This window comes from Polypterus senegalus, chromosome 5 (genome assembly GCF_016835505.1).
Source record: "Polypterus senegalus isolate Bchr_013 chromosome 5, ASM1683550v1, whole genome shotgun sequence".
NCBI classification, from domain to species: domain Eukaryota; kingdom Metazoa; phylum Chordata; class Cladistia; order Polypteriformes; family Polypteridae; genus Polypterus; species Polypterus senegalus.
This window is the reverse complement of record NC_053158.1, coordinates 87,915,215-89,068,647: the sequence shown is the minus strand read 5'-3', so window position 1 is coordinate 89,068,647 and position 1,153,433 is coordinate 87,915,215. Positions and strand designations below refer to the sequence as shown.

Sequence of the window (1,153,433 nt, the reverse complement as noted above, 5' to 3'; positions counted from 1 at the left end):
CTCGGTGCTGAGGAGAAAAAGCTGTGGCAGACGGTAAATTCTGACCTGACCTTGACCCTCGAGCAACTTTGAGGCACAGTGGATAAGAAGTTGAAGAGAATGGGAGACATTATTTATCAGTATGGGGCAGAATGCTTCGGAATACAAGAACCAAAAGATGCTAAGCAGGACCCAACCGCATCAGTTTCCAGGAGGCAACAGGAAATTAAGCATCTCATTCAAGAAAGGAGACGACTTAAGAAACTTTGGAAGAAGGCCTCTGGAGTGAAAAAGGAGGGCATAAGCACTTTCCAAGCTGACATTAAAATCCGTCTGGCATCCCTCCATACAGCAGAGAAGCTATGGAAACGAAGAAGGAAGAAAGAACAAACAAGAAGTCAGTTCTACAAAGATCCCTTCAAATTCCTAAAGACTCTCTTCACCAAGAAAAAAAGTGGAGTTCTAAAAACAACAAAGAACAACCTGGAGGAGCACTTGAGAACAACACACTCTGATCCAAGGCCCCATGAACACCTGGCACATGTATAAACGTTGCGTACGCACAGAAATGTTGCGTAAGAACTTTTCCACGTTCAAATCACGATGTATAAAACCTACACTTGGTGTAAAGCCACACACTTTTCCAGGGTACCTCATACCTTGTCGTACGCAAGTTCTCAAGTCAGTTTTGCAGACTGGCAGCACCCAGCGTCAAAGCAGTGCTACTGTTCCTGTGTGGTTACTCTTTATTTTCCTGACACGGCTTTATAAATACACTGAAACTAACCGCATTTTGTTTATTAGTGTAATGCATCTGATTGTAATTAACTTGTAACAATATAATGAATGGTCCAGGGAATAGCCATAGTATTCCAAATACCATAACTGCTTTAGCATTGTTACTCTAACTGCACCTTCGTCTTCTTTCAGCTACTCCCGTTAGGAGTTGCCACAGCGGATCATCTTTTACCATTCCATATTACTCTCACTGCAGCACTCAGAGTATTTATATCACTGTATCTGAGTGGGGAATCACAGCTCAGCAGCTGATCGGAAAGAGAATTATCAGTATACAGCTTCAAGAACACGCTGTCTCAGCCACGGCAAAACGTTTCAAAGCCTTTCCTGTACGGACCTCGCGGTTCAGAAACAGTTTCATCCCAAGAACTTTATACACACTCAATCAAGTGCTCCTTGTAGAACTGTTAGTACTTATAAGTACAATTGCCTCACTGTAAACTTGCACTACAGTTATAATATTACACAACCTGCGGCACTTTATAAAGCGCATATTTACATATGATGACAATATCATTTTTAAGATGAAATGCAGCAAAATATGTTTATTATATTATACAGATAAAACTTTAACTTCATTTAAATAATCTAGTCTATATTCTTCACTGGGACTGGCGTGAAGGACAGAATAATTAAACATGTACTACAAAGATATTTCAATCTTCCTTAAATGTTTTGAAGAATCGGCGCTCTAAGCTTACAGATGGCTTAATGTCTATTACAGAGCTGATTGTGTGGTGATCGGTCACTTGGAGAAAGAAAGCAAGGACTGCAGGGGCGGCCATGCCAATATATATTGAATATAAAACAGAAAGAGAAAATAACAACACAGTTGTACACATTCACTGCGCCGTGAAACCCATGTTTAATAACATGCTTTAACTATCATCATGAAAATAATATCACGTATACATCTCAGTATTTTAGTAATTTAGAGAGCTGTAATGTCATGAATGTAATGGATTCTGTGTCCTGTCAGAGGAAGAGAGCCGGTTTAAGAAGCATGTAGTGATTCACACACATAGAGCACATAGAAGATCACATACAAAACAAAGCATTTAATGTGCTATACTTTAATTACGATGTGATTTGAGAAACTGGTTAATTAAACGATTTTAAGATGAAGTTTATGATGTTCTATTTTAATGACAAAATAAACTACGTGATTAAAGTGGAAATTTCGAGATTGAAGTTAACGTTTCATGCTTTTTCCTCACTGTTTGCCTTTTTTTTCTGTACCCTAATAAGCTTTCATATGACATTCAGCAAGTGGGCTACAACTCGCCTTTTCACGGCAACTTTGATATGTGACTTCTTTTTTTATTTCCGTCACTGTGTGATTTTGTGAACGTGAGCTTTCAAGTTTCTCCAACACGCTATGTTACTCGATCAACTTCCTTTTGTTGATTATACCACGGTTTAATTAAACAAATAGTATGGTTTTCCTTTGCCTCCACTTGGTATTCGCTGAAATTCTTATTTTCCCCCATGCTTTTCCCATTGTCTTTTCACAAATGGCTGCGCTTCAAGGGCGATTTATATTGATTTGCATATTCAAAGAGGTGTAATTCTGGGAGGAGTTGGGGCATTACATAAAGCACGTGCACGAGCATTACTTTTCACGCTGATCGGGATTTATGTAGAGGAAGAACGTGGAAGTTGGAGTATGCACAGATTCCTGCATCTGGATTTTTCTGTGTGTTAGCACATTTCGGCTTTTGTGCTTACGCCATGTTATAGTGCGAATTCTACGCACGGCGTTATACATGAGGCCCCTGGCCAATACCTTCAGACATTCCACCAATCGACCCCCCTGTACATTAATATAAGATTGGACCTCCAGCATGGAAAGAGGTGCAGAAGACAGTCCATCAGGCGAGAACAGCATCAGCCCCTGGGCCAAATGGAGTACCATACAGTGTACAATAATGCACCAGATGTTTGTAGGTTTCTTTGGAGGCTCATGAGAACAGTATGGCAGAAGAGAATCATACCCAAAGTGTGGCGTAGGGCAGGTGAGGTCTTGATCCCAAAGGAAAAGGACACAATGAATATCAGCCAGTTCCGTCCAATCTCCCTGCCTAATGTGGAGAGTAAAGTCTTCTTCAGTGTCATTGCACGTAGGATGGCCGAGTATCTGCGCAGAAATTAATATATTGACACATCTGTACAGAAGGCAGGGATACCAGGCTTCTCTGGGTGTCTAGAACATGCTAGCCTGATCTGGCACCAGATCCAAATGGCAAAGCTGGAGAAAAGGGACCTACATGTAATCTTTTTGGACCTCGCTAATGCCTTTGGATCTGTGCCCCACAAACTCCTTTGGTCTGTGTTCAGCTTCTTCAACATCCCAGATACCATCACAACTTTGGTTAAAGCCTACTTTCAGGACTTGCAGTTCTGCTTTTCAGCTCTGGAATTTACAACTTCATGGCAGTGCTTGGAGGTAGGCATCATGGCTGGATGCACAGTCTCTCCCTTGGGGTTTACCATGGCAATGGAGATCATCATTCAAGCCTCAAAATGGGCCGTGGGGGGCAACAAGTTGCTTCTTGTCTGCGCCTCCCTCCCCTCAGAGCCTACATGGATGACATTACCACCTTAACTACCACCGTCCTATGCGCCAGGAGATTGTTCAGAACACTGGAGGAGAATATCAGTTGGGCCCGGATGAAGGTAAAGCCATCTAAGTCACGCAGCATCTCAGTGGTAAAGGGAGTGCTTGCTGACCAGAGGTTCTTCATCAGAGTTGAGCCAATCCCCACAGTATCGGAACAGCCTGTAAAGAGCCTCGGAAGGTGCTATGATGCAAACCTGAAAGACAGAGACCAGGTGAATCAACTGCACAAGGACATTAATGCTGGCCTACGGTCCATCAACAGCACCCAGCTACCTGGGAAATTAAAGACTTGGTGCTTCCAGTTTGGTCTCCTACCCCTGGTATTGTGGCTCCTTTCAGTTTATGAGGTACCCATCTCAATAGTAGAGAAGATGGAAAGAGGAGTCACAACTTACATTAAAAAGTGGCTCGGGAGTTCCGTGGAGCCTTACCACCATAGGCCTCTATGGAGACGGTGTTCTCAAGCTGCCCCTCACCAGCCTCACAGTGGAGTACAAGTGCACTAAAACACGACTGCAGATGAATTGAATGATTCTCTGGAAAAAATGTTGAGGAGCAATGCACCAACCTTGGCTACTGGGTGAAAATGGAGACCAGCAGCAGCAGTGAAGGAGGCAATATCAGCTCTCAGATATGCTGACATCGCGGGGAATGTTCAGCATGGAAAAGGTGGCCTTGGCCTTACAACTAGCTGCCCAGACTGGAATAAAGCCACTGCTCAAGCACGGAGGAGGATGGTGGTGGAGAAAGTATGTCAGGAGGAGGCTGCAAGGTGAGCGAAGGCAGTCTCCCTTGGCAAACAGGGGCAGTGGACATGGTGGGACATTGTCGAAAGGAGGAACCTTAGCTGGAACGATGTGTGGGCCATGGAGACGAGGAGTCTGAGCTTTACCATCAGAGCCACTTATGACGTCCTGCCAACACCAACCAATCTCCATCAGTGGATTGGTGAAGATCCAGGGTATGCCCTTTGCTCCAGGCCAGCCTCCCTCCGACATATACTCACAGGGTGTAAGACCAGGGTGATACACTTGGTGCTACAACCAGGTCCTAAAGAGCCTTGCATCCACAATGGAGAAAAAACAATCTTTCATCAATGCCCTTTCACCACCAATATCTAATCACTAATGGACGATTGCCTTTGTCCAAGAAGATGCTACAGTTACCAGGAGCAACTCCACACCATCGGAAAGAGGCCAGCTGTGCTTAGCATGTGATTGGAAACTGCTGGTAGATATTGGCCAACAATTGGTGTTTCCTATGGAGATTGCCACTACTACCTTGAGACCTGACATGGTGCTCTGGTCCCCTTCTTTAATTATCGAGCTCACCGTACCCTGGGAGGATTCCGTAGATGAGGCATACGAGCAGAAATATCTACGCTATGCCGAGTTAGCTGCTGAAGCGCAACATCGCAGCTGGGCCATGGAAGTTCACCCAGTGGAAGTTGGATACAGAGGGTTTGTGGCAACATCTACCATCAAACTGCTTAGAGACCTTGGAATTAGGGGCCAGAGCCAGCGCACAGCCATTAAAGCTGCATCAGACGCAGCGGAGAGAAGTAGCCAGTGGCTTTGGAATGAAGAGGAATGTGCCCTGTTGGGCCCCCAATTAACAAACTTAGGCTGCCATACATAGGTTCATGAGATGTCAGTCATTTGTCACCAAAGTGACTCTCATGACTAATTGGGAATGGGACTGAAGCTTAAGGCTGATCACCCTATAGCTGGCCGCCTCTGGTGATGGTGTATAGTGTGAAAGGCCGAAACACCCCATGAGCCAGAGGAACACTACTGATGATGCGTCCGAATATTCTACAAACTTCTCCAAGTCTACCATTCACCATTCACCAACAAGCGTAACTGAACCTATTGTACGTGCTTGCACAAGGATAGTAACATCTCATTCTGTGTTTTGTAATCTGCTTAAGTAAATGGAGTGCAAGTTGTGACATGATTGAAGTTTTTAAAATTATGAAAGAAAGTAGTACAGTGGATCTAGGCTTGAGTTGATCCAGCCTAGAGTAAACCTGCTGACATGTGTGTTCATTTTGATCATATTGGTAGATATGTATGCTGTTAAATACACATTGTGTGTGCTTTTACAGCTTTAAAAATTAACTACTGTGGGCTCTCACTCACTATAGTGAAAGTAGTGATTTGGGGTCCTTTTTGTCAAGATCCTGTTCCATTTGACCTTAAAGTTAGGTTCATTTGATTTGTGCGAAAGCTGGTTTCCACACTTGGGTCTGACTGAAAACAACGATTTGGGCGACAATTTGCTACTGGTTATGGATATTTTGATCAACAGTATTGTGTGTGTTATCAAATCTCTGCTTATACACATCTGAATAATTCTAGTCATACTAGGCTCATTACTTAACCTTACTCTGCAATGCTTGTAGAGCAGAAAACAGTTTTTTGAAGAGTGCAGCTTTACAAAACCATTAAGGAAAATTACACATGACATTTTGACCAGCAGCTTGTCTTGTAAGCACACCTTGAAGCTGAACAGTAATGACATACTGAACTTAAAATTTCCGATACACATTTTGCCTATCTATTCAAAAATCTTCTTGTGTGAACTGCTAGTATGCATGACAAACAGATTCAAGTGCTGTTTGGTATCTGCTATAACATTTTGCAAGTGACACCAAGTAAACAAAAACACAACTATAAAAGTGTGACAAAGTTTTTTTCCAATTTTTACTACATCTGTTTGTGCTCTGGTTTGGGTTTTAAACAGAAAAAAGGGAATACTCTCTGCCAAAATTGAATGAAGTGACAAAATTAAACAGCTGCTAGTAGGATGCAAGTCAAAAATACTATGTAAACATACTGATTTTTGGATTAACAAAATACAGTATAAAAGCAGACCAGTGGGTTACTGGGTGAGCACGAAAGTTGAGCAAATCAAGGAAGTGTGAAAGTGGTTCCAGTCTGCATGTATATGCACTTTGCACATTAGTTTCAATAGTTTGCTAGTTGGCCAGTGTAAGCTGTCTTAAAAGCATGTATCCTGCTAGCTTTATTTGGATTAGCAATTTTATTTAAGTCAACTTGTATCCTCGTCCTCCAACTTGTATGTACCCTGTGCATATGAGTTTTTTTGTTTGCAAGTTTGCTAATATGAGCTCTCATGTCATAGTAGAGTCGGTAAAAATGAGTGACTCATTACTTTATCTGGAATAGTAATATTAATGAAGTTTCCATGTGTTACTGTATGCAACAATTGGTTTTGATGTGATTTTATTGTCAGTAACATTTTGCATTATTATTTGGCAGTCTCACTGTACTACTGTACTTGTGCATATGTGGCTGAATATTGTCTACAGCCACAGTCTGTTTTCCAGAATAGCACAAAAACCTGAAATTCTTTGGGTTTTCGGCACAAAAGTGTGATGTTGTCCACTGTGTTGAAAACCCAAAAGCTGTTGAGATTTATGTGTGTAGGCAAATACACACTCGTAAGGCTTTGTCATGGGAGGTGGGCTCAAGTGTGAATAGTGCATAAATATGCATTACAGAGAAACTATTGATGAAAAATGTAGTGGCATGAATACATTTTCTAGCCATTTGTTTTTGCAACTAATTAGATTTTCTAAAACAGTTGATCTTCTTTACATACTTTACGCTTACTGAATACCTTTCAGCAATTAAAAATAATCATTCCAGTTAGTGTGTATTCACATAGTATTCACACACATGTTCAAAACTACTGCTTTTACTTTGTGTGTGTTGCAATTAAAGGCTCAGTATTACCTTGACTTACTTGTGATTTCCATATTAGTGTAGCTGAGTTTGGGTTGAAAATAAAATTTCAGAATCACTGCATATGAAGTCAATAACATCTAATGAAATCTCAGAGTATGATAGACAAACAAAGTTTCTCAGATTAGCCTGAGGCCACTAGGTATTTATTGTCTAATTAATTTTAAAAACACAACCAAAATCCAAATACATTTTTACCAAATTGAACATGCTGGTATAATGACAAGTTCCATTTAGTGAATATGTGCTGAATCAATTTTCTTATCTAGGCTAATATTTTACTTATGTATAGAGTTAACTACTTATGTTCACATTCACATTAAGCAGACCTAATGTGATACGAAAATCGAAAATGTAATTGCCTTCCATAAAATCTCAACAGTGTGTCTGCATGAATTTCTCTGGTCATCTAGGCTGGAGCCTACTGCATAGCAACTGAAGAATGGACGAGTACCCACATAGCGTTGTGCTCACCTTTTTTTGTCTGGTTGTGTTGTACCTTCACCTTGGCAGAGGACAATCTGAGCTACTTTACTGCTATGGTATGCTTTGGTGATTTAGCAGTTTCTCGTTGTCACTCTTTCCACACCAAGGGACAAAACATATCTCTGTACATATCACTGGGTGCATAAGTCATCCTCCCAGTTTGACAGCCAGTTTGTGAATGTGGGTCAATTACTGCATCTGATTTTAAGAAATATGTGGAATTCATCTTTATAATTCTGCCATCTCAAACAAGACATTTTAACATGAAAGACATTTTCAAAAAAGGTTAGAGGTTGTGCATAATGTGGATAATTTTATAGCATATTTTGATAGCTTCTCAACAATTTACAGATGCATGCAGCTCATCACGATGTTGCTTGTCTTACACCAGATGCTGGTTTTGATGAGTCAAGAAATGAAGCACAGCAGCCATCCTGACCCCAAAAGCAGATTATTCTACATATGGTAACTGTGCTTGCATTTTTTCATTAATCTGAACATTTACAGATTGATCTTCCTACAAACTATTTTTAAATTCAAGAGAAACCCACATTTCTGAAACATTAATTAAAATTAATGTATTTCTGTTTATTTTGACACATTCTCCACATTATCCATAAATCTACAGAAAATAATTGCTGAACATTATAGTGAGTTAGAGGTGCAAATGATTACGCTTGCAGATTTTAGGATGATATTTAGCACTTAGCACTCTAGTATTTAACAAATAATGTTTCAGCTAAAATGCTGATTTAGAAATGGATTGCTATTTTTATTATAAGTATTTTACAGACATGCTACAGATTTCAACAAATCTTTTACCTCACTCAAAACTACATTATGAAATCTTACCAGAGTCTTTTTACAGTATAAAGAATCACTTGAACAATTTTTATATTTTAATTGATAAAGAAGATTGATGTGCTTTCTATATCCTTGAACTTGCTTAAGCAATTTTGTAATGTAAGATCAATGTGGAAGAAGAAAGCAAATTCTCTTTTTTTAAATAATTACAGAATACAAAATGGAGCAATAAAGTGGCTTAGTGGTTTGGACTTCTACCTCATAGTTTTATTGACTGTAGTTTGAATTCAACTCCGAATCTGCAGGTTGTTCTCTTGTCTGTTGATAGTATAGTTCTACCACTCACTTCCAAAATGTGTTTAGGTTAACTGGCAATTCTGTTTATGATTTTATTGATGTGAATGTAAGTGTAAGCATTCCCTGAGATTAATTGGCATCTTACTCATGATTAGTTTATTCCTTTTACCATGGCAAACTCTTCCAAAACCTGCCCTCAACCTTCTAGTATCTTCTGGAGACCAAGTTGGCTTTCTTAGAGCTTGCTTTTTACTTGGTTGTTCCAGGATATTGCTCTACTATTTAATGTTCACAGGTTGCAATTCACTGCAAAATCTGGCAACCCCTTGGTGCCAATTCTTGGCTTCATTAAGATAATGGTATATACTTAATGTTCTCCATAGCAGAAGACATGGTTGAACTCCTTGCTTCAAATGTGTTCTACAACAACAACAACATTTATTTATATAGCACATTTTCATACATACAGTAGCTCAAAGTGCTTTACATAATAAAGAATAGAAAAATAAATGACACAATAAGAAAACAAAATAAATCAACATTAATTAACATCGAATAAGAGTAAGGTTCAATGGCCAGGGGGGACAGAAAAAACAAAAAACTCCAGACGGCTGGAGAAAAAATAAAATCTGTAGGGATTCCAGACCATGAGACCGCCCAGTCCCCTCTGGGCATTCTACCTAACATAAATGAAACAGTCCTCTTTGGATTTAGGGTTCTCACGGAAGGGCTTGATGAAGATGGTCAGGTAGAGTTCTGCCTTTTAATCCATCCATCATTGTTGGAGCATCATGAAGCTTTGAGTAGGTGGAGGTGGCGCAGGCCACCACCACAAAGAAACCGGAAAAAGAAACAGAAAAGAGAGTAGGGGTCATTACGGATTTTAGAGCCACCATGAATAGTTATTATGATGAATTGAACATATAGAGTATCAGGATTAAGTTAAATTAAGTTAAATTGAAGTTATAGAAAGGCCATGTTAAAGTAATATGTTTTCAGCAGTGTTTTAAAGTGCTCTACTGTATCAGCCTGGCGAATTCCTATTGGCAGGCTATTCCAGATTTTAGGTGCATAGCAGCAGAAGGCCACCTCACCACTTCTTTTAAGTTTTGTTCTTGGAATTCTAAGGAGACACTCATTTGAGGATCTGAGGTTACGATTTGGAATATAAGGTGTCAGACATTCCGATATATACGATGGGGCGAGATTATTTAAGGCTTTATAAACCATAAGCAGAATTTTAAAGTCAATCCTGAATGACACAGGTAACCAGTGTAGTGACATTAAAACTGGAGAAATGTGTTCGGATTTTCTTTTCCTAGTTAGGATTCTAGCAGCTGCATTCTGCACTAGTTGCAAATGATTTATGTCTTTTTTGGGTAGTCCTGAGAGGAGTGCATTACAGTAATCTAGTCGACTGAAAACAAACGCGTGAACTAATTTCTCAGCATCTTTCAGTGATATAAGAGGTCTAACTTTAGCTATGTTTCTTAAGCGAAAAAATGCTGTCCTAATGATCTGATTAATATGTGATTTAAAATTCAGATTACAGTCAACGATTACCCCTAAGCTTTTTACCTCCGTCTTGACTTTTAATCCTAATGTATCCAGTTTATTTATAATAGCCTCATTGTATCCATTATTGCTATTCACTAAGATTTCAGTTTTCTCTTTATTTAACTTGAGAAAGTTACTATTCATCCATTCTGATATACAAGTCAGACATTGTGTTAGTGAATTAATAGAATCGGGGTCATCAGGTGCTATTGATAAGTACAGCTGTGTGTCATCAGCATAGCTGTGGTAGCTTACGTTGTGCCCTGAGATAATCTGATGTAACGGAAGCATGTAGATTGAGAATAACAGCGGACCCAGGATAGAGCCTTGTGGAACACCATATTGGATATCATGTGTCTTCGAGTTGTAATTCCCACAACTAACAAAAAATGTTCTCCCTGTCAGGTAGGATTCAAACCAATTTAAGACACTGCCAGAGAGGCCCACCCACTGACTAAGGCGATTTCTAAGAATATTATGATCAATGGTGTCAAATGTGGCACTCAGATCTAAGAGGATTAGAACAGATAAATGGCTTCTGTCTGCATTCACTCGCAAATCATTTACTACTTTAACGAGTGCCTTTTCTGTGCTGTGATTTGTTCTAAAACCCAACTGAAATTTATCAAGTAGTGTTCTTTAAATCCCAGGTTCTGTCATGCACCCAGAGAAATTTCTTTCAGGGTTGCTCAGCAGATATAGAGCTTACTGGCCACCTCCATTCAAGTCTGTCCATTTTTGCAAGTAAAAGTGTTCTTCAGTGTAATTTTTCTTCCTTTCTTGCATTTCACCTTCTTTCCATAACAAGTCTTTGCTGGACAACAAGGTACAAAGTATTTTTTATATATAATCTCTAAGTAGAAATGGACATTTTACACCCTGTTAGATATAAAACATCACAGCAAAATAGGCAAAGGCCCTGTCTTGAGGGGATGGGGACATAGGCAATTCTAGAAAAAATTTGCAATGGTTAAAATGAACTGAAAAAAACTTGTTGCTACAGACTACTAAAGCTACATTCACACTGCAGTTAAAAGTGGCTCAGTTGTGACCTTTCGCTCGTATCCTATTTTTGTTTGATACTTCAGATTAATTCTGAAAGCAACTAAAATCCAATATGCACTGATTTCTATCTTGAATAGGCAAAGTTAATAAAAATTATTTAATCAGATGTATCCTAACAGACAACCATGCATAACAGCTATATATAGACCGCAAAATTATTTACAGTGTAGGATGTCTGCAAACTTGTCAGCTCATGATGGTAAGTGCTCAAAGATTCTTTGAGTGGAATCATCACTGCCAGGTCTGCAAATACTTGTGAACACAAGTGAAGAGCCACTAGGTATGACCGTCTTGGAAAGAAGCATGTTTCAAAAAACACGTAGTAATTTGGCTGCATTCCTGTTTTATAAATCTTAGTTACTACAAATCTCTGTCTGTGAAAAAGAAACAGCATAAGCAAGTCTTTGAAAGGGTAGCTTGCTATTTAATGTGCTAGGTTAACTGGTGACGGCGATGGTGACAGCAGTATAATAAATTTACCATGCAGCCCGATAAACATTCAGGTCACAGAAATAAAATGTTTAGTCTAGTATAACTGCAAAATTCAATCCAATTGAAATATGATTGTCTTTAGATATTTATCCATAATTCCTGTTTACTGTATCTTAGCCTACATATGTGAAAATGCAATATCACCATCCAGTCAAAGCATTACATCAGAGGTTTTTTTTATTTTATTGATTTTATTAAAATCAAATAACAATCCGTACAAGTAAATCAAGATTTACAAAAATAGGTTAGAACAAATCAAACCCCACCCTTTAGAAAGAGAGCTAGGCCAGCAGAGTAAAACATAAAAAATAAGTAAATAGATAAATTAATAAATGAATAAAGATAAATGGAGTAAAAGAAGGGAGAGAACCTGCTTCCTCAATTTAAATGCTTATTCTAAAATGTTATTGATTAGATCCTGCCAGGTTTTGAAAAAGTTTTCAAATAGTATATAACATCAGTTACCCACTGACTGGTGGGTGACTAGGTGAGTTAGGATTCTTCCAGTTGAGCAAGATAAGTCTACGTGCCAATAGTGTAGTAAAGGCAATTACAGTTTGTTTGTCCTTCTCCAGTTTAGCCCATCTGGAAGTACACCAAACACAGCTGTTAATGGGTTAGGGAGTGTGACACCAAGACTGCCTGATAGGCATTAAAAGATTTTGGTTCAGAATCATGTTAACTTGGTGCAGGCCCAAAAAATGTGGCCCACTGAGGCTGGAACTTGATTACAGCATTCGCAGGTTGGATCTTGCCCTGGAAACATTTTGGACAATTATAAGCGAGACAGGTGTGTTCAGTATATTATTTTGAGTTGAATAATTCTATGCTTTAAGTATATGGAGCACGAGTGAATTCTGTGCATTGCTACCTTCCACTCCTTTTCTAAAATGTTCCTTTTCCCACTGTACTCTTAGATCTTTGAAAGGCGTGGACTGTAAAATGGTTTTATATATTATGGAAATGCTGTCTGAGTCCTCAAGACTGATCAATATTTTTTCCGGCATAGAGGTAGGTGGGTGGTGAGGAAAATTGGGTAGGTTTTGTTTAACAAAGTTTCCAATTTGAAAATATTGAAAGAAATGTGTTGCTGGAAAGTAAAATTTGGAGTGTAATTGTTCGTAGGATGCAAAGACAATGTCTATGTACAGATCTCTAAGTGTTTTAATACCAAATGTTTTCCAGACATTAAAAAATGTGTATGTTTGAGAGGGTGGAAAAAAATGTCTCTCGTGCAGAGGAGCCTCAGATAAAAGCTTCTCTATCTTAAGATACTTCCTACATTGGTTCCCTGTTCTAAATGAATGAAGCAAAATTGGGTTGTTAGTATATTGGCGATAACTTGTAGTTATTGGAGTACAAAGCAAGGAATATATAGAAGTACTGCAGGATTTTATTTCTATTGTAGACCAAGCTTGTGTATGTTCATCTATCTGTGTCCATGTCCAGTTTTTTATAGCTTGTATATTTGTTGCCCAGTAATAAAACTGAAAGTTAGGTAGAGCCATGCCACCTACCGCCTTAGTTCTTTGTAAGGTTGCCCTTCGGATATGTGGATGTTTTGAATTCCAAATAAATTAGGTTATGGTTGAATGTAATTTCTTAAAAAATTATTTACTGATGTATATTGGAAAGTTTTGAAATAAAAACAGAAGCTTAGGAAGGATATTCATCTTACAAATGTTAATTCTTCAGGCTAAAGTGAGATAAAGGGTTGACCATCTATGCAAGTCTTGCTCAATTATTTCCATAGAGTAGGCAAACTTTTGTTGATAAATAGCTTTATGTTTAATTGTGATGTTTACCCCTAGGTGTTTAAACTGATCTGCGATGATAAAAGGGAGGTGTCCAATCTAATATTGTATGCTTGAGAATTCACTGGAAAGAGCGCACTTTTAGTCAAATTAATTCTGAGACCAGAAATCTTTTGAGTTAGTGCTGTTAGAACTGCAGGCACAATATTTTCTGGATCTGATATATGCAGTACCATATCATCTGCTAAAAGAGAAATTTTCTGTTGCAATCCTCTGATAATCCCCTTTATCTCATAAGCATTTCAACAGTGAACTGCCAGTGGCTCAATGGCAATTGCAAAAAGCAGTGGTGACAAGGGGCATCCTTGTCTGGTGCCACGTTCTAGTTTAAAGTAGTCTGAATTAATTTTGTTAATACAAACTGAAGCTTGTGGATGGCTATACAGTAGTTTGATCCATGCACAAATGTGCAGGCCAAACCCAAATTTCTTCAATGCAGTGAAAAGGTATTTCCATTCAACCATATCAAATGTTTTTTCTGCATCCAACGATAATATCTTCTTGGTTTTCGACTTTGTGGGTGAATATATTACATTAAACAGGCGTTGAAGATTGGAAACTAAGTGTCTGCCTTTAATCAATCCAGTTTGGTCTTGTGATATTACCAAAGGGAGTACTTCCTCCATTCTTCTAGCTAGGACTTTGGAGAATGTCTTAACATCATTATTCAGAAGTGAAATTGGTCTGTATGATACACATTGTAATAAGTCCTTATTTTTTTTAGAATAGATGGTAATTAATGCTTGGCGAAACGTTTCAGGTAGAATTTTATTGTTTCTAGCAGCTGAGTTGAGAATTTCTTATACAGTATTTTTTGGCAGGATACCCATCAGGGTCTGCTGCTTTCCCACTCTGAAGTGAGTTTATAGCATCTAGTAATTCTGATAGTGTCAGAGCTTTATCCAATTCCTCCGTACTAAGAGTATCTGTGGTATCTGTAATGCATCCAGGAATGCATTAGATTCTGTCTGGTCTTCTTTAAACTCTGTAGAATATAAGGATTTATAGTAGTCTCTAACTGTGTGCATTATATTTTTATGGTCAATGATTTTGTCTCCGTTTGTGTTGGTGGTTGCTGGGATTGCATTGTGGATTTTTGAGCTAAGATCTGATTAGCTTTTTTTCAGTTAAGAGGTTGAGTTCTAAATGCAGAGCCTCCCTTTTCCTATGAAGTGCCACACTTGGTCACCTGGCATGTTCTTGATCTATTATAGTATTTTGGCAGATTAGCTTTGATACCTTCTTGGTTCCTAATTTATTTCTGTGTTCTGAGATTTTCAAGCAATAAACTGCCTGTGTAGAACTTTTTTAGTGTGCTGAAAAATGTGAGGCATGCAATCAGTTAAGTCATAGGTGGTGGTGAACAATGGAGGCAATTTGTGGTACGGTAGCAGAGTGGTAGTGTTGCTGCCTCGCAGTAGGGAATCACTTCCCTGGTGTTCCCTGCCTGATTTTTGCACATTTCCTGGTGGGTTTCCACAGTGTGCTCCGGTTTCCTTCCAAAGACATGAAGGTTTGGTGATTTGGTGATGCTAAAATGACGCTAGTGTATGTGAGTGCTTGTATTGAACTTAACTTGACAACTAGGTGATGTCCCGTCCAGGGATTGCTTCTGCTTCATGCCCAATGCTAGCTGAAATGGGCACATCCCTAAATTGATGGATGTAATCATTAAACATTCATCTTTTTCAGATACTGTACATTGTGGTAAGGTGTGCTCGGAATTTAATGGATGTTTCAGGCAATTCACAACACAGCGAAGCCGAACATTATCTCACTCTGATGATATCTTGCACTGCCACCTGGTGGAATCTTCCAGATTTACGTAAAGTACGTGTGCAAGTATAAACAGTATAATGGTTACGTAGCAGTAGTGTTCACAGGCACATGCGTCATGTTGTGTGAAGTATAAACCCAGCCTTACAGTCTTGTCACTTAAATGTTCTCTCTGTTTACATTTCAGACAATATTGGCCAATTTCATTTTTCTTTTTTCCAAACTCTTAATAGTCATTGTCTTCAAATTTTTGTTTGCATTTATAATTTTTAGCTATTTTTTATCAGTGAATGAATCTCAGTTCACTGTTCTTGCTTTGTTCCTTCTCTTACCTGTAAGCAAAGAACACGTTAAAAATGCTTCAGCTGCTTAGCTTTCTCACAGTCTAATGTGCTACTGTATTTAGTTCATAATCCTCTTCATTTTTGCTACCATTCCTGCAAGCTCTAATCATATTTTTCTTCTTCACATTGACCTTCATGCCATATCTCTTGTCTACAGTGCTTACTGCATTCATCATTCTAGAGGGCCTGTATGATGTAAGCAGTTTGATAAATACCTGAACATTACTGATTATGAATGTCACTAAGCATGATGATTTTAATTTTCATTTTTAATAATTAACACCTTTATCATTTTTATGGCAACACTTCTCATTATTCAGTTAAATTGTTTGTATTTTACTCATATATTCTGATCTTGTAAGTTGCCTTGGAAAAAAGCAACATTCAAATGTAAATCAATTCTCTAAGGCATTTGCAAAATGTCAGCTATATTAACAATTTCCTCTTCTATTCTGAGTTCAATAAGTATCTCCAACACTAGGGAAGAGAGTAAGAAATCAGGAAGAAGAGCTATATTAAAAATACAAAATTTGCAAACCACTTTGGCATAAACTATGGGACTTCAGTGAAATACAAAAAAAGTATATGAAATACATTTCTGAATGAAAATAATTTATATGAAGAAACATAAGACTAATGTTTTTAAACATATGTTTAAACCACTATCACACTAAAAATGAAATTTCAAATAAATTGGTTTGCTTTCACATTATTTAATTTAACACCTAATAAATTATGGTAAACCAAGTCTTTTGTATTATAATTTTAAATTTTATCTTTCTTTAAATATAAAATCATCACAAAATTTAGAAGGTAAACACAGTCAGATAGGATTTATTTGGGATGTTTAAGCTGCAAAAGCTTAAGTTTATTTAGAAACTGCTACTTATCTGTAATTGCATTTATAGGCACAATATAATAAAGGAAATTTAAAGGAAACTCATTACTATCCTTAACTATACTGCTGAAAAAAATTAAAGGAATACTTTTTAATCAGAGAATAGCATCAAGTCAATGAAACTTCTGGGATATTGATCTGGGCAGTTAAGTTAAGGAATCGATACCATTGACTGGCACACACACTCGCCTGACCTAAATCCAATAGAACAGCTCTGGGACATTATATTTCAATCAATTCGATGCCACCAGGTTGCTCCTCAGACTGTCCAGGAGCTCAGTGATGCCCTGGTCCAGATCTGGGAGGAGATCCCCCAAGCCACCATCCGTTGTCTCATTAGGAGCATGACCTGATGTTGTCAGGCATGTGTACAAGCACGTGGTGGTCATACAACTACTGAGTATGATTTTGAGTTGCTGCAATAACATTTTGGCAAAATGGACTAGCCTGCCGCATCATTTTTTCATTTTGATTTTTGGGGTGTCTTTGAATTCAGCCCTCTGTAGGTTGATCATTTTCATTTTCACCAAACTATGTGGCATCCTCTCGTTCCTAACACATTACCCAGTCCATATCAGAATAGATATCCAGCATAATTTTTTTCCCATTGAGATCTGATGTGTTTTCAAAGTGTTCCTTTAATTTTTTTGAGCAGTTTATGTTTTAAAATGCATACTAATTATGGAGAATTTATTTATTGCATTTCATGAATTTATTTTCAAGGAGGTTAAAAAAGTTGCAGCGCCACAGAGTAATCACGGACCCCTACTGTAGCCGCCTTTGCATAAGGTGAAGTCAGGCACGGGTAAGACGTGTGTCAAAGAAATCTCTCAGTCCAAAAGTTCGTTTTTAAAAATATTTAGTGAAAGTTAAAGGCAAATAATCCATACAAAAATAAAAAGAAAAATAGTTACACACAAAGAATAAAGGCAAAAAAGGGGAAAAATGTATCTTCTATAAACTTAGTTTTTCTTATGAAGCTTTGGTTACTTCTGTACTTAAAGGTTATTTATTTCTTCTTCTGTATGCTTTAAACATACGGTTCAAAACTTAGATCTTTTAATTGACGAGTTACTTCACACTCAAAAGACCCTTAGGCCGTTGGAACTTAGATATGCGCCAGGCTCAGTGACGTGCATAAGCACGAACGCGAGCACAAAAAATAATTCTTTCAAGGACAGGGTTAAAAAAACCGTATGCCTCTGTACCTTACACAAGGCAAGGCTAAACACTTACTAAACAACATTGTTTACTCAAAAACTGTTAAGAAATGACAGGAAAATACCAACTCAATTCTATACACGGGGGTTTAGGAACCTCCCATATTTTATGCATTATCATCTAGTAAATATTCATACAGTTTATAGAAATAGGAAAATGGCTCTTACACCTACAGTATATAGAGGTGGCTGTTTTGCAGCAGATGCGGCCTTTGAGGTTGCTTTCTGAAGCCACTGAACTTGAATACAGTATTAAAAAGGTGCTTGGTACCTTGTTATACTTGAACATGCTTAAATAAAGTATGCTGTGTAGTCTTCTACATCTGCAGCATTGTATTTGTTAAAACAAAAAAAGTGTGCATTTATATCAATTGTTTAACGAAAGTAAAATTTAGAGGTAATGATAGCTTTGACTTCATGTGTGCACCCTAATGAAAATATAATAAAATGACAAACCATTTTGTTAAATGGAAATAGGTCTGTATTTTCAAGCAGCAACAGGTAAAAGATGTTAAAGGTACAAAAGTATATCCTTTCAAATCAGCTCCTAGCTACAGTATAAGGATAAGTCTGTGCCCTTTCAGTTCTTCTGTGAGTAATAAACAGCTTACAGCAGACAGAAAATTAAATGATAAATAGTTGTTTTATGGTTAATTATTCAAAAGCAGATATTATGATGAACTAATTTACAGTCATTAGACCTACACAGTATAGTATTGAAATCTACCAACAAGAAGAGTCCAATGAATTACATACAGCACTGTTGTGTCTACTTAAGGTAGATAACTTTCCTGGCACTGTACTTATGTGGACAGTGCAGACACATTTATATTAATATTAAAATACATGCCTTGTGGCTGATGGTCTATCATTTCGATGAGGCAGGTTTGTGCCACCAAGCAATCACTCAGTCAGTCAGAAAAGTTTTACTTGTGCTTCCCAATTTAAAATTAAATTTCAGTCATTTGCAACTATTTACACTTACAAGACGGGCTCTTAAGTAATGATTAAAGCATTAAAGTTTAGTTGTACACATGCATAGGCATAAAAACAAGAAAATGTATTTCAAAAGATGAAGGTTGTGGACGAAGGTTCAAACAAATAGCAGGCAGACACCAATTCTAATAAGCAGAATCTTTTATTTCTGACTTCTTGGTGAGCAGAGTGGCTTTTCCTTACAGAGAGAAAATGCAAGGAAGGCCCCCGACAAGGGGGGTTCAGCTGCATTTATAACAAAATCTTCAAAGAGAATGGTTAGAAAAAAAAATAGAGAAGTTCCATCCAAGGCCACAGAACATTCTTTACAAAATTTTGCTGATTAGTCTTATATTTGAAAATGAAGCTTATCAGAAAGCTTGTCATATGTTTGGCATCTTACTTGGACAATAACCAGACACTGCTTGAGACAAGCCGGGGAGTGGCTGAGAGCTGCATTCCACAGCTGGAAGCACACTTCTGTTAATAATAATACCTAGCCACACAGAGAACATGCAGATTTTCATACAGAAGCTAGCAATAGATTTTAAATTCCATTCCACATTCCCCCCTTTTTAAAGTTAAAAGTTTAAATAATAAGAGAGTTTAAGCTAAACAGTCCAGGTCGAAAGAAGACTGGGAAAAGAATTGGGCCTGGGAAAGAAGATGCATGCGTTCTGTGTGGAGAAAATAAGCTTTAGTTATTGAGGCAGTGAAGAACTTCTGGATAAAATAACGGATTAACGGAATAAGACAACAGCAAATCAAAAGAATAACAGTTAAAGCAATTAAAAGGGAAACAAAAATGGATTAGAACCATTGGCCCAAAGAGCCAAAAGTGGATATAAACCATTCATAGAAAACCTTTATTTTTAAATTATGTTCCTGGGCTTCCCACGGATTATACCCCCAGTCCTGGTCGCCAGTGTTTGCAAGCACATCACTCCAGCTTGAACATTCAGATAGACTGGAGGAGGGATTTAAATCAGTCCATTTTTCTTGTCCACTGGACCCACAGGGAGCAATGGAACAAAAGTCAATCTGGAACGAGGCAGTTTTCCCTATTTGGAAAGTTAACGTGGGAAAATCCCATGTATTTGCTTCAATTGGTGAGCCCGATGGTCACCACCTGTTTGTCCTTGTCCTAAAGTCAGATGGATAAAAAAGATTAGGACTAGTAAAGCTTTGAATGCCATTTTTTGCAATGCGACGCGTGAATCCAGGCGGGAAGTCCTTCGACTTTAACGGCGTGAGGTGTGGATAGCAACACTTGGAATGGTCCCCTCCAGCGAGGTTGATGCCAGTGCTTCCTTCGGGTGTCTCTGACCAGTATCCAGGTTCCCAAGGGAATCTGTGACTCCGTTGGTGGAGGACTAGTTCGCCGAGCCTGGTTAACCTGCTCGTGGACCTCCTTCAGGGATGCTCGGAGACCTGTAAGACTGGAAAGAAGATCATTGTCCACAGTATGCAGATTGACATTGCCAATGACCATGCCAACAGGCATGGGTCGTCCGGTCAGAATTTCAAATGGCGACAGTCCCAACTGCCGGTGTGTCCTCCCTCTCAATCCCATTAAGACCAGAAGTAAAGTGTCAGGCCAGGTTAAATTCGTCTGCTCACAGATCTTAGCCAATTTAGATTTCAGGGTGCCATTGCACCTTTCTACTATACCTCCGATTTGAGGGTGGTACTTGCAATAGTGATGCACATTTATCTGGAGCCAAGTGGTCAATTCATTTATTACAGAGTTCACAAAATGGGTACCATTATCAGTCTGCAATTTTTGTGGTACTCCCCATCTTGGAATGATTTCTTTTATCAAGGCTTTTGCCACAGTTTTTGCATCTGCATGTTTGGAAGGGAAAGCTTCCACCCATCGGGAGAACACATCGACAATTACCAAGCAGTATCGGTACCCTTTAGATGGTGTTAGTTCAATGAAGTCCATTTGAAGATGTTCGAATGGACCCATTGGGTTAGGTGTGACAGCGGGACTTACCTGAGTACCTTTACCTACGTTAAATTTTTGACATAGTGCACAGCGTCTGCAGAATTGCTCTGCATACGTAGAGAAGCCTACGGCTTCCCAATGACTCTCAACATCTTGAATCATGGCATCCTTTCCGGCGTGGTCCAGGCCATGTGCGATTTTTGCCATACCTGGAAAAGAAGCTTTTGGAAGGAAAGGTTTGTTATTTTGCTTGTGAGTCCAGACCCCATCAGAGAGGGATCCTTCTTCGGACCATTTTTCTTTTCTCTGTCCGTGGCTGCACTCTGTAAAGAGATTATTTGATTATCAGCATCTATGTAGCGCTGCCACATAAGGATAATGTGTTCTGCTGTCGATCGGTTGTTGGGGGGGAATTGCTTCTGACAGAGATTGACAGCGGTACCCCAGAGGTGGAACTTCCGGTTGGTTCGGGGATTCATTAGCATAAAGCGCGCCGTCTTTGAGAAAGGAGAGGAAGAAGGAGAAGGAGAAAGAGAAAGAAGGAAGAACATTGGTTAAAAGAAAAGGCAGATCAGCTTTTGCGCTGGCCATGGGAAAAGCCTAGGAGCTCCTATTCAGTCCTGTCTGAAGGTGGATGGTCTTCTGTTTAATACCTGAAAACGATCGTTCCGCTATTACCGACGGACTCGGGTGAGCTACAAAACGGACTTACTATTACATTAATCATGGCGCAAGTATGACTGTATGTCTTTTATGACGAAGAGGAGATAGGTTGGGTAGTCCGCTATTTTCAGGACTCCTCATCAGCTCGCCGTAGCGGGAGTATGACAGGGGACTACCTGCGGATCTATTTATTACCTCTGGAACAGGAATTGAAGGGGTGAAAACGGTTTATGGGTAGATACATGTATATGTGTGTGGCGCTGCAAATCAAGGGTTACTTATATTCGAGTGGGGTGATCTATGTGTAGGGGATTGTTTTTCTATTTTGTTGTTTATTTTGATGGACTGCAAGTATAAATATGGTTTATTGGTGGCAGTGACCTATAAATGTATTGATATTTGGGGGGTTGTTGTATATGAATAAAGGTGATACGGGAAAAGTATTAAGGTGTGATATTGGCCTAACCTTTTATCATCTGCCTTTAGCTAGGACAGATATAGTGGTAGCATTACTCTCGGGCGAGTGCTCAAGACAAATTGTTACAATCTTTGTCATCTTTCTGTTGAAATAAAAAAATTGGTGTGTTATTGTAGGCAGCCTGTTTAGCAAAGTAATCAGCCAGGTCGTTTCCTTTGCTGACAGGATCTTGTTTCCCAGTGTGGGCCTGGCATTTAACTATTGCCAGTCTTGATGGTTTTATTATAGCTTTGAGGAGGGATTCGACTAATTTCTGATGTTGGATGGGCTTACCAGTACTGGTTTTAAATCCCCTTAATTTCCACAATGCTCCATGATCATGGCAGACTCCAAAAGCATACCTGGAATCTGTATAAATGGTTACTGCTTTCCCTTCTGACAGCTGACAGGCTCGGGTGAGAGCAATTAATTCAGCTGCCTGCGCGCTTAAACTTGACGAAATTCGGTTTGCCTCCAGCAGGTGGTCACCTTTGACCACTGCATAGCTGGTTGAGGGTGTTCCATTATCCAATCGCAAGGAATATCTTTCAATTGTGACATTAGACAGAGTACAGAGTACGTTTTGATAGTGTATTGCCCTAGCAGTAGTGAGATGTGAAGTTTTGGCCTGTACTAAAATGGAGTGTACGGCGTGAGGCACCTTTACTGTTAGGGGGCTCATGAGCACTATATCTGTACTGGCTAGCACGGCTTCTGTTGTGGCTGCTACTGCTCTGAGACAGGTTGGAAGTCCCTTAGCCACTGGATCCAATTTTTTCGAAAAATAGGCTATTGGCCTTTGTTTTTCTCCATGGAGCTGTGTTAGTACTACACTCATATATCCCCCCTTTTCATCCACGAACAAAGTGAATGGACGAGAATAGTCAGGGAGCCCTAACGCTGGCGCAGAGAGTAATGCACTTTTTAAATCACATAGAGCCTTCTCAGCCTGCTCATTCCACTGTATGCGACCAGAAAGAGGAAGGTCAGCAGTGTTAGCTAGATTTTGCAAAGGCTGTGCTCTTTCAGAAAAATTTAAAATCCATTGTCGACAATAACCTAAAATGCCCAATACAGACATAACCTGTTGTTTTGTGACCAGTCTAGGCAGGTTTTGAATAGTGGTTATGCCGTCTTTTGACAGAGCTCTGGTACCACAAGTGATGTCATGCCCCAAATATTTGACAGTGGTTTGAACTAGCTGCAGCTTGACCTTAGAAACCTTGTGCTCATTTTCTGCAAGATACTTGAGCAATAATTCCGTATCTTGTGTGCATGCTTTCTCTGTTTCACTACAGAGTAATAAATCGTCGACGTACTGTATCAATGCACTTCCCCTGTCAGGCCAGAAGCCTTCCAGGTTTTGAGCAAGCGTTTGGCCGTATACACAAGGAGCCTCTGTATAACCTTGTGGCATAACGGTCCATGTCCAACGGCGGTTTTGAAAAGTAAAAGCAAACCAAAACTGAGAATCAGAATGTACAGGAATAGAAAAGAAAGCATTTGCTAACTCAATAACTGAGAAATAACGTGCAGATGGAGGGATTGTAGACAGAATAGTGGAAGGATTAGGCACAATCGGTGCTCTAGGAAAGATAGCAGAATTGACTTGTCTGAGGTCTTGGACAAAGCGCCAAGAGCCATCAGCTTTCTTTACTGGCAAGATAGGAGAGTTTACAGGAGAATATTTAATAGGAATTATAGCCCCCATTTCAACGAGATCTTTATGTACAGCAGCAATTCCGAGTTCAGCCTCGGGAGAGAGAGGATATTGCGCACGGCGAGGACGGAAGGAGGATTTTTGAAAGATTACTAGAGGTTCACATTTTGCTATTCTGCCAAAATCACTTTTCCCTTGAGACCACAGTGTATCAGGAATCAAAGAGAGCCATTGAATACTATCAGTTTGCAGTGAACATAAAGAGAGAGACGGGTGACACAGGGAACGAACAACTGGCAGATCAATCTGAATTAGTACTTTAGTAACTAGATGGTCTAAGGTGTCAAAAATACCTGGTGCAACGTACAGCCAATCAGTTCAATTTAAACATTTTTTAACCCAGTCCCCAATTTCAACCCAGTGAACGGTGTCAGATTTAGATAGAGAGACATGGGGCACTGAACCACCTAGATAGAACATACTTTGTGAATATGTGAGTTGAACTGACGCAGCAGCTTTAGTAGATGAAACAAAAATACATGGAATGTGCAAAGTTTCAGGGCATGTGCTGGAGGAAAGAAAAGATTATAACCAAGGAGTGTCTACTTCAGCAGGGACAAATTGGGCAGTACAATGCAGGGTGTCCGGGACTTGTAAGTGGGGAAATAGGCATGAGGGGAAAGAATGAAGGGCTTTCAAGAGGAGGGTGTGTGGTGAGATGTCAAGGATCCATGCAGCAAAAGAGGGCTTGGGTTGTGTAGTTTGGCATAGGAGCTTAGGAATGGAGCAGTAAAATCCTTGTTTAGTTAAAGAAATTGAGACTGACAATTTAGTCATAAGATCCCTTCCCAGCAAGTTCACAGGGCACAAATGATTTAACAGGAAACGATGAGTTAATGGAGAGCTGTCGGTGCTGAGTTGCACTTGCAGAGGCTTTGAAATTAGTAGCGTGTGTGGTTGTCCTGAAGCAGTGAGAACGGGACCTCCAACAGCGATGAGGTGGAGCGCGTGGCTCCTGTGTCCACAAGAAAGACAGTTTCTTTGGAATGTCTTTGGGCTCAGGGAGAGGGGGCGGCGGAGGGCGCTTGTGTGGGCAGTTGCGTCTGAAATGTCCAAGTTCACCGCAGCCGTAACAGGCATATGACGCTGGCGTCTGCTCCGAAGGGTCAGGCATCTGAGCGAAAGGATTATTAGGGCTTGATAATTGGAACCCTCGTCCTCTCCCGCGCCCTCGCCTTCCAAAGAAATTTCTGCGCCCTCTACCCCTAGCCGGATCAGTTCCACCAGTATAGTAATTTATTTGTGCAGCCAACAGTTTGGTCTGTGTGTCTGACTCTTTTAATTTAGTCTGTCTCTCAGCATGCTCTGCATGATGCTTGACTTCCTCGAACGTAGCACTTTCCCAGCCTATGCAAGACATGCGAACTTTGCTCTGAATATCACTTCTCAGTCCCGAGACAAAAGGAGGCACTGCAGCACGAGTTCTATCGTTTTCATTGTCTAGCCCAGAGTGATTAGCCATTAGATCTTGCATCCGGTGAGCCCATTCATCCACTGTCTTGTCTTTTTTCTGCTTAGCGGCTGAAATTTGTGACCAGTCTGTGCCCTTTTTATATTTTTCTGCTAGGGCTCCTTTCAAAGGCTCCCACTGGCCGAGGAAAGGACCTTCATTCCCGGGGCCTCGGGAAAGAGCTTAATTCCAACGCCAAGGGGCACCGTCAATATCACCATGATTTACAGTTGCCCACGTGGTGCCCAGCTTTCGGCGGAGCACCTGTGTCCACTCTGCAACATTTGGTTTATACATGTCATCAAGCTGCTGTAACTGTTGCACAGATTTCAGTCCACCGACCGTTTTGGGGTCGGGCAGTTCAGACACCACATCCTTCAATTCTTGAATATCCCAATTGCGGTGAATCATTACGGTAGTGGGATTATTATTGCCTGGGGGTTGTGCGGGATCATGTCAGGGGTTGGGGACTTCAATGAAGAGGCAAGAGAATGTTGGACCAGAAGGTTTAGGGGAGCCGAAAGGGGAAGTAAAACCGCCCATAGGTTTAGAGCGGAGGGTCTGACTTCTTGTGCGCTGGGAGACAGATGACTCTTCTGGTTTCTGCCATTGCAACCCAGTAGCGCCTTGAGAATGATCTGAATCATCTTCCTCAGGGTCAATATGTGAGGAAAAGTCATAATGATATTGTTCATCGTAAAAACTTGCTCCAGACGGTTCGTCTGTTAACAGGGGTGCAGTTGGAGGAGGGGGTGCAGGAGGTGGAATTGGGGAGTTTGGTAAGGAGGGGGTGGACAGATTACGGGGTATAGGGGGTCTTTCTTTTCGTTCTTCTTTCTTTTACTTTTAGGCTTGGGCTCTGTCTCTACCTTCGTTTTCTGCAACGCTAGCAATAACTTTCCTTTTCTTTCTGTGTTTTGACCTCAGCAGCCAGCAGCTCGTTACGCTTCTGCGCTGATTGCAAGGTCCTATCCTTTATCACCAATTCCCATCTATCAAACATTTCCATTCGATATGGACCTTTGTTACAACATCCTCGTACATTTCTACATACAACATCCTCGTGCATTTCTACATAATATTTTCCTTATTTCTTGTATTTCTGATATGTCCCCAGTCCCGTCTATCGGCCATCTGCCACCACTCTGTTTATTCCATTTTTTACATGCTTTCTTAAAGTATAATTCGGTTTTCTTTTCTATTAGTTTCCTAGGTGAACCCCCTTTCGGACCCGAGTGAAAGCTCGTGTCCGAGACACTTTCCAAAAATAATCCTTCTAACAGAGACTTTTGATTTCCCAAGGGAGTCACTTTGACCGGTTTACTATTTTGCTTTCCCATAATGAATGGCACTGGACCACAGTAGAACAATTCAGCCCTCGGGCGTTCTGCTCCCAGTCCTGTCCCACTCCCGGATTAGTACTCAAGTGGTTTCGTGCCCGTTGTTTAGCAGAATCGTACAACAATATTCAGCGTGGAGTCCGGAATACAAGATGTGCTTAACACCAATTCCTTCCTTAGACGCCTCCTATGTGCCAAACTGCTAGTACATGTCTCCACCACAGAGCAACCCGTAGAAGCAGGATTATGACCAGACGTTAGGAACAGAAAACTAGTCCACCCACTCAGTGTTATTCCCAGACACTCAATTCATATACTATGCTTTTCTTACTCCCATTCCTCTATTTAATAGGAGTGTGCCACTCACCCCTTTCTATCCCGCTCCCAGGGAGTAACTTACTAACGTACTTGTAGTATCTTACACTGTCCCCCGAGGGACCCAAGAATTATTCCCTATTTTCCAGTTACCATCCACTACGTTAGTGATACAGTATTTATTTTCCTTAACTTCCTGTAAACCGGTCAAATCCCTGAGCTACTTCATTCACTCAATCGGACTCCCTCGGTCTACTCACCAAGAAATTCGTGACCTGCTACGGAAATCCCAGTTGATTCGACTTTCGTATTCGGTCAGAGGAGGCCAGGGACTTCTCACGCAGGATACGCCCGAGGCAGGCCAGTCCTAACTTTTGCCGGAGCTGGTCCTTCCGACCCGGCCGGAGTCGGTCCTTTTACCGGTCCTCTGGACGATCCCACTCGAGGAGTCACCTGTCCATCTCCGCCCCACGTTGGGCACCAGAAAACTGTGGACGAAGGTTCAAACAAATAGCAGGCAGACACCAATTCTAATAAGCAGAATCTTTTATTTCTGACTTCTTGGTGAGCAGAGTGGCTTTTCCTTACAGAGAGAAAATGCAAGGAAGGCCCCCGACAAGGGGGTTCAGCTGCATTTATAACAAAATCTTCAAAGAGAATGGTTAGAAAAAAAAATAGAGCAGTTCCATCCAAGGCCTCAGAACATTCTTTACAAAATTTTGCTGATTAGTCTTATATTTGAAAATGAAGCTTATCAGAAAGCTTGTCATATGTTTGGCATCTTACTTGGGCAATAACCAGACACTGCTTGAGACAAGCCGGGGAGTAGGCTGAGAGCTGCATTCCACAGCTGGAAGCACACTTCTGTTAATAATAATACCTAGCCACACAGAGAACATGCAGATTTTCATACAGAAGCTAGCAATAGGTTTTAAATTCCATTCCACAAGGTACAGTGCAAAGTACACTATTAAACTATTAAATTGTTGACAAACCCTATAAAACCTTATAACACTGCCAACTTTAAAATGTTCATTGGTAGGACCTTCTGAGCGGCAGTCATATGGTAGAAGGGTCTGAGAAAATAAAACACAAACATTCCCTGTCACCTTTGCATTATGCTATTAAGACTTTTAAAACCATTACATTCTCACCTTCTTCTAGTTGTCAACATGTGTGAGATTTTCAAGTTTTGTTTGGAATTTAATATTTACTTTGACTTTGTAGTTTATAATTTTCTCTTGGACTGCGAAGCATTTGTGACAACACTGACCTTCTAGCAGAACCAGTGGTGCATGCACTGGCATGTAACATCAGTGCTGCAACGTTATATTTTGTTATGATTCATATGACCAAAATGCAAAAAGGAGAGGGAAACCCTGTAGGAAACACTCTGTTCACTATACTTAACTAAATAAAAATCAGAAACAAAATTATAATAAACAAATTTTAAGTAAAAGACAAAAAAGAGTAAACAAAAAATGGGCAATTGGAGGAAAAACAAAAAGCTTATACTAAATGAAACAAAAATGCCAATAGAAAAGAGAAGGAACACAACTTAACTGAAATTAACAACATACAAAATTATTAGAAATGAGCAAAATACTAAAGGGCAAAAAAATAAACATCCAAAGTCAAAAGATTTAAAAATACATAATACAAGGAATAACTGAGCTAATCCAAAATCCCAAAGTAAAGAAACAGGATAAAAAAAGACACAAGAACACTAGATAGTTCAATACCTCTGAAAACATAAACCAAAACAAAATCTTCTTCTTTCTGCTGCTCCCTTTAGGGGTTGCCACAGCTGATCATCTTCTTCCATATCTTTCTGTCCTCTGCATCTTGTTCTGTTACACCCGTCACCTGCATGTCCTCTCTTACCACATCCATAAACCTTCACTTAGGCCTTCCTCTTTTCCTCTTCCCTGGCAGCTCTATCCTTAGCATCCTTCTCCCAATATACCCAGCATCTCTCCTCTGCACATGTCCAAACCAATGCAATCTCGCCTCTCTGACTTTGTCTCCCAACCGTCCAACTTGAGCTGACCCTCTAATGTACTCATTTCTAATCCTGTTCATCCTCGTCACACTCAATGCAAACCTTAGCATCTTTAACTCTGCCACCTCCAGCTCTGTCTCCTGCTTTCTGGTCAGTCCCACCGTCTCCAACCCATATAACATAGCTGGTCTCACTACCATCCTGTAGACCTTCCCTTTCACTCGTGCTGATACCCTTCTGTCACAAGTTACACCCAACACTCTTCTCCACCTATTCCACCCTGCCTGCACTCTTTTTTCACCTCTCTTCCACAATCCCCATTACTATGTACAGTACTGTTGACCCCAAGTAATTATACTCATCCACCTTCGCCTACTCTACTGCCTGCATCCTCACCATTCCACTGATTCCCTCTCATTTACACACATGTATTCTGTCTTGTTCCTACTGACCTTCATTCCTCTCCTCTCTAGAGCTTATCTCCACCTCTCCAGGGTCTCCTCAACCTGCTCCCTACTATCGCTACAGATCACAATGTCATCAGCAAACATCATAGTCCATGGGGAATCCTGTCTAATCTCGACTGTCAACCTGTCCATCACCATTGCAAATAAGAAAAGGCTCAGAGCCGATCCCTCATGTAATCCCACCTCCAACTCGAATGTATCTGTCACTCCTACCGCAGACCTCACCACCGTCACACTTCCCTCGTACATATCCTGTACAACTCTTACATACTTCTCTGCCACTCCTGACTTCCTCATACAATACCACAGCTCCTCTCGAGGCACCCTGTCATATGCTTTCTCCAGGTCCACAAAGATGCAATGCAACTCCTTCTGGCTTTCTCTAAACTTCTCCATCAACATCCTCAGGGCAAACATTGCATCTGTGGTGCTCTTTCTTGGCATGAAACCATACTGCTGCTCACTAATCATCACCTCACTTCTTAACCTAGCTTCCACTACTCTTTCCCTCCTTAGTGTCCAACCTGTCATACAACTCATCATACGCCTTTTCTTTAGCCTTCACCACCTCTCTCTTCACCTTGCGCCTTATCTCCTTGAACTCTTGTCTACTTTCTGCATCTCTCTGACTATCCCACTTCTTCTTTTTCATTCTCTTCCTCTGTATACTCTTCTGTATTTCCTTATTCCTCCACTTTTTCTGCCTTCCTCTTTCCAGATGTCACGCCAAGCACCCTTCTTGCTGTCACCCTTACTACATCTGCTGTAGTTTCCCAGCTGTCTGGTAACTCTTCACTGCCACCCAGTGCCTGTCTCACCTCCTCCCTAAACTCAACCTTGCAGTCTTCCTTTTTCAACTTCCACCATTTAATCCTTGGCTCTGCCCTGACTCTTTTCCTCTTCTTGATCTCCAACGTCATCCTACAGACCACCATCCTATGCTGCTTAACTACACTTTCCCCTGTCACCACTTTGCAGTCTTCAATCTCCTTTAGATCAACTCTTCTGCATAGGATGTAATCTACCTGTGTGCGTCTTCCTCCACTCTTGTACATAACCCTATGTTCCTCCCTCTTCTTAAAATATGTATTCACCACAGACATGTCCTCCCTCTTCTTAAAATATGTATTCACCACAAACATGTCCATCCTTTTGGCAAAATCCACTATCCTCTGACCTTCTTCATTCCTCTCCTTGACACCATACCTCATCTCCACTGTTCCCTTCACCAACATGTCCATTGAAACGCTCCAATCACCACTTTCTGTCCCTTGGGTACACTGCTCATCACTTCATCCAACTCACTTCAAAAATCTTCTTTCTCACCCATTGCACACCCAATTTGCGGTGCATGTGCACTAACAACATTCATCATCACACCTCCAATTTCCATCTTCATAGTCATTGCTCTGTCTGACACTCTTTTCACCTCCAAAACACTCTTGACATACTGTTCCTTCAGAATAACCCCTACTCCATTTCTCCTCCCATCCTAACCACGATAGAACAATTTGAATCCACCTCCGATCCACCTGGCCTTACTCCCCTTCCATTTAGTCTCTTGCACGTATAATATATCAACCTTCCTTCTCTCCATCATATCTGCTAACTCTCTCCCCTTACCAGTCGTACTGCCAACATTCAAAGTTCCTACCCTCAGTTCCACTCTCTTTACTTTCCTCCTCTCCGCCTTCCTCCAGACACCTCTCCCCCCTCTTCTTCTTCGGCCAACAGCAGCCCAAGTTCTGCCAGCACCCTGTTGGCCAACAGTACTGGTGGCGGTCGTTGTTAATCCGGGGCTCGACCGATCCGGTATGGAAATTTGTATTGTCCGCATATTGATTTGGCAAAATTTTATACCAAAGCCCTTCTTGACATAACCCTCCATGGTTTGTTCATTCTCTGTGGCTGGGTTATAAACCAAAACCAAATAAAAGAAAAAAATTATAAAGGCAGCAAAGACAAAATAAATACAATCCAACTAATGCACTATAATTAAAGTAGTAATTTACCAAAGTATGTATAGCCATCAGATGCTTTAGGCTACCTTAATTACCTAAAAAACTGAGGCTTTATTACATTGTTTAACTAGTAGGCAATTAACAAATTAACCTGAATTAAATGTAAGTGTGAAACAACAGAGCATATGAAGGAAACACAACACAAAAAAGTTCTAATAAAGAACATAACAAATATTCAGTACTTGCACTAAATTTGTTTAAAAGGAAAAATTAACTAGTAGATCTTACTTCAGAGAAATTAATAATTTCAGATTTTCAACTTCCAGTTCACCATTTACCATCACCATAAATGTATACTGTTGTTAAGAGAATCGATTTCCATTTTATGTGTTCAGACTCTGCCAATTAACAAACTTTGTTTCTGCATAGCATTTTTACTCTCCTCCAAACTCAATAAGCAAATACTGTAACAATACATTCTTTATTGACAGATCACACAGTCACCCATTTTTCTTTGAATTGCATTGTTTTTTTTTTTTTGTTATTGCTTTGATTTTTTTATTTGTTTCTACCACTAATTTATGACTGCCTGTTATTTCCTAACTTTGCTTTAAGCTTGTAAACACAACTATAAAATAATTTATTTTTATCAGTGTTATGGATTTGTATTTTACTTACTTTGTGCCTTGCCATTCTACAGTCTCCCAAATTACTCACCTGAATCGAGCTGTAACATACTAACAAGCAGCTTACTCAGGCAGACCTACTGTACTTCATATGATGTCAATGGAAATAGATTTTTGCGCAGTAGAAGGCAACTTTGGTGTACATGAAATGGTGGTCAGCATACACTGACTGTTCTTCAGGAAAAATACATGTGAGTAATTACTCATGTACCTCAATCAAATTTTTGCTCTGATCTTCATCCTTTGACTTCTCTTATGACTGTGGCACAGCTTATGTACCACGCTTTAGCGCAAATGTGGTTTCCGTCCCTCCATCCTGAAAATGTTGAAATACACATATCAATTTTACCTTGGAATATTCAGTAGTAAAGATTTTACATCACGGACAGAAAGCCTTCTGAAGACTTAGAAGGAGTATAGTAAATATGTCTTAAAATGATTGAAAATTCTGTATGGTTACAAATTGGCCAAAATGAAAGCAAATACAGGTCATCAACATCCAAAGTACATTTATATACATTCAGTTGTGTGTTTTGAGAATTGTCTAAGTAATGAACATGGTCTGGAATATTTTAGCTTATATTTCCGCATTTAGATCATGAAGCACCCTAAATTGTCATTTAATGGTGTGCCATTACTGACTACACTTATAGTAAAGAATGCTTCTTCACACAAAAATATTAAATGTACAAGGTATTCAACCTTTTTATGTATATATATATATATATATATATATATATATATATATATATATATATATATATATATATATATATATATATATATATATTTGTATGTATACAGTATTTCATTATTGAACAAAAGGCACACATTTAACATTTTTATGTGGTGGTCCTATCTAGTTTCCATATCTGCACAAAAGAGCCACAGTAAAGCTTCATATTCACTGTGTGAACTATATTTGCTTTGCTGTCTGATCCTAGAAATTTGTCAATCCTAAATATACTAATGTTTTTGCACTCATGGATCATTTAGCTACAAAATTAAGAGCAAATATGTTGATGATGCTAAAGAATAAGTATTCTAAAACAGAAATTTATAGAAAGAAAAGTGTGCATTTTGTGCCAGGCATAATAATAAATGGTATTTCTGGAGATTAAACTGACACTTTTCTTCTGGGGTTTGGTTTGAAAATGTTCTAAATATCAGATGTGTATTGGGTTTGCACGAGGCCTACAGGCACCAGCTCTTCAATAATAAGGAACATTTCAACAGAATGCTAGATAGATAGACAAATAAAACTTTATTTGTACCCAGGGTCAAATTTGGCTTTTTATAGAAGCTCACTAAAATAAATTAATTGTGATATGCAAGTCGCTCTTTTACACCCCAAAAATGAGGCTGAGTCTCAATACTTTAGCAAAACCAGCTTTATTCATCTTGAAACAGGAACAGCAGGGTTATTTATTGCAGCAGGAGCTACCACTCTCCTATACACAGACACAGGAAATGAGCATAGTCCGGGCCAGGTCAGTGGCCAAGTTATACTGTTCCTTGCATTTATGTTGCAATCCTGGAGAGAATATTACATTGTCAGTAATATAGACGTAGCACATTTTACCTATTAATCCTTTTAAGAGTTAGTCTATCAGCATGTGAAAACTCTTTTTTGAGGCTGATTACCATGAACTTGATCAAGCTTTCTGGGGTTGTAACTCTCCCACCTCCTGTTTTCTATTCTTAGTCATATTCAACTAGTATATCAGCTCTTGTGAAAGTTCAAGAAGTGGTGGCTGTAAATGGTAACCCCAAGCTGTGACTCCAGAAAGTTATGAACATGGCGCATGTGATAGACATTGTTGTGGTCCTTGGCATTTAACACACACACACATACATTTTGCTTCACAACTGAGGGGATACAACTTATTCATTTGTTATGATCATTGAAGTGGTTTATACTGATACTTAAGGATCTACAATATATTGGGACAGCTGCCTTTACACATACATGAACTTTAATGACATCCCATTCTTAGTACATAGGCTTTAATATGGAGTTGGCCAACCCTTTTCAGCTATAACAGCTTCATTTCTTCTCGGAATCCTTTCCACAAGGTGTAGGAGTGTGTTTATGTGAATTTTAGACCATTCTTCCATGAGAGCATTTGTGAGGTCAGGCACTGATGTTGGACAAGAAGGCCTGGCTTGCAGTGTCCGGTCTAATTCATTCCAAAGGTGTTCTATCAGGTTGAGGTCAGGGCTTTATGCAGGCCAGTCATGTTCCTCCACACCAGACTCACTCATCCATTTCTATGTAGACCTTGCTTTGTACACTGGTGTGCAATCATGTTGGAACAGCAAGGGGCCACCCCCAAACTGTTTCAACAAAGTTGGGAGCATGAAATTGTCCAAAATGGCTTAATATGCTGTAGCATTGAGTTACATTCACTGGAACTAAGGGGCCAGGCTCAACCCCTGAAAAACAACTGCACACAAACTTTTCAGTTTGCTCAAAGCAGTCAGGCAAGTACCATTCTCCTGGAAACTGCCAAACTCTGACTCATCCATCAGATTGCCAGTCAGAAAAGCATGATTCGTTATTCCAGAGAACACGTCTCCACTGCTCTTGAGTTCATTTGCGATGTGCTTTACAATTTTGCCTCTGACTCTTTGCATTGCACTTGGTGATGTAAGGCTTGGATGCAACTGCTTGTCCATGGAAACCCATTCCATGAAGCTCTCTATTCACTGTTCTTGAGATAATTTGCAGGCTACATGAAGTTTAGAGGTCCGTAGGTATTGACTCTGCAGAAAATTGCTGACTTCTGCACACTGTGCACCTCAACATGCGCTGTCCCCGCTCTGTGATATTATGTGGCCTACCACTTCATAGCTGAGTTGCTGTTCTTCCCAATTGTTTCCACATTGTCATAATACCACTAATAGTTGACCATGGAATATTTAGTAGCAAGGAAATTTCATTAATGGAATTTTTGCACAAGTGGCATCCTTTAACGGTACCACACTTGAATTCACTGAGATCCTGAGAGCGACCCATTCTTTCACAATTGTTTGTAGAAGCAGTCTGCATGCCTAGGTCCTTGATTGTATACACTTGTGGCCATGGAAGTGATAGGAACTCCTGAATTCATTGATTTGGAGGGGTGTCCCAATACTTTTGGTAATGGATCTATAATATTGATTTCATAGTTTGTTCACAATGTATTCTTTAATGATGGTGTTTTTCCGTGGAGACACCCTATATTCCCACTTTTTAAGACAGGTGAAGTATCCAAGGATAATTATGAGAAGCAAAAAAGACCAGAAGATTAAAACCTAGCAACCAGGATTTGACTTTAACACTAGAATTCCCGAGCCTACGAAAAAACTCGTAGATCCAATCCCACCTTAAAACACTTCACACCTCTCCGTCACGTCTTTTGTCTTCTAAATTTGTGGCTAAGCAGCAAACAGCAAGCAGTCTACTATTACATCCCTCACCGGCGCACAATTTTCTCAGCTCAAATCTGTTTACCTTGCACTTCATGTGTGTTCCGTGTCTACATAGATCTATGTACACACATTGTTAAAAAAGAAATGTTTTTTATGTTTCAGTCATAAATGACAAAATGTAGACATGAAGTTTATAATGTGTGAAGCCTGAAGTCTAAATATCAAAGAAACAGTTTTACAAAAAGTACAAATATAATAGAAAAAGCACTTTTATTCAAAAATATAACTACAGAAAAACAACCCCCGTTAGAATGCGATATTGACACGCATTTGCTAAAAGCGCTGTGGTGGCGCAATGGTATCAGCTCTTGATGGGTAGTCTGATCTTTACATGTTTGATTCCAGATGAGTCCGTTTTGTAAAGTGAGCTGCACCTATTCTTGCTATATTAAAATAAAAACATACATTTGATTCTAGTCTGTAACAGCCGGTGTAATTTATGATACTTGTAAAGGTTAGCTTTTCTTTTTTATTCTGTTATTCTCTCAGCCGCGTTCACAATCCCAACTCAAAACCAACCCCCTCCCCACTGCATTTGACACTGCTGTTTTCTAAGAAATGCTATAACTGGTCTACATCGGATCAACAATGCACTTTTGCCATCGCTGTACTTTGTATATGTACATGAGAAGCACTGCACTTGTGACTTTACACTGTAGGAGGTAAGTAAATTAATAATATCTATATAGAAATAACAGTAATTTTATTATTATATAACAGCTTCCCTGTCTGCCTATCATATAGTGCCTTTCCTTCCTATCTATCTATACACCTATCTTAGCTGTTTTTTATATATCTATTATACAGTGCCCTATGGGGTGCCAAACAGGCAATTACAATGATTTTCGGAATATATAAAGTCATTCCTGAATATATAAAGTCAAAACTTGAATATATAAAGTCATTCCTGAATATATAAAGTAGTCATCAGAATATATAAAGTCATTCCTGAATATATAAAGTCAGAGTTAGAATATATAAAGATATATATAATCAATCAAGGCATGAGCTGGGAAAAGTTCGCGCACGTTCTAAGTGGGGGGATGGAATAGCCGGCTGCCTGCAGCTTGTGTTTATCACCACGTTTGGATGAACAAAAGACGCTGGCGGAGAGGTGAGAACGGTTTTAAGAAGCGATTTAAGGTGGGACGGATCTACCATTTTTTTTGTAGGCTCTGGTAATTCTAGTGTTAAACAGAAGTCAATAGCAAAATGAGAATCAATAACCAGAAAACAATCATAAAACTAGGGTTACTTAGTAAATGAGCTATCTGAATCAAGACATTGTGCATTAACCAAAGGATAATGCGTATTAAAGTATATTTATAAGGTCACTTCCATGCCAACTCAAACAAAGTCATGAGACATGCCACATAAACAAAGAAAATGAAGACAATAATCAAATTAAACATTTTCAAATAAAGTGTAAATGAAATACAATTCAGATTTTGAATGTATATATCATAAAACCATACAATTCACAAAAACACACATTCAGTAGGGTTTAATATTGCTCTAGTGGAACACAGGGACTTTACTAGATATTCTTATTATATGAGTAATGATAAACTTACCCAGACATTCATCCTCTACCGATTGCTCCTAGATATTTATTTGTGAGACAGATATTGAGAGATGCTACTCCTTCCTTCCACCAGAATTTTCATATATGTGTGCAGACGTCTTTATCATAAGTATAAACTTACCTATCTACAAGTATCTGTCCCTCTTTTGATAATGACTAACGAAACGTATGTTAATGCACTGTCATGTCATAAGCAATCAAACAATAGGTTGGCGGTGCCTAGGCTGTCCTATTTGGCATCAGATCACCCTCTGACATCATCAGTTCATAAAATGCAGATATATAGATTTAAGTGAGACTCTCTCAACCACTTGCTGCTCAGGAAAATATATTAGTTATGAACTTTCTAAACTGAAAAAGGAGCACTTCAAGTTTGGAATTGAATGGCTTTGAGGTGAAAAAGGGCAAGCCACTAAGTACAATGCAGCATGTGATTGCTGGTCAGCGTGAGGTATACATATATACCTGTTCTTTCTGCAACAGGACTCTGCACTTCTTTGAAACAGGAGTATCATACTGCTGGCTTCTTTTCCTTTATACGAAAAAGCACATGTAGGCTTCTCTGGTGGCTTTTTCAAATTTAGTATGGTCCTCCACATTGGTGGGTAAAAATCATGATGAGGCTTTATGTCTTATGAATGATATTGGTATCTTTTATTTTTTGTCTTATTACTGTGTCTACCTTTAAGGGAGTGCTGCAGGGCCAAGTGGTCCAGCCCCACAGCTTGAAAGAGGCTTGCAGCATACGACATGAAGGCAATTTCACATACTGCGGGAACAGTATTTTTAGATAGCTACTGTATAATTCAAAATTGGAAAAAAACACATGATGATAAAGCTTAGGGCTCTTATAAACATTTTACTAATACGTGAAATTAAAGAGGTATGCTTATTACTTCTTTGTACAATATCTGACAGGACTGTGGCCCTTAATGAAGAAACTGGTCTGGTGATTTCTCAGCAGCAAAAGGATTAAGGGAAAGAAGAGAAAAAGAGAGTAGTGCTTGTACTTATTTACCCAGGAAAACTGTATTAGGTAGATTCTGAAAAAAAGAAGATATAAAATGTATGATGTTGGCATTGTATTATGCCATTTTATTTAGTCTATAAAATATTTCCCAAATCAATGTAAAATATATCAATATCTAAATATAATATTTTAAAAATACATACAAATTTAAATTTTGGTTAAATGATTCATAAAGCAACATATGCTGACTTCATGTAAAAATTTTGTGCTAACAAATACAATCCAAAAGATTCATCAACGTCTTTTTAGCATGTTCTTGATGAAATTCAGCTAAAATGATGCAGTGTAAGTCTTTGCTGCATGATGCTTGTGTGGGTGGATTTTGATTTGTGTGTCATCACATTCAAGGACAAAAAGATGAGAGGGGAATGCCCGATTTATGTGATGCTTTTTAAAGGAGACGTGTTATCATTACAGATAAGCAGTCCTATTGACTGTTTTTTAAAAGCAGCAAAAAGGTTGGTAAGCCTTTATTTACACATGCTTACGATGGCTAACATTTGTCTTACTGGGCTGTCACTTTCCTACTTATTAGGCAGCAGACATATGCAATTATAAATAAAGAAGTATACATGCATTGGAGCCAGATTTTTTAAATGGATGTCAATAAATCATTCTGAGCAGGCATCATATGCGCAGGCAGCAGGCAACACAATAATAGTTAGATGATATGAAATACTAATGAAATTCAGGTATAAAAGAGGTACTTCATTCTTTTGAATGAATTTGTGCCTGTGTGTGTGTTTTCACTGGGATAACCTTGTTTTCCTCTGATATCCCAAACTAACTGATTGGCACATTAAGTGTGGTTTTGTGTGTGAATGGACTCAGTGCTGCACAGGTGACCCCTCAGAGTTTCTTTCTGCCATGGGCCCAGTGCAGAGAGATCCTAACCCCGTGTAACCCTGAACTGGATGAGGTGGATAGAGGTAATTATTTTGCTTGAGAAATGTACTAATATTTTTGTAATTTATTTTAATTATGCAACACTGCCATTTACAGTCTCACCATTGTGTTGGTTTCTTAGCACCATTGCCAAGGAGTGCCTAATAAGAAGGCACTATGTGTGAAGTAACAAAGGCTCCACTATAAAACTCTTCAGCTTTCTGCCCAAAATTACAGATTTAAACTTTGAACAGTGTTAGTATTGAACTCATGTATTAGATATTCTGGTTAACAACTCATAGATACCCACTTCTTGATTTCATTCATGGTCTTAGTGTTTTAGTTCTGGTGATATTTTCGTAGTTTTGGTAACGTCAATTCGTGTTTTCATTTTGCTTAAGGTTTAAATCGCTGGATTTAGTACTTTGGCCTTTTAAAAATCTGCTTTTACTCCAGTTTCTTAAAGAATATGCACATCTCCTAGTAGTACAGGGAAGGTATTGTAATTGTCCAAAAAGTCGACTTCGAGATTTTGATGAATCTTGACCTTTTAATACCTCCCTCACTCCAATTTACTTACTCGTAGGGAAAATTGCAATCGTCTGAAAATTAGATTTTGAGATTTTGATAAATATTTGATGTTTTATACTTCCCTGAGTTCGAAAATACCATTTTTGGAATTATGTCTGCGTGTCTGCTTTCACTCAAATCAACCAAATTTTGCATACAAGTATTAGGTACAAAACTTAGATTTCTATCAACTTTGAGCTTTTGCAGCTACAGAGTCCAATTTTTTCAACTTTGCTTTTATAATAATTGTTCAATATATTATTAATTTGATTTGATTTGTTGTTGATGGTTCTTTAATGTAAATAATATAAAAATATAATCTTTGTCTTGTGGTTTACTCCTCAAATATCCATCCCCATATCTGTGTATATGAAAAAGTCTAGGGGAGACCACTCATGATTTTATTTTTCATTTTGTAGTTTTACACAATCCTCTTTTCCAGCAGACAAGCCAAAGAGTATGACTAGAATCTTAAAAAGCAGGAGGATCAAGTCTGTGCTGCCAGTTGAGAAATCTAGTTGCTCCAGTGTGTCCTGGGTCTGCTGCAAGGTGTGCTCCCAGTGGGACATCCCTTACAGCAGCTAATGTGAGAACTGCCCAGGGGGAATCCATATGAAATGCCCAAAAAACACCACAACTGGCTCCTCTTGATCCAGATGAGTAGTGACTCTACCCTGCGGTTTTCCTGAATTGCTGGGATTCTCAGTGTCAGCCCAAACACTCTGCAAATAACCCCCATTTCTGCCACTTGCAATCACGTTCTCATTTTTTTGGTCATTAACCATAGCTCGTGTCTATAGATAAGGACAAGGATGTAAATCAAACCAAAAATTTTGTCTTTAGACTAAGCTCCCACTCCACCGTCATGGATTGGTTCAGTGCCTGCAGAACAGCTACCACTGCTCCAATTTGCTTTTCAATATCTCACTCCGTGTTTCTATCACTTGTGAACAAGATTCAAAGAATACTGAACTCCTCCACTAACAGGAGCGGTTGTTTCCTCCTTATGTAAAGAGACCAATTCACTCTATTCCAAGAAAGAACCATAACCTCAGGCTTGTTGGTTCTGAATGTCATCCCAGTGGCTTCACACTGCAGTTGCGAATCACTCAAGTGCATGCTGAAGGTCACAGTCAGATTAGACAAAGAGGACAACATTATTTTCAGTAAGAAACAATGCTCTTCGAGCTCCCCAAGTGGACACCCTCACATCCTCGGATGTGCCTTGAAATCCTGTTCATGAAAACCACAAAATGGGGTGGTGACAAGACATAACCTTAATGTCTGGGAGGTGCGGATAACCTGGGATCCCCTTAGGCCTGCCACTAGACAATGAACATACACGTTTACAGGTAATAGAATTTTCTTCAGTGATATAATCAAATCCATTTATTACATTAAGCACATTTCACAGAGATAAATTGTTGTTAAATGTGTAAAGCATCATGTCAGTGTTTATTTTATATAATGTGTCACATTATATAAAATCTTCCTGGCTCTGCTAAAGTAAGTGCTACCACTCCAGGATGACAGGGGAAGCTGACACCAACTGTATTTCCTCTGTTTCTTGCAGTTTCAAGAATCTGTTCCGAGAGGACTGCTTGCCCCACTCACAGTGCCCAGAACAGGCCCTGACCCTTCCAGTTGGATGCCATAAAACCAGACAAGCCACAAAAGGAGGTGACCCAGCAATCAGAGAGGACAGAGCTCCAGTGTGATAGCATCCTTTACTCTGGATCAGAAAATGTTTTGTTTTAGAACTGCTATAGCCGATATTCAAATTGCACCCTTTGTTTTTCAAGTTTGATATTTAACGGGGTTGTCTGGTTGGTGCCCCAGTTCTTCTTTCAGCCAATTTGTGTTCTGTCTATCTGGTCACAAATGCTACTAACAAAATTTACCACCACAAAGCAGTTACAAGATAAAAAAGTCTGAATTAGTATAGTCCACCTCATTTCAGTGTGTTCATAACAAATGTAACGATTTACTTCATGATATAGCAGTGCACAATAAACAAAAATAGTTGCTTCAGATTTAATTGACTTTTGATTTGATATACAGTGGTACCTTGGTATATGTCTGCTTTGAAATAAGTCCAACTTGGTATACGTCCTGTTTGAACACGAACAATTTTGCTTGGTATACGACCTTTGTTTGGAATACAACTCGCGTGCTAACCTTGTTTACCTCTCTCGAGACAAAGCCACGACTGCCCACGAGCGTTAGTGCGCCAGTAGCTAGCATTCAGTGAACAACCCGCGCTATAACTCTCTTTTTTAACTTTCACGTGTGTGATATAGCGGGTCCACAGCTCCTGTCAAAGTCCAGCTTTAAAGTAAATAATCACCGCGCTCGCAGCTTGGTGAGGGGGCGTGGTGGTTATGTGGCTGAAGGTTGTCAGGGCGATTCGCAATGTGGGCGTTTCTTACTAAACTTGTGAGGGACCGTCCGCATTCATGATTATTCCTAGGGCTGCTTATCTTGATAAACAGAAGAGCGAGTCAGCTAGAAGGGCAGTAAAAAGAAAGAACGGACGAGAGGGTGAGTGAGTGAGAGGGCTGCTTATCTTGATAAAAAGAAGCGCGAGTTGGCTTGAAGGGGAGTAAAAAGAAAGACGCGGGGTTTTGGATGGTCCACCAGGTAAAAAGGCACCGGGCTTCTTCTTGTTTTTTATTTTTTTATTTTTAAAGAATGCTTCCTGCTGTATTTTAACTTCGTTTTTAAGAAGACTTTTTTCTATTGTTTTTAACCTCCACGTTTCACTTCTGATTTTATGGATTATTTATTGGAACTTTGGAGACTGCACTTTAATTTGAACACCTTGTTTTGTTAATTGTTTTAATAAAAGCACATTGCACTTTTTCACCATCCCCTTGCTTTACCGATGAGGTTAGCAGTGAGGCTAATTCAGTGAGTGAATTTTCAGGTTAAGGGCCCTGCTCAAGGGTCCAACAGAGTAAGATCCCTTCTGACAGTAAGATATTTGAAATATTAAAATATGTGCTTCAATGTAAATGTTTAAAATCTAAATATATTCTCAATTTTACAATACATTTGTGGAGGGTTAGATTCCTAATAAAAATCCAAAAATAAAAATAACATCATATTCATAATCACTGACCTTTGAATAGTCTAAAATGATAACCCACATGCTTATGTTTTAAATTGGTCATTATTTACCTTCTGGGAGTGTCTCTTAGAGAGCTAGGACCACTGATAAAGAACAAAATATCAAAAATATTATGATATTCATGATCAGCATTTTAAAAAGAGTTTAAAAAGACACTCCATATGGCTTTATGGCTGATTCCCATTTTTTCTGTTTTTTTCAACCCCTTGTATTCTTGTAGGGTCTGGCCACCTGGGGTCCATCTGGAGGGGTATGTACAACTTCAAGTCTTTCTGGCTTATTGGTTACTCTTTATTACGTATAAGAGTATAATTTCCTGCACAAAATACTGTCCAAAAACAGCCTAAAAATTAGAATATATTTTGTGGACTAAAGGGCCAAAAAAGGGAGGAACCCCAAAAAGCTTGATTCTTTGGATAACTAGACACAAGTCGAGTCAAACGTTATGTCATAGCTGAGGATTTTCTCATACCAGTGAGTGTTCATTAGTAATTCTTATGAAAACAACAAGATTATAATATAGCATCAAATAAAGAACATTAAAAGATTTTAAAGAAATATCAGTATCAAATGTACTTTTATTTTTATTTACTTAAATTCACAAATGATATACAAAGGGTCTATCAAGCAAGCATCACGATTAGAAACTGTTACATATTTATTTGATTTTCATGCAAAAATCAGCTCTTTTAATCAAAGAGGAGGACATTAGTTATTTCTTCTTAAAAAGCAAAATTGAGAAAAAAGTAGCTTTAACATAGCTGTAAAAAAGCAGAATCAGTTTGCTTTAACACCATATATTATGTTGTGACAGGTTTGTTTTCTACATTTGCTTTATTACAAAATTTGAACTTCTTCATATTTTTTATAGTTTATCTGTTCTTCTGAAACAATACAACATATTTCTCTAATGATAACAGTTGATATATAATTAATCACTAGACCCACACTAGGGTATTTGTGTTTTGTAGACTTTAAAGTAAGGTTTCTTTTTAAATGCATTTTTAGATTGAAAAGGTGGGCCACTTTGCTTATGTGAATATGTGTTATGTTCACTGTTTTAACTTGAATGAGATTCACGGCCAACAGCAAACAGTAAAATAAGGACAAAGTGACACTTAGTAACTAATTTTTTATAACAATTTCATTGAATTTAAAGAAAAACAAGCAATCCGTTTAAAAAATTGGCCTATAAAGCAATTTCCTATTGTATGTTAATAAACATTAATATTTTATTGATTTCCTTTTATTTGCAAAAGAAAAATAGTTGCCAAATTCAATTGTGGAATCTGCATGTTCTTTCATTGTATTCATTAGCTACATTTTGTTAACTGTTTTGAACAACTGGAGGCACTTTTTCACTTTATATATAAAGTCAGAGGCTTAAAAATAGCATCTGAGTTATGTATATACATTGTATTTATCTGCATCAGTGAGTATAAAATTCTGATTGGTAAAGAGCACACAATAATAATGTTTGTTGAGCGGTTCTATAACTGTTGCTTTCTGCCAGACTTTTTGTGACTGTGTTGGCTGTACTCTTACTTGATCACCTGGTGTCAGTGCGGTCATGTCTTTCGCGTGTCTGTTGTAGTACATTTCTTGTCGCCTTTGATTAAGTCTCAGTCCGTGTGTTGTGTCTATTACTTTTGGCTTCAACAGATTATTGTGTGTTGGGAGTAGTGTTTGTGTCCTCCTGCTTAGCAGTCTCTGAGCGGGGCTTGCATTTAGACCCTGTATTTTAGACCCTGTATTTAGACCCTAATATCGCAAGGTATGGATCTTGTCCTGCCATCTTGGCTCTCTGCATCAGACGTTTTGCTGTTTTGACAGCGGACTCCGCCTTCCCATTACTTTGCGGGTGAGTGGGTGATGATGTTTTATGCTGGAACTCCCAACGTCTATTGAACTGTTGGAATTCGGTTGACGTATATTGTGGCCCATTGTCTGAAAACACAATGTCAGGTATACCTTGCCTGGCAAAATGGGCTTTCAACTTGTTAATCACAGTGGAAGACTTTGTGTCTTGCAGGTAATCCACCTCCCAGAAATTTGAAAAATAGTTCACAGTGATCAGATAGTCACGGTTATTGAAAACAAACAGATCTGTGCCCACTTTAGACCATGGTCTTTCAGGCAATTCATGTGGGCAGAGTGATTCTTTCTGTTGTTTTACTCCCAGTGTTCTACACAGATCACACTTCTCAATGTATCCCTTTATCTGCGCATTCATTCCGGGCCAATAGATGCATTCCCTTGCTCTCCTCAAACATCCTTCAATACCAAGGTGTGGTGAGTGAACTTGTTGTATAATGTCACTCCTGAGAGCGTCTGGTATCACAACTCTTTCCCCTTTAAACACAATACCATCCTGTATTGACAGTTCATCCTGGATTGAGTAGTAGTGATCTATTTTACTTGGTATATCTCTTTTGTTTGTTGGCCATCCTTCTTTTAATGTCTTTATTAGTGTCTGAAATGTGTCGTCTTTTGCTGTTTCACTTCTGATTACATTTATTCTCTCTTCAGATATTGGGAGGTACTGAATCATGTTCACACTTTCGATCTCTTTTTCCACCGATCCTTCCTGTGCGGTGTCCTCCAGATACGCTCGGCTTAGTGCATCTGCCAACAGCATCTCCTTTCCAGGTACATATGTAATGATGAAATCATATTTCTGTAATCTCATTAACATCCTTTGCAGTCTCTTGGGTGCATGCAGCAGTGGCTTCTTGACAATACTCTCAAGAGGTTTATGATCAGACTGTATGATCACTTTTCGTCCATATGTGTACTGATGAAATTTCTCCATGCCGTACACTATGGCTAGGCACTCTTTTTCTATTTGGGCGTAACCCCGTTCAGTCAGTGACAGTGCACGGCTTCCAAAAGCAACAGGTTCTCCACTCTGCAATAATGCTGCACCAAGGCCTGTTTCCGAGGCATCACATTGTAGAACTAGCTGTTTCTTGAGGCTGTAGTAGCACAGTACCGGTGCCTTGGTTATGAGGTCTTTTATGTTCTTGAAGGCTTGTTCATGAACCTCAGACTAGTCCCACAAACTGTCCTTGTGTGTCAGCTGTCTGAGCACTTCACAGTGATCAGAAAGGTGTCTGCAAAACTTGGACAGATAATTTACCATGCCCAGAATTCTCTGTGCACCTTTCACATCAGTTGGTCTTGGTATTTCTTATATGGCCCGTACTTTCTCTGGATCTACTTTTAGGCCTTCTGATGTGAGCAAATGTCCAATGTATGTCACTTCACTTTGTCTGAGTCTGAATTTGTTGACATTCAGCTTAATGTTTCTCTCTCGGCATCTGTCTAAGAACAATCTCAGTTTTTCATTATGGTCCTTGCTCGCCATCTCCAGTGTTTCACCTTCCCCTGTCATCTGCGATTATGTGTACACCTTGAAGTCCTTCTAATGCCTGGTTCAGCATTTTCTGGAAGACCTCAGGTGCTGGGCTTATACCCATAGGCATTCTCAACCACCTGTATCTCCCATAGGGTGTTGCAAACGTGGTGAGATAACTCGATGGATCGTCCAATTGTACATGCCAGAAACCGTTCTTTACATCACAGACCGTAAATACTTTTGCTTTTCAAAGCTCAGGTAAAATGTCCTCAATTGTGGGCAGAGAGAAATGGCTCCTTTTTAAAGCCTTGTTCAATGGTCTAGGATCTATGCAGATTCTTAACTTGCCGCTGGGTTTCTTCACAACAATCAGACTGCTTATCCAGTCAGTGCTCTGTTCTACTGGTGTGATTATACCTCGTTCATGGAGATTGTTCAGCTCCTCCTTTAGTGGTCCCATCATTGCAACTGGTACTCTCCGCGTTGGTAGTTTCACTGGCTCCACCCCCTGATCTAACTCTATCTTATAGTGACCTGGCAGACAGCCATCTCCTGTGAAAACGTCTATGAACTCTCCTGTTATTTGTTTCATTGTCCATTGTCCGACTGTGTCCTCTCTGTCTGTCCTTTTCATAACATTATCCACCACCAGGATATTCTCAGATTGTACTTCAACCAGCTTCATGCCCTGGACTGCTCTGCTTCCTAGTAACGGTACTGTAGAGTGTGCATCATTGACCATAAATTCCAGTCTGTACAGCTTTTTGTTACATGGATTTCTCAATTTCAGATGGCATTTGCCTACTGGTTTTAGTGTACTTTTATTGTACATCACAAGTACTTGGTCTGTCTTCTGTATTTGAACATCTGGATTTACTGAGTTTATGGGGGTAATGTTACACGTTGCACCACAATCCAACTGGAATTTGACTAAGCTGTTTTCGAGCAGCATAGCGGTGAACAGTTGACACGGCTGCCCATCTTGGCTCTTTGTGACTTTGTTCACAGTTTCAGTTGTGATGCTCCATATATCCTCATATTGCTCATTCTCGGTTTCCGTTAAATTATGTACAACTTTCCTTTGTTCTCGTTTTGATTTGCACAATGTTGCGAAATGATTGTCTTTTCCACATTTCCTACATGTTTTCCCATAAGCTGGACATTTCCGTTTGTCTCTTTCGTGCGTCTTTCCACAAAATTTACAATTAATGACAGCTTTCCGTTGGTCATCCTTTCCTGGTCTGTGTGCCTGTACCTGCTTTAAAGCATGAATTTCCTCCACCACTTTTCCCTCAATGGTTTTGCTGTTCTCCCTGGACAACTCAGTAGCCCTGCAAACCTGTACACATTTTTGCAGAGTTAAATTTTCCTCTCTCAACAATCTCTCTCTCAGATTTGGACTATTCGTGCCACACACAATCCTGTCACGTATTAGAGAATCTTTTATGTCACTAAAATTACATGTGCTAGCAAGCATTTTCAGTTCAGTCACATACTTCATCAGTTCCTTGATTTCTCATAAAGAAACGATATCTCTCAACGGTTTCATTTAATTTTGGGTTGCAGTGTTGATCAAAAGCTTCTATTAATAACTTCACTGTTCTGCCCTCCGTTGATAAGCCCATTAAGGTTTCACATAACTCACTACCAGTATCTCCTACCAGGTAGTAGAAAAGTTTTACTTTCGTACCTTCCGACGCCTCTGCCAAGGTCAGATCCAGATACAGCTGAAATTCCTCTTTCCACGCCTTCCATGTCTTTGCCAGATTGCTTGAATCCAGCGTCAATGTGGGCGGTGGTTTTAGTCCAAGTGTGCCATTCATATTGTCAGAGGAGGCTCGCATTACCGCGTCAGGATTCGTATCTTCACTAGCACGTTATTTTCTTTTCCCCCGGCGAATTTTGCGCTGCACGGCTAAGCACTAAAACAAGACACGTACGCAGTCACGGAGAAAAGAAAAAAAATCTTGCCGCTGCCACCATGTTTCACTCTTGTTCATTCTCTAGAGTGAATATATAAATAACTCAGACCACTACCATTATGTTTGTAACTCTCTGTTTACTGAACAGCCTATGTTTTCTTCCTTAACAGTGCCACCTACTAAAAAGTCCGTGCTACAACATGAGTCAAATAATAACATTTTTACAGATACTATTTTTTATATTGTGTTCTTCTTGGTATCATTCTGAGTGAAGAAACCCAATGATAGGAATCAATTAAATGAATCAAAGAACAATACAATTTATTTTGTAAGAATAGCTTTCCCCAAGTTTGACTGAAAATGTCACATCTTTTGAAATACTCTTCTGTTTATTGTATAGTATGGAATACAGACTGTGAACCTGCTGTGATTAAGTTCATCAATCAGTCTATCACTAGGTAGTTCACTTTTTTCCCTCATACAATATCTCAGCTATCAACATACTGTGCAGCCTTTATGTTAATGGGTAACTACTGTATGCTATTTTAAGAAATACAAGAATCTGTGCACATTCCTGTGAAACCCTAAGACATCTCTGTACATCAGCAGTTACTCAGAAGACTGTAGGCATTGATTATTATCTAGCTATCCATTTCAATTTCTTTTCAGACTAGCTTACAGTATAATGATCTAGATAAAACCAAAAGATGGCTGCAGATTATTTTAACTATTATTGCTGCAAAGTTTAGATTGTGTGCTCTTTACTAATCACAGTTTTATACTCACTGATACAGATAGAGTACAATGTACAGTATATACATAACTCTGATGCTATTTTTAAGTCTCTCACTTTATATAAATAAGTGTTATTTTTCAGGTTCAGTAAACATTTAATTTATGCAACTGATGAAATGAAACATTAAACTGATTTGTAGGCATACTGCACTTATTTACCTGCACAGAAAAAATACAACATTTATCTATAAAAATCTAAATTATTTTTTTTGCTAACAAACTCTAAATTGCAGTGATGTGCCTGGGAAGTAGCATTAGTATCATCCTTTAAACAATGCTATGTGTCTTAAGAAAAAAGTGACAGTCTTTGAAATGGTTTTATTCTGCAAAGTCTAGTTGCTGTCTAGATAATAATTAACATAAGTTTTTAAAGTAATTAGTCAAGGTTTTGCTTATAATGCTGACATAAATGCTAAAATGTTAGGCATTAAAGTAGTATGGTTTTTAACTTTTGTTGACACTTATAAAGTAGGAGTCTTATTAAGAAAGATTTTTTTCTTGTACCCAGTGACATAATGTGCCTAAATAATGCTAAGCTGTGTGGGAACACTGTCAAATTTCCAATAAACAGACATTGTTAAAAAATGGGCTTCAGCTGTATAGTGTTTTCTTTTATTGTGTTTTAATCCTATAAAACATTCAAAATGGCTGTGATTCCTGGTTATGTTGTGTCACAGGCGGCTGGGGGTGGAGCCTAGCCGGGACATTCAAAGGGACCGGAGGAGGGCTGGTGCCTCCTCCTGACCACGAGGGGGCAACTGCCCTGGTTTGGTTGGTGACCTCGGGTAGGGGGCTTGGAAGCCTAACCCTGTAGGGGCCCTTGGCCACCGCCAGGCGGCGCCCCGGTGCCTGAAGAATCCTGGTGTGGCGGAAGTGCTGGGGGAAGAAGACAGGGGACCCCTGGAGGGCTTCCGGGTGTGCAGCCAGCACTTCCGCCACACTGGGGCGTGTCCGCGGAGGAATGCCGGGAAGCAGCTGGAGGTCATCCAGGGTGTGATAAAAGGGGCCGCCTCCCAACAGTCGAGAGCGGAAGTCGGGTAGAAGAAGGACGGAGCTGGAGAGAGGACTGGAGGCGGCCAGAAGAAAGGCATTTGTGACTGTGAGGCCTGGACTTTGGGGGAACGGTGCTGGAGGCACTGGGTGTGCACTGACTTTATTGTAAATATTGTATATATTAAATGAGTGTGATGGGTGCTAAACTGTTGTCCGTCTGTCTGTGTCCGGGTCTAGTTCCACAGTGGCGTAGCCGGCAGGATACTCCAGCGTCTATTGCGGAGGACCTGTATCTAAAATTTCTGTGGACAGCGAACCCTGTAAAGACAACGGCATCAGGAATTACCACAGCATCGCCAGAACCTGAAAAATCCAAGCCCAAAATGGGGAAGAGGAAGGGCAAGCAGAGCGACAACGCCAGTCGGAGAACTTTGTGTGCAATGGCCGACACTCGGGAGGAGTCATGGAGCGGCCTTACAAGTCAGGAGAAACCTCCAGGAACCAACGATCGCTCTGAGGTACATGCCAGGAACGTTATTGACAATCCGTTTGTAGTAACTCACTTTGTCCCATGCATGTACCTTGGAGATGATTACCAGGAGGCTCCGCAGGAAAAAAGAAACTGCCCTGACGACGATGGAACGCTCCTGTCGAAGCCAGAGCACCTAGAAGACAACTTCCACATGACGGCAGCCGACGAGGGACACGGCAGCAAACCCGGTGCTTGCTGGGAAGGAAGAAGTCCGCGTCCCACTGTTTGTGCCTACAGTTCCAAAACAATGGACTTGGACGTACAGAAGGGAAAGGGGGAGGCGAGCGATGTACCGTTCACCCCATAAAAAGGTAAGGAGGATTGGGAAATGGCTAGTTGGGATGTTGCTAAATTAAATAAGACAGACCGCAGTCCGCTGAAGTCCCCAACTCTCGACCTCAACCTCAGAGAACTCCAAATCCCAGATGCCTCCGCAAGACACTCCTGAGCACGTGCCAGAAGAGGACGTGCTCATTGGCTCCTGGTTGGCAGGTAAGACAAACAGGGAAGTGAGTCTTCTGCCGGCCGAAATAAATAATAGTATTGACTTACGGGACCTTGAGCGCTTAATCGAGCCTGTAAGTAGTTTTTTACAGGTCCTGATGAGCATTGAGAAGATCATTGAGGAGTTGGGAGCAGCAGCCAGAGAGTCGTTGGAGAAGGTGAGGGCCTACATGCATCGATTTGGTGGGGAGCCTCCCGCGATGACGAATGCGGCGATACAGATTAGCCAAGCCGCAAGTAATAGGGACGCAGTGTAATCCGGGCCCGCTTTTACTGAATAGCGGGTGCCAATACACGGTGTAACCAACAAGTGAGGTCGGAACAATGACAGACCGGTCGGGGGAAGGATCAATCGAGCCGGGGCAGCTGGATAGTGCAGGCTCCCAGAGCGAGGTGGTCCTAAAGATACCGCCACTGGTCATTTATAAAAATAAAGGGGGTGCAGACAGTAAAAGGGCTTTCTTTGTTTAATAGAGAGACACAGACTGTGAACAAGAGAGTGAGAGCCACATGGACTGGGGATTGGAATGCTTCCAGGTCAGGGTATTTAAAAGGACTATGGGAGCTCCCAGACGGCGAGATGAGCTGGGTGGAAGGGTGGCAACGCGTCTGAGAGTGGAGGATTGTGTATTATTGTTATTGGTGAATATTTATGAGAATAGTGGAGGAGAGAGTGCTTTGTGCACTGTGGCAATTTAATAAAGTCAAGCATTGGACTTTTACCTGGTGTTTGGAGTTGTGGACAAGGGTTCAAGGGAGCGATAGCACCCCTATCTGTCACAGTTGTCATAATTTGCCAAAATTATTGAATTATTTTTTATTTTATTGATTTTAATAACAAATAATATTCCATACAAATAAGTAAAGTTTTATAAGACTTGGTTCAAAATAAATCACCAATGAGAAAGAGTACTAGGCCAGCAGAGTAAAACTTTAAGCTGGTAAAAAATAAGTAAATAAATAAATTAATAAATAATTAAAAATAAATAGAGTAAAAAAGAAAAAAAAAGGAAAAAAGAGGGGAGAGAATTTGCTTCCTCAATTAAATTGTTTATTCTAAAATGTTATTGATTAGTTCCTGCCAGGTTCTGAAAAAGTTTTATACAGATCCCCTAAGTGCAAATTAGATTTTTTTCTAGTTTCAAATAGTATATAACATCAGTTATCCACTGACTTAAAGTAGGAGAATTAGGATTCCTCCAGTTAAGCAAGATAAGTCTACGTGCCAATAGTGTAGTAAAATCAATTACAGCAATTACACCTTAAACCCATCTGGAAGTACCCAAACACAGTTATTAGTGGATTAGGAGGGATTGAGACACCAAGGCTGTCTAAAAGGCATTTAAAGATTTTGGTCCAAAATGATGTTAATTTGGTGCAGGTCCAGAACATGTGGCCCAATGAGGCTGGAACTTGATTGCAGCATTCATAGGTTGGATCGTGACCTGGAAACATTTTGGACAATTTTAAATGAGACAGATGTGCTCGATAAATAATTTAAAGTTGAATAATTGTATGCTTTGTTCATATGGAGCTCAAGTGAATTCTGTGCATTGCTACCTTCCACTTCTTTTCTGAAATGTTGAGTGAGAGATCATTTTCCCACTGTACTCTTGGATCTTTGAAAGGAAGGGACTGTAAAATGGTTTTATATATTACAGAAATGCAGTCTGAGTCCTCACGACTGAGCAATATTTTTTCTGGCATAGAGGTAGGTAGTAGGTGAGGAACATTAGGCAGGTTCTGTTTAACAAAGTTTCTAACGTGAAGGTAGTGAAAGAAATGTGTTGCTGGAAAGTTAAATTTAGAATGTAATTGTTCGTAGCATGCAGAGACGTTGTCTATGTACAGAGCTCTAAGTGATTTAATCACAAATGTTTTCCAGACATTAAAAACTGCATACAGTATGTTTGCGAGGGTTGAAAGAGGTGGTTCTCTTGCAGAGGTGCCACCGATAAAAGATTCTCTATCTTAAAATGCTTCCTATATTAGTTCCATATTCTGAGTGAGTGAAGCACAATTGGGTTGTTAGTATATTCATGATGACTTATACTTATTGGAGTACAAAGCAAGGAATATATAGAAGTACTGCAGGATTTTATTTCTATTGCGGACCAAGCCTGTGTATGTTCATCTATTTGTGTCCAGGTTTTTATAGCTTGTACAGTATATTTGCTGCCCATTAATAAAAATGAAAGTTAGGTAGAGCCATGCCACCTTCTGCCTTAGGTCTTTGTAGGGTCGCCCTTTGGATACATGGAGAATTATTGAAAAAAATAATGTGTATGATGCTAATTTTAATGCTTATTTATCTAAAATGTGAAAACAACATAGATTTACAGATTTCCTGCTATTTTTGTGACTTCTTGTGTTATTCTAATCAGCCTGAGAAAATTATGACTTGTAAATGTATTTGATGAGTCTTTATTAAGGGAGTTTTTCTTTTTTTTCAGAATTTTTTAATATTTCAATAAAAAAAGTTCTTAACCAGAGGACTGGGGAATAAATCTTTACATTGAAAATTCCCGTAATTGGTCAATGGCACAGAAATAGGGCGAAGTTATCAATTATGCTAATAGTTATCATATGCCTACAGTCTTGCTAATCAGTCTGCCAAGTGGCGTTGTGCTGAGTTGATCCAGATGCGTATTTCTGATATTTATTCTACAATCATACATTGACTTTGGCAATTTTTTTTCTCCAAGGTGAAAAAAGCACACCAGACGTTATCAAACATCAAGACAATGATGATTTCTTTTGTCTGCATTACTGGACTTGTTAATGAAAAGTTTCCCCATGAACAGACTATTAATCAGGGACATTACACTTAACTGCTAAAGCCTCTGTGGGAAAGCATCAGGGAAAATGTGCCCCAAGCAGTATTGCAAGCACAGTTGTGTACCTGCACAAATCGCGTTGTCATTCAAAGTGTTTTTGAACATAAACAATGTGAATGTTGCTTTGAACCCCCTGAATTCTCCAGATCTCTCTCACTGTGTCTCTTTTTATTCACAAAATTAAAATGGAGACTGAAAATACTAAATGGAGTACAGAAAATGTTTCTAGGAATGGAAGAAGCACTGGAACAAAAGTATTGCATCGCAAGGGGAGTATTTTAACTTTAAGGTGTATTTTTTTTTTTTATTAACAATCTCTGGAATTTTGAGGTCCCTTCTCTTGCAGTGCCTATAACACGTATTCACAACTTTTTAGTTTTCACATATTGTTATCCATCTATTCATCCAACCCGCTATATCCTAAATACAGGGTCACGGGGATCTGCTTGAGCCAATCCTAGCCAACACATGGCGCAAGGCAGGAAGCAAATCCAGGGTAGGGTGCCAGCCCACCGCAGGGCACACACACACACACACCCCAAGCACACAATAGGGACAATTTTGGATCGCCAGTACACCTAACCTGCATGTCTTTGGACTGCAGGAGGAAACCGGAGTACCCGGAGGAAACCCAAGCAGACATGGGGAGAACATGCAAACTCCACACAGGGAGGACCTGGGAAGCAAACCTGGGTCTCCTAACTGCGAGGCAGCAGCGCTACCACTGTGCCACCGTGCCTCCCACATATTGATATACAACATTGAATCACAGTTAATGTAATTTGCCTTCTTTGACACAGATCAACAGAAAAAGACTGTTTAATGTCAAAGTAAAAACAGATTTCTGCAAAATGTTTTAAATTAATTAGAAATACAACACACAAAATAATTGATTGCATAAATATTTAGCCCCTTAATTAAACACACTTAAATCTTCACTGGTGCAGGCAATTATTTTTTAAAAATTACAGAATTAGTTCGATGGAGTTCACCTTTCTTTAGTCAAAGGCTTTTAATTGACTGAAGTATAAATGCACCTTTTCTGGAAGGTCCATCTTATGGTGAGTCAGTATGGTGGCCTAATCTACACAAAGAAGACAAAAAGAACACTTAAAGCTACTCTGTGAAAATCACAAGTCTTGGAGGTAAGATAAATACAGTATCAAGTCACTGAATATCCATTGGAGTCAAGATAAAAAAAAAATCAGTAAAAAATGTAAAGAGCATGGCACAGACATTTACAGCCTACAGAAGGCAGTCCAGAAAAAAAAACTGAGTGTGATTGTACAAAAAGACGACAAGTGAGGTAGGCTACTAATAGACCTATGGCAGCTCTGAAGGAGTTAAAGCTGCAGTTCATTAGGTTGGAGAGACTGTTGCCTTGGTGTTTCACCAGCTGCACCTCTGTTTGAGATTGGCTAAGAAAAAAGTTGTTAAAAAGTACATTTCTCAGATAGAGTTTTTGAGAAGGCACATGGGAGACTCTGGAGTCAGCTAGAAGAAGGTTCTATTGTCTAATGAGACCGAACAGCATGGTTGGTGTAGGCCGAGCCCTGTACATTACCAAAAATACACTGGCTCCACTGTGAAGCATGGTGGTGGCAGCTGTGGAGATGCTTCTCTCCAGCATGCCCTGAAATGTATGTGAGAGTATGGGGTAAAATTAATGCAACATAATATGGAGGAATTTGGGAGAAAACCCTGCTGCAGTCTGCAAGGAACTTGTAGCTTGGGGGAAGATTTGTATTCCAGCAAGACAAAAAAAACAAAACAAGCATAAAGCCAATGCTACACAAGAATAAAAAAGCCCAATTAAATTCACTCTGATTCAATGTTGTATAACAAAAAATTTGAAAATGTCCAAGGGGTGAATATTTTTATAGGTATTGTACTTGTAGAGAAATCATCATGAAAAATTAACATTACAATATACAATGTAGAGTGGACATAAAAAGTCTACACACCCCTACAAAAATCACAGATTTTGTGTAATAAAAAAGTTAAACCAAGATAAATCTTTCAGAAATTATTCCACCTTTATTGAAAAACTGCAAAATATACAAAGAAGGTGAAAAAAATCAGAAACTGTTTTGTGAAAAAAGGAAAAAAACATACAAAAACCCTGTTTCCACTTTTATTTATTATAATGTTTTCCTGTCTTAGTTTTATATACTGTATAAATCCTATAATTTCTAAGTAACAGTAAGATAAAGTATCTCTCTTTCTCTCTCTCTCCTTCCTTCCTTAATTGCTGAAAAATTGTGTATTCCTATTGCCTCTCAGAACAAGAAGAGTGCTAAAAAACAAATACAAAGTTTATAATTTGTTTAGTGAAAGACAGTCTTTTAACTGTATCAGTATACTGGTAGTCCATAATATCACCTTGGGTCTTTTGAGCATCAACCATTTTTTGTTCCACTTAGTAGCCTATTTTGTCATCTGTATTCTGTTTATGCAATAATAGAATATGTTGCTAATACTGTCTAAACATTTACAAGTGTGGCTTTATACAAGATACTACAGGTACACAGATGCTGTTGTCTATACCCTTTACTGATCATTTGACCAAGAAAGTTATAGTAGATTTACTTATACGATTGCCTAACTAAAGATAAACGTACAAGCAAAAGGCAACATAAAGTTATTTTAACAGCAGCTTTATGACAAGCCTGTATTGGTCTCAGCTTATTCAATGATTTGTTTATCATTTAAAATCTTCATAATCATAGGGTTAACTAAACGAAAACTCAAATTTTTCAAGCACATCTTGAAATGTACTAAAACTTTCATGTATTTTGTACACTAGGCATCATTGTGAAAATATAAAGCCTGTCAAAACTTAATATTTTTTCATTAAATGAAATTAAGTTCATAGACATGCTGCCACTAAATATTCGCAAGCAAATCCACAACTCAATACCGGGAATGCTTGTTAAACATCTTAGATTCACGAGTACCGATTTGAGTAGTGAGCACTTCGATGAATGAAACCTGTAATCTTTACAACGGTTGACAAATATGGAATATAACTTGATCAAAACACATCTTTCAAATACGACCCTGATTGAAAGAAATAATGATAATCAAATCCTTGATGACAGCAACACTCATAACAGTCACAAAACAATTACATTGACAATCATGTTACGTTATTTTTAAACATGTTTCCTTTTCTTTTTCATAACTTCTATATATCTATATACACATATATATACATACACACACACACATATATACATATATATATACATATACAAATATACTGTATATCCACATATATATATACAAATCCACATATATATATATCTACATATATATATATATTAGGGGTGGGACTTGATTAAAAAAATTAATCTAATTAATTAGAGGCTGTGTAATAATTAATCTTGATTAATCGTATGTAATCACACATGAAAATTTGCCCCAAATCACAAATTTTTTTTTTAATTTAAAAGGTTTTTAGTGGGCGACAGAATCAAATAATAGACATGGACATGAATATTGTAAACTCAAGCTCTTTTAATTTCTGAAAAAAAATGCTTTAAAACTGCATTTCAATTCAAAACAGAAACAAAAATATCATCCCTGGCTAAAATTGGGCAGACTTAAAAATAAAGTGGTATTTTAAGTACTGTACTTTAAGTACATTTTCAGAATGGTATTGTCTTTAAATAATAATAACAAAAACTTCAACATAAAGTGCAGTTTTTCTTCTTAAAAAAATAAGGCAGAAACATAAAAGGTAATTTGACCAGCTTCACCTTTAAACTCTGAGTAACCTTAGCCAAAATTATTTTGTACATTAGGCTAAAACAGTGTGATTATTGAACATTTTGTAATTAGATGTAATTAGAGTTACTAACGGTCACGGAAGTCCAATGATCCCCAGTAAGAGCCACAAAGTCCGCTTTCTGTAATGCATCTAATTTTGCTTGCTTTTCAGTTTGCACCAAACCACGCTTTTATCCAGGCTTCCGTCGGGTAGTCTTTTGAAATGAAATTTTCCTCCGATCAGTGCTAGCAACGCGCTTTATTCCGACTCTAACATTTTTGTAGCTCTGATGTGTGCATCAATGTAATCGATGTACCAGGAAATCATGCATTGACGAAAGTTCCCCTTTGCTTGGAATTGAAAGTGTGATTAAATGCGTTATTTTTTTAACGCGTTATGGAGTATATGCATTGAAGCACCTAAGAAAAGGAAACATTTTAAAAATAACGTAACATGATTGTGAATGTAATAGTTTTGTGACCGTTATGAGTGTTGCTGTCATCAAGGATTTGATTATACTTTCTTTCAATCAGGTTCGTATTTGGACAGTTTGCACAAAACCACGCTTTTATCAAGGATTCCGTCGGGTAGTCTTTTGAAATGAAATTTGCCTCCGATCAGTCTTAGGAACGCGCTTTGTATCCATTATTCATAAAGCTTCAATTGGTGATCCGTCTTTCTGCGTTAACTGCATGTTTTTTCATACGTCTCAAACCAAAGGGATGCGAGGGTAAAATGAATCGGGAAGCATGTGTACATACTCAGTGCACCCCCTCTCAGGAATTGAACCTCGGAGCTAGAGGCGAAGCCTCTACCATTGCACCATGGCGTGTGGTTTGTCTGTTTGAGAGTGTGTAGATCGGGGTATATATATACATATATATATATATATATACCTGTGCTTCACATCGGAGAAGTAGTGTGTTAAAGAAGTTATGAAAAAGAAAAGGGAACATTTTAAAAATAACGTAACATGATTGTCAATATACAGTAATTGTTTTGTGAGTGTTGCTGTCATCAAGGATTTGATTATCATTATTTCTTTCAATCAGGTTCGTATTTGTAGGATGTGTTGTGTTCAAGTTACATTCCGTGTTTGTCAATCGTTGTAAAGATAACAGGTTTCATTCATCAATTCATTTCTTACTGCATCAATAAACAGCTTGTCTTCCTCTTTATCTGAGACGTGACACACTGCATGCACAGGTTTTTTTTTACACTGTCTTCCTTTAGCGGGACATTGACTTTTTCCACCGTGTGCTTTGTTTCCACAGTAGCTGCACTTATGAATATGCTTGTATGTATCACACGCTTCATATTTTTTTGCTGCCTTCTCAATTGTGTAATTCGGTTTTTGTTCAGCTCTCTTTGGAACTGTTGCTTTTTGTCTGTGCACTGTGTCATTTCATGTGAGCCGCTCGGTGTACATGCATCGAAGGTTCCCAGCTGTGCTGGTGCCATCTCGTGCGATGTCCATGGCTGTATTTAATGTTAGCTAAGAACCGGCACTTAAAAGTTTCTCTCGCAGTTTCGCTGAGTTTGTGCCAAACACCACCCTGACCATCTCATCTTCCTCTGAATAAGCACAGTCCTTCACCCGTGAATATTTAGCGGCAGTGTTTCTATTGGATTGCCGCTGACGGATGACCTTATATGGGCAGGCATTAAATTATGTGAGAGGCGTAACTCCGCCTCCCACGGGCATCGAGCAGAAGTCTATTATAGTATATGGACGAAAAAATAGGTTCCAGTTATGACCATTACGCGTAGAATTTCGAAATGAAACCTGCCCAACTTTTGTAAGTAAGCAATAAGGATCGAGCCTGCCAAATTTCAGCCTTCTACCTACACGGGAAGTTGGAGAATTAGTGATGAGTCAGTGAGTCAGTCAGTCAGTCAGTCAGTCAGTAAATGAATGAGTGAGTAAGAGAGTCAGTGAGGGCTTTGCCTTTTATTAGTATAGATAAAGAGAGAGCGAGAGAGTCACACATGTTCATATATATATACTGTATGTATATGATCAGTATATTCAGAAATTGTTCATTCAAACTCCTTCAATTTCTAAATACTTTATTATATTGTAGATTTAATTTTAAATTGATAAATTTGCCATTTTTGCCCATCAATCTATAATTCATAACCCATAATGACAAAGTGAAAACACATTTTTAATATTTTCTAAACTTGTCTGAAAACATAACACTGTAAACTTTCATTTATGTAAGTATTCAGACCCTTTTTGCCTGAAATTACAGATTCAGGTCTACTTGGGAAAAGTGCCTACATACAGTACCGGGGTTTTGGCAGTTTTTTGATTCTTCCCGGCAGATCCTCTCAAGCTCCATTATAATGGATAGGAAGCATTTGTAAACTGCCGTCTTCAGATCAGTACATGTGGTAAATAATAATACACAGTTCATGTGATGCACAGCCAAAATAAATGAGTGCCTACTATTATAGAAGATTTGAAGTTGCTTGCACACGGGCTGAATGGTTAGACCGTTTACCGAGTGCTTGTTGTAGAAGGTTGTTATAACTATTTAAGGGATATAGAGCTGAGTAAAGAGAGACATAAGCATGACATGGGAAGCATGTAATTACTTGTAATTCACAACTACTTAAGTCAAGAGCAAGATGTTTCTATTGAACATATTCAGCATTTCTATCACATCAGATTTTTCTAAAGCAAAAGATTATGTTAAGTAAGACAGTAGAAAAACAATAGCTACAGTATGAGGCTAGGTAAAAAAAAAAAAGAATGAGAAATCAACTGTTAGAAATTACAAAGAAAAACACACTTACACATTTGGGAAGAATGGTAACATGCAAGTTGTGAATTTTACCTTAGGTTGCAAGATCATTGTTTTCTTTATTAAATTTATGGTTGGGCTTGCTATAAAAGGCACTACATAAAGTAAAGATTGATTGAATGGTCATAGCCATTTCAACTGTTAACTAAACTGGAGGGTCTTGCAATAAATCTCTTCTATATAAAAATCAGTTATTTTTAGTTAGTATTTACCAGCATTGCAACTTTCCAACCTATGCTAGGCTAGAAATAAATGAATTTGGCATTAGTATCTATAAAATAAGTTAACGTTTAAATCACATAGTAAGTGCCAAACAAACTATTCAAATCATTCTCCTTCATGAAACCACTGTTACAAAAGAGAAAGCTGTAAGACAATGATTAGACTTTTCACTAGTTACATGTTTGTAATGGCACATTCTGTCTGGCTTTCTCAGTATTATGATCTCTGGTCACCTGTTGATTTTGCTAGTCTTAACCCTCAATTTCTCTAATTTCCCACCTATTCCTTTTCCCCTTCTCTTTTTGAATGCCTCAAAGCATTCAAAACAACTGACATTTATCTTTCAACACAATATTTGTTATCAACGTTTAATTTATAGATGATATTCTATTAATTGCTTCTCTGTTTATGTTTCAGAATCTGTCTGCTCGATTTTCAATGGCATATTTCTGAACACAGGACTACTGTTGACAGGATATCATTGCAGAATCTTGATACACACATGGCACCATCTTGCATGAAAGTCCCAACAGGAATATTGTATCTGATACATTCATAACACTTTATTGGGTGACCACAACCAGGGAAGTTTCAGAGACAATTAGTCAATTTACTTTTACCCATGATGACAAACACACACACACACAGAATCTCTTGGTACCAGTTTATCTGCTTTAATTGCACATCTACTCATATGATGCTGTCATCATGTTTGAAATGTTTAACAGTAAGACAAAAGCACATACATGGAAACATCTATTTTCAGGAAGATCAAATGTAACATGTGAACTTTGCCCGGACACAGACAGGCGGACATCTTGTTTCAAACCACCACACGTTTATTTACACTATTTACAATATTAATTTGGTCACAAAGACCCAGTTCAATGGTCACTCAGACCTAATCACGTGCACAAACAAACCCCAAACAGTCAAAGTCCTGGCCACAATGCCTTGTCTTCGGGCTGCCTCCACAGTTCCTCTTGCCTCGTCCTTCTTCCATCCGACTCTAGTCTCGAATGAATGGAGACGGCCCCTTTTATAGAGGACCCGGATGAGCCCCAGGTGTTCCTGGCAATCTTCTTCTGGCCACGCCCCAGCGTGGCGGAAGTGCCGGCTGTCCTCCTGGCTGCTCTCCGGGCGCCGTCATAAATCCTCCCCCCAGCACTTCCTGGTGTGGCGGAAGTGCTGGGGTAACAGGTCCCCAAGGCACTGGGGTGCCTCCTGGCGGTGACCACGGGCCCCTACAGGGAAAGGCTTCCATGCCCTTGACCCGTGGCCCCCAAAGCAATCCGGAAGGCAAACCCCACGTGATCCAGGCAGGGCTCTGACCCTCTTCTGGTCCCTCCTGGTGTCCCGGCCGGGTCATGGCCCCTGGCATCCCTGACAAACAATAACTGTTTTTATAGCCTTTGATAATTAAAGACAATTGAACATATGTGACAAAATATTATGTGGTAAATTAATTTAAATGCACTGATAATTTCCATAAAAAAACTGATGTGTCAACCATGTACACTTGCAAAATGTTTTCTTCTAAATTGTGCTGAAAGTGGCATAAGTGTACTTTATCATTAAAAATGTGCTGTCAAAATGAAAAACATTGGATTTTGATTAATTGAGAAGAAGCTTCACTCCAGGAGCAGCTCTGTAGATTACCAGGTCTTATGAAATTCTGGGCCAGTGGAGGGTTTTGTGCCTGGATAATATACACTTGATTCCCAAAGTTACATTAGGAATGGCACAAAGTAAATTCCACAATGTCCTATCAGTGTCCACTTTCCAAAAGGACTTACTGAAGTCAGATGCACCTGTACTGGCTATACTTAATCTTAACTCTCTCCCTCTCGCTATATCTTATATATAAACGTCTACACATGGAACAGTGTGTGTCTGTCCGGCCCAGAAGTGAGAGGTGGAGTTGGGGTAAGGGGTCCACCTCCGAGAATACGCAAGTGAGCCCAGCATACTGGCAAAGCAAAACCTCCAAAGAAAGAGTCACTTGTTTAGCGGCTAATACAGAAGTGAGGAGAGCACATCGGTAAACTGTATACCTTTTACTTTTCCTCCAACCGCTAATACACAAGTGAGGTGAGCACGTCGGGCAAAATGAAACCTCCAAAGACACTTTCAATTACCTGACATCTCAACATTTTAATTTTTTTTCTGACGATTTCAATAGTTTCTAGGACCCCGTGCTTTTTACAGTATGGGTTTACACAGCTAGTATATATACATACAGCGGAACCTCGGTTTGCAAGAATAATGCATTCCTGAAACGTACTCGCAATCCAAAGCATTCATATATCAAAGCGAATTTCCCCATAAGAAATAATGGAAACTCAAATGATTCATTCCATATCCCAAAACTATTCATATAAAATGATTAATACAAAATATAATCATGAATCATGGCTGGTGTGAATGAGTTTCTAAACTCTTTTGGGATTCCACCTAATGGGACGACACGCGGAAGAGCGTCCCGAAGCAACTGCAGACTCCCAGCGCTGTAGCAGTTTGCCGTAAAAGCGAATCTGAAAAGATGGCGGACATGCTATAAGCGCCTGCCATTGATGGGTAATACAAGGAACATTATAAATGCACAGGACACAGTATTACTTGGCCACTAACCTGGCCCCGACCTTGCCTGACTGCTGTGTCTGTGTATAGGAGAGTGGCAGATCCCACTACAATAAATAACCGTGCTGTTCCTGTTTCCAACTGAATAAAGCTGATGTCGCTAAAGAACTGAAACTCAGCTTCGGGTGCAAGACAGTAACTCACACGTTACAACACACGAGGTCACAATGCTATAGTAAACAGTATACACTCGTATGGATGCTGACTATATGAGTGAGGCACACCGACTGAACCCGAGAATGTGAGACAATTATCCACAATCCTGCAGAGAGAGAGAGAGAACCACCATCAGCTCAGTTGTGATCATGTGACGCTCGGCAGACAAAGTGTATATGTACTACTCGTATTGCAAGACCTTGCTCGTTTATCAAGTCTCACAATCCAAAGTTCCACTGTATATATATATATATATAATATATATATATATATATATATATATATATATATATATATATATATATACATACATAAACACATAATATGCAATATTGTGTAAAAGTTTAAGGTTACCTAAATACATTCTGTAATTTTTCCTGAGGTGTTTATTTTTATCTTCTGCATTTGTGTGTCAGCAGAATAGTTACCAATTTTTTGTTTTGTATTTCATTAAACAAAGTAGCATTAAGTAATAGACCACTTTTCAGATCAAAACTTAATTATTTTTTAGGTGTAATCCAGTGTATGATTAAATAAACATAACTAGCAGTTACTAATGATTATAATGAGCTGATTGAGTCAAACTGATAAACAGAAATAGAAATGCTTGTAGAAGGAATCAAACTGGGTGAAGGATGACAAACTAAAAGGTTAGGGTGTGGCAGAAGTGACAGTTTATTCTTCACATCCTCACTTCTTACACCATGGTAAGAGTGATCATAGCAACAGGATTGTGCATGTCATTTTGATCCAGAAAATACAGTGGACAGCCAAGGAAATGTAGTGCAGCAAACAACAGATACATCCAAAAGACATTCCTCTGAATTTACAGAAACCACTGTAACCCAAGTACAACCCTCTGCAGTCCAGAGACATGTTGTCAGAATTGTGCCTCATGGAAGAGTTGCAGCCTTTAAGCCATTCCTTCAGAGTTGAAAGAGACACAAGAAACTAACCAATGCACTGGGTATAACAGGCTGTTGTTTTAATGAGTAATGAAGCAATTTGAAGATTTACTTCTTTTGTTGTAAATAGTGTAAGAACTTACAGTACCTGGTCACTCTGAGGCATTACAGTACAGGGCACCTATAAGGGATGGCAGGGAGGCTGCACGGGGTTGCACTCCAAAAGGCACTGTGCTTATGCAGAGAGGCAGTGGTCTAGGTGACCACGAGCTTCACACATACACAAGGGTAGAGTTGCACTCGCTGGCAAAGAGAGGAGCGCCAAATCAGCTAAGGGCACAGAGATAGCGTGCAGGGAAAGGTTCAGAAGAGTTGTCTGGACAGAGGATTCATGAGTGTGTATGCATACTACATACATATGAGTTCAAATCCACTAAAACACAGGTGTCTTCCTGCCTGCGGTATGCAGCATTGTGAGTATTTCAGCATACGCATCTATTGGTCAAGACTGGAGAGGTGCCTGCTGAGTCTGGTGGGGAGAAATCCCATGGGTATATATAATAACGCAACATGCTTTTTTGTTTTCTGTCTGATCAGTATCCATCTGATTAACCATTGTCATGTTTTGCCATTGTGGGCTTCATAGTCATACATAGCAGCCTTCTGATTTATTTGAATAAGAGAGGGTTGTACAGAGCCTGATGAGAGGAGACCTCCAATTAACTTTAAAGTGGACATATAGCTTGAGACAATTGTTGTGAGATTTAATTCTGGGGGAATATTTTTGAGTGGTTTATTGTATATTTTTGAGGATCTTTTTCTTATTTACCTTAAGTAGATAGATGTAGACTAGGCTGATTCCAGGTCTACAGGGGTTGAATTATGAGGAAAGATTAAAAGAGCTGAGCCTTTACAGTTTAAGCAAAAGAAGATTAAGAGGTGACATGATTGAAGTGTTTAAAATTATGAAGGAAATTAGTACAGTGGATCGAGACTTGTATTTTAAAATGAGCTCATCAAGAACACGGGGACACAGTTGGAAACTTGTTAAGGGTAAAGTTCGGAAGTTTTTCTTTACACAAAGAACGATAGACACTTGGAATAAGCTACCAAGTAGTGTGGTAGACAGTAAGACGTTAGGGACTTTCAAAACTCGACTTGATGTTTTCTTGGAGGAAACAAGTGGATAGGACTGGCGAGCTTTGTTGGGCTGAATGGCCTGTTCTCGTCTAGATTGTTCTAATTCTAATTCTAATCCAACAGTAAGGAAGAAATGGGAGGAACGGTCTGATCTCATTTTTCTAGAGATACTTTCTGGAAGAGAGAGGGTATAGAATCTGAAGGTTTTGAGTTTTTTTCTTTATACTTTATTTATTCTTTTTGTGATTTTTGAAGAGCCATTACACTTGAACTGTGTGCTCATGAATTGACAGCTTTGACACAAAACAGATTTTTTGCACTGGTTGTAATAAACAGGTTTTGCATTTTTTCCAACATGTGTCTGTGTTTCTCTCTACCACGCTAGTGTATCCTTGGTTCATGGACTACAAGATGGCCTAAACATCTGTGCTATAGTCCTTGTAGCACAGTGCGTCACACTGGGGTGCTGAACAGTAGCAGTATGCACTCAGGACTGAAGGGTCAAAATTTGACATTTGTCCATAGATGACCTAGAGAACACAATGTAGGAGAAAGTCTGCAGCCAACAGTGAAGCACGGTTAATTTGGTGCTGTATTTCTGTAAATGAACTTTGTGATCTGGTCAGAATTAATGGAATTCTCAGGGCTGAGGAATACAAGCAGATTCTCATTTATCAGACAGTACCATCATGGAGGCATCTGATTCATCCCAGCATCATACTGCAGCAGGACAATGACCTGAACCACATAGTCAAGGTCATGAAGAAATGTCGTAAGCAGAATGACACACAAAGAATTCTGCAGGAGAGAGTATCAGTGGTGTCTTTGGCATGACATTTCTGGTACAGCCATGCCAAAATTTTGTTATATGTGTGCAAACGTTTTTAACATAAACATTAACTTCCATTACTAATAACATCTGTCCCACTTTTGCTAATTACTAGTAAAACACTCAACTTCACGTACCATTCACAGCACACAAAATCAACCAAAGGGTGATGTCTTGATTGTCATCAGATTATTGTAATATGCACTTTGTGACGGATCGATGGAACCTTTCCCCAGGTGGAAGTCCTCCTTGCTGGAAGGACTGGAGTATATCCAGAACATTACCTCCCCCGGAGTACTAGGTGGCAGCCCCCCTGGGTTGCAACAGTGCCTCAGACTCCCGCAGGGCTCCATGGGGGCTGGAGTTTGTTGCAGCCCTGTTGGGTTTCATGGGCGCCGCCAGGAGGTGCTGTAGTTGCTGCTGAGCCCTTAAGAGCAACTCTGCTGCCACACCTGGAGGTGCTGCCAGAAATGTGTCATCAAGCACCTGGAGCACTTCCGGGTGCCTTACAAAAGGAGCCAGCAGCCACTACTCCAGGAGCCAGACTTGGGTGGGAGAAGGCAAAGCTTGCCAGGAGGAGTGAAGGAAAAAGAGAAAGAAATAAGAGTGTTGTGTCTGTTTGCTGTGCTGTGAACTGTGTTGTACTTGTGGGAAACGGGGGAAGGCATTTCCCACAAGGGAAAAAGGAAGAAATAAAAGTGTTTGCTTGCACTTGTGCCTCTTGAATCTGTCTGTGTTGGGTAGGGTGGCTGGTACACCCCATTGTGGTCCACAACTTATATCATCATTATCATCTGACAATGTAGATTTAAAGACAAAGGAAAGTGTGAGCCTCACAACCACCCGCTGCTTAGGAAAATATATTGGCTATGAATGGCAACACCTCAAGTTTAGATGGCTTTGATGTTAAAAAAATGGCAAGCCACAGCAACATTCAAAGAATTACAGATTGCACACACTGCCTGACTCCAACTGCACATTGCAGGTCCAGCAGTAGCACTAACTAACATTCAGCCAAGTGTTTGCTGTTCAATGTGTGGCCAGCAAACAATTGAAAAAAAATTTTTTATATACATACTTTTTCTTTCTGACCTAGTGACTCCAACACTTTGCTTCTTTGAAACAGGAGCATCATACTGCTGGCTTCTTTGGTGGCTTTTTCAAATCTGAAAATCTGCAAATCAAGAGTCTGCGTAAAGTTTTGGGGAAAGAAAAAAAAAAACAGTCTGTCCTCATTTTAATATGGGTAATTAAATTGACAAGTCCTAATGCTAAACTGAAAAGTTCAAGGTATGAGTATTCGCACACAACACAAGGGTGTATCTACATTGCAGGGCTAACAGTTTTAGCCCCTCAGAAGGCTTGTAGTGCCCGGCGTGAAGACAATATCCCATACTACAAGATGCAAAATATTTTTACAAGTAATTACAGTTAGCATTTGATATAGAAATTGCATAAACAAATGATTAAGAAGATAAACCTGTGGGTTATTATAAATGTTTTAATAATATGTTAAATTACTGATTACTTATTTTGCACCACATCTTGTAGGGTTTGGGGTAGGGTCGTTCCCAACTGGCCCTTGGGCACTTAATGCACAAACACCACTGGGTGGTATGACCTCCATAGAGCACTAATCTCACATCATTGGTGCTGTGGGGGTACTTGGACAAACAACCAATATTGTCAAAGTATGAGAAAGAGCTGCACAAGTTCTCCAAGAGTCTTCTGGGAGCTGAAACTGAATGAATATGTATCTAAGAGAACTGATGCAGTTTAACTGGTTTAAACAGTAAACTGGTACTTAGCATTTTAGAATACATTATGTATAATTAAATAAGGGAAATATTAAAGAAACAGTTTACTACAGAAACAGGCAGCCTATGTCAACTGTATACCACTCAAGTACTACAATTTGTAGTTGGAGAGAATAATTAGAATTTAATTTAAACTAAAAAGAAATTTCTCAAGAAGTCATAAGGACATGTGACTTTTTCATGACTTTGCCAGAAGGACCTGGAAATATTTTTTATTAAACAAGCACATTTTTTGTGATGGCTGAGCCTGCTTTAATGGTTGGCAATACCATACATACAGTAATATTATTAATATTTTCTGATTTTAAATACATTTCCATTATATTTTGTAATGTAATGTAAGTCTTTTAACAAGGTTATGCTGATAGTGAATCACTCCCTGAATAGAAAAGCAAGGAACCTGATTGTCTGCAGTATGATTAATTTTCAGCTCCACTATGCCTTTTTGTTTAATTGTTCACTTTTGATTCTTTGTTGTTTTCTAAATGTGGAATTAATTTATAATTCCCATTTGTTACATCTTTTGTCAGCACTGCAAGATTTTTTAAAATATATTTCCTTTCTCTGTATTCAAGACCCTTCCATCCCGTATGCCTCAATACTTATGACACTCACTTATTCATATAATCATAGTCTTAGTGCATTTAGGCTTTTTTTAACAAAACTCTACCACGTCTATGCTACATATAATATCATATTCTATATATATATATTCGTAACAAAGGGGATTATCCAAACCACTTTCTGGTATCCTTAAGACATAGATAGCACAGAGATGAATTTTCATCCATTTGTACAGGATTTAAGCAAGCAGCAGAATGAACTGAGTCTGTCAAATCTGATTTTATGTCAAGAGCAGTATTGTGATCGTTCTGTAAACTAGCTTCATTGTACTCTTTTCTCACACTTCATTGTATGCCACATTATTCTCCCAACTGTATCTTTTTTCACAACATTCATTCAAGCCATCAGAAATAGCTTGAACACCAAACTGGATAATAGTAAAGAGTATATGTTTGAGAAACAGCCCATAATGCATTCAGATCTTGTCCTTATTCTTGAGGCAAATCATTTGTCATGTAAATGGATTTCTAAATTTGTAATGCTACCTTAACCTTGTAACTCATGTATCAAAGTGCCACAGTTATGGTGAACTAATGAAATCTGGATAAAAAAATAAAGAAATAAAGTCTAAGAAAGATTATTCTAGTTGATGTACCTTATATGTAAATTTTGTGCATTTACAATGTTATTTTTAAATAATTCAGCACAACTTCATCATGGTTTTGTATAATATATTTTTTATTTCATAAACAGAAGTAAAAGCCTGGTAATATGAGTATGAATTTAAAATTAACTGCAAATGTGAAAAGAAACCAAGGTAACATGATAATGTTGCAAGCAGACTTTCTGCATCACAGCACCTTTCAAATTATGGTGCCTTTTAGGTCCAGTTTGTATGCATCTTTCCCAGTGGCATTTTGGCATGAAAATTTTGTTGGGACCATACAAACATCTTAATAAATGCGTACAGATATCTCTAACGCATTCATTAACTAACTTAAGTAATAATATCGGTCCCCACTTTTGCTAATGACTAGTGAAGTATGCAAGTTCACACACCTTTCCTATCACTAATAATCAATAAAACAATGGTCTGCTGGTGGCTCGTCTGTCTTGATTGTGATACAATCTGACAATGTCATAATCTAATAAAATACAGCAATATAGTTTTTAAATTAAGGTGAGAGGTTTGCAACCACATAATTTTGCAAGAAACTCTGTTGGTTATGAACTGCCTACTTTGAAAAGGCAATGCCTCAAGTTTAGATATGAATAGCTTTGAGGTGAAAAAAGACAAGCCACCATAACAAAGAAAGAACACATTGACCACACACACACTGCACAACTTGAACTGCTCACTAAACATCCAGTACCAATGTTAACTGTGCAATCAGATGTTTACTGGTCACAAAACAATTAAAAAAATGATTTTCTACATACATACCTGGGGCCTCATGTATAAATGGTGCGTACTCACAAAAATGATGCATAAGCCTGTTTCCACGTTCAAATCGCGATGTATAAAACCTAAACTTGGCGTAAAGGCACGCACATTTCCACGATAGCTCATACCCTGGCGTACACAAGTTCTGCGCTCGGTTTTCCTTGCTTTTTTAGATCCACATCCCTGATGCGGCTTTATAAATACACTGAAATTAACCGCATATTGTTTATTAGTTTAATGCATCTGATTGCAATTAACCTGTAACAATATATTGGTCCGCGGAATGGCAAAACTATTCCAAATACCATAGCTGTTTTAGCATTGTTACTCTCACTGCACCTTCTTTATCTTCTTTCAGCTGCTCCCGTTAGGAGTTGCAAAAGCGGATCATCTTTTTTCATATTACTCTCACTACACCACTTGGAGCAGCTGATCGGAAAGAGAATTATCGGTATACAGCATCAAGCACACGCTCCCTCAGCCATGCTGCCTACTTGAACTGCCCTCACACGGCAAACACTTCAAAACCTTTTTTGTATGGACCTCACGGTTCAGAAACAGTTTCATCCCAAGAACTATAAATGCACTCAATCAGTCCATCAAGTGTTCCTTGTAGAACTGTTTGCACTTTTTAGTACAATTATCTCACTGTAAGCTTGCACTAGTTATAATATTGCACAACCTGAGACACTTTATAAAGTGCATATTTACATATGATGACTATATCATTTTTAAGATGAAATGCAGCAAAATATGTTTATTATATTATACAGATAAAACTTTAACTTCATTTAAATAATCTATATTGTTAATAATTAAACATGTGAAGTGTGTTGCTGCACTAGCAAGGATCTGGCATTCCGTTCACGGATTGTTCCTGCCTCACGCTGTATGCTTGCTGGGACTGGCATGACACTGGAAGGATAGAATAATTAAACATGTACTACGAAGATATTTCAATGTTCCTTTAAAGTTCTGAAGACTCGCCGTTCTAAGCTTACAGATGGCTTAACATCTGTTACAGAGCTGATTGTATGGTGATTTGGTATTTGGAGAAAGAAAAGTAAGGACAGGAATTGGGGGTTAGTACGTTTGAAAGAAACAGTACTGCTGCAATAAATTATTTCATCAAAGGTTGCGCACAATCCTTGCGCCACCGTGTTCCCATGTTTAATAACGTGCTTTAACTCCTATTATCATGAAAATGATATCAAGTATACATCTCAGTATTTTAATTATTCAGAGAGCTATAATATCACGAATGTAATGGATTCTGTGTCCTGTCGGAGGAAGAGAAACCCCGGAATCACGTAGTGTTTTACACACATAGAACACATAGAAGATCAAATACAAAACAAAGCATTTAACGTGCTACTTTAGTTACAATGGGATTTGAGAAACTAGTAAATTAAATGATTTTAAGATGAAGTTTATGATGTTCTACTTAAATGACGAAATAAACTACGTGATTAAAGTGGAAATTTCGAGATTAAAGTTGACATTTCATGCTTTTTTCCCACTGTGTGCCTATTTTTTTCTCTCTGTACCCTAATAAGCTTTCATATGACACTCAGACGGTGGGCTACGACTCGCCTTTTCACAGGGACTTTGATATCTGACAACTTTTTTATTTCGGGCACTGTGCGACTTTGTGAACTTGAGCTTTCGACTTTCTCCGACACTCTATGTCACTCGATCAGCTTCCTTTTGTTGTTTATTCCACTGTTAAGACCAATTTCAACCCATGCTTTTGCCATTGCCTTTTCACAGAATGCTAAGCTTAAGGGCTATTTATATTGATTTGCATATTCAAAGAGGCGTAATTCTGGGAGGAGTGTGGGGAGTGGTAACAGGTGCGTGCACGCGTGCATTTATGAAGCGGAAGAACGTGGAAGTTGGCATTCGCACAGATTTATGCATCTGGATTTTTTTGTGCATAAGCACATTTCCGCTTTTGTGCTTCCGTCATGTTGTAGTGTGAATTCTACGTATGCCATTATATATGAGGCCCCTGCTCTTTCTTCACCAGGATGCTGTGTTTCCTTAAAATTGAAGCATCACACTAGTGTATTCATTTCCACAAAGTGGAAGGAGCACATATAGGCATTTTTTATTTTCAAATTTAACACGGTCAGGGGGTAAAAATCAAGATGCACTATAATGTCTTACGAATGATGCATTCACAATGATGATATACTTTTTTGTGATTACTGTGGTTACCTTTAAAGGATAAGGAAAAAGATGATCCACTGTGGCGGACCATAACATGAGCAGCCAAAAGAAGAAGAAGAAGAAGACTGTGGCTACTTTTAAGGAATCAGATGGTATTGCATTGACTAGAGATGAAAAACCTTGAGCTAGAAGTGCAAACATGAACAATAAGCATTTCTCTTTTTAATATGGATGATGACCTTAAGCACCAGCTCTAAATTGGAAAGTTCAGGTTGCAAATGTGCATACAAATCCTCAAATTCCTGGACGGATCTTGAAGCCAATCCTCCTTTTGGGTGTACAGTACTATGCATAGAAACTTTAATTTTTTTTTCCATTAACTTTACAGTGTTGCAGTTTATGGATACTACTTCCTATTTTAGATGTCTACTATAAATTTTATATTTGAACTTTTATTAAACCTGATTCACAAAGGGACAGATCAAAGTCAAAATTAATAGTTCCATGTTAAATATTACACCTGAGAGGAATGCCAAATTCTGCCAAGAGCATCTTGGTACTTTAATTATTTAAATATGTTGATGTAGTGCCCTAGTGTTACGTCCATAGTTTGTTTTTGCTGCAGACTCAGCACTGATGGGATGGGCTATAGCTTTCAGTGTTCAAGTAGCAATTTAAAAAAAAATTAGATAAAAAGGAACAATTATCACTTTATAAAAACAAATAGCTCATAACAAGTAACAGCATATTTTAAAATATCTAATAGTATTTATTTTAAAATATTCTTGTTTATCATGGTGTCAAATGTTTCATTGTGTTGTGTGTTGCTTGGAATTTCACTGTACTTTATTCATGTGACACTACTACTGATAATACTAATACTACTACTTTTAATAATAATTTATTAAAAGGGACACAAAGGACACAAGTGCCCCCTTGTGCCATTAAGGGATTGCAGTTAGAAAAGGAATGAAGAATTTAAAGCTTAGGGCAATGATATGTGCAGTCAGACAGAGGCAATGTCTTTTAAACTTTCACTTAAAAATGCATCAAAATCAATAGCAGCACATATAAAGCAAAACAAAGAATTATACCACCAGGGTGGTTTCATGCAGTCCCATTTTCAACAGCAAGATACAGATGACACTTTCCCAGTGTTTTAATTACAGGTTATGTAATCTCAATAGAAAAAAATTAAACTTTGCAAAAATGTTAATTCTTACAAACAGGAACTGAGAGAAAGCGCCATGAAAATATCCATATCAGTAAATGAGAGAAAGCTCTTATTGAAAAATAGACAATAAAAGGCAGCCGCTCGCTAAAAATCAGCACACACACACAACACCTATCTCACTTGTTTTCATCTCTGTTGGCACACAATGTTGACATTTTGCAGTTTCTCCATAACACACACAATGTTTCAGACATTATCACAAACTCAAGGTTATTTCCCCATTGGAATCCAAAGATGCAAAATCTAACTATGCAAAATAGTCTGAATCTTGCTTTACCTTTCAACTTTCCCTGAATACTGCTCAGCTTGACAAGACTTTCAGGCCTATTCTGAAATCCATCAGTTGAAATGTTTGACGTATGTCCTACACAGGGCAATAGAGACTAAAATAGAAATAGAAGTGGTGAGGCAACAAGAAACAACAGCTTTCAAAGTTTTAATAACCAATAAGGATGAAAAGCAAACCAGAAAAATCATACAGTGTAGGACACAAAATAAAGAAACCAAAGGAACCAATACCAGTAGAAATCAATTTTGGGAGAAGCTGGCTTTATATTTAAAAGGTGGAAGGTTTCAGGGTGAATATGACCAGCAAGGCCTGGGAATTATTAGTATAATTGTGGTATGTGTGGCCTACCACAACGAAAGTTCCTATCTAGGCAGGTAGAAGCATGTCAAAGCCACAAGCTCTGTTTTAAATGCATCAATAGCCTTTACTGTCATGTTAGAAACAACCTTCTGGGTAGCAGACAATTTCCTTCATTCTGCATCAAGGTATCTAGCTGCATTCATGGCGAACACAATAGCAATAAATTATAGTAGGGGTCTGTATGGGGCAGAGAAGAAAGGAGGGGGAGTGGTAAAGGGCAATGTAAAGAGACAAGATAGCATAAATCAGACCATAAGGAGTCAAGGATAGATAGACAAAATACTTACCAGTCATAGCTTCTGGGCACCAACCAATGTATGACAGTTGGAGAGGTTAGAAAAGTGAAGGAAATGTTTCAAAACATATGGATTCTTAAAAATAGAGTTTACAATGCAATTAAGTACTGTTACCCAAAAAAGTAAGAATATGTCTAACAGACTACATCAAATATAATCCATCAAGCTCATATAAAAGGCTAATAGCTAGAATGTTCCAACTCATTCAGATTCTTTTTTAAAAACTGCCAAGGTTTCTGAGTCAACTACATGGACATGACTTAGTAGACTTCCACAACTGTTTGAGTCAAGAAGTCCTGTCTGGTTCAGCCTTAAATTCCCTTCTTTCTATTGATGTCCATGAGTATGTGATCCACTCTTTAATTTAAATAATTTATTACTATTTAATTTAATATTGTTTCTTTGTATCAGTATACTGCTGCTGGATTATGTGAATTTCCCCTTGGGATTAATAAAGTATCTATCTATCTATCTATCTAGATCAACTTTATTGATAACTTTAAAGACCTTGATTAGATACCGAAACAAATATCTGTTCTCAAGACTAAACACGTTTAATTTCCTGAGCTTGTCAAAAATTTTACTCCTGAGGTGCACTTGGTTTGTATACTCTGTACAGCTACTCGGGCTGCTATGTCTTTTTGGTAGATTGGTTTAGAGTGGTGCACATAGTACTCGAAATGCAGCCCCACTGCCGTCTGAACATAATTTCCTTTGATTTATAAGGAATGCTTTCATAATGTAATATTTTACTCGCATTTCAATTGCTTCTGCTCATTACTTTGACCATGAGAATATTGTGTCAACATAAACCCTATGGAAATGAACAGCCTTAACACATGAAAAAAGGTTTGGGGAAGCCACCAGTATATTTAATGCCTGTCTTCAAAAAGTCAAATATAAAACAGAGTTGTGTACAGAATTGAGTCCAAGACAGAACTGATTAACAGAGGGAAAATGGAGCGATTTTAAAGTCAGTCAGAGGAAGTGACATCATCGGGACTCAGAACTAGAAGTGATGTCCTTGGGGCCGGGGACGGAAGTGACTTCTTTTGGGCTGGGAATGTAAATGACATCTTCTGACTGGAACTGGAAATGATATCGTTGAAATCAGGAAGGTTTAGTGCATCCCACCACCCCCTGGCTTGGCAGGAAATAACTTTCTTTTGATCTTTCTAGCTGCCCACCATGCGCATTTGTGTGACAACCCACAAATTCATTTGAGAGGGTTCTTCTTGTTCTATTTAGTAACTTAAAATTTATATTACTTGAGCAATGTCCTACATAAAACATGGCGGCATGCTATTCTCATTGTCCCTGCTTCTTTTGTTATTTAGGGAAATTCATTCTAGTAACGGTTAGATGCTCTTGCTTTTGGTTTTTATGCTTAGTTTTGCATTTTTGTTTTGAATATGTTGGTACTTAGTGATTTCTTTGTATTTCAGTTTATAGTATATTTTGGTCTTGAGTTTTGTTAAGTTTCTTCCTAATTTCATTTCCTTTTGTCCATTTAGGCTAATTAGAATTTCATTAGTTTCTTATTTAGTTATTATTAATTAATTCTTGATAAAATATTTATTCTTTAAATTTACTATGGGTAATCGTTAACTTGCGACCATGTTCAGTTATGACAGAACGATAGTAAGACAACCTGGATGTAAGATGGACAAGTATGCATAGTACTGTACAGTAAGTCCCTTAAGTTGTAGTATTGCTACTTAAAATTCCTAAAGCTCCCAGTGGCCCTGGTGTTATAATGCTATTGGACTGATTGGAAGGGTACAGGGGCTACTAGGAAGAAGACTGAACAGGCAGGACCTTAAAAACAGAAACTTAAAGATGCTGTGGGGATTACAGTCATCAATTGGATTACAACTTGACCACCTTAGATTACAGTTTTCTTCCTGGATGTATGCCTGCCTTTCCATGTCAGTTCAAACTGATTGGATACATCTTCTTCAGAGGGAGCACTCCCAATCATCTCAAACCTCACACTGCATCAGGATCCTGGTAGGACAGAACTTTACATCGCTTTAAGAAGGCTGAGCACAAGGTTTTTCATTCAAACATTCATCATCAACTGCTTCTGCTAAACTGGACTGTTTTGGACATTGGTGCTAGTGTTTATTGATTGAGTTTATTGTTTAGTATGGAATGTTAGAGTTATAATTTATTATTACAGTCAATAATAACCATTAGTCAAAACCACTAAATGTAGTCAAAACCACAAACAAAGCTGGCATGGAAAAAACTGTCATATGCCAGTTTAGCAACGCTCACACTGCCAGATGCAAGATGTGGTAGATAAATTGGTCAGAGCATAGGTCATAAGTTGAGGACTGGCTGTATTTACCTTTCTTTAAGGATTTGCAAATGTCACTGTTGATATTAACCTTTGCCGTGCACCTAAATTGATCCACAACTGACCTCAGTAATTAAACTAAAACAACAATATTAATAAAAGAAAACAGGCACATGATATATGGAGCCCAACATTATGACAGTACCAATATAAAACATGACGGCATGCTATTCTCAGTGACTCCATGTCTTTTGTTATTTAGGGAAATTCTTTCTAGTAATGATTAGATAATCTGTCTTTTGGTTTTTATGCTTAAATTTAGTCTTGCATTTTGGTTTTGAATATTTTGGTACTTTGATCCTTGTTATGAAGCCCAACTAGTCCTGCGGCTCTTTTTTTGACTTAGCCCTTTTCATCCCTCAGTCTCAGAGTTTATTTTTCAGATGTGTCTACTTTTTAGGACAAGTCTTTTTTATGTGGGTCTCACAGAGTGATTGATTCATTTTTTCATTTTCCTTACTTAGCGATTTCTTTGCATTTTTGCAGTGTGTTTAGAGGTTTTGTTAAGTTTTTTTTTCTAATTTTATTTCTTTTTGCCAATTGGAATTTCTTTAGTTTTTTCTTTAGTTATTTTTAATTAATACAGGATAATATCTTTATTGTTTAAATTAGCTATTTACTTTTCTTTTTATCACTGTTAATATTAACCTTAAGGATTTTTTTTTGGACTCTCAGAACTATAATGGCTCTATCATTTAAGCATATTGGTACAAAAATATTTATTTACTGCCGTTTCCACAACATATGCAAATATTTACACTTCTTTCATAAACTAAATTTTCCCTAGTAAAAAAAATGGATTATCTCATTTATGGGCGAAAATGCATGTGTCATAGCCGTACAGGTACATGAAAAGTCAGCCTGAACTTTAAGCTCCGTTTTGGGCACTCTGAGTACACCTGCAGAAGAGGACTGCATGGGACAACCTGGAATAACCTGGAATATGCAAATGTGAACACAATAAATGATAAATTACACATTTCTTTTGAATTATCACAAAGGGTTTTTCATCATATTTCAGGAAATATACCAATTATTGATATGGAGATGTGAAGTAAAATTATTCAAGCTGATTTTTCAATATTTAATAAAAACAGAACTGATAAACATTAGCTGCACACACTGACATACAGTGAATTTTGAAGACTGTTATTGGTTTAATCATAGTGAACGAATTCTCTGCAAATTAATTAGTTTGATAATTGGGGAATTATTAGTGGTCATAGTCTTTTAGTGCTTTTATAGTTCAGGTGGATTGTCCCAGAAGAGATAATCATGAAGAAACATACTGACTATGAACAGTCACAATACAGTCTATAGAACTATGACCCAAACTGTGGGGTCTCCTTTGTTTCTAGTAGTGCCAATAAGACATCTTTAGTGTTGAACACATTTCAGATAGAGAAGAATTTCAGTTAATGCAGAAGCAGGATACAGATGCATTAAAGGGTGTAATATAGCAGGAGTGAGCTGAATGAACTCATGACTCTTTTACCCCTGATACTTCAGTGCAGTGTACACAGTCAGCAAAATGTACAGTGGGCCTTTCCAACTGGGCTTGAGGGCAGACTTTCTGCTGTGAACTTAAATGTAGACATGGACACCTGGAGGAAAGGCATGGCAGGAATTGGGAGGTAGGTCAGCAAGGGCAGCTTTAACCAGAGTATAAAAAAGCTGATTGATCTTGTAAGAGCCATACAATATACCTGAAGTTTTTCATTTTTTTCACAACTAAAAGAGGTTACTGAAGCAAAAGTCCACTCTTCCTAGCATGTGGGCTTCATAGACATCAAATTAATAAATATATCATAACACAGCAGGGACTTATGTTCTTTCTGTCAAGTCATTGTGCAGTGTTTGGCCAGTTTATTTTATTTTTTTCTGTTAATTTGTTCCACAAAGTTGACTAATTGAGAATTGTATGCATGGTGCTATAATTGCATAACTTACAGGCATTTATGTAAGTCCTGAATTATCTCTTCAACAAAGGGTGATATTCTATTATTAACTAAATGCAGAGGAATGTCAAAGCATGGAATTATGCCTCTACTAAATGATTTTGCAAAAGCTTCTAAATAAGCCTTCCTGTAGTTAGGATGGCAGCAGTGCTTTGCCCCTGTTTTCATTTCTTTTTTCAGCCTTGTTGCTGTGGCATTAGCAAGCTTTAGCTGTTGTGTTCTTCACCTGTCTTTGAGCTGGTCTGGTAAGTAATTAGGCTCAGTTCTTGTTTCTTTGAAAGTTTTTATCTGCTGTTTGCTTTTGAAATTTTTAAATATTTAATCTGTTTTTGTCACACAAGGTTTGTTTTATATGATCTAACACACATAACATTCCTTCTTGCTGCATTTTATGAATTGTACTTTCGGATGAGCATTGATTTGGTTGTCACCCATCATGCACACAGAACCTGTCCAAATGACTAATCATAAAATCAAGTTTTTCTGGTCAACTAGTTGGAGTGAGTCGCTAGGTATGTCACCTTAGGTAACTGGCTTCATGGGAGTGTGTTGCCAACTGCTTCGGACTCGGCAAGATTATGTATACGAAGGCTTCAACTGAAAATGACTGGAAAAGTCATATAATGTAACATGGCCTTAAGTCTTCAGGACCTTAGTCTATTTTCAGCCTGAGCCTTCAGTCTTTATTGCTCAGCCAAAGCCCTCAGCTGACCAATTGTCCCAGCCAGAGGGTGTACCTCCTGTCCAGTGGTCTTCATATTCATATACAGTACAAACACATGACATTTGAATGAAGTACATCTTTTCGAACACAAAAAAGACCTTGGCTATAGGAGAAACTATGCCATTTTGTTGTTAACAAATAATGCATTGCTTTTTATTCGGTTATATTCTTGAATAAAAGTACACTTGTTCTTTTATATTTGTACCTTTTGTGTAACTGCTTATTTGATATTTGGACTTCACATATTATACACTTCAGGTCAAAATTTTGTTGTTAGTACTAAAACATGAAAAAAGTTTGTCTTTTAGTTATGTGTTCAGCATTTCTTGTATTTTCTGTCATCCTACACTTACATAGATCTTGGAACACACATGAAATGCATGTGTTCCAAATAACAATATATTATTTACCCAATACAACTCCACGTACCTCACTCCCAGATAAACAGACTTGAGCTGGGGGAGTTTTTTGTCCTATCTGCGGTGGTGGGGGGATGGGATAGCAGGCTACTTGCTGCTTGTGTTGATCAACACATTTACAAGATAAAAGATGCTGATGGAAAGGTGCGAAGGGATTTAAGGTGGGCTGGGATTACCATTTTTTTCATAGGCTTCAGGAATTCTGGTCTTAGTCGCTTCATAAAAAGTCTGATGCATACCAAACGGGTCTGTTCATTAGTTTTGCCATTACCCTAAAGATGGGTGAAAATACTGGATGAAAGAAATGCCTACCACAAAAGGATGAACTGTGGAGCTACCACACAGTTATCCTGGGAGTACCTTGATCCAGTGGACCATTTAAAGAAAGAAAGAAATGGTTAAAAACACACCTCAAAGTAGATCATTGGGCCCTCTCTTTGGGTAAGCAGAAGATGGAAGAAAATGGATTGTCCCTGTGACCACAAATAGGTGAAAAGAATGCCAGCAACTGCCAAAACAGCAGGGTCTTGAGAAACTAGACAGCCTGTTTCACATGGTAATTAGCTAAAGTATTATGTTTGGAAAGCAGATCAGAAGAGGTCCAACAAGAACTTTATAGTAGTGAAAGAAGAGAACAATTATTTACCATCTAAATGATTAACAAGAAAGTTAACAATGACAAAGATGAGCAGCAGAATAGGTAAACAAACACAACATTCAAAAAGCAAAGCAATCATGTGCAATATGAAAATATGTACTGTAGTTGTATATTGGCATAATAGTATATTAGGGGCAGAAAGCAAGAATATGTCAGGAAAAACATCAGTTTCCACAAATGTAAGTTCAGGATAGAGAGCAGCTTTATCAGTTTAACCTTGAAGGCGAGCAAAAAAGCTAGCAGGGAAGTACATTGAGCAAGAGGGCTGTGGGAGAATGGGGGCAGGGGCAGCAGAAGCCAACTTAGAAAATAAAAATCCTTTACAAACACAAACAGTATTCTTGACTTTTTTTTTGTATTCTGTCTCTGCCACCTTTGCCATACATAAGCCTTTTCTTTCTCCTTTCCTATATACACAAACTTCAAAACCAATAAGTTACTACTCTCATGCAGTGCTTAAAATATCTTTCTATGAACATTACTAACAACAATTTATTTGAAATTATTGTCATGGCATTCAATGTGCCATTATTCTAAACCTGGTTCTCCAGGGGACCCAGTATGGTTGCAGGTTTTTGTTCCAACCAACTTCTGTTTTTAATTGGACTCCTGGGCTAATTAAGTGAACTGTTATTTCCCAAGTTCTGTGTTTTGTGAACAATATAGAAAAAACTAGAAAGCTAAGTTTGGTAAATATATATCTTTGTTACTATCTCTCTCTCGTATAAAACTAAATAAACTATTTATATTCTTCAGCTGGAGGGCACGTCTTCCCTGTGTCCCCCAACCACAACACAGTCCCAAGCACAAACTTACAAATAAAACCACACTCTCTTCTCCTGCACCACTACTCCTACTCCTAGGCAGCCTTGTCCTCATCCACCCGACTCTGGATCCTGAGTGGTGATCACTGGCTCCTTTTATTGGGTACCCGGAAGTGCTCCAGGTGGTTGATTGCCGACATCCGGCTGCACTTACGGGTGTAGCGAAACCAGTACCCAAAAGGGGCCAGCAGCTCCTGCTGCAGCACCCCCTAGTGGTGCCTGTGGATCCTAACAGGGCTGTGGAGAACTCCATCCCCCATGGATCCCTGCGGGAGGGTCAGGCACCGCTCCAACCCAGGGGGGTGGCCATCCAACGTCCAGAGGGAGGTATTGCACTGTCCAGAGCTGTTCCCCCTGAATACACTGTGTGCACAATTATTAGGCAAGTGAGTATTTTGACCATATCATCATTTTTAATGCGTATATTCCAACTCCAAGCTGTATTAACTTGAATGCTTATTGGATTTAAGCACGTCAGGTGATGTGTATTTGTGTAATGAGGGAGGGTGTGGCCTAAGGAGATCAACACCCTATATCAAGGTGTGCAGAATTATTAGGCAGCTAGTTTTCCTCGGGCAAAATGGGCCAAAAAAGAGATTTAACTGACTCTGAAAAGTCAAAAATTGTAAAAAGTCTTTCAGAGGGATGCAGCACTTTTGAAATTGCTAAGATATTGGTGTGTGATCACAGAACCATCAAACATTTTGTTGCAAATAGTCAACAGGGTCGCAAGAAACGTGTTGAGAACAAAAGATGCAAATTAGCTGCCAAAGATTTGAGAAGAATCAAACGTGAAGCTACCAGGAACCCATTATCCTCCAGTACTTTCATATTCCAGAGCTGCAACCTACCTGGAGTGCCCAGAAGTACAAGGTGTTCAGTGCTCAAAGACATGGCCAAGGTAAGGAGGGCTGAAACCCAACCACCACTGAACAAGAAACATAAGTTGAAACGTCAAAACTGGGCCAAGAAATATCTGAAGACAGATTTTTTTCAAAGGTTTTATGGACCGATGAGATGAGAGTGACTCTTGATGGACCAGATGGATGGACCTGTGGATCAGTAATGGGCACAGAGCTCCACTCCAACGTGGAGGTGGGGTACTGGTATGAGCTGGTATTTTTAAAGATGAGCTAGTTGGACCTTTTGCATTGAAGATGAACTCAAAATCAACTCCCAAACCTACTGCCAGTTTTTCGAAGACACTTTCTTCAAACAGTGATACAGGAAAAAGACCATGATTTTTATGCAGGCCAATGCTCCATCACTTGCATCGAAGTTCTCCACTGCGTGGCCAGCCAGTAAAGGCCTTAAAGATGAAGGAATAATGACATGGCCCCCCTTCCTCATCTGACCTAAACCCTATCGAGAACTTGTGGGCACTTCTTAAACGCTAGAAACAATACACCTCTCTAAAGAGTGTCTGGGAGGCTGTAGTCACTGCTCCACAAAAAGCTGATCGTCAACAGATCAAGAAACTGACAGACTCCATGAATGGAAAGGCTTATGACTGTTATTGGAAAGAAGGGTGGCTATATTGGTCATTGATTGATTGATTGATTTTTTTTGAAATGTCAGAGATGTTTATTTGTAAATTTTGAGGTGTTTGTTTATTATTTTCACTATAACAGATGAAAATAAACAAGTGAGATGTGAAAATTTTCATTTTTCCTTTAGTTGCATAATAAATCTGCACACTAATAGTTGCCTAATAATTGTGCCCACATATGTATTCCCCTGATGATGTTCACACTCACATTTCCGTTGTGAAACATTCAGGTTTCAGGTTTATTAACATTTTGGATTGACTGATAGCACTGTGTTTGTTCCATATTAAAATTAATCCTCAAAAATACAACTTGCCTAATAATTCTGCACTCCCTGTATATAGTGAAGGGGTGTCCTGGCCGGGCATGGAACCCGGCCATCCAGCACAATATATATACAGTATTTACTGTATATTTATATGTATCTATACAGTATATATATATATATATATATATATATATATATTAAAATGTACCAAGTAGTTATATGAGAATATTTTTTTTCTTTTTGACAATATTTTTATCTTGATTTTCATTCTACTTTTCCAGGTGTTCTAACTGTTTAATTAATCCATTATTTATTAATTAGTGGGTCTAAAGCTAAAGTAGTTGCAGCCTTTCATGATTCAGTGTCGTTTGCCTGGGTGTCTGCTGTGCTCATTTTTAATTGTCATTAATAAGATACATTAAAGGGAACACACTGCACAGGGAAAAGGCAAAATTTAATAAAATCATGAAAAAATGTATTTCCTGAACCTCCCCTCCTGGCATACAGACAACCACCAAACCTTCAGCAACTAATTGTCCAAAGCTCCCTAAGTGAACCAACAGAAAATGACACATCTCCCTGCCTACAGAAAAGATGTAAAACGTGTGCCCACATTTACAATACAGACCATATAATTATACCACACTGCCGACTTAAACATCACATAAAGGGATCATTTTCCTGCAGATCATCTAATGTGGTCTACCTAATTCTCTGCATGAAATGTCCTGACACTGTACTCAATGTGGGAGAAACTGGACAAACACTCCGCCAGAGAATGAATTTACACAGGTTCCACATTAAACATGGCAACACAGATGTTCCTGTAGTGGCCCACTTCAACAGCCATGGACACTGTGAGAGGGACTTTAAAGTTACAGTGCTTATGGGCAACTTCAAAACACAGCAAGAGAGAAAAGAATGGGAAGTTAACTCTAGCTAAAATGTAATACATTACAACATGGATTGAATAAAGACTAGAGTTTTATGGCCAGATATGAGGGTTGTTTACATCTATCAGAATGACACAGACAACCTGTCTACAGGTTGAAAAACTCATCACAAAATTCAAAAGACTTTGTTAGACAGTTATCTTATCCAAAGATCTTGACCATACATTGTTTTTCTCTCTCTTGTTAAATTAACACTAGCCTGAATGAATCTATTAATTTTTTACATTTAAGATTTCTCATTTAAAGATTTACCATTGTTGTTTCTTGTCCTAGTGTGTATATAAACACAGGGAACTTCAGTTTCTGTATTACATCTTGCCTGAAAAAGGGCCTGAGTTGCCTCAAAAGCTTGCATATTGTAATCTTTTTAGTTAGCCAATAAAATGTGTTATTTTGCTTGGCTTTTCTCTACATTCATACTGGCTAACACAGTACAACACCCTAGTACTAATGAAATCAACAAAAGAAAGGTAAGCATTTAAACCTGTAGCAAAAGCATAAATATTTCTAAATATCTTATAAATGTAAAAATCATTCTGATGTGCTTTTCTGAATGTAGAATAAGAGAAAAAAAAAATACCAGCTAATTAAATGAGATCAATGTTATCTGGTGTGGTCACTGATTATGAAACTGGTTGTAACTAATACCTGCAGCCAGAGTAGGTCCCTAGGACTGAGATTGGGATTTTTCCCTTGTACGGGGACTGGAACTCAAAGCTGATAGCCTTATTTTTAGATTTAATTATAAACTCGCCTGTCCTGAAGTAAAAGAAAAAAGGAAAGCAAAATAGTTGAAACTTTCTGGTCACTGCATCATTCTGATGCTCCTCAGACCAGTAAAGGTTGTGGACAAAACCTGGTAGCAAAGGAGAGCAAGCAGTACCCTTGCATTTACATGAGAAATTTTCTCATCTCTCATACTTTAATTCTGTCTTCTTCCCTGACTTAACCCTTTTTTACTTTTTTTTTAGCTTTTGGTCTTAATTTTGTTTCCATTTCCTGTTTTCAAATTTAGTTTAATTAATGTGAAAGTATGGCCTCTGCTTAATCAATAGATCCTCAGATATATTAGAGCGCAGTTACCTGAAAGAAAGTAAAGAGCTGGCCATGGTTGCTGTGGCATTTTGCATACCGGCTCCCATCTCTCATGTTCTGTCTCTCAAGTTCCGTCTTTCATTTGAAAAAAAAAAATATTTGTTGTGCAAATTACACATTTCTGGAATCATGTTCTTAATTTGTTCTCTGGCTTAGATTTGAGTTTTGCCTTTGTTCTTTACTTTTGGATTATTTAAAGTGTGTTAGAATTCATTACTTTCATTAAGTTTTGTTTAAGAGTGTGGATTTTGTTTCAGCTTGTAGACTTATTTCTTTGAGCCACATTTTTTTTATTGATATTTGTTTTGTTGTCTTGCTTTTCACCGTTCCTTTTTTCCCGGCCAAGTTCAGCCTTGAATTTATACAGTTTATTTCTTTTGTCTTATTTTGTTAAATTTTCATCAGCTTCTCTGTTGTTTGTTGAGTCATTGTTAAATGGATCTTTAAATCTGTTTTGTACGAATGTGAATTTGTGGAAGAGTATGAGCAATATACAACATTATCATTTTTATAGCTACAGTATGCATTGAATATGCAAATTAAACACTGAGAGGTAGGTCCAATCATGGCACTTTCTTGTGATCTCACAATTTTAAAACTGGATATCTATATTCATGATCAGTTAGTAATAGCCTGCTTGAGAAAAAACGGTGCTTGAAACTGACTGTGTGTTAAACTAGGACATCCTGACTTAATTCTGGTTCTGCTTCAGCCTTACTACAAACCAATCATGGACCCCGAGATCATCAGAGGTGACTGTGTGCAGAGGGTGCAGACCTACAAATATCTAGGAGTGTAGCTGGATGATAAATTGAACTGGACTGCCAATACTGATGCCCTGTGCAAGAGAGGACAGAGCCGACTATACTTCCTTAAAAGGCTGGCGTCTTTCAACATCTGCAATAAAATGCTGCAGATGTTCTATCAGACGGTTGTGGCGAGTGCCCTCTTCTACGTGGTGGTGTGCTGGGGAGGCAGCATAAAGAAGAGGGATGCCACACATCTGGACAAACTGGTGAGGAAGGCAGGCTCTATTGTAGGCATGGAGCTGGACAGTTTGACATCCATGGCAGAGCGACGGGCGCTGAGCAGGCTCCTGTCAATCATGGAGAATCCACTGCATCCACTGAACAGTATTATCTCCAGAGTAGCAGCTTCAGCAACAGACTGAGGAGATTGTTCCTCCCTCACACTATGCGACTCTTCAATTACACCCTTGTAAACATTGCCATTATACAAAGTTATTGTCTGTTATACCTGCATTTTTATCACTCTTTAATTTAATATTGTTTTTTATCAGTATTATGCTGCTGGAGTATGTGAATTTCCCCTTGGGATTAATAAAGTATCTATCTGTCTATCTGTTTATGATGTCACTTCCAGTTCTGGCTCTAGATATGATGTTACTTCCTCTGGTTTGCTTTAAAACCACCATCTTTTTGCCAACAAGACAGCTCTGTTCTGGACTCTGATCGATACACATCTTTGTGACCATTTATTCCATTTAGCAGCCAGGAAATAATATACGGGTGGCTGCCCCGAAACTTTTTTTTGTTAGACTCATTTTCAATCGTGTGCCACAGTATATTTTGGATTAGAAAATCAGATCATGTATTCCATATGACTTGGTGCTTTGTTCTGTGATAACAGTTTACATATGAGAAGTCTTATTTCTTATACCTAGGACTTTTAATATGATAAACTAATTTCAGGACTTTACATAATACTTAATTAGGAGGTATGTTTCTGGATTATAACATTTATCTAAAACTGACTGGTGAAAATTAAAATATATTGAAATGTGTGTAAATGAACCTAGATGATTAAATTAAGAATTTCTGTTAGAGCCTGCTTTGAAGAAGGTACATCAGGTGCAAATAAAAGATGAAAATTTTTCAATTTCACATATAATGATGGCTCAAGACTCTTCTTTATTTAGTGCTTTTCTCAACAAATTACAGTTCAAGCTCTTCATATAGTAATTGTTAATTGGTTACGGGGTAATGGATTTGAAGTTCAGTTACTAATGATATACTAATAACTAATATAACTAATAGTACTAATAATTTGTGATAATAAAATCAAATAGCAAACACCCCAAACACACATAAGAACTTCTGGCTTGGATAATACAGAGCCACTGCCATCAATAAAAGAGTTGTAGGTGCAAGACATTATTATTATTATTATTATGCAAATAATCTTCCATATTATCAAATATGATGTTCAACAAATATATAATAAAAGATAGATATTTAATGTACTGTAACACTTGCAAACTGTGATGTCCAGTACAGTTGAAAACCATTGAGACTTTAGCAAAGAAAAACATCTAACATGTCACCAGAGAACATTAAAAGATTTGAACTTATGGATGGAAAAAATAGCCTTATATAATAACATTCATTTATAAAGCTTAATAATATAATAGGTGCTTTGCAAACTAGTGATGCCACTTCAGTACTACTGTACTTTTTGCTTATGGTCATTTCAGTGGGGTGGGGTTCTGTGTGTGTTTGGGTGTGTTGTGTCTATTCTCATGTCAGAGTACTGGGATTCTTAAGTGGGAGGCAAAATGTGAGAGGTTTTGGAGAATTGTGAAAAGAGAGGGGAATACGGAGGAAATTACTGTTTGTCTTTTTGCCCCACTGTCTTACCCTGTAATTTTTGGTTATAATACCTATATTATTTTCAAGCTAAAATGTATTTACACCATAAGCCCAATTTACATCTGGTGACCATAAACTATTGATGCTAGAAAGGGAGGACTATATAAAATATATAATATAAAATTAATTTCCACACAAATTGAGTTCAGTGGTTAACCAGTTCAACAGGAACACTGATCCGGAGTATTCTAGGACATCAGATGATATAGGAAGAGATTGTCTCTGCAATCAGAATTTAATCTTTACAACATGACACCATCATTATGAACACGGATAAAAGTCCAGTAGATTTTTAGCACAACAAACCCATAAACAGGAAGTTTAGGATTCAGTATTAGAAATTAAAAAGTAATCTGCAATTAACATTAGGGAGTTCAAATTAATAACTAACCGTTTTAAGGAACACTTTAAGTCTTTAATTACTACCAATGTAAAGATTTTTTGGATAAATTATAAATACTAAACCTAGGTACTTTTGGTGCAAAACAGCTTGATAAACCTCAAACTAACTCATTGCAAAGTGAGAAAGCTGTGGGCCTGGAAGACTATCCAGTGGAATTTTATAAAAAGGTTTCAAATCAAAAGAGACTGCCATTATTTTTAGTAGTGTGAGAAAATACAATTCTACCAAAAACATCATGGAAAATGTCATTTACTGTCTTTGCAAAAACAAAATAGATACTTACTACAATGTGCAATTTTACTTCTTAATAATAATAATGTTAAGATACTGGCAAATATTTTAACGAGAAGAAACTGAGAAAATGCTTCTTTCTGTAATATCACACTATCAAATCATATTTATCAAAGACGGCTATTTAGAAACCAGTGTTCAGTGCTGTTTAAAAGTAATTTATTCACCTACTAAATCTGAAGCTTCAAAGGTCTTACTGTTTAAAAATGCTGAACAGGGCTATTTATTTACTGTATTAAGCACATTTGGGTTTAGCCCAATTATATCTACATTGACTAATCTTGTTCATATTAGTCCAGAAGTCTTGGTCTATATTAACAGCATTAACTCAGATTAACTAAAATTAAAATATGGAACCAAACAAAAGTGTCCTTTAGCAAAAATGCTTTTTTCTGTTACTAATGAATCACTCGCTACTCATCTTCAGAAGCAGTCAGAGATGAAAGGAATTATTAAGGCAGGAGCTTAATAAGAAAATATTTCTTTACACAGAAGATATGGGGAATGTCAGTCCCACATTCATTTATGCCATTAGTATTAAACCTGTTAGGAGAATTTAATAAAATTTTTGGATTTAAAATTAATTTTAATAGAAGTGTGATTTACCTATATATATATATATATATATATATATATATATATATATATAAATATATATATATAAATATATATATATATATATATATATATATATATATATATATATATATATATATATATATATAGTGGCTACCAGGGGGGACGCCAACTCCCCAAACCGGAAATAAACAGATGTAGACACATGTTGACCACAACTCATACACACTTTATTTACAAGGAGGGAATGTTTTTCTTTTTGTTCCCCACATTGCAAACACCAGGAGTCCTCGAACTTTTTAAACAAGGGGCCAGTTCACAGCCCCTCAGACTGTTTGGGGGCCAGACTATAATTTGAAAAAAAAAAAAAACATGAACAAATTCTCATACACACTGCAAATATCTTATTTGTAGTGCAAAAAACATGAAAGTAGAATACAATATTTAAAATGAACAATTTTAACTAACAAAAACTTAGTATTTCAATGAGAAGTGTGGGCCTGCTTTTGGCTGATGAGATAGTCAAAGTCCAGAGATGCATAGAAATTTGTAAGGCTGCTTGACTTGAATGCATCTTTCAGAGAGTCACAATTCTGTAGTTCAATTTGGTAAATTGGATCAGCAATTTCAATGTCAACAGAAAATGGGTTCCGGAAAAGCTGTATGTCCTGTTCATGGAGATGAAGCTCTTTAATACTCATTTGAAACATCCTTTGCAACGTTTTCAGTGAATCCACGCATTTTTTGTTTGGGAATGCTCACCCAACAGCTTTTGAGTAATGGGGAGATGGCAGACGTTTTCCTCCTTCACTTGTTTAATGAGGAGGTCCAATTTTACTTCAAATGCTTTCACATGTGAATGCATATCAAAGATGAGCTTCCCTTTTCCTTGAAGTTGCACATTGAAACTGTTCAGTAGCTCTGTTACATCCGTCAGAAAGGCGAGGTGCCATTTCCATTCTGCATCTTTAAGCTCTGGTAATTCTTTGTTTTTTGAAAGCAGAAAAGCAGAGACCTGTGGAAGTAAGTCATAAAAACTTTTCAAAACTCTCCCTTGACTCAGCCTACGGACGTCTGTGTGGTAGAGAATATCTTTATAGGCAACATTCAGCTCAGACAGAAATTCCTCAAACTGTCTGTGGTTTATTGTATGAACCCTAATGAAATTAACACAGGACACTACAACTTTCATAACAGAGTCCCACTTCAGTGATTTACAACATAGCACTTGTTGATGGATGAGGCAGTGTATGGCTATTGGACGTGAATCGTTGTGTTTGTCTATCTCTTGGTTAATGCGTGCCACCACTCCTTTCATAGACCCCACCATGCTAAGAGCACCATCAGTTGTCACACTGGCTAGTTTAGCCCAGTCCAGCTCCAAATCATTCACAGTTTGGCAAACCTTTTCATAGATATCCTCTCCTGTTGTTGTTCCTTTGATGCTTTGCAGTGCAAGAAGCTCCTCTGTGACTTCGAAATGATCATTTGTCCCACGAATGAAAATTAGAAGTTGTGCAGAATAGCGAACATCATTGCTTTCATCAAGTGCTAACGAAAAATAGCAAAGTATTTTTGAGGAGTTTTGCAAAAGCTGATGCAAATTGTTCCCCATTTCTTCAATCCTTCATGTAATTGTAAAAAAGTAATCGTATGTCCCCTGTTATGTGAATATCCTGCACTCATAGTCAATTTTTCTTTTCCTTGACATTATTGGTTCCAAAAGGATGCACAATGGCTATTACTTTTTTGGGGTGGGTGTGTCCTTGCCAGTAGTTACTACCTGTCTGCCTCACCATAGTGAAGATGGCTTGGCTTGGCACGTCCTCGTCTCCAGTGCCTCACATCACTGCATGCTAATGACGCTGGATGCAGCAGCGACCACAGCTACAGCGGCTCCCATGGCCGCAGCAGGGGCCAAGTAAATGACCTTGGGGGGCTATATCTGGCCCGCGGGCCGTAGTTTGAGGACCCCTGGCATACAAAGTTCCAAAGCACAGTACACAGCAAAGCAATTCCTTTTCTTCTTTCTTCTTCTCTCTTTTCATTCTCTCTCTTTCTCTCTCGGCCTCCATTACTCCTGGTAAGCTTTGTTCCTCTTCCTCCCGGCTCTGGGTTCCTGAATGAAGGCAAATAGCTCTTTTTGAGTGATCTCCAGAAGCCCTACCATTGTCCCAAAGGTTTGGGCTGGGAGCACTTCCAGGTAAAGCTGGAGCATCACTAAGTAGGGCTCCCCAGTCCCCGCAGCACCACCTGGAGTCACTGAACTCCAATTCCTATAAAGCCTGTTGGAAACCAGGGGGCTGACATCAGTCCCGGGGGAAATAATGCCCTTTGAATGTTTTCTCCCCCAGTCTTTCCAGCACTGAGATGTCCTGGCCTAGCAAGTGCCATGGCTGTCTGCCACTATATATATATATAAATCTTGCTTTAAAAATTTAAACTCAATTGTAGAATCAATTATATGATATAAAGGGATATGCAGCATATTACTATCAATTCTATTACTGAGCAGCAAATATTTGTATAATAAAATACTGATATTGGTAAGTGGCAGAAATCTATAAAAACTACACCTGCTTGGGTTGTAAGAGAAAGGAAATCCTGTTCTAAATCATATTTCCATGCTTTGCTCTGTGCTACAACCAACACTAATTATCATCAATTTTTCAGCAAATCAGTGGTTCACTATTTGCTAAAAATATGGAACCAATATAAAACAAATTTTGAGGGCAGTGACGCTCTTACTATGTGCTCCTATATTTGATACTTGGATATTTAGTTTTTAACCTATTCAGTATTCAATCTATGGAAGATGCTATGGATTAATCAATTTTTCCATTTTTGATAAATTAGCAAAAACCTCAAGTAAACTTTTTTCACGTTGTAACTATGGGGTGTTGTGTGTAGAATTCTGAGGGAAAAAATGAATTTAATCAATTTTGGAATAAGGCTGTAACATAATAAAATGTGGAAAAAGTGATGCGCTGTGAATACTTTCCGGATGCACTGTATATCTCAAATAATTTCATAGAACCTACTACCTCTTAATGATTTTTGCAATCAATCACAAACTTTCAGAAAAAGAATGGAATCTCAGCCGTTCATAAAATACACACTAGTTCAATATGTGCCAAGGATGCCATTATTCAGTTAAAAATTGTTCCTCAATCACATACTGTATATATCATCTGAAACTTTCTAAAAAAGGGAAAGATCCAACCTTCAGCTGATGCAATTGTCTGCATCACTAGGTGATATGTTTTGGGTATATTCTACACTTTAAACCATATTGGGCAAAGACAGCCTTTAATTTAATATCACTCCTAACACCTTAACAGCAATATTTAAACTAATACCATAAAGGTGTAGAAGTGTGGTATGAAAAAATGATTATAATATCCTCTACCACAATACTTTCGTATTGACTTAAAAAGCCACATTCTGTTTCTAACGATATCTTCAGATTTTTTTTCAGAATTTAGCAGATGCTCATCAGTATGATTCAAAAGTAAACATGCTGGGGGTGTGCTCAGCCCTTTTATTTTATTTGTCTTCCTACATTAAGAACCATGTAGACAGGGTTGTCAGCTCTAATATGCTTGTTTGAGGGGGTTGAGAGTGAGGGATTGTTTTTTGTAATTTTCTTTTCTTTATTTCCTTATGTGGTGTACTGTTAATATGTTTTATTTCCAAAACAAACATACAAAAATATTAAAAAGTCAGTTTGTAAACAGAAGTCCAGCTGATCTATCCAAAAAGTAAAAAAGCAGAAGTTAAAAATCAAAACCAACTAGAAGCAATCCCTTTCAAAAAAAAAAAAAAGTGATTTTATTTATTTACTTATTTTTGTCTATGACTTATATACTGAAACTACTACATGGTTGCTGTACATATTAAGACCGTGGCAATGAAAAACATGAAATGTCAGTGCCTATCATCTAAGCATGATCTAAATTGGAGGCATAATGACATCACCGTAATAATGATAAACATGAGCAAACACCTGGAAACTATTTCAATTAAAAAAATGTGCAAAAATATTTGTATTCAAAAATGGTACATAGCAGAGAAATATTCAGAACAACAATAGAAACTTTTGTATTAACTAATCAGGGTTGTGTTTGAATCTTAGCAATGCAAATACATAAAGTTCAAGCTACTTTATTGTGCATTTTCAAAAGTCCTTGTTAAGTAACCACTTTACGAATAAGCATAAACTACTACTTAGTTGATGAAGTCACCTACAACAAAGTATTACAAGTCAACTGAATAGCTGTTGATTGGCAATAATTTAATTATAAGGTGTTGCTTTAATCCTTTAATTCCTGTGGAATGAAAAAAATTAAGAAAAGTAATAAGAAGAAACCATAAAATCAGAATCTAATAACAATAGAACAAGGCATATAAAGAAGCACAAAATCACATATAAATTGTTCCAGAAAACAGAGAAAAATGATGTACAAGCATCATAAACAAAAATCATACTTCTCTAAAAAAACAATTTAAAATCCCTTTTTTTAGATAGCAGAAAAGCACCACAGTATCCCTTCCAAAAGCGAGAATAAACGTTAAGAATATACAAGGAGCCCCGGGTGATCCCTGCATGTAGTTTGCATGTTGTCCCTGCCCGTGTCTCCTCTGGGTGCTCCAGTTTCCTTCCACAGTCCCAAAGACATGAAAGGTGAATTGTCATTGTTAAATTGGCCCTATTCTGTGAGTGTGTGTGTCTGTGCACCCTGCGATGGACTGGTACCTATCCAGGTGTTGTTCTTGCTTTGTGCCCAATGTTTACTGGGATTGTCTCCAGCTTACCCATGACTCTATCCTATATCAGCAGGCTAAGAAACTAGATGGATGAATGGATGAATGGAAATAATACAATGAAGATAATAATACATCACAAACTATTTTAATCTCTTTTGGACAAATAGTTACCAATTGGACAGCCCGGTGGAAATTTGTAAGTTATATACACATACTTAAATAAAGTAAATAAATTTCATCATGCATTAAAAATTCCCACACTCTCTCAGTGCAGTGTGTGTTTACTTCTCAAATACAGCAGCAGCGCATTTCCCATAGAGTAGCTCTGCCTATACACTGCATTCCACCACTCTGCAAGTTGGCTGATGTTCTTGGTAGTCTTGTCTTGTTCTTCGGTTGCTGTCTTACAGTTATTTTCAAATGTCAACCAGCAAGCATGAACAGGTTACCCAGTAACACACAAAGCCATCCACCACCAAGCGCTCTGTTTCTTCTAATTTCACATTTCAAATTGTAGGTATTCTGAAGCTACTTTGCCACAGTATGTATAAAAAGCTCTTAGTGACTACAAAACACCTCTGAAGTTTCTCGATGATGAGAACCCTTATGGCAATGTAATAAGGAGTAAAGAAGCTGGGTGTATGAATGGGTATCAGCTAAAGCCCACTGGTTTAATTTTAATAATGTGCAAGTGCTGGATCATGATTTGGTGATTGAAGATACAAATGTATGATTAAATGGATGGTTTTCAGGGTGGGCTTTCTTTATTACAGCTATACTGTCTCTATCAAAACATATTATCCCCAGCCGCTGTCATTCCTTTTCTTTCATCCCTTTTCTTTCACATAGCCAGTTGCAACACAGAAAACGTCCGTGTGAAAGTAAATTGGACTGCAACCTTAGAAAACTGAGTGTTGGAAACTTTTAAGGAACATAGAAATGTTATGAATTTGTATTTATTAAATAGTCTAAATTATTTAAACGAATCTAACAATTTGTCTACAAAACATCATACTATAAATGCTTTATTGCATTTCATCATGAAAATAATTATAGTATTAATCCTGGATTCATTTACTTTTACATAATGACATTAACAAAGACTTCTTTTTGACTTCATAACACTTATAAAACATAGGCAGGTTATTCATATCTGTGTAAAGTACTGTAGCATATTGACTAGATGGTAAAGTGACTTATTAATATAAAATATTCCCAGGTCCTATACCAAATATGTAATATCAAGAGAAATGTGTCTCAGTTAAGCCACCCAAGACCACTCCAAAGTGAACTTTTGTTAGTAGGTCACATTGCAGAGATGAATAAACACTTTACTGATGCTTTGTATGTGCTATGAAGACCCAAAGAAGTGTTTGTTAAGGTGTTGCTACATAAAAATTAAACGAGTAACAGATGTATTTTTGCCGTAAATAACTAAAGTGTTGCCTAAACCTTAGTATTCCATATGTTTTAGAAAGGTATCATAATTTGAATTAAATTAATTATGTGTGATTATTGCTGCCCATGATTGTGCATGAGGAAACCACTTTAAGGCCAGGCTTATACTTCAGGCGATGCGACATGTACTCCAGCAAACGCTACTGCTATGCAGGTGTTGTGCTGTGTATATGCATACTTTATGTAAATCTGGAAGATTCCACCAGGTGGCAGTGTGAGATATCATCACAGTGAGAAAACGTTCGGCCTCGATGTGTCTGAAACATCCATTAAATTCTGAGGACACCTTTCCATAATATCTCTGAAAAGGATGTTTTATGATTACATCCATCAATCCAATGATGCACCCATTCCAGCAAGCATTGGGCACGAGACACAAACAATCCCTGGACGGGGCATAAGCTCATCGCAAGTTGAACACAAGCACATACACACTAGTATCATTTTAGCGTCACCACCCTTAAAAGCACATGGCAAATAATGACTAAGTAAGCTAGCAGGTAGATTACTATTTTATTTATGATGGGGTTCAAGAAAAACTCTTAAATTAACAGTCGATTTTATGATGAAGTTAGCAGTACATTGCTTTCGGGAAACACACTCCGGCATCAGAAAAATAACTGTGGTGGATTTATATAAACTAGAGTAATGGATTCCTAGAAAGCTGATGCTAGCCCATGGACAAATTGGGTGCATGCACCTGTAGCCATTGTGTATGGGACAACATGCTGCATATTAGAGTGTATCAACATCAAAAGACAAATGCCAAGCCTACCAATTCTTTTATGGAGTTCTCCTTTGTTACACATAATCAATAATAATTGGAATGTAAAGAGAATAACCAACATAGTACATTTTGGGTATGTTGTTTTTTCCCGGTGGGGGAACTGGCACAGGGTACTGTTGAAGAAGACATTTTTAAACAGATTGTGAGATTATATTGTGAGTAATTGGGTTCCAGTTCTTCTGTTTTGAAAAACTAGTATATTGTTGCATATCACTAGTTGTTTTTTTCATTCCATAAGCCTGTACAGGTAAGCAGAATAAACAGCTAACAAACAGTATACAGTACTTTAAGAGTAGCCAGTTAACACTGGCTAATAGTAACAGTAAAGTCTTTTCTTTAAAATAGATTCAGTGAGTTATGTACAGTACTGACTAGATTTGCATCATAGTTAGCATGACGATCAAGGCGGCATGGTGGCGCAGTGGTAGTGCTGCTGCCTCACAGTAAGGAGACCTGGGTTTGCTTCCCGGGTCCACGATGCATGGAGTTTGCATGTTCTCCCTGTGTCTGTGTGGGTTTCCTCGGGGTGCTCCGTTTTCTCCCCACACTCCAAAGACATGCAGGTTAGGTGCATTGGCGATCCTAAATTGTGCTTGGTGTGTGTGTGCCCTGTGGTTGGCTGGCACTCTGCCTGGAGTTTGTTTCCTGCCTTGTGCCCTGTGTTGGCTGGGATTGGCTCCAGACCCCTGTGACCCTGTAGTTAGCATATAGCGTGTTGGATAATGGATGGATGGATAGCATGACGATCAGTGCATGCAAAACCAATACCAAAAGAGCTAGATGGACTGAACAGTCCCCTCTCATTTGTCACTCTCCTTATGTCCTTATGTTCTTAAGGCATTGTGACTTGTTGTCAAGTTAAGTCCCATTGAAAATCTACTGCAATCCTGTCTTTGCAGCATTTGTTAGAAATGTTGAATGAATTAATAAAAAAAAATCACATTTAAAATACGTTTTTAAAAAGAGTAGTTAAAGAATTAAACTGCCTTTCATATTTAGGAAACCTTCCTATGTTTTTTCCTTTTTCAGTATTTGTTACAAGGGAGGAAAATATTGATGTGGAGTAAACATGGTTTGGTTTTATATAAAATATTGCAGGATTTAGTTGATGTAATGTAATGAATAGAGCTGTAAATTGTTGTTAATGAAACTTGAAATAAAACTGAAAATGTAATAAATGTGTGCCAAGGATTGGAACAGCAGAGAGACAGCACACATACCACAGTAAATCAATGATGTGATACAACATTCAGTGGAGCTGATAAAGCTGAAAAATGTCTGTCGCACTGAGTTTTAAAAACCAAACCGTAGAAATCAATCACATGGGGAATGCTCCAGCACACTATAGTGTGCAGATTCATCCATTCATTTTCAGGACCCACTTCATCAAGATCAGCATCTATGGGAGCAATTGGCAATGGTTGTAAGACAGTAACAAACACAAAAGAAAAACCCATATTTTTCAAAACATTTCCTATGTATACCCACACTTTAATCGTGTCGTCGTCTCCTTATGGTCATCAGTTTGTTTCTGCATTATGTGAGGAGAATTGATTTCCAGGAGGAATCTAATGTTAGTGTTAACAGTGCAAGTGCCATCACTTTGCTAGCATTCACCTCCTATATAATCACAAACAAAAATGTCAAGTTATAAACAGCAAATTAAAAATGAAGACATTTTTTTCCAATAATTAAGGGATTTTACTTTACACAGAAATGCAGTTGACATTTTACTTGACCTTATTACATTTGTAATATCCTTAAGATAGACTTTTACTGTATGCCTTGTTGATGCTAATTATTTTTTTTATCATTCTACGCAGTGCTTTATGGATGTACTGAGCACAGCACTTACTACTCTATGCATACAAAAATAAAATGACTTAAAAGCAGTAAGTCAAAAATTATATTGTTCAACTCCAAAACAGAATTTGAATTACTGATGAATGCTTTGAAATCACTTTTTTTTTGTCCAGCACCTCCTGATGCACATATGATATACCGTTTGACTCATGTTGATAACTAGTTATGCAAGGGTTTTTGGGATTTCTCCCTTATTTTGGCTCTCAAGACCTGTACAAACTAATTTTTCTACTGTTTGGACAATATTTTGGGTAGGAAATTATACCCTTATACTAGGGTGTAACTCAATAAGTGTTGTCACCAAAATGATCAGAAAGACTTGAAGTTGTACATGGCACATCAAAAGACTTCAGGGTTCACCCCTAATGAGATATAAGGGGTCAAAGTTATTCCTTTTAACAAAACTTTGAAAAATAATGGGTATTGGTAATAAAGACATGTGGAGTTTTGTTTTATGCTATTTCAAAGTTGCTGATAATGAATATCATATGTTTGATATTTGATTCTTTTTTGGTGGTCCTAGCCCTCTAAGAGATAGAAGGTTAAAAATGACAAAAAAACTTAAACATAAGCTAATGAGATATTGTTTTATACTATTTCAAGGTCGGTGCTTATGAATATGGTGTTAGTTTTGATTTATTTTTATTACAATTAAAAATTTTTAGACTTTAATTATATACATTTAAAATATCAAGTTAAATTTAAATTGATCTTGATTGACATTGCTGTTGGTAATTTCCAGTAGAATGTTAGTGGGTGGGATTTTAGAGGGGAAAAAAGAAGTTCTTAAAAAAGGTATTTTGTCCTGTTACTGAGAGAACCCAATGAGAAATTGACACAATTTTACAGTTATTAAAAACTAGTTAAGAATCATTTATCAACGTCTGTGTGTCATCAGTCGATATTATACTATCCCATCCTTTTCGCCTGTATAATTTCTCATCGCAGTCTAACCAAAAGAGCCCCTTTCATTTCATTCCCTTTTGTATTCAGCACTATTGAGCCGACCAATTAGACTGTTGAACGTCATTGTTCTACATGCACGCAATGATGTGTACATGTCTCCTGCCCACAAAATTCCTATAAAAATGCAAGTAGATATTGCTGCAGACTGGAGTAAAATGGGCATAACGTATCATTTTTCGACTTCAGGCTTTTGTATATTAAATTTGTGTATGTCAGGCACTTATCAGCCTATCGCAAGTAGCATGGAGAGCAGTAGCAACAGCGTTCTCAGTAGACCTGTTGGCCCTGTAAGCAAATTGGTGTGCATCAAAGGTGGGAGGGATGAAGGACATGATGTAACTCCGGACCAGTCTCTCAAAACACTTCATCAACACCGAGGTGAGCGCTACTGGCTGATAGTCATTCAGGCAGGTTATGGGTGATATTTTTGGTAAAGGGTGTAAGATGGAGGATTTCAGACAGGGAGGAACTGAGGCCTGGGACAGTGACAGGTTAAATATTTTTGTAAAAACCCCAGCCAGCTGCTCTGCACAGCTCCTCAACACACGTCCAGGGACATCGTCGGGACCTGCTGCTTTCCTAGGATTGACGGCCTGGAGTGAGCATCTCACCTTGTGTTCCTCCGCCCTAAGGGAGGGGATGATGTTGTTGTGACCTGCTGCTGCATGTGTAACTGCTGCCTCTGGTAGTAACACCTCAAAGCAAGCAAAGAAGTGGTTCAGCTCCTCTGCCATTGAGGCATCACCTTCAGCAGCTCCATGACTGGTCCTGTAGTTGGTGAAGTCCTGAACTCCCTGCCAAATCTGCCTGCTGTTATTACTGTCCAGGTGCTCTTCAATCCTTCTCTTGCAGTCCCTCTTAGCCTTGCTGATGCCTCTCTTCAGGTTGGACCGTGTCATGCTGTAGAGAGCCTTGTCAGTGCACCTAAAGGCAGTGTTGCTTTCCTTTAGCAGCCGCTGAACTTCTCTTGTCATCCAGGGCTTCTGATTTGGACAGACATGGATACGTTTCTCCTTTGTGTCAGTGTAGAGTTCCAGGTCTGGATTTTCAAAAATGTCCCAGTTAGTCCTGTTGAAGCAGTCTTGCAGCTGCAGAGAGGCGTCAACAGGCCAGGTTGTGATGGATCTTGTGGTGGTAAGAGCAGATTTGCAGAGAGGAGTATATGCAGGAATCATCAGCAGTGACATGTGGTCAGACTGGGCCAGGTGTGGAAGCTGTTTAGCTCTGTAGCCCAGCTTGATGATTGAGCAGACCTTGCCTAGTGTGTTGGCTTCTCTAGTAGTACACTTTAAGTGCTGATGGAGTTTGGGGAGCACTGCTTTTAAATCCATGTGATTAAAGTCTCTTGCGATAATGAACACTGCACTGCTAATGCTGCTGTATAAATGTCTCAGAGCCAAGTTAGAATTAGCAGCTAATGGTATGTAAACAACTGTGATCATTACCACATTGAACTCCCACGGTAAATAGATAGGTCTACATTGCACAGTCATGCACTCCAAGTCAGTGGAGCAATGGCTATCTACTATCACTGCGTCCATGCACCAGTTATTATTGATGTACACACACACCCCTCCTCTGCTCTTACCGGAGTCTCTAGTCATGTCATAGCGCTGCGATGTATAGCCTGTTAGCTCAATAGCCGAGTGTGGTATACATGAATGAAGCCAGGTTTCCGAGAACACAAGCAAGCAACTGTCCTTGATCATGCGATCTGATGCAACCTGAAGGCCCAGTTCATCCATCTTGTTGACAATATATCTGGCGTTAGCAAAGAAAAGGCTTGGAAGCGGAGATTTGTGAGTCTGTCTCCATAGTCTAGCTAATGAATCATTAATTATAATCATTACTATTATTATTTTTACTAAATCATTTTCTGTGTTTCTTTGTTGATGAGCTCCTGTTGAAGAATTTATTGGTAACAGAACATATTGTGTGCATGCCAAAATGACTGAAGTAACAACTAATGAAGTAGCATTTTCGATACCATTTTAACAAAGTTTACTGCCCACCATCAATCACAGTGCAGCCCAGTGAAGTAACAGTAATACACCTGCAACCTTAAAATGCAGACTTCATCTCATTGTGGTGTACAACGAAACAGCAGGCAGGTGACTGCTTGTACATGTATACTGATGGACAGACTGGCATGCGTTAAATCCACAGAGAAACAGCATGCAAAGATGCGCAAACACAAGGAGATCGATGACAATCACACCTTAGTGTGCCTGCGTAAAATCAGAAGGGACAACTGAATTCCACGGGGCACAGTTATATTCATAACAGGGGACCTATATGATGGGCAGAGGAATTTCAAATGTTTTGCATGCCTAAATTTTGTTTTGATGACAGGTTGCGTCATATTCAGCCCTTCGTTCATTATTCTGGCACAAACTTAACCAGCCTCTCTTTGAAATTCATGGCCGTCCCCTCAACAGCGGCGTGAACTAAGAAATATTTTGCTACATATGTCTCCATCTCTGACATCATTTTCATGGTGACTGCCTGTGGGATATAAACCAGCCTTTATGCAGCTCAGGGATATGCAAGGGGAGCCCATGCCACCATCTGTTACAAAAATAATAGTTTAAAGTTTCAATTATTTCATTCACCACTGGTGAACTAAGTAAAAATGTAAATCGACAAACCTATTTTTGGTCGCATTTGCGATCATTTTAGTTGCACTTTGGAGCGCTGGAAGGACCATTGGCTGGGTCACTCGAGGTTGCTTGTAGGGCACATGTGGCTCGTGGGCCACCATTTGAATAGGCCTGATATAAAAAAACTCCAGCATTTGTTTCTTTGTGTAATAACTGATTGCTAGTTGTGAACTTTCGCTGTGAACAAAATCTTTGGTTTGTGTTTTTGCCTTAGTTTGCATGCCTTTGCTGAATTTTGATTTTCTTGCTTCGGCCCCTGAATATGATTTTTGGCTTCACATCCTAACCCTGTTTTTCCAGATTCTTGCTCTCCCAGTTTTGAACTTGGCTAGTTTATACGTTATTCTTCCTTCTGTCAATTCAGTTTTTCATTCACATTGCTGCCATTTAAAGCAGTCAGTACAGTATGTTTGGTGTCCATTTATTAGAGGTCTCTAACAGTTTTGTGTTTACATTTTTTTTATATTTTGTTTTTTTAAATATTTTTTGGGCAAGTTTTGAAGTTCTCTTCAGTTCTCTGGCAGTGGCTATTGTTATTATATTTAGCTGCTTGTGTTGCTGACTCCTTGACTGGTGAAACAGCAGCAGAAGTGTTAACTGGAAACACTGAGATATCAGTTACATAAACAATGCCGGAGTCAAAGTGCAAGAATATTATAGAAAGCTTTCTATATTGTGAGCTGGAGGGCTGATCGCACCCTAAATAGATACAGACGCCCCTGGGAAAACCACAAACCCTGAAACACTGACTACCACCCTCACATTGCTCCTTATCCTTGCACTATAACGCGTAATACAAGCCTCGCGCGGTACTCTGCCGACTTATAAGCCTTGCGCAGCGCCTGTCAGTTTTGGAATTGATTGTTTGCTTTTATCTCTCTCTGCTCCTAGCGGAACTGTCATCTCTGACTTGTCATGGAGCACGTTTAAGCTCATGTGTTTGCAGTGTTTGAATAAAAATCCTTCTTGTTTCTACGACCTCCTGTGTCTCTGTGCAAATCTGTGACCCAAGCGTGACAAGTGGTACCAGGAGTGGTTGCACAGATGGATGCCGCCGAAGACTTATTTCAGAGGTCTAAAACTTATGCACTTAAAGACTGGAAACTAAACATGGATGACCCAATCCGTGCAAATTCAAGATTTGATACATAAAGTGCACTGCTGGTTTGAAGGAGACGTGATGGAAACAGTTGTCGTGAATATATTACTGGCCGGCATACCTGAAGTTCTTCGAGATGAATTTCTACGTCATGATATTAAATCATTAACGATTATGTCCAGACGATTAGAGGGTTCACAGTCCGCTTGGAGAAAGAGCGGTGGATTTCGTGCTGCTTCGCAACCTGTGAACGAACGTCCAGGACATTCTCGTCGCTCGATCGACAAGCTGCAGGAGCTGACAATCTAATGGGGTCAGGTAGGACCCCGGGAAATCCAGTCGTAGATGAGACGCCTGTTTCTGGGGAGACAGCGGCAACAGCGGGCCGAGGAAACCGTGGACACTACAGAGCACGTCGACGTGGACGTCGCAGAGGATATTTCGAAACGGAGCCGACCGTAGATGTTTCCGGTGTGATCAACTCGGCCATTTGGCAAGAGAATGTCGCTTGTCTCCAGCTCATTCAATGGAGATTGGACTGGCCGAGATTTGTTGCTCAACTATTACATATCCGGATGGAAAAGATGGCTTGTTGATCCCGGTGAAATTGGGGGGCAGAGAAATCTCAGCATTGTTAGACTCGGAAGTGACCTTTGTATTGTGAGACGAGACTGTCTTAATGAACAATGCCTTAGAGACTGTGAGACTGTAAAAATACGCTGTGTACATGGTGATGTTAAAGATTATCAGACTTTACTTCTTCCTTTAACTTATAGGGGTCGCCACTTTAAGGTTTGGTCTGCCGTTTCAGACTCGTGCCCTTGGCCATTACTCATAGGACGGAGAAATGCCCTTTTTCCAAAACTGATTAATAAATGTAAGGGACCAGTAGTCCAGTCCACTAATGAACTTAGTGGGGGAGAAGAAGAAGAAACAAAGACGAAGAACTGGTAGCGGCGGGAAAATCTAGAGCCCAACTTAGATATTGAACCCGATCTCTCCAGCGAGACGGAGGAGGTCACCCCCGACAATCTTCCAGAATGGGCTGGTCCTTCTACATCTTCCCAGATTGCAAACGCCTCCGAACACAAACCGAGTTAACGAACAATCAGATTTTGTGCGTTTGCAGCATACTGATAGCTCATTAGAATATGCATTTAAACAGGCTCGCCCTGCTAATGACTCTTATTACCAAGAGCGTAATTCGGGTGTGAAAACCCCACACTTTATAGAAAAGGACGGTTGCCTTTTCAGAGTGATCTCAGATCATTTGGAGGGGGAATTTATTGAACAACTGGTGGTACCTGAAGCACATAGGGAAACTGTTTTGCATCTGGCACATTCACACATCTTGGGGGCACCTCGGTGCCGACAAAACTAGAGACCGGTTATCAAAACGATTTTATTGGCTTAATATGGGAAAAGATGTTGAACGATTTTGTACTTCATGTCCAGACTGCCAGATCGTCTCTGCTTATAAGCCTCCTCGGCTCCCCTTTGTCCTATGCCCATATTGGAAGTTCCCTTTCAGCGTGTGGGATTAGATATTGTGGGACCATTACCTAAGACTAAGGATGGGTACCAATATTTGCTGGTGTTGGTTGATTATGCGACACGATATCCAGAAATGATTGCGCTGAAAAGGCCAACTCTTCTGTAGCCAAAGCACTATGTGAAACTTTTACTTGTATTGGTATCCCTAGAGAAATCTTAACTGATCAGAGCACACCTTTCACTTCTCGCGTGATGAAACAATTGTGTGACAGCTTTGCTATTAAGAAATTGAGTACTACTGTTTACCATCCTCAAACGAATGGTTTAACCGAGCGATTTAACAAAACATTGAAACAGATGATCAGGCGAGTTGCTCATAATGATCCCACAACATGGAACACTGTCCTACCTTTTGTTTTGTACGCGTGCGAGAATCACCACAGGCGTCCACTGGCTTGAGTCCCTTCGAGTTGTTATTCGCAGGCGGCGCGAGGCATCCTGGATGTGGTACGTGAGGAATGGATAGGAAAGAGAGAGCAGCTAAGGTCCAAGCTTTGCAGATCGACTAATTTCGTTGCAAGACAGAATTTCTATGCTTTCCTCTATTGCTGTGGAACACCAACAACGAGAACAGGAAACTCAGAAGCGTCTTTACGATAGGCAGCAAGCTCCGTGAGTTCAAACCTGGCGATCGTGTTTTGGTACTGGTTCCCTCGGATCCACACAAATTCTTAGCTAAATGGCAGGGCCCGCCATTATTGAGGAGCGTATGAGTCCGTAAATTACAAGGTTAGAATACCAGGCAAACCATTCCAGATTTTACACATTAACCTCTTGAAGGAATGGCACGACCGACAAGAGGTTAACACTTCCTTGGCTGCTGTTTCTCAGACCGATGTTACCATTGGTAACGATCTTACTGACACGCAAAAGACAGAACTGTTATCTTTGATAGAACGGAACACTGATGTCTTTTCAGATTTACCAGGCAAGACTAACATTACAAAACATAAAATTACCACTGAACCTGATGTTCGTACAGATGCGGCCGTTCGGATACCGGAAGCGTGCGAAATATTGTGCGTGAAGAGGTAAAAAGATGCTGACACTGGGTGTAATTCGTGAAAGTAAAGTGACTGGTGCAGCCCAGTCGTATTAGTCCCAAAGCAAGACGGTTCGGTTCGGTTCTGTATCGATTTCAGACGCTTGAATAAGGTCTCTAAATTGATGCTTATCCCATGCCCCGTGTCGATGAACTGTTGGAAAAACTGGGTCAGGCGAGCTATATCTCCACGCTAGATCTCACGAAGGCTATTGGCAGGTGCCTTTAGAGGCTAGCAGTTGTGAGAAAACGGCATTTGCGACTCCTGACGGACTCTATGAATTTACAAGACTCCGTTTGGTCTTCACGGGCACCTCTAACTTTTCAGCGTATGATGGATCAGATCCTACGTCCTCATTCTGAATATTCTGGGGCATACCTTGACGATGTCGTGATTTTTAGCAATGATTGGAAAACACACTTAGAGCGGCTTCAAGCCGTTCTTGAAAGCTTGAGACAGGCTGGCCTTACTGCTAACCCTAAGAAATGTAAACTAGGCATGTCCGAGACTCATTACTTAGGCTATTCTATGGGCAAGGGTTTACTTAGGCCACAATTAAGGAAAATAGAAGAAATGCTTGTTTACCCGAGACCTGAGACACAGAAACAAGTACGCTTTCTGGGACTCGCTGGTTACTACAGAAAATTCATTCCAAATTTTGCACATAGAGCTGCTCCTCTTACAGAACTTACTAGAGGCAGAAAAACCGACCTATCTTGTGGACAGAAAATTGCGAACGTTCTTTCAACGATTTAAAAAAAGCATTGTCTTCTTACCCGGTTCTAAGGAACCCGGATTTCACAAAAGATTTTATCTTGCAAACAGACGCAAGTGCATTTGGTGTGGGCACAGTCCTGTCACAAATTTTTGATGGAGAAGAACATCCAATCACATATTTGAGTAGGAAATTACTTCCTAGGGAACGCAATTATTCTACAATTGAGAAAGAATGCTTGGCAATTAGGTGGGCTGTGGAAGCGCTTCGCTATTACTTGTGGGGACGAAACTTCACTTTGGTAACTGATCATGCTCCACTTCAGTGGTTGTACCGACAGAAAGATACAAACTCGTCTAATGAGATGGTTTCTGGGTTTACAACCTTACAGTTTCACAGTAAAGCACCGACCAGGTTCTGAACACGTCAACGCAGACGTATTATCCGACTACATGAACCTGGTACAGAGAGTCGCTTGATTCACAGGAATGTGAATAAAGCTGAGGGGAGGGTGTGAGCTGGAGGGCTGATCGCACCCCAAATAGAGACAAATGCCCCTGGGAAAACCACAAACCCTGAAACACTGACTACCACTCACATTGCTCCTTATCCTTGCACTATAACGCGTAATTCAAGCCTTGCGCGGTACTCGCCGACTTATAAGCCTTGCGTAGCGCCTGTCAGTTATGGAATTGATTGTTTGCTTTTATCTCTCTCTGCTTCTAGCGGAACTGTCATCTCTGACTTGTCATGGAGCACGTTTAAGCTCATGTGTTTGCAGTGTTTGAATAAAAATCCTTCTTGTTTCTACGATCTCCTGTGTCTCTGTGCAAATCTGTGTCCCAAGCGTGACAATATATATTCCACAGTTCAAAATAATGAAGATCAAAGTGTATTGTTTGATGAATGTCACACATTTTAATTTTGTATTAAGATGATTCTTTTTTTTCTGGCAGTGTCAAAACAAGACAGGTGACTATCCATTTGTACACCAATGTTATTTTGATTTCTCATATTGTCCAAATCAAATAAATTCTCACTTATGGTGCTACATTTCTTTTTATTTGTATTTGTTTGAAATTATTTTGCATCTTTTAAAAATCAGTGGTAATTGGTTCTTACTACAAATGAAAGCTATTTTTGATTTCTTTTAAATCAAACTGATCTTCAAGTGACATACGTGCTTATGGTAGAAATGTCTTTCATTCCTTGTTTTATTCTAAACTGACATTAAAACAATGTCTCCGGATGTATTGCAATAGTGTTGACTTTAACTGCAATAGGGTATCCAAGAAATTAGAACAATAGCAGCGTCAAGGCCCAAAGAGGTGGCAGTTTAACGTGGCAGGCTGCTATTCAATTTGGCAGCCTTGGGGGAGCATACAAAAAAGTTAAAATCAGTAAGAATCCAGTGAGTCACTGCAGGCTAAAACCATGTTATTCTACAATGTAAATAAAATAGTATATACTGTATATCATGTTAATTTTTATAAAGTGTAGCTTAAATTGGATATTCAAATTGCCTAAATTGAGAAATAAGAGTACTAAAGCTACTGAAAGCAATCTTAAACATGGGATAGACCAAGGAAACAGATGTTTTCATTTTAGGACAGGAGGTTCATCATGTAAATGCACCATATTTCAAGTTAGTGTTGTAATTAACATCTCCAAAACTATTTGTTGGTGGCGCAGTGGTAGCGCTGCTGCCTCGCAGTTAGGAGACCTGGGTTCGCTTCCCAGGTCCTCTATGTGTGGAGTTTGCATGTTCTCCCCGTGTCTGCGTGGGTGTGCTCCGGTTTCCGTCCACAGACATGCAGGTTAGGTGGACTGGTGATTCTAAATTGGCCCTAGTGTGTGTCCTGCAGTGGGTTGGCACCCTGCCCAGGATTGGTTCCTGCCTTGTTGGCTGGGATTGGCTCCAGCAGACCCCCATGACTGTGGGTTGGAAAATGGATGGAAAACTATTTGTTTTAAGTGTTGTTGTGATGTCAGCAGAAACATTATTGGTCAAAGACAAAGAAACACAAATGATGATTAGTAAAATGGTTAATGTTGCAGATCTTTCAGCATTAATGCATTTTTACTTCACTTTGTGGCATAGAACATATCACATTAAATTATAAGTAAACAAGGTGTACTGCCCCACACTTGACTTAATAAACAACACTGAAAGCAAATCAAAATATTTCATCAATGTTTTTATTTAATAAAAAACAACAAGGAGGTATTTACACAGGAAAACAAAGCAATGAAATACAATAGAAACAAAAGCCTCCTACTCCTCTGGGCCTAATTATTAGGGTCTTAAACCCTGTTCTGATAAGTGAGCACAACACAGAACTTATTTCTTTACTTCACATAAAATAATCTGAATCCTTTTCTCTGCATTATCAAATTAGTCCTACCATTCCCCTGACTCCACAGTTGCTGGACGTATATCTGGAATGAGTTTTAAACCTCAGTCAGGGACCACTCCTGGTTTAACTTCCACCATTATATTTGGGGGTCAGGATTACTCTCTGGAACCCCATAACCTGTCCTCTTAGTATTCTGCCTATTGTTTCATTCAGGATACAAGCTGTTGGTTAGAGGAGAAAGCAATCTTAAGGTCGCTTGACCAATACAATAAATAACAGGATGTCATTGTGTACTACAAAAAAGGCTTGTAAACAGCTGCACATCCACTTGGAAGAATTTTTCATGGTTTAAATAGACAAGCTTCTTGATCAAATTTGTTTTAGTATTCTGGTTTTATTTTTCATTTTTTGATGTTTACTAGATTTTGTGGATCCTGCTTTACTCTCTTTGGTTTTGGTCTTCTGCGTTGAAGTTAGGGATTGGTACCTGGCCTGTCTACTTACTCTTCTGGAATCTATCCTTTATGTAACATCTTAAGACTCATAAATAGATAAAGTAGCTGAAAATGGAAAATTCTATGGACAATCTTATACCTCAAGAAATACAGCTGTAATTCCCCAGAGATTATTTCCCCATTTTCCAACTCAAGAGCTCCAACTATAATTTCTCAGAGGTTATCTCCCTATTTGCCAACATGTGAGACATGTCAGCTACCTTCTGGCATGCTGAGGAAACAAATTACACATCTTACCAAGATGCACTCTTTCTCCATATTTCTGAAGACACTCCATGTGTTTATTGGATATTGCAGCCCCTATAGGTGATGGTCTGGTACTGCCAATAAGATTTGCTGATTTCTCACCAGCACAGAACACTCCACTATACTGCCATATGGGTCATCTCCTGATCAGGTTGTCCTTTATATATGAAATGATGACTTGGTGGAACAACATCTTCAGAGTATAAGGTATGACTTGAAATGCATAAGTAGGAGAACAGTAATACATGACAGTAATAATATTTCAACTCATTATAAAACACAATGTTGTTGCAGGTATATTTAAAATAGTTGGAAAATGAATAAGTATTTTAACAATTCAGTAGGAGGGGAGGGGACTTGGTGTTGGTTTTGGTGTGTCATGGCATTCATGCCATTAGCCATCTTCTTCCTTGGCTGCCCTACAATGCTATTGCCGCATGTAGCCACTGGGGGCACCATCCTCATGTTCTCATTTCTCTCATTCACTGCCTAAACATTCACACTGGCTGCTACTCACACCTCACTAGGGCTCAAAGGCAACATCATTTACCTCACTGTGTCCAACTCTGAGACAATCCAAGCCAGGATCCTTAAGAAGACTCATCAATGGCCACTCACCTAGACTACTGAACTTGAGCAGCAAACAAACATCTCTGAAGTGCTTGCATAAACTGTAAATGCTCTCAATTTGCTTCAGCAATTTCATGCTCTGTAATGACTCTTTTCTTGGCCGGGTGCTAACCCCAGTCATTCTGCTACATAGTGTTTCTTTCTCACACTTCACTGCATTTTAGTTTCTAAAGAAAATTCTTAATGTTTTTGTGACATATTGAGTAAATAATATTTATTACTGTCTAAATACTAAATACTGTCTGAATGAAATAAGTAAGTATTCACGTATAATAACTTCATTATTGTTCTACAGTAAACACAATATCAACAACAAACAGTGATTATTCTTTACAATGATTACAATGCTCTAGCATACTGAATAAAGTGTAGAGGGGAAAACAAAAAGTTACAAAAAAAAATTTTAAAGTGGGAAAGCTATCAAAAAGTTAGGAACCTAAAGTTATCCCCCTCTGGAGTTTCTCATTGACCTGTTTTTGCCTTACATCGATATTTTCAATAAAGTTATTATTAATTACTTTTTTCTTCTCCCGTTCTATCTACAATCAATGCATAGACGTAACAGTCATTGGGTTTGTGCTTTTGTCTATACGTATGTGTGATGTCTTTCTGGTGACATACATGCTAATTTCACATTAGCCACCATAAAACATGAACACATTCAGCAATCGTTCTTACTGACATGCAAAACAAACATAATCCACAAATCAGCCCACTTTCAAAAGTCAATAATCAATCGTAGCCAATAAAATATGTGGTGATAAGATCTGCGTAGGAGCAGCTGCTTTCAGGATATTTTGTATCAGTCCTTTTCTTGTGTTATCCTTTATGTTGTCAGCTACAGTATGAAGTAGTAGAAGTAGTATTGTTGCATGTACAGAGTACAGTGAAGTTCTTAACATATGATCAAAATGCAACACATTGCCAATCTCTGGTATTATTTTAATTTTTATATATTTACTTATTTGTCTGATGCCTTTATCTTACATACAAGACTTGAGGTACAATTATTTACATTTCTTTTGTTTATCCAGTTGGAGGACAGGCAAGTGAAGTGACTTGTTCATGGCCACAAAGTTTCACAAGCAGGATTTTAACCCATAACCTCACAGTTTCAAGTCTTAACCATTATGCCACACTGCCTGCCATTTACAAAATGGCCACTAAGTGTATTTTTATGTGCTTCTTTCCTCTAATAATATAAACCATGCCCCAACTGTGTCACTTCTGAATTTCAGATCCATGTGGAAGGTTCCATCCTCGCCCCTTGTATGAGAGCAGCTCTGAAGAACACATCTTTAAATTTTATTAAGTCTGATGAGACAGAACAGAGTCAACTTCCATCCATCCATTTTCCAACCCGCTGAATCCGAACACAAGGTCACGGGGGTCTGCTGGAGTCAATCCCAGCCAACACAGGGCACAAGGCAGGAACCAATCCCAGGCAGGGTGCCAACCCACCGCAGGACACACACACACGCACCAAGCACACACTAGGGCCAATTTAGAATCACCAATCCACCTAACCTGCATGTCCTTAAACTGTGGGAGGAAACCCACGCAGACACGGGAGAACATGCAAACTCCACGCAGGGAGGACCCGGGAAGCTAACCTGGGTCTCCTAACTGCGAGGCAGCTGCGTTACCACTGCGCCACTGTGCCGCCCCAGAGTCAACTTGTCCCATGAATTTGGAATAAAAAGTTCTATGAATAGGGACTGTTTACCAATTTTATTTGTGCAACTCAGATCATTATATACATATAATATGTATTGTGACTTGGGTTGTGGGCTTTTTGAGAATTTGTTGTTTTGGGGTGATGGTGGAAAACAAGGAATATTGTTCACTAGAGATTCACTCACACTTTTGTGTTTACATTTGTTCCTTTCTGCAGCTGCGTAATGCATTCAGTTCCATACCAGTAAAACCAATGCTGTTCAAATCGCTGTGTATTTTTTTAAAATATCACATAATGCTTATTTTCCAAATAAAGACACCCCAAAGCACACCATTGTGCACAATACTCTGTTTTTTCCACAGGAAAATCTCACTGTATAGGAAGTCCCAACCCCACCCTACCTATTCCTCTTTCTTGATTCCTGCAAGAGAGGCAGAGCTATAAATTTATTTTCTTTCTCAGATGTATCTTTAGGATTGTGAATGCCATCATAATTAGCTAAATCGTGGATTATACTATCAAAACTTATATGGCATGAGTGCCACAACACGCGCCCACATTTTTTTACAATAGAGTTCTTTATTTAAATTCTAAATTACAGGCATATCCATGTAAAATTAAGGCATCTAAATGCTCCACAAAAGGAAGTAAAAACCTTTCTTCATATGTCAGTGGCGGAAATGTATTTCACATAATCTTTTGCAAGGTGAAACACCGAATTTCAATGCAAATTCAATTTTTCACAAAACATTTTACTCCTCACTGTTTCCACAATTCTTAAGCTACAGGGATATTCACTCGAAAGAGGCCCCTAATTTTCTGTAATAACTCTTGCTAGGACAAAGTAATCCGAACAAAACAATGTGCAATGTGCTCCTTGGTATGTGAAGCTTCGAAACAAGCAGGGATACCCCTGTGTCGGAGCAATGAGGTAGGCGCCAGATAGCCATCGCGATCTTTAACCTCCGTTTAACTTCTGGGTGCATACTGCCCATACCCTTTCACTCTGTCACTTGACTTCTTATTAGGATGGTAGTGTACAATATAGAGCAGCATGTCTTCATGGTGCAAACCTATTGGGTCACCAATTCGAATAAGCAATGTCAGAATGATGATTCAAAATGATGATTTTGAGTTAATGGAAGGAGCAACATGTCACACATCGGCAAGAAGCATGGCAGAAATTGAGTCCTTCTCTTGGGGTTGGTCTCGTCCTTTGCGAGAGATGGGTGTCTGAAGCAGAGCTCTGTTAGCAGCAGTGTTATTTTTTTATATTATTTTCTTATTATCCTGAGAGATCCTGTATTTATCCAACCTGAGGGTTCTACTACAGTATATGCAAGCATATATAAACATGGTCGGCAAGAAAGGGGCTCAGAAAGAAATGGAAAAGAAAACTTAAGCTACATCCAAGCCCAGACCAACAAGTCCAAATTCAAGCTCAAGGTACGGCCTTTCAGAGACTGACCTGGATCAGATGGCCGAAAGCCTAGACTCCTCAGGACCACTGTCTGCTGCATCGTCTTGTTGAGAGCGAAATGGGGAGCGAATGTGCGAGTGCAAGTGACGCAGGTCACGATAGCTCGCTGATTGGAGAAGATAATTTGAAACTGGAAAAGGCCTTGCAGTCCACGCTCTCACCTACTCCATGCGAGCCGGGAACATCGGCTGTAATAGAGCCCACCGCCTCACCTACGGCGCACGAAAGCAGAAATGATCTGTCCGAACTGAAGGTGATGATTGCTGAGCTCAAGCAAGAGATAAAGAAAGATATAAAGAAAAGTGAGAAGGCAAATGAGAAGGCAAGTGAGAAGCTGCAACGGGAGCTGCAGCTGGATAATAAAGACTCGGAGAAACGCGTATATATTCGCTTTGAGGCAGCCTTTAAAGGTATGCTGGATAAAATTGAGAAGCACATTCAGGAAACCGCATCTAAACTGTGCACACTTGCCGATCAGCTGGAGGATGTTAAGCAGACATTCATGACTTGGATTGAAACGGCCGAAAACCTAGCATCCACCGCTGATGGAGAAGCAACAGGTGCCAATTCTGAATGTAAAAAACTCGGAGACGGACTTGCTGCACTGGAAGATGGAAGCAGAAGGAATAATATTAGAATTGAAGGTCTACCTGAGAATCATGAAAGTCCAAACCCAGTGAAAGTCACAGCTGAACTATTCTCTAAAATAATTGGAGAGGACTTAAAATCAGATACCGAGATAGCAACGCCTTATCGCATATGCGGATCAAATACCTTTAGACCTAGGTCTTTTATTATCCATTTCGAGAGGGTATTATTCAAGCTAGAGGTGATGGCACTCCTCAGACACAAGCAAGAGATTATATTTGAAAATAACCACATTCGTATTTTCCCTGATTTCTCTCCCGCAACAGATGCTAAACGTGCACCCTTCTACAACATTAAACAGTGGTTACAGCAAGCCGATATCAAATACAGCCTCTTGTATCCTACTAAACTGAAAGTGGATGTTCAATGCCAATACTACGTCTTCTGCAGCAAGGAGGAAGCTGAAAAGGAACTAAGAAAGCTGATCCCAACACTATTCTGAAACACAATAGTGAGTCGCATCCTGTCATGGCATGGCAAGGATATATAATCTGCTGTCTGATCCACTTGAACATACAGGTATTATACAGGTATTATAATTATACATCCTTTTCATTACTTGGATGCTTTCTGTTTATGTTTTAATTACAGTTTTAGAAGTGTGTGTGGAAGAAATGTACTTTTTTTTTTTTTACTACTACCCTAAAGGAGACTGTTTAACATCATACCCTTGGTTTATTGTTATTATTACATTAAGACTTACTAGGCTTATTTTCGACCACTTTCTAACACCATTCCCTTTGTTTATTATCTTAATACTTTAAGACTGCTGAAGATTATATTTTAAGCTTATAGTTTGTTAACGATTATATTTTAGACATATAGTATTTAGATAGGGTGAGAAGCTCAGTCATCCGGGAGGGGCTCAGAGTAGAGCCACTGCTCCTCCGCATCGAGAGGAGTCAGATGAGGTGGCTCGGGCATCTGATCAGGATGCCTCCTGGACGCCTCCCTGGTGAGGTGTTCTGGGCACGTCCAACTGGGAGGAGGCCCCGGGGAAGACCCAGGACACGCTGGAGGGACTATGTGGGATTCTCCCGGAAGAGCTGGAAGAAGTGGCCGGGGAGAGGGAAGTCTGGGCCTCTCTGCTTAAGCTGCTACCCCCGCGACCCGGCCCTGGATAAGCAGAAAATGATGGATGGATGGATAGAGTATTTAGACTATATTGGCAATAGATATCTCTACTTTTTAATCCTAAAACGCCGCTGCGTGGTTGATTGTTTTGCTTTGGACGTGCTCTGTCTCTAGGTATGTCAGAAGACTGGGACTTTGTGAAGTGGGGTCCAGCCTCACATGGGGAGGCAAAATGGGAGGGGTGGAGGGATTAAGGGGAGGTGAAAGAGAGCAGGCTATATTTAATCTATCCTTTTAATCCTTATAACCACCAATATAAAAATAGGCTGCATGGCAATAACTCTTGGGGAAATAGGAAATTAAGGTTACAGCTGTCTCACTTCCAGTTAAAACTATAAAATGACATCAAAAAGTCAGAATCAATGTCTCCATGATGGGGCAGTTAACTTTGTGAGCTGGAATGTTAAAGGCCTGAATCATGAATTAAATAGAAAGTATTCTCTCACCTAACAGGTTAAAATGCTAAAATAGTATTTTTACAGGAGACCCAATTACTAAGCAAGGATCAGTTCCGGCTGCAAAAGGACTTGACTGACAAATGTTCCATTCTAGCTTCACAAAGAAAACTAGAGGTGTGGAAATTCTCATACATAGAACAGTCTCATTTGTAGTATCAGATGTAGTATCTGATCCTGAAGGGAGATATGTGATGGTAATGGACAACTTATTTAACTGTAAAATGATTTTGATAAATGTTTATGCACCTAATGCTGATTATAAGGAATTCATACACAATTTATTTGCATCCATTTCCAATGTGAACACTCATAAAATTATAATGGCTGGGGACTTTAATTGTGTTTTAAATCCACTCTTAGATAGGGCTCCTATCACAGGGGGGACGACATCTAACACTGCAAAGACAAGTACAAAGTTTATAACTGACCACAACTTATCAGATCCCTGAAGTTTTCTAAACCCAAACTCAAAAACATATTCTTTCTACTCACCAGTACATCATTGCTACTCAAGAACTGATTATTTCTTTATAGATAGTAATTTCTTGCCTACGATTAAATCTTGCAAGTACGATGCGATTGTTATTTCTGACCATGCACCCCTGATCTTGGAGCTAAAGTCATTATGCCCCACACACTCACCTCGCAGATGGCATCTTGTACAGAATTTATATCCAAACAAATCAGTTTCTTCCTAGAGACAAATACATACTCAGAGGTTTCTGCAGGAATACTCTGGGAAACTCTAAAGGCCATCTTAAGAGGGCAGATTATTTCATATCTTTCCCACAGAAATAAATTAGAAACCAAGAAAGTAGCAGAGCTAAAAAGCGAAATTACTAGAATAGATGTAGAACATGCCAGGCTTCCAAGTGAGGCTCTACATAGGAAAAGGCAGGCTCTGCATTCAGAACTCAACCTCTTAACAACTAAAGAAACTGAACAACTAATTTATAAATCCAGACATCATTACTATGAACATGGAAAGAAATCTAATAAGCTTTTAGCTCAACAAATCCACAAGCAAGAAGTTCGTAATGCAATCCCAATAATCACCAACATGAAGTGAGACAAAATCATTGACCATAAATCCTTATATTCTACTGAGTTTAAAGAGGACAACACACAATTTAATACATTTCTGGATACATAACAAACACCACAAATAGATACTTTTAGTGTGGATAAACTGGATAAACCTCTGGCGCTATCAGTATTACTAGATGCTATAAAGTCACTTCAATGCGGGAAAGCAGCAGGCCCTGATGGCTGCCCTGCAGAATTTTATAAGAAATTCTCCTCTCAGCTAGCTCCCCTCCTATTAGCAACATTTACAGAAGCTAGAGACAATCAAATTCTACCTCAAACTTTTCGCCAATTATTGATTATCGTCTTTTCTAAACAAAATAAGGACTTATTGCAATGTGCATCATACAGACCAATCTCACTTCTGAATAATGATGTTAAGATACTCTCAAAAATCATAGCTAGAAGGATGGAGAAAATGCTGCCTTCAGTAATATCACAAGATCAAACTGGATTTATCAAGGGTCGACACTTATCTTCCAATCTTTAACGCCTGTTTAATGTAATATACTCACCAACAAAGTCAAACACCCAGAAATACTATTATATTGGATGCAGAAAAAGCATTTGACATGATTGAATGGAAATACCTTTTCACTACATTAGAGGAATTTGGGTTTCGCCCGAACATTTGTTCATGGATCAAACTACTGTATACCAATCCAGAAGCTTCAGTTTGTATTAACAACATTTGTTCAGACTACTTTATACTAGAACGTGGTACCAGACAGGGATGCCCCTTGTCACCACTGCTATTTGCAATCGCCATTGAACCACTGGCAGTTCATTGTCAAAATACTGATCAGATAAAGGGGATTATCAGAGAAGGACTGGAACAGAAAATTTGTCTATATGAAGATGATATGGTACTGTATATATCAGACCCACAAAATTCTGTGCCTGCAGTCTTAACAGCACTTACAGAATTTCAAAAGATCTCTGGGTCTCAGAATTAATCTGAATAAAAGTGTACTCTTTCAGTGAATTCTCAAGCATATAATATTAGATTAGACACCCTACCTTTTATCATTGCAGATCAGTTTAAATACCTAGGGTAAACATCACAAGTAAACACAAAACTCTTTATCAACAAAATTTGCCGTCTGCATGGAAAAAATTAAGCAAGACTTGCATAGATGGTCAACCCTTCATCTCACTCTAGCTGGAAGAATTAACATTGTTAAGATGAATATTCTTCCTAAGCTTCTTTTTTTTTCCAATATACATCAATTCCAATTCCAATATACATCAATAAATCCTTTTTTAAACAATTAGATTCAACAATAACCTCATTTATTTGGAACTCAAACATCCACGTATCCAAAGAGCAACCCTACAAAGACCTAAGGCAGAAGGTGGCATGGCTCTACCTAACTTTCAGTTTTATTACTGGGCAGCAAACATACAAGCTATAAAAACCTGGACACAAATAGATGAACACACACACAGGCCTGGTCCACAGTAGAAGTAAAACCGTGCAGTACTTCTTTATATTCCCTGCTTTGTGCCCCAATAAATGCAAGTTATTGGCAATATACTGATAACCCAATTGTGCTTCACTCAGAATATGGAACCAATGTAAAAGCATTTTAAGATGGAGAAGCTTTTATCTGTGGCACCTCTGCAAGAGAACCACCTCTTTCGACCCTCTCAAACATATGCAGTTTTTAATATCTGGAAAAATTTGGATTAATTGCTTAGAGATCTTTATATAGACAAATCTTTGCATCCTATGAACAATTACATTCCAAATTTAACTTCCCAGCTACACATTTCTTTCACTATCTTCAAATTAGGAACTTTGTTCAACAGAACCTGCCCGATTTTCCTCATCTTGTACCCTCCTCCATGCTGGAAAAAATATTGCTCAATTTCAAGGATTTAGACACCATCTTTGCAATATATAAAATTATTTTGCAGTCCCTCCTTTCAAAGATCCAAGAGGACAATGGAGAAAAGATCTCTTAATCAATATATCAGAAAAGGAGAGGAAAGTAGCAATGCAGAGAATTCACTCGAGCTCCATATGCGCAAAGCATTCAATTATTCAATTCAAAATTATATATCAAACACATCTGTCTCGCCTAAAACTGTCCAAAATATTTCCAGGGTAAGATCCAACCTGCGAACGCTGCAATCAAGTCCTAGCCTCACTGGGTCACATGTTTTGCGCCTGCACCAAATTAACATCATTTTGTAGTAAAATTTTTATTTACCTTTCAGACAGCCTTGGTGTCACAATCCCCCCAAATCTATTAACAGTTGTGTTTGGTGTTCTTCCAGATGTGTTTAAAGTGGAGAAGGACAAACAAACTGTGATTGCATTTACTAAACTTTTGGCACGCAGACTTATTTTGCTAAACTGGAAGAATCCTAACTCTCCTCTTTTAAGTCAGTGGGAAACCGATGTGTTATACTATTTGAAATTGGAAAAAATCAAATATTCAGTTAGAGGATCTGTACAGATTTTTTTCAAAACACGGCAGGATTTAATCAATAATATTTTAGAATAAGCTCTTAAAGCACCGAGGAAGCAATTATCTCTGCATTTCTTTTTCTTCTCTATTCATCTCTATTGGCCTATGAAACAATTTAGGTATGTTTACAAGCCTTAAGTTTTACCCAGTTGGACATGCTCTCTCTCTCAGGGGTGGGGGTCGACTTGTTCTCAATCCTATTTTTTGTAAAAATTGATCAATTTGTATGGAATTATTACAATAAAATTAATTTAAAAAAAAAAAAGAGAAACTGAGTCCTTCTTCGGCAACAGGGTAATTTCAAAGGGGCTTTGGCCACCACAGTCGCCAGATCACCACCAGACTTCTTCCTTTGGGGTATCCTTAAAGGAAAAGTCTACCGGAACAAGCCTTGCACTGTGGAAGATTTAAGGGAAAATATCCAATATGAAATTGCTGCAATTCCCCCCAAGACGCTTGCCAATATGTTCAGAAACATGGAACACTGAGTTGAAATGTTTCTGGCAGAAAATGGAAACCACTTCCAGCATTGCATGTAATGCAATCAATTACACATATGTTAAGGTGTATATAGTGCATGTTTTTGGTTCAGACTGCTTCATCCTAACAGGAGTTAAAACAGAATAATCGAGGCCTCTTTCGCATGAATCTCCCTGTATTACATATATGAGTCTAGAAATGGAAACACCAGGAGCCTCATGTATAACGCTGTGCATAGAACTTACACTATAACATGGCGTAAGCACAAAAGCGGGAATGTGCGTACGCACAGAAAAATCCAGATGCAGGAATCTGTGCGTACGCAAACGTCCAGGTTCTTCTGCTACATAAATCCTGATCAGCGTGAAAAGTAATGCACGTGCACACACCTGCTGTCCCACCCCAACTCCTCCCAGAATTTTGCTTCTTTGAATATACAAATCAATATTAATAGCCCTTAAGCTCAGCGTTCTGTGAAAAGACAATGGCAAAACCATGAGGAAAAATAGAACAATTTCAGCGCATACCAAGTGGAGTCAAGGAAAAACATACTATTTGTTGGTTTAAATGTGTCGGAGAAACTCATAAGCTCAAGTTCACAAAGTCGCACAGTACCCGAAATAAAAAAAGAATCGCATATCAAAGTTGCAGTGAAAAGGCGAGTCGTAGCCCACCGTCTGAGTGTCATATGAAAGCTTATTAGGGTACAGAGAAAAAAAAGGCAAACAGTGGGGAAAAAGCACGAAATGTCAACTTTAATCTTGAAATTTCCACTTTAATCACGTAGTTTATTTTGTCATTAAAGTAGAACATCATAAACTTCATCTTAAAATTGTTTACTAGTTTCTCAAATCAAATCCCATTGTAACTAAAGTAGTACGTTAAATGCTTTGTTTAGTATTTGATCTTCTATGTACTCTATATGTGTGAATCACTACGTGATTCTTAAACCGGCTTTCTCTACCTCCGACAGGACACAGAATCCATTACATTCATGATAGTACAGCTTTCTGAATAATTAAAATGCTAAAATGTATACGTGATATCATTTTCATGATGATAGGAGTTAAAGCATGTTATTAAACATGGTAACACGTTGGCGCAGTGATTGTGTGCGACCTTACATAAAATAATTTATTGAAGCAGTACTGTCTGTTTCAAACGTACTAACCCCCAATTCCTGTCCTTCCTTTTCTTTCTCCAAATACCCAATCACTACACAATCAGCTGTGTAATAGACATTAAGCCATCTGTAAGCTTATAACACTGATTCTTCAAAACTTTTAAGGAACATTGAAGTATCTTTGTAGTACATGTTTAATTATTCTATCCTTCACGCCAGTCCCAGTGAAGCATACAGTGCACCAGATCCTTGCTAGTGTAGCGACACCTTGTCCTTTAATTATTAACAATATAGATTATTTAAATAAAGTTAAAGTTATTATCTGTATAATAAAGTAAACATATTTTGCTGCATTTCATCTTAAAAATGATATTGTCATCATATGTAAATACCCACTTTATAAAGTGGCTCAGGTTGTGCGATATTATAACTGTAGTGCAAGTTTACAGTGAGGTAATTGTACTTATAAGTACAAACAGTTCTACAAGGAGCAGTTGATGGACTGACTGATTACGTTTAGAGCTCTTGGGATGAAACAATTTCTGAACCACGAGGTCCGTACAGTAACGGTTTTGATGCGTTTGCCGTGTGAGAAGCAGTTCAAATAGGAAGCATGGCTGAGGCAGCGTGTGCTTGATGCTATATACCGATAATTCTCTTTCTGATCAGCTGCTCCGAATGGTGCAGTGAGAGTAATATGGAAAAAGATGATCCACTGTGGCAACCCCTAACGGGAGCAGCTGAAAGAAGAAGAAGAAGGTGCAGTGAGAGTAACAATGCTTAAAGCAGCTATGGTATTTAGAATAGTTTGACCATTCTGTGGACCATTATATTGTTACAGGTTAATTACAATCAGATGCATTAAACTAATAAACAATATGCGGTTAATTTCAGTGTATTCATAAAGCTGCGTCAGTAATGTGGATCTGAAAAAGAAAGATAAACCACACAGTAACAGTAGCATTGATTTGACGCTGGGTGCCGCCAGTTTGCAAAACCGAGCGGAGAACTTGTGTACGACAGGGTATGAGGTACCGTGGAAATGTGCGTGGCTTTACGCCAAGTTTAGGTTTTATACATCGCGATTTGAACGTGGAAACATTTGTATGCAACATTTCTGTGCGTACGCACCGTTTATACATGAGGTGAATTGAATGAAAATATTAACCACATGAAAGTCTGCTTTAATGGTCACAGTTCATTGACACAATACTATTACATTGTGGATATCAAGGAAGCATTCTGCAAAAATAATTTTATAGGACATCTCTTATGCTCTTGTAAGAAATTCTGAAGGATTACAAATAACAAGAAGGTATACATGCACCAGAGCCTTACTCTAAGCGTTTTAATTTCAAAATATTCAGGGATAGAGAAAGTAGTGAATACAATCAGTGGATTCTGGAAATGCCTCTGCTAAGTATCCACAGGAACAGAATTTGGTCTGTGAAGTTTAAATGGACTGTCTACATAGAAGAGCAGCTACTTTTGCAAAAGCTGCACTAGTCTCTTGGATTTCCAGTTGAAAGGCATTTTAATTCCCTATATTTAAACAGAGTGAAGGAGGTTAAAACTAAAGAACAACATATAGCATCAACCAAAATCAAACAGGCTTCCAGGTCTCCCTTTTAAGCCTTGTTCTGCTGATTAAAATTTATAATACAGAAAATGTTGTTGTAAACTGTTTTATTAAAGCAGCTAAGACAGTAATATATGTTTTTGGGAACAAGAGCACAGTGTTACACAGCATGTCAATCAGATATTTTAGCCGATTTCCCTTTAGCTTTCACAAATTCAAAATTCCTGATGTCCTATATTAAAAAATCCAGATTAAGCAGTTATTTTCCTAATGGAAAGAATTACAGATACTTAATGAATTCCTCCCAGCTGTCACCAAAGTAATACATCATTTTTCTTGTGATTAGAGCTTTTGAATTGAATAACCAAATACACTTTATTTTGTGTAGCAATTGTCAATAGTAAACACTACCTTAAAGTGGTTTAGAAGGACAGTACAATTGTATAATTACATATATCATACATATTCTAAAACATTTGGGGCATGCAAGTGCTTAATGATTTGTGGGGATTTAACAGGCAAATATTTGGTCTGCACTGTACATGAGGAGGCATGCCTATAATAAAGTGAGAAACTAAACAGACATTTGTCACCTTAAGATACACATTTCTTGTTTGAGTCAAACCATATATATTTATAAATGTATCTCACAAAAATATTTTGTTGACTATGTTCACATAACTAACATTTTTGTGGGCACGTTATAGTTTTTTTCTGGTTTTTAGTTATAATGTCACATGACCTTTAAGATTAGTGGATTCGACTCCCTAATTTCATGTCATCTTGGTGATAGCAGATACACTTATTATCTTGTTGCTGACTATTGAGTGCAAAAAAATGAGTCAACTAGCAGAGATTGCTAAAACCAGATCAGAGTTAAAATTATAAAAGGAGAGAAAAAGATACAATCTTCTGAAATTTATATGCTTGACTTCTCCACCAATCTTTATCTTTTTCTCTCCAGTCTTTCTCAGTTGTCACTAGACAATGAGAAAACTGTCTGTACTTTTGACCTTCAAGAACTCCAGCAGCGTTCCTTTCCATTATTCAAAGCTATAAACTTTATTTGCATTAAAACATACTTGCCATTTCACTATTTCATTTTTGATAATCTTTATTTCCTAAATAAAAAAATTTAAAGAGTCTTCAGTTCAGTAACAATAAAAATAACTAGTAAGCCAGTTTAATTTTTTTTAATATCACCACTTTTAAGAGTTACAGTTTTTTTCTTTATGTATGGCGACCATTTTATGTCTACTGCCAAACCTCCAGCCACATGGAATTAAATTGTTATATTTGAGTTTTAAAAATTAAAACAGTAGTAATTTTAAATCATAATTGGGTCAAGGTCAGTAACATAGCACTATACTGGTTTGAGCTGCTGCTTTATAGATCTATTGACCTCAGTGCTACTCCATGTCTGGAAAATAATATTGAACTGAATCTTGCACATTCTCATTCTTAAGTCTAGTTTGGGTATTCCATTATTTTTTATTTAAAAGACGTGCATGTTAGGCTAATCAGTAACACTAAATCTGATCTTTTTGATCAATCACATCTGAAAACACAACTTTCTTTAAGTGACCTCTGCTGGACTCTAAATTCCAATAATAATATTAGTAATAATGATAGTTTATTTTAGTAGAATACATTTAATGGCATTTTTCTGCTCAGGATTACAAATCATGAAAAAAAAAATAGTAACAGTTACATAAATGATAAAACAGTGCATTTGCTATAGAATTTGCCAAAATTATCCTGCTTTCAGTTTATGGATGTCAGAGCTGGTAATGACGTCACACCAGAGTTGACAGCATTCCAGTAAAACATTAAAAACTAATAGATGCATCCAGGAAAGCCTTTGTTGTGCTTACTCCATTGGAATAAATAGCAGTTGATAACAACATATTATGTGGTATTTTGTATATCCATACACCACGGCAACATGTCCACTAATAGAAGTTGGACAGTACTGTGTGTAAAACTGATTTGATAAGACACAAATAGACATGAGTGCTAATAAACAATATAATATTCCTTCTTTCACCATGTCACCATTTTGGATTGACGTCATAATGTGAAGTTGAGCAAACTCAGACTTTACAGATCAGCCCTGAGTTTCCAAGTTTGAATTCCAGTTAAAAACTCTGATTAGGAATTTGGAAATCTGATTTCCAACTTCAAATGGAAGCCGGCCCTAGATTAGGTATGTAGACAATTCCAAATTGCACTGTAGTTGAATGCATATATTGTAAGCAGGCCTTCTGATGGACTGGTCCTTTGTCCTGGGCTGGTTCCTGCCTTTCACTCAATGCTGTTAGGATAGGCCCTGGCCCCCTTAAACTCTGAAATGGGCTGACTTTGAAAATGTTGTTTTATTACCTCTAGCATTCTGGTTTGAATTTCATGCCTGTTTGTTGTCTATGTGGAGTTTGCATATTCACTCCTTTTTTTGCATGTTTTTCACCCTGGATTTTCTCCCAGAGATGCCTATATTTGACTAATTAATGTATTAGATTAATTAGTAAATATAAGGGCCTTGGGGGTAAGGAAGCAAAAACATAACTTCATATTATCGAACACAAGAATGTTTATTAGCAAGGGGACCTCCCCCCAACTCAACAATTTTATTTGAGATTGAGAGGGCCCTGATCTCCAATCCTAATTTGTTTATTTCAGTTTCAGATCCGAACGCATTATTTAGGTAAGAAAATAAACAACAAGACGGTTTTACAAAGTTTGACAATAATACCAAACTATATGGAACAGCAAATAATCTAGAATTGGCTGAATCATTACAGAGCAGGGCATAGACAGAATTCAGGATTGGGATGAAATTCGGTGAAAGGAAATTCGAAGTATTGTACATTAGGAGTTAAAATGTTATATTTTAACCATACAATTGTTGTGAAACTTCAAAGTACATCTTAAAAGATGAACCTTGGCATCATGGTAGGCTTGTCGCTATCTACATCCAGGTAGTATACAGGAGCCTCTACAAAGGTAATGGAACGTTATTTTAAACAGCACGATGTGTAGAGTACAAGTCAAGGGAGGTTAGGCTTAAGGTCAGTAACTTACTAGTCAGGTCTTACCTGGAGTACTATGTACAGGTTTGGTCTGCAAATTACAAAAATGATACAGAAATGCTGTGAAATGTCCGGAGTTGAGTAACTGAGCTGTTTTCAGGACCGAGAGTTATGAGCTATGAGAAGAGACTGAAGGAGTTGAACATACAGAGATTAAGAGGTGACATGATTGAAATTTTTTAAATTAGGAAGGGAATATATACAAGTGGCATGGTGATAGTGCTGCTGCGTTACAACAAGGAGACCATGGTTCGTATCCTGGTTGCTTCCTTCATGGAGTTTGCATTTTACTCTCCATGTCTATGTGTGGTTTCGTCCTGTCACTCCAGTTTCCTCCTGCAGTCCAAAGACATGCACATTAGGAAAATTGCCATCGTTAAGTTGGCAGCTAGTGAGTGTGTTTGTGTTCACTCTGTGATAGACTGGTGACTTGTCCAAGGATAATTCCTACCTTGTGCCCAATGCTTGCTTTAATTGGCTTCCCCAGAATCTTGTCCTGGATAAGTGGGTTAAGGAAATGGATGGATAGATGGATTAGTACAGTGGCTCTCAGCTGTTGCACAGAAAACAAAAACAGTTAGAAATTTGTTAAAGGCAAATTTCACTGAAATATAAAAGTTTCTCTTCACATAGAGATAACCACTGGCACATGGAATACATTATCAAGTAGTGTATTAGAGAGTGGTACTATACAGACCTTTAAAACTCAGCTCTATGTTATTTTGGTTTAGTTAACTGAAGATATTTTGGACTGAATGGTGTGTTTTTGTTGTTATGATTCAGGCAAAAATACGCACTTTTTCTGTTCTCAATAAATTTTGCTTCCCATTCATGTGACAGTTTTGGAAGTTTCTGGACATCAGGAAACCTAAGGTTTAAAAAAAGCACATGGACTTTGCGTGTGCTGCAACCCAGTTGAAGTGGTAGCTTTCAAGTCTGGAATTTGTTTAATAATTTTCTTCTTTTTCTCATTCTTGCCAAAGCATTTAAAAGAATTGTTTCAGATGTAATTTTTTAATGGACATGTGTCTCCTTCATCCAATGTGCTTTAATGATAATTTTTTTTTTTACTTTATGTTCTCTTGTCTGTGGCCTGTATTTCTCAAACACTGTCTTTTCATAGTTAATTCCCTGTCTCTTAACTTGTATTTAGTATTTATAGTCTTCATTAGATGTTATATTGACTAATTTGTTAGACAGAATACAAGTGCAGGTGTTAAAGGCCAGGTTTGGCTAATAATTATGAAGTTATTAATCTACTTACTGTAATATAATGTCTTTTAGAGTACAGTGAACTAATGGAAATTTATATACAGTACTTACTGAAGTCATTTACAATAAGTCATATCTCAACTCCTAATGCTTATTTCTATCATCTTGTCCCTTGGTAGGATGATTTATTGTTTTTAAATCTTCAAAGCCATTTTCCCCCAAACATATCCCAAGGGAAAAGTCGACAAACGACTCACAGTAGACCTCGGCAAAAGAAAGAGAGCTACCTTGATTCTTGCCACAAATAGGTCATGACACCTCTTGTGCCATTTAACAGTGAACTATTCTGTTTTGCTTACTCATAAATTAGGCAATTCACTTTGAGCTATGCTCTGACATCCCCTCTATGGGTCAGTTCATGTTTTACGAGTTTGTTAGTGTGTAGATCTTCTAGAAAAGTACAATATAGGTTCTTGCTCTGTCATGTGACCACTAACATTTTAGAGAAATAATGGTAAACCAAATTTTCACCACTAGGGAGTGCACCAGTTTCCCCAAGACCCAACACAACAGACATAGGCACAAGAAGTCTTTTATTAAAGAGTGTGGAAACGCTTTCCTTTCTGGCTTTTCCTCCCCTCACTCTCAGTTCCACCTCCACTCCTCCCTCAAGCTTTATCTTCTTCCTTCCAACTCTGGCTCCTGGAAAGCGAGTAGGTGGTTCCTTTGAAGCTGCACTTGGGAAAGCTCCAGGTGGCTCGTTAAGGAAACACTTCTATATATAATGTAAAGCTGACTGACTGATTTAGTCACTCACTTAACAATAAAAACATTATTTAGTTAAAAAGCTAAAATTTGGAAGGATGGCACCCAGTAAGTATCCACTAAGAAAGGACATTTTGATATATCAATATTTAGGTGTACCCACACACAACAGAAATAAAATAGTAAATACCTCAAAATCTCAAAAATACCATGAATGGATTTGATTGGAATTTGGTGACATTACAGGAAAAAGAAAATTATCTGACGTGCTTTTTATTTGTTGATATTTAGTAATATTATGCTAACATATATGATTGTGAGGCATGGACGCAAGTGACCTTAGACAAAGATTGGACTCCTTCAGTACTGTGTCTCTTCAGAGAATCCTTGGGTACTGCTGGTATGACTTTGTATTGAATGAGAGGTTGCTCACGGAGTCCCAAATGAGGCACATTACCTGCATTGTGAGGGAGCATCAGTTACGGCACTATGGTCATGTGGCGCGATTCTCAGAGGGTGATCCGGCTCACAAAGTCCTCAGTGTTGAGGGCCCGACTAGCTGGACTAGGCCAAGAGGATGCCCACGTAACACCTGGCTGTGACAAATAGTGGAGGGTTGGACTGGACTGCGTGTCTGGCTCAGGGGTTGCCAACCAGGATCCCAAGCTATTTCGTTGTGTGTGGGTGTGGCAACAATCTGTACCAGTGCATTCTCCCCAACCTGACCTGACCAGACCTATGCTCTGGGCTGCACTGAGAATGAGCTTTATGCAAACAAAGGACAGGACGGAAGCAATTGGCTGACAGTGTGAACAGCTTCACTAACCAATATGTGGATGGATGACTAGAGAAGGGTCAGTGTCCTCGACAGGACAAAAAAGACGTGATCACATACAGTAAGCTGGGAAATAGAAGGAGAAAGTTCAAAGAAACTCAAGGAAGATGCAAAGCTCAGTGGTTAGCAAAGCACAGTACAAACCTTGAATGCTGGTGCAAGGTGCTATGGCTGTGAAGCGTAGGTGGTGCTTCACTAGAAGCAAAAAAGTGAGGACTGACAGCATCAGTTTAAATTGAACAGATCCCCCACAAGTTACTCCATTGTAATATATATTTCTATCTAAGGACTTTGAAAGGGGACACCCTCCGTAATCACATTTTCATGCGTGTCTGCTTTCTTTGGCTCAATCCACTCTCCAAAATTCTTTATTGCTTATTATCTGATTGATTCCTGTGTCCAAGGTGCCTTACAATATTTGAGATGCAATTGGCTACATTTCTTTTGCTTTTCTTATTGGAGCTCAGGCAGTTGAAGTAACTTACTCATGGTTAAACACTGTTAGTAACATGATTTGAACCTTCAGAATTTGAAGTCCTAGGTTCAAAGCCTTAACTACTACAGTACAATGCTTGCCGATAATATCAGCCCTTGGTTAAACAAAAAAAAAAAAAAATTGCACAAATATTGTATACAGTAAATTATCTAGTTAATTACATAGTAATTCTTATACATGAAATTTCCAGAATGAAACTGACAGGTAGTCTATTTATAAGCCAGCTTTATGTACACATAACCTTTAATAGCAGCATTACTGTACTTAATACACTACTGCTTTAAATGATCCTGAGAAAACTTTTTCTATATGTACTGTAAAATGATAGGCACTGCTTTAAGGTCATTACTAAGATATCAAAGGAAGTGGACTGTATATAACCTAGCAATGTGCTACTTTTCCAGGATGCATACACATTGAGTAATTTAAGTATTAGATCTGTTTGATACCTTAACTAATGCCTTAGTTACAGTAGGTGCAAACATAGAACAACCAAAATTAATTTATCATTAGGAAGGGAAAGTAATTCCATACAGTATATACATAGTACTTAGAGGCCAAGGGTACTAAAAAAAGTAGTGTATTTCTGGCTTTACATTCAAGAAAAATACTAATTTTCTAAAGGCATTCTAAATCACTGTGTATTCAGTTGTATTTAGAATTAGGGAGAATACAGCGAGAAGTACTGAGAAAAGCGCTATATAAATGTAATGAATTATTATTATTATTAAGTAATCAATATGAAATTTGCCCAAAATAAATTACATATTTCTGAAATACATAGTATAGAAGTTTTAAAGAAAACACCTGGGTGTGCAGGTAGGAGGTGCAGGCAACTGAAGGCACTACAGAATGACAACAAAGTCTTACAAAGCACCAATGTTAAGAGAAACTATGACCTGAATGATGCATGCTGCCATGTTGATAAATTTATTCTCCCAAGGGAGGAAAAAGATGGGCTAGATATCAATTATACAGGGTAGACTTAGAAATGAGAACTGGGAAATAGGGGAATGAAATACAGGAGGTCTCCATCCAGAAGACAGCAACTTGGGGGAACCTATTACCAAAGACACATGGGTCCACTATAGAAATTTTAGAAGCATATCCATGGAAGTTCAAGAGAGTATTTCTGTTACTGAGATCTTTCTAGAAGTAGTCAATGGCTAGAAATTAAAATCTTCTTCTGGTCAGTCAACCATTGAGCTTGGGATTGTGATGTTGTTTAAGGCAAGGACTTAACTGATGGATAAAGTAAGGCAAGAGGACTGAGAAGCAGTAAAGAAAGGGGCACAGAAGAGAAGTATTTGTGCAGCACTGTGATGGCAGGTGGACAAGCAAGCCCACGTGATAGACAGGGAAGCTACCCACTAGTAACAGACTCAGAGAGACTGTAGGATTTTTTGTTTTCTGGTTATTTCTGTACTTCGTGTGATTCCTCTTGTTAACTGTTTCTGTTTTTGGTTGTTTTAAATGTTACTCTTTTTGCACTTCTTTGGCCTTACTGAAATGATTACGGATTTGAAAAACATTTGCACCCCTATTGTCTACATACTGGGAAGCAAACAACAGATTCTGGTTTTGCAATTACTTGTTCTATTCTTGTAGTGATGAAAGTCATTAATGAAATTCAGAATCAAACCTCAGACACTTACACTTTGTACTCCTTGATGAGTTGCCTTTAGTTGTAAGCTAAACTGTCGTAATTTTACTAAAAAAATGAGGTAGTGCACTTTTGAATCACTAAAATAATGCAATTTAATATTTTTAACACAACCTAGTAAAACAGAGGAACAGAGTTGTTTATGTAACTGTGTAACATGCAGGCTACTTCTTTATGTTGCCAAGTCTTCATTCAGGAAAGAAACACTAAGAGATAACAGTAATGGGAATGACAGTACAAGGCTGTTTAGGATAGAATGAGGTCTTCATATCAACAGTAGAACTTGTCACAATGTAAGTGAAATCTCACTTCGAATAACATGTCCCTTATTGGACAAGGACTGCAAGGTCTGTTTTTAACTACACTTCCTTTTTATTGGCTTACATATTTGTATTTTAATAAATATATTCCTAATATAAAAAGTCACTTTTGGATTTTTTCCATGTGATTCTGTTGTGTAACTTTTAATAAGAGACTTTCATCTTCTTCAATAATAATAATATCCCCCACTTAATTTATATAAAGAAATTGCCTCCTACCTTGCCTGTTTGCTGGCATCATTCCCATTTTCACTATCTGTATCCCCATCTGTTACTTCTTCCTCAAATCCTACCTCCCACATGTCAGTGTATAAGTGTGCATTCAAGACCTCCTGCTCAAAAACAAGGACATACAGTATATTTGATCATATTTACACCACTGTAACATTTAAAACAGTAAATTTCTTAAATCACAATGTCATGTTTCCAATAGGATATATCATGAGCAAAAATAAATATGATCTGTGATTTTATGTAATATACAATACAGATGGTTTTTAGAAGAAAATTCATTTGCCACCACTGTTTTAAACATGAAATCAGAGTACAGGCTGTCTCACATCATCGGTAGTCAGCCAGCCCAATATGAGGAGCCCCTCAGAACATGCAGTAAATAATTATTAGCAGTACATACACTGTATACTGAAATGCATACACTATATACCAGTAGTCCTCAAACTTTTTTTTCTGGAATGACTGCTGCTTTTGTTGTCAAGTTAAGTGGGCTACAAAATAAGAAATCAACATGCTGTTTTCAAAATGACACAAAATATTAGGCCCACATAAAACAGAAAGTGATTGTCTTCAAAATAGTTGCTTAATAAAAACACCAATGAAATATAAAACTAGGTAAAGAGAAACTAGAAACACACACACACACAACTAGTACACAATCAACCTCCCAACCCTGTTTGTTTTATTAATAGTTCAAAATACCCTCTGCAATTTACTTGAACTCCTTTCTAAATAAAATGATTGACTTTTTATAAATAACAAAGTCTTATATCAGTGAACTTTCTGATGCTGTCTAGAGGAGATTAATATTTTATAGTTAGGAGACAGGTGAGTGACAGCACAATGAAGTTGTGATTGCAGATTACTGTCTGCAAGACTTGTCTAAAGCATGCCTTAATTTGGCACATTGCACAGAAAGTGTGAAGGGTTGCTTGTACCAGTGTCTGCAAATGTGAGGAGTGGTAGCAAGCTGAATCGTTGTCTCGATACTAGTAACACTTATTTTGCATACATCTGAATTCAAATTTTAAATTTCTGACTCTGGGATTAAGAACTCACTGCATCTTGATTGTAGTCACCTCTCCTCTTGTACAGTACATGCACCATGATCTAATTGTTTGCCACACAATTAGAAACAGTCACAAGGTGAAAGCCTTTTTATTTTATGAAACTGATTAAACAGACATTCAAATTAAGAGAGGATAACTTTACCTTTACATATAATAGCATGTTAAATATCCACTAAATATAAATGTGCGGAGGATCGAAAAAGTGCAAAACAAATCTCATTACATGTCAGTAACATTCAGGAGCTTCTCTCAACTGCAGTTTGAGAAAGCATGCTTTTTACTGAAAAGTATACTGTATATACTAAATTTTAATACACTGAATTTTTGAAATTCATATACTGTATATTGACCTTTATATACTTTTTGTATATATATATATATATATATATATATATATATATATATATATATATATAGAGAGAGAGAGAGAGAGAGAGAGAGAGAGAGAGAGAGAGTGAGGTTTCTAAACTCTTAAGTTAAGTTAAGTCTTAAATTATTTTACTCCCATCCACCCTCCAATAACTGCAACAGTTCCATTACCATGATGGAATCCATGTAGTTCTTCCTGTATCTTTCACTCAACCCTTGCATGGATTTTTCCCTCTAGCACCCTTGCATGTGATCTGTCTGTAGTTGGAACACACCCTGTGGTCTACCATCTTTAAATATGGGGACCACCACACCAGGCTCCCATTCTAACGGTGCTTTACCCAACTTCCATGTGACATTGATTAAACTTTTAAGCCAACATATGCAGTGTTTTCAATATCTCCCATCATACTTCCTCTACCCCAGCAGCCTTACCCACCATGGAGTCTTCAGACCAACATAGTGACTTCAGTAACAGTGATGGGATCCTCTTACTGTGTGCAAAGCAGTTTGCCAGAACACCCTAAAAACTATCCATCAGTCTTTCTGCACAGCCTCTCAAAATTTCTCCTATCCTTGAGCTTTTGCTTCCACTACCACTTTTGCACAAGCATCATATAACCACTTCTCAATGTGAGAAAATTTCTGAATCCGAAATAGCACAATATTTGCAATTCAACCAGAACTTGCCTGTCTGTTTTTCAAAGAAGCTCCTTAAATATTTTTTAAGGATGGTAAAAAAAATAAACTTTTTATTGGACTGAATATTTGTATTAAATATTTTGGTATTTGTTCTTGTTATTAACATGTTTAAATACTAATGGGAACACAGTTTTCAATTTTAACATAGGAGAATACAGTAAATTCTCACAATTTCAATTCCACAGATTCGCTTATCTGCTGTTTTAAAAGTGTAAACAATTTTGTGACACCCAACTATTAATCTTGCTAATGTGTGGATAAGTTCCTTACATAGGGGTGTATGGTTTATGAGTGACACGTGAAGTCTCTGGTGCCCTTAGATCTCTGTAACTATACACGCACAACACTGAATAGATCCACATGTATCTACCCAATGCCAGTAAGCCATTAAACCTCATTCATGGTGTAGACCAGGGTTTGCAGTTGTTTTCCATGAACAAGAAATTCCCAGAAAGTGCACACCACCTGACACTACTGCTAATTGGAAGGTTTAGTGAGGTCAATGATTCTGCCTTGCTGTGGTCACTTGTGGCCTTTGGTAGAGTGCCTAGAAGATGATTGTACTTGGCTACAGAAGATGTAAAAGTCATAACAAACGTTTCTGTAAATTAACCTGTGGGAGGATCATTACCAAGCCTCAACAGGTGAGAGTGCAGAGGACCCAACCTTGTTTCACCCCACTGGTCCTCCCCTCAAGCCAGTGTCCCACTGGAGCCTAACCCAATTTTTCCCATTTTATCCATACTTCAGTATTTGTGGACTTTTTCAGGAATGTAACTCTAGCAGATAATGTGAATTGACTGTGTACAGTATACCTATTTTAGCCTTTTATCTGCAAAAAGTTATTTCTCCTTTCTGTCAGTTTAATACCTGAAAATTATAGGGGTATGGTTCATATAATTAAACAGAAAAAGTCTGCAATAAATTTAGACTGAAAATAGAATCATGAGAGTAACCATTTTGTGCATTAGTATTTCTCAAAGTTGCTGGCTGACAGTGTTTTAGTGTGATTCTCTAAGTTTAATTCATTAGTATTTGACGCTTGCTTGCCAGCCATAATATTCTTTATAAGAACCAATAAAAGAACATAAAGGAGTGCTTTTAAATGAAATGGTATATTTGATGTTGGTCTGATGGCAGAGAAATGCATAATTAAAGACAAATAAAAGACTTGCCTACTATACACATGGAAATATTTGTTAGATTAAATACAGTTTTCAGCAAATGTGACATTGGTGTGACCATGTGGCTTCCTGGCACACATTTAAAGATGATTATGCATGTAAATTACCAACATTCTCTTAATCCACAAGAATCACTTTACCAGAATGATCAGAATGATTTGATTGAATTTCCTCATGATACAAGACATTGAGTATCTTCACAATGAAGATAATTTTGCGATCTGTCTGATACAACAACTCCTGTGTCTTAGTCTTTTTTTTATTTTGCAGGATCACTTTTAAAAATAAATAATCTTATCCACTTATTACAGTGAGGAGAAATAAAGTTTATTCCATAATTATGTTGATCAAAATGCTTTTTTCATCTACTAATGGTAGCATATTATGTAGGCCATCCTCACTAGAAAAGCTGAAGGCAATGGTGCCTGGAAACAATGTAGCATGATACATTTAACAGAAACTTGTCTGTCAGCCAAAACTCCTGATTCAGTGGTGCACCAAAAGGATTTCATATTATACACACAGACAGGAAAACTAGTAAAAGCAACTAAAAAAAAAAACTAGACAAGTTAATTTTTATGAATGACAGATGACAATACAGGACGCATATCACTAACATGCAGTTATGTAATCTGAATGTGGAGCTACTTGCTGTTGGACTGTTGTCATATTGCCTACTGCAAGGGTTTTCACACTTTATTGTTTTGGCTGTGTATGCACTGTTCTTGGCTGTTGCTGCAGTCATCATGTAGACAATTTCTACTCTTGTCAATAAACTTGTTACAGAACATTCACATTTTTTATGATAATTTCCAAGAACTGTAATTATTGACTTTTTCAATGCTTTACAACTATGGTCCTACTTGTATGCTAATCTAAATGAGAAATGCAACTCTTGTGGCACTGTTCACCTTGTGTAGTTCCAAGCACTATCTGGTACACAGTATCTTATCCCCAAATATAAACCTAGTATTTAATAACTGTCCTTTATCAAATCACTTCTGAGGAAGTGGGTAAAAGAAGCTGAAGAGGTTCAGGGTCACCTGGAGAAAATAGACTGGGATACCGTAGATGAGACACAAAGTGAAAATACAGAACTTAGCCACTATAGTACAGTTTGCATTAAATTCTCTACTAGCTATACAGTTTCTCAGAGGGCAGTGTGTTGTTTTATGCAATATCAAGCCATTTGTCACTAAAGATCAGAAGAACCCATTCAACAAAAGGTAGAGGACTTTCAGAATGGAGCAAGGATGGAAATCAAGATGGTTCAGGCAGAGCTGAAAAAGCAACAGCTCTGCAAGTGGAAAACCACTACAGAGATAAGCTGGTGATCAATAGAAAAGAATAATCTGAAGGAGATATGAAATAGGAAGAAAAACATCACTGGCTACTAATACATTAGAAATCAGGAGAGAGAAATTCATGGCTAAGAATCTGGACAGGACTTTTGAGATTGGTGAATAGGATGTCTTTCTCATAAAATGTACTTTGACTTTGGTGCCCTATTCAGAGTTGGTTTCTGCCCCTGTCTGATCATGCCTAGAGAGACTCTGGTTCCTATGAAGCTGCAATAGAACAGGAAGGTTGAAGAAAATTTACTGAATAAATTTATTGACGATTCACTCTACCTTGTTGGACATTAATAGGTTTTTATTCTCTGAACTGTGAATTTTGTTTGTATTTGCTTGTTTAATGTCTTATTTTTTCAGTAATGATGGGTTTATTTTCTGGTATTCTGTCTTTCAAAGCCACATTTTAATTTTTTTAGCCTGATGGTGGAGGGTGCACAACAGAGAAGCAGTCGCTCTTGACTTCAGCACAGCTATAATAATCTACAAACCCTAGAGCAGAAGATTAACCATCTCCTCTTATGTCACCAAAATAAACTGTTAAAAAAGTTCAACTGCAGCCTGTCTAAGGTGCTTCTACATTAGATTCTGTTTCAGTTTATTTTTCAAGTTGACATTAATTCTTCACAAGCTGCTCTCCTTTTAAAGTGGCTATATATCATACCGTAGATCCCGTTATATAAGCCGAGAATTACGTCCTAGATTTTTGGCTTGGAGTTTGGGGGTCGGTTTATACAACGAGTATCGTTTCAGATTCAAGATTTTCAGCGCAATTCCGGTTTTGCCGATGAATACGGAAGTAAATAATGACAAAACCACAGAGCCATCTTTCAGATGAAGAAGTAACTTTGCATGCCGGTACTTTAAATTAAATAAAGAATTTATTCAAAAAAGTGTTTTAGTTGTTGATTTTATTAATAAAATTTATAATAAATTATCGGGAAGTTTAAAATAAATTTTTTTGTTTTGATTTACGATCAACATCTTGCGTTACGAAACGGATGCAGTCACGTGTATCCGCTTGCATGATTGTAAACAAACAATCGAGAGCGTTAGTAGCGTCAGTCGGAGCCCAGATACCTGTGTTTGTGGATGTAATTTCCGTCATTGCAGTGATTTACCTATATATATAATTCATTAAGACCATGCAAGCAAGACACATAATTGCTAAGGAAGGAAGAGAAGGTAAAAGTAAGCGATCGCAATCGAAACGAAGATGGACATTGTGTGGAAATATCTCCTCCCTTACTGCAGCCCAAAGATGTCAAATTAAATGGTGAGTACAGTATGAAATTGTTTCTAGAATAGAATGCCTTTTATTGTCACTATACGCATCTACAATGAGATTAAAAGCAGCTCCTTCAGTGCAGAAAAAGTTCTGTATAGGGCTTGTATGGTTGTTTTTTAGCTTTAGCATAACGCCGGATCTGCGGCCCCGTTTCTGCTTTCTTTCCCTCCTCCGTCTGTGTCGTCTCCTAGACCCAACAACAATCCACGGAGAGCCTGCTGGTCTCGCTATGTTGTCTGGGATGTTGTGCGTGTGATGAAAAACACTCGAAACAGATGTCTGGCTCTGGACACCAATGTCTATAAGGTTCTGAATGGTGTAGCGGATGTTCGCCAAACCGATCGTGCACAAAGACAAAAAAAAAGTACAAAAACAACAAAAAAGTGCACTGAAAAAGAGAGCCCTGAGCCGCTGTGACCATGCGTGCCGCCATGCTCCTAGCTTAATCGAAGTAGGCTTGGCACTTTTTATAACTTTTTGGTTAGTACATTAGAAAAATGATTGGTGTTTTGGTAAATTATGCACATTATATTGTATATCAAAATGCCGGCAGTCTCAAATTCTCCGATAAACATTATAAATATACCCGAAGAGACACTTTTAAGGAAATTTGGAAAATTTTGCTTGGAGAATGGGGTCGGCTTAAATACCGGTCATCGGCAAATACATGTAATTTAGTAGGTAGAGAAGGGGTTCGGCTAATATACCGGGTCGGCCTGTATTCCGGGATCTACGGTAACTATATTTTTATTCTTTTTTCCTTTTTAAAAGGATATGGGTACACTATTTTTCAATATGTATGTAATCTTAAGATGCAAGTTAATACATGATATGTTTGGTTTGAAAAATTGATGTATTTGGTAAGTTTTAAGGTTTTTTCCTCTAGCCTAAGAACTTGTGCACACTTAATCCCCATTGTAAGCTGTAAGATCAGACAAGGTATTTTTAAAATTTATAGAAAATGCTTAATTTTAGAGTACAATTTTATGTTTCAAATTAACAAATACCATGATAGTGAAGAAATAACTTTGCCAATGTGGTCTTGAATAGTAAAATGTGGTACTGTCACTAACACAATTTCCATTTCCTTTAGAATGGAGGAGAACAGAAGATCTCTACTTCCAATGTCACAAAGCCCTGATCTTCTACTTCATCTGCTACTTAAATCCCCATCTGACAGAAAGTAGCTGTTCAGTGTGGACGTAGATTCAGAACAAAATGGATCTACTCTCCCAGAAGCGATACTATGGCTTCAGCAGCCATCTTTCTATCTGACATGTATTTTTTTTCTAATTGCAAGTTTTTTTATCTACCTTTACCAAGATGTTTAACAGGGTTCCAACTTCTCCTTTGTTATTCTTTGATTCACTTACAGCAGTGGTTCTCAACCTGTGGGGCAGGCCCCTCTAGGGGGGCGTGAAGTAACAAAAAGGGGGCCGTGAAGATGTGAAAAAAAGAAAACAAGAATTAAAAATATGAAAAAAAATCTGTTGAAGCCAAAACAAATTAACTTAAACTACATTCTGATACTAGAACAATAAATATACAGTTAGATAAATGTCGATAAAAGTTAAGTAGGTATAATAAAATATGCATCTACATTTCAAAAAAATGTTGGGAGGGCGCGATTAAAACTGTTCTGAAAACTCGGGTCGCAAATATTTAAAGGTTGAGAAACGCTGACTTACAGTATAAATATCTACCCCATCTTCGTGCGTTCTTGCGTTTTTTTTTTTCAGAATTTAGTGGTGGTGCTATGTACCACTGTCACCTGGCCAATGCATATTGCTCCCAACTGTGGGAAAAATAAAGAAAGCAACACAAGGCCATCCTAATATTGTTATAATTAATAATAATTGACACATTTATTCATATTAAAATGCACTGAAGGGAATAAACATTGTGACAAATCAGACTCAACACATTTAAAAAGGTTTGGGGCAGCCACCTGTATATTATCCCTGACTACAATGGGTTGATTTCTTTGACAGAAGTGTCTTGGTTGGAATACAGACATGAACTGAATGAGGTTTGGGAAGATGGCAGTATTAATTAGGAAGACCGGAAGTGTCATGGGGGAAGTGACCTTCTTCTCACGTCATCATAGGGGCCAGAACAGGAAGTGACCTCAGTCTAGGCCCTGGAACCAGAAGTGACATCATCTCAGGCACCAGAACCGGAAGTGACATCATCTTCAAGGATGGGTCAGACAGGTTTTCCTGTGGTTGGTATGCTAAAACAACAGAAGATGGCTTAGTGCACCCTGCCATCCCCTGGCCTGGCATGGAATTACCTTCACTTGGTCCATACAACGTCCTGCTACTCACATGTGAGTTACAAAGCTTAGTTGTATTTTCTCTAGCACCCCTTCTGGCTGGAGTTCTTATTTTTCACTTCTCTCTGAGCATTTGTTTTTTATACTGGACATTTAGTTTCTCATTTTTACAGTTTTAAAAGCCATCTTTAAATGTTTTTCTGTAGTATTTTCTTTTTGGAAACTTTCTTGATATACTATAGCAATTCTTATTGTATATCATTTTGAGTAACTTTCATGTATGAAAATATGCTATATAAGTAAATTTTAATAGATACATAAATATGCATTTCAGATTAAAATGCAATGGTGCATGATAGAGCTAAAATGTGCTATTTCTTCAGAGGTCTTTGTACAGTAAGCCTTGTTCAATTAAGCTAGTTTTCATAATCCTTTGTTGAAAATGTATGGTCAGTTTATCCATGGCTATTCTTTGCAGAATTCCATTCATCCGTTCACTTTCAAATCTGTTTATTCTGTTCATGGTCAAAAGGAACTATTGCCAAGCACTCTGTCTGAACCAGCCTAGGATGGGGGTGCTAGTCCATCACAAGACTCACTCACTTCCACACACAATGTAATCATCCTGGGTCAGTTTAGATTTGCCAGTTATCCTAATCCAGTGGCATTTGTATTTGTGGTTTTAATTAAAGAATGCGTAACAGGAGGGGGTGCTCTTGTAGCCTTCGTGAACCAGAACTACATCAACAAGGCCAAAATATATACATTTATTAAGGAAATAAATAACAGGAAGAGGTGAACAAAGTGATAATGCAAAATATTTAAATAAACGCTCCTCTTGGTCTTAATCCACTGTCCAGCAGGTAGGGTGGCTCATCCATTTACCTACCTAACAGTACTATATTATAACACTTTCTTTATCTCCTAGCTCTCACTCTCTCTAAAATTTGGGCTCTTTTTCTGCTACCAGGTAAGCCCATATCCTCCCTCTCCTTCTGACTTCACTCTGAGTTAGCCTATGGGGATGGACTGACTTTAAACTTTCCTCCTGTGTTTTCTTCCAGGTGGAATAACCTGCAAGTTTATGGGCAGTTGCATGTTTTCTCCCAAGATACCAAACTAGAACTCTTTCCAGTGACCCCTGGTATCCGAACAGACTTGAGCCTTTTGGATCCTTTAAAGAATCCAGTCTATTAGGTAGTTTCTGAACTGCCTCACTTGATAGAGCCACATGGTGTCTAATCTCTTATAGTCATTGACTTTGTACTGTCACATAACTAGCTGGAGCTGCATGACTATCCTGCTGCTAAAAATGGCAGTACTATGCCACCTCCTTACATTTTTTCCACCATCTGTTAAAAGGTGTGGCAATCTCCTGCCAACCTGGTGTGGTCACACTCTGTAACTTGGTGGTCTACCTTCTAGCATCCTGAGGAGTTATTGCATGGTTTTGTTCATGTTGCATATTTCTCTTCTTTGTGTAGCTGCCACTACATATTTCTCCTTCTTGTGCAAAAAGCAGAAAAGGCATATACTGTCTATTGCTCTGGACTGACAGCACATTTCATGAGTTCCAGCATTTGTTTTCCAACACATTTTAAGGCCTGCATTGGCGAACTTTGTCTTTATCCTATGCTGGACTTTTCTGCCTGGAATTTCCTTAGCAAACCTCTCCTCCATACATAAAAAACACTTTTAAATGCACGGATACTTTCTATCAGACCCACAGTTATATCTGTTTATATTTGTTGGACTATTTTTTACACTTACCAACCACAAGCAGCTTGTGTCATAAATAAAGCAAACAGAGTGTGACAATTCACATCATACAACCTGGACCTTCTTGTAGTTCTGTAAAGCAAATGAAGATGAACAACACTGTGTTCTGGTTTCTAGGCAGTGCAGTTGTTTGAATTCTTGACTGTGATTCAGAGTATTCTCAGTCTGATTTCCCTCTCCTTCTGATCAACTCATGTGTCAATAAGTTTATATAATTATACTTAGGTGTAATTCTGTCTCCAAAGTAGCTTTGCCTTTTATTGGGGCTCATAAAGAAAATCCTGCCTTGAAATCAGCTGCTTTCAGAGTTCAAAAAAGATATCAAAGCAGCAGGCTATAGTGACGGATGATGGTATAACTTAAGGGGTTTGCTGGGAGCACAATTGTGCAATCATAAACTGTGTATATGCTTATATGCTGTATGTTAACAGCTCTGCTTCTGAATTTAATTTAAACTAATTATCTTTGATTAGCAAAAACTTACACAGCTAAGCAATATTGTACACAGCAGGATTCCTAACACTGTAAACTTGCAATACCAGAACATCTTTGGCACTTTTCATTTAATTATCAAATTCCACCCATTTATCCATTTTCTTATTCTGCCTATTCAAGCAATTTTATTTGAAATGCAAAAGCACTTGAAAATAAGGTACATAATATGCTATTTTAACACAGTAAAGGAATAAAGTGTATTTGCTAAAGTATATTTTTAAAACGTTACGAGGAAAGTTCTGCTCCTTCGTGAAAATGTTTTTCTCCTTTCTCATACACTGTAACATATTGACCACAATCATCAATATGTACTTTAACTGTTGCACATTATTTATCACTTGAAGTAGTCTTTGTTATTATTATTATTATTATTATAGGTCCAAAATGTTAATGAAACATTAACTAGTTAAGTTTCCTCAGTCATCAAAGTGACTTTTTTTATATGCCACAGTATATATTAAACTCAAATAGTATGGAGCCTAAAGGACATCGAAGGAATGTGCCAGAACAATTATTTCTGGATATTGAAGTACACAGGTACAGTAGGTGGAAAGAAAGGTCAGTGTAACTTACTATTAATCACGCTGTTCAGGTTTCTCTGCTGTGCAGAACAAGCTTATCAGTGAGATTCCGCTTCTACTTCCAGCATGACGTCCACGGTCATTCATTTCTGGTGGATAAGCATATGCTGCTGTCATGACTAGGAAACTGAACAAAATATGTAAGTAAGAAAATTGCTTATCTGAGTTTAAATCTCATGCTCACAGCCACCGCTCATCCATCATTAAAGACATGCAAATTCTCTTCAGAGTTGTGAGGGCAAGAGCCCATCTCTGCAGACTTGGGTGGAAAGCAGAAACCAGCTCTGGACAGAGCTTTGGATCATCATGGGACACACGCACACACAGGCAATCAAGAAACACCAGTTAGTCAGCTTAATAATATGAAATGGAAACCAGAGTACACAAAGAAAAATCCATGCAAACACTAGGAGAATGTGCTGACCCCACAGAGATATTCAGTGGGCTAAAGTTCAAACCATTCACCTGGAGATTAAAAGCACACTAGCCCTTCACCACAATATCGTCTCTCTGAAATGGAATAGCCTTAGTAATTTTTCTATTTAACATTTATTTCTTTTATACAACTTCCCTGATCAAAATTGTGCTTTAAATTTCATGTCTAATGTCACAGTTTTACTTAAAAATGTGGAGGGTGGGAACTGTTTTAGATTTTCCCTTTACAGCAAAGTAGAAATGGCTGAAAGGTAAAAACACTTCAATAATAATAATGATATATTTTGTCATAGTTAATACATTTCACTACGCAGTAATCATAAAGCATCATCACAATGCCATAAACCTCATACACATAAAGGGATTTCCTTTTGATGCACATTTAAAAAAACTGGTATTTGGGTACAATGCTATTTTTTCAAATGTGAAAGACAGAGAAAGCAAATTTTAAAACATATTCTTTCATCATAAGATGAGCAAAGTAATGTAATGAATGGCAGTTCAGAGGCAATTCCTCTGAGAAATACTTTTACACAACAAAAAATGCCCAACAAAATGAGAAAGTTTGCAAATAAGATACAAGTTTACCACAACTTGAAGGAAGACATCAAAAAGTCCTTAATTCATCTCTTGCCTTTGAATTTGCTAATAGCTCTACAATTTGATACATTTTTGTTTAACGTGCTGTTCTGCTAACTCACCACTTCAGCTTACAGTTTGATTGATAATGCTTTTTTGACAGGTTTAAAGTAGGACAATTTCATTTATTTATTTATTTTTTAAACCACTGATTTATGAATATTTCAAATCTTTTGAAGCCTCTATAGCCAGGCATTGTAAGTGATGCTCTGGATGTGATTACAAAAAATGCACCCCAAGTTTAGCTTAATTGATTTTAAAATGACGAAAATAGATTGTTTTTGAATGGGGTTGCTGTCAGCAGAAATGGCTTATATGGTCATAGTTGGCCCTACATGGGCACAAGATAAGCAGGAACTAGAAAGCAAAGCACACATAAAAAAAAAAACCCTAGAAACACCCAGCAGAGAATTTCTTGAAAACAGCATTTAAATGGTGCCATTTAGGGCATAAAATGTTATTAAAAGTATGTACATTCTATATTAAGAAACAACTAAAAAAAACACACACACAGCACAGTGCACATAAGTTCACAACCTCCTTAAGCATTAAGCTGATTTTTATTTGACAATACCTTGAAAACAAAGAACTTTTAAGCATATTACCAGTCAGTCACAGTCAATTCAATAAAAATTCTCTTGTAAATGTAAGAACATGCAGTGTATGACACAAAGTCTCAGGATGTAATGTGTGTTTCACTGTACTGTGTGTTTAGGTATTGAGTGTTTGTAGTGTTAACAATGAATGAATTCATGAGAATGGTGGTGTTTCATATATGACAACTCACATATTGCAGTAAATCTTTTTAAACCTCAAAAATCAACAAAGGTAGACAAACTCTTCACAGCAGTGACTCTTTTAAAGTTTTTATTTGTGACCCAATTTTGCCTTTTTCTTGTCTTTAAGACCCATAACGGCTGTGGAACAGCGGCTGATGTTCATGTCATTTCCCTGAATAGCACCCAGTCCCCCTTGGGGAGTCGCTGCCAGGGGAAGGTGGTTCCCCTTGGACAACTGGCCCTTCCTCATTGAAGATTTGCTGACAAACAACATCCATGGATTTTGGGGGGTTGGGGATTTGTTTCAGCCTTCCAAACGGTCACCCATCATGGGAATTTCCACAAACCTTTCATGACCCTTTCTCATTCACTTCAATTGTAATTCACGACTCCACATGACCCATAGACTATAAGAAACACTGCTTTATAGGATTGGTGGTAAATGCACAAAATTACATGCCTCAGAATTAAAACAGCAACTCCGCGGCCCAGTCGCTAAAAATATTGCATGTTGTCAGCTTCACAAAGATAAAATATATGTCAGATCTGTGGTTCATGAACCACTTGATTATTTATCTTCATGGCTGCATAACAGTCAAGGAATATGAGGCCATTTTAAAGGACTAGGTACAAACCCTGTGACTCCCTATTTCTGGAATATAATGCCTCCACACGCATAGCTAAACTAATACATACAGTAAAAGATTTTCAATGAAACTCTTCAATTAGGTGAATAGAGACTGAGAAGCTTCTTGGAGATGAATGGTTTATTCTCATCCAAACTTTTCCTATGCTCTCATGTTGCTAGTTCAATTGCTAATTTGACTCGATTTGTGACCCCAAGCAACCTGCTTGTAAAAAAATATTTGTGTAAACATTTATAATAAACCCTGATCTTGCATGCTGGCAAGACACTAATAACACTATAGCACTAATAATGATTGTACAGAGAAAAATATGTCTGAGTCTAATCTAGGCCTCCACAAACATCAAAGGCGTTGATTAAATTGATCCAGCTGAATTCTTTCAGTACAAAATGAATCCTGCACTGAAGGACACCAGTGGAAGTTAAAGTAAAGTGTAATTAAAATGTAAACTGCAGAGCATTTTTTCACACAAAGGGTTGTGGGAATGTAAACTATAATCCTGAGTAAGTTGTTTGACGTGCAGATCCTGGTGTTAAAAATCCTCTGCATGAGATATTGGGACATGTGAAACAAACATGTGCAATAGACTGAATATCTGTAGATTTTAACATACTCTTCAATACATTACATATTTTTTATCGTTAATTTCACATCAAAAGAAAATGGTATCACAGTAAAATAGGGTCTTCAAAGTCTTGATATAGGGCTTCTGTTAGTTACATATTGCTATGTAACATAGGTATTTCTTTGTTTATATTTTGTTAGGTAGTAATAAATGACATATACACTTTATTGCCTTGGGTTTGTGGACACCTGACCATCACACCTTGTTGGACATCCCATTCCAAAATATGGAGTTGCATTCTTTGCAGCTGTACCAGCCACAACTCTTCTAGGAAGGCTTTCCACCAGATTTTGGAGTATTTCTGTAGGAAACTGTGCCCATTTTACCAATGAAGTAGTTGTGAAGTCAGATACTGATTTTGGACAAGAAGACATGGCTCACAATCATTATGGTCTTGGCTATGTGCACAGAGGTACAGTCATGCTAAACAGAAAAGAGTGTTCTCCAAACTGATGTCACAATTGTCTAAAATGTTTTAACAGTAACCATCACTGGAACCAAGAGGGGTAGCCCAAACCGTGAAAAATAACATTAGACCATTATCTCTCCTCCACCAAACCCATAATAATACATCAGATTGCCATATAGAGAAGTGTGAGTCATCTCACCAGATAACACGTTCCCAATGCTCCAGAACACCACACACAGCTATGGAAACCCATTTCATGAAGCTCATAACATACCATTCTTGTGCTGATGTTGCTTCCAGGGGATATGTGATTTGATTTCTTCAATACTCAGCAATCCTGCTCTGTGAGTTTGTGTGGTCTGTCACTTCATGCTTCCACTTAAAAATGATAGCACTTACAGTTGACCGGGGCAGATGTATCAGAGCAGAAAGTGCACAGACTGACTTGTACCAAAGAGGGCGCCTATGACATTGCCATATTTAAAGTCACTGAGCTCTTTAGTACAACCTATTCCATGTTTGTCAATGGGGGGCTGCATGTCTATATGCTTCATTTTGTATCCCAGTTAACAATGGTGTGGCTGAAACACTTATACTCAATTATTTGGAGGGGTGTACACAAACATTTGGATCTATGATTAAGTTGCAGTATAGCTAGCTACTATTCAAAAGTTTGAAGGTGCTGAAAAATGAATCCACAATGCAGTCCCTATTCCAAAGTGTAACTGAGAAAATAATGCAAACCCAAAAAATAACTGTGAATTACACCAGAACTGCATTTAATTTGACCTTCATAAATGGCTGAACATTTCAGTCAGTAAACTGTTTGATTGTGGAGTGCCACATAGTTTAAAATGTAACCAAAACCGTAATCAGATGTTGATTTTCCATTTTATTAAACTGCTCCCTTGATTACTGATATGCTATTACTTCCTTCTAAGAATTTAAAATTACTTGGCAGTCTGCTTTAGATTTTAGTGAAATTTGGAAAAACTGCTTTTACTACTCAAATGTTCAATCATTTTCTTTAAAAGGTGTTAAGTGTTAAAAAAAAAAAACATACCCCTGTTAAAATCAAACTTTATCCTTCAGGGGAGCAATAAGGACATTAATATTCACACCTGTGCTTCTTCATTTGCAAACATCCAGCATGTTTAAAGGAAGCTTAACAAAATAATATTTAAAGTTTACCAGGCATGGCAGAATGAAATTCCAGTGAGGTTAACGTCAGTAATAAGCAGCTTTCTGAAGTTTTACACAAGAGTTTCAGTCAGTCTTTGAGTGCAGAAACACAACTATCGGAAGACAAATAATGTTAGAGACTAGAGAGGACTAAAACATGAATAAGTTTATAAGAGACTGGCATTATTCTATCCTATAAAGTGCACATCAATGTTGGGGTCAACTTTCTTGATTGTTGAGTTCAAAGTCAAAAAGCAGAGTTGATGACTACAGCATTGAGAAATCTTTAGAGAATGTGCCTGTAAAAGAGTTGGCTTGTTGAGTAAGATGCACAAGGCATTTGAGTTGCACATCTCTATATAAACATACATGGCCTTATATATAATACACTCTTTCGAGTCTTTATTATATATTGTGTAAATTATGAGGACTAAGCAGAAGTTACCCATAATCAAATTCTGGGAATGTTTCTAATCTTTAATTAAATTGAATGAGTCACTACTATTTGACTCCTAGAATATCAGATTATAAAACTCAAGATCTGTTGAAACTTATTTGACTGTTTATATATGTAGCAGCAATGTCACAAGCTACATCTTCAGGAACCATGATAAAGTGGAGGGGCAGTTCTTCCTTACACAACAACAGCTAGTCTCTGAAGTCAGTCATGTGCTGGGTGTAGATGGAGATCAAAAATGAACCTAGCTCCACTCATTTTTATACTTTGCAGTCAGAAGTACAATACCTAACCTCTAGTGTAGCACAAAATGTGTCCAGTTTGTCCGTAATTGCAGAGGTCAAAAACATTTGTATTAAACTTACCTGCGTCTCCTATGAAGTCAGAAACTATCGAAATAAATGTTTTTTCAGAGAATATGCTGTGCCTGGCCAAATTGTTGCAGTTCAGGGGAAAACTGCTGTATCATTAATATAATAATAAATAATAAACATTTTGAGAAGCCAGTGTTTTTTTTCCTTATTTTTGGTGAAATACTGCAAATTATTTCCAACGTGGGTCTGAGACTGACAGGTTACTCAGCACATCTTTATTAATGGACTCACAGCCATTGTGTGAAATATCCCATAGTCAGTTGTGGATTTACTTTTTTAAGGAACCTGTAGCTTGAACTGTTATGGGTGGTCCCTTTGCAACCAGAAACGAGGTCTGGGTACCCACTACATCTCAGATTTATTTTACCTTTATTGCTTACTTTATTTTTCTAAATATAATTTTTATTTTTGAGTAGGTGTAATTAAAATATTGTACCCTTATGAACACTTTATTGAAAAAAATTCTTGTCTAGATCCCTCTTGTGAATGCTGTTACTTTGAAAAGGCAATCATAATGCTAATGTGATTCACTTTAGCGTCATTGCCTTTTCAACAGCTTCCCTTTTATGATACGACATATCATCGACTGTTTGTATGTACCAAAGAATATATTTTTATTAAATTTGAATTTTTACTGTATTTTACATTCATAAAGGTGAAATTCTTAATATATATTGAAATTATATTATGTATTTAGTATATTTAAGTTTTTTTTAGATTGTGTAAATAAAAAGTTACCAAGATGTTCTCCTTTACAATGATCACAAGCAATAAAATATGCTTCTATTATTTTGATTATGGCTAGCCTAAGATAAATAATTTTAGTAAAATGTTTTAAGTTTTTTATAAATTTTAATAGTGTTGTAAATTGTTTATAATTATTTTATATTAAAAATATTTAGAATGAAACATCTATAATTTAAATGTTTACAGCTAGCCCACATAATAGTTTAATAATCTTTTCATTTTATTTTAACTATTATTTTGTACTGAATTATGCTATATTAGCAATATTATTATTTTAAAAAAATATCCCTGCTCATACAATAGTTACCCAAAACTTTTAAACAATGTGGACATCATAACATTGTTCCTGGGGCCTTCCAGGATTAGGGGCCCTGAAGATTAAGCTTCATTAGTTTCATACTAGATCCATCCTTGCCCATTGTAATCGAGAAAGTCCCATCAGATGAACAGTGAAATCTTACAGTAGTATTAGTATATTATTAAATATACAATAAATTGGATATGGAGCATGCTATTAGCATTTGAATTACAAGATGGATATGTTGTCTGCAAACAAAAACACGCCAGCGTTACACAGAAAATTAACTTTTCAAGACATAAATAACTGAGGCAATATCTGTCAAAGTATGTTGTGTTTTTTTAGGATCAATTTGTTTCCACTTTGAAGTCTAAAGTTGAACACCAACTTCTTTTAAAGTACACATCAATTTCCAGTGGAACCCTACATACTCCGTTCTGACTGCTGGGAATTGAAGTCCTCTCGGTAGCATTGCCACAGCATCATCCCAATAATGGGCTTGTTTACTGAAAACTAAATACAGCAACACTGCAATTCCTGCATGGGTTTCTGATTTGTTTTCTAAGAAATTCTTCAGTCATTTTCTTGCACCCTCCTAATTCAAACATCTACCTCCATCCAGCCTGTGCCCAGATACTCATTTCACTAGACTTCCAGAGTATGAAGCCCTCACAAACCGCTGTCTTTTATTCCTGCCTGTAAAGTGTTCTCTCCACTCTGTTGCAATATTTTTTGGATACTCAGTAACGTGCACTGAGTAATTTATAACATCATATGGCACGTAATACCACTTTCTTGGTGTTTTGTTTAGCCTCAAAAAACATAAAATATGTATTTCTGTTTTCAAAAATACAATATATATTTTTTGTGGCTGGCTTTGTGTAGATCTAATGGGGGGGTCTTAGGGTCTGGAGGCCCTTCCACCTTATAGTGTGCCTGACTAGCTACAGAACAGCCGCATAACTTTTATACTCCTAGACTGAATCCTTACCCAAAAAGTTGTGCTCTGCAGTAATCAAGACTGAAATCTTCTCAGACTCAGTAATAAGCCAGTTGCCCTTTTTATGAGATAAGTATATTAATGGTATATTAAGTCCAATCAAAAGCTCTGGGATATTTTTGTTTTTTTTAATTTTTTTAATTCTGCATTTTTGCTGGTTTCTGACATAGATGAGAACAGGGGCCACAGCAACTAATTATCAAAATTAAATTATCAAAAAATAGACCATTTGGAAGTGATAGTCTGATCTTATTTTTAATTTTTGGTATATTTGCATATGACAGAAACATACGTTCTTTATGTTTTCTTTATTATATGTGTATAACAAATGTGCTGTCATTTTAAGGATACCAGTAAATACTAATCTTACAAACAATTATTTCAAACAATTTTGCTCAAAGAAAAACACCATGCATGCCTGTTAGCGATGCCTGCAGTTAGCAGAGATTAATAAATCCTGCAGCAGTACGTACAGTATCAGTGATGCTTTCATTAATCACTTTCATTGAAATATAATAGGCGAAAGTGCAAGCAAATTATTTTCACATACTCGCATCTGCTGAAAAGAGAGGCAAATTTATTTTTAATGATGCCTAAACATATACCTGAAGAGCTAATAAAAGATAAAAGTGGAAGCAAATTAAATAAAGTTCAGCTGATTAAAAAAAAACAGTCTCTATTCTGTAATAAAGTACAAAGCTGGAGAAATGAAGGATGATTAATAACTAAATTGCAAGAGGTCTCTTAATGAAACAGTAATGATGACATGTAAGTTTTTCTTGTTCAAAATTGACAATGATTACTGTTAATCTCAGCTATGTTTAACTTGTAACATGAACAATCTGGCAATATTAAATTAGTGTGTCTATATTTCCTTATTAGTAGATCAGTGATTAGCACTTCTTCACTACTGCAAAGCTCTAGGTTTGATTTCTGGGCTGATCTCTGTTTTCTTTTCCCTTGTGTTAGTTATAAATCAATAGAAAAAAAAAATAAATGAATACTATATTATATTGAATACAGAATATATATGGTATATTAAAGATATGGGAATATAAGTGACATTACACATTATAAATGAACAAGTTACCTGTTTTTAGTGTGTTATCCGGTTGCACACTCTGCATGAAGTTTGAACTTTCTTATTAGTTGCTGCACTTTACTTCAACATCCCCAAGATGTGCTTTTAAGTAAATGGCCTGGAATGAGTTAATATGGACAAATATGTATTGTATGATCAAAAACAAACTACTGTACCTGTCTGTCCAGTTTATTTTTTGCCTGTCACTCTGTGGTGTGAAAAGAAACTTCAACACTCCAAAGCCTTACCATAGAAAAAGTAGGTTCAGCAAATCATATTATACAATACCAAATTATATGTATGGTAGAGTTTCATAAAGGAAATAGGCTTTAGAAATATACTGTCAGTCTGTACAGTAATATTACTCAGAAATTTTCTGATACTGTAAATGTGCACAAATCAATCAGGCTACTTTAAGTTAAAGACTACGAAATAACTTAGAACCAGACACTGGCAAATAGTACAAGGTTTCAAATGTGTTGTTATGTTTGAACAGAATCCTCCATGCCATTTAAGTTACAACTTTTAGTTACCCTAGTTTTATAAGTTATAATGAAAATAAAACATTCAAGCTGTACTGCAAGCATAACAAAAAATTAACATTTTCTTTGATAAAGCGAATAAAGCACCACCCTGACAACCATCTGTCACTATAATGGAAAAGGCGAATTTATCTTATTTTGCTTATAAAAAGTTCACATCTGGAGTTTACATGTAGCACATTAATCGTGGGTTTAGAATGATAAATATAGCAAGTTTCTAAGTGTATTTAAATGCCATTAAAATGTATGCTTTTCCAAACAATCCTCAGGGCATATCTTGTTAAATACACACATAATGTACAGTGGCTAACAATTCCCTCTGAATTTCATTTTATGTAATGAGTTTGACTTCTGCAAGATACTGTACAAATGTATAATGGGGATTAGCAGAGCTTTCTCTGGGACAAGCTTTACCATCTGGTCATTGGCTGATTAGTAAAGGTTCACATTATGGCATAATTATTGCCAAAAAATGCAAAATTGCTCATGTTTGTGACAGCCAAGGCAAACAATAAACATCCTCATATGTGCTTTTCTAAAGTGGTATAAGAATTTACAATTATTGGTAAATATTGGTAAAATAAAAACAAAGCAGATGACACACAGAATACAAGTGTCTTGCTTTTTGCTAAACTGTGTCTGTAGTGCAGAAAGCTTTGTTTTTTTCAAGGGAAATTTACAAGACATATTTTCTTTGGTGCAATTTGCAGCAATACAAATTGTGCTCTGAACTGAGGCACTTTATCAAGATAACTTTAATACGGCAGACTTTGAATTTTTAATTGTCTACAATAATGCCTTTTCATAATCAAATGAGAGTTTACCTGTTGCCTGCATGGGTTTTTCTGTGTAACCCTGGTTCTTCAAAGATGATCTTTTTATTTCAATTTGTGACTCTTAATTAGCCCCTTCTTTGTGTTTATGCATGTGTGCCCTGCAGTAGACTTGCATGGTGTCCAGGGTTGTTTAAGCCCTTGAATTCCCAGCGATTAGGATAGACTTTGACTGCTGCTTAATCCTGAATTAGGTTTAATGCGTTTAAGAGAGTTATGGTATGGTATGTCTAGAGTATGGTGTGGTATTATTATATGATGCACTATTAAAAACAATGGTTCTTTAATGGCATTTTATAATTCTTTACTGGGTTGTATGGTTCCATGTAGGACCATTGCTTGGTATTGGACCTTTTCATTCTGTGAAGGATTCAGATCTAATGAAGTTTGTTCTTTGTGCTTTGAAAAACTTCCTGATATGTAGAAACAAGATGAAATCTTTAAAGTGTGGTATGCTTCCTTCATATATGAAAATATGAAAGCTTGAACTTCCCCTGTATTATCGTATCATGCAAGAGTCCTAAAATCACAAACCCACTGGTATTTCTTGAATCTGTTGTTATCCCTTAATGGTTATTTACCATATGGAGCCTGTTATTGATCTAGAACAGAGTTCTTTCTAGAGCCTTCTTGTGAATGGGTTTTTTGGGAACCAAAAATAATTCCCCTATAGCAATACTCTGAAGAGCCCCTCTGGCACATGTTATTCCCATTGAAAAATATCCTTCAGCTTTTAATAATGACTCTGTAATATTTTCTGTAGATACTTTTGAGAAAACTTTAAAATTTCATGATGACCTTTTAAATGATGGAAACAAATATTCCAGGTGTTTCATGTGCAGTATATACTAATTATAAGCACAAGAAGTGAGTGGGAGACAACTGCCTTTTGTAAAAGAAGACGTTTTCCAAAGAGCTTTTTCCTCTCAGTTGCTGTCTGGTTAAGTGGGCGCTTTAAGAGGTACCTTTTTCACTGTGCTGCACCTGCGTGGTAGAAATGGGCACCTTTAAAAGAGCACTCTGGCACAAAATCATTTATTTTTTCATTTATTTTTAATTGAGAATACATAATTTGTAACTAAGGAACTGAGCCATCAGACCTAAATTATTCTTTCTATCATTTATATGTGCTGCTATTGGTTTTGATGAGAAAAATATATAGTTCTAATTGAAAGCATAAAAGCCAGTGTTTTTGTTTGACTTGTCTTGCTGAAATCTCTTAAGGAAGGGATGGGAAGACTTTTTGTCTCAAGGGCCAAATAGGGTTTAGACATCTGACAGGTGGGCCATTCAAGTAGTGAAGGAACCAAAATAAATTACGTGTGACACTTATTACCTTAAAGGTAAAGATTACCTGCCTGTGTTATTCAATTTCAATGGGAGCAGTGTTGTTGATCACTCTTTCCTGCCAGCATGTCGAAATTTGGTGTCAGTTTAGTTGTGCCAGGACATATCTCAGGTGTTCGTCAGTTAACTGGAGTCTGCGGTGTGCTTTGTTGATGTTCATCACACTGAATGTCTGCTCACACACATAGGTAGAGCCCAACAATGCCAGCATTTTCCATGCCATCTTCCGAATGTTTGGAAACCTTGCTTCATTTAGTGACAGATAAAACTTATCCAGTTTCAGCGAGTTAAACTTCTCCTTTAAGACAGAGTCACACTGAAGATCTATCAGTTCCAATTGCAACTCCTGTGGTGCTGTTTCAGATTCCACTGACAGGGGGCATGACACCAGCTGAAGTGACGTCTCAGTTTTTTCAAAATCAGAGAATCGACGGCAGAGTTCTCAGTGCAGATTGTCCAGTGATTTCCAATATTTCCTTGCATGTTCAGGGGCCTCTTTCAGTTTCGCTAGCATGGGGGAAATGAGCGAATGTGTTGTTTAATATTTGTCTTAATAATAAAGTCAATTTGGCTCTGAAGGCTTTCACATTTGTATACATTTCATGCACAATTGATCTTTCCCTTGTAGCTTTGTGTTCAGCACATTTATGTGTGTCAGTATGTCCATAGCGAACGCAAAAACACAAAGCTAGACTGTGTCACTCAGCTCTGGAAAATTCCCACAATCGCTGACACACTTTCCCCAAACCTAACCATCAGGCATTAGAGTGGTAAAGAAAGTTTTGGTGATCAGCATCAGTTTCTTCAAGGAATTTAATAAACTGACAATGGTTAAGTCCCTTTGCTCGTATTAAGTTAACAAGCTTTACGACTAACTTTATTACATGATAAAGATGCAACATAGACGTGCACAGGACTTACTGGTGGATTATGCAATGTAGGAAAATTACATCCAACTCAGGGTTTTCCTCTTTCACCTCATCCTTGATTCTTTTCAACAGCCCGACATTTTTTCCTGTCAAGTTTGGTGATCTATCTGTGGTGACATTCGCAAGTAAACACCATGGTAGATTCAGCCTCTCGATGACACCAGACAACCTGTTATACAAGTCCACTCCTCATGTTGTCACTTTATGAACTCTATGGCCAAAAACTCCTCCGTGATCTAAAAATTGTCATTAAATCCTCTAGTAAAAATTAAGAGCTATGTGGTGTCTTTTATGTTGTTACTTTCGTCCAGTGCTAAAGAATAGAACTTAAATGACTCAACTTTTGCCTTTAACTGGATGACCAAGTCTTCATCAATTAGTTCAATACAGCAAGTCACTGTTCTGCATGATAAAATTGAGTCACTGCGCTGCATGATAAATTAATTTGTTCAAATTTGTTTTTGCACTCTGGGCACAAGAGACTTGCTGTCTCTACCATGCATTCTTTCAAAAACTCCCTTTAAGAGAAAAGCTTGCCTCCTTTTGCTAATTTGAATGACAGCAAATAACATGTTTGGTTCTTGACTCCTGAATAGCAGTTTGTTGGAAAAAAATATTTTACCATGACTGTAAATTGTCCGCTAACCTTTCCTGCATTGACTGATTGCTAGTGTAGTTAGCATGCTTGGTGGAAAAGTGGCAGATGATATTGTATTCTTTGAAAACCGCAACTTTTTTGGCAAATAAGACATATGGCCTTTGATCAGACTTCAGTAAATAAAATATTTAGCGCCCCACTCCTTATTAAAAACTCTGCACTCACTGTTGCTTTTCCTTGGTCCATTCATTGTCAACGTAGGGGTCAATGTAACGGCACACGTGAAGAATGAATATCTGTGTGTAGAGAGGATAGACTCGCCTTTGGCAAAGTCAGTAGTGCACCATCTAGTGGAATCCACTGGGTATTTCAGGAAAATGGTGAAACAAATGCGGCCTTTAGAGCAATTTTGTAAATATTTGGTGGGCTGGATGTGGCCCGCAGGCTGTAGTTTGCCCATTCCTGCCTTAAGGACTCAATGAGACACCTTTGAGAAGCTCTCTGTGTTGTTAAAGAAGTGAAAGTGAAGACAGACACATTTATCAAAACAGCATGCCATAGGGAAATATACAAGAGTGAAATACATGGGGGAGAGCATTGAAAATGAGACAGGTATAAGAGGTTACAGGCAAGAGGTACATACCTGGTTTTGACATTGCTTCCTACCTGCCATTTGAGAAAAGAAGCTAAACGGTTAGGTGGTACCTTTCCTGTTAGGTGCATGTCACAGATGATCCAATAACATAATCAACCAGATATTTTAATAAAATCGAAGCCTGTTTGAGTTCAATTATCATGCAACTTAATGCAAATAAAACCCATTATGAAATTTAGAACCAATCATGATGCTATTTCTTTTATCTTCAGTTACTTTAGTAATACTTTTTGTGCCAGCTCCTGTTTGCAAAATCTGGGTATTGTGTTTGAGCCTGAACTGTCATTTCATATTCAAGAAAATGCTGTTTCAGGATCTGCTTATTCTCCTCTGAGGAAAGTTTTACGCATCTGATGATTTTATTTTTTCATGTGTGGGCTTCTATTATGCCCTGTACACTGGTCTTACTAAGGGTTTGTATATAAACAGTGGTTCAAAATTCAGCAGCTCATTTATTGACACGAAAAATACAATTTAAAATCATAATGAATGACTTTTTGAACTCAATATGATGGTGTATTAGTACTAGTTAGAAATAGAATTACTTGTATTTGCCAGTACTTAATCTAATGGAATTTTAACTAGGTTTTATACATTAAGTAACTTTGTAAACTTGGTATCTGTACATTAAGTACTGGCATATACAGTACACGTGATTCTAGTTCTGATTAACTACTTAACAGTTTTAATTATTCTTGTTATGCCAAGCAGTGCCCTCTGATCAGTGGATGCCCATTTTTTTCTGTTAAGCATAACCCTACACTAGGCTGATACCCATTTCTTGTCCATTTCATTTTACAGGTATCAGCACTAGGAACCCGTGCTTTTAACTATTTTGATCTTTTCTATTTTTCATTCGACAAATTAAACCTGTTAATTTGTTTACATCTAGACCAAAGGCCTTCTTACATGATTAAAACAAAACTGATCTCTCTGACCTGTTTATGGGTATATTTATATCATTGTTTCTGAATATTTATCATTTGTTATTGTTTCCATATTCCCATTTTAATGTTAATATATTTAAAATTGTTCTTAGCTATAGTAACTCTATATTTAAATCACTTTTAATGAACTTGAATTTGGTTTGTACTCTATATGGTGTGTTTTATGTATTATCAGTGTAACGTGTATTGGGTGCTTTTGTGTAAATGGGCACTTAATTTAAATCCTCAAATACCTGAGTATACACCAAAAGCTCAGACTCCCCTCATTCCCATAATGAAATGAGTGGATTAACAACAACAGCAACAACAATAATAAGAATAATAATAAAGATTTTATTGTCATTGCACAACAGTACAATTAAACTGAGATGCCATTCCCGATGATATGTACTAGTGAGCATAATAGATACTAACAAATAAACAATAATAATTATGCCACTAAGAATAAAATAAGATAGCTAGGAATAAAATAATACAGCTAAAAAATAAAAAAAATTATGCACTATAGCTAAACAAATATAAAACAAGTTAGAAAATATATTCAGGCGTGTTTGATGACTGTGCAGAATCTGTAATCCTCAATGGACTGAATTCAATATTAGCAGGTTCTAGAAATTTTTCAGTCCATTTTAGGGTTTTGTGGGCCATAGGCTATCTCACCAGAATTGGTCAAAAGTCTGAAAAGAGAGTGGTATGGGACTCCAGTTTGTTACAGGGACCAATCTCACTCACAAATGTACATAAACACACACCACAATATAAGGTCAGGTCAGGTCAGGTTGCGGAGCATGCACTGGCACAGTGCGTTGCTATACACACCACACCGCGAAACAGCTCAGGATCCTGGTTGGCAACCCCCCAAGCAGACACACCTCAGCAACGAGGAGCCTGCTAGCTGGATCACCCTCAGGGAATTGTGCCACATGGCTGTGACTGACGCTGTCTCACAATGCAGGTAATGTGCCTCATTTGGGACTCTGTGAATCTCTCATTCAACACAAAGTCAAACCAGTGGTACCCAAGTATCCTTTAAGAGACACAGTACTAAAGGAGTCCAATCTTTGTCTCAGGTCACTGGATAGCATCCATGTCTCGCAACCATACAGCAAGACAGGAAGTCCCAGGACTCTAAAGATTTGGACCTTCGTCCTTTTGCATAGATATCGGGAGCACCACACACCCCTATTCAGCAACTCCATGACCCCCCACACTCTCCCGAACCATCTACTGACTGCATAGGAAGAGTCACCAGAGACATGAATGTTACTGCCATGGTAAGTAAACCTCTTGACAAGGTTGACACTCTCTGTAGACAGACACACTTCTGCCTTGCCACCAGCCTGGAGAAGTTCTCCCCTGATACCACAGATCTCTGCAGCCCTCAGCTGGTTCACCACCTGTTCAATCTCAGTGAGACTGCATGGTTCTCAGCTAATTGGAGGATCAGCTTGAAGAACCATAGACCCAGAGATATCCAACATCCTAGCTGGGGGGATCAGCTTTAGAACAGCTGCTCAAAGTAGCCAGCCCTGCGATTCACAACTGCAGTGTCATCCGTAAGGACTGTTCTATCAGCTGCCCTGACTGCAATTCTCCAAAGAACAGATTCAGATGTGTGTAATGCTTCACTTCCTCTGTAAGCAGGACGTGGATCACTTGCTCACAGATTCCTCTAACAAATTTCTCATTATTTGACCTCAGAGTCCTCGCACCTTTCCGTCTCAGTTCATGATACAGACCTGAGTTGCCATCAAGCTGTGTGCAGTGACTCCTCTCAATCCAGAGTGTCCTGCGAGATGAAACACCTCCTTCTGGGAACACTGGTAATAACAATACAATCCTCAGCAACCTTTAGAATCTTGTCACAGATGGTCTGACCCCATTGGCTATCCGATGGTTTTGACTCTTCTGAAGATGGGGCTCCCTAGGGCTTCCCCCCCCTCCCATTTATAATGTGAGCAGCCTCCCTGCAGAGAGTAGAAAGGAGTCTTGTCTATCATCTCAGAGTTGTGTGAAGTTTTTTTACAGTGGCTGGAGTGCCAATCCTGTCACTGAATCCCATGATTTCCCTGCAAGCTGGAAAACTGCTTGCAGGACCAGGTGCAGTTTAACATCATACGAGGACCAATATAAGCTAAAAAAAAAAAAAGTCTATGATTAATTCTTTCCTTGCTTCAGCATTTCAATTATGATACATATTATGGAACCACAGAAGTGAAAGACAACATTTATTATAGCAAGTGACCATTATGAATATTAGGTGAATGGGACACTGTGATTGTAAAAAATGACAGGATAACTAGTTTTTAAAATTCACTAACCTAGACACTTGTGTAGCATGAATGCATAAAGCCCATCCTAATGTGCTTAATTCCACCAGTAAGCACACATGATTCCATGCAGTGCTTTAAGTGTATACAAATATATGGCAGTATTCTATTTTTGTCTGGTTCTAGTTCCTTGTTGCAATGCTGTTTAAATTTAACACAAGTTCTTAATAAACCTTTACAACTTTAGACCATGATATTATACATAGATTACATCAAAAAAGGAAGGAGTAGTGGGTTGGGATATGATGGAATATATTGGGGTCCCCATGGAGTTTCAGATTCTATGTTCTAAATATATTGTGTGGATATTTGTTTTGGTGGAACAATATTTTATTAGGTGGGCAACCTGTTAGAACCAGGATGTTTTGATATTGTTTAGTTATTTATCAGGTTGTATAGCCTGAAATCGGAACTGTAGCTGTCATCTTGACCTCTGATAATTCCAGTAAATTATTCTGACAGTGAAATAGCGAATCATTGTAATCATTAGATAATGGTGTTGTGAAGATGGTTTACTGTAAGGTTAATGCTAAGTAAATGTTTATGTACTCTTGTCCATAATGTCACAGGGTGAATTATTCATGGCCAGATAACCTTTTGTTCTCCTTGCTTGCATTTTATACTTTTATAATTATGAAACTCATATAACTTACCTGTTATTCAGTTGTGCTTGAAAGTTTGTGAACCCTTTAGAATTTTCTATATTTCTGCATAAATATGACCTAAAACATCATCAGATTTTCACTCAAGTTCTAAAAGTAGATATAGAGAAACCAATTAAACAAATGAGACAAAAATATTATACTTGGTCATTTATTTATTGAGGAAAATGATTGAATGTTAGGACATCAACTGGAATGGCCAGTGATAAGTCCACCTTTGACCAGCAGTGTGGGCTGTCCATAACCGAAGACCAAGCAATGAGAAACCTGAGAAAGTCTTAAACAGGAAAACTTTGTGGTGTCCTCTCTTGCTTGTTCAGTCTGTCCCTAAGGCTTCAAAAAGTGCCCCTGCTGTGGAAAACATCCTGCATTGTCCCTGTTCCAAAGAAGGCAGGCACCTCTTCACCTAATGACTACAGACCAGTTACACTTATGTCTCACATCATGAAGACCTTTGAGAGACTGGTCCTGGACTATATGAGTTAGTTTGTGGCACATGACCTGGACCCACTGCAAATTGCCTACTGAACAAAGATTAGAGTAGAGGACGCAATTATCTATCTGTTCCACAAGAATTATTCTAACCTGGACAAAGGTAGCAGCACCATGAGGATTATGTTTTTTGATTGTGCCTTCAGTACCATCCAGCCATCTCTGATAAGGGGTAAGCTCAGAGATATACAGGTGGATGAGTCTATGGTGTCCTGTATAATGGACTATCGTTTGGACATACCACAGTTTGTGATGCTCAAGGAATGTATTTCTGATATGGATGTGAGCTACACTGGAGCACCTGAGTGTATAAACACAAGCTTTTTATTTTGTTTTTTTACTTGTGGGCAACATGTTCCTTATTCCCACAAGTACAGCACAGTCCCACTAAGCACAAGCCTAATACACCTAACACAATTCTTTTTTTTACTCTTTTTTTCTCTCTCTCTCTCTCTCTTTTCTTATTCTCCTCCACTCCTTCTCGGCAAGCTTCATCACCCTCCTCCCAACTCTGGTTAATCGAGTAGTCTCTGTTTGCCAATTATATAAGTCACCTGGAAGTGCTCCAGGTGCTCATTGCCCCACTTCCGGCAGTACTTCCGGGTGTGGCGGAAGAACCGTCAACATGGGCTATGGACCAGCTGCAGAGCCCCCTGGCGGTGCCCACAGATCCCAACAGGGCTGTATCCAACTCCACCTCCCATGAAGCCCTGCAGAAATCCTAGGGGGGCTGCCACCTAGTCTTCTACGGGAGGTAATGCTCTGTCCACACTTGCTTCCCCGGTTCTTCCATCCATGACACTATATATATATATATATATATATATATATATATATACAGTGGTGTGAAAAACTATTTGCCCCCTTCCTGATTTCTTACTCTTTTGCATGTTTGTCACACAAAATTTTTCTGATCATCAAACACATTTAACCATTAGTCAAATATAACACAAGTAAACACAAAATGCAGTCTTTAAATGATGGTTTTTATTATTTAGGGAGAAAAAATCCAAACCTACATGGCCCTGTGTGAAAAAGTAATTGCCCCTTGTTAAAAAATAACCTACCTGTGGTGTATCACACCTGAGTTCAATTTCCGTAGCCACCCCCAGGCCTAATTACTGCCACACCTGTTTCAATCAAGAAATCACTTAAATAGGAGCTGCCTGACACAGAGAAGTAGACCAAAAGCACCTCAAAAGCTAGACATCATGCCAAGATCCAAAGAAATTCAGGAACAAATGAGAACAGAAGTAATTGAGATCTGGAACAGTGGTGAACCTTCCCAGGAGTGGCCGGCCGACCAAAATTACCCCAAGAGCGCAGAGACGACTCATCCGAGAGGTCACAAAAGACCCCAGGACAACGTCTAAAGAACTGCAGGCCTCACTTGCCTCAATTAAGATCAGTGTTCACGACTCCACCATAAGAAAGACACTGGGCAAAAACGGCCTGCATGGCAGATTTCCAAGACACAAACCACTGTTAAGCAAAAAGAACATTAGGGCTCGTCTCAATTTTGCTAAGAAACATCTCAATGATTGCCAAGACTTTTGGGAAAATACCTTGTGGACTGATGAGACAAAAGTTGAACTTTTTGGAAGGCAAATGTCCCGTTACATCTTGCGTAAAAGGAACACAGCATTTCAGAAAAATAACATCATACCAACAGTAAAATATGGTGGTGGTAGTGTGATGGTCTGGGGTTGTTTTGCTGCTTCAGGACCTGGAAGGGATGCTGTGATAGATGGAACCATGAATTCTACTGTCTACCAAAAAATACTGAAGGAGAATGTCCGGCCATCTGTTCGTCAACTCAAGCTGAAGCAATCTTGGGTGCTACAACAGGACAATCACCCAAAACACACCAGCAAATCCACCTCTGAATGGCTGAAGAAAAACAAAATGAAGACTTTGGAGTGGCCTAGTCGAAGTCCTGACCTGAATCCAATTGAGATGCTATGGCATGACCGTAAAAAGGCGGTTCATGCTAGAAAACCCTCAAATAAAGCTGAATTACAACAATTGATGAGTGGGCCAAAATTCCTCCAGAGCGCTGTAAAAGACTCATTGCAAGTTATCGCAAAGGCTTGATTGCAGTTATTGCTGCTAAGGGTGGCCCAACCAGTTATTAGGTTCAGGGGGCAATTACTTTTTCACACAGGGCCATGTAGGTTTGGATTTTTTTTCTCCCTAAATAGTAAAACCATCATTTAAAAACTGCATTTTGTGTTTACTTGTGTTATATTTGACTAATGGTTAAATGTGTTTGATGATCAGAAAAATTTTGTGTGACAAACATGCAAAAGAATAAGAAATCAGGAAGGGGGCAAATAGTTTTTCACACCACTGTAATATGAACCCCAGAGGACATATGGACATCCAGCTCCAGATGGAAGAGAATTACTTACCTGGCCAGGATGCCATAACAGAAGGATGGAATAAGTGGGAGCAGTACCCGGCTGGAACATTTTACTATTCCTGTCCTGATCAGGATGCCCAAAGACTGTAGAAACTAGCAGGGGAGCAGTTCATCACCCACCATTCTAGGTAGCAGTATCTCTCATATGGAGTCCCAGCCTGGATTCCCGCAGGGCTGCATGGGAGTTGGAGTCTGGTAGTGCAGCCCAGTAGGGATCCCTGGTGGACGATAGAGAGAGCTGCCAGGGGAGGACCTCCCTGGCTTGGGTATAACCTAGATGTACTTCCAACAGTCCACATCACTTCACCAGAATTGCTCCTGGGTCCTCTTCAAAAAGAGTCCACAGCAATAGCTCGTGGTATCAGAGTTGGGGGGCTGTGGGCAAATCTCAGTGGAGGTGGAGAAGGAGGAGGAATTGTGGATTATTGAATATTTGTATACTTGTAGCTTGATGTTGGGAGATGATTGTCTTGAAGGATAATAAATACAATCCATAAAATGGATTTTTATTATTCTATTAACGTGTGCTGTATTGCTGGTTCTGTTGTTTGGGGCTCTCTGGTGCCCTCATGTGGTCACAACACACACATACACACATATATATATATACCTGTATATATACCTGTATATATATATATATATATATATATATATATATATATATATATATATATATATATATATATATATATATATATGTATACCCATATATAAATACTGTATATTAACTCATTTATTTTTAAAGCTTATATATTAAATAAATACCTAGCATTACCATATTATACAGATATTATTGCATATTGCACATAGTCAAGTATTATTGTCATCATTAATGGATATTAATGTAAACATGTGTCATTTTGTGTTAAAAGGTGTCAAGAGATTTGAGATCTCCAAATAGCAGAGATCAATATTTTGATGGCACTGGTGTAAAAACAGACAAACAAATATTTGAAAATTATGATAAAATAAATCAGACAGTCCAAACTGTTCTTTCAATAGGTTGTCAATTTAAAGGCATAACTATATTTATAAAATCTAAATACAGGTGTGATGCAGCAGTTTTTTTTTTAAATGTGATTTAATACACTTGTCAGTAAGATTTGTTACATAATGCTTATTAAACAAAATGGATCATTGTTTTGCTTAGTTGTCATTGTTAGTTTGGTTCTGATCACTCACACCACTGAAGACAAAAACATTTACGAAACACATTGCTATGTTACTGTTCTGCAGCAGTACTGCTGCTTGAAGGCCACTGAAGTACAAATCCACCTGAGGATGAACTGTAAATGAATTAACAAGACAGAGCTGCGTGCTGAGAACAAAAGGTTCAACTCAGCATGAGTCCACTAATGGCTTGTGCGGTTGTACTTGCCAGCTGCTCCATGCTTAAAACACAACTAGACAGCCACCCTTCTCTTTAACCTTCCCTAAGTGAGCATCACTAAGGCCAAGAGATGGCTGTTACTTGATTGACATAACGGCTGCCTAGTCACATTACTTACACTTTAAAGCCAAAGAACAACAGCCAGGATACTAAGCATACGGAGAACCTGCCAGACATCTGCACTTGCCAAAACAGTTAATAGGTGGCTTTCTGCTTATTATTAAGCATATGTTCATGCTTCTAAACGTGCCAGTTTTTTTTATTGCTTTGAAGCCTAACAAAACATATAACTGGTCCATCGACATCCAAAAAAGAAAGAAAAAAAAACTTTCCTCATCTATATAGCAATTAAATATCCATTTTATTTGCAGTGGAATGTAGGATTCATACTGTATATAAAGCTTTCTTTTATTAATGTGTTAATTTTGTTAAAATGTGAGTTCATTCAAAGATACCTGCCTTGTGAATCAGAGGATAAAAATAAAAAAGCACATCTGCTTATGGAGGGTCACATTATATGATTTATATACAAACCTACCCTAGACATAGAATGCACAATAATAGAGTTAATTCTTAACAAATAAGTTTTAATTTAAGACAGATTTCTAAGGAGTGAAGTAAGGGGGTGGGGGTTCCTGTAATAATTGTCATTTCTCTGTTCTCAAGTTCAATTGACTTGCTAAAGAAAATCTTATCTAAGTAATTACAAATAAGACAAGAGGAATCTGTTCATGCAAATAAGTGTATTATTAACACCGATTAAGCCAATCATTAACAAATTGAGCAGTGTGATTCTCTGCAGCTGTCATCAGCATTCATTTGTCTGAAAGAAACACTGCATGGGAAGGAAAGCGAAAACGAGTTAAAAGAATTAGCTGGACATATCGGGCTTATGAAGTGTGCCAGCAAGTGTTATTGCTGGCACAGAGAAATCTGCAGATAGCCTCCAGACATTGGATACATTGGATAAATTATTTCAGAGGACTGAGAACAGAATTCCACTGGATCCAAACTGAAATTTGTTTCATTATCAGAGGGTAGTATTACACATTTAAAAATTACATAACAATAAGTCATTGTTTTTTTCAGTGTACTTTTTTCATTAATCACAAAGACAAAGAGGGAGTAATATTTTAAACATCTCCTCTCTGCTACAAAAAAAAAGAGTTGGCTGTATCTTTGTTTTACTGTATGGATTTTGGCACTGGTATGAATGAGCATGGCTGTGGATTTGAGTGCACGAATTTCTGCCCTGTGTCCAGTGTTGCTGAAATCAGAAAAGGTGTGTTCAGTAAATGCATGAATAGATGATTATTTTTTTAACATTTTCCTGGCTATAATGCAGTCAGGATGGAATATTAATCTACAAAGGACATTCAAAAAGTTTCCACAATTTAATATTGTCATTGGAAATGGTGAAGACGGGAGGAGTGGTAATTCAGCTTTAAAAAGTTGGTACGATGCTGGGAAAATTGCATCGCAAACCAAGATGACTATGTATAAATAGAGTTTCAAAAAAGTGCGGAAGCTTTTTGAACATCCCTCGAATGATAGAAATGCATACATACAGAAGCTGATTTATACAACTTGTCTGTGAACTGTAGAAAGAAATCCAAAGGAAATTTTTCAAACCTCACATAAGGTACCCAAGCCTGCAAGCACACCATAGGTGTGCTGTATTACAATCTGAGTGTGAGTGTGACAATGAAATAAAATTCTTGGTGCGCATTACTGGAATTGAAAAGTCTGAATGGAGGGATTCTTTAATACTTTTAAAAGATGGGGGTGGGGGAGCATTAGGTTAATTTAGAGCTATTAATTGAATTGGTTCTATATTCAGATATGGAAATCCTGAGGAATGAAAAGATGAAGGGCTATTTTGATAAGAGAAGGTTGCTCAAAGAACACAAGGTGCATTCTACTAAGAAATGCAATTCAGATTCAGCTGGGCGTGGTCTAACAATGAAGGCAAATTCAAATACTATTGGGTGCAATAGGGCACTAAAGTGGTTTGGTTTAGCCAGAGTGGCCTTACCAATAATATATTTGTTATTTAGTTATTTTTGTGACTTAATTTGATATAATGCTGACATTACGAAACAGCTGCGGTGGGCTGGTGCCTTGCCCAGGGTTTGCTTCCTGCCTTGTGCCCTGTGTTGGCTCCAGCAGACCCCCGTGACCCTGTAGTTAGGATATAGTGGGTTGGATAACGGATGGATGGATTATGAAACAGAAAGTATTTTTAATGAGAAGAACCAGGAAAAGACACATTGCAAACCTTCACTGAGTATAACTAACAGAGCAGTGTCTTATTTAAGTGCATTTACATAAAACTTTCAAATTGTGATGAACCCCAGGTGTCAGCAAGCCCAAACCCCTACACGAAAACAGAATCACAGTCCCAGGTTCAAATAAAGGTTGTTTATTAACCACAAATACCTTTGTTATGGTACAAAAAGCACAACCCATAAGTTTTCCTTCTGCTCTCAATAACTGTCTCACCACCACTCTGCCCTATTCCAGTCAAATGTTTCCTCTCTACCAGCCACCTCCGACTCGCCTGAATAAGGGAGTATGGTCCCTTTTATTACAGAACCGGGAGTACTTCTGGTGCCAGAGTGATTGCCTAATGGAAGTACTTCAGAGTCATACGGACGTCCATAACAGGGAGCTTGTCTCCCCACAGCGTCCTCTCATGGTACCCAGAGATCCCAGCAAGGCTGCTCTACCGGACTACATATCCCAGGCATGCCCTGCTGGTTCCTTACGGTGCACTGAACTCTGGAGCTGCTGCCATCTAGTGTGTTGGGGGAATAAAAAACCTCCATCCACATTTTCTGTTTTTAATGGGCTGTCCATCTACCTTATCCGATTCTTCCTTCAAGGTCTATTCCCTTTCCTGGCTGGAATGTCAGTCCAGCCCGTGATGCATCTACAAAATATATTTTAATTTATAGCAATCAGCATACAGAAAAATGGTATATTCCAGTAACACCTCACTGCTATTAAATAACATTCAAAGGTCAGAAAATAGTTAATCATTAAAAGTTTTGGGTAGAAATATCCAATTTAAAGAAATAAACCTTCTGCTTTCAGAATGCAAAATTTAAAGTTAAATGTTATATATGACCTTTTTGAATACAAACGTGCTGGTACAAATGAAGTCAGAATGTCCTAATTAAACAGGTAACCAGTATCAAGTATACACTGTTAACATCTTTCATGCGGTACTCCTTTTCCCTCATCATGATATCATAGCAAATCCATGTTTCACAGCCTGGCACATCTTGATCTGTCACCACAGTTGGTGTCCTGAAGACCTGAATTACCACCTTAATTGGTCACTACAACCCTTGACTGCAACAGTGCCTCGCAGCTCACATGACTTCTTGCTTACTTATCTATACTATACTGTGAACCCTCCTGTCTAGTTATTGTTCCTGCGGACTCTCTCTACTCTCATCAGCTCACTAAAAGTCAGTAAACTCAAGTATAGCCACACAATTGAACCTCCATACCAGCCATTGGCCCTGGTCCCATTTATATCTCCACAGAATCGATGCCCATCCTGCCCTTTCATTAAGGAATACCTCTCATTGATCACTTTCATTATTCTCTTTTCATTTTTCTTTTTTTCTGTACCAACCTCTTACCTCCCCATTGTTTTATCTTTTGGCATAAATGAATCCCCTTAAAACACCCTACTCCACGATTTACAACAATATCATAGTCAAAAAAATTACCAAAAAATAATTTGCCTGAGAGAAAAAAAAAAAAGATTCTTTTTGGGATTTATCTTCAATCTCAGATGGGTAAGGACATTAGAGTTGACCCTTTATCAAATCATGTAAGCAATGATACACAATCCTGGAAAAGCAACAACAAGGTTCCAAAAATGGAATGCTCATAAAAAACAAATATGGCATATGCAAAATAGATTTAATAATGTTAATTAGAAGTTAAAAATTAAAGCTAATTCAAGATTCTAATTCTCCATAATTCAAAATCTCCATACGAAGAGAAAACTGACAGAAAAAAATGTAATTTCAAGTAATGAAAATTCCATCCATCCATCCATTTTCTAACCCGCTGAACCCGAATACAGGGTCACGGGGGTCAGCCGGAGCCAATCCCAGCCAACACAGGGCACAAGGCAGGAACCAATCCCGGGCAGGGTGCCAACCCACCGCAGGACACACACAAACACACCCACACACCAAGCACACACTAGGGCTAATTTAGAATCGCCAATCCACCTAACCAGCATGTCTTTGGACTGTGGGAGGAAACCGGAGTGCCCGGAGGAAACCCACGCAGACACGGGGAGAACATGCAAACTCCACACAGGGAGGACCGGGGAAGCAAACCTGGGTCTCCTAACTGCGAGGCAGCAGTGCTACCACTGCGCCACCGTGCCGCCCAGTAATGAAAATTTCAAAACCAAATAAAATCATTACATACTGTATATTCAATAATGCTATGTTAATGTCTTATTTTATCATTTGCATTATGTTGAGTTCAAGAAAGTAGGGCCTCCTGATGGATGGTCTGGATAGGCCTATTTAAAGGCCTTGTTTGCCTATGATTGGTCCTGAAGTATAAGTCTCCACTTGTATTTTCCCCTTTTGAAGAATTTGTATTGTTATGAACAAGAGAGTTTTCAAGCACACAAAGTCTCAGAAAATGCCCACTAGGTAAACAAAAAAGGACAACAAAGAATCTTTATAAATAAAAAAATAAAAATGACATAAGGCATAAAATAAGCTCCTGGGATCACAAGAGGCCAAGGTGAACAATATCCCAATACACTAAATCCAAGACAGGTCAAAAACAAAGCAAGGCTGCAAAAATCCTTAATATCACAAAACATTAATCACGAGAGGACTTACCACCATCATGAGTGGATTCATAATGAACCGAAAGGGACTGTGGGCTGAGGGCAGTCCTTTGATGTTGATGAACCTGGGGAACCACCCACAAAGGAGCACAACAGAACACACCTTGACATTAAGAAACTAAATAATCAAAACTGTTAACATAGAATTTGAGCAGAATAAACATAAAAACAGTATCTGAGCCCCAGCCAGAGGAACACAGGACTGAAATATAACATGCATGTCCTGCTCTCGTTTTTGTATTTCATTAATCTTTTTGGGATGTTACTATTGTTTGCTTTTGGGTTACCCTTTTTGATAACATTTTGTTGAAAACCTTTCTTTTTACTTTGTCACACACGTGTGCATGGGAAGCAGCTGAAGGGCTTAGACAATACTGTTTATACATCTGCCCAGGGGGGGGCGGGGTACGCTGACGCTCTTTCTGAGTTCTCTGCAGGTCTTACCGGGAAATCCCCCCAGGAGCCGCCATTTCCAGGAAGGACACACCACCTCCGGTTCCGGCCCCAAGAATGAGGTCACTTCGGTTCCGCCCCAAGGGTGATGTCACTTCCAGTTCCGGCCCAGAGGACGACATCATTTCCGCCCTCTGAGCTATAAAGCTCACTGCCTTGCTTAGGCAGGCAGTTCTGTTTTGGACTCTGTTGTGTAAACTTGACTATGATGTCCCAAGTCTTTGCAGCCAGGAAACCGATTAAAGCGGGTGGCTGCCCCAAACCTTTTCACGCCTCAAGTCTCTACTTATTACAGTGGCGTAGTCGGCAGGATGGTGTCCCTGAAGAACCCGGGACACGACCTTCAAGGAACCAGGTGGGTGAGTACGGGGCCGGGTTTCGGGCAGGGAGTGCGCCGGGGGGTCAGGAAGGACGCGGTGCAGGCTCTGCTCCACGAGCATAACCCGGGGCTAACAACCCATCTCGTGGAGAAGTAGAGGGGACCCACAGGCGTGGGCTGGCTTCTGGGGAACACACACGAGTGGCTCAGTATGCTTTCCTGGGCAGGAAAGCGGAGCCGCCCATCGGGACCAAGGTCCCTGTTAATGATGGGTTATCCCCAGGCCAGCAGGTAAAGAAATATAAACTGGGAGTTTAACCCAGTAAAGGGCTGTCAGAGCAGGCTATGGCTCTCTGGCAGCAGGTGGGTGAGTGGCTACGCCATTTGATTAAGCCCCTTACAAATAGTGCAGCAAGTGGCCTGTTTTTGCTGCTACAACACCTACCCCAGGAATTTGCCCAGCCGGCCTGGGGCGAATTCCATTCAATGGACGAGCTACTACAGCTCCTAAAACCCAGAGGCCGGCTGTGAAACCTGGGAGGGCAGAACAGCTGCTTTGTGGACTACCCGGAGTTATGTCCCACTAAAGCAGTCCCTTCCACGCAATCCAGAGCCTGTTCGAAGTCGCCGGGCCGCCTGGCTTGCGACCTGTCGGGAACAAGGCGGACCGTAGGGGACAATGGCGGGTTGTTTGTGTGCCCTTAGCAATCCCTGGCGGATAAACATACGGGAGAGCTTATTATTAATGGACATAGGGTAACAGCGCTGTTTGATTCCGGCAGTAACGTGTCTGTCGTTGCTCGCCGTTTTGTTCTACCGCAACAATGGATTAAGAAAAAGACCAGTCTAAAATGTATACACGGAGATATCCGCTCGTACAATACCGCCGGTGTTACGTGTGTCTCGGAGGAACCCTTCGGCTTACGTGAAGGTACACCCGATCCTCCGTTTCCGTAATCCTCGGGCGGACTGGTCTGACAGTAACGCGGTAGTTTAGAAAGCATTCCCGAAAAGCTTTTGGCCTCGTTATAGATGATAAAGACTCATCTCAAGCTGCTTCCACACCGTGTAATCAGCCGACAGGGAGTGGGCGGTAGGCCAAGAGAGTGACGAAGATACTCCCGGACCGTCGCGGGCTACTACGTCATCCACTAGCGCCCGCAGCGAGGGAGGATTCTCCGCCCCTTGAGGTCAGACCGACCCGCTCTCTGAGTTGCACTTTCAGTTTAGAGCGACTCCGGCTTCTTTCAAGAGAGAACAGTGGAATGACGACTCTCTGAAGCACATAAAGAATGCAGTGGTTCTCGTTAACGCCAACGCGCGCATTTGCCCATGCCACAGGGACCTCACTTTGTCATGGATAATGAATTATTGTATCGGGTTGCTGAACATGAGGGGAAGGTCCGAAGTTGTTGCTAGTCCCGCTGACCTACCGGCGGCAGGTTTGCGAGTTAGCCCACTCTCACCTTCTTGGAGGCCATCTCGGCTCCGATAAAACATTAGAGCGCATTAAGCTCCGTTTTTGGCCGGGATTAATGAGGAGGTTCGCTTTTGCATTTCCTGCCGGAGTGTCAACTGCGGCAAATTCCTAGGAAGGACCGTGCTCCTCTGATTCCCCTTCCCCTTATTGACGTTCCTTTGACAGGATTGGGGTGGATATAGTAGGACCCTGGAGCCCTCAGCCCGAGGATATAAATATATACTCGTCCTCGTGGATTATGCAACCCGATTCCCTGAAGCCGTTCCATTGCGCCGCTACCACTAAAAATATTGCACGGAACTAGTAGGAGTCTTTTCACGTGGGCATTCCTAGAGAAGTCCTGACGGACCAAGGAACGCCTTTCACCTCGGAAACGCTCAAGGAGACTGCCAAGTTACTGAAAATAAAGCATTTAAAACCTCGTGTATCATCCTCAAACCGATGGGCTAGTGGAGAGATTCAATCAAACTCTCAAGCAAATGCTACGTAAGGTAGTCAGCAAGGATGGGAGGAATTGGGACCAACTCCTCCCCTTGTCCTCTTTGCCTACCGGAAGTCCTCAAGCCTCTACGGGTTCTCTCCCTTTGAATTACTATACGGAAGACAGCCCGGGGCTTATTAGATATTTTAAAAGAGGGCTGGGAAGGGGAGGCACAGCCCTCCACTAACATTTTGGAGTATATCGCCCAGTTGCGCGATAGATTTGATGTAATAAGACCTATACTAAAAGTCATATCGAGGAGGCACAATCAGCACAGGCCCGCCTGTATGACCGTGGCACGACTCTCCGGAGTTCCAACCGGGGATCGCGTCATGGTATTGGTTCCTACTTCACACTCTAAACTGCTCGCACATTGGCTAGGCCCCTACGAAATTAAGGAGAGGAAGGGATTGGTCGACTATTTGGTGAAACAGCCCAATCGCCGACCAGCTGAGCGAATATATCATGTAAACCTGCTGAAACCGTGGAAGGAGAGGGATCCCGATCCCTCCTCCGGACAGCCCTGCTCTCTTCGCGAAGTAAGTGCCCTTAATTTGCGAACAGCTATCTCCCAGACAGAGACAGGAGCTCAAGCAGCTATCCGCTCGGTCCCAGAGGTGGTAAGTGAACAACCAGGTCGGACCTCTCTGATTGCGCATCGACATAGTGACTGACCGGGGGTGATCGTCCGTGAGCGACCCTACAGACTCCCGGAGGCAAAGAAAGTAGAAGTGGAACTGGAAATCAAGCGAATGCTGGCACTAGGAGTGATCGAGGAAAGTAGTAGTCCCTGGTCCAGCCCCATCGCCTTGATTGCTAAGCCTGACGGCAGTTGGAGGTTTTGCAATGACTTCCGTCGGCTCAACCAAGTTTCCGATTTGATGCTTATCCCATGCCTCGCGTGGGCGACCTCCTCGAGACTGGGACCAGCCAAATTCTTGACTACACTTGACATGACAAAGGGGTACTGGCAGGTTCCTTTAACGGAGTCCGCGAAGGAAAAACGCGCTTAGCACTCCTAGCGGACACTGGCAGTATCGTGTCCTTCCATTCGGGTTACACGGGGCTCCTGCGACTTTTCAGCGTCTGGTGGACAAAGTGCTCCGGCCCCATAACTCGTTCTGTGCTGCCTATCTGGATGACGTTGTCATCTATTCCAGCACCTGGAAGGAGCACATACAGCAGGTCACAGCAGTATTACGGACATTGGGAGGCGGGCTCGCATCAACCCCAAGAAATGTTACTTGGGTTGAGGAAGCCAAATATTTGGGCTACCTAGTGGGCGGGGTACTGTGAGGCCACAGTGTTCCAAGTTGCAAGCCATAATGGCCTGGCCCGTCCAAAACCAAGCGGCAAGTCCAATCCTTTCTCGGTTTGGCGGGTACTACCGCCGGTTTGTGCCTCGCTTCTCGAGAGCGGCGCCCTTGACCGACTTGACAAAGAAAAGAGCTCCTAATACGGTGGTATGGTCTGATAAAGCGGGGGCTGCATTCAGTGACTTAAAAAGGGCTCTGACTTCAGCACCTATCTTAATCTCCCCTAACTTCTCTCTCCCTTTTGTCCTCCAGACGGACGCTTCGGACACAGGCTTGGGAGCCGTGTTGAGCCAAAGCGTCGACGGGTTGAACACCCGTTATGTACCTGAGCGGAAACTGTTGGACGGGAGACCAGGTACGCGGCGGTGGAGAAGGAGGCTCTGGCGATCAAATGGGCGGTGACGCAGCTGCGGTACTACCTCTTGGGTCGCGTGTTCACTCTGGTGACGGATCATGCGCCTTTAAAGTGGATGGCCCTTCACAGGGAGTCGAATCCGCGGGTCACGAGGTGGTTTCTTGACCTGCAGCAGTACAAATATACGCTCGTTCATCGACAGGGGTCCCTTCATGCCAACGCCGATGCCCTCTCCGGGCCCACGACCTCGGTGCAGGTCGCCCGACCCGACGGGTCTGGGCTGAGGGGGGAGTCTTGTCACACACGTGTGCATGGGAAGCAGCTGAAGGGCTTAGACAATACTGTTTATACATCTGCCCAGGGGGGGGCGGGGTACGCTGACGCTCTTTCTGAGTTCTCTGCAGGTCTTACCCGGGAAATCCCACCAGGAGCCGCCATTTCCAGGAAGGACACACCACCTCCGGTTCCGGCCCCAAGAATGAGGTCACTTCCGGTTCCGGCCCCAAGGGTGATGTCACTTCCAGTTCCGCCCAGAGGACGACATCATTTCCGCCCTCTGAGCTATAAAGCTCACTGCCTTGCTTAGGCAGGCAGTTCTGTTTTGGACTCTGTTGTGTAAACTTGACTATGATGTCCCAAGTACGTTTGCAGCCAGGAAACCGAATTAAACGGGTGGCTGCCCCAAACCTTTTCACGCCTCAAGTCTCTACTTATTACAACTTATTTGTATGTTTCTGTTTTTTGATTTTTTTTGTCAACATTAATTTTGAAACAAATATTGTTTCTGTTCTTTTGAGCATGTGGTGTTAAATGGTTCCTCTCATATTGGGATGTTTAGGCCTTGGCAGTTTTGAGAGTGCAAGACTATGGTGGAGTAAGTTTGTGGTTTGTTGCATGATCAGCAAACCAGAGCAAGTGCAGTATATTTTAGAGCTCTGACTTTGCAAGTGTAGGTGTGTATGGAAGGAAAGTCATGCGGTCATGGAGTGCTTAATGGCGAAATTACCTGATTGCAAAAGGCACAGATAATGAACTGTAGCTTGTAAGGGAGGGACCTAAAAACAAAGGACGAAAACAAAGTATGAGTTGATCGAAAAGGGGAAGAGGGAAAGATGATGGATCAGTAAAAATCAGAAACTGAAGACTTTTCTAGGAAGAGAAAATCTGGGAGAAAAAAGAGAAAGGGAGAGGGCAGAATCAGGTGGTTGAGATAGTACAGGGGAGATCAGGTGAAGCAATTGGTAAAACCCAATGGTTGAATGAGAGGAATGGCACTCCAGATGAGGATTGGATTGAACTTGCTGAGCAGTCGGAGCAAGGGAGATTGTGTGCTCCAGGGGTCCTATGGAAACCGACAGGGGTGGCCGGATAAGAGGTCTGAATTTGGACTGTCCCAACAAAAGCTGACAGAAGGAGGCTGAGACAGGAGTCGCATGGTGGGCTGTGTTTGCTTGCGTCTCAGCCCTGCTGAATAGACCTTATGGGTGAACAGGGGAGAAGAGAGAGAAAGAGAGAAACACTGAGGAAAGGAAACCAAGTGTGGCTCTAGTTTTATTTCTGGTTTTAGATATTTACTGTAATTATTCATTGACTTTATTAATTGGTTTAACTTGCTGCACGTTACTATTGTTTTTATGGATTATTAATTGAAGAGATTTAAAAGCACCTCACTTTAGACACAACCTTTTTGTTGATTTGTTCATGCTTAGTTATGGCTATTGATGGCAGAAGAGTCGGAAGAATGGCTATAGGCACCTGGTTGACCACAAAACCCCACACCTGCTTTTACTGTACATTTCAGAGTCAGGCCTACTTGGAATTTTAGAGTCAGACCTTTTGGAAGCTTTTGAACTGGAGCTTTCAGAACTGGACATTGCTTTCCCATTAAGGTCAAAGTTTCAAGGTATTCATTCTCACTAATCTTGAACAGAAGAGAGGCAATGTGTTGCTTGTTGATTAAAACATAGAAGTAAGAATTTCTGTGTACTATGTATATATAAAAATAATGACTGTATAAGCCTATCATTGTATGTGCATGTGTTTATACGAGTGTGCCTTTGCACCCAGCCCAGGTTAGGTTTCCCACCTTCTGATCAGTGCTATAATCCTGCTTTCTGTGACCTAAACCTGGATAAAATGGTTAGAAAACAAATAGATGGACATATTTTTGTTTTACAGTGATTTTCTTTCTATTAAAATGCTGCAAGTGATTGCATATTTTTGAAGAGGAAGTTATTACAGAAAATGTAAATGTCCAAATTAAATTATGACCTTAACAGTACACTTGGCGCATTTGCCAGTCTCGGCCTTGGAAAGCAGCATTTTAATATTAAATATGTAAGGGACTAGAGAAGCTGAAATAATCTTTAGAATTTTGATTCCAGATACTGCATCTATCTAAAATGTCCAATGTTACTTAGAAACACAGAAAGGTACAAATGAAGCTCCTTGTCCATTACATTAGTTACCTATCAGTAAAACTAAAGGGAACCTTTTGTTACTTTAATTAACTAGCCTTTTTACATGCTGATGCTGAAAGCAATGGATATGTCTGTGGATCTTCAAATTGAAAGCAAAAACTAATTTCTGATTTAAATTAAAATAAATGTATCTAAAGCATGAAGTGGGTTTTTAAGAACATTGCTATCTGATCGTGCTTACAATATCTATTTCATGACAATTTTAATACAGTCTATTTTGTTATACTGTCAATGAGAATGCATACAAAAAACAGACAGCATGTTCAGTAAAGGGAAAATGTGATACAATTTATGGAGCTGCACCAAAAACAGAGAACCAAATATAAGTGCAGTTGATAGTGAAATACACACATGACTGGCTCTTCCAAATAACTTAATGTTCGTGACAGTCTTCAAAACGGTAATTTCTAAATAAAATTTAACTGACTTATTTTGCAAAAAATAATTTATTTTTTAATACATTCTGGTAAAAAGGAAAGATGCAAAAGATTTTTTCTCGTTTGGGTAATTCTACAATATACACTATGATGTGTTTGCTTATAGTTGTATATGATTAAAAATGAGCAGCAAGTAGCCCTGCTGCCTGCAGACCCATAGTCTGATTGGATGTCAGGTCATTCACTGTATGATATTTTCCTTTGGTTCATTTGTGTTTTCTCTACGTTTTGCCCCATCTGAAAAAAGTGTGGGTTAGGATAATTGGTATTTCTTGATTTGGCCAGGTATTAAGTGCAAGATTGGACACAGTTTTTGTTCTGATCTAATGTCCGATATTGTTTCAATAGTTACCAATTGCCAACACTAAATACATTGTAGTGGCATCTAAAAATTACATGAATAAATCTTTTTAATCTTGTATCAGAGATGGCCTCTACATGCTTAAACATGTGAATGTCTTTTGAGAAACTAAAGAATACTACACAGTGATCACTATTGTTGAATATTGTGTGATTCTCCTCTCTATACTATTATATTGGACTAGAAGACTGCTTCTGTCAGGTGATGTAAGTATGCCTCATAATGAACCATGTTTACCAAGTCAAAATGATAAGGAGAACATGTCAGCAGTTCAGTCAGAGCTTGACAAGGTGTGTGTGGGTGTATAATAAGGAACATTAACAATGCCATGTTTGAACCTTGAATTTTTGTTCAGTATTCAGGTGAAGTGTTCTGGTGATGGACAGGTTAATAGACGAGATTAGACAGGAGTCCCCATGGACTATGATGTTTTCTGATGACATTGTGATCTTTAGCGAGAGTAGGGAACAGGTTGAGGAGACCTTGGAGGTGAAGATAATCTTTAGAGAGGAAAGGAATGAAGATAAGTAGGAACAAGACAGAATGTGGGTTAATGAGAGGGAGGTCAGTGGAATGATGAGGATGCATGGAGTGGAGTTAGCGAAGGTAGATGAGTTTAAATACTTGGGATCAACAGTACAGAGTAACGGGGATTATGGAAATTACATCTAGAACTAGAATTATAAATAACAATGCTAGGAATCCCAGAGTCTTATTCTCTACAATTGATTGTCTGCTAAACTCAGGTCACTCAATGGAATGCTTCCAGAATACTTCCAGTGAAACTTGTGAGGCTTTTGCTGTATTTTTTAATCAAAAAATTAATGATAATAGAAATAATATAGTACATCTCACCAATACTGATCCTCTTAAACCCCGATACTTCATTATAAACAAATGAAATTCTTTCACCAGGATAGATTTACCTGATTTATATAAAATAATTTCTCAACTAAGTCCATCAACCTGTGTCCTTGAACCAATACCAATAAGTTTTTTCAAAGAGGTATCTGGCATGCTAATATATAGTACTAGCAAAATACCCGTGCTTCGCAGCGGAGAAGTAGTGTGTTAAAGAAGCAATGAAAAAGAAAAGGAAACATTTTGAAAATAACGTAACCTGATTGTCAATGTAATTGTTTTGTCACTGTTGTGAGTGATGAGTGTTGTTGTCATATATATATATATATATATATATATATTTACACACACACATAAACATATATATATATATACATATCTATACATATACACATATATACATACACATATATACACACACATACATACACACAAATACATATATATATATATATATACATACATACACACACACATATATAAACATATATATACATACATATCTACATATATACACACACAGCTATTTCGTATCAGTGCAATACGCTGTTTGTTAAAACGGTTGACTCCCGCTCTTACGTGCAATAACAAATCAAATCATTCAGTTGTCTTTGCTCATATGTCATTTTAGAGCTGGACGCCTGGCATCTTTTTTTGGCCACAAGTTCGTTTCTGTTTGGTGTGAGGTTCTGTGTTGTGGAGATTCTCAGGATGGATTGCAGGTGCTCATCAGTTAGGAGACTCCTTTGTGCTGTTTTGTTAGTCTTTATCACTGAGAAGAGCTTCTCACACAGATATGTGCTACCAAACATGCACAAGGTTCGAGCGCATGTAGACGGACTTTTTGTTCTTCAAAGTCACCAAAGCGCCGTGCAAACTCAGTGCGCAATAACTCTAGCTTCGCAATAACTTGCAGCATCATAAGGTAGACTTGATTAACGCGGTAAGTGTTCGCAAGGCAGCTGAAGCGCTGCATTATGGGATCTGTAGTTTATTGTGTTACCAGCTCTTCATATACCGGGCCATTAATAACAATAATACAGTATATAAAATGATCTCGGGCGGATATAATTACACGCCGGGCGGATGTGGCCCGCGCCCTTGAGTTTGACACATATGGACTAAATAGAACTTGAAAAGATATATTTTTCAAATGTGATTACGCAATTCAGATAGAGTTGACGCGCACTACAGCCTGCATGCCTCAATGAGTCATCCTCCCCTCGCTCTTACTTTTTTACCGTTCATCTAATGAATACACTGAGCATGGCTTTACCAAAACAATCATTGATGGCGAATAAAGTATCCATTATTCGAGTATGTAGATCGGGATATATATATACATATATATATACCCGCGTATCATAGCGAGAAGTAGTGTGTTAAAAAGCTAGAAAAAGAAAAGGGAACATTTTAAAAATAACGTAACATGACTGTCAATATACAGTATTTGTTTTGTGAGTGTTACTGAGTGTTGCTGTCATCAAGGATTTGATTATCATTATTTCTTTCAATCAGGTTCGTATTTGTAGGATGTGTTGTGTTCAAGTTACATTCCGTGTTTGTCAATCGTTGTAAAGATGACAGGTTTCATTCATCGATTTGTTTCTTACTGCATCAATAAACAGCTCGTCTTCTTCTTTATCTGAGACCTGACACACTGCATGCACGGGTTTTTACACTGTCTTCCTTTAGCGGGACATTGACTTTTTCCAACGTGTGCTTTGTTTCCGCAGTAGCTGGATTTATGAATATGCTTGTAAGTATCAGACGCTTCATATTTTTTGCTGCCTTTTCAATTGTGTAATTCGGTTTTGTTCAGCTCTTTGGAACTGTTGCTTTTATCGGTGCACTGCGTCCAGTTCACGTGAGCCGCTCGGTGTACATGCATCGAAGTTTCCCAGCTGTGCTGGTGCCATCTCGTGCTATGTCCATGGCTGTATTTAATGTTTCCTTAGTCCTGGCACTTAAAACTTTCTCTCGCAGTTTCGCTGAGTTTGTGTCAAACACCACCCTGACCATCTCATCTTCCTCTCCATAAGCACAGTCCTTCGAAATATAGCAAATGTTAGACCTTTTAACATTGCAAGATGCTGAGAAAGTTCATGCTTTTGTTTTCAGTCAACTAGATTACTTTAACACACTCCTCTCAGGGCTACCCAAAAAAGACATCAATTAATTGCAACTAGTGCAGAATGCAGCTGCTAGAATCTTAACAAGGAAAAGAAAATCTGAGCACATTTCTCCAGTTTTGATGCCACTACATTGGTTACCTGTGTCATTTAGAATTGACTTTAAAATACTGCTTATGGTTTACAAAGCCTTAAATAATCTCGCTCCATCTTATATTTCGGAATGTCTTACACTTCAGGTTGTAACCTTAGATCTTCAAATGGGTGTCTGCTTAGAATTCCAAGAGCTAAACTAAAAAGAAGTAGCTGTTATGTACCTAAAATCTGGAATAGCCTGCCAATAGGAATTCGCCAGGCTAATACAGTGGAGCACTTTAAAACACTGCTGAAAACACATTACTTTGACATGGCTTTCTCATAGCTTCATCTTAGTTTAATCCTGATGCTCTGTATATTCAATTAATCCAATTCAATTAATTTTCATTATTATTCATGGTGGCTACAAAATCCGTACTAACCCCTACTTTCTCTTCTGTTCTTTTTCCGGTTTTCTGTGGTGGTGATCTGCACCACCACCACCTAATCAAAGCACTGTGATGTCCCTACATTGATGGATTAAAGGCCAGAAGTCCACAAGACCGTTATCATCAAATTCTTCCATGAGAATCCTGAATAAAATTAGGACTGATTGAGGTCATTTATGTTAGATAGAATGCCTAGAGGGGGCAGTCTTGTGGCCTGGAACCCCTGCAGATTTTATTTTTTTCTCCAGCCGTCTTGAGTTTTTCTTTTTTTCTGTCCTCCCTGGCCATTACTTTTATTCTATGTTGATCAGTGTTCTCCAATTTTAATTCTTATTTATTTTGTCTTTTTTCTCTTCCTTCATCATGTAAAGCACTTTGAGCTACATTATTTGAATGAAAATGTGCTATATAAATAAATGTTGTTATTGTTGTTGGAAGAGAGGGGAAAAAGAGAGTGCAGCCAGGGTGAAATGGGTGGAGAAGAGTGTCAGAAGTAATTTGTGACAGACGGGTATCAGCGAGAGTGAAAGGGAAGGTCTACAGGATGGTAGTAACACCAGCTATGTTATATGGGTTGGAGACGGTTGGACTGACCAAAAAACAGGAGACAGAGCTGGAGGTGGCAGAGTTAAGGATGCTAAGATTTGCATTGGTCTCATCCGTTGCGAGAGGTGGACGTCTGAAGCGGAGCTCCGCTAGCAGCGGTGTTATTTTTCATATTATCTTCTTATTATCCTGAGATATCTTGTATTTATCCAACCTGAGGGTACTACTACAGTATATGCAAGCATATATAAACATGGCCAACAAGAAAGGGGTTCAGAAAAGAAACGAAAACTAAAGCTACATCCAAGCTCAGACCAACAAGTGCAAGTTCAAGCTCAAGGTATGGCCTTTCAGAGAATGACCTGGATCAGATGGCCGAAAGCCCAGACTCCTCGGGACCATGGTCCGTTACATTGTCTCCGGCTGAGAGCGAAATGGAGAGCGAATGTATGAGTGTGAGTGACGCAGGTCACGATAGCTTGCCGATTGGAGAAGATCATCCAAAACTGGAAAAGGCTTTGCAGTCCGCGCTTTCAACTACTCCACGCGAGCTGGGAACAACGGCTGCAATAGAGCCCACCACCTCACCTACAGTGCGTGAAAGCAGAAATGATCTGTCTGAACTGAAGGTGATGATCGCTGAGCTCAAGCAAGAGATAAAGAAAGATATAAGGAAAAGCAAGAAGGCAAATGAGAAGGCAAGTGAAACGACAAATGAGAAGCTGCGACAGGAGCTGCAGCAGGATAATAAAGACATGGAGAAACGCATATATATTCACTTTGAGGCAGTCTTTAAAGATATGATGGGTAAAATTGAAGAGCACATTCAGGAAACCACGTCTAAACTGAACACACTTGCTGATCAACTGGAGGATGTCAAGGAGACATCACGACTCGGACTGAAACAGCCAAAAATCTAGCTGCCACTAGCAAAAGCAACAGCTGCCAACACCAAATGCAAAAAACTCAGAGACAGACTTGCTGCTTTGGAAGATGGAAGCACAAGGAATAATATTAGAATTGAAGGTCTACCTGAGAATCGAGAAAGTCCAAACCCAGTGAAATTCGCAGCTGAACTATTTTCTAAAATAATTGGAGAGGACTTTAAAGCAGATTCTGAGATAGCAGTGACTTATTGCGTATGCGGATTAAATACCGTTAGACCTAGGTCTTTTATTATTCGCGTCGAGAGATTATTATTTAAACTAGAGGTTATGGCACTCCTCAGACACAAGCAAGACATTATAAATGAAAGTAACCACATTCGTGTCTTCCCTGATTTCTCTCCCGCAACAGCTACTAAACATGCAGCCTTCTACAACATTAAACAGCGGTTACGGCAAGCCGATATCAAATACAACCTCTTGTATCCTGCCAAACTGAAAGTAGAATTGCAAGGTCAATTCTATGTCTTCGCCAGCAAGGAAGAAGCAGAAAAGCAATTAAGAAAGCTGATCCCGACACTATTCTGAAACACAATAGTGAGTCATAGCCTGTCATGACATGGCAAGGATATATAACCTACTGTCTGATCTATTTGTAAAGATACAGGTATCATAATTATTCATCATCTTTATTACTCGGATGCTATCTGTTTATGTTATAATTACAGTTATAGACGTTTGTGTTTATTTTTTTATTTATTTTTTCTGTACCTTAAAGGAGACTGTTTAACATCATACCCTTGGTTTATTGTTATTGTTATTATTACATTAAGACTTACTATGCTTATTCTGGACCACTTTCTAACACCATTCCCCTGGTTTATTATCTTAATACTTTAAGATTGCTGAAGATTATATTTTAAGTTTATAGTTTGTTAATGATTATATTTTAGGTATATAGTATTTAGACTATATTGGCAATAGATATCTCTATTTTTTAATCCTAAAACACCGCTGCGTGGGGGCTTGTTTTGTTTTGGACTTGCTTTGTGTCAAAGGTATGTCAGAGGACCGGGACTGCGTGAAGTAGGGTCCAGCCTCAAATGGGGAGGCAAAATGGGAGAGTGGGGGGATAAGAGGGGGAGAGAACGAGAGCAGGCTATATCTATATCTAATGTATCATTTTAATCCTTATAATTATAACTACCAATGTAACAATAGGCTACATGGCAATAACTCTTGGGGAAATTAAGGTTAAAGCTGCCTCACTTCCAATTAAGACTATAAAATGACATCAAAAATTCAGATTTAATGTCTCCATGATGGGACAGTTAACTTTGTGAGCTGGAATGTTAAAGGCCTGAATCACGAATTAAAGAGAAAGAAAGTAATCTCTCACCTAACTGATTTAAATGCTAAAATAATATTTTTACAGGAGAACCACGTACTAAGCAAGGATCAGTTCCGGCTGCAAAAGGACTGGACTGGCCAAATGTTCCATCCTAGCTTTACAAAAAAAACTAGAGGTATGGGAATCCTCATACATAGAACAGTCTCATTTGTAGCATCAGATGTAGTATCTGATCCTGAAGGGAGATATGTGATGGTCATGGGCAACTTATCTAACTATAAAATGATTTTGATAAATGCTTATGCACCTAATATCAATGATAAGGATTTATGCAAAATTTGTTTGCATCCATTCCCAATTTGAACACTCATAAAATTATAATGGCTGGGGACCTTAATTGTATTTTAAATGCATTCTTAGATAGGACTTCTATCACAGGAGGGACGACATCTAACACTGCAAAGATAATTGCAAAGTTTATAACTGATCACAACTTATCAGACCCCTGGAGGTTTTTAAACCCAAACTCAAGAACATATTCTTTCTACTCACCAGTACATCATTGCTACTCAATAATTAATTATTTCTTTATAGATAATAATTTCTTGCCTACGATTAAATCTTGCAAATACAATGCTATTGTTATTTCCAACCATGCACCTCTGATCTTGGAGCTAAAGTCACTATACCCCACACACTCACCTCGCAGATGGTGCCTCAACCCGCTTGTATTAGCAGATGGGAATTGTACAGAATTTATATCCAAACAAATCAATTTCTTCCTTGAGACAAATACATCCTCATAGATTTCTGCAGGAAGTATCAGAGCTAAAATGTGAAATTACTAGAATAGATTAAGAACATGCCAGGCTTCCAAGCGAGGCTCTACATAGGAAAAGGCAGGCATTCAGAACTCAAACTCTTGACAACTAAAGAAAATGAACAACTAATTTATAAATCCAGACAGCATTACTATGAACACGGAGAGAAGGCTAATAAGCTTTTAGCTCAACAAATCCACAAGCAAGAAGTCTGCAACGCAATCCCAGTAATCACCAACACGAACGGAGACAAAATCATCGACCATAAAAATATAATACACACATTTAGAGACTACTATAAATCCTTATATTCTACTGAATTTAATAAAGACAGCACACAATCTAATAAATTTCTGGATACATTACAGATACCACAAATAGATACTTTTAGTGCGGAGGAACTGGATAAACCTCTGGCGTTATTCACTTCAAGGCAGAAAAGCAGCCGGTCCTGATGGCTACCCTGCAGAATTTTATAAGAAATACTCCGCTCCGCTCAGCTGTCTCCCCTCCTATTAGCAACATTCACAGAAGCCACAGACAATCAAACTCTTCCTCAAACTTTTCGCCAAGCATTAATCACCGTTTTTCCTAAACAAAATAAGGACTTATTACAATGTGCATCATACAGACCAATTTCACTTTTGAATAATGACGTTAAGATACTCTCAAAATCATAGCTAGAAGGATGGAGAAAGTGCTCCCTTCGGTAATATCACAAGATCAAACTGGATTTATCAAGGGTCGACACTTATCTTCCAATCTTCGATGCCTGTTTAATGTAATATACTCACCAACAAAGTCAAACACTCCAGAAATATTATTATCATTGGATGCAGAAAAAGCATTTGACATGATTGAATGGAAATACCTTTTTACTACATTGGAGAAATTTGGGTTTGGCCCAAACATTTGTGCATGGATCAAACTACTGTATACCAATCCAGAAGCTTCAATTTGTATCAACAACATTTGTTCAGACTACTTTAAACTAGAATGTGGTACCAGACAAGGATGCCCCTTGTCACTGCTGCTATTTGCAATCGCCATTGAACCACTGGCAGTTCACTGTCGTAATACAGATCAGATAAAGGGGATTATCAGAGAAGGACTGGAACAGAAAATTTCTCTATATGCAGATGATATGGTACTGTATATATCAGACCCAAAAAATTCTGTGCCTGCAGTCTTAACAGCACTCACAGAATTTCAAAAGATCTCTGGTCTCAGAATTAATCTGAATAAAAGTGTACTCTTTCCAGTGAATTCTCAAGCATATAATATTAGATTAGACACCCTACCTTTTATCATTGCAGAACAGTTTAAATACCTAGGGGTAAACATCACAAGTAAACATAAAGCTCTTTATCAACAAAATTTCGCCATCTGCATGGAAAAAATTAAGCAAGACTTGCATAGATGGTCAACCCTTCATCTCACTCTAGCTGGAAGAATTAACACTGTTAAGATGAATATTCTTCCTAAGCTTCTTTTTTTATTTCAAAACATTCCAATATACATAAATAAATCATTTTTAAGCAATTAGATTCAACAATAACCTCATTTATTTGGAACTCAAAACATCCACGTATCCAAAGAGCAACCCTACAAAGACAAAGGCAGAAGGGGCATGGCTCTACCTAACTTTCAGTTTTATTACTGGGCAGCAAACATACAAGCTATAAAAACCTGGACACAAATAGATGAACATACACAGGTCTGGTCGGCAATAAAAGTAAAATCCTGCAGTACTTCTTTATATTCCCTGCTCTGTGCCCCAATAAATGCAAGTTATCGGCAATATACTAATAACCCAATTGTGCTTCACTCACTCAGAATATGGAACCAATGTAGGAAGCATTTTAAGATGGAGCTTTTATCTGTGGCAACTCTGCAAGAGAACCACCTCTTTCAACCTTTGCAAACATATGCAGTTTTAATATCTGGAAAAAATTGGGATTAACTTGCTTAGATATCTTTATATAGACAACATCTTTGCATCCTATGAACAATTACATTCCAAATTTAACATTCCAGCTACACATTTCTTTCACTATCTTCAAATTAGGAACTTTGTTAAACAGAACCTGCCCAATTTTCCTCATCTTGCACCCTTGTCCATGCTGGAAAAAATATTGCTCAATTTCAAGGACTCAGACACCATCTCTGCAACACATAACATTATTTTACATAATTTCCCTTTCAAAGAACCAAGAGGACACTGGGAAAAAGATCTGTTAATCAATATATCAGAAAAGGAGTGGAAAGTAGCAATGCAGAGAATTCACTCGAGCTCCATATGCACAAAGCATACAATTATTCAACTCAAAATTATATATCGAGCACATCTGTCTCGCCTAAAACTTACCAAAATGTTTCCAGGGCAGAATTCAACCTGTGAACGCTGCAATCAAGTCCCAGCCTCACTGGGTCACATGTTTTGGGCCTGCACCAAATTAACATCATTCTGGACCAAAATTTTTAATTACCTTTCAGACAGCCTTGGTCTCACAATCCCTCTTAACCCATTAACAGCTGTATTTGGGGTTCTTCCAGATGAGTTTAAAGTGGAGAAGGACAAACAAACTGTGATTGCATTCACTACACTTTTGGAACGCAGACTTATTTTGCTAAACTGGAAGAATCCTAACTCTCTTCTTTTAAGTCAGTGGGAAACCAATGTTTTATACTATTTGAAATTGGAAAAAATTAAATACTCAGTTAGAGAATCTGTACAGATTCTTTTTAAAACATGACAGGATCTAATCATTAATATTTTAGAATAAGCTCTTAAATCACCGAGGAAGCAATTATTTCTGCATTTCTTTTTTTTTCTCCATTAATCTCTATTGGCTTATCAAACTCATCAATTTAGGTAAGTTTACAAGTTTTACTCTATTGGCCATGCTCTTTCTCACAGGGGTGGGGGCCGACTTGTTCTCAATCCTACTTGCTGTAAAAATTGATGATTTGTATGGAATGATTACAATAAAATTAATAATAAAAAAAAAAAAGATTTGCATTGGGTGTGACAAGGATGGACAGGATTAGGAATGAGTACATTAGAGGTTCAGCTTAGGTTGGACAGTTGGGAGACAAAGTCAGAGAGGCAAGATTTCATTGGTTTGGACATGTGCAGAGGAGAGATGCTGGATATATTGGGAAAATGATGCTAAGAATAGAGCTGCCAGTGAAGATAAAAAAGGAAGGCCTAAGAGAAGGTTTATGGATGTGTTGAGAGAGGACATGCAGGTGATGGGTGTAACAGAGCAAGATGCAGGACAGGAAGAGATAGATAAAGATGATCCGCTGTGGCAACCCCTAACGGGAACAGACGAAAGGTGAAGATTCAGGTGCAGTTTCCACCTGAAGCTTCGTAATATATTACATGATGGTATTTAGTACCAGTTGAATCAAACTTCACAAACTCGGTTAAACATGTTACTTCAAGTAATAGATGATTATGAATTGCCATGTCAATGGATCACTGTTGCACCTTCTGCCAGGCATTTTTTGGGAATGCCCCCTCTTCTTGTATGGAAGATTATTTATGTCAAAATTAAATGCATTTCAACATGTGAACTACACTGCATTGTGATGGATATGCTTTAACTTTGGCACAGTTTTGTTATGTCATAATTAAAAACATATCCACCAAATGATCGATTGCTTTTTACTATTGCATTTTAATTAATGTCCATAGATTGCATGTGATAGCAAAATACACTTGTTGCATTTCACTTAGCTGCTTCACTGATTCCAGACCATGCATGAGTCATGCCAAAACTGAATGTAATGAAATGACCAATCAGCATCAAAAGGTGGGTCAAGGGGCCTTAGGGTAGGAGGTGCTCCAGTCATAAGTGTCCTTCACCCAGTGTTAAAAATAGTAAATAGGGAGTTTATATGACAGGGAACCTGCTGTCTCATTGAACAGGTGAAAACTTGTGATTTGAACTACAATTTAATTCAATTTCTGGAAATTGCTGATAATAGAAACATCAACGGGCGGCACGGTGGCGCAGTGGTAGCGCTGCTGCCTCGCAGTTAGGAGACCCAGGTTCGCTTCCTGGGTCCTCCCTGCGTGGAGTTTGCATGTTCTCCCGTGTCTCGTGGGTTTCCTCCGGGCGCTCCAGTTTCCTCCCACAATCCAAAGACATGCAGGTTAGGTGGATTGGCGGTTCTAAATTGGCCCTAGTGTGTGCTTGGTGTGTGGGTGTGTTTGTGTGTGTCCTGTGGTGGGTTGGCACCCTGCCCAGGATTGGTTCCTGCCTTGTGCCCTGTGTTGGCTGGGATTGGCTCCAGCAAACCCCCGTGACCCTGTATTTGGATTCAGCGGGTTAGAAAATGGATGGATGGATAGAAACATCAACAGGACAATAATTTCCAACTGCTACAGAAACATCCTTACATCCATCCCATCCATCCATTATCCAACCCACTATATTCTAACTACAATACATTCAAAACCCGAAGAATCACAGTATACTATTATGTAGATCATCAACGTGGGCATCCACACTCCAATATTCCTTTAAATATGGTTTGTAAATATCTCCAGATGGGAATGACTGTGCTAGCTATTACTAAGCTTCTTAACGTATTGGTTAGGACTATCAGTGGAAGAATGGAACAACATGATCTAGGGCAAGCATACCACATTATTTAGACAAATTAACATAACAGTAAACTTTTTCAGCGAGGCCTACTTCTCATCATTTCAGTTAATCGCTCTATATTGACAAAACTTGTGCTTGCAGCCAGAACACAGAAATGTTTGGAAGTGGAATGCCTCTTACCCCAACTGTCGATTCTACCTTTTGATATTGGTTGGTCATTTGACTTCATTAGCATTGGTAGGCCTATGATTAATTTGTGATCTTGAATTGAAATACTGGATGTTTGCTTTACTTTTAGTTATGACACGGGATCTATGGAAATGAATTAAAATGTAACATGCTTTTGAATTGCATTTTAAACTTATGTAAAAATTGCATGCCATAGTGAAAAACAATCGATCGTTTGGTTGATATGTTTTTAAGTACGAACAAATAAAACCGTGACATAAGTAAATGCACCACATACATATGCATTACATTGCAGAGTAGTTAACACATTAGATTGATTTTCATTTTGGCACGAATAATCTTTCTTAGTCTTGGATTGTTGGATGTCTATCGTTACATTTCTCTCAGATATATTTTACATTAACATCCCTTTCCTTACTCAAATTTTTATTTTACCGGCACTTCTAATTTCTCTCCCTTTTCTATCCAGCTTAGGCTGTTTTGTCTAGGAGCAATTGCTGCAAAAGTGTCTCTAGAATCTCTCTCCTTTCCAACTTCCTATTCCAGAACTCTCAGTGGTGGTGATCAATTGTTATCTGCCTCATATGTTACAAAATGGCATGCTCTAGTGCAAATTCTGTGAAGACAGGTGTCTTGTGGTTGCCATCGCTCCCTTCTTTCAACCTGTATTTTACCTCAACGGGATCTTACATTTGGGCTGTGTTTCCCAACTTGGTTTTGCTCAGGCAGTTTTCTTTTTCACTTTTTTGACAGTGATTTCAGACACAGGAGGGATGATACATGTCTGTATTACAAGTGTTCTATATGTCTACACCACAGAGTTACCACTCAGAAGATAGATGTACAGATGATCCATCAATAACTGCTAAATTTTAAGAACTAAGGCTGGCTGATTACCAGGCTGACCGAGATTGGATGTAGCAGAAAACTGTAGTGTAGCTCAACCAGCCACGTCAATTGATGAATTGCGCTACTTCACATGAGTGGCTTTTGAAGTCATCATATGCAATTTTGCCACAGGCAGGATAAGACGCTTTACAGGACTGTGTGGAACAAAGAAGCTCCAAATAGATTAAAAAAACATTGTTTGAAATTACAAAGAACTGACTAATAAGCGATGACTTTGGTCTTTTATGATGAGCTGCAAGAACAAAAGTTCAAGGTCAGATCTCAGCTATGTTGTTTAGAGGTGACAGTACTGAGTTGTAAAGAATAAGGTTTCTCATTCAGTACAGTTCCTTTAAGTCTATTGTTTTATAGGGATATCTCTATTTATACCCTCAGTGAGCTTTAACAAATTAAAAATATATCCATTCATCTAATGGCAAACCTGCTTTATGCTGCTCTGGTTTGTATGGGGCTGAAGACTATTTTGGCCGAATCGGGCACAAATCAGAAAGCACTATTCTCATGGTGTTAGCTCATATCTGCAGACAATTTCAATGCTCATACATTTAGAGGCCACTTTAGGGTTGCCAGTTAATAAGACGTGCATGGCTTTGAATGTTTTAAGAGAATTTGAATACCAGAGAAAATCTCTGTAACTAACACGAGGAAACACAACTCTAAACAGAAATTGTTCCAACAAAAATTCAAATCAGGAAATTTCCTCCAACTGATAAACGGCTTATATCTATCTATAAGACTTGGAACACTAGGTGTCATAACATGTACTTGTTCTCAAATTCATTTTAACTGACAGAATTCTGAGATAATTTAATATATGTTGTTTTTTTGTTGAATTACATTCTCTTGATCTACAGCCCAATCCAGAAAAGTCAGAGAGGACTAAGCTGTACAATTACATGGCCTCCAGGTAATATAAGAGATGTGCATAGGACAGTTTGATTTCACTAAAAACATAAGAACTATACCATGAAAGAATGCACCAGGCATTCCTGAGAAGAAAATGCACAGTACAGGGACAGAGTAATGAAAGACCTGGTTTTAAAAAGCCATTCAATGGTCACGATTTTTGGATTTGACAAGCACACTCTAATGGTAATCTCCAACATTTGACTCACTAAGTGCATTTACATGCACACACAAAACTGGGATAAGATGAGTAATCCACTCAAGGCAGAAGTCTGGGTTCTTAAAAACCTCCCTTTTATATGTTCAAGTACTCTTCTTGAGTTTTCCTTTGACAAAATGTTCCAATGTCACGAAACTGTGCAAAAAAGAGTTAAACGTCATCATTTGACACTGCCAGTTCAAAATAAGTAGTAAGCCTGTTATAATTTTCTTTTACTTTATGTTTAATCCTTCATGTGCTCTGAAGTAAATCACATCTATCACTTTTTTTACATCCTTGACCTGAGTCACTGATGATTTGTGGCATGTACAATGACAACTGTGTCACATGATCACACTGTTTCAACATACAGTATTTACAGTCAAAGCCAAAGATAAGCTATGACATCTTATGCGGCCCTGTTCAGGACTAAGTGGGTTAGAAAATTATTTAAAATGAGCATTCACATAAACAAAAGAATCAAAAATGAACAAAACAGACATAAACAAAATATGAACGCTAGATTTGGGGGCCCTGGCTGAAACATACAATATATGTATTGTCACACACTTGCGCTTAGGAGGCAGCCAACAAGCCCTGAGGTGAGTAAAGTATCGCAAGATGAAGTGTTGCTTAAGGGTACTAAAATCTCTCTCTCTCTTCAGACGCAAAGAAGAAGAATTGCACCTCCATTACAACACTTCAAAATGGCCGCTCTCCACTGTCCATTTCTGTCTCCCAGTTGATGACGTCACTTCCAGTCCCACAAATTCAACATCATTTCCGACTTCCAGTACTTGACATCACATCTTGTTATTCAATTTCCTATCACCATTTTATTTGCTATAAAGGCACATGCAATCATGCCTTCATTGTCAAATGTTTACTTTAATCCATTTGCATTTAATTTTTGTATCTGTCTGTTGGACATTATATGGGGTTATTCCCCAACTCTTTGTGACGTGTTGTCGTCAACTTATTTTGATCTATTTCATTGTATAGAAGAATACAATCAAGAAATGTAAAATATTTGTTTCCTTTTTTCCCCCTGGCTTTTGTGCAAGCCAGCAGATTGGGACTGAATATTCTCACCATTGTGTCTTACTCTTCTACACTCCAATGTGGTGGACAAATCACATAAGTGCTACAGTATTTGAAATCTACTGAGGAATGGCTCTTGCTTCACAGTTATGAGTACGGGTGCTGGTGCTGGCAATATGTCTCCTGCTTTTCCCCCTGGGATGCTTACTTAACGAAAGTAATAAATTATATGACAATAAAATGAGTGTTTTTAACAGGGAGAGTCCTGGACTTCTGTTTAGATATACAAAGTTGGAGCAGTATTTTAAAAATGTATTTCTCAATAATAAAGGTTGAAAAGTACAGCTAATATTTTGTTCATTATAGCAGTATTCTTGTCTTGCTCAATATGAGTCTATTCAAGTTGCTGTTGCATACATAATCTGTCCAAGATTTTATCTGTGATTGTTTACACATTATGCTTATATATTTGGTGAGTCATCTGTTTGCTTTGTTTAAAATGTAAAATTGCATTAAGACTCTCCCCATAATTTAAAATGCTAATAATTAACACTAGAAAATGTATGCATTAAAGTATGTTGAACCATTTATGTCCTCCACTATTCTTATCCAGTTCAGGGCCATGACCCAGAGCTTTTCTCAGCAACAATAGGTTCAAACCTGGAATTAACCCTCAACAAGGTGCTAATCCATGGCATAGCATGGCACACAAACACGCACACTCGCACACCCAATTTCATTTTCTCACAAGGTTTACATTTCCACATATCCCTGGAGTAAACAATAGGTGCATATTGGCAATCACTGTTGACTTTTCACTTACATTGCATAGCAACTTGTGCCTGTTCTCTTCTAAGAAAACAGAAATTGAATGCTGTATTGTGTGGGTTTGGGGTGTGTGTGTGTGTGCAATATTAATAAAATGAAATCCATTCACACAGCAGCAATAAATGTGTTAATATCCCAGTAACACTTTTGCTGGAGAATTTTTATGCATCTGAAAGCAATCCCTGATTTGAAATTAATTGTTCTGTAAAGTAGTTATTTCCCTGTAAGTGTCCACTGCAAAATTAGATCAACGCTAATTGTTTGGTCGTTGTGAACTCCCATTTCTAAATTGTCCTTGACTGGCAGGACATTGTTGCTTGAAGGCTATGCAATAGTCTGCAAAAGACAGAAGCGAGGACACAGTGGCCTTGTTTGAGCATCAGCAAGGGAAAGAAATGCGTAAATGCATAGAAATGTAAAATATATAATTAAATTTTTCATTATAACACATACTTTAAAAAAGTACATCTTAAAACCTGTCCGATTCACTGCAGAATGTTCAGATGTGAGGCTGAGCAATGGCAGCAGAGTGCGTTTGGTTGTTTTCTGATTAATTGATTTTGCCCCTTGAGTGCTTAAGTGTGTAATGTATGGCCACAGCCTTGATGTCTGATTCCATAAGCTAATCCTATCTGAATCATCAAATGGTAAAACAAGTCATGCTTGTGTTTTGTTTTTTGTTTTTTTTAACGGTTTTTAACTTTCCTTAAATTACAATTTGAACACAAAATGCAACTTGACTGAGTGATTATAAGCAGTTTTAAGCAAATGTGTCTATTGTCAGACAATACCAGTTGGCATCGCCAGTCAATGGCTGAATAATTCAGACTTATGGCTGTGTGTGACATATTATTATTGTACCCCTTCTGCTATTACAGGAGTTCAGGGAAATTGTTGCCTTGTGTCTTATTCTTGAGTTTACATGTTGAACTGCCAGAGATGAGACTGCAGCCCTTGCCACCTGAAAACTCTCACTGCAGACGTGCTGGTGAGGTGCTTGTTGTAAGTCAGTTCCAACTTTTAAAAAAAAAAGAAAAGAAAAGAAAGAAGAAAAAATAAAAGAAAGAAAAGAAATGAAAGAGAGCTCCAAGTGGAGTGCACAAGGAGTGCAAGGATAATTCAAAATGTAAATTCCAAAAATAGGTCACCCCATAATAGGGACTTTGTACTTCAAAAGCACAGTGTGGCTTTAAATTTTAAGTAGCTTCTGCCCTTAAAATATACAGTTTTGCAAAATTTGGGGGGAAAATAAACAGATCTGGTATGAAAAACAGCTGAGGTTCCTACTTCCTCGTGGGTTTAACTCAAAAGACACAATACATATGTACCCCCCAGCACGCTGCCAACCCCCCAAGAGTGCATGCAGAGCCAAATCAACACCCTCACCGATACCCGCTATAGCATCTGCAAATGCATTAGTCTGGAAGAGACAGGATTCCCAAGTGGCCCTGTCTTTCCGATTAAAGATCCCCTAGTGACCACAAAGCAAATCACTGCCTCTCTGCAGGAGGGAGGGTTTGCCACTAATCCAGTTGATGAAGATCCCGCAGCTCCGGGGACCTGACAGGAGCCGCTTCACACCAGTCACGGGTCTCTGACTACTAAATGTATATGCGAACGTCTGCGAGCACAGCACACTATCTATCTTGAACCTCTGGGAGATTCACTTTAACTCACATTTTCCTTTTCCTTCCCTTCACGCAGTGTACGGTTCTGCACAGAAATAAGAGGCAGCAGAAGGAACAGTTCCACACATCGGAGAGGATAGCTTGCAGGGAAGTTTGATTGTCTTGATCATTAACCGTTGGATTAAAGTGGTTTAATTCCATCAGCCAAAGGGTTTCAATTAAGGTAAGTGCCTCCTTATCTGCTTTTCTGAGCTTTGCTGAATTGCTTTTTTTTTCTCCTCTCCGAGATCTTGCAGCAAAACTGACTGATCAAACTGAGTTGCTGGTCACTGTGCTGCTGCTGCTGAGATATGCAGAGCTCTTTGTTATCCTGCTTCATGTAGAAGTTGCCAAAGACGATGTTTAGGAACTGCATTTACTGTACGTGAGGGATAATGCTTCAGAAGTTGTGCAAAACAGTATGTGTATCGGATTGTTACGTTACTTGGGTATCATTTCTACGTGATGTTTAGCTCTTTTCTTGTCATCTCAAATTTCACTTGTGCTGTTGGCAATGAACCTCAGTCTTTAACCGAAGAGTCAGCAGAGGGAATCAGTGTGCCCACGCATTTTAACTGCTCCAAAAGAGAGTTCGCGGATTATTCAAGTAGGCTACACTTTGTTTGACTACGGTTTAAGAAAAAAAAAAAACCCAATTACTTACTTCTACCAATTCCTAAAAAACAAATTATAAGGACACTTTATTAGTGAAGTGAACACCAGGGGTCAGCGAATGACGCGTAGCAATATAAATTAATACATGTATGTTTCAGTTAGCGCAAAAAAACCTTCCCCTTGCGTTAACGATGACAGAAAGTATGATTATTATGGCTTACCTTGACAGAGCAACAGTTAAGCATTAAAAGTAGTAAAATATGTTATTTGTTTTCTCCTGACACTTTCTCGTTAACACCTGTAGCATCTATCTATCTATCTATCTATCTATCTATCTATCTATCTATCTATCTATCTATCTATCTATCTTTTGTATAGTTCACCTTTATTATAATAGTACCACCTAACTATTTATTCTGCCTTTTATTACTGTATATAGTGCCTTTTTATCTATCCGTTGTACAGTATCTAACATATATTGCCTTTTAATACTGTATTTAGGGCATTTATGTCTATCTTTTGCACAGTATGTCTTTATTATACAGTATCTACAGTATCTTACTAGCATATAGTGCCTTTTAATACTGCATATAGTGCCTTTTGTATAGTGTGTCTTTTTATACAATATCATTTAGTGCCTTTAAATACTGTATATACTTTTTATCTATCTTTTGTATAATGTGTCTTTATTATGCATTATCCATCTATCATATAGTGCCTTTTAATACTGTTTATATTATATATATATATATATATATATATATATATATATTATAATATAATTATATAATTATAATATTATATATATATATAATATAATTATATAATAAAATATAATGATATAATTATAATAATATTATAATTATATATAATTATAATATTATATTATATATATTATAATGTAGTGCTTTTCAGTCTATCATTTGTATGCTGTATGTTTATTACATGGTATCAAAAGTATCTTTTTATAATACAATGCATTTTAATTCAAAAATATAGTATCTTTTTATTTAAGTTTTGTATAGTACATTGGTAACACTTTAGGCACTTCAAAAACACATCTATTACTCATTTACTCTTATGTAACGAGACCTTAACAAAAGCTGCTTTTGGTCTTCATAACACTTACAAAAACCCCAGTAGATAAGTTCTTTATCTCTGTACAGTATGGCATATGGCCATGATGATAAACTTACTTGCTAATATTAACGATCCACAGGTCTTATACTAAATATGAAATATCAACAAAATTTGTGTCTCAGTTAAGAAACCTTAGACTTCACTTCCAAGGTGAAGTTTTGCTATAGTTGTTCACATTGCAGAGATGAATAAATACTTCACTGATGCTTTATAAGTGTTAAGATGACCCAAAGAAGTGTATATTAAGGACGTGTTACATAATAGTAAATGAGTAATAGATGCATTTTTGCCGTACCTAAACAAAAGTGTTATCAGTACGTCTTTATTATTCAGTATCTTTTTATTACTGCATATAGTGCCTTTCTATCTATCTTTTGTACAATGCATCTTTATTATACAGTATCTAAAGTATGTAGCTATCATATACCACCTTTCTGCTTATCTTTTGTACAGTGCTTCTGTATAAAGTATATATCTATGACATAGTGCCTTTCTATCTATGTTTTGTATAGTGAATTTTATTATACAGAATCTATCTATCTATCAATCTATCTCTATGTCCTAAACACCAGATAACTACTTAACAATGTGACAAAGTATCGAAATGCCATCTTTACACAAACACAGGCACTATATATGTGTGTGTTGTCCATATGGTCACCAAGAATAGGTAATCAGTAAGTGTCTTTTAAATCAGCTCTATCTGTATATGCATGCGTTCGTATGAGAGAGTGTGTGTATAAAGTATAGAACTGCTTGTCTTGTTTCCTTTATTTATGCAGCGGTAGTCTCTCTAATATGCAAAATGAGCTGATCAAAATTAATTTCACGTCCCTTGGAAACAGTTGAGAGTGTTACACGTAGACACCCTCAAATTAGAGGACACCGCACTCATTACCAGAGGAACTCTTGCAGTTGTATGATACAAATACTTTAGAGAAGGTAGTAGTGGGTAAAACAAAACTTTGCTTCGTTTTTATGTGAACTCAGTACCAAGCCAGGAAGTAAAATTGGTTGACTGATACCTACATTTTTGGTGTTTAGTACAGTAAAGTGCAGCTTTGTCCTCTAATCTGTTCTTGGCTATTAACATATCTTCATCCAAGAGATGCTTATGATTTTGTTTAGATGAGTGAGATAAGAAAATGCACAGGCTTGCAATAGGCTGATTTTAATTGCCTCACATGTTTAACACAATTGCACAATTCCTTCTACATCAGGAGATATCATTTTGTATTTATTTATTCTTTACAGTTATTTTTATCTCAGAATTAATGACACGTTATGTTTGTAATTGAATGTTTTGTGGCATGTAGGGCAAGAGCTTTTTTATAGATGGTGCTTTTTATAATGGAGAGACGCTACTGCTGGTATTGGTGATATGCTTTCATAATTGTGAAGACACATAGCAACACATACAGTACAGGGTCTTTTAATCAGGGGCTACTTTGAAACAAAGATCATTGTACATAGCTGCTTTTTTATGAAACTGTTGCTTTTATTGTTTCTCAAAGTATTCAAAACATTTTTTATGTTATGTTAAAACAAATTAACTAAATACACTATGACTGGCATTTGAAAGTAATAGTAGTAAAGGTCAATATAGTAGATAAAATCATCAGTTGTCAAGTTATTTTAAACGTCAGCTTTCGGGGTACTGTTTTGCAGGCTGAACCTTAGATAAGTAATGAAGCACATAATATTTAAGGTATATATATTGTTTTCTTAATTGTGCAACTAACAAAAATTAGTTAACATATTTCTGTATATTTGTTTTGTTTTGCTTTGTAAATTGCTGTAGTACAAGGAATTCTTAAAAAAAAATAACATATAAAATGTCTCTAGGTGCAGTAATGGTGATTTATCATTTATTGTGTATTGCAGAAAAATATGTTATATATAAAATTTGTCTCTTAGATGGTACTAAATAATAGATAAATAGGATGGCCACTTTTGCTAGTCCTTCATTACCACTCAAGTATATTCTTACTTTCCCAGATTCAAGCTTTTCATATACTTGCAATGGGATTAGTTTATCCACACTCCACACTTCTCAACAGCCACTGCCATAGTGAATAGGATTTTACTTATTGCAATGGAAAATTTATTTCAAGCATTTCAAGAATTAATTCCAGGCAATTTTATGTTCAAAGATAAAAAATATTTAATATATATTAATGTTGAATTGTGCATTTGGAGATTCTGTGACACCATGGTGAAGCAAGAACTGTCAAGGCACTAATCACCAGTTAGGCGCTGCATAACATTACAGTTTATGCTTTTTCATACTTTGGTATTGACAGGTCATTTGCAAGTGTATACTGTTAACAAAAGTGCATTTAACACCTTTGATCTACCCAATACCAATGCTGGCTTCTTGCATAAATCAGCTATACACCACTTCCTCAGTTTCCAACACTGCTTACTTGTTACAGGGGATTGCAGCCTATTCTACCAACTCCAGAAGGGTTGCCACACTACAACATTGCAAATTCAAACATACATCTAGACTGTGTCAGTCTGTGGTCACCTATTAGAATAACAAGCTCCTTTTTGGATGTAGGAAGAGACTCAGATGATGAAGAAAAAATTAAACCAGACAAAGGGAAAACATGTAAAGTCCAGACTTAGAGTGAACATGCAGGGTTTTGAAACCAATCATCTAGCTTTGTCAAGCTGGGTTTCCCACAAATCCATCAATAAGTGTTCATTTCAAAGTCTGTAAACAGTAACTCTTGTAATATACCATGCACTTTATTATATTTGCATCTTTTCTCAGATGCACCACTGTGGTACAGTGGTTAGTTACCCATGGTGCTCATTGTCAGTGTGGAGTTTGCATGTAATCCCAGAATCTTCCTTTAGGTACTCCAGGTCTGTCACAGATATCCTCCAAAACATTACAGGTTAGGTTAACTGACAACTCTAAACTTGTCCTGTATGAGTGCGCGTGTGTCTGCGCACCATGTGCTCTCGATCCTGTGTTGCACTGTATGTAGCTGGGACAAACTATTATCCCCCATTACCACTTTTTGTCCCACAAGAAGAAAAAAAGCCTTTTGACTGTAAAATAAAAATACACAAATTCCTTAAGAACCTGAAACATTGGCTTCAAGTACAATAGCAATAGTAAATAATAAAAAGTAAAATGAATGCTGTCTCATGGCCCTATTTGCTATTTATTTATGAAGTGTGTGTAGAATGGTATTCTGTATATTCTTCTGTAGTCCTCACATATTTTGTCTATGTATTCTAGTTTTTTCTGTATTTGAGCACTATAATATTTTGTTCAATTACGATGATTTGCTATATTCCTTTATATACACTCACAGTACATATGTACTTTGCACATATCCAAACCAATGCAATCTCACCTCTCTGACTGTCTTCGAACCGTCCAACCTGAGCTGACCCTCTAATGTACTCGTTTCTAATCCTGTCCATCCTCGTCACACCCAATGCAAATGTTCAAATGTTTTATATATATATATATATATATATATATATATATATATATAAACTGCTCAAAAAATTAAAGGAACACTTTGAAAACACATCATATTTCAATGGGATATCTATACTGATATGGACTGGGTAATGTGTTAGGAACAAAAGGATGGCACATCGTTTGATGGAAATGAAAATTATCAACCTACCACTTTTCAAAGTGAAAAAAGTGATATGGCAGGCTGGCCCTTTTTGCAGCAACAAAAAATCATAATCAGTAGTTTGTGTGGCCCCCACATGTTTGTATGCATGCCCAACCACATAGGGGCATGCTCCTAATGAGACGACAGATGGTGTCCTGGAGGATCTCCTCCCAGATCTGGACCAGGGCATCATTGAGCTCCCGGACAGTCTGAGGTGCAACCTGGCAGCGTCGGAGGTGTTCTATTAGATTTAGGTCAGGCAAGCATGGGGCCAGTCAATAGTATCAATTCCTTATTCCTCCAGGAACTGTCTGCATACTCTCGCCACATAAGGCTGGGCATTGTCATACGCCAGGAGGAACCCAGGACCCACTGCACAAGCACAGGGTCTAACAATGGGTCCAAGGATTTCATCTTGATACCTAATGGAATTCAAGGTGCCGTTGTCTACCCTGTAGAGGTCTGTGTGTCCCTGCATGGATATGCATCCCCAGACCATCACCGACCAACCATCAAACCAGTCATGCTGAATGATGTTACAGGCAGCATAATCTTTTCCACGGCTTATCCAGACCCTTTCACGTCTGTCACATGTGCTCAGGGTGAACCTGCTCTCATCTGTGAAAAGCACAGGGCTCCAGTGGTGGACCTTCCAATTCTGGTATTCTATTGCTATGCCAATCAAGCTCCATGGTGCCAGGCAGTGAGCACAGGGTCCATTAGAGGATGTTGGGCCCTCAGGCCACCTTCAGGAAGTCTGTTTCTGATTGTTTGGTCAGAGACATTCATACCATTGGCCTGCTGGGGGTCATTCTGTAGGGTTCCTCCTTACCCAAAGGACCAGATACCAGTCCTGCTGATGGGTTAAGGACCTTCTACGGCCCTGTCCAGCTCTCCTAGAGTAACTGCCTGTATCCTGGAATCTCCTACATGCCCTTGAGATTGTGCTGGAAGACACAGCAAATCTGCTGACAATGACACGTATTGATGTGCCATCTTGGAGAAGTTGGACTACTTGTGCAACCTCTGTAGGGTCCAGGTTTCGCCTCATGCTACCAGCAGTGACACTTACCATGGCCAAATGCAAAACTAGTTGAAAAACAGGTAGAAAAGATGAGGAGAGAAAAATGTCAGTGTCCTCCAACTGTTAAACTATTCCTGTTTTGGGGGTTGTCTCATTGTTACCCCTCTAGTGCACCTGTTGTTAATTTAATTAACACCAAAGCAGCTGAAACTGATTAACAATCACCCTCTGCTACTTAATTGACCAGATCAATATCCCAGATGTTTCATTGACACAATGCTATACTCTGATTAAAAAGTGCTCTTTTAATTTTTTTGAGCAGTTATATATATATACCTGGGAGTGCAGCTGGATGATAAATTGGACTGGACTGCCAATACTGATACTCAGTGTAAGAAAGGACAGAGCTGACTATACTTCCTTAGGAGGCTGGCGTCTTTCAACATCTGCAATAAGATGCTGCAGATGTTCTATCAGACAGTTGTGGCGAGCGCCCTCTTCTATGCGGTGGTTTGCTGGGGAGGCAGCATAAAGAAGAGGGATGCCTCACGCTTAGACAAACTGGTGAGGAAGGCAGGCTCTATTATAGGCACAGAGCTGGACAGTTTGACATCTGTGGCAGAGCGACGGGCAATGAGGAGGCTCCTGTCAATCATGGAGAATCCACTGCATCCACTGAACAGTATCATCTCCAGACAGAGGATCAGCTTCAGTGACAGACTGCTGTCACTGTCCTGCTCCACTGACAGACTGAGGAGGTCGTTCCTCCCCCACACTATGTGACTCTTCAATTACACCCAGGGAGGTAAACGTTAATGTTATACAAAATTATTGTCTGTCTGTTATACCTTCATTGTTATCACTCTTTAATTTAATATTGTTCTTTATCAGTATGCTGCTGTTGGAGTATGTGAATTTCCCCTTGGGATTAATAAAGTATCTCTCTCTCTCTCTCTCTCTCTCTCTCTCTCTCTCTCTCTCTCTTTTTATATATATATATATATATATATATATATATATATATATATATATATATATATATATATATATAATATTCACTTAAATATATGTTTTTTCTGAGTGTGAATAAAGGTGTAGTAAGTGGGAAAACCCTGATGATTCACAATAGATTTTGACAGGTCCTTATAATACCAACCTGTAAGTAACAATAGTTTATCTTAAGGTGCTTAATGAAGCACTGTATTCTTTTCATTGACTTTGTATTAAATACATGACTCATCTACTAAAAAAAAAGATTAATTCCTCTCTAGTGCCCTATCCGCTGAGGACTATCTATGGAAATGATTAGATGGAAGAGGTTTCACTGATTCATATTAAAAATTTGACACACTCAGAATGAACCATGGCATTTGCTAAATGTTTTCTTGTTCTTTAATTTTTTTCTCTAGTCCTACTTGCATGCATCTCTGGTCATCTTTATTCTTTACCTACTGAGACAAAGCTCCAGTGTGTCTTGAAGTCAACGAGTCCCACGATCTGACAATATTAAAGCTGACAGGAGAACAGACTTTCTTTTCACGTTACCATTTGCAAGGCAGGTACATGGGCATTAATCAGAGAACTGTCATAATGCATGTGCATTTTTCTTAAAATCATCTGGCTTGAGACATACATGACTGAAATCCTTGCAGCTCATCCTTGAGTGGTTGTACAGAACATGTTCCCTTCTGTCTGGCCTATGACTCATTTTTGAAAGTGATACACTGTACTGTGTCATCTTACCTTTACTTAATGACTGCAGTTTTTGTTAATAACTGTGTGTGACAAAATATGCATAAAAAAGGAATTATTAGTCAATTATAAATCCTTACATAAGAAAATACTTTCATGGTTTTGCACATACATTGAAGGTTTACATGCACTTGTATTTGCATCAAGATATCAAAAAAAAACTATCGCAGAAGCATGTGTGAGTGACTTGAATTCTGCTGGATAATAAGTTCAAAGTTTAGCAGAAATAAAGTCTAGTAGCTGTAGAGTGTCCTCAATCAAGGTCTGTTCTGTGTACCTTATGCACCAATGAAATTATTTTTTATACAAACCTTTGGTCAAAAAGATTTGTCTTTTTTCTTATATGTTAATACCACTTACTCAAATTATCATTGCAGTTTATATTAAAGGGAAGTTTATTTTTAAGAGTAGGTATAAATTAGCAATTATCTACTTTTAAATGTTTTTTAATGTATAATATCATGAGAAATCAAGCAAAATGACACCTTTTATTGGCTAACTAAAAAGATTACAATATGCAAGCTTTCGATTACATCTTGCTTGAAGAAGGGGCCTGAGCTGCCTCAAAAGCTGGCATATTGTAATCTTTTTAGTTGCCAATAAAAGGTGTAATTTTGCTTGACGTTTCACTACATTCATCATGGCTAACACGGTACAACACCCTAGAAATCATGTATAATATATAGACTTATTAGAACATTAGAACAGGTTTGATGAGAACAGGCCATTCAGCCTAACAAAACTTGCCAATTCAAACTGATAATTCAGATTGTCCATTAAATTCAATAAGTTCACCAGTGGTGCTAAAATATCCACGTATTATTTAATAAATCACATACTGTCATCTGTATATGAAACAATAGATGTTCAGCTTTAATTAATCCTGTGAGAGGTTCAAATTATGTAAAAACACCATTTTGATGATTTTTATTTCTGAATACAGTACTATAATACAAGGAAAAAACGCAGTAAGTGCAAAATAGTGCACAAGTCAATCTCATTTGGGCTATCAAGATCCTTATATGTGGTGTCCATTTCAATCAATCCCACTGTTTTTATCAAAGCCTGGTACCTCCTTCCTTGGATACTAGAGAAATATTCTCAAAGAACCTCTTCTCACACTCACACATGTGTTCTGTATAACTTTGTAACCTATGCAATTAGTCTAGGGACTAATGAGGCCAAAAGCTAGATTGCTTTAAACAGCCTGCAAAAAATAATAAGCTGCTGATTATTTGTTGATGCCTCAAGCTCTTGAATCGCCATCTGTCAGTATACGTTCACTTTGCCACAACAGTCCCATCCCAGCATAAGCTCAATTACTGTTTTCTTCTAAGAGCTTTTGAGTAGCCGTCAACTCTGAGCTTTTGATTGCCACTGCATTTTATCTGAGGTCACATGCTTGATTGTTATACACAATCAACCTTGAGATCTCTCGAGTTTTTTTATCTTGTTTCTTATTTCTATACCTTGTCATTATTTTTGAGATTCATTTGGCTTTTGTGACATGATTTTAGTCTTGCAGCTGCTGTGATACTGATCTTAAAATTTAAGATCCTCTCTTGCTGTAACTAAGCCGGGATATTACTTTTACTGTACTTCTTTTCCATTTTCACTACAGGCATTAATGTTCTACTACACACTTTTGATGTCTTTAAAAACATATTTTTCTTGTGCCCATACTTAAGATAAGCTCTTTTGCATCTTCAAAATAGTTGAGACCCTGAGTTTTAGGTTACATAAGTAATATTTTTTTATTCAGATGCATTGTTCCTTTGTCTTCTTAAATTAAACTGATTCAAATTCAGGTTAGGGTTAATTCATTGCCTAGTCACTTTCTGGGTGGGGTATAATGCTTTGCCAAGATTTTCATTGGTTCCTCCCACATCCCAAAGACATCCATCAATTATATCCTAACAACAGGGTAACGGGGTCTGCTGGAGCCACTCCCAGCCAACACAAGGGCGCAAGGCAGAAACAAACCCTGGGCAGGGCTCCCACCAGCCCACCACAGGGCACACACACACCCCAAGCACACACTAGTGACAATTTAGGATGGCCAATGCACCTAACCTGCATGTCTTTGCACTGTGGGAGGAAACCCACGCAGAACATGCAAACTCCACGCACGGAGGACCCGGGAAGCGAACATAGGTCTCCTAACTATGAGGCAGCAGCGCTACCCACTGCACCACTGTACCATCCTTCCCAAAGACATTCAAATCTAAATTCACAGTGTGAGTGTATGCAACAGGATATTTTTTAAAGGAATTTGTATCCCATCCTATTTTGGCAACAGATGCTCCTTATGACTCCTTGTTTGATTTAACAAACTGAATGGATCAATAATGTACTGCTACCACTGAAACCACAGGGCCAGATTTCATACTCAGGTTGGACACCATAAATTATACTGTCAGAGCTGAGTATGTGTGATCTGATTGGGGAGAGTCCTGTTGAATCTGTTACCTTGTTACTACTTCACTAAGAAAAGGTGCATACAGAAGCAAAAGCATGAGCGAATATATGTCAGTATCTACAGTATAATGCCTTCACAAAAGAACTCTTTCTGAGAGCTAAACAAACTGTGTTTGTTGACAACTGTTTATGTAGGATATTAAGGAGGAGCCAAATGGTTTGGTAGTCTTTCATTTTGAAAGTCATGTGCTGTGACTGCTAAAAAATGTGGATTCAGCCTTTATAGTATATGTAATGCTGAACATGTTGCTCATGATTCATCACAGCGTACTTGCTAATAGATAAAATGCTTATAAAAGACAAAATAACTTCAGTTCTTAATCCACCTGCCATCATTCTCACACGAAACAAAACAATGACAACATTGTTCAAGCTAAATGACGTACATTGTGTTGACACCACATTTTTGGACATATGAATAATTATAACGGCCAATCATTGTACAGTTTCCCTTACAAACCCTAGTTAAATTTTGCACTACAAATATATCGCTAACTCTGTGAATGTATGAGAAAAATTCTACAAATCCGTGCTTTATCACGGTGTAAACTGTAAAAAATCTGTAGAATTCTGAAGCACATAATAAAAACTAATGTTGTTTTGCCAGACAGTATCTTATGTGGTAAGAATTGTAGGATGAGGCCTGCGTTTATATAACTAGCTGAGGATGTACCTAAAATAGACCAGTAGTCTATTCAATTTAGAGTAGTGTAGCTTGTAACCAAAGACAATCCTTGAGCTAATTTCCTCTTAAGACATCCTTGATGAAAAGGCAAAATCAATACCCACAACTAAACATCGCATACACATTGTTGTTCATTTATGTTAATTAGTTTCTACTTTGTTTTTGATGTATTTGAACATATCTGAATCCTTATATGTGATAGTTCTGTATTTAGTGAGTGGTATAATTTATTCTTGCATTTTACCTAGTAGTTTGTAGTACTGCATTATATTTCTGAGGTGGCATTGATAGACCTAGCTCTCTGGAGAAGATTACTTGTGATTTGTTCTGTGTGTTGCATTTACCCCATTTTTTACACCTATTGCACGTCCAGCCTTCTTGGATGGGGTTCTCTCTCGAAACTGTTTTTTCCAAGATTTCTTCCATTTTCTTTTTCTTGTCTTCTTCAGAATTCAAGGCTTGGGGGCTGTCAAAAAACAGGGCCCATTAAAGACCTTGGAGGCATTCCTTGTGTGATTTTGGGCTATAAAGAAATAGATCGTTGTTGTTGTTCACAATCATGAACATGCGTAACATTTTGCCTGCACTGTTGCTGCTGTAAATGTTTTAAGTAGATAGGCTATGATAAAAGAAGAAATCCTTTCATAGATCTGACAACCCAGTTAAACAAAATAATGGCAGTTTGTCTATAGCAAGCCATTTTAACATTTACTGCCTCGTACTAAGTCATTCCTGTTTAAGACATCTGCAATTACATTTTGACTAATCAAAATTCAAATTGGAGATTTCTAGCTTTCCATTTTGAGTAGTGAAAATCTAAACAGGAGATACTTGCAATGACCATTTAACATGTTCAAATGTAAATTGCAGATATCCATAGCTTGATTTTGACTGGACGAAGTTAAAATTTTTACTAATTTAATTTTAGATATCTATAAATTAATTTCTAACTAACTAGTCATAATTTAATCACAGATATCTCTACTTCAACACACTATATACACTAATAAGAAATATCAGGCAGTTCTGACTAGCCTAAAACAGAATTACAGATACCTTTATTTCAAAATTAATTAGCCATAATGCAATTTATGTTTTTAAATTCTAAATCTGACATGGCAGAATATAGTTCTAACTAGTCAAAATAAGGCCTTAAATAGTAAAAGAACCTGCCATATTAGATGTGGCAATAAAATTCCATTCATACATCTGAATGATTCATTTTGGTTGATGACCGTACAGATTGTCAATAAAATTCCTATACCAACACTTCCAAATAATATGTACAGTACACTTTAATTTTGCCTGACATTATCCTGTACTGAGATTATTTTTTGGCTGTTTTAATTTTTCAAGTTGCAGAACAAACTTTAGCACAAACATTTTGCATTTATAGTGGATATTATGATTTTTCAATGGAATTTATGTGAAATGGGTTAGATAATAGATGGATGGATAAAGCAGTTCTCATCAGCCTTTCCTGTTTTTCTTGCTTCTTTTTTTTTATTAATCAGAAATTACAGCGGGAAATCGTGGAGTTTCTTTATACTAATGGATCAAGCTGGTTTTATCAGACAATCAACAGCTTTTTAACTTCTGAATTAAAAATGTTCTCTGCACTTGAATTAGTGTTACGTCCTGGTGTTCCAAGCCATTATGGGCAGTTCCATGAACTATTATTAATATACCACAGCTATGCACTCTTCCTGACTTTAAGACTAACTGCACATGTAGCTACAGAGGCATTTATGTCAAACAGTTTATACAATACAGTCAGTCAGTCAGTCATTTTCCAACCTGCTATATCCTAACACAGGGTCACGGGGGTCTGCTCTAGCCAATCCCAGCCAACACAAGGCGCAAGACAGGAACAAATCCCCGGACAGGGCGCCAGCCCACCGCAGTTACACAATACAAGGAAAGCTAAATAAACACATACCTATTTAACAGAAAGTTCTGATAAAAAAAAGGGTTTTTAATGGTTTAATATATTCAAAGATATCTTTGTTAGCCACTTCTGTCTTACCTGCACACAGTAAAGTGCCGTATCTTGGTGCAGTGGATTCCATTGGTGCCTTACAACCACCCTAGTCTCTTCCTATTTAGATTTTGCAAGTTTCCCCATTGTCCAAAGACACTTTCACTTGATACTTGCAGGTTATGTTAACTTTACTCATGTAACTTGAGATGGAAGACACCAACCCTAGAGAGGGTATCAGTCCATTGCAGAGCAAGTTCATCTGTTTAGGTTGATGTGTGACTCTTGACTAATGCAGTATCAATAATTAAGAGGTGGATCCAAGATTGTGGCCTATAATAATCAATGACTTTGATGTTCCTTTACTTTAGAAAAGTAGATAGGTAGATAGAATCACATTCTTGCTCTTTTTGGGTAGCTACAGCAAACACAGCCAAATGATTTTTGCTTTTCTTTAGCTGCAAGGATTTGTTGTTAAATAAGATTTGTTACACTGACATTTCTCTCCATCATGAGAGCACTGGACACTGAAGGTGCTCTAGAGGATCATAAGAAAAAGTAATGTAGTTGCTTGCTGGGGAGGGGGATTAAAGCTGGTGCCAGTAAGTAGACTAATGTGATGACAGCCAGAGTATTAACCTTTAATGACAGGTACTGAAAAATGGTCACCCATTTTACAGGCAGAATTCGCCACACTTGTCTTCAAAATGTAATGTCAGCAGATAACTAAATCACTGGTTTTAAGAAGCTCCCAACAAGGTGAATTTTATCTGCCCTTTTACTATCTAGTAACGCTTTTGGGGTATAATGACTTTTTCATATGAAAAGTACACCTGAAAATGCATTCCAAGCTGCTATTAATTCTGACGCTTTGCTCTTTGATTTTATTGAAGTCAGCTCCATAGAGTCCAGTTTGGAATGGGATCTGTAGATCACGAAGGCTGCGGTTTTATGTCATTCATAGACAAGTGTCATGGCAGGTGCAGTTCTGCCACGATGCATCATTTCTCTTTTGACAGGGATGCTACTATGAAAGTAGCAAGGCCATTAATCTTCAATTCAGCATGGGTAAGGCTTAGATTTAAAAGTACAGCCACGATTTCACGCAGATTTCTTGTCTTGAGCAACCAATTATTTGTAAATGACGACAATATAGGATTAATTTATTTTTGTAACACATTGAATAATTTAAAATTATTTATCATAGTCCCCCTGGTGCTCTAATGTAACATTTAGATATTTAAAAGTTGACACTTAAATGAAAAAGAGCCTGTAAAATATGCATGCATCATCTCATTTATCAAGAATGCAGAACTGATGGCTTTTTAAGATAAATACCCAACAGTTAAGCATTTGATGGTGCAGTATATTGCCGTGGGGTTTGTGGGGTTTTCAAATGCATTCCTCATTGCTAAAATTGAGTAAAACATATTGTATTTATGCTCAAAGAAACAAGTGGTTAATAGAGATGTTAAAAAGCTTTGCTATTCGTATGCTGAATAGTCTAAAGCAAAAACAAAAGAAAAAAGGAAAATGTGTAAATAGCAGTAGCACATCATTGTATTAATGTTTACATTGATACTGTAGTGGATATGTACTGTCTCAAGCCTGGCTTGCAATACAGAATATTGGAATAAGAGTGGGGGTGGATAGAGGTCCATAACTGTCAAGCAGCCAGAAGCTCACTCATAAAATACCTGTATGCTGCAAAATAATTCTCATGTGACTTGAGCACTTGACTTATTTAATTCTTCTGGACCTCACCACATAATAACATAAAATTGTACTCAGCTATTGTGAATCAGGTTCAGAGAGCTTTCAGCACAGAGACAGAAGTCAAATAGGTTTAAGATGACAAAAAATACTGTAGGCAGGATCAGCAAACCATTATGGGAATAAAAGGAAGGGCTTCATTAAACACATAGTGGCGCAAAAGTTAATCCAATCCATAGTGGCAGTAAGAGACAAGGTTCAATATCTCAGTTGGCAAACAGGAACAGGGGAGATTTTAGAAGTCAAAGTAGAAAATGCAGGAAAGTTTGGGTAGACTGATTAAACACAGCTTGGTTGAAACAGCTTTCTTTATCTTTATAGAAGTAGACGGGCCAAGCCACAAAAATGGCACAGAGAACACAGCATGACAATAATAGGGTACTCTATGAATACTGAAACCCCTTTCCATTGTAAGCACCAAGTATTGGACTGAAAATATCATGTTCTATATTTATCTCAGTGAATTTTATGGAAATGGAAATCCCCCTAATCACAGTATCAATGTCTGCTTAAAAGAGAGATTGAGCAAGAATGACTCAGTGTGGTGGAAAACAGCATTGGAATGTTATGTGGGAAACAATTACTTGGGGCTGAATAGCGTGTATGCATAGTAAGGAGCTGTTCCTGACATGGTACTGTATCTTACATAGCTGCTTTCATGATCATTAAATAAAGAGGACTGAAACAAATAGAATTACTGTTCATTACTCCGTTGAATATTCACTATGATCTTGACTATAATATTTTTCCAGAATTCTTTACAGCTGAAGAGATAGTAAATTACATATCTTTAATTTCATTTTTAAACCTTTTCTTCCAATACTATGTTTTGAAAGGTTTACGCCTATCCCAAAATCATAATAATTGAAGGGAGAAAGCAACTTTGTATAGGCCACAGTCACTTACACCTGACCAATTTAGATTTGACAATATACTTACATGGCATGCTTTTGGGATGTGAAAGAAAGTAGCTAATAAAACGTGTAGGAACAGGGAGAACATGTAAGTGTTGATAATGACTAAACCACAATTTAGGGTGAAATGACACCTTTTATTGGCTAACTAAATAGATTACAAATGCAAACTTTTGACATTTCACCCTACTTTCTCCTGTATCAATCTATGGCTAACACAGTACAACACTACTGCTATAAACCAGAATTTGAAATAGTGGGCTCTTTTCAAATTTGCTAAACAGCAATTCAGAAAAGGTAATATTCATGCCTTCAACTATCTTTTTCTTTCTGTCTTTAGTTCCCACTTTAAAGAGCTTTTTCTGCCTTCACAAAATTCATAAATCATAAATCATAGACTCTGACACTTAAATAGTCCATTCTTCATAAATGTTTTGCTCAAAAAATGTATATACTAAAAGTTGTGTGACCTTTTTTGAAGTTGATTAATGAAGTTGGAAAACCTAATAGGTCACATCATTCTTTAACCGGTTTGAGACGTCACAATGACTACAACAGTTTCTCCTCAGAACTGTCACAACAATAAATATAAATATTTTGGTATGGTGTGTACTGGAATTTACAATGCTTCTTTGCAATAAACAAAGAAAATAAAAACACATTTTGAAAAAACTACCCAGAACATAACAGTGTCATGGCAAACAATGCCATTTCTGTCAGTTGTTTATATGTTCCCTACCAGGATTTTAAAAAAACTTTTACCCTAGCTCATTAGAATATTAGAAACATTTTGACGAGAACAAGCTATTCAGTGTAACAAAGCTCACCACTTAATTCCTCCAAAATAACATCATTTTTCAGGTGCCCTAAAGTCCTATTACCTACCACGCTACTTGGTATATTATTTCATGACTCTGTTTTTTTTTTTTTGTGAAGAAAATCCTCCTAGTGTTTGTGTGAAATTTACCCTTAACAAGTTTCCAACTTTGCCCCCATGTTCTTGTTAAACTCATTTTAAAGTTACAGCCGGGATCCACTGTACTAATTCCTTTCACAATTTTGAACACTTCATGTTACCTTTTATAATCTCCTTTTTCTTATGTTGAAAAGATTCAGCTACTTTAATCTTTCCTTATAACTCATCCCCAGAAGTCCAGGGGTCTCATGTATAAACGGTGTGTACGTACAAAAATGTTGCGTATGCCCATTTCATGCTGACATCACGGTGTGTAAAAATTAAACTTTGCGTAAATCCAAGCACATTTTCATGGCAGCCTTCCCCCTTGAGTATGCAAGTTTCTGTGGTCTGCTTTTCTTTTTTAGATTCACATTTATGATGTGGGTTTTTATCAAATACACTGAAATTAATTGGATATTGTTTACACATTTTATTCAGTTGATTGTAATCATTCAGTAACAATATAATGGTGCATGGAATGGCCAAACTGTTCCAACTGCTTTAGCATTGTTAGAAGACATTGCAATTGGAAGAATTAGAAGACAGTCAGTATTTACAGATGATGATGACTGGCTTCTCAGTTGTTTTAGATTTCCAAGAGCTATCCTCTGTGTGGTGAACTGGTGCTGGGTTTACAAAGGCAGACTTTGAGGAATTGTGCTGCACCTGCTTCTTTGTGTGTTCTGTCCACTGTCGGGTTTTTAGCCACAGGAGCTTTTCAACGTGAATGTGCTGACCGATCAGGTATTTCTCAGTCATCGCTGAGTCACACCATACCAGCTGTATAGGATGGTATATTCTGCTTGTCATCCAGATATATAAGACTTCCTTACACTTTCGAACTGGAAACATCAAAGCACAATTCGCGGCAACATCAGATTTTCCAAATGTAATCAATTGCATACACACTGCTATTGCAATGGTGGTGGACAAGTTACATCAGCCAGGGATGAATCACCAAAAGAATGAGTTGGCATTACATCATCTATAGCAGAAGAGCTTATAAGAACGGCAACTCAGCACAGCTGTAGGTGCTCTTTCCAACTAGTGTGCTAAAGGTAAGCAGTCCTTTTAAGGATAAAGCACAGAGCATCGATCCATTGTGGTTCTCCATTGTGTGCCAAAGCTAAATTATAAACGCACCTTCCAAGAATGAATTTGCTTATGTAAATAGAAAGCATTTCGACTTTATTAATGTGCTGCACTATAGTGCACAGAATGTGTGTCACATTGTGCAAGCATGTAGCATGCTTCATAATGAGGCACACAATGTGGCTTGCCTGTACCTGAAGAGATGCGGTATGATAAACTGAAACCAAAAGATCAGCCAAATTAGACAGCATTACAGCTTTGTTTGAATGTAATTAGTGGAATATAAAAACAGGTAATCAGGTGCAGCATTTATTTGTTAACCAATTCATTTAATTTGTGGTCAGTATCATATAGTACAACCCTTATATTTCTTAGTTCACTGGTCACATCTCTTACAGCATCCAATATTACATTTTTTGACTCAGAACAACATCTGTATGCACATAGCCAGATGGTTGCCCAGCGATTTCCGAGGCAGAGGTGTGTGTGCAGCTAGTACCAGAAGACAAGCTCGGCACAGCAGCACCATCACCATCTGACCATTGTACAGGGGGCAATTTTTATAATATTGGCTGAAACAGAATAAACAGCTGGTGGGCTGCGACTCACCTTTTCGCGTAGACTGTGATATCTGGCCACTTCTTATTTATTTCAGGCACTGTGCAACTTTCTGAACTTGAACTTTCGAGTGTCTCTGCCATGCTTTTGTGCTTTTACCAGTACATAAACCGACAAATATGTTTTTCCTTGTCTCCATTTCACATTTGCTGAATTTCTTCTTTTTTTCACATGCTTTTGCCGTTGTCTTTTAACCAAACACTGAACGGAAGGTGACATTTAAATTGATTTGCATATTAAAATATGTGAAAGTCTGGGTGGAGTCAGAGCGTGGTGGCAGGCACATGCACATTTCACATTGACCAAGATTTATGGAGCAGAAGTGGATGGAATTTGGCTTACATATGGTTTTGTGCAGGGTGGCGCAGTGGTAGTGCTGCTGCATCAGTTAGGAGACCCGGGTTCGCTTCCCAGGTCCTCCCTGCGTGGAATTTGCATGTTCTCCCCGTGTCTACTTGGGTTTCCTCCGGGTACTCCGGTTTCCACCAACAGTCCAAAGTCATGCTGGTTAGGTGGTGTGGAGCCGACCCGGACACAGACAGGCGGACATGTTGTTTGTCACCACTACACGTTTTATTATTTACAATATTTACAGATATGGTCATTCAGTCCCAGTCCAAAATCAGTGCACAAACTCCAACACACAGTCCTGGCCACAAATGCCTTTCTTCGGGCAGCCTCCACTCTCCTCTCTTGCCTCGTCCTACTTCCACCCGACTCTAGCCCTGAATGAAGAGAGGCGGCCCCTTTTATTACAGCCCCGGATGAGCTCCAAGTGTTCCGAACACTCCCCCGTTGGCCACGCCCCAGCGTGGTGGAAGTGCCGGCTCTTCTCCCAGCAGCTCTCCGGGTGTCCTCCTAAATCTTCCCCCCAGCACTTCTGGGTGTGGCGGAAGTGCTGAGGTAACAGATACCCAAGGCATTGGGGTGCCTCCTGGCGGTGACCACAGGCCCCTACAGGGTGGGGCTTCCATGCCCTCTACCCATGACCCCCAAAGCAACCAGGAAGGCGGCCCCCACGTGATCCAGGGTGGGCGCAGACCCACATCCGGTCCCTCTTGGCGTCCCGGCCGGGTCGTGGCCCCTGGCATCCCTGACAGTGGCTCTAAATTGTGCTTGGTGTGTGGGTGTGGGTGTATGTGTCCTGCGGTGGGTTGGCGCCCTGGCTAGGATTGGTCCCTGCCTTGTGCCCTGTGTTGGCTGGGATTGACTCCAGCAGACCCCTGTGTTCAGATTCAACGGGATGGATGGATTGATGGTTTTGTGCATCTGAGTTTTTTTGCGCATGTGGACATTTCCACTTTTGCCCATACAGCATATTTTAGTGTGAATTGTATTCATTGTGTTGCATTATACATGTAGCCTGGAGACCAAAACTGTAAAAACAGTCCTCCAGGCTGGGACTCACTATACGTTATAATGCTTAAGCTGCATTGAGTGGTGCTCTATACATCATATTATATAATTATTCTGTCAACCTTCTTAATGGCTTCTGATCACTGTCTGGAAGTTGATAGAGATGAGTTCGCCACGACTCCTAAATCCTTCTCATAAGCAGTACTTTCAATTTTCAGACCTCCACACAGCGTATTTAACTCTAACAATTTTACTGTATGTGTAATATTTTACATTTACTTAGATTAAATTTCATCTGCCACAAATCTGCCTAATCCTGTATGCTGTCCAAGTCCCTCTGTAATGATTCAATGGATTCCAGATTATCTGATAATTTACCTAGCTCTGTACCATCTGCAAACTTAACCAGCTTGTTAATTATGTTACTACCCAGATGATTTATATACAGTATATATATTAAAAGTAGTAGAAGCATCAGCACTGACCCCTGAGGAACACCAATTTTAACATCACCCATTTCTGATAAGGCTCCTTGTACCATAACCCTATGCTTCCTATGTCTGAGCCAATTTTGTACCCATCTATACACACTGTACCCAGAAATCACACTTCTTTTAGTTTGTTTCACAACCTTTCTTGTGGGACCTTTTCAAATGCTTTCTGAAAATCAATATAAATATACTGCTCAAAAAAATTAAAGGAACACTTTTTAATCAGAGTATAGCATCAAGTCAACGAAACTTCTGGGATATTGATTTGGTCAGTTAAGTAGCACAGGGGGTTGTTAATCAGTTTCAGCTGCTTTGCTGTTAATGAAATTAACAACAGGTGCACTAGAGGGGCAACAATGAGATGACCCCCAAAACAGGAATGGTTTAACAGGTGGAAGCCACTGACATTTTTCCCTCCTCATCTTTTCTGACTGTTTTTTTCACTAGTTTTGCATTTCGCTATGGTCAGTGTAACTACTGGTAGCATGAGGCGAAACCTGGACCCTACAGAGGTTGCACAGGAAATCCAACTTCTCCAGGATGGCCCATCAATGTGTGTCATTACCAGAAGGTTTGCAGTGTCTCCCAGCACTGTCTCAAGGGCATGAAGGAGATTCCAGGAGACCGGCAGTTAGTCTAGGAGAGCTGGACAGGACCATAGAAGGTCCTTAACCCATCAGCAGGACTGGTATCTGCTCCTTTGGACAAGGACAAACAGGATGAGCATTTCCAGAGCTCTACAAAATGACCTCCAGCAGGCCACTGGTGTGAATGTCTCTGACCAAACAATCAGAAACAGACTTCTTGAGGGTGGTCTGAGGGCCCAACGTCCTCTAGTGGGCCCTGTGCTTACAACCCAGCGCAGTGGAGCTCGATCGGCATTTACCACAGAATACCAGAATTGTCAGGTCCACCAATGGCACCATGTGTTTTTCACAGATGAGAGCAGGTTATCCTGAGCACATGTGACAGACGTTGAAGGGTCTGCAGAAGCCATGGAGAATGTTATGCTGTCTGTAACATCATTCGGCATGACCAGTTTGGTGGTGGGTCAGTGATGGTCTGGGGAGGCATATCCATGGAGGGACGCACAGACTTCTACAAGCTAGACAAAGACACCTTGACTGCCATTAGGTATCAGGATGAAATCCTTGGACCCATTGTCAGACCCTACGCTGGTGCAGTAGGTCCTGGTTTCCTCCTAATGCACGACAATGCCCGGCCTCATGTGGCAAGAGTATGCAGGCAGTAGCTGGAGGATGAAGGAATTGAAACAATTGAATGGCTTTCACGATCCCCTGACTTAAACCCAATAGAACATCTGTGGGACATTATGTTTCGGTCCATTAGGCGCCGCCAGGTTGCTCCTCAGACTGTACAACAGCTCAGGGATGCCCTCATACAGATCTGGGAGGAAATGCCACAAGACACCATCCGTCGTCTCATTAGGAGCATGCCCCGACGTTGTCAAGCATGCATACAAGCTCATGGGGCCCACACAAGATACTGAAAAGCATTTTGAGTAGCAGAAATTAAGTTTTTGAAAAAAATGGACTAGCCTGCCACATCTTCATTTCACTCTGATTTTAGGGTGTCTACACAATTGAGCCCTCTGTAGGCAGAAAACTTTTATTTCCATTAAAAGACTTGGCATCCTTTTGTTCCTAAGACATTGCCCTGTAGTTATTTGTATAGATATCCAACTTCATATTGAGATCTGATGTATCTAATGTGTTTCTTTAAAGTGTTCCTTTAATTTTTGTGAGCAGTGTAGTATTACAGTATATGCACCACTCTGATAAGTTTTTTTTTTTCTTTATAGAATCTTTCTCTTTGAATGACTCTGAAAAGTCCCATGTGGCAATGCCAAAAAACAGCAAAGGGAGTTTGCAACTAGTAATTAATTTAGACCACTTTCACCAGATTAGTATTCGCTTTAGCATTAGTCTGTTTTAGTTGATCAGTGTTAAAAAAACCCTAATTAAATCCTCAATAATTTCATGTATAGCAATAAAATGTGAAAACTTACAAAGGGGTGAATACTTTTTATAGTCACTCTAAATTACTTTATGTATTGAAAATCCTTACAGTGACTCAGAAAGTGCCTGATGTGTTTATTTCAGAATATACAGGGAATACTTTGAATATAATGAAACGCAAACAAAGTATATTAATTAGAAACTAGTCAACAAAACAAAATAATTATGTAAAGACAGAAATGTTGATATAGCCTGCCTCAGGAACAAGAGCCTTGTATACACTGTCTGACCATAAGATCAGGAAATGTCTCATTTTCAACCTCTATCTCCCTTTCCCTTTCCTCTTTGTCAGTCTGCTCAAATGCTGTGCAGCATTGCACATAAAAATATCACAGTACAGCAAGGCTGAGGTGAAAAGTGGATACCACCTAACGAATAATGAAGGCACCAGCAGCATATTTTCCATATAGCTATGCCTATACCTTATGTTCCCCATTCTGCAGGTTTGTTGTGTCGTTTTATTTTTTCCTTTATCACCAGTCTGAAGGTTATTATAGATGCCAAGAGGTATGCATAAAGGGACACCTATTATCACCAAGTATCTGTCCATCATTAGACTCACCATTCCTTTCCTTTTGACACACTCTGTCTAATTAGTTCAGATAATTTCATTGTGAGTACTCCCAGTCCATTTTGCCATAATTTCCACTAAAAGTCCTTAGTTATTGCAAATCACTTGTATGTTCAATGCAGATATTTTTTTAGGCTAGGTATGACTATACACTCCAAGGGACTGTGACTGTGCTTGGATACAATTGAGTGCTGGATTTCGTGTGGTGTTGAATGTATGAGTATTGTGTTCATTAGATGGTGATTTCAGTCACAGAATTCATTAGAAATTCTTCTGATGAGGTTTTCTTCCTTGTAGCCATTATGTTTCTCCCATAATGTCAATGCCTCCATTTTTTTGCCCTTTCATTTTTGTACTGCTGCTTCTTTCCATAACCAATTGAAATACTTTAAACAACTTTGCCAAAGTAGAAACCTTAGAACACAGATTCTTCCGAACTACAGTACTAAAGAACATACAAGTTTGATCAGCTTATAAATGTTTAATTAGTTTCAGCACAAATAATTTACTTAAAAATGTATCTATATAATAGTATCAAACAAATGACTTAATGCATTTTATCGTAAAAAGATACATTCTCAAGTATAAATTTTAGTATTGTAAATATTCTAATAATTGACAGGGTGTGAATTTAATGTGCTGTGTGTGGAGCCTGCTGCCTGTTTCTGCTGTTCTTGCAAGATGTTCATACAGAAGCACTTAGCTATTAAAGAAAAGGTTAGGGAGCTTGTAGATTAAGTAGGCTTTTCTCTTAAGATCTAGTCTATGAAATTCTTAGTGTTAGGATGGATTAGTGTTATTATGCCGTTGGAAACACTTTCTTGTGTTTCTAGAAGTAGGGTAAGGGAAACAAATGTCAAGCCCAGCTAATAACACAATGCAAGTAGATAATTTCTAATGTGAAAAAAAAACAAATTTGTGAATGAAGTGTTGGTTCTTCAAGCAATTGATGGAGTTCCACTTTCCTCAGAATCAAGTGGCAAAGTGAAGTCTTTCATGGTCTGTTGTCTTATATATTTTGTTAAGAGCAGAGCCTTGAATTTTTTTAGGGTTATGTTTTCCATTGACTGATAACTGAAAACTGACTCATTGTTTCAAGAAGCCCAGCTAATAACACAATGCAATTAGATAATTTCTAATGTGAAAAAAAACAAATTTCCTAAAATGAAAAAACAATATTTTTATGTTAAAATTGATTAAGCAGTGTTAATCAAATAAAAAGCTGTAATGAAACTACATGCAATAACCTGCGACTCCGACACCACCAAATATACTTTCATTATTTGCCCAAAGAAATTATTTTAGTTCACACTGAGTAAAACAGACAAGATAAGAAAATGTTCAGACTTACCATTAAGCAAGTCTGAAATAATGAGTCTGAGACCATGCTGCTCACTGTTGAAGACTACAATGAGCTTTACATCATTGTGAACCATTTCTCATAGTTCATTATGTACCATGTCTCATAGTTCATGTTCAAGAATATGGTCTCCTTGTCAGTGTGTACTGAGTTTTGGAATCTGCTCTACTCTGCTATACTGTATCTAAACCATCTAAACTTCAAAAACTGACGAAAAGAAAAATGTCATGCTTTTCTGAAAAGTGCACTTGTTTCAGATGTTATCGCCTTAGATGAGTGGTTGGCTCAACACACCAAAAAGGATTCAAGAGCAGGGAAAGTGTTTTCTCTTCATCTGACATTTGTGTGAATTCTGTCTAATCTTATGATATTCCAGTATGTGTCGATGACTAATTGTTATACTCTGTCTTGAGCTCAACAGAAACATTAGGTATGACTACGCTCCAAGGGACTGCGACTATGCATGGATACAGTTGAGTGTTGGATCGATTGTTGTGTTGAATGTATGAGTGTTGGGTTCATTAGATGATGATCTCAGTCACATAAGTAATTAGGTATTCTTCTGATGAGGTTGTCTTCTTTGTCAATGCCTGCAGTTTTGTTTGAATCTGGGTTTCTCGTTGAAATATTTGTTAATTGAACTTTGCTTTTCCATAGCTTCACAGATCTGTAAATAAGGGTGTATCATACCACAAATTAACAACTATCAAGCTGTTGTGAGGTTTGTCATGGTCAGGGGCAGAATTACACCCTAGTGAACAAGCTACCGCATGGGACTGGACAGAGATATTGCTGTTTAGGGAGGCTCATACTTCTAAATGCATGTGTTTACTCCATTTCTATTTTGAGATTCTACTATGTATTTGTTTTGACTGCTAGGAGAGAACATAAACAAATTAAACTTCATAAACCATTCAATTTCAAACACTCTCTCCAATTTTCTTTTGAGATAATTTGCTTTAGTTAATAAAAAATTAAGTAAAGAACACTTTTCATCTAAAAAAGGCATGTATACCTGCTGTAAAAAGTCCCCATGCAGATATCCAAAATAAATATTCTTTATCAACAGGAACGATCTGCATATTAAGTTGAGCTCTACGTTACATCAGTCACTACTTACACTTATTTTCACTTCGCTTTGGATCACTGCTTTCTTCTGTACAGTTTTCACCTTGCTGAAAATAATGACACTTGTCTTGACAAGAGAGAAAAAGTAATTGAAAAAGCAAGGTCAAACCATTGAATGTTGCATAACAGATTTAAAACAAATAGGTAATACTCAGAGTAAAAAACAACAACAATTGTTTGATATACCAGAAAGCTAAAACAATATCCTTAGTAAATGATTGGTAACCAAGCTCAAAATGCGAATTGTGGCTGTTTTTAAGAATCATCGTATACTGCATCCTATTAACATGAAAAGTTATATGAGATCTACTGGCTGCCCCCCAACACCCCAATCAGGTATTTCAGAGTTTTTTAACCTTAAATGAAGTGTTGGTTCTTCAAGCAATTGATGGAGTTCCACTTTCCTCAAAATCAAGTGGCAAAGTGAAGTCTTTCATGGTCTGTTGTCTTATATATTTTGTTAAGAGCAGAGCCTTGAATTTTTTTAGGGTTATGTTTTCCATTGACTGATAACTGAAAACTGACTCCTTGTTTCAAGAAGCCCTGCTCGACTGGATGCTTCAAGTAGGCAGAGTTTGATATTGTAGCAGGCAAAAAACAAAATCCATTTTTATTTAATTCAATATTTAGTTTTCATAGGAATTATTACACATCATATCATGGCCCTAACAACAAATATTCCATACATTAATATCTATAAACTTGAAAAAATCTATGTAGGTAAACAAGTCTTGTGTTCTATTTATTTACAGGTATCTAAGAAACATGTTGAATGGACATACGGTATAGCTACACTATGTTTTCCATTTCTGAAATTCACTGTTGCTAAATAATTTATGTATCTCTTCTGTTTACTTTGCATTCTTACCAAGAAAACAGGTTGTGATTTTACTTGCAAAAAGAGTAAATAGCCAGTTATAAAGCTACATATTATTGTTTCTTTAACTTACACAAAAATATTAAGGGAGAGCTAATTGTGAATCTAAGAGAAATATTTTAGTTGATGCTGATGATTGTTTTTCACAACCTTCACTACACTGGTATACTTGGTTTTGTGCATAACCTGCTACTTACAATATAAACATAAACTTTTTTTTAATATAAACACTGAATCTTTAATGAGGGAATGTAGAAATTACGGTGATCTACAGCTCTCAAAATGCAGGAATTCTAAAAATTTCCATCAATACAAATGGCAAATCAATATTGCTTTAAAACATAAACAGTATAATAGAAAAGTGGAATTTATTTATATGATCCCTTATTATTTGTGCACACTTTGTTTGTTATTAAGAATATATACTGCTGTAATAAATAAAATAAGTGATCTTGAAAAAATAGCAAATAGAAGATACATAGCAAAAACAGCGGCTGCCTCTGGGGAAGATTCCAGCATAGGCTAATTGCCCACAACGAAACAAAATTTAGATACATGCTGTAAGAAGGGAAACAAAAACAGAAAAAGGTTTGGGGATCGTATATTGAAACACAGATTTATCACAACAGTGAATAGCACCAGAGTATTTGCAATAGACTAAGTCCAAATGGGACTAAAGGAAAAGTGAGCTGGTTGGACTTTTATAGGCGGTGGGCAGTAAGAGGCGGGTCCATGAGGGAACTGGTAGAAGTGAGATCAGTAGGAGGGCTTGATCTGGAAGGGGATGTGGAAGCTGATTGAGGTCTAGCTGGGTTTTCCTTCTGATGATCTGTAGAAGAGGGAGAAAAGACATTAGTGCACTTCAGACTCGGCAACTTAACCTTAGTTAAGCCCTTTGACTGCCTCCTATGCGCACGTGTGTGACAAAGCAAAAATTTCACAATATTTACAATAACTTTGATTGCAGTGTGATGAATTGGTAGGTATCCAATATATACTAAAATGATACAAACATATAAAATGCAACCTGAGCATGACTTGTGACCATAAACTAGGGTAAATGGGTTTGATTAAAGAAAGAATTGACATGTACACCATATGCCACATGGATTTTGGAATTTTTGCTTATAGGAGCTATCATACAAGTATTTAATCTGCCTAGTTTTCTTTATTCAAAAAGTGCAGAATACATCTAGAATTAGGCCTCTAAGCTCCATTGAGGGTTACTGACCCAAATCAGGCATAGCCAAAATAAGGTCAGGGACAAACATTTGAACATTAGAAAAATGTGACAAGAACAGACTATTCAGCCCAATAAGTTTGTCCATACTATTCATCCAAATTGTTCAAAATAGCATCCAAGACAAGATTTAAAGGTCTCTAAGGTCATTCTGTCCACCACACTACTAGGTCATTTTTTCCATGTGTCTATTGTTCATTGTTTGAAAGAAAACTTTCTAACATTTGTGTGAAACCTGCCCTTAACAAGTTTCTAAATGTGCTCCCGAGTTATTGTTGAACTCATTTAAAATTAACATGGATCTAGTGTACTAATTTGTTTTATAATTTTAAATATTTAAGTCATGTCCCCTATTAATGTTCATTTGCTTAATCTGAAAAGGTTAAACTCCTTCATTGTCTCCTCATAGTTCATACCTTTTAATCCCAATATCAGCCTAGACACTCTTTTCTGGACTTTCTCTATTGCTGCTATATCTTTTTTGTAATGTGGAGACCAAAACTGAGCACAGTACTTCAAGTGAGACCTCACTAATGCATTATATAAATTAAGCATAACCTTTCTTGATGATTTCTGTACGCTTACTGGATGAGTCCACTATGACTCAGAAATCATTGTCATAAGGTTTACTTTCAAGTTTCAAGCTCCCATTGTGTAATCAAATCTAATACTTTACATTTACTTTCATTAAATTTTATCTACCACAAAACAGGCCAAGCCTGTTTGCTATCCAATTTCTACTGTAATAATTTAACTGATTCTATTTTTTCTGCACTTCTGCCTAGTTTTGTATCATATGCCAACATTACCAGCTGATTGATTAAAGTCCTGCCCAAGACATTTATATATACTGCTCAAAAAAATTAAAGGAACCCTTTTTAATCAGAGTATAGAATCAAGTCAATGAAATTTCTGGGATATTGATCTGGTCAGTTAAGTGGAAGAGGGTGTTGTTAATCAGTTTCAGCTGATTTGGTGTTAATAAAATTAACAAGTGTACTAGAGGGACAACAATGAGACAACCCACAAAACATGAATGGTTTAACGGGTGTTGGCCACTGACACTTTTCCCTTGTCATCTTTTCTGACTGTTTTTTCACTAGTTTTGCATTTGGCTATGGTCTGTGTCACTACTGGTAGCATGAGGTGATACCTGGATCCTACAGAGGTTGCACAGGTAGTCCAGCTTCTCCAGGATGGCACATCAATATGTGCTATTGCCAGAAGGTTTGCTTTGTCGCCCAGTACAATTTCAAGGGTATGGAGTAGATTCCAGGAGACATGAAGTTACTCTAGGAGAGCTGGACAGGACTGTAGAAAGTCCTTAACCCATCAGCAGGACTAGTATCTGTTTTTTTGGGCAAGGAGGAACAGGATGAGCACTGCCAGAGCCCTACAAAATGGCCTCCAGGTGTCCACTGGTGTGAATGTCTCTGACCAAACAGACTTCATCAGAAACAGACTTCATGAGGGTGGACAGAGGGTCCGACATCCTCTAGTGGGCCCTGTGCCACGGAGTTCGATTGGCATTTGCCATAAGATACCAGAATTTGCACGTCTACCACTGGCACCCTGTGCTTTTCATAGATGAGAGCAGGTTCACCCTGAGCATATGTGACAGACGTGAAAGGATCTGGAGAAGCCGTGGAGAACGTTATGCTGCCTGTAACATCATTCAGCATGACCGGGTAAGTGGTGGGTCAGAGGGACACACAGACCTCTACAGGCCACACAACGGGACCTTGATTTCCATTAGGTATCAGGTTGAAATCCTTAGACCCATTGTCAGACCCTATGGTGGTGCTGTGGGTGCTGGGTTCCTCCTGGTGCACGACAATGCCCGGCCTCATATGCAGGCAGTTCCTTGAGGATGAAGGAATTGATACCATTGACTGGCCCCCACTTTTGCCTGACCTAAATCAAATAGAACACCTCTGGGACATTGTTTTGGTCCATCCAACGCCACCAGGTTGCACCTCAGACTGTCCAGGAGCTCAGTGATGCCCTGGTCCAGATCTGGGAGAAGATCCCCCAGGAATCCATCTGTCGACTCATTAGGAGCATGCACCGATGTTGTCAGGCAATATGGCCAGGTTTTAAATCCATAAAGCCGTGTCACTCTCTATTGGCACGATTGCACGACCGCGGGGAGTTAATGAGGTAGTTGGGGCGAGTCGCACCTCCACATGCAGGTGCAATTATTCTCAATTGCTTCATTGGCTTCCTGTGGCATGTGATTAAGGCGATGCACCCACGGAGACAGGTGTGTATATATACGGGCCAGCACAGAGGGTGGAGGAGATAAAAAGATGTAAAAGAAAGATAGTGGAAAGAACGGAAAAGGCAGTCATGGGAGATGATCCGGACACCAGGAAGGAGAAGGCAGCTCGAGCTGGGGCTTTGGAAAGGAGCATAGACTGAGGCGCTCTAGGGGCTGTTTGCCCCACTGACTAAGTGTGTAGAATGGGGCTAGCGATACGTAAGACCAGCCAGTGGATCAGTGGAGCAACTGAGTGAGCGCAAAGGAAGACAGGAGGTGTGTTGACCTTGGACAGTCTGGCTGCACAGTGTGGCGGCAGCCAAGACAGGGGTTGGCAGAAAGGAGTTCGTGCTGCAGAGGCTCCGAAGGCAAAGCTAGCAATGGGTGAGCTGGGGAGACAGAAGGTGGTGGGCGGTGATCTGGTAAAGAGAGACTGCAACCTCTATTTTAATGGATTTATTGATTTTTATCTCCATGTTTCACTGATTTTATGGATTTGTTTTTTTTTTAACACTGCACAATGGACACTTTTCATTTTACTTTTGTGTTGGATTGTTTTTTTTAAAAAAAGCACCTGACTATTTTACACCATCCCCTAGTATCGATGAGATTTGTCCTCATTTGTCAGCTCATCTTGGTCATAAATATAGATGGTATTGGTTCAGCAGACTCCCATGTGGGAAGAGGAAATCTGTAGTGGACCGGCATCATCAAAATGCATACTAGCACGTGGGAACCATACAAACTACTGAGTATGATTTTGAGTTACTGCAATGAAATTTCGGCAAAATGGATTAGCCTGCTGCATCATTTTTTCACTTTGATTTTTGGGGTGTCTTTGAATTCAGCATTCTGTAGGTTGATCATTTTCATTTCCATTAAATGATGTGGCATCCTTTCATTCCTAATACATTACCCAGTCCATATTAGTATAGATATCCAGTATGTTTTTTTTCTCATTGAGATCTGATGTATTTTCAAAGTGTTCTTTTAATTTTTTGAGCAGTTTTATATTAAAAAGATCAGTGGCCCCAGCATTGATTCCTGGGGTACACTACTCTTAATGTCACCTATTTGTGAAAATGTTCCCTTCACTGCAATTTCTTTGCTTCCTTTGTTTGAGCCAATTTTTTACAGACCTACAGACCATGCCCATCATACTTTTTTTAGATCGATCACTAACTTTGTATGTGGTACCTTATCAAAAGCTCTCTGAAAATCAAATTAAAAAATGTCATCTGCATCTCTCTGAGCACATCCTATTGTTACATTCTTATAGAATTCCAGCATATTAGGGAAACTCGACCTTCCTCATCTTACTCGCTTACTGACCTATAGATACTTCGAGTTGCTGGATCACTCATTTTATTCGACAGGATAATACTTGATAATGTCTAATCTTGAGAAATTCCTCCAGTGCACAGAGATTTTTAAAAAATATGTTTCAAATGTTTATCTGTCTATTCAATAACTTCCTTAATTTCTCAAGGATAAATGTTACCTGATCCTGGTGATTTTTTAGATTTCAATCTATTTAATCTAAGCAGTGCTTCTCCCTCTACAATTTCCATGTCACTAAGTACCTTCTTCGTTGTCCCTCTTACTTTTGGTAGATTTCTGACATCTTCACATGTATAAACCTCAAAAATGTAGAAGTGCCAAGCATTAGCTGTTTCGCTGTCTGTATTTTCTAGCTCATCTTTTCCATTCTCAATATTCTACCCTTCCTCCTTTATTATTCTTTTACTAGTAAAATATTGAAAGAGTCTGTTTGGGTCATCTTTCACCTTTTTTGTCATATTTGTCACCAACTGTCTTTTAGCCTTCTTAATATCCTTTTTCACCTTTGCCGTCATGCTCATATAGTGCTGGAGTTACTAGTCTTATAACCCTTATACAACTGTTTTTCCTTTGTAACTTCCTTTTTATTTCCTTATTTATCCAACTCTGAGTTCTATTTAATCTTTTAATTTTTCTGAATTTTGGGATGAACTTGTCCTGTGTTACATGTAAAACACTTTTAAACCTGTCCCACCTGACCTGTAGGGGGCGCTGCAACACCCCAAACCCCCAGACACAACTACACAGCAAAGTGTCCAAATGCAAGATGTTTCACACAATACCTCCACAAGGTTTCAGTTTCCTCCTTTCTAGGCCACACAACAAAGCAGTATGTTTCTCCTTCTACACCTTCTTGAAGTCTCATCCACCTCCTGACTCTGACTATTAAGTGGACAGAGGTGGTCCCTTTAATGGCTGAGGAAGCACTTGTGGGTCAGGTGGAAGCCATTGAAAATAGGGACAGCTCTCCCCAGCAGACCCCCCAGTTGGTGTCCAGTGAAACAAAGCAGGTCTGCCTCATGGGACTGCAACTTCAACATTCCCTGCAGGAACATGAATGGGCATACGGCCCAGGAATGCTGCCATCCATTATGTCGGGGGGCGATGTACTCTTGGTAGATAGTCCCACGTTGTGCATCCAAGGGTACAGAGTTTTTTCCCGGCCGGGATCTCAGCCCAGCATTACTGTCCATCATAATATATACATAAATTGTATTTAATATAGACTTTGCAAAACTAAAAATATTTGTGATTTCAAACTTGTCAATCATGTTGTCATGAAACATGAAAAACTGCAGTATGTTTAGCATTTTTATGAATAATATTTCTACAAGTGTATCAAGCTTTGTCCACCACTCAAGAAAAATTGAACTGGTGGCTGTCCTGTTTTCTGGAAAGATTTTCAAAAAAGTAGCCAATACCTGCTGGCATAACTTGTACTAAATAGCAGATGAGCAACTGTGACTTAGCTCCCAAGTGGGTACAATAGTAAAGCTAAAAAAGATATATATGACAAACGTTTCATCCCACTTTGTTAAAGATTGGATATTAGCAGCCATCTACCAATCAAATTCCGCCTTTGTCAGTGAAAAAAGAGAGAATCCCAGTCCCTTTTGGTTTATACTGGATGCAAAACCTGGATATTGCGAAAACCCGCAAAGTCTAAAAACCATAGGCTGGCTACAGTACCATCATTTTGGAAATGATGTAATAATCTAGTTGAAGGAAGATGATGAATACAAAAGAGAATTATGTTAGTTGCAGAGATATTTTTATGGTAATGGGAAAGAGTGCACTCGATTGTACAATGGTTCTTAACACAGAACAGGAAAATAATTAATGACTAAAACAAAAGGCCAAATTTAACTCAAAATCACTAGCAGACAGTAAGTCAACGTAAAAAAATTACATTACTTGAGAAATTTGATACCTCTCACAAAGGGTATTTCCTTTATTGAGAATAAAGTACAAACAGTACAGTGCATACAGTCCACCATAGGATGTCACATGAATGTAGAGTATGACCTTTAGTAAAGAATGGAGTTACAGCAACCAAATGGAACAAAATTTAAAATGGTGCATGTGAAGATATCACTGATGAGAGAAGGCAGGGATGTATGTTAAATCTAAGCTTCACCACCAAATAAAAGACAGCTATCCATGCTATACCAGAGATACAGTAATCACTTCTGTAGCCTGAAATGGTTAAACAAATGACTAGATAATCTTGTTTTCAGATTTTAGTGGACTTGAAGATTACAAAAAGAGTATTTTATGTTGCTAAATACCACTACTGGCAAAATAAAATGTTGTGTTAGCCCTCAAGTAGTTGTAGTAGTAGTAGTAGTAGAAATACTGTAGTATTGCTACATGCAAAGAGCATTTGTATGTCCAATCATGTGATAAACAGGAATCATTAAATGCTGCTGTCAAAGCGACATGCAAACTATTTTCCATTTTAAAATATATTCTAGATAAAACATCTGTATATATGTATGTATGTATGTATGTATGTATGTATGTATGTATGTATGTATGTATGTATGTATGTATATATATATATATATATATATATCTATATCTTGTCACGCTTGGGTCACAGATTTGCACAGAGACACAGAAGGTCGTAGAAAAAAAGAAGGATTTTTATTCAGACACCGCAAACACATGAGCTTAAACGTGCTCCATGACAAGTCAGATATAACAGTTCCGCTAGGAGCAGAGAGAGATAAAAGCAAACAATCAATTTCCAAACTGACAGGCGCTGCAAGGCTTATAAGTTGGCGGAGTACCGCTGAGGCTTGTATTACGCGTTATAGTGCAAGGATAAGGAGCAATGTGTAGTCAGTGTTTCAGGGTTTGTGGTTTTCCCAGGGGCGTCTGTCTCTATTTGGGGTGCGATCAGCCCTCCAGCTCACACCCTCCCCCTCAGCTTTATTCACATTCCTGTGAATCAAGCGACTCTCTGTACTAGGTTCATTTAGTCGTGATAATACATCTGCGTTGGCGTGTTCAGAACCTGGTCGGTGCTTTACTGTGAAACTGTAAGGTTGTAAACCCAGAAACCATCTCATTAGACGAGAGTTTGTATCTTTCTGTCGGTACAACCACTGGAGTGGAGCATGATCAGTTACCAAAGTGAAGTTTCGTCCCCACAAGTAATAGCGAAGCGCTTCCACAGCCCACTTAATTGCCAAGCATTCTTTCTCAATTGTAGAATAATTGCGTTCCCTAGGAAGTAATTTCCTACTCAAATATGTGATTGGATGTTCTTCTCCATCAAAAATTTGTGACAGGACTGCCCACACCAAATGCACTTGCGTCTGTTTGCAAGATAAAATCTTTTGTGAAATCCGGGTTCCTTAGAACCGGGTAAGAAGACAATGCTTTTTTTAAATCGTTGAAAGAACGTTGCAATTTTCTGTCCACAGGACAGGTCGGTTTTTCTGCCTCTAGTAAGTTCTGTAAGAGGAGCAGCTCTATGTGCAAAATTTGGAATGAATTTTCTGTAGTAACCAGCGAGTCCCAGAAAGGCGTACTTGTTTCTGTGTCTCAGGTCTCGGGTAAACAAGCATTTCTTCTATTTTCCTTAATTGTGGCCTAAGTAAACCCTTGCCCATAGAATAGCCTAAGTAATGAGTCTCGGACATGCCTAGTTTACATTTCTTAGGGTTAGCAGTAAGGCCAGCCTGTCTCAAGCTTTCAAGAACGGCTTGAAGCCGCTCTAAGTGTGTTTTCCAATCATTGCTAAAAATCACGACATCGTCAAGGTATGCCCCAGCATATTCAGAGTGAGGACGTAGGATCTGATCCATCATACGCTAAAAAGTTAGAGGTGCCCGTGAAGACCAAACGGGAGTCTTGTAAATTCATAGAGTCCGTCAGGAGTCGCAAATGCCGTTTTCTCACAACTGCTAGCCTCTAAAGGCACCTGCCAATAGCCTTTCGTGAGATCTAGCGTGGAGATATAGCTCGCCTGACCCAGTTTTTCCAACAGTTCATCGACACGGGGCATGGGATAAGCATCGAATTTAGAGACCTTATTCAAGCGTCTGAAATCGATACAGAACCGAACCGAACCGTCTTGCTTTGGGACTAATACGACTGGGCTGCACCAGTCACTTTTACTTTCACGAATTACACCCAGTGTCAGCATCTTTTTACCTCTTGCGCACAATATTTGCGCGCTTCCGGTATCCGGAACGGCCGCATCTGTACGTGAACATCAGGTGCAGTGGTAATTTTATGTTTTGTAATGTTAGTCTTGCCTGGTAAATCTGAAAAGACATCAGTGTTCCGTTCTATCAAAGATAACAGTTCTGTCTTTTGCGTGTCAGTAAGATCGTTACCAATGGTAACATCGGACTGAGAAACAGCAGCCAAGGAAGTGTTAACCTCTTGTCGGTCGTGCCATTCCTTCAAGAGGTTAATGTGTAAAATCTGGAATGGTTTGCGCCGGGTATTCTAACCTTGTAATTTACTGGACTCATACGCTCCTCAATAATGGCGGGCCCTGCCATTTAGCTAAGAATTTGTGTGGATCCGAGGGAACCAGTACCAAAACACGATCGCCAGGTTTGAACTCACGGAGCTTGCTGCGCCTATCGTAAAGACGCTTCTGAGTTTCCTGTTCTCGTTGTTGGTGTTCCACAGCAATAGAGGAAAGCATAGAAATTCTGTCTTGCAACGAAATTAGTCGATCTGCAAAGCTTGGACCCTTAGCTGCTCTCTCGTTTCCTATCCATTCCTCACGCACCACATCCAGGATGCCTCGCGCCGCCTGCCGAATAACAACTCGAAGGGACTCAAGCCAGTGGGCGCCTGTGGTGATTCTCGCACCGCGTACAAAACAAACGGTAGGACAGTGTTCCATGTTGTGGGATCATTATGAGCAACTCGCCTGATCATCTGTTTCAATGTTTTGTTAAATCGCCGGTTAAACCATTCGTTTGAGGATGGTAAACAGTAGTACTCAATTTCTTAATAGCAAAGCTGTCACACAATTGTTTCATCACGCGAGAAGTGAAAGGTGTGCCCTGATCAGTTAAGATTTCTCTAGGGATACCAATACGAGTAAAAGTTTCACATAGTGCTTTGGCTACAGCCGAAGAGTTGGCCTTTTCAGCGATCATTTCTGGATATCGTGTCGCATAATCAACCAACACCAGCAAATATTGGTACCCATCCTTAGTCTTAGGTAATGGTCCCACAATATCTAATCCCACACGCTGAAAGGGAACTTCCAATATGGGCATAGGACAAAGGGGAGCCGAGGAGGCTTATAAGCAGAGACGATCTGGCAGTCTGGACATGAAGTACAAAATCGTTCAACATCTTTTCCCATATTAAGCCAATAAAATCGTTTTGATAACCGGTCTCTAGTTTTGTCGGCACCGAGGTGCCCAAGATGTGTGAATGTGCCAGATGCAAAACAGTTTCCCTATGTGCTTCAGGTACCACCAGTTGTTCAATAAATTCCCCCTCCAAATGATCTGAGATCACTCTGAAAAGGCAACCGTCCTTTTCTATAAAGTGTGGGGTTTTCACACCCCCGGAATTACGCTCTTGGTAATAAGAGTCATTAGCAGGGCGAGCCTGTTTAAATGCATATTCTAATGAGCTATCAGTATGCTGCAAACGCACAAAATCTGATTGTTCGTTAACACTCGGTTTGTGTTGGGCGTTTGCAATCTGGGAAGATGTAGAAGGAGCAGCCCATTCTGGAAGATTGTCGTGGGTGACCTCCTCCGTCTCGCTGGAGAGATCGGGTTCAATATCTAAGTTGGGCTCTAGATTTTCCCGGCCGCTACCAGTTCTTCGTCTTGGATTTCTTCTTCTTCTCCCCCCCCACCAAGTTCATTAGTGGACTGGACTACTGGTCCCTTACATTTATTAATCAGTTTCGGAAAAAGGGCATTTCTCCGTCCTATGAGTAATGGCCAAGGGCACGAGTCAAACGGCAGACCAAACCTTAAAGTGGCGCCCTATAAGTTAAAGGAAGAAGTAAAGTCTGATAATCTTTAACATCACCATGTACACAGCGTATTTTTACAGTCTCACAGTCTCTAAGGCATTGTTCATTAAGACAGTCTCGTCTCACAATACAAAGGTCACTTCCCGAATCTAACAATGCTGAGATTTCTTTGTCCCCCAATTTCACCGGGATCAACAAGCCATCTTTTCCATCCGGACATGTAATAGTTGAGCAACAAATCTCGCCAGTCCAATCCCATTGAATGAGCTGGAGACAAGCGACAATCTCTTGCCAAATGGCCGAGCTGATCACATCGGAAACATCTACGGTCGGCTCCGTTTCGAAATATCCTCTGCGGCGTCCGTCGGCGTGCTCTGTAGCCTCCACGGTCTTGTCGACCGCTGTTGCCGCTGTCTCCCCAGAAACAGGCGTCCCATCTACGACTGGATTTCCGGGTCCTACCTGACCCCATTAGATTTTCAGGTCCTGCAGCTTGTCGATCGAAGCGACGAGAATGTCCTGGACGTTCGTTCACAGGTTGCGAAGCAGCACGAAATCCACCGCTCTTTCTCCAAGTGGACTGTGAACCCTCTAATCGTCTGGACATAATCGTTAATGATTTAATATCATGGCGTAGAAATTCATCTCGAAGAACTTCAGGTATGCCAGCCAGTAATATATTCACGACAACTGTTTCCATTACGTCTCCTTCAAACCAACAGTGCACTTTATGTATCAAATCTTGAATTTGCGCACGGATTGGGTCATCCATGTTTAGTTTCCAGTCTTTAAGTGCAAATGTTTTAGACTTCTGAAATAAGTCTTGGCATCCATCTGTGCAACCACTCTGGTACCACTTGTCACGCTTGGGTCACAGATTTGCACAGAGACACAGAAGGTCGTAGAAAAAGAAGGATTTTTATTCAGACACCGCAAACACATGAGCTTAAACGTGCTCCATGACAAGTCAGATATAACAGTTCCGCTAGGAGCAGAGAGATAAAAGCAAACAATCAATTCCAAACTGACAGGCGCGCAAGGCTTATAAGTCGGCGGAGTACCGCGAGGCTTGTATTACGCGTTATAGTGCAAGGATAAGGAGCAATGTGTAGTCAGTGTTTCAGGGTTTGTGGTTTTCCCAGGGCGTCTGTCTCTATTTGGGGTGCGATCAGCCCTCCAGCTCACAATATATATATATATATATATATATATATATATATACTGCTCAAAAGAATTAAAGGAACACTTTTTAATCAGAGTATAGCATAAAGTCAATGAAACTTATGGGATATTAATCTGGTCAGTTAAGTAGCAGAGGGTTGTTAATCAGTTTCAGCTGCTGTGGTGTTAATGAAATTAACAACAGATGCACTAGAGGGCAACAATGAGATGACCCCAAAACAGGAATGGTTTAACAGGTGGAGGCCACTGACATTTTCCCTCCTCATCTTTTCTGACTGTTTCTTCACTAGTTTTGCATTTGGCTACAGTCAGTGTCACTACTGGTAGCATGAGGCGATACCTGGACCCTACAGAGGTTGCACAGGTAGTTCAACTTCTCCAGGATGGCACATCAATACGTGTCATTGCCAGAAGGTTTGCTGTGTCTCTCTGCACAGTCTCAAGGGCATGGAGGAGATTCTAGGAGACAAGCAGTTACTCTAGGAGAGCTGGAGAGGGCCATAGAAGGTCCATAACCCATCAGCAGGACCAGTATCTGCTCCTTTGGGCAAGGAGGAACAGGATGAGCACTGCCAGAGCCCTACAAAATGACCTCCAGCAGGCCACTGGTGTGAATGTCTCTGACCAAACAACCAGAAAGACTTCATGAGGGTGACCCAAGGGCCCCATGTCCTCTAATGGGCCCTAAGCTCACTGCCCAGCAGCATGCAGCTCGATTGGCATTCGCCATAGAATACCAGAATTGGCAGATGCACCACTGCTGCCCTGTGCTTTTTACAGATGAGAGCAGGTTCACCCTGAGCACGTGACAGAATTGAAAGGGTCTGGAGAAGCCATGGAGAACATTATGCTGCCTGTAACATCATTCAGCATGAGCAGTTTGGTGGTGGGTTAATGATTGTCTGGGAAGGCATATCCATGGAGGGTCACACAGACCGCTACAGGCTTGACAAAGGCAGCTTGGCTGCCATTAGGTATCAGGATGAAATCCTTGGACCCATTGTCAGACCCTATGCTGGTACAGTGGCTCCTGGTGCACGACATTTCCTGGCCTCATGTGGTGAGAGTATGCAGGCAGTTCCTGGAGGATGAAGGAATTGATACCATTGACTGGCCACCACACTTTCCTGACCTAAATCAATAGAACACCTCTGGGACATTATGTTTTGGTCCATCCAATGCCACCAGGTTGCACCTCAGACTGTCCAGGAGCTCAGTGATGCCCTGGTCTAGATCTGGGAGGAGATCCCCCACAACACCATCTGTCATCTCATTAGAAGCATGCACCGATGTTGTCAGGCATGTATACAAGAACACAGGGGCCATACAAAATGTTGCGTACAATTTTGAGTTGCTGCAATTAAATTTTGGCAAAATGGACTAGCCTGCCACATAATGTTTTCACTCTGATTTTTGGGGCGTCTTTGAATTCAGGGCTCTGTAGGTTGATCATTTTCATTTCCATCAAGCGATGTGGCATCCTTTCGTTCCTAACACATTACCCAGTCTATATCAGTATAGATATCCAGGAGGATTTCTTTTTCCCATTGAGATCTGATGTGTTTTCAAAGTGTTCCTTTAATTTTTGAGCAGTTTATATATATATATATATATATATATATATATATATATATATATATATATATATATATATATATATATATATATATATATATATATATGTAGTTTTCAATTCAAGTCATTGTAAAGTATAGTGATAATAAAAATATTTGTTGCACTGGTTTAGAACTATCTAGATATACAGTATGTAAACCACATACCTTATACCAGGGGTGGGCAATTATTTTTCCAAAAGGGCCACATGAGAAATTGGAATGGTTTTAGAGGGCCAGAACATATATAATATACCTAATATATACTTAATACGTATAATATTCTTAACTATTTTCCAATATATATGATACTAGCAGAATACCCGCGCTTCGCAGCGGAGAAGTAGTGTGTTAAAGAAGTTATGAAAAAGAAAAGCAAACATTTTAAAAATAACGTAAGATGATTGTTAATGTAATTGTTTTGTCATTGATATGAGTGTTGTTGTCATATCTATCTATTTATATTATATATATAGCAAAATACCTGCGATTGGCAGCGGAGAAGTAAAAAGAAAAGGAAACATTTTAATAATAACGTAACATGATTGACAATGTAATTGTTTTGTCATTGTCATGAGTGTTGCTGGCATATATAAACATATATATAAATATATATATATACACATCTATACACATATATATATACAGTTATATATATATATATACACACATACATATATACATATACATATATACACATACTGTATATATACACACACACGTATATACATACTGTATATACAACATATACAAATCTACATATATATATATCTACATATATATATATTAGGGGTGGGACTCGATTAAAAAAATTAATCCAATTAATTAGAGGCTGTGTAAGAATTAATTTTGATTAATCGTATGTAATCGCACGTAAATTTGCCCCAAATGCAAATGTTTTTTTTTTTAAATTTAAAACGGTTTTAGTGGGCGACAGAATCAAATGATAGACATGGACATGAATATTGTAAACTGAAGCTGTTTTAATTTCTGAAAAAAGCTTTTAAACTGCATTTGAATTCAAAACAGAAACAAAAATATCATCCCTGGTTAAAATTGGGCAGACTTAAAAATAAAATGGTAGTTTAAGTACTTTAAGTACATTTTCAGAATAGTATTGTCTTTAAATAATAATAACCAAAATTTCAACATAAAGTGCAGTTTTTCTTCTTAAAAAAATAAGTCAGAAACATAAAAGGTAATTTGACCAGCTTACTCTTTAAACTCTGAGTAACATTAGCCAAAATTATTTTGTACATTAGGCTAAAACAGTGTGATCATTGAACATTTTGTAATTAGATGTATTTAGAATTACTAACGGTCATGGAAGTCCAATGATCCCCAGTAAGAGCCACAAAGTCCGCTTTCTGTAATGCATCTAATTTTGCTTGCTTTTCAGTGTGCACAAAACCATGTCTTTATCAAGGCTTCGCTCGGGTAGTCGAAATGATCAGTCGTAGGAACGCGCTTTATTCCGACTCTCACATTTTGTAGCTGTGATGTGTGCATCAGTATAATGGATGTACCAGGAAATCATGCATTGACAAAAGTTCCGTTTGCTTGGAATTGAAAGTGTGATTAAATCGTTATTTTTAGCGCGTTATGGAGTACATGCATCGAAGCTTCTCAGCTGTGCTTGTGCTAAGAAAGGAAAAATTTTAAAAATAACGTAACATGATTTTGCGCTAACCTAATATTTTTTCATACGTCCCAAACAAAGGAGATGCAAAGGTAAAATGAATCGGGTAGCGCGCGTACATAGTCAGTACACCCCCTCTCGGGAATCGAACCTCGAATGTCGGCATTAGAGGCGAAGACTCTACAATTAGCGCCACAGCGTGTGGCTTGTCTATGCTAAAGTATGTATTGTAGATCGGGGTATATATATACATTTATATATATACCCGTGTACCGCAGTGGAGTAGAAGTTATGAAAAAGAAAAGGGAACATTTTAAAAATAACGTAACATGATTGTCAATATACAGTAATTGTTTTGTGAGTGTTATTGAATGTTGCTGTCATCAAGGATTTGATTATCATTATTTCTTTCAATCAGGCTCGTATTTGTAGGATGTGTTCAAGTTACATTCCGTGTTTGTCAATCGTTGTAAAGATAAGAGGTTTCATTCATCGATTAGTTCCTTACTGCATCAATAAACAGCTCGTCTTCCTTTTTATCTGTGATGTGACAAACTGCATGCACGGGTTTTTTTTACACTGTCTTCCTTTAGCAGGACATTCACTTTTTCCACCGTGTGCTTTGTTTCCGCAGTAGCTGCACTTATGAATATGATTGTATGTATAAGGCGCTTCATATTTTTTGCTGCCTTCTCAATTGTGTAATTCGGTTTTTGTTCAGTACTCTTTGGAACTGTTGCTTTTTGTCTGCGCATTGCGTCAGTTCACGTGAGCCGCTTGGTGTTCTTGCATCGAAGGTTCCCAGCTGTACTGGTGCCATCTCGTGTAATGTCAGCTAAGACCCGGCACTTAAAAGTTTCTCTCGCAGTTTCAATGAGTTTGTGCCAAACACCACCCTGACCATCTCATCTTCCTCTGCATAAGCACAGTCCTTCACCCGTGAACATTTACTGGCAGTGTTTGTATTGGATTGCGCTGATGGGCGGCCTTATATGGGCAGGCACTAAATTACAAACGCTAGTGGCAGCCTGTCTATGAACTTAATTTAATATAAACTTACGGTTCACGCCGTGCTTTGTTTCCGCAGTAGCTGTACTTATGAATATGCTTGTATGCATCATTTGCTTCATAATGTTTTTCTGCCTTCTCAATTGTGAAATGGCGTTTTGTGCTGATCGCTGTTTGGAGTTCTTCCTTGTTATCTACGTACTTACGTAGGAGGCGTGATGATGTCACACGAAACTCCGCCCCCCACGGCCATCTCCAACTCAAGACTCCATTACATTATATGGGGAAAAATAGCTTCCAGTTATGACCCTTATGCGTAGAATTTCGGAATGAAACCTGCCCAACTTTTGTAAGTAAGCTGTAAGGAATAAGCCTGCCAAATTTCAGCCTTCTACCTACACGGGAAGTTGGAGAATTAGTGATGAGAGAGTGAGTGAGTGAGGGCTTTGCCTTTTATTAGTACAGATCACACTATAAGAAATAGTAAATGAAACATTGCAATGAGAAAATGTAGAAGATAGAATTTTATATATAAATATATATAAAATTCTATTTAATGAACAATCACAAAAACAGTTTAGAAAATTTAAACTTTTGCAATGTTTTAAAAAAACTAACATCATAACTTAACATAAAATAGTAGCATCAACTTACAGTAAATCAAACATGTCAAACAGTCAGTCAAACAAGTGTGGAGCACAAAATTATTCAACTATTTAGGGAACATTTATAAAAACAATTTAGAAAATGTGCATTTTTTGCAGCATTTAAAAAATAGCATCATAACTTTATTAGCTAGTTTTCAAAGACCAACATCACAGTAATTTGCCTCAGTTCTTTTGGTGTTCAGTGAGAGAAATCTAGCCTGTTTTGGGCTTAAACAAGTGCACTGAAGTCAGGTTGAATATCTGAGGTGGATATGCGAAGGACAGCACACAAGTCATCATCGGTGTGGGAGGATCTATATCTGGATTTGTTAAACTTCATACCTGAGAATGTTTGTTCACAGATGTAGGGAGATCCAAAGAGAACCAACATCCTCTGAGCATGTCTCCTGAAGTGTGGGAAGATTTCCTCTTTGAGAGAGGAATAAAACTCTACCAGTGATACTGACTTAAAATGCTCGGCCAGTAGATTATCAGACTGCAGATCAATGAGTTCAAGCTGGACATCACTGGGTGTTTCATCCACACTATAAGTAAAGGGAGAAGAAATCATGTGCATTTCGCTCTCAACTGTTTTGAAGTCTTCAAATCTTCTTGAAAACTCACTATGCAGTGCCCCTAACATGGATGAATACTTGTGGAGGTGATCAGCTGATAGTGTGACTTTCAGTGTTGGCATGTGAGTGAGAATGTTGCCCTATAATTGACTTGAAATAAAGTTCAACTTTCTCATGAAAGCTGTCACCAAGCTATACATTTCATGTGCAGAGAGGCCCTTGCCTTGCAGCTTGGTATTTAGTTCATTCATTAGTGCAGTCACATCAACAGCAAAGGCCAGATCTGCAATCCAGTGTGTATCTGAGAGCTCTGGAATGTCCTTATCTTTCTTTTCACAAAACTCCTGAATCTCTGCTCTCAGGTCCAATACTCTTTTAAGCGCCTTGCCAAGGCTGAGCCATCTCACAGCTGTCTGGTAGCCTATGTCACTATGTTCACTTTCATGCTCCTCTAACAGTGAAACAAACTGTTTGTGATTCAGTGCTCTTGCCCTGATGAAATTAACAATTTTAGTTACAACATCAACAACATGGCTAATTTTTTAGCACTGACTTGCACAACACCTCCTGATGAATGATATGAAATATCAATTTCTGTTCTGGGTTAATTTCAGTCGCTTTATCTTGCATCCGCCTCAAAAGTCCAACATTTTTCCCTGTCAAATTTGGGCAGCCGTCGGTTGTAACACCTACCAGTTTGTCCCATTTTAATCCCAGCGTGTCCATGGATGCATTTACCTCTGTGAACAAATCACTACCCGTTGTAGTCCCTTTCATTGGCCGCATAACTGCCAGCTCCTCCGTCATCTCAGTCTTTCGTTAATCCATGTACAAAGATAAGTAACTGGGCTGTATCACGGACGTCACAGCTCTCATCCAGAGCCAAGGAAAACAAGACAAAATTTTCCGTTTTCTTTTGCAGTTGAAGCTCCAAATTCCCCGCGATGTTCTCGACCCGCCTCATTACGGTACACCTCGAGAGAGACATATTTGCAAACGCAACTTTTTTCTCAGGGCATATTCTCGCTGAAGACTCCACTATAAACTCCCCATCAGAGAATGGCTTACTGTATCTTGCACTTTTGTGGGATATTACAAAGCTGTTCATGACCGCTGCATCCCTGGATGAGTGGAGCTTTGTAAAAAAATCCTTGATGCTTTTGCAGTTTAGCTAGCAAATCTTCCGATGCTCGTGCCCGCTCTGCATCACTGAAATTCTTATATTTTTCTCCGTGTTTACTCTTGTAATGGCGATTCATATTGTATTCCTTAAACACTGCTATATGTTCTCCACACACTAAGCACACAGCTTTACCTTTGATTTCAGCAAATAAATATTTAGAAGTCCATGCCTTGTTAAAAACTCTACATTCTGCATCAATTTTTCTTTTTTTAACATTAGCTGATATATTTAAGGACTAAGAGCTAATTTCTCGGAAGCTGTTCAACACATTCGCTGAAGTGCATAAGCACACAGGTAATTAAGATAAACAATAGTGGCCTACAAAATAAAAGCCGTGTAACTGTATTTCGTGCACCTATCACAAAGTAATAGATGTTGCTACACTTTTAATACGAACTCACATGGGCCGGTCGAAGGTACTCAGTGGGCCGGATGTGGCCCATGGGTCGTAAAATGCCCAGGTCTGCCTTATACTATACATTAAAAACAAATTCTAGAAACATTGAATTAATTTATTATATCTGAGATAACCTGCTGCTGCCTCGCAGTTAGGAGAACCAGGTTCGCTTCCCGGGTCCTCCCTGGGTGGAGTTTGCATGTTCTCCCCATGTTTGCGTGGGTTTCCTCCGGGCGCTCTGGTTTCCTCCCACAGTCTAAAGACAGGCAGGGTAGGTGGATTGGCAATTCTAAATTGGCCCTAGTGTGTGTTTGTGTGTGTCCTGCGGTGGGTTGGCACCCTGCCTGGGATTGGTTCCTGCCTTGTGCCCTGTGTTGGCTGGGATTGGCTCCAGCAGACCCCCATGACCCTGTGTTCGGATTCAGCGGGTTGGAAAATGGATGGATGGATGGATGAGATAACCTTACAAAGGGTTACTTTTTTCAAATCCATATACTGCATCTTTCTTTGTGACAATACACAAAAGTCATCTAATTCAGTAACACACTTGCTGGATTCCTTATGCATGAGTTTATTTTGATTCTTAGGTTAAGTGTTATGTTAATGTGTGATGGGTGTTTGATCACACTTATAAGTAATCTAACCTAAATACAGTTAAAATATCTGACTACACTGCACAGTTTAATTAAGAGTCTGGGAACTCTTGAACTTTATAGATAATAGTGCACTGGTTTATTTAAATTGTGTGGTGAATGAACACAAAATGAAAGACATGACAGCAATTTCAAGAAAAGCAATAGTATTTGTATTACACTAGACAATATAAAATCTACCAAGAAGACAAAAGTACATACAAATCTAAAAATATCAGGATCGAAAACTTATTAAAAAGTAAAGCACACATTCTACATTCTTATGTCAATGAATACATAACAGTAGAGGATACAACCGTTGGTGCTATGAAGTCCAAGTTGCATACTGTGTTAACACAATGATTAGTCTTCCAACTGTCCCACTCAAACACTATGTTCACTGAATGCTTGTTTCCCAACAGAAGTCTTGCTTCTTGTCTGGCGGCTTCACTCCTTTGAGTCTTCCCTCTCTAAGGGTGCTTTCACACCTATAGTTCGATTGCTTTAGTCCGCACCAGTCAGAAAAATGTTACAATGTAGTAAACAGACGTGGGTACGGTTTGCTTTCACATATGCCGAGTTCTAAACGAACCAAAATAGACCGCGAAGATAGGTTTTGTCCCGAGTATTCCATCCAAAAGCGTCATACCAGGGAAACTTGTCTTTCTCTTTTCCAGAACTTCCCGTCTTGCTAAGTGCATCACGCACTTCTATATACTTCGCCCGAAGTTTTTTTGTCTTAATACGACATTGTTCAACTGTCCGAGGATAGCCTTTTTCCCTTAGCTGCTTACTGAACAGCGCGTAAATGCAGCTGTTTTTATGTGTCGTGGACAGTTGCTTTTGGATATGCTCATCCGACCATATATCTATGAGGCACTTAATTTCTTCGGCACTCCACATTTCTCCGCGGTTTGATTTCATCGTGAGTCGATAGCTTGAAAAATTTAATGGAGTCAACAGGAAGTGAAAAGAATTTTACCCACAACCCCGTATCTCTTATACCCAAAGTGCATTAAACTATACCATTTCGTCAGATTTGGTTTGGTTGCTTTCACACCAGACGAACCGTACCAAAGTAGAGCGGATATAGCGGTCCGAGAACACCCCTTCAGGCAGGTCTCGGATCGATTGATTTGGCTGTGCACCAAAGTATCGAGATTGCATTCACATCAATGCAAATGAACCAAACCAAGGGACCAAACACGTTTGGTGCGCACCAAATGCTGTAGGTGTGAAAGCCCCCTCAGTTGTTCCTACGCCTCTCTGGTGAAACTGTCTCTTCCTCCATGGAGGTTGGTGTCACCACCTATGTGTCTTGCATCTTGCCAGCTATGTACTCTCATCTGCCTGGAAGTCCCTGCTCCAAGTGCACTTGATTTTGACAGTGTTCTCAGTGGACCGCCTCTCTTCTACACCATCTGCCCTCACACCATCCTCTGGACTCGCTGTGTCCCTTCTGCTTGTGTTTTCTCTCTTTTCACTTTCCGAACACAACTCACTGCCCAGAAGTATATAACTGCTTCAGTCTTTGCCTAGATCAACATGAGGATCAATTAAATGATGGTACATATCAATTTCCTTTGCTTATCAATAGCATAAACACATTTTCATTGGTTAAAAAAGAGCATCGTTGTGAGCTATCAGGAAGTACATATATAATGGTATGCTGATTAGAAACCAATGATAATTTTCAAAGGAAGCAGGCAGTCCCTGTATCACAATATTGTATGTTGATGAGTTACCAATCTAAGCAGTCTGATCTTCTAAGCAGGTGACTCTTTTACAAGACAGGTAAATACATACGTCCTGTAGACAGCCGTCATAATAACCTGTAAGAGAATTGTTCAGAAAAGTTGGCTTTTCACTTATCAGCCAGCTCTCAAAAAATGGTGCCTATTGCCCCTTCATCTATTGGCTTTTGACATTTATTATTTACATGTTTTTTGTTTTTTTTTTGCCTAAGAGTAACAGAAAACTACCCATTGTACAAACCTGTTCTCCTTCTGGCACCAATGCATAATACAAATCAACTATTATAAACATAATGCACCACATTATAATAACATATGTTCTTCAAAAATGCTGTTTGTTTGAATGAATTCAGGATTGTTCATAATTTTCCCACATTTTCTTGAAAGTGTTTTCTTCATCTGTGACAATGAAGACAATATTGGAATACAGGGCTGTATGAGGTACATTGCAGAAGATCTCAATAGGGCAGCTTATATTATAGAGCTCAAACACAAAGCTATAAACCTGCATAGAAAATAAAGCAGGGAAAACAATGCAGTGGCACATTTCTATACTTTAAACAGCATGTCTGATTTCCAAGCTGAGGTAAGAACTGTGCTATAGAAGAAAAGCTGTGGCTATAAGCCTCGATCTGTGTGTCTAAATTAAATTGTGCTAGTGATATGGTCAGCAACTTACCATGAGGCACCTTAAGTGGGAAGAGCAAGGAATAGGATTTTCAAGAATAGTGAATGACCATTAATCCATAAAACATTTCTGGTCGCCTGCCAAGTTGGATCTCACTGCTTGTTCCTACTTACTTAATATCCTGTTTCAGTTTCCATCAAACAAAAGGGAAAAAGGGCTGCAGATTCAAAGTCAGAGTGTGGCTTTTACCAGATGAGAAGGAAGTATGAGGTTCAAGGGCAATTACATATACAGGATGGATGCTCTGTATTGGAAAACAATTCAATTACTAGAGTTAGATTTAAACAACTATTTTGAAATCTTATAAATATTTCATGGTATACACTTTATTTGACCAAGTTTATCAAAAATCTTGAGGCAAAGAAATGCAACATTGTTAAATCTGGACTGAATGTAGCATTTTGAAAGCAGCTTAAAGAAATTCAGATTGTTAGGGGCCGAAGGCTATTCTGGGTGTGCCAATCCAGCTGTAGATATGCAAAAAGTGGGTAATATATTGTTACTACTGGTGACATATATTGTGATATAGGAGAAACTATTTACATTTTTTCTATATTTTTACTATGCAAACATTGCAACATTTATAATGTATGGAAATAGTTCCATTCTTTTAGGGACACTATGAAGTTGTCTTTAATTCTTATAGGATCATGTAGAAAACATTTCTGGAAAAGCAGATGGTTTTAGTTTGCAGAGCTCAGAAGGGCCATCTGCTTTATTTTAGCTATAATAATGTTTTGAGTACATCATCTTGAGGTCACATTTATTGCCACTGTTACAAATGTAATTGATGGGCTCACAGTAAAATGCTTACCTGTGCTGCAGTATCTGGCCAGTTTTTTTATAGCACTGACTGCACTGTGCCTTGGAAATTATGTTCTGCAAAACTATTAGTGTCAGATTGTAATTTTTAACTTTCAATTAAGATTGAAAACCATAACAAGAACAAGGTAAATGGACCAACGTAAGCTTGAAAGATTTCCAAGATATGATTTTGTGTTGTTATGGGTTACCATACTTCATAATTGATATGGACGTCATGATCAACTGCCATATTTATTAAATTTCCTGTGTGAGGGTGTCACAATTCACACATAAAGGTGGCATATTTATGGCATGTATAAAAATGTCAAAATACCTTGGTTTACATAATAAATTATTTCTTCAATATGAAAAAATCACTTGCAGGCACAATTACAGACACACAAAAGATTGTCAGATTCTAAATTGTATCAGTGTGGCTAAGGCTGTTGACTTACTTGGTTGATGTACGTTCTGCTTCTGAGTCACTGTGTGACCTTCAACATCTCATTTAAACATAAAGTCTAAAAGAGAAAAATATAAAATGAAGATAAACAATTCTACTATGTCTCTGTATGCGTAAAAAACACAAGGTATTGCATTTGCTAAAGAAAACCAGCATATGAAATTGTTTCAATTTCTACAAGCAGTTTCATCACCAGCAGTGATGGCTTTATTTTCTATTTTGCATAAAGTACTATCTCTTATCTTACCCAATACAAAAATACAATAAAGGATCTGCAATACAAGGGTTAAATGCCACAACTTCATTTCCTTTAATGCATAGGTAAAAATGTAGTTGAAAAAGTACAGTAGAAAACAAAAACAACTCCAGATAAATCACTTTCTGCTTCCTCAGGCTTTGTCAAAATAATACACTTCTCTCTTTTTCCTCACATCCAAATATCTCTCCTGCAAATCTGCCTGTCCCCAATAGGATTTTCAATACTCCCCGCCTGTGCACTCCTGCTGTTTTTTGTAAAGAAGATTAACTTGAGCTGGGTTCAATGATGGTCCATACTGTATCCTTCTGCTGTCCCCCCATTCCCCATGTTACCATTAGGAAGTTGCATTTTTTTTTTCAGGGAATAAAAGTCAGCTACATACAATCGTACAGCGCCAGAAATACTTTCAGGGACTCCATGCCCAAAGCTGAAACTACTGCTTCATTATTCTATTCCTGGATTGTTACATTTGGGGATTTACAGGTGTCGGTGAGTGACAGGATTCCTCTGATATTTTGTGTTTCTGTAATTTAATGAGTGCCTTCACTCATACTTGAGTTTTGAACGGTGTCAGATTTGGACAAGCAATGTGTTCCATTAAATGTTATTTATACCTTGAATTTGTGAAGCATGTAAAAACTCAGATTCACAAAAAAATAAATCTGATGGTTCAGTATAAACTAATGAATAGGCGTGTGGGGATTAAGACAATTATGATTTGCAGTGCACTCAGATACGGCATATTCATTTTTGTTTTCTCACATTTAGTTGTTATGTTTCCTCTAAGATTGGGTATTATTGAAAAATTTCTCTATTGAGGCCCAACGATTACATATAAAACATTTATTGCTTATTTGTTAAGTACCTTTGGCAAACTTGGCTAGCATAAAACAATTATGGACGTTTTTTTTCTCCATAGAGAAAATATGATGCACTGAAAATATGCTGATACGGCTAACAAATGCATTATTTGTATTTACTGTACATCTGGATTTTTTCCAGCATGTACTACTTCTGGAGCTACCAAGTATGGGAAAAGAATAACAACTTATGCTGCATAATTTATTGTGCATTTGTCTACATTATAAAAAGTAAAGCAAGATGTATTTTCACTTTCAAATCATAATATGAATTCTTGTATGCTTATTAGGAATGCAGCCTCAACTCAAATCTTGCAGATTGTATGATGTCTTATGTGAATGCATCTTTTATAAGTGTCTAGTACATTTCTAGTAAAATGTGTTAGATTTTAACATTGCTGATATTGACATGGGCACTTGTTTTCCAAAAGGGGCTGCCAGTTTCACATATTGTAAATAATAACAATTTTAGAAATTGGCATGTTTCCTCAGAAGCTGACATTTTATTTTTTGCAAATGCCTAACACTTTCTCTCAGACATCATTTTTTTATTAAGAGAAATGTATTGGTTTTGCAAGATTTATGGTAGTGATTATTCATAACTCAAGTGATTTTCTAACTGAAATATCTTTTTAGGTCATTGCAATAACACCATTTATTTTAATTTAGCCTTATTTCAAGTGTTACTGTATTGTCAAAAAGTTACTTCTAAAGTTGTTGGTTAAAGAGAGAGATTTGATCTACTTATACCTAATATTTCTAATGAGTGTAAGATGAATTAATATTCTGTTTCAACAGCCATGAGTCACAGCTCATTGTATAAGCAGGGGACAAACAATAGGAAGAAAAACTGTTAATTCAGCATTTATGGTGTGAAACTGGTAATGTATGCCATCTTAAAAATTACAAAAGAGAGTAAGAAAACAAAAACTTAAGAAAGGAAGAAAATCTAGATTAATTTATGGCTTTAGAAAATAAATCATTTTTGTAAAGGTTATTCATTTCTATCCACACTCTAATAATACATAAAATACTGCATTTCTTGCTTCCAGTTTTATTCTAAATGACATTTGGTTTGTATCCAGTTACTACAAATGAAATGATTAACATTACAAATATTCAAAGAATTAACACATTAATATAATGTGTTAAATCTGTTTCTCTGTTTAGTTAATTATCAACTAAGAATAATGACATATATTAAGTGATACTGTACTTGGTGGAGCTGTGACTAATCTCATTTTTGATTGTTGCCTTAAAACTTTTGTGGCCCGGTCATACCGATAGGGAGCTTGATTTAAGAATGGGGTGGCTCACTTGCTGTCCTAGAAACTGGGTTTGATAGCAAAGACGACCCTAAGAGATTCTTTCAGTGATTTAGTAGTAAAAGAACATTAATGGGGGAGATGAAGTGCAACAGAAATAGCAAAGGGGAATTAAAAGATACACACAGTGAAATAGTGGATGCTGTAAACTTGCATTTTTCTGAGGTCTTCAAAAGTGAGGAAGTGAATAACCTCCCAGCGATAAATGGGACTAATAAGAAGGCACTGAAAGGTTTGGAAATTGTAGTATGAGAAGTACCGTTCAGATTAAATAGGCTGAAATCAATCAAATTATCAGGACCAGATAATATTTACCCTCTTCTTAAGAAGGCTAATGGGTACATATATAAACCCTTGACACATATTTTTAGGCAGTCACTATGCACTTGAGAGATTCTGAAGGACTGGAAAATGGCAAATATCATCCCATTATATAAAAAGGGTGACCGGGCAGATCCAAGCAACTTTAGGCCAGTAAGGTTAACATGCATCACAGGAAAATCAATGGAAGGAATTATTAAGGATGAGATTGAGCAGTACATGGCAAGTGCAGGAGTTTTTCTGAACAGTCAACATGGGTTCAGAGGAGGGAGTTCACGTTTTACTAACATACTGGAATTTGATGAGGAAGCAACAAAAGAATATGGTCAGATTGAAGCATATTGTCAAGCTTGTGTCACAAAGTTGCACCGGAGAGTTCAGGAGGTTTTCCAAGGAGTAGAAACTTTATTGCTGTTCTGCCAGTTACAAACACAAGTCTCTTATAGAGGTGATCCGGGCTCACAAGGAATAGCTGTCAAACGTGACGCAATGGTCCTGACTCCTGTTCAGAAGAACTCAAAGTTCTTTTCATTATGGGGATCCAGCAGGCCAGAGTGGAGGAAATCTGGGGGAAGAGAGACAAGAGAGTGGGAAAGCTCAGGATGGCCACAGCTTAATCTTTTAAATGTTTGTAGCCCTGAGTAAGGAGCACGTCGCGCGACAAGCCAGCAGCTGCTCCCGCAAAGAGGTAGTGACAGAGAGTGTTTCTTTTCTATTTTAGTCACAATATAATATTATTTATCTTGACTTTCAGAAAACATTTGAGAAGTTGGGCGTCAAACTAAATCAAATGGTATCTCATGGTGATGTTTTTAGATGGGTGCAGAATTGGCTCAGACACAGTAAGCAGAGGGTGATGGTGCGAGGAACCTTATCAGAATTTTCTGATGTTAAGAATGGTGTTCTACAGGGGCAAGTGCTAAGGCTGCTGCTATTTTTAACATTTATGAATGATTTAGATAGGAATATAAGTAAAAAGCTGGTTACTGATGGTTTGCCAGATAATTTGGAATCCATTAAATCATTACAGAAGGACTTGGACATCATACAGGCTTAGGCAGATTTGTGGTAGATAAAATATAATGTCAGTAAATATAAAGTATTACACATAGGAAGTAAAAATGTTAGGTTTGTATACAAAATGGACATAGCAGCACTAGAAAGGTCCAGATAAGAGCGACTAGGCTGATTCTAGGGCTGCATTGGATGAATTATGAAGAAAGAGTAAAAGAGCTCAGCCTTTTCAGTTTAAGCAAAAGAAGATGAAGAGGTGACATCGTTGAGGTGTTTAAATTTATGAAGGGAATTAATACCGTGGATCAAGACTGTTAGTTTAAAATGATATCATCAAGAACACAGGGGCACAGTAGGAAACTTGTTAAGGGTAAATTTCGTGCAAACATTAGGAAGGTTTTCTTTACACAGAGAACCATAGACAGTTAGAACTAGCTACCAAGTAGCATGGCAGACAGTAAGACTTTAGGGACTTTCAAAACTCGACTTGATGTTTCCTTTGAAGAATTAAGTGGATAGGATTGGCAAGCTTTTTTGGGCTGAATGGCCTGCTCTCATCTAGATTTTTCTTCTGCTTATGCAAATTTTACATGTTCTTTACATGTTAACTTCAACAGGTTGTGCTTTCCATACACATGCCAGATGCACAGATGCTTGGTTAAAAGGCAACTGTAAATTGCCCCAGACAATAAGTGTAGGTATCGTAAGTGCGCTTTTATAGACACACTGACTTCCCTGGCATCGACAATTAAAAGGCAAGCTTACCATTTTTATTGTATTATTTTTGGTTTTCTTTGTGAAGAGAAACATGGTTATAATGTCTTTAAGTATCAATTTTGAGATCTTGATTGCTATGACAATACATGTGGTGTTAGCTACATGTGTGTATATGTACGATGCCACATGTCTGCAGTTTGCAAAAAAAAGGAAACCGTCGTTATCATTTAAGCTCCTCTCTAAAGATATATATATTACTTTCTGGAACAATTTAATTTAAAGAATTATTTAGGAGGGCGGCACGGTGGCGCAGTGGTAGCGCTGCTGCCTCGCAGTTAGGGGACCCGGGTTCGCTTCCGGGTCCTCCCTGCGTGGAGTTTGCATGTTCTCCCCGTGTCTGCGTGGGTTTCCTCCGGGCACTCCGGTTTCCTCCCACAATCCGAAGACATGCAGGTTAGGTGGATTGGCGATTCTAAATTGGCCCTAGTGTGTGCTTGGTGTGTGGGTGTGTTTGTGTGTGTCCTGCGGTGGGTTGGCACCCTGCCCAGGATTGGTTCCCTGCCTTGTGCCCTGTGTTGGCTGGGATTGGCTCCAGCAGACCCCCGTGACCCTGTATTCGGATTCAGCGGGTTAGGAAGTGGATGGATGGATGAATTATTTAGGTTTTTGACTTTTGCTTTTTCAGTGACTTTGAATGTGTTTTTTTTCTCCTTTTGGTGGAATGATCCCTGCTTTTTCTCACCCATCAAATTCATTTATTTTTATTTTATTAAGTTTCTTTACCACTTACTAAAAAGAAAAGTGCATTTTTCATGTCTTCCTTTGCCTATAGTGTCTAAAAGAACTCTGACTAGTTCTGCTGCTAGGACAGGTTCCATCTCCCTTCACATCCTTGGGGGACAAAAACGGAATGGGTCTATTGTGTGAAGTTCAAAACCACAGGAAGAAGAATTTGAGATCATCCAAATTCTACAAAATTGTAATGAAACCTGACAGTAATAATACATTTCTTGAAACTAAAGATGTCAGTTACAAGAGCTTTTCAGTGTCCCATAATGTTCTATAGCTACCAAATGACATCATCTTCTGGTGATCCCTAGGCTCTCTGCCAGTCTGTTTTTTAATGTTTCTGTTAGAAAAGGCTGATACCCCAAATGATTCTAAACTAAATGAAGGGTACCAATGCTAGTGTTCTGGGTATAATGCTGCCCGCTATAAGAGAACAGACTTGACCTTTAGCAAGATCCCCAGTATGGTCTTCAAAATTCAGTGCTCCAATCCAATACCTTTTAGCAGGTTTAACACATAATGTCAATCAAAGCATAACTACTGAAGGTCTAAGGGTGTAATTTTCTATTCAAATTTGTTGTGCATTGGGGCCACGGGCTTGGAGTTTGGAAGCTCAACCCTGCTGGGGGCCACAGCCACTGCCAGAAGGCGTCTGGAGAGTGTTGGCGCCCTGGACTGCAGCACTTCCACCACACCCGAAATTGCAGCCAGGACAGGAATGTGTCTGTACCTGGATTTTTCCAGGTGATCATGCAGCACTTCCGTCACACCAGGAAGTGCTACCGGATGATCGTAAGGGAGCACTTGGAGCACTTCTTGGTGCAGTATAAACAATGCTGCCTAACTCCATTCGAGAAGCCAGAGTCAGCAGGTGCAGGACAAAGCTTGAGGGAAGGGAGTGGAGGCGACTGAAGAAAATAGAGGAAAAACAAAGCGGAAGAAAGAAGGGACTGAGTAAAAAATGTAGGTGATTTGTGTACTGTGTGCTGTTAAAGGAAAAAAGGAACTGTTAATCAATACCATGGAACCATACCATACGATATACTGTAAAGCTGAGTGTGAGAGTATGGAGTATTTATTTTCATACTGGAGTATGTTTATTCAGTATGCAAATCCACACAGTTGATCTCCAACAAATGTTGCACAGATTTCCTATTTGTGCAGGAGAAGATCATAGACTATGTTATTTTGCAAAATTTTTCCTCTGCAGAACTTTCTTTAGTGACCACCGTTGTGCTTTATTAGGGAAGTACCCACAGGAAGCATTTTTGGGTCTTGACATAGGTATTCAAAGTTTCACCCCATGCTGGGTTTAGTGAGTAAAACTTTGGTTTAGGGTCAAATATTTTCCTGCTGGTGAATTTCTTTAGTCACAGCACCTGCAATTTATTACAAAGGGCACCCCTGCTATTAGAAAATAGTTTAAGCTCTACATATATTTTAAGATCCAGATATTAAATGATAGTCAGAATTAAACAGTCCGGGTTTTAATATTTATCTGACTGAGTTACGCTAAAGGAATGAATAATTTATTTATTTACTTTTAAACTTATTAAGTGCTTGCAAAAAAAAAAATAGTGCAATGAAACTCTTTACTTTCACGATTCTCAAAGATTAGTGACAGTTGTTCAATAGCAACAACAGACAATTGATTCAACAATGACACAGTACATACATCATATCTCTTTATTATAAAAAAAAAAAAATCTTGAAAGGCTTGGAAGGAGACGATACGTGATTTTCTCTGAGACACTTTAACGTCCCATGAGAGAAGGCAGTGAGACAAAAGGACAGCTTCTGTACAGGCTTTTAACACTGGAATTACCAGAGCCTTTTCTTTTCAAATAGTATTGCATTAGTGTGATGATGTTTTCTGATTGGTACTATTCAGGTCATAAAATGATTTCTTCAAAATGTCACATATATTTGTCTCTTTCTTTTTTGCCCGGCGCTATATTGACATCATGCATCAGAAGGTGTGAGCTTATTTAGTGCAAGCAGGAATACGCAGGTGGCCGGTTGCTGTGTGCTGTAACAAGCTTGACCTGGCGGTGATCAACATACATGTATTGTACAAGGCATGCACAGAGGCCACTGAGAAAAGACGAGTGTTCATGGCTCACCTTGCAGAGGAGCTTTGTCGTCGCTTCTTACAAGAAAAGGAGATGGATAAAGTAAAAGAGGATGCAACATCGACAAGCTTCTGTTCCAAGACCGCAGCTTCCCCCAGGAAAGAAAAGTCAGTGAGTGCCAGGTTCCCCTTCAGTGTAATAGTAACCACAGCACAGAGAGAAGTGTGTACATTGCAACAGGTACACGTGTCATTAATGTAGGAAGGATGAGCCTTGGGTGTGTGTAAACTGCTAACATTTGAATCTTATGTTTATAGCGTATATAGCGTGAAACTGACCTTTTCTGTTCAGTTCAGTGCCACAGTGTTTTCTGAAAAGTGCTATACAGGTCATAAAATGGGTTATTCCAAATATCATATACACCTATGTCTCTGTTTTGTTGTCAGTGTGGCTTTGACATCATGGACCATAAGGTGCATACTAATTCAGCGTGAGCAGGAACACACAATAAAACTGAATAAAAAAAGAATCAAGTGACGGTGAGATACGAAGAAGGCAGATTCACCAGTGTTTGTGTGTCTGCTTTTATCCCTCCAGATCAGAGAATTTCCAGTTCCATTGTCTCAAAACACCACTCACATATACAGTTATTCCAGTTTCAGATAAAAAGTAACCGCGTCAGATCTGGGGGGTTGGGTGTTGTATCGTGATTGTAACTGAAAGGATAAAAGTGAAAAAAAAATGCTACCTTTTACAAATCATATAAATTTACACCGGCTGTTACAGACACAAATCAAATGTATGCTTTTGTAGAATAATATTAACAATAAGAGCAGCTCACTACTCAAAACAGTAAATTTCCCAGGGAGCTGGTTTCGAACTCATGACCTCTGGATTATAAATCAACAGCTCTAACCAGTGCACTAAGGAAGCTGTCATATTGTACTTGCACCTTTTGTGAAAGTGTTTATTTGATATTTGGCCATCAGCCTTCACACATTATACAGTTCATGTCTAAATTTTGTCATTTATTACTTAAACGTGAAAATGTTTCTGTTTTAACTATGTGTTTACATAGATTGTTGTAGACACAAAACACACATCAAATTATTTCCCCTTACAATTCTGGGTAGCTCACTCCCAGATAATCAATCAAGGCAGGAAATGGGAAAACTTCTTGCCCGTTCTGAGGTGTTTGGTGGGGATGGTATAGCAGGTTGCTTGCTGCTTGGGCTTATCGAGACATTTAGAAGACAAATGAGGCTGACGGAGAGGTGCAAAGGGATTTAAGGTGGGACGAATTTATGAGTTTTTTCGTTGGCTGTGGTAATTCGAGTGTTTAAATGATCAATGTGCAGCATGACAAGCAGAACACGCAGCTCAGCAGCAGTAGCAGCAAGCCAGTAGCTGATCTGACCCCTTGACAACATGAGCAACAGAGACACCCACCTTAGGGGGGAGGGGGTGGTTGAGCAAAGCAAGCAGGGGGCAAAGCCCCTTCATATGAAAATGAAATATCAGATATTCTCATACAGTTGACAATAAAACAACTCTATGCAATGTGGACTTTTTGGTCTGCGGATAAAAACTGTTCTTGAATGTAGTGATGTGAGTGGTAATGGTACCATTTTTACGAATGGAAAACCTGCTATTTGCCTTTATTTGGCTGTGTGTGTGTGTGTATGTGTGTGAGATGTCTTAGAAATATCCTAGATGTTCCAGTAATGCTCAATGCCAAATTTACCATCCTCCCTAATGATTTGCAATCCTGACCGGAACAACTGCTGTCCCAGGATATAATGCAATCAAAAGTTGGAGAGCAGGAATGGAGCTATCCAGGCTTTTAGTAATGCTAAAGAAAAAAAATGCTTTTCTGTTTGTTTTTGGTAATTCGGTAGGAAAGCAGTAAAGGGCTTGGTAAAGCAAGCTTTTGGATTGTAATCTGTGGCGTGTTCTTGTGAATATACTCCTATTTTAAAGTGAGCAGAATAGTTAAAGCTGTTGCCTCATTTGTAGTGTTTGTTTATCTATGCAGCTATGTGCAGTACAAGGACAAAAATGTGACAAGTGAACTCATGTGTGAGACATAAAGGAAGACCTCATTTGATATTGGATTATTGAAGACACAATGACTCGAATCATTCTATTTGTTCAATATTGTTTCAAGGTAGTCAGGTCTGAAAAACTGTCTATTATTTGACTCTCTCAATAAATGGGAACGTTTCTTAATGTTACATGCCATGTTATGCTGAGGGAAATGATTAAACTGGATTCTTACTAATCCACATTAATACTTGTCACTAAAACTGTCATTTCAGCCCAGGAGCTAATTCCTGAAATTGCAGCTGATGATACCAACGTCACTATGCTATAAATATAAAACGTAAAATTGGTCACATTGGGTATAGAGGGCAGATTGTCTTTTGTTTGATTGGTGTTAACATTAATTCTTTCACTTTGGGGTGGATTTAAATGTACAATATATACTTTATATGAAATGATTTTGGACATATATTTCTGTTTTTTTTATTCTGCACTGATTTCTGAAGACACTTTATGTACTGATTCCCAATTTTTAAAGTGTTGTTGTTTGCTATTCCACTAAAGGTATAAAATGATAAACCTAAGAAATAATACAAGCTATCAAAATTGTATCTAATAATAACACCATAGGCCAACACATTTGTGTGTTGCTTTATGCCAACATTATAATTATTATAGTCCGGATGATAACAGACGGGTAACAAATATTTTTGGAAAAGCCTTTCAAAAATGGGATCTGCTGAATGGTCTCTGTGATTAAAATAGAGCTCATTAACTGGCAGTCAATTTCTAAAAGAGCTCCACACTATTTATAGTCCAGAGGGTATGTCGCAAGAAGTTGTACAGAAGATATTATTAGCCTCTTCTGTACAATCTTTGTATCTATAAACCTCAAAAAAAGATATTTTTTTTGTTCTTGTGTAATATGAATATTGCTACCATGTGAGTAATGCTTCTTGACATTTACAAGTAGCATATGCCTCCTACACTAGTGTCAACAGGAATTTTAAACTGTTCTAAAGCATTTATGGGCAAAAATGTAAGGGAGTCTTCTATGTTTTATAATGCAGTTGACAAAGGTAGTACCTTTTTGCAAATAACAGCGCTGCATGATATATTACTAGTAATCTGAATTAACATGGGAATGAAAGTTTAATCACAATATTCTGGAAGAAATTCAATTTGTTTAGAATTTGTATTCTGACTTTGCATTTGGTTTATCTCTTGGTACTCTGGTTTTCTTCCCGTCCCAATGAAATTCAGCTTTGGTTGTATGGAGATCCTAAATCGGCCCAGCTTGAGAATAAATGAATGTGTGAGTGAGATGGACTGGTGCAACAACCCTTGTTTGTTTCTTCCATGCACATAATGTATTAGTTCTGGACTTATATAACCCTAAAAAATGACTGAAGCTGTTTCAGTAAATAGGTGAATGATAATGGTCACTGCTACATGTTGACATTTTAGTCAAGCATCTTGTTATGGGCTGATTGAATCAAAATGTAATGTGAATTTAACTGTGTGTCACGCACTTAACAGACTTTCATGTACTGCAAAGTATTCTACTTCTATTATTGTGGACCTACTGTACTATGATGAAATACTCTTGATATAATGAATATGTTTTCATCATACAGGACTATTATGTAATACAGATTTGCTACTTACTTTTTTTCTGAATTATTTTAGGTAGCACAGTGGCTAGTGTACTGTATCTCATAGCTCCTGGGACCCCAAAGTTTGTATGTAATCTCCTCGGGTTACTCTAACTTTCTTGCACATTTCCAAGCAGTACCTTTTAGGCTTATTGTTGTCTTTAATTCTAAGTAGGCATATGTCAAGGTGCCCTGCAATGCACTAGTGACCCATCCAGTATTCATTCCTGCTGTTTGCCGGATATTGCTAGGACAGATTCTGTCTCTGAACAGCTCTAAGTTTTGGTTGAAAAGTAACTCTAAATTAGCAAAAGAATGAGTATGAGTGAGTATGGCTATTGACACCCAGTGGGTTTGTGCCTTGCAATAACTGATGTTGTGACAGACTGTGCAATCCCAAACCAGAAGACAGATTTATGCCATGACAATTACTTGTTGCTTTGATCAATTAATATAAATTTAATTGTCACACATAAGGATTATAGAAGATATATTTTTATTTTTACTGTGTTTTTTTTTTCACAAGTTTCAGATGTTGCAGGTTGAAATGTTGAGGCTGGTCATACATTTAACTCAGAATTTTGCTGTACGTCATTCATGTGACAGTACTACTACTACTATTATACAGGGATCAATAAAAAATATCCTTTCAGAATTTATCATTGATGTTTAAAGACAAGATAATCTTGACAAATACATTTAGCTCCTTTGGTTTATCTGTTTGTCACTCATTACAAAGGCTAGTTAAGATTTATTTCTGAGAATAGAACTGTAATATTTTGAGATGCAAGACACAATCTTGTCATCCACACACTATAACAGCTATTACAGTATTACGAACTGCCAGATTCTGATACTGTATATAAAATATAGTTTACTTACAGCCAAGAAAATAACTAGGCAAAGACTGTCTTTATTATAATTTTTTTCAGAATCTGTGTTGTAATGGAATAAATAAAAATGCATGAGTGCCAATTATCTTCCTAGCCAGGATGTTCTTCCACATTGAGCATTCACTTTGTTGTGCCAAATTAATATTTAGAGTCCTCAATAAATGTTAAAATTAATTTCTGACTTTTACAGTTCTGAAATTCATTTTCAGATATCTGAAAATAATCCCAGATTTGCTTTTGTTTTCCCTCTATTAAATAGACTATATCAATGTCCATCAGTCCCATAGGAGAGAGCAAGAAACTGACTGCTGAGAAGGTTTAAGAGGATTTATTATGATTGACTTAATAATTTTCAACAACTACAAGCCATAATTACACATAGAATTGTTATTTCATTAAATGCAGTGTAATGAATGTCATATTAGAGATGTTTTATGAAAATCCAAGGTCAATTAACCTAAAACACACTGCTTTAGAATATGTAAGGAAATTCTGAGTTCCTAGAGGAAAATATACCTGGACAAAGGGAGAAAGTGCAATCTCTATATAGAGCCCAGGATTCAAATCTAGAATATTTGAACACTAATCATTGTTCCAATTTATTGTCTCTTAAAATTAAAAATTTGTCTGTATGATTTGAAACATGCAGCACTCTGATATTGATATTAATATTGTCTCATGTCGGTGGTAATAGCAATTCTTGATATTTTCCTCATATACAAAAAAAAAGCTTATTTTGTATAATGCAGTCATGTTCTTTCTATATAATATTATAGAAGTGGTTCAAAACAATCATTTCTTCCACCTATTAGTTTCTGCAGTATCTCTCTTGACCCTGAACTAGATTAAGCATATTTGACAATGTATGGATGAATCATTTTTGTCTGCCTAATGCACATAAATAGTTTTTGCTTATTATCATGCATTATACTAATTACAATGAATGCATTTTCACAGTGATTAAGGCTGCTGCTTCAAAGATCCAGGGAACCAAATTTCTATTCCCAGTCCATCTCCTGCCCTGACCTGCCTGAATGGAGTGTGTATGTATTTGTGCATCTTTCCATTTCCACATCAAAAAATATATACATTTTAGTTTATTTGACACCTCCAAACCAGTTGAGTTTGAGTTAGTGTGGACCGCATTGCATTTAGGGAACCCTGTCTTGTGTCCAAAGCTGCCAGGAAATTCCCCAGCAGATCAGCACAATAATGGATGAAAGAATGTTTTGTTAGATAACAATGTTCCAGTTATATTTTGTGAAGGGTTGATGCTGTATAAAGCTCAAGCATTCTCTACTTCAGATTTTTTTTCAGAATTGATTCTGGCTCAGTTTCAAGGACTATCTCTAGGCTGTGTAATTATTAGAGAAAATGATGGAAAAACTAATGTAAATGATCTTTATTTGAATTCCCACCTGAAAATCTAATGCTTAATATGTGCGATTTGTTATGAGTGTTTCCATTACCCTATTTTGATATGAGGTCAAGAATGAAATAATGCATGACCTTATACAAAAATATAATTGTTTCAATTAAAATATTTGAATATGCTGTACACAATACACATTCATGAGTCAATTTTAAATAACCAGATTCTATTCTGTGTGAGTCATGGTGCATGAAAGTCCTGAAGCAAAAGGTAAAAAGCAAGAGTAAAACATGAATGAAATGTCATATTGTCATGGACCACTCATAAATTATTTTGCATTTCAGGAGCATAAAATCATCTTAATAATCCATTTCTAAATCTGTAACTCATACTGCCATTAATTATGTTTCTAAGAAAGTTCCAATATTGCAACGTTTTATAGCATGCTTCAGTTAATTCAGAAATGATTGGCTTCATTTAAATAATGCACCAATGCTTAAATTACTTACATTCACATAAGTGATTTCTAACCATATTACTAATTAGCTAGCAGAGCAGACTTACTTTGACTGACAAAAGAAAACAGACATCAAGCAATAGATGACATAACAGTTATTGACCATGGATTTGTACATTTTCTAGTTGTAAAATACATAAAAATTTACATTTACTTAATACTTTACTGAATCCAGCCAAGCTTATTTTATTAGGATGGATAGATAGATAGATAGATAGATAGATAGATAGAGTGCTATTTGCTTAGGATAAAAATGCTGCCTCAGTGTCGTTTGTTTAGGATAAGAAGGCTGTTAAGACCAATTTTAATTTTACAATGAACTTACAATGACATGAGAATTGCTATTTGGGTTATTTGGTTTTTTTTTATCCCCAATAGGCTTTTACTTCTTACAGTCCTGTAATGGAAGTCACAGAATGTTTAGTTAATTTGCAATATTTTTATTTTCATTTTTAAGAGAATGTAATGACAGTCCTCATGCCAAAAGCACTTCCACCTTAATAAAAGGGTATATGTCTGTGTGTCTGTCCAGTTGTTATATAAAATTCATTGCATTTGTCAATCCAATAGCTGGCACATCTTAAACATTAACTCTGCATTCATGAATCCAATACCAAATGGCATATGACAGTGATGTATGCATTGCATGGTGAACTGCAAACACTAATGCTTAGGTCTATGTTGATAACTTAGATTTCAACCCATTTTAATTTGTTTTGATAAATAACGAATACCATATATACTCACGTATAGGTCGGGTCTTGAAACCTAAAAAATCGATCACAAAATCAGACCCGACTTATATACCCGTTAAAAAATACGACACTTCATTTTTTTTTAATTTACATCTTGCTTCCTCCAATCTCACACTAGTTTCTCAGACACATTGAATTTTGTTGCACCAGCGCAGTTACCGATTTGTTTTGCCACTTCAATGACTTTTAATTTAAAACCAGCTTCATATTTTCTTCTGATCGACAATAAAGTTGAATGAGGGTGTGAGATACATAAAAAACTAAACAGTGGAAACATCGCTTCGGAATAGTTCAGGTATTACCATGTGGCCACGAAGCCACAATGCATAGAAAAAAAAAGTAGTGCGCTCTGTGGTTACTCTCTCAAGTACGGAAGCGTATTAGGGCCATGGAGAAGAAAAAAAAAACGGACACAGTGAAGAAAAAAAGTATATGTTGAGAATAAAGTCGAGGAGAGGAAGAGAGGAAGTCAGTTTAAGAAGCATGTACCAAGTAACATGGGTCAGGGAACAATTAAGACAAAGCATTTAATGTGCTACATTACTTATAACGGGGTTTAAGAAAATCTAGTAAATGAAACATTTATTGTAAGATGACGTTTATGACATTCTACTTTAATGACGAAATAAACGAGAATAAAGTTGACTTGTCGACTTTATTCTTGACATAAGTGTCGAGATTAAAATGGAAATGGTGAGAATAAAGTCGTCACTTTATTCTCGACATAGTTTTTTTTTTTCTTCACTGTGTCCGTATTTTTTTTTCTTCTCCATGGCACTAATACGCTTCCGTACTCAGGTGGCCGTTAGCATATTGGACCAGTAGCGTGAGTTTCCCGCATTTGACCAAATACCGAAATTATACAGTAAAATCAAGCCACAGCTTTTTTGCAGAAGAACTTAAACACGAGTATATACAGTAACTATTTATGACCTAGTCTCAGTCCTTACTTTTTTCATTTATAGCCACATTTTATTCTCATTGTTTTTTGTACTTACACATCTATAATACCTGCTTTACTTTTATCTTAAAAACGCTAATAGTAGAAATCTAAAAACTCTAAAGATGGGAACTGTGGGCATTTACGGGTTTTCAGACCAAGATTGTCTATCTGTTCTCTTTGTTTACACTGCATACATTTACAATTCTGCAATATTCTATAGTGCAAAGACCTTATTAAAAAGAATAGTGAAATATATTTCAGATTTAATGAAGGCAATTTCATCCAAATTGTAACACTTTAATATCTGTAATGCATGTATTCCTCACTAATTACTAAGTAATATAACCCTAAATGCTTGATTTGGATATAATAAGATGAACAAAGCACCAATAAAGTGACTGTCTCATTCTGCAAAATGTTGATGTCGCATTACATGACATCTAGTTGTGAGCTGGATGTCAAACTTTTCTACTCATCACTTGAGTATGTCAGATCTCACGACTAGAAATTGCAGGGTATGTCAAGTTAGATGACTGTATAATGACTTTCCAGCACATTTTCACAGTTGCAAGCAGTTTTTAGACAGCTAATAATGTGTTGCCTGATGGAGTCAGTGCCCACTCATTGGTTGACAGCTGTCACACACACAGAAACTCGCCTATAAGATCTTGTTAGATTTTTGCCAGGTTGAGTTGCAGACTGATCATAAGGTAATGTCACATTACATGGCTTTTCTAGTGATTTTCAGACACATACGCAGTCTGACATACCCAGTAACTCAGTCCGACTAGTCTATGACTCACTCACTCACACAAAATCAATTCAAGTAGGTTTGATTTTTGTCTTTAACTATTGGGACAGGCTTGTGTACATACAGTATAAGGGCTGACAACCAAGAACCCTTCCCTGGAATTACATGCATGTAGTAAAGCTGTGAGGTATAAGAAATACATAGGTGTTTTGGACCTGACTAGCATTTTATGTGCCTCAACATAATGAAAGAAAGAAAGAAAAAAGGGCAGAGATTGTGGCTAAACTTGTCATACCTGTAAAGACTTTGCACTGGCACTTACCTCTGTCAGTCGGCACACTAAAAGTGGTAAGCTTGAGATTCTTTGGAAATATAAAGCTGCATTGGAAGGCATCACAGAGTCATCTAATATGACATCTGCAATGATCAAACATCAGCAGGTGACAAGATCAGTGACTGCAGTCGTCCAGTTTAATATCTCCTCTTGATGAAAGTTGTGCAATGCAACATTGGTTTTAGTAAATGCAAAAAATCTTCTGTTCAGCCTATAAGGCTTCAAAATAGTACTGTATATGGCTGTACTAGTAACTCCCAACAGCCTACGTGTTAAAATATTTTCATGAGTAATTTTCATAGTCTTAATCTACTCTCATACAAGCCTTCAATGTAGAAAATAATATATGGATTGGGAGCGTATGGCTAATAAAAACTGAATTAAAATTCAGTTTTTCTTTTTAACCAGTATGGTTTTGAGTAATACAAATAAATAAGCTTACAGTTTAAATGAAGAAAGCTAAATAATATTCATGTAGCACATGCCTAATAGCCCTTTTATTAAAAATATGCTTACTTTAGTATGGTCAGTGGTAGCTGAAGGAAGAAAGATTTTGTCCCTTAATTGTCTATACTACAGCATAAGGACTGTAAATCCTTAATTAACACTTAGCCTGACCAAACAAAACCCTTGAATTGACAAGTTACATATAACTAGATCCTAATATGATATATTGCAGAAAGAGAAGAGTAACCACTTTATTGGTGCTTTGCAAGTCTTGTTAAGATCATTTATAGCACTTGTGCAGATCTTGTTACAGAGAAATGTGTGACTAATAGATGCATTAGAAGTACTCCCTAAACTAAAGTGTTAACACTCGAAACAGGTTTTTAAAGTGTTCATCATATCTGTAAGTTTCCTTTATTTAAACCTTTTACATGAATACATCTAGTTTCATATTGAGTGATTCACCGGTGAAGTTTTTAGTGTAGCTACATCCTCGCTGTGGACACTTGGGTTTAATATCTGGCCCCATCACTCTGTACTGTGCTATTTAATGGTCTGCCATTCTGCCCTGAGTTTCTTTTGTGTTGCATGCACTTCTGCCAGGATAATCTTTGGTTTTTCCCAACCCTATAATGCGAAATGTAGCTTTGGGAAACAGATGCATGGATGAACACAGTTTAATGATTTAACTGTTCTTTATTAGTGTTTTATGATATAGTTAACAGTTTGAATAAAGGAATAAAAATGCAAAAGTAACAAGCTGCCAATCCAGTCACCTCTTATCCAACTTTCCAATTTTTGTAACCCTTTCTTTGCTTAGAGCTGGAGTCTACACAATGTGGCTCCACAAACTAACTCTTGGGGATGTGCCAGCACATTCTAGGATACAATTCCTATGTATTTAGCAAACCAGTCAGACATACTGTAAAACAAAAGTAATCAATCAATCAGTCTTTACTTTATATTTTAACAAAGAGCTTTATAAAACACACAGCAATACAATTTAAGATAACAAAATGATGCTGCAGTATAACATAACTGAACGTCCTGGGATGAACTGTCGTTTCTAATAAGGGTGGCATCAAGCATTGGAAGGCATCCATCTTTATGCAGTCCTCTCTCAGACTAAAAAAAGGTTAACAAAAGGAAAATATTCACTTATTGATAAATGATAATTTGTAGTTGATTTGCACAAGGAAAAGCATAATAAAAATAACTCATAAAAGCAGATAAACATTAAGATTTGATAAACAGTACAGCAAAGCTAGTATCTGAGTATTAGGTGCAGAATATTTAGTTAGAAAATACTGCAAAATTAAAACAAATCTGCACCATACTATAGGGAAGCACAGACATTTCGGGTGTAAGGCAAACATCCACTTAAAAATCTTAGAAGAAAAAACTCAGGAACTATAAAATAAGTCCCACAATTTTGTTCATATTTTGTTCTTGATTTTAGAAAACTATACTCTGCAATTACATGAATCTTTAGAGTCCTCCTAAATGTTCTTCGTTTTGATAGTTAAACAAATAATAAAAGGTTTACATTTTTAATGTGGCTATAATTTGTGACTAGGGCAATGTAGGTCAGTAAAACTGTGATACTGACCTTCAGAATAGGTCACTCTTACAGGCATGCATATTAAACATGAGTCTGTCTTAAATTAATCGCTGCATAATGCATTTGAGAAGCTGGCTCAATTCAGGGCAATTATAACCTGAGGGAGTCATTGGGGAATGCAAAGGAGAGAAGACAATTGGACGGCCAGTTAACATAATGCTTAAGGGAACTGACTGGTAGTAAAAGCTGGCAGAACAGTCAACATATGGAAAAAAAAGGTAACTCCTAAAGTGTTGAGAAATGGGTAATCCCTACGAAACAACACAGTAAACGCAGATACATTAAATGTCAGGATGAGGTTAAGACTTAAAAGGAACAAAACACATCTGACAAAAATCTAATCAGAAGGTTTTTAAACACTAATATTGTATGAAAGTTATGACATTTCATTTTACTGGTTAACCTGAACAGTTAGATAAGGAGAAACAAAAGAGAAAAAGAAAATCATGCAAAATATTATGTAAAGTAAAATGAAATTTTGTGTCAGTCCTTGACAAAAAAAAAACAATGTCAGGCTATAAATTTAGTTGGCTAAAATCTTTCTTATAATCATTCATTCCCACCATGTACTATGCTGTTGCAATTTCTATCCTTAATACTGAACAATTCAAATATTTCAGCATTGACACATCCTGCTTTGTATATGAGAGCATCATTTCAGATTTCCGTTGTGCCTTTTTGGACATGAACTCATCAATTCAGTCATTGTTGAATATTTCTTAATCTTGCCAATTACACCTACAGTTACACATATGAATTTTGTTCTTCATACATTCTGTGATTCTACTACCCACTGATTCTCCATCTTTTTAATGGTGTGATGCTCCGAGAGAATAATGGCTCTTCAGGCATGAAGAAATTTTGGGGCACCAAACCGTTCATCCCCATTTACTTCTTGTAATTGAACAAAAACACCTCATGATGGTGTGAAAATAAAAACCAAAAGAGGCAACTGTAATCGACACTTCGCTCTTAAAGGCTAACGCTATCTGATCTCCGTCTTACGATTGTCTCATCTCTCAACTCCATTGGTCGATATCTGACACCTCCTTCTTTGCCTTAATTCTCTGTGGGGCGTAAGGGGTGAGTTCAGCTACCCACATCGGGCAGCTTCTCTGCACTGCGGTAGAAAGAGAAGACAAAACTGTTAGCAGATGTATTTCGTGTTGGCATGCAGCGGTATTACATACCTGAAAAGAGCCTGGAGGATGACCCTCTGACACACATGCATGACACAGGTCAGAGATTTGATTATTGCATCTTAGATTTATTTGGAATGGCAAGGGACCTAGACTGATGTGTTCTTTTCAAATCCATGACAAATGTGATGCAGGTATCTCATTTCCAGATTTGATATTTTATCACATGGCCTATGTTACTGCATCCGATCTGGATCTAGGTAAGCCCTGCTGTCCCCCAGCCTGATTTTCTACTGAGTCTTCAATTCAATTTTCTGTGGCCAATTTGAGTCCAAATGCCGATAAGGTTCATATAGTGTCCATTCTAGCATATGCATTCACCTTTGCTGATTAAAACATGTGTTAAATGTGTGGCGGATGGTCGGGCCCATGCCTGGCAGGGGCACCTCTTCGACACTTGGTCCTGGGGAACAGCCATGTGCTACACACTACTTCCCCTGGAATGCTTGATGGCAGCCCCCCTGGGTTGCATCAGGGCCACAGGCATGGGACTTCGGAGCTCAGCCTTGTTGAGCTCCGTGGCCACTGCCAGGGGGAGCTGCACAGCTTCCTGAGCCCATCTGGGCGGTAATGCAGCCACTCCTGGAAGTGCAGCCAGATGCAGGTTATCAAGCAGCTGCAGCACTTCTGGGTGGGCTATAAAAGGAGCTAGCAGCCACCACTCCGAGAGCCAGAGTCAGGAATTGTCAGGAGTTTGGCGAAGATCAGTGTGCTTTTTGTTGGCTTTTGTGTTTCTCTGGTGCTTATGGGACTGTGCTGTGGCTGAGGGGCACGGGGAAGACGTGTCTCCCAGCTGAAGAAAAATAAATATTTTTCTATTTTTACGCATGCCTCCCCTGGAACACTAGATGGCAGCCCCCGTGGGTGGCAGAGGTGCCTTGGACTCATGGGAAATGGAGTTGGGAGCCGGAGGCGCCACCAGGAGGCATTGCAGCTGTTCCTGTGCCCATGTGGGTGGGTCTACCGCCACACCTGGAAGTATAGCTGGATATGGGGCAATGAGCAGCTAGAGCACTTCCGGGTGACTTATATAAGGGGCCAACAGAGACTACTTGGTGAGCCAGAGTCTGGAGGAGAGAGACAAAGCTTGCCAGGAGGAGTAGAGGAGACAAAAGAGGAGAAAAGAAGAGAGGAAAAGAATTGTGTTTAGCTGTTGTGCCTGTGGGAAATGGGGAAGGTGTTGCCCACAGGTGAAGAAAAGAAAATAAAACATTTGTGCTTTATCAGTGTGCCTCCTGCGTCTGTTTGTGTCGGGTTGAGTGGCTGCTATGACCTCTATCTTTGTCACAATGTGTTATAGGTTTCTAATTAATTTTGATCACTGTTGTCATTTTGAAATTAAAAAGCATTTTTCTGTTGTTCAGTGTCAAGAAAAGCCAAATTAAATCCACCATGATTCAATGTTCTACTTTAATAAAATGTGAAAACTTCCAAGGGGGTAAACACTTTTTATAGGCACTTTAAGTTTATATGCTTGGGTATAGTAGCTGCTAAATTTCTCCTTGTTGCCAGATGGAAGATCCCTGAACTGATCATTTTGAAGTACTGGCTGTCATCATTCTATAATTTGATTTTCCTAGAGTTGTCTGTATCATGAATTAATGGAGCATGCAGTCAGTCCATCTAAAACTGTAAATCTGCTGCTTTCCTTAGTCAAATCCTTTATTAGAAGTAATTAGTTGCATGTGGAGGTGTGGAGAGTTGGCATCACCACTGCTCCTGGTAGTATGGTGAGGACAGCACTGAGGGGTGAGTAATAGGCACTGTTTGGGTTTATTATTCCATATTAACAATTATTTCTTAGTCTTATGCATTATTTTCTATGATAATATTGATTAAAATATAAGCACAAAAAAAGAAACGGGCCACGACTAGATAGAGTGTCTTGGTGAGTCAGGTTATCCCAAAAGCATCAATCACAAGGCAGACACTGGCCTTACTTGTTTTACACACCATATTCATACAGCAATTGACCTCACTTGTACATCTTCCTTGATTCTCTCACTTATGGGATAAACCGGGTTATTCATAGAAGGATATTATGAGCATGAGGAGACGGTGTAAACTTCACACAGACCGTGATCTGGGAGGAAATTAAACTCTGATCCCTACAGGTATGTGACTGCAGCTTGAATTATTGCACCGCTTTCTCACCTTGGTTAAAACATAAGTTTTTTTTTTTTTTTACCTTTCATGTTGTAGTGGTAAAGGTAGAAAGCCCCAGGTGAAATAAGATGAGGTTTTTGTTAATCCATGATTAGTGAAGGGATAAGCTCCAGCTTTCCACAACCCCATTCTGTAAACACAGGATCTAAAAATGGATGGATGAATCACAAGTAAAGGTAAAATACATTCTTTTGCTTTACAGATCATTATACAGTAAAGGAGGAAGGTCTACTTTGGTAACATTTTTTTCAGTACTTACCTGCAAGCAATTTCAAAAAGTACTACACAGTTCTTTCAACATTCTCACACAGAATCCCTTACTAAATTGTCCTTGTGAATTAATTGAAGTCAAAAGGCATGAAACTAATTTGTTCCCCACATTGTGATTTGCAGACAAATGCAGGCTTTGATTTCACTCATGGAAGTTAATGGAATTATTTATAATTGCTCCACTTTAAATATATCAGTGTGCTTAGATTTCAGCTCAAGTGCAATTTTTCCACTGTTCACAGTCATTTAAAAATGCCCTTAAATAAACAAAAAAAAATCTACATTATTAATTTAAATCTTTGACCTTGAATCTGTACAGAATTACTAATTACTGAATAGCCTGCCTCACTAAACTATAAGCGCATACCGCAGAAATGCTTTCCTTTCAAATCTACTGTATGTGTTTTTAAATTTAAAAACATAAGATGTGAGCACATGTCACAGTGGAGAGGTCGTATTATCATTTATGCACAGGCACGGGGTTTTAACATAAATATCTTCTGCTTTGTGTCTTGCTATTAAATCACAGTGACTTGTAAGGGCAGCACATGTATACTTTAACTAAACAACTTACCATTTCAAGTGGACTGTCCTTCACTATATATAAACCGTAAACTCAAAAGTGATAAAGCTTTGTGCTGCTCCAGTAAAATGGAATAAGAAATCATTTTGACGTACTCTCCATCTTGGCCGGTGCTGCAAAATGCTTTTCCTCAAGGTCACAAGTCCTGATTTCTAACAGAGTGAATCTTATATTACAAATTCTGAGCAAATGGAAGGGAGTTAATGCATTCTGCTTAGTAGCAAGTGAAAGTGGTGAAAGAGGATGCAGTTGCTGTGAAGAAGATTAAAGAAGCAGCGTGACTCTCTGGCCTGTTAAGTCTCTGTCACTGGCACTATGGAAACATTACGGCACACATTTTTACACTATAGTGTTATGACTAAAATGAAAACTTTGCCAAGATGCAAGTAAAGCATGACTTCCAGATATCATTGTTAATTCTTAAAACCAACTGTGGTTTTGATGAAAGCAGCTTAAGGCTCTGAAGTGTGAATCCTTTTAATTCTTTCTGCTTTCAAACATGCGCAGTACATGAAATGAAAGAAAGCAAATCTCTGTTCCCATCCCTTTAGCTATTGATCTCTTTACACATTGATACTGTCATTGTGTAGATTTCTGTGCCAGAGCTTTACTGCTGTATTGATGGTACTTATGTAAATAACATCTCGAGCACCTCCCTTATTCTGCCTATCATTTCTAAAGAGTTATCAAACAGTAGGACTGTCATTCCTGCAAACTGAAATAACACTAGTTTCCAATAGAGTTGCAGTATATTATTTCAGTGGTGCCTCATTACATCTGAGTGTGCTAATAATTGACACAACGTTTCATTGCCTTATTATTGTTCATATTTTCAGCACACGTCTTTAGGTCATGCATTAAATGGTACATTATATCTCTCTCTGAGCATGTCAGCTCTATTCTTTTCATTTTTACTTTCATGAATATAATTCAGCTGGAGTACTGAAACTGATAAATATACAGGAGTTGACATTTTTTCAAAAATAGACTTAGCTTCTTATCAGATAAATGCCATTTTCAAAAAGTGCAAGCATTACAAACCTAAACAGTTTTTGACAGTACCATTCGATATGTGTCTAGGTACACATTCTTTTTTTTATATATATATTTTGATCCATCCATCCTTGTTTTGAATGTAGTTTTTCCAGGTTTTCAATAAACTTTAGTCTTTAACAAGTGGTATTGAGGGAAGGCATGAAGAAAACCAATTAACCTAGGCACACACCTCCAAGATGTAGAAGAAAACTAATATATCTAGGAATAAAATGGACAATGTTCAAACATCACGTTAACAATGAGCAGGCTGGGGAACCAAGGCCATACCAATTTGAGGTAGCACAAACGTGTCACCTAAATTTCTAATCTTGTGCATGGAAGTCAATTAGTATTATTGCAGGAAATATGCGGCATGGAAATCAATTAATATTATTTGCAGAATCCCCATTCTATGTTATTAAAATTTTGAGACAATATTTATTACTTGTTCACACACTACTTAGAAATGGATTATAAATCTGGAGGATGGTAATTGAAGGATGGATTATATTACCTGTTTAGCATTTCAACTGACATCTTCTTACTGTATATTTTAATCTGTCCTTTTATAAGATCTACTAAATCCACTTATAGGGTCATGGGGGGACACAATGTATCCTTAAGTATCAAGAACATTCAATTTGGTTTTCTATACTGCTCTTCACCGAGTACTAAAAATATTACATGTACATGTACATGCTTGAACAATCATGTAAAAGAAGGCAGATTTCCTGTTTGATTAATAGCAGTATAACGTCCACTTGCATTATTACTGAGATATTACCACTTGGTTGCAAAGAAGAGAAATAAAGAACTAATCAACAGCATGACTAGAGAAAATAAACCTCTCATTCATAGTCATGGTCAATGTCAGACAAAATCATAGTTCTGATGACCTGGCCCAACTGGCTGCCAACCCTTGCTAGTCACACAGTAAGAACCAACCTTGGTTGGTACCACTTATCAGTTTACATTCGCTCACATACCAATATTCCATCATACCAGACTAATTTACCCATCCAAACATTATCTGATCTCGCATCATCCACTTACTGTATAGTGTCATGGTTGGCTGTTGGTTGTCCTGGCAGCATCAACAGAAAGGTAGAAACCAAAACTGAACGCTCACGCTCACTCACACCTGTGAAATTAACATAACATATACAGTTTGAGATGTGGGTGTAAAACTTTAGTACTGTAATGACAGCTGAGATTTACCACAATCAGAGAAATGCCCATGCAAATAAAAAAGGAATGTACAAGCTAAACCCTAACAGTCACCAGGCCAGGATGAAACTCTGCAGTAATAGCACTACACCTACACCACTATGCGATCCTGAAAATATTCAGTCATGCATTTTTACCTCACTACATAGCATTGTTTTATGTGTTTGGCTATGGTTTCCATTGTTCAATTTGTTGTCATGAATCTGTTTTTGGTCACTTACCCTTTTTTTTCTAAATTCGGCATGTCCATCACTTATTTTTCATATATTTTTTTTTATTTTGTATTGCTTTTGCTGGCAAAAGGCAAGTCCTAAAAAGTGCAAATATACCTTCGACAAAGTTATTAATTGTCACTAATAAATAAGTTTCCTAACAAGAAAATAAAGAATAAGGAGTATTTTGTTTTTAGTACTTCCATCAATTTGAATGCTAGGGGAAGCTTGCCATCATGTTACATACTGCCAGATATTGTGGTTAGATTTAGCATTAATTTTTTATGCGCTTTTCTTTGTCAATTCATGAGGTTCAGCTCTCATTCTGAGGATTTCTGGAGCCTAGATTCAGAATACCATTATTAGTTTTTTGAATAAAAGCTTACTTTTGTCGCTATGAATTATTTTGAACTGTTTTCTCTTCCATTTTGGAATGTCCTCAGAGATCAGGAGCCAACAGGTTATGACTGACGCAACAGGTTAAAAAATGAGTGGGGGTTGACTTGACTTGAACCTAGTTTTATAAAATTTGACTTACTTGTATAGAATGTTGTTTGATTTTAATAAATTCAATAAAATGTTAAAAAAATGAAATTGCAGGAAATCCCTCATCTGAGTTTGCAAATTCCAAAAAACATTTTGATGATTGGACTTTTATTTAAAAAACAGCACTTTCCCTAAACTTCTTTTTGGTCTTAATTTGTACCTGAATTTTCAACTAAAATTCTCGTTTGGTTTTGAAGTTGCAGTTTTCTTTGTTTTGAACCCTCCCCTATTTCTGGCTTTGACTGTGCCTTTTCTCCTGATCCAATTAAAATAAACCCTTACTAGTTTATTAGCAGAATACCAAAGTTTTTACATTAAAAGTCACATGGCAACAATCATGTCATATCCAATGATGACAGAGCAATTATAAAGTACATGGTACTGTCCTTAAGAAAACTTCCCAAAATAGCAGCAGTCTCGCCTATTCTAATTGGCTCTTCAAAAATCTATACATATATATATATATATATATATTGTAGATGCTAGGGTTCTATGTTGTCCCTTAAACCCTACAGACAGACATGGAGGACACAGGGTAAAAGCACTGAGAAGCATTTTTAATTCTTTCTTCTCTAAGCAGTGCCCTATGCACCATAGCCACAATAAACGGGCAAATACTGCAAGTACTACAAAACACAGTATTATTCTTATCTTTCTCTCTCTATTCTTTCTGCTCCACACCTCTTAGCAAGTATTGTCCACCTCCTCACGACTCACTCTATTGCTGAGTTCACAGCAGTCCTTTATATATGGTCCAGCCTGGAAGTGCTTCTGTCCTTCCGTCCATGTGACTTTCTAGCACGTCCGGGTCAGTTGGAGAACTTGAGTTTTCTTCAGCTCAGAGGTACTTCTGGGCTTTTGACCCTGTGACTTGGTAGTATGGGTGAGACATGACTCCCCAGGTTCTTTTGCCGTGGCACCCACGGTACCCAGCACGGCTGTGGTATTAAATTACATGTCCCATGGTGCCCTGCAGGAATATGGGGCACCGCTACACTGCAGGGAAGCTGCCATCTAACATCTTGGCTTCCATATATAATACAATGTTGACTGACTCATTCACTCACTCACTCACTCATCAACAAAAACGCAATTTCCATTTTAGCTATAAAGCTGAAATTTAGCAGCATTGTACGTCTAGGGCAGTAGGCATCTACTAAGAAAGGACATTTCAATAAATCAATATTTAGGGGTAAACCCCTAGAAAATGCAAATACCCCAAAATCTCAAACAAGCCTCGATGAATTTGATTGACTTATCCAGTATGAAAGATATTTAATATATATTATATTTTCATCTTATCTGTAATATGCCAAGGCTGAACTGGGAACATCAATTTCCATTGGTGCTGTACTGCTCTAGATGATTTCATCAACACTCACAAAGTTTAAATAAGAACATAGACAAATGCAGCATTTCATCTAAAGTAACAACTGCTGATTTTTTTTTTTCCTCAACCACTTTGGGTTAACAATTTCATTATTTTGCTTGATTACAGCATTTATCTTAAAGTAGGGTTTCTGAACCTTTTCGGCCTTGGGACTCAGTTTTACCCTTTTCAGTTCCTTCCCATAGACAGCATTAGATGAGCAGGGGGTTTTCCACCTTTGTCTATTGAGTGTGATTCAAAAAGTGGTAGAAGCAGTGTGACAAATAGAGGGCGCTATCGTCCTCTTGAACCCTCGGACAATACGTCAGACACCAGGTAAAAGTCCAATAATTCTTTATTCGGACAATTGTACAGTGCACAAAACCCCTCCTCTCCAAAATACTTATATACAGTTCGTCTGGAAAGTATTCACAGTGCATCACTTTTTTCACATTTTGTTGTGTTACAGCCTTATTCCAAAATGGAATGTAAATAAACAATACAATAACCAATAGTCACAATCCACCACTCCCAGATGCGTTGCCACCCTTCCACCCAGCTCAGCTCAATGCTCTGGTGTTTCTCCTTCATAGTCCTTGACCCGGAAGTGTTTCTAACCTTCAGTCCACGTGACCTCATATCACTTCTGGGTCAGATAAAAAGTCCTCTTCTTCATCCTGGAAATACGTCACTTCCACTGTTGCTTTGCGTATGACGTATATTTCCGGGTTATAGGGCACATGTGACTCTCTGGGCCTCCTTACAGCGTCCTCTGTTGGACCCTGTGGTATCCAGCAGGGCTGTAGAGGAAAACACCATTGTCTATGATGCCCTGCTGGTATCCATTGCACCTCTATGCTGCAGGGAGAGCTCCATCTGGCGGCCTGGGGGTATTGGCCGGGATGACAAGCCGGCCATAAACCACAGCAGGTATGCCTTCATGAAATGAGTGCAGTTAAAAACAGAGAAAAATATCCTGCAGAACTATCAATCAGTTCAGTGTTTAAGGATGTGTCACATGTGGCAATGATCTGATCACATTACATTTTTACTTTTGAGAAATCCAACATTGTTGTTGATCTGCATATTGTCGTAAAAAAAGGAAAAAAATCCTGCAAATTAGCAAATGGAGTCAAACCAAAATTGAACAGCATGAAGCGATTTTTTAACATTTACATTTTTGAGTCACTACTGGTATCATAAAGTAGATTATACTTGTCTTGAACAAGTTTGTAATTTTAAAATACACCGGGTAATTTTTTAAGAAACTGTGTTTTTTATCCTCTTTGCTTTTCTTTTGATCATTTACTGCATTATTCATTTAGGAATTTAACTTTACTCTTTAGTGTTTCCCGTATTCCTGTTGTGATGCAATTGAAATGTTATAGGCTCTGTTGTCCCCAAACACTACTCACTAATCAATCAGCTATTATCAAAGAATTTTACAGTAATGGTATGTCATGTAAGCCAGCCGCTAATTTGATTGATTGCTAAGCATGTATTAAGTAGAGTTTTCAAGGAGGTGTTGTGTTCAGCACTACTGCCTAACAAATCTACTATCTCCTGTCGGCAAAGTCTACAGCGTCATGCAATCCTGAACTACATTATGCAATTTTGAGAATATAACTTTGAAGTGTTATGTTGTGTCTTAGACACTTTTACATAAGATTTTTTATTTACTTACATACCTTTTTACTTTCTTGTATACGAAGTATAGGGAAAGTATTGTAGTCAAAGATTCGATGTCGAGATTTTGATAAATCTCCATGTTTTAGACCTCATAAAATACCATTTTTGGAATTATGTCTGTGTGTCTCTCTGTGTGTGTGTATGTAGTAAACACGATAACTTGAGTACACTTTCACTTAAGTCAATCAAATTTTGCACATAAGTATTAGGTAGAAAATGTAGACTACTACGATTTAACCAAAAGTGGTACTTTACCTTTTGTTCATGCAGCTGCAGAGTCCAATTTATTCAACTTTACCTTTATAATAATTGTTCAATATATTATTCATTTTATTTGATTTGTCTTTGATGGTTCTTTAATGTATATAATATAAAAATATAATTATTGTCTTGCAGTTTACTCCTCAAATATCCATCCCCATATCTGAGCATATGAGAAAGTGTAGCGGAGACCACTCCTGATTTTTACATTCATGATAACTGTGTTTCACCTCAAAGCATTTGTGCTATGGAGAAGATGGATTTTGAATATGAATAATTTCCTGTTTATTACAAATGTTTCTTCACCAGTTTCATGATTTTGTTCAGCTTTTACAGCTTTGTTTTAATTAGTTTAACATTTTATCAAATTGACATTACTTTTTAAATTTTTATAAGTTGAGAATTTGCCTGAGATTTATTGTAATAGTCAATTGTAATAAACAACGAATTGTCTTTTTGTTTAATTAGCCATTTTGTATTTATTGAATATATACAGAAAGTTAATGGTCTACAATGTATACCTCATCTATGAATTCCAATTTTGAATATTTTATTTGATATATTGTTCTATTTAAAGTTTATTCCTGTCTTGTGCTCCCTGCAACTCTGAAGTGAAAAGTGAATTTGAAAAATTAAAGTATACGTGGGTGGGTGCAGGAATATTTTACACATAGCACATTAATACTTTCTTGGCTTATACTGCTATTTTTTTCTGTTTCTGTAGAGAATGTACAGTACTATGTATAATTAAAACAATGATACCACCTGCCACAGCAATTGTTGTGCAATTGTTGTCAATAAAATAGATTTTGGCAAGTTAACTTTATTAGGCATGATGAAAAGGGATTTGGAAAAATGATCCAAATACAGTACTTCTAAAAAGGAAACTGTGTGATCTGAGGAAATTAAAAATAAGAAGCAATCTATTTCCAAGCAGGATGATACATGAAATACTACACTAGTTAATCCAAACAAGTCATTCACATTGTCATGGATCTAAAAATGGCTAATATAATTAATACATTATTTTCATTTTCATTTTGTAATAATAACTGCTACTCTGTGCTATTTTCAGACCATACGTTAGAATAACATTGTTACTTTAATCTTACATATACAGGTACAATAATAGAGAAAAGGGAATACCAAATTGTTAATTACAACATCTAGACAATAGTATTATTCTGCATTACTTTGAAATAACTAGCATACTTAATGAAAAAGTCAAGGTAACCATCATCAAGAAACGAAATGCGGTGAAACATTCAACCATCCGGACATATACATGTACCTGAAAAAGAAAGACATTATTTACAATGTCAAAAAATAAATACACTTTCTTGCTTATATCTTTCTGAGAAATATATTTAAAATAGAAAGTAAAATAGTTAATAATTTATAAAAGTGAATTTAGAAATTGCTTCTAGTTTATAATGGAGAATTCAACTCAGAATTCAATATGCAGTATACAAACACATCAGTTTCATTTGAATCCTGCAGGTGAGTGAGTTCCAAACACAGGAATGCTTGATTCTGTTGAATTTCACTCTAATTTTCACACTACCTTGCAGAATTTTCCGGATTCTGCTTATAAGAATCAGCCTCTTTTACAGCATATAGTACTGCCGCCACTGTGTTTAAAAGTAAGGATTGGGCTCAAGAAATGATGTGTTCACCATGGATATTGAAATGTATAATTTAATTGAATTTAGTTTGGTTACTATTGACAGTACAATATGTTTGCAGTATCATACTTAGCCTTGATTGCTGTCCCCTTTGCCATTCCTGCCACCATTGCCTATTATATCATTGACTTTTGTTCATTCTCTTACTTGTGCCCCACATACCAAAGCTTTCAAGTTCTTCAAGTATTATAGTTGATCTAGTTATGGCATTCTTTACGAGTTTATTTCTTGCATGGATGCTTTCTTCAGAGGGACAGCCTAAGCTAACTAGTGAGTTTAGCAGATGATACTATTCCTTTCTCAATATTTGACTTTTTAAGTTAAAAAATGAAATTCTTAATATGTTTTGCCTTATTACTGAATTGTAAATCTTTTAGTTGAGTGTGAAAACCAGGGGCATTCTTGAGCTTTCCTTGTATTGCAAAACTAGGAAAATAATTTTCTTGCAGAAATATAGGAGAGAAGAATGGGTGCAGAGTGCAGACACAGTGTAACGGTAAACAAAAGTAAAATAAAACCACCTGCTACATCTCCAGCCATTACTATAAATAGGTAATCCCTTTCTACGCTTTGTCATGAACTTGGAGAGAACCTTAGCATACAGTCCCAAAACTACTAACTATAAGGCCCACAAGAAGAAGGATCTGTCAACCTGCAGCTTGCAAAAACATAAAGGAAAGACAAATAATCTTTATAAAACAAACAAAAAGAATTATTTTAGACAAAAATGCTCTATACCTCCATTGGGGTACAAAACACAAACAGAGTTGTCTAAAAGAGCAATCCCAGAGCAAACAAACAAAGTCCTAATACACAATTCAAAGAATAGCTGAAAAAAACACAGCAAAAGGAGTCGAAAACTAAGAAATCTATCTATCTATCTATCTATCTATCTATCTATCTATCTATCTATCTATCTATCTATCTATCTATCTATCTATCTATCTAACTAAAAGCACAAGGTAAATCAGAAATCCAATAAAACTCACCAACGCCAGTGCATTTAACATTAGGGTTAATGGCAGTCCCTTAACGGTGACAGACAGCTGGCCCTGTCTCTTGGGGAACCACAAACAAAACCCAAGAAACAAAATGCATACTGTGGATACAAAGAAACTAAATGTTCAACAATGCTGATGCAGAATTCAGAGCAAAAATACATACAAACATCAATATTAACATAAAGACATTAATCAAAAATGAATAAAACAAACTTACAAAAGGAATTTAAACCCTAGCCAAGGGATGAACCCTGACTGAAGCATAACACCCTTTGTAGTGACTTCCCACTTACCTGACACTGTAAAACCAATCACTCCCACTTTCGCCTCTACTTATTTGTCCATGTATCTTCTAAATCACAAACTCTCTTCCTTCTATCAGTCAAACTCTTGCCCTGTCCAAGTGTCTCCTATTGACTTAAGTGAACTAGGAGTTATGATTTCTTTAAGGATACAGATACATTAAGGATGTCCAGATGAAGAAAATTAAAAGTGACAAAAGAAATGAAGGAATAAAGATGAAAACAACCAGACTAAATCATGTTCCAGGAACATCATAGAGAAGGTGTTACAACTAATTCAGTTTAAATCTTCCTAAATTATTAAGGGTTTTAAGAAATGATATCCAAAGTTAGGAGTGAATTGCCAGCTTAAATAGGCTGACATTAAAATGGAAACAGAGACAGGAACAAAAGAACAATGTTACCAATATAATAATAAATATGAACAGAAAGAAGGGAACATCTAATAATTTTATACTTGAATCAAATCAGTTATCCAAGTGTCAAAACCCAGATTCATCATATTTCTGGACTGAAAGTGCTTTTTAAGCAATATGCCAGAATTATTTCTGAGGTAAGCCGTCCATTCACTTGTCAAAAGTTTGCTCTGGAACCTCAGAAACAGTTCCTCTAACGCCCCCTCTAATAGCCTAAATGCCTAAATGCTGCAGATCTGAGCCCCATGTCTCATTTAAAGGGACATCTTAAACAAGACTGTCTGTCTAATGACCTGTTAGCATTTATTATTTATTATCCTCCATTGACATTTTTTATGGATTCATCTCTCTACAGCAGACTGCTCTAAATGCTCCTTGCTCTTCATACTGTAAGTGTTTTCATTTCACAACATTCTGGTCATACAGGGTTAAGTAAACCATTGTTTTTCACAATTTTTATGTCATATTCTTTTTCCTAATTGACCTATTTAACAATTTGCATCATTCAGAATGAATATTTTTATTTTAAGTAAAATTACTCAGTCAAAAAAATGGGTATATTATGTGCATTAGTATTATGAAAGTGACATAGTTGGAGAGAATAATTGCCTTTGCATTGCTTTTCATGTGTGATGCCTACTGCCAGGTTTTAACCATTCAAAACAAACAAAAAAATTTGAACCTGGTTGAAGCATAGCTTCAGTTTTTTTCCTTTTGTTCCAAAAGTGCATGTGCAACAACAGAGGCTTCTACTAATTCTGATCATGAAGCATGATCAACTACAGTATATGCTAGTTTACACTGCTGAGCTAGTTTGGTATGTATGCTTTACAATTAAATAAACCAACAATCACCTACACTTAATTTTTCAAAAATCATAAGGGAAGCATTTTATAAGCTGCGATGAAACTGTGGACAAAGGAAAAAGCAGCATACCAAACAAGGTGAATTTGGAAAAGTTGTTTCTATTTTTAAGTCTACTTGATTCAAAGTCCTTCCATGTTTTATAAAACCTTCTAAGCAGTAAAAAATAAGTTTTTCTGTAACCTCAGCATTTTTCAACAACAGGAGCAACCTCTGTTATCAGTGTTTACTTAGAAGTTTAGTAGTGCTGTATATTATAAGAATGCTGTAAGTATGAAAGTAAATGGTCCCAGAACACGGTACACTTAAAGCATAATTCTCCATGAATCACAATAACCAGCTTATATAACAATCAAACCAAGGCATGAAAATGTTAACATATTTTGGATTTTAAAATGCAAGAGGTGGATTGTACAGTTATTCTTGTTATAAACAGAATAAATAAAATATTGGATTGGGGTTCCAGTTTTGACATTCCCACTTAATGTTGTAGTCAAAGGGTGGAACAAAAAAAGCTAAAGGAATAAACATCTTGTGGTTCTGTCACCCCGGTGTAGCTCCATGAATCAATAGGATGTTGCTGATACCATCTTTTTGCTTCTTTGGTATGAAATGCCCTGGAGATCAGAAGGGATGGTATGGTTGGCAAGTCAGAGTTTGGATCAGAGAAACTCTTCTGCATTGTAGTCCTTCCAGCTGTAGAAGATGATGACAAATATTAAGTTTAAGATGTCACCTTGATATCCTTCCCTGGTGTCTCCTTTAAGAGAGACTGGTGAAGATAAGACTGGTGATGTGCCCATGCATAGGACACAAACAATATACACATGTTTTATGGACATTTATTTATTTATTTGTCGTATATAAATGAATAATGTATGCAATTTATTTGAGTCCATATAAGTAAGTTTAAACTTAATACAATTTCAGTACTGGTGTTTGTGGAAACGAAAACAGGTTAGCGACATATTATAAAAGGTGTCATAACAAACTACTGATATTCGGAGAAGGCCATTTGGTAGACAACTTAAGCAGTACCATGGTGCATTCACCATAAGACTAGAAGCGATCTTTGGCAGGGTCATGGGGACAGAGCTGAGAAACAGTTTACAGACAGGAAGGATAGTTAATAGGCATTTGCAGTATGAAGACTTCAATAAAGGTACAAACACACAGACGAGAGACTGTAAAGCAATGAGGGACAAAGCTATACTGGGATCTATAGGCCAGAACAAGAATTGTGAAGTGGGTTCCAGAAGCTTAATAAATGAAAGGTCAAGAACGATAAGGCAATTAGAGAGGTAAGTAGTTTGATCAGAAACAAGAGCAATTGCAACTGAATGAAAAGCATTTATTGTAGAAGGACCTTTGTAAAAGAGAAATTTGAAAAGAATCTTGACAGTCATTGTCCTAAAGAAACAAGTTATCTGTGACCTTTGTGCTTCACTTATTATATATATAGAATTTTAGAAGTTGAACTAGATGATATTTCTCAATAATAGCTGAGTTGATAGGATTTTTTTTTTATTTGAAAATTGGGAATTACATGAGCCCTCCTGAAATCCGTGGCAAAATGCTTTACTGTAAGGAAATGAAAAATGACAATATGTATAGAAACAGCCTAAGAGAAAGAAAGTAAAGGAAAAGTGTTTGGCTTGTAATGTACAGATGGTGGATCTAGGGTCACAGAAATATTAGAAATAACAGAGCCTGATCAGGAAGATAATTTATCAGTATGAATGTGCTTTTAGAGTGTATACACATTCCCAGGACAGCTCTTTGCCTGACATGGACAAATTTCAGCTGCTGAGAATGCAATATTGGCTTCCTCAGGTAATATGTAGGATGCCCCAAAGTGGTTGAATGCATCCATGTAGATATTGTTAGTACAAGAATACAAGACAACATTGGACTTACTGTCTCTACACTATTTGCAATTGAAGAAAGAGGCAGCTGAAAGTGTTTGCTTTAATAAGGACAGATTTATGTGACACATGGATTTATTTACAGTAAATAGTCAGAAAAAGTAGAATAAAACTAAGATGTTAGTGGTATTAGTTATGTAATAAGATAACATGATAGCCTTGAGTCGGTGTGCACAGATCTCTGTATAAGCTTTGCAGATCTGGACGCTGAAACTTTTGCCCACCCTTCTTTGTAAAACTACTCAAGCTCTACCAAGATGCATGGGGATTGAGCATGAAGAACATTTATCAAGTTCAGTCACAAATTCTTAGATTGAGATTTGAACTCTGACTCTGCCACTCCAGGATATTAACATTGTTGTTTGTAAGCCATTTCCACATAGCATTGGCTTTATTCTTAGGGTTGTTGTCTTGCAGGAAACGCCCCTTTTCCCATGGTGCAAGTTTCTTGCAGACTGTATCAGGTTATCCTCCAGGATTTCCTTGTCTTTTACTGTATGTATTTTTCTTTCTGCCCTCACATACCTTCCAGAACCTACTGCAGAGAAGATTCCCAACAGCAGGGTGCTACCTCACCCTGTTTAGTGGCTGTGGACAGTGTGCATTTTGATAATATGCAGTATTTGTCTTACATAAAGCATGTTGTTTAATCTGATGACTACAAATCTAATTTCTACTCTCAACCAACCATAGAGTCTCTCATGAATCTTCTGGCAACTCCAGCTGAGATGTTGTGTGTGTGTGTGTATTTTAGCGTTTTCTTTGCCACTCTTCCCATAAAGCTGAAACTAAGTGGAGCATCTGGACTAGTTGTTTTATGCACAGTCTCTCCAATCTTAGCCATTGCAGGTTGTAACTCCTTCAGAATATCTATGAGTCTCTTGGTGACTTTCATCATTATTCTTCTGTTCTGCTCTAGGCAGATTTACACCTGTTCCACACTATTTCCATTTCTTTTGACTTATTTATCTGGACTACAAGAGATATTCAGTCAATTTTAATTTTTTCTTATATCTGTCTCCTGACTTGATCACCTTTTCATGGAATTACTTGGAACGTTCCATTGTCTCCATTGTGTAAGTTAGGCCACAATTTTGACTGCACATGTAGGACCTTCCAGATCAAGGGGCATTTAAACTACAATCAGTAGAAACCCTTTGACGACAGACAGGTGATCTCCATTTAACTAAGTATGTGATGTCTAAAACTAACTGGCTGTATTAGTGATGACTTAGGTGTTTCTTGGTAAAGACGGTAAATTCTTTTGTGATCCATTGTTTTACATTTTATATTTCTAATTAAGCAGACCGCTTGCAGAGCTCTATTTTCACTTTGACATTAGTCTGTTTCACTTAGATTTGAGTCTTTTTATGTTGATTAGTGTCAATAAAATTACTTTTATATATACTGTAACCTAATAGAACATGCTCAGACCTGTAGAAGACCAAAGCCTATCCTGACAGAACTGGGCATAAAGTAAGAGGACTATCCAGGCCAGTGCTAGGCCATCACAGGATCCCTGTTGCACATATAATTGTAAAATATTACAATTTTAAATATATTCTATTCATTCTATAGGATGGCATAAAAAGCTTGTCATTAAGAAATTTGAAAGCAAACACTCTGTGAGTTTCTCTGAAAACCAAAAAGCACAAAATGTTCTTTCTTATCTTTAGTTAAGTTTTATTTAAAACAGTAAGTAGTTGAATTTTATTGCTGTTTTTGAACTTTTTTTCTGTTTTTAAAATGGGTTTAAAGCAACGTTTCACTGTTGATGGCTACATAATAAAGCCAGTATAAATCTGAAAGTTCATGTAATGAACAAAATGATGCTACTATCATGCAGATGTATACTGCAAAAGAAGTTTTACTGTTTAAAAATCCATTTTCAGAATTCTAGTTCATTTTTTTATTGCTTGTATGAATGACGGCTCACAGCCTTTTGGAAAATATTCAACATCATTATTTGCATGAAACAAAAAACCATAATAAGAACCGCAATATAATTTTCTGTTTTACAGAATCTTATATTTCTATTTTTTAGTAAAGGTGATTGAGATATTGCTGTCTGTTTTCCCACTAGCAAGCTTAATATACCATCATATTGGAATGAGTAAGACATTGTATTCTGTATATAAACTTCAGATGTCATTCATAGAGTTATTTCTTTGCCTAGATCACTTTTTCCAAAGCAAACCCTATTGCACCAGCAGGATCCAGAACTCAATAAGAACTTCAAATATAAATGATGAATTCTGCCGCATATTTTCCTTATTTCACATTTTTTATTAATTTATTACTTTTTGTCCACAATAAAGGTTTGGTTGTCCTTCTGCATGCAGGTGCTGTTTCAGGATTGCATTTTGCTATACAGTATTGCTTTGTTTACTAATTTTTGTAAAAATTGGTGTTAATAATTTAACTGGGGACATGGGGAGAACATGCAAACTCCATGCAGGGAGGACCTGGGAAGCGAACCCAGGTCTCCTTACTAGGAGGCAGAAGTGCTACCACTGCGCCACCATGCAGCTGATGAACGTGTTTCAAGTTAATAAAACAATTATGATTACTTTTTAATGCAGAATTAGTATTATTTTTAGAATAAGACCATTGTTGTCAAATTTTTAATGTTTTATACAAATACAAATACAGTAACTAATGAAACAAAAGCTGTTTACCATTCGACTCAATCAAACATTCCTCTTCCAATATACTGTATGTTAGTCCAATTTGATTTGACCAAAATTCAAGCACAAAACACAAAAGAAACATTCAGGTTTTCTTTATTTTATTCTTAAATGCATTAGTTTTTACAACACTTAACACATTATAGCTGCTAAAATATAATTGAAATGTCATTTGACTGCTTTATTGTGATACCAGAAACGTTGCAATGGAAGTACCGCATCCTTATAAAATATTGAAATGATCAGCATTAGATTTGAAAGGACAACCAACCATTCTGCTACATCAATGTCTGATAAAAATAGCACTGACATAAATAGTAATATTAAGGTCATTCAACCTAAACAGCCTTCATATCAAAGAGAGCTGGCTTACTGTCAGATGAAGCTGACCCTCTTGTTTTTTAGAAGTCTTGAGGCAACACACCCTTTAAACACTGACTATTTTTCACTTCTCTTCATTCCTCTTCAGGTTCATATTAAACAACAAAATGAATGACCAAATTATTGTGATTTTCATGAAATTGCATTATTTACTAAATTATCACTATCCCGATGTTATAGTTTTATGTTTTAATTTTTTACACCAAAAATTGTCTTGTCCCTTTCATATCATATATTATCTACAAATTTCCTCAAAACACAATTAAAAAGTTAATTTCTCAAATACAGTATATTAAATGTAGCTGTATAAGGTTTGGTCCAGATTTTGAGATGTAGTATCTCTTTAAATACAGGGGAAAACATGTTATAGAGATTAAATATTAGTGTGCTCTGAAAAATTGGTTGTAATATCCTGTACCACACTACTTGCACAAAGAACTTCTCTGCATAACTGGAAGGATCCCAATCCACTTTCTATAACTTGATGTAAAAGCAATGTTCATTTTAAGAACTTGGCAATGAAATTCTAAAGCAAACGCCCTTTTTATTTTATATTTTATTTTACTTTACATAAAGAACCATTTTAGTTGAGACTCTACAACTGTATTTGCTTTCAGATTTCTTAATGACAAACTTTTTATATGGTGTGAAGTGAATTGTATATACAGATACTGTATATCTATATTTCTAGCAGAGTTACTAAAATTGTATATGCATCTGAGGGCACGGTGAGGGACTGGCACTGTCCATGAAGGATGCCTCACTCCTGGACAAACTTGGTAAGAAGGCAGGCTCTGTTGTAGGAGTAAAGTTGGACAGTTTAACAAGAATCCACTGCCTCCACTGAACAGTGTCATCTCCAGGCAGAGGAGTAGCTTCAGTGACAGACTTTTGTCACTGTCCTGCTCCACTGACAGACTGAGGAGATCGTTCCTCCCCCACACTATGCGACTCTTCAATTACACCCGGGGGGGTAAACGTTAACATTATTCAAAGTTATTGTCTGTTTATACCTGCATTTTTATTACTATTTAATTTAATATTGTTTTTTGTATCAGTATACTGCTGCTGGATTATGTGAATTTCCCCTTGGGATTAATAAAGTATCTATCTATCTATCTATCTATCTATCTATCTATCTATCTATCTATCTATCTATCTATCTATCTATCTATCTATCTATCTATCTATCTATCTATCTATCTATCTATCTATCTATCTATCTATCTATCTATCTATCTATCTATCTATCTATCTATCTATCTATCTATCTATCTATGATGGTTTTATTCTTCTTGTCAACTTCTGCAAGGGTAGGGTTTGGTTTCCTACACCTCTCAATTTAATTTAATAAACCAGGTTTGACTATCATTATGTTATTTATACATTCCAGTAGTGCAATGCAGAGCAGAACTTGAACCAAATGATGGGGAAGAGACTGTAAAGTTATTGATAGGAATGGATAAGCAGCAAGAAGCCCAGCTGATTAGTTTCACATTTGTTTTTGGTAGTCATCAGGTCTTTCTCTTCATAATCTGTTTTTATGCTTTAGTTTCTGTGATGTTGTTGCTGCCACTAAGGTTTTGTATACAGTGCTACATTCATGACGTGATTTTTTCATTTACTTTCTGTTGTTTTTTTTGAAGATGTCATCATCAGTGCCTTTTTATATTTCATTCAAATGATGCAGGGTGTTACTGAAGCACATTTCTGCATTTATACTTTTGTTTCAGCTTTTGGGTGTTTATTGTAATCATTCAAAGGATGAGAGGGGTCCATAGAAATAGTTGAGGAGCCGGTCACACAACCTTGTTTGAATGAAAGAAAAAGAAAAGCTTTGTGTGCACACAAGAACAACAGAAAGTAGGCCAATCCAGCTTTTTTACAAAGATCCACAGTGACAAGAGTTTAGATCATACAGGAGCTCTGTCCTGTATTAGAAATGGTTCCGAAATGAGCCATTTCTCTCCAGGCACGGCCTATTTTATGTCATCCTGACTGCAAGGAACATGGCCTTCTGTGGGCACTGCATGTGAGGTCATATTCCCACCTTGGTAGTCTCCTGCAGGGAGAAGAGAAAACACAGCTAACAACAGCACCTCCTTTTGGCTCAGGGTGGTATTGTTTACCACTACTGAGCCCTAAATGTGATCCCCAGGCAGTCATGCAGTTAGGGCAGTAACACAAGATCGACTTTCAATTTAAAGAAAAGATCCAGTAACTGAAAAACACTAGCTTCTGAAATAATTTCTTTTGGTTCTTAGGTTTAGTTTATTTTTATGTTTTGCCTATATAAGACTCCAGTTTCTGCTCATCTCCTCTGGTTTAATTTGTAGTGCTTTAGAGTTGCTGTTCTAGCCTGCCCAACTGTGCTTTTGAAATCTCCTTTTATCTAACTTCTCTTCTCTCACTACTAATATTACCAGCCAAGTCATCAAGATCTCTCTGTGGATGACTGCAAAAAGCATGACAGCTTCCCCATAATTAGACTATTGTTGTGTTTCACGATTCATGGGTGATAGAATCTTTGTCAGATAAGAAGGGAAGGAAGCCTTCATTGTCATTGGACCAGTACAATGAAACTGTAAAAGCTACATCTGTAAATGGTGCAGTACAACAAACAACGACAAGCAAATAGTATAAAAAGCACACATCCTATGACAAATAAGACACAACATCAGCATTAACAAGATCTTTGTTTTTATGATGATGAACTTGGAGACAATATGAAACAGGATTTAAATCACTTGATCAACAGACAGTCACGCTCCATGGCTGAAAAATTGAAAACTTTTATTTTGTAAGGTGTGCTCTATGTATACCTCTGTATTTCAAAATGTGAAAATGTTGTACATGGCCAAGTAATTATTAATATACTTAATGCATATTATATAATGGTGACACATAACATTGATCCTTACCATAATTATAAAGCAAAACTCCAAGGTTCTCCATGGTACAGGGAAGCATGTTGGCTCTGCTGTCTTGTGGATCCTTCATCCTGGGTTTGGATCTGTCTGTTTGGATTCTGTGTGTTTTCCCAGTGTTGGTTAGGTTTTTTTTTTTTTTTTTTGTTTTAATCCAGGTTGTCTGGTTTTCCTCCCATATCCTCAGAGTAATACACATTAGATTAATTGGTGAGACTAAATTCGCCTCTTGTGACTGTTTTGTGTGGTTAAGATGGCCCTGTGATACTGGCATCTAGTCGTAGACTAATTCCTTCCTGGACTGCCATAACCCTGAGTTGGAATAATAAAGTGTGAGAGTGTTTTGTCATCTCCTAGGTAGACAATGACATTGTGCCACTGCTACTTCACAAATCTAGTTTCCAGGGTTCCAATCTAGTGCATAATTGTCGTCTGTGGAATCTGCACAGTCTGCCCATGACTGTGTCGATTTTTTGTCTGGGAATACCTAAAATAAGCATGGTAGATAGCTGATGATTCTAAAAAGGCTTTGTGTGTATGAGTGGACTCTGTGATAGACTTGTGCACCTTTTCAGGATTGATTTCTACCTGAAGCTGGTAGAACAGCTGGTCTCTGGAACCCTGCGTTTAACAATGTAATGTCATATTATGTTACTTCATTGACAGAACAATTGCAACATGTAATCCCTGTTTCCGTTTTAAACAAAAAAAAAAGACAACTCTACTGCTTAATTTTCTTCATTGAAATATAGTATACCAGTAACGGCGCACTGCACGGAATACACTCTCTGTACATTTAGCATTCATTCGCTCAGAGGTTGATGCACTTGCTGTTTCCTGGGCAGCTCTTCTTTTCTCTACCCTAGCAGTCCGCTTCTTCTCATCTTTTGTCGGCATCTTTTCTCTTGGAAACTGATTAAGTCAATGTTTGTGTTGCAATTACTAAGTACATTTTCTTTCATTTTTCACTTAAGCTGGCAGGTGAGCCTTCAATCTGCCTCAAGAATGATTTAAGATTTGATGAAGTAGAGGAAGTGACGGTGAAGGTGGTAGGAATGAAAACGGTGCCCATATGCATGCGCCGCACTGCCGCTCTGCTGGCCACTGCCGAGAGTACAATAAAATAAAAAGAGAAATAACCTAGGTGGTCAATCCTCACCACAAAATCAGACGTCACGTAGTACATGTGTATCAAATTTCAGGTCAATAGGTCAAGTGGTTTGTGAGCTACAGATGATTTTAAAATCCTGGACAGACAAACGAACGTAATATATATAAACATAGATGAGGCTGATCCTGAGTAGTGCTGTAGCTATTACCAACTTAATGTAATTACACATGTACCTGCTTTAAATGTTGTTAGTAATTGGTGAAATCTGAGCATAAAGGAGTTTATTCTGAGATTCATGATGTTTATGTATGTAATATATGTATATAAATGTATTGGATGACACACAGCAACTAGTGCTTTTCACTCACTTCTGCATGAAGCTGGGTTTCATTCTTGGCCTCATCACCTTTATCCTCCGTCTGTTTGCATGTTGTCTGCATGTCCACAAGGGTTTTTTTTTCAGGGTTCTCTAATCTCCATGTAAATTGTTTAGGTTTAAATGAATGGTTTTGTATGCCTTCCTGTTCCCAGTGAAGAACTGAGCTGGCATATGAAAAGCACTGCAGTGATGGGATATGTTGCTGCATGACTCTATACAGGGAAAAATTTGTATAACAAAATTGATAAACCATCAGAATTGAAATGCCTATTTTCATTTAAACAATGCATGCAATGTGTCTTGAAAACTGAATGTCTTTTCCAAAAAAATCTAAGCCACAAGTTAATATGGCATGAGACTTAGCATAATGAATACAACACATGGCACATTTTTTCTTTGGGTTAAATGCTAAGTGAATTGATGTCATTGGTCTAAAGAATTGTTTTCAAATTAGCTTTTGGATTTGTGTGAAGATGCTCTGTTGGTGGCTTCTATTCACTTTACAGGATTATGTGGCATTTTCTTTGGTTTGAACAAAATGGGATATTGTCTAATTTCCAGGCAGCCAGCCTACAAATGCCCATGTGATTGAAACAGTACCAATTCTTTTCTAATCAAATTAAATTTCCCTAGAGTTTGTTCAGATTCCAGAATTCTTTTCCAAATCTTAAACATAATTTGTTCAAAGAAATTAATTAGCAGATACAACAATTGTTTGGTAATGAAAGAACATTTATTTTCCATTCCTTTTGTTAGTTTTATTGTTAGGGTCATATTACATATAAAAAAAAGCTTTGTGAATTGTGGCCAAGTCTAATGAAATATCTAAAGTACAGATTGTTTACTGGTGTTAGCTTTATTTTTATGCTTATTAAGTTAATCAGGGGGAAAAAAAGCCTGGTGGCCCTAAATTATATTTCACATCATATTCCTCTGGGAGAATGTTCTTCTAAACATTTGCATTCTAAATAAGATAGTTATATATCTATAGCAAAAAAAAGCTTTGCCTGACAATGCTGCTTCTATCAGGATGAGGCTAAAGCTTTTCTAAATTATTAATAAGAAAAGCATTGCATTTTTTATTTTGTCTTTGAGAAACAATATTCCGGTATTTAATCACGCAGTGTCATTTTAATGTATTTTCTCAATCTGTGGAATTCTTTCCAAACCACAACATGTGCTTGACCTTTTTATGCCGATGATTTTTAGTTTATGGTACAGAAAATGTGAACATCACTTGGGCAATACCTAGGAATATTCTGGATAAAATAAAGCTTCTCAGCATTTAATGATTTGAACAAAGCTATATCTATGGGAACCCCTTCTTATCTGGCTAATGAGAATTATTGGCACTGCAATTTCGTTCAAGGTCCTATAATAGATTAATCTGTAGTAGTATAAAAGTTCAGTTTCAATATCGGGGCATGAAAATGTTTGAATCCTGTTAGCGATGGAATAGACTCCAGTGCCATTCACAGTAAAAACGGATTAGAAAAGGAGAAAAAAACTCAAAGTAAAGGGTACTTTTCAGAAACCCCAACATTTGCAGGTACTTGTTTTAAAATAAAAGATTAATACAATTGTGTTATCATGAGTAGAAATTAAATAATTTATTATTTCATTTATATCCATTATATTTTGTCTTAAACATTGAAGTATTCCATTAAACTTTCCACTTGTTTTAAACATTCTAATACCCATTCTATGGAAAAAAGCATGGCAGTAATCATGTCCTGTTCTCTTTAGCACATCTATATGAATAAAAGGCAAAGCCCTGACTCACTCGTTCACTCACTCGCTCGCTCGCTCACTCACTCGCTCACTCACTCACTCATCACTAATTCTCCAACTTCCCATGTAGGTAGAAGGCTGGAATTTGGCAGGCTTATTCCTTACAGCTTACTTACAAAAGTTAAATAGGTTTCATTTCGAAATTCTACACGTAATGGTCATAACGGTCAACAACGTCCGCCATGTTGAATTTTCTTATTTATGGCCCCATCTTCATTAAATTTGGTAGGCGGCTTCCCTGCGCTAACTGAAACTGGTGTACATACTTATTTTGGTGGTATGACGCCATTGTCGCCCACCATATTGAACATTCCAACATCACTAATTCTCCAACTTCCCGTGTAGTTAGAAGGCTGACCCCATCTTCACAATATTTGGTAGGCGGCTTCCCTGCGCTAACCGAAACCGATGTACGTACTTATTTCGGTGGTATGACACCACTGTCGGCCGCCATATTGAACTTTCCAATGTCACTAATTCTCCAACTTCCTTTGTAGGCAGAAGGCTGAAATTTGGTAGGCTCATTCCTTACTTACGGCTTACTTACAAAAGTTAAGCAGGTTTCATTTCAAAATTCTGCGCGTAACGGTCATAATTGTCGGAAACGTTCGCCATGTTGAACTTTGTTATTTATGGCCCCATCTTCATGAAATTTGGTAGGCGGCTTCCCTGAGCTAACTGAAACCGATGTACATACTTATTTCAATGGTATGACGCCACTGTCGGCCGCCGTATTGAACTTTCCAACAGTCTTTGTTACTTATGGGCCCATCTTCAAGAAATTTGGTATGCGGGTTCCCAACGCTAACTAAATCCTACTTACGTATATATATACGTCCATAGCCTGCAGCTCCTACGTTGTTGGCTGCCTGCCTATATAAGGCTGTCCGTCGCTCTGGTCTCTACATTCCATTCCTTGCTTTGCCACGGGATTCACGTCTCCCTGCTGATAACTACAACCTTTTTATTTAATCCACGGCTTCTCCGCTGTTTTTTTGTTTGTTTATTATGATTATAGTTATTGTGTAGGTATTTTAGACTTGCTTTACATTGTTCAGGTGCCCATTTCCTTTTTCGTTCCAACCATACCCCTATTAACATGTCTATCGAGGTGATCACCATCGATCAAAGAACTGTCACAGTGGTTTCCATGCCCGGAGATAGCACCTGCCTTTTCTATTCTCTTTGTTACATATTGCACGGCCATATCAGGCTCACTCTTGATATCCGGAGGAACATTGTGTATTATGTATTGAATGACTGGGACAGGTTCAAGGTGTGCACTGATGACAGTACAGGAGATAATTATACTACACAGGAGCACTAGAAGAGTGGAATGCTTAAGCCCTTCACCTATGGTTCTGCATGTGAGTTGATGGCTGCCGCTGAATTGTTCGGTTGTCGCTTTCAAGTGTACCGAAACAGCCAAATATTTTACACCTTTGGACAACCGCCAATGCCTCTTAAACATCTTAGATTCACAGGTGACGATTTCAGTAGTGAACACTTTGATGTTTATGAATTTTTAAACTCTCAAAAGCTGGATGTGAAGTTATCGATGAAACTGGTTGTATGCTTACAACGCTTGACAGATGCCAAATGTCACTTCAGCACAAGTCCTGCAAATACTGTCGTAATTGAAACAAACCATGAAACTGAAACCGATTATGACAGCAGCAATCCAAGCTGTGAGATTTGAAACAAGATTACTGTTCACATGGCCAACTGTACATTGCATGCTCAAGAGTAAGCTCAGCGCACAGCTTGGTCATATTACAACCGGAGGGCCGAAATGACAATGTTGTATACAAAGAGATCCTTAACAAATAATTATTGGTAATTTTTCCCTCAGTTTAAAAAGGTTTAATTTTCTTCTTAATAAAAATTTTAAGGCAGTACTTCGCTGCTGCAAAGCGCGGGTATTTTGCTTGTTTACTAATAATCCGGCAATCAAAAAAATTGTCCAGTCTTAAACATCAGTGGCCATTTTGGGTGTTTCAGTCTTCATGTTCAAAGACATTGTCCTTCCGTGTTCGTACTGGTTAAACTTGCCCTCAAGCCAAAGATTGGGAGCCAGAAGCCAGAGCCTATCCCAGCAACATTTGACACATGGCAGGGTTCAGCTGCCATCTATCTGGGAGAAAAACAGAATACCCAAACCAAACATCAGAGAGACTATTTGGCCAAGGTGGGCTTCAAGCCCATATCTTTGTAGTTGCGAATCAGGTAGTAAATTCTGCACCATTGTGTTATTCAGGTATAAACATGCATCTCTGTTCAAATTATACTGGGCATATCAAAGGTTTTAGTATGATGTTCTTCACAGAATCTGCAGATTATATGTAGTGCCAATATAGGTTAACAAATGTTCTTAAAATTTCAAAATGTTTGGTAAAAAGAAATAATGTTTTTAGAAAGCCCTTTTAGCTTATTTATAATAGAGTAAATTTGAATTTTAAGTTGTTAACTGTTCTGCCAAAAATAAAAGAGGCAGACGTTTGTGAAAAAGAATTAGGAGAAGAAATATCATCAAAAGTTGCACAAAGTTCATTTACCAAAAAATCAAAAACCGATCTTTTGTCAAGCCTAATAGTAGTTCGATTAATAAAGTATAAAGGATCAAAGCACGGAGTCTTTAGCTAGAAAATTGTTAGACAAAAAGTACACTCACAAGGAGAAAGGTTTTTATCCACAAACTTGGATGACTCATAATTCCTGTGCTGACCTTTATTTTATATAGTTTGTTAATACCTCTGACATCACTTCCTGTCACCTGAGCCTTGCAGCGTTCTAGATATCAAAGCCAAAATACAAAATTTTTGATGTCTTCAAAAAAATGTTTATGCCAAAAAAAAACTGGATTCTACATATATTCAAGACAATCCAGGACAAAGTATAGTTTAATGTGAAAAAGAATGTAAAACAAAATTAAATTATAACAGTAATGTTTAAACAATAAATATTAAGATGCAGGTAAATATGCTTATATTTCTGATTTCTTTTTTTTAACAATATATACATGTGTTACTTTGCTGTACTCCGTTCAGGACTAAACAAGTTGAAGGACATTGCTATATCAAGGCCATGAAATGAGCAACATGATTATCAACGCTTATGTCAGCTTTTTAAACTGCCTTATCCAGCATTGCTTGGTTAAATATCCATGGACCATAACAAGTTTTCAAAAGCTGCTCCTGATTTTGCTTGGACTCCTGTTGCAAATGAAATTCTTAGAATGAGTAGCATTGAACAGCCTTTAAAAGGGATATCGTTTTATTACACAGAATACTCACCCACACTCCGTCACATTAGTGTTGCCAGTCAAACCAAAGGTTCATATGAACATAAGGAAAGCATGCACATTCTACAAAGGAGACATCCTACCTGGGAGTGCCGTTGAGGTTTCATTGCAGCCTGCTTTGCCACTGTGTTAAATTGCAAAATTCTGCTCTGTACAAAAATCTAGTTTTTAATGTTTCTGTTTCTGGCTGGTCTGAAAATTACACCATTTTGAAATGTGGAAATTAAAAACTTGCTTTGCCATCACGGCCCTGTTTTATATTTTTCTATATAAATGTTAAAGTCTAAAGAGGTTTACCAGTGTGTTTTTCTTCTGTCTAATAAAAGAATGTAATAGCAGTATTACTGCTCTGTCCACAATTACACTGACATTGCATCTTGAGAAATGTTACTGATGGTTTTTTCTTTGGCTCTTTTGACTTTATAGACATACCATACATAACTGTCACCACAACTTGACCTATTAATTTGAGGTTGATTTTCATCACCTCTGTAAGCAGTAGGTTTCCACTAAAATAAATGCATTCTCTTGTGTCATTTCAACATATTGCTCTAAGTCTAGCCCTGCCATTGATCTCCTTGAAGGCGCTAACATAAGCAATTCTTTGTGAACATTCATTCGCCTTTTTGTCCTCCACCCTGTGGAATCCACTCATTAGCGTTTACTGAAAAGCTTCATTGGTCAGAGCGAGATCTCACTTTTTCTCTGTTGTATTTTATATCTGCTAATATGTTTATTGTACCTACTGTGTTTAATTTCATTGTGCCTAATATAACAACTGCTGACCTTGCAGTGCTGTCAATCACATTATATGCTCAGTCAGTTTAAGGTTTTAATATTTGTATTTGATGCTTTTATGTTTACAGTCTCTACAGATTCAATATTTTCCAGTGAGCTTTGTAGATTTGACTTATCTTATAATCATTTATGTGTCCTTGCATTGCAGTGATTACTGCTGAAAACACTATATACTGTTATATACTTTTAACATTCTTCATCATAGGTGAAAAAATATAACTTTTTTATTCATAATGAAAAAGATGCCACCTTTAGTATATTAATTTATCTGGTAAATCAAACTTTATATTATTAATTATCTGATCATATCGAACTTCATATTAGTTACTTATCCAAACCCCCTATATCCTAACTACAGGTTCACGGGGGTCTGCTGGAGCCAATCCCAGCCAACACAGGGCATAAGGCAGGAAACAAACCCTGGGTGGGGTGCCAGCCCACCGCAGATTAGTTACTTAACCTTTGGTTATTTTACTTGGTAACAGATATATGTCTTTAGAGGGAATCATATAGTAATGAAGCCACACCTGCTTTTCTGCCCATGGAAAGGGAATCTTGCATTACTTACTGTCTGTATGCTCCATTCTGGATATACATAACCACTACTCCCATCCCCAAAGCTGAATTCTGGTGGCTCAGTATACACTTCGAATATGACAGCAGGGTAGGAGATACTGTATTGAAGACTGTGGTATTACTTTTTTTACACTATTATTTATAATAGAATCATATATTTCTGTCACATTTAAAGTACATAATAATTTTATATGAAATACACATTGTATTGAGTCTTTTTGATACTTACAAAAATATCATCTGTATACCTCTTTTGAAAAACTGCCATAATCTAACTATTTCTTCAGTTACACATACATACATCAGATATTTATCCAAAAGAAACTAGGCTAATTATTTTAACCTTCCCCCACTATCAACAGCAAAAGTTCTAGTCCCTAGCCACAATACAGGGATAAGAATTATCTAAAACTTATACCAGTGTTTTCAAAATAGTGCACCTCTAGACAATGTGAGGGAGCACTGGGTACATGAATTTTTAATTAGACTTTCAAAAAACTAATGGAAATCAGCCCTAGGTAAAATACAGCCGCCTTTAATCTGTGCAAAACATGGTCTGGCTCCGTTTAGAACTGTATATTGCAAACATTTCTCTTGACTAAGACTGTCAAAAATGTACCAAAGACAAGATCCTTCTTATGGAAGATGCTTACTCTTGCCTGAGGCACATGTTTTACGAATTCACCCTGTTTAAAACTTTATAGGAATAAAATGCGCTCTTATCGGGATCATACTAACCCTTAACATTTAACAGATCTACTACTGATCAAATGCTATTTCATAATGATCAACTTACTGGGATAGCTTTGGGTAAATTTTTAGAAAGGTATCTCATGTTGCTAATTTGCAGGAATCCCAACCCACCTAGTGTAAATGAAAGGTTTCACTTAAAATTAGGGAAAATTACATTCAACCTTCTGAGGGGCAACTCAGTTACTTAGAATCTAGAAACCCTTTATCAATATTGTCTTCATCTAATTAAACCTACTGAACCATTACAAACCCTTTGGCTATTTCAGTGTTTTTGAATGATTTCTTCATATAAAGTCTTTTCCCAACTTTGCTCTCTTGGGTAAAGAATCAGAATCTAGTTTTTGACTAAGTGTTAAAATGTCTGCTATACTGATATGTAAAATGTTTTTTAATGAAACATTGAAGTCAATAAAAAGGGAAAAAATAAAATAAAAACACTATAGAAAGTAAACATTCAAACACCAAAGTAAATTTAAGATGCTGTTCTCATATCTCTGCAATTTGAGTTTGTTGTGTTTATACTGTGTAGGTGTGGGTGCTGGGGTACAACGTTCAGTTTCTCCATAATGTGAATGACTGTGTTGTGTGAAGGTAATAAACTGTGGAGTGTTCACAACCACAGCACAGATATATTTTGGCTCTCTTATTGAAGTGGTGTGCATTGCCTTTACTTCATATCATGTAAATGAAAATCGTTCATTTCAGCTATCGCAACTACTCATTAAATTAATGAGGCATTTAACAAAATTCACTGTAAGATGTGTGAGACACGTTTGGGTAATGCCCACCTTAACACATAAAACAACTCATCTTAAAATAATAAAAATGTTTTTGCCATTACAGTAAGCAAAATATAATAACAGGAAAAGTAAGAAAGGAAAAATAAGGAAATGTTCCTTACAAGAAGATGTATGCATTTAATGCAGGATTTGTGGATCTTGATTTGTCTTCTTTAAAATTACTGAACAAGGATATTCTTTTCATTCATTGTGAATACAAAGAGTCCACTCGTCGTCTGTATCACTCATAGTGCAACAGTATCCTCTGTTTCTGTAAAGCAGTGGTGTTTATTGGAATGTCAGTCTTCCTGACTAAAAACACTCGATGCAAATCAATGTACCTTGTGCAATCGGACATTGTATAATACTTTGCACTTCCCCCTGAGCTTTTAAGGCCTCAAAGGGGCTGCTTCCCTAGGCAAAAATCTCTGTTTTTCTGTATGATGTATGTTTTGCTGTTAAACAAAAAAATACTTTCATAATACTTATTTCTTTTCAGGGACAATGTGAGCATTGTAAGTAAAATGTAGAGCCTGGAAAGAAGCCATGGAGTATTGATATAGTGTAAAAAACTAGAATGATTCTCAAATTACCTGGAATTGATTGCCCTTGAAAGAACAAAGCAGAAGTATCTCATGTATCTGTGGATTTATCTGTGACAGTCAAAGCTGTGTTAGATTTTTCAGTTAGTTCAGATTTTGGTTTTATGCCAATCAACAGTATTGCAATATTGAAGTTAACTTCATGTGGCACTTTGTATGAAGTAATACATTTGGTTACATTTCCTGTATAAATGGCTGTATAAATTATGCATTAATCAATTTTTCCATCAAATCATCACAAATGTACTGTTCTTTTCAGAGGCACAGTGATTATTCTTGCTGTTTCAGGATTTCATGATGCACATTTTCCTGATGTCCACTGGATTTTCTCCATAAACTCTGATTTTCCTTCTATGTTTCATGTTAGGTTAATTGTCTGTTTTTGTGTGAGCAAGCTTTGCAACTTCATCAGCTCTAACAGCCTCTGCTAAAATACTTTAAAAGCAGCAAGGCTGCACTTACCAGTTCCTGCTCTAGGGATGGATTCACTATGAACACTCTATGTTGCCCCTTTCAAAAAGAAGACACCACAGAGTAAAGAAAATAAACACTGGAATTTATTTCCTTCCTAGTCTGTTTATTTTTTAGTGTAGGCAGAGAGGTGGCTCTGAGGCTAGGGATCTGCGCTGGCAATCGGAAGGTTGCTGGTTCGATTCCTGTAAACTCCAGAAGTGACTCTACTCCGTTAGGCAAGGACCTTAACCTGCAATTACTTTGTCCTGGGTATGATGTTAATCTGCATCCAGCCCTGCAAGCAGGTCCTCCAACTTATAGGGAAAACTTGAGGTTGGTGACAGGATTGGCACTTCAGCCACCGTAAAAAATAATACACCTCACACTGTTACAGCGTAGTGCTAAGGTGTCATCCACAACACCCGGATCCCAATCCATGTGGTTTGTCATGTGGTGTGCATGCTCCCTACCTATCAGTGCATGCTCTCAACCTATTGCTTTACAATGATAGCAGGAGAAAAGAAAAAAAAACACCAAACAGCAGTAGTTAAAGATTATATAATACAGAAAAGAAAAAAAAACTTGAAAAATTCAATAATTCTAAGATTCTAATCGGTTCAAACGCCCAAAATATATGCATATTCTTGACACTTTAGCATATATGTTCCTAAAGCCAAGTAACATATGCCACAAATGACATACACACAGTTCTGTCTCTTAACATACTTAACTTATACACAAACCCAACATCATGCCTCACAAAAACAACACGTATCATAATACACAACACGTCCTTATACCTCGCAGAACCTGACATACACGTCTCATAAAGCCACATAAACACATAACACAAACCCCAAACCTCAATAACCCTCGGCTTTACCTCAAAAGCTGGTTTGTGAATGTACAGTTAGTCAGTCAATTATTTTCTAACCCCCTTTGTCCAGGACAGGGTCACATGGGTTTGCTGGAGCCAGTCCCAGCAAGCATAGGGTGCAAGGCAGGCAACAAAACCTGGACAGGGCACCAGTCCATTGAAAGGCCAATTTTAGGATTACCAATTCACCAAACATGCATGTCTTTGGACTGTTGGAGGAAATTAGAGCACCTTGAGGAAACCCATGTAGACATGGAACGTGAACCTTGATCTCCTTACTATAAGGCAGCAGCACTACCACTGAGCCACCCTGTAGAACAGATCAAAATATGCAACACAAACAGCAACAATGTCCAGATGATAAATGTACAGTCTGAAGCTGGCTGAATCTAAATGAGGAAATAAACAAACAACGACATCCAATTTGAGCAGTCCTGATTTTGAATGTAGCATGGTTATTGGAGTCAGATGGGCTGAATGGAGTATTATAGAAACTGCTGATTTACTGGGATTTTCATGCACAACCATCTCTAGGGTTTACAGAGAATGGACCGAAAAAGGAAAAATATCCAGTGTGCGGCAGAGAAGAATGGCCAGACTGGTTCAAGTTTATATACTATAAAGGCATCAGTAAAGCAAGCAAGTAAGAAAGGTATGCAGAAGAACATCTCTGAAAGCACAAAATTGAACCTTAAAGTAAATGGGCTACAGCAGCAGGAGACTACACTGGATGCCACTCCAGTCAGCTAAGTACAGGCAACTGAGACTACAATTTGTGACTGCAGTGTACCCATCTTCCGATGGCTATATCCAGCCGTGCCACAAAGCACTAACCATCTCAAACTGCTTTCTTGAGCATGAAAATGAGTTTACTGTACTCAAATGGCCTCCAAAGTCACCAGTTCTCAATCCAAGAGCACTTTTGGGATGTGGTGGAACAGGAGATTCGCATCATGGATGTCCTGCCGATAAACCTGCAGATACTGTATGATGCTAATAAAGGTGCTGGCAAATATATACTCGGTGTATATATATTTTGAAAGCCTTGGGTGCATATCGCTGCCCTCACTCCGACACAGAGAGGCACAGAGACTCACACAAGTGCAAACAACTCACAGTTTGTTTCTTTTGTTGCCTTCCCAGGACAGAGTGCACAAATCACCACAATAATACAGCTCAGTCATTCTCTTTTCTTCTGTCTCTTTTTCTCTCTCACTCTTTCTCTCTTCTTGACTCCTCTGCCACTAACTTTGTCCATCTTCCACCCTCGAACAGAGTGAGGCCGCCTCCTTTATAGTGCTGCAGGTGCTCTGTGATCCTCTTCTGGCAGCACTCCCGAGTGTGTCAAAAGTGCTGCATGGGCACCCAGAAATGCTCCAGGTGCACTCAGATTCTCTTCTAGCTCTGGAACTGTCCAGGTGCCCCCTGGCAGTGGCCATTGGCCCCAGCAGGGTTGAGCTTCCAAGCTCCCAGCCCATGGCCCCAATGCAATCTGTATATCTTGTATGTATATATAAACTGCTCAAAAAAATTAAAGGAACACTTTGAAAACACATCAGATCTCAATGGGAAAAAGAAATCCTCCTGGATATCTATACTGATATAGACTGGGTAATGTGTTAGGAACGAAAGGATGCCACATCGTTTGATGGAAATGAAAATGATCAATCTACAGAGCCCTGAATTCAATGATGCCCCAAAAATCAGAGGGAAAAAATTATGTGGCAGGCTAGTCCATTTTGCCAAAATTTAATTGCAGCAACTCAAAATTGTACGCAGCACTTTGTATGGCCCCTGTGTTCTTGTATACATGCCTGACAACATCGGTGCATGCTTCTAATGAGATGACAGATGGTGTTGTGGGGAATCTCCTCCCAGATCTGGACCAGGGCATCACTGAGCTCCTGGACAGTCTGAGGTGCAACCTGGTGGCATTGGATGGACCAAAACATAATGTCCCAGAGGTGTTCTATTGGATTTAGGTCAGAAAAGTGTGGTGGCCAGTCAATGGTATCAATTCCTTCATCCTCCAGGAACTGCCTGCATACTCTCACCACATGAGTCCAGGAATTGTCGTGCACCAGGAGCCACTGTACCAGCTTAGGGTCTGACAATGGGTCCAAGGATTTCATCCTGATACCTAATGGCAGCCAAGGTGCCTTTGTCAAGCCTGTAGCGGTCTGTGTGACCCTCCATGGATATGCCTCCCCAGACAATCATTAACCCACCACCAAACTGCTCATGCTGAATGATGTTACAGGCAGCATAATGTTCTCCATGGCTTCTCCAGACCCTTTCACTTCTGTCACGTACTCAGGGTGAACCTGCTCTCATCTGTAAAAAGCACAGGGCACCAGTGGTGCATCTGCCAATTCTGGTATTCTATGGCGAATGCCAATCGAGCTGCATGCTGCTGGGCAGTGAGCTCAGGGCCCATTAGAGGACATGGGGCCCTTGGGTCACCCTCATGAAGTCTTTCTGGTTGTTTGGTCAGAGACATTCACACCAGTGGCCTGCTGGAGGTCATTTTGTAGGGCTCTGGCAGCGCTCATCCTGTTCCTCCTTGTCCAAAGGAGCAGATACTGGTCCTGCTGATGGGTTATGGACCTTCTATGGCCCTCTCCAGCTCTCCTAGAGTAACTGCTTGTCTCCTAGAATCTCCTCCATGCCCTTGAGACTGTGCAGGGAGACACAGCAAACGTTCTGGCAATGACACGTATTGATGTGCCATCCTGGAGAAGTTGGACTACCTGTGCAACCTCTGTAGGGTCCAGGTATCACCTCATGGTACCAGTATTGACACTGACTGTAGCCAAATGCAAAACTAGTGAAGAAACAGTCAGAAAAGATGAGGAGGGAAAAATGTCAGTGGCCTCCACCTGTTAAACCATTCCTGTTTTGGGGGTCATCTCATTGTTGCCTCTCTAGTGCATCTGTTGTTAATTTCATTAACACCACAGCAGCTGAAACTGATTAACAACCCCCTCTGCCACTTAACTGACCAGATTAATATCCCATAAGTTTCATTGACTTTATGCTATACTCTGATTAAAAAGTGTCCCTTTAATTCTTTTGAGCAGCATATATATATATATATATATATATATACATATATATATATGTATATGTATATATATATATGTATATGTATATATATGTATATATATATATATGTGTATATATATGTATATATATATATGTATATATATATATATATATATATATATGTATATATATATATATATATATGTATATATATATGTATATATATATATGTATATATATATATATATATGTAAACAGTGGAAAAATAAAGTTGAGCTCTTGTCCTCTGTTGGTATAATTACTTCACTTAGTCAGTTCCGTATTTTCCACTTTGGCAGATGACACACTGCCTTCTGATTAAATTAATATAGTATACTGGTTGTGTAAAACACCTTCCTTCTCTCATCTTCCTCCTTGCTGTGTAACATTTTACAAATGCTAACCTATCACTGTATCCTCTACAGTGGCCCTGACATTCCAAGAAGGAATTTAGTTTTGGAAAGTAGTTAATAAAAACTATTATGGCACTAGTGCCCTAAACATGTAAAGCAGCAAGTGGTGCAGAGAAAGAAAATTAAAACAATACACTTTTAGCTATATAGATTTGGTATACAGTCAACATATGATTTCTGCGTTGCTCTTAAAATAAGATGTGCCTTCTCATAAACATAAAAGCTCTGAAAATGGACATAACATTTCGATACTTTTAAACTTTTTTGTTGTTGTTAACAATCAAATTATTAATACATTATGTGTGTTTTACAAAATTAAATATCCTACTGAGGAAAGTAAGTCAAACCTTTTAGTCTGCTGTATAATGCTGTTGCATTTGTGTAGTCAGTGCTCAGGCTTATAGATACTGTATTCTGACTGAGTTAAAAAAATACTAGCAATTAGCTAGTACTTATACAAGTAGTCATATATCTGTGCAAGCAAACAAATGGTTTTCAAACAAGGATAGCTAGTGGTAAAACCATAAATAATCCATCTTGAAAATGTGAGTATGAACCTAATCATACTGATGAAGTCTATTGTAGAAGCATTACCAGTGTCGATCACTGCCATGCATCTGTTCCATCTGAGCCTTCTAACCTGAGTACCTTTCACAGCTTTTAACTGTGATGGTGTTGTGATAATAAGTAATGCCTGACCAGAACTTCACTGATCTACTTCAGAATTAGGTTTCACCCCAGGCACCCTGGCCACAAACTCAAATGGATGGCTTCAAGCCCTGTCCATGCCCAAAATGGAGCTTAGGCTTTTAAAAGTATAACACACTCTGAAATTCAGAGAAATGACCAGCAAGGGAGATAATTAAGTGTAAATTTCCTGGCTTGAATGAGAAATTAAACCAACATTCTTTTACGATTAAAGAATTTATTAAATATTCAAAGAAAAACAAAGAAATTGGCAAGGCAGAAAAGAATGAAAAAATACACAAAAATATAGGAAAATGGGCATGCCTAAAAGGGCAACCCTAAAGTAAAATATTCCAGTCCATAATACAGAAAAAAAAATCCTAAAACAAAGCAAAAAACAATCATGACCACAAAATCTGAAACGTATCTACAAATAATTTTTCTTTGTTCCACAACTCTCAATGATGCTTTGAGGGAGCCTAACTCCTCTGTCTCAAATATAAAGGCTGAGGGTTTGCCTCAGCACCAGATAGATAGATAGATAGATGCATACACATAACGGAATTTTTGTTGGTAGGACTTGGCTTCAATGCAGTATACTTAAAATACACAATACACTATAAATAATAAAATAAACATAATAAGTATAAAAGACAGCAACAATAAAACGTCATTAAGTCCAGACTTTTCCTGAAATAGTACGCCTGCAAAGACCAGTGATCTGTGTGCGTGGGTCTGCAGGGGAGGAATGCGAGTGAGTGTGTTTGATTATGAGGAGAAAGTGTGTACATGTCTACAGGGGGGCAGATAGACTTCACAGCTCTGGGGAAAAAGCTGTCTTTCAGTCTGCTGGTACTTGTTTTTATGTTTCTGTACTGCTTTCCCAAAGGAAGTGGTACAAACAGTCCATTTCCCGGATGGGTGAGATCCACAGCTATACATTTGGCCCTCTTCTGCACCCTTGCAGCATATACAGAATCCAGGTCTAGGAGAGGACTTCCCACGATCCGCTGTGCTATTCTCACCACCTGTGCCAAGTCCTTCGTGTCCTGTGCTGTGCAGCTGCCGTACCACACAGTCATACTGTGACACAGAGTGCTTTCTATAGCCTATCTGAAGAAGTTTGTGAGCAGCCTAGAGGAGAATCCAGCATGTCTCATCTTCCTGTTGGGTCTTCTTTACCAGGTGAGATGTGTTCAAAGACCAGGTCAGATCTGATGTGATGTGGATAGCCAAGAACTTGATATTGTCCACACATATTACAGCCTCCTCATGTATGAATATAGGAGCATGTTCTGTTCTTCTGGACCACCTATACTCCACAATGACCTCTTTGGTCTTGCTGGTGTTCTAGATGAGGTTGTTGGCTGTGCACCATAGTGTTAGGTGTTGTATTTCCTCTCTGTAGTGAGTTTCATCATTGTCTAATATGAGACCCAGCACGGTCATATCGTCCGCAAACTTCACAACCATATTTGTGGCATTGATGGCAGAGCAATCGTGCGTAAATAACATGAACAGTGCTGGGCTGAGCACACAACCCTGCAGCGTGCCTTTGTTCAGAACCAGTGTGGCTGATGTACGATCTCCAATTCTAACCACCTCTGGCCTGTTTGTGAGAAAATCCCTGATCCAGAGACACAACAATGTTGACAGACCCAGATTATGAAGCTTTTGTACCAGTTTTTCTGGGATTACGGTGTTAAACGCTGAACTAAAATCGACGAATAGCATCCTAACATAAGTGTTAGGGCACAGCAGTAATGTCGTAGTGTGGCACTGCTTGGGGTTTCACACATAAAACATTAAAACAGTACCTATGAAACAAATGTACACATTACATGAATACTAGATAATAACAAAATAATATGAACAAACTTACATATTAACAAGAAGCACATGAAAATGTTTTTTCCAATAACAGAAAGAAAATATACTTGGGCTAAGGAACAGGCCCTGGTTGAAACAGAAGATAGCAGTTCACTTATCTGGTACATTTGTACACTTTATAATAGGCTCGTTGTCTTCCACATTGTTTATGTCCTCTACATTAAACCTTTCACTGCCTACAGAAGGATTGCTGCAGTTCAATCTGACGACTTGTGTGAGAAAAGCTACAGCCGGCACTGTCACCACTGCTGAAATGCTCCCATTGCAGGACATAAATTCACAGCATATTAATTGCTGTCTCTTCCCCATGGAGCATTGAAAGGCAAGCCCACATTGTCAGCTTTGCTAAAGGAGAACTCTTTTGTCTTGAGTGAGTTAATTTACTCTACAATACTATACTTTTTTCGTAGACTGACATACTTGAGCCGGGTCGTATGTTGAGTTTACACATATTTGTGTACGTATATGGATTTACTTCAGATATTTCAATTTCTTCCCATACAGTGATCCCTGTACTTCACTTTGACTTTCACTGCTTCACTCCATCATGGATTTTATATGTAAGCATATCTAAATATATATCACAGATTTGTCGCTGTTTTGCGGATTTCTGCGGACAATGGGTCTTTTAATTTATGGTACATGCTTCCTCAGTTGGTTTGCCCAGTTGATTTCATACAAGGGACGCTATTGGCGGATGGCTGAGAAGCTACACAATCAGAGCACGTATTACGTATTAAATAAAACTCCTCAATTATATATGATATGCTTCCCGTGCAGTGCTTTGCATACTTAAAAGCTCTAACAGCACGTATTGATTTTTGATTGTTTGCTTTTTCTCTCTCTCTCACTCTCTCTGACATTCTCTGCTCCTGACGGAGGGGGTCTGAGCAGAGGGGCTGTTCGCACACTGGCCTAGAGGGTACAGACGCTCCTCTAAAAAATGCTGAAAGGCTGCCTTCACATTGCTCCCTTCCATGCGGCTGCTTTGCTGGGGCGGTGCTTTGCATACTTAAAAGCACCTATCGATTTTTGATTGTTTGCTTTTCTCTCTCTGTCTCTCAATCTCTCTCTCTCTGACATTCTCTGCTTCTGACGCACACTCCTTTCAAGAGGAACATATGTTTGCATTATTTTAATTGTGAGACGGAACTGTCATCCCTTGTCTTGTCATGGAGCACAGTTTAAACTTTTGAAAAAGAGACAAATGTTTGTTTGCAGTGTTTTAAAGTTCCTGCCCCTACAACCTCCTGTATTTCTGTGCAAATCTGTGACCCAAGCGTGACAATATAAAAATAACAATATAAACGTATGGTTTTTATGTCACGGATTTTCACCTTTCGTGGGGGGTTCTGGAACGCAACCCCCGCGATCGAGGAGGAATTACTGTATATCAAAGATGTAGAGGATAGACTGAACGGATCTCGAAACCGAGGCCATGCTGTTGAGTGTAGATGTGCACATATGTGCATTCTGTGATGGACCCATAACCCTTCTAGGGTTGATTCTTGACTTGCACCCAAAGGATGCTGGGTAGCCCATAGATCCTCATAATCTTTATCAGGATTAAGTAAGTTAGTAGTAGCTGGATGGATGGATGGAAAGATTTAGAAGAAATACCAGATGGCTGCTTTAGAAAATATATGTATTGTTCCAGTTATTTTAAGTGTTGTTGTTTTGTGTGGTTGCAATTTGCAATGATATCTGGTGTCTTTTTAAAAATATATTACACTTTTTTTCTTGTTTTTTCTTTTTTGTAGTAAAAAAAGTAAATTATGATTGATGAACAATACAGAAATGACCACAATTCCCAACATATTCTCAGTGTAGTTAGCCTTTTTACAGACAATATCTACAGCATAATGCATACAGCAAGTTTTGGCAGCTCTATAATATTTATATAATATATGCTAATAGACAGAAAAATAAATAAATAGAAGGACTCTAAAGCAACTGTTCAAATTGCATTAAATCTGTTGTACAGAACCGTGAGCATGTTCGTTGGCAATGATTCCAAAACCTATGAATGATTTATTGATCAAAACTAGGCTAGTGAAAAAAATAATCAGGTTTGAGTAGCACCTTCCCAAATGTTTAAATCAAAATATAGAAAATAAGGGAACAAATGAATCCTTCAAATTCAACATTCAAAAATAAAAAAATGAGAGTAAACCAAATGTCATGGTCTAAGACGTTTTGTCCTGTAGTGTGCTGTTGTATTCCGAGCTATTCACTGTACAACTTCTTCTTCATGAAAACAATCATTTCTACCACTCATGTATCCTATTCTAGAATGTCTAACAGACTTGTTTGACAAAGTTTAAAAATCTTTATCCATAAGGCATTCCTTGGAGAATAAGAGGTTCTCTGAATACTCACCTTTCACAGTGGCTTTTGTGCATACTTAGTTAATTCCCAACTGCTCATCATTTACAAAACTTTTGGGTTTTATCAAAAATTTGATTAATACCACCCTGTCAGTTTCTGAGACAGAATTACATAGATATCAACAACTGAAAACAACATTTTGAAGACCCTTTCAAATCACAATAATTTTAATTAAACTATCAAACAGGGCTTTAAATCAAAATAATTATCATCAATGTTGTTTCATTTTATGTCTATATACAGTTGACATTATATTTATTAAGCAGACAATAGCCTTTCCTGTCTTTGAAAGCTTGATCACTGTACAACGTTGTAACCTTGAAGTTACATATTTTTTTAATTAAATTTTCCTATCTAAATTATATCCTATGGTTTCTATGATCTTGATTATGAACTTGGCAATAGTGAATAAACTGTGGAAAAAAGAAAGCGGAATTATCCTGCTAATAAAAGAACACAGGTGACATTTTCTAGGATTGGCTTTTAGAGTTTTCCCTGAGTCAACCTTGCTAACTAATGTCATTTTGTATAAGTGCCAAGCAGGCAATTAAGAGGAAAACTGTATGTGGAAATAGCATATCTAATTTGATCTACCAAAGCCCCTACAGGTAACCAGCAGTTATTTCTGGGAAGCCAACATCAAGAAAATTGTTGTAATCAAGCTGAATCCTTTTTTTTTAATTCCCAGTCAACAACTGCACATTATCGTTGTGACTTGTGCCACTAATATTTGAAGAAATCAAATTCAGCAAATTATATGTGTCTGATTTATGCATATTGAATGTTAACATTTATTTAAGCGAATATGAAGCTAATACATTCAATGAACACTCTTCATTACTGAATGATTTATGTAAAACTATATTGCATTCTGCTTTTTCAGTTAATGTAAATGTTTATGAGCTACTAGCTCAGACCATTAAAACCTTTGCACATATTAATTAATGTTTCAAAAATGAATATGAGTGTACTAATAGCAGGCAAAATATATTATTGCATTGAAATATCCATAAAGGTACAGCAAGATGATATGGCGCACAGAAAAGAATTTTATAAATAGCATAATAAAAATGCTTAATTAATTATGAGATGGAACACTGTGAAAGTCTTATTATTAAAGCTAATGTCATCTGTTTCCCTATTAAATTGTGTAGTGTACAACATTATTGTCTCATGTCAGCCTTTTCATGGTTCAGTCTTTGTTTCCTATAGTTTTTTTGTTCGGGGGAGTCTTGTTATAGCCACTATACTGGTTAACTCATGTTATATTGCATTCAAAAATAGCAGACACTTTTTAATAGACATGTAATAGATTAAAATTAAGAGAAATGCAGAGCTGTTGTTATCATTAGGTGCATTTATTTTTATTGTGTCAACGCTTAACTCCACTTTTGATTTTATCTGAATAGTTATCATTCTTTTCTGTTTGCCATAAGCAATGACGAATTCCACTCTGCAAAAAATCCAATGCTGTAATTTGTCTTGCTCATGTGGTCATTAAGATACACGTAATTAGTGATCAGAGATGATTAACAGCTCCCTAATGTATGGTCAATTTTTTTTTTTGTTTGTACATCTCATTGCTCCATTTTTTTGTTCATCTTGAGTTTTGTAGTGTACGAAATTACATTCTTCTCTACCTTCAACTAAATATTTGTAGTTTTACTATTCCAAGATTCTTACGATTAAACTGCAACTTATATGTGTATTATACTCATTCTTGGAACATTCCTTCTTATTTTTTTGATTGGTTTGTTCTCATTTTGATAGTTTTACCAGAAAGATTAAAAGCTAAGAATACAAAGGACATTGGATCTGTTGAATTAGAAAGATTAAAAAAAAAATGCACAATTAAATTCTAAAAATAGTGCAATTCAATGTGAAACTTTGATCCATTTTAATGGTGTAGTAATTATTATTATGAAAAATATTTTTAGATCTGGTATTATGACACTTTGAGGAAGTACCTTAGACTAGGAAAAGGTAGGTACCCAGCTCTAAGGACTGAGAAGCAGTTAAAAGATGAATGCTCTGTCTGGCATAGCTAGGCATTAGGTTTATTAATTTCATGTTTATAATGGAGTTTAACCTCATTATAAATATATACAAAATTTAAAAACTTCCATTTTAAGAAAATTGATATTAGATATTGTGACATACCCCACAATTAAGTCAGGAATAAAGTAAAGTTATAGTTTAAATACAATTTCATTGTAACTCTCTCTTGATAAATGCTTGTTGGCAATATCAGAGAAGCAAAGTGAATGTAGATGATCATAAAATGACTTTGATCATGAATCCCCTTTTGGGTTTATTTTTGTAAACTAAGACATTTTCATTATTCACCTTTATAAATAATGAATACTTTATTATCTGTTATGTTCATAATACAGTATGTAATCAATTAAATCAATCAATTTCAGACTAATATAGTTTTTTTGATTAATTAGGACTGCCAGAACTGGAGCAAACACACTGCTTTATGTGCTACTGCATCAAAAAGCTTGTTTTATGGTAATAATCTGATCATCAGACACAGTAACATAGCCTGATACCTTACTTTATGCAGTACTATGCACTTCAGAGACCGGCAAAACGGACCACTGATTTGATCAAATTGATTGCATTGGCTGATTCCTGTCTTATTATATATGTAGACCCCTGTTGATATTGCAGACTGTTAGGGGAAATGCTGATGCCATGCTGGATATATTTTTCTTGCGGATGGCAAACACAGATGTCCTGGAAGTTTACAGGTTGAGTGCTTTCTCTGTCACCTGAGACCGATTAAATGCTATGGATGAGGCTACTTCATACCCTGTATGCAATGAGAAAGAACATTTTTGCTTTAGACCTTCAGCATTTGTTTAGAAAATAGCGGTGGTACTTGTCTAAGATGGGTTGTAATCTGAGTAATCAACGTAGACCTCAACATTAACATTTGCAGTAGATCATCTATTGGAATGTATTTTGTAATTTTGTCAAATTATATTACTACACATATTTGTGATTCTCCTTCTATTGAAATGGCGCTTGCAATGCATTTTATTATTAACAATGTTTGCATTCTTTTTGAATGACACAGACATAGAAACTGGACAGACACACAGACACTTATCCTTTTTATTAAGGTGGATGATATTGAAGCATTTAACATGGATTCTTATACAGTACTAGCTGTGTAAGCCCATGCTATAAAAAGCCCGGGGTCCACAAAACTATTGAAATCGTCAGAAAAAAAAATTGAAACGTAGCGATGTCAGGTAAGTGAAAGGAACTACTCTGGGTGTCTATCTCCTAGGTTTTGTTGTGTTGACGTGCTTGCCTCTCTTGTGTATTAGCGACGGGAGGAAAAGTAAATGGGATACCGTTTCGCTGATGTGCTCATCTCGCTTGCGTAAGAGTTTCTGTCTTTTCTCTGCGGTTTTACTTTGGCAACAGAGTCACTTTCTTCTTCCGACTCGTTAACTTGGGGTCGCCTTCCCGGCTCTCTGAGCTTCATTCTGTAGTAGTCACGCACATACATGGCAGAGTGGTGGCTCTGATGCTAGGGATCTGCACTGGCAATCGGAAGGTTGCCGGTTCAAATCCTGCTCTGTTGGGTCCTTGAGCAAGGCCCTTAACCTGCAATTGCTGAGCGCTTTGAGCAGTGAGAAAAGTGCTATATAAATGCAAAGAATTATTAATTATTATTATTACAAACAGACACACACACTTCCACATGTAAACGTTTAGGTTTCTGTTTCCTTGGAGGAGGAACCCTTACCTCCACCTCTCCCTTCCAGGCCGGACAGACACACATACTTCCATGTGTAGACGTTTATATATTAGATATGGTAAAATATACCTGTCAGCTCTCTGTTTCTCAGCAGGTGGATCATACTTGAGTACATTTTGGTAGTACATGTGGGCTTCCATATGAAATGAACAAACAACTTTGTGATATTTGTATTCCCGTCACTTTAAACAAAAGATGATCTGCTGGATTACAGTATAAATATCAACAACCTACCTGCTTTTTTGTTTCGTTAGAAGCACTTGAATGGATGACCTACTAGGAAGAGGGAATGTGACCAGCTACTGGGGTAACTCGATAACTAAACGATGTGCTATCACAAATTCTAACTGCAAAACAGCCAACAAAAGGCAAAATAAGAACCACCAAAAGTCAATAATGAAACAACATCCTGTCACCAAAAACTAGACACAACCTTACTAACAACATCAAAGGAGAATTGCTGAGTCAATAATTAAAAGACATGATGTCACCAATAACCAGATGCAAATCTGTTAACATATTTGAAAGAGGAATTGCTGTGTGCTAATAATTATTAAAAAAATGTTCACTATAGAGGGGACACTGGAGTTATTTAACCTTTGTGCCTGTAATAATGAACTTTACACTAAGTACAAGATGGGGTTATAAAGAATAGCATCAGTTACATGGCACATCACACCTTCTGAGTAATACTCCCAGTAACAATACAGAACATCTTGACAACACAGCCATTACATATTAAAGCTTACAAAATGGTAATACAGCCACATTGATAAATGGTAATATTAAAATTATGTTTACTTCTAGTTAAATTATTGTTATAAGCCATCTCTGCATTAATGCTTCCAAATGTATAAAGTGTTTCACATCCATAATGAAAAACTTACAGCTGATCCTCCAAAGTCTTAAAAGTGTGAAGGATGTGCATATTGTGGTCACCTAGTTGTCATTATGAAACAGACATTTTTTTATTATTACTTTGTATTCCTATCTTTGTAGATGTTATAATACTGTGATTAGCAGACTCTACATCATCATGATACTTCAGATATAATTTTTAGATTACTTTAGTACGAAAAAAAAAGTTGAAAGTGTGATACAAAAGGTGTCAGACCTCTGAAGACAGAAAATAAAAACCTTTACTTTTTCTGCCTACATCTATTATATCATGTTGACAGTTCTTTACAAAACTCTTAATATCACACTATAGTTAGAAGAAATAGCAGAAAAGATAGATCCAGTATATAGGAAAAATAATCATGTTTGTCTGTTGTCTGGTTAAAATTCCTCCTGCATGGGCAGCATTGAGTGGTGCAAGAGCTTCTTCACAACTGAAATCGTCTCACATAAAAGAAGTAGATTCTACCATGCATCATGATTGCAAATCGATTGTTCACCACCTAGGTTTTTAATAAATTTCACACGTGCTTGGAGGAACTGAGAGGCTTTTGAAGCCCTATTAGATGGATAAATAAAAATTAGAGGATTTATTTTAAAAGAGAATGGAGTACACGTCAGAAGCAAAAAAGAAAAAAAAACACAACTTGTCATATACAGTAATCATTTGTAATAAATTCTTGATTCATTTTGTTACTTCTAGCCATGTACATCTTTAAATTCACTTACATAAAATTAGATTATAATTCTGTTAAAAAACAATAGTACTTGCAAGAGTTACAGTAACTAGCAATTACATAACACAAAAAATACAAAACAAAAAGTGGAAACCAATTGAGAATAAAACAAGAAATGACTGACTTCTGTTTAAAAGTGTAAACAATTTGGTATATGTACACTTATTAGTAAATTAATTCCAGTACTGTATGTGTTTTGCACAAGCAATACATATGATAAATTGCATAGAGAATATTACCCTGATTGGTACACTTCCTTATGGCTTCTTTCATGGATGCATTCTTAAATTATTAACAAGCCAAATCTTCATTAACTTCAAAGTGGTGAGCTGTTTATATCAGTCCATTTGCTTGACAAAGGCAAAGTGGGAATCTTTTTTTTTTTTTTTAATCCTAGTTTAAAATACACAGGTATTTCTAGAACAGTTTAACTGTTTCTTGGGAAGGTCTGACAGATGAGGTTCATTATTATTATTATTATTATTATTATTATTTAATTCTCTTAGCTTCTGTACTTTTCCTTTTGTTATAATGTCCAAGATTAGGTCAACAACAGACAGACAGATCATTTGAATTTCATCCATCCATCCATCCTCTTCCGCTTATCCGAGGTCGGGTTGCGGGGACAGCAGCTTAAGCAGAGAGGCCCAGACTTCCCTCTCCCGGCCACTTCTTCCAGCTCTTCCGGGAGAATCCCAAAGCGTTCCCAGGCCAGCCGGGAGACATAGTCGCTCCAGCGTGTCCTGGGTCTTCCCCGGGGCCTCCTCCCGGTTGCACGTGCACGGAACACCTCACCAGGGAGGCGTCCAGGAGGCATCCTGATTAGATGCCCGAGCCACCTCATCTGACTCCTCTCAATGCGGAGGAGCAGCGGCTCTACTCTGAGTGAGCTTCTCACCCTATCTTTAAGGGAAAGCCCAGACACCCTGCGGAGGAAACTCATTTCAGCCGCTTGTATTCGCGTTCTTTCGGTCACTACCCATAGCTCATGACCATAGGTGAGGGTAGGAGCGTAGATCGACTGTTAAATTGAGAGCTTTGCCTTACGGCTCGGCTCCTTTTTCACCACGACAGACCGATGCAGAGCCCGCATCACTGCGGATGCCGCACCGATCCGCCTGTCGATCTCACGCTCCATTCTTCCCTCACTCGTGAACAAGACCCCGAGATACTTGAACTCCTCCACTTGGGGCAGGATCTCTCCCCCAACCCTAAGAGGGCACTCCACCCTTTTCCGGCTGAGGACCATGGTCTCGGATTTGGAGGTGCTGATTCTCATCCCAGCCGCTTCACACTCAGCTGCGAACCGATCCAGAGACAGCTGAAGATCACGGCCTGATGAAGCAAACAGGACAACATCATCTGCAAAAAGCAGTGACCCAATCCTGAGTCCACCAAACCGGACCCCTTCAACACCCTGGCTGCGCCTAGAAATTCTGTCCATAAAGTTATGAACAGAATCGGTGACAAAGGGCAGCCCTGGCGGAGTCCAACTCTCACTGGAAGCGGGCTGACTTACTGCGGCAATGCGGACCAAGCTCTGACACGGTTGTACAGGACCGAACAGCTCTTATCAGGGGTCCGGTACCCCATACTCCCGAGCACCCCCACAGGATTCCCGAGGGACACGGTCGAATGCCTTTTCCAAGTCCACAAAACACATGTAGACCGGTGGGCAAACTCCCATGCACCCTCCAGGACTCTGCTAAGGGTGAAGAGCTGGTCCACTGTTCGCGACCAGGGCGAAAACCACACTGTTCCTCCTGAATCCGAGGTTCACTATCCGGCGGACCCTCCTCTCCAGATCCCTCGAATAGTCTTTTCCAGGGAGGCTGAGGTGTGTGATCCTTCTGTAGTTGGAACACGCCCTCTGGTCCCCTTTTAAAGAGGGGACCACCACCCCGTCTGCCAATCCAGAGGCACTGTCCCGATGTCCATGCGATGTTGCAGAGGCGTGTCAACCAAGACAGTCCTACAACATCCAGAGCCTTAAGGAACTCGGTATCTCATCCACCCCGGGGCCCTGCCACCAAGGAGTTTTTGACCACCTCGGTGACTTCAGTCCCAGAGATGGGAGAGCCCACCTCAGAGTCCCCAGGCTCTGCTTCCTCATTGGAAGGCATGTTAGTGGGATTGAGGAGGTCTTCAAGTACTCCCCCACCGACCCACAACGTCGAAGTGAGGTCAGCAGCGCACCATCCCCACCATATACGGTGTTGACACTGCACTGCTTCCCCTCCTGAGGCGCGGACGGTGGACCAGAATCTCCTCGAGCCGTCGAAAGTCGTTCTCCATGGCCTCCAAACTCCTCCCATGCCCGAGTTTTGCCTCAGCAACAACCGAAGCCGCTTCGCTTGGCCTGCGGTACCTATCAGCTGCCTCCAGAGACCCACAGGACAAAAAGTCCTATAGGACTCCTTCTTCAGCTTGACGGCATCCCTCACCACGGTGTCCACCAACGGGTTGGGGATTGCCGCCACGACAGGCACCGACCACCTTGCGGCCACAGCTCCGGTCAGCCCCTCAACAATAGAGGCACGGAACATGGCCCATTCGGACTCAATGTCCCCACCTCCCTCGGGGCGTGGTTGAAGTTCTGCGGAGGTGGGAGTTGAAGCTACTTCTGACAGGGGACTCTGCCAGCCGTTCCCAGCAGACCCTCACAACACGTTTGGGCCTACCAGGTCTGACCGGCATCTTCCCCCACCATCGAAGCCAACTCACCACCAGGTGGTGATCAGTTGACAGCTCCGCCCCTCTCTTCACCCGAGTGTCCAAGACATATGGCCGCAAGTCCGGCGACACACCACAAAGTCGATCATCGACCTGAGGCCTAGGGTGTCCTGGTGCCAAGTGCACATATGAACACCCTTATGCTTGAACATGGTGTTCGTTATGGACAATCCGTGACGAGCACAGAAGTCCAATAACAAAACACGCTCGGGTTCAGATCGGGGGGGCCATTCCTCCCAATCACGCCCTTCCAGGTCTCACTGTCATTGCCCACGTGAGCATTGAAGTCTCCCAGCAAAACGAGGGAATCCCAGAAGGTATGCCCTCTAGCACCCCTCCAGAGACTCCAAAAAGGGTGGATACTCCAAACTGCTGTTCGGTGCATACACACAAACAACAGTCAGGACCCTTCCCCACCGAAGGAGGGAGGCCACCCTCGTCCACGGGGTAAACCCCAATGCACAGGCTCCAGTGGGGGCAATAAGTATGCCCACACCTGCTCGGCTCTCACCGGGGCAACTCCAGAGTGGTAGAGAGTCCAGCCCCTCTCAAGGAGATTGGTTCCAGAGTCCAAGCTGTGCGAGGTGAGTCCGACTATATCTAGCCGGAACCTCTCGACCTTGCACACTAGCTCAGGCTCCTTCCCCTTCAGAGAGGTGACATTCCACGTCCCAAGAGCCAGTTTCTGTAGCCGAGGATCAGACCGCCAAGGTCCCGCCGGCCACCACCCAACTCACACTGCACCCAACCTCCTTGGCCCCTCCCATAGGTGGTGAGACCATGGGGAGGAGGACCCACGTTACCTCTTCAGGCTGTGCCTGGCTAAGCCCCATGGGTGCAGGCCTGGCTACCAGGCGCTCGCCATCGAGCCCCACCTACAGGCCTGGCTCCAGAGGGGGGCCCTGGTGACCCGCGATCGGGCAAGGGAAAACGTCGTCCAAGGTTTTTATTCTTCATCGGAGGTTTGTTGAGCTGCTCTTTGTCTCATCCCTCACCTAGGACCAGTTTGCCTTGGGTGGCCCTACCAGGGGCATAAAGCCCCGGACAACATAGCTCCTAGGATCATTGGGACACACCAACCCCTCCACCACGATAAGGTGACGGTTCAAGGAGGGGTCATTTGAATTTATCGATTATTTTTTTTCCTACTTATTCACAGTAATTTTGTCTCAGACATATCATGATTCAATGATGCAGTCCCATGTATTTTTTGTAAAGTTTTCCTACAGAAATTTACAACTACCTCTCACAGTTAAGCACATTATTTAACAGCTTCCACCAAACCTTAGACAGCAATTTTTTATCTTTATTGTTTAAATTTAATTTAATTTAATCCAGTTGAAAGATTTCTTGTGAATTTTTAACCATTGCACCTACAACACTGAAAATGAACTTCTAATTATTTGGCAGGAGTCATTGGTCTTTTTGGATTATGTTAAATTGGTGCTTGCTCTTGATTACTAAACTATCTGTATTATTTCAAAAAATAATATTCCTGATATTTTATTAATCATATTGTGTTTCACAACCAGTTTAAGTGTATACTGACTTTAGTGCAATTAATTTTAATTTTTTAGTGTTTCACTGATAATTTTCCACTTTTTCAGATATTCAGTATAGCCACTGTATATGACATACTGTAACTGGAGTATGGTTAAATGACAAAACAGTCTAGTATGGGTGTGTTCTTGTGGTAAGTTCTTCACTGTTGTCATGTGTCAATCAGCATTTTCGCCCTGGTAGGTGTTCACAGTTGTTTTTTGTTTTATTTAATTTTATGTCATTTATTTGTATTAATGTTTATTCTATTTATTATGTACATTTTCATATGTGTGTTGGTGAAGGGGAATGTCCTAGAAGATGTCCCATGTGCTTTTTGGTTGCTTCCCCAAGGGGCAGGCCAACTGCCAATCACCATCAGTAACAGCCCATCAGCTTACCTGTATTTATGGAAGAGCCTTCCATAGTTACTGATTGTTCATTACGAATATGCTAAGGAATGGAGAGTTTATTGTGAGTATCTGTGCCTTTGTTTAACCTTATGGTTTTCTAAATTTTTGACCTCTGTCCTGTTTTTGACCATGTATTTGGATTGTGTTAATTGATTTTTTAACCTCTGCTCTGTTTTTCAACTGCAATTTTTGGGTTCTGATTTGGGACTTGTTTGCTGTGATTGCCTTGCCTCTCCCGGCATCTCCTTGAGCTGTTCGAGCTTTGTGCTTCCACAGCCTTGTGAAAATAAACCTTTTTGTTTAAATAAATATTTGTCTCTGCCCTTTGGGTTTCTAGTCGTGGTTTTTGATGATGTCTCCCAGCATCAGGCAACTTGTGATAGTGTTTCATACTTGTGCTTTAGGGGACTCCCTGAGTCATGACAACTGTGAGCCCTGCCAAAAATGATCAACCCTTCTGATCTTTTTAAAATGATGAGATTTATTGTTTTACAGCACATTTTCCATTTCTACCCATTTGTTTTGCTGATTTTATTTTGTTTAGATTTCTTTTAGTACTGTTTGTACTCATCACGGGGTTAGCTGAAGTATATATGGATTCACTCCAGCTACAAAAAGCTAGATAGGTGAAGTAAGTTCTGAAAAGCTTGTCAATTAATACTTTTTTATGGATTAGAGATATAGGGCTTGTCAAGGCCTTTAGACATGTTGTTTTCAGCATATATCATAGGGTTAAATTATCATTGAAAGTTAATTCTCTGGTTTTTGAAGGAAAGGAGGAACCTTTTATAAGCACGACAGTTGAAATGATTGTTATTTACAGAGCATATTATGGTAAACATCACCAAAACAAATTTAACTATCCGTTACTACATGAAGTATCCAGTGTTGCCAGTATAAATAAACAGGGAACAACTTTTTTTTGGAAATTCAACATGGCTAAACACAATTTATGATAAGAGACATAGGATGTAATCCAGAGAGGCAATGAAACTTATCCAGAATAGCAGAGGAAAATGTTGTACACACCTGTGGTTTTAGAGATCACACTTTGGCCAGGATAAAACTTTGTGCTGATGACTATTTCTCCATCAGTCATAGTGCACTCCTTCTGCTGGATAGGAATTGTAGTCCCTGCATCAGTGCTAGTTTTTGGCTTGCCCTACTCCTGTTGCAATTCCTCTCCCCATTATGACATATAACCTCTATTTTAAGCCAAATCATTTTTATGAAAATTAAAAAGACAAATTAACAGACATCCAAACAGATTATAATTTTGTTTATATAGATGAGCAACAACAGGTATTGGCATTGATGAATACTCTGATATATGGTGAAAACGTTATACTGTTTATTCTTAGATCCATCCTACTAGTTCAGCAGTGAAGGCTAATGCCGGCAGTGTATTTAATAGTGTTGTATGAGGTACATGTTTGTGACACACATTGTGTCCCTTGATATATACTCCAGCATTTGCAGTAAATCTCAGACATTATGTAAACATTATTTTCAGTCATTTACTGTATATTTTTTTCAAGCTAGTTAGTAGTTTATATATTTGTAAATAAGCATTTTCAACAGGTTAGAGGTTTAAGACAGAAGGCTGAAAATGTCATGGAATGGTTTAAGGATTGTGACAGTTTATGGCAATAGTAATTTCAGTTACCAAATCTAAATCCAATCAAGCAACTGCAGGATGATACAGAATGAGTTATTTCTAGTAGAAATCTACTTTCATTAAAAATTGGCGTCAATAGTAGGACATATTGTTCAGCATCTTTGTTGAAGGTAGATACTGCCGAATCAGGCTGTTCTGATACATAGGTATAGGATAGGTATATTTACAATATATATCACAGATGAGCACACAATCAGCTGTAAATATTATGAAAAACACAAATCACTACTCCAAATGAGAAATATATACTGTATAATAAACATACTGTTTAAATTAGGAAGTTATTACTATGATTTACAGTTAAAATGTATTTTAAAAAATCATGCAGAAGACAACAGCACAATCTAAATGCCATGTTAAGGAGTAATATTGCATTAGGAACTTTGCAGTCATGTAAGATGTATGGTAAACTTGATATCACTCTCAACACTGCTGACCAATTTCATTAATAACTCAGTCAAAATAATAAAATGATCCACATTATAAGCAGCACAGATTATTCTTTAAAAAAAGATGTTAAATATATGTTTTGATCGTTCAGTCATCCAGTCTTATAGAAACAATTAAGCCAAGATATTTAAACATAAGATAACATTCCCAAACCAACTTAATCCAATTTAAGGTTTCAGGGGGCTGACATCTACCTTGAGAACCAGACTAGTTAACCTGGATAGTTTTGCTTGTTTCAAGAATGGATCTAAAAATTCTTGAGAAACCAAAATGAAGAATTTTTGAGACATTTTTCCAGTCTCTTGCTGTTGCCTTAAGTGCTGAAACCTTGCTCCTTTTTTGCTTACTTCCAGCTGTTTCATCTACTCTACTTATCTTATATGGCAGGGGTCCCCAACTCCGGTCCTAGAGGGCCCCAGTGGCTGCAGGTTTTCATTCCAACCCTTTTCTTAATTAGTGCATTGTTTTTGATGATAATTACATTCTTTTTATTTAATTTTAATTGACTTGTTTTTTAATATTTGTTCCTCTGAATTGCTTCATTTCTTTCTTTAAATGGCGCCCAAACAGAAATGAAATGTAAAATGAGGGAGCCAACAGAAGACCAACTAAGTCAGGGCCTCAAACTCCAACCAATTTCGCTCCAGCCAGTTGCTTAATTAGGCGCCGATTCTTGTTGTTAATTAAACTCATTCTTTAATTCCATGGCTTGTTGCAGCTCTCATTGTGCAATAGCATACATTTTCGAAACTGCTGATTTTCTCTTTTCTAAGAGCACAGTTAAAATGTTTTGGGGACCTGAGCAGATCAACATTCCTGAGACCTTCACCTTTCTTTATTTTCAGATATTGTATGATTAACAATGTTGGTCATGTTTCGGTTTATTTTGTGTCTCATTATTGTATGGCTGCTAATTAAGGAAAAAGAAACAATTACAGGGTCTGAGTCTTCAAGAGCAAGTCAAATAAAATTAATTCAAAAGAAGTTAATTAGGAGCAAAAACAGGTCACTAATTAAGAAAAGGGTTAGAATTAAAACCTGCAGCTATGGGGGCCCTCCAGGACTGGAATTGGGGACCCCTGATCTATGGTGTTCTTCTGCTGCCTTTTATGTGTATTTACTGGCTGTGCAGCTTGTTTAGTATTCCCTCAAGTGAGCATTTCTTGCCATCTAACTACGGCTTGGTTGAAAATCTGCTTCATCTTCCTTTGATAACATAGTAATCCCTCGCTATATCGCACTTCGACTTTCACGGCTTCACTCTATCGCGGATTTTAAATGTAAGCACATCTAAATATATATCACGGATTTTTCGCTGGTTCGCGGATTTCTTCGGACAATGGGTCTTTTAATTTATGCTACACGCTTCCTAAGTTTGTTTGCCCTGTTGATTTCATACAAGGGACGCTATTGGCGGATGGCTTAGAAGCTACCCAATCAGAGCATGTATTACATATTAACTAAAACTCCTCAATGCTATAAGATATGCTTCCCGTGTGGTGCTCGATTGTTTGCTTGTCTCTACCTCTATCTCACCCTCTCTGACATTCTCTGCACCTGACGGAGGGGCTGTGAGCAGAGGTGCTGTTTGCACAGAAGCTGTTTGCCTAGTGGATACGGACGCACCTCTAAGAAATGCCGCTTTATCGCGGTGCTTCCAAAAGCACACTTATCGATTTTTTTGATGGTTTGCTTTAATCTCGAGCTCTCTCTCTCTCTCTGACGTTCTCTGCGCCTGACGGAGGAGATGTGAGCAGAGGGGCTGTTTGCACAGAGGCTGTTTGCTTAGAAGATACTGACGCTCCTCTAAAAAAGGCCGCGGCAAGCTTAAAAGCACACGTATTGATTTTTTGATTGTTTGCTTTTCTCTCTCTCTCTCTCTCTCCCTCTGAAATTCTCTGCTCCTGAAGAGAAGAAGATCTATTTGCATTCTTTTAATTGTGAGAAAGAACTGTCATCTCTGTCTTGTCATGGAGCACAGTTTAAACTTTTGACTAAAGGGTGTTATTTCATGTCTAGAGGGCTCTAATAATGTTAACAGTGTGGGAGAGTTTATAAGGGCTTAAAATATATAAAAATAACTACACAAACATATGGTTTCTACTTAAGAGATTTTCGTCTATCGCGGGGGTTCTGGAACGCAACCCCCGCGATCGAGGAGGGATTACTGTATATGGTAATTACATTGGGCCTATTGTAGCCTGTCCAGACTAGGGCAGTATTGTTATTGATGGTTTGGCTTTTTTCATCCTCCAGTCTTTAACGCCAACATTTGCTATTTGGACACCTGTCTGGCATTGGTGTTTCTACCTCAAATGATTTCAGTTGTTTCCTCTTTCTCATATCCTGGCAGTTTTGTAGCAACACAACATTCTTTACTGTGGCAGTTGTCCCTATTAACTCTAGAAACCTCTCTCTATTACTCAAGCTCAGACAATGCCAGAAACCTATCTACCTTACACAACACCTTTCTGAACTGTCCTGTCAATTCCTTTTCAAAATTCTTACCAGTTTAAATGTATTAAATAATTTGATTGTTCTCTCATTACTGTAAGAATCTTGGCAGGACACAATATGTAGGTCAGTGGAGTACACAATAAAAGGAGATCAATTACACAAAAAAGGAAAACAAAATTTGTGGTTGTAAGGGCAGTCTGTGGTCAGAATACCAGAGAGGCAAACCAAATCAAATGCAAAATTAAAACACAAAGGAACAAAGACAGAAAAACCTTGCTAACAGACCTAACTCTAACTAATATAGAACACTTTCTTAGTAATTATATAAAAAAAAAGGTTTTTGCCAAAATTAGGGCAATGTGAGATTAGGGACCTCGGTTTTACAAAGTAAAAGGGGACAGGACATAACAAAGTCATATGATATTGCATGACTGGAACCACCCAAGCAATGGTAAACATCATGGCTGAACTGGTGACAAGACCACACAACATAGCCTGGCCTCTTTTCATGGCTACTTATACACTTCTGTCTTTTCCTCCTCCTGCCATACTTCTTGCTCTTTCCAATTTTCACACTCTAAATCTAATCTTGTAACTATGCCATACTCCACATTTCCTCCTGTCTCTCTGTCTTTTTGCCAGCTTATTGTGTAACATGATACTGTACAGGAAGTACAATTAGATAGTTTTGGTTGTTTGTTTTTCTTCCTTTGTAGCTCTCCAAGGTTTTAAATATTTTCGTTTACATTGCCCTTTAAAGTTGATTTCAATATTCCTACTTATGCCCAACAGAAAGTGTTACTTCCATTTAATTTTGGGAAATGTACTGAGGAAAGGTAATTCCACCTTCACTATCACCTCAGACCCAAAATGGCAACACAATAACTACCAACACACACACACACACACACACACATATATATCTTTCTGTTATATAAAAAAATTTTGGGACAAGACAAGACTTTTTTCAACACATTTGTTCAAGTCCTGCAAGTCGAGTCTTTGTCTATGAGATTTTTCCAAGTCACACCCTCCTCTCAACCATATTCAACCACGCATGCGGTACTCTCACCTCTCATTCATGTGAATGCTTTTGACAGACACAGTTCCTGCTCCCTCAGCTGTTATAATTTTTAACGTTTTCCTCACTCGATGTTCCAAATTAAAGATGTATTATGTCCAAATCTTGTTGAAGAATTTCATCACGAAAGGTTATCAACAGAAAAAATGAGTACACGGGCAATCCTAGTACCGAGTAACTATGAAGTCAAACGAATTAACAGCAAAAATGTTAATTAGTTACTTGGCAAATTGGTTAAATGCGTATCAATAGACTATGTTGAAACAGTTGGTGGTGATCAAGCAGAAGATGAAAACATCAACTTACAATATCCCAAAGAATATCTACAACTGTTAACACCATCCACCGCACGAATTACTGTAGAAAGAAGGATGTACCCAAGAAAGGTAATGTAGTAAATCTTCCGTGGATAACATTAGACAACAAAAGAGATCTTGATATACCAATTGTATTAAAATGTTAACAGTTTCCCGTTAGAATAGCTTTTGCAAAGACAATTAACAAATTTCAGAGCCACACATTTGGGACGGAAACGAAATTCAATCACAGGGAGTTATATGTTGCGTTGTCACGATGCAAGTCAAAACACAGAATCAAAATTCAAGGCGATATTGATGAAAATTTAATGAAAAAATTGTTTTTACTAAAGTTTTACAGTAACACTGTAAGTTTAAAAAGTATTTGCGTGTTAATTTCAAAGCCAAACAGAACAAAATCATATTACGCAACAAATAACTCTAACGCAAAATGAAACATAATTTAATTTCAAATTATTACATTTTACTGTTTTTTTAATATGGTTAATTACTCACTGTAATGTAAAATAATTAGTTCTGTTATGCATATGTAATAATTCCCATGAAAATAATAATCTGTTTAAATTGTACATCTGTATCCCCATACACAAGCGGCAGAACCGCAAAGAGGCTAGCGCGTAGCCTTGGGGTTGGCAAGCGAACAAAGCAGGGGCAATGTCCCCTAGTACTTCTAATTTTTTAGTTTACAATACATAACCGGCTCTGCCAGGAGATCCTCATTGAATAACAGGAGGAAATTTAATCTTTCTCTCACTCTATTTCTCTCTTTGTTGGGCGAGGTGCTGTTGATACACAGACTGTTGACTTGTCAAAGTGCTGTCAGTGTGTAGAGAAGTCTGAAGGGTAGAAGGTTATGACAGGCCACAATTCAAAAGTCCCAGGGTTGAGCAAATCAGGGGTTGTGGTACTCCAAAATGTTCTGGGTTCAGGGGTGGTGTAGTAAGTTTAGGATAATGCTGTTATGATATACAAAAAGAAACTGTTTAAATGCACAGAACATATTGATACATTGAAAATTCATTGATCTTCCTTGCTCACTATACTACAAGCGTTTTGACTATGGGTAAATTATGTTTAACTTGTGGAATTTGTAAAATATAATTTAACTTTGTTATCCAACAGGCATTGAGAATTTGATAATCATGGCAAGTCATTGATTTAGCTGTTCAGTTTGGAAACTTGCATTCATGTTTTAATCACAAGCACAGTTAAAGAAGATCTATTATTACAGGATATTTGCTTTGTAGGGTGTCCTTCACATAAATCATTACTATGGGATATTTAGTTATTTTCATTCACTCGTCCATCTACATATTTTTCCTTGGCCAATCTTTTACGAGTACCTCTTCCTTTCTTTATTTAGAATATCGGTCTGATTGCATTACTGTAGTAGATACTTGGTCATTGTATTCCTTCTTAATAGTGTACAAAAATTTTAATACTTATAGGTTTAAAGGTTCAGCTTCTAGAAGTTTGGTTGTCTGCAGTTTCCAAGTTTTTGTCAATTTGTTTTTTCTTCATATAGTTAAACCCTCCTGTTTTGTACCTAATCATTGTAAGCTTGTCTGTCTTCTTTTTGTCTGAGAAAGATTCTTCTTCAAAAATGAATTTTATACTACTGTGTATCTTCCCTATGGGTACTGAAGATATATGGATTTTTCTTTGTTAAAGTAATCAGTCAAAAAAGAATCAATAAATCAAGTGCTTCATTAAAAAACTAAACAAAAAAAGAAAAACAAACTAACCAAAAATAAACTCTATTACTATCAGCCCCTTTACATCAACCTTCGTTTTTGTTAAGGGATTTTCAGGGCAAACTAATCATTAAAAGGTTATCTCACCTCTTATGTTTATCCAAGAGATTGTAATAAAAGCATGCAGTAAAGAAGAACAAATATTAATAGCTAAGAATCTTGTAATTACATGCCTGGGGTTAACATAAAAAGCAGGTTTAGCCATATCTGCATAGTGGTGCTGCTAAAAATGCATCTGCATAAAAATGTTCAATGCAATTTCAAAAAATAAAAAGAAAAAAATGGTCTGAGTTTGCATGATGTGGATATTTGAAACACAGCTATGAAAGACAGAGCACTCCACATAAAAGGAATTCTTCTAAGAGGCCCAGTTAAAAAGATGTTTACTTCCTGGCAAATATTCTAAAGTGCAGTTAAAATAGGTGCCTTTCCCATATAAACTGAGAAAAGTAAAAGCTATATCACCAGAATTTCACTATACTTATACTCATCATTTTACTTTTGAGGAGTCGTCTTTTTTCTTTCCCGACTAGAAAGGAAATATTAGACAATGCCTAAAGGTACTATTGTGAACCTTAAAAGCCTTAAAAGTGACAAAAAACACACAGGAATGGGGCCGAACGTTCATAGGCTTTAGAATGCCCACTGAATTATGAGATTCTAGGAAAGAAAACATCATTTTTAAAAAGAATTTAACTTTCATTTTTGTCTACTTGGTATTTAAACATAATGATACTGTGTTATTATTTTTTATTTATCTGGTGACATAAATTCATTCTAGGTCTTAATCACGAAAAGAATCACTAGGAGGGTAATGTCACAGTAAAGAAAGAACCAAACTTCTAATAGGCATGGAAAACTTGGTGCTATTTTTGGGGCCCTAGATTTAGGTTTAGCACATCTGCTTATCTCTGAGGTAGGACAGACAGCTGAAGTATTATTAAATTGTTCACTGTGGTTGGGAACTAATACTGACTGGGATCTGCAAACCACAGGCTATTTACGATTTTAGTCAATAATCCAAAGGGAGCATAGAAGGTGAATGTGGAAAACAGAAGATCAAATCATGGTGGGGTGCAAAGATCCTCAGAATATTATAAAAGTTTGACCGAGCACCTTGTTTAAAAGTGTGTGATTTTGGTGTGCAAGTGAGCACATATTCCCATTTAAAAAGCAAGAGCAAATTTTATTTATGTATAGTTAGTGAGACCTTTATTACTTATTATGTTCGATTTGTGCTTGTTTGTTAGAATTTATCTCTAGTCTCACAATAAAAAAAATGTTGGGTTATAAAGTAAAGAGACATGTGAAAAAGAGTTGGAGTTCTAAATTTGAATCCCTGTTTAATCTCTGCAAAATGTGGAAATCTACTTTTCAAAAATACAGCAGTATATTTGAGCCAAAGAGAAAAAAAGTTAGGGACACACTGAAAACATCTATTTTGTGATTAAAGTGGAATTTTGGCTCAAATCTCGAAATGTCCACTTTAATCCCAAAGTTTATTTTATCATTGAAGTAGACCATCACAAATGTCATCTTTAAACCAACCCAGTTGTTAATCGCTACGTGCTTCTGGGGCTTCGTCCTGTATTGATAACAGCGGCAAACAGCAGTTGCCACACAGAACACATTAAGTTTATGATATTCCAGCTCTCTGCACATTCAGAATCCTTAGATTTATACTTGGTATAACTTTCATGATGACATTCATTAAAGTACTGTATGTATATTATATTTTACAGATAAATCGTTAACTCCATTTAAATAATGAATACTGTTAATACAGTAATTACACATGTGGGGGTGGCACGGTGGCGGAGCAGTAGCATTGCTGCCTTGCAGTAGGAAGTCCCATCCCTTATGTTCCCTGCCTGGTGTTTACATGTTTTCCTGGTGGGTTTCCACAGTGTGCACCGGTTTCCCTCCAAAGACATGAAGGTTTGGGGATATGATGTTGCTAAAATGACGCTAGTGTATGTGAGTGCTTGTATTCACCTTGCGATGAGATGATACCCCATCCAGGGATTGTTTCGGATTTGCACATGATGCTTGCTGGAATGGGTGCATCCCTGGATTGATGGATGTAATCATTAAACATCCATCTTTTTCATATATATTGTGGCAAGGTGTCTTCAGAATTTAATGGATGTTTCAGGCAATTCACAACACAGTAAAGCTGAACATTTTCTCACTGTGGTTATATCTTGCACTGCCAGCTGGTGGAATCTTCCAGATTTACGTAAATTATGTGCGCAAGTATGAACGGTACAACTCTTGCATAGCAGTAGCATGAACAGGCACATGCATCGTGTCACGTGAAGTTTAAACCTGGCCTTAGAGACACTATGACCCCCCTCTCCTCTCCCTTTGCTTCAACTTAAATCAGTCCTTATAAGACATTCACTGTGTTAGTGCAATTGACAATACATTGCAGTGAACACCAAGATGGAAAGACTGTGGCACACATACCCACCAATTAGCTATTAAGCCCAGCAATGGATATATTTAATAAAAAAAAAAAACCTTCTTCCCATATTAGTGAGGCCTCCTTGTAAAATAACAAACACATGACACAGCCAATCTCACACTATTTGGACATCTTGTAGCACAGCCAGTTAATCTAGTGTTATTCCCTTGTCTTGTCATCTTGCATGACTAAGATGACTGACAATCCTTCACACTGTTGCACTCTCTCACAGTCCATCAAGGACCAGTCCCTATGTTTTGCATGGTTACTGAGTCCTCTAGGTGGCAGCCATTTTTAGCTTATCCTGTCCTCAGGGAATTTGGTGTGTCACATTGTCTATGTCTTTGTTTGTATGTGTTGAGGGCAGGAAATTGAGAGAATTTTGCAGGTTGAGCTGACCTTACATCGAAGAACTGTCATACAGATTTGGATTAGTAAAAACATCACAATATTGATGCAATAATCAAATCATAGATAAAATTCCTGATTCCATAGCAAACTATGAAGCAACATGATTTTATCAATCTGTATAAGAAACATGTTTAATGTATTTTTTCCATTCAATCATCACCCTATTTTCAGACTTTCCCCTTTGTCATGAAACCACATACAGACAAACTAAAAAAAATCTAAAATGATGTCCTCTCCATAAAGAATTGATTAGACATATCTGCCTTTCTATATCTCTTTATCTAGAAAGCACAATCTGTTTGTTTGTTTGTCCACTCTTTACGCATAGCTTTATTTTCAAGCCACAGACTTAAAATTTGGCTCAGAGGTACATGTCATCATAAGTCAGATTCTTGACATATGCAGTAAATCCTACAACTGCTGTTTTTTGCAGAGACAGGTTTGCTTTCAAAGCAAGTAGCAAAAGATGCTCCAGTGTGATCTATCCACAGAGAGAGAGTGCATTGCAGGTTGTAATGGTAGTTTGATGGATATAAACCTGTCTTTCACGCAAGAGATCAATGTTCAATTTCCACTCATTACATTTAACTTTTTCTTTAATCAAGTATTCCTTTCAATATCTTTTTTTCTTGGGAAAAGTGAGGCCATATTGTCTCAGGAGTAATATAATGTAATTTTTGAGTTCTTTGCACTAGAAAGAAAAAAAAAAAGAAGATTGTATAAAAAAAGCTTTCCTATACTAACAATTGCTATGTACCAATTGCAACAACTTTAAGGGAAATAAAGTTCAACAGTATATAATATGTACTTACTTCTGAACTTTCCGCAGATCCACTTTCAGTGGCATGGGGACACAGTGGTAAAGTTGCAGCCTCACAGTAAGGAGACCAGTGTTTGCTTCCTGGGAGTATGCATTTTTCTCCCTGTGCCTGAGTGGGTTTCCCTTTGGTTCTCTGGATTCCTCCAATTGTCCAAAGACAAGTAGATGAGGTGAATTGAGGATGCTAAATTGGCGATAATGTGTGGTTGGTGTGTGTGTGTGTTAGACCTGTGATGGTCTGACACCCTGTCCGGTGTTTGTTCCAACCTTACACCCTATGCTTGGTGGGATAGGCTCCAGCAGACCCCTGTGACTCTGTTCAGGATTAAGCAGGTTAAAAAATGACATGACATGATGCACTTTCTCTGCCAGGTAGCTTAACCAACACATTTAAAAAATACATTAGGGAACACATGAGTTAGTGATGCTGATTCATGGATCCAGAGTATTAGATTTGATTCCCCTCATTTTGTTATCTCCATGGAGTTTGCATATTCTCCCTGTGTATATTTGGGTTTTCCTCCATTTCTTCAGATTTTTCTCTCACATCACCAATGATGTGTTGGTAAGGTTAACTGAAAATTCCAAATTGGCCCCTGTCTCTGGGTACATGTGAGTGGGCTCCACGATCGACTGGTACAATGGCAAGAAACAAACTTGCCTTTGATTTATTTTTTCTATTGAGTGTCATTGGAAATATAAAACATTTTATCTAATCGTATTAATTTTTTAGAACTCCTTTTTTTTCTTTACAGAAAGCCACCCTGAATGTCTTTAATAAAAAGCTTGTACGGAAGCAACCCATTATCCGATGACCATCTATTGCAGGACACACTAATTCACACACATCCACATTTACTCATACCGAGGTAGTGTAGAGCTGCTAATTAAACTGAGCACTGAGAGAAAACCTGCAAAGAAACTAAGAGAACAAACACACTTCAACAGGCATTGTTTGAGCAGAGACTGAACCTTGGTCTCTGAAGTTGACACACAGTAGCTTTGTCTATTGAAACAACATGCCATTTTTTTATATAGCAATATTATTAGTGGTGGTAAATCAGCTACTCTCCTACAGTAGCAATAGTTAAAACATTGGCAAATATAATCCTTATTTATTAGTCATTGCATTAAGTATTGCACAAATAGTGTTGCCTGCAATCCCTTAAAATAATAATACTTCATCAGCAATTTAGTTTGTGTCTGTTGTGGCTCTAGCTACTACTTGTATGTCATTCAAAATATAATTCTGCATTTTGAGTGGGCAGCCATAGATTGAGAGTGTCTCATATACTGTTTTGTTTATTGTCAATTGCATAATAGTACACTGAACAAGTTAACAACACTTTATAGTTGTGTAGTGTCATCTCTTTTTTATTAAACATGGGCATCTGTTATTTTTTTTATCTATATATGTTGATTTATATTTCTTCCTCTTTGTTGCCACTACAAAATGTCTACAATGTTTCAAAACTGTCATTAGTCTGTGACTGCCATTCTCATTTCATGAAGTTAGACATGACAAAAAAATAAAGTGTAATAAAACATGCTTGACCAAAAATCGCCTTTTAGTACACCACAAAAACATAACTAAATCTCAACAACACTTATGTTCACAATTGTATTTAAATCAACTTGCCAACATCCATTAAGCCATTTCAGACATTACCCATCACAATAAGCCAGAACATAATCAGACATGAACGAGTCCACAGTTTGCCAAACGTCCTTACTGCATTTCTTTACACCAGGGATAACTAATTCAGCTTTCACTCCAACTAATTTCTTAATTAGATGGCAATTTTTAATTCTAATTAAAAGTATTATTTAATTCAGCATTTCTCTGCAATGCAATTTTGGAAATTAATTTGGTGCTGATGTTGCTCTTATTTGTTTCTTTAACATTCATGAAGATGTTTATTGCAGTAATTTCTTCCAAGGCACCTGGGTCTACTCAGTTTGTACGTTTTAATTTTTTTTTATTGTTTTGTTTAATTTATTTGCTTCATAACAGTTTTTCATTTTTAATTTTCTTCTTTGTTGTTTGTTAACCAGCAAGCAATTCAAAAAATAACTGTAGAATTGTGCTAAATAAAAATACAACACATTTCAAATTATCTTTGGCTATAGTAGAACATCTTTTCTTGTAGCAGGTCAAATATAATTAATATAACCACAGCAACACTGCTCTAACACTTTACTTTAGTAAAAGACCTGATTAGTTGTGACAGGGTCCCAAACTCTTTTTAAAAGTGCTCGTAGAAAAAGTATCATGTTAAAAGCTAGAAATATTTATAGAGTCTGCCAGTAGATGTCCAGTACATATATGTCTTCCAAATTAGTATAAGTAGAACTGCTTCAGATGCCTGTGAGCCACTAGATGACTGAAAACTATTGAGGCGAGTTGAGGCTAAAGCCTATGACCTTCAAACGAGAATATTGTACAGTCTATCAAGATCTCCCTCAGGGGATGTTCCTTCTTTATGAGATATGGACACATTATAACACTTAATCGGGATTTGTGTTGATACTTCAAACCACCCTTTGTATGTATTCCTTGGATTCTAAATGATTTAAAATTTCCTGTAAAATGAGAATTTCAAGAGTAGCTGAAAATGAACTAAACATCATAAATATTCACCATATTATTATCACCTGCCTTTTCAGACAAAGGTCTCATGAACAACTAAACCCCAAACCCCAGACACAACCACACAGACACAAGTTCTGGGTTCAAATCCTGTGCAAGATTTATAGACAACAATAACTTACAAAGACTTTTTAGTTGTTGTGTCTTCTTTCTTCTCTTTCTGTCTTCATTTATTCCACCAGTCCTCTCAGGCAAGCTTTGTCCACCTTCCGGCCAACTCCAACTGCCCTGGAGGAGGTCAAGTGGCATCGTTAATGTTGGACCAGGGAGAACTTCCAGTGCCATAGCACTGAATGAAGGAAGCACTTATGGGTCACACAGAAGTCCCACAAAATAGGGAGTTCTTACCTCTGCAGTGCCCTCTAGCAGCACCCAAGGACCCTGACTGGGTTGTCCTTCAATACTACGAATCCCATTGATCCCCAAACTGAGTGAACAAGCCAAAGGAGCACTGCCATCTATTATACTGGGGAAGCAACTGCTCTTGATAGACAGTCTCCCCAAGTCCATCCATTAATCTTCCACCCCAGCTAAGATAATAATCAAGAACCGTCCTAGCACAGCTATGTCTCCATTTATAGTTTCCATCCATTATGGCCAGAAATCACCGCTCATCTCAGTTAAGGCACCAGTCTATCCCTTAGCAAACTTGCAGTCTATTTCTCCCCAGTCAGGTCAACCTCTTTCATGCTCACAGACAGTGGTGTGAAGCAGTATCTTCAAATATTGCTTTTCAAGACAGGACATTTGAAGTAAATCATGTGTGGAATATATGTACTTATTAGATATAGGATATATTCACTAATCAAGATATTAATTATATCTTTTTGCACAAGTTAAAAATGATTTGAGGGTCTTTTTGTAATGCCAGGTAAATTTACTGCAGAAGCGTACAAAGGAATACAAAAACTTGGACATTGGAAGTACCATACTGCCAGCTGAAATAGGCTAAACTTCCATTTCTAATCCTAGTGTATCTTGAGCTTCTATTTAAACTTCACAGTGGGCATATATAAGGTGTCCTCCGGGGTTTTGGGGTTCCATTCAGTTGACACAATATTTACGGGTACACTTGGGAGAACCTGTGCTTCTATAGTTAACTTCTGATACACAGTATTCTCATGGAGCTCACTTGTGTTGCACTGGCTCCAAAGAAATGCACAAGATGTTCCAGTAGCAGAACTAAGTGTCCAAAATGTAAGAAGGAAGAAAAGAGGTTGGTAACACTTTAGTTTAGGTACATTTATTTCTTTGGGTTTTCATAACACTTATAAGGCATCAGAAACATGTTTATTCATCTCTGCAATGTGACCTACTAACAAAACTTCACTTCGGAGTGGTCTGAGGTGGATTAACTGAGGCACATTTCTTTTGATATTACATATTAAGTACAGTCATATGAAAAGGTTTGGGAACCCCTCTCAGCCTGCATAATAGTTTACTCTACTTTCAACAAAAAAGATAACTGTGGTATGTGTTTCATTTCCTAGGAACATCTGAATATTGGGGTGTGTTCCGAACAAAGATATTTAGTGAAGCAGTATTACTTACTGATTACTTGCAACACCAAATTGGTTGGATTAACTCGTTATGCCATGAACTTCATAGACAGGTGTGTCCAATCATGAGAAAAGGTATTTAAGGTGGTCAATTGCAAGTTGTGCTTCCCTTTGACTCTCCTCTGAAGAGTAACAGCATGGGATCCTCAAAGCAACTCTCAAAAGATCTGAAAACAAAGATTGTATCATTGTTTATGGGAAGGCTACAAAAAGCTATCTCAGAGGTTTAAACTGTCAGTTTCAACTGTAAGGAATGGAACCAGGAAATGGAAGGCCACAGGCACGGTTGCTGTTACACCCAGGTCTGGCAGGCCAAGAAAAATACAGGAGCGGCATATATGCAGGATTGTGAGAATGGTTACAGACAACCCACAGATCAAAGACCTGCAAGAACATCTTGCTACAGATGGTGTATCTGTACATTGGTCTACAATTCAGCACAATTTGCACAAAGAACATCTGTATGGCAGGGTGATGAGAAAGAAGCCCTTTCTGCACTCACGCCACAAACCGAGCCACTTGTTGTATGCAAATGCTCATTTAGACAAGCCAGATTCATTTTGGAACAAAGTGCTTTGGACTAATGAGACAGAAATTTAGTTATTTGGTCATAACAAAAAGTGCTTTGCGTGGCGGAAGAAAAACACTGCATTCCAAGAAAAACACCTGCTACCTACTGTCAAATTTGGTGGAGGTTCCATCATGCTTTGTGGCTAGTTCAGGGACTGGGGCCCTTGTTAAAGTCAAGGGTCAGATGAATTCAACCCAATATTAACAAATTCTTCAGGATAATGTTCAAGCATCAGTCACAAAGTTGAAGTTACGCAGGGGCTGGATATTCCAACAAGACAATGACCCAAAACACAGTTCAAAATCTACAAAGGCATTCATGCAGAGGGAGAAGTACAATGTTCTGGCTGTCACAGTCCCCTGACTTGAATATCATCTAAAATCTATGAGATGATTTGAAGCAGGCTATCCATGCTCGGCAGCCATCAAAATTTTTTTTTTTTTTTTTAATTAATTTTATTGCATTACATACAAATCAATCAAGTTTTACATAAAGAAAATTTGAGTTAAGAACAAATCGATCCCCACTCCTAAGAGAGAGAGCAAGCCAAACAGCATGAAATTTAAGACCTGTAAACATCCATCCATCCATCCATTTTCTAACCCACTGAATTTGAACACAGGGTCACGGGGGTCTGCTGGAGCCAATCCCAGCCAACACAGGGCACAAGGCAGGAACCAATCCTGGGCAGGGTGCCAACCCACCGCAGGACACACAAACCACACACTAGGGCCAATCTAGAATTGCCAATCTACCTAACCTGCATGTCTTTGGATTGTTGGAGGAAACCCATGCAGACACGGGGAGAACATGCAAACTCCACGCAGGGAGGACCCGGGAAGTGAACCCGGGTCTCCTAACTGCGAGGCAGCAGCGCTACCACTGCGCCACCGTGTCGCCCACCTGTAAACATACCTAAATTAATAGATTCTCTGTGCTTTATGAGATTATTTTAAAATATTACTGATTAGATCCTGCCATGTTTTGAAAAAAGTCTGTACGGATCCTCTAACTGAGTATTTGATTTTTTCCAGTTTCAAATAGTATAACACATCAGTTTCCCACTGACTTAAAAGAAGAGTGTTTGGGTTCTTTCAGTTTATCAGGATAAGTCTGCGTGCCAAAAGTGTAGTGAATGCAATCACAATTTGTTTGTCTTTCTCCACTTTAAGCCCCTCTGGAAGAACCCCAAACACAGCTGTTAATGAGTTAGGAGGGATTGTGAGTCCAAGGCTGTCTGAAAGGTAATTAAAAATTTTGGTCCAGAATAATGTTAATTTGGTGCAGGCCCACAACATGTGACCCAGTGAGGCTGGTGCTTGGTTGCAGCGTTTGCAGGTTGGATCATGCCCTGGAAACATTTTGGAGAGTTTTAGTCGAGGCAGATGTGCTCGATATATAATTTTGAGTTGTATAATTGTATGCTTTGCGCATATGGAGTTTGAGTGAATTCTCTGCATTGCTACTTTCCACTCCTTTTCTGATATATTAATTGAGAGAACTTTTTCCCAGTGACCTCTTGGATCTTTGAAAGGGAGGGATTGTAAAATCATCAGCCATCAAATTTAACTGAACTGGAGAGATTTTGTATGGAAGAATGGTCAAAAATACCTCCATCCAGAATCCAGACACTCATCAAAGGCTATAGGAGGGGTCTAAAAGCTGTTATATTTGCAAAAGGAGGCTCAACTAAGTATTGATGTAATATCTTTGTTGGGGTGTCCAAATTTATGTACCTGTCTAATTTTGTAATGATTCATATTGCATATTTTCTGTTAATTCAATAAACTTAATGTCACTTCTGAAAGACTACTGTTTCTATAAGGCATGTGATATATTAAAAGGAAGTTGCTACATTGAAAACTCAGCCAATGATAAACAAAAATCCAAAGAATTAAGAGGGTTTCCCAAACTTTTTCATATGAGTGTATAAGGCCTATAGATCCATTCAATTAACAAGCTATTTTAGCCTCATATCAACATGCCACACTGCACAGAGATGATTAAACTATCCATTGATGTTTTATAAATGTTATGAAGACCCAAATAAGTATATGTTAAGTCTGGTTACTGAAGAGAACATAATTATTAGATGCATTGTTGCAGTATCTAAACTAAAGTGTTACCAAGAGGTTTAATATGGGAGTGAGAGGGTGTTGGATTTGTGCAAATAACAGCACAATGCTTAATAACATCGTTTTTTATTATCATTTTATATATTGTTTGCATCCTCTCTTAAACTACTATGTATATCTAGATACAAAAGCAAATCTGAACAATTTAGCATGGAACTCATTGTTTAAAACTGTCCTAGCCAGTGCTATTGAATCTTTAAAGACAAAGATAATTCCATTTACTAGTAAATATGTCCTTTCAATCTTGTTTATAGTATAGTACACATTTTTACAATGCTAATGGTTTACAAAGGCAATAAGCATTTCGTATTTATAAGAAAAGTAATAATTATCTGAACTGCAGCAAACATTTAAATAATGACATATCTGTGAAAGAGAAAGTGCAAATAAAGTACTTAAAAATGACCCAAAATTTGGAATCCGAGTAAAGGAGAAAATTATTCTTTAAAATAATATCAAGGTACATGCTTTAGAGTAAGAAACATGTTTATGAGACTTAAATTTACATAGCATTTGATTTTAAGACAACAATGACTGCTAAAATTCACACCTAGATGTAAATTATAAATGGTAATGGCAATCATAATAAACATGTAAGAATGCAAAAAGAAAATGACGCAGATGGGGCCTGGATGGGAAGCAGGAGAGAAATAATGTCTTATCCTAGAGATGTCAGTGAAAATAAGCCAGGAAAAAGCCTATTTCTAAAATTAAAAGACCTCAGGCAAAAACATTATTTCAGAACCTGTTTCCTTTTTGCAGCATGTATTCATTATTCCATTTTTATTTGTTCTTAGGCCACGCACGGATGCTGCTTTTTTTGCTTAGCCGTACATTCTCTTTGATATATTCACCCTGACTCTAAATATCTTATTTGAATCTGGTGTAAAAATCCCCTATGCTTTTTCCTTTTTCCTCAACTGTTCTTTTTTGTCTTGTCTTGCCATAACTCCAGTCCTTCTCTTAATCTGTTTTCTGTTTCTGGCTCTAAGGCTATACATTTTTGCCTAATTTGGTAAGCATTTAAGCAGTTCTTTGTCTGGATTATTTAAAAAAAAGACCTTGAATCCCTGTCACACTCGATTTTATAACCATGTTATTTCTTTCATAACCCAATACGCCCATAGCTACTCCAGCAGCAGCAGCAAGAGTAAGAGGTGTAAGTCATAAAGTGTAAATTGAAATGGAACAAAATGGCATTTTATTACATGATGCACATGAAAATGTTATGTTTTATATAAATATTGGTGTATTTGCCCTTTGTAAGGGACGATCCCCTCTGTGCACCAATGGCTAGCTCAGGCATCTTTGACCCTACAAAGTATTGAGCAGGCTGAGCATTCACATTTTCTTTATTGAAATAAGTGCACTAAATTTTTCCTTTCTTAGAAAAGAGAGCAATGCAGTGCAGAGCAGCAATTAACAATTCACAGAATAAAATGTAGTCTGCCCTAAAAGGGGTACACACTGGCATCTGATGATCTTTTCAGTTGTTTTGTTGCATAGCTAAGGCTGTATTGCAGCCATTAGTGTTTACAGTATGAATCATATTCATAACAAAGACATTCAGTATATTGTAATTAGACAATTCGGAATTTTGCAGAGAAAAGATTAGAAATACTTAGTGTAAAAGATTTGTAGTACTGTAAATCAGCATGCAATAATCTTGTCTGTTAGTAGTTTTAGAAAATTGAAGCATTGTTCTTAAATTATTTGTTGGTTTTCTTCTATACTTCCCAGTGTTTAAACCAAATATTGATATTTTTGTTTAATTTAAAGTGGTGTAAGTTTAGAAATATAATAATGCAGAGGTATGCTTTTTATTCTTTGTAAATATTGGAGTTTGTACATAGCAGTATACTCAGCATCACTATTGGTTCTATGGTTGGGTCAAGGTGGTACCTTAATGTATACTCACCAATATTTTGGTACATTCCTTATTATAAAATACATGAAGTCATTTCTAAAGCTGTGGTCAAATCTTAATCTATATTTTTACATTTTATCATCTTGAATTTTTAATCATTTCTCTCATGTATGTGTTTGTATCCTCCTTACAAAAAATGCAAGCATTAGGGTTGAATATTGAGTTACTACTGGGTTGATGTAGTGAATTATTTTGGACCCTCACTGAGATCAACGGCAGAAAGAATTACTTTTTTTTTTTATAACATTTTGTTGAACTTATTAAAATCAAATAACATTCCATACAAGCAAGTCAAATTTTACAAAACTAAGTACAAATCAACCCCCACACATTAGAAAGAGAGCTAGGCCAACAGAGTAAAACTTTAATAGTAGGAAAAATAAGTAAATAAATAAATTAAAATAAAAAGGGAAGACCATCCACTTCATTAATTTGCAGTAAATGCTTATTCTAAAATGTTATTGATTAGATCCTGCCAGGTTTTAAAAAAAAAAAAAACTGCACAGATCCTCTAAGTGAGAATTAGATTTTTTTCCCAATTTCAAACAATATATAACATCAGTTACCCACTGACTTAAAATAGGTGATTTAGGATTCTTCCAGTTGAGCAAGATAAGTCTACGTGCCAATAGTGAAGTAAAGGCAATTACAATTTATTTGTCCTTCTCCACCTTAAACCCATCTGGGATTACACGAAACACATCTGTTAATGGATTAGGAGAGATTGTGACACCAAGGCTGTCTAAAAGGCATTTAAAGATTTTGGTCCAGAATGATGTTAACTTGGTGCACCCACAAAACATGTGACCCAGTGAGACTTTAACTTGATTGCAACGTTCGCAGGTTGGCTCTTGCCCTGGAAACATTTTGGATAATTTTAAATGAGACAGATATGCTCAATAAAATATTTTAAGTTGAATAATTGCATGTTTTGAATTCTGTGCATTGCTGCCTTCCACTCCTTTTCTGAAATGTTGAGCAAGAGATCCTTTTCCCACTGTGCGCTGGGATCTTTGAAAGGGAGGGTCTTTAAAATGTTTTTGTATATTACAGAAATGCTGTCTGAGTCCTCAAGACTGATCAATATTTTTTACCGGAATAGAAGTAGGTGGGAGATGAGTAAGATTGGACAGGATTTGTTTAGTTCCACAGAAGGTCCACTTGACCATCATCATCAAGTTCTTCCATGTGAAGCCTAAAAACAGTGAGGACTGATTGAGATAATTTATGTTAGGTAGAATGCCTAGAGTCCAAGAGCCAGTTTCTGTAGCCGAGGATCAGACCGCCAAGGTCCCCGCCTTCGGCCACCACCCAACTCACATTGCACCCAACCTCCATGGCCCCTCCCATAGGTGGTGAGCCCATGGGGAGGAGGACCCACGTTACCTCTTGGGCTGTGCCCGGCCGAGCCCATGGGTGCAGGCCCGGCCGCCAGGCGCTCGCCATCGAGCCCCACCTCCAGGCCTGGCTCCAGAGGGGGCCCGGTGACCCGCGTCCGGGCAAGGGAAAACGTTGTCCACAGTTTTTATTTTTCATTGGAGGTTTATTGAACCGCTCTTTGTCTCATCCCTCACCCAGGACCAGTTTGCCTTGGTGGCCTACCAGGCATAAAGCCCCGGACAACATAGCTCCTAGGATCATTGGGACACGCAAACCCCTCCACCACGATAAGGTGACGGTTCAAGGAGGAGGAGGATTTTTATAACTTTTATGGACAGAATTTCTAGGCGCAGCCAGGGTGTTGAAGGGGTCCGGTTTGGTGGACTCAGGATTGGGTCACTGCTTTTTGCAGATGATGTTGTCCTGTTTGCTTCATCAGGCCGTGATCTTCAGCTCTCTGGATCGGTTCGCAGCTGAGTGTGAAGCGGCTGGGATGGGAATCAGCACCTCCAAATCCGAGAGCATGGTCCTCAGCCGGAAAAGGGTGGAGTGCCCTCTCAGGGTTGGGGGAGAGATCCTGCCCCAAGTGGAGGAGTTCAAGTATCTCGGGGTCTTGTTCACGAGTGAGGGAAGAATGGAGTGGGAGATCGACAGGCCGGTCGGTGCGGCATCCGCAGTGATGCGGGCTCTGCATCGGTCTGTCGTGGTGAAAAAGGAGCTGAGCCGTAAGGCAAAGCTCTCAATTTACCAGTCGATCTACCTTCCTACCCTCACCTATGGTCATGAGCTATGGGTAGTGACCGAAAGAACGAGATCGCGAATACAAGCGGCTGAAATGAGTTTCCTCCGCAGGGTGTCTGGGCTTTCCCTTAAAGATAGGGTGAGAAGCTCAGTCATCCGGGAGGGGCTCAGAGTAGAGCCGCTGCTCCTCCACATCGAGAGGAGTCAGATGAGGTGGCTCGGGCATCTGATCAGGATGCCTCCTGGACGCCTCCCTGGTGAGGTGTTCCGGGCACGCCCAACCGGGAGGAGGCCCCGGGGAAGACCCAGGACACGCTGGAGGGACTATGTCTCCCGGCTGGCCTGGGAACGCCTTGGGATTCTCCCGGAAGAGCTGGAAGAAGTGGCCGGGGAGAGGGAAGTCTGGGCCTCTCTGCTTAAGCTGCTGCCCCCGCGACCCGACCTCGGATAAGCGGAAGAGAATGGATGGATGGATGGATAGAATGCCTAGAGGAGGCTGGGTGGTCTTGTGGCCTGGAACCTCTGCAGATTTTTTTTTTCTGTCCTCTCTGGCCATCGGACCTTACTTTTATTCTATGTTAATTAGTATTGCCTAATTTTATTATTTATATTTTGTCTTTTTTCACTTTCTTCATCCTATAAAGCACTTTGAGCTATATCATTTGTATGAAAATGTGCTATATAAATAAATATTGTTGTTGTAATTGGGAGTTTAATTCTTTGTAGGATGCAAAGACGTTGTCTATGTACAGATCTGTAAGTGATTTAAACCCAAATGTTTTCCAGACACTAATTTTTTTTTATTACTATTGTGGACCAAGCCTATGTATGTTCATCTATTTGTGTCAACATCCAGGTTTTTATAGCCTGTATATTTGCCACCCAGTAATAAAACTGAAAGTTAGGTAGAGCCATGCCACCTTCTGCCTTAGGTCTTTGTATGGTTGCCCTTTAAATACGTGGATGTTTTGAAATCCAAAATAACTGAGTTTATGGTTGAATCTAACTTCTTAAAAAATTATTCAATGATGTATATTGGAATGCTTTAAAATAGAAAAAGATGCTTAGGAAGGATATCCATCTTGATAGTTTTAATTCTTCCAGCTAAAGTGAGATGAAGGGTAGACCATCTATGCAAGTCTTGCTTAAGTTTTTCCATACAGACAACAAAATTTTATTGATATACAGCTTTATGTTTATTTGTGATGTTTACCACTAGGTATTTAAACTGACCTGAGATCTAGTATCGTGTGCTTGAGAGTTCACTGGAAAGAGCAAACTTTTATTCAAATTAATTCTGAGACCAGAAATTTTTTGAAAATCTGTTAGTGCTGTTAGGACTGCAGGCACAGTGTTTTGTGGATCTGATATACAGTATATAGTACCATATCATCTGCATATTATGGCTCAAACTAATGATTATTTTGGTAGTCAACTAATCATTACATTTATTTTTCGATTAGTCACGATTATTTCATGCCTGACTATTTTGATGCCTGTGACCAGTGGTTGCACATCCTGTTCTGGGCTCCAGTGCATGTCTTACCTCATCTGCACACATCTGTCAACCTGTGAATGTCACCCTGATGTCTCTGCATTAACACAATTAAAATTAATAATAATCAAATTAAAATAACAACCAGTAAAACATGAATTTGAAAATAATCTGATGTTTTTATATTAGTGTGACCATCACAATAAAAAAGAAATACATTAAATAATACAAACTAAAGTGCACATAGTCTATAAACAAAAAAGTGCATTTAACTTAACCAAAAAATACATAGTTAAAGCTGAAACATTTTTCATATTTTAGTAATAAATGACAAAATGTACACATAAACTATATAATGTGTAAAGCCTGAAGTGCAAAGATCAAATAAACATTTTCACAAAAGGTTCAAGGATGATACAATAGCTTCTGTGGCGGTAGGAATTGCTGACTTATAATCAAGAGTCCAATCCGGACTGCCTCGTATATTTACCGTTTTCAGAAGTGAGTTGCTCTTATTGTTAATATTATACAATAAACACATACATTTGATTTGCGTTTGTAACAGCCACTGTAAATGTATAGTACTTGTAAAAGTTACTGTTTTTTTTTTACTTTTATTCCCTCAGTCACAATCACGATACATACTACCGCCCCCCAGGGATCTGACACTCTTACTTTTTATCTGAAACTGGGAATAACTGTAGATGTGAGCGGTGTTTTAAGACAATCGAACTGGAAATTCTTTGATCTGGATGGATAAAAGCTGACACACAAACGCTGGCGCATCTGCCTTATTCGTATCTCATTGTCACTTGATTTTTTTTTACTCAATTTTATTGAGTGTTCCAGCTTACGCTGAATTAGTATGTGCCTTATGGCCCGTGATGTCAAAGCCGCACTGACAAAAAAACAGAGACATAGGTATATACTGTATGATATTTGTAATTATTAATTTTATGACCTTATAGTACATTTCAGAAAACATTGTGGCACGGATGCAACATTATTCATATTCATTCGCATGCCTTCTTGCGGTTGTAATCAGTGGCCGCATTTTTTTTCCCCCCGATCTTGACCAGTCTGCATAGGACTCCAGGCCATGCAGAGGAAAAAATGTTTCTCTGCAAGGTGAGCCGTGAACGCTCTTCTTTTCTCAGTGGACCCCATACATGCCTTGCACAGTACATGTGCTTTGATCGCCGACAGGTCAAGCTTGTTATAGCACATGCAACCGGCCACCTGCATGCTTCTGCTAGCATTGAATAAGCTCAAGCCTTCTGGTGTCAGCGCGCAGCACCGGGGAAAAAAAAGAAAGAGACAAATATATGTGACATTTTGAAGAAACCATTGTATGACCTGAATAGTACCAATCAGAAAACGAACAGATCGGGTGTAAATTTGTTACTTGTAAAAGTTAGTCTTGTTCACGCTCTCCCTCCCCTCCTGATCTGACCCTAAATAACTAATTAACAGCATCAGCATAAATTCTCAAGAGATGGCGGCATCACAGCTCCAGGATGCTTGCGTTTCAGATGCTCATGCATTGCTGTGGTGCTGCCATGAAAAGAAAGCTCCGCTTTACATAATCTGCATTCAACTTTTTTTTTCTTTTTTGGTGAAGTGCTCCCTCACTTTAGAAAGTTTCTGTCTAAATTTTTTTCCATCTCCTTTCCCCTACTCTATCCGACTTGCCATTGCAACCACGTTTATTTTCACCTACATTCTTCTTCTCCTCAGATGTTCTTCTTCGTTGGTAGGACTGTGTGCAGTCTTGACAAACAATAACAAACAACACTGCCCCCAGACATTCATGTAGTGCATTGCATTTACAATAACCAATGTGGTTCTTTGTGACTGGAGCCTCTATTGAAGGTTCTATTGAAGATTATGATGCATCAACAATAAAAAATCCGCATCTACGATTTTTTGTAGTGGACTAATCATTGCAGCCCTACTGCATATAGTGAAATTTTCTGTTCAAGTCGTTCTCTGACAAACCCGTTTATCTCATAAGCTTTTCAACAGTGAACTGCCAGTGGCTCAATGGTGATTTCAAAAAGCATTGGGGACAAAGGGCCTCCTTGTCTATTACCACATTCTAGTTTGAAGTAGTCTAAAGTAATGTTGTTAATACAAACTGAAGCTTCTGGACTGGTATACAGTAGTTTGATCCATGCAAAGATTTCTCCAATGTAGTAAAGAGGTAGTTCCATTCAACCATATCAAATGCTTTTTCTACATCCAATGATAATAAGATCTCCGGGGTGTTATACTTTGTGGGTGAATATATTACATTAAGCAGGCGTTGACGATTGGAAGCTAAGTGTCTGCTTTTAATTAATTCAGTTCAGTCTTGTGATATTATCGAAGGAAGCACTTTCTCAATCCTACTGCCAAGGACTTTGGAGAGTATCTTAACATCATTGTTCAAAAGTGAAATTGGTCTGTATGATGCATATTGTAATAAGTCCTTATTTTGCTTAGGAAAGACGGTAATTAATGCTTGGCGAAATGTTTGAGGCAGAGTTTTATTGTCCTTAGCTTCTGTAAATGTTGCTAATTAAAGGGGAGCTAACTTAATTGAGATTTTTTTATACAATTTGGAAGGGTAGCCACTCTGAAGTGAGTCTAGCGTCTAGTAATTCTGAGGGTGCCAGAAGTTTATCCAATTCCTCTGCACTGAGGGTGTCTAATGGTGGTATCTGTAATGCATTCAAAAAATACTTTTAAGTATATGTTGTTGTTTTGGGTTGCAATCCACTGTGGGCAAAATGATGGGAGCCACTCATTTTCAAATATAGATTTGTTTGGTGTATGCCATGCACTGATAAAGCAAACCAACCCTTTTTATTTTTATGAATGTTTTGATTATAATGTTTGTTACTGGGTACAACCCATTACACTATGCTATTTCTGGAGACATATTCCACTATAAGATTGCAAGCACTGTACACTAGAATAAGTACTGTAGATTTATTTAATATTTCAAAGCCATGCAGTTAACTAAATGTTAGGCTTAATTATTTTAAATCTGTTTTAGTGTATGTGACACATACTTTATGATAGACAGGTGTAAAAGTGAAGTGAATACACAGAATAAAAAGTCATGCTTCTCTGAACCTAATGTACTATAAAGTAATGTAAGCTCACGTTCAAAAATTACTTGCCAAATATAACAAGTACACTGTTTTTTTTAAATTTGTGCTTGTTTTTAATCACTAACAAAATAATAATAAATAACCATCCATTTTCTGAAATATTTTCTTAAAACGGGTCACCAGGTGATATGGAGATAAACATTAAGCAGTTGATTGGTGTATCTGCTTTTATATTAAGAATCAGCTATTTTATTTATATTTTTAGAAGTGATAAATTATTTACTAGAGAAAAATTTTAAGGTTTGAAGGAAATCTTTGCACTGTAAGTTGACGATTCATAATAAGAACCTTCTTACTCGCTTAGCTCAACAGGTCAGAACCAGTTAAAACAGGAACTTGGCATCATCAAAACTGACACATTAACCACATGTTCAGGCTGCAAGGCAAAACGAGTCATTTTCCCCTAGTTTTTGGGTTAAATGCTGATTTGTAAAATGTCTGATAGGGTTTGTTGTGCTCAGCCAAATTGGTCCAGAGGCATATGGCCACACCATGGGAAGGGAGTTGGCCCTTAAATTTCAATACCCCATTGGTCCATGGGTTACAATAAAAAAGAGACCAAGACTGGTTTAAATATTGGGGCATACCAGCAGTTGATTGGCTCTGCTTTTCCATCGATGTCCATCCTGAAATGGTCAAAGACCTATCAGCTCAGAGGTGCAATGCAAGGATGATATCTTGGGTACCAAGACTACTCAAGAAGAACTGCTATCCAAATAGGCTGTATGGTTGCATCCTTGCTTTCTTCTGCTTTCAGCACAGTTATTCTATATTGTGTGAAAACATTTTAATATCACATCTCTGGTTGCCTTGAACTCATTCTAATAAACCACCTGGAGCCTAGATGTAAGAGATGTAGTAAGCATTCTAACAATAAACACTGTCAACCCTAGGGCACCCTAAAAGTGAGCACAAGTTAAGTATAAATCTACATTTACAGGTCCGTGACAGGCTAGTGTGACTTAATAGAGCAGTAACAGCATTACCTGTTGTGCATAACATGATTCTGAAAGACAATTCATTAGAAACAATTTGAAAGTTATAAGTTATAAACCAACATTTCCTTGTTCTTTGTTCTTTTTTGACTAACAGATATACTGCATTTCTAGAATAGATAATTGTACGAAATTAGGTAGTGCAGAGAAATGGGTAATGATAATCTTAATGTCAAAAAAAAAAATAAAACATGACATTTTATGGTCCAGTTTGACCTTAACATTCCATATATTTAATTCAGATTGCATTATAGATGTTCTGATACTGTGGGAGCATCAAGTTGGAGTCACAATGGAGTGAGTATACAGTATAATACCACAAACTGATGGATGAAAATAAAACAACATATCTAACTAAAGCCACAGACAAGTATACCTTGAGATTAATTAAATTTTTGTGAAAATGTGCTGGGGCATGTCTTGACAAAGCATGATGTAAATGAAGTGTCAAAACATAACAGTGAAAGCCTAGTATCATGCAGTTTTAGCACTGTCCCCAGCTCTAAAGGAATGCTAGCCGTTATGAATACATTTCATACAGTTTTTTAGGGTATGTATGTGTATATAGTTTGTTATGTTCTTGTGACAGCAAGACCCAAAATCTAAACTCCAGTGTTAGATGAGCTACAGATGGTGCTAAGAGTAAATCTGATATCCTGTGCAATTATTTTTGAAGTAGTAAAACCATTCACCAATTTAAATGAATGTGTAACAGTGCTAAATGTGGCAACCTGCTACAGGACAGTGACAACCCAGATAGCTAGGAAGATAACCACCTAGGCTGTAAAGTTTTTTCTTTAAATCGGTTATTGAGCTGACTCATGTGTCAAGTCTATAATTGGGTTGTGTACATCAGAGCCAGGGGTTCAGTCCTAGGAGAAGGACGAATTCCAGAAAGAACTAAGAATTAAGCCAATTTCAGTTAGACAAGATTTCCTGCTCATTAACGTGGAAAATATTCCAATATGACCCTTGAGAGAGAGAGTTTACATTTGTTTTTAATCTGTGCACTAAAAGAGCAAAAATAGATAAGGTCTTCAAAAATACCTGTATAAAACTGGCGTATCCAAACATAAGTGTTACCCTAGAAATCTTAGAGACTTTCCGAACAAACAGAAGTGGTATAGCATCAAGTCAATGAAACTTCTGAGATGTTGATCTGGTCAGTTAAGTAGCAAAGGGGGTTGTTAATCAGTTTCAGCTGCTTTGCTGTTAATGACATTAACAACAGGTGCACTAGAGGGGCAACAATGAGACAACTCCCAAAACAGGAATGGTTTAACAGGTGGAGGCCACTGACATTTTTCACTCCTCATCTTTTCTGACTGTTTTTTCACTAGTTTTGCATTTGGCTATGGTCAGTGTCCCTATTGGTAGCATGAGGCGATACCTGGACCCTACAGCCGTTGAACAGGTATTCCAAATTCTCCAGGATGACACATCAATACGTGTCATTGCCAGAAGGGTTGCTGTGTCTCCCAGAACAGTCTCAATGGCATGGAGGAGATTTCAGGAGGCAGGCAGTTACTCTAGGAGAACTTGACAGGACCATAGAAGGTCCTTAACCCATCAGCAGGACCGGTATCTGCTCTTTTGGGCAAGGAGCAACAGGATGAGTACTGCCAGAGCCCTACAGAATGACCTCCAGCAGGCCACTGGTGTGAATGTCTCTGACCAAACAATCAGAAACAGACTTCATGAGGGTGGCCTGAGGGCCCGACTTCCTCTAGTGGGCCCTGTGCTCACTGCCCAGCACCATGGAGCTTGATTGGCATTTGTCATAGATTACCACAATTGGATGCTCCACCACTGGCGCCCTGTGCTGTTTACAGATGAGTGCACATTCACCCTGAGCACATGTAACAGACATGAAAAGGTCTGGAGAAGCCATGGAGAATGTTATGCTGCCTGTAACTTCGTTCAGCATGACCAATTTGGTGGTGGGTCAGTGATGGTCTGGGGAGGCATATCCATGGAGGAACACACAGACCTCTACAGGAAGACAACGGCACCTTGACTGTCATTGAGTATCAAGATGAAATTCTTGGACCTATTCTCAGACCCTTTGCTGGTGCAGTGGGTCCTGGGTTCCTCCTGGTGCACAACAGTGCCCGACCTCATGTGGCGAGAGTATGTAGGCAGTTCCTGGAGGATGAAGCAATTGACACCATTGAGTGGCCTCCACGTTTGCCTGACCTAAATCCAATAGAACACCTATGTTTTGGTCCGTCCGACACCACTTGGTTGCAGCTCAGACTGTCTAAGAGCTCAGTGATGCCCTGGTTAAAATCTGGGAGGAGATCCCCAAGGACACCATCTGTCGTCTCATTAGGAGCATGCCCATCATTTTCAGGCATGCACGCAAGCATGTGGGGGCAATACAAACTTCCAAGTACGATTCTGAGTTGCTGCAATGAAATTTCAGCAAAATGGACTAGCCTGCCGCATCATTTTTTCACTTTGATTTTTGGGGTGACTTGAATTCAGCCCTCTGTACGTTGATAATTTTGATTTCCATCAAACAATGTGGCATCCTTTTATTCCTAACACATTACCAGTTCATATCAGTATAAATATCCAGCATGATTTTTTTTCCCCATTGACATCTGATGTGTTTTCAAATTGTTCCTTTAATTTTTTTGAGCAGTTTATATCAAGACCATCAATAAATATTTTAATGTGAGTGAAACAGTAAATAGCTCTGACAAATATAATTCAAATATATTTTTTTATAAAAGTTTTATTTAACAAAAGGTAATAAAAGAAAAATATCACAAATGCTTAAAGGAATAAGAAGGAATTGCATAAAAACAGTCCTTGGCAAATAAATCCAGAGACACAACAAAAAACCCACAAAACCATTACCTAAGAAAAGAGCATTACTTAACAGAAATCAAGCTCAAACTACACTCTGCAATGGACCACACAGGACTCACTGCCATGTATTCTTTTATAGGCTGGGGCAGTCCCTTACAGTGATAGAATGGGTGGTTCTGCCTCTTGGAGCAAAATACTGACATTTAAAAAGACACTACATAAATATTCTTAAAACAAAAACAATAATACATTAAAGTTATCTACACAATAATAACTGGACAGAACAGTACTAATAGAAACTATTGTGACAAATGAACAGTGCTGAAAATTTTTTTCACATTACCATGACATTCTTTTGTTTACATGACATGAGGCATCATTTTTTGGTTCTTTTGTTATAGTGCAACCCCTGCTTGTGAGAGGCATGCCTGCTGATGTTGGCGTAAAGCTTTCAGCACTGGCATTGCGGCCTCGGCAACATCCACGATTGTGGACATAAAGACAACAAATTTTATGTGCTAATTAGGTTTGTATTTTGGTTACAATATTTGTGATTCATTTTAAAACTACAAGTTTGGGGTAGTATTTTGGTTTTGGCATCAGAGTTATAGATATCCCGATTTTTGATTTTTCCTTTGCTAAAGGCTTACATTCACCTCCTGGTCCTCCCTTACATCATATTGCTCAGTCTGCTAGCACTGGCAGTACAGGCTTGTATGCCTGCCGAGGAATGTGGGCACTTATAAGATGATTTAGATGGTTAATAGATTTGTACCATTGTATCTTTTTTTTTTTTTTATCAAAGCTATATCTTTTTAATAAAAAAGTAAAAACTAAGTAAGGTTTTTTCTGAACAATTACTATATTTACAAATTTTCAAAGACTAGACTAGTGTTAAACTTAGCATATTACATCTTTTGGATTTATTCATCCAAAAATAAAAATCAGAACTACACTCCCTAAACATATAAATGCAGAAAGCCATAGGTTTGATCATTTTATCTGAACTTATTGATATTTAACCTTTGGCTATGGTTATTCTCATTGTGTGTTCTTCGTATAACCAGTTTATTACATCTAATAGATATAAGCTTCCTTAATACTGTAGATTAACATTAACTACCTAATAGGTTTGGCCATCTGAATTTGTGTCTGTAATGTTCAAATTCCAAGAATGGTTAAGTTAAGCAAAAAGTGTCTAGGAATTGCTTATATTATTAATTTCATAACTACAATTTAGCGGAAATCTCAGCATTTTTTCTTTTTTATTATGATATGAAATTAATATACTATAATTTTTTGAATTTATTAAATGCTAATTTGTTAATATTTAAATTTAGGTGTGATATGAACCATGTACAGTTTTAATTCTTTTGTTTCTCTATAAGATGACATCATTATGGCAGCAGTGTCAAATGACAATTTTAAATAATGCTAATATTTAAGTGGCTTGTTAAATCGCTTCTTAATCTTTGAAATAAGATGAACTGGAGATTCGCCAGCTGCATTATTAGTTTGAAGCATTAACATTTCCACTTGGGAACAGAGTGAAACATACTTTTGAAACAAGACATAATGTTTCTCTTTTAAGAAAAGAAAGATCCCAACAGACCTACTCCATATTCAGCAAAATTGACTTTAGCTTGACAAAATTTTTGTAAAAATAATTTCAAGTTCAGAGAAATGTTTCAAGCAATTACATGAGAATGCTTAGTTAATGCATGTTGCTCTACTAATATTTAGGAAATGGGTTTCTTTAATTATACCTTTTTGAAGTATGATCCTCATCAGTTTTTAGCTTGTTTCTTGATTACTTACTGCCATCTGTAGCTAAAAGTACCAAGTAAATGGTAATTTACATGGTAGTTTACATACAAAAGGTAAAAATATACTTGCAATGAGTACAAGGATAGGACCTAGTTGTGCCAACATGTTTCTCAGCTGGGCAGAAGAGCGTTTCTTTTCTTCCTACCTAGGTTTTGTACTGGAGCTGTAAAAAGACATATCAACAATCGTTCTTCCTGCTCCAGAAGCCAGCTGCAGTAATTCATTAACATTTTTACCTGTTTCCTTCTTAATGTCAGGTTTACAGTAGACATATCTACTGAAAATCTATCATTTATTGACTTCAGTCTTTCTAAAAGATTTCCAGGACTTAAAACCTCTATTATAAGCCAACTGACTCACATAGTTACCTTCTCTACAGTTCTTTACAGCCCCACCACACTAAAAGCTCTCTACATCTGTCACAGTTTCTAAGACTCCAACACCTCTGCAGTGAAGAAGCTGACTTCTGTAATGAAGCACTCAGAATGAGAATGAATTATACACAGACACCACCTTTCCCACGTTGTGAACAGGGCTAATGATCAAGCCAAGAGCAGCCTTTGGAGCATCCACTCTAAGAGGAATTGCAATTAAGAAACGTGTATACCTCTGCCCCTCCATTTTCACCCCAACCACTATATCTCTTCCACGGGTCATTAACACTAGAATTACCAAAGCCTACAAAACTATTAATCCCAGCCCACCTTAAATCCGTTCGCACCTCTCCATCAGCGTCTTTTGTTAAAATATTATAAACGTGTTAGTCAACACAAGCAGGAAGCCGCCTGCTATCCCATTCCCCCACCAACGCAGAAAGGGCAGAACGTTCTCTCAGCTCAAATCTTTTTACCTGCATGTGAGTTGCCTGGAGTTGTATAGGGTAAATATTATATTGTTATTTGGAATACTTACATTTCATGTGTGTTCCGTGTCTACAACAATCTATGTAAACACATCGTTAAAACAGAAATTGTTTCATTTTTTACTAATAATTGACCAAATGTAGACATGAAGTGTATAATGTGTGAAGCCTGAAGTCCAAATATCAATTAAACACTTTCACAAAAGGTACAAGTATAACAAAACAAGTACACTTTTATTCAAGGATATAACTGCAGAAAAATAACTCATGTTAGGGTGTGCCATTGACACACCCTTAATATGACTGCTTTGGTGGTGCAGCAATAAGAACTGCTGACTGGTGATCAAAAGGTCGCTGCTTCGATCCCGAATGCCTCTGTTTTGAGAAGTGAACTGCTCTTATTCTTAATGTTACAGAATAAAAACATACATTTGATTCTGTAACAGCTGGTGTAAATGTATGGTACATGTAAAGGTTTGCATTTTTTTTTTTATTTTGTGTTATTCTCTCAATCATGTTCACACTCTCCCCGATCTGACACTGCTGTTTTCAAATAAAGAAGTGCTATAGCAGAGGTGAACTCTCATGTTGATGAGGGTTCTACATCGGAAAAAGAGAACAGAAGCCCTCCCCACAAGAAACGTCCACTCACATACTCGTATAAGAACAACACAGCTGCACAAGGCGTAAGGGTGAAAGATGGCATCATTTGGATGCAGGACGAGGTCCAGCGTCATCCTGCCAGTCAGTCTGCCCTACACCTGTCCTTCAAAGAAACAGCACAGCTTACAGAGCTCACCATGGTATCGGGCAAAGTCCAGTTTGTGATTATGTTTTGTGATGGGCTTTATATGAAAACCATGTATATGTTACTTATATAAAAGCCACATTGAATATTATTTACCTTGATTTATTTACTTATCTTCCTAAAGCATAAAATCACAAGTAACCTACAGAGCTTCCTCTGTTTGATCAACACAAGCATGCTGACACAATACACATGTATAGAAGTGACTTCAGCTGCATGTGAAAGCTCCTGTCGTACCCTACATAACTGTGCTTGATCTTATTCAGGAAAAGACCTTCCGAGACTAAGGTCATAAAGCTTATGAAACCATTTCTGGATAAAGGCAGAATCATAACAACAGTTGTGTGGAGCTTCCACCTGCTTCTCCGCTGACGGAGAGGTGCGAGTGGATTTAAGGTGGGCTGGGATTACGAGTTTTTTTCATAGGCTTTCATAATTCTGGTGTTAAACAGAATATTACCATTTTGCAGACTGTCTCATTTACCGGAGCATTTTTTTCCCCTAAACCTCCCTTGATCACCTTCTGTCAAACTGGTAACTTACACAAATGTTTTGCCTGCAGCTTATTTCACAAAGAAGAGTAACATTTCCTGCAGGGCACTTTCAGCTGTACCAGGATCCACTGTGTCGCTTACAAATGTGTCAACTACAATTGAATTCTATGTAGTTCTGTTGGTATATTAAGAAATAATAAGTCAACAGGTATTAATAACAAGTTTCCACTCCAGTACTCTTGTTCAATGTAAAAAGTTCAGTTTTGGCCTTTCCAAGAAAGAAGAGACTTTTTAGATACTTCAGATAAAGAATAATTAGTTTAGTTTGAGATTTTGGTACCAAAGATAGGGTTACTAAATGTATGGAAAAAGGTGGACAAAGCTAAAAATTGGGAAAATTTGCATACCCCCCACTCTACGATATCATTTACATATATGATCTTGCCCTGATTTCTGTGGGGGACTCCCCCACTCTTTGATTTATTATTCATACCCCATGAATTGCTCCTAGTCCTGAGTGAAACTTTCAGTGTGCCCTTCTTTGTACTTTTCTTCCTTAGGCTACTCAAAATGCACTTCTTAGCACACCATGGTGGAATGACCCTGGAGCTTAAAGTGCTCCAAGAGATCACCTTCTGGACAGGATGGAGGGGATTTTTCATGGTAGCATCCAATTTGCCCTCATCCTTTTTTCCACAGCAGCTGCAGGGTTTTGTTCCAACCCAGATGCTTAGTTAGAAAATAGCACTTGCCAATAACAAATCTTATTTGATATCAAAATTTGTTAGTGTTTTAACTCTGTAATGTCAGGTCATTCTTAAATCATATCATCCAGATGATTGAAGCCTAAAATGGATGAGTGATTTTCCTTCCTTTACTTCTTTCAGTTTCCTTCTGAGTAGTGCATGATGAATAAACCCAGGTGTAAATATAAACAAACTAGATGGAGAACTGCTGGTTCCTTTGTCATCTACATCTTATTGCTAATAAGGAGCAATTAAAAACAGTGAATGCAGCTGTTTAAAACAAAAAAGACAATTAAGTATTCAAAATCTTAACATGCGAGACAAGTAAAATTAAGCAGAAAAATGTTGCTTTAGCAACTCAATAAGTACTTCAACAGCAATAAATGACTTCTCATGGAGCAATCAGGTCGGAACAAAAACCTGCAGCCGCAACAAGGTTTACCCCTGAATTAAAGAGTCTGAGTCTTAAAAACAAGACCAATTAAATGAAGTTAAATAGCAGCAAAACTGGTCACTAATTAAAAAAAAATGGTTAAAATGAAAACCTGCAGCTACTGTGACCCTCCAGGATCAGAGTTGGGCACCCCTGGCTTAAGTCAACTTGCAACAATGAATTATGTGGTATTTGAAGTTCACAGATAAATAGAAAGCTGGCATTACAATGCCCATGGCATATTACTGGAGCATAAACAGTAGGTGTTAGGGAACAACATTTGGAAGAAAAAAAGTACTGCAAATGCATGGTGAACAATAGCAACAGGGATTTCGACCAGATGCAGGTTGACAAAATTCTTTTAGCATATAATCTGACTTAATTAATATATTCGGTTTTTGATTTATAAATTTATAGATTAAACATTTGCGCACTTCCTGTTATTGTCAAAAATGAATTCAGGAAATGTTATAAGAACAAGAAAAAAATTATTTTATATACATTTCTATACTGTACTACAATCCAGAATTACTAAAAAAAAGTAGTTACAGTATAATTTCCACATTAACTTCTTTAAACTTTGTTTACCAGTGTGAGTACTGCATTCTTCATATGGATTTGTTTTATTTTTCCTTGTGTGATGTAATGCTACTGTCACAGAAACATTCTTTTATGGGTTCGTTTTAATTCGTTTTAATCGCTTATCTAACACAATAGACAATCAAAACATTTGGTTTGTTTATTATTCAAAATATGCTTAAGAACCAGAAGCAATAAAGACAGGAATGTATTTCTTTGTTGTTTGGAAATAATCCTTGCTAGAAATTAATACTTTATATTGTAGGTTTGAAGAGTACTAAAGATGAGGCTTGTGTAAAATAAGCAGAAGTGGTACAAGAAAGATACACTAATAAAATAATAATCTTAATTATGTTTGCCAGTTAAAATACTCTTCTTAGATCTAAAATAATAAGATATTTAAATTGTGATCTACATTTTATAAAGATCTACATAAGGATAAATAAAGTGTCTTATTTAGTCCAATCAGTTTTAACTATAGGAGAGGTTTGTAAAGAAAGTGGATGTACTCATGTCTTTGCACAGAAACACACACTTTGTTTACTCAAGAGTGTGCTTTGTTTTCTAGTCTTACTGAGGGAATGACCTGATTGAATTACTCCATAAATACTTCTTATGACTTGCATTCAGATTTACGAGTCAGTACTACTCAGCTGATATAACATAATGAAAAAATGGACTCACAGTATTTTTTAAAACTGCATTTAGTACCTCAAGAGACATATACACAAAAATATGTTTAATAATTTTCTTAAATGTTGTTCTAAATCATTGTGGCTTACAATTTTTTGTTTTGATGTTTTCAATCAACTTGTATTTATTGCATCATACAAAACTAGTTTCCGTCTTGCTTGTATCTGGATATTATTAAACATCTGGGTAGTAGCTAAGGCACTGGGTTTAAAACTATAAGTTTGCCGACGTCTCAACATTTTCAGGTTCAATCTTATAAGGTTGTATTACAATTAGTAGTGGTTAGCTTTACCTTGGCAAAAGTATTATTGTGTTAAAAGAAGTTTTAGAGTTGATAATGATGTAAGAAAAATATGAAAAATGCAGTTTTATCATGACACACTTTTTTGCAACTAAGTTGCATCAGTTGCATTTATATTAGTAGTGTTACAAATGCATAAAAAACTGAGAACATGCACGTGTAAAGCACAGTAAAAGCAGGTCGTTTTGATTAGTAGGATGTAATGCTAGAAAACTAGTTAATTTCCCACCTCTGCTTTAATCTGTGACCTTCAGCAACTAAACTTCATGGGTTCAAAGAAAAACACTTTTATTCAGTTGTAATGTAAATGTAAGTTGCCTTTGATAAAATATAGTATAATAATAATATTCAATATGTTGAATTCTGTAGGGCATGGCATATTTATGTGTTTCTGTTTTTTAGTTTCTTGTAGATTTTGCTTTTATGTGTCATTAACATAATTTTATTATGTAATACTAGGGGGCTTCGCTTGCCAACCCCATGGCCTGCGCTACATTCCAGCCACTTTTCGTCTCAGCCGCTTGCGTAAACAACAAATCTTTTAATTCTCGTGGATACACTTCTTCATTGGGAAGAAACACTACTTTTTCCTGATGGCAACATGAATTAGATGATCTACAAGTCTTAAAGTTTAAATCCGAACAATATATTCGATCTGTTTTCGCTGTTCCATTATTTCAAGTCAAGTCAACTTGGGGAGCATGCACTGGTTCAGTGTGTTGCTGCATCCACTGCACAAAGAAACAACTTGGGATCCCGGTTTGCACCCCCCCAGGCAGACACACAGTCCAGTTCCACCATCCGGAAATGACCCCATATCTGCCACAGCTAGGTATTATGTGGGCGACCCCTTGGCCTGGTCAGGCCACTTGGATCCCCAACAATGAGGATCTTATAAGCCAGATCACTATCGGGGAAACGCACTACATAATGTGCCTCATTTGGGACTCCATGAGCAACCACTCATTCGACACAAAGTCAAACCAACGTTACCCAAGGATTTTCCAGAGAGACACAGTACCAAAAGAGTCCAGTCTTCATCTCAGGTCACTGGATAGTGTCCATGTCTCGCAACCATATAGCAAGACAGGAAGCACCAGGGGCCTCATGTATAAACGGTGCGTACGCACAGAAATGTTGAGTAAGAACAGTTCCACGTTCAAATTGCAATGTATAAAACCTAAACTTGGCATAAAGCCACACACATCTCCACAGTACCTCATACCTTGTCGTATGCAAGTTCTCTGCTCGGTTTTGCAGACTGGCCGCACCCAGCGTCAAAGCAGTACTACTGTTCCTGTGTGGTTATCGTTTCTTTTCCTGATGCGGCTTTATAAATACACTGAAATTAACTGCATATTGTTTGTTAGTTTAATGCATCTGATTGTAATTAACCAGTAACAATATAATGGTCCACGGAATGGTCAAACTATTCCAAATACCATAGCTACTTTAGCATTGTTACTATCACTGCACCTTATTTTACTTCTTTCAGCTGCTCCCGTTAGGGGTTGCCACAGCAGATCATCTTTTTCCATATTAATCTCACTGCACCACTCAGAGCAGCTAATCAGAAAGAGAATTATCAGTATACAGCATCAAGCACATGCTGCCTCAGCCGTGCTTCCTATTTGAACTGTTTCTCACCCGGTAAACGTTTCAAAAGTTTTTCCTGTACGGACCTCGCGGTTCAGAAAGAGTTTCATCCCAAGAGCTCTAAATGCACTCAATCAAGTGCTCCTTGTAGAACTATCTGTACTTATAAGTAGAATTACCTCACTGTAAACTTGCACTACAGTTATAATATTGCACAACCTGAGCCACTTTATAAAGCGCATATTTACATATGATGATGATATAATTTTTAAGATGAAATGCAGCAAAATATGTTTATTATATTATACAGATAAAACTTTAACTTCATTTAAATAATTGATATTGTTAATAATTAAAGGTTGTTCCTGCCTTGCACTGTATGCTTCACTGGGACTGGCGTGAAGGATAGAATAATTAAACATGTACTACGAAGATATTTCAATGTTTCTTAAACGTTTTGAAGTATCGGTGCTCTAAGCTTACAGATGGCTTAACGTCTACTACAGAGCTGATTGTGTGGCGATCGGTTACTTGAAGAAAGAAAAGGAAGGACAGGAATTGGAGGTTAGTATGTTTGAAAGAGACAGTACTGCAGGGGTTGCCGCCAAATTCCAGGGGCTGCCACGCCAATATATCTATACTAATAAAAGGCAAAGCCCTCACTCACTCACTCACTCACTCACTCACTCATCACTAATTCTCCAACTTCCCGTGTAGGTAGAAGGCTGAAATTTGGCAGGCTTATTCCTTACAGCTTACTTACAAAAGTTAAGCAGGTTTCATTTCGAAATTCTACACGTAACGGTCATAACGGTCAACAACGTCCGCCATGTTGAACTTTCTTATTTATGGCCTCATCTTCACGAAATTTGGTAGGCGGTTTCCCTGCACTAACCAAAACTGATGTACGCACTTATTTCGGTGGTATGACGCCACTGTTGGCTGCCACATTGAACTTTCCAACATCACTAATTCTCCAATTTCCCGTGTAGGTAGAAGACTGAAATTTGGCAGGCTCATTCCTTACAGTTTACTTACAAAAGTTAAGCAGGTTTCATTTTGAAATTCTATGTGTAACGGTCATAATGGTCAACAACGTCCGACATGTTGAACTTTCTTATTTATGGCCCCATCTTCACAAAATTTGATAGGTGGCTTCCCTGCGCTAACCAAAACTGATTTACGTACTTATTTCAGTGGTATGATGCCACTGTCGGCTACCATATTGAAGTTTCCAAAGTCACTAATTCTCCAACTTCCCGTGTAGGTAGAAGGCTGAAATTTGGCAGGCTCATTTCTTACAGCTTACTTACAAAAGTTAAGCAGGTTTCATTTCAAAATTCTATGCATCATGGTCATAACAGTCGATAACGTCCGCCATGTTGAACTTTCTTATTTATGGCCCCATCTTCACGACATTTGGTAAGCGGCTTCCCTGCGCTAACCAAAACCAATGTGCGTACTTATTTCGGTGGTATGATGCCACTGTCGGCCGCAATATTGAACTTTTCAATGGTCTTTGTTACTTATGGGCCCATCTTCAAGAAGTTTGGTACGCGGGTTCCCAACGCTAACTGAATCCTACTTACGTACATATATACATCCATAGCCTGCAGCTTGGTCACCGTGGGAGGTGGCGTTGGGTCCCCCATCCCAACGCCTCCCACGTTGTTGGCTGCCTGCCTGTATAAGGCCGTCTGTCGCTCCAGTCTCTACATTCCCTTCCTTGCTTCGCCACGGGATTCACTTCTCCCTGCTGATAACTACAGCCTTTTTATTTAATCCACGGCTTCTCCGCTGTTTTATTGTTCATTTACAGTAATCCCTCGCTATATCGCGCTTCGACTTTTGCGGCTTCACTCTATCGTGGATTTTATATGAAAGCATAATTAAATATATAACGCAGATTTTCGCTGCTTCGCGGGTTCTGCGGACAATGTGTCTTTTTACTTCCTGTACATGCTTCCTCAGTTGGTTTGCCCAGTTGATTTCATACAAGGGACGCTATTGGCGGATGACTGAGAAGCTAACCAATCAAAGCACGCAGTTAAGTTCTCCTGACTGAGAAGCTAACCAATCTGAGCACGCAGTTAAGTTCCTGCGTGCTGAATGCAGTGTTAACCAGGAAGTCTCGTCTCGCTCATTCAGCATCAACGTGTTTCGCTGTGTAAAGAGTTGTGCTCTTTTGTGTTTATCTTTGTGCATAGTCAAGCCCTTCATTATGGCTCCAAAATGATCTGCTACTGCTTCAGGGACCGTGCCCAAGTGCAAATGGAAGATGTTAACGATTGCTGAAAAGGTAAACGTTTTGGATTTGTTGAAGGCTACGATTCTTTTTATTTAAAAAGTAGGAAAGGAATATAAGATCTACGGCCGCAGTGTCCTTTTAACCAGGGTGCAAAACGAGTTGTAAGTGGATGTAATAAGTCAGTAGTCTGGATGGAATCTGCTTTAGGGATTTGGATTGAAGACTGCCAGTAGAAGAACAACGGCAGTGCTACACAATTGCCTGAAGTGGCTCCTTTGGAAGAGCTGTAAAGCTCTCCTTTGTTGTGCAGTAAAATTAAACTCATTGTTATCGGACAAGTCATCGTGTCATTGTTGGTGAGTAACCATAATTAATTTTCTACTTACAGTACTTAGTACATGTACATACGTTTAGTGTCACTGTACACACATTTACTGTATACTATTTTTCTTGCATTGTACGCATTTATTGCTGGTGGCCTGTCTATCGTAATGGCTGTAACATATGTGATATCGGAGACACTCAATATCTTTAAAATAATATTTAGGTTTTACTGTATATAAACAGTGTGTTTATATACATACGTTCAATGAATCTTACCTAATATCTAAGAGAATACAAAGGGATTATGCTGTATAACTCTGCGGGGATATTTATAAACAGTGTGGGAGAGTTTATAAGGGCTTAAAATATATAAAAATAACCATACAAACATATGGTTTCTACTTCGCAGATTTTCACCTACCGCGGGGGGGTCTGGAACGCAACCCCCGCGATCAAGGAGGGATTACTGTATTATGGTAATAGTTATTGTATAGGTATTTTAGACTTACTTTACATTGTTCAGGTACCCATTTCCTTTATCATTCCAACTGTACCCCCATTAACATGTCTATCGAGGTGATCACCATCGATCAAAGAACTGTCACTTACCGAGTGGTTTCCATGCCCGGAGATGGCACCTACCTTTTCCATTCTCTTTGTTACATATTGCACGGCCACATCAGGCTCACTCTTGATATCCGGAGGAACATTGTGTCTTATGTATTGAATGACTGGGACAGGTTCAAGGTGTGGACTGATGACGGTACAGGAGATAATTATACTACACAGGAGCACTAGAAGAGTGAAATGCTTAAGCCCTTCACCTATGGATCTGCATGTGAGTTGATGGCTGCCACTGAATTGTTCGGTTGTCACTTTCAAGTGTACCGAAATGGCCAAATATTTTACACCTTTGGACAACCGCCAAAGCCTCTTAAACATCTTAGATTCACAGGTGACGATTTCAGTAGTGGACACTTTAATGTTTATGAATGTTTAAACTCTCAAAAGCTGGATATGAAGTTATCGATGAAACCGGTTGTATACTTACAACGCTTGACAGATGCCGAATGTCTCTTCAACACAAGCCCTACAAATACTGTCATAATTGAAACAAACCATGAAACTCAAACCGATTATGACAGCATCAATCCAAGCTGTGGGATTTGAAACAAGATTACAGTTCACATGGCCAACTGTACGTTGCATGCTCAAGAGTAAGCTCAGCGCACAGCTTGGTCATATTACAACCGGAGGGCCAATGTGGTATACAAAGAGATCCTTAACAAATAATTATTGGTAAATTTTCCCTCAGTTTAAAAAGATTTAATTTTCTTCTTAATAAAAATTTTAAGGCAGTACTTCGCCGCTGCAAAGCGCGGGTATTTTGCTAGTATTGAATATAAAACAGAAAGAGAAAATAATGACACAGCTAAAAACGCAGCGGCAAATTTCGACAAAGTTAAACGCTTGTATCATGAGCACGAGGCGGCTATGCAGTGTCCGCAACGGACGTGGCCATCCGCCATGCATAAGATACCATATTGACATTGGCGGGCGAAGGGGCCACCGATTCTTTCTCTGCCTAGAGCCGCCAAGAGCCTAGAGCCACCCCTAAGTACTGCTGCAATAAATTATTTCATCGAAGGTCGCGCACAATCACTGCACCACCGTGTTTCCATATTTAATAACATGTTTTAACTCTTATCATCATGAAAATGATTATCACGTATACATCTCAGTATTTTAGTTATTCAGAGAGCTGTAATATCATGAATGTAATGGATTGTGTCCTGTCGGAGGTAGAGAAAGACAGTTTAAGAAGCATATAGTGATTCACACACAAAGAGCACATAGAAGAACACATACAAAACAAAGCATTTAATGTGCTACTTTACTTACGATGTGATTTGAGAAACTAGTTAATTAAACGATTTTAAGATGAAGTTTATGATGTTCTACTTTAATGACAATGGAAATTTCGAGATTGAAGTTGACATTTTGTGCTTTTTCCCCCACTGTGTGCGTTTTTTTTTTCTCTGTACCCTAATAAGCTTTCATATGACACTCAGACGGTGGGCTACGACTTGCCTTTTCACGGCTACTTTGATATGTGACAACTTCTTTTTTATTTCGGGCACTGTGCAACTTTGTGAACTTGAGCTTTCGATTTTCTCCGACACGCTATGTCAGTCAATCAGCTTCCTTTTGTTGTTTATACCACTTTTTAAACCAACAAATAGTACGTTTTTCCTTTCCTCCACTTGGTATTCGCTGAAATTCTTCCATTTTCCCTCTTGCTTTTCCCATTGTCTTTTCACAAAACGCTGAGCTTAAGGGCTATTAATATTGATTTGCATATTCAAAGAGGCGTAATTCTGGGAGGAGTTGGGGCGGGACAGCAGGCATGTGCACGAGTGTTACTTTTCACGCTGACCGAGATTTATGTAGCAGAAGAACTCGGAAATTGGCGAACGCACAGATTCCTGCATCTGGATTTTTCTGTGCGTATGCACATTTCGGCTTTTGTGCTTACGTCATGTTATAGTGCGAAATTTACACACAGCGTTATGCATGAGGCCCCAGGACTCTAAAGACTTGGACCTTTGTCCTTTTGCATAGATATCGGGAGCGCCACACACCTCTTTCCAGCGAGCTCATGAACCCCCATGCCCTCCCAATCCGTCTACTGACTTCACAGGAAGAGTCACCAGAGACATGAATGTCACTGCCAAGATAAGTAAACCTCTCAACAAGGTCAACACTCTGTCCGCAAACAGACACACTGCTGATGGCTGTGCCCAAGAGGTCACTAAAGGCCAGGATCTTGGTTTTTATCCAGGGCACTCGCAAGCCCAGACACTCAGACTCCTCTCTCAGTCAGACTCCTCGCTCAGTCTCTCGAGCGCTCCGATCAGAGCCTCCATTGACTCTGCGAAGATTACAGCATCATCAGTAAAATCAAGATCTGTGAACCTTTCTTCACTAACAGATGCCCCACATCCACTGGACCCCATGACCTTGCCCAGCACACAGTCCATACAGGCATTGAACAGAGAAGGAGCAAGAACACACCCCTGGCGAACCCCACAATCAACTGGGAAAAACGCAGAGGTCTTTTGTTATTTCATTAATTAATTAATTTAATTCGGTATTATTTCACCGAGTAATAATTTCTGTTTGTTTGCGCTAATGCAATCTTTACTATCATTTTTTTGAGACTTTCAAATTTTAGTACTTTCATTATCTCTAACCTGCTCTGCATGTGTATCGTGCCAGCATTTTTTAATTGTTTACAACGTTATACTTTGTCATTTACTCTTTCTCTATTATTTCCATCCACATCTTGTCCCAGGCTAAAAACTCTTGTCTCATCCCAGGATTTTTTTACATAATAGAGAGATAATATAGTATATAAATAAATGAATACATACATAGTATATAATACATGATATTAAGCAAGTGGAGCACTGACATATGCATGTCAAACAAATGCAACAACAAAACCAAAGACAAATGTGCAGTGAGAAATGCATGCAGCAAGAATTGTGTGGTGACAAACGTGCTCAGGAAAAATGTGTGCAGTGATAAATGCATGCAGCTGCTTTATCTATCTTGTACATTCACTAAGAAATCTGATTTAGACAACACTTACAGCAATGAGTAAAAGGTTATCTTGCATATTAAAATGTTATTAGCTCTAAGATTTTTGCCTTGTAATGACATGATCTCTACTTTTGATAAGTGTGTAGGTACTTTTCCTCCTAGCTAGCTAGAGATGTCCAAAATGGGCAATAAACCAGTTGATCTGGTATATTAGACAAAATATTTTTGCTCAAATTTAGTGGAAACTTAAACATATCTTATCACAGAATGTGCAAATGCGTTCATGCATAAGTGAAATGTGATTTTAGGTTGATGAAGTCGTGTCTTAATGTCGATGTCTTTGTATATGTACTTGTATTTGGACTGCATGTTGTAAATGAGCCTACACCATAGAAGACTAGCCACACCAAATTAAATGCAATCTAACGTGTAAAATGCATTAATTTTGGCATGAATTTTTACTATCTCTTGATGTTTATTGAATGCGTAGAGTCATGATTAGATTACCTTTTCCCAAACAGTTGACAAACCTTGCCTTTGCCCCAAACATTTGATTCTTCAATTGATGTAATTAAGTTTTTGCACAATGAATACATGTTCATTGAAGGAAAGGCAATTAGATCCATGCATGATGCATTGAAAATAATGAATCATTTGGTTGATTAAGTTTTAATTACAACACTCAAAAATCGTGCTAAAATTAAATCCATAATATGAATATGCATTGGACATTAATGTATTTCATTGGATTCCATTTAATTTTGACATACATAGTTTTCCATACTAATCCTTTAAGAAAATCGTCTAAGGTTATGTACTTTCCAAAAGGATTGGTGAGTTTATGCTGGTTTCAGCCCCCCGCATCTCCGCATTAGATTAAAGGCTTTTGATAATATACTGTGTTTAAAGCTGCTGACTTGAAGCAGGGAGAGATAACAGGAAAAAGCCTTAATTTGACCAGTGTTTATTCAATGAGAGTATATAGTAATTGGGTGAGAAAGAGGCTACATTTTCATTGGTTCCAGCTGGAGAATTTTAATTAATTATAATGTGATATGGATTTTGGCCTTGCCACTTACTCCTACATCCAAATAAAGGTATGTTAAGATTAATCACTGTCTACAAACATTACTACCAGCATTTGGACAAGTGCAACTTTTACAGTTGTTGTGAGGGATTGTACATAATGTAGTGCAATAAATGGCACAGTATAGCTTCTTTGTTTATAGTGTTTCCGTTTGCATAGTATGTATCATCACCGTTTACTACCCTTTATCTTATTTTTATTAAAATATATTTCTTTCTAGTAAATAAAACTAAACCCAAAATGGTTTACTAAGTGCACATATTTGTCACGTTGCGCAATTTTACTCAACGCAAATTTGTCAACACTCTTTTATCATTAATGCTTTTGTTGCACCTCCAAATCCTTTTTATATTTAAGGATGTGCTAATTTGTATGCCACATTCTTACAAAGAAGTGTGTTCACTTTTGCGATGAGACTAAGCAGAGTGATTAGAGGACACTTTTTTTTAACTGGAATTTTTTTATTTCATTTCTTCATTACTGGTGCTTGTTAAATGGGTGTTAGTAGTTATGAGTCCTTTTGGTTTACCTCCGGAAACAATGAAGGTAAATTATCATTGTGAAAATAATTCCCTGTAGTTGTATCAAAAAGACCAAGAATTTTAGCAGAATAGAAAATAAGGGACGAACGTGCTTATGAAATAACAGAATCATTTATTGAATTAATCATTCAGTTGTTTAATAAAATGATAGAAACAGCTAACATAAATTGCATGCTAGCTATCTGACCATAACAATAGTGAACATCTGAAAGCTGTTGTTTTAAAATGTATTAAATCACAGTTAAAGAACCAGGTCATGTCATTTGAAATCGTATTCTAGTGTGTTTGTGTGTACTTTTTAACTGGCAACAGGATGCAAATAGAATTACCTGTTTATCAGTAAGTGTGTGCCTCCTCAAAAATGCTCATTACAGCAGAAAGCAACTTGTGACATTATTGTTATCTTTGCACTTTAAGTTGTTTTTTTTTCTCTAATTATTCAATGATTCTGCCATTGATTTACAGTAACAGAAGCCTTAACCACAATGATATTGTACCATTATTAATTGCTTAGGAGTATTTATCATTATAATTTCATACAGTTTCTACTATAATTATTACTATGATTATTATCAATTGATTTATAACCAGGCTTAAATGTATGCTGATATTATGTTCAATAATATGAACTTCAAATTACTATTTTCACGCATCTTTATCTCCAATAATTATATCAGTTTTTGATGGAACTAAGCTTTTTCTTTTTAAAAGCTGTTATCTCTGAAATACAAGCATTCAAATTCTAGAAAATTAGGGCATTATTATACTGTAAATTAGCAAACGCTAAGGTCTAACATAAAGGGATTTCAGTATTCAAGCATTAGAATAAAAAAAAAAAACAGATTGGTAACAGGATTTGGAGGCATTCCATTCTATAATTTAAAGTATTATCTGCTCTTTTCTATCTATCAATTATAAAGCAGAATGGCCATCCTGCTGTCTAGTCAAGTGATATGGTTTGTAACAGAAGAGTTTTTACTGAAGATTAAAACTGAATAGAAACTTGAAAAGCAATTTGCATTTTAGTTTTTGAATGATGTAGAGTTTGAACAATTTAACCTTTCCATTCTCATGTCTAGCTATATTAGTTTCTATTTATTCTATTGTATCAACTTCCACTTCATTATTCTACTGGCATTTCTAAGTAAGGTAACAAATTTGTCTTAATAACAGACACGAGACAAACACGCACAAATCCCTATAAAAATATAAATTACTGTATATGCTTGATTTGGAAAAAAAGATTATACCTATTTTACAAAACTCATTTTTGACTGGTAAGTCTGAATTTTTTTCTATAAATTTCGAGAAATTTATGCTGAAAGTTTAATCACAAAAATCTAGCTACTGAACTCATTCCATTGAGGGTTGCAGTGGGTGTGGGTGTTTGTTACTTGCTTTTAATTGGAGCTGTTGTCTTAATTAAGTATTATTTATTGCATTTGACTTCTGTTGTGTCATTACATAATGCAATTATAATATTTACCTTTTATAGGAATTCCAAAAAATAGGCTTACATTTCCAGATCTTGAAGGCTTTTTTTTTTCTTTTCTTATGTTACCTGATGTCTGGGTAGCATGGCCTGATATCAGACAGGATACCTCTACTGTCACCTTTAGTCTAGAAGAGTTACAATGGCTTGATCTGTGCCCTTGCACACTTTCTCTTAGTCAAAGATAAAGGTGAAAAAGTAACATTTGTTTGTGGTTCACTCACTCAGACAGACAGTCAGACATTATTTCTCCCGAGGGAAAAATTTGTCGTGCTATGTATGCACAATATTATTCTCAGGATTTCTGTTTAAAATTTTCTTCCACAGTGTAATGTAATCCTGTCAGGTTCATTAGTAACTTTAAATTACTCTGCTTTGAGTTAGTATGTCTGCATAACTTTATCTTATCTAGCTTAATCTCCAACACCATCTCAGTCCGGTAGCTTCAGGCTGACTGTTATTTCCATGAAACCAAAGAACTGAAAGAAGTATGCAAGGACAGCATTATGCTACATTCTCCAATTCAAGAGTCCACTTTAAAACTTGCGTACAAAATATTTCCAGACTAGTATAATATAATTGGCGTCATGATGGCTGGAACCTATGCTAGCAGCATCTGGTACAAAGCAGAACCAACCATGGGTGGATAACAATACATCCCCCTTACTATTCTGTAGTTAACTATCAATTAGAAGGGTATTCATATAAAATGTCCAACTATATAATTTATACTTTCCATATCTTCTACAGTAGAGGATGTGGAACATGCCATGATAATGCTATGCTTTATATTAAGTGAGATATTAGTAAGTAAGAAGTAAGAGAGTTTTTGTCTTAAAGATTACCTGTCGGTTGTATTGACCTCTGTGTTAATAAAGACATCTGAACATTTTATTAGTCAGTATCTCGAAGCTGTCACTGATTCCCTCCTCAACCCATGATAGTTTGCTTACTGTGCCAATAGGTCAGCTAAGAATGAAGAATGAACGGCTCTCCACTACTACTTGTAGCATTTACCTCTCTGGGTAATTATGCTAGCATTTTGGATTTCAGTTCAGAATTTAACCCAGTCATACTAGGGCCTTTCTGTGACTAACTTCTCGGTATGAACTTGGACTATTGCACACCTCTCTGAAACTCAGACTTTTTGAGAACTCAATTTCAGATGGTAAACGTGGACAAATATCCATCAGTGTCGGTGACCCTGAGCACAGTGTTTCCTCTGTTTTATGCCTCCTCTACCTTTCTCTATTTACACCTATGAAGGCACATCTAGTAATCCATTTGTAAAACTGCCAATGACACCATCACGATTGCAGATGAGGTGCCATATTGGAAGGAAGTGGCTTAACCTGTCCCAATCAGTGCCAGTTCAGTTTTATACAGCACTTATTTAAAGCATGCTCACATACTCCTTAACTGTTTGGTATGGCAATGGATTTGCTCATTTGAAACATAAACTGCAGAAAGGATTATAGGCCGGAAGCTAAGTCATTAAAACTAAGAACCACTTTGCAAACAGTTTCTTTCCTGACCAGGTCTCTCTGGTTGAAAGGACTGATTCAGCTGTTTCTCTCCGGTCTTCAGTTATCTCCATTAAACCTACATTTTTACTGTTTTATAAAGTCTTACTCTGTATATTACATATTGTGCTTGTTTTTTGGTATATCTAGTGTAGCATTAGTATAAAGTTCTGGCAAATTTCCCACTAATAAAGTTCAAAGGTCAGATTCATGTTTCTGGCTATCGAAACATCCGCTCTTTTAATATTATACCATGTTGTCTTGTAATTGTAAGTTTTAGGGTGTGTGGAATCAGAACAAAATAAAAAATTATCAATTGTGACAGATAGGGGGTGCTGTCGTCCCTTTGAACCCTCAGACTAGACGCCAGACACCAGATAAAAGTCCAAAATTTTGACTTTATTAATGCAATAATGTGCACAAAGCACCCTCCACTCCACAATACTTATAAACACAATAACAATAATCAGTAATCCAATAATCCTCCACTCCCAGACGCGTTGTTCCCTTTTTCCCAACTCAGCTCATTTGTCTGGGATCTCCTACAGTCTTTTATAGTCCATGACTTTATTTCATCCGTCCTAGTGACATGGAAGTACTTCCGGGCTATATGGAAAATAAACGTCTCTATGTCTCCCTGCAGCGTCACCTGGCGGCCCTAACCTTATCCAGCAAGGTTGTGCACTAAAACTCCATAGTCTATGATGCCCTGCTGGAATTTAGGGCATCTCCATGTCACAGGGAGGGCTCCCTCTGGCGGCCTGGGGGTATTGGCGGGGATTTATGGCCGGCCATAGTCCACACAATGTATCAATGTGCAAAGCCAGGTCCAAGTGCTAAAATACCTAAATACATAATATGTTTTTGGTTTCACTTTAATGAAATAAAGGGTGGAACAAACTCCAAATGGCAAGTTCAGTCAGCCAACAAAACCTCTTTATATGTAGATTGTATCACACACTTTGCTTAGCAAATTTTTCAGTATGTTATCAAAAGTAAAAAAGGGTGGCACAGAAGTCATTGCTCCTGCCTCATAGACCTAGTGTTCTGGGATTAAAACCTGCATCTGCTAAGTATGTATGTCTTGGGAACTGCAGGTCTGACATTGTGGTCAGCAACATTGGAGCGTCGCAGGGGACTGTATTTTCTCCGGTCCTGTTCAGCCTATATACATCGGACTTCCAATGCAACTCGGAGTCCTGCCACGTGCAAAAGTTCGCTTATGACACTGCTATCGTTGGCTGCATCAGGAGTGGGCAGGAGGAGGAGTATAGGAACCTTATCAAGGACTTTGTTAAATGGTGCAACTCAAACCATTTTAGGAGACCCAGGCCCCTCCTGGACCCCATGATTATCAGAGGCGACTGTGTGCAGAGGGTACAAACATATAAATACCTGGGAGTGCAGCTGGATGATAAATTGGACTGGACTGCCAATACTGATGCTCTGTGCAAGAGAGGACCGAGCCGACTATACTTCCTTAGAAGACTGGCGTCCTTCAACATCTGCAATAAGATGCTGCAGATGTTTTATCAGACGGTTGTGGCGAGTGCCCTCTTCTACGTGGTGGTGTGCTGGGGAGGCAGCATAAAGAAGAAGGACACCTCATGCCTGGACAAACTGATGAGGAAGGCAGGCTCTATTGTAGGCTTGCAGCTGGAAAGTTTGACATCTGTGGCAGAGCGAAGGGCACTGAGCAGGCTCCTGTCAATCATGGAGAATCCACTGCATCCACTGAACAGTATCATCTCCAGACAGAGGTGCAGCTTCAGCGACAGACTGCTGTCACTGTCCTGCTCCACTGACAGATTGAGAAGGTTGTTCCTCCCCCACACTATGCGACTCTTCAGTTCAACCCAGGGGGGTAAACGTTAACATTATACAGAGTTATTGTCTGTTTTACCTGCATTTTTATCACTCTTTAATTTAATATTGTTTTTTATCAGTTTGCTGCTGCTGGAGTATGTGAATTTCCCCTTGGGATTAATAAAGTATCTATCTGCTGGCTTTCTATGTGGAGTTTGCATGTTCTTCCCAAGTCTTTCTCTCCAGGAACTCCTATTTTAAGTGTTAGATTGGCTGGTGATTCTAAACTGTCCCAGTAGTAGTGTGTGTGTGTGTGTTTGTGTGTGTATGTGTAATGGACTGGTATCCTGTCCAGGTCTGCTTTCAACCCAATGCTATTGGCTTGGTCCCCTGACCCTAAATTATATTAAAAATATGTGTGTTATTTGTATAGAGTTTTACTGCAATGGAACTTGCATCATAGTTGTGTCCCTTCATACTTAGTATTTGCAGTTTTATGGGTTCATGTTGAATTTGCAATTTTGACTTCATTCTATAAAAATGTGACAAGAACAAACAAATCACGCTTTGGTATTTTATGGTATTTTGTTTCGTATTTATTTGGTATTTTCTGTACACCCTGTTTCCTCCTCAGGGTTGAAACTAACACAAGATTATCACGTTAGCAGCGTGTGCAAAGCAGTCACCACCTGGTAGATACATTCAGACACACACCCATTACAGGCATCAGAAAGCCAAATGTGAGAAAACTGGAGTAGCTAAAGCAAAGAAAAACGGAAATTAGGAGGACATGGAAACTCCACATAGGCAGTGACCTTACTGGGAGGAGAACGTCTTGAAACTGAGGCTGCAACACAAACTGTTGGTCCAATGTGCTTGTTTTCCTTTATTGTTGCACTTGTTATCTATACTCTCATAATAATTTACTACAGTGTTTAGAATAAAAAATAATTTGAGTAGTAAAAGAAAATGTCAGTGCCTATAGGTTTGTGCAAATATTGTCTGCACTCTCACTTTAATCTTGTTTTGTCAAAATATATGTTTAGTCACCTTAGCCACTCTTCATAAATCATTTAATTTAGATTGAGGATTACTTCTGTTTTAATATGAAACATGGAGGGAAAAACTGAACATGTTATCTGTGGTCTGGTCTGCCTAATGCACTGCGTAGCTTCACCTCCTGTGATTTATATTCTTACTAGAGCTGTAACTTAGAATTATGTTTGACCTAGATAGACTTGTTAACAGGCTCAGTAGTTATAGGATGCTGCAGTCACTAATCATGCCACCTAGGAACTGTTTTTCTTTAGACCATGAAATGCTTGACCTGCAGCATAGGAAAAGCACTGACCGGTAATTCCTCATGCCAGTCAATGTTAAAATTGTAAAATAACCAGATTACAGTGAATGGATTGCAGCCATCCGTTCATTTTCAGAACCTGCATTTTCCATTACAGTGTTGTAAGTAACCCACCTATGTCCAGTTGTATTAAATAAATTCCATATTTTTTAGCTTAAATGTGCAGAAGGAAAATGTTGTTTTTTTGCAGGCTGTTAACTCCAATTTGCAAATCGTTTTTTGAGCATGCAGCATATAGCTGTGGTTAGCCCCGGTACCTAACAGCTCTTGGAATCCAATTTTGTTTCCCAGCCTGGCCTGTGACTGTCAAGAGTTTGCAGTGTCTTCTCATGCTTATGTGTTTTGTTTTTTTCAAGGTGTCTTCATTTTCTCAAATTCCTCTAAGAAATACATACTACTTTAGTTGAAATCTCTAAATTACCTCATTGATTAATTAACCATCTGAATGGTGGAATGCTGTCCCATCCGGAGTTGGTCTCTATCTTTTGTCCAGTGTTACCAAGACAGTCTCAGAGTCCCTGCATTCTGCAACAGACAAGGTGGTTTCAAAAGATTGGATGGATGGAATTTTAAACAGTCTTTAATGAGAAATGCAGCATTAGTGTTTTAGAAATTATGCAAAACTAGGGAAATCACATGAATGATGTCACGAGCGTGGATGCATGAAGCAGTGCCTCTCCTCAACAATGATTCATTTATTTTTTCTGAGACAATCCCCAAAATAAGCTCTGTGAGACATTGCAAACAGTTTAGAATAAATAGTGGTTAGGAAACTAATTGTAAAAAACCTAGGGCAATTTTAATTGTGTTAATACATTCCCCTGTTTTATTGTTACCTTGGTCTAACTTGTAGTCATTTGGGTTCAGGGTAAACTTCAGAGCACCCCTTAAATCTGACAGCTGAGATAAGAATTAGTATTGTGCAATGAATCCATTACATTGAGCTGGGAAATATTACTCCCAATGAAGTGTGACATTAGCATTTCAGTTTACAGGATCACTTGTTTAGCTTCATATCTTTTGGATCTGGGGCTGAGCTTATGAATGTGATATCATATGCTGCTTTCTTGGATTGAAGTTACAACATATTTAATATGTGTTAAGTGACTTTTTCAGCTCTGTTAAATCACTTAGTTCTGACATCTGAACTGGTGTCACAGGCGGCACTTTAGGCAACAGAAAGGATACACAGGCTCAGAGGAACAAAGTGACTGCAGGCTTTCATTGTAATCAATCTATCAGTGACTTATGCAAGCCACTAATTTGCATAATTACATTACTTGTTGACCTGAATATGTACTCAAGAGTGTGGATGCAAAATTAATGTGCAGTGCAATATGTAGCAATATGCTCACTGCTGTTGTCACTTGACATGCAGAAGTATACATGTCATTTAATCTAAATGATGAAAACTAACACATTTTTTTAATTCATACTGCTGAGATTTTGTACCTCAAGTACAATGTAATAAATAAAAAGTATACTATCTGTTCAATATCATAACCATTTTCTTATAAATATTTCTCTTACAGTTTACCTCCAACCCTCACCACATACCACGCTGGCCATCCCCAAGGAGTGTTAGGGTGGTGGCATTAAAAAACTAATCACAGAAAGGTTTATAATAACTCTGAGCATCAATACTGTGAATTGATTGGTTAACCTCCACTGTGCAAATTGTATGTCATCACACTTTTAAAAAATTGCAATAAAGTGGTTGATATATGACTTTTTTGCAAACTAGAAGTATGGTGATGAAAACCTTGTACAACAGAGTACCCGTACAGGTGAAAGTGGACTATGAACAAATGTCTATAAAAACACAAAGAATGTCCAATTAACAGTGATTATAATGGAAAAAATTCTTTAGTTCAGGTTTCCATTATAAAGTAGCGATTAACATTTTAAAGATTTAAATAACTATGCTATTAACAATAATAAACTAGCATTAAACATAAAAACACCTTTGACATATGTCACTGGCCTTCATTCACTGATTTATACCATGTTAAAAATGGTTTTGGAGGGCATTTTGAGAAAAAGAACTCTGACTCACTTTTCATAGTAACTAATACTGAACACAAAGGGATTCACAAAACAAAACATTCATCACCCAGCAGTACAGGATGAAAATCCAGTTATATGTTTTCCAAATAATGGTGAATGTGACTGTGCTGTGCCTGGAGGAAGTTCGCTGTGCTGTGCTGCTACAGACATCGCGTTTGATGACTATTCTATATAAAGAAAGAAAAGATGTTCAGAAACTTTAACAATTGATATCAGGAACACAAAATAGCAAGAAAGACTAATTACCTTATTGGGAGCACTCTATCTTCTTGTAACTCAGAAGTTAGAGCTTTTTATATATTTTTAAAATCACATAGGCTTGTTACTCAAATTGCATCGGTGCCATACAGATTTGCCCTGTTTTTCTCAGTGGACCTTAAAAGTTTGCAGCTGGAAAGAACACATTCTATTCTTTAAGAAAACAAATACTCATTAAAGGGGCAGCACGGTGGCACAGTGGTAGCGCTGCTGCCTCGCAGTTAGGAGACCCGGGTTCGCTTCCCAGGTCCTCCCTGCGTGGAGTTTGCATGTTCTCCCGTGTTCGCGTGGTTTCCTCCGGGTACTCTGGTTTCCTCCCACAGTCCTCCCACACAATTGTGCTTGGTGTGTGGGTGTGTTTGTGTGTGTCCTGCAGTGGGTTGGCACCCTGCCCAGGATTAGTTCCTGCCTTGTGCCCTGTGTTGGCTGGGATTGGCTCCAGCAGACCCCGTGACCCTGTGTTCAGATTCAGCGGGTTGGATAATGGATACTCATTAAAATTAACAGATTTTTCCTGGAATTTTCTGTTACTAGACAGTGCTTCTGTTACTAGACAGTGCTTCTGGGTAGCCAATGAAAGAATGCAGCAACACAAAAAACTCTGGGTATTTGAAATTGGTTTATAAATGCTCTTTGTGTATTAAGAAATGGTGAACCTCCAGGGAACTGCAACCCACCTAATGACTCCTTTCCCTTAAGGATTTATTTTTATACATTTTGTCTATCTTAGTATATATTGTTCAACCATTCCTCTCCCTTTCTCTATGAGGTTGTTGATGAAAACATCAGGCAAATGTCCATATATATATGGGCAAGTTTTCTGATGATACCACTGTAATAGGTCTGATCAGCGAGGACGATGAGACGGCCTACAGGGAGGAGGTCAGACTCCTGACAGAATGGTGTCAGGACAATAACCTCACCCTCAACATTAGCAATACTAAGGAGATGGTTGTTTATTTCTGCAAACAGGCAACAGAGCACAGCCTCATCTACATCGGAGGTGAGGCTGTGGAGCAGGTCAGCAGCTTTAGGTTCCTCGGAGTCACCCTTACTGATGACCTTAAATTGTCAAGTCACACTGCAGCAGTAGTCAAGAAAGCCCAACAACACCTCTACTTCCTCAGGAGACTGAATAAGGCCTGGATGTCCCCCACAACCCTATGCAGATTCTACAGGTGTACTGTGGAATCCATCCTGAAAGGATGCATCACATCCTGGTACAGCAACTGCTTAGTTCAGGACTGCAGAGCTCTGCAGCGTGTGGTGAACACAGCACAGCAGATCACGGGCATACAGCTCCCTGCGATCTATGACATCCACACTACACGCTGTCTCAGGAAAGTGAACCGTATCAGGTGGGACCCAAGCCACCCTGCACTGTCACTTTTCACCCTCCTCTCATCTGGGAAGCGACTACAGTCCATTCGGATGTGCACCTCCAGGTTCAGGAACAGTTTCTACCCAACTGCAATCAGACTCATGAACAATCAGTATCCTCCACTGCTACCTGCATATATACTTCTGCCACTGTTTCTATTTATTCCTAGGATTCTGGTTTTATTTATTTACTTATTTATATTCATTTATTTATTGTGGGTTTTTTTGTCTATATTCACTGTCTGTGGGTTGACATGCAAGCAAGAATTTCATTGTATATATATATAGTATATGTATATACTGTGTATGTGTGTATATATATATATGTGTGTGTATATATATATATATACACACATATATATATAAATATAGGGTGTTCAATGTGGAAGCATGCTTATTGCTTGTTAATGTGCAAGTGCGATCTGCTCAACTGTTACTCACTGATGCTATGTGGGTTGTGAGGTAACACCTGCACCCACAAAATATAGAGGAGACCTGGAGCAGAATGAAAAAGAGGAAGAAAATGAGAAAGCATTGAGAGGAAAACCTAGGTGGCAGAAAATCAAGGAAGAGATTGGTTGGAGTCAAGAGGAGTAAGATCAGGAGTGTGAGCAGGAGCAGAGGCCAAGGAGGTATGGCAATCGAGAAGTGGTCCTGTGTTGAGTGAGAGGAACTTTTTTCTTGTGGTCCGGTCACTCCTGCTGACCATCCAGGGAGCAGGAGTGACCACAAGGCTTTGAGGGATGATCCTTGGATGGTTGTAGAAAGATGAAGCTGTGATGACTGGCTGAGGTGGCCGGGTTGAAAGCCATTTTAATGTTAGATCGTTTATGCCAGTGTTGGGCGAAGACAGGAAGTACAGAGGCTGACAAATAGGAGGCCTGATTTTATCTCAAGGTTTTATAGCTGTTTTTAACATTATTTTCAGTTTATTTATTGGACTGATTTTATCTCCCATGGTGAACATTTGTTTTATGGACTATTTATTGATTTATTGAGAAGCCTCAGCAAAACACTTTTCTTTAAACACTGTTTGTTTGAGGATAAAAGCAGACACCAAACTTGCTTAATTATGTGTCCTCATTGCCCTAGCTATCCTGGTCATGACCATTGATATCTGGATGCAAGAAGATGCCAAGGCTGCTTAGCAACCAATGCATCAGAAAAGCTCTGTATACTTTATTCTTAGGTCCGATCTGAGCACTGGCTGCTTCTTCTTCTTTTTTTCTGGATAATGGTAGATTGGCATCAGAAATAATGATCTATTACTTCTGGATAGAGGTTCAAAATTTATTGATCTGTTTTGCTTATAATTAGCACACTTCTAGAATTTATTCTACATTTCTATATCTTTTAGACACAGTTCTGGTGATCCAGTTCTTTAAATATCCAATGGGTGTGATGTGTTATTTATATGTTGTGTTGTCTGGGCTAGTCTGATGGCCATAACTTTTCAACTGACTCTGGTGTTGGGGATGCTATGGGGATGTCTTCTGATTTATATATTTTATGCAAGACTTATGAGAACCCTATAAGAATATTAAGCTGTGTGTCTCTGTCTGTATACTTTGCTGATTATTCATTTGTATTCATATTTATTTACATTACACCTGCTGTATTATTAACCCCAATAATAGGGACATATAATATGTAAAATATTAAATGATTTATTTATGTACATAGGAATACAATTAAAGAAACAAAGGGACTTTGGAAAATAGTTCATTTTAGCTGCATTAATTATTCTTACTTCTGACAGGAATTTATGTGCTCCAAAAGCAGACATAATTTTGCTTGTGTAAAATTTTGCTGTTTCATAATAAATGAGCTTGTACCAAAATGGCTTAAGAAGAAGGTAATTACCAGTGAACAATCACAGTTGTAACTAATAATTATTTAGCTACTCCACTGTAGGAGAAATTATGATTGACAATTGTGCCTTTTTCTGCGGAATCAATTCACTTTTAGAAACAAATTAAATGGAATTATAGTTGTTAACAAGCATATTAAATATTCAGAGCAAGGTTCTGTGAGCACAACATCTTGAACACAGCTCTTGTTGTCCAGATTTCTGTAGGAAAGCACAACACACACTTGAGGGCATTTTAAATCCATCTTAGAAGTGCAGAAACTGTTATGGCAGATGTTAATTAAACCAGGAAATTCAATAAAAGGCAGAAATGAGCAGTGAAAATCTGTAGCTCCAGTGGTAGACTTGGATCAAGTGCCTCTGGAAAATAAGCCATACTCTCCTATTCCCAAAATGTCCTTTTAATAACAAATAAAATATCAACCCCTCCAGATATAGTTTAACTTTGACAGAATATTTTTTCTTTTTTGTATCTGTAATTATGCTTGATGCCAAAATAGTTTTCCTGACTAACCCAATTAGGCAGGCTACCTTTCGTTTCACACTTTTGCCATAATTTTAAAGAGTTCAGAATATACATAAGATGAACACTACTGTAATATAAATAATCTTATTTAATTTACTTCAATAAAGTATCAGTGAACAGTAGAAAAATATTACCTTTTATCTTACTGCATTAATTTTCTTGAGGCAGAGTAAATTGTTTAAAATACTGTATATGCTGATTACACATAAAGAATGTTTTTATATATGCACTGAGAGTAAAGATATAACTGAGTAGCAACAACTATATTTACTTACTATAAAAAATAAAGCTTAAATCTATATAGCAATTTTCTGAATTTTTTTTTCCATATCATTACAGGAACACTGAAAGAACCTGAAGAGAACAATTCTAGAAACCCCATTCGTGCGACAAGCTCATTTTAGGAAAAAAATGACATTTTTTCTGAGTAAGTTTTCAGATTCAAATAAATTAAGTATTCAGACTTAGTGATGTTTGACCCTGTTTTGTATTATTTAAATCCATTCCAGTACCAAATATCTTGTATGACATCCAAAATAAAATTGGCCAAGTGACCCCCATGACCCTGTAGTTAGGATATAGTGGGTTGGATGGATGGATGGAAAATTACAAATTCAATGTTTACCTGGTGAAAAGTCCAAAGGAGGCCTAGAAATAATTAAAAAGTAATGAGCTTGAAGTAATGGAGGACTAGTAAAAGTAAGGAGCAGGCATATAAAACTTAAAACCAGTATAATCATCTACTCTATTGTACTCTACTCTGTTGTGTCTCCTAACAGAAATGTTTCCGTACTTTAAAGAAATTATTTGTGCTAGCTGCATTTGGAAGCTACATAAATTCTGGAGATAGTTCTTGGGAGTACAAGCAGCAGAAATGAGCTTTTTCACCGGGCCACTGGGCTGACACTTGGTGAGAATGAGAATGAGAAACTCAGCAATTCAGGAGAGCTTCAGAGACTTCCCGTAGAGCTGCTCTGAGCACAATTCAAGACAGCATCAGAGTAGAATCATTTGTCCTCTAGAATAAGAGGAGCCAGTTAAGGTGGTTTGGGCAGGTTGTGAGGATGCCCGTCGGTGTGCGCTCTATTGGGTGAAGTACCTGCAACACACCCAGGAGGGATTATATTTCTTGGCTAGTTTAGGAATGTCTGGGAAGAGCTAGAAGAGCTAGGATCTTTGGCTGGGAAAAAGGAAGTCTGGGCTTACTTTCTTGGCCTGCTGATGAGAAGAAATGAAGAGACAGTTCCAAGGCACTTTTCTATCAAGTATGTAAAATATGTACTTGCTATCTGACTGTTTATTTCAGACTTAAGGGGTCTAAAAAAATGTTGTGATTAGTGTAGCTGTGTATGTCAATGGTTTCCAAAATTCTACAGCTTCATCTTGCATCATTCAGGCAATGTGTGACACATACATAAATAATTCCAGAGTCCATAATAATCCCAGAGTCCAAGTATCTTCATTTAAAAAGTTTTAGTAAAATTCATAGCAAAAATAAAGAAAAAAAAAAAATACAAAAAGGAAAAGTTTTTGATTAAGATGTTTACGTTTAAATGTTACATATCTTGCTTCATTTCTTTAAATTCTTATCATGGGCTTACAGGACGTAGGTCAGGGCATACAGTCAAAAAATGTATACCATTCCTCTATTTAAAAGCACATCTAATGCTCCTTGCTTCTGGAATAGACACTTTGTTCCAAACTGGCTAATTAACATTCTGTGGTTACAGATATAACTGAGAAAGATCTCTTACATGTTATCTTACAGGGGTATAAGATTATACCATTTTCTAAGTAACTGTGTGGAACTTGTATTCTATTCGAATAAAGCAAATGCTTATGTGAATTTTAACATAATGTTACATTTCTAAGATTGGCTGTTACAGTTGGAACAGTAGTTCCCAAAATTTTTATGGCTTAAACCTCAAGAAAACATTATGTTTCCACACCATACAAAAGTAATATCACACTAGAAGGTGAAGAAATCAAATTTAAAATCTTTGAACTACAAATTGAACCACATTTGGTTCTGCAGATGAACAAATAGAACTGAACAAAATAAGCTTTTTGAATAAAATTTTAATTAAATTGAGCAATCTGTCTTTTAAAATCTCAATAACCTAGTAAACGTGTCCCTTGTGAAGCTTAGATCCTAGTGCAAAGGATAATGTGGCACAAGGAAATGACACATAATCAACAATCGAGGGGTTTGTGGGATTGAAGTCCCCTGTGAAGAAATGGGTACCCGCGACGATAAACAATGTAACACAGCAGACAAGCTTTGTCTCCTGAAAACACTTGCATTGCAGTTACTGCTGCGCTACTGCCAGGACCGCCAGCAGGAGAGATAGGCTGAGTATAAGCAGTGTGTGTTGCATCTAATTCAGTCCCCCTTGTTCCCATCTGGCAAAAGTATCAATCAAATGTCAAAGTCATTGATGTTTCACAATCATAGCTTGCACAGAAATCAATATTAGACTTTGCCTTTCTTTACAAATTATTGCAAGGTCCAAATTCCATTCTTTTAAAAAAATTATTCACCATTCCGAATGCTCCACTCGCAGCAAGGAATCTGCAAGAATGTGCATTTCTCCAGCTCATTCACAGGTGGCAATTGTGCACGCAATCCTTGATTCTTTTTATATCATAGAACAGGAGCACTAACTAATAAATGACCTAGCAAATAGAAGCACTTTGCAAGGCAACTATTGCACCCCAAAAAATCAGACAAAGCACCTATCTTGATTTTGGTGATTTGCAACACAGCATTCCTCTTTGTAGCACCCCTGAACTACCATCTAAGACCCCCGTGGGTGCAGGCACTTCAGGTTGGGAACCCCAAGTTAGAATGATCTAAAAATGTTGCCCCTTTACCCCATCAGTGTTGGAGTAATCACATTATTGTTCTCCATTGGTAGCAGAAGTACTGTGTAAGAAAGCAGAGCATAAAAAAAAACTCTAAAAAGTTTTTTTAAGTATGCTTTTGTAAGTAACCAAATAAAAACTTCATCTTGTTCTCTTTTTGAAATGAAAATATTATACTGGCAACATATGATTCAGACCTGCAAAAAGGTGCTAGTCTATTGTAGGACACATTTGTGCACTCACACATGCAGAGTCAGTTTTGATTCACTAATTAACCTAAATTAAGCACCTTTTGGATGTGAGAGAAAAAGCAGAATTCCCAGTACAAAAATTCACACAGACAGAGGGAGAATATGCAAATTTCTCACAGGCAATAACCAGTTGGATTCACACGACTTATAAAGGAAAAGCGCTAACCAGCACACCTCCCTGGTCCTAACAAAACCCATTTATTTTTAAATAATGCAGTTTATTCAGTGCTCAGTAAACAATGCTTGAATGTGATCTTCAATGTAAATATCATCTCTCTCCTTATCCTGCACATAATTTTACCTGTAGCCGAATTTTCTCTTTGGCACTAGGAAAACCATGCTCTGCAAACCTTCACCAGGCTGTACCATGCAGAAATATTGCAAATGAGATTTCTCTGACAGTAATTACTACACTTTGCTTGTTCATGCTTTAATGAAATTACACAATGTACCCTCTCATATATTAATCCAAACAAATTTGTTAAATGTTACTGCCCATTATTTTGCTGCAGTTTTACCTCCTGGACTGCCTAGTAAATATAACTTAAATCAAATACATTATAAAATTCTCGAGGATCTGGAGCCTATCCTGGCTGCATTTTGCACAAATCAGAAATAAGCTCTTGGTGGGGCAGCAGCTCTTTAAAATGCATATACACACAACCACACTAATCCGCCTAACAACTGTATTTGATAGATAGATAGATCTGTATTTGTCCCCAAGGGGATATATGGCTTTTTACAGAAGCTCTTTAAATAAATGCATATATACAATAAAAGATCAACAAATAAATAAATATAGACACACACTTTGGTCTGAACACACACTGGAATTACTATAAAGCGAGAAAAATTAAAAAGAAAGAAAAGTTCTGACTTGGCTGTCACAGTTCCAGTGATGTATTATGCAGGCATATTGCTGTTGGTATAAAGGAGTCCCCAGTAGAGTTTCTTGACATGCCTCTGCTGAGTAAGTTGTTGTCTGAAAGTACTCAGTGTTAGTGTGTCCGAGAGTGGATGTTAGCATTGTTCATAATGGCACTCAGATTTGTTTTAATTCTCTCCTTTGCTAGTCAGCATATTAAAAAAAAAAAAAAAAAAAAAACTGTCCTCAAACACGCTGTTAACTCTATTCACCTCAGATGGTAAATCTGTGAGGGAGCACTTTGGGAGGGCTTGTTTCCTCACCTGTTTTATGCCCTTGCTATAACTGTTTGTAGAAGCATATTACAAAACCTAAGAAGATCTTCTGGTTCTCTCACACTATCTTGTGTAAGGACCCATGGGGAAGTGAAGACTTGAATAAGAGAGGGTGGGTGGGTTGACAATACAATGCTGCTGTAGAAGCAAGGATGAATGGAAAATGTGAGGTGTATATAGATTAACTGGAAATCATGCAGCTTGTCTAGCTATGTAGATGAAGGCATGATGAATCAACCTAGGACCAAGTTTTGAATATTATCCTGGCTCTAAATGCAATTTCTCAGGTATTTAATTTAACCTTCTTTCAATTGTTGGGAGCATCAAAGAAATCCAAAAGCAGTTATAGACTCAAAGAGGGATATTTAAGAACTGGAAAAAGTGACAATGAGCTGTTTGAAAAATGAATCTTTTATGTTTGAACCTTGGTGTACTCTGTGGTAGACTGGCAGCACATTAAGAATTTTCCCCAGGTTAGGATTCTGCTTTGCACTAATGCTGCTAGGAACAGTTCTGTGTCTGTTTTAATAGAATAAGTGGGTTTAAAAAAAGAAGCAATGCGCTGTCAGCAATATTTTATCAAAAATCAACTATATAGTATATACAAATGGAAATATAGAAGACCAAATTCACACTTTAATTTGTCAATTTTTAAATGAAGGAGACCAAATGATATCATTCAGTATTGTTGTACATTTATAACTAACAGTTCAGAGTAAATAGATTGAACAGGCGTTCATGAGTATTTCTCTTTGTTGTAATGTTGTCCCCAAAGGAGGAACTGACATATCATATGTAGTACATTCTTCACAGAAGCATTCAATAAAGGCGCGCACAAAAATGCAAGCTTCAAAAGGGCGACCTCAATTGGGCGCAGCGAATAAAGGCGCTCATAGATAATTTAGTTCAAATGGCTAATCTAATACATTTTCTGTAATAATTTTGTTGCGTTTGTCTTTATTTGCCGTGCCCAATTGAGGTCGCACTTTTGAAGCTCGTCTTTATTTACGCGCCCTTATTGAAGGATACCCATTCTTCACAATCACACTTATTTAATTGTGTACTTGTTGCAATCAATTTGTATTGAATATTTTTGTAGTTACTGCTTTTATAGTGGCATGCATATATGTATCACAAAATAATGTGTTTTATTATGTAGTGCATGTGCACAGTGCACAGTGGATTTGTTTCAGTGTATGAGCTTCATTACATAGTGTGTCAATTTCTGTATGTGTTTCACTATATAAATGTAAAGAATTATGTCCTAAACACCACCTGATATTTTTTCTCTTCATCCACTTGTGTTACTCATCCTTAGTGATTGTATGTAAAGAAAGTCGTAAGCAAAACATATACTTTATGTATTATATTATCTAGTTTCACTAAAAAATAACATCTTAATTCCAATAGGATCCAGCTGATATTGGAGTTTCAAGAGAAAGGGTATGGTTGAGTAAATAAATGAGTGAATGAGCAAGAAATTGATTTAGAGTAAATAAAAATTAATTTCTCTTCCCGGGTAGAAATAAGTGAATCATATATTGGTGGCAAGTAAATGGAAAAGAAAATGAATAGGCTGCCAAACTCTGAGCTTGTTGCAGAATATATTGAAGGAAGATAATGACCCTTTATTCAGTCATTTTCAGAAGCTTTGTAAGCACAGTAAAAATGCAATGAAAAGAGGCAGAAAAGGAAGCTTCTAAAAAGATACTGAAAGTATGATCCAAAGAATTCTCTCTGGCTGATGACCCTTCTACAAACTTTTCATTATCTTAAAGGCAAAAGGATGTTTAATCAGTTTCATATATTCTCTTTTAAATATACATTATTAGGTAACAAGAGGTAAAGAAATTTAAGAAATGGAGTTGCAATGGCAAAACCAATTAATTGCCTCTATGGCACTTGGAGCAGAGAAAGCACATGAAGCCAACACCAGTAACACCTTCAACAGCAGTCTTCAAGTTGGCCATCCAGAAGATTTCACAGGGATGTTCACAAGCATATACAGTAAAGAGGCCTGACGTGGTGAAGCAGGCAGCAGCGTTATGGTCAACAAGATCCTATGTATAGAGGGAAAAAACATGGGCAAGTGAGGCATAGTGCAACCTCTATATTCTTCAATGTTTTACCCTTTAAATTGGTCTCTGTAAAGTCTTCAGCATGACCACACATAGAACAATATCCATTTTAATATACAAGTTCATTATACCTCATTTGGATATCTTTATATAATGTATTATAATAATAATATTATAATGGCCCTAGTCTGGTTCAGGATTATGAATATTGTGAGGCGGTTCATAACTGGGATAGAGCTATAGAAGACACTGGTTAATCATACATGGGTAATAGCAATATGGGTTTCTATGTCAAAGTAATCATTTGTACCCTACCAAGAAGCAGTATGTTTTATGAGCAAGTGGGTTCCCGTAGAAGAATGAATCCTATATCATGGTTGGAAAAAATGTATACCTTGGGTGGAAACATGTTCAATCAAGACAACAGAGAGTATAATACCAGGTACTGGACAAGATTCCCTGGCATTAAAATAAAAGAAGGTGTTGACTTTCAGGCTTACTGTTGCTAGCCCCTAGGTATGTGTAGTGGCAAATATTCCACCTGTGCAAGTAAGAGAGTCTAAAGAGAGGTATACGGGTCCCCCGTGTGTTTATCTATCCCTGTGTCGTTTAATTTTCTTTGTATTTAGTGGCTTGTCATAGATTGTTTTGAGCACCCATGAGACAGAGAATGATACAAATCAAGTCCAGTTAAACAGAAAAGAAGATTGACTAAAAACGTATGTGCGAAAACATCTATTCTACCAGAGTAAGGGAATGGCATATTTGTAGAGAAGAATGAGATGGATCAAAATTTGTAACCTAAAAATCAACAATCAGAGCCTCAAGGCCAGATCAAAACCCTAATTCAGTGTAAAAACATTCAGAATAATTAGTCAGAAGCCAGGAAATCAAACAACAAAGAAAGCATTAAGGGGATAAGTTTAGAAATCCACAATCTTGGATAAAACCAAAGTGCATAATTCTGACCTTGATTGTGACACTATGCTGACTTCATACTCTACATACTTCTGTTTCCCTTTGCCAAGGGGAAACAGTAAATGCAGTAAACAAAATAACACATAAAGGGTTGAGTTCATTGAAAAAAATGGATTTGTGATAAGGCATTAAATAATTTTCACTACTTCATAATGGAAAAAAGTATAAAATAATGGTAGAAGTAAAGTCTACATCTTAGGAAATCCTATACTAAATTACTCTCAATAGCATGGAAAAAATGGAAAAACAACCTGTCACAGCAATATCACAGAAGAATTTAACAAAAACATGATAAAAAGGAAATTTAAGTCTTACTAGGCCTATTACAAGTAGTAGACCCTATTTACATGACTGAATCACTTTGCCACAACTTGGATGACAAAGAGCATCTTCCTAGCTTCTATCTTTTTCTTACTAGCCTCTACGGCCTCTCTTCCTCCCTGCAATGCAAGCCCAATATGTCATCCAGATATGTTTTAAAGGTTGTCACAATTTCTGCTTCAACTCAGAAGTTTGTTCCAGACTCCCACAGTGCTTTGCATGAAGGCGTGCTGTTGTCACTTAGTATGCAATTTGTTATTTCTCTGAAAGAATTCTGTTGGATCCATCCAATTTATTGAAGCCTTTGAGAATTCTGAGGAGTTGAACTATATCCACACATAGGTTTATCTGCATGAGAGCAAAGAGTTTTAATTCAGAGTTAGGCATGCTCTATATACCTGGGATGCACTTGTTAATCTCTTCTACATAACACAAAGTGTTAGTTTTATTTATAGCCTGAAGAAACAAACTGCACTAAATATTCCAGATGCTGTCTCACTAGTGCATAATATATTCAGAGCGTAATGCCACTTGATTGATATTCAACAGTTTTTACAATATATCCAAACATTTTATTTGCCTTTTTAATTGTTTCTGCACATTGCTTAGACAATGAATCAGAGGTTGTATTCTGTATGACAGTGTCTCTGATTGTGTACCTATAAATATAAAATGCTAAGGGTTGTCTGTCTGTCATGCAAACATCCTTAGGCCTTGAACCTTGATCTTGGTCTCAATCAAGAGCTTATGTCATGACACACATAACCTGGATTTGACTTGCAGACTACCTTAGCCATGAAATTGGTCTTCGGGTCCTTCTCATGGCAAGTGGGGATACAGCCACACGCCATGGCTGACAGAAAAAGCAGAGCAAACCCTTCTGAGAGGGAAGCACATTGCATAGGCTGACTGATCATTTTTTATAGTAAGCGCCAGTCATAAACTCCAAGCAGAACAGAAAGTCTTACATGACCAAAGAAATAGCTGTCTGGGGTTCCTCAACCACGTTATTTGGCGCCAGGTCCTGCACACATTGCCAAGGAAGCAACAACCACATGAGCATGTGGCATGTCTATCAGGAACAGAGTCCAGCATCATTGGAAAGCAGTGAAGGACATTGCAGCAACCTTGGCAGAGTGACCTGGGTTGCAGTATTTTGATAGAAGTGCCTGCAACTTCTTTCTTCAAGCACCGTAGGTTTGCATTTTTTGACATCAGTCTTCATTTTTTAAGTGTTCACCCAGTTCTGATGATTGTCCAGGTCTTTTTGATTTATGTTTGCTGCCTCCTCAATATTAAAATACTACCCCTCCGATTTTAGCAACATCTGCAAATTTCACAAATTTACTAACTGTACCTCAATCTACGAGGTTAGACACAAAAATAACCGGACCGGGCTGGATGCTTTCCTGGAAAACCGTCTGGAAGTTGGCCGGACGTGAATCATAGAGCTATATCCCCTCCTACACACCCTCTCAAACCACAGATCGACTAGGTATATCCTGTGAATAGCCCAGTCAGTATTTGCACAACAATCGCTACATGAGTTGCCACAATACTGTCAGGTGAAAAAATCGAATAGTGAATCAACATCAAATTTCTCACGAATTTTGTCTTTTTCCGTAAAGCACTTTATGACTGACAAAAACATTTCTGTTCTCGATCATCCTCCCTATTCACCCGATTTAGCTCCCTGTGATTTTTACTTGTTCCCGAAAATCAAAAATGACTTGAAGGGAACACATTTTTCTTGAATGGTTGAAGTGAAGACAAAAATGGCAAGCTAGTTGAACAGCCTCAAGCAAGAAGACTTCCAGCACTTTTTCAAACAATGGAAGATACGTATGGAGCAGTGTAGAGATCAGGAGGGGGAGTATATAGAAGGTGACAAAGTTTAGAATGCTGTAATTCATCAATACATTTTTTTTTTTTACCAATCCGGTTATTTTTGTGTCTCACCTCGTATGTCATTAATATAAATTAGAAAAAAAAGGGCCCAGAGACTCCACTGGTGATGTTACAGTTCTGTCATAGGTGGTCTGTGGCGTTAGGCAGTTTTAAATAAATAATCGCAAAAGTGCAAACTCCAATCAGTTGTCGGTCGGTGCCTGAATGTTCAGTCAGTCAGGTGTCTCATTATTGCCTTGGAGGGAGAGGTGCATTCACAACTGCACCCCATTAGAGTAGCCAGCTATGACAGGAAATTGCAAGGCAGAGAGAGGGAGCAAGAAAAGATGAAGGAAGGAATGGAGGTTAAAAGAGAAAGGAGAGAAAGCACCAGGAGAGAGAGCCCGACTGAAGTGAATGAAGGCAGGTGGTTGAGAGTGAGCCTCTAGGCTGCAGGAGCAATTGTCTGGGAGTAGAAGCAGCCCAACATGACAGGGACAGGTGATGAAAGATGTGTGTGGCTCAGCATGATGCCTCATGTTTGCTGAGGGCCCAGCCAGGAAATAATGATTGACTGCACCTGTTGGTTAGGCAAATCCTTGGTTGTCATATCCCGTATCGAGTGAGATGAGAATAAGTCGGCTTGAGTTTAAAATAGCTGTCTCTTAGATTATTTTGTTATGTTCTGTACTTTGACCACTAGGTGGAAATAGAGATGATAAGGGAGAGTGTTAAGAAAAACGAAAAGTTCAGAGGACTAATTGTTTCCTGTTGTTGCTTCCAGTTGTTGGATTAAATGAAACTTTTAACACTAGAATTACCAGAGCCTACGAAAAAACCCATAGATTCGTTCCACCTTAAATCGCTTCTTAAATCCCTTCACAGCTCTCCGCCAGCGTTCACAGCTCTCTAAATGTGCTGATAAACTCAGGCTGCAAGCAGCCGGCTATTCCATCCCCCCACCGACTTAGAATGTGCACAAACTTCTCCCAGCTCATGCCTTGATTGATTTTCTGGGAGTGAAGTGGAGTTTTAGAGTGGAAATAATAGAGCGTTGTTTGGAACGCACGCATTTCATGCCTGTTCCGTTTCTACAGTAATCTGTGTAAACACATTGTTAAAACAGAAACGTTTTTTATATTCTAGTAGTAGATGACAAAATGTAGGCATAAACTATATAATGTATGAAGCCTGAAGTCCAAATATCAAAGAAACACTTTTACAAAAGGTACAAATCTAACACAACAATTGCGCTTTTATTCAAAAATATAACTGCAGAAACAAAAGCCGCCTTAACATGCGACATTGACACCCATTTATTTTGACTGCCTCCGTGGCGTAATAAAATCAGCTGCTGACTGGGAATCAAAAGGTCACGGGTTCGATCCAGCACCACTCCGTTTTGAGAAGTAAACTGCTCTTAGTCTTACTAATTTAAAATAAAACGATACATTTGATTTCAGTCTGTAACAGCCGGTGTAATTTATGATACTTGTAAAGGTTAGCTTTGGTTTTTTTTTTTTTAGTCAGTTTTATTATCTCAGCCGCGTTCACAAGCCCAAACACACCCCACCCCCGCACCTGACACTGCCGTTTTCACATAGACGCGCTATAACAGAGGTAAACTCGGCTCCCTTCTACATTGGAGCAAGAATGCACATACCATTGCTTGCATACTAAAGTGTCAGCAGGCACTTTTCGTGGCATTATACACAGTTTTGAGCATGCCCTCTGCACACTACTTGTGACTTTAGGCTTTAGGAAGTAAGTAAATAAATAAAGGTAAATTGTGTCATAAAATGATTTCTTCAAAACGTCACATATATTTGTCTCTTTTTTTTTTAAATGTGCGTTGATCACCGCCAGCATGTTGTAGCACACAGCATCTGGCCACCTGCATGTTCCTGCGCGCACTGAATAACAGACAAATATACAGTCTGACTGAGAGAATCAGACTAAAAAAAAGCAAACATTTAGAAATGCCATACTTTTACAGCTGATCTGACGCTGTTCGTTTTCAAATAATATTGCATTTGTGCAATGATGTTTTCATATATATTGTCTCTTTCTTTCAGGTGTGTAATAGAAACCACAGCATAGAGAGAAGTGTGTACAACGCTTCTTACAGGAAAAGGCGATGGAAAAAGAAAAGATGATGCAGCATCAACAAGCTTCAGTTCTTTTTCTTACCTTTAGTTACCTTTATTTATTTACTCACTTCTACAGTGTAAAGACACATGTAAAATGCAGAGCTTCCCATATACAGTACTTTTTCAAAGTACAGCGATGGCAAAAGTGCGATATGCATTCTTGCACCGACGCTAGATCTGCAGTGTATCACGATACATTCTCTTACCAATGGTAGCGAAATGAACTGTCTGCATGCACTTTTTGTGGCATTACACATGTATTTTTTAGGCATGTCCGTGCCAAATAAATAACATTCAAGCTATAGCGCGTCTCCAAATAAATAGCATTCGAGCTACAGCGCATCTCCAAATAAATAACATTTGAGCTGTAGCACATCTTTATAAGATCCAAATAAATAATATTCGAGCTATAGCGCGTCTCCAAATAAATAACATTTGACATGCTCAAAAAATACACATGTAATGCCACAAAAAGTGCATGCAGACACTTCATTTCGCTAGCATTGGTAAGAGAATGTATCGTGATACACTGCAGAGCTATAACGCGTCTTTATGTGAAAACAGCAGTGTCAGATGGGTGGGCGGGGGCTTAGGGAAAGATCCTGAACGCGACTGAGAGAATGAAAAGTGAATAAAAAAAACCCAAAGCTAACCTTTACAAGTATCATAAATTACACCGGCTGTTACAGACTGAAATCAAACGTATGTTTTTATTATAAAATAGTAAGAATAACATCAGTTTACATCTCAAAACAGAGTTGTGAGGGATCGAACTCATGACCTTTAGATTTCCAGTCAGCAGCTGATACCATTACGCCACCACGCCAATTGTAGTGATTATGTGTCAGTATGGCCTGCTAAGGTGGCTTTTTTTTCTGCAGTTACACTTTAGAATAAAAGTGTATTTGTTCTGTTATATTTGTACCTTTTGTGAAAGTGTTTCTTTGATATTTGGACTTCAATCTTCATACATTATATAGTTTATGTCTACATTTTGTCATTTACTACTAGAATATAAAAAACGTTTCTGTTTTAACAATGTGTTTACACAGATTACTGTAGAAACGGAACAGACATGAAATGCGTGTGTTCCAAACAACGATCTATTATTTCCACTCTAAAACTCCACTTCACTCCCAGAAAATCAATCAAGACATGAGCTGGGAGAAGTTTGTGCACGTTCAAAGTCAGTGGGGGGATGGAATAGCCGGCTGCTTGCAGCCTGATTTTATCAGCACATTTAGATGACAAAAGACGCTGGTGGAGAGCTGTGAACGCTTTTAAGAAGCGATTTAAGGTGGGACGGATCTACGAATTTTTTCGTAGGCTGTGGTAATTCTAGTGTTAAATTAAATATAACTTTTGGGCACTGAGTCCTTTCACAACTTAACATATTTATTACTGGTTTTAACCTCCACATGGACACTGCTAGTGCCCTGCACTTTGGATCACTGTTTGTTTGACTTTGTTTTATTAAAAGCACTGTTCACTTTTGCACCTACTCCCTGCTGTATGTATGTGTCCTCATTTGCCTGGCTAATCTTGGCTTCATGACTATCAATAATTTGGGTTCAAGAGCCTCCCAGGATGCAACTAGGAATGTGGAGCCAACCTAGGCCATTACACCTTCCTTCTTTGTCTCTCATTGGAATCCCGTTTTGCTGGTAACCTAAAGTATGAAGCTATTAGCTTCTATTTTCAATTTTAAACTCCATCAATTGCACATTTCCAGATTGGGTCCCTGAACTACTTCCATAGATTCCTTGCAATACTAAACCCCAACCTACATTAAAAGTCAAAGATCTACAGTAATTAAGGCAGTGGTACACAATGTATGGCAAACACAAATAATTTCTGAAAGCTATCCATGTGGTGAACTTCCTTTCATTAATTGATTTGATTACCTGTATGTTTATGGGTGTATTGATTATTTTTTTTTGCAATTTTCAAATTCCAGCACAGGTTTTTCGTTTGCACATTTCCTGTTTACTGTGTGAATATACAGAGGTTGAGCAGCACAAGGATATGGCTAACAGAAGTTTATTAAAGCTTATGTCAATGTCACTACATAGCCTATGCCTTTTCTGTCAAGATTTGCTACAATTTAGAACAGGAAGAGAGTATAAAGCATTTTATAAAATGAATTTTCTTTCATTGTCAAAAAGAGTGCAACAGTGTCATGGATTTCAATATATTCATGTGGTGTACATGAACTTTAAAATTGAATTTTGTTACATTGTCAGTTCCAATAACTACTGTCCTTGTCATCTGGTTTCTTAATAAATACCTTTTAAAGGGAATGTTTAGTTTATCAGCTGCACAAAAAAACATATGTTTAATACCGTATTTTCTATGGCACCTATAAAATGTATTCTAGTTAAATATATTTCAGTATACGACTGAATATTGCTCTCAATTTGTTCAATAACAACAGCTTTCCTATATGTGCTTCTTTTACTTTTTGATGAACAGGATCTTTGAATGAAGTGGTTCTATGGTATGTGTTTTATTTAGTTCATTTTCTGAAGAGCTGGTAGTCTTTGTCCTGCCCTCTAATGCTCTCAAGTACCATTAGTCCTTATTCATTCATCTGTCTTTTGTTGCTCTGCTTTTCTAATAGCTCTTTATGTACTTCACCCTTATAAGTTAAGGCCTGTAATGGCTTTATGATATTTTTGTAAAAAGTTAATCATTTGTCTGCAAAGTTAATACAGTCCACAGCTTTTAAAAATGTGAATTAAATTGATATTTTTGATGCTTAAATGTATACTATTCAGTAGTGCAGATTATTAAAACATACATAAACTGAGGACCGACATTTAGTTTTATGAGAGTTATATATAAAGCGACTTTTATTTGATACTAAAATGGTCACTTTTGTAATCAATTTCCAAAACTCTAAAGAACAATTTCACAAATTATATCCTTTTCCTTGGCATCTTCTATAAAGACATTTTTGCACTTAATCTTTTGTTTGATGCCAGTACTGATCTTAGTCACTGTATTTACTCTTAAGAATGAAAAAAATGACAAAAAAGAGAAGATAAGTCAAAGATAAATAAGTTTATTAATAGTCTTATTGTGGTATAAGCATACAGTATACTGTTTTCTTATATTATTGCTCATAATGAGTTTTTTTATTTCATTACATTGGCTTCCTCTCATCAAGTATCGAGTCATGTTCAAAACTCATGACAGTCTGTTATTATTGTTTAACTGACATTAACCTGTCTGACAACAGAGATCTTCCAACCTCTGTTAGTCAATGCATTAGGTGAGATAGGTGACGTCTTCTGATTTACCAAGGCAATTTCATTTTGTTTTAGACAGTGAGTGATGCACTGTACGTGCTCCTTACGTGTTCCTTCCCTTACCAAGATGTATAAAAAAATGTGGTTTCTTAAAGAAATTTTCCTACTTTTATACTGGCAGACCTCTTTAACCCTTTTAACGTTATCCCTGAGCTAATTCACCCACCTCTTGTTGTACGCACATCATTAACCCCAATCTTACTTGTCTACAGTGAAATAGAGGTAGTGATGGAGGGCAGCTAGTGGGCAGCATTTGCAGCAGCAGGAGAGCTGAAAACAAGCTGCTGGAGCATAAAAAAGCAATTTGTTGTGTCATAATAGTGACAGCATTATAGGTTAACTAGCTGTGTTAGCCCGTACTGGTAAAAGCCTGGGGTCCTAGAAACTATTGAAAACATCAGAAAAAAATTGAAATGTAGAAATATCAGGTAATTGAAAGGAACTACTCTGGAAGTCTCTCTCCTAGGAGGATTCATTTTCCCAAGTGCTTGCATCGTTTGTGAATTAGCAGCGGGAGGAAAAGTAACGGGGATACCATTTTGCCGATTTTAGCGACTAAGCGACTTTGTCTTTCTTCTGAGGTTTTGTTTTGCTGACGTGCTGGCCTCGCTTGTGTTATTAGCGGCTAAGCGACTTTTCTGTTTTCTCGGAGGTGGAGCCCTTACCCCGACTCCACCTCTCACTTCCAGACTGGACAGACAGGCCACACAGAATTCCGCACGTTGACATTTATATATAAATGTGACGGTGATGATTTTTCATAAAAGGTAAACTCGAATGCCACTTCTGAATTTTTGTGGTTTAAAAAGACTTTTGGGCAACTTTCAAAGATGCCATTCACTGATTTCTTGTGCGAAAGGCAAATGTATCCTGTACCGATGATCCCTTACAGAATTTCAGTCTTTTCATAAGTGATGCCAGTTAAATGTTATTGTACACAAAAATTCATCCAGCACAGCACATTGATATACAATTCGAGATTGCTCATTTGATGGGATGTCAGTCATGACAAGCTGCTGACTTTCTTTGCACTTATTGTATGTAGTAATTCAAAAGTCTGAAGTTTAAATGTAATGATCAACAAATCCATACTTAAAATGCCTAAGAACCGTCCTGTATATAGATCATGAGTGAAAAAGTTTTCAGCTTACTTGTCAGTGTTTGTATTTTGTTGACAACTATCCATCCATCCATTTTCTAACCCACTGAATCTGAACACAGGGTCACGGGTTCTGCTGGAGCCAATCCCAGCCAACACAGGGCACAAGGCAGGAACCAATCCCGGGCAGGGTGCCAACCCACCGCAGTCTTACCAACTAAAATACCTGATTGCGAAAATAAATAATAAATAATAAGTGCCAGAATAATGTTTTTAAAGATTTTTTCTCCATGTCTCCTTCTCTGTCTCTTTTTCTCTCAAAATAGATAGTTGATGGATCAGACTGTCCTTGTTTTTGATATTTCACCTGCTGTACTTCTCCCTGATGGCTATCAAATATAGCTTTTATTTTAAGTTTTAGCATGCTATAGTCTGTCCCCCTCTCTCTATTATATATTACTCATAATCTCAGATGTGGTTTCTGTATTTTTTCTGGTTCTCTACTGTAGGAAAGATGACAATTTTAACTTGTTCATTCATGTAGGAAAAAGAAGGAACTTTTAACTTTAATTAACAATCAATTTCATCTTTGGCAAAGCCAATAATTAAGGAAATAATTTGGTAAATCTTCTACTTTATTTTTTTCACCTTTCTCTGTAGGAAGTGGTTTCAGGCCATTAGACCTTTACCAAGGTAACTGAATCACATTCATTTTAAGAAACAGAATAAAAAGATTATTGAAATATACATCGATTAAAATATAATGATGATTTCTTATATATTGACATATAAAACAAGACTCAAGACAGACAAGACTGACAAACATATAACACCATAGAGGCTGACTGTTTATTTTCTATTTAAAATTCTAATTTGTCACAGTACAGATAAACAGTTTTATGATACTGTAAGAGTGCTATTAAGAGTCCGCTACTCTCCTTACTGGAATTCTGCATCAGTTCTTCTTGTCTTGCGGGCGACCTCGGTAGCATAACCGACTGAGTCTTCGATGTGTGGGAAGGCACAAAGAGATGGTCACCCCAGTTTTGTGGACTATTTGCCAGTTATATTTATTTCTTTAAGAACACAACTGTGGAGATACCGCACTGAGCTACACCAAACACATCTCCCAACTCCACCCACCAAATTTCTCCTCCCTTAAACAATCTAGCAATTAACTTTATTGAAATTTCCAGATATGAACTCCTGCTTAGAATACTAAGGTTTTAACACTAATATTACCAAGTCTACGAAAATCTCGTAGATCCAGCCTACCTTAAAACCGTTCGCAATTCTCTGCCAGCGTCTTTTGTCTTCTAAATGTGCCAATTAAGACGAGCAGCAAGCAGCCGGCTATTCCATCCCCCACTGTCGCAGAACGTTCACTAAGTTTTCCCAGCTCATGCCTTGTTTGATTATCTGGGAGTGACTGAACTGCTGGAGTTTTAGAGTGGAAATAATAGATCGTTATTTGGAACACATGCATTTCATGTGTGTTCCGTTTCTACAGTAATCTGTGTAATTACATTGTTAAAACAGAAACTTTTTCATATTTTAGTAATAAATGTTACAAAATGTAGGATAAACTATAGAACATGTGAAGCCTGATTTACAAAGATCAAATAAACACTTTTACAATAGATTCAAGAACAATACAACAGCTTCTGTGGTGTACCGCTAAGATTTGCTGCTGTGCCTAGACTCTAGGTAATTCTAGTGTTAAGGATGGTGTCCAATGCTGTGTCGGGCTGTTGCTCCGGGTTCAAGTGTTGCATTCTTCTTGTGTTGGAGTGCACGCTTTGTCTTTGTGTTGTGGTTCTTTGTTCATGGTGTGCTGTGCTTTTCTCAGGCTATTTGTTGTGTCTTCTGCAGCTTCATAATGAAAAGTATTGTGCTTTCTGGCACAAGAGTATAGATGCTGAAGCCTCTTTCTTGAAGTAATGGATTCTTCTCAGTTTTCTCAGACTGGGCTCAGTCACTGGGACAGAACTTGGCTTGGCAAAGTGGATCTCAGCTTTCAGGTTCACAAAGAGAACAGACTCAGCTTTCAGCTCCATTAAGTGGGAACAGCTCATCAGCTTTTAGTTTTCAGAGACAGGAAGTTTATAAGAGTGTAAGAGGTTGGTTCAGAGAGTGCCTACATCTTTTCTGCCAAGAGACATGAGCAAAGCTAGTTTTTGAAGGAAGGTGTAACCTCTCATGATTGAATTAAAGTTAATTTCATTTACATAATCAGTGTCTGGTCTTAGGTGTGTTTTTTTGTCCATTACAATTGTCATTCATCGAATTATAGCTCTTTGTTTGGACTGTTTGGCACCTTCTGATCTGAAAAGGGCCTCTGCAAAGGTGCCAGTTCAACTGTTTTATACCTTTATCATTAGATGAAGCATAGGCTTGTCATTTATTCTGGAATGTAAGTTGGGGAATGCTGGATTTCTGCATTTCTGATATATCTGCTGCCTTAAAAAGGCCTGCCATCAAATGCCTAGCAGAATGGTCAGAGCCCATTTTGTCCTAATGCCATTTACCTATTACATACTCAGTAACAACTTGCTGCACTTTATAGTAGTTATTCAAGTTTAGGCAACCCCTAAGCTTTGACATTACATACTAGATTTTCCATGATTTTCTCAGAATACCTATAGGAGAGCCATGAACAATGGTTCAAGTCCAGGGCCCCCCATCTTAATAGGTTCACCCCTGTGCATATCGGTGCAATCTAGACATCATAGACCTCACCAGGTTCTGTAATTGTCGGAAAGGTTTTAAGGGAAAGATCACATTTTCAGCCTGAAGTTACTGTAAGGTCAAAATAATTATTCCTACGAGCTACACATTCTGTAATGAGTATTAGCTATGATTTTGTTAGTCATACAGTATTTCATTTGAAGATATCATATAGGGCTTTGTAGCAAGGAAGTCCAGGAAGGTAATGTTGTAAATAGAAAAGTTCTCACTGTCATATCAGTCGTTCAATTTTAGTGTCAATTGTGAGAGCTCTGCAGTTATCGTATTTTGTTTAAGTGAATTTACTAGCTGTGTAAGCCTGTGCTGGAATCGAAGGTTTTTGTTTTAAGAACATGCTCGCCCCCCGTTGTCTATCAGTGGCTATGTGAGTTTCTCTCTCCTCTGAGGTTTCGTTTTGTTGATGTGCTCACCTCGTTTATGTATTAGCGGCTAAGCAAGTTTGTCTTTCGTCTGTGGTTTCACTTAGGCAATGGAGTCGCTTTCTTTTAGCTTCATGCTGTAGCCTCGTACTTCTTTCTTCTTCCGACTTGTTAACTTGGGACTGCCTTGCCGGCTCTTTGAGCTTCATGTTGCAGCCTTGCATGTCTGGGCCAAACAGACAGACAGACACATTTCCATGCGTAGACATTTATATATAAGATAATTTACTTAATTCCAGAGATAATTCAGTTCTTTAATTTTTCCTTACACCCATATTCTAACTGTGCATTGTAGAAGGGAAGAATGAAAGGTACAGCGATTTCCAAAATAGTTGGGGTGTCAGCTGGACAAAACCCATTTAATTTTCATGTGCACTTTGTACATGGTTAGTTTGCCTTCACGTTGGTCTATTGTAAACAAAGACATCTGAGTTTTCACATCCATTGCTTGTGCATTTATATTGGCATTTTTTTGATGTGAGGTGTGCCAGGATTGAAACTTGCATAAGTCTCCATGTGGGCCTTGACCGGTACTGCTGCTGACATCGGTATTCTCACTATTTCACATTAATGTACAGTATCTCCCAATAATTTGTCATTTCTGCTCAGTGAAACTTCTCCATATGGCTGTTCTGTCAGTATTAAGGCTTAAATCATGTATTAAAGCCCACTTTATCATTTTAGATTTTAGATTAGTTAACTTTATTTTGTAACTGACTCCTATGCACAATCTATGCTCTATGGTGCTGACTCAACCCATTATGTCCATATACTCCAAAGCATATTCAGTTATTTGTTCTGCTTTTTTAGGTTTTTCTAACCATTTACTTCTTGTAGAGGAATATTTTGGACAAAACTAATTAAATAAATAAATACATACACAAATAAATAAAAGTGCAGTGAAACATGGCAATAAATAAATAATAACAACATGAAATGTAAGCATTAATAATTAAATGTGTCATAAAATATATTTTTTGTTGCTCATTTCTTTATGTATTTTTAAATTACTTCTTCATGTATTTATTTCAGTGACACTGCATCCAACATGAAATAAATTCTGAAATGAAAACTGTCACTTTCACTCGTCAAAGTTGAAAAAATAGGCTCTAGGGTGTCCTTTCTTTCTTTTGGTTGGTGAATTATCAGGAGAGCGCAAATACTCTTTACCCATTCAAGTGCCATATTTACAGAAGACACTTCAAATGCAAACTATGATGAATCTGGGGTTTCTTGAATTAAAGTCACCAGTTTGCACTTTAATTGTCAGCACCTTATGCACTTGTATCTAACTCTTACTATTACAACTCTGATCATGGACATAAGCCAAAGGCTTCCCAAATCAAGCTAAGCACATATGTCCACTCTGCAGACATTTCACCAAGCACAAATGACAAATGTATAACCTAAAGGTTAGCCTTTTTGATTTTCTGCTCTACTTTGCCTCAAGAAAATCTCTCTTAAACGTCCAGCAGTAGTCAAGCTGGCATACTGAGACTCAATTTATTTTGGCAATTCTTTTCCATGTTGGAAATGTCCTGATGAAATTGTTTGCCATGTTCATCTCTGATAACATTGTGGTTTTCAGGGATAAAGTCTAAGTGAGAGTCCAAGAATTGAATTTATATGACACATTGCACCCTATTGCTTGGTATAACTTGAGAAGGTAACTTACTATATGAGGATAGTTTTCAGTATTACGATTTCCTAAAATGTTTGTCCAAAAGTTCTGCCAAGCAGCTTTCTCAATGTCATTCATCTATTTCTCAGTTTATTTAATCTTTTGACCTTTTTCAGATTTTTAGACCTAGAAAAATGCCTTCCTTAATCTTGGCATCACCAATCCAATTTTAATGGTGAAATTTATTTCTCTATTACATGAATTCCATTTGTGTTTTATCCAACACAAAGTGTTTTGTTAGTCCAAATTTGATATGCAGAGAAATGTAAACTTTCTTAGGTTAAATAGATGGATTATTTATGACATTTTTCTTTACTGGAACAAGTTAATCATAATCATCTAATATTTTTTTATTTTATTTTAGTTTTCTTTTTCTTTCAAGTTTATACTGTTTATAACTTAGGGAATCAAAATATACTTAATAATAAATTTATATTTTTATTAAGCAATGTGGCTTGGTGGAGTAGCACTAGTGCTGTTGCTTCGCATCTTCAGAAGTCTGGTTTTAAAACCCAGTCCAGTCATGTGGAAAGTTTAAACATTTCCCAGGAATTGCAGGATTTTTTTCCATGTTTTCCACTTATTCTTTCGCACACTAAAGATGTTTTATGTTACTTGGCATCTCTGAAGTGGCACAGTGTTAGTAAATGCATATCTGTGCACATAAATGTACTCTGTAATTCACTGGCTTTGTCCCATATTAGTTCCTGTCTTACACACAGTGATGCCAGAATCACCCCCTGAAGTGGAAAAGTAGCTCAGACAATGAATGCATTTTTGAGCAAAATAAAGCTAAAACTAAGTTGCAAAATGATAAAAACATAAATAAGTAAACCAAATTATAAATGAATAGCTACATGGACTGTTTACTTATGCAAGTAAAAACAATGAACAATTGTAGGTTTACTACCTACCAAAATAAGCAAAAATCATAGTCTCTCTTTCACCTGTAATATATATTTGACTTTCTACTTCTCTCGTATCCTTTCTAATTTTGTGCAAGTCCAACTGACCGTTTGATTCTGGAATTCTTTTCAGAGGCACCTCTGGACCCAGTGTAGATTTTACAAAACTGTACTCCATCAGGCCATAGAACTCCTTGTTGGTCCCTGTATCTCTGCACACTCCCTGTTTTTGAAGGAGCAGGCGTCACAAGTAGGTTTAGGGGTTTCCTCTTTCAAAAACTGTACAAACCCACACAATCTACATTGGACCAAAACTGGTAATAAAAACAGGAGAACCTTCCTGTGAAAATGTTTTTATATCTCGTCTACAATCTGTTTCACATCTTCATATCCACCTTTTAATTATAATGATGATTTTCTGACATTAATAAAATGCATTACTTCTTAAGACGAAAGTGGACTACCCAAAACATTAAATACATCACAAATATTCATAGAACATTGGAAAATGTCATTTTTAATAAGAGTGTTGTATAATTCCATAATCTATTAAATTCCCAAAATGAATTTAATCACCCGGAAAATAGCAACTATGAAAATGTCATGTCATTTCTAAGCAGACCATGGTCACATGGGGGGGCTGGAGTCTAGAAAGGAACAAACACTGGACAGGATGCTAGTCCATCATAGGGTGAAAACACACACGCACACAACACAAAACACACATTAGGGCCAACTTGATGCTCCCAATTCAACTAAACTGCATGTTTTTGAATTGTGGAAGGAAACTGGGGAACCCACAGGAAACCCACGCAAATATGAGGAGAACATCCAAACTCCAGGGAGAATGAACCCTGGTTTCTTTAAAAGACACAGAAACAAGAACAATGAAAAATGTAAAGGTTTTTAAAATATGCCCGAAGAGTTTTGCAGCACAATTTTTTTTATGCATTTCAATATATGCATGACTCATGTTTCTATATAATATCCATCAACTTTAACAGTCTCATGCCAGCAAGATACCGAAGCATGTGACTTGTGTCACAAGAATGACTCAAAGATATCATGAAGGTTTGAGGCAGCCACCCATATATTGTTTAAAGGCTGCGCACGCCACCCCCTGGTCTGGCATGGAATTATTATCACTTAGGCCCTTTAGCTGCCTCCTACTCATACATGTGTGATACCTGTTTCGTGAAACCATCATAGTCTTGCAGTTGCAGTTACTTCTGTACTTCTTCAATAAATTTATCATGACTCCAAAATGGTATTCATGGACAACAATTTTGAAGGTTCCAAATAGGAGGAACACTAAGAAAGCAAGATCTAGGAAAATACAGGTGATGTGAAAGAATAGCTCCCCTAAGATTTAGAATTGCCTCCTCAGTTTTCATATTTGTGTGTGACCACGCATTGTTGTATTTCAAAAGTTTTTAGCAAAATTTCTGTGACATCAAATTCTCCTTTACTGTTTCTGAAACATTTTTACTAATATGAATATATATAGTACCTCTAAATCAGAGATTTGGTCACCTGGTATGATGCCTAATGAAGTCACAACTTCGGTATCTAAAAACAATTGATTGTACAGGCCTGTGTACATTTCAAAAATGAGATACTGGAAAAAAAAATCACGTGGCATTAAAAAAAAAAAATAAATACTCAGAGCAAAACTGATATGTAGGTGCTGAAAAGAGACTGGACCATGTTGACCCACCCTCTGCAATACTGATTGACTGAGACATTGAGGCAGATTTTGCATATTTGGTGAATTCTCATTGCTTCAGTGAGCAAAACAAGCAAAACTGTTTCAGAGAATGCTTTCTGGGACTTTCTGGGTGGAATTACACATTTCTAAGAGCTTGTGTTGATTTCCTTTGGGAAATCTTCTTTTTTTCCACAGTCTAAAGGCAAACTATTTGGGTGTTTGATTGTATGCTTGGCTGTGCCTTAAGACGTGGGCTCCTTGTGACTCTAACCAGTAAAAAGTGAACAGATTGTTGGCTGAAGAATATGAAATGCCTATACTTCACTTGTCAGCCTGTCTTTTGGCTATCTGCTAAAAGAGCAATTTACAATCTGTAAGCTTTACATAACTCTAGGGTGTGTGCAGGAATTGATACCTTTATTGTTGATCAATAAAGTCTTTATATAAGTACCGCCAGGTTCTGAATGTCAGACATCTCTGGTTCATACACAACAGATGGCTACCACATTATTCCCAGTCTCCATAACAATAGAGGGAAAGAAATAGAAAGCACTAAGTCTTTGAGCTGCTGCTCACAAAAATGTAAAGAGAAGTGGTCTTTTGCAATCAAAGAAACATGAAATAAGAAAGACTACTAGTATGAATGGAAAGTTAGAAAAAGAATTTTAAGTTACACTGTTAACGCTAGAGTTTCTTCAGCTCTTCCTTTTAGCTTTCTCAGTCAGTGTTTACCAGTTCATTGTTGAATATGGTTTCCCAGCCCAACTTCTGTTTCAGTGCTGCCTTTGAACCTCTGTGTCTATATAACAGTGCTGTATTTCTTTTATGGATTTTAGAGAGGAGTGATTGATGTCTACAAAAAGCAGTTCTCAAAGCTGAGCCAAGCATTAAAGCCAACTAGATGTGAGAGAGCTGAATATTTATAGGTTACATTACTCAACATGCTGCATGCTGATTAGCACATGCAAGTAAGAATTTCCCTGTACCCTGTACATGTAACACTAATGACCCTGTAAACCTATACAACATTTATATTGCAATGGTGCTAACTCTTGAATAAGCTGGGGATGAAATCAGCATTGAATTAACAGCAGTATGAACTTACATTGTAATGTTTGATTGAGCATCTTCACTGCCATCCACAGGGGCACCTGTAAAAGAGGGGAACCTGCCTCAGTCACACGATCTCCATTCTAAAGTGGCTAATATGAGTGGTCCATCTAAGGATTGTGTGTTATCTTAAAGAGAATTGAAAACAGAAATAATCCATTGGATCCAAAAAGCACTGTTGACTGCTGCATTGATGTCAGAAGCACGACATTAGAAGACCAATAGTCCGACTCGGCAAAGGGTTGAGTGCCACAGAGACCCAAAAATGGACTGTTCTGATTAGTTGATGGAGAGTTCTAAAAATGAGTTCTAGGACCTAGATCACTGGTTTCAACATCAGTTCAGGAAGTAAGATGGCAAGGAGACTGCTACCTCTATAGCTTTCTACACAAAGAAGTTTGACTGCCCAGAGAGAATGATCACCCCTTCACTCAGCAAAGTGTGAAACACCCCTGCTACACCACATGCCAGACCAGCATTCAACACCTCTGCTATATCACCTCAAACCACAGTGTACAACATCCCTCCTGAAGGCCACCCCACTGTTTCATAGAGTTTGTGTGTCGTCGCAAGGAGTTGGAAGTGGTCCCTGGAACAGCTGACCTTTCAAAGGGAGGGCTAAGTAACAACATCGACTCTTGCTTAAGCCAGGGATAATATCTGCATTGAGACAGCAGCAGTAAGCACTGGTATTTCATTATTCAAATGAATATCTAATAAACAAATCAAGGGTGAGCCTACCACAGCCACACAATCTTCATTCTAGTGTGATTAAAGTTTGAATCCTCCTAACGACAGAGAGCTAGCTAAAAAATGGAATATGAGTAAAAATACATTGGGTCAGCGCTGGCAAGCCCAGTGCATTATTATCCTATAGTAAATAATTAAAACAATAATATATTGGTTTGACAGTGTTTAACACACTTCACATATGACTCCAACAAACTAATGATATTATTCTCGTTCTCTAACTGGGGGGCTTGGCCCCCTGCTCACTTTGCTCACCCCCCCCCCAGGATTATGGGACATTGTGAAGAAAGGGGCTGAACGCACCCCAAGGAGACTCAGTCGCTCCTCCGAAACCCCTCTTAAATGGTGATACAATGGGAAACATAAACAGTTTTTTTTTTACCTCCTCTTTGCTCGATCAGCTGCAGGCTTGCTGCTGCTGCCATTCTGCGTAATCTCCATCTCATGCGGTGCTTCAAACGTTTAAAAGCCTGTACAGCAGCTGTCCTTTTGTCTCACTGCTTTGTCTCTCTTTTCCCCCAGACATCCTCAAAAACTATTCGATCTCTATTCGCTGTTCTGTTATTTCACAGGGTAATATTTTCCATTTGTTTGCACTAATGCAATCTTTACTATCAATTTTCCTACTTCCATTATCTCTAACCTACTCTGCACGTGTATCATGCCAACGTTTTTACGATGTTTGTGATGTTCTACTTTGTCATATACTCTGTCTTTTTCCAGCCCCGGGCGTGGTTAAATCTCTTGGCACAAAGTCTAGTCTCACAGGACGTGAAAGTGTCTTTCTGAGAAGGTCACGTCTTGTCTCCCTGCAACAGGTCTCATCTCGCCCCAAGTTTTTTTTTTTTATATAATAAAGAGATGTTATGCTTGCATTCTGCATTCAGCTGCATTTATAACCCCAGCACAAAAATCTGACCAATATGCATAATGGAAGACTGACTTTTTCACAAGGATACGTGTGTCAGAGTTTCATCAAGCTACATCTGTCAGTGCTACCTGTTTCCATTCTGTATCCATTCTCCAAGCAGTATCTTCTAGTTAAACCCTCTAGTTAATAGCAAGCCTGTCTAACCTACACAGGTTGTGATGTTACATGCTATTTAATACACTGAAGTGTTAAGTTCTAATCAAGCAAATCATTATTTTTTTTAACTATGAGTAATATGCAATATGTTAAAAAAAACAACCTGAAGGTAAAAATTGCATCTTAGAGAATGAAGCAAAACTAGTAGTTCTGGCTGCATTGGTTTCATGCCTACTGAAACAAGAACATGTTCACATTATTCTCTCATCCATGGCCTACTGGTAAAGTTCACTCAGTTCCTAGGTTTGATCTCTGTATGGTATATATTGTTCTTTTGTTGACTTTGCTTATGTTTTTTTCTGCTACAGTATTAATCTCCAATTAGTTACAGTATTTTAATTGTTTTATTTACTGAAATTAGGAAGATATTCCTTGCACCAGGTCAACAGAAATGTATTAATGTTTTAATTTAATTTTTGCTAAATCTGATAATCTAATAAACAAATGTAATTGTTTCTTTTAGGATTTGACTGACTATTTGATTATTATAATATAAACCCTTAATTTTTTTTATAATGCATTTTAAAGGGTTAGCGCAAATACTACTGCACCAGATCATCTATTTTTCACAATGGTCTTTATTGTAGATCAGTGAAGCACCAAAATCTGGCAGTTGTTTTTTTAAAGGTTTCAGATTTGTAGCTGAGTCTTTACCATTTGGTCGATATCTGTATAGAGTGAAAAATTATATATATACTTTCTATCCTGCTTAGCAAACCCTTGTGAACAATGCAGAAATTAAAGATTTGCTAAAGCAGACCACAATACATCTAGAAATCAACAGAACTAAACATTGTTTAAAGTTGTATCCCAGCAGGAAGCTAGCAACCAGATGTCCTTTACATAACAGTCAAGCACTTGCCTATGTTCACTTACAATAACCAATTAAAAATCACTGATTCAACTTGCATGCACATATCTGAGAAGAAACTGGGTTATGTGCAGAAAAGTGCTAAGATGTAGTGAGAATGTACAGACTTCAGTAAGACGTTGACTGGGAAAGGAATTATACTTGTGTCCCTGTCACTGGTTTATTGAATAATGGTGTGTTAATTAATCAAGCATCTATATTTCATCTCATCTTGTTAAACGCTTTTCCCAGTATGGGTCATGGTGGCATTACGCCAAGATTTCCCTGTCCCCAGCTATAGATTCAAGCTCTTCCTGGAAAATTACCAGGTATTCCCATGCCAGCCCAGACAGATAATTCCTCCAGCTCACCTGGGGTCTCTGTACAGTGGGAGGTTCCCAGTACAGATCTAGGAGAAGGCTTTGAGGCTCTCCCAAATCGCTGAGCTTCTCCCTATGGAGTGCCATTCTAGCTACCCTGCTAAGACCACCTATCTTCTGCTGCTGTTGTTTGCAATCTCATTCTTTCGGTCATTACCACAGCACATGACCAAAGGTGGGGACAGGGATGCAGATCAACCAGTAAACAAAAGCTTTAGACTTAGCTACCACTTTAACCTTAATGGAGTAGCACAGTACCCGCAGAACTGCTGCCAGTCCAATACATCCATCAAACTCACATTCCATTTTATCAATCACTTGTGAACAAGATCTTGAGATACTTGAATTAACTTGAAAACAATTCACTGTTTTCCAAGACAAGCCTCAGACTTGAATATATATGGACGGCCATGGGCACTACCCAGTTGGGACTCCACATGGATGGAAGGAACGTGGGAGAGAGTATCCCCAAGACACTACCTTCCACAGGATGCTAGAGGGCAGCCCACCTGGGTGGCTGTAGCACCACAGATTCCAGCAGGGCATGCTGGGAGTTGGAGTTTGATTATGCCCTTTTGGGTTCCATGAGGCTCAAAACAGGGAGCTGCAGAGGTGGCACAGCCCTGCTATATTGGGTTTCCATCACACCTAGGAGTAATTCCACTTACCCCTGATGAGCCATCTTGGACACTCCCAGGTGTAATGTAAAAGGAAACACTTTGCTTCATTCGGGGAGAAAGAGTCAGAGGGGCAAAGGTTGCCCATGGAAAAATGGAGGCAGAGCGAGGAAGAGAAAGAGAAGGAAAGTGATTTGGAACCATATATTGGTGCTGCTGTGGGGAGCAAGGGAAAATTGCTTCCCCACTTGTAAATAAAACATGTAGTGTGAATCACTTGTGCCAAGAGTCAGTTTGTGTCGGGGTTGGGGCAGCTGGACTGCCCTGTGGAAGTTCACTATATATACTGTATCTATACTAATAAAAGGCAAAAGCCCTCACTGACTGACTGACTGACTGACTCACTCACTCACTCACTCACTGACTCATCACTAATTCTCCAAGTTGCCATGTAGGTAGAAGGCTGAAATTTGGCAGGCTCATTCCTTACAGCTTCCTTACAAAAGTTGGGCAGGTTTCATTTCGAAATTCTATGCGTAATGGTCATAACTGGAAGCTATTTTTCTCCATTTACTGTAATGGAGTTGAGCTCGAAAGCCATGGGGGCGGAGTTTCGTGTGACATCATCACGCCTCCCACGTAATCACGTGAACTGACTGTCAACGCAGTGCATAGAAAACCAGGAAGAGCTCCAAAAAGCGCTGAAAAAAACATGCATTATACAATTGAGAAGGCAGCGAAACAATAAGAAGCGAACGAATGACATCTACAACCATATTCATGAGTGCTGCTACTTCGGAAACAAAGCAAGGTGTAAACCTAAAGTTTAAATTAAGTTCATAGACAGGCTGCCGCTGGCGTTTGTCATGCCCACGGGTAATGCGGGATACAAGTTTAATGAGAGGACACAGGATATAAACGAGAGTTTTGATCACTTTGTAACTAAGTTAAAATTGCACGTGAAGGGCTGTGTGTATGCAAATCCCGAGAGACTGTGTTTGTGGGGGATTGACAGTTAAGGCAGGTGGGGGAGTCACGTCATCATCTCCCCTCCCATTCACCTCATTTCGCTCTGAGCTGAGCTCCGCAGCTAACGCATGCAGTGTTATGGAAGCGACTTTGTGACGCTGCCACCAAATACTCACAGAAAAATCCACAAGTTAATACACATGTTGTCTCTACAGTTTCTCCACACTGAATCCTCCAGGCACTACTTACAAAAGGTTACATTGACAATTGTGTTACGTTATTTTTAAAATGTTTCCTTTTCTTAGCACAAGCACAGCTGAGAAGCTTCGATGCATGTGCTCCATAACGCGTTAAAAAATCACGCATTTAATCACACTTTGCATTCCAAGCAAAGGGGAACTTCTCTCAGTGCATGATTTCCTGGTACACCAATTACATTGATCAGCGCTTCCCGATTCACTTTAACCTCGTAACCCCTTGGTTTGAGAAGAAGTATGAAAAAATATGAGGTTAACACAGAAAAACAGATCACCAATTGAAGCTTTATGAATAATTGATTCGCCATCAATAATTGTTTTGGTAAAGCCATACTCAGTGTAATCCTCCTTCCATTTTATAATTTTTCCGCCACTAGCCATGATTAAATGAACGTTAAAAAAGTAAGAGCGAAGCAAGAGTGACTTATTCAGGCAGGCAGGCGACAGCTCAATAGCTCGAATTTGGATATAAGTAGGTTCTATTTAGTCGCCAGAAATATCTTTGCTAGGAATGGAAGTTGAATTTAGTCTTTAAATTTCTGTGGTAAAGAAAAAGTTATGCAATGATGACTACATTTAACTATATAAAGTCAAAACTTGATTATATAAAGTCGCTGTCGGAATAAATAAAGTCAAAACTTGAATATATAAAGTCAGCGTAGGTATATATAAAGTCAAAACCTGAGTATATAAAGACAGCGTTGAATATTTCGGAATATATAAAGTGTGAGAGATTTAGGGTTTACTCGCACCCTTGTACCCTCAGACCACACGTCATACACCAGGTAAAAGTCCAAAAGATGAATATTTATTATACTAATAAGTGCACAAAGCACGCTCCTATCCACAATTCTCAAATGAATAATACAATAACCCAATCCTCCACTCCCAGACGCTTAGCTACCCTGCCTCCCAACTCAGCTTGCCGTCTGGGAGCTCCTACAGTGTTTTTATATCTCCTGACCCAGAAGTGTTCCTAATTCCCAGTCCATTTGGCTCTCAATCACTTCCGGGTCAGGTAAAAGTTCTTTTCTTCACCCCGGAAGCACGTCATTCCTCTTGTCCACATGTGCTTCCTGGGCATGGGGAAAATATCTATTACTCCTCCCTGCAGCGTCCCCTAGTGGCCCCCATGGCATCCAGCAGGGCTGTGCATAAAAACTCCATTGTCCATGATGCCCTGCTGGTCTTCTGGGGACCTTCATGCTGCAAGGAGGGTTTCACCTGGCGGCTTGGGGGTATTGGCCGCGATAAACGGCTGGCCATTCTCCACAAAAGTCAGCGCTGGAATATATAAAGTCAAATCTTGAATATATAAAGTCAGCGTCGGAATATAAAAAGTAAGCGCTGCAATATATAAAGTCAAAACTTCAATATATAAAGTCAGCGTCAGAATATACAAAGTCAGCGCTGGAATATCCATCCATTTCCCAACTCGTTGAATCTGACCACAGGGTCACGGGGGTCTGCTGGAGCCAATCACAGCCAACACTGGGCGCAAGGCAGGAACCAATCCTGGGAAGGGCACATGCATCATTTTCAAAACATTAACCGAACAGTGTTTTTTTAATTTATTTTTCTGAATACGTTTTTGTTCACTTAGTTCAGTTCAGAGTCGTTTCAATCAATAGATTTTGACTTTGACTTTATATATTCAGAAATGAGTTTATATACTCCGATGTTGACTTTATATAATCAGGAATGACTTTTTATATACCGATGCTGACTTTCTATATTCAAGTTTTGACTTTATATATTCAGAAAAAAGTTTTGACTTTATGTATACCGGCGCTGACTTTATATATTCAAGTTTTGACTTTATATATTATGACACCGATTTTATATATTCACAAAATCTATTTATTTGCCTGTTTGGCACCCCATAGTATATGTGTGTGTGTATATATGTACGTACAGGTAAAAGTCCAAGACTTTTTATTTTTTAGCACCAATGTGCACCAAACACCTTCCACACTACTCATAAACAATAATCAAATAGCACACTAATTACTCCTCCTCGCCCAGACACTTTGCTCTTCTCCCTCCCAGCACAGCTCACCGTCTGGACTGAGTCTTCATCCTTTCATAGCCCCTGACCCGGAGGTGTTCCTGTCCCAGCAGTCCACAGTTCCTTACTCCTTCCGGGTCAGGGCCATCAATCCATTACTTTAACCCGAGAGCACGACATTCCTTCCCGTCACGTGACCGTGACGTACTCCCGGGTCATAAGGCATCACAGAGCCCATAAGACCCCCCACAGTGACTCCTGGTGGTCCCCAAGGTATCCAACAGGGCTGCGTATAAATACTATAAAGTCCATAAGGCCCTGTTGGACCTCTGGGCACTATCCTGTTGTCGGGAGAGCTCCTCCTGGCGGTCTGGGGGTGAGGACCTGCATGAGAAGCAGGCAGTCCTCCACAATATATATATATATATATATATATATATATATATATATGCCAGCAACACTCATGACAATTACAAAACAATTACATTGTCAATTATGTTACGTTATTATTAAAATGTTTTCTTTTTTTTTTACTTCTCCGCTGCCAAGCGCGGGTATTTTGCAATATATATATATATATATATATATATATATATATATATATATATATATATATATATATAGATAGATAGATAGATAGATAGATATACACTCACCTAAATGATTATTAGGAACACCTGTTCAATTTCTCATTAATGCAATTACCTAAATTCCAATCACATGGCAGTTGCTTCAATGCATTTAGGGGTGTGGTCCTGGTCAAGACAATCTCCTGAACTCCAAACTGAATGTCAGAATGGGAAAGAAAGGTGATTTAAGCAATTTTGAGCGTGGCATGGTTGTTGGTGCCAGACGGGCGGTCTGAGTATTTCACAATCTGCTCAGTTACTGGGATTTTCATGCACAACCATTTCTAGGGTTTACAAAGAATGGTGTGAAAAGGGAAAAACATCCAGTATGCGGCAGTCCTGTGAGCGAAAATGCCTTGTTGATGCTAGAGGTCAGAGGAGAATGGGCCGACTGATTCAAGCTGATAGAAGAGCAACTTTGACTGAAATAACCACTCGTTACAACCGAAGTATGCAGCAAAGCATTTGTGAAGCCACAACACGCACAACCTTGAGGTGGATGGGCTACAACAGCAGAAGACCCCACCGGGTACCACTCATCTCCACTACAAATAGAAAAAAGAGGCTACAATTTGCACAAGCTCACCAAAATTGGACAGTTGAAGACTGGAAAAATGTTGCCTGTTCTGATGAGTCTCGATTTCTGTTGAGACATTCAAATGGTCAGAATTTGGCGTAAACAGAATGAGAACATGGATCCGTCATGCCTTGTTACCACTGTGCAGGCTGGTGGCGGTGGTGTAATGGTGTGGGGGATGTTTTCTTGGCACACTTTAGGCCCCTTAGTGCCAACTGGGCATCATTTAAATGCCACGGGCTACCTGAGCATTGTTTCTGACCATGTCCATCCCTTCATGACCACCATGTACCCATCCTCTGAATGCTACTTCCAGCAGGATAATGCACCATGTCACAAAGCTCGAATCATTTCAAATTGGTTTCTTGAACATGACAATGAGTTCACTGTACTAAAATGGCCCCCACAGTCACCAGATCTCAACCCAATAGAGCATCTTTGGGATGTGGTGGAACGGGAGCTTCTTGCCCTGAATGTGCATCCCACAAATCTCCATCAACTGCAAGATGCTATCCTATCAATATGGGCCAACATTTCTAAACAATGCTTTCAGCACCTTGTTGAATCAATGCCACATAGAATTAAGGGAGTTCTGAAGGCGAAACGGGGTCAAACACCATATTAGTATGGTGTTCCTAATAATCCTTTAGGTGAGTGTGGATATATATATATATATATAGATAGATAGATAGATATATATCCATCCATTTTCCAACCCGCTGAATCCGAATACAGGGTCACGGGGGTCTGCTGGAGCCAATCCCAGCCAACACAGAGCACAAGGCAGGAACAAATCCTGGGCAAGGTGCCAACCCACTGCAGTATAGATATATATATATATATAGATATGAGAACAACACTCATATCAATGACAAAACAATTACATTAACAATCATGTTACATTATTTTTAAAATTTTTCCTTTTCTTTTTCATAACTTCTTTAACACACTACTTCTCCGCTGCGAAGCGTGGGTATTCTGCTAGTATTTATATATTTACAATACAGGTTCTGTATTTCTAATTTTGGATATTTTCGGATTTTGGAATATTTTCATATACATCATGAAATGTCTTAAGGCCACTCTTGACTAAGTTGGGAAATTCAGCCAAGCCAGATAAATGATGACTCGTGTATAATAATTCATATCACTATTATTATAATGTGTATGCATATTTTATTCATTTATGTTTTTATATTTCATAATAACATCAGAACATAATTTATTAGAAAGATCACTTACAATCAACACAGCTGGAATAATCACTGAAATAAATGATCTATTGCAGTTTAATAGAAAAATGCAAGTTTCTCAGTCTGAGAGCAATCCTACTTTTTGTGTTCTCCACTTCTTGACTTTTTATTTATTAGAGAGTTGGGGTGACCGCTCAGTAAAGAAAGAAAGCAATGCAGTTTATACATACTATAGGTTATTTACAGTCTTCAATAACTAAAAAATCAATCAATTTATCTTATTTATAGTGCCTTTAACATCTTCTAACTGTTTTCTCAGTTGCCCAAAGAAAAACACATATGTTGAAAGCAGTAATTTACAAGCAGGGGGGAAAACTGAACAGATTAATAAATCAGGTGGGCAAGGACAGATGTACCTAATGATAAGGCAGAACCAGAAATTGAAGTGTCACAGGTTAAGGATGAGAATATCAATTTTTGAGTTCAGTTGGAAAGATAAGTGTCTTTAACTTGGCTTTTGAATGTGCAGACAAAGAGGTCTCATGAGCAGTGACAGGAGAATAATTCCAGAAAATTGGTGACAGAAGCTTCAACCAACATTTACTGAGAGTCATATAATAGCAGGAAAAAAATACTTCTCTAGAGCACTTGAGTTCAAGAATTTGATAGAGAGTGATTATAAAGCTAAACCTAGAATGACGAGGTTGCCAATGCATTGTTACCAGCTGAGGGGTAATGTGATCAGTGAGGGGGTAATGTGATGTATTTAGACTACTTAAGATTTCACAACTAGTCACAGTAAACATGTGCAAAGTGTATTGTTTTCTCTCACATTTCATAAGTCATACATTTTTAGTTTTCTCTTATTTCTGATCCTAGGAAAGCAGATTCTGAGTCAGATGATGTTATCTTTTATTTGTAAATTTGGGAGACATTTTGATTATAATGAACCACAAGATGTTGTACTGTATTTTAAATACTGCAACATGTCTCATTCCGCTTATTATAATTAATTGCTCAGCCAGACATTTGTCTTGTAAAAATAAGCAAAGGCAAAGGTAATACAAAACAAGGTAACTGTTGATAGGAGGACAGGTGTCTTTTTAGTTACTCCTTGTTATATTAATTTAGATGTGTATATGCAAAAATGTGTGAAAACATCTTGGTAATATACGCACCATTCTATGTTTCTCGCTAATGTATTTCTTTTTAGCGAATGTGATCATTCATTTTTATTTCTAACTAAAAGTTTTTAGTAGCTCAAGAACATATAGGAAAATGAATAAAAACTGATCATAATGCTTCAGCTATATATTTTTATTGTCAGTTCATCAAGTTAAGTCATTGTAGTTGTGTAGATGCCTATCCTGGCAGCACTGGTCTAATGTCTAGAAGGGAACAAGTTAATTTAATACAATTAATTTTTCAAAGGTTAGTTAACTAAACTGAATTCTCTGTGAAGGTTTTCATTCATAAAAACTTAAAAAATAATGTGAAATTTGTATGTTTATGCAATTGTATTAAGTGTTTTGGTGATTGCTTTAACAGTTTTGCTGATGTTCAGGTGGAAAAGCTGCAAAAGTATCAGCATAAAGCAAGCAATAAGAAAAAAGCGTGTGGGAAGATCTCACTGATTGATCACCTCTCCCCTTGAGCATATGGCTATATTCACATGTAGTGTCTCTTCCTTTGCTGATTACAGACATGTGTCGATTGCTTTTGATTTTGTATGTTAGAAGAGTTTTAAATTTAAGTGAACTTAATGAGTAACAGAGATGCCTGTCTGTATCAGTGTAGGGAGGATTCCAATTAGCCATGCAAAAGCATCTGTGAACCTTGTTGATATCATACCCTTGTGGCGTTATGGGTCCACAGCTGTTCCAGCTAAGGCCATTTTTTTAAATAAATAATCACCGCGCTCACGGCTTAGTGAGGGGGCGTAGTGGCCGTAGTAAGCCACAGGGCGATCTGCAGTGTGGGCGGTTCTCACTGAGTGCACAGGTGAGGGACTGCCCACATCCGTGATTGTTCCCGTGGCTAATGTGCTGCAGCTGCTATGGCCCCTCGCTGGATAAAAGAAGCGCGAGTCGGTTGGGAGAGGGAAGAAAAAGAACGAGAAAAAAAAGAAACGAAAAGGACGGAGGTTACAGGGAGCAAGAGAGGAAGCAGGTCGGTGTGAGAGAGAGACACACAGAGTGTGTGGTAACGAGCGAACGAGCACTCGTGGTCAGCTGCAAGGAAGCTGGGTGCTAGGCCGACACCCAGGTGTTGGTGTTGAAGTCACTCCCGCTGAGCGAGCTGTTAGCGGGAGTGACCAGGTAAAGGCGACTGGCCGTAGAAGACCGGAAAGGCAGCGGGAGTCGCGAGGCTTGGAGGTGAAGTTCTTGGTGTGGGTGTCCTGGAGACCAAGGAGTCCAAGTCTCAGGTCTGGGATGAGTGCCAGACCAAAGCCAGGATCGGGAGGTCTCAGACCTGTGTTTGCGATAGAAAAGGGCAGCTGCAGGGAGCGTCTCGCCTGTTGCATGGGCCCGTATGGGAGAAGCAGGTGAGACGCCAGCATATAAGAGCACTGGGCTTGTTGTTGTTTTTAAAGACTGCTTCCTGAGGAACGTTTTAACCTCGGTTTTAAAGGATTGTTTTTTTTTTTTTGCTATTTTTACCTCCACGTGTTTTTTTTATGGATTGTTTATTTATTGAACTTTGAAAGTACTGCACTATTTATTGAACACTGTTTTTGTTGACTATTTTAATAAAAGCACTATGCACCTTTTTGCACATTTATGCCATCCCCTTGCTCAGTTGTTTATTGCCTCAACTGTCTAGCTCATCGGTGACATTACCGACGGTGTTGGATTGAAGGGCTCCCAAATAGTGATGGGAGTGTGGAGCCAAACCCGCATCGTTTTAATAAAACAAGTCACTGAACAGACAGATGGGTGACGGATTAAATCTTAAGTTATGCAAAACTATGCAGCATTTTGTATTTATAATTTTTTTAAAAAAAGGATTAAATGTCGATGGATGTGTTTTATAATTATTCCAAAGAAATGTAAACAATTTCTTTACACTTTATTCAGTATAGACCTCTAACACAATATTTTGTTTATATACTGTATGTGTGGACTAATTATTTACTCATAGTTATTAGATATATAATATAACTTTAATACATTCCTTAATAGTTTTAGTTTGATGGATGTCTGGGTGTTCTGTCTGATTCAGGAAATTCATCTTACACTACATGTTATGTTCTTTATGCAGTGATGCAGAAGTTAGTGCTGCTGCTTTAAAAGTCCAGCGTCCTGTGTTTGAAATCCATACCTGCTTGTTTTGCGTTTGTCCATGTAGGTTTTTCTCCAAATACTTTGGCTTTCCTCACCAAGACATACATGTTATATTAAGTGTCAAATTTAGAATAATCTTGTTTAGGTGTGTGTGAATTACCCCATTACTGGACTGTTTCTCTAACCAAGGTTATTTCTTGCTCTGCACTTCACACTGCTGTGATAAGCTCCAGCTGCTAAATTATATACTCTATATACTCGCATTTAAGTTCTCCCGCATTTAAGTCAGGGCTTGATTTTACTGTATAATTTACAGTATTTTATAATCTTGGTCATATTAGTCGAAAATGGAAAACTCACACTATTGGTCCAAGAGATTATGATATGCTAACGCCCACCTGAGACAGTAACCATGAAGCACACTGCCTTTTTTTCTACGTATTATGTCTATGTGACCACACGGTAATACCCGAACTATTCCGAAGCGACGTTTGCACTGTTTCGTGTTTTTTGCCTCTCACACCCTCATATACCTTTAGTGTAAGAGAATCCTTTATCTATGATGGAATGTTTAATCAGAAAAAAAATATGAAGCTGGTTTTAAATTAAGTCGTTGAAGTGGCAAAAGAAATTGATAACTGCGCTCCTGTAACACAATTCGATGTGTCTGAGAAACTGATGCGAGACTAGAGGAAGCAAGATGATGTAAAAATACTTCATATTCATATTTTTGAATGGGCGTATAAGTCGGGGTCTGATTTTATTGATTTATCAGGTTTCAAGACCCAACTTATACAAGAGTATTTACAGTATTTATACTTTTATGGGTTTATTGAGTCATTACTGTCACTTGCACTCAGTACAGCGATGTTCTTGCCAGCTTGTGACAATCAACATGCAAAACATCATCTTTCTCTGTCACCATGATTATTATATACAGTATAACAGCCTGAGCTCAAAAATTCTGCCAAATTTTAGAAGAGAGTTCCGAACATTACTTATCATGAGGAAATGTATATAGTGCTACAAAAACATATTCACTCCATTGCAAGTTTTCACACATTTACTCTCTTTATATAAAATCCTAAGCAACGAAGTGCAATGATTTTATGTGACATTTTTATGTCACTTTCTAAATTAGGCTTATTTTAAAACCTACATATATGTTTGGTATCATTCTTTCCAGAATTTATCAAACTTTAATGTGATGTTGTTAGATTTTCAGATTCTTATTCCATTTTTAAATTATAAACTGAAAAATATTAAGAACTTACGTTCGGCAAGACAAAACTTTGTGCCAAGAGATTTAACCACGTCCGGGGCTGCAAATAAAAGACAAAGAGTAGGACAGCTGTTATACAGCCTTTTAAATGTTTGAAGCACCGTGCGAGGTGCAGATCACGAGGCACGGCAGCAGCAGCAAACCAGTGGCTAATCGAGCAAAGGGGGGTAAAAAAAAAACGGTATTTGTTTCCCAATGTATCAAAGTTTAAGAGAGTGTTTCAGAGGAGTGACCGCGTCTCCTTGGGGTGCGTTCAGCCCCCCTCTTCACAACACGAGCGTCAGAGACGCAAAGTGGCTGGCATGTAGCACAGGCCAGGGGGGGTTGGCAAGCGAAGCGAGCAGGGTATGAACCCCCTAGTTATTATTATAAACATTGAATCACAGTGGATTTAATTTGCCTTTTGACATTGACATTGTCTTTTCACAACTGGTGAAACACATGGGCAACACTTGTTGTCTGCGCAGTCTCTCTAATCTCAGCCAGTGCAGCTTGTAAGTCCTTCAGAGTTATCAGAGGAATCACTATTTATTTGTTTTTTGTGCATTTAATCAAAATTGGTTTTACAATATAATATATCCTATATCTTGTAAAATTAATTTATTAAGGGAAATGGTAGGGGGAATATCTGGTTTTAGATTCTTCTCTTATAACCTTTATTTAATAGTGAAAGGGATATAAATACTGTACAATTTAATAAGAGGGTTTTATGCACATAATAAAAAGTGAGATTTAATTTAATTTGATTTATTTATTTGGAAAGATAGCCATGCTGGTTTAAGAGCTTTTATAAAATTACTCTTACTATTTTAGACTAAGTATGCCAGAACATGTCTATAAGTCCATATCCCCTACTCTACCTCTGATTAGTGCTTTGCTTTCCAATCACCTTTGTATGGAGTGTTCTTTTTGTCTGCATTGTGTCATTTTTGCCATAATACTGATTCAACACATGTTGGACCTTCCAGATACAGTGGCATTTGTACTACAACCAATTGAAACCTCTTGACCACAGACAGGTGATCTACATTTAATTATTAATAGACTCATAAAACCATTTGGCTGCACCAGTGATGAATTAAGTGAGTTTTTTAAAAAGTGGTGACTACTTAAGTAATTAATTATTTTGTGGGAAACATTTTAGTTTAGGTACTGCAAAAATGCATTGTGAGCCACCAGGGGTCGTACAGCCACCCTAACCCAGACACACACAGACAGGACACGTTCAGCACAACACCCAGTTTATTTATAGTTTTAAAGTGCACAATCAGCAGCACCAACACACCAATACACAGTTCCTTCTAGCTGCCAGTCCTTCTCCCTCAGCTGTCCTCTTCCTCCCGACTCTGGCCAAGCTTTGCCTTCCTCCTCCTGACTCTGGATCTCTTTTTATAGAGCACCATGAATGACTCCAGGTGCCTAACAAGCTTTTTCCGGCCACACTTCTGGATGTGCAGGGAGTGTGGCCAAATAAGGTCCTGGAAACCTAGGGGGTTTGCGCTGTGTTGGCCCGGGGCAGAAACTGTCCCAAAAATACTCACTTCCTCGGTCCTTCCACAATCTAGGAGTCCCGGACAGGTAAGAGTTCTGGCCATCCGCCACAGCATCTATAGCTCATTTACTATTATGAAAGAAGACCTTAACAAATGCTTCTTATGGTCTTCATAACACTTACAAAGCATCAGTAAAGTGTTTCTTCATCTCTGTTAAGAAAACTTTGGAGTGGTTGGAGATTGCTTAAATGAGATACATTTCTCTTGATATTCCATATTTAGTATAAGACCTGTGATTCTTTCACATTAACCAGTCATTTTACCATCATGTCAATATGCCACAAAGTACAGAGATGAATAATCTACAGTATCTACTGATATTTTATAAGTGTTATGATGACCAAAAGCAGACTTTGTTAAGGTCTGGTTACAAAACAGCAAATTAGTAATAGGTGCATTTTTGCAGTAGCTAAACTGGTACTATTTTGTGTTTTACTAAGTGATACCTTGAGATACGAGTTTAATTCGTTCCGTGACTGGGCTCGTAAGTCAAAATGCTCATATCTCAAATCAATTTTCCCCATTGAAATTAATTGAAATGAGATTAATTCATGCCAGCCCCCAAAAAAACACCCCAATTTTTTGTTAAATGTTTTCAACATAAGAAAAATGCATTTATAATGAACAAATATTGTATTGGCAAAGCCGATTAGCGAATTGTAATGTTTTTTTCTTTCCATCACTTTTGCTTAACTTAATTTTCTTCTTCACTAGTTTTTTCTTTTTTGTCATGCTTTCGTCACTTTCATTCACAGTGCGTTTCAATAGTAAACTGTCCAAGGAACTTTGTTTAGTCCTGCAAGTTAGAATGTTTCTGAAATGATTTAGGCAAGTGTCATTAAATAGCGCCGCTGCATGATTAGTTGCAACTTTTTCAGGGTTTCTTTTCAATAAAGTCAAGTGTTAGGCAAGTGTCAATAAATAGCGCCGCTGCATGATCAGTTGTAACGTTTTCAGGGTGTTTCTTTTTTTTAAAGTTTGAAACTTTTTCCCACATTGCAAACACTTCCTTTATCTCACTTTAAGAGATAACCTCCTCCACGATACCGATCTCCTGCAGAACCTCCATACTGTTGCTGCGTCTATAGTTCCATCAACTCCTCTGTCATCAGTTCCTCAGAATGTGCAGCGACAAGCTCTTTGATGAGTCGTATTTCGAATTTTAGCTCATAACTCAAGGCAAAAAATCAACCTAGTGATGGCTCATATCTCAAACAACTCGTAGGTTGGGGCACTCATATCTCAACGTACCACTGTATTTGTAATTAATTTAGACCACTTTGCAGAGATCTGTTTTCACTTTAACATTAAAGAGTCTTTTCTGTTGATCAGTATCAAAAAGCCAAAATAAATCCACTGTGATTCAATGTTTTATAACATTAAAGGTGAATTTTCCAAGGGGATGAAAATTCATAGTAACCGACTAAGGATAGCAAAAAATGTGGAAAAAATTTTTAATTACTGATATATAACAAGTCTTTTAATACATTGCACAGTTTCAAATTTTCCATTCTAACACAAATCTGTTAATTTAATATATCATAAAAGGTCTTCATGTAAGCACTGTTTATAACTCTATGAGCAAATTTTTTAAAAAATGTTTCAAATGGAAAGCTGGATTGTGAGTCATCCAATCATAAATTCATCAGATGTGGGTTTGGGTGGGATGAATTTAATGTTGGCTTGGCCCACAATACTGTGCAGCTGGCACTGCTGTGGCATAAATGCTTCTTAGTGAAGACAAAACTTTACATAGAGATTTCAGTATTACTGCGGTGGGTTGGTACCCTGCCCGGGATTGGTCTCTGCCTTGTGCCCTGTGTTGGCTGGGATTGGCTCCAGCAGACCCCCGCGACCCTGTGTTTGGATTCAGCGGGTTGGAAAATGGATGGATGGATTTCAGTATTAACATAATTGTTATCTCAAAGTCATAAATGTACAAATCATTTTCACAGAAATCATTTCCACAATAGACAGGATGGTGGCACAATGGTTATTTTGCCAAAACCCAGATTTGGTTACCTGGGTTGCTATACCACACACCCAGGTTTTCCTTCAGGTACTCCAATATTCTTTCCACATCCCAAAGATGTGTGTTAGATTAAATTGGCGGTTTTCAATTTATCTCTTTTGACTGTGCACTGGGATGAACTGACTATTCACCTAGGACTGACTGGTTTCTGCCTTACGTTCAATGCTGCCAGGTTAGTGTCGTCTCCAAAATCCCACCCTGAATTGAATTAAATACTCTTGAAATTCTTGTGCTACACTTTGTTTTCCATGACCTGATATATTATAGTTAACTGGCCTGCGATGCTGGGATTTTAATGCTTAATTGACTTGCCAGCATTGCACTTTAGTGTTATTTGGAATAATGTCAAGCCTTTTCTTATTTTACACCTTGCCGAGTGTCCTCTGACTAGCCATCTGGAGCTAAGTATTTGGAAATAGACCCCAATTTGTTTACTTTAAGATCTTTTATATGTGTCTTTGATGTCAGTCTTTGATTATTTGGCAATCTTGTTTTTTTTTCTGGCAAATGTGGTCATTGAATTTCTGCATTGATTTTTAATAGTTCTGCAGCTGTGATCAAAGTAGATAGGAAGTTACTAAAATCAATGAAGAGGTTGGTGACCATTAGGCCCTCTCTCTATAACTGGCATAAATTATTTGATCAACAGTTTATATTCATTTCATTTCAAACTATAAAGAGTTTCTCGTTTGGCATGCATTAGATGTAGCAACAATAAAAGCAGCTCTTGCTAAAACTGAAATAAAGGAAAACGGTGCTCGCTGTTGACAAGTGGTGTCACGATTAAGGTGGTTGACTTGAAGTTATGGGATGGCTGCTTAAGTTCTCACTATCTGTACTGTCATGTGCTATATTATGCATATTGCTTTGGAAAAATGGTAGGTATGGAAAGTGCAGTATTAAATATAACTGATGTTTTAAAAGATTAATATCAGGCTGCAGATCTGACAAAACTGAGAAAAAACAATTATTAGTTATTCCACTGAGTTGGCCATAGGAATTAGAGCTGATTCGTCCTACTCTGGTCTTCAGAAAAATTATCTTTGTTCTGAGTATAGAAAATCACTAATGATTTGTGCCCTGATGAAAATGCCTCATGGATCACAACCTCTGTTTTCCCTGTGAAATGTTCATTTGAGCACTTTTGCCCTTACACAGTTCAATTTTATGTACCATTACAGGAACAAAGCAAGCTCACACAACATCACGCCACACTAGGCTGATGTGCCCTCAGTAAATCATGAGAAATAATGTATAAATGAGATTATAAAGTGCTAGAAAAAGGAAAACCATCACAATAACAGTAGATCAGCCATTCAGAAAAACAGTTCACTATATTTTTAGGTGAAAAAACAGCTCTGATTATCTACAAGATTGCAACAAAAAAGGTAACATCTGAATCCTTTGGTAAGCACTATAGTAAGCCTATTTTTAAATAACTGTCAACAGGCATCAAAACAAATTGATGTAATGCAGAGCTGTCCCTAAAGGTTTGCAAAAATGCTGTACAGATTCAAATATTTTATTAATGGACAAGTAAACCAAATAGTCAGTGCTTTGATAGTATTTGATTTTGATTTGATATCCCTTATTAATCCATGAGGGGAAATTATTAGTAATAGTAATCTTTGATATCATTGGAGTGTGAAGGGCTGGTGTGAATAATTGAGGATCTCTAACTTTATCTCCATAACATCAATTTTTAAAATAGATGTGCAGAACGAATGATTTATGATCATATTAATTATCCTTTACATTTTGTACATTAATGTTAAATATTCTCTTTCTGTTATGCAAGTGATCTTTGAAAACCAAATGACACAATATCCTGTGGTCATTCTCCTCACCTTGTACTTTTCATATTTCATTGTGTAACATTATTTAACCTTAATAAGTTTAACTTTGTTTTATATATGTATATGTGTTTTCAACGATTAAAAAATAACAGTTGAAAGCATAAGTACCGTGCCACCTATCTAAGATGGGTTGAAATCTAAGTAATCAACATAGACCTCAGTGTTATGTTGGCAGTGCACCATGACATTTGTATATCTCTGTTGTATGCCGCTTGGTATGGGATTTGTTAAACCAATGTTAATATGTGTGATGTGCCATCTATTGGAATGACAAATGCCATACATTTTATTACTAAAAATGTTTGTGATGCGCCATTTTTTGGATTGACAGAGATATAGCCACTAGTTTGCACATAGACACACTGATATCTTTTTTATCATGGTGGAAGATTATTTATTTCAATACAATTAAATAAATTAAAAGCAAATGCAAAAAAAAACAAAAAAAAAAACACCTTTATTGGTAAAATAATTGCAATTTAATTTAAAGGACACAAATGGTCAAACTATCAGAAATTAAGTAGATATCACTAATGCAGTATTTTAATTTGATCCAAGTTGAAAATGTTCTATTAAGATAGTTTAAAGATTCCTTTCCAGAGCTAGTTTAGTTCACTGAATCATGCTAAAACAGGCCCCAACTCCCCAAAAATGTGTACTAGAAATACAAAATTGCCAAATTCAGAAAATAAAGGGAAGGAATAAATGTAATATGAAATAATGTTAACACATTTGGTGAACAGTGATTCCTTACATTTTGTGGTTGCTGTTACAAATATGTCTATAGAACAGTCATCCTTATCCATACCATCTTTAAACTTTAGAAAAAAAACAGAAATGGCAAAATAATAATAATAATAATAATAATAATAATAATAAAGTGCATGCAAATATTACACAAACTGCGGTGTTAATTTTTACAATACCTTAACTACAAGCAGTGTTGTGTTTTAAGTCAAGGTTTTTACACTTACACCTTATGCTTCTTGAAAATAATTTAAATGTCACAAAATTATTAACATTAAATTGAATTAATCGTTCATATTCTTTGAAGTATTTTATCATTATTGCAATATTCTATGCCACAATGTTTATAGAATCCATTTTTGTTGCCAGTCTCATGTTGTGCGGTTCTTTTCAAAATGAGGCATCATGATTTTCACATTATCAAATAGGGCTGCACAATTGCAAAATTTATTCTTATCACACATTTAGGACCACATATAGCAATGACTCTTGAAAGACTTGATACTCAAGCAATCAAAAATAAAAGCAAAAAACTTGTTGGGAGTTTTGGTTTAGAATTTCCTGCTACGTTTTGACTTTTGATTCTGGTTCACATTTTTGTTTAGGTGAAAGAGGTGAGAACATTCCATATATCAGCCCTTTGCTTGTTTCTGATGAATCTGTTGAGAAATAAAACTCTTAAGAAAACAAAACCAAAATGGTTAGGGGAAGTGTAAAGTACATGGTAGAGCATGGAATGATAAAGCCCCCAAAAATCCAACAAGTAACAGTATGCCAGACAGATTCCAGGAGCTTAGCCCAACTTAATGGTCCCCTGGAGCTGGCCCTGAGTACAATAAGAATAATAACATTTATTTATATAGCACATTTTCATATCAACATTGTGGCTCATTGTGCTTTACAAGATGTCAAAGAGAAAGTTACAATAAAAGAAACAATTAAGAATAGGAAATAAAATAAAATAATAAGTAACAAATGAATTTAAACAATCTTTAAAAACAGATAAGGATGCTACTTTTCTATTTGATATATATGTAGAGTGTCATGATGTAACTCTCTAAGGATGAGTCCAGTGATAAGGTCAGATGGCAGGAAGGACAGAAAAAACAAAACAAACAAAAAAAAAATCTCCAGTTAAGATGGAGATGAAAAAAAAATCTGCAGGGGTTCCAAGGCCAAAAGACCACCCAGCCCCCACTGGGCATTCTACCTAATATAAATGTTCTTATATCATTCTTCTTTGCTTCCAGACCACTAGAGGATTTGATGAAGTTGTTCTTGTGGACAGCTCAGGCACCTACCTTCATTCCATCAGCACAGGAGGCTGCCTGGTGCCTTGAACAGGTGTTGGTGGTGCAGATTTCCACCACAGAAGAACCAAAAAAGACAGCAGAAAAAGGGGAGATTAGTATTGATTGCAGATCCCAGAAGAACATGATAATTCTGTGTTCATATTGTCTAGTAGGAGTACAACTAAAATGAGTTTTTTTAAATGTTCCATAGTATTAACCTGGCAAATTTCTATTGGTAAAATGTTAACGATTTTAGGTGCATAACTCAAAAGGCCGCCTCACCACTTCTTTCAAACTTGATTGTTGGAATTATAAGGTTACGACTTGGAGTGCAGGGGGACAGGCATTGCAGAATATAGGATGGAGTAAGATTTTTTAGAGATTTATAATAATAATAAACCATTAGTAGTATTTTAAAAAGTTAATTCTAAATGACATGGGTAACCAATGTAACAACGCTAATACTGGTGAGATGTCCTTAGATGCAACCGATTGATATTTTTCTTGGGTAGTCCGGTTAGGAGTGCATTATAGTAATCTAGTCAACTAAAAACAAAAGGGTGAACTACTTTTTCAGCGTCTTGTATAAGAGGTCTAACTTTTGCTATATTCCTTAGATGAAAAATGTTTTCCTAGTAATCTGTTTAATATGTAATTTAAAGTTTAGGTCAGAGTCAATGATTACTCCTAAATTCTCTCCCTCTACATATTTGCCAGTCACTTACTCTTCTGTTTTTTCCTTATTAAGTTTGAGAAATTTTCTACTCATCCATTTACTCATTGACATTGGATCAACAGACCAAGAGTGTTGCATAAAAGCATGTAGAGTGAATAAAGTAGCAGACCCAGAATAGATCCTTGTGGTACACCATATACAATATCATGGGTCTCAAAAGTATAATCACCACAACTAACAAAATCATTTTCTACCTGTTAAGTAAGACTGAAGTCAATTTAACATGCTGTCAGAGAGGCCCACCCATTGTCTAAGGTGATTTATAAGAATACCGTGGTCTATGGTGTCAAATGCTAGACTCAAGTCTAAAAGAACAAGAACAGTTATACTGTATGGCTATCTGTCTGCATTAACCCACAAATCATTTACTACTTTAACCAGTGCAGTTTCTGTACTATGATTTATTCTAAAACTTGATACTTGTTAATTATAGAATGCTTATTCAAGTAATCATTTAGTTGATTAAAAACTGCCTTTTCTGGAATTTAACTTAAGAAAGGCAGGTCTGGAAATAGGTCTAAAGTTGTCAAAGAGAGATGAGTTAAGATTATTTTTCTTTAGCAGCAGTTTAACAACTTCAGTCTTTAGACAGTCATGGAAGACCCTTGCATTTATTGATGAGTTCAATAATTCAAGCACACTATCAATTAGTACATCAGAGACTTCCTTGAAAAGGCCTGTTGATACTGGGTCAAGAACGCAGGTAGAGGGTTTCAGTTGAAAAAGTTATTTTACATAGTTCAGGTAGATCTATTTCAGTGAGAAAATGTAACTTGCTTAAAAGGGCATGCAGGAGTTCAACAAGATTAACTTTGGAGGAAGGCTGCTATATTATTTCTAATATAGTTTATTTTGTGTTTAAAAATATAGCAAATGACTCACAAGTTTCACTAGCAGTTTTTAGGAGGCATTTCATCGAGTGAGCTGGGTTTAGAAGACAATCAATAGTTGAGAATGAAACTCTTGGATTACCAGCATTATCATTTATAATTTTAGAGAAATAGGACTGTCTCTCAAAGTGGACTGTGTTGTTACATTCAATTATTTAGCCTTCAATATTTCATAGTGGAATATTAGTTTAATTTTTCTCCATTTACACTCACTCTTGGAGTGCTGGAGGATTGCTTAAAAGTCTTTTCTTGGGCCACTATCCCAGCTGCAGCTCACATTAGCATTAAAATGTTCCACCTTACTGGTTACACTATTAGCATTATTGAGGTAAGCACTGAAACTGGACAGATTGTTTAGAATATTAGCAAATACTGAAGCTACAGATGTATCAAAAAATGTTTTTTAACAACAGCTTTTCATTAGTTGCTTTTATCAGTGTTTCTGCATCAAATAATATGCAAAAATGGTCAGATGTACCAATATCTATGACCTGCCTCACGTCAACTTTTATTCCTTTTGAAATCACTAAATCCAGCGTGTGTCCTCATTTATGTGTGGGCTGGCTGACGTGCTGACTAAGGTCAAAAAAGTGAGCTTGTCATAGTTAGTTATTATTATAGATGCCATGTTTGAGAAATACTCAGAAATTATGCATTGCATTTTTTAGGTCAATACACGGTCAATATGAGAGACTTGAATACCCACAGCAAGAAACTTGAAAGATACGAAAGTACAAAAACAAGCATCTTTACAATTTAATCGGTTCAAGTAAATACCCGCTAAACTGCCGCCTTTCTTGCCTTGGCAAACCAAATGAACAAATCTGTATTTGGAAGGTTCTGTTTCAGTTAACACTGCCGCACCATCAACATCACATTTCACTTAACTCTGTTTTAACTGATAAGATCGTTGATGTAAAAAGTCTGGCTGGTTAATGATGTAATATTTAGTAAAGCCATATTTAATGTCTTGGAAGAGCAGAGCTGACTGGGATTGCTGTGGCAGCTTGATTTATATTTATGCTGCTTTGTATAGATTTTTTATTTAATTTATAATCTGTAATTACAGTTCTAATACAGTGCGCATCTATAGGTGAAATAGTAATTACGTAAGTTATTTGCATTTATACACCCTTGTCTGGGTTTTCAGTTAGACTATGGTTTATTATTATAGTGCTAATACAGTGCAAGGTTAACTCACTACAGATTATCACATCTTAAAATGGCATTATAGAACACATTAGGACTAAAATTACGTAGTCAAGAAATACAGATTACCTTTGAGATGTTGTCAAAGAGGACCTGGCCACTGAATCGGTTTGGATGCAGACTATCTCATCTGTCGAAGTGCGGTCTCTCCCAGAAAAGATTCCAGTTATCCATGAAACCAATGTTTTGTCTCTTGCAGAAGCCTTTCATCCAGGTTGTTTAAGGCCTGCAGTAAAGGCCTTGAAATGATGATTCTTATAGCTTTGGTCCTCTCCTTCATGACCTGAATTATTTAATCGAAGAAAATCTGACTGTTATTATCAAATGTCATTTATGCCTGCATGGATTATGATGGTCTGAACAGATGGTCCTTGCACTTCTTGATGACTGTTGAGGCTCTTTTGTAATATCTCATTCTCTTCCACTGCATGTCCTAGGAGAGAGAGACAGAAACAGAGAGACAGGGAGATATTGGTTAGAGGCATAAGCAATTTTTTAAAAGAATTTGAGTGGCTGATGAATTATCATCATGTAACAACCAGATAAAATTGTCCATAAATTTATGCCACTTTAGGATACATAACTATTATTCATTTTTGTTAAACTTTAAGAAACAAGTTTGTGGTGTTACATACTGACGACTAAGTTTATATTTACATTTTGTGTGAATATTTAATAGGATTTTTTATTAATATATGCAATTTTAAATTGTCTGTTTTGCTTGCATTAAAGTCAAAATCGTTCTTTACCTATCAGTTTGTCCATAAGCTATAAAACATACTTTGTTTTCATTCACTCAGCATGTGGTTAAAACTAAAACGACCAATTACTGTGTTTTCATTTAGAAAGATACTGTTTAAAGCTTCAAATCACAGCTGGGTGCTGGAGTTATGAGAGTGACAACTGCTAGACAGAGTATTATATCTTCATGGCAGACTCACTTATATGGGCTAAGTAACAAAAAATGGAACACACTTTCAAATGTAATTGTAATGCAAAAATAAAAGAGAGCCTTTTTAAGTTGAGAAGGTCAGGTTAACATTTTTATAATATTTACTCAACTTAGTCAAAAATACTGCAGCCATATTGGGAGTAAAATTGATTCTGGTGACAGTCTATAATTTGATTATATTTAATTGCATTTTGTTTAAAAGGATTTGAAGACCAGCTGCAATAAACGGCAAATAGTTTACTTTAGATAATGCTCTTTCCATGTTGATAATGTTTGAAAAAAAACCCCAAAAAATCTTAATGTAACTGACTAGAAGGATTTAACTTTTACAAAAACTGCATTATCTATCTATCTATCTATCTATCTATCTATCTATCTATCTATCTATCTATCTATCTATCTATCTATCTATCTATCACATGGATTGCAGCACTAATGTTCCTGAATTTTCAGTTTTGTATTTATAATCATTTGTCAATTTAGTAATGGGCATACATAGTTGCCACCATGCCCCAAACATCTGATAAAGGTAAATTATGGTTGTTGTTACTCATTTTTATATTTAATCACCAGGTGGATTGCAACATTACATTTCTGATGGTTTGAATTACATCCCAATTTGTTGTTATGTGTTTAATGACAGAACACCCTTGCCATGCTTTAAGCCACTTTTTTGTATTTTGAAATTTTTGCACTGGTTTTCCTTAGCAGTAATTCATTAAATCAAGTCAAGTTAAGTCAAGTTGGGGAGCATGCACTGGTAGAGTGCGTTGCCGAACCCACTACACGACGAAACAACTTGGGATCCCGGTTTGCAACCCCCCAGGCAGACACGCAGCCAGGTGTTAAGTGGGTGACCCCTTGGCCTGGTCCAGCCACTCAGGTCCCCAACAATTAGGATTTTACGAGCCGGATCATCCTCGGGGAAACGCACCACATGGCCGTAGTGCCGTAACTGATTCTCCCTCACAATGCAGGTAATGTTCCTCATTTAGGACTCCATGAGCAACCACTCATTCGACACAAAGTCAAACTAAAAGTACCCAAGGATTTTCCGGAGAGACACAGTACCAAAGGAGTCCAGCCTTCATCTCAGGTCACTGGATAGCGTCCATGTCTCACAACCATATAGCAAGACAGGAAGCACCAGGACTCTAATGACTTGGACCTTCATCCTTTTCCATAGATATCCAGTGACCTCATGACCCCCAATGCTCTCCCAATCCATCTACTGACTTCATAGGAAGAGTCACCAGAGACATGAATGTCACTGCCAAGGTAAATAAAACTCTTGACAAGGTCGACACTCTCTCTGCAAATACACTGCTGATGGCTGTGCCAAACATGTCATTAAAGGTCTGGATCTTGGTTTTTATCCAGGACACTCGCAAGTCCAAACACTCAGACTCCTTGATCAGTCTCTTGAGTGCCCCAGTCAGAGCCTCCATTGACTCCACGATGATTACAGCATCATCAGCAAAGTCAAGATCCGTGAATCTTTCTTCACCAACAGATTCCCAACAGCTGCTGGACCCTATGACCTTGTCCGACACTCAGTCCATAAATCAGATAGACCAATAATGAACATTGAATCTCACAACAATAACTTTGACAAATGGAGTAAATAAAATAGCAATTATTTGTCTGGCACATTCAATATATTCTGTTTTTTAGAGAGAAGATGCATCTTTTGCCCATAATAAAGTTGCTGTTTATGACACCGTAGTCAAATGTAATGAAAATATACTGACTTTTAAAAGGCACTAATACAAAATGATACGTTTAGTACAATTTAGTCAGAAACAAAGTTAATTTCTCATGGATTATGAGACTGGTTATTGCAACCTTCAGTTACTTTTCATCTTGACTAAAATAAAATATATACTAACAAACAATTGCATTTTGTTTTTTCTTTTCACCATAAGGTGGCAGCTGATAAGTTGTCATGACTAACACAAGAAATGAACTGGCTGTTGTACAAGAATATCAATAATATTGTTTGAATTATTCACCAATATTGTGCTAAAATGTCTTTCACAGGTTTCTGTTTTAGAACTTTATATTTTATCAGTGGTGTGTTTTATTACATACTAGCCAGAGTACCTTTCAGATAATAGAATAATTTAAAAATGTTTTCTGTTTCTTGCCTTGTGTATACCTTCAGTGCCTTTCCCCTGTATTTGTGTGTGTGAATGTCTCTTCACTGGCACTCTGTCATTAGTTTCAAGGCACCTTTCTTGCCTCTTGACCAATTTTATACTTTTCATCTTTAAAGGTGAATCTCTCAGAGCCTTTCCTACTCCTTGTGTGTCTCACACTCACCCTTCCTCTTTCGTCATGTCACCAAAGCAAATCTGACCAATCACACGAAAGCCAAACTGACCAATCAGATTGCTCTGAGGGTAGAACACACAGAGCTTATTATTTTATTATATAGCAGATAATAAACAAGTAAGACATTTTATTTTTTCATGTGTTGTTTGGTCTTGTAATTTTTTTCTGTAACGTTTACTGTTTTTCATATGCCAAAGAAATGATTGGTTACATCCATTTTTTAAATAAAAATGTTAACAGTGTTGAAAATGATTTAATTTCTCTCACAGACACAGAAAAGCCATTATTGTTGATAGTGGCTATGCTGTTAGCATCCAGGGTGATCAGGATTAGGTGACATATGAGTCATGAACACAACTGTATTAAGGTCAGTGTGTGCATTCCCTGATACAGATTCCTCTTAATAAATATCATTAGTGATTGTTATTAGTTAATTTCAGTTACAAATTATTCTATTTATTGACTTCGTGACACTGGTCAGAAAAAAAAGTTTAATCCCATTAACAATTTCAGGTGTAGATTTTAGGGTGTTCAATCCACATCTGGTAAAAAAAAATTGCTCAGTCACATCAAGTCTTTGTGAGATGAAGGTTATTAAATTAAAAAACATTGTAGAGAAAAAAATATTTTTAAATGAATTATTTAGACTTCTGCGGTGGGCTGGCGCCCTGCCCAGGGTTTGTTTCCTGCCTTGTGGCCTGTGTTGGCTGGGATTGGCTCTAGCAGACCCCCGTGAGCCAGTAGTTACGATATAGCATGTTGGCTAATGGATGGATGGATTATTTAGACTTAAAAAATGATAAATTACACATAACTGTTTTAGTTATAACAATTGCTTGCAAAAAAGTGGTTAAGTGGTAGTTTTTTTTTCCACTTGTAATACTAGGAAAGTGTTTCATGATATACCAACAGAGGTTTGCTAACATAAACTCACTCCACTCTCCAGTGTAACATTTTTCCATTTGAGTAATGCCCTGGTGGAACCCCTCCCTATGTTCATCAGAGACTGCCCCCATGTTCTTGGGGGAAAAAATCCAAATGAGAGTGTAGATTATGGATTTTTAAAGACATATTACACCCAAATGCTTGGTAGAGACTAGTTCCTTGTACTTTTGTGGTTTTATATTCCCAAGAAAATTGTGGCACATGCTTTTTTTTAAGTAAAGGAAGGATTTGCATTCTTTTACTATTTGCTTACCTGTTACCTGGGGCCACATTTATAAAACTTTGAATGGATTTAAGTGTGAAAACATACAGTATGTATGCCAAAAAAGTCTGATTTATAAAACCTGGTTTACACATATTTGTACACAATTTATTTACCCTTTATAAACCCCAGTTATCTTGTAAAAGTGGGTATGTGAACATGCCTCAAACTCTGCCCAGTTGCCACCCAGAAACAACCATATATAGAGCACGTTAATCAGTTTTGTAAATATGTAATGAACAGATTTACAGTAGCTGTAAGGTGAGACAATGGTGAAAAGAAAAGAGAAGCACAGCACAAAAACTTTAAAGACAGAGAGAGCAATGTTCTCACCTTTGAAATAGTGGCATGCAAAGAACTTTTATTTGGTGGCCTAAGCGCAGGTGTCACCAACAAGTGCAAATATGTTGAATAGCATCATGATACTACTGCCATGAATGTGGTGAGCTCTAATGGCTGCACCATGCCTGAAATAAAACCATGTAATAATAATAATAAATTAATAATAATAATAATATTAAGTAACGACTTTAAGCTAGAGATGAAGAAGTGGTCATAACTGGCAGAGTGTGATTGTAATGGAAGGGGGGAAAAAAGCACATCTCTGCTCTCCTGCTAATGGCAAGTGTAATTGGAGATACCTTATTATGTGGCATTATGCCAGAGCATTCTGCTGAGAGAGCTGCAGAGGAATTAAGTAAAACACTTAACATATGCCTCAGGAATAACTACACTAGTACTAGTTTCAGGATTTGAGTAAGGACTAGGGTGTGGGGTCATCTGGCTTATCTGAGTTGAAAGATTCCCTGCCACATTATACAGCACACCATGTGCCATTACAGTGCTGTAGACCTTTGTTGCAGGTAGAATAGCCATTCTCCTGATGCATCTAGATGCTGTCACCTGTCAGTTTGGATGGGCTGCAACACTTCTGCATCATCACACTGAGCACTGAAGTGCCGCAGGGTTGCGTGCTCAGTCCACTGCTCTTCACCCTGCTGACTCACGACTCCACAGCCACGCACAACACCAACCACATCATCAAGTTTGCAGATAATACGACGGTGCTGGGACTGATAAGCAGAGATGATGAAACAGCGTACAGAGATGAGGTCGAACAGCTGTCCGCATTGTGTGAAGACAACAGTCAGCCTCACAATGTTGACAAGACAAAAGAGATAATTGTGGACATCAGAAAATCCCATCCTACCCACATCCCACTCAGTATTAATGGTTTAGATGTGGAGACTGTTAGGAGTGCCAAATTCCTCTGTGTGCACATAACTGAGGAACTCACGTGGACACATAACACGTCATCACTAAGCCCAGCAGACACTACACTACCTGAGGCGGTTGAAATGAACAAGTCTTCCCCATTCCATCCTCACCATGTTCTACATTGGCACCATTGACAGTGTTCTGACCAGCTGCATCACTGCCTGGTATGGCAACTGCAACATATCCGACCGCAAGCGCCTGCAAAGGATAGTGAAGACAGCAGAGAACATTATTGGTGTGCCTCTCCCTTCACTATAGGAAATATTTTACAAATAAAGTGTCTGCAAGGTCTGCAGCATTGTGCAGGACCCCTTACACCCCTCACATGGACTTTTTACACTTCTGCCATTCAAGAGAAGATACTGCAGCATCAGAGCCAGATCTGCCAGGCTGCAGGATAGTTTTTACCCCCAAGCTGTCAGACTCCTTAACACCATGCTGCCCCCTGGGATCTTCCACAATGCCTCAACCACCTCTAAAAACATAACTTTTATACATGCAAGCCACTTATCTGCAAAGACTAGTGTGCATGTAGAAAAGAACTGAAAATCTCATACTGACCGTTAAGTATTTTGCACCCTGCACTTTGACATTCTTTGATATCCTTCTGCTGTGAAACATTTTGAGCTGTCATTGTTTACACATGTCTTAAACAACTATTATCATACACTGATAATCTCTGTATTATCTATATCTATTATTTATTTATTAAATTACATATTTATTGACTATATTTATGTATCTAGATTGCATAATACCATATATTGCATCAATCTTGTCTTTGCACAATGTCTTGTCTTTGTTTTAATTTTAAATTTAAATGTTAAATTTAAATTCTAGTTTTAATTTAATTTCAATTTTTTATTTGCGCTACATGTTGTTACACTGTGGACCCTGAGCTTCGCAATTTCGTCTATCTGTATACTTGTATATGGTTGAGATTACAATAAAGTTCGCTTTGACTTTGACTTGACCTGGAATTTAGAAGTACTATGGCGAGCTTCACAACTAAGCGCACATGAGAATATGAACAGGCATAGCCTGATCAGATGATCTGTCATTTTAAATCCAAGACCAATTCAACATATAGTTCCAAGTGAACGACTCTTAGAAACCTAAATCATTTCATAAGCCTGCCATCATTATGGGCAAAAAACTCTGGCCAGTCCCTAAAAGCACCAAACAAGTCATATTATATCAACTCATCTTCTATACATATATAAAAGTCAATGTGTGTGTGTGTGTGTGTGTATGTATGTTCCAGACATCACTTCCAAATGGCTGGAACGATTTTCATGAAACTTGGTACACGTGTTTCTCATTGGTCAAGTAAAAATACTACAGGGTGAAATCAACCCTAACCCACCCCCTTCTGGGTAGGGTGGGGGGTGGTCTTGTATGCATGTTATCATCCAGTTGACACTCAGAACGACCACCAGAGGGAGAAGTGGAGGTGACTGACAGCATTCTCTGTTTGAGCACCACCACACCCCTGTTGCTTTTGAAATAAAATAGAATTGGCTGATTCCGAGGATTGGCTGGATGATAACATACATACAAGACCACAAGACAAGCACAGTAGTGAGTCTTCATTGTTTGTTAATTTATTTTTATTTTTAAAGTTGTGTTTTATTTTTAATTATTTTTCTTAAACAATTAAAAAAACACTTTATTTTCCTTCCAGGAAATGCCGGGTGTTTCAGCTATGTTAGCTAGTTATAAATGGGCTATAGGGCATGGTGTTTATAGTTTTCTGCATTTAGGGAGTGAAATCACACCTGGGTTTTACTGCACTTTGTTTTATAATTCTGAGAAGTGCCAACAGGTAGCTGAGAAAATAAACAGAGAACCAAAAAAAATTCTTCAGTGCAACTGCACATCATTGGCCTTCTTAAAACACAAATAAAATAGAATCTGTACATCATATTCATCACTTTTGAAGTTTAATGGCTTAATGTTTGTCATATCAACAAACATTATGGCTCAGTTCTTATTCTTCCTCTTCATCCTTTCCCCACTTCAGTGTGGGGTCAATGATCACCCTTCTCCAAAAAGCTCAGTCCTGCACTTCCACCCCAGTCAGACGCTTTTCCTTGAAACCTTCTTTTACTCTATCAATCCACCTGAATGATATGAATTATTTTGTACATGAGTTATCATTTAGCTAGGTTTGGCAGCATTTTCCTGTTTGATCAAGAGTCATTGTTTCCTGCTTTCTCCAAAACATTGCATGTCCATGTATTTCTTTTTTTAGAAACCCATCTTTTTCATGTGCAGGTTGTATAACCCTAACCCCTGGTCAAATCAATGGATGGAGCCACCGAATCTTGCATATTTATGTCAAAACCATTTAATAAGGTTTCTTTCTTCTGAACAATAAAATACATCTTTCTTACCTTCTAAATGTAAATCCCTGGCTATTTTGAAAGCATAAGAAGAGAGAAAAAAATTCTGTCCTGAATGAGAGCAAAAAAAGTGTAGTAATTACTTGATTTTTGGTTGTTTCCACCTCTACTAAACTTAAGAAAGAGTTAGACTGATATTTTTCAGCTCAAAAATACTTCAAATAATATTTTGAGCATGAAAATAAATACTTATGCCATAGAACAGATATAACTTATCAAAAAAAATTAATAAACATTTTCAAAATTGCATTTTTTAGTGAATCATATATCTCACAAAAATGGTTTGTGGTTGTGGCAGTTTCCAGTTTTAGTAATAGATTCAACACACCTAAATCCACAATAGTGAACCAGCTTTTTTGCTGCAAAAGAGTATTATACATCCCTATTTTGACTATAAAATGCTAGAAACTGCATAAAGACTTTGATCTTTGATTCATATTCTGAGCCTTGTTTATTTATTTTACGTCCTGGCTAGTTTGTTTTGACTTGTGACTTCCCCGATTGCCTTGTCATTTAAAAGGCTACTAGTGCAGGCAGTACAAATGTGTAACAATTATAATTGAGCTGTTTTTGTATTCTCACCTCTAAAAGATACAATATCTAAACTAAAAATACAACTCTCCAATTATACGTATTATTTAATGATTTACAGTAAAAAATTTTCTGTAAATCTTATTTTTTGTTTATAGTAATCTCTAATCATTTTATACTTCACTAGTTTAGGTTTTGAGTATGTATTTATTTTTATTGCTGTGACAGTAATGTCACCTCATTGGCATTTTTCATGACTTATTGCTATTCCATCTTTCATTTTGTATTTGTTTCTTCTAGGCAGTGGCTGTATTGCTTGCTGTTGCTAAGCCCGTTGCCAGTCACATGACCTGGTTATGTTATCAGTCCCTTATAGCGGAGCAACAGGCCTTTTCTCTAAGCTTTTTGGTAATAAATAAGTAAGTAAGTAAGTAAATAAATAAATAAATGTGCATGCTTTTTAGAACTGGTTTTGGTTAGGAAAATTTCTTTTTGTTAATCCTAGCTTTTTGACCTTCACATTTCCTTTTTTAACTAAACAATCCTGCCTTCTAGGTTTTGACATTTGTTAATCTGCCAATTTGGAAACATTTGCCTGTTTATTTGATACGGATATAAGACTATATAATTTGCCACTTTTCATGAATTACTGAATTATGTGTTTCACAGGAATACTTGCAATGGGATATTATTCCCCAAGTCCCTTCCCTTGAAAATTTGAAGGAGTCTGTATGAACATAAAATATTTTTTTTTCCAATAAATATGATGTCTTCTCTCCAGAAAGCAGATGGATAATTGAACAAACAAACTGAAACAAGATATGCGAGATATATATATCTGACTATACAGTACCTGCTTCTGCTTAAGCCAGGTCGGGGTTCCTTAACATTTGTGGAGCTGCATTTTTGTGTGCCACCCTCTTTGGCGTAACTAGAATTTTTGTATTGTGACTGGCTCTGTAAGGGTGGTAGGGGCGGAGAAAAGGTGCAAAATAAAAGAGCTTTTTGGTGGTGTGTGAGGTGAATGTATGGCCACAATATAAACTGCTGAAAGTATTATCTACCCACATATATTGTATTTACTTCTAATCTGCATCCAATGAACTCAATATCATTCAACAGCGCGAAATGTGGTCTTATTAACGACACACATACTAGTGCGAAATGTCCAATGAAAACTATGTTTTTAGAAAAAGACATTCTTAGCTGGATGTTCAGGTCATCTTTGACAACAAGCTCCTGTGAGGAAGTAGGCAGGGACTACACATAATACATAAGAACTATTCATCATTCAGGTGTTATCCTATAATATACCCCTAAAAATTTGAGATGGTACTGCAATATTCCATATACTCTGTACATTTTTTGTTTTAATTTGGCCTGATACCAACTAATCAGTCTGCCACTACCAGCTGCCTTCATTTTTACTTACTGCTATTGTCTCTTTGGCATTGCTTTCGGTGTCCTTGGAATTTTCCATTTCTGTAACTAGTACAGACCTTACATGTTTTCCTGTAAAGTGGCCTTTGTGACTCCCCCCTCTTCTCTTACACCATAATTTTTTACACAGTGCTTATAAAATTATTCCACAATTTATCTCTCTTTATATTGTGACTGGTATTACCGTCGATTAGCTGCCCATAGTGGTAGCGACCATAGCTCATAAGAAGTTCAGTAGCTGCCCTGCTCTGTTTTCATACTGCATAACAGTGGCAGATGCACGATCATACACTCTTAACTGTGAGCTGCCTCTCTGTTAAACAGTAAACCTATGGCAAGGAAACACAGCTGCCCTTCAGATACATCCTCTTAAACAGTATTTCAGTGACAAACAAACACACCCTTACCCATCCTCTGCTGGAAGAGCTGCAGGCTTGCAGGCTTACGGCATAACATGCTTCTTGTGCAAGGTTTAGAACATTTAAAAGACTGAGCCCTGGCCAACATAACAGCTCACTGTCCTGTCCTGTCTCCTTCAGACTGCATCTGCCCCAGTCGCTGCTTCCAAGCCGTTGAACCCACCTGATGAAAAAGGTTCTTTTAACCAGGAGAGGGGAGCTGGACCGTGACTTTTGCAAGTTGCAACCTGTGTACTTGTCTGCTGAAGATAATCCCCTTTTGACTAAAGTCTTGCGTTTGTACCTGTCAGTTCAGTAATAAAGATTTTGTACTTTGGAAACCTGGTTCCTTTTCCCAGTCTCCTGTGCAACTCTGTGACCCTAGCTCAAAAATATATATGTAAAGCAAAGTTGACTGACTGACTCCCTCACTCACTCAGTTACCAACAGCTAAAAAGCTAAAATTTGGCAGGATTGTACATCTAGGTTAGTAGGTATTCACTAAGAACATTTAGATATGTCAATATTTTGAGGTAAATCCTCCCACAGTAAAAAAAACCTAAATACCCAAAAATCTCAAGAATGCTTTGTTTCATTTGATTGATATCAAGTGACATTTTACAAAAAAAGAAAATAAGCTGATTCATATTTTTTATTTGTCAATAAAATTATTATTTTTATGAAATGTATTAATTAGAACATTACAACAATTTAAATGAGAACAGGTCATTGAGACCAACAAAGCTCACCAGTTCTATCCACAAAATAACATGAAGACCAGTTTTGAAGGTCTCAAAATGTCTACTGCCTACCACTCTAGTTGGTTGCTTATTCCCTGGGTCTGTGGTTCTTTTTCTAAAGAAAATCTTGCTAATGTTTGTGTTAAATTTACCCTTAACAAGTTTCCAAATGTGTCCCCATGTCGTCGTTAAACTAAATTTTAAATAACCATCTCGATCTGCTCTACTAATTCCCTTTATAATTTGAAACACTTCAATCATGTCTCTTCTTTATCTTTCTTTGCTTAACCTGAAAACACTCAATTCTTTTAATCTTTCCTCATAATTCATCTCCTGTAGCCCTAGAATGAGCCTAGTCATTCTCTGGACTCTGGCTCTTCTGATTTTTTCCTGCAGTGTTATGTTCTATTTGTAGCCTGGAAACCAAAGTCATGCTGTGTAATGTAACATTCTGTTAACCTTCTTAACTTCAGAACACTGTCTGTAAATTCACAGTGTCATTGATAGTGCTGGAAGTGTTGTTCTCAGATCTGAGGCAAAAGAAGTGGAATGCCTAAATTCTCTAGCAGTATACATTTAATGCTAATCTACATCTAATGTGAGTAATTCAAAGAGCGTATTGTTATTTATATTCCTCTTTCTAATAGAGGTATTTTACAGTTCAGAATGAACATTTTATTTGGAATAAAACTATTCAGTCTAAAAAAATATTTGCCTTTCTTGCTTTAGTCAGAGAGAATAATTGCTTCTGTATGATTTTTAATGTGTTGTGCATTTGGCCAAGTTTTAGCTGTTCAAAACAAACAAAAAATGTCCTGAACGTGGCTGAAGGACTGTTTCCATTCTACATTTCATCTAGAAATGCATGTGCAACCACTTTTTAATAATCCCAAACAGGACGCATTCTTTTTTTGAGGCAGTCAATTACAGTATATGCTATCTCACATTGCCTAACTAGTTTGGTATTTATGCTTTGCAATTACATAAATCAAGAATCACCTAAATTTTTCAAAAATCATTAGAGAGGCAGTTTATTAGATGGACAACACAGCACACAAAGTGAATTTGGAAAAGTTGGGTTAAATTTCTGTTTTTTAAGTCTACATGATCCAAGGTCATTCCATGTTTTATAAAAATTATAATCAGAAAAAAAATTGTTTTCTGTAACCTTAGCTTTTTTTAAGAAACGGGAGTAGCCGATGTTATCAGTTTTTACTTAAAAGTCTATTTGTACGTTCTAGGCAAGTACTAAACTCTAAGAACTGTAAGCCAGAGTGCTTAACATAAGCATATACACACTGTGCAGATGTAATAACTATAACCTTTGCTTTTTTGTACCAGCTTGTATTCTCCACCCCACATTCACTTACTGTTTATGAAATAATCAAAATAAGTTACCGGTTTGTAGTTTTTTTCAAACACACAGGCAAGCAAATAAATCTTTTATTATTCTGTGATTTTTACTATGTTCATTTTAATTACAATAAATGAAATATTTTTAATTATATATTTAGTACACTGTTTCATTTTGCAGAGTTTCTGTAGTGTGGTGTGTGTTCTGTATTGGCTGTTTTGTCATTGTCGTTTTCCCTTGGGATAAGTGAAGTATGTATCTATCTTGCTGTCTAAAGTAAAACAGTATTGTGAGATGTTCCTTGGATTGCATGTAGTTGGTTAGTGAACTACATTGCTAAGAACAAGGAACAATATTGTTATCCTAGCACTCAGTAACTTCTGCTGGAATGTTATTTTGCATATGCTAATTATGCATTATCCACTTCTGCTTTCAAGTAAGAGTTATCTAGAAGAATCCTTTCCTCCATCTGAAAGACCTGTATGGTCTGGCAGTGTGTGCATCTACTTTTAAATTATTTAATTACTGCTTTTCTTGTTTTGGATTAGACAGGTATATCTACATCTGTCTATTGCCAAACCTGCTTATTGCAGTTCAGGGTTGTAGATTTTGATGCCTATTTCAGGGGCGAGCTGGTATAATGAAAGTAACAGCCCTTGGAAATGTATCAGTCCACTGCAAGGTGCTGTCTCTCACATGCACACACTTTTACCCATACTGGGAAATTTTACAGTTAAACGGCTCTGGATATTTTTTTGGAATGTGGGAAGGAAACTGGAATACCTGGAAAAAAATCATTAACACATGGAGAGAATGTACAAGAGACAGTGCCTGAGCTGAGATTCAAACCCAGGCAGCACAGCTAACTACCATACTGCCCATCAAAGAAATATAATACCTATGCTAGACCATTTATTGTGTTTCGAATAGATCCCACAATGCACTGTATTATATCAAGGATGTCCTAAAAAAAAAAAAAAAAGCAAAGAAAAAGAAAGAACAATAGCAAAACACAAAGATAAAGTTGTGGAATTCAAAACGAAGTATCTAAAGAAGCAGGTTCTCATAGACACAATAGAGGTTATCTCTATAATGTATACTCAGGAGTAAAACAAAAAAACATTTCAAAGAGGTAGGTTTTGAGTTTAAACTAAAGCTGAATTTATGTTCTCTTACATAAGTTCTTTTTGATGTTTTAGAAACGAGGAATGTTTATCAGTACCCAACTGCTGCCATCTATCATCGTAAAAAATGAATAACATACAAAATCTTCAAGTGTCCGTACATCGCTAATCCATTTTTTTTTTCTGACCAGGCTATTGGTTGGGACAATGGCCAGAATATTATAATTCCTTCATTGATCAGTGTTGATTCATAGATGTCAGTCAAACATAAACGTTTCTTGTGTTTGTTTTAAATTCACTGAATGTATAATAATATGTGGATACATTTTGCATTCATACACCTAAGTGAATCATTGAACTGTCTAACTCGGGTCACCATTCAAGTTCATTATGACCACATTGATAAATATAGAAGTGGAAGGCTTGCATTATCTAAAAGTATCCTTGTGTGTATACATTTAAAACTTTTTATCTGCTTCTAGTGTATGTAATTTAAAATGAAGGATGTTTATACATTTGGAACATCCTAAATAATATAAACTACGAAATGCATTAGTAAAACAAATCATCAGTTCAAGCACATCAATGCTATGATTCCAGAATATCAGTAAAACAATATATTTAACAGTTAATCATAAAAGACTGCTTGTGATAAAAATATCTGCTCATCTTGGGTGTATTTTTCCTCTTTTGCCCTTCACTTGCTCTGATGTTGTCCTGCTGCCTCATTTCTGAGCACATGACTTGCATTTTTTTTTTTTGCATCACAAAGCTGTTTCAAAAGTTCCCTGTCAACTGCTACAATTGAGTAATGACTAATGTCCCTATTTTCATTACACTAAAGATGAATAAATGAATAGTTCACAGGTTTGAGTGTCATAAGAAAAATGTTATCAATGGAAAAATTCTTTCCTCTCCATCTTCTCCTTATGTTCGGTGGACTTTATCCATTTTTGAGGCTATTAAGGTTAGTTTGTCTTGCTTTTTACTCCATATAATATAGCTTTAAGATGGTTTATTATGAAAAATCGAAAATTTTAGGGATATTTTTATTTTTATAAATAACAGGAAGAAATAAACTTATAAAACAGAGCTTAAAGTTAACATTTTATATGCACTTTTGATCTGGCTTTACAAAGGGTTTAATGGTACTGAACTATACAATTTGTGATGCTCTCAGATAATGAGTTTTTATGCAACTTTATGCTATCCATGTAAACTGAGATCAGATATGCCTTGGTTACTTGAGCTATATGTAAAAGAAGGAAAAAGAAAAGTCTCAATTAGAATATACCACCCTAATCTGAGGTTGTTCAAAAAAAATGTAAAGGTTAACATCATGAGCTAGGAGTTCATAATAAACAAGAATAGTTGCAAAAATATTTGAAATATTAAAACATATATTTCAATGTAAAGGTTTAAAGTCTAAATATTCTATATTGTAATAGAAATGTGTCATTTTTTCCCTCTGATAGGGGTCCATAAAGGGCTAGATCCATAGTAAATAATCAGAAATAAAAAATAACATCATATTTGTAATTATTGACCTTGAAATCGTCTAAAACAATATCCCACATGCTTAAAGTGTCTCTTAAAGGGGTAGGACCACCAGTAAAGAATCAAATATCAAAAATATTATATTTGTGATCGGCAACCTTGAAATATTGTAAAATGACACTCTACATACCTATATACCGATCCCTATTTTTTCAAGTTTTGTGAGAAGAAGTAAGTTTTACTATTTGGTACCCATTAGAAGGTGAATGTGGCATGCTCAACTTCTTTTCATTTTTTCTGAAGACACCTATTGGTTTACTCTTTATCATTAAGAATGTGATTACCTGCACATAATATGGTCTAAAAATGTAATAAAAATGAGTTTTTTTCTGGTCTAGTGAAGTAAAAAAAGGGAGGAACTCCAAAAATCTTGACACCCTACATAACTAGATATCAAGACAAGTAAAACAGCATATCATAAGTCGGGGTTTTAATGTACTTGTGAGACAAAAAAAAAGAATTGATTTCTAAACATTCATACGTAATTCTTAAAAAACGTCTTTTAATAAATGAAAATGAAGTTGGTCTCTTGTTTTACAGCTATACAAGCTACTAATTTACACTGCAGAGCAGATGTAGCATTTCATGAGGAATCCTAGACACTATCATGTCAAGAGAAAAATAATCCCACACTTCCAAATGTGAGAAAAAAATATTTTATGTAGTTGACACCGCTAGTGTTATCATGTAATAACTAAACTCAAATACATTTTTCACACATGCAGGCTAATTCCAGGAACTTAATGACAAATGATCAATTTAAAGGCAGGGATCTCAAACTCAGATTCTGGAGAGCTACTGTACAGTGGCTGCAGGTTTTGTTTGAGTTAGTTTCTAAATTTGCAATAAACGACTGCTGAAGCTAATAAATGTTTTGTTGTTATTTCAATTCCGTTTGAATTGCTTTTTATGATTCTCTTCTTTTACTTTAAACATCTACCAAATAGCAGTGAGATTTAAAAAGTGCTGACAGCTAACCAGCAAATTGATGATGTTCATACCTGTGTGGTTTTGTCCTGTAATATCTTTTTCTAGAGTGTGAATAAATGTGTTATAATCAGGTGGTCCCCATGATCAGGGGCTCTACTGTTGGCTGAACAATAAACAATCAAATATGGAGAAGGCTATCACTTAGAATATGCGCATCTTAAGCAGAAGGATCTTATGTTACAGATACACACTTTTCCAACAAAAGTCTCTCTACCTTCTACTTTTGACTAGTATCACGGTAACAGCCAAATTTCTTGACAAATATGCACCTATTGAAGATACTATGCGTGATCCATTCCCTCTGAATGTCATTTCCATTTAAAAGTGAGTATTAATCAAGGCCTCCTTCAATCAACCCCTGTATACTCCTGCTGACTGCTTGAAAGATAATGGGATTGTTTAATGAGCAGCAATAAACAGCAATACTATACCAAAAGAGAATGATGCATTTACTTTCCTATTTTTATGGAGTACAGGAAACAACTTAGTAACAAATACAAACTGGATACAAGAAGTAGTTAGCCTCACTTGGCTTTCAACCTGAACACTGTCAGTATAATCATCATCACACTCTTCATCATTACTGATGTGAGTCCCAATGCAGCAAAGCACTAGTGCTTCCTTGGTGCTTCAATTTATTTATTTCCTATGAAAGTGTTTACCCTCTTTCTTGAACTCCTATGATTTAAGGAAGTGTTTTTCTTCTTTGCTGGACAGGATGCTGCCACTTAAGCATCTAGCCCTGTCCAGGGTTCATAGGCAGATGCCTACCTATCCTGCTTGTGAATGGCTTTCAATACTCTACTACAGTATTTTCTTGTAAATCCAGTAATTGGCAGTGGTTTATTTAGTATTATTTAGGGAGTCCCAGACCTCCCTGTGACCACGCTTCCCAGCCTATCCCCAAATCATCCCTGATTTTGCACTTGGACTGTTTAGGGTTACATTTAGTTTTGAAAAAGTTAAGGGCTGAGCAATACTGATCTTTTCTTCCAGTCAACAAAGTATTTGTGTAGTGTTTTCATACAAAGCAAATCAACAATTTCAGAACTCTCTGGCTGAATGACAGCACTAACAAGCCATAGAAGTAAGCAATGTGTTTCAAAAACAGCAAGACTTGGTTCTAATTAAGAAAAAACCTGTAGGCACTGCATCCCTCCAGGGGCTGAGCAGGAGACCCCTGGTTACAGCCATGTTTGAACAAATGTCTGAATCAATATCCCTAAATGTTCAATACCACCGGTTCACTGGAATTTAATACCTTGACTTATGTTTGAAAAAATCTCTAAAATTACTGAATCGTGTAGAAAAAAATAAAATGACATCCTTACATAAGACATACAGAACTACAGTAAATGACAATGAACCCATTGTAAGTGGGAAAGCTAATGATAGCTTAAAACAAATGAATACAGATCTTAAAGTTATTGCACTTGTTTTGCATGATAACCAGTTTTAAAAAGTGTTAAACTAGGACAGACTCCTTACAGGATAAGAAAAATTTAATGGCAACAGACCATATAGCTTGACAAACATTTGCAAAATATAGCAGAATTAACATACAAAGGATGCCTTACGTAAGTACACCTCTTGATAAACTACTCGTAGCTCTGTGTACATCAAAGAAAACGTCCTTGTGTTTGTGTGAAATTAGGCTTCTGAAGAACTGATTTTTTTAGAAACATATGACATTCATCATACATACACTTTACATCATTTTGAACACTTTCTTTGGGTCACTTTTTCATGTTAGTTGTCTTAAAGTGAAAAGGTTCAAATCCTTAAATGTTTTCTCAAAGTTCAGAACCAGCAATTTTTTAATTAGTCTGGTTGTTCTATTCCAGACTTTCTCTCATGTTAGCTCCTTCATGCCGTATAAAAAGACTAATACTACACACAGTATTTCAAATGAGGCCACACAAGTGCATTTTACAGCTTTAGCACACATTTTCTTGGTTTGTACTCCACACAGCACAATAAATCAGGTGTGTACACTGATGTGTTTTCTACCAAATTAAACTCAGCTATATCATTCAAACTCTTTCTCATTATTTTCATTTCCTTAGCAAACACTTTTTTAATGTAGGTAGTAGTTTTACTTGATTAGTGAAAAACTTCCTCCTGTGTACATTCACCATAATTTGCAAAGTTATCTGCTTTATTATAAATTTAGCTCACGTCTGTAATTTAAAAACACATGTTAATTAAATTGTTGTAATGAAAAAAATAATCAAACTTATTTGTAGTTTAATTGAAAAAAGCTGATGAATTATGTAAATTGAAAATGGTAAACCACACAACATTTTTATAACAAATTGTATTAAAAGTATGTAATCCTATATATACAGTATATATGATTATATATGATTATATAGGATTTTATATATATATATATATATATATATATAAGTTCCTCCCCCACACTATGCGACTCTTCAGTTCCACCCGGGGGAGTAAATGCTAACATTATTAAGTTATTGTCTGCTTTTACATGCGTTTTTATTACTCTTTAATTTAATATTGTTTTTTGTATCAGTGTACTGCTGCTGGATTATGTGAATTTCCCCTTGGGATTAATAAAGTATCTATCTATCTATCTATCTATCTATCTATCTATCTATCTATCTATCTATCTATCTATCTATCTATCTATCTATCCTGACATATATCATTACATTAATAATTACACTACAGTGGTTGTCCTTTTGTCTGTCCAAGATTTTAAATCACCTTAAGCTTGTAAACTGTTTGACCAATTGACCTGAAATTTGGTACACATATACTACAAGACGTCTGCTATCCGCTTTCAGGGGGGTGATTGACCTCCAAGGTTATTCCTCTTTTTATTTTTATTTCATTTTAGAATCAACTCTTGGCAGCAGCCAGCAGGATGGCTGTGCAGTGTATGTGTACAGGCACCGTTCTCATTCCCTACCACGTTCGCCCTCACTTCCCCTACCTCTTCATATCTTAAATCATTCTTGAGGCAGATTGAAGACTTGAGTGCCAGCCTAAGTGAAAAATTAAGGAAAACGTACTAAGTAATTGCAACACAAACACTGACTTCATCAGTTTTAATGCAATACAATGCTGATGAATGAAGACAAGAAGTGGGCCGCTAGGGTGGAGAAAAGAAAAGCTGCTCAGGAAGTAGCAAGTGCATCAACCTCTGAGCAAACGAATGCTAAACATACAGAGAAAGAGTATGAAAACTAGGAATGCTCAAGTCAAGTGTATTTATTGAACATTATCGTGCAGTGTGGCGTTACTGGTTTTATATATATATTGTTAGATATGCATGCTCAATTAATTTCTGCAATTGTTTGACCAAGGACTCAGTTACCATCTTATAACTTGTATTTTTTTATACCTGCATTTGTGAAATTACTATACAAAATTACTGAAATTTTTATTAGAAGATTTTGCCACTAGCTCATTGAATATATTGACTCTGGAAAAAGTGGCAAAATACCAAAGTGGGAACCTCATATCAGAGTTAAAACATAATGACTTACTTTGCTTCTGTTTTTGTGGTTCATTTTACCAATTTATTGTTACCTTTCTTTGGAAGGATTTGTATAGATACGCTGTGAGAACCATAAGCTACTTAGTCATGTAAAAGTAATGTAAAGTAACAGCACTCTTAAGATTTGCTTACCTGGATTTTCACTATACTTGGGTTCTGTCATAGGGCCCTGACGCTCAGGGCACTAAAGTACAAAATCACTTGTTGGCACTGTTCCATATTTATTTTAAAATATAGCAATTTCACATTTCATATTCACTTTAATGATTGTGTTGTCATCACAATAAACAAGCACTGAAATTATCGGGAAAGTCTGTAATTTTAATTTGAATGAGCTAATTGAATAATCCATAATACTCAATTTCTAAAAAATTCCATGCTTAGTTAGAAATAATCCTTGCAGCATTCTGGCCTCATCATTGCGTGTCTGTGCAAAGCTTGACAGATAGCGCACAATGACTTCAGTAAACTCATTTCTTGCTCGGAGTGATGCTTGCTGGTAAATCTTTCATTCTTGGTTGTAAAACTACGAAACACAATATAAAGAGTGCCTTCAGTGCAGTGCTCGCTCACACCCAACAATCAATCAGTATAGTAATACATTTATGTATAAATCAATTAATTGTGGCAGATGAACATCTTGACAAGCATTTACAAAATAATTGTTTAAATAAGAAACTTATAGGCTTATCTTCGCCAGGGCTTAATGTGGAAGAACTGATAGCACAACGCATTCAGAACTTTGCTAAACTACCTTCTTAGAAATGTGATTGAACAAACTTAACAACGTAATACTTAAAATGATCGCTAGGTTGCAAAGTTTGAGATAAAAGTATAAACAGAATACGGCAGTATCAGGGATTTCCTGATGAAGGCAAAGTTGTGATAAGAATCTGTAAATTCTGCAGCTTTTCTATTTTACGAATGTTCATAGAAGTAATTATGTAAACTTCCCAAAGCACGATGTGTATGTTCCTTATATTAGTCTTTTAAAGTTGGGATGAAGTGAAGGTTGTTCTCCATGTAAATGTTTGAAAGAAAACTATTGTGATTTTTTGCAGAACTACAGATTCTGAATTTATCAAGAGATAATATAAGCAAAGAGTGATTAACATCACCGAAAGCTGGTATAAGATCAAGAAAGACTAGGACAGTGGAGAGTGGAGAGAGAAGCAGCTTGAGCAGATCTAACAGCATTTGTAATATTGTCATTCTTTTTATTTGGAATTTATTTTTATTTATTGTTATGACAGTGACATAAATTCTATGCTTGTGTTTCATTGCCATGGCCATGTTAAATATAGCAATGACACCAATGCATTGATCCAGTGATTGCTGACTTCACATTGTTTCTTTAAAAAGAGGGTGTTATTGTTTCATTGACATCTATGTACAAGATCCTCACTTAAGAAATCTTTATCGTTATTGAAAAACAAATGTAGATATTGGAAAACAAATCTGGATAGTTTAAAGTCCTTCTGGTTGCTCTCTTAACTTCATATTACATTTCTGTGCATTGGGCTTTACCCAGTTGGTACTTTGGACTATTTTTATACTAGATCCTGCCTTTTGGCATATCTTTTAGCCTCAGTGGAAGATAAAAGGTACTTTCAAGAAGAACTCAGTGCTAAGATCCTGCCTTTTTCTTTTTCTATAACGTTAGTATGCATTTCTAGATGGTATGGTCATGTCCTCCTGGTATATGACGTCTGCCTGTCTCTTTGACTCTGTATAATATCTGTTCCATTTGGTGCAAATTTCCAATCACACTGCCTTCAGTCATCCACAGATTGTAACAGCGGAGAAAGAAGACATAACTACAGCTGTAGCCTTATTACCTATCACTTGAAGCCAAAATTGTTTTTGTGTATTCAGGTTTGCAGTTCTTTACCCTAACTCATATCTCAGTCCTAAAACATAAATGTTTACTTTGGCAGCTATTCACTTGTGATCTTTTACAAAGAACCTTCAGGCAACCTCAAAATATCAGTAGAAAGCACAGAGATCACTGCTTCTTAATGGCCCCTGCACTACCAAAGAGAGAGGCAGGTGGAAAAAATGACAGATTGAATTGTCCTTTAAAGTGTTCATAGAGAAAGTGAGGCTGTCATAGCAATGGTTGGCAGCTAAGTTGATGAGACATTAGGAGTGTGAGACTAAGATAGTGCGACAGCTATGTGCGGGATTTACTTAGGAATCTGACTGAAAAATGTATTGCAAAATATAGTGACTGGGGTAAGATTTCCTGGGGCTGGAGGGTTGTGTTTCACCCTCATGGAACAATGCACAGTCCTTGAACTGTCGAGACTTATATAGCTGGCAAGAACTGCCCATGTGGTGTATGTTCCTGTGAGCAGAGTGTACAACAGAGTAAAAGCACAATTTATTTCCAATTGCCTTTACTCATTTACTGTGGGAAGAAATGTATCCAAAATGAAAACATATGCCATGAGGCAGGCCATCACAGCAAATGCAAAACTATAGAAGACTCGGTCAGGAAGGATAAGGTGAGAGCAATTGTCTGTGGCCACCACCTGCAAAAACATTCCTTTTTGGGGGTTGTCTTGCTGTTGCTGTTATATAGTTAAATGGAGATCACCTGTCTTTAGTCAAGAGTTTTCACAATGCAAAGAAAAGGGCACTCCAACCACTCTATCAAAAGCTGACTGAAAAGCACAAGTCAGTGGACTGATGCAAGAAAATATCCAAGTCACTGAATATCTCTTGAAGTTCAGTTAAATCAATCATTAGGAAATGCAAAGAGAATGGCATGACTGCAGAGCTCTCTGGAAGCAGGCCATCAACAAAAACTGAGTGATCAAGCAAGAAGTAACAGTAGTGAAGGAGATCAACAAAGAAACCTCTAAAATTCTAATGGAGTTGCAAGCTGCAGTATATGAGATTGTGCTTCAACAGTTGCTGCTTTATGGGACTGTGACAAAGAGAAATCCACTTTAAAAAAATGCACATATTAGTTAAACTTTGCCCGAAAGAACATGGGAGACTCTGAAGTTAGCTAGAAAAATCATCTATGGCCTGATGACACCAAAATTGAGCTTTTTTGATCAAATGCCATATTAGGTATAAGCTTATCAAAAACACACCATCCCCAACTGTGAAGCATGGTGGTGGCAGCATCATGCTGTGGGGATGCTTCTCTGTAGTAGTCCCTGGGAGGCTTGTGAGGATAGAGGATAAAATGTATGTGGCAAAATACAGGGAAATCCTGGAAGAAAACCTGATGCAGTCTGCAAGAAACCTGAGACTTTGGGGAATATTTATTTTACAGAAAAGCAACAACCCAAAGTATAAAGCCAAAGCTACGCAGGAATGGTTTAAAAACAACAATGTTAATGTTCTAGAGTAGATAAGGCAGATTTCAGATTTCAGTCCAAGCAACCTGAGGAAGCTTAGGCATTTTTGCAGAGGAGAATGGGCGAAAACAGCAGTGTCTATATGTGCAAAGCTGATAGAGACCTATGCACACGGACTCAAGGCTGTCATGGCTGCCAAAGGTACACCGACTAAATAATGACTTGAAGGGGGGTGTTTTATATTTGTAAATAATTTCTGTGCAGAGATCTGTTTTCACTTTGACGTCAAAGAGACTTTTTCAGTTGATCAATGTCAAAAAGCCAAATTAAGCCCCTAGTGATTCAATATGGTATAACAATAAAAAGTAAAACCTTTCTGGGAGGCAAATATTTTTGATAGGCACAGTAAAAGAGTACCTAATGGATTGATATCCAGGTCCTCTAGTGTGACAGACATAAATTAAGATTTAATTTCCTTATTTAATACTGTAGTATTAGGGTGTTGTACTACGTTAGCCATTATGAATGTATAGAGTGGTCCAGATCTAATTATGCAATTTTCATTACGCTATAATTTATTAAGTTTATTACATAGAAAATCACCCAAAAAATCCTGGACCATCGAGAAGTGTGCAAACTGACGACATGAGTAATCGTCTTCGCGCTGAACTGGAATCGTCTCCGCATAAATCAAAGTCATCCAGACGTTCTGGATCTGCATAATTAGATCTGGACCACCCTGTAGTGAGAAGTTAAGCAAACTTGCGCCTTTTATTGACTAACTAGAAAGATTACAATATTCAAACCTTCAAGGCAACTCAGGCCCCTTCTTCAGGATTACATGTTGCCTAAAGAAGGGGCCTCCATTGCCTCACAACCTTGCATATTGTAATCTTTCTAGTTAGCCAATAAAAGGTGTCATTTTGCTTAACTTCTCACTACTTATGTAATGCTGAAAATATCAAAACTGAGCTTTTGCGCAATGAGTTTGAACTTCTGATTCTTAATCCATTCAGAAATATCTCACTAAAAAGTTTGCATTATATGCTAATTATCATCATTAGGCCATACATTTATTTTCCACTAGAGAGTCATCAGAAGCCAATGTTTATCCTGTCCTCATTGAAACAAATCATAGATTATTACACTTACAGTATCCACTCAATGCAGATAAACCACGGTAATAGTTGTGCTTTTATAGGTTTATAGTTTTAAGGGGTCATTGCTGTCATGCCTACAAAGAACAGGGAAATTCTTACTTGCATACGCTAATCAATATGGACTGAAACAGGAATAGTTTTGTAACATACTGTACACATGTACAATGTTCATACATGCACATAAGTGCATTCACATTCTCACTCGCCAGAATCTGAACTCGAGTCACACCAGCATTATGCATTATGCAACCTTGATGCTCCACTTCATTGATTCCGACTATACAGATTATAAAGCAAACAGTTGTGAAATGACACCTCAGATTTTTCACTGGAAACCTTCTCTTTCACATATAATTATTAAAAAAAGGAAAGCTGCAAATAAAAGTGAAATATACAGTTTGTGAAACCTGGAAATCAAAATTCAAATTATTATCTTCATATTTAAAACTATTATTTAGAAATTTAAATGTATTAGTGTTGATTATTGTTTTTATCTTATACAACTTTCTGTGTAATGAGTAGTCCTTCAAAACATTATACATGGCAAGGCACAATTGGAAAATTCAATAGAAATGTAGTTACTGTCAGATTTTTTATTAATTTACAATAGTGCTGTTCACAACAGGTTTTGGCTAGAGCCCTGCAGGAAGTGGCACACTGAAAGAAGTAAATAAATACAGAACGATGAAACCAAAAGCACAGTAAATAGGCTGGAGGTAAATGTGTCAAATTTTGAATGGATTCATCAGAAATGTTCATGCAGCTTTCAGGAAGCTTAATGAGGTAAAGGCACATCAACTTGTAGAGAGAGGAGGAAAGAATTGCATTGTGTATTATTACAGAAATTTTCAATAGTATGGGGTTTGCGCAAGCAGAAGAAAGTGTTATACATAGGGCCATGTTTATGAAGGACATAAATCTATTTTAATGGTTATGAAATCCCTGGGTTGTTCAATGCATTGTGGTAGTCTTTTTCCATCCAAGGTGAGGCTCAAGGTAAACTTTATTATTCCTAAGTAGAAAATTCAGTTGAAATGTGTTAAAATTCAACAGTAAATATATCGGAAAGCTAGATTCAGAGTAAAATAAATGAAAACAAATACTTGCTTATAAACACGAAACTTGTTTCAGTACTTACTGAGCTATTCTTTTCTGGTAAAGAACCTATTTGCAAAGTAGATGCAATGCAATGATCTCTTATACCACATTTTTTCTGTGATGTATTAGATATTTTTGCTCTTTAAATTGAAATTTATAGAACAAACTTTGAGCAGGGCGGCACCGTGGTGCAGTGGGTAGCGCTGCTGCCTCGCAGCTAGGAGACCGGGTTTGCTTCCCGGGTCCTCCCTGCGTGGAGTTTGCATGTTCTCCCCGTGTCTGCGTGAGTTTCCTCCGGGTGCCCCGGTTTCCTCCCACAGTCCAAAGACATGTGGGTTAAGTGCATTGGCGATCCTAAATTGTCCCTAGTGTGCTCTGCGGTGGGTTGGCGCCCTGCCTGGGGTTTGTTTCCTGCCTTGTGCCCTGTGTTGGCAGGGATTGGCTCCAGCAGACCCCCGTGACCCTATAGTTAGGATATAACGGGTTGGATAATGGATGGACTGAGCAGCAACACCAGAGATGTGATCAGGTTTTGTTAGGCTAATGTCTATATGTTGCATTATCACAGATGTTTCATCAACCTAATTCCTTTGTCTATAGATTAAGTTGTGTATTGCACTTTATCTTGTATATGCTGTTTCATAAACATACAGGCCAGACCATGTTGTAAAAAATGTGAAGTTATATTTTTGATCAGTGTCTGTTTGTCTCATTCAAGATTTCTCTGAAATGTTAAGAGAGTCTGTCTAGGTAGAGTAAAGCCTCAGGACTGCTTTGATGGAAGCACATAGCCCCAAGGACCAATTTGGAATGTAAGAAGGAGGGACTAGGCAGGAAGGAAAGGGTGAGGGTTAACAGCAACAGAGTATAGCTAGTGAGGCCACCTTGGAATCAAAATACAGTACCCTACATGAAAGATGCTAGCAGGTGAACCTGGGTTCATTGGAAAACAAAATGAGGAAAAACAAGGTCTGGCTGGTCTTAAGAAAATAGACATTTTTTTCTTATTTACAAATTCATGGTGTAGTTTTAGTATATTATTTGTTTTATGTAAATTGCCTTGTATAATGTTTGTATGTAAGAGGGTACACTGAGGCATGGGATTTTTAGAAATATTTAGGTATTGTGGTTTTGAGTTTACTATAATAATTTATTTTTTATATGTATGTACTTTATGTATGTCTGTGGCTATTAGTAAAGTAGTGTTGGCCACTCACATTTCTTGAATATTTATTTTTCTTTTTGCTGTACCCTGGGGATTGAAAGGAGAGAGGTTGGGAGCATGCGCTGACAGTGCGTTGCTGCACCTACCACACAACAAACCACCTGGTTTGGAACCTGAGTGGAGCGGGTGACACCTCAGTGCCACACTGGAACAGTGTGAGTTTTTTTTACGGTGACTGGAATGCCAATCCTTAAGCAAAAGCCTAGGTTTTTCCTCTAAATTGGAGGACTTGCTTGCAGGGCTGGATACAGATTAATGTCATACCCAGGATGAAGCAATTTCTGGGTAAGGGCATTGCTTAAGGGATAGTCACTTCTGACATTTACAGGATTCGAACCTGCAACCTTGCAATTGCTGGAGCAGATCCTTTAGCCTCACAGCCACCACTCCTGGGGATTGGTAGCTTAAAAAATCTGCCTGCTCAGCATGGGAAAAGTGATTTGGGGTACAAAAAGAAACAACAGAATATATTGCAAGGCAGATTTTTTGTAATTGCAGTAGTAACACTGACAAAATTCTGTTAGAATTGAAGAAACCTGAAATTTCTTTAGTATTATCAAGACACAGTAAAATATCTAAAAGGATCACCAAAATTGGCCGACAAATATTTGTAGGACATGACACACTAAATTCACTTTTTTTTTTAGGGGAAGGTGAGACTAATCTATAAATATAAAGGAGAGTTGGGATCCGAGAGACTGTGTTTGTGTGTTTATGGAGGGATGGAGAGTTAAGGTGGGTGGGGGAGTCACGTGATCATCTCCCCTCCCATTCACGTCATTTCATTCACTTCATTTCGCTCCGAGCTTAGCTCCGCAGCTGACGCAGTCTTGCCGTTCTTTTGCCTTAGTGTTTAGTCCTCTCTCCTTTACTGATTTATATAAAGGAAATTTGGGATCTGATTATTCCAACTACAGCAACTGCAGCGAAGCGCACGTGGTCTGCTAGTATCTTTATAAAGTTTAAAATGATTTCTCCCAATTTCTTCAAATTGATCTCAGGAAAGTGCACCATTTAATAAAAGCTGATTTTACATTACTAGAATGTTTAAGGGATTGTATTCCAGTTTAAAAACTTTAACTTGAGTCTGAGATAATGCTTAGAGTTCATTTGTGTATAAAACATAAAACACTGTAAAAATATTACAATTTGCAGTGTGCCTGTGTTTATAGCTGATTAGAACAGAAAGGATAGAGAAGAATAGAAATTGATTCAAATATTAGTTAATAGAGATAAATATTTGCTGGCTACAATCTGTAAGAAAACTGTAAAACCACTTAATAAGATAGTTCTATCCACATCCATGTCAACATCAGTCACACTTCATTAGATTTTGAATTTAATCCAGGTCTTCAACGATTGTGCTTACTATTGATAAAACAGTATCCTCAATAGTCCTTGCTGTTTGATAAGCATTCCAGTTTTGGATCGAAATAGGATGTGATCTCCCATTGTAGATCTTCTAATATTATGAAAACACTTCATTGAAGGTCTAGTAACTTGATGTGGACTTTGATTACTTTTGGTCTGTTGTTCTCCTTGAAAGTCAGGAAAATTCACTGACCTTCATCTTAGTATTAAACTACTCTAGCATCTGTTTTTTATGTATGTGCACCATGGTTGGACTGAGTCAGTGGGTTTGATTTTTCAAGCTTGATGTTTTGAGGCTGCATGTATTAAAAGAGACTTTGACTGTTAATCCAGGTTTGGTTCGTATTTTCTCTACAAGTACGATTAAAGGTTTTCTCACACTTACATGTTAGCCGAGTCCTGACAACAACTGTGAGTCTACTTATTCTTTTTATGGTTAGCTCTTTGGAACAGTAATGCCACTGTTCAGGAACAATAAAATGACTAATCTTCTAGAAGATATACAGTAGCAAACCAACCACTGAATACAATTTCAGGTAACATTTGACTTCTGCATAGTCAAGTAAACCAATTTTTCACCTCTTGTCATTATCCCTGCACATGATTCTGGCTTTGAATTCTATGCAAAAACAGTTAATACCAAGTACAAAAAAAAACCAAAGGGTGACATGTAATGATCTGCTTTGCAGTGTTTAGTCTAAATAACTCTTGGTACAATATTCTGCTCCCATCTAGTGGACGAAATAATGTAATGCCACAAAATGGCACTCAGTATCCACAGGGGATTGGTTCCAGAACCCCCATGGATACCAAAATCCATGGATGCTCAAGTGGCATAGCATAATCACATGACCTATGTACATCCTCCTGTTACTTTAAATCATCTATAGATTATTACAATTCCTAACACAATGTAAATGTTATGTAAATAGTTGGTATACTGTTTTGTTTCTTAAATATTGGCAGGAAAAAAAGTTTGCACTTGCTCAGTACAAATGCAATCATTGTTTTTGCTACTAGGCAAGACCAGTCTCTCTCTCCTTTGATCATACATAAATCAGTCACAACATTAAAAATACTGACAGGTGGCATGAATAACATTATCTCATTACAGTGGCACCTATCAAGGGGTGGGATATATTAGAAAGCATGTGAACAGTTGGTTCTTGAAGGTGATGCTGTTGAAAGCAGGAAAAATAGGCAAGCGTAAGGATCTCAGCAACTTTGACAAGGGCCAAATTGTGATAGCTAGATGACTGGGTCAGAACATCTCCATAACATTAGTTCTTGTGGGGTGTTTCCGGTATGCAGTTGTTAGTGGGAGATTTAGTGCAGAGGCAACAGGGTCATGGACCCTTAAGGCTCACTGATACACATTAGAAGTGAAGGCTAGCCTGTATGGACCGAACCCACAGAAGACCTATTGAAGGACAAGTTGCTGAAAAACATAATGCTGGCAATGAGAGAAAGGTGTCAGAAAAAATAACGGATCGCAGCTTGCTCCATATGGGGCTGTGTAGCCGCAGACCGGTCAGAGTCTCCATGCTGACCCCTGTCCACTACCAAAAGTGCCTATAATGGGCATGTGAATGCCAGAACTGGACCATGCAGCAATGGAAGAAAGTGTCCTAATCTGATGAATCATGTAAGATTAATCAGGGTGTTGTTGCGTCTTTTACCTGGGGAAGAGATGGCAACAGGATGAACAATAGTAAGAAGGCAAGTAGATGGAGGCTGTCTGATGCTCTGAGCAATCTTTTGCTGAGAGCCTTGCTTTTCTGGCATTCATATGGATGTTAGTTTGACAAGTTCCACCTACCTAAAGATTGTTGCAGACAACGTACACTTTCACGACAATGGTATTCTTTGATGACAGTGACGTTTGAGCATCTGTGAAATGTACTGGAAAAACAAGTCCAATCCATGGAGGACACACCTTGCAACTCATTGGACTTAAACAATCTGCTATTAATGTTTCTGTCAGATTCCACAAGACACCTTCAGAGATCTTGCGGAGTCCATGCCTCGATGGGTCAGAGCTGTTTTCTTGGCAGAAAGAGAAAATCATAAGTGAAGCTAAGATGAAATCATACCATGGATATTCAGCATTCAAGTTACTTTCTTTTGGCAGTGAAGGGGTTGTAGAAAAAAGACAGCCTCCTAAACCAATGCCATTGAAGCAGAGGCTCCGTCTGTGACCATAGAGATGAGCCAGCAAATATAAAAAAGGCGTCATGCTGAATTTCTCCTGATACTCAAGTCTAACATTCATCATAATCTGAAAGCACTTATCAAAACAAATCATAATATTATGACCAATGACAAAATATTCTAGTTGTTTCTATTACTTTTCAATGTCTAGATCTACTCTAAATATGACACAAAGTTCAGTAAACATTGTAGAAATAATGGGAATGTAGTGTATCAGCTAACAGTAAGTCCAGGCAATAGCTTTTACTGAAATTCAAATTGTCTTTGAATCCATTAACATTTTCTGCTTGAGAAACCATAGGCCACTACTTAAAGTTAAATTACTGCCAGTAATACTTTTGGTGGGTTAATGTCTATCGAGAATATTATAGTCATAAAAAGCAAGATATTAAATTCAAATCATTTCTTTTAAATGGAATTAAAAAATAGAATTCTTTAAAGATTCTTGCTCCACTTTAATGAGGTTTTATTGACTAAAAGAAAAAACAATAATGAGTTACAGAGAACTGTATTTTTTGTCAGTGTTTTTCATTTCAGTCTCCCAGAGGTAACTAATGATGTTCCTATATAAAGGCGAGTAGTTGCAACAGCTTTAACATAATAAAGCAGTGATATTCTCAAGTGAAACATTTCTTAACCTTTTCTAAAAACTGTCTTGAGACAAAACACTTTAATTGTTGTAATCACAAGATTTAATAAGTAATGCATTTTTGTAAATAAAAGAATATGTAAAAAAATCAGTTTGCTGACCACAATCCTCCTTTGGATCAAAGCTGCTCTGTCTCTGACTTACAGTACAGATATTTGTAGGTCTTTGCAAATATAGATGTGCTGTCTTGACTACAGTGCAAACTTCATGCAGAAGCTGAAGATGGAGTGCTTTTATACATTTCACACATTTATAAACTCCCTGTCTCTTTAAGACATTTTTATTTGAGCTTTCAGTGAATTTACTAATCCGTCCTTAGGGGTATAAGGGTATAGGGAGCTGGATGATGTCCCAGTAATGCTAGGTGCAAAACAGGAACAAACTGTAGTCAGGACTTACACACAAACAACTATATTCCCCCAAAGTTTAGAGTTGACGGTCAACCTGACAGCACATCAACCAGAATAATCAGAAAATATATAAAACACACTGGAAAAGGAAGAACATTGGAACTTCATATGGACAAAGATCAGTTTAAGATTCAAACCCACTTTTGTAAAACTGTGAGACAGTAATACAAACAACTGCACCACAGTGTTATCCTTAAACCATAAATTGCTGAGCAGGTGATATGAGGGATAAAATCTTTAATATTGCCTGAATGTATATTGTGATGAAAGTGGAACCACAAATATAGAAGGGAAAATGAACTGAAAAGGCAATATCATTAACAAAAGTAAATAGAGTGTATGATGAACAGAAAGAATAACACAAAATGCTAAAAAAGGGATAACATCAAAACCTGTTGCACCTCTGGATATTTCTGAATAGGCCTTGAACCTGTGCAGTGGGGAGGTTGCCTACATGCCCACCAAATTGACCATTCCAAGGCATACCCTTTCTCTGCTTCAATCCATTTCATTCTCTCACATTCAGTGCTGTCTTCATAGTTGAGTTGAGTATCTGAACTCTGTCCCCTCAATTCTTCATTTGTAGATGGTATCTTTGGTTAGCCTCCATGGAGTAACATTTTCTTTGCTCCGTTGATGACAGATTAGAACCAGCTCTACTGTATTATAGTTTTCTTGCATCCAGTTGTACAAAATAGGTCAGGATTTCAATTAATCTCTCTCTATTATTCTGGTGCCCTTGCCTATTGTCTTCCTTAGTACCCACAGAGTTTTTCCCACACCTGACGGTCTCCACTGTTCCCAAACTGGCACTTATAAAACCATCTACTTTATTATAAAATGCTAAGATCTGGATGTGTGTCTAGACCTTCAGAACAACCTGATTGGCCAGTCTGGCTTTGGTGACGTGGAAGAGGTGCAAGTCTGAAACCCACGAGGAGTAGGAGACATACTGAGAGTTGCCTTCAAAGATGGGAATAAAAAAAATCGGACTGGAGGCGAGCAAGAGTCTGAGCAACAGGGTTTATGGGTTTAACGCTCAAGGCAGGGAGGACCATTCAAGAGAGATACTGAGGAAAGGTGCTGAAGGTACATGTAGGGCAAGAGATATAACATATTTACATGTTTATGGGATATGTATAAATATTCTGTGTATTCTTCCAGTTAATGTGTGAAATACCATAATTAAACTTTAAGATCCCTGAGAACCTGAAAATGAAAATACTGGAGGGGGGATTCTCTGAAAAAAAATGTAAATCATATTATGGTGTTATAAATCATTCAGTGCCCATCAGTATGTTTGCAAGAAAATATTGCATTAGTTGGATGGAAGATCTTCAGAAACAGGGTGGGCCTAGATGCTTGAATGGCAGTTTCTAATCTGATGTGATACATTGGCAAGTTTTGGAGAATTAAGAAAAAAGATGGAGACTTTCATTGAAAACAATAAAACAGGACCCTGGAGCTTGTCTTGGTCTCAATTATGCTGGTATATATGATGGTTGATAGCAGAAAGTGACAGTGATTGCTATGTCATAAACTTGACAAAGAGACACAAAAAGGTTTGGGGCAGCCACCTGTATATTTGTTTCCTGGCTGCAAAATTGGCTGAGTAAATGTATTACAGATTAGTGTCCACAACAGCACTGACCTAAGATGGTCAAAATGGTGGTTTTAAAGGCAAGCAGAGGAAGTGGTGTCATCCAGGGGGCTGGAACTGGAAGTGGTGTCATCAGGCCCAGGACTGGAAGTGATGTCATCAATGGAGCCGGAACCGGACGTGGTGTTGTTGGGGCCGGAGCCAGAAGTGACATCATCAGGGCCAGGAGGAATTTCCAGTAACTGGTCTGCAGAGAATTGAGAGAGTCAGTGCACTCCGTCACCCCCTGGTCTCGTGTGAAATTACTCATATTCAGGCCCGTTAGCTGCCTCCAATCCGCACGTGTGTGAGTGCTAATACCAAGTGTTTATATTGTAGGGCATCAATGTGAGGCTATCTGTGTCTCCAAGTTTGGTTTAATTGTTTTGATCACATTTTCCATGACCTTCTGTACAACATCCGGAAACTGAAGCAGTGAGTCTTATTAGGATCTTGAAATATAGTTTTGCTGTTCATTATTGTTCAATTAAAAAGCCCAGACCTTTCTTCCAGACCTCACTTTAATACTGCATATTTCAATACAAATTCAGGAGGTCATTTTTAGGGTGTTTTCTTTTATTTTAGTCTGCTTTACTCTCAAAGTGGAATCTTTCTGTTTTCTGTTTTTTCTGCAGTTGCAGTTCAGGTCTGTGGCAAGGCGGCTCTGTACCAGGTTCATAGAATGTATTTACCTTGATGTGCATGATGAAATTGAGATATCAGAACATTTGTTATAAAATGTCGCTGTTCTGCACAATGCTGGTCAGAAGTACAATGAAACTACACTGTATAAAATGATATGCTTATCCCAAGTGTCAGCATTCTCAAAAGCTCATTTATTTCAAATTCAGCCAGCACCAAAGTACTAATGGGACTCTCAAATTATCACAGGAAATTCTGCATGTTACTTCATGTTATAGTTTTTATTTTTTAATTATAATGTGCATTGGTTTGTCAGGAGCTGCCTAATGTGGCTCAAGAACATTAACAAGCTCATCTTCAGAAGATCTCTGTTGTCTAATAGGTTTAATAAAGAGTATGCAGTATATCCTTGGAGTAGAAAGGCAAGCAGCTTTATAAATTGGTAGCCCAGTTTTAAAGATGATTCAGGATCAGACAGGAAACCAATGTAATAGCATTCTGAACCGATTTTAACCTGTTGGTGTTTCATATAAGAAGACCTTTAAAAAGACAGGTTCAACCCAGATGTGATGAATGCATGGCAAAATACTTCAGCCTTAGAACTAGTGAGGTGGGGACAGAGTGTGGCAATATTTAATAGATGATAGAATTAACTTTTGACGGCATCACTGATGTAAGATTCAAAGGTCAGGCTACTGTCAAATATGATTCCAAGGCTTATAAAAGAGGAATATGAGATTATTTTAAAAGATAAAAAGAGGATGAAGGGAAAAGTTAAGTGAGTTGTAGAGGTAAAGAGTTTGTGATGAGTTGGGGGACATTTGCTGAAATCCAGGCATTGAGGTTATTGAAGCAGGAGGCTGGTCAGATGTGAAGATGTTTAACAGAGCTGTGTGTTATCTGTATAGAGGTGGGATATGAAACATGTTGGTAAATCAAACAACACAATGGCCACATGTAGCACCTAAGAAGAAGTGAATTACTGTAAATGCAGAAACACAATGGATTCTCATTGTTGGGGTCAATAAGGTGGAATCATCAGCAGCATAAATATTTGGTTATAATTTTGATTCTATTTGCTTTCACTTCTTTTGTCCATAGGTGACTCACTGTTTGAAGCTTTTATGCAGATTGTATTTATAATAAGGAACAAATCAATATATTACACTGCTCATCAGCTAAACAAACCAGTTTTTAGTGTATGAAGACTTTAGTTAATTTTTTTAATTTTGTTATTGCCCAGAGGAAAAAGCATTAAATTATTAAACATTCCAATTCATGTTTGAAAAAGGGCAAAATTATTTTATTTATATTCAAAACTTATTTTAGGTGGTTTTAGTCTTTATTAATTAATAATTTAAATCTTGAATTCTTCATTCAAGAGAGAAAATAATATGGATTAGTTAAATAATGACAGTGAAGTTTTAGAATTAATTTTAATTAAAACAGAATAATAAACTACTGTACAGAGCCATGAAAAGTGTGTGCACCCTTCCTGATATTATCTGTTATTGCAAATATTTTACCCTACATTCTTTTACTTCTGCAACTAAAATATTATATTAGGTAAGGTTACCTGAGAGAACAAATAATGCATTCTTTAATGTGATGTACCGAAAGGACACATTTATCAAACTTGTGAAAAAGTGATTGCTCCCTTGCAGTATCTGGATGTACCACCTTTAGCTGTCACCAAACACTTCCAATAGTTCAGTCTTTCATGTTGCTGTGGAGTAATGGTAGCCCACCAAGGTCCTGCAGTGTACAGTATATGGGAAGGGTGAGAGTACAAATCACCAGTTTCACTTTTAATAAGTCATGGACTATTGTGTAGCTTTCTCCTATGTAAATAACGTTTTCGAAGATACTTTGTTAATGTGTGCATCTGACATTACTAAATGAGAGAGTTTAAAAAATAAATTAATCCAGTACTGTGGATTAACCAAGTCAGTTGATTTCATTCTTAAAATGAACAAAGGTTTGGCTGTTGTGGTTTCTACTATAAAAACATTTCCTTGGCAAAGATGACACCATGAGTGAAGAAGTATTAAATAAGTTAAAAAAATATGATGAAAGTAGAAATTGAGATCAAAAAGAACACAGTCGACTTAAAACCGGAGGACAAGATGACAACTATACATAAAGGTATCATGAATATTAGACTTACAAGCAACACAAGAAGGGTTATAGAAAATACCTACAGTGTATCAATAATAAGGCATCAAATACAACCTATGGGCAATAAAATGATTGATAATATTGGAAATAAAAAACTGCAGAAGAAGAAGGGTAGGTAGACCTTTATCTCAGATTTTGAATACAATTGTGAATGACAGGAGAAATTACAAAGATGAGTGGTAAGTGTGGAAAATCCTGCCTAGTACCTATGGTGACAAGAAAAAGTAAGGAGATATATGTTTCTGAGAACTACTGCAAATGTGGAATATATTGTACCAACACAGTATATCCTAAGCTAAAACCTATTTAATGTAGTATATCTCAAAGATAAGACCAAGACAGTCTATCAAATGCTTTCTCAAGTAATACTTCTGCAGATGGCAAAGACAGTGAAAATGTTCCATCAAGGATGTCAGAGGGAAACAGAGTATTAATAACACCAGCTTGAACTGGATGAATCAGTTTTACAATTAGCTGTAGGCAAAACCTTACCCAGCAATTTGATGTCCATGTTAATTACAGCCAGTAAACAGAACATAAATAAGGATTTCTGTCTTTTTTAAGCAGTAGACAGAGGAGTGCTATATTTAGATTTAGATTCAGTGCTAAAGAGGAATCAATAGCCTGAATCACAGGATGATAGCTGATCGCTAAAAGAGCAGCAAAATTCAGTAGGGAGTACATCAAAACTAGGAGTTTTTCCCAGGTTCATATATGATAGAAACTTAAGTTTGGGCAAGGTAATTGGGGTATCAATCATTTTAGTATCCAACTTGTAATGTTTAAGAAGCTTTATTTCATTTAGAAACATTCAGTAACATTTGTAAAGAAAACAAGTCAAATCATTTCAGTTATGGATTAATTTCCTTAACATTACTAGATAAATAACCTGACTTTAATTGCATAAAGAGACTTAATGTAAAGGATTCAATGGGGCACAAGTAGTCCAAAATGTTCCACTTTTACCTAATCTGTTCATAGGGCATTCTCACAAACAGACAGAGGATGATGATTCAGGTGCTTTCTAGCAAGTATTAGGCACATATTTATGTTCTTCTTGATGAACAGTATGTCCCACCTTGTGAAACCCATTCACATTCGGTGACTTTTCTGATTGTGGAGTCATAGCCATTGTTAAGAAAGAGAAGCCTGCAGTTATTTATACTTTTTTTTTTTTTACTATCCATGATGATTCTGATTGTGGAGTGTGATGGATGGTGGCCAGGAAGCCTCCGAAATGGAAGGACAGCGGAGAGAAGTTCTGAAGGGTGCTATCTTCCCTGAACTATTGTTTGGCACCCCCCCTGGGTTGCAACAGTGCCTTGGATTCCTACAGTGCTGTGTGGGAATTACTGTTTGCTGGCACAGCCCTGTTGGGATCCGTAAATGCCTCAAGGGGTAGCTGTGAGAATTGTGGGAGCTGCAGATCCCTACTTTGGGCTTCAGCAACACCTGGGAGCAATTCCAGACTTCCTTAATGAACCACCTGGTGTGCTCCCAGGTCAACCTTAAAAAGGAACCAACAGCCTCCCAGAAAGAAGTCCACTGTTGGAGGATAACGCTTATGAGGCTTGCCTGTGAAGGAGAAAGGAGGCTGCAAGGCTCTGGAGGAAAGCAATTGTGATTATTGATATCAGTACTTGGGGACTGCTATAGGTTTTTCTTCCTCTCTATGAATATAAGATTTTTGTTGGACTGAGCTGGTCTTCACAGGAGTCATAGCCATTGTTGAGAAAGAGAAGCCTGCAGTAATTTATAATTTTTTAGGATCTTTTGTGACTCGCTGGATGATTTTATGCTGTACACTTGGAGTAAATCTAGCAGGCCAATCACTCCTGGAAAGATTGACAACTGTTCCATGGGGGTTTTCTACCTGGACATTATTGCTTCTCTGGGGTTTGGTAGAGTCCCCAGAGCCTTAGAAACTCCATTGTGTTTCTCTCCAAACCGATGGGTAGCAATATTTTCTTTTCGTACCTCTCTCTGTCTTTTGATTGTATCATTATGTGCTTGTTGAATCTTTTACTGGCAATTTGACTGTTTTGTGGTAAGGGTGAAAATAAGTGAGGTGTTATAGTATATTGAACATGGGTGGCTGTAATCAAGCTTGGCTATGTTCAGACAGCTGACTTTATTTATCCTTTCAATCAATTTAACTAAGGGGCAATGACTTGTTCACAGAGTGACAATTGTTTTTGGATAGTTGTGTTCATTTGACATTTGACAACTATTAAATTAATAAAAGAAATGTAATTTGCTAACTCAGGAGACATTTATGTAGTATCAGTTTTTGGTAGAATACCTGAAATATTCAGTGCCAAAAATTTGCAATAATAGAGGAAATGTGAAAGGGGCAAATGCTTTTCACTGCACTGTAGACAGAAGCTACTGTAACTGCTAACCCAGTTGAATTTTGTATGCATGATGAAATCCATTTTTTTCATATTTATTTTTATTTGATACAACTGTGCATTGCTTTTGCTTCCCTGACCTCATAAATGTGCACATTAACGAAAAATATAATGCCTCATTACACAGTTGTATTGTTTTTTTAAGTGCCTGTAGACAATAAAAAATGATTCATATTTTGAAAGGAGGTGAACAGAATCATGACAATGAATATGTTAATAAAAAGCAAGGGAGTTCTTTGTTGCTTATAGACAGAAAATAATTGAAAGTTTGGTAAGGTAAAGTAGTTTTAATAATTTCAGTACTTACAGATTCACTTTTTGTTTTTAGGTACTATTTAACTAAAATGACTTATTCAGCTAATAAATAGCTTAAGCTGCCTCTGTATCTGCTTTGAATATTTACTATTTACTTTTAGTTATTTTTGTATTATTTATTTGTTATTGCAGTGGAATAAGACAAAATGAGAAACCACCATGCAGTGTCCTGTTATTATGTTTAACTTTCTATTTCTTTATCAGCATTTCCAAAATTGATCAGGATCATATACTAAATAAATATCCACTGTATCCAAAGAACAGGAACCAAGTCTTTACTTCTAAAGTTTTTGTTTGCTGTAAATCTCTTATTCCAACCTTAGCTTTTAATGTTTTCTACTTTAATAGATATTGTTTGACCCAAGTCAGAGCTGCTCAAGTCTATAGTTTTTTGGAACATTTAATTTGGACCACAAGTAATCTACTAAAAATTATGAATGTTGTAGATTATTTCAGGATATTAATATAAGCCATTTTTAAACATAAAGTCCCAATGGGGTCAATATTCATAATCAGCTTCTCTAAATTATTTCAGTTTGCAAGTAAGATGTCATATATTCAAAAATAGAGCAAAATTGCAAATGCTAGTGAACAGCGAATTGTCATATTTCATCAAGATCATGCCATGCAAGGGGTGGCAAAATCATTCTGCAAGACGTAAGTGGTACCTCAGTCAATAGCAAAACAGTGGTGTTGCAGCAGAAAAGTTCTGTATTTATACCCCCAAAACCCAGTCTGCAGCCTAGAGATGTGCTTTCAAGAAGATGCACTGGCATCTTGCAAGATTCAAAGACCACATTGAAGTATGCACAGCAAAAGATATTGAAGAGGTTGCCACCAATTTCAAATAAACTGTGGAATAGCTTTCAGGTGACTCAGTTCTACCACCACTGGGAAAAATAAAAGTGGAACATCAGGAATAAGGAATATAGCATTTTGGAATGGCTCTGGGTGGTGGGTAGATTTCAGCTAGATCATTTTCTTGGGCCACCAACTTTGTCTTTCATTTGTATTTTCTTACCTAGAATAAAATGATTATATTACATTAACCTACCTCTTACTGGGTTATCCAGTGATGCCATCCAGAAGAAGGTCCCAATTTGAGGAGGAAAATCTGATTTAAAAGAAAAACAGGATGAGGCGAGGCCTATTTTGATAAATATACTGCTGATCCCAAAATGTACAAAATCTGTACAGACTTGAACAAAGATTGCAACTTAACATCATGGTTTCTGAGAAGTTCTTGGTGCAATCCACTGGGATGTTATTGAGTTCAAAGTTCAAAGAAAATTTCTAGTGAAATCTGTACCTTGATAAATAAGGCAAGGTTGTTCAGCTACAATCTGACCTAACCAAGCTAAAAGACTGGAGTTGGAGCGATAATATTAATATAATTGGCCTTAAAGGAAATGCTGAAGGGTGCAATACCATTCAAGTTTTGAAAAGGCTGAGACCTACAAGTTACGTTGCCTCCAAAATTGAATGATGTCTCAGGATTTATTCTATGGCTAGGAATTCCTGTTGTCCTAAGCTCCTGATTTTGATATTTTTTAATTCAGCATCCATTTCTTCTGTCAATCGCAAGTTGTCCCACATTTTGTGGCATGGGGTCTTTCACAATCCATAATTAGCAACTGACACTGCTGACAACTTCCAGGCCAACAGAACTTTTATGCAGTAATGCAGTCTTTCTTCTAAAGACAATGGGACCTTGTCCCATCATCTAATTTTACACTTTTCTAAGGGTTGATGCATTATTATATTATTGTTTGGTGTCATCCATAGCTCTTTCTTTCTTCATTTAATTAACTTATGTGGCCACTAGGGAGTGTTCCAGCTCCCCAAACACCTGACACAAAGGCTCAGACACAAGCATAAAATGAAAGAAAGAGTTTTATTGTAGAAGGTGTTCCCCACACCACAACCACAACACAAGATGCAAGCAGCACAAAATTCTTTGTCTTCCTCTTTTTGTCTTCCTTTCTCAGTCACTGCCTCCTCCATTCCTCACGCAAGCTTTGTCCTCCTTCCTCCCAACTGTTGCTTACTGAGTTGTGGCAGACAGCCCTTTTTATCCAATCCTCGGGACTACCTCTGGTGATATGAAGCTGGGACTCCGAAGCACTTCCAGGTGAGGTTGGAGACCTATGGAGTAGGGACTACCAAATCCTGTAACTCCCCCTGGTAGAACCCATGGGACCCAACAGGGCTGTCCCCTAAGACTGCAATACCCAGCATGCCTTGTGGACACCCATGCAGCATCCCATCCTGGGTTGGCTGCCATTTAGCATTTTGGATGAGACAAAGCCCTATGTAAGCTGTCTCTCCCTATCCTTCCAGGTTGAGGGTATCCCAGCTGAGGCAAGGATTCTGGCCATCCCTCACACTTATTTGTGGTTAGAAGCCGTTTTATCTATTGGAAGGTCATTTCGGTACCCCAAGGACTGACATAGATTCATTATAGCAGCCTAAGAACCAGATAGATGATATACACAGACTTTGTAATAAGCATTACTCCATTATCAAATTAGCCTCAGCTGACACCAGCAAAGGTCAGGTAATTCACCTTCACCACACATTATGCGCATAGATTTTGAGCTTGACCATTACCATTTCTATTATGTATTAGTTGAGCTTGCTCAGAAGAAAATTTCCTCCTGCTATATATACTGTCCGACGCCCTATCAATCATCATCCCTTCCTTCTGATGTTAATCAAATTCCCTTCTTAAAAGATTATGATTTTGTATTTGGACATTGATGATTATGCATATATGAATCTGCTGTTCAATAAACTTTCACACCTGCTCCAAAAAGATTTCTTTCATTCAACTAGACCACTATGCAAACTTTTATATGTTTTGAATCTGTATAAATCATTCCATCTACTTAATGCTTCTTCTAAGACTTTCATATTTTATTCCCCCATTATTGTTCACATTACAGAATGAACTATATTTTTATCTCTCAATCATTAGCAGCCTCACTGTCCGACTCATTACTGAAACTAGCTTCACTCTCTGATTATAAGCCTCCTATGGCAAAAACTTTAATTCCATAGCTTTTTACTTATGCCCCATGATGGCGGTTTAACACACCCCTTCTTCACAACTAAATATTAAGTCATGTTAGACAATGTTTAGTCAATTCCAATTCCGTCAATGATTCTGCCTCCTGCCTTTCAGAATATTTACTGCAAGTCAGGTATGTACCTTCACATCTCCATCCACAACAACCCTAATCTTTGTGCAAGTAGTTATTCCATTGCCTTTCCTTCCCAGGATTCTCAGGGAATATTGACTCTTTGTGACATTTTTAACAATGCTGAGCCCCAGACATTGACTTTTCTTAGGTCAGCATTTATAATTATATTCTCTTTTTTTCACCTGCATGTAATGTTTGTTCATAAAACTTGCAATTTTTCCGTTATTTACTGTATGTTCCTCCATTTTAATTTTGTAATCTCTCTACTAACTGGAGACCACAGGCATCTTTAAATGCTCGTCTGCACAAAGCTTCTTATCACACTTTACCATTTTACTCGTTTTGGCAGCAGGACCTTTGCTAAGAGCAAGAAAAAGCAATGTAGCCTATTTACAAAAAAAGTCATCCAGTCTTAAAGGACTGCAACATTTTAAGACAATTTGACTGAAAATATGCTCATGTATAAAACTGGAGAACTAGAAGTCCAGCATTTCTGTGACAGATTTATGCATCAGTTCCAAACTATGCAGTGCAATTCCTTATACATAAACTGCATTATGCAACGTTAAATCATTAATCACATCAATTCTGTTCAACCCTTAACCAACCAGATGACATATGATTGAAAAGACTGCTTGCTGGAAACAACACTAGTCTTTTAAACACTTTGTGAAATATTGTTTCAAATGTAAAATACAACCATCAGACAAGGAGAGAATGACTAGTTCAGTACTACACTCGGGGAAAAAAAAAAAAATTCCATTCTATTTTTGTATATTACACCACAGCTGTCATTAAAATTAGTGACTAGGTAATTTTAAGAGTTTATACACTCGGAAACATGCCATTTCTTTTTTTCTTGTTGCCCATTTTGGTTAAACATGTATAGTGCACTGTCAATAGTATACTAATCACATAATCTATATGAAGTACAGTAACTGGCTGTGAAGTACTTCATTATTGTTTGGTAGTGTGGTCATATGTGCAAGCAGTATGGATGTACTTGAAAGATACGGGTGTGCTTGGTATGCTTACTAATAGCTATATTATGAAAAACAAGTTAGCAAATGTAATTATACACGCAAATGACATATGAAACTACACAATTTCAAATGAGCTTAAAATTAAAATATTGAAGTGACCTTTCAGTGTTGTTGGCATTCACCTTTACCTCCTGCTGTCAACACATTGGTTTACATTAATTTTGCTATAGCTTCCTGTGTGACAGCAGTGTGTCTGCATCCTCATTAGCTACTGTGTCTGGAAAATCTACCTACAACAGTAAGTTGTTATTTAAAAGCAATGATTTGACCATTTTCTGCTGCTTTGATTTACTGTCCATAACTTTATTATACTTTTCTCAATAGTCATATTCCATTTATCAAAGTAAAAGACAGAATAATTACATCTGGTTAATGAATTATTTTTTGCACATATTTTACTGTGGGGGAGGCAAGTCGCTAAACTTAGGACACCGGCTCAGACTGCCTCATTCATGTTGGTAATAAGATTTTCATGAAGGCTTTCTTCGCACAGTCACAATAGAGTGAAGACCAGGCTCTTAATCTTCCATATTCTTTATTAAAGTAATAATCATTCAAACATTGAAGTTCAAACGTGAAGTCTTGTAATGCTATTAACACTGACTGTAAATTCTTTTAAGGCTGAGTATTTTTTTCCAAAAAAACTTAGTTTTCTGAAAACCACACAAAGCAATGGTTTCACACAAATCAACATAATACATCTGTTGCTGCATGCTGTAGCTCTTGTGGTCACCTGTTTGCTGTGTCTGGTGGTGGCTGCACAGGGGCGACTCGACCATCAGCCAAAATGCGCGGCGGGCCAGCTGCCTGGCTGTCTTCGTGCGGTGGGTGGTCGGAAGTGGCAGTCACAGTGTGCTGCAATCTGGCTTGTACCTCTTGTCATCGTTAAGTGGTTGTCCTCCCAGGTGAATGTTGACATCAACGCATCAGTTACACTAAAGTGTTCAGCTGAGGGGCTGATCATTTTTGATCTTGATCTCTGGATTACTTGCATGAAAATCAGAATCCAACAAGTCGGAGAATAACACACAAAACGTTGTCCAAGGAGTATTTTGTTTTGCGCATTTGCTTTGGTCTCTTGCCAAATGAAAATGCCATTTTAGAGTTTTTTTGCTCTTCGCTACTCATGCATGTGCTAGGAAATCAAGGTCAAACCAATGAACTGTCTTTCTTGCAAAAAAATTCGAACTACAATGTAATGGTGAGTTTTGTCGCTCTTTACAACTGATTATCATCCTTTACTCCTGAATTTCAACAAAAGTTGACATCTGCCCTGAAAGAGTTAAAATATACCACCATGACCCTTGAAAACACTTCTACTCCCTACCTGAGACCCATTATGCTAAAAAAAAACTCCTCCCCTTGAAGAATTATATTTTGGTCAACTAAGCCAAAAAACTTTCTGCACCCAACCATAGATGATTTGGACATTACATTGTCCTGGTTATACTTAAAAATAAAAATTTGAATAAGACTAATGAAATTTCAGTCAGGCAGTATGGTGACATAGTAATGTACTGAAAAGGAATATTTTACCAAACCAGGAAATCTAGAATGTTCCCATTTATCTACGTGCTCTGCTTTCATCATACTTCCCAAAACTTTGATTATTAATTACAGACTGATACCTTTATCTATCTATCTATCTATCTATCTATCTATCTATCTATCTATCTATCTATCTATCTATCTATCTATCTATCTATCTATCTATCTATCTATCTATCTATCTATCTATCTATCTATCTAATGGAGTTGTGTTCTATCCTGTGCAATTTCTTGTCTTATATATAACTCCCAGTGACCCAGTTCTGCATAGAGTGTCTTTGAAAATGGATAAATAGAAACTTGAGCCTATAAAACTTATTAAGAGTTGGGGGCAAGTGCCCTTAGCCCACTGTGCTACTGCATAAGATGAGAAGCAACACCAAATGAACTTGAGTTAAGATTCTTTTCCTCTGAAAAAAGGCGACTAAACATGCTTCATCTTTTCTTTTTCTTTTTTTTATTAATTTTATTACAATCTATACAAAGCAATCAAGTTTTTACAAAAAGAAAAATTGAGTTTAGAACAGATCAATCCCCACACCTGAGAGAGAGAGAGCAAGCCAAATGGCGTGAAATTTAAGGCTTGTAAACATACCTAAATAAATTCTCTATGCTTCATGAACTTATTTTAAAATATTACTAATGAGATCCTGCCATGTTTTGAAAAAAGTCTGTACGGATCCTCTAACTGAGTATTTGATTTTTCCAATTTCAAATAATATAACACATCGGTTTCCCACTGACTTAAAGAGGAGAGTTTGGGTTCTTCCAGTTTATCAGAATGAGTCTGCGTGCCAAAAGTGTAGTGAATGCAATCACAATTTGTTTGTCCTTCTCCACTTTAAGCCCCTCTGGAAGAACCCCAAACACAGCTGTTAATGGGTTAGGAGGGATTGTGAGTCCAAGGCTGTCTGAGAGGTAATTAAAATTTTCGTCCAGAATGGTGTTAATTTGGTGCAGGCCCAGAACATGTGACCCAGTGAGGCTGGAACTTGGTTGCAACGTTCGCAGGTTGGATCATGCCCTGGAAACATTTTGGAGAGTTTTAGTCAAGACAGATGTGCTCGATATATAATTTTGAGTTGTATAATTGTATGCTTTGCGCATATGGAGCTCGAGTGAATTCTCTGCATTGCTACTTTCCACTCCTTTTCTGATATATTAATTGAGAGATCTTTTTCCCAGTGTCCCCTTGGATCTTTGAAAGGGAGGGACTGTAAAATGATTTTATATATTGTAGAGATGGAGTCTAAGTCCTTGAGATTGAGCAATATTTTTTCCAGCATGGATGAGGGTGCAAGATGAGGAAAATCTGGAAGGTTATGTTTAACAAAGTTCCTGATTTGAAGATAGTGAAAGAAATGTGTAGCTGGAATGTTAAATTTGGAATGTAATTGTTCATAGGATGCAAAGACGTTGTCTATATAAAGATCTCTAAGCGAGTAAATTCCAAATTTTTTCCAGATATTAAAAACTGCATATGTTTGTGAAGGTTGAAAGAGGTGGTTCTCTTGCAGAGGTGCCACAGATAGAAGCTTCTCCGTCTTAAAATGCTTTCTACATTGGTTCCAGATTCTAAGTGAGTGGAGCACAATTGGGTTATTTTTATATTGCCGATAACATGTGTTTATTGGAGCACAGAGCAAGGAATAAACATGCTTCATCTTAAGGGACATTCTCAAAAAAGACCTGAAAAATTATAGCCTAAAAAAGCTCATCATTCAACAAGTCTCCACCCTACGTGGCTCAGGTGTTGCACTGCTTGCAGAGATATTTCTCTTGTTGCGTTCCTTTTATCTGCTTGTATTGAGGAATTACAGAAAAGTGTTCTTGTCATTATTTTTATTCAAGAAGTAAAACAGATAACATTGTAGCTGTTGCAAATAATTGAGCAAATATAATAAAATGAATTAACTCCAGATCGGTTCATACCCCCTATACCACACATCATCTCAAATTTACAACAAATGTAAAAAAAAATGTACATCACGATTACACCACTATTCATCTTTTGCAACAAATGCTTTAACACAATTTGTATAAACTTGCCAGAAAAACTAAAGTAACTGTGCAGTAATAGGAAATCTTGATCTTGGCAACAGGGTGGTCCAGATCTAATTATGCAGATCCAGATCATCTGGCTGACTTTGATTTATGCGGGGATTATTCCAGTTCGGCGCAAAGCTGAATCTTCACGTCGTCAGTTCGCACACTTCTCAATGGTCCGGGATTTTTCGGGTGATTTTCTATGTAATAAACTTAATTATTGCATAACTAGATCTGGACCACCCTATATTGTTACACTGTGTTTTCAATCTTGAAGCAATTTTTAGCCACTTAAAGAAACGTAGAAAATGCTTCCATAAGTGAAAGTTTTTAAAATTTTTTATAAAATATTGTCTGTTTTACACTTTCTCATTAAATAACCAGTCCATCAGGGTGTGTTGAGTGTGGTGATTTAAGCCATTAAGGGTATACAGTATGTTATAACTGATTTTATCAGTGATAACTGATTGTATCAGTGTCTGTCAGTAATGGTTTGTATCTTTGGGAGTAACAAACAATAATAAGAGCTATTTAACAGTGTGATAACAAAAAAAAAATTATATATCAGGTGACTAGAAGGCATATCCATCATGAAAAAAGTTTTATGATGCCATTGCATAATAAAGGTAAGACACAGATGGCAAATCAGAGTAAAGTAAAATAATGGTCTGAGCCCAAAGAAAATGGTCTTTGTAACTTTTATAACTTTCTTCAAAGAACAGCTAAAAAAAATGAGGTTAGCTGTTGGATATAGGTATTGATAATTAAGGCACCACTGTGGATAATTTTTCTAAAGAAAAGGTTTTAGAGTTTCATTTAAAGAATTCCAAAATTATAGTTCCATATCACGCTTTTCCCTTCATCCTTTTGTACACCCAATCTTTTATCTTCTTTAACATTTCATTTCTGAGCTGTCTTTTTAGTCATTTTCTCCTATTTTACCTTTGATCTCATCCTTCAGCCGTCCATCTTTGAAAATGTGCACTGAGCCTATCTTCTTTGTGATTCTATATGTTTACAATAAAGGTACTGGCACACATATTTCAAATGAAATTTTTTAAAATGTGACCTTCAATTTGATCTATTTTCAGTTTCCAACAAGACAGCAAGACCTTTGGCGGTAGAGAGCATGGAATGACCCTTTTGCTTTTGAGGTAAGATTACCTTGTTATACAATGCAGTATATGAGTTTTGTACAAAATAGTTGAAAAGTCAAAAGGTTGATGTGCTACACATATACCTGTTAGTCTTTACTTACATAGTGACTTTTAGAAAGCAGAATAAATGTTTGTTGGTATATCCTGATTTAAAATTCTGATTTCCTTGACAAGTAGAAACTCAGTTTATTTTAAAGCAATAAAATTCATTTTGACACAAGTCCTTAGGTACCCAACCTAGAAACAAGAAACACATCCATGTGTGGTAATAAAAAGGCAAATGCTAAACTGCTTGCAAAATTCCATTTGATTGAGCACCTTACTAATTACAAGTCATTTCTTTCTCAAATATAAACCCAGAACCAGACCAATATAAAATGGGATATAAATTATTGTCTCAATTTTATTTTATTTCTGATTGGAAACAGAACACTTTTTTCCCTTTTCATCAAAAGATGAAAGTTGTAAATAACTGTAGCATTTTGACAAATTCACTTACTTAATGGGGGTTAAATGTTAAACATTAAAATATTTACCAAAATTCAATTTCTCCATTATGCAAGTTAGTGTCATTGCTTTAAGTTAAATATTTTCTGAAACTTTTCTATCAAATTAATGTAATCATTGTCCAACTTTACCTTGTGATCCACCCAAATAATTGAAGAGTCTCATTATGGGAGAATTTTGGGGTGGTAACACAGCCCTCCCTGTTTACTCTCAGTTCTTTTAACAAAAACAATGCTCAATGCCTTAAGAAATCAAAACAAAACAGTCGCCATGTGAGTTGAGTGGCTGCAACTAATTCAGCTTTGCCATTGGTCTGTTGATACAGAGCTCCTTTGCTCAGATCGTCTCCTGTTAAGTCATACCTCCTTCCAGGTGGTTGTCCTTTTAGGGACTGGAAGGGGTGGAGTCAGTTGCCCTCACTGGGCGGTTTCTCGAAAATGTGGAAGAAGAAAACAACAAGATAGTTAGTGGCAGTGCCCCTTCTCACACCAGGGTGGTATCTCATACCTGGAAAGAACTCGGATGGTAATCCTCAGGTGGGCATATGTAACAGCCTTCATTAACTAATCTATACTAGAAAATTACAGTTTTTGCGAGTGACTTTAAAATGTTGTTTATCCTGCATTCATTGAATAAGTGCTTTGGATTAAATGAAATTATTAAATGATTAGATTTCCTAATTTCAGAAAGTGTGTTTAGCTTATCAGAACAGAAGTGAAAATTTATTTTATTTCAATATACTTATGAATTTAGGCATTTGCTGATATTTTTCTCACTTTATCCTAGTTCCTTGACTTTTATGTTTTTATTAAAATTGCAAAAAGCTACCATTATTATTATTATTTGGCTTGTTTTTGTATGACTTTATTCCTTCATTCCTGCCTTGTGGTCATCACTGATAAAACAGGTTCTGGTATTTCCACAACATTGAAAGAGATTTATCTGGCTTTACAAATAAATAAATAAAATTCAAAAGTGGTGAATGTACGTATATAAATGAAATAGCCTAATTGCATTGTTCTTGTATCTTAATGACTCAAGTATTTTCTGGTTTTTAATGCAATTTATATCCTTATCTCTGTCTCATTTCTATCTGTCTGCTTGATAAATCACAAGCAACTTGCCACACAATAAAACTGCAAAGTAAAATCAATTGAAAGGCACAAATGAATGTGATATATCCATTTTCAATAAGATTTTATTTTATCAGAGAAACAATCCATCCATATTCCTATTTTGACAAAAAGAAATAAAAGATCAGTCCCTCTAAGGAAATATTTAATGACTTAGAGTGAGGTTGGCTCATCTGGGTGATTTCTACTGAGCAGATTTAATTCCATTATCTGTTAGTGATGTTTATGGCGGTCTGACAGCTAATAACTTCTGTATAACTGTGTAGCCATTTTTAATCTCACTCTTGAGCTCAAGAAGCCATATGTTCTCTGATTATTAGAGGTGATGCGCAAGTATCTTGTCAGCCCTTTACTTCATGTTATCTGAACAAGACACACAGGTCAGGGCTTTGTACTGAGGTTTGACATATGGTAATGAACTTTCCTCATAAAATATGCATCAAGTCAGAAGGATGTACAATCCTGAGAGTTTCCAGTATTATTGAAACAGTCATTTCCTATTATGTTTATGCAAAGTGAAAAATGATTTAAGTGATATCTTTGCAGAATTTCAGATGGCTTGTCATGCACATTTGAGACTTGTCTGATTGGGTTTTGCTTTACATTATAATGAGACCAAAACAGTTTCAACAGAGTATACATTTAACCCCTACTAAACTTCATTTTAATTCTTATTTTTTTCTCTTCTTTTAAAATGTAAATGTAAGCTGTTGAATACAGACTGTGCATGTTATCAGGTTTATTTCTTGAAAATATCCTGAAGGCTCCATTTTTAAAAACATAAATGGTGAAATAAGTCGAGGTGTGTCATATGTTTTCTTAATGTCTGAAGCATGCTTTGAATCCCAAGTGAACAAGAGTCCAGGCCGACATCTGTCTTCAAATTATATACCTCAGTGATTATTGAGAAAATGCACTTCAGAGACTTACTTCTGTTGATGTGTTTTGTCAAGTCACTGAAGGGGCTTCTTGCTGCTTTTAACCTTTTTTTCTTCATTTCTCTGTCTTTTTTCTTTAGATTTATTATATGCATTTTTGTCTTCATTGATAGTTACAGTTTTCACTGCCATGTTAAACAAATTGTTGTTTTCACTAGTGGTTATAGTTATCACATCTCCGTAGTTTAGTCACTGGTAGAACAAGTAATTGAAAAACAGGAAAATTAGTAAGACAAAATCCATCCATCTTATTTATGAAATTAATTACTTTGTAATGTAGAACAATCTGATATGATTTCCATAGATTTCTAATTTTATAGATAAATACATGCAGAAATCCCCCATCATGTAATTGGTATGTAGCCTGTATGATTTGAATTTTTGTGAAAGTCTAGCAAAAGTAAACACTACAGTAAGTAGAGAGTGGGGTGGATAAAGTAAAAGAAATTGTTTTTTGATTTGTAGGAAGTCAAATTTTTAAAGCAAAATAAATAAAATAAGATAAAAAAGTGGCTGTTTTTTTATGGTAGGACTCTTTGTAAGGCTTTTTCTGTATCATATCAGAAACAGTAAAGAATATTTGTGGAATTAACAAAACATCCAATATTTGCAGCTAGTTGGAATTAATACATGTAATTCATTACCACGGACAAGCATGAATATTTTATTTACTGTCATTAAAATTTATTTTGGTATTTAGTCTGTAGTAGTATAGCCATGGTAATGCCACATGTGTAAAATTCTTACTTCAACGTCCCATGTACAACTGTCTGTCGCTATGATAAACAAGGTCAGGTATGCTCCCAAAAAACCTTGTGGAAAAAATGCTTAGAAAAAGTCCTATATAGCATTTTAACTATAACATACAGTAATTTGAAGAGAATAACATCTAGCGTTTCGTTATTAAGTTTTGGTTAAAGTAATTATAGATGCAAATTCTTCACATTAGACCACCATTTACAGCTTGTTGTCTGATGTGAAAGGATGAATATAAACACAATTCCTTTAAAAAATGTGGGAATAAACATTCAGTTAAATTAATAAAATTAATTGTTCATCCCCGTATAATTAATTTCCGCATTTATCATTAAAAAAAAAATCAGACCAATCCTATGTGTCTTTTACCAGGCTTGTGCCTTCCATGGAGTTCAGAAAGAACTGACAGAACAAAAACAGTGTTAGCAGTTAAGGCTCTTCGAACATGAACTTCTATTTGGAAACACTCACTAATTAGTCTCTATAAAACATTCTTAATACGCTTCATATTTAAAATTTCTCTCTTCTATATGATGTGTGTGGCCTGTACAAAATATCAATTTTCAGAAAGTGTGATACAGTTGGAAAAGTGTTAGAAGATATATCAAACTTTCATTTCTTTAAAAATAACAGAGCATGCTGAATTTTGTAAATAATTAAAGACAATGCAATTTCTTTCCCTCAATCCTTAGCACTTCAGAGTCTACTGGGAGAGAACTGTATTTAATGATAGTTTAAAAGGAAAGTTCAAAAGAAAAGCACAAGCTCTAAACTGAGTTTACTCAGCATCACAGTCTATTCAAACCTTCAAAACCTTATTTCTCAATTCTCTGGAGGACCTTGTATCAAAAAGGTGGAAAAATTAGTAATTGCAGTAATAGCTGTTCATCCATTCTTTCTGTAACAGATGCATAAAAAAGTAATATAGGATCCGTAACATGGTATTCTGTACCCTCCATCTGAATGTGTGTGTCAGTAATGCATTAATCTGACTGAAGCAGCTTTTGCATTTCCTCAAGTCTGTTATTCAGTCTTTCCCTGTTTTTCATAACAACACCATAAGAGTAGTTATTGTAAGGAATCACACCTCAAAATCAATGTTTAAGCCCATTATACATTGCACTACATAATATAAATGTTTGTTCATCTTATCTGCAGCATTAAGAATATAAACCACATGTTCCAGAAGACATTTCAATGCTTCATTTTTGTAAATATATGCCAATTTACATTAATACAAAACAATTTCTGTTTTTCTGTATTTTACACATATATCTGTCAGGAATTCTAAGTGTTACTGAAATAAGAACTGGATAGGCAATGTTGCTAATTGTCTAAATATTCTGGACAAGAGGCCCCTCTTGGTGAAATGTTATTCACCTGTGCTTTATTTCTATAGTTTGGGCTTTACTGCAATGGAACTTCAGTCTTACAAATCTGATATTTGCAATGTGAAACAGTAAAATGTATTACAGTATTAACAGTTAGAATTTATTATAATATACAAACAATCATTTTTTTTTTATTCATTTATGCTGTCTGGCCTTTTACAGTAAAACCACACTCTGTAAAATACATTCTATTTAAAGATTCTATTAAAAAATTCCAATTCAAATTGTAACAGTAACAAGAATAATAATAACATACATTAACAAGAGGTCACCCTCTTATAAAAGCAAAACAAAAAAGGATATAGATGTTTCTAAACTGGATGGGAAGCTCTCGCTTTTTAGTTTCTGCGAATTACTTGCTGAGCAGGTAATTATACAATGCTTTATTAGAGTAAACAATGAAAGAAATATGGAGGAAGAACAATGACTAGGAATCAACTGGAATATATACTCCACCTGCTTGGGATAATTAATATTTTGAAGTGAAGTCAAATGCCATTAAACAATACTTCAGTTCATACATCATATAAGGAACTAAATTAATGAAATAAAACACTAAAAATTAAAAATATCATCTAAGCAGTGAGACATCGCAAATGCATACAATTTTCCATAAAAGAGAGAATAAGACTTTAGAAGGAATTGTAACAGACAACATCTGTAAAAGGAAGCTAAAACAGGAGCACAACACAACAGAGCAGGTATATTATCGGGATGGAAAAGAATAGGACAAAGACACATTCATTTTAAAACTTGACTCTGTCATTAAAAAGTAGTCAATTATGACACCATATAATTTAGTACCAGAGAAAAAATAATAATTTTGATTAATTGCAACTTAACAGACAATTATATCCAGTTGTGCTAAAGTTGATGAAGCCATGAGAGGATACTTCCTATGGTCTGCAGATGTTAAAAAGACAAATTCAGTGAAATTCACCTTCACCCAACCAATTCCATCCTTCACCTTCCTGATGTTATGTTTACATGGTGGCATCAAGATGCTTCTTCAAACTCAGCCTAACCAAGCTATCTTTGTTCTTCACTTACTTTGCGAATGCCTGCCTTAAGAAATGTGCCATGGTATCTTACATACACAGCGATGACTGATTTGTTTTGTTTTGAAAATGAAAGGAGAAGATCAAACTGCATATCTTTCTCCATTTCTATACATCATTTGGAACAATGTGACATGGATGTTCTAACTAGGTGCTCAAAGCTCAGCAAAACCATAGCTCTATGGATGACAGTGGCATACATATATCCACACAATATGAAAGGCAGAATGACACTCATCAGACTCCAAATTAAAAATTAGAAGGACCTGTGGTGTTAGAACAGAGTCCAACCAGTACTTGCACCTCAAATGCAGGAAGAACAAAACCATTTTTTTATGACTGTGGAGTAGTGGACCAAATCTTTACTCTTGTACTCTGTGATAGTCATTGATAGTTTCTATGCTATAGTGTGCCAGACTGATAACATCATTTCAAAAATGGCCCACCAAATCAACGGCTCAGTTATGGTGCACACTCTAAACACTGATTAGGGATGACAATGAGATTCAGTCTTTTTGCACTAGACTTTGAAGGTTAAACAAGAATTAAGAAGTAGAAATAAGAAAAGAAACATTTGACTTACCAGTCATTTTTATCATCCTCTAACAAAGAATATCAAAATAATGAAATTGTGAAAAACGTTTTTATATAGGGTTTAATTAAATCCGAAACATAGGATGAGAGGGACTTCAGAATATAAATGTTGCTCCTCCATATTATGAGCTGGTTAGGGTGCTTTATGCATGTAGTTCACATGCTTATATATCTGGGAAGTACCTTCTGGATTAAGTATAAATTGTCCTGATCTTCCCAAACAGGCAATTTAATAGAGGATGAAATAGAAATGTACTTATTTTTAATTTACCATCTATTTTTCATCCTAGAGAGCAAATCATTTTAGTAAATTAATTAATTTTGTTGTTTCCTTAATCAATTCACTTTATAATTTCCTTTCATGATCTGAAACCATTGTTAGTTTAGCATTTTTGTTCCTAAGATTTATTGTTATAAAATGCTTATAAAGAGTATTAGTTAACAACAGCAGTGCCAATGATTTGCACCAATACAGGCATTTTGAAAATGAAGCTGAACAATGTGCAAGGAAATACATATTTGTAAGAAGGCGCTTTCTTACAATTAAATGAAAGCGGCACAAAATATGTTGGTGTATTTGCTGAATTACTTCATCCCAAAGGATTTAGATTTATTGGGCTGAATTAACTGCTTACCTCTAATAGCTCTTCATTTGATATCTAAAAATGGAGGTAATGGTGATTTGACTTTGACATAAGCGAAGTTACCATGTTTAAGCATAAGGGTGTTCATATGTGCACTTTGCACCAGGACACCCTAGGCCTCAGTTCGATGATCGACTTTGTGGTCGTGTCGTCAGACTTGCGGCCATATGTCTTGGACACTCGGGTGAAGAGAGGGGCGGAGCTGTCAACTGATCACCACCTGGTGGTGAAGTGGCTTGGATGGTGGGGGAAGATACTGGTCAGACTTGGTAGGCCCAAACGTGTTGTGAGGGTCTGCTGGGAACGGCTGACAGAGTCCCCTGTCAGAAATAGCTTCAACTCCCAACTCCGGCAGAACTTCAACCATTTCCCGAGGGAGGTGGGGGACATTGAGTCCGAATGGGTCATGTTTCGTGCCTCTATTGTTGAGGTGGCTGACCGGAACTGTGGCCACAAGGTGGTCGGTGGCTGTCGTGGCGGCAATCCCCGAACCCGTTGGTGGACACCGGCGGTGAGGGATGCCGTCAAGCTGAAGAAGGAGTCCTATAGGACCTTTTTGTCCTGTGGGTCTCTGGAGGCAGCTGATAGGTACCGGCAGGCCAAGCGGAATGCGGCTTCGGTTGTTGCTGTGGCAAAACTCGGGCATGGGAGGAGTTTGGAGGCCATGGAGAACGACTTTCGGACGGCTTCGAGGAGATTCTGGTCCACCGTCCGGCGTCTCAGGAGGGGGAAGCAGTGCAGTGTCAACACCGTATATGGTGGGGATGGTGCACTGCTGACCTCGACTCGGGATGTTGTGGGTCGGTGGGGGGAGTACTTGGAAGACCTCCTCAATCCCACTAACATGCCTTCCAATGAGGAAGCAGAGCCTGGGGACTCTGAGGTGGGCTCTCCCATCTCTGGGACTGAAGTCACCGAGGTGGTCAAAAAACTCCTTGGTGGCAGGGCCCCGGGGGTGGATGAGATATGCCCGGAGTTCCTTAAGGCTCTGGATGTTGTAGGACTGTCTTGGTTGACATGTCTCTGCAACATCGCATGGACATCGGGGACATTGGCAGACTAGGGTGGTGGTCCCCCTCTTTAAAAAGGAGAACCGGAGGGTGTGTTTTAACTACAGAGGGATCACACTCCTCAGCCTCCCTGGAAAAATCTTTTCGGGGGTTCTGAAGAGGAGGGTCCATCGGATAGTCGAACCTCAGATTCAGGAGGAACAGTGTGGTTTTTGTCCTGGTCGCAGAACAGTGGACCAGCTCCACACCCTTAGCAGAATCCAGGAGGGTGCATGGGAGTTTGCCCAACCAGTCAAATGTGTATTGTGGACTTGGAAAAGGCATTCGACCGTGTCCCTCGGGGAATCCTGTGGGGGGTGCTCCGGGAGTATGGGGTACCGGACCCCTTGATAAGAGCTGTTCGGTCCCTGTACAACCGGTGTCAGAGCCCGTTTCCAGTGAGAGTTGGACTCCGCCAGGGCTGCCCTTTGTCACCAATTCTGTTCATAACTATTATGGACAGAATTTCTAGGCGCAGCCAGGGTGTTGAAGGGGTCCGGATTGGTGGACTCAGGATTGGGTCACCGCTTTTTGCAGATGATGTTGTCCTGTTTGCTTCATCAGGCCGTGATCTTCAGCTTCCGCTGGAGCGGTTCGCAGCTGAGTGTGAAGCGGCTGGGATGAGAATCAGCACCTCCAAATCCGAGACCATGGTCCTCAGCCGGAAAAGGGTGGAGTGCCCGCTCAGGGTTGGGGGTGAGATCCTGCCCCAAGTGGAGGAGTTCAAGTATTTCGGGGTCTTGTTCACGAGTGAGGGAAGAATGGACCGTGAGATTGGCAGGCGGATCGGTGCGGCATCTGCAGTGATGCGGGCTCTGCATCGCTCTGTCATGGTGAAAAATAAGCTGAGCCGTAAGGCAAAGCTCTCAATTTACCAGTCGATCTACGTTCCTACCCTCACCTATAGTCATGAGCTATGGGTAGTGACCAAAAGAACGAGATTGCGAATACAAGCGGCTGAAATGAGTTTCCTCCGCAGGGTGTCTGGGCTTTCCCTTAAAGATAGGGTGAGAAGCTCAGTCATCCGGGAGGGGCTTAGAGTAGAGCCGCTGCTCCTCCACATCGAGAGGAGTCAGATGAGGTGGCTCGGGCATCTGGTCAGGATGCCTCCTGGATGCCTCCCTGGTGAGGTGTTCCGGGCACATCCAACCGGGAGGAAGCCCCGGGGAAGACCCAGGACATGCTGGAGGGACTATGTCTCCCGGCTGGCCTGGGAATGCCTTGGGATTCTCCCGGAAGTGCTGGAAGAAGTGGCCGGGGAGAGGGAAGTCTGGGCCTCTCTGCTTAAGCTGCTACCCCTGCGACCCGACTTTGGATAAGCGGAAGAGGATGGATGGATGGATAGGCGAAGTTGCCACTCTGGTGGAAATGAGATGATGCAAAATAATGGTTTGACAATTTCACAATATCTATATTTAATGAAAGTGCCTTTGAGGTGCAACATTATTTAATAAACTCATAGTAATTGGGTTGTGTTAGCAGACTTTAAATTCTTTTTTTTTTTGTTTGTCATGTTCCTTTTAAAAGATCAAATCTATGTCACATAAGTAAAAAATAATCGCTATTGAACTGTACAATAAAAGAGTTTAAGAGAAGTGAATCTCTATTTAACTCACCAACTTAACAGGTAGCTTACTGTCATGGTGACAGAACAATCAAACTCATTACATAGAAAATAAACATATAAACAAATAAACATACATTAAAAAACTAATTGACCTAATATAATCACAAAATTAAATCAAAGTATAATGATTTTCTTTAATCAGTTACCTATGATTTCAGTTTATTGCATCCTCTCAAACATGTGCAAAGAATGCAGCATCACCACCCAATCAATGTGTGCCTTCAGAGAGATTTGGTGAATGATTTAATTTGGTGATGCTTCCAACTCTAATATTTTAAAATGGCACTTTTATATGCAACTTATCCAGAACTACATACTGTATTTCATTCTGTTCCTTGACTTTGTTTGGTATTCTCGTACCTTCCCTTCCAGGCTGTTTTCATTTTGTGTTGGAATGGGTGGGTATTCAAATTTTGAAAACCATAGTGTGGGCATTTTACTAAAGTAATATAACATACTTTTTTGTTGTTTTTGTTTGTTAATGATCATCATTTTACTAACAAAAACTTGATTACAAAAATATCTTTACAAATATTTTTATACTTATACCACATATATAAGTATTTATAGGAAAAGTTTTATATTATATTTTATATATATATATATATATATATATATATATATATATATATATATATATATATATATATATATATATATATATATATATATATATAATAATGGTGTCTTTGAGTTTGTCAGTGGTTTTAGACATTTTAGATATCTCTCTCACTTAAATCCTTTCAGAGTAATGTCTATTTGATTGTGTATGTTTGTTGTATGTGTAATGGGATTTACACATACCCAGTGAACACAATGACAGAAAAACAAGTCACTCAACCCAACACAGTTATTAGCATTGTTAAGTAATGGGAGACTATTGGTTTTGAACAAAATTGACCAAATAGATGTAGCTCAACAGATTTACAGTAAGTATAAAAAAATTATGTGTCTGTGTGAGTGTGGGGGTATATATATATATATATATATATATATCCATCCATTTTCTAACCCGCTGAATCCAAATACAGGGTCACGGGGGTCTGCTGGAGCCAATCCCAGCCAACACAGGGCACAAGGCAGGAACCAATCCTGGGCAGGGTGCCAACCCACCGCAGGACACACACAAACACACCAAGCACACACTAGGGCCAATTTAGAATCGCCAATCCACCTAACCTGCATGTCTTTGGATTGTGGGAGGAAACCGGAGCGCCCGGAGGAAACCCACTCAGACACGGGGAGATATATATATTTGTTGTTGTGAGGGTGGCAAGGAAGGTAGACAAGTCAAACAGTCAAAGAAAGGTAATCCCTTTTAATTGCAATAAAAAAAACTCAGATAATGGCTTTTAGCTCTCGAATAGACTTGCAGAAGGTCTGTCCCCTACTAGAGCCTGCTTAGAGTCTGACGCCACCTTCCAGGAATGGGCTGACTTAATAGGGCTGAGACCAGAAGGGATGGAGTTTTCTCTGTGTGGTGGGGTTGAGTCAGTTGTTATTCTTGGGTATTTTTTCTTAGCTGTGGAGGAGGAAGGAGAAGATAATGTTAGCTTCAGAGCCCCCTATCAAGTCGGGGTGAAACATGTTTACCCTATCAGAGCCAGGGAGGTGGTCCCCAGATGTGTATGCGCGGCACTGACAAGATAATTTAAAAGTGAATGACTCAATCTGAATGCAACTTGATACCTATTGATTTTGAGAGACAGAGATAATGGTTTGATTTTTTGGACACATTGGTCCATAATATTTTACTACTAAAATCACAGCTTTTGTTTTTTTTTTTTTTGTAAAAAAGATACAGAAGAAAAGAGACATAGGCTTGCTAAATTCAAATTGGAGAGATATTTCTCCATAATGGTGCAACAGAAATGATCAAGGTGTAACTTATTTGGGTAAGAAAAGCAACATATTAAAATACGTTTATGCCACTTTTTAAGATTAACAGTTGATATGCGCAGTGATCGTTATTTTTTAAAGGTAGTCCAAACTAAATTATTTTATTTGATTAAAGGACTGGTTTTAAAATGTGGTTTACACTTATAGTTTTCTGAATCAGTATAAAACATTCAGCATACAGTATATAAAGCTGTTATTTAAGTGTTAAAAGGAATTTTAATGTTTCATTACATTAATTTGTTTAGGCATAATAGTTGCACCATAAGAAAGTGAATCAGGTGGTATGCTGAAATTATATTTTTTAGTTAAAAATGTTTTCTAAGTAAAAATTAATATCTTATTATTTCCTTCAGCAAGTAATATACTCAGTTCAAATTCAATTGCTAAAAGTAAATGTTTCAGAAGATGAAAACACCAGCTTACTGCAGATCTTGGCTTAATGTTGTGTGTGGGTGACTGCATTCCTACTGATTCACCTGCAGAACAGCAACACATTTTAATATTAACAGCATGCATTCTGCAAGATTAAATCTGAACATTGAACATACAGAACAAAGTTAATTAGCATACTGTAAAGAAACAGCAGTCAGATTCTGGCAGTGTGCAATAGCGCTCCATTGCTCTTTAATGTCTATGAGGAACAGAATTCAATTGCACATTTCAAATATTCCTCGAAACCAGTGCAGATGCATTTAACAGATTGCACTTCTTTGTGTGTGTGTGTGTGTGTGTGTGTGTATGCATGTGTGTGTGTGTATGTGTGCATATTCAAACTGAGGAAAGTTATCAGGGGCAGAGAGGGCAGCACACTGGCTCGGAACAATGGAGAACGTCACTCATGACTTGAGAAAGATGTAATATTCATCAAGCATACAACCCAAATAAAGTTTAAGATTCCAATTTTCCCCAGACTAGAGAGCAGAGTTTTTTGAAGTGTCAGAAAAGAAAAAAAAATCCACAAGGCAGTTTAAAAAGCAGAGGTATAGATTCAAAGAAAGAAAATACAATACAAGACCCCTAAATGCATAAATAACTAGCAGAAAACTAACTTTAATAGGTCTAAATGAGTAAACATGCAGTGAGGTTAAATTGTCAACATGATTTGACTGATGATGTTAGAATTGGTATCAGTAAAACTGGCAGAAAAGAATCAACCTATGAAGTATTATGCAGTGGTTCTCAAAGTATTTCGAACAAGGACCACTTTGTCAAAGTCAATGATATTAATGACCACCCATGGCCAACTGTGTAAATTCTGCATTAAAATTAGCACATTCTTATTTTTCTGCATGTGAAAAGTACTGTACCAACCAGTGCAAAGATGAAGTGTTGAAGTGATGAAGCCTGAACAGAAATGTTTATTGGAAAGTGCTTGTATTCATTAAGATGCCCTAAGAAAGACAACAAAGCCTATCATGAATAGGACTGAGACTTGTCAAACATGGATTGCTCCTCAGTCTCTATGTTTCAAGCTAATTCTTAAACAAACTTCTACTCTTTGACCTACCATGCTGGCTCAGAGTGCAAGACTGGAACAAAAGTAAAACGTTTTATCATCTGCAAGAAAGTCAGAGTGCTCTATGGTCATGGTGTTATAGTAGTTTCATGTGGCCTAATCAGCAAAACAGTTATCCTAGGTGTCCTAAGAAAGATGACTAAATCCGCTTATGGGCCGCCTGGAACACACTAATGGACCCCACTTTGAAAATCACTATGTTAAAGATGTGGATTATTAAAATGATAGAGAGTAAAGTATGCTTTTGACCTTGAGTTGAATCTAATTATTGACATAGCTTGAAGAACAAACCTTGCATGTACCAGTGCAAATAACTGGCACTGTTTTTGTCAAATGACTTTCTTTTAAAATATTTATTAACAATACTCAATCAGACAGAAAGATACTGAACTAACAATGGTGTCAATGCAAAGGCAAAAAGCAAACTGGATGTTCATTAAGAGTTTAATGACCAGTCCTTAGAATGAAGAAGGCATTAGAAGATGTCAATTATTCAGCAGCTTGGTGTTAGGAATCTGTTAGAGTCACATTTATGGTTGTTCTAATTATATTTTTGTACAAATTAAATTATTTTTGCATTGTCTTGTGTTAATAGTGTGCCACTATTTTGTAGGACTAGTTGCTATGTTGGTGTGTGTTTGCTAGGTGCAGGATTCAAGTTCCATGTGTCATGTTAAATCAAGGTGGCTATGATTTAACAGATTACATTTAGGTGTTTTGGAAAATTATTTCTACTTCATAAGAATTTGGTTATGTCTGGCTATTCTCTTGTTTCGACTTAGTTTGAACATTTGTTACTAATATTCCACCAAATTAAGTAATAATATTTAATATGAGGCAAACAATGATGACAGCTAAAATTTAGTGTTGTTTTGTAAGCCAGAAGTAGACTTATGAAGGAATACAATAAAGTACTGGAAGCCAGTGAAGGTAAGCAAGATGAGGGGTGCTACAATTGTTACTTTGGGTTTGTGTTGATAGTATTTTGTTGATTCCTATCCTCCCCTCTATGCTAGGAGGCAGCACACTATCCTTAACTGAAACAGAAGGGACAGCGTTGTCTATTAGCTTTGGTGGTCACTTCAATGCCTGCTGATATGGTGGCCATGAAGTTTTAGAGTAGTAACTCTAGACAAAAGAAGTGGTACATTAACCCAGTGAGTCAGGAACTGTCAGTTCAATGGGACAAACTCGAAATGTAGAAGGAAAGTAGTTTGGAAAGAGAAAGAGTGATGGGGAAAGATGGACAAGAAAGATACTTGGTAAACAGATAAGTGGCAACCCTCACTATTAGACAATAATTCAAATCTATTTAAAGAATGGATTTGTGTTGCTTTTGTGTTTTTCTTTTTTACCATCTTTCCTTTTATAACTGTCCTGCCTCTACTTTATGTTTAATTCTGTTTTGATATGAAGAACTTTTTGACATACATCCAAAGTGGGAGAAGTTTGAGGCAGTGCTCTTACATTTACATTCACTAGCTAGTATTATTTCTGCAATAGATAAATTAAGTGGCAATATATACCCTAAATAAATGGTCATCTTTGTGACTAATGAAGATCCATATTAAAATCCCTCATAAAAAGGAAAAAAAACTTGGTGCAAGTGGCCGAGAAATTCTGCCACACAGTAACCAGACTAATGTTACTCCGTTACACCTTTGTGTAGTTCTAGTCCTGCTTCATCTTTTGTTTTTCAGTAAACAACTTTAATAAATGGCCCCTCTTTGGAGATCATGATGGTTTTACTTTAACTCATTTTAACAGCACTGAAGTAAACACATTCATATTTTATGTGCAGGAATGTTCAGTCATAGAAGTAAGCAGATTTCCATTAATGAATAATAGACTTTGTGCTTTCATCTTCAGATATACAAAATATGTGTCTTCATACTACTTCACACATTTCTAGAGTGGCTGCCCTTTAAGCAGATTGTCATTTACACCTAGTTCTTACTTCACGCTGAGTTTTACACTAGTGAGAGATTTTCAAAAATGATTATCATATCTCTGGTATCTAGGCATTTGATAGCCATATTGCTTGAAGCAGGATTGGTTTCAACTATACAAACTTGAAAAGGTTTCTGACTCCATTTATTATAGAAGAAACTGATTGTATATAATTTAGTGTAATTTTACATTTATGCATGTAATGTTTTGATTTTTTTTACTTCACATTTAAAAAAATAATGAGGACTGACAGCCCATTCATTTCTTGCTTTTACCCTGTGCTTGTAGTTGCTGGCACAAGTTCTGTTCTCAGCAATGTGATAAAGAAATTTATAGTGGGTTAGAAAACAGTGAAATATATGAAAACATCAAATTGGCAATGAAAAATAAATTAAAAGCATTGCTTACTGCTTTGATTTGTATGACTTGAGCATTTTACTGCTACACTCAGTGTCCACTTCATTAGGTATGCACTAGATATTTATTGATAAAGCGATATATTTTTGTGCAGCATGATTACGAAGACTACAGATTTGTATAGCTTTGACTGTAGCCTGATAGTGGCTGTCGAATTTTACTGCTTTAGAGTATCAGAAAGTGTAAGACTGCCAATTTTTTTTTTTTAACTTCCCCATATTTCATTTATGGAGGTAGTATTGTTTTTCATGGAAAAAAAGGTGACTTTTGGGCTTTAAACAGTCCCTCACATTCCTGCTGCCTGATGGGAACTGAAGTACTCTCAGTAGCACTGCAACATCATACCCTAAAAGCATAACCTGACTTCAGTTTTGTATTTTTACGGGTCACAGGTAACAACAAAATAACAAATATGAACAGAGGTTTCATGCTGTTCTCAACATGATGACTGTCAGCATCAAGATTCAGGAATTGCTGTCACACTTGTCATCTTCATTGAGGTGATGCCAATATCAGAAAATCATTAACGACTATGGTATTGCTACAATTTAATAGTTGTCTATTAAACTCTTTCTCAGATCCTTTTGATTTAAAGGATGTATCTAGCATGCTATTCTAGCACTGAGCCCCATCTGGCCAATGAAGTGATTGCACACATATGCCTTCCAGTCCTGTCTTGTGAAGAGCTTTTTGCATTTTGCTACAATATTTTCTTTTAAATTCAGTAGTGGGAGTGGCGTATGACACTATTGAATTTTGGTAAAATGTATTTTAAGGGAGAACCCCCTTCACCCCCATATTTTTACACCTTGCCCTTGACACAGAAGACAAAAAGATGTTCAGTTGCAATGGGATAAGGAATACTGCACACAGACAGACTGGAAAAACATAGCCAAGTTTGGTGACTCCTGAAAGTTTATTTTGACTTCTTCTTACTTCTTCTCTCTCTTCTTCTTACTTCTTCTCTCTCACCTTTCTGTCCCCCTGTACTTCTAATCCCACTACTCTTTTGCCCACGTATTCATTGTTTCTCCTCATCACGTGCCCACACCATTTCTATCTCTCCCATGTTTGTTGTACCTCTGATCCTCACATTTATATTCTGTCCTATTTTGTAACTCCACACATCCCTCTCAACATTCTTAATTTTGCCACAATCAACTTCTTCTTCTGTGCTCCCTTACTGTCCATGTCTCAATTTCATACATCATTACTGGTCTTGCCCTGGTCGGAAAAACCTTACCTTTAACCTTCACCTTAATTCTTTGATCACACAATACTCCTGAAAATTGATCTTGACTGGTGGGCAACAATGTTGCAAAAACCCAGTCCTGACAGGTGTCCACAATGCAGATTGGTAGTAACAATAAAATAGCATATAGTTTGTTTTCACAGTACATATTAGGGCTTATGAAAGGAGTACTCCAGCATGTCAACGCCGCAGGGTGCTTTTAACATTGTTGTCAACCAAGTACATCAGTTTGTGGTAGTAGAGTAGCCATTGTTGGTTTTTAGATCCGTAATGCCACATGTGGCAAATCTAGGAAATCGCGGAAACGGTTGCTCAAATTTCACATTAAATTTATCATAATATAATGAAATCTCCATCCCCAAATATCTTAATCTCATCAGGCATCCACAAATACAAAGAAATACAACAAGTTTTTTAAATTGAGTTCCAAAATAAGCTAATTGTTACAACTGTGGGAGGCACTTTAGTAATGAGACATGAGTTCACTGAGGCTGTACCTCTAACTACTTGTTAGCCAGTTGTTCATGTAAGCAAATATATTTAAGACTGTCTTCAGATATCAGGTTATCTTCAACAATCTGATGACATACATACCTATAATAACATTTTCATTTCCTATTAAAAGAATAAACTTTACCTTGGCTTTTCTTTAGCATGTCATAGTTGGGTGAAGGTGCTTAACCAAGATGGTGTAGCTTCACTGAGATAGCCCACCTATGCTGAGTTTATCCATCTTTGGAAAACAGATGAGGACTGTTTCAAGAAAATTAAAAAGAAAAGATTTTTAAGAGAGGATTCAGCTTTTTCAGTGGATCTTTTTGTCAATCAAATTGCACTTTAAATTGTTTATCTTTTATATAATTAAGACACTATGGCAATAAACTAATGGACTGCCACATTTTATTCAACAGCTTCTTTTATTTTCTTGCAAATGACTTTCCTAGATATTGATTTTTTTGCTTTCACTACTTTTCAAAGATGTATCTTTTTCCTTTCAGAATTGATTATTTCTTTTAAAATGTTCTTTATGTTTGAAAACTGGCTTCAGCAATAGTAAATTTATGCCAAAAGAACTCAAAAAAGGTCCCACATTAAGAATCCTGGGTGACAACAGTATACATTTTTAATGCACCCAGTAATGCACCAGTACTGTGTATGTTTTTGAACATTCTACTTTATAAATAAAAGCATTTGTTTGCTGTTCAAAGCCTATCATCTTGTTTAAATGTGATTTATAAAGCAAGCTTTTCCATTACACAAAGCAAGTCTATTTAAAAGAAAACAACATATACAATAACAACACAGAAAGTGATCAATTCACTATAAGTTTATCCCTTTCCCTTACATCTCAAACTGTGCTAATTTAATTACTTTGCAGGTAAAAGATCTCCCAATGACTGTGTGTGCATGTGTGACTATCCCCTGTGATGGACAAACACTTTGTCCAGGATTGATCAGTACTGCTGGGATTGACTGTGGTTCACAGTGATTCTTCAATTAAATTGAACTGATTTAGTAAATGGATGATTGAATGATATGTCCCTTCAACTTATGTATGGTATTCTTTAATGATAAAATTCATAATTTTAAGCTCAGTGCGGTCTTAGTTTTGACCAGTTACCCATGCTGCTGCTGTTCACTCCCTAAACAAAAGACGTTTCAATGTTTTGTTTTTTTAAATCACATTCCCAGAAGCTAAGCCCTATTATTCAATAAGCCTGTGTTAAACCCTAGACAAGTGCCTTTGGCAGTCTACAAATAGGAAAAAAAAAACAAATTAGCATCTCGATTGAAATAATGCAATGAGCTACAATTAATCAAATCATTAACTAGCCCTATCTGAAAAGAAAAACAAATTGCAGACAAAAACCCTAGCTCTCTAGAGCTTTACAAATAAGAACATTTGTTAAATATAACACCTGGGAATTATGCTGTTATTAAAAATGAGATGTAAGTATGTAGTTTTGTAAAATAAATAAATAACAGGTACAATGCCATGAATTGCTCATGCTTTAAAAAGAAGATATACATACATATATATGTATGTATATATATATACAGTATATATACAATATATATATGTATGTATGTATATATCTCAACTCACAAACATTTTTACTTTTTTGTTCTAATTAGCAAGATCTAAAAATAAAGAGCTCACCCAATTACTCTGTTTTAACAAATGCTCAGAGTGCAAAGAAAGCGACTGTCATCTACATAATTTCTGTCAGTGCATAACTTTGTTATGTATGTAATGTAAAGTCACCTTTGTATATTATGCAGTTTCTTAGTATACAGTTTGTTATATTTAAATTACATTTCTTTCAAACTCTTACTGCATATATATTTAGTTAAACTACATTTTCATTCACAACTGTTAACAGTAAATTCTCACTGTGTTAAGGCTGATTGATTTTAATAAATCCCCTATTAAAAATAACACATTCTGTTGCCTCTTTTTTGCCTATTATCACCATTAGCCTGCCCCTCCAATTAGTTAGTCATGTTTCTGCAACTCAATATATTGTATATAGCAAGTAGATTTGGTCAAAGAGTTTAGTGCAGGGGTGCCCAACCTTTTTTCGCCCCTTTTACCCTGTGGCAGATTTTCAAAAGTAAATTTACCCCCACATTTTGTTCAGTAATCTGAGTTTATACTTCTACTATAATAAAGAAATTAACAAAGGGGTAATTTTAAAATGTTGTTTTTAATATTTTTATATAAGTTCAAATAACAATAACAATAATATTAGCATATAATTATGCTACCGTATTTCGCTTATTTAAAATCAACTAATGATAAACAGATACAGGTATACCAGAATGAAGCACACTGAGTCCACGAGAACACATGAATCAGTCAGATTCTTATTCTTGCTATTCAGTTATGATTTTGTATATTCTTGGCACAGTTGTTGAAAGAACAAGTCTAATGTCGTCTTTGGGAAATAATTGAGATCTTCATGACTTTAGATTTTTTAAGTAAAAAATTTTCCCCCAATTGGGAAACCCTGGTTAAGTGGTTGTTCTGTCAAACATTAGAATTGGAAAGACTACTGACCTAAAAGGATACTGGTGTCATACATGGCATTTTCTAGTAACTCATATCTTGCCTTATCATTTTTGCTGACCATATGGATTCTTTTACGTTCACAGTTGACCCTATATTAAACAGAAGTTCCCAGCACTATAATGCATCATTTCACAAAACATTTCTCATGTCAGGCTGTTTCCAACAACATAACAGTGAATTCAATTTGCTTTAATAGTCTGTACAGACCACTCATCTGTTAAATCTGTACTATGAGTGTGCACGATGCTATTGGGCCAACATGGACTAAAATCCATACGTAATGTTTTCAGCACCATGTTGAAGTTTTGCCTTGGAGAATTAAAACTGGAGGCAAAACTGAGGACTTACACAGCACTAGTGATTACTGAGCTAACGTATTTACTTGCATTATACTGTACATTACTACACTACAATATTTCATTAAAGTGAATAATTCAAAAGGTTATACACTTGATATATAGATATATATATATATATATATATATATATATATATATATATATATATATATAGTATATTTTTAGTGCCTTGATATATCCATCCATCCATCCATTATCCAATCTGCTATATCCTAACTACAGCCAACACAGGGAGCAAGGCAGGAAACAAACCCCAGGCAGGGCGCCAGCCCAACACAGGGCACACAAATACACCAAGCACACACTAGAGACAATTTAGGATCGCCAATGCACCTAACCTGCATGTCTTTGGACTGTGGGAAGAAACTGGAGTACCCGGAGGAAACCCATGCAGGCACAGGGAAAACATGCAAACTCCAGGCAGGGAGGACCTGGGAAGTGAAGCAGGGTCTCCTTACTGCGAGGCGGCAGCGCTACCCACTGCGCCACCGTGCCGCTTGCTGTGATATATAGTAAAGTATTCAATTTCAGACTGCGGTGTCCTTATTATGCATGGTCTTTGAAGGGTTGGCACAGTGGTTAGTGCTGCAGTCTTACAGCTTCACTGTTTGAAGGGAGTGTGCACATATTCAGTGTGTCTGTTTGGACACTCCAATTCTCCTCCCTTTTCATTGGCCTGATGTGAGTGTGCCCTGTTCAGAACTGTTTCCTGCCTTGTGCCCAGTGCTTCTGATATGACCCTGAACTGGATTCAGCTGACTTTATAGTGGATAGATGGCATTGTAGAGGGCACTCTATAAATAACACTCAAAACCCTTAGCTGGCTGAACAGATTTCTTTTATTTTCTAGTTGTTAAAAAAATTCTGCCAAAATTGTTTTGTATCTATGGAATACTTTTTATTGAACTTTTATGTACTGGATTTCTCATTAGCAGTTTAGTTTGTTTATATTCAATATGTCAGTATAAAGTTGTATTGAGCTAGAGGTAAAAAGGTTTTTGACTGCAACATAATTTCCATTAAGTTTTGAGATAAAAGGTTTCAAGGAGTGTTTATTGTTTATATTACTCAACAGGCTTGCCCACAGTCCGTGAAATGCTTTTAAGTCATTTTTTTCCCAAGACTAATCTTTGGCATTAGTCTCAGCGACAGAACTCTGCTTCTTTATGCTGCTCCTTTTGTGCCGACACCAATAGCTATTGTCTCAAAATGTGCAGTATGCACTGATCCATTTAGAAAATACATGAAGTGAATCAAAAACACTTGAAAAGTGTTAAGTTCATCATGCAGCTACACTTAAGTTTATGCAAAGAATGATTTTAAATGTCAAATAGTCTTCTAGACAGGATTTTCCTCATGCATTGTTTTACATATATTACATGGTAAGATGCTTGTCACATTGATATGGGATACATTGGGAAAGATGCATTAGTCACATTTATTGGATTGTGCATAATGGTTTAATTGAGCTACATTCCCTGAAACAAAGTTATTTACTTTGGTCATTTTTTTATGTGTATGTTAATAATGAATAATTAGGTGACTCCAGAGAAATTTTCAATTATTAGTTTTAATATTAGAAGTTTCTATTATTATTATCATTAGAAGTTTTCAATTATTAGCTTTGTATCACTTAAAACTGTTTTATCCATCATTTAAATCCTTGTTGCTGGGTTAGGCTTTGGTACTCAATGACATTAAGCATGATGAAGTGCATAGTAAATTGAGGTGAAGTTTATATATATATATATACATACTCAGCAAAAAAAGAAACGTCCTCTGACTTTCAACTGTTTTTACTTTCAGTAAACTTAATGTGTAAATATTTGTATAAACACTAAAAGAGTCAACACCATAAGACATAAACTAAAAATGTTTCACAATGTGTCCCTGAATGAAGGGAGGCTCAAATTCAAAAGTACTAGTCAGTATCTGGTGTGGCCACCATTGGCTTGAAGTACTGCAGTGCATCTCCTCCTCATGGACAGGACCAGATTTGTCAGTTCTTGCTGTGAGATGTTACCCCACTCTTCCACCAAGGCACCTGCAAGTTCCTGGACATTTCTGGGGGGAATGGCCCTAGCCCTCACCCTGCGATCCAACAGGTCCCAGACGTGCTCAATGGGATTGAGATCCGGGCTCTTCCACTGCGAGGATGATCAGCTGTCCTTCCTGTCTCCCTGTAGCACTGTCTTAGGCATCTCACAGTGTGGACATGGCAATTTATTGCCCTAGCCACATCAGCAGTCCTCATGCCTCCCTGCAGCATGCCTAATGCACGTTCACGCAGATGAGCAGGGACCCTGGGCATCTTTCTTTGGGTGTTTTTCACAGTCGGTAGACAAGTCTCTTTAGTGTCCTGCGTTTTTAGAACTGTGACCCTAAATGCCTACTTTCTGTAAGCTGTTAAGGTCTTAACGACCATTCCACAGGTGCATGTTAATTAATTGATTATGGTTAATTGAACATGCATGGAAAACATTGTTTAAACCCTTTACAATGAAGATCTGTAAAGTTATTTGGATTTTAAATCATTATTGTTGAAATACACAGTCCTGGAAAAAGGAACGTTTCTTTTTTTGCTGAGTATATATATAAATACTGTATATATATATATAAATATATATATATATACTGTATTACCTGTATATACACACATGCACTTTAAGACTATACAGTAGTCATGAGAGCGTTATTCAAAGTGTGGTGCTGTAATAGCATTATGACAAGTGATTGTCCCCATTTTGCACTGAAAAACAAACATAAACTTTGGGTTTCACACCACAGAATTTTAATACAGTTTAATTGGGTGGGGTTTTGCTAAGACTTTTAAAAATATAAATATGGCTTAATTATTCTATAAAACAGTTATTTCTAGATCCTATCAAATCATTCTTCTTTAATGATGAAGTTAATATATGCAGATTATGCGATTAACTCAATTATTATTTAGTTTTCGATTAGTGTGTCCAAATGGTTAAAGAGGCGGCTTGAAGTATCACAACACTGCAAATTTAGATCCACCATTAAAGAATTAAATAACCCTGCCCAAATCATTGGTTCTAAGTACAGTATGTGCAAAAGTCATTATTGCAAAGTATGTTGAATAGTGTTCAACACCCTTTGCACCATACAAAATAAATATCCCATCCATCCATACATTATTAATCTCACTTAATCCATTTCAAGGTTCACAGGGCTGGAACCCTTGCCTCTCCTAACTTGCAAACATTAGGCAAAAGACATGAGCTAACCTAGGATGTCAGTCCATCACAGGTCACACCCATACATACCATGTCACGCAAATGGGGTGAAGAGTCCTAATAACCATAATACTCAGAAATGGGGAGAATATGCAAACTTAGCATGACCACAGGACTCTGCAGATGTGAGGCAATATCACGAGCTGTAATAATAAGTCATAAACATTAATATCAAACAGTACCCACTATGATGTCATTAGTGATGTAAACATGATTTAGATAACAGTAAGTGTCCATGCAAATGTTTGCCAAGGGATAGTTAAGATTGTAACAGTCCCTGTGAAGATTAAAATGTTGTCTCATTCACGATCATCTGCAACCCAACAAAGAGCTATCCAAGAGTGGGAGATAGTAAAGTTTGTAGGTTCTGTAAAAAAAGTTGTTCCTCTTTGATCAAAGAAAATAAACATTTTTTTTTAACTCTAGATGCTTACATTGATCTCGAACGTTGTCCTGTATGGCTTAATTCATACTGAATTAATATTTGTCTGCTGGAAACATTAAGGAAATTTTTCAAAAGTAAAGATGGTGTTCAACATGTTTCACTTTTCTTGAACTATTGTTTATTGTTTTTCATTTTCTAGCAAATTATTTATTCCTGTGTATTTACAAAAAAGTTATATAAATGTAAAGAATTATAGTTATTATTAGTGAATAATTTGTTAGGGTTATTATGACTGCACAACCTAATTTCAAGGCTGGTATTGAATCCACTTGACTAAACCACAGACTTTTTTCTTCCGGGATGAGAATAAATTCAGAGGATTTTTAAATCCAGGAATTTTTTACCTGTGTAATGTAGAATACATTTTAAATACTTGGAGCAGAAACTAGTGAAATATAATTAAATATGTTTTTTTGTATTCATAGATATTTTTAACAGTTACAGTTATATAGATTGTAGTGATATACATGAGGTGGGTTTGCTAAAAACAACCAGCCTATTTCAGAGCAAAGTATCTGAGAAGTTATATTTTAGGTTATCATTTAAAAATGGGTGTTTGATCCTAAAAACAGACAAGTGTACCCATCTATTATTACTATTACCCATCTGTTATTCTTTTAGCCTAGGTAATTATCACTCATTCAGTTGTTTGGTATCATCTTTTGGTGTTCAATTTTGTCTTAGAAAATATGAATGTTCAATAAATGTTCATCTGAATTAAACTCATCCAATGACGACAGTATTTGCCAGTTAAAACTACCTATGGATGTCATTGTACAGTATATGTGACTTGTTTTAAACATTGTTGGTTAGTAATCGCATTGTGGTATGTGAAATAATGTATTAATAATGCATGTAATATGTATTACATTTAGCGCAAAGTGTTTCATATATAAGAAAAGCATTTTGTACAATGGCATTAATATGTGAAATCATATGATATATTTTTCACACATTACAATTAATTACTGTAGCTGAGACTATAAAACATAGCCCATGTAACCTTCAATTCTATATAATCATCACATGTTTAGTGCATAATATATGTGACACGTGTAATACTTTCATAATCTGCTGTGCCTCTTCCATTATCTGCAACAGATGCTCAGGACAAGAGGTTACCTTCACTCTTGGAGTGGGGTGGGTCAAAGTGAGATCTGTATGGCACTAAATGGCTGAATATCCTAATTACATTTACACTTAATTTGAATATCTACACACATGCATTTTACCTACCATTCTAAGGGAATGCTGAAATACCTTTATTTATATGTGGAAGAATAATGTTTCAGGAAGCCTCAATCACTTTATTTATTTAGTTATTTTATCTATATACTAATAAAAGCATTAGGTATTAATTGCATATTAGATATATGGATCCTGTGTAAATTAGATATGAGGAAGCATAGCATTAGCTTTCATCACCACACTCAAATGAGAGCAACTTAGCTATGCTTTAATTACAGGTCTCAATCCAAAGTGGAAATCTTAAAGTTTTTGACTTCAGAAGAGCATAATTAGTGAATGATTGGAATTAGAAAAATTAATTATTCCAGTTGTCTGTCAATTGTTCTAATGAACTGCAGGTTTTACAGCAAGTAGTTTGCACTATAAGTACTGAAAAACAAACAAACAAAAAACAAATCCATTCTGCATGCAATAGAGTTTGTACTGTACATCTTTAAAGTCAATTTACTTAAATATATGAAGTACATTCTGAAATACATAAAATACCCTTGTCCTTGTAATGAAATCAGTGTTATCATTACATGAACTGGGATGGCTTAGATTTCAGTAAACTGATTAAAATGCTTGCAGTTTCAGAAATTAGATTTTTAAAGCTGAGCTGAATGGAGTCAGTCTCCTGATTTTTCATTTGAATGTAATATGTCTGTCACTTCTTAATTTAACCTAACTAATGTGCATTCATAATGTGAAAATGTGCAGTATGATAATTAATTTGATGAGGAAAGATTTTAAATATTTAACATTTCTTCAGCAACATAGATGACTGTGATGGCCAGACAAAAAAGTAACACCAGCTATGAAAAAGTCTGCTTGCTTTATTATAAGAAGTCAATTTATTTGGATTACCTATCATTACCAAAGCCCAAATAATGTATTGTGTTGTGCAATATAATGCCTCACTTGACAACTAACTTTCACCTCTTAGTTCTATTTGACCTTATTTTTAAAAATTTCAGCCCTGTTGTACTGAAAGTAAAAATATTTTTCCACTCCCCCATCCTTTTACTATGATGGGGTTCCTCAAAATGTCAAACCTCAAATATTCTAAGGGGAATTTCCCATATTTTTCCTTAAATAGTCCAGGATTCTGTGTGACCCTGCATTCTGTGTGTTCTTTAAATAGATCCCCTTCAACTTTGACTCATGCTGTGAAGCACCCTAGTGCATGCTTAGAGGAGTATTAATTTCCTTCACAAAATTTATTTTCAATGTAATATATTAATGGAACTATAAACTATTTAACATCATAAAATAGATTTACTGTACACCTTTCCACTGTTTACACAAAGAGTGGAGCTAAAGTACTTATGCTGATGCTAAGATACTACACTTGAGAGTTAACTGAATTTAGAAGCCATTGATTATGCTTCTGTCAGGATATTCAAGCTGGCTCAGAAACATTTAAAATATTAACACCCTTAAGAACCAAGGTATAATTTCAAAACTTTCATTTCCATGTAAAAATAGATGAATATCGGCTATTTTGGCTACATGTAATAAATACATAGAAAGAAATTAAATTCAATGTTTTTCACACCAGTAAACTACAGAAAGCACCCTTACCCATACAGTAGTTGTCTAGATTATGCAGGTAAAGGATTATGCGTGACATGCTAATTTCAATATGATTGTGCACTTGGTCAATACAGATTACATAGTTAGATGAGTTGCTGTCACATCACTAACTCCAAACTGAAGAAAAAACATTCATTCAGGCTAATAGTTTGTTCCTTTAGCTCAGCAAGTTAGAATGATTAATTTTCAGGCTGTGAGTCACAAGTTCATGTGTCCAGGACAGTGATGACATGTAGTGAGTGTTGTGTGAACCTTTTACATTATTATGGCAATGAGAAATGTGTGCATTAAGTCTACTGGGACACATTCACAGCTGGATTCTTGTTTAAACATGGTAATAAGAAATGTAATACTGGACTTGACTATTGCTTTATTTAGTAACTAAATAATTTAGTTGTGCCTTTTTACATGTGATAAAATTAAAGAAGTTTTCTCCATATACCAGCCATGCCAATGACTAAGAAAACCTTTTGCTATTCCCCTGAAACAGATTTACATATGATCTTCTTGCTAAAGCTTTGTTTGCTAGGAATTTTTGCATGTAATCTTGAACTTGCTACTTTGTGTTTTCTCTTAGTGTGCGCTGCATGGTGTAAAAATAATAATCAGATTGTTTTTAATACGTGGTTTCTTTTGAATCATTCTTTGTATGGAGAGATATATAACAAGAACTACACTGAAGAAAAAGTGGAAGGAGACCTTATAGTTACTGGTGTCTGACACCTGCATGTTCTTGAATACGCATACAAATTATGGTAATACAATCCAGATACTGCTTTATAAACATTGTCTTATGAAGGAATTACTTTCTTTTTATGCAACATGCTGTATTCAATGGGAACAATTAGTGTAATTAATTACCTTAAAAGACTGGTTAACCATACGTTATCAACCATCCCTATAGCAGACAAACCCTAATATCTTATGTGCATACATGAAATAGGCCAGCATAGTGACACAGCAGTTGTGCTGATTTAACAATTGCAGACATGTTCTTCCTATGTTTATTTAAATCTTCTCTCTTTCTTTTATTCTAAATAGACTTTTAAGGACACTTCTCCTCAAAACATATACATTCTCTTAACTGTGCAGATTCTTTTTTTAACACATTATAGTATGATGTCTAATTCTCTTTTGCACTGACTTTTAACAGCACTTGGAATATACAGTCTTTAGTTTATTCTATATCATGCTACTATATCAGTTCTAATGGTAAGCTAACCTAACCTACTGATCTAACTAACACACTTTGTCCACAGGCGGAGAGTAAATAAAAATACAATTCTTTTTTATTCTGACCTTTAACAGTAGTTTAACAGTGAACTTTATTCTATATCATACTATTGTCACACACGTGCGGGTAGGAGAAAGCTGTATGGACCAAGTGAAGGTAATTCCACAACAGGCCAGGGGATGGCAAGGTACGCTAAATCTTCTTCTGTTATCTCTGCAAACCAAGCACAGGAAAACCTGTCTCATTCATTCCTAAAAAATTTCACTTCCAGTTCCGGCGCCCACAATCACATCACTTCTGGTTCCGGTGCCCAAAAGACTGTCATTTCTGGTTCTTTACATCACTTCCAGTCTTGGTATTTAAAGCCACCATCTTAACAACAGTGATTCAGTTCTTGTTTGGACTCCATCAAAGACACATCTGTGTTACTTCTCAAAACCCATTGCAGCCAGGGATATTATATGGGTGGCTGCCCTAAACCTTTTTAAGTGTGTTGAGTCTGATCATTTCACACTATATATAGTGGCACTTATAATTATGCTACTGTATCAAAATTATACAGCCCACACTTTATTCTCTATATTGTGCTGCTATATAGAAATCTGACCTAACTAATGCAGCTACTCCCCAGTGCTACCGTAAATAGAAATGCAAGCCACAGAAGATGGCAGTTAATTTAGCTTAATATTATAATTTTCAGAATAATAATATTTAGCAATCTTAAAGGCGAAACTAAAAGCAAATCTAGATATGGCAATCCACATCATACAACCTGTACTGTTCTTGCATCACTTGTTCTGATCATTAAGCAGTTTTTTATGCCACCTCTGTACATCTGTCTAATGGTGGTGGAAAATTCTTGATCACCTCTTTACTAACCTTATAAAGTTAATCAAAGTGTGCTGTGGGAAGCTTTTCCCTAAGGGTTCATAGATCCATATATCTTATCTAATGTAACAAAACATACTGTGGCAGGCGGCTGGGGTTCATGCCCAGCCGGGACGCCCCTGCACACTATATTCACGGGGAGCAGCCCTGGACACTGCAATACCTCCCCCTGGACGCTAGATGGCTGTCCCCTGGTGTGGAGCAGTGCCTCGGTTTCCCACAGGGCTCCCTGGGAATTGGAGTTGGGTGCAGCCCTGTTGGGTCCCGCAGGCACTGCCAAGGGGTGCTGTGTTTGGGACTCCTGGGCCCATGTGGGCAGCATATGCATCACACCTGGAAGTGCAGCCAGAACTCGGTGGTCAAACACCTTCCGGGTGAACTATAAAAGGAACCAGCGACCACCACTCAGCGGCCAGAGTCGGGTGGGAGGAGGACAAAGCTTGGTGAGGAGTGGTGGTGGAAGAAGAGAGGGTGTTATACTCTACTGTAGTGGTGCTTAGTGCTGTGATTGGGACTGTGTTGTGTCTGGAGGGATTACAGTGAAGATGTTCCCTCCAGCTGAAGAAAATAAAAGTTTTTTTATTTTTATACGTGCCTCCATGTGAATCTGTTTCAGGTCGGGTGCTATGTAGTGCCTTTCTTACAATACAAAAACAAAGTCAAAGTGTTGGGGACCATCCTCTTTTAGTAGTATAGACTGATGCAATTATAAGGTCTTTACAGACTTGAGTCCAGAATAGAACTGATTAATACCAAAATGTCTGACATATAAATAAAATGACATAAAATGAAACAGCAGGAAGTGATGTAACAAGAAAGTGGCCTTCTGGGATTGGAGTGACATCATCTGGGGGTGGGACCTTGAGAGGTGCAACCAGAAATGACATCATAAGGTGTTCTTTAGCCAGAAATGATTATTGGGCTAGTTCTTAAGTTGTTCTGCTGGGAAAAGAGGAGAAACAGCAGGAAGTGATGTAACAAGAAAGTGGCCTTCTGGGATTGGAGTGACATCATATGGGGGTGGGACCTTGAGAGGTGCAACCGGAAATGACATCATAAGGTGTTCTTTAGCCAGAAATGATTATTGGGCTAGTTCTTAAGTTGTTCTGCTGGGAAAAGAGGAGAAAGAGTTAGAGTACAGTGCCAACTGCCAGCCTGCCAGGAACATACAATTATTTGAGACTGTAAACTGTCTCCCAATCGTATGTGTGTGACACTAATAAAATCTAATGCTTCCCTGTAGGGCTCGGAAATCTACATATGGCTTCCTTATCTTATATCTTATCTCATAAAATGTTACTGCTTCCTGTCTCAAAGATTCTGGAGTTCATCAAACTAAATTTTTGCTGCTGATATACACTCAGAAATGGCACTTATAAAACCATGTCATAAGTGGAATCTTCATACTCAGAAAGGCATTACATGGAAATGTTCCCACACAACTTAGTTAGCGATAGGGTTAGCGGGGAAGGTTGTTTGTAGCACTTGTAAAACTATGTAAAGTGTTTTTTTTTTAACTCTTATTAGCGCACAGCCAAGCCACATTCCTAAAACTCAATGCCATTGAGTCTTTAATGCTTTATACCTCAAATAATTATGAAAATATTCAAGCATTTTTTATCTGAATACAAAAACAAACACAATCAAGGTACATTGCACTTATAATATAGCAGGCTGTTTGAACATAGAAAAGTAATAAAGTGTCTTGTAAAGGTCCTCAAATTACATTTTAAGTCACTTCAAGTAAAGTTCTGTTAATATCAGAAAAGTTTTGCTCCCTTCTCCTACCCCTCTGTTCTTCAGCTCCCGCCCACCTTTCAAAAATATGCATGTAAACCTAAATAGTGCATAAATATGCTCTGTGATTAACTGAAGCATCAGTCAGGTTTTCTCTGCTGATTTGAATCTGATGCCGCTGGAATGCTTCCAGCTCTTTAAAACACTAAAATAATTTAGAAAGCAGATTCAAAAGATGAATGAAAAGATTTAAACTGATTCTTTCTTTAGAACTACTAGAGTTACATAAAATACAAATTCATTTACAAAAATGCCATGAATCCTTAAGTCCTTGTTCTTTTCACCTGTTATTGATCATTTAGAGATGGTGCTCATATCATGGGGCAGGCGTTAGGATGTATTCTTCCTTTCTCTAACAAAAACAGTAATTAAATTAAATTTGCCAAGAAAATTCTTCAGAGTAAGAATAATCCTTTTTGTGTCTTTTTCCTCTGACTGAAGAGATGTGATAGAAAAGTGTTGATTAAGTGATTACCTAAAAATGAATCACTTAGTATTATTGTTAGCAATGTTGCTGTTCATTTCAATGATCTGCTTTCCACACATTTTTTGTAACCTTAGAGCAAAGTTAGATTAAGTGATCAGCTCAAGGTCATATTTAGTGGGAAAATGGATCACAGCAAAATATCCAGTGCCCTGATCACTGCACAAAACTGTGGTACAAACAATTTTTGAAACTTGTTTAGCGTGGTGAAGAATTAAAATGTTATTTTTTTTTTAATATTTTATAATATAATATTTTATAATGAAAGTAGCTATTCTATTAATTGTTTCATTAAATTAATTTATGTGCACCCCACAATTTTATTTAGTCATATATAACCATGAAAATTTTGGTTAAAGAAAAATGTATTTTTTGCTTTTTAGTGCATTTATAACTAAAGAAAGTAAAATCATTTTACTTAAAATATTCTTTTGATATTTTTGTTTCTTGAATCATTTTTCATGAACAAGAATCTTCTTTAAAAGTATTACATAATATATCTTTTTTGCAGAATTATTTGAATAGTAAAAAAATGATTAAAGTCGGCACACATGTTTACCCACTCCACTTACTGGGGCAATCTGATGTGTCTCTCACTTGTATGTTCCTCTGTCTCACTATATTCTTTATCCGGAATCACATAACCATTAATTAGTTTGTTACTTAATTTGTTAAGTAATTGCAACAGTTTTGACAGATTACTGTATTGTCATCGATACTGAACATGTATGCAAAATTTGAAAAAAATCGCTTTGCTAAAAGTGGGATTAAAATTAGTTGCAATATTTGACCCAGACAAGCAAACAGACAGAGGAGTCAAGTCAAATAAAATCGTTTAACAAGGAGGGAACACATAAAAAGGGTTAGATTTAATTAGATTCACTTTATTAATCCCAGAGAAGAAATTCAAATGCATACTGCAGCAATCACATAAAATACAAAGATATTGACTAAAGTATAATATAAGACAATAGATAAAGCATATAACGTAATAAAAAGTATGCTAAAATAACTGTTTTCTTATGGCTTCTGTGAAGTAAGGGACGTCAGGAGGAAGTGTTGAAATACCTAATGGCAGCAGGCAGAAAGATCCCCAGAGACACTTTTTATTTCACTGTGGCAGAATGAGCCTGTGGTTGAAAGTAATTCAAGAAATCACCCCTTTGAAGGGATGGGCAGAATTGTTCATGATAACATTTACTTTCAGTCACTGCTGTGATGGAATGGGCTTTACTAATAAGTTTGTTCAGGCGTTTTGCTTCCTCAGCCTACCACAGCGTAGAATAACACACTGGCTACAACAGACTGCTAAAACATTTCCAGCCACTTTCTCCATCCATCTAAAGCCTGGAGTTTCCTCAGGAAGTACAGTCTACTCTTACCTTTCTTGTACAGTGCCACTATGTTATCAGACTAGTCCAATTTGCAGTTTTTATGGGACCCCAGATACCTGGAGCTATGTACTTCTCCACTTCTTTTCCATGAATGGTGGCTAGTCTCCGGGTCTTCTTAACTCGCCGGAAGTCTTGTTGATTTTGATCTGCAGGTGGTTCTTTATACACCACAAGACAAAGTCCTCCATCAACTTCCTGCACTCCAACCTTTCTCCCTTATCAGTTCAACCTGATGATTAAACTATGATTTGATCTATGATTAAATAGTCATCTGAGTACATCTGCAGATGGCATGAACTGCTATTATACTGGAAGTCCGTTGTGTAGAGGGTAAACAGGAAGGAAGACAGGACAGGTCTGTGAGTTGCCCAGGCATTACACACCACTATCTCTTACACACAGCGATTAAGTTGAGGAATCGCAGTAACTTTATTTGAATGCAGCTTCTCTGGTACAAACAAAGATCCTAAAAAATTACAGATTCAAACAACACCAATGTGCATGACTGGCAACAGTTAAAACGGTGCTGTTGCAACTACTCAATTGAAACTTTACCTTTTCTTTGTCTTGCAATTCCAGTAAATTAGTGAAGTAATAACAAATACTCAGTTCTAACATTTGGTATTGTAATGACCCTGAGAAACAGAAGAATGGATTAGCACAAGGATAGTGTTCGCAGCAGGTGACCCCCTGAAGGATCATTGGTTATTTAGTGACAAAAGCCAAGAATCCTTCCTTGGCTACAACTCTGTGTTGTGCCTCCATCTTATACTGCTTTATTCTTTCCAATCTGATCTTGCTGTCATCTGCAATATCCTAAGTCTCCACCAATTTGGAATTTCAATCTGCTCAGAAAAGACCCAAAGCACAATTCCTCTCATAGCAAAACTTCACAACCTGATCTGAGCCACAAAGTTTCTTGAGATTCCCCAAATACGTACCTCTCACCATGACCTATAAAAATTATCTGTGAAGAAGCAACTTTTAGGCACTTCCATCCAGCACATACAGTAAGTACTCTCTCTATCTTTTCCTTTTCATTCACTGCATAGGCTCCTTTTTTGGCCAACCTCTCCATATGTCTTCCCCTACAGTATTATAAATCAGTCAGATTAGTATCAATTTAATTTATATTTCACTGTCCTATTAATAACCTCTGCTCGAGTACAAAAAAAAATGTAATCGAATCTTTGACTTCCTCCAAAATACACCTTCCTTAACAGTTTTATAGATTCTTAGGACAAGTGATTTATAAATGACTACCTGTGTAAACCCGTGCTGTAAAAAGCTCAGGGTCCTAGAAACTATTAAAATCAACAGAAAAAAAACTGAAATGTAGAGATGCCAGGTAATTGAAAGGAACTACTCTGGGTGTCTCTCTCCTAGGATGATTCATTTTGCAGATGTGTTTGCATCGCTTGTATGTTTGTGGCAGGCTGAAAAGTAAAAGGGATACTATTTTCCCGATGTTAGTGGCTAAGCGACTTTGTCTTTCTTCTGAGGTTTCGTTTTGCTGACGTGCTCGCCTCGCTTGTGTTATTAGTGGCAAAGCAAGGTTTCTGTTTCCATTGAGGAGGATTACTTGCCCCGACTCCACCTTTCACTTCCGGGCTGGACAGATACACACACTTCCATGCGTAGATATTTGTATATAAGATAATGCAAGATGTACACATTATATGTGGAATATCAACAACCACTGCAATTAGGAACTTCAATCTAGTTACTAAACAAACAATTCAGACTTAAAACTAAAATAAAATCACCAGTCATGCACTTTACATCTCAACTAATACACGAATGATAAATCTTCATAATAAATTGTTCAAAAACTATGAAAGCTGAAAAATGTATTCTCACTTGTAGTGTTTCAATGTGGAACAGATTTGAAGTGATGCTATGTCATTTTTGGTGTGAGTTAGTGGTCAATGTAGTTACTGACAAAGTTTAACTATTTTTAGTGCAAAGTTGCTTATTAAGTACGAAAAAGTGTTCAAGTTCAGTCAATGGTGATCTCGCCTTGGACCTTTCTCCACAATAAAGATTCAATAGTGATGTTCTTGTCATTATGTTGTGAATATTCATCTGACGCAAATTTGTTGTTCCTCTTTTAAATGTTGTTTAATGTCTGAGGGCAAAATGTGCATGAGACAATGTAATTTGTAAATCCTTCCCTACACACTCATCAGAATCAGAATCATATTCATTGGCCAAGTATAAAAGGAATTTGACTGTTTCTTATATTTGATTATCCAAGTATTGTTACATGACAGGCATACAGTACACACAATTGAAAAGTACATACCTGAAGAAAATACAAAACAAGCAGTGTATAGTACAGTCCCTTTAAGGTTGGAAGACTGATGCCAATGATCTTTTCAGCAGACCTGGCTATTCATTGCACCCTGTTCTTCTCATATTTAGTTGATGATTCAAGCAACACTGTGATGAATGGGCTGATAATTGCAGTTTAGAACTGAAGCTGCAGCTCCTGTTATAGAGTAAACTCCCTCCGCTGTCAAAGGAAGTACAGTATATCCTTTGCTGTGCCTTTTTCATAAAGTAATCTATATTGGTCTTCCATTTTAAGTCCCGTAAAAGTGTGGCTACAAGAAAAATGACACATTGTTATTATGTATGGCGAGAGAACATATTACTGGGACGGCCCTCCTGTAGTTCACTGTCATCTGCACAGTTCTGAGTATGTTTAGCTCCAGATTGCTCTGACAACAACAAAGGACCAGCTGCTCAACCTCCTTTCTGTATGTGGACTCATTACCATCCCTCATTAATCCAATGCTGGTTGTTGCATTTGAAGTTTAACAGTGGGGTCTTTAGAGGTGGAGCAGTTAATATTGAGGGAGGAGAGCAGTGAAGAGAGCATCAGAGCTGATTTTGTGGAAGCTAGAAGTGATTTTCCCCAGTTTCACCTGCTGTTTCCTATTTGTCATGAAATAAGTAATTTACTGACAGGTTGAGTCAAGGACAGAAAACAAGGTGTTTAGAAAGAGGAGGAGGTCCAGGATGATTATATTAAATGCCTAATGGAAGTCCACAAACAGAATCCTTGCATAGGTCCCTGTAGTTGTCAAGACTGCATCATCCACTGACCTATTTCCTCGGTAGGAAAACTGACAGGGGTCCTTCAGTTAAACTAACACCAATATCACAAACATTTTCATGACCATGGATGTCGAAGGGATCGGCCTGTAGTTGTTCAGTCCTCTTTTGAGGGATTTTTTTGTGATTGGTATGCTTGTGTCTTGATCGAATAATTGTGGAAATTCACACCACGCTAATGTTTTGTTCAAAATCCATGTAAAAACAAGTGCCAACAGATCAGAACAGATTTTCAAAGAAGAATGAGGAACATTGTCGGGACCTGTTACTTTCTTAGTGTGTTGTCTCTTAAAGAGGTGGCACACATCCTCTTCACAGATGTTTTGTGCAGGTTGAATGGTTAATGATATGGAATAGCAGGTCGAATTTGTGTGTATACTGAGAGGGCTGGAACCAGTGAGGGTGTGACCTTGGGATTATCAAAGCTGCAATAAAACATTCAAATCATCAGTCAGCTATATGGGGGGACGGTTTCCTGTAGTGGATGATATCTTGAAGACAATTCCAGACAGATGCAGAATTATTAGAAACATACTTTTCAGAGTAGTTCTTCTTAGCCTCACTGATTTCTTTTGTTAGTGTATTCCTTGCATTCCTGAGCAGAAAATCGATTCCACTTCTATAGGCCGCTTCCTTGGCCTGATGAAGCTGTATGAGTTTTGATAAGAGCCACTGTTTGTTGTTGCCAAGTCTTAACTAGTTCTTAGTGGAAGCACACATGTTCTCATAGAAGCTGGATATGGCGGTATTTGTCAGCTCGTAAACGTCAGCTTTGTATCTTCAAAACCACACAAATTAGTGCAATCAAAGCAGGTCTGCAGCTTCAACTTTGCCTCATTAGTTCATCTTCACACAGTGTTAATTGGAGAATAAATGAAAATAAAAAAATAAAGTCACTGATGGTGGTTTAATGACAGGTTGTATCTAAAAATTCTGAAACAGTAATAAGTCAAGTCAGGATATTTCTGAATTACGTCTTTCTTTTGACTTTCTCATTCAATAGAATGTCTTTAAATGTAACACCTCTTTAGATAGATAGATATATACTTTATTAATACAATTTTCCTATGGGAAAACAGGCAAATGCAATACAAGAACAGAAGACCTCATGCAACTTCTTTTTCCTAAAAAGGCACATTATAAGCATGTTATTTTACTGTCTCTGTTTAGAAGTGTCATTATTTCCCATTGTACTGAAGAAACAAAAAACACACAAATTTTATTATACTTTTAATAAGGCTGTGACATTCAGTATCTCATCTGTGCCATAAAGTGTATCTTAGTTTGAAGTTTGCACAATAGGTTAAACCTATACAAGGAAAGTTTTAATTGAAGAAGACATGGATGTGATTAAACCTATAGGGAAGACCAATGGCATTCGCTTACCAGACTACCAAATATGTCAGGGATATTTTACAGACCTTGAAACAACAAGACATTAACAGCTTTTTCTGCCTTCTTTATAAGGTCTGTATCTTTATGGAAGTTCAGTTTTTCTCAAAGGTTTGCAGTCTTTGTTTCTCCTGTAGCATAAAGAATTAATTATTTTCAACATACTAAGGGCCAGCACGGGGGCATCCTGAGAAAAATCAAAGAGCTTGTCTAAACTGCCTTTAAAGGCTTGATTTCATCATATCTTTATATTCTGACTGATAAACTAGGGCAGAGTCCTCAAGAGGGTTGTTATAAGACCAAGTGTTACCTGAAAATATGCAGTATTTAACCAGTTTGCTTTTCCTTCTTTAGACAAGTCCTGAAATATAATTGAATGAATGTGATTAGTTGTGTTGTTACTTGCTCAGCAAGTAGCACCAAGGAGGTTGCATTCCACTCACATCAAGTTTTGCACAGAATTGATTTTTAGTTTTATTCTGCCAGTAATGACTGGCATTCTGAAAGTGAGCTTTTCAGAATCAAAAGGAAAATTCCTGGCCTGTATAATCCATGAGATACTGCAGTAGGAACATGTGTGTAGCCTCATCTAATAGAAAGTCCCCCTCAAAACAGGTTTAGTTTGGTGCAGAGTCTCCACAGAGCTGTCAATTTAAATGAAGTCAATTTTTGCACTGGTAAAATTAATAACTTTTTCAGATAAAAAACAAACCACTTGTATCTCTTTTTAATAACAGTGTAGCAGTTTTTATGGCACAGTAATATTGTAGTTAGTGCCAGTATTTTACACCTGTAGACTTCTGAGATAAAACATTAGAACAAACTAGACAAGAACTTGCAATTCAGCCCAATAATGCTTGCCAGTCCTATCCACTTATTTCTTCCAAAAAACCATCAAGTCGAGTTTTGAAAGTTGCTAAAGTTTTACTGTCTACCACACTACTTGGCAGCTTATTCCAAACGTCTATCGTTTTTTGTGTAAAGAAAAACTTCCAAATGTTTGCGCGAAATTTACCCTTAACAAGTTTCCAACTGTGTCCACGTGTTCTAGATTAACTCATTTTAAAATAACAGTCTCGATCCACTGTACCAATTCATAATTTTAAACACTTCAATCAAGTCACCTCTTATTCTTCTTTTGCTTAAACTGTAAAGGCTCAGCTCTTTTAATCTTTCCTCATATTTCAACCCCTGTAGCCCTGGAATCAGCCTAGTCGCTCTTCTCTGGATCTTTTCTAGTGCTGCTATGTCATTTTTGTAGCGTGGAGACCAAAACTGCACACAGTACTCAAGATGAGGCCTCGCCAGTGCATTATAAAGGTTGAGCATAACCTCCTTAGACTTGTACTCCACAGATCGTGCTATATAACCTAACATTCTGTTTGCCTTCTTAATGGCTTCTGAACACTGTCTGGAAGTTGATAGCTTAGAGTCCACTATGACTCCTAAATCCTTCTCATAAGGTGTACTCTCAATTTTCCAACTGCCCATTGTGTATTCAAACCTAATATTTTTACTTCCTATGTGTAATACTTTACATTTACTGACATTAAATTTCACCTGCCACAAATCTGCCCAAGCTTGTATGCTATCCAAGTCCTTCTGTAATGATATAATGGATTCCAAATTATCTGCTAATCCACCTATCTTGGTATCATCTGCAAACTTAACCAGTTTGTTACTTATATTCCTATCTAAATCATTTCTATATATTAAAAATAGCAGCGGCCCTGGCACTGACCTCTCTGGAACACCACTCTTAACATTAACCAATTTTGATAAGGTTCATAGCACCATCACCCTCTGCTTCCTGTTGCATTTCTCTCTGCCATTATGGGGTTTTCTCTGTGTGCTTTGGTTTACTTAAATGTGGTTCATTTTAAGATGACTGGTGACTCTTACTTGGCCAAACTGGTGGGATTGTGCCCTGTCTAGGCTGGTTCTTGATTTGTGCCCCAAGTTGTAAGTAGAGGATCTCTCCTTACAACATTCTTTGAGTAGATTACACAGGTTAGAAAAACAGATGGTAATACTGCCATCAGGCATAGAATAGAAAATCATCCTTCATGTGCTAGTTAACTACATTTGATCATTAAATCAGATTTCCTTGGATTATCTTATTTGGTTAACTAGTGCCGACTATCTTGCTTTTTAAAATTCCCTTTTCTGTAGCCATCTGTGAAGGCAGCTGTTTTTGCTTTGCCTCCCAACTTAAAGTAAAAATTAAACTAGCACAGTGAAGTACCATTGAAAAGGTGTCTGCTATTTGGTCTCTTTATGCCTTTTTCCTGATTTATTTTTATGTTATAATAACAGCTGTGAATATATAATGAATATGAATAAGATTTTTTTCCAAAAATAGCTGCTTGGTATTTAAACAATATACATATAAATTTAGCACTATAATAGCTATCTCAAGCAACACGGAGATTGGAAAAGGAAATCTATTCAGCAAAGCAAATTAAGGACTAGACAGAAAAACACTTCAGTTTCAGCCTACTAATCCATGATGTCTATAAGAAGTATTTGCATTCTAAGATGGTCTTTATGAAGTCAATCTGAATGAGACAAAAAAAGAAAATGCATGCATGCATCCATCTAGCTATTTTTAACATCGGGTATAAAGTTAAAAACACATACACACCCACCTACACATACACACAAATGTATTAGATTATTATATTTTCTACATGTACAATTGTCAGTGAGGTTGTCCTAAAAACGTCACATTTGTTTTTTTGCATATTGATAAATATACAAAACTAAAATGTGACAGTATTAAAAGTTTATTTTAATATAAATGTAATCCATTTGTAATCAGTAAGAAGGCAAGGATTTATGCTATTGATTTGGTTTTAAAATGGAGTTTCACATGCCATACATCAGAGTAAAGAAACATATGCCGCCCTTCAGTACAATCGATCAGACTGGACCTTTAACATATTAAATAGCAAATACTCGTCACGTTTCGTCTATTCTTGATGCGCCACATTATAGCTGCCAGCTGCATGCACATTCAATTAACCATCTTGGGTAAATAATCATACTTTCTGCAGATATTGGCTTACAACAAGCTGTTAAGCTGTTATAAAGTAGCCATCAATATACATGAAAAGTATGCATTCATGATTCTGATACCCTTGTGACATTCAAAGGCCAGTGATACTGTTGAAATTTAATCTTTCTAACAATTTCTTTGTGCAATTTGTGATATGATGAGACTGATTAATGTTTTAATGTGCATGGACTGATTTACTAAGTAGCCTGAAGTGTGTTGTCTAAAAATAGACACATTGGTATGGTAAATGTCATTCTACTAATTTGTCAGTATTTATATTTTTACAGTGTTTCAGGGTTGGCCTTAGCTGTATTCCTGATTTTTACAATGTTATTTTGTGCTCTGTGTGCTATACGTGTGTTTCTTATATTTAAAACATGTACTTTGTATAAATATAATAACAACTTTTATGTTAGGGGACAAGTTGACTTCAGCAGCTAAAAAATAAAAAGAATACAAAAAGAAAATAGTTCTAACTGGATGTAATTTTCAACCTTATGAATTAATACGTCTCTGCTGAACAACTTATCACCCCACAATATAAAAGGTTGACTTCCATGTTTTGTTCCATATATTTGTCCTTTCTATTACTTGACTATTCTTATCTACATTCAAAAAACCATGAAAATTATATTTTATTCTGAAAGCTTTGAGTGAACACAGATAAACTGTTTTGGTGTGTGACATTAAAAATGGCCCCACTAAAAATCATTACATTTATTATGTTTAGGGTCAAAGTGACACAAATGAAATCATGCAAAACTAAAGAAAAAAATTTCAATAATATTTTACATCGTAATTAATGGTATTCACAAGTAAAAGTAGTATATTATCAGGAATAAATGAAAACAACAGATCACTTAAAGAATCTCATGAATAATTTTGTCCTCCTGTTCATTACTTTGAAAACAAAATTTATGTACCCTTTATAGATGTTCTACTTGCATTTCACAGATGTTATTATCAAGATCTAAATTGATCGTATCCTCAGTTTCTGAAGCATCTTCCTCTCCATCACTTTCTTTGTCAATTGTTCTTTCTGAATGAGCACACAAAATGAAAGATGTTTGCTATTTATATGTGCAAACTTTTTTATTTGTTCAGGTTCTCACCTAATGTGATTGGATTATAATAGTTCTAATGCAAACTGTAAGAATTCTCACAAATGAATATTCCTTGCCTGCCTTCTTTAAGAACCTTCCTATTCTTAAGCAAAATATTTTTAGAATATTTTTTAAAGTTTGAAAAATGCCTGGGCATTAAAATCACTCAAAAAAGAGGTAAAGAGGTTTTACAAATAATTTACATTTTCTTAGTTTTTAAACACCTATAAAGACAGGTCAAAATGAAAGTCAATGCCTTTGTATGTAAGTATATTTTGATAAAACATTTTTTATAGGGCGGCACGGTGGAGCCTCTGAGCAGCCATGAGTCAAGGTAATTCTTGGTAGCGAAAACCAATCACATCGCTTTCTGCTACCAAGATTTTACCAAGAATTGAAAGCTTAGGCCAATCACAGCCCGTATCGGCTACCAAGAATTGCCCATTCATAACCCATTTCGGCTACCAAGAATTGACCAATGACGGCTCAGTTGGCTACCAAGAATTGGCGAATCACGGCTTGTGTTGGCCAAAACAGGCCAATCTCTTGTCAGTTAATGTATTCTGTAAAAGCTTCTTTGAGTCAGCACAAAGACGCTTTGCGATTTGCGTTTCATTTTGAACTTTCTAAAAATGTTACTCACGAGTGTCAGTTTGTGCAGACATATTTACATTCATGTACACATTTTTTGAATGATTTTTTAAACATTCTTGGTGCAGTTTATTACATTTATTAAATATGTATGCAACACGTGTAAAGACAGATATAATAATGTATAAATATAATAATCATTTAATTGTATAATAATAGTTTCTTTTTTATACTTAACACTAATTTCACAAATCGCTCATATCAATGCTAATACAGAATAATAATAATTATAGTTATACTCTATATTAACATTGATGTTATAAAATATGCTTATAAAATAGACCTACACTTTTAATACTCAGACGATTCTAATCGTGCTGTAGAACAGCATATATATATATATACAATATATGTATATATACAGTATATATATCTATACTAATAAAAGGCAAAGCCCTCACTCACTCACTGATTCGCTCACTCATTGACTCACTGACTCATCACTAATTCTCCAACTTCCCGTGTAGGTAGAAGGCTGAAATTTGGCAGGCTCATTCCTTACAGCTTACTTACAAAAGTTGGGCAGGTTTCATTTCGAATTCGAACTGGAACCTATTTTTTCGTCCATATACTATAATAGACTTCTGCTCGATGCCCGTGGGAGGCGTAATTTAGTGCCTGCCCACATAAGGCCGTCCGTCAGCGGCAATCCAATAGAAACACTGCCGCTAAATATTCACGGGTGAAGGACTGTGCTTATGCAGAGGAAGATGAGATGGTCAGGGTGGTGTTTGTCACAAACTCGGCGAAACTGCGAGAGAAACTTTTAAGTGCTGGGTCTTAGCTAACATTAAATACAGCCGTGGACATCGCACGAGATAGCACCAGCACAGTTGGGAACCTTCGATGCATGTACACCGAGCGGTTCACGTGAACTGACACAGTGCACAGACAAAAAGTACCAGTTCCAAAGAGTGCTGAACAAAAACCGAATTACACAATTGAGAAGGCAGCAAAAAAATATGAAGCGTGTGATACATACAAGCATATTCATAAGTGCAGCTACTGCAGAAACAAAGCATACGGTGGAAAAAGTCAATGTCCCTCTAAAGGAAGAGAGTGTAAAAAAAAACCCGTGCATGCAGTATGTCACATCTCAGATAAAGAGGAAGACGAACTGTTTATTGATGCAGTAAGAAACAAATCGATGAATGAAACCTGTTATCTTTACAACGATTGACAAACACAGAATGTAACTTGAACACAACACATCCTACAAATACGAACCTGATTGAAAGAATTAATGATAATCAAATCCTTGATGACAGCAACACTCATAACACTCACAAAACAATTACTGTATATTGACAGTCATGTTACGTTATTTTTAAAACGTTCCCTTTTCTTTTTCATAACTTCGGTTATGAAGTGCGGGTATATATATATATATGGTTCGCCTCTAGCGCCAACGTCTGAGGTTCGATTCCCGAAAGGGGGTGCACTGAGTATGTACACGCGTTTCCCGATTCATTTTACCCTCGCATCCCCTTGGTTTGAGACGTATGAAAAAATATGCAGTTAACGCACAGATCACCAGCTGAAGCTTTATGAATAATGGATACTTTATTCACCATCAATAGTTGTTTTGGTAAAGCCATGCTCAGTGTATTCATTAGATGAACGGTAAAAAAGTAAGAGCGAGGGGAAGGTGACTGATTGAGGCACGCAGGCGAAACCACAATAGCACGCGGGCTCGATGTGTTGGTGCGCGTCAACTCGATCTGAATTGCATGATCACATTCGAAAAAATATATCTTTTCAAGTTCTATTGGTATATTAGTCAACACAAATATCTTTGGTTGGAATGTAAGGTGAATTTACTCATTACATTTGTATGGTGAAGAAAAATGTATGCAATGATGCCTACATTTAACTTACATTTCTACCAAAGATATTTCTGTCGACTAAATAAAAATTCCTTCTTTTAAAATTTAAATAGAACTTGAACAGATACGATAGTTCATAATATCCATGCAGACTTGCACGTAAGAGCGGGAGTCATCTGTTTTAACAAACAGAGTATTGCACTGATACGAAATAGCCTGCCCATTTAATTATTTAGGAATGGATAAATAAATTAAGATTTTGTACAAATAATGTTTTTTATTTTTCTTCCTTGATGGATTCTGGCACCCCCAGCAACAGTTGCTTGCACCCCAAAGAGTGTATATATATATATATAATATATATATATATATATGTGTGTGTGTGTGTATATGTATATATGTAGATATGTATGTATATGTATATATATGTTTATATATATGTATGTGTGTGTATATATATATATATATGTATATGTGTATTTGTATATATGTATGGATATGTATATATATATGTTTACAGTACGTGTGTGTTTATGTATATATATATATATATATATATATATATATATATATATGTGTGACAGCAACACTCATCACTCACAACATCATGTTACGTTATTTTCAAAATGTTTCCTTTTCTTTTTCATTACTTCTTTAACACACTACTTCTCCGCTGCGAAGCGCGGGTATTTTGCTAGTATATCTATATATATAATTCACTTAGGCAAGACAACCATGGAAAGCACGCCGGAAGTGAGACACCTGTGGCGCACGCAGGAAGGAACCATGCCCACCAACTCCAAGACCATTGGATAAGACGACAACTCGCAGGGCCATACCCACTAACTTGGACGCGACGACACAGAAAAAATGGCGTCATTTATATTCGTCTGTCGTAGAGGCCATATGCAGTGCAGGTCAGGTTAATGTCATGTGCATGTCATGCACCTCCGAGCTACGTTGACTGTTCATAGAGGCATGTTTCTCGCGGAGGTGAATGGCCATATGCAGCGTGTGAAATGGTTTGCGAGTGGTATCCCATGGGATCTTTAAAACAATCCTTTACAACTGAGGTTAAAGCACAATGAAGTAAGCAGTCTTTAAAAACCGAGTTTTCGGTTACGACGCATGACCGCGTGCACCATAGCAAACTGTTTTACACACTACATACAGGTATTTGCATCTACGACAAACATGCGTCTTCTTAGATGCTCCTGCAGAAACACGGAAGACGTTTTCCTGTCCATCAACACTCCTTTTTCACCGGCCGGTGTCTACCCTCACTCTCTAGACATTCACACTGCCTGCTCATTTGCCCAGATGCAAAAACTCACCGACCACCCAGTTAGTCCCTTTCGTCTGTGGTAAGAGTCCACATGCACGTCTGAGCCACACAGCGTTTGTTATGCCACGGGTTCACTATTGTGTTGTATTTTGCTCTCTCCAGAGTTCCATCTTTTCATTCACTTACAGTTGTATTCTCACACCAACCCGTTACTACCGTGGTCGGTTATCTTGGTGGATTATACAGTATATAGAAAAGCAGCCAAAACCGAGGGGCATCCCATGGGGTCCTCAAAACATTCCTTTACAACTGAGGTTAAAACACAATGAAGTAAGCAACAAACATGCATCTTCTTAGATGCTCCTGCACTTTGTTCACGCCCCCCTCCCACCTCGCTACTACCATGGTCGGGTGTCTTGGTGGATTATATATAGAAAGGCAGCCAAAACCGCACAGAGCAATGAAACGTCTACGTCAGTCACAGGTACATCTGGACTGTGTAAAGACAACGACTCAAGTGACGAGTTGGAGGTGGGCACATGAGCATTCAGTGCATACTGAACAAGAAATCAGCAGACTAGCATGACGGACGGAGCTGAATGGACGTCCTTCTCCTCTCCTCCCATTCCACACTCCGCACCGTGAGAAAAGTCTAGAGTTCCATCTTTTCTTTCACTTTCTGTTGTATCCTCAAACCCTCCCCTTTTAGACAACTGTGTCTTTCCAGAAGTGTTCAACCATCAATAAATAATTATGCGGCGTTTGTTATGCCGCGGGTTCACTATTGTGTTGTATTTTGCTCTCTCCAGAGTTCCATCTTTTCATTCGCTTACTGTTGTATTCTCACACCAACCCGTTTTAGACAACCGTGTCTTTCCAGAAGTGTTTAGCATTCAATAAATAATTATGCATGACATTGAGCGTGTGTCTACCCGGCTCATAGAGGCGTGGGTAAGCCGTTGAATCCCATTTGGGCTGCAAACCGTGGAATTCCCACTAAGTGCGACTCATATGCTCCCACTGGTTGCGTCCCAACCCTTTGTACACACCCCCCTCCCACCTCGCTACTACCGTGGTTGGGTGTCTTGGTGGATTATATATAGAAAAGCAGCCAAAACCACACAGAGCAATGAAACATCTACGTCAGTCACAGGCACATCTGGACTGTGTAAAGACGACGACTCAAGTGACGAGTTGGAGGTGGGCACATGAGCGGGCAGTGCATACTGAAAGAGATATCAGCAGACTAGCATGACGGACGGAGCTGAATGGACGTCCTTCTCCTCTCCTCCCGTTCCACACTCCGCGCCGTGCACCCCCATCCCTCCGTCTGGCAGGAGAAGGTGCGAGGGCAGTCCGCCAGTTTTCAGTCACGGACAATTGTGTGTTGGTTCGTTCCATGCATTGTTACAATGTTGCTTTTCTTGCTAATTTATTACATTACCGATTTTTCAAATGTTAATTTTCTCCCTGTGCTTAAAAATCATTAAAAAACCGGCCTGATTATGTGGCGTATGGTACGCTGCGGGTTGGCTAGTATATATATATATATATATATATAATTAATTAACGAAATTGGGTGTGTGCTGTTTACTATAAGTATATAAGCATTTCCCTTTGCAATATTTTCAAATATTTATTTTTACCTACTTCAGATTAATTAAATGTCAGCATTCAACTATAATATATTACTTCCCAAATTTTATAAATACAAACACAAGGCTGTGCACTATTATTTATTCATTCTTATTGTACTTTCATTTTTATTGTACCTCTCTTGATTATCTGTGCAGCCGTCACAGACCATGGTAAAGGTGCTATATATAATAAGTTAATTAAGTTAAGTGCATTATTATTTGTTATAATTATGATTCAATAGAATGGGCAGGCAGTTTGTTTAAGTGTGATTTTAACTATGCATGTTGTCCATGTGTTCCTTGAGAAATCAATTGTTCATTTAACAATTTTTGTTTAATCAAAAAAAAAATAAACAACTACATCTGCAATGCAGGATTCAAACCACCATTCGTTGAAGAGAAAGTTTGTTTTTTTTTAAATTGATTTTAGAGATATATTCTTCCATTCAGGAATGTGCCATGAGCGGGATTTGAACCTGGATCCCTACGATAATTTCTGTTAGATCGTCTCTCAAGAATCGCAGCTATACCTCAACTAGTATGTGCAATCCTTGGCGCACTGGGTAGCGCTGCTGCTTCACAGTTAGGAGATTCGGGTCCTTTGCATGTCAGGTAATTCTCATATCCTATGTTTTCTTCGCCTTTCTAAGGATATCATCCAAATGATTTGAAGGCTAAAATGGATGAGTAGTTCTCAGTCCTTCGCTTTTTTCTCTTCACTTTCTTTCCAAGTGTTTAATTAAACCCAATAGTGCATGATACATACACACAGGTGTAAATGGTAACAAGCTAAATGGAGAAATTCTGGTCTCTTTTGTCATTTGCATGTTATTGCTAATTAGGAGCAATTAAAAACCAAGAATACAGCTGTTTAAGGCTAAAATAAGCAATAAGGGTTCAAATCTTAATGAGCGAGACCACTAAAGTGAAGCAGAAGTGTCACTTGAGCAATAGGTGCTTCTTATTAAGCAATTCTGTTAGAACTAAAACCTGCAGCCAGTGTGGCCCTCCAGGACCGTGATTTAGAACCCCTGGTGTCAGGTTTAATAGGCTCCCATTAAAGAAGATGGAGCAAGGAGCTGGCCCATACTAATAAGATCTGTCTAACTGAACATTGCTATATTCTGTTCAAACAAAATAGTTATTTGAAAACAACAAACATATTGATATTGCATGTTCTTCCTGTGTCTGCGTGGGTTTCCTCCCACAGTCCAAAGACATGCAGGTTAGGTGCATTGGCGATTCTACATTGTCCCTAGTGTGTGCTTGGTGTGTGGGTGTGTGTGCGTGCCCTGCGGTGGGCTGACGCCCTGCCCAGGGTTTGTTTCCTGCCTTGCGCCCTGTGTTGGCTGCGACTGTCTCCAGCAGACCCCCGTGACCCTGTAGTTAGGATATAGTGGGTTGGATAATGGATGGATGGATGCATTATTTTTTATATATATTATGACTTTTTCTAACCAATTGGTAAAAGTCATTCAGTATCAGTTATAAATGGCTAAAGGAGTTGCTTAGATATCACAAATACTGAATGAGGTCAACAACAACATTTATTTATATAGCACGTTTTCATAAAAATAATGTAGCTCAAAGTGCTGTAAACGATGAAGAAAGAAAAAAAAGAATAAATATAAAAATAAAATCAGGCAGTATTAATTAACAAAGCATAAAAGTAAGGTCCGATGGCCAGGGAGGACAGAAAATAAAAAAAAAAACTCCAGGCAGCTGGAAAAAAATGAGAACGCCCAGCTCCATCTAGGCATTCGACCTAACATCAATGATCTCAATCAGTCCTCATAGTTTTCAGGTTCCATGTGAAAGAATTTGACGATGATGGTCATGTGGACCTCTGGCCTTCAGTCCATCAATGTAGGGACTGCACGGTGCTTCGATCGGGTGGTGGTGACGCAGATTGCCACCATAGAAAACCGGAAAAAGAACAGCAGAGAGAGTAGGGGTTAGTACGGATTTCAGAGCCACAAAAAAAAAGATAATTAAATGCATATACAGAATATCTGGGTTAAAAATGAAGCTATGAGAAAGCCATGTTAAAATAATGAGTTTTTGGCAGTTTGTTAAAATGCTCCACTGTATTAGGCTGGTGAATTTCTATCGGTAAGCTATTCCAGATTTTAGGTGTTATAACCACAGAAGGCTGCCTCACCACTTCTTTTAAATTTATCTCTTGGAATTATAAGCGGGTCAAATTGATCTTAAACACAATAGGATGATAAGACAACAAATAGTATTTTACGTTAATAAATATATTTCATGTGAGCCAATGATTAGCAACTTAATATTTTAGAACTTTTACATTTTCTGTTACCTTAGAGTAAGTACAAGCATTAGGGCTGAAAGTTCAAGCTACATACAAACTAAGGTCTCCTTGACCTAAGGTGGATTTTGAAGAAGTAAAAACAGAATGTAAAGAGCCCACACAACATGAGCATGCCAGCCAATGTTTTTGAGTTTTTTACATTTTCTGAATGAACTCTGTGTCCTGGGCATGATTGCACAAAGAAGAGTAAATCTGTTACTGCATATCTATATTCAGTAACACTTGAATGAGACAATGCTTATTTTAAAGTGTACTGTGGATGAAACTGTTCCTTTGAAATGTTAAGTGTGTGTGTGTGAGTCATAATGCATTCAATTGGGCTGCAGTACAAAGTTGTGTTAATTATTGTAGTAGTTCCATTCTCTAAATGAAAATAATAAACTTTACAATTGCTTAAAGCACAGTTATTTTGTTACACTTGACAGTGTCATTAGGTTTTCAAGAGTATCATCCTAGATATAAATGGACTTATTAAAAATAAATCCCCAGACACCACTGTGTCTTCTCGTAGTGTGAAGACATGCTGTTAGGTTGATTGCCTACAGCATATCGACTTGGTGTGATTGTATATTAGTTTTGAGCTTCAATGCCTTAACTTGCCCCTTATGTTGAGCCCATATTTGTGCCTGCTGCTACCAGGATGTGCTCCATTTCTCCACAGTCTCCTGGATTTTAACAAAATATGCAGTATAAACATTCATGAGGTGGCAAAGTATAAAATTAACCTTATTATAACTGCATTATTGTATGAAAATATTTTATAATTTGTTAAAGATTACCAATTGTTTATTTAAAAAGAATTTTTAGACCTGCCAACAGTTGCAACCACCTAAGGTCTCAGATGACTTGATTAGTTTAGTTAACATTGTATTTTGCATTAAGTTCATATTGAAAATCCTCTTACACACTTACAAAGGTAAGAAATGAAAACTTTTCAGAATACCTGACTCTACTGTTGTCGTTTGTAAACATTTACGACAAATAATTTCCCCTGAATTTACCTATTACTCTTTACAGATCATTTCTGTACTGTTCTCTGAATGCTCACTTGGGTTTATGGTATCAGTTGTGAAGTGGTTGTTCATGAGGCTCCCCAAAATACGCCCTGTCTAACATCAGATTATTGATACTGATTTAAAAAATCAGTTCCAGCATCTGTACATTTTGACATCATTGTCTGCATTGTGTTTTACTTCACGTAAACCCTGCGATCTTCTGGCAATGGTATATTTAATATTCCAAAACTTGTTTAATGCTGTGAACCTAATCTTTGAAAATACATCTGTCTGTGAGGTGTAATCAATATTAATATTTATATCTATCTTGAAAATACACCTTTTCCATGCTGCATTTTGAAATAATCAGGCTTTGATTATTTTATCATCTATCTGAATTTTTATTTTTCAGCTTTATGTCAGATTGATATTGAATTTATTACTTGAATTTGCCCTCAGGAAGCACAAGTTACATTAAATAAATTATAATGAATAAGTGCAGTATGTAAACTCCAATAGTTATTACAACTCACAACGACAATACATCAAAAGGAGTTACATACTGAACAGTAATGGATAAATTGTAATCCATTGGAATTGAATTTGACAGATTTAGACCCGTAGCAGACCATACAATAATGTGACATATGTAGGAAAAAGTGGCCATTGCCCATTCTGCTAGGCTTTATTGGTACACCAGGCCTATTAAGGCAGCAGATTTAGCAAACATTCGGCTGCACCTTCCTCCACTTAAATTCCAAACTAAGTGACTGAACTCCAGCTTGTACCAGTATCTGCCTGGACTTCATCTGTAAACAAAGATGTAAATTCAAAGTTCAACCGTCACCTTTCTAGATGCCCCTCTGCAGGCTTGTTGAGCCAGAAGAGTCAAAATGGACTCAAGCAAGGAAAAACAACTGTAATTCTCAAGGAACCACAACTCTGATGGCCAGAAGAACTTGCCGATGAGGAGACCCTGATTTCATAACTGGAAGTGACTTTTTTTCCAATCAGGAGACATTATACTGTACATTCCCGTAAAACTCTAGGCTCCATCCTGAAGATTTTCTTGGGACACTCTCTGGCTCTCTCGGGTGACTCTCTCAGGGGTACTCCGAGGGAACTACCACAGCAGCTCTGCTGTCACTGTCTAAAATGACTGAAAACCCCTGAAATATGTTCTCTGAAACAAACAAAAAAAAGCTATGAGCTGCTCTTCCTTGGGGAATGACAGCCAACAAATCTTCAAACATTGAGCCAGTCTGAAGGCCCTGAAGCAGCCATTACTTCAAGAAGGGAACTTTAGCATCTAAGGATATGTGCTAGGAAGAATAATGTCATTTCCCATGAAGTTGCAGATGACACAGCAAGAGGCTTCACAAAATGAAGCACTGCACACCAGAGCAAAGAGAAAGAGTGCGCTACTCCAATGCTAGAGCAATCCTTCACTTTACCCCATCGCAAGAACAAAGCAACACATTGTTGCAAACATCAGACATCAGGTTTAAAAACTTTTTATTGTAAAACTATTTATCTGTGTCAAGATAAATTAGAACTCTAAATAGGAAGTAAACAGCCATCCGTTCTGTGTTATATACTGTATTTGTCCGAATCCTGTCTTATACTGCATGTTAATATATACTATATATGCAGTGTAAGAAAGGCACTATATTGTGCCCGACCCGACACAGACTGGACACGGAGGCATGTATAAAAATAAAGAAACTTTAATAATTACTTCATCAGAGGCTGCAAGCTCCAGATACATTTTTGCATGGACCATAAAACAAACAAACAAAAACAACACTGGTTATGCAAAATTCTAATCTAATGTTTATAACACTGTTTCAATCTTCTATATATTATCACTTCATTTGTACTTTTGCAGTCTCACTGAGGTGTTCATATTTCTGAGTTGTATTGTGCAAATATTTGTTCTTGTATTGGGCTTGTGATGGTGTGTTTGGTAAAAGGTGTTATATAAAATCAAGTTTTATTAATTCTCTTTCAACATTCCTATCTTCTTGTGCGATACTACCAACTTATTTGTAGTAATTTTTACAGTGAATGATATCACATAAAGTAAACTCTGTTTGATAATGGCCATAAGTTTTATTGATAAAAGCAGGTGGCACTAACATATTTCTTTACAATTTGACAGTGATTTGTTTCTGTGTTTGGGTAATACATTTTCAAAGTTCCTCAGTTAACACTAAACACACTCTTCATCTTGGATTTCTTCTACTGCAGTAATGTCAACATGGCTGTTTGGTAACTTATCTCATTTCTGCACCCACTGAGTAAGCAGTGAGTCATTTAAGCACAAAATGATATACAATTATCTATGTTTCCAGTTGGGAGAAATCTGGTCAATATTTCGATATGCTCCTTTAAAGTGTTATTTTTATCCTACCATGTAGGATAATTTCATCCTTCCTATTTTCCGACACTTAATGAATTTTTACAACTTATGTGTGCAGGATGCTAGTTTAATGGTTTAATAAACTGGCAATGGTTACTTTATTCATGGTCATGCCTCCCATTATATGTTATTATTAGCTAAGGTAAATAAACTATACCTTATTTTGAATATACTTCATATTAAAAATATAAATGTATAATGTTATAGTTACATATTATATGATACAGATATATGTTCAGTATACATAAAAAGAAATACAAATATAGCTCTCTGCGGCTGCAGAGTTCAAACCCGACCGATTTGTTCTTTTAAGTGTACTTCTCCATTAATTTAGTAAACTGTTATTTCCCTGTTTCTGAGTTCTCTGTTGCTCATCCAGAAACTAAAAACTGGGTATGCTAAATCATTACTGGATGAACCAAGCATTTATGTGTGTCAGACAGGGATGAAGTCATTCTTTGTATCTTGCTGATTAATGATTTGCTCTTCTGTAATGTTCAGGTTATTCCAACCATTATTTGCTAATGCAAGTGACGCTCTTTCATTTGCACTTACGTCTGAACCACTTATCATTAATTGTCAGCATTCACAGAAGAGACACAACCATAAAAAGTTAACCAAAAAAAACCAGACTTAAACATTTACAGTGGTGGCAAAAAAAAAATCATAATTTCTTACAAATGTAAATATCACAATACTGCACTTTACTTAATGAAAAAAAGATCAGCTCAAAAACAATGAGATCAAAGGTAAAATTAGAAATAACACACTTATTGTGAAATTCATTGGAATGAACTTAAAATCACAGCCAGAACTGAACTTGAAAACCCCTGATCAAACAAAATAACTATACACCTGTTATGTTATTTCTTTTGGTAAAGGGAATAGCCTCTCCACTTTATCATTCCTCGTGACAAACTAAAACAGTTCCCTTCTTACCCTTTATGTCCCTTTCATAAGTCAACATTCTTTTAGTCATACTCAAAATGTAAACTTCATCTTAGAATTACTTCCGGCTTGAGTCCTGAAATCACTTCTGGAGTCAAGAGCAGCCTTCTAAATGTATAAACATACCAGACTAGAGTATCCTCTAGCTGTCTAAATAAAAAATACCAACTTTTCCAAAATCCGTCATTTACACTTCGCCAGCAAAATAACTCTTTTTTTTCACATCAAACAATAAGACCTTTTCAACCTAACAATGATGTACCTGCCTTTTTTGCTCTTTTCACCTGTATTTACATGCACACTTTTTTACACTTATAAGCAACAACAGAGGATCTAATTTGTCAAATGTTTCATGCAAATCTTGGAGAAGAATAACACATACAACACAGTATCTGTAATACAACAGAGGAGTAACATAATGAGCTAGGTGCAGTGAGATCATTTTATATTTTACTATAATTTGAACATGCAGATGCATACCCTTATATTTCCCCTTGCTAACTGTGCTAACTAATTAAGAGGGAGTGAGATCTAAGTAATCAACGCAGACCTCAGTGTTAATGTTTGCTGTGCACCGTGCAATGCATATGTCTGTTATATGCCATTTTTTTGGGATTCAAAGGCAGAGTTAATGTTTGTGATGTGCCATCTATTGGAATGACAGTGACATAGAGACCAGACAAACACACAGACATTTATCCTTTTACTAAAGTGGTTGATATAATATACATAATACCAACCACAACACAACACTCCAGCTCCCCCAACCCGACATAGACAGGCAGAGACACGATTTCCAGCACAGCACATGTTTTATTTACAACTGGGGAAGCACTTTGTCCTTACTCCCTACAGCAGCACAGTACAAAGAACTTTTCTTTTTATCCTTTCCGCCTCTACTCCTCCACTGGCAAACTTCATCCCTCTTCCTCCCGACTCTTGCTCCCAAATGGAGTGAGGCCGCTCCTTTTATGTTACACTTAGGAGTGCTCCAGGTGGCTTATCAGGGTTAACTGGAATTACTCCCATGTGTTATGGAAACCCAATATAGCAGGGCTCTTCCATCTCTACAGCTCCCCCTAGCGACCCCTACGAAATCCAACAGGGCTGCATCAAACTGCAACTCCCAGCTTGCCCTGCAGGAATCCGTTGTGTCACAGCTACCCAGGGGAGCTGCCCTCTAGTATCCCAGGTAAAGTAGTGTCTTGTGGATGCTCTCTCCCCTGGCCCTTCCATCCAGCTGGTGTCCCAGCTGGGTAATGGCCGTGGTCATCCATCACAATATGCCATGTACATGTTATGTGCTATCTTGTTGAATTATACTTTTTTTTTCCAAAAACAAAAGTGCATGTCAGAACAGTGGTAAGTGTTTGAAGGCATATAATGTGTTGTAATAAATGCATGTAAACATCAACATGGTCTAGAGGCACCCACTTAATGCAAGGTGCTCACTACAGAAATGTAAAACAAAAATATACAATTTAATTTGCTTCTGTACCGATCTCCACTATTTTCTATTTGGAATATTTACTCTGCTTGTGACTAATAGTTATTCCGCATTTTCAAACATCAGTTTCATTTAACCCGTCAAAATGACAAATATCACTTGTAAAAATTTAAATGCTATTTTACAGTAAAGGCAAGGGTAGCTCCTGATCTTCTTCTCATCATATGACTTAAGAAACACTTTAAAAACTCAACAATTCAAATCATTACTCATCACTTTTTTTCCATGCTCCAACGTTATTGCCACTGAACTTGTGGCATATTCAATTTTTTCTTGGCGAAAGGGCTTGGGAATTCTTTTTTATCAGCTTATTGCTTCTGTTAACATTATCGATATTTTTGTTGTTTTCAAATAATTATTTTGTTTTAACTGAATACAGCAATGTTCAGTTAGACGGATCTTATTAGTAAGGGTGAGCTCCTTGCTCCCTCTTCTATATTGGGAGCCTATTGAACTCGACACCATCAGTACTGTAACCGAGATGAGTGTGGCAGATGAGGACAAAACACACATGAAGCAAGGGGATGGTGAAAACTGCTCAAGTGCTTTTATTAAAAATAGCTAAAAATTAAAGTGTTCCAAAAAGTGCAGTGCTCACAAAAATGAAGAAATAAATAAACCATAAAAATTTTCAAGTGATAGTGGAAGTTAAAAAAATAGATCAAATAAATAAATCCATTAAAACAAGGTTAAAATTCAGGCAGGAGTCCTCTTTAAAATCCTCAGTTCCTGGTGCTTCCCTTTAAAAACCAACGCCTCTCCAGGTCCTAATTGGACCTCGCAGAAAAGAAAGATGTTCACCAACAGGTGCAGACATCCTTCAGCCTTGGCCTGTGTCCCCTCTACCCAATTCATGGCATACCACAAGACCCAGGTCTTGTGCCCACTGCTGCCTTTCCAGGCTCCAACCTGCGAAAGCGTACCATCCTCCCACCGCTGCCAATCTCTGGCTCCACCCGCCAAAAGGACACTCCGGAACGTAATGATCACTCCTGCTCCCTGGTAGCTCAACAGGAGTGACCCCACAGTAGGGTGGGGACGCTGGCGCACGCATGCTGTTGCCACTACTCCCTGTTAACAACACTTTTTGTAAAATTCGCCTTATTCCTACACTTTCTTATACTTGTTTTATTTCCTTTATTGTACATATAGTTCGTGGATGCAGCTGACTCGAATTGTATGGATTTGGTTTAATTTTTACAGATTTTATGGAGTCTACTTTGACTGGGAACAACTGAATCTGTGGGTCACAGGACAAGACCTACGAACATTTCTTTGTACAAGGTGATCTAGGAGCCTGGGATGTTTGTCTCCTTGATTATATTTGCTATGCTGGTCTGCTCCCGATTCATTTTACTGTACTCTACGACTAAGAACTGATCTGATGTTCATACCCACCTGGCTTGTGGCTCCAGGTTGATCACGTCTGTGATACCCAGCGTTATTGTTTATGGCTGTATGTTGGAACCTCCATATCCTGCTACCTCCTCCTTCTATGCTTTCTGCTGCTTTGCTATCACCGTTCATCTATGCTACCACACTCGCCTGTCCTACCAACTACGCTGTGCTGCTTCTCCACTGCTATCAGATAAGTATTGCTCAGTATTGTGCTAAAATACTCTCATGACAAACTCCTTCATATTAAGCAGTTTGTCCAGAGCAAATGGTCTAACTGGAAGATCCTAAAAGACACCGGTATTTTGCTGCGCCCAAAATGTGTACATTGCGTGTCAGGTCGCCGCCACCGCCAGGCTGTGAATGAAAAGAGCACCGGTGGCATTTGCTTAGGAATACGCCGTCCTACTCATGGCCATGGAAATAGAAGTGTCAGTGTGCCAAATTTACATTATGTGAAAATAAACTCTGATCACGGCTCTGTGCAAAAAGAAGCCTCATGAACTAATATTGCATTGTTTAATTCGAGATCTCTTAATGGCAAAGCATTGGTGCTGTCAGAATTCATCCCTGACACCAAACTTGATATACTGCGTTTAACAGAGAAGGAGCAAAAACCGAATGAATTTACGTCTTTCACGGAGGCGACACCACCTGGATTCACTTTCCACACAGAGCCTCGCAGCTCAAGACAAGGCAGTGGACATGCAGAAATTGTCAGAGTAAATTTAAACTTCAAACGAATCCCAATTGATTGCCCATTGTCTTTTCAGTTCCTGGCTCTTAAACTAATAACGGAATCAGGATCCATCCCACTCATTGTTCTTTATCGTCCTCCAAAATACAACGCATCTTTCTTATCTGATCTGATTGAACTTTTAACCCACTTAAGCTCTTACTCCCAGAGAATTATCCTTCTTGGTGATTTCAACATCCATATTGACATTACTACATCTAAACTGAGAAATGAATTCCTATCCTTATTGGACTGCTTTGACTTGACACAACATGTTGATTTTCCCACCCACTCTGGTGGTCATATATTGGATCTGATCTGTACTTCTGGACTATCTGTTTCCAACATTTACAGCACTGACTTGGGACTCTTTGACCATAAAGCAGTACTTTTCACTGTCTCATTGCCTCTCCCTCCTCTTACCTGTAAACAACAAATTTCTTACAGAAACCTTAAAAATATCTGTCCCTCTATCCTTTCTGGATCCATTTCTGATCTCGTACTGTCTGCACCTATTCCATCAACACTAGATAGTCTTGTTGACCACTATAACTCAGCCCTTCATTCAGCATTAGATAAAACAGCTCCTTTAAAACATAAGGAGGTTTCCTTTAAGCGTTAAGCTCCTTGGTATAATTCAGAATTGTGATCTATGAAAGCAGCTGGCCGATGCCTTGAGAGAATGTCATGTAAGTTTGGCCTCAGCGTGCACATCCAGGCTTTCACTGACCACCAAAGAGCTTACAGAGAAGCACTAACTGCTGCCAAGAACACCCATTATGGCAAAATAATAGAAAGTGGCCACGATAACCCAAGCGTTGTGTTTTCTGTAGTTAATGAAACTAATCAAACCTGCACCTGTTACCTCTTCTACTGAAGTCTGTGAGGAATTTCTCCACTTTTTCCATAACAAAATTAAAGATCTAAATAATTCAACTAACATAAATACCTCATCTGTTTATATCTCTCCCTGTTTTCCCACTCTATCCAGCTCCTTCTCTAAGTTCTCACCAGTCACATCTGCTTTTGTTAATAACCTGCTTTGTAAGATGAGGCTGACTACTTGTGTACTGGACCCCATCCCCAGCACACTACTTAAATCCTGCCTTCATGCCATAATCCTGACTGTTACAACAATAATAAACTCATCCCTTGACACTGGCTCTGTGCCGCTCACTTTTAAAATTGCTTCTGTAACCCCAATGTTAAAAAAGTCTGGTCTTGATGCTGACAATTTTAACAATTTTGGCCTATTTCCCACTTACCTTTTCTGTCAAAAGATCTTGAGCAACAGTTAGGCTGGGAAAAAATTCCCAACTCACCAATTACTTAACCTCTAATAATTTGATGGAACCCTTTCGGTTTGGTTTCAGGGCACAGCACAGCTGTGAAACTGCTCTGCTACAGGTAACCAGTGATTTGCTTATGGCAGCAGACTCTGGACAAACCAGTATATTAATTCTGTTAGACCTCAGTGCAGCATTTGACACTGATTCCTCCCTTTCTTATTCCGCCCACATAAATCACAGTAAGAAACTTTCTTACTTTCACCTCCGTAACATATCCTGTGTTCGATCCTTCCACTCCTTTTCTAATGACGAGAAACTTGTTCATGCTTTTATCACATCCCGCATCGATTATTGTAATTCCTTACTGGCAGGTGCCCCTTCTAATCTTATATCACAGCTCCAGCTTATTCAAAACTCGGCTACAAGAGTCCTTACTTGAACCAGCAGCAGCAAACACATAACATCCATCCTGCTCTGCCTTCACTGGCTCCCTGTGTCTTACAGAATCGAATATAAAATCCTATAAATAACTTAAAAAGACTTAAACAACCTTGCGCCAAACTACATCAGTGACCTTGTTTATCACTAAGGTCCTCTGATTCTGGCAATCTTGTTGTGCCCCACACTAATCTACACTCCATGGGTGACAGGGCCTTCAGCTGTATAGCACCCAGACCTACCACAATTAATCAGGTCATCTGACTCCATGAATTCTTTAAAAAACAACTCAAAACTCATCTGTTCAAGAAGGCTTTTAGCTCTACTTGACTTTACTACCCTTCTCTCAGTTTACCTCTCTGTCAAGATGCTCATGTAACCTATATGTGTGTGCTAGACCATCAATTACTGTATGTTGTCAGTTAGGCTTTTTTCTCTGAATTTACTGACTTAATCTTCTTTATTTATCTATCTGGTTTGTACAATGCTATATACTGTATACCCTGCCGTTCTTTCTTAAATTCTGTGAAGTACCTTGAGCATGGGAAAAGCACTATATAAATAAAATGATTTATTCTTGTGCCCCCTCTTGAGCGCTTGCCACACACTACTTCCTGTGGCACAATTTCCATCCTCCTGCTTTTCTCTAAGCACCGGCTCACTCCAGCTCCTGCCTTTCTTTCCATCCTTTAGCCTCTGCTCTCTTTTGTACTTTTCCCTCCCTCTTTTAAATGCTGGGAAGCTGTTGCAGGAGTAATTGCCTGATTGCCGCCCCAGGCTGATAATAAGGCAATCAGACTGCCCATATGTGCCAGCAAGGCAACACAACACATGGAAGGCTGACTGACTCACACCAACGCGGAGACGGGGCATCTTCATAGCAGATCACTCGCACCTGCTTCACTCCCCAGCACTAGCGAGTTCCTTATTTATTTATTAAAAACTGCCAGTTTTTATGAGCTGCAGACCTGCTATACCACACCATCCAACATTTTTTGGATTCTGTTGTTGAACATGAAACAGCTATTGTCTGAAGAAACATGGGTCTTTAAAGGCCATGTTCACACTGCAGCTGAAAGCGACTCTATTCCGATTTGTTTTCCTTATTTTTTCAAATCAAATTCATTTCGTGACAGATCCAAATCTAATAGGAGTGTGGATGTTTATCCTGAACGTGTCCCATATGCACTCAATTTTGTCAGAAAGATGCTGATTGCTATTCTACTTCACATTATTTCAATTCAGAATGTCTATGAACCCATAAGCTTGGATGTCATGGATGAAAAATGGGAAACAAAAGATCAGAGCTGTTGGTCTATGCACATTTATTACTGATTGTGTTCAGTACATAGAAAGGACTTGCTCAAAGAACTTGCAAGAACGTGATGGGACAGATTTGAATGCAAAACAGCTGTTACAAGAGCAGAGTAAATCCTGAAAAGTTCTGATTCCACATCTTTTTTTTGCTCATAATACTTCTCCAAAAACAACAGATCTTTGTCACATATAATTGAAAAATAAGAATGAAGCTGCAGTGTGAATGTCAGCATTTTCTTGGTTTCAAACATCAAATGCAAGGTTGTCTGTGGTGGTTTAACAATTGTGCATGTGCTATCAACAAAATGACAGCGTTTGTGAAAAGAATGTGAATGTGAAATGGCAAAAATGGTGATAATAATTTAATTAATTAAATAGACCAGGATATTTCTAACTTGATTATAACTATTATAATACAAATTGCAGTAAGAATATACAAAAAACCTAAACACAGTGAAAGACCTGTAGTAATGCATGGGTTTAGAGTAATCATTGATAATTTCTTGCATTTAACACACACATAAGTGTTCTACAATATTTTAACTCACCTGCCACTCTGCTAAAGTCAGTAACTATTCAAAATAATGATTTTGTCATATGCTCAAGATTTTCAAAGTAGTCCCAAAAACTTCCCAAGATGTCCAATACATGGGGATATCACCATCAAACCCCAGCTTGTTTAAAAGGCAATGACATAATCTTTACAAAATAAAATAATTCTTTTAAAAGAGGCTCTATTAAACAATGAAACTCTGATAAAAACAAAAGGCAATCCAGTGTGAACAATGTCTCAATACAAAATCCAAAAATTGGTAGAAATACAGAGCACAGAGGTCAAAAATCCAGTAAATAACAAAGCACAAGTTACCACAAATAACCTCTCCCAAGTGTGTTCAAAAGTGCCATAAGGATCTGTGGAATGCCCCCGACTTTATAGGGCTGAGGGAAGTCCTGGGCAGTGATCCACAGGTGGCCCCGCCTCCTGGGGAAACACTGACAAAACATATAGCACATAATAAAGGACTGAAGGCAGATATGTGAAATGGAAAGAATAATGCAAATCATAAACAAAAGCAATAGTAACATATACAAAAAAGCAAAAATACATACTAAGATATAAAATTAGAATATGAACCCTATACAGGTTAGTACAAAGATATTGTATTAAGAAAACCAAAAATAATTTTCAAAGACTGAAATCAAATGCTAAAGCATCATTTTGAATCACTCAACCTGTTGGTATTATTGCACGTCAGTAGAAGCATAGTTGTCATTTGATTGGACAAAAATATATTTAGTACTTGCAGACATAATCTAATCTTTAAAAGTATTAGAAAAATGCAGTATTCTTTAAACATTTCAAAGAATTATGAAAAAACATCACTGAGACAATAAAGGCTGTCATAAAACAAGAATTGTCTGTTTCTTCTTCTGCTTGTTGCAGCTTATATGCTCAAACAAACTTTTAATACTTTTTTATGCAGTACCACTTAGTACTCAGTGACGTTTTGATAGAAGACTGCATGCAAATAAAACACAAGGCCCTTTAGGCGGCTGTTCCTATAATATAAATTACTTGCACTGTAGACTTCAGTGCTACTTGAATAATCTGCGACACAGAAGAAACTCAGAGCTGGCTAAATTCTTCTCCCCCAGCGGACGTTGGCAAGGATGTAAATCCTTGTGAAATGCAAGATACTTAAATGTGAGATGAGTTTGGAGTTGATGTACAGCATTTGATGGTTAAAGTGCCTGGCTTATAACTTACAGTAATGAATCACTATCCACTCATTTTTAACTTATTCTCATAATTGTATGGGTATTGGAGTTTTCATTTTACTTACATTCTAAACCTTTGACTGGCCAGCTTTATCATATGCATGACCTTTGCCTTCAGTCAGTATTACCAATCTTTTATTCAAGGAAGTGTAACTGGTATGCTATGAGGGAAAAGAGAAAAAAAAAACTCCAGTTAGGCTGGGAAAAAAAAAAAAAATCTGCAGGGATTCCAAGGCCAAAAGACCACCCTGGCCCCATGGGGCATTCCATCTACCATAAATATTCCTAAATTAAACCTCTTAGTTTTCATGTTTCACACAACAGTATTTGATGCAGATGGTTTCGTGGACAGCTGAGACCACAGCAACAACAAAATTTATTTATATAGCACGTTTTCATACAAATGATCCAGCTCAAATTGCTTTACAAAATAAAGAAAGTAAAATTTACAAAAAATAAAAGTATCAAAATAAGATTAGGCAATCATGCCAGCTGAATGATAGTAGAGGTAAGTCAAAACAGAAGATTTTGAGTGTTGAAATGATGCCTTTAGAGAAGGGGCTAAGTGTCCTAGTACAGTCAACATTGCCTACCACCAGATCCCCTACTGGATTAAACAGATTTAGGATATGAATTGACGAATCTTTAATATATATCAAAATATAAAATTTGCATTCCCAAAAAAATTCAAGTAAGTTTTACATGCTGTCCATGCCGTGCAACTTCTGTTTCAAATGTGTAAAATTAAATTGCAGTACATTTACATAATTGAACCTGAAATTACAGTTATATATTTAGATTTTGTCTTTATTTAAAGTGATTTACAAATTAGAAGTGTGAGGAACTATTGTTTAGACAGTTCTATGATTAGAACACTTGGAGGTTAAAAGCCTTGCTTACTGTTAAATAGTGATTCACCTTAGCAACCTTTTATGTTAAAGTCAAATAAATTAACCACTTGGTCCCTTGGCCTGATTTAGTAAATAATCATTTACGCTTTGCAAATAACACTAAAACAACATGTCAGAGTGTTACGGTCCCAGAAGGAAAAAAGTCTGCTTAATTATCTTACGCAAAGTGGATGGAAAGAGAATGTAACAGACTAATAAGTTTATTGTTCTTAGCTTTTGCAGCTCAGATGTGTCTTCTAGTACAGTGGTCCAGTAACTGACAGCCACTTATGGTGTCAGTTCTTACTTTATCCTGTAGTGCCAGAATAAAAAGAGGAAAAAACTTTGCCACTGGTTCCCCTTTTTTGACAAATTCTCATGCACTTTAAGAGTGAAAGTACAGATTTAGTTAAAGACTGTGTATTCCTATCTTCTCCTTTCTCTCTCCCTGTGCACCCTTAAACCAGATTACTTTATTATTATTACTAATAACATGGCTGCCTGCATGTTTTATCATCATCCAGGTCATAAGGCCTAGTACATGTATTTGCAATTGTGCTAGTACATTATTCATTATTTTAACACAACCATTGTTTATAAGACAAGCAGCATAATATTAGAACTTGGTTAGAGGTTAGAACTTCTACATCACACTTCTAGAGATATAACTAGGTTTGACTACTGGTTTCTTCATCTTTGGAGTGTATATGTAGGTTTCTTCCAGGTACTTCAGTTTCCTATACATTATGTCAGAAGTTAAGCTTAGTTTGATTGGCATCTTTAATTTCTATCATTGTTAGTGAATCTGACTGTGTTCCATTAGTTTATTCTGCAATGTACTGTAATTCCATCCTGAGTTGCTTCTTTTCAGACACATGACTCTGCCAGAGTAAGTTTCACTTCATGCAACCTTGAGGCTTAGAGAATAGATGAACTGATAGACTTTATTATAATAGGATAGTACATTTGCAAAGGTAATCTTACTACTACATTTTCAGATATCAACTCTAGATGGCTTGGCATTATACAGGCTAAGCACCTCATGCTTTCCCTAGCGGGTTCAATACTCAGGTTGAGGACCATTGCAATAATCTAAACATTATAAGTGCAATCATATCTCTGAGAAGGACCCCTGCCACTCACTTGATATAAGGTATGAGAAAATCCAAGCTGTATTGTACTGCACTGGAGTGTATATGCAAGTTTTCTCCAGACACTTGTTTCTTTTACATCATGACAGAAGTTTAACTTAGTTTGATTGGCATCTTTAATTTCCATTGTTAGTGAACCTGAATATGTTCATGAATTTACTCTGCAATGGACTGCAATTTCAATCTGAGTTGCTTCCTTTCAAACATATGACACCGCCAGTGTAAGTTCAATATCATGCAAATGAATTGATGGATTTCTTTATAACAAGGTAGCACATCTGGAAAGGTGGTCGTACTGCTCCATTTTCAGAAATGATGAGACAATACTTAACTTTATGAAAATAGGGTGCCACTAAAAGTAGCCTGCTGCCTGATGGGGTGTACCATAGATTGGTGGGAAAATGCATTGATAGTGAACAAATAGGGTACAAATCAGCAAATTTTATTGGGTGATGGCAATCAAAATCTTGGATGAGAGAGCTACTATTGATCTACGCTCCATTTGGCATGTACAATGTGGTGCTTTTATAACTTAAAAAAATGTTTCCTTCATGAGCAATAATTATCTAAATATGTTTCCTCTTGTAATTACGATTGCCATGTCTATGGAAGGCTGCCTGTCTGTCGCTAAGGCAATTACAGGCTTACAGTGCTGTAACTCTGAGCCAATCGTGGTCACTCTATAAGCGACTGTCATCGATGTGTGATGCAAAGAACATTTTTACTTGGCCACTAACCTGGCCACGACCATGCCTGACTGCTGAGTCTGTGTACAGGAGAGTGATAGATCCCGCTACAATAAATAACCATGCTGTTCATGTTTCAAGCTGAATAAAAGCTGATTTTGTTAAAGTACTGAGACAGCCTTGTGTTTAGGGGTGCAAGACAGTGACTCACCCGTCACACAGTATTTTGTATATTTATCTTTTGAACAATGCCAAATGTCAGAAAATTGAAGCACATTTCTGCAGTATCTGAAGCACCCATCATATTTGCTGGAGGCATCCTTTTGACCTTATTTAGTAATTCATCACAATTCTGCCAGGAGAAATATTATTGATTTGGGCTGATACTGTTTCAGAACTTTGATTCTTTGTCTCAGCACTACTAAACCATATTTTCCTCCCAGGTGCAGAATCTTTGTGAGGCTGTGGAATTCCTGACAGATTTCAATCATAGAATCCAAGACACTGAATCAAATTGTTTGCTGCTTTTTGCTGAAAATGAAAGCTCATGACCAAGGTGGACAAATTGGAAAATTGCTTACATTACCAAAACAGTCATGTGAAATTTATGACATCTTTTTTCTGATGCTTATGGAAAGTAGTCCTTCTTTGAAACCCTGAACACTGACCAGACCACTTGTTCTGAAACCACATAATGATAACCAGGTTTGATCTATAATTGTGAGATTCCATAATTAGGAGCAAATTTTTAACCTGTTATATAGCTGGAGCCAGTTGCACTTTGGGACTTAGGTTTACTAATTTTCAGCCCTGATTTGGCTTGTCAAAAAGCCAAATCTAATAAAGCTAAAGGCTTGATTGTTTGAGGTTGACAGAAAGCAGCTTTTTGCAACATTAAGTAAATTTTTCTTGAGTTAAAATAGCATGTCATTTTACCTACTATAGATTAGTGTTTATTATAGCAATGTAAGCCTGTGCTTTAAAAAGCCTGGGGTCCTAGAAACTATTGAAATCGTCAGAAAAAAACTGAAAAGTAGAAATGTCAGGTAATTGAAAAGAACCACTCTGGGCATCTCTTTCCTAGGAGGATTCGTTTTGCTGACGTGCTTGCATCGCTTGTGCATTAGTGGCGGGAGGGGTAAAAGGGATACCATCCATCCAACCCCTTGAATCCAAACACAGGGTCACGGGGGTCTGCTGGAGCCAATCCCAGCCAACACAGGGCGCAAGGCAGAAACCAATCCCGGGCAGGGCGCCAACCCACTGCGGTAAAAGGGATACCGTTTTGCCAAAGTTAGCGGTTAACACTAGAATTACCAGAGCCTACGAAAAAACTCGTAAATCCATCCCACCTTAAATTGCTTCTTAAATCCCTTCACACCTCTCCGCCAGCGTCCTTTGTCCTCTAAATGTGCTGATAAAGAGAAGCTAGGAACAGCCGGCTATTCCATCCCCCCACCAATTTAGAACGTGCACAAACTTCTCTCAGCTCATGCCTTGATTGAGTATCTGGGAGTGAAGTGAAGTTTTAGAGTGGAAATAATAGATCGTTATTTGGAACACACGCATTTCATGTCTGTTCCGTTTCTACAGTAATCTGTGTCAACACATTGTTAAAACAGAAACGTTTTTTATATTCTAGTAGTAGATGACAAAATGTAGGCATAAACTATATAATGTAGGAAGCCTGAAGTCCAAATAACAAAGAAACATTTTCCCAAAAGGTACAAATATAACACAATTGCACTTTTATTCAAAAATATAACTGCAGAAACAAAAAGCCGCCTTAACATGCGACATTGACACCCTTTTATTGTAACTTTCTCTGTGGTGCAATAGAATTAGTTCTCGCCTTGGAATCAAAAGGTTGCGAGTTCGATCCCGCACCACTCCGTTTTGAGAAGTAAACTGCTCTTAGTCTTACTATTTTAGAATAAAAGCATATATTTGCTTTCAGTCTGTAACAGCCGGTGTAATTTATGATCCTTGTAAAGGTTAGCTTTTTTTTTTTTTTATTCACTTTTCATTCTCTCAGTCGCGTTCCGAATCAATCCATACAACCCCATCTGACACGGCTGTTTTCACTAAAGACGCGCTATAGCTCTGCAGTGTACCACGATGCATACTAACACTCCCCAACCCCCACCGGTTCTGACACACAAACGCTGGCGAAGCTGCCTTCTTCGTATCTCACCGTCACTTGATTTTCTTTTTATTCAGTTTTATTGAGTGTTCCTGCCAGTTGCTGTATGCTGTTTCTTTTGTACTCCAGGTCATGCAGAGGAAAGAATGGTAAAGAGCAGTAACTTCGGCGCTATATGCAATCATCAGACACTCCCCATCTGCCACTTAGAGAAAAAGGAACAGTTAACAGCTGCAGTGTTTTCTCTGAGATCAGGACTGATGTGAACAATTTTTTTTTTCTTTTGTGAGCAAATATTTTCAATTACATAACCAGGTGTGCACAACATGTAATGTAATTATCCATTCATATGCAACGATCTGAATTTTTATGCTTTCCAGTAAATATATTTATTAAATTGGCATGTGTATTTAAGCCAGACCAGGGGTGGCGAACTCCAGGCCTGGAGAGCCGCAATGGCTACAGGTTTTCATTCTAATCCTTTTCCTAATCAGTGACCAGTTTTCACTGCTATTTAACTTTTTCCCCTTCACTTTAGAAGAGTTCAGCCCTCTGAATTGATTCCTTTCTTCATTAAATGACAGCCAAGCAGAAATGAGACGTGAAACGAGCTAACAGATAACCAGCTAAATTGGGGCTTCAAACTCCACCAATTTCATTCCAATCACCTTATTAATGAGAAGCAAACTCTTGCTGTTAATTAAACCCGTTATTTAATTCTGTGGCTTGTTGCTGCTCTCATTCTTCCACAGCACACATTTCGAAAACTGTTGTTTTTCTGTTCTTTCTAAGAGCACCATCAAAATGTTTTGGTGACCTGAGAGATCAACCTTACCAAGACCATCACCTCTCTTTAATATCAGATATTGTGTAATGGGCACAGGGGAGCTGGTCATGTGGTGGCTTGTTTTGTGTCTCATAATTGTTTGGCTGCTAATTAAAGAAAAAGAAACAACTATCGGCCTGAGTCAAGTTAATTAAAAGAAGTAATCAACAGCAAAAACTGGTCACTAATTAGGAAGATTGTAAGAATGAAAACCTGCAGCCACTGTGGCACTCCAGGCCTGGAGTTTGCCACCCCTGAACTAGACAGACACAAAAATGTATTGGTTTCTTCACTCAGTCATGAAGCTGAACAAATAAACTGATCACAAGTTAAGAAAAGTTTATTAACCAAGTACCTTTCTAACATTAAATTCCAAACATCTAAATTATTAAAAATCATTCAAAGTTGATTTAAAACTTCTACACATCACAACTCTAAATTGGTATCAGAGTGTAAAACAAGAGTCATTACAACTAAGTACTAGAAGAAATGGCTAGTAGCTGGAAACTATTTTTTAAATGTTTTCCATTCATCCATTCATTCATGACCTACTAGAGCCTAATCTAACGGTATAAAGTACAAGGTATAAGTCTAAACCAGACACAAAAAAGTTCAAGACATTAAGAAAAATAAGATAATGTTGCACCACTGATCAAAGTCATTTAAACACTTTGCAAAAGCTAGTGGCCAAGAGTAAGTAAAATCTAATGAGGCAGACTGAGTTGATCTCCGTATTGTAATCCAGAGGGTTTCATAGTTCACATTAACTTGTTTTGCACACTGGGGTGTATTAGTTTTTGAAAATTTTATGGACATTTTCCGTTATTTTCTCTTCAAACCAATTACAATTAACATATTACTGCAAATAAAAAATACATGATTTTTCATGGTACTAATTTGTTCTAACCTGTCATAGACCTTCCTTCTGATAGAACAGCTTGATTGCAACTCGGACGTTACAGGGTTCCTTTCTCAAATTAGGGTTTGTGACAGATTAGGGCTTTCTCGCACCCTTATACCCTTAGACCACGCGTCAGACACCAGATAAAAGTCCCAAATAATTATTTATTATAATAATAAAGTGCACAAAGCACCCTCTTCTCCACAATTCTCCAATAATAATACACAATAACCAACCCTCCAAACTCCCAGACGCTTAGCCACCCTGCCTCCCAACTCAGCTTGTCTGTCTGGGATCTCCCACAGTCCTTTATACTCCTCGACCCGGAAGTGTTTCTGAGCCCTCAGTCCATGTGATTATCCAACACTTCTGGGTCGGGTAATCTTCTGTTTTCTTCAGTCCGGAAGTATATCATTTCTTCCGTTTCCACAATTGTGAAATACTTCCGGGTTATAGGGAAAGTACAAGTCCATGGGCCTCCCTGCAGCGTCCTCCAGTGACCCCCATGGTATCCAGCAAGGCTGTGGTGAAAAACTCCAAGTTCCATGCTGCCCTGCTGGAATTCGGGGCCCTTCCATGTTGCAGGGATGGCTCCATCTGGCGGTTTGGGGTTGTTGGCCGGGATACATGGCCGGCAATCCCTCACACGTTATTTGTTGAAATATTTAGTCAATGAACTTAGTTTGCTGTATTTCACCAATCATATATACGAGGGACGTTGAAAAAGTTTCCACACTTTTATATTTTCGTTGGAAGTGGTGAAGGCGGGAGTAGAAGTAATTGGCCATTGAAAAGTTGGTACGATTTGCTTTTGAAATTCTTAATAGAGTTTAAAAAAGTGCATTAACTTTTTGAACATCCCTAGTACTTCAATGCCTATAACTGCCAGAATATTCAAAAACATATGTGGAGGCACCCTTTTGCCATTCTTTTCTTTCTGCTTTGCTTAACTCCTCTCTACTCACTCTTCTCCCACTAATCATCATGTAAATCAATATCTAGAGATTTAGTCTCTAAGCATCTTTTCCCTTTCTTTATAGAGGATATAGAATTTATGTTACAGTACAAAAAAGGAATTAAATCCAGTAAAAGCCTTTATGTAGACAACTCTTTTGTAGAATTTGAGAAACTGGCTCAAAAATGCGATACTCCCAAAGCAAATTTCTGCTTTTGCAATTTTTGTTTGGAATAAGCTTATAGTACACCCTTCACCTTCTTACCTGAGCGTTCTCCCATTGACACAATTCTCCAGGGTAGCCCAGATTCTAAGGGTCAGAATTCTGCAGTATTTAATTTCATTGCACCATTTCAGCTTTCATATTATTACGTGCCTATGTTAGTCTCACTTGGAGCTGGAGCTTTTGGAAAAAGGCTTTCCTCCAGGATCTCTCATCTTCTGCCTGTGCCAGACATTCCCTAATGTAATTTGGATTTTTTTCTTAAAAATGCATTTTTAGATAGTGAGACTAGCTTGAACATTTTGTGAAATAGAATACACTGTACATCTGACTGGTATATATGCAGACCCCTGCAACATTTCCACATTTATTTTTGCACTACCTGGTCACATTGTTATCTTGTATTTTTAACTCAGTACCTGCTATTTTTCAAACAAATATTGAACCGATTCCTTGAATTTTTTTGGTGTCCTAGACCATGTCCCACTAAACAATTAGCAGTCTGGTGTGTTATCTTTTGTAATTCTTCTTGCATGATATCTAATTCTAAGATGTTGGAAGAAAGCTGCTCGACTCTCACGCATACAGTTGAAATACTTTTCGTTAAGCTAGAAAAAACAAGATTTTCTGCTCTGTATAAAATGTATACATTTTATTTCACCTGCTGGCCCATTTTTGTTTACCTCTTAACAATCATCATTCTTATTAACCTTTATGTATATTGCTCCGTCATGTTCAAACATTTTTCAACCATTATAAAGCCTTATTACTCTGGATGTTATTTTTGTTTTGTGTTTTGTTCAAAAATTTATATTTCATGGATGCCTTTCTAAAATTTTTGCATATGTTGATACTGCTTCCACTTTTCCTTCAGTTTTGTTGTTGGTATGTTATACTAATTTGAAAAACATATAAAGTTAAAGACATACATGAAAATATAATATCACTGCAGTAGAATCACAGAGTAAGTTTAAAAGTAAAAGCATTTCACAAAGGTACACAATACCAGATGCATTTATTTACATTTTGTGCTGTATGATTTATTAATGTGGAAACAAGTTATTTACATTAAATAACACTGCAAAAGCAAGTCAGTTGTTATAATTTATTTTGGTTAAAATCAACTCCAGAAGTCCTTTTTAAATGCATAGAGTATCACCAAGTAATTATTATATTTTCTCTTTATTATTTGAAGATACCATTATATCCTGAATATTAATTATGTTTGTTTTTTTTTTTTTAATTTGGAATCGTCCACAAAGCTATTCCCAATCTGCTGCTACCCATTACTGTATGGTAAAACTCAAGATAAAAGAGAAAAAACTCAGTCTCTCATTTCTGATGACTTCATTTTGAACTAACAGCTATCATTTTGTCAAGCACTACACAGATTGCTGAATGATTTATTGAGATGCTCTCCAAAAAGATCTATTTCTCCAGTAAGATTAATTAAAATGATATATGCTTCTGTTTATATTACTGTAATTTCAGTAGCTTTGGGCCTAAAATATTGCAGAAGGACAGCAAATCAGGTATTACATTTTTTTGGCATTTCATCATTTTTATTTGGCTGATTTTATCTGAGTTTATCTAAACATTTAATAAGCAATCTTCTTGTGTATATTAAATCCCAGCTTTAACCGAACCATTGTTTTAACTTTTGGTAGTTTTTTGGTCCATATACATGACACTTTAATGCAGCACAGTTTGAGTTACATGGTTAAGGAATGTTTTCCAAATATTGGCACATTAGGATTGCCGTAATATATTCAATGTGACCTTCTGACCACAACAAACAAAATTAAAATCATTGTCACTCATACTTTATTAAGCCTGACTGTGAGTAGCTGGTGAAGAGGCAGAATTTTTTTATTTGTTTTTATTCACTTATGTTAAAAATAGTGAACAAGGTTTTTCTTTAATGAAAATTTGGTAGGAAGCCTCTTGTCTGTTTGACATTTTCCTCCTTATGAGATAATTGACAGTAAAGACAAGAGACAAGAGATTAACTTTAAATGCATCACAATAAGAAATTTAAAATGTATACAGTAGTATTAAGTCTGTTTTTAAGAATGTATTTGTCTGTAAAATGACAATAAGCTAATTGACTTTCTGCATATTGGTATATTTTTGGGTAGCACATTAATGCACAGAGTTAATGGCACTACTTCACATAGTTTTTACTAAGGTTTCTTTTCAGTTTGGGATGGAGTTTCTTCTGTGCATAGGCTGAATCTCAGTTCTTATGTATGGCTTTAATTCAGCAAGCTATTCCCTTAGCTATTTACCTGAGATTGTTATTAATCAGTGTTGAGAAAAACTGATATGTATAGAGTGGACAGTGTTGCACATTTACAGTCCACCTGAGACTGAATCGTACTTTGCATGTGGTTGAGCTGAGATAACTGCTGGCACACTTCAGCCACAATCTAAGAATAAGTGGATATAGAATGCAGAAGGATGGATGGAGTGTTTTTTAGAAGCAGCTGTAGTACATACTATAGGTAACACAAACATAGAAAAAATGATGAAAGGCTTCAAAAAAAGATGCACAAATCAAGCTGGGACATTCATTGGCCTGCCTAGAAATAGGCCTCACACCAGACAGCCTAACCCCAAACACCAAAGGCAGGCTGCGGCCCACATAGACCCAAATAGGGCACAGGTTCTTAAAATTCAAAAAATACTTTGTGTTTAAAAGATCGCACCATTTAACAAAGTCCTTGATTAGCTTCCTATACTCCTCCACTTGCCCACTTCTGATGCAGCCCACGATAGCAGTGTTGTCAGCGAACTTTTGCATGTGGCAGGACTCCAAGTTGTATTGGAAGTCTGATGTATATAGGCTGAACAGGACCGGAGAAAGTACAGTCCCCTGCGGCGCTCCTGTGTTGCTGACCACAATGTCAGACCTGCAGTTCCCGAGACACACATACTGAGGTCTGTCAGTAAGATAGTCCACGATCCATGCCACCATGTGTGAATCTACTCCCATCAGCCTAAGGAGCAGAGGCTGGATGATGTTGAAGGTGCTAGAGAAGTCCAAAAACATAATTGTTACAGCACCACTGCCTCTGTCCAAGTGGGAGAGGGATTGGTGTAGCATGTAGATGATGGGATCCTCCATTCCCACCTTCTCCTGGTATGCAAACTGCAGAGGGTCGAGGGCGCGGTGGACCTGTGGCCTCAGGTGGTGAAGCAGTAGCCGCTCCATGGTCTTCATCACATGTGACGTCAGAGCGACAGGCTGGAAGTCATTCAGCTCACTAGGACGTGATACCTTTGGGACTGGGGTGATACAAGATGTTTTCCAAAGCCTTGGGACTCTCCCCTGTTCCAGGCTCAGGTTGAAGATGTCTCTAGGCCTTCAGCAGTCATGGCGATACTCCATCTGGACCCACTGCTTTGCTGGCAAGAAGTCTCCTCAGCTCTCTGCTCATCTGCGCTGCTGTAATTATGGGTAGGGATGTCTCTCCTATGCTGGTATCAGCAGAAGGATGGGTGGAGAGTGTAGTGCTTCGAGGTGAGAGTGGCTTAGGGTGGTCAAACCTGTTAAAGAAGTTGTTCATTTGGTTTGCTCTCTCCATGTCTCTCTCGATGGTGGCACCCCGCTTCGTGCTGTAGCCAGTGATGATCTTCATCCCATTCCACACTTCCTTCATGCTGTTATTCTGCAACTCCTGCTCCAGCTTTCTCCTGTACTGCTTCTTCGCCATACTGAGCTGGACTCTGAGTTTCTTCTGCACGTGCTTCAGCTCATGCTGATCACCGCCTTTAAAAGTCCTTTTCTTCTGGTTGAAACGGCCCTTGATGTCACTTGTAATCCATGGCTTATTGCTAGCGTACTGTTCTTACTGGAACTACAATGTCCATACAGAAGTTGATGTAATCAGTAGTGCAGTTAACAACCTCCTCAATTTTCTCACTATGCAATCGACTGCAGGATATCCCAGTCCGTAGTTCTAAAGCAGTCTCTCAGAGCCTGCTCTGCCTCAGGGGTCTACTTCCTAAATGAGCGTGTGGTTGTAGGTAGCTCCCTCACTCTTGGTTTGTAGTGAGGCTGAAGCAGAACCAGGTTATGATCTGCTTTCCCAAGCGCACAATAATAACTTTCAAGGGAGATGGGAAAACTATTAAACCTCTGTCTTGAGAGACAAGGTAAAGGATTAATCTTTATAAATGAAAATGTATTTATATTAACAGAAAAGAACAAAAAGGCACACTTGAAAAAAGCCAAAAATGAGGCAAAAAGGTTTTGCGTAAAGAGGCAACAAAAATCTAACAAGTCCAATCTATTATCCAATACTAAAAATAAAAAAACAAAGCAACCATATTAACAAATTAAGAAAAATCCAAACAATATTCATAAGAAACCCACTCTAGTGCAATCAACAAACCTCTGAGGGATCTACTCCTCAGCCTGAAACATAAAGAATAAGGGTGGTACCTCAGCAATGACATTATTGTAGCTGTGATGCTTGGGGTTTCATCGGGTGAAAACATGGAACATAGGCAAACAGTATAAATACACAATACTTAAGTCATAAATAAACATAAAAATGTTAACAAAAAGTACATAATAAAACCTAGCTGACTAGTAATAATTCAAAAATGAGAAAAATATTAAGTCAGGGACTAAACACTGGCTGAAACATAACTGCAGCATGGCACTCCTACAGGGAATATGATTAGGGCTTCAGTTCCAAAACAGGAAGACTTCAGTGTTTTTTTGAATATTTGTCAGGGTTTAACTTTAAGACTGAGTTTATCAGTCTTTTTGTTGACTCAGTCAAATTAACTAGATGTGCCCAGGTCTGCACTGCATATCACTTGTATTGCATTTGGAATTTGTGCCTGAAATGTGTCATTTGCTGTCAGCTCTGGAATACTTTATTGAATGTGAACATAAGCAGAACCTAGACGGATGGATGGAATATTTTTAAGGAATCCATAAATAAAAGTAAAATAATATCGACTGTTTATTTTAAAACTTGTAGAACAAAATCTGCTGCTGGAGGATAAGTGATTAAAGATTCAGTTTTTCTGTGTTTTCATACCATGCTAAGGATCTGATCGTGAAAATAGAACCTAAATGCTATAGTTTTGGATTTACCTGCATTATAAATAAACTAGAAATTATGTATTTTACTTAAAAAGTCATTTTAACTATTTTAACCAACATCTACATCTGTATTTTAATTGCCATAAGACTGGCACATGTACTATTCTTACTTTAACTTTGTGTTACTCTGTTCATCATAATCATATATGCTTCTGTTCACAGCCAAATGTATTGGCTGCCAACACCAAAGTGTGTTATTTAAAGCATCTTTACTAGGATGATTGAATGCCACATGTTATGGACACGAGTCCCTGACATTTTGTGTTTTTGCTATTAAAATCAAGTGGCTGTAGGTGCTGACTGGTTGAAAGGATGGATTTTGATATTTAAACCAGGGTTCATTAATTGCATTAATATAAAATATGAATGACAAAATATCATCTAAGGAAAAGATATTTACTGATTGATCTGCTTAATCACTTCCTCCTCTGAGATAGTTTGCCTTGGATTTTGCATTAGTGGTTATTCTGTTTAATGAGGCTGGTCATTAGTATCATATAACAAGGTTAGAATTTGATGGTAAAATTAAACCTTTCAGCTTTTTTCCTTTCTGCTGTATTGTCAAGTATGAGCTTTGTTATATACAGTAAGCATAATTAATTTGCAGATAAAAATCTTCTAATGATTGCTTTTCTGTATCCTGATTATCTTGAGTCTAAAGGGAGTATTGTGATTGGCCATTCAGCAGATGCCATAAATACAAAGATAAGCTGAAACAGAAGAGGTATATAATTTGTCTCCTAATTATGTCTACAATAAAATTTTAACACAATAATAAAGTGTTTTTCGAGCCAAACACATTTTTATGCAATGAATAATATAATACAGTATATACTGTATATAAAAAAATATATTATATTAAAATGACGAAACACTAGGAAGATCCTTGAGGAGACCTGACATTGACACAGAAAACAAAGTAATATACTAAAATGACTCATTGTAGGAGTATGATTTGTTATAGACTATTCCTTTCTCTTTCATATTCGGCTGTAAAATAAATTGGGACAAAAGAATATGAAATATGTGCAGTTTTATAATACTGTACAGACATTTATGTTGGAGTAGAAAACATTACAATTTATTAATAAGCCAACAAGGCAAAACAAAATATATATGTATATATATATATAAATATAAGTACAGTATATATACACTAGCCACATTACCTGTCAAAGAGAAATCTCTTGCCCTATGTGTCCCTTTACCTTCAGTGCCTTTACTCTGTATTTTTGTATGTGCGAACGTCTCTTCACCGGTACACCCTTTCTTGAGGGTGTTCCTGTAAAGCCTGTTTCTGAGATTCTGTCATTATTTTAAAGGCACCTTTCTTTCCTCCGGTCTGGTTTTATACTTTCTGTCTTTGAAGATGACACTCTTACTGTACGCATTTACTCCTCCTTGTGCATCTCACATTTGCACTTCCTCTTTCGCTGCATTACTAATGCTACTGACCCGTCACCCAAGCTAAACCGACCAATCAAATTGCTCCAAGAAACTGGACAGTCATACCTTTGTGTTTTATTATACAGTACAGTAGATAAAATAGCATATTAGGGGTCTGACCTTTCATGCTAGAAGACTAGGCTTCAATGATGAGGGGTGTGTTGTGCTTGAGATCACACAAGATGTAGTTCTGCTTTTTTTGTGGTTTATGCGAAGGAAAATGTAGTTTTTTAAAACGTGAGATAATTTTAGTGGTGTAGGCTGGCATGGGTTGTCATAAAGTAAAAGGAGGGACTAAAATAATTTGAAGCTTTAAAAACCTTATGCCTTTTTTCATTTACTTCACAGATCAGAGTATTTTTAAACCACACTAAAGTGTTTTAATCACTTTGTGCCAACAGACAGCAGAATGCTCTCAGTCAGAACGTTGTCCCCATTTTAGTCTGAAGATATATTTTGTCAGAGACAGCTTAAATGAGCATTTTTCTCCTTGAAACTTGCAATTTTATAAAATAAGATATTTTGCTGTTTTTTCCACTGCTGTAGATGGTGAAAGGATATCAGGTAATTTTAACTTTCTGCACATTTTAGCATCTAAAAGTCATAATTCTTACACCTGGATTCAATTAGATTAAACTTTATTCGTGTCAAGGGGAAATTCAAATGCACACAGACGCAGAAACATAAAAAATAAGCATATAGATTCACAGGACAGATAATACAGTCAATCAATCAATAAATAAGTTTTATTATTTTTTATATATATATGTATTATGTTGAATAATATGACATGGTCTCTGGCAGGGATTGTTATGAAATTTTTGCAGCACTTAAATTACACTTAAAGGCTTGTACTCCAGGGAAACGTTTCGGCAGGACTCACAGGAACAAACTTAATTCTGTTATGGGTAGTATCTGATGGGACTTATGCTGATTCTGTGTTTAAACATGCAGTATGTTAGCAGAATGAAACATGTAGAACATGAGGATTAATAAATAAGCCCCAGGCAGTTGTTTAGTACTGTAGTTTTTGCCACTTCAACACCAAACTATGAGGCTGCATGGAAGAATAAATTGGACCAACTATAGCCATTTTATGGAAACTACTGGATACATTAAGTAAGGAAGTGGATTCACCCTCAAAGTAAAAAGGTGCAGAAGGAACTCATTCAGTTACATCAGAGTTCAGTTTGTCCAGCACAACTCAATAGCTTTATGAACTGTTGTGTGAAAAGCAGAACTGAGACTGCACACAGTGCATTTATTGGGGATTTGTTTTGGTACACTGAACTGAATTGAGAGTTTTCTGCAGGCTAGAATTGCTTGAGTTTTAAATAAAAATATTGCTACCTTATCTGCATTAGAGAACAGCAGTTGCTTCATCTCTTTTTGCAGAACAAGGAATAACCAGTAAAGAAGACCTCAAATTGTGTTTATTTTGCACTGCACCTGTATACATACAGACTATGCTCTTGCCCTTAGATATTCTGTCACTGGAACATGAGCTCAGGGCCTCACAGCATGAAAGCTATTAGCTTATTCACTTGAGCTAACAGAAAATATCCATTAGTACAAAAAGCTGTTGAGGCTGTTGGCTGTGAGGAGTCATAACCTTGTGCGCTTGCACAGTTTCTAAGAGACTCACCTGAGTCCATCTTTACGATGGAGGTATTATGCATTGCGCCTGTTAAGAATTGAGAGCAGAAGTAAGTTGCTTCCCTAAATGTTCACATTACTTTATCCCTTGATTTACAAACTTTCTCAAATGGCACACTATTTTCCAAAATCCCTAGTAATGTGTTTAAACTATTGAAATTGTACAAGTTTGAATGATTAAATCAAGTGTGACAAAAACCTTTGAGTGGGTTTTTGAATGTACTTTGAAGCTTATTCCCTTCAGTTGCGGTGCAAAATTTGACCCATATTTCCATCTCTGCTTGTCTGATTTTAGTATGTGCGGGCACTAAATTGATTTCTCACTTGACTAGAAATGAGGAATAAATAAAATAAACACATACAGAACTAAAGATTTGTTCAAAATATATGTTGTTGCTTCCTGTACCCGATTTTAATTACACGATAGCTTCATTTACAGTAAGAAAATGACATACAATCACATAGTGTATGTTTTAAATGTATTAAAGGATAGGAAAGGGGTGCAAATTAAGGGTATTTTTATTATTCTGTATAGTTCTATTCAGAAAATTGTCTAAAATGTTATTTCACATGTACGATTAGATATAAAATGTATAATTTTATTCCCAAATGCAGGTAAAATTTCTGACTACAATCACAATATATTGAAACCAGTTCTATATTACTTGATTCAATTAATTTTTTTTAGATTAGAACATTTAAAATGATAACAAGCTATTCAGCCTAACATAGCTCCTCAACTTCCTACAGCTAACTCAAGTTGGATTTTGAAAGACCTATTATCAGCCAAACTACTTGATAACTTATAGATGTATACATCTATCTGTTTTTGTGTGATTTAAATAAGCATGGGTAGTATTAAACTCATAATTATACACAAATATAGTACAGTATCTAAGAGCAAAACTTAAACAGTAAAATGATAACACATTATAATGTTATGTACAAAATAAAAAGATACTATTTCAGTGAAACAGAGCATAGAGACAGGGAGCATAAAAGGAAGCATCGAAACAGGTGTAAGGAGTGTGCCATAGAAGCTGATTTGTGTGCAGGTGGATTGTGGCCATCCCAGGGCAAAACCCCATCCACTGGTCCGATGATCACACTTGATTCTCAGTGGCAGCATTGCAGGTGGATTGTGACCAATCCTGAACAGTCTCCTCAGCTCCCACTCTGACAATTGTGCTCACTTCACCAAGGGGGAAATGCATTCATTGATTCATCTAACACTCTGGATGCTCTGGTGAGCGAGCGGGACAATGCTTTGACAACTGCTATCGATTCATTGAGGTGGACCACCCCACTCTTCTCACTCAGATGATCGTGCTAAATTCATGGACATGGACATGAACCAGATGTGTAGAGAAGGTAGAGAAACGACATATAAGAGAAAACTGCAAAACCTAAGCTCTCTGTTGTGTGCTGCAAATGTGGTGGTAATTAAATAATATGACTTTAATAGGAACAAATTCATATTTAGATTGTGGGAGAAAGAAATTAAACATTTTTACCATCTGTGGAACGAGCCCCGGACACAGACATGTAGACATGTTTAAATGCACCACCACATGTTTATTTATAGTCGCTAATATTTACAATTGTGCACACAAACCCCAAAGTCCCCAAAAGTGTTGGCCAACACACAATGCCTCACTTTCTCTTCAGGCCGCCTCCTTGCCTCCTCCAGAGACCTCATCCTCTTCCACCCGACTCTAGTCCTGAATGAAGAGAGGCGGCTCCTTTTATAATCACCCGGATGTGTTCCAGGTTTGTCCCGGCAATCTTCCACCAACACGCCCGTGTGGTGGAAGTGGCAGCTGCATCCCCAGAAGCATCCGGGCGTCCCTGCTCCTCTTCCCCCCAGCACTTCCGGGTGTGGCGGAAGCACTGAGGTCCAGGGCTCCAAAGGCATCTGGGTGCCCCCTGGCAGTGACCATGGGCCCCTACAGGGTTGAGCTTCAAAGCTCTATACCCGTGGTCTCCATAGGTACCAGGGTGGTCGCCCCCACGTGGTCTGAGGAAGGCGTAAGCCCTCTTCCGGTCCTCCTGGGTGTCCCGGCTGGGTCATCCCCCCAGCCATCTCTGACACATGTTATAATCATTTTAGTGCTTACTAACAGGTATGTTTCTTAGATTAAATTAACTTTCTCTCTTTTGGTTTATTTGCCGTTTTCTGGAATCACTCAGGTTGCTTTTTCTGACATTGACTTATTTTTGTTATCTTTTACAACACCCAAAGGGGATCAGTGACCTTATTTTCACCCCAGGTCAGTATTAAGACAGAGTACTGCACAGATGGATATATTACTATAAAAGTAATGAATAGTTAGCCTGCACAGAAAACAGTTCCAAAGTTATTAGTTAATAGAGTCAACATCCAGTCTTACACTCATAGAGAGTATCTCAGGTATGCTTTGAAAATGTTAGTTTTTAAAACTTAATGGTCAAAATCAAGGATTTCACGAAGAATGGGCAAAAACCAAATATGCAATGTATATAAACACCTACAGAAATAGACATAAAGGTGTTACTATGACAAAAGTAGCTCATCTAGATACTGTATGTGGGATACTGAATATGTATGCCATTGGCATGTTCTTATTTTTACATTCATGTACGATATTTGCTAAAAAATACTTCATTTTTTTAATCTTGTTTGTGTGAATTTGCAAATAATGCATATTGTGATCAGTCTGTGTCACTTGAAATCTAACAATGTTTAAAAACTTCTCACAGGTCTGAAAGGCATCTTAGTTTTACTGGCTGTTTTCATTTTGAAAGGATTTTTATAATTTGTCTCCGGATGTTCACTTCAGAAAGCAGCCCTTGTTATGCAGCTATGTAATGTTCAGTATTCTTAGCACAAACAAAAATACATTTATATACTCTATATGTGGCTAAATCTCTATGTGAAATGTATAAATAAAGAAAAAAATGACAACTAAAATTGCTGTTCTGCACATTTAGTTGCAGTAGGTGTCTGAACTTTCAACATCCAAATCATTACAAATAGTGCTGTGGAATTCACTCTGCATGGTTACTCTGCCTAAAGGTAAACACTTATTCTTACATGTAACTATGAACAGGTCTTGAGTTTCCCATAGTTCAGGAGGAGATCTGAAGTTTCTTTTCTCTTTGAATGTTCACTGGAGTACTGTCTGCTTATGCACAGTTAACTACGCTTCCATCCAGAGTCAGAAATGGTGAGCAGACAGCATATAAACTTGAAGTTGGAAGTGTGAAAGCAGAGCAGGTAACATTTTTTGCAAGTTAGCAACACAGTGTAAAAAGCAACATTTTTACACGAGTGACTGCATTTATGTTACACAGTGCAAAAACTACAGAAATGTCAGCAATTTCAAATGACATCTAATAAAGAGTTGCTGACAGTTATTTCACAAGTTAATGGCTTTCTATTCATGTCAGATTCCCGAACTGCAGAACACACAAGTCAAATTTAAAGGCTTTGCATTTTAAAAGAACGCAGGCTAGCACCCTGACCAGAGGTGGCTGCTGACATGTGCTTGATGCAGTTGTGACCTGAAGTCCTTATTTAGAATAACTCCCTTATGAAAAATGAAGGTATCTTACATGCATTTCTTAACATATACGCATTTTGGTTTTAAACAAGAAAACCCAGGATATTTTTCTAGGCCACTTGGTTTTAAATTTGTCCTTATGAGGATATAAATGAAATTTTTTTCTCCTCACTGTAATACAAACATTATTTAGTGCTGTTTTATATGCGTGTGAATTTTAAATGAATTCCTTGAAAGCACATTTCTATAGCTGTATATTGGATTAACATAGAAATCTCTTTACATAGAATTTGCTATGAACTTATAACAACAACAAAGGGTATTAGCATATCTTGTACATTTTTATGACTTTGTTGAAAAATTAAAATGATAAAACATGGATTTGCTTCTTTTTAATTAGATACCTCATGACCTTTTCATCTAGAAAGCAATCCTAATAAACTACTAATGCTTTTCAATAAGCTGTCTCATAGCTTTTTAGGTCTGGCTCAGTCACTTTTGATGTGTGAGTTTACATGATTCATTTGTGTTCATGTGGATTTTTACCAGAGACTCTGATTTACTTATTACTTAAATTACGTATGAACACTTTAAAATCACTTCAGTTTTTGTTCTCAGCACCTCTTGACTTACCAGTACGAGAAAACCACAACATAAGATATCGTTTCAGTCATCTTCATCTTTAGTTCTGCAAAGTGTCAAGCTTTTTAGGGTTCCCCCCTATTTCTGGTCCTCTAAACATGAAAAAAACCCAAATTTTTACACCATAATATGGAATCAAATTTGGAGTAAGAAATGATATGCTTATGATAAAGAATAAACCAGCATGTGTTTTCAATAGGAATTATCAGAAGGACTAGAAGTTGTGTATGCCAGGGGTTCACCTCCTTAATAAGATATAAAGGGTAAAAGTTAAGTCTGTTAAAGAAAACTTTGAACAAATAGGAATCAGTAATATAGGTGTGTGGAGTGTTGTTTTACATTATTTCAAAGTTTCTGATCACAAATATGACAGTATTTTTAAAATTTGATTCTTTACTCATAGTTCTATTCCTGTAAGGTTAAAAATTACAGATTTTCAAACATAAGTATGTGGGGTATAATTTTAAACTATTTCAAGGTCTGTGATTACAAATATGATGGTATTTTTGATTGTTGATCCTTTACCAGTGATCTAGCCCTCTATGGACCTCTAGCAGCTGGTGAAAAATGATGAATTGTCCTCTAATTTTAGAATATTCAGACTTTAAACATTTAAACTGAAGCAAACATTTTAATATTTCAAATATCTGATGTAACTATTCATGTTTATTATGTACTTCTACCTTACTAAGTAACTCATTACATTTCTTATGGACTCCCCAAATCATGTCAGCTTATGCTCATTCGGATGTTTTAGTGGTTGTTCTGACCTAAAAGAATTCAGATGTGCACTGTGCAAGAGTGAGTCAATCTGGTGTGGTAGCAGTGTGTAATTCTAATTGTAATTGTGTAATTCTTTACACAAGAGTGAATCACTAATTTCAAAACTTTACACAAGAGTGAATCACTAATTTCAAAGTAATGATTTAACAAGACATAGAATGCATCACCCTCGTAGATGAACATCTCAAAACAGCAGGGAGTGTGTCGTCCTCACACATAGAATTAATAAGCACCACCAAACCCACCAACAGTCTACAACTGAATTGTCTTTTCCCCCAAACAGCATTCGGTTTTAAAGTTTCTAGACAATAGATGACATTAACAAAAATTAACATGAATAGCCTGTAAAGACAAACACAGCTTCACCTATCTGGGTGCATTTTGGTTTTAAATCAATAATATGAACAAAGCAATTTGCAGCAGATTCCTGAGAAGTGTTAATTAAAGATGGTACAGTGATTCAAATATACATTTTTTTTGGCTTTGAGCAGTCTGCATCTACATCAAACAAGTGGCTCAGATGAGCAGGTGGTATTCAGTCACAAGAGACAGTCTATTATTCCCTTATATGTTAATTCTCAATAAACCTTTGGTGCATACTGCTAAGAGCTCATTAACACAATATGGTTTGTTAAAATTCTGCACTGAAAAGAACATCAAACTTCTCTCTTTGGAGGAAGCTTACTAAAGGAATACACTTTAGCACAACATCCACCTACTGGGTGCCAGAAGAGCTTTGGTGCATAGAATATGTTGCCCATTATTTGTGTTGCTTTTATTTTTCCATATGTATATTATTGCTTAAATTTTATAACGGTGATGTCAGCAAGCTGGGTAGAGGTGGGGGCGCTTGTTGTTTGACCTCTGCCATTTTGTGCAGTGGAATTATGGGTGCTACCTTATTGTTTATACGAATGACTATGTTGCTGTTGTGTCAGTGATGGAAGGTTACTACTACCCACTTCTAGAGTCAGGTCTGAGGGTGATATTCAGTACTTAATCAGTCTTGCTCAACCTGAAAAAACCACATGAAGTTACCACCTGCAAAGCAAGGGATGAGGATACGATGCCAGTCAGGTCCAGATGAGAGTAGAACAAAGGAAACATCAAATTAATAAATGAAATGTAATAAATATCAGAAACGACTGTAACAAAACAATAGAACAGAAGAAAATAAAATATATTTTCGGCGTGCAACTAGTCATATAAAATAAAGTTTAGCTGACTTTGGAAAGTTTGTTGCCTGTCTCTACACACACCATTTTAGTATACCACCAGTGGTGGCTGGTGAAAAAAATTTCGATGGGGACGCAGTTTTTCGGGAAACAAACTGAAGCAGTACTTTTCTATTATATTGTATAGTGCTTTTCACATCTATCTATCTATCTATCTATCTATCTATCTATCTATCTATCTATCTATCTATCTATCGGTCCTCATCATAGTCTCAATGCACATCTTGTCCTAGTCAGTACCAGACACATAGGACAAATCCAGACTAAAATGTATTATACCCTTTCCACTATTCTGCCCAATCAGATTTCTACTGTGCTCCAAAACTTCAGTCTCTGACATCCACCGTCTCCTTATTCTTCCCATAACTTGCCATATAAATGTGAAAAGGAACAGGTGCACCCAAATTTTATACTACAACTGTCTCTAAATTACCCAGTCCTCTGACATCTTGCCCAGCTCCCCATTCTGTCAAAACCCACACCATAATGTCTACACTCCCACCTCTGTAATCTTCCAATAACGTGTACTTTATTATTCTTCCTCTGCTAATAGAGTGCCCAGTCCTCGGCCATTTTCACTGTTTTACATATGTCCACATTGTACAATTGCCAGTCCTTTAATTTTTCTCAATCTTGCATCCCACTTTATCATTTACAACACTGATAGAGTCATTCCCACCCTACATTTATTGTACAATTGCTGCCAGTGTGCCCAGTCCTATGTGAGTTTGGCAGACTTTACTCATCTAGTTACAAATTCACATTTTAAGATCCACAGACCCCCAAATCTTTCCTCAAATCTGTCTGGTACAGGACAAGTCCAACCTAAATCTTATTCTTTATTTGCAATCAGGATACCTGTATTTCCAAGAACATAAATTTTGCCCTCCTTTCCATCAGGCCTAAAAATTTCTCAATTACTTTCTGATTAAATTGACTCATTTCACTAAGCCTGTCACAAAAGTTTAGCCTCATACTATTGTTTAGTTCCATTGTTCCAAATCATCCCAAGGCACTCCACTATTTTACTAACCACAAAGATATGTAAACTATATGTCCTAGGACTACTGATGAAACTGGTAAAAAAGCAGCTCTGAGAACAGCATTCACAGAATTCGCAAACTACGTCACCCCTTTGCCAGCCCCTCTTTTCCTCAGATGCAAATCATATGCCCACTATCTTCCAGCCCTGTGAGGCTTGCTGGTGACCTCTCACCCAGAGCAGATGGGCTCTTACATTCAGGAAGCACATTTGAAGTGCTCTAACGTGGCAATTGCAAAGCTGCTTTTATGCCAGCTTCTCCAGGTAGACAAAGCTAACTGTTCAACAATGTCTTTTGAAGTTTCTAATGAGTATGAGGATTGTTTGCATCTCTCAGACTGACACAGACAACCTGTCTACAGATCCACATTGTATTGAAAAACTAATTAGAAACTTCAAAAGACATTGTTGGACAGTTATCTTATCCAAAGATCTTGACCATACATTGTTCTTCTCTCGTTAAATGAACCCTAGCCTGAAGGAGTCTATTCATTTTTTACATTTAAGATTTCTCACTTAAAGATTTACCAATGTTGTTTCTTGTCCTATTGTGTATATAAATACAGGGAACTCCAGTTTCTGTATTACATCTTGCCTGAAGAGGAGGCCTGAGTTGCCTCAAAAGCTTGCATATTGTAATCTTTTTAGTTAGTCAATAAAAGGCGTAATTTTGCTTGACTTTTCAGTACATTCATAATGGCTAACATGGTACAACACCCTAGTACTACCAGTATGTAAGTAAATGAGCCACTTCATCCTACAGGCAGAATTGAACAGCCATTTTGGCATACCCAAAATGGTTGTAGGCTTATTGCTATGCATCTGTTTATCTGCCGTTTATGTTCTCTCCATGTTCTTCTCTCACTGTAGTTACTGTTGCTATTAAAGGCACATTGTAGTTCATTTGAATCTCCTTGGTGTAATTTTCATTTGAGGGGTACTATGGAATTCCCTTTCTTGTTTGCAACATACACCAACACAGTTTTTTACTTCATATAGCATATTTCTGTATGCTATAAAAGCTTTACATATATAATTTACAGTTGAAGTACAGATATATTATTTCATCTTTTCTGGATAACACAGTAAACACAGTTGAGGAGACTGAACTGGCAACCTCTAACACCTTTCACCAATCTCTAAACTTTGTATAGATTCTTGCCTTGTTTCCCTTACAATTTTGTTTGAAATTGCATAATGTGGGAAAAAAACAGAAGTCTGAGTATTCAGTTTGTTCTACTTATGGAATTTAATGCATTGTTATGTTCTTCAATATTTTCCTGAATTTATATGCTGAGAAAAGACAATCCACAATACATCACTGTTATTGAAAAAATGACTTAGCAGGGACTTAACACACACGGATGAATTTCTGAGTGCTATGCATGTGTTAAAAATTAATTCACTTTATCATCAATCTTACTTTCAGGCTCTGTAGCACTTTCACTTAAAACGTCATTTAACAAAGGCTTGATTAAACATGACGTAGTGGGCGTGCTCACTGAAGTTACAAGAAGCCGCTTGAAACTCTTACAGAATTTTCTGAAAGTCATTTACATCTCAGAATAATAAGAATGTTTCTTGTAAGCATTTGCATGCAGAAGAATAAAATGCCTCTGATTATTCTTTTTAATACAACAACATCAACGCTATACTCATTAAAAAGTGGAGAACAAAAAAGGTGAATGACATGTCAAATTAGGCATGTGTTCAATATTCTGGATGAAGAATATTCGTTGAATTTCATGGTATTTAAGGATGGAATTTCCAATATATTAACATAATGTATTTGAGTGCTTGTGACCCACAAGGGGCTCTTAGAGCAGTCTTGGGGGATTGCAGACAAGCATTTTGAAAATGTAGAGACATGATTTAAATATTGTTCTGTAGCTGTACAGTCACTTCTGTCATCCAGTGGCTTTTTTTGAAGTGGCAAAGAATAGCATCCCTGGTTGCTTGTGTTTAATGACATAATGACATTAAAGTAATGATTGTATACAGTAGATGTCCCCAATCTGACTTTAGTCTACAATTGAATCCCTTCATTTGAAATCTTGCATTAACAGTGAAGCAAAAACATTGTCCTATGTACAGTAAACATGACAATAAACCTGAATTGACTTGACTTGCATGTACACTAAAGCTAAAATCTGTGCAGGACTCTTTAAGCCCAAAAACAAGACCCCTGAAAAATGCCTTTAGAGATGGGAATCCAGGTGATAGTCTTAAGCAGCTCTTTTGAAATGGCGGCAGAAAGCAAAATCAAGCTAAGCAATCTATGTTATCTACCATCTTTATTATTAGTGCCAATTACAAAAGGGATCATAGGACATCCCTTTAGTAAAGCACAATAGGTTTTTACCTTAAAAAATTAAGAAAAGTAGTTTTGGTACCAAAATAACAAGGAAGACATTAAAAAATATATGTTTAATCATAAATAGGGTTGCATGCAGGCTTCAGAGCTTGTTACCTCTGTTGGAGGGATCACATTGAAAGCACATATATGAAAACTACTAATACTAGACATTAAGCCAGTTACAATAACGGGCGCTAACCCAGTTGTGTATAAACATTAGTATGAACAGTCCATATTAAATAGCAAGGGACCTTGTATGTGGCTGTAATATGCGTCACTGTATTGTGTGCCTTTAATTTTCTCTCGCAGTAATATTGGTTTGTATTTCCGTAAAATGCCTGTAATTTTCTCTGACAGTCCTACAGTGGAACCTCGGTTCACGACCATAATTCATTTCAAAACTCTTGTCAAAACCGGATTTGGCCATGAACCAAAGTAATTTCCCCTATAGGATTGTATGTAAATACAATTAATCTGTTCCAGACCGTACAAAATGTATGTAAATATATATTTTTTTAAGTTTTTAAGCACAAATATAGTTAATTACACCATAGAATGCACAGCATAATAGTAAAAACATTGAATAACACTGAGAAAACCTTGAACAACAGAGAAAACTAACACTGCAAGAGTTTGCACTATAGTGCTACGAACCACTCACTAAAAACACTTTTTTTTAATGAGTTTTAAGTGCAGGGAAAAAAAATGAACATTTGAAAAATCCTTAATTTAATAAACAACCAAGAAAAGTAACATTGCAACAATGCACGCGCCTGTCTGTCTCTCTCTCTCTCTCTCTCTCACGTGCTCACGTCTCTCTCTCTCTCTCGTGCACCTCTCTCTCTCTCGTGCACCTCTCTCTCTCTCGTGCGCGCTCGCGCGTCTGTCTGTCTCTCTCTCTCTCTCTCTCTCTCTCTCTCGTGTGTGTGTGTGTGTCTCTGTCTTATGCACACGCCTGTGTGTGTCTCACTCTCTGCACAGGGAATGCACAGGGAGAGACTGAACACGTGTGTTCCCGCGCATGCGCACACAAAAACACCTGGACGCACACAGGGGTTTTATTAAAGAGGATAAAGGATAAGGACCTCTGTAACATACAATTACTGACAGTACTATACTCATATTTAGTGAAAGCTGTAGTAATGAATTCTTGTGTTTTATTCAGTTTCATTCATGTATGCTTTTTAAGGAGGCATTCGATGGTGTTAATTATGAAAGGTGCTATGTACAATAAAATTAGTTTGATTTATTAAATAAGTGATATTAACTGCAGACCTTGATACACAGAAACATAAAGTACAAGTTACAAACAAATCTAAAGTACAGTCATTTGTGTCACTGAGTTTTAGGACTCCCAAATTACAGGTGAAAAAATCTTCAAAATATGTTCTAACTAATAATGCTTTCTCACTCATATGCCAATCTAATAATAAAGTGGGAATAGATGCCAAAGTTTATTAAAATAATAACAATCCAATTGTATGCCAATCTTTGGCCATCCTTCTACTCTGCTTCTCTTCCAGTGAGTCATGAGCAAACCTGAAGCTGCCAGATTTTATTTACAGCTTCTCTCACAATAATAGATTAAAAACAAGCCTGAATTCTAAAATTTCTATCGGATGGGCTACCGTACCATTTTCAAAACATTTTGGTGGCATTAAACATAAATAAGGTCTATGAAAAAGCTATGATTATTATGAATTCACTTAAATACAACAGAATTTTATCCTGACCAATTATGGTGGATAATTCAGAACATCAATCAGGTCAAGTCAAGTCAAGGTTATTGTCAAATCTGAGTAGTATAATGAAATTCATAGCTCAATATTTCCTTAGAACATTAGCTAAAATACATTTCAATATAGATAGATTAAAAAGAATACTGAGCAGGTAGCATAAGTGTATCTATCTATCTCTCTCTTTTTCTCTGTATACTATATATATATATATATATATATATATATATATATATATATAAAATCCTCTGTCTGTCTGTCTGTCCGCATTTCACGAGCGAACTACTTAACAGATTTAGATCAGATTTTTTTCTATAATTTGCTTGAACATTTCCGGTTGATTTGTTATTTGATTTTTATAGTTTGTCCATTGGTGGATCTGTGGGGGAGAGCTAGTATAGATAAAAGAAATAATGCATGCCCTATCTTTTCTTCGACATTGCCAAGAAATTTACAGTCCTGTCTATGCACTTTCTACTGTATGAAAAAAGATCAGTATCCATATATATACATATATATCCATTTATATACACAATAGTGTCAACTAAAAGTACAATAGTTGATAATTCATACTCAATGAATATACAAAAAATACAAATTATATTCAACTTCACTGGTAGGTGACTTGTTCTGTGTGAACATAACTTTATGGAAATGGTACAAAATGTTTCTCGTAAGTTACCTTATCGGTCATTACACTTTTTGAGTACTTATAAAATTTTAAATCCCTTTAACATGTGTCCCAAGTCTGAATTCTTTCTGTCCAGTTTTATGGATGTTTTCTCTTCAAGTGTCTCTAAAGCCAAATTTCACCCTGGGGACAAATAAAGTTTTATCTGTCTATATCAAATAACCCACATCATTAATCTTCCTCTGCACATTTAACATACATTTTTGTCTAATTCCATTTCTCCATTGTGATGGATGGCTGGTGCTCTTACCCGGACGGGACACCTCTGTAATGGGAGGACCAGGACAGAGAGCTTCCGTGGGGAAGTATCACCCCCGGGACGACAGAGGGCAGTCCCTCTTCCTTGTTATGGTGCCTTGGGTTTTGGGCATTGTAGCTCAAGTCTGTGCCATGGGGTGCATGGGGAACGGCTGAGCCCTCCTCTGCAGCACCTGGATATACGCCCAGAAGGAGATCACGGGACACTTGGGCGCTTCCAGGTGCTCTATAAAAGAAGCCACCTCACACCAATTGGGAAGCCAGAGTTGGGAGGAAGCTAAAAAAGCTTGAGGGAGAAGTGGAGGTGGAAGAGAGAAAGAGGGAGAGAAGAGACAAGGAGAAGAAAGGGACTGTGTATTGGGTGTATTGGTGCTTGTTTGTACTGTGCTGGAGTGGTGGGAAATGAGGGAGAAGTGCTTTCCCAGTCTTAATACATGTGTATTGTGTGCTGGACTTGTACTCTGTGTCTGTTGTGTCAGGTGTCTGGGGAGCTGAATGCCCCCTGGTGGTTCACACCATACATTATCAAATGTACTTAATCCAGTGGAGGGTCATGAGGAACACAAACTACTCCAGCAGACTCTTTGGGGGGGTCAGCACTACATGGGCACTTTATTGGGGTAACTGAACAAATAACCACACTCATTGTTATGGTGACAATTTGAAGTTGCTATCTTAGCCAAAACTTCATGTTTTTTTGTGTGAAAAGCAGATTATATAAGCCTAATGCAGGTAAGTGCCAGGAATCAAACCCTGGAATCTACTATATAGGTATGATACAGAAATGCAAACCATTATGTCAACATGCCATCAAACATATTCCTTGTATTGTTTCAATTACTTATTTTATAATTAATTTCTTGCTCAATTCAAATCCTTGTTTATTAATATTTTTCAATAAAATACTGTTGAAAAAGCATTTATTTCAAATATAAAGTACACTTGGTTAGGGCTAAATAAGCTTTGAGTTCTGATAAAAGACAGGAGATGACCTCAGCTGAAAACCAGAAGCCACAATGATCCTCTAGATTAAAAGCCTGTGATCATACAAACTATGTAAAAACTGTTTAAATCTATATAAATTAAGCTATACATCACTGGCTGACTTGCTGATTGACTGGCAAGTAATTCTTAGCCATTTGCAGACAATCAAAGGAGAAACAGATCAATCATGTGGCTCTGAGGCTCAGAAAAATCCTACCTCACCAAAAAGTTAACTTAATGGTAAAAAAATTACAAATCTATAAATGACTCTGTTCCTATACAGTATGTACCATCATGGTAACTATGCTATCCATTCCACAAGAGAATCAAAATAGCTTGCAGAATTCATGCCTTAATTGCTACCTGTGTTTTAATTTAATTACTGATAACACCAACCTTGTGTCTGGAGTTAGAATAAGGTCATCTTCCCTCTTGTGAGTTATAAAAGGCAACTAAAAGAGGCTGGAATCAGGAAAGATAAAGGCAGTTGGTATCAGGAAGGGTAAAAATGTCTGCTCCTACATTACATTTGTAGGGGGCAACTGGCCAATCTGAGTTAGTACAGAAAACAACTATTATACTGGCAAAAAGAAAAACTAATAACACCTGCTTGAACATTTACCAACCTTTTCTGAACCTGCCTATTTCATTTTGGCATTGTGGAATGGTAGATTCTTTCCCAGAAGTATTATTAGCAAGTATGGAACCAGCCTGGATTTCAATGGGATGCCATTCCACTGTACTGCACAGAGACACACTCCCTTATACAAAGATCATTTTTGAGTTGGTAATTAACCTAACAGGCACATCTTTGAGAACCAGGAAATAGATTTAATTTGTGGAAAATGTTCACTTAACTCTTTCAGACGGATGTCAATTTTTGTCGCAATTCAGGGGTAGAGGATGGTAATCATCTGTAAACTGTGACAAAACTCGCTGTTACACTTTAGTTCAATTCTCTTTGCTAGAAGGAAAGATAGCTTTGTTGATTTGACTTCGACACCCTGCTCATGCAGGAGTAGCAAAGAGTAAACAAACTCTAAAATGTCATCGACATCTGGCGAGATACCAAAGCGAATGCACAAAACAAAATACTCCGTGAACAATGTTTTGCAGATTATCACTGAATCGGACTTTGACTTCTTGGACTCCGATTTTGATACAAGTGATCTGGAGATGGAGATTGAAAGCAAAAGTGAGGTACCAGCATCAGCAGATCATGGTGCTGAACAAGTTCGTGTAGCTGATGTGTTTACAGTAATGTTAGTCTGGGGGGACCGCCATATAAAATAACATGAGATACAAGATTGCATCGCACTATGACTGCCACCACTGCCCCCCTGCCTCATGAAGACAGCCAGGCAGCCATTCTACCACATGTTCCTGCTGGCCATTGAGCCACCCTGCGCAGCCACTGTTGCCAGAGATGCCTAACAGGCACCAACAGCAGCTGCAGCAAAAGACATTTTATGTTGATTTATGTGTGAAACCACTGCTGTCTGTGCTTCTCAGAAAATGAGTTTTTTGGAAAAAATATTCATAGCTCAAAGAGTTACACGAGAATGTCCATACTCCATATAGACAATTACTGAGCTAGGATATGATCCAAAGTGCCACTGTGTTACTAGGCATCTCTTCAGTTATACAGTTGAATATATTTTATTTATATGTTTTAAACTAAATTAATACATAAACATAAAGATTAGTTAATATAACACAAACATTGCACCCAAATAGGGTCGTTGCAGTACAGCAGGTATAGAATACGTACAGGGATGAAAAATTCATGGAAAATTGTGAAAACTTTTACTCTAACAGAGATTGATATTTTTATGCTGAGATTAGAAATGCTAATATGGAAACTAATATATTCATCCAACAAATATTTTTTTTAAATTACCCTGTAAATTTTACTTCATTAGAAAGACATAAACTAGGCCAGGTACTCCCAATATGGTTATTACTAGTAATGTTAGTTCTTTTTTAATTATACCGTAATATAGACAATATGATGGCAATTCCAGATTTAACTTCACACTGTTGTTTAATTATTTATTGATTAGGCTTGGAGTCACTGTCAGTTTGCTCAGTGTTATAAAATATGTGGCTAGTATATGTCTGAATGCTTAGGATAGCATTAGATAGCCTTTGTCAGTTCTAAAATTCTCTCCATCCTGTCTCTCGAGATGAAATTAAATCTTAAGATGAGGCAAGAATGAAACACTAATATCCATTCATTCATTTTCTGTAACTACTTTATCCCAATTGGGCTTACAGATGAGCTGTAGCATACCTTCAGAATATTTTGCTGGAGCTCACCTTGAACAGGACGCTAGAGCAGACATAATCACATTCACACTCAAAACAAACATCTAGGAAGAATAATTAAAATTTCCATAATTATTATTCACTGCTTTATCTGTTACCGTCCATGTCTTTAATCGAACAGGCAAAGCTGTAGGATTTGCTTAAAAATACAAATAATGTTCCAGAATTGAATTTGCATAATTTTTTTCATACAATTTATTACTATGTTTAACTTTGCTCTTTGTCTAAGTAAATAATCATTAGTACCTGACACATATAATAAAAGTGTTGACATATTTCACGGACAAGACATGTACTTCAATGGTAGAAAAAAGCCAGTCAATTTGCTTTATTCCCAGTGTTTATTTCATTGAAAAATATATACTGGTATTTATCATTACATGAATAACTACAGTTTTTTTTAATGGCAATCTCGCATACCATTTATGCTATAAAGGATGTCACACATTTGTGTTTAAGGATCACCTTGTTTGCTCTTATCAGGTATCTGGTACCACCCAAGTCAAGAGTGGCTGTTTTCGCTGTCTTGTCTCTTTCCTCCGCAGCACAGAGAAGAAATCCCAGGAAGCCATATGACAATGCCCCCCTCATTTACTCAACTCCCGTGCATCCCAGTTGTAAACATATAAAAAGAGCCCGTCCTGAAAGGTGGTGTCTATCTTAGACCCAGACTCCCAGAGACACAGAGCTCCCAGTTAGGCAATCCGAAAGCATATTTTCTGTTCTAGCGTCTCCATGTGCTTGTTTATTTAATTGCAACTTTTTTTGTTGGGGAAAAAGATATTAAACATGTGACCTGATTGGTTATTTTTGCAATTTTCCTAAACCACCAGAGGAGGAAAATGTTTGCACATGTTTTCGGTTTCTGGCATGGTCTTCTTTAGTGATAAGAATTCCACATTAATGTTACAAAAGAAACATCACTCACTGCATAGAGTTAGCATTCCATTGAAAGGCTTGTCTCTCTGGAGATCCTGAGGACTGAACAAAGTAGAGGAAGAGAGAGAGAGAAATCCAAATAACTACTGTATGTATATAATAACATGCTAGGAATAGGACTAAGATGAGTGCTTCATGTTTGTTATTTTAGAGCCATTCCTCATAGTTTTAACAAGTTCAAGTGGGCGGCACGGTGGCGCAGTGGTAGCACTGCTGCCTCGCAGTTAGGAGACCCGGTTTCGCTTCCCGGGTCCTCCCTGCATGGAGTTTGCATGTTCTCCCCGTGTCTGCGTGGGTTTCCTCCCACAATCCAAAGACATGCAGGTTAGGTGGATTGGCGATTCTGAATTGGCCCCAGTGTGTGCTTGGTGTGTGGGTGTGTTTGTGTGTGTCCTGCAGTGGGTTGGCACCCTGCCCAGGATTGGTTCCTGCCTTGTGCCCTGTGTTGGCTGGGATTGGCTCCAGCAGACCCCCGTGACCCTGTATTCGGATTCAGCGGGTTAGAAAATGGATGGATGGAAGTAGGAGGTCATAGCTTAAGCAATAACCCAACTGCAGTCAATACACTAAATGCCCCTAAAAATAAAGGGCTGAATTTTAAATTCAGTGTATTGTCTGTCATCTTATCTTGGAGATGTTTAAAATATAACCTTGTGACAAAGAAAAAAATTAGATGCAGATAAAATGAATGGGCAATTAAAATGTCTTTTGAAAAGGAGTCCGGCAGGGGCATTCACTGTAATGAAATCGCTATAATCAAAATGTATGATTCCCTGATGATAACAACAAGCCACTGCCAATTGATGACACTGCATAGGTAGAATTATATCCAGAGCCCTAGAAATAGTTACTTCTGTTGTTGTAATGCAGATGAAGAGCAAAGGGATTAATCCCATGAGTAGTATGATCTAATATGTGACTTCCTGATCTTCGTTGTGAAGAACAAATAACTGGGGTGTGTAATTTGTCAAGGCCAAGGTAAAACAGCCCTAGCACCTCTCTATCTAATGTCATTTTGATAGACCATATTAGTACAGATAGATGTATCCAAGTATTCATTGGCCTCACTTTTTATGCATGCTGATAGACCAGAAAATGACCATTTTGCTATATTTACACTTCTTAATATATTATTTTCCTAGTCTGCCCTTGAGCAGCAAAAGGTTCCATTTCAAGCCTGTCTTCTGCAGAAATCCACTTGACTAACACTTCCTGTTTTGTGTGGTTAAAGCAAGCTGCTATTACAAAAGTTTAAAAAAGGTAAAAGAAAATAAATGCTGTATTTTAATATGTTAGTATTTTTTTAATAAGACAATTTCTCAATTAATTCTACTACATAATAAAATCGAATACTTTAACATGATTTAACCTAATATATACATCTTTGGGATTACATATGAAAACAGAGTAGGTTAAGAACTTAAAAGGACCCAGAAACAATGGCAAAATCCATGCACACAGTAGCTATTGTGATTAATGAACCTGAAATACTGCTCATGCATTTGAACCAAAGCTCACTTAAACTATAATAATACTTATGATATTTAAATATGAGCAGTGGGTTATTACTTTCATAAGCCAGTAGGGACCTTACTTTAAAAAATAATTTATTTATTTTTAATTTAATTTATTTAATTCTTTATGTAGTACATAAAAGTATCCCAGTCACATGCTTCTTGCTCTGGGATTTGTTTCACCTTTTATTCTTCTTTAATCCACCCACCCTTCAAATTCCTGAAACTTCTATGGGCTATTCAAAATGAAAGAGCAGATTTCAAAAATTTATTTCAAACAAACTGTATAAGACAGAAACACATTCCACACATCATTGGATAGAGGAAAGTTCAAAATTTGAAAGTTTGCCTAAAAGTACCAGTGAATGCCACCTAACGCTGTTTCTTGTTAATAGTAAAATGGCAACAACACCACAAGAGAAATCATTTTGCATGCTGCAGTTTGTGAAGTGTGAGTCCATTGTTGAAGGTGGACAACAAGATCTTGCTAATCATGATGTCATGCCTCCTCGGCCCGCAGCCTCTGTCTCAGATTAGCACGAATATATCACTCCTGCAAGCGAACAATGATCCTTTGCGCGATGAGAGAATTCGCAAAATCAACCAGAATATTCCAGCAAATTATAGAAAAAATCTAATCTAAATCTGATAAATAGTTCACTTGTTCACTAGCTATGCGGAATTAAGGTACACACCCCAAGGCTGGTGCGTGAGTGAGGAGGTCCCCATCCCACTTCCCTCGGCCCCCGCATGCCTCTCAGATTCGCACAAATAAATCAGTACCGCAACCGAACTACAATACATAGCGCAATGAGAGCAAGTCGCAAATTCAACCGGAATGTTCAAGCAAATTATACAACAAATCATAATCTAAATCAGTTAAGTTGTTCTCTCATGAAAAGCCGGACAGACATACAGACAGACAGACGAATTTTATATATAGAGAGATATGTCATACACTTGACAGGACTACTGTAGAAACTGGTAACTTTTTCTTATTTATAGTAAAATGGTGACAACACCACAAGAGAAATCATTTTATGTGCTGCAATTTGTGAAGTGTAAGTCCATTGTTCAAGGTGGACAACAAGGTCTTGCTTATCGTCTATGGCCTCCCAGGAGTGTTTGTTTTACTTATTCCACTAATCTTCCAGATTTGTGATATCGAATTGAGGAAGCTATGAATTCAGTAACTAGGGACCAGTTGACTCATATGTGGCAAGAAATGGTCTACCATTTTGATGTTTGTCGCACTACACATGGTGCTCATGTTGAGTGTATGCAACCTCAAGGACCATAGGACCAAACTTTGAACTTTTCTCTGTCCGATCATGTGCGGAATGTGTTTCTGTCTTATACAGTTTGTTTGAAATAAATTTTTTAAATCTGCTCTTTCATTTTGAATAGTCCTGTACTTCTAATTCAGAACCACAGAAAGCCTGAGTAGTGTTTAAGAGTACTGATTTTTGGCACCTACACAACTGCAGAGATAAAGTATTTACTAGAAATATGCACTACTATCATTTACATTTGACTTATGTGAGCCTCAGTAAAATGTCAGTGATTTCTTGTTGAGTCAAAGTGACTGTTCATCATTTAAGCTGATTTTCAGCTCCATTCACCTCTACATTTACTTCCTTTCTACAATGGATTCATTTAGCAACTATCACCAGTAATTTCTTCTATATACAGAAGGGATTTTTGATGTTTTTTCTGTCTCATCTGTGAGCATCTTTGTGGCTATGGTCAGAGATTTCCCCCCAAAATTGACTGATGCCACCTTATGGTGCTGATTCCTAACTGACAGTATTTCATTCAAACTTGTCTTGCGTTTCAAGTAGCATTTCACTCGTTTCCAGGATCCTGCCTTCTTAATCTGAATTCTGTTTCAAGGTATTAATTCCCTCTTGAAACAGCATCATTTTCTTAGTTTATGTCTATAAAATTTTAAATATTCTTGGAGATTTTTGAATATTATTATTTTTTACAGTTGTTTTAAGAACAAGCAGCTGACATTTCTGCAATACACACTGAAATGAAAAAAAAAGATAATGTCATTTTTGAAGCAGTTCTTCCGTTTTGGGCTTTAAGACATCATGAAAGCAACAGCATCAAAATTTAATTATATTAAAGCTGAGCTTGTTTTGTTGAAAGATGGCCTTGTCTGTTCTATCACATCTAATGTATAGAATGTTCAAGCTGTCAAGTCAAGCTTAGTCTCAAGTGTATGTAGTACAATTAAATTTACACTTGCATATATCTTCAGACAGTTGACAAAAATAAAAATAAATTAAACAACAACAACATTTATTTATATAGCACATTTTCATACAAACAGTAGCTCAAAGTGCTTTACATATTAAAGAATAGAAAAATGAAAGACATAATTATAAAAAAATAAATCAACATTAACATCGAATAAGAGTAAGGTTCAATGGCCAGGGGACAGAAAAACAAAAAACTCCAGGCGGCTGGAGAAAAATAAAATCTGTAGGGATTCCAGACCATGAGACCGCCCAGTCCCCTCTGGGCATTCTACCTAACATAAATGAAACAGTCCTCTTTGGATTTAGGGTTCTCACGGAAGGGCTTGATGATGATGATGGTCACGTAGACTTCTTCCTTTTAATCCGTCCATCATTGTTGGAGCATCATGAAGCTTTGAGTAGGTGGAGGTGGCGCAGGCCACCACCACAAAGAAACCGGAAAAAGAAACAGAAAAGAGAGTAGGGGTCAGTACCGATTTTAGAGCCACCATGAATAGTTGTTATGATGAATTGAACATACAGAGTATCAGGATTAAGTTAAATTACGATTAAAATGAAGTTATAAAAAGGCCATGTTAAAGTAATGTGTTTTCAGCAGTGTTTTAAAGTGCTCTACTGTATCAGCCTGGCGAATTCCTATTGGCAGGCTATTCTAGATTTTAGGTGCATAACAGCAGAAGGCCACCTCACCACTTCTTTTAAGTTTTGTTCTTGGAATTCTAAGGAGACACTCATTTGAGGATCTGAGGTTACGATTTGGAATATAAGGTGTCAGACATTCCGATATATAAGATGGGGCGAGATTATTCAAGGCTTTATAAACCATAAGCAGAATTTTAAAGTCAATTCTGAATGACACAGGTAACCAGTGTAGTGACATCAAAACTGGAGAAATGTGTTCGGATTTTCTTTTCCTAGTTAGGATTCTAGCAGCTGCATTCTGCACTAGTTGCAAACGATTTATATCTTTTTTGGGTAGTCCTGAGAGGAGTGCGTTACAGTAATCTAGTCGACTGAAAACAAACGCGTGAACTAAAGTTAAAGTAAAATTAAAGTATACTTAGTACAGTATATCCTGCATGTACACTTTGTGCAAATATATATTTATGCTCATTGGTTGTTATGATAAAATATTAAAATTCTTATGATTGACAGTTCAAAAATCTAACAACTTGTGGGTAGAAATTGTCCCTGAATATGAACATGTGAGTGCCAATAGCCCTGTACTGTATGCCGCAAGAGTGGGGTATTAAAGCCGGCTGTGCAGGATGACTGAGGTCTTTAATTATCAAGTTTGCTTTTTGAAGTCAGAAAATGTTGTACAGTAAATGTTCTGAAGAGGAGTAAGCTGGATGCTGATAATGTTCTGGGTTGTCCTCACCAGTCTCAGCACTGTTAAATTGTTGATTATAATCAGGACTCTGGCATAGCAGTTTGTTTTATTCAGATTTGCCAAGATGGTATCAAGTACAAGGGATATGGTATCTTCGGTGGACCAGTTGTGATCATGCTTAGCTCTAATATTCTTTCTATTGAGCTACTAAATCTCTCAAAATACTCCATTCATGATTGGAATGATTGCCTATAGTCATTCAGACAAGTGACTTTTGCTTTTATAGACAGAGAGATAATTGTTGTCGATCTGAAGTAGACAGGCACCGCAAATCCTGTCAGTGAAATATTAAAGATATCACTGAAGACAATGGGTTACTATACGCTTTGTGAAGCCCGGGATGGTACAGCTGCACTAACCCAGACAAAGACAGGCAGAACATAGGTTTTAGTCCACACAGCACACGGTTTATTTACACAGTCCAACACACAATGCTCACAGAGCACAACACTGTCCCTTTTGCCTCCAATCCTTCCACCAACACTCTTCTTCAAGAGCTTCGTCCACTTCCTCCCGACTCAGGCCTTTAAGTGGTGGTGACTGGATCCTTTTATAGGGCACCAAGAAGGAGTCCAGGTGACCAATGAGCTTCTTCCAGCAGCACTTCCAGGTGAGGGGGAAAAGCTACCAAATAGGGCCCTGCAAGCGTCCAGTGCTTCAATGCTGGTCCAGGGGAGAAATGGTCTTGAAAATACGCTCTCCCCTGGTCCTTCCATAATCGGGGCATCCCAGCCTTGTAAGGGCCCTGGTGATCCACCACAGCTTTTAAAACACCCAGAAATTCCATCCTTACCAGATACCTTATTAACATTATGTACAGTTTACAGTTGACAGATTTTGTCTCTGATTTACTCTTGTGCTGACATTTAACTATTTTGATTGCTTTTTAAAATGTGTATCTGCATTTCTTGTACGTTTCCATGTTAGTGTTTCAAAATTCATTGTTGCTGTGAATATTCAGCACCTCTCCTTTAATTTACTCAGAACCACAGAAATCAGAGTTCCCTACTCAGTGATATCATTTCCTGTACTCCTACAATTATGTTCCTTTGATTTAGAGGCATTCTCACTTTCTTTTGTTAATTTGTTTGTTTCCTTTTGGTACAATTATTTTAAATATTAACCCTGGAGATCAATGATCTAGGGTAGCAAAAAGGTTAAGGCATTGGATTTGAATTTAGTTCTTGCCAGTTTCTGCCTTTAAATCATAATGTGATGGTAAGAAAGTCATTTAACCTGTTAAGTTGAATTGTAAAAAAATTATTTAAGCAAGTGTTGTCTATTCATATCTGTTAAGGAATCTTAATTTTAATTATGGTCGTAATCAGTACAGATCCTTCTCTATAAAATTTACCAGCTCAAAACACTTAACGTTTTCCTACATGGCTGACTCACTGTACACTGTTCCACATTAGCAAGTATTTACTTCTTATACCTGTTGGGCCCAAGGTTCAGCTACTGTCTGGACTTTTGGTGCCTTTAATACACTTCCCTGAAATTCTAGTTCTTCATCAGGTCCAGCTGATTTGCATTGCAGTTTTAAGGATTTGCCTTGCATCACTGAGGAACCAGACTCCCTTCCAAGACAGGTATCTGTGATGTACTGATTGCTGATGTGTCAGGCTTTAGCTCTTCCCTGATTCAGCTGAGATGAACAGGTTCAGAAAATAGAAGGATGGACTAACTGCTATTGTAGAATATTCAAGACCAGCCACACAGTGCTTTTTGAAGCCTAGTTCTTTGTCTGAATAGCTTTTGTTAAATGCTCACCATAGAAATGGTTTGTTTCAGCTGTAATTTTCATTATTTATTTTCTCCTTTAAATCTTGGCTGCTGCTGTCACTAGCACAGTCTGTTGATGAAATATTGCTGACACTAAAGGTAAGTTCCTTTATCCAGCTCTTTTATTTCTCTCTGTTTGCATTTAACCTCAATTTTCTATTAAGAATCTAAAGGTTAAATAGCTTTAGGACATGGTAACTGCCGATTATTTTTTTTTGGCAGTGATTTACATTTCTACTGTTTACTACAAATCAATTTACTTTGAGCTGCAGAATGATATGTTCTTTATCAGTTCTTCTACTCATAAGTGAGTTTAGCGGCAGATTGAATCTGGGTCAGAAAACAAACAAGATCCCATTAGTGTGTGGGCCCAAAATAAGTTGTTGATCAGGATGAATTTGAATGCGTTTTATTCACCTGGCTTAACTTTTTTTCCTATCCATTTATTTATTCATTACTGAATCGTGTTTTCGGATTTGGAGAACACAACTTCTCCCAGCAGCATTAAACACTAAGCAGGAACAAACCTCATAAAGATGGACCGCCATTCCATATTATGCATTATTTCATATTGTAAATATGATTTATTGCGTTACAAACTTGGAATATGTATTCTAAAAGAGGCCATATTTTTTTATTTAGTACATGGCTTTCACACAGGCCTTTTGATCAATTGCACACTTTTTTGAATATCATCAAATTAAGCTGAACATGCCCACAAAGATGATATTTGTTTTGTAGGTGCCCCAGAGGGTGGTTGGGCATTCAAACCAGGATGGAGGATGAAATCTTATCTGGCCGGGATGCCACAATGGAAGGATGGTGTGACGATGTGGGTTCTGGCTCCACGCTCCCATGGCTGTTTGGGAACCCTTGAACCCAACACCGTCGATAATGAAACCGAGTGAGCCAGTCAATGGAGGCAAATTGAGCATCTGAGCAAGGGGATGGTTGAAAGTACAAAAGTGCTTTTATTAAAACAGTCAACAAAAACAGTGTTCCATAAATAGTGCAGTTCTTCAAATTCATTAAATAAATAATCCATAAAAAGAACGTGGAGTAAAACCAATAAATAGAAAAAACAATCCTTAAAAACGAGAGGTTAAAATCTTTTTAGGAAGCAGTCTTAAAACCATCAACAAATACGGTGCTCTTCTGTATGCGTCTCACCTGCTTATCCCGTATGGGCCAAGCAGCAGGCAAGACGCTCTCTACAGCTGCCCTCCTCAAACACACGCAAGACTGGAGACCTCCCGATCCCTGGCTTCGGTTTGGCTCTCATCCCAGCCTCGAGACTTGGACTCCTTGGTCTCCAGGACGCTCACACCAAGGACTGCCACTCCAAGCCTCCCGACTTCCGCTGCCTTTCTGCGGCCTTCTGCGGCTCGTCGCTTTCACCTTGGTCACTCCGCTACCTGCTCGCTCAGCGGGAGCGACATCAACACAAACACGTGGGTGTCGGCCTAACACCCAGCTTCCATGCAGCTGTCCACGAGCGCTCGATCGAGCGCTCACCACACGCTCCGCGTGTCCGTCTCTCTCCTGCACCGCTTGCTTCCACGCTCCCTGTAACCTCCGTCCTCTCCTTTCCTTTCTCTCCGATCGATTCTCTCTCTTCCCGAACGTTTCTTTTCTCTCCAATCGATTCTCTCTCTTTCTCCCCAACCGACTTGCGCTTCTTTTAAAAACGTGAGGGGCCATCACAGCTGCAGCATTAGCCACGGGAGCAATCACAAATGTGGGCAGTTCCTCACCTGTGCACACGGTGAGAAACGCCCACATCGACGACTGCCCCGCGGCTCGCTACAACAACGCCCCCTCACGAAGCCGCCTCGGGTGCGATGATTATTTATTTAAAATCAATGGCCTTTTCTCCACGAGCTGTGGACCCATAACACCACAGATGGACTAAATGGGGGCAATACCTGATTGGGATGCCCAAAGGTTACAGGAACTGGCAAGAGAGGACAGCAGGGAACAGTTCCATCCCCGGCTATAAAAGGTGGCAGAGTCCCTCATATAGAGCCTCAGTTTGGACACACGCAAGGCTGCATGGTAATTAGAGTCCAGATGCGCAGCTTGTAGGGGTCCACGGTGGACAATAGAGGGAACGGCCGGGGTAGAGCCTCCCTGGCTCTCTTATGATGCGGAAGTACTTCCAACTGGGCACAACACTTCACCAGAGGTGCTCCAGGGTCCGGCATAAAAGGAGATCACTTCCATAGCTCAAGTAGTCGGAGCTGGGAATGGAGCTAGGTATCACTTGGCTGGAGTAGTAGCAGTGTGTTAGAGAGAGAGAGAGAAAAAAGAGGAGAAGAAAAACACTGTTTAATCATTGTTATACAAAGTACTTTGTAATAAATATGCCTTTATTTGAACCCGGGACTGTTTTGTGTGTTTGTGGTTTGGGGCTCTGTGGTGTCCCCCTAACCTTAACAATGTTTAAATGGTGTTTTAGGTTAAAGCATTTAAAAAACTGTTTAGTCAACTTTCAAATTAAAGTACACACAAACTCAGAAGTAGTAACTTCTTTATTCTCTCGTATTCATTCATTCATTTTTTTTCTGTGATGCAGGGCTGCAGGGGCCTATGGCAGCAGTAAGCAGCCTATCACTGGGCTAATACCAGGTCAATTTACAGTTGTTATGCAGTCTATTGTAAGCATTTGTTTGCACATGGAAGAAAACTTAAAAAAAGCCCACAAAGGCAAGGGTAGAAAAGGTAAACTTCATACAGACAGTCCCAGATTGAGCCAAGGAGTTCACCACAGCAAATAAGAAATTAAGTCCAGGTGGGTATCAGTTCGTCTCAGTATCTGCTCAGTGAGAAACAGTTTTGAATCATCAGTTAATTAACACATAACATCATTGTGACTTTGGATGAAGGCCAGAATACCTGGAAAAATGCAGGAGGGATGTGAAAATTTCAACCAGACAATGATCTAACTCCAGTTGCTGCGTCTGTGAGGCAGCATCACCAACCACATCATACCATGCTGCAATATCACAAAGTAACCATTCTTTTCAAATGTAAATGTTATTATAAATTACGATAACATCTGGAATAAGTGAAATAACATGGATAATCAATCTCCAACATTTTTCCATAATGTAGCTAATTGATAATAACTAGTCCAGTTTCCATTTGCTCAGTTTGCAATTTATAATTTAAATCATAAATCAATGACAGGTGGCTTTTTAACATAATATACAGTATTCTAGAGTTATGAACAAATTTACTCTGTATTAGCACTTTATAGCCTTCTTTTCAGGATTCATAATCGCTGTGGATTTCATGTAGGAACACAGTTGTAAAGGTGCTTTCAAAAATATAATATCAGTAAATGTGAGTAAGCTTATTGGCAGCAAATGCACATGGTTCAGGTGTTTGCATTTTATGTAGACTTTTATAGTCATGGCCAAAAGTTTTGAGAATGACACAAATAATAATTTTCACAAACTTTGCTGCTTCAGTTTTTATGATGGGAATTTCTTGTGTGGGACTAGAGAAAAGCTAAACCTATACTGTTTTGTTACTTAAATAGTAACTTTGCTTAAAAATATTACTTGGTTTTAAATGATAGTAGTTGTTTTGATAATAGCAAGTGTGAAGCTTATGATACATGTAATTAAAGATAAGTATGTATTAACCTTGCAATAAAATGTTGCTTTTTATGTTTTATAAATTGTTACATATAAAATAGAAACTTTACGTTTTTTTTAACTATTTAAGAAATTACAAAATTGCTTAGTTTATTTCTTAATAGGGGGCGGCACTGTGGCGCAGTGGTAGCGCTGCTGCCTCGCAGTTAGGAGACCCGGGTTCGCTTCCCAGGTCCTCCCTGCGTTGAGTTTGCATGTTCTCCCTGTGTTTGCGTGGGTTTCCTCCGGGTGCTCCGGTTTCCTCCCACAATCCAAAGACATGCAGGTTAGGTGGATTGGCGATTCTAAATTGGCCCTAGTGTGTGCTTGGTGTTTGTGTGTGTCCTGCGGTGGGTTGGCACCCTGCCCAGGATTGGTTCCTGCCTTGTGCCCTGTGTTGGCTGGGATTGGCTCCAGCAGACCCCCGTGACCCTGTATTTGGATTCAGTGGGTTAGAAAATGGATGGATGGATGGGTGGATTTCTTAATAGGGGACTTTAGAAAACTTTAGAAATCAACATTCAGAAATGTGTTATTGTCATTCTTGTGTTTAGTTCATTACTTAATCATCAGCTTCTCTGAACTGAGAACCACATTTTCATAAGTCAATTTCAATAGTTTTTCTGAGTCTCTCCAGTACTTTTCTAGCCTGATTTGGCTTTTAGGCCGAGTTTTCATTAGAAGGCCTGGGTGTTGTGGTTTCTTGACAGAATAATATTATCAAACGTCTGTCCTGGTAACACTGGGTGCAAAGCAGGAACCAATCCTGGATGGAGTGTAAGTGTGTTACTGGGCATCAACTAACTTTTCCATTCTTTTTCTTTCTTACCTTTTACAACACTTGTAAAACAATTATAATCATTATAGAAGTGGGTTTTGAGACGTCTCAGTGTTTTAAAGACATATTCCTAAATGCACCACTCTAGTTTATAAACTATAAAAAGACTACTTCACCAACTAGTGCCTTAAAAGAGACAAAGTTTACAAAGCAGTGGTTTAGATTTAGCCAGGTACTTCAGATAACGAACCTTGTAAAGCATTACCCTGACTCCATAGCTTTGCCATCTCCGCTATCACCTTCGTTTCTGGGTCTGCTTTTAAGCCCTTTGAAAAAAACTGTGAGTCTAAAGAAACAAACTTCTTTTAATTTAACTTACAAACTTCTGAGGTTACCTCTTAGTTTCACCTGCTGGCAGTGGTCCTTTAATTCAAATACACTTTTGTCTTGGCCACGCTCTGCTTCCTCATCTACAGTTTGCTGTCACAACCCACAATACAAATGTAATATGCTATTGGTTATATTCCATAGAGCCCTGCCAAAACTCTGTGCTGTCTCTGCTGATATGCTTCAGAAGCCACAGAGATTTGAACTGGCAGTTTAAGACACATTTTTCAATCCCTTGGGGGACTAGAATGTACTCACGTAGCTGCCTTTTGCATTTAATTTGCAGTTTAATATTACATTCCTGGCATCTTGTAGGATGCATCTTCAAGCATTGTACCATAATCAAATGCAGAAAGTTTGGATCAGTACAGATTCTTAGCTTGTCTGATTTTTATAGTCACCATATTGGTTCACACCATTGTGATGTTGCTGCCACCTCACAGCTCATCTGTCTGGGGATCAAATCTTGTCCCAAACAATGTCAGTGTGAAGAGTGACTCTTCTCTTAATAGGATTTCTCCATTTACTTAGGTGCATTCAAAAATAATTTGGTTTATATTTATGAACATCTTTAAAGTGGTTCTGCAATAGATTGATAACCCATTCAGTATAGGTTCCATAATTTACAAGAGATTCTGCCATAGTCTTAGTATTGGATTAAGTTGGTTTGGATAAAATTAAAGAATATAAAATGAACCGTATTCATTAAGGTAGTTGACTAAATGATTCAGTCAGTTTGGTTATTTTGATAGCAACAGACAACATGCAGTCAATTCAACAGAGAAAAATCTGGGTACCCATGAAAGAGGCAATTATTCTTGTTCAATTGTAATGGGGCCTCTACTACAGAGAGCGTTAGCATGCCACTCATTTAACATATACTGTGTACATTATTTATATAAATTTGATAACACCTTTGTTAACAATTGAAGTGGGTTTTTCCCAACTTATCCCAGTTGGCTTGGCTGCCAACTTGCCCACAATGAGTTAATGCTCCTTTGTACTTGAGAAAGCTTGCCTTATAAAAGCATCATTTCCAACTTTGGACCCTGTGTTCACCAAAGTATGGCTGTTAATAGGCTCAGGTGCGTGATGATCCTAAATTTGGATTAATCACTTTTAGTTAAAAGATGAATAGATAGATAGCTTTTATATTGCATACAATTTTTATCTTTCCCTGTTATGGACTGACACATTGTTCAGGGCTGTTTTCTGCCTTGTGCCCACGTCATCCTGAAATGGACTAAGCACATTTGATTTTGGCATTTTGTATTTTGCAAAATCACTTAGCAAATTTGTTCAATTGAACGGGTTAATATGTTTTTTTCCACTTAGCAGTAATTAAATTAAATTGTTTATTTACTTATTATTGTTTTTGGATTGTTTTGTTGCTGGCTATTTCCCTTTGTATACATACTAGTTTGGCTATGTGTATGAATCCATGGTGGAAATCTGTTTCAAGGCTGAGCTACTTGCTCTTCAGTGTTTGAAATTTATTATTGTCATTTTAATTCTCTTTCTTGGTACTTTTAAATCAACTCTGCCTTATTCATTTAACTCATTGTTTCAAATGAACCTTCCATTAAATGGAAAGATTGTTTGATCAAAACACTAACTCTTGATGACTGTTGTCATCTTTTTGTCAGTGGTATGTCTGATATCTGTGAATTACTTTAGCAATCTTACAACACCAGGTTTTCTTGTTATAATACAGATATGGTTGGTTGTGTAAAACCATTAGTCCTTCCTTGTGATATTGGCAGTCTAACCTATTTCATCACTGTTAGTTACATATTTGTGAATGCACCAGTATGGAAAATCTCTACATCAAAGCCCCATTCTCCAAGAGGACACTCCATAATTTGTCTAACTACTATCTTTAATGAATTAACTTTACAGCATATTTTATTCACAGGTTGCTGTTTTGTCAGGCAAGTGACTAGGATGTTAACAAATGTAACACCTTACTGTTCATAGCAGGCTAACCTAAATCATTGGGAATATTTGTGAGATACTGGGATTTATAAACATGACACGCTTCATGCTTCCTTGGCTTTCTCAAAGTTTGTTCAGAAGGCTCACAGCCTCTGCTAATATTGGCACTCAAATTCAATTGCTCCAAATACTGCTGCCTGTTATCTCTATAAGGTTTAAATGGGGAATTGCTACAGGGCAAATAAAGCATTAGCTTTGCAATATCTATAATCATTGCTCATAGTCGATTAAAGAAAGCTGTCAGTAAAATGCTCAGCAGCCTGTAATATTTATATTATCAAGTTCACCATTGCTGGGGCCTGTCAGTTTATTGAACCTTTTTACGTTACATCATCTCAAGCCCATGTATTTCTGTGCTACAGCCTTTTGTAGCTACTCAATGCCACTCAAAAGTGTATGCTTGAACAAATCATACTATTTAATAAAGGCATACAAGGGAATAGTTCCCTGGTTTGTGCTTATTATTGTAAAAATAGGTTTTCGCTTCCCATGGCACTGACTAGGCCAAAGGATGTAAAGTATAGACAGATGTAGCAATGGGTTGGGTTTTAATGTTTAATAGTGACCAGATTACTTTCGTTGGACAACTCATCTGTTTCTCTCGTCCTGTACCCTTCTTTAAATACCTTGGTAGTTTCAAACCTTTTTCCTGCAAAATACAATTTGCCCACCCTTTTTAATTAAACAAGCAGAGTTCAACTTAAAAAGAAATTTAACAAACATTGTATCTGTGACAGACACCTTGATAACATTCCAAAACATAACAATATGTTACAAAATAAAAATCAATATGGACATAATATGATCTGTGAAAAACTAATAAAATGAATGACAATATCATTTACTAACATATAGCTTTGAACTGCACATCCATTATTTTGATTCTTGGAACCTTAGAAGCAGTGTAGCAAAGCATTGTCAAATGCAGTTCTGAGGTATGTGAGACTTTAAAAATGGAAATATTTCTTATCATTTTTAAAGGAAGACTATAAATTAGACACTTGATATTGAGGTAATTATTACAGTTTATACTTGATTCTCATTTTTTTGTATTGTAATTTTGTAAATATGAAAATGCCACGGCCCTCCCTGCGTGGAGTTTAGATGTTCTCCCCATGTCTGTGTGCCTTTCCTCTAGGTACTCTGGTTTCCTCTCACAGTCCAAAGACATGCAGGTTAGGTGCATTGGCGATTCTAAATTGTCCCTAGTGTGTCCTTGGTGTGTGTGTGTGTGCACGTCCAGCGGTGAGCTGGCACCCTGCCCGGGATTTGTTTCCTGCCTCGCACCCTGTGTTGGCTGGGATTGGCTCCAGCAGACCCCTCTGACCCTGTAGTTAGGATATAGCAGGTTGGATAATGGATGGATGGATGAAAATGCCACCATGACCAAAGTGCTGCCAGTGGCAATCGCCATATTGCCTTACCAGACCATATGAAAGCACAGGCAATAGTTAAGGTTTTCATGCCTTGGTTGGCCTGTCTCTAAAATGTTGTATACAAAGAAAGGAAGGCACTCAGAAACTACAATAATGGTTTGGTAGTTGAGCATAAAAGACAAACATATCACATGCCTCCAATGTACTGAGGAGGCACTTGTTAGGTAGCTCAAAGTGACCCTCTGAAAGTCAGTTGGACTATTCGATGTTGTAGTATCCTGCTTTGTAGAGTTCTCAACTATTTTTCACTGAAATAAAGTAAAATTCACAGTCATCTAATTAGATGTTGCTTGATTTTTATTAATAAATAGAAAATATGATATGAGAATGCAAACTTAAAAAAAATTATTTTGCTGATGTTTTCCTGTTTTGTCTTCATAGAGTTCAATACTACTCTGCCTTTCCCTTTTGTTTTCTTTAATGTGTAGCCTTTGTTAGAATGCCTCAAATTTTATAGACGTAGTACTGTTTATAAGGTATTGTATTTTATAATTTCTCCCCACCTTCCTTTCTACATCCATAACCTCAGACAATTACATAGAGTAAAAGACAAGCTGGAGTTAAGCTACGAGTCTGAAGAAACCACTGCAACTCAGGTGGGTTGCCATCTAGCGCTCCAGAGGATTTAATGCTCAGGTCATGCTTGTTCCCCCGGTCCTCCCAGCGTGGAGACATCCTAGCCAGGCAAAGGCCCAGGCCCAGGCCCAGGCCCATCCACCACACTATATATGCAGCTGTTATTTGTTCAAAGTATAAGTACCGAATGCCATAACAGTTCATAGTTTTTATGTTGCTACGTTTTTGAAGAGCAACTATAAAACAAGTACATTGCAGAGGTAACACAAGAGTCTTCTACTCCTTCTTCTTCTTCCGTAACGATTCACATTTTTCTATGGAGCCACTATTTTTTTTTAAATTTTCATTGACTATCCTTCTCCAGTCACGTGAACACTAATTTTAAGTCTACATGGAAGCAGGCTTTATTCATTACAAATATTTTAAAGGGTCATTTCACCCATTTTGATACATGAACTCATTAGAATATACAAGCTAACCAGGACTTGTATCAATACTATACAAACTAATACTTGTATTTTTAACACATACACATTTCTAAACTGCTTTTTTTCTTAGTGACCTAAAACATGCCTGAAAATTTATTTGCTTTGCTTTTTAAAAACATTGCAAATAAAATCAATGTTACATTTATGTAAACATATTTTTACAAAGTTAATTATCTCGTTATACTGTATATTGGGATGATGTTTCTATTCAAGACTGCTTATAAGATTACGATACAGTACAGTTGTGCACAGTTTTTTACAGATGGAGCACAAACAGATTAAGTGATTTTCTGAAGATCACACAGTGGGTCAGAAATGGGGACTGAACTGGCATCCTTCTGGTTTAAAATCCACTACTCTCTACCTCCACCTTTTCAGTCCAATTATAACAGTTTTTGTTTAGCACTACGTTTTTATGCTTACAAAATATGGAAAAAGCTAGTGTATTTTATAGTGGCTGATTTCAGATAGCAGCCCCATATTGGAGCTCCAATATTGATATATTGTCCAATATTGATATATTGTTACCTCTTATATTGCAAAGTATAAAGTAAGCATTACTACTTGTTGAACTACTGAAATGATATGAGAAACAAATCACACAAATATTCAGTTTACAAGTTTTATTGTTGTCATGGGACATATGCTGAAAATGGTATGCAAGATAAACTTTGACATTGAATGATTTTCTACTGTGACCAAAAGTTATTAAAGTATAACTGTTTTGTATTCCAGCACTGCCTATGATAAGTATTTTAATACTTTCCTAACTCAAAAAGTAAACTTTCCATTTAAGGTCCAACATATAATATGTTTATATATTTTATTAATCTATCTATTTTCTGTTCTCTTACCTTTTTAATGAGACGGAGGCCAGTGCCTACCACAGCATCCCTGAATTATTACAAAAGTGGAAAGCAATAATGAAACAAAAGATGTACAATAAAACAAAATTCTGAAATTGATTAAATATGAGTTAAAAGATAACCTTCCTGCTTTATTCTTATAAAAACAATCAAAGAGGTGATCTATCCACATAATTTCAGACCACTCTGCATGACAACTAATGATTTTCGATTATAATAAGCTGTTTTTTATCTTTTGCATTGTATTGTAATAGGCATCAAATGCTACCTTCTAAATTACCAATATTATTTTTAAGAACCTTAAATTCCTGCATATTGCTAAATTTTATCTGCCACTGCCATTGAGACCTACATTAGCTTTGCTTTAAAATGATCTGCTCAATGCATCCACATATCAAATTAGTGAACTTGTTCCTCCATGTCCACATTTACAAACAGAATGATTTTTTTCAGAAGGTTCCAATGGAACATGTCACGATAAAGGTAGCAAACATGAAAAAACTTAATAAAATGTGACACAAGTAGCTTGCAACCAAATAAACATTTTATCAAGGCTTCTGAACAAAAATGCTTAAGGAAACTGAATGCTGTTGCTTTGTTCTAAACTTTAATATGAGGGCTGAAGTATTGTTTTTACCTAAAATGGAGCAGTGTGTGCATTGAATTAGAACTGAAGAGGACAGGTTTCATTTTTGTGCAGGTGGAGATATGCTTATACATTTCATTAAGTGTACTCCATTAAATGTGATTTCCAACACTATTTATTTGCACATATAGTAGCTAAATATTTCTGCCAAACCCAACCTCAGAGTATTTCAGTGGCAGATATGATTTCTTTTCTGTTTTTCCCAAAACTATAAACTTTTATTTACCTTCAAGGAATCAGTTTGAAATATAGCCTTGAATCAGCTTGAAATTTAGATGAATTGCATGAAAAAGGGTGCGGAATACAATGTTGGAAGAAAAACAAATGCCTTTATTATTCACAAAAATGCATGCAAAATCCTCTGAGTTTAGAATGAAAAAATGTGTCTTCATTTAAATTTTTTCAAGAAGGAGGATATTATTTTTTGCTGTTATTAAAAGATGTGAAATGTACATACGGTTCCTACCTTGAATGAAGCTGAATGGAAATGACTAACAGGAAGAACAATCTTGAAGAAGCTTCAGGAACAAACAACAAGTCTTACGTTAAAAGATCCATTTGCAGATTTGTGTGAATTCATTATAACCCATGTGTGGCCTCACACTGGAAAACAAAGAGTTGTGACTGTAATGTGACTTCATCTAGTATTTTGCAGAATATGACAAGTAAGATTATAGAATGATTATACATATATAAAATGTTAAGCCTAAAAGTGCAACAATTTTGTGCAACGATTTTATGTGACGTTTTCATTTCCCATTTTTTGTCACACTTTAAATTAGCTTATTTTAAAACCTACATATATATGTTTGGTATCATTCTTTTCAGAATTTATCGAACTTTAAAGAAATGTTGTTAGATTTTCAGATTCTTATTCTGTTTTTAAATTATAAACTTAAAAATATCAAGAATTCATGTTCCACAAGATGAGACTTTGTGCCAAGAGATTTAACCACACCCGGGGCCGGAAATAAAAGACAAAGAGTAGGACAGCTGCTGTACAGGCTTTTAAATGTTCAAAGAACCGTGTAAGATTCAGATCACGTGGCGCTGCAGTAGCAGGAGCAGCAAGGCAGCAGCTGGTCGAGCAAAGAGGAGGTAAAAAAAACTGTATTTCTTTCCCATTGTATTTAAGAAGGTTCCTTCAGAGGAGTGACTGTGTCTCCTTGGGGAGCATTCAGCCGCCCTCTTCACAGCACAAGCGGCAGAGACATGAAGAGTCTGGCGTGTAGTGCAGGCCAGGTGGTTGGCGATATATATATATATATATATATATATATATATATATATATATATATATATATATATATATATATATATACAGTATATATATACAGTATATATATATATTGTCACGCTTGGGTCACAGAATTGCACAGAAAACTCAGGATATTGTAGAGACAGTAACTTTATTCAAACACTTCAAACAAAACATGTCTCTTTCAGAAGTAAAACATGCTCAGTATGCAGTTAGCTCTCGATTAAAGAACAGACAGAGCAGCTGCAAGTAAGCCCAGTAAGTAAAGGTAGTATGTCAGCGTTTTCAGGAGGGGTTTTTTGAGAGGTGTCCATGTCTTCTAGGGGTGCATTCAGCCCCCCTGCTCACAATATATACGGGGAGAAAATGCCAACTCCACACAGGGAGGACCCGGGAAGCAAACCCGGGTCTCCTAACTGCGAGGCAGCAGCACTACCCACTGTGTCACCCCATTTTTGAGATATCATACTTACTTACCTTTATTAGATCTTTTTAATGTTATCCTTTATTTTTTTTTTTAATTCAGCAGGCTGAGTGATGTAAAGAAGTGTAAAGAAACAAGAAATGTATTGAGCAAATTACATAATTATAAAGAAATAACATCAAATATAGCTAATGTAAAAAAACTGCTTTTATTTTTTTTATTTTTGCTTTCTTTCTTGCAACACAGCAGGCATTATTCATGTATCATGCTGTAGAATATAGATACTAGTATAATGTATGTGATTTGGCCTGTAAAGATGAGATGAAGGGTGGCACGGTGGCGCAGTGGTAGTGCTGGTGCCTCGCAGTTAGGTGACCTGGGTTCGCTTCCCATGTCCTCCCTGCGTGGAGTTTGCATGTTCTCCCTGTCTCTGTGTGGGTTTCCTCCAGGCACTCCAGTTTCCTCCCACAGTCCAAAGACATGCAGGTTAGGTGGATTGGCGATTCTAAATTGGCCCTAGTGTGTGCTTGGTGTGTTTGTACGTGTCCTGCGGTGGGTTGGCACCCTGCCCAGGATTGGTTCCTGCCTTGTGCCCTGGGATTGGCTCCAGCAGACTCCTGTGTTCGGATTCAGTGGGTTGGAAAATGGATAGAAGATGAGATGAATGAAGAACTCAGTATTTAGTGCAAATAGTGCCACATACATTAACTTGATGCTATTTTCCAATAAAACCATACCTACCTCTCACATGAATCTTACTTTGGCATATTTGAAAATGAAAACATGAATATTATGAAAACTAATTGACTGGCACTGCACAGCTGAGAACACAGAAAAAGTCAACAGCTAAACTGTAATTATGTTTTAGCAAACTTTATTGTCCTAAAACTTGTTCCATTTATTCCATAACTATTGTTATTATTGGAAAGTCTCTTTGAGTACAATATTCTTGATAATTCTTTTGGTGCAAAGAACCCCAAGCTGACTGCAACAAATAACTATATATATATATATATATATATATATATATATATATATATATATATATATATATATATATATAAAGGACTTTTGGAGTTTGCTTCCTGTAGGTCCATCCATCCTCTTACGCATATCCAGGGTCAGGTCACGGGGGCAGCATCTTAAGCAGAGAGGCCCATACGTCCCTCTCACCGGCCACCTCTTCCAGCTCTTCCGGGAGAATCCAAAGGCGTTCCCAGGTCAGCCGGGAGACATAGTCCCTCCAGCGTGTCCTGGGTCTTCCCCGGGGCCTCCTCCCAGTTGGACGTGCCCGGAAAACCTCACCAGGGAGGCGTCCAGGAGGCATCCTGATCAGATTCCTGAGCCACCTCATCTGACTCCTCTCGAGGACCCTGTAGATCCACATTACTAATTACAGATTAAGCTGCATTTTCCAAGTGTTTGCATAGTTTTGAAGATTGTTCAAGTTTTTATTTTTTACTGCTTTATAAACATTAATTATAACTCTGATGTCCTGGGTTTGAATTCCAGCCCATGAATACTAGACTTCATGTTCTTTTCCATACATCCCAGAGGCATGTATTTTAGATTGATCAGCAGCTCCAAATTGGCAGGCTGTAATTGTATGGGGGTGTTTGCATGAGTGACTCACAGGTGCCATATTTGGGATCATTAATGCAGGTTAGTCACCAGTTCCCCATGACTGTAAACTGTTTAAATGAGTATAAAATTTGATGGATGGATGTTTGGGTGGCCTCCTCTGTATTTACTATCCTCTCTAATTTTGGCATTATCTGCACATTTTACAACTTTGTTAATTACACCAATATTAAGTCATTAATATTAATTTGGAAGACTAACAGAACAGATGCTTGAGTGACTTCACTGATGACCTCAACCCTTATGGAGCATTCTACTGTATATTGATCTGCTCTCTTTGTCTCTGATTAACCAATCAGAAACAGACCTTTGTACATTACATCTGATGCCAATGCCTTCTTGGTTTGGAATACATTTTTGGTATGGAACCATATCAATGAGCTTTTGAAAGTCTAAGCAAATTATGGTGTATGTTTTTCTTTTGTTTACCACTTAAAGTGCCTGTTGAAAAAAGTGTAGCAGTTTGGATTGGCAGGTCTTCCACAAAGGATTTAATACTAGCCGTTAGGATGTACAGTATATTGTAATTTTACAAAGCAGAAATACGACTTATTGGTTGATAATTACTGACCTTGATTTTGTCCATTTTGTTTTGGACAGGAGTAGAATTAGTAACTTTCCATCATAGGATATGAATTAATTGGAGGACTATCCTTAATTAATGTGTATGAAGGTGTGTTATTTTGATGCAGCACAGCTGGTAAAATCCTATCAGGCCAGTGTGTTTTATTAGTCTTCAATGTACCTAATGCACAAAGAATATCTTACACTTCTTTTTCCAAATTATTACCCTTAGTCCCTTAGTTTTGTAACATACAGTACTACTGATACCAGTAACTTAAGTATTAAATTTCGGTGTGAAATCTTGTCAAAAGTTTTTTCAAAATCCAAGTGTATTATGTCATATAATTTGCATTTTGTACACACACTAACTGCTTATACAAACATAAAAGCTAGTTTATCAGAAGATACTTTTTATCTGCTAAGGTTTTGAATATGTGTTTATTAATTGCTTAATGTAGTGTTTTCCCCATTTTGAAGTAAGTATTAAACACTGAGTGGCGTACTAATAGAAGCACTTTAGCTTAGAAATTTCTGACTCAAGGCTGTATATTATTTGTTTATTGAATGGACATTTTTAAAAGCTTGAAAAAGCATAAAACATCAAGATCATTTCCATGAAGGGTACAGAGAGATTAATTGGAGTTAAATGATAGATAGATAGATAGATAGATAGATAGATGCCTCTCTCTCATTTACTTTGGAAAAGTATTAGGTCCCATAACAAAATTTTAGGTGTGATGTTCTTATTTTCAAAGCAACTCTCTATTGGAGCCAGTATGTACCAGGTTGATTTTGGCTCATTCCCATCTCATCTCATCTTCTCAACTGCTTTTCCTGCTGAGGGTTGTGGCTGCAGCAGGCCAAACACATAGGTCCAGACCTCCCTGTCCTCAGCTACAGATTCCAGCTCTTCTTGGGGAATTCCCAGGTGTTCCCAAGCCAGCCAAAAGGTACAATCCCTTCAGTATCTCCTGGGTCTGGCTTAGGGTCTCTACCTGGTTGGTAATGCCCAGAGCAGCTGTAGTGCTACTGGTGGAGGGACATCCTTACAACATTCCCAAACCACCTGATCTGACTCAATATCAGCGACTCTACTTTGAGATTCTGCTAAATTTCTGAGCTTCCCACCCTATTAGACACCCTGCAAAAAAATCTCATTTCTGCTGCTTGTACTTGTGATCTAATTCTTTTGGTTATTTCTCACATCTCATGATCATAGGTGAGTACAAGGATATAGATCAACCTGTAAACTGAGATTTTCTCCTTTAGACTCACCACCATGGATGGGTACAGACCCTGCAAAATAGTTGCCACTATTTCAATTGCCTTGTCAACTCACACTTCCCTTTTCCTTCACTTGTGAACAAGATCCTGAGATATTTGAACTCCTACACTAAGGGAGGAGAGAGATGTCTACTTTTTTCTGAGGGACGACCATAACCTCGACCTGGAGGTGCAGACCCTCATCTCACCCACTTCACACTTGGCATTTAGTCACTCAAATGGTTGCAAAGGTCAAAGTCGGATAAGACAAAATGGACAACATTATCTGCACAAAGCAGCGATGCTACCAACAGCCTCTTCAGCTGGACACCCTCACATCCTTGATTGCACCTAATTATCTTGTCCATGAAAACAAGAAAACACTGGTCATGGGTCATGGTTTAAATAGGACTGACCCAGACTACCTGACTACAGATCCACATTGTATTGAAAAACCCATCAGAAACTACAAAAGACTTTGTTGAACAGTTATCTTATCAAATGATCTTGACTATACTTTGTTCTCCTCTCTTGATAAATGAATCTTAGCCTGGAGAGGTCTATTCATTTTTTATATCTAAGATATCTCATGTAAAGGTTTTCCAATGTTGTTACTTGTCTATATAAACACAGGGAATTCCAGTTTCTGTATTACATCTTGCCTCAAGAAGAGGCGTAAGTTGCCTTGAAAGCTTGCATATTATATATAATCTTTTTAGTTAGCCAATAAAAGGTGTCATATTTCTTGACTTCTCACTACATCCATAATGGCTAACACAGTTCAACACTCTAGTACTGCATGGCAAGTTAAAAGCCTTCAATGTAGCATACAGTATTTGTGGGTGGTATGGAGTGACATTAAGGGTTATTAGTTCCACTTAGAAATCTAGAACTCTTTAAATTTTTCTCTCTGTTGTCCTTTTCATTCATTTAATATTGAAATTAGTTGTCTGCTTTGTTAATTTGTAATACAAATGAATACTTAGATCAACTAGTTCATTTTTTAAACTAACAGTCCAGCAAAGAATTAAAAATTTCTCTTCAATTGTCTTTTTTAATGTGTTCCATAATTTTGCATTTATTTTGCAAATTAAAGTATAAATATGCAGAATTTTATGATAATATACAAAACCCATTCTGTTGCTTTAGCTATTCATTCTCTTGAACAAAATAAGAAAATGTTCCAGCGAGTATACGTAATAACAGATCTCTTCTTGTAGTAGGTGGACATCGATGCCTGTGCTGACAGGACTTTATTTTTCTCTGTGTTTTTCAAATGAAAATAAAGCGGTCTGTTATTTGAGCGCTTTGTCTTTTAAGCTTATTTATTATTTAGATTGTCAGCCCATCTGCTGCATTTTCTCTGATTTTTTTAATTGCCTTTGTGAACATTTAGGGTGTAATGAAATATTTTGTCATTCTAGTGGCAGGCAGGTTATTTGTGTTGTTATCAAATGTCGCAATGCATTTTGACAAATGCACTTAATATGTCTGATCTCTATTCTTTATTGGATCTGCTACACAATGTCATTTTGAAGGATAATTAAGCTGCTCTCATTCTGGTCTCCCACATTCTTGAATAATATGGATGTAATTGTCAATTATTTTCATTTTAGCTTTACTGTATTTCATTGAATATATATATATATATATATTTTTTTTTACTCTGGAATGAATTTTATCAGTTAACATAAAAAATGTGTCCTTGTTACTGTGGCAAAACTGACAGACTTCTGAGACCCCCTGCAAAAAATAACCAGCTGTCACATATTGCTGATGTTCATTAGGAGGACGAGGATCAAATTAACATCATGGTGATGTTGCTTAGATTATTTGATTTGTTAAGGCCAGACTTCTCGCATCTTTTATATACATAACAAACAATTATTTTCATCCATATGACTATTTTAATTCTTGTTTATCTAAATTAATAATGCAGAGCTTGAAAAAGTCAAATATCAACCTCCCTCCTGTCACCCCCAATTGATGCAACCCAAAATTCTATGCAGCACCAATAACCATCAACCTCTTCTTATAGAGGGCTTGGGGAAAGTGTCAACATTTTTTTCTTTCCTGTTCATGATAGTGACACAAATTTTTATAATTACTGCTGGTTCACTGATGGTTGCTCAGCTGAGGCCATGCCTATTCTTTTTAGACTGCAGATGTTTACAGGTCCATGTTCATGAGGTCAGTCTCTCTGTTGCATTTTTTTACAGTTCATTCCTAAAGACAGGCATAGAAAATTGTGTATGCAGTAGTTTTTCCTTCTTTTCTTTTGTTTAATTTGCATCTTGTATAAATAGATATGTCACTCACTTCAATACCTGCTCCTTGATCCTTTTCAATTTAACCCCCTTAATCTTTAGACTCTTTTTTTAGAAGTTTCTTTTATCAGTTTGCTCTGTCCCTCAGAATCTTTAGCTTTTATCCCCTCTGAAGAAGCTGAAAATACATATCCATAACACTTCTAGCAGGGCCATTTAAGGCAACTGATACATTTATCATTGTAAAAGGTCCAGCTTTTGCAGGAACTCTCTCAGATTTCATGAGAAAAATGTCACGAGAGTGTAGGCAGCAATTTTAAACCTAAAAGGATAGTCTTATTGAAATGGACTTAAAATGCGATACAAAAAAACAGATTGGCCCAAGAAAAATTATGTGAGGGTGGCATTACAAAAAGGATGAGTTAGAATCCCTTTTATTATCTCTTCTGCTTACAAACACAAATTCAGGGATGACAGCAAACTGGTGCAAGATACAAAACAGTTCTCAAACTGTATCAAAATAATTAAGGATGCAAAAGTAATACATTGACTTTAGAGTTTATGATAAATGGAACAAAATTCAATATCAAATTCAATGCTCCTTTTGTAAAGTTTAGTAGCACATTGATGGACACCGTTGATTCAGCAGTGCACTACAAAACATGCATATGCAAAAACTTGTATTGAGCAAAAAAATCTGCCAAAGGGGTAAGAAAATTTTCCTTGAAAAAATTTCTTAAAGTGAGCTAAATAATCATAAATGCAACTTTTTGCTCAATAATTCTCACAATAAAGAAAACTAGATTTAATGTCAAGATTTAAATACTTTCCACTTGGTTAAGAGAAAAGTTTTTACAATGTGTGGTTGTTGTGGCGTTTGAGCTTTCTTTTTGTGCCTGTATGGTTTTTCACTGCATACTTTTTTTTCAGTTTTTTAAAATGCATCCAAAGCATAAAGAGGTTAAGTAATTTTTTTCCACTATCAGTTATTATCACTGTGAGTCTGAAAGTGCCCTACCAGGATAGGCTACAATTTGTTGTAACCCTGCATGTGAAAAAGCAAGTGAAAAAAACTTAATTGATTTATGAATTAAACATGGTGACTATGTCTATGGCCGTGTTTGGACATCTCACTCCTCCCTTTATGCTTCTCCCTGTTGCTTAGAAACAGTCTAACATTAGGGTTACCAGTTTCTACATACATTTAAAATGGTGAATTAGCAGGCTGTATTTTCTGCATTGTGTTTTGATGGATCCAGTGCAGTCTGCTAAATGAGTCATTTCTAGCAGGGATGCCTGCAATCTTCCAATTTTAACTCTTGCACTGGCCACCCCAATTGGGGTTTAGAAAGCAAAGAAAGTCTTCTGTGATCAGTACATACCCTCTCCTTCACCAAGACTCCAACAATGCCTCCTTTTGGCAACTAACAGTAACTGGAATTTTGCAACTCCAGTCTGAATTGGTAGGGGATCTCAGAGCACTATGCAACCCTGTGACGATGCGGGTTCTACCCAAAGCTCCCATCTAGACTTCTGGGGAGCTCTTGAACCTGACACCATCGGTAATGTCACCAATGAGCTAGACAGTGAAGACATCAACAACAAAGCAAAGGGATGGTGCAAAAAGTGCAATGTGGTTTTATTAAAAACAAAACCAAAAACAATGTCCAAATAAATAAGTGCAATGTCTCAAATAGTTCTTAAATAAATAATCCATTAAAACACGTGAATTGTGGAGGTTAAAATCTAATAAATACAAGGTTAAAATGATAATGGCTGGAAGCAAATGCAGCTGCCTCCTATTCTGGTCCGGTAGCCTTCTGATCCCCGGCTACGTAAGGCTCCATCCGGACCGAGACTTGGGTTCCCTCCCCAGCGGCTATGGTGCTCACACTGAGGCTCAACACACCCAAAGCCTCCTTGACTGCCACTCCCTTCAACGGCAAGTCATCTCCTCTGCCGGTCACTCCAGCTCCTCAAAACTGCTCAGCTGGAGCGATCGCTTCAATCTGCTCCACTCGAGAGTTGGCCAAACACTCCTCCAGGGCTCTCCTACCAGCTGCATTCAACCTTCAACGAGCCTGCTCTCACTTGCTCATGCACTGGCTTTCTCCTTCCTGACACATTCTTCTCTCTTAACCTCAATTCCCGTTCTTTCCTTTTTACTGTCTCCCTATCCATCTCACACTTCTACTATGTATTACGGGGACATGGAACAGATGTGGCGATTAGCAGCTCCTGGCATCAATTACGGATGCGGACGACACCTCACCTGTGCACTTAAGTGAGGACCGACTGCATCATGAAGCTCCCAGGAGCCGCTCCGGCCACACTACCACGCCCCCTCGTTAAGCCGCGAGTGTGGCAATTACCTATTTAAAAAAAAAACTGGCCTTTTCAATTTGAGCTGTGGACTTGCTATACCACAGACCGCAGAAATAGTAAGGTAACCACTGAATGATCAGAGAAAAGTTCTTGAGATTTGACCATACAGATAAAAGGAACCCAGAAACAAAAGAATAAACACCACATTACTGCAAACCTCCTACACTCTGAAGCATTCCAGAAGCCATATTTGTACTGTTGCATTATTGTTCATGAAATTTAAATGTAATTAAATAGATTTATTCACTAGACTGACTTGTTGCTTTCACAGCATCACTGGCCACAAACACAGAATATCTCCACATGTAGAGATGTCTAGCAAACAAACACAAAAATTCTATTCAAACATGACTTCACAGCACAGTGAGGTTAACACTACAAAACTTAACTGACACATAATGTAAATCTACAGTAGTATAATGAGAAAGGGTCACCACCTAAAAATCAAGCCAATGGTAGCCATATAGTCAATAAATGAAAAGAGAGTGCAGTAGGCTGACACAGATTGTGTCGATTCACTGAAGGGCTTCAGTCATCAATTCACAGCAGAGCATACCAGCAGTGGGGAAAGAGGCATATCAGAATGTACATGTCATAGATAAAGTATTGCAAGAGATAATCCAAACAAACTCCCGCTTTGACATTGAAGAACAGGATGCTCTGATTGCATTCTGCTAAGAAACACAAAAACTAAAAATTAGATGATGGTAAAAATTCCAGGTTTATTGATTCATGGTTCCTGCTAAATTGAGCTGATAGGAAGATTAGGATATGTCAGACATGTATGGGTTCATACTGATAAGCGTCAACAATGTTGTCTGGTGGTGGTGTTTAAATGGAGAATTGTTTAAATAAAACTGGAAACCTGAATATCTTTGCCGATCGGGTGTAGCTTAGTAATAGCAGCAGTTTAAATACATACATTTAATGTACTATTTATTTCAGTTTTTTTATTTACCCAGGAACAAAATGCTTTAAACAAGGAAGATATATCTCCTGTGTCTGATTTTGGCCCAAATGAGCACTTTTTGGCTAATAATCTACCATTGTCCATTACCTTTTATTGAAAAATTGATTACTATGCTTAATGTTTTGAAGGTTGAATGTGCTATACATATAGGCGAACCTCCAAACTACTATTAAATAGTTGTCATGGGGAGCAGCAGAATTGTGCACTATGTAGCACATCTTCAAATACCTGATTTCAGTACTTTTATTTTATGAGTAATCAGATTTACTCCCACTTCCTAAATACATGCATTTTAGGCTGATTAGTCACACTAAAGCCTAAGTCACATTACAAGAAATCAATTTAGAGGGGATGTCAAACTTGACAACTGAAAGTTTCTGATCTCGTCACATGAGTATATCAATTGACTTGACTAGAAATCACTGGGGATTTCAAATTATACAATGGTGTGACAGCTTTCTAGCATGATTCCACATTTCCAAAGTATTGCAAAGTCTGCCCCTTTTCGGACAGCCAAAAACGGAGTCAGTGCCCACGTAAAGGCTTTACAGGTATGACAAATTCTGCTGCACCCTTAGCACTTTTTTCTCTCTTTTTCCATTCTATGGTAGTATATACAACACGAGACATCAAAGAGACAAGTCTGTCTTCTGTTTATGAGGACTAAACCTCCTAAGTTTCTCATTATACTATACTTCCGGTAGAGCACTCATTGGTTACCAGCTCTTATGTACACACAACCCACCATTACAATTTAAAAATAACTGAACTGAGTTACTGGGTAAGTTACACTACATGACAGATGTCACAGGACCACATTGTGACTGGTTATGTATCCCTAACATTACATAAATTAAATCTGTGACTGAAAATTTTTGGAAATGTCAGATAATATGATGTGGCCTTAAAGTGCTCTGGTATTGATGTGTGCAATGTGTTTAACTGGGTCCTGTGCTGCATTAGTACCTGCACCAAGAGTTTCTAAATTAAGCTTGGCATCTTGTCAATGTTGTAATGAAATAAATAGGCTCATTATGAAATAGAAGGATTTAGTTAATGGCAAATGGAGTGTATTTTGACTAGATGTTGTTTGTGGAGTTTTTCAGGAGAGTTGCTTGGCATTATTTTCTGATTGCAGGATTTGAGCAAAAAAGGAAAGAAAGGGAAACCTTGAAATGCACTGTTGATACGATGATGATGCTGCCCATCCATTTGTCCATTTCTGTCACTCCCCTTCCTGTATACTATTAAGAGAGCATGCCAATTCAGGAAAAGCAGACCTAGGGGCACAGTGGGTTGGTTTTGATGGTGATATCTTGTTGATCGGTCTGTTGTTGTCTGAAGTGACAGACTCCTCTAGTTATGGTCCATCTCCAAAGCACACAATCTTGTCTTAAGCTGACTATATGGAATAAAGCAGGCCTTGGGAGAATGCTAAAAGTAGTGCTTCCTGTGTTTCCTCTAGCCACCTTGAGGTTGGGAACCTTTGGTGAGCACACCATACAGGACCACCTCAATGCTCTTTGATAAGCAGTGTTTCAGAATTTTTTTTTTTTACAATTTATATAATATATTATTGATAATATTCATAAATAATAACAATATGCAAAGTACATTTGAATACTGGCAAACATACAACCTGATAAAATGCTGATGTGTAGTTTCAGGCGGCACACAGACATGTTAGTTACTTAAAATGCCTCTAGTTAGGGCAGCATTTGTGGTCAGCTTTCTTCAGAGCAGGTCCCATGCCTGTCTCAATATGGCTGCCGAGCTGTGCTCTTCATTGTGTTGTCCTTTCACTTCATGGATCAGTTTGGTAAGAGCGTGTTTCAGAATTTTAGTGTGTGGAATCATGTGCTTCCAAGGATCTTCTAGAGACAGTAGATGAGGAATGTTTCTAGTGTGAGAATTTGCTTGTAGCAAGGAGTACAGGACTTGCATCCATAAAGGAGTGTTGTTATACACTCCTTTACCGTGTGATAGACACAACCTTGGTTGCTAAGAGGATATTTTAGTTACAGAAGACACGCTTGCATAGGCAGCCAAATGCAGAAGAGTCTAGTCAGAGACAGTTCGTAATTTCGTGAATCACAGAGGCATTGCTAGATATTCCAGGGTAGAAGAAGGATTTGGTGTTCTTCAGTGTCTTGCTTCCTATCATCATGTCCATTGGAGGATCTGTATGATGGAAGGCAGTCTGAAGGGTCAGTGTCTTGGAGGTGCTGATTTCCCGGCCCACCCATGAATAGAGGCTGAGTGTAAGGACTCAACTGTCCTTTAAAGGCATTACTTGTGAAGAGCTGCACCAGCAAAATCGTCAGCATATTGTTGCTCATAGATGATTGTAGAGGAACTTTTCGAGTGGGCTGACAGTCTTCAGAGGTTGAACATATTGCCATCTGATTGGTACTGGATCTGCACTCCATCAGTAGCATCCAATGTATTTCTGGAGAAAAGAGTGAAAACAACATAATAAATGCTGAAAAAGCACCAAAGCCAGGATACATTTTTTTTTTTCTTTCAAGGAGTAAAAACTTTATTGCTGTACTTACTGGCAATTACAAACACAAGTCTCTTTCAGAAGCGGTCTGGCCTCACAGGAAACAGCTGTCAAATGTGACGGCTCGGCCCCATGACTCCTGGTCAAAAGAACACAAAGTCTTCCTCTTTAAGTGGGTACAGCGGCTCGGGAGCAGCGACCGGAGGAGAGGGGTTCTGGGGAAGAGTGGACAGGAGAGTCCAGGATACATCTTTGCTTAATGCCAACAGTGATTTCAAACAGAACATTCCGTCATGGAAGAGAAGAATAGTGAGGAATTTCAAGGAGCATCCATACTAGGGAATCCATTCCCGGACGGGTATATCCATTCCTGGGAATTTGGGAATCCCGCATGTCATTCCCGGGAATCCCTGGCACCCGGGATGACACAGTGCACGGGCATCTCACATGTGAATGGTTTTAGAACGACCAACACTTAATTTTAATAAAACTACTTGACACCAATAAAAGACTAACCTTATCTACAAGCAGTTCATGCTGTCATATAAGTACATGTATCTAGTTCAGAGGTGACCACACTTTTTCGGCTTGTGAGCTACTTTTAAAATGACCAGGTCAAAATGATCTACCTACATTAGAAGTGCTATATATATATATATATATATATATATTGTGGCCCGGCGGCGGAGCCGGCGGGGCAGGAGGGCGTGAGGAGGGCTTGTGCCTCCTCCAGACCGCATGAGGGGCGTCCGTCCTGGTTCTGTTGGGGGCCACGGGTTGAGGGCATGGAAGCCCTTCCCTGTAGGGGCCCGTGGTCACCGCCAGGCGGCGCCCCGATGCCGGTTTATCCCGTGCGGTTGCCGGTCGGGGCAGGAGCCCGGCGGGGCGCTTGGAGGACGGAGGAGGCGAGTGCCTCCTCCAGACAGAGTGGGGCGTCCGTCCTGGTTAGGCACGGGCCTCAGGTACAGGGCTTTGAAGCCCAGCCCTGTAGGGACCCGTGGCCACCGCCAGGCGGCGCCCGGTGCCTGATTATCCGGGAACCCGACACTTCCGCCACACCAGGAAGTGCGGGGAAGACATTGTGTGGCGCCGGAGGCGGCCAGGAAGGCAGCCGACACTTCCGCCACGCTGGGCGTGGCCAAGGATGGAGGAAGCACCTGGGGCTCATCCGGGGCATTATTTAAGGGGCCGCCTCCCTCCAGTCATTGGTGGATGTCGGGTGGAAGTGGACAGAGCTGGAGAGAGGACAGGAGGCGGCCAGGACAAAGGCACAGAGACTGTGGGCCTGGACTTTGGGAAATCGGTGCAGAGGCACTGGGGTCGTGTGAGTGTCCACTGGACTTTTATATTGTAAATAGTCTGTAAATAAACAGTGTGTTGGGCAAAAATATGCTGTCCGTCTGTCTGTGCCGGGGCCAGCGTTCACAATATATATATATATATTTATATATATATATATATATATATATATATATATATATATATATTGCTGCATAGTTTTACTGTCAAATAATACAAAGAGTATGTGACATGTTTTGCTCTTTATGTTGCGCCACAGCATGTGGTTCCTTTATTTGACAGCATGTAGATCGGGGTAATTACATTCATGGTATTCGTAGTCTGAATCACAATCTGATTGTATGGGTGGTTACCTACCAGGTAACGCTTGTGTCGACAAACATCCGCCATGCTGTCCTCTTCAGTTGAGAGGAGCAGATCATAGAATGTTGCAAAGTTTTACTGTCAAATAATGCAAAGAGTACGCGACACGTGTTTCGCCCTAATTATGGGCTCTTCAGGCGTACACACTTACTGCACACTCACTGCACGTCAGCGTCAGAGGCGAAGCCACGGCATGTGGTTCGTTTATTTGACAGCATGTAGATCGGGGTAATTACATTCATGGCATTCGTAGTCTGAATCACAATCTGATTGTATGGGTGCGTGTGGGATGACCAGTGTGTTAGAAGGAAAGAGATCTCAGACTGGCTGCCTTGTATGTCAACCAAGTGGCAAATGCCATATGGAGGATATATGATAGACTAACCTTTAAAAAAAATTTTTTTTGAATGAAACGCAATCTACCTGATCAGATACTGATACACTTGTTCTAAACAATGCCTGCTCTTGTGTTGCTCTGAAACACCGTCATTTCAGCTTTTACTGATGCATCAAGTTTCTTGTCATCATTCTGTGATGGCAAGTTTCCTGTCACAAATAATGCGGATGCAACAGACTGATGGATTGCAATTTCAAGTTGCTGTTCAAAACTGTTGTCTGACAAACCTCAATGAAGACTGCCCTGTCCCGGCATTCGTGAGCTGCCGAGTGCAGACTCTTCCCAGTCCACTGTGCTCAGTCTTAGTCGGAGCAGGGAGACTGATGACTGCTGCTGGTTGACTGAATCAATCTGCAAAACACTACACCGTGGGCCAAAAAACCGTGCCACTTAATTATTTTCAACTATAACTCTGTTATTTCTTGATTGATTTTTACACACTATATACATGAGCTTGGCCATTCCCGGTTTCCCGGGAATGAAAAATGCCTGGGAATCCCAGGCTCCCGATTCCCTAATCCATACTTATTCCCATAGCATCTCACAGTTGATGGTGTCAAACGTTTCCCACAGGCTGATAAATGGTGTTACCAAGCCTTGCCTAGGATTTGCTAGACAACGAAGATAATATTGATCATGCTACAGTACGTTTAGGACGAAAGCCAGTTTGTGACTCCAGAAATACATTGCCTGCAGTGTGACAGAGTTGCCGGGGAGGCATGACATGGGCAAGGACTTTCCCAGCAACAACCAGCAGTGAAATACCACAGCTTTTGCCCCAGTCCCATTGGTCCCCCTTTTTTTTGCAGATGGTGTCGATGGTAGCATATTTCCATGAGTTATCTGTTGCTTTGACAAGAAGATATAGTCACCCATATTTATATATTTCAGCAGGTACAGTGCCTTCTTCTTCTTCAGGGCATGAGCAGAAGTTTGGACTTTGTGGAGGGTTGGAGACTCATCTAGTTCAGGAACCTGGGGGAGTGTAGAGATTTCCTCAAGGATTGAATGAACCCGTTGGATTAATTTGGTTCAAGTACTCTGCCCAACGATCCAAGATCTGTTGCTTGTGTTTGAGAAGTGTTGCACCATCTGTGGTCCGGACTGGAGCTAAGTTATATTAAGAAAGGATTGTAATTTCCTTTGATGGCATTATAGAACTTATAGGTCTTGTTTTGATCTGTGTAGGAAGTATAAGTACTTTACTTTGAGAGAACACCTTAATAATTCAGTCCCTATTCATCAACATTCCCCATATTTGTTGTTTTTTTATGTCAGTTAAATGTTTAAAATCCATTTTATCAAATCTGGCATAAACTTGTGTTTGATTGACAGTGAAGGAATCCCACCAGCGCATACAATGTGATTTGTTTCAACATTATACCCTATAAACTTTCAAATGTATGCTAATTCAAGTGGAATCGGAACCTATAATTTCTAAGAGGCATGTCAAATGTCAGTGATGGCTATCAGCAATTATAAAATGTGTAGACCACATATATTTACATACATAGGGTGTCTAATGTAATCAATAAATTATTAATATATTTCAAGTCCACTGTATGCTTTCTTGAATTTTTTACCTTTGAACATGGCCAGACTGTTCTTGCTTACCAGGCAACAATTTTATTCAGAAATAATCACATCCAGGATACTTTATATGCTGCATTACTTACTACCACTTAAAAATCTTTTGTTACTTTTATTACGTCTTTAAAGGACAAATTAATAATTGTTCATAGAAGATGGAGCTGTATTGTATAAACATCAGTTCAAAGTCAAAATGAACTCATTGGGGAAAAAAAAGTATCTATCTATCTATCTATCTATCTATCTATCTATCTATCTATCTATCTATCTATCTATCTATCTATCTATCTATCTATCTATCTATCTATCTGGCTATCTATCTGGCTGGCTGTAACTGTCCTAGTGAACTGAGTGTTGGCATACTTTTTCTCATAAAGGATTTCAGTATCTATAGAAAGTAACAAAAAATGCAAATGTATGTAAAATTTATGTATATTCTTTGGAAGCATTTTAACTGTCACATTTAAGAATTTTTCTGCATTCTGCATACTCTAATGGCAATTCTAGTCACTATGCTACAAAAACACAGCATTTCTATATGCTGTGCAGAGAAGATCATCTGAATGGAACCCAGGACGAAAGGGCATTCATTATGCACTGTGACAGTTTAAGTTATGTCACACTAGCTGTCCCCAGGGGCTCCGCCCGTGTAGTAGTGAAACAGGACAAACTTTAAAAATCAATACAAAAAAAAAATACAATTTGTATTGATCTCTCTCTCAAAAAAGTGAAATATTACTCCTTAACAATCTCTAGATGATAATGTCTGCTAAACAAACAGGTATTGCTAGCTAAGCTGAGGCAGGTTATGGTCGAACATATGGTGAGACATGCAGGGACTCGAATGGAGGCTGGTGCGTAAGTGAGCAGGGCTCCCCATTCCTGACAGCACGCTTACTTCCTCCCCTTGGCCCGCAGCCTGCTTCTTGAATTTGCACTAATAAATTGCTGCTGGAACCAAACTATGATAGTTGGAGCAATGAGAGATGTTGCAAAATCAACCGGAACGTTGAAGCAAATTAAATTAAAAAACCCTATCTTAAGTAGTTCTCTTGTGAAATGCGGCCAGACAGACAGACATTGGATTTTCTTATACAAAGTATATAAACGTCTATGCGTGGAAGTGTGTGTGTCTGTCTGGCCTGGAAGTGAAAGATTTAGTCGGAGTAAAGGCTCCACCTCCAAGAAAACAGACACTCACTTAGCCACTAACACAAGCAGGGCAAGCACATCGGCTAAACAAAACCTCAGAGGAAAGAGACCCTCGCTTAGCAGCTAATTTACAAGCGTAGTAGTTCAGAGTACAGAGTAGTTCCTTTCAATTACCTGACATCTCTACATTTCAATTTTTTTCTAACAATTTCAATAGTTTCTAGGGCCCCAGGATTACACAGCTAGTATATTTGTATATATATATATATAGATACTCTGGGATGCCAGTTGAACTAAACAGGAAGTGCGTTTATCTATATCAATTAAAACTCTGGAAAAGACCAGCCTTAAAACCTAACCGGCAATTGACACAAAGAGTCTCTTTGCTGTCCTCTGCCACCTTTCCTTGGGTTTATTTTTACAGCATTCTTTTTAGCAAAAACAATGCACACTTTTAATTGTTTAGATTTTAGTGTGTTTAATTTCACAAATTAGTATTTTGGTGGAAGAATACATATTAATAAAGTAAAAAACAAGTTAAAAAAAGTATTTAGAAACTATTAAAGTATTGTGTTAATAATGACCATTATGTCATTCTGTGCAACTTATTTGAAAACTCAGCTATACTTCATCCTCCCCACTGCCATATTCAACACCTATTCCATTGTAAATTTGCTATTAGACTTAGCAAATTGTTTTTTATATCTATTGATCTATTTTTCATGCCATAATCCACTATCCTAAAAACAGATACGACATTTTATTCATTTAGAATATTAAATTATACCTATATACTTTTGCAACTCTGCCATTATTTTGTGTTAAACGTACACAGCATGAAGATAAAGGTTTCTCTATATGTGCCATCACATTTTAAATATTCTTGGACATTTTGTTGATGACATTGCCATTTGTGGATCACATCATATTTGTAATACACATCCTCTTCAAGAGAAAGAACATGAGCTGATATTTAGACCTGACAGCAGCAAACCTTTACGATCAACAATTTATCGTGACAGTTTTGGCAGCAGCATTCAATAACTGCACTTTATAATTTGTTTATCAATTTTTGTATACAGTGATGACTTTTTTTGAATGCTCAAAGGATTCATTAGAAATTTCATGACTGTGCCTTGTGGAGATTTAGCCCCGAACACAGACATGCAGACACCAGATGGCCCAAAACACACACGTTTATTGCTGCCTCCTCTACACAGCTCCAAACACTGCACAGATCAGCACAAGTCCTTTCCTTTCTCTTTCTTCTTTGTTGCCCTCACTCCTCCTTTCACAAGCTCTGTGTCTTCCTCCCGAATCCGGCTCTCCTAAAGGAGTGAGGCAGCACCTTTTTTAACTCCCCAGATGTGCTCCAGGTGCTTTGGAATGATCTTCCGGCAGCACTTCCGGTTGTGGCAGAAGTGCTGCAGTCCAGGGCTCCATAATCCTCTGGGTACCCCACCTGGCGGTGGTCACGTGCCCCAACAGGGTTGAGCTTCTATGCTCTGACCCCATGGCCCTGATGCAGACCTGCCCTCTCATGGTCCAGGAGAGGTATTGTTCCTTCTAGGCGTCCCGGCTGGGCAGGACCCCCAGCCATCCACCACAGCCTATTTTTGCTGTGAAAATTCAACAGACACCTGGATTCCAGTAAAATGGTATATACATTTTGAAAGAAGGAATAAAGTTTACTGTATAAATTTAATTTTTAATTTGACCTGCTGGATTTTATTTTCTTGTTCTTCTTTAGTCTCTGTGTTAAAATCTAATTTTTTAGCATTTATTTTTCTTCAGGTTTGCTCTTTATGCAAGTGTCTGGATAGTAACATTAGAGCCAATTTCTGTTCTCTTCTCTCAAGACGTTCTTGACTGACAAGATTTTGTTTCATGGATAGAAATACAATTTTCTTCTATAATGCATTTAAGCTAAAACTAAACAGCACCTCTAAAAACTGCAGTTCTTTTTGTAATCGTGCTTGAAAAATGCAGACTTAGTAAATGAAATGTAGGGAAAATGTTATGTTCTATGAAGTGTTGAGCCTAAATGTAATGTGATGTGTGAAGCACAGCTAAGTAATTAATCTGAACTATGCTGTCAGTGATACCAATCAAATGTCCCAGCCCTTTATAAGCAGAAAAGCAAGTTAATGAAATATTGTTTAATAACTAAGGAAACCCAAGGTACATATGATTCACTCTGTAACCATGAACATTCATCCAAACCCACATTTACTCACATTATACCAACTATAAGTATCTATGTTCTTGTAAACTGTCTTGAAACAGTGCTAATTACAGTTAAAATAGACTATTTGTTTTTTTTAAAGTACTACTCCCACTTCTTTAAAAAAGTGTTGAATAGATTTGTTAAGCACATGACATGCTGCTGTGAATTTAGCAGTAAAATATTGTAGAAAAATAAATTATTATGTTGGTTGAAATGGAAGAATCACGTTGCATCTTTTTCAATAATATTATTTTTCCCTGTTGTGCTGCAGCTGAAGAAAAATATGAGAAAAATGCAAGTTCATTATCTCAGTAGAGAAAAGTCCACTGAAACAATATTGCTCAGAATCAATAGACTTCTAGCGTGTTTCTGTACTAATAACTGTATTATTTGTATTGAGTGATTCATTTTTGAGCTATATAGTCTCACATTGTGATATACAGACTCACACACCCACTATGAAAACAGTCCCAAAGGGGTCAAATAAAATTTAAGGAAGTGTAAATTTCTTGAAAACTCCTTTATATACTTTATATATATAAATAAATATAAATTTATATATTTTTTGGAAATGGTGAAGGCAGGAGGAGTAGTAATTGGGTATTAAAAAGTTGGTACAACACTGGGAAAATTGTACCACAAACAAACGTGACTACGTAAAAAGTGATATAATTTGTTTTTGAAATTCTTAATAAATACAGTTTAAAAGTGTGGAACATATATATATATATATATATATATATATATACAGTATATATTTATATATATATATATATATATATATATATATATACACTAAAAATTCAGCCATGGAGAAGTAGTGTGTTAAAGAAGTAATGAAAAGAAAAGGAAACATTTTGAAAATAACGTAACATGATTGTCAATGTAATAGTTATTTGTCACTGTTGTGAGTGAAGAGTGTTGCTGTCATACTGTATATATATATATATATATATATATATATATATATATACACACACACACACATATAAACATATATAAACATATATATACATATCCATACATATATACATATACATCTATACTAATAAAAGGCAAAGCCCTCACTCACTCACTCACTGACTCACTCACTGACTCATCACTAATTCTCCAACTTCCCGTGTAGGTAGAAGGCTGAAATTTGGTAGGCTCATTCCTTACAGCTTACTTACAAAAGTTAAGCAGGTTTCATTTAGAAATTCTACACGTAACGGTCATACCGGTCGATAATGGTCGATAATGTCCGCCATGTTGAATTTTCTTATTTATGGCCCCATCTTCACGAAATTTGGTAGGCGGCTTCCCTGCGCTAACCAAAACCAATGTACATACTTATTTCGGTGGTATGACGCCACTGTCAGCCGCCATATTGAACTTTCCAACGTCACTAATTCTCCAACTTCCCATGTAGGTAGAAGGCTGAAATTTGGCAGGCTCATTCCTTACAGCTTACTTACAACAATTAAGCAGGTTTTATTTCAAAATTGTCCACGTAACGGTCATAACGGTCAACAACGTCCGCCATGTTGAACTTTCTTATTTACGGCCCCATCTTCATGAAATTTGGTAGGTGGCTTCCCTTAGCTAACCGAAACCAATGTACGTGCTTATTTCGGTGGTATGACGCCACTGTCAGCCGCCATATTGAATTTTCCAACATCACTAATTCTCCAACTTCCCATATAGGTAGAAGGCTGAAATTTGCAAGGCTCATTCCTTACAGCTTACTTACAAAAGTTAAGCAGGTTTCATTTCGAAATTCTACGCGTAATGGTCATAACGGTCAACAACGTCCGCCATGTTGAACTTTCTTATTTATGGCCCCATCTTCTCGAAATTTGGTAGGCGGCTTCCCTCCACTAACTGAAACCAATGTACGCACTTATTTCGGTAGTATGATGCCACTGTCGGCCGCCATATTAAACTTTTCAACAGTCTTTGTTACTTATGGGCCCATCTTCAAGAAATTCTTTCGATCAAAGAACTGTCACTTACCGAGTGGTTTCCATGCCGGAGATACCACCTACCTTTTCCATTCTCTTTGTTACATATTGCACGGCCATATCAGGCTCACTCTTGATATCCGGAGGAACATTCTGTCTTATGTATTGAATGACTGGGACAGGTTCAAGGTGTGGACTGATGACGGGACAGGAGATAATTATACTACACAGGAGCACTAGAAGAGTGAAATGCTTAAGCCCTTCACCTATGGTTCTGCATGTGAGTTGATGGCTGCCGCTGAATTGTTCGGTTGTCGCTTTCAAGTGTACCGAAATGGCCAAATATTTTACACCTTTCGACAACCGCCAATGCCTCTTAAACATCTTAGATTCACAGGTGACGATTTCAGTAGTGGACACTTTGATGTTTATGAATGTTTAAACTCTCAAAAGCTGGATGTGATTTTATCGATGAAACCGGTTGTGTGCTTACAACGCTTGACAGATGCCAAATGTCACTTCAACACAACAAATCCTGCAAATACTGTCGTAATTGAAACAAACCATGGATCTCAAACCGATTATGACAGCAGCAATCCAAGCTGTGAGATTTGAGACAAGATTACTGTTCACATGGCCAACTGTAAGTTGCATACTCAAGAGTAAGCTCAGCGCACAGCTTGGTCATGTTACAACCGGACGGCCGAACTGACAACATGGTATACAAAGAGATCCTTAACAAATAATTATTGGCATATTGTCCCACAGTTTAAAAAGGTTTAATTTTCTTCCTAATAAAAATTTGAATGCAGTACTTCACCGCTGTGAAGCGCGGGTATTTTGCTAGTATATATATACACACACACATATATACACACAAATACATATATATATATACACATACACACACATATAAACATATATATACATATATATCTACATATATACATATACACACACACACAAATATATATATATATACATACACATGTATACAGTCTTTGGGGTGCGAGCAACTGTTGCTGGGGGTGCCAGAATCCATGAAGGAAGAAAAATGAAAAACATTATTTGTACAAAATCTTAATTTATTTATCTATTCCTAAATAATTAAATGGGCAGGCTATTTCGTATCAGTGCAATACGCTGCTTGTTAAAACGGATGACTCTTGCTCTTACGTGCAAGTCTGCGTGGATATTATGAATTATCGTTTCTGTTCAAGTTCTATTTAAATTTTAAATAGAAGGAATTTTTATTTAGTCAACACAATATTTTTCCGGAATTAATCAATTCAAACCTTAAATAACTTATAATATTTTGCTCTCCATAAAAATATATCCTGTCTAAATTATACAAGTTAGAAATAAAGTAAACGTTAAAAGAACAAACATTCAAATTTCTTTACTCTTATGTAATTTTATATAAAAAATAAACTTAAATTTTAAATATCCCAAAAGATTTTGCTCTCCATAAAAATATATCCTGTCAAAATTATACAAATTCAAATATGAACATACTGTATAACAAAACCTGGAAATATAAATAAAATGTGTTCTTTTCAGCAATAACAAATCAAATCATTCAGTTGTCTTTGCTCATATGTCATTTTATCAGAGCTGGACGCGTGGCATCTTTTTTTGGCAACAAGTTCGTTTATGTTTGGTGTGAGGTTCTGTGTTGTGGAGATTCTCAGGATGGACTGCAGGTGCTCATCAGTGAGGCGACTCCTGTGTGCTGTTTTGTTAGTCTTCATGACTGAGAAGAGCTTCTCACACAGATATGTGGTACCAAACATGCACAAGGTTCAAGCCGCATGTAGACGGAGCTGGAGCATTTCTGCGGGAATGGAGTGAATAAACTGTGCGGGCCGTGCAGTATCGTACTTTGCCTTCAGTGTGCCATTACACTGCAGCTCAATCACCTCCATCTGAATCTGCACAGGTGCAGTTTCCACATCGACGGCAAATGGGCTGCAAAACAACTGAAAATTCTTTTTTTGTTCTTCAAAGTCACCAAAGCGCCGTGCGAACTCAGTGCGCAGTGCCCTCAGTTTATCAGCAAAGTGCGTATTTGGGAACACCGTTGTGACAACTTGGTTCAACATTACTTGGCAACAGGGAAAGTGGGGCAAGTTGCACTGGTGCATTTGTGTCTCCCATAAAAGTAGCTTCACTTGAAATCACTTTGTGATTTTGCACAGGTAAAATCGTCTGCTGAAGTGTCAGATTCTTCTTTAACTCTTCTGCTTTCTGTATCTTGTGCATTGCATTCAGGTCTTTCAGGTTATCTTGATGTTTTGTCTCATAGTGCCGTCTTAGATTAAATTCTGTAATTACAGCCACATTAGCTCCACAAATGAGACACACGGGTTTATTGGCAATGTCAGTAAACATATACTCAGCCTCCCATCGGTTTTTAAAGGCTCTATGTTCAGAATCACCTCTTCGGCATCGTGTGGGCTAGCTTCGCAATAACTTGCAGCATCATAAGGTAAACTTGATTAACGCGGTAAGTGTTCGGCAAGGCAGCTGAAGCGCTGCATTATGGGATCTGTAGTTTATTGTGTTACCAGCGCTTCATATCCCCGGGCCATTAATAACAATAATACAGTATATAAAATGATCTCGGGGCGGATATAATTACGCCGGGCCGGATGTGGCCCATGGGTCTTGAGTTTGACACATATGGACTAAATACAACTTGAAAAGAAATATTTTTTCGAATGTGATTGCGCAATTCAGATCGAGTTGACACGCACTACAGTACATCGAGCCCGCGTGCTATTGTGGTTTTGCCTGTGTGCCTCAATAAGTTACCCTCCCCTCGCTCTTACTTTTTTACCGTTCATCTAATGAATACACTGAGTATGGCTTTACCAAAACAATCATTGATCGCGAATAAAGTATCCATTATTCATAAAGCTTCAATTGGTGATCTGTCTTTCTGCGTTAACCGCATATTTTTTCATACGTCTCAAACCAAGGGGATGCGAGGCTAAAATGAATCGAGAAGCGCGCGTACATACTTAGTGCATCCCCTCTCGGGAATCGAACCTCGGACGTGGCGCTAGAGGCGAAGCCTCTACTATTGCGCCACGGCATGTGGTTTGTCTATTTGAGCGTAGCAGTGTAATTCGTTTTTGTTCAGCACTCTTTGGAACTGTTGCTTTTTGTCTGTGCACTGCGTCAGTTCACGTGAGCCGCTGAATATGGTTTTATATCTCACTCGCTCGCTTCTAATTGTTTCGCTGCCTTCTTAATTATATAATGTATGTTTTCTTCAGTGGTTTTTGTAGCTCTTCCTGGTTTTCTACGTAATGCGTGATTACGTGAGAGGCGTAATGATGTCACACGAAACTCTGCCCCCACGGCTTTCGAGCTCAACTCCATTACAGTAAATGGAGAAAAATAGCTTCTAGTTATGACCATTATGCGTAGAATTTCGAAATGAAACCTGCCCAACTTTTGTAAGGAAGCTGTAAGGAATGAGCCTGCCAAATTTCAGCCTTCTACCTATACGGGAAGTTGGAGAATTAGTGATGTCAGTCAGTCAGTGAGTCAGTCAGTCAGTCAGTGAGGGCTTTGCCTTTTATTAGTATAGATATATATGTGATGTGCATGCAGCCCAGGCTTGCTATGCGTCCTGATTCAACAGTGCCATCGCGGCCCACTCACACAGTAGAGCGACTGTCGGCCATAGAACACTCATCACCATGACAGTTCACTCACAGCTCTCTCCGCAGAGCATATGTTGGCTAGGGACAGAATGCCGATACAGGAGGGTATTTTAATTTGGCAATGACCTGGCCCACTTTTTCTTTGTTCCCTCTCCTTCAGGACAATCTGATCCCAATCCAAGATTCGCAGCTGTGGGATCTACCTAAGGAGGAGGATTATCAGTATCTTGACTGAAGGAGGTAGCCAAGGTGGAATGACTAATGAAGTCAATGCTTGCTTGCTGTGTTTTTGTGTTATAGAGTGGTAGTTCCTGCCTCAATAAAAATGCTTGCTGTTCCTGTTTGAGGTTGTTAATAAAGCTGGTCATTCTGAAGATTGTGACTCTGCATCCTGTTTTTGGGGTGTAAGACAGTGACTCAAGCATCACAATATATACTGCTCAAAAGAATTAAAGGAACACTTTTTAATTAGAGTATAGCATAAAGTCAATAAAACTTATGGGATATTAATCTGGTCAGTTAAGTAGCAGAGGGGGTTGTTAATCAGTTTCAGCTGCTGTGGTGTTAATGAAATTAACAACAGATGCACTAGAGGGGCAACAATGAGATGACCCCCAAAACAGGAATGGTTTAACAGGTGGAGGCCACTGACATTTTTCCCTCCTCATCTTTTCTGACTGTTTCTTCACTAGTTTTGCATTTGGCTACAGTCAGTGTCACTACTGGTAGCACGAGGTGATACCTGGACCCTACAGAGGTTGCACAGGCAGTCCAATTTCTCCAGGATGGCACATCAATACATGTCATTGCCAGAACGTTTGCTGTGTCTCCCTGCACAGTCTCAAGGGCATGGAGGAGATTCTAGGAGACAAGCAGTTACTCTAGGAGAGCTGGAGAGGGCCATAGAAGGTCCATAACCCATCAGCAGGACCAGTATCTGCTCCTTTGGGCAAGGAGGAACAGGATGAGCACTGCCAGAGCCCTACAAAATGACCTCCAGCAGGCCACTGGTGTGAATGTCTCTGACCAAACAAGCAGAAACAGACTTCATGAGGGTTGCCTGAGGGCCATAATGTCTACTGCGCCCTGTGCTCACAGCACAGCACCGGGGAGCTCAATTGGCATTTGCCATAGAATACCATAATTGGCAGGTCCACCACTGGCGTCCTGTGCTTTTCACAGATGAGAGCAGGTTCACCCTGAGTATATGTGAAAGACGTGAAAGGGTTAGGAGAAGCCGTGGAGAATATTATGCTGCCTGTAACATCGTTTAGCATGACTGGTTTGGTGGTGGGTCAGTGATGATCTTGGAGGCATATCCATGGAGCGACTCACAGACCTGTACAGGCTAGACAACGGCATCTTGACTGCCATTAGGTATCAGGATGAAATCCTTGGACCCATTGTCAGACTCTACGCTGGTGCAGTAGGTCCTTGTTTCCTCCTAATGCACGACAATGCCCGGCCTCATGTGGCAAGAGTATGCAGGCAGTACCTGGAGGATGAAGGAATTGAAACAACTGAATAGCCTTCACGATCCCCTGACTTAAACCCAATAGAACATCTGTGGGACATTATGTTTCGGTCCATTTGGTGCCGCCAGGTTGCTCCTCAGACTGTACAACAGCTCAGGGATGCCCTCATACAGATCTGGGAGGAAATGCCACAAGACACCATCCATCGTCTCATTAGGAGCATGCCCCAACGTTGTCAAGCATGCATACAAGCTCGTGGGGCCCACACAAGATACTGAAAAGCATTTTGAGTAGCAGAAATTAAGTTTTTGAAAAAATGGACTAGCCTGCCACATCTTCATTTCATTCTGATTTTAGGGTGTCTACACAATTGAGCCCTCTGTAGGCAGAAAACTTTTATTTCCATTTAAAGACTTGGCATCCTTTTGTTCCTAAGACATTGCCCTGTCATTATTTGTATAGATATCCAACTTCATATTGAGATCTGATGTATCTAATGTGTTTCTTTAAAGTGTTCCTTTAATTTTTGTGAGCAGTGTATATTAGCTGTCCCCTGTGGCTCTGCCCGCATAGTAGTGAAACAGAACAGTGAAGAGGGCCCTGCCCATCACGCTTCCTCCTCCCCTCAGCCTGCAGCCTTTGTCTCAGATTAGCATGAATATATCAGTCCTGCAGGCGAACTATGATTCTTAGCACAATGGGAGAAGTCACAAAATCAACCGGAATGTTCAAGCAAATTATAGAAAAAAACTCAATCTAAACTGAACTGTTAAATAGTTCTCTCGTTCTCTAGCTAAGCAGAAGTAAGGAATCCCCCGAGGCCAGCGCATGAGTGAGGCAGGCCTGGCCACCCTGCCCTCAGCCCGCTACGTGTCTCTCGGATTTACACAAATAAATCAGTACCGCAAGCAAACTATTATACATAGTGCAATGAAACAAGTCACAAAATCAAACGGAATGTTCAAGCAAATTATAGAAAAAAAATTATCTAAATATGTTAAGTAGTTCTCTTGTGAAAAGCGGACAGACATACAGACAGACAGATGTTGGATTTTATATATAAAGATATATATATATATATATAGTACACCTTTAAATATATACTGTATGGTGATGGACAGCAGGTAGAAAATGTCATCCCAACTGATATGGTGCACTACCCCTTACCTGTCCAAAAGCCATTGTACTGAATGGTCAAGAAGAATGGCAGCATATTCCCTGCCAGGAGATTGACTAATGCCATCTTGGAAGTGGGTACACTGATATCCCAGCAGGGATGCAACAAAGATCTTGTAATGGAAGGATAGGAGAAGATGACCATTTGGACAATTGGCTCCCCTCACACATTAGGTAGCAACATTTCTAGGCTACAGTCCTGGCGCCTCATGTATAAACGGTGCGTACGCACAGAAATGTTGCGTAAGAACTTTTCCACGTTCAAATCGCGATGTATAAAACCTACACTTGGCGTAAAGCCACGCACTTTTCCACAGTACCTCATAACTTGTCGTACGCAATTTCTCTGCTCGGTTTTGCAGACTGGCGGCACCCAGCGTCAAAGCAGTGTTACTGTTCCAGTGTGGTTACACCTTATTTTCCTGACGCGACTTTATAAATACACTGAAACTAACCGAATATTGTTTATTAGAGTAACACATCTGATTGTAATTAACTTGTAACAATATAATGGTCCAAGGAATAGCCATAGTATTCCAAATACCATAACTGCTTTAGCGTTGTTACTCTCACTGCACCTTCTTCTTCTTCTTCTTCTTTCAGCTCCTCCCGTTAGGTGTTGCCACAGCGGATCATCTTTTTCCATATTACTCTCACTGAGCCACTCGGAGTATTTATATCACTGTATCTGAGTGTGAATCACAGCAGCAGCTGATTGGAAAGAGAATTATCGGTATACAGCTTTAAGCACACGCTGTCTCAGCCACGGCAAAATATTGCAAAGCCTTTCCTGTACAGACCTTGCGGTTCAGAAACAGTTTCATCCCAATAACTTTAAATGCACTTAATCAATTGCACCTTGTAGAACTGTTTGTACTTATAAGTACAATCACCCCACTGTAAACTTGCACTGCAGTTATAATATCGCACAACCTGAGCCACTTTATTAAGCGCGTATTTACATATGATGACGATATCATTTTTAAGGTGAAATGCAGCAAAATATGTTTATTATATTATACAGATAAAACTTTAACATCATTTAAATAATCTATATTCTTCACTGGGAGTGTCGTGAAGGATAGAATAATTAAACATGTACTACGAAGATATTTCAATGTTCCTAAACGCGTTTTGAAGAATCGGCGCTCTAAGCTTACAGATGGCTTAACGTCTATTACAGAGCTGATTGTGTGGTGATTGGGTATTTGGGGAAAGAAAAGCAAGGACTGCAGTGGTGGCTACGGCAATATATATCTATACTAATAAAAGGCAAAGCCCTCACTGACTGACTGACTCACTCACTGACTTATCACTAATTCTTAAAGTTCCCATGTAGGTAGAAGGTTGAAATTTGGCAGGCGTATTCCTTACAGCTTACTTACAAAAGTTGGGCAGGTTTCATTTCGAAATTCTACGCGTAATGGTCATAACTGGAACCTATTTTTTCGTCCATATACTATAATAGACTTCTGGTCGATGGCCTCCCACGTAATTTAGTGCCTGCCCATATAAGACCATCCGTCAGCGGCAATCCAATAGAAACACTGCCGCTAAATATTCACGGGTGAAGGACTGTGCTTATGCAGACGAAGATGAGATGGTCAGGGTGGTGTTTGGCAGAAACTCAGCGAAACTGCGAGAGAAACTTTTAAGTGCCGGGTCTTAGCTAAAATTAAATACAGCTGTGGACATCGCACGAGATGGCACCGAATTACACAATTGAGAAGGCAGCAAAAAAGTATGAAGCGTGTGACACATGCAAACATATTCATAACTGCAGCTACTGCGGAAACAATAGACAAACCACACGGCGTGGCGCAATAGAAGAGGCTTAGCCTCTAGCGCCTACCACAATAGCACGCGGGCCCGATGTAGTGCGCGTCAACTCGATCTGAATTGCGCGATCACATTCAAAAAAATATATCTTAGTCAACACTTAGCATATTCATATGTAAGGCTGCTGCGCAACTCAGCACGCCTCCCATGTAATTGACTGCCTGCCCATATAAGGCCGTTCTTCGCTGTGGTATGTTCATTCATTTCCTTGCTTTGCCAAAGAAGCAGCCTTTTCATAGGTTCTCCACTGTTTTAGCATATTCATAAGTGCGGCTGCTGTGGAAATCAGCACACCTCCCACGTAATTGACTGCCTGCCCATATAAGGCCATTCTTCGCTGCGGTGTCTTCATTCGTTTCCTTGCTTCGATAAGAAAGCAACTTTCTCACTACTTCTGCGCTGTATTATAAACGAACAAGATATAAAAAAGTCCTTTTTCCTTGCTTCGCGAATGAGGCAACCTTTTCATTTAATCCACAGGTTCTGCACTGTTTTATTGTTCATTTTTTACGATTGTTATAGTTATTGTGTAGGTTTTATTTAATCTTATTTAATCCACGGGTTCTCCCCTGTTTTATTGTTCATTTATTACGATTGGTATAGTTATTGTGTAGATATTTTATACTTTGTTTACTGATCAAGTACCCATTCCCTTTATTCTTCCAACTGTACCCCTATTAAAATGTCTATCAACGTGATCACCATCAATCAAAGACCTATCATTTACTGAGTGGTGTCCATGCCTGGAGATGGCTGCCGCTGAATTGTTTGGTTGTCGCTTTCAAGTGTTCCGAAATAGGCAAATATTTTACACCTTTGGAGAACTGTCAATGCCTCTTAAACATCTTAGATTCACAAGTGACAATTTGAGTAGTGGACACTTTGATGTTAATGAATATTTCAACTCTCAAAAGCTGGATATGAAGTTATTGATGAAGCCGGTTGTATGCTTACATCGATTGACACATGCTGAATGTCACTTCAACAGAAATCAAGCTGATTATGACAGTGGCAATCCAAGCTGTGAGAACACAGTAAAAAGGAGGCGTATCAGACGTCGTGGTACATTTTCTCATACAGCTAGACGGAATCAACTTCGTGCAGCTGCCGCCAAATACTCGCAGAAAAATCCACAAGTTCATAGTGACGCTGTTGCTAAATACTCGCATGCACATCCACAAGTTCATAGGGACGCTGTCGCTAAATACTCGCAAGCACATCCACAAGTTCATAGGGACGCTGTCGCTAAATACTCGCAAGCACATCCACAAGTTCATAGAGATGCTGTCACTAAATACACGGAGGCAAATCCACAAGTTAATAGAGGTTCTGTTTCTAGATACGATCCCAATAATGAAAAGCAGCTCATACGAAAACAACAGGTTTGGCTCAAAAAAGCCAATTGTGAATTTGCGTACGACCCAAACATACATTATGAGTCTGACAAAACAGTACACATTGGATCCATGGATGTTCACTGTGACTATTGTCAAGCAAAGAAGTGGAAATGTGAGTCTCCTTGTTTGTGCTGTAACGGTGGTAAAGTCTCTCTCACTCCTTTATGTAAGCTTCCTCACCTTCTTGAGGGCCTGTTAAATGGTGAACATCCTCAAAGTGAGCATTTCTTGAACAACATTCGAAAGTACAACAGCGCATTTCAAATGACATCATTTGGTGCTAACCAAATCGTTGAGGGAAATTTTATGCCTTCATTTAAAGTTCAGGGACAAGTGTATCACTTGATTGGCAGTCTTTTACCTATGCCAAGTGAAGAACACAAATTTTTGCAAATTTATTTCGTCGGGACGATGAAAAGGAAGCACAAATCCGCTGCGCTAATTTTTCTGGACTTAACATGCCCCTGGTCAAGCAATTACAAAAAATGCTCCATGACTGTAACACTTACATCCACTCCACAATCGACAGTATTTCTGATTGTGACAAACACTTCAAAGTTGTCATTCACGCAGACAAAAAACCATTACATGCACACAAAGGCAGATTTAATAAACCCACAGTTCATCAAGTTGGTGTTGTCATCATTGGGCAAACGTTCAACAATAGAGATATTGTCTTAAAAACCAGAGACAATAAACTACAACCCATTAAAGAAACCCACAGATCCTATGATGCACTTCAATATCCTCTCATGTTCTGCTATGGTGAAGACGGCTATTCTGTGTCTATACCTCAAGTTCATGCTGCCAGTAAGTTACCTATGAACAAAACCGTCTCTGCAGCAAACTTCTATTCATACCGGCTTATGATCAGACAACATCATGCTAATAATATCCTTTTCTTCCAAACTTTATTAAATCAGTTTTTAGTTGATATGTACGCAAAAATTGAATCCAAAAGACTAAATTATATCAGACTAAATCAAAAAACTACGGGCTGAAAATTACGTTCACTTAAAAGATGCTATTGACAAAAACGACACTGATTTAACAGAACTTGGTCAAGCTGTGATATTACCATCATCCTTCACTGGAGGACCTCGCTATATGCACGAGCGTATACAAGACGCAATGACATATGTTCGTCGTTATGGCGCCCTGACTTATTCATCACATTTACTTGCAATCCTAAATGGCCTGAGATCTCTGAAATTCTCCTTCCACGTCAAAAACCTCACGATCGCCACGACCTTATCAGTCGTGTATTTCATCTCAAGATCCGCAAAATGATAGACTTGCTCACATTTAACATTTTTGGCTGTACAAATAGTTACATGTACACCATAGTGTGGCAAAAGCGAGGTATTCCCCATGCACACATTCTATTGTGGCTAAAGGATAGGATTAAACCAGCTCTCATCGATCAACTCATCCGTGCAGAAACTCCTGATCCACAGACTGACCCTGCCCTACACAAAATTGTCAAATCCAACATGATTCACAGCCCATGTGGACCTCATAATATCAACTCACCCTGCATGAACAACAGAATATCCACTAAGAAGTACCCGCGTCCGTTCATCTCACAAACTCAGACCGGAGAAGATGGTTACCCTCAGTACCGCCGGCGCGCACCTGCTGATGGAGGTCATACAATTAACATCAAAGGAGTACATATCAACAACAGATGGGTGGTCCCTTATAGTCCTGTGCTGTCCCGCTTCTTCAATGCTCACATCATTGTCGAATTTTGCAATTCAGTAAAATCGATCAAATACATCTGCAAGTATGTTAACAAGGGAAGTGACCAGGCAGTATTTACAATACAAACTTAAAATGAAGAAGTATCTCGATCTGAAGCTGGTCGTTACATTAGTAGCTCTGAAGCAGCCTGGCGCATTTTCTGTTTTCCCATTCATGAACGTTTCCCTCCGGTCGTTCATCTTGCTGTGCATCTTGAGAACGGACAAAGAATTTATTTCACAGAAGGCAATGTTGCCGATAAAGTACACAATCCACCACAAACGACCCTTTTAGCATTCTTTGACCTTTGCAAGCACGATGATTTTGCTAGACAACTTCATTATAATGAAATTCCATCATATTATGTGTGGGCAAACAACATGTTTCATCAAAGGAAACAGGGCAACCCTGTACCAGGATATTCGGAGTAAAAAGATCATGTACTGGGACGGGTCTACACTGTACACCCGAATAACTCTGAATGCTACCATCTTCGACTCCTGCTCAACAAAATCACAGGTCCCACATCTTTCAAATCTCTCAGAACAGTTGATGGTGTCCTACATCTGACCTATAAGTCAGCCTGCAGGGCACTCGGTTTATTACATGATGATATCAACTGGGACGAGACTCTACAGGAAGCTACTCTATCTCGCTCACCTCAAAAGATCTGTGAACTATTTGCTGTCATGTTGGTGTTCTGCCAAATAGAAAACCCCTTAAACCTATGGGAAAAACATAAACACAGCATGGCAGAAGATGTTAGGAGACAGACTGAAAGAGATCATATACGAACAGAAGTCCACCGGTGGTTAAATTTGATCTATAACAAGTGTCTACAGTTGCTTGAAAACTACATCATTGCTATTGGAGGTCAATCTCTTCATCATTACGGTTTGCCTTCACCTTTAACAGAACTGGCACAGCTTGCATCAAATCCCGAGTACTTGAAAGAGACATCTTACAACACCTTGCACTTGGCCAATATAGTCACAAATAACGAGCGGTTGCTAAATAGTGACCAAAAGTCAGTTTATGAGCAGATCATGAGCAGCATTGCGTCTGCCACTATCACAGTGTTTTTCCTTGATGCTCCAGGAGGAACTGGTAAGACATTCCTAATAAACCTTCTCCTTGCAAAAATCCGAGCAAAATGTAACATTGCCATAGCTGTGGCTTCTTCTGGCATTGCTGCAACTCTTCTAGAGGGTGGCAGAACTGCTCATTCAGCTTTCAAGCTGCCTCTGAACCTCAACCATACTGAATCCCCATGTGTAACATATCAAAGCAGAGCAACATGGCTGAAGTGCTGCGACATTGTCAACTTATTGTCTGGGATGAATGCACTATGGCACACAGAGCAGGTATTGAGGCTTTAGACAGGACCCTCCAAGACATCCGAAACACCAACAAACTTATGGGAGGCTTGACAGTGTTGCTGGCTGGAGACTTCCGCCAAACCCTACCAGTCGTGCCCAGAGGAACACGCACTGATGAAGTTAAAGCATCTCTGAAATCTTCATACCTATGGCCACAAATCAATGTTGTTACTTTAGAAATAAACATGAGAGTTCATTTGAAACGCGACAAAAAAAGCTGAGAAGTTCTCTGCTCTTCTGATGAGTATAGGTGATGGCACCTTCATACAAGAAAACCGTAAAATAAATATTCCTACAAATCTCTGTCTCATCGTGAATACTTTACAAAGCCTTCTTCAAAATGTTTACCCCGATCTACGAAATCTACACCAAAATGACGTCTCATGGTTAAGAGAGAGCTATCCTGACACCAAAAAATGACATGACTACGACTATAAACCACATTTTACTTCAAGAACTACCTTCACAATCAAAAACATATCAATCTGTTGATTCAGTTGTAGAAGTAGAAGACGCGGTACATTATCCGGTAGAGTTTCTCAACACTCTAAATCCTCCAGGCACTCCTGAGCATAATCTCATCTTGAAGGTTGGGGCACCAATTATGTTACTGAGAAACTTACAGCCACCAAAACTTTGTAACGGCACAAGGCTTCAGGTCACATCTCTACAAAACAACCTAATTGAAGCAACTATTTTTACTGGCAGTGCCTCAGGTGACACAGTTTTTATTCCTTGCATCCCCTTTATACCATCTAATCTCCCATTTCAATTCAAACGCATTCAATTTCCAGTAAGACTCTGCTTCGCAATGACAATTAATAAGTCTCAGGGACAAACACTACAAAAGGTTGGCATTGATTTGAGGCAGGATTGTTTTTCACATGGCCAACTTTATGTTGCATGCTCAAGAGTAAGCTCAGCACACAGCTTAGTCATATTACAACCGGAGGGCTGAACTGACAACGTAGTATACAGAGAGATCCTTAACAATTAATTTTTTATATATTTTACATCAGTCTAAAGATGTTTACTTTTTCCTTAATAAAAATATTCAGGCAGTATTTCACCACTGCGAAGCACGGGTATTTTGCTAGTTGAATATAAAACAGAAAGAGAAAATAACAACACAGCTAAAAACGCAGCAACAAATTTCGACAAAAGTTAAATGCTTGTGTCATGAGCACAAGGTGGCTATGCAGTGTCTGCAACGGACGTGGCCATCCATCGTGCATAAGCTACCTTATTGACATCGCCCGCCACCGATTCTTCCTCTGCCCAGGGCTGCCACAAGCCTAGAGCTGCCCCTGAGTACTGCTGCAATAAATTATTTCATCGAAGGTCGCACACAATCACTGCATCGTGAAACTCATGTTTAATAACTTGCCTCCTATCATCATGAAAATGATATCACATATACATCTCAGTATTTTAGTTATTCAGAGAGCTGTAATATCACGAATGTATTGGATTCTGTGTCCTGTCGGTGGTAGAGAGCCGGTTTAAGAAGCAAGTAGTGATTCACACACATAGAGCACATAGAAGATCAAATACAAAACAAAGCATTTAACGTGCTACTTTAATTACGATGTGATTTGAAAAACTGGTTAATTAAATGATTTTAAGATGAAGTTTATGTTGTTCTACTTTAATGACAAAATAAACTACGTGATTAAAGTGGAAATGTCGAGATTGAAGTTGACATTTCGTGCTTTTTCCCCACTGTGTGCCTTTTTTTCTCTGTAACCTAATAAGCTTTCATATGACACTCAGACAGTGGGCTACAACTCGCTTTTTCACGGTGACTTCTTTTTTATTTCTGGCACTGTGCGATTTTGTGAACGTGAGCTTTCAAGATTCTTCAACACGCTATGTCACTCGATCAACTTCCTTTTGTTGATTATACCACGGTTTATTTGAACAAATAGTATGTTTTTCCTTTGCCTCCACTTGGTATTCGCTGAAATTCTTATATTTTCTTTTCCCATTGTCTTTTCACAGAAGGCTGAGCTTAAGGGCAATTTATATTCATTTGCATATTCAAAGAGGCGTAATTCTGGGAGGAGTTGGGGCGTTACATAAAGCGCGTGCATGAGCGTTACTTTTCACGCTGATCGGGATTTATGTAGCGGAAGAACGTGGAAGTTGGAGTATGCACAGATTCCTACATCTGGATTTTTCTATGCACATTTCGGCTTTTGTGCTTACGCCATGTTATAGTGTGAGTTCTATGCATAGCGTTATACATGAGGCCCCTGGCAATGGAAGTCCTCCCAGGTCTGAAATAAAGGGGACCACTCTGTTTCACCCAGGTAAGTTGGAGCTGGGTGTGGAAGACAAAGTTCACCTGAGAGGAGTAGAGGAGGAGACGAAAACAGAAGAAAAAGAGAGAGAAGTGCATTTGGCATTACTTCTGAAAACCTGTTGAAAGTATTTGGTCAAATAAATCATTATCTGAACCTGGTACTAATGTATCGGGTTTAGGGTTCTGTGGCATCTCCTACAGGCCACTATACATATTGTGAAAATTAGGTGAAGTTGCGGCACCCCAAACCCCAGACACAACCACCACGACACAAGTCCGGATGTAACAAAAAAATGTATTTGCACCAAATACCTTACAAAGGCTTTGCACATCACACAATACTTATTTTCTTCACTTTCCACTCATCTCTGGCTAAGATTTTTTGCTTTGCTTCTTGTAGCTATGACCTGGGAGTACTTCCAGTGTGAGGCATTTGGGTTGAATGGAAGTCTCTGAAAGTAGGGAATTGTGAATCCTGGCAGCTCCCTCTGGTGGCTCCCACGAACCCCCAAGAGTTAACCCAACATGGCCTCCCCATAATACTACTGGTCCCAGCATGCTCTGAGAGTGTCTGTTTGGGAATCCCAGCCTAGGGATGCTGCCCTCTTGCATGCTGGGGGAGAAAATATTCAGGAGTGCACATATCCCCCAGACCTTTCATTATACTGTTGGCAAGAACTGTAAGACCAAAACAAAATAACATAAGTTTTCGATTGTAATTATCTTAGCAATATGAATTTAAATGATTTTATCATTTCTGCCTCTCTTGAGAGCCAGTTTGGTTAACCACTCATTTAGCCCATACAGCGACATGTTATCTGACTAGAACATAGTGGCTAATAAAGCAGTCTCCATTTTAGAACATTTTGACTGTAACGCTCATTAATTTTTTCTGCTGTTTCTTTTGTTTGTCGTAACTTGCACACTGCTCTAATTATCTCAGTTTTGGCCGGATGATGATAGATCAGGATGTCTGTTCTACATTGATTTCAACTGACCCTAATCCTCAGGTACAAAAAATGTATCCCTTTGACATCAGTATAACAGATTTAAAGATTTTCTGTTATAATTATTATGAAAATCTTTTTTCTTTTTTTTCATTTTTACCCTTCAGCCACACCTTCTGTCAAAAATAAGAAGTATGGGTAATGCACAGATATATCTGCACACACATAAGGAACCAAATTTAATATGTTGATGTATTCTATACTTTATGCAGTGAAACTAATATCACAGGTCCTTGGGGGAATAGACTTGTGGTAACAGTGGTGAGAAAGCAGCTCCAACAGCTAGAGAGCCATTGGTGATGGCAAAAAGAACACCTAAACAAAAAGCTTCAGCACAATAGAAATGGTGTGTTAGCTTTGCAGAATTTCAGATGAATATGTCATTGATGTATGTCTGGTTCCAGAGCTTTCTATGCAGCATTTGAAGAATATGCAGAGAAAGTTACACTATTAATCTAGAGTCTATAGCACAAAATTGGCGGAACAACTTCTAACCTATATGCTTTGTTTGACAAAGTACAGGGCATATTTTCACTGCAGTCTGTAATGGTGGCAGGCATTTGGTAGGGCTGGTGATCATCTTAGAAGTTTCTGGTAGTTTCAAGGAGGTTTAAAGTTTGTTCAGAAAAGTATAAAATTATCTGTTGTTGTAGATGACAAGCAATGAAAGAACCTAGACAGAGGGAGACAGAAAAAAACATATACATATATATATATATATATACAGTATATATATATATGTATATATATATATATATATATATATATATATATATATATATATATATATATATATATATATACTGTATATATCACTTCGGACAACTTAAGGTGTTTCTGGTTTCATTTTCATGCTTGTTTTTTTTTACTTTGTACTTTATTTTGAGTTGTGGTAAATGCCATTTTGTGTTTTTTTTTCCCCCAGGATAATGGTAGTTTGTTGACACTAACAATGCACCGTCGCTACCACATAATCTCCGGAAGTGACACTGCATGATGTCATGATCAGGATAGTACTTTAGATGACAGAGTGCTTTAAACTTTGATGAAGTTTCTGGATAAAAAAAATTTGCGGAGAGAATGGTTAGCGAATAAATACTTTAGGGTGCTAGGATTTCTTGATTTTTTTCTTTATTTCAGGTTTTGATTAACAATTTGGTTTTGACAGAACATAAACAATCCAACTTCATTTAAAGTTTCATTTAAACATGAAAAAAACTTGAGAAAAACACATATTTAATACTTTTAAATGGCAATTTATTTAGCAGCGTATAATGATTGTAGTGATTGTAGAAGTGTTATTCGCAGTATGTCTGACTGCAAGTCAATGGTATCATAATTTAAGTTCCATCTGTCTCTTTTCTTTTATTTTGAACTGATGTATGTTTCATATACAAAACTATATGCAGAAATATCATTACGAACAATACATAAATCATATAAAACATAAATAAAAAATAATTACTTTAAATACTTACCGAATAGATATTGTAAAAAATGTAAAATATTTAAAAAAAATCAGTCTTCTATCTGTTAAGTATGAACATGGACATTTATTTTATATTATTTTATTGTCTCTTTGTCCAGAAGCATAATTAAATTATTTTCTTTGAATTTCTTTTTACCATCTGTATTCTTAAATTTAAACTGATTAAATGACCGATGGCCCTTAAGCAATCAGGACTGTCACTATTTCTATCTTTCCAGCATTATTCTTTTTTAGTTCTAACTTGCTCCTGTGCAATTATTGCAGTTGTATTTAGCTGGAAATGTAATATGATCTTTCTTAGTATGTATTTACTTAGTTATAGAAACTAAACATGGATAACTGTTATTCATTCAATGACAAAAACAAAATGGCTTACATATGTAAAGCAAGAGTTTTCACAGGTCTTGGTTCTTATAGCACCAGTCTTTTAGGCTAGTGAGAAAATGCAATGCCACACTGGTTTATTTTGGTTTTTCACTATATACATTGTATATTACTTATGTGGAGAAAGAGAAGTCAGTGTTACTGGGATAAACAAAGCAATACTGGCAGTTATTACCCTATACTCTGTTCAGATGATGTTTGCCTTTACCCTCACCCATGTAACTGTGGTGCACAGAAACTCTAAATATACATCAGTCATTTGATGGATTAAATTTAAAAGTGATAACGCTTATAAATTAGTATAAAACATTTACCTTGAGCCTTACTAAGTCTACAGGCTTGTCTATTTTCTCAAATCCTGTTTTTTGGTTCCTGTGTGTGTCTTTAATTACATGATGACAGTATCATACTAAAGAGGATGAAAGGATCTGCTCAAGGATCTGCTCTGTCAATGATGGACACAGCATGGATTGAGTGAGATGTGATGCTGATTCCTACTGCAAGCAAAACTAAAAGCATGATACAGCAATTCCTTCAGACAAGATTAATAAGCATCTTTATACTTCAGCAGTTTGAAATCCTTCTCTTCTTTCACTTGTCAGAGATTATACTATACAGCAGTGCACAAGTTTGACAAAGTATAGTTTTTCAAGTCCAAAAATCATTGAAAAGGTAGTTAGGGAAATGTAATTTTAGCGCATATTGATTAAAAGTATTTCTTTACAAAAGAAAAAGCACAGCTTTTTTTATAGTGGATGTTAAGATAAACCATCACAATGTCAAGAAAAAAGAAGCAGTAAATAACAGAAGAGCCTCATGTGTGCCCCAGAAAACATAATTTAAAATGAGCAATAAATAGAAAATAAAGGAAACAAATACTTCCCTGTATTTCTACAAATGAATAAATAAATTAAAAAGATGAAATGCCTCAGGCATAAGAACAGGAATATCCTTGTTTAAGGACTTAAAAATGCAAAGGTCAGATGTGCTTCAGGCAACAGATGCCTTGAATGCTGATATAATTTTATCAATAATGCTGAAATAAATGAATGACACTATTCATATAACTGTTAGTAAACACATACCAACGATAACTTTAAATGTAAGTTGTATGTGAGAACTGGGAAAGCGAATAATGCCTCCTGGTAATCTTAGAACATTAAGACATAACCCTATATGTTGGAGAACATTCTTCAAAAATAAAAATGACTACTTGTATAATATTCTGAAAAACAGACAAAACTGATGAAGATGAGTAAAGCCACATCTGCAATACTGGATGTGGCATAGGTTAATACGCGACAGTATAAATATATTAAATAAATAACATACAGTAAGTGCAGGTATGTGTAGAACATAGCAGTCAAGGACTAAACAAGCTGTCCTACTCTCACTAAGACAGCTAATCCAATTGCTCAAAATTCACAAACATTAATACAGACAAATACTTTCACTTAAATAATAGGTCAAGTATCAGTGGATGAAGTGAAAATTAAGGAAAAGTGGATTCAGAACAGAATCTATAAAGTCATATAATTAAAACAGAGACCCTGACAGATGTAAAAAATATCCAGAATTAAGTTATTGGATCAACTTACCTCTTAGCAAATCAAGGGTGATGAAGTGAGTGTTCTCACTTTTTCAAGATACCTTATAGGCTATGTTTCTATGTTTTGCAGTGTATAAGTTTGTGTTTTATGTTATTGTTTTTTCCCTCTGGGGTGTTCATTTGTAAAACAAAGTCTTTTTTTTTAACCTTGAAAATTTCTTCAAAAAAAATTCAGATCTAATGACATACTGCAAGCACAAAATAAAATGTAGCTAGTAAGATATAAAGTGCACCTTTATGTTACTATCTTGAGTAGCAATAAGCTTTAGGCAGTCACAAGGGGGAATCTACTTCTGAAGCCGAGAAAGGGATTTTGATAGCCAACTGGCATAAATGATGAAAAAAGTACTTAGGATATCCATTTGTGTGGCCCAGGGTCTTCATTTCTTTCAGGAAACCAAGTATTTTTTAGACATAAGAGAAAGTAACTCTATTGAGTGATCTAATCACCCACCTCCCCAAGCTTTTTGCATTAGTAAAAGGAAAAGAAATACAATGACATGCTGTAGGAATATAAAAACAGCAGCTCAAAACATTTGATGGAAATGTAATTCTTAATAAATTAAAAGTTTTGACAAGTGTGCTTACCATGTCTAAGACAGTACTAAGCACTAAGACAGAGATCAACACCTGCTGCGAAAGAAGGCATTTTATACATTTTAAAACAGAATCTGTTGGAATCTTTGCTCAAATGTAACTAGTTGCATTCTGGCTACTGTTTCTCTAACAATTTCCTTAGAGTATAATCATAAAAATGTTATACTAAATGACATCATGTGTTCAGACCATTTCTTCAGATATGTTGAAAATATTTAAAATAATCTTGATTTAGTACTTCTGTTCTTGTGCTTCATAAACAATTTACATTCAAAATATGTTCCCCGAGTCTGTAAAGTAAGTATAATAAACATCAGCAATAAAGGGACCCCAAAATATGCATATTACTCTGTCCTTGAAAAAACACAAGGAGCACTTCCAATAATAAACATTTTTCATCTATATTATATATGTTTTGAACTATGAACAGTAGAGAATACCTGAGGAGTGGAGGAGCAGTGTGATTGTACACATTTATAAGGAGAAAGGCAATATTCAGGATTGTGGAAACTGTAGAATGATAAAGCTGATATCTCACACAGTCTAAACTTGGGAAAGAGTTATAGAGAGAAGGCTTAGGAAAGAGACCACCATAGGGGAAGGTCAGTTTGGTTTTATGCCAGGGAGAGACACAACTGATGCAATTCTTGCATTGAGACAGTGCATAGAAGAGCATTGAAAAAAACAGAAAGGACTGCATATGGTGTTTATTGATTTGGAGAAGGCTTATGATAGAGTACCACATCAAGAGGTCTGGAGGTGCATGAGAGAGAAATGAGTACCAGAGAAGTATGTGAGGATTGCCCAGAATTTGTATGAGGGAGTAAGGAATTGGGTTAAAAGCAGTGTTTGGTAACCGACAAGATTTCATTTAGAGTAGGTCTGCACCAGGGACCTTCCTTAAGTCCTTGATCTGATTATGGATCCCAAAGTCTTGGGATAAAAGACCAACTGCCCTGGTGCAAGCTTTTTGGTAATGATATTGTATTCTGTAGCACCAGAAAAAAAAGGAAGTGGAGAGGAATTTGGAAGAATGAAAAAGGGATTATGAAGATAGAGGAAATAGGAAGAGAGAATATATTATGTCTAACGATGATCAGGTTGCAGGGAGAGCTACTGGAAAAAGTGGATAAATTTAAATACCTGCGGTCAGTGTTAGCCCAAAATAGAAAATTAGATGCAGAGATAAGTCATACAATTCTGTGTGGAAGGAAAAATTGGAAGAAGGCATCAGGAGCATTGTGTAATCAAAGAATTAAGTTGAATGTTAAAGGTAAGATTTTTAAGTAAGTTGTATGACCAGCAATGATGTATGGAGCTGAGACACAGTAAATAAAGGAAGCACAGGAAAAAAAGTCAGATGTGGCAGAAATGAGAATGTTGAGATGGAAGTGTGGAGTTACAAAAAAGAATATCAAATGAGACCATCAGAGATACAAAAAAGTAGGAAAGATATCCAAGAAAGTACAAGAAGTAGGTTGAAGTGGTATGGGCATGTGTGGAGAAGAGACAATGAATATGTGGACAAAAGAGTGATTGAAGTATAGGGGAAGAGAAAGCAAGGGAGGCCAAAGCAGAAGTGGATGAATAAAGTAAAAGAAGATTTGAAGGAAACGGGTCTGATTAGCGAGGAGATGTAGGACTGTGCTGCATGGAAAAAAGGTTGATCAAACATATTGGCCCCACATAGAAGTGTGAAAAGATAAAGAGAAAGATTATATAAGTTTTGAAATTAATAAGAATAAATTCTGCCAAATATTCTATATAAGGAAAATCATTGAAAATTGCTTTTCATATTGACATTCAGCATTTCAGCAGCTAGCATACTTTATATGACCTAGCAATTTTTTAACTATGTTAAAAAAGATTATAATGAATTTGTACAATTTGTAATCTATTTGGTATAGTTCAGAGGTACGCTAAAGAATAAAATCACAGCACTATTATTATTTCTGACCACACCCCTCTGATCATGGAGCTTAAATTACTTTGCCCTACACACTCATCTCATAGTTGGTGTCTTAACCCCCACCATTAGCTGATGAGAACTGTAAAGACAAATTATAAACCAAGAAGGTATCTGAGTTAATCAGCAACATTTTCAGAAAAGATCTAGAACATGCCAGGTCACCAAATGAGGCAATTTATAGGAAAAGACAGGTTTTGCAATCAGAATTTAATATATTGACTACTAAAGAAACGCAACATCATTATTGTGAGCACGGAGAGACAGCGAATAAGATTTTAGCCCAACAAATCCAAATGCAATAACCGCAATTACCAACACATATGGAGACAAAATCATTGACCATAAAAATATAACCAATATTTTTAGAGAGTACAATAAGTGCTTATATTCTACTCAGTCTAAAGAAGATAAGGCACAATCTAATGAGTTCTTTGACTCATTACAGATAAAGCAGTTAGCTACCCTAAGTGCTGTGGAACTCGATAAACCTCTGACCCTCTCTGAATTACTAGATGCTATACAGTGACTTCAAAGTGGAAAAGCACCCGGCCCTGATGGCTACCCCGTAGAATTGTATACAAAAGTTTCAAATAAGTTATCTCCACTATTATTAGCAACATTTCTAGAATGCTAAAGATAATTAAATTCTACCTCAAACTTTTTGCCAAGCATTAATTTCCATCTTTCCTAAGAAACATAAGGTCATATTATGATGTACACCATACAGATCAATCTCACACCAGAATAATGATGTTAAGATACTCTCCAAAGTTCTAGCTAGAAGGATGGAGAAAGTGCTACATTCTGTAATATCACAACACCAAACATGATTTATTAAAAGGCACTTAGCTTCTAATCTACAACTTTTGTTTAATGAAATATATTCACCCACTAGCAAAATACCCGCGCTTCACAGCGGAGAAGAAGTGTGTTAAAGAAGTTATAAAAAAGAAAAGGAAACATTTTAAAAATAACGTAACATTTGCTTTCTATTCGTTTGCATAAGCACAGTCCTTCACCAGCAATTATTTAATGTTAGCTCAGACCCGGCACTTAAATGTTTCTGTCGCACTTTTGCTGAGTTTGTGCCAAACACTATTCTATCCCTGACCATCTCATTTTCGTATGCATAAGCACAGTCCTCCACCAGCAACTTTAACTTAGTTACAAAGTGATCAAAAGTCTCATTTATACCCTGGGTCCTCTCAGTAAACTTGTATCTCGCGAATATCATATTCGTCCTAGGCATTACAAACGCAAGCGGCAGCATGTTTATGAACTTAATTTAAAGTTAAGCTTTACACCTTGCTTTCCTATTCGTTTGCATAAGCACAGACCTTCAACCGCAAGTTAAACTCCATTACAGCAATTTTAACTCCGTTACAAAGTGATCCAAAGTCTCGTTTATACCTCGTGTCTTCTCATTAAACTTGTATTTCGCGAATATCGTATTCATCCTAGGCATGGCAAATGCCAGCGGCAGCGTGTCTATAAACATAATTTAAACTTATGGTTTACACCGTGCTTTGTTTCCGCAGTAGCTGCACTTATGAATATGCTTGTATGTGTCACTCGCTTCATATTCTTTTGCTGCCTTCTCAATTGTGTAATGTGTTTTTTGTTCTCTACGTACTGTGTTCACAGTCAGTTAACGTGAGCTGCTCTCTTGTGTGATCTTGCGATGTCCACGGCTTTATTTAATGTTAGCTAAGACCCGGCACTTAAATGTTTCTCTCATACTTTCGCTGAGTTTGTGCCAAACACTAGCCCATCTCATCTTCGTTTGCACAAGGACAGTCCTTCACCCCCCGAATATTTACCTTATATGGGCTGGCACTCAATTACGTGGGAGGCGTGATGATGCGGGACGCAACTCCGCCTCACACGGCGACCGAGTTGCAGGCTATGGCCATGTATATTGTCGAAAGTAGGTTCCAGTTATGACCGTTACACGTAGAATTTCGAAATGAAACCTGTCTAACTTTTGTATGTAAGCTGTAAGGAATGAGCCTGCCAAATTTCAGCCTTTCACCTACATGGGAAGTTGGAGAATTAGTGAGTGAGTGAGTTAGTCAGTGAGGGCTTTGCCTTTTATTAGTATAGATTAATTCTCACACCCGAGAGATCTTACTATCTTTGGATGCAGAAAAAGCAGTTAAATGGGACTACCTGTTCACCCCATTACACAAATTTGGGTTTGGCCTAAACCTATGTACATGGATCAAATTGCTCTATACTATTGCTAAAGCTTCTATTTGTTTTACCAACATATTTTAGATAAGGATGTCCCCTAACACCATTGCTGTTTGCAATCACCACTGAGGCACTGGCTGTTTGCTTTTAAAATGCATCAGAGATAATGGGGATTTTCAAAGAAGGATTTGAACAGAAAATATCACTATATGCAGATGATATGGTGCTGTGTATATCTGACCCACAAATTTCTGTACTCGCAGTCCTAAAGGCTTTAACAGATTTTCAAAAGATATCTGGACTCAAAATCAGTTTGAATAAAAGTGCTTTTTCCAGTGAGTCTCCAGCACACAATATTAGATTGGACACCATCCCATTTATCTTAACAGATCTGTTTCAATATCTATGGTTAAATATCACAAGTAAATATAAAGCTCTTTTTCAACAACACTTTACTGTTTTCATGGAAAACATTAAACAAGATGTGAATAGATGGTCCACCTGCCATCTTACATTAGCAAGGAGACTCTACACTGTTAAGATAAACGCACTTCGCAAGCTTTATTTTCTATTTCAAAGCATCCCCATATACATTAATGAATATTTTTTAAGAAATTTGATTCAATCATAACCTCAGTTATTTGGAATTTGAAACACCCATGCATCCAAAGGGTGATCTAAAGCAGAATGGGGCACTACCTAACTTTCAATTTTATTACTGTTGATAAATATACTGGACATAAAGACCTGGGGCCTCATGTATAAACGGTGCGTACGCACAGAAATGTTGCGTAAGAACTTTTCCACGTTCAAATCGCGATGTATAAAACCTACACTTGACGTAAAGCCACACACTTTTCCACGGTACCTCATGCCTTGTCGTACGCAAGTTCTCCGCTCGGTTTTGCAGACTGGCGGCACCCAGCGTCAAAGCAATGCTACTGTTCCTGTGTGGTTACTCATTATTTTCCTGACGTGGCTTTATAAATATACTGAAACTAACCGCATATTGTTTATTAGTGTAACGCATCTGATTGTAATTAACTTGTAACAATATAATGGTCCAGGTAACAGCCATAGTATTCCAAATACCATAACTGCTTTAGCGTTGTTACTCTCACTTCTCCTTCTTCTTCTTCTTCTTTCAGCTCCTCCCGTTAGGAGTTGCCACAGCGGATCATCTTTTTCCATATTACTCTCTATGCACGACTCGGAGTATTTATATCACTATATCTGAGTGTGAATCACAGCAGCAGCTGATCGGAAAGAGAATTATCGGTATACAGCTTCAAGTACACTCTGTCTCAGCCACGGCAAAACGTTTTAAAGCCTTTCCTGTACAGACCTCGCGGTTCAGAAACAGTTTCATCCCAAGAACTTTAAATGCACTCAATCAATTGCACCTTGTAGAACTGTTTGTACTTATAAGTACAATCACCCCACTGTAAACTTGCACTACAGTTATAATATCGCACAACCTGAGCCACTTTGTAAAGCGCGTATTTACATATGATGACGATATCATTTTTAAGGTGAAATGCAGCAAAATACTGTATGTTTATTAAATTATACACATAAAACTGTAACTTCATTTAAATAATCTATATTCTTCACTGGGAGTGTCGTTAAGGATAGAATAATTAAACATGTACTACGAAGATATTTCACTGTTCCTTAAACGTTTTGAAGAATCGGTGCTAAGCTTACAGATGGCTTAACTTCTATTACAGAGCTGATTGTGTGGCGATCGGTTACTTGGGTAAAGAAAAGCACAGACTGCAGTGACGGCTACGCCAATATATATTGAATATAACACAGAAAGAGAAAATAACAACACAGCTAAAAACGCAGTGACAAATTTCGGCAAAAGTTAAATGCTTGTGTCATGAGCACGAGGCGGGTATGCAGTGTCTGCAATGGACGAGGCCATCCACCGTGCATAAGCTACTTTACTGACATTGGCGGGCGAAGGAGCCACCAATTCTTCCTCTGCCCAGTACCACCACAAGCCTAGAGCCGCCCCCGAGTACTGCTGCAATAAATTATTTCATCGAAGTGAAACACATGTTTAATAACGTGCTTTAACTCCTATCATCATGAAAATGATATCACGTATACATCTCAGTATTTTAATTATTCAGAGAGCTGTAATATCACGAATGTAATGGATTCTGTGTCCAGTTGGAGGAAGAGAGCCAGTTTAAGAAGCAAGTAGTGATTCACACACATAGGCACATAGAAGATCAAAGCATTTAACGTGCTACTTTAATTACAATGTGATTTGAGAAACTGGTTAATTAAACGATTTTAAGATGAAGTTTATGATGTTCTACTGTACTTTAATGACAAAATAAACTACGTGATTAAAGTGGAAATGTCGAGATTGAAGTTGACATTTCGTGCTTTTTCCTCACTGTGTGCCTTTTTTTCTCTGTACCCTAATAAGCTTTCATATGACACTCAGACAGTGGGCTACAACTCAGCTGTTCACGGCGACTTTGATATGTGACTTCTTTTTTATTTCCGGCACTGTGCGATTTTGTGAACATGAGCTTTCAAGTTTCTCCAGCACGCTATGTCACTCGATCAACTTCCTTTTGTTGATTATACCACGGTTTATTTGAACAAATAGTATGTTTTTCCTTTGCCTCCACTTGGTATTCGCTGAAATTCTTATATTTTCCTCCATGCTTTTCCCATTGTCTTTTCACAGAAGGCTGAGTTTAAGGGCGATTTATATTCATTTGCATATTCAAAGAGGCGTAATTCTGGGAGGAGTTGGGGCGTTACATAAAGCGCGTGCACGAGTGTTAATTTTCACGCTGATCGGGATTTATGTAGCGGAAGAACGTGGAAGTTGGAGTATGCACAGATTCCTGCATCTGGATTTTTCTGTGCATAAGCACATTTCGGCTTTTGTGCTTACGCCATGTTATAGTGCGAGTTCTACGCACGGCGTTATACATGAGGCCAATGGATATCAGCACAAATTGATGAACATACAAATTCCTGGTCTGCAATAGAATTAAAATCTTGCAGTACTTCTTTATATTCCCTGCTTTGTGCTACAGTAAATACAAACTATCATCAATACACTAATAATCCATTTGCCCTTCATTCACTCAAAATATAGAACTAATGTAGGAAGAACCTTAAGACAGAGAAGCTCTTATATGTTGCACCACTACATGACAACCACTTTTTTCCACCCTCTCAAAGATACATAGTATTTACTGTTTGGAAAATGTCTAGAATTAAAACATTTAAAGACTTGTACATTGATAATGTTTTTGCATCCTATGACCAATTAAATTTGAAATTTTACTTCTCATCAACAAAATGTTTTCACTACTTTCCACAAGTTAGAATTTAAAAAAAAATATTTTACACCTATTTCTGTTCCAAATGGAATACTAATCAGTCTTGAAGACTCAGATAGCATCTCTACAATTTATAAAAAACATTTTAAAGTCCCTTCATTTTCTAAGATCCCAGAGTAAAATGGGGAAAGGATCTTTCAATTAATATTCCAAAAATGGAATGAAAGACAGTCATACATAGAATACACTCTAATTCCATACATGCAAAGTAATAATAATAATAATTTTTATTTATATAGTACCTTTCCCATGCTTAAGGCACTCAATCACTTAATCATTTAACTTAAAATTTTCTATTGAGTGCATTTATCCATCCATCCATTATCCAACCTGCTGTATCCTAACTACAGGGTCATGGGGGTCTGCTGGAGCCAATCCCAGCCAGCCTAGGGCACAAGGCAGGAAACAAACCCCAGGCAGGGCGCCTGCCCACTGCAGGGACCGCACACACACCCACACACCAAGGACAATTTAGAATCGCCAATGCAACTAACCTGCATGTCTTTGGACTGTGGGAGGAAACCGGAGTACCCAGAGAAAACCCACGCAGACACGAGGAGAACCTGCAAACTCCACACAGGGAGGACCTGGGAAGCGAGCCCAGGTCTCCTAATTGCAAGGCACATGTTTTGGGCATGCAGCAAATTAACATCATTTTGGACAAAAATCTTTGAATGCATATCAGATAGCCTTGGTGTCACAATCACTCCTAACCCATTAACAGCTGAGTACTCCCAGATGGGCTTAATGTGGAGAAGGACAAAAAAATCGTAATTGCTTTTACCTCACCATTAACACATAGTTTTATTTTGCTTATCACCCAACCACTTTTAAGTCAGTGGGTAACTGATGTCCTATACTATTTGAAATTGGAAAAAATGTAATTTTCACTTAGAGAAAACGTTTTTAAAAATATGGCAGGATCTAATCAATAACATTTTAGAATACGCTTCTATATTGGAGAAAATGGTATGTTCCCTTCCTTGCTACTTTTAAAGATTTGCTTTGTTGTTTGGCTCTCCTCTCTTTGTTTTGGCTGCGGGTTACATTTTTGTTTGTTAAGTTTGATTTGATTGTACAGATTGTTATTTGCTTTTAATTAAAATCAATATATATATATATCTATACTAATAAAAGGCAAAGCCCTCACTCACTCACTCACTCACTCACTCACTCACTGACTCATCACTAATTCTCCAACTTCCCGTGTGGGTGGAAGGCTGAAATTTGGCAGGTTCATTCCTTACAGCTTCCTTACAAAAGTTGGGCAGGTTTTATATCGAAATTCTACGCGTAATGGTCATAACTGGAAGCTGTTTTCTCCATTTACTGTAATGGAGATGAGCTTGAACGCCGTGGGGCGGAGTTTCGTGTGACATCATCACGCCTCCCGTAATCACGCAGTACATAGAAAACCAGGAAGAGCTCCAAAAGCGCTGAAGAAAACATGCATTATATAATTGAGAAGGCAGCGAAACAATAAGAAGCGAGCGAGTGACATATACAACCATATTGATGAGTTCTGCTACTTGAAACAAAGCACGATGTAAACCTACACTTTAAATTAAGTTCATAGACAGGCTGCGCTGGCGTTTGTAATTTAGTGCCTGCCCATATAAGGCCGTCCGTCAGCGGCAATCCAATAGCAAACTCCCACTAAATATTCACGGGTGAAGGACTGTGTTTATGGAGAGGAAGATGAGATGGTCAGGGTGGTGTTTGACACAAACTCAGCGAAACTGCGAGAGAAAGTTTTAAGTGCCAGGACTAAGGTAACATTAAATACAGCCATGGACATAGCACGAGATGGCACCAGCACAGCTGGGAACCTTCGATGCATGTACACCGAGTGGCTCACGTGAACTGGCGCAGTGCACAGATAAAAGGCAACAGTTCCAAAGAGCTGAACAAAACCGAATTACACAATTGAAAAGGCAGCAAAAATATGAAGCGCCTGATACATACAAGCATATTCATAAATCCAGCTACTGCGGAAACAAAGCACACGTTGGAAAAAGTCAATGTCCCGCTAAAGGAAGACAGTGTAAAAAAACCCGTGCATGCAGTGTGTCAGGTCTCAGATAAAGAAGAAGACGAACTGTTTATTGATGCAGTAAGAAACGAATCGATGAAAGAAACCTGTCATCTTTACAACGATTGACAAACACGGAATGTAACTTGAACACAACACATCCTACAAATACGAACCTGATTGAAAGAAATAATGATAATCAAATCCTTGATGACAGCAACACTCAGTAACACTCACAAAACAAATACTGTATATTGACAGTCATGTTACGTTATTTTTAAAATGTTCCCTTTTCTTTTCTAGCTTTTTAACACACTACTTCTCGCTGCGATACGCGGGTATATATATATGTATATATATATCCCGATCTACATACTCGAATAATGGATACTTTATTCGCCATCAATGATTGTTTTGGTAAAGCCATACTCAGTGTATTCATTAGATGAACGGTAAAAAGTAAGAGCGAGGGGAGGATGACTTATTCAGGCATGCAGGCTGTAGTGCGCGAACTCTATCTGAATTGCGCGATCACATTTGAAAAAATATATCTTTTCAAGTTCTATTTAGTCCATATGTGTCAAACTCAAGGGCGCGGGCCACATCCGCCCGGCGTAATTATATCCGCCCGAGATCATTTTATATACTGTATTATTGTTATTAATGGCCCGGGTATATGAAGCGCTGGTAACACAATAAACTACAGATCCCATAATGCAGCGCTTCAGCTGCCTTGCCGAACACTTACCGCGTTAATCAAGTCTAGCTTATGATGCTGCAAGTTATTGCGAAGCTAGCTCACACGATGCTGGAGAGAAAAGTTGATTCTGAAAATAGAGCCTTTAAAAACCGATGGGAGGCTGAGTATATGTTTACTGAACCCGTGTGTCTCATTTGTGGAGCTAATGTGGCTGTAATTACAGAATTTAATCTAAGACGGCACTATGAGACAAAACATCAGGGTAACCTGAATGCAATGCAGAAGATACAGAAAGCAGAATAATTAAATAAGAATCTGACACTTCAGCGGACGTTTTACCCGTGCACAATCACAAAGTGATTTCAAGTGAAGCTGCTTTTATGGGAGATACAAATGCACCTTGCCCCACTTTCCCTGTTGCCAAGTAATGTTAAACCAAGTCGTCACTACGGTGTTCCCAAATACGCACTTTGCTGATAAACTGAGCGCACTGCGCACTGAGTTTGCACGGCGCTTTGGTGACTTTGAAGAACAAAAAAAGTCCGTCTACATGCGGCTCGAACCTTGTGCATGTTTGGTAGCACATATCTGTGTGAGAAGCTCTTCTCAGTGATAAAGACTAACAAAACAGCACACAGGAGTCGCCTCACTGATGAGCACCTGCAATCCATCCTGAGAATCTCCACAACACAGAACCTCACACCAAACATAAAAGAACTTGTGGCCAAAAAAAGATGCCAGGCGTCCAGCTCTAAAATGACATATGAGCAAAGACAACTGAATGATTTGATTTGTTATTGCTGAAAGGAACACATTTTATTTATATTTCTAGGTTTTGTTATGCAGCATGTTCATATTTGAATTTGTATAATTTTGACAGGATATATTTTTATGGAGAGCAAAATCTTTTGGGATATTTAAAATCTAAGTTTATTTTTATATAAAATTACATAAGAGTAAAGAAATTTGAATGTTTGTTCTTTTAACGTTTACTTTATTTCTAACTTGCATAATTTAGACAGGATATATTTTTATGGAGAGCAAAATATTATAAGTTGTTTAAGGTTTGAGTTGATTTATTCACGAATAATATTCCTGTCTGTTTTTACTATTCCTACCAAAGATATTTCTGTTGACTAAATAAAAATTCCTTCTATTTAAAATTTAAATAGAACTTGAACAAATACGATAGTTCATAATATCCACGCAGACTTGCACGTAAGAGCGGGAGTTTTAACAAGCAGCGTATTGCACTGATACGAAATAGCTGTGTGTGTATATATGTAGATATGTATGTATATGTATATATATGTTTATATATGTGTGTATGTATGTATGTATGTGTGTATGTATATTTATGTGTATATATGTAGATATATATATATGTATGTATATATGTGTATATATGTGTATATGTATAGATATGTATATATATATGTTTATGTGTGTGTGTGTAAATATATATATATATATATGACAACAACACTCATCACTCACAACAGTGACAAAACAATTACATTCACAATCATGTTACGTTATTTTCAAAATGTTTCCTTTTCTTTTTCATTGCTTCTTTAACACACTACTTCTCCTGAAGCTGGTATTTTGCTAGTATATATATATACAGTGGAACCTCAGTTTGCGAGCATAATTCGTTCCGGAAACATGCTCACAATCCAAAGCACTCGTATATCAAAGCGAATTTCCCCATAAGAAATAATGGAAACTCAGATGATTCGTTTCACAACCCAAAACTATTCATATAAAAATTATTAATATAAAATATAAAGTAAAATACATAATACAAATTAACTTGCACATTACCTTTAAAAAGAATCATGGCTGGTGTGAGTTTCTAAACTCATGTGGGATTCCACCCAATGGGACAACACGCGGAAGAGCGTCCCAAAGCAATCGCAGTCTCCCAGCGCTGTAGCAGTTCGCCATATAAGCGCATCCAAAAAGATCGCAGACATGCTATAAGCGTCTGTCGTCAATGGGTCATACAAGGAACATTCTAAAGATCCCGGTACAATAAATAACAGCGCTGTTGCTGTTTCAAGCTGAATAAAGCTGGTTTTAAAGTACTGAGACTCAGCTTCGTGTTTTGGGGAGCAAGATGGGGAATCGCACTTCACAGCGCACACACACACAGTCACAATGCTGTAGTAAACAGATGTTCACTATATGAGTGAGGCACACAGACTCAGACGGAGAATAGGAGACGATTGCCAGAGAGAGAGAGAGAGAGACGCACTGGACGGGCGAGCGAGCGAGATAAGGAGAGAGAGAGAGAGATGCGCTGGGTGAGCGAGATAAGGAGAGAGAGAGAGACGCGCTGGGCAAGCGAGCGAGATAAAAAGAGAGAGAGAGAGAGACGTGCTGGGCGCGCAAGCGAGATGAGAGAGAGAGAGAGAGACGCGCTGGGCGAGCGAGATGAGAGAGAGAGAGAGAGACGCACTGGGCGAGCGAGATGAGAGAGAGACGCGCAGGGGGAGCGAGATGAGAGAGAGACGTGCTGGGCGAGTGAGCGAGATAAGGAGAGAGAGAGAAGAACCATCAGCTCAGTTGTGGTCACATAACGCTCAGCAGACAAAGTGTATCCATACTACTCGTATTGCAAGACATCGCTCGTTTATCAAGTCAAAATTTATTAAAAATTTTTGCTCGTCTTGCAAAACACTCGTATATATATATACACTCACCTAAAGGATTATTAGGAACACCTGTTCAATTTCTCATTAATGCAATTATCTAATCAACCAATCACATGGCAGTTGCTTCAATGCATTTAGGGGTGTGGTCCTGGTCAAGACAATCTCCTGCACTCCAAACTGAATGTCAGAATGGGAAAGAAAGGTGATTTAAGCAATTTTGAGCGTGGCATGGTTGTTGGTGCCAGACGGGCCGGTCTGAGTATTTCACAATCTGCTCAGTTACTGGGATTTTCACGCACAACCATTTCTAGGGCTTACAAAGAATGGTGTGAAAAGGGAAAAACATCCAGTATACGGCAGTCCTGTGGCCGAAGATGCCTTGTTGATGCTAGAGGTCAGAGGAGAATGGGCCGACTGATTCAAGCTGATAGAAGAGCAACTTTGACTGAAATAACCACTCGTTACAACCGAGGTATGCAGTAAAGCATTTGTGAAGCCACAACACGCACAACCTTGTGGCGGATGGGCTACAACAGCAGAAGACCCCACCGGGTACCACTCATCTCCACTACAAATAGGAAAAAGAGGCTACAATTTGCACGAGCTCACCAAAATTGGACAGTTGAAGACTGGAAAAATGTTCCCTGGTCTGATGAGTCTCGATTTCTGTTGAGACATTCAAATGGTAGAGTCAGAATTTGGCGTTAACAGAATGAGAACATGGATCCATCATGCCTTGTTACCACTGTGCAGGCTGGTGGTGGTGGTGTAATGGTGTGGGGGATTTTTTCTTGGCACACTTTAGGCCCCTTAGTGCCAATTGGGCATCGTTTAAATGCCACAGGCTACCTAAGCATTGTTTCTGACCATGTCCATCCCTTCATGACCACCATGCACCCATCCTTTGATGGCTACTTCCAGCAGGATAATGCACCATGTCACAAAGCTCGAATCATTTCAAATTGGTTTCTTGAACATGACAATCAGTTCACTGTACTAAAATGGCTCCCACAGTCACCAGATCTCAACCCAATAGAGCATCTTTGGGATGTGGTGGAACGGGAGCTTAGTGCCCTGGATGTGCATCCCACAAATCTCCATCAACTGCAAGATGCTATCCTATCAATATGGGCCAACATTTCTAAAGAATGCTTTCAGCACCTTGTTGAATCAATGCCACGTAGAATTAAGGCAGTTCTGAAGGCGAAAGGGGTCAAACACCGTATTAGTATGGTGTTCCTAATAATCCTTTAGGTGAGTGTATATATATATATATATATATATATATATATATATATATATATATATATATATATATATATATATATATATATATATTTTTATTTATATATATATATATAAATAAAATCACATTCTTAAACCCAGTTAATGCATTTCTGGGTCATGTAGAGCCTATTCTATGACACTGGGGTCAAGTCTAAACCCAACATTGAATTAATCTTTTATCCATCACAGCCTATTCAAATTCACAGTCAGGTCAATTTAAAATTGGCAATTAATCTGCCCCATCTCTGTGCTAAATCAGGAAACACAAAGTAACCAGGCAAAACATTTACAGACTGTCCTGCCGAGAAATGGGCAGGTGAATATTTACTGAGACATTGGTGCTACTGTATATACTACAGGATCAATTTTGTAAATGAAGAAATGACATGTAGAACTTTGTTGTCAGATATTTTTCTGCCTGCAGGCAAAGGAAGACCTGCAGATCTGATGCAAAATTTTGTGTATAGTAAGCAAAACAATACAGAAGACATATCTATGGTTTTGGTGAGCAAGAATGAAGTGCTTAAAGCTAAGAAAAAAATAAATAAAGACATCTTTCTTTCTTTCTCCTATTCTTCCTAACAGGGCAAAGACAGATTATTTCCTTTTGTTAAGAAACTTAAAAGAAAAGAAACTTTAATAGATCAAAATAAAAAACAACTTAGAGCTTGAAAAGGAAAGAAATAATTTAGGGTGGTGAAAAATGTAATGAATATCCTAGCTTTGAGCCCACAAGGAAAAGAGAGTGAAATTAATTGTTTAGTTTTAGTAACATGGCTTCTACTTCGGCATGCTTTGGTTTGTTATTCTGCTTTTCTTTTTATTCAGATGTCTTGATTGTGAAAATTTTTGCAGTTTTAGCTTTAGGGAAGGAGCCTTTTTCTTCAAGTGCGTCTGTAGTAATATGGCACTGGAGAGAGGCGACGTGTTGCGTGCTGCTCCTCACAGACTTTTCATTTTTGTGTCTGTATTTTTGTTATTGTTGCTGTTGCTCTATCATCACCATCAACACTTGCACCCCACAGGGCAGCGTACTGAGCCCCTTGCTTTACTCTCTCTACACCCATGACTGCGTAGCTAAGTATAGCTCTAACATCATCCTCACTTTAATAGGTCTGATCAGCGAGGACGATGACATGGCCTACAGGGAGGAGGTCAGACTCCTGTCAGAATGGTGTCAGGACAACAACCTCACCCTCAACATTAGCAAAACAAAGGAGATGATTGTGGATTTCCGCAAACAGGCAACAAAGCACAGCTCCATTTTCATCGGAGGTGAGGCTGTGGAGCAGGTCAGCAGCTTTAGGTTTCTCTGAGTCACCCTCACTGATGACCTTAAATGGTCAAGTCACACTGCGGCAGTAGTCAAGAAAGCCCAACAACGCCTCTACTTCCTCAGGAGACTGAGTAAGGCCCGGATGTCCCCGAAAACACTGTGCAGATTCTACAAGTGTACTGTGGAATCCATCCTGACAGGATGCATCACATCCTGGTACAGCAACGGCTTAGTTCAGGACTGCAGAGCTCTGCAGCGTGTGGTAAACACAGCACAGTAGATCACGGGCAATCCGCTCCCTGCGATCCATGACATCCACACTACATGCTGTCTCAAGAAAGTGAACCATATTCGGCGGGACCCCAGCCACCCTGCACTGTCACTTTCCACCCTCCTCCCATCTGGGAAGCGACTAAAGTCCATTCGGACGCGCACCTCCAGTTTCAGGAACAGTTTCTACTCAACTGCAATCAGACTCATGAACAATCAGTAACCTTGTGTCACCTCCACTGCTACCTGGACATATCCTTCTGCCACTGTCTCCTTTAATTCCTAGGATTCTGGTTTTATTTATTTACTTATTTATATTTATTTATTTATTGTGTGTGTGTTTTTTTTTAGTTTTATTTTTTTTTTGTCTATGTTCACTGTCTGTAGGGGCACATGCAAGCAAGCATTTCATTGTACATGGTACTTGTACACATGACAATAAAGAATTGAAATTGAAAATAGTATTTAGTATTTAACCTCTACCATTAAAGAAAACAAAGTGGCAATCTAGTGACCAAACTAATTGCTTTTTTTTGTTGATTAGATAGATCATGACAGACTGTAGAAAAAATGGATTCTACAGCATAAAATGAAGTACCCAGCGTCATTTCATAACAGTGTATACTGAATGACAAGAAATATCAAAATATATTCTGCTACACTATTGCTATGCTTTGGTACCCTGCGGCTGAACAGAAAGAAAACAGTTAGAGCAAATACATTGATTGTCATTATGACTTGAGTGTTGAAAAGGCAGTCATCTATGAATTATAACGAGGAAATCACCAGTGATTCAGTTATCTTGTTAAAAATGACAGACACTAAGATTTTTTAAAGACATAAGTGGTTTGTATTTCTAGTAACTATCTTTCTCTGAATGTCAAAAAGACTAAAGAAATGATTTTTGACTTAAAGAGCAGAAATTGGAATGTTCATCCACTTAGTTTTGTGGAGGAAGATGTAGAAATAGTGATTGAATATAAACATCTGGGAACTCACATTACTTTAATAATAAGTATATATGCATATGTATATTTTCTAAATGCAATTGACACATATTTCACCTCCATAAAATCAGACTATTCAGCGTTGTCAGAAATATAATGCTGCTCTTTTATTATACTGTGATCCATTCATTTATCACTTTCTGCTCCATTGCTTGGTTTAGTAAATTGACAAATGAAAATTAAAAAAAAAATCTCCAACAGGTTACCTAAAGGCCGCCAAAATTATTGTTACTGAGGTGTATGACTTGATAAGAGTTTGCAAGCGAGTGATTATGAAAAAAAAAAACAAAAACTGAAATGATCTCATTTTATGACAGACAATGCCCATACCTTTTTCCTTTAGAAAATCAGGGAGGATCATCACCTTAACAAACACACAAACCACTCCAGAAAGCCTTTTCTTTCCAGTCCCATTGATTTATAACAAAAAATTAACAAAATGTAATAACACCACAGAGGTGGTGTGTCTTCTTTTATTTGGTGGATATATCCAGATAAAATACATCATAATTTTAATTGATTTAAACATTGTGAACTTTTAAAACACTTTCCTCTGTGTTTTTTATTCTTGTCTATCTGAATGCCAATGAGAAGTCAAATGTAATGTTTTCTTCTGTAGAGATTATTAAATTAAAACCTTAAATCTAGTGCTGGCACAACTTTTTTGTATATTTTTTATATGGGTCTTTTTTTTTAACTTTCTACCTTAAATATTTGAAGAAGTAAATGAAGAACAGATGTTATAGGCTGAATGTGGAACATTTTGAGCAAAGCATAACTATAGTGCAATTACAGCACATGTACATTAAATGAAGTAGTAGTGATTTGAAGGAAGTGCCTCACTTAAAAAGCAGTGTTCTGTGGCAGGTGTTTTTAAATATACATTTGTTTAAATGGAGCTTCAAAACAACTGGGTGCTCTAAAGAGCTTATACAACAAAATAGCAAATCATCAAGGGACAATTTTAGTGTTACATTTCATTTTCATGCAATTTACATTCATTAAAAATTGATGATGCTAGAATGATGATATGGAACTGTTATCTCCTAGCTTTTACATTTACATTTATTCATATAATTAATTTTTTCCTCCAAATCAGTGTATAAAATATAAGTACAAATGACAGATGTTCTTATTTTTTTACAACAGAAGCATTGTCAGATTAAGCAACAGAATTTTCTACACTAACACAATTTTCTACACTAATGCACATTCACAAACTAGACGGAATTATTAGATACACAATTCTTTCTGGTGAAATTCTTCAGTTACTGTTCAATTAGTGTCACACTGTATGCCATGATTAAACTGGAAACAGTAAACCTACTAGGAATTTCTTGGACAACAATGCTGCTGCAGGTTTATTGAAAATAGAAAAAAAAATGTAGCCAATGGTACCACCGTGGTTGAAAGCATACTTGATGTGCAATGAATTTTGTAAAACATAACAAGAACCGAAGCATAAACCCAACACTAATAAAACTGCTGCATAGAAAGTTGTCTTTATTTTATTCCCAAAACTAGCAAACCATGATTACAACACTGGCACCAAAGACATAATGCATGATGACTAACAACAGGCTCTACCAATACAAATAACATGACTGTGCTCAAGGCATAACTCACCAAAATGGTGTCACAAAAGGAGCAAAACATAATAATAAAAACAACAAAAAAAGATATGAAATTAAACTTTATGATTACATTGCTCAAAGTCATGAGAAAGAGTCAGCCTGGTGCAGAGTAGTAGACAAGTTCCTGTCAGTTAACTATCAATTGAATAGAAATGAAAGCATAACTGTCGACCCCTGGAAATACCCAACTAAATACCATTTCAGTTAATAAAAAACAAGTAAGTCCAGCCGCTACACCTTGCATAGATTTCACACTAAAATATAACGTATGAAAAAAAACTTAAGTGTGCATACTCACCAAATAATTCAGATGAACAAAACTGTGTGTAAGCAAATTTCTATGCACTTTCTCAGTATAAACCACAATCAACATGAATTTTAATGGACATGCTCCTACAGCTCCACCCCAGCTTCTCATAGAATTTTGCCTGTTTGAATATTCAAATTAATATAAATAGCCCCTTCCATTCAGTACTTTGTTAAATGACAGTGGCAAAAGAACATATAAAAAAAGAATTTCAGCAAATGCAAAATTGAGGCCCTGCTTAGTGAAGTGACGGCAAGGAAAAACTTACTATTTGGTGGATTAAGCGGTGGTATAAGCAACAAAAGGAAACTGATGGAGGGGCACAGTCTGGTGGAGGAAAGTTGCACAGTGCCCGAAATTAAAAAGAAGTGGTCAGATATCAAAGTTGATATGAAAATGAGAATCGCAGCCCACCTTCTGTGTCAACACCACTGGAGAAGGTAGCAGAATTCCAGGGCTCACACTGTTTGAGCAGTGTAGCTGCTGCAATTATTGGAGAGACAGATATCTTGATGCAACACTCATTTTTGCATCATATGTAGAATATTTTCACATTAATAGAGTGAAAATGCTTTCTAATTACAGTATACAAGCAAATCCATTCTCTAAAGGTGCCTTTATAGCAATGTAGCAAAACTTATTAATAGTGTGTAGTCGATCACTCTAATTACATTTGGAAAACCAGCATTGCTGCGAATTGTGTTTTGATATTTGCCCATTCAGCCACAGTGTAAGGAAATATTATATAGCAGAATGACAAGCAGATAAGACCATTCCAAACAGCTGGCATGGTGCAACTCAGTAATGACTGAGAAATATGTGATTGATCAGCAAGTTCACATTGAAAAGATCCTGTGGCTAAAAACCCAAGAGTGGACAGAACTTGCAAAGGAACAAATAGAGCACAATTCCTCATCAGTCATCATCATGGGACAAGAAATCAGTTTGACCACTAAATACGCGACATGAGCGTGGAAACGGGAGTACGCAACATTTTTGTGTATATGCACCATTTATACATGAGGCCCTAGATGAATTAGCCTACTGAACACAAACACTTTAGAAACATGAAACAGATTTTAAATCAATACTCATTACATGGCTTGATATAAGAAGAACTGTATATGAATGGCACAAAATCAGTGCCATTCAGTTACACCCGTTCTTTGCAATAGTGTCCAAATATACAAATGGAATTTTGCAGCAGTATTTATCCTCCATTCCAAAGGCATAAAGAATTACTGGAATTTCACAGGAATATGCTTGTGACTTTTATTTGAATGTCACAGACTAGTTAGTCATCAGATATCATTCCAATCTGCAATTATTGTGGGAAATAGCATGAACAAGCATTCATCAGCCTCACTTTCTAGACCATTTTGGGTCTATGCCTTCTTGAATAGAAGATTTTTCAGAACAAATGGAGCACCAACTTACTTTCCAGCAAGCCTTTTAAGGTGATTTTTATTGTGAACCATAACTGGACCAAGCAGATTTGGAAACAGATGTATTTTCTAGTTACTTAATTGTTAATGAATTCCACAATTAAACAGATTATCAACAAAAACATCATCAGTGGTTTTAAATTATTTTTAAAAATTGCATCCTGAAAGAATATACTCAGAATGATGATGGCCTAGACAGAATTCATCTCTCTCCCTCTCCTGTTGATGCCCTTGGGGTACAGCCCCTACAGAAGGAAAGAGAATTGTTTTGCTTTGCCCTTCTTTGGACGTTGGCATGACATGTGTTTCAAATTCCAGTTTTTTTTTTTTCATTGTTTTTTCCCCTTTCTCTTTATACACAGAGATTCCTGGACACTCAGCAATCTGAGAAAAGAGTTTGCATCAACTTTTTAAACTGAGCCATGCTTTGATATATTATTAACGGAATAAGGCTTTAAACTGATTATATGATCAGGCTAACCTTAAACTACCCCTTTTAAAATAGTGAGGCTTTTGAATCAAGAATATATTGGGTGCCTTCCATCTAGCACAGTTCTCTTCTTTTGTCCAGGTCATATACAAACTATCCTTCCTCCCTTCTCGTACTCTTATACCCTTGAGTACAGTGACAGAAAGAGACAATTAACAACTTGCTTCCTGATCTTCCAGTTTGACTTGGTTCTCTTGCAACTCCAGTTGACCTTTCAAATGCTGCTCACTGCATTTCTCTACAATAAGTTCTGAGACATCAGAGTTTTCAGCCCTCTTTCCCTTTGTGCACCCAGTGTGTTTTGCATGGGAATGCAACTGAACTGTGTGTTGTGAGCAATTGGAATGGTACAGATATTCAGAAAACCAGGAAATGGAAGGCACTGTGTTATCTGTGTCATATGACCAAAAACAGGCAATAAAGCTTAATGCCCTTCCAAAACAGTCCCAAATTATAAACCATTCAAAAATCAGAACACAATATATCACCAGAATAACAATGTAATGAATTAACAATAAAAATACTTACACAAAAATTCCTAAAATAGCATGAACAGACAGAAATCCAAAACTAAATTCATGACACTACGACAATATATTGACATAAGACTTGCTGTTAATGCCTACTGAGCGGAGACAGTTTGTATGAAACGGATCTAATTAGCAAAACTAATAAAATTCATATACATACACAATTTAAAGGTAGCAGATCTACAAAGTATTTAAAGTCAGTGAAACATTATTTTCTCAGGTTGTGATTGCACCATTTAGCTCTTCGTCCCTTTGAAATTTTATGGTAAATTTCATGATAAATCTTACACATTCTGAATTTGTATATAACAGTGGCTTAAATTGTTATTTTAATATTTCGTGATTGCTTTAAGTTTGCCAGTTGGACCATTTTACTTTGAAAATACAACAAATACTTTATATAAATTCATAATCAGAATAGAGAAAGACTGAAAAAAGTACAGCTCTGTAACTTGCAAATGCAACCAAATAATTTTATGATTCAAGCTGATACAACAGGATACATTTGAAGTCTCTAATAAAATTTAAGTTAGATTTTCATTCATTTTAACTGAACCTTTTCGCAAATGCTCAGAAAATTACAAATTGACCTTCACAGATAGGTAATTCCATAAAAGAACTGTATTATTATTTGTTGTTGCAGTCGAGGCAAACTAAAATACTTAAGGGAAAATTCAGAACAAGGCTACAATCATTAACAAATAACTGTATTTAATTACGAAATCGAAAAGACTCTTGTATTTAGAACATAAATTCTAAGCTGATAAAAAAGAGAAAGAAAAGCTCACAAAGATTTTTTGTGGTATAGATGTTTTTTCATTAGATACAAATTGCTGACACTTTTAGATCATACAGCATGCTCTTTTAAAAAAAAGCTTCAATGACCATATGACCACACTGCTTGACATCACAAATGCTCCCTAACAACTTGTGGCATCAAAAAGTTCCTTTTCAAAACAACAATGGATGTTGACATCACAAGGAAATAACTGAAGAAATGGAAACAATTATTGATGAATGTTGATGTCATATACGTTTCAAATGAGCTTTCTGCTTTAATTTCTCAATTTTTTAGTCTGAATAAGTGTATTTCTTGGTTATGAAGATAATCAAAATTATTTTAAACTTTAAAATAATTTAAAATGTATTTATCTCACTAAATATTATTCTGTGGGAAAAAATTATCAATTTGTAAAACTGAAACAAACACAACACCACAGTTAGTAATCCAAAACATTACTTAGTTTGTGAAATATACTTGTTTTATTTTTTGCAAAATATACAATTTGCTTTGTGATACATTTAAAATGTCTCAGTATATGTGATATACGTTTCTTATTGTGATTCACATGTTGCAGGTAAATATGTACTGAAACAGGGTGGCTAGACAATAAAACAGCCCTAGGAGAATACAACACATAAAAGCTGGTAAAATCAAGAGTGGAAAGGGTTATGAGGAAATAGAAATTATTCTTAAGGACATGTAAAGAAAGCTAAACGTAATTACTAAATATACAGAAAACTTGCAAATTGAGCTTAGGCTTTTTGCCATCACATCTGCTTATTTTAATAATTTGCTTGGAGGAGTTTGTAAACCACATGTGTTAGTATTATGTCTAACGATTATGAGTCACTCCTTCAATTAAATAAGACAAGATGAGGAATAAATAGGTCATCCATTGTTAAGAATGTTAGTGAGGATTTAAAGGTCAGAGAAATTGATCACTGAGAAGGCATAGCTTTAGATTTTATTTGGCAATTCGTATAGTTTACATAGCATTCCTTTGAAAATATTCAGTCCATCCACAAAGACCTTGTTCTGTTACTTTTACATTGCCACCACTGCCTGTGTGTTCCCAAGATATTACAAATAATACATTATTACATGGTTTTAGTTAATTAGAGAAAATCCTAAGTTTATTCTAGCTCCATTCAGGTTGTATGGGTCCTGAATAATGGTAATTATTACCCTGAAAAAGCTAATTAAATTTTGTAATTTTACTTACATTTAATGTCCTTAATTAATAGATGTGTGGGAGTGGTGAGCCTAGTGCACTCAAAGTTGTGTTTGTAGAAATGCAGTGCCTGAGAAAGAATATAACAAATAACATTTAAATTAATTTCATTTTAGGTTACAAATCAAGAAGAATACTGAAATTCATTGTCGAAGAAACTGCGTTGCTCTGTCAAGTGAAGTTTTTCAAGAACTTGATTGTTTTCAAAATCCTTACCAACTGCAGAAGAATTTCTATACGGAAAACATTTGGGGTTTAACCAAAACCTGCACTTAACAGATTGCCAATGCTTACAAGGAACTGCTTGTTGCTGTTCCTTTGGTTCTTGTTTGAAGAAGGGTTTTTGACACCACTGCAGTCGCCACTGCAAAGAAAACTTGGGAGTGAGCGCGCTGGGAGCAGTGCAGGAATATTGAGAAATGGACGGACAAGCTTTCAGAGAGTTAAACGTGGCTGGGTCTGGAACCAATTTTTTGTACTTGAGGAGTATATGGGATCAGATCCTCAATATGTTGGAAAGGTAAATGATTTTAATTGAACCAGAAATGTCTACTTTTTTAAATAGAAATTGTAATTTTCTTGCATTAATGTTACTATAAGTGTTTCTGTATTATAGGTTACAATAATAGGATAATAAAACAATGTAAAGCTATAGTAAATTATCTGCTTGGTTACAAATTCTTATTACGAGTATATAAGAATTGCAACAATGTCTCTACCCATTGCAATTTTAAGCAAGAGCTGTCATACTTTTTTACAATGAGTAGCTACCTAAAATAATTGATTGGTTCACTAATCTGTTTCCTCAAATAGCTGCTATTTCAGTAGGCCATATTACTAAATTAGATTATTCCACGTGTCTTTGGCTCAGTAAGTCCAAGAAAGAAGTAAGCCTGAAAAAATTAAAAATAAATTGTCAAAAAACTAAATCTAGAAGAATACTATATCAACAGTATCACTTATGGGATTTTTTTTGTCAAGATGATCATTTTGATTTGTCTATGGAAATTGTTGATTTTTATACCAAAATTATATTTATCATTGTTTCCCATGATAAAACTATACATATGAATGGGTTCATCTATTTATCAGTGGAAAGAAGACACAGGTATTTCACTTTGTTGAATATTAAATATTGTGAAAAAAGCTATTTCACATTTGTTGAAAATACAGAGACTAATGTCAAACATCACAAATGATAAAAAGCCAGAATAGGTAAATAAATGTAGGATATACAAACATTATTTAATTACATATTTAGATATTTAAAATATATTGATAAAAAGTAAAGCAGGAATCCTTATTAAATAAACAATCATATACTACACAGCAGTTACTTTCACTACTGCTGATTATTAAAAAAACAAATCTGCACGTTTGTGGTATCTTTCTTGTTGCTTATTTCCCAATACATTGCATGTCTTTTCTTCTGGGAAACGCAATGCAAATAATGTAGTTCACTCTAAGTCTTCTTTAATGATGATGAAGCAGCAAGTGACTGTTATAAAGGTGATTTTCTTTTAAATATGTATGGAGTCTGAAAGAGTAATTATTTAGCAAGTTTGGAAAGATCGATAATGCTAGAGCTGTCAAGTAGACCTGTAATTCTTTAAGTCTTCACTGTAAACACCTCGAAATTGAATGAAAATTACTCATTAATAAGTCAAAAGGCAGTTTTTGCTTCTTTACTAAATCTGACTATAGAGACAGAAAAAAATAGAAACAATTTTGCAGTGTACTGCACATTTAGCAATCGATTTTGAAAATTTGAAGATGCATACATGATCCCAGGGAACTGACTTGTTATTTCGATTTAAACCTTAGCCTGTTTGGATAATTTTGTCAGTTTATTGGTATTTGTATAATACTATATGCAAACTGGAAACAGATGTCAAATGAAAAAAGTATAATAAAGGTGGCAAAGGGCAGAGAACGTAGTCCAACAGCAAACCTTCACCAAAGAGATACATAGCTAAAAATGTATTGTCCCAAGGGGAAATTTCATTTTAACAGTTGAAGAAATATAGAAATATAACAGACAACAAGCCCACCACATCAATACACAGAAGAATTACAACAAAAAAGAAAGAACTCTTGTCTGATGATTAAACAGCCACAGTAAGGCCTTATAAAGGCACACTGCTGTAAGTATGAAGGAGCCCACTTCTGTGGAATAGTATGTTGGCTGAAACTAATATCTAAGTTAATAACAGTGTGTGATGGAGAGGAGAGAGAAATTCAGCATGCCAGTATGGTAATAAAGGTACTACTAGTGGATGGTAGGCGCTAAACTGAGTGGTGTCCTAGTTGTGAATGGAAAGATGGATCAATGCAAGAAAGGTGAGGTGAGGAAGAGGTACTCAGTATAATAAAATGGCACCCTGGAAGGAGATATACAGTGTTCCCTCAGGGATTACCTGATCTATTACGGGTGGTTGGAAAAGGGGAATGTAGGGCTTGTAATGGTGTTAATACCTCCTTACAAAAACATTTTGCTAAGCTGATGGGATAAAATATTTCAGTAAAGGGAGAAATCAGAGAGGACTGATTGGAAAATATTACCCTTCAGCTCAGCTGTTGTGGCCATGAGACAGAGTAGAATGGGGGAATTATAACAGTTAGCTAAAAAAAGGGCCATGACTGACACAGAGGTTTGGTTAGACAACAACCCAAGAGCAGATTTAAAGCTATCCCTCATATAAGAAACGAATGCCAGAAAACCCTAACCTAACCAAAACTTTTTTTTTTTGTCACATCATTTTCTAATACACTTAATCCAGACCAGGGTTGTGAGGCGTTTGAAGCGCATTGTAGCTACCACAGGGTGCAAGGCAGGAACAAATTCTAGGCATGGCGCCAGTCCACCGCAGGGCAAACACACACACACAGACATGCACACACATATCAAACAGCCAATTTACCATTGTCAAAATGCAGCAATCCACACAATCCCTAGATTGTATTTCTTCACTTTTTTTTTAGCCAAAATGCTTCAGCCTGTTCCAACACACTTGGACCACAGAGCAGTAAAATCCTCAGAGGTGTTAGCCAACATCAGTTGTGTTTTGTTTTCCTTGAATTGAAATGTGAAAGTGAAATTCTGGGTTAAAGAAAAGAAGGGCAAGAAAAGCTTAAATGAGAGAAGACAGGTTGATAGATTTTCACTCAATTTTTTTCACGAGGAAAGGCCTGTTTATTAATGCTAGTCCATTCTCTAAATGTGGTGTATATGAACCAGTTTACAGGATCGTGTCAATCTAACCCAAGAACCAAAAGATAAAAAAAAAATCTAGAACATTCTAGGTAAACATTGTTTAAACACTTTTTTTGGAGAGGGAGTATTCTGTGATTCTCTTACATCTCCATGACATACACTTTAAGCTAATTTAGGGGCACTGAACTGACTCTGAGTCTGGATATGTGACTGAACTTTCACAGTGACAGGCTGGATTTCCTGCCAATGTTGCTGCACACCTTGTTCCCAGTGCCAAAGGCTTAGAAAATAAGTGATACACAGGTACAGCAGAAGGTACCACAACACAGATAGCAAAAATCATCATAACTTAGAAATGAAACAGTTTGGAACGGCCTTATTAATAGAATGTATATATTTGCAAAATTAAGACTTTAAAACATTCTTTTTTGACGATCAAATAAAAATTGAATGTAAATTTATTCTATTACTTTTTGTGTTTATGTAAGAAGCAAGGTTGTTTAGTAAAAGTTCTTTAAATAAATGCTTAATAGAAGCTGTTTGTAAGAGAACATACAGTACAAGCATATGACCTCACATCATTTTAAATTTTGTGAAGGTTCACCTCTCCTTGTTGACCAGCCTAATTTTGTTTTTTTTTCTGCTTATGAATTTTTCCTCATGTTTTATTTTTCTACTTACCAAGTACTTTTCTAGCCTTTGATTCAACTCAGTAAGTGACTTCAGTTCTGTAAAACATGCGGTTAAGGTCCTGACAAGCTGTTGCTGTAGGCTACAGACCACACACATATAGAGGTGGTGAGCAGTTCGAAAATCTTTGACATTGAAAAATTAAGGTTTTCTCATTAAGCCTATGCCATATAAAATATTCATTTACAGACTGTAAAAAATGTAAAAAAAAAAAAAAAGGGTTGTGGCACATATCCTAGAAGACTGCTTGTTGCAATGAAAGTAACCAGAGACCACCTGAGTCATCAGTCTTTGCTAGTGTCAGGGCTCAGCAGCTATTATATTAAAAAAATGAAAAAGCAAAAATAGCTGTAGGCACTTCTTGATTAAAATAGCAATAGACTAAACAAAAAATCTGTGCATGAAATAACAGTATCAGTCAATGGCATTAATAAAAAGGTTGTTGAGTGATCTCATTGGGAGACAACAATGCAAATTCGACCATTTATTTATTTATTTATTTATAAAGCACTATAAAACAACATCAAGGCTGACCAAAGTGCTGTACAATAAAAACCCAACATATCAGACACACAAAACCAAAGGGTAAATGAAACAGAAACACATAAGAACTGAAGAGATTCTTAATAAAAAGTATACAGTTAGCCAACATATCATACTGGGTTAAAAGCCAGAGAGTAAAATTGTGTTTTTAAAAAGGATTTAAAGGCAGCTAGCGATGGAGCCTGCCTAACGTGCAACGGCAAATTGTTCCAGAGTTTTGGGGCTGCAACTGAAAAAGCTCGATCACCTCGGAGTTTGCATCGTGCCCTGGGAACACACAAAAGTATCTGGTCTGCTGACCTGAGAGAGCGAGATGGTACATAAGGGTGCGGCAGTTCCGACAAATAAAGAGGGGAACAACCATTAAAGGATTTAAAAACAAGTACAAGGATCTTAAAATGAATTCGAAAACGAATTGGAAGCCAGTGAAGGGAAGCCAAAATCGGGGTAACATGCTCATGCTTTCTTGTGCCAGTTAAAAATCGAGCAGCAGCGTTTTGTACCAGCTGTAGGCAAGCAATGGAGACCTGGCTAATTCCAAAAAGAAGCACATTGCAGTAATCTAGACGAGATGTTATAAAAGCATGTATCACTGTTTCAAGGTTGCGCTTAGACAAGACAGGCTTGATTTTTGACAGCCGCCTCAACTGGAAAAAGAAAGATTTTACCACTGCGTTCACATGACTATCAAGTATTAAAGTGGGATCCATTTTCACATTTGGACATGTTAGACATGAGTACCTGTCTAAAGTGTACCAGTTCCTAGTACTTAAAGTGTACGCTAATAAAAATGTTTTGTTTATTTGCTTGGCTCTGAAACATTCATATTGTAACTTTTATGAAGTAAAATATTAGTATGTAACTGAAAATCAAAGATTCAGTTAAATGTATTACTTGTATGACATTACTACTGTTTTTTTTTGTTTTTTTGCAATGTTTTGTCATGAACTTCATTTGTTTGACCATGTGGTGTTATGGGTCCACAGCTCGCTGAGCAAAGGTCGTTTTTTAAATAAAAAATCACCATGCACGCGGCTTAGTGAGGGGGCGTAGTGGTTGTAGCAAGCCGCGGGGCGATCTGCGGTATGGTCGTTTCTCACCGAGTGCACAGGTGAGGACTGCCCACATCCGTGATTATTCCCGTGGCTAATGTGCTGCAGCTGCTATGGCCCCTCGCTGTATAAAAGAAGCGCGAGTTAGTTGGGGGAGGAAAAAGGAAAGAACGAGGCAGAAAAAGGAAGAAAGGACGGAGGTTATAGGGAGCGAGGAAGCAAGTCGGTGCAAGAGAGAGAGAGATATGCGGTGCGTTTGCGTGGACGAGCGATCGAGTGCTCATGGGCAGCTGCGAGAAGTCTGGGTGTTAGGCCTACACCCAGGTGTTGATGTTGGATGTCGCTCCCGCTGAGCGATCAGGTAGCAGGTGTGACCAGGGGAAGGCGACTGGCCGCGGAAGGCCGCAAAGTCAGCGGAAGTCGGGAGGCTTGGTGTTACAGTCCTTGGTGTGGGCGTCCTGGAGACCAAGGAGTCCAAGTCTCGAGGCTGGGATGAGTGCCAGACCGAAGCCAGGGATCGGGAGGTCTCCAGTCTCGTGAAACGCAGTGAGAAAAGGACAGCTGCAGGTAGCGTCTCGCCTGTTGCATGGGCCCGTATGGGATAAACAGGTGAGACGCCAGCTTAAAGGAAGGCACCAGGATTGTTGTTGGATTTTAAAGACTGCTTCCTGTACGAACGTTTTAACCTCTGATTTTAACAGATCGTTTTTCTATTGGTTTTTACCTCCACGTTTGTCTTTTAAGGGTTATTTATTTAATGACTCTTTTTTGGAAAGCACTGCACTATTTATTGAACACTGTTTTTGTTGACTCTTTTAATAAAAGCACTTTGCACATTTATGCCATCCCCTTGCTCAATTGTTTATTGCCTCAACTGTCTAGCTCATCAGTGACATTACCGACGATGTTGGGTTCAAGGGCTCCCGAACAGCGATGGGAGTATGGAGCCGAACCCGCATTGTCACAGACCAGTATAGAATATCTTTGTAGCTAGCAGGGTGCATTAACTCCACAAATGGACTGTATTCAATGCTGAAAAATGCACCGTGGAAAAGTAATTTCGCTTACATTGTCAATTCAAGGCCTCAAAAGCGAACAAAATAATACAAAGCAATCACAACACAGATACTAATTTTATTCTAAGCTTGTATTAGAGTATCTTCCAGCACACAAATCCACAATCAGGCTCTGCCAGGAGACCCACGATAAAAACTGACAGAGAAGAGCACAGCTATGTGACGTGCTGTCAATGCTACAGTCATTATTTTGTTGGAATGTGCAGAAGTTTGGAGAGTGGAAGGTTACAGAGGGCCACGATTCAAAAATCTTATGGTTTTTCAGGTCAGCAGGTTTGGTACTCCGCAATATCTGGAGTGGGTCTCACAGTAAGTTTTTTATAACTTCAATATAATACTATTGTGGTACTATAAAGCAATCAGTGTTCAATCATTAGAAGTCCCTCAACCATTCTAGAGAATCAGAGAGAACAAAACTTTATCAGTGTTTCTACAGGAAGAGATCAAGAAATATTTTTTATACAGACTGAGAGTGTAATTATAAAAGCAAAAACTGTAATAAAAAGGGAAAGCAAACATTGTAACACAATAATAATAGTAAGTAGAAATACAACATATACTTATGGTAAATGAAATTCATAGCTTACAGAATGCACAGACTACGATGATGCAATTTAATATGGGTTGAACTTCATGCTTGCCTACAATGTGACTTTAAGCACTCCATAATGTAAAATATTGTGTAATGAACCAACATTCATTTATTTTGCACTCACTACTCAGTTATTATGGAAAAAGAAACAATCTTATTAATTGATTTAAAAGCAAGACAGGTGCAATGTGTTAGCAACAAGCAGGGGGTGCCACTTGAAAGACCAAGAACCAAGGAAGGTCTTGATATTATCAGGTCAGGTCAGGTTGGGAAGCATGCACTGGTACAGCGCTTTACCACACCCATCACACTATGAAACAGCTCGGGATCCTGGTTGGCAACCCCCCCAGGCAGATACAAGGTTCAGACCCACCCTCCAGAAATGACCCTCTATCTGCCACAGCCAGGTGTTACTTGGGCGTCCCTTTGGCCTGGTCCAGCCACTTGGGTCCCCAATAATGAGGATCTTGTAAGCTGTATCATCCTTGGGGCTGTAGTGTTGTAACTGATGCTCCCTCACAATGCAGGTAATGTGCATCATTCAGACTCCATGAACAACTGCTCATTCGACACAAAGTCAAACCAGCGGTACCCAAGGATTCTCCGAAGAGACACAGTACCAAAGGAGTCCAATCTTTGTCTCATGTCACTGGATAGCGCATAGGAGGAACAAATAGCAGAATTCTGTGAATTTTAGTGCGTGCTACTCTTGTTGCTAGGACTGAGGTCCTCAAGGGCAGCTGTTCTATAGCAATTGCAGGTTACTTTTATACACATGAAATTCCTTCAGTTTGAACAGGAGCACACAAGGATTTCTTGTTTTATTTAAGGCCCCCTTTTAAATATTAGGAATAACAGGGTACATTGGAGATGCTTGTATTTATTGTTAAATGAGACTTAAAAATAGAGGAGCACTGCGGCCTCCAGTGGGCAAACTAAACATATGGCCTCAGGTATACTAAGTGGCATTCACCATAGAAGTACTTCTTGGATGTTCCCTGTGATTTATCTCCAGCTTTGATGTGAAATAAAACTGCTTCAAAGGAGGAATAAAGGCCAGTGTTCAAAGTGAAGAGTGTAACAACTATATTGTATGCTAAAAATCTTATTTATCTAATTCAATCAGTGGCACTTTAAGCAATTTTAACTTACTAAAGTATGTGTCCTTTTGTGTTTTATTATTTAATAATTCATTAAAATACAATTAAAAATTCTTTAATGTATGAAGTTGTCTAAAACACAATTTTATCATTTTTTTTCTTAACAATATACTACACAAGCTGAGACTACATTTTGTAAATGCAAAGTGTACAATTTGCATCACTTTGGAAAGAGTATTTTGGGTTCTTTCCAGTTAGTCTGAGCAGTGACATTGTGAACCTATAATTCCAGTTACTGCACTCCTAAATTATGCTGAGTAATTTGCTCCTGCCCCCTTCCATTCTGCTTTCACTGCTTCAAACATGCTGATGTTTGATCACTGAACATAAATCTCCCTGTCAATATTATAACCTATCTTACTTCCTTTGTTATTTAATTATTTAAAGCATCTATGCAATCCTTTATTTCCAGCGATCATATTTCCTTGTGACATACATGCTTATTATGTCTTTTGCAGTAACAGGATATTTGATACCATCAATAAATAATTCTCTGGCCTGGGATGGCCTAATAATTGGAGAAAGCAATCATTACACTGTTGGTTTAAGATCAGATAATTTAAGAGAAGGAAAAATGGTAATCAAAATATGTTTCTGTATTAGTCCCTGATACCTGAAAATAAAGTCAGATTATACAGTACATAAAATAAGTCCTCAAATGAATCAAAGGTTGAAAGCAGTTGGGTCCACATTAAGTCTTTTAAAAATGGCCCTCAGTGAAGCACACCAACTGCCATGATAATGTACCAAGTACATAGAACCTATTCATAGAGACTAAAAAGCGATATATTAGTGATGGTAATAATTAATAAAAAATAATTAAAAGAAAAAGAATGTTAACATCAATAGTACTATTGTATAATTTATGCTTTTGTTTACCAATTGTGTAGTTGAAATACTTTACCCTTGAACATGCATAGTCTTTTTGGCAAATGGTGTTGTATAAAATCATTATTTATTTGACATCCCATGGCATTTCTCTACATGTAGATCAAGGCCAGGTAAGGTACATTAGTAACAAAGATAGTGTTTACTGTTTGAAGTGTAAAGTTTGAAGCTGTAAGAAAGACAAAGTAACAGAGAAACAGACAGAACACAACAACTTGGACTCAACTGCAACATCATTTATCTGAAATTTAAAAATGGAAACACAACAAAGGGAAAATTTACAGGAATCTAAAGTTGGAGATGGTATTGCACTACTGAATGTTTGCCTTTATTGTTCAGCAAATATTTGCAGAATAAAATATTAGAGATTAGCTGAAGCCCATGATGCCACAACTGCTTAGTTTGTAATGTAAAGGAAATCTTGTTCTAAATCATCTTTGTGTACTCTGACTTTTGGTCAAGCCAATACTAATTATCGTCAATTTACCAGGAACCCAGTGGATTCATATTCACATTCAACATTCAGTGGATCAATAGTCATGACCAATGTAAGTCATATTTTAAAGCAGAGAAGCTCTTATGTGTTGCCCATATACTGTACATGATAATCACCTGTTTCAACCATCTTTAATCTACACTGTATTCAAACTATGGAAATTGCTAAGGATTGTAACATTTAGAGATTTCTCTATTAATAGTTCATTTCATCTTTTCAACTGTTAGACTCTAAATTTAATCTGCCAACACTACTTTTTTTATATATACATACTAGCTGTGCTACCCATCTAACATGGGCAGAAATCTTAATAATCAGTGGAGACCTCACCTGTTTTATTTGATACATGGGTTGCCCATTTGGTCTGATGCAATGATAATACACACCTGATCTCTTTCCTTAACGGCGGCCTTTTCCGTTTCGGAGAGAGTCATCTATTTTCATTGCTTCTTCTCGGCATCGCTGATCAAATTGACCAATCTTATACTCAAAGTGTTTTGCTGGGAAAATGTAGCAGTGGTCACTACCAGATTAGCCTGGTTTAGTGACTCTTGTCTAGTCTTGTTAGTGTTTTGGTTTTCCGACATGTACATTGGTTTATTGTTATTTTCGGTTATCTATTACCCACTACGTGAAGTTATTAGTCATTAACATTACAGCTAAAAACATTGTTTACATGGCCTAAGTGGATGCCAGAAAGGTTTGTTGTCCATATTTTTTTCTTATTTACTGTTGTATCATATGTGAAGAATCCTTTTAGATAGCTCTCTGTTTCGTATATGGCTTTCTTCGATGGGTGAAAGTTAATTGCTGATTTTTGTGGAATGTCTTTGGAATATGCAATTGATTTTGTTATGCTGTTTTCACTTGACTGAATTAAATTTTGCATCGTAAATAAAATAAAATTTTTAAATAAAAACACAATGACTTAGCTGTGCAAATGGGCCTATATATTTACAATAGTGCTTGAAAGTTTGTGAACCCTTTAGAATTTTCTATATTTCTGCATAAATATGAACTAAAACATCATCAGATTTTCACTCAAGTTCTAAAAGTAGATAAAGAGAAACCATTTAAACAAATGAGACAAAAATATTATACTTGGTCATTTATTTATTGAGGAAAATGATCAAATATTACATATTTGTGAGTGGCAAAAGTATGTGAACCACTAGGATTAGCAGTTAGTTTGAAGGTGAAATTAGAGTCAGGTGTTTTCAATCAATGGGATGACAGTCAGGTGTGAGTGGGCACCCTGTGTTATTTAAAGAACAGGGATTTATCAAAGTCTGCTCTTCACAACACGTTTGTGGAAGTGTATCATGGCACGAACAAAGGAGATTTCTGAGGACCTAAGAAAAAGAGTTGTTGATGCTCATCAGGCTGGAAAAGGTTACAAAACCATCTCTAAAGAGTTTGGACTCTACCAATCCACAGTCAGACAGATTGTGTACAAATGTTGAAAATTCAAGACCATTGTTACCCTCCCCAGGAGTGGTCGACCAACAAAGATCACTCCAAGAGCAAGGCGTGTAATATTCGGCGAGGTCACAGAGGACCCCAGGGTAACTTCTAAGCAACTGAAGACCTCCTTCACATTGGCTAATGTTCATGTTCATGAGTCCACCATCAGGAGAACACTGAACAACAATGGTGTGCATGGCAGGGTTGCAAAGAGAAAGCCACTGCTCTCCAAAAAAAAACATTGCTGCTCATCTGCAGTTTGCTAAAGATCACGTGGACAAACCAGAAGGCGATTGGAAGAATGTTTTGTGGACGGTTGAGTAAACCATAAGGCTATTGGAATAATGTTTTGTGGACGGATGAGACCAAAATAGAACTTTTTGGTTTAAATGAAAAGTGTTATAATTGGAGAAAGGAAAACACTGCATTCCAGCATAAGAACCTTATCCCATCTATGAAACATGGTGGTGGTAGTATCATGGTTTGGGCCTGTTTTGCTGCATTTGGGCCAAGACAGCTTGCCTTCATTGATGGAACAATGAATTCTGAATTATATCAGAGAACTCTAAAGGAAAATGTCAGGACATCTGTCCATGAACTGAATCTCAAGAGAAGGTGGGTCATGCAGCAAGACAACAACCCTAAGCACTCAAGTTGTTCCACCAAAGAATGGTTAAAGAAGAATAAAGTGAATGTTTTGGAATGGCCAAGTCAAAGTCCTGACTTTAATCCAATTGAAATGTTGTGGAAGGACCTGAAGTGAGCAGTTAATGTGAGGAAACCCACCAACATCCCAGAGTTGAAGCTGTTCTGTACAGAGGAATGGGTTAAAATTCCTCCAAGCCGATGTGCAGGAATGATCAGAAGAAATGTTTAGTTGCAGTTGCTGCAAAGGGTTGGTCACACCAGATACTGAAAGCAAAGGTTCACATACTTTTGCCACTCACAAATATGTAATATTCAATCATTTTCCTTAATAAATAAATGATCAAGTATAATATTTTTGTCTCATTTGTTTAACTGGTTTCTCTTTATCTACTTTTAGGACTTGAGTGAAAATCTGATGATGTTTTAGGTTAGAAATCTAGAAAATTCCAAAGAGTTCACAAACCTTCAAGCACAACTGTATATAGGATAAATGTTTGTATGTGTGGCTTTTCCAAAGTAATACATAGCAATCGTGCCTCCCATCTCTCTCTCATTCTTTTTCTATTTAGAATCACTTCTCCTCCCACTAGTACTCATTCAGCTTAGGGCTTTTACTTTTTTACTCCAAACTTGATTTCATCTTTTAAATTCCATCCCATGTTTGCTTCCATACCAAATAAAATAAGTACAGCCCTCTGGTGCCCTAAGCTGTCTTTTAGGAAATAGCAGACAGAGCCAGGAAAATTGCTTCTTAACTGGTTTCATGCAACACTTTTAATTTATTTTATGAGTCACATTGCAATAAGTAAACACAAATTCTATATTTGCTACATCCATCCCCTACCAAATTAACAGAGCTACAGTACAGTATATGGGAAAAAGTCTGGTATACATTAGCCTCTCTTATAGACTGAAACCTCAAAAAACTGAACAGAAATTATTAATAGGCGTTGGTCAATTTTTACAAAACCTTTGTGCCATTTCACTCAGAGAAAAGTTGATCTTTTATAAAATAAGACATTTTTACAATGTTTTATGAACAGTGGAATAGGTTTTTTTTTTAATTGAATCAAACAAGACAGTAAAAAGGCAGTGCAGTATAAAGTACTACTATATATAGTAGTACCTCATACACAAATTGATCTTTTACACTCAGTAACCTCTGGGTCATGGGTTCCTGTTGTTAGTTTGAAAATTAGTCACATTGAGTCGTCTAAGAAGTTGGCCATGCTGAGCAAAATGCTTCATTGTTTTTAAGTGAGTTTGTTTCACGAAGAGGGACATCCAATCATGCTTGGCCATAGGGGAGTTTTGCAATTGCTGCTAATGGGTCAATAAATTTAAAAAAGGCAAAACTCCGTCATGGACCATAAAAGTTCAGAAACACTGGTGTAATGAAGGTGGTGTAGACCAAATGCATAAAAATTACCCAAGTGTAACCAACCATTTGTCAATATACAAGTCTTTCATGTTTCAATACCAAGTAAATGTCATGAGTTAAACAAGTTATGAAAGGCTGAAAAAAAATGTAATCTATATGAATTGACAGTATATTACCATATTTTGAGTAAAAATTTGGACATCAGATACAGTAGCTCGTAAATTAGCAATAATTAATTGAGTGCAGGAATACAAACTGTGGTCTCACATTAATCTAGTAGTGTGGATATCTTCTCATTCACACCAGGAAGTCTCAGGTGGGATTGTCTCCCACCCTGCTGCTGTCTATTAGGCACCTTTACCAAAGGGGCAGACCCTTGTCAATTCCGTGCATTGTAAAATGTATCTCTAATGACCTAAACAGTGACCCAGGAATATTTGCATTTAATTTGTTTAATTAATTAATGGAAATACTTCTACAACATATTCATTTAGAATAAAATTAACTTTACTGTCATCTCAGACTGAAATGGCGGGGATGCTAAGTGTAGACACTTTATTTTCAGAGTTGATAGCTCTATAGGCAAATTATTAGGTACACCCATATTTGCAGCTAGTTTTATATATATTTATATTTCACTCAGCCTATACAATAATTACTGAATTGAGGTATTTAACTGCTCATCTAATGTCAGCTATGCTTATTTCAAAGATTTTTGTTATACAAGTATATTGGATTTTTAGATTATTTTACATATTGAGTCTTGTAAATAATCCCAAGCACTTTTTCTCCATCTGTCTTGCAAATATTTACTTTGGAAAAGTTTACAAAAATAACCTTTTTATTTATCATGTTTGGCTTTGTTGTTTGTGCCATTCAGAAGTGCTATGAGATACATTTATTTTAGTTCTGTATAGTTCATTTTATTGCTACATTACTTTGACATTTAATATTGGTATGCTTTGCTACTGTGATATTCATTTTGCTTTCAAATTGTTTGTTTCCTATAAAAAAAACCTTTAAGCTGTTTGTTTACTGCTTAATCCAGCTGTGCACTATGAACAGACAATGTTAATGACACTGATGATTCACACTAAAGAATAATGGAAACAATCTAGAATGCTATTAGATCAGGCAAATTAGAGCAGTTTCATTAAGAAATAATACATTAGCTCTTCTTGTAATCTCATTTTTTGAAAGGATTAGAGAATTTAATTGTTATCCATCACAGATATATTTCACTTGCTTAAATTGTCTACGGTGCACCTTGTGTTATGTTTAGATACTTTTCTTTTTAGCTGATTACATTACTTTTTAGTTTTTATTATGCACATTTGCTTAATGTTTCTGAATAATGTCAGATTCATATAATTAAATGTTCCACACATAAGCAAATCAGCATACACATTTGAATAAACTGTTACAGACTATGATAGTATTTAAACTTACTTAGTCCTAAAAGCTTGTTTTATCTAATATCATAGTCAACGATGCTAATTTTGACTTTACAGCATTTCAAAATTTTAGCTGCATATACAAATCGAAACTGTCTTATTATGAGTTAAGTATGTGTGTTGGGTCTAGCATCTCATTAAGTGTTCTTTATGATAGTAAGATAAGCTGTTGCTTTCTGCAGCCTGTATTGGAATAAGTATATTCAAAAAATAGAAGAATAGGAGGCACATAAATATAGGAGGTAAAACCAAAATCTTTTTAAAGTATGACATATTTCACACTTTATTAAGTCTCTTATTGTGTGACAAAACACCTTGATACTTGTAAGTAAAAGCACATGATACAGTAGCTGAAGCGGTTCAACAGAGAGTATCAATACAGCTTAAGCTCAAATGAAGAACTTTTTTCTTTCAAGTTATTGAGGCCCAGCTGGGACCTGTGTGCATTTCACTGATCACTGAAGGTCTTCTGTTCCTATTCCCTGTATCATCCCTTGTTTTACTTGGGTGTGCAGGCAAGAACTACTATGTAATCAATGTGTGTTGCCCACCAGTAGTCACATCAACTTTCTCTCTTCTCAATACATGCACTTAGAATTCTGTTCCTGTAATCTGCATGAGAGCAGCTAAAACATACCGACTTAAAATTAATTTCCTAAAGAGTCTGTCTGCTGCAATTTATCTATATTCAAGAGCTACATTGGTTTCAACATACAATTAACACCTGTCTTTGTCATCCCTGGTCCTGTTCAAGACTCTGTCAATAAAGTCTAGTACAAAAGGGCCTTCTAAATTACTTGGTTGGACAAAGTGGCAACCCAGTCAAAATAAATGCTGAAATTATTTCAGAAGAAATTTGAATTGCAAAATAAGCCTAGCATTCTTTTGCCGGATTAATTAATGTTTATTTATAATTCTGTGAGACTTCAGAGGTTTAAAATGACATAACAATTATTAGATCGGGGTTCTGATAAAAGTTAAATTCAGAATTAAATTATAATTTTATGAAATAGCTAAGAAGATAAAATAAATAATCAATATTATCATATATAATTTTATGGAAAGTTTTCAACATACATTCATTTGGTGGCCAAAGGGAAAATAATAATGCGGACAGTAAAGAGTTACACTGGGAGGGTTATTGCCCATCAAACCTTATTAGAAATAGAAGCATGTGCTGGTAGTGATAGCTGATTCAAAGGCTGGAAAGTCACCACTAGGTTGCTATAAACTTTCCCAGTGAACCAGTTGCCCCCAGATGGACTACAGCCAGGAGCACACACGAAACTGACAGTTATTTCCAATTTAAGTGGAAATAGGCAGTTGTCTCTCAGGGCTAGAGTCCACTCAACAAACAATGGGGATCATGACCTGAGAAAAAGGCAAGTGAGGTTATGCCAGATATGGCAATCCATCCTGACCAAAAAAAGTTGTGACTTTTCCCTTTAACAGTTCATGTCCCTGGGAATCTGCCATAAAGGCATGGCTCTACATGGTGTACTAAAGGCTCCAAGGTGTAGGAAAACCAGTAGCCACTAGAATCATTTCTAATTTGGTATCCCTGGAGCAAATGTAGGGCCAGTCCTACCACCAGAAATGAATCTAGGTGTAACCCTGGATTAGGAATTAAAGATGGCTGAAAGCTAGGAAATACCTAGTCTATTATTTGGAAGTATGGTGGGTCAAGGATCCATCTGGCTGTAAGAAGAGAATCCAGGCTATAGGGGGAAAGAGAGACAGAGGAGAATGGGAAGTGGGAAAGGGGAATACTTTTCGTACAGCCAACCAATCAGTTTCACAGGGATCAACACCTGTAAAAAACAAATTAGGCCAAGAAAGGGTTTCATCTGATACTTCATATTCTTCATTTTTCATTGTTTACTTTTGAAGAGTTATTTAGTAAACATTTTCTTGTAGGCCTGTTAATGTTGTTCTAATGTAAAGAAGAGAGTGAATGGATAAGTGACATGGCCAGGTTGGGTGATGGTAACTTTCCTGGATGGGGAGCCAGTGTAATGGATGGGCAGTGGAGGACTCTCTGACCTATCAGTATATTCCTCCAGTATGCTGTGTGGCAGCATGCATCCAGCCTCGCTTTGGCATTGACTTGGAATATGGAAATGTAGTGAGACTTCCAAAGTCAATGGAAGGGTATGAAGGAGGAAGTGAGACATCTACACGTATGCAATGATTCTACAGGGTGTCCCTAAAGTCTGGACACATAGGCAAAATGCAAATTTAAATAAAAAAATCGGAACATTTTATTTAATTGAAATATTCATATTTAATTGAAATATTAATAATATTTCCACCATTTGTGATGCAAAGTTTGATGCGCTCTGTGAGATTCACATGAATTCAAAGCATTAACTCTGCCTCTTTCTTTAAACTTTCTAACCACCTTCACCACAGTGGAAAAGCCAATTGCTTTCCTTCTGGGATGACATGCATTAAAATCAGCTGCTATCTTTCAATATGACCATCTTTCACGTCCACTGAGAAGTACCAGTTCAATTCTTTCTTTTTTCATCAAACTCATATTTAATCTGTAGGACAAAAAAAATAGTTAGTTATAAATAGTGATATTTCCTATGTGTCCAGACTTTAGGGACACCATGTACAGGGTACTGAGTTATAGATATATAGAGACACCAGTTAACCTCAACCATGCTTTGTTGGATGTGGGAGTATTCAACCATAGTACTCAGAGAAAATTTACAACTACTTATATTTGACTAAAATACATTATAGTATTCTGTTCCTTTTTGTTGAGTGTTCAATTTGGGTGTTAACGCTAATCCAGCTCATTTTGAAAATGATCTGTAGGTCTTAAAGAAAATCTACAGAAATCTCATAAATGACATTTAGGATTAGCTTAAATACAGAATACAAAAAAGTGTACTCTCAGTCATTTCTGATCTTTCCACATTAATATATACACTTTACACAGACATTAATTACAGTAAGAAGTCACACTCTGAAAGCCGTGCTCCAGCTATTGATTTAAAACATTGTTACTTTTCTGTTGTACTGAATTTTTGGTTAACCCCTTAAGTGCTAATTTTAGCTATCACACCAATCAAATTTTTCCTTCTTCAAAATGCAGGATAAAAGTGTAAAGTTCAGTAATGTTTAAGAGAAGTGTACCTATACACTTTGAAATATATTATTGTATTTTTTAAATACTTATGGATTTTGAGTCTGAGTGCATGCCTACTTACAGTAAATGTCCATTATGCAAAAATTCCTGCAGTAAAGTTATTAAAATTATTGGAAATTCTACATCCTACATAATCTTTTTAAAAAATACAACTTTAGTAAATATAAGCATTCTTAAATCTTAATTAACAATAGAGTAGGGGTGGTGGCTTTTCCAGCAGTGCTGCAGGCATGAAGGGAAACAACCTCAGGCAGCACACCTTGACCAAAATACGGCATACGCACTGGAGTCAGTGCACAGTCTCCAAGTAGCTTAATCTAGATTTATTTGTGGATATAAAAAGGAAAAATGAAAAAACTATCTACAGGACAACCTGAACAAACACTGGAAGAATGTGAAAACGCCACATAGACAATGACTAGGAGCTGGATTTAAATCAAGGAAACAGGATTTATGGGACAGCAGTATTGAACACCCCACCACAGTGATGCCCTTTAAAAATGCAGTGTTATTTAATAATTAAAACACACACACACAACTTAATATATCAAGAAGAGATAAAATGGAATCCTGCCTAGTGTTGTCAGCATTTGCCTCGACTCACACATTCCTGAAATTATTTAAGCAATTCTGCCAATGAACTCATGGAATACCTGAAAACATAAAAAGATATTGTTTACAAATAATCTATTAATTATAAAAACTTGCCTTGGTTATGTATAAAATCTTTGAATTAAAAATAACATTTTCAAATGCTGATTATTTCTAGATTGAAAAAAAAAAGACTGCTGCTATTTAAAACATTTTTTTATATACTCTAGCAGCTTAGCTATTTCAGAGGAGTAGGAGGAATAATACACAGCTTTAAGAGTGAGGGACATATATTTTACTCATTCACTTTCTGTTTTGCGTCCAATTTGCAGCTGCCACTCTGAATGTCACGTCAACACTTTGATCCACTTCTCTCCTTAAAATCTGTAGCCTAGAGTCTATTTTTCTGCGCTACCAGGTTATAAACAGCATACTTTTTTTTTTAAATCTGTAAGTCAACGTAATAAACTGCAGATCTGGACTCATATCTTTATTTTGGGCTCACAAATCCATGAATATCATACAACACTGAATTTAAACTCGCCTAATTTAAGTTGGACCAAAAGGAAGTCGTTTTTTCCTAAGGCAATTTTGAAAAGTGACATACCTGATTTTTTTTTATTTATGAAGATGACTACTTTTCAAGTTACTATTAGTCAGTATATGAACAATGTATAGAAGATGTCTAGATTTTACTTGTTATAACCTGGGGATTTCATGGGTTATGTTTTTTTAGATACCTTTTAGTTTAATTAATTTACCTCTTTCACTTGCATATGGTGACAAATGCAGTATAAGCATACATAGACTTTTGGGCTCCTTATAATGCCAATTAAGTAGAGGTAGAATTATTTTAGTTTGTCATAACTGGCCAATTAGCTTGTTGAACTTTCTACTTATAACTTAATCTCACAGACTCTGCTGACAAATTTGACATCCAAAATTCTGCAAGATTCATAACCCAGTGGCATAGAAAAGATAAAGGCTAATTGAAGAAAAAAAGAATCCTTAGCCCTGACAGATAAACAAAATTCAGTGTTTAGTTAAAAATATGCATTTTTGTATTATTTAACATTTATTAATCCTTAATTTTTCACAGGATGTATCTTTTTCCTTGACTTCATACTGTTCACTACTAAACACATGGACACAATTAGTCAGTTGATGAAAACAGTAAAAGTACATTGTTTTGTCATTTTTTTGTTATTAATGAAAACCAATCTCCATTGTTTTATGACTTAACTAGTTAGAAAGTATTTTTTCTCAGAGTTAATTCATTAGATGCCTTTTGAGTCTCTTTGTATGGTTCCACTATAATGGCATAATAAAACATTTTAAAAGACTGCAGAATTATTTGCTGCTTATTATTTTTAAAATATCATTCTCTGAGCTGTTTAAACTTATAGGCAGAATTGAGATTTTTATTTAAGTGCTAAATAGGCTGCAGCCGACGTATTCTTTGGACTTTTACAAAGTGAGTGCCTGCTGTGGTTTCTGCAACTGTGATGTCCTTGACTTTTCCACCTCCTGTTTTAATTAGATTGCAGGTATTATTCTATATTCTTTTACATGGCCTCCATGGAGCATTTGTTGTGCATAATTTCTGATGCAATTTTACTTTGGATGCATAGCTAACAAACAGTGGCGAATTTCATATCACATAACGAAGCCATGTTTGCACTTTAATTATTTGTTTTAGGAATTCTGTGAAAATAATGCAGTTTTCAAACAAATAAAAAAAAAACAAACATGCAAGAAGTTTGACTGTCACTGTCAAGTTTAAGGTAACATCAAATATTAGCATATAAAATAGTGTTCTTTCATTTTTTGAAACCACATATTCTTGTACAGGATTGCGATTTTGTTAAGATTAAGCAAGTGCCTAGAGGCATAGAAAAGACATAAAAAATAATCAAAATTAAAAAAAAAAGTCTTAAGTTCAAAACCAGAATGATGATCTAAAAATAAAGAAAAGCACCACAAAACAAGCAAGTTTTTTAGGGTTTGAATCCCAAAACTACCATGCTACGATCTTTAATATACTATATGTGACACAATGAGATTGTGTGTAAGAGCATCAGTCACGCGACTCTCAACACTATTTACAAGATTGCAAAACCATTGAAAACAGAGGTTTAAAATGACTCTCATGACAAAAAAAATACACAAAATGGTGGTGATGTCACCATTTAATGTTCCAATTAAATAATAATATGAAAGCAGATGCAGTACTTGCAAATGGTAGAAAAAATAATTTCTAACTAAATTTAATGACACAAAAAGACTTCACAGAGTATCATAGTAGCATTCAGTACATGGCAAAACACAACTCCGGTTAGGACACCAATCCCATCACAGAGAACACTGAGTCACAATCGAGTTTACTCTGAATGTTTGATATAACTTACAAAGGAAGGAACTGGAGTACTCCAAAAAACCAACAAATAAATTAATTTGCACAAATTACCCACAGGTATTGCCCGCATTTAGATTTTAACTGAAGACAATGGAACTGCGAGACAGACCTAAATGCTCTGAAAATTATTATCATAGTTAGATATCTATACTAATAAAAAGCAAAGCCCTCACTCACTCACTCACTCACTCACTCACTGACTCACTCACTCACTGACTCATCACTAATTGTCCAACTTCCCGTGTGGGTGGAAGGCTGAAATTTGGCAGGTTCATTCCTTACAGCTTCCTTACAAAAGTTGGGCAGGTTTTATATCGAAATTCAACGCGTAATGGTCATAACTGGAAGCAGTTTTTCTCCATTTACTGTAATGGAGATGAGCTTCAACGCCGTGGGGGCGGAGTTTCGTGTGACATCATCACGCCTCCCACGTAATCACGCAGTACATAGAAAACCAGGAAGACCTCAAAAAAGCGCTGAAGAAAACATGCATTATATAATTGAGAAGGCAGCGAAACAATAAGAAGCGAGCGAGTGACATATACAACCATATTGATGAGTTCTGCTACTTCGGAAACAAAGCACAATGTAAACCTACACTTTAAATTAAGTTCATAGACAGGCTGCCGCTGGCGTTTGTAATTTAGTGCCTGCCCATATAAGGCCGTCCGTCAGCGGCAATCCAATAGCAAACTGCCACGGGTAAATATTCACGGGTGAAGGACTGTGCTTATGGAGAGGAAGATGAGATGGTCAGGGTGGTGTTTGACACAAACTCAGCGAAACTGCGAGAGAAAGTTTTAAGTGCCAGGAATAAGGTAACATTAAATAAAGCTATGGACATAGCACGAGATGGCACCAGCACAGCTGGGAACCTTCGATGCAAGTACACCGAGTGGCTCACGTGAACTGACGCAGTGCACAGATAAAAGCAACAGTTCCAAAGAGCGCTGAACAAAAACGAATTACACAATTGAAAAGGCAGCAAAAAATATGAAGCGTCTGATAAGCATATTCATAAATGCAGCTACTGTGGAAACAAAGCACACGGTGGAAAAAGTCAATGTCCCGCTAAAGGAAGACAGTGTAAAAAACCTGTGCATGCAGTGTGTCAGGTCTCAGATAAAGAAGAAGACGAGCTGTTTATTGATGCAGTAAGAAACAAATCGATGAATGAAACCTGTCATCTTTACAACGACTGACAAACACGGAATGTAACTTGAACACAATACATCCTACAAATACGAACCTGATTGAAAGAAATAATGATAATCAAATCCTTGATGACAGCAACACTCAGTAACACTCACAAAACAAATACTGTATATTGACAGTCATGTTACGTTATTTTAAAATGTTCCCTTTTTTTCTACCTTTTTTAACACACTACTTCTCCGCGGCGATACGCGGGTATATATACAGTATATGTATATATATATATCCCGCTCTACATACTCGAATAATGGATACTTTATTCGCCATCAATGATTGTTTTGGTAAAGCCATACTCAGTGTATTCATTAGATGAACGGTAAAAAAGTAAGAGCGAGGGGAGGATGACTCATTGAGGCATGCAGGCTGTAGTGCGTGTCAACTCTATCTGAATTGCGCGATCACATTTGAAAAAATATATCTTTTCAAGTTCTATTTAGTCCATATGTGTCAAACTCAAGGGCAGGGCCACATCCGGCCCGGCGTGTAATTATATCCGGCCGAGATCATTTTATATACTGTATTATTGTTATTAATGGCCCGGGTATATGAAGCGCTGGTAACACAACAAACTACAGATCCCATAATGCAGCGCTTCAGCTGCCTTGCCGAACACTTACCGCTTACTAGAGTTATTGCGCACTGAGTTTGCACGGCGCTTTGGTGACTTTGAAGAACAAAAAAAGTCCGTCTACATGCGGCTCGAACCTTGTGCATGTTTGGTAGCACATATCTGTGTGAGAAGCTCTTCTCAGTGATAAAGACTAACAAAACAGCACACAGGAGTCGCCTCACTGATGAGCACCTGCAATCCATCCTGAGAATCTCCACAACACAGAACCTCACACCAAACAGAAACGAACTTGTGGCCAAAAAAAGATGCCAGCTCTAAAATGACATATGAGCAAAGACAACTGAATGATTTGATTTGTTATTGCACGTAAGAGCGGGAGTCAACCGTTTTAACAAACAGCGTATTGCACTGATACGAAATAGCTGTGTGTGTATATATGTAGATATGTATGTATATGTATATATATGTTTATATATGTGTGTGTATATATGTAGATATATATGTATGTATATATGTGTATATGTATAGATATGTATATATATATATATGTTTATGTGTGTGTGTGTAAATATATATATATATATGACAACAACACTCATCACTCACAACAGTGACAAAACAATTACATTGACAATCAGGTTACGTTATTTTCAAAATGTTTCCTTTTCTTTTCATTGCTTCTTTAACACACTACTTCTCTGCTGCGAAGCACGGGTATTTTGCTAGTTGTGAATAAAAGAGAAGAACACAGAAAAAGCTTTGGGGTTGCCACCCCACATACTTAAAGATTTGGCCGGAAAAAGACAGCAAAAATCATCAATTGGTCTTTACAGAGTTGAGTCTAAAACCAAATTGATTCATGGTTAACAAAATGTTGTTTTTAAAGTTGGATGAAGGAAGTGGTGTCTTTGGGCCCGGAACTGTAAGTGATGAGGCCTCGGGTGGTCTGCAGGAGGAAGTAAACACTGCCATCCCCGATCCAGCATGGGATTATCATCCTTCGAGCCATTTAGCTGCCTCCCATGCACTTCTGGGTGTGACGAATTGGTTGCCCACACGGGCTGAGGAGTCCCAAATACAGCGCCCCCTAGCTGTACCTGCGGGACCCAAGATGGCTGCACCCAACTCCAATTCCGCAGGATGCCCTGCGGCAACCCGAGGTACTGTTCCACTCCAGGGAGGCAGCCAACTAGCGTTCAGGGGGAGGTATTGCGATGTCAATGGCTGCTCCCCCTGAATATAGTGTACAGGGGCATCCCAGCTGGGTAAGGACGCCAAGCCCCTGTCACACCAGTCTCTTTTTACAATTTAAACAGTATGTCCTTTTACTTTTTTTACGAACCTCAGAGTGCCACCCATTGCACTCAGGCCCCAATCCAGGTGGTTCATCGTGTGGTGGGTGCAGCAACGCGCTATCAGCGCCTGCTCCCAGCCTCTCTCTCTCTTTAGAAATGTGAAAAACACCAGTCAATAGTTACAAAATTGTTTCTGAGTTAATTGTATACACCAATTATTTTCTATCTATAGAGGCTAGGAGTATAAAGACAGTAAATGCGTGCAGTGAATTTAGTGGAAAGACCTGTGATGGAGGAAGATAAGGTGTGGGAATGGTTTTAGCCCTATATAATAGGATACAGCAGGATGGTAGGAGACATATTCTAATTCTGTCTCTGTTTTTTTTTTAGTTACAAGTAATGTACTATATAATATGTCATGAGAGTTATCACTGTGACACTGGTCTGAGCAATAACAAAATCATATTAACATTTTGTTTTTATTGTAATGCTCCTAACTAAAGAAATATATTGCATACTCTCAGGTCAGTCAGTGATAGTTTCAGCTTCAAATATTGGCTTTTGAAACCACTGTCAGATTCCTTACTGCTCGTTCACTCCAAATGAATGATTAAAGTGTTGAAGCCATCCGTCTACTTTTGAAAATTATTTGTGCATTCAGTTGTTTAAAAAGTCCCATTAACTTCCACTTATTCTGCATAGCAAGCATGCAGGGGGAAAACATTTAGGTTCAAATGTCCATATTACTTTTTTCTACTTGCATGTCATTTACACAAAATGTAAAATATTACATTTGTGTTGTTTTGCCAAAAGTTTAACCACTAAAGAGGAAAGAGTTTCTATGTATGCGTGTGTGTAGTATATTAATGTAGGAATCTCTACAGAATCAGCTTTTTGAGAGACACAATTTCTCTTTGACAGGAAGTACTGTGTCCATTTTCGGTACAAGGAAAAACTTCCAATGTGTATAAAAGACAAACCTAAAAATTTAGTAAAGGTATTCTCAGTCTTTTAATAGCCTAACCCTGTTTTTAATTAATTTGTACTTTATTATTAGATGAATGAATGTTGCATGATAACATTTTTCTGTACTATTTAGGCTAACTGTGCATCTAAAAATATACTAATTTAAAAAACATTTCATTATTATTTTATTTTATTATTATTTAGAAAATGTATCTGGTAACACTTTAGGTACCGAAATAATACATCTATTACTGTTATATAACAAGACTTTGAACATTTTTTGTCTATTCATAACACTTTTAAAGCATCTGCAGAGTGTTTATTCATCTCTGCAATGGACTTACTAACAATACTTACCTTTGGAGTGGTCTGAGGTAGCTTAACTGAGACACATTTCTCTTGATATTACATATTTAGTAAAAGACCTGTGAATCCTTCATGTTAACAAGTAATTTTACCATCGTGTCAAGATGACATGTTGTAGGTCAGGTCAGGTCAGGCTGCACTGGTACAGTGCAGGATCCTAGTTGGCAACCTCCCAGGCAGACATGCGGTCCAGTCCCACCCTATGGAAATGACCATCTGTCTGTCACACCCAGGTATTGCGTGGGTGTCCCCTTTGCCTGGTCCAGCAGCTCGGTTTCTCAACAGTTAGGACCTTCAAGGAATTGTGCCACATGGCCGTAATGCCATAACTGACGTTCCCTCACAATGCAGGTAATGTGCCTCATTTTGGACTCCATGAGCAATCATTCATTCGACACAAAGTCAAACTAACGGTACCCAAAGCGACACAGTACCAAAGGAGTCCAGTCTTCGTGTCGGGTTACTGGATAGTGTCCACGTCTTGCAACATGCTGCCAGAGATGATTAATGTTTTACAAGTGTAATGAAGGCAAAAAAATAGCCTTTGTTAAGGTCTTGTTACAGAAGAGAATATGAGTAATAGGTGAATTTTTGCCATTCCTAAACTAAAGTGTTACCATGAATTTAATGTAGAAAAGTACAAAATGCTACATGTAGGCAAAAGGAATATATCTTACAGGAAGCAATCTCTGAAAAGTATTTAAGGACTGACATTGATGCAACGTTATCATCTAGGCAATGTGCAGAAGCAATTAAAAAAACAAATAAAATGTTACATTGTAAAAACTGCTGAATATAAATCAAGGTTTGTAATGCTTAGTCTCTATAATGCACTAGTAAGACAGCTTTTGGAGGGTTGTGTTCAGTTCTGGTTGCCATACACCAAAAAATACAAAAATAACAGATCTATAGAGGAAAGCAATAAGGTGTTTCCCTGGAAAGAAGAGCATGTGCACCTCAGAAAGACTATAAGATGTTAAACCTGTTTAGATTAGAGCAGAGAAGGTAGCATCCAGGTCTTCAGAAGTCTTTAATACGTTTATCCTATAAGAACTCTTTGGGTTATACAGTATAAAGAATATCATACTGAAAGGTACTAGTCAAAATTAAGAGAAAATGCTGACTGAAGTCAGGAACTACATCTTCACGTAACTGTATATACTACAGTTTCTTTTTCCCTTGATATATACCTATCACTTTTTCAACAAAAAGGTTAAATGCAACACTGCCTTACCTAATGTATTGACACATGTGAACTAAAGGATCTGTTATGCAGATTAAGGAAGCTAGCTAAAGGAGGACATTATTCACTCTGTCTGTAGGGTCTGGGTACCTTGCCACAATGAGGGATAGCATAGCCAGGATTTGAGCATACTTAATCATTACACCTGACAGTGGCATCTCTGTGGGTCTTTACACAATTGTCTGTGATCACTGACCTCCTGAGCTTGTAAAAATGGGTTTATTACTTTGATGTAGTGCCTACAGTACTGAATAGTTTGTCAGGATTTCTAGTTTATTTATTATAGATTACTTATTATTGTTACAGTATATTATTAAAAACCAGATATTATACTTGTATAGTCAGAGTGGTGGCTCTGAGGCTAAGGATCTGTACTGGTATCTGGAAAGTTCAAATCCCATTACTGTCAGAAGGGATCCTACTCTGTTGGCTCTTGATCATGGCCCTTAACCTGAAAATTGCTATAGGGGCACTGTATTATAGCTGACCCTGTCCTCCAAAGGTCATGCAAAAAGACAGTTTCTCCTTGGGGATTAATACAGTGTACTAAATTAAAAAAAACAAGTATGAAACAAATGTGATTCATCTTATATTTACTTTTCTTCATGTAATCTAAATAAAGTTAATAAATTTAGTATAGTTTGACTGCTGCCAAAAGTATTCGGATGTGTTTCTTTTCCAAAAACACTTCACAACAGGACTGCAGGGTTCCAAAAACTGGCAGTTTCACAAATACAACCCAAATCAAGCCTGAATGTAGTACAAGTTCATCCCAGGGCTCTCTCACACACACTTATGGTCAATTTGGAGTTGATAATCAAATTAACACACTTGTATTTGAAATTGGAAAGGAAACCTGATTCAGCAGTCACAGAAACAGCAAACCTCCTTGTGATGGCACATATGGTTGTGCCATCCTGGAGGAGCTGGACTACCTGTACAACCTGAATTGGCTGCAGGTACGACTTCATGCTACCAGTGACAAGAACACTAGCATAATGCAAGACTAGAGAAGAATCAGTCAGGAAGTATAATGAGAGAGCAATTGTCTGTGGCCACTACTGCAAAACTATTCCCCTTTTGGTGGTTGTCTTGCTGTTGCATCTCCAGTGCACATGTTGTCACTTTCATTTGCACCAAAACAGGTGAAGTTGATTCACAAATACCTTATGCTACCTAACTGGACAGATTGATTTCCTGGAAGCTTAACTGACTTGTTATTAGACTGTGATGATTAAGTGTTCCATTAATTTTTTGAGCAGTATATGTGTGTGTATATGTGCAATATGTCTCGATGCCATAGAGAGACCCGGGCTGCTCAGCACCCCAGAGAAAAAAAGATTAAAAAAAAAGGAAGGGTCTCTGGCCATTACAACACATGAGCCCGTGAGCTCACGTGTGGTGGAAGGCCTCTCTCTACGAATGTAGGGAGGTGAGCCAACCTAAGCTGAACAGCAGTTCCAACACTGTTTTCAATCTGGCAGGTCAAGGAGACCAAGATAAACATGACAATGCTTCTATTGTCAATGATGGGGACACGGCTGGAAATGTGAAAGAAGGATGCCTCGAGGTCACAGCGACGCAGCGTCTCCCTGCCAATTTCTTATTTTTATCATTGAGAGAGGAGCTGTGAACTGGCCGATGTGGATGGAATGCTTCACCTCACAAGGCTCAGCTTACAGCAGCACTCCATGGGAGTTGTAGCTTGGCACAGCCCTGTTGGGTTTCTTTGGGGGCAGCCAGGGGGAGCTGCAGAACCCTACTTTGGATTTCCATCACACATGGGAGTACTTCCAGTTAACGCTGATGAGCCACCTGAAGTGCTCCTAGATGTAATATAAAAGGAACCATCTCACTTCACTCAGTCAGCCTGAGGAGGAGTGGAGGTGGAGGTGGAAGAAGGAAGAGAAAAGGAAGAAGAAAGGATTGTGTAGTGGTGCTTGGACTTTTTAAGGTACTGTGCTCTAGGGAAAACGTAAGAAAAGTGTTTCTCATTGAAAATAAAATGTGTGTGTTGCAAAGACTTGTGTCTAAAGTCTATGTGTCAGGGTTGGGTAGCTGGAGCGCCCACTGGTGGTTACTATATATATATATATATATATATATATATATATACTAGCAGAATACCAGCCATGAGAGAAGTAGTGTGTTAAAGAAGTTATGAAAAAGAAAAGCAAACATTTTAAAAATAACGTAAGATGATTGTTAATGTAATTGTTTTGTCATTGATATGAGTGTTGTTGTCATATCTATCTATTTATATATATATATATATATATATATATATATAGCAAAATAGCTGCGATTGGCAGCGAGAAGTAAAAAGAAAAGGAAACATTTTAATAATAACGTAACATGATTGACAATGTAATTGTTTTGTAATTGTCATGAGTGTTGCTGGCATATATGTATATATATATATATATATATACACACACACACAGACACATATATAAACATATATATACATATAAACATATATATATACACATCTATACACATATATATACAGTTATATATATATACATATACACACATACATATATATACATATACATATATATACACATACTGTATATATACACACACACATATATACATACTGTATATACAACATATACATATCTACATATATACTGTATATACACATATATATACAAATCTACATATATATATCTACATATATATATATTAGGTGGGACTCGATTAAAAAATTAATCCAATTAATTAGAGGCTGTGTAAGAATTAATCTTGATTAATCGTATGTAATCGACACGTAAATTTGCCCCAAATCGCAAATGTTTTTTTTTTATTTAAAACGGTTTTAGTGGGCTTACAGAATCAAATAATAGACATGGACATGAATATTGTAAACTGAAGCTGTTTTAATTTCTGAAAAAAAGCTTTTAAACTGCATTTGAATTCAAAACAGAAACAAAAATATCATCCCTGGTTAAAATTGGGCAGACTTAAAAATAAAGTGGTAGTTTAAGTACTTTAAGTACATTTTCAGAATAGTATTGTCTTTAAATAATAATAACCAAAATTTCACCATAAAGTGCAGTTTTTCTTCTTAAAAAATAAGTCAGAAACATAAAAGGTAATTTGACCAGCTTACTCTTTAAACTCTGAGTAACATTAGCCAAAATTATTTTGTACATTAGGCTAAAACAGTGTGATCATTGAACATTTTGTAATTAGATGTATTTAGAATTACTAACGGTCACGGAAGTCCAATGATCCCCAGTAAGAGCCACAAAGTCCGCTTTCTGTAATGCATCTAATTTTGCTTGCTTTTCAGTGTGCACAAAACCATGCTTTTATCAAGGCTTCGCTCGGGTAGTCGAAATGATCAGTCGTAGGAACGCGCTTTATTCCGACTCTAACATTTTTGTAGCTGTGATGTGTGCATCAGTGTAATGGATGTACCAGGAAATCATGCATTGACAAAAGTTCCGTTTGCTTGGAATTGAAAGTGTGATTAAATGCGTTATTTTTTAACGCGTTATGGAGTACATGCATCGAAGCTTCTCAACTGTGCTTGTGCTAAGAAAGGAAAAATTTTAAAAATAACGTAACATGATTCTGCGTTAACCTAATATTTTTCATACGTCCCAAACCAAGGAGATGGGAAGGTAAAATGAATCGGTAGCGCGTACATAGTCAGTACATCCCTCTCGGAATGAACCTCGAATGTCGGCGTTAAAGGCAAGACTCTACAATTGCGCCACCGCTTGTCTATGCTAAAGTATGTATTGTAGATCCACCTATAGATATACATTTATATATATACCCGTGTATCGCAGTGGAGAAGTAGAAGTTATGAAAAAGAAAAGGGAACATTTTAAAAATAACGTAACATGATTGTCAATATACAGTAATTGTTTTGTGAGTGTTATTGAATGTTGCTGTCATCAAGGATTTGATTATCATTATTTCTTTCAATCAGGCTCGTATTTGTACGATGTGTTCAAGTTACATTCCGTGTTTGTCAATCGTTGTAAAGATAAGAGGTTTCATTCATCGATTAGTTCCTTACTGCATCAATAAACAGCTCGTCTTCCTTTTATCTGTGATGTGACAAACTGCATGCACGGGTTTTTTTTACGCTGTCTTCCTTTAGCGGGACATTGACTTTTTCCACCGTGTGCTTTGTTTCCACAGTAGCTGCATTTATGAATATGCTTATCAGACGCTTCATATTTTTGCTGCCTTTTCAATTGTGTAATTCGGTTTTGTTCAGCTCTTTGGAACTGTTGCTTTTTATCTGTGCACTGCATCAGTTCACGTGAGCCACTCGGTGTACTTGCATCGAAGGTTCCCAGCTGTGCTGGTGCCATCTCGTGCTATGTCCATAGCTTTATTTAATGTTACCTTAGTCCTGGCACTTAAAACTTTCTCTGGCAGTTTCGCTGAGTTTGTGTCAAACACCACCCTGACCATCTCATCTTCCTCTCCATAAGCACAGTCCTTCACCCGTGAATATTTACCCGTGGCAGTTTGCTATTGGATTGCCGCTGACGGATGGCCTTATATGGGCAGGCACTAAATTACAAACGCCAGCGGCAGCCTGTCTATGAACTTAATTTAAAGTGTAGGTTTACATCGTGCTTTGTTTCCGAAGTAGCAGAACTCGCTTCTTATTGTTTCGCTGCCTTCTCAATTATATAATGCATGTTTTCTTGAGCGCTTTTTGAGGTCTTCCTGGTTTTCTATGTACTGCGTGATTACGTGGGAGGCGTGATGATGTCACACGAAACTCCGCCCACGGCGTTGAAGCTCATCTCCATTACAGTAAATGGAGAAAACTGCTTCCAGTTATGACCATTACGCGTAGAATTTCGATATAAAACCTGTCCAACTTTTGTAAGGAAGCTGTAAGGAATCAACCTGCCAAATTTCAGCCTTCCACCCACACGGGAAGTTGGAGAATTAGTGATGAGTGAGTGAGTGAGTGAGTCAGTGAGTGAGTGAGTGAGTGAGTGAGTGAGGGCTTTGCCTTTTATTAGTATAGATATAGATATATATATATATATATATATATATATATATATATATATATATATATACATATACACATTGTACATGCACTATAAACTTTTACATTTTTTTGCCAAGATAATTAAACCCAAAGTGAAAAGTTTCATTTGCAGTAGAAGTTGTGTCTGTTCACAGCAAGAAGCTTTTTTTCGTTATCAGTTTTATTTTATTATTTAAGGAAAATGATACAGCTTCAGAGGATTTCTTTCATTTGTATGTAAGTAAATTGGATTTTCTCTCATCATACTTCTTCTCTTTAGGTTTAGCTTTACAAAGAGGTTTCACCTACTGAGTCGAAACAATGTCTGATTTGGTTAAGCTCATTTGTGACTGACTCGCTGAACTTGCCTGGCTGATATTTTCATTTACCTAAATTCTCAAAACACAAATATGCAAATGAAGAATGCAAATATCCTTCTCCTAGCAGACAAGGTAATAGCTTTTGTTCAGAAACTGAACACTTGGGCACCACAGCTGTCAAACATAAATTACAATGTTTCCCACATTTACACATTTTGTCCAAAAGCATGCTAGAAGTGTGGATTACAAAGATCTGATAGCTGCAAGGCCAAGTAGGTGAGAGGATTGAAATTTACTACATCAAGAGCATTTTAACTCACTTGTCTGGATTGTGATTTGTCCTTTTTTTTTTGGGTTAACTGAAGATTGTATTAGAACAGCTACATGTGCTAGCATGCAATAAAGCCTCCGAGGTAGAACTTAATTTTCTACCAAATGCCATCATTTTTTGTTTATTTTTGTGCTGAAGTTGTTAGAGTTTAATGTCAGATGTGTCTATGTATTGTACATACCTGCAACTTTTAAAAATGTGAAAACTGCCCTAAGCTATTTCATGTACTTTCATTATTGATCATTCATTAACTTTGTCAGGGATGCCAGGGGCAACGACCCGGCCGGGACGCCGTGAGGGACCGGAAGAGGGTCAAAGCCCACCCTGGATCACGTGGGGGCTGCCTTCCTGGTTGCTCTGGGCGCCACGGGTTGAGGGCATGGAAGCCCTACCCTGTAGGGGCCCGTGGTCACCGCAAGGACGTGCCCCAATGCCTTGGGGACCTGTTGCCCCAGCACTTCCGCCACACCAGAAAGTGTTGGGGGGAAGATTTAGGATGACACCCGGACAGCTGCCGGGAGGACAGCCAGCACTTTCGCCACGCTGGGGCGTGGCCAAGGTATGAATGCCGGGAACACCTAGGGTGCTCAACCGGGAACTGCATAAAAGGGGCCGTCTCCATTCATTCAGAGCTGGAGTCGGGAGGAGGCAGGACGAAGCACAGAGGAGGTGTGGAGGCGGCCCGAAGAGAGGCATTTGTGGCCAGGACTGTGTATTTGGGGGTTGTGCACTGTTTGGGTCTTAGTGACCATTGCTAGGGTCTGTGTGACCCGTTTATGTACTGTAAATAGTGTAAATAAAACGTGTGGTGATTGAAAAACAACATGTCCGCCTGTCTGTGTCCGGGCCAAGTCCACATCTTCTAAAATCAATCTTTTTATTCTATAGAGTTTCACTGAGCCATAGCATATAATGTCAGTGTTGACGTAATGTGGGAAGAACTCTGACATCTATGTTCTGCAAAACACAACACAAAAACTATTCGCCCACATACAATAAAAAATACTTTAATGTCTTTTGAAAATCTTACCCAAATAAAAACTATTTAGACACAGGAACAGTGTACAAACTCCACACTGACAGTAAATGTTTTATGGGGTAGATGCAGTAGCCACCACACATCTGTACAACCCAGATATTTATTATGGCAAAACATGTTCTAAACAGTAATGAAAGAAAATTCTTGCTCACCACACTTCATATAACCTATCACTAATGCCTCTTTTCCACTGGCAAGCAAATGTAACCAAACTAAACCTGGTTCTTGTTTAGTTTCTATTATAATTTTTAAACAAAATCTTCTGACCTAGTGTTTTACAACACTTGCATTTTGTTTTGTTTTACACAATGTTTGCTTTTTACACACTTGAAAAAAAGTGCACCTGAACACAAAAAAAGTACTATTAACAACATTCAATGAAACCTGAAAGCATCTACTCCTTGAAGGCAAATAAAGAGCAAAGAGTGAGTATTCTGCATGGGGTTAACAGGTGCCAGAAATATTTTAGAAAGGGTATAAAACCAATGGCAAAAATAACAACATGAACCCTAGAAAATTCATACATGTCTAGATAAGTATGCAAATATTTGCAGCTTACGTTTGAGAAAATAAATTTACAAACAATATCTTTTAAAGAGTTTTTGTTTGTAGTGGATAAAACACGTACTCTCAAGACTCGTCATGTTTCTATCACTGCTTTCTAGTGTACATGTGGCAGTACTGCTACTATAACTACTTCTACTATTACTACAAATGTTGAAAACCACAGGTTTTTAATAAATCGTCCAAATGACTAACACCCGTAACAAACTTCTAATGACACTTAGAATAAGTCATATCATTGATAGTTTAAGTCAAAATGACTGAACAGTCAAAATTTAGACTTGTTTCATCACCTAACTGGCGAACTGGTACACATTTCACGTTCTGTTGGATTTTCATGGGTGCTTGTATATTTTGCAAAGTTATGCCTAGCATAAGGATAGCAGCTGCATGCAGAAGGAACAATTTAATAAAGTAAGGTTAAGTAAGACTTGTAGTAGACTGAAAGTCTCTAAGAATCCATTTCCAAATATACATACCTCCATCTGTTGCTGTGTTTTTTACATAATCTACAGGCAGAGTTGTTAGCCTTATGGTACAGTACTGTGTACTATACTTATAAAATTTTCCTCAGCACAGGAGTCATGCCTTTTTATAAACAGAGCAGGCATTGATAAAGTATTAATGAAAGATACATTTTATGCTCTTTGTGATACATTAGAAAATTGTGTCTCTTTCAAGTTAATTTCAGTAAGCTTCTATTATAGCATACTTTACTTGTAAAGACTATTTAACTTTGTGAAATAGGAAACCATCACCATTAAATTCACAACAAAACACTGCCTTACACCAGCACGCACATCTGATTATATTTTTTTAATTTACAAAAATGACTTGCTGAGTGACTTTTCTTTGGCATAAAAGACATTGACATTTAACAAGTCAAACATACAACCACAATATCGCATATCAGAATGCTGTTGTACAAATTATTTGATCTGCTTGCGATTCCAAGGAAGCATTTCTATACATTAAGTTATTGTAAGGTGTTTGACATGTTATAAGGTGTAACATACAACAAAATGAACAGTCTCTATATATAATCTTCATTTGGATCTTGATCTTTGTTTGTCCCGAATGAATTAGAAGAAGAAGCACTAGATGGCAGTAGAGAGACAGCTAAAACATAGGCATTGCATTAAGAATCTCCTCCAGGCTTATACTACTGAAGACTGTAGTACTCCAGTCACACCTCAAAACACAGACATTCAAACTAAACAAATTGTTGTGCTTTAAATTAACTAAAGAGATCTTCATTTAGATCTTGATCTTTGTTTGTCCGCAAATTCCACGCATGTGTAGACCACCTTCCAGTTTAGTACGTTGTTGTTAATCACGGATGTCAACAATATGCCGGAATAACGAAAGGGGTGGTAGACAGTGTTACGCTGGTTAGCTCCTGAGGCCTGGTTAGAGAATGAGATTGCCAAAGATAAAAGGTACGTGCCTTCATAACATATGAATGAAAGAAAGACAGTGGGTAAAATGAATGACAACGTAACAGCACGTTCCGGAAAATATTATTGATACGTTGTAGCCGGCGAGTGCTGCGCATCTCACAGTTGTACCGTGGTTTGCTCACATGTTAGTGAAGTGATCCCTATTTATGCTTTAAAGAGCCTGGATACCTATGTGTCCCCCTTTTATAACCATTGCCTTACTCTTTGGATTGCCACAAAGCAACCTGCGAGATTGGAGAAAGGTTGAGAAGAGATTGTGAGAGGAAACGACAGGGTCGTGAAAACGAGACAGACTGTGAACGGACAGAAGCAGAAATGCTCCCACACCACCACATAATTACTATTCGGACAGTGATTCCGAGTAGGCCGTTCCTAATGAATCAATGTCCAAGGGATTTCTTTTGTAATTTTGTTTCCCTTATAAAAAATCACAACGCTGTGTTTAAACAGGGAGCCCTTCACAGACAACTGTAACACGCGCAACGTACTTGGGTTATATTATATTATATTATGCTAGTTATATTAAATTCGCTTAAACAAATGACCAATTCTACTACTCTGTAATGTTACTTCAACATTATTTAGAAACTGAATGTGTAATGCCAAAGAGTCTCATATCAAGACAGGAAATGCAATGACAACATCCACTATACCTTTTTTAAGTTTATGTTCAGCTATTTAGAAAAGTATTTCTAAAACAGAATGACATAAACAATTTAACATAAGGAATGACAAAGATAATTTAACATAAGTTTATACAGCTGTTAAGGAGATAATGTTCTATACATCTGCTATATGTCCACTTCTTTTTAAATTTAGAAATGTTTATTTTTCCTTTTTCTTCCTAGGAGTTGAAAAAAAAGAAAGTCTAAAAAAAAAAAAAAGTGCAAACTATTTACCCAGAGAAAGTCATAGAAATGTTGCTTAGTCCAGCGTTAAATATTTTTTATAAATTGCCCCAGAATGTACAACATATTATTCTTGTATTCAATGAAAGGGTTTCATAAGTTTTTGCTATTTGTTTATTTTTTCAATACTTTTTTTTGTTCAAACATCAGACACATTAATACCTGAAACGTTTCTGATATAGTTATTAAGTATAATACTGCTGCTTGTGATAATTATACCCCAGTTGATAAAGCTGTCATCTTCTAAATAGATCAACCCTAATCACAGTTTGTGTGACATTCTTTTACAACCTAGACAACAATTTGTATTTAACTCTGAATCAGCTTTAGATGTAACAATTGTAGCAATTTGATACTGTCATTCTGCTCCATTTCTCTGAAAGCTTAGTAGAGACGATAAAACAAACATTTATGGGAATTAAATCCTTCTCTGCAACACCATGTGGTATCTATGATTTGTTTATAACTTTGAAATCATGCAGTGTTGTGTACAGAACAGATGTTGGCCAACATATGTCAAAAAAGTTTTTATAGAAGTAATTAATAATTCCACAGAAGTTGACTGTGACATTAACTTTTTTTAACCTTTATAACGTATATAAAAAGAAAACCTACATCTAATTACACACTCGACAAACTAAACGTGCACTACATAGCAGTGAGGACTACAACGTGCTACACTGTAAATTATTAAACATGCCTATATTATGTCAGCTATATAATGCATGGAGTGACATGTAGCGCTATATGTTATGCACTGTTTCACAGCCCTGAAAATGTACATAAATCCAGAAAAGCAATAGAGTGGGATAACTGTGACATCTATCCATCCATTATCCAACCTGCTATATCCTAACTACAGGGTCAAGCCAATCATGCTAATTCCAGCCAACACAGGGCGCAAGGCAGGAAACAAACCCCGGGCAGGGTGCCAGCCCACCATAGGGTGCGCGCACACACACTCACACACCAAGCACATACTAGGGACAATTAAGGATCGCCAATGCACCTGCATGTCTTTGGACTGTGGGAGAAAACCGGAGCACCCAGAGAAAACCCATGCAGACACCGGGAGAACATGCAAACTCCACGCAGGGAAGACCTGGAAAGTGAACCCGGGTCTCCTAACTGCGAGGCAGCAGCTCTACCCACTGCGCCACCCGGCCACCCTGTGACATCTATGTTGCTCATAATTCTGTATATGTTCCTATTCTGAATTTAACTGACATATATAAAGCAAGTAGAATTTATTTTATTTTAATTAAAATACAAACTTTAGTCTTAAAAGAAAAAAACATTTTAACATAATGTACAGTATCCTATGTTAATAAGCAGCATGGTGAAACAGTGCTCAGCACTGTCTGTGTGAAGATTCAAAATGTATGGCTTAAAACCAAACATAGGACACTTCCCAAATATGTGTGGGATGACTGATGAGTGGAGATTGGCCAGAAGCTTAATGAGGGTGAGCTCGATTGTGCTCCGCTTTCCACCCAGTGATGAGAATGACACCAGGATATCAAGACCCTGCAGAAACAGATAATGAAAACAGGTGGCTGAATGGATGATTGGGTGCTCAGTAATCTGGTCATTTTCATATAAGGCAACAAAATTAATAGTATGTGTGACACTATGCGTATTACTTATTGATGGTTGTATGTGATGAGCAATATAACGGCAAAGCAGAAGCCTCATAGCATTTGGACTCTGAAATGATGGATAGATGAGTTGTGATCGGGTGTCTACAAGAGGTCAGCCAGGAGTATGGTATGGTATGGTACGGTATTGGTTTGCATTTCACTTACCAAAGCTAACAATAAAATTAAATGATCAATGTGGCTTTTATGTTACTTGCAAGACAGATGTTTTACACATTGAAGAAAAAATCATTTTTGAAATATTTTTTAACAATTACAATTTGATTTATTCATAACATTTTCTTACTTCATGACATAAGAAGTCTGAAGAAAATTAGAATTCTTTAAAGATTTACAAACCATTCACATAAGGAGTGACTTATGTCTATTAATAAGTGCTTCCTGAACACACATTAAAGTCTTGAGTAACAGCAATTGGAATATTTAGTTATAGCTTTCTGTCTGTTTAAGCTTAAAACACCTTTCTTATACATTCTTAAATATATCATTATATTATTTATTTGGACAGCTTATTTGAAAATTAATTTTTTGCCCAGTGCACATTAACTTTCACGATGACTTACTGTATACTTGTCTTACTAATATGGTTGGGTATTTGGTCCTGCTGAAAAAAAAATATGCTCAGGCTAGGTTATTCCATTTTAAATTCTGTATGAGGACTGAAAATTACTGCATTATATTAAGAAAAAAAACCCTTTGATTTGAATAACAAGTTATGAAAGTGTTGGAGAACTCAGTAAAATTACCATAGAAGTGAACAATACAATGACTTGTGTGTGACAAATGGCAATGTCTGATAGCAAACATGGAGGATGCGAGCAAATAAGGACACAAATTCACTGAAGTATTGAAGCTTTTAAGATTTTTTGATCTTCAAAGAAATGAGTGTAAGTTGAAATGCTCAATTCAGATCAAAGAGAATCTTCTAGGAAATACAGGAGTGGGGGGCCATAATAGCTCAAACTGTTGATGACAAATAGAAGAACTTTAGTGATGGAAGCCACAGGTTAAAAAGAAACTGCTCTAAGATTAATCATTTCTGGTGCCATGCTGCGCCAGTATGATAATTATAAAACTAAACTGAGATAACACAGGGAGAGGCATCATTTAATTCTCACCTCTTGGTTAATCAGAAATACAACGTGAAAAATTAATACATATATGATGCAGAGTATCTCAGTTATATCATCCTTACCTGGAGCTTGATCATATTAACTTAAAATGTCTTCAGTAATAAGTACAGGCTAACGGATATAATGCGGAATAGTGTGTGAGGCTGTCATAGGGTCTTGTGTCTCAGTGGGTGGGAGTTTCCAGGTTGGGATGCACAAATACTACACATACTAGTGTATGTTTAAAGATGGGCTAGTTCACTAATCTTAGCATCGTCATACTCCTCTCCATATAATGAGCCGTGTTACTATAAAAGAGAGATGAGTTGATTTCACTGATTTTCAGATTGTAAAAGCAATAGCAAGGAGTTGCAAGAGACATTCTAACGCTTGGGGTAGAGGCACAGATAGTAAGGGCTTAAGAAAAGTGACAGCAGAACCTCTGACAGGCTAGAGAGAAGCCTTTCTTTCTTTTTTGGATAATTTAGATATTAAAGGAACGTTTTGGTACAAAATGTGATGATGCTTTATATTGGGTGTCCCACTGGGAGTAGAATGAATTGAAGTTTACTTTATACGTTGTTACCTAGAGGTGTGCAGTGTTGGATTGCAGTATTGTTTAATGTTTTATATTTTATAGCAGCAGGGTATTATTGATTGGACAGTTTTGATGAATTGAGTTAAAGGGGATGTGAATTTGCACAATAAAAGCTTAGCATTACTGAGAGATATCTTCTGTGTTTGACTCCTCACTGTACTTATAAGTGTGCATTCTTACTACCTAATATCAAGTTCAAATAAAAGGTGCTCATTGTCACAACCCGGTGATATAAACGCCTTGCGTACAGAAAGCCTGAATGAATCTGCAGCTGGTAACTGTAAATATTCATTCTACCAAACAAGTGACAAGTATTTTTAAGTAGTGTAGCTTGGACAGATATTATATTTTTATCTACCTTACATTAAGTACAGTCACCTCTTTAGATTTTTTGATGACTCTGTCTTGCTTTTTGTATGATTTAACTTTTCTTTCTTATTTCCATACTCTTGAATTAATTTAGGGTTTGAGTTGATTAGTAATTTTAAACTGCATTACATATAAAGTGAAATACCAGTTTGATAGACATTTTAAATTAAGTTTTATTATTGTCAAGAAAGCCCGAATAGGTAAAAAATATACACTGAGAGGGGAGCAACCAAAACTAAATATCTGATCCTACAGCAGACATAACAGCCCAATGACACTTATTTTTATTTAAATATCTGAGTAGGAAGGGCACAGCACACAAGTGTGGACATGTTGATCTATCTATCTATCTATCTATCTATCTATCTATCTATCTATCTATCTATCTATCTATCTAACACAAGCAATGGAATGAAAATAGGGGAAAAAAAAGAAAAGTCAATACAATCCTTTTCAATTAAGGGACAATGTCTCAATTATAAAAAAAAATATTTAATTTTTAAGTATACTTTAAAACGGTAATATACAAGGCGAGTCAAAATTATGATAACACTAGGGGGCTTTCCCCCTGCTTGCTTCGCTTGCCAACCTCATATCCCCCACACACTTCACATCTCTGCCGCTCACATATGTGGATTTCACTTTCACCAAACAACAAATCTTTTGATTACTGCGGATACCCCTCTTCATTAAGAAGAAACACTACTTTTCCCTGTTGGCCTCACGAATTAGATGAACTACAAGTCTCTGATCTCTTTTCGCTGTTCTGCTTTTTCACCAAGTAATAATTTCCATTTCTTTGTGCTAATGAGATCTTTACTATCATTTTCTTGACACTTTCGAATTTTAGTACTTTCATTATCTCTAACCTGCTCTTCAGATGTATCGCGCCAACGTTTTTAAATTCTTTACAATGTTCTCTACCTTGTCATCTACTCTTTGGTCTTTTATTTCCGGCCCCAGGCGTGGTTAAATCTCTTGACACAAAGTCTCACGGGACGTGAAAAAGTCTCTGAAAAAGTCGCGTCTCATCCCAGGATTTTTTGTTTTTATTTAAAAGAGAGATTTGAATGGTGGGAACAATTTATTCACAAAACATACTTCTTATGTGCAAGATGATTTATAGGAATGTCTCAATCTGTTCGCCTTCATGTTCAACACTTGTATCATATGTGGCACATAAATTGTCCACAAAAATTGTACTGTATATAAACATATACATAGCAGTACCTTTAATGTTAACATAACTTTGACTCACCCTGTATACATTTGACACAAATATCAAAATTAATTTATGACTTGAAATAAATAAGTATATTCAATTCTGGGCTATGGAGAGCAGCAGCACTCCCTAGCAGCAGTTGCCTCGAGGCAGGAAACACAGCCACAAATGCTAGCACATTACAGGACACTGTTCACCTGTGCTTTATGAATTTAGATTAACCAGTTAACCTATTCTGAATGCAAGTGGAAAAACAGTATATTTCAAGTAAAACATAATGTGCAATGTCCACAAAGAAATTGGTCAGGCTGAGATTTGATTCCAACCTCATGGGACTGTGAGGCAACAGTGCTAATCATTGCACCTTACTAAATAAAAGTGCCTGCTCTAAAAAACAATATTTTACCTGAAATAACAATAAATGTAGATCACACACAAATATTACATTTTTGTATCTGTTACCAAAGCATCTCTTGGGTTAAATCCCCCTCTCTCATTTGGTTTTCTGTACTGCTTTGTTGTGGGGCAATAGGTCTTTTTGTGACATTTACTGACCTTTAATAGTGCAAAATCTATCTCAGTCAGGTAGCCTGTAATGAAGGTAATGTTTGTATATATTAATCAACATTATTTAGACTTTCTCCTGTAGATACAATGACTTTATTTTAATGTCTCTGGTATAAGGTGGTCTGTTTTATGTTCATTATTTTATAAATTCTAACATTTCTAATTTTACAACTTGCTGAAAGACCAAGAAACATATCTTTTTGAACAGTAAGATTACACTGAAAATGTCATTAAAATCTACTGTATGGGAGCAAAATAGTCTTTTGCAGCTACAAATGCAATGTCCTTAGATATTCAGTCTCCCTAGAGTGTGTCTGTAGAGGGGATAGTTCCAAACAAAATCTTCATTGCAGGGCAAAGTATCCCAAAAGGCACAACAAAACAACAAAACAGAGGCCTTAGGATGAAGCTGCTAATAACTGGTTATGCCCATGTAGCAGCAGATTCCCTTTAGATGCAGCTTCTTGGGAAACTGTCAAGTAAAGGCAAGTGGCTGGCGCACTGGATCTGCACATATAGGTGTTCATGCCCGGACATTAGCAACTACAGATTTGAAATCTGTGGATCATTGCTTAAAAAATCTGCTCTCTCAACTAATTGGAAAAAATAAATGACATATAGTTGCAAGCTCTTCAGTGGAAGCTTTGCAGATTTAGAAAAATATTACAAGGTGCATAGTGCAAAAATTATTATTACATAAATAATATTTGTAACCCAATCCAGTCCAATTCATGGTCATCTGAAGCTTATCTCAATGGTGTCAGGCACAAGGTTGGAGCTCTGGATGGTGTGCCAATCAAATGTAGAACTGAATGTGTATTTTTATTATTATTTTAAAATTCACAGTGCGGCTAATTGAGATATAATATAAAGATACAGTGTTTAATTCATAGCCTCAAAAGGAAGTATCAGTCTTGGGTAAGACCACAGTGTCTTTTCGTAATCTGAAGCCAATTGTTGCTAGTGCTGAAACATGGTTTTTCATTTTATAGATTGTTACTCCTTTTGTTCACTGTCACATATTTCACTAATTGAATTTTTTCCTTTTCTAAGAAAGTTATGGAACTTTATTCAATGAATCATAAATGAATGTGTATTGTTCTATAGCTGCCTTCACAGAGCATATCAGCAGGGAGTGCTTTATAATTCAAAATACAGCTCAAAGTAATAAGAATAAGATCATTCATACAAGATAAATTAGAATGTTCATTAGTAAAGACGAAGTGAAATAATGTGGAGAACAATTGACAGTATGAGCTGACAATGACAAAAATACAATTAGTAAAATTGATCGAGAAGACATAAATTTGAAAGTTTTGATAATAATAATACATATTAACATAATGAATATAATAAGTATGTAATATAAAGACTTAGGCTTGGGGCAGCGCATAAGGGTGACAAACTTACATTTTACTAAAAAAGAGCTGTACATGCTTATCATAAGTATTTTAAATAATTTTTCAAAAAGAATATTTCAAATAATCAATTAAGATGCTTACGAACATAGTTTGTTTCCAATTGTTTCCAGTCTGCCCCCATTTTGCCATTTCAATGTCTTCAAGGAAAACTCCAGAAGGGTTTGTGCAACACTGGGATTTTGCTTTTTGTAAAACATATCCCATTAGTAGTAGTAACATTAAAGTGGTTGGGAATAAACATATCTACAACATTTATTTAAATTTTTTTTTTTAATTCTCAAGTTTGTTTTTGAGTAATATAAGAAATCATCAAATCATCATTGTGAAGATCTGGCATGTGCACCAGCTGAAACACTAGCCATCAATCTGCAACACTCAACATACCACTTATACCTCAGTCACTTCTGTCATCTTCTGTTCACTCTGCTATGTATATATTTTCACTTTGATCCATATATGTTTTGTCAAGAGCATGGGAAAAGTCAAGTTGAAAGGTAATAATCAAAGATTAAAGAGTTTTTTGAAGATCATTTTTAAAGAAAAAATTGCAAGCACTTATTATGCTTAATCCTTTATTATCACTCAAAGCAGCTGCCTCCATTTCAAAACAGACATTGCCTGCTATCAACTTGCTAGCCAGGACTCCATGTGTTTACTCCTCTGGCACCACAGAGATACCCTTCTACTGGCACTCAAACACACTTGTTACTATTATTATATTAACATTATTTTAGTGTGAGTTGATTCCCATTTTATCCAGCAAGGACATTTTGACATTTATTGAATGCAATCATAGCAGAAGCCACTGTACACCGAACTCACAAACAGAAAATATAAACATTTTTTCTCCATTTAAAATGACTGGTGTAGAACCAAGGATCTTTAAAACTCAGAATTGTTTCTGTTTGCTTACATGAACACAGGCTAATCAAAACTGGAGTCTGAATTCCTTTATTAATTCTGCTATGGCAGAACAATGTCATTGGCTGTTAGATGTTTGCTGCAAGCATAGATATAATACAGTTGTTCTTCCAAAAAGAAGATTTCAGAGAATGAAATGAGAGATATAGATGTCTTTAATAGATTGTGGTTTTGTAATATATACTTATAAAATATTATTATTTTGTTAAGTGTCGAGTCTTTTATGAGTTTTAACACTGGAGTTGAAGATTTCAGGTCACAAAAGCTAGGATGGCCTTCATTCAATGTAATTTCCTTAAAGCTTAGAAAATTCTAAATATCTGATAGCAGTCGCAAGTATATGTTTTGAAGCTTTAATCTTTTGACTGCTATTGTGATTTTATTCATTTATTTCATCTCTATTTTTATTTCATTTTAAAAGATGTAGTCTTGTCTTAATTTTATATTGTTGTTTTCAGACATATTGTGAAATTATTACCAGGAAACTGACACCTTTTGTAACTATATGCACACATTGTTTTATCTTTTGACTTGAAGTGCTTACCCTGCTGTGTTTTGATTCTAAATTTTTCTCTTGCTTCTTCAATAGCAATATCGTCTTTTAATCCTATGTCCTTGTACTAGTTTCTGGTCAATAGTCATGGTCCTGATACTAGAGGGGAGACCGTTGCCTCTTCGCTTCTTATGCCTAAGATTACCGCACTCATACTCAGCTATTCTGCACCATTAAAGTGAAATTAGTGCAGGTTTCACCCTATATCTTGAAAAGATCAGTTTTATTTTCTTATGACCTTCCATTGATCACAAATATAAGCAGCCAAGTACCCTGAACTAAAAGAATGTTCTTGGAACCTGCAACTTTCCACAATTTCACTGCATGGATAACTCAATAAAGTTAACACCTTCTTTATTAAAACATGGGTAAAACTTTAGTTTAGGTACTGCAAAAATGCATTCGTTACCCATTTACTCCTATGCAACAAGACTTTAACAACAACTTCTTTTGGTCTTCATTACACTTGTAAAACATCAGTAGATAGGTTATTCATCTCTGTGCAGTGTAGTACGACCTAGTAATATGAAAAAGTCACAGGTCTAAATATGTAATATCAAGAGAAATGTGCCTCAGTTAAGCCACCTCAGACCACTCTGAAGTGAAGATTTGCTAGTAGATCACATTGCAGAGATCAATAAACACTTTACTAATGCTTTGTAATAGTTAAGAAGACACAAGCAAGTGCACGTTAAGGGACTAGTAAGATAATAGTAATTGTGTAATAGATGCATTTTTTCCATTTACTTAAACTAAGGTGTTATCAAAACATCTCTATATTATATAAAAAAATCTTGGGACGAGACAAGACATTTTCAGAGAGATAATTTCAAGTCCTGTGAGACAAGAATTTGTGCCAAGAGATGAATTGAAAACCTAACAGGTCCAAGCAGCGGCGTAAATAAAAGACAAATAGTAGAAGAATAAAAGACAACGTAGAACATCGTAAAGAGGTTCAAAAACATTGGTGCGATACACATGCAGAGCAGATTATGAAAGTACTAAAATTCGTTAAGTCTCAGAAATCTGCTAGTAAATATTGCATTAGCACTAATAAACGGAAATTATTACTCTGTGAAATAACAGAACAGCGAAAAGAGATCCAATATATGGACATACTGTAGGTGATATGATAGAAGTATGTAGATATTGTTCGGCTTTAAAATTTAAGTCGGAGGCTTGTAGATCGTCTAATTCGTGTTACCATCAGGGAAAAGTAGTGTTTCTTCCCAATGAAGCGGCATATCCACGAGAAATAAAAGATTTGTTATTTGGTGAAAGTGAAATCCACAAACACTTCAGGCAAAATGTCAGAATCTACAATAATCTGTTCATGTTTGTATCATTCAATGCTCAAAACGTACATTTACATGATTCAGGACCATACGCTATGAGAATCTGGGGTCCTGCAACAATTAAAGCTACTACAAGTTTAATTTAATTTCAATTAACCACAATTCGGCCAGGTTTATATTTATGATGATGGAGAAGTGACGCAACATAGAATCAAAAGAGTTAAACGATCAGATGTATTAGAAATTCTACAGTCAATAATGGACACAAATGCATACATCCAAAAGTATCTTACTTTACATGAAATTTATCTGAAAAACACGGACAAAGAAGTTTTCTTGGATTTCTATATGAATCCGAAAGATCATACTCGCATATATAATAAACCAACATGTGACGAATTGTCAGCAATAATAGTTTCGAAAGAGGGAGATATCAAAGACAGAGTTGATATTCGTGTTTATACAAGCAGCAGATCTGGGAAATGACTAGCACATAGGGACCGCACGGAGGGTTGGCAAGCGAAGCGAGCAAGGGGCAGGGCCCCCTAGTACTTTCAAAAAACAAAGTATAAGAAAACAACACCTATAAAAAGTAGAAGCAACATTGTGACATGTACAGAAATTACATACTTTCTTACATGTTTGACCAACATGCAACAGGTCACCGCTCTCCTATGCCATGATAAACAAAAATGTATTACAATACATAACCTAATTTTATTCAAAAGAAAACTAAAGTCAACTTAACTAATGTACTCCTTTTGCTTGTTTCTATACCACAATTAATACCCTCAATTCATGAACCTTTTGTGGAAGAAACACTAAGAAAACCTCCATTATAGTGAGCTAGTCTGAGAGGCACATTCCTGGGTTAAAATTTGGTGACGGAATTGAGTGTGGTATATAACCTATCTGGTTATCATGTCATTGTTCCCCCATGAATAGAGGAATAGGGGTTGTTTAACAATTTCCATCTCTTTATATAAAACCTTACAGTAGCAAAGGGAATTTCCAGTCAAAAGGAAAAGAATGAAAAGCTTGACTTGATTTTGCTTTTTGTAATTTATTTTTAGAATTTTTGTTTGAGTGAATGCTCAGCTTGTACTAGGCTGCCAGGAGCAAGGGCAACACAACCATGGAAAAGAGATAGGGATAGGACTGGGTTCTGCCAAAGACATCCAGACATAAGAGAAAGTTACTCTGTCTTAAGGCTAGGCGATATACCGAAAATTAACCAGTAAATGCCCCACCTGCTTCTGCCTCATTCCACCCTTGCTCTTTATTCAAAACAGAAGTGGCATGCTGAGTGTGTGAAGACATGAGCAATTACGTTGGACCCTAGTCAGGTAGGCATAATTTGTTCACTACAAAAATGAGCTGGTATATAAAAAGATGGAGGGTCAATCATTTGGTTGTATTTCGGATTTGACAGATAAGATACTGAGGCTCCTTTATACCACCACCAATATGCCTGTATAGTGCATAATGTGACTATGACTGCCAAGTCAGAAATTTTCTTTTCTTTCTTTTTAATTTTTTATTATTTGGTGGTCTTTTTGATGTGTATTTAAACCATGGTTTATGTTTATATATTTATTTATCTATCTATTTATGTATTTATTTAAAGAACTTCTGTAAAAAGCCAAATTTGTATTTATTTATAGTAGAGGACACAGCATGTCCAGCAACTTCAGCTTGCTTTTTACTATAAATATCAATTACAAAACAATGTATTTTTTCACAAAATGTATATTATTTTAGCATCTTTATTATTTATAAGATTTGACATACATAGAGAAACTTTGCATTTCATAAATATTTAAAGTCTGTTAAATATTCAAAGTTTTAAAAATGCAGTTTGCTGTATGTAAGCAATAAAAATGTCTTAAATACATAGTACTGTACTACTGCAAAATCTACAACCCACAGATAAATGATGTTTGTTAGATTGTGCCATAAATGTTAAATAAGCAGTGTTTTGTTTGAATGTTCTTGTCCTAAAATAATTTGTAAGACTTCGAGATGAGGAGTGTGCAGGTTTAATAATTTTGAATATTTAAAACATAATCTTTCAACATGTAATATAATGAACATGTTTAGATATCTGGGATACATGACAACAAACCACGGTAAAAAAGTGGCATTTTATAAATTAGGGTTGTTAAAAAATTATCAGTAATTTATCATTAATAATTCAATTCATTTTAGGTAGAAAGAACTTCATTTTTCCCTCAAGGGTAATTTGGCTTTATATAGAAGCTCAATAAATATAGTGCATAAAAATCATGAAATGAAAATAAAATATTTACTCTCTTACTGATTGAAGTATTCCTGTTAAACTGAGGTCCACTATGCTTGATGAGTATTTATAAGAGAATAAATAAACAATACATTCGTTTTAACTGACATTCTTATAGATAAAAACAAAGTTTTTTTTTTTAAAAAATGACTAATTTAAATAACAGGAAAAATCACGTGAACACTAAAGCGGTATGCAATGGGTCATCGTAGCTCAACTTTCAGCTAACTAAATCACCTAAATACAACCATTGACGTTATGAATAGATAAATTTGTTCCTGTGAAAGAAATTTTAATCGATCAAAAATAAAAACCATGACTTTCTTGATATTTTAGCTGATCTTATTGTTCCACAATCGTCAGCTAGGCAGCGGAGGTTTTCAGATCAGCTACTGCTTACTGTTCGATGCACACGGTTGAAGCTGAGCGGCAATTGTGCTTTAGCGGTGGCTGATCCTAAATTGTGGAACAGTCTGCCCTTCATAATAAGGTCGACCTTAAACAAAACACAATAACAATCCTCCTCTACCAGACGCTTAGCCACCCTGCCTCCCAACTCAGCTCATTGTCTGGGAGTTCCCATGATCCTTTTATACTTGCTGACCCGGAGGTGTTCCTGCCCAACAGTCCACAAGTCCTTATTCCTTCTGGGTCAGGGTAAATAGTCCTTTTCTTCAACCCGGGAGCACATCGTTTCTTCCTGTCATGTGACCATGACGCACTCCCGGGTCATAGGGCACATAAGAGCCTACGAGCTCCCCTACAGCGATGCCTGGTGGCCCCCAAGGTATCCAGCAGGGCTGTGTACAAACACTACATAGTCCATGATGCCCTGCTGGAACTCGGGGCATGATCATGCTGTCAGGAGAGCTCCTCCTGGCGGCCTGGGGGTGAGGGCCGGAGTAAAATGCCGGCAATCCACCACAGTATGTATTTTTATTTTGCATAATCTCCTTTTTGTTTTTCTTTTTAATAATTCTTTATCTGCCTTTTATTTCATACTGTTACCTTTTTTCTCTGTAAAGCACTTTAGTCAACTTCTAGCTGTTTATTTAGTAAATAAATAAAAACTAAAACTAAGAAGATAAGTCTACCTCCCCTGTTCTCACCATATTCTACTGGGCAGCCCTGAGAGCATTCTGACCAGTTACATCATTTTTTTGGTTGGGAACCGCAGTGTCTATGACTGTAAGGTCCTACAGCAGATAGTGCTCACAGCAGAAAAGATAATTGGGATCTCTCTACCCTCCGTTAAAAGCATCTTTATAAATGGATGCATCCGCAAAGCCTATAGCATTGAGTGGGACCGCTTCTACTCCTACCATCGTTTCTTTGTCCCACATCCATCTGGCAGAAGGTACTGTAGTATCTGAAACAGTTCTGCCAGGTCCTGTAACAGCTTCTGTCCTTGGCTGTCTGAACTTTGAATTCTGTGCTGCTCTTCCAAGGATCTGCTCCTAGTAGCTTATTTATATGTAGTACATTTTTTTTTCTATAGTTGTTCTTTATCATCAGTTGTTATTATTATTTATTTATTACTATTTCTAATTATTACTGTGTATTCACTTACCTATTATTTATATATTTGTAGTAGAGTCTAGTTTTTCTCGCACTTGTCCTGTGTTTACGCATATGTTGACCTGGAGAACGTTATTTTGTGCCACTATATGCTGTAATGCTATTTATGGATGGTGTGACAATAAAGCCACTTGACTTAGTGTTTCTTCCATTCATTGTACGGAGAGACATCAAGTCTGTAACAGAACAAGCAGCTGAAGGGAAAGGATTCAGGGACACCAGGCACCAGCAATCTACTCTGTTTTTCTGAGGACAAATGTATAGTCATTGATAACCCTTCAAAACTGGCCAAATGACACTTGAGGATGGAGATTAAGGCTACCAAACCTTTGCATGTGGAAATAAGAAGAGAACTATGGGCCAGGACTCAATGTAAGAGGGAGAGACAGGAGCTGAAGAGTGTGCTTGTGTAGAAAATGGGATATACAGTATAGAAGGTCAACAATCATTGAGGATAGCCAAAAGAGCCTACAGGATTTTTGGATTTAATTTATTTTGTATTTTTTTTTTATCTAAATTTGTTCATCTCTTCATTTAAGGTAATGTATTGTAATAAAGTTATTTTTGCCCCATGTGTGCTGTTCTGTGCACCAAGGCCTGCCATTAGCACCCATCCTATAATAGTATATTTTACTTAAAAAATTACAAATAATGTATTAGTACAATACAAATTGTACTTGGTTTTTAGTTAAGTCTTGAAAAACGTAGATTATTCATAATGATTCTTATGAGATTAATTTGTTAGTAAACATTTGTACAGTAGATATGTGTTTGTAATGCATTTTAAATTCATTATACAGGTCAATTAATTAATTTGCTGTTATTTTCTAAATAAATATTGCTACACTTGTTTTCCTCCCACATGCCAAGGTCATGTCTGTTGATGACCCCAAACTATACTACTTTGAGTGACTGTGTGTGTTCTGCACATATGTCTTTAAAAAAAGTGCCAGGGCTGTCAGTTGGTATGTCACCTAATATGCTGTCTGAGTTCCCATGATGCCTGGCGAAGTACAGTAGCTTTGGCATGAACATAGGTTTGCTATTGACATGTGTTTAGAGATCACAATTTAAAGCTTTATATTATTGCACTATATCAGTTCAAGCATTGGGAAAACAGCCAACATACATTTGGCATGAAAATGTGTAAAGTGTGTATCATTAAATAGTATTAACTTTAATGTTTAAACTGCTTCTCAATTTCAAACATTTCTCATTTTATAAAATCATCAAAACATAATTACTAGAAAACAAACAATAATAAAAAATATTAAATTAAGCATGTTTGCTCCTTTCATGCGTGTTTCAATTATTTCCCTAAAGCAATATCAGAGCAACACTTTATAATACAATATTATTATCTTTAGGCCAAAGAAAATTATTTTCTTTGACACTTTTTAGAGTGTGTCAACCTGTATCATAAAATGTTGTTTTACCTTTTTCCCTTTAAGCTCTCACCCAGGGCTGCATTTCAAGCAGGTGTTAAGTGAAAAATTGCCCCTGAGAAAAAGTACGAACAAGATAGAGATCTTCCGATACAGAACTATATTTGGATGAATGAATTTTAGTCCAAACTGTGCCCTTGATAATAAATCTTTGCTATGCCATTGCATCATCAATGCCCAAGCATTTGCCAAAAGCACATAAGCCACTCTTAGTAATGTATTACTGTCTATAAATCATTATGTTCTGCTTGACAACTGACATTGAACTGAGCAGACATTTTAGATGACCAAGTGAAAAATGGAGTCTGTCTGATTTAAAATATTAAATAAATAAATAAAATAAGGTTTGTTGCAATGCAGTAGAAAATTTTATTTTAGCCAGAAACCAGTTTGTTACTCAATGCTGCTATGAATGTCACATTTACATAAATATTTGTGCTACTTGAAAGAAAAACATGAGACACCTGTAGATAATGAAGGTGAAGCAGGAAGTAGTAGTTACCTTTTTCATATATACTGTATATACAGACATAGAGTAAACCATTACATCTTTAAGCAGGTGCAAATTTAGCTCATTAAAAAGCCACTGTCAACAACAGATATGAATAAAATAAATAATTCTGGAAGCCTAGAGCCTTAGACTGAAGAGGGAATGGCATTGACAAAGTGTGATACTTGTTAGGTGCCATCCTGCTGGTACCTAGAAGAGGAACCAGACTGAATAAAATATATTTTAGAAATGAGATCTATCTACGAGTGCAAAAATGGAGCACAATGCTATAGATTGCCTTCCCTTCTTATTCATAATCAGTCTGTAAAAATGAAATGCAAGATAAAACAAACAGTACTTTTTAAAAAAAAACTTTCCAGAATAAAATTTATCCTTTATATAACAATGACATTTGTATCCTTGGCACTTATTAACTCTTAACAGCCTGGTGTCTTCATTTAAAAAGCACTTGAAAAAAACATAGCGATCCTTAATTTTCTTTCTTCATTTACATGAGTTTCATCCCTTCATTCCTGCCATCAAAGACATCTGGCTGAACGGAAATGATTAACTGCTTTGCTGTGTCTGCATTATTATTTTTCATTAGAGTGACATCTTTTTTTATAGACAGGGTAGTATCAAGGAATGTTTTAGTTTTCCACATCTCTAACTATAATCTGAATGATGCATTGATATGTATTAGGTAATACTTTAGCAGCTGTTATAGATCTACAAAAAATAATGCACTGTGGCAGACCACAGGGGTTAAATGGTGCAGTTACCTGAATCCATGCTCTGTGCATACAAGACATATATGAAGAGAGATGTCTAAAGAAAGCAGTTTTTAGCATGTCAGGCCCCACACTCCAAAGCAATACATTAGCACCTCCCACCCCAAAACCACTACTATCCAATAAGAAATAATGAAGCCTTCAGTGCAGCTTTTGATATTGTGCAAAAAATTTGTAACATTTTTATCTCCTGGCAAATTAACTGTTAACTCCAATACAAAAATTTACTTGTTCTATGGCCAAGACTCCCTTATGTCAGCACCTGTTTTACTAATAATTGCTTTCTTATTTTGTATAAAAAGTATTACAGTAAATGCTTGTAGCTGATATTATATCCACATACTTATTGTATATATTATTTGCTTTGTTTTGAAAGTGTGTAGTTTATTTTGAAGGCAACATCTACTGCACTATATCATTGAACCTGAAAATACTACTACTACTGTCTTGTACACTGCTCCGTTTGCACATGTTAATGTTTCTACACCAGAAGGAATTCCTACAAATACTGTACTTTTCAAGATACAATATGGTATAATGACAATACATTTAATTGAATTGTTTCCTCTGCATGATCTCTTGTTAGCTGTGGCATTTAGTTCATCCTCCATTTCATTTTATAGCCCTCTTCATATGTCATTTTCAAGGCTTTTTTGTGCTCATATTAATCTGCAGTACATATTATATGCATTATTCTCTTCAGTCTGACATTTTGAACATACAATCAATTTACATTTCCAGTAGTTCACATTCTTATTCAGCATCCACATGCATTTCTTTGTTTATTTTTTTTTCTTAAAGTTGTGCCGTTATTTAAGTTTTAATCTGGGTAAAATAGTAACATTTTTATGGTGTATACCATAGGTACTGAACGGCATCAGTATGACAACTGCAACTAGTCCAGAATGTTGCTCCTTGCCTATTGACAGGTTCTTGTAAGTGTGACCATATTCTACAAATATTGGCCTTGCTCCATTGGCTTCCGTTCTGCTGCAAAATTGATTTTAAAATCTTGTTACTTGTTTTTAAATATTTGAAAGGAAACAACACCTCGTATCTTTCAGAACTCCTTCACGTTTACATGCCAGTGAGAGCACTGAGGTCTGTGGTCCCCCTGCAGATTTTGTTTTTTTTTTTATCCAGCCCATCTGGATTTTTTTTCTATCCTCCTGACTATGTGACCTTACTTTATTCTTTGTTACTTAGTATTGCCTAATCTTATTTTTGTTTCATTTAAATTTTCTTTCTGTTTCTTATAAAGCAGTTTGAGCTACATCATTTGTATGAAAATGTGCATTATAAATAAATGTTATTGCATTTATCTACTAGCCATATGCTGTTAGTGGTGTCAAGATGGAGGCTGAAGCATGGGGTGTGTGGCTTTTGTGGTGACCACTCCCTCTCTTTGGAATAGCTTACGTCATTATATTAGGTCTGCTCCGACATTAGTTACTTTCAGGGTATTGTTAAAGACATTTCTTGTCACTTGCATTCGACACTGTAAGAGGTTAAATATTATGTTTGTATATGTTGCTTCATGTACAGTCATGATTATGAGTGTGTAAGTGTGTGTGGGAATTTTTAGTTTTTCTTTTAAGTACAGTAATCATGATTTTTGTTTTGGTATTTGTAAATATACTGTATTTTAATTCTTTCTTTTAGCTTATCTTTTGCAGCACGTTTATTCAGTTTTGGCTATTTTAAATTTACTTTATAAATAAATTCTGGCTTATCTCTAAAGGTAAATAAGGTCAAATGGCCATGGAAGACAGAAGAAATAAATTTTAAAAATTAAAAAAACAGATAAGCTGGGAAAAAATACAATCTGCAGGAGTTTCCACTGGGCATTCTACCTAATGTAAATGTTCTTAAGTGGTCCCTTATTGTTTTTTAGGCTTTGTCTTAGAGGATTTGACATAGTGTGTCTTTTGGAAGTTTGCTAACTGATGGTCATCAAAAAATCACTAGACTAGATTATAAACTAAACAGAGGCTCAGATATACCATTGAAGGCATGCAAATGTTTATGAGATGGAAGTAGAGTTTCTAACTAGATTGTTTAACAGATTCTTCAAAAAAGAAAAGATTCCTGAGTGGTGGAGAAGAAATACATTAGTACTAATTTTCAAGAATAAGAGAAATGTGCAGAGATGCAGTAACTACAGGGGTATAAATTTGATCAGCTACACCATGAAGATATGGAAAAGAGATACATGCTAGCCTGAAAAGAGAGGTGGTGATCTTTGAGCAGCAATATGGTTTCATACCATGAAAGTGTGTTACAGATGCAATGTTTGCTTTAAGAGTGTTGATGAAGAAGTTCAGAAGGAATTGCATTGCATGTTTGTGGACTTAGAGAGAGTACATGACTGGGTGCCAAGAGAGGAGCTATGGTACTGTATGAGGAAGTTGGGAATAGTAGAAAAATATGTAAGGGTGGTGCAGGATATGAACAAGGACAGTGTGATTGCAGTAAGGTGTGCAGTAGGAAAGACAGCCTGGTTCAAGGTGAGAGTGTGATTATATCAAGGAATGTCTCTGAACCTTTTCTTGTTGCAATGGTGATGGACAGGTTGACAGATGAGGTCAGACAGGAGGTCTCCATGGACTATGATATTCATGGGTGACATTGTGATCTGTAGTAAGAGTAGACAGCAGGATCAGACAAAACTTTAGAGGTGGAAGTATACACTGTAGATAATTTGAATAAAAGTCAGTAACAGTAAGATAGAGCACATGTGCATGAATGACACAGAAGGTTGTGGAAGAAGTCAACTGCAAGGAGCAGAAGTAGCGAAGATAGGCAAATTTAAATACTTGGGTTCAACAGTCCAAAGCAACTGAGAGTGTGGCAGAGAGGTGAAGAATAGAATTTGGACTGGGTGGACTGAGTGGAGAAGAGTGTAAGGAGTGAATTATGAAAGAATACTACCTGCAAGAGTGAAAGGGAAGGTCTATAAAATGGTAGTGAGACCAGCTATGTTGTACGGTTTGGAGACAGTGGCACTGACGAAAAAACAGGTGGCAGAGCTGGAGGTGTCGGAGTTAAAAATGTTAAGATTTATATTGGGTGTGACAGGGATGGACAGGATTAGAAATGAGTACATTAGATGGTCAGCTTAGGTTGGATGTTTTGGAGACAAAGCCAGATAGGCAAGATTGCTTTGGTTTGGACATGTGCAGAGAGGAGAAGCTTGGTATACTGAGAGAAGGATGCTAGTGATGGGGCTGCCAGGCAAGAGGAAAAGAGGAAGGCCTAAGAGTTGAAGATGCTATGATTTTCACTTGGAGTATCTCAGAGGGACATCACAGGTATACCAATATGGTGACAAAGTGAGAGAGACTAGATTGAGATGGTTTAGGCACATGTAGAGGAGAGATAAGGGGTACATCAGGAAAAGGATGTTGAGGATGGAATCACCAGACAAGTAGAAAAGAGAACGGTCAAAGAGAAGGTTTATGGATGTGGTCAGAGAGGACATGAAGGCAGTCAGTGTGGCAGAAAATGATGTAAAAGACTGGGATACATGGATTCAGATGATCTGCTGTGGTGACCCTGAAGTGGGAGCAGCCGAAAGAAGGAGGCATCCTTACACATGTCTGTATATAAAAAAAATTAACTATGTCCTTTGAGTTGAGTGATTTGTTTTTAATATATATATAATTATAAAGCATTAGCACCTTCCATTGGAATTTTTTTACTTTTGTTCATCCTATTAAAAATTAATTGTATCTTAACACTAAGGGTTATATTCTATAATTTGCACTTGAAATGTAATTCACTCATCACACCTTCTTTAAACAAATGACCTCAGAAATTAACTTCTTTTATAAAAAGAGCCACAAATACAATTATGTCAAAATAATTCTATTAACATTTAGTTAGAAGCCTAATACCAAGTAATTTACAGCCACAGAAGAAAAGTCATTTCAAAGAATAGTTGAATGTAAAAAGAAAACACTCAGCAGGTTCGTCATTCATTCAGGCATTCCAATTATTATGTATTTAAGACACGAAATGCATTTACAATTGTAATATATGTGGGTGATACACTGTGTGAGACAAGTTGAAAATGGTGTTAAAATGATGTCTGTATTAAGGATAATGATATCATTTATCTGCCCTGTCAATATTATATTTTTCATAAATTTTATAAATGGATTTGCTTTTGAAATCATTGTTAAAACATATTTCTATAATGTTAATGCTCCAACTAGTTTTACTTTCTGAAATGCATTCAGCTCTACATTGGATGTAAGGATATGATTGATCTTATAAAAGATTTGCTTCTTAAAGTGCATGCATTATCTTTGTTTCTTTCTTTTTTATTTTCGGCTCATGGTAGTTAATATTCTGTAATCTGTTTCTAGTACAAAATCACTTCCATTTGTAGTGTGCTGTTTTTGGTCTTGTGCATCTTTTAGCCATTGTTCCATTTATTTTGACACTGTTTTGTGCAGATACATATTGTTACATCATTCTTTTTATGTAACCCAGTACCCTATAGAGATTCCATCCAAACTATTTTAGAATGCGTTGATCTCTAGCCTTCAATAGGGGGTAAAAGTGAGAACCTCCATAGGGCCTGCAAAGCAACAGTGTTGAGATGACAATAGATAGATAGAAGTAATCATGCTTTGTAGCTCTGACTTGACAAAAGCTCTATCTAATCTTCTCTTCTTGAACCACAATGTACAACCAAAACACTTCAGATCAGGCCAGCAATTTAAGGATTACAACTTTTGAAGTTAGACAGACTGTCTAGCAAAATTCCTGTATCTAGGTATACATATTTTTATCATAGTCTACTATATATTAAGCCCAATCAAAGTAATTTGTGAGGTCTTGTCAAAAACTTTAATCAGATTAACCTGTGTGAACATTTATTGTTGTATGTTAATGGATATGTATGGCCCTGTTGAAGTTGCTGTGTTGTTTAAAATTGTGATGAGAGAGGTATGTGGTCAATGATTTTTGTAAGAACAGCTATCCTTAAAGAACATAATTTGTATCTAAGAACAATCTTATATATAAACATTAACGTGTGGAAGTGTGTGTGTCTGTCTGTCCGGCCCAGAAGTGCGAGGCTACAGCATGAATCTCAAAGAACCGGCAAGGAGGCCCCAAATTAACGAGTCAGAAGAAGAAAGAAGTGCGAGGCTACAGCATGAAGCTGAAAGAAAGCGACTCAGATGCCAAAGTGAAACAGCTGATGAAAGACAAACTCACTTAGCCGCTAATACACAAGCGTAGCAAGCAAACTGGCAAAACAAAACCTCAGAGGAGAGACAAACTCACTTAGCCATTGATAGACAAGGGGGGTGAGCATGTCCGCAAAACGACTCTCAAACAACTTTCAATTTGTTTTCTGCTGATTTCAATAGTTTCTAGGAGCCTGGGCTTTTTACAGCATGGGGTTACAGAGCTAGCACTTCTTGTAATAGCAGCAAAATAAATAAATGCCTATAAAAAATTACTAATCTACTGTTTTGTCATGTAGGTTTCTGTGGTGACGCTATTTTTCCATTTATATTTTTTATTATGTAGACTGTGGTTGGATACACTATTTCAGTGCAGCTTCCTTCTCCTTTCCCTTCTTTATCTATAGATTCAGGTAATTAGACATGATAAAACAGGCACAAAAAAAGAGCTATACTTTTAATTATGTATTATAGGTAATATGTTTTTATAACTAGTGCCATACAAGGAAATGGAATGTGGCTTTTAAACCCAGACCATACTACCTAACAATGCTCCATATGTAATTTCAGGTGGTGCAATAACTTATAGTTGCATTTGATTTGATTGATTAGCTCATTATCTGCACAGGCCCAGGTAGCCCACTTTATTCAGCTTAACATCTGGTCTACGTTTGTCAAAATGCAACATGGTAGAGTGCCTTTGCAAGCCTTTCTCTTTATTTTGCCTGTGTGGCTCCTGACAAACACACCTTTGTGGTCAATTCACCAGTGGAATAGCGCAGCCCTCCATCTCAAGTAATTTTGCTTTTTGTCAGCATCCTTAAATGAAACAACCAAGAAAGAAAATGCAATTCATTAAGCAATACAATTAGCCCTGTCTGTCAAAGGTGGCCAACAATTCAGTCGTAAAAACAAGCATTCCTAAAGTTTGGGGTTGGGAGGTAGAGAGAAAAAAGGGTTGTCAAGTTTCCTTGCTCTTAAACATTATAAGAAGTATTTATTAATTATATGCATTATATCACTCCAACACATCAACTACATGCAGTTCATAGTCATGGGACAGAACCCCATCTGTCAGCCAGCCTTAGTTACCAGCTTTACACAAAGCACCACCCTGTTGCTGGGCACGTTGATGCACACAACCATAATGATTTGCACCAGACCAATTTAGAGTTGCCAATTAACCTACGTAAAATATTTGCAGTTTAGTAGTACTTTGAGAAAAATCGGTGAAGCCTCAGGCAGAATGTAAAGAATCCACACAGGCTTTAACTAGGATGGGGTTTAAACTTAATCTTGTAGGGCTGTAAAGAAGAAGCATTCACTATTGTGTCATTGAGCCAGCTTTTAGATGAAATTAAAGTTGAAAATAAAGATAAATCACTTCATGACTACCCTGTCAGACTGGGTCAGATGGCAGAGCAGTGTGCTGTGTAGGCTCATGCTGCATTATAATTTTCAACACATCACAAATCACCACTAAATAATTAACCTCTTCTTTTATTTAAGTAGCAGAATCATAACAGGCATATTTATCAGGAAACAGGCTGAAAAAAAGAGTTTTAAAGAGATTTCATGTTAATATATTTTATATGTTTAAATAATATAGCTGATTACTTTAGTAAAATGTCACACGTGTGCACTTGGTAGGCAGCTTAAGGGCTCTGGTCATGGTAATTATACACAGAACCAGGGGTTGGCACTGTATTCTAATGCCTTCTCTCTTCCTCCCTACAAAAATTTAAGAATAACACCCACTCTACTGAAGAAATCACTTCTGTTGTCTGTCCATCTGCACCCACCCATTCTTGCCAACAGCCCTTATAAATTGGGAACCAGTCATTACAAATTAGTTCTGCATTGGATTTGCATCAGAAAAGACATCTCGCCTATATTTGTTAAAAGATTTATTCCTTCTTTTGCTTCACATTATATAGGGCTATGGTCATGCCCCCAAACCTTTTTCTGTGTTTGGTCTATTCTCATACAGAGAAGATACTGTTGATAATGTTTCATGGACATCAGATTTTCAGGACTACCTGCTTTAATGAGTCCACAAAACTTAAACTATACTAATTAATCATTCTACTTTCAACTAAAAGGAAATCAGGGAAATTTGAGCTACAGTTCAGTCTATAAACACATGATATGGATTAAATACGTGGCTCATTAAAAAAACTCAGTGTCTTAGTATCTGCATAATCCAGTTTCAGTTCATCATCTTGTCTGTTAAATAAATTAGTTTTTTACTTTGGAAGAACAAAATGTTTTCTTTTTTGACTTTTTAAAGTGCATCAAGAAATTTATAAAAAAAGGTAAAAACAACACTAAATAAACTATACCATACTTTCAGATTATGTTGGAACATATTGTTATAAGACTGACTCCTGCATTAACTAGGGGTTACTTTGGTGCATAGCAAAGGTAGGTAGTAACGAGTTACATTTACTCCGTTACATTTACTTGAGTAAGTTTTTTAAAAAATTGTATTTCTAAGAGTAGTTTTACTGCACCATACTTTTTACTTTTACTTGAGTACATTTGTGAAGGCGAAACGCTTCTCTTACTCCGCTACATTGGACAACACTCGAATCGTTACTTTTTTCCATTAGATACGCTATATTTTTGCCAGAGAGAAGCTGTCAGTGGATCTACTGCATGACTGTTTCACCAATCAGACGTAGCAACAATAATCACAAGACTCCGTTTCACCAATCAGACGTAACAACAATAATAACAAGACTCCATTTCACCAATCAAATGTAGCAACAATAATCACATGGCTTTGTTTCACAAATCAGACATAGCCATGCAGTCACATGACCACACACAAACTGTGGCGGCATAGTGGCACAAACTCCTCACAGACAGTGGACAGGGAAAGAAAGAATACATGAAAAATGAGAGCCAACTCCTGCTGAAGCTTAATCATCACTTCACTGAGTGAAGAACAAGCACGTTTTAACCAAACATGCACAGACACAGACAGTCAAGGTAAAGTGAGACTTCTTGTACATGCACATTTTCTATCAGCTGTGCTATTTGGAGGGAAAGTAAATATACAGTATTACACTGTCAGTGTACAGTATATCTTGTCACTGTAAGTACTTTGCACTGATCAAACATACATGTTACCTACTGTAAGTATTGGCTTCAATAGCTTTGTTGTGAAAAACTGAAATTTGGAACTTTGTGTTATTTGTGCGTCTTTATTTTGTAAAGATGTTATTTATTTTGCTCGTTTTTTATTTAATCATCTGGAAATAGCAGAATTTGCACATTATTTTATCTTTTTGTCTGTCTTATTACAACATTTCTAAAAAATAAATAATTTATTATGGTCAAACAGTTACTCAGTATTTGAGTAGTCTTTTCACCAAATACTTTTTTACTCTTACTTGAGTAATTTTTTAGATGACTACTTTTTACTTCTACTTGACTAATATTATTTTGAAGTAACGCTACTCTTACTTGAGTACAATGTTTGGCTACTCTACCCACCTCTGGTGCATAGTCAGAAGGTCTATGAGCTGGAATTCCATATTTAATGAGAATATTCAGTACCAGCTACAGGGGGGCTATAAAAAAAAGTGTTCTTGCCAAGCAATCTCCATTCTATTATGGTTATAGTGAGTGATCCTTTTAAGGATACTGAACTGCCTAAAAAATTGATGAAATGAATTTGAATCCATTAAGTTGGCACCCGTAAAGCAAAGCAGAGTGTTACATTACTGTATTTCATACTTTGCAAGTGGAAACTTAAACAATCTTCAAATCTTTTTTTATGATTTTGTGCAGATTTAATAAACCATTTGGGAGCTTGCAAGCTATCAGACAGAAATTGTACAGTGTACACCAGGCCTAAAAAAAACCAAGAGTGTAAAAATGTGGCCACGTTGCATAATATTCCTTAAATATAGTATAGCATATTGCATTTAATTTATCACTGTATGTGTGCATTTGAGTGTAAGAGGTAGTTTGGGGTTTGGGTAAGTTGGGGCATATTGGGGGACTAGAGGCGCTCATGCTCAGGGCCACCATAAAGTCTTATTTTGATTATGCACTTAATATCTGTTTCTTTTTTTTGCAAATAAATTATCTTGAAATTCTGAAACAATTTTTGTCTTTACTTTTTCCCTATGTATTACAAATGAATAGTGACAGACTTATTAGGAAGTCTAAGTTGATATCTTACTGTTTAAATGTGTTTTTATTTTAATATTTATTGCCATTTATACGTATTAATGAAAGATATGCTTATGTAATCAATAAAATATTGTTTTAATAAAGTTTAAGAAGAGGAAAAATATTTGCTGATACATTAAAAATTAATCATGTGTATTAGTTTCTAAACTATGTATTTTGAAACTACTGTATAGAGCACTCAATCTTGTAACTTCACATCAAAATAATTTTCAAGCTGCCCTGCAGCTGAAATGTGCAACACAGCATATTGAAGGCTCCCATTTGTGGCCTGATATATGATGTTGGGTTTGTGAATAGCTACTGTAAAACAAAAGTATTTGACATACATGGGGTGTTGCAGATTCCCATTTAACAAAAAATACAGAAGACTGTGCAGTATTAAAAATGGCTTCCTCAGGTTGACTGTAGCTCTTCCGAGGATGTGGCTCGATCTGTCTTAGATGCGGATTCTATACTGAACACCAACGTCTGGTCCGGGTTATTGTTCTTAAATAGCACAGCGAGCAGATGGGGCAGGACTTTGCGGTGCTGTGGCGTTAATTAAATCACATCTCCTCCTGGTTTTCTTCTGTCATTCTAAAGATAAAATCTAAAGGCTGGTAACATTGGTGTTACACCTTTTCCAGCACCTGTCATTCCTACCTGGTTAGGATGCTTCTTTCCTCACAAATGCCTGACACTACTGAGAAATGTTATGGTTAATATATCTTGTGCAGTGACTAGACAAACTGAGCAATTATTAAAGGGATTAAACATATCTAGGTTTTCATTGGGGCTGGAAGTTAGATTCTTTGGGTATTGTAGCTGCAGGAGTGTAAGGTGGGTTGAAGCACAGGTAAAACGCGTGCTGAAAGAAATCTCTCAGCCCAAAAGTTCATTTTAAAGTATTTAGTGAAAAATCAAAGCAAACAATTCACACAAAAATAAAGAAAAAAGTTGTTACACACGTAGAATAAAAGGTAAAAAATTTGAAAAAAAATGTATCTTCTCTAAACTTAGCTTTTCTTGTCAAACTTTAGTTGTTTCTACACTTAAAGATGCTTTACTTCTTCTTTTGTATGCTTTAAACATACAGAGCAGTACATTCAATAAAGTACGTTGTCTTTCATGTTACTTGGCACTTAATGCCCGCAAGGCACAAAAGGCACGGTTTAAAACCATGTGCCCTCGTGCCTTACACCTGGAAAGGCAGATCACTAACTGAGTATAATGTATAGTCAGAAAGGCTACAAGTAGTTAGAATATACCAATTCAATTAAACTTATGGGGGTTGTAAGAACCTCCCAATAGACTATGCAGTAATATTTAGGCAAACATTTATATAACTTAAATAACTAGCAAATGGCTCTTACAGGTGTGTTTACTGTATCCAAAGACAATAAGTAGTGATTCAAAGGTTACATAAAATGCCTCCATACTGGTATTGTTGAGGGAAGAAAAGATTTTTTGGGGTAATTTGTTGGAACAATGTATTAGTTTGAAGAACAGGCAATCACAACGTTTTTGGCTGAAGAGCATATCATATTGGACAGAAATAACAGCTATTGGCGAGAATGATATGTCTAATTGTTTTACAATTGATATTTCCCATTCCCACATTCTACATTCTCACACTGCACACACTCCCCTTTATGTCAAGAGGTCTGCAGTAGAGAGAGTGAAGAGCACCGATACTTGTGTATTCACTTGTGCATCTGGTGGAGGACCTGATGTGGTCTGTGAGCACCTCCTCCTTGGCAAGGAATTAATGCAGTGACTCTGCTTTCTGCGGCAGCTCAGGAGGGCAAACCTTCCACATTATATCCTCACCATATTCTCTATGGGCACCATTAAAAGAAACTGTAATGTATCTAATTGCATACAGCGAACAATACGCCTTGTGAAGACCATCAACTTCTCTCTCTTCCATCATGAACATGTTCACAAACTGTTGCATCCATAAGACATCCAGCATTATGGTAGATAACAATCTCTTTTCCCTACTTTCATCTAGCAGAAGTTATAGGAGCATGCTGACCAGCACTGTCAGACTGAACAACAGCTTCTTCAAATAAGGCTCCTAAACACAATGCACCCTCATCACAGGCTCTTATCTAATTACGGTTCTGTTCTACATTTCTTGTCCATTGTACATCTCCTATCATCATGGATTACCATTTGTCAATATGATGTAGATTTATACAGATGTTGTTCCTTGTTCTGCATTCTCTTATGTAAAATGATGTACAGTATAATTATCTAAACCTCTGTATTGTTATATTGTAATATTTATTGTTGAAATATTGTACTGTGGCACTGAAAAGCACACTTTCAAACCACTGTATAATGTACATAGATATTTGTATACATGGCATGACAACAAAGACAACTTGACTTTATCAACTTGGATAATTGACTTTAGAGTGGCATGGGCCTAAATCTATCCAGTTAGTGTTGGGTGCAAGTTGTAAATTTAATCTACACAAAAATTGGATTACCTTTCAATAAATAACAGAAAAAAATCACAATCTTGGATCTACTGATCAGTAGCTTTTAGCCAGCACTGCAAAAGCTAGTAATACACCAGATATTAGTATGGCATGTAATTTAGGACTGTGCAATGGTTTTGTAAATTTTTTATTTTTTTTATTTTGGGATGCTACTTAAAGTTCTTTGGGAAAACATTTGAACCAATATCTAAAAGAAAAAGGTTGTACCCTGTTTTTTCTTTTTTCAATTACGTTTTCCAATTCATATTTTCCAAATAATCTTTTAGTCACATCAAGCATTTTCGTGAATTATCTCTTTGACAAGTTTGTATAAAACATAAAGCTGTGAATCGTAATGATTTATGTGCATGCTGTGAGGTACATGTGTCATGTGGTAACACATCTACATTATTAATAACAACTTGTAATGTACTGTATATTAAAAATGTATTTTATGTTGGCAGCCCACCATCCTTAAAACAACTTTCCATGCTTCTGGGGCTTATTGAAAAAAAAAGCATTTAGTGCAAATAATGTGTGTGGTTTATTATATCACCATGGGTAATTACTGAAATGCACAACTGAAATTATAATTTGAGTAAATTCAAATTACGTGCAGTAGGAAATTACAATTCAAAATCTCTAATTCGGAATAATTGTTTTTGGACAGAATAGTGTGTTTGTGATCATGGGGAAAACAAAATCTTATTTGATGATGCTTCTTTTTCAGTCTGCTGACTGAATCCACTGTTTACACTTTCACCTTAATGGTATTAGATATTATCCTTAATGAGGTATTCACACTAAACAAAAGCCTTTAGATTTCTGGGAACTAAATATGTTTTCAGGCCAGTGCCTAAAAATATGTCAGACCACAATATACTAATCATTTTCAGTTCAGGTCAGGTTGGAGAGCATGCACTGGTACAACTCATTGCCACACCTACCACACAACAAAACAGCCCGGTATCCTGGTTGGCAACCCCCCCAGGCAGACATGCAGTTCAGTCGCAACTTCCGGAAATGACCTACTGCCTATCTGCCACAGATGGGTATTACGTGGGCGTTCCCTTGACCTGGTCCAGCCGCTTGGGTCTTCAACAATGAGGATCTGGCGAGCCAGATCACCCTCAGGGAATCGCACCACATGGCCATAGTGCCGTAACTGATGCTCTCTCACAATGCAGGTATTGTGCCTCATTCAAGACTTCATGAGCAACACAAAGTCAAACCAGTGGTACCCAAGGATTCTCTAGAGAGACGCAGTACTTAAGGAGTCCAATCTTCCTCTTTGGTAACTGGGTAGTGTCTATGTCTTGCAACCTTATAGCAAAACAGGAAGTACCAGGACTCTAAAGACTTGAGCCTTCGTCCCTTTGCAGAGATACTGGGAACGTCACACAACCCTTTCCAGCAAACTCATGACCCCCATGCTCTCCCAATCTGTCTACTGACTTAACAGGAACAGTCATCAGACTCATGAATGTTACTCTGTGGTAAGTAAACATCTCTAAGAGGTTGATATTCTCTCCACACACAGACACACTGCTTATGGCTGTGCCCAATAGGTCATTAAAGGCCTTTTTTCAGTTTAATCTTATTTTCCTAATTACCATACTCTCTCTGTTGCTATACATGGCTTGTCCAGTGTTAAAATTATGTATAAATTCATTCTTAAAATTTAGGTCCTTTTTAAGCTCAGGCTCTGCAAAGATAATCTAATAATAAAAGATATGTTTGAATACTGTACAATGGGTCACTTTGCAACCTCCTCTACATTATATGCCATTATTTTTGGAATATAAGCTGTTGTTTCTTATTCATAATCTTAAAGCGTTCATTTGGCATGGTGTTTGCTAATAGAATCATTATATTGAATAATTATTGATTAACCTATTTTGTTTTACTTTTTGAACAGTGGGTGACAATTCATCATTTTTATATACTGCCTCATTACAAGTTTTTAAAGCATTTGAGATTATGTTTACCATCAAATGAACAGTGTAAAATTGTCATTGATTAATTAATTATCCCAGTCATGTCCCTGAAATTGAAGGTAATGCTTATGCTACAATGCTCTGAACTGTAGTAGAAAGGCACTTCTGTTTCTTATAATTGTGCCATCCCACCAGTGTTGTTAAATCTTTTATTCACATAAACTTATCTAAGCAGGGCTTTGTTCTTTGTTATTGCAAGCAATATTGAACATGGAAAAAGTGCATTTATCACACCAAAAAGACAACAGAAATGTAACAACAATTTTGCTTGCAAAAATACTTTTTTATGACTTCATTGTTTTAATAAAATAAATTACTTTTTAGAGACAGTTGTTTGGTAGTACTGGGTTAATTCTAGTTATTTATATTTTCCAAGACTGCATGTTGATTCCTAACTAGGTAGCTGCCTAAGCAGACTATACACATTCTCTTAGTGTCCCATTGTTTTTCTTCTCGTTCTTGATGTTCTGCCATGGTCACTTGTAGATTCTCTCCATAATAATTACATTATAAGGCAGAGATAAACTGGTGTGTACAGAAGAGATAGAGAATAGTTGTATTAGTATTCACTTGCAAAGGAAAATGAATTACATAATGACAAGACATTTGGAAACTCTGTGTTTCAGGGACAACTTCTATTTAGGTTTGTGCCAGTGGTGCTATGTGTGGAGTGAATGCAAAAATGAAAGTGCAAAACAAAAAGAGAGGAAACAGTAGGATAGTCAATGTGGGAGCAAAATGTGTTCCTATGATAACAGTGGGATTGAAAAGTTAATTGCTGCTGGGGATACAAGGAATGTTTGTCTTTTTTTCATTTCATACATAATATTGTAAGACCTTGTGAGGTCAATCTAGGTTTAAGTGTTGCTGCTGCCATTGATATCAATATAGGCTCCATGTGGCTTGGATATTTTACTGAAAAAGTGATTCAGAAAAAATTATAGGTAAATATAGATCTTTTACTTTATTTATAAATTGATTATTTTATAAATTACAGTGTGAGTCAAAAAAGAAGTACACTACAAGATAAAATAAATTCCATTACAACACAAGAAAGGTGTTTTAAAAATAATGTCTTCAAGGTGGTCGCCATCATTAGTGATACACTCTTCGAGATGATTTCTGACCGCTCACATTTCTGACTCGTTCGGCCATTTCAAGGGGAAAAAAGGTGATTTTGTGGCGAATAGCGTCTATGAGGGCTGCAAGTTTTTGAGGCCGGAGTGTGTATACCTTTGACTTGAGATAGCCCCAGATGAAGAAATCACATGGAGGCAAACGTGAAAGCCATCCAATATCGCCGCACAGGGAGATCAGCTTCCTCAGTATCTCCTGCAAAAGTTGTGTGGATTTCCATGCCATATGAGCTGTTGCTGCATCCTGTTGAAACCAGGCATTCACCACAACAATTTCTTCCAGCTGGGGCCACAAAAAGTTCTCTAGCATTTCAATGTAACATTCTGAAGTGATGGTGACCGTTAAAAAAAAAAGTAAGGGCCTACAATGCCAAATTCTGCAATGGTGCACTAAACTGTGACAAGCTTACTGTGCAGGGCTCTCTCAGTGAGTTCTTGCATTAACATAATTTTGTATGGATGCAAATTAAGGTCCTCATGCAAAATCCTCCTCAAAGATGTGTTGGAAATGCCTAAGGCAGAAGCATGTTTGCGCTGAACGTCTAAGGGATTGCAAAATTGATGCCCTTACAGCTTGGATGTTTTCAGACGTTTATACAGTCTGAGGATGGGATGGAGATTTTCTGTTGAATATTGTAGCCATCTGTCTAAATTTAGCCACCCGCTGAAGAATTGTTTTCTGATTTAAGATGTCACCATTAAGAGGAATGCTGACATGCGTTTGTAAGGCAAGTTGTGTATTGATGATGGATTTGTTGTTTTTGAAGAACACTTCGACAGCGAAAGCACAGAACAAGGCATGTTGTCAACTGAAAACTATAATGGATCACCTATCAAAGGACTCCCACCCCAACCTACTCGGCTTCCTCTACCTCACGTAGTGACTTTGAGAAATGTAGTACTTCATTTTGGCTCACCCTGTATATATTGTGATAAAGTGGGAACTCTGGGCCTGTCTCCATACCCAAAAATACACCAGACTAATCCAGTTCAGATTAGGAAACTGATTGACTGTACAAAAAATTAAATTAAAAGGGGAGAAAAAAAACAATGGAACAAACGTACACCAAGCAAGAAAACAAAAATATACAGTTTATAACCTTACTATGCTAATCTAAACACACAAATTTATGAATATAATATGCTTCTTTCTTCTTTCCTTAGTTTTATGTGAGCCCTTGTCTTTGCTTCTGTCCCAACTCTAAGCTTATTCAGCTGAGAAGTTAAACACCTCTGTAAGCACAGACCCAGGAGTACTTCCGGTGCTATTCTCACCTCATCTCATACAGCCTTCTGTAAAAACAACAGTTGAGATACTGTAGGCAGATGTTGCTGCTGCATCCTAGGGACATGGGGTATTCCCACTCTCTAGCAGTATACACATGGTCAAGAATGGTCTGACAATGCATCCTAGCTCTATTAAACTATATTTAAACATTTTGTAGAAAGGGCTTTGCATTGACTTGTTTGGTATTATTTAATAGTACAGTACATGGTATTTACTCATGAATATCAACAAAATGCATGTCTGATAATGCAGTTAATATTCAAAAGTGTTATCTTGTAGTTTGTTACAATGAGTTTCCACATTTGCCATAGATTGAATGAAATTGTCCAGAACTTCAGAGATGTTTTTAACATTTCCTTTCTGTTGGATGCTTTAGAGTATAGATTTTTTAAAACTCTGTTTAAATTTGAGCTAATGTGCTGCTGAATAACACTTTGTATAGAATGTGTATTAGATCATGTGATGAATGTGAGCATGCCTATCGATTTTAAATTTATACACAGTATAAGTGCATTGCATAGCTCTGCAATATTAAGCCAACTTGGAATACTTTCAGTAGACAGTATTGTACACTTTTCAATGTACATAAAAAAGGATGCATCAAGAGAGTTCTAGAACGGAGAATTTTTATTATTCATTTTACAGTATCCTTATACATAATATTGATATATTTATTCCATTAATTAATGAGTATATTTATATTTTAATCCACCAATCTACAATCTTTGATTCAATCTACACCTGTGACCATTAGCTTTTGGCAGTAACAAAAGGAATAAAATTGGGGGTACATGTGGCCAAATTATGCTCATGTACATGATTTATGTGTCACTCTCTGTAAAGCAGCAATGAACAAAAAAGTACAAAGTAGTTAAAAAGAGAACCAAGCCATTGAAAGAGGTCAGAACACTTAGTAAAGCACTCCCTCTGAAATCTTAGGGCTGACTTGGAAGTGCCTTGGTATTTCCTATAAGTACAGTATCTGGAAATTTTTACAAGGTTAAAAGATACTGGCCTTTGCAATTCAGTAAAAGAAAATCAGTAAAACAGAATTTAGTGATTGTAGGATTTTTTAACTGCATTGTAAACTAATCTTGTTCACTGAGGAATGGTTGCAATAACTGTGTTTCTAATGTTCTCTTTAAAGATACCTTATCTTTCTTTGCCCTGTAATTAATGAATACTCATTTAAATAAAATCCTACCACTACTATACTACACTATAAAATAAGAAATGCTTTTCACTCACCCACCTTTTTTATTCTATTAAATAAAATTTTAATGAGTTAATCAAATTGGCTTTGTGTAGCAGTGATACAGTAAATATCAAGGTTGTAATTTTGGCAGCTACAATTGGAAAGTTCAGCCCATGAGTGGGCAACATATACATTTTTTTATTTATGGTAATATTGTCTTTTGGGGAGCATTAAACTAAGACATTAACACTGACATGCAGACTTAAAAATGTAACTTGATGAAATATTGAGTACAGTATAGTGACACAGTGGTTAATACAGCTGCCTCACAGTCCTGGGTTTGAGTCAACCTTTGTGGAGATTGTAAAATCTGTGCACATGTGCGTTGATGTTCCCCTCGATATTTTACTTTTCTTAGTCACACCCTAAACAGGTCCTTTTTCAGAAAATACTGATTGCAGAACTCTGCCTACATGAGAACAGAGCTTGTTTATCCATCCATCCATCCATTTTCTAACCCGCTAAATCCGAATACAGGGTCACGGGGGTCTGCTGGAGCCAATCCCAGCCAACACAGGGCACAAGGCAGGAACCAATCCTGGGCAGGGTGCCAACCCACCGCAGGACACACACAAACACACCCACACACCAAGCGCACACTAGGGCCAATTTAGAATTGCCAATCCACCTAACCTGCATGTCTTTGGATTGTGGGAGGAAACCGGAGCGCCCGGAGGAAACCCATGCAGACATGGGGAGAACATGCAAACTCAACGCAGGGAGGACCCGGGAAGCGAACCCTGGTCTCCTAACTGCGAGGCAGCAGCGCTACCACTGCGCCACCGTGCCGCCCGAGCTTGTTTATTTTTTACCTAATTGATCACTCTATATCTGAAAAAAACACTCCTTCATCAACTCAACTATACAAACCTCTGCATCAGAACATCTCAATGAAAGTTGCAGTCTCTACAATTTTATTTAAATAGGAACTGATCATCACAGCAAATCCAGTTTCATCCAATACAAATTTTATTCACTTGTATCCTTCTTTCCCATTTAGATAGGAATCCATCTTTGGTATACAAAATGTAAGTTGAGAACTCACCGTGGACTAAATGCAGCTGATTGCGCTTTGACACACAAGGTCATATGAGTGTGATAAATAATAAATCTCTTTACACATTTGCTTCACGCTGTTATTTTATTCACTTTATGTTCCAAGTCAATAAATTGTGACTATCTATCAACTGTGTTTTTAATCAAAAAGAAACAGCAGAATTTCTATAAGCAACTTCATGAAAATAAATTTATACTAGGGGGCTTTGCCCCCTGCTTGCATCGCTTGACCAACACCCCCACCTGTACCCGACACCTCCCCACCTGCACTACGTGCTAACCACTTTGTGTCTCTGCTACTCGCATTGTGAACAGGGGGCTGAATGTACCTCCGACACCCCCTCTTAAACAGTAATACAATGGGAAACACAGTTTTTTTTTAATCAGCTGCTAGCTTGCTGCTACTGCCGTGCCACGTGATCTGCATTTCGCACGACACACTTCTGTCATATCACCTATGTCCACATATTCAATCTTTTTTAGCTTTAACCTTTTCATCAATATCACATTGAATTTTGATTCAATTTTTGGAATTACATTGTGACAACGCAACATATAACTGCCCATGAGTGAATATTGTTTCTTTCTCTCTACAAGAAATGTGTCTGACATAATCATGCAGGACTTTTCCAAATCTTTTTGCATAAGCTCTTGTCTTCTGGGGCTTCTGGCTACATCGCTCGGCACGAAGACTCGTCTCGCAGGACGTGAAAGTGTCTCTGAGATAATCACATCTCATCTCCGTCCAAGATTTTTTTTTTTTGTAATAGAGAGACAGGTTATAATTACAAATCAAATATCCTTAACGGACGTCATGACTGAATCTATCTAGAATCTATTATACATGACTATAAATAAATTATATCTTAAATTGATTTTATGGCATCTAAGTATGGTTGTGCATATGTATTCCTTGAGGATACCCCAAATTCTAAATGTATACACATTGCACAAACCTACAAGAGTACTGCACATTGAAAAAGACATTCAATAAAAAAATGAAAACGAGTTGATTGATCACAATTTTTTGGTTAAGAAGAATCCTAAATATGCAAATTAATTTGAACTAAATGGACATCCAATTTTAAAGCAGTATCCTGAGATTCTATAACTTAAGAAATGCTACCTTACTATATGTGAAAGCTGACTGATCAAATTGTGACATATTGTTTCCTCAAATAAATCCAACAGAATGGCCATAATCTATTTATCCGTCTTTACAACTTTACAACTGTGCATGGACAGCAATTCAATTTTCTTATGGAGTCAAACAATTTATATACTACAGCAACAGTATACTGACTATGGTGACTGAAAATACAATTTAAATTTACCAACAGTTGGGCAGATTAACCCTCTTTTGCTGGTTTGACACAGAGTAAAATATTAGATTATCAGCAGCAGCAATTTCCACTTCCGCATGAATGTTACCAATTTAACAATTTATAACAGTGTCAAGTGTGTCATTATATGTTTCTGTATCTGTTATGATTTCTGAGAGAGTAATGTCAGGTTACTTGACAGTTTACAAGACTGCAGCTAGAAAGAGAAGCTATTTATATGCTTACTGAGCAAGCAATGTTTATGTTACAGAAGAACCCTTTTGCCCTTCATGCTTGTTTCTGTTTCTTATATTTATTTTTAATGTATTTTTTCTGTTTTCTTTTGGTTTGATTTGTTAGGTTTCATTGTAAGATAAATAGAGAAATGGGAGGCGGGGGATCTGATTTCAGCATACTTCTGCTGTTCCTAGAACTACATCCAAATTGTTGTTCCAAGACTGCCATTCAGCTTCAACCACTTAACTTTAAACTGTATACTCAAAGGCACACTGTTTCATATATTTTAAAAAAACTATTAACACTTGAAATATTAATGATGGCACATTATTTTTATAGAGGCCTGGAGGATTTTGCTTGCCTTTTTGTGAATGAGAAAAAAAGTTAAGTTTTTTTCTTTAAAGCAGAAGATTTTGCATGCTTTTCATGCACTTCCTAATTATGTCTGAGTGTAACTTTAAGGATAATTTGGTTAAAGGTGAATAAATGTCATGGGACAATCGGAAGCCAGCGATATCAGATCAACTGTCTCAAAAGTCAAATACTAAAAGTATTCAAAATAAAGACTTATCACTAGTAAGAAAAGTGAAAAATCTAGATAGGTCTACATTCAGAGTGAATAATGTTAGCATTTAGTTCCATAATAATTTAAATTACATACTGATTAGAATTTTGTCATTTATTGTGTTTCTTCAAAAAGTTTCAATTATTTTTTCAAGTCATTTCTAAGAGTTGATCTAGATAGGTTACTGAAACTCCTAGTGATCCTGGTTTTGACCTTGCTGTTACTTTCTAAGTTGCAACCAATTCAAGAACATGGCTGAGTGTTCTGTTATTTTAGTAAGAAGAAACTGTTAAAAAAGGTGTGATTCACACCTATTTAAGCTCTCAGTTTGGGGACAGTTTAAATTTTTTTTAATATACTTTATTAATCTACCTTGAGGAAATATATTTGAAAGGATATAGTTATTCAAAAATGTTTGGAAAAGTGTTACAGATTCAGAGTGCTCAGAACAGCTGTCAGCATCAACCACTGATGAGAAACAGGAAGAAGACAGAGCTATCATTCTCACCGACAGAAGTGTAACAATAAAAAAAAAATAACAATACAACTAGGAGATGTTGCAAGTGATAATGAGGTGAGAACAGCAGTGCATAACTGGCTTCACACTCAAGTAAGAAGATAATCTTTTTTTCGGGGGCTTTCAGTAGCTTGTAGACCAAAGAAAGACTATATTGAGAAGTAAAGAAACACATTTGTCAAAATTAATTTGTAGAATCCTTTTGAAAGCCCTTCTGTTAAAAAACTAAACTTGTATGTAGACATTATTTTCAGTGCTTTACTAAAAATAAGTTCTGCTCTCTACCTTTTTCCTTTGCTTTTTTTACTTGGCAAGAACGCTGCTGCCTCGCAGTAAGGAGGCCTGGGTTCGCTTCCTGGGTCCTCCCTGCATGGAGTTTGCAAGTTCTCCCCGTGTTTGCGTGGGTTTCCTCTGGGTGCTCTGGTTTCCTCCCACAGTCCAAAGACATGCAGTTTAGGTGCATTGGCGATCCTAAATTGTCCCTAGTGTGTACTTGGTGTGTGTGTGTGTGTGTGTGCCCTATGTTAGGCTGGTGCCCTGCCCGGGGTTTGTTCCTGCCTTGTGCACTGTGCTGGCTGAGATTGGCTCCAGCAGACCACCATGACCCTGTAGTTAGGATATATCGGTTTGGACAATGACTGACTGACTGACTGTAAAGGTGTACAATGAAGAAATCATACATAATGGATCAAATATGGATACTCATTTAATATTATACCAGTTGTGACACCCAGATGCAATGGCCCTGTGTTACAGTATAACCTATATACAGTAATTCATTGCCCATTAAATATAGCAGACTAAATCTGAAAGACATATTCTCTACAATGATAAACTTGATTAGCTCTTTTTTTGTTTTTCTTTTGTTCTTTTGAGGTTAATTGTGAATTTATAAAGTTGGAAGCATAACATACCATTTACAACTACTAGGTTTGATAAAACATGTGTCTGCCCAAATGTAAATTAGCATTGCATTTCCAACTAATTAAACCAAATAATTATACGGTGGTGCAGTGGTTATCATTGCTGACTCACTAGAATCCACTGCTCAAGTCCTGTCACTATAAATGTGGAATTTGCAAAGTCTCATGTGTAAGGATTTTTGCTTCTCCATGAATTCTGTTTTTTCTTCCATGTCCACAAGACATGTAGGTTAGATTAACTGTCGACTTCATCTTCTCCTGAACAGAGTGTTTGCCTTATGACTTTTTTCATTATGTGCAGCTTTGGTTCCTACCTGGTACACCATACTGATTTAACAGGCTCTTGCCCCTTAAAATTCAGCATCGGAATAATGGAATACACCTCAGGGCATGTTTCAGTAGTTCTAACTGCTACCAGGATTCTTCTATTGCATTATAGCAGTACGCAGAGGTCATTGCATTAATTCAATGGAAAACAGAATATTGTGATAAAATGGACTTTCTATAACCTTTCTAAGAGGAGTAGTCTTTTGAGAAGTTAAGGCAGTGAAGATTCCAACCAGTTTTTATACTATGATGTAATCACTGGCTCACCTATACTATTAGAGAAATGCCGTAGGGGAGCCATTTTTGATTCTCAAAAGACCCATCCACATGAAGGTTGCAGAAAGAACCTTTATTTATTTATATCTGTAACAAGCTCCGTACAGTAATTAACCATGACTACTGTAGATGGTAACAGATTGGTAAAATACCAATGAGTCGTGATTTTAACACATTGACTGCTGGACCATTTATAATGTGTAGTGTAGGTCTACACATATACAACAAATAATGAACTCTCTCAACATCTACTGTATAAAAAATGTAAAGAAATGTACTAGAAGGCAACAGTTTTATTATTAATAGTAACTCTGTTAAAAATGTAAAGAAACTGTTAATGACTTTATTTTGATCACCAACACAACTAAAAGTCTCAGTTTAAATGAGAGACGTAGATGCATGGCACCTTGCAATGTGCAGGCCATAAATATAATGCATTTTCTGGCACTGTCCACGCTTGTTGCATGGAACACATTTGTTAGTCGGTGCCTGTTTGTGCTCAGTGGGTGGTAAAATGTCCATGTAATGCAGTCCTGACAGTTGAGATGAGACAGGCACCTTGTGATGAAGAAATGCCTTCTGGGTAGATATCTGCTTCAGTGCCAAAGGTTACATATTCAACATTATTCAATTGATTATCACTATCTCGATCATGTCAGTGGTGTCATTATCATCAAAATTTTCATAGTTCAACAAATATAGTTGTTTCAAAACATCAGCTGTATTATGTCTTTTGGATTGTCTGTGTCAAACACAAGCTGTTGCATCTGAAACAGAAAAAAATTCTATGGCTATCCAGTAGATAGCAGCACTATACTAGATAACTTAGACACAGCAGCAAAGCTCGGCAGCAAACTGGCTGCATCTGTAGTAGCTGTATACTGAGATACAAGTTCTCTCCTATATCACACCTACACAGAATGAATGAGATAGGACTTAACTCATACCTCGCATTCAAAGTGTTAAAAGGACTCTAACTGCATGCAGTGACAGAGGCTAAGTTGAGGTTTCCTTAATCTGTTAGTGTCCTGCTAGGTAGTTGACCATTGTCGCAGTAGGGGGCAGTAGTGCTCCCTTGAACCCTCAGGTACCACGCCAAACACCTGGTAAAAGTGCCACAATAATTCTTTTTATTATAATAATTACGTGCACTAAGCACCCTCCACTCCACACTATTCATAAATCAATACACAATAATAAATCACTAATCACAATCCTCCACTCCCAGACGCGTTGCCCTCCTACCTCCCAGCTCAGCACGCCGTCTGGGAGTTCCCTCAGTCCTTTTATATTCCCTGACCCGGAGGTATTCCCAGTCCCCAGTCCATGTGATCTTGTATCACTTCCGGGTCAGGTAAAAAGTACTTTTCTTCATCCTGGAAGTCCGTCGCTCTTCCTATGACGAACTTCCGGGTCATAGTGTACAAATAAGTCTTTGGTCCTCCCTGCAGCTCCCTCTTGCGGCCCCTGTGGTATCCAGAAGGGCTGAGAATAAAAACTACATAGTCCATGACTCCCTGCTGGTCTTAGGGGCACCTCCATACTGCAGGGAGGGCTCCATCTGGTGGCTTGGGGGACTTGGCCGGGATAAACTGCCGGGCACAGTCCACAATACTTCCCCCCCAGCGAAAAATTATAATTTTGAGCATCCTGCTCCGTGAGGGATGTCTTCCTCCAGGAGGATCTGAAGGTCGGGTCCTGGCAATGTTGTCTAGCCTCCCTGGAGAACCTTGGGGGAACGTTATAACGGGCATCCCTCTGATCCCTTGTCCTTCAAGGACAGCATCGCCACACATGACCCCCCCGACGACAGTTATAGCAGATCCGCTGTCCTCCTGGTCGCCCTTCTCCGTAATACTGGAAGCACCTTGGTACTCCTGGCTCACTCCATCTCTCCGCTGGGACGGGATTATCAGCCGCTCTTACATTTTACAACTTGTCAGGAGACCCCTGTTTTATTTTAGGAATCTCCTTTTTATTCTTGGGCTTATCTGCAGTTTGAGTCTCTCTATGGGAAAGAGAGACCCCTTTCACTGCTTTCTCGCCCTTTAATTTATTTATTGCCGGAGGTGGCGTCTTTAGCACCGCAGCGTCGCGAGAGACAGCACTTTTCAGCTGCTCCGTTCCGATCAACGCTTCCTCCCCTCCTTCGGTCATCACGCAACAATCCCTTGTTGGGTTTGCAGTGACTTGGCACCCGGTACTTATTAGACGCGGGGCCAGTTCGCACTGCGTCCCTTTATACTCTACGGTACGGGAGGGACTTACCTGCACTCCCGCATCGATCATCTCTGGAGCTTCTCGGCGCAGCCGCTGCACGAATCCCCTCAGAGCCTCCAACGGTGCTGCTGCCGTCGCTCCCAACTCATCCATCTGTTTCTTAACATCTGCCAATGTCTGTAAGAAAATATATACGGGCTCGAGCAATTTCTCGAGATCCCGCAGTCCCACAATGTCATTTATTTCGGCCAAAGGCAAGCTACTTTCATTATTCATCTTACCTTTTGGCGGGAGCCAATGAGCACGTCCGCTCCTGGCACGTGCTCGGCTGGGTCTTGCAAAGGCTCTTGGGAATTGGAGTTTCTTTTAGAGGGCCGGGGTGGCGCTACTGGCCGACTGCGATCCGCCTTTTCTATTTTATCGGCGGATCGTTCAGTCACATCCTGTCCCTTTTTACTTTCCCGAATAGCTGGCGCTGCTTCGCCTGCCTCCCCTTTCCCCTTCAGGGAGCTCAAATCCATCGCGGAAATGCTGACCTCACCTCTGGACTGTTGCCGACCTTCTCCTTCCCATAATCCGTTTGGATAAATCACGTGCATCTTTTCGGCAAATGAAAGGGGACCCTCCTGGTCATATGATCGACTGTAGTCCTTTAGTTGCTCCCAGCCAGCTCCGGGATAGATCACATGACTTTTTTCGTCAAATAGGATCCCTTGTTGTCGACTCCTAGATGGGCTAGCCGCTTCGTCATCGCGGCCATCTTGCCTAGGTGGGAAGTATTTCTCCGACTCATCGTCAGAAACGAAAAGACAGGCCTCTGAAAAATAGGAATAAATCCCCGGCGCAGCGGGCGTTTCTTCGGCACCTACCTCTGAACCTTGACTACGGTTTTTCAGTTCATATAGGTAGTCCTTTGTGTCCGATGTCCATCAGCCATCCCGCTGCCGTAACGCACGTGCCCTTTCGGCTTCAATCATTGCCCGGTCTTCCTCGCTTCCCATCAGGTAGGTCCACGTACTCGCGGCATCCCCATGTTCTTTTGGGCGATCCTCATTCTTCCTCCCAGATTTTTTCCCCATAGCGTACCGAGGTCTAGACAGGCTTTCTAATGCAGCGCTCTTTGTAGAGGGTAGCGTTTCTACCGTCGGACGTTTGTGCGGGACCTTCTTAGGGTCATCTGCGTAAACAAAATTTGTTTTAAATGCAGGTCCCCTGCCAACGGACGGCCAGAGAATCCTGCCGGCTACGCCAGTGTCGCAGTAGGGGGCAGTAGTGCTCCCTTGAACCCTCAGGTACCACGCCAAACACCTGGTAAAAGTGCCACAATAATTCTTTTTATTATAATAATTATGTGCACTAAGCACCCTCCACTCCACACTATTCATAAATCAATACACAATAATAAATCACTAATCACAATCCTCCACTCCCAGACGCGTTGCCCTCCTACCTCCCAGCTCAGCTCGCCGTCTGGGAGTTCCCTCAGTCCTTTTATATTCCCTGACCCAGAAGTATTCCCAGTCCCCAGTCCATGTGATCTTGTATCACTTCTGGGTCAGGTAAAAAGTACTTTTCTTCATCCCGGAAGTCCGTCGCTCTTCCTATGACGAACTTCCGGGTCATAGTGTACAAATAAGTCTTTGGTCCTCCCTGCAGCTCCCTCTTGCGGCCCCTGTGGTATCCAGCAGGGCTGAGAATAAAAACTACATAGTCCATGACTCCCTGCTGGTCTTAGGGGCACTTCCATACTGCAGGGAGGGCTCCATCTGGTGGCTTGGGGGACTTGGCCGGGATAAACTGCCGGGCACAGTCCACACCATACAATAGCAATTTTGTGTTTTTTCTACATATTGGGAAGTTTTTCAAAGTACAGAGAACCAACTTCTTATATGGTATAAAGAACACTCTCCTAAACTGAGATGGCTTTTCATTAAGCAATAGTTCTATGAAAATCCATGCAACCCAGTAGAGAACCTTAAAGTGCCTTTAAGGAACCATTATTTTCAAGAGTGTAGTTAAAAAACAAATTACTACATTTATTTTTTACTACAACTGAATATGTCTATGCATTTTGCCAAAGTTTTCAAAATAAGTTATACATTTACTGTAAATAACAACTAGTTTTTTTGCTTTTATATTATTGAGAGGGAACAGAATAAGGAACATTTCAAATTAATTGTGAAAATGTGGCATCTAAAATATCTTTAAAAGTCTTAATTAATATGATTTTCAAGTTTTCATTTCAGACAGGTAATTTTAGCAGAGGTCATTGGCACACTGAATTGTTTCTGTGAAAAAATATAATTAAAAAAGGCAGCTTAATTATATATAAGCTGTTTGGTTTTAGAACTGAAACAGACATTTTTTAGTACAGCTTTATTTAATACACTTTTAGGAAACATCAAAAATGACATTTTACTTTGACATTAAAATGATTGTTAGGACTATTATGAAATAAATCAATCAGTTTCCCTGCAATAGATGTACACTTGATTGTAAAGTTATGGGCAACTTAATACATTTGAAAACGGTCAAATCAACAACAGTATGAAAAAATCGATTGCACTCACATTTACACCCTTTATGAATCATTGCTTCCCGATTGTTGTTGACTACAATGTATTTGTATTTTAATTATTACCTATAGAATTAAATTATGTGGTCAGATTGTTCAAACTGAAAATTCATTATAATACAAAACCACATGTATAACCTTAATATCAAACAGAATATTATCTATTATTTAAAGATTTGGAATGAAAAGACAAGAATCCTAAGATGCAGGCACAACACAGCAGAAGTTTGAAGCTAGTCACAAAAATATCACTTATTTGTGTGTCAACAAAAGATAACAAAGAGAAATGTAACTGCATCTTAGCTGCAGGCAGAATTTAGTTTTTCGTAATAATGTTCAAGTGCATCTGTACTCAACCAGCATATTCTCCTTAAAGCAAATATTTACAAACTACAACCAGGCTCTGATTGTTACAAACCTAGGTGCTAGTAAAATGCTAATGACCTTTGTTTCTTTATAGAACTAGTTTTAAGAAAAGCTTTTGTTTTATGGATCCTCAAAAAACTTAAAAAAATATCAACTTTGCAGCTTATTCTGGACCACAGATTGATTTAAGAATAAACAGTAATTAAATTTTTATATAAGCCCTTTTTATAGTCAGCAGTATTACAAAGAGTATTATGAAGCAAACACTGCATGTTATTTTATACAATGGTATGTCACATATCACATGTACAGTCGTGGCCAAAAGTTTTGAGAATAACACAAGTATCGGTTTTCACAAAATTTGCTGCTTTTGTGTTTTTAGATTTTTTTTGTCAGATGTTACTGAAGTATAATTACAAGCATTTCATAAGTTTTTCCAAGGCTTTAATTGACAATTAGATTACATTTATGTGAAGAGTCAATATTTGCAGTGTTGGCCCTTCTTTTTCAAGACCTCTGCAATTCGCCCTGACATGCTGTCAATCAACTTCTGGGCCAAATCCTTACTGATGGCAGCCCATTCTTGCATAATCAATGTTTGGAGTTTATCAGAATTTGTGGGTTTTTGTTTGTCCACCCACCTCCTGAGGATTGACCACAAGTTCTCAATGGGATTAAGGTCTGGGGAGTTTCCTAGCCATGGACCGAAAAGTTTGATGTTTTGGTTCCCAAGCCACTTAATTATGACTTTTGCCTTATGGCACGATGTTTCATCATGCAGGAAAAGGCATTGTTCATCACCAAACTGTTCTTGGACGGTTTTGAGAAGCTGCTCTCAGAGGATGTTTTGGTATCATTCTTTATTCATGGCTTTGTTCTTAAGGAAAATTATGAGGGAGCCCACTTCCTTGACTGAGAAGCAACCCCACACATGAATGGCCTCAGGATGCCTTACTGTTGGCATGACACAGGACTGATGGTACCATTCACCTTTTCTTCTCTGGAGAATCTTTTCTCTGGATGCCCCAAACAATTGGAAAGGGGATTCATCAGAGAAAATGACTTTACCCCAGTCCTCAGCAGTTCAATCCCTGTACCTTTTTGCAGAATATCAGTCTGTTTGTGATGATGATTTTTCTTGGAAAGAAATGGCTTTTTTGCTGTCCTTCTTAACACAAGGCCATCCTCCAAAAGTTGTTGCCTCACTCTGTGTGCAGATGCACTTACATCTGACTGCTGCTGTTCTTGAGCAAGCTCTGCACTGGTGATGCCCCGATCTCACAGCTGAATCAACTTTAGGAGACGGTCCTGGCACTTTCTGGACATTTTTGGCTGCCCTGAAGACTTCTTCACAACAATTGAATCTCTCTATTCTAACTCAATCAGCATAACAGAGTGATCTCCAGCCTTGTCCTCGTCAACACTATCGCCTGTGTTAACAAGAGGATCACTGAAATGATGTCAGCAGGTCCTTTGTGGCAGGGCTGAAATGCAGTGGAAATGGGTTTTTGGGATTAAGTTAATTTTCATGGCAAAGGGGGACTTCATCTGATCATTCTTCATAACATTCAGGAGTATATGCAAATTGCCATCATAAAAACTGAGGCAGCAAACTTTGTGTAAATTAATTTTTGTGTAATTTGCAAAACTTTTGGCCATGACTATATATGATAATAAAATTAATTCAAAGAAAATAAAAGTAATAGGTGAATATTCAGTGCAAACCTAAATAGTAGAAGAAATAATAATAATAGTAACGGGGCTCATGTATGAAAACAGGACATTCCTTTGTACAAAACCTTTGCATGGCTGCAGAGGCTTGACAATATATTTAAAGCCACAAGGTGGAGGAGACAGGCTTAAATAAGCTATACAATTTGTGTGAACATGCCACAGGTCCACAAATCCAGGAAAAGAAGTATCACTATTCAGACCTTATATTTCTTGAAGCTAAAATTGTTTCTTTAAGTTAAAAAGACATGCATTTTTGTATAGTGATAGATTCAAAAATTTTCTGAACTAATATTTTGTCAAAATCAGGGTTGTTGGAATCTGATACTCCAGCTGTATAAAGCACAGGAATGCAGTCTTGATAGGGTCACCCTCATACATACCCACCCACATGCACTCATGCTGAGGCAATTTTGAGTTACCAGTGATCCTAACAGTAAGGTCTTTGGGTCATGGGAAAAAAAGATCTTGGAGAAAAGACAGCAATTATATAATATCAAAAAATACATCAAATAGTTGAACGACACATACTGTAATTAACCTGAAAACTTTAGTAAATGTGCGTAATCAGTGTGCACCATCACAAAGTGCTTTATATAAACAAGCGTAAGGCATTACAAGCTTCTGACTCAATTGTTCCAAATACTGATTTAGTAAAAAGATACAAAAAGGCCAGCACTGAGATAGTTTTACTATATTTTTACATATTTATTATAGGTAAAATTCAAAACATTTTCTTTAGACTTAACTTACATATTAACATAGGGTAGTCCAGGTTTCCTCTCACATTCCAAAAATGTAAAGATTAGGTTAATCTGAAGGTAGTAAAGTTGCCCCACATTTATTAGCTAAGGATGTTTGCATACAAGGAATTTAATTTCAGTTTTTTGGATGGCTCTCCAAGCATAGTTTTGTGACAGACATACACACAGTTGATCAAGACACACCTGAAATAAATACAAGACAAAGAATGTAAACATATGCAAATAAAGTGAAAGGCATTAGAAGGGATGCTGAAATAAATACTGAATTAAGCAATTAGCTATATGTAAGAATACTGCAAGATACTGATTGGCACCAATCAATATCTTGCAGTATTCTTACATATAGCTAATACTCAGACAGAGTAAGGACAGCTGAATCAAATATTTGTGAGCTTGATGGCAAATGGAAAGTACCTGTTCTTATATTAGTTTGTTTTTGGTGTAGTTTAGTCTATAACACCTGACAGATGGGAGAAGTTCAAAGTGGTTATGGCCTGTTTGTGAGGGAGATAGTGATGATTTCCCCTGCCTGCTTCAAGACTCTGGAATAGTACAGGTCCTGTAAGGTGAAAGACTAGTGCTAGCTATCCTTTCAGAAGACCAGACTATTCATTGTTGCCTGTTATTATTATGTTTATTTAATGATCCAAACCCCATTGTGATGGATGAGCTTAGAACAGACTCAATGATTGTTGTGTAGGACTGACTTAGCAGCTCCTGTAGTAGTTTAAACTCCCTTAGATGTCATAGAAAGTACATTTGTTGATGTCCATTTTTTAATATGGAATCTATTTTGGTCTTCATTGTCAGGGTCTGGGTGATTATACTAGATCCCAGAATTGGGAAAGTTTCCATAACTAACACATTATTGTTAAGTATGGAGAGGGGAGGTAATATTTGGGCGCCCCTTCTGAAGTAGACTGTCATCTCTACAGTTTTGAGTATGTTGAGCTCCGGATTTTTCTGACCACACCAAAGGGCCAGCTGCTTAACCTTGCTTCTGTGTACAGACATGTCACCATTTCTGAATAGCTGTGTCATCTGCATATCTGAGGAGTTTAGCAGAAGGGTCCTGTGTGGTGAAGTCATTAGCATAGAGGAAGAGCAGTGGGGCTAGCACACATCCCTTGGGAGCACCACTGCCGATTGTACAGGAGTTAGAGGTGAGCTTCCCCAGTTTCACCTGCTCCACATTTGCTAACATTTGTTAGGAAATTGTTGATCTACTGACAGGTGGAGGCAGCCTGTCCAGGGCAGGTCCCTGCATTGCATACATTGCTGCCAAAGTAGCTTCTGGCTCAGTGGTCCTAAATTGGAATAAGCAGACATAAAAATGTATGTTATGTTGTTATGTTATTATTTTACAAAGTGATTTTAAATTAAATCCCCAAAGTAGAATAGTAAAAGCAAGGGTGATCTTCCACAGTAAAGGTCTTTCTGATTAATGTGAAAAGGTAACAAAGATACCAGATGCTTTCTATAAATTTGAAGTGCCACCTGATTTTAATGACTCCCGATATGTTTTCTGGCTGCCTTAAGAGTTGATGTGTCCTGTAGATGTTGGTGAGTTTGTACAGCTTTCAGTTTACATAGCTACATAAAAATGTTCACAAATCTGGCTGCAAAAAATAAGTGTGCCATAGGAGGAAATGGCTTTTAAAAAATAAATAGCGCAATTTAAAAAATAAAAGTTCAAAAATGTATCATCCATTCATTCACCCTTTTGCTGAACCTGTTTAGCTTTGGATCATGGTTAAGTTGGTTAAATGTAATTAATCTTCAAAGAGTTTTTCAATATAGGTAACCTTATCTTTACAGACAACATACTCTGTCTGCAGTAATGTGAATACTAGTTTCCTTCTAATTCTATCAAAGGAGCTCAACAATAATAATAAAAAAAAAATTCTAGGCAGTTAATTAATTTTTTGTGAGCGGTAGAGGAGCACTTTAATATGTGCTATACAATAATAATATAAGTCTTGAGATGTGCAGGTGGTGTAAGATATGTAACGTGATTATATGTTTACATTCTAAGCTAAAAATATTCACCTTATTGTTAAACTATTATTGTCATGAAAACACTTTATGTCTTTACTGTTTAGATGAATGTTGTATGTCTCTATGTTATTTTTCTTTCATAGAACAAAAGGCAGGAACAAACCCTGGACAGGGCACCAGTCTATCGCAATTGAGAATACACACGCCCACATACCTAACTGTTGTGTTATGGGTCCACAGCTCTCTCAGCAGAGGCCAGTTTTATTAAATAAATAATCACTGCGCTCGCAGCTTAACGGGGGGGCATGGTGGCTGTAGCGGATCTCTGGGTAGTCTGCAGTGTGGGCGTTTCTCGCCCAAGTGCACAGGTGAGGGACTGCCCACATCCGTGATTGTTCCTGAGACTGCTAATGTGCTGCAGCTGCTATGTCCTCTCGGCATATATAGAAGTGCAAGTCGGATAGAAAGGGGGAAGAAAAAAGGAAAGAGAAAAAGAAAAGAGAAGGAAGCTGAGGTTGCAGGAGGAAGCAGGAGGCGAGCGAGCAAGTCGGTGCAGGAGAGCGAGCGAGAGCAGGCTTGCGGCAGCTGAGCAGGTAGCCTGGGTGTTTGGCTGACACCTGGGAGAAGTAGTAGTTGTGGCAGCTCCCGCAGAGTTTGCTTTGGAGGGTGGGAGTGACCGGAAGGTGGGTGACTCTCCGCTTAAGGCCATGGAAGGCAGCGAGAGTTAGGACTTGGAACGTGGTGTCCCCAGTGTGAGAGCCTTGGTCGCAGGGGAATTCCCAAGTCGCTGTCCGAAGGAGCTGACTGGAGCCAAGGATCAGTGAGGCAATGGTGACAGCAGAAATAGACATTGAGAAGGTCAGCTGCATGTAGGGCGACTCCCCTATTGAGAAGTCCAGACGGGAGAAGTAGGGGGCCACCAGTAGTAGAAACAGGATGCACCAGATTTCTAAAAGGACAGCTTCCAGCATGGTTTTAACCTTGTTGTTTTAAAGGTTGTTTATTCTGTTGATTTTAACCTCCATGATTCACCACTGCTTTTATTGGATTATTTATTTATTTAACTTTTTGAACCACTGCACTTTATTTAACGTTGAACACTGTTTTGTTTTATTGTTTTATATAAAAACACTTTGTACCATCCCCTTGCTATGTTGTTGCCTCACTGTCTAGCTCATCGGTAACATTACTGATGGTGTAGGGTTCGAGGGCTCCCAAACAGCCGATGGGAGCATGAAGCTGAACCCACATCGTCACACTAACGCGCATTAGGGTCAATTTATTACTGCCAATTCATCTGGCCTGTGTGTCTTTGGACTGTGGGAGGAAACTGGTGCACCCGGAGGAAACGCATGCAGACACCAGGAGAACGGAAGGACCCGGGATATGAATCCTGGTCTTCTTACTACAAGGCGGCAATGCTACCACAGCACCACCGTTCTGCTCCTCTTTCATTTAGTGGCAATTTGAAAACATCGTGCCTATTATCCTCTTATATAATACTCTACCGTGGCTGTCCGTTTGTCTGTCCAGGATTTTATATCACTTGTAGCTGGCAAACTGTTTGAACTATTGACCTGAAATTTGGCACACATACACTACATGACGTCTAGTATCCGCTTTCGGGGTAATGATTGATCTCAAATGTTATTCCTCTTTTTATTTTATTGTAGAATCAACTCTCGGCAGTGTGGCACATGTATACGGGCGCCGTTCTCATCCCTACCACCTTCTCTGTCACTTCCTCTATCTCTTCATATATTAAATCATTCCTGAGGCAGATTGAAGACTTAAGTGCCAGCTTAAGTGAAAAATTAAGGAAAACGTACTAATTAATTTCAACACAAACACTGACTTAATCAGTTTTAACGTGAAACGATGCTGATGAAAGAAGAGAAGAAGCGAGCCACTAAGGTGGAGAAAAGAAGAGCTGCTCAGGAAGCAGCAAGCACATCAAACTCTGAGTAAACGGATGCTAAACGTACAGAGAAAGTATCGTGCAGTGTGCTGTTACTGGTAGAACCATATTACATGTTCACAAAGCAAATGTGGAAAACTACTTTCAGTGTTTAAAGTATTTATTTATTCATAACACATTAACAAAGATTATGCTGTATAAGGTGGGGTGTTACAGTTTTTAAGTGAGCAAACAAATCCATTCCTTAACTCATCCATTTGCATCCTAGAAGATCCTTCATATTACTTCAAAATACAGGAACTTAATACTCACTAAAGGAATGCGCTTACAATAGCCTTGTTTTAACCTAACAAGTAATGGAAACCAAAATTAGGCATGTCATTATTATATCCAGTTCAAAAAGATAGCAATATCACTAACACAACAAATTAAACACTAAAATGTAAGCACTGGAGCACCAACCACAGTGGAACACTACAATAATAGTCTGTTAAAGAATCACAAGTAACAGTAAGATTACTCTTTTCAATTGCAAACGTCTTGACATATAATCTTGTGACAAGATCCCAGTTAAAAAAAACTCTGCCATTAAGCATTTTGACATCTATGGAGCACACGGTGGGTTACACAACAATTTATGCAAAGGAAATGTTTACCAGTTGCAATTCTACAAACCACAGAATAACTGCTCAAGCAACTGCTGGGAAAGAAAAAAAGAAAAGGTACAACAAACAGAACCAAATAATCAAACAAAAAAATAAAAACTCAAATGCCTGATAATAATAATAACAATAATAATAATTCTTTGCATTTATGTAGCGCTTTTCTCACAATGGCAGTCTATTTTTGGACAAAGTTACATTGCATATACTGTATATAGTACTGCAATAAGTTGTTTAACCAAAACATAAAAAAGGAAGTATCACATTAATAAGCCATCTTTTCCTAAAATGACAGCATTTTTTCAGGCAAATTCATGACCCTTGAATCTGAATAGAAAGTGAATGATAGCTTAAGTACAGAAGATATGGCAAATAAGTGAAATACATGAATAATCAGCTGATATAAATTGTACTAATGCTAACTAATGCTATAATGTCCACTGTTGTACAACATACACCCTATAAACACTTCTTTTGTTTTTGTTTTCTGATTATAAATATCTATGACCTGCTTACAAATAGTGACGAACAAACTGGCATCCCAACCGTTATGGACAACGCTCCCTGAATTTGGCCAGGAGGCCTTGATAATGGAAGGTCAGAGAGGGAGTGATAATATCTCCTTTTAATGCCATGGCCCGGAGATAGAAGGACGTTTAAATGGCTACAGTGTGACGTGCACTAGGTGGCAGTATCCCATCTGGCAAACCCCAGTATGGACGCCCACAGGGCATCATGGGAGTTGTGGTCCCATATGCCTGCCTTCTCAGGTTCTCAAGGTAGGTTTCCAGGGGGAGTTTTTAGACAGTAATGATAAAAAGACTGCACTGGTCCTGCCTGACTCAGAAGTGCTTTCTGGGGGCAATAGATTAAGCACCAGAAGTACTCCTGGGTCCCAAGCTAAAAGAGGCCCCTACTCAAATAAGGGGAGCTGGAGTCAGGTGTGAAGGAAGGATAGTGTTCACCTGAGATGAGTGAAGAAAAAAGATGTATTTTGTACAAAAGAAGCCTGGAGGAAAGTAATGTTTAAATTAAAATCACTTTAATTGAACTGGGTCTGTTGTGGTGCAGTAGTGTCTGGGTGTTTGGGGCTCAGTGGTTCTTCCTACAGGCCACAAAATACATAAAGCCAGGAACATCACCCATAAACCTCACCTTCTCATATTCTATATCTTAACAGAAAAAGGTGTGAGATTTTTTAGCTCTTTTGAGGCCTTCCCCAACTGTACAGCATCCCAAAACTTGTCTGTTGAGGGTTGCTTGTCTGTTGCTGAGGCAACTGCAGGTTCATGGCACCACAGAGGCAACTGTAAGTTCAAAGCCTCGCCATGTAACACGTCTGTTGCCTTATGGTTGATGTGGGGAACATTCTAACCTGGCCACTAACCTGGCTCCGTCACTGCTTGTTTGCTTTGTCTGTGTGTATTGAAGTGGTTGTTTTCTTGAAGTGTTTGGACTCAGTGTCTTCTCTCGGTGCAAGACAGTGATTTGTGCGTCACACAGGCTTGATGGGAATACCTTTTCATGACTTTCAGTTTCTGATTCCTCCCTTTCCTGGCACGTCTTCTCTTATGTACTGCTTATATACTACTTATACACTTGGTCTAATCTCATTGTTCTAGGAGATAAAAAACTCTGTTTTCCCCTTAAAGGTTTCACAAATTAAAGATCATGTAACCTTAGTGGTTGCTGCTGCCTTCTCGTGGCTTCAAAAGGTCTTGCGTGTTAGTTTCGGGCCAATGCCTAATATGGTTATTTGAATCAATATTAAAAATCTGAGAAAGTGCATAGGCAAATATAACTGATACTGACTTCCACATAATACAGTATATCCACATATTATTAATACAGCTAAAGGAAAGCATGCCTTGTATTGATTGTGTCAGCACAGTAGAATGTATTTACTTGTTTTTTATTGAATGGAGAAATTGTTCCTGTTACTTAAGAAAAAGTTGAGTTGTACTTATCACATCTGGAAATAGGGCAACGCACATGTCAATCCCGATAGAGAAAGAGAAAGAGAATGGTAATGGCAGCTCCTGGAAGGCATTGATATAAAGAGAAGAGATGAGACCAATGAATAATAGAAAAACATGATTGCTTTACAAAAGCTTCAGACTAGCTTCTTAACTCTGAAGTTAGCACATCATAAAAGAACTGTGAGTTCCAATCAATATGTAGCAAAGCAGCAGAAAAAACACTGCATTTTTATAACATCTCTATTTTTCTTTCACTTAATTAGAGATAGAAGGGTACAAAAACCACATTTAGTACATTACACATTTATTTTTGATTTAATTTTAAACTTTCAAATTAACATCACATTTACAGTATATTGTAATTATTTATCAACTACTAATAGGCATTGCAACTTAAAACTAGCATAAGAACAGATATTGTATTATCGGTCACACCTTAGTTTAAGTATTTATTATAAGCAGCAGTTAACAGTCTGCTTGTTTTTAATTTTTTTTTTACTGTAAATCTTTTAATTTGATCAGTGAATACTAATAATTCATGTTCTCTAAGAATTTAAAATGTTTTTTAACATATAAAATGTTATGAAATGTTATAAAATTTGCTTGGGATTGATAGACAACAAAAATAAATGTCATGATCTTCAATGATGTCATTTATATTTATTTCCTATTTATTTATTTACTAGAAACAAAACCTATTAATATGCCAAAAAGCCTGTTAAACACCAAAAGAGTTTATCTTGGTTTAGGCAAAGCATTAGGAATAATGTATAAGTTGCATATATTTTCATTTTGTGGTTAATCAGTGGGTGGCACGGTGGCGCAGTGGGTAGCGCTGCTGCCTCGCAGTTAGGAGACCCGGGTTCGCCTCCTGGGTCCTCCCTGCGTGGAGTTTGCATGTTCTCTCCATGTCTGCGTGGGTTTCCTCCAGGTACTCCAGTTTCCTCCCACAGTCCATAGACATGCAGGTTAGGTGTATTGGCGATCCTGAATTGTCCCTAGTGTGTGCTTGGTGTGTGTGTGCCCTGCTGGGGTTTGTTTTCTGCCTTGCGCCCTGTGTTGGCTGGGATTGGCTCCAGCAGACCCCCTGTAGATAGGATATAACAGGTTGGATAATGGATGGATGGTTAATCAGTTATTCACCACTGAACTACTAATAATAATTAATAAACATATAGTTAGAATAATTGTTTGGTATTTATTCAACTGCTGGACCCAGACATATAAGACTTAATTTAACTTAAACATAATAGGAGGGACTAAGGATAATTTACTATTATTAGCAGCATTTTTAACAATGCCATTAATGAGTGCTGTTATCCTGAATTATTATATTTGCGGGTCTCTGGTCTCCACTGTCTCCAGTCATTGCTCCTTCTGGGATTCTAACCTTTATTCTTTCTCATGCAACTCTAGAATATGTTGCCATCTCAACAGATGTGTTTTCCACAGATAACACAATAATTTATTCCATACTGACCAAGTAACCTGTATGATGTTATCCTCCAAACTCTAACTACAAGCACCATAATGAATTTCTCTCAAACAGACAATGTCTTCTACTCTTAAAGTGGAAGTGTTCAAATATTACTTTTTATTAACAACTATCAATAATGGTGGCTGTATTAGGCCAAGAAGTCTTGGTGTATATAATAAATCACTGCATCATGCAATGTTTTCTTTTTTCACAGAGAAAAACGAATCAACATGAATGGAGACAAATTAAGTATATAATAATAGTGAATGCTTGTAGATCTTTTACTAGATTCTCAATATTTTGTAGCCTTAAAAATCATGCACTAAAGTCTAAACTCTGAATAAATTAGAGTATGCTAAGCTTTAGTTACTTCAGTTGTTTGTGTATCTTGTATTAATGAAAATGTAAAATAAGAAATATAAATTACTGTACTATTTTAAAGAGATGAACTGTGTAAGCTTATATTGCCCTACCTTATCTACAGTACAGTATGTCAAAATCTTTCATTTTGTTGCTTCTGTGCCTGCTTTACTTTAAAATTTAGTTCCAATTCAAATAATCACCTCTTCTATATTACTTATAATAAAAATTATCTTATCACTTCCTGTGCTACCCATCTAACTGCGTCTAATCTAATCTAAGATAGGTTGAAATCTAAGTAATCAACATATACCTCATGATTTTTATTTCATACATGGGTTGTCTATTTGGTCTGGTATAATAATAAGCATCCATCCCACTCCCTCACGGTGGCCACTTTCTCTTCAAATTGAGCTGCCCATTTTCACAACTTCCTTATGGCATCGCTTGTTGGACTGACCACTCTCAAATTTGTATTTTTTGCTGGGAAAGTACAGCAGGCTTTGGTTTCACTCATTCATTGCCCACCACACAAAGTTATTTGTAATTAGCATTACACCTATATTCCTTATTCATATGGCTCAAGCAGATGCAAGAAAATCTCTACCACACTGCTGTTGCCAGCGTGTTACGCAGGACAACAGAATAGGCATATAAGACCAAGTTTCTTATTTTAAGACCATTATCCATCCATCCATTATCCAACCCGCTGAATCCGAATACAGGGTCACGGGGGTCTGCTGGAGCCAATCCCAGCCAACACAGGGCACAAGGCAGGAACCAATCCCGGGCAGGGTGCCAACCCACCGCAGGACACATACAAACACACCCACACACCAAGCACACACTAGGGCCAATTGAGAATCGCCAATCCACCTAACCTGCATGTCTTTGGATTGCGGGAGGAAACCGAGCGCCGGAGGAAACCCACGCAGACACGGGAGAACATGCAAACTCCATGCAGGGAGGACCCGGGAAGCGAACCCGGGTCTCCTAACTGCGAGGCAGCAGCGCTACCACTGCACCACCGTGCCGCCTTTAAGACCATTATTTGGTATTTTTTATGATAATTTTTCTAACCCTTTTCTATTTGTTTTGCCAATTTAAAAATTTTACTTCTTAACTTTAGTAACCAAATACACACAGATACACAAACACACAGACACTTGTCTTTTTAATGAGATGGATAGGAGGGCAAAGTTTGTTTTGTTTATTTTTACTCACTAATAACTTATCATAAACATTGAATATGTTTGTTTCATTTCTCATAAACTCCAACAACTTTGACAGCATTGCACTATCAAGAAATAAGTTCACCCAGTTATCCCTATGTGAATTCTCCATTTGTAACCACTCATAGCCACTTTTTCAAGTCTTTAATAAACTCATCATCACTCCCAATATTTTGGCCTTTCTCAGAACGTACAAATTATGTAGTCCAACAGCTACCAGTGCTTTAACCAACAGCATTATGCCCATATATACAGTGCATCCAGAAAGTATACTATATAATAAAGTACTGTTATTTAATTTTTTTTTTCTGAAGAAGGAATTGGTACTGAACATTAACAGGGAGTTAAAATACAGTGCATCCGGAAAGTATTCACAGCGCATCACTTTTTCCACATTTTGTTATGTTACAGCCTTATTCCAAAATGGATTAAATTCATTTTTTTCCTCAGAATTCTACACACAACACCCCGTAATAACAATGTGAAAAAAGTTTACTTGAGGTTTTTGCAAATTTATTAAAAATAAAAAAACTGAGAAATCACATGTACATAAGTATTCACAGCCTTTGCCATGAAGCTCAAAATTGAGCTCAGGTGCATCCTGTTTCCCCTGATCATCCTTGAGATGTTTCTGCAGCTTAATTGGAGTCCACCTGTGGTAAATTCAGTTGATTGGACATAATTTGGAAAGGTACACACCTGTCTATATAAGGTCCCACAGTTGACAGTTCATGTCAGAGCACAAACCAAGCATGAAGTCAAAGGAATTGTCTGTAGACCTCCGAGACAGGATTGTCTCGAGGCACAAATCTGGGGAAGGTTACAGAAAAATTTCTGCTGCTCTGAAGGTCCCAATGAGCGCAGTGGCCTCCATCATCCATAAGTGGAAGAAGTTCGAAACCACCAGAACTCTTCCTAGAGCTGGCCGGCCATCTAAACTGAGCGATCGGGGGAGAAGGGCCTTAGTCAAAGAGGTGACCAAGAACCCGATGGTCACTCTTTCAGAGCTCCAGAGGGCCTCTGTGAAGAGAGGAGAACCTTCCAGAAGGACAACCATCTCTGCAGCAATCCACCAATCAGGCCTGTATCATAGAGTGGTCAGATGGAAGCCACTCCTTAGTAAAAGGCACATGGCAGCCCACCTGGAGTTTGCCAAAAGGCACCTGAAGGACTCTCAGACCATGAGAAAAAGTTCTCTGGTCTGAGGAGACAAAGATTGAACTCTTTGGTGTGAATGCCAGGTGTCACGTTTGGTGGAAACCAGGCACCGCTCATCACCAGGCCAATACCATCCCTACAGTGAAGCATGGTGGTGGCAGCATCATGCTGTGGGGATGTTTTTCAGCAGCAGGAACTGGGAGACTAGTCAGGATAAAGGGGAAGATGACTGCAGCAATGTACAGAGACATCCTGGATGAAAACCTGCTCCAGAGCGCTCTTGACCTCAGACTGGGGCGATGGTTCATCTTTCAGCAGGACAACGACCCTAAGCACACAGCCAAGATATCAAAGGAGTGGCTTCAGGATAACTCTGTGAATGTCCTTGAGTGGCCCAGCCAGAGCCCAGACTTGAATCAGATTGAACATCTCTGGAGGGATCTTAAAATGGCTGTGTACCGACGCTTCTCATCCAACCTGATGGAGCTTGAGAGGTGTTGCAAAGAGGAATGGGTGAAACTGGCCAAGGATAGGTGTGCCAAGCTTGTTGCATCATATTCAAAAAGACTTGAGGCTGTAATTGCTTTTTTTATTTTTAATAAATTTGCAAAAACCTCAATTAAACTTTTTTCACATTGTCATTATGGGGTGTTGTGTGTAGAATTCTGAGGAAAAAAATGAATTTAATCCATTTTGGAATAAGGCTGTAGCATAATAAAATGTGGAAAAAGTGATGCGCTGTGAATACTTTCCGGATGCACTGTATTTTAACTCCCTGTTAATGTTCAGTACCAATTCCTTCTTCAGAAAAAAAAAATTAAATAACAGTACTTTATTACAAACACAGATCATTGCACAGTGCCATTTTCAGAGCCAGCTACACATGTCTTTGGAAACAAATTGTTTTGTAGCACTGCAGTAGAAAGTGGGACATTTGAAAATATTCACACAACATTTTGTAGACATTCCATATTGATTTTGACTGAAGTATAGAAATAGTTTCAATTTATCAGGGTCAACTCCTGTATACATTTTTTTTTTTAACTTTTGTTTCTTCCAAATCTGACTTTTGCCTTACACTCCTATGTGTAGTTAAAACTTTGGTCACATGGTTTACATTAAAGCAGACTGGGAAAATTGCTTCTTTAAATGAATATGAATTTATTAATAAATTGTGCACATTTTTTAAAGAACAAGCATGGCAGGCAGGTACTTATGAGATGTTAGTTTTTTGAGATCATATGTTATCCTCAAAGAGCTTGACAGTGATTTGATTAAAATGTTATGAGAAATGGTCTTGAGTTTTATTGGAAAGGAATATTCATGCAGAAGAATAATGCACAATTTGCAGTCCATTAATGGAGCAGCATAAAATACCATTTAAACTAGAAAAATGGTAAAACCCTTTAGCATTCATGAATGACACATTAGGATATCATCAGGAATACTCAGACCTCAAGCATAAGGATAAAAAACTATATTAAAGAATAGCATTATAAACATTTATTTCTTTATCAATCTGCATTTATCATGTCTTTATTTACTGTAGCATACACACAATGTGGTTCACAACACAAAAGGCAGTCAACACATTTCATTTTCGCTTCAAGATGTTCTTCTCAAAGTATTACTCTGTCCTTTAAGCTTTACCTGATTTAGCAGCTTATCAAGTAATCCTTCATTAGTAAGTGCACCTGAGCCACTGATGATAACAAAGCCTCAAGAGAGGACGAACCTTTGTCTCTGTTAAAAGCAAAACCTTATAAGCAGTACCCCAAAATTCATCATTTTCCCTTTGGTCTTAATGAACATGTTGCCTGGAATGCTGCTGCCTCAATAAAAGACAATACACAGTGCAATTACATTTAGAAGCACTAAGAGAGCAGTGAACATTTACAAATATGTTCATCCATCTCTCCATTTCCTAAGATCCTCTATTTCATTACAAGGTTGTAAAGGGTTGTAGCATATCTGCCCCTGGTGGTGCATTCCAAGATCGGGTGCAATGAAGAACTCAGACATACTCAGTATTTACTGTGTATTATATGTTGTATGTGCATAAAAACCACATTACTGGGGAAATCCACAGGAAGAATGTGTCAATTCCATAACCAAGTCAGAATTCAAACCAAGACACCTGGACCTGCACTCTGCCACTTTGTGCCCTTTACAAATGTTGCAAAATTACAATTAAAGTCAATACATCATGATTCATATATGAATGTTTGTATGCCTAGAATTTTTTTTTCTCTTTCTGTTGTTTAAAACTACTTAAAGCTCATATGGAAGCAATTTCAGTAAGTGACATAACCTAAGATTTTTCAAGCCGTTCTATACAGCAGTTAACAGAATTCTAGCTTCTGGATCCCAGTGCAGACACTGTCTGCAATAGATTTTCCAGATTCTTTCCATATTTTTATGCATTTCACATATGTATAAAAAATGGCAACTAGAATGGCCACAAATGCTTTAGTTTGTGTTGTGAAGAGGGGGGCTGAATGCACCACTCGAAGACTCTTAAACATTTTTTTTTACCTCCTCTTTGCTCCATTAGCTGCGGGCTTGCTGCTGCCGCCATGCCACGTGATCTTCATCTTGCGCAATGCTTCAAACATTTAAAAGCCTGCACAGCAGCTATCCTTTTGGCTTTTTGCCTTGTCTCTCTTCTCCCCCCAGTCATCCTCTGCTTTATTATGCTGTATACGAATAAAGATTATGTTTCTTTAAAACCCTGAATGAATCTGTGCAACTGTGTGACCCAAGCCTGACAAGTGGTCCCAGAAGTGGGGTACACATGGTCTGTGATAGACTGGCACCCTGTTCAAGGACGGCTCCTGCATTGTGCTCAATGCTTTTGGGACAGACTCTGTCTCTTGTAAACCACAAATATAAGAAAATGAACCCGATATTGTAGTGGTGGATGAATATTATAAAAATATAGACAGTGGATGTAACAGTCTAAATTTTCCATTACACAGGTCTACAGGTCATTTTCATCAGAGATAATTTTATGTAGGTTTTGTAGTGTTTTACATGCTGATTTCAAGTCCATGTTTTGTTTTTCTCTAGCCCGTCTAGTTTTTGTGATGAAGCTAATTATATATTGCGTGATATTTGTTATAATTAGCCTTAGCGTATTACAAGGTTTATTGATGATTGTCTGTATTTTTATGTTACAGATGGCTTTAACTGCATTTGATTTCAGTTTTTATCAGGCCTAGAAATTGTATTAATCATCCAGACAGTTTCTGTTATGACAAAAGCACAATGTCGCCCAATTACCACAGATCTTAAAAAGATATACAAATTGTACTTTGGCTGGCCACTTGGTGACCAGGATAAATCTGTAGAAAGAGATATTTATAGGTCCACAGATCAAGTCTATTTTGCAGGATGATAGTTTTTAACAGTCTCTCTCAGCTGCTGAGCTAGAAGCTTGGGAGGCATTCAAGTGGCTCTGTGAAAACTTTCTGGATAGCTTAATGTCTCCTGCATACAAAGAAAGACTTCAGAATTTGCTTGATTCATACCAGAAACTGGACTGTCACATGGCTTTGAAAATACACTTCTTGCAGTCACATCTAGAGTTCTTTCCAGAAAATCTTGGTATAGTGACAAGCAAAGAAAACATTTCCACCAGGACCTCCAGTTAATGGAGGGTCACTAATAAGGTTTCTGGAATGTGAGTATGATGGCCGACTGCTGATGCTGCACTGTGTACTGAAGAAAATCCTATTTTAAGTGCTTTCGAAGAAACAGTGGTAGCTGGCTGTGACCCTTCAGTATACCTATGCCGCAGTGTGCGCCTATTTGACTTCTCACTGTAGATATTGAAACATTTACTTTATTTGTGCTTACATTTTAGTAAAAACTACATGTAAGTACATTATAAACCAGTGGTCTCAATCTCCAGGGCTGCAGTGGCTATCCCTTTTCTTAATTGACCAGTTTTTGCTGCTAATTAATTCCTTTTCCTTTCATTTTTGCCTTGTTTTTTAAGATTTTTTCCCCTGAATTTCTTCGTCCTTCCTCTGAATTGATTCATTTCTTTCCTTAAATGGCACCCAAACAGAAATGACATGTAAAATGAATGAGCCAACAGAAGACCAAATAAGTCAGGGTCTCAATCTCCAACCAATTTCATTTCAACCAGTTGATTAATAAGGAGCCGATTCTTGTTGTTCATTAAATCCATTCTTTAATTCCATCAGTTGTTGCTCCTCTCATTGTGCAATAGCATGAATTTCTGAAATTATTGATTTTCTCTTTTCTAAGAGCACTATTAAAATGTTTTGTGGACCTGAGCAGATCAGCATTCCTGAGACCCACATCTTTCTTTATTTTCATATATTGTGTGATGGACACCGTTTGCTGGTCATGTTTTATATCTCATTATTGTTTGACTGCTAATTAAGGAAAAAGAAACAATTGAGGGGTATGAGTCTTCAAGAACAAGTCAATTAAAATGAAAGTTAATTAGCAGCAAAAACAGAACACTAATTAAGAAAAGTGTTAGAATGAAAACCTGCAGCCACTGTGGCCTTCTAGGACCGGAGTTTGAGACCACTGCTAAAAACTAACATTACTCATAACTCAAAAAGTTGACATGACTGGAAAAGAATTAAAATGGATCTGAAATCCACTTGAAAAACTGATTTAGAAGAGTGTGTTGCTGTCCTTGATGAGTACCAAAAACAAATTTTTGTTACCTTATGTTGTTATCTGTATCAATTCTAGATAGCGCATGCTGATGGTCAGGGTTGGAGTCATCACTGGCCATACTAGATGAAATGGTTGGAGTTGTTGATGCAGTAGGGATGGTGTGAGAGGACTGGCCATTTGGCCATTGGAAGAAGGTGGTGGTGGAAGAAGGGAAAATCTATTGAAAATCTATTTAGGCCGTTAACTTTGTGCACATTCCCTTCTAGCTCCTGAGTCCTGAATTGCTTGTGTCCAGTAGTTATGCTCAGTGTATTCCAAACATCTTTCATGATATTCTAAATGTGTTTTGTTTACTAATTTAGCTTTTAGCTTCCTTCCTTTCGCTCAGCTTTTTTTTCAGCATTTTCTCTATGCCTTTGTTTTATCTTGGTAGAGTAATATATGTATTGCTCTACTTTCCCCTATTGTATTATTAATATGCAGCCTTAGAATGCCTAATCTCACAGACTTACCACTGTTTATAAGATATTATTTTATATAACTTCTCCCCACCTTCCCCTCTATATCTATAACCTCAGGCAATTAGATGTAGTAAAAAGACAAGAAGGAGTTAAGTTACACATAAAATAATGTATTACTGATAATATTCATAAATAATAACAAAATGCAAAGTACATTTGAATATTGGCAACCATACAATCTGATAAAATGGTGATGTGTAATTCAGGTGGCACACAGACTTGCAGTTACTTAAAATGTCTCTAGTTAAGGCATTGTTGGTGCTCAGCTTTCAGCCACATGTCTGTTCAATATGGCTGTTGAGCTGTGCTCTTCATTGTGTTGTCTTCATCATCACAGGTTAGCAAGAGAGATGGTTCTTCATCATATGTTGGTTAGAGAGAGAGATGATTCTTCATCATTTGTGGGTCAGAGAGAGAGAATGTGGTTGAGCAAGCAAATTTATAGGTTTTCTGTCCAACTACCTACAGCGAATAGGACATCATGGTATTTGAAGGCCTCTGAGTCAAGCCAATTCCAAACAGCCATACCTCAGACCAATGGGTGAAATAGAACATCTTATCTCCTGTCCCCCCAAGACCATATATTACGCTAACCTGGCTTTGTGTGGGGGATGGGAGAAAAGAAATACTCATCAAACTGGTTTAAGACACATCCCCCAAATCCGGTCGTAAAATTACAAAGAAAAGTCGTAAAAAGGGTTGGGTTTGGCAAGCACGAATACCTCACACCACTTGGTTTGACTAAATTACAAATAAAGACATACAAAACATTTTTCAAATTATGCAAAATCAAACATCACAACAGCCTTTTAGAGCCACTTTGTCACTAGATTATACATTTTCTCTTCTTTTAACTGAGGTGACTTTTTCGCTCCTTAGTAATCCAGGGCTTGCTGTTTGGAAAGCCTCACACTGTTTTTGTGTGTACAGAAGTGTCGACACAGAAGCTAATGTATTCTGTGATGCAGTGACCGAGTCCATTGATATCATCCCCATGTGGCTCAGGCATCATTTCCCAGTCTGTCTTTTTGGAAGTAGTCATTCAGAGCCATTTCAGCCTCTAGGCTCTGGTTCCTCACTATCCTTCTGGTTCAGGTTGTACTCTAATAACAGGCTTTTAGGTGGGAGTAAGATGAATCAGATTGTGTTGAGCTTCTGTCCCTTGAGACAAATCAAGTTTTATCTATCAGACTATCTAGAATATTAAACATTCATCAGAACATTATATATGATGAAATTTGCCATTACAGTCCATTATTAGGACATCACACTGCAGCAGAATCAGGTTAAATCTTCCATCCATTATATATGATATCAAATTAAACAAAAAAGCAGTTAGTCATTGGAATTTAACTTACATTTAACAAAATGTGCAATTTATGCAATTAATGCATATTAATTGAAAGTAAAAGTAAATCATTCAAAATACAGCCTGTTTTATGAATGTGTCTGGATATGGGTAATTTTTGTTTTGTTTTTTTGATATTGTAATGAATACTTTAACCCTTCCTTTTTAAATTTTAACATTCTCAGCTTAGTATAGTATTAGTATTACAGGAGGCTTCACTCTTGTGAAGTTCCCTATCTAGTACACATTTTACATATAAATGTATCGTTTTCTGCCTCTGCAACTCTGGAATTGAATTAAACGATTAATCAATGATAGATGAAAGTAGAGATGAGGATTTTCTATTCCTTGTAAATTCTTGTTTTTTTCTATCAACTGTTGATCTCTTTGGTTATTTTTTCTATTCACTGATGACCTTCTTAATATTTACCGTTCACCTGGTCTTCATCCCTGTGCTTACACAGCTTTATCAAAGTGAAAACATATGAACGCATATCATATACATCATTTCTAATTGTAACAGTCAGGGCACATTTTACAATGTTTCTCCATATTTCTGCATACCGATCCTCTTCATTTTGCATTACTTTCAGCTTATTAAATATGTTCTCACCGTCTCTTCCAAATAATCCATTAGGTTTTGTACCTTCCTTATTAAGTTAGCTGCCTTCTTTCTATGCCTTTCCTAATTATACTATTAGAATGTTGCATCTTTCTAGCTTGTTTTTTTACTATAAGGTGTCCACTTTTCTTATTAAAAATATAATTTTTGCTACAACTAAACAGTGTTGTGATTGCTTTCAGATATAGATCCCCAAAGTCTGTTAATATACACCACCTTTTTTAACTCACTATAATTAAATCCACTGGGAACTGTCCATAGCCAGTGTGGCCAGCAACAAGGAAGCAGGGAAAAATGTTGAGGTACCACCCTGGTAACCCCATTTTCTTGTGAATTTCCGCTTGGGATTAATAAAGTATCTATCTATCTATCTATCTATCTATCTATCTATCTATCTATCTATCTATCTATCTATCTATCTAATTAAACAGAAAATAAAGTATAAAAAACTGGGCACTTAAACCCTCAACTAAATAGACACTGACTTAATTTCAGTATTTCAGGCTTTCTTGTTCTCTGCTGTCGCTGTCTGGTATGTCTCTGACTCTGGTCTAGGTCTGCAAAAGATGCTACCTTTCCATGCTATCACTATATATGGCGGTTTGGCCAAGAAGTCATGGTCAAGTGCGGGTGACCTCATTGGGTGTCTTCTCCGGCCTGTAGAGAAAGGACAAGATACCGTTAGTAACAGCACCCCCTCTCATCCTGGAGTACTCGCCGCACTCAAACTTGTCTGAGACCACCCACATGCGTGGCACTAGATTTAATAAGACCTCTAGAAAGCTTCTTATTATATGATTCAAAGCGGAAATCCTTAGATAAACTTTTGTGTGCATTTCTTTAGTATGTATAATGCATCCATATTGCAATACAAGTTAACAGAATGTAAGCAACAAAGATACTCCCCTTTACTTTAGTGTGTGTTTTGCCTCCTGTTAGCTTTTTGTTAGTTTTTCTTTCCCTGTAAAATTTCAGCATAACTGCTGTTAAATCTCAAGGCTTTTAATTTCTTTTAGTTATCAGATGAAGCTCTTGGACCGTGACAAGGATATGAGTAACCCCTAGCAAGAGTAGATGAGAACAACAGACCACTTGCTAAACTTGAATAAAAGACCAGATGAGCTCAAAAAATATATATGTGAAAATACACATTTGGGTATTGGAGACGAATAAAGGAATGAGCAAAGTATGAAATGAACAGAAAGAAACAAGAACATCTTGTCACACTAAGCTTGTCTATCATCTGTGCTGTACCAGTGAAACATTCACCAGTCATTATGGCCTGTCTATCGCACTCAGTCAGAACTCCAGCTCTCTACCAGTCAAGTGGTAAAACCAAGAGGAATGCAATGGTCTGAAAATATAGTGTACCCCATGCCCTGAAACAGGCAAGCAATTTATTTTTCTTCTGATATGAAGCTACACATGGAACTGTAAATGCATGTTACATTGGAACTTTTGTAGAGGCGTGCAGTTAGTCTTTCTCTTTTCTTTACTTTCATGTTGAAGTGAAGTGTTTAAAAAAGATGAGTTCCATATGTGCTTAAAATTTGTGGCAGTATAGTTTAGTGAGTATTTGGTTTTGTTTGCTGTAAGTTTAGTTTAGTTTAGTTTATTTATTAAGCATATTTAAAACAACCAACATTGACCAAAGTCCTTTCCATTAAAATAATTAAGGTACAAAAAACTACATATTAGACAGTAATTTAGCTAGATAGGTTTTCTCCTGTCATTGATAGCCCTGCTCCTCACTATTTTGTATCTTGATATGCTAGTGACATCAGACCAGCCATGGTTACATATGTTTAATATAATTTGTAGCCTGTAGATGCAAAAATGTCATTGATTTGTAGCGTGATGCCATCAGATTAGTTGGCATTGATCACTTTTTTCAAAGTTGACTTAAATTCTAAAGCTAGCACTAATTAAAAACAAAATAACTCCTTCTTGATGAAAAGTTGAAAAATGTTGTTAAATGACAGTGGAGTTTTGTATGTGTGGTCAGTCAAGGGTAGCATATATGAGGTTTGACATGATTGATTCATTTATGCAGATACGTTTTAGAAAACAAACAACATACTGAAAACAAGTTGGTTGGTATTCTGGCTTTTTTTTTTTTGCAGAAACAGGTATAGAAAGCAAGGATGAGGAGACTGAAGGGGCAGACGACAAAGCAGAGAAGGCTTTAGAGGAAAACAACCATGGCTTTAGAAAACAGTTTTACTAAATCTGACCGTTTCTGGGGGCTTATAAGGAATTTTTCCATGAGTTGTTTAAAGTTTAAAAAATTTCACTTGCTTTACCTGTTAGCGCTGCAACTTGTGAGAGTAGTTTTTCAGTTCCAAAACTTATAAACAATTATGTTATGCAATGGGTAATTTGGGCATTTTAAGTATTGAGTCAATGATGGTAAACACAATTAATCTTGAGGATTTTGTGAACATATTACCAAAAAGCACAATAATAAGAGAATACAGTTATATTAAACTACAAGCAAATTAGTTTATGATAAATATGCCTAAAAACACAAACAGGAAATGAGAAATAAACAAGTGGATTAGGCTAATGAGAAGGATGTACACCGCATGTTTTTTGGTTTGATATAAACAAAGTATGAAATTAAATATAGTTTCTTTTCTCATTATACTCTGTCTCTGAATGTTTTTATTTAACATTCATAATTAAATTTACAGTGGAGTAAATTAAGTAAATCTGATGCTCATTGGAATTCAAGCTACAATGTCCATTAGTTTAATAATGAAAATGATGCAGGATATCATTTCAACAATTCACTTAACTTCTTTAATTAAACCTGATAATCTGTTTAAATTGACAATGAACAGATTAATTGTTTGCAATTATTATTGCCATCAGCCACTGTACAACTATATATTTGCAGGCATTAAATTCAGCTATGATACTGATTTTGGTGTGTCCCCTCAAAAAGTTCTTGTCCCCGATCTGAACTGTTGAAAATTGTCTGGAGGCACCACTGCAACTAGGGGACCTTTACCCTAGTTTTTCTGTTGAATCTAGGCTTTGAGGTACTAAGCAGCAATATACTGTATGCCCCATTCTCCGTTTAAAATCCAAGGCCTCTACTAAAACCTGGGGTCATGTCAGTCGAATACCAATCTGGTGGCCCAGGCCACAATGCAACCCAGATCCTTACAATTTACCTCTGGCATGCCTGCCCTACAAAATAAACAGAAGAGGCATGTTTACTATATTGGAACCCCTGTTAAAATCTTAAGAGCATATGCCACCTTTTTTATTATGGTATCACCAAAGAATATGCTTTTTGGACCATTATAATGGCATCCCATCACCTTTACTGACTTCCAGATGTGTGTTGTAGTCAGTGGTGTCAGCTCTTTTCTCAGATGTCCAGTTTTGGGTGTTTGTCCCTGTCTCCTACCATTATGAATGTTTTTGAAGATCTCCAATCCACTGCAATATGTGTGTCTATATCCAATGTTTTGAAAAAATCATTTTGTTTTACATGATATCATCTGTTATTATATAAATTATTTTCTTTAAGTCTAGAAACAATCCATTTTTAAATGCCTTGATTAGATTCTAATAAAAGAAGTATAAATTACATCTTATAAAATCTCCTTTCAGACATAATTGTCATGACATGTACATCTGGTGAATAGCAAAGGTCACAGAATATGTAGATCATCCAGTTTTATCTTTTCTACATCTTTTAAATGTCTTGTATCTGATGAATTACAATTATAATCAAGTCAGTTCAAGATGCATTCATGTTAAGACTTTTGACACAGGAGTTAATGGGCGGCAATCCTCTTGATTAAATACAAGAAGTCTGCTATTTCAAGAGCAGTTTTGCTATAATGTCATAAGTTAGAGAAGAAAAATGAATAAAACTTTTTCGTTTTTTTTTCACATTCTTTTATTATTCACATAGTTTCATAAAAACAACTTGTTTGCAGTATCATATATACAGTATGTACTATATATATGAAAATGCATATTAGATATACTCACTGTATATACTGTGTATGTATATATTATTATACTGTTGGAAGAGAAGGTCTGTGATATGGTTTGAATATTTGCAGCTGGAGATCCACAAAGGGAGAAAATGAATCACATATTAAAAGTAGGTTTTTATTAATGAGCTTTCAACCCCTGCCAGGGGTCTTCATCAGAGGATAATGCTTAGACTTCCAAGAATCAAAGGCAATATATAGCAAAAAATTAATTGGATGTGGTGGGGGGGGTGTCTAAGTCAGTGTGGTCGGGGGGGGGTATAGGTAGTAAAGTCTTGTTTATTATGAATATGTTGTTCTTAAGTTTGCATATGCTGGATTTATGTCCAAGTGTCTGTTGATGGTGTTCTCATTTGATAACCAGGATTCGGCCAGCTCTGTGGCACTTTTAGTATTGGGTTTAAATTTTACTTGTACATTGTCCCAGGTAAATGTATATCTTGTTGATTTAGTGTGCGTATAGATCAATGATGGTGAGTCCTTTCTTCTGACGGCGTTGCGATGTTCCTGTAAACATGTTGCGATTCTTTTTGAAGTTTGTCCAATGTATACTGCTGAGCACGAACTGCATGAAATGCTGTACACTGCGTTCCGTTTTTCTGCTGTTGATTTCTTGTTTTTAGCATTGATGAGGACCGTGTGCAGATTGTTTGTGGGTTTGTGTGCTATTCTGACACATGACTTGGCCAGGATGCGCATTGCATCTTCAGACACCTTGTGGTGATAAGGGAGTCAGTGACAGGTGGGGTTGGGGTTCTGATTCAAGTCAATTGTTTGCTAAGTTTTTTGGCGACTTATGTGTAGGCTTCGATTAATGAATGTTTTATACTGTGTGTATATATATATATATATATATATATATATATATATGCATACTGTTTATATGTGTATATACAAGTATATAGTATGTAAATATATACTGTGATATATGGCCGGCCAGTCTTTCTCACCAGTACCCACTGGCTGCCAGGTGGAGCCATCCCTACAGCATGGAGGTGCCCCGAATGCCAGCAGGGAAATACGGACAATGGAGTTTTTACCCACAGCCCTGCTGGAAACAACAGGGGCCGCTAGAAGGCGCTGCAAGAAGGAGCAACGATTGTTACCCCTACAACTACTCCTCTTCTTCAACCCGGAAGCACGTCATTTCTTCTGTCCATGTGACTAGGACGCACTTCCGGGTTGAAGAAGAGGACTTTTTATCTGATCCACAAGTGTTACCAGTCACATTGACAGGGAGAGAAAACACTTCCAGGTCAAGGACTATATAAAGGACTGTGGGAGATCCCAGGGTTGACCTGAGTTGGGAGGAAGGGTGGCAACGCGTCTGGGAGTAGGAAGATTGATTATTGTTTAATTATTGATTGTGTTTATGAGTATTGTGGAGTGGAGGGTGCTTTGTGCACATTATTGATTTAATAAACTCAATTATTTGACTTTTATCTGGTGTCTGGTCCGAGGGTTCAAGGGGACGACAGTGTCCCCTATCTGTCACAATACATACACAGTATATATGTGTATGTGTGTGTATATATATATATATATATATATATATATATATATCTGTATATATATAGTATATAAATATATACCTACAGAATATATACAGTAATTATATCTAATATGCATATAAATATATATCTATCTTGAGACAAGACTATTGCTTCGAGATTTTTTTCCAAGTTCTGCCCTCCTCTCAACCATTTTCAACCACACCCACGGTCCTCTCACCTCTTATTCGTGTGAATGCTTTTATCAGACATAGTTCCTGTGCTCTCAGCTCTTATAAATTTTTACATTTTCCTCACTTTTAGTTCCCAATAAAAGAAGACTTATTATGTCCAAATCTTACCGAAAAACTTCATCCTGAAGGGTCATCAACAGAAGAAATGAGTACACGGGCAATCCTAGCACCGAGAAATGTGAAGTCAAACGAATTAACATGAAAACTGTCGATCAGTTACATGGCAATGACATGTAAAATTTTAACAGGCAACAAAAAAGGTAATGTAGTACATGTTCCGTGGATAACATTAGACACTAAAGTAGATCTAGACATGCCATTCGTATTAAAACGTTTTCAGTTTCCCATTACAAAAGCTTTTGCTATGACAATTAACAAATCACAGGGACAAACATTCGAAAAAGTCAGTTTATTTATTAGAGATAAAGAAACAATATTCACTCACAGGAAGTTATATATTGCATTGTCACGATGTAAGTCCAAACACGGAATCAAAATTCAATGCGATATTGATGAAAAGTTCATTAAAAAATGATTTTTACTGAAGTTTTACAGTAAAAGTGTAAGTTTAAAACGTATTTGCGTGTTAATTTCAAAGCCAAACAGAACGAAAATGTATAACACAACGAATAACTCTAACGCAACATTAAACATAATTTTCTTTCAATTTATTATGTTTTACTATTTTTTACTATGGTTAATTATTTGCCTTAATGTAAAATAGTTATTTCTATTATGCATATTTATCAATTATCATGAAAATAACAATATGTTTAAATTGTGTATATATATATACTGTATATACTGTACATAAACACATATTTACGTGAACTTTCTTTTTAAAATGCAGAAATGCAATAAGTAGACAGTACTTCTGAATATTATTAATGTGATGCCAAATAGCACATATCACTGTGGATCCTTTCCATACTATAATTCGGAACGGAAAAACAATTTTTTTTTTATTATTTACTAGAAGAATTTTTTTTATTAAAAATAGGTTATAACACATTAAATATCCATATTACTATCCTGGTTAATAATACTGAAAGATTTTAAAAGTATTACTTCAATAGGGCAATTCTAACTAAAAACCTTCACAAATAAACTACCTGATAGTCCTTCCTCCTCCATCCATCCATCCATTTTCCAACCCGCTGAATCCGAACACAGGGTCACGGGGGTCTGCAGGAGCCAAACCCAGCCAACACAGGGCACAAGGCAGGAACCAATCCTGGGCAGGGTGCCAACGTCCTTCCTGATGAATTTAACAAATGCATTCAAGGTGTGATGATTTCATGTTTCTCTCAGAATCTACCCCAAAACTAAAGAAAATATAATTGAAAGCAAGAGATTACATTTTTTAAATACTTCTTTAGCCTTTATTAAATTTTAATGTCACTTAGGTTGTTGCCTCATTTACACAACATTTTGTAGAATTATCAACAGCAGAGGTAATGTTTGTGATGTGTCATCTTTTGGAATGAAAAATGAATTAGATTTTGTTACTACATGCATTACAAAATACATTCCAATTGATGGCATTGAAAACACCCAGGAAAAAACACTGCTCTTTCATCATTTCAGGCTGAAGCATTCAATACCTGCTCCCAAACCCATTTGAGTAGCAGAGTGTTAACAAGCATTTTGTTGAAAAAGAGGCATGTTTGTGTGCATGATTAATTATTTAGGTATAAATATGTTTATTTCAGTGAAATATAGACATATACATCAATGTTGTTATAAACCAGCGTTTCTCAACCTTTACGTATTTGCGACCCAAGTTTTCATAACAGTTTTAATCACGCCCCCTAACGTTCTTTTTTAATTAATGATATATCATAGATGTATATTTTATTGTATCTACTTAACTTTTATTGACATTTATCTAACTGTATTTTTCTAGTATCAGAATGTAGTTTATGTTAATTTGTTTTGGTTTCAATAGATGTATTTTTCATATTTTTAATTCTTATTTACTTTTTTTCACATCTTCACGCCCCTCTAGGGTGGCCTGCCCCATAGTTTGAAAACCACTGTTATAAACAATAGTGCTGCTACCTCACAAATGCAGTGAAATTGCAAACAACTTGGTGCTAAGGTGACATCACCATCACAAAAATACCATGAACAAAAAAAAAAAAATGATTAAAAAAATATCTAAACCCTATGAAGCCCCCAAGGGGACATTGTGTAATTTTTTTCTTATTGCTCCCATGCGATGCCCTTCCTTCCTTCACTAACATGATCACATGCATCTTAAATTTTTCTTTTAAATGAACCATTTTTTGGGGTTTTTACAGAGCCCCTGAGGGGACATTGTGTAATTTTTTTTTTCTGGGGATAGTATCAAATGCTACTGATGGATGCACACAAAATGTCGTAAAAATGGTTTGCATGTGAAGAAGGAAGATATTGATACTACCTGGTGTGCATTTGATACTATCCCCAGAAAAAAAAAAATTACACAATGTTAGTGCAGAAAGGAAGGGAATCGCAAGGGAACAAATCCTCATATTTAGTTAAAATGACTAACTTCTAATCTAATCTGATTTTATGTAAGGTAATGATGTTGCTAATAAGTTGTCATAGGTGAAACAGCATGTGCACATGTTAAGTATTTAAGGGGGTGGCACACCATTCTTTGTATACATTGGCTTTAGATGATTTAAAGAGAACCGGTATGTGTGTAGATATACAGTATTATTCCTGATTAGGGATTTTGTTTGGTTAGTTTTAGTATTCAACCCCTGCTTCTGCTTTTTGACTTGTGATATTTATCTTTCAATTTTGGTGCTAGATAGTTTGCTTTGCCAATCATGAATTTTTGCCTGTCCATATGTTTCAATTCAACCTGCTCCATTTTATTTATTTTATCTCTCTATGTTTTTTTTCATTCACTTCCAATTGTAAATATTTTTTAGTTCAGCAACTAAGATTTAAATAAACACGACTGTTGGATAAACAGAAAAATTTCAATCAAAAATGAAACCTTATGTAATTTTGTGTTTTTCACTCGGGTTATCTATTTGCTTAAAAGTTCTTTTTTTTCTACATAGATAAATTGAATCTGCTTAGCTGCCCCATCGTTACATAGTAATGCCTATGGCACTTAAAAAATTAACCTTTTTTTGTGTCCTAGACCCAAAAGACTAGCAGTATTTTTCTGCAATCCCAATGCTTCTATAATAAATCAATTAAAGCAGAATCACTTAAGCCAACACCTTTATCATTGCTGTCACTGAGCACAACTGCCTAAGCGGACAGGAAGCACATAACCTACAACAGTAATTTCATGGTATGCATACTTCATTGCACTTTACATTGCACTAACAATTCTAGGATAACAGTACAGCTCAGCACAGTATCCAAATGTACTTATTAAATTCTCTTCTGCAACAAATTTGAAACCTTTTTATGCTACATTTATACACACACTTGCATTATCTCTGTTTTTTTTCTCTTTATGCTCTTTACCTCTCCCATTGACAATGTATATGCATGTCATGTTTAAAAGAGGGTTAGCACCCAGATGGAGTGGGCTTACGTGTGTGAAATCTGATGTACTGAACAAGTGACAAATGAAGAAGAAACAATTCCAAAACCAGAACAAATTGAAAATGGGTTAGTCTAGAATGGAGATAAATAAGAAAGATCAAAGGTTCTACATTTTGCAATGCAGGTGGCTATAAAAAGTTACCTCTTTGATGGGAAATATCCATTCATTCATCCATCCATCCATCCATCCATCCATCCATTGTCAGTCCTGCTTATCCTGAGCAGGGTTGTAGGAAAGCTTAAACCTATCCCAGCAAGCATCATGCACACGGCTGGAACAACGCTCAAACAAGGTACCAGTCCATTGTAGGCTGAACAAACACAAACAAAAACCCATATCAAATGCCAAGGACTATAGGAGGAAACCAGAACACCTGGAGCAAATCCATACAGACATGAGGATAACATGTAAATTCCACGCATGAAGCATCCGGGAAGCCAACCCTAGCCTCCTTGTAACAAAGCAGTAGTGCTACCACTGCACCACTATTCAGGTCTGATGTAAAATACAGAAAAGGAAAACCATTTGCTAAGAACATCCTGATTATCCTGTAAATGACAGTATTACAATTTAACCGTTTGATGTAAGCAAACAATTTGTTAGGATGCATCTTAGTTTAACAACTTGTTTTTTTAAAGAGTCTCTCTCACAACATCATGAGTATAACAGCAATATAATTATAACTCTTTAATGTACAAATGTAAATAACAAACGGTTTATCTTTTGAAATACAGTAATCCCTCCTCGATTGCGGGGGTTGCGTTCCAGAACCCCCTGTGATAGGTGAAAATCCGTGAAGTAGAAACCATATGTTTGTATGGTTATTTTTATTTATTTTAAGCCCTTAGAAACTCTCCCACACTGTTTATAAATATTCTCCGCACAGTTATACAGTAAACCCTAGTTTATCGTGGTTAATCCGCTCCAGACAGATAAATGAATCTCCACAAAGTAGGATTCTTTATTTATAAATCTAATATTTTCGCAGTTAGAGCATTAAAAACCTGTTTACGACCTTCTAAATACATTTTTTAACATTATTAGAGCCCTCTAGACATGAAGTAACACCCTTTAGTCAAAAGTTTAAACTGTGCTCCATGACAAGACAGAGATGACAGTTCTTTCTCACAACTGAAAGAATGCAAACATATCTTCCTCTTCAAAGGAGTGCGCGTAGCAGAGACTGTCAGAGAGAGAGAGAAAAGCAAACAATCAAACATCAATAGGGCTGTTGGGCTTTTATATATGATAAGCACCGCGATAAAGCGGCCGCAATGAAGGGATCAATGTGAAGGTAGTCTTTCAACATTTTTTAGTGGAGCGTCCATATCTTCTAAGCAAACAGCCCCTCTGCTCACACCCCCTCCGTCAGGAGCAGAGAATGTCAGAGAGTGAGAGAGACAGAGAAAAGGAAACAATCAAAAATGAATACGAGCTGTTAGAGCTTTGAAGTGTGTGAAGCACCACGCGGGAAGCATATCGTATATCATTGAGGAGTTTTATTTAATACGTAATGCGTAATCTGATTGGGTAGCTTCTCAGCCATCCGCCAATAGCGTCCCTTGTATGAAATCAACTGGGCAAACAAACTGAGGAAGCATGAACCATAAATTAAAAGACCCAATCCGCGAACCAGCAAAAAATCCGTGATATATATTTAGATATGCTTACATTTAAAATCTGCAATGGAGTGAAGCAACGAAAATCGAAGCGCAATATAGCGAGGGATCACTGTAGTTTCTCTTTGTTTTAAATGCCCTCTTTTGCAAAAGATTTTTTTGAGTCTGGAAGGACAATACTCTAGAGGGCACTGTCCTGCCGGTTCCCAGAATTCTCTGATTAAAATGGAAACATGATCCAAGCAGGGCTGGCAATCTTTTTCTTTAATGAACCTGTAAGATCTCTAATTTACTGAGATTCTACAGTGGGGATTGGACTGTACTTGGAATCCCAGAGCACCCATGTATATACTCAAACCCAGGAAGGTCTGAGAACAGGAAAGGTGCTGATTTCATTCGTAACTTTTTGGAGATGGTAGCAATTTGAGACATTGTTCTTTTGGTAAATGGTATATGGCCTATTATAAAATGATTCCACAATGGGTGACTGAATCTCTGATTACTGTTGTGTGGTCTCACTTGCCCCACTGACTGAATCTTTCTGTTTTAGCAATGTGCTACCGATGTACAGTATGTTGCCTATATTGAATTGCACCTCTTTCTGCAGCTTCTCAATGTACACATTTAGTGGCCATTGGTCATAAAGGAGAAGTAAGAGGCATCACTAAAGATAAAAAATCCATGGTACCTCAGGCTACTGATGGATTACACCAGTGTAGTTGATTTTAAATATAGTAAACAAAAACGATAATGAACACAATAAATCAACCATCTTGCAATTACGGCTGTTTTGGTGTATTTCAGCTAGGGGTTGCTGTTGCCCTGTTAAACCCAACAGACAGACGCACAGGACACAGGTTAAAAGCACGAAGAAGTGTTTTTAATTCTTTTCTTCTCCAATAGTGCTCCCCAAGCACCACAGCCACAGTAAACAGGCAAATAAATAAATACAATTCTCATAATAATAATAATAATAATAATAATTCTCTCCTCCACATCTTCCAGCAAGCTCTGTCATACACCTTCCGACTATGCCTCACTTGCTGGGTTCCCATCAGTCCTTTATATAGTCCTCGACCCGGAAGTACTTCTGTCCTTCTGTCTACATGACTTGCTAGCACTTCTGGGTCAGATGGAGAGCTGTTTTTTTTCTTCAGCCCAGAAGTACTTTGGCGCTTCCATCCTTGTGACTTCCGGGATATGGATCAAGCATGGCCCCTCCGGTCCTTTTACAGCTCCTCCTGGCGGTACCCACGGTACCCAAGTCGTAGGATGCCCTGCTGGAATCCGGGGCACCGCTACACTCAAGGGGAGCTGCAATCTAGCATTTTTGTGGAGGCAGTGTCCAAAAATATCTGCCTTCCCACATCCTTCCCCTCCTTTGGGCATCCCGGCTAGGTTGAGCTGCTGGCCGTCCCTCACACTAGGTAAAGTATAGATGCCATCAGGATACCATTTATTTCCACTATATGATTATTCCACAAATTTCATAGAATACTCTTCTAATTTTATAGAATCAAGTAAATGTAATTTGTTAATATTTTGTATTTTGGAGAGTAAAAAGAATTAAACCAATAGTTTTTTTTTATTCAAAGTGTTGTTTTTGTAACAGTTATAAAAGAGTACATGAAAAGAAAAAAACAAGCTTTATCAGATTAAAGAGTTGGACATACTTTGCTATAAATTTCTATTAAATGTTACTAGATTTTATTAATGTGTGATTTGCTTATTAACTGAAATTCACAGGTGTGCCTGTGAATTGACTCAAAGCATTAAAATATTAGAAGAAAGAATGAATAATAAGGGGACATATCAGCCAATAAACTAAGGAAAACTTTATCTGGAAGTTTAAGCTTTATAGGAGAGCTGTACAGGAGAGAATGTGAGGGTTAATCATATATTCCATGGTTCAAATTAAAAAAGAAAGTTAAAAACACAATGTTTTGGCTATCAAGTCTTCATCAAGTATGCAAAGAAATGAGCAATGAACAGATTTTTTAGAAATGAGAGATGATGGTTGTGGTGTCTGAGCGTGGAACCCTGAATGGAAATACTCATTTGTAATTGGTCTGAAAAGTGGGATAGGAACTTTTTTTTTAAATGTGTGATGCATCCTGGGTGCTTCTAGAAGAAACAAGAGAAAATGGAAAAGTGAACATCTCTAAGGCTTGAGAGAAATAATAGTTTGTTTGATTGAAAACTCTTCTGTCTGTGTCTTTGGCATACAACCGAGAGAACCACCATCCCCTCGGTGGGGAAATAAAGATAGAACAATGGTATATGGATAGTATACAGTATCTAGAGAGATATGAGAATAACAAGGTGAGGCACTGGCCACTTCAGAGGATACTTTAAGAATATACCTCTTTAGATTTTAGACATGTTTAACTTTATAGTAATGTTATTTCAGATTTTGTTTTATCTATGGTTTGTTCATCCTGTTATTACTTTATTTTTTTTTTTATCTATTATCTATTGTACTGGTGATGTCAAACAGTATTTAGTTTTCATGTTGGCTGTCAGTGTTGCCAAATTTAGGTGTGCCAGTGCCCATGTGCAAGGTCAGTTTCTACACTTATTTAAGGACAGAAGCTGCTTTTGTTTCTCCTTTAAATAAGAAACTCTGCTTGCCCTCCTTGTCTTTTCCTTCTGTTAGAGACTGCCAATTGATAGTCTGTTAGGTTGCATGCCACCACCAGCTTACATTTTGCTTTCCCTTAAACATATGGAAAAATGTTCTTCTTTGTAAAGCAGTACTTTCTTTGTTCAGTTGGATAGATAATGTATATGAGATTCTCAGAGATCACACATTAATGTTATAAAGTATGTGCAATGTAGATTATGGTAGTTTTTTGACACTTATCTTTTTATTTTTGCTACTATATTCGTATATTTGATTCTTATATTTTTCTTCAAACCACTAAACCATGATTGTAGATACAAAGGTTGAAGAGACTATCATTAAAATATTAATGTAGTTAGAAAATATTTGGAATTAATAAAAATGCTGGATTACCGGAAGGCAGCAAAGATCATTCAGTAGTTCAGCTTAAATATGAAATGAGTGGAACCCAGCAGTCTTAGTTTTATTTCAGACATTTTTCCTTGATCTGTTAAAGCAGTCATTAAGGCCAAAGACAGGGTAATACATCAGTCTTTTTTTGCAATAAGGACGGGGCAATTTCATAACTACATGGGGGAGAAGGATGTACAGAGACATTCCCTGGAAGAATTAAATTAAAAAAGCATGTATCACTACAATTTAAATTAAAATATGAATTATATTAGTACGCTGTATTAATATTCAAAAGGTCTATATTGAATTCCTGCACAGGGCTTCATATCATACTGCATTTGGAATATTACAATTCAGACATTCCAAGATTCGATTTGAATCTCATTTTAACATTCACAGCTAAATTTGTACAATCGCTCACAAAGAATGACAGTCCATAGTTGAATGTCTTATTGAGGTTAAAATCTCAGATTTAAATACAGCACATTAACAAGAAATTAAAAAAATACTTTGCATGTACAACTTCCTTGTAAGAAATTAAACTTTTTTTTTCAAGCAGGCATTAAGTGTCACTTCTGATTATACAACACTGTAGCAGCACACTGCATGATAACGTGCAGTGAATACACTTGTCTTGAGCATTCATAGTTTTCATACTCTCTCTGTACGTTTAGCATTCGTTTGTTCAGAGGTTGATGCACTTGCTGCTTCCTGAGCAGTTCTTCTTTTCTCCACCCTAGCGGCCCGCTTCTTTCATCGGCATTTTTCGCATTAAAACTGATTAAGTCAGTGTTTGTGTTGCAATTACTTAGTACATTTTCTTTAATTTTTCACTTAAGCTGGCACTTAAGTCTTCTAACTGCCTCAAGAATGATTTAAGATATGAAGAGGTAGGGGAAGTGACGGTGAAGGTGGTAGGGATGAGAACGGTGCCCATACACATGCGTCACACGGCCTCCCTGCTGGTCACTGCGGAGAGCTCATTCTACAGTACAATAAAATAAAAAGAAAAAGAAGAATAACATTGGAGGTCAATCATCACCCCGAGAGCGGATAGTAGATGTCACGTAGTATATTTGTATCAAATTTCAGGTCAATAGTTCAAATGGTTTGCGGGCTACAAGTGATTTAAAATCCTGGACAGTCAAACGGACAGCCACAGTAGCGTATTATATATAAAGATTGTTTCTGAGTTAAATATAATTCAAATGGAATGGTAATCTGAATACAGCAGTTACACAAAGAAAAAATGAATTACTAATGACATACTAATCTAAATACAGTGGATATCAGAAGTCTACACATCACTATTAAAATTTCAGCTTTTGTTTGTATAAAGGCTGAAATCAAGACTGGAAAATATTATCAATGCACTGAAATTATTTGTAAAAGGCTATAAAATGATGTATTTTAAAAGAAGCTAATATGTATTTGATATTTAATATTTTTGAATAATTTAATTCTTTTCCAGGTGATTACAATCATGTTTTTTTATAACTTTTTACCACCACTCATATTGCTCACAAGGATGCCACACTTAATATAAAATACACTTTTAAACAGTGCTAAATATTTTACCAGCAATATTCTGTATTTGTTATTACATTCCTGAAGAACTGACATGCAGTACTGGGCTGAATGATGTGTTTTTGTTCTATTCTATGGTGATCTGCTTTTTAGATTTAGGACTTCAGTTTTTCATATTTACTGCTGCAGCTTAGACCAGGATTGGTGTGCAGAGCCTCAACTTAGAGGCCTTTGTTTCAGAGGATGTAAAGATTAATATTATTATCAAAAACCTAAAATGTTATGCTAACGATCAGGTAATCCATACTTTTTAGTGACCTTCTAAAAGAAAACTGGGTTAATAGATAATTTCAAGACATTTTCATAATAATGATGTGATGTGTTACAATTACATATAAAATGAAGAAAGATTTTGCATTAGAAACAATTCAACAAGGAACTATTTGTTTATAAAGCTATTACAGGTATCATTAGCATTGATCATACTGTTTAATAATGTAAAGGTACAAATGACCTGAAAGCTTTGTTAATAAACCATTTCTGTGCATCCCACTTTATATTTTAGTTACACTCTGACCTGGACAAAGGTGATATCGCAGTGAAGTACACTCTCTCAGGAGATGGGGCTGGCTCTATTTTTACAATCGACCAGACAACTGGGGACATTCATGCCTTACGGAGCCTTGACAGAGAGGAAAAGCCTTACTACACGTTACGTGCTCAGGCTGTAGATGTAGAGACTGGCAGGGCTTTGGAGCCCGAATCCGAGTTTGTCATTAAGGTTCAGGATATAAATGACAATGAACCAAAGTTTTTGGAAGGCCCCTACACTGCAAGTGTACCGGAAATGTCTCCAGTAGGTAAGTGTTTTTTTTTTTTTTTTTTAATTTCTTTCATATTTTATCTAAATAAACTGTAATATATTTGCAATTCTTGCAGACTAGTATACTTTGTTAATTTATTTCTGTCAGGCATCTGTATAACAGTGCCATTTATAAACTGCTCTCTCCTAAACGAGATGGAGGTCCCATTTGGGCCACTTTCTACTAAACACACCTAGCTGTCTGAGGGTGATATGGCTTCCTAAACCTTCCTAATGTATGTGAGCAGGAAAATAGATGAATAAATGAATATTATGTGTGATTCTATTCATTTTATTTTTTATTTCTAGAAACAGAAGCTGACTTATTATTCATCTTGTAAAACTGATCATACTTTTCCCTTCAGCAAGGGACATTTTGTAATATTACTTAAATGTATTCTAAGAATGCCCTGTGGTCTAGTATATAACCAACCATTGAAGAGCATCTTTGCATCTCAGTATTTCAAGTATGTGATATACCAAAACTTACATTTCCAGTTAAATAAAACTAATTCATTCTCTTTTTGACAAACCTCCTTCTACCTGTGAACATAAAACAAGCAAATGTTACTTAAATAACTGTTAGGTCCGGCTATCCATGGTGAGTCTTGCATGTTTAAATGTTAAATATTTTCATGATTTCCTTTATGGGAGATGGTGAAATATTAATTATGCTCTAGCTTTAAAATAACATTCAAGTTATAAAAAGATAGCATAAAAATGTCAGTGAAGTTGGTTTATCACCTATTCAGAAATAAGCATTAAAAAAATCACAGGACTTTTGGGACATTCTGTATGGAAGTGGAAATTGCTCCCTAAGGATAGTTAAAGTGATATATTATCCCATCTCCTGAATTATATCACAAGTGTGATATTAAGGTGACTTTGCTTGACACATTTTTTTTTTCATCAGTAATTTTCCCCCATTCTCCCTGAAAGGGTAAATGAATTATCACAATCATGTGTATACATATATACAGCATATACGCAGATCCATAAAATGTTTGAATAAGGTGTGCATATATAAACATGTTTTTAAAGAGGAAAAATCATTTGCTTTATTTAATTATTTTTCTACATTTCATGATAAAATAATCTAGTCTAAGGTAATTGCACTAGGGTGTTATTTGCCTGTATGTAATTAATGCTATTTTTATACCACCTCTTATTTATTTATTTATTTATTTATTTGTTTATTTTTTCCTTTCTGTCTAATTTTCTGCATGAAGCAATCCCTAGAGATTGTTGTGCCTTTCTGTGAGCAGGGATAAACACCTTCTTTTATGCTTAATGAAGAATGTTTTGTTAGGAAGTATTAATCTTACTTAAATATATGCATAATTACACTCTTGTGAAGCAGTTGTCTCCCTATTGGGACCTGCAGATTACTTACTAATAACAGTTTGGTAGCCATTGTTGAATATGGGGTGTCTAAATTTGCTTCTGGATCATGCTTGAATAGCTGAAAACATAATACTGGAGGAAAGAAACTTAAGGAACTGGCAGATATTTTATTAAAACTATTTTTGCCTGCAAAACAATGTAAAAGAGGTGTACAGTAAGCTAGGGTGTAAATTGGTTTCTCAACATATCTGTCACATTGGTAAAGTCTAACAGCATATATTTGACAAGGATTATTAGAGTAAACTATCACTCTGACTGAAATGAACCTCACTCTTTGTGCTGAGGTGTGTTTTGAAGACTGGAAAACTAAATGACAACAATGATAATTACATTTAGAGTGTTAAACAATTGCACATTTATTCTGGGGTTTTGAGCAAAAACGACTGCACAAGAATGTGTGGGGAGCAATAATCAGCCTTTCAAAGGGAGGGAAAATATTGCAAATCAAAAATATGCATGCCACTGTTGTCTATCTTAGCAGACGCAATTAAGGAGCCCTTGTAGCATTACTTACATTATTGTGAAATGCGAAAAACAAGAAAATGTTGTAATGTTTAGTCCAGCTATTCATTTCTGTTTATGCTGATGTTTTAGCAAAAAAAAAAAACAAAAAACAAACACTCTGCATATTATTTATAAGAAAAGTATTATTTTAAGCATTTTCATTTGAAAATATAGCTGTTCATCAATATTGTTGTTCACTGTTACTAGCTGGTGCTTCATTTGCCATATACCAGAAGGCGAATAGAATTTTAACTTTTGCTTGATACCTGTAAACCTCAAACATAATATACTGTATGTAATACATGGAAACATGCATCCTTGCAATGAAAGAACACCATAAACAACACCATAGAAAAATTAATAAAAGATATGTTACTCAGCAATCCTTCACTACTGAATGGATGCTATTGACAGCTAAGGGCTGGGAGCTAAGTACAGGTTTGCATGTGACAGTTGGTATTAACTAACCACCTGAGAGCTATTTTTGCCTTTCACAACCATCATCAAATATATAGTCAACAAGTAAACCGTGAAGTTGCAATGACATGACAACAGCTTTAAAAGCTTTAAGAGATTTGGAGGGCTGCATTTTTTAATATCATTATTAAAGCAAAATCAGTCTGGATTATCCATATATAACAGAGAAAGGAGAAAAAAGAAGATTTAAAATGTAAACATTGTCAGCAGATAAGTGATGATCGGTCTGGCATCCAACAGGATATTACATTTATAGTGATTGATTGATAGATAGATAAATAAATAAATAAATGCATGACTGTATTTTCACATTATGACATATCATGTTTCATTTAGTCATTAAGGTTCTGCATGTCTTTGTGATTAGGCTTAACTATTGAAAAAGACAGTGCTTAATTATGACACACTCTGCAATACTGTTATCAATTAGTAGATTAATGTGACAGAAAGTGAGAAACCCTGGTATTGAGTAACTCCTTTATCCTGGCTATTCTAATTGGGAACTTTGCAATTTTATGAATGTGAACTAGTTTCATTTTAGCTTAACACCAATAATAAAGATTTCTTTTGTTATACATGGTAATTGTTATAGCATATTCCTGCACAAAAATTATTAAAAGAATTACAAAAAACATCACCCTAAATAATTTTTGATGTACAGCCTGTCCTCATGTATCAGTTAACTTCTGACCAAGGTTCTGTTCAACTTGAATTCTATCACACATGTTGTGCTTAGTCAAAAAGGTATTATCACAATCTTTTTCATGCACATCAGATTAGATTAGATTAGATTAGATAAACTGTGAAAATCCTGATTGGGAATTTAGATGTTGTGATAGAATAAGATGCTTGCTCGCACCCTTGTACCCTCAGACACCACGTCAGACACCAGATAAAAGTCCAATAATTATTTATTATAATAATAATTGTGCACAAAGCACGCTCCTCTCCACAATTCTCCAATAACAATGAACAATCCTCCACTCCCAGACGCTTAGCCACCCTGCCTCCCAACTCAGCTCATCGTCTGGGAGCCCCCACAGTCCTTTTATATTCCCTGACCCGGAGGTGTTCCTTCCCAACAGTCCACAAGTCCTTATTCCTTCCGGGTCAGGGTAAATAATGTTTCTCACCCCGGAAGCCCGTCGCTCTTCCTATGACGAACTTCCGGGTCATAGGGCATGAAGAATTCTTCGGTCCTCCCTGCAGCTCCCTCTCGTGGCCCCATGGCATCCAGCAGGGCGGTGCACAAAAACTACATGGTCCATAATGCCCTGCTGGTCTTCTGGGGACCTCCATGCTGCAAGGAGGGCTCCACCTGGCGGCTTGGGGTATTGGCCGGGGTACATGGCCGGCCATATCTTACAGTACTCCCCCCCCAGCGACGAATTATAAAGATTCGGAGCGGCCTGCCCCGAGAGGGAAGTCTTCCTCCAAGAGGACGCGTCATCCGGGATCTGACTGCGTGCCCCTGTCCTCGAGCAAACCTTGGGGACGGTGTACCTCCTGTCTCCCCGGGGACATTGGCGCCACTCGTGACCCGGTCGCTGGCAATTGTAGCACCGACGCAGTCCTCCTGGTTGGCTCTTTTCCCGATACCTGAAACATCTCGGGAACTCGGTCAGCTCCACCCTTTCCCCCGCCAAGGAGGGTTTTCTGGCCGCCTCGCTGCTCTCCGCCCTTTTTCCCACCTTGTCAGGAGACCCTTCTTTATTCTAAGGATCTCCAGTTTGCTCTGGGGCTTGTCCACAGTTTGGGTCTCTCTATTAATGAAAGAGAGCCCTTTTACTGTCTGCACGCCTTTGATTTATAAACAACATGGGTCGGGTCTTTAGGATCGAATCGCCCAAGAGACAGCACCAACCAGCTGCTCTGGCTCGATCGGTCCTTCCCCGCCGCCCGTAACGTTTCGGCCTCTCTTGTAGGGCACACATCCATTTGGCACCCGCTATGGATTAAAAGCGGGCCCGGATCACACTGCGTCCCTATTACATTATATACGGTACCGACATTACCTGTCTGTACCGCCAAATCACATAACACGGGAGGCTCTCGGTCCAATCGCCGCAGGTACTCACGTACTCTTCTTAAAGGCGCCGCCGCCGCCCAGATCTCCAACGATCTTCTTAATCGCCTCTAAAGTCTGCAAAATACTCCGCACGGGCTCGATTAATTTTTCGAGTTCCCGCACGTCAAAATAATTAGTTAATTCGGCCGGGGTTTGGCTTACTTCCTGGTTTGCCAAACCGTCCGGCCGGGAGCCAATGAACTCGCCCGCTGTCGGCACGTGTTCTGACGGGTTCCGCACGGGTTTCTGGGAATTGGAGTTCTCTACAGACGAGGACCGGGCCGCCATCTTTGGTCGACTGCGACCTGCCTTTATTAATTTGTCGGCAGATCGACCAGCCATTTCCCGGCCCTCCTTACCTTCTTTTGGGTTGAGCAGTGCTTCGCTCACCACCCCTTTCTCCTTCGGAAAAATCAAGTCCGTCTTTTCTTGGGCGAAGTCATAAACAGCTGGACACGGAACGTCACCTTTCTGGAATCCTTCGTGGTACTTCCCGTGTCCCTCGCCGGCACCCGTAATGCGGAAGTCCTTTTCGTTGTCCGTCTGCCCGCATAAAAGCGCCACACTATCTTCGGGAGATTCTCCTGCATCCCGCAGAACCTCCGGATGATCTTTTCCGAGGTATGTGCATGGTACGAAATGAGAAATTTTAAATAAATTATCTACGTTTGCAGCACATACCTCGTTGTAGGTTTCTTCGTCCGGAGTCCTCTCCCGATCCGTGTAGTCGCCCTGTCGCTCATCCCGAGTGTCGGCCATGACGAACATGGAACTTCCGCTGGTGTTGTTGCCCTGTTTTGTCTTCTTTTTTCCCATTATAGACTTGAAAAAAGGTGAGGTTTCTGGCGATTTTCCTGTGTGTGTTGTGACGCTGTCTTCCCGGGGTATTCTGTCCACAGTAAAATTTTTTAAATACAGGTCCTCTGCCAAACTGACGGCCAGAGAATCCTGCCGAGCTACGCCAACTGTAACAGAATAAGATGCTTGCTCGCACCCTTGTACCCTCAGACACCACGTCAGACACCAGATAAAAGTCCAATAATTATTTATTATAATAATAATTGTGCACAAAGCACGCTCCTCTCCACAATTCTCCAATAACAATGAACAATCCTCCACTCCCAGACGCTTAGCCACCCTGCCTCCCAACTCAGCTCATCGTCTGGGAGCCCCCACAGTCCTTTTATATTCCCTGACCCGGAGGTGTTCCTTCCCAACAGTCCACAAGTCCTTATTCCTTCCGGGTCAGGGTAAATAATGTTTCTCACCCCGGAAGCCCGTCGCTCTTCCTATGACGAACTTCCGGGTCATAGGGCATGAAGAATTCTTCGGTCCTCCCTGCAGCTCCCTCTCGTGGCCCCCATGGCATCCAGCAGGGCGGTGCACAAAAACTACATGGTCCATAATGCCCTGCTGGTCTTCTGGGGACCTCCATGCTGCAAGGAGGGCTCCACCTGGCGGCTTGGGGGTATTGGCCGGGGTACATGGCCGGCCATATCTTACAATGTATACAACAGCAAAAACATATAAAAACAAGCATGCAGACTCACAGGACAAATCAACCAATCAAATAAATAAATAAAAGCATATTTTGCAGAAATTGCAAAATGAATTTAAAGAATATAAGAGTTTAGCTTGGGACATAAGGACAGTACAAGTTTATTTTATTTTATATTTATCAATTTGAACCCTCTAATTTTAGGACAATATATGAATGTGCCTATTGATTCTGAAGCATTTTGTATTTCTGTTATCTTGGTAACCCTTTTCAAGGATTATCATTGACATATATGTAATTTTTTTGCTATAAGTGGGCTCTAGTTTTCCTTAAAACAAGCATGTGGAATAAGCATGGATTAATTAATTTATTTATTAAAAAATACAATCAAAACATTCCAACTTTACTTTTTACGTTTGACTTTACTTTTTCAGATCCTCTTTAACAGGATTTATCATCATTTCTAGCCTGTTTTTAGATTGTCTGATCCTGTCCTCTAGCAAAATACAATTATGTTTTCACTCCCTCTGTCCAAAGCATTCTTCATTAAAAAGCCTCATCTTCCTCATTGAAAAGGTTTTATAACAGAAAAGAAAAAAGGTGCAGTTTCAACTTCTGTGTTAAACTAGGATATCCTGACTTCATTTGTACCAGTATATTTTAGATTAGAAAAAGAGATCATATATAACATTTAACTTGTGCTTTGTTCTATGATAACAGTTTACATATGAGATTTCTTATTTCTAAGACTTTTAATATGTTTAACTAGTTTCAGACTTTACATAATACTTAATTCAGAGATATGTCTCTGGAGTATCTAAAGCTGATTGGTTGAAAATTAAAATCTATTCAGATATGATAAAAAAATGAACCTACATGGACTCTCCACCTATAGGTGCAAAGAAAAGGATGGCCATGTTTGAATTTCACATACAACAATGGATGAAGACTCTTCTTTATTTAGTATATTTTGCCACAGTTTATGTACAGTACAAAGAAAAATATTTTGCTTTTTGCATCATCATTACAAGTTTACTGATTTCTTATTTAATTATTTTTATTTAACCTCTAAGGTTCTTTTATATTGGTTTACAAGTTAATGCTGGAAATACCTAAACTATTATCATTGCTTTGCATGTACACAACATAGTACTTACCTAGCAAACATTCACTCTTTACTCATGGTTCAAACACAACATAGTCCAAGGGTCTTACTGCCCAGTCCGGGTTACAGATATGGCAGTCTGGCTATGGGCCGCTATAATGGAAAACCTCAAATACAAAGCATGAATACCTGAACAATGTCCAAGGCTAGCCACCCCAGCTTCAGTACCTTAGCAAGGACAAGAAGCCACTCTGCCCATGTGCTGCACTCCTGCTAGAATGCTACAGTCATGGCCGAAATTATCGGCACCCCTGGAGTTTTCCCAGAAAATGCACCATTTCTCCCAGAAAATTGTTGCAATTACAAATGTTTTGGTATACACATGTTTATTTCCTTTATGTGCATTGGAACAACACAAAAAACAGAGAAAAAAAGGCAAATCTGAAATCATGTCACACAGAACTCCAAAAATGGGCTGGAGAAAATTATTGGCACCTTTTCAAAATTGTGGGTAAATCGTTTTATTTCAAGCATATGATTCTCGTTTGTGCTGGCAATATAGCAATCACACCTGAAGACAGTTAAAATGGAGAAAAGTTGACTCAACCTTTCTGTTGTGTTTCTGAGTGTGCCACCCTAAGCATGGGGAACAGAAAGAAGAGCAGAGAATTGTCTGAGGACATGAGAACAAAAATTGTGGAAAAATATCAACAATCTCAAGGCTACAAGTCCATCTCCAGGGATCTTCATGTTCCTTTGTCCACAGTGCGCAACAATAATCAAGAAGTTCACAACACATGGCACTGAAGCTAATCTCCCTGGATGTGGACGGAAGAGAAAAATTGATAAAAGACTGCAATGAAGGATAGTCCAAATGGTGTATAAACAGCCCCAATCAACTTCAAAACATATTCAAGCTGCTCTGCAGACTCAGGGTGCAACAGTGTCAGCTTGAACTATCTGTCGAAGTATGAATGAAATGAAACGCTATGGCAGGAGAGCCAGGAGGACCCCACTGCTGACACAGAAACATAAAAAAGACAGACTGGAGTTTGCCAAAATGTTTTTGAGGAAGCCAAAATCCTAAAGGGCAAACGTCTTGTGGACAGATGACACCAAGGTAGAGCTTTTCGGTAAAGCTCATCATTCTACTGTACAGTATATAGAAAATGGAATGAGGCCTACGAAGAAAAGAACACAGTACCTACAGTCAAACATGGTGTAGGTTCTAAGATGTTTTAGGGATGTTTTGCTGCCTCTGGCACTGGATGCCTTGACTGTGTGCAGGGCATCATGAAATCTGAAGACTACCAAAAAATATTGGGGCGCAATATAGGGCCCAGTGTCAGAAAGCTGTGTCTGCGTCAGAGGTCATGGGTGTTCCAGCAGGACAATGACCTCAAACATACCTCTAAAAGCACCCAGAAATGGTTGAAGACAAAGCGCTGGAGAGTTTTGAAGTGGCCAGCAATGAGCCCGGATCTAAATCCGACTGGAGTCGACTGGAGAATTGCTGTTGGGAGAAGACGCCCTTCAAATCTGAGAGACCTTGAGCAGTTTGCAAAAGAAGAGTGGTCGGAAATTCCAGTTGAGAGGTGTAACAAGCTTGTTGATGGTTATAGGAAGCGTTTGATTTCAGTTATTTTTTCCAAAGGGCATGCAACAAAATATTAAGTTGACAGTGCCAATAATTTTGTCCAGCACGGTTTTTGAGTTTTGTGTGAAATTATGTCACATTTGGCTTTTTTTCTGTTTTTTTGTGTTGTTCCAAAGCACATAAAGGAAATAAACATGTGTATACCTAAACATTTGTAATTGCAACAGTTTTCTGTGAGAAATGGTGCATTTTCTGGGAAAATTTCAGGGGTGCTGATAATTTTGGCCATGACTGTATATCCTGTAGTGTGAAAGAATTACACTTCAAAGTATGTTAACAAGGCAAAGAGCTGCTTCAAGAGCTCCATTCAGGCTGGGTTTCAGGGGTGGTGGTCTGCTCCCAGATACTTACGTTTAAAATGGCTGCATGGTTACTCTAACAAAGACCAGGAGAACCTCCTGCCATTTTATCCATTTCCTTTGGCTCCTGGAACACAACCTCTGACAGTGCTGAACAAATAAAAAATTGCTAGAACGAGCACAGTGCGAACCTGAAAACATATGACTCAATTACAAGACATACAAATTATCTGAACAAGCGTGGCTCACAACATTCATCACTCAGGGCTGATAATATCAATAAATGTGGTAGTTTCCATAAGAATATACTCAAACTTTAAAAATTATTATGTTTATTTGCACAGAACCCAAGTATCAAATACTAGAAACCGAAAGTAGAAGAAAACATACAACCTGAATGATTCAAATCAGTATCTGCATAGCCAAGACAGAGATGTCTGTGTAAATTATGATTTTCATTCTTCTTAATCTAACTAAGGCATTCTTTGAAAGTAAGCACCATTGCACAACCTTTCTCCTCTTCTCTGTTGGGGCCACTGCAATTTCATGCTCTAACAGCATGATGCTTCTCATGCTGTATCTCTTACACCAACACTGTTTTACTGTTTCACACCTCTTATATCAAAATCTATATTTCATCTGCCTCTCTCAACAGCTGATTAGCACATGTGTCAGGCCAAAAGAGGTGTCTTTTTCAATACTGTGGCTTGATAGTAAGATTTAGTAAAGTCAAAACTCAATTAAGTAATTTTAAGCTAATATAAAACAGAAGTAAAACAACAGAGTTTCCAAGCCCCTGTTTCACATCTTTTTATGAGCATATACACACTGGTTATTTTATCTTAGCTTAAACATAACAAAATCTAATAAATAATAACACTTGTTTTAAACATTTGCTTTATATTTGTGTATCATTCCAAAAAAATCTTCTCTGTTTGCATAAATTCATCCCATAATTCAAAACTATTCCTAAGGATGTATCAATATGATGCTTCAAAAGTAGAGCAGATCTAATGGTCCTTTTATCTCATTTTCTAAAATGGTCTTAACCTTAGCCCACAATGTCCTCTAAAACTTTACTTCTCCTGCTTGCATTTGCATCTTGTCTTCTGCAACTTCTCCCCCATCTCCTGAGAGCATGATGTCATTATTCCTTGTGATCTGTGATCTAATTGCCTACCTGCTAGGACTATTACTGCTTTGTACGTCCACTTCCTTTCCTCCAAAGCATTTTGCTAAACTCCTGATTAAATACAGTTTATTCATTTAAGAAATATTTCTTCACAATTTGATAGTATTCAATAGTATGCCACATGAAATAAAGTGATCATAATTTATAACTTCTATAAAATAACTTGCCTGCTATTGCATATTTTAAGGGATGTGAAGGGTTCTAGAGTTCAATTTTAAAGAAAAGCCTTAAAACTTACCAAGTTCGACAATGTTTCAAGAAAAAATGTTGTTGAGTATTGGTCCATGTCTTTAGATTATGCACATATTCCAAAACAGCATAACTGTGTTTTTTTTAAGAAGGCAAAAAGCAAACCATTATTGTGATATTCTGCCGTTCGCTTCACCAACTATGTTGTTCATCTTCCTCCATTTGATTCTTTCAGCTCCAGGGGTATGGCTTCACTTTGGATAGTCATTGTCAGGTGCTTTTATTGTTGAATGTTGAAGCCCAGATGTGAATTGCTGTCTCTATTCTGCAAACAACTAGAAAATAACTGAAGATGTCTAATATTCCTTCCCTATACAGAAGCTATTTTTTTTCTTATTTCACATCTGCTTCCACAGGACTAATAAAGCACTGAAGCGTGTGCTTCAGTGAGAGTGACAAGAACACAATAGATATTATAGGTATATGTCCATCCATTGTCCTAACCCACTTATCCAAGGCAGAGTCATGGTGCAATCATTAGGTGAAAGGCAGGAACAATCCCTGGCCACAGTGCCAGTCTATCGCTGGGCGAATGCACAGATTTACACACACACATACACTTGGGCCACTTTAGCAACACCAAATTCACCAAAGTTTAATCAGTTTGAAGTTTACCAAGATCAACACAGAGGTTTTAGTATAGGCAAAGAGGTGGCACTGAGCTGTCTTTCATGCCTCACAGTGCCAGGGTCTGCATGATTTTTGCATATTCTCACTGCTTACTTCTGGACTGATTGGTGGCAGTGAGTGACATTGAGTTTACATATTAAAAATGTTTTCCTATGTTCTGTTATTGTCATATCCTCATTAAGAGTGATTCTTCGTGCATTAAAAAAAAATCTGTAATTGTTTTCGGATGCTACAATCTTTTTACTTATTTTTATCCTAAGTGTGCACAACACAGCATGGAAAGTGCTATGTGCAGGTGGCTTGGCTCTTTCAAAAGGCTTTCAATAAAATACAATACAGTGTAATCAGATCATTTCAAATTTATTGCTACTGTATATGTACAAAGTACAAGGAAACTTATATGTGCTGTTTTCACTACACTGCCATTTGGCATACATTTCACTCAGTAGGCTTTGTAAAATAGCAATACAGAATTAAAAAGGGAGGTTCAGCATTGGGTTATCATAACTCCATTCACAACAGCCACTGCAAGCAGACAAACAAACAACAAATCTCATTACCACATGAAAATTGGACCAAAAATAAAATATCATTTCCAGTTTACTCTTTGGTTACAAGCATGCCTTAGAAACATGGAAGTCAAGTTTTCTTTAAACCAAAATGTTTGCTATTTCAAAGCAGAAATACTCTCTAAGGTTTAAGGCTTTTCTTTATAATTTGAATTGGGTACTCATCACCTCTATTCTAAAATGCAAGAGCAGGCTAGTTATATTTTATTAATTTATAAAATGCTAACCGTTCCCCACAGCCTTGCTCATGTAGAAGTCATGTAGAAGTAGATGTCATGCTTCCACCTTCCCTCGGCCGGCATCCTCGGTCTCAGATTAGCATGAATATTTCGCTCCTGCTAGCGAACTATGATCTTTAGCGTGGAGGGAGAAGTCGCAAAATCAACCCGAATGTTTAAGCAATTCTAGAAAAATAACCCGATCACTTTTGCTACCTAAGCAGATGTAAGGTACCCCACCCTCCTCCCCTCGGCCTGCTGCGTCTCTCTCAGATTCGTGCAAATTAATTGGTACCGCAAGTAAACTATGATACTTAGCGCCATGAGAGAGTTTGTGATTTGGATTTTTTTATATTTATAGAGGTGATTCACTTTAGAATGCAATTTCGTCTGGCAAATATACCATGATTGTAAAAAAATAACTTTGACATAAAACAAATACAAATATTATGCTTTAAATGTGACATCTTATCTAAATAATCCTAAAATTAAACAACTTAAATATAAAGAGTCTTATTTAAGAAGCTGAAAAAACTACATTTTTATCCACATTACTATCATGATCTCCCTGTTTTAAGGCAGCAGTAATACCACTGCACTATCATTCCACGCTCAAAGAAGAATATACAGTATTAAAAAAATCAGATATAATGTAAAAGGTTGGATATATACATTCATTAAATGTTGTATGAAGATTAAAGTCTTAAAGTTTAAACTTGTAGGACATCTAGAAAAGTGAACCAAAACATAAGGGATTTTCATTGTTTTGTTTAGTGAATTGGTTAGTTTAAAAGCAATTATCATACGTTTGGTTTTTGTTATATGGAGCAAGCTCTATACTCTTTATTAACCTAGAGGAATCTTAACATTAAATATATATTTATTTCTACAAAATACACTTGCATTTACAGTATTTTAGGAGACCTTGGGACTTTGCAGCATTAGGTGTAACATAATTAATTAACATACAGTATTTCAAATAATTTTTGTGAAAATATTATCTGAAAAATCATATTTATTGAAAGTGTTTTAAATCAAATTCAGCACATCATATTTCTAATAATATAGTAATGTAACTGTATTTAAAAACTTTTTACAATTATTAACCGAATCAGCACTGATCTAATCAGATTTGCCAAAATGGTTACCTGTACATTTAGAAAGTGATTTAATGTTCATCAAAATGAGCAAAAATTTTCAGAAATATGAACACTATAATTTTGATTATTGCTTTTAGTGCAATATTAAGGAAATAGTATAACTTTATTGACTCATTTTAATCAAGACTAAACCTTAATTACATTTGAAAATGCATATTTAACAAGAGAATGTTTCTGTGAGGTTTTCTTTCACTATGGAGTACTGCTTGATGCTGCTTCTTAAGAACTGTAAAGTCTAGAGCTTGAAAGCCAGGCTTGGTAATACAATGAGTGTGATGTCCCACCTTGCTTCTAGTGCTGCTAGGACAGGTTTCGGTTCTTGTGACCCTCAACTAGAAAAAAGGTTAGCAACTGAACTAATGAATGTTTCAAGGAAAGCAAAAACCTGTATACATCATTGAATTTGTATTTCCATTTCTTTTACTTATGCAATATGTAGTATTCCATTCAGTTTTAATTTGATAACATTCTCCATTGTTGGTCCTGTTTTATATGCAAGCATTTTGAGTAAATTGTATTTAATTTGCTATTCTCTGTTTACCTTTGTTTTGATACAAAATTACCTTTGATTAAATGCATTGAATTGAGTGTTTATACTAACAGTGAAGCAAAGGTAAAATACAAATTATAATGGGGAAGGACATTGATTCATATAGATTGTAGGTGCCAGTATTTTGCTAAAAAGTTGAAAAGAGCAATGAAATAAAGAGCACTAAGTGATAGCTAGGCATTAGAAGACTCTGGCACATGGTAAGCAAAAAAGAAAAGAAAAAGAAAAGGGTAGGGAAGTGTGTAAAGGCCTAGAAGTCTTGTAAAGTTACTTCACTGCATGTAGACTCACACAGCAAGCTGTAAAGAGCTATGAGTATCAGTAAGGCAAAGGCCAAGGCACGTGATAATATTATTAACAATTCATACAGCTGCTTAGAAAAGGTCAGCAGGTGTCAAACACCTACTATAGCTGATTAAATTAATGTTTAAATTATTAATTTAACAGGGGTCAAACGTTTTAATACACAGGTTTTTTTCAATGACAGGGATTCTTGGGTGATGGGTTGCTTTCCAGATGCACATCAGACCTCCTTTGGCTTGCAAATAGACTCCTGGTAAGAGCTAAGGGAGGTATCCTTACTTATGTCAATGTACACATCGAAAACAAATTACATAGGTAAAGATAGGCTGCCAGCTCTGCAAGTCACATTTTTAGAGTTAGGTATATAGGAACCAAGTGATTCCCGCAAAATGTACATGGCCAACATTCCTCCTATTAAGATGGCATGTCCACCAGTTTGAGGAGTTCCTCGAAATGTTCTTACTACCATTGAAAATTTTCTCAGAAGAGATCAGCACCTTTCCATCTCTGCTTAACACAGACTGGGCAGGGTCATGCCTTTCAATCCTGAGGCATTGAACAGTTTGTCAGAACAGCCTCAAGGCCATCCAATAGCCTTTCTCTATAGCCTCCCCAAACTTCTCCCATGGAAACAGGACTAAAAGCAAAACACTTGGTTTACTTATTGATCTACATCTCTGTCCTCACATACAGTCTTGGGTTGTGGGTAACAACTGAAAGAATAAGGTTGTGAGTATAAGCAGCAGAAATGAGGCGTCTTCATAGGATGGCTAGGCTGACACTTCAGAATATATTAAGAAGCTCAACAATTTTGGTGAGACTCTGAGTTGACTTACTGCTCATCCAGCTCGAAAAGAGCCAGTTGACGTGATTTGGGCATGTTGTAAGGATGCCACCTGGGCAACTACCCCTGGGATGTCCCACTGGGTAAAACCCTGCAGCAGACCCAGGACATGCTGGAAGAATTACATCTCTCGAGTGGTTTGGGAACACCTGGGATTTTTCTAGGAATCTTTAGCTGGGGACTGGGATGTCTGATCTGATCCTCAGAAGAAATAAAGTAAAACAAACTAATAAAGGGTTCTTCTCTGAAGTTCTGCCTTTGTTATACCGCAGACTTGATAAAACTGAGGGAATTAGAAAGTTTACAGTATTAGAGTTCACACCCCGTATTTTGGATTGAAACATATGGGTTTATGGAAGAATGGGGTGTCTTTTGGAACAAGTGAGATGTGTAACGCCAGGTGCACACATGTTCTATCAGTCAAGAAAGCACAACATTTATTTAATACTAAAAACTGCTTGACTTAATGTAAAAAGTTTTTAAAATAAATTAATTGTAGTTTAATGAAGTTGTACATAAATATCAATAACAGAATCCCAGATACTGTAAATCCTAGTGATTGAATGAGTGAAATATAAAACTAGATGTTCATTAATTAAAAAAGACAGACACCCTACCTGGATGTATTATTCTGTAATAGAATTTAGGGAAGTAGATGCAATAGAAATATTAAGATCATAATAGGTTTTACAGTGTCAGTCAAATTGTACATAAAGAAAAATAAAACTGATAAATGTAATTTTGCTGAAGCACATTTTGAGCATATGCATCAAAGTCACAATAGTGACAAACTATTAATAATGGTCATGGGTAAGAAGCAGTGGACTAAGATTGTATTCCATACTGTAGCATACAGGGCCAGTCCATCTTAAAATTTAGAATAATCAAGAAAAATAAGGAGCTAAAACAGAAGTTACAAAAGAAAACCAGTACTATTAGGACTAAAAATTCTGAAGTCAAATTAATCACTTGGACCAATTAACACTTATCCTGAAATGCTCAAAAAAAGTTAGTAATTTCATAAATAAACCTTTAAAATAATTTTTTCACAAATTTCTGTAGATTAGGGAAATTCCTAAAAACCTGTGTGAAAATGTCTCATTATATCAAACCAGGCTAACTACAGTTAAGTAAGCTTAATGAATAGCAACAGAGGACCAAATGCAATATTATTTACCTTGAGGTTAGCTATCAATCTAATAGAAGTGGGTGTTCAAGTCACATGAGTTAGATAGGTGGAAAATTATCTCAAAAACAGAAAACAATTGGATTATTAGAACAGTAACCTTTTACAAATTGGGTGATGTTCAGCAGTGGGGTCCCTCAGGGATTAGAATTGGGATTGTTTTAGTTTTCTATCTACTTTATATAATGTGGGAGTTCAGCCCGGACACAGACAGACACCAATAATCTAACACATTTGTTTATTTACAGTATTTACACTTGCCAAGTCCCGCACAGCACACAGTGCCCCAGCACCAATCACTCATAAGTCCGGGCCTTCCAATGTCTTCCTTCCCCACCTCCACTCCTTTCCTCCGAGCTTTGTCCTTTTCCTCCCAACTCCAGCTGATGACTGGAGGGTAGCAGCCCCTTTTACTTCCACCCGGATGTGCTCTAGGTGCCTCCTGATGAACTTCCTGCAGCACTTCCTGGTAATACTTCTGCCAGCACCACCAGTTGTGGTGGAACTGCCTGGGTTTCACAGTCTTCTGGGCGCCTCCTGGCAGTGACCACGGGCCCCTATAGGGTTAAGCTTCCATGCTCAGTTCCCGTGGCCCCCACACAAACCAGGGCGGCTGCCCTCTCGTGGTGCTTCTCGGCGTCCCAGCTGGGCACAGCCCCCAGCTGCCCGCCACAATAAATGATCTTGAAAGAAAAATGCCGCTAACAAACTGGTTACATTTGCAGATGGCAAGCTAGGTGGAGTAGCAGGTATGCAAGAATCTGCAGAATCATTACAGATAAACCAGTACAGAAATTAAATTACAGTAGATAATGTATGTTGTAGAAATTTAATGTAATTGAAGTGTGTAGCAAGTAAAAATATTGGATTTGCATACACCATGAGGGTTTAGACACATAACAATACACATTATGAGTAGAACATAGGAGATATAGTGGACTCATCACTAATAAATTCCTGATCGTGTAAAGAAGCAATTAAAAATGCCAATGGGTTAGTTGCATAGCATTATGTGTTGAATCAAGTCACAAATCAAGGTAGGATATCCTTAAGCTATATAAAAAAGAGTGTTTTGTTTTTGTCAATATAATAAATCTTTAAAAAAAATAAGTGTATTCGATAATTCATGTGAGTAGATATATATAGTATTTAATAGAGAAAATGATAGTCAGTGATGGATACAGAGCATGTAGGGAACAAGTCCAGCAGGCGAGTAAAGTGCCAGATTTTTATTATTAAGTGTTTTCTCATAGCTATTACATTAATAAAGTTTTTGCATATTTTTATCAATAGTATGTAGTGCAATTATAATTTAATTTTATGTGCATTGCTTCTCTAAAGCATAGACAAATAATGTTTATTTCTGTATGCATTTGTTTTCAAATATCACATCTGGTAGCACATTACATGGAATTTTACATTGCATTCAGGTATTGGGTAATTTTCTGGGCATTTTATGATGTTTTATTAAATCCAATATTGTTTTGGGATTGTTTATTCACTTTATTAAGCGAAACAGCTAGCCACAATCAAAAACAATCAGAGATACTTACTTAAATAACATTAACGAGCAAGTCAGTTTCAAATACAGAGTTAAGTTGGGTATAGAGTTACTAAACACCTAATCTGAAAATACGTCCATGTAATTCTTCAATAATTCTTTGCATTTATATATCGCTTTTCTCACTATTCAAAGCGTTTAGGAATTGCAGGTTAAGGGCTTTGCTCAAAGGTCCCTTTTTGGCATTTACAGGATTTGAACCAGCAACCTTCCGATTACCAGAGCAGATCCTTAGCCTCAGAGCCACCACTCCGCCACATATCTGCTCTACATGCTTCATAAACTGTAAAAACAATGATGACAGATTAAAGCTGTTGGTTATCCACCTGACTTCTAATCCTTGAAGCTGACAACTGGGGTTCATTTGCACTTGAGGGACAAACTGTGTTTGAAAATGAACCCATTCCCAGTTACAATGACGTATGAACTGAGAATGCACTATAATCAGATAAACACATTTTAGAGAGGAGAGTATAATAATTCAATGAGTAAGCCAAGTGATAGCAGTGAAACTAGCCAGATTGCTCCAAAAGTAACAATACTTAACATGCAATGCACTCGTCTGGCTAGACTGCTTATTTTTAGTCACAAATGGTTATAATGTACCCATAAATATATGTTACATCCACTCTCTAAATATAAAAGCCTAAGCCTAAAAGTGCAACGATTTTGTGCAATGATTTTATGTGACGTTTTTATGTCACATTTTTTGTCATGCTTTAAATCGGGCTTATTTTAAAACCTACATATATATGTTTGGTATCATTCTTTTCAGAAGTTATTGAACTTTAATGTGATGTTGTTAGATTTTCAGATTCTTATTCCGTTTTTAATTTATAAATTAAAAAATATCAAAAGCATATGTCCCGCGAGACAAGACTTTGTGCTAAGATATTTAACCACACCCAGGGCCAGAAATAAAAGACAAAGAGTAGGACTGCTGTTGTACAGGCTTTTAAATGTTTGAAGTGCTGCGCGAGATGCAGATCACGTGGCACGGCAGCAGCAGCAAGCCAGCAACTGATCGAGCAAAGCGGGGGTAAAAAAAAACTGTATGTGTTTCCCATTGTATTACCGTTTAAGAGGAGGTTTCAGAGGAGCAATGGCATCTCCTTGGAGTGCGTTCAGCCCCCCTCTTCACAACACGAGAAGCAGAGACATGAAGTGGCTGGCACGTAGCGCAGGCTGGGGGAGTTGGTGAGTGAGGCGAGCAGGGGCAAACCCACAAGTATCATTATAAAAGATGAATAAAATGCCAGTTGTATTTTAAAATATGCAAGATTTACATTTCACTAGTGTTTAATATAAATAGTTTTACCAATTGTTCACATAAATTATATTTTTTGTGAAATACATTTTCCATTGAAAAAGAAGAACGATTGCTTACATATATGTTTAAATCTACAAATAACAGTACTAATGTTTGTTCCCTGCTGGGTACTCATTACTTTTTGTGTATTTATTAATGCCATTATAGTTAACTTACCTTATGAATAATGTGTATAAAAAATGTTCTTCACAGCTGAAGTGATCTTATTACGTGTAACCCATTAACAAGAAAGTTGGTAACTTGTGTGATCAAACACATACACCAATAAACATACTACTGTATTAAAGATTTTAATAGTTTGCCCTTGATGTTATTTTTCTAGTGAATTTCAGTGGCATTTTCCAAAAGAAATAATATATAAAAGTGGCAAAAAAAAAAAAAAAATTAAATCCACTACCAAACAATCAGTGTGCCAGTTTTCATGCATGGACCCCTAATTATTTTAAATTATGTAATGGAATTACTGTATAAATCTTTTATTTCAGTTGGCTTAGTACCTCCTATAGAGAGGAAACACTGTTGAATGAATTGTGCTTTTTAGAATGTAATAAGTTTGAATTTCATTACAAGTGATTACTTGTTTGGCGGGCAATTAACATATTAAAAACTGTAATAATAACAGTTAACAAAGAACAGCTGGTTAAAAACACTGATACCTATATCATTAGAAAAAGAAAATATCAGCACACCACCTTATTCAGAAAGACAGAATGTAACATCAGTAAATTTTTCTTTTTGCCCTCGAATGACAACTATAGTTTTACTTTCCCTGCCTGTGACAAATCAAGGTAATATGCACCAAGATTGATGATGCCTGATCTGAATGGTGATGAAGCACTGCAGGGAGTCATAAATATAATAGATTTCAAGTCTATGATTTAAACCAGGAAGACAGTCATTTATATGCATTTTAGGGGATACTGCTTCGAATCGCAGATGAAGGCACATTTATCCATTTATGCAGGCTGTCTATTGGGATAAACTAAGAACCCATAGGTGTGTCATACCTTGCATCTCAGTGAACACTGTATTCATAAGGGCATTTCTGCCTCAAATTGAGATTGTATGGCACATGAAAGAAATTAGACATAAATGGATGACATCCCAAAGTTGACAAAAGTAGGGTGTCTGCCCCCAGAGCAAGTTCAACTCTGTATAGGAGAGTACAGACAGAAGTGACAGTGAAAATTAAGGTGATACTATTTTGGTTCCTTCCTGCCTCTTGCTCTTTAAAGCCACTGCTTGTTTATTTTGCTGCAGCTTGAGTTGGATTTAATTTCCATTTTTATAATGATGTCATATCAAATAAACATATTCAAATTTCGAGTGAAGACTGTATTATAATTTGGCAGTCATTCCTTGACTGCAGCAGCTAGTGACATAATATAAGGTATAAAACACAGAGTCCTTGAGAACAAAAAGCAGAGATCCCACAATACTTTTGAAAAATAGTGATGTGGACAGTTGGAGACAAAACCATCTCATTGAAGCAACAAGAAATTGTACTATTATATTTACACTTTTACAAATATTTGAGAGCCACAAGCTATACATACCAGAACCATGCAATGAAACACCATTAATGTTTCTTTAGAAATACATGGATCATGCAGTTACATAGTAAACTATAATTTCTTGCAAAGACAGGATTTTGAAAAGCAGAAGCTGTTGATTCTATAGGTTTACCAAACGCTATTCATCTCCACTTTCTTCAACATATTGTAGAAAACCCTCTTCTTTGTGTAGATACCCACAAATGTACTTCCTGGAACACTCTGTGAAGGTTTTCTAGGCAGTGGCCTAATCTTTAATTAACAATTAATTACATTTAGATTGTGTTTTTCTAACATACTCAAAGAGCTTTATATAAACAGTGGGGATAATACCAGCGCTTACCACCTTATAATACTAGCACTTGCCACCTACAGAAATTCTCAGATGACTCCTCAGTCATAGCCCAAATTATGGGAATATGGGAGGCTTGTGTAGGACTTTGTCTTGTGGTGCAGGGAGAACCACCTGCAACCCAACTTTACCAAGACAGAAGAGTTATTGGTTGACTTCAGGGGTGCTAAAAGGCCCTGAGACTAATCGTCATTCAATGGATATAGTGCAGAACCTCATTTTCTTAGAATAGGGAACCAATGTAGGAAGCAATTTAAGACAGAGAAGGTTTTATCTGTTGCACATCTACATGACAACCACCTTTTTCCACCGTCTCAAACTTATACGTTACTCAATGTCTGGAAAATGATCAGGATTAAAACACTAAGAGATTTGTACATAGATAACGTCTTCACATTCTACAAATACTTACACTTCAAATTCAACTCTCATCAATACAATTCTTCCACTACTTTCAAGCTAGAAACTTTACTAAACAGAACCTGCTCAATTTACCTCACTTCCTACCTTGTGCTATTCCAGAAGAAATGTTGATCAGTCTTGAAGACTCAGATAGCATCTCTACAATTTATAAAAATATTTTAAAGTCCCTTCCTTTCAAAGACCCCAGAGTACATTGAGGAAAGGATCTGTCACTTTATATTTCAGAAAAAGAGTCGAAAGCAGAATACACTCTAGCTCCATATGTGCAAAGCATTCAATCATTCAACTTTAAATCTTATATCGAGCACATTTATCTCATTTAAAATGGTCCAAAATGTTTCCAGGACAAGATCCAATCTGTGAACATTTTAGATAAAAATCTTTGCATGCCTATCAGACAGTCTTAGAATCACAATCATCCCTAACCCATTAACAGCTGTGTCCAGTGTACTCTCAGACAGGCTTAAAATGGAGAAGGACAAACAAACTGTAATTATAAAAAAAACTGTACCATTCATTTCTTGTTCCTTTTAGAGAGTAGATTTAGTTGTTGGCTCTCCTCTGTTTTTCTTGGGTGGGGGTTGAATTTTGCTTTGCTTTGTTAAGTTTGACTTGATTTATTGTATGCAATGTTATCTGCTTCTAATTAAAAACCCTGAAAAACTGTGAGATGGACTGTTAGAGACAAACCAGTCACATTGAAAAAACAAGAAAGTGTACTATTATACTATATACTTTATTGGTAATGACATATTTGCCCAGTATAACACTGAACATACAATCTAGTTTGCTAAGTGCTCAATTGAAAAAAGGTATTGATGCCAGACAACAGATGTAAGGAAGAAGAGGGTGAGATATTGTTAAAAACCTGTAAAGTGAATCACTTTATTTAGTTAAACAATAGAGGCAAGAGGCATTTATGTCTTCATTATTTTGTATATGTCTTCCAGTTCTTCTGGTAACATTATTTTGGATTCATGAGTGATTTCTGACAATTCTGGTCATGAAAATGCAGAGATCTCAGTAGAATGGTCAACAGCATTCTTCTGAAGCAACATCCTACAGCCCCTCTTTCAGGCAAGATAAAAAAAAACAGAGCAGCACTACTGTAATAAATCAGCAAAGAAAACTATATTTCATAAGTAAACTAAGAAAATCAAGCAATGGATACTAGATAATTGCTTGTTAAGATGAATCCTGGTTCATGCTGACAGAAGAACTCCTGGTCCATCCAATGAATATGTCAATAGTATACAGGTTAGGTCAGGTCTGGTTGGCAGCATGCACTGGTACAGCGCTTGCCGTAGCTACCACATGATGAAACAGCTCAAAAACAGATACCTGTTGTCAACCCCCCATGCAGACACATGGTGCAGTCCCACTCTCCAGAAATGACAATCTCTCTGCCACAGCCAGGTTTTATGTGGGTGTCCCCTTGGCCTGGTCTAGCCACTTGGGTCCTCAGTAATGAAGACACTGTGAACCAGATAACCATCGGGAATTGTGCCACATAGCCATAGTGCCATAACTGATGCTCCCTCACAATGCAGGTAATGTGCCTCATTCAGGTCTCCATGAGCAACCGCTCATTCGACACAAAGTCAAACCAGCGGTACCCAAGGATTCCCCAAAGAGACACAACACCAAAGGAGTCCAGTCTTCATTTCCGATCACTGGATAGTGTCCATGTTGTAACCATATAGCAAAACAAGAAGCAACAGGCTCTAAAGATTTGGACCTTCATCCTTTTGCAGAGCTATTGGGAGAGCCACACACCCCTTTCCAGTGACCTCATGACACCCCATGTTCCGTCTACTGATTTCATAGGAGGAGTCACCTGTGACATGAATATTGCTGCAGAGATAAGTAAACCTCTCGATGAGACTGACAGTCTCTCCGCAGACAGACACGCTGCTGATGGCTGTGCCCAAGAGGTTATTAAAAGCCTGGATCTTGGTTTTTATCCATGACAGTTGCAAGGCCAGACACTCGGACTCTTTGCTCAGTCTCTCAAGAGCCCTGATCAGAGCCGCCATTGAATCCGTGAAGATCACAGCATCGTCGGCAAAGTCAAGATTAGTGAATCTTTCCTGGACACCACGCCTGCAAAACACCCAGTCCATGCCAGCACTGAACAGTGTAGGAGCACGAAACGTACCCTGACAAACCCCAGAATCAACTGGGAAAAACAAAGAGGTTCTGCCTTCACTTTGCACAGCACTCACAGTACAAATGTAAAAGCCCTCCATGATATCTAGCAACTTTGGGGGGATCCCGTAAAGTTGCAGGATGTCCGAGAGTGTAGCTCGATCAACTGAGTCAAACTCTTGACAAAAATCAACAAAGACTGCAAAGAAACTCTATCGATATTTGCATTGTGCTTGATGGAACCCAAGTAAAACCAGACTACTCCAGTCACTGATTGGTGAGCAAATGATCACAGATCCTATTGAGGATGACCCTAGCAAGGACCTTACCCAGCAAAGAGTGCAGTATTTTCCCCCTGTAGTTGCCGCAATCCAGGTGTCACACTTCCCTTTCCAGATAGGGACAACAGGTCATGTTTTCCAGTCAGTTGGGATAACACCCATCTCCCAACTAGAAGCAAAAAGTGCTTGCAATGCCAGGAGGACAACCTTACCACCAGCCTGAAAAAGTTCACCCTGGATACCACAGATCCCTGCAGCCTTTCCTACCCTCAGCTGGTTCACCACCTGTGCAAATCTCAGTGAGATTGGGTGGGTCATAGCTAATTGAAGGATAAGCCTCAAGAACCGTGAACACAGAGATGTCCAACATTCTAGCCGGAGGATCAGCTTTAAATAGCTACTCAAAGTAGCCAGCCCGGCTCAGAACTGCAGCGTCATCCGTAAGGACCGTTCCATCACCTGCCATGACTGCTACTGTCTGAGGAACAGATTCAGATGTGCAAAATGCTTTGATTCCTCTGTAAGCAGGATATGGGTCGCTAGACCATAGATGGTGTGTCACTTGCTCATAGACTCCTTTAACAGATGCCTGCTTATCTTCCCTCAGGGCCCTCACAGAAGTCCTTCTTAGTCCCAGGTACAGTCCAGAATGATAGCCAGGGTGCTCTGTGAGATGAAATACACTATACCATACGCTATACACTAAACAACCCTCAGCAATCTTCAGGGTCTTGTCAAGGAAAGTCTCCCACATCACATTACGATCAACATTCTCACCCAAGTCTACAAGTTCCTGACACAAACTGCATTCAAACTCATTAGAAACAGCCTGATCTTGGAGTCAGGCCAGGTCCAACCTCTTTCTCCTAGTAGGTGGTAGTTTAATGGACATAAGCTGAATTTGCAGGGCATCAATAACAAGTATGTGGTTAGAATTCACAAACTGGGCACTTCTGTAGACCCTGCAATTCTGTAAAAGCCTCCAGCATCTGCCAACAAGAATTTTATCGATCTCCTTCTCCGCACCACCAGAAAAATCTTCTTTAGCCCGTTTTTGATATCATCTTTAGTTAGCTGTGAGAGCATCATGTATATGTAACATATACTTTAATAGACATTGCTATTTGTGTTCAATTTTGTTAAAAGAGAATATTTATTTGGAAAATCTGTGTCAGATTATCAATATATTTGTTATACCCTAGATACTGTGAAAAATAATGTAGGCTAAATAGTATGGTACAGTACAAACATGTGAAAAAGATCAGGTTAGGATAAAAATGATGTCAGGCAGATTTATTAACCTTCAAATTTATTGTTCTAATTAAGCTTTTCATGTGATAACTGCATTGTCAAGTATAGTTTAAAATATAATAGGAGACAATGTGTAGGGAGATTCACGGTGAAATCAAAGGAAAAAATACTACTCAAGGACTGATTTCTTATAATCATATGCACTTTAGCTTTGTCATGGAGAGTAGCATAACAAAAGAAAAGCACTCCTCTTTGTAAATGAAAGCTTTTATATTGCCAACTATAAAAGAGAAAAATTATATAAATGAGCAGCATCTAATGTTTAACATGGTATAATGTAGCTTGCATTTCAAATTGTTACCATTACACCAACATAATAATAACTTGATTTGAAACTCCAAGGATGTTGGTTTGATTCCTGAACCTGTTTTTTTTTTTTATTTCCTCCCACATTCCAAAAGCATGTTACATTAAAACAGAACCAGTGTTTTTGGTCGTGAATCTTTGTTGTTCTTTTTGACAACCATCTTTGGTCTAAGTTCAGTTTTGGCATCTTGATAGTTACAGCCCTTTTCTTTCCTCTGATTACAGGTCATTTCACAGTCCTAAATGTTCACCATTTTTCTCATTATTCAGTTTGCTGACAGTACATTTTGAATTCCAGGAGTGGTTACTGTCAGTGAATCATTTGGGAGTTCTCCCTGAGAGCACTTTGGTTTTCCACCCACCCACGTCTTTTAGGTTCATTTGTGTTTTAGAACTGACCCAGTGCAGTGACTGTAAATGTGTGTGTACAGCCTGTTATGGATGTCACACCACCCATGCCCAATACTCCCAGGTTTTTACTCCTGCCCCTGTAGATCTGAACTGGAGAACGTGGCTACAAGAATTGGTGAATATGTATGTTTTTCCACTTTTTACACTCAGTAACCTTACAGACTTGAGATCACAAAATATTTGTTCAGATTTATTATGGTGAAAGTGACTTGACAGTGAAAGCCACTAGTGTTTTACAAATTGAATGTGGCTGATTTTATTCTTTTTAAAATGTTTTCACATGATGTGTTTTTGTCAATGAATGTCACCATTAAAAGGAAGACCTCCAGTTATTCACATATTTTTTTACCTTACCACATTCTCTCCACTGCTTTGTTTCAATATTTCAGCTCTTGACAGAAGTCCTCCCTTCAATGAATGCACAAAACAAGCAAATCATGTAGGCTCTTATTCTTTACCTGCTAAAGACATTTTTGTATTTAGAAATAAAAGGCAGGAAACATGACATTGTCAGCCACAGGATTTGCAAAGGTACCCTAAAATGTTTACACAATTGCAGCTGTAATAGTCACATTTTGTGTTAGTTATGCCAGACTTTTGAAATCCGTTTGAGGCGATTACCAAAGTAACAGTTTTTATATAAAAACAAAGAACCAATTGGCCCTTGAGGAGGTGTAATTAGTAAAGTGGCCAAAAAAAAGCATCACCATTTTCTTGCGGTTTACGTCAACAGTCAGTTATCTACAGTGTCCATGACTTAACATTACTGCTTATTTTTAAACTGATTGAGGGGTATACTTCCATTAGCATTTCCACAGGTTAATGCACATTTTGTATCCAATATGCTTTATTTTTAAAAGAATATGAAGAATATAACTTTTAAAACCATACATATTTGTTAAATTATTTAGAACTTTAAAATGCACACTTATCTTCCATCTATGGAGGAACATTTCGGACAAAATTAAATAAATAAATACGTAAATAAATAAAAGTACTGTGAAATGTGACAATAAATAAATAAATGTGTCATGAAATGAGAGCCTAAATAAATATGTCATGAAATGAGAGCATAAATAAATAAATGTGTCACGAAAGATGATTTTTGTTGCTTATTTATTTATTTAATTTTGTCTGTAATATTCCTGCGAACCGTCATGAAATACGACTTGAAATAAAACTGTCACTTTCACTCGTCAAAGTTGAGAGGGTGGGCTCTAACACGTCCTCTAGTTACTGATTGGTGAATCGATAACACAAGAATTAATTAGAAAAATGCTTACTACTGCCGATGAAATGGATTCTGCCGAAGCAACTCCTGGTATGGCGAAAGTGCTGCATGGGCACCTGGAAGCACTCCAGGTGTATCTGGTTCCTATTCCAGCATCACTCCCTGGTGTGGCAGAAGTGCTGCAGTCCATGGCTCTGGAACCATCCAGGCGCCCCCTGGCAGTGGCCAAGAGTTCCCACATGGTTGAGCTTCCTAGCTCTGTGGTTCCGATGCAATCTTGTAGGGCTGCAATCTTGGGTGGGAATTGCCCCTTCTCCAGGTCTCTCGGTGGGGCAAGGTCCCTGGCTGTCTGTTACAGTAGATGGACAGACAGATACAGTAGATAGATAAATAGATAGGATATTTCTCTGATAATCTAGAATACATATTTAATATGTGTTCTTCCAGTATTTTTTCTGTTTTTGTCTAATGTAAGAACATTTGTTTACTGAACATCCCATGGCTCTTTTAGGATTATGGTTTTAGATATTAGAACTATTTAGTTTCATATTGTTGCCATGTTAGATTTATAGTATATATATCTGCAGTTTTCTGAATTTGGACTTTCAGAAGAATAAATATAATTAAAATCAGTACATAATTATCTAAAAATAACCATAAAAATTTTTAGTGTCTGTCATAGGTTTAATTTCATTGTGTCTCTGGTGAAGACTTACTGTCCTCTTTTTCTATTCTGATCTGTGCAAAGGCTGATTAATAATTTCAGTTGTTTTCTGCACCAAACCGAATAAAGAAAGAACTTAACAGATGTGATGAAATATGTCATTTTTGCATCTTAAATCAAATATGTAAGTTTCAAAACTAAGGCATACTCATATTTCAGCAGCAGCGCACAGCAGCTACACCATGTATACTTATGAATGAATACATCATAAAAAGAAATGATAAACTTAAGAAGAAGGAAAATATGCATTGGCTTTAATGTGCAAACTACTGCCTTGAGCAAAAGAATGCATTTCAAAAAGTATTTCAAAAAACAACTTTGTCTACTATATCTCTGTAAAAATACAGTATACTTCAGTTCTCTGTCATTTAAATAACAGCAACCTATTGGAAAGAGCTCACCAGTTAATTTAAATACATTCTTTTCATTATGCGACAAACTGTGTTCAGTAAGAGAAAGGCGCTCATGTAACTGATACTTGGAAAGCAGGTACAAAGTGGACTGTAGTCCTTTACATGTTATGATAAGATATATGAAATGTGAAATCCAGAGTGCGGCCGAAATAACTCCCACATTTCAAAGGGGGATTGAAAAAAAAATGGTACGAGGTATCACCAAAAACTTTTTATTTCCCAAATGTAGATATAAAAAAGTTTTTTTACTTTAAGTTTTAAAAATTATATCGTCCAAATGGTGGCCTTGACGGCTGATACACATTTGGAGCCGTTCTTGGAAGTTTTCCATCACTGTCACTAGCATGTCGGGCGAAATTCCTTCAATTTCTTCTTAAATGGCCTCCTTTAGTTGGTTCAAGGACCGAGGACAATGTTTGAAAACCTCAGCATTGAGGTACCCCCACTGAAAAAAAGTCATAGGGACTTAAATCAGGCGAGTGCGGTGGCCACAGAACTGCCTCGCGTAAGGAGACCACTCGACCCGGGAACATCTCCTGCAAAAGATCCCATTACAGCAATCCATACGTCTTCCCCAGTATACTGGAGACTACTGGAGACAATTCCTGACCAATCATTATCTTGTATGGGTGTAAATGAAGGTCATTATGCAAAATTCGCTTCACAGTTCTTTCCGAAATCCGAAGAGCTGAGGCATGTTTCTGTGCTGAACGAGTTGGAGACAGCTCAATTGAAGCCCTCACTACAGCGATGTTTTTGGGTGTTCTCACATTTTTGGAACGTCCGGGTGGTTTTCTCTTCAGTGCAGATCCTGTTGCCCTTACTCTTTGAACCCACAGCAAAATCATTTTCCGGTCTGGAACACTTTCATTAGCACGTAAACCAAACCGGCGTGCGAAACGGCCTCTACATCAAAGATACAGATTCGCCATTTTTGAAAAAAGCCACCACTACAAAGCCTCGATGCTCACCCAACCACGGCATGGTGACGACTGACAACTTTATTATGTACCGTACCTAATGGAATGGACCGCACTCCACTACCTGCTTTGGGAGCCCCACAGTGATTTTTCGAAATGTCTGAGTTATTTCTGCTGCACCCTGTATTTCCAGAGCATGCCAAGAAAAAGTGCTTTGTCATCGTAGTGAAACTTTAATACTTTAGAACAAATTAGAATACATTATAAAAATCTGGACAAGAACAGGCCACTCAGCCCAACACACTTTGCCAGTGCTATCCACTTAATTCTTCTAAACATCAAGTCTAATTTTGAAATTCCCTAAAGTCCTACTGTTTACCACACTATGTGGTAACTTATTCCTAGTGTCTATGGTTCTGCCTATAAAGAAAAACTTTCTAATGTTTGTGCAAAATTTACTCTAAACAATTTTCCAACTGTGTCGCTGTGTTTCTGATGAACTCATTTTAAAATAACAGTCTTGATCCACTGTACTAATTCATAATTTTAAACTCTTCAGTCATGACACCTTTTAATCTTCTTTTGCTTAAACTGAAAAGGCTCAGCTCTTTTAATCTTTCCTCATAATTCAACCCCTATATTCTTGGAATCAACCTAGTCGCTCTTCTCTGGACTTCTCCCCAGCACTGCTATGTCCATTTTGTAGACTGGAGAACAAACCTGCACACAGTACTCCATATAAGACCTTACCATTGCATTATAAAGCTTGAGCATAACTTCCTTCGATGTACTATATAACCTAACATTCTATTTGCCTTCTAAGTGGCTTCTAAACACTCTCTGGCAGTTTCTAGTATTGAGTCTACTATGACTCCTAAATACTTCCCGTAAGGACTACTTTTGATTTTCAGACCTCCCAATTTGTATTCAAAACATTTTTTTTTACTTCCTGCATGTATTTTTTTTTGCTTTCATTAAATTTCATCTGCCAGAAATCTGCCCAAGCCTGTATTCTGTCCAAATCCTTCTGTAATGATTTAATAGATTCTAAATTATCTGCCAATCCACCTGTCTTGGTATTATCTGCAAACTTAACCAGCTTGTTACTTGTATTCCTATCCAAATCATTTCTGTTCATTAAAAGTAGCAACAGCCCTAGCAATGACCCCTTTGGAATACCACTCTTAACATCAGCCAATTCTGATAAGGTTCCACAGATCATCACCGTGTGACGCCTTACCAAATTGTTTCTGAAAGTCAAAATAAATAATTTCATGTTCCACTTTTGTATTATCGTGGTATTTCTCTCTACTTACCCTTTACCTAGGGGTAAGTGTACTCATCAGGTTTGTTACCGAGTTGGTTAAGATTATCACATACATACATAGATATACACATACACAAAGACCCTAACCACAACAGTGCCCCATGAATGACACACACACTGCAGGTTAACCTCTAGCACTTTAAACCACACAAGTTCCTTAGGAATAACACAACCTGTCACTCCCTCAGGTCAGGACTTCAAGAGACTTACTTATTATCATCATGAACAACATACGATGTTTTAAATTTAATTCAGACCTAAATATTACTTTTGGTCTCTAAGAATATATTCAAACATACAAAGGCTCATTATCCTTGACTATAGGCCATTTATCAGCCAAGAATACCTTACTTTACGTACTGTTCCCTACTATTGGGTGTAGCTCATACCCTCAGCCTCTTTGGTCTCTCTAATAAATCTCTTCATAAGCTTCAGCTAGTCCAGAATTCTGCAGCACGCATCATTACTCGAACCTCATCTATTCATCATATTACTCCAGTCTTGCCGCAGCTTCATTGGCTCCCGATTAAGTTTAGAATTGATTTTAAAATTCTGCTATTAACATCTATAACCTCACCCCTCCATATCTGTCTGACCTTCTTCATGTTGCCATTCACTCCCGTAACCACAGATCCTCTTCCTCCATCCACCTGACCATCCCTCTTGCCCGTCTAACCTCCATGGGGAGCAGAGCATTTAGTTGTTCTGCTCCCAAGCTCTGGAATTCATTATCTACTGAGCTCAGAAATATCGAATCATTTTCAACCTTTAAATGTAAACTTAAAATGCATCTGGCTTTTTCTTTATGATTACAGTGTGTTTGGTTTTAATTTTTAGATCTTCTGTTTTTTTCTGATGTTTTAAGTTGTTTATAATGTGTCTTTTTATTTATTTATTTATTTATTGTTTGTTTGTTCGGTGTCCTTGAGTTCTCAGAAAGGCGCCTTGTATAAATAAAATGTATTATTATTGTTATTATTATTATTATTATTATAAACCTCACAGCCCAGAGGGTATGGCAAACCTCTGGCTGCACCAGGTGCTCAATGAAATCTACCTTATTATTTCAAACACTCTAAATATGAAGACAAAGTATAGAAAGTTAAAAGCAGTGTTGTATTTATTACAGGAATAATAATACCAGTAGAGAAAAAGTCTGGATATATTTAGTTTTTAGAAAAAGCTTACGAAATGTTAAAAGATGACAAGGATGAATGTCCTAGGCGGCTTCTGATCTAGCACTCGTATTTGTTCATGAGATGCTTTGCTGGCAATCAGATATAAATGGACGCACGTTACTAGCCCCCTCTACTGATGTTGTTCTGTTCTCTTCTTCTTCTGATGTCGCACTTCGGACAAGGCATATTTATTATAAAATTCTACTGGGGTGTTTCACAAGATGTGATTATTAGATATTCCAATTTACTGGCTGTCAATATGATGAATTAATTCACTTGTTCGTTTCCCCAAACAATAAAACTTTTTAATGTTGTTTAGTACCTACTAGCATGTCTTCCTTTCCTGGGCTGTAAACCCATTTAGCAACATGTTGTCCCAGATGCCCATCCTTTCTCAGGTTGTAAAATCATCAATACAGCTTGAGGCATCTCCTGAATTCCTTGCTCAGCTCAAAAAGATGGCACTGATATTGGTATAATTCAGGAAAACAGATTGCCTTTGATATAAACTGTCCATGCTAGTGGCCTGTATTTAAGTTCATCTGTTGTTTTTTCTTGTACAAAATATAATGAAAATATAGACCAACATTTTCAGATTTTGTACCCCACATCAAGTTTGATCATATCCTTTTCTTGCTTCCTCATAGAATTCCGTCATGTTAATAACACATGACCTCCATCCTCTTAACCCATGCTGACTCTTCAGAAAAACTCCTGTACTTGCCATGTGCTGCTCAATCTTATCCTTAATAATTCCTTCCATTAATTGTCCTGTGATGCATGTTAAGCTTACTAGCCTAAAGTTGCTTGAATCTGCCCGGTCACCCTTTTTGTATAGTGGGATAATATTTGCCATTTTACAGACTTTCAGAATCTCCCCAGTGAGCAGTAATGTCCTAAAAATATGTGTCAAGAGTTTATACAGTGGTGTGAAAAACTATTTGCCCCCTTTCTGATTTCTTATTCTTTTGCATGTTTGTCACACAAAATTTTTCTGATCATCAAACACATTTAACCATTAGTCAAATATAACACAAGTAAACACAAAATGCAGTTTTAAATGATGGTTTTATTATTTAGGGAGAAAAAATCCAAACCTACATGGCCCTGTGTGAAAAAGTAATTGCCCCCTGAACCTAATAACTGGTTGGGCCACCCTTAGCAGCAATAACTGCAATCAAGCGTTTGCGATAACTTGCAATGAGTCTTTTACAGCGCTCTGGAGGAATTTTGGCCCACTCATCTTTGCAGAATTGTTGTAATTCAGCTTTATTTGAGGGTTTTCTAGCATGAACCGCCTTTTTAAGGTCATGTAATAGCATCTCAATTGGATTCAGGTCAGGACTTTGACTAGGCCACTCCAAAGTCTTCATTTTGTTTTTCTTAAGCCATTCAGAGGTAGATTTGCTGGTGTGTTTTGGGTCATTGTCCTGTTGCAGCACCCAAGATCGCTTCAGCTTGAGTTGACGAACAGATGGCTGGACATTCTCCTTCAGTATTTTTTGGTAGACAGTAGAATTCATGGTTCCATCTATCACAGCAAGCCTTCCAGGTCCTGAAGCAGCAAAACAACCTCAGACCATCACACTACCACCACCATATTTTACTGTTGGTATGATGTTCTTTTTCTGAAATGCTGTGTTCCTTTTACGCCAGATGTAACGGGTCATTTGCCTTCCAAAACGTTCAACTTTTGTCTCATCAGTCCACAAGGTATTTTCCCAAAAGTCTTGGCAATCATTGAGATGTTTCTTAGCAAAATTGAGACGAGCCCTAATGTTCTTTTTGCTTAACAGTGGTTTGCGTCTTGGAAATCTGCCATGTGTCTTTCTTATGGTGGAGTCGTGAACACTGACCTTAATTGAGGCAAGTGAGGCCTGCAGTTCTTTAGACGTTGTCCTGGGGTCTTTTGTGACCTCTCGGATGAGTCGTCTCTGCGCTCTTGGGGTAATTTTGGTCGGCCGGCCACTCCTGGGAAGGTTCACCACTGTTCCATGTTTTTGCCATTTGTGGATAATGGCTCTCACTGTGGTTCGCTGGAGTCCCAAAGCTTTAGAAATGGCTTTATAACCTTTACCAGACTGATGGATCTCAATTACTTCTGTTCTCATTTGTTCCTGAATTTCTTTGGATCTTGGCATGATGTCTAGCTTTTGAGGTGCTTTTGGTCTACTTCTCTGTGTCAGGCAGCTCCTATTTAAGTGATTTCTTGATTGAAACAGGTGTGGCAGTAATCAGGCCTGGGGGTGGCTACGGAAATTGAACTCAGGTGTGATACACCACAGTTAGGTTATTTTTTAACAAGGGGCAATTACTTTTCACACAGGGCCATGTAGGTTTGGATTTTTTTCTCCCTAAATAATAAAAACCATCATTTAAAAACTGCATTTTGTGTTTACTTGTGTTATATTTGACTAATGGTTAAATGTGTTTGATGATCAGAAACATTTTGTGTGACAAACATGCAAAAGAATAAGAAATCAGGAAGGGGGCAAATAGTTTTTCACAACACTGTATATGTACTCGCTAGCCTCCTTAAGAACTTGAGGGTAAATTTTATCTGGTCCTTGGATGTGTCCTTATTCCCCTTACCAGAGACAAATGAACTGAAATAGAGCAAACAACAGACGTGGTGAAGGGAAAAAGTACCTCCATAAGGACAGTGAGTTTGTAAAGCTGTGATGAGCGAGAGTATTTGAAGGGAATATAGGAAAGCAAGCTATTGAATCTGTCCCATCGCTAAGTGAGGTCAACTCACACTGATAAAGACTGGCCTATCTAGATTTGCAATGTATTTTATATGTTCAGATATTTCTCTCTGTATGATCTTATGCCGTTAACAAATGTGTAGCGTAAAGAATTACATGGAATTTGAGTGTGTATGGTAGGTGGGTTTTCACAATATTTATTACAAGCAGTTAAAACATATGTATAAACCACATTTTCCCATGAGTACACCAGTTACAGTGTGAATTAATAATAATTAATTAATTTATCTCTACTGGGCATTTTACCAAAGCTATCTATTGGCAAAACACTTAGACTAGAGAATAATTAGAAAAATAAATATCATGAACCTCTCCAAGGTTTTTGACCTTGGTGTAATGGGAAGGCTTGTGTGCTTCAATGATCCTTAGAGCTATGTTGTCTGGAGATATTTGCTCCTGGTAGTGTTATCCATTTCATATTGGTCTAAGGGGAGGTGAGAGACAAAGAACTAATAACTGCATAATTGGCTCTCTAGATAGGTTCATTAATTAATTTTCCTGTTTCAAGCCTTGCATGATACAAACTGTAGTTCATTTCAATAAATTTAATAGTACACTCTGTGACCATTATTTTATACAGAAAAAAAGCTCTTTACAATATCTAAAAGTTGGTAAGTCACATATGTACATATAACTTTAAGTTTATATTTCTAGTGCATTCATGAATACCTTCTTTGATCTGTGGCAATTTAATATTCTATGCTATCATTTTTTTCTGCTTTAATCAAATTTAGTAAAGAAATAACAACAAAAATAAATTAAAATAAAATGTTGGATATCATTACTGAATAGCATTCTGGCATCTAACAGCCAAAGGAATGAACAAAACTAACATTAAATAATAATGTAATCCTAATCCAAGAGGTATGTTCACATTGTAGTTAGTGTTGCTATCCAACAGTGCCATGACACTAGGTGAAAGTCCTTGTCTGGTCAGTGTCTGTGTGGAGTTTGTGTGGTGCATCCATGGTACTCTGATTTTCTTCCCATATCCGAAAAGCATGTGCGTAAATAATAGTAAGACAAGTACTAAATCAGACTAGACAGACTTTAAAGAATTATAGTATGACTAATTTTATTTTGGTATATTTTAAGATTTATTCTTGTAAAGGATTGCTGCAAGTAAGTATAATAGAATTTACAACTAAAGTGTATTTTTATTCTTGAATACACATTTCTGGATGTAAAAACATAAGGTGTCTAATAACTGAAAGGAGACAACTTGGCTCATCGAGCTCATTTATTTGAGTGGAAAGTAGGTTGTCATAATAGCTTATTCTTCTCCCTCTACACTATAGTTTTGTTCCAAATTTCCATGAGTCTTTTCATAAAATGTCCTTCTTGGCTTCAGTCTTGAATACAATTCTTCTTTTTAATTGTCTTCAAGTCTTTGATTCACTATTGAACTGAAAGAAGTTATTGATATCTTTTGAGAATTTTGAAGGACTGGATGATATTTCTCATCTCTACTCAAGACTAAAGAAGTTTAATTTCCTTTGCCTCTTAGAGTAAGAATTTGCCCTTGAGTTCAGGGTTACACTTGGTTGTTCTTCCTTTCACAGCTATTATGTATGTTTTCTAATATTAATACCAGAACTGCATATGCCGCAGTATTTTGCTGTGGTCATGCTAAAAGAGTATACAGTCTGAACATAACATCTTGTGATTTACAGTATATTCAACATTTTTTTTTTACATTTTGTTTGTCTTTTTAATAGCTGAGGTTTGCTGAAATTTACACAATATATCTTTGTTTCATATCATAATCTGACTCTCTCCCACTTGCTTCATCAAAGCCCCTGGGTTCTCAAACTGTCAAAATGATGGGCGTCTGAGTTTTATTTACTGCTGTTGGAGGTTGAGGTTTCTGTTTAATCAGTCAGCTGTCTTCAAGGGAAGGAGGCATGCGTGTGAGATGGCAAAGCCCTGACCCAGATTATGATAGGAAATTTCTGACAATCTGCCATCTGCTTCTTTCTCTTTAAAAGTTAACAATAAGGCTGAACTATATTTGAGCAATTACAGTCCAGCACAGAGTCATTTTAAGAATATGAGCACAGAAGACAGTTTCAGCATTGCTGAGATGTACAGTATTACTTGGAACTTATAAGTTAATAATGAGAAACACCTGATTTTGTGGAGGTAAACCTTATAAAATGTTTCATCCATTGGGTAGATACATAGTTGTAATCATAGTGAATTCTTCCTAGAAGAAAATATCCCCTATGGGAAAAGGTTTCCTGCACATAAAGCTGTTTTCTGAGCAACAGCTTCCACAAATATCATTAGTCAGTTATTTTCTAAACTGCTTTGTTTTGACCAGGGTTGCATGTTTGTGCTAAAGCCTAACCCTACTAGTATCGGGCGCAAGGCAGGAACAAACCCTGGGCAGCGCACCAGTCCATCACAGGGCAAACACACACATACACAAACACCAACCACACAGTACAGCCAATTTAGCATCACCAATCCATCTAACCTGCATGTCTGTGAACTGTGGGAAGAAACTGGATCACCCGGAGGTAACCCACACAGACACTGGGAGAACGCACAAACTCAGACTCTAAACATGAACCCTGGTCTCCTTGCAAAGCAGCAGCAGTCTCTGTGGTCTCTCACAAGGCAGTAGGGCTACCATTGTGCCACTGTGCTGCCCTCATATCATGAGTGCACATTTTAATTTGTCCTGCCATTATTGCTGCCATGTTCTGTTAAAGTACTTAATTCATGACTAAATTAAAGGGAGGCATTGAGGATAACTAACAGTGAATATGCACAGACAGCCACCTGAAAGGATCAAGTCACAGACACAGATTAAGTAACATTTACAAGGCCCTCTTTCTTTAGTATATCATATAATGTGCTGGTGTTTGATAAACTGATCAAAAACACACGGTGGTGCATTTTTCTAGGTTTATATCAGTCTGAACTGTGTAAAACCCTGGATGTTTACAGCTTAATATGACCTCTGCTGACTGCACACCCAACAACTTTGCCTTTAGTTGGGCTGCTGTGCATCCCAAAATGACACTGCAGTTATTTGTATGTTCATTTTTTCCACAAGAATTAACCTCAAAGAGCATTTAATAATATTTTCGTGGAACAAATGTAATTATTTCAAAGAATATAAAAAATAAAAACATACATTTTAGCTTATTTACTATATTTATTTATTTTGCAAATAACTCACAGTGATTAACACGTCATGAATTATCAGAATTTAAAAAGTTTCTTATTGACTTTAAAGTTGGTAAATACAAGTTTGAGTTTAGACAAAAAAAAAAAAAAAAAGAAAACCTCCCTCTTGTCCCTTGCAAGATGTGTTTTTAACACAGGCACATGTGCTGGTTGTAATAATACATTTTTGTATCATTCACTTTTGGTTAGCTATACATAAGTATTTGAAAATTATTAGGAACACCTGCACACCCGCTTATCCATGAAGTTATTAAATCAACCAATTATGTGGCAGCAGTGCAATGAATACAAACATGCAATTACATGTACAGTTAATGTTCACATCAAACACCAGAATGGGGAAAAAAATCTGATCTCAGTGATTTTAACTGTAGCATGATTGTTGGTGTCAGATGGGCTAGTTTAAGTATTTTGTAACTACTGATCTCCTGGGATTTTCACACTCAACAGTCTGTAGAGTTTTCTTAGAATGGTGCAAAACACAAAAAAATCCAATGAGTGACAGTTCTTCAGACAAAAACACATTATCAAAGAGAGATGTCAAAGGAGAATGGCTCGAGCTGACAGAAAGGCTACAGTAAGTCAGATAACTGTTCTATGCAACTATAGTGAGCAGAGAAACATCTCAGAATGCACAGCATGTACAACTTTGAGGTGCTGGCCTTAAAGAGCAGAAGACAATAACAGGTTCCACTCTTTTCAGCCAAGAATAGAAAGCTGAGACTGTAGTGGTTACAGGCTCATCAAAACTGAATAGTTTGAAGACTGAACAAAATGTGCCCTGATCTGATGAATCTTGATGTCTGCTGAGCAAACAGATTGTTGGGTCAGAATTTGGCACCAACAACATGAATCCATGAATCCAAACTATCTTGTGTTAACAGTCCAGGCTGGTGGTTGTGGTATAATGTTGTGGGGAATGTTTTCTTAGCACAATTTGAACCTGTTAATACCAATTAATCATCATTTGAATTCCATGGCCTATTTGACTATTGTTGCTGATCATGTGCATCGCTTCATAACAACAATCCACCGATTGTCTAATGGCTACTCCAGCATGATAATGCACCATGTCAAAAACCAATGTAGTCTTCAAACTGGGATCATGAACATGACTGTGAGCTCAGTGTTCTTCAGTTCCCAGTCACCAGATCTGAATGGGAGGTTGACAGCATGAATTTGCAGCTGACAAATCTGCAGAAATTACACAAAGCAGTCATGTCAACATGGACCAGAATCTCAGAGGAATGTTTACAAAATACAGAATAAACAATAAAAGGGAACAATCCATTAGTAAGTTGGTACTTTTTCTTCAGGTTCTCTTGTTCTCATTCATATTTGAAAAAAAATATGGGAGCCAGAAAATGTGTGAAATTTATTATGATACTAAATCCTTATATCCCTATCAACTATCCTATTATCCTTCAGTTGTTCCCACCATTTTAATGCATTGTGTGCATTTTATTTATGATGTTTATTCTTTTCCTTTTTACTATGGTCCTCCGTTGTAGTCGCATATATGCTAGGAGTGTGAGAGAATAATTTGGAGGTAACAATATTTAAGTATTTTGGTTTGCAGTACACATTGAAATATATAGCATTTGTTTTAATAAATGTCATGAAGAAGAACTACTGAAACATTTAAGTACACAAAAGACAAGTATGTACCAGAGGAAGGTTGATGTCATATACAAAATGTACTCAGAGATCAGCTGATGTCCTGTAAATAACAAAATCTGACAGCTGTCACATATACAGACATTTTAAAAATATTATCTAAAGCTAAACTTTAATTTGTGAGTTATTTTATGTTATTGTATTTGTTCTGTTTCAGAAACCACACATAAATATTTGTCTTCAAATAAAGGTTAAGTTCTACAGAGCCATTGCAACTATTCTTTCCTTTGCATCGTTCAGCAGTTAATTGAGATCTTCCTACCTTAATTCTGGTCTGCCTCATCCTTTTTATTGAGGATTAGGATATGGTGCCACATACACACACCAGTTTGACGCACACACTGTTTAACAAGTGGTCCTTCGATCCGGATTACTTGTGTGTACCAGCATCCATGGCAGCATCCAGAAAGACAGGGGAGGAGCCACTAACACGTAATCCCCGTCCAAGCCGGACCCGCCACATCCCAGGACATCTGGAGGACTACATACTCGGTTACAATCCCAGGAATGATTATGAAACAGCTGAATTTAGGGAATCAGAGAATACTCAATAGCAATACATGCAGGAACGATGGAAGGATCTTCGTCTGCAGATGGAGGAGCTTCAGGACATGATGGATTCTGCAGCAATCTCTTCTGCCAAGACATTATCTCCAAAAAGACAATCCATCAATCAACAAGCAGGGACCTTTCCACCTATGAAGTGCCCACAACCACAATCTCGCATTCAGCGTAGCTCCAGCATGCCTTTGCTTGAACCCAGTAGCCCTCATATACAGCTCGCTACCCCTCACCACAAATCAGTTGAAGAGTTATCACAATGCTTCTCAAACATGCAGACCCCTCGCAAACAAGCTTCTACAAGTGGTCATCACCAGCCCCTCTGGGAACCATTTCTTCACCAGCCAAAATTTGAGTCTTACTGTATTCCCCCTTCAGCCCCAAGGCAATGGCAACAATTACAGCAACCAGTATACTCTATACCTCATCTAGAACAGTCTTATGTGCCTCTGTCCTCCACGCAGTATCCACAACAGGTATCTGAGCCTCCACAAGGACAAGGACAAGTTAAGGCATTTAATCATCATGTACTGGATCCTAATTTACAAAGCTTAATGCAAATGGCTATTGTGTCATCATTTGGCATTCCCAAACCCAATCTCCCTACATTGAGCTCAGGTAAAGAAACTGACTTTATCTTATTGAAAAAGGGATTAGACAGCCTTCTGGGACCTCATCCTCATCTTACAGAAGACTACAAATATCAGGTATTGCTTGATCACCTTAAGTTCTCCTCTGCACTGCAAGTTGCTAAGAGATATTTGCATTATCCTTAACCATATACCAGTGCAATGATTGCCCTACAACAGAGATATGGTCAACCACTGCAATTAATTCAAGCAGAACTGGGTGCCATTTTGAATGCTCCAGCAGTAAGATCAGGGGATGCTAAAGGCATTGAGGACTTTGCACTGTCAGTTAGTACACTAGTGGGTTTTCTGAGCTCATTAGGTGGTGCCGCTAACATTGAGCTTCAGTGTGGATCCCATGTAGATAGGCTGCTTACAAAATTGCCACCAAATTATAGAGATGCCTTTCCAGAACATTGTGTAACACGGGGCATCATACAGAGTGGAAGCAGCCAAACTTATACACTCATTGACTTTGCTGACTGGCTGGAAAGGAAAGCACAGGTACTACAAGTGGCAAGGAGAGCAACAGACATATATCAGGCTTCATCCCAAGGAGCTGAACGTTGTGAAACAAGACCTGCAAAAACACCACCTGTTAAGGTCTCTACAGTTTACCTTAGCAGTGAAAATAATACCCCCCAGATACAACAGGAACCTAACAGCATTCCTCCAAAGCCAATCGAGAGAGCGGTTCAAACCATTTTGTCCTTATTGTAATAATCTAGAGCATTATTTAAATGCTTGCTCAGAGTTTACCAGATTGGACACGGTCCATTGGATAGAGTGGATAAAGGACAAAGCACGATGCTGGAAATGTGGCAGAGGGCATAAACCAGACAAATGTACATTGAAGAAACCATGTTCTACCTGTGGGGAACAACATCTTCAGGTTCTCCATGATGTAGTACAAGTTAGTAATCAAAGTATTCTTACAATCAGTGTCTCCTCCAGTATGTTGTACATCGATCAGAGCCATCGCTCCAGTAAGATTATGCTAAAGGTTGTCCAGGTAATACTGTCTAATGGCAAGAAGACTCAATACTTATGCTGTACTAGATGATGGATCTGAACGCACAATTATCTTACCAGCAGCTGTAAGACAGCTTGGTCTTGATGGAAGAAATTAGCTTTTAGAACTAAGAACCATTCGTCAGGATGTTGTACAATTAAAGGGTGCAACAGTGGAATTTGCAATATCAGCGGCCAGTAATCCTAGAAAACAGTACAGTATCAACAGCGCATTTACTGCTGACCAGCTTACTTTAGCAGAGCAATCGTGTCCTTTAGAATCCCTTCAAAGAAAGTATAAACACTGTATGTACTCAATTGGGCTGCACATTACAAGGCCCAGCTGAATTCTTTCAGCAGCCTTATGGTGAGGTTTCATGTTTACACAGTTCAATTCAGCAACCTATTCACGACCTCCATCATCATGTAGAGAAGCTGTGGAAACTAGACACCCTTTCATTCCATCAAGAGAAAGATGTGATTAGGTCTAAACAAGACAGAGAAGCAATGGAAATACTTGAAACTAAAACCACCCGTGTTAAAGTTAATGGAGTACAGAGGTATGCCACACCTCTGCTATGGAGCAAAACCATTCCCTTCAGCAGTAATGAGCCTTTTGAGAAGTACTGAACGACGGCTAAAAACATTTCCTGAGAGAGCTAGTGAATATAATAACGAAGTTAACAAACTTTTGGACGCTGGATATGTTGTGAAGATCACCAGCACAGAGGCAAGTGAATCTACCAATTCTTGGTATATACCTCACCATCTGGTTCACCACAATAACAAAGCCAGACTGATATTTAATTGTTCATTTGTCTTCCAGAATAAATCACTCAACAATAGTCTGCTCCCAGGTCCATCTCTGAGCCCATCACTTCTTGGAGTTCTTCTGAGGTTCCGAGAATACCCAGTAGCTGTCAGTGGAGACATTCGTGCCATGTTTCATCAGATTAGACTTCTTCCAGAAGATCAGGCAGTATTACGGATCCTCTGGAGAGAGCTGGATGTAAGTTGCTCTCCAGACACATATGAGTGGCGCGTCTTACCTTTCGGCACAACCTGTAGCCCATGCTGTGCGATTTTCGCTCTGCAGAAGCACTTGAAGGAGCATGCGAAAGGGAATGAAGCAGTCGTGGACTCTGTACATAAGGCATTCTATGTTGATAACTGCCTCCAGTCATTTCAGTCTACTCTCCAAGCTAAGCAGTTTATTGAGCAGTGTCGGGTGCTGTTGGCAGAAGGAGGGTTTGATATCAGGCAGTGGGCCAGTAATGCCAGATGTGATCACTCACTTGCCCCGAGATGCAAGGTCAGAATCATGTGAGCTCTGGCTTACCTTCAACAACATATACCCCGAAGAATCAACCTTAGGATTACGTTAGGATTGTTCCTCAGATATACTGGGATACAAATTCAAATCTATTCCTTATGATCAGCCCACCATGAGGAATATTTACAGGGTTCTCGCAAGTCAATATGACCCAATAGGATATCTCATTCCCTTCATCACTCAAGCTAAAATCTTGGTTTAGGCCCTTTGGAAAAAGGAATGAGATTGGGATGAACCTATTGCCAATAACCTTCTCCAAGCATGGAATGAATGGGAGAATGAATTGCTGCACATACCCAAGATTGTCCTCCCACGCTGTTATACTTCGGGCATGAACTTAGCCAAAGCTGTCGTGGACTTGCATGTGTTCTGTGATGCTTCCCAGCAAGCATATAGCTGTATTTCCTACCTCTTGGTAGAAGATGCTCAAGGTAACATACAGGTATCCTTTTTAATGGCAAGATCACGGGTAGCACCTAAGAAACAGCTGTCAGTGCCACGTTTGGAGCTCTGTGCTGCATTAACGGGTACACAGCTTGTAAAGCTGCTGCATACAGAACTTTCAGTTCCTTAGAAATACATTTCTATGGACTGACTCCACTACAGTATTAAACTGGATTAACTCTGAGTCCTGCCACTACAAAGTGTTTGTGGGAACACGTATTGCAGAGATTCAGGAACTCAGAATGGCGATATGTTGAATCCGCAGAGAATCCTGCTGATGACATTACTAGAGGGAAGACCTTGTTGTCATTAACTCAAACGAGCAGGTGGAATCAGGGTCATTGTTTTCTTCTTCTGTAATCAGATAATTGGCCAGAGATCCCTAAGCCCATTGATGCTGAATCGGAGGAAATGAAGAAATCCTTGTTCTGTGGTTTGACCTCTGTAGCTGATACAACATTCCCTGATCTTTCTCTGTTTACAAAATGGGAAGATCTGATTCAAGCCACTCATTTAGCTGTAAATGGGGTGGCTGCAGTGTCCCTATCTGCAAGTGAACGAATTAAAGCTGAAGTTGCTGTTTTACAAAGATCCCAACGGGACAGTTTTCCAGAAGAAGTAAAATTGCTAAGTGAAGGTGATACATTGCAGAAAACTAGCCGTTTATACAATCTGTCTCCTCAGTATGATAAGACATTGAATTTAATCCGTGTTGGAGGTCGCCTTCGCAAGGCTGCATCAGAATTAGGGGAGGATGAAATACATCCTATTGTGTTGTCACCTGATCATACTATAACTAAAATTCTGATTCGTGATTATGATGAACGTTTACTTCACCCTGGGCCAGAGCGAGTATTTGCTGAAATTCGGAGAACTTACTGGATACTTCGGGGAAGACAGGCTATCAGAGGTCACCAACAACAGTGTGTTGAATGTCGCAGGTGGCGTGGTTAGCCTGTCATTCCTAAGATGGCCGATCTTCCAAATGCACGTCTACGAATACAAAAACCACCTTTCTGGTCTATGGGAGTGGACTGCTTTGGCCCATTTACAATTAAAATAGGAAGAAGGTTAGAAAAGCGCTGGGGCATCATTTTTAAGTGTCTCACTACATGATGTGTTCATTTAGACCTCATTCCTAGTATGGACACAGATTCATTCCTTCTAGCTCTCAGAAGATTCATTGCTCGTCGTGGTAAGCCTTATGAGATTGTAGCTGATAGAGGAACTAACTTCCGAGGTGGGGGCTGAGAACTTAAAGAAGCTTTTGCCACTATGGAGACTGCCCTTCAAGAACAACTTGCAAGGCAAAGTATAGAGTTTCATTTCAATCCACCTCATGCTCCACATTTTGGAGGAGTATGGGAACGAGAGATTAGATCTGTGAAGAACTCCCTACATATAGTCCTCAAGGACCACACTGTGTCAGAGGAAGTTCTACACACAGTGCTGGTGGAAGTGGAGGGCATTCTCAATGCCAAACCGCTTGGATACGTTTCTTCTGATATAGCTGATCCAGATCCAGTTACTCCAAATCTCTTGCTAATGGGGCGGCGGGATGCTTCCTTACCCCAAGCAGTCTATGGAGCTAGTGATTTACTGGGACGTTGTCGCTGGAAACACAGCCAGGTTTTGGCTGACCACTTTTGGTCTAACTTTACCAGGCGCTACTTGCCTGATTTACAACAACGACTTAAATGGAAGAACTCCTCATCCTCCTTGAATGTGGGACAAATTGTTCTAATCATTGATCCACAGTTGCCTAGGGCTTATTGGCCTGTTGGAAAGGTCACTAAAGTTATTCCTAGTGATGATGGAAAAGTTTGCGTTGCTGAAGTCAAAGTGAAGGATCATATTTATACTCGCCCAGTGAGCAAGCTTATAGAATGGCCGGAAATGCCAGACGAATGACACAGACCCATTGAATTGCTTCAAATTTATTACTTAAATTTGGGGGCGGCTGAACAAAAGTCGGAGCACACTGTTTGTTGCGTCATCACGCTCACAGGTTATGCATGCGTGAGCGTGCGCACGTGTTGTTTTCTGTATCTGATACGCAGAAAACGCTGTACTTTCAGGAGTCTGAACGCACTCGCATTTATTCCATTGTTTGTTGACTTTGTGTGCGTCTATTTGATGTAAGTCACGCTTTGCTGTTTATTTAATAGAAATAATTTTCTGCAAGTAATGGTAAAGCTTGTAACATTGTTTTACTAACAAGTTCAGACAACCCTTTATGTCAAAGTGTGTTTAGTTTATTGTTCAAAATTGTATATTAAAACATTCAGAAGTGTTGCTTCTTTATTATATATAAGAGCTTCAAGAAAACAGACTTGGTAATATTTGCTTAAGTGTTGATTGATGAATGAAAGCATGTCATAGCGCTGTGTTAATTTCTGCTGCCATCTACTGACCTTTTTGGGCATTACCTGTTTAGCTTTCTCTGAGCCTTTATTTTGTGAGTTATTTTATGTTATTGTATTTGTTCTGTTTCAAAAACCACACATAAATATTTATCTTCAAATAAACATTAAGTTTTACAAAGCCATTGCAACTATTCTTTCCTTTGCATCATTCAGCAGTTAATTGAGATCTTCCTACCTTAATTCTGGTCTGCCTCATCCTTTTTATCGAGGATTAGGATTTTGTGCCAGAGACACACACCAGTTTGACGCACACACTGTTTAACACAAATGATTGACTTCTTTTACCTAGGCCTTTGCTTCTCAACAATGCTGATCCTGTGTGCTGGATCACCCTTGGGGAATCACATTACATGGCCATAGTGCCGTAACTGATGCTTCCACACAATGCAACTCATTTAGGACTCTGAGAGCAACCGCTCATTCAACACAAAGTTCAACACAGCCATCAGCAGTGTGCCTGTCTGCAGAGAGAGTGTCAACCTTGTTGAGAGGTTTACTTTCCTTGGCAACGACATTAATTTCTGTGGTGATTCTTTCTATGAAGTCGGTAGATGAATTGGGAGAGCATGAGGGTCATGAGGTTGCTGGAAAAGAGTGTGTAGCAATCCCCATATCTTACAAATAGGTAGTGCCAAATATATATGTTAAACTAATATGACCTCTTTGTTTAACAAACCTTAAGTGATGTCTTCGTCAGGCAGTGGTATATAAGAAAGACACCTGGAGATAAATATCATGTGGATATCATGCATAAGGACACACTATTTGGCAAATTAAAGAAAGAGTGTGACCAAGAACATAGATAAGGAAAAGGCAAGGTAGACTTCAGTGGGTTTTCTTGGTAGCAGAAAGTCTGTCTTACTTTCTCTTTTCCTTCTCCTTCTTCCTTCTCCCTGTTTTTCTTTCTTATTCTCCTTTGTTCTGTCTACCCTAGCTTTTACTCTGCTGTTGCTGTCTCCTTTGTCTTTCCAGACATTTTATATTTATAGATTTCTAAACAACCAGCTGATGCCAGCATCACACTATATGACATTTTTAGTGATTTTCAGTCAAAGTCTTTATATACATAATCTTAGTATGTCTGTGTGTGGACATGTCACTGTCTGTCTTGTAGTGTGGCATCCCCTCTATTGGAGGTCGTGATGGGCTACACCAAAATCAAAGTTAAGTTTTAGGAGTGAGCTCTTCTCTGTTAGAAATATCAACCAATGAATGCTCACTGCAAGTAAATGCATACATTATGTCAACAAAGAAAAAGGGAAAACAGCTGTTTCTGACCACACAAATAAGTGGATTGTCTGTCCAATTTCTTGTGTTTGTTGTACCACAACAAAAAGGAAAAAGACAAAGATTGTTCCTGAACTCACCATAGCTGGAAAATATTTGTATAGCCACCAGCAATGTAAGCTAGCATGCTAACTCACTGTCAGACTGTGGTGAGCTTGCTACGCTTTAGAAATCGGAAACCATGCAGAGAAGTTGAGAGTAAGTTGTGTAATTCATCATGCCCTGTGACTCCTAATTGTATCATCTGACATTCTTAGGGCAAAGAGATTCAGCAACAACATTTGTTAAGTGTAATATTATTCACCTCAAAATCAACTAGCATAACACTGAACTAAGTACACACTACATGGAACTGCTTAGCTTGAAAGAAAGCAACATCCTGCAACATTCTTTTCTATCCAATTAATTTTCTTCCCCAAGAATGGGTCCACATTCATATCAGGCTTCTAGTGTTGATATTAAGGGTACCTAAACAATTTTAATTGTGCATCTTTTTTTTTGGTGGAAGGTGTGAAGGCTGCAGGTTGGTATTTATTTGACAGTAGCAAATGAAGGTTTCTTGTGGTAACTGGGCCAACGTTTATAGTTTTGTTATTTTGTAGAAAGCAAAGCCAGATTTGATTTATGTTCAAATTACAATGATTTATTATTTGCTTCTTTTGTAACTGTTTATAAATAGTTAAGTTAATCTAGTTAATAAGGAGCAGTGTAAGCTGAAATTAAATGTAGTTTGTGCAAAAGATGAGCTAAATCACATAATAACGATAAAAAAGAAAAAGATTATTGTTAGAGAAACTAATATTGTTAAAAAACCTGTGCTTGGCTGTATATATTATCCAAGTTTCTACTCTTGTTCTTGACTTAAATCAAACAGTACAGCCACATTTTCAAACTCAGTGATCTCAGTAACCTAATTTCAAATTTATATACAGTGATCCCTCACTATATCGTGCTTCGACTTTCGCAGCTTCACTCCATCGCAGATTTTATATGTAAGCATATCTAAATATATATCACAGATTTTACGCTGGTTCGTGGATTTCTGCGGACAATGGGTCTTTTGATTTATGGTACATGCTTCCTCAGTTGGTCTGCCCAGTTGATTTCATACAAGGGACGCTATTGGCGGATGGCTGAGAAGCTACCCAGTCAGAGCACGTATTATGTATTAAATAAAACTCCTCAATGATATAAGATATGATTCCCACGCGGTGCTTCGCATACTTAAAAGCCCGAACAGCACGTATTGATTTTTGATTGTTTGCTTTTCTCTCTCTCTCTCTCTCTGACATTCTCTGCTCCTGATGGAGGGGGTGTGAGCAGCGGGTCTGTTCATACAATGGCTTACAGGATACAGACGCTCCTCTAAAAAATGCTGAAAGACTACCTTCACAATGCTCTACTCCTTGCGGCTGCGTTGTCGGGCGGTGCGTCGCATACTTAAAAGCCCGAACAGCACCTATTGATTTTTGACTGTTTGCTTTTCTCTCTCTCTCTGACATTCTCTGCTCCTGATGCGCACTCCTTTGAAGAGGAAGATATGTTTGCATTCTTTTAATTATGAGACGGAACTGTCATCTCTATCTTGTCATGGAGCATAGTTTAAACTTTTGAAAAAGAGACAGATGTTTGTTTGCAGTGTTTTAAAGTCCCTGTCTCTACAGCCTCCAGTGTTTCTGTGCAAATCTGTGACCCAAGCGTGACAATATAAAAATAACAATATAAACGTATGGTTTTTACTTTGCGGATTTTCAACTTTCACGGGGGGTTCTGGAACGCAACCCCCACGATCAAGGAGGGATTGCTATAATGCAAAGTTGACTTACACACTCACTCATCAACAAAAACACTATTTTCCCTTTAGCTAAAAAGCTGAAATTTGGAAGTACGGTTCATCTAGGGCAGTAGATATCCAATAAGAAAGGACATTTTAATATATCAGTATTTAAGAATAAAAAACAAAAAAAAAAACACAATAGAAAAACTGAATAACTGAAAAGCTCAAAAATGCTTTGTAGGAATTGAGGAATTGATTGAAATTTGATGACATTGTAGAAAAAAAGAAAATTAGCTAACACTTTTTTTGGTTAATATTTGTCATTAATAATGCTCTAGTGTCAATGAGAAAACTTCTTCAGCAAAAACAGGCAGTCAGAATAGACTTTATTGCACAGCTATATAAATGTGCTATATAAATAAATGTTATTGTTGTTATTGTAGCATAGGAAACCATTGCTGAGCATATAAAGCCTGTCTCAATTCAAAGTTGTGAGGCTCTTGTTTTGGAGGAGCCTCAGATTTATTACAATTCTTATCTCACATCATTTCCCATCATCTGCTTTACAGGGTTTCTCATGAAAATGACATCACTTAATACCTTTTCTCACAACAATGAAAGGTTCTGTGGACCATCTCATAACAATTTTCCTCCCAACCCAGTTTCTCATAACAGTTACTTTGGTTCAAAGGATGTATTTGCCGCCTGGAGGTGATCATCAACCAATCACCCCTCCCTGCATTCTCACATTCCTAATCCTAGGCTGTTAAAGATTGATGGCCTTTTGGTTAATCGATTCTCATAATTAAGCTGGAATCACAAGGACCCACATGTGAAAACTAGACTGCTCAATTAATTAATTCAATGAATGATTACTTGTTGCACTAGCCTCCTTTAAGGCTAAAATCATAGCCAGCCATGCAGGTAAATGGCAGCACACAGCTTGACTTATAAGGGCCAAGCTACGGACGGCCTTGAGCAGACAAGCATGGTGCTTCCAGACTGCTTGAATCAAAGATAAAATACAAGTCTTTAACAATTCTTATGTAGCTTAATGCTAACTAGTTTAATATATTCTACTATAACTTGATATATTATTATGATTCATGAAGAAACATTGACATATAAAGTTAAATGCTATTTAAAATATACAGTATGTACACGTGCTAATGTGAAAGCCTGCAAGCACAAGCAGCTGCGTCATTAGGCAGTGGCACGCAGCCACATACTGAAAATTATTTTATGGTTTTCATTGTGTAGAGAAACCCGTATGCACTGTGTTGGTGTTCTGTTTGTCATTCTAAATAATGTTGGTTGTTGAAATATTTCATTTGCTATGGTCACAACATTTTGAAATTGGAACTAGTTTTGGGTCTCTCTAAAATGTTCACTTATTATTGTACAGACTTGTTGTCATTTTTTAGTTAAATGATTGGCTTTAAAAACAGTAATTGCAAAAGCTTCTTACATTTCTTAATTAAATGTGCCTTTCAGAGTAGCTTTTCTTAGGTATTATTTTTGCCGCATTGTTAAGATGATTGTATGACTTATGGATGAAAAATCTTTATTTAAATTCTTTACTCGTGTATTTTACTTAATTAGTATGAAAAATGGACTCTTACTGTCATCCTTAGCTATACTGGTTGACATGTTTGGGGAGTGGTTTAGCAAACAGAACGAAAACAGCAGAGGCTAATAAAATTGTTTAGCAGAGGTAGCATGCTGCTATAATCTGAAGAACACATTTATGTATGAAGAGTAGTTTAGTGCTTAGATATAACTTTTTACTTTACCTCCTTAGAAAAATATATATTTATTATACTTTTAGAATAAAATCATGTCTGGAATCAAGAAGCAAGAATATCAATCTAAGGAATGCATGTTATGTAAATATGAAATGTTTATTATAATGGGAGTATACAAGACAAAGATTTACCCTATGGGTTGCAAAATGACTTTATGTTTTTGCTCTTTAAATGACAGGAAATTTGTATAAATTAACAAATAAAGAAGACAATACGTTGAAGGAAATATAGTATAAACATTTGTAAATCAGAGAACAATGAATAACTTTTTTATAATATATACACATATCTGTACATGCGAGGCAACAAATGATTTTGCCACACACAGTCAATTTATTCAGTTGTCAGAAAGCACAGCAGTCTTACTAGTTCACAGCTTACAGCATATTGTGATATAAAAAAACACTGACCTTTATGTCAAATTCCATTTGTTCCCATAAACTAACTTTCTTTGGAAACAATGAGGTTTTAGTTTCATTTGAGGTTTTTAGGTTCATTGAAATATGAAGGCCAGATTTAACCTTCATCCACTAATCTGCTCTGCATATGTAACTTCTTGTCTCTCAAGTGACAATTCAGGATCTGTACGTGGAAGCCTAAATACACTAGATGTCACACCGCTGGTCTTGGGTCTTTCCTCTGCTTTCTGGAAATCAAACTAACCTTTTATCCCAGCACACTTGCAATGTCACACACAGCATTGAGATGGCAAGTAAGCAAAACCTGTAAAAAAAGCAAAATGGTGTCTAAAATATTACAAATTAAGGTTGACAGATGAGATTAGTCAGGAGTCCCCATGGACTATGATGTTTGCTGATGACATTGTGATCTGTATTGAGAGTAGGGAGCAGGTTGACGAGACCCTGGAGAGGTAGAGATATGTTCTAGAGAGGAGAGGAATGAAGGTCAGTAGGAACAAGAAAGAATACATGTGTGTAAATGAGAGGGAGGTCAGTGGAATGGTGAGGATGCAGGGAGTAGAGTTGGCGAAGGTGGATGAGTTTAAATACTTGGGATCAACAGTACAGAGTAATGGGGATTGTAGAAGAGAGGTGAAAAAGAAAGTGCAGGCAGGGTGGAATGGGTGGAGAAGAGTGTCAGGAGTAATTTGTGACAGATGGGTATCAGCAAGAGTGAAAGGGAAGGTCTACAGGACGGTAGTGAGACCAGCTATGTTATATGGGTTGAAGACGATGGCACTTACCAGAAAGCAGGAGACAGAGCTGGAGGTGGCAGAGTTAAAGATGCTAAGAGGTTCGTATGCTGGAATGCAGTGTTTTCCTTTCGCCAAACATAACACTTTACATTTAAACCAAAAAGTTCTATTTTGGTCTCAACTGTCCACAAAACATGCTTCCAATAGCCTTCTGGTTTGTCCACGTGATCTTTAGCAAACTGCAGACGAGCAGCAATGTATTTTTTGGAGAGCAGTGGCTTTCTCCTTGCAGCCCTGCTATGCACACTATTGTTGTTCAGTGTTCTCCTGATGGTGGACTCATGAACATGAACATTAGCCAATGTGAGAGAGGCCTTCAGTTGCTTAGAGGTTACCCTGGGGTCCTTTGTGACCTCGCCGACTATTATATGCCTCGCTCTTGGAGTGATCTTTGTTGGTCAACCACTCCTGGGGAGGGTAACAATGGTCTTGAATTTCTTCCATTTGTACACAATCTGTCAGACTGTGGATTGGTGGAGTCCAAACTCTTTAGAGATGGTTTTGTAACCTTTTCCAGCCTGATGAGCATTAACACCTCTTTTTCTGAGGTCTTCAGAAATCTCCTTTGTTTGTGCCATGATACACTTCCACAAACATGTGTTGTGAAGAGCAGACTTTGATAGATCCCTGTTCTTTAAATAAGACAGGGTGCCCACTCACACCTGATTGTCATCCCATTGATTGAAAAACGCCTGACTCTAATTTCACCTTCAAACTAACTGCTAATCTTAGAGGTTCACATACTTTTGCCACTGACAAATATGTAATATTCTATCATTTTCCTTAATAAATAAATGACCAGGTATAATATTTTTGTCTCACTTGTTTAACTGGTTTCTCTTTATCTACTTTTAGGACTTGAGTGAAAATCTGATGATGTTTTAGGTATTTATTTAGGTATATTTATGCAGAAATATAGAAAATGTTAAAGGGTTCACAAACTTTCAAGCACAACTGTACTGTACATTGTTGGTGAAGATAGTGGGCTCATTCAGCTGGTACCAGTGACTCACATTTCCCATACCTTTTATTGTAATCCTCTGTCCTCTCTTATTCCACCAAGAGAGCCCTAGTACAACTTAACTTGTGGCTCCAAGTTTAATTAGTCTCTGGAGATGTGACATATTTATAACCTTTTTATGGCTCAGGAGGTTTAAATAATTATTTTATTATATTCTTGTTCTGCCACTATGCTTTTTGGTTTTTGCAACAGATATGCCACTAAGTGGTGTATTTGTTACATTGTGAGTTTGCTGGGGGCAGAGTCCCAGAAGTCATACTGCAGTCCTACTGTCTACCATGTTATGTGGTAACTTTTTTCATGTGTCTATGGATCTCTGTGTAAAGAAAATTTCGTAATGTTTGTGTAAAATTTACTCTTGCCAAGTTTCCAACTTTGCCTCTGTGTTCTCGATGAACTAGTTTTAGCAGTCTCAATTCACTGTACTAGTTCCTTTCATAATTTTTAACATTTCAATCATGTCTCCTCTTCATCCTCTTTTGATTAAACTATAAAAGCCCAGCTCTTTTTATCTTTCCTCATAACTCATTATCTGCAGTCCTGGAATCAGCCAATTTTTCTCTTCTCTGGACTTTTTCCAGCGCTACTATGTCTCTTTTGTAGCCTGGATAGACTAAAACTGCACAAAGTACTCCAGGTGAGGTCTGACCATTGTGTTATAAAGCTTGAACATAACCTCCTTGGATTTGTATGCTTTGTGCTATATAACCTAACATTCTGTTATCCTCCTTAATGGTTTTTGAATACTGTCTGGCAATTTCTAGTATGGAGTCCACTACGACTCTTAAATACATCTCATTAGGAGTACTTTCGATTTTCAAACCTCCCAATTTGTATTCAAAACAAATTTTTTTACTTTCATTAAATTTCATCTGTCAAAAATCTGCCCAAGCCTGTATGCTGTCCAAGTCCCATTGCAATGACAGATATAGATCATCTGGAAATGGAACTAGTTTGTTATTTATATTCCTATACAAATAATTTATGTATTTTAAAAACAGCAGTGGCCTAGCACTGACTCCTGTACTAGGGCCGCTGCTATTTTTATCATATAATATACTGTGTATAAACAGGTGTATATTCACAGAGGAGTCTGTGATATTTAAAGAAGAGCTAGGAAGTTATTTAGCATGCTTCTGGCATTGAATATTAGGGATTCGTTTTAGACATCAATTCAGGTTAGTGTTCTGGTTTTGGCATTAGTTTATTTTGAATTCTCAGTAAACAACTTTAATTTAGTGTTTCAATTATGATGATTTAAAGGAGTGTCTCTTCAAGTGAAAACCTCTTAATTACAGTATTTCCAGTGTCAGTATTGTGTTCTGATAGCCTTGAAGCTATCATCCTAGAACTTTTACTAGTGGCTTCAAGAGTTCTTACAGTCCTGAGCCCCAACTCATCCATAAAATGCTAGTCAACTCTCAGATATCTGCCCATAATGATTAATACCAGAGGAAAAGACAGAGTATACAGGATCTCCTGTATAAATATTTCTGTGACACTTCCCATAGACACACATCCTGCTACTCCAACAGTATTCCTATTGAAGAATATGAAAAAGGGTGTTCCTGCCCTCCTACAAGTAGTTGGACAAAAGCTGTATAAATTTCTAGTCCATAACTGATTTAGATATGGGGGTAAGTAGTATATTAGGTAAGAGGATATGGGTTTTCTATTAAATAAAATAAACTGTATTTTAATCAATTTCTGCTGATCATGGTACCAGATCGGGGTAACATGGGTTTTGGTTGGCCAATTATGTAATAATTTTACTGTTCTCTGTACGTATGATCATACTACTACCACTACCATTTCCCAACCTATCAGTATGGCCACTTGTATTATTGTCATAACTTTTCTTCTTACACTCAGAACTTTTGAGATGTTCTTAGAAAGCTCTGTTACCTACACCTACACTTCCAACGTAGCAACCCTGTACAATGTGTAAATTAGTATTATTATTGTTTGCTAATTGTTGTAAATACCATGCAACAAGTAAAAAAAAAATTAAAAAGGAAAAATACCTTTTTCATTTTTACCGTTTATTAGCAGAAAATGTCAAAGCATGAAATGATTATTTTTCAGTGCAAAATCTGCTAATGGCTCATTTAAATTGCCAAAATCACATTAGGTCTTTGAGTAGCTTTCTGTTTCTGATGTGTACTGCAGGCGTAGTTGTGTTTGCATTACAATTCGGATTTATCTTCTCAAGTTTTTAGAACCGGTAGTTGAAATGGGGCAACTAACTTTTTTACTATTCAAAATGTGTGAATTGACAGATTTTTTCCCAGTTTCTTCCAAATTCCAGAATAAATTAAAGGCAAATTTAATTTTTAAGTGGGGTTATATTGTTTCCAGATAGGCAGACATCGGATTGGTTACGGCTTATATACCAGGAACTAAATCTATGCATTCAATATGAGAAAAGACAGCAAATCTGTAGTTTGGAAAGTTAACTTGTCTCAAGTCTTCTCTCACTACCAACAACAGATTCATTTAATCAATTTCTTTTAAAAAAGCTTGAATGTAACTTGACCACACTTTTTAAAATGCCTCAAGGCTGAACTTCAGCTATAAATTGAGCATACTGTAAATAGGCAGTAAGGTTTGCACTTTTTTGTACCATTTGACACTTCGATATAAGAACAGTGTTAAGATAAACTGACAAAAACAAAGCAGAAATGCCAAATACATTCTGGGCAGCAAGTACCAACTTTGAACAAGACACAGACCATCATGCAATTTTGTGGCAGTAAGTGCATGATATTTGCTCTGGTGATATAATATTTTTATCACGACACATTTTATATTATGCACTTAGGATGTACATTATGCTCACTTGTACATAAATGTGTCTCCCTGTTTCCACAGCATGTTCAAAAACTGACATTTGCCAAAGATATAATTAATTTATTCCCTGCTGTCAAGAGAACTGATTTATAAATAAATAGAGCAAGCATTTGGCAGCTTTTGTGTGACATATTGCTGCATTCTATTAGAATTGATTTAGATTTTAACCCACAAATAGCTACAAATTGTCCTTTGGAGACTTTTTTTTTTTGTTTTGATTTATAACTGAATAGACACATTCAAGGTACCCTTTAAAAAGTAGCAGAGGCAACACATACCATTACATATATTTTTATACTTTCATCCATTTCTTGAGCACATTTTTAGCTTAATGAGGTCAGAAAGAGCCAGAGCCAAACTGGAAAGCTTTGGTTGCAAAGGAGTTCCTAACCCCAAGTGGGATGGCACTTCATTGCAGGGCATACCCAATCACAAAGGGCCAATTTAGAGTGGCCAATCCTGTGCCTTCAGAAAGCCTGTGTGAGCTTTCTGCGTGGTGGAAAGCGTGGTAACTCTATACAGACAGAAATTGGTCTGGGAGTTGAACCGCTAGTCAGCAGCATTAATCATTTCACCATCATGTATATACATTTTTTTTGTTTAAATCACACTTTCATATTTTTAGAAAAGTGTTATTTTTAAGAATTATTATTTCTAAATGTTTCAAGGATGATTAATCCTGGTTAAAGCTGTCATCCATATTAACTTTTGTTACTGAAGATGCAAAGATGAATGAAAAACGGTTTCCTCATTTTACCTTGCATGTGTTTAAAATCAGTTTAATGTAATAAGATTATCTTCAATAAATGTATAACCGAGCACCAAAGACTTAGAAAAGGAATTGCATCATTATGGATGGTGCCGAGTGTTGAACAGTCAACTTAAAAGAAGCCATCTGAATACTTTTCTTGCACTGCGGGCAATGCAGAAATCCAGTATTTCTCTATGGCTCTTTTCATCTGCTTTTCATGAGGATAGATTGATTTTTGATGAAGTTAAGGCATGCATAGTTCTTCCTGCACATTGTTCCTGGCAAGGTCAACACAACTGATGATGAGCAGCTGTGCAGTTTTTTGAGTCATAATTTTTTCATAAAATTGAGAAAAGGAACAATAGATATTCCTGAATATTTTAAGATTAATATATAATAAAACTGTGCAGAATTGAGTAACTCCATCACAGATAACCTTGTAAATTTCTGTGAATCAAAATTACTATGTAAAAAGAAACATGTATATGCTGAGCTTGTTAGGTTGCACGTTGTACATTGTATTTAGATTAACAATAAAATTTTGTTGTGCACTGAATTTCAGGTTCTTCTTTTTATTTCTGTAACATTTGTTGCATGGCAAGAACAAGCCCTAGAGAGATGATCTGTCCTTCACATGCGCCCACACTCATTTTTTTCCAGTCATTTCTTAGTCTGCACTTGCTTATACTGAAAATGTTTAGCTATTTTAATTTTCATCATACAGTATCTCATACTCTGTAATCAGCAAATTAGTCTTTACTGTATTTTTGCTGGGCAGCACGGTGGCACAGTGGGTAGCACTGCTGCCTTGCAGTAAGGATATCCGGGTCCTCCCTGCATGGAGTTTGCGTGTTTTCTCGGTGTCTGTGTGGGTTTCCTCTGGGTGCTCCGGTTTCCTGCCACAGTCCAAAGAAATGCAGGTTAGGTGCATTGGCGATTCTAAATTGCCCCTATTGTGTGCTTGGTGTGTGAGTGTGTGTGTACCCTGCGGTGGGCTGGCGCTCTGCCCGGGGTTTGTTTCCTGCCTTGCGCCCTGTGTTGGCTGAGATTGGCTCCAGCTGACCCCCGTGACCCTGTAGTTAGGATATAGCGGATTGGATAGTGGATAGATGGATGTATTTTAGCTAGCACTATCTTGTCCATTTAGTAATATGAGATGATTACAAAAAAAAAAAAAAAGCTTGCATATTGTAATCTTTTTAGTTAGCCAATAAAAGGTGTCATTTTTCTTGAATTCTCATTACATTCACAATGGCTAACATGGCACAACACCCAAGCACTAGAGCTGTATACTAAATACAGTCATATGCTGTTTTGTGACCATCTGTGTTAAGGGCATTCGTACTTACAGCAAATGTTCCCTGTGTTTTTTTTTGTTTACTAATAAACAGGTCTAAATAATAGATGAGTTGTTACTTTCCCTTCTGACCGTTTTTTTCCATCCCACTATACTATATGAGCTTTCCCTCATGAAGTATCAATTGACTGCCACAAAGCACCAACATGATGTCATGAACACCGCAAAGCACCAGCATGTGAACAACATAATGGATCCCCCATGAAGTATCCACAAAGAACTGAAATTTGTCCCCTGTGGCGTTTTGAGAGCACAGCTGTACAGCACTTTCAAACTGCTGCATGGGAGGGGGATTGAGCAGCATAAAAAGGTGAGCGGCAGTTCAAAAGTGCTCCATGGCACCCTGAAAAAAGCAACCAAGACTTGAATATTAGTTTATTCTGACCAGCAGTTAAAGCACATGTACTGGTGACATGCATTGGGCCCACAGAGTCACACTTTGTGACCAATACATGGCCAAACGGGTCCTTAAGTTGGCGCATGACTATATGATGTAAATATGTCTTATACAGAAAGCATGGAGCCTCTACCACAGAGGTACTTGTTCTATGATTTGTAAATTATGTGGCACAATGGTTACTGCTCTCTGATTGGAGTTACCATTTTGTTAGATAAAGATGGTATTGCCCCAGGTTTAACGTGGGATATGTTATGTAACAACTAGGTTTGGTACCCTGACTTATGTGTATTTTCCTTTTATTGTCATCTTTAATATTTCTGAGTTATTATTTTTCATGTATTTTTATTATTTTTGCTAATAATTGTTTTACTTACATAAATATTATTTAGCAGAGCAGTTCTGTGTTATGCGTGTTTATCTTTTGGTTATGTTCCTTGCATTCTGTAGCTGGCACAACAAAAGGCAGAAATGCTAAAGCTAAAAATGGAACACCATGACATAACTTCTGAAGGACCAGCCCCTGCCTTTGTCTTCTGGTAAAGGAGATTTAATCTCGGAGAGTGTCATTGAGTGTTGTCAAGTGCAATATTTTTGGCTTCTTCTGGTTTATTCAGTTAGACTTTACTAGTTTGCTTTGGGTTATCTTTTTTGCAATACTCTTTTTACCTTATTTTGCCTTTTTGACCATTTGTGGGCTTCTTTTGTTAATTGAAATAAATCTTTTCATTTATACAGATTCTGCATTGAACTTGCTGTCTCAAGCCAGAGGCTTTACGGTTTTCCCCTCACGTGATGGACATTTTTGGAACATTTTAAAGTACATTGGTGCCTTGGTTTGCAAGCAAAATTCGTTTCGGAAATGTGCTTATAATCCAAAGCACTCGTATATCAAAGCAAATTTCCCCATAGGAAATTATGGACACTCAGATGATTCGTTCCACAACACAAAAATATTCATATGAAAATGATTAATACAAAATATAAAGTAAAAATACATAAAACAAGTTAACCTGCACTTTACCTTTGAAAATAATGGCAGCTGGTGTGAGGGAGATGAGAGAAAGGAGAGGAGGAGGAGGAGGGTTATTGTGTAGAACGACTTTCACTATAACTAATGGAATCACTGCTATCTGTTGGCTCACTGGAATCTTTTTCCTTTTTTTGCAACTTTAACAAAGAGCCTATCCAATGACAGTTACTTTTGTCTCCTTTTGACGATTTTGCCAAAATGTGACATTGCATTGTCGTTAAACAGATTCATCGCTCGCACTGCTACAGCCTTATTCGGGTGGTGCTTTTCTAGAAACTTTTGCACTCTTTCCCACATTTTACACCTATCCCTATTCTACAGTCAATACACTTGGACACAAAATAAAAAAATGCTTTACACACACACGGTCACAATGCTATAGTAAACAGTACATGCTTGTAGGGATGTTGACTATACAAGTGAGGCATGCCGACAGAGACTGAACATGGGAGACGATTACCCACTATCCCGCACCAAGAGAAAGAGAGAGAAGAACCATTGGCTCAGTTAAGATCATGTGACGCTTGGCAGACAAAGCGTATACATACTACTCGTATTTTATGACCTTGCTCTTTTATCAAGTTAAAATTTATAAAAAAAAAAATGTTGCTTGTCTTGCAGACCAAGTTACTTGCAATCCAAGGTTTTACTGCACTTTTAAAGACAGTTCCCCATTTTGGACCTAAGCAGGCCTGAAAGCCTGCCAGTAGAGTTAGTGGTCTGGTTGCCTGAAGTGAAGCCTGTTTCTGGGGCTGACCAGTGAAGTACTGGTTAGGTTGTGTCTAGTTTGAGGCCTGTTCACCCTATTTCATCATTTTTTATCGCTGTGTCATAACAATAAGAACTTTTCTGGCAAAATAACATAGTTGACAAAGATTGACAACTCCTCCGCCTGCAGTTGTGCCATTTTGCAACTGGCCTAAGAGGCTTTGGCACTCTTTTAGTCTTCTACATTTTATTGTAATGCAAAACGATTTTGAATTAAATGCTTTGATTTTGCTGTACAGTAAAAATATAAAGAGAAAATAATATATCATAACATTTCCATATCATATAACATTTTCACATAAAATAAACAATATACTGTATCATAACACCACTTTTAACTTTTTACTGAAGTAAACTGTGTTTTATGATGGGAAAAACCCTAGAGTAATACAAGTGACATTAGCATCATTAAATTAATATCACTCATTACCTAAGGCAAACAATAATTATGTGCAGTAACTAGTACTGAATTCTTTGTTTATGAAATGTATGTTCTTTATTTTTTTTCCCCAAGGTACCTATGTGATGCAGGTAACAGCCTCAGATGCAGATGATCCAACATATGGCAACAGTGCCCGAGTTGTCTACAGTATTTTGCAAGGACAGCCTTATTTTTCAGTAGATCCTAAAACAGGTAATTCCTTCCTCACTTAAATTTAATATGAGAAACTGAGAATTAAAAAGCAAGAAGCTATTTGCCTAAAGCATGAATTTACACAAGTAAACTTCTACTGGCAGGTAGGCATATTTGTTTAATATGCATGTTATGCTGAAACGTGCAGTAATGTGCTACAGATTTAAAGATTCAACATCTGCTACTTTATTTATTACTATGGGTCATGTATGCCATTTACTTTTCATAGCTTAAATAATCATTTTAAATTGAAATAAATCTTGAACTGACATGTTCATGCTTGAAAGTGGTTTAAGTTGGTTTGCACATATCAAATTAGGCAATGTTTTCATTTTTTTTACATTAGATATCATACCACAACTTTAAACTGTTGTGTTAAATGGGCAATTGTGTGTCTTTTAACTGCAATATCTTTTACTTTTTACATGGAATGTATTTTTTTGTTTTATATAGCACCTTTCTATACTTGAAGTCTGTTCAAAGGTATTTTATATGTTGGGATTAATGTCGTAGTGTGAAACTGTCTGCCAAGGACTAAAAACTGAAAGAGAAAAAACATCTCAGAGGGCCATATGAGGGAGAGGAAATTACATATCCTGACATATGATGATATCTTAATCTACAAAAAAGGCTATTGTTGGAGCGCTATAAGCTCTTAGATATTCTGGGTACCCCTAAAGGGCAACAGAAAGGTGCACCAGGGATGGAAAATGACAAAAACGAGAGAAAGAGAGAAAACTATATTCTGAATGGTAACGTGTAGTATTCCCCCAGGATGGCAGAGAGTCAGCAGAGATGCCTGACATTTTCCTTAAGGCCATATTACATTTGACAACTTTTCCAGGGATTTTCAGTCATAGCTTCATTTACATAATCTTAGCGAGTCAAGGGCAGTTGCCATCATGCTCCCACAAAAAGTTGTGTAATGTGACATGCCTAGCGACACACTTCACTTCGTTCATGACTCGCTCAGACAAATCAAACAGGTTTGATTTTGTCTTAAGTTCCAGAGTTGAGCTGATGTGTGTGTGTGAGCTGACAACTAATGAACACTCACCCGAAACTAAAATGCGTATATAGAGGATATGAGTAACAAGAAACATGGATGTTTACAAACTCAAAAATGAAAGAGAAGCTCAACTGCCTGATGTCTCCTGTTTTATATACCTTGACAGAATGGGAAAAAGAAAAGAAAAAAAAAAAAGGGCTGCAGTTTCAGTTGAATTTCCTGTACCTGTTAAACATTCATACAGCACTGACTTCATCAGGCACTACGGTACTGGCAGTCACAGAAATGTATGCATGCAGTCATTAAATGAGACATGCCCAGCAATTTTCAGTCATGCAAGTTAACATGGTCCAGTGACAAGATTAGCAATTGCAGTTAGCAAGTCTGACATATCCATTTACTAGAAATCATGTATTGCGACGTCAGCTTTAGGCATGGAGAGAAGATAAGGTGGAAGAGCAATACTATTTAAAGGGCTGCTCCAAATGTGGCAGTATAACAATTGGTTTTAAAAAGCAAGAGAAACACAGATACAGTGCATCTGTGCTGGCTGTCATATTGCACTTCTGCACACTGTTTAGACAAACATGGATGACCAGGGTGTTATAAACCTTATGTATGCTGAGTGCCCCAGAAGTGAATTCTTTAAGAACATTGTGAGGGAGAAGCCACAAAGAATAATTTGGAAACCAGCACAACTCCTTTGGTCCCTCTTGCCTTAAGTGAGATCCTGTTTTCTAAAGCAAAGAGTTCACGTAGGCCAGGACCTGGGACCTTTTGATGTTTTTTATCAGGCATTGGAGTAACCCACTAGTTATGTTCATGTTCTGCTACAAATGCTCATGTTATATTAATATGTATCTTTAAATTGGCATAATATGAGCAACGTGGGTATATGTAGTTTTCCAGTCTTGCTCCCACTACTATAGGAATAGGCAAAATGACCTTGTTATTGAAAAAAGTGGGAGCAGAAAGTGGATGAGTAGAGTGAATTAACAATATACACAGAAATTATTCAATATGCGTTTTTACTAAAGCAATAGTACTTTAGTTTGAAAATGCTGGCCCTGTCATTCTATTTATAAGAACAAAAACGTGTTAGTTAAGAAGCCTTACGGTAACTTACATTATTTAACAGGTTCATGATAATTAAAAACAGTTTATTACTGCTACAGGCATTCCAGCAACTGAAGTGCTAATTAATATATTTAAGGTAATTAGCTGCACAATTGAGATAAATAAGAAACAAAAAAAACAAAATAGGTCAGATAGAGCTGGCATCATGGTGACACAGTTGTCTTGTACCGCTGTCTTCAGTGACATGAGTTTAAAGCCGAACCGATCTGCGTGAAGTGTGCGTGTTCCCCAAGGTCCATAACAATCTATCTTCTCTAGCTCTTCCAGATTTATTGCAAAGTTCAAAGACATTCATGTTAGTTCAATTGCTAACTCAAAATTATCTCTGTGTGTGTGTGTGTGTGTGTGTATTAAAATGGTGTACTGTAATTAATTTTGTTTTAGTCCTTGATATGCTAAATACTCTTTACTCTGCATTTTTCAAAAGTTTGAAATAGTAATTTTAATACATTTTAGCGGGCAATGCATAAGATAAACAGTAAAACTGGAGTGAATAGATTTTGGCTTTCAAAAACTGAAATTTGATTAAATTAAAATATAGCACCAAACACAAAGAAATTCTATAATTTATAATAAGTTATTTCCATGGCATTCATTTTAATTTATTTTTAAATTTTCACTAACATGTATGCATTTTACTCATCTTATTTATTTACAGTCAATTTATAATAAAGCATATGCCACAATTTAACTTTTATGATGTATGCAAAAAAAAAATGAGATCCCAATAATTGAATGCCAAGATGTAAGTATCAAAATGTTACAAATCCCAACAGTTTAAAAGGCAGGACTCTAACAACTGGAAGCTTTATTTTTTATTCTCTATTTGACTTCTCTTTCTGGGAAGAAGTAATTGCATGACAAGGACATTTTCACATTCAAAGACAACCAAATTATAACCATGTATTTGAAAAAAGGTGTTGTCGTGATGTGATTTTATTATGATGACTTGTCTGTCTTTATTTAAAGCTATTCATAGTGATTAAAGAAAAGGCATTTAGCAATGAATTCAAAGAAATTCAGTATGACATGACTGAGCTAGTGATTTGAACACATGTAACGGCGAGTGCTGACAATACAGTAATGTTAGCTGGACAGTTTTCAGCATGGGTATCAATTTAAAGCAGTAATTCCTCTGGCCAGAATGAAGCAAATATCTACAGATTGTAAAATAAGATTTCACATTAACCTGTAATCGGCTAGCACCCGTCCAGGATTGGTTTCCAACTTGCACCCAACGCTGCTAATAAAGTCACTGTCTCTGTGTAGCCCTGAACTGACTAGGTGGGATAGAAAAAGGATTGAAAGCTGGATGGATTAATGGATGGATATGTAAACCAATGGATTTTCAGTTAATGAAACAATAACTGCATATTGGAAAATATAATGAACAAAACAGTTTGACAATAAATTAACAAAAAATGTAAAATTAAGTAAATAAATAATACATAAATAAATGCATTAATTAATTTATTTAATAAATAAATAATAAAATAAAAAAATTGACAGTACACTTTGACAATAGATAGATAGATAGATAGATAGATAGATAGATAGATAGATAGATAGATAGATAATCCCCAAGGGGAAATTCACATACTCCAGCAGCAGCATACTGATAAAAACATTATTAATTTAAGAGTGATAAAAACACAATGCAAGTTAAAAAAATGCAAGGAGAGAGTGCGAGGCAGGTATAAATGTATAAAATAGATGGTCAGGTACAATTGTAAGAGTCAAAATAAGAAAATAACAACTTTTTATAAAGTACTAGAAATAGTTAATTCCTGTTACCTGTGGTTAGAATAAGATGTATTATCAAAACAAAATGTGTTTTCTATTCAAATTACTGTACACTGAAGCACAGCCTTACTAAAAGACTGATACATCTCCTAAAGCTTAGAGGGAAAATGTGCATGCTAGTCCTAGTTAATCATAAAGATCTCCTTGCACTTTTATAATACATGGCCACTATTATGCCATGGTAATCATCTCAGAATTCACGAAAACATTTTTAGGACAATATACAGAAGTACCACAGGATCTGCCACACTTTACTTATGATTGGGTTAGTGCTTTGCAGACAAATAGAAGTTGTGGTAACACTTTAGTTTAGGTGCTGCAAAAATGCATCCATTACTCATTTACTCTTATGCAACAAGACCTTAACAAAGGTTTCTTTTGGTCGTCATCAGCAGAGGTTATTCATCTCTGTGCAGCGTGACGTATTACTGAGCCCCTGAGGGGACATGGTGTAATTTTTTTTCTGAGGATTTTCAAGTGAGCACTAGATAGTTTCAAGTGTGCACCAGATAGTTTCAAGTGAGCATCAGATAGTCTCAAGTGAGCACCAGATAGTATTAAGTGCGCACCAGAAACTTTCAAGCGCACAGTAACTGAAAAGGGGATCCATACCTATACATAATTTCTGATGAATATTAGTTCTGTTTTATAGTTGCACTTAGGAAAAATGAAAATTGGAGACTCCTCCGTGAGCTGCCACCTTATCGTGGTGGAGGAGTTTGCGTGTCCCAATGATCCTAGGAGCTCTGTTGTCAGGGGCTTTATGCCCCTGGTAGGGTCACCCAAGGCAAACTGGTCCTAGGTAAGGGACGAGACAAAGAATGGTTCACAAAACCTGCCATGAAGAATAAAAACTTTGGACGGCATTTTCCCTCACCCAAACGCGAGTCACCGGGGTTCACCTCTGGAGCCAGGCCTGGAGGTGGGGCTTGATGGCGAGTGCCTGGTGGCCGGGCCTGCACCCATGGGGCTCGGCCAGACACAGCCTGAAGAGGCAATGTGGGTCCAACTTCCAATGGGCTCACCACTTGTGGGAGGGGCCAAGGAGGTTGGGTGCAGTGTGAGTTGGGTGGTGGCTAAAGGCGGGGACCTTGGCAGTCCGATCCTCGGCTACAGAAGCAGGTTCTTGGGACATAGAATGTCACCTCTCTGAAGGGGAAGGAGCCTGAGCTAGTGAGCGTGGTCGAGAGGTTCCTGCTAGATATACTCGGGCTCACCTGAACGCGCAGCGTGGACTCTGGAACCAGTCTCCTTGAGAGGGGCTGGACTCTCTACCACTCTGGAGTTGCCTCCGGTGAGAGGCGCCGAGCGGGTGTAAGCATCTTATTGCCCCCCGACATGGAGCATGTTCATTGAGGTACACGCCAGTAGACAAGAGGGTAGCCTCCCTTCCCCTTCAGGTGGGGGGATGGGTCCTAGCTGTTGTTTGTGCATATGTGCCAAACAGCAGTCTGGAGTACCCACCCTTTTTGGAGTCCCTGGAGGGGGGGCTAGAGGGCACAGCTTCTGGGCACCCCTCGTTCTGCTGGGAGACTTCAATGCATTAAACAATGTCACCTCGGGTGCTCCGTAATCCATAACATATTGACCTGGTGGTAAAATTCCTTATTAATATGAAGGATTCACAGGTCTTCAACTAAATATCATTACTGATGCTTTGCAAGTGTTATAAAGACCCAAAAGAGTGTTTGTTAAGGTCTTCTCCATAATAGTGAAAGAGTAACCAATATATTTTAGCAGTACCTAAACTAAATGTTACCGAAGTTGTATACCAAAACACATTAACTTTTAAAGGAATTTTACCAAAATGTCTCAGCATTCATCTACCCATTTTTAGACAATTGTATTCATTATAAGTTTGCAGGGAATACAAGCCTATTCAAACAGCACTGAGTGTAAAAAATGACTCCAGCTCTTTATAAAACACACTCATAAATGCAAACACTATAACTTACTACACTCAATCCATGTAGTAAAATATTTCTATTACATACATATTTATCCACTGGGGCGTGTCTCTGCCAGAACTAGAGTTAAACAATTGGACATTTACCCTTCCACCAATATGGAGCTGACTAAATCCTCCCCCAAATCTATCATCCTGGTTTCTACTGAATCCAACATCGTTTCTCCAGACCCCTGTCATTTCTTCCCTTCACTTGCCTGAAACTAATGTAACATTCCCTCTACTTTAAGTCTATTAGTTGAGAAACATTTTGGCACAGACCATCTTCCAGAATCCTACCCTTTGTATTGCTGGCAAGTCAATCTCATTTTAGCCATGGGCTATTGAAGCTTCAAGACACTGGGTGACATTTAAGATGACTTCAGACTTGCAATGTTCTGACTACTTAGGTCCAGGTTTTCTGTTCCTCCTGCTTCCTTCCTTTTCATTTTCCAAATCAAGTCAGTCCCTGAATTAAAAATCATTAAACTCTGTCCTCCCTTCTTACTTTCTTCATACTGTTTCCTGTCTTGTATCTGCAAAATTTAAGCCAATGGCATCCCTATTTGCAAATCTGCATAAGGCTTCTGCTATACTTCTAACATTATTTTCAGGTGGGCAGCATGATGATAATAATAATAATAATAATAATAATAATAATGTTACATTTATTGAGTGCCTTTCACAAACCCAAGGTCGATTTACATACAGAGTAAAAAAAAATTACACAGATGACAAATGTTCGTAGAAGAGGAAAGTTTTCAGTTGAGATTTAAAAGTGCAGAAAGAGGAGCAATCTCGGAGAGACTGAGGAAGAGAGTTCCAGACTTGAGGAGCTATAGCACTGAAAGGACCTGCCTCCCAGGGTGGAGAGTCTGGTGCATAGGACAGTAAGGCGATTAAGGTCCCATTTTGTTCTATATATTTCTTCTTCTGGACCTCTCTTCTCTTACCCTGACATCTATCCAGTTCAGGCTATAACTGTCTAAGTACCATCTCTGCAAAACTAATGTTAGCCTCTCGCTGGAAACCCCCTGACTTAATTTTCTACACACTTCTTAAAATCCTCTTTCTTTAACATAATCATATTTAGACTTCCAGCGGCACAGATCAATGGATTATGTGGCTCCAATACAGAGAAATGGCAAACTGCTGTGCATTTGGTTAGGAGCTGGTTGGCTGGCATCTGCATTATGGCACACATCTTAATCATTAATTTTTCCCTTTTCTGATTCTTCTTTCTCATCTTTTCTCACTCTGTCTGTTGGGGTGTTCTCAGCAGTTTGCCCAGACATAAGCAGTTTTTAATCCTATAGGGACCCCTTCTACATGGTGATCTTGGGAATGAGGGGTGGGGATGGGTGCCGGTGTGATGAGCAAGTTGTTGTTGCCTACTATCTTTACAAGTTTTTTTTTCCTGATTGTTGTTTTTGCTTAATAAACTCAAAATAACAAAAAAAAATGATTACAAAAAAGAAACTCCATTAATCCACAGATACTGGCCTCCAATGCAGTTAACATTTTTGTGACGTTGTCTGAATTATTCATAATGATCAGACTTCTGAAAATAGCCTGCAATAAGCAAGATCTGTGGATATTCCCTTCAGCTTAACTGTTTTTTCTTAAAAGCATTTATTTTATTTTAACATTAATTCTTTATCAATTCTTCTGTTTTCTAAACGCTGTTCTGTTTTAGAAGTGTGAGGCTCAGGGCAGTAACCAGCATTGGCCAGGATGTCAGAATCATCGTAGTGCTCATTCATGCACATCAACTTGCTCACTCACACAAAATAGTTTCCAATTAACTAGAAGTGCACATCTTAGAGTTGTTAGAAGAATGTGGAATAGCAAGGATGTTCCATACAGAATGACCAGGCCGTATTCTAGCCCAGTCTCATAGAGCTGTGAGACGTATTCTCTAATTATTTTACCAACTAGTACTGCATATATATTTTCCTGCATTATTACCTGAAAAGAACAATGAACTCCTTTACCTGAATTCCTTAAATCCAATTAGGGAAAACCAAAGCAAAAGTGTCATGGCTTCCATGTAATTTGGTTGAGACTTAGGCAAAGCCAGTGGTTTGGACATTTTGATTTACTTGATTTATTGATGCTCCTTATACTCACAAATCAACAAGCATGCTACAAATTGTTCTTTATCTGTTTTAAATTCATGCCTTACTAAGGTAATAAAAACATAACAGTTTTAAAGTAGTTTGCCAATCCTGATTCATCTAATTAATGAAAAATAGATATATACTGTAGGTTTGGTAAGACGCTCAGTAATATACTTTGAGTTTAAAAGGCTTAAACTAATGAAAGAATTCATTTGATTTAGAGTTGCACATCTTCATTTGTCAATGGACAACCCATATTAACGGGTGATGAATCTTCAAACACCACACAGAGTGTAATTTAAACACAGCACTCTGAAGTTTGTAAACAATTAAAACAGTGTTTTTACATTTAATTTTTCTTTTTTGCATGAGGACTCTCTGCCTCTTCAAAATGTAAGCTTTATGCCAAGTCACTTTTCTGACTAGGGCTTTAGGTTTTTTTTTCCACAAAATGTAGCACATGTACGGTTTCTTTCTTCTTTCATGGCTTTTTTAAATAAAATGCCTAAAGTTTCCAGTCAGACACAACAGGCCTCATATTTTGGTGATGGGTGAATACCAGAAGGTGCTCCACATTCACATTCTGATCAGTGTAACACCTTGTACTCGAATCGTTCCTGGTTCAAGATCTCTTTTTATTAAAAACAATATCTTGGCAATCTGCAATGGAGAAAGTAGTGCTTAAAGTTTCAAATATTGTGACTGCCTGCCTATATATTCTTGACTGGTAATCCCAAGTTGGAATATGTTTTCCAAAAAAAGGTGATGGCATCCAATTTGCTGCTGAGAATAGATAGATGTATGTTATTTTATTAGATGTACTTTATGTGTCCTTACAAAGAACTTCTGCTTTACAAAGAACTTCTGCCTTGGATACTGGAGAATTACTGCAGTCAATAACATAGTTATAGGTGGCAGTAAGATGGTTAGACCTGTCCAGATGTTACTTGGAAGAAGTTAACATTTGAAGAAACCAGCTTGTTGTGTCCAAAAAAGGAGCCTGCCGTTAGACATTGCTTCAGAATTACTCATCATTCCGAGATGATAAGGTTAATAGAATATATATATTGCTATGTTTATATTCCTAGGGGCCTAAAATAACAATATAGTGGCCAGAGTGTTCAAAGAACAGGAGACATACAAAAGTCATAAATAAACAGAAAAGAAAGTAAATCGACAGGGGTTCAAATCACTCTCTGCCAGGCAAGGTGGCTTTCCCACTTTCCTACCATCTAATACATTATAAAGTTACCTTTTTATGTGTCTGATTTCTCTGTCTTTCAATCTGTAGCCTCTCTTCTGCCTGCCATTTGAATGTTTGCCCTTCTCACTTTCCAGTATAATGAGCCTTTTCAGTTAAGAGGCTTTAAACCCCATCCTATTGTAATCTTCAGTCATGTCCCAGAATCATTTTGAGGTTCTATATTTGCACCAGAGCTAGAACGTTCCCTATAGGCTGCAGCGAAACTCTTTTCTACAGATGTTTGAAGAGTCTCACAGCTGCCTGCACTATTCAATGGCAATAGATTCCCAATAATAACATTCCAGGGTGAAGAAGTTGTGGTCAGGTGGTGGAAGGACAGACTAGAAACAGTCGAAATGTTGGGACGCCAACCCAGTCGTCCATTTTAATTGTTGCGAGACGAAACAAACAAAAATAAAGAATTAACGACAAAAACAGGGCCAATGTGCATCTCAAATCAATGGATTTTTTCCTTCTAAAGGACTTTTGAGAATCACGTGCTCCAGCATGTGCCTCGTTCCGGTCTTACAGCAAAAGATGCCTTTTTCTTTGTCTGCGCTTCATTTGTAACGCATCTTCCAAAAGGGGCAGAGTTAAGTGCCCTTACTGAGCAGCTTCTCAGAACTGTGAGGCGGGTTATTGCATACCTTTCCCCAGCCCTTAGGGGAGTCCTCTGATGCCCATGTTGCATTCGCTCCATGTCTTCACTACCACTGGATCTCATGCCCAGTTGTGTTCTAGGGAAATATAACATGCATATACTTTTTCTCTCTCTTTCTCTGTCTCTCTGACTCTGTTGCTGCCTCTGCACTTCTGCAAACACCATCTTAGTACCAGTCCTCTCATACTGGCATTTCCGTGTGAGTTTTCTCATTGACATTAATTTCTTATGAAGCAATGCTCTTCTTCTCCTCCTTGCAGACCCCCTAACAACCCTGTTTTCCACTCCATAAATACGCACACATATACAGAGGGAGAGAAAGATCATATTTATGCACATTTCTACAGTATTGTTTTAGTATTTTTTTCTACATTAGACTCTCTACTTGTTCTTTGAGAGAAATATATTTGTAAATAGTTTAAGGGTTTTCATGGAATTATGGGTTTCCAGAGACAGATAATTAACTCAGGAATCTGCCAAGCTTCTCTGCTATTACTGTAATACTAATACTATATTACTGAAGGATCTTAGTTCCTCCAGCATCCAGTTAACCTACTCTTTATACAGTAAATGCAATGAAATAGTTATTGTTTATGCTGACTGGACTTCAAACAGCCAAATGTGAAAATTATGATTACAGAAATAAAATGTTCCATAATGATATGTCAGTATACACAGATAGTTTCAGGATCCTACAAATGAAACACTTCTGTTTTTAATTAGCTTATACCACTTATTTTGATTGTATGGTTAATAAAATATAAACCACATAAAAGAATTAAACAGGGCATTGTCATGTAAATAAATATTTGTCATCTTCCTGAGCAATACAGGAGTTTAGAAGTCCTTTCACTGAGTGATGGTACATGTCCAGAGGAGCCTGCTCCATCCCTAATAAAAATGCACAAAGGTTGAATATAGGGTGGTCCAGATCTAATTATGCAATTTTCATTACGCTATAACAACATGCAACGCAGAATGTTGCAGGAATTTGGACCGCCTGCAATGCATAGGAACACGATCTCCCAAATCAACAAAATGTTTGACCAGACCGGTAGCGCCATTCACCTGAAATTGTATTGTTTTCCTGCATTGCATTAAGAGTTGCATAATTAGATCTGGACCATCCTGTACTTCAAGATGAAACTTCTCTTTTTTAATTAGAACAAAAAGGTAGCTAGTTCATTTGATATTTTGAAAATAAGATAGCTAATGCAATGTAAGCATAAATAAACATCCATCAGTTTTCTAACTTTTTTATCCAGTTCATGATTATGGTAAATCAGTGCCTCTTTTTCAGAACAGTGCACAAGGCAGAAACCAATCCTGAATTGGACATTTATAATTAAACTATTTATTTTTTTGTTTTTAAAATCATATAAGTAATTCATGTCAGGGATCAATAATATATTTCAAAGGCAGTCATTTTGTCATTAGTCCTTTTAAGGGAGGAGCAATTTTAATTGGCTGAGAAAGGTACAAACTGGCCTATCCAAATTAAGTGCAGGTATTTAAGAGCCACAAGGGTAAAACATAAAATGGCCTTCCTTCTAAATTTTTATTTAACCACTGAACAGTTAGAGACAATAGAAAGCAGGTGTAAGGTAAAATACTCTTAATAAATCATAGATGCCAGCAGCCAGTACAAGGATGGGAAATGCCTTACATTCATGCATTGCAAGAAATAAATGAAAGATAAAAGATTCTTTTTGGTATAAAAATGCTATTTTAGTTTATGTCAGCAAGTTTTATTCAAAATTAAGCCTGTAGGATGGCGTATATGTAGTTTGGAATTTTGCTACATTCATCAAGGGAGACTTGATCACCAGCTGCTTGTCTCTGCAAATGACCTTAATGTTAAAACAATACTGAGGTCTCAGTTTTAATCATGAATTTAAACATTAACATGCAAAGCACATACCCTTTCTCTTTAACATGGCATATCCAAACGTTGGTAAAAGTAATGGCACAATACATAGGGAACTGAATGAAATATAAATGATATTGAATGTCATAACAACCTTTTACATTTTAAAATCATCTTCTCATCCTAGCTTATCCATCTTACAATAGTTTGAAAGGTGGTTATCTGAATGTGAAAAAACTCAGTGCAGTTAATCTAAAGCTGGCCGCTGTTTTTGAAAGTCATCCTTTGCTTTTGACAATCCAAAGAACTTGGTTTCCCAGCTTCACACTGATATTTCCTAACTTGTAGTATTTGTATCAGAATTGTAAACTAATTTGTCTGCACTGTGTTTAAAAACAGACATTCAAACTGTGATGCTTGATTTTTCTCACAATGGGTTTCTCCAATCTTATGATTAAAATCAATATGTATTGCATGCTACCTTGGATGCAATAAATAGTACTTAAAAAGTGTAAATATTAATTCCAAACTAAAAAATAAGAGGACATTTAGAGACAAGTTTCAGTTGTTGCATCTTCTTTAGAATTGTTTCTTTTTTTTCATCACCTGCTGTAAAGCACAAATTACATTTAAAAATAATTTGTTTTCTTATTTTGTTTCACCAACATCCGTAAAACAGGAGTAGACAAATTCCCCTAACTGTCCAGGAGTGAACATAATTAATGGAAATTATAATTCTTCTCATTAGCCACCAGTTAGTATCCTTTTAATACATTTCGTCTGTGATCTGACTTCTCATTCAGCCTGTGGTCCTCTAAATGAAGTCAAACAATAACTGTACCATCTAGTTAATATAAGATACAATGTATTCCAAATTTTCCCACTACCATGTGCATAGTCACATTTCTTTACGGTGCAGTATGCAAGACTTAGTTTGGTTGAAATTGAGGGCAATCTTCAGACTAAAGGTACATATGGTATGACACATGTTGAAGGTTTTTAAAGGATGATCAGTGTTTATTCCAATTAATTTTATTATTGTTTTAGGAATTATAAGAACAGCATTGCCAAACATGGACAGGGAGGTGAAAGAGCAATATCAAGTCCTCATTCAAGCCAAGGATATGGGAGGACAACTGGGAGGTTTAGCGGGAACAACAACGATTAATATAACTCTCACAGATGTGAATGACAATCCTCCAAGATTTCCTAAGAGTAAGTGCAATAGTTATTTATTTTTCTATCTAGTCAAATAAATGTATTTTTTAAGCTCATGTGATTGCTGCTATCAAAAGTAAAGTATGATGATCAGCTTTGTGATTAAGCACAGATTAAGTTTCATAGCACTTTTTTCATTAGACTGCTTCAAGTCTACTACCTTACTACCTCAAAAATAAAACGTAATATTAATAATAATATTATAATAGTTGAATTATTATATATTATGGGGCACAGTAGTGCAGTGTATAATGTTACTTTCTCATGGATCTAGAATCTTGGTTTTGAATCTCACACATGATTTTGTTTTCAGTAATCTCCAAATGGGATGGTGGAGTTTGGAGGGTGTGCATCAGAGGATCAGGAACTTTGTAATCTTTTCATCTTTGATGTTTGTGCATTACCGTATATACTCGCAGATAAGTTTTCCCGTGGATAACTCGGGACTTGATTTTACCATATAATTTCTGGTATTTTATAATGTCAGTCGTATAAGTCAAATGCAGAAAACTCACACTATTGGTCCCAAGAGATTATGATATGCTAACGCCCACCTGAGAGAGTAACCACAGAGCACTACCTTTTATTTCTATGTACAGTGGAACCTCGGTTCACGACCATAATTCGTTCCGAAACTCTGGACGTAAACCGATTTAGTCGTGAACTGAAGCAATTTCCACCATAGGATTGTATGTAAATACAATTAATCCATTCCAGACTGTACAAACTGTATGTAAATATATGTTTTTTTTAGTTTTTAAGCACAAATATAGTTAATTATACCATAGAATGCACAGCGTAATAGTAAACTAAATGTAAAAACATTGAATAACACTGAGAAAACCTTGAACAACAGAGAAAACTAACACTGCAATAGTTGATGCTATAATGCTAGGAAACGCTCGCTAAAAACACTTTTTTTTTAATGAGTTTTAAGCACGGGGAAAAAAATTAACATTTGAAAAATACATAATTTAATAAACCACCAAAAAAAGTAACATTGCCACAATGCACGCTATGAACCGATCACTGTAAACAGAACTGAAAACAAAAACAAGCCTTTTCTACCTTATGCATCCAGCCTTCCCTCTCTCTCTCACTTGCTTGCTCACTCACTCTCTCTCTCTTTCGTGTGTGCGTGTGTCTCTTTCGCGAGCCTAGAGCGCCTGTGTGTGTGCCTCTGTCTCGCACGCCTGTGTGTGTGTGTCGCGCTCTCTCTCTCTTGCTCGCTCACTCACTGCACAGGAAATGCAGAGGGAGAGACTGAACATGTACAAACCTAAAGGGAAACTGGCTTGTTTGTATACTGAGTGTGTGGTCGTCAACCGAGGCAAAAGTTTGGCAAACTTTTTAGTCGTAAACCGAGTTGTACATGTACCGAGACGTATGTGAACCGAGGTTCCACTGCATTGTGTCTACATGACCACAGTAATACCCAAACTATTCCAAAGCAACGTTTGCACTCAGTTGTATTTTTTGTATGTCACACCCTCATACACCTTTATTGTAAGAGCATCCCTTATCTACGATGGAGCGTTCGATCAGAAGAAAATATGAAGCTGGTTTTAAATTAAATATTGTTGAAGTAGCAAAAGAAATTGGTAACAGTGCTGCTGCAACAACATTCGATGCATCTGAGAAACTGATGCAAGATTGGATGAGGGAAGAAGATGTAAAAAAAAGAACAGGCTTATAAGTCGGGGTCTGATTTTATGATTAATTTTTTTAGGGTTTCATGACCTGACTTATACGTGAGTATATACGGTACTTATGTAGAGATTCCCCCCATTTTTCATTAAAATTAGTAAAATATTGTTTACTCACAAACAGAAGTGTGCAAACAAAAAAGAAACATAACAATGGAAATGTATTTTATCACATATTGTTATGTAAAAACGATCAGAAGATACAAAATAAAATCAAGAAAAAAAATGTAAAAATTAAAAAAACCTCCTGTTTATCAAATATAATTCAAAACAATATATTGACTGTTTAATTAACTGTTATGCCATGACCGATTTAATAATAAAATGTCATTACATTTTTAAAAATGTATTCAAATTTAGCAATAGGTGGTATTAATTTGTTTGTTTTCAATATTACTGATAATATATATATTTATATATTTTTTACTATGAAATATATCCTTACATTTTATATTACCCTGCTAAGCACTAAAAGATTTTCTCTGGATGTCAATCAAAGTTTAATTTATGAATCATTATCATCAAAATTGTTCTAAAGGTCTTAGGTCAATTACCACTTGTTCCTGTTTCAGAGATCATGTAGTTAAACACCTTTTTGTGGTTCCTCCAAGAGAAGCTTGAAAATATGCTTTGCTGGTATCACCAAAACTTTTGGAAGGCTAAGCTTCTTTGTCTTAAGTTTTTGACTATGCTTGTAAGAAAGACTGTTTTTGCATAATGACACAATCAAATAGGTACTAAAGCTTTGTGTACAGCTTAAGCAGATTTTTTAATTTAGTTTTCGACTCATTGAAAGATTTAGCTCACTGCCCTTTGAAAGTGTTTGTTGGAGTTGATGTTAGAAACAGCTTCATTCCCAGTCATGTTTATCCAGAGGTTATAATTCTTGCCAATGATGGCTTTGAAGTCCCCTTGAAAGATGATCTTTTGTAGGGATGGCTGACTTCCTGTTGAGAAACTAGGTATTTCCAATTACAGCTCATCGGTAATCTTTAGATGTACTGCCACAGGAATTTTAAAAAGGGTTTGATACTGAGATTCCTTTTAAATGTGTTTTCTACAACCTATTTTGTTAAAAAAAAAATCATAGTCACACTTCATTTGCCATGCATGTTTCAGAGAAAGAAGTCATAGGAAACATCCCTGCTATTTTTCAGTAGCACCTCTTCCTCCTGAATTAACACTAGCTGACAGCTGGCTGTTCCCAGTTCATACATATATTTTGTTCTTTACTTCAGGTGTTCTAATGGAATAGTTAACCAATCAGGAGTTAAGAGGCAGGCTGTTTTGTGCACCTTTTCCTAGTCCTTCCCTTGTAGGAACTAAGTACAACAAATTTAAAGCAAAACAGCTCAATAATGAGAGACAGTTCTGAAAAGTCTCTATACTTCATTTCCTTGCCTGTGATCCAGCTGACCTAAGTACATTTTTTTTTGCACTCTGTCCTTCTTCATCCCTGTTGAGTTTTTTCTATTAGTTACATAGTAGACTTCTGTTTGAAGAATGCTTAATGTATTTACGTCATCCCTTAAAGCTAATGCACAAACAGCTCTTAGATTATTCGTGACAAAAGTGAGCAAAGATCTGTAGCCTGTGGGACACAACAACTTAGAACCCTCCTTTGTTGCTATCTATCTGATGCTCATCATAGCTTTGCAAACATTGCTTGTCATCCTATCTTTTGCCTGGTCCATTTTCAACAGTATTACGATTGCCACTCCTTATTCAGGAATAGATCCCAGTCATCCCAAGGGAGAAAGACTTTCTGAGACTAAGATCATACATCTTATGGAGCCGTTTCTGGACAAAGACGGAACAGTAGCAATAGTTGCGTACAGGAGCTTCCACCTTCAGCTAAAGGCATTCACATACTGAAGTAGCATTGCACATGTACTTTGTTAGCATGCCTGCACAGATCGAACACAAGAAGCTCTACAGTCTACTTTGACTTTACACTGTAGGAAGATAAGTAAATAAATATAGGTAAACAACACTGGATTACAAATTTTTCATAGGCTTCAGGTATTCTACTGTAAAAAACAATGATTATACTTTTTTTCTAAAAATTAATCATTCTACCAACAAAGAAGCGTTATTCTTGTTTTCGTAAATGCACTAGATTCTCTACCATATCCTGGTGATTTCTCAAGGAAGGATAACCAGTACTGAAAGAGTGCAGATACATGACATAACTTCTGTAAACTGATCCTGGAGTAGTTTTGAATTATATTCTGAATATGAGATCTTTTTATCTTAGCTACACAAAAATTATGATGAGAAGAGTGCAAATAGGGGACATAACTTAAAAGCAGAAAATAGTTTAGTTTTTAAATTATATTCTAATAATAAGATCTTTTTATCTTAGCTCGACAAAAATTATGTTCAATGGTGATTTTAACATTCAGATGGTCATTGAAACTTTAGAAGATGTTTTGAAACACCTGTTAAGCTTGGAGAGTTTTGCCAGATTGTTGAAATTCCTACTCATTATCAAAGCCATACATTGGATCTAATTATTTCTCATGGTGTTTACATTACATTTCAAGTATTTCTCAACTAAATAAAATTACTTTTCATTACTACTTAATTGTTATTGACCTTTTATTGGTGTCACAATGCAATCTTAGATTAAATCAGGAAAACTGCAGTATCTGGATTGAAGGTCAGCATGAAATTTGTAAATATTGTGAGAAACTAAAATTTAACTCTGAAGAATAGTATAGATCATGGATCTATGTGTTTCAGAAAGACAGCTTAGATATATAGCAGCCCCATTTAAAACAAAACTCACCTTTTTAGCTTATTGAGGCCACTTGCACTGCTAAATTGGAATTTTTTAAAAGAGTCTGACCCTTGAAGCCCTTTATCTCACTGCTATATTCCTAAGCTGGTACATCTGCCCATGTGAAGTGACACTAAGAAAACTGGAGGACCTGAAATTCAAGTATAAAGAACTTCATATTCTTATTAGATTGCCCAACACATACTTATAATATTATAGAACGCTCTTGAGGAGATTGACAGCCAGATGGCCTAGGACACCAGAATTGTGTCTTTGCCTGGCTTTGAATGCAAGTTTCTTTTATAACTGATCATGGGCATACCAGAAATGCTGCTGAGCAGAGTTTTTATTCTCTCCTTGATTGTCCACTGGCTATATCTCAATTGTAATGCTAATGTGCTTGATTTATGTTAATCCCATTTAAATTGCTTTGTTTTATATTGTCTGTGTAACCTGTGTGTTCATGTACATAAACTATAAACTGTTTCTGTTAGAAAATTAAAGGTGTAATCCTGTTCAAGCTCTTAGCCTGTTATACAAACAGGAATTGAAACTGGATTCATTTTGTTTTGTAAACCTGACCAAAATTACACAATTAAACATTTGCACTCAAACATCTTTTATACCTTGCATTTCTCTAGCGAAAACCAACATCCAAGTATAGCGAGCAATTGCTTTGCATTTATATCTTGCAATTTGTGAACAGATGTGTTAAACGGCTTACTAAGGGTCAGACAGTGGGTCGGAAACAGGAATTAAACCAGCAATCTTGCACTGAAACATCCAGTAACTTAGCCATTAGGTAACACCGTCTGCTTTAGTTGTACTGGGTGTGATTTCTGGTTTGTAAGGCAAGACATTTAGATAATGTATTTATTATTTCTGGCATTTATTTATAGTTTTACTCATATTTGTGATGGACTTTTCCTATCTTGTAATAATAAATTAATTACAGTTACCTATGATTAGTAGTTTGCAATTATAATATATCATAATGTGAATCAATTTTTCAATGTGACGTCCTACTGCTACCAATTAACTGACAGGAACCAAGGGAAAAGTGCTTGACACCTGGGTTCTTGTCATCTTTGGACTGCATTAAAAAATGACCTTATTTTTCAGGCTGACTCATAGCAGGCATAGTTTGTCACTTAATGAATTTAATGCCCACTCAAATCGGAAAGAAAGTGCTCTCCAATCAACAATGCATTATTGCAGTTTCTTGGAGATTTTCTTTGACAACTACAATTTAATTAGTTAAATCATCTAAATTAAACCATAAGTGATTTACATTTTTGTACACATGTAAACAGTTCAATAAAAGGAAATAATTTGGTACAGGCATATATTAAGGAAGTTTGAAACACCTGTGGAAAGTTTGGAATTAAAAGTATATGGAATTTTCAAACATGTGAAAGTAAAATGGAAAAAGAAAGACTACATATGTGAAAAATATATAAAGGGAAATGTCTTCATATTACTTTGTGGTTAATGTTAAATTTTATATTTACTACTGCTGTGCTATGGACCAATCTTTTTCCTACAGCATGTGCAACTGGCCCTCAAAATGACATCTTACCATGATATACATTTAAAGCTATATGCTGTTATTGACAGAATGAATGAAAAAATTGCAGGGAATTATAAATTTGAAGACAATATTGTTGGCAAATGTCTTGTTAGTTTTTAGGCTTCTTCGCCTTAGAATAACTTCAGCATACTGTTGACATTATCTGAAAGGATCAGCAGATTATGGCCAAAAGGCAACTGAGCTCTAAGTATTCACGGGAAGTTTGAATGACATTATTAATGCCTTAGGACAGGGGTCTTCAATTACAGTCCTGAATGGCCATAGTTCCAAATTAATTTTATAACTGGAACCCATTTATTTGCTGCAGTGGAACAGCAATCTAAAAATAAAACTTAATTGATTGACTAATTGCCCTATTGATTCTTCGGATCTAGATACATCATTATGCAGTGACTGAAAGCTTTTAAGAATATTTTTCTGTATAGTGCAAAACGTAATAAATAATAATTACAACAGAATAAACCCAGCAACCACAGAGGGTAGAAACTGAGCCAAATTAGTAACCGTAGTGCTTATTGTATGGATAAAAAGCAGCACTTTGCCATTGCATCAATGTCCCAATTAAAAGAAACATCTAGAGTTGTGCCTGAAGGTGTGATGTTGCTGATCATTTTTAATTAAGCAGTCCTCAATGTTAATTAATAACTGGGCAAAATCTAAACCAGTTCTGTTCACAAGGGTCTCTCAACAGAATGAAAAGTATACATTTAAGAAGACCTGTTGCATTTACTCATTGTATGAAACAGGATTTATAGAAAAATATGCATGGGTATTAGAATATAACTTTCCCTTTAGATCCTACTATGTCCAATAAATCCCTGACAGACCCTGGGTTTAGCCAAGACAAGTGGAGGTTTATACATTTACAGAGAAAGATAAGATCCCCAATATATTCAGAATGTGCTTATGATCATTCTTGTAGTTTAGATTTTAAAAGGATAAATGTGTTAGAAAATAAACTACTGGAATATCCCCTTCTGTTAATTCAGATTTTATGTAAAATCTGTTGCAGAAAAATTCTTGAGCTTCACTTTTACCCTTTGGAGCCACAGGCCTTCTTCAAGTTTTGACAATATTTTAAAAGAATACGCACATTTAGCAAAATAAGCATAAACACTGAAATCTTTAATCTCACATGCAATCTTTACGTGAAATGAATGCATGCAGACATTCCTATGATAAAATGTTATTTTCTTGTCCTATGTTTTTAGAATACAATATTTACAAAAAGAAGGCTAAGGAAACATTGTCCTGACTAGTTCTCTTGCCTATGCTTTCACAGATGCAATATAAATTCTAAAACCAAGAAATGCAAATATTAAAGTGCTTTGTGATTTTTACTAATGTTAATATAATTACCATTAAACCGTCATAAACCTGGTCATATTAGTTGACAGTTTGCATATATTTTACCTCAACTAATGATGCTTTATTTCACACAATGGTGATAAAGGTAATTGTGCATGTTTTTACAGGTATATTTCATCTGAGAATCCCAGAATCATCATTTGTTGGATCAGCAGTTGGTAGAATAAAAGCTCATGATCCGGATTCTGGTAAAAACGCTGAAATTGAATACACCATTGTTCCAGGAGATGGTGGTACCACATTTGATATTACTACAAATGAAAATACTCAAGAAGGTATTCTTATTCTCAGAAAGGTACTTTATACTCTTGTTCCTCTTACTTTTTCATAATGAGTATCATTAACATTTCTTTGAGCTTCAGTGCCATGCAACGGCTAAAGAAATTTTTGATCTGAAGGACCAATGGAAAGGTAGATAATGGGTCATGACATTATTTGCTAACGTTCATTCGGGATTATCTGTGTAATAATGATGTTGCAGTGTAATGTGCAGTATGTGTGCATGCAAACTTCAACTAGTGTTATCAATTGTTGGTGGTGGCCACTTTAAACAACATATGTACTTTAGATTGCACTTCCCAAATAACTATTTTGCCGCATAAGGCTTTCAGAATAACTATTTAATTATTAAACAACTGATTGACTGAAATCTTGCTGTTAATTGTTTACTATTTAAATTTGTTCACATAAATGTTGCCAATTGTTTAACATATTTGATTAATTGAATTTATTAAAATGAAGCTCTCATTTCTGCCATCTAGAATATTCCCCTTAACATGCTTTTCATAAATATGTATGTAACAGATTATAGAAAAACATATAAAATACACTTGCTTAGATGTTTTTTTAGGTTTCAGTTGAAGCACAGTATTCACTGCTACTCCCTCATGTTCCACATTTCTCCTCTCCATTATTCTCCTCTCCTTTCCTCTGACATCTCAAACATGTATGTGTTAGGTTAACTGACAATTCTAAATGTTGAATGTACTGTATCAGTGACAGAGTCCTGTGAAGGACTGATACACCATTCAGGTTCATTTCCTGAACCTGAATTGGATTGAGTTTCAGAACATTTGGTTATTCTATGAGGTGGACACCCAGGCAAGTACACTTGTGGAATTTAGTTATAACTAAACAGAAAAAAATCTAGTCCAAACAATACTATTTAAGATTATTGTACAATTAAATTACAATCTGTATTATTATTAATTTTGTTCTATAGACATTTACTAACTTTCGCAAATCTTGTATATTTGCCCCATATTGGAATTTACGTAATTTAGAACCTTTACTCTCATTTTCTTTCTGTAGCTTAAAAATCAAATATTACAAACTGAAATTAAAAAATCCATTCATTATAAAATTTATGGAAAATCAACATTACATTGTGGAAATTGTAGAAACTGAAGCTTTGGAAATACAATGTTTACAACAATAAGTGACATCAACCAATAACTGAATGCTTTGAATCTTGAAATACAGAACCATTGTCAGCTATGAGGAACACCTGCCTGCTTTGGAAATAACTTTGCTGAACTCTCAATTAATTAGTTTGTTCTTTTGACTCAGCTTTGTGTTTTAAGCAGCCTAAAACACTATGGTGATATCAGACTATTTGGTTGATCGTGTGCATAAAATTACATAAGAATTTGAATGACGCAGGTAATGTCATGTAAGTGGTGCTGTTTTCTCATGATACACTTCACTCTTAGGGCTTGTTTATACTTCACGCTCAGAATGCATATGCACCCGCATCATGGCTGCCACGCGTTCATTTGACGTGTCCTCTGAGCAGGTTCTCAGAAATTAATGCAACACATGCGCGAGTTGCAGTACCAGCAAAAAGTCGGGGGCTGCAGTGTGCTAAAAGTCGGAATGTGACGTCAGAGTCTCTGTTTACTATCTACATGTGACAGAAAGCCTCTATGCGGATCCTACAGGATCAATGTGCGCGCTTCGATGTTTGATGAATGGTTCGATGTGGTGAAGCAAAATGCCGACATACAAATGCATTTGTGGTGATTTCATATTCAAGCATCGCATATTCCTGATCGTAATGATACGATACATTTTTAAAGTTTCACGTACCATCTTTGTGCTGTCTTATTTTTTGCAACTTCACAACAGCAACATAATATACAGTGCTGTATTTGAGCCACTGAGAAAAAAATTAAGGACATGGTGAAAATGTGTATTTTGTGATTTTGGCTTTAATCTCGAAATGTCCACTTTAACCTTTTAGTTTACTTTGTCATTAAAGCAGACCGTCGTAAACGTTATCCCAGTTTTTAATTGCTACGGCAAAGAGCAATAGATCACCACACAAAACACATTAAATGTATTATATTCCAACTCTCTGCAAATTTAGAATCTTTAGATTTATACAAAGTACTTGATATCACTTTCATGATGAAATACATGTATGTTACATTTTACAGATAAATTGTTAATTTTGTTTAAATAATGAATACTGTTAATAATTACACACATGTGGGTGACACGGTGGCGGAGCGGTAGTACTGCTGTCTTGCAGGGAGTCATGTCGCTAGTATTCCCTGCTTGGATTCCACACTGTGCTCCGGTTTCCTTCCAAAGATATGCAGATTTGGAGATTTGGTCCAGCTAAAATGACTCCAATGTATGTGTGTGCTTGTATTCACCTTGGGATGAGCTGAGGCCCCGTCCAGGGATTGTTTCTACCTCGTGCCCAATGCTTGCTGGAATGGACACATCACTGGATTGATGGATTTAATCATTAAACATCCTTTTCAGAGATACTGTGATAAGGTGTCATCAGAATTTAATGGGTGTTCCAGGCAATTCACAACACAGAGAAGCCAAACCTGTTCTCACCGTGATAATATCCCGCACTGCCACCTGCTGGATTCCTCCAGATTTACGTAAAGTATGCGCACAAGTATAAACAGTAAAACACTTGCGTAGCAGGAGAGTCCTCTGCAGCATGCGTCGCGTGAAGTATAAACCTGACCTTAAGGCTACCTGAGTTTTCACTAAAACATCTTCTCAAGGGTTCCCTGGCTTTCCAGACCACTGTTCTGCAAGTATCAACTGATCAGAAAATGATTCTTAGTCAGTTTCAGTTTGAAGATTTGGGTTGAACATACAATTTAACGAGAATTTCCAAACATGAGAAGGATAACACTCTAACTGTACACTACATATCTGTACAACCTATAATCAAACCTAATGCAATGTCATCTATGAACTATGCTTGGTAAGGTACCTTTGAACTTTGGTGACTACCTTGACATTTTATGCTACAAGTACTGTATTCCTTCTGTTGCTCAATACAAGAAATTCATGTTGTCCCAGAGAATTAATTGATAGATAAAATGATGTAAAGTTGTGAATAGACTTTATAGCCTAGTCTGTTAATCTCTGAAAGTGAATTAACTTACAAAGTTAAATGTGTTGAAATAGCAAAGATAAAACATAAAGGGACGGGGTACCAACTGGGTGACCCCTTTTAATGGCCATATGGCTAAGATAGAGAAATATTTTAACAAGGATGGATTAAAGACTTTCCTCAGAAATAGTAGCACCTGGTCAGATAATGTCAAGTCCTTGTTACCGTGCTGGGAATTTAAGTCATTGAGACAGAATGGATGGAGCAAGTCGCAGTGGCACGAAGCATCTTCCAGTGCTGGCTTTTTTAAACTAAGAGTGGAAAAGACATATAGTTAGGAAGTTGTACCATCACAAAATCTTCCCCCAAAAGAAACCCATGGCAATGGTTAAACAAATCTTTTGGATATACTGTATAGGGTCACAGTCATTGCTTTATATAACAACATGTCTGTTTTTTCAGAATGACTGGCTTTTTGGAAGTATAATCTTCACATACAGTATATTCTTCAAAATGTCTGTTTTTTAGAACGATCAGCTTTTTAGAAGTATAATCTTATATATTTAGATGATGGACTCTTTGTTTGTGATTCCTTCAGTTACAAACAGTGTACCTTCTTCTATGAATTCCTAAATCCACTATACACTTACAGTTATAGACATACTTATGAAATATGTAGTCATTTCAGCATAAAAAGTAGCCTTTCAGTCTGTGCAGAAAATCAAATTAGTATATTTAATAGAATTTATGAAAAATTATTGAAGAGGTTATTGTCCTGCTCCTGTGTTAGATAAAAAAAACAGTCAAGTGCATAATATTGGTGACTTGGTAGTTGCTCTGACATTTAGCAATAAAGTGTCCATTTTCAGGGTACAGAGTACAGCTAAAACTGAAAATTTTACAGTTTAGAGTTTCCAGGCATTTGCGAGAGTGGATTAAGTACAGACTTCCAAATAATGTGGCTGATAAAATACAAAAGCTAACCAGGGATCGTTACATTAGTGCAGCTTTTTTCATCTTTACAGTTCCAGCTACGCTAATGTAGAAATGATGTTGTGGGAAATCTGAGCAGTATCTGGAGAGAGCACAGTTGGGATCATACAGGCACTCAACGTTTAAAGGCAGTTTGAAGCCTTTTTCAAAATGTGTCCAGAATTTAATAAGCATGTAGCTTAATTATACTTTCACTCCAGGGCGTTATAAATATTTCATTGAATTATTACAAAATATTTGCAAAAGTCACACTTTTCTAACAACTCTGCTTCAAAAGTAAAATAAAAATGAAAATCCAATGGATGTTAAAATGGTGCAGAGTTGTACAGATTTTTTTCTCGGGTATTAACCATGTTATCAGTGCTTTAATGTGTTAAGTTTTGTAAAAAATTAAACTTTCTGCTGATTTTTAAGGCTTAGTAAATGTATTTGGCTTTAACCTTACTAAAGTTTCCATACATGTCTTATTCTAAACTATTCTAGAGCATGCATTTTATTTTAGTAAAAATTAATTTTCACATTTCGTTAGAAGAATAAAGTACTTGTGTGCTTATGCAAATGAGTGTCATGGTGGAATAAATGTCAGCACTACTACAACATTGTATCCAGCATCCTAGGTTCAAATTCCATACCTGATTGTTGTCCCTGTGGAGTTTTCAAATTCTCCTTGTGTTTTCATGAATTTTCCTCTCGTATCACCAGTGATATGCAGTTAAGTTAGTTGGGAACTCCAAATTGTCTCTTTGTGGGTATTGCTGTGTGCATTAGTAGGTCCAGCAATGGATTGGTGCCCTGTCCAAAGCTTATTCACAACCATTGCTCCCAACAGGCCTGGCCCACCAGAACCCTGAATTGAGTTAAGTGGGTTTGTAAGTGTTATGTTATTCTCAGGGGTGCTTTAATGGAGGAGAAAGTTATGTCAATTACAAGGACCTGTGAAAAACAAGGAAAATAATTTATCAGTTGTTACTGGCAAAATATTCAAAATACATTTAAAAGAATAAATTTGCTTAAAAAACCTAATAGTTTTTGCCAAGACCAGTATTCCAAATCACATTGTAGTTCTCCCTTCTCTTTTTTAGCCAGAATGGTTCAGCCCAGCCCTCACAAACTTTCTAAACAACGTCTGATGCTTTTTTTCCATTTGCTTCCTCAAAGCCAACATTCTAGGTTCCAGGAAAGATAAGAACAGTAAGGAAATCCTGAAAGAGAGAAGAGAGGGTGACCCTGGTTACCCAGTTTTTCTTAAAGGAAGGTCAGTTTATTAACAATAGTCCAAATTCCATACTTGGTGCAAACGGTCAAACCCAACAACCAAAAGATTTTAAAAAAATCTAATTAAAGGGCAATTGAAATAAGTCATGTGAGCATGTGCTAATTATTAAGTAATCCACAACAACATAGGTGTTTATTTTCCTGTAGAGCTAAAAGCAGATGCAATCATTGTTTTTGAGTACAAAAATATGTATGCAATGAATAATATTTAATCATTGCAAAAAAGTGTCTTAAGACAGAACACCTCTGAATTATGTTATGGTTCATCCATTCATATCCTGAACCCACTTTTCCATTTTAAATTTAAAGGAACCATGTCTTAGAGTACAATGTGCAAAGTGCTGAATTGTGGTAAAGTGAGGTCCATAGCTGTTTGGCATTTTGAATAAATAATCACCGCATTTGCGTCTTCGTGTGTGTTGGGGGAGTTGTGGCGTTGGCGGTTCCTGTGTGCAATGCAGGTGCAAATGACCCTGCACTTTGTGCACAGGTGTAGGATCGCCCGTGACCCTAACTGATGCCCTGAACTGCTGATTGCCACAGCTGTACCACATCCCCATTTTAAAAGGGGATGCGTGAGTGCGAGAGAGGGAGAATCACATAAGGAAAACAAGATGAGGACGGAGGTTAAAGGAAGGCAGAAGGCGGAAGCAGCCAGTGTGAGCGAGCTAAAAAAAGTAGGCTCAAGGGAAAGGACTGGCAGCTGGGAAGGAGAGCCCCTTGAGTGGAGCGAGAGGCTGATGCCCAGGGGGCTGAAGGAGTGATTGCTCTTGCTGAGCAACTCAGGGACGCAGAGCAATGTGCACTAAAAGGACTGACTCACCGTAGAAGACCAGGAAGGCAGTGGGGGTCGAGGAGGCTTGGGAGGAGAGCTCCAATGTGAGCGCCACAGCCGTTGGGGTTCCAGGCCTAGGTCCGCAGAGGGAACCTTATCCCTAGCCATGGGATGGCAGGGACCCGGACCTGCAGAAGGCCAGCTGCGTTTGTCAGTAGGGCGACTTCTCTGCTGCAAGGCCTGTATGGGATAAGCGGGGGAGCTACCAGTGAGAAAGAAGGCATCAGGTTTTTTAGCAACGGCAGTTTCCTGCCAGTTGATTTTAACTTCATTTTAATAGATTTATTTATTTGGTCATTTTAACCGCCATATGAACACTCTTTATATGGATTATTTATTGAGCTTTTTTGAGCATTGCACTTTAGGACACTTGTTTTGTGAATCTTTTTAATTAAAGCACTTGCACTTTTCACCATCCCCTTACTTCACATGTGTTTGACCTCATCTGCCAAGCTTATCTTGGTTACAGTACTGATGGTCTCGGGTTCAAAAGGCTCCCATAATAGAAGAGGGAGCCAGGATCTGACCTGCGCCATCACATGAACCTTCTTGAATATGCCAACTAGGAATTCTTGTTCAAAAGAACTCAATTTAGGGATCTCACCACATCAAACACAAATATAGTTGGCATATGAGGCACAATCAGCATCCATTTGTACAAGGGGATAAAATTTGCATAAGATGGCTTATGGTTTTATACTTTCATGCTGCAAACAAGTTTTCTTCTGGGATAATAAAGTCTACCTAACCTTAACCTAGCCTAAATGCAAAGTCCAAACAAACAGCACACATCATAGAAATCAAATCCTTGTTCCCAAAGCTGTGAGGCAGCAGTACTGTCCTACTACCATCCTGATTCTGCTATACATTTATTAAAACAAAATACCATACTTATTTTGTAAATAATTGAAATGTGTGAAAGTGTTATTAATATATAAACTCTAAAAACCTTGTTTTATACTAAAATTGAATATTATCTGTATAGCTGTAATCAAATTTACATTTCCCAGCCCATATATCTGTGTATATGTTTGAATTGTCAATTTAAATTGGCTTGGTATTAGTAAGCGTGAGTTACTGAATTAGTGTGACCTTCAAAGGATGGCCAGGACTAGGTTCTGCATTGTATCTTTCTCTGCCAGGATAGGCTTCAGCTTCGAAATGACCATGAATGAGCAGTTGTAGAAAATGGATAAATGCACAGGGCATATGGCATTACAATTCAGCAACTTAATTTCTGCCAGTATAATCAAGTTCAAGACATCCTAAAGGACAGAATCAGCTTAATAATAACTCAACCAACAGGCATTAATACAAGAAGCACTTAAGTTAGGGTAAAAAATTAGCAGTGCTGATAATTACGGTGGCTGTTGCTTTTTTTCTCCTGCAGTAGCTGGTGTTGCTTAAGCTGCACTTAAATAAAGTTAACCCAATGATAGAAAAGTCATCGCACTATAACTGCATTGCTATTTTTAGTGCTGTATTCCCACCACTGCAGGCATTTTAAATCCTGATACAATTAAGTGCAATATCTGCACTCAGTTCTCATTTTAACATGTATTTCATGTCCAAGAAATCAAAAACAAGTGAACTGTCTCATGCAGTATGCGATGAAATTGGTGAGAAAGGTTAAAAAAAAAATTAAGCTGTGCAGCGGTATAATAAATATGTGGTGAGACTCAGATACTGAGTTTTAATGCAGGATTTTTAGACTAATGCCACAGAATTTACTTTACATTAAAATTTAATAGAAAAGTTAGGAAGCAGGTTTTTTAATATATTTTTATATATATAGTGGTGCAATTTATTTTTAAAGGCTTTTAGCTCCTGAAAGAAGTTATTGACATTTTTGTGCACAGTATGCATCATGTATTACAGTTAACCCAATTCTGTTGCCAGGATAATGAAGCTGAAACAGATTTTCTAAAGGTGTATTTAATATCATTATGATCGTTAATTGAAATGCAGTGTAATTCTGAGCAAAATAATGTGACCATGCTGAGGCACCCTGAGTGCCAAAAAAGAAAATTCATGCCACAGCCAAACAATTCTAAAATCAAGAAAAAGACATTTATTAAGGCAATTCATTCAACTCAGTCAACATAATCCTACTTGGCTCTGTTTGCCACAAAAAAAAAAACCTCTGAGAGGAAACTTAAAGGGTTACTAAAGCTTTTCAAATTCTTTAGAATAATCCCATACTAGTCCTTGTTCTTTTTGGATTTTAGCCAATAAAATACTGACTTACACTTGCCCAAAGGGTGGAGTTCCTCCTTTGGCTGTAGCTGGATATGAACTGTTATTGCCTTCTCTAGTTTCTTGTTTTATCTGAGTCAGTCTATTCATGTGGTGGGAAGAGATGGATTCAGAAGCTTCTCTTTTTGACCTCGGGGAATTGGATGTCTCCTCAACCAGCTGGGACTTGGTCTTCTTATGCTGACTTCCAGTCTTCTGAGAAAGACAGAGACATGCTTTAAGGCTCTTATGCCAGATACAAAAACCCAAAGCAACCTGACATCTTTACAAATTCTATACCCACTGCCCATCCTTTTCCCAAACCGACAGCTCTGGGTAAGCTTCTGGCTATAAGTGTTTAAGAGCAATTGCTATGATGTTTAAAGCAGTGAACCAGTAGATACATGATTCCTCAAGGAAAAAAATCAGACACAGAATGAAGCCTTTCCCAAAGACTGAAAAATAAAATCGAAACACAGAAGGAAGCTTTTTCTAAATGTTGTGAGCTATTTTTTGTTCAGAGGATTAAATATATGTTGAATTATTTAATATTATTGATAAAGAAAAACGTCAAATTTTGTAGTTGAAAAGTGGGTATAAGTAAAATATCAGAAAATAAAACACATTTTTCATTACAGCATATTAAACAGAAGTTTTATAAATATGTTCACAATAAAGAACCTTTTATTCAAATCCATCCACGCATTATTAACCTGCTTACTTCAACTGAAGGTCACAGTGGCCAGAGCCTATCAAAAGCAGCGCTCAGTTGAAAGCCAGGGGCCGACTACGCACAAGGTGCCAGTCCACTAGAAGTGTCACTCTTGCACACACTGACACTAGGCTATCCTACATTCTGCATGTCCGTTGGGAAATACTAGCAAAAATTCAGGATGTGATTCAAATCTAAGATTCCAGACATGGATCTAAATTTGCCCCAACAAGACAAATATTCTCAGAATCACAGATATGCCTTCTTCAAGCCATAATACCTAACCTAACAGGTGACAGGATATGCTGTGTGATTAAAACTGAGAGAAAAATCCCAGCCCGGACATTTGTTTTGAGGAGTTTGCATAGTTTTCCCCATGCACTTGTTACTTTTTGCTGTGTCCTTCAGTTTCCAAACCAAAACCCACCCTCTCAGCATTGGTGACTAGACCAAATCTGGTCAAATTAGAGTAACCAATTAAGTTAACTTGCATATTTTGAGTATGTGGGTTCCATACCATACTATCCAAAGCAAAACACAGGTAGACGTGGGTAGAACGTGCAGACCCCACATAAATCCTACACCAATAATCAATGTGCAATTTTACTGTCTTCATATTTAATACACACCAATACACAAATTTGTGAATTCCCATGCATACTTTTTATATAATAAAAGAGAGGCTAGTGTTATTATTATCATAAAAAATACATTATTTGCATTCATTACCTTTTGAAGATGAAAGATAAGCTAACTTTATTTCATTCAATACTACCTACTCTAAAATAGTATACATGAATATTAATTAGTCTGTCTGCATTGCTATATACACACACTGTGCTTGTTAAGAAATGTTATTTTTCAAATGTTGCACTGCAAAAAAAAAACATATATATGTTTTAATATATGTTAATAGTCATTATTTTCCTGTATAAATCGTTGGTTGTTACGATAAAAAATGTCAGTTAAATATATCATATAGGAGACACACACAGTGATATTTGAGAAGTGAAATGAAGTTTATTGGATTTACAGAAAGTGTGCAATAATTGTTCAAACAAAATCAGGCAGGTGCATAAATTTGGGCACCATTGTCATTGTATTGATTCCAAAACTTTTATTTTGGAACTCAAATTGGCTTGGTAACCTCAGTGACCCCTACATACACAGGTGAATCCTATAATGAGAAAGAGTATTTAAGGGGGTCAATTGTAAGTTTCCCTTCTCCTTTAATTTTCTCTGAAGAGTAGCAACATGGGGGTCACAAAACAACTCTCAAATGACCTGAAGACAAAGATTGTTCACCATCATGGTTTAGGGGAAGGATACAGAAAGCTGTCCCAGAGATTTAAGCTGTCTGTTTCCACAGTCAGGAACATATGGAGGTAATGGAAGACCACAGGCTCAGTTCAAGTTAAGGCTCGAAGTGGCAGACCATGAAAGATTTCAGATAGACAGAAGCGACGAATGGTGAGAACAGTCAGAGTCAACCCACAGACCAGCACCAAAGACCTACAACATCATCTTGCAGCAGATGGAGTCACTGTGCATCGTTCAACCATTCGGCGCACTTTACACAAGGAGATGCTGTATGCGAGAGTGATGCAGAGGAAGCCTTTTCTCCGCCCACAGCACAAACAGAACCGCTTGAGGTATGCTCAAGCACATTTGGACAAGCCAGCTTCATTTTGGAATAATGTGCTGTGGACTGATGAAACTAAAATTGAGTTATTTGGACATAACAAGGGGTGTTATGCATGGAGGAAAAAGATCACAGCATTCCAAAAAAAACACCTGCTACCTACAGTAAAATATGGTGGTGGTTCCATCATGCTGTGGGGCTGTGTCGCCAGTGCAGGGACTGGGAATCTTGTCAGTTGAGGGACGCATGGATTCCACTCAGTATCAGCAGATTCTGGAGACCAATGTCCAGGAATCAGTGACAAAGCTGAAGCTGCGCCGGGGCTGGATCTTTCAACAAGACAACGACCCGAAACACTGCTCAAAATCCACTAAGGCATTCATGCAGTGGTGCCCAAATTTATGCACCTGCCTGATTTTGTTTGAACAATTATTGCACACTTTCTGTAAATCCAATAAACTTCATTTCACTTCTCAAATATCACTGTGTGTGTCTCCTATATGATATATTTAACTGACATTTTTTATCGTAACAACCAACGATTTATACAGGAAAATAATGACTATTAACAAGGTTGCCCAAACTTTTGCATCCCACTGTATGTATATATATATATATATATATATATATATATTCACACACGTGCGCATGGGAGGCAGCTAAAGGGCTTGAGTAAGGGCAATTCCAAGTCATACCAGGATGTGGCAGAGTGCACTCACTCTTTTTCTCCCTTTTACTGTAGACCATTCACGGGAGATCCCACCTGGCGCTTGACGTCACTTCCAGGACCGAGCCTATGGAAGGAGACCTTGCCAGCTCCGGCCCCTGTGATGTCACAGCTGGCCTCGAACCTATGGCTGAAGACCTTCATGAGCCCGACCCCTTTGGTCTCTCTTCCTGTCTTCCCCTTTAAAAGCCTCCACCTTTTCCCTATTCCCTAAGTTCTGTTTTGGACTCGGTGTTTTGCACATCAGTGCTGTATTCATTTGAATGACTTTGCAGCCAGGAAATCAATTATATGGGTGGCTGCCCCAAACCTTTCTATGACTCTGAGTCAAGTTTGTGACAATATATATATATATATATATATATATATATATATATATGAACCTTTCCACAAATGTTACAAAAAATGTAACAGTCCTAGAAATATAAGTGATACTTATAAAATAAATAGTAGAAATTCACTTAAGTGAAAATGAAGTAGAGAATATATGAAAAATGTATACAATTTAAAAAATATATATATAGTTCAGTAGTGAAAAGAGTACTAATTAAGTCAAGTAAAGGAAAGATAATGATGCAGTTTGTTGGCATTATCATTTTCTAGTGCTAGGACTTTGGTTCTCTTTCTGTTTTGTTGTGTCTTGTATGTGGATTCTGTATGCTCTTTTACTGTTGTCGTGGACAGCCAGGGACCCTGCACAGCTGGGACCCCAGATGGATGGAAGGATCAGAGGAGAGAGTGTGTTCAAGGCATTATCCCCCCGGAGTGCTAGAGGGCAGTCCCCCGGGTTACTATGGCAACAGGGAATCCTTCAGGTGGCACGCTGGGAGTTGGAGTTCACTGCAGCCCTTTTGGGTTCTGTCGGTGACACCAGGGGAAGATGCAGAGGCGGCAGGGCCCTGCTACATTGGGCTTCTGCCACACCTGAGACTTCTTCTGGAACATGCTAATCAGCCACCTGGAGTGATCCCAGGTGTGGCTTAAAAGGAGCCAGCTGCCACTAATCCGGGACCCATAGTTGGGAGGGGGAGAGAGACGAAGCTTGCAGGAGGATGAGTGGAAGACTAGAAAGAAAGAAGACAGGCATAAGATGGCAAAGAAAGTGCGGTGTACTATAAAGTGCTGTGCTTTCATGTACTGTGCTACTGTGGGAAACAGTTTGGGAAGCGATTTCCATTTATAAATAATTGTGTATTGTGCTGAACTTGTGCCTGGTGTCTGTCTGTGTTGGGTTTGGATAGCTGGTGTGACCCCTGTAGGCCACACTGCATAAGTTTCTTCCTCCCATAGTCCAAATGCTTAAAGTAAATGGTGGTTGAAAAACTGGGCCACTGGGAATGCATGATTGTGTGTGTTTGTGTGTGCCCTTTCATGATCTGAGGCATAGTGTTTAGTTGTGGTGGACACTGTTGAAGTAGGCCCTCTGCCAAAGTGTACTGGAAAAAGCATATTCAGAAATGAATGGATGTATTAACTTTACTCTTTTTTATTTTGACATTTCACATTTGTAGGCTGAATTACATTTGATGATAGCAAAGATATTAGATGGTACCCTCAAAATAGGAACTGCATATTTTTTCACTTAATGAAATATAATTTTATTGACGATAATTCTAGCTCTCTGATGATATTACTATTTGCCATCCATATCTTGATTATACCAATTAATATGAGAATGGTGAATTTTTTTAGTTACGCTGAAATGAATGCAGAGAATTGAACAAGCGTTATTAAAAATTGATTGCCATGTTTCCGCCTCCAAAAGGCTTCATGGTGCTGTGGGCAAATCTTACATTTTAAAAGCCTTTGTGAAAACTTTCAAATAGACATTCAAAAAGATCTAAGACATTACTAAAAAGAATGCCTGAAGCCTAAAGATAAAGCATATAATATATATTATGGCCATATTATTGCAAAAAAAGATAATAAAAGCCAGAACCAATTTTTTTTTCTCAGTTTTATTCTACTATATATAAAAAACAATATGGAGTTATCAGCCATATCATTTTCATAATCTTTATATTTGCAAAACAAAATGAGCATTTTTCATATTAAATATGTTTGCCTTGGTGATCATTACTGCTACCAAATAGGCCAAGCGATTTGGATTCGGTTTGTTGTCCATGTTCTTCCACTCTGGATACTTCAGTTTTCACTCACATTTCTATGATCTGCATGTTAGGTTAATTACAAAGGCTAATTTTATCTGAGGTCAGATAGTAAGCATATGAGCATGCCACACAGTGGGTTGCAGTCCATATGGGTTCCATCTTGCTCAGTTTTGGATTCTGCCTTGTGACTTACCCAGGGAGAACACACTAGTTCTTCATTCCATGGGGCATATTTTCTGCAGAATAGACATATGTCGGGCGGCACGGTGGCGCAGTGGTAGCGCTGCTGCCTCGCAGTTAGGGGACCCGGGTTCGCTTCCCGGGTCCAACCTGCGTGGAGTTTGCATGTTCTCCCCGTGTCTGCGTGGGTTTCCTCCGGGCACTCCGGTTTCCTCCCACAATCCAAAGACATGCAGGTTAGGTGGATTTGCGATTCTAAATTGGCCCTAGTGTGTGCTTAGTGTGTGGGTGTGTTTGTGTGTGTCCTGCGGTGGGTTGGCACCCTGCCCAGGATTGGTTCCTGCCTTGTGCCCTGTGTTGGCTGAGATTGGCTCCAGCAGACCCCCGTGACCATGTATTCGGATTCAGCGGGTTAGATAATGGATGGATGGATAGACATATGTCTGGAAATGTTGTCTTTTAACAAAATAGAAGAAAAATGTTTAGAGCGTTGTCTGTCACAGTTTTAGGTTCTCTGTGTGTAAACCTGATTTCTCTTAAATCTCTAAAAAATGCTTCTTAGATTATTTATATACCTATCTAATTTGCTAGTGTGTATAACTCTGCCCTGTATCTGGTCCTGGGCCAAATCCTGTCTTACACTGAATAGTTCTAGTATAGGCCACATGAGCCATCAATCAAAAGCAGGTTTAAAACATGAATGGATGAGGATCATTTTGAGTACCATGGAACGCTGAAATAACAGAATTAAATTTTTTTAATAAATAATACCGTATATCTTCTAGTAGTGGCCGGCTTCTTATTGACGCCCGTTTCCAATAAACGCCGGGTTTGAAGAGATGTCGCGACAAATAGACGCCAGTCTCTAATAGTAGCCGGTCTCCTTTAAGCGACGTTCTGTAGTAAACACTGATCTCCAATGGCCCACTGCCTTTTTCATACACTAATCCTCCTTTCATACCACCTGGGCTATCGCTCTCCTGCAGTGAATCATACGGTAAGTACCTTTTCGTGTCAAAAATGTTTTGTCGTCGGATGCTAGGAAGGAGAAAGTCAAAAAGAAATTTCTTTGTGTACATTTTGCCCTTTCATCTCCACGTCAATCATAACCCCAGAGAGAGGGCAGAGGTGTCGGGAAGAACATGAAAATGCCATCTTCGACACGTTAATCCTCTCCTTTGACCAGGGAAGAAGGGGCTGTATTGTGGCCGGACAGACAGTACATGATCACGTGAAAAAGTCTGCCCTCTTCCTCGGTGACCTGTTAACCTTTACCTCCACTGACACTTTTGCCTTCAGAAGGGTTGTGCGGGTGTCTGTTCGTGTCACTGTGTTCTTGTGGCCCATGTTTGTAGTGTGAACGATGGGAAGGAAACGGTCATTTGATTTAGAATTCAAACTCTGTGCGGTAACATACACAAAAGAACATTCAGGCGAAGAAGCTGCACGACATTTTGGGGTGGATCCAAAACGTATCCGAGAATGGCGCATGCAGATGACTGATATTGAGAAAACGGCGTCAGAAAAAGGTGCTGGAAGTAAACGATTGCCTGGTGGAGGAGCTAAGAAAGTGAGCGAAGAATTAGATGAACTGGTGTTAACATGGATTCTTAAACAAAGACTGAAAGGTGCGCGTGTCTCCAGGAAAATGGTCTGCACGAAAGCGAAGAGGATTTTTGATACGGAGATTGATGATGCTTCAAAAGGAAAAGAAACGTTCATAGCCAGTGCTGGCTGGCTTGACAAATTTATGAAACGCCATCATTTATCGCTCCGTCAGAAGACATCGCTGGCGCAGAAGGATCCAGAACAAGTTATTGACAAGCTTGTCTCTTTTGTGATGTGGGTTGCCAATCAGCGAACTGCAGATGGAGTTAAGGACGGCGAAATCATTGGAATGGATGAGACATCTGCTTGGTTCGACATGCCTGGTTCTACAACAGTCGAACTAACTGGCAATAGGAGTGTTACATTAAAAACTTCTGGTAACAAGAAATCTCATTTCACTGTCACATTGGCAGCGAAAGCAGATGGCACAAAATTGAAGCCGTTTATTGTATTTCGGGGTGCAAAGCGAGAAGTGGCAAGACTACAGGATGTCCAAGAAGCTGTGGTAGCGACCTCAACAAACGGATGGATGAATCAGGAATTAACAATAATGTGTTTGCAGAAAGTTTGCGGTGTTTTCTGTTTCCGAAAGAGACTTCTTGTCTGGGACACTTACCGCTGTCACATCAGTGAGGAAACGAAACAAGAGCTGAAGAAATATAAAATGGCAACGGCAGTTATCCCTGGTGGTTGCACCAAGTACGTCCAGCCTGCTGATGTTGTTTGGAACAAGCCCCTCAAAGACAAGATTCGAGAGTTGTATGATAATTGGATGGCAGGGGAAGAAGATAAGGGGTTTACAGCTGGCGGAAATTTGAAAGCTCTGGCACTACGTTTGTTAATAACGTGGATAATATCAGCTTGGCAAGAAATCACCCCAGAAATGATCAGAAAATCCTTCAAGGATTGTGGAATCATCAATGCATGCGATGGATCTGAGGACCATCTTATCCACTTCTTTAAGGAGGGTCAGCCATGCCATGCTGGGAGTGCAAAACTGATTACTGCGCGACAACAAGCAATGGGAGTACCTGTATTGCCATCACAAGAAGAGGAAGATGAAGAAGAACTTGCAAATAACGAAGCAATCATTACCTATTCAGACGACGAGTAGATGGTAAGTACTGTACTTTATTGTATCTTATCCAGTCTCATGTCGTAATGTATACAGTACGTATATGCGTGAGTTTGGAGCTTATTGTATTTCCTTATGTTCCGCAGGGGACTTGTCGGGCTGATGAGCGCTTTCGTGTGAAATTCGGACTGGTGCAGGCCAGTGCTGGTGGCATCATTGGCAAGAAAGTTGACATCTACCATACCTGTTTTTCATGCTTACGGTAGTACTGTATACTGCTTTAATAAGACCGTACTGCTGTACTGATAATTTCATTAAATCCTGAAATGTTCATCCGGTGTTGTTGCCTACATTTTGTGACCGTAAATACGGTACCATACCGCATTTTACTGCCAAATGAACCCCGTTTACCCATCACCATTCCGTCTGCGAGGCGAATAATAGCCGGTCTCCAACAACCGCCGGTCTCTTTTAAACGCCGGGCCGTCCGAATAATTTTTTGAATAAACGCCGGGGCTACTATTGGAAGATATACAGTATTTTATATTTTTTCCATTACTTGTTTCTGATTCACATTTCCTTATTACTTTATTTATGATTGTCAGGTCCTGCTTGAAGTTTTACACATTTTGCTCATTTGGTTTGTTTGTAATGTTATTTATTTTGTAATGTTGTCCCTAACAGTGTTTCATAGAAATGTCCTTTCTTCACATAATCACCATGACTCATGGGTCAGTGTGTGACACTGTAAGGAGCATGTTATTTCAGATCCTTAAATAAGACCATTGACTCGTATATGAATTTTAAATTAATAAAAGAATGACTGTTTACACTTTCAAGATAAATCAAGTCAAATAAAAGATATTAGGTTTAAATTTTTTTGGTTTTGCCTTTCAATTTGCTTTATCTCACTGTGTTAAGATCTGTCCAATTATGGTCTCTTTTTACTAGGAGTTTGGATTGACAGCTACAAACTTCAACTACACAAACAATTCTAACAGCAAGTCCGTTTCATGGACAGATGTGTTTACTTGTCACTTCGATTTTCAGTACATTTTCAAAGTATACATTCAAACACATAAGAGGTAAATTAATTAATTCATTCATTCATTCATTCAGTCTTTGTGTTAGTCAGTCAGCGAATCATTTGTTTTATGAACCCATCAATCCATTTTGTCCAAACTTGTCTATTGTAACTCAAGAAAAAGGGGTCCAGAGCCTAAACCTGGACTGGATTCCAGACTATCACAGGATATACTCACACGCTCAAACTCACCGTGTCCACTAGTCTTGCTCTTCATCATCAATTATGAAGAATAAGAAGAAAAATGAAAACCAACAGGAAACATGCACAGGTACAAAGAGAATATGCAAACTCCATTCAAGGACTGACCCAAACACATGGAGGTGTGAGCTTTTGAAGAAAGTAATGTTACATAATGTGCCAGCAACATTATGTTCCAAATGAAAGGAAACTGAAGGGATTTTTTACATTTTTTAAAATAACTGTTGTACCTTGTGACCCTTACATTCTTCTTCTGGGAGGTCAATCAAAGTCCTAAAACTACAGATTATTTAAATAGCATATTTAGAAAAACTGGCAAAGATTTCACCGTATAACTATGTATTTGGATTCAAAATATTTATAGTCGTCATACTAAAGATGTAAGATAAAAAAAAAATGTACACCTCAGTAAGTATATAAATAAAAGAGACATTCTGTGAGAGCTTGACCACTTATTGACAGTAATAAAGTAACCCGATTTGAACTGGCTTACTTCTTTATTCAGACAAACCTGTCTGCAGAAATCATCATAACCATTACAGAAAAGCAAAACATTAATGCTGACTTTTACCTTGAATATGAGTTTTCTTCATAATCAAATTGGCAGAGTGTAAGCAAAAGCTACTATTTATATTTATGAAATGCCCATCCAACCATTCATTTCTTAACATCTTATTAGGATGAATTGAGGCTATCCCAAAATAATGGGAGTAAGACATAATCCAGTCCTGGACAAGACCCTAGTTCATTGTAAGCTTTGTAAGACACATTAACATGCATTCTCACACTCCTTTATACTAGACAATTTAAATATGACAAACAACCAAACATATGCTAGACACCAGAGTACAGTACAGTACCTATAGTAAAGAAAATACAGACAAAGGACAAACATGCAAACTCTGCACAGGGAGCGCCTAACCTAAGATTTGAATTCACGACACTGGAGCTATTAGGCAAGCTAAATATTAACCTACTTGTGCATACATGCAAATGAAATGGGCTGTTACATCTATGCAGTCAGATAGAAATATAAAAGGTGACTATTTTGGGAATAAAAGTTCAGCAAGAGTGAAATTACTGAACAATGACAGTGCCTTTTAATGCTCTGATTTTAGGAAAAGCCTTTGCAAGAATACTACATGTTACTGTAGCAATAATGTAGTGCAGATTCAGGGTTGTACGTGATGTCCAGAAATAAATACTCTATTGGCAAATAGTAATAGAAACAGTACCTTTAAATGAGACCTAAAGTGCACCTTGGGCCACTACGGGGTTTACTAGGGGGATGGTACTGGGCATTACAGACTCAAAAGTATTTTCTTGTCCTTGGAAGTAACTCCTTGCCGAGGCATATGAGCACCTTCAATATTTTTATTGTCAAGTTTAATGTCTTGTATACATAGTACATACTGTACATAGTACAGCGAAATTCGTTCTTGCATGTCTCCTCAGATCACAGAGTTTATAAGGTGCAGAAAGTGAGAGAAAACAGGAAGGTGGTATGCTTGGGCTCTATTGTAGAAGGAATTCGACCGACCAGCCAACAGACATGACAGGTGGACCAAATCAGGATATAGTATTGGTTGTTTTTGGTTTATTTTTATGCTTTGTGTTGTTCTTCTTGCTGACCTTTTCTTTGTATCTTTCTTTATATAAAACTCTACATTTATATGTATGTATAATTTAACACTAGAAAGTGTTTCTTTAATATTTGGACTTCATTCTTCACACATTAGACACTTCACGTCAGCATTTTGCCAATTATTAGTAGAACATGAATAAAGTTTCTGTTCTAGTTATGTGTTCAACATTTCTTGCCTTGCATCCTACATTTAGACAGATCATTGTAGACACGGAACACACATGAAATGTATGTGTTCCAAATAATGATATATTATTTACCCTGTACAATTCAAGGCACCTCACAACCAGATAAACAGATTTGAGCTGAGAGACCTTGCTGTCCGACTGAAGCTGCGTTGGTGAGGAATGGGATAGCCGGCTGCCTGCTGCTTGTCCTGATCGCCAGATTTGCAAAACAAAAGATGCTAATGGAGAGGTACAAGGGAATTATTTTGGGCCTGGCATTATGAGTTTTTTCGTAGGCTTCAGGGATTCTAGCTTTAAATTATGTTATGTGAATTTCCCCTTGGGATTAATAAAGTATCTATCTATCTATCTATCTATCTATCTATCTATCTATCTATCTATCTATCTATCTATCTATCTATCTATCTATCTATCTATCTATCTTTTATGTTGAAATCATTAAAGCTTCCTAAATTTCATCTGTTCAAGATGAAACTTTATAACATTTTTACATTTCCCCAAATAGTGAACATTTAAAAATATAAAAACACATCCCATAATTTTACAGCTTTAAACAATTTTTTCCAATTTCAAATAGTATAAAACATTGGTTTCCCACTGACTTAAAAGGGGAGAGTTAGGATTCTTCTAGTTTAGCAAAATAAGTCTGCGTGCCAATAGTGTAGTAAAGGCAATCTCAGTTTATTTGTCCTTCTCTGCTTTAAGCCTATCTGGAAGAATACCAAACACAGCTGTTAATGGGTTAGGAGGGATTGTGACACCAAGGCTGTCAGAAAGGCACTTACAGTAAACATTTTTGTCCAGAATGGTATTAATTTGGTACAGGCCCAAAACATGTGACCCAGTGAGGCTGGGACTGGTTTGCAAGTTGCATCTTTCCCTGGAAACATTTTAGAAAGTTTTAAGCGAGACAGATGTGCTCGATACATAACTTTAAGTTGAATAATTGTATGCTCTGCGCATATGGAGCTTAAGTGAATTCTCTGCATTGCTACCTTACACTCCTTTTCTGATATGTTGAGTGATAGATCTTTTTCCCATTGTCCTCTTTGATCTTTGAAAGGGAGGGACTGTAAAATAATTTTATATATTGCAGAAATGCTGTCTGAGTCCTCCAAACTGAGCAATATTTTTTTCAGCATAGAGGTAGGTGCGAGATGAGGGAAATCTGGCAGGTTCTGTTTGACAAGTTTCTAATTTGAAGGTAGTGAAAGAAATGTGTAGCTGGAAAGTTAAATTTGGAAAGTAATTGTTCATAGGATGCAAAGATATTGTCTATGTAAAGATCTCTAAGCAATTTAATCTGAAATGTTTTCCAGATATTAAAAACTGCTTATGTTTGCGAGGGTTGAAAAGGTGGTTCTCATGTAGAGGTGCCACAGATAAAAGATTCTCCATCTTAAAATCCTTTCTACATTGGTTCCATATTCTGAGTGAGTGAAGCACAATTGGGTTATTAGTATATTGGCGATAACTTGCATTTATTGGGGCACTAAGCAGGGAATATAAAGAAGTACTGCAGGATTTTATTTCCATTGCTGACCAGGCCTGTGTATGTTCATCTATTTGTGTCCAGGTTTTTAAAGCTTGTATGTTTGCTGCCCAGTAATAAAACTGAAAGTTGGGTAGAGCTATGCCACCTGCCATAGGTCTTTGTAGGGTCACTCTTTGGATATGTGGATGTTTTGAGTTCCAAATAAATGAGGTTATGGTTGAATCTAATTTCTTAAAAAATTATTTATCGATGTATATTGGAATGTTTTGAAATAAAAAGAGAAGCTTAGGAAGGATATTCGTCTTAACAATGTAAATTCTCAGTTAGAGGATCTGTGCAGAACTTTTTCAAAACCTGACAGGGTCTAATCAATAATATTTTAGAATAAGCTCTTAAAGCACTGAGGAAATAATTCTCTTCGCATTTCTTTTTTTTTTTTTTATCTGCCTATTAAACTCATCAATTTATGTATTCTTACAAGCTTTAAGTTTTACTCCGTTGGCCATGCTCTCTTTCTCAGGGGTGGGGGTTGGGTTGATTTGTTTTCAATCCTATTTTTTGTAAAAATTGATCTATCTGTATGGAATGATTACAATAAAATCAATAAAATTTGAACATAAATTAAATTAAAGAAATAAAAAAAAAATTTTTTTATCTTGTTATATATTTTAGGTTATTTTTGACCCACCTTTGATTTTAACAGATTTTCCACTGCATTTAGGAAAGTTTGCTTATTCACAATCCATAAAAAACCCATCCTAAATGTCATCTGTACAGACATGTGATAGCTCTTAGTGAAATGCCCTAAATTTAAAAAAATAAAAACAAAACATATCCAATTGTCACATTTCAGTACACCAGCTACAAATTTTACACACTGCCATGTTGTTCTGGTTGATTTTGAACAGCCGTATATTATATTTTAGTCAAGTTTTCTCTCCATGTAGGGTATTTTTAACCCCAAAAATCATCCTATGTCATTTGTTCTAAATCTTAGGATCATCAGTACCACAGGTTAACATGGTGTTAATAAATATGAATTTGGTTTGGGGTGGTAAATCTAACGGTGTCAGAATTTCATCAAAAAGACCCTCAAGACACTACACAAAGTCACCTTATGAAGACATTGTAAGGGGTATAGTAAAAGAAAGGAGCTCTTGTGGCATCCCAACACAAATACCTTCCATTTGTTTGAGGGCTAAAACATCCACTAGCAGCTTCTATTGACCTTTCATTTGAACCTTTTATTGGCCTTACAGGCCAAGTGTATGTAGCAGCTCTGTAGCTAGCAGTTGTATAAGAAGTGGCATAATGGTCCCCTATGTTCCTTCCTTGAACTATGAGTCCTCTAGTTGGTATAAATGTATTACCATCTGAAACATTATCTGTTTGACATGTATCTCTATTACAAAAGAAAATCTTGAGACAAGAGTATTGCCAAGAGATTTTTTCAAGTCCCGCCCTCCTCCAACCATTTCAGGTTAACGGCCCATGCCCCCGGTCCTCTCACCTCTCATTCGTGTGAATGCTTTTGTCAGACACAGTTCCTGCACTCTTAGCTCTTATAAATTTTTATGTTTTAAAAAGTATTTGTGTGTTAATTTCAAAGCCATACAGAACGAAAATGTATAACGCAATGAATACCTCTAATGCAACATGAAACGTAATTTTCTTTCAATTTATTACATTTTACTATTTTTTACTATGGTTAATTACCCACTGTAATGTAAAATAGGTCTATTATGCATATGTAACAATTCCCATGAAAATAACGATCTGTTTAGATTGTACATCTGCTTCCCCATACACAAGCAGCAGAGCAGCGAAGTGTCTAGCACATAGCACCCACCTGGGAGTAGGCGTGCTGCAGCTGGGTCTCAATCCAGGTGGTTTGTTGTGTGGTGGGTGTGACAACGTGCTATCAGTGCATGCTCCCAACCTCATATATCCCTGTCTCTAGCTGGGTTTCCAGTTCCCTAATGTTCTGAGACGGATAATATGCTGGTGCCCTGACTATTGTCATTTGAGGGCTGCAGTTCCTGGGTATTCCACTGGTCTTTTTTATTGCCAGTGTTCCTCTCTATTTCTATATCCTGAAGGCTTTCTGAGGTGTTTATCCCTTCCCAATGCCATCCTTGCCCTAGCAAACATTTGACTGCTGGGCATTCCCTACCAAAATAATTTGATCTGTGCTTGTTAAGGGCAGCCACTTAATAGTTCTTGTAAAAGGGGTGATAATTATATAAAAGTGTGGGTGGAGTATACTCAGGAAAAGACATCAGATCAAGTAAGTACTTCTACAACAAATACATGTACAGGTGCTGGTCATCAAATTAGAATATCATGACAAAGTTGATTTATTTCAGTAATTCCATTCAAAAAGTGAAACTTGTATATTAGATTCATTCATTTCACACAGACTGATGTATTTCAAATGTTTATTTCTTTTAATTTTGATGATTATAACTGACAACTAATGAAAGTCCCAAATTCAGTATCTCGGAAAATTAGAATATTGTGAAAAGGTTCAATATTGAAGACACCTGGTGCCACACTCTAATCAGCTAATTAACTCAAAACACCTGCAAAAGCCTTTAAACAGTCTCTCAGTCTAGTTCTGTAGGCTACACAATCATGGGGAAGACTGCTGACTTGACAGTTGTCCAAAAGATGACCATTGACACCTTGCACAAGGAGGGCAAGACACAAAAGGTCATTGCTAAAGAGGCTGGCTGTTCACAGAGCTCTGTGTCCAAGCACATTAATAGAGAGGCGAAGGAAGGACAAGATGTGGTAGAAAAAAGCGTACAAGCAATAGGGTTAACTGCATCCTGGAGAGGATTGTGAAACAAAACCCATTCAAAACTGTCGGGGAGATTCACAAAGAGTGGACTGCAGCTGGAGTCAGTGCTTCAAGAACCACCACGCACAGACGTATGCAAGACATGGGTTTCAGCTGTCGCATTCCTTGTGTCAATCCACTCTTGAACAACAGCGTCAGAAGCGTCTCGCCAGGGCTAAAGACAAAAAGGACTGGACTGCTGCTGAATGGTCCAAAGTTATGTTCTCTGATGAAAGTAAATTTTGCATTTCCTTTGGAAATCAAGGTCCCAGAGTCTGGAGGAAGAGAGGAGAGGCACAGTGCTGGTGTTGGTCCATTGTGTTTTCTGAGGTCCAAGGTCAACGCGGCCGTCTACCAGGAAGTTTAAGAGCACTTCCTGCTTCCTGCTGCTGACGAACTTTATGGAGATGCAGATTTCATTTTCCAATAGGACCTGGCACCTGCACACAGTGCCAAAGCTACCAGTACCTGGTTTAAGGACCATGATTGGCCAGCAAACTCGCCTGACCTTAACCCCATAGAAAATCTATGGGGTATTGTGAAGAGGAAGATGCAATATGCCAGACCCAACAATTCAGAAGAGCTGAAGGTCACTATCAGAGCAACATGTGCTCTCATAACGCCTGAGCAGTGCCACAGACTGATCGACTCCATGCCACGCCGCATTGCTGCAGTAATCCAGGCCAAAGGAGCCCCAACTAAATATTGAGTGCTGTACATGCTCATACTTTTCATGTTCATACCTTTCAGTTGGCCAACATTTCTAAAAATCCTTTTTTTGCATTGGTCTTAATTGATATTCTAATTTTCTGAGATACTGAATTTGGGACTTTCATTAGTTGTCAGTTATAATCATCAAAATTAAAAGAAATAAACATTTGAAATACATCAGTCTGTGTGTAATGAATGAATCTTATATACAAGTTTCACTTTTTGAATGGAATTACTGAAATAAATCAACTTTGTCATGATATTCTAATTATATGACCAGCACCTGTATTAAGGTTAATTGCAATACAATACAAACATGTCTCCATGGGAGCATTTTCATATTTGTTTAAGTGGAATTCATCCTGAAAATCCATCTTTATCTATTGTAAAACTGAAGCAGTTTTAGTAAAGCACAGGGACACTTTAAAAATCGTATTTAGTCACTTTTATACACCCACATATTATAATCATGTGGATTCTCTCAGTGCTTTTTTTTGCTTTTTTTAATGATATCTGAAAATGACTCATGAATGCATAAAAATAATTCAACCATCATTGAAACACTGATTTTTAAACTCTGTCCAGTCTTTGAAGGTCACATTTTGTGCTATATTAGCCAGTTTTTAATTTTGGATACCTTTGTTCCTTCCCTCTAATTCTTTAGTCTTTCTTTTCTTTTAGACTGGGTTCTTACCTTATAGCTCATGGCAGCTAGTAATTACTGTTTCATTCTCCAGATCATTCTTAGTTTATTTCTGAGGTTTTTTTTTTCCTCCAGCAAAGGCCCACCACTCAGGTGTTCAGCTGTCAGCTTTTTATAGCTGCTGATTAGCCGTCTGCTAAATGTACTGTGCTCGGCTTACTCCCCATTAGCTTTCATGATGCATTTGGTGATCAAAATGCTAGTGACCCTATATCAACTGCAGTTTTAATTTATTGCATAATGCTCCAAACAAGATAACTATTTGGAGGTGCAGTCTGTGTGCATATAGCAGTGCTTAGCTCTAAACTGAAGCTACATGGAAAAGTATTGGAACAAGCTAGGGTCTGATACCACTACTATACTTAATTTTAATTTCAGATTTTAATAGACAACTACAATCTTGGAATTTAGCACAGTTCTTCCCAAAGTCGACCTTCTACTCCACAGACCTTTAAGGTACCTCCTTGAAGAAATTTTTTAGGATAAAAAGTGTGAAACACCATTACGTTAATTATGATGCTTCCTTGCTTATTCTTGCCCATTCTTCCTCAAAAATCCTTTTTGATTTTTTCCCATCCTTTTGAACGGGAAAGGTGCTATATAAATAAAATTTATTATTATTCTTTATTATTATGTATCAAATTGAGCACTCTGAGTTAATAAGGTTAGCCTTACTTGCTGTACTTATCCACTGTGTTTGTTTCAGTGTTTACAGGAAAGCAACACAATATTTCTATTGAAAATAAAAAGAAACTCACCATTATTGTTCAGACAATTTGCAGAGAAAAAATAAACCTGGATTTCTTTCAAGAGATGCGTTAACTAATCGTTTGACAAAAATGTGATTTACTTACTATGATTAACATAGACACAACTGCATTATGAGAAATGTACAGGTTGCTTAAAATAAATTAACAAATGACAGCTATACTCAGCATTAATTTCTGGTATTTTCCTTTGAGTCAGTAATTTCTGATTTATGTATTTATTATTTTTTCATTTGATCCGGGCATTATTGTTTTAAATTAATATTGCACCAGCCCCCATCCTTGCTTGTTAGCCCCTTGCAATCTTTATCCTGTAGATCATATTAAAAATAATAAGTTATGAATTTTATTATTTCTTGGATCCATGAATGTTCCGACATATATAAATTAATCTGACATTTAACTGAGGGAGAAACGTGTAGATTCTTGGCAAACATCCCCAATAACTGGCACAGACCAATGCTGTTTTTTTGCGAGTTGGATTATACCAGGGCAAAATGTAAATATTTAAATTGATGTCCAGGCTGAACATTAGAACAATTAGGGTGAAAACAGGTTATTTCGGTCCTACATAGTGTATAACGATTTAAAATAAAACAATAATTAGCAATTTTATTTTGATTATATTATTTTTAATTATTCTGAGGAAACATGCAAGTAAGAATTTCATTGTATTATGTAAATTACTTACTATTTATACATGACAGTTAATTAGAACTTAAACATTCAAAAAGTATGAATGAGCTTGCTTTTTGAAGGACAGAATGGACTGAGCAACATTTTTAATCTTAAAATATTTTTAATGTAAAGCATTGTGTATATTTGTACTTTGATATTAGTCTGAGGGAAGAAAATGACATTTGGAGATGCCTATGCTTTAAATGTCAGAATCATTTTTACAGTGTTGTCCAAAAGACCCAAGTAGCTTGCATGTAAATGTATCCCATAGTAAAAAAAATAATCTATCACTCATTTGTTCTTATATAACAAGATGTTAAAAAGGTTTCTTTTTGTCTCCATAACACTTACAAAAACATCAGCAGGCTATTCATGTCTGTGCAGTGTGGCATACTGACATGATGGTAAAATTACTTGTTAATGTAATAATAATAATTATAATTATTACTAATACTATTGTTATTATTTACATTTTTATAACACTTTTTTCATTACTCGAAGCGCTTCAGTGAGGTGTAGCATCCACCTGGATGATAAGACAGCAGCCATTTTTGCACCAGTACACTCACCACACATTAGCTATTAGCTAGAAACAGTGTATGACTAGGGGACCAGACTGACTAGACTTGGAGAGCAATTTAGCCTGTACATCTGGATACATCCTGCTCTTTACGAAAGATAGCCAAAGATCTTTTATGACCACAGAGGGTCAGGACCTTGGTTTTATGTCTTATCCGAAGGACAATGCCATTTTTACAGCACAGTGTCCGCATCACTGCACTGGGGCATTGGGATCCACATTCAGACCACAGGGTAAGTGTTCCCTCTTAGCCTCACCAACACCTCTTTCAGCAGCAACCCTGGCTTTTCTAAATGGTCTCCCATCCAAGTAATGGCCAGGACTGATCACACTTAGCTTCAGGTGAATGGTCTGTTCTGAAGCGCATGCGGTATGGCTGCTGTCAATATGAAGGATTCGCTGGTCTTATACTAAATATGTAATATCAAGAGAAATGTGTCTTGGTTAAGCCACTCTGTGTTTCGGATAAGCCACCTAACCCTAACCCAAAGTGAAGTTTTTTCATTAGGTCACATTGCAGAGATGAAGTTACACTTTACTGATGCTTTGTACGTGTTATGAAGAGCCAAAGAAGTGTTTGTTAAGATGTTATGTAACAGTAAATGAGAAATAGATTCATTTTTGCAATCCCATACTAAAGTGTTACTTAAATTGTAATGCTTCATTTGTTACAGTCTACAGTGTATAAACTTTAAAAAACAGGACAACATAGTAAAGTAAAGCGTATCCGTTTTTAAAAATCTTATACATCAAGAAAGTGTTTATATAATTGGAGAGCTACCTTTGCAAAATGTTTCTTAATGCGCTGAGAACAAATGCCCGCGTCGGCGTGGTTCCCTATTTACCTGACTAGGTAAGAAGGCGGTATCGTGGCAGCAGAGCAAGCATTAAGATAAAAGCCAAGCGTCTAGTGATAAAGTGGCGCTACAAAACTTCGGTGCCTTCTGTGATCCTGGGAAATGTGAACTCACTACGAAATAAGACTGACGAACTGGCTGAGCTGGTGAAAAATGTCAGGACCTACAGAGAATGCAGTTTGTTGTGTTTTAGTGAAATGTGGCTAATAACTAATATGCCAGATGCTAACATGGAGCTACCCGGGTTTAGCACAGTTAGAGCGGACAGAGACGCAAGTACCTGCGGAAAACAAAAAGGAGGAGGAGTCGCTCTCTATGTCAATACAAGGTGGTGCAACTCTGGACATGTAAACGTTAAAATCTCCAATTGCTGCATGGACATCGAACTGTTGGCTGTAAGTCTGTGTCCCTATTACTTGCCCAGAGAGTTTGGACGTCATTGTTGTTATTGTTTACATCCCTCCTCGGGTGGACGTGGAAGAGCGGGTGACATCATCCATTCCGCTGTTGCTAAAGTACAAACACAGCACCCCGAGATGCTTGTGCTAATCGCTGGAGACTTTAACCATGTGACGCATAACAAAACCTTACCTGCCTTCTCCCAGTATGTGGATTGTAACACCCGGGGAAATTGGACTATCGACTTACTGTATGCAAACGTAAAAGACCATACAGCGCCAACCCGCTGCCTGCACTTGGGAAAGCAGATCATAACCTGCTTCTGCTTCAGCCTCACTACAAACCAAAAATGAAGTTGCTACCTACAACCACACACTCATTCAGGAAGTGGTCCCCTGAGGCAGAGCAGGCTCTGAGAGACTGCTTTGGAACTATGGACTGGGATATCCTTTAGGGTTGACATAGTGAGAACATTGAGGAGGTTGTTGACTGCACTACTAACTACATCAACTTCTGTATGGACATTGTAGTTCCAGTAAGAATTGTACGCTGCTATGCTAGCAACAAGCCATGGATTACAAGTGTCATCAAAGGCCTTTTGAACCAGAAGAAAAGGGCTTTTAAAAGGAGGTGATCAGCATGAGCTCAAGTGCGTGCAGAAGGAACTCCAAGTCCAGCTCAGGGCAGCGAAGGAGCAGTACAGGAGAAAGCTGGAGCAGAAGTTGCAGAATAACGACATGAAGGAAGTGTGGGACAGAATGAAGATCATCACTGGCTGCAGCTCGAAGCAGGTGCCACCATCGAGAGAAACATGGAGAGAGCAAACCAGATGAACAACTTCTTCAACAGGTTTGACCACCCTAACCCACTCTCACCTCGGAGTACTGCACCCTCCACCCATCCTTCTGCTGATACCAGCATAGGAGAGAGTTTCCCCCAACCCGCAATTAGAGCAGTCCAGGTAAGACAAGAGCAGCGGGTCCAGATGGAGTATCGCCACGACTGCTGAAGGCCTGTGTGTTGGAGCTGGAGAGTCATATACAGAGCATCTTCAACCTGAGCCTGGAACAGGGGAGAGTCCCAAGGCTTTGGAAAACATCTTGCATCACCCCAGTCCCAAAGGTATCACGTCCTAGTGAGCTGAATGACTTCCGGCCTGTCGTTCTGACGTCACATGTGATGAAGACCATGGAGCGGATGCTGCTTCACCACCTGAGGCCACAGGTCCACCACGCTTTCGACCCTCTGCAGTTCGCATACCAGGAGAAGGTGGGAGCGGAGGATGCCATCATCTATATCCTACACCGATCCCTCTCCCACTTGGACAGAGGCAGTGGTGCTGTAAGAATTATTTTTCTGGACTTCTCTAGCGCCTTCAACACCATCCAACCTCTGCTCCTTAGGGACAAGCTGAGAGAGATGGGAGTAGATTCAGACCTGGTAGCATGGATCGTGGACTATCTTAAAGACAGACCTTAGTGTGTGCGTCTCGGGAACTGCAGGTCTGACATTGTGGTCAGCAACACAGGAGCGCCGCAGGGGACTGTACTTTCTCCGGTCCTCTTCAGCCTATATACATCGGACTTCCAATACAACTTGGAGTCCTGACACGTGCAAAAGTTTGCTGACGACACTGTTATCATGGGCTCCATTAGGAATGGGCAGGAGGAGGAGTATAGGAAACTAATCAAGGACTTTGTTAAATGATGTGACTCAAACCACTATGTTCCGGCCGGGACGCCCAGGAGGACCGGAGGAGGGCTTGTGCCTCCTGCAGACCGTGAGGGGGCATCCGTCCTGGTTATGTTGGGGGCCTCGGGTACAGGGCTTGGAAGCCCAGCCCTGTAGGGACCCGTGGCCACCGGCAGGCGGCGCCCCAATGCCTGCATATCCCTGGAGCCCAGCACTTCCGCCACACCAGGAAGTGCTGGGGGGAAGACGACAGGGGACACCCAGACGGCTTCCAGGTGCGCAGCCGGCACTTCCGCCACACTGGGGTGTAGCTATGACTGATTGCTGGGAAGCAGCTGGAGCCCATCCGGGTTCCCATATAAGGGGCCGTCTCCCTCCAGTCAGCAGTGGATGTCAGGTGGAAGAGGACAGAACTGGAGAGAGGACGGGAGGCGGCCAGAAGAAAGGCATAGGACTTGTGTGGCCTGGACATTTGGGGGAACGGTGCGAGAGGCACTGGGGGTGCACGTGAGCACAAACTGTAAATATTGTATAACAAACGGTGTGTGGTGGAACTATGTTGTCCGTCTGCCTGTGTCCGGGTCCCAGTTCACACCACCTACAACTGAACACCAGCAAAACCAAGGAGCTGGTGGTGGATTTTAGGAGGCCCAGGCCCCTCATTAACCCCGTGATCATCAGAGGTGATTGTGTGCAGAGAGCGCAGACCTATAAATACCTGGGAGTGCAGCTGGATGATAAATTGGACTGGACTGCCAATACTGATGCTCTGTGTAAGAAAGGACAGAGTCGACTATACTATACTGCTGGCGTCCTTTAACATCTGCAATAAGATGCTGCAGATGTTCTATCAGACGGTTGTGTGAGTGCCCTCTTCTACGCGGTGGTGTGCTGGGGAGACAGCATAAAGAAGAGGGATGCCTCGAGCTTGGACAAACTGGTGAGGAAGGCAGGCTCTATTGTAGGCACGGAGCTGGACAGTTTGACATCCATGGCAGAGCGACGGGCGCTGAGCAGGCTCCTGTCAATAATGGAGAATCCACTGCATCCACTGAACAGTATCATCTCCAGACAGAGGAGCAGCTTCAGCAAAAGACTGCTGTCACTGTCCTGCTCCACTGACAGACTGAGGAGATCGTTCCTCCCCCACACTATGCGACTCTTGAATTCCACCCGGAGGGTTAAACGTTAACACTATACAAAGTTATTGTCTGTCTGTTATACCTTCATTGTTATCACTCTTTAATTTAAATATTGTTCTTTATCAGTGTGCTGCTGCTGGAGTATGTGAATTTCCCCTTGGGATTAATAAAATATCTATCTATCTATCTATCTATCTATCTATCTATCTATCTATCTATCTATCTATCTATCTATCTATCTATCTAATCAAGCTGGTTTGATTAATTCTATCTAATCAAGCTGGTTTGATTAATTCATTTAGCCCAGGAAAAATCTAATTGATTGATGGTCTAATAAACAAACCAAGGTTGGATTTAAGAGTTTGAATTGTTCGTTTGATTTATTTTGTATTTTGAAGTTATTGTTGATTAAGCTCTGCAGCCTGAGATTTAATTTTTTCACTAAGATCATGGAAACCAACAGAAATAATAAGTTCTTACTTATTTACAAAACCAAAAAGCATTTTGAAAGTTTTCTTTTCAGTCATTAAAGCTGGTTAAAGGAAGAGCATTTTAATCATCCTGGCCTTAAATGTTACTGACTTATTTAGAGAATCATGAGTGATTTTGGGTGGTGAGAATGAGTCATTGCTAAGAAACAATTTTCAAACCTCGAACCTTTCACCGTTAAAGCTTCTCACTTTAGCATGAAATGCTTGGATAGATAAGTTTTTACTTCATGACAAGAAACAGGAAACTATATTGATTTGTATGAGTCTTATTTTAGTTGCCCAGCACCTCTCACTGATTGGCTTCAACTCACTTGCTGCTGAGTCTGTTGTAATGTAAATAAGTAGAATTTTGAGCTACATCATGAACATTAGTCACCAGCAAATTGTAATGTATAGTCTCTTATTTGGCAGCACTCATTAGTGCAAATGCTTACACATCTAGTATATTCTTCTGTATACACATTAAAGCAAATACATTTCTAATCTCTGAATATTACACCTGCCATTGGCAATTTTAAATTCTTGTTAATGGCATGATGTTCACCTTACTTAGCCAATATGTAACTCACTATAGGTATGTTTTTCTTTGTTTTATTATTATCATTATTATTATAATGGTTGTTCAAACCATTGACTAGCTCAAAGGAAGCTGTGATCAAATAATATATCATGTACATGGCTTCTACTACTGACCTGTACAACAAAATAAGAGGACAAATCACATTTTAACCAAAGTACTGGTATACTGTGATACTGTGTTACATTGAGGAACCCTACAAATAAAAATATCACTGATGCTAATGAGTGATGTCCAAAGTATATTATTAGCTAAGATCAAATATGGAAGAAAATGGTCAATGCCTGTAAAAAACTGACAAAATTGGATTAAGGACAAGCTCTTGCATAGCTTTGCATATTTCCATGGAGGCATTTATTGCCAGTGTGCTATAAAAGATATGTTTTTTTATGAGTGAATAATAAATATATAACACTGCAAGCAAAATAATGAGACTTGCCATTTAATGGATTTCAGAATCCAGCAGCTTAAATAAATCAATGGTTTACCAACATTGTTTAGCATTCTCCACTGCATTCCTTTACATTTGTGTTCAAAAGCAGGGGAAAGGAAGTAGCTCACTGTCTACAGTCTTCATCATAATATTCTAAAGTTTGGTATCATGCAATCTCGTTACCAGAGATGACATCACTGCAGTGGTCAGTGTACTCCTGACCTTAAAGTTTATATCCTTTATATATTATGTTGGCAGCAGTGGGCCAAGGCAGATGCAGAAACAATTATCACTTCCCTTTCTCATTCTTTATGCTTGCAGTGACCCTCTTTGTATATTCTAGTCTGACTGTTAATTATTGGTCTTTCTGAGAAGACTCAAAGACGTAAAGCTAGTGGACTTACATGGATACACAGTAACCTCTAGGTGTTAATTTCTTTTCTTAAAACGTTGAGTTTGTCATGAAAAAGATTACCTCCCTCAGTTTGAATTAATTGTAATCATTCTAATACTAATGTGTTTCAGATTATCTGTTTAACTAAGATATCTGTATTCTGACACATTACAATGACATTTTTAATTTTGTGAAATGTTCTATTACAATTTTCTAATATAATCAGTGTAAATGAATTGCAATATTTGACGGACCCTCCACAAAGTTAATACATTAACTTTATCTTCAAAGTGTAATGTCCTTGCTTCATTAGGTTTTATTCAATTTCATTAACTTCTTTCACCTCTTTATCTGCATTTCAGTGCATTTCAGTGGAACGGATTTTATCAGGTATTCAACATATGCTAGCGGGTTTATTATTCAACATATGCTAGCAGTTAACAAAGCAAGCAAAGAAGCAAACAATCAGATACCATATATGACATGTCACACATCTGTTATTAATCAAGAACATTTCAAACATTTAACATGTTTAAATATATTTATTCTTATGATTTAAAGATACCATGAAAATATGCATTCTCGTGAAATACATAATTGCACAAGAGGAAAAATTGCTTTTGTTTTAATATTCAAGTTGCATGAATGTATTAGTACAATAAAAGTAATAATAAAATTTACATTGAACATTCAGTGATTTTTGCTTCATTTTTTATTTATAAACCACCTAATGTCAATTTGTTTAACAAAAATTCAGAAAGTATAAAATAAATTCTGAAATAAAGAACTGACCTGACAGCTTTCTCTATGTACGTTCATGATGTTTCTTAAATTTTTTGATTTTCTTGAAATGTTGTTGTATTTCATCATTCTTATACTTAACGTATGATTAGATTTATAAAGGCCAGTACTTATACCATACTTGTGCGTACAGGTAGCAGTGAGGATCCATCCATCCATCCATTTTCTAACCCGCTGAATCCGAATACAGAGTCACGGGGGTCTGCTGGAGCCAATCCCAGCCAACACAGGGCATAAGGCAGGAACCAGTCCTGGGCATGGTGCTAACCCATCACAGGACACACACAAACACACCAAGCACACACTAGGGCCAATTTAGAATCGCCAATCCACCTAGCCGGCATGTCATAGGACTGTGGGAGGAAACTGGAGCGCCCAGAGGAAACCCACGCAGACACGGGGAGAACATGCAAGCTCCACGCAGGGAGGACCCGGGAAACGAACCTGGGTGTCCTAACTGCGAGGCAGCAGCGCTACCACTGCGCCACCGTGCCACCCGCAGTGAGGATCCACATAATGTAAATTGTCTTAGCAGTCATGTTGCATGAACATACATATCTACGACCTTGTGTGTCTGTCTGTGTTCACGTGCCTTCAGATTTTTGTGTTCATGTGCTTCTGTGTACGTTGACTTTGCATGTGCTACACAACAAAACATGGACATGTTTCAACACAAGGTCAGTGCTAGTACATTAAATAATTCTACATCAGCAATGTACTGTGTACACACAACTGTAAAATAAACAAAACAGGGTCCCTTCAGTTTTGGAGTATAAACGTTATTTTAGTTAATTTCAAATAGTTTCTAAGCATGATCGTGCATCCCTCCATTTTCTAACTCAGTTGTTCAGTTCAGGATTGTGGAGAAGTGCAACCAACCATGGTTGGGCTGCCAGAGTCACACTCAAACACAAACAAATACCTCACTTGTATGAGCCAATCTAGAGTTGACAATTAACCTTGTGCACTAATCATTCAGATAACATAATATTCTCAAATCTCTTTAATCTACTTCAGGGTTGCAGGAATCCAGTGCCCAGTGCAACCTGACATATGAGCAGAAGCCTTTCCTCAATGAGGCACCAGTCCATAACATGGCTCAGTCATACTCGGGCACATGTGGTCGGTTATGGATAGCCAGTTAGCCTAAAACGTGCAAATATGTGGGATGTTGGAGATATCCTACACAGAAACACATTCTTCAGCCGATCCTACACAGAAACACATTCTTCAGTCGACACAGAAGGATTTGCCAACATAACACAGGCAATAATTAAGCTTAGCCCAGGCATCACCACATGGCTCTGCACTAATCATGCTCTTTATCATTTTGGTATTCAGGACACTTCCCAATCTTTACTTTCTTTTTCTTTTATTTCAGGTCAGCAATTTTAGGTGACTTCTGTTATGATGTTCTGTTTATGTTATGAATATATCTTTCTATTTCTCATGTAATATTCATCATGTTTTATATCCTTACTCCCCACAACCCCTACTGTTCTTTCATTTTAGGTTCTAATTCAGATGTATTCTTACAGGGATGTTGCAGGTTGACGACTTTGGAGACATTGCTTCCTCCACAAAATGCAATATCCATAAATTTCCTAGAAGTTGCATTGAAATTATTAGCAAGTCTTGAGCTATTACTCATACTGTATCTTTTTGTCTTTAGGGGATATGGAATGCAAGTTATTCAGTCAGTTTTTATACTTTTTTTTTGTTCTACCCTCATTTACCCAATGGCTATTACCTTGTAGCATTATTGAAATATGCCATGTTTTCAGTCATGCAATGCCATGTGCTATGCATTGTTGCAATGGGAATCACTAGCCATCCACCACTGCCCAAACTAAACTAATTTTTGTATTATTCCTGACCAAACACAATTTTAACTTGTGACATGTTTTGACCAACTCAGTTAAGGTCAATTAAATTACAGTAATCCCTCGCTATATCGCGCTTTGACTTTCGCGGTTTCGCTCTATCGCGGATTTTATATGAAAGCATAACTAAATATATAACACGGATTTTTCGCTGCTTCGCGGGTTCTGCAGACAATGTGTCTTTTTACTTCCTGTACATGCTTCCTCAGTTGGTTTGCCCAGTTGATTTCATACAAGGGACGCTATTGGCGGATGACTGAGAAGCTAACCAATCAGAGCACGCAGTTAAGTTCTCCTGACTGAGAAGCTAACCAATCAGAGCAGGCAGTTAAGTTCCTGCTTGCTGAATGCATTGTCATCCAGGAAGTCTTGTCTTGCTCATTCAGCAACAACGTGTTTCGCTGTGTAAAGAGTTGTGCTCTTTTGTGTTTATCTTTGTGTATAGTCAAGCCCTTCATTATGGCTCCAAAACGATCTGCTACTGCTTCAGGGGCCGTGCCCAAGCGCAAACGGAAGATGTTAACAATTGCCGAAAAGGTAAACGTTTTGGATTTGTTGAAGGCTACGATTCTTTTTATTTAAAAAGTAGGAAAGGAATATAAGATCTACTGCCGCAGTGACCTTTTAACTAGGGTGCAAAACGAGTTGTAAGTGGATGTAATAAGGCAGCAGTCTGGATGGAATCTGCTTTAGGGATTTGGATTGAAGTCTGCCAGACGAAGAACAACGGCAGTGCTACACAATCGCCTGAATGGTTCCTTTGGAAGAACTGTTACACTCTCCTTTGTTGTGCAGTAAAATTAAACTCATTGTTATCGGACAAGTCATCGTGTCATTGTTGGTGAGTAACCATAATTAATTTTCTACTTACAGTACTTAGTACATGTACGTACGTTTAGTGTCACTGTACACACATTTACTGTATACTATTTTTGTTGCATTGTACGTATTTATTGCTGGTGGCATGTCTATCGTAATGGCTGTAACGTGATATCGGAGACACTCAATATCTTTAAAATAATATTTAGGTTTTACTGTATATAAACAGTGTGTTTATATACATAATTTCAATGAATCTTACCTAATATCTAAGAGAATACAAAGGGATTATGCTGTATAACTCTGCGGGGAATATTTATAAACAGTGTGGGAGAGTTTATAAGGGCTTAAAATATATAAAAATAACCATAGAAACATATGGTTTCTACTTCGCGGATTTTCACCTATCGCGGGGGGGTCTGGAACGCAACCCCCGCGATCGAGGAGGGATTACTGTACATCATTTAAGCTCGACAGTTATGTTATACCATATGAAAGTTTATGTGGGAACACTGGCCACATAATATAGTTGGTGCCTCCTTATTGATATAATGTAACCATGTAAGGCACATGTAAATCTGTTGATGACTGCAAAACAAAAACTGAAAGGAACATTTGAATGATACAAGTCAAGGCAAGTTGAGGAGCATGCACTGGTACAGTGTGTTGCCACACCCATTACATGATAAAACAACTCGGGATCTCGGTTTGCCACACCCCAGTCAGACACGCGGTCCAGTCCCACCCTCCAGAAATGACGCTGTATCTGCCGCAGCCAGGTGTTAAGTTGGTAACCCCTTGGCCTGGTCCAGCCACTCGGGTCCCCAGCAATGAGGATCTTACAAGCCAGGTCACCCTCGGGAAAATGTGCCACATGGCCGTAGTGCCGTAACTATCGCTCCCTCACAATGCAGGTAATGTGCCTCATTTGGGACTCCATGAGCAACCACTCATTCGACACAAAGTCAAACAAACGGTACCCAAGGATATTCCGGAGAGACACAGTACCACAGGAGTTCAGTCTTCATCTCAGGTCACTGGATAGAATCCATGTCTTGCAACTATATAGCAAGACAGGAATCACCAGGAATCTGAAGACTTGGGTCTTTGTCCTTTTGCATGGATATCAGGAGCGCCACACACCCCTTTCCAGCGACCTCATGACCCCCCATGCTCTCCCAATCCGTCTGCTGACTTCATAGGAAGAGTCACCAGAGACATGAATGTCACTGCCAAGGTAAGTAAACAAGGTCGACACTCTCTCCGCAAACAGACACACTGCTGATGGCTGTGCCCAAGAGGTCACTAAAGGCCTGGATCTTGATTTTTATCCAGGACACTCGCAAGCCCAGACACACAGACTCCTCGCTCAGTCTCTTGGGCGCTCTGATCAGAGCCTCCATTGACTCCGTGAAGATCACAGCATCATCAGAAAAGTCAAGATCTATGAATGTTTCTTCACCAACAGATGCCCCACAGCCACTAGACCCCATGACCTTGCCCAACACCCAGTCCATACAAACACTGAACAGAATAGGAGCAAGAACACAAGATTGCTTGCAATGCCAGGAGGACAGCCTTACCACCAGCCTGAAGAAGTTCACCCCGGATACCACAGACCCCTGCAGCCTTTCCCTCCTCAACTGGTTCACCACCTGTGAATTCTCAGTTAGATTGGATGGTTCACAGCTAATTGGAGGATCAGCCACAAGAACCATGAACCCAGAGATATCCAACGTCTTAGCCGGAGGATCAGCTTTGAACAACTGCTCAAAGTAGCCAGCCCAGTGGGTCACAACTGCAGTGTCATCCATAAGGACCGTTCCATCAGCTGCCCTGAATGCGACTCTCTGAGGAACTGATTTATATGTGTGTAATGCTTTGATTCCTTTGTAAGCAGGACATGGGTCACTAGACCACAGATGGTATGTCACTTGCTCACAGATTCCTCTAACAAACGCCTCTTTATCTGCCTTAGAGCTCTCGCAGCCGTCCCTCTCAGTTCCCGGTACAGACCAGAGTTACCATTGAGCTGTGTGATGCGACTCCTCTCAATGATATCCAGGGTGCCTTGCGAGATGAAACACTTCCTTGTGGGAACACCGGTAACACCAACACAACCCTCAGCAACCTTCAGGGTCTTGTCACGGAAGGTCTCCCACATCACATTAGGATCGGCAGTCGTACCCAAATCTGCAAGTTCCTCACACAAACTGAGTGCAGACTCATTAGAAACGACCTGGTCTTGGAGTCTGGCCAAGTCCAGGCTAATTTTCCTAGTAGGTGGTAACCTACTGGACCTAAGCTGGATCCTAAGAGTAGCAACAACAAGTCTGTGGTCAGAATTCACAAACTGGTAACTTCTGTAGACCCTGCAGTTTTGCAAGAGCCTCCAGCGTCTGCCCACAAGGACGTGATCGATCTCCTTCACTGCACCACCAGTATTGAAGTACCAAGTCCAACGATGTGGTTCTGGGCACTGGAACCAGGATCCAGCGAATCACAGCCCCTGACCTTTTGCAAAGTCAAGGACCATCATCTTCCACTTATCCGGGGTCGGGTCACGGGGGCAGCATCTTAAGCAGAGAGGCCCAGACTTCCCTCTCCCCGGCCACTTCTTCCAACTCTTCCAGGAGAATCCCAAGGCGTTCCCAGGCCAGCCGGGAGACATAGTCCCTCCAGCGTGTCCTTGGTCTTCCCCGGGGCCTCCTCCCAGTTGGACATGCCCGGAACACCTCACCAGGGAGGCGTCCAGGAGGAATTCTGATCAGATGCCTGAGCCACCTCATCTGACTACTCTCGATGCGGAGGAGTAGCGGCTCTACTCTGAGCCCCTCCCAGATGACTGAGCTTCTCACCCTATCTTTAAGGGAAAGCCCAGACACCATGCGGAGGAAACTCATTTCAGCCGCTTGTATTCGCGATCTCGTTCTTTCGGTCACTACCCATAGCTCATGACCATAGGTGAGGGTAAGAACGTAAATCGACTGGTAAATTGAGAGCTTTGCCTTACGGCTCAGCTCTTTTTTCACTATGGCAGACCGATGCAGAGCCCGCATCACTGCGGATGCCACACCGATCCGCCTGTCGATCTCACGGTCCATTCTTCCCTCACTCGTGAACAAGACCCCAAGATACTTGAACTCCTCCACTTGGGGCAGGATCTCTCCCCCAACACTGAGAGGGCATGCCACCCTTTTCCGGCTGAGGACCATGGTCTCGGATTTGGAGGTGCTGATTCTCATCCCAGCTGCTTCACACTCAGCTGCGAACCGTTCCAGAGAGATCTGAAGATCATGGCCTGATGAAGGCAAACTGGTCCTAGGTGAGGGATGAGACAAAGAGCGGTTCAACAAACCTCCAATGAAGAGCAAAAACATTGGACAATGTTTTCCCTTGCCCTGACGCAGGTCACCGGGGCCCCCCTCTGGAGCCAGGCCTGGAGGTGGGGCTCGATGGTGAGCGCCTGGTGGCCGGGCCTGCACCCATGGGGCTCGGCCGGGCACAACCCGAAGAGGTAACGTGGGTCCTCCTTCCCATGGGCTCACCACCTATGGGAGGGGCCAAGGAGGTTGGGTGGTGGCCGAAGATGGGGACCTTGGCGGTCTGATCCTTGGCTACAGAAACTGGCTCTTGGGACGTGAAATGTCACCTCTCTGAAGGGGAAGGAGCCTGAGCTAGTGCGCGAGGTCGAGAGGTTCTGGCTAGATATAGTTGGACTCACCTCGATACACAGCTTGGACTCTGGAACCAATCTCCTTGAGATTATATTATAATAGCTGTCCTTTAGCATTTGGAATCATTGGCTGTGGTGCCAGCTCTACTGGCCATTAATTGTCAGCATTCAGATACAATTAAGCAAGTGAACTACACAGAATAAATTAATTAAAAAATGACAAAACAGAGTTAAGCATTTAAAGATATGTATTGCACATTTCTGAACGGTAAACAAGAGAAGAATTAAAAAGGATGACTATTCAGACAGTGAGATCAACTAAAGGTAAACTGACCATTTATATACAAATTATGCTCCAATCCTGAATTATCCTAGGTCATGAAGTAATATTTGTGTTATGTAACGAGTCCTGTTTAAGTTTAAATTACATTTTAGATTATTGTCATGTGTACATGAAAATATATATATATATAAGAACACACATTAGGTCATTTGTGCAGTTGTTAGAATGCATTTGTTAGCATGACAGGCTGTCAAGAGACTTTATTCCTTGAGGATAAAACTTGTCCCTGAATCTGCTATGTGAGTGTTAGTGACCCTGTTATTGCAGAATATGAAAAAGTGGCTATACGTGATGGCTGAGGTCTGTAATAATAATGTTTGCCTTTCTAATTTATTGTGCCTTATATATCTTTAACAGAAGCAAGCTGTACTAAAAATATTTTTTAAGATACAATTTTTTAAAATGTTAGCAATTTGTTTTATTTTTGTAAAACATTATTTTTTGTATTTATTATTGTTTCAATTTTTTATTGTTCTCCTGTTTTCTCAGTGGATGCTAACATTTTATGCCAGTGGATGCAGTGCATTGCCTGGCAGTTTGCCATACCCCTGTGAAGCAGATGACCTTAACACCATTGTACATTCAAATAATGCAAAGAATCCAAACTTTAACACTCCTACTAGTGAAAGCATATAAGAAACTTAGGCTTCAACTATGAAAAGAAATACAAAAACCTCTAGAGTTTTTTTTTTCCCAAATATTTTTCTTTTGACTTTTGAGACTGCTTAGTGTTTTGGTAAACAGTTCATAATACTCCATGCCTGTGTCAGAGAAAAGCTTTTAAAAATGTTTGCTCATCTCTGCCAAATTTTAAATAAAATCTTGTCCAATTGAAATTTGCTTCCTATCCAATAGGAAATAAATGTTATTTTTTTAAGTTGTGGTATAACTATAATAAAACAGCTGTTTTCCTAACTACATGTTGATTGATGAAAGTTGTTTTTACCTTTCTAGCTTTCTGAACTGACATTTTTTTGTGTCTGTCATTCAATATGAAGGTGCTTGTACTTTATATTGGTTTTTGCGGAAATATTTCAACACATTAAATTTGACTTAGCTAATTGGAATAGTAATGAAAATATGGGAGGACTGGAGAAATTGAAATAAAAAAGAAATAAACCAATGGATGGAGACAAGGTTAATCGGATAAGGCAGATTTATTATTTAAGTTTTTATGTCAGGGTGGCATTGTGAAGTTCCAAACCACAATGAGAAAAATATACTCTGTACTACAAGAAAAGGGGTAGGTTTCCTGAAAGCTTCATAGTGCTAAGAATAATGTTAATTTGTACTTACATGTATGCATTGTGAAAAATGTAGTTTCCCAAAACACTTAAAAACTAAAGTAATATGTTAAAGTTGTTTGTTAGCAACATCTGACCCAATACATTTTACTCTTAAAGTACAGCATTAACTGGCTACCTCCTACAATACCTACAGTAAATAACAGACAGTAGCCTGTCAAGAAGGCATCAGAAATCCATTTTAACAAATAGCTCGAAATGCACAACAAAAAAAGGAATAAGAAATAAGAAAGCATTACTATATGTCACATTTGATCAAAGTCAAATATTTATGTACAGTACAAGAGGTAATACAATAATGGATCTCTAAGGACAAATCATTGGGTTGTAGCAGTGGAAAAGACTTCCCTAGCAGAAGTTAACGCTAGAATCCCTGAAGCCTACGAAAAAACTCAAAATGCTGGGCCACCTTAAATTCCCTCACACCTCTCCATTAGTGTCTTTTGCTTTGCAAATGTGTTGATCAGCACAAGCAGCAAGCAGCCTGCTATCCCATCCCCCACCAACGCAGCTTTAGTTGTACACAAAGTTCTCCCAGTTCAAGTCTGTTTATCTGGGTGTAAGATGCCTTGAATTTTCAAGGGTAAATAATATGTATTTTCTGCCTCACTCCGCACTGTCTGTGCAATGCAGCCGCAGAGAGCTTAAACAACTCGGCACATCCACATAAAAAACGACAAGGGGTGAGCAAGCTATCTTGAAGGCTTTTACTGGACGTACTTCGTTGTAAATTGAAATATATACAAAAGAAACATACAGGCATTACATGTGTACAATCAAAGACAATAAAGAATGATTTACAAAGCAATACATAGCAGACAGTGTACATTAAACAATACAGCTTTAAAAGACACTTACAAGGCGAGTGATTTCCACGGATGGATCATGACAAAGAGAAGCGCATTGACAGAGGTTCAAATTAGACACAGGGGTTTATATACCCTAAGGATACATTTTGGATGTGACTGAAACAAGAGATAAAGGGGTGCCTACGTTAGCCACATGGGGTGTATTGTATTTTAATGTTTATTATGGCACCTACGTGCTTTACGTGAGTTTCAAAGACTTTTATAGTACAACTGTGAGTGTGGGAAGTGACTGACTGGTGTGTTAATAAATGACAAGATGAAGGGGGAGCACAGTTCAACAAATAACAGTCTCAACTAACAAGATGTGGGGCAGAACACTCCCCGTCTGATATAATAACATTATATCACTAAACAGTACTCGCTTTGTGCACTCTGATGATGTCTCTTACAAGCAGTAGCAGAATATGGGCATTAGTATACAATTCTGGGATGTGGCCTCTCACAAACTGTAAGTGAGGGTGGCGACGTGCTGCCTTTGGTGTAGGTGTTTCAGAGTGAGTGTTCAAAATCTTGTTGCATTTGATAAGTGGAGGCAGGGCTATACTTACTCCTCCATTCACTGCCTTTATTTGGAAACCAACTGCTTTCCATCCAGTTATCTCAATAACACCAGCACATGTCTGTAGGGAGTTTGTGAATGGGCTACTCTTTAGAGGAAGGGTCTTGATGTGATGATCAAGCAGTCCTGCTTAGTGGGGCACTCTTGGGTAAATGGCACATGCTGACTGTGATGACACTGTTTGGACATCTTCACTTTCTCCTGCCTGCACCTTTGTTGAAAATGGGTGGTCACCTGAGATGTGTGAAGGACTCTTCATCATGACGTCCTGTTGTACTGCAGGTGATGTTTCCATTTATTTGTGTGTAGGTGTGTTAGGCTAAGAGGTGACTGCGTGAAGTCTAAGCCATACTGTCTGTTTCTGTATAAACTCTGCTGTCCTTCCCTCATGTGCTGATTGTGATGATGCTCTCTGGACATCTTCACTTCCTCCTGCCTGCAACTCTGTAGAAAATGGGTTGTCACCTGAGATGCGTGAAGGACTCTTCATCATGACGTCCTGTTGTGCAGCAAGTGATGTTTCCATTTATTTGCATGTTGGTGTGTTAGGTTGAGAGGTGACAGTGTCAAGAGTTACATACTCTGCTGTCCTTCTGTTAACTTGAAATGAGCTTCAGCGGCTGCGAATCTCATGATTTTGTTGATTTGTCGCAGCTGCTAATATTTCAGCTTCAGCTACTGCAGCAGCAGCCTCTTTTTCAGACTGAAGAGCCTCAAGTGCTGCCTCCAGTGCAAGTCTCTGTGCCTCCATTCTTGCTTGTTCTCTTTTAATCGCAAACTCTTTCATTGCAAAGGATGCACGTACATGCACAGCTTCAGCCAACACACGAGCTTTGGCTGCGGAACTTTTTGCTGAGGTGTTGGAATAGCGGGTGTGCCTTGAATTGGCCACAGAATTAGATTCGGTTTTGTATGCCTTCTCCATGTCCGCAATAGTAGAGTTTGGGCTGTATAAGTTGAACCGAGTGCTTTTGTAGCCAGCTACACCAACAGAAGACTGCCGATTTCAGGCGATTCAGGAGAGGCAAAGTGAATAAAGCTGAAACGCTTAAGGCAATCAGATCCCAATTTGGCTGCTGTGTGAACTGATTTTCTCGTTGTTTACGGCCACGAGAAACGCCAATCTATATTGGAAAGTTGACAGAGGTTCAGATAGCTGCACACCCCAACTAACCAGACGCAGGGGTTTATATACCCTAAAAATACGTTTTGGACGTGACCGAAACAAGAGATAAAGGGGTGCCTACATGAGACACATGGGGTGTATTGTATTCAAATGTTTATTATGGGACCTACGTGCTTTACGTGATTTTCATAGACTTTTATAGTACCACTGTGACTGTGGGACGTGACTGACTGGTGTGTTAATAAATGACAAGATGAAGGGGAGCACAGTTCAGCAAATAACAGTCTCAACTAACAAGATGTGGGGCAGAACAATATAGTTATTTGGAACACATGCATTTCACGTGTGTTTCATGTCTACAACAATCTGTGTAAATATTGGATGACAGGAAATGCGAGGCAAGAATGTAGAACACATAACTAGAACAGAAACGTTTTCATGTTCTACTAATAATTGGCAAAATGCTGGTGTGAAGTGTATAATGTGTAAAGAATGACGTCCAAATATCAAATAAACACTTTCACAAAAGGCACAGATATAACAAAACAAGTGTGCTTTTTTTTTTAGAATTTAACCAAGGTAAAAGAAATTGGGATAGGTTATGACACACACACACACACACACACACACACACACACATATACATACTTCTGCTTGGCTAGTGCAGAGGTAAGAACTGCTGTCTCCAATTCGAGAGGTTGCGGATTTGATCCTGGGTCCTTCATGCATTAACTGTTTTGAGTAGTGAGCAGCTATTATTATTACTATTATAACATAAAAACATAAATTTGATTTATTTGAGTCTGTAACAGCCGGTGTAAATTTATGGTACTGGTAAAAGTTAGCGTTTTGTTCTATTATTCACTTTTATTCTCTCAGTCACGTTCACGCTCCCCCCAGTCTGACACTGTTAGTTTTCAAATAAAGACATGCTATAACAGAGGTGAACTCAGATGAGAAATGAGGGTTCTACATCAGAGAAAGAGAACAGAAGCCCTCCCTGCAAGAAATGTCCACTCACACATAAGAACAATGCAGCTGCACCAGGTATAAAGGTGAAAGATAGCACCGTTCGGATGCAGCAAGAGGTTGGGCGTCATCCTACCAGTGAATCTGCCACATACATGTCCTTCGATGAACCAGCAGAGCCCACAGAGCTCGCCAGGGTATCATGCAAAGTCCTGTTTGTGATTATGTTTTGTGATGGTCTTTATATAAAAAACATTTATATGTTACTTATATAAAAGCAATATCGAATATTATTTACCTATATTTTTTTTACTTATCTTCCTAAAGTGTAAACTCACAAGTAGACTGCAGAGCTTCTTGTGTTTGAGCGACACGGGCATGCTCACAAAGTACATGTGCAATGCCATTCCTTATTCAGGAAAAGATCCCAGTCGTCCCATGGGTGAAAGACTTTCCGAGACTAAGGTCATAAAGCTTAAGGAGCAGTTTCTGGACAAAGACAGAAATGTAACAACAGTTGTGTAAAGTGCAACAGGAGCTTCCACCTGCAGTTAAAGTCACTTCAGTGCGCAAACAAAGCAATGGTCCTGAGAATGCAGACAGACTTATTCTTATTGGGCGAATTCCTCCAATGTCATTGAAGGACACGCGTGTTGATTTGATATTTAGAATTCAGTCTTCACACATTATACACTTCACGTCAGCATTTTGTCAGTTATTAGTAGAACATTCAGTGTTCAGTATTTCTTTCCTCGCATTTCCTGTCATCCTACATTTACACAGATCATTGTAGACACGGAACACACATGAAATGTTTGTGTTCCAAATTACAATACATTATTTACCTTATACAATTCAAGGCACCTCACACCCAGATAAACAGACACATTTACAAAACAAAAGACGCTGATGAGGAGGTGTGAGGGAATTTAAGGTGGCCCGGCATTGCGAGTTTTTTCATAGGCTTCAGGGATTCTAGTGTTAACCGATGCCTTCTGAAAAATATAAAACAATGAGTCCAAGTTTAATCAAGTACTTTAAAGAGAACATTTATTGACATTATGAAAACAATAGGAACACAGCAAAGAATCATTGGACAGAAAAATGATCGCCAATAGCCGAAATAATGGCACTAATGCAGCTGGTGGAGAAGGACCTGTCAGACCAACCCATCACAAGTATTCCCTGACACCTGTTGTGCAGCTCCTAGCGATGATGATATATGACGTTACTACATATTCTAGCAGATCTTTACTAGATGAAGAAGTCAGCTGTGTGCAAAGAAATACAAAGAGATGCCACAGAATACAATACATAGAATGCTTCTTCTTTGCCATGCAAAGTAACTACATAGCATTTGCATCCATCGACCAACAACCAAATGCCATATTCACTTATCATTCACTTCTTTCGGAAATGGGAGCTGAGACACAATACCCAGAGAACAACCAACAAAGAAACTGAAAGAATTTAGAGACTCCATAAAGATGCAAAGCAAATAACCTGAACCTGTAAAGTAGTACCATTTCTGTGACTCAAGACCTGATTCGAGTGTACTTAACTTCTTTGAAAGATCTCATTGTCTTACTTCATACAAATACCACTTGTACCTATGTTACCCGTTCAAAATAACTCCTTCCATTAAAATCTGTTTAAAAACAGAGAATTTTAAAAAGTGAATTAAGAAATGAATTAGTGATTAAAAGAAGAACACAAAAGTCTGATTAATTCAGCAAATCAAATTTAGAAAAAAGAAAAAAATGTTTTACATTTAAATGTCAGCTTAACTAACATTCATTAACTTCTACTTGTACACAGTCTGGCCCTTTCACTGCCTCTAGGGTCCTTAATTTACCAGCAGTCCCTGTCAACTCAGATAGTCTGACTTCAGCTCTGTGAATTCCCTGCTGTAGTGTCCATGGTTCACTGCAACTGGGCTCTTTTATTTCCACCCTGAATCCACATTGCTTCTTTGCACTTGTTCTTAATTAACTGGGAAACTAGGGAACAGAATCATAGATTCTTGGTGAGAAAAATACCTGCAGTAAATGCTTTTAAGTACATACTCGTCTTTAAACAAGAAAAAATTAGTGGAAAAAAATCTGAGCAAAAACTAAGCTCTAATTAAAGTGGAAAATGTTTAAAGGAAATTAATCCTTATGGAATTTCTCTAGATGCCCTTTGAGGATTCTCTCTTAGGAGCACAAGGCAATTTTTGTGGTGAAGGTTTGATTCAGATGGAAAACCATTTACTTCCAAATGAATAATCAATACATAGAGGTAGCCTCAATGAGTGCATGGGAGGCTTTTTTTTTAATTTGTTTGGAAGAGAGAAGTGAGAAGAAATATAGGTTTAAAACATAAAATGAACTCTACCTTGATTCACTTCTTAGAAATAACAGACCTGGGATATTCTAGATCGACTTGTATTATGTTAGCATTCTTGAATCAAATAACCACCACAACCTTTATCTTCCTTATTTCCTTGAGGTAACTATTCCTAGATGTAGCAGTCCCCTTTGTGTCATCTGGTAATGAGAGGTTGTGACTCCATTTGTAAGCCATATCAGGATATGATTACTGCAGCTCTGTCTGTAGCACCCGGTCGAGTATTTGAGCCAGGACTAATCTCCATCTCCCAGTTTTTGAACCATCTTTTCTTTTACAGGTTTGAAGGTTGTTATCATATCATATATAACAATGTGTTCCAGGGATGAATTTACCAGAAAGCCACAAAATGCCAGACACAATCATCATACGCTTTAGGGCAATTTTGCACTATAAAATATATCTTTTGCCTTTGAAAAGAATGCTGATCTGGAGTGAATATGAAAACTCCATACCGATTGAGAATCAAACCAGGATGTATGCAATGAGGTCATAAAACCAACTATAAAATCACTGTGCTAATAAAAAACTGACAGATAAGAAGGTGCCACTGTGCCCCAAACCCTAGACACAACCAACACAAATACAGTCACGGGCTCAAAACAGAGTTTTTTTTTTTTTTAAAGCAAATTACCTCATAAAGTCATTGTGGTGTTATGGGTCCACAGCTCGTGCAGCAAAGGCCAGCAGTTTTAGTTAATTAAATAATCACCGCACTCGCGGCTTATCGAGAGGGTGTGGTGACCGTAGCAAGCCGCAGGGTGATTTGCGGTGTGGCCGTTTCTCACCTAGTGCACAGGTGAGGAATCGCCCACATCCGTGATTGTTCCTGTGGCTAATGTGCTGCAGCTGCTATGTCTTCTCTGCATATATAGAGAAGCGCGAGTCAGTTAGGGAGAACGGTGTACAAAATGGAAAGAGAAAGAGAGAGATGGAGGTTGCTGAATAAAGCAGGAAGTAAGAGAGAGAGAGAGAGAGAGAGAGAGGTAGAGCGTGAGCGAGCACCATTAAGGAAGAGCGAGCGATAGAAGGCTCGCATGGGAGAAAGCAGCAGCAAGAAGAAAGCCCACGAGGGGAGTGTTTGGCCAACATTCAGTGGGGCTGAAGGTAGCGGTCACTTCAACTGAGTAATTAAGTAGCTGGAGTGACCAGTAGAGGAGTTGACTTGGCCGTTGATAGGAGCGGGAGTCAATGAGGCTTTGGGCTGGTGTAGTCCTGGCGTGAGCGCCTTGGCTGCTGGGAAAATTGTCCGAGTCTTGGTCCGGTTGGGACCTGAGTGAAGGGCAGTTGTTCATGCAGGTAGGCGACTCTCTTGTTGAGCAGCCCAGATGGGTGTAGCAGGGGAGCCGCCATAGTAGCTGAAGACATCGGGCTTTTAGTGTTTGAAAAGACTGCTTCCTGATGAACGTTTTAACCTCGTTTTAAAGGATTGTTTTTTTATGTTTTTAACCTCCACATTTCTTTTAATTGGATTATTTATTTGATGAAGACTTTGAAAACCACTGCACTATTTAATTGAACACTTTTTTTTTGTTTGAATCTTTTGAATAAAAGCACTTTGCACTTTTACATCATCCCCTTTGCTATGTTGTTGCCTCACTGTCTAGCTCATTGGTAGCATTACCGACGGTGTTGGGTTCAAGGGCTCCCAAACAGCGGATGGGCGCATGGAGCAGAACCCGCATCGTCACAGTCATCAATTAAGATTGCACAAGCACAAATCCAATCAAATTCTCCTTCCTTCCTTCCCTTCTTTTCTCTTCTCTCTCCATCCATCTCCCTACAACGATTGTTACCTTGATTTTTCTGGACTCATTCTGACACCACTGGAAGAAGATGGACGTCTTCCTTTTCTGTCAGACCCGGGGATACTTCCGGTGCCAGAACATAGTCTGATGGAAGCCCTGAGAAACAGGGATCATGAATCCCATGGAACCCAGCAGGGCTGACTCACGATACTACAACTCGCATCATGACCAGCAGGTGTCCATATGGTTACTGAGGTACTGGGAATCTGCCTTTTAACAGATGGGGGATGAATATATTCTGAAATAATAGACTTCCCCGATGGCTCCTTTGTTTTGTCCTCCTTACTGAGTAAGGGTTCTGTACCCATCCCGGACAGGATGCCAGTCCATCTCTGTCCTTCCATTCCGGCTTCCCTTCTCATCCACGGGATGCCAGATAATTCTGCCTTACACTTACATACATTACTGACTTTCTGCCTTACACTTACACTAGCTACATTACCTGTTGAAGGCATGTAATAGAATACATTTAAAAATATTTGATATCTGTTGCCCTCAGTGTTTGTCCTATGCCTCAGTCGTGTTCCTATAATGCTAGCTTCCCAGGCTCTCTCGTATTAAGGTGCCTTAATAACAGTAACTGCGGTGGGCTGGTGCCCTCCCTGGGGGTTTGTTTCCTGCCTTGCGCCCTCTGTTGGCTGGGATTGGCTCCAGCAGACCCCCGTGACCCTGTAGTTAGGATATAGCAGGTTGGATGATGGATGAATGGATGGATAATAATAGTAATAATAATAATAATACATTTTATTTATATAGCACCTTTCCCAAGCCTAGGGTGCCTAATTGTTCCCCTCCTGTCTGCTTTTTTACTACCTCCAATTATTATCTGCTGTGAATATAAAATTTATTTGCAATTCAGGTTTGGTATTGTTAGGTCATTATATTTCCCTTTGATGTCATTGAAATGTACCATTTTAACTCAGTTTTTGTAAAAATAATGAAAAAGCCATAATTGGGAAATGAGCGTGGCACCTCTATAACGTTTAATACAGTATAATCACTGACAAACCAAAGCCAACCTGACCATCTGAACCAAAGCCAAAATGATCAATCAGATTGGTCACACACATACAAACACAGACTGTAGCCTTTTCTTATATAGTAGACGAGTCATTCCACAGATGACATTATTAGTTAAAAAATTTAAATAACAACCCTGATATCTTTAGATTTTTTTTATTTTGCTTTATTATTAATTCTTAACATAATCTTGATAAATGAAAAATCCCCACTGGTGAATAATTTAATTAAACAATTTAAATAGAAAGATTTGGTAACTGATTATTAAGCATTTTTGACCAAAGATCACTATAATTACTGCAAATGCCCAGTTATATCTGGAAAAACGAGTCAGCATCTAAAGCAACTTTTTAATTAATTTCACTGTCATCGTCAACTTTCACTACTGTAACTTTCAGTATTGTTCTTGCAAAGTGATTTTAATGGAGTTCAGCATGAAATGAACCTATGCAAAGGTTGATAAACTAATTGATTAAACCTACAGAAATAAAAATGTACGAGACCACATTTCCAAAGAAACTGAACACTGAAATCAGAATGCTTTTGTATAGAAATGTTTGACATCTTGAAAAAATTAATGTTCTGCTTTACATGTTTTAAATGTAATGTTGGCTTAATTATTCTCAGAGTTGTATGTTTCAGTTCATTCTTGGGCTGTTGGCTGATGCTAGTTAAATTATATCTGAAGGTTTCCATGATGTTGGAATAAAACAGTTCAGGCATACTGTTTTTGCCTGATAATTTCACATTTTACAAGATACTCTTACTCAACTTAGGATTTTCTCTTACATACTAAATTAGATGTTAACCCTTTGCCACTTATACAATGGTGTGAATCTATGCTCCCATAACGAATCAAATTTCTAGTAAAGATACAGTACTGAAGGTTATTAGTAAAGGGTACAGTTAAAAATAAAATAGCTCATTTTCCTAGAAGCATTTATATACAGATTTTTTTTTCTTCCAGAAACTGAACAGATTAAGTTTTTTTTTTTTTTTTAAAACAACTCAAGATACCATTGGTTAAGCCTCAGAAAATGTATCAGTGCTCAGACATTGTAAGAAAAAAAACAGAAAAATTATAAAGAGTTGGGGAACCTTAAAGGCAAACCCCAACAGCGTAAAGAGAGGACGCATAGGAGTCATATTTTCAAATTGAGAGCTGTATTAAAAGTGAAGATAGGCTGTTACAAGTTGTATGGTTTTTTTTCTTATCAAGACATGTAGTTGAAGCAGAAACCTTGACAACCTTTAAGAAGAAACTGTATGACATATTGGGACAGCTTAGCTATTAGCTAAACAAACAGTCTTGATGGACTGAATGATCTCCTTTCATTTGTCAAATTTCTTATGTACAGTCTCCATTTTTAAGTCTCTATCTCTGTTAACATGGACGCTGCTGAGCTATTTCCATTTCAGGTGTTAGCTTGTTGCCACATGAATCACTTGTAATTCCTTGGCAGCCAAACTACCTTCTACACTACCAGAGTAAATTAATGCAAAACATATTTTGTTCAGCCAATGAGTACTATGCAGATCTTTCTTCTACAAAAATACTCTCAGTAGGTGTAGACATATGTTGCATGACGTTTGATTTATGATGATCTTAATGTCTTTTTAATAGGATCTCTTTCCTTTTCATTGAAAATGTATATTTTATTTCAAATTTGGCATCTGCTCAAGCAATTATAATTTTTATATATCTTATGCAGAAAAATGACTATGTTAACAGCACTAACAGTAAATGTTAATATACTGACTGATATACTATATAAGCATATTCAAAATAAAATAGAAAAAGAAGGCTGTTAATGGCATAAATAAAGGAAAATAAGGATATTTTGTTCTGTGCTGTGTAACAATTTTCTGCTCTTGATTCACCAAGGTCGAATGAAATAAATAAGTTTTCTCTAAAGGTTAACCACTAAGATGTGTTTTGAAAAGGAAATGGTACATTGTTTTTGAAAATGTGCCTTGTTTTCAAAAAAATGTCAAAAAAATGTAGACACTATTAAAAATAAGTGTTTATGGAGTGCTAAATGAATAAACACAGAGTAGTTCACCTGTCCTTTCAAAATAATTCAGAGAGAGATAGCATTATATATACAGAAAATATTATTACAAAAATAAAATATTGGTGTATGCCATCAAGAGGGACAATGGGGAGAAAATCGTTAAGTTTATTGAATTTAATGTTAAATATTTTACAAAATTAAGGAGGGTAAAATTTTGCCATTGAACACATGCATGTAGTATTTTGTGATGTGAAGAACTAGCCAAACATTACTTGGGTTACTGGTCTTTTTCATTTATATAAATAAATTATTAAATAGCAACCAAAATTTGATGGTGGCAGGGTTTTAGGTAGATTTGGACATATTTTAGGGTCAGCAATTGCCTTCAACACCATCCAACCTCTGCTTCTTAGGGACAAGTTGACAGAGATGGGAGTAGATTCACACCTGGTGGCATGGATCGTGGACTATCTTACAGACAGACCTCAGTATGTGCGTCTCGGGAACTGCAGGTCTGACATTATGGTCAGCAACACAGGAGCACCTCAGGGGACTGTACTTTCTCCAGTCCTGTTCAGCCTATAGGAAGCTAATCAAAGACTTTGTTAAATGGTGCGACTCAAACCACTTACAGCTGAACACCAGCAAGACCAAGGAACTGGTGGTGGATTTTAGGAGGCCCAGGCCCCTCATGGACCCCATGATCATCAGAGGAGACTGTGTGCAGAGGATACAGACCTATAAATACCTGGGAGTGCAGCTGGATGATAAATTGGACTGGACTGCCAATAGTGATGCTCTGTGTAAGAAAGGTCAGAGCCGACTATACTTCCTTAGAAGGTTGGCGTCCTTCCAAATCTGCAATAAGATGCTACAGATGTTCTACCAGATGGTTGTGGCGAGTGCCCTCTTCTACGTGGTGGTGTGCTGGGGAGGCAGCATAAAGAAGAAGGATGCCTCACACCTGGACAAACTTGTGAGGAAGGCAGGCTCTATTGTAGGAATGAAGCTGGACAGTATGACATCTGTGGCAGAGCAACGGGTGCTGAGTAAGCTCCTGTCAATCATGAAGAATCCACTGCATCCACTGAACAGTGTCATCTCCAGGCAGAGGAGCCTGCTCCACTGACTGACTGAGGAGATTGTTCCTCCCCAACACTATGCGACTCTTCAGTTCCACCCGGGGGGGTAAACGCTAACATTATTCAAAGTTATTGTCTGTTTTTACCTGCATTTTTATTACTCTTTAATATTGTTTTTTGTATCAGTATGCTGCTGCTGGATTATGTGAATTTCCCCTTGGGATTAATAAAGTATCTATCTATCTATCTATCTATCTATCTATCTATCTATCTATCTATCTATCTATCTACAGCTAGTCCTGGTCACACTGACTGTGTTGTGCAAGTACACCACACAAGAACTAGCTCAAAGTTCAGTTCACACAGATTAAAATTAATCATTTCATGTTCGTAGTTCACCATTTCAATTTTGAACTACAACAACAACAACAACATTTATTTATATAGCACATTTTCATACAAACAGTAGCTCAAAGTGCTTTACATATTAAAGAATAGAAAAATGAAAGACACAATTATAAAACAAAATAAATCAACATTAATTAACATCGAATAAGAGTAAGGTTCAATGGCCAGGGGGGACAGAAAAAACAAAAAACTCCAGGCGGCTGGAGAAAAAATAAAATCTGTAGGGATTCCAGACCATGAGCGCCCAGTCCCCTCTGGGCATTCTACCTAACATAAATGAAACAGTCCTCTTTGGATTTAGGGTTCTCACGGAAGGGCTTGATGATGATGATGGTCACGTTGACTTCTGACTAGTTCATGTTCAGCTCATTTTGTATTTTTTAAGGAGTGAGAATAAATGACCCATAAGTTTACTTTTTTCAGTTTTGCATGCCATATATTAGGCTATTGAAGTGTTCTTAAATAAAATACAATATTTATGAAGACTTTTTTATTTAAATACACTTTATTGAGTTATACCCAACAACAAACACGTATAACCATATATGCTAATATCCTCCCGGTCAAGAAAGAAATTAAATAGATGCAAGTATACATAAAAATTACTGCTCTGTTTCCAACCGTGTGACACAAATGATGACTGTGGAACCAGCGTGTAGGTGAACATAATTCGCATCGCATATTGCATGTCCAAAGGGAAAAAATATAAATTGGCCTTACGAAGTACAATGTTTTCCTAAAAGCGAAAGCGTAACTTCACTGCGTGATCGTGTTTTGGGGGGGTTTGCAGCTTAAGCACAAGCAGGCAGACACAGACAGTGCCTATTTGATTTTATGTTATTTTTTTCCAAATACAAATAAATGGCAAAAAATTTATACAAAATAAATATTCGTAAAAATCCACTATCCACTGCTTATCCAAATACAGTATTCAGATTCGGCTCCACCCCTGCATTACAGGGTAAAGCAAAATGTTTAATCTGGACCTAAACCAGATCCAGAATGTCACATGAAAGTGAACTAGCTCACGTTCAAGTTCTTCACTTGCAAATATGTTATGTGAAGTTCTTAGAAAAATTAGCTTTCTCAATGAACACACTCTTTTGAACTAGTTGATGCACAACACTAAGGGTTGATATGATATACTGTGTTGAAAATGAACTTTGAATGCAAATAATTATCTTTATATAAATCTGTTTTTGTCTGGTATGCAAATATATACCATTGAACCTATTTATCTACCAATTTTTTCCCAGCTTTTCCATTTGTACAGTGGAATACTATAGGGTATATTTCTTTCTGAAAGACTTTCCCAGGGGAACTTTATCTAGTAACCTGTACTTTATTAGGGAAGTGCTCCAAGGAGGCACTTCTGGGATTTGGCAAAGGTAGACAATGTTGCTCCACATAGTGGGTTTAGTCAGTGAAATTTTAGTTGGGGACCAGTGACTCAGTGCAAGTAAAATTTAAGGCTAGTACTTAGAGAAATGGATGAAACGTATATATAAATAAGACTTTATGATCAACACACTTCGAACCCCACCTCATCAAAGCCCCCAACCTGCCCCACACCCACACATCCTCCCTCTTTCCTCCTTATTTGCTATATATTGCCTTGGATTACTTTAAGTCTAATCATGTTCCTCTGATGATGATTCCTGGTAGGAGTCAAAAGCTTAGGAATAAAAAACTCTTTTAAGATACGTGGTTCATTTTCTCCCTTTGTGGATTTCTATCTATATATATATTACCAGTCAAAAGTTTTAGATCAGTCTTTCAAGGTTTTCTTCAAAAGTTTAGGTTAGCAAAACTGAAAAAGGAAATTTCAGAATATTACAAATGGCATTTCTTCAAGGAACAACTAATAAGTTTCAACGTACAGATGTTCTGCAGCAATTAAAGTAAATGAAAGCCTTGGAAGTTGAAGCAAACAGTTTGCACAGGTGTCCCAACTTCTTTTGATATTTAAAAACCCTCTCTGTCTTAAAGCGGAGCTGGAACAAACTATGTTACCACATCTTCTGAAGTACTAAATGGACAATATTACACTGTACAAAGTTATAAATTCATGTGATATTGGAAAGAAAACAGCAATTAACAAATTAAATGAGACAGAGCATTATTACTCTTAGAAGTATAGGCCTTTCATTTAGAGAAAGTGCAAAAAAAAAATCAAAGTGTCAATGATTATGATGTCCTACACAACCCAAAGGTGATCAGAAACTGGAAGAAAGTCTGATTGGAAGAGATCCAAAGTCACAACCCAATCAGAACACAAGTTTCTGAGGTTACCAGCTTGCATGGTAGGCAACTCAGAGCACAACAGCTTCAAGCCCAGCTTAACAGTGGCTAAAAAAGCAAGTATCAGTTTCTATTCTGAAGAAGAGACTTTGTGCCATAGGTTTGACAAGGCTAGTGGCAGTAAGAAAGCCATTCCTTAAATGACGAAATCAGGCCTTGAAATACTGGACTACTGCAGACCGGAAGAAAGTCTTATTGACCAATGAATCAAAATTTGAAATATTTGGTTCATCACACAGATTGTATGTTGTTAAGATGGTGAAAAGATGGTTCCTCAGTGTGTGACACCAACTGTCAAAAAATGGGGAAGGAAGTATGATGGTCTGGGGTTCTTTTGCTGAAGGCAGACTTGGTGACTTGCCCAGAATGACTAGCATTCTGAATCAAAATGGTTACCAGAGTTTGGCTCTTATATCAGCAAAAGGTCGCTACTTTGATGAGAAACATTAACAAAGTAAACTGTGTGTATTTTCATACAAGCTGAAAAAACTTAGGTGTTCTAAAGCTTTGACAGGTAGTGTGTATGTAAATATATATATATATATATACTAGCAAAATACCAGCTTCAAGCGAAGTACTGCCTTAAATTTTTTATTAAGAAGAAAATTAAACCTTTTTTAAACTGAGTGAAAATATACCAATAATTATTTGTTAAAGATCTCTTTGTATACCACATTGTCATTCCGGCCCTCCGGTTGTAATATGACCAAGCTGTGTGCTGAGCTTATTCTTGAGCATGCAACATACAGTTGGCCATGTGAAAAGTAATCTTGTTTCAAATCTCACAGCTTGGATTGCTGCTGTCATAGTCGGTTTGAGTTTAATGGTTTGTTTCAATTACGACAGTATTTGCAGGACTTGTGTTGAAGTGACATTCGGCATCTGTCAAGCGTTGTAAGCATACAACCGGTTTCATCGATAACTTCACATCCAGCTTTTGAGAGTTTAAACATTCGTAAACATCAAAGTGTCCACTACTGAAATCGTCACCTGTGAATCTAAGATGTTTAAGAGGCATTAGCGGTTGTTGAAAAGTGTAAAATATTTGGCCATTTCGGTACACTTGAAAGCGACAACTGAACAATTCAGCGACAGCCATCATCTCACATGCAGAACCATAGGTGAAGGGCTTAAGCATTTTATTCTTATAGTGCTCCTGTGTAGTATAATTATCTCCTGTCCCGTCATCAGTCCACACCTTGAACCTGTCCAGGTCATTCAATAAGACACAATGTTCCTCCGGATATCAAGAGTGAGCCTGATATGGCCGTGCAATATGTAACAAAGAGAATGGAAAAGGCAGGTGCCATCTCCGGGCATGGAAACCACTCGGTAAGTGACAGTTCTTTGATCGATGGTGATCATGTTATTAGGGGTATGGTTGGAACGATAAAGGAAATGGGTACCTAAACAATGTAAAGTAAATCTAAAATACCTACACAATAACTATAATCGTAATAAATGAACAATAAAACAGCAGAGAAGCCATGGATTAAATAAAAAGGCTGTAGTTATCAGCAGGGAGACTTGAATCCCGTGGCGAAGCAAGGAAGGGAATGTAGAGACCGGAGCGACAGACGGCCTAATATAGGCAGGCAGCCAACAACGTGGGAGCCGTTGGGATGGGGAACCCAACGCGGCCTCAAACGGTGACCGAGCTGCAGGCTCTGGATGTATATATGTACATAAGTAGGATTTAGTTAGTGTTGGGAACCCGCGTACCAAATTTCTTGAAGATGGGCCCATAAGTAACAAACACCGTTGGAAAGTTCAATATGGCGGCCGACAGTGGCATCATACCACCGAAATAAGTACGTACATTGGTTTCGGTTAGCGCAGGGGAGCCGCCTACCAAATTTCGTGAAGATGGGGCCATAAATAAGAAAGTTCAACATGGCGGAAGTAAGCTGTAAGAAATAAGCCTGCCAAATTTCAGCCTTCTACCTACACAGGAAGTTGGAGAATTAGTGATGAGTCAGTCAGTCAATGTGGACTTTGCCTTTTATTAGTATATATATATATATATATATATATATATATATATATATATATATATATATATATATATATATATATATATATATATATCCTTATATATAATTTGATACTATCTGTATGTATTGTGTTCGCCTTAATACCTCGACTCAATACAAGTCAGAACCATGCAATGGGACTGTGCCTCTGTAGTTAGAACATAACGTGGCAAACGCGGACGCAGTATTGCATGATTGGCTAAGAATGTTCGAATGCTTCAGTGACGCCACTGGACAGCCGACTATAGTAAGTCGGTGTTGGTTCGAGCAGATAACAGTAAGTTCGGTTGGTTTTTGGAACGTTGCTTTGGTGGGGAGTATTTTCCAGGACTAACATCGTCGACTGACTTAAACCCTTCGACAGCTCCGGAACCGTAAGTAATTTAGAACGTATCGCCATTTGCTTGGTACGTTGAAATCTATCTTTCGGCATTTGGGAAGTCTATTGCCAAACTGAGTAATGATGGCTGGGTACAATAACAATGGTCATTGTTTAAATTTTAGTCAATCTCAGATCTCAAATGACAACGCCAACATAATTATTACTCCAACTCTGATTAGAGTCATAAAATATGGTTTGTTTTGAAAATTTGTTTGCCGTAAAAAATAAAATGAGGTGTGCCGAACAGCTGAGTTCACGTCTTGCAGCCCCGTTTTAACAGGAAGCTCTTCATTACATCGGCCAAAAAGGTGTATTTTAAGCATAAATCAGTGCTATGATAACAAAATCATTTCAAGGACTTATTTCTTTGCAGATCGGGCTCCCAGTTGCTAGTATATATATATAGTGGAACCTCGGTTTGCGAGTAACTTGGTTTACGAATGTTTTGCAAGATGAGGTAAAATTAATTGTGACTTGATAAACGAGCGAAGTCTTGCAATACAAGTAGTATGGATATGCTTTGTCTGCTGAGCGTCATGTGATCACAACTGAGCTGATGGTTCTCTGTCTCTCTCTCTCTCTCTCTCTCGCGCGTGTGTGTGTGTGTGTGTGTGTGCGTGTGTGTGTCTCTCTCTCTCTCTCTCTCGTGGGTAATCGTCTCCTATTCTCCGTCTGAGTCAGCATGCCTGACTCATATAGTCAACATACGTATGAGTGTATACTGTTTACTACAGCATTGTGACTCTGTGTGCGTGTGTGTGTGTGTGCGTGTGTGCTGTGATGTGCGAGTCCCTGTCTTGTGCCCCAAAACATGAAGCTGTATTCTTTGGGCCATTGTTGTCTTGAATGGTGAACTGTCACCTTAGTCTGAGGCCACATGCACTCTGAAGCAGGTTTTCTTCAAGGACCTCTCTATATTTGACTGCATTCATTTTTTCCTCAACTCTGAGCAGCCTCCCTTTCCCTGGCGCTTTGAAGCACCCCCATATTATGATACTGCCACAACTATGCTTCACTGTTGGGATGGTATTAAACAGGTGATATGCAGGGCTTGTCTTTGTCAGATGTTGTGTTTAGAGTTATGCCCAGACAGTTGAATTTCTGGCTTATCAGACAGAATATTTTTCTCATGTTTTCAGAGTCTAAGTGTTGCTATCATATGCCATTTACTCAAGAGTGGCTTCCATCTAGCCACTTTACCATACACTCTTGATTGACAGAGTGCTTAGCTGGTTGTCTTTCCAAAAGTTTTCTCATCTCGGCAGAGGACCTCTGAAGCTCTATTAGAGTAACCTTTGGGTTTTTGGTCATTTTTCTGACCAAGGCCCTTCTTGCTTGGTTATTCAGTCTGGCATGATTCCAAACAACTTTTATTTCACAATTATTGAGGCCAAATTTGAAACAGGGGTGTCTTTATTTTTACCTTTAGTTAATAGAATTATTTTTACTGTATATTTTAGTCTTGCATAATTGAAAAATAAAATAAGTTAATAATTAAAATTACAAAGACACATAAAATAACCTGATGCCTTACCGTATGCATCTGAGGATACTTGACCATTTGTCATTTCTTCTTGCAGGCATGTTATTTTTTTGGAATTTGAATGAAGCATGCAATATTAAATCATTTTCCAGTAACAGTTTTGCATTAAATGTCAGATGTGTTCCACAAGTGATTTTTTTATTTTATTTTATTTTAACATATTCTAAGGAGTATCTAATGTGTAATAAGTTTGTACTGTTCCAGCTGATTGAATTTAGACTTCCCAAGTGGGTACAACATTTTGTAACTATGGCAGCAGGCAAATGGTTTCATTAGATCCTGAGGCACTGGCACAAAAGTTCAAAATGGATGATGTTTAATACTACCTGACATGAATATTAATGTAATTTGATGTAACTGATCTTGCTATGGGGTAAGGAAAAAGTTAATTCCACCCTGCCTGCTCACAAGTTGATGTTTCTCTCAAGATTTGTTGTTATTGTATGTGCAACAGTAAATTTTACTACATGAGTTAGAAAATATAAATGTTATAATGAATAACAAGGACTAGAATAATTGGATGGAATTATATCTTTCTCATCTGAAATAGAAATGTTTTCAATGTATTGTAGTGTCTTTCCATATAAGCAGAGAGAGAAGAAGAAGGGCACAGAAGACAAAAGATGTAATCAACAAAAAGAACATTTTTTTTTGGCGGTTTCCAATAAGAAAAATGGAACAATGGAATGGATAACAGGAGAAATACACTGTTGAACTATTTTAACTTTAACTTACATCTCTCCATTGTTACTGCCACAGAGAATACCCCCATATCACATTAAGTCTTTGACATTAGATGACTTTTCCACTGATTTTCAGTCATAAACTTCATTTACATAATCTTACCCAGTTGGAGGAAGTCAGCAGCATGCTTATATGTAGCTAACCATCTAATGTGGCATATTCAACAAATGAGAACAACTAGTCTGCGACTGGCTAAGATAAAAATCAAACCGGTCTAATTTCTTTTTGGTTAGAGGATATGAAGATGCTAGAGTTGAGAACCAATGAACATTCAGCCAGAAGTACAAAACATAAAACTGTACTGACGAGGAATAAGAAATCTCACAAATAGATGAGAAGCTTTCCTGTCTGATGTCTTGCGTTTTATGTGCTAAAACAGAATGGAAAAAAGAACAAAAGGGGCTGAGACTGCAGTTGAATGCACAACAGCTATTAACCAGCACACCTGCGCTGGATGATCGGCATTCATTCTGTAAATGTAACATGGACTGTGATTTTTCAGTAGTCTTATTTGACGTTATCAAGTGACAAGATCAGAGACTACGATTTGGCAAATCTGACATACCCCATGACAAAATGTCATGTAATGTGACATCTGGCCCTGTTTTTTTTTTGTTAGGTCCCAAAGCACGCGACAACTAAACGTTGTGGTTTCCACCGACTTTTCTCCAGGATCCACAGCAAATGCATATTACTTTTACTTTAGCTTACACAACTCTGTTTGTCTCTCTCTGTCTCCAACCTAGTGAGAGACCTCTTCTGTTATGGCAGCCTAAGGCCTTGTCCACATGGGCATTCAAATTTTGATGAAATGAATACACTCTGAGCAACCTGGGCATTTGTAGTTGCGTTTTGTGGTGGTGCTTAATTGACTTCAATATGACGCGTTACATTTGTGTTTGTTTGCTTGTGGAAAATGCCAACCTGCAGTCCCAATTGTAATTTTGTGTGTTTACCTTTGGGGGGTAGTTATCAGGCAGCCCGGAGTGTTTTTAACCTGTTGGTTTGAGGTTCATCCTTCAATGGATTCGCAAAATATGGATCAGTTGCCTTTATTTGAACAATGTGCAGAAGAGCGATAAGCATTCAAACCACGCTCACCTGACGCTACAGGCAGCAGAAAAATGCTCAGTTCAGATGTCCGTGTGGACAGGGCCTAATGCTTAGCCACTGTCACTGCCTCTTCAGGTTATGTAAGATGTCTAGGATTAATGGTGTTAATGATGTTCTATTTTTGCTTACAGCTGTGCTGAGTTTTTAAATTTCTAGAAGCAGCTTTGGATCTTTTGTAGTGCATTTGTTTCAGTATATTTATGATGTCCTCCTGTGGGTGGTTGCTCAACAAGTGGAAGATCTTGACTGTTCTTTCCTGAATTATTTGTTTTTTTTGGCAAGATGTACAATGTCTCTGTGGATCTGTGTGTCGGTCATGAACCAGGAGGCGTCCTGCACAATTCTTAATACTTTGTTCAATGCTCTTTGGAGAGATGGATATGGTTGTTCAAATAAAAGGGGCCACATATATAATTTGAGCATGAATGGTGGTTCTATAGAGTAAGATTTTGGTTTTAGGGCTCATTGTACTTCTGTTGTTGACAGGATAATGCTTATTACAGGTCTTTTTTCACTTTCAAAATGTTGGTTTTGATGTGTTAGTTCCAGGATAGGCACTTGTCCAATATCACCTCATGGTATTTAAATGAGTTTCCCCAGGGATAGCCTTTATTGAGCATGGTGACTTTTCCTGTTGGTGACAATAGTCTTCTGCACTGTAGGATTGCCAAGCTTTTATCTAGATAGATTTTTAGACTGTGTAGTCAAACCTAGACAGACAGGCAGGAGACAGAGTTTGCCACACTACACCCGTTTATTTACAATTGGGGAGTATTTCATCTTGCGCCCCACAGCGCAGTGCACCAATCACCACATAATTCAGTCCCTTCCTTGCCGCCTATCCATCTGCCTCCACTTCTCCTCAGTCTTTGTCCTCTTCCTTCCGACTACTTCCGGGTGTGGTGAACATGTGGCCAAATAAGGTCCTGGAAAGGTCCATGTGTCCCCTGATGGTGGCCACAGGTTCCAACAGGGTTGAGCATTAATGCTCATTACCCATGGCCCTGCTGGAAACCATGGGGGCTGACCTCTGTTGGCCTGGGATAGAAACTGTCCCAAATATATTCTTTCCCCCAGTCCTTCCACAATTCAGGTGTCCCAGCTGGGCAAGATTTCTGGCCGCCCGCCACAAGATGCAAAGTTTGGAACTAGATTTGTAAGGTGTTGATAGCTTCTTCCAGTCTTTTAGTGATGACCCAGGATTTGCTAGATTTGCTAAGAATGAACGTGTCATCTGCATATTGAGAGATAATGGTCCCTCCTGGTTTGGATATGTCACTGACATATGTTAAAGAGGAATGGGGAAAGAGTGGAACTTCTTCTCAGAGAACTACCCTTCTTTTTTCTCTTGTTTTGTGTTCGTACTAGTAAGAAATTAGTCAGATTTTTCACAGAGAGAAGCCTTTGAGAAAATGTTTGTGGATTAACTTCTCATGCTATAGTATTTGAAACACCAAGGAAAACGGCACCTGTAGTTCTTTTAGTGTTAAAACCTTCTGTGATGCATTCTGCAACTCTAGGAAACTGGAGGGTGATGGATTGACCTTTCCTAAAACCATGTTGTTCCTGGTTAATTACACCCTAGAGTCCCAGGTCCAGAACTGAGAGGGACACCTTCCTTAGGTGGCAAAGGAACTGTCATAAGGGATGGGACTACCTGGAGGAACTGGCCATAAAAGCAACTCTTGAGATTGTTGAAGAGGGAGGCTAAGACACAACACTTCAAGAAGTACTTCAGGCATGTCTTCCTGCTGCTGATGTCCTTTGGACTGGGTGTGTGGCCATTCACAAGCATTGGATCGGCTCACTATGCTAGTAAACAGTGTGGCAGATGGATTGCATATAACAGTTACAGGAACAGAGCAACAAGGAGTACATGTAGACACAGAAGTCCTGTGCAGCATAGAGGAGTTCCTGACGAAGGAGGTAGCAAGCTGCAGAAGAAACCAATAGTATTTCTAAAGGAATAGCTACCACGAGCTTTGTACAGTGTTCAGTCTTTGGCAACCCTGGGTCATTACAATATCATTCTGAGATGTGTGTTTAACTGGAAGAGAAAAGATGACTTTCTCAACGACTTTTCCCAAGATGCTGACCAGACATTTGAACCAGAAATATTGAGGGAAGCTTCTGTTCTTACTTGATTTTGGGAGGATAACCACTTCAGCTTTTTTCCAGGTTTTGGGGAAGTAGTCTAGTTGTATGGCAATATTTGTAATTATCAAACTTGGATCAAGCCCCGTATTTTGCAGCAACATGAAATAAGTCTATTCACCTTAGATAGTTTCAAGAAAAGTTCATGACTCCTCAGATAAATTGACACTTGCAGACAGATCAGCCTGTGTTCAATTATCTACATTGTCTTTTTAATTTGTAATTTAACAGTTTTTTTTCAGTGAAACTTATTATTCCCCCCTACGTTTTTCAATTAAAGTAGGTCTGATGATAATAGGAAGTCAGCTAACAGAGCAGCAATAAAACAAATAATTATTATTCCTCAAAGTACAAAGCTCAGTAAAGAATTGCTGATTTTATCACAAAAGTGTACTTCTTTTTAATGTACATTGCTGAAATTGTATTTGAAGTATTTTAATCTAGATATTTTGGTAATATTACAAGCACATTTTTGAGAGTCTTCATAAAAACTAAATCGTGGCTACTTTTGATTAAAATCGTCTTTTGAATTCTTTATTTAAAATCATTCATCTACTTAATCCCTACAGTACAAATATTGCAGTAAACAAGAGCCTGTACACACAGTTACATTATTCTGCCTTTACTTTATTTTAGTGAAGATGCTCCCCAGTTTGGTTTTAATACTGGCATTTATAAAAAATCTCTAAAAAATGTGTTTTTGTGACATGAGAGAAAAGATAATAAGACATTATACAACAGGGGTCTCCAACCACGGTTTTGGGAAGCTACTGTGGCTGCTGGTTTTCTTAATTATTGACCAGTATTTGCAGCTAATTAACAAGTCAGCCTTCATTTTAATTGGTTTGCTATTTAAGACTCGGATACCTCATTTGTTTCTTTTTTTAGCTAGCAGGCAAACTATAATGAGATGCAAAATGAGTCAAACCATGACCAGCTACCTGTATCTATCATACAACATCTGAAAATAAAGAAAGGTGAAGGTCTCAGTAATGTTGAACTATTTCAAGTGTCTATCTAAATATCCTTCAATGATAATAGCACTAGGGTGTTGTACCATGTTAGCTATTATGAATGTAGTGAAAAGTCAAGCAAATGATATGGAAAGTTATACTGATTTGTGTTTTCTATTTCAGTAAATAAAACTGACAAACTATAATTAAATGCATTCTTTTTTTAATCATGGACATGGAGCCGGACAGTGGCAACATGCTGAATGTTAGTTGGAAATGCACGTAAAAATTTCACTGTATACGAAACACGTGACAGTATCACCACTACTACTATGTCTACTAAAAAAAGGTGGTAGAATACTTTGTAGCTGTGTGACAGAAGAACCAAGGAACACATACCTTTCTTTTTCACATATTCAATTTCTTCTGCAATCCCAAAATCATGCCATCATTCTCCTCCATACATCACAGTGCATGTACAGTATTAGCAATAGAAATGAAAAGAAGAATCTGAGCATGTTTGATTGTAGGTATTTTACAGCGACCGTAGCATTGTGGTAAAGTGAGGTATGTGGCTGATCGGCATCTTTTTAAATAAATAATTGCCACACTTGCATTTTGGTAGGAGGGGGTGTGGTAACGTGGCGAGAGCGGTTTCTGGGCGTGATGCAGGAGTGGGCGGTTCTACATTAAGTGAACAGGTGTAGGATTTTTCATGACCCTAACTGGCGCTGGGAGCCACTAATCGACACAGCTGTGCCATGTCCCCATTTTAAAAACAGAAACGTGAGTGCGAGGAGGAGGAAAAAAAGACAAGAAAACAGATTGGATATTGAAAAATGGGAGAAAAAGCAGGTAGGAGAACGATAGAGAGGAAACAAGCTGGTGAACACTGTAAGTAGATAAACGGGAGAGAAACCCTAGGAGGAGCGAGTGGCCTTCACACAGGAGGGGGCTGTGGGTCACTCCAGTTGAGCGTTTTGGGAGTAGGAGCAACCATCATGCTTAGGGGTACTTTCACCGAGTGGAGCCTGGATTGGCAGCAGTGTAGGCAGAGCAGGGCTCGGGGCTGCCCGCAGATGCCATGGGATTGGTGGTGGGGGACACGGGCTGAATGAGAAGGGAGTCTGCACCTGCTGGTTGACGTCTCTCCGGGCTGCACGGTCCGGATGGGATAAGCCGAAGAGATGTCAAGTTTAAAGGAAGGCATCAGGGCATGTTGGATTTTAAAATGAGTTTCCTGCACTGTGTTATTTTAACCTTGTTTTTAATTGATTTTTCTGTTTGTTGATTTTAACCTCCACAAGAACACTTTCTTACGAATTATTTATTTATTGATAATTTGGAGCACTGCACTTTTGGAACACTCTGATTTTGAGTTGTTTTTAATAAAAGCACTTTGCACATTCCCCTTGCTTCATGTGGTGTCCTCATTTGTACAGCTCATCCCGGTCATGATTATTGACGGTGTCAGGTTCGAGAGGCTCACGAAATGAGAAGAGTGAGCATGGAGCCGGACCCGCAGTGTCACAGGCATTTAAAGGCAGAGCATTTACTTCAAGGCTTTACAAGTTCAGTATCAAAGAATAAACATGAAACCTCCACAGGGTACTGGTAACAAATCTAAAAAATGATCACAATAAGTATTAATGTTTTACAACAGAATTTATTAACAAGATTAAGGGTACTAAGACCAACTCTAAGTTATAAAGAACCTGAAAAGAGAGCTCACTAAGTATGAAGAGTGTGATCAGTTTATTTATGGATGACAATCTTATCAATTAATTAATATTGTGCTGCATTATAAAAAAAGTATCATTTGAAATTTTTTTATTTTTTATTTTACTGCATCTTTTATTTAATTTCACATTTATGAAGTACCCCAGTAATTATAAAAGTAATAGAGTGGTGCCATCATTAAATGTCATCTTCCCGCTAGGCGTCAGTTCTATTAAATTAATTTGGAGCTATTAAATGCTAGTAAGTCATACACATACATACAGTATCACAGATATAATCAACACAGTGCTTAGACAATAACTGTAGACAAAACTACAACTACAACAGCTGATATTAAAGTTGTGACTTTATGAGTAGTGGGAACCCAGTTGAAGGTGCTACTTTTAGATAGATAGATACTTTATTAATCCCAAGGGGAAATTCACAAAGAGGGAGTAAAATAAATCAAGACAAAGAAAAAAGCATTTTCAAAGAATCATGTTTGCTTCATTACCTTAACAATGTGTACAATTAAACTTTGCGTGAATGTTTTTCCAGGAATTCACAAATCTATTAACATGAACCAATATTAATTTCCCTTTATTGTGACTAATGGAATTCACTTAATCTATCAAATTTTGTGAACATACTTATTTTATTCTGCTGCATAACATGTTAACTAAAGAAACCCTGCCATGAAATGTTTTCATTGTATTTTTCAGTCGTCCTACCTGTCTGTTTTAAAGCTAAAAGCTGATGACAGTTACAGTACATTATCATGGTAACACCTACTCGAGATTGATGGTTTATAAAGTAATTACAGCTGTCACACTGCTGTGATAGCTGTAACAAATAAATTAAAACTGAATTTTAAAATGATGGCAGTCCTACAGTCTATTAATTTCTGACTTTGTCCAGCACAGCATTGAAGTAGCTGGTTTCTGTCTAGGCAACAATGACTAGAACATAAGAATGAACCTTGAATTGGATTCCAGTCCATCAAAAGATGCACATATTTTGTTAGCCTCTGTAGTCTCATTTTCTTTAAAATAAAAGTCCTGTGAGTGTAGAGAGATGTAAAGTTCTCAGAAACTGCTGTTATTGGCTATCTGGAACATACTGTATTTATTATTAGCTGACCACATTAAAGGCCCACACTCAAGAATAGTTACACCAGTAAGGAAATCAGTTAAGCAGTCATATGGGCAATGAGAGGGATACATGAAAGGTTCTTTTTTGTTGAAGAGATCTAGCTAGGCAGCATACACTACACTACACTTATGTTCTGTGGAGGGCCTGCTAGGAAACAGTAACCCCTAGCACTGGTTGAATGGCTTATAGGTTTGCAGATAAATAGCCAGGTCTCAAGAACTTGATGGAAATGAAAGATATAGAGGGGCTGCTCCTGCATTGATAGGCAAGTTGGTAACTAAATAAAAATGGTTAATTCCAGGTAATAATGGCAACTGGTTGGGTAGAATCTTTAGCTAATGAATTTACCTAAATTGAATCAGTTAATACCGTAAATAGTTAATATGTTGAACCCCAAATAAAAGAACAATGAATATTGCATTTTACCAGAACAGCAGGGATAGGCTACAGATAGGAAGGATTCTTCACTTATTTGTAGAGTTACCTGTATAGCTGTTGATTATATCTTTCAGGAGCAAAATTATCTTTCATTTTTTCCTTTCAATAAATGCAAAGTTGATTAAAGTGAACATGTGCTTAGAAAGATGAAAAGTCACTAAGAAAAGTACTATAGTGAAACAACAACCTCACTTTTCTTACTTTTTGGTCATTTGTAAAACATTCACGTATTATTATGTAGTCATTGCCATATTTAACAGAGCAGCAAATTTGGATTCAACTTTATCCCCTACAATATGGTCATTTGAAACCCAAATGATCTCTCAGAAAGAAACAGGTTAATGTTTAGCACATCTAATAATTATTACAAGTTGCACTTATATGGGTTATGACACACATAGGTGTCCGAGGGCTGTTGTTGAGTGGAAACAGAGTAGAAGATGATAATTGCAGCCTTAAATGTACTCAGGACAGGCAAGGAGTTAGAACCAAGAAATCGAAAAAATAACCAAACACCCAAGAGCCAAAAGCGACAAACAAAAATTCAAAAGTCAAAGATGCTAAGGCCTACTTTAAATTAAAGCTGACTACACTAAAGATTTTACAATCAATGATTTTCAAGCACAATGTCAACCTAGGGATAGCGCATAATAAAACTGCCTCTGCATGTATAGAATCACTTCTCTTTTATCATTAGCATGACAATTGTGGTCACATGATACCTTCACAATGTGCAAAAAGACAGGACCAAAATAAAATTTAACACAATAAATCAAATCATAAAACAAATTTCAGAAATGGAGTACTGATAACAAAGAAACATAATAGATCAAAATTTATTTATAAAATGCACTGTATATGATAATATGTAGGTGTGATTTTTAGTATGTCCTCATAATTTGAAAACTATTTTATAAAATATAATACATTTTATTTTGATGGTAATTTTCTACAACTTCCTAAATTGCATGACAAATTTGCACATGTAAGATTTAAATTTCCTACAGAATAAAGTTCCCCTGCTTGGATGGACTGGTACCCAATTATGTTGAGGAACAAATATATAATTGCTTCTAAAAAAAAAAACTGTTCCTTGAAAGTGAGGCACTGCCTCTTAGCCTGCACGCATGCTTGAACACATATGAAAATATTTTAAATGCACATGTAAAAGCTGTACTGATATTTAATTGCAGCAACACTAGACCATTTTTGAAATTCTTAACTATGCACTGTAATTTGATTTAAAAACACTTCTTAAAACATACCAAATGAAAATTTGCAATGACATGTCTCTAGAGTAGTATTGTAAATATTTCATTAAAAGAGTGAACTATTGAATGATTACTGGAAGGCTTCATTGTTCATCCATCCATCCATTATCCAACCCGCTATTTCCTGACTACAGGGTCACGGGGGTCTGGTGAAGCCAATCCCAGCCAACACAGAGCGCAAGGCAGGAAAAAAAACCCCGGGCAGGGTGCCAACCCACCGCAGGACACACACACCCACACCCACACACCAAGCACACTCTAGGGACAATTTAGAATTGCCAATGCACCTAACCTGCATGTATTTGGACTATGGGAGGAAACCAGAGTACCCAGAGAAAACCCACGCAGACACGGGAAAAACATGCAAACTCAATGCAGGGAGGACCCAGGAAACTAACCCAGGTTTCCTAACTGTGAGGCAGCAGCGCTACCCACTGCACCACCATGCCACCCAGGCTTCATTGTACTCAATATTTATGAGATTTTCATCATTACAACTGAGATTTCCATGTGGAAAGCCTTCTACTGTATATATATATATATATATATATATATATATATATATATATATATATATATATATATATTGTGTCATGGCAGAAAATCCCAATAAAGTTTAATAACATTATGAAAATAGTATATGCACATTAGATTTTCACTGTATTCTGTACATGTGATCATAATAACCCTATAAATATAAAATAGAAGAGCATGATCTTATGAGAAAACAACCCCTAAGGTTTGACTGTCCTTCAGGTTTATCTTATTTCAGATTTGACAGTACTTTGTTTAACATGCATATATCATTAAATAGGAGCTAGTAATGCATGTGCATTATCGTCCTAGTATAACCAATATTTCTCAAGATGTCTCCTTTCTACACACCTTTCAATGGCATGGATGCCTTCACTACCATTTTCCTCTTTCATTCCATGCCTTTGTGAAGTCACTGATCTTGTGTGCCATCAGAAATAGATGTCTAAGACAGTGCTCTGCTCACAGCAAAATTGTTTTTCATATTGTATTAATATATGAGGTTTCTTGTATTCTTACAATGATGGTGGAACTTCAGAAAGTATCAAGTGGCAAAAAAAAAAATGGCAAAAAAGATGTTAAGTGAAAGGAAATTAATTTTAATAAAAATCTAAAAAAAAGTCAATAACTTATCTTGGTTTGTTGCAAGTTGATGAAAAGGAGACAGACGTAGGGCCTAATCAGCTGGAAACCTCCAGTGCACCAAAATTGAAGTCGGCGTCTGGCAGAATGTCAAGCCCAGCCCTCAGTGAGTCCAGCCAGGAATCAGAGCTAGTTAAAACCTAAACAAACACATCATATGTCACTCTGTTTTTTGCAACTGGTTATGCAAAGCCACCAGAGCACAGCATGAAACACAATATGGAAGATGTTCCCAGATTGAGAATGCTGATGCTTATGGATGGATATATAACTGCAGAAAGATCTGAAGGGTGTGATTCAGTAGATAGAAGATCATGAGGTATGCTGCGATAATTGCGTTAAGGCATAGTTGAAAGAAAACACAGGGACAATAGAAGGTAATATACAGGAAAAATGAGCAAATTTATGAATAACATTAAAGTGTCTGGAGATCACCTTGAGTATATGAAGTATAAGTTAATGACCAACATCCAACAATTGGGGCAAATGGCAACCATCACCAATAAAAACTGTTTCAGAAACCAAATGTAAAATTCCCAGTAAGAAATTTGTGGAGTCTGAAGGCAGATCATGAAATAAAATATTAGAAGTATGAAGCTAATAAAAGAGACTGGACTCCTATAATGTAGTGAAATTATGCAGAATTATTTTCTAAAATCATATGTGAAGTTGGTAATAAAGCAAAGATTTAAAACATTTCACTTTATGAAGTAATTTCAGAAAGTGCTTCCAAGAAAGCATAAACAGTGTAATACTGATAAATCAATAATTCTGTAAGCTGGAATGTTAAAGGTTTCAATCTCAAGAGGAAAAAGTGCTCCCACATTTGACATTCTTAAGGGCAAACCCATTTAAAAATTAAAGATCAGTTTCAGTTTAATTCTTAATGTAATAAGAAAACTAGAGCTGAGAGAATTTTATTTAAAAAAAAACAGTTGCTATTGTAGCCAATAATGTAATGTCTCACTGCACTGTGAAGAGATTTTCTATTATCTTAGCTGGGAATTTATATAATTCAAAATTTGTTTTGTTTAATATACATATATTAAATTTGGATAACAGAGAATTAATGCATGAAGTCAGTTTCACTGGCTCACAATATGAGCACTCAAAACATAATATAATATAATTGCTGGAGAACTTAGTTGTAAACTGCAGGGTAATGACACAGTTTAATAAAGACCATAAAGTCTCTGTTTGATGGAAATTTCTGTATCCAAGTTCAAGAACATATTCTTTCTTTTCATCAGCACTCCATAGCTACTTAAGAAATCATTATTTCTCATAAATACGACTTTCAACTGCGGACTTAAACAATTAATGTTGTCTGATAAAGACATTACCAAATTCATCTCCACACAAATAGATAATTTACTGGAGATCAATGCTTCCCCAGAGATTTCTGCAGATATGGTGTCCCTTTTTGGACATCCTCCTCTTTCCAACAAAACATCATCCAACCTCTAGCAAAACTCCATCTTCCCTGTATTTGACCTCTGATAAAATGTCATGCATATTCTATCGTTAGACAAAATGCCTTCCATCTCCACTAAAATCTGTTGGATATTTCAGAAGGGAGTGTAGTAATCATTAATCATTTTTTTTATTGACAGCAGTTGACATGCTTAATATTTTTACATATTTTTTTATTTTTTGGATAATCATTAGAAAGGAAATACACATCTATCAATCCTTATTTCAATGTACACATTACTTATTTGCATTTACATAGCTGGGAATATATTTCAGAGAGTCAATTACACTCATCTCCTTTGAAGTTTTTGAAGTCTTTGAAACTCCTACTCACTGCAGCTTCATTACACCTTATGGCATCTTGCTTATATAACATTTTTTGCAGTCTATATTTTTATAATCCGCTTTTTCCCAATTATACTAATTGATTAGTACATTGCAGATTTTAGGACAGGGACACATTTTTTTACTATCTGAATAATTTTGAAAAAACTATTTCTACATTTCAATAAAGAAAGCCCATCTGGTACAAATTATCAAATATAACTAAACAAATTCATAACCATATCATAAGAAAAACACTGTGCACTATATTGCCAGTAATAATAATGTATTGATAGTCCTGCCATGCCACCTTTGGGCAGACTAGCTTGAAAAATCTTTGATTCTTCTTCTTTTCTAAATATTACATGCTGGTTAATGTTTTCTGAAATTTGGCATGTAATATTGATAAGTTAATACAGTACCCTCTAAAGATTCAAACAAAATTGTAACTACTGAATATAAGCAACCGCCATAACAGTCAAGAGACTCAAAGTCAGCACTTCTCATATCTCATTCATTTTCCAACTGCAAGCCACAACCAATGAAGTAATGTAACAGTTCAAATATAAATTGAAATATTTTGGATTAAGTGCATGAGTAAAGTGAGAACTCTGCTAGTGAGTCACATTAACAGGACCCTGCTTTATTACACAAATTGTATGCAAGCATTTGAGTCAAATCATGGATTAGTTTGTACTTTCTACATTTTGATAAAATATAAATTAAAGCCTATTATCTGTTCTTAATAAAAAATGTGGTCCTTTTAATAAATGAATACATATGGAGATAGCCTAAATTGGATATGCAGAATGGATTGATGCCCAGTATCTGTTAAAGTAAAAACCTTCCACTTTCTGCAAATAAGTTGTTCATTCTGTTTAGATACCACTGACAGTAGCTCTTTATTCTGCCACTTCAACCACCACTGTTTACAAAGTTCAGTTATTTATTTAATTGTTTTTATTTGATATTTTTGTTATTAGGATCGTTATGTATATGTATTTTTTATTTCTTTTTAAAATTATTTTATTATTATTTTTTTTGATGCTATTGAAATAGTTTTTTCTGAAAATTTAACTCTGCCTGTCCATTATTTTTTAGTGGTCTCTGGCAACATATCTCTTTTTCAGTACGATATATAATTTATCATCATATACAGTAAATGTAGGAATATTAAGTCAATTGTAACATCACTGCATTCAACAAACTTAACAGATCTATCAGGAGGTGCTTAAGTACTGTATGTAAGTGTATATACATAATACTGAGTGTATATTGTAGTTATATGTAGATGAATTTTTAAGAGGTATTTTTTATACTAATGGAACTGTCTGAGTGCCCAAATTAAAGACCCACTTAGAGCCCCCTAAAGGCTACAGTGGGCCCTAGGAACAATCACCAAGTGGACCATTACAAGAAAATTTGTTTCTTTTTTTTTGGCTGAGTTGAACAAAGTTAGGGACATCTGTGAAGTGTCAGGAAGTTTTCATATGTTAAACATGGCCCTTTAACAGGCTTTTATTTCCTAATAAATATAAATTGGTCATTGAATCTTCTTCATTCTTCTGCCATTGTGTTTTAGTACTTTCACCATATCAGGAATACTGTGGCAAGGTGAAAGGTACTGCATTATAGCAGGGCAGGGAAGAGTTTATCTTTTAATTTTGCATTTTTCGTTAGTTGGTCTAATATTCGTCCTTAGGTGACTGTCCTCTCTCCCTTCCTGTTTACCCTTTACACAATAGACTTCCAGTATAATACCAGTGCTCACCACCGACAGAAATTTTCAAATGACTCCTCCATCATAGGCTGCATTAATAATGGAGATGAGTCAGAGTACAGGAAGGTTGTGGAGGACTCTGTCTTGTGATGCAGGGAAAACCATCTGCAATTAATGTCAGCAAGACAAAAGAGCTAGTAGTTGACTTACAGCTTGCCAAGGACCATCTGAGAGAGGGAGGATGTGAAAGTATTGCAGAGCCACAAGTACCTGGGGGTTCACATAAACAACAAATTGGACTGGTCTGACAACACAGTGGCACTCTGCCAGATGGGCCAGAGCAAACTGTGCTTCCGAAGCAGACTTGTGTCTTTTAATATATGCAGCAAGCTGCTGGACATGTTCTATTAGCTCATAGCAGCCAGTGTGTTGTTCTACACCACAGTCTCCTGGTGAAGCAATCTGAGCTCAAAAGCAGCACAATGCCTGAACAAACTTATCAGGAAAGCCTGCTCCATCACAGAGCTAACACTGGACACACTAACAGCTGTTATGGAAAAAGAGGCAAAATTCCCATCAACAAAATTCCCCTCCACCCCCTCTAGGAGGCACTCTTTCGGGGCACTTTTAACCACAGGCTCATTCCACCACAGTATGCTAAGAAGCCCCTCTGGGGGTCTTTTCTGCCCACTGCTATGAGGCAATTCAATTCTTCCTTCCAACGAATTCCAAGTTCATTTTGAAATTTCTGCACAAGATTGATTGATTGACTGATTTACTGATTGGTTGTATTATGTATCCTGTGAGTCTGTATCCTTGTTTTTTATGTTTCTGCTGCTGTATGCATCTGAATTTCCACTTAGGATTAATAAAGTTTCGCTTCCCGGGTCCTCCCTGCGTGGAGTTTGCATGTTTCCCCCGTGTCTGCGTGGGTTTCCTCCCACAGTCCAAAGACATGCAGGTTAAGTGTGTTGGCGGTTCTAAATTGTCCCTAGTGTGTGTGTGTTTGTGTGTGCGTGCCCTGCGGTGGGCTGGCACCCTGCATGGGGTTTGTTTATGCCTTGCACCCTGTGTTGGCTGGGATTGTCCCCAAGAGACCCCCGTGATCCTGTAATTAGGATATAGTGGGTTGGATAATGGATCCAGATGGATTAATAAAGTTTATCTAAACTAATCTAATACATAAAAAGAGTTTAGTTTTAAATAATGATTAAAACAGACATCATATTTAAAATTGTAGTATATTTTCTTCTTTAATCAGAAAAATGTGATTTTTTTGTTAGGTTATAAAAAAATCAAGCCATTAATTTGTTTATATTTTTCATATCAGTAATAAATATGTTAGTAATGTGTTAAAACTATACCTGTGCTAGATACCATATTGTGTTCTGGTACTTTACTGAATGTTGTTTTATGTTGCTTTGTTAAGTCAACCACATGAAAGATTTATTTGTAGTGTGAGTTGCTGCTAGGATTTAGAAATACTTGAATGGTGCAAGGGAAAATTATCACATCTGTTTAATTGTTGTAAAAAGGATTTATTGTATCTGAAGCTATCATTTCCTTTCCTTGATGAGCTATGCTGGCTCATCAAAAAACTTAAGTACTTTTGAACTTGATGCCGTTGCAGAATATGTTATTGCTCCCACATCTGATTATCCCAATTAGCTTTAAATTTGTTAATTATTTAGAGAAACACACTTTAAGAATCATGCCAATGAAAGGATGTATTTCTCTTTCACTTATACATACTTTCAATACTTCAAGGTCAAGGGTGCCTGCAGCCCACTTTTGTCAGCCTAGGGTGCAAGGCAGAGACTAATGCGGGGCGGGGCACCCACAGACATCGCAGGGCTCAGTTACCCCCAAGAGAACAGCCAGTTAGTCTGACACGTAAGACTTAGGGATGGTGGACAGAAACCAAACTCAGGTATGGGAAGAGCATGTGAACTCAGCACCAGGACTCTGAAAGGTTGTGCCATCACGCTGGCAAGGATCCATTTTTGTAAGCTAAAATTCTTACCTACATTAAAGTACTTGTACTTCAACAGTGATTGACAGCATATTATATTATTTAAAATTTCTATTTTTTTTTTTACTTTTACTGTATCAATATATTTTAATTTAATTTAACATTGGTATTTCACATCAAAGTTTTTTAAGAAAATGTTGATGTGTCACTGTTAAATTTCACCTTCCCTTAGGCATCAGTACTTATAAATATACTTTAAGCTAATAAATACGATTAAATCACATACATATGCATGTACACACAATTATAGATATATACAAAGTAACCAGGTCAATATATATAAAACAGTAATATTTGAGCCTACTGGGCTCCACCTAAAGTATCACAAGCATATCTTCTTCTACATCTAGGTAGGTTGCACCACATCAATTCACAAGAACTGCACTCATTTTTAAAAAATTTTTTTTGCTTGAAGCCTGAAGTAATTTTAGCTTGTCTCACTCAAGAACTTCACCTATTTTTATTGATAACTTGCTGGAACTCTCTCCAATGACATTAAAGAGGCAGCCCCCTTTTTTTTAGGCCAGGAAATTACTATATACCAGATAAAAATGTAATGCTCCCTACTGTATGTGGCACGACTACATATTGGCCACTCTGCCAGCTTTATGCATTTGTTGATAAGATTCAGGTGTTCATAGTAACAAATTAATTTTTACAAACTGTTTGAAAATCTCCCCAAAGGTAAACATATACAAAGGTAAATTATATTATAATTTACCACACATTTTGAGATAGGATCTGCTTGATTAATTAATCCTCTATTGTGTACTTTTTCACTGAGAATTAAGAAATACTCATTCCAAAGTAATTTAATCAGATTTTGTGGTAACATATACTGTATATCTTATTTGTTTTACAAATATCAATTACAAAAGAAGTGTTATAATTTGAAAATGAAACATGATTTCAGTGAAACAAAACTAAGAAATTTTAAAGTCTATTCAATTAGAAGTACAGTCATTGAAACAATTGAGATCAGTGATCATATTTTTCACTGGGATTATGGAAAATTAGCCACCCCATTTAATTGTATCCCCTGTACTCTTTAACATTCATCACCATTTGTAAAGTATTTTATGTATTATTTCTTATCTAAACCACCACACTGAACTTTGATAAAAATAAATATGTTCAGTGTTACAGACAATGCAAATTATTTCACTTTTCAGTTAATCTAAATTCAGTGATGAACATCTTGATTATTTTGAGATTAAGATGTTTCAGATTTGGCCTCATGCTTTATTATAAAACTAGCTGTGTAAGCCCATACTGTAAAAAACCCGGGGTCCTAGAAACTATTAAATCGTTAGAAAACAAATTGAAATGTAGAGATGTCAGGTAATTGAAAGGAACTACTCTGGGCATCTCTCTTCTAGGAGGATTCGTTTTGTCGAAGTGCTCACATCTCTTGTGCATTAGCAGTTGGAGGAAAAGTAAAAGGGATACCGTTTTGCTGATGTGCTCGCCTCACTTGTGTTATTAGAGGCTAAGCAAGTTTTCGGTTTCCTCAGAGGTGGAGCTCTTACCCTGACTCCACCTCTCAGTTCCTGGCCGGACAAACAAGATATATAAGATAGGATTGGTTGGAGTGACAGTTTCATGCTCAGGTTGACTTGAGTCTATACAAAGGAATACATAATGAAAATATTGTAGTGCTGCGGTGCTCTCTAACACTGAGTGCCAATGGATTCCTACTCTTTACGTCATTCTTTTAGGTAGCCACAGAAGTTAGAATTCACATGTGACTTTGCAAGCTTGCTACTGGCTCTGAAGCTGCTCATTTACATGATGGGCAGCCAGCTCATGGAGGTGCTAAGTTATCCCCGGCTGATGCAACTTGTCTACACTGTTACATAGCCCTCCTTTTGAGGTCGCTGTTCCACCAACTTGAAATGATACACAAATTCTTTAAAATGGTGGAGACAAAGCCACAATATAAATGAAAAATCTCCTCTGCCATCTACAGGAGGCACTCTCTTGGAGCACTTTTAGCCACAGACTCATTCCATCATGGTGTGCTAAGAAATGCCTCTGGGGGTCTTGCATTTTCCAGTATCAGGTGGTGCAGCAGGGATGTTGAGTACTACATCTTTGGATAATACAGCATGGATTTTGAGTGCTGACCTGTCATGCAGTGCAGCAGAGGTGTTAAAACACTGCATTTCTGTACACTGATTTGTGAATTATGTAGGCTGGTAAACCACCTTGTCTGGAGCTGCAGTTATACCAGTATCTCAGCTGTCTTCCTCCACGAATTAACGTTGCATATGGTGTTCCAGATCCGGAACTCCGCTTTGAGACTATCTCTTCACCAATGCTTTGTAATGTCTCTACGATCTGCCTTGTCTTTTGCCCGTTCAGTCTTCTCATCAACCCAGCTTCCCACTGTTTACCTGTGCTCAGTGGCAATTTTATCTACCATACTTTTCCCCAGGCCTGTGAGCCCAAAGCTCCACAGATGATCATGCTCCCAAGCCAATGGGCTTTAGCAGAGACAGCAGTCGTCCTCCTTGTACTGATGCTGCAAACGACATTCCAGATCTCTGATCTCAGCCTTGCAACTCATCAGTTAAAAACATCCTGTTCATTGTGAGTCTCTGAGGCTCTCTGTTGAACTATAGGTCTTCTTTATGTCCCACGTATGACCCCAATGTATCACCATATCACTATGTTGCATGCTGGTGCTGAGTGCAAAGGTCTTGTCACAAAAGTTGGAATTTATATGCGCCTCCTCAGACTTGCCATCTTTATAGGTATCCCTGCAACTGGCTTCTGCTCATTTATATGATGGAATACCAGCTTATTCTGATGGTGACTCATCCCCTATTGCAACTTGTCAGTGCCATTACAATATGATAAAAAATGTTGACAAACACATTTTATGATTCTGTGTACTGTGGTGGAAGATAAAGAAGAAATTGTTATTGCAGGAAAATGAATGTACTACAAGATATAATTCAGACCGCAACATGACAAATAGGAGATCACACCCAGCATAGGTCAAAATAGATATTGACAGAGGAATATTGGAGATCATGAAGATAGTAGTCTTCCAAGCCATTAGGAGGTAGCAGAGAGACCTGTTAACTTAAAGCTTGGGAGAGTAGTGAGAGTCAGGAACTCAGTAGGCAGGAGGAAGACGATAAGGTGGAAGGAGTGAGCAGGGGTTGGTAAGGCAGTCATCCATAAGGTAGTTAGACTAGGTATATAGATAGATTGATTGATCGATCGATCGATCTTTCATCCGTATTTACGCATGCACAAAGAACCTTGTAGGTTTGTTGTGTTCCATAATATTGTATTCTAATCATTGCATTCTATAGTTTCCAAATATTTTACCATTTTGCATTAATAATTCTTTTTTAATTAAAACACTTATTCTTTTAAACCTAAGTCTCATTTTCTCTAAGACTGTGAAACTTCACTCTACAATATAAAACTGTGTAAAAGGGAAGCAGTGCATAGTAATAAGCTTTTCTTGATCTGCACCACAGTTTATTATCCTGTATGCTTTTTAAATTTCTAATTAAGAATTTTAACTGCTCTGTCAGATTTTCTAGTAATTAATGTTTCCCCCAGGACCATCATAACTCATAAAGACAGTCAATTGCATTTAAAGATCTGTCACAATGAAACTAATGTTTGATGACATTTGTCCTTTAAAAGTTAAGCATACTTGATTTGAGAAGGTACAATGAACTGATGACATCAAAGTCTGTCCCATTAAAAAAAAAACTTTGTATTTTATTGTTCATATAGATATGAATAGATGTAATTATTATCCTGGTACACTGTTACCCATAGTTTATGCTTTACTTTATAACCAAGGGCCACTGAGTATTGCATCACTTACTTACTTTACTGTTTGACAACTGGTAAAATGTAACCTGAAACTTCAGAGCTTATATTAGGAATTGCAAAAAAATAGATGAGGACCAATGTACTGCATGTTGTTTAAACTGGACTTCTAGATATATGTTAATGTTTGTTATGCTAAATATTTATCAGATGACTGTGTGGAAAAACAACTGATGCACAGAAATTATTTTTATTGTGGGTTATTTACTGGGGCTCTGCAGATTCACCAAATATATAAGATTCGGTACACATTTAATAGATGGCATTTGAAGAAAAATGAAACCATGGGAGCAAAATAAATACAGCATATTGAATCTTTTTGAATGTTGGTGGAAAGCCTCTTCTAGTACATATTGTAACTTGATCAGAGCCACCCTTAGTACCTGTATTAGTTTTTCCACCACCTGGCATAAAGGTGACCTAACAGGCTAAACAAAAGAAGTTATTTGGTAGACCAGATGGCTCTCTTTTTTGCTATCTCACTGAACAAAATTATAAAAGGAATACATTTATTGTGGACTTTTACTTCCGTATAAAAGCAAAACCTGTGTTTTAATGTTTTCCCACAACATTTAACATTTTTAATTAATAATGATTTTTATCTTTTTTTTAGCCTTTGGATTATGAATCTAAAAAAGCATATACCTTCAAGGTAGAAGCCTCTAATGGTCATCTAGACCGTCGCTTTCATGCCTTTGGCCCCTTTAAGGACACAGCAACAGTTAAAATTAATATCTTGGATGTGGATGAACCACCAGTTTTCAGCAAGCCTTCTTACACAATGGAAGTTTATGAGGATACTCCTGTTGGGATCATCATAGGAGCAGTGACTGCTCAGGATCTCGATGCTGGTAGCAGTCCAGTAAGGTAATGTTCAGATTTTTTACTCATTAATACAATACATCTTGTCCCATTTATGTTCTTACTAGACATTCCATAAATGTACAGATTACTGAGAGAGAGTAGAACTCTTTAATCTGAAATCTGTGCCTTTTGTATTCCTCAAAACAGACATTACATTATTACCAATAGTAGTATTAATTAAATATGCATATAATTAAAACGCACTTTCATATTTTCTTGACATATTTCCATTGTATCTGTTACTTAGACCTAAACAAAAGTATACTTTTCTGTAATATTTTAATATGTTTGCCCAATTTCATATTTTTATTTATGTTTTCTGCATGTTTCGTTCAGGATTATTTGTCCAAGTGGGCCATCTAGTGAGCAGTGCAACCTAAAGCAAATCAGTAGAAACACTGCACTTTATCACCTATTGCTGCTCAATAAAGAATGTTGCCTGAGGAGTATATTCTAGTAGAAATGGAATTTAATTTATAATTATAAAGCTGCCACAATAAAAACGAAAGCAATCAGTATTTGTTATATATAATAAATAGCCAGTTTATGTGTTTTGTTATAGGATGGCATTTTTACAGTAGCATCAATCTCTTTCTTAAAGCCCCCTTAATTTTAACATTTTGCCTGTGGATACTATTCAGAAATAGCAATTGACAAATGGCAGTTTTTATATAATTATTATGCATATTATACGTACATATCCACAATTTTACAGTGTTGATATTTCTGTATATTTTAATACATTTTCATTTAAATGTTGTTTTGTGTCAACTGGTTAATGTTAACTTAAATAACCACTCATTCTTAATTTACCTAAAATTGCATTTCTAAAACTTTTCACATTCTAATTTTAATATAAAAAGTGTGCTGTTTCATTCCTAAGTTATCAGATACTTATTACTGCTCTTCCAAGTGGACTTTCAGTACAATAAGCTGTCATGCATCGTTTAAAGTGTGAAGCTATAGGAAGGCAGGCAATTACATTTTTATGTGCGCAGGGCACTTATGGGTTACCTGTGATAATTTGTTATTGTATCAGGTTATGCATGCATTAAGTACAATTGAAACACTCACTTTCGTTCCAACACAATGACCTAAAGTAATCCTTAACAAACGCAAGCTCAAAAGAAAAGTAATGCAAACTTCATGCAGATATTCAGCTTCATTATAAGGCGATTACTGTACATGGCTGAAATCAAGTTTGAATATATTAAAACTAACAAATGAAAATTGCTTCTTTATAACTGCACCAAGAAACACTGACCCACCAGCCTGCAGTTGTTTCTGTAGTGAAATGTAGTGGAATAAATCAGAAAATCTGAATTCAAAATATGTTTTTAATCTTTTGATCTGTTGTATTGGTTAAGCAAGTACAATGCATGCTATTATGCAGAAAAAGTTTTAAAGAAACACATTTTTTTTGCAAAATGAACTAATGAATTAATATTTAAGTAATTTACAGGCTAACATGGAACTGCAGTCATTATTTTTATGAACCTTTTCTGCCTAAATGTGTAATAATTACTATAAACTGCAAATAACCTGGAAGGGAACAAGTAATCTATTTTTTATTATTCATCATTTCACTGAAGTCATCAAAGTAGCTATTAAAATATATAAATATTCATGTCAAGAATGTTTCTGATGACTACCAAATATATGTAACCAAGATTATCCACAGTGAGCTTCCTCTACAATTTGATTCTCACATTACTCTGCAGATCAGACACACAAATGAACTTAAAGGCTGAGCTAAAATAAATCTTGTATAGAAGTTACTATTTCTGTTATTGCCACTGGAATTAGTTTACACTTAAGAGTAATCAATGGACATAGCATCAATACAGGAATTAACAACTCACTGGCAATATGTACATGTCCAAAATGGACATGTAACTCCTCCCCTGTTTCCAATGTGTGTTTGCTTGTTTTCCCTGCCTGTGTCTTGGCCTTACCAGGTATGTCTCCTGTCCAGTATCATCCTTTAGCTTCTATCGCCATAACAATCACTTGCCAGTTGTGCTTGTATTCACTCTAGTTAGTATTTTCTTCCTACTGAGTCCAAAAATCTAACTTCAGTAACATGGGACATTGTAAGAAACAATATCTTAGATCTCACTCCTCCAGTCCATATGTTACTTATATATTTGACTAATTCATATATCCAGTAACTAACCTGTGTGGAGTTGGCATGTTCTCCATATGTCTGCATTAATTTTACTTTGGACCCCTCCTTATCCCGAAGATAGTTATGTTAGTTTAACTGACAATTCCAAATTGATACGTTACGTGTCATTGGTCCTACAATGTTCTGGTACCTTGTTTGGTGCTGCATGGGTTGGATCCAGCTCCCTGCCACCATTAACTCGATTAAATAGATCTCAGAATATATGTTGAGTATGTACAATACGGATTTGTGTTAATGTTTATAATGTCATATCTACATTTCCCATCCTTTCTCTGCCATACATTTTAATGAATACTCCACCAAAAACTTACCCCATGCAATTTTTTGTGATAGTAGATAAACATTTTTAATCTCATGTTTTCATGCAGAAGAGAGGTAAAAAAAGAACTTTCTGATACAATAAGTGCAGTGACCAACATTGGACAACAGTAAACAACATGTTTGTAAAAAATATTTTGCATTACTCATGTCGCATAATCCATATGTGAATTCTTCCAGTCGTATGCTCACAACATCCTAAACACGTGTATTGCGTAAATATTTAACAATAAAAATTAAAAATGCTCTTGTGAAATTGGAATGTTTCAATTGAAGACCACTCATTCACTAGTTTGCCTAACAGTGCATTACACCCAAAAGTGACAAAGACTACTGGGAGATGTGTACGACTTAAGATTAAAAGTTAGAAAAGCAAGTGAAAACATTTTTAGGAACAGAATATTCCCTATATTTTTTCACATCCAACATGCTTCAACAAGCAAATGGTTAATTTCTCTGCTAAATTATTACGAGGTATTCCGGTTATGGAGATGAAAAGAAATGTTACAAGAGGTGGCAGCTCCGTAATTCAAATGCTCATTCACATTCCATTTTAGTTCACAAGAGCATTTTCCAGAAGAAGCTTACTAAGATTAACAATATTTTAGTAAAAATACTTGTGTTTGGGATGTTGTGAGCATATGATTGGATGACTTTACTTGTAGATTGTGCAATGCGAAGAATGTGGGATTTTTTTCATCGACAATTTGACAGTTTTTGCTGTACTCCAACATTGGTCAACATACAATTAAATTGTATCAGAAAATTTGTTATCTCTGTTATGCGTGAACACATGAGATTAAAATTTTCACTTGGCTACCACTTCAAACTATATTAGGTAAGTAACAAATAAAAAAATATATTTTTGGCAGAGTATTACTTTAAACTTTTTCATCCTCAAGCATGAGAATAAAAAATCTGAAAACAATGAAAATGAGGCATTGATAAATAATAGGTGAGTAGTCAAAGAGAAAACAGTACACTGATGAGATTTATTTGAGAAAGAAAGGTTTGAGTCCAAAGTTGTACTCTGATATAAAGTGGTTTACAAAAACATTTTGTAGGAACTTTGGCAATTAAAGGTTACAGGAAATTTTTTGAGTTGTTTGTTTTGTAAGAAATGTAGACATGTCCCATGTAAAAACTGTAAATTATCTGGAAAAACCACTGGGGGCATGAGTGTGGTAAAATACTAAAACTACAAGTAATGGTATACCAGATAGCACAGGCGGAGGGGATTGATATGATGTTAGGGGGAACCGTAGCTACATAACCCCCTGGAGCTGGGCCTGACTGTAGATGTCATTTTCTTAAAATGCATTTGGTAAAATGATTAATTATCTGTGATGTTAAAGGGATTTTAAATTATTCATTTACTAACTTAGTACTAAGGGTACTATCTACAGTATATACAGTACCTACATATACAGTATGTTGCTTGCAATCAACTTAATTGACTTAATTGAGATTTCTTTCAAGTAGGCCTGGTGTTAGTGTTGTTTCTTTGGCTCACAATGTATCTTTGTTTTTCACATATTTTGATCTCAAATCCTTTACTCCTGATTGCCTAGTTTTGGTTTGACTTCTTGAATTTCAACATTTAAAAGTCTTTGAATATGTCTAGCCCAGTGTTTATCATCTCCAGGTTCATTCACTCTGACAATAATAATTAGACACATTAAAGTGTTCATAATACCAGGAAATATGAGGACTTTTGTTTCAGTTTTAGTTCCTGTCCAAAGAAGCCAGTCAGCCTACAGACTAGGTGGCAACTGCTTTGTTTCTATCTTCTCTGGTTAACTGACCCAGGGCCTATTCAGAAAAAGTTACCTTTCTGTAGATTCTGTGCAGTCAACTATTTAACAGTCTGTCTCCTATCTAGCTTGCTGTTCATTCTGGGTATCTTTTGCTTGTAATTTTTGTTTCTCCTCTGCTTAATATTCTTGTGTATGAAAGTTGTTTACTTTTACTGTATAGTGAGCAGACCCATGAAACAGTTGCGTAAATCGGGTTTGAATATTTGATTTTGGCCTCTCCTACCCTTGGCCTGAATTTTTGTATGTCCCTTATTGTTGTAATTTTATTAAAAATAAAATTTTATTAAAAGTCGATTTTTTGACTGTAAAATTTGGTGAAAAAATTGTTGATTATATCCTATTAGTTTATTTTTGATCAAATAAATTATCTAGTTTTTAACCCTTTAATCTCAGCCTCCTTTTTGTTCATTTTCTGCTTCTGGCCAGGACGCCTCCATAGTGTAGAGAGCATGCTCAGGGCATTATCTCCCATGGAGCGAAAGATGGCAGACAGGGTTGCAGCAGTGCCTCAGATTACAACAGGGATCTATGGGAGTTGGAGTTCAGCACAGCCATGTTGGATTCTGTGAGTGCCGCCAGGGTTTGCTGCAGGGGCTGCACAGTCCTACTATGTTGGCCTTCCAACTCAACTTGAAGTATTATCGGATCATGCTAATGGGCCACTGGAAGTCCTCCCAGGTGTGGCATAAAAGAAGCCCACTGCCACTGGTCCAGGTGCCAGAGTCGGGAGGGTGAGGATGACAGTTACCTGAGGAGGAGTGAAGGCAGAAAGAGAGAGTGAGAGGGAGAGAGAGAGACAGAGAGAAATAAAGAGAGAAGAAGAGAGAAGGCAAAGACAAAGTGCTTGGTGTTTTATTGTGCTTTGGATTGTGCATGGTGCTGGGAAGGTGGGAAATGATGGAAAAGGATTTCCCACAAGAAAAATAATAAAAAAAAAATGTTCTGCATCTGTTTGTGTCGATTTTGGGGAGCTGAGAAACCCCTGCAGGCCACACTGGTTATAACTTTATTATCCTTCGCTCAATATTCATGTTCTACCCCTCAAAGTAAAGGTCAGACATTTCTCTTTCAGAATGTTTACACCTCAAGAATATAAGTATGTTGCACACATATGTTGCAGTAGAATATGTTGCAAAATTCTGTAACGCTTTCACCAAAAAAATGCAATTTGAATTTTTTCCATACATGTTAGAATAAGCTTACAAACACTATAAAAATTTCAGTGAATGTGTCAGGAACACACAAAAACTGATGAAATATCTACAAGTAATATATCTAGTTTTACTGTTTTGAAGCAGTACAAAAAACAAGATTTTTTTTACTACTTTTACCGTTTTCAAATAAATGTAGATAGCATACATATCGATTATTGAAGACCAATGACATTGCATCATTTTGAAGCACAGATCTTACCATCAGAGTATATAGTTGGTAAAGACGTTATACTGTGTATCCAAATTAAATCACTAATAGTTGCAAGATTCAAAAACTTTACAAAAAATCTTTACAAAAAAAAAAAATGTAAATATAGAAAGTGGATTGTGGTTTCATTTGAAAGTTGAAACACCCCTCTTATTTAGTAGATAATAATCTGTCATTCAGACTGTACACATTTGAATCAGGATATTCACAGAGTTATTGTGTGTGTGTGTGTGTGTGTGTGTGTGTGGGGTTGGGGTCAGGTGTTGCTGTGATACAGAAATTCAGTCATCTTTGAAGGAAAAAAGAAAAACATTGCAAAGTGGTATCGGAGCTTGCAATACAGTGTGTTAACAGTACTTTTATAGCAATGAGGAAATTAATGATTTTATGCAGTTTTTTTAAAAATTAATATAATTGTTCAGTACCGTAGACAATTCCAAAACAATGGGGCATATTTTAAGCGGTTAAGTACTTAACCTCTGAGATGTAGTAATATCAGAAATCCAATAACTGAAGAAAATTGTAGTTGGCATGTATGTGTGATACCCCATGCCAGCAGCCTATGACATTGTCCCTTGGTGGGGCATCTAGTTGTTTGTAGACCAAAGATGAACCCCTAGGAAGTGAAGAGATTGACAAGTTTTTAAAGTGCAAAATGTACAGTTTTTATTTCAAAGAACCAAAAATGAAAGTCTCCTCAGTGTTTCTTAAAACAAGTTGGTTGAAATGTATAAATAAAGTTAAAACTACTTCATTAAAAGCATGAGAAACAGAGAAATCAATAAAAATCAGTCCTTTAAACAAAACAACAACAACAAAAAAAAAGTTGTACCTTGGAAGAATGGGCACTGATCCAGAGCATCACAAACAGTTCAGCTCCTCCTGGGAGATTGGGTTAGCATAAAGTTGCAAGCATCACCATGTCACTGGCACAGCTTGAGGGGCAGCTGGTAGAAGCGCTGCAGTGTGTGCACTCACCCGCTTCACATTGTAGACAGCAGTATCCAGATCTTAGAGACTAAAAGGATTTAGTGCATTGAAAAAGACTATGTAAAGACTTACAGTAACTTGTAGGTTCACGTTCCCCATAATTCAACTTTTCTTCCTCAGTTGTTTATGTACACATGGGCCATCTTGCAAACCACGCTGAACGTGATCGTGCAAGAATGTGGAATCTTGACCATGGGGTGGGGGTGTAGGGTTATTAGTGTCTATTTCATTGTAAGGATAGACTTACCATTTGTGAATTTTGGTTTTGTTAGGATTAGTTTGCTTGTTATTATAATTTATTCCTGTTAATTTAAACTTGCTTTTTTTGTATTATTTTTTGCTGTGATTATCTCGATTGTGTTGGTTTGGACATGTGTAGAGGAGAGATGCTGATTAGATTGGGAGAAGAATGGTAAGAAAAGAGCTGCCAATGAAGAGAAAGGCCTAAGCAAAGGTTTATGGATGTGGTGAAAGAGGACATGAAGGCAATGGGTGTAACAGAACAAGATGCAGAGGACAGAAAGATATGGAAGAAGATGATCCGCTGTGGCAACCTGTAATGGGAGCACCCAGAAGAAGAAGAAGGAAATTTAGTGTTGTCACCCTATTGGGTAGATGGAGTGTCTGGAAAGGGAGGCTTGTATTTAAGGGGAAAGAGGTCAAATGACCACACTCCACAGTGTAGGATGAGTGCATCAGACAAGGCTGAGTGCACTGTTTGGGGAGAGGCTTTTTGGCACAGTACCAGTTGGAGCATTGTAAGACACCTATTAGCCAGCATTTGGTGCCTGCTTTTTATTTTCTTTTTCAGAGGAGCATTATGTTTGTTTATTGAATGCGCTGTCTTTTTGTGGTCACCATTGGTCCCAGTTGGTCCAGAACTACTAGCACTAACACAACTTCAGCAGGTGTGTTGTGATAGTCAGAACCCAACAACTTGCACAAAGTCACAGTTGCTCCATGTCCTGCAGACAGCAGCAACTTCTCTCAGTTTCACACACAGCTAAACCCTTAAATGCGTCCCTCTGGGCTGTTCCTTTAATCCCAACAGCCACATTTTCCCTTCACTACTATTTAGTAATTGATCAGCCGATCCGGACATCTCCTTTCAGCTAGTTTGCATTCCATTTTTTTGCCTGTATCAAAATCCCACATAGAACTCTTTTAAATCACCTTTCTCAAGCTTGCAATTGGTTCTTTCTTGATTCAGTTTTATTTCTCTTCTCTTTTCTTACTTGCCCCTTTCCCTTTTTACAGGAACCAGCTGACACCATGCATTCACCATACCATTAAAAGGCAATAGGTGAGGGCATGATGGCATCAGCCTAACCCTACCCCTAACCCTAACCAGCAGGGTAATTAAAACCCTAAAAGCACTTATTAAATTAACTAAAATAATCCCATTGTGACACAGTACGTGACTAAGAGCAATTCAGAAAAATGCATTTAGTCTTTTTAGAGATCATGGGTGTGATGCTCAGTAGGTAGTGGTGGACTTCTATACTCCGGAAGATATAGGACAGTCATGATCTGGAACAATTGATTTACTGATCTGTTCTGAGTAATAAATCTATTTTAGACTTCTGTGACAGTCATGACAACCACCATGTTTAAAAACAGAGTGGCTCAAAGGTGTATATGTTACCTGAGCACTTTGGATCTGAGGGTATCGATTAACTATAAGTAATATAATTATAACTAAGGCCAAATATTCCTGACAGACAGGAAAAGAAAGGTTTAGAGGTGTAAACTAATTTCTGAGGGGCGGCAAGTTCACTTAGATGATCAAAGGTAAGAAAGGTCTGAGGGACCCAAAAAGATAATGATGGTAATCTGGGAGTGCCAAGTAAGCCAGTCCCTTTGACCACTGTCGACAATATTATTTGTGTATTTGGCTCTAAAGCACTGCAGACAAAAAAGTTGTTTGGAGTTTCTCACAGTGGCAAACCTAAGTCCAAATTTTGGACAACAGTACTAAGCAAAACAATGAGCAGTAGCCTTCCTATGACCCATTAGCAGAAGTCTCTGGAACTGACTGAGAAACACTGGTGTGTCAAAAAAACAGCAAGTCTAACTGTGAGTGAAGTAAAGGCCCAGGTGTGTTTAATGATGTACTGGAGAATGATGTTCAGGAATTCACAAAGATGTCCTAACAGTTTAATAACTCTGTAAGGGAACATGGGGCGGTGCCTAGACTGTTTTAAGAAAATGCAGAGAAGCATTAACCGTGACTAAATAGGAATACATTTGAAGAAATTGTGGACTTGGTAGAGAAAACCTTCTCAGCAGAGGAAAAAAGTGAGAAGCTCTGCTATGAAATGGCAGTGGCGTTTTATTAGGTCCCCACAAATTGTGAATGAAATCCTGCTTGAAACCTTTATTGTTGTCTGGGTGCATAGAATGCAGAGACATTACCTCTGGATTAATAGATAAAATGGAAGACTTAAGTTAAAAAAATGTGTTTGAGAGTTCCTGAGGATTACAGTCATTATCTTCCCAAGGAAAGGCTATGCTATGGTGCTAGAAAGAAGACTTTGTCTAATAGTCAAGCCTTTTAGTCAGAGGTAAGCAGATTTTGTCTTAACCCTCCTAGGAGTCATGTAGGTTTAACAGTCCTGGATAACACTTAATATCCACAAACCTAGTTATATATTGGGGGATACATGACAGAATATGGGTTTCCATGCCCACTTTTCATATTTTTGCTTATATCCTTTTAGGGTGTTTTTTGTTCCATTCATATCAGAGCCCAGTATCTTGGGTACATCTTATAGTGATTTCTGTTGAGTTCTGGAGTAGTTCTCAGACAAATGTGAATTATGTTAACAATGTTAATCAGCACATTCAAGCAAGGACAAATAGTGGTTTTCTCATTGCAGGTGATAGGAAAAAGACTTTCATGGGAGGAGGAACTTTAAAAAGCTGAGTCTTGTTCCTAATTGAAGACAAAGGAGATTATAACATGATCTGATTACTTAGTTTGTTAGTGAAAGTAATGAAGGAATCACATTTTCAAGTTAAGATCTTGATTTACAGGGTAATCTTAATCTCTGTCATCTCTTCATTAACTTTGTTATAGTTAAAATAATACCATGTTAGGTTAAAGTGGCAACAATTAGGTTTGTAAGGCTGTTACTCCATAACAGAATAAGAAACATAATAATCAAGCAGTCATATGAAATAAAGCTGCTTCTTTTTCAGATCAAGTTCAAGACAGCATTTTCTTTAAACATATGGAATCCTCTGTGAATGCCTTTGTTTTATTGTTTGTTTGTTTGTTTTGGAGCTGGACCCTCATGTTTTGAATTAAATGAGTATTTCACTTCATAATTTGAGAGGAAATTTCAGGTGTTTTCAGAATTTCAGAACTTATTTAAGTAGATATCTGGTGCCATCTAGTGGTAACATCTATTAACTACCAACAATATACACAGTGTAGTTAGAAAGCAAAATAAAGAGAAGTAAAAGTACACAACAGTGTTTATTATTTTTTCTTATACTTCTATTAATGCAATAATATTAATTTAACATTGATTTTTATTATAATAAACCTTAGTTTCCATTTCAAATAAAGCAGAGTGATGCTTTCAGTTTAACAGGATTAGATACAGAATTAATGAGATATAATATATTAACAGGAGATATACAGATTTAATGCATTTACCCAAGAAACTTTCATAGCTTCTTTTATTCACATTTCTTTTTGTGAAAAATAAATGTGGTAGTGTGTCCTATTAATTAAAGAGTTTAAGTGGAATTCTTAAAGTGACATATTTAATGCATAAACCTGGAAAGTAAGTTCTGAAAAATTATACCATAAAAAATATATGTACATATAAAATATGTATGTTTTGTACACATGAAGAAGATCAGGATAGTGTACTCCATGAAAGAAATGCCACTTTGTTAAAAGAGCACAGTACCTTTTCTGTGAGAAATATATATATCTCTCTATTATAAAAAAAAATCTTGGGATGAGACGTGATCTTTTGAAGAGAGACAGAGAGACACTTTCACCTCCCACGAGACGGTCAAGTCACATCATACTTACAACCTTTGGAAGCAAGTCCCGTGAGACAGTGACTTTTGCAAATCACGCCCTACTTACAACCATTTTCAAACAAGACCTTGGTCATCTAACCTCTCAGTTGTTGGAATGCTTTTGTCAGCCACACTTCATGTGCTCTCAGCTGTTAAATTTTTTTTTGTGCCAACAGATTTAACCACACCCGGGGCCAGAAAAAGACAAAGTAGAATGTCATAAAGAATTAAAAAAATGTTGCGATACACATGCAGAGCAGGTTAGAGATAATGGAAGTAGGAAAATTTGAAAGTCTCAAAATAATTATAGTAAAGATCACATTAGTGCAAACAAATGGAAAATATCCATCCATCCATTTTCCAACCCGTTGAATCCGAACACAGGGTCACGGGGGTCTGCTGGAGCCAATCCCAGCCAACACAGAGCGCAAGGCAGGAACCAATCCCGGGCAGGGTGCCAACCCACCGCAGGACACACACACCCACACCCACACACCAAGCACACTCTAGGGACAATTTAGAATCGCCAATCCACCTAACCTGCATGTATTTGGACTGTGGGAGGAAACCGGAGCACCCAGAGGAAACCCATGCAGACATGGGGAGAACATGCAAACTCCACGCAGGGAGGACCTGGGTCTCCTAACTGCGAGGCAGCAGCGCTACCACTGCGCCACCGTGCCTCCCCCGGAAAATATTATATGGTGAAATAACGTAACAGTGAAAAGAGATCAAATACTGTTTGAGGATGTCTGGGGAAGAAGAGAGACAATGCAGTGAGACAAAAGGACAGCTGCTGTACAGGTTTTTAAACGTTTGAAGCGCAGTATGAAATGCAGATCATGCAGCACGGCAGCAGCAAAGAGGAGGTAAAAAAGAAACTGTATTTGTTTCCCATTGTATCATCATTGAAGAAGGGTTTCGGAGGAGCAGCTGCGTCTCCTTGGGGTGCGTTCAGCCCCCCTCTTCACAACAGCACATAGCGCAGTCGGGGGGGAAGAGTTGGTGAGCAAAGGTATATATATCGTGAATAAGGTGCTATATAAGCATCCGACCTGGCACAGATTCACACTGAGGCACGTATAAATAGAACAAAAATCTTACTTTTTCTTCACCTGTGGGGCACGTCTTCCCCGTGAACTCCACAGGCATAACACAGTCCCAAGCACTTAAGCACAGCTCAAAACACTCTTCCCCTGTGGGCACGTCTTCCCCATTAACCCCACAGGTATAACACAGTCCCAAAGTACCTTACTGTCAACACAACAATCTTTCGCTGGCACCACCACTCCTCTCAAGCAACCTCATCCTTTTCCTCCCAATTCTGGCCCTGAGTGGTGGTTGCTGGCTCCTTTTATGTCCCTCCCGGAAGGGCTCCTGGTGTTTGTTCACCTGTTCCCCATCGCACTCCCGGGTGGAGCTGATAATTAGAGCAGCTGGGCTCAGCAATCTCTGCCATGCCCCCTAGCGGCCATCCCAGGTCCCCACAGGGTTGTGAAGAACTCCATCTCCCATGAAACCTTGCAGGAAACTGAGGCATCATCGTCCACCAGGAAGGCTGCCACCAAGCGTCACGGGGGAGGTACTGAGGAGTCAATGGCTGCTCCCCGGAACATAAGCAGAAGGGGCATCCTGGCCGGGCATGAACCCCGGCCGTCCTCCACAATATATATATATATACTAGCAGAATACCCGCGCTTCGCAGCGGAGAAGTAGTGTGTTAAAGAAGTTATGAAAAAGAAAAGCAAACATTTTAAAAATAACGTAAGATGATTGTTAATGTAATTGTTTTGTCATTGATATGAGTGTTGTTGTCATATCTATCTATTTATATATATATATATATATATATATATATATATATATATAGCAAAATAGCTGCGATTGGCAGCGGAGAAGTAAAAAGAAAAGGAAACATTTTAATAATAACGTAACATGATTGACAATGTAATTGTTTTGTAATTGTCATGAGTGTTGCTGGCATATATATATATATATATATATATATATATATATATATATATATATATACATATACACACATACATATATATATATATACACATACTGTATATATACACACACACATATATACATACTGTATATACAACATATACATATCTACATATATACTGTATATACACATATATATACAAATCTACATATATATATCTACATATATATATTAGGGGTGGGACTCGATTAAAAAATTAATCCAATTAATTAGAGGCTGTGTAAGAATTAATCTTGATTAATCGTATGTAATCGCACACGTAAATTTGCCCCAAATCGCAAATGTTTTTTTTTTATTTAAAACGGTTTTAGTGGGCGACAGAATCAAATAATAGACATGGACATGAATATTGTAAACTGAAGCTGTTTTAATTTCTGAAAAAAAGCTTTTAAACTGCATTTGAATTCAAAACAGAAACAAAAATATCATCCCTGGTTAAAATTGGGCAGACTTAAAAATAAAGTGGTAGTTTAAGTACTTTAAGTACATTTTCAGAATAGTATTGTCTTTAAATAATAATAACCAAAATTTCACCATAAAGTGCAGTTTTTCTTCTTAAAAAAATAAGTCAGAAACATAAAAGGTAATTTGACCAGCTTACTCTTTAAACTCTGAGTAACATTAGCCAAAATTATTTTGTACATTAGGCTAAAACAGTGTGATCATTGAACATTTTGTAATTAGATGTATTTAGAATTACTAACGGTCACGGAAGTCCAATGATCCCCAGTAAGAGCCACAAAGTCCGCTTTCTGTAATGCATCTAATTTTGCTTGCTTTTCAGTGTGCACAAAACCATGCTTTTATCAAGGCTTCTCGGGTAGTCGAAATGATCAGTCGTAGGAACGCGCTTTATTCCGACTCTAACATTTTTGTAGCTGTGATGTGTGCATCAGTGTAATGGATGTACCAGGAAATCATGCATTGACAAAAGTTCCCGTTTGCTTGGAATTGAAAGTGTGATTAAATGCGTTATTTTTAACGCGTATGGAGTACATGCATCGAAGCTTCTCAACTGTGCTTGTGCTAAGAAAGGGAAAATTTTAAAAATAACGTAACATGATTCTGCGTTAACCTAATATTTTTTCATACGTCCCAAACCAAGGAGATGGGAAGGTAAAATGAATCGGGTAGCGCGCGTACATAGTCAGTACATCCCCTCTCGGGAATCGAACCTCGAATGTCGGCGTTAGAGGCGAAGACTCTACAATTGCGCCACCGCTTGTCTATGCTAAAGTATGTATTGTAGATCGGGCTATAGATATACATTTATAAATATATACCCGTGTATCGCAGTGGAGAAGTAGAAGTTATGAAAAAGAAAAGGGAACATTTTAAAAATAACGTAACATGACTGTCAATATACAGTAATTGTTTTGTGAGTGTTATTGAATGTTGCTGTCATCAAGGATTTGATTATCATTATTTCTTTCAATCAGGCTCGTATTTGTACGATGTGTTCAAGTTAGATTCCGTGTTTGTCAATCGTTGTAAAGATAAGAGGTTTCATTCATCGATTAGTTCCTTACTGCATCAATAAACAGCTCGTCTTCCTTTTTATCTGTGATGTGACAAACTGCATGCACGGGTTTTTTTTTTTTTTTTACGCTGTCTTCCTTTAGCGGGACATTCACTTTTTCCACCGTGTGCTTTGTTTCCACAGTAGCTGCATTTATGAATATGCTTATCAGACGCTTCATATTTTTTGCTGCCTTTTCAATTGTGTAATTCGGTTTTGTTCAGCTCTTTGGAACTGTTGCTTTTTATCTGTGCACTGCGTCAGTTCACGTGAGCCACTCGGTGTACTTGCATCGAAGGTTCCCAGCTGTGCTGGTGCCATCTCGTGCTATGTCCATAGCTTTATTTAATGTTACCTTAGTCCTGGCACTTAAAACTTTCTCTGGCAGTTTCGCTGAGTTTGTGTCAAACACCACCCTGACCATCTCATCTTCCTCTCCATAAGCACAGTCCTTCACCCGTGAATATTTACCCGTGGCAGTTTGCTATTGGATTGCCGCTGACGGATGGCCTTATATGGGCAGGCACTAAATTACAAACGCCAGCAGCAGTTTGTCTATGAACTTAATTTAAAGTGTAGGTTTACATAGTGCTTTGTTTCCGAAGTAGCAGAACTCGCTTCTTATTGTTTCGCTGCCTTCTCAATTATATAATGCATGTTTTCTTGAGCGCTTTTTTGAGGTCTTCCTGGTTTTCTATGTACTGCGTGATTACGTGGGAGGCGTGATGATGTCACACGAAACTCCGCCCCACGCGTTGAAGCTCATCTCCATTACAGTAAATGGAGAAAACTGCTTCCAGTTATGACCATTACGCGTAGAATTTCGATATAAAACCTGTCCAACTTTTGTAAGGAAGCTGTAAGGAATCAACCTGCCAAATTTCAGCCTTCCACCCACACGGGAAGTTGGAGAATTAGTGATGAGTCAGTGAGTGAGTGAGTGAGTGAGTGAGTCAGTGAGTGAGTGAGTGAGTGAGTGAGTGAGGGCTTTGCCTTTTATTAGTATAGATATATATATATATATATATATATATATATATATATATATATATATATATATATATATATATATATATATATATATATATATATATATACACCTGTGTATAGCGGATTGGATAGAGGGTTGGATAATGGATGGATATATATATAGTGGTGTGAAAAACTATTTGCCCCTTCCTGATTTCTTATTCTTTTGCATGTTTGTCACACAAAATGTTTCTGATCATCAAACACATTTAACCATTAGTCAAATATAACACAAGTAAACACAAAATGCAGTTTTTAAATGATGGTTTTATTATTTAGGAGAAAAATCCAAACCTACATGGCCCTGTGTGAAAAGTAATTGCCCCCTTGTTAAAAAATAACCTAACTGTGGTGTATCACACCTGAGTTCAATTTTCGTAGCCACCCCCAGGCCTGAATACAGCCACACCTGTTTCAATCAAGAAATCACTTAAATAGGAGCTGCCTGACACAGAGAAATAGACCAAAAGCACCTCAAAAGCTAGACATCATGCCAAGATCCAAAGAAATTCAGGAACAAATGAGAACAGAAGTAATTGAGATCTATCAGTCTGGTAAAGGTTATAAAGCCATTTCTAAAGCTTTGGGACTCCAGCGAACCACAATGAACATGGAACAGTGGTGAACCTTCCCAGGAGTGGCCGGCCGACCAAAATTACCCCAAGAGCGCAGGCCTCACTTGCCTCAATTAAGGTCAGTGTTCACGACTCCACCATAAGAAAGAGACTGGGCAAAAACGGCCTGCATGGCAGATATCCAAGACGCAAACCACTGTTAAGCAAAAAGAACATTAGGGCTCATCTCAATTTTGCTAAGAAACATCTCAATGATTGCCAAGACTTTTGGGAAAATACCTTGTGGACTGATGAGACAAAAGTTGAACTTTTTGGAAGGCAAATGTTACATCTGGCGTAAAACAAACACAGCATTTCAGAAAAAGAACATCATACCAACAGTAAAATATGGTGGTGGTAGTGTGATGGTCTGGGGTTGTTTTGCTGCTTCAGGACCTGGAAGGCTTGCTGTGATAGATGAAACCATGAATTCTACTGTCTACCAAAAAATCCTGAAGGAGAATGTCCGGCCATCTGTTCGTCAACTAAACCTGAAGCGATTTTGGGTGCTGCAACAGGACAATGACACACCACACAAAAAACACACCAGCAAATCCACCTCTGAGTGGCTGTAGAAAAACAAAGTGAAGACTTTGGAGTGGCCTAGTCAAAGTCCTGACCTGAATCCAATTGAGATGCTATGGCATAACCTTAAAAAGGCGGTTCATGCTAGAAAACCCTCAAATAAAGCTGAATTACAACAATTCTGTGAAGATGAGTGGGCCAAAATTCCTCCAGAGCGCTGTAAAAGACTCATTGCAAGTTATTGCAAACGCTTGATTGCAGTTATTGCTGCTAAGGGTGGCCCAACCAGTTATAAGGTTCATGGGGGCAATTACTTTTTCACACAGGGCCATGTATGTTTGGATTTTTGTTCTCCCTAAATAATAAAAACCATCATTTAAAAACTGCATTTTGTGTTTACTTGTGTTATATTTGACTAATGGTTAAATGTGTTTGATGATCAGAAACATTTTGTGTGACAAACATGCAAAAGAATAAGAAATCAGGAAGGGGGCAAACAGTTTTTCACACCACTGTATATATATATGTATATATATATATATATATATTCAATTGCTCCTTCCACTTTAGGAACATATGTATAAAAATTAATATATATAATTATATATATAATTATTATGTTATTAATTATTATTATGTTATTAATTATGTTATAATTATATATAATATATAAATTCATATGCATACAAGGAACGTTCAGAAAGTTTCAGCAGTTTTTCTTTAACTCTTATTTATTAAGAGTTTCAAAAACAAATTTCACTTTTCTACATAGTCACCTTCCTTTGCGATGCAATTTTCCCAGTTACATGACACTCTCTGACATGGCCAATTACTACTCCTCCCACCTTGAACAAAAATATGAAAGTGCAGAAACATTTTGAAATTCCCTCATATAATATATTTACATATAGTAATAATTCCTGAGGATGGTGGTTTGTTTGTTTTGGTTTTTTTTTGCATTTTGTGTGGCATTTTCTAAGATAACAGTCAGAAAATCAATTTTCAAGGTGGTCAACATTTTTAGGTGGTAGTACCAAGTTGTTATATGAATTATTCACAGATTTAGCTGATATTCTGGAAAGTAATTATTTTGATTTTATTACTACTACTTAGATTTGAAGGTTATGCATAAACATCATACTGTGTACTAAGTATTCAAAATATTTACCTTGACATTTCTAAACTTAAGATTCTGTGATTCTGGCTATTTTATTTGGTAATATTCTGCTAATATGCTCAAAAATCTTAAAAATGTGTCACATTTGATTTAGGTATTCTATCGACTGGAAGAGTGATTTAGACAGCTGTTTCAGCATTGATCCTGTAGAAGGAACCATTTCTACAAATGAACCCCTGGACCGAGAGAACATTGCACAGCACAATATTTCTGTTGTTGCAACTAAAGTTAGTAAGTATAACAAGGAACAATACTTAAGATATAGTTTTTATATCAATATATGAAGAGTTTTACTTTATATGCATGGTATTGTCTAACATATTTTTTCAGATCAGATGATCATTTTGTTTTTTTAATTAATGACATATTATTATCATTTATCATTGTAATAGAAATAGGGACAGCAGGTGCTAATATGATCAGTTTAGGAAGCTTTACACAGGAACTGGCTGTTCGGGTAAGCATTAGACAAGAATGTTTTATGTAATGGTAGCCTTTTAATTTACCACAGCATAAAAACAACTAAAATATAGTTTAAGAGTTGATTGACAATGAACACTTCTATTAATCTAATTCTAACTTACGTAACAAAGGAAAATAATCTCAGCCATCTAGAAAGAAAAAATAATATTTATTCAAGACATTCTACACATACTGGTAAGAAATTGTATATATTATAAGACACACATATATATATATATATATATATAGTATATATATATAGTGTATATATATATATATATATATATATATATATATATATATATATATATATATATTAAAATTACTCAAACTCTAACAATTATGTCATCTGTAAAATAAAGGAAACATCATTTCATTGCCCAATATAAAGATAAAATGAAAAAGCAAATGTTTTGAAAGGAGGCCATGAAGACAGGTTTCGCAAATTTTAAGGCATCGTAGGTAAAAGGACACTGCACATGTGACAAAGTATGAGGCCCACCCCTTTTCTTAGACAACTTTGACATTTATTATTGTTTGTCAACACCTGACAAAATAACCACAGGTTAAATCATTTTACCATACAGAATGATGTGATATACTTTATTAATCCCTGAGTGAGGGGAAATTGTCTTTTTGCATGGCTAATGTAAAATAAAATTAAAATCAAACTCATACAATATTATACAGACTTGGCACAGTCAATTAGTTGGTGATATTGGTGACAATGTTCACTTGTTTGTACAGCAAACCCTCAATAATTTGTATTGTTAACTAACATGTACTATCATGGTTTAAAAATACATCATGCTCTAAGTATTCATATTGTAAACATCTCAATTAATTTTCAATATTTATCAATTTAATTTTTTAATTACATATAAAATATGTAGTGTCCTCAAATGAGTTGTGCTGCATATTGCTCCATAAATATACTCTTACTGATGGAAATACACCAAACTGTGTTGGTTACCACAGTAATAATAACAAAAAAAAAACCTTGTAACTGTTTAGTGCTACCAATTGTAATGGCCTCTACTTCACAGTATTTCTTGCACACAAATTTTTTAAAAAAGCAAAATGGGGCAGACAATCTAATAATGATTACTGTATTCTCCTCATTTTTCTGAAACTTCTTCTAATTAGACCACTAAGAGTATAACTTATTCTTATTGTAGTATAACCCTACTTTCCACACTAATTAATGTCTGAGCTACATGACCACATGCTGCTGTTCAAGAGGCATGCAAGATGCTTTTGCTTCATTTTTTTCCTTCCAGTGGACAGTTTTCACATTTTTATACTTTGTCTGCATAGGCTTCCAGCTGGGTTACAGTCCTTCTTTGTAGAAATATGTAGCAGAGTGGTAAGCTACAGTACTTGAAAATTGCTCACTATGTATGAAAAAAAAACACTTTTCTAAACAGGTTAATATATTATTATTATTATTATTATTATTATTATTATTATTATTATTATTATTATTATTGTTATTATATATTTTTTACAAGTAATGTAATATACATGACTTCAATCAACTGTTGCCTCTTCCAAAGCAGGGTGAGTGCCTGCCTACTCTGCCAGGACAGATTTTTGCACCCCTTCACTTAATATTATTCACTATTGTGAATATTGAATGTATGAATCATGTTTACACTTAAAATACAAATTAATCCTTAAAGGTATTTCTTAAAAAAATAAAAAGAAAACTATGATTGCTCACTTAATCACTAGTTTTCCTTAAATTAAACATTGCTGATATTTTCAGTTTCTGGATTGACACTATTTAAACCATTCTATTTCTCTTTCTACCAGTCTAAAAGCCATTTGGTCAAGTTTATGACAAGCAAAGATCAAATCAAATCTCAGGTCGCATGGGTGTATGTAAAACCTTAAATATTTTTTACTCTGCTTCATAAGGTATAATCTTTTTTTATTGTTTTTTTGGGGTAAATGAGTACACATGTTGTATAATTTAGTAAGACAGATAAAGTTATATATTATGTTTATGTTCAAATTATTTGTCATGTACACAGTACAATGAAATCCTACTTGTCTGCCACAGACTAGTGACAGTCGTACAAGACCAACAGCAGGAAATGAAAACAACACTGTAAGTGAATGAAGCATCATACATGAAGTGCAACATTAGACAATATCTACAAAAGCATTCGTGCAGAGTGGCTGCTGAATAGCTTTAAGGCCTACAGAGTGAGTGCTAATGGATTTGTACTGTTTGGCAGAGCAAAATAACTTCCTGTGCATTTCAAGGTATCTCAAATACATTCTGAGATATCTTAAAATAGACAGGAAGTCCCATGGAAAGAATAAGCAGTTTTACAGGAAGTGCTTTTGAGATATCTTGAAAATTACATAAAGTTATTTTGAGATATATGAAAATGTATTTGAGTTATCTTGAAATGCACAGGAATTTATTTTAAGATATCTAAAAATGTATTTCAGATAACGTAAAATGCTTGTGTATGTTGTGGCAGTAGGGGGCACTAGTGCTCCCTTGAACCCTCAGGTACAACTCCAGGCACCAGGTAAAAGTCCAAGACTTTTTATTATGGTTCACAGTGCACCAAGCACCTTCCACACTACTCATAAATATTAAACCAATAACAAACACTAACCACTCCTTCTCCTCGCCCAGACACTTTGCTCCTCTCCCACCCAGCACAACTCAGCGTCTGGACTGAGGCATCGTCCCTTTATAGCCCCTAACCCGGAGGAGTTCCTGTCCGATTAAGTCCATAGTTCTTTTACCCTGACTTCCGGGTCAGGGTAAACAGTCCTTTTCTTCAACCCGGGAGCACGTCGTTCCTTCCTGTCACATGACCGTGATGTACTCCCGGGTTATAGGGCACACAAGAGCCCATGAGCCCCCCTACAGCGATTCCCGGTGGTCCCCAAGGTATCCAGCAGGGCTGTGTAAAAACACTACATAGTCCATAAGGCCCTGCTGGAACTCGGGGCACGATCCTGCTGTTGGGAGAGCTCCTCCTGGCGGCCTGTGGGTGAGGGCCGGAGCACGAAGCCGGCAGTCCTCCACAATGTATTTTAAGATATCTCGAAATGTATTTGAGATATCTGAAAATGCACAGGAACTTATTTCACGATATCTCAAATTGCACTTGAGATATCTTGAAATGCATTTCAGAAAACTCAAAATGTATCAGCAAATCATTTCAAAATATCTTGAAATCTATTTGAGATTTCATAAAATGCATTTCAGATATCTAAAAATAGGTGCATTTTCAGATATTTGTAATTTAGTTTGAGATATCTCTAAATGTTCATTTGTCTTGCCATACGGTTGGCTGCTAAGATTGTCCATTGCTGACTTTTTATCATGAATGCTTCATATTTGTTAATACTAATCTGTTCCTCAAAGTTCACCACATACTGTATTCATGGTCTTCCTTGTACTTCGTCTTATCTTTTATATTTCTCTTCAAGCAACACTATGTGCATAATCATATATATTTTAATAGTTTTAATGATTATTTTTCTATTAAAACAGTTAATCTTATCTCAACATGTTTTCCCTGTAGTCCATTAATATTGTTCACATGAAGCTTTTTATTAGGTATATTTAGAATTATCAGTAGTATTATGACTATTGCCCTTGTAGCAAATAAAACCTGATTTTAGTTGGGAATTATGACTAAATAACTTTCTGAATGTCTCTTTGTACTTGAGTTATACTTTATTTGTGTCTCTCAATATTCATAGAAGTTTATATGCTTGTTATAATTTATATACCTCCAGATGGTTAAGTATAATTATAGTATTTTATATTATTTTCCTATTTTCTGCATTTTTCTATTAAAAACACATTGTTTTATCTACTATCTATGATATTTGTCGCATATTTCCTATCCCTATACATTAGTAAGTAATGCAAAGCCCTGTTATTTCTTATTTTGACACCAGAACATCAGTTGATGCTTAAGATGTCATAACTTTTGATTTACTATTGAGAGTAGATTGTAAGTTTCATCAAGGTCAGGCATTGATATCAGTAGTGTTAGCTGACTGCATCTGTTTGCTCCCTGGAGCACAATATAGATTGCTTTCTAAACTGCAGCTGTACCTTCCAGCTGGCATTGAATTTAAAATCAATAAAGTGAACCATGCCCTTTGGCTAACAAGGAAAAGAATAATTTGTTGCTAATTTGGAAATGCATCTTAAAAAACAAGAAATGATGCTTAATAATAATATTGAAAGACTACCCAAGGAAATAAATCAGATGCAAATGTGTTCAATATGAAAATAAATACTTAATTTCTTCAGGGAGAAACATAATGGATTCATTACCTATATATGAAAGAAGAATTTTCAACACTGGAGAAATGAATACATTTAATGCTTCATATATGGCTTTTCTAGTATATAAAGTGAGGCTATGTGTACAGTACAGTATATTGTAACTCATCCCAGAGGGCACTCTCCAGAACCCATCCCAAAGGAATTATATGATGTAACAGATTAAAGAATAACACAAAGCGAGAAATGTCTATTTAATCTATTAGTCCAATCCACTTAGCCTAAGGAGGTACAATGTGCATTCTGTAATAGTGAGAAGTGCCTGCCTGCTTTTCGTACATCCATTATCACTCCATCTCACATATATTCTTTCATTTATGTTTAGTCTCTCTATTTTCCTGATCTCCAGCTTTTCTAGAAACTCCTTTACTCTGCTTCTTGCTATAAATACAATGGCTCCTGAAAGAAATAGTCTGTTGCTGTCCTATTTAGGAGGCCAGCAGGCCACTGTGTTTTATAGCATTGCAAATTTTGCCTTTTTTACAGGCTTAAACAACTTCTCCATGTAAAATAAGAGGCCTTTAGCCTCTGTGCTTACATTACACATACATGTATTTGCTTAGCAGCTGCTTTTGCCTGAAGCGACTTACAAGGGAGGTAAACATAATCGAGTGACATCAGTCTAGGGACTGTTTTGAAAAAAGTGTAATGGGACAGGTTGCAAATGTTGATCATCACAAGTGAAAAGCTGTACAACTGGCATAACAAAAACATTCTCAATTGACACTTTGACAGCAATTCAAAGAACAGTAAGGTTTTCAGTCTCTTCTCAAACACATTGAGGGAGTCAGCAGGTTCGGATGGACGTGGGCAGCTCGTTCCACCAACTAGCTACATGTAAAAAGAGGCTGGATTGAGATTTGATACCACATACAGGTGACATCGCCAAATGCTGTTCACTGGCAGTCCTGAGTGGGAGAGAGGACCCATGGGATTGGATGATGGGTCCCAGTGAGGTGGTGTATAGGGAGAAGAATAGAAGACCCAGTACTGATCCTTTGTCCACCCCATGCATGTCTGATGTACCTTGACATCTCTCCTCATCAGGACATACAATAGGATCTAGTCAAGATATAGGACTCGGACCATCTGAAAGTGGTACCAGTGATGCCAAGTTCATAGAAGTTGGGAAGAAGGATCTTATGGTTGCCTGAGGATAAGACAGAGATGAGATCCATAAGGATCAAGACTGATGATATGCTGCTAGCTCAACCTAAGCGTAGCTGGTCACTACAGTCAGTAGAGCTGTCTTAGTAGAGTGGTTCCTTTTGAAGCCAGACTGATTAGGATCAAGTAATCCATTCTTACTGTTGGTAGCTTCCACACATGTTGACTTCAAAATAAGGCTTACAAATTATCTACCATCACATTGAACCCCAGGTTAGCACCAGTGGAGCACTGACGTAATACAAAGGGCATTATTCTCTTCTAGTGGCCATCTAGTCATACCAGTTACTTGGTATCACCACCTACTGACCTGACATGTCCCCCTACTTTAGAGTAGTTGTTCAGAATCTCCTTTTAGGAGCTGACATCCCTCACTTTTGGGGGGCCATGTACATACATAATTTTTACTACTGTATATCCTAGTAGCGCTGCCGCTATTGCATTGGCAGTAAAACTGGTGTTGCCACAGCAGTGAATTCTTTGTGAGGGTAGTATATTCCTGCCCTGTATCATTCCAGAGAATAATTTCACTATGACTATGCACTTTCTGACCATTAATAATTATATTAAAATTAAAAGAAATACTCTGTACTTTAGAAAATACAATCAAATTAATGTAAGCATGGTTTCACATAATGTGCAATAGGCCACAGTAGAATTTCAATGACATTGTACTGGCTCATAATAACCGATAATTACACCACTTAACCTTAGTTACTGTGCACCTAAATAAAAATACAATCAATTTTACTGTTAATAATAAAAGCTAATTTTAAATATATACTAACAAATTAGCATTGTATTCAATTCAAGAGTGGTCTCTCTTCATTTGGAAGTTGATTTTTTTTTTGGTTTTGTTTTGTTTTTTGTAAACTGCTTGCTTATTAAGATCAGGAGATCAATTGTTCAAAAATGTAGCCACTTGTAGGCATCCATCCATTGGTTGGTTCATCTAACTGTTTAGAAACCCACTGCAATTCCAATCAAGGCCTGTTTAGTATGTATTTTCAGACTGCTGTATGCATTAGCACTTTGTCTCTTTCACACTGAATGCATCTGCACAACTTACTCACTTAAGGATTCAAACAAGCAGCACATATCTTAAGGTTACCAGTACACCTGTAAATCTGTTATACTACAAATGAATGTTATTATATTTATTTATTTTAACATTTTATTGATTTTATTAAGGGGAAGCACGGTCGCGCAGTGGGTAGCGCTGCTGCCTCGCACTAAGGAGACCCGGGTTCGCTCCTCAGGTCCTCCCTGCATGGAGTTTCCATGTCTGCGTGGGTTTCCTCTGATTTCCTCTGACACTCCAAAGACATGCAGGTTAGGTGGTGTGGACACGACCCAGACACAGACAGGCGGACATGTTGTTGAATCACCACCACACGTATTTATTTACAATATTTACAAATCAAAGTCCAAAAGTGCACAACCAAACCCCAATACACACAGTCCTGGCCACTCAATGCCTTCTTCTCGGGCCGCCTCCACTCTCCTCTCTTGCCTCGTCCTGCTTCCACCCGACTCCAGCCCTGAATGAATGGAGACGGCCTCTTTTATACAGTCCCCGGATGAGCCTCAGGTGTTCCCGGCATTCCTCCCTTGGCCACGCCCCAGCGTGGCGGAAGTGCCGGCTGTCCTCCCAGCAGCTCTCTGGGTGCCGTCCTAAATCTTCCCCCCAGCACTTCCTGGTGTGGCGGAAGTGCTGGGGTAACAGGTCCCCAAGGCATTGGGGCGCCTCCTGGCGGTGACCACAGGCCCCTACAGGGTGGAGCTTCCATGCCCTGTACCCGTGGCCCCCAGAGCCACCAGGAAGGCGGCCCCCATGTGATCCAAGGTGGGCTTTGACCCTCTTCCGGTCCCTCACGGCGTCCCGGCCGGGTCGTTGCCCCTGGCATCCCTGACAGTGGATTGGCGATTCTAAATTGGCCCTAGTGTGTGCTGGGTGTGTGGATATGTGTGCGTCTCCTGCAGTGGGTTGGCGCCCTGCCCGGGATTGGTTCCTGCCTTGTGACCTGTGTTGGGTGGGTTTGGCTCCAGCAGACCCCCGTGACCCTGTGTTCAGATTCAGCGGGTTGGTAAATGGCTGGATGGATGATTTTATTAAAATTAAATAATATTCCATACAAGCAAGTCAAGTTTAACAAAACTAAGTTTAAAACAAATCACAAAATTGAATTTTATTGTTATTATATTTAAATGTCCCTTTGTTGTCCTGTTTGTATTTTGGTCTTCAAACACATCTGCCGACAGCCTGTTAGACTACATTCTTGCATACCATTTTTTAATCGGCAAAATAGTCTTTGAAGTAGAATGGAAAGTGCAGGACCAGATATGTACTAGAGTGAAAGGCAGGGCAAATGCATTTAGATAAATCTTCTATGTATATAGGAATAAATGGTAGAAAAATCTATACAAATGTATAATAATAGCCTGTGTTTAGTTTTGTATCATAATGATGGTTCATGGTTTTAACAAAATGTTAGAATAAAGCAAAAATACTGTAGCCTTAATCATCCAAAATGTAATATAAATCTAATGTATTAATTGAATATTCAGCTTTTTAACAATCCAGATCTCCGATTGTGTGCCAATAACTCGTCTAGATTAGATTAGGGAAATTCAGATGCATACAGTAGCAGAAACACAATAAACAAGGATACAGACTCACAGGACAGATCATACAGCCTATCAATCAGTCAAATGATAAATAAATAAGTAAGTAAGTAAACAAATACATACATACATACACTTAACAGCCAGTGGAAGCATTGAATTGCCTGATAGCAGTGGACAGAAAAGAATCTGGGGTCACTTCTTACCACACCATGTTGGAATAAGCCTGTGGCTAAAAGTGCTCCAAGAGAATGCTTCTTGGGGGGGATTTTTCATGATGGCATCCAATATGCCATCATCTTCTTTTACACAATAGCTTCCAGTGTGTCCATGTTTCACCCTGTGATGGAGCAGGCTTTCCTGATAAGTATGTTCAAGCATCATGCATCTTTTGAGCTCAGGTTGCTTTCCCAGGAGACTGCAGCGTAGAACACCACAATGACTACTAGGGACTGATAGAACATTTCCAGCAGCTTGCTGCATACATCAGATGACCCGAGTCTCCTTAGCAAGTACAGCCTACAGTGATTTCAGACCAGTCCAGTTTATTGTTCATGTGAATCACCAGGTACGTGTAGCTCTGCACCACTTCCACATCCTCCCTCTGAATGGTCCCAGAGGCTCCTAGGTATACCAGAAGCCCACCACCAGATCTTTTGTCTTGCCAATGTTGAGTTACAGGTTGTGCCGTCCCTGCACCACAAAAAAAAGTCCTCCACAACCTTCCTATACTCTGACTAATATCCATTATTAATACAATCTAATATTTATTTGTATTTAATAAGGCATCAAGGAGTCTCTCAAGGCTCTGTCGTCAATCCCCTGCTGTTCTTTATCTCCATACTTCCCCTTGGCCATGTTTTTTGTAGCTTCCAATTAGGTTATCATTTTTATGTGGAGAATACTCAGATCTATTTTATTTTTAAAAGTGAAAGTTCCTCAGTTTCTCAGCTCACAACTTGCCTTAATTAAATTAAAAAAAAAACCTGGATGGAACATAACTCTTTCAACTGAAGCAAAACTAATTGGAACTTAAGCTCCGCTTAAGAAAATGAGCCTGTTTTCAATTACATTAGCGATGATATCATCAAAACGTCTTCTTCTGCCAGGAATCTGGATGTTATTTTTGATTCCTCCCTTTCTTACACACATAAATCACATTAAGAAACTTTCTTACTTCAACCTCCATAAGATATCCCATGTTCACTCATTCCTCTCCTTTTCTGATTGCTGAGAAACTTGTCCATCCTGCATCGACTACTATAATCCCTATTAGCCATTGCCTCTTTGGATCTTTTTATAACAGCTCCGCTTGGTTCAAAACTCTGCTGAAAATAAAGTTCGATCTGTCTGTCTTTCTTACACAGCCCCGCAACAGCAAGTACATGACTGCCATCCTTCTCCGCCTGCATCATAACCTCTTCCATTATTATGTTCCTGTCATATAAAGTTTATCTTCTCCATCCATATGCTAAAGATGATTTGCATTTGTATCACAAATTATGTTATTTGTTCTGAGATTTTTTGTAATATTTTGTATATTTTATATTTGTATTCTGGTTTATTGTCTCTTGTTATGATCTCTTGAGCCCCACAAACTCAAGGACCTTCAAAAAAAACTCCAGCCCACAATAACAAAACTATGCCGTTTTATACTGAAAAATATTAATTTCAAAATAAAATCAAAAAAAGGCAAAACAATAACAAATGTGAAACTTACTTCAAAAAGTTATGTCTTCAAAAAGCAAACCAAAGGGAGCAAAATTAGTCCACAATTCCAGATCTTTATCCTTAAAACAAGCGACAGTCCTAAAAACTAGAGAATCAGAAGAAAAGCATACAGACAGATACTAAAAACTTACCTGGCAGTTGTTAAGCTTCAAGAGTCAAAGGAGCTATAAAAATAAATTAGAGCTACATTATAAATGTACAAATCATGGTACACCGCAATCTAATAGACAAAATATCAGCATGCTACAAAATACAGTAGCTGTAACTATTAAACACACCTAATATACATAAAAAGGTTACAAAGTTATTCAATGAGAAAAAATTATGAGTAGAGGTTTCAAATGTAGCATAAAATAACTCCAATTTTCTTAATCCAATTCAGAATAATTTTATGCATTATACATTGTGGTTGTCATTACCACAACTTTTTGTTGAAACTTTACAGAAAGCTGTGAAATGTTTTTTTGTAAAAGTACGAAAATTGCCAACTAAAAAATCTTGATTTTTTAACAGATTTTGTACAGTTTAAGTAGCACAGACAATTAGACTTGAACATTCGGGAAAACAGGTGCATAGGTCAGCACATTAGAGCTTTAAAAATTATTTCATATCTAACCACTAACCAGTATAGCTGAGTCTGCTGCAGGGTAATGTGGTCAGGATGCTTAGACTCCACTCCACATGCAGCATTCTGAAAGTATTGTAAAGTATTGTATTGTAAAGTAAAGTGAAGTAAAGTATTGTCACACAGGATCACTAATAAAGAAATGATTTGCCCTAGTCAATTCAAAGAGTGATAAAAGGCACACAGACTACTCCAGCATCTAATGTAGACAGTTATTGTATGTCTCTGGCCATGTTAATAGACAACAAAATGAAATTTTTAACGCAGCAAAGAGAATAGAACATCTTTTAAGAACCGAAGAATAAAAAGAAAGCATCAGACATTTTAACTAGAAGTTTGTGTGTGTAGGAAGTTTATAAATACAGAAATGTTTGTGGGGACTTAAAGGTGACTTAAAGTTGAACTACAATTAAATAATTATAATTATAATTAAAACCACACAATACTTAAATCTCACTTCATTTACTCTGGTAGACCTATCTAAACAATGCTTTAGCTGTCTAAATAGCTTACTGTTCTCTAAATACGTCATAAACACTTGTAAGAGCCAATCTTAGAAAGTTAATGTTAAATTTCACATAGGTGTCTGCTTAATTTCAATTGAATATCGGTTTCTCATAGTTACTTAGATTATGGAATAATCTTTTCCCCCCTTTAAGTTAACACAAAATAGAACTTTCTTAATTATACCTGTAAAAAGAAAGTGTTAATTAAACTAGTTTTGAAATAGTCTCACTTCTATAAGCATGGACTGTTAGTTTAGTTTATAAATAGAACATTGGCATACAATTTTCTGCCCATGCTGACTGTTTCTTGATTTTTTGATATAAACATTTGAAGCTATGACTGTATGACAAAATATAGAGAGAAAAGAAACAAGTTAAGTATGCCTTAAAAAGGATTTTCTTCAAACAAGATCTTTTCTTTGTAATATCTGTTTTTTCTCTATTTTTGTGTGAACTGTTTTGCCTTGAATTGTACTTAAACCCTTAAAATAAACATATTTGGATTGTGTAATGATTTGAAAACATATCACACTATTGCCTGAACTGTTCTATAAAGGAAACTAAAAGCTGCACAACTCAGATATTTTTGGACAAGCGCAGCCACACCACTATTTACCAGTGTATTCATTATGTACTTACTCAGATCAGAATACATGACTAAAATGGTGACAATGTCCTACCTCCTTAAGTGGTCTGGTAGCAGACAAACCTTATAGCAACTTCTTGAACTGTTCTAAGTAATCCATAAAAAAAAAGAACTGAAATAACAAATTTAAATTAGGCACAATTTTTCTTGCAATCTTAGCACTCCAGGTGTCTCCATCATTTTCTGAAATGTGCATTGTAGTCTCCTAGACTAAGCGAAGAATCAACAGTCAGCTCTTTATCATGAGGGCCCCACTAACCTTTGAGTCCCTGGTTCTGCACTCGACAAGCCCATATGGGGACCATGCATACTATGTAAAAGATGTATATCCATTAATATAAAAAGTCAAGCAACATGATAAGAGAATAGAGTATTCTAAGATCTGGTACATTCTGAGATGTTTTGTTTTTTCCATTTTTATTAACCTATGCTAAATCAAAATCTGGCTCTAGAAGCATTGTTTTTGCATGCAGATCAGCCCAAAGATGGCTCCAGAGCCATTGTTGTGCATACAGGTCAGTTGAATAATATCTAAACAATACTTTTTAAAATTCACACACAATCACTGGTTCCTTACCATTGAGGGAATTGTCTACTCTAAAGATTCTCAAACTCGGTCCTGGGGACCCACTGTGGCTGCAGGTGTTTGTTCCAACCAGCTTCTGTTTTTAATTAGACTCCTGGGCTAATTAAGTGAACTGTTATTTCCCAGATTCTGTGTTTTGGGAATAATGTAGAAATTAGAAAACTACTTTTGATTAAAAAAAAATGTTAAAATGTACTAAGCAGTTATATGGGAAAAATGTTCTTTTCTTTCTTTTTAACAGTAATTTCATCTTGGTTTTCATTCTAATTTTCCAGAAGTTCTAATTGTTAAATGAATCCATTATTTACTAATTGTCATTATTAAGACACAATGAAGGGAGCAAACTGCACAGAGAAAGGGCAAAATATAATGAAATAAACAAAAAAGAGTTAAACATTTAAATCCATAGCAAAAATAGAAATATTTCTGAATGTCTTATAAAAGTAAAAATCATGTGGTGCTTTTCTGAATGTAGAATAAGAAAAGAAAAAAACAGCTAATTAAATGAGATTAGTGTTATCATTTGTTGTCACGTGCTGGCTTCACGGGAACTTTCTACAGTCAAGCCTGGCTTTGCTCCAGGGACAACCAAACTAGCGGTTATTTATTGCCAAACAACACCCCTACTGTAGGTCCTGGTAACAATGTTCCAGGCAAGTAGTCTTTGGTTGAACCATTGTGGATTTCAGGTGATGGATTTCCTTTCGAGTTGGTTTTCCAGGGTATCTAATATTTGAAGATCTTTATGATACAAAATCTTACTAAGTCAAGGGCACAGTTCTCTAAGAGTTAATTCAGAAAGGCAATTTATTTATGCCTGAAATAAGTTATCGATGACTGAATTAATTTTTCTATGTACACTAAAAAAATCCTTCCTCATTGTGTTTTGATTCAGTTTAAAATATTAAACATCATATATTATTTTATAAAATTCCAGTATTGTCTCACTTTCACATGAAAACCTTGATACAGTGGAACCTCGGGTAGTAAGTAATTTTCCCCATAGGATTGCATGCAAATACAATTAATCCGTTCCAGACTGTACTGCTGTTGGGCTTTTAAGTATGCGAAGCACCGCAATAAAGTGGGTGCAATGTGAAGGTAGTCTTTCAGCATTTTTTAGAGGAGCATCCAGATCCTCTAGTCAAACAGCCTCTGTGCAAAAAGCCCCTCTGCTCAAACCCCCTCCATCAGGAGCAGAGAATGTCAGAGAGAGGGAGAGACACAGAGAAAAGCAAACAATCAAAAATCAATAGGTGCTGTTAGAGCTTTTAAGTATGCGAAGTACTGCGTGGGAAGCATATCGTATATCATTGAGTTTTATTTAATACGTAATACGTACTCTGATTGGGTAGTTTCTCAGCCATCCGCCAATAGCGTCCCTTGTATGAAATCAACTGGGCAAACCAACTGAGGAAGCATGTACCATAAATTAAAAGACCCATTGTCCGCAGAAATCCGCGAACCAGCGAAAAATCCGTGATATATATTTAGATATGCTTACATTTAAAATCTGCGATAGAGTGAAGCCGCGAAAGTTGAAGCGCGATATAGCGAGAGATTACTGTACAGCATTTTTAAAGTAGGTAGATCATTTCGACCTGGTCATTGATAAAGTAGCTCGCAAGCCGAAAAACTTGGGGCACCCCTGCTTTAGAGAATCATAAAATGATTTACCTTATGCTAAGTAACATTAGACATTTAATGTAATTATTTCAAAATTTTACTCCAATCCCCTTTACAAAATAAATATCATTGAAGATGGAGTTCTTCACCTGTTGAAATTGCCATCATTTCTGTAACTGTATCAGAAAGAACAATGTGATTTATAAAAGCAGTTAATGATATACTTCATGTTTTGTGAAGGCTATATAGAATATGTTGAGTCAGCATTAAAAATTGAAATAAAATTTCTAAAATTATTGCTAAAGAATTTGACTTATCAAAAATATTATAAATGTACTATTATAAAGGATACACTGTTAGCTTGCATGCCTTTTAAAGATAATTCAGCAAATTTGCACTCTTTCATGGAGAATCAAGCACAGCAGTATGCCTTTTAAACTGACAAAACTTTCCTAAATGCACTTGATTACTATGAAATTATAATATACGCTTGATTAGTGGTGCTTAATCTGGAGTTGCATCTAGCAAAACTAGACTTGTGGTAATGGTTAATTAAATGTTTCTCTATAAATGTATGCAAATAGTAGGGGTGTGCAGTTCCTAGGAATAGCTGCAAGCATTTTGTGCAAATTGTATGGGCGCTAGTGATGTGAGAATTACAAGCTGTCATGTGTGCAGTCATGTAAAATATTTTAGACCCACTTCCCAAATAAAGTAGTCTGCCTTATACAACTAATTTTCAATTACAGTGTTGAAAATGTAAAGCTATAAAACTGATTTTATTTTCCTCAGATCTGTTTTTTGCAACACTTTAAAAAAAAGAAAGCATCTTTAGATTCCTGTGAATTGTAGCTGAAAAGTATATTTACAATTGATAAAGTACTGTAACTATTAATTTTATGTTATACTGTAGCTGCTGAAAATCATAACATAACATATCATTTTGAAACCTGTGTTATGCAGGTTGGTGACAAGGTGGGGTAAGAAAAACGAACCAGCTCTTGATGGGGTCCCAGTGCATTGCAGAACCCACTTACTCTGAACTTGGATCTTTGAAAAAACCACACAGAGAGCGTGCACACAGCACACAGACATCAACTGAGCAAAGTGCCCAAATGGAGCCCTAGGCATGGGGAGGGGCATTTGATGTCAGCAGCAGGTGCCCCTTAAGTTACCAGAATGGCACCCCTAATTGTCCATAGTACACATTCAGTATTAATAAACTTGAAAAATAGAGGGGGTGGCTCCAACACAGGTGTCCAGAGTATGCACCCCTTCACTTTCTTAAATGGCTCCCTTCAGGTGACAGCGTCCTAGATGGCCACCTAAGTCATCTATTGGATTGATTGGCTCTAACCCAAAATGCAGGATTTGTGAGGCAACAATATTAAACTTTTGTACCTCATGGCAGCCCATGCTCAAAATCAAGTCAAGTCAAGTCAAGTTGGGGAGCATGCACTGGTACAGTGCGTTGCCGCACCCACTACACGACGAAACAACCCGGAATCCTGGTTGGCAACCCCTCAGGGCAGACACATGGTCCAGTCCCACCCTCTGGAAATGACCCTCTATCTGCTGCAGCCAGGTGTTACATGGGCAAACCCTTTGCCTGGTCCAGCCACTTGGGTCCCCAACAATGAGGATCTTGTGAGCCGGATCGCCCTCGGGGAAATGCACCACATGCCCGTAGTGCTGTAACTGACGCTCCCTCACAATGCAGGTAATGTGCCTCATTCGGGACTCCATGAGCAACCACTCATTTGACGCAAAGTCAAACCAACAGTATCCAAGGATTTTCCGGAGAGACACAGTACCAAAGGAGTCCAGTCTTCATCTCAGGTCACTGGATAGCGTCCATGTCTCACAACCATATAGCAAGACAGGAAACACCAGAACTCTAAAGACTTGGACCTTCATCCTTTTGCATAGATATCGGGAGTGCCACACACCCCTTTCCAGCGACCTTATGACCCCCCATGCTCTCACAATCTGTCTACTGACTTCATAGGAAGAGTCACCAGAGACATGAATGTTACTGCTAAGGTAAGTAAACCTCTTGACAAGGTCAACACTCTCTCCGCAAAAGACACACTGCTGATGGCTGTGCCCAAGAGGACATTAAAGGCCTGGATCTTGGTTTTTATCCAGGACACTCGCAAGCCCAGACACTCAGACTCCTCATTCAGTCTCTCGAGCACCCCAATCAGAGCCTCCATTGACTCTGTGAAGATCACAGCATCGTCAGCAAAGTCAAGATCTGTAAATCTTACTTCACCAACAGATGCCCCACAGCCGCTGGACCCTACGACCTTGCCCAACACCCAGTCCATACATGCATTGAACAGAGTAGGAGCAAGAACACACCCCTGATGAACCCCAGAATCAATGGGAAAAAACACAGGTACTGCCTCCACTCTGCACAGCACTCACGGGACCAGTGTACAGGCCGGCCATGATATCCAGCAACCTCGAGGGGATTCCCCAAACCCTCAGGATGTCCCACAGGGCAGCTTCATCAACTGAATCAAACACTTTACAAAAAATTGACAAAGGCTGCAAAGAAACTCTACCGATATTCGCTTTTGCGCTCCATGAGAACCCTTGGTGCCAGGCTGCAGTCGACTGTAGACTTCTTAGGCGTAAAACCAGACTGTTCTGGTCACTGGTAGGTGAGTAAGTGATCATGGATCCTATTGAGGACGACCCTAGCAAGGACCTTACCTTGCACCGAGAGCAGTGTTATCCCCCTGTAGTTTCTGCAATCCAGGCGATCACCCATCCCTTTCCAGATAGGGATGACAAGTCCCGTTTTCCATTCAGTTGGTATGATGCCAGTCTTCCAAATGGAAGCAAAGATTGCTTGCAATGCCAGGAGGACAGCCTTACCACCAGCCTGGAGAAGTTCACCCTGGATACCACAGATCCCTACAGCCTTTCCTCCCCTCAGCTGGTTCACCACCTGTGCAATCTCAGTGAGATTGGGTGGTTCACAGCTAATTGGAGGATCAGCCTCAAGGACTGTGGGCCCAGAGATATCCAACGTCGTAGCCGGAGGATCAGCTTTCAGCTCAAAATCAGATTGAGGGAAAGACAGGGTGAGTCAAAATTATGTTAACACTAGTGGCAATGCTTTGTATATAATTATATACAATTTTTGTGGACAATGTATGTGCTACATATGGTACATGTGTTGAACATGATGGTGAACAGGTTAAGACATTCCTGTAAATCACCTTGCACATATGAAGTATGTTTTGTGAATAAATTGTTTCTGCTATTCAAATGTTAACATAATTTTGACTCACTCTGTATATTACTAGATTCGAGATTTTATTCATTTGTCACATGTACACACTCAAGGATATATAGAGAAAGGCAGTAAGCATCCCGCACTGTGCAATTATATTAAAAATATAAATTGAAAATGGATATAAGAATTAAAAGATGCAGATAGAGGTATAATAATTCTTAAATAATAAATAACAGTTAAAAAATATAAATATTTTTATAATTTTGAGGAATGCATGACAAGATGACCATTTTTTGTTTTTATCTCCAGGGAAATAAAGCTCTATCTCAGACTTTCTGTTCATTATTTAAGGTAACACAGGCACCTGTCAAATCTTAGCCATTTAAACTGGCTGTAGAAAGGGCGACAGTCGTTCATGATCTTGGCTACCTTTATAGTGCACCTTTTTGTATATAGGTCCTGTGGGGATGTTAGTGATATCCCCATGATGCTCTCACACGAGTGCACAACTCTCTGTCTGCCAGGCAGTGAGGCATCCTGCCAGAATGCTTTCAACGAAGGACGTCAGGATTGTTTTTGACATTCTGTATTTCTTCAGTTGTCTGAGATGATACAGGCACTGCCTCATCTTTCTCATCAGAATGTTTGTGTGTGTGGACCATGTGAAGTCACTTCTGATGTTCATTCCTAGGTATATGAAACACTCGGCCTTCTCCACTGCAATACCATTAATGAAAAGAGGTGTACAATCAGTTTTTTATGTTTTGTTCTTGCTGGTAAAATCCACTATAAGCTCCTTTGTTTTGCAGACTTTGATGGACAGACTTTTTTCTTGACACAATAGTGACAGACCAATAACTTTGTCTAGGTAGGGTTTAACATTGTTGCTGCTGTTAAAGGCATATAACAATTGTATCAGCAAAGTTTACAATGGTGTTTGAGTGGTATATGGGATAATAAAATCTAACTAAACCTAAACAATCATGTGTGTATAGTGAGTACAGCAAAAACACTAAGAACACGTCCCTTGGGGGCACCAGTGTTCAGAGTAACGGAGCCATAGGTGTGTTTTCCAGTCTGAGATCCATGTGTATAGGATGTAGCAGAAACCCAGATTCTGTAATTCTTTTGCTAGTCAGCTGGGAACAATTGTCTTCAAGGCTGAGCTAAAAATCATTAAAAATAGCTTCACATAGCAATTGTAACAGTGTCCAAGTGGAAAGGAGTGTAGTCTAACTCCTTGGAAATGTCATCATCTTAGGATCTGTTTGCTTGGTATGCAAAATTAATTTGATCCATGTCTTTAGGAAGGCAGGAGCAGATGTGGTCCTTAATCAGACATTCAAAACATTAGTGAGGTGAGAACTACAGGCTGGTAGTCATTCAAGCTGGTTGGGGAGAAGTTCTTGGGGACAGGAGCAATTGTGGAAGTTTTGAAGCAAGCAGGGACTACAAACAGGACCAGAGATGAATTAAATATAGTGATAAACACAGGAACTAGCTGGTTAGCACAGACCTTTATCATATAACTTGTTGTACCATCAGGATATGCAGTTTTCTTGACGTACACACACATCAGAGCTCTCCTCACACTGTGCTTAGACTACGAAAAAGGTTGGTTACCTCTAGCAGGAGAGCTTGTAATAGCACTATCAGCCTTGCCACTGGTATCTGGTTATGTTGTACTAAACCTCTTCTGCTGTAGATGCCAAAGCATGAGTCATTATTTAAACCAAATAAAATAAAGTACATACACAAGCTGATTTTTTTACAAAAAGTGTATAATATATAGTATATTATATTGATGGACTGGGCTGTTGTCATGGTTTTGATCATTACTACCTGGATAGACTTTTACTCCCTGCAGCTCTAATAAAATAGATGAATTTATAGATTGTATGCAAGAAAATGAAATGTAGATAAGAAAAAAATACACAGTGGTAATTTCAATATCTAGCCTCAAGATGGAACTAATTTACTGTGATTTTAAGAAAATATTTTGAGCCATGATTTCTATCCAGAATATTTACAAAATTTGAACAACATAATGGCTAATGTTAAATTCAAAATTATTTTTTGCACATCATAAAACAATATATTTTTATCACTTTATTAAGCATCTCTAAGTAAGTCATTTTATTTATGTTAATTATTCTTATGCTTTTATATGAATGCATGCAGGTATGCAGCTAGTGTCTTAATTATAGTAAATATTTTATAACATGAAAATAATGTTGGTATTATGCCATTGTTAGCACTGCACAAAAAATATTTTTTTATTCTTCTAGTTTCATATTTTATTTTATTTTCACAGTAACATGAATCTAATTTTAGTTTTTTTATGACATTAAAATCAGGAGCCAGTTTACTAAATACAATGCCTGATATTGATTGTTTAAAAATGATGGGCTACTGGACACATAGCAATATAATACAAAAATTAAACATTTATGTTTTCCCCAGCCTTGGTACACAATGACATTATTTTTAACACCGGCTTCATAAAACTGTCTTACTTAGCTCTCCTTCTGGACACCATACCCTCATTAAACTTCCTTCTCCTTGATCCGTTGTTCTTTGTGGCAAACCTAAGCTCCCTACAGGTTTCATTTTCAATTCTCAACTTTCTACACTATCCCATACCTGATATTCAGTATATACTTATGTGTAAAAATATGATTGTCTAGTAAACCATCAAAAATACTATATCATTTGTATAGTATTCCTGTGCCTAGACATTATTAGATATACATGCAAACATCTTTCACATGACTGTTGAGATGTAGCACATCATATCTGGTACTGTATTTGATCTCATACTAAATGCTGAAATAAAATCAGGTCAGGTCAGCCATTTTAGCGATGTTGAGCCCTATGTAATTTAATAAATTTTTTAACACCTTACAACAACAACAACAACAACAACAACATTTATTTATATGGCACATTTTCATACAAAAAATGTAGCTCAAAGTGCTTAACAAAATGAAGAATAGAAAAATAAAAGACACAGTAAAAAATAAAATAAGTCAACATTAATTAACATAGAATAAGTACGGTCCAATGGCCAGGGTGGATAGAAAAAACAAAAAAAAACTCCAGACGGCTGGAGAAAAAAAATAAAATCTGCAGGGATTCCAGGCCATGAGACCGCCCAGTCCCCTCTGGGCATTCTACCTAACATAAATGAAACAGTCCTCTTTGGATTTAGAGTTCTCATGGAAGGATTTGATGATGATGGTCACATAGACTTCTGGCTTTCAGTCCATCATTGTTGGAGCATCATGATGCTTTGAGTAGGTGGTGCATGTCTACCACCACCTGGAAAAATGCAATGAAGCTACTACATATTTACTTTTTTCTCAAAAGCTTTCAACTTTAGGATGTCAGCAAGAAAAATATAGTTCAGTTACAGTTTTGTCTTTTGCCATATTTCTGGGTACCATTGAGATGTGTTTGGATGTTTTAAATGTAAACTAGAAAATGTGACATTATTACGTTGAAGTATAATCTATACTTGCTGTGGCAATGTCCCACTTCTGCTTCTGTATCATAATATAAGCATCATTCCAGATAAAATGAGCTCCAGATTGCTGCAAACATAGGCCAACCAGCTCTGTAAGGTCTTTTGGTACATGTTCTCCTTTCCCTGAGTTTGCAGACGGTTCCCCAGTTGAGGTAAAAATCCTATGTGGTTCCAGTGTCAAAGAAAGTGCATTCCAGTGAACCAAGGACTTCAGACCTATTGTGCTTAATTCATACGTACATCATGAAGACCTTTGAAAGACTGGCCCTAAATATGACCCCTGGTTTCTGAACATCTACAGTAGATCCTCTGCAGTTTGCCTATCAGACAAATACACAGTAGGTATGGAGGATGCTCTGATCTACATGTTCCACAGGGCCTGCTCCCACTAGGACAATGCCAGCAACACAGTCATGATGATGTTCTTTGACTTTTCCTGTGAATTTAACACCATTCTGCCTCATCAACTGTAGAAAATGTTCAAGGCATTTGATCTTGTTGCCAACATAGTCCCTGGGATCATGGACTACTGGACCAACAGACAACAGTTTGTGAGGCTCAAAGACTATGCTTTAAAAATAATGGTGTGTAATACTAGAGCACCTTAAGGAGCTGTCCTGTCTTCCTTCCTGTTTGCCCTCTATGTAACCGGCTTCCAGTACAATACCAACGTTTGCTATCTACAGAAATTCTCAGATGGCTCCTCCATCATAGGCTGCATTAATAATGGAATTGAGTCAGAGTTCAGGAGGTTTCTGCAGGACTACATCTTCGGGTGCAGGGAGAACCACCTGAAGCTCATCATCAGTTAGAGAAAAAAGTTAGTGGTGGGCATTCCTCTGAGACCAATTACCATTCAGTGGGAAGACATGGAAGAGGTACAGAGCTACAAGTATCTGGGGGTTCACATAAAGAATAAACTAGACTGCTCTGACAACATAGAGCCAGAGCAGACTGTACATTCTGAGGTGACTCAGGTCTTTTGATGTAGGCAGCGAGCTGCTGGAAATGTTTTACTTGTCTGTAGTACCTACTGTATTATTCTACACTGCGGTCTCTGAGAAAAACAGCTTAATTCAAAAGATGCACAATGCCTAAACACACTTATCAGGAAAGCCTGCTCCACTACTGAGCTAACCCTGGACACTCTAGAAGCTGTTGTGGGAAAGGGAATGGTGGCAAAAATATATGCCAATGTGAACAATCTCCTCTATCCACTTCAGGAGGCACTGTCTGGAGAACTTTTAGCTACAGACTCATTCCCTCACATTGTGCTAAGAAGCAACTCTGGGGAGCCTTTCTGCCTGCTGCTATCAGAAAGTTCAATGCTTCCTCCCAACATCCCAGGCTAAATACTTATACAGTTTAAGTTCATTTTGCTATTAATGCACAATATACATTAGCTTTCAATCTATCTATCTATCTATCTATCTATCTATCTATCTATCTATCTATCTATCTATCTATCTATCTATCTGTTGATTGATTTTATTAATTGTCCTGTGAGGCTGTAGTTTTTTTTAAGTTTTTGCTACTGTATGTGTTTAATTTCCCCTTGGGATTAATAAAGTTTATCTTATCTAGTCTAATATTTATTAAATATGTGCTTCATGAAAATATTTTTCTCCATGTACAAGAACATGTTTAGGACCATACTAATGTTTTACCCCAGGTAGGTAAAAAAGACACTCTTTCTTTCTCACAGGTAAATGTGTACTTATAATAATATTTCTGTAAATACTAAAATAAATTAAAGAATTTAGGGAAATTTAAAATCTTACATTCATGCAGGATGGCTTGCCTAAGCCTGTCCAATAACTAAATAGAAGCATACACCACAGTATTTCAAGCTTTATGTATCTGCTTGTTTCTTGTTTGCAAGTGTGCTTTGGTAAAATTGCTATTTTTTAACTTAAGATAATACAATAAAAGATGACTGCTTTTTTATAGATTACCCTTTACCAATTCTGTGTCAAAGTAATCTTTTTAGATGACAGTGTTGGAAATGTAATTAAAACTAATTATGTGCTTTTTTCTTGATGTAGATAACCCTGTGCTGTCCAGCAAAGTTGAAGTTACAATCCATGTCTTGGATGTTAATGAGTTTCCACCTGAATTTTCAGTACCATATGAGACTTTTGTGTGTGAAAATTCAAAACCAGGACAGGTATCCATCATCTTTCATATAAAATAACAACTTGTTTCTAACAAATGGGGAAAAATTGACATTATTTCGGTCCTAGACCGTGATTTTCCTTGTAAAACAATACCCTGTTTGCATTAAAATATATTTAATTTTACCTGAAAAAAAAACCAATCAGCTAATGTTTTACAGTCTCATTTTACAAGCAAGTATGTTGATTTCAAAAAATTACTACATAATCAAATGGTAATAAACTATAAATACCTTCATTAAATAATGTAACTTTCAAGTTCTGATATGTTTGAAAATGTATTTGTTCCAATATTTAATTCATTCATGTTTTCTAGAAGTTTAGCTTAATCTTGAAGCATAGCCACTGGTGTAGCAAATGGATGGAAGGGTCATTTTATCCTTTGAGTTCTGTTCATTTTATTTATCTTATAACCAATTCACAGTCCATGGTCTCAGAATGAAAAAGCTTTAAATGCATTCATCTATCTGAAACATATTCTGTACCTAACTGAAGTTAGTTGGATTTTTCATATTCTATTGTAGTATGTATTTGCAGCGTCAAAGCAGCAACAACTCATGACATGCATACAATTTGATTAATTGTTCAAGGTGTCAGTTTTCCTTTATGTGCACAGACTTACTAATCTAACGTTAACATTTACGTACCATTTACATACTTAAATAATAATATCTGTTCCTCTTTTTCCAATGACTAGTAAGACATGCGAGTTCACACATCATTTGCATCACAGAAAAATGAATCAAATAGAATGCTGATGCCTGATCTCACTGGCATCAGATCATTATGATACCCATAATCGTCATCTAGCAGAATGCCACAATATACTGTAGATTTACACATTAGACAAATGTACACCCTTACTGATCAGGAAAACGTATTGGTTAAATTGAAACAGAAACACCTCAAATTTAATATCAAATGGCTTTAAGGTTAAAAGGACAGGCCACAAAAACACAGGCAGCAAATGCAAACTACGCAAACTGGACAACTCAAACACAAGACATTGAGGCTGCCTGATAGCAACACCCATACTGCCTTGTGTTTGCAGGACCGGACAAGGCTTGCAAACAATTGAAAAAAACAATTTTCTATATACCTGCTGTCTCCGCACCAGCACTCCAAGCTTCTTTGAAACAGGAGTATTACACTGCTGATTTCTGTTGTTAAGAAGAAGAAAGTGCACATGTAAAGTTTGTTTTGTATTTTTTTCAAATTCAGTACCATTTGGTGATTCTCATTAGCACTGGGTGAATATCAAGATGCCACTTAGCTCCATCCATTTAATGCTGAGAATAAAGGGACAAAGCCTTCAAGCCCCGTTGCTAAACTCAAAAACGTTCAGGTTGCACATTAACGGTGTTCTAATGATAGAATCTTGTTCAACTAGTCCTGACCCATGAGCTAGAAACAGGCTTGCAGCATCTTATAAAAAGAAAATTTCACATACCATAAAATCCAGTTTTTGTCTAGATAAAAAAGAAATTGAGCATGTCATGAAAAAGTCTCAAAAAAAACTTCTTAAGACTAAGTTGAGGGTTGTTATACACATTTTAATAATCTAAATTACTGAGAAAAGCATATTACGTATTCTGCACAATTTCACTGAGGATGTGAAAATAATGCAGAAACAATATTGTTACTAATTAATAAATCAGTTTATCTTTCATTTTATTAGGTTTTACCACTTTGCAAGCTTCAGTTTAAAACTGCAAATACTGTATATTGTAAATATACCGTGATTAAAATATCACATAGTTATTGCTCTGGGATTTAATCCAGTGTTCTGTTTGTATGTTTTGTACACCATGTGGGCTTTATGGAAGCAACATTCTTCAAATCTTTATTTAAATTTAAGGTGTGAAGTGTGTGAGACAAAAATGTAATTTCCCCTCTTAATAGAACACACTTCAGCTTACCAAGCATTATCATGATTAGGGTGCTGGCACAAGACAGCATTACACACTTTACAGGTACAATTCTGAATTTATTGGGTATTCACTCATCCTTACATCTATTTACGAAAGCTACCAAAGGTACGTCACCAGTCTCAGTTGTATTGAAAATTAGATTTGGCTTAATTTCTAATGTGAAATAAAGAACAATTACACTCGGTATGCCAAAAATGGAATCTGCAAATCTATCCAGCAATTTTAATTGTTGGCACCACAATGCAGATATTAGTCCTTCAGCCTCACTCCACTAAGAGGATGGTTTGAATCCCAACCTGAACACTATCTGTGTGGAGTCTTCACATTCTTCCTTGTGTCTGTGTATATTCTCTTCTCTTATTCCAGTTTCCTCCTTTATCCCAAATATACAGTATGTGTTAGGTTGACAGACAATTCTGATTTGAGTATGAATAAGTGTGGGTGTGTGTACAGTATGAGAGTTTCACCACAAACAGAATCAGAAATGTGGGTTCCAAACCTCAACAAATCAATAAAGAATATTTTAATGTCTATTAATACATACTGGAAAACTTTGGAAATGAATGTGTTTTATTTTCAGATTTCCCAATAATAACAATAATAATTCTATAATGCTATGCTCCTAAAGACATAAGACTGATTTTTATCAAAAAAATGCTCAAGAAAGGAGGAAAATTAATGTCCTGTCCTCCAGGAGCAAACATGACATGTATGGTTGGTTCTGTTGGAATAAATTAATATCTTCACGGCTGTAAAATTGGATTAAGTAGATTCTGAAAAGGGGCAGGTTGATGAACTGAGGGGTGAATGTTGCCTCATTGTACATCACAATTCATGACTTTATGGTCCTTTTTTAGCATATGTTAGGAATTAAATAAGTTATAAGTACAAAACTGAGCTTTATTGGTGCTTTTGTACAACCAAATCTGGAGGAATGCTGCTGCAAAAATAAATACATACTACAAATGTATGTTTAAAAAAAAGAGAAATATTTAGCATTTTCAATATTATTTGGAAATATTAGACATGTTGAAGGGATAAAAGCCAGTTGTCATAATGCACAAAACAAGAACAAAATTTATTTTTATATCATATTTTTATACAAGGTGTGTAGCCCAAAGTCCTTTACAAGAGGTTAAAGAAAATATGCAAGAAAACAAACAACAAGTTATTAATAAATAGGTATATGAGTGAATAAATGAAATACCAAAAATTGTAAATAAAAATAAATAAATGTTCAGTTACATACCATATATACTTAAGGATAAGTTCTCCCGCGGAGAAGTCGGTACTTGATTTTACAGTATAATTTCTGGTATTTTATAATAGCGGTTGTATACAGTAAGTAGAATGTGGAAAACTCACGCTATAGGTACAAGGGATTATGGTATGCTGACACCCACCTTTGAGAGTAACCATGGAGCACACTGCTTTTTTATCTATGTGGGGGTGGCAATTCTCTGTATCAGTGCATGCTCCTAACCTCTCTCTCTCTCTCTCACTATTGTGCCTATGTGACCACACAGTAATACCTGAGCAATGTTTGCACTGATTTGTGTTTTTTGTATATTACACCCTTATACACCTTTATCATAAGAGCATCACTTATTTACGATGGAGCGTTCGATCAGAAGAAAACGTGTAGCTGGTATTAAAGTCATTGAAATAGCGAAAGAAATTGGTAACTGTGCTGCTGCAACAAAATTTGGTGTGTCTGAGAAACTGATGTGAGATTGGATGAGGCAAGAAGATGTAAAAAAAAAAAATTAAATGTTGCATTTTTGAACGGGTGTATGAGTCGGGGTATGATTTTATGATCGATTTTTTTGGATTTCAAGACCTGACTTATATGTGAGTATATATGGTAATATGGTTTATGCCACTAACAGACAAAGTAGAGTCTTTATTTATCCATTTATTTTTAAGTCAATCATGATCATAATGATAGATCTGATACTATGGTCAGATGGCAAAGGGAGGAAAGTAAAAATAACAAAATCCAACTGGAAACAAAAATCTGCATTGGTACCATGGCCAAAAAACACCCAACCCTCACTGGGTATTCTCCACAGCATAACTGTGATTAAGTTGTTACTATTGCTATATCATAGAAGATATAATGCAGTGGGTCTTGACTACGTTTGGAGTGTCCAGATTCCTCCAAACATCACAGGTACAAAATGCCACTAGAGAAAACCAGAAATTAAAACACAGAAAAGTAGAGGTTAATAATGATTGCAACTCCAAGAAGTATATGATATTTCAAGTTATTTATAATCTATTAGAAGTGGAACTATAATGCAGCTAAAGTTTTTTTTAATGTTCCCTGATATTAGTCTGGCATATCCCTGTTGATAAAGTATTCCAGATTGTTGGTGCATAACGGCAATAGCCACTTCACCCCAACTTTTATGCTTAGCTCTTGGAATAATAAGCAAACCAGGGTTTGAAGATCTAGATATGACCAAGAATATAAGTGGACAAGCACTCCAAAATGGAGAAAGTAGCAAGCCTATTCATAGCTTTAATGATAACATTATTACTATTTGAAAATTGATTCTACAGGACACTGGTAACCAATATACCAGTGTTAAAACTGGTGAGATATACTCCGATTTTCTTTTGCTGTTTAGGATTATTGCTGCTGCATTCTGAACTAACAACAACTAATTGATGTCTTTGATGTCATCAAATGTTGTATTTAATAAAGTGAATAAGATGAACATTAAAAGGAATGAGTTTATACAGTCAAATACAGAGGAATTTACCATTTAAGGTAGACTAGCCATTTGGCTACTCAAGTCCAGTAATTTTAGAGTATTGATTACATAAACAGTGTCCCGTTGAATAACTGGATCCCGTCCCATTAATCACACTGTTTTCCCAAAATCAGAAGCAGCAGAACTATGCACTACACTGCTGTACTGCACTCTTCTTTTAACAGTATAACAATGGAAAAACATGAAAAGATTTGCTAGGGTCATGCATTTGTCACATTAACAACAGATGCATTACAGAATTCAATGTAACTTTATCAGCAAAGAAAGAGTGTTAATATTTGTCATCATTTAATATTATGCTTTACAAATAATCAAATTAAGTCATATACTTTAAAACAATTTTGAATAATGGCAGTTATATATTTGTTTCTAAGATGTCTGACATTTTACCTTGAAAATGCATATTAGTGCAATACATCAATTGTTTTATTTGATTCTGAAATATAAAGAGTTTGTTATGTTTGGAAACATCTTGTATGTTTTTAATGAGCTGCTATTACATATGAAATACAGCGCCATAATCCTTAGTTAAAAATCTGGTTGAGTCACTATCTGTATCAAGTTCCCATATTCTATATGTGTCTATGTGAGATTTTCTTGGGGTACTTTCTTCACACTTCTCAGAGACTAATGTGTTAGGTTAGGAGTGTGGATAAGCGTTAATGGGGCTGTTTCCTGTTTTGTGTCTGAATTTTTTTTTTAACTGTGAAAATCATTTTGTATTACTCTTTTATCAGAATATATTGTCTATTTCTTTTTTCAGATTATTCAAATTGTTAGTGCAAAGGACAAAGACACACCTAGTGATGGTCAAAGATTTACTTATAAGCCATTACCAGAACCATCAACAAAGGAGAATTTTACAGTACAGGACTTTGGAAGTAAGTGATTTTCATCATTGGGATATTTTCTTTCTTTATAAAATTTGATATTACTTATGTAGCTGAGTTTTAAACAACACTTAATCCAAGACGTACTGCCGGACATACTAGAGTGCCCAAGAATAGTGATGAGTCATGTTTATGTTTTAACTCGTCTTTTAATTATTACCAATATAGTGTTTTTGAAAAATGTATGTAAGTAACTGAAACAAGCATTGTTTATGGTGCTGTGTTCACTTCTGTTGGCATGGCATATTTTATAACATTTTAAAAACAATAAAAAGTGTAGAATGCAGAGCAACTTGCTTTATGGTTACTGTATGTAATATCTGAATCACAGATTGCAATTCTTATAAAATACTTCCAAATACGAATCTTCCGTGGATCTTCTGTAAGATCTAAAGGTCCTTCCTTTACTTGTTTTCAAATATGAAATTACTCAAACATTTTTCGGCAAGTATGTAAGCAAAACAGGGGGAATGACATTACTCTGATTCAATTATTGTACTACAGAGATTATCTTACTGAGAACAATTATTCATACTGAAATTGCAGGACTGATTCACTTGTTGACTAGGAATTTCTACATCGTGACAAAGCTGACATTAGTGAGTCAAGCAATTGTCTTTTAACACTAGAATCCCTGAAGCCTACGAAAACCACGTACTGAAGTGAGTTTATCTCCAGGTGGAAGTCCCATTTTACTTTTTGGTGCCAAGCAGAGATGCGTTGCGGTGCAGCAGTATATTAGCCAGCGAAAGCGCAGTGAAGAAGCTGTCAGTTGCTACGGTCCTGCCTTTGTCCAGTGTTATACTGGTCATGGGACATTCTATCTTTGATTGCCAGTACAACAAATGGTTCTGAGCAGGCATCAGCCACAGCACCAACTGTGGTTATTGCTGCTCTTGTGAAAAGAATGGAGATAAATGCCATCAACTCGGAGAGGCAAGTTCGTTGTAACACGTGAACGTCACTGACAGAATAAAACTGAATAATAAAAAAACAAGTGCTAACTATTGCAAGTAGCCAAAATTTACACCGGGTGTTACAGACTCAAATCAAATGTATGTTTGTAACATATTATAGTAATAATAATAATAATAGCGTCAGTTCAATGCTCATAGCACAGACACTCAAACCTGGGACTTTTGTGTTATAAGGCAGCAGTTCTTACCTCTGCGCCATTCAAGAATACGTATCAACTTCCAGTCCATTGACATGTAAAATCAAATGATTTTTTTTTTCTTTGGTTATATTCTTGAATAAAAGCACATGTGTTTATTTGATATTTGGATTAAAGTCTCCACGCATTGTACACTTCACATCATTATTAGTATAACATGGAAAAAGTTTCTGCTTTAGGTATGTGTTCATCATTTCTTGCCTCGCATTTCCTTTCATCCTACACTTACCCAGATCTTTGTAGACATGGAACACACATGAAATGTATGTATTCCAAATATCGATATACTGTATTATTTACCCTATACAACTCCAGGCATCTCACGCGCAGATAAGGAGCCTTGGCTTGAACTGGGAGAACTTTTTGCCCGAGTTCAGTTCTGTCAAAGGGGGCGGGTGGAATGGGGGATGGGACAGCAGGGTGCTTGCTGCTTGTGCTGATTGACACATGTACAAAACAAAAGACACTGATGGAGAGGCGTGAAGGAATTTAAGGTGGCCCGGGATTACAAATTTTTTCATAGGCTTCAGGGATTCTAGTGTTAATGGACAAATTTCAAAAAGTGTGAATATTGACCACAGCATCAATACAATGTATAGTTGCTGTCTTATCAAAAGGGGTTTTTGCCTTAAGAGGCCTTATGGCAAATCTTTGTTTTAGTGTGTGTTTGAATATTTTCAAAGAAAAACTTGAACATATCAAGATTGCTGTTGGTCCAAGGCTTAATCACTTCTGTTACTCTCTTTATTGATATAAATGACTTTGACAGATATTATCTCATATTGAGCTTGAGATTAAATGGAGGAGGTAGCAGTCATGATCTAAGGTACTGTTCTAGTGACTGCTAGTGTTTGCTAAATTAATACAGTGGGTGCTCCTTCACACAGAGAAGCAAAGGTATATTGAATAAGTTACCAAGGATGTGGTAGAAAGTGATACTTGGATATTGTACAAGAGTTGGGTGAATAAAAATTCATAGGCCATGCTTTATTAAATTGTGTTGTTCACTTCTAAATGGTGATATTTTTATATCAGATACAGTCAGTAGCATTTGATTTAGACAAGCTCATGCATTAAAATTGATTTGGATCAAAATATGCATTCTTTTGAGGTAGTATGGATTTGACTGTTCAAATGTGGTCACATTTCAATATTCAATATAATATAGTGGTTTGTTGAGCAATTTTATATGTTTAAAATACAGCATTGTAGTTAGATGCAACTTGTTGCAGAATGTTCAGTGGCTCATTTAGACATAACTTCTCATTAATCATCTGTCTGTGAGTAGCTGACTTGAATTATCACAGGGTTGAAGAGACAACAATACAGGAGTTTCTTTACATTTCCTCTGTGTTTCAGAAGATTGGCATTTCCATTATCTTCAGCCTGATGGCAGCTTTAGGAATCAAAAATGGGAGGTGAAATATAAAACACAATAAACTGTTAACACAGAATTTATTTTGTTGACTAAAAGCACAATAATGTATTTTACTGTTGTGTAATATTATCTCAGTGCAAAGGAACAAATGTAAAGCAACCGTAAATTACACAGTATTTTATTTCTGTATTTTGAAATGTATTGGAGAGCCATTGTATAAAGCCTCTCTGTTGTACTGAATGATTTTTAGTTTATCAACTAAGCTTAACTTCTCCATAACATCAACCACTTTTGAAAAGACAGCATGTTTAACAAATCTGTTGTGAACACTAGGTGGCACTGTTACTCCTTTAAACTCAATAGAGAGACACTTAGGACACAGGGTAAAAACACTGAGAAGTATTTTAATTCTTTTTCTTCTCAAAAACAGTGCTCTCTAAGCACCACAGCCACAATAAACAGGCAAATAATTATTACAAAGCACAATAGTCTCTCTTCATTTCTCCTCCACACCTCCCATCAATTTACATCCACTCCCACTCGACTCTGGCTCACCTGCTGGATCTTCAGCATTCCTTTAAATAGTCCTCGACCTGGAAGTGCTTCTGTACTTCCTCTCACATGACTTGCTAGCACTTCTGGGTCAGAAGGAGAACTTAAGTTCTTTAGTCAGCCCGGAAGTACTTCTGGGCTTCCATCCTCGTGACTTCGTACTTCCAGGCTATGGTGAAGATATGACTCCCCAGGTTCTCTCGCAGCATCCACTGTTGGCACCCACTGTAACCAGCAGGGCTGTGGTATAAAACTACATGTCCCATGGTGCCCTGTGGGAATCCAGAGCACCGCTACACTGCAGGGAAGTTGCCATCTAATGTCTTCGGGGGAGCAGTGTCCCAAAGAGGTTGCCTTCCCCCATCCTTCCACTCTGTGGGCATACCGGCCAGGTTGAGCTGCCAGCCATCTATCACAGTGTGTATACGTGAATGTTTAAGGGGCTGGGGTGAACTATTGGTTTGTTTAGATTTTTATAAAATCAAAGACGGAATAATTCCAACACTGTATTCAGCTTAAAGTAGCGATATTTCACAAAAAACACTGCTTTGGTCTGCAATTTTTGTACTAGCTTCTTAATGTATAATTTTAATTTTATAGTGCCATATTCCCTAAATGGTTGACACAAAAAAGTTTAAAAATTACTTCTATCCAAAAGTGATGAAGCTAAAGTAAGACTGAGTAAGCATGTTAAGGAGCATAAATAACAAATTAATTCCACATGCAAAAATAATAGGATATCTTCCCCACAATAGGAATGTAACTTATATTAAATAAGAAGGAGGACTCAGGTTTTATTATCTTTGTCTTTGAACATTACTGCCCTTTTTTAATACCAGGATTGGCCCTTTTGCACATTTTTAAATTTTGCTTAATTTAAGAATACTGTAACTCTTTGCAACTTTAAAGGGAACAGTTAAAGTGTTTTTTGTTGCCTTTAATCTCTTAGTATACCGCCAATTTACTATTCATATTTATAAGTTCTCTGGCCAGATATCTCACTAGTCAAAATCTTTATATAAATCAGTATCACTGTTGTCATAATCTGATCATCTCATATGTAGAAGGGTATCACATGAGTAAAACAGTCGAAAACTTTAGCCCTACAGGTGATCACCATTGTGCTCAGTCCACAATAGTGTTACAATAGTACAGTACATATTGTAAACTTACTACATTTTCTCAGAAGATTCACATAAGTACATACTGTATTAGCTTGACATTAGTTTCTTCCTTTATACTGTAACAACTAGATGAAGTTGTATATTTAGACATTTTATTAAAAACATGCATTTTTTTCTCTATTGTTAATACAGTCGGAATTCTGGCTGTCTTATTAGGTAAATAGGATTTTCATCTACAGATTTATGATCCAAAGACTTTCTTAGCACATTAAGCTTTCACATTTATACCTTTAAGTTTCTTGTTTTGGTGTCATGTTTCTGAAGTCACTTTGGAAGACACACTGAAATACATGTATACTTAAAGTGAGCTTTCATCATTCATCTTCATTTTAAAGTTCCAGCCACCCTGTCAGGGAAGTCTCTGTTAATAAGAAAGGAACAGATGAACAATGACAGGGTCACTTAACTTCTCTTTCAAGGAGAGTTCATTGAGGTCCTGCCTGACACATCCTCAGTCTCTTATATAAAGGTTTAGATGTTATCATTTTGATAGAAATGCACCTCTCAATACTATATTATTTTACTCTGTTCACATTTAACTTTAGAATCATATTTATTTCACAGATTATTTTCATGTAATGTTATTTCACTTTTACTTGAATTTCACACCTCCGTCCATTCTTCTGTTTTCTTAACCCACAAGGTAACAGGGAGGCAGAGGCCATACTAACTAAGTATGGCTCAAGGCAGAAACCAACCTTTAAGAAGACAACTGTTATATGTTATTACAGATCTCATTATTTCTTTAAATGTGACAAGTAATGGACAACTGCAATAATTTCAGCTCTGACTCTGTAACTATTACTCTTCGTAGCACAATAACTACATTAAGCTGTTTTTTTTTTTTTCTTTTCTGTTTTAATTCTGTCCTTTATAAAAACAGTAGCAAATCTGAGAAGTACAAAGGTGTAAGTGGCATGCTCTTAACCCAAAAAAAAAACTGTTTTTATCACATGGGAAACAAAAATCATACCATGTTTTTAAACTATTGTTTTTATGTCCCTTACATATAATGCTGTACAGTTAGATCATATAACTCATCATAATACTGACAAATCCAATTTCAGGGATTTCTGAGGAATCCATGCAATCTTGAGCAACTTACTTAATAATAATAATACATTTTATTTATTTGTAGGCGCCTTTCTAAACACTCAAGAACACAGAACAATAGACAAAGCTCAGATTATAAACAAAAGTAAGATACAAAAGTTAAAATCAGACAGAGCAATTGTAATCAAAGAGAAAAAGCAGTCTTAAACAAATACGTTTTAATTTTAGATTTAAAAAGTGAAAATGATTCAATATTTCTAAGCTCAGGTGGTAGTGAGTTCCAAAGCTGAGGAGCAGAGCAACTGAATGCTCTGCTCCCAATAGTGGTAAGATGGACAAAGGCGACAGTCAAGTGGATGGAAGAAGAGGATGTGAGGGTGCGGGAGGGAATGGAAACATGGAGGAGGTCGGACAGATATGGAGGGGCAAGTGTGTGTGTTACATCTGTGTGTGTTAAATCTCCACAATGTACATACAGCAAATTTATAAATACAGCAAGTAGTTTGGAGTAGTAAATACGATACATAAATGTCTATATTTATTTTGTCACAGGGAGGAGGGCGGATATTGTAAAAAAACCTCTTACCCAGGATAATATTAAGAGGTCAAAATATATAAGAATAAAGAAAATATTATACAACTAAACTCAAAAGAATGAAAAGCAAGAGGAGAATGCAAAGTGTCAAATAAGAAGAAATAAAACAACAACAATAACAAAAAGTCTGCCTATTTAGGTCTGAATTCAATGTTTCTGTATGGAATGACAATATGTATCGTCCCTGCACATACACAAAGGTCAGACACACAAGTAAGAATTTCACTGTACTTTGTACACGTGGTGATACTACTATATATATATATATATATATATATATATATATATATATATATATATATATATATATATATCTATGCCAAACCTACTATAATTAAAGGTTTTTGGAAAAAAAGTGGTTTGAATTATAATGACGGCCTTCATGAGATATTTTCTCAGACATGAGTCCTTTTCCAGACTGCCCTCCATCATGGTGGTAACTTATTTATTCAAGGTGCCAGAACTGGAAGTAACATGACATATTTTCTAGCCATTTTGTTTAGGGTCTGTTGGCAAAAGGAAAGGAGAGACATTAGGTGACAGTACTTACCCTTGACCCAGAGTGGAACAACCAAGAGATGAACCCTGAAGTTGTCTCCCAAGCATGTGTGTGCATATATATACAAAAACAGATAAAGAGAGATAGCAGGGACTATATATACACAGCACCAATAATATACAAATCCTCTTTGCTAGTCCAACGCTAAACACACCAATGCAAACATTCACAACTATTCTTACTCATACCAGGCAATTTAGAGATGTCATTTAACCTTACCAGCACATATTTGAGATGTGAGAGGATATCAGTGCACCCAGAGAGGACTTAGTTAACATTAAAAAAATGTCCAAAATTTAGAACAAGAGTAACGAAATCAGTAATAAACTCAAGTCACTCAAGCTGTAGGCACTTGCACAAAACACTGTATCATCCCACCCTCCTGAAAATGTTATTGCCATGCAAAGTAGGTGTTACGCATTTGTCTAGGACCTTCAACCACAATGCATTTTTAACAACATCTCAGACAAACACCACCTCCTGCATATTTTACAAAATTACTGCAATGCTATTCAGTGCAAAAAATCAATATATGGTATATCTATATATTTGTAAGATACAAATTTACCAATTAAACATGTTACATATGCAGTACCAAAACTTCGAGAATTATATGTATGGTCTACTTACCTCTATCCATATAGTGAATGGTAAAGATTATTACTTGAAAAGGGGTTATGATACTAAGGGAAGGAAAACTTTAGTAAACATTTGAAATGTTCCAAATTACTGCTTTAAGGTGAAAACTACTGATGCACATTTTTGAGCAACTTCTGATGGATTTCCCCAGGTAACAATTCAAATAGCTGAATTTTGGGGTGATTAAAGGCTTTGATAATATACTGTGTATTGCTTGCCATCAAGATCCAGTTACTCAAGAAAATGAGCTTTTCTCAACCTTTACATCACAGAAATATCTATGCACTAAGCTTATGTTTAAATGGAGAAGCTCAGGGAGAAAAAAAAGATTTAAAACAAAAGAGTAAATGATAATCTAGATCACCCTAAAGAAAAACAGAACTGTAAATGTACACACTGCCTTGCATGTCAATCAGCATGACACAGAAACCACCCAGACATTGATTTTTTAGCTGGATCAATGGAGGCTCAATAGAGACAAGACTGTCATGCATGCATCAGTCTGTCCTGAAATGAGCAGAAAGTTGCAGTCTTTTAAACAGTTAACAGTGAAAGAACCAGAGCTGTGAAATCTTATACCTAAATCAAAAAAAAAGACAAAAATCAAAGCTCAGAAACTTTAAAAATTTTATTTCTTGTTTTTTTGGAATTGTTACATTTTTAAATTGCACTTATGATAGGACTTTGCATCAAAAATACATTTTACCCTTACATGATATAATGGAAATCATGTAAAATACCAAGGGATGCATAAATGCATGCATGGCAGGCAGAAGCATTCTAAGCAACACACACAACACACTACAAAGGTAGCAGTGTCACTAAGAAGTACCAACCAAAAAGTTTTTTTTTAATAACAATAAAATAATGCTAAGCATATCTGACAAAGACTAGCACCTAACAGTTAGCAGGCTGGACATACACAAGATAGCTGCCACCTTGCTGCATGGTCAAATGAACAAAAATAAAGTACCCACCTTAAAGCATAAAATAATGTTAGACATTTACTGGGAAAACAAAAAAAGCACTTAAGGCAGCACTGGTATATTAACAATATATTACAAAGACACATCTAGTATAAAAACACATAACAGGTTTACAGGTCACCTGAAGTGACAACGCTGGCGTGTGTACACACACACAAAGGTCAGACACGCACGCACACACACGCAACAAGAAACCCTCTGATCTCTTTATTGTGAGGTTCCTGTGCAATTCAAAGCTCATGTTTATTTAAACAGATGCAAAAATTGAATAAATTCATATATAAATGAAATGCTTTATTTGAAATCAAATTATTAAATTTTATACCTTTATTAAAATACTAGGTAACTTTTTTTTTTAAGTGTTCTGTCTTTTAAGTGAAATAAACCATGAGTAAAAAATTAATACAAAATACACATGGTTACAGGTGAATCCATTCATTAACTAATTAATAGTTCAAATTTATTCCAAAAAATGTAACCCCAAATATTTTTATTATTTATAGTTACACAATTATTTAACTCGAATTGCATTTATAGCTGACTAATATGTGAAAAATGAACTTTTGTGGTATTGTTTCTCATTGTATATAGTGGGTTGAATGATGGATGGATGGATAGATGTACACCATGTAAATTCATATTATGCATTGTATTCATATAAGCATGTGCAAAATGTTATATGCTGGCTTAATGTGTTTTTTAGAATTAGTTATTTATTTTCACTGTTTTTCCTCATTGATTTTGAAGTTTATAATGGTTTACACAAGAGGAGTCCTTAGCCCTGCTATTTTCACAGCTTTAAAGCCGTTGCAGTTTACATGCTGCACAGATTTTTCCACATATAGTCCAGTTGTCTCTCATCCCTAAGATACAATAGGTTGACTGATGACACTAAACTATCCTGGTATGAGGTATTTTGAGTGTAGATAGTAATGTATTTGGAATCTACCACATGTTTGGCCCTAAACTGCAACATTTCTTTTGCAAATTATGGATAGATGTGATACATTTAGGAAAAACACTACATGTGTTTCTGTTGCCTTTGCTGATACATGAGTTTTGAAATTATTTTTTTTCACTTTTGAAATCACATATATTGCCTAGTCCTGTGATGAACATTCTGACTTGTACCCAATGCAGCCATAATAAGCTCAGGTCCTCAAAATTCTGAACTGGACAAAGCAGCTTTGAGAATACAGTGCATTGTGTTATATTGATTCCTTATGAAATAAAATACAGGGGGGAAGTTTTTGTATAATTTATGTATTATATTTACCTGTTTGTTTTCAGTCTACTGGTGGACACAACCTTTGGTTTGTTATACTGTATTTTATATAATGCATTAGAGGGAGAGCAACAGGATAGTATATTGATATGTTAAAATAATACAAAAATCTAAATGAACTAGAATTTCAAGGATAAAAGACAGAGGATTTAAAATTAATAAGAGACACCACTTAGTATGAATAAATTATATATTGTTTTGGGAAGATTTTACTTGACAAATCAAAGATTATTATCCCGATATTGTTACATTTTGAAGAATACTCCAAAGCAAATTCAATATACGCAACAACAACAACAACATTTATTCAAACAGCACATTTTCATACAAAAAGTAGCTCAAAGTGCAAAGTGCAGGGCATTTGTCATTGCTGACACACAGATAGTTCTCCTTTGCAGACAATATAACCACACTGCTCATCTTTGGTTTCTTCATTTTTCTTGCAAATTCTCATCCTAAGCATTAAAAAGCTATATAATGTGTATTTGCAGAGTCTCATTCAACACCTGTTAAGAATATCAATCATGAACTGCTGATAGCAGACACTGACACTTCATCTTACTGGAAAGGGCAGGGAAATTGAGAATAGAGATAATAGAAATTGTTTTTGTGCTTTTGTGAAATTTATATTTTATTATTGTAAATAATGTCCACTAACGCAAGTTTAAAATATTGCCTGTTCACGTATTATTTAAAATATGGTTTGTTTCGTGTTTAAAAATGTGAAGTAAATAAATGTTACAAGCCTGGTATGAAAGGTGAAAAAAAGAAAACATGTATTTTGTTGATTGGATGCTGTCGATTTTGCAGAAAATTAAATCCATTTCTGCTTGGTGTACTACAGCTTCTCAGGGACGGATCTGATGTAGCAGTCCAAAGACAAAAAATGTAATAATATGAAATAAGTGAAAGCATTAACTGGATTCATGAAAAAGAGAAATACAATTGCCATGGATTCATTAGTATGACATAGTTTTAAAATTGCTCTATTTGTATGGCCTGAAATGAAAGAGGGATGTGTTTTCTTGCGTGTAATATCTGCTAGCACCTTTGCTAATAAAGCCATGCTGAGTATTTCATGATATAACCTTTTCATCACCTTTTTGTAATCCACTAGCAGACAGATGAAATTTTATCAAGCTGGGTTAACATTGCTTTGTTCTGTTTTGTTTTAGACAACACAGCTGGCATTCTGACCACGCGGAATGGTTACAGTCGCAGAATGCAGGAGATCTATTTTCTAGCCATCGTAATAGAAGACAGTGGGTATCCAGTCCAGAGCAGTACAAACACCTTGACCATTCGAGTCTGTGGATGCGATACTGAAGGCACCCTTTTATCTTGCAATGTTGAAGCAATCTTCTTACCAGTAGGACTCAGCACAGGGGCACTAATAGCAATCCTTCTATGCATTATTATACTCCTGGGTTAGTTATTTCTTTAAGATATACCAAAATGATTGCTTTCCTCTTTTTTCTGATTTATTTTCCTTGATAACAGCGCTGCACATAAAACACCCTGCTGTTCCTGCTGGACTTGCAGGTCATACCAGTTTTTTCCCCACTGTGTATAGGGCAGGGCTAAGTGTAAGTAACTAAATTCCATTAACAAGAGCAGGGACCCTTAATGGCTAGGTTCATAGTAGCTGCTTGAATATTCAGAGCTCTGTCAGTAATATTTTCCTGTCAAAAGCTCTTGGTAAATTATTGTTTTGATTAGCAGACCAATTTTATGTAGTACCGCATAAGCTGTAAAGAGTGAAACTGGTGACAAAAGAACTTAGGCACACTGTGGATATGTGCAGTGAATCAATTTCAAAAGGACTAGAAAACACAAGCATTTATCAGAAAAAGAAGTATAAAAGCAAAACATGATAAAACCTGAGACAGTGTCTCTGCAGGGTTAAACTGAAGAGAACACTGGTTAATGATACATCACACAAAATGCAATTTTGTTATATACTGGTTTCAATCTTGGCCTGGTCACTGCCTGAGTATAGTTTACGTCAACTCCCTGTGTACATTTTTTCATTTTGAACTTCTGTTTTCCTACTGTATCACAAAGATATGCAGTTTAGGATAACTAGCAACTCTAAAATGGCCTGGAATCAGCGAAGGTGGATGTGTTATAAATGAGATGAATAAATCAGGTATGTGCTGCAAAGTGAAAAAGTTGAACACATGAAGTGGGATATGCTAAATCTCCCCAGACCCCCGTAATGGGTAAACAAGACTTGAAAATTGATGAATTTCCAGATTTGCTAAATAAAATGCCAGTGATAATTTTGTTTATGTGTAAATTGCAGTGCTACATTGTCTATGTCATCTGCCTTTGATGTGAAGTTCTGGAGTGGTGGTATATGAGACATGTGGGAAGATGTATGGTCCTTCTTTTATAATATATAAATAAATATGTATAACTTCGGTCAGTGGTGAGCAATGTTGGTTGTGCAGGGCCACTGTGGGTACATTTTTGTTCCAATCCAGCTGCTTAATTAGAAACCAGTCCTAAAAAACAGATATTTATTATTTAATTTCATGGTTTGTTATTGTTATAACTGTACAATGTCACGTCATTCTTATATCATAGATTTTTTTCCTTTCCATGGATATCATCCAAATGATATGAAGCCTAAAATCGATGAGTAATTCTCGCTCCTTCACTTTATCCTTTTCAGTGTCCTTCCAAATATTTAATTAAACCATGTAGTTCATGACCAATCCACACAGATGTAACTGGAAACAAGTTAGATGAAGAACAGCTGGTTCTTTCAACATTTGCATCTTTTTTACTTCTAAGGAACAATTAAAAACAGTGAATGCAGCTGTTTAAGGCTAAGATAAAAAACTAAGGGTGGGGAATATTAACAAGCGAGACAAATGAAATGAAGCATAAAAATATTGCTTGATCAATAAGTGCTTCATTGGCAATAATTGACCACTCATTAAGAAACTGGGTTGAAACAAAAACCTGCAGTCACTGACGCTCTCCAGGACCACCACTGCTCAGCCCCGTCTTAGTTAATATTATAATATTAAAAACACTTTACTGGGTCAATATTTGCCTTTAGCAATTCAAGTTACCTCCATTTCCAGACATAAGCAATTCTTGTTTTTAAAGCACCTCTTAGATTAATTTTGTGTTGTTGGTAATGACTAACGATTATGCTACATTCTGGCAGTTTATCCATCCATCCATTTTCCAACCCGCTGAATCCGAACACAGGGTCACGGGGGTCTGCTGGAGCCAATCCCAGCAAACACAGGGCACAAGGCAGGAACCAATCCCAGGCAGGGTGCCAACCCACCACAGGACACACACAAACACACCCACACCCCAAGTACACACTAGGGCCAATTTAGAATCGCCAATCCACCTAACCAGCATGTCTTTGGACTGTGGGAGGAAACCGGAGCACCCGGAGGAAACCCATGCAGACACGGGGAGAATATCTGGCATTTTAATTTTCTATTAATAGATATAAAATAATTACAAAATATCTATCTATATATTTATTAAACCCTCTTAAGCTGATATTCGGGTCCAAAGTAGCAACAGCCTGTCTAGGACAGGATACCAGTCTTTCTCAGGACATAAATACAAATGGCATAAATGAACATTCTGTCAGTGCAACTTTTAACCTGTTTATTCAAGTCAGGTCATGGAGCTATGCAGTCATGACCTGATTTTTTATTTTTCCTTGACACTAAGTGTGACAATATATAAATAATATAGTAATTCTTACATAATGAAAGATAATGGAAAGTTGAAATTAAATAAAAATAGTCTAGATCAGGCTTCCCAATTTTAGTTCAGGGGTGTCGCTGTTGCTGCGAGTTTTCATATCAACTAGTTTCACAGGTGAATTTTTATTTCTAAATTAAATAATTATTTAATTAGTCTTTTTTATTCTTTTGTTTTGCATTCAGAAATATGTGCTAGTATATTTACAGGTAAACAAATTCAGAAATTTCCATTTTTGCCATAACTTTCTTCTACATATTCTTTTTAATACACCTTTACTGTGGGGTTTACTCCTTTAGTTGTATCTAAATTCTGACGATTACCGATGACAGTGCAAATGACATTGAATACTAAAGGGAATTACCTACTTCCATATAAAATTCACATGTGACCTAAGTAATAAGAAAAGTCTTTAATGACTATAACATAAAAAAAGCAAAATTAAAAAGCAAGAAAGCATCAAAACACAAATGCTTGATACATTTCACTAAAAATGTTAGCAATCCCACTTGTTGGGGAAATAACACTCTGTTTAATAAAGGCAGGATTCCATTGAAATGCAGGAGGTGGTTAGAATGAACACCTGCATTTAATGTGGTCCGCAGGACTAAGGATGAACTACTCGATATTGATGTGCTGACACCATGTTGAGGGTTTAAAGCGCAGTTGTTCCAAAGCACTACTTTGAGGAACATGTCAGATGTGACTATAAAGTGATCTTGAAGCATGGTAGTGGCTTGATGTCACTGACATCCCCATTGTCAGAAACCACTGTGGTCAGCTGCTTGGTTACGGATCTTCAGTGGCTCAAAAGTAAAATCAGTGTCCCTTTCCAGTCTACAGCACCAATATGAGTTTCATTTCCGTGGGCCTTGTAGCTTGAATTCACGAATGGATGATATCTAAGAAAACATAAACTTATTAAGAAAAATCAGTTATGCAATATTTATTTATAAGTTAATAAATACTCCTGAAAGACATCATGAAAGATTTATGTGAGGGTAGAATGTCAGTGCCTGATTTTGACAAACAGGGTTCTTTTTCACGCTCCCACTTCCCTTTTGAGAGCCCTTGAACCCGACACCATCTGTAATGTAATCATATGAGTTGGACAATGAGGACACCAACGAAGCAAGGGGAAAAGTGCAAAAGTGCAGAAGTGCTTTTATTACAAACAACAAAACCAGTCCAAACAGAATCCCAAAATAAGTGAAAACAGTGAAAATGTAGGGGTCAAAATCCAATAGATAAATCCTTTAAAAAAACAAAGTTGAAACAATGTTTGAAAGCAGTCCTGTAAAAACAAAACCCAGTGCTTTCCTTTGCTGGTGCCTCCCCTGCTTCTCCCATCCGGGCTCGGCACCAGGGGAGTCCTACCCTACAGCTGACCTTCTCCATGTCTGGTTGCCTTCCATCTTCTGGCTCGGTATGGCAACTTTCCCGGACCAAGACTTTTGTTCCACCAACTGCCAGGGCATTAATGCTGAGGTTCCGATCCCAAATCTCCAACTTCCGCTGCCTTCCCGGTCTTACACTGCAAGCCGTCCTCGATCATGGTCATTTATGCTCCTCTGTAAAACTCAGCAAGAGTGACCCAATCCGTGTGCCCCCGGGTTCCGGCCAAACACCCTGCTAGGGCTCACTTCTCCCAGCTGTCTGTCCTCCTTACAGCGAGCCTGCTCTCGCTCGCTTACTCGCTCACTCACCCACTCACCGCCTTTCTGTATCCTCTTTCTTCCTCCTCTAACCTCCGTTCTTTTGATCTTTTTTCTCCTTTCACGGCACTCGCACTTCTCCTATTTGTAATGGGGACATGGCACAGGTATGGCGATTAGCAGCTCCCAGCATCAATTACAGATACAGACAATTTCCTCACCCTCGATCACGGGGGTTGCGTTCCAGAACCCCCCGCGATAGATGAAAATCCGTGAAGTAGAAACCATATGTTTGTATCGTTATTTTTATATATTTTAAGCCCTTATAAATGCTCCCACACTGTTAACATTATTAGAGCCCTCTAGACATGAAATAACACCCTTTAGTCAAAATTTTAAACTGTGCTCCATGACAAGACAGAGATGACAGTTCTTTCTCACAATTAAAAGAATGCAAACCTATCTTCCTCTTCAAAGAATGCATGTCAGGAGCAGAGAATGTCAGAGAGAGAGAGAGAGAGAGAGAGAGCAGCGTGAGAGAAAAGCAAACAATCAAAAAATCAAAACGTGCTTTTGGGCTTTTAAGTATGCCGAAGCACCTCGATAAAGCGGCATTTTTTTAGAGAAGCATCCGTATCCTCTAGGCAAACAGCCTCTGTGCAAACAGCCTCTCTGCTCACACCCCCTCCGTAAGGCGCAGAGAATGTCAGAGAGAGTGAGAGAGACAGAGAAAAGCAAACAATTAAGCACCGCGCGGGAAGCATATCGCATATCATTGAGGAGTTTTATTTAATACGTAATACATGCTCTGATTGGGTAACTTCTAAGCCACCCACCACTAGCGTCCCTTGTATGACATCAACAGGGCAAACAAACTGAGGAAGCATGTACCATAAATTAAAAGACCCACTGTCTGCAGAAATCCGCGAACCAGCGAAAAATCCATGATATATATTTAGATACGCTTACATTTAAAATCCGCGATGGAGTGAAGCCGTGAAAGTCAAAGCGCTATATAGCGAGGGATCACTGTATACCAACATAATATACAGTATAGTGTATATTGTGCATGCATCACTTACAGAACTTCATTTACTAAATTACATGAGTTGAATGTATTAGTGCATTACATTTTATTACTTGCTCTATGCAATGAGTCAGCCTCTCTCATTGTGATCTGAAATTTGGCTTTTACCTCACTATGAAATTACTTTACTCTTATATATTTGATTATAATGCAGTTATTTAAGTCTACAATTGCATGTTGCATTCATTTTGTGCTTAGATTAAAATAATCCTGTACATTGTGTTGTGGTACTCATTTTTAAAACTGTCATCAGTTGAAAATATATATCTAAAGCATATCAGTTAAACTTCATTCTTTGTTTAAGAGAGTTTCAAAACATTTTGAATAACTGCAATTGAATGCAGTTAATGAGGAAAAGTAACAGATCACCACATTTTAAAAAGGTGCTTAATTCATTTTAAGATTGCAAAGGATCAGATCCTATCCCAATGAAATAGACTCAAAGCATGAAACAAGCTTAGATGGGTTATCAGTCCATCACAGGTCCTACTTATATATGCTCCATTGACTCAATGTGGAATCTCCGGTTAACCTTAAACATGCATCTTCAAGGATGTTGGAAGAAAACTACCCACACAAGGAAAGAATTTGAAAATTTTACACAGACAACATGTAAAAGTAACATTCTAACCTAGGATGCTGGATCTATGAAGGCATTGTGCATCCCTGATCTCTATGATCGTAACCAATGGTATATCTGTACAATACAGATTAAAGGCATTTATAAGAAAAATGTATTTCCATTGGTCTTTTGTGTTTTAGCTGTTTTATTGATGATGATTTAGATACTTGTTATACAGAATCTCAAAAATATAAATGTCCTACAATTATTAAATATTACTTTCTAATTTATATTGTAGTTTGTAAAATAATAATCAGTAATATACAATAAGGGTACATTTTTTATTAATAAAAGTTACTAATTCTGGATCAAGTGTAACATTTGTTGAAATACATATTACTTCCTCTTATCCATATACTGTGTTTTATTCTGCCACCATGTCTTTTAATGAAAGAAATGAAGTGGCTTACACTAGAAATGCCACTAGATGGCAGTGCTGCACAGCAATTCAGCTTGACCTGACAGTGTAAACATAATTTAGTGTCTTACATTTATAATAAAATACAGCCAGAGGTTTATTTTGACTATATTTCTGCAGCTGGTTTTATTATTTGGGGAATCGATGCTAGAAACGCTCACTTAGCCCTATAGTTTACATCATAATGTAGGTTTATGAAATATAAATTCAGTAGTCTCATTGGTCATTCTTTATTTTTATTAAAAACAATTTAGATTTCTGGCAAACTGCTGTCTTTAGAGCTCATAACTAAATATATTTTAACAACAACATGCACTTTAAATTTAATTTTCCTGGATTTGTTTACATTGAGTTCCTACATTCTTACACGTATTACAGATGTAGTTGATTAATCCTTCATATTCCAAGTTTCAGCAATATTATTATAATTATTATTATTATTTCAATTGTAAATGATGCCAATCACCACCACTTCTAGTCTTCTCTCAGTCTTTCAGTCTCCCTGCTTTTTTCTTTTTTTTATTGCATTATTATTTCTTAAACGTTTCAAGGTAAAACGCCAGACATTTGAATTAATTTACATTTTCTGCTTGTTGTTGTTTTTTGTCTTTTTTTTATTATTGCTGCATGGCCTCTTTAGCATGCCAAGTTACATTCTAATAAGATTGCCCCACGGAAATTTGAGAGTCGGCCTTGTATTCTTAGTTATGTCACTGGGGAGGTGATTATCGCATAATAATACACCCCTTGTTATTATTTATATAATGGCATGAAAGTTTTTTTTTATGTACTATTCCACTAAGATAGCTACAATGGGTCAAAATCTCAGATAAGCAATTACAAGTACTGTATACTGTCATTATTTGCCACAGTGAGGAAAGCCAATGTGATTTAGTTATACAGTACAGTGGTACCTTGGTATATGTCTGCTTTGAAATAAGTCCAACTTGGTATACGTCCTGTTTGGACACGAAAAATTTTGCTTTGTATACGACCTTTGTTTGGAATACGACTCGCGTGCTAACCTTGTTTACCTCTCTCGAGACAAAGCCACGACTGCCCACGAGCGTTAGTGCGCCAGTTGCTAGCATTCAGTGAACAACCCGCACTATAACTCTCTTTGAACTTTCACGTGTGTGATATAGTGGGTCCACAGCTCCTGTCAAAGTCCAGCTTTAAAATAAATAATCACCGTGCTCGCAGCTTGGTGAGGGGACATGGTGGTTATGTGGCTGAAGGTTGTCAGGGCGATTCGCAATGTGGGCGTTTCTCACCAAAGTGCACTTGTGAGGGACCGTCCGCATTCATGATTGTTCCTGGGGCTGCTTATCTTGATAAACAGAAGCGCGAGTCAGCTAGAAGGGCTGTAAAAAGAAAGAACGGAGGAGAGGTTGAGTGAGTGAGTGAGTGAGTGAGGGAGAGAGAGAGGGCTGCTTATCTTGATAAACAGAAGCGCGAGTTGGCTTGAAGGGGAGTAAAAAGAAAGAAACAGGGGGTGCCACCAGGTAAAAAGGCACCGGGCTTCTTCTTGTTTTGTTTTTTTATTTTTAAAGAATGCTTCCTGCTGTATTTTAACTTTGTTGTTTTTAAGAAGACTTTTTTCTATTGTTGTTAACCTCCACATTTCACTTCTGATTTTATGGATTATTTATTGGAACTTTGGAGACTGCACTTTAATTTGAACATCTTGTTTTGTTAATTGTTTTAATAAAAGCACTTTGCACTTTTTCACCATCCCCTTGCTTTACCGATAAGGTTAGCAGTGAGGCACATTACCGACGGTGTAGGGTTCAAGGGCTCCCCGGCAGCAGATAAGAGCATACAGCAAACCTGCATCGTCACAACGTGATTTTATGTTTTTTTCATGTAAATTTGAATTGATTGTCGAAAAGTATGAAGGTGGCATGCGTATCTGGGACATGGCTGTTGCATACCATTTGCCGAGAACGACGGTATCTACAATTGTGAAAAACAAAGATGTTATTAAAAAGTAAAGTGAGGTAAAATTTTCATTTATTTCATCTAATTGCTTTTGTATTTATGTATTTTAGTATTAAGCAGTGTTTAAATAATTTTATACAACCCCATCAATGTATAATATGCCAATAACAATAGGATTTTTTTTTTAATGGGAACGGATTAATCATTTTCCCATTATTTCTTATGGGAAAAATTAGTTTGGTATACGTCCTGTTTGGTATAAGTCAAAGGGTCTGGAACGAATTAAGGACGTATACCAAGGTTCCACTGTATATAGTAGAAAGATCAGCCCAGGTACAGACAGAGATGCAGACCCACAATGTCCAAAACACACACTTGTAATTTTTGTTTCTTCTGCACACACAATACACAGTGTACCAACCACCTCAATAAACTCACAGTCCTTTTCCTTCTATTATCTTTCTCCTTATTTTTCTGCCACCTCCACTCCTCTCCTTGTAAGCTCTGTCCTCTTCCTCTCGAATGTGGCTCCATGAATGGAGCGAGGCGGCCCCTTTTATAATGCACCTGAATGTGCTCCCGGTGCGCCCTGATGAACTTCCTGCAGCACTTCCTGGTGTGGTAGAAGTGCTGCATTGGCACCCGGAAGCACTCCAGGTGCATTCGGTTCCTCTTCCGACAGCACTTCCTGGTGTGGCGTAAGTGCTGCAGTCCAGGGATCCGGGATCGTCCAGGCACCCCCCTGGCAGTGGCCACTGTCCCCAACAGGGTTGAGTTTCCATACTCCAAATCTGTGGCAGAATCTATCCCAGCCCTGTCAGAGAAATTGGTCAATTGCAGCAATTTATCGATGAGTTATGTTAGAAGTCTACTATAAACTGGGCTATAAGTCAGGTTTGTTGTAATCCCTGTTCTACACATCCCAGAAAATGGATGGATGCATGGAATATACATGGATCTTTATTGTTTTATTCATCAAGCATTAAACTCTTCCTCATGACATTGCCAAGGGCCACAGTGGGTCCTTTGCTCTTTACATTGGCTCTTTTAGGTGGCTTGCTATCCTTAAAAGGACTGCTCAACTTTGCTGCACTAGATGGAATTCTGTTGGTGACTTTCAGGTTTTTATAGGTGCCTCTGCCACTGCTCATTTGCATGATGGTATGCCAGCTCATATTATGGGTGACTCATCCCTGGTTGATGCACCCTGTCAGTGCCATTAAAATATCGTGCACATGTTTAAAGATTTACTGATGCAGGTCAATTCTTCCGTATCTTATGGAAAAGAGAATTAGTTAAATAAAACATGAAAGTTTGATAAATTGCAAAATTGTCCACTGATGTACAGTAAAATGAGCATGCTACTGTGTTATTAAACTTTTCATTTTTTTCTCTTTTGTGTTGCAGTGATTGTTGTACTATATGTTGGACTTAGGAGGCAAAAAAGCAAAGAAACCCTTATGACATCAAAGGAGGATGTTCGGGACAATGTGATACATTATGACGATGAAGGAGGTGGAGAAGAAGACACTCACGCTTTTGACATGGGCACTTTGCGGAATACTAAGGTCATCAAAGAAAATACATACCGGAGAGATGTAAAACCTGACACTGAGCCATGTTACAAGCCCCCAGCTTCCCAGGACAATACAGATATCCGAGATTTCATTCAGCAACGGCTTCAGGAGCATGATGGTGATGCTACTGCACCCCCCTATGACTCACTTGCCACCTATGCATATGAAGGTGAAGGCTCCATTGCGGAATCTTTAAGTTCCATCGAATCATTAATAGCTGACAAGGATGAAGAGTATGATTACCTAAATGAGTGGGGGCCTCGATTTAAAACATTGGCAGAGATTTTTGGGGCCCAAGATTCTCATTTGGAATCAACAAATAACAAACTTTAACCTCTGCTGTTTCTAGGGTGGGTTGTTACTTGAGGACTAGAGAATCTTTGTTTTACATCTTCAAAAATGATTTAATTTCATTGTTTTCTTTCATATGTTTTTTTTTTTCGCTCTTCAAAGAGGATAGCTTGCAAAATTTTGTTCAAAAAGACTCAAAGGAACAAAAGCCAGCCTTTCAATTAATACATTTGTTACTTCTTGAAGACTTGAAGGTAAATATGCTGGAAGATTGGCAAGGATTCTCTTCTAATATTCTGATAAAGTGCCTCAAGATATTTTTGTTGTCTTCTGTTTTTCTCCTCCCATTAAATTAAGTGAACCACATCCATTACATTTGTCGTTTGACCCCTGAAATGGAATTAAAAAAAGAACCCCCTAATAGTAACATTTAGACAACATTTAAATCAGTGGCATTTAGGGGCGTGTACTGTATGAAGGCCAAAGTGTGGCCAAAGATTATTTATTTATTTGTTTGTTTGTTTATTTATTTATTTATTTCTCTATTTATTCGTTGACTTGGTAATTGCCTAGGAATTTTACATTCTACTTGATGTTTTTGTAATATATCCTAGCCCACATGCAAATGAAATGTTCATCATGAGGGAATAGTTTGAGAGAAAAAAAAAAAGCTTGTGATGGACACTTGTACATTTTTTAGGGCTAAATGCATTATAATAAAATTCAGGTCCTGTAATAAACACATCTTTTTTTCTGAATAAAACCCACTCATGTTGTAATTATTATTTTTTTTAATTACCCATCATGTTTCAAACAGCAAAGAGAATATATTACTATACATTAAAGACTTCAAAAATGGGCAGAAATCTCAATTTCATGAAATATTCTATTAATATATCAAAAATGAGTTCTATATAATTTGAGGTGCTCTCAGATAAATCAAAGACAGGACTTCATTTCAGCCATGATCTCAAATGCCTCTTTAGTTTCATTGTATAGATCACTAGAGTGGAGTTTTCATATTAAGGGCTAGTGGGGCATAACCCCACCAGCTGTTGTACAAAATAAATAAGTTTCACTCAGCAATTTAATTTATTATTAAAATGTTTATAATAACACTCAGCTTCATTTTTTTTTTTTTTTTTTGCAATTTTTCACGATATGTTCAATGTCATTTCTTATTTTAAAAAAATACATGTTCTAGGATGTTTTTGACTGGTTCTGTACCCTGGATAGAGGACTTCACAGACTGTAGTGTCATCACTCCTACTAGTTTCTTTCTTAGTGGCCTAAATCCATATTTTAACTTGACCTCCAAGGGTCCTTCTGAAAGCTTTTGTAGTCTTCCCATGAGTGAACTTCTTATATTTACCTAAGTCTTATTCAAATCTGTTGTATTTCAACTTACTTATTTGTCAGTTTTCTTATTGTAAATGAAACGCAAAGCGCACATGTGGTTGTTAGATAGTGAAACAAAAAAAATCTGAATTTAAACTTCCCACTTCGCTTTACATGAAATCTGACAAACTGAGGATATAATGGGGGTAAATAGTTCAGTGAAGGACACAGTGTGTCCTTCTGAGTCTGTCTGAGTTTAGAGTGTCATAGCAAGGGCATTAGTGAAAGTGTTAAACCTACTCAAGAGAGCTTGGTTTGGCAATATTTCTGCTAAAGACACAAAACTAAGATAATTCTTACATCACTTAAGGTCCTCATCTGACTGTTGTGTCCCTCTTCTCTTGCAGATAGAAAAGTAGACACTAAAGTTCAGTCCCACCCCACCATCTCTCTGTTCACTTTTATATTTATTTTATAAGTAGTTAGCAGCATTAGGAAAATCACAACCAAGACAGATCATAACCGTACCTACCCATATAAGCATCTCCTTAATGTGTCGTCCTTAGTGTCATCAGTATTAGGTTAAAGCAATTGTTTTTGTTAAATTGATAGTTTGTTGCTTGTTGAAGAATGATAATTAGTGGCGTTCTCAATATAATGTTTGTGTTGATTTTTTTTTGTTTATTGTATGAGCTTCTCCAAATCAAATTTCATGTGACTGATGGGTTGTTATTATCGATAAGATGAATTAAATTAAATATTATGGTGCCCAATCTGCACCGTGACAACTAAAATACTGGTAAAATTGCAAATGTTTTTTAAGCCACTTAACAACTATCAGACGTGTGAACATGAGATTTAACAACAAAACTCAGACACAAAAGCTTGGGAAGTGTTTCACAGGCTGTGAAGGCAAACCCATTGCAGCCAACAAAGATGATTTACAGTCACTTACTTGTTGTCTGTTTCCATTCCTAGAATTGAGAGAAGTACCCGGATGATTCATAACATCATGTCCACCATAAACAATATGTTCAACACTGTGGAAATCAGCATTCCTTCTTAAACCAGCTTCTGAGAAGGGCGAAGCTTTGTAATCTGAAACGTAATTTAAATGTTCTACACTGACAATCATCACTGTTTTTATTTGTCTGTAGGACATTCTTGCAATTAAACAGGGCATGCCCTGGGACTCCAATTATTAATTTAACTAGCAAAATACCCGCACTTCGCAGCGGAGAATTAGTGTGTTAAAGAAGTAATGAAAAAGAAAAGGAAACATTTAGAAAATAAAGTAACATGATTGTCAATGTAATTGTTTTGTCACTGTTATGAATGTTGCTGTCATATATATATATATATATATATATATACACACACACACACACACACATATAAACATATATATATATATACACACACATACATCCACATATATACATATATATATATATATATATATACATATCTACATATATACACACACACACATATATATATATAAATAAATATATACCGTTTGGGGTGCGAGCAGCTGTTGCTGGGGGTGCCAGAATCCATCGAGGAAGAAAAATGAAAAACATTATTTGTACAAAATCTTAATTTATCTATCCATTCCTAAATAATTAAATGGGCAGGCTATTTCGTATCAGTGCAATACGCTGCTTGTTAAAACGGATGACTTCCACTTCTTATGTGAACTTAGTGCTGCGTGGGTATTATGAACTATCGTATCTGTTCAAGCAGTATTTAAATTTTAAATATAAGTAATTTTTATTTAGTCGACAGAAATATGTTTGGTAGGAATGTAAGTTAAATTTAAATTCAACTTACATTTCTACCAAAGATATTTCTGTCGACTAAATAGAACCTACTTATATCCAAATAGAACTTGAAAAGATATATTTTTTCGAATCTAATCGCGCATTTTAGATCGACTTGACGTGCATTACATCGAGCCCACATGCTATTGTTCTCTCGCCTGCCTGCCTCAATAAGTCACTGTCGCTTCGCTCTTACATTTTTACCGTTCATTTAATCATGGCTAGTCGCGAAAAAATTAGAAAATGGAAGGAGGATTACACTGAGTATGGCTTTATCAAAACAATTATTGATGGTGAATCGATTATTCATAAAGCTTCAATTGGTGATCTGTTTTTCTGCGTTAACCTCATATTTTTTCATACTTCTTCTCAAATGAAGGGGGTATGAAATCGGGATCATCCGTCACAGGGGGTGCGAGGGTAAAATGAATGGGGAAGCGCTGATATATATGTATTTGTGTGTATATATAATATATATGTATATGTATATGTATATCAATACAGTATATATATTGAAATACTTTTACTGCAAAATAATGCAGTGTATGCGGCACGTGTTTCGTCCTAATTCTGGGCTCATCAGGCATACACACTCACTGCACCCCCTCTCTGGAATTGAACCTCGGCGCTAGAAGCGAAGCCTCTTGTGTTGCACCATGGTGCATGGTTCATTTATTTGACAGTATGTAGATCGGGGTATATATATATATATATATATATATACAGGTATATATAAGATAACTCCTGTAGCCACAATAAATGCCTTTATTGAATAGACAAACCAGGGGTGAGCAAGTTCCTTTCTACTACAGCCACAGCCGTGACACACATGAAAAACATCAATAATAACTCATAAACTTGCAATATTATTTAGGAAAATCGCAACATTTTACTCACCAAAAATTCAGATTATTTGTAAACAAAATCCATCCTCTTTTACTCAAAAACAGTTCAATTACTCTGTCGTATGGATTATCCGTGCGCTTCAGTTCCATCAAAAACTCCCTTTCTATCACCATCGAAGCTAATGCTAAAAGTCGAACCTGCCCTGTCGTATTTCTGGCATAAGTTTTAATTCGCTTTAGGGCTGAAAATGTCCGCTCGACAGAAGCAGTGTACACGGGAATGGTCACCGCCAAATATACCAATGTGAACAGCTGCCCCATGCTCTCATTCAGATTTTTCTGATGAAGGAAGTCAAGGAGATCAGTGGGAGATTTTCCTGCAAAATCATCCATGGTATACATTACAGTCAGTTCTGTTTTTAGCCGAGACAGATCAAAAACTGCTCCGTGGCTCTTGTGTTAAACTGGAGAAGGCTGCATGCGGGAAACTTTTCTTGTATTCCCGAAACTTCTTGGGCTCGAGGAGCGTGACAAACATCAGGTTATCGTGGTCTTCAAATCTAGTTTGTGTCTGGCAAATAATATTGTCCAGAATCCTGCCATGTAGTTGGCCTTAGTGCGCGCGAGGATCTTGCGCTCGGAGCGCTTGCGGTGCGTTCATTCGCCTCGTAGAGTTCCTCATATCGGCTGCTATCCAATCAATGGGTCTGAATACGGTGACATTGCCGTACGCCTGCTAGAGGGCCATACTGACACCAACTCAAAATCTGATTGGTTGAAGCAACAGGTTAATCGACATTTATTCTGTGTTAGAGTGCCCGCTCAACGGATTGTGAAAGCCTCTCTGCCTGGCAACAAATGATGGCTGAAATGTGATTGGTTAAATGCTTTAATACGAATGTATTAATGTGACTGGAAGCAGCACAACCATCGGAAAAGCTATGAAAGGAAGCGGACAGACTATTTGGAATTATTTAATAAATATTCATGGACAAAATATAATTAGCATTAGTTTGTGATTCAGATATTTTTACTTATGAATATGCTAAGCACAGTCCTTGACCCGCGAATATTTACCTTATATGGGCAGGCACTCAATTACGTGGGAGGTGTGATGATAAGAGACGCAACTCCGCCTCCCACGGCCATCGAGCTGTAGTCTATTACAGTATATGGACGAAAATACGTTCCAGTTATGACCATTACGCGTAGAATGAAACCTGCCCAACTCTTCTAAGTAAGCTGTAAGGAACCCTGCCAAATTTCAGCCTTCTACCTACACGGGAAGTTGGAGAATTAGTGATGAGTGAGTCAGTCATTCTGTCAGTCAGTCAGTGAGGGCTTTGCCTTTTATTAGTATAGATTATCTGTTTTTTGTGTACAGTGGTGTAGCCAGCGCGATTATCAGAGAGAATAACCTAGCAATTCACTGAACAAGTATGATAACTACACCCCTTTGGGCATTATCGTGAAATTATTTGAGGAACAGAAATGAATGACTAGTTAGTGACTGCACAACATCTTTATTTGCCCCACTGTGCTTCTCTTCATCAGAGTCTGTGAAATACTCCCCATACATGCATGTCTGACACAATATTTATATATTTCACTGGATTTATGCAATTTATTTATTTTCCAGCTTGTGGAACTAGGTACAACAACAACAACATTTATTTATATAGCACATTTTCATACAAAAAAATGTAGCTCAAAGTGCTTTACAAAATAAAGAATAGAAAAATAACAGACACAGTAAAAAATAAAATAAGCCAACATTAATTAACATAGAATAAGTACGGTCCGATGGCCAGGTTGGACAAAAAAAACTCCAGACGGCTGGAGAAAAAAAAATAAAATCTGCAGGGATTCCAGGCCATGAGACCGCCCAGTCCCCTCTGGGCATTCTACCTAACATAAATGAAACAGTTCTCTTTGTATTTAGGGTTATCACGGAAGGATTTGATGATGATGGTCACGTAGACTTCTGGCTTTCAGTCCATCATTGTTGGAGCATCATGATGCTTTGAGTAGGTGGTGGCGGCGCCACCACGAAGAAACCGGAAAAAGAAACAGAAGAGAGAGTAGGGGTTAGTACGGTTTTTAGAGTCAATATGAATAGTTATTATGATGAACTGAACATGCAGAGTATCCGGATTAAGTTAAACTGAAGTTAGGAGAAGGCCATGTTAAAGTAATGTGTTTTCAGCAGTTTTTTTAAAGTGCTCTACTGTATTAGCCTGCAGAATTCCTATAGGCAGTCTATTCCAGATTTAGGGTGCATAACAGCAGAAGGCCGCCACACCACTTCTTTTAAGTTTAGCTTTTGGAATTCTAAGGAGACACTCATTTGAGGATCTAAGGTTATGATTTGGGATATAGGGTGTCAGACATTCCGATATATAAGATGGAGCGAGATTATTTAAGGCTTTATAAACCATAAGCAGAATTTTAAAGTCAATCCTGAATGACACAGGCAACCAGTGTAGTGACATCAAAACTGGAGAGATGTGCTTGGATTTTCTTTTCCTAGTTAAGATTCTAGCAGCTGAATTCTGCACTAGTTGCAAAAGATTTATGTCTTTTTTGGGTAGTCCTGAGAGGAGTACATTACAGTAATCTAGTCGACTGAAAACAAAAGCATGAATTAATTTCTCAGCATCTTCCAATGATATAAGAGGTCTAAGTTTTACTATGTTTCTTAAGTGAAAAAATGCTGTCCTAGTGGTCTGATAATTATGCAATCTAAAATTCAGGTTGCAGTCAACAGTTACCCTTAAGTTTTTTACTTCCGTCTTAACTTTTAATCCTAATGCATCAAGTTTATTTCTGATAACCTCATTTAATCCATTATTGCCAATCACTAAAATTTCAGTTTTCTCTTTATTTAGTTTGAGAAAATTACTATTCATTCATTCAGAAATACCAGTAAGACATTGTGTTAATGAATCGAGAGAGTCGGAGTCATCAGGTGCTATTGATAAGTACAGCTGAGTGTCATCAGCATAGCTGTGGTAGCTCACGTTGTAACCTGAAATAATCTGACCTAACGGAAGCATATAGATTGAGAAGAGCAGCGGACCCAGGATAGAGCCTTGTGGAACACCATATAGAATATCATGTGTCTTTGAGATTTGATTACCACAACTCACAAAGAATTTTCTCCCTGCCAGGTAGGATTCAAACCAATTTAAGACACTGCCAGAGAGGCCCACCCATTGACTAAGGCGATTTCTAAGAATGCTGTGATCAATGGTGTCAAATGCGGCACTCAGATCTAAGAGGATGAGAACAGATAAATGGCCTCTGTCTGCATTTACCCACAAGTCATTTACTCCTTTAACGAGCGCAGTTTCTGTGCTGTGATTTGTTCTGAAACCTCACTGAAATTTATCAAGAATAGCATGTTTATTGAGGTGGTCATTCAATTGCAAAATGACTGCCTTCTCTAGAATTTTGCTTAAGAAGGGCAGGTTAGATATGGGTCTAAGATTTTCAAAAGCAGAGGGGTCAAAGTAGGCATTTTTAAGATTAAAACAAACATATACGAAGTACAGTCATACTGGTAATCATGTGGTACTGCTCTAGATTTAAATAATTTGCACTTTCACATTAACTTTAATTGTATAACAACACCAAATGTTTACTGCTCATATTTTCTAAAACGTTTATTGACTTTGAAAAAAAAGTGTGCATAATGAATCAGCCTAAAAATGCCCATTAGCTAACTTGTAGTTTTTCCAGTTTCTTGTTAGAGTAGAAGGTAAAACACTACAAATGTTACACAAGTCACATGCTGACCAAACATGTTTCTTTCTGTCTGCATAGGTTTTTCTTTGAATACTGCAATTTTTTTTCCATATCCAAAGACATGTGTGTCAGATTAACTATTCTATATGAGTGTACGCAGGAATAAACCCTGCAATGGGCTAGTGCCTCATCCAGAGTTAGTGTGTTACCAGCCCGGTGTTACTAAGAAAGGCTTTGGTGATGCCCAACTGTAGGTTGAACAATGTTATGTTATTTAATTTTAATACTAACAATCACAAGAAACACAGTAACAACATTGGTAAGTATGGCATTACAAAATTGGAAGTGTTTAGCTGGTCCTCATGAGCTTTATATAAACTCCAGCACTGGCTTTTTCTGTGATTTAGTATATGACTTTTCTTTGGAATCCTGGCTATAAATAGATTTCTCAAACATCTATTCATGTTATTCAAAGTATATTATCGATATTCTATCCTAGAAACAAATTCTTAACCACATTTTTGTAATTATTAAATCTAAACAGTGCCTTTTGTGTTTCTAATCTTACTCCTTTCTGATTAGTGATGTGCTATATATTCTAAGTAATTACTGATTTTTTTTCTTTGTTTAAAAATTAAATGTCTGAGCTTAAAAGGTTAACATGCTGACCATTGAATTAGATATGCTGATTTAACTCAAAATATTAGGAGCAACAACACATTTCAATACAGGGTACATTAAAGGTACCCTGTATTAATGTGAATATCAATATCAAAATCAGTTTCTCAGTAAACCACAAGCAGAAATCTTTGAACAAAAGACAGAGAGCATAAAACAATACAGCATTTTGAAGCCTAACTAATTCCTTATTTAGCAATATCCAGTGCAAGGTAGGAAACATCCCTGAATAGGCTCCCATTCCATTACAGGTCCCCACTACCTCACACTGGACAATGTATACTCACCAGTGTACCTAAGAAGTTCATTTTTGGAGATACTGGAGGACTTGCAAAGCCCAAATTCAGCCTCAGGACACTGGATCCATGAGGCAATAGTTCTGACCACTCCATAACTATACTACTCACAAAAAAGAAAATGATACATTAAATAATTTTAACATACATGAGCTAGTTTCAAGCACTTAAACAACTCTTACCATACAAATAAGTATTTAAAACAAAGCTGTCATGTGTTTTTTCTAATAAGTATGCAGAACCCCTGCATATGTTTTAAGACTGTTTTAAAACCTGCGTCCAAAACTAAGGCTCGGGAAAATATACAAAATCCTGTAAAAATAATCAAAATATTAGTAAACATACTTGTATATTAATTAATAATAATGTTAATATCCTGGTTTTCACAGTTATATTTCTTAACATGCAACAGTAAAAATCAAAGAAAGCATCTTGTAGCTGTGATTTCCCAAAATTACCAAAGTTCAGCAACTTCAAATCAAAAAAATGGGATTCAACAAAAGCCTGATGCGCAGAAATGATTCCACAGAAAAAATATCTTTGTTTTTAAAAATGTAGTTAAGTTTCAAAGTAAAAACAGTTCACACAAAAGAGAAAATTAAAATAGCAAAAAAAGAAAAATTAATGTTAAGAAAAGTTCAGTTTAAAGCTTAAATCTTGTTACATCTCATATAGTTACTATTTACTTAACATTTCTGAACCATTTCAAAATGGTCAGAAAACTGTATGCTTATCCCATCTCTGAGTAGAAAATGGGTCTTTGAAGTCCCTCTTTACTGGGACCTGTTCTTACCACAACTGAGCTTATTATCACACTGTTTCTCAGTTATAGTAAGAAGGTTCTATCTCTTACTAACTTATAGGGGGAAAAGACTATACCATAAGTTATGACTATGAAAGAAATTTATATTTTATTCAAATTAAACAAACATTAATATGAGTTTAACTCAAAACTTTAACTTTCTAAGATTGGCTCTTACACATCTCATTAATAGTTTAGGACTTTAAATATTAATAACTGTATACAGAATTTGTGTACAGTCAATCCGCAATTTTCTCAGGGTTTACATTCCTAGGAAACAGCACAAAACTTGAAGACTTTCCAATAGGTTCAATGTTAATAGATTGAACCTATGAAAAACAGGGTATTAAGGGTATTAATCTAGCAACCAGCAGAAAATCTAATCTTTTGCTAGAGGTTGCTGTAGCAAAAGCTGTAGTTGCTATAAAGTGAGAAGTGTAGTGGGGAAAGGACAAATCCCTGTGGTGCAGCTGGCAAGGTCTCAACAACAATTCCAACACTCTGTCCTTCATTGTTGGTGTATGGCGTTGAAAATTGTGAAGGACAAAATGATTTGAAATAATCCATCAACAACTTCTGCTGTTCTGCTGTATGCATTTGAGAGCACAGCAAGGTGAGTTAATGCTTAACCTTGAGGCAGTGATCCATATGATGTCTCTAGTGATCATATGACGTGTCAATGTCTCTAGGCAGCTGGTCATTTCGTACACCAAACTCACTGCAGACATTGGCGGCCAATATTCTTTCAGGAAGTTTATCTAACACCATTGTTTTTTCACTGAGCCATGTCACTGGATTGGCATGCTTTGGCTTACAGCCCAAAAGACTTGCACTACACATTGGGGCATAATGGCAATGCAAAACTTGAGTTTTTTAAGTAAAACAATAAAAATATTCCACAAGTGCATGGTACGGTGTACAAGACAGGTATTGTATCCAATTCAGTCTCCTTGTCTCCCCTTTCAAAAATGCCAATCAAAACTTGAAATCTGTGATGCTTCATGATCAGGGCTTTCACATATGTCTATACAATAGCACACCTTCCCTATGGATCAGTGCAAGGTCCAAATACCATTCTCTTTAAAAAAAAATTACTACTGCTCCCCAAACTTGCATTTCTTATATTTTCTGTGCATAACCACGAAGCCCACAAATATGTGAGGCTACCAACGTGAACGTAAAAAGGAAGTTACAAATACATTTTCACAAATAATTGAAGTCGCTAAAGTTAAATGTGCAAATGTTGGGAATTGATCATCATCTTTGCTCAGTCCCAGGAAACCACCAATAAATGTTCCTTGATACATTATTTGTGAATGACCACATTGACAGTTTATTGACAGTTAGAGCCTGTGCAGGACAAGACCCCCATTGATGTTCAGCAGGTGCTCAGATACCTTTTTTGGTAATGAAAGGTCAGCTAGCCTTGCATTCAGAATCACAATCAGAATCAGAATTCTCTTTATTTGCCAGATACACTAATATGTCCTAGAAATTTGTCTTGATAGTACTGGTGAAATATACAAGGACAATACAGAATACTAAAGATAAATTTAAGAAGATAAAATATAAAATGATAAAAAAAAGATCCATCAAACAAGGGCGATGCAAAAATATAAAGAGATAGGAGGATTAAAATGTCCAGACAGTCGAGTGTGCAAGTATACATAAATCCTGTATAGAAACTCAGACCTGATTAATAAGAATAACTGCACATGTAAAAAAAAAATGTTTAGGTGACATGTTGTTTTAGCTTTCACTTCAGAATAATGTTTACCAGAGGGAAGTCTTTGGAATAGGTGATGCCCTGGGTGAGTTAGATCAGCAATGATCTTGCAACCTGCTTCCTTACCCTGGAGTCATATAAGACTTGGGTGTGTAAAAGTTACAGCCTATGATTCTTTCACAGGCTTTGATTACGCGCTGGAAATTGGCCTGAGCCTGAACAGATGCAGCACAAAACCAGACAGCTATATATTAGGTCAGAATGGACACGATAACGGCTGTGTAGAATTGGACAAATATTTCTTGAGGGAGATTGAAATTCCTCAACTGATACAAAAAGAACATTCTTTGATGGGCTTTCTTAATAATGCATGTGATGTTATTGTCCCACTTAAGGTTTTGTGACAGTACAGTGACTAGAAAATTAAATGATTCTGTCATCTCAACGGCTGAGCCATTTATGGCAAGTGATAGGTAAGCCAGTGACTGTTTCCCGAAATCTATGATCATCTCCTGAGTTTTTTGAATGTTAAGGTCCAAATTATTATGGCTGCACCACAATGACAGATTTTCCATCACTTGTCTGTATATGGACTCATCATTGTTTGAAATAAGTCCTATTAGTGTTATTTCCTTTGCAATATTAAGAAGTGTGACAGACGAATCACTGGAGGTACAGTCATTTGTATGAATTGAGAAGAGTAGTGGGGAAAGGATAAATCCCTGCAGTGCACTAATAATGAGGGTTATGGGGTCAGACAAGTGTGTATCCAACTGCATGTACTGTATCCTATCTGTGAGAAGGTCTTTGATCCATTGGCAGATTGAACTGGGCAAGTTGAACTGGGCGAGTTTCTTATCTAGGAGCTCAAGAATGAATGTATTGAAACAGAGCTGAGTCCACAAACAAGATCCTCACATACTGTATGCCCCTGACTTATCAAGGTGATGGTAAATAAAGCTGAGACCTAAATTCACTGCATCATCCAACGGTTGGCTCTGTATGCAGACTGAAATTGGTCCAGGAAGTCTTGTGTACATTCTTGAGGTAATTCAAAAAAGGCATTCTAAGGTCTTTGTTACCACAAAGGTTAAAACTACTGGTCTCTAGTCATTCAGGCCTGTGACCTTTGATTTGATTTTTTGTTACTAGAATGATGGTGGAGCTGTTCAAGCAGGCAATAACAGTGCACAGATGCAGATATTGGTTGAAAATGTCTGCAAATACTGTAGACCACTGGTCTGCACAGTGCATGAATGTGGAAGGGGAAATAAAGTCAACACCTGCAGCTTTTTTAAATAATCTACAAATGGACTTTGCAGTGATGAAAGGAGAGGGAAGCTGAGGAGAAGAAGTGTACACAGTATTAACAGTGAGACCATCAGGTAGTTAGATTTATGTCCCATTGTCTTTCAAACAACTGATTTAACTGATTAGCGAAACTTGGATCAGCAGAACTGTTTGATGTTTGTTTCTTGTAATTAGTGGCCTATTTAAGGCCTCTCCAAACTGATGTTGTTCACGGACAATTGTTCCCGCAGATTATCTGAGTATGTCCTTTTTGCAGCTTTGATCCCTCTCTCCAAGATATACTTGGCTTTCCTGTATTCCTCACACTGAAAAAACAATCTTTTTCCTGGAGCAATTGTCTGAGCTCTGGGGTGAACCAAGGTTTATTATTGCTAAATTTCAGAATTGTATTTTTGGAATGCAAACTTCTTCACAAAAAGGAATATATGAAGTTACAGGATAAGTGTATCCATGCATGTTGAAGTTGACAGTTTTGAAGGCATTTCAGTCTGTACAGGCAAAGCAGCCCTGAAGCACCTCTATTTCCTTGATGGTCCACTTTCTATCTGTTCTTTTGACTGGCTTTACAGCATTGTCCACTTTAGCAGACACAATGAGGACAAAGAGAAATGTCTGCCTTCTACTGTGGATGGAAAGAGGTCACAAAAAACAGGAGGACTTTGTGCATTGACTTAACTTCCAGTGGAGACACTTGTTTCAAATCTTAGCTTAAAACTACTGTTCACATTCTCACTGTATCTGCTTGGCCTTTTTCTCAATACAGTGCTTCCTAATGTAATTATACAGTGTTAAGGAACACTTATACTCCAAAACTGAATAAATATAGACAACTGCATTGGGGACAGAAGATGCACACTTCATCCTGTTTATAGTACAATTATATGTGCATAGCTCTACACTCAGCTTTCCTTTGAACACATCCAGGTCAATGCAAACAAGCACACACATAACTGTGCAAAGAGAAAAATCTGGAATCATGTAGTTGCAGATGCGCACATCTATGCTACACGACTTGCTGTTGAAATTCTTGTCATATGGACCCTCAACAGCTATGTAAGCGCATAAAGCATAAATGGGCCTTGTCCAATGTGTAATTATGAGTTGAACTGGTGTGGATTAGTATGGGTGTGTCAGTGTGTCCAATGAAAAACAGACACTTCATTCAAGGTCAGTTCCTACTTTGTGTCTATTGTTGAAGGAATAGGCTTCATCTCCTATTGATTCATAATGAGCAGGTTCAGAAACTTAACGAAGGAAATAATCAATTAATTATTTCAATAAAAAGGTTTAATGTCTATGTTATGTAAGACATTGAAGATAAATGTACAAAGTACATATAGCCAAAAGTGTTAGTTTCAAAATGGTTGCATTCAATACCTGTGGAGATATTCTAAAAATATTCTAATAAATGAATGTGACTGCGTGGGTTTCCTCTGGGCGCTCTGGTTTCCTCCCACAATCCAAAGACATGCAGGTTAGGTGGATTGGCGATTCTAAATTGGCCCTAGTGCGTGCATGGTGTGTTTGTGTGTGTCCTGTGGTGGGTTGGCACCCTGCCCAGGATTGGTTCCTGCCTTGTGCCCTGTGTTGGCTGAGATTGGCTCCAGCAGACCCCCGTGACCCTGTATTCGGATTCAACGGGTTAGACAATGGATGGATGGATGGATGAATGTGAACTTTTGCTGCCATCCAGCAGCTTTCTTCATAACTGCATTTTGAAAAATGCCAGTTTTCACTTTTATTTTGATTCATGCACACCTACTTGATTCAACTGTGATTAATCCATGCATTTTTGGAATAGAATGACCAAGGTGTTAACATCAAGGGGTTGAAGGCAGAAACTTTCTAAATGTCGACAAAAGTCGTGTACGCCATATTGTTTTGTTTTGTCCATTAGATGGCAGAATAGAGTAAAATAAACAGGACACACATCAGGCCTTCATTCGCCTTATAGCATGGTTCCAACACCAGGCATCACTTTTTATTTATAAGCAGCCTAACTGAATGTGACTTTTCAAAAACCTATGGAAATAAAACACAAGCCAAATAATGGCATGTAGTTTGTACAATACTAGAAAAACAGCATTACCTTTATAACAACTTTTGGAAGCAGTGTATCTTAATGATGTGTGCATTGTTTTCACTCGAGCATTGTTATAATTTGATTTTCAATGCACATTTTTTACAGCTTTCATTTTTATGTTTTCTTGAACATTTTGGCACCTTTAAGGACATTTAATATAATTCCTCATTACAGTTTTTTGTAAAAACTTTTACTTACAATCATTACAAAAATTGTGACGATATTTTGCTTTCCGTGGACGTTTAGTTTAGTTACGTTTGATGTTCACATCATTACGCAGAACAACTGGAGGCTGTGACCTATGATGTCATGGTTTAGAGAGGTTAAAGTTTAATTCAAAGACTTCCTGGTTGCCCAAGTTCTCGACAAAAATCTTTAGTGATGAGTTCATTTTGTTTATTGATCTTCTGGTTACAACATTAATCTACTTTTCTTTCGACTTTGATTTTGGGAGTTTTGATTAGGTTTGATGCAATCCCAGTTCTAAACTTTGTGAGGCTTTAGACTATGATTCTTCTCGTCTTCTCATTAAAAGCCGGCTTTTCTATCTATAGCAAATAGCGTCATAAGTGTTAACACATTTTCAAAATTTTCTTAGTTGTACAGTATTTATTGCACAATTTGAGTAATAAAAAAAAAAGTTTGTCATCTTCTTCAAAAAGTCAGCCACAAGAGTTAATCATCGTGTAATTTAAAAGGTAAAGGGTATCATAGTGTAACCGCAGTACTGGCAACTGTGGGAGCAGTGGCAAGCACAAATTCAGTACCATCAGAGCAATAAAACCCATAGCGGTAATTAGGCAACCGTTATGTAAATGTAGAAGCCATTTAGAAAGCCTATGCATATGCATCCTATAAAAGGTGAGTATCTGCACAGCCGTCTGTCTTCAGTCTAGAATGGACGGCTAGGTAAGTAAGTCCTTTTCAGGATAGCTAACCAATTAAACAGCCATGAAAAAGAGCTCCAATCCATATGAGCCATGCGTGCTTACAACACGCTTTGCCACAATATTTTCATAACCTTGAATAACTGTGTTTGCGAAATTTAGATTAGAAAAAACACTTTTTGTATTTTTTCTATATATTAATAGTTCATAATATGACTCCTAGCATTACTATACATCTTGATGACAGTTTCATTAGCATCACAGTGGAATTATTAATTTCTGAAATTGAGCATTATAAAGTTTAATAATCAGTTAGCAAGAGTTGTTGCATTTATTTTTTTAATAATCAAAAGGCCATCTTCATCTCTGTAAATGGTACTGTATTCCGTAAGTAAGCAGCATTTAGGAGTATGATGTTGTGTTTAATTCATACTTGAGTAGCAGTGACTTAAGGGATTTTCTTAAATGTACAAGGAGTTTCTGTAGTAAAGCCAGTTTGTGGAATATCTCGTCACAGCACATGCACATGAGAAGTCTGGCAGGCATCAATGAACTGTTCAAGGTAGGGTTTATTAATTCTGCTTACAAATGAATCATTTAAGACAGAGTGACAGTAATCTAAATTGAAGGTAATGAAGGCATGGCATGGAACATCTGCTTCTGCAATGGAATAATTAGGTTATATGTGTTGATAGATGATAAAAAGAAGATTTCAAAGCAAATAAAATGCTAGAGTCAGTGCAAGGTCCAGTGCGGAGGATGTCTCTAAGAGTTGTTACAGAGAGAGAAAATGAAAGCAGATGTCAGAGTCTGGCAAACGTACTGTAAGACTTCTATAAAACTATGATTTGCTTTTATCAAATTTGTATTAATCTTATAGTCCACCCCTAAATATGCAATGCAATATACGGCCAACGATAGTAAATAAAACTAAATGGAATACACATATGACAGTATCAGATTAGTTCATACTCAGTATACTACTTCATGAAGTTGCAATATATAACAAAGGCTCACAAATATTTCTATATAATAAAAAGCCCTTGGTAAATATTAAATTACAGCTTCTTAGCACAGGAGACACAGTGGCTGGAGTTCCACACAGCTGAATGGACATCAGCTGAGAAAAAAAAAATAAAACAAAACACAAAAAGCCTGTAACCGTAGCAGTCAGAAGGTCTAATTACTGTAAATCTCCTCACTGTGATATTATCGATCCAGATATCTGCTTCATCCAGCATAGAATGGCTGCATTTCTAAAACATAGAATCGCATGTTTGAAGTTGATTAGCACTCCCATTAGCACCAGCCAGGCAGAACATGAGATATATTGCCAGTAATTTGTAAAGGTTTCACTACAATGAAGTATATGGAATATACTAGGTGTTCATATAAAATAAGTCTTTCTGAAACATTAAGAGATGAAGAAATTTGTTACTTCTCTATTTCACAAAAAAGAGGTATTTAAAGTGTGTTTAGTCGACAAAAGGTGGGAAATCATCCCCACAGTAATTGTATGGTTGAAAAAAAAAACTCTCTGAAGTCCGAGGACAAAGCGGTTATCCTGGATTGCAAATTCAATCCAGAATAGTAACTGCTCAGTTTCAGTTACAGCACAAAGCTCATCGCTTAGTATCCGCTAGTGCATGACATACTGCTTTTGACTTATTGATTCCAATCATGTGAAATAAAGGCTTTAAGAGCAATTTCTTTGGCACTTTATTTATTTTGTGCTTATAACTATATTGGTTATTTTACACTTGCTTTCTCTTGATTCATTTCTTAAGCTCTCACTGTGCCAGCTTTAAAATAATGTGCAGTTTTGGCTTATTTGATATTGGAACTAAGTTTTTTATTTTTTTATTTTATGATTTGATTTCATTTCTAGACTCTGTTTAATGGAATCTGCCAAATTAGTCCCCAAAATTTCTAACTAATATATTAACAATTTATGCTACGTAGAGTACTGAAAACTCTGTTCATCCTACACTGGAAACTAAACCGCCTGTCAAACTAAGCAAGTTGGTTAAAGTCATTTATAAGCTGAACGCCTAATTAAATAAGAAAGATAACTGACAATATCCGTTTGCAGTGAGAGCCAAATATCATAGAGAGACAAAATGAAATCCCACTTTAAAGGCATTCATTCGTTTATTTTCTAAACTGTGCTGTTCTGGTTTGTGGCCATGATAACAATGCAGAATCATAACAGACACATTCATACTACTGAAACTATTGGACTGTGGCAAAAAATGTAATCTCAATACAAGGCATTTCATAACTGTGTTGTATTGCTGTCCAGTCAGTATGATTTACTATCTTCATTATTTTGCAGTGTCTTCTTGTTTATTAACACTTGTTATATTTTAGTATTGTTCTTTAATAGTATACCATTTGTTTCTAAATGTGATATATGAACATAAATGCCTTGAAAAGAGATGTGAAAATCAGGGAAGCATGGCTGTATCTTCCAGACAGTCCCCACTTTTTCTCTCAGTCCAGAACATGTAATGTAAATGATTTTTTTCTGTTGAATATATATATATATATATATATATATATATATATATATATATATATATATATATATATATATATATATATATAGTCCAATCAGTTGCTCAGGACTAACTCTGTCAGGCTGTCAGCTTCTAGTTTCATATTGCATTTTAGAACATTCTGTTCTAGTAATCAGATATGTATTTAAAGTTTGGCAAACAAAGCACAATTTCTGTTTAGTTTAAAAAATGTTACTGGATATTAGATTAAGGAGTAAAATATTTATATTGTAGGAATTAGTGTGATTTGCAGTGTCTACCCAGAGGGAAGCCTATAAATGAAATGGATAGATACGTTTTTACTTGTCTTTGGCAAGACTCGTAATTTACCAAATATTTTGGAAAAGCTCCTACTTTATTTACTTAACCTTTGTCTATTGTAGAAGGGGGCTCTCTGGACTTATATCAGGGTAACTGAAGCACACTCTTTTTATGAAACAAAATAATAGAATGTATTGATAAACACAAGAATTATGGAAATATGATAACTGCATACATATGTTGACACATAAAACAGGACGCAGTCAGACTAAACAGACAAATATAAAACACAGACAGACTGACTGTTTACTTGTTATTTATTATTCAGGAGCCTTTATATCAATGATATGTATACAGTACAGTATATATTATATAACATATGAATGTTATACATGCAGAACTATTCAGCAGGAGTGTATTAAGAAAAGCTACTGGGGCTCCTTTATACCAATAGCAATGCAACTGCATAATTCCTCACTGTGACCGTGACAGCAAACTTTCAGAAGTTATTCAGAAACTTCTTTCTTTTTAATTTTCTTCTTTGCTCAGACCAATGTGTATGTGTATATTTATTTATTTATGTATTTATTTACTTATTTTCGTATCTACATATTTATGTATTTATTTTTTAAAGAGCTTCTGTAAAAAGCTAAATTTCCCTCTGGGAATTAAATAAATGTATATCTGTTTAGAGTTCTAATTTATCTTAGCACAGTTAAAAGAGTTTTACAATACCAAGTCTCTGCCCTTAGGCCTGCGGCTAGTAGTGGTGGGCCGGGGATGGTGCTTGTCGTGGGGCACATAAATGTAACAAAAGAAAATTCTCAGTGGTCGCCCAAATAAAGGGACCACAAACAACAACTATTTATTTCTCTAGCAAATTTTCATAGCTCAAAGTGCTTTAGAAAATGTTAGACAAATAAACATGAACCAATATGACATTAATAATTCAGGGAACCATCATACACCTCACTCCCCCAAAAATAAAAAGGGCCAACAAACATTACAAAAAAATGTATGAGAGACCTTGATCACTACGCTTTTGAGGGGGAACTGCTCTACTAAGGTATATCTCTCCAGCAGACAGCCAGCTCTAATCACTCATAAATCCTTGAAACACGTGCTATGTGTGCACTAATATGGTGAAGGGACACTTTAATAAGCGTATTTAATGCCTAATACTATATAACAATAACATAATAGCAATCATGTTGGCTGGCTACACAGCAGAAGAAAAGCAACCACATACCACAACATGCATTCTCATTTGAGAGGTGTACTTCATGTATTTTTTTTTTATCAAGTCCAGACACTAAATTTGAAGCCAGAGATGTTTACTCAAGTTAGAGTACATGGAGATACAGTATGGAGGTGGAGATTAAAAAATGAGAACCACAAACAAGTTTTGAAGAAAGGTGGACAATAGGATGGGTTGGTGTTCTAGTATAAACAGTTTATGTACACTTTGCTTAAGCCAGTCATGTTCTTATTATGTTAAAAATAGTGCAAAATACCAGTTTGAAGATTTGAACATTTATTTATACTATATTACTGGATCTAGCAATGAGGATTCTTTTAATGGCATTATTAATGAGAATGTGATTTTCAGAAATGAATTTCATGTTTGGACATGCTTCTCTGAAGCTTTGTTTTATCCTATTTCTATGGTAATGAGCTGCTGTGCCTTTTGGCACTCACTGAAAAACAGTCATTTGGGAGTACCGATATGTCCCTGGACATATAAGGAGCAATTAATTATTTTAACAAATAGTATTTGCAAAGTAACAAATGTTGAACCGATCATTAATAGAGGCACAATCAGTTAAGCTGCTGTTCAGTAGGTGAATTGGATTTTATTCAAAGTTCATTTTAAATATTTTCTAAAAAGACCATTTAGAAGACTGATCCTTCTTATATACTGTTTAAATCAATAACAGATTGACCAAAAACAATTTTCTTAATTTCCAATACCTAAAGATGCTGTGAGAGAGGCCTGATAGGGACTGCAAGCAAGAAGAGAGAAATAAGAGGTAATAAAATAGAAAGAGAGCCACAACAGGAAACTCATTTAAGGCAAGGTACAGAAACACCATGTGACCAAGCAGTTCAGAGACTAGTTGAGTGTAGATTTTGGAGGTGACCTAAAGGCAAACACTTCATGGAGGAAAAACATTTTAGTGAAAGTAACTGGAGATAAAGGTAGGATTGGTGCTTGGGGCATGAAACATCGAGATGAACAAGTGGCCCAGAGCAGTCAACCCTTTCTCAATGACCGTTTATTTATCATCTAAAGTATCTTCAGCCAGCAGAGAACATTCAAACAATGTGGTGTTAGGAAGTATCTCTACTCGTGTGGCACAATACATTAATTAATGCATAAACAGAATTGTTTGACTAGCATGCTGTTGCTTCTCTAATATTTCATTCTCAGGAGGGAAACTAAAAATTATGTGGCACTGAAGGCCATAAACACTACATCGAAGAAACAGCTTAGATGGGTGCTTTGTGGTTGAGCCTACATTGTTTTTATTCACTCACGTGATGTTCTGCCTGGGGAGAAGTTAGGCAGAAAAACAGATGAAAAAAAAAAGATCTAAAATGTGCAAGGGCTCCAAAGCCAGTAGTGAAAAGAAAACCAAATGTAACAAATTGGCCTGGTTTGTTAATTAATGTAATTTTTTTTTATTTAAATAACTTTTTTCTGCTGCCATGTTGTGGATTTTCAGAAACTTTAACCATCAGGTTATAATAATAATAAATGGGTGTTTTGCATTGATTATTTGACTACTTGCAAACAGGACTCTATTAGCATTATGTGTTTAGCTTGACATTTTTTAGCTTCAACATGTAATGGCTAAGTTGTTAAGACCCACTGCAGTGTTGCTAGTGGCTTTACTCCCAAAAGGCATTACATGTCATGTAACTGATGCTATACTTTATAACCCCATACCACATTAAGTACAGCATGAATCCAAACCTTAAACAACTTCAGTGTGTGTTTGTGATGAAGTGAAGTATAGGATAAAAAGAGTGCGCTCAGGCTTGGTGGATGTAGGTGCTTGTGGATGCAAAGCTGGGCGACATCAAAACAACTAATGATGAACTTGGCTGTTCATGTTTACACATGAAAGCATGATCACCTTAGCCATTTTTTATTGACATTTCCTGGGTGCATTTGCACCCACAATAGGTTAAAAGGAGCTGCAGCAGGACAAAAAGGGTTAAAAGACGACTGTGTTACTGATCACTAGTAAGGAGGACAGTGAGGAGGTTTTGTTATTGCTGCATAATAAATATTGCTTACTAGCTTTATTAATTAATTTCCCCTTTGATTTTGATGTATTTCAACAAATCTATATCCTCATATGCAATAGTTCTGGATTTAGTGATCAGTGCAATTTATTCTTGCATTTTGCCTTGAGAGATATCATGGTGCTCTGAACCTGCACTTGGTGAGAACAAAATAGTTTGTACTATTGTATTGTATTTCTGAAGTGGCAATGATAGATTGGCCATCTAGCTCTGTGAGGAGGATTACTTAAGTTCTGTATTGTGTTTTGTAATTACCCCATTTTTATCTTTAATTTAATTTATTAAAATCATGTAATGTTCAATACAGTCAAGTCAAACTTAACAAAACTAAATTCAGTTCATCACCCATGAGAAAGAGAGTAAGGCCAACAGCCTAGTAAAATTTTGAGAGTAGTAAAGAGGGAAAGAATCCTTCTCCTAAATATAAATGTTTATTATAAAAACTTCCAGGTTTTTAAAAAGTTTTGAACAGATCCTCTATGTGAGAATTTCATTTTTTCTAATTTCAAATAGCATACAACATCAGTAACCCACTTACTTAAAAGAGGTGTGTTAGGATTCCTCCAGTTGAGCAAGACAAGTCTACGTGCTAGTAGTGAAGTAAGGCAATTACAGTTTGTTTGTCCTTCTCCACTTTAACCCCATCTGAGAGTCCACCAAACACAGCTGTTAATTGATTAGGAGTGATTGTGACACCAAGGCTGTCTGATAGGCATTTAAAAATTTTGTCCAAAATGATGTTAATTTGGTACATGCCCAAAACATATGACCTAGTTAGGCTGGAACTTCATGTGGTTCCTCCCGCATAGTAGTGAAACAGGACACACTTTAAAAATCATTAAACAAAAAGGTATCGCTAGCTAAGCGGAGGCAAGTTACGCTCCAAAACACAGAAGTAGACCGACTCCCCACTGCTGACATCAAACTCCCCCCCAGCCCACAGCCTCTGTCTCAAATTAATGTGAATATATCACTCCTGCAAGCAAACTATGATTCTTAGCAAAATTAAAGAAGTCACAAAATCAACTGAAATGTTCAAGAAAATTCTAGAAATAAAAACGATCTAAATCCATTAAGTAGTTCTCTCATTCACTAACTAAACGGATATAAGACACGCCCCAAGGCTGGTGTGTGTGAGTGAGGAGGACCCTGCCCTCTCCCCTCGGCCTGCTGCATCTCTCCCGGATTGGTACCGGAAGCAAACTATGATACTCAGCGCGATGACAGAGGTTGCAAAGTCAACCGGAATGTTCAAGCAAAGTATAGAAAAAAAAAAACAATCTAAATCCATTGCGTAGTTTTCTCATGAAAAGTGGACGGACATACAGATAGACAGAAACTGAATTTTATATGTATAGCGATAGAAATGCTGTTTGAATCTTCAAAACTGACCAGTATTTCTTCTGGAATAGAAATAGGTTGGAGGTGAGGAAAATTGGCAAGATTTTGTTTAGCAAAATTTCAAGTTTGGAGATAGTGGAAAAATTGTGTTGATGAGAAGCTACATTTAGGGTGTAATTTATCATAGGATGCAAAGACATTATTTATAAACAAATCTCTAAATTATTTAATCCCATACATTTTCCAAACATTAAAAACTGTGTAAGTTTGAGAGGGAAAAAAGGTGGTTATCATGTAGAGGTGCCACAAATAAAATATTCTCTAACTTGAAGTATTTCCTACATTAGTTCCATATTCTTAGTGAATGAAGGACAATTGGGTTGTAGGTAAATTGATAATACCTTGTATTTACTGGTGTACAAAGCAGGGAATATAAAGAAGTAGTGCAGAATTTTGTTTCTATTTTGGACCCAGCTAGTGTGTGTTCATCTATTTGTGTCAATGTCCAGGTTCTTATAGCTTGCATATTTGCTGCCTAGTAATAAAATTGAAAATTAGGCAAGCCATGCCACCTTCTGAATTGGTTTATTGTAGGGTTGTACTTTGGATGAATGAATATTTTGAATTCCAAATAAATTATGATCAAATCTAATTTCTTAAAAAAATTATTTCTTAATGTTTATGAGGATATTTTGAAATAGAACAGAAGCTTAGGGAGGATATTCATCTTGATAATATTAATTCTCTCTGCTAAAGTAAGATGGAGGGTAGAACATCTTGTTTATGTTTTTACAAACAGTAAAATTTTGTTGAAAAAGAGCTTTATATTTACTTGTGATGTTTACCCCTAGATATTTAAACTAATCTGCAATGATAAAAAGGAAGGTGGCCAATTCAATGTTGTTTGCTTGAGAATTCACTGGAAAAGCACACTTTTGTTCAAACTAATTTTGAGTGTAGATATCTTTTGAAATATAGTGATATTTTCTGTTCAAGTCCTTCTCTAAAAATCCCCTTTATCTCTCACTTTTGAAAGTGAAGTGCCCATGGCTCAAGGGTGATTGCAAATAGCAGTGGTGACAAGGGGCATCCTTATCTAGTGCCACATTCTAGTTTGAAATAATGTTAATACAAACTGAAGCTTCTGGACTGGTATATAATAGTTTGATCCACACATACTATATGTTCGGGTCAAACCCAAATTTATGCAATTTGGTGAATAGGTAATCCCATTCAACCACATCAAATGCTTTTTTGCATCCAAAGATAATAAGATATCCGGAGTGTTAGACTTTATGGGTGAATATATTACATTGAATAAGCATTGAAGATTGCAAGCTAAGTGTCTACCTTTAATAAATCTGGTTTGGTCCTGAGATATTACCAAAGGGAGTACTTTCTCAATTCTTCTAGCTAGAACTTTAGAGACAATCTTGACACCATTATTTAGAAATGAAATTGTCTGTATGATGCACATTGTAATAAGTCCTTATTTTTCTTAGGAACAAATTGTAATTAATGCTTGGCTAAAACTTTGAAGTAGAATTTTATTGTCTCTGGCTTATATAAATGTTGCTAATAAAAGTGGAGGTAACTTAAATTGAAAATTTTTCATAAAATTAAGCAGGGTATCCATCAGGACCTGGGGCCTCATGCATAACACCATGCATAGAATTCACAGTAAAACATGGCGTACGGACAAAACAGGAAATGTTCGTACGCACAAAAAAATCCAGATGCATAAATCTGTGCACACGCCAACTTCCACGTTCTTCCGCAACATAAATCCCGGTCAGCATGAAAAGTAATGCATATGCACGCACCTGCTGCCCCACCCAAAATCCTCCCAGAATTATGCCGTTTTGACTATGCAAATCAATATAAATAGCCCTTAAGCTCAGCATTCTGTGAAAAGGTAATGGCAAAAGCACGGGGGAAATTAGAAGAATTTCAGCGAATACCAAGTGGAGGCAAGGAAAAACATACTATTTGTTGGTTTAAACAGTGGTATAAACAACAAAAGGAAGTTGATTGAGTGACATAGAGTGTCGGAGAAACTCAAATGCTCAAATTCACAAAGTTGCATAATGCCCTAAATAAAAAAGTTGTCAGATATCAAAGTCACCATGAAAAGGTGAGTCTTAGCCCACCGTCTGAGTGTCATATGGAAGCGTATTAGTGTACAGAGAAAAGAAAAACAAAACAGGGACACAGTTAAAAAATGTTCAAATGTTAAATTTAACCTCAAAATTTCCATTTTAATCATGTACTTTATTTTGTCATTGAACTAGAACGTCATAAACTTCATCTTAAAATCGTTTAATTTACTAGTTTCTCAGATTCCATCATAACTAAAGTAGCACGTTAAATGCTTCTTTCTGTGCTCTATGTGTGTGAATCACTACGTGCCTCTTAAACAGGCTTTCTCTTCCACCAACAGAACACAGAATACATTACATTCATGTTATTACAGCTCTCTGAACAATTTTAAACCACCATATACTTGCGGGTTAATGCAGCCCTGGACGGCAAATACTTTTTTGCTGCACTTTTTAAGTTAATGTCACAATTCAGATTCTTCAAAACTTTTATTAAACATTGAAATATATTCTTAGTACATGTTTAGTTATTCCATCCATCTATCCATCCAGTGCTGCGCTAGTCCCAGCTAGAATACAGCGCAAGGCAGGAACAATCCCTGAATGGGCGCCAGCTCGTCGCTAGCGCTGCGCCACTGTGTCCTCACATGTTTAATTATTAACAATATAAATTATTTTAATGAAGTTTAAAACTTATCTGTATAATGTAATATACATGCTTTACTGCATTTCATCTTAAATATGATATCAAGAGCTGCAAGAAGATAGCGCTTGGAAATCTAAATCAACTTAGAAGCCAGTCGTCATCATTTGTAAATACGCGCTTTATAAAGTGGCTCAGGTTGTGCAATATTATAACTGTAGTGCAAGTTTACAGTGAGGCGATTGTACTTGTAAGTACAAACAGTTCTACCAGGAACAATTCTTGGACTGATTGAGTGCGTTTAGAGCACTTGGGATGAAACTGTTTCTGGACCGCGAGGTCCCCACAGGAAACGCTGTGAAACATTTGTTGTATGGGAACAGTTCAAATAGATTGTGTGCATGGCTGAGACAGCATGTGCGTGATGCTGTATACCGATAATTCTCTTTCTGATCAGCTGCTCCGAGTGGTGCAGTGAGAGTAATATGGAAAAAGATGATCCACTGTGGCAACCCCTAACGGGAGCAGCTGAAAGAAGAAAAAGAAGGTGCAGTGAGAGTAACAACGCTAAAGCAGCTGTGGTATTTGGAATAGTTTAGCCATTCTGTGGACCATTATATTGTTATTGGTTAATTACAATCAGATGCCTTAAACTAATAAACAATATGTGGTTAATTTCAGTGTATTTATAAAGCTGCGTTAGGGATGTGGATCTGAAAAAGAAAGATAAACCACACAAGAACAGTAGCACTGCTTTGACGCTGGGTGCCGCCAGTCTGCAAAACCGAATGGAGAACTTCCGTATGACAGGGTATGAGGTACCTTGGAAATGTGCATGGCTTTACACCAAGTTTAGGCTTTCTACATCGCGATTTGAATGTGAAAACATTCTTACGCAACATTTCTGTGCGTACGCACCATTTATACATGAGGCCCCAGGTCTCCAAATGAGGCACTTTTTAGGAAAACACAGGCTTTGCAATCAGAACTCAACTTTTTGACAACAAAAAAAACGGAACAACTAATTTTTACTATGTTCATTACTATGAACACAGAGAGAAGGCTAATAAGATCTTAGCTCAACAAATCCACAAGCAGGAAGTTTGCAAAGCAATATCAGTAATCACCAGCATAGACAGAGATAAAATCATTGGCCATAAAAATATAATGCACAAATGCAGAGACTACTATAAGTTCTTATATTCTGCTCAGTTTAAAGAATACAAGACACAATCTAATGCATTTTAGATACATTATGGATAACACATCTAGATGCTCTCAATGCAAAGGTATTGGATAAACCTTTGATATTATAAGCTCACTTCAGTGAAGGAAAGCACCAGAGGCCTTAGTTACAAATGGTGCGTTTGCACAAAAATGTCACGTACTCCTGTTTCCACGCTCAAATCGCGATGTGTTCTTTGCTCACCTTGCAGAGGAACTTTGTCGTCGCTTCTTACAAGGAAAGGCGATGGATAAACCAAAAGAGGATGCAACATCAACAAGCTTCTGTTCCAAGACAGCTGTTTCCCCCAGGAAAGCAAACTCAGTCAGTCAGTGTCAGGCACCCCTTCAATGTAATAGGAATCACAGCATAGAGAGAAGCGTGTACATTGCAACAGGTACACATGTTGTAAACATAGAAAGGACAGTCCTTGGGTGTGTGTAAACTGTTAACATTTGAATCTGATGATTGCATATAGCACGGAACTGACCTGTATTATTCTTTCCTCTGCATGTCCTGGAGTACAAAAGAAACACCCCCAAAAATTGACACTGGCAAGACCGAAAAAAATAAACGCGGTCACTGATTACAAGTGCAAGAAGGCGTGTAAATGAATATGAATAATGTTGCATCAGTGCCATAGTGTTTTCCAAATATCATATATACCTATGTCTCTGTTTTTTTGTTAGTGTGGCTTTGACATCATTTAGGAGACAAAAAGACCCTAATGGAAAGGTGCGAACGGATTTTAGGTGGGCTAGAATTACAAGTTTTTTCGTTGGCTCTGGTAATTCTAGTGGTAAAGGTCTTCAAGCTGAGCAACAAGTACTCTTAAATTTACTTTCAAACTTACTCACATTGTCCTGCATTTTTCCTCAGTTTTTTCCTAGCATACCTTTAAAGGTTGCCTCAAAGCAATTACTTAAACGTTTCTTGAAGTTTTTAATATCTTAAACTTGCTTCTCGTTTGTCATGATTATGTCCTTTATATCTTTCCTTATATCCTTTACAATCTTCATTATATTAGTCTTTATCTGATTTATGTCCCCACCAAGTGTGGTAGTTATAGCAGTGGTAATTGCAGCGACCATTACCTTCAGCTCAGACTGTTTATTTCGGTCTTCTCCATGCAACACTGATGAAATAGCAAGTCCAGTAGGAGTCGATGCCACTGACTCGCGATGGGTAGTTGACAGCGTGAAAAGTGAGGCCATTTTCAGTTTCAATGAACCTGCTGGAATCGACAAGTTGTCCTCGCCTGACTCACTTGCACTTTTGCTCCCACTTTCGCTGTTGACTGGAAGCAATGCTGCAGCGTCAGGTCCTGGGAGATCTGTGCTTTCACCTGTATGTTCCAGGTCAGTCTGTGAAAGGTTGTACCTTGAACTTGGACTTGAGGCCTGTTTAAGCTTGGATGAAGCTTTGGCACCCTTTTCAGGTACTTTCTAAACTTTTTTACTGTCAGTCATGCTTATATACACTTGCTTATACTGTAATTGAAGCCCCTCAGGTTAAGTAAATACAGGATACCTCAGGATGAAAAAACACCCATTGCACCCCCAACCTACTCGGAAGGGTTTCTCTCCCTGAAATGTTTTTCTTAAGCTCTCTTCCATTTTTCCCTACAAGGTTTTTTTTTGGAATATTTACTTGTATTAAGGAGTGAATGCCAGGGGATGTCAAAAACAGGGCCTGTTAAAGCTCATTGAGGTAATCCTTATGTGATTTTAGGCTATACAAGAAATAAATAGTTGTTGTTCTATTCATTAAAAGGAAATTAGTGCCTGCAGTGTCCTTGATACTAAACAGTTTGAATGAAGCAGTGTGGATGATGGGACTGTAGGTTCTAAGGAGTGTCAGGTTCAAGAACACTGCGCAAATAAAGGAGAGCAGGCAAGAACAGAGAAAGGCTTCTGAGACTTTACACAGGCACAGGTGGATTTGAAGAAAGGTTATATCAAGTATGAGGGCAAGGAACCATCTCTTGTAGTCGCATGTCCTCATTCACTCTACTCCATCTTGATGTATAACTTCTGGAATAATCCCAGGTGTAGCAGAAACCCAACGTAGGGCTCTGTAGCTCCTCCTGGTGGTTGCTTCAGAACTCTGCAGGGAACAGCAAATTCCAACTCCCATTGTGCACTGCAGGAATCTGAGGTTCCACAGCAACCCAGGGGGCTGCCCTCTAGCATCCCAGGGGTGATAATGCCCTAACCACGCTCTCTCCCCAGGTCCTTCCACAATACTAGTGTCCTGACCGGGCAAGGCTCCTGGCTATCTGTGACAGACAATTGATGTCCAAGTTTCAAGGATGTTATGGCAGCTGTGGCAACCAGGCCATCACAGTTTTCTTAGCAGTGAATGTCTTAAGATTAGCAACTTACAGCAATTCCCCTTCCAAGCCTGTTAACAGTATTTTATCTGGTTTTTGATGACAGTACCTCTTTTGATTACTGGCCCATGTCGGTTTTCTTTCTGACTTTCTTGAAAGATTTGCTTCTTTGTTTATTGACAGTATGTTTCTTGGTAGTCAACTTTTTAGTTATCTCCTTTTGATTATCAACACAGTTTATTGTTTCAGGTTTTGATAAGAGTTTCTCTGATTTTTGGTTATACTCCCCATTGTAATTTTCTAACCATACACACATCTCTTGGTCCAAATAACTTCATCCTAGTGTTGCACCACGTTCTTCTTTGCCAGCAGGCAATTCAGGAAGGTCTAAAAAAAAGCTGTGTCTACACTGTGATCCAGCATACCATCTTTTGGCATAATACTGAGAGCACCAAAATCAAAATGTTCACATGAAATTGTTGTAGAAAAAAAGGCAAAATTTACAAACTCTAAATTCCATCCATTTTCCAACCCGTTGAATCTGAACACAGGGGTCTGCTGGAGCCAATCCCAGGGCACGAACCAGTCTCAAGCAGGGCACACACACCCAGCACAATTTAGAATCACCAATCCACCTAAGCTGCATGTCTTTGGACTGTGGAAGGAAACCCATGCAGACACGTGGAGAACATGCAAACTCCACGCAGGGAGGACCGGGAAGCGAACCCGGGTGTCCTAACTGCGAGGCAGCAGCGCTACCACTGCGCCACCCATTTACATGCACCACAATGTAGACAGGCATTGATGACATTATGTTTTATATGGCTAGCAATGGCCATAGTAACTGTACAGAATAATAATAATGCATTTTATTTATATAGCACCTTTCCCATTCTCAAAGCACATCATAGAAATTCAGAATGAGCAACAAGGTACATATGACACTGAATACAAATAATACACATATAAAACACTTAGTAAAAAATACATACAGGAAACACAAAACTTTGAAATAAAACAGAATATGAAACTTTTAAACCATAATAAAAACTCAAAATATAAAAAACACTACAAGAATAATGTGAACAAATAACATAGTTTGTGATATGAATGCAAATCATCTCGAGTATCAGAACAAAGACGGTAAGCTGAAACAAGGGTCTGAATGTCAAGGTAAGATAAATGCCTTCTTGATCTTGTGATCTCATTAATTTTGGGAGGTTATTCCAAAGTTTTGGTATAATAAAGCTGAATGCTCTGTCACCCATGGAGCACAACTTATTTTGGGGCACAATGAGTTTGCAAATTGGTGGACTGTAGTGGGCAGACAGGAGCATAGTGATGGAGGAGGTTACTGATGTAGCAGGGCCACTTAAGGCTTTTAGGTTATTGAAAGAATTTTATTTATTTTAGAATTTCCTGAAAGACACAGTGAGCCAATGAATGTGAAGCTGGATGGATGTTATGTGCATTCTGTTGCACCTGCTAGTAAGGATTTGCTGTAGTTGAGACTGAAAACGAGCTACAGTAATTTAAAGCTGAGCTTTACAGTCAATCAGCATGACTTACACTTTCACTTTAAAGAGTTATGTTTGACCAGGTTTTAATTTTGGCAAAGCTAAAAAAACTATGATGACCCGTCCCTTTTAACAATCAAATAGATCTGAGTATCAGCGACCTAAAAATAACCATCCAATGCAAAACTATGAACAAAATGGCCAAGGTGAAGCATGTACATAAAAAAGAGCAGACAGCTAAGGTCAGGGCCCTGAAGAACCCCTTGTGTGACTGGCGCTGAGCTGGATCTGCTATTGCCAAGACTAACAAACTGTTGCCTATGAGTCAGATAGGAATTAAACCACTGGAAGGCAGTGCCAGAGATATACACAATGTTCTCCATTCCGGACAGTAGAATATTATGCTTGACAGTATCAAATGATGCACTAAAGTCTAACAAAATAGCCACAGCTATGCAAAACCGAACAAAATGGCACTGCAAAAAAACTTAGCTAAGAAATAAGATAAAAACACTGAATTTCAGGAGACATCTCTTTATTTATATGAGGCATACAGCCCTGTCCCTTCTGAGGTGTACGGATATTCTGTAGCCTTTTCAGGAATTGTTTAAACACAGGTTCCTGTAATGAGATTACACTCTTTTAAAGTGTGCAAGTGAATACAAGGTGTGACTGCTCAGTCTAAAACCCCTATAAAAACGAGTTACTTACACTCACCCATGAATTTTGATCTTCAGCTGCACATAGCCCTGGATAATACTTGACTATACGTTTTGCCATTAAAGAAACCTCATGTTTGGAGGTATATTTGTCTTCCCTCGTTGTTGTCCTCTGTATGGGCACCATGTTGGTCACTGTATTTTTAATTAATCTCCAGTGCAAATCCTTTGAAAGAATACAATGCTCCTCTTTCCCTATGCGCTAGAGTGTTTTCTGTCCTGCTCCAATTCACTGTCACTATGAAGGATGTATTCAGGGCTTGGTAGCTGAATGATTTTAGAGGGGCTGGCTTCTCTTAAAAGTTTTCTGGAACATCCTTGCTCACTGGATTAAGGGGCAGGTGAATGACTGGCATTTTGTAAAGGATTGCATTCAGAAGAGGAGGGAGATGTGCAGCTGTCTTGAAAGTTATCTTGCTGCAAAGAAAACTGCAGCTCCTGTTAAAAAAAAATACAGGAAAAGGGCATTGAAAATAGTCACCAGTTATCAATAAACTGTTTATGAATTATGAAATTTGATGAAGCCTGACATAAATTGAAATATTTACTTTTATTTAACGTAAATGAAATTAGTAATCAAAGACAGCATTGCTCAAATATCTGTTCGCTTATATTTTCATTGTTAAATCTTTTAGGTAACTAAAAACAAGATAGTAGTCATCATATTTACTTCCTGATAAAACACAGAAACAGTATGAGCTCAGTTATCTATTGATATGGAGTATTTTCACAATATGTTTTATTGTGCCCAAGTTTCTACTCTTCAAATTTCCACATATATAAATATATATTTATGTTGTCATCACTTTCATATCATAAACGTCCTTCTTTTCCCTATTATCATTTATATTTCTCCCCTGCTTGATCTCAGATATCATCAGGACATGGACACTTCTGACATAAAAGTTGCTACAGAAGCCTTTAATCTCAACAAAAAGAACATAGCAAAAGTGATAATAACTACATTGTTTGCTCAACAATATTTCTTAAAAAAATAATAAATAAATAAATAATGCTGACCTCTTGATGTACTGCTGGCCATGAGGTTTTCTCCGAAGGAAATGTTCAGATCTTCACATGAAAGAGTCCCTAGAAGATCTTCTGTAACATTTGCAACTTGAAAGCAACAGAGAAGACCAGTAATTCATTCATATTTAGACGTCATCTGCACAATTACCAGCAGTCATTTCCAACTCAGGTTTTAGGCTTTAAGTGCTAAATTTACAAATTTTTATAAGTTTAAGAGTTTCTTGAAAGATGATACAAGTGCAAATCATGATACCTTTTTGTAAATGTACATTTTGTTTCCTTTCTGAACTAGTATATCATGCTGAGGTTTTAGGCAAGTAGAGATATCCTACAGGGGTGTATTTATTTTGTTGCCTGATCAAGGACACGATACACATGACTTACTAACTTAATTTGTGAGTGTATAAAATTAGCAGGGTGTTAACATTTCACTCAGACTGGGGCCTTCACCTGTGCCATTAAAGTAATAAAAGAGTACCGTCTCCCTCAGGGCTGACTCTAGAAAAGGAAAAAAAAAAAATTATGTATACAGTATATGACGCGCTCATGTATGGTATTGATAACGGAGTTAAAGGAGATGGGTTCTCTCATTGCGGTTTCAGGTGCAGCGATCTTTTTATATTCCAGCAATGAGCTTACAATTGTGGATACCTCAAAATCGATAATAATTTTAAAATATTGGCCTTTAAATTTAAAAGTTTTTCTTTAAAGGTATCTCAAATAGAAGCAACTTGGGTCGTGTTCGCTTTTACTACCGGTAATAACTTGAGGCGCGTGCAATGCAGTTAGAACTCAGCACATTTTTAAAAGATACATTTCAATTAATTTTTAAGCAAGCGGAAGTCTGTATCAGAACGTCTTTAATAACTTTTTTAATAAATCACTTTAACAAATAAATCAACGGCATTTAACTAACATTTATTTCATAATAACTCTCTGTATATATGAAATCTAACAATGATGGCGCTCGATAAAAAGAGTCTGGTGTTATAACATAAACACATGCATTTATTTTTAAAATTTTATGTAATGGTTACACGAAACTAGCTTGACCCACTACTTCTGTTTTGTGTCGTAATGATTATAGGTATCAACGTGGACAGGTGAATTCTTGTGGATTCATAAAAACAGAATGCATTGCAACAACAGTAAATGTCAGTTAGAAACTTACCTTTTAATATTTCCAGTGTGACTTTAACACTAGAATTACCAGAGCTTACGAAAAAACTTGTAATTTCGTCCCACCTTAAATTGCTTCTTAAATCCCTTCACACCTCTCCGCCAGCTTCCTTTAATGTGCTGATAAAGAGAAGCTAGGAGCAGCCGGCTATTCCATCCCCCCACCAATTTAGAACGTGCACAAAATTCTCTCAGCTCATGCCTTGATTGAGTATCTGGGAGTGAAGTGGAGTTTTAGAGTGGAAATAATAGATCGTTATTTGGAACACACACATTTCATGTCTGTTCCGTTTCTACAGTAATCTGTGTAAACACATTGTTAAAACAGAAACATTTTTTATATTCTAGTAGTAGATGACAAAATGTAGGCATAAACTATATAATGTATGAAGCCTGAAGTCCAAATATCAAAGAAGCATTTTCACAAAAGTTACAAATATAACACAACAATTGCGGTTTTATTCAAAAATATAACTGCAGAAACAAAAAGCCACCTTAACATGCGACATTGACAGCCATTTATTGTAACTTGTTCCACGGTGCAATAGAATCAGTTCCCGTCTGGGAATCAAAAGGTCATGAGTTCGATCCTGCACCACTCTGTTTTGAGAAGTAAACTGCTCTTAGTCTTACTATTTTAGAATAAAAGCATACATTTGATTTCAGTCTGTAACAGCCGGTGCAATTTATGATCCTTGTAAAGGTTAGCTTTTGTTTTTTTAATTCACTTTTTATTCTCTCAGTCCCGTTCAGAATCAATCCATACAACCCCATCTGACACGGCTGTTTTCACATAAAGATGCGCTATAGCTCTGCAGTGTACCACGATGCATACTAACGCCCCCAACCGGGTTCTGACACACAAACGCTGGCGAAGCTGCCTTCTTCGTATCTCACCGTCACTTGATTTTCTTTTTATTCAGTTTTATTGAGTGTTCCTGCCAGTCCCCGCATGTTGCTGTATGCTGTTTCTTTTGTACTCCAGGATGGATTGATTCTGAACGCAACTGAGAGAATGATAAGTGAATTAAAAAAAAAAAAAAAGCTAACCTTTACAAGGATCATAAATTGCACCGGCTGTTACAGACTGAAATCAAATGTATGTATTTTGAATAAAAGCGCAATTGTTGTGTTATATTTGTAACTTTTGTGAAAATGCTTCTTTGATATTTGGACTTCAGCCTTCATACATTATATAGTTTATGCCTACATTTTGTCATCTACTACTAGAATATAAAAAATGTTTCTGTTTTAACAATGTGTTTACACAGATTACTGTAGAAACTAAACAGTTTTCCAAATAACGATCTATTATTTCCACTGTAAAACTCCACTTCACTCCCAGATACTCAATCAAGGCATGAGCTGAGAGAAGTTCGTGCACGTTCTAAATTGGTGGGGGGATGGAATAGTCGGCTGCTCCTAGCTTCTCTTTATCAGCACATTCAGAGGACAAAGGACACTGGCGGAGAGGTGTGAAGGGATTTAAGAAGCGATTTAAGGTGGGACGGAATTACGAGTTTTTTTTTTTTTTACCGTGTCCTGTTCGGCTGTGAAGCAATCAGAATTGATGTCTGAATGCTGGCGACTAGCCTTACAGTTTTTCTCTCAGGTGGAGCGTTACAGCTTCTGCTGACGTCACGCCTGATACCAAAACTTTATTAAAAATATTTTCAGATGTTTTTAAGATTCGAACCGGACACGGAGACACAAGTGAAAGAAAAAAAAGAGAGAAAAGGAAGAGATGGAGGTAAAGAGAGAAGGGGGGGTTTTCGTATAGAATAAACAATAAATGAACCAGAATCCGCTTCTAGACCTGCAGATAGGGGGGGGTTACCACAAGACAAAAACATTGCTGCATCAGCTACATGAAGATATATAAAAGTAAAAATGTTTGCCGACAATCATACAGTAATTATTACTAAGGCATTTAGGGCCAACCACAACCTTAGGTCATGTGCTGAAGATGTCCAAGTCATACTTATGAAATCACCATGTGAGCACCTGTGTGCGTACGCATGCTTGTATGTGTAAGGTTTCTCTATAGGAGCATCCAATAGTGAGTGTGAAGGGCCACAGACCTGCCCCCAAAACGTCGGCAGATGGAGGGAGTTCCAAGCCCAGAGATCCAGAGGTCACCCCAGAGCGGAGACCCCAGGGAGGCCATCACCAGAGAAGCCCCAACCCCCCCTCGAGAGGCGCAAAGGATCACCCCGGGGGGCCCCAACCAGCAGCCGGCAGAGTCCCAGGAGATATCAACGGCAAGCCCACAGGCCCGCCCGCAGCCGCTCACCCCCGAGTTGGCCGGGCCCAGAACCCAGCAGCCCGGGACCCAAGGGCGACCCACCCCGCCAAGGACCCAACAGAGCCCAGGGAACCAGATCTCACCAGGCAGCCACCGGGAGCGACCAGACAGATGCTTAAGGCAGGGGGAGGGTAGGCGAAGATGTTGTAGCATTGCCAGATGACCCAGTAGAGGGGAGGAGTCCAAAACCCCACCTGACATATACAGTCACACACAAACACAGTCATACACTCCCTCCCTCATGCTCTCACATACACATACAACCCAAGACTTACAAGGATGTACTCCAGACACCCATTCACACTCCCCATACACACCCTACTAACTCTGGTCCCGGTGCTGCCGTACCTGAGGTACAACCATTCCCGGACGCCAGAGCTAGCCCCGTTCCGCAGGGTTATAATGAGCAGGCACCCCCGTCCAACGCAGAGCAAAGCAACCCACCACTCCAGACCACAGGCAGACGGCCAGCTCCCACTCCTAGCCTCCAGCCCCGGGCAGCTAACTGAGAACAGAGGTGTAATAAGACCTCTAGTCTCCCTCCGCCTGCTCTAATGTAATGTTGAAGTGTGTTGATAAGGTGCATTTTGTGGTTGGGGGGGCGCGGGCAGTGCCGGCACCATGTGGCCTACACCAGCTGATGCCAACACACAGCCCCACTTCCCCCCCAAAACTCTCCGTGACTAGGTGCAGTTTAAAATTGGAAGTGGGCACCGGCACTTGGAGTAAGGCTGAAATTTCCCCCCACCGGATGCCGTTGAGTGTGCCCACTCCCAAGGCCCTAAGTGTGCATTTGTGTGGAATGTTGTTTGTGGAAGTGTTTAATGTGCAAATAAAATTGGGGGGTAGGCTGCCACAGGACTGCAGAAATGGGATCCATACCCGCACCCCCTGACTTACCCACACCCCAAGGCCCTATGTGCATGTTTGTGTGATGATGTGAAGGAGCAGGAGGAGGGAAATGTCTGAGGATGGGAAGGAACGGCTGAGGGGCCTGAGCCCTCCAGGGAGCCAGCTCCCCTACTGGCCCCAATAGGCACCTCCGTTCCCAAAATCCACCTGGGGCACGGAAGAATTACGAGTTTTTTCGTAGGCTCTGGTAATTCTAGTGTTAAGTGAATCCATTGGTTTATATGCGTAAATATGTTACTTATAAGCTGCGAAGAGCAAAGCAGTATTTTAGCTATCTATGCAACGTTGTTAATAACCTTACGGTGAGAACGTTTCAAAATGTAACATGCGCGGGAAAGCTAAGGACGCTTCACAAGTAGAGTTGTGTCGTTCACGAACGGATCGATTCTTTTGAACGGCTGATAAACATGAACGATGGGAGCCGAGTTGCGGCTGGGGGAGCCGTTCTTTCTGTCATTCTTTTTTTTCCTATGCGTGTTTCACACAGATGCACACAAATTAGCTCCTCCGCGAGACAGAACAGTCTTGCGGAGGAGGGGCAGCGCACCCAGGTGGGGTGGGGCGGACCCACACAGTGGGAGGGGCGCACCCAGCAGGGGTGCTACTGCCTAACAATGATGATAGTTGTGCATGCATCCTTCACGTGAGTACTCCATCACCCTGCATGCCTCTCATTGGGTAGGAGCCATAGACTGTAAATACTGAGGAGCCAGTGAGTAGGAGCGGAGCCATGACTTGTGCATGCTGCTGTCACATGCTTACTCCAGTAAGCAACCATTTGAGGAAGTCACTGTGGAACTCAGTGCAGAAAGGTATGTAGCTCAGTTGGACAGCAGTATATTTCTTTAGCATGCATGCATAGTACCTGATAGTAAATTATGAATATTTTATACCATATTAGAAATCTGTGTAATGCACTGGAGTGTATATAATTGTCAGTAGATTTCTGTAGCCTGCATGCCAATTTCCTGATAAAAGATTATGGATATTTCATACCACTATAGATATCTGTTTAATACATTGTAATATTTATCATTGTTTCAGCTTTAAAATTGTAACATTAAAGTTTTTTTTTTTCCCACCAGCTACTTGACAGCCTCGAAGGTCATAGTGCTGGCCAGGGGACTTCAAAGAGCCACCGTTGATTTCCGGCGAAACACTACAACAGCGGCCGCGCAAGGTGTGATCGACAGTCTGTGTGCGAGTATGTCATCGCGATTCCACAGCATTCATGCCAACCACATACTAGCAGATACTGCTGCACCTGACCCGCGTTTTAAGAGGATGGCCTTCCCTGATGGCAGAACAGCAGATGAGACGTTTCAAAGGCTGCCAACTGCAGCAGCAAGAATTAGCAGTGACACACCCATCCAACAGCAATCAGCTGTGGAAGGACTGGAAGGAGCAGGCAGTGGTGCTGGATCAATAGTTTGGAACTATTTCCATGAGGAAGTAAGGGTGGCAACAATAATTCACATTTTTTTCTCTAAAAGTCTCTAGAATCAAATCAGTCTGATATCTCAGTCTAAAACTTCCACCAGCTGTAAATCACTGCATTTAATCTGTACATACTGCACATATGCAAATCTACTATTGTCACTTCTAATTAAATGCTAAACTGCATTTCATTACTCTGTTCTCTTACACTGTGTAATGACAAAAGTTGAATCTAATTTAATCTAATCTAATCACATAAAAATGGTATCTCCCATTGTTATATCTCCCACCCCTATGAGCAGGTAGCTGGAACAGTGGAAGCCAGGAATCCCACCGCCGATGCTGTCATGGAGGTGCGAGCCTACCTGGAGGATACTCTTCTTCCAACACATGAGGATCCCCTCAATTGGTGGGAGAGTCGAGCCCCTGTTTACCCAAGGCTTAGCGAGCTGATGGCCAAGAAGCTTTGTGTTGTGGCGACATCAGTTCCCTCTGAGAGAATATTCTCGAAAACTGGACAGATAATCTCAGAGAGGAGAAGTCGCCTTAAGCCCAAAAAGGTCAGAGCTCTTGTCTTCCTTAATGCAAATTTGCCCAAGAACAAGACAGAGTCAGAAAAAGCCATAAAGTAATGTTCATTTAAGACTTGAAGGGGCTGATATCCTATTTGCAAAGTTTACAGTAGTAATAGTAGTAGTAGTAATGTAGACATTTCCATTTTATTTATTCTAATTTTATCTACAGTATATATTTAAAACTTGAAATATTTTTTGTTTTCTATCAAAATGTTCTTGTGTGATAACAATGTTCTTGTGTGGAAGTGTTTGTAGTTAAAGCTGTTTTGCACAGAAATTCATTGCAGCCGGCTTTGTTTTTGATGTTTATTTGTGAGTAGGTATTGTATGAATAACATAAGTCAACGTAGCTTTACACATACACACACTTTGTACTAAAGGTAAATCCAAAATAGTGATGTCACTGTCTAAGCAGAAGGATGTTGTGCAACCCTATGGAATATAGTCCACACATGACAAATGAGGTAATAATCAATATTTCAGAATAATTCAAACTCAGATATTGGTGTGTGATATCTGAGTTTTAATTATTTGACTACAAATCTCACCTCATCATTCCTCCCAGTGATTATTTCCAGGATAAACTGAGATACCCCCAAGCTGGCGTCTTAAAACTGACTAAATATTTAAAAAGAGCCGTTTTTCTTTTGAACGGCTCTTTGAAAGGAATGGATCGCTAAGATCCGGATCCCCTCAAAGAGCCATAAATTCCATCTTTATTCACAAGTTCGCAGGGAATGTGTTTACGCATGCTCAAAGAAAGGTATGTTCCATTACAAGATAAAGAAGGGGTCAAAAACAGCACTGGATATTATATTTGGAAAAAAAACGTTATTTGTAAAAAAAAAACAAAAAACAATTGGACACTGCAAGGAAACTGTAATTATACCGTTAGCTTTTTATATACTCAACAATGTCATTGACGTAAATTATTTTTTTTCCTAAAATAATGGAACGATCCTGAACAGCTACAGTCATTTAGCACTCGTGCTTTTTCTTGTTTAAACACCAAAGATGCTTTGGCACTGCTTTATTTGCTGCTTGTTTGTGGCTTTGAGTTTAAAACGACTTTTGAGCCATATCAGCACTACACATTATATTGTTTGGAGTTTCAAGTTCATGATGCTGTGTCTTTGATAGAGATGTTTTATCATTTGAAATTAAAATCCCTAACCTGGATAAATGCACCCGTTTTGTTGAAGCTATGAAGCCGGTTAATTTTAATTCCAGTGAGACTATATGACTGAAAAACAAAATACTGTATATATTCTTGTGAAGTCCTACCATGGGGATATCATTGAACTATATAAAACTTTTAAAGATTCCTATATTCTTGAACTTCTCTCTGGATCGGTTCGCAGCTGAGTGTGAAGCGGCTGGGATGAGAATCAGCACCTCCAAATCCGAGAGCATGGTCCTCAGCCGGAAAAGGGTGGAGTGCCCTCTCAGGGTTGGGGGAGAGATCCTGCCCCAAGTGGAGGAGTTCAAGTATCTCGGGGTCTTGTTCACGAGTGAGGGAAGAATGGAGCATGAGATCGACAGGCGGATCGGTGCGGCGTCCGCAGTGATGCGGGCTCTGCATCGGTCTGTCGTGGTGAAAAAGGAGCTGAGCCGTAAGGCAAAGCTCTCAATTTACCAGTCGATCTACGCTCCTACCCTCACCTATGGTCATGAGCTATGGGTAGTGACCGAAAGAATGAGATCACGAATACAAGCGGCTGAAATGAGTTTCCTCCGCAGGGTGTCTGGGCTTTCCCTTAAAGATAGGGTGAGAAGCTCAGTCATCCGGGAGGGGCTCAGAGTAGAGCCGCTGCTCCTCCGCATCGAGAGGAGTCAGATGAGGTGGCTCGGGCATCTGATCAGGATGCCTCCTGGACGCCTCCCTGGTGAGGTGTTCCGGGCACGTCCAACCGGGAGGAGGCCCCGGGGAAGACCCAGGACACACTGGAGGGACTATGTCTCCCGGCTGGCCTGGGAACGCCTTGGGATTCTCCCGGAAGAGCTGGAAGAAGTGGCCGGGGAGAGAGAAGTCTGGGCCTCTCTGGTTAAGCTACTGCCCCCGCGACCCGACCTCGGATAAGCGGAAGAGGATGGATGGATGGATGGATATTCTTGAACTTTTCTTTTTATGTTAATAAATTCCAGCAACACTGTTTGGATTAAGCCATTTATTTGACACAGTGAAAAAACTCTTGCATCAAACCACTAGACAAATTTTTTATACAAGGGACATTTATTTTAAAATGTGGAAACTATTTTGATTTGAAGAAAAATGTTACCATTTGAATATAATAAAGTACTACCCTAAATCATACTAGTTACAGAGAAAGGCCACTGAATTAGGCAAGTGTTAACCTGAAATGTCGTAGTTGTTAACAAAATCAAGGTTGTATTCAAAAACCTTTCTGGAATAAAAAGTGTTTAATTTAAGTCTCTGGGTTGTGTCTTACTCATATCTTAAAACTAGACAAACCTAGAAAGTTTTGGCTCTTGAAATAAGAATACATGTCCTGCTATGCTCATCGCTGTGGTTGATAACAGGCTTTTCTCTCACAGTTGTGATTTTTTTAAGTTGAAATTGTCTTGGAATTACACTTTTATATCTAAGTCAGATAGCGTAAGACCAATTATCTTGAATTGAGCAAAATAATCTAGCAAGTATCATCGCAACATGAGATATTTAATCTCTTGCGGCAAAATATTAGATATATTACCTTAAACTAAGAAATTTTTACTTGTTAAGAAAAAATGTTTTGCAGTGGGCAGTTCTTGATATTCCAATCTTGGAACAGAATTATGGTATGAAACACCAATAAATAACAATAAAAATAGCAATATACTAAAAAAATAATTTAAATGTACAAAATAAGTACAGAATCCAAATAAGGTGGGTTTAAAACTAACATATACAACACCTCAGAATGTTCCACTTGAGCACCTACTTAGTACAATTAAGCCCTAATTGGTATAAACCATCACAGCCCTGAATTGCCAGAACCAGAAAAAAATCAAAGAATATAACATGCTAAGAACCATAAAATGCCCAATGGAAAACCTCAAAGAAAAAGAAAAAGTGCTCTTCTTAACAAATGAATCCTGCTTTGTGAACCTGATTAGAAAATAGACATCCAAATTCACAGACTGAGTCATATTGCAAAGCTCCTGGTAGAGCATACTTACAAACACCAAAGGCATCATGGCGTCACATCTTTCTTGAATCTATCTAAAGAACTAAATAAATATTACCATAATACAATGTTTCAGAAGAAAAAAATGGAAAAAATGTATAAAAGAGCATGTGTGAGTTCCCCCTGTTGTGGACTGGCAGTCTATCCAGGAGATGTTTCTGCCTTGCGCCTCATACTTCTTGGGATAGCCTCCAGCTTCCCCGTGACCCTGACCTTAATAAGAAAACAAAAACAGATACATATTTGACTTTCATGTGCTGTGGTGCACATTACTTGATTTGGAGTCCAGAGCAGCATTTTGTTCGTTTAATTTAGATTCAATGAATTTTGTCCTAAAAATGGCAATGGATGAAAGTATGTAAATTACCTCTTTTATTAAAAACAGCAGGAGAGAAGCCTAGCAGAAAAGTGTATCCAATGTTAATTACAAGCTTATGAAATTGATCTAATGTCTATTAATATTTTTCTTACTTAATTATACTACTGTGAAAATATAGTTTATTATCATCATCAAATCTTGAGGCAGAGCACTAATTTTTTTTACATTTTAAAGCCTCACATTATTGCTGTTTCATTTTAAATGTTTTGAATTATCAATTATGGCCAGACAGAATTGCTACAAAAAATGAAATTTATCAAGTGTGAAGTTTTTATATCAAGCCATTAAATCTTGTGTTGTGTATTATAAGATTTATTTACTTATCAATTAATTTGTATTTAAATTATTCAACTTATTAAAAAAAAGTACATTTTGCTTCCCCCATTGACAGACATCTTTGTTAAATAAAATAAAGTGCAAAAAATAAAATCTTAGCAAGTGAAAAGTTTACATATTTCAAGAAAATAATTCTTATTTACCATTAAAATAAGATTTACTGATTTATCAAGAAATTTGTATTTAAATTATTTAGCTTATTTTAAGTTGTGCAATTGTGGCACCCACATTTCATTTAAGTGACTAAAAAATGATTGTCCACGTTTACAAACTTTTTACCAGATTTTTCTTCTGTACCAGCAGAACATTAAGCAACTTTCTGCAAGCTTTCTATAGATACAGTGGTGTTATTGTGGGAAAGCATTTTAGGGCAACCTTTCCTTAAAACATAAATCTCTTTCTTAAATGTACAGATTCTTGTAGACCCTAAGTTAAGTATATGTAACTCCTTTTTCACTATTCTCAATTGCCTGTTTTTACAACTATCAACTTTCAGGGATGTACAGTTCACAGATGCAATGCACTTGCACCCTGGACTATAATCCACTACCATAAAAATTCACATTCATGTACTGTATGAATGTGACTGTAGCCTTACTAGTGTGAGTGTTCACTGTGTCCCTAACACTGATTAACCTAGCTGAGAAAAGAACTTGGTTCTTAGTCTCCACAGGTAGAACACAGGAAAATCTGCGTAATAAATTTTAATTTGTATTTAATTATTCAGTTGATTAATGCCATAAATGAAAGCAAAAAGAGGGTGGCAATTCGCACCATACAACCTGGATCATCCTGTAGTTCTGAAGGTGTAGGAAGATCAGCAACACATTAGATATGCGCATCAATGTCTATGTAGGGTTTAATCTTATAGTTACTTGGAGTCTCAGCATTATTTTGAAGCATTCTTACTGATTTCTCTTGTTTTCCAAGTGAGCTCATTTGTCTAACTCTATTTAATCCTCTTTATTTTGAGAGTAATAAATCTAAAATTCTGCATGTCCTGTCCCCAGGCTTTCTTACTGCAGGGGATTGTGCTTATGCATCTAACACTTTGTCTCCAAAAAAAAGTTGGTTTTCACCTTTCATTCTAGAGCTCATACAACTAAATTACATGCTTCTAAATTGCTTCTAACATCATAGGTAGAATACTGAACCTTGATTCATAATCAGAAGCAGCTCTTATGTAACCTTGTCAGAAGTGGACGGCAAGGTTTCCCTGTGTTACTACACACTCAGATATGGCACTTCCAAAACCATGTCAAAATTGGAATTCACTCTCAGGCAGCACTTCTTAAACCAATTAAAACAGGTTTGTACAATCTATCATCCAGAAATAGGGTTGTAGCAAAACACTAAATCTATTGTAAGAGCCAGTCTTAGAAAGTTAAAGTTTTGAGTTAAACTCATATTAATGTTTGCTTAATTTGAATAGAATATGAATGTCTTTCATAGTCATAACTTATGGTATAGTCTTTCCCCCCTATAAGTTAGCAAGAAATAGTACCTTCTTACTATAACTGAGTAACAGTGTGATAATGAGTTCAGTTTGTTTAGAACAGGTCCCAGTAAAGAGGAACTTGAAAGATCCATTTTATACTCAGAGATGGGATAAGCGTACAGTTTTCTGACCATTTTGAAATGGTTCAGAAATGTTAAGTAAATAGTAACGATTTGAGATGTAACAAGATTAAGCTTAGAATTGAACTTTTCTTAACATTAATTTTTCCTTTTTTGCTATTTTAATTTTCTTTTTTTGTGTGAACTGTTTTACTTTAAAACTTAACTAAACTTTTAAAAAACGAAGATATTTTGTCTGTGAAATCATTTCTGCGCATCAGGCTTTTGTAACAACATTTTTTGAGTTGAAGCTGCAGAACTTTGGTAATTTTGGGAAAACTTGGCTACATCTATATTATCATCAGGCTGATTCCTTCTTTTGAATTACCAGTTTAAACTCTTCCTTTGAAGACATTGTGCAGACAATCATCACAAAAATCCAGATATCAAAAATCCAGAGCAACAAGGGAAACAACAATAAAAGGTCATTAAAAATGACATTTTCATTTAACAAATCTTTTTTTTTTCAGTCCTGTTCACTGATGTTAATTACTGATCATAATTGCTGAGATGGATAACCAATTCACAGATTTAATTCCCTGAAAATGTAGGGTTGAGCTATAAAAGGAGATAAAGTAATTATATTTAACTGTTAATAGCAGTGGGCGGCACGGTGGCGCAGTGGTAGCGCTGCTGCCTCGCAGTTAGGAGACCCGGGTTCGCTTCCCAGGTCCTCCCTGCGTGAAGTTTGCATGTTCTCCCCGTGTCTGTGTGGGTTTCCTCCCACAATCCAAAGACATGCAGGTTAGGTGGATTGGCGATTCTAAATTGGCCCTTGGTGTGTGGGTGTGTTTGTGTGTGTCCTGCGGTGGGTTGGCACCCTGCTCAGGATTGGTTCCTGCCTTGTGCCCTGTGTTGGCTGGGATTGGCTCCAGCAGACCCCCGTGACCCTGTGTTCGGATTCAGCGGGTTAGAAAATGGATGGATGGATGAATGTTAATAGCAGTGCTGCTGCCTCGCAGCAAGGAGACCTTGGTTCGCTAACTGCGTCCTCCCTGCGTGGAGTTTGCCCCCTGCAGTGGGCTGGTGCCCTGCCTGGGGTTTGTTTCCTGCCTTGCGCCCTGTGTTGGCTGGGATTGGCTGCAGCAGACCCCCATTACCCTGTGGTTAGGATATAGCGGGATGAATAATGGATGGATGGATGGTATTGTCAAACAGAAGAAATACATGTCAACACATTCTGACTTGCTGATTTTCAGCTTAGTTAATAAAGTATGTAATAAGCTCCAAACAAATGTCTGGCATACTCCCTATAATAGTCACGAGAGTTTCAGGAAATTGGTATTTATTTATCTTACACATTTTTATTGAGTGACTTACAAACCTTTACATTTTTAGATTTGAGGCACTGACAAGTGAAATGACTTGCTAACAGTCACACAACCGATGATGAAAACTGAAGTGAAAGTCTTTTCACATACACTCCCACTATTTAGCCTTTAGGTTACGCTGTTAAAGAAGGGACAACCTAGATAAAATATAGTGCTAATTAGCTGCATTTCAATTTATCAGGAACAGTCCTTCAATTTGTTTTTGGAAATAATGAGCCAAAAATATAAAAATGAAAGAAATAAAAAAATACCCAAGCTGCTTTTCTATTTATCAGTAATCTACACACATAATAAAAGCACAGTTATTATTAGGAATGTTTCTCCTAATTTCTCATAATTATTGAAAAGTTCTAAATGCAAATCTAAAAAAGTGAACTTTGACACTCATGTGGCAAACCTAATTACTTAAACTTAACTGATACATTTTTTTCACAATTTCTTCATAGTTTGGATCTTTATTGTTACCTAAAGACTTCTTTATATAAATTACTTTGTTAAATGATACCCAAGCCTCTCGTTCTAGGTAATTTATCGCATCATCAAATTTTGCATCAGAATTCAGTTTTCTTATATCAAGCCTGGTAAAAATTGCCTCTTTCAGTTTTGCCTCAGACAAACCCAGGAACTGTCGGCACAAATAAATCAAACAGGTTGCATGATTTGATAGGACTTTGGAAATTAAACTAAGCTTAATATGAAGCACTGTATCTGGATCCACCAAGCCATGTCTGATGATGTGTTTTGCACCAAGCTACAGCTTTTTTCTTGCTGACCATTTCTTCTGAACCCAATGTAAAAGTCTTGGCTGTGCTGTCCCACTCACAGAGAAAACATGGGAGATTTCTATGCAACAACTGCTAAAGCAATACACTGAACGGTTATGCCCCCACACATGAACCTACGGTGCTCATTATAGCATAGTTTTGCTTTATATATAGATTTTATATTAGAAAACATGAAATTTAAACAAATCAAATACTGATATTTAATCATAGTGTAAACACAATTTTAAAAATTTAGAACTGACAGCTAAAATATTTGCTTTGTGAAGAAATATTATGAAATGACAAAAAATGATTTTTATTTTTGAATTCTGTACCCAGAAATATCTAAAGATTGCATAAAATAACCAAACCAATTTTTTAATCTATGCCTGTGTAATGTATGTGTACTGGTGCATACCAGCACACCCAGAGAGCCTCTGTTGCAAGGAAACAGCATTATATTCTTCATGGAACTGTGCCTGCCAGTAACTGATCTGTGCTTCAAAGGGAGGAGCATAACATGCTTAACCCAGCAGTGAAGGTACAACATAACATGAGTCTATGCAGAAAAAACATTATATTTTCAAAAATATACTTATTATGGTCATCTATTGATGCCCTCAAGTTAAAATACTGTTTTTTTCTTCTTTTGAACACATGCTGGGTGCAAATGGAATAAGCTTACTGTACAAGTGTGAAAATTCTGCACATGGCTGCTACAGTTCTGTGATGTCATGCTGGCCTAGCAAAGCATCATGGAGAAACTGAGAAACAATTTCAATTAATCCAGCTGCACAGAAAATTTCCAGGAAGATATTCATTGAACACAGTCAATTGCAAACACAGCATATTTGCAGTGAAAAATGTTTTGCTGAATTTTGATGCTCAGCTCTACTCATAATTTAGATAAATATATAGATACTTTATTAATCCCAAGGGGAAATTCACATAATCCAGCAGCAGCATACTGATACAAAAACAATATTAAATTAAAGAGTAATAAAAATGCAGGTAAAAAAAGACAATAACTTTGAATAATGTTAACGTTTACCCCCCGGGGTGGAATTGAAGAGTCGCATATTGTGATGGAGGAGCGATCTCCTCAGTCAGTCAGTGGAGCAGGACAGTGACAGCAGTCTGTCACTGAAGCTGCTCCTCTGCCTGGAGATGACACTGTTCAGTGGATGCAGTGGATTCTCCATGATTGACAGGAACCTGCTCAGCGCCCGTCGCTCTGCCACGGATGTCAACCTGTCAAGCTCTTGTGTTGAATTAACACTAGTCTAGGACTGTTTTTTTCCCCCTGTGTTCTCAACCTGTAATGAAATAAATTAATTCAACACATACTTAATAGGGCAGACTCACACATCTCAGGTCATCCTCAAGAAACTACGAAAGGTATATCTGTAATATATAAAAACATTTTAATGTCCCTCCCTTTCAAAGATCCCAGAGTACAGTGGGAAAAGGATCTCTCACTCAACATCTCAGAAAAGGAATGGAAGGTAGCAATGCACAGAATTCACTCGAGATGCATATGCGCAAAGCATACAATTATTCAACTTAAAATTATATATTGAGTGCATCTGTCTCATTTAAAATTGTCCAAAATGTTTCCAGGGCAAGATCCAACCTGTGAACGTTATAATCAAGCTCTGGCCTCATTGGGTCACATATTTTGGGCCTGCACTAAATTAACATCATTTTGGACCAAAATCTATAAATGCCTATCAGACAGCCTTGGTGTTACAATCCCTCCTAATCCATTAACAGCAGTCCCAGATAGCAAATTTAATCTGGTCCACTTACCACATGGATTGATGGCAATAAAGTGGACCACATACGGATGCGGCATCCCAGCCAAAACAAAATTAAAACTCAGCCAAACCTGCCGAAGTCTGCCCAACACTGAACCAGAGGGAAATTAACTGGGCCTTATGTGGGCCACAGGTCAGATTTTCACTTTGCTCATTTAAATATACTTATAAGTAATAGTAAATAAGGAGTAAATAATAGTATATAGTGTTATAACTATAAGCTATACTATATAGTACTACAATATTCTATATACTATATGACTATAGTATTACATAGTATAATTGTATATAGTATAAGTTACACTATTACTTATTTACTTATTTAAATATCAATTATTTACTTTCCATCTATGCTGTCCGACTACTATCTACTGCATATCTTTAATATGAACAAATAAACCCAAATACACATATTTAAACTTACTACATTTTATTGTCATATACAGTGCAATGCATTTCAACAAACAGAACAATCCTGAATCTGCATTACATAATCAGTAACAAAATTACTAATATTGAAGTCTGTAGACGTGACAATAATAAAAGTAAATGTTACATTTATATAGAAAACCAAACAAAACAAAGTTCCTTGCATTTCTGACATATCCAAATAAATAAACCACTATGACAATATAAGTCTATAATACATTTATAATTTATACAGTTTTATACCATTTTTTATAAATCTAGTGAGCATACACATAGCAAAATAACAAATAAGCCTGTATGTGCCTAAAAAACATCATATAGGTGAGATACACATATTACTGTATAAAATATATTTTTACTTTACATATTGAACTTAATTTTAACTGCTGTCTTGCACAATGAATTATTTAAATCAACAAACAGGGAAAGGTTTCCTAAATGTAAGTCTTTATAAAACAAGCAAAAAACAAGAATGTATCAAACAGGCGAAAAAAAAGTAATGGTAAAAATTTCAGTTAACAAAATATACAAACATTAATTTTATAAAGTCCATGATTGGATACCCACTATTACGCACAGTTCCAAATGGTGCCTGATGTTAGAAGCCAGAAAGCATTGAATGAGCGCTAATCTCTTTGGGAAGGTTGTGGCAGATCAAGTTATCATATTTGTGAGGGTGGAGAGGAAGTTAAGGTTGGTGATGTAAGAGTCCAACTTCTCCTAAGCAAAGGTTTACATGCCCTTGAAAGCTGGTCTTAATGATGACTTGAAAGAACATTTTACCTGCAGCCAAGAAATCAACAGTTGATCAGTTTCTTGAAATTATACAATTTCCTAACTAACTTCTTACTAGACGTTTTTGAGGTTTGACAGTGCTCACCTCATTCTTGATAGCTGTTTTTCCTCTGACACGCCATTCTTGCTTATCTCCCTCCATCCCTATCTGCAGCCAGATGAAGCCATCTCTTCTATTTCCTCAGTAGTGGCTCTTGATGTTACAGAGTTTCTTCGTACTGCATCTAAAGAACAGTCATTATACAGTCTGAGTCAATCACCAGTTGATACTTGATTATTTGTCAGACATGAGCATTGACTGCATCTAACCATAATGGTAAAGAAACAAGCTGCAAGTGTAGGCTATGTCTTTGTTTTTTATTTACAATAAACAAAGCAACTATATAAAATGTAGTTGTATTCTGACAAGAAACAATATTTACAACTAGAGATATTTGTACAATACAGTATTTGCATGCATTACTGCCTAAACAACTGGCTTTAAATACTTCCCTGTAGTTAGTTCGCAAGCATGACCAATTGCTTATCACTGATGTTTAACACGATTATGGGTTAGCATTACTGCTGGCTGAAGACTTTAAGGCCCAAAGTAGAATTTTATTCTGTACAAATAGATTGCACTCTGATGTAAAAGCTTATTTCCCTTTCTCTGTGTCTCTGGAGAATAAGCTGGGGTATGTAAAAATGACAAATTCCTAATGTAAGAAATTGTATATGGAAAATAAAGTAATTATCATACATGGCTATAATTTCCCCTTTTTTTTAACATCATTTAGTATTTTGCCTGATACATTTCATTTAATGTTGAATATTAAACATTAGACCCTTTTCCCCCATTAAACTGGGGTTTCCTTGGTGGCCAGTGGGCCCTGAGCAGCCACTTAGTTTGTTTACATTTTGACCTGGCTATTAAAAAAGTGTTAGTGTGTTAAGATTTTTTCAAACAGTAGTTTGTGACAAGGGAAGTGACATTTAATAAGGAACTATTGTCCATGCCAATGTGAAACCTAAGCTGGTTAATGCAGAAATAATTTACACTTTTTATCTGGTCATAACACATATATTTTACCTTTAATAGCTTAGTTTATTGTAAACAAACAACAAAAAGATACTCATCTCATGGACATTTTCAGTCACAGGCTACTTCATTTTAAAAGGCAGTGTATGTGTATTAAAATCATTATAAATACTCACCAATCACAATATCCTTAATGTTAAGGCTATGGAAACGTTTTTGCATTTATTCCCCTCCAGTTAAGTTGTTTGGCCAATGAATTGGTCAAAGTTTGCCTCATGATTCTCCACAACATGTCTCTCACATCAATACCTCCTTGAATCCGTTTCCACAAAGAAAAAAAATCACTGGAGTTCATAACTTCCTAAGATGCATGACACAATAGAAACATTAGGAGGAATTCAGAACAAGCAGCAAGCAGTAAAAGACTGAAAACATACTAGAAGTTCAAGCACCTATGTTTTTAGGTAGCTCTCCAATGAAACTAATACAGGTGGAGCTATATAATAAAATTTACATGTTGAATCTTTGGGGTAAGCTTGGACATGGGACTCCAAGCACCATTTGATATGATATGATAACAACGTCAAATAAAAAAAGAATTTGACAGTTGTTTTGTCTTGTTTGAGTATTATATTACTCTACTTTCCCCTATTGTATCATTAACATGTAGACTCTGTCAGAACGCCTCAAATCTAACTGACATACCACTGTTTATAAGGTAATATAGTATATAACTTCTCTCCACCTTCCCACCTACATCTACAGGGTCATCCAGATCTAATTATGCAATTTTCATTACACTATAACTTATTAAGTTTATTACTCTGAGCCTGTATCCAACTGAATGGAGGACAAGTGGGACATTATGTGGAAAATCAGTGAATTAATTCAATGTAAGTCCATTTTTGTTTATTACAAGTGTGGGGTACAGCCCGGACACAGACAGACAGACATGTTGTTTCACCAAACACGTTTAGTTACAACTATTATATACAGAGTAAAGTGCACGAACCCAGTGCCTCAGCACCAATCACCCCTTTAAGTCCTGGCCGCCCAACAATGCCTCTCACAACCTTCAGACCGCCTCCACTCCTCTCCTCCGAGCTCCGTCCTCTTCCACCCGACTCTCGCCTCCGAATGAAGGGAGGCGGCCCCTTTTATGCACCCTCGGATGAGCTCCAGGTGCTTCCTGAGGAGCCACCGCCGACACACCCCTGTGTGGCGGAAGCACCAGCTGTGTAACCGGAAGCCCTCCGCGTGTCCCTGCTCCTCTTCCCCCCCAGAACTTCCTGGTGTGGCGGAAGTGCTGAGGTCCAGGGCTTCCATGGCATTGGGGTGCCCCCTGGCGGTGACCACGGGCCCCTACATAGTTGGGCTTTCCAGCCCTCTACCCACGGCCCCTAACACAACCAGGGCGGTCGCCCCCTCATGGTCTTGAGGAGGCACAAGCCCTCCTCTGGTCCTCCTGGGCATCCCGGCTGGGTACCACCTCCAGCCGTGTGCCACACAAGATATTTTGAACAATTCTTTTGTCTTATATTGTTTTCCTGCGTTGTATTAAAAGTTGCATAATTAGATCTGGACCACCCTATATAACCTCAGGCAATTAGGTGTAGTAAAAGACAAGCAGGAGTTAAGTTACAATTTAAACAATGCTGTGACAAATAGGGGGCGCTATCACTCCCTTGAATCCCGTCCACGAATCCAGACACCAGGTAAGTACAAACGATGACTTTATTTACTTGCCACAGTGCACAAAGCACCCTCTCCTCCACTATACTCATACAATAATCACAATAATAAACACAATAATCCAGTCCTCCACTCCCAGACGCGTTGCCACCCTTCACACAGTATTCCCCTCCCAGCGACGAATTATAATTCAGAGTGGCCTGCCTCGAGAGGGAAGTCTTTCTCCAACAGGACGTTCCGGTTGAGCCTTGACTGATCCTTGTATCTCATTCCCTGGGGAATCTAGGGGCAATATTAGTCCAATTTGACAGCTTGTCCCCCTCTCTCCAAGGACAGTTTCGCCAAATATGGCCCAACCTTTGGCATCCATAGCACTGCCTCCGTCCTCCTGGTATTCTCCCCCTGTGGGATTGAAAACAATTGGGAAATGTTAGGGCCGCCCCTTCTCTTGCTGGGAAAGAAACCCTCGCCGCCTCTAATGGTGCTCTCCCTCCTTTTGCTTTCTTGTCAGGAGACTACAGCTTGTCCACAGTCTGGGTCTCTCTACTGAATAAAGAGAGCCCTTTTACTGTCTGCACCCCTTTTGTTTTATAACCTACTGGTGGCAGCGTCTTTAGGACCGCCTCGCTCCTGGAGTCAGCACTGTGCTGCTGCCCCGGATCGATCGGCCCTTCCTCCGACCACTCGGTTAATGATTCGGCCTCTCTTGTAGGGCACCCGCTATTCATTAAAAGCAGGCCCGGATTACACTGCGTCCCTATTACTTTATATATGGTACAGGTTTCATATACGTGTACTGCCACATCATGTAATACAGGAATACAGGATGCTTTTCATCCAATCGCCGCATTTATGCTCTCACCTTCTCCAACGGCGCTTTGGCTGCTGCTCCCAATTCTCCAACAATCCTCTCAATGTTTGTCAAGACCTGCAAGAAACTGCTTACAGGCTCGATTAACCTTTCGAGTTCCCGCAAGTTGCCAACTTTATTTACTTCGGCCAGCAGAAGACTCACTTCCTCGTTTGTCTTACCTGCCAGCCAGGAGCGAATGAGCATGCCCACTTCTGGCACATGCTCTGACGGGTCTCGCAGAGGCTGCTGGGTTTTGTAGTTTTTCTTGGTCGAGGGTCGGGTCGCTTCCTTCAGCGGACTGCAGTCTGTCTTATTTAATTTACCGACATCCCATTCAGCCATTTATCGACCCTCCTTACCTTTTTCCGGGGTGAGCGGTGCTTTGCTCGCTTAACTCTTCCCCTTCAGAAAGTCCAAGTCCTTTACTTCGGGCTCGAAGGTGCAAACAGCGGGACGTGAACCTCCTCCTTCCCAGAAAACACCGGGTTTGCTGCCATGTCCCTCGTCGGCTGTCGTCATGCGGAAGTCTTCCTCCATGTGCTCTGGCTCAAACTGGAGTGTGCCATCATCTTCAGGGCAGTCTTCTTTTCCCCAAGGAGCCTCCAGGTGATCATCTCCAAGGTACATGCACAGAACAAAGTGAGTTATTTTAAATGGATTATCAAATACGTTCCCGGCATGTACCTCAGAGCGATCGTTGGTCCCTGGAGGTTTCTCCGGACTTGTAAGGCCGCTCCGTGACTCCTCCCGAGCGTCGGCCATTGCAAGCATGGCTCTCCCACTGGCGTTGTCGCTCTGCTTGCCCTTCTTCTTCCCCATTCCGGACTTGATGAAGGTAGGATCTGGCGTTTTTGTGGTGGGTCTAAATGCCGGCTTCTCGGGGTTCTCTGCCCACAGAAATTTGAAATACAGGTCCCCGCGCAGGTTCGAATCCTGCCGGCTGCGCCACTGTCACAGATAGGGGGCGCTATCGCTCCCTTAAACCCCTGTCCACGAATCCAGACACCAGGTAAAAGTCCAAACGATGACTTTATTTACTTGCCACAGTGCACAAAGCACCCTCTCCTCCACTATACTCATACAATAATCACAATAATAAACACAATAATCCAATCCTCCACTCCCAGACGCGTTGCTACCCTTCCACCCAGCTCAGCTCGCCGTCTGGAAGCTCCCACAATCCTTTTATATTCCCTGACCCCAGTCCATGTGATCTTGTATCACTTCCGGGTCAGGTAAAAAGTCCTTTTCTTCACCCCGTAAACACTTCAATCCCTTTGTCCATGTGACTTGGACGTACTTCCGGGGCATAGGGTAAATAACCGTTGTTCCCCCCTGCAGCGTCTCCTAGTGGCCCCCATGGCATCCAGCAGGGCTGCGTATAAAAACTGCAATGTCCATGATGCCCTGCTGGTCTTCGAGGAACCTCCATACTGCAGGGAGGGCTCCACCTGGCGGCTTGGGGGTATTGGCCGGGATAAATAGCCGGCCATACACCACAAATGCATTATTGATAATATTCATAAATAATAACAAAAGGCAAAGTACCTTTAAATATTGGCAACCATACAACCTGATAAATGGTGATGTGCAGTTCAGGCGGCACACAGACTTGTTAGTTACTTAAAATGTCTCTAGTTAAGGCATCATTTGTGGTCAGCTTTCTACAGAACAGGCCGCATGCCTGTTTCAATATGGCTGCCAAGCTGTGCTTTCCGTTGTGTTGTCCTTTCAGTTCATCAGTTTGGTAAGAGAGAGAAATGCTCCTTCATCAGATGTTAGTAAGAGAGAGAGAGTGTGAGGGAGTGAGAAAATTTATAGATGTTCTGTCCAACCCCTAGAGCCAACAGGACATCATGGAACTTAAAGGCTTCTGATGCAAGCCAGTTCCAAACAGCCATACTTCAGACCAATGGGGGAATACAACATCTTAACACCTGCCACCCCCTAAGACCATATGTTAAGGTGCAGCCTGGCTTTCTTACTGACAGCCTTTACAGATGTGATCTGTGGTCAGACATGTCAAGTTATGAGCACTTCATTTAATTTTTAACAAAGATTTTACTACAGTAGCAGTCTTCAATACTCCCAAAAACTGACAACCATGCTCGGTAGGAATTTTTTCAGTCCTTTTAAAAATGTAACATTGTAGACTTTTAAAAGCTTTTTTGACTAAAATAATTGAAAATATATATTTTTTATTCATTTAACTACTGTAACTGCCAAAGATAAGTTTTGCCTACCAGGATAAGAAGAACTTTTGTTTAACTATGCCTACAATTTTGACTGCACATCACAGCTTGTGCATATCTGATGAGCACCTGTCATTGTTTGAAGGTATATTTTTCAGTTATTATTAAAAACGTTTTTCCTTCTAGTTTGTTTTTTTTTAAATCTACACCAACCGTTAGATCACTTTCAATCTGTTGCAGGGATCTGAGATTTTGTAGTGGAAGAATGTCATTTTCCAGCACTGGATCTGAACCACTGTCACTACAGCATTTCTCATTAAGGTCTTGTACGGTTTTTAAAATCACTTTGACTTGGTCCATCATCATCTCCTGCTTAACAAGAATGTTTTGAAGAATGGCTAAAACAATGTACAAACACCACAAAATTAATATCAAACAAAATAAGGTCTAATTGTCAGAGACATTTACCAAAGGGGATGAACACCTTTGAAGTGTGAAATGTAAACTATAAATTCTCAAGCATAATGAAAAGTGGAAAAATAAAGGAAACAGATGAAAAGAAAAGGTAAGATCAATTTAGCTGTATTAATAAATAAAGGTAATGAAAAGTGTGTCCTGTGAGCAATATTAAATACACACAAAGTTGCACAAACTCATAATTCTTTTACTCAAAATGTAAAACATTTAGGGTAATTTTTTTGTGCTTCACAGTTGCGTTTGGTTATCAGGGCTTAATTTAAAGTGACAAACACGAAGGCAGCTATATTAAAGAGAAACTGAGATAAACATTTACGGTCATAAATGTCTTGATTTGGTCCGTCATTTTGTTGTGAGGTAGACCAGTGTCTAAATGCAGTATCTGAAATTTCCACACACTCTGGGGTTAGGTGCTCTTCCACTGTAGATGCACTCTGATTTCTGTAATCATTTCTCAGGCTTTTCCTTTCTTGAGTGCATCTTCCACATTCAGTGGACCTACATTCATAATGTACCTGAACACTGTCAGGTTGATGCGTCCTGCACATTGATTTTGCATTTCGTCCAAGTTCTCCATGGTCAGCAGACATCTTGGTGGGTGATTCTGTAAATTTTTGAGGAGGAGTTATCTTGGCGGAGGTAGATTGTCTTGGGGTTTGCTCCAGACATCACTGTCACTATCATTATCAAATCTTGTGTTTGCTCTTTGCTAAGAAATTATTAACAAAATGCACAGTATTACCTGTATGAGGAAGTGCCTCATACAACTGTGCAATTATGAGAAAAAAAAGCATTACCAATTTAGACAAATTTTCATGAATTAGCCTTGTGGTAGTTATACTAAATTATATTACAGTATATAAATAAAATGAGATAACTGGATCATCAAACTTTAAAAGATGAAGTATTACAGCTTGAATATTCACTGTTTTTAACACAAGCAACAGTTGGCAGGTGATGCTACAATTCAAGCATATTAACTATTTCAGGCTTACATTTTCCTTTTTTTTTGGCCTTTTTGGAGTTTCATCGTCTTCTTCATCTTCTGCTGCCTGCAAATCTGAGTGTCTTTCGGCAACTGGAAGCTTCAGTCTTGCAGTTCTGTAATTATCTGTTAAATTCCAGATATAACAGAATTCACTCTATAATATGCATATACACAGGAATATAATTATACCAGGGTGGCACGGTGGTGCAAAGGTAAACTCCCTCTGTGAAGTTTGCATGTTCTCCCCTTGTCTGCGTGGGTTTCCTCCCAAAGACATGCAGGTTAGGTGATTTGGAGATCCTAAATTGGCCTTAGTGTGTGTATGCATGTGCGCCCTGTGATTTGTTCCTGCCTTGCGCCCAACGGTAGCTGGGATGGGGTCCAGCAGACTCCCGTGACCCTGTTCTGGATATAGCGGGTTGGAAGATGACACGATATGACATGACAATTATACCAAATATTATAAATACAAGCTCTGTTGTGTACATAATTTAAACTTTAAATGATTTCCAGTTTTCTTTGGGCTGCTTTTTATTTATTATAGCCTTATGGATATCTCCAGTTTTATATGGTGGCCAAGCACACACTCCATTGGATACCCAATTGGATGGTACCAACTCAACTTCATTGCATTACAAAAAATTCACAATGTGATACATAGCCTACAAATATTACTAAAAACAAAGATTTTTTTAAAACATTACATTTACAAAAGTCTTTGATAAATGCACTTACAACATGCATGCATTCTTACAATTACTAATTAAATATAAGTAACAATACGGTTAATATATACAGTAATCTATATTAGTTAAACATGATTTCATTTGTGCAGTTGAAATAATCAAATTTGCTTACCTATCAACTTCAAACACTGCCATAAATCAGTCCAGAATATAAAGAATGCAAGTGGTGGGGTGATGAGAGTTTAAAAAACTAATTAGAAAAAGCACTTATGAACTCTGTAACACAACAGGAAGAAACAAACCAAAAAAAAAAATACATACTGTACCAATTAATCTGTATTTATATGAAGTAGGTGGATTACAAGATATTTGTCATCTAGTGGCAAACGGACATATTTCAGCATGCCAGAACCAATAGGTAAACACTGAAGAATTAAGGAAAGTTTAGACACAACAAAAATCCCCAGGTATGAAGAATCAATTGGATATTCAAAAATTTAAATTGAGGAAGTGGATTCTCTCCCCTCTTTTTTCTAATCTATCTATCTGTCTATCTATATTAATTTATTTATTTATATATTTTTACTATTATTAAAGTGCTACTCTGCTGACCTAGCTCTCTCCCTCCTGGGTGAGGGTCAATTTGTTTCAAACCAGTTTTATTAAACTTGACTTGCATGTGTAGAATATTTTATGATTTTAATAAAATAAAATATATATAAAAAAAAGCAAAACTAAGAAAGGTGGAAGGAAAATATGATTTTTTAAGGGAAACACCAAACCAACATATAAACAGCAGGGGCAAAGGTGCAAGGAGGCCTTGGGGTGCCCAGGCTCCCTCATTCAGAAACCAGCCCCCCCAAAACACTTTTATTTGATTTATGTTAATCATGAATTGTCAGTCATCACCCTTGCCCCCAAACTTTACAATGATCGAGAATAAATCAAGCCAGTCTAAACTTCAGCGGGGATGTCACCAAGGGATCTCGTTTCTGGTCCACAAAAAGTTTCACAATTTAAAAATGGTTTATGGCTTGTCTACCCAGTTGTTTCCAGGCACCCCTACTTTAAATATTTTACAAATATTTACAGTATCTTAGTAAGAAGCATGAATTGTGAAAACAAAAAGACTGGATAAAAGATCCATTAAACCTCATTTTTGGTATGCCTCGGGTAAAGAAACCAAAAGTCAATCCAGAATATCTGATATTAAACCTAATGTACAGCATATAAGGCACTAGTCAGTATAATGAGCTGCACAACAGAGTCTACCAGATACAGATGACTCAATTTGAAATAAATGTAAAGCAAAAATGGTACTGTATATTTAAAATGTCTGAAGAAGATTGTGACCATATGAAACTGTGACTGATATTACAACATTAAAGATGCCCTTCTTGTCAGAACATGACAATCATCGAACAAAAAGAATCTAGAAATGGTTAAATGAATTTTCTATTAGAATACCAAGACTAAAAAGTTATACAAAGTCAGTTACTTCCATCTGCAGTATCATTACTTTTACTTTTGAAAGATGAAAGCTGAGCAGCCCGTGTCACGTAATACACAGTGGGTTATTTTGGTAGACATTCACAAAATCCTCTGAAAGCATCACCTTGTTGCGGTATGCATTAGGGGCATCCATATGCAGGTAACAATTTAATGGGAAAAATGTTTTTTAGATGCAGGTAATATGACTGCTAATGGTATTTTAGAGACAATTTTGCAAGGGTGGCAGCCCCTGGAACATGTCATTTCTAAGGCATAGTTTACAATGCTAACTACGCATAATAAATGTAATTTTATCAAAGTTATGTATCATTGTCATACCTTCACTGTCATAAATGCAGTCCTGTTCCTTGTATCAATGCTGTTAATGTCAGCATACTAGAGCTTATATATACACTTTAAACTTTCTACAAATTGATGGTTAAAATATCTGAAAACTCATCTAAACTATTGGAAATCTTTCTGAAATTAAGAAAGTAGGCAGTAGCTTTTTCACTCAGAGGGCTCCATTTGTGTCTTATTGGTGGAGATATCTGAGAATCTGAGCATGTGTGCAGAAACATTGCTCACAACATGGGCCAAGATGTTCTTATTTACTGCTCCTCTACTGCCTAGAGGGTTTGGTTATTATCTCCATTGGATAAAAAGGATCAGTGTGTTAATCCTGTTGGAGAAGCAACTTAAACCAGTACAACATTTGTTACATTTGCTCCAATGATTTGGATTCATCAGATCAGTCATGGTGGATGATTGCTGATGGATCAAATTGTCAAGAGAAAACAAATTTTATTAAGAAAGTGGATGAAGGGGTTTGTCTTTACAACCTTGCTGCTTAGAGATAATGGATTTATAAGACTATTAGCTAAAGTAACTGGTTCCCCAAGTATATTTACTGTATATAATGGGTTAAGGTAAGAAAACAAACATTTATATTATAATGATTAAATATTGACGTTTTGTCAATGCTGGCTAAAATGCAAGTGTCAAATCCATCATTTACTGAATACTAGGTCTCTGATAACTAACGATGTCTTTGCTTTCATGAGTGGAAAATGTTTTCTTTTTTGCATGATTAGATTCCATAATTGTGGTCTGGGTCGTCTTAAAAGCATTATAGGCCCCCAGGCAAAGCAGTGCACTGGGGCACCTAAATACAAAACCACTCATCAAGTCACAACATACATAGATTGGGGCCACTATGCTCGTGGGGACCCCACGCAACTTTCCAACGTGTCCATGCATTACGAAGGCCCTGACTGCGGTAACTCTTTGTTAGATTGGAATCATAAATGGTACTTCTTTGTATTCCCTACTTTATTGTGGTTTCACAACATTAATCCAACATTAATAAATCAGATGGGGCGGCACGGTGGCGCAGTGGTAGTGCTGCTGCCTCGCAGTTAGGAGACCCGGGTTCGCTTCCTGGGTCCTCCCTGCGTGGAGTTTGCATGTTCTCCCCGTGTCTGCGTGGGTTTCCTCCGGCGCTCCGGTTTCCTCCCACAATCCAAAGACATGCAGGTTAGGTGGATTGGAGATTCTACATTGGCCCTAGTGTGTGCTTGGTGTGTGGGTGTGGGTGTGTTTGTGTGTGTCCTGCGGTGGGTTGGCACCCTGCCCAGGATTGGTTCCTGCCTTGTGCCCTGTGTTGGCTGGGATTGGCTCCAGCAGACCCCCGTGACCCTGTATTCGGATTCAGCGGGTTAGAAAATGGATGGATGGATAAATCAGATGGCTTATTGAATAACTGAACCATTGATATGACATATAAGCTGGGCAAAACTACCATTTTTTTTGTATTGTTCCCTCTATTTAACTACAACTTATGATGAAACTTTTAGAACTCCGCTAACTCAATATGTTAAGTTGGGTTAACTGCAAAGTTTCATGAACAGCCACTTTGCTGTCTTGGAGTAAAGTGTGGTTTTTGTGCTTTTGGCCCTCCCATTATAACTCCCTAATGAAATTCTTGAAACTCCGTGAAGCTTATACTTTAAATTGCATGAGCAATATTATAAATACAACATTTTGTGAAGGAAGCGGTTTTTTGAGTGATGTGGAATTTTCCATTTCCATTGAATTACTGATGTGGGATGTAGCCTTTACTGTAAGTACAGCCAAACTAGTGACAAAGCGAAACATTTGAATTGTAGGAGGACAAGATGGTTTATAGATTCCCCCCTAAATAAGCATGCCCCTGTCATCTTAATGCATGATCAGCAGACAATGCACACAATTTCCAAAGATTTAGCTCATGGTTGATAAAAGTGGTTATGAAAGCAGGGGTGAGCGTCTGATTTTAGAACTTGAGCATAATGGTGAAACTGCTTTTTTTTAGTGTTAATACTGATCAAGAGTGTTAAGTTAGAATTGCCAGCACTGGGAATTGTAAAACACTGACATTATCGGTTTTGGCACTTCCTGTATATTCATCTCTTTCTCATCATTATAGGTTTCCTATGCATTTGTCTCTCCTCCTTTTCATTTTGCTCCTCTTCATGCACTTTGTCATTGCATCTTTGACTAGGTGTAATTGTTGGTTCATCTGAAGCAAAAAAGTGTGTAAGTGGAACCAGCATTGAAGTAAAGAGATTTGTTTCCCGCTGTTTTTTTCACCTGATGTGTTCTTACCCATTTTTAAGCAGGGTAACATATGGGAGAATGGCATTGTGGTGATGTGTTTATGCAATCAACGTGTGTCTTTTTTAAACTGCATTTTGTAATATATATTATTTATATTAGCATGTACCAGAATTTTGTTAAACAGACTTTTTTTTCACATTTAGGCCCCCCGTTAGGTCGGGACCTATAATGCCCCTCTGCCCCTCTGCCATTTGATCAAACCTATAAAATTTGTCAAATTCATTACAGCTGGCTAAACCGTTTTGGCATAATAACAGGTTACATCAGCTCTTCCTGATTGTTTGAAGTGATACATTTTCTGCCATTTATTACAACCATTCTTCCTGATGAAATTTATGGAAATGCCATGTAGTCTGGTTTTTCAGTTCATTCAGTTTTATTATACATGCAAAATTTAATTAGGAATGACTCAACCAGTTTGGAATAATGCACAGTTTTCATGTTGCCCCCACCCCATTACAACTCCTTTCCCCAATTACATTTTTGAAGCTACACATATCCTATATTTTAAGTTGGACCAATAGCATGCAAACATTTATGAAAATGGGTTCACCCATTTGTGTGATTAGTGAGTAAACAAACAAACAAAGAAACAGATAAGATCTGATCTTGATAAGAGGTCCTTAGTGTGCAAAATAGATAAATAAGACAAAACGGAGCAGAACAATTGAAAAGACAGACAGAGGGTGTTATGATTTTATTTATGAAGACTAAAAGTGAAAAGGCTACCCCAACTTTGGTCCTCATTACTTAGCTCAAGTATGAAAGTGAGTAGCTTTTCCACATTAGAGACTCTGATTTACATCTTGTTGCTGTAGTCAATACCACCTTTGCAGAATCCAAGAGAATTCCAAGACTGCAACTAGCTGAGATTGAGTAAAAGACCAAGTGTGGACCAGGTTTAAATGACAACAAGACCAGGCCTTGACTAGAATGTAACTAGTCCCAGCCCAAACTTTCTCATTCTCTAATAATGTAACTTATACTATGGTATACTGTACCCCTGATAATCCATTTTATACTATGGATTATAGCATGGGAAAAGATATCACTAGTCATTGACTGGGGGCGTACACAAATGGACACCAAAATGTGGTAATGAACATACAGCACAAATCTCAAACAGAAAATGAGATTGAACATGAAATGAGATACAAATGTTCATAACAGTTAATGATTTTTGAGTATTTGTATGGTGTGATGTGTGAGACTTTGAATACATTTGCATCATTATTTGTAATAATCAAAAACAAAGCGAAACAGCAGTATAGAATCAAATTAGAGTATGGTTTTTCACCTGGCATTACACTCAACACTTTTTAAAAATATGTAATAATATGTAAACCTCAGCCTCATGAAGGGTATTGTGGTGCATTGAAGTAAAAGTCAGATGAAGCCAAAGTGAAACTTCACATTTTAATAGACTACCCGACATCAGATTTAATTCTAATATAACACACACATGCGCATCATTCTTTCTAGTACGGTGTGCCAATATCACTCTCTGTTCTGGCAAAAAACAAGAAATAGGCAAAAAAATAAAAATAAAACTGTTCAACCACATCAGTATTAGTCACTGAAACTAACAAAACTTGACTTCATCAAAGGATTTGTCTTTTAAAAGAGCTTGGTACCTTCTCTTTGCAGATGCTCTAAATAATTAAGTTACCACCAAATAATATGTTTTATGAGTTTCTCCTTGTAGGTAATATCTATGTACATATCTCTGTCCTAAAATGCTAATGCTCATCAATGTCATTTACAGTACTACAGAAGTCCATGTTTGCACTTTGCTTTTAAACACAATATTGGAAACCAGAACAACACTTAATTTATCTTTTTTTTTTTATTCTGCAAAGAAAAAAGGCTACATACAAACAGCTTGACTTTTTCTTTTATAATGTGTACATTGAAAACAACAAGTAAGCATTAAAAAACACACTTTTTGGCCATTACATCATTAATTCACTGAAGCATCCAAGTGTTGTCTTTGCAACTATCTGCTAACTCAAATCTGCCAAGTGATAGAAGTTACTTTCTTTTAAAAAACACAAAAAAAGTTTATGACCAGATAATTTACACATCAATGGACACTATGCTGTACTATATATATTGTTAGCCAAAACGTTCTTGAATCCATCTAATATAGTTATTTTAAAAGTTTTGAGATTTTTTACCTCTTTTGAGACCTTCCCCAATGGTGCTGCACACTGCAAAGCAATTGACAAACTGTGCAACCACATCTGTCAAGGGTTTGTTGTCTGCTGTTAAGGCAGTCGCAGGTTTGCAGCGCCACTGAGGCAACTGCAAGTTCACAGCCTCCCCGAATAACACATCTGTTGCCCGATGGTTGATGCAAGGAACATTATAACCGGGCCACTAACCTGGCCCCATCCCTGCTTGTTTGGTGTGTCTGTATGTATTAAAGCGGTAGCTCCTGTTTAAAAAAATGCCCTGATGTTGCTATTTTGATTGGAATAAAGTTGTTTTTTTGGAAGCCTTTGGTCTCAGAGTCTTCTGTCAGTTGCAGGACGGTGACTTAATGTGTCACAAGCAATGGACACTATGCTGTACTTTATATATTGTTAGCCAAATCATTTTTGAATCCATCTAATATTGTTTGTTTATAAGTTTTTGTAATTTGCAAATCCTGTGAAGAAGAGATGCTTTCAATCAAATGAAACCGCTGTTACCAAAGTTCCCCCAAATGCTCCTTTTCCAAACAAGCTCAGGTCATTCTCTTGTTTTAAACAGTCAGACACAGTGTTTGCTATACATGCAGTCATTTCTTCTAGTTAATGTCTGCCATGGAAATTATTATAAAAAAAGGAGAGTAGTAATCATGGAAAATAATAACCAGAGTCAACAAAAAATAACTGCACTGAAAATGCACAAAGAAATTAAACACAGAAACTTGACACACTTAAGACAAAAAATGTATTTCGTAAGATCAATGGTCAAGTTGACTAAGACAACAGAAAAAAATGTCCCGAGCATTACAACCCAACTTTGTGTGTTCTGAAGTGTGCAGCTATATCCTGTTTTCACTTTGCCAGAGAGCTCTCTTCTGGTTTAACTGGCTAAAATGCTGGCTTACAGGCCCAAAGGGAAGGATTAGGAACAGGTTTGTATCCACTGTTGGGGCAAGTCAGCATAATATGTTTATTACATTAGTTTGTCAGCTGCTTAACTCTACAAATAACTTTATGACTGGAGACTACAGGCAGCTAAACATGTAGAAATGCAGAAAGAACTTCTACTAGATATGCAATACATGGAATTATGGTGGTCAGCAAGCAAAATGTGGGTCTTTAAGTCAGAGTGATGTGTGATGTTCTCTTGAAGGTCATACATTAATTTTCCAAAGCCAGTGATGATATTCAAGTTGAAAGTGAGTGACATTTACAACTGCTTCAAAAGAACATTCTGGAAATGTGCAGTCAGTGATTTAGTAATTTAAGAATACAATAATCCCTCCTCGATTGCGGGGGTTGGGTTCCAGAACTCCCCGTGATAGATGAAAATCCGCGAAGTAGAAACCATATGTTTGTGTAGTTATTTTTATATATTTTAAGCCCTTATAAACTCTCCCACACTGTTAACATTATTAGAGCCCTCTAGACATGAAATAACACCCTTTAGTCAAAAGTTTAAACTGTGCTCCATGACAAGACAGAGATGACAGTTCTTTCTCACAATTAAAAGAATGGAAATAGATCTTCTCTTCAGGAGCAGAGAATCGCGCTCGCAAAGAAAAGCAAACAATCAAAAAATCAATACTTGTGCTTTTAAGTTTGTCGAGGCATTTTTTAGAGGAGCGTCAGTATCTTCTAAGCAAACAGCCTCTGTGCAAACAGACCCTCTGCTCACATCTCCTCCGTCAGACGCAGAGAACGTCAGAGAGAGAGAGAGAGCGAGATTAAAGCAAACCATCAAAAAATCAATAAGTGTGCTTCTGTAAGCACCGCGATAAAGCGGCATTTCTTACAGGTGTGTCCGTATCCACTAGGCAAACAGCTTCTGTGCATACAGCACCTCTGCTCACAGCCCCTCCGTCAGGCGCAGAGAATGTCAGAGAGGGTGAGATAGAGGCAGAGACAAGCAAACAATCAAGCTCAGCGCGGGATGCATATCTGATAGCATTGAGGAGTTTTAGTTAATATGTAATACATGCTCTGATTGGGTAGCTTCTAAGCCATCCGCCAATAGCGTCCCTTGTATGAAATCAACAGGGCAAACAAACTGAGGAAGCGTGTAGCATAAATTAAAAGACCCATTGTCCGCAGAAATCAGCGAAAAATCCGTGATATATATTTAGATGTGCTTACATTTAAAATCCGCGATAGAGTGAATCCGCGAAAGTCGAAGCGCGATATAGCAAGGGATTACTGTAGTAGTGTTCCAGCTTGTCTAATTGCATCTAAAAGTAACTGTGTGAATCTTACAGAAAACTCCAAAAGTGATTGATAACCAACTTTTCAAAGTAACACAGGATTTGAGGCAGAAGAATTTTACTGACTGGTATGTGACTACATCCATTAGAGAAATCATAATTTGATTCCATAATTAGTTGTTTTAAGACAAATCTTCATGTGGTAAAAGCAATTCTTACATTAGACTATTTGTGGAGTGATGTTTTGAGCAGAAAGATGTCAGCAGAAACAGGATAGGTTGGCACAGTAGAACAGTGGATAGGGCCGCTTCCTCAAAACTCTGTTTTGTGCCCAGATACTTAGGATGTAGATGTTTTCCCCATACTCCCATTAGTTTTCTCATTATAGTTTGTTTTCTTGGCATTACAAAAGATAAGTAGGTCGAATAAATACACCAAAATAAAATTGGTCTGGCCTCTGAGTGTGGCTTGCATTGGACTAGAATTCCATTGAGAGCTGATTCATGCCTTGTAACCAGTGCTGCTAGGATATGGTCCTGCTTTTGGTTACTCCGTGATGAGAAAAAACACATTCAGAAAATGCTTTCTGTGAATAGGTCTCTGTATCAGAGAAAAAAAAATTATCAAAACACTTTTTTAATATCTGTTTAGATTGTAGAATACATTACTAACCTAGCACAAAGTGAACCAGATACTAATAACCCAACTGGATATTTTTGAGTATTTCAAAACTCTGTTTTATTAACTAATTGCTTGAACTAAAAGTTGGATCAAAATGTTTAAAGTTTCTTTGCTTGCTACCAACCTCTGCAACGAATCCCATTCTTCATTCATCACTTTATTGGCACACTCAATTTATTTATAGAGCTGCTGAGAGCCAAGAGCAGATTCTAGCAGCACTAGTTGCAGCACTGATTGGGATGTCAGTACAATTTATCTCTCTTTTCCTTTTTATAAAAGCTCATTGAATGTGTAGTCTAAAATAAAGTTGTACCAAAGTTCAACTTTAATGTCCATGTTGTTATGTGAAACATCACGAATGTTTTTGTTTTATAGTGTTTACTGTAGGGAAAATATTTGTTGGAAACAAATTAAAACATTTTTTTTCAAGACCCAGTCTGATTGGCAATTAGAGTTTACAACCTTAACCAGATTTGTACACAGTAGCCTTGTCTGTATGTTTCTGGTGTCCATTTAATGTTATAACTTCTGTAATCTGACAATTTCTTGTGAAAGTATTTGTCATAAGAGGTGTTTGCTAGAACGTTGGCTCTTCCTTACCCCACTTTAAATTCTCTATTTATTCTTCTGCTCCAATTATCTTTCTTTTTTTTTTGTTTCCTGTTGGCCACTTAAGCTTTTCTGTTTTCCTTGGCGGCTGGGATGGTCCTGCTAATTAGCTTAATGGCTTCTGGTGGTGAAGTCATTAGGGCAGCAGTTACCTTAGGACTATTTAAAGACACCTCCTAAAACAGTCACTTTGCTGAGGTATTAGGGTGATTTGCAAAGCTATGTTTTAGGGGGTTTGTTTGTTCTTTCTTTTCCTTAGTAAGGCTTGCAGTCTTCTGACCATTTAATAATTTGATTCTTGGGCCATCAATAGTTTTGCATTTTGTGTTTGTGGGGTTCAACTCCTAATTATCCTCCATGTACTGTAGTGATTTCTGTCTCCTTGTTTCAAAAAATGTTCGCATGAAGGAAGATATTTCTTGTAACATGAAGTCCTATAAACTCAACAAATCATCTTGAATGCTGTGAAAGTGCACCTTACAACATGAGAAAGACCTTGTGATGGCTTGAAAAGACAGCGGACAACCGAGAACAGATCATAACGGGGAGGTCATGGACTAGTTTTCCATGGTGGCAGGCTCCATAACCTAGGGCAGGGGGCACCAGTGGCTGCAGGTTTTAATTCTAACCCTTTTCTTAATTAGTGACCTGTTTTTGCTCCTAATTAAATTCTTTTGAATTAATTTTATTTGACTTGCTCTTGAAGACCCAGGCCACTTAATTGTTTCTTTTTCTTTAATTAGCAGTCAAACAATAATGAGATACAAAATGAACCAAAACATGACTAGCAAAACATTATCAACATTGTTGGTCATACAATATCTGAAAATAAAGAAAAGTGAAGGTCTCAGGAACGTTGATCTGTTCACGTCGCAAAAAAACATTTTATCGCTGCTCTTAGAAAAGAGAAAATCAACAATTTCAGAAATGTATGCTATTGCACAATGAGAGCAGCAACAAGCCATGGAATTAAAGAACGGGTTTAATTAACCACAAGAATCAGAGCCTAATTAAGTAACTGGTTGAACTGAAATTGGATTGGAATTTTTACTCCCTGACATTGTTGGTCTTCTGTTGGCTCACTCACTTTACATTTCATTTCTGTGTGGGTGACATTTAAGGAAAGAAATAAAGCACTTCAGAGGAATGATGAAGAAATTAAAGGGAGCAAATCTTAAAAAACAAGCCAATTAAAAAGAATTTAATTAGTAGCAAAAACAGTTCACTAATTAAGAAAAGGGTTGGAATGAAAACCTGCAGCCACTGGGGCCCTCCAGGACCGGAATTGGGGACCCCTGACCTGGGTAGTGAATAGTAGTTACCCTTGATAACTATAAAGATTTCAAAAATATGTTCTTGATAATCTGTTCTTTTTTCATCAATTCCTAAATATGTTTTTTTTAAATAACAGAACTTAAAATAAAAAATTATTCATCATAAACAAATGCACAAAATTTCCTGGTACAGTCTTTTATTACCATAAATGTGTGAATCAGTGGCTCCTTTATCTAGTTGTTAGAGTGTGATGAGTTCTTTTCGGTATTCCCCCTAGTGCTATTGTGCACAACTTGCAACAGGGATGGGTGGATTGGTCACTGGGTGCCATTTTGGTTTGTTATTTCTTACATATTGACATTTTTTGCTGTTACTTATTGATTATTTTAATTATATCATTAGATACTTAATATAAAAAAGAAGAGTGTATAAAGTGTGTGAAATTTCTTTAACATTGCATTACTGGAAGTGTTTTTAAATTCTCATTTACTGTTCATTAAAATATATTTTAAGACATCTCAAATGGAACAGAAAGATTTGAGGATAGGATTTTAGATAACTCAAATATTAATCAATGTGGATAGTTAACAAAAGTTATTTTAAGCAACCTTGATTATATTTCAAGTTATATAAAAATAACATCTTGACCATTTTGAGATGTTTGGAGTATATCTGAAGATATCTTAAGATGAATGAAAGTCCAATTAAAAACAGAGGTCATTTTAAAGATTTGAGATATCTTGAACTTTATTTCATGTACCTTAAAATATATTTCACATCTTGAAATATATTTACATATATATATACATATACGTACATATATATATATATACATACATACATACATATTTTCAGATTCCCAAAATTCAATCTAAGATATATTATGATTTATAAAAGATGCTAGGTGCTGTGACATTTAGAGATCTCCATATTCATGGTGTATCTGTATTTTTTTTCTTTGTTTCACATGTAATCTTTGGCAATAAACTTTGTTCTATGTACAAATAAGAAACTTTGGTATAAGTAACCTACCTAACTTCCCACATCTTTCACCTATGTCTGCCCTTGGCTAGTGGGGATGAACATTTAGATAGCAACACCAGAGCAGACCTAAAAATTTCAAGGAGTATAATCTTTTATGACCCCAAGTAATAATTGGAAAGGGATCACTCATTTTCAGAAACTGAATGGAGGTCAGCCATTTACAAAATACAATATCTAGTTTAATATGCACACATTATACCATAATTCAACTGAAACATCAATCACATATACTGAATCTCTTCTAAAATTGTGAAGATTCACCCCGTGAGTGATAGAATCAAGCTCCTGCATCCCCAGCCCATCTTTTCTGTATGTCCTACATTTAATCATTTAGGGCATAAATATTTAGGTTACACTTACCAACTAAATAGTAGTATTTAGAATAATACCTGCTGGGATAAAAGAGTGCTGTGAAAAATATACAGTAATCCCTCCTCGATCGCGGGGGTTGCGTTCCAGACCCCCCCGCGATAGGTGAAAATCCGCGAAGTAGAAACCATATGTTTGTATGGTTATTTTTATATATTTTAAGCCCTTATAAACTCTCCCACACTGTTAACATTATTAGAGCCCTCTAGTCATGAAATAACACCCTTTAGTCAAACGTTTAAACTGTGCTCCATGACAAGACAGAGATAACAGTTCTTTCTCACAATTAAAAGAAAGCAAATATATCTTATCTTTAAAGGAGCGCCGTCAGGAGCAGAAAATGTCAGAGAGAGCGCTCGCAAAGAAAAGCAAACAATCAAAAAATCAATACATGTTTTTAAGTATACAGAAGCACCGCGATAAAGCTGCATTTTGTAGAGGAGCGTCCGTGTCCTCTGTGCAAACAGCCCCTCTGCTCACACCCCCTCCATCAGGCAGAGAGAGTGAGAAAGATAGAGAGAAGCAAACAAGCACAGCGCGGGAAAGCATATCTTATAGCATTGAGGAGTTTTAGTTAATATGCAATACATGCTCTGATTGGGTAGCTTTTAAGCCAACCGCCAATAGCATCCCTTGTATGAAATCAACTGGGCAATCAAACTGAGCAAGCGTGTAGCATAAATTAAAAGACCCATTGTCCGCAGAAAGCGGCGAACCAGCGAAAAATCCGTGATATATATTTAGATATGCTTACATTTAAAATCCGCGATAGAGTGAAACCGCGAAAGTCAAAGCGCGATATAGCGAGGGATTACTGTACTACATTATTTGCTCAAAAACTTACTTTTCTAAGATGGAAGAATCCCAAGCTACCTTCTATAATTAAGTGGGAAAGCAATGTTGTATATTTTCTCAAAGTGACAGGGCCCCCTCGTGGCCTGAAATTATATTGCTTACCTTGGACAAGCCCGGAAGACAAACCTCTGACATGTATGTGTGGTGCCTGCCACCCTGGCATTATTGCTCAGAAATTCATATCTGTACATACGTGATTGAAGGTCCAATGAAAGTTGTTAAAATCGTCTAAAGAGAAATAAACCTAACATGACAACTAACAAAACTTAATGGATAGGTAAAATATAAAAAAAAACTCACTCTGTTCTTTTACAACTGTTTCACTTTGTTGCTATACATTTGTAACATCTACAGTAGCATTTTGTGATAAAGGTCTGTACAATGTCTTTAAAAGACAAATTTGAACTGGTTGAATAAAAGAAAAAAGTTGCCTTCTAACACTCTGAAGCATTGTAAATTCAGCATTTTTAGGATTATGTTTTCACTGATAAGAACTGCTGTGTTTTAAGTTTTTACAAGCCGCTTCACTTTAACCTCATAGTGTGAAGTTTGCTACTGGTTTCACTAGAGCGCTTCACTGTGACTCCCCACAGATAAACTGCTTCTGACTGGTTTTAGTTTACAAACCCCACTGCCACTTCTGAGTGCATATTAAAACAAGTATGTATCTGAAGTGTAGAGAAATACAGGATGAAAGGTGAAAACTAACTCTTCCAGAGACAGGGTGCTTTGCAACATAAGGATGGAGGCAAGCTTAAGGGGTGAGGGATAGATATTAGATTTAGTCCTAAATCAAAGCAAAGAAAGTGTCTTTGGGAAAAAAGCACATTTTTAAGAAAACTTTATAAAGTCAGACAAGGAGCTGACTATAGAGATAGACATGACCAGAGTAAACAAGTCTCTGAGGTTAGAGCACTGGTTGATGAAAATGCTTAATTTTACCACTAAAGCTTCAAATAACAACACAATAAGCACCACCTGGAATCAACACACATATTTAATGTGTTTCTGATGTAGGGGTTGGTGAATTTCTGGGGTGTTAAAAGATTGAAGGTTGAGTACCAACAGTGTAAAGGTTATGAAAAGCTCTGATTCTCACTGTCTTTGAAATACAATTTATCAGGAATGCACTTGTCCCAGCTAACACATGCAAAAAGACTTGTAAAGGCATAAATTAATTGATAACAAAAATACATTAAATGAGTAAAGAGGGAAAACACAGTCATCAAATAATTAACACATATACATATTTCTACTCAATTACCCAGATGGTTATTATTAATTAACTAACACAGAACAAAACCTGACAAAACATTAAGCACCAAATGGTTAACAATAAACACAATACAGTCCATAAACAGTCCAATACCACAGGTGTGATGATGGTGAAAATGAATTAAGATGCTATGTGAACAGTTTCCGGAATGTTACAAAAGTTTTGTTCATTTATTGCATGAATATCTTTAGTAGCTGGGAGTGTTTCCCAGACAAAGACGTTTACCAATCCAAATTAAATCACACCAGCAAGCAGACACAAGACAAGCACATAAATCCAGAGAGAAACTGTAATCCAATGGTTGATTTGTAATCCAGAGGTTCACCAAGGAAACACAAAAGAAAGATGATTGACGTTTTTGCCGTCTTCTTCTGACTCACCTTTAAAGTCAGACAAATATCAATAATCCCTATGGCAACATCTGATGCTATCTAATGGCAAAGCATTACCGGGGATGGTGGTATTTGGAGTTTATTTAAGTAGCGCATCTACAAGGATTAAATTGTCTTTCTAACCGTGCTGCAGTAGTCTTACCCTATATTTTATCTAAGCTCATATTTGTATTAGTTCATAATTGCTTTTAGCCCTCTTTTACCTACTTGTATCTATTTCATTAGCTTGTATGTTGACTTATAAGAAATAATGCTAGAGCAATTTTTAGACTCCTCAGCCTCTTTCTTTAATTTGTACTAGCAAAAGCAGCCTATGAAAGATTATTTTAAATGGTCAAAGACAAAAGAATAACACAGGCATTAGACATTGGTGTTTATTTTTAAATTAGCCCTACCATTAGTTTTTAAGAATATTTTGTTCTTTCCAAGAAATGACACTTGATAAAGACATAACTGACGACTTATGTGTGAATACATAAAGGCAGCCTGCTCAATACACTGAGTACACACACATCACAATAGCTGCAGCAGGGCAAAGGGCATTTGTGTGAGTCTAGTAAAAACTGTTACTTCATACTGATCAATGCTTAAGTGTTTGATTTATTTTTTTAGGCATTAATTTATGTAAAGCCTCTACACTAATCTTTGTCTATTTTCAGAACTTCAGCACAACACAGGTTGTATGATATAAAATGACACTAGTTATTTGATTAAAACTTATTAATCCTTCTTCCAGACTGCATGTTTTGCTTTATTTTTATCGCCAAGGACTTGAAACAGCCAAGTTGTTCAAGGGTAAGGGGGAAAGAATGCTCCTAAGAAACAAGCTACAGTGACAGTGATACCAGGGTGAGAGTACATTGTGATTGCAAACTGTTATTTCCTAAGGATTGGTTAAGTGTAAGAATAAGCTAATGGAAGTAGGAAAAGTGGTATAACATATAATTGTGGGCCTACAGGAAGAGCATCTGTACATTTAAAATGGAGTTAATGTTTTAAGGAAAGGTGTCCTCAAAGGCCTTTCCCATGAGAGGAAAATAGTGCTGTGAGATTTAGATTTTGTAGTGTGATGAAACATACCCCAAAAACCATTTATTGCTTGCATCTTATAGTGTGAAACAGAAAAAAGACTTTGTTTTCTAGAAATAATTCATGTCTACTTTCACGCACGCGCGAGTAGGAGACCGCGGACGGATTTTAACACACCTGGGAAGACATTCGCCGGCAGGGAATGGCGGGGTACTAACTTTCTCCCTGTGCTTTCTTTCAGAAAAAAGACGCCCGCCGCCATAAGCCGGCTTTGCCCGCAGTACGTTACTTCCGCCCTTCCTCCGCCATCTTCTCCTGACGTCATCGATCCCAGCATCCCTGACGGTTCCTTCCCAGCATTCCTCCACTTCCGGCTCCTCCCTCATAAAATGGCCACCGACGCCATGTTTTGGCATCGCGCATATGAACTGTTTAGTTTATATTTTTGACCTGCTTTTCTTTTGATTTATTGTGGATCGTCTACAATATACGGGGACGGAAAACCCCAAACCTTTGTGCTGTCTCCTCTTGAGTTTATTACACTACATTACAATTGCTTAAAACAGGATGCATGCTACCAGATGATTGTGTTATGTTAAATCTCACATTTATAAATCTTACCTGTTTTGTAGAAGAAAGCCTTTTCCCCTCTTTCACCTGCCTTCTAATAAACAAGGAGCTCATCTTGACCAGCAAAAGGTTTCCTCTACAATGACAGTAATGATCTAAAATTTAGTCTACGTAAACAAAATAATACATGATTTTCTATGAAAGATTACAGTCTGTAATGTAAAATGAGATACAAGATTTTCAATATGAAGTGAAAGCCTGAGACTTGGTCATTTTTACTCAGCTATTTCTCAAGGGCACTTACATCACCAAGAAAAGAATTACACAATTTGTCTATGAATTTAAGAGAAAAAAAAAAGATTTTATTAATAAGAAAACACAGTTTTAAAACTTAGCATTTTGTTGGGGCATAGCTGGCCAGATACAGAGGTTACACCCTGTTCAGAGCAAAGATCATTTTCATTGTAGTTCCAGATGTGAAGTACTGCTGGTTTGCCTGCTTTTTTCCTTTATATTACTTCCAAATTTATCATGACCAGAAAAAGCAGGACTTTGGTATCTACTATTGCCCTCATCTAGGTGGTATCTGCTCCCTGGTGCTTTTGGTTACCTTTCTGAGCATGTCATTTTGTGACAATGTCTAATTGTCCCCTTGGAGGTGCCATTGCTAGATGATTTGTAGGAGGTTTGATCTCCCTTCTGGGCATGGCCATCAGAAACAGGTTTACAGTCATCATCTTGGAAAACAGGAGAGCATGAACTGAGGAGATCTTAGACTCCTCCATGGGCTGTCAGTATACTGCTCCTGAACCCAATGTCAAAAAGATGTGGTGTGAACCATATGCTATATGACACACTCTATGCATTGTGTTGCTTTCTTTGGTGTTCCTACATGTAAGCAAATTAATAGCTCATATTTGCTAACCAATATATGCCTTTGAAAATGTTTCCATAAATTCCTTACAAAACCAATTAATTTCCAGATCTGTGTTTTTAGACTCACTGATTTTTTTTTTCAAAATTTCTAAGCTGACACTTGAAAGGTTGCTTTTAAATTAAATGTATATTCCAGCCATTTGGGTAAGTGTCCAGCTGCTCTTATAGCTGTGAAATTTTTAAAATATTTACCAACTTCATCATTTTCATGCCTTTACAAGTATAAAATATTTGCATTTCAAAGTCTTTTAGCACTTCAATCAAAAAGCACCCAGAGAGTATACACACAAGCTTACTTTATGCTATTCGGTTAAAAAAATGAACACATGGTGCAATATATGCATACTCTGTTGAACCTGGGACATCTACACACAGAAATTGAGGGTGGACTGGGCAATGAAGACAAATAAAAGGCAAGGGTTGGAGAATCAAAACATGCAGTTAAGTTCATCAAAAAATACTCCATAAAAACAGCGATAAAAGTGAAGATTAAAATACTAATAAATAATCCAAATATGGTTAAAATATAAGGTTAAAACACAGTGTCACACACACATGTTTAGGAGACAACTAAAGGGGTTGAATACATGTAATTCCACGCCGGACCAGTGGGTGGCAAATTGCACTAATTCTCTCTCTATATATCTTGCAGACCATTCTAGGGAAATCCCACCTGGCTCTGGGGCAGCCAACAATGTTACTTCGGTTCCAGTACTGATGACATCACTTCCCTTACTGGTGTTTAAAGCCACCATCTTGTCAATAATAGATCAGTTCTGTTTTGGACTCTGTTGTATGAACATATCTGAGCTTTGGCATCAGTTTTGCAGCTGGGAAAAATTATACGGGTGGCTGCCCCAAACCTTTGCAATGTCTTATGGTTGTTCTTCTTACAACAGTTAGGATTAGACCTTTTTAAAACCAACACGATCCTCTGTGCTTCTATTTAAAACTGATGTTTTCTCTGCTCACTCCTTTTGGTCTCCACAGCAAAATAAGAAGTCCTCTGATAGGTGCAGTCATCTCCCAAACTGGCTTATCCGTCAGGATCTGCAGGGACCTTGTAAGCTCTGCTCCCAATACCACCCCTCGGTCTTCAGCAGGGAGTTGCTGTGAGTAGCTGGTTATTCCTACTCCTTCGGCACTCAGCAGGAATGACCCTGCCCCATGAACACCATTCGCTCGCTCCTCCAGGGCCACATTCATAAACACGTATCTCCTCTCCACAATAACATGGCAATAGCACTAAGCTCCATTTTGATCCTACTTTTACTTTTTCTTTCTTTCTATTTAACCATCAATTTCTCTTTCTTGCTCTTCCTTTCTCATTCTATTTACTGTCTCGCTCAGACTGTTTTTAGACTTCAGTATAAATGGACACAGTTACTTAACTATGCACTGCAGAAGAATATTGAGAAATATGTCTGAATTGTACATGTTTACAAGTGAATGCAGGCCCATCAATTCCCTCATCAACCACCCAGGTCTGATCATCCTTACTGCCGCATGCACCTACGCTCACCCAGACCCTGAGCACACTGTTTTTAATTAAAACTTACACCACAATGTGCCCAAATATAAAAAATTGTATAGAGCAGTACATTTTAACATATTAAACGCAAGGTATGAGTTAAGTCATATCTCATTGTGCCTGTCAAAATGTAACATATGAGACAACTCGTGTCTCAGTATACAGCCAATATAGGTGCAGCAAGCTTGCTTGTGAGCTTTGCTGCCACGTCAGTTACCTACTATAGTGCTACCATCTATTGGATAGGCATATAATTTTTTTTGATGGCAACAGCTTGCTGAAAATAATGCTATAAATTATTATCATATGTTGTCACAAAACGGTATAAAGCTGATGATGTATGGAAACTTACCAACTACTATATTTGTTGTGTTAAACACGGCTGGACAGTGCTGAGAAATGTGTTATATTTTGGGCACATGTTCTTCTAAGCCTGCACTCTCTGTAGTACCATGCATCTAGGACTCATTCATCAGTCATACTGCGGGTTTAAATAAAGTAATTAAAACCTTCTTTACATTTTTGACAGAGTTACTATCTTTATATATAATACGCCACCATGGCTGTTTGTTTTTCTGTCCAGGATTTTAAATCACCTGTAGCCTGTAAACTGTTTAACCTGAAACTTGGTACACATATTCTACGTGACGTCTTCTATCTGCTTTCAGGGTAATGATTGACTTCCAAATTTATTCCTCTTTTTATTTTTATTTTTTTGTAGAAAAAGCTCTCAGCAGCGGCCAGCAGGACTGCTGTGCAGAGCATGTGTACGGGCGATGTTCTCATTCCCTATCACCTTCGCCGTCACTTCGCCTACCTCTTCATATCCTAAATCATTCTGGAGGCAGATTGAAGACTTAAGTGGCAGCATAAGTGAAAAATTAAGGAAAACGTACTAAGTAATTTCAACACAAACACTGACTTAATCAGTTTTAGCGTGAAAAGATCCTGACAAAAGAAGTGAAGAAGTGGGCCGCTAGAGTGGAGAAAAGAAGAGCTTCTCAGGAAGCAGCAAGCGCATCAACCTCATGAAAAATGAATGCCAAACGTACAGAGAAAGAGTATAAAAACTATGAATGCTCAAGTCAAGTGTATTCACTGCACGTTATTGTACAGTGCACCGTTACTGGTTTGTAATAAAACTGTTGCTTTCTAATATATTTTATTTAAGTTTTGTTAGCGTTCATTAGGTATCACACATGCATAGACCTATATCTGCTAATAAATGGTCCAGCAGTCAATTTTAATTCTCCTAACCCTAAACAGTTGTCAGCATGGTAGTTCTTTAGTTGGTGCTGCTATTCTTGGATCCAGGTCCCTGGGTTTCAGTCCTGCACCTGTTCATTGTTCATGAGGAGTTTGCATGGTCCTCCTGTGTCTGCATGACTTTTCCTCAAGTTGCTCCTGTATTCTTCCCGCCTCTCTTAGTACAGACTGTTAAGTGATTCAAAATTAATCTCTTTGTGAGGGTATTGTGAGTGTGTGGTAAGGATTGGCCTTGTTCCTAATGATGCAGGAAAATTCAGTTCTGAACTAGACTGGATACTGTATGAGAATTTTATGCAATATTATTATAGTGCAGAAAAATAAGATAAAGTAAAACTAAATAAGTTAGGAGACAGGCAGGTCTCCATAAAGCTGTTAGTTTCAGGTAGCCAACTGATACATTGATTGTTTCATTAGGAAAGAAACCATCTTGTGTCAATAACTGTAAAGAAAATACCTCTGCGCCTTTCTTACATTTTAAATGCAGAGGAATTTGTGTACTGTTAAAAGCATTGCACACTCAGCAGTCAAATCAAGACTCATTTTTTCAAAACCAAAATGGGATGAGTGATTTCTAATTCCTGATGCACAATAAGAAGTACTCTACGTCAATTGACAAACTGCATTTTGCTGAAATGCTCAGATAAAGAATTTCTGAATAAACAGAATATTTGTGAAATTTAATCTTAAAAAGAAGCATAATATTTCTCTAATATTTACAGGATTGTAATCCTGGATTTTAAGGAGGGTGTGATGGTCTACCTCACAAATGTGGCTCACTTCACTCTCACAATTTCTGACTTGATCACCAACTGTATGGAGTATGGAGTTCAAACTTTGCAACTCTTATGTCTCTCTTGAATAACAACTTAAAAATAAAATGTGAAGTGTCAGACATGTGTGAGCAGGGGGCATCTTCAGGACTTCAGGTCTCCTGAACATTGGTGAAGTCAGAGCTGTTGCTAATTATTTCTTCCCTTTCACCCTCAGAACAGAGGATAATCAGCCAGAAGAACACTGGTGTCATTTCCTCTGACATCACAAAGCTCTTGTCTCTTCTGTCCCAAACTGAACATAAGAATGGCATGCACCAGAAGTCAGCATTCAGTTAGGATCCTGGAATTGGGAAAATAGGACTCTTACTTCAAGAGCGATTTATTTGGAGAGGAACAGACCTACAGGGCCCATGTCTTCTGATTTACTGTTTTTTGTTTAAATTTCATGCCTATTAAATGGGTTTCAACAGGCTGGTGCCCCAACTTTATATTGTCAAGGCTGATTATATAGAAAGCTGGTTTTATTTAATTCATTAATTACAGACTTCAGTCCAGGCACAGCCAATGAGCAATAGATGGGATTGTATGGCAACGCTCATATTTTGTATTCCTTCTTTTTCTGTGTGGATTTGGATTCCAGCCAACCACACCTGCTTCAGGGTAACTGAATCATATAGGATACTTGGTTATACTGTAGCTATAGACATGTATTCTTACAACTGCTTTACTTCTTGTGGCTTTGACATGATGTGAGTTAGTTAGTTTTTTTTCAAAACCATGAGTAAGAGACAGAGAAAGATGCCAACAATTAAGCTGTAGCAAAAAGGCTTTGTACTTAGGCAGTTTTGAGTCCAAAAGCTTGTAAAAGCTACACATTTACTTGGCACAATTATTATTAAGTTTGTTATGCAGTAGATGGTAAATATGAGAAATTATCACATTGCTTGATGCATAATGTTTTACCAGGACACTGCAGTATAGGTCCATGCTTATATGATAAATAATGAACTCTATCCAAACTCATAAAAAATGTAAAGAACTGCATTTGAAAGCAACAGTAGCATTGTCAAAAATGTAAAAAAAACTTTAAATTACTTTATTTTCACCAGCAACATGACTAAAGGACTGTGTTTGTATGAGAGAACTTGAAGAATAGCACCCTCCAGAGTGCAGATTTAGAAGCACAAGGGCCCCAAATATAACACATTTCTTTTCACTGCCCACACTTGACGCACACAACACATTTGATAGTTAGTGATTGTTTGCTCAAAGTGGTTTACAAGATGAAGAAATAAAAAAGCAAAAATCGAAAAATAAAATTAGGCAGTACTAATTAGCATAGATGGGCAGCATTGAGGTGCAGTGGTAGCGCTGCTTCCTCACAGTTAGGAGACCTGGGTTCGCTTCTCCGGTCCTCCCTGCATGGAGTTTGCATATTGTCCCCATGTCTGTGTGGGTTTCCTCCGGGTGCTCCGGTTTCCTCCCACAGTCCAAAGACATTCAGGATAGGTGCATTGTCGATCCTTAATTGTCCTTAGTGTGTGCTTGGTGTGTGGGTGTGTGTATGTCCTGTGGTGGGCTGGCGCCCTGCCCATGGATTTGTTCCTGCCTTGCGCCCTATGATGGCTGGGATTGGCTCCAGCAGACTCCCATGACCTTGTGTTAGGATATAGCAGGTTGGGAAATGACTGATTGACTGACTAATTAACATAGAATAAAGTAAGGTTCGATGGCCAGGGAAGACAGGGAAAACAAAAAAAAAAGAAACTTCAGATGGCTGGAGAAAAACAAAATCTGCACTGGCTCCAAGGCCATGAGCCCTCACTGGGCATTCTACCTAACATCAATGATCTCAATCAGTCCTCATGGTTTTCAGGCTTCACATGGTAGAATTTGACAATGATGGTCATGTGGACCTCTGGCCAATGTAGGGACAGCACAGTGCTTTGATCAGGTGGTGGTGGTGCAGATCGCCACCACAGAAAAAAACAGAAAAAGACCAGCAGAGAAAGTAGGGGTTAGTACGGATTTAGGAGCAATGAGAAAAAAAAAGTATTTATGTGATAAGTAACAAACTCTTTCAAAACTTGTAAAAAATATAAAGAAATGTATTAGAAAGCAACAAGGAGGGGTAGAGTCATAGAAGGAATGTTGCCATTTTAAGAGTCACCATCAAAGACAGGAAGTATCAAAGAAGACAGAAGGAGAGTAAAAGGACTTTAAATGAAAGGGTAAAGTCATAGGGGGAAGGTTGAGAGTCACCATCAAAGACAGGAAGTATAAAAGTAGACAGGAGGATAGTAAAGTGGCTTTCAATGACTGTTCTAAATGAAGTTCTGAAAAGCATGCTTCCGGGAATGCGCTTGAGAGCACAAGAGAGGTTGAGATACATGAGATACCAAGGAAAGGTGCTGCATGTATATGCAGAACAAAAATTATCAAAAATGTTTAATATATTCTTCAGGTAATATAGCTAGTTCCTGTATAAATTTTAATATCCAGCCATTTTCTATGCTAATTAATTCTAATACAATAGGTTGTGGGGTCAAAAACATACTCGGATAAAAAAATTTCTTTATGAAGCATTAAATGTAGAAAGAACAAAATAATATTTTCAATTAAATCAGAGGCACAATTAAAAGAAGTATTTGGCTCTTGCTTAATAACCTGAATGGAAGGAAGCCATTATAAGCTGGTAAGATCCCTATAGCAAGTTTTGGCAACATTGTAAAGACAAAAGTAATGGTATGACACAGTTTAAAACTAATTGGTGCCTTAAATTTTACAACAACAGAGTATCAGAGTATACAACTCTGGTTCACGGGAAAACATGAGGTATAATAGAAAATGCTAAAAGATACGCAGTTCAGCTTGGTTATTATGCATCATTTACATTAGCATCCCAAGAGTTCCAATTAAGACTGATGTTCTCTGATGTAAGCATTGAACTCTCAAGCAATGTGCCCAGACTCGAGGGCCGTGGCACCAGCATTACATCTGCCACTGGACTTTTATAGGCCTATGCTTACCTGTACTTTAATCACATTTCCCAGCAGCATTTTATCTGGATAATTAGACTGTTCCTGCCTACTAAAGCATATTAAAAACTACAGCAATCTAAAAATAACCAGTGAGAGTTTGACTGTTTCATTAAAAAGTTCAGAAAAATGCTCAGGTTATTGAAAATGTTATCAGTATTTCCTATTTACTGTGCCAAATATTTAATTTTTCATTTAGATGAAATGTTAATTTTATTATTCAGTCCAAATGGAGCCTCATTTTTATGGTCTCTTTGAAAGCGTTGAAACAATTAGTCATGCTAGGGTCACCAAGAGTTCTGCACCATAGTTCCATCCTAAATGAGTAATGAGGAATATGTTTTAAACTTGCATTAAATGTATAGTTTATGGGAAGCACAGAACTGCTTTATGGAGTAGAAATGTTTTATTAAATGTACTGTACTATATATAGGTGTTGAAGAAACAAATGCATGCAGGATCTTACAAACTGTAAAAACTGCAGAAAAGTCAAACATTTTTCAAATGCAGAAGAAGAGTAGCGAAGCTATGACATGTCACATGTGTTCAGGATGTGGCAGGTTAAAGTGATGCTAACTACTTGAGCTACAGTAGATATTTAGCACAGCTGATTGGTGTGTCTCCAGGATGCATTCTGATAGAGACTGTGAGAAAAGAAGTTGTGAAAGCGGAATAAATGCGGGATAGGGTCACAGAGCACTCCTAGACCACAGCCATACTCCACCGAGTGTCACTTAGTCCCAGAGAAACGAAGTTGTAATGGTCATTGAGAGGAAAACATGCCACAGTTACATTGCTATCAGAAGTGGGAATGGCCTTTACCAAGGACAGTGAATTATAGTGGGGTGGAGTATACAATATATACACTGTTATACTATGGACAGATTCCAACTCTCCTACAAAGAACAATGATGCCAAGTACTTGGATGACAGAAACCTTTTCTTAGCTAGACATGTGAGTAAACTGGGTTTGCACAGTTGCTAGTCTGAGAGCAAACTCTATCAGTGAGGATAAGGAATTAACACTAGAATTACCAGAGGTTACGAAAAAACTCATAGATCCGTCCCACCTTAAATCGCTACTTAAATCCGTCCGCACCTCTCCCAGCGTCTTTTGTCCTGCTAATGTGCAGATTAAGAGCAGCAAGCAGCCGGCTATTCCATCATCCCACCGTCGCAGAACATGCACAAACTTCTCCCAGTTCATGCCTTGATTGATTATCTGGGAGGGGAGTGAAGTGGAGTTTTAGAGTGAAAATAATAGATTGTTATTTGGAGCACACGCATTTCATGTGTGTTCCATTTCTACAGTAATCTGTGTAAACACATTGTTAAAATAGAAACTTTTTCATATTTTAGTAATATATGTTACAAAATGTAGGCATAAACTATAGAATATGTGAGGGCTGATTTCCAAAGATCAAATAAACACTTTCACAAAAGGTTCAAAAACATCACACCAGCTCCTGTGGCGTAGCACTAAGATTTGCTGTTGTAGTACATCTGCTGTGCCTCAGAGACTTGAGTTCAATTCCCCGTTGAAGAGAAACTGTTATCATTTTTTTCTTTTTAACCTGAAATGGACATAAAATTTATAAATTGGTATGCACTGTCAGTTAATGAGATCGTTATATTTTCATGTGGGATGCTCCTTTTAAAATATTTTTTGACAACTGAGACTGCAATTAACATGAACAAGTGTCCTTATAACTGTTATTTTTAAGATCCATAACACACAGACAGACAGAGCACTACGTAATAGAGAGACAGTCAAACAGGCAGAGAAGTCACTAAATAAACAGGGAAAGTACAGTATAATAGATATATCAAAAAACAGCTAAGGGAATAGTTATATAGATAGATAGGAAGGAAAGGCATTATATGATAGTCAGACATGGAAGCTGCTATATAATAATAAAATTACTGTTATTACTATACAGATAGACGGAGTTCATAGTATAATAGACAGACATAGAAAGCACTACTAAATGAAAAATAGGCAGGCGGGCGGGGGTTTAGAGTGTGATCGTCATTGAGAAAATAAAACTCAAAAAACTAAATAAACAGGGAAACTCTTTCTCCTCAGCTGGGAATCAAACTCAGGTCTCTGAGGCACGGTAGGAAGGCTGTGACAGAATATCTTACCGCTACTCACGGGAGATGTTGTATCATTCTTGAACCTTTTGTGAAAGTGTTTATTTGATCTTTGGAAATCAGGCTTCATATATTTTGTAACATTCATATACATTTTGTAACATTTATTACTAAAATATGAAAAAGTTTCTGTTTTAACAATGTGTTTATATAGATTACTGTAGAAACGGAACACACATGAAATGCGTGTGTTCAAAAAACGATCTATTATTTCCACTCTAAAACTCCACTTCACTCCCAGATAATCAATCAAGGCATGAGCTGGGAGAAGTTTGTGCATGTTCTGCGACAGTGGGGGATGGAATAGCTGGCTGCTTGCTGCTCTTAATCTGCACATTAACAGGACAAAAGACGATGGCGGAGAGGTGAGGGATTTAAGAAGTTATTTAAGGTGGGACGGATCTACAAGGGCAGGTGACCGCCAGGCTCAGTTATTTCCACGGCTAATGTTGATGCGTTCTGACACTTTTCTTGTAGCAGTCTGCTGAATCGGAGGGAGCTGAATGTTTGAGACATCCAATCCCTGTCTTGGTTGTTTCTACAACTCATGGCACTACATTCGGACATTGTCCTCACTGCAGCCTTCCGAACAGTGTGCATAATCCACAGTCTGCAGTGATGTGCACTTCTGTGTTTACATGCTATGGCACCTTAAAACATAAATTGGACAAAACTAGTGGAGACTATTTAGTCTACCAAGCTTGTTTCTTTAGCTAGGCTCTCCCAATATCTCATCCCGGTACTTTTCTTAAAGGTTGTCTAAGTTTCAGCTTCAACCTTTTCATGTTTTTTTCATGACCCCCTTCTTTTTGACACCCACTGCACACCCAATCTACCTGGAAAGGGGTCTCTCTTTGAACTGCCTTTCCCAATCTTTCTTCCATTTTTTTCCTACAAGGTGTTTTTTTTGGGCGTTTTTCATTGTCTTCTTAGAGAGTCAAGGCTGGGGGGCTGTTAAGAGGCAGGGTCTGTTAAAGCCCATTACGGCACTTCTTGTGTGATTTTGGGCTATATAAAAATAAATTGTATAGTATTGTATGTGTGTTGCACGCACATGTATTCTAAACATTATAGCCTTAAAGTAGATCATGCACTACTTGGAAAAAAAAAAAAGGAATTCCTTTGAATGTGAAACTAGAAGTGATAAAGTCTAAGTAAAACATCTTATTAAACATGATTAATGTTTGTTTTGATGATCAATGTGATTATAAAAATTATTTTGGTCAATTTACATTTAGTTTATTGCTAGTTGAACAAAATTGTTGGTCAATTTTGGGGTCAGGAAAAGAATTAAAATATTTTGCATTTAAATAAATTGTAATTAGGTGTTTGTGTTCTGATATTCACTTTACAAAGAAGTTTTTATGGAACTTCTTAAATTGCCAGAAGCCTAAATGCCTCCCCTATTACAGCCTATCCAACTAAATTAAGATATAATCATTAAGATGTTTGCTCAAGCTGAATGTAATTGCTTCAAGTTGCAGTTGCCTGGTTAATACTTTAATGGTTGTAATACAAATTGCATGAAAAAAAGAAGGTAGTCTGAATGATTTTAAGTTTGTAAGAACATTTTTTGATTATATTTAAAATGGGTTGGAGGTGTTTAATTACATGTGATTGCCTCACAACAAGGAGACCAGAGTGTAAGTCTCATTTGTTCCCTACATAGAGTTTGCATGTTCTCCCCATAGTTTCCATACCCACAATCCAAAGTCATGCACATTAAATGGACTGGTGTGGCAAAACTGGCCCCTAACATATATGTATGTTTGCTCTCCCTGCAATAGCCTAATGCCCTGTCCAGGGGTTGTTCCAGGCTTATGCCCGATGTTTGCTGAGATAGGCTTCAGTTTTCCAGTGACCTTGCTCAAGACAAGCAGGTTTTGAAAATGGCTAGATGGATGGATAGATACAAAATGGGAACAGATCCTACATTTATTTATACTCAAGTACAATTAATATCAGATCCTTTAAAACTTTACTTGGGTTGTTTTCTCTTAGTCTTGTTTTACTGGAGTAATCTTTTAGAAAGGCTTCTCTACTTTTACTCAAGTATGCCTGTTAAGTATTATACACAACACTGTCTACAATATAGACAGGTAGCTCTAATCCCTTTGGAGCACATTGATTTTCACACAGAGTTGATTGTATGACTGTGTGGGTCTTAAACCTGAATCCTGGGAGACCGCTGTGCCCCCTTTATAGCTGTTAATGGATTTTGTTATTTATGTTTTTGATTTGTTTTTTGCTGTAATTTTGCTAAAGTAATAAGGGCATATCATCAAAATTTTTAATGGGCTAGAAATAGATTAGTCTTCATTTTCCATATAAATGTTCCTTTATTATGCAATAGTCTTGGGGTTTTTTTTTGCCTTAATTGTATGAAATTTCACATAGGTGTCACAACAGCAGTGCCAATGTTTGCAATGTGCCATCTGTTGGATCAGAAATGCAAAGCATGCCTTACAAAAGACATTCCACTAACTGGGGAATTACAAACATTAATGCTGAATATGCCCAACAGAGTGTAACTGTTGTATAGACATAAAAGAGAGAGAGATTTTATATTTACTGTAAAGTAAAAGAAAACAGCCTGTTGGCACATTACTTAACACTCATATTTCCAATAGACTGTTTATGTGGATGGTGTGTGTTCTCCCCATTTGTGTGGTGGTGTTCACCAGATATTGTGTTTATTGTTTTTCAAAAATTTCTAAAATGTTATGAATATTGGCAATTGTAAATTAGTCCAGTGTCCATATTGTTATGTAGTTAATATTCTAACTAATGGAATGCTGCCCAGTTACTGCTAGGTTATTGCCTCACAATAAAATAAATGATTGAATAATCTATGCGGAAAGAAAACTGAATTCTGACAAGCAGGTTTTTGCTGCGTAGTGCATATAATTCTACCATATTAACCCAGAGATCACACAGCAAATCAAGCAAAACTCTATTCATATAATGCAACTTTAACACATCAACAGCTTTAGTTATCATAAATTGCTTTAATCTATTCCCCGGTATTACCAACTGAAAAGTAGAGAAGAATCAGAAATATTTGTTCTAGAAATGAAATGAAATGATAAACATTACATTTGAATTATTAATGCTAATAATATGTAACTCTACCTAAAGCTGTCTCTTCTAAAATGAATTCTGATTATAAATAATTTGTCAAAACAAAAAATAACAACAGAGTTTTATACGTGCTACAAACTTTTTCAGTTCAAGGCTTTCAAAAAGTTCCTTTGTGAATCAAATTAAAGGTTTCTACTAGAATATAGTTATTCTTCTGATGATAATTTCTTGTCAGTTAGGATTGTATTCTTTTATTTATAATGGTCACTGGCATTTGCAATAGGCAAATTAGTCTGTTCAGTATTTCCCCTGATGTTTTTGCTTTGTAATGTGACAAAAAAGAAATGAGAAAAGAGAAGTCAGCAGAAGCAGATTGGACATTGTTAAGTGTGCATTCAAAGCCAATTGTGCTGCTTACAGCTACTGTACAATAAGCTTTCTTGGTAACCGGGTCCACGTTGAGAATGTGCTGAAGATTTCAATTTCACTGTGGCTAAATCGACAGATGTCACAGAAGTTGCTCAGCTGTCTATTTCGATTTGCTCAGTAATTGTTCAGTTCTTTGAGATTACAGGTGATCTGCCGTCCCTTTAATCCCTTTGCGTTTTTATTCACAGGGAAGATATATTCATTGCTGTCTGTCAAGCTTTGCTGTGAATTAGAAATTCAACAGTTTCCCTGACAACTGATGGACTGTGAGCTATAACAGAAAAGCGTTATGGGTTTCTTGCTGAAATTGCAAATCAGCTACCAAATTGCTTTATACTGTACTGAGGTGCAGCAGGCACCTCTGAGATTGCTCCAATAGTAAGCTCAAAAACCTCAAAGAACTCTGCCTGTTACTTCGTACTGTTACTTAATTGTATACATTTAAGTGATGTGAAATTGCAGAAATGTTCTCTGCAGTGTTTCTTAATGGAATGAATTCACTTTCTTTTTCAAAGCTTTATAAATCAAACAGTGAGAGTTGTATGAAAAAATTAAGCTTTTTCTAACCTTTGACAAACTGTTTTGCTATTCAAAGTAAAATATAGCTATTGCTGGAAGATTAGGATAAGATGAGTGATATAATTGGAGGGCATGTAGAGTGAATAGATTTTCTGAATCATACTGAGGCATACCATAAAAAATACATAGACATTTTAGATGGTGACAGACACAACTACAGCACAGGTATGATTTCTACACAAACGTACTGTGGAATGTAAAACATATTCTAGAATATGATGTAGACAGAAGCAACAATTTATAGCTTAACATGACAGTGAGAATATATTAAAACCATCAGAAACTGACAGTATCAAAAATTATAACTATGCTTTAATCTTTCAGTTAGAGGAATTAATTGTTTTTTTTTATTTAAATGTAGTTGTACATGGTTATGATCAGATACAGCAGCACAGTAGTGCAGTATATTAACTTTGCTCCCATACAGTTTCAAGTCAGTAATGCAAAAATATGCATGAATGATGAATTGGCATTCTATCCTGGGTTGATTTTTCCTTGCATTCAAAACATTGATATTGATTCCAATTCCCCCTTCCCTACTAGAAAAAATAAATGAATATATACCATTTTCTGCAAACATAGGAAAAGGAATAATATTTGCAATACCTTGATAACACCAATAGTCTTTGTTTTTTAACAGAGTTTGATAACTCTTTTTTCATTTGCAATTAATAAGATTATAATGATAAAAAAAGACAGAAATCGTAAAGGGCTGGGGATGTCGCAGAATAAAATCCCAAACCAATAAAATCCAAAGCCAGGAAATCACTCAGAGTCAGGAGCTGTTGGTTTCAGTGACTTTATTAACACATAATAAAGCTGTGTTCAGTCCATGGAGAAGGACACTATTTGTGGGCTTGAAAACATCTTTATACATGGCTTAACATAGATAAGATACTTTGACACTCCTGCTTATGCTAATAGACAAGACCATAATGGTATTTTTCCACCTTTGTCCGATCACCCTTCAGTCAAGCCCAATCCTCATTAGGCTATGCATCTCTGTGCCCATTATTCATTGTGCTACTAGCCAACACCTTTTGGCATTTGCCATCTTTGTCTGGTAACTTTCAGTCAGACCCACTTTCACATTGAGTTATGTTCATATATGCCCCTTATTCATTATGCTAATTCTCCAATCTTTCTTTGGCATCAGCTTTTAGGGTGTCATTTTACATTGGTGGAGTTGTTACATGTAAGACTTGGTGCATATCTAAGGCTCAGTGCAATTCAGTGCTTAAACCATATTGGTGAGATTACAATATACCTCAAAAATAATAATGACTTATAAGGTGCAGAATCACATAGTAAAACAAGTGCTTATCGTATATACTCACATATAAGTAGGGTCTTGAAACCCGAAAAAGCAATCATAAAATAAGACCCGACTTATTTGCTCGTCCAGAAATGTGTGTGTCATATCCTAGAGAGTTTCTTTTGGATTCAGAGTAATCTTCATCCATGGACCTTTGTGCTCCTGGGATGCATGTTCCCCATTTGAACACCCAGTTCAAGTGCCTCTGTTCCTTAAATAACACCTGAATAAATTAATGTTGAGACGTTAATTCGAAACTGGAAGTGATGTCAGGGTCAGTCTATGTGATGGTGCGGGTTGACTCCACACTACCTGGTCCTTCCGGGAGTCTCTTCAACCCACCACCGCTGATATCGTACCCAAGGGATGAGCCTAGCAGATGAGAAAACACACAAAGCAGTGTAGTGCTCAAAACATTCTTGATAAATATATAATCCATAAAAATAAGTTGATGGTGGTAGTTAAAATCTGGTCAATAAATAATCCACTAAAAACACAGGATTTTAAAAGCCAGACACTGTCCACAAAACGCTGAGCCCTGATGCTGCCCTTTCAAACCTGGAGCTTCCTCCCCTTATCCTGTTTGGATCTCGCAGGAGGAAGAGACGCCCGCCAACAGGTGCAGTCAGCGTTTGTCCATGGGTCCTTGTCCCCGCTGTCCCATGGCTCACAATCCAAACCCAGTCAACTGAGCCTCACACTTGTCCCCTTCTAGCCAGTCCCTTGGTGTCTGCGGGAGACAGTGCATGTTGGGCCACTTCTGCTCCCATGTATGCACTCAGCATGCTTGCAATAAAATGCACACCAATTACATTTCTTTGTGAAAAAATAATGTGATAGTTCATACTATTCATAAAATATATTTAGTGTTAGGTGGTGAATTACTCAAAGCATGCTGTAAGAAAGAGTATGATTTATCGTTCCAATCTAGAGGGACGCTAAAAATGTAGGAATGGAAATATGAAATTAATTTGACTTAATTAATTATCAGGCTTGCCTTTGCCAGTGCTGATAATTAATCAACTAATTCGGCAAGGCACCTACTTTGCTTACCTTATCATTTCTCTGTTGTAGGAGGTGGGTCTCTGGCCTTTAGACTTATATCAAGGTAACTGACAGTTAAAGTTCTTCTTGTGTTGTAGTGCTCTCTTTCTCTTTGCTGCATGATATTTTATGTGTGCTTCTCGGCCTTCAGACTGGCTCACTGTTTAATTTGGAAAACCGGATTTCAGCTTTCTGGTCCACAAAGAGACAAAGATTGTCCTTTCAGCTCATGAAATAGAGAAAGAACAGCTCATCAGCCTTTAGTTTCAGAGAGAGTGGTTGTTACAGAGATTTCAGTCATTTTTGGAGAGTATGCTCAGGACTTACCCTGGTCAGAGTGCTGTATGGAATACCCTGAGAGTTTCCTTAGGTTTCCCTTAGAGAGGCTCCTGAGATAGCCAGCGAGTGTCCCCAGACTTCATCAGGGTGGTGCAGACTGTTTTAATGGAATCTATAACTTCTCCTGATTGGATTAAATGAACTTCCAGCTACAAAGTTAGGGTCTTCTCATAGGCAAGTTCCTCTGTCCATTCCAGTTGTCATCCCCTTGAATTATTGGTGTTTGTTCGGGCTTGAGTCCATTTCACACCTTCTGACCCAAGAGGGGCCTGAATGAAGATGTCAGTTGAACTTTGATTTACACCATCTGAAGAAATATATACAGAAATTGGATAAACAGTGAACAAACCATAACTGTAGACATGTACATTATCTGTGATGACCACTGAGTCACTGTAATGCTCATCTCTGTGCTGTAGGGGGACAGAGAGAAAGCATTCTAACAGTGTGTTTTCCTCTATTGTCCGCTATTTTGAGTGCATTGAACAGCTTCCTGTAGTATTTCCCCACCTCATTTTTTTAAATTCTTTGATAAGCAGATACTAAATTCTGAACTTAAAGCTGCTACATTCCACACCACTCATTACACAGCTGAAGAGCACTCAAGAAATTATCCAGTCAGCAAAGATACAATTAAAATGTCTATATTATACCTGAAAGTGTCAGTCTGAGAATGTTTGGGCACATTTTCCCATTGTATTCTATTTGCTTTGGCATTTGTTTTGGCCTTTATTCATTTTGCTTTTGTTGTGGTGTTTACTACACTGCACAATAATGTCAAAATCAGTCATACCATGTGTAGTAGGACACTGCACCACATGTGTTGTTACCACACATGTGCATTTATAATAATGTATCATGCATATGACGTACAAAGCACATTGTCAGAACTTTGTCATGTCAGGCAGGGCAATTTTTTGTTTTGAAAAGTAAGAACTAGTTTAAGAGCAACCGCATAACCTTGAAAACAAAGTCAAAAAGCTTCTCTTATGGTTGTGCTACGTCAGGATTTAGGATGTGCCTTTTTGGGAATATTAAAAAAGCAGTTGTTTAGTTCTATAAAGCAAAAGAATAGAGGGAAACGATTGTGTTTGATCAGAAAAAGAACAAAGAAACCTCTTGTGTTTAGGGAGAAAAAGAACCAACAAAAGCTTTAGTGTTTGATCAGAGAGGGGAAACAGGATAGAGTATGCTGATAAAGCACATTGAGGCTCCTATGGGTGGAGCGTAATGTTTCCTTTCTCATTTAATGAAAAAATTAAGTTCAGATTCATTGCCATCTTTGATTATGGCTTTATCTGACATTAGTTGCATAGAATATTCCATTGAATGTAAAATATTAAATTTATCAACTGTGGACCACCCAGACTGGCACTGCCACCTGAACCCAACACACACAAGCTTGGGACACAAGTTCAAGGCACCTACGTTTTATTTTTTCTTTTTACCTTGTGGGCAACTCATGCCCAGTTCCCACAAGCTCAGCACAGTCCAAAGCACCAAAACAACACAATAAAATAAGTCTTCCTTCACTCTTTTTCTTCTTCTTCACTCCTGTGGTCAAGCTTCTTCTTCCTCCTCCTGATTCTGGCTCCCCAAGTAGTGGCTGCTGGCTTCTTTTACAAGGCACCTGGAGGAGCTCCAGGTGCTTGATTACCCATTTCCAGCAGCACTTCTGGGTGTGGCGGAAGAACTGCCTATAAGGGATCAGCAACCCCTGCTGCAGCACCCCCTAGTGGTGCTTGTGAATCCCAACAGGGTTGCCCCATACTTCAACTCCCATGAAGCCCTGTAGGAGCCCAAGGCACAACTGCAACCCAGGGAGGTTGCCATCTAGCATCCTGACGAGTTAATGCTCTGGCCACGCTTGCTCCCCCAGTCCTCCTAGTGTAGAGGCGTCCCGGCCTAGCTACACAACAATGTGAAAAACTATTTTTCTGTAGTGTAATTTATTCACTCTTAAGTGGGAAAAGACATATACTAAACTAATAATTTCTAATTAAAAGCATATTTAAAAACAGGAATCTAAATGGAAAGCAAAGATACTTATGCAAATGCAAATAACATTTAAAAGCATACATAATTCCTATCAGTAAAGTCCCAAATTTTACCAACTGAAGAGGTTCACACTTATACTTCCATAAGCTTTTTAAAAGCTATAATAATAAATCACATGTTCCTTTTCAGTGGTGTTTCTGCATTAAAGACCAGTGGGGAATAGCTTCACCACCAGATTTTGTGCAAGTCATATGGTTCTCTTAGTAATTTTTAATTAAAATATTTATACACCTCAGCTTTATCATTTGAGCTATTGTTTTTCCAAATTTGTATCATATGATCAATGGAATTACGTGTCTAGAAAAATATTGTTGAAGTATTTTTGTCTTAGATGCCTTAAGCCTGTTTCTGGCTGTAGGTTTATACTAATTGGTCCTGCAGTGTCTTCTGCACAATGTGTGTGCAGATGTGCAACTTGAACTTTCCAGTTAAGCAATGGGGCTTGATTGCCATTACAAAAAGTTCAGGGGCCTTGTGCATAATGCCGTGCATAGAAATCACATTAAAACATGGTGTACGGACAAAGGCGGAAATCTTCGTACACACAAAAAAATCCAGATGCATAAATCTGTGTGTTCACCAACTTTCACGTTCTTCTGCTCCATAAATCCTGGTCAGTGTGAAAAGTAATGCACGTGCACGTGTCTGCTGCCACTCTCCAAACTCCTCCCAGAATTTTCTTCTTTGAATATGCAAATCAATATAAATAGCCCTTAAGCCCAGCATTCTGTGAAAAGGCAATGGCAAAAGCACGGGGGAGGGGGGGTAATAGAAGACTTTCAGCACGGGGGGAAATAGAAGAATTTCAGAAAATACCAAGTGGAGGCAAGGAAAAACATACTATTTGTTGGTTTAAATAGTGGTATAAACAACAAAGGAAGTTGATCGAGTGACATAGAGTGTCGGAGAAACTCGAAAGCTCAAGTTCACAAAGTCGCACTGTGGCTCAAATAAAAAAGATGTCAGATATCAAAGTCGCCGTGAAAAGGTGAGTCATAGCCCACTGCCTGAGTGTCATATGAAAGCTTATTAGGGTATAGAGAAAATCAAAAAAATAGGGGCACAGTGTGAAAAAAGCTGGAAATGTCAACTTTAATCATGAAATTTCCACTGTAATCACATTTACGTTTATTTTGTCATTAAAGTAGAACATCATAAACTTCATCTTAAAATCATTTAATTTACTAGTTTCTCAAATCCCATCGTAACTAAAGTAGCACGTTAAATGCTTTGTTTTGTATATGTTCTTTATGCTTTACTTTTGTGATTTTACAAGTCTCTGAATAAATAAAATACTGAGATATATGCTTGATATCACCTTTTTTTTGTGTTTTTTTAATTAATTTTATTGTAATCATTCCATACAAATCAATCAATTTTTACAAAAAGTAGGATTGAGAACAAGTTAACCCCCACCCCTGAGAGAGAGAGAGCATGGCCAATGGGGTAAAGCTTAAGGCTTGTAAACATACCTATATTGATGAGTTTGATAAGCAATAGATATGAATAGAGAAGAAAAAAGAAATGCGGAAATAATTGCTTCATCGGTGCTTTAAAAGCGTATTCTAAAATATTACTGATTAGATCCTGCCATGTTTTGAAAAAAATCTGTACAGATCCTCTAACTGAGTACCATATATCTTCCAATAGTAGCCCCGGCGTTTATTCAAAAAATTATTCGGATGGCCCGGCGTTTAAAAGAGACCGCCGGTTGTTGGAGACCGGCTATTATTCGCCTCACATGATGGAATGGTGATGGGTAAACAGGGTTCATTTGGCAGTAAAATACGGTATTGTACTGTTTTTACAGTCACAAAATGTAGGCAATAACACCGGATGAACATTTCAGGATTTAATGAAATTATCAGTACAGCAGTACGGTCTTAGTAAAGCAGTATACGGTATTACCGTAAGCATGGAAAACAGGTACGGTAGACGTCAACTTTCTTGCTAATGAAGCCACCAGCACTGGCCTGCACCAGTCCGAATTCCGCATGAAAGCGCTCATCAGCCCGACAAGTCCCCTGCGAAACATAGGGAAATGCAATAAGCTCCAAACTCACACATATACGTATACATTACGACATGAGACTGGACAAGATACAATAAAGTACAGTACTTACCATCTACTCTAGATAATGATTGCTTCGTTATTTGTGAGTTCTTCTTCATCTTCCTCTTCTTGTGATGGCAATACAGGTACTCCCGTTGCTTGTTGTCGCACAGTAATCAGTTTTGCACTCCCAGCATGGCATGGCTGGCCCTCCTTAAAGCAGTGGATAAGATGGTCCTCAGATCCATCGCATGCATTGATGATTCCACAATCCGTGAAGGATATTCTTATCATTTCTGGGGTGATTTCTTGCCAAGCTGATATTATCCACATTACTAACAAACGTAGCGCTGGCGCTTTCAAATTTTCGCCAGCTGTAAACCCCTTACCTTCTTCCCCTGCCATCCAATTATCATACAACTCTCGAAGCTTGTCTTTGAGGGGCTTGTTCCAAACAACATCAGCAGGTTGGACGTACTTGGTGCAATCACAAGGGATAACTGCCGTTGACATTTTATATTTCTTCAGCTCTTGTTTCGTTTCCTCACTGATGTGACAGCGGTAAGTGTCCCAGACAAGAAGTCTCTTTCGGGAACAGAAAACACCGCAAACTTTCTGCAACTACATTATTGTTAATTCCTGATTCATCCATCCGTTTGTTGAGGTTGCTACCACAGCTTCTTGGACATCCTGTAGTCTTGCCACGTCTCGCTTTGCGCCCCGAAATACAATAAACGGCTTCAATTTTGTGCCAATATGACAGTAAAATGAGATTTCTCGTTACCAGAAGTTTTTAATGTAACACTCCTATTGCCAGTTGGTTCGACTGTTGTAGAACCAGGCATGTCGTACCAAGCAGATGTCTCGTCCATTCCAATGATTTCGCCATCCTTAACTCCATCTGCAGTTCGCTGATTGGCAACCCACATCACAAAAGAGACAAGCTTGTCAATAACTTGTTCTGGATACTTCTGCGGCAGCGATGTCTCCAGAAGGAACGATAAATGATGGCGTTTAATAAATTTGTCAAGCCACCCAGCACTGGCTACAAACTTTTCTTTTCCTTTTGAAGCATTATCAGTCTCTGTATCAAAAATCCTCTTCGCTTTCGTGCGGACCATTTTCCTGGAGACACGCGCACCTTTCAGTCTTTGTTCAATAATCCATGTTAACACCAGTTCATCTAATTCTTCGCTCACTTTCTTAGCTCCTCCACCAGGCAATCGTTTATTTCCGGCACCTTTTTCTGCCACTATTTTCTCAATATCAGTCATCTGCTTGCGCCATTCTCGGATACGTTTTGGATCCACCCCAAAATGTCTTGCAGCCTCTTCGCCTGAATGTTTTTTTGCATATGTTACCACATGGAGTTTGAATGCTAAATCAAATGACCGTTTCCTTCCCATTGCTCTCACTACAAACACGGGCCACAAGAACACAGTGACACGAACAGACACCCGCACGACCCTTCCGAAGGCAAAAGTGTCAGTGAAGGTAAAGGTTAACAGGTCACCGAGGAAGAGGGCGCAGAGGTTTTCATGTGATCATGTACTGTCTGTCTGGCCACAATACAGCCCCTTCTTCCCTGGTCAAAGGAGAGGATTAAAATGTCGAAGATGGCATTTTCATGTTCTTCCCTCCACCTCTGCCCTCCCTGTGGGCTTATGATTGACGTGGAGACGAAAGGGCAAAATGTACACAAAGAAATTTATTTTTGACTTTCTCCCTTCCTCGATAGCATCCGACGACAAAACATTTTTGACACGAAAAGGTACTTACCGTATGATTCACTGCAGGAGAGCGGTAGCCCGGGTGCTATGAAAAGAGGATTAGCGTACGAAAAAGGCAGTGGGTCATTGGAGATCAGTGTTTACTACAGACCGGTGCTTAAAGGAGACCGGCTACTATTAGAGACCGGCGTCTATTTGTTGCGACATCTCTTCAAACCCGCCGTTTATTAGAAACGGGCATCAATAAGAAGCCGGCCACTACTAGAAGATATACAGTATTTGATTTTTTCCAATTTCAGATAGTATAAAACATCGGTTTCCTACTGACTTAAAAGAGGAGAGTTAGGATTCTTCCAGTTTAGCAAGATAAGTCTGTGTGCCAAAAGTGTAGTGAATACAATCACAGTTTGTTTGTCCTTGATATCATTTTCATGATGATAGCAATTAAAGCACGTATTAAACATAGGAACATGGTGGCGCAGTGATAGTGACAAGCTGGCACCTCGTCCAGAGATTGTTCATTCCTCATGCAAGATGCTTGCTGCGCCCTGCGCAACCTTTGATGAAATAATTTATTGCAGCAGTACTGTCTCTTTCAAACATACTAACCCCCAATTCCTGTTCTTCCTTTTCTTTCTCCAAATACCCAATCGCCACACAATCAGTTCTGTAATAGATGTAAAGCTGAGAACACCGATTCTTCAAAACTTGTTAGAAACATTGAAATATCTTTGTAGTACATGTTTAATTTTTCTGTCCATCAATCCTTCCAGTGTTGCGCCAGACCCAGCAAGAATACAGCGCGAGGCAGGAACAATCCGTGAACGGGGTGCCAGCTCCTTGCTAGTGCTGTGACACCGTGTCCTCACATGTTTAATTATTAACAATATAGATTATTTAAATGAAATTAAAGTTTTCAATATAGATTATTTAAATGAAGTTGAAGTTTTATCTGTATAATATAATAAACATTTTGCTGAATTTCATCTTAAAAATGAAATCATCATCATATGTAAATATGTGCTAAAGTGTCTTGGGTTGTGCAATATTATTATTATATTATTATATAACTGTATCGCAAGTTTACAGTGAGGTAATTGTACTCATAAGTACAAACAGTTATACAAGGAGTACTTGATGGACTGATTGATTGTGTTTATAGTTATTTGGATGAAACTGTTTCTGAACCGCGAGGTACAGTACAGGAAAGGCTCTGAAGCATTTGCCATATGAGAGCAGTTCAAATAGGCAGTATGGCTGAGGCAGTGTGTGCTAGATGCTGTATACCGATAATTCTCTTTCCGACCAGCTGCTGTAGAGCTGTGATTCCACACTCAGATACAGTGATATAAATACTCTGAGTGCAGAGAGAGTAATATGGATGATCCGCTGTGGTAACCTTTAACGGGAGCAGCTGAAAGAAGAAGAAGAAGGTGCAGTGAGAGTAACAATGCTAAAGCAGCTATGGTATTTAGAATAGTTTGGCCAGTCCGTGGACCATTATATTGTTACAGGTTAATTACAATCAGATGCCTTAAACTAATAAACAATATGCGGTCAATTTCAGTGTATATAATAAAGCCATGTCAGGGATGTGGATCTAAATAAGAAAGGAAACCACACTGGAACAAAAGCACTGCTTCAATGCTGGGTGCCATCAGTTTGCAAAACCGAGTGGAGAACTTGCGTACACCAGGGTTTGAGCTACTGTGAAAATATGTGTGGCTTTACGCCAAGTTTTATTTTTATACATTGCGATTTGAGCTTGGAAACGGGAGTATGCAACATTTTTGTGCGTACGCAATATTTATACATGATGCCCCAGGTCCATTTGCTTCCATAAATGTTTGCATAGTAATTAGAAAAAAAAGGTGATCAATATTAGCAACTCATCATTCAATAGGCATTGAACTGCATCTTGATTTTCTCCCAACACTAAATTTGATAAACTCAGTAAAGAAGCCTATGTGAGTTTCTTCCAATCCATGGAAAAGAAGCTAGCAGTATGATGCTCCTGTTTTAAAGAAGCTCACAATCCCAGTGCACAAAGAACAGGTATGTATGTAGAAATTGTTTTATTTCAATTGCTTGCTAGCATCACACTGACCAGCAAACACCTGGCTACATGGTAAATAGTGCTGCTACCAGTGTGGAGTGTGAGTTGTGCTGTTTAAGTCTGTGTGTTCTCCCATGTTATGGTGGCTTGTCCTTTTTATCTCAATTCCATTCAATAAACCTGATGAGTTGCTGTTTGTATTTAGGTAGTTCACTGCCAGTATATTTTTGAACAGTGGCTGTTGTGAGCACCTGACCTTTTTTTAATCTATATGGTTTTATTGTTAATAACCATGTCAATGATCTGATGCCAATCAAGAGACATGAAAGGTGAATGAACTTGCATGCTTTGTTACCAAAAGAGGAATGGATGTTATTTGTTAGATAAATTAATGTTTACATTAGAGAAGTCTGCAAACATACAGGAAAAAATGGGGTTGCCCCTGCCAAATTGTCATACAAAAAATGCTATTGTTTCTTTATTTTGCTTGAAATTGATGCTAACACTAATAGAATCTTCTTTTACTCACACAGAAATCTGATTAGTCATTTGCTTTTGTAAAGAATTGTGACAGTGACATGACTCACCATCCACCATTGTGACATTTATGTGACAACAGTTTCAACAGCATACAAAAGTATTTCTCATTTTATTAGATAGATAGATAGATAGATAGATAGATAGATAGATAGATAGATAGATAGATAGATAGATAGATAGATACATACATAGATACATACATACATACATACATGAAAAGAATACAAAACAGAAGGGAAAAGACAGAGAATGGAAGGACTAGGAACTTCTACCTGGCCAAGTTTCCGTGGAGGGGGAAGAGTCAAAACTCATTACAATTGACACGCCAGCATCACGCCCATTCACTAAACACAATGTTTTCTTTTCTCAGTTGGGATTTCCAAAATGCTATTGTCATACACATGCATAAGGGAGGCAGTCTAAGAGCTTAACTGAGGGTAAGACATGGAGTCAGGGGTTGATGAAGAGCACTAATGCCTTTTCTCCGTCTTCCACAGGCCACCAGAAGAGAAGCCCAGCTAGAGTTCTACCCAGTTCCCCTGCCGGACCACACCCTCCTACTGACCACACTTCCACCAAGGACCTGCCTCTTCCTGCCCATCACCTATAAAGAACCAACCACTTCACTCCCCAAGTCAGTCAAACTCTGACTCATTCTCATATGGTTACTCTAAAAACATATTGCTTGTTACAATATACAGGGTGGATCCCCCAAACCTTTTTTCTCTGTATTGTCTCCTTTTACACTATACAATAATATTACAGTTAATAGATCTTAATTTTTCTCTTCATAATTCTGTTTTTGTCAATATTTCTTCCCTTTTAAAAAAGACACATGTTTTTAGCCTTTAGATCACTAGATATGAAAATTGGTCTAATTAGTAGATTTGCTTTATGCATTATACCACCAAAATTCTTTTTCTGAGAAGTTAATGTAATTAAATCTTTGAATGTTATTTCCTTTACTAGTTAGTAACTGTTGTATTCTTTTGTTAGTTTACTTATTATTTATTCATTCATTCATTTTCCTACTGAGATAGAGATGCAGCACTGGAGACGGGTCAGGAACAAATGTTAGATAGAGTGCCTGTCCATTCATGGGCACACATACATCCACAAACACAGGCATACCAGGACAATTTAGAATCCCAATTTTAACCTAACATGGGCATCTTTGGGTTATGACAGAGAAGCCAGCATGCTCAGAATAATACCCATGCAGGATAATTGGTACAAACTCCACTTGTGCAATGCCTGGCCTGGGATCCAAACATAGTGTTGATCACTGCACCCCCATGCTGTTACATTCTAATGAGTTTTTCATTTTTTCTACCATAGTAAAAAAAAATGTTTTATTCTGTATTTTTCTTGATTTATTTTCCCAGTTATTACTTTTGTTGTTTTATTTCTTATATTAAATTAAATTTTGTTCTTCAGATCATTAAGGGTTTACATTCCTTGAAGATTCTTATACATTAACAAATTTTCCCTATAGTCACTAAATTGTTACATTTTTGTTTTGGGTCCTAAAATACCTTACAAAAATCAGCGGAGCCATTGACTGGTTTGAAAACACAAATTTCCTCACAAATGAGCATTGATTGCCACATATAAAATAAAGCTAGTGGGGTCATGCATCAGCATGCATGCAAAGTGACAGAAAGAACAAAAATCAGACAAAACAGCAAAGAAATGTGCTCAAACACAGCCAGAAGCTGACATGTGGATTTAGGAAAAGGCTTTTGCTGTCAGATTAATCTGTCCGGGAAGAGGAGAAATGTATACAGAATTTTTTACTTGGATTTTCATATTGATTTAGTTCCTTAGGAGAAGTTTCTGGTTTTATTGGATGCAAATAAAAAGGTGTTTCCATAACTAGATTAAAAGTAGAAAAAGGCTGAACTAACCCATCGTGGCATTCCTCTAGAGTAAGGTTTTTCTAAATTAACAATCATGTTGGATATAAGAGATTTGGACAGACAGATGAGGTTTAATGTAACCCACAGTAATTATATGAGGTAAAAAGAACAGGGATTCAGTGCAAGATGAACTTTTCTTATAACAATCAGGAGAAGAAACTACAGGTAGTTGTAAACTCAGGACCAATGTTGCATTCAGAAGATTTTAAGAAAGATACCAGAATTTTTGGGAATTTAACCCCAACAGTGGAATATATATATACAGTATATATATATATATATATATATATATATATATATATATATATATATATATATACACAGTGAAACCTCGGTTCACGACCATAATTCGTTCCAAAACTCTGATCATAAACCATGAACCGAAGCAATTTCCCCCATAGGATTGTATGTAAATACAATTAATCCGTTCCAGACCGTACGAACTGTATGTAAATATATTTTTTTAAAGATTCTTAAGCACAAATATAGTTAATCACACCATAGAATGCACATCGTAATAGTAAACTAAATGTAAAAACATTGAATAACACTGAGAAAACCTTGAACAACAGAGAAAACTAACATTGCAAGAGTTTGCTTGCTTCTGCAGAACCCTAGTGAAGAGGAAGGTGCAGCACCAGGCAGCCATGAACATGTAGCTGGACACTCAAAACTGACCTGCCACAAAAAGCACATGCTGTGGGAGGTGTCTCTCCTCCATCCAAAAAGACTGCTCTTGAAGATCTCCTTGGGGATTCTTTTAGTCAAGGGGACAGCAGAACACAGCACACTGCTCAGATTGATGCAGACATTGACTTGTACCGCAAAGAGACCTCTATATCACTCATGGCTTATCCTCTTGAGTGGTGGAAAGACAATGCACAACGTTACCCACTGCTGTCAACCTTGGCCAAGTCATATCTCTCTGTCCCAGCAACCTCAGTCCCAAGTGAGAGGGTTTTGTTCTGTTGCAGGGGACATTGTAAATGCCCAGAGATCCCAGCTTTTACCAGATAATGTTGATATGCTAATTTTCCTTAAAAAAAACCTGGCTCTGTCTGAATAAGTGAGTGTGTGAGTCAATGAGGTGAGTGTTCTCAAATACTCATTCAGCACATGGGCCAGCTGCAATAAGTAGGCTGCTATTTTTATTTTTTCTGAGTTTTCAAGAATACTAAATTGAGACTTTATTTTTTAACATGGTTTAATAATTTTTTGTTATTAAAATTAAAAAAATGAAGTTCCTGTTTCAAAGTTTACAGATAGATGGCTAATTTGTATGCCATTGATATGTTCAGTGTTCATGTAAACTGTTTAATAAACACTTCTGGCACTTTTTTCGAGTCTTTTCATTAGTTTTGTTTTTCCTGTAAATGATTCAATAAATACCGTACCATGCCATTCATACCGAGGTATTACCGTACCGTGAAGTTTTAATACCGTTACATCCCTAGTGTCACATAATCCACACGTCTGTTATCCAGTTCTATGCTGAAAACGAGCAAAATGATTAAATATTGTTAAATAGTTACGTCCGGATTAAACAGAGCAAATCATAAACAGGAAACGAAAATACTTATGAAAGTTATATTTTGAATTCAAGACAGGACTCCTGACTAATAAATGAGGTGGATCCCTATATTATAACTAACATACAGTACATATTTGTAAAGTCCTGAAAAACTTGCAAATATGTCACACACTGGGGATACATTGGTCCTTGAAGACTCTTTTATTTGATACATTTCTGTCAAATCTTCATGTTAAGTTTTTATAACTAAGGAAGTATAACTAGTCTGCATTTTGTGCTGAGGTCTTCACTTGTGATAATCAATTTTAAAACCTTGTCCTGTAACACTTAATAGTGTTACATATAGTGTACACTATGTAACCCAAATAGTCTCTCAGACTGGTTTACTGAATCACGTTAACCACTTTTGTAAGTTGTTTTGAATAAAAGCATTTGCTAAGAAAATAAATGTAAACATAAAGAGTTGGGCCTTGTAAATACTGTATCTTCCTCAACCAGCTGCTTCTTATCAGCATTCCTCTCTATGTCACATGGGTTTCTATCACATGTTTGAATTTTAAATACAAATAAAATAATAACACAGTTAATGCATTTAGGTCCAGTGGATAATTCCACACAGTTCCAGAGACCTGGGTTAACATTTTAGTCTAAAGTTCATTTCTTCCTCCCGTGTCTGCTCAGTCTATTTTATTTTGCTCCCATTGTGCAGACATGCAGGTTACGTTGCATATATAAAATAATACATAAATAATTTTGAAATTGATACCCTGTGATGAACTTTTGCCCATTTCAGGTTTGGTTTTTGCCTTGCATGTAATATTGCTGGCATAGGCTTTTTAACTCAGTATTGAAATAAAAAGGCGACGACAACCATTTCAGTTCATTTGTTTTTAAAATTGAGAACCAAATTATTAGTGTATGCTATGTATTTGTTATGTAAAATTTCTATATAAATAAAAAAGTTGATCATGTTGAGTATACAGTATTTATATAATCTTCTTCATTATACAGATAAATGACAAAGTTCAATTCAGTTAATTTCTGTATAGCACTATTTACAGACTAAAGGCTCAGAGCATTTACACATATTTGCAAGTATAATGTACTAGAGTAAATGATTTACCATACAACATTTATATACATATGCACACAAATTATACTGAACATGCAGTAAAACAGGAGTGATCATTAAGATTAACATAAACAGATATAACAATATATACAGTGCATCCGGAAAGTATTCACAGCGCATCACTTTTTCCACATTTTGTTATGTTACAGCCTTATTCCAAAATGGATTAAATTCATTTTTTTCCTTAGAATTCTACACACAACAACCCATAATGACAACGTGAAAAAAGGTTACTTGAGATTTTTGCAAATTTATTAAAAATAAAAAAATTGACAAAGCATATGTACATAAGTATTCACAGCCTTTGCCATGAAGCTCAAAATTGACCTCAGGTGCATCCTGTTTCCCCTGATCATTCTTGAGATGTTTCTGCAGTTTAATTGGAGTCCACCTGTGTTAAATTCAGTTGATTGGACATGATTTGGAAAGGCACACACCTGTCTATATAAGGTCCCAACAGCAGTTCATGTCAGAGCACAAACCAAGCATGAAGTCAAAGGAATTGTCTGTAGACCTCCGAGACAGGATTGTCTCGAGGCACAAATCTGGGGAAGGTTACAGAAAAATTTCTGCTGCTTTGTAGGTCCCAATGAGCACAGTGGCCTCCATCTTCCGTAAGTGGAAGAAGTTCAAAAACACGAGGACTCTTCCTACAGCTGGCCGTCCATCTAAACTGAGCGATCGGGGGAGAAGGGCCTTAGTCAGGGAGGTGACCAAGAACCCGATGGTCACTCTGTCAGAGCTCCAGAGGTCCTCTGTGGAGAGAGGAGAAACTTCCAGAAGGACAACCATCTCTGCAGCAATGCACCAATCAGGCCTGTATGGTAGAGTGGCCAGACGGAAGCCACTCTTTAGTAAAAGGCACATTGCAGCCTGCCTGGAGTTTGCCAAAAGGCACCTCAAGGACTCTCAGACCATGAGAAACAAAATTCTCTGGTCTGATGAGACAAAGATTGAACTCTTTGGTGTGAATGCCAGGCGTCACGTTTGGAGGAAACCAGGCACCGCTCATCACCAGGCCAATACCATCCCTACAGTGAAGCATAGTGATGGCAGCATCATGCTGTGGGGATGTTTTTCAGCAGCAGGAACTGGGAGACCAATCAGGATAAATGGAAAGATGACTGGAGCAATGTACAGAGACATCCTGGATGAAAACCTGCTCCAGAGCACTCTTGACCTCAGACTGGGGCGACAGTTCATCTTTCAGTAGGACAACGACCCTAAGCACACAGCCAAGATATCAAAGGAGTGGCTTCAGGATAACTCTGTGAATGTCCTTGAGTGGCCCAGCCAGAGCCCAGACTTGAATCAGATTGAACATCTCTGGAGGGATCTTAAAATGGCTGTGTACCGACGCTTCTCATCCAACCTGATGGAGCTTGAGAGGTGTTGCAAAGAGGAATGGGTGAAACTGGCCAAGGATAGGTGTGCCAAGCTTGTGGCATCATTTTCAAAAAGACTTGAGGCTGTAATTGCTGCCAAAGGTTCATCGACAAAGTATTGAGCAAAGGCTGTGAATACTTCTGTATATGTGATTTCTCAGGTTTTTTATTTTTAATAAATTTGCAAAAACCTCAAGTAAACTTTTTTCACGTTATCATTATGGGGTGTTGTGTGTCGGATTTTGAGGAAAAAAATTAATTTAATCTATTTTGGAATAAGGCTGTAACATAATAAAATGTGGAAAATGTGATCTGCTGTGAATACTTTCCGGATGCACTGTAACAAAATTACTCTATTACTTGTTGACCACAAAGGAGAGGAAAACAAATACCATAGTCAGCAACATTTATAATAAATTAATAATAAATTAAATAAATCCTTTTGGAGTCCATGGTTGATTAGTACAGTCCAAGCTGATTTAATCATTACATCAATGCATCCTTAGGCTCCCTTTTTCATTTTACAGATTTTATTATAATGTATAAAGAAAAAAAAAAGAATCCAATGCTCCTAATATCACAAATTTGACTTTGTGTGGGTAGGAGTAGAAGGTCTGGTACTGTAGCAATAGCTGCAGGATACCGAGGAAAGAAAAAGAATAGAGAAGGGTCAATAACAGTTTGTAATGCTAGGATATTTACACAGTTCCGTGGACCGGGCCGAACCAGGGGGGATAGATGATATACTTGTAACAAAACACATTGAAGTGTGTGCTGTGGTGCAGCGGTCCCCAACCTTTTTGCGCCATGGACTAGTTTCATGTAAAACAATATTTTCAAAGACCAGTATAGAAACAACTAAAAAAAATAAAAATACAACTCTCCATCCTCTCAGAATTAGTGGAAGCCTTGAGCTTGTTTCCCTCTTATGAACTAGTCCCATCTGGGGTTAATGGGAGACAATGTCACCTTAAGTGTGTTACTTATGTCTAGTCTACTCCGTAATTTGGTTTTGTTCGCTGTCACTGCAGAAAATCCTGCTTCACAAAGATAGGTTGTTGGAAACGGAAGCAAGGCATTCAGTGCTTTTTTGGCGATCTTTGGAAATTCTGCCTTGATCTTAATCCAGAACACTGGCAGTGTTGTTGTTTGAAACATACGTTTATGGCCACCGTCATTTACAATCTCTAGCAGTTGATCTTCTTCTTGCATGGACAGACTCGATTCACCTGGTTTGTTCACAAATGAGTCGCATATCCATTCTTTTTAAGTTCGGGGGTCTTTTGTGGTTGGAAAGTACCACTCAAACTCATTTAAAAGCAGAGACAGGAGGTCATGCACAAGCTGTGAGAATTTTGAATCAGGCTCAGTTTCTTCCAAAACCCCTACTAATGTTTGAAACATGTCAAATATCTCTCTGTTCCCTCTTGTCCCCACAATTCAAGTTTGGCTTTGAATGCACCTACTTTGTCTACCAACTTGAAGACAGTTGTCATTTTCGCCTGAATTGACAGATTGAGTTCATTAAGCAGATTGAATAAGTTGCAAAGGTAAGCGAGTTTTGTGACCCAGCTCATGTCACTGAAATGGACGGCAGTTGTGTTTTTTTTTCTGAAAGAAATCTCTGCAGTGGCTCTCGTAACTCAAAAACTCTGGCCAACAATCTCCCTTTAGATAGCCACCTTACTTTTGTGTGTAAGAGAAGGCATTTGTGCTCTGCATCCATCTCATCACAAAGCTACTCAAACAGACACGAGTTTAGGGAATTTGCTTTGATGTAGTTAATGACTTTAATGACATACGCTGTTAAGTTCAGGTTCAGGTAACATTTTTCGGCAAGCCAACATTTCCCTGTGAATGACACAGTGCATAGACTCACATTCAGGTGCAACCTCCTTAACTTGAGCTATTAAACCAGAAATTTGTCCAGTCATGGCAGCAGCTCTGTCCTTGTATATGCTGACACAAAAGGACCAATCCAGTTTTCCTGATATGTAATCATTTAAAGATTTGAATAGTTCTGCTCCAGTGGTGTTGCTTGGCAGTGACAGTGCACATAACATGTCCTCATGCTCACCCTCCTGGTATATATATATCACACATAAACAATTAGTATTGCCTTGTTGTCAATATCAGTAGACTCATCAACCTGAATTGCATATCATGGTGACTTATTAATCCTCTCCAACAACTGCTTGTCAACGTCCTCTGTTATATCCTCAATTCGCCTAGTGACGGTGCTAGCCAAAACAATAACCTGTGCTATCTTTTTAAGCAAAGTGGCGGGCAGGATCAATTCCTCACCTACAGTAAAAGGTTTCTTCAACTTAGCAATATGGTTAGCCACTAGGTATGAAGCTGTCAGTGCACTCGCATTTGTTGAGGTGGTGGCCATTAGCAATTGCCTCTGTCCATCTTGTTCACATTTTCTACTTTCAAAAAATCGCAAAAGCTTATCTTTTAATGCAGGGTGCTTGGTCTCCTTGTGCTGAAGCATTTTTGAAGGCTTCATAGCCTCATTTGCTAGTACGTCGCCACATATTATGCAGAGTGGGCTTGGTGCGTAAGAATCACCTGCAGCGATAAACCCGTATTTTAAGTAGGAATCCTGATATTGTCTATTAAATGCAGCTTTCTTTTTCTTGGAAGTCGAAGGCTCTTCTTCTTTCTCCTCATTGTGCCTTTTTCCCTTTCCAAAGAAGCTCTCCAAAGACGTTTGTTTTTTACTCATCTTTGCTAGCCTGTGGATTAAAATTACCCCAACCTTTTTGTGACCTAGGACCTTTTTAATTTGGGTAATTTTTTCCGCGGACTGGGTTGGGGGAGGGTGCAGAGACGTGTAACAATAGATAATGAAGTGCGCAATATATAAACTATTTACTAAGTGCGTTGCCTATCACCACCTATGAGCCACAGATGGAAGTGTTTTCCAAAATAAAACAGCCTCCTTATCCATTCGGTGCAGCCTGGCACAAAATGCTCCATTGCCCGGTAGTTGGGGACCCCTGAGCTTGAACATTAATGGTAGTTTGATTCACCTTTATAAAGTGTAAGAAAAAATTATTTTATGATTGTATGTTTCAGTATGTTGGCACTGATAATTTCTCTTGAGTAAATAGGGCTGAAGCCATTTAAAGTTTTATATGTCAAATAGGATTTTGTAAGTCATCTAAACTTAATGGGATGCCAGTGTAAACGATGTGGTCATATAGTAAGATAGTTCTAGTAGTAATTCTTACAGCCCCAGTTTGAAATAATGGAATAATACAAATAGAACAATGTAAGCATTATTTAATTAACACATTGCGATAGTCAGTATTGATAGAGATTAATACAAACTGCATACTCAGAAAAAAATCTTAATTTTCTTAAACTCTTTAACTTGAAAAACAAGATTTGGATTTTGTGGAAATGTATGATGTAAAAGATAGACTGGAAGCAAAAATAATATCTTAAGTTGTGTGTTTATTTAGTAAATCTAATATTAATTAAAAAGTGACAGTACTTTGTAAGAGTATCCCACAATACAATATTGTCCCAAAACCTGTGTTACAATACAATATTATTTAAATTTCCTATGCCTTCTTAATTACAATGTGACAGTACCTTGTAAGGGTATCCCACAATACAATATTTTCCCAAAACTTGGGTTACGATACATCCATCCATCCATCCATTGTCTAACCTGTTGAATCCGAACACAGGGTCACAGTGGTCTGCTGCAGCCAATCCCAGCCAACACAGGGCACAAGGCAGTAAATAATCCCGGGCAGGGCGCCAACCCACCGCAGGACACACACACCCACATACCACCTGGTTTGGTCACAAATGGGTCGCATATCCATTCTTTTTAAGTTCGGGGGTCTTTTGTGGTTGGAAAGTACCACTCAAACCCTTTTTTTAAAGCAGAGACAGGAGGTCATGCACAAGCTGTGAGAATTTTGAATCAGGCTCAGTTTCTTCCAAAACCCCTGCTAATGTCTGAAACATGTCAAATATCTCTCTGTTCCCTCTTGTCCCCACAATTCAAGTTTGGCTTTGAATGCACCTACTTTGTCTACCAACTTGAAGACAGTTGTCATTTTCGCCTGAATTGACAGATTGAGTTCATTAAGCAGATTGAATATGTCGCACAGGTAAGCGAGTTTTGTGACCCAGCTCATGTCACTAAAATGGACGGCAGTTGTGTTTTTTTTTCTGAAAGAAATCTCTTCTGAAAACAATCCCGGGCAGGGCGCCAACCCACCGCAGGACACACACACCCACATACCAAGCTCACACTAGGGACAATTTAAAATCACCAATCCACCTAACCTGCATGTCTTTGGACTGTGGGAGGAAACCGGAATACCTGGGGGAAACCCACGCAGACACTGGGAGAACATGCAAACTCCACGCAGGGAGGACCCAGGAAGCGAACCCGGGTCTCCCAATACAATAATATTTAAATTTCTTATGCCTCATAATACTAGTCACTGTTTTTCAGATCTGCAATACGTTACAAAGTTTTGTGATTTTTACTTCTCTTCTGTCTAATATTTTGATTTCTGTGTTATGTGGGTTATTACACTTAGTTTTTTGTGATGTTTTCAACAGTTTTCTTGTTATTATGGTGACATTCCTGTCACACTATTTTGAATGGCTTTGCACAGCAGTTACTGCTGTTTTGCAGTATTTCTCTTTGGCCATGACCATGCTGTAGCAATGATTTCCATTTTGTATCACCTGTATGGACATCGTCATGATATTAGACGGCATCACTCGATCCTTATTTAAAATGCCAGCATTTGACACACAGTGTTTGTTTTCAGAACCTGTCTATCTGTCCCTTTAAAACACTATTCATTTACCAGTTATCCTTTCACATAGGTCAAAATTTCCTCTGCCTGAAATCACAACAGATGTATTACTCTTTTTATTAGATCAATTTTAACTTGATATTACATATAGTTAAACATATTTAACACATGGGGCCTCATGTATAACGGCGTGCGTAGAACTCGCACTATAACATAGCGTAAGCACAAAAGCCGAAATGTGCTTATACACAGAAAATTCCAGATGCAGGAATCTGTGCGTACTCCAACTTCCACATTCTTTCGCTACATAAATCCCGGTCAGCGTGGAAATTAATGCACGTACACGCTCTTACGGCTCCACCCCAACTCCTCCCAGAATTACGCCTCTTTGAATATGCAAATCAATATAAATAGCCCCTTACCTTCAGTGCTTCAGCAAAACAATGGCGAAAGCACGTGAAAAAAACAAAAAAAAAAACTTCAGCGAATGTGAAATGGAGGTCCTGCTAGCTGAAATAGAGGCCAGGAAAAATGTTTTATTTGGCAACCTAGGAAGTGGCATTAGCAACAAAAGAAAAGTGATGGAGTGGTATAGCGTGGCGGACGCAGTCAAGAGTGCTGGGGCAGAAGATCGTACTGTGAGCGAATTAAAAAAGAAGTGGTCAGACATTAAAGTTGCCGTGAAAAGGAGAGTGGCAGCTCATCGTCTGCATGTTAGCTCCACTAGAGGAGGTACTGAACTCCCAGAGCTCACACCATTTGAACAGCGAGTTGCAGCAATAACTGGCAACACACTCATTGTCGGCATTCCACCTGCGGGTGAGGGAGATTCTGACATCACCGCAGGTGCCGGTGAGTTTTTATTTCTTTTTTGATTACCATGATCCATACTCGTGTAAATACTTTGCATGAGTAATAAGACAAAATAATCAGGTATTAATTACTGTTTATTTACTTCTAGACAATAGTACAAAAGCTGACCCAAATGAGGGGAAAATGGTTCCGGGCGATGCTGGTGCTGCTTCTGTGCCGACCACATCTTCGGGGGCTGGCTGCTCACACACCCCTGCCTCAGAAACTGGTGGGCAATCATCTGGCCGTGTACTAACTGATGCAGTCCTAGAATCACAAAATGCATTGGTGGATACGGTGAGAGATGAGGCCAGTGCACAATGGGATGTAGCCAATGAACTAAGAAATATCAAGGCCGTATTGCATGACATTAGCGAAACATTAACTGATTTGGTTAAGAAATAAATGATGAATCTACTTACCTGTTTTTACATTCTGTTTATTATATTCATTTGACATAGTAATGCTGTCTGGTGTGGCTGATCATTTGGTGGTCCAGGGTCAGGTTTATCATACCGCATCTCTTCAGGTACCGGCAAGTTACGAAGGAATGCCATATTATGTAAAATGCTACATGCTTGCACGATGCAACAGACTTTCTGTGGACTATAGAGCAGCACTCCACCAGTTTTATCCAGCAGCGCCAACGGCCCTTAGTACGTTCTACCACCGCCCTGAGTGAAGGTCAGTATAACGTCGCTCTTGTTCAGTCAGTGGGTTGGCGAGAGGGGTTAGGAGCCACGTCTTCAGCGGGTACCCACAGTCTCCTAAGTAATTGTGTTATATGGTTAAATCGTACAGATAACGTATAACTGTAACCAAAATGGTAATAAATGTCTTATCTTACCGAGAAGCCAGCTATCACGCACAGCACCATTTTCAAGTTTGTTCCCCACACTACTATGTCTCAGGATGAATGAATCATGAGTTGAGCCAGGCCATCTTGCAACAACATTAGTGAGGCGCATTTTCGCATCACTGATGACTTGCACATTAATAGAGTGAAAATGCTTTCTATTCACATACACAAATTCATTCTGTGAAGGTGCCTTTATAGCAATGTGTGTGCAGTCGATCGCTCCGATTACATTGGGAAAACCGGACATTGCTGCAAATTGAGCTTTGATGTTTGCGTGTTCAACTGTAGTGTACGGAAATCTTATATATCTGCTTGACAAGTGGATAATACCATCCCATACAGCTGGCATGGCACGACTCAGTGATGACTGAGAAATACCGGATCGGTCAGCCAGTTCACGCTGAAAAGCTCCTGTGGCTAAAAACCCGAGAGTGGACAAAACTTGCAAATGAGCAGGTAGAGCACAATTCCTCACAGTCTGCCTTTGTAAAGCCGGCGCCAGTTCAGCACACAGCTCCAAGAGGATCGCTCTTGGAAATCTAAACCGACTTAGAAGCCAGTCATCATCATGTGCCAAGAAATCAGTATGATCTCGGAATACACATTCTTTTCTAAGCCTTCCATTTGCGAGGTCCTCTAGCAACGCTAAAGCAGCCATGCCAGTGGAATAGTTTGGCCATTCTGTGCACCGTTATATTGTTACAGGTTGATTACAATCAGGTGCCTTAAATTTATGAACGATATGCGGTTAATTTCAGTGTATTTGATAAAGCCGCCGTCATGGATGTGGATCTAAGAATAGGTTAACCACACAGGAACAGTAGCACTGCTTTGACGCTGGGTGCCGCCATTTTGCAAAACCGAGCAGAGAACTTGTGTACGAGAAGGTATGAGGTACCGTGGAAAAGTGCATGGCTTTACGCCAAGTTTTATACATCGCGATTTGAACATGGAAAAGTTCTTACACAACATTTCTGTGCGTACGCACCGTTTATACATGAGGCCCCTGGTCTTGACTTATTTCATCTCATTTTATTCTTTTGTTTCCTAGTTGTAAATTTCAAATAATCATATTCCATATTAATAATGCAACTCTCAATTATTGCACATACAGTAGCAGAGAAATAGGTGCATTGCCTTTATTTTTTCTGTGTTGGAAGCATAAACATGGGAAAATGGAGTGTGGGGCATCCAAAATGACTATAAATCAGGCTAGAACCCTTCCCTGACCAGTCCAGGACAATCTTACTTCAGGACGTTTGGCCATGACAACTACCTGCTAGATTTCAGCCTACCAAGCCCCAAAATGGGAAACTGACTTTGAAAGTTCAAAAAGAATATACAAATCTTTTTGACTAGGGAGAGAAACAGTACCTCTTGTTCTGCTGGCATTAAGGTTGGACCATCTGTTTTTTAGAATTTTGCAGTGAATGCATGAGTCGATTAAAATCTGGTGTTCTGGAATTGGATAATCCGCCACTGTCAAATTGCACTGTGAAATTGTGATCCAGGTTTATTTAATCTCTGTTTTTGGAATGGGTCCCTGGAGAACAACCTCAATGCCGAAGCAGCCATTAGATGAGTTACTTCGTCTTAAACAGTATAGGTCCAGTTTCCTGGCTACAGCAATTTACACGGCTAAATACAACATAAGTAATAAAATATTCATAAATACAAATAATAAGGAAAACAAAAATAAATCAGTTATATACAAAATAATATATAGAAAACAACAAAAACATCAAATAAAAAGAACATGTGAAGGCACTCAGAGACTCAGAACAGACAGCAGAATTAAGCATTATTTTTTTGCGCACATACAAGCTCACTTAAAATGGAACAATGAGCCCCCAGCAACTACTTTTACTATATTTTTTATAATTTCAGCCATTATTCTTCCTCATCTGACTACTAGCATTCTGTTACTCTAGTTCTGCTGCTAATTAATCTATCATTATCTCTCGGCTATGTGGGTGTCAAACTCTTCCTGTCCGTCATATCTGTCTGAAAACCCCTATCTGCACTCCCTTCATTCTCAGAGCTCTCCAATTATTTACAACAGAAGAGTTTGCATTCCCCTTCTTATCAAGGGGCCCATCTCCTCTCAACTCTCCTGCACATCCAGACTTTAACTTGAGAGATAATGGTGGTCTGTGGCTTATACAGGGTAATAAAAATTTATAGGCATGAGCTTTTTAACTCCTTACCTCTTAATACTTGTATTTATAATACTTTTCTAATACATAGAAATTACCATTTATAAGAATACATTTTTCTATAAACCACTGTCTAATGTACATTAAGTATAGATCACTGATGAACTGTATGAAGTTATATACTGTGTCCACCCCCCCATTTGTTTTTTTTTTTGGGGTTTTTTTTTGTGCTCTTGGCAAGTTAATACCTCTCAGACCAACAAGCTATCAAGGAATATCAATCAGACAGCCCTAGAGTTACCTCCAAGGCAGTCAGTGATTTCTGGCATCTTACATATAGTATTAATTCTTATTTTTAAATGGGGACGGTGAAATTCCTCCAGCACAGCAGCATCTGCAGGCGATTTCAGCACACCTTCACTCCGATTAATCACATTTTTACAAATTGTCCAATCAAAGCCCTAATTTAAAGATTTCCAGAGGACAAAACACATGAAATTGGTCTAAAAGGTACACAATAAAAAATGAAACAAACTTTAAAGAAATAATATATCTTAATAGCATTGTCCATTTATTGCCCATGGCAAATGTAAAGGTACCTAAATAAGATTCACCCAGCACAGGGAGCTGTGGTAGCTGAAATGTTTGTATGAAATAGTTTCTCAATTAGATCCAAATCCTTTCTGTTAATGAAACTTTGTATATAACTGATACCTTAAGGTTTTTGTTTGCAATCTCAAAATTGATGAAGGATGCATGTTTTACTTCTCCATGAACTTCTGCATCAATGTTTTAAGGCAAAGGCATTTATTCAGTCTATTTACTGTTTTGATTTTTGTTCATTTGCTTAAAATTCTAGGCCTTCTTTCCATAGCCAATTAAAATGAACTGCAAATAATAAGCTTGTTAGCAGTGGAACAACCGTCTGTATTCCACATCAAGCAGATGTCTGAATACAATAATTAAAAGAGCGAATAAAGTTGAAAGATGGAGAGGTACTAATTCATTTCATGTTGCAAAACATTTTGTTGACTTTTTTTTTTCAAAATGTAAATATACGCTGCCATAAATTAATGATGCTGCAGAAAGAGAGCTGAATGTTCCACTAACAACACAAATTGGCTTCTAATTAACAAACTCATTTCACTACAAATGTGCAGCTCTCCTGACATCTAGCTTATGAAGTCCTTTATGTGAATAGGACCTCTATAAATGTATAGATTTTGCAGTCATTAATCAATCTGATAATATCAGCTGTTTTATGTTGGTGTTAGAGTAATCACACGATCATTATTTTGCAACATAACTAATAGGAAAATTAAGTATTTGCAAAAGTACATCATTAAATAATTTATATCAATTTATTTTTACTCCTCTTAAATTACATTTTTTTTTATCCCAAAAAAATAAAGTAGGCTAAAGGATTTTTTGGATCTTGTTAGCTCTCTATGTGTCAAAGGCAAACCATCCCATGGACAACTAAATTCCCCCTCTACTTTATTTTATCCACCTAGAATGACATTCTTTATATATAATAAGCTACCTTGGCTGTCCGTTTGTCTGTCCAGGATTTTAAATCATCTGTAGCTCGCAAACCATTTGACCTATTGACCTGAAATTTGGTACATATACAGTGATTTCAGAAAGTATTCACAGCACATCCCTTTTTCATCCCATTTTGTTATGTTACAGCCTTATTCCAAAATGGATTAAATTCATTTTTTTTCCTCAGAATTCTACACACAACACCCCATAATGACAATGTGAAAAAAGTTTACTTTAGGTTTTTGCAAATTTGTTAAAAATAAAAAAACTAAGAAATTACATGTACATAAGTATTCACAGCCTTTGCCATGAAGCTCGAATTAAATTGTGAATTAAACATTTTTTTTTATTCAGACTGTAAATATTGGTAGAGTTTATAAGTTATAGAATACAGGAAAGGCCAGAAGAGAAATTGTTTGAATATTCAGAGACATTTTGAATAGAAATAAACTTTTTATAAAAAAAAAAAGAACTGTTATATCACTTCATTCTTCTATACATAACATTAAATATGCAATGCAGTAAATAATTTTTTGTTCTTTATACAAGAATGCATTGCTAATACTGGCAATGAAAAATTGTTTGTTTCAGAACTTGTTGCTCACACGAAAAGACTTTTGCGCACATTTCCACTCTTTAGAGGAAACACTGAATATGACTAACATTTTTCAGTAAAAAAGTTATTTTTGCAGAATTACTGTGGTTTAATGTACATTTTAAAAAATTGGTACTTAAATGAGCAATATCCTGTTTTGTAACACTCACGCACACACATTCAAACATGTTGAATACAAAGAGAACTGTTATGCTTATTACATTTGCTAGCCGAACTTACTTTGGTTTATAAGAAATAGACAAAGGTAATTCTTCACTAACTATTCAATATTAGGAAGTTGCAAATATTACGCCCTTGAGGTACCAAAAACAGTAAGGATCTTTGCCTGAAGTTTGGGAGATATATTGAGCTTAGCAGTGGATATTCTCTCATTTAAAATATTTTTTGATGCCCTTGGGAGCTAGATTTCTTACATACCAGATATCTTACTACCACCAGAGAGAGAGAGTGATTTGTTTTTTAGTTATAAATAACGGTTTGTGAATTTTTGACTATAGTACTGCTCTTTATTTGCATACCCATTGATTTTAGGTTGGATCACACTAATGACTTACTCACCATAACACCCTTTTTCGTGCCCGTGTTCAACTAGGATTTTGCTCAGGTTGCTGCTCCTCCGATTATCTTGATATTCTTCACTACATACATTCATTTCTTTGTCTCTGAAATCAGTTTCCTTCAAAATTATTTTTCAAAGAAATTAAACATTGACGACAAATATCCGTGTATACCACGTTGTCAGTTCAGCAGTCCAGTTGTAATATGTCCAAGCTGTGCAATGAGATTACTTTTGAGAATGGAACGTATAGTTTTGTCCAGGAGGAAAGCAATGTTGCCTCAAATCAATGGCAACCTTTTGTAGGGTGTGTCCCTGAGACTTATTAATTGTCATCGCGAAGCAGAGCCTTACTGGAAATTTGAGGCATTTCAATTGAAATGGGAGATCAGGGGGTATAACGGTGATGCCTGGAATACATTCAGAGTGTGGTGCTCTGCTGTTTTTTTGTGTAGCTGCCTTCACACATCTTCTCTGCTGCTTTATAAACGAACGCCATATAAGGCCATCATTTCTCCTTGCTTCGCGGTTCTGTACTGTTTTATTGTTTGTTTATTACGATTCTTATAGTTATTGTGTAGCTATTCGAGACTTACTTTACTGTTCAGGTACCCATTTCCTTTATTTAATCCGCGGCTTGTAAGTTATTTTTTGTTCGTTTATTAAGATTATAGATATTTATTGATTCCCTTCTTTAGCTGACTGCCTGCTTATATAAGACGCTCCACTGGTTTTTTGTGAAACAGCCCTTACACAGCTTCTCTGCTGTTTTATAAATGAATGACATATAAAGCCATCACCTTGTCAATTGTGTAATGCATTTTTTGAACAGGTTTGATGCATGGAAGTGATTACTCATACTGCGTTCAGTCAGTGCGATGTCCACGGCTTTATTTAATGTTAGCTAAGACCCGGCACTTAAAAGTTTCTCGCTACAGCAATTTTAACTCCATTGCAAAGTGATCCAAAGTCTCGTTTATACCTCGTGTCTTCTCATTAAACTTGTATCTTGCGAATAAAGTATTTGGGAGCTCTTCCTTCTTTTCTACGTAGTGCGTTCACAGTCAGTTCACGTGATTACGTGGGAGGCGTGATGATGTCACATGCAGCTCCGCCCCCATGGCCATCGAGCTAACGTCCATTACAGTATATAGAGAAAAACAGGTTCCAGTTATGACCATTACGCGTAGAATTTCTAAATGAAACCTGCCCAACTTTTGTTAGTAAGCTGTAAGGAATGAGCCTGCCAAATTTCAGCCTTCTACCTACACGGGAAGTTGGAGAATTAGTGATGAGTGAGTGAGTGAGTGAGTGAGTCAGTGAGGGCTTTGTTTTTATTAGTATAGATAAAAGATAACTCCTGTAGCCACAATAAATGCCTTTATTGAATAGACTAACCAGGGATGAACAAGTTCCTTTCTACTGCAGCCACAGCCACGACACACATAAAAAACATCAATAATAACTCATAAACTTGCAGTATTATTTAGGAAAATCGCAACATTTTACTCACCAAAAATTTTGATTATTTGTAAACAAAATCCATCAACCTCTTTTTCCTCAAAAACAGTTCAATTACTCTGTCGTACGAATTATCCGTGCGCTTCAGTTCCATCAAAACCTCACTTTCTATCGCCATCGAAGCTAATGCTGAAAGGCGAACACGCCCTATGGTATTTCTGGCATAAGTTTCAAATCCCTTTAGGGCTAAAAATGTCCGCTCGACAGAAACAGTGTACACAGGAATGCTCACCGTCAAATATACCAATGTGAACAGCTGCCCCATGCTCTCATTCAGATTTTTCTGATGAAGGAAATCAAGGAGATCAGTGGGAGATTTCCTGCAAAATCATCCATGGCATACATTACAGTCAGTTCTGTTTTTAGCCGAGACAGATCAAAAAGCGCTCCATGGCTCTTGTGTTAAAGTGGAGAAGGCTGCATGTGTGAAATTTTTCTTGTATTCCCGTAACTTATGGGGCTCAAGGAGCGTGACAAACATCAGGTTTTCGTGGTATAGAAATCTGGTCTGTGTCTGGCAAATAATATTGTCCAGAATCCTGCCATGGAGTTGGCCGTAGTGCATGCGACGATCTTTCACTCGGAGCGTTAGCGGTGCGTTCAGTGGCCTCAGAGAGTTCCTCATATCGGCTTCTATCCAATCAATTGGTCTGAATACGGTGACCTTGCCGTACGCCTGCTAGAGGTCCCTACTGACACCAACTCAAAATCTGATTGGTTGAAGCAACAGGTTAATCGACATTTATTCTGTGTTAGAGTGCCTCCACAACAGATTATGAAAGGCTCTCTGCCTGGCAACAAATGACGGCTGAAATGTGATTGGTTAAATATTTTAATACGAAACTCCGCCTCCCACGGCTATTGAGCTGCATTCTGTTACAGTATATGGACAAAAATATGTTCCAGTTATGACCATTACGCGTAGAATTTCGAAATAAAAACTGCCCAACTTTTGTAAGTAAGCTGTAAGGAATGAGCCTGCCAAATTTCAGCCTTCTACCTACACGGGAAGTTGGAGAATTAGTGATGAGTGAGTGAGTCAGTCAGTCAGTGAGGGCTTTGCCTTTTATTAGTACAGATTATGTGATTTGCTCAGCCATTTCTTTTAGTGTTTTTGTAGTATACTCTAGTTTATTCTTTCTTTTATTCTATTTAAAACTTTTGTATATCCTGTGTTTGTTTATTGTTCTATGCAGAACCTATTTGTATCATTTTATTTAAAGAGCCTTGAGCATGGGAAAGGAGTTGCAGTGTTCTCCCTAGCATCTTTTGGCCGGGCGCTCCACCCGGCTAATTTAGTTGAGCGCCTGGCCATTTGTGAGGTGACAGCCGCAGATCTACAGGCACAGGCAGATCTAATGATCTGTAGAGATGGCAAGGTAAATATTGCTAAAACTAATAGCAGGGATGAGGCGGAGCGGAGTTCAGAAGCAGAGTACGGGGAGGTGGGGTTTCAAGAGGAGGTGTACATGGTAATAGCAGGGGCGGAGCAGCTTAATACAGTAGCAAGGAGTATGGCGAGGTGGGAGCGTGATATGGGGCTGTACATGCTAATAGCGGGAGCGGAGAGGCAGTTCACAAGCAAAGAGGATGTGGAGGTGGGCAGGCAAGAGGAGGACTGATACAATAAAAAAAGTCTAGTGGAGCCAGCCTGGTAGGTAACCACCCATACAATCAGATTGTGATTCAGACTTTGAATACTATGTATGTCATTACCCCGATCTCCAGGCTGTCAAGTAAACGAACCATGCACCGTGGAGCAACTTAAAGAGCCTTTGCTCCTTGCCGAGGTTCGATCCCCAGTGAGGGGTGCAGTGGACTGTGTACGCCTGATAAGCCCAAATTAGGGCAAAACACATGTCACGTACTATTTGCATTATTTGACAGTTAACTATGTAACATTCTATGATCTGCTTCTTGCAACTGAGTGTGCACCCGTGGTGGATGTTTGCCAACTTGCAGACCAACCACGCCATCAACAGACACTTGGACATAAATCCAGCATATACAAACTTAAGAAGAACATGTTTGTAATAACAAAACTTTACACCCAATAACCCCCCCCCCCCTTCCTGATCACACTGACTTAGCCACATAACCCCCACATCATTTTTGCTATATATTGCCTTTGATTTTTGTAAGTCTAAGCATTATCCTCTGATGAAGAATCCTGGCAGGGGCTGAAAGCTCAGGAATAAAAATTACTTTATGATAAATGATTCATTTTTCTCCCTTTGGGGATCTGCAGCTGTAAATATATATATACTGTATATATATATATACAGTTGTTTAAGCATTAGATGTGTTCTATGTGCAAAAATCCTTGTAGCACTCACTGTGGTTCCTGTTTAAAGTGACCCCATCTGCCGTTCCTATATTTGCTCATATTTGGACCTGTGTCCATATTGCAAAAAGTGTGCAGAAACCCTTGCAGCACACATTGTGTCCTGAGCAAAAGTTTTATCACTGAATTGCTGATGGTTTTGTGCAGAAGCGTATTAGAGCCACGGTGAAGAAAAAAAAAAAGTGAAGAAAAAAAACTAAATGTCGAGAATACGACATGTTGACTTTATTCTCGACATTTCCAATTTATTCTCTCTGTTTATGTCGAGGTTAACATGTTGACATGTTGCTACATAACTTATGACGGGGTTTGAGAAAATTTAGTAAATTAAATATTCATTTTAATATGAAGTTTAGTTTACGATGTTATACTTTAATGACAAATTATGAGAATAAAGTCAACATGTCGACTTTAATCTCGAGATAAATGGCGAGAATAAAGTAGAAATGTCGAGAATAAAGTGGAAATGTCGACTGTATTCTCAACATAAGTGTCGAGATTAAAGTGGAAATGTCGATAATGCGTACCTGCTGTAGTGCAAGTGTGACTTGAATATCCAACAGGTTCTCACTTTCCCACTCAAAAGTCTTATTCATAGGTACTTTTCATTTTTTTCAAATGTTTTACAAACATGAGCAAAAAAAGTGTTCAGAAAACAACACTGCTCAGTTATTTCAGAAAAGAAACGTCACAAACTAATGAAGGTGCAGTGTCAGACAAAGACATTGCAGAGGCTGGTCCATCCGGGGAAATCTCTTCAGCACACACTTTGCCAATTGATAAATCTAAGCACCGCTTATCCAGCATAAACAAACAATGGTTTAAAGATTTTAATTGGCTAATGGTCAAAGAAAATGGTGTGTGGTGCTCATTGTGCATGAAATATTCAAACAAACACCCCCCAAGGATGGGTTACCTTGGGTAAACGTGCCATGCACAAGAATTTGAAAAGAAAGCTTGCTGGACCATGAAAAAAGTAAAATTCACATTGAGTCTTCTGCTGACCTTTTAGGAAAGCATGTACTAGAACAAACTGGAATCGGTCAAATTGAAATAACTTACAGAGAGATGCCTTTGTGGGAGCTTTAAGATCCATGCATGGGTTGGCAAAAAATGAGTTGCCTCATACAACGTTGTTTGAAAAGCTGTTGGAACACTGTAAAGAAATGGGTTGTTAATTTTTATAACATCTCAGTGTTGGTAAAAATGCACATTACACATCTGAAAGAATAAGGTAAGAGCTGCTGGATGTCTTAGCATCAGAAATTAAACCTAACATACTGAAAAATATATATGCAGAAACCATAGACATCTCAGATCTAAAACAATTAATTATTTACATTAAAGATGTTTACCAAATCACTAAAGAGGTCAGAATTAGTTTTGTATCAACCCACAATATGACTGATGTCAAAGCGGAGACTATAACCAACATACTGAGTGAGACTATTGACACTCTAGGCCTGAAAAATGCTAATTTAGTTGGACTAGGGTCAAATGGAGCTGCTGTTATGATTAGGAAACAGAAAGGTGTGGCAAAACTGCTTAAAGATAAAACATCTGGACTCTTGTTCAACTGCCACTGTGTAAACCGCCGATTGGCCCGTCAAGTGCCCAAGCAGCAGCTGCTGTTCCTTATTTAACAAAACTGAATGACATCTTAAAGCAGCTATTCTATTTCTTCCAAAATTCTTCAGTTAGGATGGCTGGTTTAACGGAAATTCAAAATATTCTGAACATTCCCCAGATTAAGCTGAAAATGGCCAGTGACACTAGATGGCTGTCTCATGACTATGCAGTACAGTCACTACGACAGTGTATGATGAGTGATCTCCTTGGAGGGCCCAGATCCTGGGAACTTTGATTATGGGAAAGCTGCAGACAACTGGGCCGCTAGGAAGAAAAGAAGAATAAATATTTAACTGAAGACACCTTCTGCATATGCAAGTTGGCTTTGAAGAATATTTTTTAATTTTTCTTCATTAGGTTTCCCATACTTTTTTTCATTGTTTTCACTTTTCTTCCCTGCAGCGACAATACTTGTGCCTCTTGGTTTATGTCATAACAATTGTTATTTAAAATTTTTGTTAGGGTTGCAGGATCCTGATTTGGATACTTCTTAAATTTAATAAAAATATTTTGGCACAAGTGTCAAACCTTAAAAAAAGAAGTCATATTGAGCTTTGGAAAAGAATTAATAATAATTAAATAATAAAAATTGTGCTCATTTAATTTTCTCCACCACCACATTTACCCGTCCCGCTCCACCCGGTTACTTGTTCATGCCACCCGGCTGGAAAAAATTTCTGGGGAGAACACTAAGCTATATAAATAAAATGTATTATTATTAATGTGTTTTGTTTTGTACTTTGCCTCTGCAAACAAATTTCTCTCTAGCATAAAAAGTCAACCTACAGTACCTACCTACCTACCTATCTAATGGTCAAAAAACATGCCATAAAAATCAAACAAGTAACCAGAAACAAAGGGACGTTACTCAAGAATTGCAGTAAGAACAAAGTCAAAACCAAAATAAGAAACTTATTGCTAGGGCATACTTGAGAGAAAGTCTATCTACCACTAAAAGAAATTTTAAAGTTTCTTTATTCACCCAAGGATGAAGGAAAATGAGTGTGCAGTCCTATTTATACCTATTTATACTCCATTTGATTAATGTATGCAAGATGTTAACTAAAATTAAATTTATTTCTTGGTACTTGTTTTTTTTTTTTTTATTAATTTTATTACAATCAATACATAGCAATCAAGTTTTTACAAAAAAAGAATTATGTTAAGAACAGATCGATCCCCACCCTTGAGAGAGAGAGCAAGCCAAACGGTGTAAAATTTAAGGCTTGTAAAAATACCTAAATCAACAAATTCTCTGTGCTTTATAAACTTATTTCAAAATATTACTGATTAGATCCTGCCATGTTTTGAAAAAGTCTGTACAGATCCTCTAACTGAGTATTTGATTTTTCCAATTTTAAATAATATAACACATCAGTTTCCCACTGACTTAAAAGAGGAGAGTTTGGTTCTTCCAGTTTATCAGAATAAGTCTGCGTGCCAACAGTGTAGTGAATGCAATCACAGTTTGTTTGTCTTTCTCCACTTTAAGACCCTCTGGAAGAACCCCAAACACAGCTGTTAATGGGTTAGGAGGGATTGTGAGTCCAAGACTGTCTGAGAGGTAATTAAAAATTTTTGTCCAGAATAATGTTAATTTGGTGCAGGCCCAGAACATGTGACCCAGTGAGGCTGGGGCTTGGTTGCAACGTTCACAGGTTGGATCATGCCCTGGAAACATTTTGGAGAGTTTTAGTCGAGACAGATGTGCTCGATATATAATTTTGAGTTGTATAATTGTATGCTTTGCATATGGAGCTTGAGTGAATTCTCTGCATTGCTACTTTCCACTCCTTTTCTGATATATTAATTGAGAGGTCATTTTCCCAGTGTCCTCTTGGATCTTTGAAAGGAAGGGATTGTAAAAGGATTTTATATATTGTAGAGATGGAGTCTAACTCCTTGAAATTGAGCAATATTTTTCCAGCGTGGATGAGGGTGCAAGATGAGGAAAATCTGGAAGGTTCTGTTTAACAAAGTTCCTGATTTGAAGATAGTGAAAGAAATTTGTAGCTGGAATGTTAAATTTGGAATGTAATTGTTCATAGGATGCAAAGGCGTTGTCTATATAAAGATCTCTAAGCAAGTTAATTCCAAATTTTTCCAGATATTAAAAACTGCATATGTTTGTGAGGTTGAAAGAGGTGGTTCTTTGCAGGGTGCCACAGAAAGAAGCTTCTCCGTCTTAAAATGCTTTCTACATTGGTTCCAGATTCTAAGTGAGTGGAGCACAATTGGGTTATTAGTGTATTGCCGATAGCGTGTGTTTATTGGAGCACAGCAAGGAATACAAAGAAGTACTGCAGGATTTTACTTCTATTGCGGTCCATGCCTGTGTATGTTCTTCTATTTGTGTCCAGGTTCTTATCGACTGTATATTTGCCAGTAATAAAACTGGAAGTTAGGTAGAGCCATGCCGCCTTCTGCCTTTTGTCTTTGTAGGGTCGCTCTTTTGATGCGTGGATGTTTAGAATTCCAAATAAATGAGGTTATTGTTGAATCTAATTGCTTAAAGAACGATTTATTAATGTATATTGGTATGTTTTGAAATAAAAAGGAGCTTAGGAAGAATATTCATCTTAACAGTGTTAATTCTTCCAGCTAGTGTGAGATGAAGGGTTGACCATCTATGCAAGTCTTGTTTAATTTTTTCCATGCAGAGACGAAATTTTGTTGATAAAGAGCTTTATGTTTACTTGTGATGTTTACCCCGAGGTATTTAAACTGTTCTGCAATGATAAAAGGAAGGGTGTCTAATCTAATATTATATGCTTGAGAATTCACGGAAAGAGTACACTTTTATTCAGATTAATTCTGAGACCAGAGAGCTTTTGAAATTCTGTGAGTGCTGCTAAGACTGCAGGCACAGAATTTTCTGGGTCCGATATATACAGTACCATGTCATCTGCATATAATGAGATTTTCTGTTCCAGTCCTTCTCTGCTAATCCCCTTTATCTGATCAGTATTTTGACAATGTATTGCCAGTGGTTCAATGGCAATTGCAAACAGCAGCTGTGACAAAGGGCATCCTTGTCTTGTGCCACGTTCTAGTTTAAAGTAGTCTGAGCAAATGTTATTGATGCAAACTGAAGCTTCTGGGTTAGTATACAGTAATTTAATCCATGCACAAATGTTGGGCCAAACCCAAACTTCTCCAAAATAGTAAAAGGTATTTCCATTCAATCATGTCGAATGCTTTTCTGCATCCAATGATAATAATATTTCTGGGGTGTTTGATTTAGTTGGTGAGTATATTACATTAAACAGGCGTCGAAGATTTGAAGATAAGTGTCGGCCCCTAATAAATCCAGTTTGGTCTTGTGATATTACGAGGGAGCACTTTCTCCATCCTTCTAGCTATGATTTTAGAGAGTATTTTAACGTCGTTATTCAGAAGTGAAATTGGTCTGTATGATGCACATTGTAATAAGTCCTTATTTTGTTTTGGAAAGACAGTGATTAGTGCTTGGCGAAAGGTTTGTGGAAGAGATTGGTTATCTCTGGCTTCTGTAAATGTTGCTAATAGGAGGGAGCTAGCTGAGCGGAGAATTTCTTGTAAAACTCTGCAGGGTAGCCGTCAGGGCCTGCTGCTTTTCCACCTTGGAGTGACTTTATAGCATCCAGTAATTCTGATAATGACAGAGGTTTATCGAGTTCCTCCACACTAAAAGCGTCAATTTGTGGTATCTGTAATTTATCCAGAAATGCATTAGATTGTATATTGTCTTCTTTAAACTCAGTAGTATATAGGGATTTATAGTAGTCTCTAAAAGTGTACATTATATTTTTGTGTTCGATGATTTTATCTCCGTTCGTGTTAGTAATTACGAGATTGCGTTGCATATCTTGCTTGTGAATTTGTTGCGCTAAAAGCTTATTAGCTTTCTCTCCATGTTCATAATAATGATGTCTGGATTTGTAAATTAGTTGTTCAGTTTCTTTAGTTGTCAAGAGGTTTAATTCTGAATGTAGAGCCTGCCTCCTCTTATGTAGAGTCTCGCTTGGTAGTCTGGCATGTTCTTCATCTATTTTAGTAATTTCGCTTTTATCTCTGCTACTTTCTTCGCTCGGATTTATTTCTGTGGGAAAGATATGAGATAATCTGTCCTCTTAAGAAGGCCTTAAGAGTTTCCCAGAGTATTCCTGCAGAGATCTCAGGGGATGTATTTGTCTCTAGAAAGAATTCAATTTGTTTGGATATAAATTCAGTACAATTCTCGTCAGCTAATAGAAGCGGTTGAGGCGCATCTCGGGGTGAGTGTATGGGGCTTAGTAATTTCAGCTCCAAGATCATGGAGCATGGTCTGAAATAACAATAGCATCGTATTTACAAGATTTAATCTTAGGCAAGAAGTTATTATCTATAAAGAAGTAATCAATCCTTGAGTAGCAATGATGTACTGGTGAGTAGAAAGAATATGTTCTTGAATTTGGGTTTAAAAACCTCCAGGGATCTGATAAGTTGTGATCAGTTATAAACTTTGTAATTATCTTTGCGGTGTTAGTTGCGTTCCCCTGTGGAGGAAGTCTTATCTAAAAGTGGATTTAGAACACAATTAAAGTCCCCAGCCATTATAAGTTTATGAGTGTTCAGATTGGGAATGGATGCAAATAAATTTTGTATAAATTCCTTATCATCAACATTAGGTGCATAAACATTTATCAAAATCATTTTACAGTTAGATAAGTCTCCCATGACCATCACATATCTCCCTTCAGGATCCAATACTACATCTGATGCTACAAATGGTACTGTTCTATGTATGAGAATTCCCACCCCTCTAGTTTTCTTTGTAAAACTAGAATGGAACATTTGACCAGTCCAGTCTTTTTGCAGCCGGAACTGATCCTTACTTAGTAAGTGGGATTCCTGTAAAAATACTATTTTAGCATTTAGACCTGTTAGGTGAGAAAGTACTTTCTTTCTCTTTAATTCGTGATTCAGGCCTTTAACATTCCAGCTTACGAAGTTAACTGTCCCATCATGGAGACACTGATTCTGAGTTTTTGATGTCATTTTATAGTCTTAACTGGAAGTGAAATAGTTTAGGTCTTAATTTCCTATTCCCCCGAGTTGTTGCCATGCAGCTTATTATTATGTTACTTGTTTTAATTAATGATAAACATCAGGAGCTGAGCACTGGTGATTCAAAATCCCAGATAAACCCCAAATACACATATTATGACACTGCTTAAAATGATACGATTCAACTTTCTTCTTTAGTCACAGCCTGTCAGGCAAGAAATATTAATAGTTTCTCTTCTCTAGTGTTATATTTTTATTATAATCTTATACATATGCTATTTCAGATGTGTCTGAAAATACAATATACAGCTTTAGCATAACCTTATTTTTATTTGTTTTCCAGAAAACGCTACATAACCAAAATGCATTTACCCTTTTTAAAAGGTTCTCATCACTGTGTGGATGGAGACAGTGAGGAGACTGATGCCTTAAGGTGTACTTTCTTTTTCTCGCCTGCCCACACTATAATTATGTGTAATATCTTTACTTCTACTGTGTAAAACATTTTGCGTTTTTTCTATTAAATTTGATTTGTTATGTTTGCAGTCAAGTACTAATTTTATTCAGGTCCATATGTATACTTTTTAAGTCTGATAATCTTAATTTAATCCTATCTGCAAGTGTAAACATGCTTTTATTTTTATATAACTTATTTGTTTACATAAGAATCCTGGAGCCCCACTTTTGTCTCACACACATGAATAAGTTGCAGATTCAATAGATAAATAGGTAGATCCTGTCTTGAGATGTACAGGAAATAACTTGATCAATAAAACCTGATAGCATCAAATCTTCTGCAGGCAATTTTAGAAAACTTTACTTACATCAGAGAAGAGGGTTACCCAATTTGAAAAATCTTCCTTCACAAAGAGTTACACTATGCACAGACACACTGCCCTAACTTGAAGTTTCTCATATCCTTCAACAGATAGTACTTTAATGACCCCACCAGAGAAATTCCTTTGTTTCAGCATCTATATTGAACATACAGTGAAGCCATAGTGCAAAGCAGGTAAGAACAAAATGCAAACTGACATAACTGCCAGATCAAAAACTGTACATACATTATAATAATAACGATTCAGTATTATTAGACAGACAATAAAGAAATATTGTTCCTTTGCCAATGTGCCACATAACTGACTAAGGTAGAGATGGGCACAATGACTATAGACATTCTTCTGTCTAATAAATGTAGTCAAAGAGGAGCCCCAGTCACACTCTGTGATGGAATAACCCTGTGACTTAAGGTCCCTGATGACAATGTGTCATGTTAAGGGAGGGCAGCTTTAGTAGTAATCGTCTCTAATGCTCTAATTTTGATATCATCACTTTTTTCTGCCATTGCCTCCAGTTAGTCCAAGGTCATTTCTCTGATGCAGCATTGCCTTTCTGATGAGCTTATTCTGGAGTCTGGCAATACCTGAGTTAGTACATCAATTTCAGAAAATAAATTCTCCAAAGAGAGGACTGTAGATATATGGAATATGTTTGCAAGTAGTGTACATTCTTAAAAATAATGGTTATTTACTATGTTGTGTGGTTTCCCATAGTTCTATTGCTTGACCAAGCACAGTTTCATTCTAGAACAGGTTCTACAGTATGTAGTTGGTTCTTTATGCTTTGAAAAACTTTCTAATATTAAGAACAAAACGAATCTTTAATGTATGGTGGGCTGCAGGACCCTAACAGGTTAAGATAACCTAGACTTACCCTGTGTTACTGGATGTATGTAGCAAGAGTACTTTTAAAATCATGACCCATTGGTATTTCACAAATTTGTTGTTCTCTATTCATAGTTATTGACTGTATGGAGTCTATTACAGATGTAAATAATTAAAGTTTCTCTATGGAATCGTCATATGTATGGGTCTTTTGGGAACCAAAAATGGTTTCCCTTTGGCATCACTCTGAACTACCGCTCTGGCACTATTGTTTTAAAAGTGTACTTGAAAGTTGCACTTTGAAGCCTTTGCAGTATTTTGAATACATTAGATGAAATGAAACTGACAAAATATGATGCACTGAATAGCTTGTTCTCATAAAATCTCTTCTTGTGGTGTTTTGTTCATCTTGAACACAGACTGCTCTCTGTAGCAAAACATTAATCAAAATGCTTCAGATTTGCCCCCGTTATTTTTTGCTTTATTGTTTACTCTTAACAGAATTTCAAAACTTCAGCCTTAATTATTAATAATGCCACCTTCTGCTGGGAAATTTTGCACAGTAAATATGATGCCATCATTGTGACACTTTTCATCACTGCAGAACATTTTCAGGGGCTTGCTTTACAATTGATTTTATTTCCTTGGATAGAGAATCACTACTCTGTAAAAAATAAATAAACATACATTTAAAGGCATTTCATTACATTGTAGCTGCTTTTTACTTTCTTTTTTGTAAGGTGATGGTTGATGCCTTTGTTAAGTACTAACTTTTCTTTGAACTTACCTTACTGCAGTTGCAGCTATCACTCTTGACAAGTGATAGTCCCGCTCAGGATGACTGAGTAAAAACTGAGAATAGGAAATTGACTGAGTCTGCCACTATGAAGACAGATGTTATGGGTAAACCTGCACAGCCGCAAGCGTTGCTGCCTCCTTTAATAAGGAGGACAGACCATTCTGTATTAGAAATTTTTTACCATGTTCCACAGGTTATTAAAAGGACATTAACTTGGGTGAAGGCTTTGTACATTTCACTGCAGTTGCGAAGCACAAGCATTTTTCCTACTTTATTTTAAGTGAACTTAAATGCTGTTATAGGCAAGAAAAATGTAGTTTTAAATTCACATAAATAAGGTCTGAAAATGGTGAGGGATAAGCTGCTACAGAGGCTAAGGGGAAAACTAGTTTTGTAAGAATACTGTCTGATTTGAGATGCCATTTGTCAAGGATGGTAAACTTAAGCTGGGTGGTATAACAATATTCGGAATAAGCAAGCCTGGTATGATTTGGTGAGAGCACTGCTCCTCCAGATAACATCAATCCTAACTAGGCTGGTTTCCAAAAATCTTTAGTTTAACCTGTTGGATTATAGTACTTTTAAGTTTGGAACATATAGGAACTGTGAGCATAATGGTCGCTGTCAATATCAGGTGAATGACAATCAAATTCTGTTGAAATATTAAACTTTTATTCTTTTCTAAAAACTTTAATTTGGAATTAATCTTTAACATGTACTCTGATTATTATCAAGGTACAGAATAAATTGCCTTTGATTACTATGATTACCTTTGGATGAATGCTAATTGAAAAGAAACTAGGATTGTTTGATAACATAACAACAAAAAGTAAGTAATTTCATCAATCAGTCCAAGGAGAAACATAGCTTGTAATAACTGCTTTTAGAAAGACTATATTACAGTATGGCTAATGTCTTTTGACTCACTGTAGAAATAATATTCATACTATAAGAAAGGTACACTGTTCTTAGGTAGGCTTCTTTTCCTGTAATAGAGGCTGGGATAAGAGAAATTACTGAGTTCAGGCTGGGTACTGCAGAATGATGTTGTATGAATATGTGTATTAATTTTCTGCATGCTTCATAAGTACCACACTACAACAGATCCATGTCTCAATATGCTTAAAAGGGATTTATAGCCATTGTTGTTTTAATGGGTAAGAAACAAAAATAGTCTAGCTCAGTAAATAAAAAAGGTATTTAAAAACAAGATTGCTGTTTGTGTGCCTGTAGCGCTGAGTACTGGTTCCAAGTACGAGTGCCCCAGGTAAACCTCCGGAGGGAAGGGAGGCTACAATATGACTTAAAATAATTATAAAGTAGCAGCAAAATCAGAAAAACTCAAGCAGGTGGAGTCGGACTTTTAAAGTAGACTACTTGATCAATATTCAAAAAAAAGGTACATATGACATGCAATGATTTTTTTTTTCAAAGAACCCATTTCATATACAGATTGTAGCTGTATATAATTTCGCTGGATTACATTTACACCTGGCATTAAAATGCATCTCCAGTGTCCACAGCAAATGTGGCAGATATCAAATAAACTCCCTACATATATGCTGTCACACACGTGCGAGTAGGAGGCAGCTAAAGGGCTTGAGTAATTGCAATTGTACATCAGACCAGAGTGGCGGAGTGCGCTGACTATCTCTCTCAGTTCCTTTCAAACCATTCTCGGGAAATCCTGCCGAGTTCCAGCGCCTCTGAAGATGTCACCTCCGGTCCTGGTGCTTGTGATGACTTCATTTCTGCTCCCGACGCGTGTGATGACGTCACTTCCGGTCTCGAAGACGTCACTTCCGGTCTCAAAGACATCACTTCCAGTTCCGGCATCAATGACTTCACTTCCTCCACCAGCCTTTAATGCCGCCATCTTACCTTCACATATTCAGTTCTGCTTTGGACTCAGTATTGTAAACAATTCTGTTAAAATTCAACCTTTTGCAGCCAGGGCATATTATATGGGTGGCTGCCCCAAATCTTTATGATGTCTGTTGGTCGTTTTTCTGACAATGCACAGCAATATGGGGTATGGTGGGCAGCTACTAACTTGTATATAGAATAATAATGGTAAGAACCTACACAATTAGTTTGTCTTTTCTGGTGACTTTATTATTGTATGTGGAGAGAAAAAGCATTTGCATTTCTTTTTGTGTAAAATGTGGTTATTGCTGATGGCAATGCTCCAGTCCTGAATCCAGAGAATAACAAAGTAGCTTCTGTAATAATGTTATGAAAAAATGGCTGCAGCAACTAATGCTGCATTATAAAAGTTAATTTTGATTTTATATTTTAAAAAATACATTATAATTTTTGCTTAATCTAAAAAGTAGTATTTAAGTTAAGTGAGTGGTGAACAGCTTTTCTTGTTATCAAAAATATCTGCAGTGACAAATTCTGTATTTTGGTAATTACTAATTATTATTTATCCCTAAAAAATATATAATTTCTTATGATTAAGAAATTCATATACTAGCAAAAATAGCATGTATAACATCAACAAATACACAAATGGTGTTCTTGAAATGGTTAGTTTTGTGTTATGCTTAACGTAATAGCACTAGCAGAAAATATCCTTTTGGTTTTAAATGTAAGTTCAGAAACAAAGAAAATCTGTCAAGTATTCAACAAAAGTAACAAGATGCTAAGTATAATGGCCTGAGTGCCATTTTTGTGGTGCTCTGAGGTGCCCTGGAGGAATGATGTTTGAGAACAGCTGGTGTAGAAGATTCCATACACCATCACTCAGATGAGTCCACTGACACTAGAGCCCTTTACTTGAGGTGGGCCAGAGTAAAGCTATTTCCTTCTTAGATGAGAAGACAGCTGCAGACCACCATCATGGAGGTGTGTATAGAAATCACAACAAGATATGTTCAATTTTAGATGACAATTAGAGGGCGATGAGATTCACACCAGTGGTCATAAAAGGACCTGCAAGAATAGGCAATCATTAGACAAAGGAAAGCTACAAAAACTGATGCACTGTTGATGAACTGTGATTCTGCAGCAAGGGCTGAGAAATGCACTTTGGGACATGCTGGACTGGTCAAGAAAAATTGGTTTAATTAGGTTAACATTTTGATTAAAGAGTGTGGAAGTCTACTGGGCAGCACAAGGCAATTTAGAAATGAACAGTCCCCTGCCAATAATGAATAAGCAGCGTACTACTCCACCTGGCTTGCAGAGCAAATGCAAAGGGCCTCTCAATGTAAGAAAGCAGAGAAGCCAACTCACCCAAGGTCTCTTTCACATTCATAGTTAAAACTTGAGGTCTCTTCACAAGTGACATAAAATTGCATCTCCAATAGAACATCATGTCGACTCGCCAACAGGGAAAGTGAGCAGCAGCTTAAGTTCATGGCTCTGTACGCCTTGCTTCTCTTCCTGTACTGTTTGCTTTAGTTTATATTGTCAAATTATGTTGTTAAGTAACACTAAATGTGCAACAGTCATGTGTAGGAATTAGGAAGTAATAAAAACAGGTTTTCAGCTTTCTACCTATGCTTGATCGTTACATTTGCTTTTGCTTCCTTTATTTGACCCTTTAGTGATTTAATGTTTGCCACATGACTTTCTCTTATGAACTTGCCCTATGAGTCATAATTATATTTCTCCACAATGGATGGTGGATTTAGGGGGGTGCGCAAAGGATTCACCACACATAATGGTAAAAGGTTGGCCTTTGTCAGATCTATATTGTGTTCCACTGAAATCATCAATACCAACCTACACTATAGTAAATTGTGGAATGGGGTAGTTAGAGAGCCAACTGTCTGTGTGCTTTCTGTATTGACCACCATAACCCAGAGGCTCCATGTCTGCAAAGAAAGACTGGGATGTTGTTGTTTTTCTCGCTCAGTGACATTCTGATAATGGGAGTCTGTTTGTAAGTGATTTACAAAAGAAGGCTCCCATGACATGAAACATTTGTTCATCTGTTTACAAACATGCCACTTGTGATAATAAAACATAGTTAACAGCATCATCAAACTGTAAAATGGCAACCAAAAAGACATAAACAAACCAAAATAATATACCTAACAAACAACTAAAAATAGTAAAAATGGCAAAAAATTGAAAAAATAGACTGCAACAATCCCCAGATCTGACAAATTCATACATCACCTGGACGACTCAAGATGTGCATACCTCTGTAAGAGGTGTGCACTGCACCTGTAGTGACAAGCAACATGTTTTCCTAGCTCTGTTTTGTTAAACTTTTCTTTCTCATTAATGGTATCTTTGTTAGTCTTTTTCAGAGTTAACATTGATTACAGTGGTCTCACACAAAAGTTGCCAAATTCAGAATGCTATTTTTATGTGCTTTTAATTTGGATTTCTTTGCAACTAACCTGGGGGTCTTCTTTTTATTCCACCTAACCAGCACAAAGTATCTATTTCAGTAGAACCTGACAATCAAAGAACATGACCACTGTTTTTAATTCAGTAACTTGTTCAAATAATTCTCTATTAAAAAATTAACACAACAGAGAAGGTAAAAGAGGTGTCTAAGAGACAATTTAAAATGTGAGTGACATGACCTCCCTTACCAACATTTATCTAGGCAAATGCTCAGTCCCTACAGAATAAAATGGATAAAATTCAAGCATGTATTGGTCATGGGAACGCTAAGATTCAGGCCAACTGCAGATGGTGATTTGTTTATTTTATTGTGGGTCCCCAGAAACACACATACACACACATAAGCAATGTTAGTAGCAATAATGAATAGATAAATAACAATGAAATATATTAATCAAATAAAAAAAGAACACACAATATAACAAAAAACATGTATGTAGAGGCCCTCCCCAGCTCCCCAACAATGATAATAAATTCCAACACTAACAGCAAACACTAAACACTAGCAACAATGTCCAACACGGTCCAGTATAGCAGGGGCAGTTGATGATTGATGTGTGAATTAAAAAACCTGTGAACAGCTTTCTGAAAGCAGTGTAAAGTTTTGCCCTACCAGGTTCCTAATGGAGGGGGTTAGAGGCGATTGCTTCCTCAGATACAAACTCAAATGAACAGGCATAGGACAGCACATGCATCCAGACAGAAACTATAATCCAAGATGGTCAAGTCATAATCCAGTTGTCTGTATGATAAATTACAAATAGATGGATGATTTAGATCCTCCTGGCATCTTTTAGGTTCCTTTTAAAAGGGCCCAACTGCTCAATTTTCTTCCCAGCAGCCCCTGTGCCTCCTGAAGCTGTCCAATAGCATTATATCACTGGGGCCACTGTGAGATGTAGGACATTTTAAGTAGAGCTGCTACAAGCATTTGTGTGCTTTCAGACCAATTGCTAAGATGCATGTATTATGGCATTTACAGAAACCTGGCAGACAAAAAATGATTCTGATTATGATATGGAAATTGATGAATTTGGTGTACCAATTAGTTTAGGCAAATCTTCTGTAATCACACATCAGTGACATGATAGAGGGGTCTGGCTTTATGGTAATAAACAATGGTCTAAATCAGTAATGTGTAGGGGAAAAATCATGCACTAAGGATGTGAAACTAATGTCTGCATCATTAAGTCCTATTCATTTGCCGAGAGAATTTTCATGTGTATATTCACCTGGGGGCTGAAGCAAATTTAACTTGTAGGTGTTATTATGTGATCATGAGTTTAGACACATTTTAAGTTTCATCTGAAACAGTTTCATTACAGTATCACATCTCATAACAGACAATGGAATAGGAGATTGGACTTTTAATTGTTGCTTTTAGTCTAAAAGATACATTTTATCTTTATGAGATTAGTTATAAGCTATAGTAATATTTACTTACCTTGACTGTCATTTGCAAAGCTTTAGGTTATATATAACTAGAAAGCAATACAACTATGGCCAACAGTTGCCTTTTATATGTAGCCTCAGAGGTTAAGCACTGTTTAACAACTGTGTTTAACATAAAACCTAAGGGCTAAGTACCTCTCTTTTCATGTGTTACATAAATGATATTTCATATACAACCTCAGAGTCTAAGCACTATTCCTTAGTGTGATATTCAGAATAAAACCTAGAGGCTAGGCAGCTTAACTTAACTTGAGTTACAGTGCATTTAATTCAAAGGAAAACTATGAAAAGAATACTCACCAAAGACTAATATTCAGACTGCCTCAAATTCTGAATTCCAGCATTTGTCTACAGTAAAATGGACTACCTTTTTAGCATTAATTACAAAAATAGGCACACAATACAGTACAATAAATTGACCATTTATTAACAGCAAACTTAAAATTTTATACAATAATAAAATACAATAAATTTATAAATCATCAAAATAAGGTATACTAGAAATGCATAGATATGCATTCCAGAAGACTGAAATACTATTCTTTTTATATTCATGTGACAGTGCAGTTTGGCTCCATGCTCCCACTTGCCATTTAAGAGCCTCTTGAACTGCAAACGTTATCAAAATAAGCCAGGCAAATGAGGACACCAACATTCAGCCAAGAGGTAGGTGCATAAGTGACATAGTACTTCAAAAACAAATCAGCGTTTGAAGTACAATGCTGCAAAAGACATCAATAAATAAATAATCTATTAAGACAGCGAATGTGGAGGTTAAAATCCAATAAATAGACATCCATAAAACCCAAGGTTAAAACAAGTAGGAAGCTGTCTTCTAAAATCTCATGAGCCCAGGTGCATCCCTTTAAAAGTGACATCTCTCCAGCATATCCTATTTGAATTTTGCAAAATGAAGAGACATTAACCAACAGGCGCAGACAAACTTCAGATTAGCTCATGATCCCACCGCCCTCTCTGGCCTTTCAGGTGAGTCCTCCGGAGTAATTATGTTGCTCTTACTCCCATGCTCAGCAGGAGCGATCCTCAGCCTCCTTGAGCGCCAGCCACTTGCTCCTCTCCCAGGACTTACATTCACATCTGCCTGCTTCCTTGACTATTGCACCGTCTCTCTCACTCCTGCCCTTTTCTCCACCCATTAACCTCCGTGTCTCTATTTCATTTTTGTTTTCTTTTTCCCTCCCTGTCTTTTTAGTTCTGTTTGTTCCTTTTATCCTGACTGTTTATTTGGGTGCAGGTGTGAGGAGCTGCTCCCTCCATGGAATCATTGAGGCACCTGAGTAATCTGTCTACCTCAGCATATGTATGTGGTACAGCCAAGCCAGCACCTCCATTAATCGTGGAGTGAAACAAAATACATGCACAGCCTCACCCAAATGATGCCTGCACCTACTTAAAGCATGATTACTGATTTAAAATTAGCCACCTATTACTGAGCTATGGACTTGCTATTCCACAATCCAAATTTATGCTTCTTGTACACTGAAAACCTAAAAAGCCACTTAAATGGGACAAGGCATGGTTATAAATACTCCAAAATTATTAACACCATCTGCATTCACTTTGTTCAACAGTGTGAATATTTCTTTTTATAGCTAAATATCTCCAAAATGAAGGAGTATTGCTGCTGATTTTAGATGTTTCCCTCCTGCCCCAACAATAATAAAGGCAGAATGCAGACATGGTGCACCAAATCTAATATTTAGGAACAATCATTAATAACAAGCTGTCCTTTGATCTTAATATATAAAAAAAATCTGTAAGAAGGAACAAAAATAGCTAATTTTTAAAGAAAAATCAACTGTTTCAAAGTAGACAAAAGTATAATGACAATTTTCTTATAAGACTTTTATTGTATTTGTTGTCAGATTTGCTTTTATATGTTGATTTGAAACCTTAGCATTAAGAACAAAAAGGGTCTAAACAACATTGTCAAAATCAATAATAAAATTACTGGTCTGCGGTGGGCTGGCACCCTGCCCGGGGTTTGTTCCCTGCCTTGCACCCTCTGTTGGCTGGGATTGGCTCCAGCAGACCCCCGTGATCCTGTAGTTAGGATATAGCGGGTTGGATAATGGATGGATGGAATTACTGGTATGCAGCTGTCTTCCCTCACTGAGTATTTCACAAACAAGGTTAAAAGATGGTTAACTCAATTCTGTCAGACAGTAGCCATCCTCTGCTTCCCAAGTCTCAGTTTTTGCCATCACCCTGCAGATTTGTATTCTTAATGCTCAACCCTTTAGAGAATGCTCTTTATCCCCTGGCCTATAAGTATTTTGAATTCGAGTAGTTGTGGGAATCCAGAAAACTTCTAAATTAATATTGTCAACTGTTATAGTTAAATATTCTTTCTACTGAAATCCTATGAACATATACTGATTATAACAATAGTTGTCATTTGTTGTCTCTGGGCTTAATGCCTTGTATTTGTGTAACAATGTCTTATGTATGTAATTTTCCCACTACAAACTAATTTCCCTCCAGGATAATAAAAGTCTGCCTACCTACCTACTGAACCTTGGTTGTTGTTAAATTGTCCCATTATCTTCTGTAATGAGCATCAGAGATATACTTGACAGTAGCCTGAGCTTTGAATCATCACATTTACTGCACTGAAAACTTAATTTTCATCTAAATGCGTTTCTATAACTAGATCATAGCTATCAAGAATTGATACTGATATACTTTGCCAGGCCTTTGTCACTTCTCAGTTGGTTCACTACAATGCTCTCTTTAATTGTTTTCTCATAACATATTAAATTAGCTTCAGAAAGCTGCTGGAAGAGTCGTGACCTATAAAATAAGCTCTAAACACAGTCTCTCTGAGTGGGCTCATATACTAGCACTGCGTCATATGTGAAATTCTTTTCAAAATTAATGTTTGTTCCAGCATTCCAGATGGGCTCTGTTCATTGCTCGCTCAAAAAAATGTGCTTGACAGTTCAGATCTTCTGACAGCACCCTTTCTACTCTTCCAGATACATACATTCTCCCAAAACTGCTTAGGGTTCCTTTTAAGTTATGTGGATCCTGGAGCTTATCCTGATAGCCAGGGTCACTATGGAAACAATCCTGGACAAGATGCCAGCGTTAAAGACATAAATGCATGCATACACAGACGTAAGTAGGACTATTTCTATTTGTCAATTAGCCTAACCTGCAGCCTTGGGGAAGGTGAGAGGAGAATTAGAGGCCTGAAAGGATGCAGAATGTCAATGTAGGCAATGACCAGGCAAAGGATTAAAATCTGGTATGCTGAATCCTTAGGGCAGCAGCACTGACCATAGTCTCCTACACAACGCTTTCCAAATATTTCAGTTTTATGACCTACTATCAGGAATTCTCCTCCCAGGTCTGTTTGACTCTGTCTGTCTTGATCCACTTATTCTACTACGATTTTCCGTTTGTGTCCCTTCATTTTTAAGTTTAACATTAAGCTCGCCAGTTCTATCCACTTAATTCTTCTAAAAAACATTGTCAAGTTTTGAAAGTTCCTAAAGTCTTACTGTCTACGACACTACTTGGTAGCTTATTCCAAGTGTCTATGGTTCTCTGTGTAAAGAAAAACGTCCTAATGTTCGTGTGAAATTTACACTTAACAAGTTTTCAACTGTTCTTGATGAACTAATTTTAAAATAACAGCCACTGTACTAATTCCCTTCATAATTTTAAACATGTCAATTATGTCACCTCTTAATCTTCTTTTACTTAAACTGAAAAGGGTCAGCTCTTTTAATCTTTATTCATAATCAACCCCTGTAGCCTTATAATCAGCCTAGTCACTCTTCTGTGGACCTTTCTAGTGCTGCTATGTCCTTTTTGTAGCCTAGAGACCAAAACTGTACACAGTACTCCAGATGAGGCCTCACTAGTGCATTATAATGCTTAAACATAACCTCTTTGGACTTGTATTCCACACATTGTGCTATATAACCTAACATTCTGTTAGCCTTCTTAATGGCTTCTGAACACTGTCGGGAAGTTGGTAGCGTAAAGTCCACTACAACTCCTAAATCCCACTCTTAAGGTGTATTCTCAATTTTCAAACCTCCAATTGTGTATTCAAACCTAACATTTTTACTTGCTATGTGTCATAATTTACATTTACTGACATTAAATTTCATCAGTCACAAATCTGCCTAAGCCTTTCTGTTGTCCAAATTGTTCTGTAATGATTTAACAGATTCCAAATTATCTGCCAATCTACCTATCTTAGTGTCATCTGCAAACTTAACCAGCTTGTTACTTATATTCTTATCTAAATCATTTATATATATTAAAAATAAAAGCGGCCCTACCGCTGATCCCTGTGGAGCACCACTCATAACATCAGCCAAGATTCCTCGCAGTATCACCCTCTGCTTCTTCTGTCTGAGCTAATTCTGCACCCATCTAAAAACATCACCATGAACTCCCACTTGTTTTTAGTTTGATGCCCAACCTCTCATGTGGCACCTTATCAAATGCTTTCTGAAAGTCAAGATAAATAATATCATATTCTACCACTTTGATCATATCCTTTTGTTGCTTCCTCATGGAATTCCAGCATGTTAGTAGACCATGACCTCCCTCCTTGATCCCATGCTGACTGTTCAAAAAAACAGTTTTTGCACAAACAGAATTTGCCAAGTACTGCTCAATCTTATCCTTAATAATTTATGTGATGCATTTTAATCTGACTGCCTATAGTTGCTTGGATCTGCCCAGTCACCCTTTTTATATAACAGGATAACATTTGCCATTTTCCAGTCCTTCAGAATCTCCTCAGTGCACAGTGACTTCCTAAAAATATGTGTCAAGGATTTATATATTTTTTCGCTACCCTCCTTACGAACTCGAGGGTAAATATTATCTGCTGCTGGTGATTTCAGCCTATTTAATCTGAGCAGTACTTCTCCCTCTACAATTTCCAAATCCTTCAGTACCTCCTTAGTAGTCCCGTTTACCACTGGGAGGTTATCCACTTGCTCACTTGTGAAGACCTCAGAAAAATGCAAGTTTAGAGAGTCTGCTATTTTACTGTCTGTATCTCTTAATTTCCCTTTATTATTTCTGATGCATTTCACCTCCTCTTGACTGTTCTTTTACTACTAAAATACTGAAAAAAATCTCATGGGATTGTCCTTTGCCTTATCTGCTATATTCCTCTCCAACTGTCTTTTAGCCTTCCTAATATCCTTCTTAATGGTTGTCATCATGTTCTCATACACCCTACAATTCACTGTGGAATTATTAGTCTTATATGCCTTATTACTTCTTTTTAAATTCTTTTTTAAATGTCTTATTAATTCCAAATTTATGTACAGTATGTATGTATGTATGTATTTGAAAGGTATATGAATGTTTTTGGCCTGGCAATAGGCATAGGCTGCAAGTTAAAAAAAAAAACCTTTTTATGAGCATGTGTCCCCTGTCAAATACAATTACTTATTTAATTTTATTGGTGAAACTAAATTTCACCCATAGTTTTGAGGCATGCTTCCTCGTGCTTTGGATAAGGAATTCCAATGAGTGTTTGCATACGAGAAAACTATTTTCATATTGTTATGACACTTATAATCATTTATGATATAACCATATCTAAAGTATCTCATTAGTATAAATATTTAGTTACCTTTGCTACAGTTCAATAAGGCCTGAAGAATTCTGAATAGTTATGAAGACTGAGCATTTTCATTGAAATACCCCCTTTCCAGCAAAAAAAAAACTATTGTTATGTCAGTTTAAATTATATAATTTTTGTAATTGCATATATTTATTGTTCAAAATGAGAGGATTATGGGGAGAAAATGTGTTCATATATACATAAGAGTTCAGGGTGTTGTTTGTAGGCAGGTGCAAAGTTAGCTCAGATACAGGAAGCTGAGGGTTATGGTGTGAAGTACTCTATTAGAACTGGCTGATATTAAGAGTATTGTTCCACAGGGGTCAGTGCTACGGCTGGTTCTGTTTTTAATATTTAATAAATGATCTGGATAGGTAATGTAAAAGATGAAGCAACAAACAGCATAAAGTTTTGGGGTTTTCCGGCCCCGTATATTGCGGACACTCCACAATGAAAAAACAGGTCAAAGACATAAACAAAAACAGTTCATATGCGCAACGCCGTTCAGGTGTCGGCGGCCATTTTATAGGGGAGGAGCCGGAAGTGGAGGAATGCTGGGAAGGAACCGTGAGGGAGGATGGGACTGCTGACGCCAAGGAAGATGGCGGAGGAAGGGCGGAAGTGGACGTACTGCGGGAAGGTTACAATGGCGGAGCGTCTTTTTTCCTGGAAGACAAAGGAGAAAGGTTAGTACCCCGCCACTCCCTGCCGGCGAACGTCTTTTGAAGCGGTTTAAAGTCCATCCGCGGCCTCCTACTCGCGCATGCGTGACAGTATATAAGTAGCAAGCTGGTTAAGTTTGCAACAATATCAAGATTGGTGGATTGGCAGATAACCTGGAATCAGTTGAATCATTACAGATAGATAGATAGATAGATACTTTATTAATCCCAAGGGGAAATTCACATACTCCAGCAGCAGCGTACTGAAAAAAAAATTAAATAAAAAAAACAATATTAAATTAAAGAGTGATAAAAATGCAGGTATAACAGTCAATAACTTTGTATAATGTTAATGTTTACTCCCTCGGGTGGAATTGAAGAGTCGCATAGTGTGAGGGAGGAACGATCTCCTAAGTCTGTCAGTGGAGCAGGACAGAGACAGCAGTCTGTCACTGAAGCTGCTCCTCTGTCTGGAGATGATACTGTTCAGTGGATGCAGTGGATTCTCCATGATTGACAGGAGCCTGCTCAGTGCCCGTCACTCTGCCATGGATGTCAAACTGTCCAGCTCCAATTTGTCATCCAGCTGCACTCCCAGGTATTAATAGGTCTGCACCCTCTGCACACAGTCATCTCTGATGATCACAGGGTCTATGAAGGGCCTGGTCCTCCTAAAATCCACCACCAGCTCCTTAGTTATGCTGGTATTCAGTTGTAGGTGGTTTGAGTCACACCATTTAACAAAGTCCTTGATTAGGTTCCTATACTCCTCCTCCTGCCCACTCCTGATGCAGCCCACGATAGCAGTGTCTTCAGCATACTTTTGCACGTAGCAGGACTCCGAGTTCTATTGGAAGTCCGATGTATATAGGCTGAACAGGACCGGAGAAAGTGCAGTCTCCTGCGGCGCTCCTGTGTTGCTGACCACAATGTCAGACCTGCAGTTCCCAAGATGCACATACTGAGGTCTGTCTGTAAGTTAGTCCACGATCTATGCCACCAGGTATGAATCTACTCCCATCTCTGTCAGCTTGTCCCTAAGGAGCAGAGGTTGGATGGTGTTGATGGGTTTAGAGAAGTCCAGAAACATAATTCTTACAGCACCACTGCTTCTGTCCAAGTGGGAGGGGGATCGGTGTAGCATATACATGCTGGCATCCTCTGCTCCCACCTTCTCCTGGTATGCGAACAGCAGAGGGTCGAGGGAGTGGCAGACCTGATGGACTTGGACAAAATACAAGCTTGGTCATATTTGTGGCAGATAAAATTGAAGTAAAATTATTAGGTTTGAATACATAATGGGAGGTCTGAAAATCAAAAATACACCTTATGCTAAGGATTTAGGAGTTGTAGTGGACTCAACACTATCAATTGCAAGACAGTTTCCAGAAGCCATTAGGGAGGTTAACAGAATGTTAGGTTATATAGCACAGTGTGTGCAGTATAAGTCCAAGGCCTAATCTGGAATACTTTGTTTAGTTTTGGACTCCAGACTACAAAAAGGACACCGCAGTGCTGGAAAAATTCTGGACAAGAACAACTGGGTTGATTCCAGGGCTACAAGGGATGAATTAATAAGAAAGATTAAAAGAGCTGAGCCTTGTCAGTTCAAGCAAAGGAAGATTAAGAAGAGTCATGACTGAAGTGTTTAAAATTATGAAGGGAATTATTACATTGGATTGTTACTTTAAAATTAGTTAATCAGAACACGGGGATTCAGTTGGAAACTTGTTAAGGGGAAATTTCACACAAACAATAGTTTTTCTTTACACAGAGAACCATAGACACATACAATAACCTACCAAGTGTGGTAGACATTAGAACTTTAATGACTTTCAAAACTATGTTATTTTGGAAGAATTAAGTTGATAGGACTGGCTAGTTTCGTTGAACTGAATAGGTTGTTCTCTTCTAGATTGTTATAATGTTCTGATCTTTTACTTACTTTATCACAGTCATGGTCTTGGGATGTCTCTGAGCAATGGGTGTAATTCAGGAACCAGCCCTGCAGAAGCTCATATTGTATCCAGCAAAAAGGGCACTTTTGGAACCTCATCCACATTCACTCACACTAGGTCAGCTCATAATTGTCAGGTAACCTATAATCCATTCAAGTCTTTTCATTGCAGAGGAAAACCAGACTTTCAGAACAAGCAATCGTATATTTAATTAGCATTTATAATTGATTGTATTACACTGACTGAAAACTGTTATAATTCTAATAGAAATGTTCAACTCTTTAACAACTCATTTTCTATTTTCAATGCCTTAAAAACAAATGCTACAAAACCATCAAAGCATCCTCTTTTATGCCATTGAGGTTGACAATCATCTCTGGTTTAATATGAGGCATTCATCAGACAGTAGAGACAGTAGTCTCAGATAATGAGTAATTCTTAACCAGCTGCCCTTATCTTTGATATGCTGACCTTATTTCTCAGGACTGATTAATCTAGCAATCTAACAATCTACTATTCTTCCTCAAGTCTTTAGGAATAACTGCATAGCCTGTATTACCATATGCATATCTGTAGTGTAAATTTGAAAATTGGGAATATAAGTGTCTACACACATTTCAGGTTTACTGCATTTACAAATGACGGAAGAAAATAACATTATCAATTAAAATCTGTTGAAAATGCCCTCATGTTTTAAAATGACCCTAAAAAATAAGACAGGTTTTTATTGGTAACAAATATCAGCTAATGAAACAATTTGTGTACAATTGTACAATATTTGAAAATGTAAGCAAAAATCTAAAACAATTCTTTCATAAATTTTAAAATGAAAACAAATCTTTAAAATACTGCTTGTCTTCTTAAAACAATACAGATATGTTTTATCTTTTTATTTATAGACTGACTTCTAAGAAGTGTGTTCCAAACTAAATTACAAGCCACCATTGGTACAATTTACTGGATGTGTATATTTTTAGCACGTTTTGTTTGGGGATGAATGCAACATCAAGTTAGACTAAATTTTGCAGAGGTTTCTCCCAGGTACAGTATATTTGGCACAGCCTTTTGGCTAGAGCTGCAGTTATGTCTGTGAGTAGCATGGATTAGTTGTTTCCTTGTACTGTTGCTCTTAGTAGATCAGTTAATGTTTATAAGTAGAAAAGTTGATTTTGATTCATTTATGTATTTCTTGAGTGTGGTTACCTCAGTTGTCTTTTCATGATCTTTATGGCTCTTTTCCTAAACAATGTGGTCTCTTTTACTATTTTCTTGAGCGACAAGGAGACCCATATGTGAGACATATGAAGTTCTTAATCACTACCATCCTAGCAAGTTTTCTTGTGTTACCAAGGGATTCTAAAAGGACTAAGTAAAGCATAGTAATACTTAAAATTTTGCAAAACAGTATTACACAGATATAGATGTGGGGTACAATCTAGAACTTTCTGTCACTTGTTTGAATTTTTACTTTTATTGCAGTTAATAATAATAATTATTATTTTTTGGTATTAAATAATAATAATAATAATTGTTGGCATATAAGGAGTTGTGTCGTCCCTATGTTTTGGATAAGTGGCATATGATCAATACCACTTGATAAAAAATTATTCACATAAACCATAGTTTCATAAACAATGGGCCGTGTTTTACCTCCTTTTGGGTAACTCAGGGTCGTGATTCACCATATTATTTAATTGGAAATGGTCAGGCAAAGTCTCCAAAGTGTCTCTTGATGGGTTACTGCAGGCAGTTTAATCAGTCAAAATTTCTCTGCTATGACTGTTGGTGGCAATTCAACCAGGGTAACTTCCCCATCTTGACCTGGTGGTCAATACGGACACGGTCTTAAAGACCTTAATTAGGACAAGATTGAGTCATGAGAAAAAAGTTCAAGAAACACTTAAATAAACTATCATTGTGGCTCAAGCTTTACTCAGAAAGAGTGACAATAAAAATGTATTAGTTATACTGTATGTAAATAATTAATGATTTTACATATCTCAAATTTACACTGCACTGAGGGTTCTCATCGAGCGGAAACACAAATATCATCAGAGTTTCTTTGCAGCCTTTGTCAATCTTTGTAAAGTGTTCAACTTTTTTGATTAAGCGGCCTTGTGGGACATCCTGAGACTTTGTGGGACACCCCAGAAGTTGCTGGATATCATGGCCAGCCTGTACATTGGCACTGTAAGTGCTGTGCAGAGTGGAGGCAGAACCTTTTTCCCTGTTGAGTCTGGGGTTCATCAGGAATTGTCTTTGCTCCTACTCTGTTCGGTGCTTGCATGGACAGGGTGTTGGGCAGGGATGAGGTCCAGTGGTTGTGGGGCTTCTGTTCATGAAGAAAGATTCAGTGATCTTGACTTTGCCTGTCGATGCTGTGATCTTTATAGAGTCAATGGAGGCTCTGATCGGAGCTCTTGAGAGACTGAGTGTCTTGGCTTGCGAGTGTCCAGGTAAAACCAAAATTCAGGTCTTTAATGACCTCTTAGTTACAGCCATCAGCAGTTTGTCTGTGAATGGAGAGAATGTTTACCTTGTTGAGAGGTTGACTTACCTTGGCAGCGATATTCATGTGTGGTGATTATTTCTATGAAGTTAACAGACAGATTGGGAGAGGGGGGTAATGAGGTCACTGGAAAAGTCTTTAGAGTCCTGGTACTCCATGTTTTGCTATTTGGTTGTGAGACATGGACGCTATCCAGTGACCTGAGATAAAGACTGGACTCCTTTGGTACTGTGTCTCTTTGGAGAATACTTGAGAACTGCTGGTTTGACTTTGTGTCGAATGAGCAGTTGCTTACAGATTCCCAAATGAGGAAAAGGCACATTACCTGCATTGTGAGGGAGCATCACAGGTGGCACTACAGTCATGTAGATAGATAGATAGATAGATAGATAGATAGATAGATAGATAGATAGATAGATAGATAGATAGATAGATAGATAGATAGATAGATAGATAGAATTTGTTGTCTGAAGCAACACAAAAGCAGACGCTCCACTGTCTTCATGATGTGTGATGTGAGGGCAACCAGTCTGCAGTCATTTATCTCAGTCGGCGCTCAACTTTAGAAACCGGCACAAGACACAATGTTTTCCACAGAGGTCGGACCCTCCCACTTTCAAGGCTCAGGTTGAACAACATCTGTAGAGTCCCAGTTTGATTTGCAAACTTCTTAAGCAATCTGGGACATACACTATCTGGACCAGCTGCCTTTTAATCTTCGTCTTCACCTCATCTCTTTTGGGAGAGTGGGAACTGGTGTAGCAGATGTTAAAGCAATGGTGTGAGGGGTGCAGCAATGTGGAGGAGCAAAGTCTGCCTCTGCAATGGTGGGAAAGGGAACAGGTGACCCATTGGTGACATTAAGCCGGTGCTGAACGCCATGTCAAACCTGTTATAATAGAGGAAGAAGCCAGATTATTTAAAGTTTTTTAAAGACAAATTTAAGGGACATGGTTAACCAATGTAACGATGCTAAAACTGGTGAGATGTGCCCAGTGTTTCTTTTTCTGGTTAGGATTGTTTACTGCTGCATTCTGAACTAATTGCAACTAATTACAATCAATTGATTTCTTTCTTAAGTAGTCCCGTTAGGAGTACATTACAGTAATCTAGATGATTAAAAACAAAAGCATGAATTAAGATCTCAGCATCTTACAGTATTATAAAGGGTTATCTTTTGCAATGTTTCTTACAATCTAAAGTTTAGGTCAGAGACCATTATTATACCTAAATTATTTATTTCTGCCTTGATTTTTAATGCTAAGGGATTGAGTTTCATTCTAATACATTCATTATTTGCATTTTCTGTATTTCCTTTATTTAGCTTGAAAAAATTACTGCTCGTCCATTCAGAAATACAAGTAAGACATTAGATCAGAGTAACACAGTGCTTCAGAGCCATCGGGATGTATAGATAAATAAAGCAGAGTATCATCTGTTATAGTATTTCGTCTTGTGTTTCAAAATTATTTGGCCTAATAAGAACATGTAGATTGAAAAAAGCAGCAGGCCTCCAAAAGATCCTTGTGGTACAATGCATACAATGTTTTGGATCCCAAAAACTACAATCAAACAACTAACAAAGTATTTAGTAACCAAGCTAGGACAGGGAACTCATTGCCTGTTTTCAGTGGTTTTTAATGTGAGGATGTGCCGAAGTTACAAATAAAGTAAAAAAAGAACTAAAAACTATTTTAAAAAAATAAAATCGAAAATAATTAATGAAATTTAAAATTGAAAATTAAACTTTTTAAAATGTAAAACTCTTTTAAACTAAAACATTTTCGGAGCTCAAAAAAAGAAAATTAAAGACAAGGTAGGTTTCCAAATTTTTAACTTTTACCTGCTTAGGATTACACTATCTAATGCCTCATTGTTACTTGGCAGCTAGTTAAAATAAATAAATAGCTACTGTAGTAAGCCATGTAGTTGAATGAAAAGTTTAAATAATAGAGAGCTAGAGTGGTAATTAATAATTGGTTGAAGCACTTGGTCACTCTATAGCATCAAGAAAAAGTGGGGTTCTGGTTTCCTAAGTTTGATATTTGTTTGCTTTATGCACTGCTGATTTTTGAGTTTTGTTCCACATTTAATTCATTTAAATATATGTTTAAAATAGATTTTTTATCAATTCTTCTTTGTAATTGGACTAGACTTTGGGCTCTTAATCTTTCTTTCTACAGATTGATTAGCTATGTTTTCATGCAGCATTGACAACATTATCAAACCAATTTTTTTTTTCAAAAAGTGACATTCCAACAGGGAAAGCAAAAAATGTAGAAGTCGGCGCAAGCAGCTCTAGCTTAACATATCCAACAGTGTGTGCAACTAGCCCAAACTGTGACGTTAAATTAAACCAATGTATAAAGACACAATTTAAGCACCAGAAGATGGCAGGAATCCAGGAGAATCCAGCTACAATCAGTGACTTATATTGCATCTCATCTTGTTTAATATACTTAGCGAAACTGAATTTCAAAAGAAAATTTAACTTTTGGGACTTCCAAATAGAGAATAATGATATTGTCGAATAATTTGTATCTTGCAAATAATTAGGGATAATATTTAAAAAAAGTTGTTTTCTTTAGTGGTATCTGCATTGGTTTTACTCATTTCTTTTATATTCTATCTGCAAAATCTACTTTGTAACAAAGAACAAAAAACATTAGTGCATACTTAATTTTCCTTCACTAAGGTTATAGAATTCTCAGGGTAACTTAATTAACATTATTATTCCAAGCACTTACATGGCTTAATTGAAGTTTACTTCCTCTACCAAATCGAAAGAATTACATCCCAGAGAAAAAAATAATTTTCATTCAGTAAATTGAAGGACATTTCGCTTGGCTGGTTAATTTTTTTCTAAACAATGGATTTTAAAGATCCTGATAGAATATTTCTATAATTTAACTGAAGTATAAAGAAACCCCTTGTGACATGAAGATATTTAATTCAATTCTTTCAGGAGCATTCATACAAATATTGCTGGTAAAGGCTGCATGCATGTACTGAACGTTAAGCAGTACTGTAATAATTAGTCTTTCTGACAATAAAGACTCAACAGTGTTATGTGCATTTCTCATGGTGTATCTATCAAAAGAAATATGTGAAATATAATAATTTCCAGAATATATCTATTTGAAATCAATATACACTGCAGATTTCGTAAATTGAGAGAGAATATTTGTCTTTCATTTAGCAGTCACAAAACAATAACAGTATTAATACACTAATTGATTATGTAATTCATCCATTTGAATACTTTTTGTACCTACATTTTCCACAAAATTTTAGCAGAGAACTTTACCCAGCCTGGCACAATCGGACACAAGGAAAGAACATTGCGTGGGTGAATCTTCATCACAGGGCACATTTGTGAATCATTTTACAACCACTTGCTTTAGACTAGTTTAAGCCAGGGACATTACATACAATGCATGTCTATAGAATGTGAAAGGGAGTTTAGAGTTTCCAGGTATACAGCACAAAAGATTTATCAAAATGTGATATCTTCATTAATGTCAGTCTAATAGTTTTATCATACATTCATCGCCTAAGGGAAATAATCAATCAGTCAACTTTTCCCAAATGACAAAAAAAAAAAATCTGGGAGCAGTTTTTGTCTAATTCATATCTGCTAGATCATTTTTTGCTTTACACAGGTGTCTTTGCATTCACAGTCCCAGCATACTGAAGGTCCTTCGCCTGACAACACACATTTTTGCTGCCTTCTTTATCCTATGACTTCTTTTTTTAAATCAGTCATGCTTCAACAATTTCCGCCCTAGATGAAAAATAAATCTCCTTAAGTGAGTAAACCACATGTCAAGTGAATCTGTGACAAATGCTCACCCTCCACTTTTCATGAACTGTCAAACTACATTGCCAACAGCCATATACCTGATAACAGTCATCAGCTGTTATGATTGGCAGTTGCCATCACCCAAGCTGTCACTGCATGCAGATGGGCGTGTGACTGGTTGAATTGCGAATAGCATGTATAGTAATTTTGCACTGTGTGGCACTACTAAGTCTTTGCATAGTTTGTAGGAAAGAAAGGTGGATCTCTTAGACTCTCTGTAGACTACAGAGAATTCAATAAAACATCCATTGTAACACAGGGCTTGGTAGGGACTACAGCTGCAAATAATATGTATTACTAGTGCAGCACAAGTCTTGGGCTGTATGATCCTCTGGAGCTAATTGCACCATAAGTAGCAGCATAGCTAGTGACACTAGGTTACCAACAGAGGGTACTGTGCACCAATAAAATAACAACAACAATTTATTTTTTGTATAGCCCAGAATCACACCAGGAGTGCTACAAAAGGCTTTAATAGGCCCTTTTTATTTTAAAGCCTCTCAGCCTTGACTACCTAAGAAAACAAGAAAAAATGGAAGAAGTCTTGGGATTTCCAAGTAGGTTGGGTGTGCAATGGGTGTTACAAAATGGGGTAAATTCAATGCAATACACAAAACAGAACATAACTAATCCTCTTCACAGATCTAGATGGTCATTCTATCATTGCCACATCAAGAATAAAATAAAATGCAATAGTAATTGTACAGACTATAAAGCAAAATGCAAGAACAGATTATATCACAGTAATCAGATTTATTCACAGTCCTGGAAACGTCAGCTAAGATGCCTCCCCTCTACTGGCCATTCCACAGCTGAATCAGTGCTGGGCCAGCCAATCTGATGAAAGGATCCTTCTATGTGATGATGCCAGGGCTCCTTATTCAGACATGACTTTTCCATAGGCAAGCAAATAAGCTGGCAGTAGAGCAGTAGCACCAAGTGCCACATGCGAGTACTGAGAAGAGAAACAGAGTAGGTCAGTGTTAATAACAAATTATAGATATCATATTACTTATGTTTTAGTAATAATGACTAACAAAAGAGATGCAGTATGTACAGTTAATCAGCAGCTCAGGTCTGGGTATGCTAAACTAAACTAGTGAGTCTTCAGCTGGGATTTACAAGCTTAGACAGAAGGGGCACCCTTTATAGTAGCAGGCAGACCATTCCGCAGCTTCGGGGCCCTGTAACTAAAAACTCTGACTGTTATTTTATTAATATTTGAAATCATAAGCAGACTGGCATTTTGAGATCTTAATGTGCACTCTGGTTTGTAAGTAATGATAAGTTCAGATAAGTAATCAGGATCTTGTCCATTAAAAGTCTTAATATCTTTATATCTAATTTGGTTATAAATTATAATCATGCCGTGTTGATGGGGATTTTAAATGAATACACTGATGTGGAAACTAACACTTTTAGCAAATGTTTACTTATTTGTTAAATTTAGAAGGATTTTGTCAGATTGTCAAAGGTCCAACCTGATCCCTACTTAATTACATTTGATTTGGTTCTGCCCTCACCAATACATTCATAGATTAAAACAAACACAGTGCGATGTCCAGATTGTAATCCTGCTTCAAACTTTATAGATACTTTGAGTAAGTCAGGTGTAATTGTGGAAAACAATATAGATCAGTTAACATGGAATATAAATGTGGAAACAATTTAGATCAGCTAACATTAAATTATAATATGACTTTAACAGATTCTGTGGACGCAGTGGCTCTCTTTACATCTTACACATCACAATTTATTTGAGAAATTCCATTCTGGCTTCTACACTGGTCATAGTACAGTACTATTGATACATGACAACTGGTGGAGTGGTGGCTTTGAGGCTAGGGATCTGCACTATCAGAAGGTTGGTTGGTTCAATACCCATAAATGCCAGAAGTGATTCCAATCCATTGGGCTCTTGAGCAAGGCCCTTAACTTGAAATTGCTCCATTCAGGGTATGACATTAATCAGCATCCAGCCCCGCAAACAGGTTCTCTAACCTCCTGGGAAAACTCTAGGATTGGTGGCAGGATTGGCACTCCAGCCACTGTAAAAAAAATCTCACACTGTGTTGCTGAGGTGTGCTGTTACAAAACCTTAAGTGGGATGAAAACATCACCTGAATTAGCAAGAAAGCTCATCTGTGAATGTTCTTTTGGCTCCAGCTGAAAAAATTGATCTCCCTTGAGCAATATTGGTCCAGCTCTTCACAGTCATCATCAAGTCAATTTTTATGTCAACTGTAGCTGATGGTTTGGTGCTACCTTGGCTCAGGCCATTGTCAGTCTGCAGCGCATCATCGGAGCTTGTGAAAAGATCATAGACTGTAACTTACTACCCATTCAAGTCCTATTTGAGTCCAAGGTATGGAAGCATGCGTGCCATTTTCATTGCTGCTCCAACTCACCCAGGGTACCATCTATTCCATGGACTTCCCTCCAGCAAATGCCTTCGTGCAGTGTGGGTTAAGGCAACATGATACCTAAACATTTTTTTCACATGTAGTTATTCTGACTAACCAGATCTAGGTTTCTACTCAATATCTACAGTATGTATACTTGGACTTTTCTTTTTTTTCCTTCATATTTTATCTTGTTTCATCTCTTTTAATTTTGTCTTGCCCTTGTACACTGCATCATATTTTATCTTTCTATATTTATCTTTTCCTAGGACCACTAGTATACTAAAACCCGAAGAAAACGATCTGGCTTGTTTAAACAAAAAAAAAAAAAACAAAAAAAAAACAATAGATCTTTGGCACAAAGGATTACCTAAATATCAGGTCGGACCCTCTACTTGAAATTTCAGTTGGAGGTTCCCTCTTGAAATCTAGTTTTGCTGGTCATTTCAAAACATTAAAACACATTTATCTAGACTCCAACAGATGGCTTTACCAGCTCACAGGTGCATTCATAACTTATTAAAGTGTTATATTTAAAATTTGTTTTCACTAGTTCCTATTCTTCCCATATTATCATTAAGGTAGTACTAGAAAATGAAATACACAAAATCAACATGTTTCTGATGTCCTATATTTGGTTCATTGTAAAGGTTATAGGTCTGAAGATTGCTCCAGGATAAAAAGTAGAGATATTAATACCTCCAAATTACTTTGTCAGTTTTCTTCAGGAATTTCCTAGAATAACTGATAGATGGATGTTCAGAGTCTTTGGAGAACAGGGTCTAAAATTGAATGTTTTCTGTTGTGCTTTTCACCCTTATCTCCAGTTTTTCCTAGTTGCTGATATCTTCTTGTCATGACATTGCATTTTACTAGGTATGGGCGTCTAAAATTGCAACGATATGTAGAGAAGTATAAATTAATGATTTTAGCATAGCCATACTAGATCTCATGCAATGTTTTTTATGTTACTCTTTTATATTGTTCTTGAGAATTATTTTTAGTAAATGTCATTTGTTTGTTAATTACTGAGTCACTTCCATTTTCTTTATTGTCTTGTTGTCCACTATGCACTTGGCATTCCTTGTAGCAGATGTGTTGTTACACATGACAGACTTGTTTTTAAACATCTTCAATCAAAGCAAAATACTATCATTCTGTGGAATGATTTAGACTGCAGCAGACTTGAGACTGTTATAGTCTGAACTTAAAACCATCCTCTATAAAACATTTTAACATTACACTAATTGTAACAAGAATGAGCTACCAACCCAACCCAACACATTAAGCTGACATTTGTAGGTCCCCAACGAACAGATCGTGTTACTTATGAAGCTAAGCGAGTGGTGTGAGTGGTGGCATGTGAATGTGCTGGCAGTTAGTGCATATGGCAGATGAAAGCATGTGGAGCCACAAAGAAGGACCTGTAGAAGAACAAGGTGTGTTGAAAGGTGACCAAAGATTGAGACAGTTACTACAGAACAATCCTTAGGCAGCAATATTCCTCACTTTCACCAAAAAAAAAAATTAAAAACACCAAAAAGCTTAATTTCTTCGAGTTTCATGTTTTGCAGTTGTAAGATAGCATGCAAAATTGATTCATTATCCCTGCTGTTAGCACGAGAGCTAGTTGTCATGTATGCATTATAGTTCTGTTTTCTTCTTTACAACTTCTTTTTTAGACTTTTATTTATCCATTTTAAAACTCTTTAATTTTTTACTGCTTCTAAATTTCTGTGTGAACTTGCCCTACTCTAGATAAAATGATTTGCAATTTTCTCATCTGCTGATCAACTCTCTTTGCACCTAAAGGTTTTCCAAATCTGCCAAAAATTTCCACTACTAATATAAAACTTACTAGTTTAATATCTCTGTCACTGTGAAATGTATTATATTGTGGATACCAAATCCCACTGGCTCAATCACTTCTATCTCCAGAATTCACATATTACATTGCAAGTTGTTGAAATTGCTACACAGGAAAAAAAAAATCGGTCATATTGGTATGAAAATTACAGGATGGATTGGTCATGGTAGACTGTGGAAATGATTACAAGTGCATCACATATACATGTTATTTGTATGAGTTATGCCCCCCACAGACCTTCCCACAGTGGGTATAAAAGGTGACTGCAAAGGGCATTTCATTGATTAATGGCTTACAATTAGCACACTCTTAAGGAAACAAACATGCTATGGTGAAGAGGAAAATAACCATACTTTCAGCTATTGTACTGTGAACACAAGAGAATTGTGAGGCAGATTATCTTTCCAGGACATTGGTGCTTGTGTTGATCAGAATGTAAGCACAGTGATGACAGTATGGTGTCAGGGGTTAGAAGAAGGTTAGACTCACTGCAGTGAGTGGTCTGGAATATCCAGAAGCACAAATTAACATCTTGTGCGCATGGCGGTCACATTACAGACCATAGTCAATCAGTTGGGGTCTGTCACATATCAATGGCTATTTGTATCACAGTGTGACACCATTTGCAGCAGTGGGACCTTCTCACTCTCTGCTCATTGCTTGACCTTAGACCACAGGTGTCTGTGACTGTAATGCTGCCAATGGCAGGTTGACTGGCATTGCGTTGTTGATGGATCCTTGTATGGAGTCATATGAAGGAAAAAAAAAGAAAAGGCTCCTGAAGGCATGCATTTTGCAGTGTCATACAGATCTAGCATCAAGTGTTATGATGTTGTGGTGCCATTGCATTCCAATACTGTACCTAGACCAGCTACTGACTAATTAAAGAAGAGTTGGAGGCTGAGGTGGCACCCTACCTGCATAATTTCCCTGGTGCCATGTTCCAACAGGATAATTCTATGTGACACAAAATGTCCTCTGTGCCACTTTTGCCTTTGTTTGCATGTTTATCAGATGTGTCCCACACTGAGCACATCTGGGATATGGTCGGATTAGAACTGCCATGCCAGAGACAACCAGCGGTTACCATAGCCATTTCACAAACACTCACCCTCCTTTTCTTCTTGTCCATGCCAGACCATGTACTAGAGGCTATTTCTGCCTATGGTCAATATACCAAATACTGATTACTGTTTGTTTGCAGGCATACTGAGCTGTATTTCTAAAAATGCTGTCCTTTGTTAATCTGCTGTATAAATTTCACTTTATCTCATGTCTTTCTTGATGGTGAAATTTTAATGACCAGCAGTGTATTATGGTCACTACGTCCAAGTGGTTCAGTCACCTGTGCCTCCAGAATTTATGATTATGTAATGTACATTTTTGTGAATCCAAAGCCAGTCCATTATAGACCTGAAGTTTATACATTATTGTTCTGTCCGACTGGGGTTTTTATTGTCACCTCCTCAAAGAGACGCAGCCTAGGTTAAATGTTGGTTTTATGAGTGTGAATGTGAGTATTGTTATTCATGAATGGTGATAGACTGGCATCCATTCAAGGCTGTTTCCTGCCTTTCCTCCAATGCTGTGCAAATAAGTTTAATCCATTGCAACAAAAGCAATTTGTGTTATTTGTCATTATTGTATAGTATGTCTGGTTCATAAAAATTTCAAACTATAGAATAAGATATAGGTTGTTAGTAACACATAAAAAGTATTATAAATATACATTTACCAAACATAATTGCTGAAACTGCATTCAGTTGAGAGTTTTCTGTAAATACAACACATGGTAATACAAGCATTACAGTTTCATTAGTTTACAGTGGAGCTCACAGTCCTGAGAAAAGACCACTAGATGGCACAGAAGTTATTGTCAGAAAATGTTGATGGGCTCAATAACAGTGATCATATGGCCCTGAATGCATTGTCAGTCATGTATTCCTGTAAACAACACAGGCAGGACAGGAAAGATGGGTAAAAATCTCTCTAAATTGAATATCTAACAATTTTGCAATAACCTAACTTGGTGATAATAAATGAAGTATTATGAATATGTAAAAGGTTGCCAGCAAATTAATTCCAAATCAAATAATGTAAATGATGTTATTTCAAATGGATGGTATCTACAACTAGCACAGTGTTTACTTATAATTGCAGAGCTTTTGAGAAAACTTTTATTTTTCTGTATGTGTAATCAAAATGTGCTAAATGCGCTTTACATCATATTTATGGATAATTAAAGTTTTACCTTAAATACAGCATCATGCATTTGAAAAAAATAAATCTCCCTGTTTATCCATTCACATTCTAAGCCATATTTACTTTTAAGCAATCACAGTCAATCTAAGTAGTGTCCACTGCTACAGAGGAAACACTTCTTGTGGTTTTTAGTCATATATTCTACGTTTATTCCCAGATTCAAAAGGTGTGTAGGATTGATTTATTGGAAACGCTAAATTTGTGACTAGTGATTTACTGATTCCTGATTCATGTATGATTTCTGCCTGGCCAATAATACTTTCAAAGTAGACTCTGGCTCCGAATGTTATTAGAATAAGCAAATTCTGAAAATAAACATCTCTTTATGTGTGCATAAGTATGTCTCTGGCTAGTGGGTCCCTGCATAATACACGCTGCTGCAAGATAGGATCTGGCTATATTTGATCGTATAACCTCTTTATAAAGAAAATGGCAGAGACAAATAGTAAAAAGAGAAACATCCAATCTTCTGTACACTTTCCTCATATTCTGCCGTTTTTCTCAACCCTACTTTCTAACACATTGGATTCCCAGCTCTTTTAACACGTAACATGTGGTATCAGCATTGTTAGTTTTCAACTCTTGTAAATGATGCTCACTTACAGTAAGTTTGATGCTTCTTGAATTTTAAAACTATTGATGCTGGCTCTTACTTAAATGACAGATTGTCTCATGTTAGTACATATTCAATGATCCCATATCAAACCTCCTTCTGGCCTCTTCTTACAAACCAAATTCTTAGCTTTAATGCATATAAAATGATCCTTGCTTCCAATGTCACTGCAACTATGAATTAATGTTTAAAGAAAACTCCCATCCCAATTTTTCATTACATTCTCCTTTGACTTTCGCCCTTTTCAAGTTTGTCTATGATTCAAATTTAATCGATATTTTCTGCTTATTAATCCATCAGCAACAAGAGTCTTCTTTTTATTATCTTGTCATTCTCAATCCAAATTAAATTGCACTGTTGTTTCCAATTTTCTTGCTTCTAGTATTCTGGACTCAGCAGTGACATCTAGTTCTATTAGTGACAACAAATGTTTTATTTCAACACTATCCTGCTGCTGAGTATTACCTTTCCCATAACATATTTTAGCTTTGATCATAAACAATTCTCCCTTCACAGCTCAAGTTGGTATGGTTTGAGTGTTATGCCAAAGTAAATACATTGAAGTCTTCTGGCAAGGTAATAGAATGGAAAAGAGTGGCTGGTATAAAAAGCACATTCTGTATGTAGTGACATGTTTTATGGTATTAAAGTATTTGTTTTTACCTCAAATCCTCAAACTCAACATTGTGTACATTTTTTCTATTTTAATGGATAATGCCAAAACAGCAAGATTAACAGTGTCTTCAGAATGACAGATTAACCATAGTAGGGATGTATAGGTAATTCACATTAGAATAGGTCTACATTTCTTTAAGAGACACAATACATTAAATGTAAATTTGATGTATCACGTATATAGTTCTAGGAAGACACTAATGAAATTTAACATTTAGTTTTTACTGTTTTGCACTATGACATTACATTTTATGTTGTTCCTGGAGCAAGTGAAATTCCTAATGAAGAGGTAAATAAAAAACTACAGTATATACAGTACAGTGCAGCTCATAAGGCTGTCACACATTTCAGTAGCAATATAATTACTCCTTACTGTGACTTCCCTCTTTGCCGTATTCCTGCTCAATGATGACATGGCCACTACAAAAATAGAAATCTGCTATCTGCAGATTCTGTTCTGAATTTGACCATTTGCTATTATAAAAGTGTAAACCAGTGGTTCTCAAACTCGGTCCTGGGGACCCACTGTGGCTATAGGTTTTTGTTCCAACCAAATTCACAATCAGTGATAATAATCGCTAACAACTGATCTCATTTAATTATCTGGTCTTTTTTACTCGTCTCTTATTCTGCATTCAGAAAAACACAACAGTATGGTTTTTGCATTTATAACACATTTTTTTCTAAAGTTATAGATGCCTAACTCTCTTTTGCTGTTTTCCTATTATTTTCCCCTTTTCCTGTGTAGTTTGCGCCCTTCATTTAACCCTAATAGTGA

At 37.6% G+C, this 1,153,433-nt stretch overlaps 1 protein-coding gene and 1 pseudogene across 6 annotated transcripts; one reads left to right on the top strand and one right to left on the bottom strand.

Moving 5' to 3' along the window:
• Positions 1–193,034: 193,034 nt before the first annotated feature.
• On the top strand, positions 193,035–995,722 carry LOC120530413 (cadherin-12-like). 6 transcript variants are annotated; one of them, XM_039754905.1, is made up of 15 exons: positions 193,035–193,230; positions 193,345–193,491; positions 374,249–374,336; positions 470,209–470,271; positions 647,931–648,334; positions 764,670–764,964; positions 825,172–825,291; positions 838,124–838,291; positions 845,849–846,036; positions 927,453–927,706; positions 945,452–945,588; positions 968,486–968,607; positions 974,089–974,206; positions 984,796–985,047; positions 994,495–995,722. In XM_039754905.1, exons 5-15 carry the CDS (start codon positions 648,101–648,103, stop codon positions 994,995–994,997), a joined length of 2,391 nt encoding a protein of 796 aa, XP_039610839.1. In that variant the 5' UTR covers positions 193,035–193,230; positions 193,345–193,491; positions 374,249–374,336; positions 470,209–470,271; positions 647,931–648,100; the 3' UTR covers positions 994,998–995,722. The 6 variants fall into 6 exon arrangements, with proteins under 6 accessions (XP_039610839.1, XP_039610838.1, XP_039610841.1 ...); XM_039754904.1 differs by having other exon boundaries at positions 193,035–193,247; XM_039754906.1 differs by lacking the exons at positions 193,035–193,230; positions 193,345–193,491 and adding an exon at positions 193,536–193,688.
• LOC120529880 lies at positions 236,940–238,092 on the bottom strand (annotated as a pseudogene).
• Positions 995,723–1,153,433: the final 157,711 nt, after the last annotated feature.

What these genes read in the sequence shown, in the direction of transcription:
- LOC120530413 (XM_039754905.1), top strand. Translation starts at nt 648,101, where the DNA reads ATGCTTACAAGGAACTGCTTGTTGCTGTTCCTTTGGTTCTTGTTTGAA. An exon ending in TCCTCCAAGATTTCCTAAGA is followed by an intron (nt 838,292 to 845,848) that starts GTAAGTGCAATA and finishes ATGTTTTTACAG; the next exon opens with GTATATTTCATCTGAGAATC. An exon ending in TACAGTACAGGACTTTGGAA is followed by an intron (nt 974,207 to 984,795) that starts GTAAGTGATTTT and finishes GTTTTGTTTTAG; the next exon opens with ACAACACAGCTGGCATTCTG.